Source organism: Penicillium alfredii, assembly GCF_028826965.1.
Source record: "Penicillium alfredii strain IBT 34128 chromosome Unknown utg000012l_segment0_segment0, whole genome shotgun sequence".
In the NCBI taxonomy this organism is placed as follows: Eukaryota; Fungi; Ascomycota; class Eurotiomycetes; order Eurotiales; family Aspergillaceae; genus Penicillium; species Penicillium alfredii.
In genome coordinates, this window is record NW_026622709.1 from 343,398 (window position 1) to 1,412,480 (window position 1,069,083).

The 1,069,083-nt window shown below is 49.3% G+C and overlaps 393 protein-coding genes across 393 annotated transcripts in view; 179 read left to right on the top strand and 214 right to left on the bottom strand.

Moving 5' to 3' along the window:
• Positions 1-60,645: 60,645 nt before the first annotated feature.
• NUU61_009676 (uncharacterized protein) lies at positions 60,646-61,116 on the top strand (the record flags this gene model as incomplete). The annotated part of the gene is made up of 2 exons (XM_056660201.1): positions 60,646-60,809; positions 60,870-61,116. 2 exons carry the CDS (start codon positions 60,646-60,648, stop codon positions 61,114-61,116), a joined length of 411 nt encoding a protein of 136 aa, XP_056506699.1.
• A 307-nt stretch (positions 61,117-61,423) lies between these two features.
• NUU61_009677 (putative nuclear pore complex subunit Nup133) lies at positions 61,424-65,489 on the bottom strand (the record flags this gene model as incomplete). The annotated part of the gene is made up of 3 exons (XM_056660202.1): positions 61,424-64,992; positions 65,046-65,115; positions 65,193-65,489. The coding sequence occupies 3 exons, from the start codon at positions 65,487-65,489 to the stop codon at positions 61,424-61,426; spliced, it is 3,936 nt and encodes a 1,311-aa protein (XP_056506700.1).
• Positions 65,490-66,362: 873 nt separating this feature from the next.
• On the top strand, positions 66,363-67,454 carry NUU61_009678 (ACP S-malonyltransferase; the record flags this gene model as incomplete). The annotated part of the gene is made up of 1 exon (XM_056660203.1): positions 66,363-67,454. One exon carries the CDS (start codon positions 66,363-66,365, stop codon positions 67,452-67,454), a length of 1,092 nt encoding a protein of 363 aa, XP_056506701.1.
• Positions 67,455-67,591: 137 nt separating this feature from the next.
• Positions 67,592-68,215, bottom strand: NUU61_009679 (uncharacterized protein; the record flags this gene model as incomplete). The annotated part of the gene is made up of 3 exons (XM_056660204.1): positions 67,592-67,780; positions 67,835-68,122; positions 68,171-68,215. The coding sequence occupies 3 exons, from the start codon at positions 68,213-68,215 to the stop codon at positions 67,592-67,594; spliced, it is 522 nt and encodes a 173-aa protein (XP_056506702.1).
• A 438-nt stretch (positions 68,216-68,653) lies between these two features.
• On the top strand, positions 68,654-69,520 carry NUU61_009680 (NuoB/complex I 20 kDa subunit family protein; the record flags this gene model as incomplete). The annotated part of the gene is made up of 4 exons (XM_056660205.1): positions 68,654-68,699; positions 68,757-68,955; positions 69,020-69,375; positions 69,426-69,520. The coding sequence occupies 4 exons, from the start codon at positions 68,654-68,656 to the stop codon at positions 69,518-69,520; spliced, it is 696 nt and encodes a 231-aa protein (XP_056506703.1).
• A 999-nt stretch (positions 69,521-70,519) lies between these two features.
• Positions 70,520-71,630, bottom strand: NUU61_009681 (oxidoreductase, short-chain dehydrogenase/reductase family; the record flags this gene model as incomplete). The annotated part of the gene is made up of 3 exons (XM_056660206.1): positions 70,520-70,707; positions 70,778-71,515; positions 71,570-71,630. The coding sequence occupies 3 exons, from the start codon at positions 71,628-71,630 to the stop codon at positions 70,520-70,522; spliced, it is 987 nt and encodes a 328-aa protein (XP_056506704.1).
• Positions 71,631-72,502: 872 nt separating this feature from the next.
• NUU61_009682 (rRNA-processing protein MPP10) lies at positions 72,503-74,605 on the top strand (the record flags this gene model as incomplete). Its single annotated transcript, XM_056660207.1, has 1 exon — positions 72,503-74,605. One exon carries the CDS (start codon positions 72,503-72,505, stop codon positions 74,603-74,605), a length of 2,103 nt encoding a protein of 700 aa, XP_056506705.1.
• A 116-nt stretch (positions 74,606-74,721) lies between these two features.
• On the bottom strand, positions 74,722-75,548 carry NUU61_009683 (uncharacterized protein; the record flags this gene model as incomplete). Its single annotated transcript, XM_056660208.1, has 2 exons — positions 74,722-75,202; positions 75,295-75,548. The coding sequence occupies 2 exons, from the start codon at positions 75,546-75,548 to the stop codon at positions 74,722-74,724; spliced, it is 735 nt and encodes a 244-aa protein (XP_056506706.1).
• Positions 75,549-76,339: 791 nt separating this feature from the next.
• NUU61_009684 (DUF1761 domain-containing protein) lies at positions 76,340-76,937 on the top strand (the record flags this gene model as incomplete). Its single annotated transcript, XM_056660209.1, has 3 exons — positions 76,340-76,355; positions 76,420-76,724; positions 76,803-76,937. The coding sequence occupies 3 exons, from the start codon at positions 76,340-76,342 to the stop codon at positions 76,935-76,937; spliced, it is 456 nt and encodes a 151-aa protein (XP_056506707.1).
• Positions 76,938-77,407: 470 nt separating this feature from the next.
• NUU61_009685 (uncharacterized protein) lies at positions 77,408-78,372 on the bottom strand (the record flags this gene model as incomplete). Its single annotated transcript, XM_056660210.1, has 4 exons — positions 77,408-77,432; positions 77,501-78,009; positions 78,072-78,149; positions 78,250-78,372. The coding sequence occupies 4 exons, from the start codon at positions 78,370-78,372 to the stop codon at positions 77,408-77,410; spliced, it is 735 nt and encodes a 244-aa protein (XP_056506708.1).
• Positions 78,373-78,581: 209 nt separating this feature from the next.
• On the bottom strand, positions 78,582-79,264 carry NUU61_009686 (thioredoxin peroxidase DOT5; the record flags this gene model as incomplete). Its single annotated transcript, XM_056660211.1, has 2 exons — positions 78,582-78,931; positions 78,994-79,264. The coding sequence occupies 2 exons, from the start codon at positions 79,262-79,264 to the stop codon at positions 78,582-78,584; spliced, it is 621 nt and encodes a 206-aa protein (XP_056506709.1).
• Positions 79,265-79,737: 473 nt separating this feature from the next.
• On the top strand, positions 79,738-80,367 carry NUU61_009687 (putative mitochondrial protein sorting (Msf1); the record flags this gene model as incomplete). The annotated part of the gene is made up of 2 exons (XM_056660212.1): positions 79,738-79,890; positions 79,951-80,367. The coding sequence occupies 2 exons, from the start codon at positions 79,738-79,740 to the stop codon at positions 80,365-80,367; spliced, it is 570 nt and encodes a 189-aa protein (XP_056506710.1).
• A 455-nt stretch (positions 80,368-80,822) lies between these two features.
• On the bottom strand, positions 80,823-81,848 carry NUU61_009688 (uncharacterized protein; the record flags this gene model as incomplete). The annotated part of the gene is made up of 2 exons (XM_056660213.1): positions 80,823-81,582; positions 81,646-81,848. The coding sequence occupies 2 exons, from the start codon at positions 81,846-81,848 to the stop codon at positions 80,823-80,825; spliced, it is 963 nt and encodes a 320-aa protein (XP_056506711.1).
• A 516-nt stretch (positions 81,849-82,364) lies between these two features.
• On the top strand, positions 82,365-83,907 carry NUU61_009689 (ethanolamine-phosphate cytidylyltransferase; the record flags this gene model as incomplete). The annotated part of the gene is made up of 4 exons (XM_056660214.1): positions 82,365-82,485; positions 82,554-82,671; positions 82,750-83,524; positions 83,590-83,907. The coding sequence occupies 4 exons, from the start codon at positions 82,365-82,367 to the stop codon at positions 83,905-83,907; spliced, it is 1,332 nt and encodes a 443-aa protein (XP_056506712.1).
• A 280-nt stretch (positions 83,908-84,187) lies between these two features.
• On the bottom strand, positions 84,188-84,779 carry NUU61_009690 (monothiol glutaredoxin GRX5; the record flags this gene model as incomplete). Its single annotated transcript, XM_056660215.1, has 3 exons — positions 84,188-84,342; positions 84,417-84,696; positions 84,756-84,779. 3 exons carry the CDS (start codon positions 84,777-84,779, stop codon positions 84,188-84,190), a joined length of 459 nt encoding a protein of 152 aa, XP_056506713.1.
• A 292-nt stretch (positions 84,780-85,071) lies between these two features.
• Positions 85,072-86,316, bottom strand: NUU61_009691 (putative para-hydroxybenzoate-polyprenyltransferase Coq2; the record flags this gene model as incomplete). The annotated part of the gene is made up of 1 exon (XM_056660216.1): positions 85,072-86,316. The coding sequence occupies one exon, from the start codon at positions 86,314-86,316 to the stop codon at positions 85,072-85,074; it is 1,245 nt and encodes a 414-aa protein (XP_056506714.1).
• Positions 86,317-87,089: 773 nt separating this feature from the next.
• Positions 87,090-89,470, top strand: NUU61_009692 (putative JmjC domain protein; the record flags this gene model as incomplete). Its single annotated transcript, XM_056660217.1, has 2 exons — positions 87,090-87,357; positions 87,417-89,470. 2 exons carry the CDS (start codon positions 87,090-87,092, stop codon positions 89,468-89,470), a joined length of 2,322 nt encoding a protein of 773 aa, XP_056506715.1.
• A 203-nt stretch (positions 89,471-89,673) lies between these two features.
• On the bottom strand, positions 89,674-90,362 carry NUU61_009693 (uncharacterized protein; the record flags this gene model as incomplete). The annotated part of the gene is made up of 3 exons (XM_056660218.1): positions 89,674-89,768; positions 89,845-90,169; positions 90,222-90,362. The coding sequence occupies 3 exons, from the start codon at positions 90,360-90,362 to the stop codon at positions 89,674-89,676; spliced, it is 561 nt and encodes a 186-aa protein (XP_056506716.1).
• Positions 90,363-90,515: 153 nt separating this feature from the next.
• NUU61_009694 (cytochrome c oxidase assembly factor 1 family protein) lies at positions 90,516-91,114 on the top strand (the record flags this gene model as incomplete). The annotated part of the gene is made up of 2 exons (XM_056660219.1): positions 90,516-90,974; positions 91,031-91,114. The coding sequence occupies 2 exons, from the start codon at positions 90,516-90,518 to the stop codon at positions 91,112-91,114; spliced, it is 543 nt and encodes a 180-aa protein (XP_056506717.1).
• A 233-nt stretch (positions 91,115-91,347) lies between these two features.
• Positions 91,348-92,348, bottom strand: NUU61_009695 (mitochondrial 54S ribosomal protein uL3m; the record flags this gene model as incomplete). Its single annotated transcript, XM_056660220.1, has 2 exons — positions 91,348-91,487; positions 91,574-92,348. The coding sequence occupies 2 exons, from the start codon at positions 92,346-92,348 to the stop codon at positions 91,348-91,350; spliced, it is 915 nt and encodes a 304-aa protein (XP_056506718.1).
• A 378-nt stretch (positions 92,349-92,726) lies between these two features.
• NUU61_009696 (FAM210 family protein) lies at positions 92,727-93,528 on the top strand (the record flags this gene model as incomplete). Its single annotated transcript, XM_056660221.1, has 2 exons — positions 92,727-93,306; positions 93,377-93,528. The coding sequence occupies 2 exons, from the start codon at positions 92,727-92,729 to the stop codon at positions 93,526-93,528; spliced, it is 732 nt and encodes a 243-aa protein (XP_056506719.1).
• A 401-nt stretch (positions 93,529-93,929) lies between these two features.
• phoC (uncharacterized protein) lies at positions 93,930-97,456 on the bottom strand (the record flags this gene model as incomplete). Its single annotated transcript, XM_056660222.1, has 7 exons — positions 93,930-94,145; positions 94,214-94,383; positions 94,452-96,906; positions 96,965-97,015; positions 97,081-97,209; positions 97,268-97,352; positions 97,416-97,456. The coding sequence occupies 7 exons, from the start codon at positions 97,454-97,456 to the stop codon at positions 93,930-93,932; spliced, it is 3,147 nt and encodes a 1,048-aa protein (XP_056506720.1).
• A 1,279-nt stretch (positions 97,457-98,735) lies between these two features.
• Positions 98,736-99,974, bottom strand: NUU61_009698 (uncharacterized protein; the record flags this gene model as incomplete). Its single annotated transcript, XM_056660223.1, has 1 exon — positions 98,736-99,974. The coding sequence occupies one exon, from the start codon at positions 99,972-99,974 to the stop codon at positions 98,736-98,738; it is 1,239 nt and encodes a 412-aa protein (XP_056506721.1).
• Positions 99,975-101,534: 1,560 nt separating this feature from the next.
• NUU61_009699 (uncharacterized protein) lies at positions 101,535-103,680 on the bottom strand (the record flags this gene model as incomplete). The annotated part of the gene is made up of 2 exons (XM_056660224.1): positions 101,535-103,377; positions 103,439-103,680. 2 exons carry the CDS (start codon positions 103,678-103,680, stop codon positions 101,535-101,537), a joined length of 2,085 nt encoding a protein of 694 aa, XP_056506722.1.
• A 1,086-nt stretch (positions 103,681-104,766) lies between these two features.
• Positions 104,767-105,819, bottom strand: NUU61_009700 (putative S-adenosylmethionine-dependent methyltransferase; the record flags this gene model as incomplete). Its single annotated transcript, XM_056660225.1, has 3 exons — positions 104,767-104,988; positions 105,258-105,680; positions 105,781-105,819. The coding sequence occupies 3 exons, from the start codon at positions 105,817-105,819 to the stop codon at positions 104,767-104,769; spliced, it is 684 nt and encodes a 227-aa protein (XP_056506723.1).
• A 753-nt stretch (positions 105,820-106,572) lies between these two features.
• On the top strand, positions 106,573-108,575 carry NUU61_009701 (MFS transporter; the record flags this gene model as incomplete). Its single annotated transcript, XM_056660226.1, has 4 exons — positions 106,573-106,994; positions 107,075-108,193; positions 108,265-108,343; positions 108,402-108,575. The coding sequence occupies 4 exons, from the start codon at positions 106,573-106,575 to the stop codon at positions 108,573-108,575; spliced, it is 1,794 nt and encodes a 597-aa protein (XP_056506724.1).
• Positions 108,576-109,293: 718 nt separating this feature from the next.
• On the bottom strand, positions 109,294-112,359 carry NUU61_009702 (uncharacterized protein; the record flags this gene model as incomplete). The annotated part of the gene is made up of 1 exon (XM_056660227.1): positions 109,294-112,359. One exon carries the CDS (start codon positions 112,357-112,359, stop codon positions 109,294-109,296), a length of 3,066 nt encoding a protein of 1,021 aa, XP_056506725.1.
• A 2,423-nt stretch (positions 112,360-114,782) lies between these two features.
• NUU61_009703 (Major facilitator superfamily domain general substrate transporter) lies at positions 114,783-119,419 on the top strand (the record flags this gene model as incomplete). The annotated part of the gene is made up of 12 exons (XM_056660228.1): positions 114,783-114,845; positions 114,899-115,624; positions 115,681-115,761; positions 115,830-116,133; positions 116,193-116,366; positions 116,415-116,501; positions 116,561-117,029; positions 117,091-117,438; positions 117,529-117,566; positions 117,629-117,833; positions 117,913-118,209; positions 118,279-119,419. The coding sequence occupies 12 exons, from the start codon at positions 114,783-114,785 to the stop codon at positions 119,417-119,419; spliced, it is 3,933 nt and encodes a 1,310-aa protein (XP_056506726.1).
• Positions 119,420-120,353: 934 nt separating this feature from the next.
• Positions 120,354-121,919, top strand: NUU61_009704 (uncharacterized protein; the record flags this gene model as incomplete). Its single annotated transcript, XM_056660229.1, has 5 exons — positions 120,354-120,422; positions 120,481-120,900; positions 120,964-121,270; positions 121,357-121,451; positions 121,530-121,919. The coding sequence occupies 5 exons, from the start codon at positions 120,354-120,356 to the stop codon at positions 121,917-121,919; spliced, it is 1,281 nt and encodes a 426-aa protein (XP_056506727.1).
• A 358-nt stretch (positions 121,920-122,277) lies between these two features.
• Positions 122,278-123,548, bottom strand: sec13 (GTPase-activating protein SEC13; the record flags this gene model as incomplete). Its single annotated transcript, XM_056660230.1, has 6 exons — positions 122,278-122,602; positions 122,673-123,082; positions 123,147-123,177; positions 123,248-123,363; positions 123,440-123,484; positions 123,546-123,548. 6 exons carry the CDS (start codon positions 123,546-123,548, stop codon positions 122,278-122,280), a joined length of 930 nt encoding a protein of 309 aa, XP_056506728.1.
• A 358-nt stretch (positions 123,549-123,906) lies between these two features.
• Positions 123,907-125,108, top strand: pex20 (the record flags this gene model as incomplete). Its single annotated transcript, XM_056660231.1, has 3 exons — positions 123,907-124,020; positions 124,078-124,863; positions 124,968-125,108. 3 exons carry the CDS (start codon positions 123,907-123,909, stop codon positions 125,106-125,108), a joined length of 1,041 nt encoding a protein of 346 aa, XP_056506729.1.
• Positions 125,109-125,636: 528 nt separating this feature from the next.
• Positions 125,637-126,381, top strand: NUU61_009707 (uncharacterized protein; the record flags this gene model as incomplete). Its single annotated transcript, XM_056660232.1, has 2 exons — positions 125,637-126,248; positions 126,346-126,381. 2 exons carry the CDS (start codon positions 125,637-125,639, stop codon positions 126,379-126,381), a joined length of 648 nt encoding a protein of 215 aa, XP_056506730.1.
• A 1,033-nt stretch (positions 126,382-127,414) lies between these two features.
• NUU61_009708 (putative RSC complex subunit Sfh1) lies at positions 127,415-129,391 on the bottom strand (the record flags this gene model as incomplete). The annotated part of the gene is made up of 4 exons (XM_056660233.1): positions 127,415-127,519; positions 127,578-127,662; positions 127,733-128,908; positions 129,048-129,391. 4 exons carry the CDS (start codon positions 129,389-129,391, stop codon positions 127,415-127,417), a joined length of 1,710 nt encoding a protein of 569 aa, XP_056506731.1.
• Positions 129,392-130,060: 669 nt separating this feature from the next.
• Positions 130,061-131,998, bottom strand: NUU61_009709 (putative general stress response protein Whi2; the record flags this gene model as incomplete). Its single annotated transcript, XM_056660234.1, has 8 exons — positions 130,061-130,075; positions 130,134-130,398; positions 130,453-130,802; positions 130,879-131,014; positions 131,079-131,115; positions 131,174-131,668; positions 131,715-131,831; positions 131,884-131,998. Coding segments are annotated over 8 exons (1,530 nt in total), but the record flags the coding sequence as incomplete, so codon positions are not given.
• Positions 131,999-132,192: 194 nt separating this feature from the next.
• NUU61_009710 (dipeptidyl-peptidase III) lies at positions 132,193-134,563 on the bottom strand (the record flags this gene model as incomplete). Its single annotated transcript, XM_056660235.1, has 2 exons — positions 132,193-133,308; positions 133,358-134,563. The coding sequence occupies 2 exons, from the start codon at positions 134,561-134,563 to the stop codon at positions 132,193-132,195; spliced, it is 2,322 nt and encodes a 773-aa protein (XP_056506733.1).
• Positions 134,564-134,818: 255 nt separating this feature from the next.
• NUU61_009711 (putative protein kinase Scy1) lies at positions 134,819-137,552 on the bottom strand (the record flags this gene model as incomplete). The annotated part of the gene is made up of 2 exons (XM_056660236.1): positions 134,819-136,062; positions 136,112-137,552. 2 exons carry the CDS (start codon positions 137,550-137,552, stop codon positions 134,819-134,821), a joined length of 2,685 nt encoding a protein of 894 aa, XP_056506734.1.
• Positions 137,553-138,160: 608 nt separating this feature from the next.
• Positions 138,161-139,555, top strand: NUU61_009712 (branched-chain amino acid aminotransferase, cytosolic; the record flags this gene model as incomplete). The annotated part of the gene is made up of 3 exons (XM_056660237.1): positions 138,161-138,744; positions 138,794-139,492; positions 139,543-139,555. The coding sequence occupies 3 exons, from the start codon at positions 138,161-138,163 to the stop codon at positions 139,553-139,555; spliced, it is 1,296 nt and encodes a 431-aa protein (XP_056506735.1).
• A 718-nt stretch (positions 139,556-140,273) lies between these two features.
• NUU61_009713 (uncharacterized protein) lies at positions 140,274-140,824 on the bottom strand (the record flags this gene model as incomplete). Its single annotated transcript, XM_056660238.1, has 2 exons — positions 140,274-140,642; positions 140,723-140,824. 2 exons carry the CDS (start codon positions 140,822-140,824, stop codon positions 140,274-140,276), a joined length of 471 nt encoding a protein of 156 aa, XP_056506736.1.
• A 374-nt stretch (positions 140,825-141,198) lies between these two features.
• NUU61_009714 (uncharacterized protein) lies at positions 141,199-141,524 on the bottom strand (the record flags this gene model as incomplete). The annotated part of the gene is made up of 2 exons (XM_056660239.1): positions 141,199-141,290; positions 141,395-141,524. The coding sequence occupies 2 exons, from the start codon at positions 141,522-141,524 to the stop codon at positions 141,199-141,201; spliced, it is 222 nt and encodes a 73-aa protein (XP_056506737.1).
• A 3,392-nt stretch (positions 141,525-144,916) lies between these two features.
• NUU61_009715 (bZIP transcription factor) lies at positions 144,917-145,905 on the top strand (the record flags this gene model as incomplete). The annotated part of the gene is made up of 3 exons (XM_056660240.1): positions 144,917-145,076; positions 145,145-145,677; positions 145,753-145,905. 3 exons carry the CDS (start codon positions 144,917-144,919, stop codon positions 145,903-145,905), a joined length of 846 nt encoding a protein of 281 aa, XP_056506738.1.
• A 2,851-nt stretch (positions 145,906-148,756) lies between these two features.
• On the bottom strand, positions 148,757-149,866 carry NUU61_009716 (casein kinase II subunit beta; the record flags this gene model as incomplete). The annotated part of the gene is made up of 1 exon (XM_056660241.1): positions 148,757-149,866. The coding sequence occupies one exon, from the start codon at positions 149,864-149,866 to the stop codon at positions 148,757-148,759; it is 1,110 nt and encodes a 369-aa protein (XP_056506739.1).
• A 683-nt stretch (positions 149,867-150,549) lies between these two features.
• Positions 150,550-153,345, bottom strand: NUU61_009717 (transcription factor domain-containing protein; the record flags this gene model as incomplete). The annotated part of the gene is made up of 4 exons (XM_056660242.1): positions 150,550-152,521; positions 152,571-152,693; positions 152,850-153,065; positions 153,341-153,345. The coding sequence occupies 4 exons, from the start codon at positions 153,343-153,345 to the stop codon at positions 150,550-150,552; spliced, it is 2,316 nt and encodes a 771-aa protein (XP_056506740.1).
• Positions 153,346-153,398: 53 nt separating this feature from the next.
• NUU61_009718 (flavin-containing monooxygenase) lies at positions 153,399-155,346 on the bottom strand (the record flags this gene model as incomplete). Its single annotated transcript, XM_056660243.1, has 3 exons — positions 153,399-153,636; positions 153,689-155,077; positions 155,129-155,346. 3 exons carry the CDS (start codon positions 155,344-155,346, stop codon positions 153,399-153,401), a joined length of 1,845 nt encoding a protein of 614 aa, XP_056506741.1.
• A 505-nt stretch (positions 155,347-155,851) lies between these two features.
• Positions 155,852-157,700, top strand: NUU61_009719 (uncharacterized protein; the record flags this gene model as incomplete). Its single annotated transcript, XM_056660244.1, has 4 exons — positions 155,852-156,739; positions 156,790-156,806; positions 156,858-156,867; positions 157,077-157,700. 4 exons carry the CDS (start codon positions 155,852-155,854, stop codon positions 157,698-157,700), a joined length of 1,539 nt encoding a protein of 512 aa, XP_056506742.1.
• Positions 157,701-158,068: 368 nt separating this feature from the next.
• Positions 158,069-160,485, bottom strand: NUU61_009720 (putative general amino acid permease (Agp2); the record flags this gene model as incomplete). Its single annotated transcript, XM_056660245.1, has 5 exons — positions 158,069-158,473; positions 158,540-159,275; positions 159,337-159,559; positions 159,726-159,754; positions 160,154-160,485. Coding segments are annotated over 5 exons (1,725 nt in total), but the record flags the coding sequence as incomplete, so codon positions are not given.
• A 987-nt stretch (positions 160,486-161,472) lies between these two features.
• NUU61_009721 (putative progesterone binding protein) lies at positions 161,473-162,002 on the top strand (the record flags this gene model as incomplete). Its single annotated transcript, XM_056660246.1, has 3 exons — positions 161,473-161,581; positions 161,660-161,755; positions 161,824-162,002. The coding sequence occupies 3 exons, from the start codon at positions 161,473-161,475 to the stop codon at positions 162,000-162,002; spliced, it is 384 nt and encodes a 127-aa protein (XP_056506744.1).
• Positions 162,003-162,252: 250 nt separating this feature from the next.
• On the bottom strand, positions 162,253-164,381 carry NUU61_009722 (mRNA-binding ribosome biosynthesis protein NOP4; the record flags this gene model as incomplete). Its single annotated transcript, XM_056660247.1, has 2 exons — positions 162,253-163,020; positions 163,095-164,381. 2 exons carry the CDS (start codon positions 164,379-164,381, stop codon positions 162,253-162,255), a joined length of 2,055 nt encoding a protein of 684 aa, XP_056506745.1.
• A 151-nt stretch (positions 164,382-164,532) lies between these two features.
• On the top strand, positions 164,533-165,483 carry NUU61_009723 (DNA repair protein RAD10; the record flags this gene model as incomplete). The annotated part of the gene is made up of 1 exon (XM_056660248.1): positions 164,533-165,483. The coding sequence occupies one exon, from the start codon at positions 164,533-164,535 to the stop codon at positions 165,481-165,483; it is 951 nt and encodes a 316-aa protein (XP_056506746.1).
• Positions 165,484-165,633: 150 nt separating this feature from the next.
• NUU61_009724 (uncharacterized protein) lies at positions 165,634-166,543 on the bottom strand (the record flags this gene model as incomplete). The annotated part of the gene is made up of 3 exons (XM_056660249.1): positions 165,634-165,819; positions 165,877-166,105; positions 166,164-166,543. 3 exons carry the CDS (start codon positions 166,541-166,543, stop codon positions 165,634-165,636), a joined length of 795 nt encoding a protein of 264 aa, XP_056506747.1.
• A 694-nt stretch (positions 166,544-167,237) lies between these two features.
• On the top strand, positions 167,238-168,284 carry NUU61_009725 (uncharacterized protein; the record flags this gene model as incomplete). The annotated part of the gene is made up of 1 exon (XM_056660250.1): positions 167,238-168,284. One exon carries the CDS (start codon positions 167,238-167,240, stop codon positions 168,282-168,284), a length of 1,047 nt encoding a protein of 348 aa, XP_056506748.1.
• Positions 168,285-168,907: 623 nt separating this feature from the next.
• Positions 168,908-170,377, top strand: NUU61_009726 (uncharacterized protein; the record flags this gene model as incomplete). The annotated part of the gene is made up of 1 exon (XM_056660251.1): positions 168,908-170,377. One exon carries the CDS (start codon positions 168,908-168,910, stop codon positions 170,375-170,377), a length of 1,470 nt encoding a protein of 489 aa, XP_056506749.1.
• A 1,922-nt stretch (positions 170,378-172,299) lies between these two features.
• NUU61_009727 (uncharacterized protein) lies at positions 172,300-173,882 on the bottom strand (the record flags this gene model as incomplete). Its single annotated transcript, XM_056660252.1, has 4 exons — positions 172,300-172,908; positions 172,962-173,249; positions 173,310-173,620; positions 173,759-173,882. 4 exons carry the CDS (start codon positions 173,880-173,882, stop codon positions 172,300-172,302), a joined length of 1,332 nt encoding a protein of 443 aa, XP_056506750.1.
• A 579-nt stretch (positions 173,883-174,461) lies between these two features.
• Positions 174,462-176,945, bottom strand: NUU61_009728 (uncharacterized protein; the record flags this gene model as incomplete). Its single annotated transcript, XM_056660253.1, has 5 exons — positions 174,462-174,918; positions 174,993-175,568; positions 176,063-176,391; positions 176,464-176,705; positions 176,756-176,945. 5 exons carry the CDS (start codon positions 176,943-176,945, stop codon positions 174,462-174,464), a joined length of 1,794 nt encoding a protein of 597 aa, XP_056506751.1.
• An 849-nt stretch (positions 176,946-177,794) lies between these two features.
• On the top strand, positions 177,795-178,122 carry NUU61_009729 (4F5 domain protein; the record flags this gene model as incomplete). The annotated part of the gene is made up of 2 exons (XM_056660254.1): positions 177,795-178,008; positions 178,079-178,122. 2 exons carry the CDS (start codon positions 177,795-177,797, stop codon positions 178,120-178,122), a joined length of 258 nt encoding a protein of 85 aa, XP_056506752.1.
• Positions 178,123-178,465: 343 nt separating this feature from the next.
• On the bottom strand, positions 178,466-179,473 carry NUU61_009730 (uncharacterized protein; the record flags this gene model as incomplete). The annotated part of the gene is made up of 1 exon (XM_056660255.1): positions 178,466-179,473. One exon carries the CDS (start codon positions 179,471-179,473, stop codon positions 178,466-178,468), a length of 1,008 nt encoding a protein of 335 aa, XP_056506753.1.
• Positions 179,474-179,841: 368 nt separating this feature from the next.
• On the top strand, positions 179,842-180,633 carry NUU61_009731 (guided entry of tail-anchored proteins factor 1; the record flags this gene model as incomplete). Its single annotated transcript, XM_056660256.1, has 3 exons — positions 179,842-179,928; positions 180,020-180,206; positions 180,299-180,633. 3 exons carry the CDS (start codon positions 179,842-179,844, stop codon positions 180,631-180,633), a joined length of 609 nt encoding a protein of 202 aa, XP_056506754.1.
• A 423-nt stretch (positions 180,634-181,056) lies between these two features.
• Positions 181,057-181,411, top strand: NUU61_009732 (uncharacterized protein; the record flags this gene model as incomplete). The annotated part of the gene is given in 2 exon segments (XM_056660257.1): positions 181,057-181,194; positions 181,205-181,411. 2 exon segments carry the CDS (start codon positions 181,057-181,059, stop codon positions 181,409-181,411), a joined length of 345 nt encoding a protein of 114 aa, XP_056506755.1.
• A 330-nt stretch (positions 181,412-181,741) lies between these two features.
• On the bottom strand, positions 181,742-183,244 carry NUU61_009733 (RNA-binding protein; the record flags this gene model as incomplete). The annotated part of the gene is made up of 2 exons (XM_056660258.1): positions 181,742-183,147; positions 183,211-183,244. 2 exons carry the CDS (start codon positions 183,242-183,244, stop codon positions 181,742-181,744), a joined length of 1,440 nt encoding a protein of 479 aa, XP_056506756.1.
• Positions 183,245-183,360: 116 nt separating this feature from the next.
• NUU61_009734 (uncharacterized protein) lies at positions 183,361-184,084 on the top strand (the record flags this gene model as incomplete). Its single annotated transcript, XM_056660259.1, has 4 exons — positions 183,361-183,501; positions 183,554-183,739; positions 183,808-183,922; positions 183,978-184,084. 4 exons carry the CDS (start codon positions 183,361-183,363, stop codon positions 184,082-184,084), a joined length of 549 nt encoding a protein of 182 aa, XP_056506757.1.
• Positions 184,085-184,432: 348 nt separating this feature from the next.
• Positions 184,433-184,889, bottom strand: NUU61_009735 (uncharacterized protein; the record flags this gene model as incomplete). Its single annotated transcript, XM_056660260.1, has 2 exons — positions 184,433-184,711; positions 184,767-184,889. The coding sequence occupies 2 exons, from the start codon at positions 184,887-184,889 to the stop codon at positions 184,433-184,435; spliced, it is 402 nt and encodes a 133-aa protein (XP_056506758.1).
• Positions 184,890-186,680: 1,791 nt separating this feature from the next.
• NUU61_009736 (alpha/beta hydrolase) lies at positions 186,681-187,596 on the bottom strand (the record flags this gene model as incomplete). The annotated part of the gene is made up of 3 exons (XM_056660261.1): positions 186,681-187,010; positions 187,052-187,352; positions 187,460-187,596. The coding sequence occupies 3 exons, from the start codon at positions 187,594-187,596 to the stop codon at positions 186,681-186,683; spliced, it is 768 nt and encodes a 255-aa protein (XP_056506759.1).
• Positions 187,597-188,187: 591 nt separating this feature from the next.
• On the top strand, positions 188,188-189,321 carry NUU61_009737 (DUF3431 domain-containing protein; the record flags this gene model as incomplete). The annotated part of the gene is made up of 1 exon (XM_056660262.1): positions 188,188-189,321. One exon carries the CDS (start codon positions 188,188-188,190, stop codon positions 189,319-189,321), a length of 1,134 nt encoding a protein of 377 aa, XP_056506760.1.
• Positions 189,322-189,509: 188 nt separating this feature from the next.
• On the bottom strand, positions 189,510-190,949 carry NUU61_009738 (putative sterol carrier protein; the record flags this gene model as incomplete). The annotated part of the gene is made up of 2 exons (XM_056660263.1): positions 189,510-190,392; positions 190,456-190,949. The coding sequence occupies 2 exons, from the start codon at positions 190,947-190,949 to the stop codon at positions 189,510-189,512; spliced, it is 1,377 nt and encodes a 458-aa protein (XP_056506761.1).
• A 1,502-nt stretch (positions 190,950-192,451) lies between these two features.
• NUU61_009739 (putative mitochondrial carrier protein) lies at positions 192,452-193,928 on the top strand (the record flags this gene model as incomplete). Its single annotated transcript, XM_056660264.1, has 6 exons — positions 192,452-192,709; positions 192,810-192,844; positions 192,905-192,978; positions 193,042-193,260; positions 193,325-193,662; positions 193,722-193,928. Coding segments are annotated over 6 exons (1,131 nt in total), but the record flags the coding sequence as incomplete, so codon positions are not given.
• A 349-nt stretch (positions 193,929-194,277) lies between these two features.
• NUU61_009740 (putative pH signal transduction protein PalA) lies at positions 194,278-197,231 on the top strand (the record flags this gene model as incomplete). The annotated part of the gene is made up of 7 exons (XM_056660265.1): positions 194,278-194,285; positions 194,359-194,596; positions 194,665-194,719; positions 194,785-195,679; positions 195,742-196,316; positions 196,379-196,781; positions 196,850-197,231. 7 exons carry the CDS (start codon positions 194,278-194,280, stop codon positions 197,229-197,231), a joined length of 2,556 nt encoding a protein of 851 aa, XP_056506763.1.
• Positions 197,232-198,490: 1,259 nt separating this feature from the next.
• Positions 198,491-199,876, bottom strand: NUU61_009741 (uncharacterized protein; the record flags this gene model as incomplete). The annotated part of the gene is made up of 2 exons (XM_056660266.1): positions 198,491-198,955; positions 199,028-199,876. The coding sequence occupies 2 exons, from the start codon at positions 199,874-199,876 to the stop codon at positions 198,491-198,493; spliced, it is 1,314 nt and encodes a 437-aa protein (XP_056506764.1).
• A 716-nt stretch (positions 199,877-200,592) lies between these two features.
• NUU61_009742 (FAD-dependent oxidoreductase) lies at positions 200,593-202,032 on the bottom strand (the record flags this gene model as incomplete). Its single annotated transcript, XM_056660267.1, has 2 exons — positions 200,593-201,348; positions 201,421-202,032. 2 exons carry the CDS (start codon positions 202,030-202,032, stop codon positions 200,593-200,595), a joined length of 1,368 nt encoding a protein of 455 aa, XP_056506765.1.
• A 1,720-nt stretch (positions 202,033-203,752) lies between these two features.
• NUU61_009743 (uncharacterized protein) lies at positions 203,753-204,688 on the top strand (the record flags this gene model as incomplete). Its single annotated transcript, XM_056660268.1, has 1 exon — positions 203,753-204,688. The coding sequence occupies one exon, from the start codon at positions 203,753-203,755 to the stop codon at positions 204,686-204,688; it is 936 nt and encodes a 311-aa protein (XP_056506766.1).
• A 318-nt stretch (positions 204,689-205,006) lies between these two features.
• On the top strand, positions 205,007-205,845 carry NUU61_009744 (EXPERA domain-containing protein; the record flags this gene model as incomplete). Its single annotated transcript, XM_056660269.1, has 3 exons — positions 205,007-205,220; positions 205,280-205,678; positions 205,733-205,845. The coding sequence occupies 3 exons, from the start codon at positions 205,007-205,009 to the stop codon at positions 205,843-205,845; spliced, it is 726 nt and encodes a 241-aa protein (XP_056506767.1).
• Positions 205,846-207,761: 1,916 nt separating this feature from the next.
• NUU61_009745 (uncharacterized protein) lies at positions 207,762-209,369 on the top strand (the record flags this gene model as incomplete). The annotated part of the gene is made up of 1 exon (XM_056660270.1): positions 207,762-209,369. One exon carries the CDS (start codon positions 207,762-207,764, stop codon positions 209,367-209,369), a length of 1,608 nt encoding a protein of 535 aa, XP_056506768.1.
• Positions 209,370-209,652: 283 nt separating this feature from the next.
• NUU61_009746 (uncharacterized protein) lies at positions 209,653-211,306 on the bottom strand (the record flags this gene model as incomplete). The annotated part of the gene is made up of 3 exons (XM_056660271.1): positions 209,653-210,664; positions 210,739-211,107; positions 211,179-211,306. 3 exons carry the CDS (start codon positions 211,304-211,306, stop codon positions 209,653-209,655), a joined length of 1,509 nt encoding a protein of 502 aa, XP_056506769.1.
• A 1,029-nt stretch (positions 211,307-212,335) lies between these two features.
• Positions 212,336-214,503, top strand: NUU61_009747 (peroxisomal copper amine oxidase; the record flags this gene model as incomplete). The annotated part of the gene is made up of 2 exons (XM_056660272.1): positions 212,336-212,450; positions 212,507-214,503. The coding sequence occupies 2 exons, from the start codon at positions 212,336-212,338 to the stop codon at positions 214,501-214,503; spliced, it is 2,112 nt and encodes a 703-aa protein (XP_056506770.1).
• A 318-nt stretch (positions 214,504-214,821) lies between these two features.
• NUU61_009748 (transcription factor domain-containing protein) lies at positions 214,822-217,701 on the bottom strand (the record flags this gene model as incomplete). Its single annotated transcript, XM_056660273.1, has 5 exons — positions 214,822-215,557; positions 215,629-216,676; positions 216,724-216,902; positions 216,960-217,425; positions 217,485-217,701. 5 exons carry the CDS (start codon positions 217,699-217,701, stop codon positions 214,822-214,824), a joined length of 2,646 nt encoding a protein of 881 aa, XP_056506771.1.
• A 904-nt stretch (positions 217,702-218,605) lies between these two features.
• Positions 218,606-219,475, bottom strand: NUU61_009749 (FMN-binding negative transcriptional regulator; the record flags this gene model as incomplete). The annotated part of the gene is made up of 1 exon (XM_056660274.1): positions 218,606-219,475. The coding sequence occupies one exon, from the start codon at positions 219,473-219,475 to the stop codon at positions 218,606-218,608; it is 870 nt and encodes a 289-aa protein (XP_056506772.1).
• Positions 219,476-219,703: 228 nt separating this feature from the next.
• NUU61_009750 (type I 3-dehydroquinate dehydratase) lies at positions 219,704-221,812 on the bottom strand (the record flags this gene model as incomplete). Its single annotated transcript, XM_056660275.1, has 1 exon — positions 219,704-221,812. The coding sequence occupies one exon, from the start codon at positions 221,810-221,812 to the stop codon at positions 219,704-219,706; it is 2,109 nt and encodes a 702-aa protein (XP_056506773.1).
• Positions 221,813-223,292: 1,480 nt separating this feature from the next.
• On the bottom strand, positions 223,293-226,960 carry NUU61_009751 (dDENN domain protein; the record flags this gene model as incomplete). The annotated part of the gene is made up of 5 exons (XM_056660276.1): positions 223,293-223,435; positions 223,493-223,747; positions 223,810-225,151; positions 225,201-225,260; positions 225,326-226,960. 5 exons carry the CDS (start codon positions 226,958-226,960, stop codon positions 223,293-223,295), a joined length of 3,435 nt encoding a protein of 1,144 aa, XP_056506774.1.
• Positions 226,961-227,747: 787 nt separating this feature from the next.
• NUU61_009752 (uncharacterized protein) lies at positions 227,748-228,071 on the bottom strand (the record flags this gene model as incomplete). The annotated part of the gene is made up of 1 exon (XM_056660277.1): positions 227,748-228,071. One exon carries the CDS (start codon positions 228,069-228,071, stop codon positions 227,748-227,750), a length of 324 nt encoding a protein of 107 aa, XP_056506775.1.
• Positions 228,072-229,766: 1,695 nt separating this feature from the next.
• NUU61_009753 (trafficking protein particle complex subunit 13) lies at positions 229,767-231,064 on the bottom strand (the record flags this gene model as incomplete). The annotated part of the gene is made up of 5 exons (XM_056660278.1): positions 229,767-230,060; positions 230,161-230,679; positions 230,745-230,868; positions 230,925-230,931; positions 230,998-231,064. The coding sequence occupies 5 exons, from the start codon at positions 231,062-231,064 to the stop codon at positions 229,767-229,769; spliced, it is 1,011 nt and encodes a 336-aa protein (XP_056506776.1).
• Positions 231,065-231,944: 880 nt separating this feature from the next.
• NUU61_009754 (uncharacterized protein) lies at positions 231,945-233,198 on the top strand (the record flags this gene model as incomplete). The annotated part of the gene is made up of 3 exons (XM_056660279.1): positions 231,945-232,288; positions 232,357-232,974; positions 233,057-233,198. The coding sequence occupies 3 exons, from the start codon at positions 231,945-231,947 to the stop codon at positions 233,196-233,198; spliced, it is 1,104 nt and encodes a 367-aa protein (XP_056506777.1).
• Positions 233,199-233,802: 604 nt separating this feature from the next.
• On the bottom strand, positions 233,803-235,301 carry NUU61_009755 (CENP-N/CHL4 family protein; the record flags this gene model as incomplete). Its single annotated transcript, XM_056660280.1, has 2 exons — positions 233,803-234,836; positions 234,875-235,301. The coding sequence occupies 2 exons, from the start codon at positions 235,299-235,301 to the stop codon at positions 233,803-233,805; spliced, it is 1,461 nt and encodes a 486-aa protein (XP_056506778.1).
• A 1,596-nt stretch (positions 235,302-236,897) lies between these two features.
• Positions 236,898-238,137, top strand: NUU61_009756 (uncharacterized protein; the record flags this gene model as incomplete). Its single annotated transcript, XM_056660281.1, has 3 exons — positions 236,898-237,535; positions 237,580-237,820; positions 237,859-238,137. The coding sequence occupies 3 exons, from the start codon at positions 236,898-236,900 to the stop codon at positions 238,135-238,137; spliced, it is 1,158 nt and encodes a 385-aa protein (XP_056506779.1).
• An 895-nt stretch (positions 238,138-239,032) lies between these two features.
• Positions 239,033-240,506, top strand: NUU61_009757 (putative bZIP transcription factor (MetR); the record flags this gene model as incomplete). The annotated part of the gene is made up of 2 exons (XM_056660282.1): positions 239,033-239,318; positions 239,869-240,506. 2 exons carry the CDS (start codon positions 239,033-239,035, stop codon positions 240,504-240,506), a joined length of 924 nt encoding a protein of 307 aa, XP_056506780.1.
• A 584-nt stretch (positions 240,507-241,090) lies between these two features.
• On the top strand, positions 241,091-242,329 carry NUU61_009758 (uncharacterized protein; the record flags this gene model as incomplete). Its single annotated transcript, XM_056660283.1, has 1 exon — positions 241,091-242,329. The coding sequence occupies one exon, from the start codon at positions 241,091-241,093 to the stop codon at positions 242,327-242,329; it is 1,239 nt and encodes a 412-aa protein (XP_056506781.1).
• Positions 242,330-242,457: 128 nt separating this feature from the next.
• On the bottom strand, positions 242,458-243,738 carry NUU61_009759 (uncharacterized protein; the record flags this gene model as incomplete). Its single annotated transcript, XM_056660284.1, has 2 exons — positions 242,458-243,450; positions 243,490-243,738. 2 exons carry the CDS (start codon positions 243,736-243,738, stop codon positions 242,458-242,460), a joined length of 1,242 nt encoding a protein of 413 aa, XP_056506782.1.
• Positions 243,739-243,874: 136 nt separating this feature from the next.
• Positions 243,875-244,495, top strand: NUU61_009760 (TolB family protein; the record flags this gene model as incomplete). The annotated part of the gene is made up of 3 exons (XM_056660285.1): positions 243,875-243,956; positions 244,025-244,274; positions 244,330-244,495. 3 exons carry the CDS (start codon positions 243,875-243,877, stop codon positions 244,493-244,495), a joined length of 498 nt encoding a protein of 165 aa, XP_056506783.1.
• Positions 244,496-244,628: 133 nt separating this feature from the next.
• On the bottom strand, positions 244,629-245,938 carry NUU61_009761 (uncharacterized protein; the record flags this gene model as incomplete). The annotated part of the gene is made up of 2 exons (XM_056660286.1): positions 244,629-245,407; positions 245,533-245,938. 2 exons carry the CDS (start codon positions 245,936-245,938, stop codon positions 244,629-244,631), a joined length of 1,185 nt encoding a protein of 394 aa, XP_056506784.1.
• A 1,173-nt stretch (positions 245,939-247,111) lies between these two features.
• On the bottom strand, positions 247,112-248,676 carry NUU61_009762 (uncharacterized protein; the record flags this gene model as incomplete). The annotated part of the gene is made up of 2 exons (XM_056660287.1): positions 247,112-248,443; positions 248,551-248,676. 2 exons carry the CDS (start codon positions 248,674-248,676, stop codon positions 247,112-247,114), a joined length of 1,458 nt encoding a protein of 485 aa, XP_056506785.1.
• A 536-nt stretch (positions 248,677-249,212) lies between these two features.
• Positions 249,213-250,665, bottom strand: NUU61_009763 (alpha/beta hydrolase; the record flags this gene model as incomplete). Its single annotated transcript, XM_056660288.1, has 2 exons — positions 249,213-250,338; positions 250,394-250,665. 2 exons carry the CDS (start codon positions 250,663-250,665, stop codon positions 249,213-249,215), a joined length of 1,398 nt encoding a protein of 465 aa, XP_056506786.1.
• Positions 250,666-251,210: 545 nt separating this feature from the next.
• Positions 251,211-252,571, bottom strand: NUU61_009764 (uncharacterized protein; the record flags this gene model as incomplete). The annotated part of the gene is made up of 2 exons (XM_056660289.1): positions 251,211-252,472; positions 252,538-252,571. The coding sequence occupies 2 exons, from the start codon at positions 252,569-252,571 to the stop codon at positions 251,211-251,213; spliced, it is 1,296 nt and encodes a 431-aa protein (XP_056506787.1).
• Positions 252,572-252,795: 224 nt separating this feature from the next.
• NUU61_009765 (putative DNA mismatch repair protein (Mlh3)) lies at positions 252,796-255,789 on the top strand (the record flags this gene model as incomplete). The annotated part of the gene is made up of 2 exons (XM_056660290.1): positions 252,796-253,042; positions 253,097-255,789. 2 exons carry the CDS (start codon positions 252,796-252,798, stop codon positions 255,787-255,789), a joined length of 2,940 nt encoding a protein of 979 aa, XP_056506788.1.
• A 544-nt stretch (positions 255,790-256,333) lies between these two features.
• NUU61_009766 (carboxyphosphonoenolpyruvate mutase) lies at positions 256,334-256,633 on the bottom strand (the record flags this gene model as incomplete). Its single annotated transcript, XM_056660291.1, has 2 exons — positions 256,334-256,433; positions 256,530-256,633. The coding sequence occupies 2 exons, from the start codon at positions 256,631-256,633 to the stop codon at positions 256,334-256,336; spliced, it is 204 nt and encodes a 67-aa protein (XP_056506789.1).
• A 756-nt stretch (positions 256,634-257,389) lies between these two features.
• Positions 257,390-260,292, top strand: NUU61_009767 (aconitase family protein; the record flags this gene model as incomplete). The annotated part of the gene is made up of 6 exons (XM_056660292.1): positions 257,390-257,923; positions 257,994-258,183; positions 258,370-258,610; positions 258,732-259,605; positions 259,657-259,818; positions 260,029-260,292. 6 exons carry the CDS (start codon positions 257,390-257,392, stop codon positions 260,290-260,292), a joined length of 2,265 nt encoding a protein of 754 aa, XP_056506790.1.
• A 79-nt stretch (positions 260,293-260,371) lies between these two features.
• NUU61_009768 (major facilitator superfamily domain-containing protein) lies at positions 260,372-260,905 on the bottom strand (the record flags this gene model as incomplete). Its single annotated transcript, XM_056660293.1, has 1 exon — positions 260,372-260,905. One exon carries the CDS (start codon positions 260,903-260,905, stop codon positions 260,372-260,374), a length of 534 nt encoding a protein of 177 aa, XP_056506791.1.
• Positions 260,906-261,077: 172 nt separating this feature from the next.
• On the bottom strand, positions 261,078-261,806 carry NUU61_009769 (uncharacterized protein; the record flags this gene model as incomplete). The annotated part of the gene is made up of 1 exon (XM_056660294.1): positions 261,078-261,806. One exon carries the CDS (start codon positions 261,804-261,806, stop codon positions 261,078-261,080), a length of 729 nt encoding a protein of 242 aa, XP_056506792.1.
• Positions 261,807-263,450: 1,644 nt separating this feature from the next.
• On the bottom strand, positions 263,451-266,926 carry NUU61_009770 (guanine nucleotide exchange factor; the record flags this gene model as incomplete). The annotated part of the gene is made up of 2 exons (XM_056660295.1): positions 263,451-265,310; positions 265,370-266,926. 2 exons carry the CDS (start codon positions 266,924-266,926, stop codon positions 263,451-263,453), a joined length of 3,417 nt encoding a protein of 1,138 aa, XP_056506793.1.
• A 10,508-nt stretch (positions 266,927-277,434) lies between these two features.
• On the bottom strand, positions 277,435-280,816 carry nut1 (putative RNA polymerase II mediator complex subunit Nut1; the record flags this gene model as incomplete). Its single annotated transcript, XM_056660296.1, has 6 exons — positions 277,435-278,549; positions 278,600-279,131; positions 279,188-279,691; positions 279,761-279,823; positions 279,879-280,129; positions 280,186-280,816. The coding sequence occupies 6 exons, from the start codon at positions 280,814-280,816 to the stop codon at positions 277,435-277,437; spliced, it is 3,096 nt and encodes a 1,031-aa protein (XP_056506794.1).
• A 675-nt stretch (positions 280,817-281,491) lies between these two features.
• On the bottom strand, positions 281,492-283,054 carry NUU61_009772 (glutamate dehydrogenase; the record flags this gene model as incomplete). The annotated part of the gene is made up of 3 exons (XM_056660297.1): positions 281,492-282,697; positions 282,754-282,884; positions 283,006-283,054. 3 exons carry the CDS (start codon positions 283,052-283,054, stop codon positions 281,492-281,494), a joined length of 1,386 nt encoding a protein of 461 aa, XP_056506795.1.
• Positions 283,055-289,121: 6,067 nt separating this feature from the next.
• Positions 289,122-289,793, top strand: NUU61_009773 (uncharacterized protein; the record flags this gene model as incomplete). Its single annotated transcript, XM_056660298.1, has 1 exon — positions 289,122-289,793. The coding sequence occupies one exon, from the start codon at positions 289,122-289,124 to the stop codon at positions 289,791-289,793; it is 672 nt and encodes a 223-aa protein (XP_056506796.1).
• Positions 289,794-293,275: 3,482 nt separating this feature from the next.
• Positions 293,276-296,186, bottom strand: NUU61_009774 (putative MFS monosaccharide transporter; the record flags this gene model as incomplete). The annotated part of the gene is made up of 4 exons (XM_056660299.1): positions 293,276-295,239; positions 295,359-295,770; positions 295,848-295,979; positions 296,043-296,186. 4 exons carry the CDS (start codon positions 296,184-296,186, stop codon positions 293,276-293,278), a joined length of 2,652 nt encoding a protein of 883 aa, XP_056506797.1.
• A 1,209-nt stretch (positions 296,187-297,395) lies between these two features.
• Positions 297,396-299,391, top strand: NUU61_009775 (sphingomyelin phosphodiesterase; the record flags this gene model as incomplete). Its single annotated transcript, XM_056660300.1, has 3 exons — positions 297,396-297,524; positions 297,590-297,676; positions 297,736-299,391. The coding sequence occupies 3 exons, from the start codon at positions 297,396-297,398 to the stop codon at positions 299,389-299,391; spliced, it is 1,872 nt and encodes a 623-aa protein (XP_056506798.1).
• Positions 299,392-301,023: 1,632 nt separating this feature from the next.
• Positions 301,024-301,818, bottom strand: NUU61_009776 (RlpA-like double-psi beta-barrel domain-containing protein; the record flags this gene model as incomplete). The annotated part of the gene is made up of 1 exon (XM_056660301.1): positions 301,024-301,818. The coding sequence occupies one exon, from the start codon at positions 301,816-301,818 to the stop codon at positions 301,024-301,026; it is 795 nt and encodes a 264-aa protein (XP_056506799.1).
• A 1,370-nt stretch (positions 301,819-303,188) lies between these two features.
• Positions 303,189-303,435, top strand: NUU61_009777 (uncharacterized protein; the record flags this gene model as incomplete). Its single annotated transcript, XM_056660302.1, has 2 exons — positions 303,189-303,284; positions 303,328-303,435. 2 exons carry the CDS (start codon positions 303,189-303,191, stop codon positions 303,433-303,435), a joined length of 204 nt encoding a protein of 67 aa, XP_056506800.1.
• A 1,918-nt stretch (positions 303,436-305,353) lies between these two features.
• Positions 305,354-308,140, bottom strand: NUU61_009778 (ribonucleotide-diphosphate reductase subunit RNR1; the record flags this gene model as incomplete). The annotated part of the gene is made up of 3 exons (XM_056660303.1): positions 305,354-306,845; positions 306,897-307,837; positions 307,895-308,140. 3 exons carry the CDS (start codon positions 308,138-308,140, stop codon positions 305,354-305,356), a joined length of 2,679 nt encoding a protein of 892 aa, XP_056506801.1.
• A 799-nt stretch (positions 308,141-308,939) lies between these two features.
• On the bottom strand, positions 308,940-309,598 carry NUU61_009779 (putative GPI anchored cell wall protein; the record flags this gene model as incomplete). The annotated part of the gene is made up of 3 exons (XM_056660304.1): positions 308,940-309,220; positions 309,293-309,441; positions 309,501-309,598. 3 exons carry the CDS (start codon positions 309,596-309,598, stop codon positions 308,940-308,942), a joined length of 528 nt encoding a protein of 175 aa, XP_056506802.1.
• An 872-nt stretch (positions 309,599-310,470) lies between these two features.
• NUU61_009780 (kinase-related protein) lies at positions 310,471-311,355 on the bottom strand (the record flags this gene model as incomplete). Its single annotated transcript, XM_056660305.1, has 2 exons — positions 310,471-311,144; positions 311,316-311,355. 2 exons carry the CDS (start codon positions 311,353-311,355, stop codon positions 310,471-310,473), a joined length of 714 nt encoding a protein of 237 aa, XP_056506803.1.
• Positions 311,356-312,168: 813 nt separating this feature from the next.
• Positions 312,169-313,509, bottom strand: NUU61_009781 (uncharacterized protein; the record flags this gene model as incomplete). Its single annotated transcript, XM_056660306.1, has 2 exons — positions 312,169-313,408; positions 313,499-313,509. 2 exons carry the CDS (start codon positions 313,507-313,509, stop codon positions 312,169-312,171), a joined length of 1,251 nt encoding a protein of 416 aa, XP_056506804.1.
• Positions 313,510-313,831: 322 nt separating this feature from the next.
• On the top strand, positions 313,832-315,076 carry NUU61_009782 (dihydrofolate synthase; the record flags this gene model as incomplete). The annotated part of the gene is made up of 1 exon (XM_056660307.1): positions 313,832-315,076. One exon carries the CDS (start codon positions 313,832-313,834, stop codon positions 315,074-315,076), a length of 1,245 nt encoding a protein of 414 aa, XP_056506805.1.
• A 1,282-nt stretch (positions 315,077-316,358) lies between these two features.
• Positions 316,359-320,866, top strand: NUU61_009783 (serine/threonine-protein kinase; the record flags this gene model as incomplete). The annotated part of the gene is made up of 10 exons (XM_056660308.1): positions 316,359-316,547; positions 316,610-316,744; positions 316,799-316,828; positions 316,882-316,946; positions 316,997-317,429; positions 317,480-318,280; positions 318,337-319,215; positions 319,274-319,478; positions 319,531-319,981; positions 320,041-320,866. 10 exons carry the CDS (start codon positions 316,359-316,361, stop codon positions 320,864-320,866), a joined length of 4,014 nt encoding a protein of 1,337 aa, XP_056506806.1.
• A 496-nt stretch (positions 320,867-321,362) lies between these two features.
• NUU61_009784 (ABC1 kinase family protein) lies at positions 321,363-323,471 on the top strand (the record flags this gene model as incomplete). The annotated part of the gene is made up of 4 exons (XM_056660309.1): positions 321,363-321,802; positions 321,892-322,496; positions 322,561-323,133; positions 323,218-323,471. The coding sequence occupies 4 exons, from the start codon at positions 321,363-321,365 to the stop codon at positions 323,469-323,471; spliced, it is 1,872 nt and encodes a 623-aa protein (XP_056506807.1).
• An 836-nt stretch (positions 323,472-324,307) lies between these two features.
• Positions 324,308-325,006, bottom strand: NUU61_009785 (iron-sulfur cluster assembly scaffold protein; the record flags this gene model as incomplete). Its single annotated transcript, XM_056660310.1, has 2 exons — positions 324,308-324,474; positions 324,544-325,006. The coding sequence occupies 2 exons, from the start codon at positions 325,004-325,006 to the stop codon at positions 324,308-324,310; spliced, it is 630 nt and encodes a 209-aa protein (XP_056506808.1).
• A 562-nt stretch (positions 325,007-325,568) lies between these two features.
• On the bottom strand, positions 325,569-327,777 carry NUU61_009786 (uncharacterized protein; the record flags this gene model as incomplete). Its single annotated transcript, XM_056660311.1, has 4 exons — positions 325,569-325,982; positions 326,066-326,348; positions 326,403-326,814; positions 326,883-327,777. 4 exons carry the CDS (start codon positions 327,775-327,777, stop codon positions 325,569-325,571), a joined length of 2,004 nt encoding a protein of 667 aa, XP_056506809.1.
• A 1,197-nt stretch (positions 327,778-328,974) lies between these two features.
• Positions 328,975-329,961, bottom strand: NUU61_009787 (uncharacterized protein; the record flags this gene model as incomplete). Its single annotated transcript, XM_056660312.1, has 1 exon — positions 328,975-329,961. One exon carries the CDS (start codon positions 329,959-329,961, stop codon positions 328,975-328,977), a length of 987 nt encoding a protein of 328 aa, XP_056506810.1.
• Positions 329,962-331,102: 1,141 nt separating this feature from the next.
• NUU61_009788 (uncharacterized protein) lies at positions 331,103-331,561 on the top strand (the record flags this gene model as incomplete). Its single annotated transcript, XM_056660313.1, has 1 exon — positions 331,103-331,561. One exon carries the CDS (start codon positions 331,103-331,105, stop codon positions 331,559-331,561), a length of 459 nt encoding a protein of 152 aa, XP_056506811.1.
• A 21,263-nt stretch (positions 331,562-352,824) lies between these two features.
• Positions 352,825-353,650, top strand: NUU61_009789 (kinase-like protein; the record flags this gene model as incomplete). Its single annotated transcript, XM_056660314.1, has 2 exons — positions 352,825-352,833; positions 352,922-353,650. 2 exons carry the CDS (start codon positions 352,825-352,827, stop codon positions 353,648-353,650), a joined length of 738 nt encoding a protein of 245 aa, XP_056506812.1.
• A 2,892-nt stretch (positions 353,651-356,542) lies between these two features.
• Positions 356,543-357,418, top strand: NUU61_009790 (uncharacterized protein; the record flags this gene model as incomplete). The annotated part of the gene is made up of 1 exon (XM_056660315.1): positions 356,543-357,418. One exon carries the CDS (start codon positions 356,543-356,545, stop codon positions 357,416-357,418), a length of 876 nt encoding a protein of 291 aa, XP_056506813.1.
• Positions 357,419-358,068: 650 nt separating this feature from the next.
• NUU61_009791 (zinc-dependent alcohol dehydrogenase family protein) lies at positions 358,069-359,355 on the bottom strand (the record flags this gene model as incomplete). The annotated part of the gene is made up of 5 exons (XM_056660316.1): positions 358,069-358,190; positions 358,249-359,002; positions 359,081-359,149; positions 359,204-359,274; positions 359,343-359,355. The coding sequence occupies 5 exons, from the start codon at positions 359,353-359,355 to the stop codon at positions 358,069-358,071; spliced, it is 1,029 nt and encodes a 342-aa protein (XP_056506814.1).
• Positions 359,356-359,859: 504 nt separating this feature from the next.
• Positions 359,860-361,682, bottom strand: NUU61_009792 (sugar porter family MFS transporter; the record flags this gene model as incomplete). The annotated part of the gene is made up of 5 exons (XM_056660317.1): positions 359,860-360,251; positions 360,321-360,901; positions 360,954-361,191; positions 361,250-361,526; positions 361,578-361,682. The coding sequence occupies 5 exons, from the start codon at positions 361,680-361,682 to the stop codon at positions 359,860-359,862; spliced, it is 1,593 nt and encodes a 530-aa protein (XP_056506815.1).
• Positions 361,683-364,439: 2,757 nt separating this feature from the next.
• On the top strand, positions 364,440-364,805 carry NUU61_009793 (kinase-like domain-containing protein; the record flags this gene model as incomplete). The annotated part of the gene is made up of 1 exon (XM_056660318.1): positions 364,440-364,805. The coding sequence occupies one exon, from the start codon at positions 364,440-364,442 to the stop codon at positions 364,803-364,805; it is 366 nt and encodes a 121-aa protein (XP_056506816.1).
• Positions 364,806-366,774: 1,969 nt separating this feature from the next.
• NUU61_009794 (uncharacterized protein) lies at positions 366,775-367,377 on the bottom strand (the record flags this gene model as incomplete). Its single annotated transcript, XM_056660319.1, has 1 exon — positions 366,775-367,377. The coding sequence occupies one exon, from the start codon at positions 367,375-367,377 to the stop codon at positions 366,775-366,777; it is 603 nt and encodes a 200-aa protein (XP_056506817.1).
• A 214-nt stretch (positions 367,378-367,591) lies between these two features.
• NUU61_009795 (uncharacterized protein) lies at positions 367,592-368,332 on the bottom strand (the record flags this gene model as incomplete). Its single annotated transcript, XM_056660320.1, has 1 exon — positions 367,592-368,332. One exon carries the CDS (start codon positions 368,330-368,332, stop codon positions 367,592-367,594), a length of 741 nt encoding a protein of 246 aa, XP_056506818.1.
• A 40-nt stretch (positions 368,333-368,372) lies between these two features.
• Positions 368,373-371,564, top strand: NUU61_009796 (uncharacterized protein; the record flags this gene model as incomplete). The annotated part of the gene is made up of 4 exons (XM_056660321.1): positions 368,373-368,835; positions 368,890-369,429; positions 369,486-370,686; positions 370,781-371,564. The coding sequence occupies 4 exons, from the start codon at positions 368,373-368,375 to the stop codon at positions 371,562-371,564; spliced, it is 2,988 nt and encodes a 995-aa protein (XP_056506819.1).
• A 501-nt stretch (positions 371,565-372,065) lies between these two features.
• Positions 372,066-374,262, top strand: NUU61_009797 (Zn(II)2Cys6 transcription factor; the record flags this gene model as incomplete). The annotated part of the gene is made up of 6 exons (XM_056660322.1): positions 372,066-372,169; positions 372,228-372,954; positions 373,016-373,069; positions 373,126-373,783; positions 373,843-374,031; positions 374,084-374,262. Coding segments are annotated over 6 exons (1,911 nt in total), but the record flags the coding sequence as incomplete, so codon positions are not given.
• Positions 374,263-374,322: 60 nt separating this feature from the next.
• NUU61_009798 (SMP-30/gluconolactonase/LRE family protein) lies at positions 374,323-375,374 on the bottom strand (the record flags this gene model as incomplete). Its single annotated transcript, XM_056660323.1, has 2 exons — positions 374,323-374,629; positions 374,686-375,374. 2 exons carry the CDS (start codon positions 375,372-375,374, stop codon positions 374,323-374,325), a joined length of 996 nt encoding a protein of 331 aa, XP_056506821.1.
• A 295-nt stretch (positions 375,375-375,669) lies between these two features.
• NUU61_009799 (class II fructose-bisphosphate aldolase) lies at positions 375,670-376,596 on the top strand (the record flags this gene model as incomplete). The annotated part of the gene is made up of 2 exons (XM_056660324.1): positions 375,670-376,256; positions 376,326-376,596. The coding sequence occupies 2 exons, from the start codon at positions 375,670-375,672 to the stop codon at positions 376,594-376,596; spliced, it is 858 nt and encodes a 285-aa protein (XP_056506822.1).
• A 239-nt stretch (positions 376,597-376,835) lies between these two features.
• Positions 376,836-377,736, bottom strand: NUU61_009800 (SDR family NAD(P)-dependent oxidoreductase; the record flags this gene model as incomplete). Its single annotated transcript, XM_056660325.1, has 2 exons — positions 376,836-377,298; positions 377,387-377,736. The coding sequence occupies 2 exons, from the start codon at positions 377,734-377,736 to the stop codon at positions 376,836-376,838; spliced, it is 813 nt and encodes a 270-aa protein (XP_056506823.1).
• Positions 377,737-378,202: 466 nt separating this feature from the next.
• NUU61_009801 (uncharacterized protein) lies at positions 378,203-379,199 on the top strand (the record flags this gene model as incomplete). Its single annotated transcript, XM_056660326.1, has 4 exons — positions 378,203-378,296; positions 378,350-378,771; positions 378,837-379,137; positions 379,192-379,199. The coding sequence occupies 4 exons, from the start codon at positions 378,203-378,205 to the stop codon at positions 379,197-379,199; spliced, it is 825 nt and encodes a 274-aa protein (XP_056506824.1).
• A 449-nt stretch (positions 379,200-379,648) lies between these two features.
• Positions 379,649-381,600, bottom strand: NUU61_009802 (uncharacterized protein; the record flags this gene model as incomplete). The annotated part of the gene is made up of 5 exons (XM_056660327.1): positions 379,649-379,869; positions 379,960-380,054; positions 380,154-380,508; positions 380,579-381,409; positions 381,486-381,600. The coding sequence occupies 5 exons, from the start codon at positions 381,598-381,600 to the stop codon at positions 379,649-379,651; spliced, it is 1,617 nt and encodes a 538-aa protein (XP_056506825.1).
• A 768-nt stretch (positions 381,601-382,368) lies between these two features.
• On the top strand, positions 382,369-383,118 carry NUU61_009803 (uncharacterized protein; the record flags this gene model as incomplete). The annotated part of the gene is made up of 4 exons (XM_056660328.1): positions 382,369-382,444; positions 382,493-382,551; positions 382,623-382,997; positions 383,059-383,118. The coding sequence occupies 4 exons, from the start codon at positions 382,369-382,371 to the stop codon at positions 383,116-383,118; spliced, it is 570 nt and encodes a 189-aa protein (XP_056506826.1).
• A 47-nt stretch (positions 383,119-383,165) lies between these two features.
• Positions 383,166-383,411, top strand: NUU61_009804 (uncharacterized protein; the record flags this gene model as incomplete). The annotated part of the gene is made up of 2 exons (XM_056660329.1): positions 383,166-383,255; positions 383,328-383,411. The coding sequence occupies 2 exons, from the start codon at positions 383,166-383,168 to the stop codon at positions 383,409-383,411; spliced, it is 174 nt and encodes a 57-aa protein (XP_056506827.1).
• A 360-nt stretch (positions 383,412-383,771) lies between these two features.
• On the bottom strand, positions 383,772-384,867 carry NUU61_009805 (aldo/keto reductase; the record flags this gene model as incomplete). The annotated part of the gene is made up of 2 exons (XM_056660330.1): positions 383,772-384,215; positions 384,298-384,867. 2 exons carry the CDS (start codon positions 384,865-384,867, stop codon positions 383,772-383,774), a joined length of 1,014 nt encoding a protein of 337 aa, XP_056506828.1.
• Positions 384,868-385,518: 651 nt separating this feature from the next.
• On the bottom strand, positions 385,519-387,029 carry NUU61_009806 (Zn(II)2Cys6 transcription factor domain-containing protein; the record flags this gene model as incomplete). The annotated part of the gene is made up of 2 exons (XM_056660331.1): positions 385,519-386,922; positions 386,973-387,029. The coding sequence occupies 2 exons, from the start codon at positions 387,027-387,029 to the stop codon at positions 385,519-385,521; spliced, it is 1,461 nt and encodes a 486-aa protein (XP_056506829.1).
• A 2,266-nt stretch (positions 387,030-389,295) lies between these two features.
• Positions 389,296-390,512, top strand: NUU61_009807 (uncharacterized protein; the record flags this gene model as incomplete). Its single annotated transcript, XM_056660332.1, has 6 exons — positions 389,296-389,353; positions 389,412-389,606; positions 389,668-390,067; positions 390,115-390,236; positions 390,287-390,374; positions 390,437-390,512. The coding sequence occupies 6 exons, from the start codon at positions 389,296-389,298 to the stop codon at positions 390,510-390,512; spliced, it is 939 nt and encodes a 312-aa protein (XP_056506830.1).
• A 460-nt stretch (positions 390,513-390,972) lies between these two features.
• On the bottom strand, positions 390,973-392,062 carry NUU61_009808 (uncharacterized protein; the record flags this gene model as incomplete). The annotated part of the gene is made up of 6 exons (XM_056660333.1): positions 390,973-391,167; positions 391,215-391,308; positions 391,367-391,541; positions 391,591-391,691; positions 391,747-391,906; positions 391,954-392,062. 6 exons carry the CDS (start codon positions 392,060-392,062, stop codon positions 390,973-390,975), a joined length of 834 nt encoding a protein of 277 aa, XP_056506831.1.
• A 1,531-nt stretch (positions 392,063-393,593) lies between these two features.
• Positions 393,594-394,346, top strand: NUU61_009809 (uncharacterized protein; the record flags this gene model as incomplete). Its single annotated transcript, XM_056660334.1, has 1 exon — positions 393,594-394,346. The coding sequence occupies one exon, from the start codon at positions 393,594-393,596 to the stop codon at positions 394,344-394,346; it is 753 nt and encodes a 250-aa protein (XP_056506832.1).
• Positions 394,347-396,827: 2,481 nt separating this feature from the next.
• NUU61_009810 (uncharacterized protein) lies at positions 396,828-398,116 on the bottom strand (the record flags this gene model as incomplete). The annotated part of the gene is made up of 2 exons (XM_056660335.1): positions 396,828-397,603; positions 397,663-398,116. 2 exons carry the CDS (start codon positions 398,114-398,116, stop codon positions 396,828-396,830), a joined length of 1,230 nt encoding a protein of 409 aa, XP_056506833.1.
• A 614-nt stretch (positions 398,117-398,730) lies between these two features.
• On the top strand, positions 398,731-399,549 carry NUU61_009811 (ubiquinol--cytochrome-c reductase subunit 7; the record flags this gene model as incomplete). The annotated part of the gene is made up of 4 exons (XM_056660336.1): positions 398,731-398,846; positions 399,059-399,167; positions 399,244-399,297; positions 399,460-399,549. The coding sequence occupies 4 exons, from the start codon at positions 398,731-398,733 to the stop codon at positions 399,547-399,549; spliced, it is 369 nt and encodes a 122-aa protein (XP_056506834.1).
• A 526-nt stretch (positions 399,550-400,075) lies between these two features.
• On the bottom strand, positions 400,076-401,410 carry alkA (DNA-3-methyladenine glycosylase II; the record flags this gene model as incomplete). Its single annotated transcript, XM_056660337.1, has 4 exons — positions 400,076-400,139; positions 400,209-400,331; positions 400,447-401,041; positions 401,092-401,410. The coding sequence occupies 4 exons, from the start codon at positions 401,408-401,410 to the stop codon at positions 400,076-400,078; spliced, it is 1,101 nt and encodes a 366-aa protein (XP_056506835.1).
• Positions 401,411-404,791: 3,381 nt separating this feature from the next.
• On the top strand, positions 404,792-406,032 carry ecm33 (GPI-anchored protein Ecm33; the record flags this gene model as incomplete). The annotated part of the gene is made up of 2 exons (XM_056660338.1): positions 404,792-405,684; positions 405,738-406,032. The coding sequence occupies 2 exons, from the start codon at positions 404,792-404,794 to the stop codon at positions 406,030-406,032; spliced, it is 1,188 nt and encodes a 395-aa protein (XP_056506836.1).
• Positions 406,033-413,470: 7,438 nt separating this feature from the next.
• On the top strand, positions 413,471-414,689 carry NUU61_009814 (putative HLH DNA binding domain protein; the record flags this gene model as incomplete). The annotated part of the gene is made up of 2 exons (XM_056660339.1): positions 413,471-413,526; positions 413,576-414,689. The coding sequence occupies 2 exons, from the start codon at positions 413,471-413,473 to the stop codon at positions 414,687-414,689; spliced, it is 1,170 nt and encodes a 389-aa protein (XP_056506837.1).
• Positions 414,690-416,585: 1,896 nt separating this feature from the next.
• On the top strand, positions 416,586-417,988 carry NUU61_009815 (ANP1/MMN9/VAN1 family protein; the record flags this gene model as incomplete). Its single annotated transcript, XM_056660340.1, has 2 exons — positions 416,586-417,465; positions 417,573-417,988. The coding sequence occupies 2 exons, from the start codon at positions 416,586-416,588 to the stop codon at positions 417,986-417,988; spliced, it is 1,296 nt and encodes a 431-aa protein (XP_056506838.1).
• A 924-nt stretch (positions 417,989-418,912) lies between these two features.
• Positions 418,913-421,850, top strand: NUU61_009816 (uncharacterized protein; the record flags this gene model as incomplete). The annotated part of the gene is made up of 8 exons (XM_056660341.1): positions 418,913-419,154; positions 419,258-419,313; positions 419,380-419,543; positions 419,861-420,152; positions 420,219-420,647; positions 420,707-421,530; positions 421,586-421,678; positions 421,752-421,850. 8 exons carry the CDS (start codon positions 418,913-418,915, stop codon positions 421,848-421,850), a joined length of 2,199 nt encoding a protein of 732 aa, XP_056506839.1.
• A 154-nt stretch (positions 421,851-422,004) lies between these two features.
• NUU61_009817 (uncharacterized protein) lies at positions 422,005-422,661 on the bottom strand (the record flags this gene model as incomplete). Its single annotated transcript, XM_056660342.1, has 1 exon — positions 422,005-422,661. One exon carries the CDS (start codon positions 422,659-422,661, stop codon positions 422,005-422,007), a length of 657 nt encoding a protein of 218 aa, XP_056506840.1.
• A 704-nt stretch (positions 422,662-423,365) lies between these two features.
• NUU61_009818 (E2 SUMO-conjugating protein UBC9) lies at positions 423,366-424,083 on the top strand (the record flags this gene model as incomplete). The annotated part of the gene is made up of 4 exons (XM_056660343.1): positions 423,366-423,400; positions 423,490-423,650; positions 423,718-423,741; positions 423,833-424,083. 4 exons carry the CDS (start codon positions 423,366-423,368, stop codon positions 424,081-424,083), a joined length of 471 nt encoding a protein of 156 aa, XP_056506841.1.
• An 855-nt stretch (positions 424,084-424,938) lies between these two features.
• Positions 424,939-426,819, top strand: NUU61_009819 (asparagine synthetase B; the record flags this gene model as incomplete). Its single annotated transcript, XM_056660344.1, has 5 exons — positions 424,939-425,020; positions 425,068-425,237; positions 425,302-426,560; positions 426,616-426,720; positions 426,777-426,819. 5 exons carry the CDS (start codon positions 424,939-424,941, stop codon positions 426,817-426,819), a joined length of 1,659 nt encoding a protein of 552 aa, XP_056506842.1.
• A 348-nt stretch (positions 426,820-427,167) lies between these two features.
• On the top strand, positions 427,168-428,451 carry NUU61_009820 (porin; the record flags this gene model as incomplete). The annotated part of the gene is made up of 5 exons (XM_056660345.1): positions 427,168-427,215; positions 427,269-427,302; positions 427,359-427,447; positions 427,528-428,226; positions 428,302-428,451. The coding sequence occupies 5 exons, from the start codon at positions 427,168-427,170 to the stop codon at positions 428,449-428,451; spliced, it is 1,020 nt and encodes a 339-aa protein (XP_056506843.1).
• A 358-nt stretch (positions 428,452-428,809) lies between these two features.
• Positions 428,810-429,980, bottom strand: NUU61_009821 (uncharacterized protein; the record flags this gene model as incomplete). The annotated part of the gene is made up of 3 exons (XM_056660346.1): positions 428,810-429,233; positions 429,293-429,634; positions 429,751-429,980. 3 exons carry the CDS (start codon positions 429,978-429,980, stop codon positions 428,810-428,812), a joined length of 996 nt encoding a protein of 331 aa, XP_056506844.1.
• Positions 429,981-430,825: 845 nt separating this feature from the next.
• Positions 430,826-431,417, bottom strand: NUU61_009822 (ankyrin repeat domain-containing protein; the record flags this gene model as incomplete). Its single annotated transcript, XM_056660347.1, has 2 exons — positions 430,826-430,873; positions 430,896-431,417. The coding sequence occupies 2 exons, from the start codon at positions 431,415-431,417 to the stop codon at positions 430,826-430,828; spliced, it is 570 nt and encodes a 189-aa protein (XP_056506845.1).
• Positions 431,418-431,641: 224 nt separating this feature from the next.
• NUU61_009823 (uncharacterized protein) lies at positions 431,642-432,023 on the bottom strand (the record flags this gene model as incomplete). The annotated part of the gene is made up of 2 exons (XM_056660348.1): positions 431,642-431,868; positions 431,903-432,023. 2 exons carry the CDS (start codon positions 432,021-432,023, stop codon positions 431,642-431,644), a joined length of 348 nt encoding a protein of 115 aa, XP_056506846.1.
• A 413-nt stretch (positions 432,024-432,436) lies between these two features.
• NUU61_009824 (cation:proton antiporter) lies at positions 432,437-434,309 on the top strand (the record flags this gene model as incomplete). The annotated part of the gene is made up of 7 exons (XM_056660349.1): positions 432,437-432,473; positions 432,533-432,739; positions 432,823-432,948; positions 433,002-433,052; positions 433,102-433,222; positions 433,290-433,824; positions 433,881-434,309. The coding sequence occupies 7 exons, from the start codon at positions 432,437-432,439 to the stop codon at positions 434,307-434,309; spliced, it is 1,506 nt and encodes a 501-aa protein (XP_056506847.1).
• Positions 434,310-434,674: 365 nt separating this feature from the next.
• Positions 434,675-436,426, top strand: NUU61_009825 (methionine aminopeptidase 2; the record flags this gene model as incomplete). Its single annotated transcript, XM_056660350.1, has 7 exons — positions 434,675-434,714; positions 434,779-434,904; positions 435,016-435,611; positions 435,686-435,949; positions 436,007-436,168; positions 436,228-436,314; positions 436,370-436,426. The coding sequence occupies 7 exons, from the start codon at positions 434,675-434,677 to the stop codon at positions 436,424-436,426; spliced, it is 1,332 nt and encodes a 443-aa protein (XP_056506848.1).
• A 259-nt stretch (positions 436,427-436,685) lies between these two features.
• On the top strand, positions 436,686-438,208 carry NUU61_009826 (sphingolipid delta(4)-desaturase family protein; the record flags this gene model as incomplete). Its single annotated transcript, XM_056660351.1, has 4 exons — positions 436,686-436,880; positions 437,011-437,289; positions 437,385-437,726; positions 437,801-438,208. The coding sequence occupies 4 exons, from the start codon at positions 436,686-436,688 to the stop codon at positions 438,206-438,208; spliced, it is 1,224 nt and encodes a 407-aa protein (XP_056506849.1).
• Positions 438,209-438,816: 608 nt separating this feature from the next.
• NUU61_009827 (uncharacterized protein) lies at positions 438,817-440,057 on the bottom strand (the record flags this gene model as incomplete). The annotated part of the gene is made up of 7 exons (XM_056660352.1): positions 438,817-439,254; positions 439,310-439,414; positions 439,470-439,585; positions 439,662-439,720; positions 439,787-439,809; positions 439,876-439,946; positions 440,018-440,057. 7 exons carry the CDS (start codon positions 440,055-440,057, stop codon positions 438,817-438,819), a joined length of 852 nt encoding a protein of 283 aa, XP_056506850.1.
• A 958-nt stretch (positions 440,058-441,015) lies between these two features.
• On the top strand, positions 441,016-442,065 carry NUU61_009828 (uncharacterized protein; the record flags this gene model as incomplete). The annotated part of the gene is made up of 3 exons (XM_056660353.1): positions 441,016-441,097; positions 441,154-441,500; positions 441,586-442,065. The coding sequence occupies 3 exons, from the start codon at positions 441,016-441,018 to the stop codon at positions 442,063-442,065; spliced, it is 909 nt and encodes a 302-aa protein (XP_056506851.1).
• Positions 442,066-442,495: 430 nt separating this feature from the next.
• Positions 442,496-444,364, top strand: NUU61_009829 (RAD52 DNA repair protein RADC; the record flags this gene model as incomplete). Its single annotated transcript, XM_056660354.1, has 3 exons — positions 442,496-442,759; positions 442,980-443,340; positions 443,388-444,364. 3 exons carry the CDS (start codon positions 442,496-442,498, stop codon positions 444,362-444,364), a joined length of 1,602 nt encoding a protein of 533 aa, XP_056506852.1.
• Positions 444,365-444,880: 516 nt separating this feature from the next.
• Positions 444,881-447,898, bottom strand: NUU61_009830 (putative esterase; the record flags this gene model as incomplete). Its single annotated transcript, XM_056660355.1, has 4 exons — positions 444,881-446,176; positions 446,241-446,338; positions 446,420-447,509; positions 447,590-447,898. 4 exons carry the CDS (start codon positions 447,896-447,898, stop codon positions 444,881-444,883), a joined length of 2,793 nt encoding a protein of 930 aa, XP_056506853.1.
• A 1,459-nt stretch (positions 447,899-449,357) lies between these two features.
• Positions 449,358-452,347, bottom strand: NUU61_009831 (uncharacterized protein; the record flags this gene model as incomplete). Its single annotated transcript, XM_056660356.1, has 6 exons — positions 449,358-451,410; positions 451,466-451,502; positions 451,554-451,627; positions 451,765-451,996; positions 452,064-452,232; positions 452,306-452,347. 6 exons carry the CDS (start codon positions 452,345-452,347, stop codon positions 449,358-449,360), a joined length of 2,607 nt encoding a protein of 868 aa, XP_056506854.1.
• An 877-nt stretch (positions 452,348-453,224) lies between these two features.
• Positions 453,225-455,201, bottom strand: NUU61_009832 (putative amino acid transporter; the record flags this gene model as incomplete). Its single annotated transcript, XM_056660357.1, has 6 exons — positions 453,225-453,259; positions 453,315-453,673; positions 453,727-453,931; positions 453,981-453,992; positions 454,045-454,204; positions 454,254-455,201. 6 exons carry the CDS (start codon positions 455,199-455,201, stop codon positions 453,225-453,227), a joined length of 1,719 nt encoding a protein of 572 aa, XP_056506855.1.
• Positions 455,202-455,722: 521 nt separating this feature from the next.
• NUU61_009833 (uncharacterized protein) lies at positions 455,723-457,401 on the top strand (the record flags this gene model as incomplete). The annotated part of the gene is made up of 3 exons (XM_056660358.1): positions 455,723-455,992; positions 456,049-456,684; positions 456,733-457,401. The coding sequence occupies 3 exons, from the start codon at positions 455,723-455,725 to the stop codon at positions 457,399-457,401; spliced, it is 1,575 nt and encodes a 524-aa protein (XP_056506856.1).
• Positions 457,402-457,991: 590 nt separating this feature from the next.
• Positions 457,992-459,499, top strand: NUU61_009834 (flavin monoamine oxidase family protein; the record flags this gene model as incomplete). The annotated part of the gene is made up of 3 exons (XM_056660359.1): positions 457,992-458,309; positions 458,378-458,678; positions 458,742-459,499. 3 exons carry the CDS (start codon positions 457,992-457,994, stop codon positions 459,497-459,499), a joined length of 1,377 nt encoding a protein of 458 aa, XP_056506857.1.
• Positions 459,500-459,905: 406 nt separating this feature from the next.
• NUU61_009835 (uncharacterized protein) lies at positions 459,906-461,066 on the bottom strand (the record flags this gene model as incomplete). Its single annotated transcript, XM_056660360.1, has 3 exons — positions 459,906-460,265; positions 460,326-460,644; positions 460,702-461,066. 3 exons carry the CDS (start codon positions 461,064-461,066, stop codon positions 459,906-459,908), a joined length of 1,044 nt encoding a protein of 347 aa, XP_056506858.1.
• A 577-nt stretch (positions 461,067-461,643) lies between these two features.
• NUU61_009836 (fungal specific transcription factor domain-containing protein) lies at positions 461,644-463,948 on the bottom strand (the record flags this gene model as incomplete). Its single annotated transcript, XM_056660361.1, has 6 exons — positions 461,644-462,200; positions 462,266-462,446; positions 462,513-462,688; positions 462,741-463,011; positions 463,080-463,627; positions 463,690-463,948. 6 exons carry the CDS (start codon positions 463,946-463,948, stop codon positions 461,644-461,646), a joined length of 1,992 nt encoding a protein of 663 aa, XP_056506859.1.
• Positions 463,949-463,962: 14 nt separating this feature from the next.
• NUU61_009837 (uncharacterized protein) lies at positions 463,963-464,232 on the bottom strand (the record flags this gene model as incomplete). Its single annotated transcript, XM_056660362.1, has 2 exons — positions 463,963-464,122; positions 464,192-464,232. 2 exons carry the CDS (start codon positions 464,230-464,232, stop codon positions 463,963-463,965), a joined length of 201 nt encoding a protein of 66 aa, XP_056506860.1.
• A 1,214-nt stretch (positions 464,233-465,446) lies between these two features.
• NUU61_009838 (NAD-dependent succinate-semialdehyde dehydrogenase) lies at positions 465,447-466,988 on the top strand (the record flags this gene model as incomplete). The annotated part of the gene is made up of 2 exons (XM_056660363.1): positions 465,447-466,819; positions 466,871-466,988. 2 exons carry the CDS (start codon positions 465,447-465,449, stop codon positions 466,986-466,988), a joined length of 1,491 nt encoding a protein of 496 aa, XP_056506861.1.
• A 710-nt stretch (positions 466,989-467,698) lies between these two features.
• NUU61_009839 (uncharacterized protein) lies at positions 467,699-468,660 on the top strand (the record flags this gene model as incomplete). The annotated part of the gene is made up of 2 exons (XM_056660364.1): positions 467,699-468,090; positions 468,174-468,660. The coding sequence occupies 2 exons, from the start codon at positions 467,699-467,701 to the stop codon at positions 468,658-468,660; spliced, it is 879 nt and encodes a 292-aa protein (XP_056506862.1).
• A 117-nt stretch (positions 468,661-468,777) lies between these two features.
• NUU61_009840 (3'-5'-exodeoxyribonuclease) lies at positions 468,778-469,977 on the bottom strand (the record flags this gene model as incomplete). Its single annotated transcript, XM_056660365.1, has 5 exons — positions 468,778-468,829; positions 468,887-469,077; positions 469,149-469,639; positions 469,696-469,873; positions 469,942-469,977. The coding sequence occupies 5 exons, from the start codon at positions 469,975-469,977 to the stop codon at positions 468,778-468,780; spliced, it is 948 nt and encodes a 315-aa protein (XP_056506863.1).
• A 1,023-nt stretch (positions 469,978-471,000) lies between these two features.
• NUU61_009841 (FMN-dependent alpha-hydroxy acid dehydrogenase) lies at positions 471,001-472,654 on the top strand (the record flags this gene model as incomplete). Its single annotated transcript, XM_056660366.1, has 4 exons — positions 471,001-471,133; positions 471,198-471,703; positions 471,759-472,428; positions 472,485-472,654. The coding sequence occupies 4 exons, from the start codon at positions 471,001-471,003 to the stop codon at positions 472,652-472,654; spliced, it is 1,479 nt and encodes a 492-aa protein (XP_056506864.1).
• Positions 472,655-473,671: 1,017 nt separating this feature from the next.
• Positions 473,672-474,545, top strand: NUU61_009842 (SAP domain-containing protein; the record flags this gene model as incomplete). The annotated part of the gene is made up of 3 exons (XM_056660367.1): positions 473,672-473,893; positions 473,948-474,036; positions 474,098-474,545. 3 exons carry the CDS (start codon positions 473,672-473,674, stop codon positions 474,543-474,545), a joined length of 759 nt encoding a protein of 252 aa, XP_056506865.1.
• Positions 474,546-476,668: 2,123 nt separating this feature from the next.
• On the top strand, positions 476,669-477,508 carry NUU61_009843 (uncharacterized protein; the record flags this gene model as incomplete). Its single annotated transcript, XM_056660368.1, has 1 exon — positions 476,669-477,508. One exon carries the CDS (start codon positions 476,669-476,671, stop codon positions 477,506-477,508), a length of 840 nt encoding a protein of 279 aa, XP_056506866.1.
• A 5,603-nt stretch (positions 477,509-483,111) lies between these two features.
• Positions 483,112-484,593, top strand: NUU61_009844 (pepsin-like aspartic protease; the record flags this gene model as incomplete). The annotated part of the gene is made up of 1 exon (XM_056660369.1): positions 483,112-484,593. The coding sequence occupies one exon, from the start codon at positions 483,112-483,114 to the stop codon at positions 484,591-484,593; it is 1,482 nt and encodes a 493-aa protein (XP_056506867.1).
• Positions 484,594-484,771: 178 nt separating this feature from the next.
• On the bottom strand, positions 484,772-486,220 carry NUU61_009845 (uncharacterized protein; the record flags this gene model as incomplete). Its single annotated transcript, XM_056660370.1, has 4 exons — positions 484,772-484,818; positions 484,868-485,919; positions 485,986-486,037; positions 486,106-486,220. The coding sequence occupies 4 exons, from the start codon at positions 486,218-486,220 to the stop codon at positions 484,772-484,774; spliced, it is 1,266 nt and encodes a 421-aa protein (XP_056506868.1).
• A 622-nt stretch (positions 486,221-486,842) lies between these two features.
• On the top strand, positions 486,843-488,499 carry NUU61_009846 (putative acyl-CoA thioester hydrolase; the record flags this gene model as incomplete). Its single annotated transcript, XM_056660371.1, has 4 exons — positions 486,843-487,154; positions 487,211-487,275; positions 487,331-487,627; positions 487,686-488,499. The coding sequence occupies 4 exons, from the start codon at positions 486,843-486,845 to the stop codon at positions 488,497-488,499; spliced, it is 1,488 nt and encodes a 495-aa protein (XP_056506869.1).
• A 4,471-nt stretch (positions 488,500-492,970) lies between these two features.
• Positions 492,971-494,540, bottom strand: dspC (dual specificity phosphatase YVH1; the record flags this gene model as incomplete). The annotated part of the gene is made up of 4 exons (XM_056660372.1): positions 492,971-493,418; positions 493,514-493,864; positions 494,160-494,381; positions 494,497-494,540. The coding sequence occupies 4 exons, from the start codon at positions 494,538-494,540 to the stop codon at positions 492,971-492,973; spliced, it is 1,065 nt and encodes a 354-aa protein (XP_056506870.1).
• A 4,019-nt stretch (positions 494,541-498,559) lies between these two features.
• On the top strand, positions 498,560-500,777 carry znfA (putative C2H2 finger domain protein; the record flags this gene model as incomplete). Its single annotated transcript, XM_056660373.1, has 3 exons — positions 498,560-499,011; positions 499,093-500,205; positions 500,279-500,777. The coding sequence occupies 3 exons, from the start codon at positions 498,560-498,562 to the stop codon at positions 500,775-500,777; spliced, it is 2,064 nt and encodes a 687-aa protein (XP_056506871.1).
• Positions 500,778-501,550: 773 nt separating this feature from the next.
• On the bottom strand, positions 501,551-502,822 carry NUU61_009849 (uncharacterized protein; the record flags this gene model as incomplete). Its single annotated transcript, XM_056660374.1, has 1 exon — positions 501,551-502,822. The coding sequence occupies one exon, from the start codon at positions 502,820-502,822 to the stop codon at positions 501,551-501,553; it is 1,272 nt and encodes a 423-aa protein (XP_056506872.1).
• Positions 502,823-503,108: 286 nt separating this feature from the next.
• NUU61_009850 (BTB domain and ankyrin repeat protein) lies at positions 503,109-510,423 on the bottom strand (the record flags this gene model as incomplete). Its single annotated transcript, XM_056660375.1, has 9 exons — positions 503,109-504,826; positions 505,059-508,166; positions 508,204-508,373; positions 508,682-508,802; positions 508,856-508,958; positions 509,023-509,217; positions 509,271-509,698; positions 509,767-509,977; positions 510,088-510,423. 9 exons carry the CDS (start codon positions 510,421-510,423, stop codon positions 503,109-503,111), a joined length of 6,390 nt encoding a protein of 2,129 aa, XP_056506873.1.
• A 1,445-nt stretch (positions 510,424-511,868) lies between these two features.
• Positions 511,869-513,290, top strand: NUU61_009851 (uncharacterized protein; the record flags this gene model as incomplete). The annotated part of the gene is made up of 1 exon (XM_056660376.1): positions 511,869-513,290. One exon carries the CDS (start codon positions 511,869-511,871, stop codon positions 513,288-513,290), a length of 1,422 nt encoding a protein of 473 aa, XP_056506874.1.
• A 1,075-nt stretch (positions 513,291-514,365) lies between these two features.
• NUU61_009852 (uncharacterized protein) lies at positions 514,366-517,513 on the top strand (the record flags this gene model as incomplete). The annotated part of the gene is made up of 3 exons (XM_056660377.1): positions 514,366-514,599; positions 514,675-514,773; positions 514,880-517,513. The coding sequence occupies 3 exons, from the start codon at positions 514,366-514,368 to the stop codon at positions 517,511-517,513; spliced, it is 2,967 nt and encodes a 988-aa protein (XP_056506875.1).
• Positions 517,514-518,845: 1,332 nt separating this feature from the next.
• On the bottom strand, positions 518,846-521,073 carry NUU61_009853 (WD repeat NOL10/ENP2 family protein; the record flags this gene model as incomplete). The annotated part of the gene is made up of 2 exons (XM_056660378.1): positions 518,846-520,794; positions 520,857-521,073. The coding sequence occupies 2 exons, from the start codon at positions 521,071-521,073 to the stop codon at positions 518,846-518,848; spliced, it is 2,166 nt and encodes a 721-aa protein (XP_056506876.1).
• A 437-nt stretch (positions 521,074-521,510) lies between these two features.
• NUU61_009854 (uncharacterized protein) lies at positions 521,511-526,128 on the top strand (the record flags this gene model as incomplete). The annotated part of the gene is made up of 5 exons (XM_056660379.1): positions 521,511-521,552; positions 521,604-521,889; positions 521,961-524,741; positions 524,787-525,437; positions 525,491-526,128. The coding sequence occupies 5 exons, from the start codon at positions 521,511-521,513 to the stop codon at positions 526,126-526,128; spliced, it is 4,398 nt and encodes a 1,465-aa protein (XP_056506877.1).
• Positions 526,129-527,575: 1,447 nt separating this feature from the next.
• On the bottom strand, positions 527,576-528,625 carry NUU61_009855 (RNP domain protein; the record flags this gene model as incomplete). Its single annotated transcript, XM_056660380.1, has 1 exon — positions 527,576-528,625. One exon carries the CDS (start codon positions 528,623-528,625, stop codon positions 527,576-527,578), a length of 1,050 nt encoding a protein of 349 aa, XP_056506878.1.
• Positions 528,626-529,688: 1,063 nt separating this feature from the next.
• On the top strand, positions 529,689-531,725 carry NUU61_009856 (NADP(+)-dependent, decarboxylating phosphogluconate dehydrogenase; the record flags this gene model as incomplete). Its single annotated transcript, XM_056660381.1, has 5 exons — positions 529,689-529,705; positions 530,014-530,201; positions 530,270-530,721; positions 530,786-531,214; positions 531,285-531,725. The coding sequence occupies 5 exons, from the start codon at positions 529,689-529,691 to the stop codon at positions 531,723-531,725; spliced, it is 1,527 nt and encodes a 508-aa protein (XP_056506879.1).
• Positions 531,726-532,336: 611 nt separating this feature from the next.
• On the top strand, positions 532,337-533,279 carry NUU61_009857 (anticodon-binding domain-containing protein; the record flags this gene model as incomplete). The annotated part of the gene is made up of 3 exons (XM_056660382.1): positions 532,337-532,470; positions 532,569-533,073; positions 533,145-533,279. The coding sequence occupies 3 exons, from the start codon at positions 532,337-532,339 to the stop codon at positions 533,277-533,279; spliced, it is 774 nt and encodes a 257-aa protein (XP_056506880.1).
• Positions 533,280-534,128: 849 nt separating this feature from the next.
• Positions 534,129-537,142, bottom strand: NUU61_009858 (uncharacterized protein; the record flags this gene model as incomplete). Its single annotated transcript, XM_056660383.1, is given in 2 exon segments — positions 534,129-535,254; positions 535,269-537,142. 2 exon segments carry the CDS (start codon positions 537,140-537,142, stop codon positions 534,129-534,131), a joined length of 3,000 nt encoding a protein of 999 aa, XP_056506881.1.
• Positions 537,143-537,504: 362 nt separating this feature from the next.
• On the bottom strand, positions 537,505-538,959 carry NUU61_009859 (uncharacterized protein; the record flags this gene model as incomplete). The annotated part of the gene is made up of 6 exons (XM_056660384.1): positions 537,505-537,841; positions 537,907-537,966; positions 538,043-538,120; positions 538,187-538,412; positions 538,481-538,560; positions 538,637-538,959. 6 exons carry the CDS (start codon positions 538,957-538,959, stop codon positions 537,505-537,507), a joined length of 1,104 nt encoding a protein of 367 aa, XP_056506882.1.
• Positions 538,960-541,471: 2,512 nt separating this feature from the next.
• On the top strand, positions 541,472-542,064 carry NUU61_009860 (mRNA splicing protein SMD1; the record flags this gene model as incomplete). Its single annotated transcript, XM_056660385.1, has 3 exons — positions 541,472-541,485; positions 541,585-541,634; positions 541,766-542,064. The coding sequence occupies 3 exons, from the start codon at positions 541,472-541,474 to the stop codon at positions 542,062-542,064; spliced, it is 363 nt and encodes a 120-aa protein (XP_056506883.1).
• Positions 542,065-545,740: 3,676 nt separating this feature from the next.
• NUU61_009861 (S-adenosylmethionine-dependent methyltransferase) lies at positions 545,741-546,550 on the bottom strand (the record flags this gene model as incomplete). The annotated part of the gene is made up of 1 exon (XM_056660386.1): positions 545,741-546,550. One exon carries the CDS (start codon positions 546,548-546,550, stop codon positions 545,741-545,743), a length of 810 nt encoding a protein of 269 aa, XP_056506884.1.
• A 363-nt stretch (positions 546,551-546,913) lies between these two features.
• Positions 546,914-547,491, top strand: NUU61_009862 (succinate dehydrogenase assembly factor 3; the record flags this gene model as incomplete). Its single annotated transcript, XM_056660387.1, has 3 exons — positions 546,914-547,129; positions 547,252-547,351; positions 547,424-547,491. The coding sequence occupies 3 exons, from the start codon at positions 546,914-546,916 to the stop codon at positions 547,489-547,491; spliced, it is 384 nt and encodes a 127-aa protein (XP_056506885.1).
• A 733-nt stretch (positions 547,492-548,224) lies between these two features.
• NUU61_009863 (GNAT family N-acetyltransferase) lies at positions 548,225-549,166 on the top strand (the record flags this gene model as incomplete). Its single annotated transcript, XM_056660388.1, has 3 exons — positions 548,225-548,576; positions 548,734-548,843; positions 548,996-549,166. Coding segments are annotated over 3 exons (633 nt in total), but the record flags the coding sequence as incomplete, so codon positions are not given.
• Positions 549,167-549,732: 566 nt separating this feature from the next.
• On the bottom strand, positions 549,733-552,887 carry NUU61_009864 (KAR9 family protein; the record flags this gene model as incomplete). Its single annotated transcript, XM_056660389.1, has 2 exons — positions 549,733-552,712; positions 552,823-552,887. 2 exons carry the CDS (start codon positions 552,885-552,887, stop codon positions 549,733-549,735), a joined length of 3,045 nt encoding a protein of 1,014 aa, XP_056506887.1.
• An 895-nt stretch (positions 552,888-553,782) lies between these two features.
• Positions 553,783-555,303, bottom strand: NUU61_009865 (uncharacterized protein; the record flags this gene model as incomplete). The annotated part of the gene is made up of 1 exon (XM_056660390.1): positions 553,783-555,303. One exon carries the CDS (start codon positions 555,301-555,303, stop codon positions 553,783-553,785), a length of 1,521 nt encoding a protein of 506 aa, XP_056506888.1.
• Positions 555,304-556,066: 763 nt separating this feature from the next.
• On the bottom strand, positions 556,067-557,239 carry NUU61_009866 (alternative oxidase; the record flags this gene model as incomplete). Its single annotated transcript, XM_056660391.1, has 3 exons — positions 556,067-556,577; positions 556,644-556,934; positions 556,992-557,239. The coding sequence occupies 3 exons, from the start codon at positions 557,237-557,239 to the stop codon at positions 556,067-556,069; spliced, it is 1,050 nt and encodes a 349-aa protein (XP_056506889.1).
• Positions 557,240-558,420: 1,181 nt separating this feature from the next.
• Positions 558,421-559,089, bottom strand: NUU61_009867 (acylphosphatase; the record flags this gene model as incomplete). The annotated part of the gene is made up of 4 exons (XM_056660392.1): positions 558,421-558,600; positions 558,681-558,843; positions 558,935-558,996; positions 559,075-559,089. The coding sequence occupies 4 exons, from the start codon at positions 559,087-559,089 to the stop codon at positions 558,421-558,423; spliced, it is 420 nt and encodes a 139-aa protein (XP_056506890.1).
• Positions 559,090-559,563: 474 nt separating this feature from the next.
• On the top strand, positions 559,564-561,733 carry NUU61_009868 (putative glycerol:H+ symporter (Gup1); the record flags this gene model as incomplete). Its single annotated transcript, XM_056660393.1, has 4 exons — positions 559,564-559,813; positions 559,898-559,965; positions 560,074-560,652; positions 560,708-561,733. 4 exons carry the CDS (start codon positions 559,564-559,566, stop codon positions 561,731-561,733), a joined length of 1,923 nt encoding a protein of 640 aa, XP_056506891.1.
• Positions 561,734-561,945: 212 nt separating this feature from the next.
• NUU61_009869 (putative HIT finger domain protein) lies at positions 561,946-562,932 on the bottom strand (the record flags this gene model as incomplete). The annotated part of the gene is made up of 1 exon (XM_056660394.1): positions 561,946-562,932. The coding sequence occupies one exon, from the start codon at positions 562,930-562,932 to the stop codon at positions 561,946-561,948; it is 987 nt and encodes a 328-aa protein (XP_056506892.1).
• Positions 562,933-563,301: 369 nt separating this feature from the next.
• On the bottom strand, positions 563,302-563,812 carry NUU61_009870 (uncharacterized protein; the record flags this gene model as incomplete). Its single annotated transcript, XM_056660395.1, has 3 exons — positions 563,302-563,385; positions 563,522-563,627; positions 563,682-563,812. The coding sequence occupies 3 exons, from the start codon at positions 563,810-563,812 to the stop codon at positions 563,302-563,304; spliced, it is 321 nt and encodes a 106-aa protein (XP_056506893.1).
• Positions 563,813-564,062: 250 nt separating this feature from the next.
• Positions 564,063-570,002, bottom strand: NUU61_009871 (dopey family protein; the record flags this gene model as incomplete). Its single annotated transcript, XM_056660396.1, has 6 exons — positions 564,063-565,334; positions 565,394-566,862; positions 566,928-567,157; positions 567,328-569,447; positions 569,720-569,844; positions 569,912-570,002. 6 exons carry the CDS (start codon positions 570,000-570,002, stop codon positions 564,063-564,065), a joined length of 5,307 nt encoding a protein of 1,768 aa, XP_056506894.1.
• A 280-nt stretch (positions 570,003-570,282) lies between these two features.
• Positions 570,283-572,425, top strand: NUU61_009872 (guanine nucleotide exchange factor MON1; the record flags this gene model as incomplete). The annotated part of the gene is made up of 4 exons (XM_056660397.1): positions 570,283-570,892; positions 570,950-571,806; positions 571,870-572,051; positions 572,134-572,425. Coding segments are annotated over 4 exons (1,941 nt in total), but the record flags the coding sequence as incomplete, so codon positions are not given.
• A 231-nt stretch (positions 572,426-572,656) lies between these two features.
• On the bottom strand, positions 572,657-574,531 carry NUU61_009873 (proline iminopeptidase; the record flags this gene model as incomplete). The annotated part of the gene is made up of 9 exons (XM_056660398.1): positions 572,657-572,965; positions 573,048-573,144; positions 573,199-573,337; positions 573,404-573,424; positions 573,483-573,647; positions 573,704-573,789; positions 573,854-574,098; positions 574,176-574,411; positions 574,489-574,531. 9 exons carry the CDS (start codon positions 574,529-574,531, stop codon positions 572,657-572,659), a joined length of 1,341 nt encoding a protein of 446 aa, XP_056506896.1.
• Positions 574,532-574,858: 327 nt separating this feature from the next.
• Positions 574,859-577,009, bottom strand: NUU61_009874 (putative Kelch repeats protein; the record flags this gene model as incomplete). Its single annotated transcript, XM_056660399.1, has 3 exons — positions 574,859-576,286; positions 576,349-576,494; positions 576,565-577,009. 3 exons carry the CDS (start codon positions 577,007-577,009, stop codon positions 574,859-574,861), a joined length of 2,019 nt encoding a protein of 672 aa, XP_056506897.1.
• Positions 577,010-577,384: 375 nt separating this feature from the next.
• NUU61_009875 (uncharacterized protein) lies at positions 577,385-581,992 on the top strand (the record flags this gene model as incomplete). The annotated part of the gene is made up of 3 exons (XM_056660400.1): positions 577,385-581,257; positions 581,316-581,394; positions 581,451-581,992. 3 exons carry the CDS (start codon positions 577,385-577,387, stop codon positions 581,990-581,992), a joined length of 4,494 nt encoding a protein of 1,497 aa, XP_056506898.1.
• A 214-nt stretch (positions 581,993-582,206) lies between these two features.
• Positions 582,207-583,306, bottom strand: NUU61_009876 (uncharacterized protein; the record flags this gene model as incomplete). The annotated part of the gene is made up of 2 exons (XM_056660401.1): positions 582,207-583,061; positions 583,121-583,306. 2 exons carry the CDS (start codon positions 583,304-583,306, stop codon positions 582,207-582,209), a joined length of 1,041 nt encoding a protein of 346 aa, XP_056506899.1.
• An 812-nt stretch (positions 583,307-584,118) lies between these two features.
• NUU61_009877 (telomere maintenance protein PBP2) lies at positions 584,119-585,665 on the top strand (the record flags this gene model as incomplete). The annotated part of the gene is made up of 3 exons (XM_056660402.1): positions 584,119-584,155; positions 584,220-584,623; positions 584,688-585,665. The coding sequence occupies 3 exons, from the start codon at positions 584,119-584,121 to the stop codon at positions 585,663-585,665; spliced, it is 1,419 nt and encodes a 472-aa protein (XP_056506900.1).
• Positions 585,666-586,010: 345 nt separating this feature from the next.
• Positions 586,011-586,826, bottom strand: NUU61_009878 (uncharacterized protein; the record flags this gene model as incomplete). Its single annotated transcript, XM_056660403.1, has 2 exons — positions 586,011-586,507; positions 586,640-586,826. The coding sequence occupies 2 exons, from the start codon at positions 586,824-586,826 to the stop codon at positions 586,011-586,013; spliced, it is 684 nt and encodes a 227-aa protein (XP_056506901.1).
• Positions 586,827-587,135: 309 nt separating this feature from the next.
• Positions 587,136-591,721, bottom strand: NUU61_009879 (FG-nucleoporin NUP159; the record flags this gene model as incomplete). Its single annotated transcript, XM_056660404.1, has 3 exons — positions 587,136-590,830; positions 590,887-591,568; positions 591,635-591,721. The coding sequence occupies 3 exons, from the start codon at positions 591,719-591,721 to the stop codon at positions 587,136-587,138; spliced, it is 4,464 nt and encodes a 1,487-aa protein (XP_056506902.1).
• A 528-nt stretch (positions 591,722-592,249) lies between these two features.
• pup1 (proteasome core particle subunit beta 2) lies at positions 592,250-593,283 on the top strand (the record flags this gene model as incomplete). Its single annotated transcript, XM_056660405.1, has 3 exons — positions 592,250-592,375; positions 592,451-592,498; positions 592,624-593,283. The coding sequence occupies 3 exons, from the start codon at positions 592,250-592,252 to the stop codon at positions 593,281-593,283; spliced, it is 834 nt and encodes a 277-aa protein (XP_056506903.1).
• A 344-nt stretch (positions 593,284-593,627) lies between these two features.
• On the bottom strand, positions 593,628-595,967 carry NUU61_009881 (uncharacterized protein; the record flags this gene model as incomplete). The annotated part of the gene is made up of 2 exons (XM_056660406.1): positions 593,628-595,579; positions 595,655-595,967. 2 exons carry the CDS (start codon positions 595,965-595,967, stop codon positions 593,628-593,630), a joined length of 2,265 nt encoding a protein of 754 aa, XP_056506904.1.
• Positions 595,968-596,557: 590 nt separating this feature from the next.
• On the bottom strand, positions 596,558-597,721 carry NUU61_009882 (class I SAM-dependent methyltransferase; the record flags this gene model as incomplete). Its single annotated transcript, XM_056660407.1, has 4 exons — positions 596,558-597,255; positions 597,335-597,496; positions 597,557-597,636; positions 597,699-597,721. 4 exons carry the CDS (start codon positions 597,719-597,721, stop codon positions 596,558-596,560), a joined length of 963 nt encoding a protein of 320 aa, XP_056506905.1.
• Positions 597,722-601,849: 4,128 nt separating this feature from the next.
• On the bottom strand, positions 601,850-602,427 carry NUU61_009883 (thiamine-binding protein; the record flags this gene model as incomplete). The annotated part of the gene is made up of 3 exons (XM_056660408.1): positions 601,850-602,143; positions 602,190-602,291; positions 602,362-602,427. 3 exons carry the CDS (start codon positions 602,425-602,427, stop codon positions 601,850-601,852), a joined length of 462 nt encoding a protein of 153 aa, XP_056506906.1.
• Positions 602,428-602,673: 246 nt separating this feature from the next.
• Positions 602,674-604,057, bottom strand: NUU61_009884 (putative pyruvate dehydrogenase E1 component alpha subunit; the record flags this gene model as incomplete). The annotated part of the gene is made up of 4 exons (XM_056660409.1): positions 602,674-603,173; positions 603,241-603,695; positions 603,754-603,887; positions 603,956-604,057. The coding sequence occupies 4 exons, from the start codon at positions 604,055-604,057 to the stop codon at positions 602,674-602,676; spliced, it is 1,191 nt and encodes a 396-aa protein (XP_056506907.1).
• A 772-nt stretch (positions 604,058-604,829) lies between these two features.
• NUU61_009885 (uncharacterized protein) lies at positions 604,830-607,846 on the top strand (the record flags this gene model as incomplete). The annotated part of the gene is made up of 4 exons (XM_056660410.1): positions 604,830-605,393; positions 605,451-605,654; positions 605,707-606,064; positions 606,123-607,846. The coding sequence occupies 4 exons, from the start codon at positions 604,830-604,832 to the stop codon at positions 607,844-607,846; spliced, it is 2,850 nt and encodes a 949-aa protein (XP_056506908.1).
• Positions 607,847-608,075: 229 nt separating this feature from the next.
• On the top strand, positions 608,076-610,055 carry NUU61_009886 (uncharacterized protein; the record flags this gene model as incomplete). The annotated part of the gene is made up of 1 exon (XM_056660411.1): positions 608,076-610,055. One exon carries the CDS (start codon positions 608,076-608,078, stop codon positions 610,053-610,055), a length of 1,980 nt encoding a protein of 659 aa, XP_056506909.1.
• A 234-nt stretch (positions 610,056-610,289) lies between these two features.
• On the top strand, positions 610,290-611,625 carry NUU61_009887 (BSD domain-containing protein; the record flags this gene model as incomplete). The annotated part of the gene is made up of 2 exons (XM_056660412.1): positions 610,290-611,208; positions 611,279-611,625. 2 exons carry the CDS (start codon positions 610,290-610,292, stop codon positions 611,623-611,625), a joined length of 1,266 nt encoding a protein of 421 aa, XP_056506910.1.
• A 608-nt stretch (positions 611,626-612,233) lies between these two features.
• NUU61_009888 (RanGTP-binding protein) lies at positions 612,234-614,574 on the bottom strand (the record flags this gene model as incomplete). Its single annotated transcript, XM_056660413.1, has 5 exons — positions 612,234-614,046; positions 614,104-614,138; positions 614,206-614,264; positions 614,315-614,426; positions 614,554-614,574. The coding sequence occupies 5 exons, from the start codon at positions 614,572-614,574 to the stop codon at positions 612,234-612,236; spliced, it is 2,040 nt and encodes a 679-aa protein (XP_056506911.1).
• A 427-nt stretch (positions 614,575-615,001) lies between these two features.
• NUU61_009889 (translation termination factor GTPase eRF3) lies at positions 615,002-617,207 on the top strand (the record flags this gene model as incomplete). The annotated part of the gene is made up of 2 exons (XM_056660414.1): positions 615,002-617,086; positions 617,145-617,207. The coding sequence occupies 2 exons, from the start codon at positions 615,002-615,004 to the stop codon at positions 617,205-617,207; spliced, it is 2,148 nt and encodes a 715-aa protein (XP_056506912.1).
• Positions 617,208-617,639: 432 nt separating this feature from the next.
• On the bottom strand, positions 617,640-618,221 carry NUU61_009890 (pre-rRNA-processing TSR2 family protein; the record flags this gene model as incomplete). Its single annotated transcript, XM_056660415.1, has 1 exon — positions 617,640-618,221. One exon carries the CDS (start codon positions 618,219-618,221, stop codon positions 617,640-617,642), a length of 582 nt encoding a protein of 193 aa, XP_056506913.1.
• A 2,955-nt stretch (positions 618,222-621,176) lies between these two features.
• NUU61_009891 (uncharacterized protein) lies at positions 621,177-622,016 on the top strand (the record flags this gene model as incomplete). The annotated part of the gene is made up of 2 exons (XM_056660416.1): positions 621,177-621,576; positions 621,667-622,016. The coding sequence occupies 2 exons, from the start codon at positions 621,177-621,179 to the stop codon at positions 622,014-622,016; spliced, it is 750 nt and encodes a 249-aa protein (XP_056506914.1).
• A 224-nt stretch (positions 622,017-622,240) lies between these two features.
• NUU61_009892 (Zn(II)2Cys6 transcription factor domain-containing protein) lies at positions 622,241-623,972 on the bottom strand (the record flags this gene model as incomplete). The annotated part of the gene is made up of 3 exons (XM_056660417.1): positions 622,241-623,627; positions 623,699-623,862; positions 623,922-623,972. The coding sequence occupies 3 exons, from the start codon at positions 623,970-623,972 to the stop codon at positions 622,241-622,243; spliced, it is 1,602 nt and encodes a 533-aa protein (XP_056506915.1).
• Positions 623,973-625,008: 1,036 nt separating this feature from the next.
• On the bottom strand, positions 625,009-625,758 carry NUU61_009893 (putative flavoprotein; the record flags this gene model as incomplete). Its single annotated transcript, XM_056660418.1, has 1 exon — positions 625,009-625,758. One exon carries the CDS (start codon positions 625,756-625,758, stop codon positions 625,009-625,011), a length of 750 nt encoding a protein of 249 aa, XP_056506916.1.
• A 1,033-nt stretch (positions 625,759-626,791) lies between these two features.
• On the bottom strand, positions 626,792-627,280 carry NUU61_009894 (60S ribosomal protein uL24; the record flags this gene model as incomplete). Its single annotated transcript, XM_056660419.1, has 2 exons — positions 626,792-627,064; positions 627,155-627,280. The coding sequence occupies 2 exons, from the start codon at positions 627,278-627,280 to the stop codon at positions 626,792-626,794; spliced, it is 399 nt and encodes a 132-aa protein (XP_056506917.1).
• Positions 627,281-627,802: 522 nt separating this feature from the next.
• Positions 627,803-628,879, bottom strand: NUU61_009895 (uncharacterized protein; the record flags this gene model as incomplete). Its single annotated transcript, XM_056660420.1, has 3 exons — positions 627,803-627,844; positions 627,903-628,642; positions 628,816-628,879. The coding sequence occupies 3 exons, from the start codon at positions 628,877-628,879 to the stop codon at positions 627,803-627,805; spliced, it is 846 nt and encodes a 281-aa protein (XP_056506918.1).
• A 2,559-nt stretch (positions 628,880-631,438) lies between these two features.
• Positions 631,439-633,175, top strand: NUU61_009896 (uncharacterized protein; the record flags this gene model as incomplete). The annotated part of the gene is made up of 4 exons (XM_056660421.1): positions 631,439-631,652; positions 631,747-632,008; positions 632,066-632,336; positions 632,387-633,175. The coding sequence occupies 4 exons, from the start codon at positions 631,439-631,441 to the stop codon at positions 633,173-633,175; spliced, it is 1,536 nt and encodes a 511-aa protein (XP_056506919.1).
• Positions 633,176-633,286: 111 nt separating this feature from the next.
• NUU61_009897 (Amidase) lies at positions 633,287-634,743 on the bottom strand (the record flags this gene model as incomplete). Its single annotated transcript, XM_056660422.1, has 5 exons — positions 633,287-633,417; positions 633,522-633,551; positions 633,653-633,931; positions 634,057-634,661; positions 634,709-634,743. The coding sequence occupies 5 exons, from the start codon at positions 634,741-634,743 to the stop codon at positions 633,287-633,289; spliced, it is 1,080 nt and encodes a 359-aa protein (XP_056506920.1).
• Positions 634,744-634,813: 70 nt separating this feature from the next.
• On the bottom strand, positions 634,814-635,200 carry NUU61_009898 (uncharacterized protein; the record flags this gene model as incomplete). The annotated part of the gene is made up of 2 exons (XM_056660423.1): positions 634,814-634,942; positions 635,003-635,200. 2 exons carry the CDS (start codon positions 635,198-635,200, stop codon positions 634,814-634,816), a joined length of 327 nt encoding a protein of 108 aa, XP_056506921.1.
• A 470-nt stretch (positions 635,201-635,670) lies between these two features.
• Positions 635,671-636,791, bottom strand: alkB (oxidoreductase, 2OG-Fe(II) oxygenase family; the record flags this gene model as incomplete). Its single annotated transcript, XM_056660424.1, has 2 exons — positions 635,671-636,419; positions 636,497-636,791. The coding sequence occupies 2 exons, from the start codon at positions 636,789-636,791 to the stop codon at positions 635,671-635,673; spliced, it is 1,044 nt and encodes a 347-aa protein (XP_056506922.1).
• A 312-nt stretch (positions 636,792-637,103) lies between these two features.
• Positions 637,104-638,233, top strand: nimX (cyclin-dependent serine/threonine-protein kinase CDC28; the record flags this gene model as incomplete). The annotated part of the gene is made up of 4 exons (XM_056660425.1): positions 637,104-637,140; positions 637,196-637,704; positions 637,756-637,919; positions 637,975-638,233. 4 exons carry the CDS (start codon positions 637,104-637,106, stop codon positions 638,231-638,233), a joined length of 969 nt encoding a protein of 322 aa, XP_056506923.1.
• A 1,081-nt stretch (positions 638,234-639,314) lies between these two features.
• Positions 639,315-642,078, top strand: NUU61_009901 (uncharacterized protein; the record flags this gene model as incomplete). Its single annotated transcript, XM_056660426.1, has 6 exons — positions 639,315-639,749; positions 639,821-640,007; positions 640,068-640,593; positions 640,649-640,754; positions 640,807-640,998; positions 641,050-642,078. The coding sequence occupies 6 exons, from the start codon at positions 639,315-639,317 to the stop codon at positions 642,076-642,078; spliced, it is 2,475 nt and encodes an 824-aa protein (XP_056506924.1).
• A 193-nt stretch (positions 642,079-642,271) lies between these two features.
• NUU61_009902 (uncharacterized protein) lies at positions 642,272-644,313 on the bottom strand (the record flags this gene model as incomplete). Its single annotated transcript, XM_056660427.1, has 6 exons — positions 642,272-642,378; positions 642,452-642,687; positions 642,743-642,833; positions 642,897-642,988; positions 643,126-643,526; positions 644,155-644,313. 6 exons carry the CDS (start codon positions 644,311-644,313, stop codon positions 642,272-642,274), a joined length of 1,086 nt encoding a protein of 361 aa, XP_056506925.1.
• Positions 644,314-644,852: 539 nt separating this feature from the next.
• NUU61_009903 (pfs domain-containing protein) lies at positions 644,853-647,867 on the top strand (the record flags this gene model as incomplete). Its single annotated transcript, XM_056660428.1, has 3 exons — positions 644,853-645,287; positions 645,353-645,517; positions 645,663-647,867. 3 exons carry the CDS (start codon positions 644,853-644,855, stop codon positions 647,865-647,867), a joined length of 2,805 nt encoding a protein of 934 aa, XP_056506926.1.
• A 723-nt stretch (positions 647,868-648,590) lies between these two features.
• NUU61_009904 (uncharacterized protein) lies at positions 648,591-650,283 on the top strand (the record flags this gene model as incomplete). The annotated part of the gene is made up of 2 exons (XM_056660429.1): positions 648,591-648,748; positions 648,813-650,283. The coding sequence occupies 2 exons, from the start codon at positions 648,591-648,593 to the stop codon at positions 650,281-650,283; spliced, it is 1,629 nt and encodes a 542-aa protein (XP_056506927.1).
• A 328-nt stretch (positions 650,284-650,611) lies between these two features.
• Positions 650,612-653,417, bottom strand: NUU61_009905 (transcription factor domain-containing protein; the record flags this gene model as incomplete). The annotated part of the gene is made up of 4 exons (XM_056660430.1): positions 650,612-651,602; positions 651,825-652,158; positions 652,290-652,498; positions 652,549-653,417. 4 exons carry the CDS (start codon positions 653,415-653,417, stop codon positions 650,612-650,614), a joined length of 2,403 nt encoding a protein of 800 aa, XP_056506928.1.
• Positions 653,418-654,192: 775 nt separating this feature from the next.
• NUU61_009906 (lactoylglutathione lyase GLO1) lies at positions 654,193-655,164 on the bottom strand (the record flags this gene model as incomplete). The annotated part of the gene is made up of 2 exons (XM_056660431.1): positions 654,193-654,344; positions 654,423-655,164. The coding sequence occupies 2 exons, from the start codon at positions 655,162-655,164 to the stop codon at positions 654,193-654,195; spliced, it is 894 nt and encodes a 297-aa protein (XP_056506929.1).
• A 1,726-nt stretch (positions 655,165-656,890) lies between these two features.
• Positions 656,891-658,030, top strand: NUU61_009907 (uncharacterized protein; the record flags this gene model as incomplete). Its single annotated transcript, XM_056660432.1, has 2 exons — positions 656,891-657,327; positions 657,394-658,030. The coding sequence occupies 2 exons, from the start codon at positions 656,891-656,893 to the stop codon at positions 658,028-658,030; spliced, it is 1,074 nt and encodes a 357-aa protein (XP_056506930.1).
• Positions 658,031-658,287: 257 nt separating this feature from the next.
• Positions 658,288-659,135, bottom strand: NUU61_009908 (xyloglucan-specific endo-beta-1,4-glucanase A; the record flags this gene model as incomplete). The annotated part of the gene is made up of 2 exons (XM_056660433.1): positions 658,288-658,708; positions 658,792-659,135. The coding sequence occupies 2 exons, from the start codon at positions 659,133-659,135 to the stop codon at positions 658,288-658,290; spliced, it is 765 nt and encodes a 254-aa protein (XP_056506931.1).
• A 1,237-nt stretch (positions 659,136-660,372) lies between these two features.
• On the top strand, positions 660,373-660,750 carry NUU61_009909 (uncharacterized protein; the record flags this gene model as incomplete). The annotated part of the gene is made up of 2 exons (XM_056660434.1): positions 660,373-660,381; positions 660,502-660,750. 2 exons carry the CDS (start codon positions 660,373-660,375, stop codon positions 660,748-660,750), a joined length of 258 nt encoding a protein of 85 aa, XP_056506932.1.
• Positions 660,751-661,005: 255 nt separating this feature from the next.
• Positions 661,006-662,750, bottom strand: NUU61_009910 (PH domain protein; the record flags this gene model as incomplete). Its single annotated transcript, XM_056660435.1, has 4 exons — positions 661,006-662,229; positions 662,287-662,379; positions 662,443-662,568; positions 662,625-662,750. 4 exons carry the CDS (start codon positions 662,748-662,750, stop codon positions 661,006-661,008), a joined length of 1,569 nt encoding a protein of 522 aa, XP_056506933.1.
• A 1,052-nt stretch (positions 662,751-663,802) lies between these two features.
• On the bottom strand, positions 663,803-665,924 carry NUU61_009911 (arrestin family protein; the record flags this gene model as incomplete). The annotated part of the gene is made up of 5 exons (XM_056660436.1): positions 663,803-664,663; positions 664,723-665,148; positions 665,227-665,545; positions 665,652-665,795; positions 665,863-665,924. 5 exons carry the CDS (start codon positions 665,922-665,924, stop codon positions 663,803-663,805), a joined length of 1,812 nt encoding a protein of 603 aa, XP_056506934.1.
• A 3,796-nt stretch (positions 665,925-669,720) lies between these two features.
• NUU61_009912 (SNARE domain- containing protein) lies at positions 669,721-670,237 on the bottom strand (the record flags this gene model as incomplete). The annotated part of the gene is made up of 3 exons (XM_056660437.1): positions 669,721-669,879; positions 669,999-670,107; positions 670,212-670,237. 3 exons carry the CDS (start codon positions 670,235-670,237, stop codon positions 669,721-669,723), a joined length of 294 nt encoding a protein of 97 aa, XP_056506935.1.
• A 190-nt stretch (positions 670,238-670,427) lies between these two features.
• Positions 670,428-671,486, bottom strand: NUU61_009913 (uncharacterized protein; the record flags this gene model as incomplete). The annotated part of the gene is made up of 1 exon (XM_056660438.1): positions 670,428-671,486. One exon carries the CDS (start codon positions 671,484-671,486, stop codon positions 670,428-670,430), a length of 1,059 nt encoding a protein of 352 aa, XP_056506936.1.
• A 1,883-nt stretch (positions 671,487-673,369) lies between these two features.
• NUU61_009914 (uncharacterized protein) lies at positions 673,370-674,545 on the bottom strand (the record flags this gene model as incomplete). Its single annotated transcript, XM_056660439.1, has 4 exons — positions 673,370-673,660; positions 673,713-674,220; positions 674,288-674,401; positions 674,472-674,545. 4 exons carry the CDS (start codon positions 674,543-674,545, stop codon positions 673,370-673,372), a joined length of 987 nt encoding a protein of 328 aa, XP_056506937.1.
• A 706-nt stretch (positions 674,546-675,251) lies between these two features.
• NUU61_009915 (uncharacterized protein) lies at positions 675,252-675,945 on the top strand (the record flags this gene model as incomplete). The annotated part of the gene is made up of 2 exons (XM_056660440.1): positions 675,252-675,590; positions 675,850-675,945. 2 exons carry the CDS (start codon positions 675,252-675,254, stop codon positions 675,943-675,945), a joined length of 435 nt encoding a protein of 144 aa, XP_056506938.1.
• Positions 675,946-676,041: 96 nt separating this feature from the next.
• On the top strand, positions 676,042-677,391 carry NUU61_009916 (uncharacterized protein; the record flags this gene model as incomplete). Its single annotated transcript, XM_056660441.1, has 3 exons — positions 676,042-676,174; positions 676,507-677,282; positions 677,368-677,391. The coding sequence occupies 3 exons, from the start codon at positions 676,042-676,044 to the stop codon at positions 677,389-677,391; spliced, it is 933 nt and encodes a 310-aa protein (XP_056506939.1).
• A 2,316-nt stretch (positions 677,392-679,707) lies between these two features.
• Positions 679,708-680,598, top strand: NUU61_009917 (phospholipase D precursor; the record flags this gene model as incomplete). Its single annotated transcript, XM_056660442.1, has 1 exon — positions 679,708-680,598. The coding sequence occupies one exon, from the start codon at positions 679,708-679,710 to the stop codon at positions 680,596-680,598; it is 891 nt and encodes a 296-aa protein (XP_056506940.1).
• Positions 680,599-680,853: 255 nt separating this feature from the next.
• Positions 680,854-682,216, bottom strand: NUU61_009918 (NAD(P)/FAD-dependent oxidoreductase; the record flags this gene model as incomplete). The annotated part of the gene is made up of 2 exons (XM_056660443.1): positions 680,854-681,049; positions 681,126-682,216. 2 exons carry the CDS (start codon positions 682,214-682,216, stop codon positions 680,854-680,856), a joined length of 1,287 nt encoding a protein of 428 aa, XP_056506941.1.
• A 192-nt stretch (positions 682,217-682,408) lies between these two features.
• On the bottom strand, positions 682,409-683,755 carry NUU61_009919 (uncharacterized protein; the record flags this gene model as incomplete). The annotated part of the gene is made up of 1 exon (XM_056660444.1): positions 682,409-683,755. One exon carries the CDS (start codon positions 683,753-683,755, stop codon positions 682,409-682,411), a length of 1,347 nt encoding a protein of 448 aa, XP_056506942.1.
• Positions 683,756-685,268: 1,513 nt separating this feature from the next.
• NUU61_009920 (uncharacterized protein) lies at positions 685,269-686,434 on the bottom strand (the record flags this gene model as incomplete). The annotated part of the gene is made up of 2 exons (XM_056660445.1): positions 685,269-686,211; positions 686,268-686,434. The coding sequence occupies 2 exons, from the start codon at positions 686,432-686,434 to the stop codon at positions 685,269-685,271; spliced, it is 1,110 nt and encodes a 369-aa protein (XP_056506943.1).
• A 470-nt stretch (positions 686,435-686,904) lies between these two features.
• On the top strand, positions 686,905-688,417 carry NUU61_009921 (Zn(II)2Cys6 transcription factor domain-containing protein; the record flags this gene model as incomplete). The annotated part of the gene is made up of 3 exons (XM_056660446.1): positions 686,905-686,961; positions 687,018-687,671; positions 687,746-688,417. The coding sequence occupies 3 exons, from the start codon at positions 686,905-686,907 to the stop codon at positions 688,415-688,417; spliced, it is 1,383 nt and encodes a 460-aa protein (XP_056506944.1).
• Positions 688,418-688,841: 424 nt separating this feature from the next.
• Positions 688,842-689,586, top strand: NUU61_009922 (DJ-1/PfpI family protein; the record flags this gene model as incomplete). Its single annotated transcript, XM_056660447.1, has 2 exons — positions 688,842-688,857; positions 688,931-689,586. The coding sequence occupies 2 exons, from the start codon at positions 688,842-688,844 to the stop codon at positions 689,584-689,586; spliced, it is 672 nt and encodes a 223-aa protein (XP_056506945.1).
• Positions 689,587-690,467: 881 nt separating this feature from the next.
• Positions 690,468-693,420, bottom strand: NUU61_009923 (putative telomere silencing protein Zds1; the record flags this gene model as incomplete). Its single annotated transcript, XM_056660448.1, has 3 exons — positions 690,468-690,695; positions 690,744-693,209; positions 693,415-693,420. The coding sequence occupies 3 exons, from the start codon at positions 693,418-693,420 to the stop codon at positions 690,468-690,470; spliced, it is 2,700 nt and encodes an 899-aa protein (XP_056506946.1).
• Positions 693,421-694,817: 1,397 nt separating this feature from the next.
• On the bottom strand, positions 694,818-696,250 carry NUU61_009924 (SYLF and SH3 domain-containing protein; the record flags this gene model as incomplete). The annotated part of the gene is made up of 4 exons (XM_056660449.1): positions 694,818-694,839; positions 694,896-695,959; positions 696,028-696,131; positions 696,208-696,250. The coding sequence occupies 4 exons, from the start codon at positions 696,248-696,250 to the stop codon at positions 694,818-694,820; spliced, it is 1,233 nt and encodes a 410-aa protein (XP_056506947.1).
• Positions 696,251-696,882: 632 nt separating this feature from the next.
• gem1 (ERMES complex Ca(2+)-binding regulatory GTPase GEM1) lies at positions 696,883-698,835 on the top strand (the record flags this gene model as incomplete). Its single annotated transcript, XM_056660450.1, has 2 exons — positions 696,883-696,892; positions 696,944-698,835. The coding sequence occupies 2 exons, from the start codon at positions 696,883-696,885 to the stop codon at positions 698,833-698,835; spliced, it is 1,902 nt and encodes a 633-aa protein (XP_056506948.1).
• Positions 698,836-699,593: 758 nt separating this feature from the next.
• On the top strand, positions 699,594-701,634 carry NUU61_009926 (WD40 repeat domain-containing protein; the record flags this gene model as incomplete). Its single annotated transcript, XM_056660451.1, has 6 exons — positions 699,594-699,738; positions 699,841-700,771; positions 700,830-701,115; positions 701,177-701,368; positions 701,436-701,511; positions 701,573-701,634. Coding segments are annotated over 6 exons (1,692 nt in total), but the record flags the coding sequence as incomplete, so codon positions are not given.
• Positions 701,635-702,535: 901 nt separating this feature from the next.
• Positions 702,536-703,611, bottom strand: NUU61_009927 (GPI anchored serine-threonine rich family protein; the record flags this gene model as incomplete). The annotated part of the gene is made up of 6 exons (XM_056660452.1): positions 702,536-702,880; positions 702,971-703,038; positions 703,086-703,183; positions 703,236-703,370; positions 703,426-703,504; positions 703,560-703,611. The coding sequence occupies 6 exons, from the start codon at positions 703,609-703,611 to the stop codon at positions 702,536-702,538; spliced, it is 777 nt and encodes a 258-aa protein (XP_056506950.1).
• A 1,694-nt stretch (positions 703,612-705,305) lies between these two features.
• NUU61_009928 (uncharacterized protein) lies at positions 705,306-707,022 on the bottom strand (the record flags this gene model as incomplete). Its single annotated transcript, XM_056660453.1, has 3 exons — positions 705,306-705,824; positions 705,902-706,270; positions 706,330-707,022. 3 exons carry the CDS (start codon positions 707,020-707,022, stop codon positions 705,306-705,308), a joined length of 1,581 nt encoding a protein of 526 aa, XP_056506951.1.
• A 1,573-nt stretch (positions 707,023-708,595) lies between these two features.
• Positions 708,596-710,245, top strand: NUU61_009929 (uncharacterized protein; the record flags this gene model as incomplete). Its single annotated transcript, XM_056660454.1, has 1 exon — positions 708,596-710,245. The coding sequence occupies one exon, from the start codon at positions 708,596-708,598 to the stop codon at positions 710,243-710,245; it is 1,650 nt and encodes a 549-aa protein (XP_056506952.1).
• Positions 710,246-710,633: 388 nt separating this feature from the next.
• NUU61_009930 (peptide-methionine (R)-S-oxide reductase) lies at positions 710,634-711,379 on the top strand (the record flags this gene model as incomplete). Its single annotated transcript, XM_056660455.1, has 2 exons — positions 710,634-710,904; positions 710,991-711,379. The coding sequence occupies 2 exons, from the start codon at positions 710,634-710,636 to the stop codon at positions 711,377-711,379; spliced, it is 660 nt and encodes a 219-aa protein (XP_056506953.1).
• Positions 711,380-711,710: 331 nt separating this feature from the next.
• NUU61_009931 (uncharacterized protein) lies at positions 711,711-713,684 on the top strand (the record flags this gene model as incomplete). The annotated part of the gene is made up of 5 exons (XM_056660456.1): positions 711,711-711,819; positions 711,915-712,083; positions 712,137-712,181; positions 712,241-712,343; positions 712,401-713,684. The coding sequence occupies 5 exons, from the start codon at positions 711,711-711,713 to the stop codon at positions 713,682-713,684; spliced, it is 1,710 nt and encodes a 569-aa protein (XP_056506954.1).
• Positions 713,685-714,363: 679 nt separating this feature from the next.
• Positions 714,364-714,971, bottom strand: NUU61_009932 (uncharacterized protein; the record flags this gene model as incomplete). The annotated part of the gene is made up of 2 exons (XM_056660457.1): positions 714,364-714,742; positions 714,820-714,971. The coding sequence occupies 2 exons, from the start codon at positions 714,969-714,971 to the stop codon at positions 714,364-714,366; spliced, it is 531 nt and encodes a 176-aa protein (XP_056506955.1).
• A 2-nt stretch (positions 714,972-714,973) lies between these two features.
• Positions 714,974-715,393, bottom strand: NUU61_009933 (uncharacterized protein; the record flags this gene model as incomplete). The annotated part of the gene is made up of 1 exon (XM_056660458.1): positions 714,974-715,393. One exon carries the CDS (start codon positions 715,391-715,393, stop codon positions 714,974-714,976), a length of 420 nt encoding a protein of 139 aa, XP_056506956.1.
• A 937-nt stretch (positions 715,394-716,330) lies between these two features.
• On the top strand, positions 716,331-717,527 carry NUU61_009934 (uncharacterized protein; the record flags this gene model as incomplete). Its single annotated transcript, XM_056660459.1, has 4 exons — positions 716,331-716,493; positions 716,554-716,992; positions 717,043-717,287; positions 717,340-717,527. The coding sequence occupies 4 exons, from the start codon at positions 716,331-716,333 to the stop codon at positions 717,525-717,527; spliced, it is 1,035 nt and encodes a 344-aa protein (XP_056506957.1).
• A 1,296-nt stretch (positions 717,528-718,823) lies between these two features.
• NUU61_009935 (putative C6 transcription factor) lies at positions 718,824-721,217 on the top strand (the record flags this gene model as incomplete). The annotated part of the gene is made up of 3 exons (XM_056660460.1): positions 718,824-719,339; positions 719,414-719,899; positions 719,982-721,217. 3 exons carry the CDS (start codon positions 718,824-718,826, stop codon positions 721,215-721,217), a joined length of 2,238 nt encoding a protein of 745 aa, XP_056506958.1.
• A 232-nt stretch (positions 721,218-721,449) lies between these two features.
• Positions 721,450-723,210, bottom strand: NUU61_009936 (uncharacterized protein; the record flags this gene model as incomplete). Its single annotated transcript, XM_056660461.1, has 1 exon — positions 721,450-723,210. One exon carries the CDS (start codon positions 723,208-723,210, stop codon positions 721,450-721,452), a length of 1,761 nt encoding a protein of 586 aa, XP_056506959.1.
• A 3,800-nt stretch (positions 723,211-727,010) lies between these two features.
• NUU61_009937 (Zn(II)2Cys6 transcription factor domain-containing protein) lies at positions 727,011-727,627 on the top strand (the record flags this gene model as incomplete). The annotated part of the gene is made up of 2 exons (XM_056660462.1): positions 727,011-727,402; positions 727,450-727,627. The coding sequence occupies 2 exons, from the start codon at positions 727,011-727,013 to the stop codon at positions 727,625-727,627; spliced, it is 570 nt and encodes a 189-aa protein (XP_056506960.1).
• Positions 727,628-727,664: 37 nt separating this feature from the next.
• NUU61_009938 (fungal specific transcription factor domain-containing protein) lies at positions 727,665-729,426 on the top strand (the record flags this gene model as incomplete). Its single annotated transcript, XM_056660463.1, has 2 exons — positions 727,665-728,335; positions 728,400-729,426. 2 exons carry the CDS (start codon positions 727,665-727,667, stop codon positions 729,424-729,426), a joined length of 1,698 nt encoding a protein of 565 aa, XP_056506961.1.
• A 1,423-nt stretch (positions 729,427-730,849) lies between these two features.
• On the top strand, positions 730,850-732,094 carry NUU61_009939 (uncharacterized protein; the record flags this gene model as incomplete). Its single annotated transcript, XM_056660464.1, has 1 exon — positions 730,850-732,094. One exon carries the CDS (start codon positions 730,850-730,852, stop codon positions 732,092-732,094), a length of 1,245 nt encoding a protein of 414 aa, XP_056506962.1.
• Positions 732,095-732,287: 193 nt separating this feature from the next.
• Positions 732,288-733,006, bottom strand: NUU61_009940 (uncharacterized protein; the record flags this gene model as incomplete). Its single annotated transcript, XM_056660465.1, has 2 exons — positions 732,288-732,682; positions 732,889-733,006. 2 exons carry the CDS (start codon positions 733,004-733,006, stop codon positions 732,288-732,290), a joined length of 513 nt encoding a protein of 170 aa, XP_056506963.1.
• A 613-nt stretch (positions 733,007-733,619) lies between these two features.
• Positions 733,620-735,412, bottom strand: NUU61_009941 (putative MFS alpha-glucoside transporter; the record flags this gene model as incomplete). The annotated part of the gene is made up of 2 exons (XM_056660466.1): positions 733,620-735,008; positions 735,086-735,412. 2 exons carry the CDS (start codon positions 735,410-735,412, stop codon positions 733,620-733,622), a joined length of 1,716 nt encoding a protein of 571 aa, XP_056506964.1.
• Positions 735,413-736,824: 1,412 nt separating this feature from the next.
• NUU61_009942 (uncharacterized protein) lies at positions 736,825-737,161 on the top strand (the record flags this gene model as incomplete). The annotated part of the gene is made up of 2 exons (XM_056660467.1): positions 736,825-736,852; positions 736,917-737,161. The coding sequence occupies 2 exons, from the start codon at positions 736,825-736,827 to the stop codon at positions 737,159-737,161; spliced, it is 273 nt and encodes a 90-aa protein (XP_056506965.1).
• Positions 737,162-738,141: 980 nt separating this feature from the next.
• Positions 738,142-739,832, top strand: fgaCat (catalase easC; the record flags this gene model as incomplete). The annotated part of the gene is made up of 4 exons (XM_056660468.1): positions 738,142-738,163; positions 738,217-738,269; positions 738,330-738,509; positions 738,585-739,832. 4 exons carry the CDS (start codon positions 738,142-738,144, stop codon positions 739,830-739,832), a joined length of 1,503 nt encoding a protein of 500 aa, XP_056506966.1.
• A 719-nt stretch (positions 739,833-740,551) lies between these two features.
• atg15 (triglyceride lipase ATG15) lies at positions 740,552-742,516 on the bottom strand (the record flags this gene model as incomplete). Its single annotated transcript, XM_056660469.1, has 2 exons — positions 740,552-742,270; positions 742,328-742,516. 2 exons carry the CDS (start codon positions 742,514-742,516, stop codon positions 740,552-740,554), a joined length of 1,908 nt encoding a protein of 635 aa, XP_056506967.1.
• A 348-nt stretch (positions 742,517-742,864) lies between these two features.
• On the top strand, positions 742,865-745,131 carry NUU61_009945 (VPS9 domain-containing protein; the record flags this gene model as incomplete). Its single annotated transcript, XM_056660470.1, has 2 exons — positions 742,865-743,169; positions 743,235-745,131. 2 exons carry the CDS (start codon positions 742,865-742,867, stop codon positions 745,129-745,131), a joined length of 2,202 nt encoding a protein of 733 aa, XP_056506968.1.
• Positions 745,132-745,550: 419 nt separating this feature from the next.
• On the bottom strand, positions 745,551-747,115 carry NUU61_009946 (uncharacterized protein; the record flags this gene model as incomplete). The annotated part of the gene is made up of 2 exons (XM_056660471.1): positions 745,551-746,325; positions 746,361-747,115. 2 exons carry the CDS (start codon positions 747,113-747,115, stop codon positions 745,551-745,553), a joined length of 1,530 nt encoding a protein of 509 aa, XP_056506969.1.
• Positions 747,116-747,803: 688 nt separating this feature from the next.
• On the top strand, positions 747,804-748,548 carry NUU61_009947 (uncharacterized protein; the record flags this gene model as incomplete). Its single annotated transcript, XM_056660472.1, has 3 exons — positions 747,804-747,887; positions 747,931-748,199; positions 748,251-748,548. The coding sequence occupies 3 exons, from the start codon at positions 747,804-747,806 to the stop codon at positions 748,546-748,548; spliced, it is 651 nt and encodes a 216-aa protein (XP_056506970.1).
• A 92-nt stretch (positions 748,549-748,640) lies between these two features.
• NUU61_009948 (uncharacterized protein) lies at positions 748,641-749,933 on the bottom strand (the record flags this gene model as incomplete). The annotated part of the gene is made up of 1 exon (XM_056660473.1): positions 748,641-749,933. One exon carries the CDS (start codon positions 749,931-749,933, stop codon positions 748,641-748,643), a length of 1,293 nt encoding a protein of 430 aa, XP_056506971.1.
• A 745-nt stretch (positions 749,934-750,678) lies between these two features.
• NUU61_009949 (uncharacterized protein) lies at positions 750,679-753,322 on the top strand (the record flags this gene model as incomplete). The annotated part of the gene is made up of 4 exons (XM_056660474.1): positions 750,679-752,269; positions 752,344-752,819; positions 752,879-753,154; positions 753,209-753,322. 4 exons carry the CDS (start codon positions 750,679-750,681, stop codon positions 753,320-753,322), a joined length of 2,457 nt encoding a protein of 818 aa, XP_056506972.1.
• A 1,374-nt stretch (positions 753,323-754,696) lies between these two features.
• On the top strand, positions 754,697-755,452 carry NUU61_009950 (phosphoribosylglycinamide formyltransferase; the record flags this gene model as incomplete). The annotated part of the gene is made up of 2 exons (XM_056660475.1): positions 754,697-755,113; positions 755,195-755,452. 2 exons carry the CDS (start codon positions 754,697-754,699, stop codon positions 755,450-755,452), a joined length of 675 nt encoding a protein of 224 aa, XP_056506973.1.
• A 3,362-nt stretch (positions 755,453-758,814) lies between these two features.
• NUU61_009951 (Zn(II)2Cys6 transcription factor) lies at positions 758,815-761,094 on the top strand (the record flags this gene model as incomplete). Its single annotated transcript, XM_056660476.1, has 3 exons — positions 758,815-759,867; positions 759,944-760,740; positions 760,833-761,094. The coding sequence occupies 3 exons, from the start codon at positions 758,815-758,817 to the stop codon at positions 761,092-761,094; spliced, it is 2,112 nt and encodes a 703-aa protein (XP_056506974.1).
• Positions 761,095-761,924: 830 nt separating this feature from the next.
• NUU61_009952 (ATP-dependent 3'-5' DNA helicase) lies at positions 761,925-765,491 on the bottom strand (the record flags this gene model as incomplete). The annotated part of the gene is made up of 1 exon (XM_056660477.1): positions 761,925-765,491. The coding sequence occupies one exon, from the start codon at positions 765,489-765,491 to the stop codon at positions 761,925-761,927; it is 3,567 nt and encodes a 1,188-aa protein (XP_056506975.1).
• A 298-nt stretch (positions 765,492-765,789) lies between these two features.
• NUU61_009953 (uncharacterized protein) lies at positions 765,790-768,110 on the bottom strand (the record flags this gene model as incomplete). The annotated part of the gene is made up of 5 exons (XM_056660478.1): positions 765,790-765,855; positions 765,920-766,221; positions 766,280-766,778; positions 766,841-768,030; positions 768,095-768,110. The coding sequence occupies 5 exons, from the start codon at positions 768,108-768,110 to the stop codon at positions 765,790-765,792; spliced, it is 2,073 nt and encodes a 690-aa protein (XP_056506976.1).
• A 699-nt stretch (positions 768,111-768,809) lies between these two features.
• NUU61_009954 (Yip1 domain protein) lies at positions 768,810-769,944 on the bottom strand (the record flags this gene model as incomplete). The annotated part of the gene is made up of 4 exons (XM_056660479.1): positions 768,810-769,059; positions 769,128-769,277; positions 769,359-769,767; positions 769,863-769,944. 4 exons carry the CDS (start codon positions 769,942-769,944, stop codon positions 768,810-768,812), a joined length of 891 nt encoding a protein of 296 aa, XP_056506977.1.
• A 985-nt stretch (positions 769,945-770,929) lies between these two features.
• Positions 770,930-771,538, top strand: NUU61_009955 (uncharacterized protein; the record flags this gene model as incomplete). The annotated part of the gene is made up of 1 exon (XM_056660480.1): positions 770,930-771,538. One exon carries the CDS (start codon positions 770,930-770,932, stop codon positions 771,536-771,538), a length of 609 nt encoding a protein of 202 aa, XP_056506978.1.
• A 717-nt stretch (positions 771,539-772,255) lies between these two features.
• On the bottom strand, positions 772,256-773,931 carry NUU61_009956 (xenobiotic compound monooxygenase, DszA family; the record flags this gene model as incomplete). Its single annotated transcript, XM_056660481.1, has 4 exons — positions 772,256-773,171; positions 773,230-773,477; positions 773,536-773,724; positions 773,797-773,931. 4 exons carry the CDS (start codon positions 773,929-773,931, stop codon positions 772,256-772,258), a joined length of 1,488 nt encoding a protein of 495 aa, XP_056506979.1.
• A 988-nt stretch (positions 773,932-774,919) lies between these two features.
• On the bottom strand, positions 774,920-776,487 carry NUU61_009957 (putative MFS transporter Seo1; the record flags this gene model as incomplete). Its single annotated transcript, XM_056660482.1, has 3 exons — positions 774,920-775,833; positions 776,020-776,259; positions 776,328-776,487. 3 exons carry the CDS (start codon positions 776,485-776,487, stop codon positions 774,920-774,922), a joined length of 1,314 nt encoding a protein of 437 aa, XP_056506980.1.
• Positions 776,488-777,133: 646 nt separating this feature from the next.
• NUU61_009958 (pentatricopeptide repeat-containing protein) lies at positions 777,134-779,519 on the bottom strand (the record flags this gene model as incomplete). The annotated part of the gene is made up of 2 exons (XM_056660483.1): positions 777,134-778,813; positions 778,881-779,519. The coding sequence occupies 2 exons, from the start codon at positions 779,517-779,519 to the stop codon at positions 777,134-777,136; spliced, it is 2,319 nt and encodes a 772-aa protein (XP_056506981.1).
• A 2,094-nt stretch (positions 779,520-781,613) lies between these two features.
• On the bottom strand, positions 781,614-783,262 carry NUU61_009959 (putative C2H2 transcription factor (Con7); the record flags this gene model as incomplete). The annotated part of the gene is made up of 3 exons (XM_056660484.1): positions 781,614-781,960; positions 782,217-782,397; positions 782,621-783,262. The coding sequence occupies 3 exons, from the start codon at positions 783,260-783,262 to the stop codon at positions 781,614-781,616; spliced, it is 1,170 nt and encodes a 389-aa protein (XP_056506982.1).
• A 6,936-nt stretch (positions 783,263-790,198) lies between these two features.
• NUU61_009960 (DEAD-box ATP-dependent RNA helicase DBP2) lies at positions 790,199-792,735 on the bottom strand (the record flags this gene model as incomplete). The annotated part of the gene is made up of 7 exons (XM_056660485.1): positions 790,199-790,410; positions 790,483-790,611; positions 790,918-790,977; positions 791,129-791,236; positions 791,298-792,266; positions 792,327-792,511; positions 792,692-792,735. The coding sequence occupies 7 exons, from the start codon at positions 792,733-792,735 to the stop codon at positions 790,199-790,201; spliced, it is 1,707 nt and encodes a 568-aa protein (XP_056506983.1).
• A 460-nt stretch (positions 792,736-793,195) lies between these two features.
• NUU61_009961 (uncharacterized protein) lies at positions 793,196-795,318 on the bottom strand (the record flags this gene model as incomplete). Its single annotated transcript, XM_056660486.1, has 9 exons — positions 793,196-793,323; positions 793,375-793,590; positions 793,664-793,772; positions 793,830-793,895; positions 793,962-794,112; positions 794,175-794,719; positions 794,776-794,858; positions 794,923-795,104; positions 795,266-795,318. 9 exons carry the CDS (start codon positions 795,316-795,318, stop codon positions 793,196-793,198), a joined length of 1,533 nt encoding a protein of 510 aa, XP_056506984.1.
• Positions 795,319-795,546: 228 nt separating this feature from the next.
• NUU61_009962 (DNA-directed DNA polymerase alpha catalytic subunit POL1) lies at positions 795,547-800,155 on the bottom strand (the record flags this gene model as incomplete). The annotated part of the gene is made up of 5 exons (XM_056660487.1): positions 795,547-796,524; positions 796,580-797,320; positions 797,380-797,937; positions 797,987-799,708; positions 799,769-800,155. The coding sequence occupies 5 exons, from the start codon at positions 800,153-800,155 to the stop codon at positions 795,547-795,549; spliced, it is 4,386 nt and encodes a 1,461-aa protein (XP_056506985.1).
• Positions 800,156-801,631: 1,476 nt separating this feature from the next.
• NUU61_009963 (uncharacterized protein) lies at positions 801,632-802,571 on the top strand (the record flags this gene model as incomplete). The annotated part of the gene is made up of 2 exons (XM_056660488.1): positions 801,632-802,090; positions 802,167-802,571. 2 exons carry the CDS (start codon positions 801,632-801,634, stop codon positions 802,569-802,571), a joined length of 864 nt encoding a protein of 287 aa, XP_056506986.1.
• A 1,834-nt stretch (positions 802,572-804,405) lies between these two features.
• On the bottom strand, positions 804,406-805,090 carry NUU61_009964 (40S ribosomal protein uS9; the record flags this gene model as incomplete). Its single annotated transcript, XM_056660489.1, has 3 exons — positions 804,406-804,768; positions 804,947-804,969; positions 805,045-805,090. The coding sequence occupies 3 exons, from the start codon at positions 805,088-805,090 to the stop codon at positions 804,406-804,408; spliced, it is 432 nt and encodes a 143-aa protein (XP_056506987.1).
• A 324-nt stretch (positions 805,091-805,414) lies between these two features.
• On the top strand, positions 805,415-806,125 carry NUU61_009965 (mitochondrial 54S ribosomal protein uL13m; the record flags this gene model as incomplete). Its single annotated transcript, XM_056660490.1, has 3 exons — positions 805,415-805,435; positions 805,534-805,894; positions 806,010-806,125. 3 exons carry the CDS (start codon positions 805,415-805,417, stop codon positions 806,123-806,125), a joined length of 498 nt encoding a protein of 165 aa, XP_056506988.1.
• Positions 806,126-807,637: 1,512 nt separating this feature from the next.
• On the top strand, positions 807,638-808,672 carry NUU61_009966 (copper transporter family protein; the record flags this gene model as incomplete). Its single annotated transcript, XM_056660491.1, has 3 exons — positions 807,638-807,690; positions 807,792-808,478; positions 808,540-808,672. 3 exons carry the CDS (start codon positions 807,638-807,640, stop codon positions 808,670-808,672), a joined length of 873 nt encoding a protein of 290 aa, XP_056506989.1.
• A 232-nt stretch (positions 808,673-808,904) lies between these two features.
• NUU61_009967 (urate oxidase) lies at positions 808,905-809,935 on the bottom strand (the record flags this gene model as incomplete). Its single annotated transcript, XM_056660492.1, has 3 exons — positions 808,905-809,029; positions 809,091-809,737; positions 809,799-809,935. 3 exons carry the CDS (start codon positions 809,933-809,935, stop codon positions 808,905-808,907), a joined length of 909 nt encoding a protein of 302 aa, XP_056506990.1.
• A 1,654-nt stretch (positions 809,936-811,589) lies between these two features.
• NUU61_009968 (MFS transporter) lies at positions 811,590-813,375 on the top strand (the record flags this gene model as incomplete). The annotated part of the gene is made up of 6 exons (XM_056660493.1): positions 811,590-811,700; positions 811,758-811,778; positions 811,842-811,899; positions 811,967-812,661; positions 812,719-812,821; positions 812,915-813,375. 6 exons carry the CDS (start codon positions 811,590-811,592, stop codon positions 813,373-813,375), a joined length of 1,449 nt encoding a protein of 482 aa, XP_056506991.1.
• A 510-nt stretch (positions 813,376-813,885) lies between these two features.
• NUU61_009969 (agmatine deiminase family protein) lies at positions 813,886-815,148 on the top strand (the record flags this gene model as incomplete). The annotated part of the gene is made up of 1 exon (XM_056660494.1): positions 813,886-815,148. One exon carries the CDS (start codon positions 813,886-813,888, stop codon positions 815,146-815,148), a length of 1,263 nt encoding a protein of 420 aa, XP_056506992.1.
• Positions 815,149-815,660: 512 nt separating this feature from the next.
• NUU61_009970 (uncharacterized protein) lies at positions 815,661-816,290 on the bottom strand (the record flags this gene model as incomplete). The annotated part of the gene is made up of 1 exon (XM_056660495.1): positions 815,661-816,290. One exon carries the CDS (start codon positions 816,288-816,290, stop codon positions 815,661-815,663), a length of 630 nt encoding a protein of 209 aa, XP_056506993.1.
• Positions 816,291-817,183: 893 nt separating this feature from the next.
• NUU61_009971 (C2H2-type zinc finger protein) lies at positions 817,184-818,852 on the bottom strand (the record flags this gene model as incomplete). Its single annotated transcript, XM_056660496.1, has 3 exons — positions 817,184-817,209; positions 817,270-818,007; positions 818,084-818,852. The coding sequence occupies 3 exons, from the start codon at positions 818,850-818,852 to the stop codon at positions 817,184-817,186; spliced, it is 1,533 nt and encodes a 510-aa protein (XP_056506994.1).
• Positions 818,853-824,887: 6,035 nt separating this feature from the next.
• Positions 824,888-826,733, bottom strand: NUU61_009972 (amino acid permease; the record flags this gene model as incomplete). Its single annotated transcript, XM_056660497.1, has 6 exons — positions 824,888-825,022; positions 825,236-825,628; positions 825,767-826,108; positions 826,178-826,202; positions 826,269-826,386; positions 826,451-826,733. 6 exons carry the CDS (start codon positions 826,731-826,733, stop codon positions 824,888-824,890), a joined length of 1,296 nt encoding a protein of 431 aa, XP_056506995.1.
• A 905-nt stretch (positions 826,734-827,638) lies between these two features.
• Positions 827,639-828,502, bottom strand: NUU61_009973 (cytochrome b-c1 complex subunit 10; the record flags this gene model as incomplete). Its single annotated transcript, XM_056660498.1, has 5 exons — positions 827,639-827,647; positions 827,715-827,862; positions 827,952-828,005; positions 828,247-828,302; positions 828,500-828,502. 5 exons carry the CDS (start codon positions 828,500-828,502, stop codon positions 827,639-827,641), a joined length of 270 nt encoding a protein of 89 aa, XP_056506996.1.
• A 390-nt stretch (positions 828,503-828,892) lies between these two features.
• Positions 828,893-831,624, bottom strand: NUU61_009974 (putative disulfide isomerase; the record flags this gene model as incomplete). Its single annotated transcript, XM_056660499.1, has 2 exons — positions 828,893-831,256; positions 831,469-831,624. The coding sequence occupies 2 exons, from the start codon at positions 831,622-831,624 to the stop codon at positions 828,893-828,895; spliced, it is 2,520 nt and encodes an 839-aa protein (XP_056506997.1).
• A 391-nt stretch (positions 831,625-832,015) lies between these two features.
• NUU61_009975 (complex I NDUFA5 subunit family protein) lies at positions 832,016-832,866 on the top strand (the record flags this gene model as incomplete). The annotated part of the gene is made up of 3 exons (XM_056660500.1): positions 832,016-832,566; positions 832,642-832,746; positions 832,803-832,866. The coding sequence occupies 3 exons, from the start codon at positions 832,016-832,018 to the stop codon at positions 832,864-832,866; spliced, it is 720 nt and encodes a 239-aa protein (XP_056506998.1).
• Positions 832,867-833,341: 475 nt separating this feature from the next.
• On the top strand, positions 833,342-836,328 carry NUU61_009976 (coatomer subunit beta'; the record flags this gene model as incomplete). The annotated part of the gene is made up of 6 exons (XM_056660501.1): positions 833,342-833,359; positions 833,478-833,540; positions 833,595-833,616; positions 833,676-833,707; positions 833,773-835,041; positions 835,105-836,328. 6 exons carry the CDS (start codon positions 833,342-833,344, stop codon positions 836,326-836,328), a joined length of 2,628 nt encoding a protein of 875 aa, XP_056506999.1.
• A 933-nt stretch (positions 836,329-837,261) lies between these two features.
• Positions 837,262-839,546, bottom strand: NUU61_009977 (serine/threonine-protein kinase; the record flags this gene model as incomplete). Its single annotated transcript, XM_056660502.1, has 6 exons — positions 837,262-837,459; positions 837,518-837,882; positions 837,937-838,352; positions 838,424-839,192; positions 839,260-839,424; positions 839,525-839,546. The coding sequence occupies 6 exons, from the start codon at positions 839,544-839,546 to the stop codon at positions 837,262-837,264; spliced, it is 1,935 nt and encodes a 644-aa protein (XP_056507000.1).
• A 788-nt stretch (positions 839,547-840,334) lies between these two features.
• adaB (chromatin-binding transcription regulator ADA2) lies at positions 840,335-842,005 on the top strand (the record flags this gene model as incomplete). The annotated part of the gene is made up of 3 exons (XM_056660503.1): positions 840,335-840,427; positions 840,491-841,882; positions 841,937-842,005. The coding sequence occupies 3 exons, from the start codon at positions 840,335-840,337 to the stop codon at positions 842,003-842,005; spliced, it is 1,554 nt and encodes a 517-aa protein (XP_056507001.1).
• Positions 842,006-842,631: 626 nt separating this feature from the next.
• Positions 842,632-843,570, top strand: NUU61_009979 (enoyl-CoA hydratase/isomerase family protein; the record flags this gene model as incomplete). The annotated part of the gene is made up of 2 exons (XM_056660504.1): positions 842,632-842,863; positions 842,945-843,570. The coding sequence occupies 2 exons, from the start codon at positions 842,632-842,634 to the stop codon at positions 843,568-843,570; spliced, it is 858 nt and encodes a 285-aa protein (XP_056507002.1).
• A 231-nt stretch (positions 843,571-843,801) lies between these two features.
• On the bottom strand, positions 843,802-844,968 carry NUU61_009980 (mannitol-1-phosphate 5-dehydrogenase; the record flags this gene model as incomplete). Its single annotated transcript, XM_056660505.1, has 1 exon — positions 843,802-844,968. One exon carries the CDS (start codon positions 844,966-844,968, stop codon positions 843,802-843,804), a length of 1,167 nt encoding a protein of 388 aa, XP_056507003.1.
• Positions 844,969-845,909: 941 nt separating this feature from the next.
• NUU61_009981 (SUR7/PalI family protein) lies at positions 845,910-846,799 on the bottom strand (the record flags this gene model as incomplete). Its single annotated transcript, XM_056660506.1, has 3 exons — positions 845,910-846,158; positions 846,223-846,597; positions 846,680-846,799. The coding sequence occupies 3 exons, from the start codon at positions 846,797-846,799 to the stop codon at positions 845,910-845,912; spliced, it is 744 nt and encodes a 247-aa protein (XP_056507004.1).
• Positions 846,800-847,654: 855 nt separating this feature from the next.
• On the bottom strand, positions 847,655-848,839 carry NUU61_009982 (gelsolin family protein; the record flags this gene model as incomplete). The annotated part of the gene is made up of 1 exon (XM_056660507.1): positions 847,655-848,839. One exon carries the CDS (start codon positions 848,837-848,839, stop codon positions 847,655-847,657), a length of 1,185 nt encoding a protein of 394 aa, XP_056507005.1.
• A 1,057-nt stretch (positions 848,840-849,896) lies between these two features.
• On the top strand, positions 849,897-850,611 carry NUU61_009983 (uncharacterized protein; the record flags this gene model as incomplete). The annotated part of the gene is made up of 3 exons (XM_056660508.1): positions 849,897-850,097; positions 850,184-850,337; positions 850,577-850,611. The coding sequence occupies 3 exons, from the start codon at positions 849,897-849,899 to the stop codon at positions 850,609-850,611; spliced, it is 390 nt and encodes a 129-aa protein (XP_056507006.1).
• Positions 850,612-854,179: 3,568 nt separating this feature from the next.
• NUU61_009984 (uncharacterized protein) lies at positions 854,180-854,575 on the bottom strand (the record flags this gene model as incomplete). Its single annotated transcript, XM_056660509.1, has 1 exon — positions 854,180-854,575. One exon carries the CDS (start codon positions 854,573-854,575, stop codon positions 854,180-854,182), a length of 396 nt encoding a protein of 131 aa, XP_056507007.1.
• Positions 854,576-856,882: 2,307 nt separating this feature from the next.
• NUU61_009985 (uncharacterized protein) lies at positions 856,883-858,418 on the bottom strand (the record flags this gene model as incomplete). The annotated part of the gene is made up of 8 exons (XM_056660510.1): positions 856,883-857,315; positions 857,399-857,584; positions 857,730-857,770; positions 857,829-857,904; positions 857,979-858,020; positions 858,172-858,228; positions 858,283-858,335; positions 858,395-858,418. 8 exons carry the CDS (start codon positions 858,416-858,418, stop codon positions 856,883-856,885), a joined length of 912 nt encoding a protein of 303 aa, XP_056507008.1.
• A 2,450-nt stretch (positions 858,419-860,868) lies between these two features.
• Positions 860,869-862,944, top strand: NUU61_009986 (putative MFS phosphate transporter; the record flags this gene model as incomplete). The annotated part of the gene is made up of 2 exons (XM_056660511.1): positions 860,869-861,356; positions 861,426-862,944. 2 exons carry the CDS (start codon positions 860,869-860,871, stop codon positions 862,942-862,944), a joined length of 2,007 nt encoding a protein of 668 aa, XP_056507009.1.
• A 666-nt stretch (positions 862,945-863,610) lies between these two features.
• Positions 863,611-865,104, top strand: NUU61_009987 (uncharacterized protein; the record flags this gene model as incomplete). Its single annotated transcript, XM_056660512.1, has 1 exon — positions 863,611-865,104. The coding sequence occupies one exon, from the start codon at positions 863,611-863,613 to the stop codon at positions 865,102-865,104; it is 1,494 nt and encodes a 497-aa protein (XP_056507010.1).
• A 478-nt stretch (positions 865,105-865,582) lies between these two features.
• On the bottom strand, positions 865,583-867,474 carry NUU61_009988 (uncharacterized protein; the record flags this gene model as incomplete). The annotated part of the gene is made up of 7 exons (XM_056660513.1): positions 865,583-865,756; positions 865,817-866,093; positions 866,132-866,459; positions 866,542-866,757; positions 866,819-866,951; positions 867,076-867,255; positions 867,361-867,474. The coding sequence occupies 7 exons, from the start codon at positions 867,472-867,474 to the stop codon at positions 865,583-865,585; spliced, it is 1,422 nt and encodes a 473-aa protein (XP_056507011.1).
• A 326-nt stretch (positions 867,475-867,800) lies between these two features.
• NUU61_009989 (uncharacterized protein) lies at positions 867,801-870,004 on the bottom strand (the record flags this gene model as incomplete). Its single annotated transcript, XM_056660514.1, has 3 exons — positions 867,801-868,180; positions 868,248-868,249; positions 868,347-870,004. 3 exons carry the CDS (start codon positions 870,002-870,004, stop codon positions 867,801-867,803), a joined length of 2,040 nt encoding a protein of 679 aa, XP_056507012.1.
• Positions 870,005-870,606: 602 nt separating this feature from the next.
• Positions 870,607-874,687, bottom strand: NUU61_009990 (putative cytosolic regulator Pianissimo; the record flags this gene model as incomplete). Its single annotated transcript, XM_056660515.1, has 5 exons — positions 870,607-870,793; positions 870,849-871,009; positions 871,061-872,818; positions 872,952-873,405; positions 873,456-874,687. The coding sequence occupies 5 exons, from the start codon at positions 874,685-874,687 to the stop codon at positions 870,607-870,609; spliced, it is 3,792 nt and encodes a 1,263-aa protein (XP_056507013.1).
• A 635-nt stretch (positions 874,688-875,322) lies between these two features.
• NUU61_009991 (ankyrin repeat domain-containing protein) lies at positions 875,323-877,070 on the bottom strand (the record flags this gene model as incomplete). Its single annotated transcript, XM_056660516.1, has 3 exons — positions 875,323-875,826; positions 875,891-876,512; positions 876,574-877,070. The coding sequence occupies 3 exons, from the start codon at positions 877,068-877,070 to the stop codon at positions 875,323-875,325; spliced, it is 1,623 nt and encodes a 540-aa protein (XP_056507014.1).
• A 1,591-nt stretch (positions 877,071-878,661) lies between these two features.
• NUU61_009992 (prephenate dehydrogenase (NADP(+))) lies at positions 878,662-880,662 on the bottom strand (the record flags this gene model as incomplete). Its single annotated transcript, XM_056660517.1, has 6 exons — positions 878,662-878,820; positions 878,896-879,027; positions 879,077-879,676; positions 879,745-879,893; positions 879,971-880,017; positions 880,568-880,662. 6 exons carry the CDS (start codon positions 880,660-880,662, stop codon positions 878,662-878,664), a joined length of 1,182 nt encoding a protein of 393 aa, XP_056507015.1.
• A 387-nt stretch (positions 880,663-881,049) lies between these two features.
• NUU61_009993 (40S ribosomal protein uS11) lies at positions 881,050-881,778 on the top strand (the record flags this gene model as incomplete). The annotated part of the gene is made up of 4 exons (XM_056660518.1): positions 881,050-881,113; positions 881,178-881,250; positions 881,401-881,561; positions 881,627-881,778. The coding sequence occupies 4 exons, from the start codon at positions 881,050-881,052 to the stop codon at positions 881,776-881,778; spliced, it is 450 nt and encodes a 149-aa protein (XP_056507016.1).
• A 598-nt stretch (positions 881,779-882,376) lies between these two features.
• NUU61_009994 (AAR2 splicing factor family protein) lies at positions 882,377-883,810 on the top strand (the record flags this gene model as incomplete). Its single annotated transcript, XM_056660519.1, has 1 exon — positions 882,377-883,810. One exon carries the CDS (start codon positions 882,377-882,379, stop codon positions 883,808-883,810), a length of 1,434 nt encoding a protein of 477 aa, XP_056507017.1.
• Positions 883,811-884,181: 371 nt separating this feature from the next.
• Positions 884,182-885,624, bottom strand: NUU61_009995 (branched-chain amino acid aminotransferase, cytosolic; the record flags this gene model as incomplete). The annotated part of the gene is made up of 3 exons (XM_056660520.1): positions 884,182-884,352; positions 884,460-885,094; positions 885,210-885,624. 3 exons carry the CDS (start codon positions 885,622-885,624, stop codon positions 884,182-884,184), a joined length of 1,221 nt encoding a protein of 406 aa, XP_056507018.1.
• Positions 885,625-888,822: 3,198 nt separating this feature from the next.
• NUU61_009996 (putative C6 transcription factor) lies at positions 888,823-891,063 on the top strand (the record flags this gene model as incomplete). Its single annotated transcript, XM_056660521.1, has 5 exons — positions 888,823-888,978; positions 889,027-889,713; positions 889,934-890,166; positions 890,224-890,577; positions 890,640-891,063. Coding segments are annotated over 5 exons (1,854 nt in total), but the record flags the coding sequence as incomplete, so codon positions are not given.
• A 99-nt stretch (positions 891,064-891,162) lies between these two features.
• Positions 891,163-891,631, top strand: NUU61_009997 (uncharacterized protein; the record flags this gene model as incomplete). The annotated part of the gene is made up of 2 exons (XM_056660522.1): positions 891,163-891,444; positions 891,617-891,631. 2 exons carry the CDS (start codon positions 891,163-891,165, stop codon positions 891,629-891,631), a joined length of 297 nt encoding a protein of 98 aa, XP_056507020.1.
• A 690-nt stretch (positions 891,632-892,321) lies between these two features.
• On the top strand, positions 892,322-893,849 carry NUU61_009998 (putative eukaryotic translation initiation factor 3 subunit EifCl; the record flags this gene model as incomplete). The annotated part of the gene is made up of 2 exons (XM_056660523.1): positions 892,322-892,630; positions 892,728-893,849. 2 exons carry the CDS (start codon positions 892,322-892,324, stop codon positions 893,847-893,849), a joined length of 1,431 nt encoding a protein of 476 aa, XP_056507021.1.
• A 754-nt stretch (positions 893,850-894,603) lies between these two features.
• Positions 894,604-895,737, bottom strand: NUU61_009999 (HesB/IscA family protein; the record flags this gene model as incomplete). Its single annotated transcript, XM_056660524.1, has 2 exons — positions 894,604-894,978; positions 895,411-895,737. 2 exons carry the CDS (start codon positions 895,735-895,737, stop codon positions 894,604-894,606), a joined length of 702 nt encoding a protein of 233 aa, XP_056507022.1.
• A 267-nt stretch (positions 895,738-896,004) lies between these two features.
• On the top strand, positions 896,005-899,507 carry bna5-1 (kynureninase; the record flags this gene model as incomplete). Its single annotated transcript, XM_056660525.1, has 6 exons — positions 896,005-896,194; positions 896,260-896,606; positions 896,671-897,151; positions 897,212-897,581; positions 897,900-898,170; positions 898,242-899,507. 6 exons carry the CDS (start codon positions 896,005-896,007, stop codon positions 899,505-899,507), a joined length of 2,925 nt encoding a protein of 974 aa, XP_056507023.1.
• A 430-nt stretch (positions 899,508-899,937) lies between these two features.
• NUU61_010001 (ER membrane protein complex subunit 4) lies at positions 899,938-901,024 on the bottom strand (the record flags this gene model as incomplete). The annotated part of the gene is made up of 4 exons (XM_056660526.1): positions 899,938-900,013; positions 900,067-900,413; positions 900,487-900,814; positions 900,870-901,024. The coding sequence occupies 4 exons, from the start codon at positions 901,022-901,024 to the stop codon at positions 899,938-899,940; spliced, it is 906 nt and encodes a 301-aa protein (XP_056507024.1).
• Positions 901,025-901,129: 105 nt separating this feature from the next.
• Positions 901,130-903,877, top strand: NUU61_010002 (putative AP-2 adaptor complex subunit beta; the record flags this gene model as incomplete). The annotated part of the gene is made up of 6 exons (XM_056660527.1): positions 901,130-901,165; positions 901,443-901,627; positions 901,699-901,774; positions 901,836-902,200; positions 902,262-902,690; positions 902,743-903,877. 6 exons carry the CDS (start codon positions 901,130-901,132, stop codon positions 903,875-903,877), a joined length of 2,226 nt encoding a protein of 741 aa, XP_056507025.1.
• A 455-nt stretch (positions 903,878-904,332) lies between these two features.
• On the bottom strand, positions 904,333-905,782 carry cwc25 (U2-type spliceosomal complex subunit CWC25; the record flags this gene model as incomplete). The annotated part of the gene is made up of 2 exons (XM_056660528.1): positions 904,333-905,650; positions 905,757-905,782. 2 exons carry the CDS (start codon positions 905,780-905,782, stop codon positions 904,333-904,335), a joined length of 1,344 nt encoding a protein of 447 aa, XP_056507026.1.
• A 561-nt stretch (positions 905,783-906,343) lies between these two features.
• Positions 906,344-910,094, bottom strand: NUU61_010004 (SH3 domain protein; the record flags this gene model as incomplete). The annotated part of the gene is made up of 7 exons (XM_056660529.1): positions 906,344-907,103; positions 907,156-908,046; positions 908,099-908,169; positions 908,228-908,323; positions 908,385-908,683; positions 908,730-909,662; positions 909,701-910,094. The coding sequence occupies 7 exons, from the start codon at positions 910,092-910,094 to the stop codon at positions 906,344-906,346; spliced, it is 3,444 nt and encodes a 1,147-aa protein (XP_056507027.1).
• A 907-nt stretch (positions 910,095-911,001) lies between these two features.
• NUU61_010005 (Rtr1/RPAP2 family protein phosphatase) lies at positions 911,002-911,988 on the top strand (the record flags this gene model as incomplete). The annotated part of the gene is made up of 1 exon (XM_056660530.1): positions 911,002-911,988. One exon carries the CDS (start codon positions 911,002-911,004, stop codon positions 911,986-911,988), a length of 987 nt encoding a protein of 328 aa, XP_056507028.1.
• Positions 911,989-912,462: 474 nt separating this feature from the next.
• On the bottom strand, positions 912,463-913,090 carry NUU61_010006 (40S ribosomal protein eS17; the record flags this gene model as incomplete). Its single annotated transcript, XM_056660531.1, has 4 exons — positions 912,463-912,543; positions 912,609-912,806; positions 912,870-912,995; positions 913,070-913,090. 4 exons carry the CDS (start codon positions 913,088-913,090, stop codon positions 912,463-912,465), a joined length of 426 nt encoding a protein of 141 aa, XP_056507029.1.
• Positions 913,091-913,470: 380 nt separating this feature from the next.
• NUU61_010007 (mitochondrial 37S ribosomal protein bS1m) lies at positions 913,471-914,889 on the bottom strand (the record flags this gene model as incomplete). The annotated part of the gene is made up of 1 exon (XM_056660532.1): positions 913,471-914,889. One exon carries the CDS (start codon positions 914,887-914,889, stop codon positions 913,471-913,473), a length of 1,419 nt encoding a protein of 472 aa, XP_056507030.1.
• A 475-nt stretch (positions 914,890-915,364) lies between these two features.
• On the bottom strand, positions 915,365-916,637 carry NUU61_010008 (SDR family oxidoreductase; the record flags this gene model as incomplete). The annotated part of the gene is made up of 4 exons (XM_056660533.1): positions 915,365-915,871; positions 915,946-916,236; positions 916,310-916,422; positions 916,616-916,637. The coding sequence occupies 4 exons, from the start codon at positions 916,635-916,637 to the stop codon at positions 915,365-915,367; spliced, it is 933 nt and encodes a 310-aa protein (XP_056507031.1).
• Positions 916,638-916,944: 307 nt separating this feature from the next.
• Positions 916,945-917,471, bottom strand: NUU61_010009 (uncharacterized protein; the record flags this gene model as incomplete). The annotated part of the gene is made up of 3 exons (XM_056660534.1): positions 916,945-916,983; positions 917,051-917,371; positions 917,436-917,471. The coding sequence occupies 3 exons, from the start codon at positions 917,469-917,471 to the stop codon at positions 916,945-916,947; spliced, it is 396 nt and encodes a 131-aa protein (XP_056507032.1).
• A 1,290-nt stretch (positions 917,472-918,761) lies between these two features.
• tor (putative TOR pathway phosphatidylinositol 3-kinase TorA) lies at positions 918,762-926,095 on the top strand (the record flags this gene model as incomplete). Its single annotated transcript, XM_056660535.1, has 4 exons — positions 918,762-918,888; positions 918,958-919,909; positions 919,963-925,645; positions 925,703-926,095. 4 exons carry the CDS (start codon positions 918,762-918,764, stop codon positions 926,093-926,095), a joined length of 7,155 nt encoding a protein of 2,384 aa, XP_056507033.1.
• Positions 926,096-927,235: 1,140 nt separating this feature from the next.
• On the top strand, positions 927,236-928,654 carry NUU61_010011 (uncharacterized protein; the record flags this gene model as incomplete). Its single annotated transcript, XM_056660536.1, has 5 exons — positions 927,236-927,430; positions 927,504-927,540; positions 927,608-927,675; positions 927,741-928,117; positions 928,186-928,654. The coding sequence occupies 5 exons, from the start codon at positions 927,236-927,238 to the stop codon at positions 928,652-928,654; spliced, it is 1,146 nt and encodes a 381-aa protein (XP_056507034.1).
• A 514-nt stretch (positions 928,655-929,168) lies between these two features.
• On the top strand, positions 929,169-930,827 carry NUU61_010012 (uncharacterized protein; the record flags this gene model as incomplete). The annotated part of the gene is made up of 1 exon (XM_056660537.1): positions 929,169-930,827. One exon carries the CDS (start codon positions 929,169-929,171, stop codon positions 930,825-930,827), a length of 1,659 nt encoding a protein of 552 aa, XP_056507035.1.
• A 293-nt stretch (positions 930,828-931,120) lies between these two features.
• Positions 931,121-932,767, top strand: NUU61_010013 (MFS transporter; the record flags this gene model as incomplete). Its single annotated transcript, XM_056660538.1, has 1 exon — positions 931,121-932,767. One exon carries the CDS (start codon positions 931,121-931,123, stop codon positions 932,765-932,767), a length of 1,647 nt encoding a protein of 548 aa, XP_056507036.1.
• A 3,166-nt stretch (positions 932,768-935,933) lies between these two features.
• On the top strand, positions 935,934-939,564 carry NUU61_010014 (uncharacterized protein; the record flags this gene model as incomplete). Its single annotated transcript, XM_056660539.1, has 2 exons — positions 935,934-936,529; positions 936,597-939,564. 2 exons carry the CDS (start codon positions 935,934-935,936, stop codon positions 939,562-939,564), a joined length of 3,564 nt encoding a protein of 1,187 aa, XP_056507037.1.
• A 2,280-nt stretch (positions 939,565-941,844) lies between these two features.
• On the bottom strand, positions 941,845-942,045 carry NUU61_010015 (uncharacterized protein; the record flags this gene model as incomplete). Its single annotated transcript, XM_056660540.1, has 1 exon — positions 941,845-942,045. The coding sequence occupies one exon, from the start codon at positions 942,043-942,045 to the stop codon at positions 941,845-941,847; it is 201 nt and encodes a 66-aa protein (XP_056507038.1).
• Positions 942,046-942,391: 346 nt separating this feature from the next.
• On the bottom strand, positions 942,392-943,453 carry NUU61_010016 (putative glycerol dehydrogenase; the record flags this gene model as incomplete). Its single annotated transcript, XM_056660541.1, has 3 exons — positions 942,392-942,591; positions 942,659-943,039; positions 943,096-943,453. 3 exons carry the CDS (start codon positions 943,451-943,453, stop codon positions 942,392-942,394), a joined length of 939 nt encoding a protein of 312 aa, XP_056507039.1.
• A 647-nt stretch (positions 943,454-944,100) lies between these two features.
• On the top strand, positions 944,101-945,114 carry NUU61_010017 (inositol oxygenase; the record flags this gene model as incomplete). The annotated part of the gene is made up of 2 exons (XM_056660542.1): positions 944,101-944,988; positions 945,058-945,114. 2 exons carry the CDS (start codon positions 944,101-944,103, stop codon positions 945,112-945,114), a joined length of 945 nt encoding a protein of 314 aa, XP_056507040.1.
• A 391-nt stretch (positions 945,115-945,505) lies between these two features.
• Positions 945,506-946,649, bottom strand: NUU61_010018 (putative NAD binding Rossmann fold oxidoreductase; the record flags this gene model as incomplete). The annotated part of the gene is made up of 2 exons (XM_056660543.1): positions 945,506-946,246; positions 946,323-946,649. The coding sequence occupies 2 exons, from the start codon at positions 946,647-946,649 to the stop codon at positions 945,506-945,508; spliced, it is 1,068 nt and encodes a 355-aa protein (XP_056507041.1).
• Positions 946,650-947,119: 470 nt separating this feature from the next.
• On the bottom strand, positions 947,120-948,934 carry NUU61_010019 (uncharacterized protein; the record flags this gene model as incomplete). The annotated part of the gene is made up of 4 exons (XM_056660544.1): positions 947,120-947,846; positions 947,904-948,040; positions 948,103-948,532; positions 948,648-948,934. 4 exons carry the CDS (start codon positions 948,932-948,934, stop codon positions 947,120-947,122), a joined length of 1,581 nt encoding a protein of 526 aa, XP_056507042.1.
• Positions 948,935-949,413: 479 nt separating this feature from the next.
• NUU61_010020 (putative PHD finger and SET domain protein) lies at positions 949,414-952,257 on the bottom strand (the record flags this gene model as incomplete). The annotated part of the gene is made up of 1 exon (XM_056660545.1): positions 949,414-952,257. The coding sequence occupies one exon, from the start codon at positions 952,255-952,257 to the stop codon at positions 949,414-949,416; it is 2,844 nt and encodes a 947-aa protein (XP_056507043.1).
• A 2,275-nt stretch (positions 952,258-954,532) lies between these two features.
• Positions 954,533-956,113, bottom strand: NUU61_010021 (putative proline permease; the record flags this gene model as incomplete). Its single annotated transcript, XM_056660546.1, has 1 exon — positions 954,533-956,113. The coding sequence occupies one exon, from the start codon at positions 956,111-956,113 to the stop codon at positions 954,533-954,535; it is 1,581 nt and encodes a 526-aa protein (XP_056507044.1).
• A 351-nt stretch (positions 956,114-956,464) lies between these two features.
• NUU61_010022 (putative nuclear pore protein (SEH1)) lies at positions 956,465-957,760 on the bottom strand (the record flags this gene model as incomplete). Its single annotated transcript, XM_056660547.1, has 3 exons — positions 956,465-956,571; positions 956,627-957,464; positions 957,548-957,760. Coding segments are annotated over 3 exons (1,158 nt in total), but the record flags the coding sequence as incomplete, so codon positions are not given.
• A 268-nt stretch (positions 957,761-958,028) lies between these two features.
• NUU61_010023 (UDP-N-acetylglucosamine--dolichyl-phosphate N-acetylglucosaminephosphotransferase) lies at positions 958,029-959,535 on the top strand (the record flags this gene model as incomplete). The annotated part of the gene is made up of 3 exons (XM_056660548.1): positions 958,029-958,273; positions 958,321-958,501; positions 958,558-959,535. 3 exons carry the CDS (start codon positions 958,029-958,031, stop codon positions 959,533-959,535), a joined length of 1,404 nt encoding a protein of 467 aa, XP_056507046.1.
• Positions 959,536-960,015: 480 nt separating this feature from the next.
• NUU61_010024 (DUF895 domain membrane protein) lies at positions 960,016-961,598 on the bottom strand (the record flags this gene model as incomplete). The annotated part of the gene is made up of 4 exons (XM_056660549.1): positions 960,016-960,174; positions 960,235-960,331; positions 960,394-961,435; positions 961,511-961,598. Coding segments are annotated over 4 exons (1,386 nt in total), but the record flags the coding sequence as incomplete, so codon positions are not given.
• A 1,344-nt stretch (positions 961,599-962,942) lies between these two features.
• NUU61_010025 (uncharacterized protein) lies at positions 962,943-963,167 on the bottom strand (the record flags this gene model as incomplete). The annotated part of the gene is made up of 1 exon (XM_056660550.1): positions 962,943-963,167. The coding sequence occupies one exon, from the start codon at positions 963,165-963,167 to the stop codon at positions 962,943-962,945; it is 225 nt and encodes a 74-aa protein (XP_056507048.1).
• Positions 963,168-963,309: 142 nt separating this feature from the next.
• Positions 963,310-965,792, top strand: luA (3-isopropylmalate dehydratase LEU1; the record flags this gene model as incomplete). Its single annotated transcript, XM_056660551.1, has 4 exons — positions 963,310-963,409; positions 963,466-963,497; positions 963,554-963,628; positions 963,687-965,792. The coding sequence occupies 4 exons, from the start codon at positions 963,310-963,312 to the stop codon at positions 965,790-965,792; spliced, it is 2,313 nt and encodes a 770-aa protein (XP_056507049.1).
• Positions 965,793-966,322: 530 nt separating this feature from the next.
• ags2 (alpha-1,3-glucan synthase Ags2) lies at positions 966,323-973,936 on the bottom strand (the record flags this gene model as incomplete). The annotated part of the gene is made up of 7 exons (XM_056660552.1): positions 966,323-966,371; positions 966,451-966,961; positions 967,033-967,238; positions 967,298-970,400; positions 970,433-973,287; positions 973,349-973,524; positions 973,586-973,936. The coding sequence occupies 7 exons, from the start codon at positions 973,934-973,936 to the stop codon at positions 966,323-966,325; spliced, it is 7,251 nt and encodes a 2,416-aa protein (XP_056507050.1).
• A 3,715-nt stretch (positions 973,937-977,651) lies between these two features.
• Positions 977,652-978,392, bottom strand: NUU61_010028 (orotate phosphoribosyltransferase; the record flags this gene model as incomplete). The annotated part of the gene is made up of 1 exon (XM_056660553.1): positions 977,652-978,392. The coding sequence occupies one exon, from the start codon at positions 978,390-978,392 to the stop codon at positions 977,652-977,654; it is 741 nt and encodes a 246-aa protein (XP_056507051.1).
• Positions 978,393-979,072: 680 nt separating this feature from the next.
• NUU61_010029 (methylenetetrahydrofolate reductase (NAD(P)H) MET13) lies at positions 979,073-981,021 on the top strand (the record flags this gene model as incomplete). Its single annotated transcript, XM_056660554.1, has 3 exons — positions 979,073-979,896; positions 979,954-980,825; positions 980,885-981,021. The coding sequence occupies 3 exons, from the start codon at positions 979,073-979,075 to the stop codon at positions 981,019-981,021; spliced, it is 1,833 nt and encodes a 610-aa protein (XP_056507052.1).
• Positions 981,022-982,298: 1,277 nt separating this feature from the next.
• NUU61_010030 (putative NTP binding protein) lies at positions 982,299-985,168 on the bottom strand (the record flags this gene model as incomplete). The annotated part of the gene is made up of 2 exons (XM_056660555.1): positions 982,299-984,464; positions 984,536-985,168. The coding sequence occupies 2 exons, from the start codon at positions 985,166-985,168 to the stop codon at positions 982,299-982,301; spliced, it is 2,799 nt and encodes a 932-aa protein (XP_056507053.1).
• A 742-nt stretch (positions 985,169-985,910) lies between these two features.
• On the bottom strand, positions 985,911-987,369 carry NUU61_010031 (Nur1/Mug154 family protein; the record flags this gene model as incomplete). The annotated part of the gene is made up of 2 exons (XM_056660556.1): positions 985,911-987,011; positions 987,112-987,369. 2 exons carry the CDS (start codon positions 987,367-987,369, stop codon positions 985,911-985,913), a joined length of 1,359 nt encoding a protein of 452 aa, XP_056507054.1.
• A 280-nt stretch (positions 987,370-987,649) lies between these two features.
• Positions 987,650-988,325, top strand: NUU61_010032 (H(+)-transporting V1 sector ATPase subunit F; the record flags this gene model as incomplete). Its single annotated transcript, XM_056660557.1, has 5 exons — positions 987,650-987,676; positions 987,747-987,781; positions 987,854-987,887; positions 987,969-988,106; positions 988,185-988,325. 5 exons carry the CDS (start codon positions 987,650-987,652, stop codon positions 988,323-988,325), a joined length of 375 nt encoding a protein of 124 aa, XP_056507055.1.
• A 675-nt stretch (positions 988,326-989,000) lies between these two features.
• On the bottom strand, positions 989,001-989,664 carry NUU61_010033 (ML domain-containing protein; the record flags this gene model as incomplete). Its single annotated transcript, XM_056660558.1, has 3 exons — positions 989,001-989,090; positions 989,147-989,361; positions 989,445-989,664. The coding sequence occupies 3 exons, from the start codon at positions 989,662-989,664 to the stop codon at positions 989,001-989,003; spliced, it is 525 nt and encodes a 174-aa protein (XP_056507056.1).
• Positions 989,665-991,779: 2,115 nt separating this feature from the next.
• On the top strand, positions 991,780-992,682 carry NUU61_010034 (uncharacterized protein; the record flags this gene model as incomplete). Its single annotated transcript, XM_056660559.1, has 1 exon — positions 991,780-992,682. One exon carries the CDS (start codon positions 991,780-991,782, stop codon positions 992,680-992,682), a length of 903 nt encoding a protein of 300 aa, XP_056507057.1.
• Positions 992,683-993,913: 1,231 nt separating this feature from the next.
• On the bottom strand, positions 993,914-995,354 carry bgt2 (GPI-anchored beta-1,3-endoglucanase EglC; the record flags this gene model as incomplete). The annotated part of the gene is made up of 2 exons (XM_056660560.1): positions 993,914-995,104; positions 995,160-995,354. The coding sequence occupies 2 exons, from the start codon at positions 995,352-995,354 to the stop codon at positions 993,914-993,916; spliced, it is 1,386 nt and encodes a 461-aa protein (XP_056507058.1).
• A 1,322-nt stretch (positions 995,355-996,676) lies between these two features.
• Positions 996,677-997,120, top strand: NUU61_010036 (uncharacterized protein; the record flags this gene model as incomplete). The annotated part of the gene is made up of 1 exon (XM_056660561.1): positions 996,677-997,120. One exon carries the CDS (start codon positions 996,677-996,679, stop codon positions 997,118-997,120), a length of 444 nt encoding a protein of 147 aa, XP_056507059.1.
• Positions 997,121-997,375: 255 nt separating this feature from the next.
• NUU61_010037 (putative peroxisomal 3-ketoacyl-coA thiolase (Kat1)) lies at positions 997,376-998,915 on the bottom strand (the record flags this gene model as incomplete). The annotated part of the gene is made up of 6 exons (XM_056660562.1): positions 997,376-997,414; positions 997,474-997,585; positions 997,636-997,700; positions 997,753-998,601; positions 998,664-998,759; positions 998,817-998,915. 6 exons carry the CDS (start codon positions 998,913-998,915, stop codon positions 997,376-997,378), a joined length of 1,260 nt encoding a protein of 419 aa, XP_056507060.1.
• Positions 998,916-999,116: 201 nt separating this feature from the next.
• NUU61_010038 (uncharacterized protein) lies at positions 999,117-999,503 on the top strand (the record flags this gene model as incomplete). The annotated part of the gene is made up of 2 exons (XM_056660563.1): positions 999,117-999,283; positions 999,371-999,503. The coding sequence occupies 2 exons, from the start codon at positions 999,117-999,119 to the stop codon at positions 999,501-999,503; spliced, it is 300 nt and encodes a 99-aa protein (XP_056507061.1).
• Positions 999,504-999,765: 262 nt separating this feature from the next.
• Positions 999,766-1,001,936, top strand: NUU61_010039 (putative bifunctional fatty acid transporter/acyl-CoA synthetase (FAT1); the record flags this gene model as incomplete). Its single annotated transcript, XM_056660564.1, has 5 exons — positions 999,766-1,000,051; positions 1,000,109-1,000,264; positions 1,000,326-1,001,472; positions 1,001,546-1,001,695; positions 1,001,765-1,001,936. The coding sequence occupies 5 exons, from the start codon at positions 999,766-999,768 to the stop codon at positions 1,001,934-1,001,936; spliced, it is 1,911 nt and encodes a 636-aa protein (XP_056507062.1).
• A 601-nt stretch (positions 1,001,937-1,002,537) lies between these two features.
• On the top strand, positions 1,002,538-1,003,014 carry NUU61_010040 (uncharacterized protein; the record flags this gene model as incomplete). The annotated part of the gene is made up of 1 exon (XM_056660565.1): positions 1,002,538-1,003,014. The coding sequence occupies one exon, from the start codon at positions 1,002,538-1,002,540 to the stop codon at positions 1,003,012-1,003,014; it is 477 nt and encodes a 158-aa protein (XP_056507063.1).
• A 448-nt stretch (positions 1,003,015-1,003,462) lies between these two features.
• On the top strand, positions 1,003,463-1,005,401 carry NUU61_010041 (putative autophagy protein (Atg22); the record flags this gene model as incomplete). Its single annotated transcript, XM_056660566.1, has 6 exons — positions 1,003,463-1,003,614; positions 1,003,680-1,003,714; positions 1,003,795-1,004,550; positions 1,004,619-1,004,743; positions 1,004,805-1,004,966; positions 1,005,042-1,005,401. 6 exons carry the CDS (start codon positions 1,003,463-1,003,465, stop codon positions 1,005,399-1,005,401), a joined length of 1,590 nt encoding a protein of 529 aa, XP_056507064.1.
• Positions 1,005,402-1,005,813: 412 nt separating this feature from the next.
• NUU61_010042 (uncharacterized protein) lies at positions 1,005,814-1,007,427 on the top strand (the record flags this gene model as incomplete). Its single annotated transcript, XM_056660567.1, has 1 exon — positions 1,005,814-1,007,427. The coding sequence occupies one exon, from the start codon at positions 1,005,814-1,005,816 to the stop codon at positions 1,007,425-1,007,427; it is 1,614 nt and encodes a 537-aa protein (XP_056507065.1).
• A 757-nt stretch (positions 1,007,428-1,008,184) lies between these two features.
• Positions 1,008,185-1,009,970, top strand: NUU61_010043 (sugar porter family MFS transporter; the record flags this gene model as incomplete). Its single annotated transcript, XM_056660568.1, has 4 exons — positions 1,008,185-1,008,287; positions 1,008,352-1,009,173; positions 1,009,227-1,009,446; positions 1,009,505-1,009,970. 4 exons carry the CDS (start codon positions 1,008,185-1,008,187, stop codon positions 1,009,968-1,009,970), a joined length of 1,611 nt encoding a protein of 536 aa, XP_056507066.1.
• Positions 1,009,971-1,010,354: 384 nt separating this feature from the next.
• NUU61_010044 (KRR1 small subunit processome component) lies at positions 1,010,355-1,011,392 on the bottom strand (the record flags this gene model as incomplete). The annotated part of the gene is made up of 1 exon (XM_056660569.1): positions 1,010,355-1,011,392. One exon carries the CDS (start codon positions 1,011,390-1,011,392, stop codon positions 1,010,355-1,010,357), a length of 1,038 nt encoding a protein of 345 aa, XP_056507067.1.
• A 2,138-nt stretch (positions 1,011,393-1,013,530) lies between these two features.
• NUU61_010045 (class I SAM-dependent methyltransferase) lies at positions 1,013,531-1,014,919 on the bottom strand (the record flags this gene model as incomplete). Its single annotated transcript, XM_056660570.1, has 7 exons — positions 1,013,531-1,013,712; positions 1,013,766-1,014,004; positions 1,014,096-1,014,217; positions 1,014,391-1,014,456; positions 1,014,512-1,014,673; positions 1,014,725-1,014,845; positions 1,014,915-1,014,919. The coding sequence occupies 7 exons, from the start codon at positions 1,014,917-1,014,919 to the stop codon at positions 1,013,531-1,013,533; spliced, it is 897 nt and encodes a 298-aa protein (XP_056507068.1).
• Positions 1,014,920-1,018,067: 3,148 nt separating this feature from the next.
• NUU61_010046 (uncharacterized protein) lies at positions 1,018,068-1,019,115 on the bottom strand (the record flags this gene model as incomplete). The annotated part of the gene is made up of 3 exons (XM_056660571.1): positions 1,018,068-1,018,276; positions 1,018,403-1,018,610; positions 1,018,693-1,019,115. The coding sequence occupies 3 exons, from the start codon at positions 1,019,113-1,019,115 to the stop codon at positions 1,018,068-1,018,070; spliced, it is 840 nt and encodes a 279-aa protein (XP_056507069.1).
• Positions 1,019,116-1,019,711: 596 nt separating this feature from the next.
• On the bottom strand, positions 1,019,712-1,022,527 carry NUU61_010047 (gamma-tubulin-complex subunit SPC97; the record flags this gene model as incomplete). The annotated part of the gene is made up of 4 exons (XM_056660572.1): positions 1,019,712-1,019,793; positions 1,019,849-1,020,066; positions 1,020,120-1,022,107; positions 1,022,185-1,022,527. The coding sequence occupies 4 exons, from the start codon at positions 1,022,525-1,022,527 to the stop codon at positions 1,019,712-1,019,714; spliced, it is 2,631 nt and encodes an 876-aa protein (XP_056507070.1).
• Positions 1,022,528-1,022,824: 297 nt separating this feature from the next.
• pup2 (proteasome core particle subunit alpha 5) lies at positions 1,022,825-1,023,900 on the top strand (the record flags this gene model as incomplete). The annotated part of the gene is made up of 3 exons (XM_056660573.1): positions 1,022,825-1,022,889; positions 1,022,996-1,023,074; positions 1,023,217-1,023,900. The coding sequence occupies 3 exons, from the start codon at positions 1,022,825-1,022,827 to the stop codon at positions 1,023,898-1,023,900; spliced, it is 828 nt and encodes a 275-aa protein (XP_056507071.1).
• Positions 1,023,901-1,024,138: 238 nt separating this feature from the next.
• Positions 1,024,139-1,025,683, bottom strand: NUU61_010049 (25S rRNA (adenine645-N1)-methyltransferase; the record flags this gene model as incomplete). The annotated part of the gene is made up of 1 exon (XM_056660574.1): positions 1,024,139-1,025,683. One exon carries the CDS (start codon positions 1,025,681-1,025,683, stop codon positions 1,024,139-1,024,141), a length of 1,545 nt encoding a protein of 514 aa, XP_056507072.1.
• Positions 1,025,684-1,026,319: 636 nt separating this feature from the next.
• Positions 1,026,320-1,029,566, top strand: NUU61_010050 (uncharacterized protein; the record flags this gene model as incomplete). The annotated part of the gene is made up of 4 exons (XM_056660575.1): positions 1,026,320-1,026,473; positions 1,026,538-1,028,239; positions 1,028,296-1,029,382; positions 1,029,438-1,029,566. The coding sequence occupies 4 exons, from the start codon at positions 1,026,320-1,026,322 to the stop codon at positions 1,029,564-1,029,566; spliced, it is 3,072 nt and encodes a 1,023-aa protein (XP_056507073.1).
• A 365-nt stretch (positions 1,029,567-1,029,931) lies between these two features.
• NUU61_010051 (uncharacterized protein) lies at positions 1,029,932-1,031,423 on the top strand (the record flags this gene model as incomplete). The annotated part of the gene is made up of 4 exons (XM_056660576.1): positions 1,029,932-1,030,585; positions 1,030,640-1,030,736; positions 1,030,799-1,031,320; positions 1,031,377-1,031,423. 4 exons carry the CDS (start codon positions 1,029,932-1,029,934, stop codon positions 1,031,421-1,031,423), a joined length of 1,320 nt encoding a protein of 439 aa, XP_056507074.1.
• Positions 1,031,424-1,031,815: 392 nt separating this feature from the next.
• Positions 1,031,816-1,032,991, top strand: NUU61_010052 (BAR domain-containing protein; the record flags this gene model as incomplete). Its single annotated transcript, XM_056660577.1, has 5 exons — positions 1,031,816-1,031,835; positions 1,031,892-1,032,050; positions 1,032,155-1,032,716; positions 1,032,772-1,032,903; positions 1,032,959-1,032,991. 5 exons carry the CDS (start codon positions 1,031,816-1,031,818, stop codon positions 1,032,989-1,032,991), a joined length of 906 nt encoding a protein of 301 aa, XP_056507075.1.
• An 878-nt stretch (positions 1,032,992-1,033,869) lies between these two features.
• On the top strand, positions 1,033,870-1,034,436 carry NUU61_010053 (uncharacterized protein; the record flags this gene model as incomplete). Its single annotated transcript, XM_056660578.1, has 4 exons — positions 1,033,870-1,033,880; positions 1,034,037-1,034,120; positions 1,034,223-1,034,275; positions 1,034,357-1,034,436. The coding sequence occupies 4 exons, from the start codon at positions 1,033,870-1,033,872 to the stop codon at positions 1,034,434-1,034,436; spliced, it is 228 nt and encodes a 75-aa protein (XP_056507076.1).
• A 436-nt stretch (positions 1,034,437-1,034,872) lies between these two features.
• NUU61_010054 (sterol homeostasis protein ARV1) lies at positions 1,034,873-1,036,248 on the bottom strand (the record flags this gene model as incomplete). The annotated part of the gene is made up of 3 exons (XM_056660579.1): positions 1,034,873-1,035,889; positions 1,035,948-1,036,001; positions 1,036,060-1,036,248. 3 exons carry the CDS (start codon positions 1,036,246-1,036,248, stop codon positions 1,034,873-1,034,875), a joined length of 1,260 nt encoding a protein of 419 aa, XP_056507077.1.
• A 1,023-nt stretch (positions 1,036,249-1,037,271) lies between these two features.
• NUU61_010055 (uncharacterized protein) lies at positions 1,037,272-1,037,713 on the bottom strand (the record flags this gene model as incomplete). Its single annotated transcript, XM_056660580.1, has 2 exons — positions 1,037,272-1,037,517; positions 1,037,582-1,037,713. The coding sequence occupies 2 exons, from the start codon at positions 1,037,711-1,037,713 to the stop codon at positions 1,037,272-1,037,274; spliced, it is 378 nt and encodes a 125-aa protein (XP_056507078.1).
• Positions 1,037,714-1,043,326: 5,613 nt separating this feature from the next.
• Positions 1,043,327-1,044,127, bottom strand: NUU61_010056 (SDR family oxidoreductase; the record flags this gene model as incomplete). The annotated part of the gene is made up of 1 exon (XM_056660581.1): positions 1,043,327-1,044,127. The coding sequence occupies one exon, from the start codon at positions 1,044,125-1,044,127 to the stop codon at positions 1,043,327-1,043,329; it is 801 nt and encodes a 266-aa protein (XP_056507079.1).
• Positions 1,044,128-1,044,313: 186 nt separating this feature from the next.
• On the top strand, positions 1,044,314-1,045,752 carry NUU61_010057 (NAD(P)-dependent alcohol dehydrogenase; the record flags this gene model as incomplete). Its single annotated transcript, XM_056660582.1, has 3 exons — positions 1,044,314-1,044,436; positions 1,044,599-1,044,721; positions 1,044,796-1,045,752. 3 exons carry the CDS (start codon positions 1,044,314-1,044,316, stop codon positions 1,045,750-1,045,752), a joined length of 1,203 nt encoding a protein of 400 aa, XP_056507080.1.
• Positions 1,045,753-1,046,124: 372 nt separating this feature from the next.
• Positions 1,046,125-1,048,252, bottom strand: NUU61_010058 (Zn(II)2Cys6 transcription factor; the record flags this gene model as incomplete). The annotated part of the gene is made up of 4 exons (XM_056660583.1): positions 1,046,125-1,046,843; positions 1,046,905-1,047,828; positions 1,047,895-1,048,133; positions 1,048,179-1,048,252. The coding sequence occupies 4 exons, from the start codon at positions 1,048,250-1,048,252 to the stop codon at positions 1,046,125-1,046,127; spliced, it is 1,956 nt and encodes a 651-aa protein (XP_056507081.1).
• Positions 1,048,253-1,048,867: 615 nt separating this feature from the next.
• On the top strand, positions 1,048,868-1,049,777 carry NUU61_010059 (uncharacterized protein; the record flags this gene model as incomplete). The annotated part of the gene is made up of 3 exons (XM_056660584.1): positions 1,048,868-1,049,492; positions 1,049,548-1,049,636; positions 1,049,694-1,049,777. The coding sequence occupies 3 exons, from the start codon at positions 1,048,868-1,048,870 to the stop codon at positions 1,049,775-1,049,777; spliced, it is 798 nt and encodes a 265-aa protein (XP_056507082.1).
• Positions 1,049,778-1,050,510: 733 nt separating this feature from the next.
• On the top strand, positions 1,050,511-1,052,468 carry NUU61_010060 (sugar porter family MFS transporter; the record flags this gene model as incomplete). The annotated part of the gene is made up of 7 exons (XM_056660585.1): positions 1,050,511-1,050,585; positions 1,050,636-1,050,687; positions 1,050,751-1,051,006; positions 1,051,070-1,051,318; positions 1,051,387-1,052,028; positions 1,052,081-1,052,211; positions 1,052,278-1,052,468. The coding sequence occupies 7 exons, from the start codon at positions 1,050,511-1,050,513 to the stop codon at positions 1,052,466-1,052,468; spliced, it is 1,596 nt and encodes a 531-aa protein (XP_056507083.1).
• A 962-nt stretch (positions 1,052,469-1,053,430) lies between these two features.
• NUU61_010061 (uncharacterized protein) lies at positions 1,053,431-1,054,181 on the top strand (the record flags this gene model as incomplete). Its single annotated transcript, XM_056660586.1, has 2 exons — positions 1,053,431-1,053,719; positions 1,053,778-1,054,181. The coding sequence occupies 2 exons, from the start codon at positions 1,053,431-1,053,433 to the stop codon at positions 1,054,179-1,054,181; spliced, it is 693 nt and encodes a 230-aa protein (XP_056507084.1).
• Positions 1,054,182-1,058,140: 3,959 nt separating this feature from the next.
• On the bottom strand, positions 1,058,141-1,059,982 carry NUU61_010062 (MFS transporter; the record flags this gene model as incomplete). The annotated part of the gene is made up of 1 exon (XM_056660587.1): positions 1,058,141-1,059,982. One exon carries the CDS (start codon positions 1,059,980-1,059,982, stop codon positions 1,058,141-1,058,143), a length of 1,842 nt encoding a protein of 613 aa, XP_056507085.1.
• A 772-nt stretch (positions 1,059,983-1,060,754) lies between these two features.
• NUU61_010063 (F-box protein) lies at positions 1,060,755-1,061,814 on the bottom strand (the record flags this gene model as incomplete). The annotated part of the gene is made up of 3 exons (XM_056660588.1): positions 1,060,755-1,060,870; positions 1,060,923-1,061,718; positions 1,061,770-1,061,814. 3 exons carry the CDS (start codon positions 1,061,812-1,061,814, stop codon positions 1,060,755-1,060,757), a joined length of 957 nt encoding a protein of 318 aa, XP_056507086.1.
• Positions 1,061,815-1,062,308: 494 nt separating this feature from the next.
• On the top strand, positions 1,062,309-1,063,644 carry NUU61_010064 (UDP-glucose:hexose-1-phosphate uridylyltransferase; the record flags this gene model as incomplete). Its single annotated transcript, XM_056660589.1, has 3 exons — positions 1,062,309-1,062,406; positions 1,062,470-1,062,654; positions 1,062,716-1,063,644. The coding sequence occupies 3 exons, from the start codon at positions 1,062,309-1,062,311 to the stop codon at positions 1,063,642-1,063,644; spliced, it is 1,212 nt and encodes a 403-aa protein (XP_056507087.1).
• A 160-nt stretch (positions 1,063,645-1,063,804) lies between these two features.
• Positions 1,063,805-1,064,266, bottom strand: NUU61_010065 (Erg28 family protein; the record flags this gene model as incomplete). Its single annotated transcript, XM_056660590.1, has 2 exons — positions 1,063,805-1,064,152; positions 1,064,204-1,064,266. 2 exons carry the CDS (start codon positions 1,064,264-1,064,266, stop codon positions 1,063,805-1,063,807), a joined length of 411 nt encoding a protein of 136 aa, XP_056507088.1.
• A 68-nt stretch (positions 1,064,267-1,064,334) lies between these two features.
• NUU61_010066 (ketoreductase) lies at positions 1,064,335-1,065,529 on the top strand (the record flags this gene model as incomplete). Its single annotated transcript, XM_056660591.1, has 2 exons — positions 1,064,335-1,064,601; positions 1,064,666-1,065,529. Coding segments are annotated over 2 exons (1,131 nt in total), but the record flags the coding sequence as incomplete, so codon positions are not given.
• A 380-nt stretch (positions 1,065,530-1,065,909) lies between these two features.
• On the bottom strand, positions 1,065,910-1,068,167 carry NUU61_010067 (alpha-glucosidase; the record flags this gene model as incomplete). Its single annotated transcript, XM_056660592.1, has 9 exons — positions 1,065,910-1,066,161; positions 1,066,273-1,066,549; positions 1,066,605-1,066,833; positions 1,066,889-1,067,160; positions 1,067,208-1,067,311; positions 1,067,366-1,067,481; positions 1,067,529-1,067,567; positions 1,067,623-1,067,752; positions 1,067,805-1,068,167. 9 exons carry the CDS (start codon positions 1,068,165-1,068,167, stop codon positions 1,065,910-1,065,912), a joined length of 1,782 nt encoding a protein of 593 aa, XP_056507090.1.
• A 568-nt stretch (positions 1,068,168-1,068,735) lies between these two features.
• The window catches only part of NUU61_010068 (glycoside hydrolase family 13 protein), a gene marked incomplete at both ends in the record, with an annotated part of 2,289 nt that continues 1,941 nt past the window's right edge, over positions 1,068,736-1,069,083 (top strand). Inside the window, 2 exons of the mRNA XM_056660593.1 lie at positions 1,068,736-1,068,983; positions 1,069,033-1,069,083. The exon at positions 1,069,033-1,069,083 is cut by the window's right edge and continues 85 nt beyond it. Coding sequence (XP_056507091.1) covers positions 1,068,736-1,068,983; positions 1,069,033-1,069,083 — 299 coding nt within the window. The remainder of the gene's footprint in view (positions 1,068,984-1,069,032) is intronic.

Consider the following 1,069,083-nt stretch of genomic DNA (forward strand, 5'->3'; position numbering starts at 1 on the left):
ACGAAGGACCTTCGCTATCGCTTTATTTATCTTTTACGAATACTAAAGAAATTACTTTTAGGCCTCCTCGAGATCGGACGCTAACTTTCATTTATTTTATTACAAATCATCCTACTCTTTATCTATATAGAAACTCCTCTTATAAATATACCCGCGACGAGCATAAATCGAACACTTTTTACTTTTCACGAAAGGACTTATAATACAATATTTTCCGCGAATAAAACAATAATCGCACAGGAAATCCACAGGGCAACTAGTTCGTTTAATCCTATTACTTAAATAAACGTTATCAGCGTACTTATTACGTTTCGGTTTAACGGCAGTACGGGGGGATATAACGGAACAATATTATAGGAACGTACCTAAAAAGGTTACACCGAGAATTTAAGGACTTTTCGAGGACGAAAATCTGAAAGAGGGGGAGATAATATTACGAACCAAGCTACCTTACTCGCGTTAGTAGGGGTATAGGAGAAAACCAGAGCTAACTAACCCCGCGATAATAATATAAGATAATAGGGGTATAGATTACGTGGCAATATACCACGATCTATTGCTAAGAAATAGTATATCGGATAGTATATTAGTAGGACTACTATATATCTATATATAGTATACTACAAATAAAGGTATGGAATATTCGGCGAAGGATATATAAAGACACTTATTTATCGTGTATCTAGCTCTTCGCGTTCAACTTATATTATTAACCTCAGTTACTAGTTTAACTCAGATTATCTCGTTTACACTGTGATCCTTTTAAGATAACCCCTCTAGTGGTGAAGCACCTTTAGTACTTCTATCACTAAGCACTCCTTACCTTGATCGTTCCTCGATACCTCAATAGACCCGAGCCTATATAAGGCCTAACGAGTAAGGCAACAGTACGGTTGCGAGGCCGGATATCGTTAGTACTAGAAGACCCTTAGCCTTCTAGTATAACTAGAAAGACCCACGTGTCTTGGTATCTTGAGAGAAGTATACCTTCAGGTTCCAGCTAACATCCATAGGTGACCAGTGCGTAACAATTAAGTAATAAGTTCCGACTTCTTTTAGGATTATATAATATTACCTAATTCACCTCTTTTATTAGTTAGGAATAATTTTATACCTTACTATCTTAGTAGACTTTTTATAATTATCCCTCTTCTTAAGATTAGATAGCTTTAACTAACGTGTTTATTTTATTACTATAATATAAACATATTAACGCGGTATCTTTTTATAGGGTTTTCGTTTACCTTACTATTAAGGCGATAAAGAGATTATATGGTTAACTAATAAATAAAGACGCGTCGAATCATATATTTAAGTCTTTATTTATATTTTTAAGTAGTAACTCTTTTTTTTTCTTCTTTTCTCTCCTATATTATATTTATCGTATTTTATTCTCTATTTCTTATTATTTCTATTATTTCCTATTCCCTTTCCGTGACTATTACTATTATTATATTTTATTATTATTATTTAGATTAGTTATTATATTAGCTAATACGTTCTATTACTATTTTATCTATCTTCCTATAATATACTAAGTATTTTTAGACTAAGGTTAAGGTATATAACTCTAAATCACCTTTTATTATTGAATATAAACTAGATATAGTAGCTTTAGTTATCTATTAGTAATATTCCGCCTATAATATATTATATAATATAGTATATTCTATAGTATCTTTATTTTAGTTTATATTAATATTCTTTAGATTATAGAGGATATAATTAGGGATACCTACGATCTATAAGTAATCCTTAGCTAGCTAAATAAGGAATTTCTAGAGCCTCTAGCTAAGGGTACTCTTAAGAAAGGGGATAAAGAGAAAGAGAATAAATAGAAGAAAGATATATTAGTTATAGCTAAAAAGGCTATAATAGAGCTTATAAAAGCCTTTAATATAATAGAGTTAGTATATTATTGTAAAGAATATACTTATTAGGGTATAAGGCCTATCGATTAGGTAAAGAAACAAGGGGAAGGAGTAAAGGAAAATAGTATATCCTTATTACTATCAAGACTGAATCTTGTCTTGCTAGCTAGATACAGGAGTGTTAATTTATTATATAGTATCTTCGTAACTCCACGTATTATTAATGATATAAACGACTGGGTCTCTATTATATATCGTGATTATTCTACTATAGGGTGGATCAAGTAATAAGTTCGGACTTCCTTTAGGATCATATAATATTATCTAATTCACCCCTTCTATTAGTTAGGAATAACTTTATATCTTGCTATCTTAGTAGACCCTTTATAATTATCCCCCTTTTTAAGGTTAGGTAGCCTTAACTAACGCGTTTGTTTTATTGCTATAATATAGACGCGTTAACGCGGTATCTTTTTATAGGGTTTTCGTTTACCTTACCGTTAAGGCGATAAAGAGATTATATAGTTAACTAGTAAATAAAGACGCGTTAAATTATATATTTAAGTCTTTATTTATATTTTCGAGTAGTAACTCTTTTCTTTTTCTTCTTTTCTCTCCTATACTATATTTATTGCGTTTTATCCTCTATTTCTTACTACTTCTATTACTTCCTATTCCTTTTCCGTGATTATTACTATTATTATATCTTATCATCGTTATTTAGATTAATTATTATATTAGTTAATATATTCTATTACTATTTTATCTATCTTCCTATAGTATACTAAGTATTTTCGGACTAAGGTTAAGATATATAACTCTAAATCGCCCTTTATCGTTAAATATAAACTAGATATAGCGGCTTCGGTTATCTATTAGTAGTATTCCGCCTATAACGCGTTATATAATACGGTACGTTCCGCGGTATCTTTATTTTAGCTTATACTAACGTTCTTTAGGTTATAAAGGGTATAGTTAGGGACGCCTATAATCTATAGGTAATTTTTAGCTGGCTAAATAAGGAATTTCTAGAGCCCCTAGCTAAAGGTACTTTTAAGGAGGGAGATAAAGAGGAGGAGAATAAATAAGAGAAAGATATACTAGTCACGGCTGGAAAGGCTATAATAGAGTTTATAAAGGCTTTTAATATAATAGAGTTAACGTATTGTCGCTAGTTCTCTTTTATTATTACCCGTAAATCGATTATAGTAAATAGGATCGCTAATATTAGTATAATTTCGCTAATATTCCGGTAGGCCTAATATAAGGTTTATATAGTATATATCGCTATTTATCGCTAGGATATAGTTACTTATATCCTTCTATCTAAGGATCTTTTAGGGAAGTATCTCTGAAAGTTCTAGTCCCAGCGTCTTCTTTATTTAGTTCCGGGAGATAATAGTTTTATATATTAGGTAGCGGCGAAGTAAGGGCTTCTAGAGGCCCTATAATTAGTATCCCGAGACGAGTATAGTCCCGATCCGGCGGTCTCTGATCCGACTAATAATCCTAATACTAAGTATCGCCTAAAGTAATTAAAAAAGAATTTCTTTATTTCTATTCCTGAGTTTTAAGTAGAGTTCTATGCTTGTATCACTATTTTACGGTAATAATAATAGTATTATTCCGATAGAGTTTCGGTGGCTTTCTACTTAGTTTATAGGATTTTTTTTAAGTAATATCTTATCTCTTTTATCTTTATTTCTTATATTTTGTAATAGCTCTTTTTATATTTACTATATTTTCTTTTAGGATCTATTAATTATACTTTAATAGCTAGCCTTTTTATTTAACTAGGAAGTAGGATTTTCTATTAAAGTATTAGTAATCTTTTATTTTTTTAATCTCCTATTTATTATTATCTTATAGTTCTAGTATCGGTATACTTCTATTATCGTTTCGCTCTTTATCTCTTTATTTCTAGGGTTTAAGAAGTAATATATAGAATATATTATAAATTTAATTATACTAGTTTAGTAGAATTAGTCGATACGCCTATAATCCGATCTTCTTAAGAATTTAGAGAGGTCCGATAAACTTAGATACTAATTTCTTTATTATCTTTAATCTTAAGTTTCTTATTAATAAGGTAACTAAATCCCTATATTTAAACGATATTTCTTTATAGGTTTTATTATAGTATTTCGCTTACGTTTCTATTACTTTTTGCTATTATTCTATTAAGTCTTATCTTAACTTTTATAGTTTTTTAGTATATATTTCTATTACTAAGACCTCTTTTAAAAATATATTATCCTTAGTATATAGTCAGAAATTAGGCGAATATCTTATTAAGGTCTAGAAAGCGGATTTCTTTATTATTACGCTAAGGATATTATTATTATATATAAATTATATATTTCTTAGTAATTTTAGCTACGCGATCTATTCTCTATTAATAAAATAGCGAAGATAGCGTTTTAGCGTCTAGTTTATCCTTTCTATTTAGTTATTAGTTTATAGATAAAATATTATTAAAAGATAGAGTTTAATATAGTTAATATAGTATAATTTTAACTAAAATTTACTAATAAAGAGTGATCCTCGATCTAAGATAATTCTATCTAGTAGCCTATACTATAGTTCTATTTTATTATAGAATAATTCTATAAGTTCTATAGCGTCGATTATTATTAATATAGTAAAGAATAAGGACTATTTTATTAGTCTATTAATAATAACTAGTATCGTATTAATTTCTTAGGTTCTATTTCTATTTAGTGGTAACCCCGTGATAAAGTCTATTAATAGTTCGTTAAAGGGCTGAGATAGTATTAATAGCGATTCTAGTTTACTATATAGGCAATATCTTAGTATTATTATTCTTTAATATATTATATATATCTAGATATATTTTTTTACGTTATCCTAAAATCTAATCTAGTAGAACTTCTTTTTTAATAACGTTTCGGTCTTATTTCGCCCGAAATAGCTTACTAAAAGGTTATTATAATAAATACTTAGTAACTTCTTTCTAAGGTTCTCTCCTATTAGGATAAAAAAACGATTCTTAAATCGAAGAAGGCTTTTTAGATTAATACCCTAATTCTTAAAGTTTTTAGATATCTAATTTAACGTAGTTTTTAGCCTTTATATCTCTAGGTCCTTATCTTAGATCCGTTTAATTATTATCTATAATTCGGTACTAGCTTCTACTAAATAAGTATACTCCTTTTTATAAGTACCCTATATCTTATATTAGGGTATTCTTTTATTTTTTATAAGTTTTTTCTAGATAGCCTAGTTAGCTATTTCTATACTAGTAGACTCTCTTTTACTCTTTGCTATATAAATACTAAATTAGGGATTATTTTCCCCTAAAAATATCTCGTTAGGTTTAAACTAAGACTTTTTAATAATAAGGTCTATAACTATAATTACTTAAATACTAGCTTTCTATAGGCTAGATAGTAGCTCTTCGGTTATAATCTATTCTTATAATAATATAAGTAATTCTTTTCCTAGAGCGTCCCCCTAAATAAAATTAGGTTTTCTCAAAAGTCTATTTATAGGATTACTTTTTCCTAATTAGTATTTAACTATAAAATTAAATAGTATAAGATATATATATTAATATATCTATCTTCTATTTAGCTTAGTTTATTTTATAAAAGATTAAAGATTTAAATAATCTAATAATACTTTAATAGTAAATCTACTACCTTCTAAGTACTATCTTTAATATTTAAAAAAGTATATAATTATAAAAAGTTCTTAGTCTAGTATACTATAATTTAACTCTGCTCTAGAGAATAATTTTAACTAAAAAATAACTAGATAATACCGATCTTAGTTATTTAGTTAAGAGAGAATACTAGCTATTCCTTAATTTAACGTATCTATTTCAATACGTATTAGATATTAGGGATTAAAGTATCGTAATAAGGATATATTACGAAAGGCTACGATTAGGCGTTAAAACGCCACTTTTTTATAAATTATAAATTAGTAACTTTTAGGTTTTTTACTATTCTTACTCTCTTTAAGTAATATAGTTAAAAATACTATAATATAAGAGAAATTATAGATAAATTATCGATAGAAGTTATAGAATCTAATAAAGACTTAGATATCGTGGTAACTTTTAGGTTCTAGCTATAAAATGATAATATTAACCTATTATTAATCTATTGATATACTATTTTAGTTTATAATAAATCTAAGAAATTCTACTCTTTTTTAGTAAAATATATATTTCAAAGGTTTTACGTAAAGTCCTATTTCCTTTATTTTTTTAAGGATTTACTAGATATAATAAGTATATAACTCGCGGTCCGATAAGAATATTAGAATATTATCTAAATACGTGATATAAGAGATATTAAATAATCCTTATAAGGCGGTATAGATATAATTCTAAAAAGTAGTAGAAGTATTAGTTAAACTAAATAGTATAACTATATATTTAAAGTAACTATAATATATACAGAATATAGTCTTCTATTCTTTATTCTCTTAAATATAAATATAGTAATAAACGTTCTAGATATTGATTTTACTAAAGTATTTTACTCCTAAAAGTTAATCTAAAATCTCCGAAATAAAAGATAAAAAGTATCGATTCTTTACTATAATCTTATTAAGTCCTTAATAGTCTATATATAGATATAATCCTCTATCTTTCTTTAGAATAAAAAAGATTAGTACTCTAATAGGACTTTTTAAGGGTCTAATCCTTCTATTTATAAGATTTTTATTAATATAGGTTTATAATATTTATAATTCGTCTTATAATAAAAGATATATTAGTCTATAAGGTAAGGAATAATTATTTTCTAGCTTAATAATATAATCCTATAAGCTATTAGATAAAAAGATTTATGATCGCTCTACTAAAAAGATATCGATAAATTAACGTAGTTCCGGGGGGATTTCCGAAAGATAGATAGTTAATTCTTCGTCTTCTTTATAGGGTAACTAGACTTTCTTTAAGAGTTTTATAATAATATAAATAATAACGCGTTTTTAATATTCTTTCGCGAGTTCCTAAACTAGTACTAATTTAATTCTAGTAGCTTTAAACTACTAACTTTAGTTCTATAATAAAATATAGATATAATATTTAATAAGTATTATTATTAAGAGTAAGATTAGACTTCTTTATTTATAAAGGTCTCTATTAATTATAAGATAAAGATAAACTATTAATTTAGTAGTCTCTCGAGAGTCGGTAAATATAATAGGTATCTTCTATATACTATATAAAAGGGTTTCTCGATTATCTATTATTCTAAGTAATATTAATAATAGTTTTACTCTCTATAATTTATATTTTTCCGCGAATTCGATACTAATAATATTAATCTTAATATAGATATCTATATCTATATATATTTCGACTTCGTTCTATAGTAATACTAGAATATAAAGATAAATCGTAGTTCTTATTTAGGGTAATAGAGTTAACCGCGTAAGAATTAGATTAACTTATTATCGTTTTCCGACTCGATCCGAGTTATTATTTATATACTAGCTTTCTTACTTAATTTATTAGGGTAATAATTAATAAGATAGATTTTGCTTTAATAAATATAATATTAAAGGGTTTTTTTATCTCTTCTAGTTAGGTTCCTTTCTTTTTCCTAGGTCTTTTTTTTAGGTCCTTAAGTTTTACGGTTTAGTTAATACTAATTAGTCTAAAATTACTTATTTATAGATCCTTTAAGGGTTTCGGGGCCTTTTCGTTTTTATATTAATTATAGTAATCCCTAGTAATATATAGCTAAAGATACTATCCTATCTCGGTTTTTAGGTAGCTTATATATATATTCTTATATATATCGCCTAAGATTATAGGTGAATTTCGAGAATATTATAAATATCCTTTTTTTCTTACTTTAGCGAGGGAAGTATTGTTTTAATAAGTCTAAAAATATATAAAACTCTTATAGATCCTACTCTAGACGCTAATAAGCTTTTTATAATTATCCTATAATATCGATTTTAAGAGTTATAGTATCTTTAATAAAAGAGAGAGTCTAATTCTTGAAATAAGTCTATAAAATATTAATATTTCGCTATTCTTCCTTAGGTTTCTTAATAATATATTAATACTATCTTTATTAGTAGATAGATTCTATATATAATAAGGCTACGATAATTTACTATTCTTTATAATAATACTTCTATAACGCTCTTTTAAAGGTAAAAAAAAGATCTAAAAGCTATTTTTCTCTCTACTAAAAAAAGAAATAGATCGAGAGTATTAGGATATTTCTAATCTAGATCTTATCTTTATCTTCTATAAGGGATAAACCCTAATTTTATTATTAATTCGCTAAAGGTTCGGTAATATTCCTTTATTCGAGCTAACTTCTTATTTATCGGGCTATTTATTATAACTCTTATAGACGTTAAAGTTTTTCGATTATTTCCTAGATAGTCTATAGGTCTTTATCTAATTAAGTCTAATTAGTTTCGGATAGAGGGGTTTACAATATCTCTTTAGGAGTATTACTCTAGCGTATTATAATAGATCGGGTCCGTAAGGTTATCCTATTTCTTTAAGTGATCGAAAAGGAAGATTTAGAATTATAAAAAATATATTTATTAAGGTATAAGGCCTATCGATTAAATAAAGAAATAAAGGGAAGAAATAAGGGTAAATAGTATATCCTTATTATTATTAAGACTAAATCTTATCTTACTAGCTAGATATAGGAGTATTAATTTATTATATAGTATCTTCGTAACTCCACGTATCATCGATAATATAAACGACTAGGTCTCTATTATATATCGTGATCATTCCACTGTAGGGTAGATCAAGTAACAAGTTCCGACTTCCTTCAGGATCATGTGATATCACCTGATTCACCCCTTCTGTTAGTTAGGAATAACTTCATACCTTACCATCTTGGTAGACCCTTTACAAATACGTGGAGTTACGAAGATACTATATAATAAATTAATACTTCTGTATCTAGCTAGTAAGATAAGATTTAGTCTTAATAATAATAAAGATATACTATTTCCTTTACTCTTTTTCCTTATTTCTTTACCTAATCGATAGGCCTTATATCCTAATAAATATATTCTTTATGATTCTAAATCTTCTTCTTTAATTACCTAAAGAAATAAGATAACCCTACGGACCTAATCTATTATAATATATTAGAGTAATACTCCTAAAGAGATATCGTAAACCCCTATATCCGAAACTAACTAGATCTAACTAGATAAAGACCTATAGACTATCTAAGAAATAATCGAAAAACTTTAATATCTATAAGAATTATAATAAATAGCTTAATAAATAAGAAGTTAGATCGAATAAAGGAATATTATTAAACCCTTAATAAATTAATAACGAAACTAGGGTTTATCTCCTATAGAAGATAAAGATAAGATTAGGATTTAAAATATTCTAATATTCTTACTTTATTCCTTTTTTTAGTAAAGAGAAAAGTAGCTTTTAGATCTCTCTTTTATTTTTAAAAAAATACTATAGAAATATTATAATAAGGAATAATAAATTATTATAGCTTTATTATATATAGAATCTATTTATTAATAAAGATAGTATTAGTATATTACTAAGAAACCTAAAGAAGAATAGTGAAACATTAATATTTTATAGGCTTATTTCAAAAATTAGACTCTCTCTTTTATTAAAGATATTATAACTCTTAAGATTAATATTATAGGATAACTATAAAGAGCCTATTAATACCTAAAATAGGATCTATAAGAGTTTTATATCTTTTTAGATTTATTAGAGTAATACTTCTTTTACTAAAATAAGAAAGAGAGAGTATTTACAATATTCTCAAAATTTATCTATAATCTTAGATAATATATATAAGAATATATATATAAGCTACTTAAAAACCGAGATAGGATAGTATCTCTAGTTATTTATTATTAGAGATTATTATAATTAACACGAAAACAAAAAGGCCCTAAAATCTTTAAAAAACCTATAAATAAGTAATTTTAGATAAATCAGTATTAACTAAACTATAAATCTTAGGGATCTAAAAAAAGGATCTAAGAAAGTAAAAGAAACCTAATTAGAAGGAATAAGAAAACCCTTTAATATTATATTTATTAAAACGAAACCTATCTCGCTAATTAGTACCTTAATAAATTAAGTAAAAAGGCTAATATATAAATAGCTATTTAGATTAAATTAGAAAATAATAATAAGTTAATCTAAATCCTATATAGCTAACTTTATTATTTTAAATAAGAACTATAATTTATCTTTATATTCTAGTATTACTATAGAATAAAGTTAAAATATATATAGATATAGATATCTATATTAAGATTAATATTATTAATATTAAATTCGCGGAAAAATATAAATTATAGAGAGCGAAGTTATTATTAATATTACTTAGAATAATAGATAATCGAGGAACCTCTTTATATAATATATAGAAGGTATTTATTATATTTACTAATTCTTAGGGAACTACTAAGTTAATAGTTTATCTTTATCTCGCGATTAATAAAAGTCTTTATAAATAAAGAAGTCTAATCTTACTTTTAATAATAATACTTATAAAATATTTTATCTATATTTTACTATAGAACTAAAGTTAGTAATTTAAAGTTACTAAAATTAAGTTAATACTAATTTAGGAACTCGCGAAAGAATATTAAAAACGCGTTATTATCTATATTATTATAAAACTTCCGGAAGAAATCTAGCTATCTTATAAAGAAAGTAAAGAACTAACTATCTATCTTTTAGAAATACTACTAAAACTATATTAATTTATTAATATTTTCTTAACGGAGCGATTATAAATCCTTCTATTTAATAGCTTATAAGATTATATTATTAAACTAGAAAATAACTATTCCTTATTTTATAAGCTAATATATCTTTTATTATAAAATAAATTATAGATATTACGAATCTATATTAATAAAAATCTTATAAATAGAAGGATTAATCCCTTAAAAGTCCTACTAGAGTACTAATCCTTTTTATTCTAAAGAAAAATAAAGGATTATATCTCTATATAGACTATTAAGGACTTAATAAGGTTATAGTAAAGAATCGATACTCTTTATCTCTTATTTTAGAGATTTTAGATTGATTTTTAGGAGTGAAATACTTTAGTAAGATCGATATCTAGGATATTTACTATTATATTTATATTTAAGAGGGTAAAAAATAAAAGACTATATTTTATATATATTATAGTTACTTTAAGTATATAGTTATACTATTTAGCTTAACTAACGCTCTTATTATCTTTTAGAATTATATTTATATTATTTTACGGGGATTACTTAATATCTCCTATATTACGTATTTAGATAATATTCTAATATTCTCCTCGGACTACGAGTTATATATTTACTATATCTACTAAATCCTTAAGAGAATAAAGAAAGTAGGATTTTACGTAAAACCTTTAAAATATATATTTTATTAAGGAAAAGTAGAATTCCTTAGATTTATTATAGATTAAGATAGTATATCGATAGACTAACGATAGGTTAACGCTATTATTTTATAGCTAGAATCTAAAAGCTACTATAATATCTAAGTCTTTATTAGATTCTATAACTTCTATTAATAATTTATTTATAATTTCTTTTATATTATAGTATTTTTAACTATATTACTTAAAAGAAGCAAGAATAGTAAAAAACCTAGAAATTACTAATTTATATTTTATAAAAAGGTAATATTTTAATACTTAATTATAGCCTTTTATAATATATCTCTATTATAATATTTTAACCTTTAATACTAAATATATATTAAAATAGATATATTAAATTAAAAAATAGCTAGTATCTTTTTTTAGCTAGATAACTAAAATTAATATTATTTAGTCACTTTTTAGTTAAAATTATTTTTTAGAGTAAAGTTAAATTATAGTATACTATATTAAGAACTTTTTATAATTATATATTCCTTTAAATATTAGAGATAGTATTTAGAAGGTAGTTAATTTATTATTAAAGTATTATTAGATTATTTAAATCTTTAATTCTTTATAAATAAATTAAGCTAAATAAAAGATAAATATATTAATATATATATCTTATATTATTTAATTTTATAGTTAAGTACTAATTAGGAAAAACTAATCCTATAGATAGACTCTTAAGAAAACCTAATTCTATTTAGGGGGACGCTCTAGGAAAAGAATTACTTATATTATTATAAGAATAGATTATAACTAAAGAACTACTATCTAGCTTATAGAAAACTAGTATTTAAATAATTATAGTTATAAACTTTATTACTAAAAAATCCTAGTTTAAACCTAGCGAGATATCTTTAAAAAAAAGCGATCCTTAATTTAATATCTATATAGTAAAGAGTAAAAAAGAGTCTATTAGTATAGAAATAATTAATTAGGCTATCTAAGAAAAACTTACAAAAAAAAAAGAATACCCTAATATAAGATATAGAGTATTTATAAAAGGAAATATATCTATTTAGTAGAAGCTAGTACTAAATTATAAATAATAATTAAATAGATCTAAGATAAGGATCTAGAGATATAAAGGCTAGAAACTATATTAAATCAGATATCTAAAAACTTTAAGAATTAGGGTATTAACCCTAAAAGCCTTCTTCGATTTAAGAATCAACTATTTATTCTAATAAAAGAGAATCTTAGGAAGAAGCTACTAAGTATTTATTATAATAATCTTTTAATAGGCTATTTTAGGTAAAATAGGACTAAAATACTACTAAAAAAGAAGTTCTATTAGATTAGACTTTAGGATAATATAAAGGAATATATCTAGATATATATAATATATCAAGAAATAATAATACTAAAATATTACCTATATAGTAAACTAGAATCGCTACTAATATTATTACGGCTTTTTAACGAATTATTAATAGACTTTATTATAGGGTTATTACTAAGTAGAAATAGAACCTAAGAAATTAATATAATACTAATTATTATTGATAGACTAACGAAATAGTACTTATTCTTTATTATACTAATAATAATTAATATTATAGAACTTATAGAATTATTCTATAATAAAATAGAACTATAATATAGACTACTAGATAGAATTATCTTAGATCGAGGATCGTTTTTATTAATAAATTTTAGTTAAAGTTATACTATATTAGCTATATTAAACTCTATCTTTTAATAGTATTTTACCTATAAACCGATAGCTAAATAGAAAGGATAAACTAGATACTAGAATATTATCTTTGTTATTTTATTAATAAAAACTAAATTATATAGCTAAAATTACTTAAAAATATATAATTCGTATATAATAATATTTTTAATATAATAATAGGAAAATCCCTATTCTAGACCTTAATAAGCTATTTACCTAATTTCTAACTATATACTAAGAACGATATATTTTTAAAAGAGATCTTAATAATAGAAATATATACTAAAAAACTATAAAAATTAAGGTAAGACTTAATAGAATAATAATAAAAAGTAATAGAAATATAAGTAAAATACTATAATAAAATCTATAAAGAGATATTATTTAAATATAAAGATTTAGTCGCTCTATTAATAAAAAATTTAAGATTAAAGATAATAAAGAAATTAGTACCTAAGTTTATCGGACCTCTCCGAATTCTTAAAAAGATCCGATTATAGATATATTAACTAGTTCTACTAAATTAATATAATTGGATTTATAATATATTTTATATATTATTTCTCGAACCCTAGAATCAGAGAGATAAAAAGCGAAATAATAATAGGAATATACTTATACTAGAACTATAAAATAATAATAAATAAGAAATTAAAAAAATAAAAGACTATTAATATTTTAATAGAAGATCCTATTTTCTAGTTAAATAGAAAAGCTAGCTATTAGAGTATAACTAGTAAATCCTAAAAAAAGATATAACGAATATAAAAAGAGCTATTATAAAATATAAGAAGTAAAGATAAAAAAGATAAGATATACTTAAAAAAAATCCTATAAATTAAATAAAAAACTACCGAAACTCTATTAAAATGGTACTATTATTATTACCGTAAAATAACGGTATAAATATAGAACTCTATTTAAAACTTAGGAATAAGAATAAAAAAAATTCTTTTTTAACTATTTTAGGTAATATTTAGTATTAGGATTATTAATTAGATCGGAGACTACCGGATCAGGACTATACTTATCTCGGGATATTATCTATAAGACCGCTAGAAGCCCTTACTTCGCTATTATCTAATATATAAAACTATTATCTCCTAGAACTAAATAGAGAAGACGCTAGAACTAGAACTTTCAGAGATAATTCCTTAAGAGATCTTTAAATAGAAAGATATAAATAACTATATCTTAATAATAAATAACGATATATATTATATAAACCTTATATTAGGCCTATTAAAATATTAGCGAAATTATACTAGTACCGGCGATCCTATTTACTATAATTAATTTATAAATAGTAATAAAAAAGAACTAATAATAATATACTAACTTTATTATATTAAAGGTTTTTATAAGTTCTATTATAGTCTTTCTAGCTGTGATTAATATATTATCCTTCTATTTATTCTCTTTTTTCTTTTCCTCCCTTTTTTTAGGAGTACCCTTAGCTAGAGGCTCTAGGAATTCTTTATTTAGCTAATTAAGGATTATCTATAGATTATAGACATCCCTAACTATACCCTCTATAACCTAAATAATATTAGTATAAATTAAAATAAGATACTATAGAATATACTATATTATATAACGCGTTATAGATAGAATACTACCGATAGATAACTAAAGCTACTATATCTAGTTTATATTTAATAATAAAAGGCGACTTAAAGTTATACACCTTAATCTTAGTCCGAAAGTACTTAGTATACTATAAGAAGATAGGCGAAATAGTAATAAAACATATCGGCCGGTATAATAACAGACCTAAATAACAATAATAAGATATAACGATAATAATAGTAATAAAAAGATAACGGAAAATAGTAAGAATAGTAAAGAATAAATAACGAAACGCGATGAATATAATATAGGAAGAGAAAAGAAAAAGAAGAAAAGAATTATTACTTAAAAATATAAATAAAGACTTAAATATATAATTTAACGTATTTTTGTTTACTAGTTAACTATATAATCTCTTTATTATCTTGATAGTAAGATAAACAAAAACCCTATAAAAAGATATCGCGTTAACGTATCTATATTATAGTAATAAAACAAACATATTAATTAAGGCTATCTAACCTTAAAAAGGGGGATAATTATAAAGAGTCTACTAAAGGAGTAAGGTATAAGGTTATTCCTAACAGAAAGGGTGGATTAGGTAATATTATATGATCCTAAAAGAAGTTAAAACTTATTATTTAACCTATCTTATAGTAGAATAATCACGATATACAATAGAGACCTAGTTATTTATATTATCGATAATATATAGAGTTTCGAAGATATCATATAATAAATTAATACTCTTGTATCTAGCTAGCAAGACAAGATTTAGTCTTAATAGCAATAAAGATATACTACTTTCTCTCACTCCTTCCCCTTATCTCTTTACCTGATCGATAGGCTTTATACCCTACCAAGTATATTCTTTACTATTTCTTTAAAAATAAAAATAAAACCTAGAAGCTAATTCTTTATTACTAAAAAATAGAATAGATTAAGAAAGTAGGATTATCTTTAATTTTAATCTTATTTTTATTTTTCGCAGGGGATAAATCCTTACTTTAATATTAATCTAATAGTAAGTTTATAGGTTTTATAGATATTAAAAATTTTCTAATTATTTTCTGAATAATCTAATAATTTCTATCTAGTTATATCTTATCAATGTCTAATAAAGAGATTTATATTATCTTTTTTTCGGCAGCATTACTGTAGTATATTATAGTTAATCGAGTCCATAAAATTATTTTTATCTCTTTAGATAATTAAAAAGAAAAATTTTGAATTATAAAAAATATATTAATTAAAGTATAAGGCCTATAGATTAAATAAAAAAATAAGATAATATAGTAATAAAATAGATAGTATATTGTTACTACTACTAAGACTAGAGCTTATTTTACTAATTTAATATAGGATTATTAATTTCTTATGTAATATTTTATATATACACGTATTAATAATAATATAGATAACTAGATCTTAATTAGATATTATAGTTATTCTAATAGGAGATAGATCAAATAACAAGATTTGACTTCCCGTTTCTCTGGGGTTATATAATATCACTTAATATACCCCTTTATTTGTTAGAAATAGCTTTATAACTTCCCTCTTTTATAAACCCTCTATAATAATTTTTAAAAGTATTAGTACGTTTCATATTTAGTATATCGAGATAGTTTATATTACCTATCTAAAGATTCTACGAATACGTATTATATTCTTTATAAAATTTAATAATTTTTATTATAGATATCTTAATAAGTATTAGATAAATAATAGATAATTAAATTATAATATAATATACTTATCTAGATTCTTTCTTATAAGGTTATATAATATTATAAATAAATAAAGTTAAAAAAGATCTATTTTTTATATAGGACTACCTAATAAAAACTTTAAAAAGGATTGTTTAACTTTAAATTTTCTATTTTAAATTTTAGAAACATACTATAACTTAAAATTAGTAAGTTAGATTTTAAGGATCTTAATTAAAAATAAGATATTTTATATCTAATAAATTTTAATTATCACCAAAAATAAATATTTATAGAGTTATATAGTATTTCTTATTTAAGCCTATTTTTAGACTCTTTTTTAATATATATGTTATATTACTATTACTATTTATAGATATTATAGAGACTATTAATAATAATAGATATATCTAGTAATCTTAGTATATAAAAGAGTTAGCTACTTATTACTTCAAGGCTGATTTTAGTTAGTATTTAAATATCTTCTTAAAACTTTATTATCTAATTATATTATATAAGAGATTATATTATTATAGAAATAAGAGTAACTATTTATAGCTCTATAGGTCTTTTTTAGTATTATTATTTCTACTATTATCTCTATAAAGATAAGAAAACTCTTTAATATTAGTCCTCTACTATTTAACATATATTATTTATTTTTATTTTTATTTATTATATCTAAATTATATAAAGATATCGAACAATAAATTATTAATATATATAAAATTAGTAAATATAAAAAAAGAACTAAATTTAATCTTTTTTATTAACTATATACTCGTTTTTATAGTCTCGAATCTCGAAGTTCTTTACTTTTTAATTAATAAATTATTTAAGTATTTATAAAAAAGGTATTTATTTATTTAATATAATAATTTAATCATTGTTAAGTTCTCTTAATAGTTATTGTAACTAAATAGTATATAGATTAAATATTAAAGTAAGATACTATAGATAATATATTTTTATATATTTCGATAAATTAGTTATATTAGTTTATCGAATAATTTATATTAACTATATAATTAATTAATAATTTATAATTTACAAGTCTTTTAAAGACTATAAACTTATAATTTTAACTCTAAGATTAGTCTATAACTATATTCTATATATCTATTTATATATTAATGAATTTATAGATTCTTAATAAATATAAATAAAACTAAAAGCTAGTTTTAAAAGAACTTAAGTAATATATTTAATTATAACTAGTATCTTAGAATTAATTATATTTTAATATAATAATTAAAATTACTAAATTTATATTATTAATCTAGGCCAATTTAGCCTAATATCTTTACTAAACTTAGTCTAACGACTTATTGAATTATATACATAGCTTCTAAAAATAGAATATATATATATATATATATCTATATTTATATAAAATACTAGTTATAAAATTAGACTATAATAAATAAGAGAAGTAATAGATATATTAATAGAAAAGGAAATAATAAGCTTTATAGCTATTTTATAACTTATATTATACAGAAAAGAGTCTTATATTTCAACAAAACTAAATTAGTTACTAAAGACTCTCTAATACTAAATTAGATAAAAAATATATATTTAATAGTAGAGGACGAATACTACGGATATAGATCTAACTATAGAGGATAGCTATAGAATATAGGACAACTTAGATAATTTAACTAAATATAATTAATTAGTATACTTTCTCTAAATTAGATACTCCTAATTAAAGTTGAAATAGACTTTTTTTGATTAGAATATATTATATATTTTGTTAGTTATCTTATTATTATATTATTAATAGTTATAGCTTCTTTTATATAATATAAGGTTCTATATAATTATTTAGTTATCTTTCTATATATATAACTAACTAAATCTAAGAATTTAGCATATATTATCTTTTATTTTTACTCAAGTTTTCGCACTATTTACTATTTAAAAAATAAGTTATTTTAAGAAGATATTTAATATATTTTTAATAATTTATTATAATAATAAAATTATTACTAGATAGAATTATATTTATAAATAATATTAATATTAATTAAAGTGATCTTTATTTATATAATTTAGTTAGCCCTTTTTAAGATATAGAGAGGTTATAGTACTATTATTAATTGATTAGATAATTAACTAAAGACTTTTAAGGATATAATATAAAGGCTATATAGCTATTATTAATATTAACTAACTTTACTTTAAAGAATAGTATTATTATTTATCGTATTTACTATATCTAGTTAGATAGATATAATAAAAATAATATAAGAAATAATATATAATCTATAGTAATATTATAAAAGCTATAGCAGAGAGGGAGGTCTACTAAATAGCTGTTTTATTTATAACTAATAAATTATAGATTTAATATAAGATAAATATTTAGTAAAGATAGATATACTAAATATAAAATAACTTTTTTAGCGTTATATATAATAATTAATCTAGCTATCTAATTAGTTTTATTTATAAATTAGTATTAAAACTAATATATTATTATAGAATAAAATAATTAATTAAAAAGATTCTCGCGTAATAATATTATATTTATTTATTAATAATTACTATATCTGCTATATTTAGTAAAAAAGGATAGCTAAAATAAAAACTAGTATTTAATCTATTTTTATAACCTTTTAACTATAAAAATTAAACTAATTAAGACATAAAGCCTATTAATTAGATAAAGAAAGTAAGATAGAATAGTAATAAAATAGATATTATTACCCTAAAATATTTATAATAGTTAAATTTGGCTTGTATAATCTTTTTCTTCATTTATTTCTAATTATATAATTTTTTTAATTTATAACTATTTTAATTAATGAAAGCCTTTATTAAGAAAATTTATATTTATTATATATTTTTATTACTTACTATTTATTTTTAAATTATCTTTATCCTTTTTATATTCAGAAACAATATAATGTCTCTAGTATAAGAAAATAATCATATAACCTATATAACTTTAAAAGTATATAAATAATGTATCCTAGGCCCTATCCTTTAGCTCACATAGTAGACCTTATATTTATATTTTATAAGCCCCTATTAATATATATATATATATAGCTGCGTGAATAATAAATACTATACATTTAAGTAAGAATATAAATTAAAAAAATAATAGGAGACAAATTAATTATATTAGGTTCTAGGGTGCTAACAACGAAAAGGTTAGGGTATCTCTATTAATAACTTTCTATTTCTCTAGGGTTATATAATACTATCTAATCTCTATCTCTCTATTAATTAGAAATAGCTTTATAACTCACTTCTTTTATAAATCCTTCATAATTATTTCCCTTTTAAAGATTAGATAGTTTTAGTTAATAAATCTATTCTATTACTATAATATAGATATATTATCCTAATTCTTTTTTTATAGAGTTTTTATTTATTTTACTATCGAGGTAATAAAAAGATTATATAATTAATTATTATATAGATATATTAAATTATATATCTAAGTTCTTTATTTATATTCTTATATAGTAACCTTTTTATCCTTTTAATATTTTTGTTCTTATAGTAGTAGTCTTTATATTTTATAATCTATTTCCTATTTATTTCTTTACTCTTTTTATCATTTCTATAATTATTCCTATCGTTATAGTTTAATATTATTATTCTAACTAGTTATTATATTAGCTAACGCGTTCTATTATCTATTATTCTATATTATTTTAGTATAATAAATACTTTTAGACTAAAGTTAAGGTATATAACTCAATAACTCTTTTAAAATCGAATTCGAACTAAATATAGTAACCTTATTTATTATTAATATTTTATTTATATAATATTATATCTTTCGCGGTATCTTATTTTTATTTTTACTATTCTTTAAATTATAAAAGATATAATTAAAGATATCTGTAATTAATAATCCTTAACGAGATAAATAAGCTTTTTCTAGAGCCTTTTAGCCTGAGATACTTTTCATAAAAAAAGGAGGATAAAGAATTTCTAGAATAGAAAGAAAGTTTACTACTAATTACTAGAAATATTGTACTAAAGCTAATATATTATTACTAGTTTTCTATTATTATTATTATTTATAAATTAACTATAGTAGATTAAATTACTTATTTTAGTATAGCTCTATTAATATTATATTATACTATATAGAAGATTTATATAATATATATAACTATTTACATCTTTCTATTAAAAGATCTATTTAGAAAGTATCTAGGAAACTTTTAGTCTTAGCGACTTTTTATTTAGTTCTAAATAAATAATAGATTAATATACTAAACTATAGTAAAATAAAGAATTTTAGAAGCTCCATAAGTAATATTATAAAATAAATATAGTTTTAATCTAGTAGTCTTTAATTTAATTACTAATTATAATACTAAGGCTTATTTAAAATAGTTAGAAAAAACTTTTTTATTAAAAACCTTAAATTTTAAGTAAAGTTCTATATTTATACTATTTTTATAGTAATAAAGGTTCTAGCTATAATTATTAAAATAATAATTTTCGATAGATTAAATAGTAACTTTTTAATTTTAATTCTATTTTTATAACAGTATAAATAATTCTTTTTTTAGGGTGTTTCTCTAAATAAAATTAGGTTTTGTAATAGTCTATTTATAAGATAACCTTTTCTTAATTAGTGTTTAATAATAATATTAAATAGTATAAAATATATATGCTAATATATTTATCCTTTATTTAGTTTAGTCTATTTTATAAAGAATAAACTAGAGATTTAAATAATATAATAATACTTCGATAATAAATTAAGTATCTTTTAGATATTATCTCTTATATTTAAAAAGTATATAATGACGAAAAGTTCTTGGTCTAAAATATTATAGTTTAAATTTACTCTAAAGAATAATTTTAACTAAAAAGTTATTAGTTATTCCTTAGTTTAATATATTTATTTTAATATATATTATTAGAATATTAAGCATATTTTATAAACTAGTAAAAGACTTTTATTAAAAGTATCGAGATTGGAATTCGTAGTATAACTTTACAAGATATATTTTCATCGTAGTATAGAAGTATTATCTTTCTTTAGCTACTAATCTAGATTCCAGTCTAAAATATCTATAAAATATCTTTACTATAATTTATAAGATTTATAAGATTATTTTGTATATTTTAAAGATAAATCAGAAGATAAATTAGATCTTAGAATTTAATATTCTTTAGACTAAATATTTATTAGAAAGGATAATATTCTCCTAATCAGAAAATCCTGTTTATAATAAATATATCTTTTTATATAATTAGTATTAAGAATAGTATTCGCTTTTTACTTTTCTATTTTTAAGGCTATATATCTTAAGAATATATCGAATGATTAATCGAGAGAGTAAAAGTATTCTCTCCAAAGCTCTATAGCTTATTTAAGGGATCTACCGAACTATTCGATAGATATGTCGAATAGTCTAATTACTTAATTTTAGGGGTCTATTACTTCTAGAAGAGGACTTAAGAGTATATAGACTATTACTAAAAACGATCGCGAGTTCAGTAAATTATTATACTAGAGAAATCGCAAGCGATTTTAGTAGGACTAGGTCTATTTTCGAGGGTAAGAATAATAGTAATGTGAGTGGATTCAAATAATTTATCGTTTTGCTTACGATTTCTACTTAATTTCTATCCTAGATTATTACATATTTATTATAATAGAGAGAAAAAAAGAGTTAGAATATAGATAGGATTTATTAAATTAGTAGTATATAACTAGATTTTTGGACCCCGTTATATATTATATCTTATATATTCAGTATGAATATATAGAGAAAAGGTTAATATTAATTATACTAGCCCTTTAATACGTAATATAGTAGTAAATATATAAGATATTCTAATTAAACTACTTCTATATATTATATATTAATTTTTTCAGAATATCCTACTTTAATTTAGAACTTCTACTTTAAAAGAATCACTCGTAAAAGATTTTTACTATATAAATTGTTATATTATTTATATAAATATTAAGCATAGTTTATATAGTAACCCCCTTTTTAAAATTAGTAAAATAGGAGTTTATAGTATAATAGTTTTTAATAGTATTATCCTAGGATAGAGATAAAACTATTTTTTATAGTTAAATGTTTTGAAATTATATTTAATATATATTTTACGAGCGAATTACATAATAACTAATATTAAAATAAAGAGATTTAATTACTAAATTTTACTTAATTATATAGAAAATATAAAGTATTACTATATTTTAATTCTATAGAATATAAACTATAAGATATTATCTAAGATATTATTTAGATATTTTATATAATAATAAAAGGATTAGCTTATTATTAAATAAATAAAGTTAAGCGAATTAGGCGATTAAATCGATATAATATTAGATCTTTAATAAATTATATCTTTTAGATAATATTGTATATATTCTATCCATGTAAAGTTTTTAATAATAAATATAAGAAATATATATTGGAATTCTCTACTTATTTTACTAAATAATTAAATATATATAATAAATAGTAATAAAATATAATAATATTATTTAAGAGTAGATTGTATAGTTATTATTATTTTATTACTCGAATATCTTAAGCAGCATTCTTATTATAGAGATTTATTTATAAAAAAAGCTAAAGTGATTATGTACTTTAGAAGTCCTTTTTAGTCATAGTCGCTATAATTTTTATTATCCTTTATAAAGCTTATATTATTATACGACTAAAATAGATATTATATTATAATAATAAGATATATTAATACTATCTTATTCTGATTTAGAATAGGTTCGCTAAAATAAATTACTCTTATTTTAATTCTCTCTACTACTTTATTAATAAATAAATAAAATACTATATAGTATATCTCTTATCATTAAAATAGAGACTTATCTAGAATTTTTAACAAAAGATAAAATGCGTAATAATACTAACTACCATAAACTTAGTAAACTACCTACTAAATTCTATTATAGTCTTAAATATAAAGATTAAATTAACTATAATAATTAAATATCTTAGTATTAGATTTATTATTTGCTTTACTAGCGAATATATTCTAAATAAATGCCAAAGAATAGTCTACTTAATTATAATACCTTAATTAATTAAAAAGCGAGTATTAGATATTATATACTCTATATCAAATAAATATAGCTAAATTAATAAACAAAATAAATTCGATATAATATTAGATATTTTACTAGATTATTATTACCTTTTAGATAACTAACTTCTTATATCGCGTTAAAAAGGTATTGCTCTATATTTTATTTATAGTCATTATTTTCTAGTATTTAGCAGAAGATATATATTTATATTCTGAACTAACTAATACATAAGATAGTAAAGAAGTTTAATAAATAATAATAAAATATAGTAATATTATTAAAAAGATAGACCTTATAATTGCTATTAGATTATAATTCTAATATCATGAATAGCATAAAGCTTTATAAAAGATTTATACTATACAAAAATTAAAATAAGTATATTATTTATAGTCCCTTTTTAATTATAGCCACTAATAATCTGTATTATCTCTAGTAAAGTTAATAGCATAATTAAAAATATTATACTATCCTAGAATAAATAAAGCCTAAATACTACTACTACTAATTATACAGATAATAGTAATTTCGAAAAAAATGAATATAATAATTTTTATTTTATTTTAATTAGTCTAAAAGGCTAATAGTATCTCTATGGATTATAAAACTTATATTGCTAAACTATATAATCCTTTATATAATAAATAGAAGAGACTTTGAATATAATATATACTTTTACTAATAATTAATATCTTTATTAATAATTAAGTAATAATTTATAGAATACTCTAAATTTAGTTAGTTTAGAGCCCTACTATCTATATATTAGGTTTTTTAATTAAGAGATCAAAATTTATAAATTTCTATTTATTTCTAGCTTTAAAATATAAAATAATCTTCTCTCTTTATATATATATTAATGTTACTAGTTAGTATAGTAGATAGAAATTAAAGTATTTGAAAATAAAATTAATAATTTAACTTAGTACTATAACTTCTAGTGAATTCTATTGTTATTAATATAATCTATAAAATAAATATAGATATATTTAATTAATTTAGTATAAAGATATAAATGGTAAAAAAGGTAAAAAAAGATAGAACAAATAAACTTTGAGCCGCTAATATATTATCTTATTATAAAGGCTAGATTAATCCTTTATAACCGCTAAGATTACTAAAATATTTATTTTTAAATAGGAATTGCTAATAATAGTAAAGACCTTAATATCAATATATATAGTTATTTAAGATTAAAATAGTTATTATAATAAATAAAGTTTGAAATTTATTATAAATAATAAGTTAAATCTTTTATCTATCTCTTAGTTTTAAGTTTTTTATTATTGATTTTATACCTCTACTATATCTATAATTTATTTCTAACTACCTTTTTATGAAAAAATAGCCCTATTATTATATCTGTAGACTATATTACTAAATTACTATCTATTTTTATAGAAAAAATAAATATTGAAGGATAATCTAATAAATAGGTAATCTTTATCTTTATTAATAACTTTAGTCTATTAAGCGCTTACATAGAACCTTTATAATAGTTTATAGCTACGCGTAATTTATTAGTCTATAAATTAATAAAGATATATAACTAGAGAAAGACTTATAAAGAGAAACCTACGAAGAGGCTAGTAATTAAACAGTGTAGTAGACCTTTAATATATAAATAGCTATTACTAAATAGTATATATAAATTTTTAGTACTAGATTTACCAATATATATTATTATTAAGGCTATTAAGAAGGCCTATAAAACGTAACTAAAGAAAGTGGATAATAATATAATGAAAAGAGTAAAAGAAATTATAGCTAACGGCCGCTACTTATATAATATATATAGATAGAGGATAGAAGGCCTTTATAGTTTATAATTCACTGATTTCTATTATTATCTATTAAATATAGTTTGCGTAATCTTTATGTATCTTATAGATAGCTTTATATTATAGTATTTATTTATATGGTTACTATAGACTCTTTATTATTATATATAACAATTCGCTATAATAAAAGACATTTATAAGGTTTAATAATTATTTTGCGTATAGGATATACTTTAATATTTAATATAACTATATTATATTCTTTATATTCTTTTTTACTTTTATCTATTACTACTATCTCCTATACTATATTAATTTTATATCTCTTTGTAGCCTATTATGTATCTTATTTTATATATTCTGCTATATATCTATTATTCTTATTATTATATCGTTATATATTATATTCTATGTTCTATCTATATTTTTTTTATATATAGAACTATGAAACTATTAATATCTATTACTCGTAAGAGTATATATATAGCTATCTATATACTAATACCTAAATATAGAGATCTATATTTATATATATTATAGTAACTAGCCTTAACTTTTGTTTATTACTATCGTGAAATAAAGGTAGATTGTGAACTATATCTAATAGAGTATAAAGATTACTTTATTATTCTATATCTCTAGTAATATATAAGGAATCTAATACTTTTAGCTTCGGAAGTCTTCTATAAAGATATAGGCATTAATATTATATATTTATAGATCTATTATTACTATATATATTATTATAAGGCCTTTCTATTTGTTATATATTCTATATAAATATAATAGATATATTAATTTTAAACAATAATACTAATAGTAGTAAACCTATAGAATAAATTATATAAAGATACCTTTAGGGAGAGCCCTCGACCTTAAGTTTATAGTAGCTATTAATATATATAGTAGGATAGGTAAAGCAAAGTATATATAGAAAGCAAAGAATTAATAAGATAGTAGTAGAATATAGAGTATATATAAAATATATAGTTATAATAGTAATAAAAATAGGGAAAAAAAAAATTATATAAGCTAAACTCTATATTATATAAGCTAAAATCTATATTATATAAGAAAATTATAGTGCTAATAGCGAAAAACCTATAGTGCCTCTATTAATATCTAATAGACTTATTTAGTATTATATAGTATTTTATACTATATTTTTTAAACTAGTTATCTATTAATATAACTATCTATCTTACGCGAGTTGATATACTAGCCGTCCCCTCGAGTCGAATCTATAGTATTTTTAGCTATTAAACCTCTTTACCGATATATAAATTCCTACTAATACGGAAAATTTTTCTTTTTATTTATTAATTATTTAATAATTTCACTAAATTAAAAAAATAGCGGAGGATCTTTAGTAGTGAATCTATCTTCTTCTAATACTAATATCTCTATTCTAATCTCGTTATAGGATATAGAGTAGATTGCCTACTTTCTCGCTTGTCGAATATTCTAGTATATGTCTTTCGTCGTATAATCCGTAATTTGATAATTTGTATCTTTTATTAAGAGAGGTCTTAATATAGGGATTCGTCTATAATTTTTAGGTGCTTCTTTAGGTTATATTTAACGGAGATATTAGGCGAGAACTATCTACGAATACGAGACAAGTTTAGTAGCTTCGATAGAGGTTTTAAATAAGCTATTAAAACGACATTAGTAGCTATTATTTAGCTACGGACTCTTATTGATTTAACTCTTTATTTTATTAATACTTTGCTATATATAACGGATTAATAAATAAAATAAGTTTATTAAATTAGAAAGAGATAGAGGAGTTATATTCTTCTTATTAAAAGGTTATAAACCTTCGATAACTAACGACTCTAATTTTAGGAGTCTATCGAAGACTTTCTAAAGATTAAGTAGATAAATACCTCGATCCTTAAAAGTATTTCTAATTACCTAAGAGGTAAAGGCTTACTATCGGATTTAAGGTAGTTCTTAAAGAAAATCTACTTTATTATTTATATTATTACCCTATCTTAAAAATTTACTATTTTAATTTCGAAAATAGTGTTTTAATATCTAAAAGAGTATTCTATCGAGCGGCTAAATAAAATAAATAGTATAAAAAAATAAAATAAATCGGAATAATATTAAATTATTAATGAAAATCGATAAATTTATATATTAAATACGATCCGTATTTATTTATTAAAAATAGCTATTTTTAACCTTTCGCGCGAGAAGTAGTATAAATTTAAAACTGTTAAAGCTAGTCGTATATAATTTTATTATTTATATATATCCTTTTAGGCTTATAATAATACGATAATTATCTAGGATAATATTCGCCGCGAAAAACGAGATAAAAAGAGAGAATAAAGCCGTTAGTAACGATATATTCGATAAATATAAAAGATTCGCCTTTCTCTATTAAAAGATTATCTCGTTATATTTATTATATATTAGCTATAACTACCTTTTATGCTTTATTTTACCTAAGTTAGAAACTAGTTTTATCGAAGTTATAGATATTTTTTACCCTAGTTTTAGCTATATATAACTCTAGACGATCGAACTAAGTTACTAAATACCTAATATCCTCTATTTGTAGATAGCTTCTCTTGATTAATTTTTATTTTATTAGCTATAGATCTAGTAGGAGGTATTTAATAAAGCAATATATCTAGTTTTTCAAAACGCGTAATATAGGGAACGCGTTATTCGTAGAATTCCGTTTTAAAAGTTAATTCATATAGTCCTTAATTATACTAATTATAAACGAAACTTATAGAGAGCTAAGATATTAAATCTAATAAATAATTACTTTTTTTACGAATCGTTAAATATTTTATTAGTAAAAATAATAGCTATTCTTAATATATAACTATAAGTTCTAACGCGAAATCGATAATAGGGAATATCGAATTCACGCGTTAGCGACGCGATTTTTAGTTTTTGATCGCATTTTACTACTTTATAGGCCTAATTAAGTGATTTTCGATATTTTCGTCGAATTTTGGTATACTAAGTATATAATAAAGAAGATGAATAAAAAGAAACATTTACGTATTCGTGGGAATTTACGTATCGGTAGGGAGGACTAATAGCTAAAAATACTATAGGTCCGACTGGAGGGGACGGCTAATATATATATTATATATTAACGCGTTTAACTCTTAAATATCTTAATATAGCGTAAAGAATATAGGATTTACTTAAATAGAGGGTTAATATACTAAATATTAGTATAACATTAGTATAGAGATTAAATATAGAATAGAGAGATTTTTTATCTAGTAGGACAGTTTCTTTATATTAGTTACTAGATTATTATAAGGGATTTTTAACCTTTATTTTTTTAATAGTAGATATAGTTAATAATTAATTTAATTTAGATCTCTATTATATTTATAAATTACTATATTTTGTTAATATAGTAATTATAGCTATAGACTTTTAATTATATATCTATTTATTTATAATCTCGCGAAACGAAGAGTAGAGAGATATTAAAATGATATCTAACTAGAATATTTTAATATATTTAAATAAGACTAGTCTCCCGAAATCGCTATTATAGATATAATAGTTAAAATAATTATTAATCTATTTAATTAAGTTATATAGGACGTATTGTATAAAGAAAGTATTAATATTCTTTATATTATATATCTAGATTCTTTAACTACTCTATTACTAAATAAATCGAACAAAGATAAGCTATAAATGAGGTAAAAAATTAATAAAGAATATTATCTTTAGTTTTATTATTAGTTTATTTATAAATAGAAAGATAATATAATAATTAATAATATTAATAATTACTGAAATCTCGCAAAAACAATTTATAAATAAGTAATAAAGCTAATATTTATCCTAATATTTACTATAGCTAATAGTAATAAATATATATAGAAAAGAAAATAATTTTTTTCTCTCTAATAGTAAGAAAGATATATATCTCTTTATAATTACTATATTAGGTAGAAAAAAGCTTTATTCTCTATTTTAGGCTCTATAAAAATAAAAGAGCTTATATAGACTTTTGTATTGATTATTATCTCTTATTTTAGCTATATTATTTATAGAAGTATATATTTTTCTACTATATATATATATATTAGAGGCTATACAAAGTATTTCTATAACTATATCTTATCTTTTAATATATCTATAAAATATAATATAAAAGAATCTAATATATATTATAGCTTATATTTAATTAAAGTAGTATATTCGATAATATTATATATTAGAGACTTCTATATTATATTTAGAGATAAACTTTTTTAATAATTCTTATATAATTAATTATCGCTATTTTCTATTAGACTAAGTTACTACTTCAGTATTTTGAAGAGGGCCGATAAAGTAAAAACTAATAATTATAGATATTCAAGAAGATCTATTCTCTAAATTTATTTGATTATATATAGCCTATATAAACATTAAAGATAATAGATTAAATAGATAAAAAGTTATAGGCATTAAATATATTAATAATATATATATTTATATATAAAATAACTCTACGAAGCCGAATTATTTTTCAGATTCTTTTTATAATTTCGTTAATAATAGTTAAATTATTATACTCTATATTTTTTACTAATAAAAAATATTTTTATATATTTCTAATTAAAAAATAGATATATATTAAATTCGGCTAATTTAGATATTATTAAATACTTTATTACTCTTTGATATTCTAAATAAAATAAATTTTCTTTTTGTAATGTAATATCCTAAAACTATATTTAATATATAAAATCTATATTAATTAATATAGAAAAAAGATAATATAACTACCCATTTTGTTTCGTTTAATCCTTAGGATAATATAGAGGGTTATTATATTTTATTTTCGATAAATAAAAATTACTATACTATATCCTTAAATATTATTTTAATATTTTATATAGTTATCTCCTTAAATAGGATTTATAGGATTTTTAGTTATTAGTTCAGTTCTTTATATTAATACAAAAAGTCCTACTAATATAAAAACTTTTTCTTATAAATTATTTAATAATTTTACTAATTAAATTAAAAAAAATAAAGAAGGGCCTTTAGTAGCTAATTTATTTTCTTCTAATATTAATAACTCTTTATTTTAATTTTATTATATATTTTAGAGTAACTATAAACTATCTTCTTTATTTATCGGATATACTAAAGTATATCTCTTTTTTATTATATAGTCTATTATTTAATAATTTATATTTTTAACTAAGAGAGAACCTAATATAGGGATTTGTCTAAGTTTTTAGGTTTATTATTAGACTAAATTTACCGAAGATATTAAATAAGACCTAATTACGAATACAAAATAAGTTTAGTAGCTTTAATAGAGGTTTAAGAAAAATAATTAAAATAACGCCGATAACTATTATTTAGCTATAGATCCTTATCAATTCAAGTCTTTACTTTAATAATATTTCGCTATATATAATAAATTAATAGAAAAGGCAAATTTTTTAAGCTAGATAAAAATAAAAGAGTTATATTTTTATTATTAGAAAGATATAGATCTTTAATAACTAACAGATTTAATTTTAGGAGTCTATCGAAGATTCTTTTAAGGATTAAATAAATAAATACCTTAACCTTTAAAAGTATCTTAAATTATCTAAGAGATAAAGGTTTACTATTAAACTTAGGATAATTATTAAAGAAAATCTACTTTATTATCTACGTTACTACCTTAATAATATTACGCGTATTTGACTAGTTACTATAAATTAGTTTTTAGAAGTAATACTTCTCTTAATAAATACGAGCTTTAAGTTTATCCTTAATTATACTAATACTATACTAGATTTTATACATATAGACGTTTTAGCTATTTATAAGATATACTATTTAAAGATATACTAAATAAGTTAATACCGAAGTAGCTATTTTATTTATAGATATTATTATAAACGTACACTATAAACAATACTAAAAGTAATATTTAAGTAATAATATATAATTAATCACGAAGAACTAAATATATCTATAATAGAGATAGTTCCTATATATCTAATCCTATTATATTAATAGATATTTTAGTAAATAACTTAGTAAATAATAGATATATAATATACTCCGGATATATTACTAAGACTAACTAATTGTATACCGAGTCTAGTTATATATGAGTAACCGTTCGATTAGTAAAAGTAGTATTTATTATAATAGTTAGTTAATAGCTACTCTCTATATCTTGTGTCTACCTAGTTACTTATTTAAGATAGGTTAAATCCCCTTAACTAGTCGGCGATTATAGGGTTCGTAATAACCGATAAGGTTTATTATTTTAATTTCGGAAATAGAATTTATATACTTGAGATAGTGTGCTATTAAGTAGTTAGCTAAGGTAAATACAATAATATATAAAATAGATTAGAATAATATTAAGTTATTAATAGAAACCAATAAAGTTATATTAAATACGAACTATAATTATTTATTAAAAGTAACTATTTTTAATCCTTCAAAACACGATATATTATATATAGATAGAACTACTAAACCTAATTAAAACCGATTTCATTATTAGTATAGTTTTTAGGACTAGTGGCAATACAATAATTATCTAGAAAGAAAGTTATTATATACTCGTATTTAAGATAAAATTCGCCACAAAAAATAAGATAAAAAGAGAGAATAAAGCTATTAGTAAATATATATTCGATAGATATAAAGGATTCGCCTTTTTTTATTTAAAGGATTACCTTATTATACTTATTATAGATTCGTTATAACGATCTTTTATATTTTATCTTAACTAAGTTAAAAGCTAGTTTTATTAAAGTTATAGATATTTTTTACCTTAATTTTAGCTATATATAGCTCTAGATAATCGAACTAACTTACTGAATATTTAATATCCTCTATTTATAGATAGCCTCTCTCGGTTAGTTTTTATTTTATTAGCTATAGGTCTAATAGGAGGCGTTTAATAAAATAATAAATCTAATTTATTAAAATGCGTAGCGACGCGTTATCTATAGCGTTCCGTTTTAAAATCTAATTTACGTAGTCCTTAAGTATACTAACTATAGACGAAACTTATAGAGAATCGAAATATCAAATCTAGTGAATAATTACCTTTTTTTACGAATCGTTTATACTCTATTAATAGAAATAGTAACGACTATTCTTAGTAAATAACTATAAATTCTAACGCGAAGGCGGCTATAAAGAACGTCGAATTTACGCGTAAATCTAGCGACTTTCAGGGGTTTTCGCGTTTAGCTACTTTATATACTTTATTTACTAAGGCGATTTTCGATATTTTCGTTAAATTTTAGTATACTAAGTATATAATAGAAAAGAAATAAAGAGAAAAACTTTTGTATTAGTATAATAGACTAATAGTTAAAAATACTATAGGTCTAACTCGAGGGGATAGCTAATATATAAAGAGAAGAGTACTAATTACTTAAAAAAAAGGAAGTAAAATAGATAAACTTATTAATATAGTATTAGACCTTTACTAAATTATAGATACTTTATAGATAGTTTTTTCAATAGTATTAAAGATATTATTATATATTATTATATATTCTTATTATATTAATTATTTTTAGCGAATTATATATATATATATATCTTCTCTTCTATCTATTTATTAAATAATTAATGATATTAAATAAATTATAATAGAATATAGATAGTAATATAACTTTATAAAAAGGATTTTATAGCTATAATTATTATACCGCTACTATAATACCTTCAATAATATCTCTATAAGAAAGATATATTGAATAATTTCGAAAAGATTATTTTTTGTAACTCTTATTTATTACTAGCTATTAGTAATTTATATCGCTTATAATAACGCTATTATTTTTAAAGAATATAATTTAATCCTTCATAGCCTAAATAAATATTATTATTATTTATATTAATATAATAAATCTAAGATAATTATAGATACTATAGCGGTTATCTTCCTTTAGACTCTATCGCGAAGTCTTTAATTCTCTAGCTAACTATATAATATATATCGCTAAAGTCTAGACTTATCCTTATACTTTAAATAAACTATACTATATAGCTAAAGGTCTAGTAATACTCTATAGTTTTGATTTATTTTACTATATTAAAATTTAAATAGCTTCTTTAATATTAATTAATATAAACTAGATATAATATATTAGAAAAGAAATTAATATATAGTATACTAATCCCCTAATATATGTATAGTAATAAGCCTATAAAATATAGATTAAATCAAGATATTAATAACGTTTGAATTAAGCTATTATTATATATTATATATAGCTTTTTCAAAGAGTTCTTAATCCAATTTATATCTTTTATTATCTAGATAACAGTATAATTAAAAAATTCTAAGTTTTGGTTATTATTATATTAACTTAATAGGGTTAAAATTAAGCGAATACTAAGACTAGTTAATAATATAAATCCTATAATTTTTAAGCTATTTTATATATTGTGTAAACTTTTATGTTTTTTTACTAGAATATTAAATATAGTTTATATATAAATAAAAGATCTTTTTTTTAGAAATTTTTAAATAGAGATCTATAATATAACTTTACTAAGATATATTTTTATTATAATTAATTACGATTATCTTTATTTAGCTAACTATTAATATAGATTTTAGCTTAAACTATCTACAAAATATCTTTATTATTATTTATAATATTTATAGGATTATTTTAATATATTTTAAAAATAAATTAAAAACGAATTGTACTTTAGAATACGATATTTTTAGACTAAGTATTTAATAAAGAAATAGAATTATTTTTATCTAAAAATTATATTTATTCAATATAAAAAATATATTTCCTTTATATAATTAATATTAAGAGTTATAATTATCTTTGAATTTTTTTTTCAATTGTTAACGCGTCGAATTATTAACTTCAAAAATAAACAAATATATTTTATTTACTTTAAAGACTCTATAGTCTATTTAGGGGTTCTATATAGTATCACTATAATATTATATTTATCTATTTAATATAGAATAAAGGTCTTATAGATATATTAGTATATATATCTATATAATAATCTTCTTAATATTTAATATATTAATTATTTTACGAATATATTATATAATAAAGATACACGATAGTTAATCGATCTATCTATATATATTAGTTAGGCTTCTACTTTAGATAATCTCTATAACTATATTTATTTTATTATAACTCTAGTAGGTTTTTTAAAGAATCTAATACTTAAGTTCCGTATTTTCTATTTAATTATCTTAGTTTATAATCATACTATAATATATTTTAATAACTATATTATCTACTAGCCGTCCACTCGAGTCGGACCTATAGTATTTTTAGCTATTAGTCCTCTATACTAATACGTAAATTCTTATTTATATGTAAATTTTTCTCTTTATTTATCTTCTTTATTATATATTTAGTATACTAAAATTCGACGAAATATCTAAAATTATCTTAATTAGGCCTACGAAGTAGTAAAACACGACTAAAAACCAAAAAGCGCGTTACTAACACGTAAATTCGATATTCCCTATTAATAACTTCGCGTTAGAATTTATAGTCATCTACTAAAAATAGCTACTATGCCTATTAATAAAGTATTTAATAATTTATAAGATTTATAAGAAAAAGTAGTTATTTACTAGATTTAATATTTTAATTCTCTAAGTTTCGCCTATAATTAGTATAATTAAGGACTACGTAAATTAAATTTTAAAATAGAATACTATAGATAACGCGTTGTTATACGTTTTAAATAATTAGATATATTATTTTATTAAACGCCTCTTACTAGACCTATAGCTAATAAAATAAAAACTAATCGAGAGAAGCTATCTATAAATAGAGGATATTAAGTATTTAGTATCCCAGTTCGATTATCTAGAGCTATGCATAGCTAAAATTAGGGCAAAAGAAATCTATAACTTCGATAAAACTAGCTTCTAATTTAGTTAAAGTAAAATATAAAAGGTTATTATAGCTAACCTATACTAAGTATAACAAAGTAAGCCTTTAAATAAAAAAGGTAAATCTTTTATATCTATCGAATCTATCGTTACTAACGACTTTATTCTCTCTTTTTATCTCGTTTTTCGCGGCGAATATTATCCTAGATAATAATATATAATAATTTCGCTTCTAGATAATTATCGTATTATTATAAGCCTAAGAAGATATATAAATAATAAAATTATATATGACTAGCTTTAATAGTTTTAAATTTATACTACCTCGCGCGCGAAAGGTTAAAAATAGCTATTTTTAATAAATAATTACGGATCATATTTAATATATAAATTTATCGATTTCTATTAATAACTCAATTTTATTCCGATTTATTTTATATCTTATATTACTAATTTTAGCTAGTTACTCGATAGCTAACTATTTTAAGTATATAAATACTATTTTTAAAGTCGAAATAGCGAACTCTATTAGTAAAGTAGTAACGTAGATAATAAAATAGATTTTCTTCAAGAATTACCCCGAATTCAATAGCAAATTTTTATCTCTTAGATAATTCGAGATATTTTTAAAGATTAAGATATTTACCTATTTAATTTTTAGAAAATCTTTAGTAGACTCTTAAAATTAGACTCGCTAGTTATTAAAAGTCTATAACTATATATAATTAGGATCTAACTCTTTTATTATTTAATTTAATAAGTTCTTTTTTATTAATTCGTCGTATATAGCAAAGTATTAATAAAGTAAGGACTTAAACCGATAAAGTTCCGTAATTAAATACAAATTTCTAACGTTCCTTTAATTATCTTTTTAAAACCTTTATTGAAGCTACTAAACTCGCCTTATATTTGTAGTTAGTTCCCGTCTAATATCTTTACTAAATTTAACCTAAAAAGGTATATAAAAATTATAGATAAATTCCTATATTAGGATCTCTCTTAGTAAAAGATAGGAATTATTAAATTATAGATTATATAACGAAAGAGATATACTAGAATATTTAACGAGCGAGAAAATAGGTAGCTTTATAGCTACTCTGTATTCTATAATAAAATTAGAATAAGTAGATAGTAATATTAGAAGAAAGCGAATTAATTATTAAAGACCCTCTGCTATTTCTTTTAATTTACTTAACAAAATTATTAAATAATTAATAAATAAAAAGAAAAGTTTACGTATCGGTCTAAAGGACTAATAGCTAAAAATACTATAGATCCGACCTGAGGGGGTAGCTAGATAGTAAATAAATTAAAGATACACTAGTCCGCGGAATATATAGAGTAGATCTATAATAGTTACTAGAAATCTAGAACTAATTTTTATCCCTAGAAATCTTTATATATAATTAATCTTATACTTATTATTATTAATACTATCGTTTAATATAGATAGATATATATTATATTATTATAGAACTTATATTAAATTAAATAAAGAGACGTAAAAGTAATATATAAATCGTAATAATAGATCTATATAAATATAATATTAAAATCTATGTCTATATAGAGGACTTCAATGGCTAAAAATATTATTCCTTTTATACTACTCAAGATATAAGATAACGAAATAATTAGTATACTCTATTAAATATAGATCCTAGTCTATCTTTATTATGCGATAATAATTAATAAAAATAAAGGCTAGATACTATAACGCATAAAAATATAGATCTTTATATTTAATAAGTATTATATATAGATAGTTATAAAAGTAATAGATATTTCGAGTCTAGTGGTTCTTTATATAAAGAGTGTAGAGAAAATATACTATATAATATATACTAAGATATATTAAATAAGATAATTATAAAATATTCAAGGTATCTTTAATTATAAAAAGTCATATAGATAGAGTAATTGTTACGAACCGTTAACTGGTTACGGTGAGTAGAATCCTTAAAGGGTGATACTTCTCTTAGAACACTACGAGCCTTAAGTATAGTCCGTAACTATACTAATGCTACGTAGGGCCTTAGATAGACTCAGGTCTCTAGGGTACTTATAAGATATAATAGTTAGGGCGCTGATTAAGTTAGTTATTTAGGGATCGAGGATCGCTAAGTAAGCTCCTAAGATCGTTAAGGTTTTTTGGCTTTTATAGTTGAACTATAAACTAGTACTCAAGTAACAATAGTACAATTGATTACAAAGAACTAGATATATTATAGTGAATAAGTATCCTTATATATCTATTAGTTATATACTATAGTACTAGTCCTAGTATAGGGTATATAGTATACCTATAGTCCCCCCTATATACCGTCCTATATACCATATTACGTGACCCTTATAGTTTAGTTCCTTCTTCCCGTGGGTCGATTAGCGTTGCTTCTTCTGTCTGTGCCGCACTAACGCCTAGTTGCGACGAGGTTCGTAATAGTAATATAAAGTAATATAGAGTGATATCGTTAGTTATTATATATATAATACAGAATTTATATAACCATGTAAATATATATTTCAATAGAACCTATTTATTAGTAAAAAAGAAGAAAAGGTAGAAGAACTATATTTAATAATATTTAATACAAAGTAGCGAATTATAAATAATAAAGGTTTTCTATTCTCTATCTACCTATTATTATATAGGGTACTAGTTTTTGTTATCACTCTTTTATATTATTTATCTTTTATTAATTCTCTTCTTTTTTTAGCTCTATCTTATAAATCCTTTTTAATAGGTTTTATAGTTATATATTAATTAATAAATCTAGTAATAGAAACCTATATCTATATTACCTATCTAAAAGTATAGTTATATATAGTATGTGCTATATAAAACTCAATAATTTTAATTATAAATATATTTATATATTTATATTGTATACTTTTTTTGAATATCTTTATATATTAAATAAATAGTAGATAATTAAAGTTTATATATAATATTTTTCTATCTATATCCTTTTATAAGAGTTATATATTATTAAATATAGCTAGATCTAAGAAGATTAATCTTTCTATAGAAACGCTAACTAACCTTTGAAAAAGCCTTGTTTAATTTTTAATTTTTTATCTTCATAAACCACTATTTTATAAATATAGATATATTTTAGAGTATATTTGATCTATTCTATAGCTTAATTTATTCTTTTTTTTAAAAAAAAATTATTTTCTTTATATAGATTCCTATATAAATTTAGAGAAAAATTAGAACTTGAAGTTAATTAGGTAGATTCTAAAGATGTTATTTAAATCTAAATTATCTTTTATACGAATAATTCTATTATAAAAAAGAAAAGATATCTATATCTATATATATATATATTTAATTGTTATTATATTTAAAACCTTTAGAAAGATATATTATGTATTATTATTAAAATATAAAGTTTTATAATATACTTAAAATTTAGAGTGTAACTAGGTAGACCTATAGTATCTATATTACTATTTAATACAAACTATCTATATATACTATAGGTTTTAGCTAGTTAGTAAAATATAGTATAACGCGTAGCTTTAATCCTATAATTTAAAGCAAATTCCTAGATTCTCTTCTTTTTAATATATATGCAATATTATAAATATTTTAAAATATATTAATAGCCTTCGTGTTATATTTATATCCGATTAGTCTTCTACCGTAAGGCTATTATAAATACTATATATATTATATTATCCTTTATATTATTCTTATTTAAATATAGCTAGATATAATAATAAATAGCGATAAATAGTAGTATTATTCTATTAAATAGTACTAGTAGTTATAGTAGTAATTAGATAGCCCCTATATTGTATAGAGTTTCTAGATAACTGTCTATCTAGTCGATCTATAATAATATTATTAATCCTCTATAGAGATTTAGCGATAAGTATAAGATTTTTAAAAAAATAAACTAAATAAAATATTATAGTATTTATAGATAAGATTTTACTAAATAGTGATATCGATATATAGATTATATATCTGAAGTATATCGAATAGTAAATAGTACTAGATATTTAGTGATACAAAACTAAAGCTATATTATTCTTCTATATACTATTACTATATTCTTTATTCTATTAAATATAGACCTTATTATTAACTTTACTAATATATATAGTATAAACTAAGTAATTATATAAAATTCAGTACTATATAAAAACTTTAAAATTCGAAATATTATAATAGTAATCTTTCTATCTTTATTAAAACTAGGGTTTTAAAGCTTATTTTAGAACTCTAATTCTAATCTACCTATACGTTTACTTAGAACCCCGGTTTTAATGTATCTACGTAAAAAGATTAGCTAGTTAAGTTAAAATTTTTAAGGATCTTAAAGTAAAGTTAAGGTAGGAATTACGGTTTTACTAGGTTCTTTAGGTTATTCGGGTTATTTAGATTAGATTTATATAAAAATAGATCTAATATTATTATTTAGTAGGTATCTCTTATCTCTTTTTTTTTACTTTCTTATTTCCCTACGAGATTAATTTATTATATTATAAAATCAATACTTTAACTTCCTATCCCCTCTCTCTATAATAATAAAATAGATAATCTTAGTTATCTAATATTATTAACCCTTTGAATTACTCTATCTAGTAATTAATATATATTTAATTAAGATTTTCTCTAACTAAATATCTCTTTAAAAGCCCCCTCTTCCTTTATATATATTAGATCTAACTAAAGGAAGGTTTTTATTCTCTACGATAGAATAGTATATAATGACTAGATAGATTAGTAGCTCTAGACTAATTTTAGGAGAAAGAGTAAGATTAACTAGGATTCAATATAATATATAGAGATCTAGAGTAGCTATTATTAGATTACTTATAATATAGATAATTTACTAAAGATTATATATTAATATTATAGAGCTATTCTTAAGTATCTTTATACTATTAAGTTAAAGATAAATAATAAGATATAGTATTATAGTATATTAATAATATAGAAGTATCTTAAGATAACTAGGTATTTAAAGAGTAAATAAAGAAAGAGAGTAAAGATAACTTATTTTCTAAAAAAAGATATATATTTCTATATTTTAGTTATTACTATTTTACTAATTTATTATAGATACATATATTAGGAAAAATCTCTAGTCGATATATCTTTTTTATAAAAAGCTTAAAAAGAAGATATCCTATAGTTTCTTATATTTAATTAGCTTCTACTCTATCTTATTAAGTATCTAATATTTTAGCGGTTTATTTCTCAGGCTCGTTACTTTTTATTATTACTAATAATCCTTTTTACTAATATAATCTACCGCTGGCTAAAAAGCTTTATTTAAAATTAATAAAAATATAACTTTCGGACGTTATCTATTAGCTTAAAGATATCGATCATATTAGACTACTAGATATCTCTATTCTTATAGGCATTTATAGTTATATAAACTATTTTATTAATACTAACTAGGTCTACTATAAAGTGTTACTTAAGTTTAGGCCTTTTTATGAAATATATATTAGTACAAATCTAAATAGTATTATTTTTTAAGCTCTTATAGAGTATAATCTTAAATCGCGAGTATTTAGATTAATAATAGATAATATATCTAGTAATAAGACTTCAGTAGATTCTTTTTAATAAGCTTTATTAAATAGTATTATTATTATCTAGATCCTATATCTTTTTTATATTATTTAGCTTAGTCTTAATTAGCTTTTTAATTGTATTAAGATAGTTTTATTAAATAATTTAGCTTTATAAATTAAATAGAGAAATAATTAAGATTAGCTTAAATAAATACGTAGTACTAAAGGTATAAGATATTTTATATCTTTAATAAAGTCTACTATCTTACGATCTATATAAATATAAATCTTTAACGCCGAGAGATATTCTATAATCTCTAGATATTAGATATTAAACTAGTACCTATCTAAAATATAAGAATTTAATAGAATTTAATTTTCTTAATATTTTATTAGATAAAATATCTATATACTATCTTTACGTTATTTTATATAGAGTATAATTACAAAAAGATATTATTTTAGAATAAGAAATAATATTAGATTAACTATCTTTATATTACTAAACTATTCTATAATTATATAATTTAGCTATTAAAGACCTAAGATATTATAGCGTATTATATATTTAAGATTTATAATAAACTCTTTAAGTATCTTAAATAGTTAATAAAATAACTACGACGAAAACGCGTTTTTTAGAAGTAATAAATATTTTATATATTAAAAGCTAGTTAGATAAAGCTTAATAAATACTACTCTTAAACTAATAATATTTAAGGGTATATCTATATAGTTAATATAATACTAGTACTAATAAATAAGTTTAAGTTCTTTATAAAGGATTAGGATTAGAAATAGCGTAATATCTATTGTAAGTCCTTTAAATAGGCTCTTATTGTATATTAAGAGTAACTTTTAACTCTTAATTAGTCCTTAAATAGATCTTATTTAGTAACTCGGCTAAACTTAAAATTTAATAAGATATAATTAAGTGCTACTACTAATAAAATAATCTAATATCTTAATAATAGTGTATTTAAATTTAGTCTTTATAAAATTATATTAATTAATTAATAGATATTATTTATATTATATCTCTTACGTTCTAGAGAGAGTACTAAATACGCTTTCTAATAATTATTATCTTTATATAGGATATACTCTCTTTCCCTATAATAAGTATAGGAGTTAAGTAGCTCTTTAATATTACTTAGGATATCTATTATTATTATTATTAAAAGATAATAAAATTATAGATAATTAAAGAGTTAATAATATTTCTTTATATTTTAAGATTTAATATTAAAAAATAAGAGATAAAGCTTTTTAAGAAATTCTTCTTTTATAATAGAATAAAAGCTATAAAAAAAGAGAAAAATAAAAAACTTAATAAAATTAAGACTAATCTAATTAGTAATACTAAAAATAAGATATTATAATTAATAATAAAAGAGGGCTAGATAAAATAAATAAGATAGATAAAGTAAATAAGCCTTAGTTATTTCTATCTAGAAATAATACTTAGATATAGGCCTTAAAATAGAAATATAAGAGTCGAGATAATAATATCTTTAAATATTATTAGTTGGACCTTAGTAATAAATAAAATATATTATTTTTTATTTTCTCCTCCGCGTAGATCTATTAGAGCTAGGGTTCTAAATATCTCTATTAAAACTATGGTTTTAATCTATCTAAATATTATAAGATACCACTTTCCTTTTAAGCGATAAGCTTCTTAATTTCTTTAAACGATTAGTATATTAGAAGATAAATAGGATATACTTATTATTATAGCTAATCCGCGGTTTATCTTAAGATTAATTTAATTTACTTATAAAGGAAATATTTAATATTATAGGCAAAAAATATATAATTTATATAGTCACAGGCCTTAGTATATATATTACGTTTATGACCTAAATTAAGGCCCCGGATCTAGTCCGGGTTACCTAATTGTAACCCAGACCCAACCCGGACCTAACCCGGGCTAGGTTAGGTCTGGGTTATATTGGGTCGTGCGGAAGTCTATGAATAATATAGTTTTTTTTTTTTATATATAAAAGCATTATTATAAATAAGATTGATTTATATTCTATATATTTAATATACTATAATACTCGTCTATATATACTACTTATTTATAGATTACGTTAGTGAAGGTCTATTAATTAATCTTTTTATTAGAAATTTTTATAAAGACCTTTGAATTAATTATTATTCCTTTTTTGATTATTTTATTAAAATATATTCTCCTACTAGAAATATATATCGATAAATATATAAATCGCTCCTATAATTATACTCTTTATTTAATTTAAAAAGGGGGTTATATTAAATACCGTAGATGGCTCGTAATAAATAGTAGATATTATATATTCGATTATTTAAAGATATTTAGAAATAGTAGATAGTGTCCTATTAACTAGACACTAATTACTAGTCTCTCTCGATCCTAGCGAAGTGCCTTTTGAGTAGAATCACTACTAAATAAAATATTGTAACTGCTACGTAAAGCCTAAGGCCTCCGATAGTACAGTGACACAGCAAAACTTTTAACACCCCCCGCCCTACACCCCTATTATTATATAATATTCTGCCAGCAGAAAATATCAAAAATATATCAAAAAAAGGGATGAATTTGATTAATATACTATATACCAACCCTGACTCTCTATAGTTGCTTCAACACGATGAGGCATACTCTCTGTGAGATACACTAAATACCTTAATTCCAACTACTACTATACCTCTCTCGCTATAGCCACCAAAATCGCCTTTGTATTGTTATTATTTAGTATATATACTAAATCAGGACGAATCTTATAGATTTTCGCTTTTAGCAAGGCCTAGAGGTTCTTAATTAGATTTAAATCTAGCGAATAAGGTAGCTATTCTATTATCTCGATCCCTATATTATACAAAGCCTCGCGTACGATAACTATAGTATAGATAGGAGTATTATTATACTAAAAAATCCTATCTTTATTCGATATCAAAATTGGTAGGACTCGACGATATAAATCCTCAATAACGAATCGATTTATACCTCCTCTTTCTAAATTTGGATCTCTAAATAATAGGATTAATTTAGTACGTTCTAAAGCACTAGAAAAAGCACCCTAAAATATCTATTTAACCTATTTTCCGCGATATGGTAATCCTTAATATTAGCCTTTTTTTAGCTAATCTTTTAGGCAAATAAAGGTCTATTCTCTTCGAATACTAATCCCTCGCTTAACTATATATTTATTAGACTAATATACACGAGCCCAATTTATAGGCTAAAAGTGTCGATATCGGAGGGCCTATCTAAGTCATTTTAGAGTATATTTATCGGTTAAATAAGGTCGCTAGCTATATCGCTATTTTCGAAGGTTTTTAGTATTCAAAAGGCGTCGAATCGAGTTATATTCTACCTATAATAAAAATAAAATATTAATATAAATATAAAAAAAATAGATATAAAAAGATAAATTATAAACTTTATATAAAACCTTAGTAAGCAAATCCTCGCGAGTAACCTTAGGGTCACTATAAATTACATTAAGAATTCGCTCTCGATCAGTATTATCAAGCTTCTTTAGATAGCCAGAACGAGGCTTCGATATACTATTAATTCGCTCTCGATCTTTTTTGATAGTATATCGAATACCAGAGAGCGAAACCCAAGGGTATCGCTTATATATACGCTTATATCCCCAGCCAGCAGCTTAGGATAGTTCGTATATACGCTCGCGAAGCGCAGGGGTCAATTCTGATCGAGGGGCCATAATATAGAGAGAATATAATAAATATGATGAATATGATGAATATAATAAAAATTCAGGGGTAAATATCAAATATTTTGATAGATGCATATAGTAGGCGGTGTGGCGGTATGGATGTGGGTCAATTTTGGGGTGTTGAAAGTTTTGCTGTGTCACTGTATATTATCTTTATAGTTAGAGTATATATAGATATAAAGATAAGCCCTTTTATAGTTTATAAAATATAATATAAAAATTTCTAAAATATTTTATAACTAATATTTAGTTAAAATAGTATACTCAATAATACTATTAATTGTTAATTACTATATTATCTCTTAAATTGGAGTTTCTATTAGCTATTAGTAAGCTTTGCTCTATTCCCTATATATAGTAAAAAACGTATAATAGAAGTAAATAGTAGGCTAAGGCTTTCTTGTATCTTTTCGCGTAGTACCGGAAATATAATATTATCTATAAAACTGAAAGAGTTTCTAACCTTAAATCTCGTGTATAATACTTTATAGATAGCTAGCTATCCAATTAGCCTATAAAAATCTGGAGTATATTATCTTTTATAAAAAATCGAAAAGATCCTTCTAGTATCTAGCTAAATAAACTAACTTTGTCTTTATTATACTTCTATAAAAAGTCTAGTATTTATAATATTTAGCTCGACAAGTTCCCGTGGATTATAGCCTCTATAAAATAGTAACTCTGGTTATAAGTCTAATTTGTCTCTACTATTTTTCTATAACTATATATATCTTTGTTTCTTTAACCCTTTTTTTCTTTTATAATAAGACTTATTTACTTTTTTATTTATTTTTTTATATATATAAAGCTTAACTATTATAATAAATATAAATTATACTAAAAGCTAATAATATATTATAGTAAATATCTATTTATCTAAGTTAGTTAAACTTTATAATAATATATTAGATATATTTAATTATTAAAACCTCTACTTTTAATATATATTTCTAAATATTAAAAGAACATCTAGAGTAAAATTAGATAAACCTTATTATATAAACTAGTAATAAACTCTAAGTTTTATAAGAGATTTAAAAAATACTAATCTTTAACTCTATATAAAGGGTCTACCAAGATAGTAAGGCATAAGGTTATTCCTAACTAACGGAAGGGGTGAATTAGGTGATATTATATAATCCCAAAGGAAGTCAGAACTTATTACTTGATCTATCCTATAGTAGAATAATCATAATATATAATAGAGATCTAGTTATTTATATTATCGATAATACGCGGAGTTACGAAGATATTATATAATAAACTAATACTCTTATATCTAGCTAGTAAAATAAGATTTAGTTTTAATAGAAAAAGATATACTATTTTCTTTACTCCTCTCTCTTATTTCCTTATTTAATCGATAGGCCTTATATCTTACTAAATATATTTTTTATAATTCTAAATCTTCCTCTTTAATTACCTAAAGAAATAAAATAATCTTATAAACCTGATCTATTATAATATATTAGAGTAATACCCCTAGAAAGATATTATAAACCCCTCTATCTAAAACTAACTAAACCTAACTAGATAAAGTCCTATAGACTATCTAAGAAATAATCAAAAAACTTTAATATCTATCAAATTTATAATAAATAGTCTAATAAATAAGAAGTTAGATTAAATAAAGGAATACTACTAAACCTATAGTAAATTAATAATAAAATTAGGGTTTATCTCTTATAAAAGATAAAGATAAGATTAAGATTCGAAATATTCTAATATTTTTAATCTATTTCTCTTTTTAGTAAAAAAAAATAGCTTTTAGATCTCTCTTTTATTTTTAAAAAAAACGCTATAGAAATATTATAATAATAAATAATAAATTATTATAGCTCTATTATATATAGAATATATTTATTAGTAAAGATAGTATCGGTATATTACTAAGAAATCTAAGAAAAAATAGCGAAATATTAATATTTTATAGATTTATTTTAAAAATTAGACTCTTTCTTTTATTAAAGATACTATAACTCTTAAAATTAATATTATAAAGTAACTATAAAAAGTTTATTAACACCTAAAATAGAATCCGTGAGAGCTTTATATCTTTTTAGATTTATTAAAGTAATATTCTTTTTTACTAAAATAAGAAAAAAAGGGTATTTACAATATTCTCAAAATTTATCTATAATCTTAAGCGATATATATAAGAATATATATGTAAGTTACTTAAAAACTAAGATAGGATAGTATCTCTAACTATATATTACTAAAGATTATTATAATTAATATAGAAATAAAAAAGCCCTGAAACCTTTAAAAGACTTATAAATAAGTAATTTTAGATAAATTAATATTAGCTAAACTATAAACTTTAAAGATTCAAAAAAAGGATCTAAGAAAAGAAAAAGAATCTAATTAGAAAGAATAAAAAAATTTTCGATATTATATTTATTAAAACAAAACTTATCTCGTTAATTATTGCCCTAATAAATTAAATAAAAAAACTAGTATATAAATAATTACTTAGATCGAGTTAGAAAATAATAATAAATTAGTCTAAATCCTACGTGGCTAATTTTATTACCTTAAATAGGAACTATAACTCGTTTTTATATTCTAATACTGTTATAGAAAGAAATCAAAATATATATAGATATAGATATCTACGTTAAAATTAATATTATTAGTATTAAATTCGCGGAAAAATATAAATTATAAAAAACTGTAAAGGGTCTACTAAGATAGTGAGATATGAGGTTATTCCCAACTAACGGAAGGGGTGAATCAGGTAACATCACATAATCCTGAAGGAAGTCGGAACTCGTTACTTGATCCACTCTACAGTGGAATGATCACGACACACAATAGAGACCCAGTCGTTTATATCATCGATGATACGTGGAGTTACAAAAGATGTTATATAATAAATTGATACTCTCGCGTTAAGCTAGCAAGACAAGATTCAGTCTTGACAGTAATAAAGATATACTGTTTCTCCTACTCCTTCCCCTTATTTCTTTACCTGATCGATAGGCTTTATACCCTATTAAGTATATCCTTTACAAAAACGAAGCTATTATTAGTATTATTTTTGTAGGGTGAAAAGACTTTTTCTCTCCTACGCTATACTTGTCGTGTTTCGTTATCTGTTTTTTACTGTTCCTGTTATTTCCCGTCTTCTTTCTGTGACAGCCGACGCGTTCTATTACTCTTTCGCCCATCTTCCTATAGTATACTAAGTGCTTTCGGACTAAGGTTAAGGTGTATAACTCTAAGTCGCTCTTTATTATCGAATATAAACTAGATATAGTCAGTGGTTTCGGTTACCTATCGGTAATATTCTACCTATAACGCGTTATATAATATCGTACGTTCTGCGGTATCTTATTTTAATTTATACTAATATTCTTTAGGTTATAGAGGGTATAGTTAGGAACGCCTATAATCTATAGATAATCTTTAATTAGCTAATAAGGAATTCCTAGAGTCTCTAGCTAAAGATACTCTTAAAGAGGGGGAGGAAAAGAAGAAAAAGAATAAATAGAAAAAAGATATATTAATCGCGGCCGGAAAGGCTATAATAGAGATTATAAAGACTTTTAATATAATAAAATTAGTATATTATTATTAGTTTCCTTTTACTATTACTTATAAATTGATTATAATAAATAGGGTTTATTTATATTAGTATAATTCTATTAATATTCTAATAAATCTAATATAAAATTTATATAATATATATTACTATCTATTATTAGGATATAGCTATTTATATTTTTCTATTTAAGAATCTCTTAGAGAAGTATCTCTAAAAAATCTAGTTCTAGTAGCTTCTCTATTTAGTTCTAAAAAATAATAGTTTTATATATTACGCTATAACGAAATAAAGGCTCCTAGCGGCCCTATAGATAATATCTTAGAATAAATATAGTCCCGATCCGGCGGTCCTTAACCAGACTAATAATTCTAATATTAAATATCGCCTAAAGTAGTTACAAAAGAATTTCTTTATTCTTATTCCTAAGTTTTAAGTAGAGTTTTATATTTATATCGCTATTTTATAGTAATAATAATAGTATTATTCTTATTCTAGTAACGTTTTAGTAGCTTTCTATTTAGTCTATAGGATTTCTTTTTAAGTAATATCTTATCGTTTTTATTTTTATTTTTTATATTTTATAATAGCTTTTTTTATATTTATTATATCTTTCTCTAGGATCTACTAATTATATTTTAATAGCTAACTTTTCTATTTAACTAGAAAATAGGATTTCTTATTAAAATATTAATAATAATCTTTTACTTTTTTAATCTTCTATTTATTATTATTTTATAGTTCTAGTATTAGTATATTCTTATTATTATTTTATTTTTTATCCCTCTAATTCTAAGATTTAAGAAATAATATATAAAATACGTTATAAACCCGATCGTATTAGTTTAGTAGAACTAGTTAATATATTTACGATCTAATCTTCTCGAGAATTCGGAGAGGTCTAATAAATTTAAATATATTATTTTTTATTATTTTTAATCTTAAATTTTTTGTTAATAAAATAACTAAGTCTCTATATTTAAATAATATCTTTTTATAAGTTTTATTATAGTATTTTATTTATATTTCTATTATTTTTCGCTATTATTCTATTAAGCCTCGCCTTAATTTTTATACTTTCTTAACGTGTATTTTTATTATTAGGACCTTTTTTAAAAATATATTATTTTTAGTATATAGTCGGAAATTAGATAAATACTCTATTAAGGTCTAGAATAGGGATTTCTCTATTATTATATTAAAAATATTATTATATATAAATTATGTATTTCTAAATAATTTTAATTATATAATCTATTTTTTATTAATAAAGTAATAAAGATAGCGTTTTAGCGTCTAGTTTACCCTCTCTATTTAGTTATCGGTTTATAGATAAAATATTATCGAAAAGCGAAGTTTAATATAGCTAATATAATATAGCTTTAACTAAAATTTACTAATAAAGAGTAATCTTTAATCTAAGATAATTCTATCTAGTAGTCTATACTATAGTTCTATTTTATTATAGAATAATTCTATAAATTCTATAATATTAATTATTATTGGTATAATAAAGAATAGGGATTATTTAATTAGTCTATTAATAATAATTAGTATCGCGTTAATTTCTTAGGTTCTATTTCTATTGTGATATCTAGGACCTGGTTACGTCCCTATAATATCTCTTATACGAGTAGTCACGTATAAATGTATATAACTTCACGTGGATATATTTAGATATATATACTTATACGGCCCTATATCTTATATAATTTATACGATCCTTTCCTAAATCTTATCTAGTAGTATATTAGGTTAAGAAGGGTAGTAACTAGTAAACTAGACGTAATAGGACGTGAATAGACTACTAAGGGACTAACCCTATCTAATTTCTAGATCTAAGATCTTTTAATAGTAATCGTGAGGGTACTCTTTTAACTATATAGCTAAAGTAAGGCCTATAGAAGGAAAGGTATATAATTCTATTTATTTAGAGAGAAAAAGAAATTATATCCTTAAAAAAGAGAACGAGACCGCTTATTTAAGTATAAACCCTTAAATAGATAAATTATATAAAATACTAAATCTATTAGAGTAAAAGATATCTTATAATTATAGAATACTCTCGATAGCTAATAACTTATATAAGAATATATTTTTAGAGCTATTAGAACTAAAATAGATATTTCTAGAGGGAATCTAAATAGTATTAAATATATTACTACCTAAAATTATAAAAATATTTATTAAAGGATTCTATAATATTCCGGACTTTAATAGTTTTATAACGATTATTTAGTATATAGCCTAGCTATATTAACGAACTTAGATCGCGGAGTAAAAGATTAAACAAGCCTAGATATATACCGCCGAAGCTAATAATCGAATCTATATATAACTATAAGGAGAAGAGTTAATAATCCTTATTTTTATAATAAATATTACTATAGCTTTAGGCGATATCTTTATATAATATATATAAAGAGATACTTTAATAAAAAAAGTCCTAAATCTAAAATAGTTTAATAAGATCTTCTAAAATAATATAGCGAAGAAATAGCTCCTTAATTATAAACGATACTTTACGGATTACTACGTATTTAGAGATCTAGATCTTCTAGAATAATATAAGATTATAATAGGAAAGGCCTATCTTATAAAAAGAGTAATAGACCGTTACTATATATATAATTAATAGATCTAAAGAGATAATATATTATAACTAACGATATAAGGTAAATTTAAGATATAGATCTAATAAGAATTTATAGAATATCTTAATAAGATATAGAGATAGAAGGCCTTTAATAAGATAAGATAAGGAGCTTAGGGATTCTAAACCTACGCGATAGGTTTATAATAAACTATATACGATATTAGCTAGGAAATCCTAGAATATATCTTTATCTATCGTTTTGTCTTTAGCTCGAACCCGATCTTATAGAAAATACAAGCCTAAGAAACTACGCGTCTAATAAGATTTAATAAGATTATCCGAAAAATTACTTAGTATAAATAAAACGTTATAATTATAGAATATATCAGATATATAAACCTAGATATTATAAATCTTTTAGCGTTAAATAAATTAAGATTCTATAGTAATAAATATTATAATTATAGAAGAGTTAGCTATATTTCGCGGGATTATTTAATCCTAAATAAGAAAAAAAATACGTAGAATTATTAGGAGCTATTTAAGAAAGAGTTAAGAAACTAGAAAAGCCACGAGATTTAGAAGATCTCGTTAGCTATATAAAAAAGCTTCTAAAACTAAAGAGATAGTATTAAAGGATTTATTAGACCCTAAATAGGCTATAGATAAATTAGAATAAAAGGAGATAGCTATAACGCTAAATATAGCTAAATATATTCATATATTATTAAATATTATAGGAGATTCTTTTATATTCTTTAATAGTACTATAAAACTATCTAGGATCGCTAAACTAGTCTAAATATTATTTAATAATAAAATAAGCTATATATCTATAGCTATTTAAGTAGTTATATAATTAAGAGACTATATATAAATCTATTATTATAAAGAATTATTTCTAGTAATCTTTTCTAATAATAAAGAAATTTAAGCTAAAGATTATATCTTAGTACTAATTTAGATAGAGATATAGATAAGGCTAAAAAAAATATAGATTATAAATTTAGAGGAATATAACTTTATTCTAGATCTAGACTTTTTTCGCGAACTTAATCCTAGGATTAATTAGGCTAATTTACGAATATTACTTTTTAATAGTAAAAGAAAACGCTATAATATAGATATAGCCCTAAGTAGCTAAATAATTATAGGGACTAACCTCTAGCTTAATCTAATCTTAATAAACTAAACCGCGTAAATAATACGTAAGTCTTATATAGAAGCCTATCTCTATATAATAAAACCTATATCTTAATTTCTAATTATATAGATAGATAAGATCGCTCCTTTTCTAGATCTAGAATTAATAAAGAAGAGAGAAATCGAAATATTAATATATTATAATCCCTAAATATATATTATTCTTTAATAATATCCAACGCTCTTTTATAAGATCCTACTAAAGTAGTTACCGCCGGAGCGATCTATCTTATACGAGATTAATATCGGCTAAGCTAATCTAATTAATATAAATATATACCCTCTTTTTTAAAAGAAGATAGATAAATAGATTTATTAGATCGCGGATTTAATCGATAAAGATCTAATATAGCTATTAAGTAGTTTATAGGATTTCCTAATTATCTTTATATATAAACTAAATAATAAATAATAGATATATATTAACTACCGCGCGTTAAACTATTTAATAGTAAAGAATAGCTATTTTTTATTACGAATATAGGAGTTTATTAATTTTATAGATAGCGTAAGCTATCTTACAAAGCTCGATCTTATTATAGGGTATTAATAGATATAAATAGGATAGAAGTTAGTCCTAAAGATAGCGTTTAATACTATCTAGGGTAAATATAACTAGTTTATAATACTATTTAGTCTCTTAAATATATCTATAATTTTCTAGATACTAATAAACTCTATCTTACGCCTTTTTTTAGGGAAGTACGTGATTATCTATCTCGATAATATCCTGATCTTCTTAAATTCGGTTAAGGAATATTATAATTATCTTAGATAAATATTAAGGTTACTAGAATAATAATAGCTATATATCTAGCTTTATAAATATATTATTATTATACGTGAATTAGACTTCTATAATTATATTATTAAGAAAGGGGTTATTTGTCCTCTACCGGAGAAATTAGAAGTTATATATATCTAGCCATAATTATAAAATATCTATTATATACGATAATTTATAGGCCTAGTAATATACTACCGATAATATATATAAAACTTTACGGATATAGTAGTTTTTTTATATAATCTATTAAAAGAGAATAACCTAGATATATAAAAAAAGAAATTCTATTTAATAATATAGATATACTCGTGCGAAGTATTATTTAATATATTTAAAGACGCCCTTTATTTTATATTAGTCTTTACCTAAATAGATCGCGTAAAACTATTTACGATCGAAATAGATATATCTAAATAGGTAATTAGGTATATTCTATATTAGCTAGATAAAAGAGGCTATTTATAGCTAATTACGTTTAATAGATATAAGCTATCGGCCGCGGAGTTAAACTACATTATTTATAAGAACGAGCTATTAGCTATTAAAGAGGCCTTTTATATATAGAAGTACTATATTAAAAATAATCGAATAATTACAATTGTTACTAACTATATAATACTATAATACTTATAGATTATAAAGATATATAGTAAATATTTAGTCTATTAAATTAAAGAATTCTAGTTATATATTTTTAAAATAAAATACTATAAAAGAGCGAAAACGATTATCCTAGATATTATTAACCGATAACCTAATTTTATATAGAATACCCTTATTAATAAGGCCTAAGCTTAGCTAGAATAGAATATCCGTCTCGCTACGCTATAAATAGTTAACAGGATCCTAGAAGAATAGTAATTAATAATTATAGAGGAATTTCTCGATACTACAACGCTTCTAGAAGACTATATTTTTAAATATATAATTAAAAAGTTCTTTTAGAACCTATATTTCTAATATACAATACTTCTAATAGAAGCCTTAGAAGCCTTATCTAATATATATTAATAATTTATTTTTATATATAATAATAGTATTAAAGTACTGTATCTAGAACCGCTATTAAAAAATAAATTAATCTAGACAATATATAATAAATTTAGATATCTAGGATTTATAGAAATAAAAAGGGTACTCTAATTCTATATTTAGTAACCTAAAATATAGTAAGATATAGAGGATTTTATATAGCGTTATTTAAATTACCAGATCTCTTAAAGAATAAAAAAGAATCTCGAACGTAAAAAGGCCTAATATATAATTATTTATAGCCTCTAATCTTTTCGGCGGTAGAGGATTAATCTTATTAGTCTATTATTAAAGATATTAAATAGGAACTAATAGATTATTATAGCTATTAACTACGTTATAGGCTAGTTAATTATATAAGTATTATTAGAGGTAATAGAAGAACGAATTAGATAATTCTTATATAATAATATTTTTATTTAGTATAGTATATCTACCGAGATTATATTAGATAATAGAATAAGTTTCTTTATAAATATAATATTATATTATATTATATAGCTATAGATATAATATAGAATAACTACTTTATATTATCTATAGATAAATAGGAAGATTAAGAATCTTAATAGATTAATAAACTAAACGCTTACGAAACTCTTAATAGATAAATCTATATAATTATAAGATAAATATCTAATATAGGCTATTTTCGTTACGCGAGTCCGTAAATATTTAATTATAAAAAAAGAGTTCGTTTTTTTTAGTATATAATAAGTATCTATATATCCTATTCGACAAGATCGTTTCGGATAACTCTAGATAGATCCTAATAAATCTAGAAATACGGATCTCCTAAGTAAACTATATAAGATCGGTAACGAACGAAGCCTTATTAAACTAGGTAATTATTATAAAATATATATAGGATAAAATAATTATAGAAACTAGCTTCTAATAAAATAACTAGATATTACTCTAGAACGAGAGCGGAAAGAAATTTAAGAGCTACTAGTTTAGGCTATATAAGATATTAAAAGCTTATTTGTTAAAGATATATATTTTATAAGAATTAGATAGCTAAGTCTTTAGGAACCTAATTAATAATACGCGATTTATTATAGTAAATATAGATAAACCTAATATACTATAGTTATTATCTATTATATATACAGCCCTCTACTATATAAGATTAAAGCTATTACAGCTATATAAGATCTAATAGATCTTTAATAGAGAGAACGCTAACCCCCTAATATATTCAGAGCTATCCACAATTTCTTAATAAGAATAAAAAGAATATAAACGCTTAAAATATAGTTTATAGTTAGTAAAAAAGAGCGTAATCACAAATTATATAATTACAAAATTAAGAGTTACTATATAATATATAATATAGCCGCGGCTATAGGAGCCGGCTCGATAGAGATAGAAATAGCTAAATATAGAGTTTACTAATATAGATAAATAGAAGTCTAAAAAGGATATTAATTTAGAAAAGAATTCTATTATTTCTAAAAGGTCAAACAAGAATAACAAACAATTATTAAAGATATATTTATTATAGGATATTAGGGAACGCGAGTATATACTATCTAATAGGCTCTTTACTATAGTTATATAATTATATATAAGAAAATAGACGCCGAGATCAGCAAGAGTATTATAGTTAGATTATAGAATAATAAAAGAGATCTTATTTTATAATAGTAAAAAGTATATAACGAGGCTATATATTTTTAATAAAGAAAAATCTAACGCTATTATAAAATTATATAAGTTAGCGCTAATTTTCTAACAAACCCCAAAAGAGAATTCCTACGCGATTATAGCTTACTCTATAGGGTATAAAAAAAAAAAAAAAAGAGAACCTATAAATAAAACGCTATCTTTAGTAGATAATTATATAGGAACTTACTTCTCTATAATATATATATTAAAAGGATTTAAGATAATCTCTTTCTCCTCTTTTTCTAGTTTAGTAGAAGGAGTTATAAATTTATTAATATCCGTCTAAATAAACTAGCCCTTTTTTAGAAGGCGACGTTTAAGGACCTATAAATTAAAGATAAGCCTTATTTTTTTAGATTATTATAGTACGCCTATTTTAGGGCACCCTTAATATCTATCTAAATATTAGTAGTCTTAAGATAAAAGGAGTACTAGTTAAATATAAATATAGAAATACTAATAATAGAGGCTACTATATAACTTTTTATATTACTAGCTATAGAGAGGCTTATAGAGGTTAAGAAACTATTAGCCTTATATTTCTATAGAGGGGCTTAAGGACTAGTACCCTCTAGACTAATTATAATAGGCTATTTAGGTAAATTACCTTTTTTAGCGGTCGGTATAGTCTTAAAGTCCTATATCTTTTTATTTAAGATCTATTTCTTAGGAGTATATAACGCGGATAGTTTTAGAGGGTAAAAAGGCTAATTAAAGAATTCCTTAGTTATTAGCTTATTTAAAGCTACGAGAGAACGAAGATTAGGATATACTATAGTCTATAGGACCTTTTAATCTAAAAAGTAACGCAGTCCCTTAATCTATATAAGGGAAGCTTCCGGATACTTCTTATATAAATTACTAAGAATCTAAATAAGTAAACAAGGGTAATTGTTCTATTTCTTATTATAATCTATAAGAATATTAATAATATTATATATTAATAGAAAAGAAGCGAACTTACGAAAAGAGTAATTAACGGCCTACGAGTTAAAGTAGTAATATATATATATATTATTAGCCACGATTCTATTATTAGTTATAACGATAATATAGGATTTAAAAGATCCGCGGTAGTTAGTATACTAATCGTATAATTATCTAAAAGACGCGATTTTACCTATATATTAGCTATAAACGGCGATATACTAAATAGTGTTTCGAATAACTTTTATATCGCCGCGTTAGTTAATATTGTAGAAGGTAATAAAGGCGTAGATAGTTTTTTTTTATAGGATCCTATAGTTAAGGCTAGTTAGGTTATTATTACTATCTATATTATATATATCTATAAAGGACTATTAATCACGTTATATTTATAAAATAATATATTAATATATCTTAAAGGGAGCGTCTAGTAATAGTAGCTTTCGCCTAGCGAGGAGGATAACTAGATATCTTAGTAAGAATACGCGAGAAGTTATAATAAGAAAGAAATAGATAGATATACGTAAAAGGATAGAAGAGATTATAAAAAGAGAAATAAAATAGTAGATAGGAGTTAGAGGGGAGAGGGCTATATTTATACTCTTTCTTTACGCGTAAAATTATAAATAAATAAGATTAGGTAGCTAAATCTAGATATAATTATAAAATAAATAAGTTTTTTAAGAATTATTATACTAAATCAGGTAAAAAGCCTAATTTATTAGAAGATTATAAGATTATATTTAGAAATAAAGCGATCTCGCGATTAGGCGTAATCTTAATATAAACGAATCTTTAAGGATTACTATATTAAATTAGATAAAAAGCCTAATTTATTAGAAGACTATAAAAATATACTTAGAAATAAAGCGATCTCTAGTTTTATCGCGAAATATTATATTTTATTATTCGAAATAAACTAATTATATATTTATTATTTATATAGAGATATTCTACTATTTAGTTATAGGTATTATTGAGCCTTTTATAATATTACTATTTATCTTGATTATATAAAACGATAAAATTATATAAAAAGACCTTATTTAAGATTTAATAATTCTTATATAACTATAATATATCTAGCTATAACCATATTTTTTATTTCTTTTATTTCTTTTATAATAAATTCTAGTAAAGGCTCGGACGGACCTTAGTCTATTATCTATTATTTCTTTAAAACGGATATATTAGAACCTTCGCGGAAGTCCAAGGACTAACTTTAGTTTAGTAAGGGAGGATATAATATCTAAGACCTAGTTATATCCCTATAATATCTCTTATACGAGTAGTCACGCATGAACGCACGTGACTTCACGTGGATATATTTAGATATATATACTTGTACAGCCCCGTACCTTATATAGTTCATGTGATCCTTTCCTGAATCTCACTATTTAATAGTAACCCTATAATAAAGTCTATTAATAATTCGTTAAAAGACTATAATAGTATTAGTAGCGATTCTAGTTTACTATTGTGATATCGCTGCTATATATATCCACCATAACATTCCGCTGACTAGTCAGCAGAATTGTTGGACTTTTGGTCTATGTGGTTATGCACGGATGGTGGCCCATGATACCACACTATATAGATGATATCTTAATATTATTATTTTTTAATATATTATATATATCTAAATATATTATTTTATATTATTCTAAAGTCTAATCTAGTAAAACTTCTTTTTTAGTAGCGTTTTAGTCCTATTTTGCCTAAAATAGCCTATTAAGAGATTATTATAATAAATATTTAATAATTTCTTTTTAAATTTCTCCTTTATTAGGATAAAGAATTAATTCTTAAATTAAAGATCTTTAAGGTTAATATCTTAATTCTTAAAGTTTTTAAATATCTGATTTAATATGGTTTTTAGCCTTTATATTTTTAGGTCCTTATCTTAGATCTATTTAATTATTATCTATAATTTAGTGCTAGTTTCTATTAAATAAATATACTCTTTTTTATAAATACCCTATATCTTATATTAAGGTATTCTTTTATTCTTTATAAGTTTTTCTTAGATAGCCTAATTAACTATTTCTATATTAATAGACTCTTCTCTACTTTTTACTATATAGATACTAAACTAAGGAGTATTTTCCTCTAGAAATATTTTATTAGATTTAAACTAAGACTTTTTGGCGATAAGGTCTATAACTATAATTATTTAGATACTAGCTTTCCGTAGATTAGATAATAGCTCTTTAGTTATAATCTATTTTTATAATAATATAAATAATTCTTTTCTTATAGCGTCCTTTTAAATAGAATTAAGTTTTTTTAAAAGTCTATCTATAAGATTATTTTTTCCTAATTAATATTTAACTATAAAATTAAATAGCTTAAAATATATATACTAATATATCTATCTTCTATTTAGTTTAGTTTATTTTATAAAAGATTAAAAATTTAACTAGTCCGATAATATTTCAATAGTAAATTAGCTATTTTCTAAATATTATTTCTAATATTTAAAGAAATATATAATTATAAAAAGTTCTTAGTCTAATATACTATAGTTTAATTTTACCCTAAAAATAATTTTAACTAAAAAGCGACTAGATAATACTAATCTTAGTTATCTAGCTAAAAAAGGATATTAGCTATTCCTTAATTTAATATATCTAATTTATTACCTTTTTATCTTACTTTCTTTACATAATCGATAGGCTTTATACCCTACCAAGTATATTCCTTATAATAGGACTTTAATAGTATATGGTTATAATATATATATATACAGGGTTCATAGTAGCTAAGTAGAATTATAGATTAGTCTAGTCCTAATCTGGTCTAAACATAAATGATAAGATTATATCTATATACTATACGTCTACAATTTATTATCTATTGAGTAATATAATAAAATATTTTTAAATAAAATCGATAGCTACTACTATAAAATCCTAGAATATAGGATCGCTACTAAACAAGATCTAGTGACTATCTATACAGTTGCCATAGATATCCTATATATATAGTCTACTAACTTCATAGTTATAGTATATATAGGTATAGTACTATGCCCTCTTGCCAAAAGAAATTACAGAAAGAGGGTAGAAATAAAGATAAAAAAAGCCAAAAGAGATTACTATAGAGAGTCTATTTGAAATAGATACTAAAGTATCCCTAAAAAGAATAAAAGTCTAGGAATAACTAAGATCTGATATTTACTCTTTAGTATGCCTCTCAAAGCCACCCGAGCGAAGCGAGGGTCAGCGGCTGGCAATATTCATATAAAGACTAGTTATCGTGCTGTCCAGACAAAGGGGTTACGTGAAAGCTGCCGCAAATCTGTTAATGACATGCTTGCATGTACGTTCCACCGCTTATCGTCTAGGTTGAGGCTAGGACCCAAGTTGATCCACGTGATGACGAGAGCCAGGGCCTGCTTACTGAGTTCACATAAGTTAATCTCGAAGTCAGTACTGCATCGGCTGCATGTTTTTATGTGAAGTGATGCCATTTAGTGAGCACAATAGGCCTCAATCACAGGCCTAATCAAATCCCAGAGCTGACGGTATGGATATAGGGGCAGGTGAAAACATATGGAGAATATATATAGTGTCCAGGATCTGGGTGTGGAGTAAGGGGATCAACCGTTCGATAGTCAAATAGCATTACACTCCGGATACGCAAGCGGAGACCCAGTGGCTTAGAACAAACCTGTGCCTCGATTGAAAATAGTATGATTATCCTGTCGCGGGACTGCACTTCGGTATGTGATAGACATTCGGTACTCATACCAAGCCCAGGGCCATAGTGACACCGTCTCATGGTGAGGTAAAGGTGGAAGAAGGACAAACCATAGTGAAGTCGTAAATCATAATCTTCGATGACGATATCCATTGGTAATCTCGTATATATGGAATGCGAGGTGTCCATTCGATAGACCGTCCCGATAGACCAAAACTCCCCGACCCATCATATCTGCGAAGAAGGAAGCAAGAATGGCAAACAAAGTAAATAGGCCGATCACGTTTAAGCTGGTAAAGAATCGGCAGCTTATCTCTTTCTATCCTGGATGGGAGATGCTGTGTCTAACAGTCAAGTATCTTAAATAGTGGACAGCTGCACAGTGAAAGACAAAAGAGCTCGCCCAGAGAGAGAAAATCAGACATTAAAGACAGTAGTTCGATAGGAAGGCCATTTGATGTATTTAAGTAGAAGGTCTATAAGGCGCTATATGGTTATCGAAACGGGGAGCAAGTCCCAAAAAAAGACCAAGTAGTTTGCATAACGGCAATAGTAGCAGTAGTAGTAGCAGTAGCAGTGGTAATTGATGACCGAGGGACTATTGGAACATTAATGACAATTAGCATTAAGAGGCTAGTACTAGATAAGTAGGTGAAACATCATCATCGATCCATCCATGGGATGGATATCATAGATTTAGCCATATTATATCATTCCCTATAGATATTAACACTTGCTAGTTTAATTGATGAAGTACATAAAAAACCTGTTAAATTACCAAGGCTTTATTGTGGATCTCTCTTAGAGCGCTATACTAGGCAAAAATTAAGGTGAGTGGAGTTTCCCCGCATTCTCTTAGGAATGAGGTCACGAGTGCACTACATCACCTTCCAAGTTGAATATATAATCCCTTCTCTTCCCATATCTGCCTAGTATTAAAGCCATCTGCACCAGTGAGCACATCCCTAATAAAAATAGGGTCATGTAAGAATATATCACTCATGACCTTCACAGTGACCCGCTCTCACAAACTAAACGACCGTGACCACGCCATCGAAGATCTCTCAGGTGCTCAAGATCACCTGCCACGTTACTTTGCAAAATCTGGCCCTACCGATGCTGATCCTCGCAAGACAAAGAAGGATGGGGGTGGCAAAGGGAACTGGTGGGCACACTCGACCCTCACCGTGCTTTTATGACCTATGACTTAGCTGATATTCTCTAGGGGGCGCTCCGGAGATGAAATGCAAGACTATGGATACAAATTCACCAACACTCGTCGTCGCTCAAACAGCAGCACGCAAGGGCTTGCCGACTTCAGAACTAAATTCGAGATAGACGACCATGAGCCTGTTTCTGAAGAGCAGCTCCACGGCCTTGCCGATGTCACGGTGAATGAAGGCACCATAACCAAAGTCGACAGTACTAGCAGTAGTCATGACAGCGAGATTGAGCAGGGAGCGTCTAAGTAATAAGGCTGGATATCAACCCTGATTGTATGGCAGAGGCCTCTGAAACATCTGTGAAGGAAAGAAAAACATGAACCGAGATGGATCATGGACCACAGTTGCCCCAGTAAAAATGGAGTCGAAATTAAGCCATCTGATATTAGTGTAGACTAGTACCGCCAGACAGTGAAGAAGCTCTCGAGTGGCACGCTGTCATGAATCAAGACAGGCAATTCATTGATTTCCCATTTCCACATAAACTCCAACCAAGCGCGCCCGTTAGTTCATACAGGAAGCCAGCATAACCGGGCTTGACCAAAAGACTTGCTGGCTATTGAGCCCCTGCCACCGCCAGAAGATTTTGAAACCAGAAATCAAGTTTTCCCGCCTCGATGTATCGGCGCAGAATCGCATCTTCTCTCTTGAGATCAAGGACTACCCGAGCTCTTTGCTCAGGCCGAAAGCGCGATGCCAGAATATCAGATTCAGAATCAGCCATCAACGCCTCGGCCGGAGAAAGAGGTGCGTAGAAAGACGGTGAACCGGATCCTATTTGCCATGAGACAACGTTAGACCTTCCCGTAGATGATCGCGGGACCCACTCACCAATGCACGAATTCAAAGCACCGCTTAGAGCTGTGTTGCGAGCAAGGAAGTCCGAATCTCCGTTGTATTCTTCTGCACTTTTCCCATGAGCCTCCCAATCATCCTTGATCATGCACCGTCGCCATATGAGCTTTCGCAACACTGCAAGGTAAGCTGGATCTCGCTGGGCATAGTGGCCATAATCGAGAACCCGAAGCGCTTGGTGAAATTCGTCGTCTGAAGACTCGTAACTCCGATCCTCCGACTGATTAGGAATCATCAGCGTCAACACATCAATCAAGTCATCAGTACTCATGACCTGCTGGTTGACCAAGACGCCAAGTGCTCCATTAAGGATCTCATGAAGCGAGGGCCGATCCTCGGAAAGCTGTGCTCCGAAATACTCAAGCGCAAGCTCAACTTCAGCTTTGCGGTCAATTGCGCCCTCTATAAAGGGTTCAATCTGGCGGTAGAGAGTTTCCTGGATCGCATCGATCTTGGCAAAATCATCGAGACGTTGAACACCCTCCAAGGAAGAAGGATGGCCTTTCAAGTGCCCCTTCTCCCATGATGCCAATTCGCTTAGCTTCGCCAGCGAGATTTGCACCTGATGGCTCCATAGCTTTGTTTCACTGCCCAGTGCCAAGTTTTCCAAAGAGACCGCAGCGGTATCGTAGTCGGCCTCACCCATCACGTCATTGATCCAGCTCAGCCGGGAATATATGGGATTCTTTCGCAGGAACCGAGTCACCGAAGATTGATACTTCCGCAATGAAAGCAGTGCTGCTGAATGCCCCATCGATATCTGTCGTGAGAAATAGGCATCTGCCCACGGTTCACCGAACTTTTCAAAATACTGTGAGATCCGGTGCCCGACGTCTGCATCGCCACCACTGATGCAGGGGGAAGCCTCCAGTGATTCCTGGTTCGGTTGGCCTTTGACTTGATCTTGAAGCTCAATGACGAGCTCGACTAGAGCTCCCATATCTCGGAACTTCTCTGCCAGACTAAGAGCATCGTGGAGATGCCCAATACCCGCAAGCTTAAAAAGTTGCCATTTCCGCTCTTTGACATGCGCCTGCTCAATCGAAGCACTTTCATCTACCAGCTTGGGACTTCCTTGCGCAGAAAGCCAGCGGGTTCGCTCTTGGTGCATCTGACCCAGAATGCGGAGGTGCCGGGCGCTGTTTTCCGCAATCTTGTTCAGAACTTGGCTGTCAGGCGCATCTGCGGTGGACGTTCGTTGCTGAATCCAAGCCCGGCAGCTGTCCAGCTCCCAATCCAGAAGATGCCCTGTTTCGGTGTATCCCATTCCCCTGGACGTCCAGAACTCGGGTAGGTCTTCATAGCCATCGGCGAGAACACCATCTTCCATAAATTCTGCGCTCAATCCATACAAAGCAGCGTGTTCGTCGCGATATCGAAAAGCAGTTTCCATGACTGCCAGGAAGAGCTCACTAGCTTCCAGTATCTGCTCGGACAGCTTCCGCGCTTGTTTGGAAGAATTGCCCCGACGGGGCTTGATTGCGTTCTTGATCCACGGAATGATATGTTCCATATGATAGGAATCTATCAGGAACCATTGACGCACTGGGTCTGTTCCTCTGTGGTCCGCGTCAGTTCGCGTTTTGAACTTGTCGCTCATCGACTCTATGACATGACCAAGAAAAAGAGTCTCAGTCTTGGTTTTGAACGACTCTTCAACTTTCCACATGGCTCTCTGTGCTGCAAGCTTCTCTGCGCCCCATAGCAACTCCCATCTTGCCGGTCGACTTAATGGGTTGCCGTTGCGCGACAGCAAGGACGCGAGATCATCCAGCGCTTTTGCTCGCAATCGCAAATTCTGATCAAGGGAGATCGCAGTGGTGGGGATAAATCGCGTATCCGATCGAAGTAACTCATTACAGATCTCCAAGGCCGCTTGCTCGATCTCCAGCGCGGGAAAATCTAAACCACCCGGGCCTCCGAGATTCAACGGGTTCTTTGCCATAGTACCAAAGAAAATCGCCTGTTCGAGCTTGTGTTTGGAAGTAATCTGGGCTTCCTCCACCTCACTTTCTGCGCCTTGCTGGGGAAACACAGTCACCCGGATAACCCCAAAGTTTCGGACCATCAATACGCATGTTGCGCAAGTGGTATTGTCTGGTCGCTCCTCCGAGTCACAGCCCAGTATTTCATATTCTTTGCCCGATCGCAAATGGATGGTATCCTGAAAAGGCAGCGGCAATTTCTTGGAGTCAAGGAGGAGTTGCGAGCTTGGTGTTTCCTCAACACCCGTCAGCGAAAGGATAATAAGAGACTGCTCAAGGAGAATGAAAGCTGTATCCTCGGGTTTTGGAACGAAAATCCTGGGCTTCGAGTCCGCCTGGATGGCTGGAAAGCTGCGCAGATCCACGGGATATGTCGACAAGACACGAGAGTCGCTCCCGGACAGTTGGAGCTGGATCACGAACAACTTTTTATATTCCAACCACTGGGATGAGCCAACGACCATGAATAACCTCCACGAATCTTCCGAGGCCGAGGACTCGACAGACCCGTGCTGGGTAGGGTATGCAAAATCCATAACTTTGAGATCTGACTCGGTCGTTGTCTTCTCATCGTCTCGGGGAATGGCAGCCGCAATGTCATCTCTAGCATCATAACGCTTCTTGAGCGCATTCCCATGGTTCCAGTGGGCATCCCATATCTCAACGAGACCAGTGGATGTTGCAATGATCACATCTCGTTGACCTCGCTGATGGGATCCGCCCGCCCGTACGGCAGCGACTTCTTTTCTCCAGTAACCCCCCCCAAGGGCATTCTTGATCCCCCCAAAAATACCACCAACACTGGCGCCTGCAGTGCTCTTGAAAAAATTGACGAGCACGGAAGGTCTCCCTTGAGAGTCCCTCAATGTGATGTGTGCTGTGCGCCCAGATGAGAGTGCGACGATGATGCCAGAAGGCTCGCCATTCATTATCTCCGTTACGTATTCACCGGAGAGTAAACCAGGGATAGACCCTTGGATTCCACTCTGCCTCTGCCGAGACAGCCCCAGCGACGCGGCGCTAGACACAGTCTCCCAGTATACGAGTTTACCAGTCGACGGTATGACAACCAGCAGACCAGGATGTTCTCCTGTGGCAGTAGATAGCAAAACACCGAGTGGAGCTGGACCATTCGGATCCCTGCATGACTCGGGAATCGGTATTGTGAACGTTTCCGAAGGGGACGGCGAGGAAGCGGGAACAGAGTAAGGCCATACAATGGCATGTGAGCGCGTCAAGGCCAGCGCATGATCGTGGCCAGCTCCGAAGAAGCATTTCAAGGGCTCTGTGCATGTGTCAGTCGAGAAAGCATAGGCGGCATCCTAGACAAATATTCACCTGTTTGGGAGCCTCGGATTTGGTCTGGTAAGGCCGGTAGTTGATCCACCGTGTAATGATCTGTGCTTGACTGTTGTTTTTGAAAGGCATTAGTGACCTGGATTGGCACTCCAAGGTTGCCGCTGTCAAGCTGAAAGGCCCACTCACAAGGACCACCGTTCCCTCAATATCATGGGCAAGGCCTTCGCTTGGCTTTGTGTTTCGAATCGGCAGATGTGACTCGGCTGCCATCCGATCCCCAGTCACGTCGTCGTGATCGTTCGGCCGCGCGGGCGCTGCCAGTTCGTGTCCATGGTCACGGCTCAAGCTGACATCCGGAGGCGAGCCCTCCGTCTGGCGTAGAACAGAGCGCTGCCGCTTTGCCTTGGGTGGTTTGACAGAGTCGTCGGAGCCCGTTCGTTGGCGTCTCCGAGGGTTGCGCGCTGTAGCTTTGGGGACGAACATTTTTCGGTTTTCGCAGGTAGCCGCGTGTATGTCAGGCACACGGGTTGGCCGATCTAGGCCAGTAAGAAACCAATTTAGACAACTTATGTGACCCAAGATGAACCTTTATGGCAGGACAAGGTCTCGAAAACAGACAGGGTCTTTCGCATTGGAGGTGGGAAGGATGATCGAAGTAAATAACAAAGCAGAAGGGTGTTTGTCCAAAGGCGGTGAAGAGTCGACCTCTCCAGGTATGTGACTACACACCAAATTTTAGGTAGATACACAGTTGTGTAGGCATTTCTTCCATATTTCTTTAACGTTTAATGTTATTTACAATCAATAGCATTGAAAGCCGACCCGAGACCCTTCAGCTCTCATTTCTTACAATCAAGTGCGGTAGGTGTTCCCCTTTTTCGCTCCACGCGAATTTCTTGGCACTTATGCTGTAAATATGTATGTCTGACCTACTAGGTAGCTTGTGGTGGGTATAGAAAGTACACATACCAATATAATACCCAGGTTTTTATCATATATGTAGAGCCGTGGTGATACACTCTGAGACCATATGGAGTGGGAACACGCGGTCACGTGAATACCTTGAAATCAGCCCCACGCGGAATTGCTCCCGTTGCAAAAGCATCGTCGAGTAAACGTCCATATTTCTGTTGGATGGCTTGGTCTTCCAATCATTATGTTTATGTGTTACGTTGGTATGGTCATTCTCAAGGCCCGTAGGGTTGCCGTGTGCCCACAGACTTAAAATATGCTCTCGATGAAACCCGCCGCCTGCGCCGCACCTCGGTTGTCGGCTGCGACCCCGAAACCAGCTTACTTGCCGATTCGATTTCGCAGACGAGGTTTGCATACTGCTTTGTTCTTCCCAGGTTCGTCATGACGATCTGTAACCATCAACCCTCGCTGACATCTGTGGTAGGCCATGGGGTCCAACGCGTGGGCATGGCGAACGCATGGGTTGATAGCTTTCCCCGCACCGCCGGCAGGGTCTTGGATGAAATGGATACGATTCTGGGATTTAAACTGTCGAATATCATCGCCGACGGCCCTAACTCAAAACTGAACAGAACCGAGAATTCACAGCCCGCCGTCATGGCAATCTCGGTCCTAATTCTTCGCATTTTGGAGCATGAGTTTGGATTCGACATCAAATCCCGGGTCGATGTCACTCTGGGACACAGTCTCGGGGAGTTTTCTGCGTTGGTCGCCGGAGGCTATCTCCGTTTTGGCGAAGCACTTGGACTAGTTCGACGCCGGGCCGAGGTGATGGCTCATTGTACGCGCCATATTGCGGAGAAGTTTGGTGAAAGCTACGGGATGGTGGCGTTGATCTGCGAACCCGCTCACCTGGAAGGTTTACTGGGGACGGTACATGAATTTCTCGGACTGCGAGCGCCCGGCCTGGACGATGCAAGCCACACAATGCCTCCTATTCAACAGGTGATGGTGGCAAATATCAACTCTAAGAACCAAATTGTGCTCAGTGGCAGTCTTGAAAGGATCAAAACTCTTCTTGTGCAGCTTCGCCAGTTTGGGGGACACGATCCGCGTGCTGTCCGCTTGAAAAGCGACAGCCCTTTCCATAGCTCGGTCATGGCGCCCGCTACCGGTTACATGAGAAACGCAATCGAGAATGTGAATATCACCTTCCCGGCATCAATGCCGTGCATATCAAACGTTTCGGCGTTACCATTTCAGTCCAAAGAAGACCTCAAGAATCTGCTCTCAAGGCAATGCATTGATACTGTGAGATGGTGGGATAGCATTCGCTATCTTCATCAAGAACGAGGCGTGAGACGTTGGATTGGCATTGGCCCCGGGAAAGTTGGCAGAAACTTGGTTGGGAAGGAGGTTGGGAGGGTCAACACCAAGGGAGGCGGCGTGTGGGCTGTTTGTGACCCTCGTGAGATGCAAGACATCATGGTTGCTCTGGAGAAGACCGAGGAGGAATCTATCGATGGCTCCTAGTCTCGCAGCTGTACTTCCATTCATGTTGGAGTCGAGGGGATCAGGTACCCGAATCTATGTTGATAGAAGACTGTTTCATTACAAGCTTCAGTGCCTGCATTGCATTCCTTTCACTAAATAGGTTGCTAAATGAATCCCTATGAAACCTTGCCAGGAGCCCATGATTCCCCGATACGCTTGACATGTGCAATGAATTTCGGGTTAAAAATGGGCTGGCAGGTGGACGGGGACGCGGCAGTGTTTCCAGAGACAGGGGCATGGTCATCTGGGGAGTAGAAGGGATTCTGCAGCAGCTGGATATATGCACTTTGCAATGCTCGAAATGCCTGTACTCGACAGATCAGTGGGTGCTGAGAGAGGCAAAAGGTATAATTACACACTGGTTTTAACTCGGAGTCCCTTAAGCCACTGATCGCAGGGCCTGTTGGTTTTCCAGCTTCCTCTTGCCCGAACAGATCCACAATGATCACCAGTTTGACGCCCGTTGTAGTTAACCAGCCATAGGCGGCAAGTCTCTCGTCAATTGCGTGAAGCAAGCCCAGATCCTGATCAACAGAGGTTTGCTTGCCCCGAATCTCAAAGATATCAAGACATGAATTTAGAAGAAAGGAGAATTCGATGCTGGAATCTGAGTACGGGGGGAACAGGGAAATGTGAAGGGGGGCATCCTGCAACAGTTAGCCAGCGAAAACCACACCTGTTTTACTTGGACCTACCGCTTTCCCGATGACTCCAATGCAGGCAATCTTAGGGCCTGCCATGATGAGGGAAGATGCCCAGGATGGAATATCAACCTGGGCAGACGTTACTGCTCCATGCTCTTAATGGGATAATCTGGTCCGCCAGTGGGGAGCTTCAAGTCCCTAAATCAGGTATCAAGGCAGCCATCAGGCCTGAGCCAATGACAAACCAGACAATTCCCTTTACGCCTAGCTCACCGCCTTTACCATACCAGTTTGTCGGATACGGAATATTCCCGGTTTCCAACCAATAGGAAACGCTAGAATAGCTGACATTATCATCAGCAAACTTGTCCATACCGTCATTTTGACTGCCCGTTCACCCTCGAAAGTTCCTCCTGGTCTGCGTCTGCTTGCTTCAAGTCCGCCACCTTCTGTACGCTTGCTACAATTGGACTCACCTCTCCTTCCCGTGGGCTGAGACTTGATTTGATTCCCCATCAGGGAGCTGTTCGCATAATGCTGCTACGCATGGCAAAACCCGCCATCTCTGGCGCTCTGTGCGGTAGGCTCTCGGTGACCCTCGACTCCCGTTCATGACCAACCCACTTACCCTTCCCAGCAGCAGTGCGCCCTCGGCTGGCTCTCAGTGCCCCCCGCGCCCAACCCATCGCCGCCCTTTCGACTTCATCGATCAAATCAGCGACAGCCCTTGAACGCCAATCATCAACGGGGCAACAGTTGACTGCATCGGGCAAGGCCCGGAGAGAAGTGCCTTTGCCGAGCCAGGAGAAGAAGGAGGGTGCCATGCAATATGTCCTGTTCGTGTTTCTGGGGTTTCATTTTTGTTTGGCTCTTGGGGCATCTGCTGACTGACTCTTGTAGGACTACTCTTGACCAAGTTACCAACTGGGCCCGCCAAAGCTCATTGTGGCCGATGACTTTCGGTCTTGCATGCTGCGCCCTTGAGATGATGCACCTTTCCACCCCCCGATATGACCAAGATCGACTTGGTATTATTTTCCGAGCTTCCCCGCGTCAGTCCGATGTGATGATTGTGGCTGGTACGCTGACGAACAAGATGGCCCCGGCGTTGCGCCAGGTCTATGACCAAATGCCTGATCCCCGGTGGGTCATCAGTATGGGCAGCTGTGCGAACGGTGGTGGATACTACCACTACAGCTACTCGGTCGTTCGGGGTTGTGATCGGATTGTGCCAGTGGATATCTATGTTCCTGGATGTGAGTATCTCGAGCCGAACTTGGGTATGCGGTAGACTGACCAAATCAAGGCCCACCCACTTCCGAGGCGTTGATGTATGGGATCTTCCAGTTACAAAAGAAGATGAGACATACCAGAATTACCCGCATGTGGTACCGGCGTTAGTTTCATTCCAGGATGGATGATATGCGGTGTCGTTATTTGCCTTTTTTTAAGCACTCTGCACCGTCAAGCCAAAACTGCCTACCTAGTCATTTCATTGCGGAGTCTCTGTGTCTTATTATTTTGTATATCAATATCAGGCTTCAGGTTTTGGTCCTTGGCTCTGAATTTGTCCCGTGGGTTTATGCCTTACTCATTCTATTTGGTTCTTTTTCTTTTCTTTGCCTGTCATGATAGAGATAAAGACTATCCGCCAGCTACTTTCCCTGTATTGAACAGTATTGATGCTGGGGCCTACTGATAGAAGCTTATCTGGTTCTACATCCTCTACTTTCCCTACTATAGCGGTATATTATGGTATGCCTAGTATATAATAACTTAGAGTCTTCCATGGCATTGCTGTAGATAGGTACAAGCCGCTGACCTTCGCTTCGCTTAGGCAGCTTTGAAAGATAGTAGAGAATAAAAATTGGATTTAAAAGGCTTGTTAACTAGATTCTATTGTATTTTAAGAGGTTTTATTCTCGACTAAATATATAGATAGCTATTTTACTAGGACTATTATTATTTTGTTAATATTTGTTTTCTCTTAAATTAATTAATTAGTTTTCTTTATTTCATATTCTACTTCCTAGTCCTTTTTCTAGTCCATCCTTTAATTTATTTCTATAATTCTCTCTTTGTTCTCTTCTCCCCCCTCCTCTTTTTTCTTTTCTTTTCTTTTCTTTTTTAATTAAATATTTACAACTGTGCATGTATAAAGGGTAGGGAGGTCACATAGGGGGTAGCGAAGTCGAATCCCCCTAGACAGTTACGACCTACTTTTACATCTTCTTGTATTATTAAAATCAACTTATATCATTTCTTATACTGTTATACTACTTCTACTCAAAGTCTCTTACTCGGGTAGGTGGAATATCAAGTATCTATACATCCTACCCATTTCAACCCTCTCTATGGATCTTTTGTCAAGCCAATGTTGATTCCAATGAAATGAATCACTTAGCCATTGACCATGACACCACCGTTGGGATGCAGACACTGCCCCGAGATATAGCTGCTGTCTTGACTTGCAAGAAAAACAAAGCACGTTGCCACTTCGCTTGGCTGTCCTGGCCGTCCAATCGGTACTGCGTGAAATTGTTCCATCGCAGCCGTCTGCATTGTTGATGGAATCAGAGGGGTCCAGACTATCACACTGAATTAGCTATCTATTTCACGGAAAGAAAAAAAAAAGAAAGAAAGAGCTTGATAGCGTACTAGGCCCCGGGCAGACGCAATTGACTCGTATGCCGTTTTTGACTTGCTGGTTTGACAGGGCGCGAGTGAAGGCCACAATAGCACCCTTGGTCGAGGTATAGTCCAGAAGATCACCTCGACCAATGTACGGGTTGACGGATGCACAATTGATGATAGTAGAACCGTTTTTCATGTGCGGTAGAGAGTATTTGGAGAGGTAGTAGAAGGGGTGGATATTTGTGTCGAAGGTCCGCTCCCATTGCTCTCTATCCCAACCGATTAGCACCATGACCCCGAACAGAAGGGAGACGCCCGCATACTCCTTGAGCTCACTGATATCGCTCAGCATGTTCTGATAGGCAGCATTGTTCACCAAGATATCGATACCACCTAGAGTTTGAACCGCTGTATCGATCACCTTTTGGCAGTTCTCCTTCTTGCGAAGGTCGATGGCCAAGCAGTGACAATGGCGCCCTGTCTCTTCCACCTTCTTCTTGGTCTCTTGTGCATCTGATTCCTCTTCGGGCAGGTACACAATTAAGCTCGATGCACCCTCCATTGCAAACAGAATTGCAATGGCACGGCCAATTCCGGAATCGCCGCCAGTGATGATGGCTCTTTTCCCCTCCAGCTTACCGGCAGCCTTATAGATTTGGTACCCGCCATCCTCCGTGGGAAGATGAGTAGAGACCGGCTTGGGGTTCTCCATATCCGACTGTAATCCAGGCGGTGTCAAGTGCTGAATAGGGATCTTGTGACCTGCCATGATTATTTGGTTAGATCAGACTCCTTTCCCTTTCGCCGCAGACTTACCCGGTTGGAACTGGGACTGGGCACCGCTGGCCGGTCTCTCGGTATATTGAGCAACTGGCATCCTGACTGATTTGGGGCTTTTGATCCAGTGAATGAAAGTAGCAACCATGAACAAGGGGAGGGGGGGTAGCAATATCTGCGAAATCAACGCCTGTGGGTAGGTGGAAAATAGTTGCATTGGGAACCCGCTATTTAAGCTTGTTCTCTGGAAGGGTAGCTTTTGCCTGTGGGCCCTGCGTCACCATGACTCCTCATCTTGCCTTATTATCGATTCCGGCGCCTATGGCTGATCTGTCGGGTCTTTTGGACGTGGCCAAAGGAAGCCAGAGCCACCAATGACGTCTGCGTCCCGACTTTCCTCCATGAGTGGGATCTCACATGGGACCGGTTCTCAGCCTGTATGTCCCATAGAGCAGGATTGATGCCCAAGTGACGTTGGTGATTTGCCGATGTAGAGTCGTGATGTTTGTATGCTGTCATATTTTCAGGATAAGCAGAAGAACACCTGACTGTGGACCTCGGGAAGTAGATCAATAAGGGCAGTATAATAAATTAGTAAATGGAAGGACAGGGAAGTAAAACAAGTAAGATCTCGTAAATCAAGGAGCTATCCATAGATAGTATTATATAGACAGACGTGAAGGGCGATTTCTATACTTGATAAGTATTCCCAAGTTGCTACTTATTCGAAGAACGCCCAAGAGTACTCTGGAAGGTACTTGGAAGGTACTTGGAAGGTACTTGTAGGTCGTGGCCCTATCTTATCACCCGCCATGGTGATTCGCTCCCGCAGGACCCATTTGCCGATGAGTTTTTTTTCTCTTTTTTTCGCCAAACCCCCCAAAGCTGTCAACATCTTCACAGCTCCAATTCCGTTTTTCTCGGCCTCTAGTCTGCTCCGACAGAATGCCAAAACGGCAGACTGGGCCTACCATGGAAACCTCATCATCTCAACCTGGCCTGACGGCCCTCTCTTCCGCTCTGTCTTCGCCCTGGGATTTCCTTCGACCTACGAGAGATCTACATGCGACCGTCACGAACTCTGCAAAGCACATTTTGGATCCCCTCGCTGCCTCGGTTGTGGATGCGCAATCCACTCGTCGCCAGATAAATAAAAAACGCAAGAGATCAGAGCCCGAATTGGATTCAAATTATCCGCAATTACAGCTGAAGAGCCTCTATGTGAATGGGTTTACCTCTAACCAAATCTGGGAGCAGGCCACAAGGATTCTCGAGTCCGCGGGGGATGAACTCGAACGGGATATCACTTTAATCGCAACCCCCGACGACCTTTCATCGACAGCCGAAGGACAGGAGATCTCGGATCCTGAAGGCACGGGCTCTGATATTGAAAGTCTTGACAACCTGCCAGAAGATATCTCAGAGGGTGCAAGCGAGGACGGTGACACGGGTACCGAGGACATATCGGACACTGGGTCCAATCAATCGGACCAAGAAGAAGCCGGAATTGCGAGTGAGATCGACGATGAAGAATTGAGTGAAGGGGAAAACTCGAATGCCTCTGCTGGGGAGCCTGAAACCTACACTGAGGATCGATTTGGACTGAACGATGGTTTCTTCTCTATCGATGATTTTAACCGCCAATCCGAGTTACTCGAGAGACAAGACGCGAAAGGAGAGCCAGAAGAAGAGGACAGCAGTGATGAGGAAGTCGACTGGCATACAGATCCACTCATTGCTGGAAACGCACGGTCAACCGGTAAAAATAACACATCGAAGCAATCACACAGACCGGAAGAGGACGATGATCCTATGGATGACAGTAGCGAGGAGGAAGGACCGACGTTTGGTAATGCCAATCTCCAAGGCGACTCCGACTCCGACTCCGACGATGCCTCGAATGATGGGGATGCGACTGCTTGGGTAAATACCAGCGATATCAAATATGCGGATTTCTTTGCCCCCCCGCCGCGCAAGGTCTCATCCAAGAAGGCACGAGCACTCCCGAAGACCCAACCAGATGAAAAACCCACGGATGATGATGTTGACCGCGCCATGGCTGATGTTCGGCGCGACCTGTTTGACGATGAGTCTTCTGTGGGAGATGAAGACGAGGGTCTTGACGACTCTGCCGAGCCCCATGCCCAACGATCTACCCATGAAAAGCAACGGGCACGAATTGCGGATGAGATTCGACGCTTAGAAGCAGCCAACGTGGCAAAGAAGGAATGGATGTTCGCTGGTGAAGCTAGGGCTGTGGAGAGACCCGTCAATTCTCTCATCGAGGAGGATCTCGATTTTGAGCGGATTGGCAAACCTGTCCCCATTGTTACGAATGAGACCACCGAGGACATCGAGGAATTGGTCAAGCGTCGCATTCTTGCCAAGGAGTTCGATGAAGTGATCCGTCGTCGACCAGGCGCCTCGGATACACAGGCCACAAGGCGCAGTCGGTTTGAATTGGATGACAGCAAGCCACAGCAAAGCCTTGCCGAACTTTATGAGACCGACCATCTTCGTGCGAATGATCCCAATTATGTTGACACCAAGGATCGTAAATTGATGCGAGAGCACGCCGAAATCGCCAATCTCTGGCAGGACATCAGTTCCCAGTTGGATACTCTATCCAACTGGCACTACAAGCCCAAGGCTCCGCAAGCAAGCATCAACGTTGTTACCGACACACCGACGATCATGATGGAAGAGGCGCGTCCTACAGCAGGCAGTGCCGCCGGTGGAGCAGCAGCGCTCGCCCCACAGGAGGTCTACACCCCTGGTGATGATGGCCGAGTGGCTGGAGAATTGGTGCTGAGGAGTGGTGCGGCTATGTCCAAGGAGGAGATGAGCCGCGAAGAGAAGGCCCGGCTGAGGCGGCAGAATAAGAAGAACCAGAAGAAGGCCAATGCCGAACCTACACGACAACTGCCCGGCAAGACAGCCGACAAACAGCAGATTGTGTCGGACTTGAAGAAGGGTGGAGTGAAGGTGGTTGGCAAGGACGGTCAAATGACGGATGTCAATGGGGGCAAGGTTGGAGCAGGCGCAAGAAGCACCGCCGATACGCTGAAGTTGTGAAAGAGGTCCGTCGGGCGAGGTACTCGAGGACTACTCTTTGGTCTCATATCTCGAATTTTATTATTGTTCTTTATCTTCTAGCATAGCAACTTTATTATGGGGCGTTTTCGCCGATTCTAGGGTGATGACTTTTGGTGGCCTCTGGGGAATTTGGCGCGGAGGGTGTAGAGGAAGATATTCTCTCGGTTGTAGGTTTTCGCATCGGGGTCGTCATCGATCTCTTGGATATCGAATACTTTCTTTGCCATCTTCATGAATCGTAGATCAGCACGTCTGCGTCGCTTGAAACAGAAATAGCACACCGAGCGAGGGCCCAGGAGACCCTTGAGCGTGGAGATCAGAAGAGGAAACGCCGGTTCGAAATAGACACAGTCGGCCGCGAGGATGACATCCGGCTCTGGGAAATTTTCTGGTTCGGGTTCTCCCCAGTTGAAAACAGTCGCGGACACAGTCGAGGAGAGGCAGTTTAGTTGAATATTGGCTTCCATCAAGGGTAGCATGGGTTCTTGATCCGTGACATAGATCGGTGGCTGTCCAATTTCACACCCACGGGCAACGGCGAGTCCAACGAGACCACCCCCGGCTCCAAGTTCGACACTATTCAACAAACCAAAGTCAGTTACGAAAATTCCGGGAGCCGTGGACAGAAGAGGCATCGTGACAAGCTGGGGAACATGCACAGTACTGACATGGTTTTATCGGAAAGATTCGACCTGTGTTGGCATAAGAGATACTTGGCTAGGACCATACCCGCGGGCCATAATTGACCTCCACATCCCTCTTTGAGATCTTCCTTCAGGAGCAGGGGTTCTTTGAGGAGTCCATCAAATGAGATTGATGTGACCACTGCGGTTTTGGTATCTCGGTGAGGAGCCAGTGACTCGCTCACGGTGAGATCACAACAATCCGGGTCTGACGCTGGACTCTCGCGCGAGTCTGCCATTGATGCCAACAAAGCACGTTTCCCTGGTAATAAAGTTGGATTTTCGAGGGATGCTTAGGGGAGAATAGGGTAAGTGCAGGGTTGAAAGAAGAGCGAAGTGCGCAGAGAGAAATCATCTGAGTGGGGTTCACCTTATCGCCATTGCCCACACTGAAGCTTACACTGAAGCTTCTCTGTCTCTCTCTCCTTCTATTCGACATCGACATTGACGAGCCCGAAGATTTTGATATTCTTGATATTTCTATCAAGAATAATCTATATATTTCATTGGGACAGCCTACCCATTGTGCATCTCGAAAACAAAAAATAAAATAAAAAATAAAAAATTTCCCAGGCCCAGGTGCAATAGCAGACCAAAATAGAAAGATGGTGCAGAATAGAGAATCGACAATTAAAGCTGCAGTCCGTGCAGATAGCCAGCGGGATGATCGACATCTCATCTTCGCACCCGAGCTGCTCCAAATGCCCGCGACAGACGTCGACACTGGATCTATATCCGAACACCCCACACTCCATTAACCTACCTGGATTGCAACGAGCCCAGAACCCAAGAACACCCCTCAAAAACGAGAAACGAAAAACGGGAAATTAAGCAAAAAGAACAAGAACAAGAAAAAAAAAAAAAAAAACATGCCAATGCCGCTTGACGTCACCCCCCACTCTATCGCTGAATCATGACGACGTCACTAAACCCGGAATTCATTCATAAAGCATGCGATCCTTCTTACACCTGAAATGTCTCCTCGACAATCCTATACTAGATTTCAACAGCTTTCTCCAACACTTTCATCATGACGACCTTGCACTGTGAGTTGGCTGGAGCCTTTTTGTCCCAGCCGTTACCTATATCAATGCGCTCACAAACTGTTAGATTTGCCCCCGGTGAAGCCCTCCGCAATTGCGATGGGTACTATTTTCACCCACACTGCCTCACTTGGCATTCTTGCCCCGGTATTTGGTGACACCTACCACCGCGCGCAAGCCGCAAACTCCAAGGAAGAGTTTGTCAAGTCGAAGGAGGCTGCCGGCGCGGCTGCCGCCTGGGGAAGCTCCTTCGTGGGAAGCACCGTGCAGACATACGGAGTCGCGGCGCTGATCAACGCCACGGGCACTCTCAGCTACAAGGGCGCAGCGTATCTGGGTACCTTGATATTCATGGCCAGTTCGGCCCCGAGTGTATGTCATCTTGCATCGAACTCATTCATTTATTCCCCCCACACTTTCCAAGGCCCTTGGTCTAATGTCGTGCTATAGTTTGTCAGCCAAGTCTTTGCAGAGAAGAGGCCTTTGGATACCGTCGCCGTTGGTGCTGTCTCGCGGGTGTTCGAAACTGTCGGGCTCAGCTTGTTCCTCACTTGGTGGGGGACGCGAACTCACCCATTCGATTAATTTTCCCATTCGAGGGCAAGCGAAGGAAATGACCTTTGGCTGCTGACGCTGAAAGCGCCATTTCACGCCAACTTGATCAGACGAAAACCCTTTACCTCAGGATAGGGCGCGATGCGTGTATATGTGCATCTTTTTGGTTTCTGGGTTCCTTTATGTAAATGTATACGAACATGAATTCCAATTCTGTTTCCTGTCGAGGTAAGCCAGCTGGACGGCGAGAACCAGTTATTGCCACTTGACTCCAACGGTGCAGCGTCGTGTGAGTTGTAAAGGAGTTGCCCGCAAGCCAATGTAAACGAGGGCATACGAAACAGGTCTATATGAATTGGTCGAAAGACCCCGGTTCATTGGTAGATAGATATATCCAGGAATTGGACCAACTCAAGATACATAATGAATAGAATGATATTGGGATGACAAAACTAGCAGGCCATTCGAGGCAAATCAAGGTCTTTCCGAGTAAAATCTAATCAAACAAAAGTACGGCAGGGGTACCTTTGAGAAATCGAGGCCATGTCAGCATTGACAAAGTCATTAGCACACAATGGGGACGAGTCACATACACCTCTGGGTAGCCATGCTCTGGATCAATCTCGTACTTGGATTGTGACGACTGCGGGATGGTGTTCAAGTTGCAAGGCGAAGGTGGCAGGCCATTGGCACCCAGCACGCCCTGGACGGCGTTTTTGTCCTTCTCAAAGAGGGCGGCTAAGCCCCGTTCTTGACCCTGTTCCTTCACAGCAACCAATTGTTTTTCTCCGGCCTCACCAATCTTCAGAACATCATCCTTCGGGGCGGCCTGGCTGCCAACCGTGAGCAGGCCCACAGCATCGGCTTGGCTGACGGTGCTCAGCTGGGGGTAGTTCCTGCGAGTGTCTCGCTTCCAGTAAGGGTTGTCGGCAATATCGCCGGCCGGAATGGTAACGGGGTCATCGTATGACAGAGGAGGCAATGCTCCAGGAGTCGGCAGACGATACTGAGAATTCAAGGGAATACCGGTAGAGCGTTCTGGTGCAATGGCGAGAAGACGGCGAATGCGTTCCCAGACACCCGTGGACTGGACCGTATATTTCTAGAGAATAGTTGAGACTTCGAACTGGGCAAACAACACGCTAACTTCTTGAATGAGCATACCTTATGGACAGCAATGGCACTCGAAGCCGACTTGGCGGCTTTCAGGATATCGCGAGCCATGACGAAAAAGACTCTCACCTAGCAATTTCACACCCAACGTTAGTTAATTATTGTTGTATCACACAGGATGAGAGTATTGTGGATGCGGGCTTGGAGTTTAATCTTTCAAGAAACTTACCTGAAACCTCGGGGACTCCTTGAGGCGTTCGATGGCTTGGGCGATGCGGGCAATGCCAGGATAACGGAGGTGCGACGACGGATGCGGATTATATGTTTTTCCGAGGCCAAGGACGTACTGCATATTACTAACACATACATTGGCTTCTGCTTATAGATGATGGATGTATGGAAATCCCCAAGGTCTTTATTTAGGTTCAATTTCGTGATGATTTTTATGAATTAATAACACATATGCCATAAGTGGCCTCTAAGTAGATCTTCATGGCCAGGTATCTAGGTATACAGTATATAGGGACCGCCACCGGTTGGATCAAGCCGATTCACCCAGGTTTACTGTGCTTCGCTAGGACTGGCATCCCGGGACTCCTGCACTGAGTCTTTAGGAATCAGTTTCTCTACTGCGTCCACCGTTGCATCAGGGCCACCGGCTTCTCGAAGCAGAACCTTGCCAGCCTTGTCCACGGCAAAGACTCCTCGGATTGTGCCCTTGGGTGTTTTCTTGAGCCCAATTGCCGCAATTAGGGTGGCAGTGGGGTTGCAGAGAAGAGGATAGGGAAGCTTTTGCTTTGTTTTGAAGGTGGTGTTGGCTTTGGGAGAATCTGCCGATAGCCCATAGATGGAAAGTCCAGTCGACGTGAGATGGGTATGATTGTCGCGGAATGAACAAGCTTGCTTGGTACCTGGAGTAACTTGATAAGCGTCGTTTTTGACAAAGATAGTCGGCAGAAGAATCTGCACTCACATCCTGGAGTAGAAGCCTTTGGATATGTGAATAGAACCACTCCAGACTGACTTTCCTCGACAAGCTTCTTCAGAGTAGTTTTCACGCCCTCATTGGTTTCAATCTCGCCACCAAAGGTCTCGAGATCAATGGTATCATCCACATTGGGGATCGAGGCCGTTTCGGTGTTGGTGTCTGCATCTGCATCTGTCGACTTGGGTTGGGCCTGTTTGGTTTTCTTGTCTGCAGATGGAGGTTGTGTTGGTGCTTTGCGCTTTCTGAGCTCTACCATTGTGAGATGAGATAGTGAGATAGGGATGTTGAATGTATTTTGAAGGAAAGATCCCAGTTCTCCAAGAGCTCGAGCTCGAGGAACAACCGGGATTATGTCAGCGAGGGTACCGGGAAAACCCGATCCATGGGGCGCGCCGTGCCCTGATCCGCGCAGGGAAAAAAAAAAGAAAATTCCCCCTCTTGACGTTCCTCACGATCGCCCTTTTAATCCACCTTCCCCATCTTCTCAATATTGGCCTCTGACTCATCTGTCGCTTCTATCTTTGCCATCTTTCATCTCGAGTCTGAATTCATCTGATCCTCGCCTCCTGTTTCTCGCTTTTGCTCTGTGCCTCCCGCCCCCATCCGACCAATCTCTTCAGACTGCCGCACTCACTACATCGAAAAAAATCACATTCGTCTGCGCTTTTCTACTTTCAAAAAGCTTGGGATCCCATCACTCGAGAGCGACCTACAGCGTCGTGACTCGCTATGAAGGTCTTTTCCTCGACATGCACCTTCGACTATTCGTGGGACGAGGTGTCGACGGCGAACTGGCGAAAGTATTGTCCATGGAATGACAAGGCGACGCATGTCGTGGGAGTCGACACCATTTCCCGCACGGTTGACCCCAAAACTGGCATCGTGAGTACCTTTGGGGATGGAATCGGGGATGGATCGATGCTGACTTTGCTTCAACTCTAGTTGCGGACCGAGCGTCTCATCACTTGCGACCAGTCGGTACCACAGTGGGTTCTCTCGCTATTTGGTGGAAGTGCTACGTCTCACGTTTATGAAATTTCCTACGTCGACCCTATGGCGAAGAAAGTCACCATGTGCTCCAGCAATCTCACATGGTCGAACGTGCTCAATGTCCGCGAAACTGTTGTGTACCAGCCCTCTTCGGTGTTGTCTGCCGCGACCGAATTTTCCCAGGAAGCGAAGATTACCGCCTTGTGCGGCGGGTGGCAAAAGATCAAAAATAAGGTTGAGGAGGCAAGCGTGGAGAGATTCCGAGAAAATGCCAAGCGTGGCCGCGAAGGGTTCGAAACCGTCCTCGAGATGAGCCGCCGAGTGTTTGGGGAGCAGCGTGCTCTCGAGAACCAACGGCTGCAGGCATAAGATGCCATCCCGTGGCCGCTGCCGCCGATATTGAAAAACACCCCTACCGACATTCATTTCTTGCATCGAGCGATCGCATGTCCTGGCGTCTATGTTCTTTTGGTTTTGCATTCGGAAGCCTGCGGTGCGAATTGGAGTTTTAGTGCAAGATCTCTTGATTTGATTTTTTTTTGTCTGCTTCTGCGTTCGAGGCGACTCTGCTCTGCTAATACCATACACTCTTGGTTGTTCATGAAGGTTCCCGAAAAAAAGTTCCATGATCAGTTGCTGAGCGAGCGATGTGATGTTTCTCTTCAAAAGCCTATTATTGCAGTAGAGTCTGTTGTTATCCCAAAAAGCTCATTCTCCCATGGTATTTATCTGAACCAGCTATTTTCCTATATGAGCCGCGAACTCCCAAACTCCATGCGCATCTCGTCATTTCTCAGTAATCGCCGTGACGGGACAACCCCATGCTATCCCAGTAAGCCGCCAAGAACCACTCGGCTGACTCCAGCTACTTCGTTTTTGACGCCATTCCGACTCGCGTCCTCAAACTCCCGCACGGCACCGGCTACCATAATCTTCCGCAACTTGGCATCGGCTTTGGAGAACATCTCGCCCAATGCCACTGTACACACGGATGGTGATGATACTAGTGTCGTGAGTCGACTGTAGCAGTCAATCAAGACGTCACAAAGAGTCGCGAATGTCTCAAAGAAGTCTGGGTCGAAGGGTAAAGAAGGAGTGAGAAGGTAGGAATATTCTTCCCCCGGAAGAAGATCAGATGATTCGGTGAGCGGAAAGGAGATCACCGAGGCTGCCGCGGTGGAAGGGGCGGTGATATTCCCCGCCGAGCTTTTGAGGTCGGTCGGGTCACTGGTTTGCATCGGGAGACCGATTTCGGTTGCCGAGCTACCTCGTCGGGTTTTGGTGCCGGCATGGGCTGCTCTTTTGAACATTTGGGGTATGCGTGCTCGGGCGAGGCTCGAGGAAGAGCCACCATCGGGTGGATGTACTTGCTGGTAGGCTTCAAACTCCAGCAACAAGGCATTTAAGGCTCGTAAATACTCGACTGGGGTTGAATTGACGTCGAGGATCGGGGGCAAGGACAGACCCAGAAGGAGATAGTTGATTGCTCGACGCGACAGCTTCCTGTGGTCGAAGTACGGGAGACGGTTGATATCGGCGCGGGAGAAATGCACAGTATTGAACCAGTAAACCCGACCCTCATGGCTATGAGCGCGTGAGACACGTTAGTTAGTTCTTGCTCCATAGTAGCTGAGACAATGTACGCACGCCTTTCTCAAGTAATCCAGTGTTGAGATTCGCTTCGCTGCCATCTCATGGATCTGTTGATAGATTGCACCAGCACTCTGTGGTCCAAATGGGCCGCCGGTGATCACAGGAGGCGGAATGCTGCCATGTGCGCTTTCATATCCACCACTGGATTTGGCCGTATCCCGTCGCGTAAGGCTCGGCGCAAAAGTAGACGAAATCATTGAGGGCACTCTGTTCACATTCACAGCCCCTCAAGGAAACTAAAGGTGATATGACGTCGGGTGAGGGACAGGGGTAATGGATATAGGCTTCGAGACAAGGGGGCAGTGCTCTAGAGAAAGCTGCACAAAGCACCGAGTCCAACAGAAAGCGTGTGGAAAGGTGGAAAATCGGCAGGATTCAGGAGAGTTTGGAGTCAGGGTCTCCACAACCCCTCATGGGTGCAAGGACATCGAGGATTGGAGGCGCCATTTCTGCCGGATGGTACCGCGTGAATGATTCTCCCCGTCATTGGCGGGATGCCACCAGTTAAATTGCGAGTTGAATAGGCGGTGTGCGCATATCAGGAAGGCGGTGGAGAAAAGATACCTTGTAGGTTTCAACCTTATAGGGCCCCCACTAACCCCTACTTGGCAATGTAATTTATTACCCACGCGACACCCCTGAGATCTTCCCCCCACTCTTCCCTTTCACACCGTGGGACAAGGCAATTGTCACATTATTGACTTCTTTTTGCAATGGTTTCGACTGAAGAGCAAATTCCCTCGCCGGGCCAATGGCCCGTTGACCCTCAGGAAGATGAACCGATCTTGGAAGACCGAGTTTGGGTTGATGGATGTTTCGACTTTACCCACCATGGTGAGAACCCTATGTAATGCCCGATTTGAGGTCATTTGCCTAATTGCCTTGCTCTCGGTGGGATATAGGTCATGCCGGTGCCATGCTTCAAGCCCGTCGGCTTGGAAAAGAGCTGTATGTTGGAGTTCACTCCGATCAAGCAATTCTCGAAAACAAAGGCCCCACGGTCATGTCTCTGGACGAACGGTGAGTTTGATCTGATTCACCACCCCCCCTTACTCTTTCCTATCCGATTGACTGACAATTCGTCTTTACTTTGTCTAGTGTCGGGGCCGTCGATGCCTGCCGGTGGGCGACCCGAAGCATTCCCCACGCACCCTATGTGACTTCCCTGCCCTGGGTCTCGCACTATGGCTGTAAGTACGTCGTTCATGGGGACGATATTACGTCCGACAGCGACGGAAATGATTGTTATCGGTTTGTCAAAGCTGCTGGTCGCTTCCGGGTGGTCAAGCGAACTCCTGGAATCTCTACCACCGACCTCGTTGGCCGCATGCTCCTGTGCACCAAGAACCATTACATCAAATCCCCCAAGCAGACGCTCGCCGGGGAAGAGGGATCGGGAAGCCCAGAAGAGCTCAAGAAATCCGCCGCAGACCTCTTGCAGAGAATCCAGGACTATGCGACCGACGAGAGCGGTCTGCGTCCGGGATCCCAGGTATGGAGTTGGTCTGGTTCCGGTACTGCGAAGCTGGACCATACGGCCGAGGAAGCTGGCTTGTTTGAGAAGCTCGTAGACGGCAAGGGTCCCCGACCGGGACAGCGGCTTGTCTATGTGGATGGCGGCTTCGATCTTTTCTCGTCTGGTCACATCCAGTTTCTGCGAAAGGTCATGGACCTTGAAGAATCAGAAGGGCGTCAGCGAGGCTGGTTCGATCCTGAGCAAAAGGAACAAAGACTGAAGGAGCATGGCGAAGACTATGCCTCTGCCTATATCATCGCAGGTATTCATGATGACGATGTGATCAACCACTGGAAAGGATTGAACTATCCGATCATGAACATCTTTGAGCGCAGCCTTTGCGTTCTCCAGTGCCGTGTAAGTTTTAGCATCCCCTCGCACTTGAGGCGCGCGTGTGTGCATCCTCCACTGACTTCCCTTAGTATATCCATGCTATTGTGCTTTCGGCGCCCTTTACGCCCAGCCAGTCTTACCTGGAGAATATTCCCTGGGGCACTCCAAATGTTGTTTACCACGGTCCCACGACCTTCATCCCGCTCACTTATGATCCCTATACCGCCCCGAAGAAGATGGGGATCTTCCGTGAAATCGACCAGCATGACTTCCAGCATGTCAATGCTGGCGAGATTGTGGGCAGAATCCTGAAAAGCCGAGAAGCTTACGAGGCTAGACAGCGTGCCAAACTGGACAAGGGTGTTGCCGAGGACCTGGTGAAGTCGAAGGAAGAATCAACCGCCTGAGGGAGATCGATGCTGTGATGAAGGTCAACTGTACATATGCCTGACTTCCGTGAGGCTGGTTTGGAGTGTTGATCCCATCACTCCATTGGACCCGAGGTCGCACCAGGTGGGGTTTCCGTCGTAAACTGACAATATGTATATAGGTCAGCGTTGTCTAACGCAGCTAGTTTACATACGAGATAGCATTGCAAGCGCTTATATCGGTATAAAATGGTATTTTCCAACCAAACGAACAAGTAATTTTACAAAGCTATATTTGATGCAATCGCATCGACCTTATTCACTGATCCGCCGCCACCAAGACACCCTTGCCTTCCAATAATTTGGCAAGTTCTCCATTCTGGTGCATGGACATCAAAATATCGCATCCACCGACAAACTCCTTCTCGAGGTAGAGCTGCGGGATCGTGGGCCAGTCCGAGTACTCTTTCACGCCTGCCAAGGGTTTTAGCATTGTGGAATCGCACCGAAGAGATGGAGAAAAGAAAGTTGGCGGGCTCGAAACATACCTTGACGCAGCTCTGAATCTTCGAGCACGTTGAAGGCAACAAATTTCCTAGGATCAACCCCCTGCAGACCCAGGATCTGGATACTCGCACGCGAGAAGCCGCATTGTGGGGTCTCGGGGGTGCCCTTCATGAAAAGAACGACCGGGGCCGAGGCAACCGCTTTATCGATAGCCGCCCGGGTTTCCGAGGACAGAAAGCGTGCATGGAAGATCGAGGGCAACGGAACGGCTGCGGAGCGAACTGGGCGCAGAGCCGTTGGCCGTGAAATCGGGCGGAACGCCTGGTACGGTTGGACTGCGTCAGCTGTGTAGTAAGGAAATGAAGAGACGACGAACGTACCGAGAATATCGTCCTGGGAAGCATGTTTTCAATTTGTAGTGAATGGATGAAGGAGCCAGGGAATGAGGAGGGAGGATGATTCCACTCGGCAAGGCGCGTTAGTAATTCTTAAATGCACTGGTTACGTCGATGGGGCTCCACAACCACTTTTTCCTTGAATGGATGCATGTTCTACTACTTCTGCCAAAAACTATGGCCTAATCTGGGAGTCACCGACAATCTCTTGATTTCTTACCCTCGGTGATTATCCATACCATCGAAAGACTACAAAACTAATAGACGGCGAGACAAGTTCCTGATGGCCCGTTGAGCATCATTATGCCGACTCCAACTCTAAGGGCCCAGTGCTATCGTACAGACCAAGGGATTGTGTTGCATACTCGCCGAGCAATCCCAAGGAGATACCTCCACCCGTCAACAGACAACCGTATTTGAACCACCACCAACAGTTCTGAACATTTTTCAGTTGAACCTTCCAAATCATGAGCCCGAGTGAAAGAAGGGCGCTGCCGCAACTGCCGGCGAAAAAGACAGGCCCGCAACCCGCCGCAACTCCGGCCGCAGCAAGGAGCGACACCTGAGTCGCCGCCAGCCCACTCAGCACGGCCTTGGTGTTGTGTTCATGGCGGAGAGCAATTGATTTGATCCCGGCTGCTACATCATCCTTGATGTCCATATACGCATATATCATATCGTACAGAACTGTCCAGGCCACACAACTCGAATAAAGGGCCCCGGCAGCCATGAGTGCATCCCGGTTGGCTAGTAGATCCACGCCCAGCGCGGGAAACCCCATCATCGCACCCCAGGAGAAGGCGAGGCCCAAAACAAACTGGGGGTAGTTGGTGACCCGTTTGGCCAGCGGATACGCGACCACGACAGGCAAGCTGGGAATCCCATACCAGAGGCATTGGGTAGGGAATTGGAGAAGTACTGTAAGCCCAGCCAGCAATTGGGTACCGGTGAAAAGGACAGCCTTGGGTGGTGAGAGCGCGCCTCGAGCAATAGGCCGAAACTTGGTACGCTCAACGTGAGGGTCCAGGTTCCTGTCCCACAGGTCATTGATCGCGCACCCTGCGCCTCGCATGATCACTGCCCCAGTAAAGAAGAGCCCCGTTGTCCCAAGAACTTGAAGCGGAGCCACCTGGACCATTGGCGCGGCGAGGAGGGTAGAGAAGAGGGTCGGAAAGAAAAGGTAGTATGTGCCCGTCGGCTTATCCAACCGCAGCAGCTCTGCATAGGGAATCCATGAATTGGGCAGAGACGCAATCAAGCCTCTTGTGGGTGGCGCATAGTGTGTCGCTGGGTTTGCTTTTCCCTCAAACTCGACGGGCTGCACCGCAGGAGAGGGTGACTGGGAGTTGTGCCGGAGAGAGGTCTTAGGTTTTATCCCTGGCGCGGCAACTGCAGAGTCTGGGGAATCGCGGCCGTTCGTAGGTGCTAGAGAAGGACGAGTGTGTATTGGCGACAAGAAGCGCTTAGTTCGAAGGCCGAGCATGGGCTTTCCCCTACACGGAGGAAATCGCACGCGGCGGAGCAGGGAACCGGTGGAGAGGGTCATGATTGGGGATGTAATCGCGGAGGAGAGAGGGTCAATTTCATGCTGAACATGCACTGGTTTTCTTGCCCATCAACTGTCATGGCATGACGAGTTGGTCCCCAAGAGCAGTAGGGAAAAAAGGCTCGGAGACCCTAAACCCATTCGGGTATCCGGATCTTATCGTCCTCGCAGAAGAGAACAAAAGAAAAAGAAACTGCAGAAAATAAAAATGATTTTGAAAGTGGATGAGAATTAGAGAACTAGAGTCCAAAGAGATATTCTTGAGGATATAAGCATATCTGGTTATATTTGTTAATAGTCGCGTTGGTATACCCTCTTGGTAGCCGTACATCTACGCGTGGGATTTCTGCCTGAGGCCACAGAAACGCCGATGCTCTCCGCGTTCGCGGATCCGGGGATCATCACTTTGCGATATGAGGGAGCAGGCGCAGCCCACCATCTCTGCTTTGAACTGGAAACCTTGGTTGGATTATCGTCCCACACTATTCTGGTGAGTCCATGTGGCAGCTTCTCTTAGTGATTCTGTTGACTCAACCCGGGATCATTCATCTTGGACCAGCTTCTCACTTACGCTCTCTGTAACTAGTGCTTTTGCTCGCAGCTTCCTTCAACAACCTCGAGCATTCACCCGGCGCATACAATCACGTTTTGGTAATATTCTCCCGCGTGTCGCCTCGACCCTCCCACCTTGACCGAATCAGAACCCTCTGCAATTTTGGTTTTTTCTTGGACGCACCCATTCAGTCACCTCCCTGGGGAGCTGGCCATGGGCAATGCCGACCCAGCGCACCCGCGCGGTCTTTGAGCCGTTTCCTCCAAACCTGGACATTGGCGACCTTGTTGATTCGACCCCTAAATTCAACTTCGCGTGGAGAATCACTTGTGATTCGATCGATGAAAACCCTCGGGAAGATTTTGAGCAATTGGTTTTGTTCCATGTGATTTTGTCCGGACGTCCTCTCGTCATCGAAGGATTCCAAAAGCGGTTGGACAAGTTCCTGTTCTCGGAGAAATGGCTGAGACAGAATTGCGCCGGGAAGAGTAAGTTAGCCCTTGGGAGATGTACGTCTCGTTCGAGCCGCCTCTGACTGTCTAAACAGAGGAGAATGCGCGAGACTTGGTCAAGGGCACTAACCTGCTGCTCACCATCGGGCATTACTTGAAAAACCTGCCTCTCTTGACTGAACAATGGACCCCATACAACTACACGGATCGAGATCGCCAAAGATTGTATCTGAAAGATATCGATTGCCCCCCTGAGTGGTGCAATTCTCTTGGGAAATTGATTCCTCCCTGTCTGTTTTACTTGAATGAGTTCCCGAAGCCTTTCGATGGCCCCGGTTCCCAGCTGTCCGACTCATCCCCACCTCCCAACTCCGCACAAGGCGTGCCTATCGCCCGGGCGGGCGATTTGATGAGCTGTCTCCCTGAAAGAATGCGTGCAGAAAATCTGATGTGCTATGTTGGACACGAAGGGACCTACACGCCGGCACACCAAGAGATGTGTGCTAGTCTCGGCCAAAACATCATGGTCGAAGCATCGGATGGATCTGTTGAACATGGGAAGCAGACAAGACCGGGTTCCTCAATTTGGTTCATGACTGAGACCAAAGACCGCCATGCCGTGGCGGAGTATTGGATGTCTTTTCTTGGACATGATATTGACATCGAAGATCACTTCGCCCAATTGAACGCATGGACAAACGCTCCGTTCAAGACATTCGTTGTTGAGCAGAGGCCCGGCGACTTGGTTCTCATTCCTCCCTTGGCTGCCCATCAGGTGTGGAACCGCGGTACCAGGACAATGAAAGTGGCCTGGAACCGCACGACTGTTGACACCCTGGAGATGGCATTGTGTGAAGCGCTACCCCATGCGCGGATGGTCTGTCGCGATGAACAATACAAGAACAAGGCCATCGTTTACTACACACTCGAAAAATATTCCAACCTATTGTGGCGGGCGCACAAGGAGGAGAAGAAGGAGCACCCGGAAGTCAAGCAACTGTTGCAGGATTTCAAACGACTCTTCATGTTGTACACGGAAGTTTTGCTTTCAGAAACTTTCCCGCCGAGGAAGCTCGTGGAAAAGGAGGTCGAGTATGTTGAATTCGAGGGCAATGTCACTTGTTCTTACTGTCGGTGCAACATTTTTAACCGATTTCTTACCTGCCCCTGGTGTGTGGAAACGTTCAATGTTGATGGCGAAGAAATATCCGACACCTACGACATTTGCATGGATTGCTTTGTGATGGGTAGAAGTTGCCGTTGCGTTTCCAGGCTCAAATGGGCCGAGCAATTCCGGTGGAAGGAGATCCTCGGGCGATATGAACATTGGCGACAGCTTATTCTTACTCTTGACGAAGGAAGTCAAGACGAAAAACAGCAACAAAAGCTCAAGACCCAGTTTCCGGCGTTCACCATCGCACGAGGCCAAATGGGCCGGAAGTCTCTGGCTGAAATCTGCCAGGAGGAATTGATCCGACGGCCGTGGATTGATATCAAAAAACCCAATCCGGCTGCTGCCAAGAAGCTGGAGGCATCAAGCGACTCCGAGGACAATGGTCAGTCTCGCAAACGGAGGAAAGTGCGACATCGAGCCAAGGCTCACGCCGAGGAGACTGGCCGTTGTCATGTTTGCAGAGAACCTGAAGCCTCTTGGAAACGGGCTTCGTGCTCACGCTCGACCTGCGAAGAACAGTACTGTTATAGCTGTCTGTTCCGTGCTTTCGATATATCACCCCGGGATGTGATGGAAAAGCATCACTGGTGGTGCCCAAAATGTCAGAAGATTTGCAGCTGCAATAACTGTCGACGAGATCCGACCATGAGCCCACATGAACCTCGCGGCACTCTCTTGGGGCATGACACCAGAAAGATTGCCGATCCCCGTAGCGTCGAGTCTCTGGTGAATTTGCGTCTCACCAATTTCCGCTGGCTCAACCAGTTTGGGAGTGACAACGCAAGCCGGGTTGAAAAACGCCTGAAAGAAGCGGAGGAAAAACGTACGCAAGCATTGCGTGTTTATGAGATCGACCTGGAATCAAGCCCCCTTCCGATGAATACACACACAGGCGACTTCTTGGCAAATTACGAGGCTGAAATTCCGGTTGACCCGGGCCTGGAACTGGACAATACTCTTCGCATGCTTGTATGAGCAGGAAAAAAAGCGCCTTATGCCACGGTCGGCTGTATTGCTTACAAGCGAGTTAGAGGGCTGGGAGCTTACGGAGTGAGATTGTTGCATTACTTGTCAGGCTTTAGCGATACGAGTTCACGAATCTAGCTGCACTACATTAATGACCATATCATGGACTGGAAGAAGTTGAAGGTCGAATCCATCTCCGAAGCTAATTGGCCCTAAGCGCCTTTGTATTCGTACTGGAGATCTTTGAGAGATGTGAGGTCGACCGAGAGCATGACCTGTTGTGCGAGAAGAATGGTCACGAGCATGGCTGGGTACATGGTCAGAGCGGATGTTGTAGACACCAATAAGTGAAGAAAATAAAACACAACGAGAGAGGAACCCACCCCCTGGGATTAAATACAGCACCGGCCGAGACCCATACGAGGATCCAGCCCCGATGAAGCAATACAGGACAGCCAGCAGCAAGCAAACCGCGCCGTTGGCAGGCACCAGGACTGCGCGGATCCGAGCAAGTCGTTCGTCTGCTACCGACATGGGTTTCTTGCCCTTGGGATCGAGACGGAGAGGAGAGGTCCTCATGATATAGGCCGTCACGGACAGCGAGGCAAGACCCACGAGCGAGAGGAACCGCTCAGCTACACTGGCTGCAGACAGCACCGATGGTAGAAAGATAGTTGCGGAGAGCAGTGGGATGATGGTGAAGATCAACTAAAACCCCGTGAGCTTTCATTTGGGAACCCGATGAGGAACTGGTGTTTACACTGTATTGAGCGTTGCGCGCATCATTCTGTCCCTGCAACCGCTGGATGACCCGCTCCTGTTCCACCTCATCAAGTTCCTCGTGCTCCTCGTCCGAGTCCTCTGGATATCGGAACGCTTTGCGCAGTCGGACGGCCGCCATTTTGGGGGACTATTAATTCTACTAAGACAAAAGAGAAGAACACCGAAGCGCTGTGACGTTGTTTGTCTTGTTTGGCTGGCTTGCTTTCTCTCACCCCGACAGAAAAAAGAGACCCAACCAAGTCTCCCCATCCCCACGCGTCTTTGTCCCACCATGCTTTTCGCCTCGTTTTCCCGGCGCGCCGGGCTCATGCGGCCCTCATTGCGTCGAAATTGCCCACCACGTCGCACGATCATCCCCGCCCCGGGCCCCAACACAGGACCGCTGATGGAGCGACGCGCGGACCGAGAACTGCCATCCGTCAATCAAGGACGGCGCTGGACACGCACTCTCCCGATCTTCGTGGTGGCCGTTGGGGCGGCGATGTTGGGAATCTTCAATTACCAGAAGTCGTCGTCAAGCGTGGTCAACAGCACGCTGTACGCACTGCGGACATCTCCGCAGGCTCGGGAGCTCCTTGGTGATGAAATCTACTTTGCGCAGCAAATCCCCTGGATCAGCGGCGAGATTAATCAGCTTCACGGCCGGATCAATATCTCGTTTTGGGTCAAGGGCACCAAGAGCCAGGGCAAAATGCGGTTCCGAAGTATTCGGCCGGACCGAATGAGCTTTGTGAGTGATCCGCACAAGCCATGTCCAATTCCATTGTGTCGCTAATTGTATTCTAGTTCCACACCGAGGAATGGAGCTTGGAGACGGAGGATGGAAAGGTGGTGCAGCTGCTCAGTGATAACGATCCTTTCCGACAGTGAAGCCCGAGATGCGACAGCTTGTACAGATAGAAAGTGGTTCTCATGCATGGATCAGGCGTTTTGTGTTGATGGTGACCTTTGTTTATCAACCGAGGGGCAAGGCTGGAAAACCACCAAGAAAAGGATATCAAATTGTATCATATACAGACGCCGCTCAAATCAACCCAATTATTGGGCGTATGGTGTTAATAGTACATGCTGTCCCACATCCAAAAACCCTTTTTCGGCTTGAGTTAAGCAGCCGCAGTCGCAGCCGGCTCTTCTGTCAGTGCGATCTCGGATTCTGCCGTTGCTGCCGGCCCAATCTCTGGCCACGGCTTCTTGATCGCATCCTGAATCCTGACCACACATCCCTTGGGACCACTGACCGATCCTAAAGAGGAAAAGAAAACCACAAAGTCAGCAACGGAGAAAGCAAAGCGACGGGTTGAAACGAAGCGAAAGGGGAGTAATTCATACCGGTGACAACCACAATCCCATTCTCAGCGTCCACCTTGAGAACCTTCAGGTTCTGTACTGTACTTTGATGATTACCCATGTTTCCAGCCATTTTCTTGCCGGGGTAGACTCGGGAACCACCGCCTTGACCAGGACCGGAAGAACCGAGCGAACGATGCGTCAAACTGACACCGTGACTGCGGTCCTGACCACCGAAGCCGTGTCGCTTCATGACACCAGCAAATCCTTTACCCTTTGAGTTGGAACGGGCGTCAACAAACTGGCCCTCTTGGAACCAGGAAGCATCGATGGTCTGGCCGACGGGAACCAGGCCGGACTCGTTCTTGACGCGGAACTCGCAGACATGGCGTTTGGGCGAAAGGCCATGAGCGGAGAAGTGGCCGAGAAGTGATTTGGTCATGTTCTCAGGGTGCTTCCAGCCGGCTCCGATCTGGACGGCGTAGTAACCGTGCTGTTTGGGGGTCTTGTGAGAGACGACCTCGACGCGGTCCAGTTGAAGGACGGTGCATGGGGTGCGTTTGCCGGTTTCCTGGTCATAGATGGCAGTCATGCCCTTCTTGATTGTGATGGCGCCGGTTCGATGAGGTGTGGTTCTGGCTTTGCGCCGGAGAGCCGCCTCTGGTGCTGACTCGAGGACGGGCAGGCCAGGGCCGGTATCGTACTTGCTGGGTTTGGGAGGGTTAAGCGATCTGATACCAAGTGACCGCACAGGCATCCATTGAACGCCCCAGAGAGGCGTGGAAAGCTGCAACAGCTTCCCAAGGCGCGGGTTCATGGTGCTGGATTTGGGGCTAAGGTCGATCTGGAGAATTCAGGATATGGGAGTTTTTGGGCGGTTGGATGAGTCAGCATATGCCGTGGGCCCAATTTGCGAAGTATGAAATGGCGATCTGCTCAGTAGGATATCATCAACTCGGGTATGCATCGGACAGGTCTCCTGAATATGCAGAAACTTCTACAATCTCTCACACATACAACTATTTCATTTTCTGTATACCCTTGGCGACCTGAATCCTAGAATCTTCTAACTCCGTCTCACCCGATCGGACCGGAGCGGCCGAACAAAAGATCCCGATAGAAAAAAAAATAGACCCATCCCTTCCGACCTTCTCTTCGTCCCAACCTCAATATAATTGTTTCTTCACCTAGGAACATGCCTCTTCGGCACTTGCTTCGATCACGATGGAACTCATCGGCTGAGCTCCTGCAGCCCGCTCTCACATCCGGCTCCCATCTTCCCTCGACCCGGCCAATGGGCGTGCGGAACAGCCCCATTCTCTCCTTCGCATCCAGAGCAACACGACGCACCCTGACGACGGTCAATTCTACGAGCCGAGTCACGACGCGGACCCGGCCGGGGCCTACCTCCCACCAGTTTCTGAAGCAGCGACTCAACCGACGGTTTAATTCCGGATCGTCGGGCAGCGGCCCGCAGCCAGAGCCGGAGCACGCATCGCTGTCGCAGCGGCTGCGCAAGCTATCGCGCGAGTACGGCTGGGCCACACTCGGAGTGTACCTGGCCCTGTCGGCGTTGGATTTCCCGTTCTGCTTCGCGGCGGTACGGCTGCTGGGGGTGGACCGCATCGGACACTATGAACATGTTGTGGTCGAGTCCGTGAAGCAGGCTGTCTCGTCAGTGTGGCCTCGCACGGAGGACTCAACCCCCCAGGATGGCGGTGACGATGCCCAGGGCAGACTAGCCCAAGCGGAGGAGAGGAACAAGGAAGAAGCCAGTATGTCTCCTCTCTTCATCTGCCCTCCCCTTACTCCGCAAGAGAGCACCATCTCACCAGCTTTACGTAGGTATATGGACGCAGTTGGCTCTCGCGTATGCTATCCACAAGAGCTTCATTTTCATTCGGGTCCCCTTGACTGCCGCCGTGACACCCAAGGTCGTGAAGATGTTACGGCGCTGGGGATGGGATATTGGGAAGCGCAAACCCAAGAGTCCATGAGCCATGGACTTGCATAGCATAGCGAGGATTGGTGTGTTTTTTTGTGGGGTGAATTGTACATTAACCATTTAGAGATTTAATCCGGCACATCGCCTTCTCCCTCCATCGTTCCCTCATCTATAGATATCATACAGACCAGAGCAAACTCTCAGACACAAGAAAAGCCCATATCTATCACCAGCGCCATAAGACAGGAAACGACATGTGCGGTTGCAATTAGCTGAGGGGAAATATAAAAAAAGATCCACTCCCTTCAAGTATGGTATAGCTGGCCCAAAGCAAATCGTAAATATGAAATATCGGCATAACATGACCACTCAGTCTCGTAATCTTCGTCTCGGAAACAAATTGAAATGCGAAGGTGGAGGGCGTCAAAAGAAAACTAATCCCCGACAATCAGGTCACATATCGATCATGTCGTTGAATCTCAGGATGCCGTTGGCCCTCATCACGCCATTGACCCCGTCAGGCATTCGGTATGCCCAGTCTGCGACGCCCATGGAATCGGCTGCGGGTAGGGCGTCGCCCGGGTTCGGTTGCCCAGATTCATCAGAAGTGTCGGCCACAAGAACGAGACCAAGTTCCTTGATAGTTTCCACCAGAGCAGGAACAACGTTCTGTGTGAAAAGAAAAATGTCAGCATCCAAGACAGGACCCAAAGAAGACCTGATAGAGGAAAACATACCAATAGACTCGACCGGCAGATGAGGCCCATAAAGTTGTTACTTTGAGCAATCCGCGCAGACTCCTTAATCGACATGGAGGCTCGTCCGCTGCTATTCACATGAGGCAACGAGTCTACGTTGCGGGCTAGGTCACGGATCTGCCCCAAATCATTGCACAGAAGTACCGGGTCTTGAGAGAGAAAAAGAATGTTAGCAAAAGACGCCAGAGATATTTGACCGAAGGGCGAGAAAACTTACAGTTTGGTTGCTTCCAGTTGAGTGCCGTGCAGATATTTGGATTGTAAGAGGTGAAAACCACAGAACGCATGAAGTCGGGGTTCTTGTCTCGCGCCACACGGGCATGATCGAAAACCTCGGTGAGAATAGCATCGGCAAAGGTGTTGACATCGGCCAGGGAAGTCATGTCAAGGGCCCTCTCCTCAACGGCCGATGGGTAAAGAATGGAGAGGTTCACATTCAGGTCAATAGGCAATTGCCGCAGAACCTCCTGTAGAGACAAGAAAGATGCGGCCAAGATTCGATGGGTCTGGGGCATGTCATTGACAGCCTGAGTGGCCAGGAAGTGTGAAATGTCCTGTTGCTTGACGCCCCGTTCCGCACCAATCTTCTGGAATTGGATATACGTCAAGTGAGATACGGGAATCTCAATTCCATGGTGATTGATCATGAACTGGGGGTAAAGCACTGGCACCCGATCCCGGGTGAGCTGAATGAAGAGCTGCACATAATCTCCCGACAAGCTGGAGCCAGTGACCAGTCCATTATGTTCCGAGTCCAGCGCGTTGGTCGCCTTCCAATATGTGGCAAAGTGGGTGATTTCCAAGGGATCGCCGTGGTAAGGCTTGATGACCTGGAAGTTGAAGCGCAGTTGGCCAATGGCACGCAGACGAGGGTCAAAGAGAGGGAGGCAGCATGAGCCAGTGCTCGAGGTCTCAGCCCGGAAGTTCACAGGCAAGGCCACGCTTTTCGCAATGACCTTGGAACCAAAAGTGGGGAAGATCTCAAAGTCCACTGCAAAGGTGTCCAAATTGTCGACATGGAAGGATATTATCCGGGAGTCATCTTGGATGGGTAACACAATGGTGCGAGGGATGAGGTCCGACAGCTTGGACGAGATGGTCAATCGAGCCGCCGGGTGACGTCCCGCCTGGTCAAAAGCAATCGACGCTGTATTCCCTTGATCAAACAACAGCTGCACGAAAACCTTCTTGTCAAGGAAGTTGTGACCGTACCGCCTCAGCGGGATTATGGGCGGAGGTAGTGATAGGTCAGGGATACCGTCGGCCATGTCCATTTCAGCGGAGCTAGTCTGCTCTGTAGACATTTGGTCATCCACAAAACCAGGCTCTTGTAGCTGCAAGCCATTGAGAACATCCAGCGGTCTCTGTGCTGGCTGTTCGTTTGAGGGCTGAGCCCAGAGGAGGAGCATACACTCCAAATGGCCCTCCCATGCGGCATAGTACATTGCCGAGAGGCCCTTCTCATCGGCGACCTTGGAATCCACACCCGACTCGAGGAGGGTTCGCAGGCATGGGACACATCCTTCGCTTGCCGCATGGAATAAGGGCGTCCACTGATACAGCTTGTCTTTCTGGTCCAGATCGGCACCATGTTGTTTCAAGAGCAACAGCAACTGCGGAGATTGAGAGGCGCGGGCCACCATATGCTGAGGGTAAAGGCCCTCAGCATCTGGCAACAACTTGGCATTTCGCTCGAGAAGCATCTTCACAATGGGCAGTGAACCATACTGGCAGGCCAGATTCAGTGGGATATGATCCGACTCTGAATCAGGGTCAATGCGCGCATTGCTGTAGAGCACCTGCTCTGCGCACGCCAGCTGGCCTTTGACGATACTGTGAATCAGGGGAGCAAAGTTGTCGTGATCCATCATATCCACCGTTTCGGGCCCCACGGCCAGTAGCTCCCGCACCATGTCCACGCGGCCGTGCATACAGGCGTAGTGAAGAGGGATTCGGCCATAAACATCGGACCGGAAGAAATCAACCTCTGCCGCAAGGCCGGCCTTAAAAACCAAGTCTCGCCCTGAGATTGCCGCTTCGTGCAGGCAGTTTCGTTCGTTGATATCGTCTTCTGCGTGTAGGTCGACCAGTCCACTTTCCAGGAGGAGGCCAAGGACCTCATCGGCGCACCCATTGATAGCCGCCAGAAAAGCACGAGTCGCCCGATCACGAGCGTCCGGAAACGAATGCAACCGAGCGACCCATTCACGCAGGGTCTGCAGATTACCGGTAGAGGCCGATTGCAAAACTTGGAGGTCTATCTCGTCTTCTTCGGTGCCAAAGGCGGGTCCCATGGCACGGTCCAACGGCCGTGAGGTGTCAAACTGAATGTTCTCTCCCTCGGCCCAGGCCTCCAGCTCCAGTCGGGCAGTCGTAGCCCGGTCTGAAAGATCCCGGAGAACCTCGCGATTGAAACAGGGCTGCACCTCGACGGCCCGATGCAGATACAGCTCCTTCATGCGTGACTTGGAAGTTTTATCCCACTTCTTCAAAATTTTGGACATGGCCGTCTCATTGATCTCGACGAATTGCTGCAGTTTGTTCAGATCGCCATCGAACTGTTGGAATCCTTCAAAGAGTGCCACGAAATTCGACGGTGTCTTTGAGTTGGAGCTGGTTCGAGATTGGACGACTCTCTTCTTGTCAACCAGTGTTTTCAGGCGCAGGGAAAACTACACTCATCATGAGCCATACGGTTCATTATAGTTCAGGGACAACAGGAAGGGTTACCTCTGATTCTTTCTGGAGATAAAAAGTGTTGACTTTTTCAATCTCTCGTTCCTGTGATATCTCGCATCAGTACCCCGAGAGAAAGCAACTGGAGGAAGTCTCCATTTTGCGCTTACCAGACGGAAGAAGAACACATCCTTGTTTGCCCGCAGGGATGACTGCGGGTCCGGAGTGCCATCTTGGGCAATATCCTCCGCTGTTCTCTGCGCCGGAATGGTTGGGGTGGCACTGAGTTGCTTGATAAGCTGTCATTGGCAATGTTAGCTAGACCCGGTAGGTTTTACGAGAGAAGAGTCCCCGCACCTTTTTCAACGCCTTGTAGTTGACAAAACTCGCGGCATATTCAGGGAGATCGAGCTGTCTGCGTTGGATCTGTTTGCCGAACTTCCTACAGAACGAGGCAAGTCAGTATCAGCATCCCTCGAGCTACAAGTGAGCATGGGCCTATGACTCCCAGAATAGGGTAAAGGCCAGGTGATGGAGCACGTACATTTTCTCGGACTCTCAGAGAGAGCTTCAGCTCTCCCGAGCTCTGGTGAGTAATCCGGGGCAACAACTGGTTTCAGCAAGAAGCTGAGAATGGAAAGACGTCAGCTCGGGGCCGAGGTGGACGAGCACGATCGAGGACGAAGAGCGTTGCAGGATAGACGAACAAGGTCCAGAGGAAGGAGAAAACTCCTCGAAGGCCACAAGTCGAGTAAAGAGGGGGGGAGGGGCTGCGCGATGGAGTGGGGACCAATGCCAGTGGGACAGGGCGACTCGAATGTCACCGGGAGGGATGACGGATAGGATGTGTGACAGTGTTCCTTTGAGGGGTCCTGGAATGGCGGGATGGCGGGGCTTTTTCGGAGTAGGATAAGCTGACCAGGGGAAGATGTCGCAAAGTAGACAGAGCAATCACCAGGACGTTTTCGGGGATCGGAGCCGAAGGGACGATAGAATACCCGGCTCGGAAGGTAGCCAGGGAGGTACCGGGTACCTGAGAGAGAGAGAGCGTCTCTCAGAAACGCAGCATCTAGTGACACACAATGCAATTGAAGGGGGAGCCCAGTGCTGGCGAAGGGGAAAAAAAGGTGAGGTGCAGTTAAAGAGAGTGGGGAGCTGCCGATCGCCAATCACCGCGAACAGCGGGCGCACGTTGACCATTCACTGGGCATCACCGAGGTACCTGGTACTTGGCCCCCCCTAATGTCCACGGTACCGCTTCGGTAGATATACTTGGATCCACCTATGACAGCATGACTATTTGGATATACAAAAATATAGGACCCAGGGACATCAGAGAATAATACAACTTCACGGCTACCTAGTTCTTCGCTCCAAGAGCTCATGCCAACGATGTCCATGGCTCTGCAGCCGCAAATGTACAACATCCATGCCAGAATGAAATCAACACAATGAAACAGTGCAGCTGTTGGACCAGATGCGAGGGATATATCACACAAACCACACCAAGTCGCCAAGTCGGGGTACCGACAGGCTGATGGGCAAAACATTCAAAGGAAAAAGAAACTTGCGAAAAGGAGCAAAGAGAAAAAGAAAAGATGAAGATAAGATAAAAGATATAGGTCAATACAAACATGGTGAATCGAAGGTCCATCGCGCCGGGGGAGAAAACAAAAATCGAGACATTGGGCCTGTAAAGGCCGGCATCAAGGAATGGAAGTCGGCGGTGGTCAAGACATAGCGGGAGAGAGTGAACTTTCCGCAAACGGAATGGGAAAACTGGATGTTTTGTTGAAGATAATGATGGGATTCAACGGGGTTCCGTTTAGAAATTCTGGGCAATGCCAGCGTTCCCTTGTCGTGGGAAGACACCGGGATTCTCAATGCGCGTGTTGCGGCGCGCCTGGACATCGCGGATCACAGGTTGATAATCATCACCATATGAACCTTGGCCCTCGCCGTAATATGCGTTGTCACCATAGTAGCCACCCGATGGGTGCCCTGTCGACATATGGCTCTCATCCGATGCCTCGGAACGGTTAGCGGCCGAGTAGGCCGACGACGCATTGGAGGGACCACGGTGAATGTCACCGGTGCGGTTTTGGGACGCTGTCGGGGCGGCCCCCAGGACTCCGACCGGTTCCACTTCACCCGAGTTCGGTCGTCCTGCTCCATCCGAGTACTGAACGGTGCCCTCACTGGGAGTGGCCCCGTGGTGATAGCCTGCGCCGCTCCCTGATTCCGACATGGCCATGCCCATGCCGCTAGACAGGTTCGTCGATGCCTTGCGTCCTGCAGACGTTGTTCCCCAGCCACGGTAGCCTGACGAGGTGTCATCCTTGGGCGCCACAACACCTCCCACACCAGGGAGGGTAGGGTCATTGTTCGGGTTGAAGCCATACTCCTCCACTTCCTTCCGGCGCTCATCCTCAGCCGCCTTGTTTGCCTTTCGCTTACGCCAGAAGAAGATGGCGGCCACAATGATCAATGCCACCGAAACGACGGGCACAACAACGGCCACTGCGATCTTCCCCCCCTGACTAAGGCCACCGCTGTCTGATGCAGCACTCCCTGACAGCGCAGCAGAGTTGGATGCCGACTGAGACGCGCTTGAGCCCGAGGTCGAGCTCGCGCCGGTTGTGGCGGTTGCGGAATCGGTAGACGTCAAAACTACCGTCGTCGAGGTTGAACTGCCATCGGAAGAACTGCTGATCACGGTGGAGCTGGTGGTCGGCGTGGGGCTGTCTGAAGAAGTCGAGTCGGATTTGGAAGTCGTGGTGGAGGGCTCTGAAGTGGTGGATGGAGCTGAGGTACTAGACTCGGATGAAGACGAGCTGGAAGTGGTAGGGTTTTCCGTTGATGTCGTGGGAGCCGGCGTGGACGAAGTCGATGGTGCTTCGGACGATGATCCAGACGTCGGTTGCGATGATGATTCGGTCGTGCTGTCAGTAGTGCTGCCGGTGGTGCTGCCGGTGGTGTTGTTGGTCGGGGTTGGATCCGCCGCAGAGCTGGCGGTGGTCGCCTCGGCCGGCACATTGGAAGACGGCTTAGCCTGGTTCGTCATTATGGCTGTTGTGTCGAGCAGAAACTAGAATGGGTTCGATGCGATCGTGGACCGGGCAGACGATTTTGAAGAGACCACACGTCGGGGCTGAAAGCAATTTCACCGGACTCGTGTTCAAGATGAGAATAAAGGATCAATAATTAAATCACGAGCGTCTGGAAAACAGATTAAACGAAAGACGGGTTCAGACGCGTTTAAAGAGAATCCGGAGAGTTGATTAGGATGCCTCAGGGGGATTGGCGATAATCCAGTGAAAGTGAAGGGAAGAAAAAAAAGAACAAAAAATAAAAAATAGAATAAAAAGCGGATCAGAAGAGAATTGAAAAAAAAAAAGAATCCGGAGGCAACTTCACACTCAACCCGAAACTAGTCGGGAGCCATGAGAGAAGGGAAGAGAGAGAGAGAGAGAGAGAAAGGCGAGGGAGAAAGCGAGAAAGCGAGAGAGTGTGGGAAGTGGAGTCGCTCGTATCTGCATTCCTAGTGGTATTAATAGAATCGCTGCAAGCAGGCTCTTTGATGATGCATATCTCTTTTTTCTCTGATATCCATCTTAATTATGGTTATCTACTAGAAGTGCCTCTACTCTCCTTTTGATTGTTTTTGTTTTACTCCCTGGATTGGCCATGTGTGTCTCCCTTTGTAGTGTGTCTAGGGGGCGACTTCAACCATGTGGAATTATCTTGGGGTGACTAGTACACAGGGTCCATTTGAAAACACCAAATAGCCCACTGCACATATATACAAAATCGCTGATGTTCGAGGTTCGGGAGAGAAAATTCAATGAGAACTGTACCGTTGGTTCTGTGGATGCGACCTTGGTATCTTTCGATTGTCGATAACTCTGACAATACCAAACTACCCTGATCGGCGGTAATCTTGTTTCTGGCTGGACTTTTACCCCCCCCCCCTGAGAGATCTGGCAATTCTCAAGTTTCCCATGTTTCTATGAAAATATGAAAACATCCCTAGAAACAATGAATTGATGGATGCATGCTTGCTAGCCGACATTCCACGGGGAAAAAAAAGAAAAGAAAAGAAAAGCCTTGACTCTGAACCACAGGCTGAACGCGGCTAACTTACCCAAACCGTCAAGGCCCGAGTGGGTTCCTTTGTCAGTCTCGTCCCGTCTAAGGATTCTCTGGTCGACTAGGGACTTTACTTGTCAACGTCATCACACACCCGAGGTAATGACATGTTCGGGGAACAAAGATTTAGGAGAAAGAGAACAAATAGAACCGGCGCAATTGGCCTAGACTGATGTGGTCCGTTTCAGGGTAGATGTATATATACAGCCCCGACAAATTGCCTGGGCAAACAAAATGAAAAATAAAAAAAATCAAGGTCACGAAACAGGATCCGACCATGATATATTTACGCCAGAAGAGACAGTACATGTCCAGAAACAAATTAAACAAAAAAAAAAAAAAAAAAAAAAAGGGGGGGAGATATCCAAACCGTGAGCACCGAGGGCACCAAGAACAAAACACAATCGACAAGTCATCACGGGTGCAAAGCCCCAACAAGAGTCATGACATGGGACGGCGGACCACGCCGAGGCTTTTAGTTGCGCATGTCCCAGTTTGGACGCAGGGTGGACATCAAGTCCTGCTTGGTGCCGACCATGTCCGAAGGCAACCGACTAACGCGATAGTTACCCATGCGGATGTTGTTCATGTGCGTGTTCGAGATCCCCGTGCGGTTGCTGCGAATACTGCCCGCATCGCTGCCCGCATCATTGTTCTTGAACCGGGGCGGAGGCGCGAAGTCCAGGTTGGTATATGTCCCCGATTTCCGCAGGGCGTGCGCACTCGGGATCACCGAGAGTTCATCAAACGGAGAAGCCAGCGGGGTGTGGGCGCGCACAGCCGGGCTGTAGGGCCGTACCTCGCCGATGGGCGTTTCCGGACGACCCGCACGTTGATCCCGGAAGTTCTTCCCAGGAGCAAAATCGAGCGCGGTCATGATGGAATCGTCCTTCAGCATGTGAGGGGTAGGCAGGGTTTGCAATGGTGCCGGGGGAGGCATCGGCTTGCGCGGACCCCGGGCTCCGGGCAGCCGGCCGGAGGCGGACGAGAATGCCCGCGGTCCCGGAGCAAAACCATTAAAGCCAGCGGAACTGGTCGCCATGTGACGGCCACCGCCTTGGAAACGCGGCGGAGCACGAGGCGGCGGAGTCATGGCTCGACGACCCATCGGCTCGGCAAACGGTGCAAGAGCGGCATCGTAATATTCCCCGGTGACCGGATCATAGACAAACCCACCATCTTCGTAGAACTCTGGACCAAAGTCTTCATAGTAGGTAGTTTCCCGTCCTGTCTTGCTTTCGTCAAAGTATTCCTTGTAGAACGACCGAATCCGGTTGGCGCGCTGCTCTGGGTTGTCTGACGGGTCTTCCGGCGGGAGCGGACGCAACCCAAGAGTCAGGCGGCGAGTATCCCGGCGGTTGTCATAGGCCAGGTCCAAATTCTGGGGCTCTTCGGGGAGATCGGGCAACGGGGGGTGGCTTGGGATTGCGTCGTGTTGCGATGCATACGGCCCGTTGACATTCACCGCGGGGATCGAGGGATCCGACTTTCGCTCATCCTCGTAATCACTGGTCGCATCACTCGATGGCAGAGAAATGCGAGGGAGCTGCACCGAAGACTGGGCATGTTCGGACTCTCGCGATGGCGCAGATTCCGGGAGCGGGAAGTTCAGCTGGTCTTGGTGGGGGTTTGAGTTATGCGTGTCGTCAAGTTCGAATTGGAAACCTGTGTGGTTCGACTGGGGCTCCTGGGGCCGGGTGTCCCTGCTCTGGTCGTTGGCCATGGGGCCACCGGCGGTCATAAGCTCACCACGATCGGTAGGAGTTGCAGAAAATCCAGGGAATGGCGCAAGGCGATCTTGGGGGGAGTTGGCATGTCCATTGGCTTCGTCGGGGGTATTGTATAGCGGAGGAGACGAACGAGACATCCGCTGTGCGTTTCGCAGAAGACCCGAGTTAGGCTCCTCAGCATGTCCAAAGCGTGTTGTGGACCCAGCCAGGCTGGATGCATCATCCCGGGGTGCTCTGGGGAACGACCGAACAGAGCCTGTGTCCTGAGAAAAGATAGTGGCAGGCCGGTACTTGTCATCTTCACCAGTCATTGATCGGGACAGTGAATGCAGCGAATCTGTGGAGCCGTGGATTCCTGGGGGCATCAGATAAGGCTGGCCGATGTCGAGAGATAGTCCCTTGGTATGATTATGCTCAGCCGTCTGAGGCATTGGTGGATGTAGTTTCTGCTTCTTCCCCTTGGGCTCCACCTCATCGAGTCCAAAGTCGAGGGACCTGTGCTTATCATCGGCGTCTTCCCGAACTAATCTCTTGACGTGTCTTCGGTGAAGCAAAAAAAGCACAACGATGGCACAGCAGATGGGAACACTAATTTAGGATCAGTCTCAGGGTTCCCTTGTGTGGGATGGGGATTTCAAGTATCACATACCATGCACCTAGTACCACGGGCAGAACCGTCGTGGTCATTTCACTGGTGGACTTTTCACAATTGTCTCCATCGTTGCAGGTTGATGTCGAGTCTGGATTCGGGGCTCTTGCTACCAGGGCTGGAGTGCTGGAAGCGAAGGATGGGATCTCGGGTACGGGAAGTGGCAATTCATCAGCAGGAATCACCTCCCGTCGAACTGGTGCATGATGCCCCATCCCAGCATGGTGATGAGCGTGAGGCATTTTGGATGGCACCGAGTAAAGGAGCTGGCGAGAGCTGTTGGCTGTGGATACTCGGACTCATTTAAGATCACGTCACAAGAATCAGAGCAGACATCCACACGAGACTGATTCTCGCCAGAAAAAAAAAATCAATAGAATGGCAATGCTGGATATAAGTCAAGGAATGAATAGGATAACGAATATCCCAAGGGGAAAAGAAGGAATGGCGGCCAGCAGCCAACAATGAAATGAGGGTCGAAGCCAAAAAGCCAAAGAGTGTGCGAAGGAGAAGAGAAAGAGAGGAAGATGGGAAGAGGAGAAGGGGGTTCTAGATGGGGTCCGTTTGTGCTAGCTGATTACAAGTACATTGTGAGACCCTGCGTTGTATGGGCCACTGTGCGGCTGTGGATGTACCCTAGAGGTCACTGTGCGCCCTGTATGGTACAAAGATACGGGGGTCCCCCCTGGATGCTATTTTGAGTCTCCTGAATCCTGACATTTCTAACCTTATTATTTTCCACCTAGAGGTGATTAAAGTGATTATTTACATCTTTACTAAAAGAGAGACAGAGAAAACAAGATTCCCTACATACTCTGGTCTCTCTATATTTGTTTTGATTTCCAGAGAGAAAGCTGTAGCAAGCAAGGCGGGTGTGAAACGGGCCAAATAGAGGATCCTTCGCAGCCAATCACCACCGGGCTGCCCCTGAATGGAGGTCCACAGCGGAGGCTGCTCGTACAGTACTCCACACGGTATGTAATGTATGTAATGTATATATTGATGGTATTGAGTGTATGTTGGTAATATTAAATTACATCAAAGATGGATGTAAATCAAACGAGTCCCTAGCATTTAAACCCGCCTTGGCCTCTGTACATTGCAGATGCTTGTTTCACTCAAGAGAAATGTTGTTGTTTTGCATCCATGCAGGTACCAAGTTACCAGGATCCTGGTGGCCTCGGGGCCCCGAGACATTTCCATCTCTTGGCAGAACAATCCCAGATAAGCCCTTTGGCTGCAAGTGGTCTAGTCAGGCTTGGGATTGATTGCTTGAAATGAATTGGTGGTCAAGATGGGGACCCTACGAAGATGCCCGATGCCCATCCTCAACCCGCTTCACCATCAACAAGACGCTCTGTGACTCTCACTTTGACTCTTTCCTCGCCTGGTAACACTCCAGCCTCATACAGCAGACGGGCAATTTGCCCTCGGATCATCTTGACCACATCCTTTTCTGTCCCAGCTTGGTCGGGATGAGCCTGTCGCCATCGCGTCACCGGGCTAGCGGCTCTGATGACTGCTTCGAGCGTGTCCAGGTTGATTGCTTGCTGAATAGCAATACCAATTTCTTAATCTATGGCTTCTGCATCATCCTGGCTCGGGGTGCCCCATTCCTTTCGGAAAAATGAGCCAGGGTCACACCCACTCACGGGGTTCGACGTGAGAGACCAGGGCAGCGCAAGGTCGGTATACAAGGAACAGACGAGCAGCTTCCCGGGCTCTTTATATGACTGAAGCTCCTGTTCCTCTTGTTAATTGCTAGAGCATTGGACACTGGAGGATAAACTCCCTGTTGATTCATCGTCAACAATGCTACCGTGCCGCCTGGTCGCAGCAACTCGGCCGCGCGAGGCCAAAATCGGCTCATGTCGAACCAATGCGCCGCAGTGGCCGCGATGATCAGGTCCACGGTACCGTTGGGAATCATGTTTGTGTCCGCTCCCAGGTCCTCGGCGGACGAAGATTCGAACCGAATGGGTTGATTGTTGGCTGAAGTGCCACCCAGTTGTCTAGCAGTAGCGATCATACCCTCGGAGGCGTCCAACCCAATAGCGTAGTCGAAGCGGGGGGCCAGGGTTCGAATTGCGGTCCCTGGTCCGCAGCCAACATCGACAAGGGTACCGAGCTGTCCCCCGGTCGACACATGGTGATCGACGATCCGCTTGAACAAATTGGAGTGATAAGCTGAGCGTGCCTGCACGTAGGTGGCACCTTGATCTTTGGTGTACGCGCTGAAAGTCTTTTCGGGGTGTGTGGTGCCCAAGGGGACCAGCGGGGAGAGTAAGAGAGGGAGAGAGAGATTCTGTTGAGCTTATATTGTTCAATTGAACTCCCAACACTCTTATACGGAATGTGGGAGGTCCACGATACCGAGTCATGTCCACTTCCTATCTAGGTAATGTGGAGCTCAATGCCACTAAGATCTCACATATAGTAGGTAGATATAAACAGCAGTCTCAAGCCTTGTCTGTGATTGAAGTCTCGGATTGTTCGATTGTGCTGTTTATGGGGCTTGGGATCTCAATTTCTTGATATATACTTGGTACCTTCCAAAGTTGTATATACACAACAGACTATGGGACGGATAATTTATCCATATATTTTTATTTGGCTGCATCCTTGGCTTATATATTTCCTGTAAACAATTTTCTGGTTGGAAAATAAGGCAATGCTCCTAGAGTAGTCAGTATAGTGTATATATATTCATGCATCCTCATGGTCAGGCTGACGTCAGGCCTTGAATAACCGAGACCCTGGGACTATAGCCCGAGTATAGCCTTGCCCGTTGATAAGAGACTCAATTTTACCTGGCATAGATATTGTTGGGTATTTTGGTCACCAATTACTTGGGAGTTGCGAGTATGTGGGAAGCATCAAGTAGAAGAGAAGTAGACAGCTCGAGTGGCTCGAGCTAAATATCGGGAAGCTGTCCGATTATCTGAGATCATCGTGGCTCTATTTTGCCTCTGGAGCTGCCAAGGGACTATGACAGCCGAACCTGGCTGGAGGAAATTTTATCTAATTAGAAAGAAAACACTGTTCTCTATTTTTCACTTGGTCTCTCTTTTCCTGTCCTTCTCGCTCCTCTCTCTCCTTTCAATACTATCGTACTACTACGCCTTCCATTCATCATGGAGTCCGCATCCACATCGCGAGACCCGGAGAAAGCAGAATTGGATGCTAATCGTGTAGGAAGCCAAAGCCTAGACAGCAATCCTGACCACCCAAACTTGACTTCCTCCTCAGATACCTCGTCGTTTTCTTCGTCCCAGGATGCGATGGACTATATGTCTCGAGTCCAGACGGCACATTCCCTGCGCGGAACAGGCCTGGAACGACATCCGACAGCACTCAGTCGGATCGCAACCCAGCGGAGCCAGCATAGTGCAACAGTTGGCGCTGGCCTGAAGCCGCAAGTGCCGCGGAAACCTCTCCCCGAGTTCGGTGCGGGCAAACCATACCCGCCTCCGCTACCTGCAAAGGAAGAGTATGTCGTGGAGTTTGTAGGGCCTGACGATCCTTTGCATCCGCAGAATTGGTCCAGCAAGAAGAAGTAAGTACAAAGGAAAGAAACAAGTCTTGGAGAACATGGTACATGGCACAGAGGGCCGGCACTCATACGGCGATATGTAGGATCGCGACAGCCATGATGCTTGCATATACAACGTTCAATGCCACCTTCACCAGCAGTATATACTCTACCGCAACCTCCGTCATATCCCCTCAATTCCATGTCTCAACCGAAGTTGGAACCCTGGGCTTGTCATTATATGTACTGGGATTTGCGACGGGGCCGGTGCTATGGGCACCATTCTCTGAACTGAGCGGTCGACGTCTTCCGATTCTGATTGCCATGTTTGGGTTCACGTTATTTCAGTTTGCCGTCGCAACTGCCAAGGACCTCCAGACCATCATGCTGTGCCGTTTCTTTGGGGGGTTCTTCGGAGCGTGCCCTATCGCAGTTGTTGCCGCCGTCTTCTCCGACATTTTCGATAATCGCATCCGTGGCCTTGCCATCACCCTATTTACCATGACAGTCTTTACGGGTCCGCTGTTTGCCTCGACAATCGGCGGCTTTATTGTACAGAGTCATCTCGGCTGGCGCTGGACAGAGTATCTCACAGGGATCATGGGCGCCTCGGCCTTGATCATGGATCTCTTCTTTATGCACGAGACCTACCCACCGGTGGTATTGATCGAAAAGGCCGCGGAACTACGCCGGCGCACCAAGAACTGGGGGATCCATGCGAAGCAGGAAGAAATCGAAGTAGATCTTCGCGAACTACTGCAGAAGAATTTCAGCCGGCCGATCAAAATCCTCTTCACCGAGCCCATCGTCTTATCTTTGAGTATCTACATGGCCTTTCTGTATGGCCTACTCTACCTCTTCCTGACGGCCTATCCAATTGTCTTCCAGAAAATCCACGGGTTCGGAAAGGGTGTGAGTGGGCTCCCATACCTGGGCATCATTATCGGCGAGTTCATTGGCGGCATCTTCATCATCCTCACACAGCCCTGGTACAATGGAAAACTCGATTCCAACAATGGCATCCCGATCCCCGAGTGGCGGCTGCCCCCGGCCATCGTGGGGAGCGTGGCTTTCGCTGGTGGACTTTTCTGGTTTGGCTGGTCCGGGTTCAAAGCCGATATCCACTGGATTGTGCCTACATTGTCTGGTCTCTTGACGGGATTTGGCTTGCTGTGTATCTTTCTCCAGGCCCTGAATTATATTGTCGACGCATATCTCCTCTTGTGAGTACCTCTCAAGGGCTTTCCCCTCTCCCCTCGAGAGAAATCGCACTGACAACCACCATTCAAACCAGTGCTGCCTCTGCCCTGGCTGCTAACAGTATCCTGCGGTCGTCGGCCGGCGCAGGCTTCCCGCTCTTTGCATCTTACATGGTATGTGATGATTTTCAAGTACACTTGTAGTAGAAGCAGCTGCTGATCGACAGTCTAGTTCAATTCCCTTGGCGTCAACTGGGCCGGGACGCTGCTTGGCTGCGTGGCCGCCGTATTGATCCCTATGCCCGTGCTCTTCTATCTCTATGGGCCTAAGATCCGGGCTAAGAGCAAGTTTGCCACCGACTACATGATGACAATCCAAGCCCACAATGACGAGTGGACCGAGTAACAAGCGTGCGTGGTTTGAGTATTTATTGCCTGTTGATGAGCGTGTTTGCTACTCTTAGATATACCGTTCAGCGCCTCCGCTGCTTCAAGTTATACCTAGGGTTCTGAGGAAATACCGAATTTAAACTGAAATTTTTAATGTCTTTGCATCAGACTGAATTGTGCCATTTTCATTCAAAATTCTTCGGTCCTTGGGTATGACCCGAGGCACAAACAATATGCATGACATTATACCTCATTGCTCTTCATCTTTTGGAGCATTCGTTTTTGAACATCAGTGCAGATCATCCACCTTGATCAGAAACCCTCCGTGAGTATTACAGCGCAATTATGGAATATGAGCTGCGCAAATATGAAACAGAGACGAAAGGAATGAAAGGATGATGAAGGGGTAAAGAAATAGACATGGGCCCGTAGGCGCTCGTGCAAGCTGAAAAGGTGTGGTCTTCACACGCAAGGGGAAAAAAGAGATAAGAAAACAAACGTACGGATGGGCAATGTACATGAGGAAAGAAACTGTACAGGGGAGGAATGGGCGTAACTAATGGAACCTCGGATATGGGGTATCTGCTCACAGGAGAGCATGGAGGAAAGGAAGGGAAAATCGACAAGTCAAGGAAAATGAGAGATGCTCATGCACATGGTTTTCAAGTGTCGTTCGTGTCATCTCGTAGGGAGAGTCATCGTAGGGGTGTCCGGTGTGACAATAGCCGGGAAGGTTACTGCATCTCGGCCAATGCAGCCTCGAAACTGGCCAGGTCATCATGAGAAGATTGGTCGAAAATGCGTCGAAAGGGTGGGTCGGAAGGGAACATGTCTTGCGGACTGGTGGCCACTCCTTCAGCTTTGCGGATCACTTCCTTGAGAGCGCGGGTGACCACCCCAGCACGCACAACGAGATCTCGAAGTGATTGTGTATCAAAGGGAAGCTTCTGGCTGCGCGGGGCTGGGTTGAGCTCGGGAAAGGATGAGTGATCACTGCGCTTGGGCTGAAGGATATCGAGTACAGATTTTGACTTGGGAGAGTCCTTGGAAAGCTGTTGCTCAAATGGTGGATTGGAAGGGGTCCGTTCTCGCGGTGAAATGCCTTGCCATGAGCCTTCGCTGTTTCGCTTGGACGCATTGATGCCCTCTTCATCAGACTCGTCAAAACTGAAAGTGAGAGAGGAGGGTGACCCTGGAGGGGAGCGGCGATCGTCTTCTTCATCAATCGTAGCAAGATTGACAATGCCTTCCGCTTCTTTCCACAGTTCACTGGAGGGGCCACTCAGAAGATCCAACACGCCGGCTTGATGTCGCAAGCGTTTGAGCTCTTCCACCAGCAATGTCAGCTCCTGGACCTGTCCAAATTGACCACGAAGGCTTGCTTGGCGCTCCAGAATGGCCCGTGGAACCGTCATGCTTTGGGTTGCGATGGCCGCGTCCGCCGGCTTTGGATCTTGGCTTGCGGTCACCTCTTCTGTGTCATCAAAGTCAAAATCGCTGTCCCAGTCTTCACTGACGCCTTTGCTACCCAAGCCCCAGGTACCAAATTTCCCGGAACTCTGACGAGAATCACTCGCCGGAAGGTCTCTTGCCACCGGAACGCTTTGGCTGCGAAGGTGGACAGTCGATGGTGCTTTTCGACACGCTGCGCGGCTCCCTCGATTGACACCAATTTGTTTACCATGCACGGTTCTGGGCCGGGTCTCGGAATCTGACATGTCACGATCCGGTCGTGCCTGTTCAGACCAGTCAAAAATGTTCATTTTCTGATTTGGCCCTGACACATCAACCAACGAATCCGGGGGATTCTTGACCACAGAGAGCTGGGATTCCGGTGCATCAGGATTGCTTGATGATGAATATGCTATCGGTGACGGGAACGAAGGGCCATCGGGTTCGCCAGGCAGGGCCCCAATCATACTGCACGCATCTTCGTCTGGCACGTCGGACAGAACTGACGCATTGTCATTCATCGGAGCCGGGGGCAAGGGAGGCGAGGCAAGAAGGGTGTCGGTGAAGAGCTGGGGATCCTTTTCTAATGATCGGGAAGCAAAAGAGCCACGCGGGAGGAGCTCCTCCAGCGTTGCGACTTCCTCCTCGGACAGCTGCGCGCCTGCCTTGTCGAACATCGTCTCAATGCACAGGCCCTTCAGACCGCTGGTGCTGGTCTCGCGAGTGCGAACGGAGTCCCAATAATCACTCATGATATCGGTTTCATATTCATCACTGGACGTGAAGACCCGCGTATCATCGGAGCCGATAATGGTGGAAGAGGGATCCGATGCGGCAATTGAATGTCGTTTAGGTCGACGGCGGAGAGAAGAGTAGGTATAGCTCTCAGGACGAGTGACATGTTGCCACGTAGAGAGTGTGACCGCGTCCGACGTAAGCGGACGCTGTCGACGAAGTCCAATATTGTAATCGTGAGATACTGACCGAGGAGCGGCTCGAAAACCTCTGTTATCTGGTGCAGCCAAAGCCCAGTCGGACAGCGGAACAGCCTGTGGATGATGGGAAACGGTGGGATCGGTGACGTGACGCCGTTGCAGCGGCTGTGGTGAACTTGGTACAGACTTTCCTAGGGAGAGCTCTGAACGGGGGATTGAGAATGTCCTTCCCTTCACGCGTTTCAACGAACCACCACGGGGCCGTCCTGGAATCGGTGTGCCCGAAGCTGTCACCGTGTTGGTCACGATGGTGTTTTTCGGATTGGCATCATTGAGAGAGTACGAGTGTTTGTGAGTCGGCCTTTCGACTGGCCTTTCAGAAGAAGTGTTGGCAGCTTGAAAAGGGTTGTATAAGTCAACTGGGGTTTCCGGTACAGAATGGTTTCCCCGAGGTGCCGTTGTGGTGTTGGTTGTGATAGCTGAAGCTAGAACCAAGGCCGGTAGTGTGTCATGATTCGAGATGATCCGTCCCATCCCTTGCACATTGGGGCCTCCTGCAGTAGGCAGCTTGCGGGCCAGCTTCTCTGAGAATTTCTCGGATTTTGGCAGTAGGTATGAAACCCATTCGTCCCGCTTGTCGACGTCGAAATCGCCCACCGCGGGCGATTCCACATCAAAGCGTTCCGAGAAACGAGAGGCAAACTCCGTGGCCAAGGGGGACTGAAGGCGCATGGACTCCGACCTCTGATAGCTGGTCGCCGGTCTGCGTAATGCGGATGAGGACGGGGAGGAAGTGGTGTTGACAAAGAGAGGATGGGAGTTAGAATGTTGGGAGGGCGAGCGCTTGACTAGTTTGTTTGGCGCTCTCCGTTGGCTGGACGGACGGGGGAGAATTGGGCTTGCGGAACCGTTAAATGAAGGCGTCACGGGGCTGCTGGCCGAGGGAGTCTCTGTCTGGAAAGAAGCTATTGACAGCCGTCGTAACCAACCAGTGGATGGCCGTCGCGTGTGGGAATCGGCCGGTTCATTCTCCGGAATTCGCAACGGCGGACTGGTCAAGGTTTGACCCCGACGTCGAAGCCTCGCAGCGCTAAAAGACAACGATGCTCTTCGGAGGTCTGAATTCTGGTGCGCACGCGCAAGGTCCGCATCCTTGTCCTGGTCGAGGGCCCAACCCCGGCCCGCATTGGGCCCGGCCGGTCGCGAGGTTTGTGGCCGGACATCGGTGGGTTGGGTGTGGGCAAGTGGCTGATCATGAGGGGTTCGAGAGGTGGCAGGTTTCTGTGTTCGTTCGACGCGACCGAGTGCAAGACCGCTGGGTGCTATTCCTACCGTGCTCAATGCACAGAGCTGAGTTCCAACCATGTTAGCGCCTCCGCCCTCGCATGGAGATCTGGGATGATTCTCCCCCATTTCGAATTCAAGGTCTTACCGTCGATACGTGATCCATCCTCAGAGGATGCCAGGAGTGTTACGCACCCTCAAGCACAGCTCCGAGTCGAGGTTCTTTGTGAGTGACATCCCATTTGGATCAGGATTTCCAGATGGTTTCAAGGAGGGATATCGGGACCAGAAAAGAAAGAAAGAGAGAATCCAGAACAAGAAAAAAGAAAAAAACAAAACAAAACAAAAACAAACATCAAAAAGAGAAGAGTTTCAAGGAGTGGTAAACCTGCCCGAGAGGACAGGCCGTGAGGGAAAGGGAAAAACAAGGGAAAAAAACAACCGAGCGTCTCGGCTTTGCACGCGAGGAGCGAATCGATAGGCGGGCCCTTGTTTATGAATATTATATATATATATATATATATATCTATTTCTACTTATTTTCTATTTATTTTCTATTTACTTCCTATTATCTTCTCTTCTATCTTCTCTCTTTACTCTTCCACTCATTTCAGCCATATAGAGACACCATATAGAGACACTCTGATATCCATCTCAATCCTCCCAAGCGCCCTGCTGCCAGGCGGGCTACTGTCATCCCTTGCGGCTCACATTGCAGCTTTCTCGTGTCGTGGCTGTGGAAGCCAGAACAATTCCCCACACCTCCCTCTCTTTCGTTTCGTCTTTCAGCCCCCCTAGCTCGCACTAGTATCTTAGTCGCAAGATCGCATGGGCCGATCGGTGCCCACTTTACAGGTTTCCAACTCTCTGAAAGTCCTGACTTCTGGTTTCATGTGTCGCCTTTTTCATCCTCTCGATTGGCCTTTGGATGTCAGCATGCACGAGGCAATATCAACATACAGGAAGGATCCATGAATATCCTTTGAAGGCTGTTTTCTCCAGTCCCTGGCTTCTCTTTCATCTCCAAGCTCAACACGGCACAGAAACCCACGTCATTCCAGCTCCACTTGGTAAAATGAACCGGAAATCTCAGTCGAGAACCACTCTCGGCTCTTCCGATTTCGATCTTTTTTTTTTCGAATGTTTCCATGGAAGCTTGAAAACCAAATGAAATGAAATAAAATAAAATAAATCCCTCGTGGACCTATCCTTTTCTCCTTGTTGTCTGTGGGTACCTGTATTTCTTCGGTTCCTACACTCAACCCCTGTTCTCGTCTACCTCAGGTCTAAATATCTCATTGGGGACCATCATCTCTCACGGATCCAGTATGAATCTTTCATGGAAGCCAGAATGATAGCTTGCTCAATCCTGAGCCATCTCGATTTCTCTATTTTTGTCAACCGCCCAAATTGAAACCGGCCAACGTCCGTTGCGTCGGTCTGACCTGCGTCATATCTGCAGAGAGCGTGCAATGCCCGGTGCCCTTGAAATTCGCTATTGAAGTGGCTTGCGAAGAAAAGCGTTGCGAGAGACCTGGACGGGAAGTTGACGGCTGGCCCGGCTGGCAGTATCTAGTCCCCCGTCAAGGAATTTATGCCAGAGAAATCAAACGTTTCTGGATTGACAAAACGTTATAGCATGCCATACCTAGTGTGTCTGTACTCTAAATGCTTCTGCTCTGCCAAAATAGAAAGCGTTCGCAAAGCGATTGGATTTCGAAGTCAACAGTCGCTTCGTCATAACCAACGACACATCCTGCAGTGGACAGTTGCCCGTTGGGTTCTTTCAAGTCATGCGACCTCGGAGTATACCAGCCTGGAAAGCCGCATCCTTCAAAGTCGTTCCAGTCTACCATATTCTCTGGCTGTGACTCAAATCAATTCGAATCGTCGAGAGACATTTCTGGACAAAATGCCATTTGCCCATGTAAGGCTCATCCCATAAGGCGAGTGCCCCCAAACAAATGGGATCTCTATATGTCAGTGTAACGAATCGGGTGATCTTATGCTTGTTTCCAGCAGGTTCATACAAAAGCAAACGCCCCGATGCAATTTGAAATCTGACTGCCGACGGTCAATCAATTTCACCGACGCTTCAGGAGCTGAAGCGACCATGTCAAGCTAGCGATCATGACATTAGCTCAGAGGGTTGACTTGGCAAAACCAAGCTGGATCGATTCGGTGTTAACCAAGATATGTGAGAAGCTTCGACTTGGAGATGCCTGTGGTCATTATAGGTGGCTGGACATCAGTCAAAAGGCCAACATACATCTGGAAAGCCAGAAAATATTATTGAGCTCCGCCGCCAACCAGTAGGGAAAATGAGAATGAGAAACGTTGAAAAACAGAGAAAGAGAGACCAGAACATGTTCAATGCTGTAAGTTGTGCCTTGGGCATATACATATCACGTGGTCTTATCGACAACCCACCTCGAAAAAACACGCCACGCTCTGCTTCACCTCCGAGCCTCGGGATCTCAGAGCCAGTCAATTCATTCTCGAGTCAGAGCATCTCGGTTCTTTGGTGCAATTATCACTCCAGAGTCGGCATCATGGAGGCGGAAATCCAGGCACAGATCCCTGGCCTGGATCACGTTATATCCGAATACTCGGTGGTATGTTCCCCACATCGCGGATCGTCTTGGGTAGAAATTGACGATTGTCGTAGGGCTACCTGACACATGCCTCAAATCTTTATGTGGAGGATGCCAATGCTCAGTCCCCGTTAGCGGAAGCCGCCGAAACGGTGACGGAACTGCTGGTCTCTGCTTCTGGGGATTTCTCCCCTCAGAACCAAGAGGCGATTGGCAACCTCGTCGAAAAGTTCATTACCGGACTGAGCTCCTCAGATGGTGTCGATCCGGAGCGAAGGCAGATGCCCTTCACGGCCAAAAAGCTGGACCAGGCGATCAGTGTTGGCTCCCAACGGAATATGTCCTCCACTTTGGGATTGACTGGAGGCAACGTGGACTTGGAGTCTGCCAATGCTAGAAAGGTCGAATCGCGTGTGGATCGAAAGAAACTTGAAAAGGCTGAACGCAAGATTCGCGCCAAGCAGGAGAAGAAGCAGATGAAGACTGTCCACTACGAGTCCTCCCGCTTGCTTAACCAGCCGGATGAAGCAATGTCCTATGAGGAGTTCTTTATGGCTGTCAATCCTCTTCAACTGGGCTCCGAGTCTCAATCCAAGAGCAAGGATATCAAACTCGACAACATCGACATTTCGATCAGCGGCAAACGTATTCTGTCTGATGCTGCTTTTACGCTCTCTTATGGGCGTCGCTTTGGTCTTGTGGGTCAAAATGGTATCGGTAAGAGTACGCTCTTACGGGCATTGAGTCGCAGAGAAATTGCTATTCCCACCCACATCTCGATTCTTCACGTCGAACAAGAGGTATGGATCTAAATTCATTTCTATTTCTACTCGCATTTGCTGACTGTCCATGCTAGATCACGGGTGATGACACCCCGGCACTTCAAGCTGTCTTGGATGCCGATGTATGGCGGAAGCATCTTCTCGCTGAACAAGAGGTTGGTCCGCTTGCCAAAAATTGTATCGGGAACTCTTCGCTGACAAATAATAATTTTTTTCTTTACAGAAAATCACAAAACATTTGCAAGCCATTGAAGATGAGAGGTCTTCGATGGCAGACACCTCAAAAGATGCTGCCAGGTTGGATCACGAAAGGGAAGGCTTGGATATCACTCTGAGTGATATTTACTCCAAGCTCTCTGAGATGGAATCCGACAAGGCAGAGTCTCGTGCGGCTAGCATTTTGGCTGGTCTTGGATTCTCCCAAGAAAGACAGCAATACCCGACCAGGACTTTCTCTGGAGGATGGCGAATGAGATTGGCATTGGCACGGGCTCTGTTCTGCGAGCCAGATCTTCTTTTGCTTGACGGTACGTAAATAACTATCCTTTGGTTTTTTAATGACGAGTGCCTTGCTGATTTGTCTTAGAACCCTCGAACATGTTGGACGTCCCGTCTATTACTTTCCTATCCAACTACCTGCAGTCATACCCGAGCACCGTTCTGGTGGTCTCCCACGACCGTGCGTTCTTGAACGAAGTTGCAACGGATATTATCCATCAACATTCGGAGAGACTGGACTACTACAAGGGAGCCAACTTTGGTCAGTTTCACTGGTATAGAAACCGCGGGCGTTGCTAATAGTGTGTAGATGCATTTTACGCAACCAAGGAGGAGCGAAGGAAGATGGCGAAGCGCGAGTACGAGAAGCAAATGGCCGAAAGAGCACACTTGCAAGGTTTGTCGCTGTCGCTTTTGCTCGTCTTGTGTCCCCTACTAATATTGGCCACCCATCAGCTTTCATTGACAAGTTCCGATACAACGCCGCCAAGTCCTCCGAAGCTCAGTCACGAATCAAGAAACTGGAGCGCATGCCGGTTCTTGAAGCTCCTGAGGGAGAATATGTTGTGCACTTCCAGTTCCCCGAAGTTGAGAAGCTCTCGCCCCCTATTGTCCAGATGTCCGAGGTTTGTTTCGGCTACACCCCGGACAAACCCCTTCTCAAGGATGTCGACCTTGATGTTCAGCTAGACTCGCGTATTGGCATTGTTGGACCCAACGGTGCCGGTAAAACTACCGTGCTAAAACTGTTAACCAACCAACTCCAGCCGACCAAGGGTCTGATCTCGGCTAACTCGAGACTACGTATTGGGTTCTTCGCCCAACACCACGTGGACGCCTTGGATATGACTACTAGTCCAGTCAGTTTTATGGCGAGAACATACCCCGGCAAGACCGATGAGGAGTACCGGCGTCACTTGGGCGCGTAAGTCGAGTTCCGATCTCTTCACATGGAACCAGAACTGATTCAGTTGTTTCCCATTTAGGTTTGGTATCACCGGCATGACGGGTCTCCAGCGGATGGAGCTTCTATCCGGAGGTCAGAAATCGCGTGTGGCCTTTGCCTGTCTCTCCCTGACCAACCCTCATATCCTGGTTCTGGACGAGCCCTCTAACCACTTGGATATCGAGGGTATGGATGCGCTTTCCGAAGCGCTGCAGAGATTCGAGGGAGGCGTGGTGATGGTATCACACGATGTGACCATGCTGCAGAAAGTCTGTACTAGTCTCTGGGTCTGCGACAAGGGCACCGTGCACATGTTCGATGGCAACGTAAAGGCCTATAAGAAGATGATCACTGAGCAAGCTGATGCGGCCGGTGTCGCGGCTCCTCAGTAAAATTCGGAGCTTGAACTGTCAAATAGCCAAATAAAAACGAATATGAACATAAAAGAGCATGCAAATAAACATGAGAACGAAAACAGGTCAATAAACCCATGCGACGGTATGGAGTTTCATTCCGGTGGGTCTCTTATCGACTTATCGACTTATCGACTTATCGCAACCCCCGACTTCACACGACAGCATCTCCCGATGCCACCGAGCTTTATGCCATGGCATTAGGTGACGACCAGGACCTTTCGGGTCCTCACGCTCCATTGCTCGCTTCTCATGCCTCTCCTGATCACAACGTCGACACACCTACGCCTGAACGACAGTACTCCGGTGGCTGGTTTATCTGGGCTCTGACGTTTTCAGCTGGCATCAGTGGTCTTTTGTTTGGATATGAGTATGTCCCCGATCAGACCCCGGCCACGAAACCACCGTTCCTCGCGGTCGCCTCTGACAATCTTTTTTCGGACTTGAAGTACTGGCGTCATTTCTTCCACCCTGGTCACTGTCGGCCCAGACCTTTCGAATCGGCCCCTGACAACCCTCGATGAAAGCCTGATCACGTCTTGCACTAGTCTTTTCGCCTTGGTTGCGAGCCCATTTACCGGGATTTTAGCCGATAAGCTTGGTCGTCGGAGAGTCATCCTCGGTGCAGATGTCCTGTTTGCTCTTGGGGCATTAATCCAGGCGTTTACGAGCCATGTGTGGGGTATGATTGCTGGGCGGAGCATTGTTGGGCTTGCAGTTGGCAGTGCAAGCGCAGTAACTCCATTGTAGGTCATCCTCGTCAAGGCCTGGAGGATACAGATAAGAAAATGGCTGATCCACTCGCTCTTCGATAGGTATATATCTGAGTTGGCCCCATCGCATGCAAGAGGCAGGCTTGTCACCATCATGTGCCTTCTCATTACAGGCGGCCAAGTTGTGGCATACATTGTCGGCTGGCTATTTTCTCATGCATCCGGAGGCTGGCGATGGATCGTGGGTCTCGGGGCACTGCCGGCCTTTCTGCAGTTTGCCACTCTCACGGCTCTGCCAGAAACTCCGCGGTGGCTCATCCAGGCTGGATTCGATGCCCGCGCAAAGACAGTTCTGACTCGGATTTACCAAGAGTGTCCTGGGTGTAATCAAGTCGTGGAGCAAGTTATGTGTGATATTCGAGGGGAGATTTCCCAAGAGGTATTGTTGTCGAGGCAGGCTATATCCTCGGGCACCAAGTTTCAGTGGTTACATGATGCCACCCAGCGCGCCCAAGACCTATTCCATGATCATGGCAATCGGAGAGCACTGACAATAGCAGTGATGCTTCAGGGGCTGCAGCAATTGTGTGGATTCAATAGCCTGATGTATTTCTCTGCTACTATCTTCAAGGTGCTTTCGTTCTCCTCGCCAACATTAACAGCTCTCTCGGTGGCTTTGACAAACTTTGTCTTCACACTTGTTGCGTTTGTGCTGATTGATAAGATTGGCCGGCGACGCATTTTGCTGTACTCGATCCCTGTGATGATACTCGCTTTGGTTGTCTGCGCCTTCTCGTTTTCCTTGTCAGAACTCACCTGGAATTCTCACTCTTCAACCAGTCGCCACGATGCTGACAAAACCCACAATTCGCTTGTACCGCTTTCGATCTTGCTGTGCATGATCGTCTACACAGCAGCCTATGCATTTGGGCTCGGCAATGTTCCATGGCAGCAGTCCGAGCTATTCCCTCTGAACGTGCGTTCACTAGGTTCTGCCTTGGCCACGGCAACGAACTGGGGCTCCAATTTTATTGTTGGTTTGACATTTTTGCCTCTGATGGAATGGATCTCTCCCACGTGGACCTTTACTCTCTATGCCATTGTCTGTGTGGCTGGATGGGTTGCAGTGTGGGCGATCTACCCTGAGATGAGCGGGCTGGAATTGGAAGAAGTCAAAGGTCTACTCGCAGATGGTTGGGGAGTCACGGAAAGCTTACGACAATGTGTCCAGAGGCACCAATAATGGAAATTTAGAATACTATCTACTCGAATCGAGGTTACTATAACACTGCATGTCAATCTACTTTGGTCTTGTATCATAGCCATGGTCAGCTTTTTCCCTCCACCCTACTATATCCTACAGACGACTGGGCAACTGTTCATGCATTGCCATAATTTAAGCTGCTCTCTGGGAGGACCATGCCCCTGAATACCTGTCAATTATTCCGAGCTTAGCATGTTCTCATACTTCGAGAAGGGGTCTGAGGCTCAGGCCCTCGCCAGGGCCTCCCGGGACGCTAAACAGAACAATCATCCTACTTTATAAAAGTTGTTTCAAACTATTTTGTTCGTGCTCTTCTATAGTGCGTTTATTGAAAATCAACCCCAACCTCACATCCATTTCCTAACATTTTTCGTCCGAGAGGGCTTTAGGCACAAACATCTCCGTATCTCAGGCTCAAGCATGTGTATCTTCTGCCCTTCCACGATACTTCTACTGAAAATCAACCTGAATCTCAAGCACTTAAACTTAACAGTCTTTATTTGGAAAGAGTTCTAAGTATAAATATCTCTATACCTTAGACTGAAGCATTTCTTAATCATCTTCTATGGTACTTTGACAATCAACAAAAAAAAAAAAAAAAAACTAACATCGACTTTACACTCATACTCTAACAGACTGTGGGTATAACTCTTTCTACATCTCAGGCTTCTTACTTAACTTCTACAGCACTTTTATGGAAAACTACCCTCGGCAAACAACCTTGAAATTCTACCTCCTCCTCAAGCACTTAAGCTCTAACAACTGTTGTCCGAAAAGGTTCCCGGTATCAATCTCTCTACACCTCAGACACGGGCGTTCTCACTCTTCCCACTTTCATTCCCACCCCAGCCACTCCACTTATATACTCTTTTCACAACTCTTGCACGAGACACCTACCGCATTCCAACCAGTCATGGCCAAAGACATGAGCCTCAAAGGCTCCACGAAGACATCCCATCGACTGTTGAAGCTCCCTAATGAGGTAAGTTGTTTCTTACCTGAAGTTGATAAGACGATGTAGCTAACTGAAGAAACCATAGATTCTCCAAGAGATCGCATGCATTCTTTCAACGGACAGAGATATCTTGAGCTTCTCCTTGACCTGCAGAGAGATCTGGGAGCGTGTCTTCTCTCCCAACTCGGGTATCTGGCACCGTCGTTTCCAGAACCAGTACGATGCACCTCACGGCCACAGCCCCGGAGAGCTGAAGATGGAGTATCAGATCCGAGCTATCGTCCTTCCCCAGAGGATTGACTCCAAAAAAGCACACAATGGGCAGAAGAATTTGTGGATGAGGGTCATCCAGGGAATGTTGGTGGAATTCTTAACCCTTCCTCCGAGCCCTGGTGGTGTCTCTAAGACTTACGAGAAAATCTGCAATGCTCCTGCCATGAAGAGCTTCCTGAAAGCTCCAGCAAAGGAGGGTTCGCACTCGCAGGTTTTCTGTGCTCTTCAAGTGGTAAGTAAACTCCGCGCGAAGAATGAGACCAAAGTCTAACCAACTATTTTATCTCATCCATAGTGCCTGACAGCTTTGGCTCTGGATCCCTCGATATCGGGACAGGGCTGCCTTCGGACCGATTATGACATCGGCATAGTTTATTCGTTTTACAACAGACCTGATGGTCGCCCGCTATTTGGACACAAGAGGCTCAGTCTTACCACCCTACTGCACATGCGCAACTTCTGGCAGCATCATCTGCTGAGCCCTCATGAAATCACATTCCACGAGTCTTTCAGCTTGCTTCCACAGGATCTCATGCCCAAGGCGCCAAACGCCAACGCGACAGATGAGGTGATTCTGGGGACCTCTTGGTTGGGATACTGGTGTAAGTCAGAACCTTTTAGGGTTTCTTCTCTTCTCCTCTCTTTCCTTTCTTTTGCAAAAGAGCTCTGACCTGGATTCGAACTACAGCATGCATCCACCCCATCCCCACCATGGTTGAAGATCTCGAGCGTCGCCAGAGCTGTGCCGATCTTCTCTCACACATGGACCAAGTTGACCCCATGGTAAGTAGCAGCATGAGCGCCTACTTTGACCGAGTCTTCTCTACAAGTCCATCTAATCTAATCTAATGTCTTCTTTAGACCATGGAAATTGACCCATGCCCAGCCCAGCCATTTTGGCCGAGCCCGTTCAACGATATCATCCCCCAGGTTGGAGGTCCTCAGGCCAAGCGGTCCTATTTCAAAGGCAAACAAAAGACCTTCGGAGGGGATGCCGATGAGCATCCAAACTCGGTAGTCGGGTTCATTGAACCCATGGATGTTCCACACGGGGGATTTTCGGGCTGGACACGCATCTGCTTTGTTATCTATGAGCAGGTGACAGACGATGGGTACATCGAAGAGGAGAACCTTCTTTGGATCCATGGCTATGAGGCTGTGGTAATTCCTGGAGGGAATGTTATGCTGGGCCGGTGGGTAGACCTGAGGGAGACCAGTGCCCGAGGGCCTGTGATCTTTTGGGGTGTGTGAGAGCGACCTGCACTCACAATCAGTCATAAACCCGTTACCAATCCGTTGCCAACCCGTTGTGACACAGTCAATCCATGCTCTACTTGGGGTTGGTTTTTCTTTTCTTGTGTTTTTTTTTTTTTTTTTTTTTTTTTTTCGCAATCGGTTGATCATTCATTGCAAACCCGTCGACGCATGCTGCTTTTATTTCAACTTCGTTGCTACAAGCCATATGCTGGACCCCCGAGGAATTTCGAGGGAAAATGAAGTCAAGGTTGGATCGGCGTTGCTAGCAATAAGCAAGATGTTTGCGGAGGTTGAGGTGATCAAGGGGAAGAGATGACAGGGAACAAAAATAATAAAAAAGTTGGCATAGCCTCTACTCCTCGATGTCCTTCACTTTCTCCCACTGTCCCTTAAGGTTCTCCTTCCACAAGCTGACCTTGTTGTCACCACCACTCACAGCCAAGATGTTGCCGCTCAAGCTCCAGCTCACCCGCCACAGGACGGTATCAAACTCAAGTGTTTGGCTGGACCACTGTCCCGGGTTCGAGGCATCCGAGGTCCAGATGCGCACAGTCTTATCCTGTGACGCAGACGCAATGTAGGATTTGGAGAGAATACTCGGCGACCAGGCCACATCCCGCACCCAGTCCGAGTGGCCCTCTAGGGTTTGAGTCGGGTTGTACGACTTGGAATCCGAGCTGCAAGCATAGCAAAGGTCAGTTTCGGCAAGTTGCAACACACGGAGTTAGAAAAGAAGGCAAAACATACTCATAGTCCCAGATCTTGACCAAGTTATCACTGCCACCGGTCACAAACCGCCTCTGCTGGCCTGGCCCAGGGTTGGAGCTGATCAGGCTACCGGCAAAGGCAGCGGGGGCCCAGCTAATCGAGTTGACACCCATTCCGTGGGCATGGAAGGTCTGGTGGGTCCAGTTGTTGTCGCGGAACTCAAGGACACTGACAAGTCCGTCGGACGAGGCGCAGGCCAAGAGGCATCCGCTCTCATGGGGTGCCCACGAGACCATGTTGACCGAGGCCGTGTGGAGGGAGAAATCAAAAACCTTGGTCCATGTGCTGCCGCCGGCGGGGGAGGTCGCATTCTGGGGCTGCTCGCGCCAGATCAAGACCTTGCCGTCGTACGATGAGGAAGCCAGGATTGTGCCGAATTTCGGGTGTGCCTGAAAATGTCAAAATCACTGCAAGACCAGCCAGTTCGCACGCGATGTTCGGGTTATTACTCACCCATGCGACGCACCACACTGCGCCCTCGTGGCTACATGATTTCATCTCCGAGTTAATGACCAGATCATCTTCCAGCAGTGCTCCAGCAGGGGCTCGCTCACCCCTTCAGCGTCTCTACCAGGCGGTGGGATTCCCCTTCAATCTCAAAGATCTTTATCGTTTTATCGGACGAGCATGTGGCCAATCGCCGGCCATAGTAATCCAGGCCGGCATCGTGCTGGATTGAGACAAATACTTGGTTAGTCTTGATGAGGAGAATTTTACTGCGAATTGAAGCAAGGACCAGAACGTACAATCATGTCATCGTGCCCCGAGTTCGAGATCACCTGAGCGGCCGCCTAAGAGTTTTGGAGATGTCAGTGGAGGCAATTGGGGAATCTTCAATTGCATAACCCATACCATTGTGTCGAGACCGCTGCGACAAATATAAGAAGAACAAGGGGGCGCGGGAGAACAAGAAAGACCAGGACTGTGGGGGTGAAGCTCGAGGGTCTCCTGTGCCCAAACAACTGGCCCGTTCAGCTATCTTATCGCCTGCTGACTCAGGGTCACGGGACTCAGGTGACATGCCTCGGTCTGTTGGCAACCCCACGCTCGGACATCGCCATCATCATCTTTAATTGCTCCTAAGTTTCTGGTTCTGAAGTTCTGTTCTTTGCTCCCTGGTTTTCTTGGTTCTATTGAAATGCGCGGTAGTTTGCGTCGATACCTCATTTGTCGAACCTTCTGCCTTGTTGTATCCTGATTCTTCCGAGACACCATGGGGGATGCTCTATGCGGCCCGTCCAACGCGCTGCAAAACTTCCAGAAGCATGCGTCAGTGGATCGGACTCTTCAACAAGACCGGCTAATTACGCGACAATCGCCGGCCCAGGTGAGTGATGGTGTTGACATCAGACGAACTCTCTATGTACTAAATCCATGGCTTTAGGGTTTCCGTTCGCAAAGTCCCCGAGATGGGATCCTGGACCCAGAATTTGCTGCATTCGAGGCCAGTATCGATGGCCCCGCCGCACCCGATTTCCAACACCCTGCTCAGTTTGGAGCACCAGCTCAGTTGCCTGCTCACCATCCGGGTAACGCCGACTGGGCGTCGGACTTTCAAAACTTGCAGATTTCAGGGCCCTCACACCCTGTATCTCAATCGCCAGGACCGTCCATGGCCCCAGTGGCCCATGGAGGATGGCAGAAGGAATTCCTGAGCCATCAACCTGCCCCCGCGCATCACGTTCAAGCGGCCCACCCTACAATGAACCGCGGATTCCAACCAGCTTTTGCGCCCAACTACCCAATGCATTTCTCGATGAACGCGATGCATACCCCACTTGAATCGCGACCCGAGGCACAGGCGCCGATGGAGCGGTTTGATGAGTCGGCATTCGAGGCAGCGTTTGAACAGGCACGAGCGGATATGGAGCTGCAGGGAGCCGAACATGCAACACAAGAGGAGCTACAGCAAAGCTTTGACGAAATAAACGAGTCCCACGCCACGGTCCGTGAGGAAATTCGAATTGGATCGGACAACATTCCCGCGACAGATAAACAGAACGAGCATGAACGGGGCCACGATGCGGACGAACTCGCTCGCACGGCAGGGCAGCTTCTCAATAGTGTCAGTAACAACCAAAGCCAGAAATTCCAGCAAAGCAATTTCCTCGCACTGATGCGGCGAATCCGAGACCGCGAGGTAGAGGTGGAAGGGGAAGAGTTTCGCGAAGTCAGTACCAACCCGTGACGGTTTGGATGTCGAGCGCGACAGAAATGCCGGTATACTATTGTCGATCGATGCTGGATCCTGTGCGTGCTAATCTGTCCGCGCAGACAGCGCAGTCTCTTCATCCCGGCGGGCGATATTACCCAGGCCAGCCGCATTCACCCGACTCTGCCGTCCCAGCTAGCAGTAAGGAGCCTCGGCCCCATGCCACGAGTCCCTCAACCAGTGAAGAACCGCATAGAACCTGACTCGATTGGCGTCCACTGCTCAAGGGGATGTGGCCGAAATTAGCAGGACTACCGAAGAAGACCAGAACGACCGGGGAGGCAGCCCATTAATTCATGGTGACACCAATGCATTGTACGAAGGGTGGACACAGCTGCACGACCGAGGACCAGCGTCAGTGTCCTAGACCGATTGTTCAGGCACCAATGGCATCTAAGGCACCAATCAAGCCCGAATGAGTCAGCGACGAACAATATGCGCACGTGACCATACTGAGCCCCGAACAATAGCAGCAGCCTATTGAGCCTGCCGCATCCCGCTATTCACTCAATGACCGATTGACGTGGGCGTCCGATTGTTTATGATTGTTGGCCTCAATACAAATAGCTTTCCCTTTCCTTCCCTCCCCATATTCATGTTTTCCTCACTTTCAATAGCCATATCAATAGCTTCATCTCTCCCATTCAACTTTGATTGAACTCATTTTCGATTCTGATTGAACTCACCTTCAACTCTGATTGAGCCTATTCTATATTCATTTACTATTCACCATGCGCTCATCCTCGGATGCCTTGCGGCACCTTCTACTTAAGATCTCAAGGGAACGCGCCAACCGCAATGCTCCTCCTCCATACTCGTCCGTTCCACCCCCCGCCGCCATGAGTGAAATGTCTATGGCCACCGAGTACCGTGACATCCGCCGGTCGGACGAGGATGGGGAGCCCGCCCCCATCACCATCACCTTGGACACCGCCATCATCATCAACGGCAACCGCAACACGGTGGTGCTGCCGTCCGGAGCTGGTTCTCCGACGATGCCCACCAGCAGCCATGCCGACGACACCACGACCCCGACCACCACCGCTTCCTCCGCCTCTTCCTCCTCCTCTTCTTCTTCCTCCCCGCGGCCGGCGCAGAGCCTGCGCCAGGCCAAGCTCACCCATATGGCGATCCTCATCATCGCCGCGCTGAACCAGGCCGGTGGTCTCAGCGCTGATGGGGGTCGCGGCCGACCAATTTCCATTGTCGTCAATGCTGGCGTTCGGGTCTCCGGAAACGACAATGTCATTACCATGGGCAGCTCGACGCCCCGCCGCCAGGCCTTCAAGGCCCCCGAACAGCCTCCTGTTCCGAAGGAGGCTCGCAAGCGCCGGGCTAGTTCGGTACATCTCTTTGTTCTAACGGGGTTGTTTGAAAGTATCTTTTCTGACCTTTTCTGGTTTCCATTTAGGAGCCTCCGAGCAGCCCTCCCCCGGCTAGACGCCGGCGATACAGCTGAAGGGAGATGGAAATTGAGGGATAGGGAAGGAGGAGGGGGAATGATGAACCGCCGAGATGACGATCTTGTTTTGTTTTGTTTTGTTTTTTCAAATAGTGCCCAATGGGTCATGACACCCCTGTACATTTCATGCTTCTCTCGAGTTGACCCAAGCTTTGTAAAACCGTACACTCGATTTGGAGCTACATCGAAGATCTAAAACACTTAGATGGCTGCAAGGACGAGGTCTGGGATTTTATGGAATGAGCGTTTTTGCGTTTATCCTGCTGTCATGGTAGTCACCTGAAAACTTCGACTATATCAGCTGGGATAGTTTGCAATACCCAAAAATTCCGCCACAGATAGAGATACTTGTAGAATTCTACGCAGAATAAGAGAATAAAAGAATAAAGTTTCAACATAATTTCTTACGGCATGTACCAAGCATACTAGAATGACTAGACAAGACAAGCCCTTAGTCAAAGACAAAGAGAAATAAGCCCACACATTCATATTCATACATGAACTAAGAAAAAAACAAGTCGAAGCCATCGCCACGCCAGCCCCATTTATCCCTTCAGCAGTGTAAGAAAGACAAAGAATAAAGTAGTCCAGGATCCAACCGCCACCTTCTAGGAGAAGGAAGTAGGATGAAAAACATGAGAATAAGAAAAGGTGGAACCTCAACCCTAGATAGGCGATATTCAATCGACAGATCCGTGCAATTTTCAAGGTTTCCTTGCATACCTACTACGCCTCTTGTGATGAGATAGTGTAGTGTTATGCTCGCGTCAGTTCCCCCGAGAAAAAAAAAATGGTACACTGGGGAACCCATTAAAAGGAACAGAAGAAGATTGCCTGCAAAAGAACATATCCACGGCCTGGAGAAAACAAGGTGGTTTGATTATCGATGATGCAGAGTCCACATCCAGACAGCAATTAAGTCGTCTGGCATAGGGCAGTGGGTTGAGCGATGTGACGGTGCGGATTACAGGCCGGAAAAACACACAGACGAAGATAAGGCGAAGACCATGGCCGATCAGGTAGAAGTAAATTGAAAGGGGGACGAGTTTAGCCAAACCGGCCAACTGGAATATCGTGGCGATGAAGGTCCTTGGACCACGCAGGTGCGACCTTGTCACGTTCATAGAGCAGACCACAGTTGTGGCAGAGTGTCTGGAGAAGATCAACAGTCAGAGGCAACCATTACAACCATGGGGATAGATCATCTTACCCGTGGGCCTTCAGGGCCGTCGCGTACAGCCCAGACTGCAGTACCCCAGACCATGCAATTGCTGCATCTCCAGCTTTGTCGTTCCCTGCAGATTGCGAAGAAATCAAATATTAGCAAAAGACTCCTGCAATTATCCATTCCTCCGGGGAGCATACCACTCAGAAAGCGTGCCTCCTCCACCACCGTATCCAGCGCCCGAGCCCGTTTCCGGAGTACCCCGGCCACCAGGAGTGCCTCCACGGCCCAGAGGGCTCAAGCTACGGAATCGGCGCTTCCGCTTATTCCTCTCTCCTCGGCCAAGCGGGGTCTCGCTGTCGACATCGAAATATCCACTGCTCTGCCTTGATACGTCCGGTGTGATGCCCGCCGTGGAAGAAAACCGCGCTGTTTCTCGGCGCAAGCGTCGGATCTGTCGCTCACGATCGCCTTCTCGTCTCTCAATCTCTTCCTTGGACAACGTTTCGACCTTCGGGTCCCACTCATCACCGAGGGTCTCCGGGTCGTACCGCCAACCGGCCTCCATGCCATGTACGGCTTGGTTATCAATTTCATTGCCGTAGCCGTTGATTCCGCTCATGAGCCCACCGCTTTCGCAAACTTCCTTCTTGAGTTTCAAGACTGCCTCGTAAATGCCATGGGCAATTGCGCTGACCCATTCCCCACCGAGACTGAGGTCAGCGCAGGTGATCTTTGCGAAATCCTCTGCCATACCAGGAGGATGAAGCAGTGACCACTCAAATTTATCAGTATAGAGCTTGTTTTGCAGGTTAATGTTGAGATTGATCAGACACCGGTACGCATCATCTGGATTCAGGATGCTGTCATTGACAAATGCTTCCTTCGTCACTGTCACTGTTGTCCCATTGGCCTGGCTACTGGGAGTTGCGGCATTGGCAGGGGTCATGGATGTGTCTCGGGACGGCTCAGTTTGCGGAGGAACACTTGTGAGGGTCGTCGTCTGTGTGTTCTGGAAGAGGGGATGCAACGCCACGCCAGCGTACTCCTCTAGTTGTTGTCGGATTTGATTGCTGATCGTCATTGTTGTCGCCTGCGGATTGGGGAGGTCGAGGTCACGGACAAATCCGATGGCGAATTCTTCTGGGGTCGCAAGCGCCTCATGCAGATTCCACAGGAAGGTGTCCTTGATGCGAAATGGGGGCAGCGGCTCAGGCCTGCGGTACGCAGGAAGTGCCGAGGTGATGCCGGGATCGACTGCGGTGCGCGGCACAGGAAATGGCTCGAGGGGTTGGTGGGAAGGAACTTCGACGTCGATTCGGATGGGAACGAGGGTCAAAGGAAGCTGCGCTTGAATCTGTAGTTGATCCGCACACCTGATAGCGCCGTAAGTGTGAGCCAGAGAACCGAGGAAACGAAGGAAAGGCTTTGCGCCGTCTAACGTGCGAAACAGAAAAACACAGCAAGAAAAAAGTTGTACGATGGAAGAAATGTCCAAAAAAAAAAAGAACATACGCAGGTCGTAGCATCCTTTTTATCATCCATTCGCGAAACACCCCTTGAACTTCCACCGGCGCATGCGCTTCTTTCCCAAGTTTCTCCGCCAAGGGCAATTTCTCGGTGGTTGAGTCTTCGCGCCGGAGACTCCTCAACCCTGTCGGTCGCCGGGGACCATCGCTCTCCTCGAAATCATCATCATCGAAGCCATCCTCGGCGTAGTTGATGGCTGTGGTTCCACGCTTCGTCGTCCGTGGAGTCGGGCCGGTCTGCGCCGGAGGGGCGACGGGAGTGAGCAACGCGTTCCCATATTGGCGCATGCGCGAAGGGTAAGATGTGATATAGCCTCGCACAGGAGACATGGCTGGCGCTTTAATCCCACGAGAACCTTCCCCTGTGGGGGCTTAGGTTAGAATCGGCAAGAGCCCGCAATTGTTGATCGACTTTCGAAGGGTTGATCACTGGGATTCGCAGGATGGGAAAGGGCCAAGCAGGCCAAGTGGGATTGGCAGTTGAAATTAGGATCTGAGTTCTCCTCAAAATACCAAAAACCAGATGAATTGAGGATTGCAACAGCTGAGTTGAAGGCATCGACTGGATTGTACCGTCGCGTTTTCTCAAGGCCCATTCCACGGGCACGTGACTGACGCCAAGCCATCGGTGGATGTATACAACTCGACAGGCTTTATGACGCATTTATTGACCAGATCTTACGGAGATTGTGATACTGATGACATAAAAGAGCCAACGAGAATTTGATTGAAGGGCTTATATTCAGGATTCAACCAAAGTACAACCATTGTAAATTAGAAAGGCGAACTCCTAGTCGAAATCACACGGAGAAGAGGTAATGGACACCAAACTGCTAAAAACGCCTTCTGTTGGGTAAAAGAAAGATAAAAATGAAATTTACACCACAGGCAGCCTGGAAATGAAAGCTCGCAACATATTGAGAAACTTGGTAGAACAAAGCGGGGGTTGGTATGGATAAAAATGCAGGGAAAAGAAAGTTGGTGATTGTAGGATTACCGCAGGCCGATCACACTCTGCAGAAGTCAGTACATAGTTTCCAATTTAAAGCTTCAGAGAAGTAAGGAGTCTCACCATTTCCAGCGTCCAGACTCGCCGAATCCAGATCTTGATCTTGCCATCGACGCCGTCAACGCCATCCAGATCGATGCCCTCCCACCAGCATCGTCGAGCGGGCTTTCGCCAAAACAGAAGAAGCTTTTGGGCCATGCCGACAGCGTTATTGTTGGACAGGTCACCCCGAATATCGGTGCGCAACTTGGCCAGACCAAGGCTGCAAATCACTGCCTTGTTGGGTTCTGGAGCTCGGTGCCCCCATTTGTCCTCGCGATCAAATCCTCTACTCCAACGATCAGTGGTGTGTTGTAGGAAGGAACCTTATGCATAAACTCACCCAGCAGTCAGCATCTCAATCAGGTGCTGCTCCGTGGACCCGACTTCCTCGCTTTTTCTCAACCCTGAAAAGATCCCGTCCTGCTTCAACAGCGTTCTGCCTGCAGCTCGTTTGACTTCTAGCATCTCTTCATGCCCAATATCAGACCGGGGTGGAATGACATAGAAGTCGAGATCTTCTCGCAGGACAATGATGCCGGCTCGGTCTTGGAGCATATCGCGCGCAGAACCATGCATTGTGTCGGGCAAGTCTGCCTCTGGCGACGTCGAAGCAGAAGGCGTCGAGGATGGGATGGATTGAGCAACCGAGCGGAAGAATTCTAGCATGTATTGCAAGGCTGCGGGGTCATACTGAACAATTACTGTTAGAGGAATTCAACCGACATGGAGCATAGCCAAGCAGAAGGGCCTGGTATTTCACACGTACATCAACAGGATAGATGTCCCCTTCATGGAAGCCACCCATATGTCCATCGGGGAGGAGCCCGTTCGGGAAGAGAGACAGAAGGACGAATTCCGGTAGTGTTAACAACTCATCTCGGGATAGCGTAAACCGAATACCACTAGACTCTAGTTAGCATCCTGCAAGATCACAAGGGAAAACTATGAACAAACAAGCAACCATACCGGAGATCGAGAGTAATTTGTTCATCTCCGCCGATATCTACGCGCGAAATAGGTCAGCGCCAGAATCATCGTTTCAAGGTTTATAGGTCACGTACCTCCCAACGTATTGATCGGTGGCCCTCCCGTCTGCTGCACCTGGGTGATGATACTCGAGGCACCTCCTGCCGCAGCCATCACGTACGTGAACGACTCAAGGGGGCTGTAGCCTTCTGTGTACGGCGGCGGCGGTTCCCCGTCGTCGGCACTCTTCCCGAGGCCGTCACCCTTTGGTTCCGCGAAGGAAGCTTTTGTGTCTGTGACAACCGACGACGAAGGGGCCGGGTCGAGTGGCTCCTCGACAGGTGGCGGAGGCGCGAAGGCTGGGAGTGAAGCAGGCCCAGACTCGGCGAAGGGTTCGGGTGGACTGGACTCGGATGCGGCAAAAAAGAGTGAGGAGAAGGGAGGTGGGCCGACAGAGGAATTGGACGCAGAGGCCTCTGATGGAGAGTGCGGCGGGGGTGCTGTGTAGTAGTCGTCCTCCTCGAGGGAGTCGTTCGACTGGGACGGTCGCGCCGTGGTTAATGAGAGGAATCGGTGCCTGTCGCCCGACACTGTGCTGGAGGATCTTTCAAGTCGAGGAGAGCGATCAAAGTGGACCGACTAAAGTGTCGCGAGGGGCGATGCGATTCGATCTGAAGAGCCGTGTCGCTGCGTCGTCCTGTCGCTGAGTCCTGAGGTTGTCGATCAGAAGTCCAAATCCCTCGTGCACAAGGTCTGCAAATAGACCAATATATCAATAGCTCTAGTTAGTAGACCAAAAGCGAACAGAATCCCAAGATCGGAGCTGGCGGTGGCTCGGTGGTCAAGGAGAAGATGCCAGCGCTTAGAAGGTCAGGAAACCGCGCTAAAGCCATCACGTTTAGTCCGTCACAACTCCGCATTTTACAGATGATGTGCTGCACAATTACAACATTGCTAGATATTTGTTTCATGTTTTTTCTTGTATGAACAGGAATAGGCTCGAATGCTAAGGAAATTACTAGAAAGGCCATGGGAGCCCAGGAGAGTCCAAGGAAGAATACCTGGATTGGTACCATACTGCACTACTTAGAGCACTACTTAGGTACCTTGTCTTTTAGACATGGCGCTCTGCAAAGCTTTGGATCAGACCCTCCAGAGTCGGTTCATATTCCTTCAGAGTGACCCGATCTCCCTCGAGGACGGTGTTGGCCTGCACAAAGATCTTGCGGGGAACCTTGTTCTTCAGGACCACCTCGCGCACCTTGGTGCCCCACCAGTTGTCCACCGAGGTGATCTCATCATACAAACCCTGACCAGCCTTGACATCTGCCGTACTCTTGTAGACGTGCAGTTTTTGCAGGTACTTCTCCACGGCAGGACGTCCATGGGTCAGGATCTTAGACCGGTCCAGGCGAATCTCGAGATCAGAGAGGTCCTCCTTGCTGTAAGACAGCTTGACGAAATCATCGCCAGCATCGAGGAAAGTGCGCAAGATACTGTACCGGGCCTGCATGTGAGCCTGACCCCATTTGTGTGTCTTGGGATCCCAGAACTCCAAGGCCACGAGACCAGCCCGAGCCATTTGCAGGTATGCGGCAAAGAGAACGTCCCCTGCCTCACCGGCCATGTCTTCGGTCCCGTCCCCAAACCCGAAGATTTTCAAGATGCTGAAATCACAGCCCAGCACCATGGCAACACACTCGGCGCGGCACTCTTCGTACGATGAGGCAATGGCCCCAAATACCGAGCTCCACGTCTGCCCGGGCTTATACCAGGTGGACACGGGTTTGTTCGTGACCGGGCTAATTGGAGGGCTGGCAATGTCGAAGTTGTACTCGCCTGGCGCTGTCTCTTGTAGCAGCTTACCAGTTCCATGGCCCAGCAGTTCATGAATGCCAACTTGCACTTCAAATGCCGGGTCGCGACACCGGCGGTAGACCTCTTGGTCCTGAGATGCGATGAAGGGGATTGGCTCATTGGGTGCCTTGGCACTCAAGACATTACCCAGAGACACATTCTTGAAGCCGAGGTTCTGGCGGATGTCATCGTAGTTGGGGAGGTTGATACCGGCCGGAAGACCCGAGCATGCAAAGCTCAAAACCTCCAGTGAGGTGAAATCCGGGCTGAGGAACTTGTCTTTCTCAAAATCCTCACCCCAAGGTAGCTTTGGAATCATGCTTTCAGCACTGTCCACCAGCGTCCCGAAGGCTCGGGTACGTTCCAGGTTGACCTGCAAGAGTCAGCGTGATCCGTCACCGCAAATTAGAGACCAAACATACCAGAGCAACAAAGCCTTCCCATTCTCCTCTCACACCGTGAGGGTCTCGGTAAGTCTCAACAAATCCCAGATTTGTCTCCAGCACAGGCTTCTGGTCCTTGACCCAGATGCGCTGGCTCTCCTTGAACGCTTCGATGGAGCCAGCCCCGAACGAGAGAGCATAGGCATCGAGCATGCGCTTTTGGTTGTCGTTGGCCGCATTCAAACCCGCCTGCTTGAGGCTGTGGGCAATCTTCGCCATCTCTTCCTGATAGTCCCCGAAGACCAGGCGCAGGTTCTTCCCTTTCAATGCCCCGTCCAGCTCAAAGGTGCCCACCTCGCCCAGATCGCGGTCCTTCACAGGAGGCGATGAAACCCCCGATGCGATCAGAAGCTCAAAGTCACCTGAGGAGGTCTTTCGCAGTCTCGTATTCTCCAATGCCAGTCCCTTCTTCTCCATCAGATCTCCAACAGCCGTGATCTCCTCCTTCGAGATCGAGGGCGAGTCGGGATAGTAGGTGGTCATGTGGCCACTCTTCGGGTATCCGAGGTGCATCAAGGATTGCTCGCTGGTCTCGTAGATGCCGCCGCCGGTGCTATTTGCTTTCTGGAATGCGGCCTTGGTCTCTGGCGTGGCCGATGCTAAAGCCTCCAACGCCGAGGCAGGCAATCGAGGGATGAACTTGGAGTCACCAAAGCCCTTGTAGTTACCGCAGTTCCCCAGGAACTGGGCAGCATATTCGAGGAAGAAACGAACATGTTCGTCGCTGACCTGGGTTTTCTGGGCGAGGCTGCCCCAGTCGCCATTGCAGGCACGGTAGAGCGCAAGGATGAGGTCGTAGATGGGTTCGGACTCGGGCGAGATCTGGCGCAATGTCACACGAGTGCCCTCGAAAGCGGCTCTATCATATTCCGAGACCGATGGTGAGCGCATGATCACGACTGGGGAAGATCCGTGGGCATCCTCCCTCGTCCATGAAGCCATGGGAGAAACAACATACCTGCTCATGAAATGCGCATATTTCCTCAGACTGGCATCTTTGAGGTTATCAAAGTGAGACTTGATTTCCAGCCTGACCACCGTCGGCGGCGAGTCGGCCAAATAATGCTGCTTGATGTTGTCATCCATGGATGCTCGAGTTAGGGAGTGGGATGAGAAATGGAGGCGGGGCGAGAGAAGGCGAGGGCGATTGAGGGGTAAGACGCGGGACAAGCGCGAAATGTGCATCGTGCAGCGCAATGTCTGTTAAGAAGCTATGACATCGTGTGCCAATAAGCATGTTCCTGCGGTCCGATCCAGGCTTGGCAGAGCTTTGACTCGGAATTGTCTATGTGATTTGTCCCAAATACAAATATATACAGACATATACAAAAATATTTGCTTCTTCATGTACTATGCACAGCAAATGCCAAGGGCACCAAATAGCAAGGGGTATTGGGGGTAAGCCAAAACAAATAGTGGGCAGATCCCCTGTGTTTTTTTTTACAACAGGCTTTCGTATTTATCCAGCCCCTGTCTTTGTGTCGGGGGTGGTTGAGATGGGGTGCTGGAAAACGCTGTCGATGTCATAGTTGTATTCATCGGGGGTCTCACGTTGTTCGTGCCCACGTTTCCTGACGGAGGGGGTGGTATGGAGAATGCAGAGTAGTTAGAAGCTTGTAGGGACGTTGGCCTGGACATCGGGGTCGAGGAAGTCATGTTGGATAAAGACGACAAAGACGGCCCAGGTCGGCTTCCCTGAGGTTGTTGACCGGTCGAAGCATTCCACAAAGACGACGGCTGCATGGGAGCAAAGGGTTGTGTGGGCGGAGGGGTTGGTCTGGCGGGCTCAAGAGACGGGAATGAGCTCAGTTTCTGGTCGGGGGTGATAGATCGGAAGCCAAGACCAGTGGGCTGGCTTGCGCTGGTCTGCTTGGCCACCCCGGCATTGCTTGAAGACCACGAGAACGAAGGCGACATGCTTGAATGGGAGGGGTTTGCTGTTTCCGGTTCCATACTGCCCCAGAGGTCGGCATCCTGACCATTCGCAGCTGCAGCGTTCTTCCCAAGAACCAAACGTTCAAAGTTGGTTCTTGCGCCGTCTAGTTCGGGCGACGAAGGATCGGTAGAAGACTGGGAGAAGCCGCCTCCGCCGTTTTGAAAGCCCGAGGTATCGGCGCCCGAAGACAATTCTTGCAGCTTTCTCGTCTGCTCCTTTTCCACTCGGGAGGAAAGAGACTTGATCAATGCCATGAAATCGTTGAATTGGCGAAGATTCAGAAGCGGCCCCAGACTGAAACTCCAAAGGACTGGCAAGACCTCCAAAGCCAGGAAATCGGTGTCTGCGACTGCCCCGACTTGTCGAAATACCTTCAGTGCGGCCATCATCACCGAGGGCTCTTTCGTCTTAATGGCCTTCAGTGACGGGACGAGTTTCTCTTGGATGGTGTATTTGTCCAGGATGGAAGATTTGGGCTTCGATTGAGGCTGGAGACCCGAGAGGTCATCGCCAAGTTCGTCGGGGTCGTCTGCAGAGCCTCCGCAAAGCACACTGAAAGCTTCTAAACTGCGAACTTTGATGGCGAGACTGCTGGTGCGACTGAATGTGCTCGCGATGGGAGGAAAAACCTCATTCTTCACAGTATTGAAATCAAGAACAGGAAGCACGGCAGGGAGACACTTAATCGAAGCATCGACCAAGGAATGTGTAGGTGAGTCCAAGCCGAGTCGGATCAGAGGCAAAATGTCTAAAGTTCATCAGCGCATTGAATGGGTGCAGCTGGGTATATAACTTACCGTCTTTAAACTCCAAGCCTGAGCAATTCTGCGAAATAAGCTTCATGTGCTCCAGCACGACCATTAATCCCGCATCTTTCTTGGAGTCCCGCTCTTGAGATGGCTTGCCCGAGCCCGTCCCAAACACCTCCTTCAATTGAGGAATAATCTTCTCGGGGAAAGTGCGGCGGCCATTGGGAATTCGTTGCAGAATGCTAAACACATTCTGTAGAATGAGTGCAAGAAGCTCGCGGTCTTTCATTTCCTCCAACAATACCCCCAGGAGTTTTCTCTCCAACACCGAAACCGGAAATTCCGGCAGGACTCGTTGTAAACCACGCAGAAATTGTGATTTTTCATTTGAATTCTTCGTTGGCAAAGACTCCAAGAAGCGAATGGTCGACACTAAAATATTGTCGAAGTACTGTGATTGCTGGAATTCTCGGGCATTCATGCGCTGAGCAGGCCTTCGAGTAATTAGCCGGGGCAAAACGTGGGACAAGACGTCTCTTGGTATTGGGTTTGCGCAGAGAAAATTGTTGCTCTGAGACGGAGTCGTTGACGGGGAACTCAAGAGCTTCTTGTAGGTCGTTACGTTTGAGTGGGTTTGCAAAGGCGATGTATGCGGCGAGTTATATAAAGCCACTATCAGAAGACCCAGGGAGAACAGGTCAGCCGAGGACGATATGTTTGAGTCCATGGCGAAGTCCGGTGATGTGTAGTCGAGATTCAGCTGGACAGAGCTGGGCAGTCGTGGATCTTGGTAGAGCACCTCAGAAACAGCCAATGGAGGCAACGATGAACGAGTATCGGCGGAGTCTGGAGGGCCAGCGAATCCAAGACCGGAAATCTTCCAATCGGATTTGCCGTTGATATAGATGGCCTCCGGACTGAGATTGCCATGGACTAGACCCGCAGACTCGTGCAGAAACTCAAGGCCCTTTGCAACCTGTAGCAGGCCCTTTTGGATCTCTAGTTCATCAATTTCCAGGTCTCTTCTTCGCCTCGTTCCGTCCTGCTCTTCGGCCATATAACGGCTCGATCGCGACCCAGCACCCGCCGCACGTTCCTGATCGTTCTTTTCCAGTAGCACCCCAGACAGCGAGGCCGTGAGATGCTCCGTTGCGAACATGAGGCCACCGCTGCGCGTCTCTTCTACTGGCTCAAGCATCTGGAGAATAGATGGATGTCTTAGCCGGGCAAGGTTGCTGGCTTCGCGCTTGAGCCGCTCGATCACATCTTCCTGCAACCTTTTCGTTGAGGATCCCGAACGTGAGCCGAAACCGCCGGAACGTGGGTCAAGGGTCTTGCGTTCGAAAATAAACACCGACGCTGGTGTCCCTGTGGACTTCTTTTTGGCATCATGGATTTTCCAGGGGCCGGAGTACACGGTGGGGTTGGGAGCGATCTGGTAGTTTGCCGAGATGTTGGAGCTGAACGACTTGAGTGCCGAAGAAAACATTGTGGCGATCCGCAGAAAGGAATCTGCACCGTGGTAGACCGAATGAGGTCGTCGACTTCGTTTCGCCGTGTCGTCACAGGAGAGCGGGCATGACCTGAGTCGGAGTCAACACAGTGTCATTGAACGTCAATGGTGAGTCACCACGTAGGATGTTATTTTGTTGGGAGCTGCAACAGCCAGAGCCACGGACACCAGGGGCAAGGCAGAAATGGGCACCATCTCATCCACGAGTTCCACGACGCCGCCGCGTTGATACCATCGGGTGATCACGTGATCCGACCAGCTGTTGCGATGGATGAGAAGACTCAATCTTACCTTGGAGTGTTCCTCAGACAGAAATACAGGCCGAAATACCGGGAAGTCGCTTCGCCCAGACACGCATTGTTCAATTGCAATTACTAAAACAACCAGATCGGCCACCAGCAATTGGCCCCCTCCACGCCGAGATCGGGCAGGCGGTGACTCCACGACGCAGCCGGAGTTGTTGCCGGATTCCGGTCGACTCATCGCGATAGTCGGAGTCTTTCTTTTTTTTTTTTTTTTATTGCTTATGCTTACCCTTCCTTGATTTCCTGTGGCATTTTCTTCCTTCCTTACACCCCTCAGTCATGAAACCATTCCAGCAATTGGCTTGCCGAAAGGCGCTGGCTGGACTCACACCGCGCATTGCGCTTCCCCAGAATGTTGCGGCAAACCGGCTATCACAGAGAAGCTTCAGTGCCAGCGCAAGGGCCTTCCAGGCTGCCGGCTTAGATGCTTCCAAACTGACTGTCACCAAAACGAGCACCCCTAAAGAGCTCACAGCACCCCAGGACCTTGTCTTCGGAAAGACCTTCACGGGTGGGGATTTCGCCTCTATTGTACACAGAATCGTTGTGCTGACCCGGCTTACAGATCATATGCTCTCCGTCGAGTGGACCGCTACAGACGGATGGCATGCGCCGCGCATTATCCCCTACCAGAACCTCAGCCTCGACCCTTCGACCTGTGTCTTCCACTATGCCTTCGAGTGCTTCGAGGGAATGAAGGCTTACAAGGATAAGAATGGTGGAATCCGCCTTTTCCGTCCGGACAAGAACATGCAACGCCTGAATAAGTCTTCTTCGCGTATCGCTCTGCCGACGGTGGATGGCGAGGCCCTGACCAAGCTGATCGGGGATTTCGTCAAGACGGATAGCCGATTTATTCCGGAGTAAGTGAGGCTCATGGATTATGGCCGCGTATCTGGCTGATAGTCATAGCGCCCGCGGGTACTCCTTGTACCTCCGACCTACCATGATCGGGACCCAGAAAACCCTGGGTGTTGGGCCGCCCGGGTCGGCACTGCTGTTTGTAATTGCTAGCCCCGTGGGACCCTACTACCCAACTGGTTTCAAGGCCATCTCGCTCGAGGCCACCGACTATGCCGTTCGCGCCTGGCCCGGTGGTGTGGGTGACAAGAAGCTCGGTGCCAACTATGCTCCGTGCATCCTGCCCCAGCTTGAAGCCGCATCTCGTGGCTTCCAGCAAAACCTGTGGCTCTTTGGTGAGGAAGAATATGTGACAGAGGTTGGCACTATGAACCTCTTCATTGCACTGAAGAACAAGGAGACTGGCCAGAAGGAATTGATTACAGCCCCTCTCGACGGCACCATTCTGGAGGGTGTCACAAGAGACTCTGTGCTCAGCCTCGCCCGTGAGCGGCTTGTTCCCAAGGGCTGGGCGGTCTCGGAACGCAAGATCCGCATGTCCGATGTCGCGGAAGCTGCCGAGGAAGGCCGAATGATCGAGGTGTTTGGAGCTGGTACCGCCGCCATTGTCAGTCCCGTGCGGAATATTAGCTACAGTGGCAAGCTGGTGGACTGCGGCTTGAAGGAGAACGAAGAGGCTGGTGAGATCGCTCTTCAAATGAAGAACTGGATCGAGGGAATCCAGTACGGAGATGAGGAACATGCCTGGAGGTAAGTCATTGAAGAGAGTCAACTGGAACAGAGTGCTAACCCTTTGGTAGCTACGTGATTTAATCGACGATTTTGGTTATATTGAGATGGAATTGGCCAAAAGTCTTTGCCTCTACATTGGTTTTTGCATTACTTGTTTGGATATGCATCTTTTCCTCGCTGCGCAGAGCTTGGCTTTTCCTTCCTGTCTGGTCTAGCGCGAGTTGCTTTTCCGGTAACTGTCTACATCCGAGCACTTAGAGAGATCCACGGGGCCTACCATTTCGGTTTCTGTTCTTCATGCTTCAAAGCTGGCTTATGTTACAGCAGTGGCCCATAGAGGTGCGATAAAGGAGTTGGGAGTTATCGAGGTATAACTCCTAGTATTTGGACTGCAGCACATCACCACACGGGACAGTCGCAAGTAGGCAGCTCTCTGCCCCAAGCATCGTCAGCCTTGCGACAAGCGAAAATCCCCACTACAGCTAGATCCTAGGGGATTGAAGTCAACACTCCAGCATAGTGCCTCTTGAGTTACCTGTCCGGCTCCTACCAACCCCTTAGATAAAGGTGTCTAAGAATCTACATTCTCGGAGTTTCGCAAGCTGGAAACTGTTGCCAGCCTTTCCAAACTTGATCTCAACTTTACAAGTAAAAAAAAAAAAAAAAAAAAAGAATGTCCTTGCCCATACCAAGTAGACCTTCGCCACCATTGAGAAAGGGGAAAGCAGAATGTGGAACAGCTCATATCGAGCCATTCGCAAGGGCCACGGGTCGCTCATGCTCATGCTCATGCTCATGCTCATTCCTTGGATTCGAGATGGTCCGCCCCCACACCCCCTTTTAAATGAGAGCGAACATCGTTCTGGCCAAGATCAGCCATGGACAAGTCAAGGTTCGCCTTCTTCCTCGTTTTGGCTTCATTGACCGCCATGCGTGCCTTGGGGATAACATCCCATTTTACGGCTCTATGGAGGAACCACTGCTTCGACTCGATTTCCGGGTCCCAGGTGTCACCCGGTAGGAAGAGCAAGTCAATGGACTCGAGGTTCAGATAGGATGTCTCTGGGTAGAAACAATACACGATCAGGGCAGCGACGAGATTGAAGACGGCGAAGATGATATATGTCTTGTAGCCGATATTTTCGAGGGCTGGAGGGGTGGTTTCGACCTATAATGCCAATTAGTGTGAATTCAGCCCTATTGTGATATTCCTTTGATATGGCTTTCGTTTCATCCAAGAAATCTCACCAGGAAGTTCCCCAGAAAGTCTGCGGCGGCTGTCAATGCGGCGCCATTGGACCGAATCTTCGGTGGGAGGATTTCTGCTGGGTACACCCAGACTGTTGCCATCCAGCCTGTGGAGAGTGAGCGTGTCAAATAAATAACCCATTCTCTAGGAGAATGCAAGAACAAGAGCAACACAACACAAATATACATAGCTCAAGCAAAGCAGGCCTCGAATGCAAAGACAAAGAATACAGCCGCGATTGCAGACGGCTTGTTCCCGATGGCTACGGCGATGGCCTCGCAGACCAACACGAGACACATTCCGATCGCCGTGGACATGAATAGACGGCGACGGCCGACTGAGTCGATCATGTACCCCTGTATTGCATTAGAATGTGTTTTTTCTCATACACCATAAGGGAAAAAAAACATACTGTGAGGAACGAAGCCAGAATATACCAGACTTGGAGAAAGCAGCCCACGAAAAGGGCTCGCTCCTACGACATGCCCAAGCTATCTTTGACGAGGGTTGGGGCATAATAACTGATGACATGTGCCATCCGCGATGACTCGGCAAGTAGATCTCGCTCTGGTAGACCGGCGCAACTGAAGTCAGGAATCCAATACCTAGGATATAGGTAAGCTCTCGTCAGATCCGCAAATTAGTCTACTGCATTGCCTCCGTGGACATACCCAAGCCCGTGAAGATCCTGCCCACCATCATCAAGACTCGTTCCACAGAACCGCCCATCAATGCACAGCCGATGATAAGGAGGGCTGCGCCGACAAATAGCGCCGTCATCACAGTGCTCGGGTCATTCATTTCCTCCAGCCAATATTTAGAAATAACCACCCCGGGCCGGACATAACACCTTGGTCGTACCCAAAGAGCAAAAACGAAGAGGAGCACACGCTGGCGATAGTAGCCAGAAGCGAAGCGCCCTGGAGGCGACCGAATCCCGTCTTATCGATCATGGCGAGAAACCTGCAAGTATCAGATTCGAAGTTGAATGGCGCATATGGAAAATAAAAGAAGATGGAATAGCGGCAAAAGGAAAAGGCGCAGGAGGTCTTCCTTTACCCCTCCCGCGCGCAAGGAGCGCAGGCCCTCGAAAGCAGGAGATAGGCATGGCCCTTTTGTATGGGCATGTAATACCGAGAGATGCGTGGGGGTGGACCTGGGGAATGTGGGGCAAGTTCTCAACTAATCGCGAGGCTTTGGGGCCAAGCTTTGATCAAGTGGACCCCGAAGGCGTCACGATGGTTTCTCCCGAGGATCCGACAAGACAAGCCCTGCCACATCGTCTCCACTGGGGTTTTCGCAAGAAATGCTCCTTGGACGGCATTATCTTCGTAGGCATGGCGCTTCTGTACGGGAGTTGGAAGTATTGGTATGGGATTGCTGGGTTGGCGAGTAGGGAACCCTTTTTGAGTCATGGCCCCGCAAGTGCAAAGCGGCCTTGGTCCGAGACCTACTTCTTTGATAATTATCTCGATTAGATTCTGACGATCGTCAGCGTGGGGTTAAGATATAGACGTTGATATGTGCGTAGGTAGGGTACGTGTGAGGGTAACCCTAATTGGTATACTTCCGCTTCTGGCATGGAAAATGGCTTAAAAAATTCGATGCTCCTGCAATATATATCGCTAGCAGGTCTTCCCATACAAACAGAAGAACCATCGTCGTGCAGAAGGCTATCATTAGGGATGCGAGGATTGGGCTGTTGGAGAGCAAAAGAGTAGCAGATGAACCATCTAGATAAGATATATACAGTATATTGAATATCTCTCTTGGGGCTATGTGTCTAAGTATGAGACTGGCTGCTGAGCAAAACATCACGTTCAGGAATAAGATATACGTCGAACTCGAGAGAGCAAGAAAATGGTTCGCAGCCAGTATCCCGCCTGAAACACCCTGCACGTCACATAGTCAGGTCGTAGATGTTGACTTGCACAAACACAGTGCTGACAGCCATCAACCACCGGTGGTGTACCCACCTAGGGAAAATGATCCGTTGTATCTTGGGCCAAGGGGAAAGAAGAAAAGAAAAAGGCCCTAGAACCTTGGGAATAGAGAATGTGCTACTGGACTGGACTCTGCCAGAATCAATGCAGGTTCCAGGATAATGCAATACCACCTTGACAATAGACATCCGAAGATCATCACCGGGATGAAGCTCTTCCCCAAAGGAGGGAAGATAGGCGACCTGTAGCACGTGGACCACGTGGAATTGACATCGGAGGTAAAACAGAAAAAGAAACAAAGAATTCAAGATTAGAAAACAAAAAAAAAGGAACGAAACGAAATGAGACGCTGATCAGTTTCAGGCTGGGTCTATACGCGTTAGGGTTTGCTGACGGGCGAAATCGAGAAGGGCAATGATGGAGCCCGGTTACGAAGCCTGTTAGGGAGCTGAGGTGTTACCCAAAGGATGCACCGTTTTGGGCCGAGAAAGCCCGAATAGGTAAGCGAGGTTGCTTTTTACGGACATGCCGCCGGGATGAAGGAGTTAAGAGGATGATAGGATCAAATCAAAGTGCAAATCAACCATGTTCGGCGTGCAGATCCGGTCATGCTCCTGTTTTAGGGGCATCGAACGGGTTGGGGCGCCTTTGTCCAACGTATAGGATTGGGTTTATTTGGTTTAATTTTATTTTTTTCTCTAATACATCCTGGAACGGGCAAGTGTAACACCCTAGAGGGTGTCATCATTTTTCTTCACATTGAAAATAACCCTAAAAAGTCACACCACAAGTATACATGAGTATACATGAGTATACAAGTTCTCCCCAGAACCATGTCCACCGCCAGGAACCTGTTTTCAGATGGTTACGAGAAGGCTCCAATGGCAATGCCACCCAAGCATCCGGGGTGCTGAACAGGCAGCGAGTGGCCCGAATCCTTGTCAGCGCTATAGCCATTAGGATTCCGGCTGAAGACATGGGGCACAGCAGGAGCGGTGAAGTGGAGAAAGCGAAGGAATTGGAGGGATTTTAGGCACAGCGAAGTGTATACTCTAAATGGCATCAGTTAATCAGCCCTATGTTGAGGAGAAGAAAAACTGTTGCCAAGGGGGAAATGAGGATGCACGGCTCCACCGAAAGGCCCCCGGCCCCAAAGAGGCTCTTAGTGTGCTTCTGAGTTACCGAAAGCGGCATGGAACTCGGTGGGTAGTCCCGATCGTCTCAATCACTAAAATAGCTAAATTGCTAAATCGCTCAACTGTCCAGAACCTTAAGTCGAAGTGAATTTTGGGAAGGGTATTTGAATGATTTGAATTAGATTCTTGGGGAAAGTGTGGGAACGGAAATGCAAGAGTATAGGATGGCCTGACAATTCTGGCAATGCTCTCATGATTCTCCCGAGGTCAGATCTTTATCCCCCTTAGTTTACTGCCAAGGTGAAGTGAATAATAATAATATGAATATCAATCATAATAAAAGAAAATAAACCCCAAAGGATCACCCCCCCCCCCCCCCCAAAACGTGGTTTTTTTAATTCCTTTTGCTCCACGTGAACTACCGTACGTTGAACTAAGTTTCATCCTGGCTGATCACGTCTCGGACCAGCCGGGATGAAGGGACGGGGAGGACGGGGAGGTCTCAATTTCAATGGCACTTGGTATCACTGGTAGAGAGTGTGTGACCATTAAAAAAAGAGAGAGAGAGAGAGAGAGAGAGAGTCGATCTCCGATCCCGATTCCCGCCCCCAATGGTCGATTTTCCACTGGGACCGGGGAACCCATCTGCTTGCGTATGGCCATTTCTGGGTAGTGATGCGAGGATTATATCGAAGAATAATAATAGTAAAAAAGTCAAATCAAATAAAAAAGAACGTGGACATGGTTGGACAATGGAACTTGGACCCCAAGATCCCTGGCCATGCGTAGACCAGGTTCACACATGGCATATCGAGGTCGCGAGACAAACTAAACCCACTAAACTAGCTAAACTCACACTAAGAAAGAAAGGGCAAGAGACACGGAAGTGGGTTTTATCGGGGGCTTAGCAGGACTTGGGCTGATCGACGGGGTTTAGGAGCCCCATTCTCCGGCTCCGAGTAGATATTCGTCCGTATTTATTTAACACTTCTTTCCCCTCGTCATCTTCACTTGCATTCTATTTCACACTTCCATTACTTCACACTTTCTACTTCTATCACTTCCATCACTTCAATCCCCCTGTCTCTCAGATAATCCAGACCTGACATCCACCATGCATCGGTCCTATGACGGCCGTTCAGCCTCGCGGGGCTCAAATCATGGCAATAGTAGTGCCTTCAGTGCCAACGCCAACGCCAACGAGGACTGGACCAAGATCTCTGACTTGGCGGAGCGCCGTCGCATCCAGAATCGCATCGCCCAGCGAAATTACCGTATCATCACCTTTTTTTTTTTTGTTTTTTGAAAGAGTCTGGCTGTGTGCTGATGAGCTTCTCTTCAGGCAAGAAGTTAAAGCGTCGCCTGGAGGACCTGGAGCGACGGGCTGCGACGTCGCCATCGCCTGAAGAACCCCCCGCAGACCCCGTGCCTCCCAAGGCCCCAGTCAAGACTCGAACAAGACAGCGCGCCCCCAAGACATCTGGGGAGCCTAAACCACCGTCGCAAGCTCCAGAGCGGCCTGCTCCCGATTACTACACCCCCGAGGATCGAGGTGTCTTGTTCGCGCATCAATGTACGCGACAACTGTCGGCGTCTCCACCACCGACCTTCTACCCTCTGCCGTATGATGCCTACCGACAGACAGCCTATGCCCCGCCCATCTACCACACGGTGCCTAGCATGTACCACGGCATGGCGTTCCCAACCGAGTATGGGCACTCACCCCACGGACTCATCCCAGCGGCCCATGTTGGGGCCAGAAAACCCCCGTACGACGAGGACATGATCAGTCCGTTCAGCATGAGCTACGCCACGATGGCGGGCATCGACCTCTGCGCACCGCAGCCACAGTCGCAGCCGGAGCCTGGCATGCCGGTACATTATTCTCGCTGAACCTATTATTATGATTTCTATCGGCGCTAATTCTCTCGTGTTTCTGCCTATTTCCAGATGCCATCACTCGCATACGGCTACACAGAGGATCAGCGCGCCCCGTCAACGTCGCCGGAAACTTCGATCTTCACGTTTCCTCTGACGCCCGAGTCAGCCCCATGCTCTCCTCGTTCTATGCCAGGACTGTACGAGTATGATCTACGCCCGTAAAAACCCATACGAGGGGGGGGCAAGTGATCGGAGACTGGTAACGCCGAGACTCTACGGATATTGCCGTTTCCGTTGCGGAGCCTAGCACGAGGTGTCGATCGGGGCCACTTATTATTATTATTATTTCTTTCTTGTTCTGTTTTTTATACTTGATTTGGACGGTTTCTCCTTCCGACCCGACTTCTCCACTCCACATTGAGTGTTGAGGTCACTGGGTTGGTAGCGGGGAGACCATGTGTGACGAGCTGCATCTTGTTGGCGTTATGTTTTACTTGTTTTATTACTTCTTCGGGGTTATGGACAAGCCTGGTGTTAGGAGGAATTCATCCACGCTCAACTGTGATTTGAGATTTGAGATTTATGAATTGTTTATTATAATTTGAGATTTGGTCTTCGATAGAAACCACTGTATTTGTTTGGGCCTTTTACCTCGTCTTCTGTTGTCTACTTGGCCCCCACGAAATCTGCGGCATTTTACTCGCGTAAAGCCCTAGTCGATGGCCCCCTGAAACGTTCCCTCCCAAATCGCCTATGCCCAACCCCCCCCAAAAGGTCAACTTCTGCTTTTCCATGTTAGGTTAAACGATGATTTACCGGTCCCACTTGATTGCTAAGTGATTTTCCCGTGATATTCCAAGATGCTGGTCCGGGCTGAGTTGGATCGAGAGGGACGCCCTAAAAAAAGGACGAGACGATTAGGGCTCTCTCCAGGTTGGACCCACCGATTCGCTGGAGGCCGTACGCATGGACGAATAAGAGGATCTACTACTGTGCCAATATTGGGTTAGTTGAGGTGAGAAATAAAATTATTGCTAGGATCCTATGGGATCGTTTAGTTTTCATTATTTGATCATGAGGAATTCCTTCTCTTTTTTTTTTTTTAGGCTCTGACAGCGTTCTTATTCCTTGATCCTTCTTGATCCTTTCGGAGTAACCAACGTGAGCAACCCGAAGTTGGTTCCCTCTTCATTGAGGCTCGGGGAGGGAGAGTTGAGCCCCGATTTTCTCTACTTCCTCCCCGAGTAGATTTCTGGCCGTGGGACGCTAACCAACATTCGTTTATGCCATCCCATCGGTAGATTATTTGCTGGAGACTTTGGAGAGCTTATTTTGTCCCAGGAGGATTGTCGCTCTTTCCTACTGTCAGTACCTGTAGAACCTCACCCCCCTTTCATTCTTTTCTTTTTCATTCTATTTTCTTCCAGTTCCTTTCATTTCGCTTAGAGAGCGATTGGCTGCATCGTGCATTCTTTTGCCCTGCCCATCGGTGCATCTCGGTCAAAACAGCCGAGAGACTTCTGGCCAATCGTTGGAAGCAGCACATTCGCTAGGCTCGGCTCGGATGGACGCATAGACCTCTCTTCTTTTCTTACCATTCCAGCGTGTATAGCCGTGTATACAGTAGACTGTTATGCTGGAAGCCTGTCCAGCTGTTTCTCAAGGCCAAGTCACCGTATACTGTATTGTATACTTTACAGTATACCTCCGGTGGTACCTCAGCTATGGAAATCCACACCCCCTGCCACGAGGCACTCTATGCATGAAAGGTAGTGCTGACACTTGCACATCCTACACAGAAGATAGGGTTAATTTGCCTTTGCGTTGGGTATATGTATCAAGCTGAGATGGGTAGATCTAACCCAAGGCATTCTGTTTCTTTTCCTTTTTTTTTTTCCCCCAACTTGTTCCCACACAAATCCCCTTGGCTCTGCCAAAGAAGAAGATGTTAACGAGTACAATAGACCATGTGATGGTTCCAGTTACACCAACCCAGATCCCATTGCCTCGGATTTCCAACCCAACTCACTAGTCTGTCTGTATGTATATGTATGTCGATGTGTCTGGTGACGACATGGAGATCGAAGTGAGTATGCAAGGGAGATCTCGAAATGGAACAAAAGAAAAAGAAAAGAAAAGAGAAACATCGGAAAGCCACCCAGACAGGCACAGCCCAACACGAGACTGTTGTGACAGGTGGGACAACACATTGGTCGCCTTAGGGATCTCTCTCTCTCTCTCTCTCTATCTCTGGTACCTCAAGTTCCCCTCTCTTTATCGCCGAGGTGGGCGCCTGACTAGTGGACCAGGGAAGAGGCTTTGCTTTGTTGTTCTGCCACGAAATGCCTGTTTCGAGTGGGCTTGCATATTGCATCCATGGATAATGAGGCTCTACTCAAGACTATTGGACTCTATCAATCACGAGAAACAAGGTCTTGCCTCGAAAAAGAGTACATCCCACCCAATCAACCACTTTTCTTAGCGAGGTCTCTCCTGATGGTCAACCACCGGAGCAAGGGAAACAATCCAAGAAAAGTTCAAGTCCTCACACAATCGAGGCGCAGCACGATGCGTCAAGGAACCATGTAACCTCGTATCTGGAGACTACACAAGACAACACAGTGTCTGTCCTGGCAGAGCGGGGCGGACAAACATGACTATCACTCTGCTTTCTCTTTTCACTCTCGGAGGAAAAGATCCCAGACTGGGCACACTTGGCATGTCTTTGCCAAGACGGCGAATTTACAGAGAAGACAAGAGACAGACACATTGAGAGAGAGAAGGGTTGCAGAATGGATCCTAATGATGTCGGCTGAGAAGAGGGTGCGGGTGAGAGCTGCCAAAGACAAGACAAGCTCAGATCGAAATAAAGAAAAGAATAAGAATAAGCAAACAGCAATCATCGTCATCGGTTCTCAGTCCACATCATTTCCACCGACCCAACATGGATAGATAGACCCAAGAAAAAAAAAAAAAAAAAGAAAACACCCCGCTGCGAAATGGATGGTTCGTCAACACTGTAAACCTGTAACCCTATAAACCTGCAAGCCCAAAAATTTGCATTGCCCGCCTTTCAGGCCCCCTGAATGCTCATCTGGTCCGAGTGGGGTGGCTCGCCCAGGTTTCGTCGTCGGCGTCGCATCGGCGCTTTCTTGCGGTTGGCAATCGCTACTTCTTGTGATTTTGCGGCGTTCATTTCGGTATCGCCGTCCCGATCCGCTCCGCGCCCTTGGTTTTCCTGCGAGGCAAAATTCTCGTGTCTCCAGAGCTCGTCCAGCTCCATAATGTCCTTGGGCTTCATCCGGAGCCATTTCATGCGCGGGCCGACCCGAGACACTTCCGAGACCTTGAACCCGTAGATCTTCGGCTCGTAGATCTTGCCTCGCCCCAATCCGGGGCAGAGATTCGCCGTCCGGACTCCGTTGATCTCTACCGGCTGGTCTTCTGGTGTAGGCGTCTCCAAGTCATACTGAGATTGCGGGGATCGGGTAAAAGACGCGGGCTGAACTGGGTTTCGAGGCGACATGGTGGACAGCGACGTGTCGAGGCGTGGTCCAATATCCAAGTCAGGGAACGTCATAAAGAACAGACATCCAAAAGTCGTGCCGAAGAATGCACCGTCGACCGAGTGAAAGCGGCTGTTGGGCGGCGTGTAGATATCCATGCATCCGGGACAAAATAGCTTGACCGTCTCCTGACCGGGGGTGTCGGATCGGCCCACGGGGAGAACTTTGCATCCATTGCAGTTGACGCGCGGGCAGACACCAAAATGTTGCATCTCGTATTTCTCCAGCATCTGTTGAATGCCCGGCCGCGAGGTGATGTAGCGTTGGTGGATAAGCCCGTACAGCAGCTCAGCGGAGCTCTCGATGACACTCAAATCACTGGCTACACGGGCGTGTCGCCGGTCGCCTGCCCTCCGATACGCTGGGCGTTCATCCCCCAGCACTTCATCTTCATCTTCATCTTCCTCCTCCTCTTCCTCCTCTTCCTCATCGTCTTCCGGCTCCACATCAAGGATCATCTCCAGCGCCTCTTTGTACATGGGCACCTGCGACTGCAGACCCGTAAGGTTGAAGTCATCCTCAATAAAATCCTCCGAGACCTCGGCAAAGAACTCATGGCCCATCAATGAACAGAACGAGGAGATCCAGGACTCCGGGGCTCCTTCTGACGACGACATATCGAACGAGGCAGAGACGGACGACGAAAGCGTTGATTCAGACAGTTGACTCAGATCCAGCCTTTCCAGGCCGTCGGCCAACGCCGAACCTGTCTCTCTCGACACGTTGCCGAGATTTTGTATCGAAAGGCTTCGAACAGGGCTGGCGACGAATGGATTTCGTCACGAGAGATATGAGGGGGAGTGGGTTTTGCGGGGAGGGGGCGCGCTTGTGAGCAGGAGTCGGGCGAGTAGAAAGGAGAATTTGCACAAGCAAGGCGTCAATGATCGTCAAATTGATCAGGGTCAAGGCGGTTGATGTTGGGAATCGTCAAGCTCTTATGGCAGATTGAGAGGTGAGGTTGTGCGATCAGCGATCAACGATTAGGCGTCGGAACTAAGACCCCACCAAACTCTTATCAGCCCCTTTCTTCCTGATCATAACCAGACCACAGGCTCTTACCAGACTCTCATCGGGATGGCGGGCATGTCATTGCATTCTCCAGCATCAACGTGGGTCGGAATCAGGAAGAGGTTCGGTTGCGGGCGGTGGGATGGTGGGTCACGGCCTCACGATCACGAGTGCCGGAAGATCGAAGGAATCACCTTCACAGGGCACTACAATTAGAGTGAGCTACATCTACCCTCATATATAATACTTTCGACTCCATTGAAAACAAAATGAGAAATGGGTATTCCAATCGCTAAAACAGATCTTGAATGACTCGAGCGAATTCCCCCTCGTCGCCCAGAACTCCCGACAGTCCTTCGCCAGTATTTTGGATTTCTCCTTCGCCCACAAATCCATTGATGCTATCTCCAGGAGGAATAAAGCTGCTGCCAAAGGCCCCAACTGCTTCGAACAGATTCGTCAGCTCGTCGCTCATCTGGATGCCATTCAGAGGGCTGCTGCCTAGTTCATTTACTCCATTCATCGGTCCATACGACAGATCGTCGATGGAGTGCCCGGCCAGGCCCGCCATGGTCACGGCCGCGGCTGAGTGAGGATCATTGTCAGCGCCAAAGGGGCGGGCCATGACTCCCAGCTTCTCTCCAATCTCTCGCAGGCCTTTGATGGTCTTCCACAGTCGCTTGGAGACATAAGATTTGGTGCTAAACCCTTTGATTAGGTCCAGAGCCATGTAGAACTCATCATGTACTTGTTGGTTGAAATCGGCCGGCGCATGCGCCACAGCCAGCAACAAAACCGCAAGGGCAGCGACGAGGAAGTAGTTGAATGTAATCTGTTGGGTCCGGTAGATATCAGACACCTGGTTCAGTCGAGTGAGCACCCGAACCGTGTCCTTGGCCACATCCACTACTGTCTGGGCGTGGCCTCGGTCCTCCACAATGCTGGCTGGGGAATGCAGCACGGGTCGATAGATGAGGATCCGCAGCTGGTTCATGCGCAAGTACAGGAGCACTCTGAGGCGTCTCATGCCCCGGCTCACCGGTTCTCCATTATTGGGTTCCACGGGAGAAAACTTCAGTTCTTCTGGGACTTGCTTCTTCCACCACTCCAAGACCCTGAAATCAAAATATAAGCGCTCCGACCCACCAGAATAGACAACTTTCTGGCTGATGCGATTATAAGCGATCATACATCGCAGATACGGAAGAGATTCATCCTGTGAGTCCGGCAAGTTAGTAAAGTAGGCATTGCAGGTGGAGTAGTACCATGGTCTCACCGGCTCGGGAAGTTTGGAGTCAATATCCTCGTCCTGAATCACAAATGGCAGACCCATTCCCAAACTCCACCGTCTGTCCAAGCTGTAGACTGTCCAAAAGATCCGGTTGACCTCGCGCCATTGATCATTTGGAAAGGCTTTCATCAGCGCATCTCGGCGGTTGAGTCCCATCTCGAGGGACATGCGCCCTGCGATCCCGATGATTCTGTATGCCATGGCGTCGTCATCTGTGTGAAAATGGTACGTCGCCACAATGGCATAGAGCTGAATGTTTTTGATATCGTGTGGCTCCCATAACTTTGATTCAATGACTGGCTTGACACTCAAGTATAACCGCTGGCCGAGTTCACTTTGGCCTCCTCCCTCCACGACCAGCGTGGTGGCAAGGATCAACTTCAACAAGATTGTGCTGTCATCGAGGAGTCCATCGTCACCAGGAAGACCTCGCTGTGCGAAGCCAGTTCGTGTAGCCGCCTCTATGAATGTGTACAGCAGATTGGCCTGATGAACAACACTCGTAATTGTCACCACAGGATACGTCATTCCGATCTCTTCCTCGTAGACTCGTAAAAGGCGAATTGCTTCCTGACGGGGAATAGTCCATATAGGATCTTTGGAAGGATGAATTGTCTGAACTAGAGGTCCCAAGTGGGGAGGCGGAGAACCTGCCGGGGAGACGTGTGCCGTTGACAAGTCATCCGGTCCATCCTCTGTGGGTGTGATTCCCATATTCTGCAAGCTGGACTTGGCAACATCAAAGTTAAAAGCCGAGCTCGTCGGGCCGTGGAATCGTGGATGGCGAATTCGCGGCTTAGCCAGACTGGCTGGAATGGATGTGAAGACTGGTTGGGAATCATCACGAGAGACGTGGTCAAAAGTTGGGGATTCAAATGAAGGCTTGTGGGAGCGTAGTTCATTCATACTACTGAAAAGGCTGTTGACCTGCTCCTGTAGCGTCGAGAGTTGATCGGTCATGGACTTGAACTCTCTAGTCTAATGGTTAGCTTCGGACAACATGACAAGCTTAGTATCCATACTCGGATTCTTTAAAATTATTGCTGCAGCAATTTGGTGCATATCGACACTCCAGATTCAGGTGACCGCATCGCTGGCATGGAACCTGGCCATTGCATTTGATCTTGCGGCGCTTGCATTCATTGCTAAACCAAAAAAATGTCAGCTCGACCCAAGAGCGGAACTGTGTCCACGGAGATTATTTATTTTCATGCAATGCCGCTTTCTACCAACCATAAGGCCAGTATAAGAAGCAGCTGAGGAATTGTGGATGGGCCAACGCGAATCAAGGTATACCATACCATGCGATAGAGATGTAGCGATTCCGCTTTGTGCGCTGGGTTCCGTGGTTCTGGTCAGCCTTCCTTTTGGCTGTATCAGCTGCTGGAGTGGCCGGCTGGTCGCCAGGGCCAGTCTGCGGCGGTGTCCTTTCCACCTGGGGCGATTCTGAAGCCATGGCAGGCACGGCGACTAGAGAGACACTGCGGAGTTGCAGTGCGGAAACCTTCGCGGGGTTTCTTCCCCGGATTTAGCTTACTCATCGATTTCGCCGCGGCGTCATTGGCCAACTCATAGATCCTCCCCGGCTTATATTTCAGTGGCTGATTTTCTAGATCTCTTGAAGAATCCTTGGCAAGGAGATGAAAAGTAGTTGCTGTTGTGCTGGTTGTACAAGTTTGTTCAGCTTATCTTCCGGTGTAATGAAGCCACCAAGTTTGACCAAGAGAAAAGAAACATATCGGCATGAAGTAGATTTAGCCGAGGCAGAGTACCAAAAGATCGGGATAATTACATCATGCCATAGAATTGAATAGAAGAGAAGGAAAATCAAACTAGTTTCCATCAAGCCCTTAAGCCCATATATTTGACAACACCCAATCCTTCCCGGCCAAGAGAGACTGCACTAGCTGTGTCTGAAGTTGCGGGTGTCTCGACAACCACGCGGATCCCGCGACAAGAGCAACCAGCACAAAAGCTTGAGCGGCATTTCGGACACGTTTTTGGAGTAACCCTTTTGGAGTGAGTTTCGCGGACCAGTCCCGCCAAATCGGGAACGCGCAGCGCAGATAGTAGTGGATCTGGGTGTATCTGAGTATCTCGTCAGTGGGATCCAGGGGCTCAAGACACAAGAGAGACTTACGGGTAAGTAGACGAGTTCCAACCGTCTTCAGTGATATACCAGCTGGCGCAGAGACCCCGTCGGAACACGGTCCTCTGCAGCTGGTTTTGAATTTGTTGGGTCCAGGCCAGCTCTGCCTCCTTTTTGATCTCATACGTCGAGACCTGCCCGTTCAGAATGGGCTTGATGAAATTCAGGCTGTAGTTGACTGCATTCTCGGTGGCAAAGATCACACTCGTATGGCCAGTGGCAGTGTTCGGTCCGAAGAGCATGAAAAAGTTGGGGCATGAAGCAACCGCGATACCTTGATAGGCCCCAGGCTTGTCGCCCCAGACATCTTCGAGATCCTTATTCTGGCGGCCAATCACCTTCAGCGGATGAAGCCATCGGTTGGTTTCAAATCCATTGGCCATGATGATCACATCGGCGGGGATTTCTCGCAATTCATCGGCCGCTTCGTTCTTGTTGGGGGGATAATGACGTCCCGGTCCAAGAGTCACACTCTTCGCATGAACCCGCGTCAGTGGCTGTGTGGTCAACTCCACATTCGGTGCGTTGAGACTTTTATACCAAGCACCATCGATGATGCGTCGCTTGCAGCCGAGGCTGTAGTTGGGAGTCAAGATCTCGTGATACTCCTCGGGGGCAAGTCGACGCATAGTTCTCAAGAACTTTTGCTCGATCTGTGGTCGCCGGAGACGACCCCATGCAGTATCGGTGAACATATCCAAAAAGCTCTTTTCACAAAAACAGAACAAGCTGGCTCGAACAACACGCGCTAGCCCCGGAACATGGGTCATCAGGGTCGGTGTCCATCTCTCCCACCAGGCAAGCAGCCTCGGACTAAGGAGGTCCGGCTGTACCCAAGGAGGAGTGCGCATGAGCTGTGTGATGGAGCGGACGTTGGCTTCAGGCTTGGCCAGCTCCGGGACGACTTGAGCCGCACTACACCCGGAACCAACCATGACCACGTCCTTGTTCCGCAGATCGATGTCATCGCGCCATCGCGCCGTGTGCATGATTTCTCCCTGGAAGTCTTCGATGCCCGGGATATCTTTGGGCCATGTTTTGGGCTCGACCAAACCACCCACACCACTGACGACAATCTTGGCCCGCACGAGCTCCGTTTTGATGTAGACACTATGAGAGCCATCTTGTGCTGCGCGCTGATCACGTTCATGCTGGGCTAGATCCCCGGTTCCAGGGACCAGATGTGAGAGTGTCACCTCCCACTCTTCATCCTCTTCAATCCAGCGAATCTGGCGCACATCACTGTTGAATTGGATCTTATCTGTGATTTCATACTTCTCACAGACATCTGTCATATATTGCGCAAGCTCCTGGCCTGATGGGTGCAAAGTGGACCAGTCATGCTTGGGAGAAAAGGAGAAAGAGTAGAACAAGGCTGGTCTGTATTTTGCGTTAGATATATCAAACTCGTGGGGATCAGATCATTCATACATGTCACAGGCAGCACCGGGGTACCGGTTGATCCACCAAGTGCCCCCAATGCCGGACTGCCTGTCAAAGATTCGAAACTGATCGAACCCAAGAACCTCCCTGAGGCGGCATCCCATTGCCACCCCGGACTCACCAGCACCGATGATCAGAACAGGATAGTAGGTATACGCATCTTTGCCATATGCATGACGCTTATGGATACTCGTGATCGAGGGCATTTTGGGTGCAATATGATAGCCCAAGAGCAGTTTCCACCAGGTCCTTGCGTAGTTGCAGGGGGCACAGCGAGAGTTCACGGGGTGTAGAAGCAGTAAATACTGTGCAAGGTGAAATGTAGGACAACCATGTGAATCCCGAGAACACCCTATTGAGTCCGTCACAGCCGGTGAGTATATATGTTTCTCAAGGGAAAATAGCAGAGAAAAGGAAATGTGAAGTCAAAAAGCATTCAAGTTGGATCTGCGGTTTTGTATGGAGGATCGGTAGCCTCGGTAATCGGCATCACCGACTCGGTTGAACATGACTCGCGATTATTCCTGCGTCGCATTATTTTTATGAAATAATAGAGTTTCTCTCAAAGGAATCAAAGGAAGAACCATTGATCTTTGTCTTCTGTGATTGATTGATGGTGATTCTCTCAAGATTCGGGCCAAAAACCAGCCGAGAAAGGGGGAGGAAAAAGGGTGATGAGCTTCTCCGCACGGTGTGAATGAAGATCCGTCAATGCTCCTCAACCGAGTCTGGCCGCGACTTGCGCGCAATCTTTGCACCTCGTCAGCCCGCTACTGGACTCTCGAGACTCTGCAGGATGCTAGCATCGACACCTTCCGACAAAAATGCTTCGTGCCTGAACGACCGGCCCTCCTCCCGCGCTCTCATTTCCGTGACCTACCCGCTGTGAAACATTGGTTCGACTCCACGAATCGCTTGAACGTGGAGTACCTACAAACCCATGCCGCCGATGCGTTTGTGCCGCTCGAGCTCACAGAGCTCGCCGCAGAATCACTACGAGGCGAAACAACCACGGGCACACAGGTCGCGACAGTTCTGAACTTCCGACAATTCCACGCGCCGCTCACACTCTTCCTGGATTGGATGTGCATGGCAGAGACGTCCCCGCAGTCAACCCGGCTCTACCTAGCCCAGTGCCAGCTCCTCGACCTGCCTCTCGCCCTGCGACAGGATTTCCCTACCCCCGAGCTTGTCGCGCAAGCAGGCAAAGGCGATGTGTACGACACCAATGTGTGGATTGGACATCCGCCTACATACACCCCGCTCCACCGCGATCCCAACCCGAACCTCTTCGTGCAGCTGGCCGGTCATAAGGTGGTGCGACTATTGCCCCCGGCGGACGGACAGGCTTTGTTTGCTTCGGTGCGGCGGCAATTAAACCAGAGCGGGGATCGCGAGGCGGCGGCCTTCCGGGGAGAGGAGATGATGCAGGGCCAGGAGCGAGCACTGTTGGACAAGATGGTCTGGGATGTCCCGGTTTCTGCCGGTTCAGAGACGGGAACGGGGTTTGAAGCGCATGTGGGAGCTGGAGATGGCCTGTTCATTCCTAAGGGCTGGTGGCATGGTATTAAAGGCATTGGAGAGGGCGTGACAGCTTCGGTAAGTGTGCTATGTCCTTGGATTGGACCTTGATTGTTGACATTGTGTAGGTGAACTGGTGGTTCCGGTAACCCGTGTAATTATAGACATGATATGCTATTTTAAGACGATTTTCTAGCCTTTTGGGAGTATTACTTCGAAAATCCATGAACCTTTTGTATGACTCGAAGATAAATATTTCACTTTGAAGTTATGTAGAAAAGGTAGGTTCCTTATTTCAGGATGTAATTTCATATTGTCAGATTCTCATATCCTCATACTGCTGCATATTATTATTCTCATTATTTATTCAACGATTTCTGTGTTCAACAGCACTGATGTACTTGGCTAAGCCCAGCTCGGTGGATATCCATTCCGCTCCACCGAGTTCTGCTCCAACACCTCAAAATCCCCAATCAACCACCGTCGTAAGAGCAGCATGCTGGTCTCCCGCGCCTACCGAGCCGCCCTCCTCCATCTCAGCGTGAACCCAATCCTCACACGAGCATCGGCCCCCTCAACAGGCGCACTTGCGCATCTCCCCCAGACCCCAGCGACGCGACTATCGACGATCCTGTTCCCGCAGTGCGCAATCTCCAAATCCGCAGAACCCATCCGCATAGCGCACACAATGGCCGGGTCCAACTCTGCCTTACCCTCCAATTCTAAACCAGACACCCACGAGTCGCAGCCCCAAGAGTCACAGCAACAGCAAGACGACCAGCATCTCTACCTCCCGGCGAAAGAGTCCAATGAGAATGACTCGCAGGGCCAGCACCGGCTCGAGGTCGATGGCTCGGCGGCTAAACTCGACCACCTGGGCCCGATGGTGGTGAATGTGGATGGGACATTGTCGCGGATCTCGAATTGGGAGCAAATGACGGAGATGGAGCGCAAGACTACGCTGCGGGTGCTGGGGAAGCGGAATAAACAGCGGTTAGAGGCGTTGAAAGCTGCTGGGGGAGAGGGCGAGTCGAAGTGATGTATCGAATTGCTCAGATGAACCAATAACTACGGCATCAAACAGTCTGGAAAACAAGTAGCAAAAGGCTACTCAGTCACATCTCATAACACTGGCATAAGTTCATTGAGATATCTCTGGATCATTTCAATCATACTACGAACTCGACCAAGGAAACCAGACTAGTCTTTGTGTATTTCAGCCTAATCACTCCTTGACTGCTTAATGTAGTCTGGCTGGAGACGTAATCCAGCCTCCCTGGGTGTTGATGTCTATGGTCAAATCTTGTCCAAGTTACCCTTCCCAACCATATCTCTATTCAAAGAGCTTGGTAGCATATTTGTGGACAACATTTCTATTCCACAGTTAGCCAAACAAGAATACACACAAATATAAATATCCGAGTTAAATACCAACCTTGGTGGCGCAGGCACGAAATCTCGAGTATACTCCTCGATAGCGGCCAGGCCAGAAGTGAGATCCACCTCCAATGGCTCGAGGAACTTGGTTTTATGGGTGATTTTCCAGCCAATGTACAGCACCGGAAAGACGCCGATCATCGTATACGAGAAGAGGAAAGTAGGAATGGACCAATGCCCCGGCAGAAATACCGTATATCCGCCCACAAAGGCCATGATGGTGGTGGAAATGCATGCGACGTAAGCAATGTAGGGCTGGAACCAGCTTCTGTACGGCAAGTTCTCGCGCGAGATCCCTTGGGCGTCCAGAGCCTTTTTGAATCGGATGTAGGTGAAGGTGACGACGGAGAAGTTGATTAGTTGAGACGCGGTGACCTATACATCGATTAGTAGATTGTTCCGCCCAAAAAAGAAAGATGGAGTCTTTGCCATATTTCATACCAAATTCACAAACCAATTGAGGACCACCGAGGCGCCATTGGATACCTGCAGGAAGCTTAACAGAGCGATCAAGAGCACGATTCCGACGCAGTAGATCGGCACGCCTCGTTTGGTGCATTTGGTGAGAATTCGAGGTGCCTTGCCCTCCAGGGCCAGACCGTACAAACTGCGACTGGCGCAGTAGACATAGCTGTTCCCGGCACTGAAACACGCACTGAGAACCACGGCGTTGACAATATGCGGCAGAATCGGGATGTGCAGACGGTCCATGGAAATGACATAGGGCGAAGCTGCAGCACCAGGCTTGCCACCATCAAAGGCCGCGGCCATGGTATGGTCATTGTACGGGACGAGGATACCAACACAGAGAACGCCCAGCACAAAGAACGCCGTGAGACGGTAGAAGACGCCATTATAGGCCTTGGGCAGCACGAAGCGTGGGTTGATGGTCTCACCGGCAGCCATGGAGACATAGTCGGGGCCGGCGATGGTAAAACTGGCCGCGATGAGGGCGGATAAAAACCCAAGAAAGCGACCGAGGTCACCATCCCTGTAGTATGTATTGAAGGCGCCCGGCTCGTTCCAGTACCGGAACCCAAACCGGTCGCCGAGTGGGTTGCCGCCCAGCATGACGATGAACGTGTAGATGATCAGGCCTGTGCTTAGCAGGACTTTGCCTAGAGATAGCCAGAACTCTGCTTCGCCGTACCATTTTACGGCGAAGACATTGAGTAATCTGTTGGGAAATGAGCAACTGCCTGTGAAAATACCCAGAGAAAGATGAGATATTCACGTACACGTAGAGTACCAGTACAATGATATTCATTGCGGCAATGGGGATTGCACTTGTCCAGTATTGGATGATGAGTGACACGGCTACAACCTCAAACGGCACCAGCGCTGCCTCGAAGATAAAGAAATTGTATCCCGCAGCAACACCCAGGGCCTCGTCGACATAGCGGCCGGCGAATCGGATGAATGGTGACGAGATTGGCAAGTAAGTGACCATCTCTGCCAGACCTAGAGAACATCGTGAGTTTTTGTAATAGATTACAAGTTGAGCGTCAAGAAAGGGAGCAAAAGGCGCAGGGGCAATGAACTGGACGAGTGGCGCTTTCGGAGTTCATAAGTTCAGGGCGCTTGGGATGAAAAGACGAGGGTTGCTGGTGGACAGGATGAATCGTACAAACGGTGATGATCAAGATGATAGCACTCCTAGAAAAGTCACAGTATAAGATCTCCGTTCACCAGAGGTAGTAAAACAAGAAATCAACAGCTCATGGGTGTCCGACGGTTGATCTTTGGTTGCTTCGGGTGATGCATGGGGTTATATCAAGCGGACTACCGGTGAAGTATATGGACATCTGACTGGTATAGATCTGCTTACATCCCTCGGGGTCTGTGAAGGTGTCAAGTGTTTTTCTCCTTTTTGATTCTTCTTCGGCTTTCTTTGTCTGTTTCGCTTGTTCGACTAGAGTTGATATTGATTTGTCGCATAGATAGGGAGACCAGACCATATACCGGAAGAATAGTCGGACAACCCAAAAACAAAACGATAACAGAGCAAAGAAAAAAAAATAGTCAATTGAACAACTGGGAGGAATGGCAACTGACCAAATACTAAATCCCAGAAACAAGCTTGCGGGACCGCTGGTGCGCAGGTTGTTCCCGACTTGGACGTACAACGCCGTACCAATTGTGCCACCGATCCCGATCAATTGCACATGGCGAGGCTTGAGCTTGCGGCGGGTGTGATCATAGGTGTGTTTCATGGACCCGCCATCGATCGAGTCGTTGCGATCCATAGAGTCCTTTTCCGTGACCTCAGTGCCCTTGCCGACGCCTTTGGTGAGCTTTGACTCGGGATCGGCATCGCGGGGAGATTCCGCGCGCTGGATGGCAGCTGTCATCGGCGTATGGGACTGGTTTGAGTTGGAGGGATACATTGTGAAGGTGGTTGATTCACCTGCGAAGAAAATGGAGGGAATTGCGGCATCAAGCAAGAAACACCCAAAACCTGGAAGAAGCCACGAAGGAAAAGAGAAAATCCCTAAAATCAAAGACGGGAAAAGATGAGAAAAATCTGCCTGCTTGGCAGTCTTAGCCTGCGCGCAAGTACATTCGGGGCAATCCGAAGTAAACCGGGATGTGGGGGAGCATGTGCCGAGGTTCAAGTTGGCTTATCGAATGGCACAATCACCCAGCAAAGAATGTGGGAAATGCAACACCAGATATTGAACAATTTGTATCATATCATTCTGATTAATGTCCTTCATGGACCATGTGCCTTTCTGGCGCACGCGAGTTCCTATCTCTGGAACTACTGCGGGAGGAAGTCTCGTCTGAGGGCTTTGGCTGGGATGGAACGGGAGTTTTTTTCCCAAGCCAACTAGGCGGGAAGAAACTGTCATTGTCTTCGAAATAAAGGTGGTGGATCACCTCAGAATCCGTAGAGTCTCGTCTTGGGTGGTTATGAGTGTCGATCTCGTGCGAGGTAGACAGGACACAACGGGGATGCGGGGGATTGGACATTTTTGGTAATGTGCAATGTGCTTGAATATTTGGTCAGGTCAAGTGCATGTCAGAAGAGTCAGAAGAGTTAGAAGGGTGCTGGAGGCTCTGACTGTTAAAAACCATGTCCCCGGCCGAGGTCTCTGACGTCATGGTATACTCCGGGGTACCAAACAGCAGAAAAAGAGAGGGCAGGAAAGATAGCAATAATACCAATAGTAACAGTGGCAATGATGTTCTCCAAGCAGTATTAACTATTTTTCGATACTCGACTTCATATCGCATTGCCATACAAACCCCATCGCTCAATCAGAATGCCGCGTTCGTCAGCATAACCCCGCCTGCCCCACGGCCTTTTACTCTCCCTCCAACTCGCAACTCTCCAACTTTCCCCAACCCTTTCGCATTGAACATCCTCCATAATGGTCGAACACGAGCCCGAGCCCAAGCGCTTTTCTCCCAAGGTGCCGGTCCAGCTTGACCCGCCCAAAGATGACCCCATCTCCAAGGAGGAGCTGGCCAAGAGCGACGGTGGGTTGGACTTCCTTGGATGGGATTGATTTCCCCCCGATCCCCCGGCTAATGCAAGGCATGGATGGATGCACATAGGCACCGATCCCAACCGCCCGACTTTGGTCGCCATCAAGGGAGTCGTCTTTGATGTGAGCCGCAATGCTGCCTACGGCCCGTCGGGGCAATATCGCGGTGAGTTTCTGCCTTCTTCTTTCTCTCCTGCTCAAGGCGTGGGTGGACCAGGCACTGATTAGCTGTAGTCTTTGCTGGAAAGGATCCCTCTCGCGCCCTGGCGAGCTCGTCGCTTAAACCCGAAGACTGTGTGCCCGAGTGGTATGACCTCGAGGAGAAGGAGAAGACCGTGCTCGATGAATGGTTTACCTTTTTCAGCAAGCGGTACAACATTGTTGGTAAGGTTGAAGGTGCGACGAACGCCTGAGTGTTGGGTAAATATAACGGATCTCGAGAGCATCCCGTCCTTGTGTGGACGGCTTGTATGAACTATACCCGCGGTTTCAAACATGAATAAATGCCAGGATAAAACTATAGTGCTTTTGATTGGTGTATTTTTCTTTTTTTTTTAAAGAAAAGATGGTATCTCGGAATGAGCTCTTAGGTACACAGACAACTCGCTGGGTGTAGCCCCGGACATTATCTCAACTCTATACACATGGCAGAACAACACAAGCTCAAGACTTGTTCTTGCGCCGTTGCATCCGTTTCCTGGCGATGATACGATTCCGCTTGGCAATCTTATTCTCCTCCGTGTCGCCCTCACCCTCTGCATCCTTGCCCTTGCCGCGGCTTTCAGAGCGCTTCCGCTTCTTCCCCTTATCCGCCGGAGCATCATCCTGCGATTTCTTTTGCCGGCCGCCCTTGGGTTCCTCGCGGGACTTGGCCTGTAGTTCGCTGCGGCGCTTGACGACCTGCGCGTTCTCAATGGCAAACTCGACAATCAACCGCTTCTTCTTGTCCTTGTCTTTCTCATCGTCTCCGGGGGTCGCCTTGACCTCAATGGCATGACAGTTGAGCCACCGCAGGCCCATGAGCGCATGTCGATGAGTGTAGTATTCGATGAACCCGTAGCCTCGGCTTCGGCCTGCGCCGCTCTTTTCGGTGACCTTGGTACCCTCGCGGGTCTCAAAGACAACCTTGGCCTGGCGCACAATACCCTGACCCTTCTGTTTCCGTTGATGGTCCAGTTCCTTCATGGTTTCGGCGGATCGCTGCTGCTCTTCCTTGGAAAGAGGCTGGCGCAGACCCTTCTTTGCGTCCGTGGCGAATCCAACGACGGCCTGGCGGGCGAGCTGTTTCAAGTCCTTGGACGTGATATGGCGCGGGATATTGCGAATCGCAAGTCGCGTAAGACTCAGATGGAGGGTCGGGTTCTTCTTGATAAACGTCTCGCGCTGCTTGAAACTGTCCTCGCGCATCTTGATCTCGGAGGGGGACAGTTTCTTGTACAGCGGGGAGTTGGAGGAATCGTTCCCTCGGACAGAAGATAAAGGCGGCGCTTGTCCTTGTCGCGCACCATGCGGCGTGAAACTCCTTCCTCTTCCAGTTTTGTGGCTTGGGTTTTGCTCACGGCTCGCGCAACCTGGAGCACCCGCCCGTCCATGGTGTATCGACCACTGGGGTCGGAGTTTTCGTTTTGCAACACAGAATGCTTGACTGCAGGATTAGACTTGGATTTATCCTTGTTCGGGGCCACCGGGTTGGTGTCCTTGGGAGCGTCGCGCACGCATGTGGTTGCGTCCTCGGGCTTCCAGAAACACACAAACCCGGTGCCTCGAGGGCGTTCAGTCTCGTGATCCAGCACCACACGGGCATAGCGCAGTGGCCCGAACTGAGTGAAGTGTTCATAGAGATCTTCGTCCGTGCAGGTAAAAGGTAAGTTGCGCAGGAAAATCGTAGATGATGTTCGATCGTCCTCCTTTTCTTCTTCGTCATCGTCTTCCAAATCCTCGTCCAAATCTTCCATGTCTTCGTCCTCGTCCTCCGAGGCATCGTCATCAGAGGTTTCTTCCACCGAGCCCTCGTGCTCCATGTCCACATCCGCGGGCTCTTCTTCATCCGGTTGCTCTTCTTCGGCATCATCCTTCTTGGCAGTTTCCCATGCTTCCTTATCCACGGCCCAGTCAACAGCCAAGGTGCGCCCGTCCACCTCCTTTCCATTGACTGCTTGCAGGGCCTTTTCGGCATTCTTCTTGCCTCTCAGGATAACGAAGCCAAACCCGGCCAGTTTATTCCCTTTCTTTGGAAGAGCGGTATGCTTAACCTTCCCGAAGCTGCGAAACAAAAGCGCCAGGTCATCCGGCTCTTTGATGCTCCATGGCAAATTGCGCACGATTAACTTGGGCGGTTGGTTCTGGGCTTTCTGGTCTTCCCGCTCCTGCTTTGACTTGAGAGCCTCGGCGGAGGGCACACTCTTCCCGTGCCTTTCATCAATCTCACGGTGGCGGGACTCGGCGTAGTCGACTCGAATTTTCTTTCCGTCGAACTCGGATCCGTTGAGCTCTTCCAGCGCGCTCTGCGCATCCTCGAGGTCGGCAAAGGTCACGAAACCGTATCCCTTGGACTGTTTGGTTTGGGGATCGCTGACAACAACAGCGTGCTTGATCACGTAGGATTGGGAGAAGTGTTCCGCAAGACTCTCGGTCGTAGCAGAGGAGGGCAACGATCGAACAAAAAGCGTTCTTTTGGGCTGGCGCGACGTCGATGCTTCGGCCGTGTCATTTTGAGGGGTATCGATTTCAATGACTTTTTCCTGGTCATATCCATCGCCTGAAAGACGACGTTTCTTGTTGGATTCGCCCATTTTGACGTTGTTGAAAAACGGTTTGAGTGAAAAGCAGCGATGAAAAAAAAATTGGCGGCAGAAAACTACTGCAGCGCATGGGCTGGCGGTGAGGGCGTTCTTATCAGAGCTCCACCCAGCTTTATCGACGCATCAACTCACAGATCTCGCGATGGATGGCAATAGATCAGAAAGTGGCTCCGGAGTGAATTCTCCAGCTCCCAGTGCATCATCGGGGCAACCGAAAGTCCAACAGCCAAAACCACAGACCCTAGTGAACCGACCAGGCCCGTCGGCAATTCTCGTGTCTACACGACAGAAGGGCAACCCAATTCTCAACCATATTAAACTCCTACCGTGGGAATATGCCGACATTCCCGCTGACTATGTGGTTGGCACGACTGCATGCGCTCTGTTCCTGTCATTGAAGTACCATCGACTGCACCCCGAATATATCTACTCCCGAGTGCGGCTACTGGCCGGCAAATACAATTTGCGGATCGTGCTGGTCATGGTCGATATTCCCAACCACGAGGACAGTCTCAAGGAGCTGTCCAAGACATCCATAATCAACAATCTCACATTAATGCTGTGCTGGTCCGCTCCCGAAGCCGCACACTACCTGGAACTGTTCAAGTCCTCGGAACACGCGCAACCCACGGCAATCCGTACCCAACAAGCCCAGTCCTACAAGGAATCACTAGTGGAATTTGTTACGGTTCCACGAAGTATCAACAAGTCCGACGCAGCCAGCTTGATCTCGACGTTCGGGAGTCTCCAGAATGCCGTTAATGCGCAGCCAGAGCAGATCAGTGCGGTGCCAGGCTGGGGAGGGAAAAAGGTCCAGCAGTGGTGCAATGCAGTACGAGAGGATTTCCGGGTGGAAACGGCCAAGAAATCAAGCGCAACTAACACAAGGCTTCCAAGTCAACCACAACAGCCTACAGCCCAACCACAAGAACAGGATATGTACGAAGATGAGGAAGAAATGCTTCGTTCTGCGTTGGCAGAGAGCCGCGCCCGAGAACCAGCAGCTGCGACGGCCAATGACCGCCAGGAAAAGGCTCAAGAAGAAGAAATGAGCGAAGGAATTGCAGTAGCACTTGCCAAACTTCGAGAATGATTGGAAATAAAAGAGCCAAAATGACTACCATAAACACCAGCGTACATTCATACACGTCATAAAAAAAATCAGATATCATCATGCATAACACCAGAAAAATCATTCCCCATCCAATACAACGCCCGCGCTAACCAATGATCCCTAGACAGGTCATGACTCCATCGTAGTTCGTCCACAGCCACCACCCAGCCAGTACTGAGTGAAGAGCTTCACGAGCGGGGTGTTCTTGTGAGTGAAGTCATACAACGGTGTGTGTCGAATGAATAGAGTAGTGCCATCAAAATGAGCTTCCAGTACACGAGCATGTCGAAGGCCCATCAACGAAAACAGCAGTACCTAGAATAATATCAGCACCCTCGTCTAGGAGGACGGGGGAAGGATCATTGATCTTACCGGAGCTACAACATGCGAATGAAGCTTCTTTTTGCTCAGTCGGCCAATCATAATTTGGGTAATAGCCCAAATCTCTCCGCGAAACAATCCGTCGTGATCTCCCATATTGTTATCGATCATCATAGCCTTAAGGTGAGGGCAGTTCCCGACGGGAATATCTCGTGCTTCTTGGACCTCCCACACGAATTCACGGGTGCCATGGATTTCTCCAAGCCTAAAGTCTCCCACACTCCACAACAGTATAAAGGTTAGACTCGCCAGGACTAGATATTAGAGAGGGCACATACTTCTTATACCGATAGCTATCAGGAAGGTTGTCGGGAAAGTGATCCGAGAGAAAATACAAGCACTGGGAGCTGTACTGGGAAAGGAATCTTCTTAAGCTGTAGGCGTTGTGGTATGGTGTGTTCCAACAATCATCTAGGATAACCTCTGTGGCGAAGAATTCGGCCTCCTTGTCGGGGTTCGGCAAGTCGACATGGTAAGGCGTGAAGAATTGGGGCCGATCCGTGGATTCTGGTTCGAGGGACAGAAGGCCGGTGTGAATTTTGGCTGCTTTGAGGGCCTTCGAACTGATATGATTGCCCGTTTCTTGGCAGATCTGTTTTTGAATCGTGCCCAAAGCCTGGCGACGAGTCTTCCGTTCCGCGCGAGTGATTTCTGCCATTATAGAAATGGAAGAGGCGTTTGCTTTGAGAAGAATAAAGTAAAGAAGTTGAAGAAGGTATTGTGAGGTGGGCAATCCGGGGTTATGTATTCGCGCGCCAAAGTCAGCGGTTGCCGGGTCAACCTCTTATGTTAGTTTTCACCGCCCTGCCTTCCGCCTACTCAGTAAGTATCAATGATATAGACTGTATCAGGGTACCATATATATATATATCTCTCTCTCTCTCTCTCGCTCTCTTTTTTTCCAAGTCTACAGTGCTATGGAATACTAATCATGTAGAAAACTGACTAAGTAATATCTAGTAAATAGTATTATCCCATACATAGCAAAACATACCCATGTACTTCAAGACCGTGTTCTGCCCGTCAAAACCAAGGCTACTAATTATGGCGCCAGTCGACTCCACCGCTAAACGCCCTTTCCTTGCTGATCACAGATCACTACCTATTGTTGGCACTCATTACGCGCCCAATATGCATTTCGAAACAACGATTGTTTCTTCCTATTGTTAGACCTCTCTACTTTGGCATAATGCCGAACCATCCTCAATCACGCGCTAATTGAGTGGTCACTAAACGCTGCGCCGTAAATAGCAGCAGGTCTATGAATTTAAAGGCTGAGATAGGTTTGAATATTTATAGTGTTGCTGAGCCATGTCTTACCTTGTTCACTTTGCAATTTGCAACTGCAGAAAATGCCCAGGACCAAGAACCGCGACTATCTGCCCAGTAAAGAAGCAGAATGGCACCACCGGGTCGCCGAATTCCAGTTGACGGGAGAGACAATACACAACGCAAAGCTCAAATCGGCCTCGACAATCGATGAAACCCAGTATCTTCTGCTTCGAGTTTTATGGATTGAATCAGCAGCATTTCAGCTGGACCTGAACCGGTTTGAGCTGGCAGACTGGAAGAAAAAAGCAGATTCCCTTCTCGGGGGATTCGCATCTTGGCACAACTATCGCCAAAGCTTCTCGGGGACGCCCATCGACATTCCCGAAGGGACTTTTGCTGTAGCCAGAAAATATCAGCTACAGGCTGCGCAGGCAACAGACAAGATCCTCAGACCTAGTGTGGAACTTTCGCCTCGTCAAACACGCAGCATGACCGCAAGATTGGCTCGACAACTCGCTCAAGCTCACCTCGAAACGCCAACAAAGTCAACGGGCAATCCGAAGTACCCTAGGGATGACGATTCCGAAATCGATGAGGATTCCGGAGACGAAGAGGAGGAAGAGGAAGAGGAAACGCCGTTTTATTCCCCTGGTGCAGGCGAAATCCGAACCTTGATGTATCCTCAAACTAAGGATGAGCAGATTGTGAATATAGCTCTTGTGGACTTCTTGAACGCGTTGACCATGCATTTTCGATCTGCCAATGACTGGTCTATTCACCGAGTGGCATTCAAAGCAACCTTCACTCATGCATCGTTCGAGGCACGCACCGACGGTTACCTTGAAGACAGCAAGAAAGATGGAAAGGCGCGGGCTTTAATCGAGGTTAAGCCAATGATACGGGCGGATAAAATCAAACCTATTCGCATGCAAGAGGCTGCTCAGATGGCTGCATGGATCAAATATGACCAGGATATCAACGGATCTTTAAATAAAAGAGGCCGGTGCGTTATTTTTCCCCCTTTTGTCCAGATATCTCCGGGCCACACCGCTGATAAGATGCAGTCGTCTTCACATATCCCAAAATCGCCATCAGATATTTATCACCTTTGCCGAATACGATGCTGATTATATCGATTACTTGAATAATGAGTCCCATTCTTGCACGCTTCCATTTTTGAGAATGCATGAGTTTGGTCCCTGGAATACCCGTAACAGGGCAGAGATGGATCAATTTGCCAGTATCCTTTTGGCAATATCACTGCGGGCCCATGTTGATTCCAATTCTCGTTGATATCGAGGACATTGCCATGACTACTTTCGGGGTGTTGAGGGTCTATGTTCGCTAGCAAGCCGCCAAAATGAATTAGCAGGCGTTTCCTTGTGTTTCTATTTTGATCTTTCTTGCCCTCTTTCTTATCCTTCTTGTTATCCTATTTGGTATCCTCTTTTTTGTGTCCTCTATGTGAGTATGGTCGATTTCGGCATGCTCTCCGAACCTTCGATACCACCGACCCAAGACTAGCAAGAAAGAGAACGACTGCCCCACATATACCCATGCGCAATGGCGTCTTCCCCCGGGTTTCTCTGGTCCGACATCTAAGATCCTTGGACCCCGTGGGGGAGACGCAGGAGCATATGCGGGGTTACCCCGGATTATAAAACATGGGGGCAGAAGGCATAGAATTCGAGAATACTTTCATATAATACCTAGCGCTACCTTCTTACCCACCTCCTCCAAATTAAACATCATGGAAGAAACAAGCCCAAACAACCCCCAAACCAAACGAACATGGTACCGCAGCACATTCTTCAACATCTCCGTCGTTTCCCTCTGCGCATTCATAGCCCCGGGGTTATGGGCAGCAATGAACGGCCTGGGAGGCGCCGGAGCCGCCGACCCGACATACATCAACGCCGCGAATGCCGTGATTTTCTGCCTCCAGGTCCTAGTATGCGTCTTCGGTAGCGCGATGATCTCCAAAATCGGGCTGAAATGGACGTTTGTGAGCGGTATGCTCGGCTTCCCAGTCTACGCGTCCAGCGTCTACTGCAACATCAAGTTCGACAACAAGTGGTACCTGATGCTGGCGTGTGTGATTCAGGGCGCGACCTCGGGTCTGTTCTGGCTTACGGAGGGTGCGATTGTCCTGGCGTATCCGGAGAAGCATCGTCGCGGGAAGTATATCGCGTACTGGCTTGCGAGTCGGATCGTGGGACAGATGATCGGTGGTGCGGTGACGCTCGGTGTTAATGCCCAGCGGAAAGAGAGAGGGCATATCAGTGTTGAAACATATCTTATTTTCATTGCCATCCAGGCTGTGGGCCCGTTTATTGCGGCGCTGCTGTCCAGTCCGGGTAAGGTGCAGCGCTCGGACCGGACTCGTGTGGTTGTGAACTTGCCTGCGAGTCTGTGCACCGAGCTCAAGGCAATGGGGAAGCTCCTCACTCGAAAGGAGGTGCTGTTTCTCACGCCAATGATGTTCCAGAGTGTCTTCTCCGAGGCGTTCTTCTCGACCTACAACGCCACCTACTTCACAGTCCGAGCACGAGCACTAGCCTCGCTAGTTGCCAGCACGGGAGTAATCCTGGCCAATTTCTGCCTGGGGTTCTTCCTGGATTGGAAGAGACCCAGTGTAAACCGACGGGCCATCCTGGCATTCATCTTGATCTATGCCTTCGAGCTCTCGCTCTACATCTACGCCATGGTCGCGACAAAAGAATACGAGAATCGTTCAATTAACCCCACCTTTGACTGGACAGATGCTGGGTTCGGGCGAGCGGTATGCGTCTACATCCTCATGCTGGTTGGATTCAACCTGATGTATGACTACTTGTACTGGCTCGTGGGGACGATCAACAAAACCGGCGGAGAGGTCGTGCGATTGTCTGCCATCATCCGCGGAATCGAGAGCTGCGGCCAGGCGATATCGTATGGTATCAACTCGATCGACCAGACCCGGTTTTCACTGTCTGGGGCGGTTGCGGTCAACATGAGCTTTTTTGTTGTCTGTATCATTCCATCGTGGTTCGTGGTCAAGAATGTTGGCATGGTCAATGGAGTCAAGGTGCATGCTATTATTCAAGATGAGATTGGAGGGGACCCGGTCCAGGATGGAGGACATCATCCAGAAGCCGGGCAAGATTCGCCCAAGTCGGACATGGTAGGGAATGCTGAGCATGAGGAAAGTGTTTCTGTAGTAGAAAGACGTAAGGGATAAATTTAGGTGATTGTAATCTAGCGAGAAGGACAAATATTGAATATCTCGTGCGAGTTTCAAATTGATATTTCGCCAGAGTGCTACATCAGATACAGCCTGCTATTCTCAAATCATACAAATGTCATGAGATCTCGCGTCTTTCTTTGGTCGAATATAGTCAGTTCATCTCCTTCTGCAACGCTTGTCCCGAGCAAAGCTGTCATAATCATCACCCATCACGACTCTCTCGAGGCACTTCTCCCGTTCATGCCGGATGCAAGCTTGATCGTCACCCACAGGGTAGGAAATGCGAACGAAGAAATCCTTCAACCCGGATAGCCTGGTAAAATACTCAACGACACGCTGGTAGAGGACTCATTTCATCTTGGAAACTCTCGTGTTTTCTTCCCGCCCCTTCCCTGGTTCGAAGTCCCGCTCACACTCGTCTTTGGCCATATAGTCTTCTCGCTGGCAGCGCCCGAGCACAGGAAGAGGATCAGTCAGTTCATATCAATGTTGCGAGAGAGCTGGAAGCAGATCTGCCGCCAATCCTGAAGCACAGATCCCATGTCTTCAAAGAAAGTCTTATCCTTGGACTAAATAGTACTTGAAGTACCATAGCACCCATCCTCACCGACAAACGAGCAAGTTTGAGTGTCAATGCGGACTTCAATCCAATGAAGCGCGTCCATCGCTAACGGGGTTAGATCCAGCAAAGGAGACAGACCTTCCATGCCATCATCGGAGATCTTGAACTTGTTTTCGAGATAAAAAAAATGAGCGTGCACTTTCGGACACGTCTCGCGAAACATAGAACAGTTGATTTGACAGTGGAAAACAATGAGAGCATGAGCAAGGCTGATTATGTCTTGCGCGTGGCTGCACTTTCTTGCTGCCAATCTGACCATTCGCCAATGGATGGCAGCCCGTAAAACTTCGATTCATATCTAGGGCATATGACCGACGGAGGCCAAGAAGGGCGTAGATTTCATCGAGGATATCCTCTGGCAAGTTGAGGAAGAATGGTTTGTTGGAGGAACCTGTTGGCGCCATGGCTGGAGCTTGATGATGGAACAGAAGAGAAAGTAGTTGAAGTGGACGATGATCAGGAGAAGAGAAAACTAGCAAAGGACACAGATCTGGGGGGAAGTGAAGCAAGACAAAGAATGGAAAGTGGAGTGCAGACAGAAGAGTAGAACAGAGGATCAGAAGGCAGAGCAAGAGCGGCTATCTAGGCAATCACCTCCATAAACTTGATCAAACACGGGTCTGATCGAAGTCAGAAACATTCTGTTTTTGACGGCAACTCCCGCTAATGTATCAACAAGCCCTGACGCTGCTGCCACTATTCCTGCAGACACGCTTGGCTATAATAGATATATCTGAGCTCGATTCTCTATCACCAACAATCTGCAGCCAAGGGCTACTAACCACCCAGGTAACACACGTAATGAGCTCCAGTCTCATTCTATCTAAAAGCGTAGGTCAACATCAAACGTGTGGGTATTATTGCACGTATGGATCGCTAGTCGAATTCGAATGCACCTCCCAGATCCACACAGAAACAAAAGCAGAGTCCAAGACCTCCAACCCAGCCTTGCCGAGACATGGCAAAGAGACGAAAAATGGAAGAAAAGAACAGGGAGATGGATATAAATGAACCCGGCAAAAGCAGAAACAAATGCTGGCAAAAACACAAAACTTTGAGCGCAAAAATAATTGCAGATCATTAGTCGAGCACTTCATTTCATCAATGGTTTGTCGCCGGCTTCGTCCCATCCAGTACATGCGAGGAACTGGGGAGGAAAAGCCAGAGAGATCAGAGCACAGGCAATACAATAGACGTCATGGCATACCTGTGGACGGGAGTTGCAGTGGAAGTCGAGATGTGCGAGGGAGACAGAGGAAAAAGAAAAGAAATTGACAGCGCCTTGTTAGCCGTTCTATGTGGGCTTTTCGCACCCAATGCGGCCCAGAAGAGCTTTCCTATCACTCTGGTCGAACGGAACACGACCACGACCCCGAGCACGCACCGAGGTAGCGCGGCGGTCCAGTCCAGAGGTGCTATCAGCGACGGGGGCGGTGTTCGCGCCGTTGGCAGTCAGGTGAATAGAGCCGTTGGCCGCTGTTTGAGTGTCGACGGTCACTTCATCTTCCTCATCGCTGCGAGTATCCTCGGCATTTCCGGTGCGGACCACGCCATAAGCAACACGGACGATCATGCTGAACCAGACAATGGACAGCCCCTGCAGGCACAGGAGGAATGAAAGGAAGATCCATTTGATGGAGCGGTTCATGCAAATGGGGTTCTCCAGGCTTTGAAAGGGACCGAACATGTACGCGAAGGCATTCGGATAGCCGTCGGTCGAGATCATCGTGGCGCTGGAGCCCGAATAACAGCCATAGGCCATTTGAGCGGGCACATTCTTGTAGATGGACCAGCAGAGAACATTGTAGAGGATGTGGCGAGTGACGAACCAGGTCGCCATGAACACACCAAAGGCGACATTGCAAGCCAGTTCAAACTTGAGGTACTTGAGAATCTTGGCCGACTGTCGAGTCGTAAGTGAATGGCTCCAGAAAAAACAGGACTGCAAGGACATACCGGAAGCAGAAAATCGACAATGTCCATCAGGCACAGCACCACATTGGACACATTATAAAAGCCGTAGATATACGCCGAGGTCAGCAGAGTGCTAGTGATAACGTGGTGAGAGAACATCTGGTAGTGGTCTTTGCGCCGCTCCTCGACGTGGATGACAAAGATCTGCTGCACCAGAAACGCCAGTTCCACCAAGAGATACCATTTCAATGCACCCGACAGCGGGCGAGCGGGCCACTTGACCCAAATGGCGCCGAAGTCGAACCAATAATGGGAGTTCTTCCACAGGTACTGTACACCAGTCATCAGTTATGTCTTGCCTCAATAAATTGGTACGAGCCAAAAACGAACCAATCCCACAGCCCAAATGAACCCATAGTACATAGCCTGCCAGCCCTGCTCGGCGAGGCGAATTGATCCCTTCCGCTTCAACCCAGCACAGCGAGCCAATGGCTGCAACACCCACTCGATAGCAATTGCACGGATTGCGGTGAGCGCAATGGCAGCACTGATGACAAAGTAGATATCGTCCCAGCCTTGCACATACTGGTCGGTAGCGGGGTCGTAATAGGACAATTGGAAAAAGGGCTGGGTGTATGGACGGAGTGACGGATAGAGATTATGAAGAGCCAGCAACATAGCCAAGATGGTCAAGGGGATTCCTGCAACGCAATTTCATTCGATGGTTAGCCATGCAAGGTTGGAAGTGCCGGCCGAGGTTACGGCTGCATGAATTTTCTTTTCTTTTTCTTTTCTTCTTGTCTTGCAAAGCAAGAATGTTGAGTCTTCGAGTCTCATACCGATTTGGTTGGTGACCACCCATTCTCGGAACGTGGTCTGCTTGGCTGGCCGAGGGCCCGTGGTGGAAACATAGGCATTGCGCTCCGAGACCGACGGCGACGGTGCAGATGTTTCTTTGGTCATGACGAGTACGAGGCAAAGAACACAATGTCCGCTTTCGAGGGCTTCTTTTCTCCAGTGATGTTGGGGGCGTGGGGATCTTAAGGTCAAAAAGAAGGGCCAGAAGGTCGGCAATAATTAATCGCAGGATCGGGTTGGGTCTGAGAACCTGGACTCAGCGGGTCCGCCGCGCGTAGTCTCCTGTCAATGGGAGCGAAAGAGAAAGCACTTGAGTTCGTATGGGATTCCTCTGGGAGATGGAGGAAATCAACGAGTGAGGGTGTGAGAGCGAAGGAAGAAAAGCAGGATATCCCCCAACAAGAGAAGAAAAAAAAAGCCCGAATGGAGGGGCGAACGTGGTTGAGCTCGTTTCACCTCCTGCGTGGACGATCATGACGATCCACTCACCGCCTCAGGGTCTGAGATTGTTTGATTTAGATTGGGATTGTCACTGATATATCTTATTTATCTTAGAATCTTTGAGTTGTGGGTATATTTACTGAGATATCGAATATTCACATAGTTCCTATTTAGTGTATTGAGATCTCTATCGGGCGGATCCAACCAGGGAACTGCTCCCAGTATACCAAGTATACCTGGGTATCAGAGCTCCAAACCCTGCGTCGCCCCGCGCACAAAGTCGTTGGCATTCACTCCCAGCTCTGCCAAATCCACCCCGCCTTGACCCGCCATGGCCCGTGAAATGGCTTTCGCCACCTCCTCTTCGTCCCAAAGGCTGTTGCTAACCATCGACCTCGCGTTGCCCGTGTCTCCAGTCGGGTTCTCTGCCGCTACTATCGTCTGCCAGTATAGATCGTCGAGCGACTTGAGCGACTTGTTCCGAACGACAGCATTGCGGGTCACGTTCACAGCGTGAAGCTTACTGCTCGTTGTCATCATCCCCTTCAAGGCCATTTCCAGTGCATCCTCGACCTGCTCGCCCGCGGGAGGCGGCTTGACGAAGAACCGGTTGGTGGCCGAGAGGTAAAGGATGAGGGCGCAGAACACGTCGACAATCATAAACGCCATCGGCCGCATCAGTGAGATCTGGTTGTAGAGACTGGAGGGGGCATTTGCCCCGCCCGCACGGCCGGTGATGCCGTTCGCAAGGCGTCATATGAAGCCATAGTGTACACATCCAGCGCGAACAGCGCCAACCCCGCCAAAGTAAACTTGGTCCGCCAGCGCGCGGACTCCCGGGCTCCGAATGATGCCGAAGTCGCCACGCCCAAGAGCAGGAAATGTACCAGGTGTGGGAGGATCACATGGAAAGGCAGGTAGTAGAGAAGAAAGGTGTGGAGGTTATCGAACGAGCAGAACTGGCATGATGTCAAGGTATCGGGGCCGAAGGTGAGGTACACTTTGCGGGCGCCGAGTGAGGTAAACTTGGTCTTGAGAAGCGAGTCGGCGTCGGTCAATTCGCCGTCGGGTCGGACCCGCGCGAGGCGATGGAAGAGGACATCGGTCGGGGTATTGATGCGTGACCGAGTCAGGGCAAAGACATTGGCTTCAGGCGCATGTGGGTTGAAGGGCAAGCTCAAAAGCAGAAATAAGACAATGCCTCCAAACAGGACATTCAATGACCGAGCGGGTCCGTCAGGGAGGTAGCGCGGAGGGGGGCGAGATGAGGATGACGAGCGGAAATTGCGGTAGGCACGGATAAGACGCGGGAGGATGATCGGTGCGAAGAAGATAAGCACCGATTTGATGCTGTCCAAGTCCAAGATCAGCGATGAGCGGCAAGTACAGAGAACCCAAACACGTACGTTCCCCAGGGGATCCCTGATACAACCATGTCTGCAACCCAAGCAGAAGATGACCTCTACTGGCCCAAGCAAGAATAAAGCGAGCGGAAGGTGGGTGAGATGAAGGGAAGAAAAGAGGCCAACGTCCAACGTAGCCTGAGCGGAATCTCGGGGGGCCAAAAAGCCGAGCCAAACGCCCTCGACCTTCGAGTCCCCAACGGCGCCCCGTCTTGTTACTTTCTTTTTCATCTCTTGCCTGATCTTTTTTTTATTCCTTCTTTTACGATTCTTTGAATATACTGATAAATCATCATAACCATGGACCTTGTTCAAATAAACTAAAATACAGAAGGCTTGTGGTTGAGAATAAACACCATTCGCAAGAACGCCCACTCCCCAACGCCATGCCGCACTATGAAAAGAAAAAAAAGGGGGGACTTTGCGTACCCGAAGATTTACACATGTCCCGAATACATCGCCGGATGGTGCGTCAGGTCTGGCATCGTGACCCCGGCCGAGTCTCGCGAGTACTTGGACGAGGCGGCATCGTTGGTATTGTGATGATTGATGGGCGCCGAGATCTTGAGCGGGAAGCGAGCCGTCAGGCGCTTGGCCGTGCGTTTCATGGGAGATGCGGAGTAGGTTGGGAGCGAGTCTTCACGCTTCAGACTGAGCTGAAATGACCGACGACTGCTGGTCCGACTCACCACCTTCTGAGGAGCCACCGCACCATATACCCGGACATGGCGAGCACTGACGCCTGCTTTACGGTCGGAGAAGACGAAGGTCTATTCAGACGAAGGGTTTGAGTCAGCGGTGATCAACCACAGGAAAACAGAACAATATCCAAATCGACTTACCGCGACGATGTTCACCACGCTCAGTACCATTGCCAGAATCCCGGCCGAAAGGACAATTCTCCAGAATGCCAGCCCGAGCGACTTCTGGCTCATGGCATCTGTGTTGAGGTGTCCCAGCACAGCCACTCCGAGAATCATCATGATCCCGGCAAGAGTGATGAAGCCGGCGTCCTGACCAAAGAGCGGCCAGTTACGGTCGAAGTAGTCCCGACCGATGGGCAGTTCAGAGACAATGAGAAAGACTATATCTCGTTAGCAACGTTCTCGAAACTATCCAGAAATCGACACTCACTGCTGATCAGCGCGACTATGGCGTGGGAGACGGCTTGGAAGAAGAAGAAACTGTTGACCATGTCGATCTTGACCAGCATCACAGCACAGGCGGCGATGATGTCGAGGAAGACGATGATGTTGAGAACGCGAGTAGCATTCAGAATCACATACCCTGGACCAGCCAAAGACTCTCGCAATTTGGCGATCATGATTGGAAATGCAGGTCTGAGTCTGCAGGTGGAAGAGGATATTGTCGATGTATAGATACCGGAAGAGACTTGGAAAGGGAAAAAGAGAGATTTAAAACACAGGAAAGAAGCAACTGACCAGCAGGAAGCTTGGGAGAAAAAGAGAAGGAGCTAAAAAAAAAAACCTAACGAGATCAACTCGAGGACTGGAGAAAGGAAAAGAACAAGAAAAAGAACAAAGACAACAGGGGATTCAATGGGGGAAATAAGGCCTATTCACGCCATTCACCAGCGCCGCCTGTAGGCGCCATGCCATCAACAAAGGCGACAATAGAAGATGCCTATGAATAGAACACCCGTGGATGAAACAATCAAAACGAACACAAAGACCATAGAGTCAGAGGCTCTGCTTTCACAGGGTCCCTGCCCATCGAAATGGCCCGGCAATGGCCGTTTCATCGTGCAGAGTGAGCTATTGGGCCGAAGCGCGCTAAGATCTGAGATGTGGCCCAATTTAGGACATGGCGAAGCAGATGAAACGGCCCTCGATGGGCGGTTGGCCATTGGCTATCAATGATTCCGAAACGAGGTCCAGCTTGCCATTGAAGAATTGAAGTTCCAGTGTTGGATCTCCCCAATCATCATGGCCCTGGAACCGCCCAGATGAAAAGAAATAAACAGGAAGATGTCGCGAATGTATGCTTTTTCAGTCAATGTTCCCTGGCTCCCCGTGATTTGCCGGGGAAAAAAAGTGTCCCGCCCCTCCCAACTTTTTGCCCCTCTGTTTTCCTCTCCCCCCAAACCACTACGCTCTTTTTCGCCTCGTTTCATTCTTTCCAACGCATTCCATTCCTCAGCCCGGTATCTAACATGACCCGAGGAAACCAGCGGGACAACGACCGGGCTAAGGCCCAGAAGAAGGCCCAGGCGCAGGTTTGTCTTCATCCCCCAGATAGATCCACGATCCCAATGACCCAACGACTGACAATCTCGCGACAGAAAGGGAAGAACACCATGAGCGGATCGCAGTTCCAAAAGTCCAAGGAAGACGCGGCGGCCATCATGCGCGAGAAGCAGAAGAAGGGTATGAGTAGAGTGTCTCTACACTCGGACATCAACGCTAATCAGTCGCTTTGTCTTTTCTTATCGAACAGCCGACGAGAAAAAGGCCGCAGAAGCAGGAGGCAAAAAGAAATGACCCGGCACCCGGATATACTCAGTATTTGGACTGGATCTGTGAATACGGCGAGACTTGCGATCGCCACAGGCTGATCGCCGCAGACGAGTTGAATTCCATGTCGGCCTTGGTTGTCATTACCAGATCTATCATACACCGGCCCCCTTTATACTGCTTGCAACTATCACCAACGGGCCGGTGAACTAGCGAGGCGTTTTATACCATGGCGTTCATCATACAGCATTTGCTCATCTCCCTTCATAGATCAACCATAGATTAATCAAACGAGACACGAGACACGAGAGATGCAGTCGGCAGATGGTCTATTTCTTGATACTGGAGTATAAGAAAGAGCCAAGGGCTGTCACGTAGTGAGGTTCTGTCCATTTACAGCCCAATATGCCCTTGCCCGGGTCAGCCAGGTCAGCCATGGCATCTTCTGAGTCGCAGCAGGAATACCGGCCAATGAGGTTTCTGGACACTGCAGAAGATATTCAGCCACATGGTCAAGCTGGAACTGCTGTACGGCCTGGTCAACAAACGTCCATAAGCTCTCGCCTTCCCACCCAACATCCCGGGCAAATCGCAGCACTCTGTCCACCGTATCCACCCGGATCTGCTGCCCAGGCACATGGATAAGGAGGTATAGCCCAAAAGCCCAGCCGGAGATATCTCGCGGATTACTCAGACACCAGTCGAAGACAGGGCCAACCATAACCCGAGCCAATTCAACAGAGCTCGACTGGTCCTTGTCAACCCCGACATCAGCGAGCAGCATATGCAGTTGGCGCATATAGCTGAACGCATAGTAATTCTTCGGGTGTAGCTCCGCGGCGCGAAGAACGACATCCAGCTCCGCGCGCTGGAGTTCCAGTAAACGCTCGGGGGTGCAGCTATGCAGTGGGAGCAGATGCTGCAGCACCCACAGCCGGTGGTGCCACAGAGTCGGAGACTTGGTGTGTCGATGAAGCGGAGAGCACTGGTACGACGACATGAGTCTGAGCTCGGCCTCTAGGATCTGGATTGGCGCCGGGGCCTTGTCTGCACCAGCCCCGCGCTGCGCCATGGATGCCAGCATCCAGCGCTTGCGCCAGTTACATGCGGTCAGGTGCTCGCAGTCAAAAAGAAGGATCACTTCCGAGGCAGCCAAACACGCAGGGGCATCGCGGGGATCGGGGACTCGATTGTTGAAGAGCTGTCGTGCGACCGTGAAGGCTTGGACCAGCGCTTTCTTGGTGATTCCCACTGCTAAGCCATCTTGAAGAAGTGGCAGACCTAGTGTTGGAGAGAGGATCTCAATCTCGAGAACGTTGTTGTCTCTGGAAGCGAGGATGCGGGCGAGTTGTTGGAATGCATCCTCCGAGCTGGTCATTTGTAGAGCTGGTGGGAAGAATGGGAGAGGTTTGGTAAAGGCTTCAAGTCAAGACTGCATGATTTCTTTGTTCCTGCGATCTACCAGAATTGGTTATTTGGTTGTAATCCAGTAAATAACCAGTCAGAGACAGTGGGTGCCTCGGTGGGTGTAGAGGGGCGTGTCAAGGCGGACAGCAACCACTTGGCTGGCATTTCCCACTCCGCACTCGACGGACGTCATCTGGCGCACTTTCAACTTTCCTATGCATAAACGATCTCAACTGCCCTGTCTTCAGACACATCAGCAGGCTCACTGAGCCTCCCCTTCTCACCTCAAGGCTATCTCCGGCTTGCGCTCTCGCACCCAAACCCCTCACCGAGCCCATCATGTTGTCGCTCGTCCTCACGATCCTCTTTGTGCACATTGCAATCTACCTGGTCAATACGATTGGTGCAACCACAATCGACAGTGTGGTGAGTATTCTCGAGAGGCCACACTGATCATTCTTTATTTTTCAATGCCCTACCTATTACAACCAACCCGCTCACCCTCTGTCATATTTAGGTATGGCTCCTCTTCCTGAAACTGCCGACGTCGACCTCCCGACAAGCACGCGAACAGCAGCGCCTGAAGCGCGAGGTGCTCCAGCTCAAGCGCGAGATGAACAACACCAGCTCGCAAGACGAGTTCGCCAAATGGGCAAAGCTCCGCCGACGACATGACAAGACGATGGAGGAATACGAGGCAATGAGTATGCTTCTTTAATGCTATCTATCCATGGATTTTTCTTTGGAGTTTGCCTCGCTAACATATCCCCCTTCCCTTTTTTTTTTTCTTTACTAGACAAAACTCTCACGTCCCAGAAAGCCTCTTTCGACTGGACTGTCAAGACCGCGCGCTGGCTCAGCACCAACGGCCTCAAGATCTTCCTGCAGTTTTGGTACTCGCGAACGCCTGTGTTTGCGCTGCCCGCCGGCTGGCTCCCCTACTACGTTGAATGGATGCTGTCTTTCCCTCGCGCGCCGGTGGGCTCGGTCAGCATCCAGGTCTGGAGCAGTGTGTGTGCGGCGACCATTGCGGTGTTGACTGAGATTGTGGGCTCGGTGCTGGTGCTGGTAGCAGGTCGAAAGAAGGAGCCTGTGCCGGCCAGCAGTGCTGGTGCCAAGAAGGCACAGTGATTTTGATGATATTCTCATATTATAAATTCTGCGGAAGCATGTACCATACGACATACGAGATTCGAGGGGATTCCAACAATGACTAGCATACTCATATTCCTTGCATGCAAAACTACTTCTGGTGCAACCAAAAGAACCCAGGTTGGCATGTTCATCAGATAGAGAACAATCGTTTATCGTCAAGGATCTCCCGCCGTAGCTCGGAGATCTCGGGGCTTGACTCTATGATTGGTATATCATCACGCGAACAGAAGAAATCACAAGAAAAAAAAAAGGCAAAGAGTCCGGCCCCTTCGACAGGGCATCTGCGACGAGACCAGGGATCTCATCACCGCTTTGCCATAAGCTACAGACTCGGAAAGAAAAAAAGACAGGAACTCCTCGCCTCAAGAATGAGCCCCATTGAGTTACCACGTCCGTTCCATGAAGGGAACAGACAATTGGCAATCGCATGACTATCCAAACACGACGAAAGGCAACCCAATCCAAGGAAGACGAACTTCCTTCCCCTCTCCAGCCCCAAGAGCCACACCCCATTGTGTCCAGCCAACGCACGCAAAGGTGAAAAGAGCCGTCAGATGAGCCTTTGGGTCTGGGAAGGAATAGGGCAGTCAGCCACTCTCAAATTGCTTCTATGGCGGCGCGTTTCCGCATTGCCTGGCTTGAGGGAACTCCGGTCGAAACCAAAGCGCAGGGTGTCCGGGGACTTTCTCCCAAAGCAAGAAAAGGAAAAAGAAAGGGGGGGGAGAACCCCCCAATCTTTGTGTGTGAGCTTTGAATGCGATTCTTTGAGCGAGGAGTTGGGAGGGAAAATTCAAAAGAACTAATTTTGCCGTTTTTTTTTCTTGTGTAGGGTCATGTGATCTACTAGCTTGGCTGTCATGTGACTATCTATGGATCCTTCCATGGATTGCCTATTTAGGATGTCTACGATTTCCAATGTCTCAGGTCAGTACACTTCTACTTCTGGGGAGATAAAGTATCTACTAGGAAGCAATACAGTGAATCTCCCATAATTCAACATTTTTATTGCCTGGACATCCAGAGCTAACACAATGCATACATAGAAAATGATGGCTGTAAACATACAAAACAGCGGTCTGTACTCCTAAGCCTTAGCCTTGGACTTCTCCCCCTTCTTGGCCTTGCTCTGGGTCTTGGTGGCCGGCGAGTCAGAAGAAGCCTGTTGCGGGGTCTCCTCTTCCGCCTTCTTGCTCTTCTTCATCTTCTTCCCCTCCTTCTCCTTCTTTTCCTTCTTAGACTTCTTGGGGGTATCATCCTGTGCGGGTGCCTCGATGGCCTTAGGCTCCTCGGCGGCCTTGGGTTCCTCAGGGGTGGCCTCAGCAGCCTCAATGGCCTGAGGAGCATCCTGCATGGGAACATCCTCCACGCTCTTCAGCTGGGGCAGATCGACCTCGTAGCCTAGAGCCTTGAGCTTATTAGCTTTGGCCTGTCTCTTGCGCTGTTCCTGTTCAATCCGCTTCGACCACTGCTCGCGGGTCTTTCCCTTCTCGAGTCGCTTCTTCTCAATGCGGTTCCACGGGGTCCGCTTGAATCGGCGGTTGGCACCCTTCCAGACCTCGGGATGCAGCTGCTCCTGCGGGACATATTTGCACTTGAGGATGTGGCTGTACATCAGGTAGTTGTCCATGGTTTCAGCGACAATCTTGGCGACCGTGGTCGATGCGAACTCCACAAATGCATAGTGCTTCGAGCGGCCAGTGAAACGGTTGCGTGAGAGACGGAGGCGGGTGATTTCGCCAAATTGGGTGAAGTAAGCTCGCATTTGGTGCTCGTAGAAACCGTGAGGAATGCGTCTGGGGATTGGGTTAGAGCTTGCAAATAACAAAACATATGTAATCACGTACCCGATGTAGACAGTGCCGGGCTCTTCGGGGGTATCCTTTTGCTTCTGCTTCTTGAGGATCTTGCGCTGGGTCTTCTTGGAGTCTGGGATCTTGGGGACGGGCTGGCCGGGCTTGTACCCCTCGTCGCCAGACTCGTCTTCGTCCCCACTGCTCTCGAAGCCCTTGATGAGCGCGGCAGTCTGGTCGTCTTCACCTTCATCCTCGCCATCGACTTCGCTCTCATCAGAGACGACGACATCGACATCTTCATCCTCGGACTCTTCCGCTACCTCTTCCACCTTCTTTCCTTTAGAGCTGGCCTTGGCGTTCTTGCGGGCAGCTTTCGGGGTAGCAGGAGCAGGTTCACTCTCCTCCTTCTTAGACTTCTTTGCGCCAGCCTTCTTCTGGGAAGCGGTCTTAGCAGGCGCGGCAGCCTCATCGCTCTCCTCGTCGCTGAGGAAGTCAGCAGCGCGCTTGCGAGGCTTGGCGTGGCGAGTGGACTCGGCATTGGCCTTCACAGCCGAGTCAGTCTTATCCTGGTGTGGCTTCTCGGTGGCATTCTGCTTCTTTTTGGTGACAGGCTTGGGGGCGGTCTCCTTGGTGGCCTCGGAGGTTTTGGCCTCGGCCTTCTTGGTTTTTTTCGCGGGCGGGTCAGTGGCCGTGGCCGCTGGAATAGAGGTCAGTGTCTGTCAAAGAAGACGCTGTGGTTTTCAATTTGGAATCCACATACCCTTTCGCTTCTTTTCCTTCTTGTCAGGGGCCATTGTAGCTGTGGCTGTTGCGAATGCAAGTCGACTCAACGCCGGGAAACTTTTTTTTTCCCGCCGATTGACCCCAAAGGCGGTGAGTCTCCACAAACCACTGCCGCCGCGAGTCCTCGATGTTTTGCTCAAGCAACAATTCAAGGGAATGGGCCGAGGCAATGGGGAAGTCTAAAAATGCCAAGCCCCTGACGCATGAGGAGATTTGGGACGATTCGGCTCTGGTCCAATCTTGGGATGAGGCTGTCGAGGAATACCAGGTGAGCCGCCCAATCATCATCACGTGATCTATATCTAACATGCGACTCGCAGCTCTATCACAGCATCCACGCCAAAGGGGAAAATGTCGAAGACATCTTGAGAGAGGCTCAGGAGACAGGAATTGCAGAAGAAGTTGACGCCATGGAAGAAGGAGGCGAAGGTATTGCAGAAGACGATGCCATGGAGGCTGAGAATTCGATGATTCCTAATGAAGCAGCCACAGACCCCGTTTCCCAGGTATGCCACTTGAATATGTTAACTTGAACTATCTGATTGCAATAGCTAACTCTTATAATGCCTCTTAGTCGGAAGCTGTTCCTCCCCAAAGTTATGCTGCGCAGGAGCCAGCTCCCGCCGCTGCCCCAGGGCCTGGGGTTCCCACAGGAGCCATGCCAACGCTGCACCCAGCTCTTTCACAGGGTACGCACTGCCATTAAGCTCCTTTTGTGGATGTAACTGACAGGTAGCTTTCCAGTTCAAGATGAAGAGTTGAAGAACCTCATGATGGCCTGGTACTTTGCTGGTTACTATACAGGGATCTACGAAGGCAAACAGCAGGCGAACAAGAGCAAGAACACATGAGCGCGCCATGCTTGCCCTAATGATTTGACCCAAGCTACTACTCAATTACGACATGGTGCGATATTGGCAGTACATTTTTGCAGACTAGTGCTTGGTATTCAAGACAGGCTTGATAAATGAACTTAATTGACAATTTGTTGAATTCAATCATGCCGAAATTCCCATATAAAGAACCTGACCCAAAGCTCTGTTCGCCATCAAACAACTCCCGAGACTATTGCATGATACAGGTGGATCTTCATGAAACTCCGACCCATACATATCTGCTCCGTCCACCGATTTCATGACAACGGGACCAGCATATATCCCCTTTGCAATATACCATTCGAGCAACCAGGGCTCAATGATTTACAGGGAACCACCAGTGCCACCCAGAAGCCCACCAACGATGGGAAGCTTACCCAGGGCGTTGGGCTTGGACGAAGCCTTGCTCGTGTGTGTCGGGGTAGGAGTAGCGAACTTGCCAGAAGTGGGCTTCTTCTGGGTACGGGAAGGTCCACCAGTCTGGGTGGGTTTCTTGTCGCCATCATCTTTCTTCTCGTCTCCCATAGCAGAAGCCTCGGTCGAAGCCTGGTTGGTCTTGGTGGTGTCGCGGGTGTCCAGACCTTCCATCATCTTAGGGGCCGACTATTTTCAACTTCATTAGCATAGCACTGGTGAGCCAGGGATTTGAAATACGAACCTCCATCGAGTCAGCCGTAGTATCGAGCGCGGAGCCTTGCTCGTTACGCTTGGTGGGCAGCGACATGGCCAGGGCGGCCAGCACGAGGAAGACAGCGAGGAACGACAAGTTGAAGCGGGCCATTTTGAAGAATGGTGTATTTTATGTTCTGATACAGAGAAAGATTTAGATCGAGAAGGAAAAAATCGTATGTTCAGACGGTCGTGTATCCAAACGAGTGTCGATGGGCGTAAATCTCCAAGAAAATGAACGGAGGTTTCTCTTCAGCCAGGACACGAAGTATTTTAGAAGGATATGCAAGTCCCAGGTTTTACAGCAAGTTATGTGAGATTTATATCTAACCCTTGAAAGCAGGCCCCTAGAGGGAGAGAATGGGGGCACAGGGGGTGTGTTAGGGCAAGACGAGGGATTATGACGTGGGCACTCGCGTCTTCGCGAGGCATCCAGACTACAATTTCCATAAACTACCTTTTTTTTTTTTTTTTAACACTCGGTGGGTGGTGCAAGAAGGTCACTGTCTGTTTAAAGAGTCCTCGATGCTAAACGGAGGCATGCGCCTAACTCAGCGCCACCATGATATCCATTTCGAGCGGCCAATGATCTACAATTGTCTCAAGCAAGGGGAGTAAACATCAGTCTGGTGGGGATTTGGGGTGGATGGGACTACATTCCAAAGTAACAAGTTTGGAGTTGTAATTGTTGCATATCCATACTTGTTGTCCTTGATCGACAGTCCATCTCCCCTTGGAGACTTCGTGGTTATGGTTCGGGACAAGAAATTCTCAAGCCCCAGAGAAGCATTTCTTTGCTTTGGTAGAGACCGTTCATTATTGAAGAGTCGGAACCTCGACCGAATTGCAACGAGTGACAAGCGCTTTGGGCAATGAAGTCGGCCTTGTCCAGCTACGATGACATCAGATGGCGTTCCCTGGCTATCTACATTCCACAAGATTGGAAAAGGTCGTCTGATCTGAGGTTCAATGGTGACCGTGGCAAAAGAAAGATGACTTGATTCAATGGCTCTCTATAACACAAGTATGTATCTCCCTACATTTGACACGCACAGCTCCATCGGGTGAGGAGGGGACGCAACACGTGGGAGTTTTCAGAAAGACTTGGTCCAACTGCAAGATCTTGCTATCGGCACGATTTTGACCTCGAATATCATTGAGCACTGACGGACGAGACTTCGAAAATGCCAGGGATGGTACTACAGTGTACCAATGAGGTACTACGAGTTTGTGAGTTTCGATCCTATGTTAGTGTCCAATTGCCGTGATAGCATAGCACATGAGGGCTGAGAGCAAAAGATGCGAGCTGGAATCCAAGCATTGATGGCTCCATGACCCGACTAGGGAAACAATCCACCCAGGTGAGCACGCGCCAAGTCATGCTGAAATTGACGAGAGAACTCGAGACACAAGCCTTTTCTCTCCACATTCCACCAATTGCACATTCTTGTGTTTTGAGTGTGTGCTCAAAAGCGAACCCGACAACCTCGCGCTGGTCGAGCCAGATGGCAGGGGTCGGGATTAGAACGAGCATGCATCGTTCTAGGTCTCTTGTCTTAAATTTGCGGATGGAATGAGAGCAGGTCTTGGATGGTAGGTCCAAGACCATCCATCGACAAGGGTATGGAGACCGTGAAGTAAGTGAAGAAAAGAAAGAGAAGGAGCCGAAGGGCCGCGGGAGGAAAATTTGTTTCGACAGTAGCGTGTATTATGTCATCTCATCACGTGAATATATCGGGGCCTTGGTCCACCTGAGCAAGGTGTTCCCGGACTCCTACTCAACCGCATCTTCATCTCAAAGTTATTTTCCATGCAATGATCTATATATAAGACTCTTGTTCCAAATCCATAAATTTCGTTTTTATACATTTTTCAGCGCAATTGCTATAACATCTTAATTATTTCAAGCCAGGCTTTTCCCGAAGAACTCGGCCAGCTTGGCTCCGGCTTCATCAACCTGGTCATACAAATCCGCATGTGTGAGCCCATCCACGACAAACAGTTCCTTTGGATCCCTGGCATTCTGTACACCCTCCTCACTGTACCACATGGTGGCCGCTTTGGGCCCAGTAATCATCAACAAGGGCCTCGGACTAATCAAGTAGTTGTGGGCAAACGCATCAAAGTTGGCCATGATATCCCAGCTTCGCGGCAGACAAGCGTTGGTCGCCCGCGGGTGGTGTGCCCGCGGTGTGCGGTAGTACATCATCAGATCACGGAAGGACTCGGGGAACTGCGCGGAGCATCCTCGGGCTTGTTGGGGAGCATATGGACGATGGAGACCTTCTCGCCGCCGACGTCACTGTTGCGGTCCTTCCCGGCCGCTTCAAGCTGGGTCTGGAGGATATCCATGATGGATGAGTCCTGGTCGAATCCTCTGCGGGCCATCGTGCCGACGCAGACTGCGGCCGAGGTGGCGACTGCCTTGATACGGCGGTCAGTTTGCGCAGCGAAGGGAGCGTAACCGCCCGAAGCGCAGATACCCAGCACACCGATCTTGTCGCTGTTGACATCCTTGCGGCTGATCAGGTAGGTCACGGCGCATTTAATGTCCTGACGCGTTGGCCGGGGTCTTCTAGATCCCGGGGCTCGCCTTCGGATTCGCCTTGGTAGGCGGCATCGTAGGCCAGGCAGATGAACCCAGCCTGAGAGAGCACGCGGGCGTAGTTGGCTGGGGACTACTCTTTAATTGAGGTCCATGGGTGGCAGATGATGACGGCAGCACCAGAGCGATTTGGCGAGTTGGGGGTTGGGTGGTAGAGATGAGCCGCAAGCTTGAGGTTGCGGGAAAGAAAAGTAGCATTCTCGGGAAAGGACATGCTGTAGGATGTGTGAATGATGAATATATATTTATGGCGTGGCTTGAAACTTCCTCACTGGCCTTCTAAGGACACTCTTTTATACCCCGCGAAGACCCCCGACAGCTCCGAAATTCTTCGGACTCTGGCGAGCTCATCGGGAGCTGCGGTGGGGTATAACATCAGTGCAGAATAGAGATTACTCCGCACGTAAGTGATCAACTAAATGATTGTAATTCGGTATGAGAAAAGTGCGTTTGAAGTCTAGTGAACGTAAATTCATATACTTCTTGACCTATGCTCGTAGCTTGTTGTACAGCCTGTCAGTTGTCTGTCAGATCGCATGTCTCGAATGAGCTTGACTTTTTGGTTTAAAGAAAGATAAGCTACCTTAAGAAAGCTTGCTACTACACCCTGATTACCGAGATTATCGTATTGCTTTTTAAAAACTAAAAATAAAAATAAGTAGAACAAAGGCGAAAGAGAAAGAGAGATCTATAAATTGTTGATGCCCCAGGCATGAAGCAACTCCACTTGCAGTGTGAATGATTCGCCGCCGTCGGGCGATATCAAACATGCCTTGATCCATGCCCAGGGCATTATACCCACACAATGAGGCGGAAAGCACAAAGATCCCTGAACCAAATAATCTTCTTCTGTGGGGTTTTATTCCTGATCCTCTACTTGAACCGTCCCCAGACGCCAGACCCAATCTTCGCATGGACGAAGATCCGCTACAAGACCGGCTCAGCGACGCTCCCCGAGGCACGGGGGAGCTGTCCAGGCCTAACTGAAACCAGCAAACCAGCCCTGGTGGTGTCGCGCGTGGCCACAGATGGCGATGCCCGCTGGCTAGACGCGCTGAGCCAGCGCTACCATCTCTGCGTGTACCGGGTCGATGAGCCCATCAACCCGAACTCGGACCATCTCCAAGTGCCCGCGAACCGGGGCCACGAGGCCATGGCCTACCTCACATTTTTAATTGACAACCATGCACATATACCCGCAGCGGGAGCGGTGTTTGTGCACGGCTCGCGCTGGGCGTGGCACAACGACGCACCCGACTACGACAACGCGGCCTTGCTAGCCACGCTCGATATCCCGCGCGCCCTCGCGCCCTCGGGATATCACAACCTCCGCTGCGACTGGAGCACCAGCACATGTGTACCCTCTGCGCCGGCGCAGGGGAGTTTAGAGATGCGGCTCCAGTCGGCCGTCGCGCCGTGGAGTGCCCGCGCAGCATCCGACACCGCCCTCCCCTCTGCGCTGGCTGCCATCTTTGGCGGAGACGCAGATGACTACCGTGCTGCCCAGGCCAGTGGCCGACTACTTCTGGGTCGGGGCGAGGCAGTGCGCTCGCAGTGCTGCGCGCAGTTTGTGGTTTCGCGCGACCGCATCTGGCAACATACGCGCGACGAATACGTCGCTCTGCGCCAGTGGCTCCTCGATGGAGGTGACAGTAATTTGGCACCGCGCTCACGAAACCGCAAGGTCGCGCCTCGCGATGACAAGGCTGCCGGTCGCATTTTGTCGTACCTGTGGCATATCCTCTTTGCGCCGCATACTGCTGATGGCGGGATCGATTTGGAGCAGTTGAATCGCGATGCTTGTCCACATGCGGGGGACTGCTATTGCCGCTTATACGGGCGCTGTAATCTGCCCTGCTCAAGGGGTAATTGTGCGGGACAGTATCGTGTTCCGCCTTATTACAGACTGCCGGATGACTGGGCGGCGACGCATTCGTGATTTCTGTTGGGAGGTCAATGTATATATGACAATCAACCAGCTCTATAAAAGTAAAATGTACGTCTAATGCCAGTGCTTTCGACAACCATTAGACAATTCTCACTTCGGATCGAGAATGGAATCAAGTGAAGGATGTTCATTCAGGCTATACACTATATACATATTCCCAGACCCTGTCGCATCACTGCCTAGAACCGGGCGAGAACCCGCTCCGACGTATCGCCCACAGCCCACTCACTGCTGTGCTTCTTACTCAAAACCGACTTGGCCTGCTCAGCCGTGAAGCCCCGGGCCTCGACAGCAGGATTGTAGCCCAAGCCAGTGGCCTTGGCGACCACATCCGACGGCACAGCGGCGGCAACCTTTCCATCAGCGCGCTTGTACACAGTCACGACAACGGCACCACCAAGACCAAGGTTATGCTGCAGGGCAGCAGCAGTACCATCCATCAAACGGTTGTTGGCCCAGCCGCGCAGGTGCCAAACCAGCTCCGCGCACTGGGCAAGACCCGTCGCACCCAGCGGGTGGCCCTTGGAAATAAGACCGCCGGACGGGTTAATGACCATCTTCCCGCCGTAGGTGATGTCGCCGCGGCGGACCATCTCATGGGCCTTGCCGGGGTCACTCAATTCGAGGGCGTCGATGGTGATCATCTCGTTGGCCGAGAAGCAGTCGTGCAGCTCGCACACCTTGATGTCCTCGATCTTCACGCCGGCCTCGGCGACGGCCGTGCGGCACGCGTGCCGCGACATCCCGAATCCCATCAGGTCGATCGAGCTGCGGTTGTAGACCTGGTCGGTGTCGGTGGCGAGGGTTTGGCCCGCGATCAGGATGGCGTGTTCCTTCAGGTGCGGGCGCGCATCCAAGAACTCCTGGGAGACAACTACCGCGGCGGCACCGCCGTCCGAGGTCGGGCAGCATTGCAGCTTGGTGAGCGGCTCGTGAATCATCGGCGCGTTCAGCACCTGCTCCAGTGAGTACTCGGTCTGGAATTGCGAGTAGGGGTTGCGTTTGGAGTGCTCGTGATTAACCCGAGCGATCTCGGCAAAGTCCTCGTTCTTGGCTCCGTACCTGCCATCGTGTTAACATCATCAACCGCCAGGGGAAATCAACAAGAGATACGACTGATCATACTTCTCGATATATTCTCGGCCGGCATTTCCAAACATCTGCGCTGCTCCCGGAGCGTTGGTAATCCCCCGGGTCTCGGCCATCATCATGCCGAACAGGCCTGTCGGGTTGGTGCGGTCGTTGTACATGGACTGCAAGCTGCCAGGATTCATCTTCTCGAATCCAACCACCAGCACACAATCGGCAGCACCATGAGACACCAGGGTTCGGCCCATGGCAAGGCCTGTTGACCCAGTCGAGCAGTTGTTGTTGACATTATAAATGGGGATGTTGGTGAGGCCGAACTGGTAGAAGACCCGCTGGCCGCAGGTGCTGTCGCCATAGACGTAGCAGGCCACCCCCTGGTCGACATCGTCGTAGTTGATCTTGGCATCCAGCATGGCTTTGATTCCGGCCTCATAGCCGAGCTCATTGTAGTCGACCTTGCCTCGGGGCTTGATGAACTTGGTCATGCCGACGCCCAGGACATAGGCCGGACCTGCTTGTTTTTTACCCATGGTGTATGTGTTTTGCGATACAGAGATAATAGAAAAAAAAAAAGACAAATCCAAGAACAGGCGACGTTGAGTCAAGGAGCGAGCGAGCTGATATAAAAGTGGAGAGCTTACGAGCGTGAAATTGCGGGGAGCGACCGAGGTCCCGAGGGAGTCGGCACAATGCATAACTTTTCTTACTCTATCCATATACACTGATTTTAAGAACAAGATGCCGCAATGATAATTTCTGCCTTTGGTCTCTTTCTTTCCATGTGAGCCCTCAATTACCGAGTCTCACGTGGAATGTCTCTATAGTAATGCTGCGCTCGCAACACTTGCCATGTCTGCATCATACAATCCCCCCCCCACATTCTTGACTTGCATAGAGGTATGAGCCTGATGATCATTCTGAAGGATATTTTTTAGGATACAGGGTATGAAGAGATAGAGATGGATCTCAACACTTATATGTTAGGGAACAAGGTAGACATCCAGGAATATATTATTCCCCAGTTGACAGTCCTGTTGGAGACAGTAGAAACAGTGTACCATCAGATTGAACTGATCTACAAGCCATTGACTCGCAGAATGTCTGGAATTTGCCTATGTCTGACCAGGATATTTTATATTCCATTCCACCATTATTGGCCTGTTGGGTCCGCCCGGAGGACTGTCTTCCTTCAGAGCACTAGAAGATCGCCGTGACCCATGGTCGCCTGCTAAATCAGTTAATCAGTGAACCGGGGAAGTTGATTCATGAAAGGCGGGAAAAACGCAGTCTGTCAAAACAGTGCGACCGGGGGGATTTGTTCCACGTATAATCGACGCCGGCGATCTGTAGCGTAATGCAACAAACGGGTTAATTTCAGTGGGCAACTGCAGTTGCAGGTGTCAGGGAAAATCGCCAAACAGTGAGGATTCTCCACTCGGTTCACGAAGACGTACGTCACTTGGTTTCGCCCTAAACCCATTCAAGGGTTCTGCAAAGCTCGGCCCACATGCCGCTTTACTTCTTCTCATCTTCTCATCTCTGGTCGATTGACCTCTGTCTAGCTGTGACCTTCCTGGGGTTGTTGTATTAGTGAGTCTTTGTGGTGTTCGCTTCGCTGCCTTGGCTGGTGCTGGCTTCGACTCTTATTCAAGTGGGTCAGGGGAGTCAACGATGAACCGACGCTAATGACCGATGCCTCTGGACAGCTCCGATCATCTGTAATACTCCATTGTTGCCAAAAGAACACTCTTGGCCACACTCCCTTGATGATCTGAGACTGTGGATGTCAGGAAACCAGCATTGAGACCATCCAATCCCTCCAACGTCGCGGATTCGGTGCCTTGGCCCATCGCGGGGTTCATCCACTTGCCACTATCGCCCTCCCCTTCCTGTTCGCTTCGGATAAAATCTCCTGGAATTACCTCCAGGTCTTCAGAAGAGACTCCTGTGTTGCTCGAGCCAGGTTGATGGATATTTGTGGGACGCCGAACGGTCTACTCGAATGCTGAGAGACCGCTTTGCGTTCCATAGGGTTCCCCAGCCTGCCACTAAAGACGACATCGCCTCCCCTATCACACCCATTGCCTCCAATGGAAACCCTCCAGGGATGACTATTGACAAATCTTCTGAACATGCACCCTTCCCTCCAGCAAATTCCCAAACCACTCCTGCCATTATGCCGAATCGCAATGCCTGGACTATGGATGATGCCACTCGCAACCGACTCTTGAAGAAATATAAAACCCAGGTGGCCTCGGCGACGTCGACTGTGTGTGCGACGCTGGCGGTGGTAGGTGCTCTATCCGCGGGAACAGTTGGGCCTGGAAGTTGGCATGATTGAGCTCTCTTCCCTGGGAGTGACATGCTAATGAAACTGTATTACTTGACAGACCCCTCTGGAGAATGTCAAAACGCGCATGCAAACGTAAGTACCCAGACCTTTACTTCCCATCTTATGGCTCTGTGCTGATGCATCGAAATTTAGACACAACTTTAGGAATATTTTCCAGTGTATCCGCTACTTGTGGCGCACCGAGGGCCCTCGTGGATACGTGGCGGGTATATCCTCATATCTCCCGTGAATCTTTGCAGACTGGAGTATTGACATATACAAACTCACAGGTGCCCTTCCACCTCTGGCGAGTGTCACAGCCGTCCGAGTAGTCAACTTCACGACATACAATGCCGCCAAACATGCCATTTCCGATTCCATCCAGCGCATTACGGGCGAATCCCCGCTGGATGAGTACAATAAACCGGGTAGCACCCCGACGGCGACGATGCTCTTGACTTTTACCGGTGCGGGTCTGTTGGCGGGCCTGGTGACTTCACCGCTTGCGTGTAAGGCCGACTCGACCCTTGTTCAATGCTGCAGAAACCTAATTGCTTATCAACGATGAACCAGGCCCGTTTGAACTGGCCAAGAATGTCGTTCAGACTTCTGTCTTGGTGTCCAATCGCGCTCAAGCTGCCCCGGATGCCGCCCGGGATCTCTCACTGCGCCGCAAGCCCCGTCTCGGCACCATCGAGGCGATCCGACAAATCATTAAGCGTCACGGCTTTCGAGGTCTGTACACCGGCTTCCGTCTGCATGCCATGCGCGACACGGTGGGCTCGGCGCTGTACTTCAGCGTGTATGAAACCGTGAAGCAGATGGCCGCTAGGGAGCTGGGGTCGGATAAGTCCCCGTTTGGGGCGCCTATGATTGCCGGCGCTATCTGTAGCACTGTCCCTTGGTTCTGTGTATGTGATCTGGACGGCGACCTGAATTGACATGAGACAACTAACATCTAAACTTCCAGACCTATCCCTTGGACACACGCAAGACCCGTGCGCAGAGTGTCCTCCTTGGCAAGTCCAAGGAGATTGGCGAGGCCTCGGTAGCCGTGGCCAAGTCTAGCATGTATAAAGGGCTGTCCATTATTCTCATCCGGACCGGAGTCAACAACATGATTTTACTCAGCATCTTTGAATACATTAAGATGCGGATCAATGAACTGCCAGACTAATTCTGGATCGGGAGGGCAAGGGTAGCTCTGGATATTCATTTCTTCATCTCTTGCATTTTGTGTTGACCGCCATGTTTCTTTGATCCACGTACATACCTGGATGGGCTTGAAGCTCGTCATCCGCAAATATCAGACTGGTGATTAGGGTTTAGTTGTAACTGAATGGAAGCTTGACATGGAAAGAGTCCAAGGAAGAGGTTGAACAAGTTAAAGGTAGTAAAGGCTGTAAGTAGAAGTTTTGCGATGCCTCAGGCCAGTCCCACGTCATGGAGTTGCCCGGTGGGGTCGAGCAACTTTCGCGTCAACAAAGCACTCGTCTTTTATTCCGGCCACTCTCTCACAACTGACAATGGCATCGTGAGTACCCTGGTCCGATTCTCGTGGTAGTCATCATCGCCCACTAACCTGGCGCCCCGTATCTTTATTCTAGCAATATCCTCCAGCTCCCGTTCCGCCGTTCTCACACCGTCTCGCTGTCGGATGCCATCACACAGTACATTTCTTCCAAATATGACCAGCGCCCGGATATGTTCGCGGATGACCTGATGATCATCGACCGTTTACGAACTGAGGCCATCAACGTGAAAGAGCCCCACGTCAGTGGGATCAGTCGATTGGTTACGTATGCGGCGCAGCTTAAATGGCTGGGAGGAAAATTCCCGATTGATGTGCGCCGACCTCCCTTGGTCCCGGACGAGTCCGTTTGCGATGAAAATTAACGATCGATGTGTCGCAGGTGGGGGTCGATTTCTCATGGTACCCGGCCTTTGGGTTCAATACTTCGCGGCCAGGTAGGCTTGCATATTCTTCGAGGTTGGCTCCGCATGACGTTGCACATCTGCTAACCATACAATAGTCTCGCAAAATAATCTGCGCTTCGAACTCGCAAACGTCCTCTTTAATCTTGCGGTCCTATACTCTCAACTGGCATTCGCGGTCAACCGGACTACCGCAGATGGACTCAAGCAGGCCTGCAACTACTGCTGCCAAGCGGCGGGCATCCTCAACCATCTGCGATCTGATATCCTCCCGGATCTCCGTACATCACCACCGGAAGATATGGACGAAATGACACTACAGAGCTTAGAACAGCTTTTGCTGGCGCAGGGTCAAGAGTGCTTTTGGCAAAAGGCCGTAAAGGACGGATTGAAGGATGCCTCGATTGCGCGACTGGCAGCCAAGGTCTCTGATTTTTACGGAGATGCAGGAGACTTTGCCGTTAAGTCGAATTCTATCAGTACTGATTGGATCCATCATATGACCGCAAAACACCATCACTTCGCGGCTGCCGCACAGTACCGGCAGTCACTTGATTGTCTAGAGAAGCGCAAATATGGCGAGGAGGTAGCGCGGTTACGCGACAGCCTGAACTGCGTCAATGAAGGTCTCAAGGAGTCAAGATGGATCAACCGGACGGTACTCGGTGATCTGAACGGGCTCAAGAGTCGCGTCACGGATGATCTTAAGCGCTCCGAGAAGGATAACGATGTCATCTACCTGAACCCTGTTCCACCCAAGTCCGAGCTCAAGACTATCGACCGTGCCAGCATGGTTGCAGCCAAAGCGCCCTCGCAAGTTACTGATGCAATTTCCATGCTTGGAGATAATGGTGCGTTGGGCCAGCCGCTATTTGCGAAATTGGTGCCGTACGCGGTCCATATTGCTGCCAGTATTTACTCTGACCGTCGGGATCGACTGGTCAATGAGTCTCTTATCGGGGAGCTGGAGTCGATGACGGATAGGCTACGGGAGTATGTGCCAAACGAACTGCTTCGTTTTAAAAAAATTATGAGTTTGTCGCTGACTTTCTCAGTCTGCTAACATCGATTAACTTGCCCGGATCTCTCCAAGCGCTCGAAAAGCCACTGGGACTTCCTCCCGCACTCGTATCTCATGCCGAGGAGATGCGCCAGCAAGATGGGCTGAACCGGTTGCGGCGGTCTGTCGAAGACACGGCCAAGGTGAAATCCAACGACCGATCGGTTTATAGTGAAGGTGTCGAACTGCTTGCAGCCGAGAAGGCCGAGGACAACGCCGCACGCCGTAAATACGGCACCGATCGTTGGACGCGCGAGACGTCCGAGGCCGCTGCGCCAAAGATCTATACCAGCTCTACTGAGATCAATGGCTACTTCACGTCTGCGCAAAGCAGCGACGATCTCGTGGAGCGAAAGCTGCGGGATTCAGAGGCGGTATTCCGGGTTCTCACAGGGACCAACCGGGATTTGGAGTCATATGTGCCAAGCAGTCGAAGAGCTGCTATTCCACCCGAAGTTGAGCGCGAATCCATACGGCTGCGGAGCTGCTTGAGTGAGGTTAACCGAATGGAAAACCGGCGACGGCGGCGAATTCAGACGTGGAAGGACAAGGCTCGTGCGGATGATATCCGTATGTTTTTCTCCGGGACTTTTCCTGTTAGGATATCAGATGCACTAATGATTTTCATTTAGACTCGGTTCTTCTGAAGGAAACTGCTCGACTCGAGCGAGAATTTCCTATGCAACCCATCCAGGCAAGCCAGTTTGAAGATTTGTTTGAGGAGCAACTCCGGCTGTATGATTCGGATCGGGATACGCTGGAACAGGAGCGCAACGACCAAGAACAGATTTCGATGCAGGTTCGCGAGGCCAACCTTGCTTTCACGCGAGCACACAAGGGCGACGCATCCACCAAAGAGCGAGAAACGGCACTGCAAGACCTGGAGAATGGTTACTTGAAATACAAGGAGATCCTTTCCAACCTCGACGTAGGACGGAAATTCTACAATGATCTTGCCAAGATCGTGGGACGGTTCCGCGACGATGCGAAGGCGTTTGTGCACCAGCGGCGAATGGACGCGAGTCAATTGGAAGCGTATGTCTTCATCATACCCTAGGAGACGCGGCCAACTTTTGTCGTGCAGCTACTGATACTGTTAATAGAGACATCTCCAACGTCACCGCCATGGCCTCCCTGCGCATTTCCCAGCCTCGTCTCCGCCAGCAATCCCACCACCCCCGTCGCCGTATTCAGCCACCCCCTCCCTCGCAGCCGTCATCCCAACCCCCTCCACCTGTTCATGCTCATCGGCCATCAGAGTCGGATGTCCCTCTGACTGCACCCCAGCCCAAACGTGCACCGATAGCGCCACCCGCCGTCTCCACACCCGGTATGTGGACCCCAGAAATGGGGATCCGTTTTGGCTCTGCTGGTGCACCCCCAGGTGCCAATCCGGGGCCAAGTACTGGAGCGGGATCGGGCCAGCCTAATCGAAGCACGCAGCCCGGGACATGGGATCCCAGTCAGGGAGTGCGGTTTTCTTGATTCAGTTTGGTAGACCTGGATGTATCGCATACATGGTACATATTTGGTTGCATATACCCTTGTTGCATATACTCTGGGGTTCCATTGTAAGAGAAGAGCAGATTCCTTGGCTCATGCATGATATACAAGCCTAGCAATGAAATTTCAACGTCGCTTTCCCCCGTCCACTTTATTCTTCTTTGCATCGCAACCACTAGATCTTTTCCCAACTGCCTGGGTCAGTTTGATATCACAAGTTGTGCTGTATTTCCTACAGTGAGTTTGGACACCACGGAGAAGCTACCCTACAAACTCGGGTTTCCCCCTCTATACTAGAAAAAAGCTTTTCTAAAAATATAAGCTTCCTGGTATTTTGCCCTAGATATTATTCTGGAAATTAGACACCCAGTCGAAGGGGGGGGGCGCCGCCTCGCCCCCGCCCCAAAGTTAGCCGTTTTGCTGAGGACTATGACCCTGATTCTTTTGCGCTAGGATTTAGATGACCCCCGAGCTCATACATAATTCACATTTCGGTGTGCCAATAGCCCAAAAAATGCTGTGCTCCGATTAATACCCTATGGCGCAGAAAGTCGTTGACTTCAACGCAGACATGATTAGAGCAACAATCGCTCACGTAAGAGCAATCGTTACCCAATCCTGGAATGAAAAAGTTCCCTGTTAGTTTCTTCGAGATGTCCACATAAGAAGAAAGAGTAGTTAAGGACCTACCGGCGCAGGCACGAGCCGACATGGCCATAGCGAGGATCGTGACAATAGAGAGGAGCTTCATCTTGGATCGAGTCTCGTGGATAGAATCAAGGATAAAGGAGATGGAGAGTAGTTTTTAAGTAATAAAGAAGTGGATGGAAGGTAAGAATGTCGAAGATTCACCCATTATTTATATATTCCCAGTAAGCTTCGAAAAGATGTACATAGGATGATATGATGGTGGTGTATAACTTTCAGAGTTTGAACAAGTCACTCTCGTGGTTTATAGTAGTCCTGCATAGAGCCCAAATTTGGGTTCTTGGGCACACAGTGGGCCAGATCGATGGGCTGATCAGCTCGGGTTCGGCCTTAACCCTAACTTGGTGGATTGACTCAACAGCGGTCTTCTTTTGTCAAGTATGTAGGTTCCTATGACTCAAGGGCTGCTTTCAAGGATGCACTTTCAAAGAAAAAAGGTGACACCCCCTTCTCCCCTATCGGGAGTAATATCTATATCCGTATATCTATCGTCTTCAAAACCCATGCTCCGCAGGGACAAGTAACCATCCACTCTATAGAGGCTTTGACCTCGGTTGATCCGGCGTAACTCCATTGACAGTGGCCTTGGCCATGCCATTCACACTGCCATGGGCAGAACCATTACCGACGAGCAAGTGTTTTTCTTTCTCCATCTTGCGTTCCATTTCGAGCTCCGATTCGTCTTCTTCGGACCGGTCATCCTTTTTCTCGCCGTGGACGAAAAGTCGCCACGCGCTGCGCAGTAGACAGTATAACCAGAAGAGGTTTAGAGACTGGAGGACAGCCAGGAGAGTGAAAGTGATGATGTTCGAGATCCAGCATTTGTATTGCTGAGTCTCCCAATTCAGCTCGTAGGGACCCACGGTTCGGAAATCGGTCAGAAGCGAGTAAAGGATATGCAGATTGAGGTAGTGGCGAAGGTAGATCCAGGCTCCCACCGAGATAGCATAGAATGGAATGACGAGGTCTGTGCCCATATAATGCAGAGATTTCGACACCTACACAAAATAGAGAATGAGCATAAGGTAACTTCCTAGAAGAAAAAGCGAGGAAGGAAGAAAATGACTTACGGCAAGGAAGAAATCACTGAGATCATGGGTTATATACACTCCAATGCCCATATACGTGAAGTGAAACCGGTAGCTCAAGGAAATAAGAACCAAGGTCACGATATGATGTGCCACCAGCTCCTTGAAGTCCTTGCGGGGTTTTTCCATGCCCAGCAACATTACCAGAGCCTGCTGCGCCCAATATGCCGCCTGAAACAAGTAGTAAAACTTGAACGCCGCCTCGTGGGTTTTGTGCGGGAAGAATTCGTACATGCCCCGCGTGTTGAAGTACCAGACCGGGGTTTGGCGCATCACGTAGATCCCCGCGGAGCCCATAATTCCAAAGTAGATGGCCGTGTACATCTGCTCCATATAGCGCAGTTGCTTGCCGCGGGTCTTGATGCAGATCTGCGCGAGGGGCCGCAGGATCTGCTGCATGATAAACTCGCGCGTGAATGTCAAGACGATCGTATAGAAAACCACAAAGGCGATATCCCAGAGGCCTTTGCCATATTGACGAGGGGCGGTGGGGTCGGTATCGAAATCGGGCGGCGATTGCTCGTAGGAGAGGAAAATGAAATGGTGCACGATATTGGATTCGGTTGGATCAAGGGCATAGAAGGCAAAAAATGCAACCAGGATGGCCAGAGGAACGGCCCAGGTGTATTTCGTGGCGATGTATTTCAAGCGACGCGAAAAGGACCGGGACTTTCGGCGATTGAGGAGCTTGTTCGGGCCCGCGTGGCCATTGGAACCGAACGCATTGGTGTCTTTGTTGGCGCCGTTGAACTTTCTCTGGCGCGTAGTGCGATCTGTCGAGGGCAATTGATCCACCAAGGTGCTCAGGGGCGCGGGTCCAGGCGCAACCATTGTTCTCAATTTCCCTGGCTCCTGGGTAGTGACAGAGAGAAAAAGGATAGTCTCACGCGAGATAAACGCGTTCGGCTCCAAGAAGTCAGCCCCCCTGTCCACAGCGTCGTGAATTGCGTCTCACAGCCCTGGCTTTTGTACATTTGTGGTTAGTTTGGTCAAGGCTCGCATGCGACGTGGGGCCCACTGAAGTGCACAATTGGAGAATCGGATCGGAGAAAAGGCCCATATTTTCGGGAAATGCGATATATGAGCATCATTTGGAGCGCAAATATTCAAGAAGAGAAGATTGAAACATAAGTCCCAGCCTGGTCTCGCAATGAACAGTGATGAATCGGAAGCGAAGATTGACCCACAGTTTGAAGCATCGCAAGGCTGATCAACATGGAAAGCAACCGTTGAGGTGCCTGGATTCTGCCCTTACCAGCTCGTCTGCCAAAGTGTGATACCTTCGTACCTCTCCCTCTTCAACACAGACAGCTACCATTATATATCTGCCTTCTCCGCTTATGCTCTTCATCCACAGCTGTTCTTTCCCGTCCTCTGTCACTAACAAACACTTTTGCAGACCCTCGGATAAAACTGACCTCGAGCTCGAATTGAGACAGCATTAGATTATCCTCCTGTGGCATGCACCCGATCCGCCTATTGAAATTCAATACTAAAAAAGAATTGATCAATTTCATATTGCTTGAAGAGAACAATACCGCTCCGAACTAAATATCGAGCCGAGGCAACGTATGTTTGAACACGTTGGCGGGATCAAACTCCCTTTTCAACTCCAGCAGCCTTTCGAAACGGTCCCCATAGATTTTCTTCAAGTCCACATCTTCTTTCGGGGTCAGGGAAATGTAAGTTCCTTCCATGAGACCTTCGGTCTTCTTGATACACTCAGCGAACTGATTCACCCATGTCTTTCCCTCATCAGCAACCTCAGGCGTGGCAGTCAACCCAGAGATTTCTACCAGTTGATGTGGCTTTCGGTTCGCAAAGACGCCCGGCAAAGACTGCCCTTTGACGGAAGGCCCATACAGATAGTGGAGGCAAATCAGCGCTCCTGTCGGGGGCATCGTCTCGGCGTATTTGGCCAAAATCTCGATCGTTGACTTAGATACGCTCAGCCCGGCAAGATTCACCGTCTGGAAATTGCCCGCATACACTTTGGATGGAACCACCGACGAGACCTCGCTGACATATTCCATCAATGAAGTCGTTTTTATGGTAGACATCATCACGGGCGCCAGACTCGAGATCTTCTCTTGCCATTCTTTCGACTGGTCGCTAGAGGAACCAAACCAGGCAAAACACACCCCAAAAACATTTCCAACGTCGGGGATGTTCACCTCGATTGGCTGAAGATCGAGATTGTCGGGGACGGGGGTGGTTTCATGGAGCCGGGTCAAGTTGGTCAACGCCGTGGTGACTGTGGTGGACAGGCTCTTCGGGTCGAACACAATCATACCCGCTTGCATCTGCGAGCTCAGTGGTTAGCCCATGACCGTGTCGACATGGCATAAACGATTCCCTGAGAAGGGTTCACATACCTCCTGCGCCGGATACAGTTTAATTCTAAGTTCGACCACGATGCCCAAACTCCCACCTCCGCCCCGGAGACCCTCCAGCAATCTCTCATTAGCATCAACCACCTCTCCCGAGGCATTGACAACCTTCGCCCCGAAGATCTGATCGACGCCGAGTCCCAGGGTCGTCGCCAGGGGCCCATACCCACCCAATGTAGCCCAGCCCATGTACCCCACGTTACCTACCGATGCTGTCGGGGTCATCAGGCCATGCGGTGTCAAATCTTCTAGAAGCTTGTTGCAGAGGATACCACCGCCAATCCGGGCAGTTTCTTTCGACGAGTCGACATCGACGTAGTTGATGTCCCGCATATCGATCTGCAGGATATCCGGCTGTGTGGACCGGCCGTGGACATCATGGCCACCGGTGCGGACAACAAACTGGGTGTCAGTGGCGACGCAGTGCTTGACGAGAGCGGCCACATCATCTGCGGTTTGAGGGCGTGCAATCGCCGATGGATTGTACGAAAGAGTGCGAAAGGCGGTTTTGACCGACCCGAACTCTGGGGATGTCGGGGTATAGTGCTTGATGGAGGGGTTTTGTTTCAAGAATTCCACAAATGAAGTCGTCGCCATGTTGATGCAACTCGAAAGTTTTTGATGTTGCTTGTCAAGGGGAAAAGAGGTTTGAATCAATTGAAGTCTTCATGTACAATGCCCAGGGCGAGCGCAGCTTTATATCGGATGGCCCCCATACGCGCTGATCGGCATTCAGCCTTGGGGCGATGCAACGCCTTAATTGCCAAATGTGATTATAAGCTGCCCGTGGAATGACTTTTGGTTTTTTTCCCCGTAGGATTTTCTACATGACCAAATTCTTACCACAAAACAGAAGTCAATGTATAGATTCTCTGAGTGCATGGATTGTCAGCAGTGTGGAATTGACTAGTTTGGGTGCAGTCGAAGACAGGATATATTATTCTTAATATAAAACGGCGGCTGATCGGATCACCAGTGATTGGGATGATCGTCGCGATGACTATCAGACTGACGTAGAACTATGGCCCCCACCCTGAGCCAGGGTGTTTCAGCCCCATCGGTTGATCGGAGCACCACATTCTGACTGGATGAAACGCATTTGCTACGTTATTACTCCATTGAGATTAGCTCCATGACGTACTGTGAATTTCTTGTGGAGATTTTCGGATCGAGGTCCAAGCCAAGATATTATTATGCCCGACCCTTTCTCGGTCTCTCTGCCGTCGGCATGATAATGATCGGACTAATGGCATGCAAGTGAATGGTGCTCTAATGCCAATCATAAGTCTGTGACCATAGGTCATTCAGCGTCGCTCAAAGGCAGTCATCAATAAGAGTCACCCAAAACGCTATGGCGTGGTGTATATTAGCATGATCGACCATTGGTTGAAAGAGGCATCTTCAGCATGATGACCGTTGTAAAGATAGGATTCCTCGTCAGATACTCAAAAGGCTTCAGCTAAACTCTGTGAATTATTTAATCTATCAGGCATTGCCAAGGTGGTTATTCGTGAGCCCAAGAGTAAACTTGGATAGGCAATCGAGTCGAGGTGACAACAATACTAATTTAATTCAGAGGCATCTTGTTCCAATGTAAAAATGAGAAATGAACATTTTTCAAAGTGAATTTTTAGGATTACTTTATATCTTCTTATGTGCTTCTCATTTGAAATGACTGGTCTTTCGTGGTCTTGATAATTCGGTGGCCAAGTAAAGAAGGGACTCAGTATACCACGCAAGCGTCAGACCAGAGATTTGATTGCAAAGACAAATTGCTTAACACACTCTAACCGTGCGACAATATTTTTTATATTGGAGCAGGGGAAACTCCACTTTCAACCCAATTTGACTTTTTATTTTGGACGCGCTAGTTGATCGGATCGTCGAGATTTACTTCTCATCCCATCCACCTTGGAGTTGATATCTGTGCTGGATATAAAAGCCACTGTATTTATCTTTTTGCATGGATCGAAGATATCCGTTGTTGAACAGTCCTTCCAATCAATTTCGCATAGAAACAGTCGCAGTCAACGATCGGGCTTGAGTGGATCAAATAAGCTCAGAATTTACCTAATTGTTTCCGAGCCGCTTGGGGTCACTTGGAGTCTCTGTGTCACGTCTTAACTTGGCTATTCTTATTATTCACCATTTCTCTTTGGCGTCGAGATTTCCTTTACCTAACAATGTGGGATGTGGGCGCTTTGGAGTCAATCCTTCGGGTTGGTCTTTAAGGCTTCTACTGCGCCCTCTTTCCTGCCCATATCCCAAGTTTTCTCAACTATTCTCAAGAATCTAATCCACCAACTCGCTCGCCGTAATGGTCCGTAACATCCATATCGCCGTTCTCGATGTCGACATCCCAGCACGCAGGCTCTACGAAGCCCGCGGACTGTGCAGTGCACACTTCCGCGACATCCTGCAAGAGACGGCATCCGCGCTGAACAAAACCGATCTCGCCAATAATAACCCCATTAATATCTCTGTCACTCCCTACGATATTCGCGGAGGACATTACCCAGATTTCCGCCAAATGCGCGGCCACCCGATCCAACAACAATGCCTCGTGGCCTCGCCTATCGACGCCGTCCTGATCACCGGCGGCTCACCGGGCGTCTACGAAATGGCCCACTCGCCGTGGATGCAAGTCCTGCAAAAGTTTGTCAAAACCGTCTACGATGAATACCCGCAAGTGCGCATGCTGGGAACATGCTTCGGCCACCAGCTCATCTCCCACGCCCTGGTCCGCGACCCCGAAGACCCCGTCCGAGATGTGTACGTGGAGAAATGCCCTCTCGGCAGAGAAGTCGGGATCTACACCGTTCAACTCGAACAGAATTTCATCCAGTCATTCCCCACAGCCCTCAACCACCTCGCGGAGGGCCAGTTGCGCATCCAAATGTTCCATGGCGACCGGGTGATGGCCGTGGAGAAAGGCAATGCCGTGACGCTGAGCAGCGCGCCGCCGGTATCGTTGCCCGCGCCGTGGATTAATGTAGGCAGCACACCTATCTGCCCGATTCAAGGACTGTACCATCCCGGGAGGGTGTTGACTGTCCAGGGCCACTATGAGATGGATGCATTTGGAATGAAGAAAATGTGTGTGGAGTCTGCGCCGCAGATGGGATGGAAAGAGTCGAAACTTGCGGTGTTCTTGGAGCAGGTTGGGCCTGACTTGAAGGAAAGGCAGGACGACGCCAAGTGTTTTGCGTCGGCGGTGGTTTGCTTTTTGGCTGGCATTGAGCAAGGCGCATAAAGCGCATAGATATAATACACCCAATAGACAAAAGTGGAGACTTGAATTGACCCAGGTCGTCTGAGCTGGTAAACCGGGAATCCTGTGCGGATTGATGTTGCGGCGACAGTTTGGTGGATTGGCAAGGATGGATTCACCAAAGGCAGCAAGAACTGAGTTGCAGACAAGATGCACTAAAGCCGTCGGATGTGAATCCTCCGTCTCGTACTCTCGGCCGGCTTGTCCCCGACATGGCCTGACAGATGCCCGGTCACGTGGGACTGGCATAAAACAGCATTTCATTCGTGCCAGACAGAGCTGTTTGTTAATCTCTCAAAAATGTCGTCTCCGATTGGACTGCCAGTTCATCCCTACTATCCCCTCAATCTCGAGATTGGGGGGTATTTGGCCAACGAGTGGAAGTCGTGGGATCTGGTGTCGATTTTCGTCACAGGATGTACCATCATCTTTCTGGCCAGCTACCTGCTGGTGATGAGAGTGCAGCCGAAGATTTCGACCAATGATTTGTTGACTCTGAAGTGGTTTGCTCTTTGTATGACTCTGTTTTGACCGCTATTGCAAGTACACACACAATATTGACTGGTCAATTAGGCGGCTGCATCCACTTATTCTTCGAGGGCTACTACGTGTACAATTTCCGCCATATGCCGGGGATGCAGGATCTATTTGGACAGTTGTGGAAGGAATACTCGCTGTCCGATTCCAGGTACCTGTCGCAAGATGCTTTTGTGCTGTGCATGGAAGTCGTCACTGCCGTCTGCTGGGGCCCGCTGTCTTTTGCCCTGGCATTCATGATCACGACCCAGCACCCTCTGCGATACCCACTGCAAGTTGTCGTGTCACTTGGTCAGCTCTATGGAAATGTTCTTTACTATGGGACTTGTCTCTTTGACCACTATATCTTTGACGTGTCATACTCGAGACCCGAGGCATCTGTGTTCTGGGGGTACTTTGTGTTCCTCAATGCATTTTGGATTGTGATTCCATCGCGTGAGTACTATCAACTGTCCAATTTTGATTGACATATTCTAATCCATTTTCAAGTCCTGGTCTATACCAGTTTGTCAATGGGCAAAAGAGCCTTCGAGGCTTTGGCAAAATCCGAAGAGTCACTTCGCCAGACGGATTCGGCTTCAAAGATAGCCAAGAGCGAATAAAAGGCTTTAATAGACTGTCAGCCCGTTCCAGGGTGCCAGAATTGCTTAATGCATCACAGGTGGTCGTCGGCACACTTGTAAGGAAAATATGCTTTCATTGAAGATTGGCCATACATTATATCCCAGCCGCACGAAAGCCACATCCTTGAATTCATGTCAAATAATCACCCCGCCCGAATGATACCATCACTAAAATGCACCATGAAATCGCCGTTTAAATTGATATTTCCGGACATGTTTCCAACGTCCTGAGCTGGCGAAGACTCTGTTCCCCAGTATCGTGTATATTCCGCCTATGATCCATGGATGAAGGAATCTCAAAATGTTGAATCAAAACATGATCAATTTGTGACGGCTGCTCCGATGGATTCAAAATATTCACTGTCGCCCGCGGCTCAACAGGTTTAGGAAGTGGGACTATCCAGCATGTTAGCATTAGGGTATGGATGCATTACGAGCTCACCTCCATACCTAGTGTTGACTCTGGCCGCACAAACACCACTGGCTTGCCTTGTTGATTTCCATGGCATGGTTTCTCTTCTTTCATTCTGAGGTTCCATCGCCGCTTCGAACGAGGCGGAATGGCCTCTTTAACCGGTTTTTCTGCGCCGGTGTATCGTCCTCGCGACGCGATGCCGCTTCCCCAACGCAGCCGGACCTCGTACCCTTCACACACAAGCCCTCGGCTGCTACATCTTTCACAGGCTGGCCGAATTTCGTCGCATTGAACGCGTTTGCGCTTGCAGGTCCAGCATCCGTTATGGGATCGGTGGCGAGGGAGCGACGTGTCTTTCGAAGATGATCGAGGCATAGCTGGGGAGAAAGGGACAGCAGAAGCAAAACTTGTGAGTGGGATATGCTATTTCTCTCTTTCGCTCCAGTCATATATCTTGAAGTGCCTATGCTACGATATAATCCTCCGCCATTTGATTGGACGAAATAAACATCTCAGACGCTACGATAAATCGCGCTCTCCGGGATAGGGAGTGCTTTCCGGGCTGAATATGACCCTTATATTTGTTGCGCAAATTCCCTCGCAGGAAAGGTAGACCACACACAAAGGATCCTTTCATTCTACCATATACCAGACACGGCCCTTGGTATAGATCACCACGGCGGAAACTAGCGCCTGTGGCCATTTCGGGCAGGTACAAGCAAGCGCGATCCGTCCGGCTCCACGTTGACACCGGGGAAGAACGGGGTTGCTGAGTTAAGAATTTGGGAAATACTGGAGTGCGAAATCCATGGATTGCAATGTGAGCTTGACTTCATTCCACAAGTTGGTGTCATGGCTGTTCGGTCAACCCCCACATCAAGTAGTTTCGCCACTTCGGGTCTGCCACCAGAAGTCTATGGTTACCGTGTTGTGTGTGTCAAGGAATCGGGATCCAAAGCCAATAAGTGTCGCGGATGCGACGATACTCACGCCGAAGGATCTGTTAAGTAGGAGATCTTCCGATCAATTGACCTCAGCCTTCCTTGTCGCCCTACGGCCCGCATATACTTTCTAAACAGGGAATCCTGTGCCTGCGCAAGCTGAATGTGGGGATGACGAATCCGGAATGATGAAGAGACAGGATACATCGCTCCACTTCATTTCCTTCAGCTGTCCCCGGTTCCGAAGACACCAAGTGGGCCGGTCTCGGTGGGCATAGGAACGGGGTACCCCTCGATAGCCACTCGACACGGTGCCCGTGGGGTTCCCCAGAAAATGAAAACCCCATGTAGTTGCATAGCGAGATGAATGTGGTATTCTGTGTATATACAACACCAAGGTCCAGACGAAAAAAAATATATACCGAACAGCCTTCAACACGCTGAGAATATCTACAAAAGTCCAACTTCGGAAATGAGCGCCCAGCACCAGGCTTAATATTTCCGTTTCTTTTCATTACTGAACCTCCAAACAAAACAAAATGGACTTGGAAACAGACACGACCCTCAAGCCAACTGATCAAAGCATCCAGGATGCACACGACCTCGCGGCCTTTGGCCATGACCAGATCCTTGACCGCAAGTTCAACATCTGGAGTATGCTCGCCCTTGCCTTTTGCGTGCTGGGAACATGGTCCACTTTTGCACAAGATCTGTCCGACGGCCTCATCAACGGCGGTCCAATTTCTATTCTATGGGGTCTGGCTTTGGTGACATTCTGCAACACCTGCGTTGCCATCTCCCTGGGAGAAATCTGCAGTAGTATGCCAACGGCATTAGGCCAGGCGTATTGGATATACCGTCTGTGGGACTCGCGTTGGGGACGCTTTGTTTCCTACATCTGTGCCTGGATCAATGTCTTTGGCTGGTGGACGCTCGCTGCCTCGCAGGTGGCGTTCATGACGAATTTCATTCTGGGGATGAAAGTCATGTTTGATGTCGAATGGACCGGAGCACAGCAGGGATGGCTGGAGTTTTGCGTTTATCTCGGAGCGGTATTCATCCTGACACTGATCAATGTCGTCGGATGCCGGAGAGAGAAGTTCCTGCCGTGGCTGAACAACTTTGTGGGCGTGTGGTTCTTTGGTTTGTTCTTTGTGTTTTCTCTGGCACTGCTCATTTCTGTCGGTGTCAGAACTGGCCTCTCGTTCCAACCTCCTTCCTTTGTGTTCGGACAGTGGGTGAATCAGACGAGGTGGCCGGATGGGGTCGTGTGGTTTATTGGTCTTGTGCAGGCCGCCTATGGGTTGACTGCCTTCGACGCTGTGATCCACCTGGTGGAGGAAATCCCTGCGCCGCGGAAAAATGCCCCCAAGGTCATCTATTTGGCCGTCCTCTCCGGCGCCACCAGTGGCTTTATTCTGATGATGGTGTGCCTGTTCTGCATTCAGCGAGTCAAGAAAGTGATCGATGCCCCGAGCGGACTGCCATTTATGGAGCTCGTTCAAGACACCGTGGGTCAGAATGGGGGTGTTGTGTTGATTGCGCTGTTCATCCTCAACGGCCTCGGCCAAGGCGTCAGTATCGTGACGACCGCATCCCGCCTCACCTGGGGCTTTGCGCGCGATGGCGGCTTGCCGTTCAGCCTATATTTGTCCCACGTCAGTTCAGAGTGGAAGGCGCCTGTCCGCGCATTGTGGTTCCAGGGCGTTCTGATTGCCTTGGTGGGAGTGTTGTTTCTTTTTGCCGAGACCGTCCTGAACGCTATACTGAGCGTGAGCACTATTGCTCTCACAATTTCTTACGGCATACCCATTTTCACCGTTCTGATGGTGGGACGCGATAAACTACCGCCCGGGGGCCAGTTTCACCTTGGAAAGCTGGGGACCCCCGCGAATTGGGTCAGTGTCGTCTATTGCTGCGTGACGACGGTCTTCTTTTTCTTTCCCAGCTCTCCAAATCCTTCGGGCTCTGGCATGAATTATGCCATTGCTGTTTTTGGTGTCATGCTTTCGATTGCGCTGTCTTTCTGGTTTATTCAGGGCAGTCGCACTTATCTGAATACTGAAGAGTCGATGGCACAGGTCATCCAGGCTCAGGGAGTGAGAAGTGAGCCACCGCCTCCGGAGCCGAAAAAAGATGACAGATGAAGTGCTGTTATGTGTCTTTTGTGGCATGGTTATAGAATTGGTGCGATGATATGAGAGTGAGTTGGCAGTGCAAGCCTGTGGGATATGGTTGTTGTCGATTGGGATATAGAACGGTAGAAAGATGGATTCGACGATTGAGAAAATGATTTCCTTATCTTTCACCTTATTCTTATTTTGTAGTCAGTTTGTAGTCTTCAAAATATATAAGGTGTTTTTGTATTTCCATCTCAAAATGCGCAATCATCTAGCAATGAATCAACTCCAAGTCCAGCGTGCCCCAACTTCAAAGCTTTGACTTCATGTTGACATGCACGGCCTTGATGCTAGAATATGCATCCAACCCAGCCTCGCCCAGCTCGCGACCAATGCCACTCTGCTTCACACCGCCAAACGGAATGCGCCAGTCGCTATCATTGCTCGAATTGACCCACACCATGCCCGCTTCAATTTTCTTCGCAACGCGATGGGCACGCGTGAGATTCGTTGTGAAGAGAGCGCTACCAAGCCCATAAGTGCTATCGTTGGCCATCTCGATAGCATCCTCCTCGGTACTGAACCGAGCAATGACCACGAACGGACCGAAGACTTCTTCCTGATAGATGCGCATCTTCGGCGACACGTTCGTGAAAACCGTCGGCTCAACAAAGAACCCCTTGTCATCGCCCACACCCGTAAAGGGCTTCCCGCCAACCTCAAGCGTGGCCTTTTCAGATTTGCCCACATCGACGAACGACATAATCCGGTCATATTGAGCCTGGGTCACCTGCGGGCCCTGGAACGTGCTCTCGTCGAACGGATCTCCGACCTTGGACACATTCTTGACCTGCGCCTTAAAGGCCTCGAGGAACCGGTCGTAGATCTCGTCCTGCACCAGGATCCGCGACGTGGCCGTGCAGATCTGGCCCTGGTTGTACATGATCCCGATATGGGCCCACTCGACTGCCTGCTCGAGGTCGGCGTCGTTGAAGACAATCAGAGGGCTCTTGCCACCGGTTTCCAGAGTGATGTTCTTCAGGTTCCCGCTGGCCATCTTCATGATGTGTTTCGCGGTGGCTGTGCTGCCTGTGAATGCGATCTTGTCGACATCCATGTGCGATGCCAGAGCTGCTCCGGCTATGGCACCGTGGCCGTTAACGATATTCACCACGCCGGGAGGGAAGCCGGCTTTGGCGATTAGATTGGCTAGGAACAGGATTGAAAGAGGGGTCTGTTCGGCGGGTTTGAGCACCACGGTGTTCCCGCAGGCCAGTGCAGGGCCTAGTTTCCAGGCGGCCATTGCAAGGGGGAAATTCCATCTACAAGGTATCAGTCATGGTGGGCCAGATCACCCCGAACTCTTAAGAATGAAGAGAGAAAACAGTGCACTCACGGAATAATCTGCCCACACACCCCAACCGGCTCGCGCACAGTATACGCAAATTTGTCCGGGGTGGTGTCAATTACCCGCCCAAACACCTTATCAGCAAAGCCACCATAATACCGAATGGTTTCGGCGGCCTCGGTCATATCGTCGTTCAGCGAGACGCTGTATGGCTTGCCATTATCGCAAGTCTCGATTGTCGCCAGGGTCTCTCGGTTTTCCTCAATGAGCTGGCTCAGCCGGCTCATCAACTTGCCGCGATCAGAGGCCGGCAGGTCGCGCCAGCTGGGATCGTTCAAGGCCGCACGAGCTGCTTTGACGGCGTCGTCGACATCCTGGGCTGATGCAGCATGCACGGAAGTGATCTCTTTAGCGGTTCTGCAGGTTCAGAATAGGTGGGTTAGCACAAAACCTCCAGTGACTATCGGGTACTCTCCGTGTTGACTTACGCTGGGTTGATACTAGCAATCTTGTCGCCATCCGAGGACTTCACCCATTGATTGTTGATAAACAAGCCCGTCGGCTGAGTCCAAGTACGACCATTAGGAGCCGTAAGCTGCACTGACACGTCCGACATAATGTTTGAAACGAAAAACAATGTCAATTTTTCTCTCGAACAAAATGTAAGTGCATCGTTGAAGATGATTGCAGACAGTTCTTAAGTCCCTACAAGCTCCCTCAGCCGTATCAGCAACAATACCTCTCTGTCTCGGCTGTACATGCCCATTTTAGGAATAGAGCAGAGAGACCCGGGTTGCCATCTGGTCCTCCTTGAAACAGATCCACATGGCAGGCCCACCGTGTATAGTTCAGATAAACGCGGAGGTGGAGTCGACTCGGTCTTCGGACGCGGGCATCAATCACGGCGGCTCGCCCTAGCGCTATGCCTAAACAGGCAACTCTAGCCTATCTTCAAGATGTGCTCGGTCGTATTCCACGAGAGGGTTTGTGATGGATAGGTGGCGTTCAAAGTAATGGAAGATACTACTTTGCTCTCATGCATTTTTTTCAAACAATAGAAACTGGAATGAATGTACACGCTGAGTATTGAATCTTGAATCTTGACAGTTAGACTGACATGTCACGTGCCATGCAAGAATAAGCTTGAATTAACGCTACATCAACGTAGTAAGTTAGAGATAAGACAAGTCCTTGTTTGTCCATGACGGATTCATGTGGCAATGCAGTAGAATAATGACAACAGTGCATATGCTGTGGTCTGCCATCCCCGCACAGCATAGCTCGATTGACTGGATAGTGTTCCTGCAAGGCATTTACGAAATATTGCAAAGACTCACAATAAATCTAACATACAAAGTACGTAAAGAATATGATTTCTCCAAGGGTTACCTAAATAGAGAAACGAGGTGAGAGCCCACAGGTCGGGAAGAGTCGCGAGACAATCGCGAATGTTGTATAGAGCACCCGAGCTTCCCGACACGGAAAGTCCATGCGAACACAATCGATCTGATACCAACGAGACCACAATATATAAAGGGCATCGAAATAATGAGGATGGGATCGGTTGAATCTCCAAAGTATTCCAAGCTACTGTCTTGATTCCTTTTTTCTAATCTTTCTTTATCGTTCATCATATATCGTCACCATGGCGTCTGCCCCCGATACCACATCGATCCCGGGTTACACAATCTTCCGGGAGGGAGACTATGACAGTGTAGCAGCAGCGGCATTTCTTCCACAAGGCACACCGCACCCACTAGGTATGACCTCAGACAAGACACCAACTCAACGCTTGAAACCCACTAACACATCCCAGACCAGTTGTCCATCACAGAGATCCCAGCGGCAGCCAAGCTGATTCGCGAATACGCCAGCCCCCGAACAATCAAGTTCAACTGCCTCACACTCCGTGAGCCGCGCAAGGCCGAATATGCCGCCTTCCGACAGGGCAAAACGCCCATCCCAGACCGACGAGCCTTCGCCATCATTCTGGAGCGCGAAACGGGCCAGGTCGCCGAGGTAGTTGCCAACCTGAGCAAGGCCACCGTCGAAAGCTGGAAGGAAGTGCACGAGGTAATGCCGACACTTACACTCGAAGACCTCGACGTGATGGAGCGCATTGCGCGCAAGGACACGCGTGTGATCCGGGCATGCAAAGAGCTGGGAATCAGCGACATGTCGAAAGTGTTCCTGGATGCATGGGCCATTGGGGTCGACGAGCGCTGGGGCTTTGAGCGGCGGCTGCAGCAAGGTCTGGCGTACTACCGCAGCTCGGAGTTCGATAACCAGTATGCGCACCCGCTGGATTTCACTGTTGTTGCCGATACCGAGACGGAGGAGGTGCTGAGTGTTGATGTACGCTATGTGAATGGTGAACGCACGGCTGTTCCTCTCAAGGAGCACAACTATTTGCCTGAATTCATCAGCGATAAGTACAACCATGATCGTCTGAAACCTATCGATATCACTCAGCCACAGGGAGTGTCGTTCCGCGTGCGCGGGAACGAGCTGTCGTGGGCCGGGTACAAGATGCATATTGGTTTCAACTACCGCGAAGGTATTGTCATCTCGGACGTCCGGGCTCACGACATGTACGAGGACCGCGAACGGACCCTCTTCAACCGAATCAGCATCGTCGAAATGGTCGTGCCCTACGGCTGTCCCGAGGAGCCGCACCACAAGAAACACGCCTTCGACGTGGGTGAATACGGCACGGGACTGATGACGAACTCGCTCAAGCTGGGCTGCGACTGCAAGGGGGCAATCCACTACATGGACGGGGTGATGGCGACCGGCAAGGGCGAGGCGGCGGTGATCAAGAACGCGATCTGCATCCACGAAGAGGACAACGGGCTGCTGTACAAACACACAGATTACCGCGACGGCACGGTGATTTCGGCGCGCGACCGCAAGCTCATCATCTCGCAGATCATCACGGCCGCGAACTACGAGTATGGCTTCTACCACACGTTCACGCTGGACGGCACCTACAAGCTGGAGATCAAACTCACCGGCATGCTCAACACCTACTGCATGCACCCCACCGAGCAAGCCGCGCCCTACGGCACAGAAGTGGCGCCGCAAATCACCGCGCACAACCACCAGCATCTCTTCTCCCTGCGGATAGACCCCGAGATCGACGGCAGCAACAACTCCGTGATCCAAAGCGACGCCGTCGCCTCCGAGCACGCCGTCGGTTCCCCACAGAATCCATACGGCAACGCCTTCTACAGCAAGAAAACACCGCTGCGCACCGCACTCGAAGGCGCCGCCGACTACTGCTACGAAACCAACCGGTCATGGGACATCGTGAACACAAACCGCGTCAACAGCATCGCCAAGAAACCCATCGGCTTCAAGATCCTCAACACCTCGTGCCCGCCCCTGCTCGCCAAACCCGGCAGCGTGGTCTACAAGCGGGCCGCGTTTGCACGCAAGCCGTTATGGGTCGTGCCCTACAAGGACTACGAGCTATTCCCCGCCGGCGACTACGTCTGCCAGTCGACAGGCGCCGAAAACCACCCGCACAACCAGACCGTGCTGGACTGGGCGCAGCGCGACGAGAATATCGAGAACACCGATATCGTCTGCTACCTGCAGTTTGGACTGACACATTTCCCGCGCACGGAGGATTTCCCGATCATGCCGGCTGAGCCGGTCAGTATTATGCTGCGGGCGTCGAATTTCTTCCAGAAGAATCCGGCGCTATGGGTGCCGCCGTCGGCGGTTTGTGTGGATACGATGTCGACGAGCGCGTTTCCGTCTTCTTGTTGTGCGGGCGGCAATGCCTCCGCGAACAACTCCAGGCTGTAAGTCGTTGTTGGGAAGAACTGGGGTATTGTAAAAAATTAGGTCTGTTATGGGTTGGATGAATGGACATACCCAGGTGTTCTGTAGATAGCCTCATGTTGGTTGTTGTCTTGAAAAATTATAAATATTTTTGCATCACTTCCTCATACTGAATCTAGTTCAAGAAACAAAAATTAGTAGTAAACAGAGCAAATTGAATCACCAAAATATAAATGCGCTGGGTATCAACGGAACAGACTCTCCAAGAACAATAGAGCAGCATACACATCGTTCAACAAATACAAAATACATGCGAGAACCAAAAGACAGAAATTTCATGCCCTACGATCCACCCATCTTCTTCTCATGAGTCAATTCATGCTCTCCCTCCACAGATCCCGTGCCAGTCAAGAAAAATTCCAGCTCACTGGGCCCGCCTTGAGAGCGTTCATTCTCCGTCAGCTGCTCCAGCAGACCCAGAAACGGGTCTTTTTCCAAACCCCCAGTCTCGCTACCCGCGGTATGCGAGGTGCTAGATTGCGAATGGGCACCTGGGGTCAAGGCAGCTGTGCCGCCAGCGCCGGGTTGTGCAGCTCCACCCATGCCGGCGTGGACAGAGTCGAAGGGAAACGTGGCGTATTGCGGGTTGGAGGGTGGAGTTGGGGCTAGGTTCAGTGCTGGGTCGGAGAGGAAGACTGAAGGGGAGAGGCCGAAAGCGGAGGGGGAAAAGGCGCTTGGGAGAGCGAGGTTGCTGTTTTTTGTGGCTGTGGTTCCAGAAGGACCTGGGGACAGTTCTGTTCCGCTGGGCATAGGGAATATTGTGGACATGGAGGGCGAAGACTGCGGTTGGTGGGCTTGTGGATGGAAATGCAGGGTTGGGGAGAAGGGATTAGGCGCTGTATTTGTTCCCATTTGAGATTGAGAACCTCGACGGCCCACTTCGTGACCTTGCATGGATGACAAGGGAGTGGGCGGTGCTGCTCGTGAGGTAGAATAGAAGCCAGATGGGTTCTGGAATGAGGGCGTAGGAATTGATTGCTGATAGTAGTGATCTTGCTGGTCCCCAAAATTCGCCATACTATTGCCTGATCAGTGAAAATCCAGAATATAAAACACCGGTTGTTGCGCATAGGGAAAAAGAAAGATTACCTTGATACTGTTTCTTCCCCCATATCAACCAGTTGAATGTGGGATCCATCGACCGTCAGTCCTGGATACCTGTCAAGGAAATCCTCGAGGTGAAACACAGGAGAGAAGCGAATAGGACTGCTGGCAAGGTTGTGCACCAACTCCGAATGACAAGTATAGATGGCTTGGAGCAATTCTCGCTGATGCTGAAGCCCTGTCCACGCATTGCGCAACCAGGCCAGCTGTTGCATGCCACGAGTGAGAAACTCGTCACTCGACGAAAACACTTCGCCCTCCCGGCCTTTGTAATGTACGCCATGCACATGGACTGTGCCAGCAGTGCACACACAGTAACCCACAAATGCAGGCCACTCAATCAGCGGGGAGCTACGACCGAGCTCGACGAGTTCGGCAATGGCATTCGAGTGCGAAAAGCAAAGATTAGTCGCCTCGATTTGCCATGACTGGTGCTGTCCTGTACCCCGCAGCTCGACGAGGTCAATCGGGAGGAATGGGCGGTAAATTAGGCAGTGCACAAGATGGTATATCAACTTGCTCAGCAGAAGTGTAGTGCTTTCTGGATGCCCAAATAAGGCCTCTATAGAGGTAAAAACATCTTGCGTGCCGGCAGCCCAGATATCCAACTCCTGTCGGATCTTGGAAAGATTCGAGAGCGCATGCCACGGGAAGTGTGAGTCGCCCTTGACGCCCCCGGCGGCCAGATAGCGATTGGTGACACCAAGGATACGTGTAATGTCAATGAGCAGAGATGCAGTGCTCGGGGATTTTCGGCGCGAATCGGCAGAGTATTGAATGTTTGGCCCCATATGGAAAAGCTCTCCTTCAATATTGAGGCCGGCCGTGTGGGGAGCCCAGGATGGAAGGCGCAGGACAATGGAGTGGTCTGAGATAAGACAGGGACGCCATGATCCACAGTTGATAAATCTGTCCATAAGGTATGCCATCCAAAAGAGGCGTCGTTGCATCTCGCGCTCGGAAGGCGAGAGGTTGACCTTGGATGGCACCTCGCGGTAAAGGCCAAGGGCAACCACCATAGCGACACAATTTGCTAGTAATAATTAGCGGTGGGTCAGAGGGCGCAGAGATGCAACATACAAAATGTCATATAGGCTTTCTTCCCCAGGCCGTAAGCGAAGAAAGCCTGGGAAAGCAATAGCAGAGTCTGCAGACCCTCCACGGTAGGGTTGTCCACGTCGACCATGCGACGAGCCTGGAATGCCGCATCCAGTCCCATGCGCAGGGACTGGTCAGATTGACTTGGTACATTCATATACCTACCGCCGTCAGTGATATGATTCATAGAGAGGAAACAATAATATCACTTAAGATACCTTGTTGTCAGTGCAAAAATGGCCATTGACAAACACGCCGGCAATTGGCCCAACTGATAGTTCTGCCGCGTCGTCGCCTCGTCAAGAATAAAAAAAGGTTTGCCATGCAACCGCGCAAAGTAGGCATCAAGCAGGGCATTGGACAAACCCCCATTCTGTGGTGGACTCGGCTGCAAGCCCGGCGACGAGCCGTGGCCGGTCGGCCTGGCGAATTGCGGCGCATGCTGAGGCAAGGAAGCTGATTGAGCAGGCTGGGGGTCGGTGGGGGTATATAAATTGAACGAGGATGCGTCGATGGTATTGCGCCGGGCAATGGTATAGTTCGGGGGCTCGTCGGGTTTAGGGCCAGGTGAGGTAGGGGAGATGGAGTTAGTATCATCCTGGAGCCGTTTTTCCAGTCCATCGACTCGTTTCAAAAGGGCTTCCAGTACATCGGTCTTGGGGCCACGCTTTTTGGGAATGGCATCTGGGGATGAGGACGTCAGACCTCGCAGATCGGCATGTTGCCCACGCGGAGGGACCCACCGTAGACACAGGGACATTGGAACACCTTGCATGCCTCGCAGCTTGGTCGCAAGCGATTGCATTTGATCTGAGAATGAATCTTGAGTCTTATGCTTGCTGTTGGTCGAGGGTGACCGACCTTTCTTTTGCGACAGGATTTGCAGTTCATCGACTCGCGCGGCTCGGTGGCTACACGGCGGGGCGTGAGACGGTCGATGCTGACCTGGGGGCGAGACATGGCGGATACATGGACAGTGACGGGAAGGTGGAAGGCGAGGAACAAGGAGAAGGAGAGGAAAAGAAAGAAGAAGCCAAAAGAACAAGCGTCTAAGCCCAAAGCAGTTAATCAGGAGTTGTGGGGAAAAGGAAGAAAATGCGGAGAAGTGGGATTTCCCCTTTCTTTCTTCCCGCTATTATTCTTTTTTGTTCTTTATTATTTTATTCGTTTATTTCCAATTAGCTCTACTCTTGAATCATGCTGATCCCTCTGAACCCTTGACTTGCATAGTCTGCAGCATCGGGGCATTTGCCTGTTTCCCTCTTGCGCCGGTTAGGGCTTCGACGCCAACATCCGAACAACCCGGGCCGCGCAGCGTGGTCACAGCACATGCGTCTCTAGATTGGGCATAGAATGTTGCCTCTTCCATGTTTTCTCTCTTGCAGACTGCCAAAATTCCCGCTTTCCCGGTTGTTGACTATACCCCGGATCATGGGCAACAAAGAAAACAAAGGATGCCAAACATGCAAAACTACCCCCACGGACCCAAGGATGTGGTCGCACGAAATGAAAGGGGCTTCTGAAGAGCCGAGGCCTGTATTTACTTGCGATCAACGACATTAGCCACTGCTTTGGATACGGCACAGCTTCACCCCCGGCCGTTTGGTCCCTGGTCGATGCTCGGCCGTGTAGCAGCAATACTAGCAGGACTTTATTGTCCAGGTGGGAGAGAACAAGACTGCGCCGAGGTCTGGTGGTGTTCCTGCAGAAATGCTCCATCCCTCGGGCGCCAACAAGCATTTATCCAAGCGAGATGCCGGACATCGAGATATCGATGGATATTCTAGAGAACAAATAGCCGAACTACTAAGTAAGAGGAAGCTAATGACAACCTTGGAAGTATACATTCAGTATCTCTATTTACTTACAACCTCCCCCTCCGCACAAAATCAGCCATCTCCTTCGCCCGCGCCGTCTGCATCCTCTCCAGTCCCTCAACCACACCCCCACGATCATTAACCGGCCGCTCCTGACTCACTTTAAAGCGGCCCTCAATACGCACAATCTCAATCCGCATACCGACAATATTCTTCAACAGAACCGCAATATATCCAGCCGGCGCATCGGCAATCTTCCACGGCGCAGGCGCGGACTCAGACGAACGGCCGCTCTGTTGCTGTCCCTGTTGCTGGCTCTTTTTCTTTGACTGGTTCTCTTCCGTAGTATTCTCATCAAACCCCATAACCCCCACCTCACCCAACCGCGCCAGATCAGAGATCTGTCCCCGCAGAAACGCGGCCGTCGCCTCTTCCTTGCTATCATGGTAAATTGTCGCGCGCCCGTAGACCTGCACGGCGGCATAGTTCCACGTCGGGGCGACTTTGCCCGTGGCGGGCTTGGATTCGGTGTAGAAGTGTGGGGTGATGTAGTGGTCGATGGGGCTGGTAAAGACGATGAGGACGTCGTCGGGGAGTGTATATTCTTTTATAGTGTTGCTTGTAGCTGAAGCTGGAGTCTCACTGCTGGTGGTGGTGGTAACAGCCTCGACTATGGCTTGGCTTTGCGGGTTTTGGCGGGCAATGTGGCCACGCAGAACCCCCAGAGCGGGTCTATTCTCTGTCCCATGTGCCGTCTCCGTGTCCTCGCTGTCCAGCACCCAGGGGATGTGGCTGCATTGCAGTGTCGGGTGGTTCTCCGAGGGAATGGACGTGGTGAGCACGCCGAGGGGGTGGGCGTGGATGAAGGCGTGGAGGGTGGGGAGGTCACGCACGGCGTGGTCGGGGCGGAGATGCATTGTATCTAAATATATCAATCGCTTCAAAAGAAAAGGAACGAAAGAAAGAAAGAAAGAAAACGAGGAAATGTCAAGTGAATTGACAGCTGGTTAAAGCAGTGAGGGGTTGACCCCGGATTCCGCGATAAGACGCTTATCATCTACGAGGGGAAAAATATAGAGCCCGCAGTTCAAGAATATAGAGGATCTATTGCATTCAATGCCATGGTATAACTCCAACAATAACACCTAGAACAGTGGGCGTCCCGACGCCATGCGCACAAAGTCGAACGGCACATTCTGCCCGACGAGCAGCCGCAGCGTCTCAACTGTAGTCCAGGCACTGACATCCTCGAACCCGTACGCCGTCCACCCGGCACTAGTCGCGACACCGAGCGGATCACCCTTGCGAGGCCCGCTGGTCAGATCCAGGTAGACCTTTCCGCGGGTTGAGGGCGGCGACGAGCGGCCGTTGGCGCGGTAGTGGCGCAAAAGCGGCTGGACAAGCAGCGATTTTTCAGGCGGAAGTACCGAGACAATCACAAAGGGCTGCTCGACAAGTTTGACGGATTGGATGGAAGTGAATGGCTCCAGACCGGCGGCTAGCGGGCCCGTGGCTTTGAACCCGACCGTGTAGATCGCGCCAACGCCCAAACTGCGCAGCGCGAAGATCGCTGCCGAGGCGTCGGTTTCGGACCCAGCAAGGATGATTGCTGCTCGGCCGTGATAGGCTGACGGCACGTACTCGCGCGTCAGAGTTGCTCGGATCCCTTTCCACGCAGCGTTCTCTCCAATGAACCGGGTGTTCCCGTTCGTCGGATTGTCACCCGGCGCGGCCATGGCGATGGTATCCACCAGCCCAATGGCGCGGGCGGCATCGCTCACAACAGGGATATAACCAACTGTACTAGCCACGGGCGGGTTAAGAGAAGCACCGCCAAAATGTGGCTGCATAACCACCGACTCCATGGACCCCTTGGGCCCGCGGTCAACGGAGGAAAAGATATGCGGCAAGCCCAGTTCGTTGAGACACTTCTCCATGAACATAGAATGCGGTGTGGACCGGAACGACCCAATTGCATATAAATCGCGTTTGGGCAACTGGCCCATGATGTGCAAAGCCTCATTAATCTCAGCCGCAGTTAGCTGGCCGGGTGCCGCGATCATCGGGAGAAGAGGATGAGTGATGGGAGAAAACACCGCGTTGAGGGCCCGCGACAGCTGTCCCACCTGGCCCATATTGACGGCCGACAGCAACGGACCGGGACCGCGGTTTTTGATAGTGGATCGGAAGTACTCCAGCTCGTAGTTTTCCTCGGGCGTTTGCACCATGGCGATCATCTTCACGATGTCAGCGTACTTGGCACTCTCGGTGAAGATGCGCTGCGCCTCGGGGGATGTCCATTTCCACGTTCCCGAGAAATTGTGGAATGCCGACAATATGATGCTGTGGCCTTTGACCTCGGCCAGCCGCCGCCGGATGTCCTCGGGCAGCCACAGCTCTACATCAATGTACTCGACCCCCCATTGAATAGCGCGGCGCAGGTACTTGTAGAACAGGCTCGGGTCATCCATGGGGAATTTCCCATTTTCCTTGGTACATCGCGTCGTGAAAATAATCGGCAGCTCGGTATGTTGCCGCAACAGCATCAGCTGCTGGCCCACATACTTCAGACTGGGCACGGGGCTGGCGGGGGTTGCATCCAGCCCAGGCTCAACGAGTAGGTCCACGCGGATCTCCACGGCGTCCGACCCGACAGACAGAATATCCAAGTTCGGGAGTGCGGCATGCACATCCGGGAATGTGGTCGAGATGAAGTTGGTGCGGGTTTTCGTGCGAAGATCCTCGTGCGGTCTTGTTTGGCCAAGAATAAGGGACAGAAACCGGGCGAGGTCCCGTCTGAGGAAAGGAGTGCGCGAGTATAGGAACTCGTAGTCGCAGCTTTCAGTAAGCCGGTCGTCTGGCGCAGACCCATCCTCCACACAGTGCGTGTTGATAATAACCAGAGCCGATCTGTCGCATCCGTGAAGGCCTTGTTCTAGCTGATGCGCCAGAACCCCAGCTACGGTCGGATCGTTCGCGCGCGCAAGGGTCGCTGGCGACGTCTCTGTTGTCCATGATTTTCCCAGTACCTCCGCGACCATGTGCACAATATGCTCCTGGTTCGACCCGAACACGATCACGATACTCCCTGTCGGAGCCTCGGAAGCTGTCACCGCTTCTCGAGCCTCCGCAGGAACGGTGGTAGAAGCTATTGTGGCGATACTGGGTGCGGGGGCAGCATCCTTGGGAATGACGGAATCCTGGCCCTTGGGCTCTGTCGCAGAGATCGGGTCGTCAAGCAGCGGCGTCGCCATGGGCTGCGGAAGAGCTGTGGGAATCATCGCATAGCAGACCGAGGCGTTTTCATAGCTGAACCGGAAGGCAACGACGCTCGGGGTTTAAGAAGAGAAGAGAACAAATAAGCGGGAAATAAAAAATGAATTGAAGAAGAACCACCCGGGAGATTCCCCACAGGTCAAAAGAAGCGGGATATCAAGGAAACCAAAATCCGGGGATCAACGAAGCTGGGGATAGTCGGGGGAGCGCACGAATCGAATCAGGGACTTTGGTCACTTGCATGCGAGGCCAATGTAGACTTTTAAGTCTTAAGTCTCAGGCAACAACAGCGATCGTGCGGCATTGGAGACGCTGGAAGAACTTGAGCGGCGGTTTCCCTCCAATGCGCGCGCCGCGGATCCATCGCGGGGGAAAACTGCGCGTTGCATTTCTCCGCCAATCACCGGCCGCGGTTGTATAGATCGGCGAGAGACTGTATGGCATGGCATCCGGATATATTTTGGCATAAGAAATATGGAATCTATATTGGAGTCGAATGCAGAGGGTGAGATGTATACAAGAGAGGAGCATACAATTCACCCATACATCAAATAATGTTTCTGTCGTGAGATGCGTGGCAAAGTCATATTATGTGACAAGGCAAGGTTGCAAAACAAAATGGCCATGGTGGGACATCGAATACAAGTCAGAAACCAGAATTCCACCCAACAAGTGTATGTCACAGGAAGAAACGAGAGAAAAATACCAGCCAAATCACGGAGGGGTATTGGGGAATGACAAGATTCAGAAACACAGCTGGAAGAGATTTGCCCAGATGAAAGATAACAAGGAAAAAAAGAAAAAGCTTCAGAGCAGGTGTAGATCCGGTAAATGAAGCCATATCACAGCCGAAAGTGCACTTTTTTGTTTCGTTCAACTCCGGCATCAAGCCGGCGAAACACTATGTACGGGGACGGGGGGACGCGTTCGAGGAATCGTCACGTCGACGCGAGGATTTTGAACCGGGGTTCGGGTGGAGTACATGATCCCGGAAGTAATGTACTCCACGCAAATACATGACAAGCGGAACGATATGTTCAGGAGAATGAAGCAAATACGCAACAGATATCACTCGACAGATGCAGAGCTCGTGAATGGTAGATGATGAAATGGCCATGAAGAGCAATGTGCAGACAGCCGCCACTGAGAAGGGCTCAGCATAGGAGGGGAGGTTGTAAGAAAAAAAAGATGTGGTTTTGGAAGTTCAGCCGGGCCAGCGGTCTGCCTTTCTGGTTTTGCATTGGCGTGCGTTGTCAATGGCCGCGATTGGTGGCATTCACGTACTGCCCTCCAGCGGGATATGTACAGATAAGACAGGTCGTTGCCACGAAAGGTGAGCACAAGGAGTGCTGGAATCGATAATTCAGGTGGGAGACGGGTTCATTTCGAGAAAGATATGCATGGATTGGCCCAGGTGGATAGATGATATTCGGACAGTTAACCAGGAATTCTCCCAAATTAGCTTGGCGGAGAAATCGCCAATCCGTTCATGAGCTTGGGTAACGGTTTCCTACGCGCATTATTGGCCGCCTTGGAGACTCGCGGAGCACCATGGATCATGCGGGGTTCTTTCATCAGGCTGGTGTCGAGTTTTGCCGGTGCTGAAGATAGATTGTTAGTGGAGAAAGGGACACCAAGAGCCTTCTTCCTGGACTTACCTCGTGTGACTACCCTGCTGTAATCGCCTGACAAATTTTGCTGACTGCGACTACTCGGGGCAAAGAATGAGGCGCTAGCAGTTCGCCAGAGATGGTTGGATGTGTCCGACAGGAAGTCGGTGGTCGACCGACCGGAGAAGATCGACGTCCGGCCGCGGTTACGCTTCGACAAAACAATCTCATCGAACAACGCCATCCTCGAGTCCTTGGCCTTGGGACTGGTTCTCTCGCGTTCACTGATGAACTCGTTGAACCCTGGGGAAATGTTAGCAACCTCCCAACACAGCCGACGACTGGAAAGACAAATCAAAGCTTACCTTGAGTCTGCTGCAAAATAGCAACGTACTCGGCGTGTTCATGCGGGAGACTCTTCAAGAACGCCTCCATGTTGAAGGTGTAGTACAGACCCGCTTTTCTCTTCTCGCTGTTGGTTGGCACGAGGTATTTCTTGTACGTATAAAGCAAGCTGGCAAAGCACCTGACGAACGCAGCGCGGATCTGGTCTGGATGGAAGGCTGCGTCGCACACCAGACAGACCTGGGACGCACAACGGTTGTGTACAATCAACTTGCATGCAGAGCACTTGTACATTCCTTCCTCAGCCCGTTCATCACAGATAGCACAGGTCAATTTCTCATCCCACGGCTGGACTTGGAAATAGTGTCCCTCGACCCAGCAAGTGCCCTCAGCGTTGTTGACTGGCTGGACCGTAGCTTGGGGAACGATCGTCGAGGCGGCGATGGTGGATTGCGCATACACGGAGGGCGCATAAGTGGAACCAGCACCATGGTCTGTGTTGAGGGTTGTCACCGACAAGTTGGGCGCATGGCCAAGGAACGGCGCACTGGGGCGGCGAGTGACCCCAAATGATGAACTCCTTCGCGATGCCGCGTCGAAATGACCGGAGCGCTTTTCACGCAGTGAGGCCTGCAACGCCATTCCGGAGTCATTCCGCGATGGTGGAGTAGGCGGAGGCGGGGGAAAGTGACCCGAGGTGGGCGAGCTCTCTCTCGGGGAGGGAGGAGACGCGCCGGCTCTCGATGTCGAGCTCGTGCCAGGCCGGTCGTGCCCTCTAGATGAATACCCACGGGAAGGAGTTTGCTCATGTCGGGCGTATGAAAAGACGTTGAAAACTGGGGCCTGGTAGGAGCCTGGGACAACAGCCGTCGAACCGAAAGCACTGGAATTGAGACCGACGTACTTGGCCAAATTGGTTGCGGGCGCTTTCGAAGAGAAGGTGGCCGCATTTTCTGTCACGAAGGAGTCCCACGGATATGTTTCGATTGCATGGGCAGGAGGGCCAGTTGGAACTCCGCAGCGGCTATGATGAGGGGCAGCCATCTGCAGAAGAGACAACAGCTTTCTGCGTTGGTGACGCGGGAGCGGAGTAGGACGGACGGTGCTTTCAATCATATCGGAGTCCAGATCCACCAGAACAAAGTCGTCCGTGGGCAGTTCCACCTTCTCATACCGACGCTCGATGCCCACGATGTACGGACAAGGCGCCTCAATCGCTTGAACCAGACGGGCAGGAAGAACCGGGATCAACACACCCGACCACGGGATAGGGAACAAGAGATCCACCAGGGCCCTCGTTGCGAGGTAGAGCATGGATGTGTGGGAAGAAAGAAAGATGATACGTGACTCCGTAATTGCGTACTGTGTCTAGTCAGCATAACTCTTAAAGATTCTGACCTGGAATGCTGACCTCGAAAAGAATGATGATGTTGGGGACCGACAATGTTCGGAACAAGGCATAAAGATCGGTCTAGAGAAATAATTAGTGAGAGTCAAGACGACGAACATAACTTGAAATCGAAGTTTTGAACGTACATTGCGAGAACCCGGCAGTTCATTGGGGGCTTCTTTCCGAGCGAATAGCCGCAACTCTCGGATGGCAAGTTCAACCTGGGTCTTGGAGGAAATCGGGCAGAAGGCTTCCGTGCACAGGTTCATAACATATCGCTCGAGTGGCTGCCACACTCCCATCCGCGGAGAACTGGGCGGTACACGCTGCACACTCCCCTCGGTCATAGGAACCACGATAGCCTTCAGCCATTCCTTCCAGAAGCTTGTCATCGTGCTCTCTCGACCAAGAATACCGTACGCACGTGGAATCCAAAACCCAGTGTCGCCGTCTGTGAGCCCCTCGATCTTCGAAGCTGCGCCGTGGCGGACGGGGCGCAATAGGTCGGTCATCAGCCCAATCTTTTCCTCCACGGTGCTGATCTCATCTTCGAGTTGTTCACGCGAGTCAGACCCCGAGGGAACGGTAGGTAGCTTCGCCAAGAGTTGAGAGAGCTTAGCCCGCTCAGAGGCCAACCTTTCACCCAAGCTCGCCGCTAATTCGCGCTCCTCATCGGTCATGTTGTCTTTCCGCCATTCCTCACAGCGTTGCTCCAGCTCGTCCGCCGCTTGTGGGTTGAGTGGGATCCAGATAATCACGCAGATGGCATGAAGTCTGGAGCCGTTGTCCGTCGTCATGGCGAATCCGTGCCAGGTAGAGCGCGGTCGCTGGTCCGAGGATACGATGTTGATATCATTTGGGAAAGCGAACATCGGAACGTAATCTGGGAAGTTTCCGCGCTGTTTCATCTCGTCCGCCATGCCTCGAGTGGGGTATCGGTCGAGGAGAACGGGCTCAAACCGCCGTTTCAATGGGTGCATCGTGGGAGAAATCTCGAGCGGTTGCGGAACGGGAATCACCGAGTTATAGTTACTGAGTCGTCGCGAAGTCCGCACGGAAGCTGATGAGCGCAGGCGTCGGTTAGCAAGACCTTCCAACAACGCCTCGGGGTGGCAAGGTTGAAACAACATCAATTCGGGGCCAATCTCACCTTGACGAGCAACGGACGGCTGTCTCTTCATACTATTCATATCCCGGAACGCCATGTGTCGGCGCACGCTCCCAATGCCCGATCTGAGAAGGTTGGACCCCGGCGAAGGCGACTCGTCGTTAACAATCTTCTGCGTGCGAACGCGAGAGCGTGGGCGAGAGTTGGATGTGATAGCCCCGGCGCTCAGACTCAAGTCCGTCAAGAAAGTGTCCCGCTCCGAAGCAAACTTAAACAACGCTTGGTCGAAATCGAAGTCGTCGGAGAACATGGCAGATGCCCGCAACGGAGACGACGCCCCCTTGACCGTCAAACTGCTGCGGTTGCTGCTCGCCCCGTTCGTTTTTTCGGAGTCCTTGGATACGGTGGAGAGTCGCTGATACGAGTTGCGTCGGCTGGCGCCAGTGAACAGCATCGAATTGGGCCGGGACACAGCGTCCGGCATGTGTTCCTCCTCTGCGTCGGCATCCTCCTGGATCGTGTCCGTGAAAGCCGGTCCGGGAGACGTGGCACCGTTGGCGCGATAGTCCTCCCCGAGTCGCTTGAAAGTATCCAAGATCTCCGACCCATCCACCCCAGCGATCCAGAAGTAGTCGGCGAGAGGGGCACCCTCCGTGGCGCCCGTCGATGGCATCGTGGCGAATCGCAATATACCGATTGCTCTGACGGGTCAATGTTCCACCTAGGTCTTGTCACCACATGGATTAGACTGCGATCTCCGACCGCAATCAATCAGGGGGGTGTGTGGGCTGTGGATGCTGCAGACGATAGCAACGAGACTTCCAAGCACATGCGGTTTGGCGAGAGAAACGCCGAGGTCGGTGAGGAAAAGGGCGAGCCTTGCACTAATTGCGAGAATGGGGGGGGAGAAAGAGCAGGGACTTGGGAGGGGAGGAGGGGTTTGGGAGTGAAGATCAATTTCGGGGGTGGGTTTTGGCGTGGTGGCGGAGGGAAAAGGAGAGGAAATGACGATTGTAGAAGCACACTTTCAATGCCACCTGAATATTGTGTTATGGGGCATTTTCTTTTTATTCTTTTTATTCCTCTTGTATTTTTGATTTTTACGATTTTCTTTTATTTTCGCCCAATTTTTTTTACTATTTCAATTTTCCTTTCTTTTTCTCAGGGGAGACCGGCTGGTTGCGTAGGCATGTAATGCAGTTACTGAGGTACTTTACGCTGTAGCTGCGCACACAGAGTTCCCCACTCTACATACATTCTCTTTTCTTTTATCTCTTTTATTTCCTTCTTTAATTTTCTCTCCCTGTCGAGTTCCAAGAGAAGGTCAAATAGCAGACTCAGGAACAATCTCTCCGACCCAACGCAATGCCACTGAGAAGACGGCGATCAGAGGACCCGTTGGCGGCACAAGAGTCTGACCCGGTCGGCGCCTGCAGCCATATGCCGCGTAACGGGGCTTTCTAGACCTCCGGGGTACACACACCCATCACTCGAGACTTCTCATCATGCAAAGATGCCAGGGAAATCAAAAGAATCTTTACATACGAGTATGCTCCCATACGGACGTTGACTACGGGATTCAGACTGCCCTCGGCTCCACTCTCCCAGGGCAGTACAAAACAACCGATGCCAATCTCAGGGCGATCTCGGTGGAGCATATCGTGCACTGTTGCTTGGCTCGCTAGGGGTCGCTCGTTGAAAATCAATGAACCGTTCGGACTTGCCGTGAAAAAAAGGGAGAAGCTCAGATGGCCGGTCCCAGGGGTCGGCAGCGATGATTCCATGGTTGAAGGCGTTCGCCTAGTCCACCGAGCACAGGAAAAAGGGAACAATCACCGATAATGAAGATCATATGTCTTTTCCCTCAGGGATCCTTCCAACGGCCCGGAATGTCAGAAAGGGAAGAAAGAGCCCTTTTTCTGCAGGTATTATCTGCTTATTGGGGGCGGAATTGCTGATGATCACTTTTTTCTTTTGACGTCGCAGTGTGAGACATGGCGGTCTTGGGAGTTGCTGACCGACTTCGTTTTTGTATGTGACAATGTCATTCTTGCCCTGCAGAAGCCCCTGATATTCGGGGCTTTTTGTCTCACTCTCTCGCTCAGGGGGCCGCAATAGCGTCGGACGCTACCGATGCCGGACTGATTGCCATACGATAAGACTGATGGTATTGCTCTGGACATATACATATCCTTGACTCTCGATGGGTCATGGCAATGCGTTCGCAAACCGCCATTGAGACTTTCCGTTCGATCGAAATCTACCATATTCTTTCTGGGGAGACAAACCTCGACTAAACTTTGCAGGTATACCAAGTCTTTGCTCGCGTCAGGAGTCGACCAAGTGGAGGCATTTTGCCTCCGGGGAGCCGATCTATACTGAAGTTGGCAGTGGAGCCCCGAGGATGAAAGACATTCACACAGTTGCTAAAAGAGAAAAGAGATGGGTTAGACGTGATCCCAGAGGCACTCAAAGCATGATTGTATAGCTATCTTTCATAGTTCGCCAAGTCAAACCCGGGTGAACAGCATAGAGTTCGTCCCAATGTTCTGGGACCTCCAGCTAACAAGACACCCTTCAAACCCACTCTATCTCGCCCGGGGATCTTCGGGTCCGTGTTCAGCCCGCCACACGCTAGTCCATGAGGATCCTACAAGTCGATCGCTCGGTTGCTGTATGCACCGGTAGCTTTTTTCGATCGCCTGCATTCCAGCTGCACAGTACTTAGGGCAAGGTTATCCTGACCTGCATCTTCCTCGTGTACTTACTGCTTTGAGAATTGCGAATAAGCGGTGGGAAAGTATTTGAACATCCAATTCTCCAATGTATCAATATCAATAGATCGAAGACTCTACGATGGTCTCGACCCTTCTTAGTCCCACTGCAGACTGAGCAAGTGCCCGAATCCTCATTGTGGAGGCTGTGTGAGGGTTGATCAAATATCGATAAAACATATAAAACATTTATGTCTTGTCATTTACTTTTTGTTTCTGTGTTGTTAAGCGAAACCAATATATGCACGGAAGCAACTACATATCTCCACGCCGCACAACCAGGGTGTTTTATCGAGTCCACCGTGTAATAACCCTGGTCAAGCATCAGCTGCATGGCCAAAGCCGCCGGCCGACTCCCATGCTGGTGGCGCCAGGGACTTGGTGCGTGGCTTGGCAGACTACCAGGATACCATGGAACCTTGCTGTAGGGCTGGAAGCTAGCACTACGGGAAAAGAAAATACAAGAAACATGGCTCATTATGGCATGGTATAGTACATCTTGCGACGGAATTGACCCAAGACAAGTAACTATATCCTGAGGGTACAGTATGAGCTACAATTCCTGTACCATACATTTCGCCCTTGCAGCCGGTCAACTATGGGAGTAGTCGTGGCCTTCATGCAACGAGGCGGCTACATGCACCGAAGACTCGGGTGGCATGCTGTTGTACAGCAGCGGGACCCATCGGGTCTCACACCGCGGTTTCAGCTGCGTTTCCGGCTCATCAAATTGCCCGTCGTCAAGAATCCCTTGTCTCCCATAGCGCCGCGCCATTCAATCGACAACTGGCCTAGGGTGGCGCGACCGTCCCGCCGGAGATCCTTTTGAAGCGTTTCAAGACCGTCGTGTCGACCCTCTTCTTGCTCCACCACGAACGCGACCTGTAGGACGTCGCGCGGGTTTAAGGTCGGGAGCGGCGCCGCCGACATATCTGGGCGCATGGTATCCCAATTGAGGGACTGGGATTTGAACGGTGGCTTGGGGTTCAATCGAGTTTGCTGCCGGGTGTACGTTAGTTGAGACCAGGGTTGGAAGGTGAATACGTAATATCCGCATTGTATCCATTGACAAGAATGTCGAGGGAAGGGAAATGTTTACCTTGACCACCACAGCGCCATCCCCGACGTTTTCCAGTTGCGCCTCCAGGGCGAACCGGAGCAGTCGCGTTTTCCCATACGGGCCAAGTGACTTGTTATTTACCTCCAATGGCGGAAGTTCTGACGCCTTTGTTCGCACACTGAGACACGGCTGCGCGACAAACTGATAGAGCTTGCGAAAGGTCCGGACCCGGCCACTGGCCGCTTGGGCATCCGGACTGACTCTCGTCTCGTTATAGCTGACACTGACAGCTAGAATATGATTCCCTTCCTCTTTGAGGTCAAATCGCACAATCTTCTGTAACGACTCGCCGATCTGGAGCCCATCGGACTGGGCCGAGTCGCCGGCCGGCTCAAGCTCGAGAGCTGCGACTGACGACGGGGTTTGCATTTCGGCGACGATTCGTACTGACGTGACGGCCCGCCCCGGCTCATCGGTTGGGATCTCATTGTTCGCGCTTAGTGTGCAGCCAAAGGTCTCTCCGACATAAACCGATCCGAATGCTGGGGGTAGTGTGAGCTATTCCCCGGGTGTCAGCCAAAAACATCTGGGTGAAGAGCGATGAAAATCCACTATTCACCCACCAGAGGAGTAAGAATGAATTGATCATCCGAGCCTGCAGACGGATAGCTTAAGGGGGCCTTGGTTGAGATCTTTGTGATGGCGGCGGGGAGGGGGTATTGATAAGACAGAGAAGGTCGTGAGAGGCTGGTGGGCGTCAGGAGAAGTCAAGCGGCTGGCCATCAAGGAAAGGCCGAGCTTACCGTAAAACTATCATACAAATATAGGGTCAGCATGCAAGATCTATTCTTTAAGTCCTATGTCACAACTGCATACCTTTGAGAGAAACCGCATGGGGTTCTTTCGGGGCATCGGCGCCCGATGGGGCCCGCGGGCGAGCCATGAAGAAAAGAAGGGGTCTCAAATAATCAAACCAAAAGCAAACTTATTGATTGTAGTCTTTTTGGGCATTGCAGCATGCTCGAGGCATGTTGACAGCAATGCGAAAGCACAGCGGCGGTTCGTCTCCAGGCTGATACCGATAGCTCCTCCAGGCAAACCACGCAAACCGAATAAACAATGCAAACAATGCCCTCTTGCAATTACGTCATTTATGGTAGCTTGAACACACCTACCTCACTGTTTCCTCTATGGCTGATGTGAAATAAGCTATCCTTCCAGAATATGTGCCTTGAAGTAAATGTGCTTCTTCTTTGATCCTCTCATTACTATGTCTATCATTACCGTCACACCCATCTCGTGCTAATGGTTAGAGCACTCGACGTCTACTTGCTTCATCAAGGTCAAAGTGTCAAAAAATAGCCTCCCAGGGTCAGATGCCAGTAGAAATTGCATACCGCAGGAAGGTTGAATGGATCCTCTTCTATAGGCTGCTTTGTATTTTGGTTATTCGTTGATTTATTCTCTGCCTTGACAGTCTCGATAAGCTCCCGTAGACAAACAGTGCAAACCTCCACGCTTCTCTTTGAGAGACACAGCTCTTCGATGGTGGCGACCATTGGTTTTTCCAGCATATGCCCTGGACGGCATTGCTGTTCGTTCATCGGCTTCCCCTGACAACATCAAGTCTATCAAGTCTTCATTCTGCTCAAAGTTGAATTCTCCACATTTTTGTGATGTCGAGATCGGCACGCGCAGACGTCACCAATAGCATCATATTGTACCTCGCATCGTCAAGCAGTCTTCATCATCCGTCATTGCTTCATTAGGTCGTTCATTTGAATACGAAATTTCACTCAACGGATCTTGGGTTAGATCACATCATGGGCCAGGCCATTCCTCCCACTGCTTCGGGCTCCGTCGCGCCCTGTGCATCGCGAGCCACGCGACAGGAACTCCGCAGCACTAACACTACTGGCCATGCGACGACGCCGATCAATCAGTCTCGAAAAAGAAAGGCGCAAAGTACGCCAACGTCAAAAAATGCCGAAGTCATTGATTTGACCAGCGATGAGCCTCCAAGCGCGGCCAAAAAGGCAAAACACCGACAGACCAAGCACACCAAGCAGCCAGATGCATACATTATCCCGGAGCAACGGGCTCGCAGGTTTCGCCACCATCCACCGCAAACTTACTTGGCCAGATTGGCCCGGGTGAGAACTCAGAGGTATGTTTCTCCGCAACTGATCATTTGGTTTATTTTCGTCGACTAATAGCTCAATCCAAACTGAGTAGAATGTTTATTGTGGGCCATACAGTGGGGGGAACGGAGGAGGTGCCGGAGATCTCATTTGACATCATTGGATCCACAGGTAACCTCTACAAAACAATCATTGGGAAGGTGCCGACCTGCGACTGTCCGGACTCACGGAAGGGCAACCAGTGTAAACATATCTGCTATGGTATGATCTTCTTCCCGTTCATCCCTATCAAAACCTACTATTTTTATTGTCGTGCTCTTGCTCATGGCATATCAAGTCCTTGTCCATGCTCTCAGGGCTCCAGGTCATCTCCAGTACCAACTGGCTTTCCTGTCCTCGGTAAGCCTTTCGAATACCCTAGTATCGCGAAGGCTTGGCCTCAGCAGCTCGAGTCTAACACGTTTGCGTTCAAACAGGAACTGCGTGAAATGTACGAGAAATCCTCACTCAGTCGCAACCAGGACATATCAACCGAAGACAATGGCGGTAACCGGAAGCCCATCGATGGCGAGTGTCCTATCTGCTTCATGGAATTCGAGGCCGACGAAGCCATCGTCTGGTGCAAAGCTGCCTGTGGAAACAACATTCACAAGACTTGCTTCTCGCAATGGGCAGCCAAGTCACCCACATGCGGCGTCCGCTGCGTTTATTGGTAAGTGTCCTGGTGTCATTTTACCAGTGCCGTCGCCATTACGCATCTCGAGACCGGTTTGAGCTAATCGACTCGTTTATAGCCGCGCAACCTGGAAGTTCGACAGCCCTACCCTCAATCTTGAATCGCTCCGAAATGCCGAATCTCCCAGCGAAGAAGGCTACATCAATGTGGCGGAACAATTCGGGTTGTCTGGTGAACGTGGTACGGAGCCATCCCTGTAGCTGATCCCTTTTGAACTATACCGAACGTTTTCTTTTTTTTAGTATCTTGCTGACCACCCTGACTCCCTGGGCAGACTATTCCACATACTCGCCTTTCTCAACTTTCCCGGGATCGCCCTTTTATGGGCGGCGTAGGGATCACTCATCTCGTTACGCCAGATTTCCCTTTGGGGATGCATTCTGAGGCTGAGGCTGAGGCTCGACGAGACTGGCTCATCTGCCAGCTCGAGGATCGAATTATGGCACCCTTAAGATGCAACAGGCAAGCTAGTCAAATAGTGGCGGGCGTTCTTGCTTTGGTGCTTTACTTTATTGTTAGATACCCCATCAATCATCATGTTCAAAAACTATCAAAGGATTTCTCTTCCACCACTAAATACCAGACCTGTAGCAACTATAGATACCAAAATTCAATTTGAAAATCAACAGCCCGAGAAGCCCAGACAAAAATCAAAAGGTAGGGTTCAATACCCAACCATGTCATCGACCAGCGAACCTATAAAAATTGGGTATCACAACAAACGCCCACAATTGTAAGGAAAATGACCCATGATAGCCGAACACGCCCCATGCAAAACAAAACAAAAACACAACCAGCAGCACCTCATACATCTTTCCGTAGCCTTCGGCCTTGTCGCACAACCGCCACACTCACAGCCTCCTCGCCAGTCATCCAAGACGGCATGCGCTCGGGATCGACAACACCCAGTTCAGCGAGTTTGCGGAATCCAGCGATGATATCTGATCCGGCGAATGTCAGCGATACCGATGGGGCAGTAGCGGCAGCGTGGTCTGCAGTGCCACCCCCCTCATCATCGCTGTCGTCGCGAGATCCTGGGGTATCAAGAAGGCGAATATCCAGACGATCCAAGGGTGCCGGAGCCAGTGCGGAACCCGATGTGCCGAAGCGGGAATGGATGGCGAGGCGCCGCTTCTTCGAGGCTGGTGAAAGCGGGACAGAATCATCATCGCCGATGGGTGGACGTTTTGTTGTGCTGTTTGTCGAAGATTGAGGATCGTCTTGGTGTTTTGCGTTCTCTTTGTCTTCGGCTCCTCCGGAGATCTTGTGGGATCCGTGCAGGTGTTCCTCTGGAGTAACCGTGTTGGAGGGACGCGGATCCAACGGGCTTCCCTCAACAACGGCATCCGCGAATATGCTGAATGCGCCGTTTGCTACTGTCGTCCTGCCAGGGCCACGTAGTTTCAAGAGAGTCGGCAGGTTCTTTGCGGCCAAAGACGTTGGTTTGAGGGTATATCGTTCCTGAGGACGGGAGAGAGCCTTGGGGATAGCCTCGCGCACCAACCGCTGAAGGCTCCTGGGATCGGTTCCTGCGGCATTCGTTGACACCGCAGGCTTGGAGCCCGTGGAGGCCGCAATGGAGGTATAGATGAAAGGGCAGCTGTCGGGGAAGGCGACATAGATGACGCGCGAGGAATCGGTAAAGGTCTCGGGGGTTGTCGGGGAACTTGATATGGCGAGTCCACGACCAAGATTCGAAGAAATGTCAGGGGTAGAGCGGCTGAGCGAGCGAGGTGAAAGTGCGCCTTGACAAGAGGAGAGATTTCCCGCTGGAGAGCTCTCACAAAAGTCGCCGCTTGCATGCGCGGAACGCATCCAGACCAGTCGGCGGGTGCGGGCTTTTCAGCGGACTTTTTCTGTCCTGCGTGGAGTCGACTAAGCTCAAGCGCTGTCCATCGCAGGCTCGCCGGGTGGTCGTCCATGTAGCGCAGATCTGCCATAGCCAGCTGGCGCAGCGTGATCCCATGTCGCCAATCTCCCTCAAGAATATGTTCCAACACCTCGCGCTTCCCGCCCTTCCGCTCCTGGTAATCTTCGTATGCCTGGCGGACTTCCTCCACAGTCTCGGCCGCGGGGTAGGGGAGGGTTTCCTGGTCGTTGGGGCCGTCGGCCTCTTCATGTTGGAGATAGGGCGGGAAAGCCGCGAGGTTGCGATCATCCAGCCATAGCAAAGCAAGATCGAGCAGTGCCTGTCGGGACAGTTTGCCTAGTGTCTTCACGAGAGAGGGGGTCGTCGAGGGAATGCGCAAGTTGTTTGGGAGACTGGCCGTGGTTGGAGCGCGGACAGTTTTTGGACGCGCCATGACTGGGGATGATCGGTCCAGATAGCAAAGCCTACAAGGGTCAGTAAAGAGCTATACTGATATCAAGTCAATGGCAAGATCATCTTCGTCGAGGGTAATATCGCTGGCTTCGTCCCCACTCGCGTCCACAGATTCCAACGCGCATCAACAAAGGTCACGTGGTGATAACCAGGACAGTCACCTGATCTGTCAACCATATAATTGCCCCAGTGTTGTGTGAGGATATTGTCGATTCCTACGTGACTATAGGGACTATATAATAAATGAGTACACTTTAGCAGCCTATTTTGTGATATTTATGATATTTGTGATATTTTGTTTACCCCTTTCTACTATAGTATTAATTGGAGTTCAGTATTCGAACCCTAAAGAAACATTATAAGTTCATTGATATTTGGAAGTTCAGTAGAAAGTTCGAGGTAGAATTTATAATAAGAATGCTAGAGCACATTTTGACGAATCAAAGCCCTTGAAACTTATATACTTGATTATTAACAACCTGTTAGAGTAATATGGATGTTACAGTGATATAGTCGTCCCCTTAAGTCGGACCCATAGCTTACAGGGGACGACTACTGTAGAGGGGCACCCAGCTAAGGGGGGCCCAAAAATGCCAAGCGGGGCCCAAAATTTGACCTAGCTTTTGGATCCCCGTCGACTTGTAGCCCGACTTGCTTAATCGACTGGGGCCCAAAGAATTCCTTCTTATATGAGCTAATTTTATACACAAGTCTTTTTTTTATCTTTTTTATTCAATATCTACTATATTATGGCACCTTCACAGTATTTCCATGATCCCTTATTTAGACCCCGATTCTGACCACTACGAGAAACTACCCCGATTGAGCCAGGGTCTGAGTTATCTTCCAGTCAACGTATTATTTATGCGTTAGATCATCTTCTTTATAGTATATCTAATATAAGTTTGTTAATCTTTGAATATGTTATATAGAGTTGATCTATGGATAAAGAAAGTATCATTAGTAAGAAATTTTATTATATATCAAGTATTTTGGGCCCCCGGTCGACTCAGGAAGTTGGGGGGCCGACTGTTGGACCCCCCTGGCTGTAACCCGGTACAGTAGATGTGCTAGTGGAAGAATTTAGGCGTGCGATGAAAGGGAGCCAATAATTAGAATAGAATATTTGCAGCATGTGGTAGGCTAATTCACTTATCCATACTAGCCCTTCTAATATCCATGGATAGTTCCCCACATTGGTGACAAAGGGTAAGCTTAAGGCATTTATATAGGTAGTCGATAGCTGCTATATCCACCCATAACCCGATTAGAACCCGACGACTTCTCACTTCCAAGGGTTTCTTTTCGCGCAAGTCTGTCACGACTCATGCGCAAGGCCGGCTGGCCCCTAACAGCCCCCGGCAGCGCCCCGGCCCACTACGAACTCTTGTGGTGATTTCCGAGAGTCGATAAACCCACTATGTAATTTTCCATCCAAGGGTTAAGACTACTTAAAGGAAGGATTCTCAAGAAGAAGGAAGGATGAAGTCGACTTTTTCATCGCCCCCTTCCTCTATAGTGGTCTTGCCCACCACGAAAGGGATACCTCTCTCGGACGCCAAATGAGCGACACGCCATGAAATATCAAAAGTGGTTGCTGGCGATTATCGGGTTAACCGCGTCAACTATCCATGCTCTACCCTCAACTAGGCGTGGGTCGTATCCCGACCCAAACGCCCCGCAACATCTTGAAAAATACGACTTCGACGACTTCGAAGATGTTGACTCGGCCGACCTCGTGAAACGCGATCTCACGACGCAGTATAATGCAGAGCTCCCCCAAGGCAGTATCTCACGACCGCGGACAGCACCCCCGTTCCACGCACCTTACACTTATGTATTTGACGAGTCTGCCGGCGATGGCACTTTTGTCTACGTGATTGACACGGGGTTTAGCACTATCACTCCGGCATATCAGAAATTGGTACACGAGCCACAATGGATAATACCTACCTTTACGCCCAACAACTGGGACAATTTGAAGAATGACCCTACTGACCATGGGACCTGTGTTGGTTCTTTGGTTGCCGCCTACTCATATGGGATTGCCAAGAGAACAACGCTGGTTATTGTGAAAGTGAGCGACAAATTAGATCAAAAGGGTGATATTCGCAATTTCCTTGAGGGCTTAGACCTCACCATCGAGGATATCCAAAGAAAACTCCAACGAGATCCCAAGCTCAAGGGGAAGATCTTTATCAACCTGTCCAGGGGGTACATCGAAACATTGCCCAGAATTGGAGTGACCAAGAAATGAGGCGTTTCCGAGCCGCCATGCATCGTCTCAACGCCATGACCATGATCTTCGCCGCGGCAGGGAATGCTGTTTCTCGTGCCCCTGAGCCCCAAAATCGCCAGCTTCAAAGCTATCCGCAGCTTTGGCACAACGAGCTCCCGAATATGATGATCGTGGGCATGGCCACTCCTGCGGGCCATCGAAGCGCCGGGTCCTACTTCCCCCTCCAAGAGGTCTATGGGCCATTTCCGATGGCATCTGGTGTGCGAGTCAACACCCTAACCCAAGGGGTTATTTTGAGAAAACGACCTGGGGAACTTCCTTGGCCGCCCCGCAAGCTGCAGGGCTGGCGGCTTACATCGCGGGATTGCCCGAAAAGCCCAAGGGGTTTCCAGACCCTCTGGAAGACTTTGATGGCTACGTGGATGCGATGAAAACCCAACTGCGATTGGACTCGTGGATACGGCCGGAGTCCAAGAAGGGTAACCCCAAGCCGGAAGCAGTGCCTCTGATTTCCAATCAGCTCCAGAATCATTGTAAAGGTCGCGCCCTAGACCTCTGCAGATGCGCCATTATATGAGCTATAGACCGAGGACGGGTATACACTCGGCGTCTATAGAGTTGTCCATGGGATGTCGGGAGAATCCGGGTGGCTTCACCGGGACTTGCCGATAGCCTGCTGACAAATGCGGCATTCACCATCCACCAATCATGCGCGCAGGAGCCAATTACCGTTAAAAAACGTCCGGCCGCGCTTGACGCTGGATTTTCTTCTTTTCACCAGATGCGGTCGTGCTGTCGTGCTCTCATGCTGTCGATGCTGCAGCCATGTATCTCGACACCACCTGGAGTATTCAGAGTTGCGCATTCTGAGCCTCGTGTTTCTCCCTCTGCTCCGATCTTCGGCCACCCGGAATTCGATCGCCGGTCGGTTCCAGTGGATCGCCCTGATTTTTGCGGGAGAACAAGCCGAGATGGCCATGGTGACAATGATCATTGAGAAAGAATAAAATACAATAAAAGTTGACCTGAATAGCCAAATATCAGATGTAAAATATTCAAGATCATATTCAAAGATCGCAATAGATTCGGCAGGATTGCAATGCAGAATGCAGAAGCCCTGCAGCGCGATCGGCGGATTATTCATCGCCCCCTCCGGAGACCCCACCACCGCTTCCAGAGTCAAAGGGAACCAGAAAAATCCCACTGTGGCCCCAACCTCGACGACTCTCTTTCCTTCCCTCTTCGCCTTCACCACGTCCATCAATTCTATCTGGTCGCCCGTCGAATTTACGTTCATTCTCTTCGACTGATTCCATCCTGGTCGCTTTACCCGTTTCACCGGCTGACTGAGCCGCATCCGGCGCGACCGAGACACGCCCCTCTGCGTGTACGCGAAACCCATCGTCCATCGAAAGGACCAAATAAACTGGCATCGTTGCGATCGCTACGTCCGAATTCCTCCCTTTTTCGCCATGGCCGGTTACAACGGACGCCGGGCACCCAATGTGTCACAGTACCTCGATGACCTGAACACCATTCCCTCGGCCTACGACCAGGCCCTGCAGCAACAGCAGCAGAACTCGTTCAACGTCGATGAGGAACTAGCCCTGTTCACCAACACCGAGTTCTTCGATTTCGACAAGTTTACCGATCTGTCGCTGCCTTCTTTCGACGTGGAAAATGATAAGACACATGCCGAATCCCTCTCCGACCACTCCCCGCAGAGTGCGGATATGAAGTTCTTGGATTTCTTGAATGGTAAGTTTGTGGCTTGAAAATGGTTCCTATTGGTCGTGTCACTGGTTGGACGGTTGCACCTGAAGCTGCATGGCTTTCCCCTGATCACACCATTATGGGCTTGTCCACGATATGGTGTTCATGGGACCAAAGACTTGCATTGCATATCTCGCTTCATTGGCTCCTATCCCATACTGTCCTTCTCTGGCTTATGGTGTGCTTGTCATTTGTCGGCCTGATGTCGTCTTGTGTGTGTTTTTTTTTTTTTTGACGCTTCAAGCGCCTATGATCGACCTGCACATACCAGAAGCTTGGGCCTCTCACAAATTTCGAAGCCCCTGCATGTCATTTGTGTGGCTTTCCCAGGGCTCATTTCCTGCTCGGCTCAGCCGTCGGAAATTGGCGATTGCAGACGTGCGCGCTCTCCGCTATTACGCCATTTCACGTGATCGGAGGGGAGCCGTGCGGTGCTTCTTAGCCTGTCCAACCAGTTCGGCCCACCGAAAAGGCGCGACAATGTGGATGCTTTGATGTTTTGATGTAAAGTTTCGTGCTAATGGCTTTCTACTAGATGGTTTGGGTAACATGCCCGAGTACCAGCCTCACTTCAACAATGCCAATGCTCCGTCGGTGCCTATGCCCAACGCCTCATTTTCGGTGCCGTCCGTTCCCAATGGGTCGGTGGGTACCAGCCAGGCTGCGGTTTCGGCTGCCCCCATGGCCCCGCCTCAGAGTGTGGCACCCGCTCCTGCTGCGAACGATCACGCGCCGGCGTCGGCCGGCCCCAAGCGCAAGCATACGCAGAAGTCCACCCAGGCAAGCGCTGAAGAGGCTTCATTTTTGGCTGCCGATGAGGACAAGCGCCGTCGCAACACGGCCGCTAGTGCTCGGTTCCGAGTGAAGAAGAAGCAGCGCGAGCAGGCCCTGGAGCGCACGGTCAAGGAGACCACAGAGAAGAATGACGCCCTGGAAGCTAGGGTGTCCCAGTTGGAGCTGGAGAACCACTGGCTACGGGGGTTGATCATGGAAAAGAACGGCACATCTGAGGGCGATGAGCAGTCAGAGAAGGACATCTCTGACATGTTCAAGAAGTTCCTCGCCGCCCAGAAGGCCGAGTCAAGTCTTTCCGCGTCGAAGCGCGGAGTGGAACTGCGTAAGGCCCCAAAAGAGAAAAAAGAAGAAGAAAAAAAAAAGGATCAAAACCATTAAAAAAAAGACACCTCAACTCAACAGCCTTGATTGAATGCCCTGCTATTTTGCCAGTCCTGCTGCTTCAGACGTGACGAGTTCACCGTCTTTTGCTTCTTGTTCATATTGTTCTCAGCGATTTTGTTCTTATTTTCCAGCAGACAAAGCTAGTCAGGATGGCCTCTGCAAGTTGAGGGGACGGCAGACCATGAGTGATGATTTACAGTGCGTTAATTGAATAGACGCTTCGATCGATTTGAGACATCCACGATGTGTTCGTAGTTGGGTATGCCATGTAGGGGTTTTGTTCATTTCTATTCCAGAGTAAACGGCGAGTCATTCCTGATTGTTTCAATTTGCCCATCAATTTCTTATTCATTTTTTTTCCCAGTCGCAAATCGTGGGCATGAAGCTGTTAGTGCTTATGGGGATTGCGACGATCGGCGTCAAGCCCTGCCCACGCTCACCAAAGTTGACCTCAATTCCAATCTTACAACACTCCAGGGCCGGCAATTGCAAGGCTTTCGCTGGCTACAGGAGTCATCGTCCACTGTCCAAGCAGGCCCAAAAAGTGTTCATGTTCAATTAACCACAATCCTTTGAAAATGTCGACCTCGCAGGACACCTCTCAGACCAGCAACACTTCGGCGGTGGTGTACCGCTCACTGCCCATTCTCATCGCCTACCTCAGTCTTTCCGCCTCACTCGCCCTGCACGCCTGTCGAAGCATTTATGTTCGATACAAGACGCGACGGATGCAAAATGACTGGGGAAATGCCCAACGTCGCCGCCAGTTCGCGCTCTTCGCAGGTCTGGCGGCGTTGAGCCTCGGCACGACGTGGTACTACATGTTTGCGTTTTTTGCGCACTCGTACCGCAACTGGGAAAGCGGCGCCTCACTGGCAATTACTGAGAACTATGGCCCCTCTCTGGCGTGGATCTCGAAAGTAGAGCTGTGGCTGCAGCACACGAAACTGTTCCGCGAGGCTTGGGAGACTGTCATCGAGACGCCGGCGCGGTTCTGGTGGAGCGGGCAGATCTTCTTGTGGACTACGGGGTGGAGTGTCTTTCTGGGGACTATGGGTATGGTTTTAGTCTCCTTAATTCTCTGGTCGATGGCTTGTATTTCTCACTTCTCTTTCGCAGCCCGGAGATATCGCATTCCCAATCCCTGGATCTATATGCTCTTGGGCCAGATTGTTGCTATATCCTTTGCGCAGAATCTGTTCCTTGCCACCATCCTTGTGTCCAGACAACAGTCATCTACTCCCAAGAGCAATCGGGGCAGCAAGGACGATGGCGATCATCAGGATGAAGGGAACTGGACTCCCCCTCTCTTCCTGGAGACCTTCCCCGTCGCCCTGTCTCTGGTCAGCACAGTGCTGGTGCCATTAGTTGCACACACCCGATACTTTATGCTCATCTTGCTGATCCCGCATCTGCTACTTTTTGTTCCCGCTGTTCTACGTCCATCTGCGGGAAGTAAAACTCCTACAACCCGCACTGGAACAAGCAACGACAGCCGCGTGTCTGGCAAGACAGGTGCAGCGACGCGGCGATATATTGTCTTCTTTCAGTGGTTCGTGGCTATTTGTGTTATTGTCCATGCCCAATACACGTACTCGGTGTTGGGAAGTGTCGCAGAGACCTCATCTGGCGCTGCCCCGTATGGTGCATTGGCTCGAATCCTGCTCGGTGCGGTATATGAGCATCCGGCTGTAAGCAGTGTGAGTTGGGATGTTATCTGCTGCACGCTTACTGGAGTGGCTTGGATCACCGTTCATGAAGGCGATATAGGCCGGATGCTGGGTGAGATGGAACCTGTGAAGACTCGTGATGATTGAGATGGATTGAATGGACATCCAGAATTGAAATCATGTTCAAAATGTATGGCAAAAGTTGTGTCCTAGAGAAAAGCTTCATGCACCCCCAAAACAAATCATTTTGCTCTATATTATCGAAAAGTCTACTTCTATTCAGTCTCGTCTTGCAACAACAACCACCCCCTAACAACTCCACTCCTCGCCCACCAGTCAAAAACCATCCTAGACGCTCCAAACTTGCCCATTTTCATCCCAAACGGCTTCGCCTCCACGACCCTGCGATCCAAGAACGCCGCCATGCCCGCAAAGACATGCCGCGAGATATCGCGGATCTGGATCTGCGCAGGATCATACCCGGCCGCAACCAGCAGACGCCGGTACTCCTGACCAGAAACAAAGTTTGTAAACGGCGCCCCGGTAACCCAGCACACCAGACACAGCAACAGCCTATCGAACCAGGAGGCATTGTCGGCAACGACCAAATCAAAGGCCATCAGCGAAGCATGCAGCGTCGAGTGCGCATAGCTGAGAAGAGGGAGTCGCGATGGCCGGAAGTGGTACATGCAATCCAGGGCGAGGAGCCAGGTTGATGATGATGGGTGGTCTGTTTGTGCGGTGCTGGTCATTGTGGTTATAGAGTGCTGCAGGTCGCCTGTCCAGCTGTCGGGGTTGGAGGCGTCGGCGCAAAAGACTTCTGCCGGCGGCTTCTCGGGGTTGCTGTGCTTGTCCTGCAGCCGGTGCCGCGCTAGGGCTGCCTGTGCGGGCTCTAGAGTGATTCCGATGTAGGAATCGATCAGCGGCCGCGATGGGGGATGGCGGCTGTCTCCGCCGTGACGAGGCCGTAGTTCTGGATCCGACAGCAGAGCAGAATCTGGCTTTTGCGGCGTGGAATCAAACCCAGAGCCTCTTCCCTCTTTGCCAGCCGCAGACGATGAATGACCGCGCTGTCGCAGTCCCATCAAATACAGAGACTGGTCACCACAGCCACAGCCAACATCTACCAGTTGCACAGGCTGCCCAGGTGGGTGGGCCAAAAGACCCATCGTCAACACCTGGTTCAGCAGAGCCTGGCAAGCCTCCGGAAAGTCCGAAGTGTGCTGCGTGGCAACGGTCAGTCCATTGAAGGGTTCATCTGATAAACCCTTCCCCGATCTGATAAGATTGTCAAAAAAAAAACTTACTTCCCAATAGCCCATGTTCATCCACATTGCGCTCGGGGGCAGCGGCACATTGAGCACCGCATGGTCCAGTCCGTATACGCCGGGGCCGAGCTTGTTGAACAGCCGTTTGAGGAACCCCAGCATCTCCTGACTCCTCTTCTTTCTTTTGGTTGGTTGGTTCTTGTATGGAATTTGTCCGAGAACTAGTCGCGAAGGACTGTCAAAGTCTCGGTGAGGTTGGCCCGTAGACCCCAAGCGGAAGGTCTTCATGTCGATCGTCGGACTTAGCTACGCAGGGATCGATGCGAGGCGCCAAGACTGTTGATTACGTGGAAATGAAACAACTTGGACTTGTTTTGATTTGACACCGTTGACTGAATCATTGAGTTTATTAAGAGTGGGAGCGATGCAAGAAGAAAAAAAGGCTACATTAGCTGCTGGGGCGATTGTCCACGGGAATCCCCCGAGTCGTCAACCGGCGAAGCTAAGTATATCTACGATAGGCTTGCCTCTGTCATTTCGCTGACGACGTTTGATAAGTTCTTATCCGGTGTAGGCGCGTGGTTCCAAAAGCACGCGTCGTACACGGGGTGGATATACCGAGTATATGGCTCTGAATTCGGCCTCCGCATCCTCAACCTCGAGACTCGCAAGCAGCGCGTGTTGACCACCGCCAAAGACAACCTGCCCTTCTACTCACCGGATGGGAAACGCATCGTCTTCACCCGGCGGACGAGCTACACCAACTTCGATGTTGTGACCATCCGTCTGGATGGCAGGGACCCCCGCCGTCTTAACAGACAGTGGTGCCAACGACGCTCATGCTACCTGGACCATGGATGGCCGCATCTTGTATTCCAGCGGCATGTACGGCTTCCGCGATGAGTGCGCTCTCTACGATCAGACTTTCCAGCCCTATGGACAGATCATGCAGATGAACAGTGATGGGTCCAACAAGACTCTCTTGACGGATAGCAAGTGGGAGGACTCGATGGGGCTTTATTTGCCGAATCATGGGCTTGAATGAAATAAAAGTGGTATGAGGGATTGATATGTCGATCTGTATGTAAGCCTTGTATTTTGTAGGAGTTTTAGCATTAGCCGATGGCCAGTGTAAAAATGACCATAATTCGTCATTTCCACTCCCTCATATCCTTCTATTATAGTACTATGCAGTTCCTATCTCTACCCACCGGTCTCCATACATCCAAATAGAAGATAATCTCCCATCTCCATATGACTGTTCTCGCCGAGCCCACATTTCTGCCGAAAGCAGTAATACGTGTAATGGTTTTGCCCAATGTCGCTGCATTATCAATTAACAGCCATGCAGCGCCTTTGCCATTGGGAGTGCCAATGATGGCATAGAATTCCTCATCGAATTGGTCAAATGTCATCTCAGGAGTCCACATCGTTTCTTTCCTGGCTGCACGAGCCAGGCCGACCTTTGCCCTGGCTGCAGCCTCTTCTAGCACATCGAGAGTCTCTTCGTTCTTTACTTCGTTCTGTATAATGACACTGAGACTGGAGGGAGATATGCCCTTGTACTTCAGACAGGCCTTCACCCAGAAGTGCCAGGCCATCTGGGACCATCTTTCCCGTAGGCCTACGCCTTCGTTGTCAAAGGCAAAGATCATGCCGCGCGGAGGGTTGAAGTAGTTGTGATAGTAGAGCTCGTCGTTCTCCCTGGATACCGCATCCACATCGAAAAACTCTTCGGTGTCGGGGATTCCGAATTTTTTTTCCAGATATTCGTCGTCGGGATGATCGGAAGTTTTTCTTTCCCATTTAACTTGGTATTTAGCAGCCACTAGCTCGTCTGTGAGGTCGGCCCGATTTTTCCTTCTTCTGCGCGCGAGCACAGACTCGAGATGCTCTATATAACCCAGGCCCTTCCTGGCGTATTCTCGGAATTGACTGGCGGTCAGGGCCCGGGATGCTAGTTTCTTCGGCGGCCGGGAGACGTAGGAGCCTAAAAAAAAATACAAAGAATTGTCAGCTAGCTACATGCTTTTCCGCACTGCCTCACAAGACCGACCTAGGGGAAGGGGTTCTTACTCAAACCCCATACTTTGCACTCATCCACCACCAAATATCCCCGGAACGAGCTGTGCACATATTGCACACCGCACTGGTAGACGATCTGAGACAGGTATTGTTCACACAATTGGTCCACACGGCCAATACTGAAAGTGGCATGTTGGCAGCTGGCTTTAGAGGTGTCGATCTCTGCTGCTATTTCAAGAGTGTTGGATTCTATCGTCCATTTCCTTGTCAGGGACTCGTCTGGCGTAACTGTGACTCGGTGCTCTGGGGTGCAAAAGTCTTGGATATAGGTGAATACATTATTGGCGCTTCCGTTCGACGCGGGGGCGGCCTGCGGGGGGAAGTCCAGCACGAAGCAAGTGGGGTTGTCGAAGCCGAAGCTATAGATGTTAGGGCAAGCAGCGCTGAAATCGCCGTTGTCCATGCCATTGTGCAAGACCCATGGAAAGAGACAAAAAACTGAGACTGCAAAAGAGAACAATGTTAAGGCTCATTTTGCTTAGTTCTTGGGGTAAGACTTCTTGGGGGCTAGTTATTGATTACTGCTTTGTTCTCTGTATTCCTTGCCGATCCTTCGCTCTTCAAGCGCCTCGTGCTCATTATTGCTGATATGCCAAGCCAACCGCCCGCAATACCCAACACCTCAAGGATGGTACGAAAGTTTGATATCTCATCCTGGGCTCTTGGTAAAAGAATAAATGAAAATGACTAGATACTGCCCTCGGTTTATGTGCTTGACTATAACAGAGAGAGTGCTTTTCTTCAATTTCTAGCAGAAGACAGTAATTCCAGCGCTATGGCCTTCGTAAGCGTGAACAGGGCACAAGATAACTGTGTAGATCTGGAGGAGGTTGGTCTCAGGCGCCATGTATTACCACACTACTAGTAGCCAATGGTTTACACCAATGGCATCCCCCGGCAATCCCGAATAAGACTTAGAGATATATCTTGATTTGTTAAAAAGCCCCATTTCTCCCAAAACTGCATCGCAAGTGGAGACCCAGGGCACATCTTCTCAGCTGATTTCACATTTGATACTTCCTTCATTCATTCTCAGGCCATTTAGCGATAGCCGAGGGTAACACAGCGTGATTCCTGCAACTGTGACATGGACAGTGGATAGAGTAGCATGAAAATGAAAATGAACTAAAATAAAGCTTACTTGCGTTTAAAACCCTTTGTTTTTTTTTTTTTTTTTTTTTTTTTTTTTTCTTCGAGCATAATTCATCTGTTGCAACTGGAAGTTCAGGTGAGCATCTTTGCCTGATCAACAACTCCGTGAATGGTTGGGAGACTGAGGGGTGAAATGGGGCTCGAGGACTTGCTTGGAAAAGATGAAAGGGATGTCAGCGGTTTAAGTGAAGGGTCAGTCTTTCATTTGTAGTAAAGATAAGTTTCATTATTTTCGATCAATTTGACACAGAATGCATCACTCTGTAATTAAATGCGCACAAGCAGAAACATTTCATGAAAAGCCCCTCGTAAACCGATATTCTCTATCTGTCTTCATAAATGCAATCAGGTCATGCTCGTATAGACAAAGATTCCTTGCCGCTGAATATCAAGCATCGGTCTTCCCTAATCACCCATTCACCAGTCATCGTGTCTCATTATCCCACGGCGTCCTAACGTCCAGATCCGCGGCAACTCTCATGGCAGAGACGATGCACCCCTCCAACAAGACCATTCCATCCCAGCACCATCCACCAGCAAGGTAGACGCCATCATCGCCGCTGCGCCAAGAAGACGATGCGGCATAGGAAGAATCGCAAGTAGAGGGCACATTGCTTTGTGAACGATCTCGAAAGATAGAGTTGACAATAAGACGACTGCGCGAATCGCGCAGAACACGCGTAAAACGGGCGGAACGAATCACTTTGGCCTTGTTGACAGGGAAGAGCGGGTTGGTGGTGACCAGGATAGAATTAGACTGTTCGTGCACAGACTCTGTGGTGGAATCTGTCGAGAGGAGATGGATCCGCTGTGTGTTGAAATTAGTGGCATTTGACAAGGGGAGCTTGTTTGAAAAGAATGAGCCCGTCGCACGCAGCATGGGCTCAACGCTTGTGGTGTCGGTGTGGGCGACTGTCTCGACGCTGGTGGTGGGAATGGCTGTGAGTTGAGCCTGCAGCGGAGCGAACAATTTAGCAGCAATATCTGGAGACACCGCCAGCACGACCATGTCGAAGTGTTCTGATACAGTTTGCCCTTTGAGTCCCGAGTAATTGACGTGTACCCCATCAGGCTGTGGGAGCACATGTGTCAAGTCAACTCCGAGCCGCACGTCTATCCCCTTGAGCAGCTTTCCTTGGACCGATTGCACCCCTGATGACACGACATAATGCTGTTGATGATGGGTACGGCGCTTATATTCCAGGACGTCAGAGGCAGGGAAGCGCAGCATTTCCTCATGCGAGCAGGTGCAGACGCTTGAGACGAGCGGCAGCAAGTAGTCGGTGACATAGGACTGCGGCAGCCAGACGCGACGGAGATAGTGGTCGAGTGACTCGCTCGGGGTGCCATTTTGCGGGTCTTCAGGAAAAGGCGCTACGAAGAAGCAGCAGATGGTGAACCAGCAGTAGAACAACAATGCGTATGCTGCCTCTAGAAGCCACTGCACCAGATCCATGGTGCGCGGAATCGGGGGTATTTGATGGAAATTGGAGGCATAGACCATCCGTGGGCCGGGAATGGGTGATGGTTTCAATGGTGATGATGATATCTCCTGCACTTTTCGAGGCAATTTGGTGAAGCTAAAGAGAAATGACTGCGCATGGTAGCGGACACCCAAGTAGTCATACATCTGGATCAAGTTGCGATAGAAGCCCCCTGCAAATGCGCGCATGGGCACATCCGCCCAAAGAGGGGAGTTTTTCTCATCCTGAGAGTGAATCGCAATTGATTCGGCACTCAAGGAGATTTGGTCTCTCTGAGAAGCGAGTTAGCGCCACTGCTATATAGAAGATGCATAGAAGCAAAGCAAAAACCAATAAATCAACGATAGAAGAACGAAGGAAGCTAACGAAAGTTCCCTACCTTCTCCAGCAACGTCACACGGTATCGCTTTTGGGGATCCTGGTGAAGCAAGTGTGCAGTGACCAAGCCTGCCATGCCGGTTCCCACGACCGCGACCGACCTCGGCTGCGAAGATTGCGGGTCCATGGTTGTGATTGCCATCTCCCTTAATACACGACAGCACTGCACCAGGAGCAAAAGGTGCAGGCTATGGCGACTGGCGCTTGTGTGTAGCTTTATATAATTTTCTTTTTTTCCCCAGGGGAGACCAAAGGAAGTCAGATCGAGTCAGCGTGAGAAAAACATGGCGGTAGACGATCAGTTCTGCACAAAACCATTGGGTTTCCCGGTCACCCGCATCCACAGTTCTGGGCATTAGCGAACTGCTTTCCCGATCTAGCACGATCGGCAGAGTAAGCATGGTCATCGCTAATATCATAGTGCTTAATTCTGACGGGTGTTCGAGAAAAATCGATAAGAAATATAAATAGAATCAAAAAAGAGCATGCTCTTTGTACTTACAGAACTTCATTTGCTTGGGCCGAGGCTGGTTGTTCTCGTAATTTCCCTATTCCAGGGTTCTATTATCTCTATCACTTTGACTTCTCGCTGGTTTCCTCCGTTTATATGGTAGATTTCTTTCATATTCAGTGCGATCGGCTTGGATAAGCAGCCGCAAATCCTCAGTCGAGCTCTTCCTGGAACAGCAGCCGTCGACTCAGATCGTCCTGGACCCATTGCTCAATCAGGGCGACAGTATCCCCAACGAGGTGATCGTAGTTTGCACCATGCGGGATAAACATGGATTGATGCGCTTCCACTTCATCCATGTCCTCCATCAATATCGGCGTCCAGTGGGAATTGTGCATGTACTTCCAATGATGGGAGGGTAAGAGAATGAATTTGCGCAGTTTCTTTTTCGATAGTTCCGAGCTCAACCCAGACTCGGTCGTTGTAATGGAAACGTTTTCTGAAAGGTCATGACTGTCTTTCCGGTCGGGGGAGCTCAACGAGGTGGTGCTCGTGTTGTCCACGAATGCTTGTTGACTCTTTTCCGAACTGGTCTCTTCAAGTACCACGGCAGAATCAGAATCCGTGGGCTCTGGGGCTTCTTCTTCAAGTGCCAAGGTGCTCATGGCCTTTGTTGCCTCATCTTCCTTTGAGGCATCTAACGTTTCTGACTTCTCCCGCGAAGGGAGTGTCGAGGTATGTTTGATCTGATCCTCTTCTGCTTCTGTTTCCTCTGCGGGCTTTGCCTTCGTTTTCCGCGATATGCGACCCGTACTGGCAGTGTAGTAGTTGACGAACCGTACCCTCTCAGGGCTATTCTCTGCAGCCTCCAACTCCAATATTCGACGATACCGCCGCCGAAGCTCTGAGAAGTTATTGACACAGCCAGCAAATTTGAAAGGCGATATGACACGGTTCAAAATAGATCCGGAGAGATTGTCCACGTTCTTGTTGACAAAATGCATCATGCCCTTAAAAAAGCCCCGATCTACCAGACGTACATCGTTCTGGAATGGAGGGTCAAAGTTGGGATTGGAGGCGGGGTTGTAAACTGGAGTCATGCCCAAGGAATCTTGTTCTCCCGCGAGTTTGTCCTCGGCTGGGATATCTTTCCTGGGAATCGAGGCACCGATCCCCGTGGGGATCACGCGGGGATGCAGCCCGAGAAAGGGGACGTCAAAGTTGATGAGTCCCAGGATTCGATGTCTCTGCAGAAGCGCGACGTCGGCGGCCACGATCCCGCCGAGACTGTGGCCCAGCAGGATGATATCCAGATCATCTGCCTCATGCGGTGATAGCCTGAGAGGTCCGGAATCAGTATCCCTGAGAGTGATTGAATCCAGCGGACACATACCAAGCGCTGAATTGGTGCACCGCTGTTCGCATCTCGCCGTGGGACTTATATCGAGGGTAGATGCGCGTATATACCACATGCGATTCGCTCAACAAACTTGTCAACAGGTTGTGAAGATGTGCCGGGAGATCATGGAAACTAGCCTCCGAGCCCATGAAGCCATGGACATAGACCAACAATAACCTGCGCTTGTTCGTGTCCTGAGGTCCCGGCCGAGGCAGCGACAGGCTGGAGACCGAGTAATTGGCACAGCTGTGCATGTCGCCCTCCATGCTGTGGAGTATCACCAAAGAGGTGGATTAGGGAAACTTGACAAGCAGGTTTGTCTTCTGCGCATAAGCCACAAGATGCATTCCGGGGGGTCGTCTCTGCCCCGCTTGCCACGGCCCCAACGCCGTTCGAAGTATCCACAACGCGGAAGAGCTAAAATGTCAAGTGGAACGAGGTTACTCTAGTCTAATTTATGGGTTTATTTGGGACGGAAGAGCGGGTTACAGCTTGAAGTATGCACTATCATTGCCCAGCACTCGGGCTGAAATGGATATACGAATCAATTTAAGGCTTCAACCGAATGCGCAAAAGAGAGAGCATACCGCTGAGGGTATCAAAGTGCCATCCCCCCCCCAAAAAAAAACGCCACGGATCAAACGCCAGCCCGTAAAGAATACCAAGTCCTGCCAAACCCATGCGTCCAGTCATTAAGATATTAAAGTGAGTCGGCTTTCCCTTTCCAAGGAAAATCCGGTGCGTATAGTCCGAAACTTCAAGTCCCACCGTGGAGCCGCTAAGGCAGAGAGGAAGCCAGTGAAAACGATGATTAGGCTTTCCTTGACTCATCGGGACCGTCGTCGGTCCTTTCGTTCTCTTTGTTTGCGGTCGGCTGGTCGTCGTTCTCTTCATCGCCGGTGATCTCCCCCCAGCCAGAGCTTCTTCGACTGATGCGACCGGATTGCATGGCAAGAGGACTGCCCACACCACCAGTAACACTGGCAGTGGTGCTATCATTGCGACTATGGGAGTGCGCGCCACTACGGACGCTAGCTCCATCCGCTGCCACAGGGCTCTGTTTGGCAGTATAGTAGCTGCCTCGCTCACCAGCGCCACTGGCCAACGGCGTAGCTCCAGACGACGAGTAGACACTAATGCGCTCGGCACTAGCAAGCCCAACCATACTCGGCCGGCTCAGCACCCCCTGCGCATTGAAAGCCGAGGTGTTGGATGGTTCCGCAACGTTACCGCTCAGAACACTGAGTGGTAAACTTTCGCGACTGCCGCCGAATACGGACGATGGTGCCAGTGCCCGAACAGATGCATTTGTATCTAGAGAGTTGCGACGGCGGCGCTTGGAGGAGCTTGCTAGCGTCAGGATGGAGGCGTTGTCGGTCAGGGCATTGTTCGCGGTTGCAGTGCTGTATGTCATGGCATGTCCATGAGGGGCAAGGTGGGAAGGTACGGCAGTCGCGGGCGAGGATGACGACGGGAACTGGTGTGAGAACTGGACTTGTTGGTTCGCCGAGCTCTGCGTCGAGCCACCATGCGCGTGGCCAGGCTGGGTGTTCGGTGCCGGATATAGTTGGGTGGACGGCGCTGCTGACTGCACAGTGGTCAAGGTTGTCGTCAGGGATCGAACAGAAGGAGCCGGCGACGAGAACGTGCTACCCTCTCCTCCTCCTTGGGAACTAATTCCTTCACCACCCGTCGTCAATGTCCCAGCTTTGGAATATGCCATGTCTGAAGCCGCCGTCTCGCCGTTCGTCGACACGGTCGGCGCAGTAGATTTAGCACTTGTCGCAGGGACCGCATTCTCGTAGCCTGAGTAGACAAGGGACGGGTCACTCCGCGAGCAAGACTCTTGAACGTCGTGCTCAACCACCGGGTATGACTCGCTTGGGTTTTGAGCCCCAGCGGGGCGGCTGAGGGTTCCCGATAGCGGGTACGGGTTGTTCGCCTGGTCGCCCTTCTTTCCTTTGGTGGTTGCATGTCGCTTATGAGGCCAGCGATTGGTGCTAGAGTCGGAGTTTTTCAGGTTTGCGAGCCGCTTCATCCAACTGGAAAATGGGTGGCGGCGTCCTGTTCGGTCTATGTTGTGGTGATGTCGATTAGCAACTCCATCACACCATACAAAGAGCTAGAATACCACATACCATGAACCCGCGCAGGGCTCTCGGTGGTAGCCATGTTGAGAGCAGCAGGGGGTTGGAGGGGGAATGCAAACACGCAAGTCGCCACGCTGCGCAAGCGTCGAGGCACGTCATGTGCCCACTAGTCCTATTCAGGGAGTCGCCCTTTGCTCTTGAAGAACTTCGACCTTCACCTATTTTCTTGATTTTCTTTGCTTGGTCTGTGTGACTTGAGTGACGCCATGGAGTGTCTTGCTGAATGACTCTGTCGGAAGTCCTGTCATGTCTTCCTCTGGATCCACCATCCGCCCACTCCCCTCTGATGTGGCCGCCAAGATCAAATCGTCTACGTCGATCACACACTTGACTGGCGTGATTGTCGAACTTGTCAAAAACTCTTTGGATGCCAATTCCCATACTGTTTTTGTCACGGTTGACTTCGCACGTGGGAGCTGTGTAGTCGAAGACGATGGCCATGGGATCGCACCCGCCGAGTTCCAGTCGCATGGAGGACTTGGAAAGGCACATCGTATGTGGAGCTCGCGGCTGGCATCATGAAGCTATATTTACTCACTCGGCATAGATACTTCTAAATTCCAAGTGACAAGTGCATATGGCCACCGGGGTCTATATCTGGCTTCCCTGGCCTCTCTTTCATTGCTCACCGTGACATCCCATCACCGTCACCACCAAAGCACCAATTCCATCATTTTTCATCACTCGACGCCTGTAGCTAGATTGGTACCTGCTCCGGTACACCAGGAGCTTCGATTTCGGGACCATGGCACCTGCGTTACTGTCAATAACCTCTTTGGCAATATGCCAGTGCGTGTCAAAAGTCGAGCACTGGCTCTTCAGAGACCGGATGAACTAGAACGCGAATGGGACACGTTAAAATACTCATTGGTTGCCCTGATGCTGCCCAACCCCCAATTCTCGAAACTAGTTCTTTCCGATGCAGCCAAGACCAAAAAGGTCACTGTTCGCCTTGATGGGTCGGTTTCCCAAAATCAAGCTGGTCTGCAAAGTGAGCTCAATCTCCGCCGGATTGGGTCAATTCTAGTGCAATCTGGGATGGTTGCTGCCAGAGGTTTAGACTCATGGCATGTAATGTCGGCCTCTATTCCCGATCTGATGGTTTGTGCTGCAATATCCGTCGCCCCAAGCCAGACCAAGCAGGCCCAGTTTATCTCGTTGGGCACAGATCCAATTCTCTCCCGGAACCAATCCAATGTATTATACAACGAAGTCAATCGTTTGTTTGCCCTGTCGGACTTTGGTACCATGGGGGCAATGCCTGAGGAAACATCTGCGGCATCCCAGGCGTCCCTAGATCGGTCTGAATCTATGACTGTCACAAGTGCCAGGGGATGGGCACGCCCTCTCAACAAGTGGCCAATGTTCTTCATCCGTATCAACTCGAGTGCAGCCCGAAAGTTGCATAATGATGGTCATGAAGCACTGCCAGAGTCTGACCAGTCGCTTCAGCGCATTCTTGATGTGCTTGAGGCGATGATTCAAGAGTTTTTGAACCAGCATAACTTGCGGCCGCGTGCCACAAAGCGATCAGGAAGGATGCCGGACCGGACTCGGCACGCCAGTGGCAGGGGGCAGGAAGCTGCCGGTCAGCCCGTGGGCACTGTTAAGCAAAACTTTCCAACTGCAAGCACGGAGGAGGCTTTCAGCAGTCGTTTGAAACTCCCATCTTTTCAAAAAGCTCAATCCACTCTTTCTGGCCCCAGTTTCAACAGCTGGTCTAGAGTCAAAGCAGCAAAAGATCCTAACTCCCAATCCCCACGCCAAGTTCAAGCTGAATCTGGTGGCATGCCTGGAAGAAATGCCAGAGATCATACACGGAATCCTCATCCTGATCATCAAGAAAGGCTCAATGGCCAAGGACAGGAGATTGAAGGCCAAACAATACAGTCCAATGTCACTCCTTCTGACGGCGACTACATTGGGACAGTAAATGATCTTTCTTGCAATGCGAAAGACAGTCTGATCCCGTGGGTTGATCCACATACGGGGGAAAAGCATATGATCAATTCCAGAACTGGACAAACAATGGATCCACGGAAGTCCATTATTGCCATGGGAAGCCGGACCACTGATTTCGCGGCCGGTTTCTCGACTGCCGATCAAGTACGACGAACACAATCCGCACCCACCCAGATACAGAACCTTTGGGTGGACAACCTTCTCAAGTCATGGGAAAATCCTACATTCACCCGAACCGAGACGCCTATATCAAATTTGCAGCCGATAGCTCCTGGCATCCAGAAATCAGGTTTTCAGGAGTCCCTTCATGAGATTGGGACTCTGGGAATAGCCCATGTTGCCAAATTTCGAGGAAGACTGCAGCGTCACAGCCTCGAAGCCGCTGAAATCATCGCGCAGGTGGATCGAAAATACATCGTGGCTAAAATCGGCGTGGCATCAGTCAACGAAGCCAGGGAAAACGCAGCAGAAGAGGTTTTGGTCTTGATTGATCAACACGCGGCCGATGAGCGGTCTCGTGTTGAGCAGTTATTTGAGGAGATGTTCCTTCCAACGATTCCATCTCAGACTTTGCCTCGTTCGAGGAGAGTTCAAACTGTTCAGGTCGAGCCTGTTGCTTTTGAAATATCACCTACGGAAAATCTGCTCTTTCGAAAGTATTCGCATTTCTTTTCGAGCTGGGGTATCTGCTACGACACAGACGAGACTTCGGGCTCTGCTGCTCTCGTGTCTGTACACACCCTCCCGACGCTTATAGCTGAGCGCTGTCGGCTGGAACCCAATCTGGTGATCGACCTGATTCGGCGAGAGGTCTGGGAAAGGGAAGACAATGGTGTTGGGCCGTTGGGGTCAAAGACAGCACCTGAGGAGAAGGACATAGCGAGGCTGAACTTCTTTCCATCGGATGAAGAACCACCCCCCATGCAAAACACGGACGCAGCACGACACGCCCCCTTGTGGGTTCAGCAAATAGGTGGCTGTCCCCAAGTAATTATTGATCTCCTCAACTCTCGTGCCTGCCGCAGTGCCATCATGTTCAACGATCCATTGAGTCTTGACGATTGCCAGGCTTTGGTCTCGCGGTTGGCTCGGTGCGCGTTTCCATTCCAATGTGCTCATGGACGGCCTTCGATGGTTCCCATTCTGGATCTTCGGTCGCCGTCTTATGCCTCGGATTCATTGGTTCCACAAGCAGACGTTATGTCTACGAGTCTTGATCAGGAGGATGGTGCAGATTTGAGCTTCCTCGAAGCGTTTCGGGCATGTTATGCAACTTAGGCCACTTCTCCAGATACAATTCCAACTGTACGATAAGATGATGAATCCAGTTTCTGAACACCCACACTGCGTGCTTCCCTCATTGCAGTTGCTCTGCAAGTAACTGAATATGCCATTGTAGTGGCTCCTTGGGACATCAAGTGTGAACACATTCCAACTTGATATAGCTCCCACACATGTCAGGGGACTTTGATCCAGAATAGCTAGTATCAGCATGGATGGCTTGATCGCATGTCTGAGTAAATTTGAAACTGGTGAAAATGGTGAAACTGATGTTTTGAATGATATGAGAATGAGAGAAATGAGTTACAGGGGGGGGGGGGGGGGATGATAGGTAGGAAGGGAAGAGATGGTGGGGATATAAAAAGAAAAAGATTAAAAAAAAGATTCAGGGACATGTCCCTAAATTGAACCAAGGACCTGCGGAGTGGTCCCACCCGAAGGTAGTAAATGTTAAGGATAGAACAGTTATCTCAGTTGGGTCTTAGGAGCAAGCCAGCTGCCCTGTGAGTATCCCCACTCGATGATCGCATCAGCCGGGATTTCACAAGACAGTATCTAGCAGGTCTGCCGAGAGCTGGTAGCCACAACTATCAACGGCATTACCACTAGGCCACCTGCCCTTGGTTCGTTGAAAGGTGACCCTGGACCTAAAATCTAAGGGACGAGAGCAAACAATTTCCTATTCGGGAAATAGGCACCTTCCAGCCACATGTGTGGTATTTCTCCTACCCCCATACCCCGTGTCTGCATCCGCTATCACAGGCACTGAAGAATCCAAACTCGCAATGAGCGAGGCGTTGTCCCTCATATCATTCAACGTGGCGAGGCCCAGGTCCGGCATGCCAAGGCGCGATACAGACGTTCCGGAGCCAGTCTAGATGCGATTTAGCCAACTGCCTCGATATCTCCGTGTATTTGGCAAGGTACCATATACAACGACTTGAACCCTGCATGGAGGGCGATCCGCGCACTCAGTCCGTCGTACACCCCGGGACAGACCCAATGTCATCCGTTTGAGCCAGCTGGCTTCGCAGCAAGGCTGCTGGGGAGATTGGCATGGTCGTGCTTCCCATCGTTTTTCCGTGTTGATTGTGGCTGATGCGACAGCGTGGTGATGCAAGAAGGTGAGTCGCAACTCGCAATGCACTGGATCCGGCGGATTTATACGCCGTTGATGAAATTGGCAACATTCAGCAAGGAAAAATGTGGGATCTCCGGTACTGCAATCCATAACATCCTGGTTGGTTTGAGAGCCAATGTGGATCGTCGCGGGGATCGGTCTTTTGATCGAAATCGGCAAATCCGCTTGAGGCGACGAGTCGTCCTCATTGATGATTCACAGAAAGTCAATTTTATGCAATACTCTCTATATCTCCTTTAGGGGTGCCGAGATCCGACCTTTTTTAGGCTTCAACTTCCAGTTGCGTGCGTGCGTATACTCCTCCAGCTTGAGGCAATTTGCGAGTCGAGTTGAAATACCGAGGTCGTGGTGACACAAGCTGTGCCACTAATGACACGGGGATTATTGATTACAAGACAATAAAGCAGGATAGATTTCAAAGAGACCACCGCTTTTCATCATAGGCAGTCACGGAAAATGCCGAAAACCGACCCTGTTCTCGGGACTTTGTCTCAGAGGATCTCTCATGCACTACAGACTATCCGCGGCATCTACGTCAAGTTGTCTTTGGGGTGTCAAGAAGAGATTCAAGATGCAGAAGAGGCATCGTTTGACAACTTTGTCACCGTTCTCGACAACTTCATCCACACTCTGAAAGTCCAACACAAAGAGCGCGAAGCAGAGGCACTTCTACGCGCCAAAGACATTTCCTTAGAGTCCAGATCCCATGGTGGTCTGGATATCGAGCTATGGAAACCACTTGAGCTATCCAGCTGCGACGCAATTGTGTTTTGGGTCGAGGCATGGCTTCAATCCTTGAGCGCAGCCGAGAAGAGCCGACTGCTTCCATATCCTCGTCCCGAACGACCATCTCAAAGACGGGGGATGACATTGACGGAGAAGATCTTTGCACATCACTCGATCGGTCCCATTTCACCTGCTGGTCTCCGGGCAGGCGACTTTGTGCGCGTGGTTGTTGACTGGGTTGCCGCGTCAGAAATATCCTACTTCGTGAAAACCTTTCTCTTAAACGATATACCCTCGAAGTTATTCAAGCGCTCATGCTTCTCTTCATATCCAGTCAATCTCCAAGACTCTTTGGCAGTTGAAATCGTTCAAAACCTGGCGCAATGATCGGGTTTGGATTGCCGGAGACCATGTCGTCGATCTGCGGACGTACAACACGCCATGGAATCGTCGACTGATCCACGCCACGGAAAAGGCTGCGCGGGACTTTAAATTGACTGATTACAAGGAACCCAACGTGAGTAGTACCCTACGCTAAGAGAGTTTCTTTCGTGTCGGCTTGCTGATTCTTGAGCTGCCAGTATACCATCATGCACACAGAGTTTGTGTGAGAGCGAGCAGAGCCGGGGTTACTAGTTGTCGGCGCCGATTCTCGTATGTCCATCAACCCCATTCACAAGTCCAGAGATAATAATCTGACACTCGTTTAGATACCTGCTCCTCTGGTGCTGTGGGCTGTCTCACAGTTGGTCTAGGAGCTGCGGATGTGGCGATGAGTGCCATCACAGGAGAGACATGGTTCAAGGTTTCTGAGTGCATCCACATTCGATTCTTCGGCGTGCCTCACTTGGGAATTGGAGGGAAGGACATCATCTTACACATCCTGGGTGAGCTCAAGCGTAACACGGTTGCCGCCGAGAGGATTGTTGAATTCTCCGGCCCTGGGTATCGGTATCTCTCCGTCGATGCTCGATTTGCAATTTCAAATATGTGCACTGTAAGGCGCAAACCAATAGACCAAAGCTTTTTTTATCTTACATGGGGAGACTGTGTAGATGCTAATGCTTTCCAGGAATTCGGCGCAGTCACCGGGCTTTTTTGTCCCAGATGATATTGTCAAAACCTACGTCTCTGGCCGAAAACAAAAGCACAGACGCTCTTCTTCCATCTGTTTCCAGCCCGACCCAGACGCAGTCTATGCAGAGACCTGCGAGATCGACCTAGCCACAGTTAAGCCTCTTTTCGCAATCTACCCATCACCCGATAACGTCGTCCCCGTCCCCGAAAAGGCTGGCACGTACCTAGATGGGTGCTTCATTGGAGCGTACACAACGACCGAAGAGGACCTCATCCTCGCAGCTCTAGTGCTCGATGTCGGTTTAAAATGGAACCTTTCACTGGCGCCTGGCAAACGTCATCTGACTCCCGGTTCCATCCCCATCCGCTTGCGACTCGAGGCGCTAGGTTTGCTGGACTTGTACCAGTCAGCCGGGTTCTCACTCAGCGCACCGGGATGCAGTTTCTGCGTGGGAATGGGTGCCGATCAGGCTGGAGAAGGCGAGGTCTGGTTGTCGTCGCAGAACCGCAATTTCAAAAATCGAATGGGCAAAGGATCAATTGGCAATCTCTCTTCTGCAGCGACGGTGGCTGCATCCTCGTTTGGAATGACTGTCACTGACCCTGCGCCGTTTCTTGCCGAGATTGATGTTGGCTTTTTCAACGCGCTGAAGAACCGTCCAGGGAAGAGCAAGTTCCTTCAGAATTCGGTCCAAATGGAAGATATTTTCTACGTCGAGCCTAGTTATGAGTTCTCTTCCAAACCCACAGTGGAATCTGGCTCTTTACCCTCGGAAAAAAACTGGGATTCCCCTATTGAGACTGTTTCGATGAGACCTCCGATCGGCGACAGGGTCATCAGGCTAGGGGACTTTGTTGACACGGACGCAGTAGGTCCTCTACCGTGTGGAAGAAGGGAACTCACAAACTAACTGGTATAGATTGCACCGGCGGATTCCTTGGTAACAGCCACAACAGACGAGGCTCTTGGAGACCACTGCATGAAATATGTGATGCCCGAGTTTCGAGACAAGGTCCGACAAGGACAAAAGGTTCTTGTTGCAGGTAAAGCTCTGGGAGTTGGATCCTCGCGTGAGACAGCGGTTCGAGCTCTGAAAGGTAAACAGAAACCCAAGACATGTCTCTGAACTGATATGTATTCTATCCCCTAGAGACTCGCTTACAATATCTCTGCTGACTCTAGGTCTTGGAATAAAATGTGTCATAGCCCGTTCTTTTGCCTTCATTTTCAGTGGCAACCTGCCCAACATCGGCATCCTACGCTTTACCATTGACGACGACAATTCTATGAGAATGCGGGCGATAGTGCTGAAATTGAAATCAGCTTGGATGAGAGACAGGTCCGGGTTGCTGGCTTGAGCTTTTCTTTCCAGCTTGCCGATATGGAGCTTGCTCTTATCGAGAATCAGGGCATGCCCAATGCCTATGAAAAATTTGGCAGCGATATCTTCCAGAGCCTTTCCAGTGGAGGAACCGTGTCAACCTCGGAATCTGCATCTAAGCCATTGAATGGAGATACAGATATCCCTGCGACTCTCAGGGAATTGCAGTGGTAGCATAGCTCTGAATTTCCTCTCTTGATAGAACGGACGAAATGAAGAATAAATGGTGTTTTTGTAACTATCATTGTTTAAGTTAGTTTCCTTGCTTTAAAGAGTATACCTGAAATCCGGATGCGCATCGCACAACTTCATAATCCTTTACACTCTCCGGGTTAGTCTCCCCTCGCGCTGCAAACTCAGTAGCAACAGCATCACGTCTCCGATTCTCACGCTTAAACAACCACATAGTAATCAAGACAGCCACGGTGCCGAGAGCATTCAAACCAAGCAAAGTCCCATGGCCCTTGAAAAAGCGCGGCGGGTCAGTGTAGACCTGCGTGCTGATGATGCTATAGCACTGGATAAAGATCTGGGATATAGCCCAGGCCGCGGCCTGTTTCGTGAAGCCCGCATGCGAGATCATAACCCAGGCACTGCCCAGGACGGCTGCGGGGAACGCGCCGGCCGAGACGAAGCAGCATCCTGCCATGAGGACGACGGAGTTGGTGCTGGTCAAGAGCATGATATATCCAATCAGCCCTTTGTCAAGCCGGTCGGCGATGATGTTTGCGATTGGGAGGGTGATGATGCCGAATGCGTAGGGGATGATGGTGTAGAGCTGTGTCATGACTAGCATAGAAAGAAATCAGCCAATTCTCCCTTCTGTGCTTCTTCTGTGTCTTTCTGTGCAGTACTCACTTCGCGTAAAGCCAAATAGTTTGACAAATGTTGGTAGAAAGGCCCCGAATGCAGCTACATTCAGACACACTGCGCCGAGGGGCTGCCTAAGAGGCCCATGTCTAGAAATTCTGCTTTTTCCAAACAGAAGTGGCAATTTTCTTCAAAGCCGGATCATCGAGAGTAATGTCCGTTTCTCTCGGGGTATTTGCTGGACGCAAAAATAACTTCTCGAAGTCGATGACCAGCGGCTGGCCTTGTAGGTAGACGTGGTTGTTATTTCCTTTGTAGACGGTCACAACTTGTTGGCGCTGCATCCGCGAATTCTCGAGAACCCATATCTCTAGCACAATTTGTGGTCTGTTGCGGTCAATCTCAATGGTCAAGACCATTTTCACGTCTCCCCCGGACTCGTTGAGCCACCAACGAACATCAGAGAACAACTTCGACGATGACTCTGAAAAGCCCGTCTCTACCACGAGTGTAGGCCAATAATCGGTCCGACCCTGAGGGAGTTGATCCGGTGCAAAGGAAGAATCCGCCTGTTTTCCAGCGCCGCTCTGCGCGCGAAATGGAGTAGAACGGAGAGATTCAAGACGGTCCTCTAGGCTCATTGGCAGAAGAGCTTCGAATAACTTTCGCTCAAAAGTACCATGGGCAATCTCATGCGCCACGGAGTTCGGCATCCTAACGAGAAGGAGATGTTGGGAAATGTCGTAGGAATTCCAGCAACGGTACATATTTTTATCGTTCGAATTAAGGAAGTCACGAGTGAATGCCCGAGGATCAACACCGGTAAAGAGAATCCAATAATTTATATTGGGATCCTTTTGATAACGACGAGATTGCATTTCAGCAATTCGTTGGAACTGTGCTGTGCCATCGTATGGATATCTTTGAATTGATGGTTCTAAATCACCTAGAAAGCTACCACTAGGGCGCATTCTTTCGGGCTCAAGATTTGTATTCAAAGACATACTGGGTGATTGAATATAAACGGAGGGCGGAATTCTTATCATAAAAAAAGAATTAAGAAGATCGAAAACTGATTTTAATTTTCAATCCCGACGTGGATATGACCACTCTATTCGCTTAGGCGTCTAAATCATAAAAGCTCACTTTGACGTAGATATGACATACTCGCTACCTCGCTGGCAACTGCTAATTGTCTCGGTTCAGTTGAGGGAAATGGCAACCAAGCGAGAAGATGGGTATTGGGCGTCGGCGTGGAAGAAGAGAGCTTTGCTGGTGCCGCCTCGGTAGAGGGCGACTGGGAGGCCGAAGGTATTGTGGTTGGGCATGATGGTATGGTAAGTTGGGTGAATCGCGGATAGAATGAAAGGGAATCAAATGAGATACAAGGAAGGTAAATGCTAGTAATCAGAATATGAATATAAATGCCAGCAATATCAATGGCTTGCTACAGTTGTCGACGTCACTATTTACTGCAATCCATGATATACTCCGCCGGTCCGTTCACGGACTGTACAACGAACAACACCGAGAGGGGATGATACAACTTTGGAAACTCGCTCATCTCCATCAAAGGAAATGTGAATATGTCTTATGCTCAACTCGATCCTGTATGCATTGTCTGGGCGCAATAATTGGCAAAATAGCAGGCCGTTACTGGTGCGTGGTTCATGAAGGATCAACTGTGGAGCGAGAAAGGCCGACGTTGACGTGAAAGTCCGGCGCCGTATTATCCGGGGCCGCGAGCGGACCGACGGCTTCCCCAGGATTTTGAAGACACTGAAGACACTTAGATCTACGGGTGTTTGTTCAGGACTTCTGTCTTTTTTTTATTTAAATTTGTTAAATTCAAGCTTCACTATCTACTACACTCAACTTCTGCAACTTATCTACAAGAATCCCATACCATACATCCTCCATCCAGGCCAACAAATCCGACAAGAGCAAATATAAAGAAAGGTATCAACCATATTAAAGCTCTTTGCATTCGAGAAAGCTTTTGGATTGTTCTGCTCTTGTATACAGAGGCCCTGAGACCGATCCCTTCTAGAGGATTGCGCTTGGAAAACAAGAAAAGAAAAAGAAAACACCGGTTTTTTTTTCTTCTCGGTGAATCCCCCGAAAAGCAAAACAAAACCAGCAGAAAAAAAAAAAAAAGGTCCCCGTGGTAAACGCCATAGTTGCAATCCCAGACCCCATTCCATAGCCCGCTTTTTTTCAGACGCCGGTCCTCTTTTTTTTTCGAAGACAGCGAACAACAAAAAAAGACACGAGTACCGCCCAGAAAAGCAAGGAAAAGATATTCACAGAACATGTGGGTGAGAAAATAGGTGAGAAAGGAAATGATGTTGCTTGCATAGTAGAACAGAGGTCGGGGATAATAAAACACCGGTGAACCAGACGCAGTAAAAACACAGGTCGTGAAGTCGTAAAAAGCGGAAGGTAGGAATAGGAGGATGGTGGAAAGAAGATAAGAGGATGGTTGGAAGTAATGCAGAGTAAACTTATGTTGGTGGCAGCGCTCAACCGTTGGTGGCAACCGACTTCGCCTTGGAGTTGTTGGACCATGACAGGAAGTCGAACTTGTCCTTGGCGTTGTCGAGGATCGAAGTGTTTGCCTCGGGCTGCATGTTGGTAGCAGTCCGCGAAGGTTCCCGGGGCTCCAGCACCAAAGATCGACGGTAGAAGACCTGCGCTGTGGTCTCGCCGTTGGAGCGCACACGCACAAGCTCGTTCTGCATCCATGTCTGGAGTTCAGGGACTTCAGTAAGACGGTAGGGGATCTGGAAACGCTGAAGCTCGCTGATAATGCGAGCGGTCTTCATGTGCTTGTCGAAGTTGATCACCGCCATTTCGCCATCATCGGTAGGAAGATTGCGCAGCGACTGGTTTCCGTGATCAACGAACGTCAGGTCGGTCAGGTAAGTACCGACGAAGGGCAGGCACGGCGGAACGTGGTTCTGCAGACGCTGGCGCAGCACGGCGTAGTTGCGCGACACATCAACGATGCCACGCAGGTGCTCCAAGGTCACCTTGGTCTTCTGGGAGACGATATCCCAGGTCCGCTTGAGGCGGGAGATCATCGACGAGTTCAGCGAGCAGATGATGGCCATGAGAGAGTCGTAGTTGTTCAGCTCCAGGCACTTGTTGGCGATCTTGACCCAGTGCTTGATGGTGACTGCGCGCTTCTTAGGTTCCTCCAGACACAGGATGGAGTCAGCAACCAGGTGAGCCAAGTCCGTGGACAAGGTCGACATGGCGCGAACATTTACAGCCAGCGAGCCAGACTTGCGGGTCCACTCCGTGTCGAGAAGCTCCTCCGGGAGAATGGAGCAGAAGATGCGCGACTCCTTGATGGTCAACTGCCGGGCCAACTCCATGGGGTCAAAATCCAGGATGGAGATCGAGGCCTCGCCATTCTTCCACTGCTTGAGAAGGTTGGTCTCCTTCTTGGCGAGGATGGCAGGTGGGAGAGGGGTGTCAGGATGAATGTACTGAGCCGTGGCAGTGTTGGTTTTGCCCATCGACGATACCAGACGGGGCACAACGGGGCCGTGAACGGCAGAGACCTTCTCAGCAAGGTCGAGGATGCGCTTGGAGGCGGTCGGGAGATCAGTGGCCAGGCGCGTCTTGGCAAATTCCACGATGAACTCGAGTGCGCTGTTGTCTCGGTCATGGCGCCAGTGCGACTCGAGCCAGCCCTTGAACACGTTGTAGACGCGCAGGCGCACCGGCCCAGCGGCGTGTGGGGTATCCCCGATGTAGTCGAACCGTTCGGCCAACGCCTCGGCGAACTCGACAGGCGTGGCGAACAGACGGAAGGTGAGGTAGAAAGTCGAGACAAACATGGCGTCAGGGGTCGACTGGTGGGCAGTGAGCTTCTCAATCAGCGCCCGGAGGCTGCCGCCCATCACCTGGCCCTCCTTGTAGATCAACTCATGCGCGTAAGTCTTCTCCAGGATGTTGGCCTCGGTCTCCTCATTTTCTTCGGCCAAGGTCGAGTGGCTCACGCTCTCCTTCAACGAGGGCACCTGGAAGCTGCCACCGATGTCAGGGGAGGTGGCTCGGGTGGAGGTCTGAGAGACACCACTCATCTCCGAATCGCGAGTGTGGCTGTTGTAAGTGAAGCTGCTACCCGTGCTTGTGACACCTCGGCCAAAGGATTCACCCATCTCCGACTTGGTGTGACTGATGCGATTCGCACTGTCAGTCGAAGAGAAAGACGTGCCCTCCAGGTGGGTAGGCATGATGGCAGAGGAAGGGAGAGAAGACAAGGCGGAGAGGTTGGCGGGGCTGTGAGAAGTGAGGTGAGAGTGGAAGGAAGATGGGGTGGTAGAGTCGGTGAGGCCAGGAGTGGAGGGAGAGTAAGTCGAGTTGGGAATCTGGAGAGGTGGCGGGGGAGTTGAAGCGAGAGCTCCTGAGGTCGCTCGTGCTCCTGCACGGTCTCAGGCTGGGGTTGCGGGGTGATGAGGCCAGGCACGTCCTCACTCGGAGCCTCATTTTCTGAGGGCTCCAGCTCAATGTCTCCAATCTGCTCAAGCACCAGGCGAGCTTTGGCGAGGCAGTTGCCTGCTGCTCGCACACAGTCCGTCGCAGCGTCAACCAGCCGCTTGCCCTCGTCCGGCATAAACACCAAGTCGTCGTCAGGCAGGTGCGCTGGACGGAACACGTCGCGCGCAGCGTGGACGAGCTCCGACAACTTCTCACACATTGACTCGCGCGCTTGCTCGAGGAAAGCGCTCCGTTGGGTATCGTGCTCGCAGACGGCCTCAACCACAGTCAGCAGGGACCGACAAGATTGCACAGCCTGCTGGGTGGTGGTGACGAGCTCTGTAGAAGAGCGCGACTGCATGTGGAGACCAATGAAGGAGCCCAGCACGCCGAGGAAAGCATCATAAGTCGTGCCGAGTCGCTCTGACGCAAGGTTCTCGGCGCAAATGGCAGCCGAAGGCCCCGAATAAGAGACGCGATGGGAAACGGAGATTCGCTTGGTCGAGACGGAAACCGGCCTGGGCTGGTGGTCGAGCATTTCGGTGCGCATCGACGCGCGACTGAAATCCATGCGGCTGCGACTCATCTGGCGCGAGTCGTTGCGCTCGGTGGTGTCGGAGTACGGCGCAGTCTCTGCGAGGGTGAAAGTCTCAGAGGCCGGAGTCGGCGGCATATCATACAGGCTCTGGTTGTCGCTCATGGGCTGTTCCAACTCGACAATGGTCCTGCTCAGGCCGACCTCCTCATTCCATACGTCGAGGAATCGAACGCCGCGGGTGACGATCTTGAAGGCCTTGAGCAGCATCTCATCCAGGATCCCCTCGACCTCATCCTCCTCGGGCGTTCCATTGGCAACTTCCTGGAACCGCTTGGCGGTCTTGACCAACGACGACAGGTCCGACAACAGTGCCTTGCGGATCCTTCGCAGTCCGTCATACTTCCTCACCAGGGGAGCCTCTCGCGTCAGGCATTCTGATTTCTCCAGAAGAAACCGGACGCCGGCAATGGGGCCTCTCATCAAATCTTGGTTCCCAAAATCCTTGAGGGATGACCCGCATCCTCCGCGAATGATGTCCCAAAAATCGGTCAGCGCCTTGAGGAGCGGGCGCATGGGGAGCTGGTCATAGGCCTCGCAATAGTTGGTGGGCAACCAGCCTCGATTCCCAGAATCTAATAAGGTACCGTCGGCCCAGCCATTGGTGTGAACAGAGTGGACCAGGATGATATCGCCCTGGTCGAGCGGGAGAGTGACCGTCGACGGCGAAACGTCTCCGGCCGGGTGGAAAGGGTAGAATGCGCGCAGGTAGTTGTGAAAAACGGCTCTCGGGGCTTCTGTTTGCTCCATGATATCGCGAGCTCCTTGCGGAGTCAGCGGCGGAGTAATCTCAGACTGGCCGTGAGCAGAATAGAAACGATCCGGTATATACTTGGTGTCGTCCGGGGACGTCGACACCGATAAGTTCGAAGTCGGTTTGGCGATCTTTAACGGGGGGATGTGTGGCTTCATGGATTCCATCGCTTGCCCATGCCATTCAAAAAAAAAAATAAATAACCAAGTAGTTGCGATACTGAAGCCGCTGAGGTCACTGACCGAGGCGTTTATGCGGTAGATGCAATTAACATCCTTCAGTAACTCAAACGGTAGCGAGTGACAAAGTGGCGTATCGAGAATCAAGGACTTGGAGAAAGTGGATAATCCTACACAAAATCCAGGTCAATTCCCAGATCCAAGAGAGGGCGGGTATAGGGATCTGTGGAGGGGTGGAATGCGCAAATTCCAGGGAGCGTCGAAGGAGAGTGGCTTGGGAATGCTGGGGAGGAGACACAAAACACACCCTTTTTTTTTTTCTCTTTCACCAAGTCAATCAATCAAGTAATCAAAAAGACTATAAAAAAAAAGCCGCAAAAAATAAACTTCCTTTCAGGGAGTTTGCGAGGGGTGACGAGTCGCAATCGAGAAAAAAAAAATAGACAGGGCCGATAGGGATGTGATCAATGCGTAGAGGAATAACAATGCACCACCTCTACCTATTGGAAAAAATAATAAAAAGGATAGAGAGGGCACCCTTGAAGATCGCAAGCAAGGAAGACAAAAGACCGACTGGCTTGCAGCAGGTGACGAAACAGGATTCCCTTATTTAGAAAGCCCTACGCAAGGACGCAACGAAGGGATGAATGTGAGCAATTGCCACCGGCAGCAATGAATGATCGATATACAACTTCAAGTTGGGGGCAGGGGAGTTAGAAAGAGAGACTGCGGAAAGGGAAGGGGGAAAAAAAGACTGGAGAAAGGTGAAATGAGCGGGACCAAGGCAATAAGAAGAAGAGAGAGAGCTCTGGAGTCGAGAGAACCCAAGCTTGAATCTTCTAGGACTCGATCGGGACGATCCATGCTCCACCACCGTATTGCCTCCGTATGCCAGGGTGCTTGATGGTACTTCTGATATTACCTATGATATAATGGTACTGATTCTACTGCTTACCATACACGTACTATGATACTAGGGCATTACGTTCCCAGGTACCGGACTTTATACTTTATGGAAATAGTGCTGTTTCCTTTTTTCCTTTTTTGATATTTTCTTTTCTACTTGATCTCTACTAATGACAGCGTATAAATGGAAAGGATGAAAAGAAAAGAAAAGACAAATATCATTCCCACTCCATGTACTCCATATGTACAGTATACACCGGGTGGGACCCGTGGACTGTACCGAGAGAGAGGGTACCTCGCGTAAGCCCTCGAGGGCTAGAAGGTACTTGGGCCGGAGGTAACTCCGTGGGTCCTCTTTTTTTTGGTTATTTATTATTATTTTTCTTTGTATGTGCCGAACACATCCCGTTCCAGACCTTCCCTCCAAATTGATTTGACTAGAAAATAAAAATTTTTGTTATAAAAGCACAAATCACATAACACCTCCCATAATAACATAATAAATATAGTGGACCCCCCCCCCCACATCCATGTCTTGAAAAATGCACTGACCGTGTGCTAGAGCCTGCAGGACCAAACCAGGGGCCGGGACTCGATCCATCATTCGCAAGTTCCTCTCTCCCTCACGTTGCCTGTCAACTATACTCCGGGATGGGATCGACAGCGCAGCAACCGCCCCTCAAAAGTGACAGCCAAAAAATCTTTTCTTTTTCTCTTCACATTAACAAGAGTGTGCTGAACTTGTGATTGCAATTTGGCCTCGGTAGAACTACAAGAAAGAATAATAAGATGGGAATTGTATCCCTGTTCCCACCTTCTGTATATAGAATGGAATATGATTATTTTCATATTCTCATAATTACAGTAATTCAAATTCGGAATTTCCCCTCTCTCTCTCTCTCTCTTTCTTTCTTTCTCCTCTCCCGCGTGGGGCGACCAAGTTCCCAGCAGAAAGGTTCGCGTTGACAAACAGATCCACAAACGCGAAAAAAAAAAGAAAAGAAAAGAAAAGAAAAAAGAAAAGAAAATCGAGCTATCGCGAGGGAATGGCCAAGCACGTCGAGCACACGGGCCAGTGCAGAGCATGCATAGTGAGGCATAGTCGACTCCAGGGCTGTTTATAGCTGGGCTAAGGGGGAAATCACGGCCCGTGTCTAAGACCATATGGCTTCAATAGCCCAACCGGGGGAATCGGCTTTGAGTCTCCGGTGGATCTCCGCGGTTTTTCTTTTTCTTTTCCTTTCTTTCTTTTCGAGTACTTTTGGTTGCGTGCAAACCTGCCCTAAACATGGGACCCAGCGATCGGGAGAACTGAAGTTCTGGAGAAAGAGATCCCCTTAAAGAAGATATAGCAGAGCGAAGTCTCAAAAATGAAGAGAATCAGAATATCAAGAAGACCCGCCCTTTTTCATGGTCTAGACTTGGTATCAATTGGAGACATAAGCATACGAGCATACTCCAGTACAGACTACAGAGGACTAGAATTATCATTCGCCCTGTTAATGGCCCATCACACCACGACTCGGTGATTCTGCAGTTGCCAGTTCAATTCGCAATATGGGAATATCGAGAGAAAAGATGCATTGGTCGCTCATCACATGTTCTGGAAACCCCCCAGCCCTGTCAGCACCGAAAAATATAATATACAAAATAATCCTTTCTCCCCAGAGCAATACAAGCCCCCTCTTCCTTCCCCCCTCCTCCACATTATCACAATGCCCTCGAGTGGACTTGGGTAAAATGCGATCTGCAAGCCAGCTCTTGAATTGGGAGAATCTCCGTGCGCTCCCAGTCGGGAACGAACCATGGAACGAGGGTGTTGGAGGGGTGCTCGGACCAGGTGTTATCAGATAGCCTCATGTTTGTTTACTGTGAAACACGGAGAGCAATCGGGTCTGTGTCAAGCTGTTTGTATGGAGTCAACATGACTATATAACTGGATGACTAGATGAATATGTTTATCCACTTCTGGTGCGCTACGAGCGGTAAGACGCAATTTCAAGATTGCTTAAGCTGCATCGCACGAGCATATCACACACACACACACATATATATATATATATATAGTACACACTGGGCAACAGAAGACGCGAAGACTCATGCCCAAGTAGTGGAGCCTGCGACGCGCCTTTTTCCCCCGCCTCCAAGTACTTTTGCATCTATATATGCAGGGCTAAAGACATACACCCAATGGCCCTTGTAGGGTAAGCCAGCCACACAGTCTTACAGGATTTGTGGTTGAACAGGGATGAAAAAAAAGGTCGCACTGATGATTGATGCTGTACGCCGAGGTCGGGCATTTGGATCATCCATGTGCAGTATTTAGAAGATGGGCAGCTGTATCGAGGCGATTTCTTTCTTTTTTTTCTTATTTTTATTATAGCCTAGGTTGTCTGTACAGCCTGTGACAATCACAAGCAGAGGTAAGATACCATGGCCAGATGGATATGTAGTTGACTGTGTCGAGTATCATCTGTATACTGTACACCGTGCATGCCGTCCAACATGACACGATTCGCGGGGTACGGCAATGATGTCTCCAATTGCCATAGATGTAGACAAATTTTAGGACATCGCAGAACAGGCTAGACTCGACGGGACCAAAAATCTCCCGAGACAAGACCCAAACGAACACCGTCCAGATCTGAGTCACGGTTTCGCGGGAGCGGCGATCAGAATCATGTCCACACAGGCGAGGATCAGATCTACTAAGAACATGACAAATTACAGGGAGCATTCATGAACACACTCACAGCAACATAGAGGTTTGCAAGTTTGCGATTGGCAGAGTGGATATCAAGAGTTGGCCTGTTCGCCGAGCACATCGTCGGGAGTCTCACGGCACACTTTTGAGTCTAGACAATTGTGGAGAGATTTTTAGTGAGTATCGAAGCATTCCTTGATTAAGAGTCAGGTCGGGCAATAGGGCAATCCTCCTTTTTATTTATACTAATAGACGACGATATAATTCCCCGGGCCCATGGTTCGTTCCTGATTAGGAATGCCCCGAGATCCTCATAGGCGCAAAATTGGGGATTTCCTGCTTATCTCATGGATTAGCCATAATAGATAATTATTGTTACTATATTGCTATTTTATTATTTCCCCTATCCAGGGTTTTGTTGTACAATCTCGTGGGTAACTGTTAGGTGCATATGCTAGTTCCCACGATCGGGCTCGGTACCTGCAGATGCAGAACCCCGGCTAAATTTTGTGGGATCTACAATATCAGAGTAGAAATATGTGTAACTCTACTGTATCTTCTGAAAATGATCCGTCGCATCTTTTTAGTGTGTTCCTAGACTAAAGTGCCTTGCTCATGCAACAAACCCTCGGGAATATATCCATCGATTTGATCATTCATGCATTTTCCCCACGACGACCCATCATGTGTAACCTCGAATTGATTCTTCAGCTCGCCACATGGACTACTTGACAGAAAAAGCAAAGGGGGAAAAAAGCACTTATATTCATGCATGGTACTATCCTCGTCCATGACCTATCGTTAAATTCAGTGGATTGACCAGAATGGGTGATATCATTCCACGATGGATTGGCGCAAGTCTCACCACTGAGGACACAACCAGCGAGAAATTCTCCACCGGGGGATCTGCAACACGAAACAAGAGTCATAGCAGCAATCCATATCATCAACCCCAAACAGGGGCCCATCGACTTTGACGCAGGCTATCCATGGAACGCGTGTGGAGCTCCGGGAAGGATGCAATAAACAAAAAAGACATAAACACATAAACACATCTAAAGCTTTCCATTCAGCCGAACAAAACTACAACCACGAAGATCATAGTCCCTGGATTCCGACAAAAATTAGACCGTTCCGTCGAGGTAACTAGCTGATCCAGCATTTTGGTCAATGGGAAAGATAGTTCATAAACCCCTATGCACCTCCAGGATAGCGGATGGGGGGAGAGCCGAGCTTATAGTACATAATACAGTACATTTGTATATGATGTACACGGTACTTGGCAAGTGTATACTAACGAGCCGCCAGATACCGGTATCAGATACACACAGGAGACCGTTCTCCAACCGATAATACCAATACCAGCACCAAAAAAAAAAAAAAAAGAAAAGAAAACAACAAAAACAGCGCAGTCAATACTTTCCCAGCAATAGGGATACCCTAAAGTTGACTACACAGGTCATTTACTCCACTGCTTTGCGGCCAGATACGTAGCTAGGCAGACAGACGTATTTTCTGGCCCCTAGGCTCCTCGGAACAACATCCGCGAAAATAATTCCCCCAAAAAACAAAGTGCATTGGCTAGCGGGTTCCCGCACAACGGTTCAGCCGGTACCTTTCGGAGCGAAGGAGCGCGGATAAGCCGCTAAAAATTGGCTTGCTCTCCCACCCCCCTGTCCCCAATCCATGTCCACGGAAAGCCACCCCCCATCGAAGCGAGCCTGTCAAATAGGCGCAGTCAACCCATCTTTGCTCCTACTGGTTCCATAACTCCGCGCCTAGGCTGTTTTCCTCCCGTCAGCACGTTTTGCCTTCCGACCGGGGGAGTCCAGCGCCACGCGCGCAGGATTTTTCTTTGTTTTACTTGAGAATCTCAAATATCAAAAAGTCAAAAGGAAAGGAATCCTGTCGCTCAAAAGAGATAAAACGATAAGGAAGAGAGAGAGAGAGAGAGAGAGCGCTCTCCATAAGCAAAATCGATCGGCGCGTCCCTGGGGCCAGGGAGGGGGACCCTCCTAAGCTCCGGATGAGCTTCCGGTTCCAGAAGAGAAAGAATCGGGTCAGCGCGATGGATGAGATGGATGAGGAGCCTGTCAGGGCAGGAAAGGAGGAGGAAATCCTGAGAGAACACAAGGATGAGAGAGATTGATCCCCCATTTTGCATATCGTGGAGCCGACGCGAGGTGGTGTCATCTCTTTACCCACCCTTTCCCAGGGTCTGGATGAGATCATTCTATGTATGTTGTGTAGAGTTTTACTATTGCACATACACTTTTTCCAGAATACAATATACTTTCCAAGGTGATACACCGTGTATATAGGGTATATGATAAGAACCCTGCAAGCACCAGGTCTTAGAATCAATAGTTCAACGTCCCCTCGACTGCCGAGAAGAAGATACCGTTGCCGATCGCATAAGCCGACAAGGCAAGAGGCCAAAGTCCAGAACTCTCTCGAAAATGATTTCAAGATCGGCACTCTACTTCCCCCTGGCCGAAAAGAAGGGGGAAAAAGGAGTCAAGATCCGACAAAGCCGCGGATGCACGTGTTCGCCGGTATATGCGGGCCTAGCAGGAATGCCCTTGTCGCCCCTGAGTTTGGGCTCGGTACCTAAGATGAGGGTGGGTGATAGTGGAGAAAAGAAATTCAGACAGACAACCTATCGGGAGGCCACGAGACCGAGTGATCATCGCATAGTGTCGACTGGGCTCCACTAGGAGAGAAAGAAAGAAAAGAGAAAAAAGAGAAACTGCGCAATTCGAGTCTTGGCAAGGCAATATCTGTTTTCTTGCCAAGCATTCATCCGCTGTGCTGGGAAATAGTCACTTTCTAATACATACCTCTATGGACGTAGAACAGATGGGAAAGAGAGGGTTGTAATTCCTGGTTTTTTTTTTTTTTTTTTTTTGTTATGTTCACCCCCTGCTCCCCCACACCCGTAACACGTTCCCTGGAACGAAATGGGGAAGCACGATCTGACACAATATGATAGGTGTTGGGCTTATCCTCACGCTGCAGGACGGGTCGCGTCCCATGGGTTCAACCGTCGACGTGATGGATGTCATGGATCGCGTTGGTTCTGTTGACAGCTCGACCAGGTAGAGGAGACTATTGCATTAGCCTTTTGATAAGAACTACTTGACAATTGAAAATTGACCCCATTGCGGCCTCGGTCAAGGCGCAATCCAGCCAAGGCCATTGAGAGGCCATGACTAGGGAGTTCTCGCAAGCCCTGTAGCATATAGAGCGACATACACTGTACATACTGTACAGTATCAATTGGATGCTAATGATAATATGATATTATTATGACAGCATGCTCCTTTAGCTCCTCTAGCATCGCCCTGACAAGAGCCTCTCGTCGACTCCACTTGCGAGATGCGAGATGGGCAGGATTCGAGGGTGTCCACCCTGCGCTATACATAGTATACACCGGCGCAGCGCGGTGGCAACGACCATGGCGTAAGTTAGTGGAGATGAGGCTTTGGGAGGCTTGTCGGAAAATGACAGCCCGAATTCATGTATAAATTCGTGGATACCAAGCATACCAAGAACTGTGTGTATTCTACTGTTGTGGGCTGGTCCTGGTCCACCGGTGTATACATAGCATACTGTGTATATGTTTGGCAATCCCACGCCATCAACGTAATCTATCAGGTTATCTTCAAAGGATTGAATGGTTTACTCGACGATCGTTTTAGTCCACACCGGTTCGATTGCCTCATGAACTACAGAACCACAGAACCAACGACCTGCGCGTGGGGTCACTGCGACGATCCAGGGCATTTCAAGATACACGAGTCACCAGAGGGTCCACTTCACTTGCGTTGCTCCAAGTCTTGGCTGGCGCAGTGGCTTCGGAGGCAGATCTTATTATTTACCGTCGCCATGATGAAGGCTGGCCTTCTACTCATAGACAGACAGCAAAAAGAATTGAAGTCAGGAAGATTCAAAGGAATTGCAATTATCCAGCAGAGAAAATAAAAAGGGACTCGGGGGGTCGAGTGCAAAACCCCCCATATTATTCCCCATTTTCTTCCCCACCACGAACAACGAGCTTTCCTCGAAAGGTATTTTCTCCGAACTGATCAGCGAGGAAAAAAAGAAATTACCCGAGGCCACTGCGTTCTGCTGTTGGTGACGAAAAAAAGGCCAGATCACGTCTGGTATTGACCAATTTCCGAGTCAGGGAAGAGAGAGTGCGAGAGGCATGGGATGAAGGGTGCTCCCGCACACTTTTTGCGTGTGCATCACCCGCGTTCCTGCAACGTGCAGCACACCCTCGTACGCAAGACTCTTCACCGAGGAAAAAGAAAAAAAGGGTATTATGGTTCTGTCAGTGTCAAATCATGCAGCGGAAGGAAGTTTCCACCCTCGTGCAGACTCGAGCACGGCTGTGTGTGAGTGGGGAGGGAAAAGCTCTCAGCCCCCTCCTTTCTCCCTTTCTTCTCCCTTTCTCTCTCAACATATCTTTCCCATATGGATTGTTTTCGGCCCCCTCTCCACGAGACGATCGGATAGAACCAGGTCCCGCAAAGGAACACGCGAGGTCCTAATAATAATATACAAATCCTCCGCACGGGCAAGGTTCCATGCCGTCGGGGCTATCTAAATGACGATAGACGGCAAAAGGGGCCAGCTCTGAAAGACCTGGCAACGCAGAAAAACAAAATAAATAAAAAATACCATCTCGTCCCAGCAATTCAGCCATTGGGTCGATCGGATTCCTTGACTGCCGATCTGGCACCTGGGTTGCTGTTCGCTTATAGGAGATATTCTCCTTGCGAATTGCTGTCGGCAAGTGGATGCAATGAACCCATCCCAGCTACACAACTCGGTCCTTGAGTTCTTGATGGGGAAGGAGAGAGAGAGAGAGAGAGAGAGAGAGAGAGAGAGAGAGAAAGTAAGAGAGAGAAACCTGCAATACTGGGAACTGGGAGCATGGACATCGCGGGCTGCTCCCCCTTTGCTATATCTCTCTGCCGTAAATTCACGCTTGGTCCATGTGTAGGTTTGCGGAGATATAACCCTTGCGAGCATTAGAAATTAACATGGGGAGTGTTTCATCCTTTTTTAGAAGGAAGAGCCTTTTACAATGAATTCGATTATAGGTCTTGAGTATGAGCGTTTTACCGCACATATGCGAACTTAATATAAGCCTTCTCTTGGAGATCTGAGTTTGGATTGGCGTTCTTAGTGAGATATTAACTTCGAGTATACAGGGTAGTTGGTAAATTCTTAGACGGCTTGGTTGAGGTCAAAGTATAATGAGTCTTCTAGAATGGACGGATGAAATTGGTTATTTTAGAGAAAACTTTGTTGAATATAGTTTCGAGTCAATTCAAATGGACAAATGGATCTATATACTGGTGTGAGGTTCCAACGCGAGTCCCGATGGACATCGCTTGTATATACAATGGCATAGAACAACTATTAACGATTATACTAATTAATGGTAAGTGCTCGAAAGTATATTGAAAAAATCTCCGTTACTAGCTTTTAAAATATAGAAGGAGTCGACAAATTCAAGTATTGGCTGCGCTGCTAGACATGTGCATAGCAAGACTACTCTGGATTCAACATCAGCCTCGGTGACACCTTGGCATCTCTTTTTTTTTTAAAAAAAAATGCAATAGTCTCACTTTCTTTTTAAACAAATAATAGCTTTTCCGTCATGCCCAATTCTAGTTATTGGCAGAAGCCTGGACTGGCATCCCCTGCATTAACGCGTCCCAGGCTCCTTGGATACTTCCCAACTGTCAACCCAGATGTACAAACCACTTCGATTGATTGTCATTGGAATTGAATAGCATTGAATTGCAAGTAAGTCTGTACTTTGAATATCCTAGATATCGACATGACAGCCCTAAAATATCTGGTCGTGCTTGCTATGCTTCGAATCTATATCATCACTCGCTCGACGCGTCGCATAGTCGCGTAGTTAGGCCAACTTTCTCACGGCCAAGCAAGAACCTTCAATTGACAACTCTCATGCCTGTAGCATGAGTCCTTCCTGCAAAAGGCCGCCCCGGAAAAGTATCTAAAAAAACCTTTGAGCAATGACAGCCTAAAAGTATAAGATATGCCTCAATAGCATCAAGACCGCACTTGACTCGTGGAAGGAAATTCGCGCCAGTTTGCCAGAGAGTTGAGCCACAAACATGAAGAGTATGAAAGACTAACAATTCGGGTTGCCATACTAGATGGCTACCAGGAAAGCATCGCACTGACAAAAGACTCTTTAACAGAAACGTTTATCGCAGTTCATTCAAATAAAACCAAAAAACACCAGATCCAAAACAATGAATCTCATCTTCTGTATCGCTATATTTCTCTCTGTCGTCGCCGCAGCCCCCGTCCCACCTCTTTACCGACGAAGTCTGCTGCCAGACCCCATGCACGCTGTAGATGCACTCCTCACTCGGGGATTCCGCAGGTTGTGTCGAGGATGGCAGGGAAGCTGAATACCTCATGTACGGTTTATATTCTGCCGCGCAAAGAGGAGAGGCAAGCTCACCGATGTGCTTTTTTTTCAGGACGAGGGATTTTGCGTATGTCGCCTTGCAAAGAACCAAGGGATACGGAACCTTAAAATAAGACATGGATGGATGGATGAATGGATGAGCAGAGGAACCCATTGCATTTGCATTTTTTTTTTTTTTTTTTTCAAGCGCAGCGAAACCAGCCAGAGATCGTTTTAAAAACCCAGTCGCATTCCAAAATTAATCAAGGAGACAGTTCCTGTCGAGAAGATCAATTGTCATGAAAGTCGATGGAATAAGTCAGCCAGGAGATATCCCAAATATATAATATAACCCCCAATGCGACGCACGACATATCTCTCTATCCATGGATAGCAAAAGCCAACATCACACAATCAGAACATGCCCTCCATGTCCAGATCCAGGAACTCGGGATTGCCGACCGCCATATCGGCAGCATTCAAGACATCGTCGATAGCATCCATGCCCGCACCAGCATCCAGCCCCATCTCCTGGCCGACGCCAACCCCGCCATCCATACCGGCCGCGGCGGCAGCAGTTGCCTTATCGAGCATCTGGTTGATGTTATCCGTATCATCGTCGCCAACGAGATGATCCCCGACGGCAGCAGCAGCAGAAGGCTCGAGGTCCATGCGATCATGCGAATCGACGCCGAGATGCATGTTCTGGATGATATTCGAGACATCAATATTGGAGACCTGGGACGGCGGCGCAGACAGCACGCTGACGCGGCGCCAGAGGCGCACGACAACTTCAGCGCGCAGCGGGTCCTTCTCGGAGAGTTTGGGAATGGTCTCGTGGTGCAGCGCGAGGGCGTCGCGCAGGGTCAGGATCGGGCAGCGCGGCGGGGCATCCTCCTTGGAGGCATCGACTGGGTGGTGGTGGCTGTTCTGGTCGACGGCGAAGGACTCCGCCATGGGCGCGCAGATCATCGTCGCGGCGATGTCTAGTGTCAGGTGCCCGCTGCCGGCTTCGGTCTGCTGCTTCAGCTCGTCGACCAGGGCTTCCAGGATCCGGGTCGCGCCGAGCATGCGGATGCCTGCCAGGAGCTGTCGGTGGGTGTATGAGTGCGGTGCCATGCTGGTTTCGGGGTTCGCGCTCCAGAGAACCAGTGATTGCAGTGTATTGCGGATGCTGCCCACCAGGCCGCCCCCGGAATGCGAGGTCCAGCTGTCCAGTTCAGAGCGGTGGCAACTGCCCACGCGTCGGAATGAGAGGTACGGCTCGAGCGCATCCAGAATTGGTTTGATGTCGGTCCGTGCTTGGTGTCTGGTCCGCACGTCTTTTAGTTGCTCCTCCAGGGGACGGCCTGTGATATTCAGAACGGTCTGGTGGATGGCTTGCGCCTCGCCGGAGATGGAACTAGGTTTGACCAGAGAGTAGAGGGTTTTGAGAGGAATTGTGGGATCGGTCTCCGATTCCCAGATGTGATTACCCAGCCAGGTCAACGCGACGACCAGGGACGGCAAAAGAAATGGTTCAAGCAGATCTAAACTACTCTTAGCCACGAACATTTATCAGTAATGGGAGCATGCTCACATTCAAATCCCCCTTTGAGAGTCTCGAAGTCCAGTTTGCTGGACTCGCATGCTCCGAGACTCTGGTCAAACAGCGTCGCCACCAGCATATAGAATTCATGAGGACTGCAGGTAGACATAGTTTCTTCGCTGATGCCCTCAGCAATGAACAGAGCCGCAATCCAATCTCCGAGGTCTTTGTTTTGTTTCTCGCTAAGCTCGTTCAGCTTCTGGCTGCAAGAGCCTCGGTCCAGCAGCTTCAGCAAGAACGAGTCATTGCTGGAAATCCCCATGTCGGAGGGACTTAGGTCGTAGCGGTATTTGAAGACAAGCACCAGCAATAAAATGCTGCCGAACTCGTCGTACACAGGCTGGTTCTCACCCTGTTCCTCGTCCCACCGCCATGAATCCAAAAGAGAACAAAGCGGCTGGAGGATCTGTTTTGTGGTTCGGAAAAGCAGCATGACGTCCAGTGCCTGCGGTCGACGCGAGAGTGAATTGCACACATTCTTAAGGGTCACCGTCTCTTTTTGGTGACAAAGATGATGCATAACCTTGAGCCGTTGTTAATTAGTGGTTTGTAGTAAACCCAGGGTATCTAGGCCCATACCTCAGTGGTTGCACCGACGATCGCGCCCGCATTTCCCTCCATCGACTCAATTTCTCCAATCAGCTGATCTCCGCGTTCGCGCGTGCTTATTTGCGACACGAGCTCGTCCTTCACATACGGGCCCCCGCTGGATAACGTCTGCATGGGGTTCTCTCCCAGAAGCTGCTCAATGCTCGACTCTTGGATGAGCTTGTGAGAGGCACAGGCAAACAAAAACTCCTGGCGAGCGTCGGATAGGACACTGCTGCCCTGCATGGAAAACATCTGGGAGAAGGAAGGGAAAGCGTTGGGGTCGAGTCGGCTCAGCGCTTGGCTAATACACATCTCCATGGAAATCGGCACCATGGACGCAGCCGAGATGGCAGCAAAGAATACAGGGAGTTTGTTGACCAGGAAAGACCGGAACAAAAACATTGTTCGGCTGGATTCGTTTCGGTAGACTCCGTTGGACAGGACGTCGAAGGCAGCGGTGATAATCTCCTCGATGAGGACTTCATTGTGGCCCTGGAATAATGTCAGACACAGGGTCAGGCTGACATAAAATGGAATAAATAGACAAAATGTAGCACCCACTTGGTATCGGTTGGTAAGGTAATTGATCAAAATAGAATCATCGACCAGAGGACGACCTGCTAGCTACAGCGGAGTTAGCAAGCTTCTAACAAACACAGGGCATAAACCTAAACCGTACCACGGCGTTGAGATACACATAGAGACCAGCTCTCGTGTTGATAGCAGGGACATCCATGACAGACGCCTCAAATTGAAGGGCATTCACATTCATGCTCTCGATGGCGGGATCGTCCATTAGTTTGGAGGACTGGTCCCCAAACAAATTGAACTCTTTCTGTAGCGCATCAAGCCGATGGCGTAGCGGCAAAGATACGTCGACGCAGAAGGGCAAGTATGTGGACAGCGCATGGCCCAATTTGGTTTTCAGCGCTACAAGCAGTGTCAGTAAGTGCAGTTGCGAGACTAAGACAAGAGACAAGGCTTACCTTGATGGAAGTCACTGGACAGCACCTCCAAGCCCTTGTTCGTCCCAGAGAGCGCGGCGAGGAGAATCCCAAGCGACTCAAACAACGACACTGCATCCGGGGAGCTCATCAAGCCACCAGTCTGCTGGGACCCATCGAGGCTGCTATTGTGCCAAGCAACGACGGCCTCAATCCACTCCACAGCCACAGAGTAGATTTCAGCCGCCTCAGCGATGGTCCTGGGAAGATTGCCCGTGGAAACCCACAGCATGACATTCTGAACGACCTTGGTATCGGTCATCAGCGTGTCAACCTTGCGTTTGCGCTTGGGGCGCTGGGAGTCAGGTGACGACGATGACGACGTCGACGAGTCCTGCCTATCGAGCATAGAGGAGTTCTTCAGGAGACAGGCCAAAGCCGAGGAGGGCTTGACGATCCCCAGCTTGCAGAGGCCATCGACGTAGAGCGGGAACAAGGGGTCCCAGGGGTGGTTGGAAGCAGCACGATGCTCCCACAGCAGGTCGAGCAGCTCGGCCTCTTTCAGTGGATGGCGCATGAACATCAGCTTCGACAAGTCCTTGAACTTGTCTACATCTATGCGCTGCGCCAAACAGCGGCAGAAGAACGTCCTCCATTGTTCGGATGATGCCATGTTCGGCAACGTGGCGGAGGTCCGCGGCACATAACACTCCCCAGGTTGGTTGGTATTTAATTAATTATACGCGCTTCCGAGCTAAGAATGCATTTTTGCCCGGGCGGTGTTCTGGAATCCAATTGATTCCGATCTTTTTGGATGCAGAGGGAGCGCGTCGCTGGGCGGTCGCATGTCACGTGGGTATTATCTAAGAAACTCGTCTGTATATCACGTGACTTATAGATCGAGATCTTTCGGAGCTGCGTTAAGATAGTCATAAAGATAGTCATAAAGTGAACAAGGTTGGCATGCAGAGTTCAAAGGATATACCAGATCCTGTAGGCTTGTATATACAACTTGGTTAAAGCAGATCCAGCAGAGGACGTGGCCCGACTCATCTACAATAGCAAGTCTACGCAGACATTATTATGGATTTTCTTTTTTTTTTTTTCAAATTCATTCAAATTCATTATTATCATGACGATCCCAGCAGCAGACTAGAAACAACAGCGGTGCTCAAGGGGAATATCATCAAATGCAAACATTAGAAAAAAAAAAACCAGCGCCTCTATCCAAAACCCGCTCAACAGGAAAAAGGGTAACAAAAGGAAATGCTCAAGTAAAAACCACAATTCCTCTCCACAGAAGAGGATGAAATGTCAAGTCATCTTTTGCTTTATTGGGGTGACTGATTTACCACCAGTCACCGTGGTCCTTCATGGCCTCGACGACCTTGGTGAAACCGGCAATGTTGCTACCGGCGACCAGGGAGGGCAGGACACCGTTACCGGGAGTGACGTACTCCTTGGCGGTAGCCAGACCGTTGTTGAAGCAGTCCTCCATGATACCCTTGAGGCGGCTGTCGACTTCCTCGGTGGTCCAGTTGACACGGGCAGAGTTCTGGGCCATCTCGAGACCGGAGACGGCGACACCACCGGCATTGGCGGCCTTGCCGGGGGCGTACCAGATAGCGGCGGCGCCCTGGTTAGCCTCACGGTGGGCCTCGAAGACGTCGATGGCCTCCTGGGTGCTGCCCATGTTGGAGCCCTCGGCGATGAACTTGCAGCCGGCAGCGATCAGGGCCTTGGCCTCATCACCGGAGACCTCGTTCTGGGTAGCGGAGGGGAGGGCGACGTCGATGCGGCCGGCGATGTTGGTCCAGGGGCGGGCGCCGGCAATGTACTTGAACTTGGAGCTGAAGGGGGCCTGGGTGGCCAGCTCGGCGATCTGCTTGCGGTCGACCTTGATGGCGGCGATGGTGTTGATCTCCTCGGGCGTGAAGCTGCCGTCCTCGCCGGCCAGCACCAGCGAGCCCTGGCTGTCGGACAGCGAGATGACCGAGCCGCCCAGCTCGATGACCTTGAGCGCCGCGTACTGGGCGACGTTACCGGAGCCTGAGATGGCCACGCGCTTGCCGGCGAACGACTCCTTGCCGCCCGAGGCGTGCTTGATCATGTGCTCGACGTAGTAAACCACACCGTAGCCGGTGGCCTCGGGGCGGATCAAGCTACCACCCCAGCTGCCGCCCTTGCCGGTGAGGATACCGCTCCACTCGTTGCGAATCTTCTTGTACTGGCCGAACATGTAGCCGACCTCACGGCCGGTCACACCGATGTCACCGGCGGGGACGTCAGTGTCGGCGCCGATGTGCTTGCAGAGCTCGCTCATGAACGAGACACAGAAGCGGCGGATCTCGCTGTCGGTCTTGCCCTTGGGGTCGAAGTCGGAACCACCCTTGCCACCGCCCATGCTGAGGCCGGTCAGGGCATTCTTGAAGATCTGCTCGAAGCCGAGGAACTTCAGGATGGACAGGTTGACCGAGGGGTGGAAACGGAGACCACCCTTGTAGGGGCCGAGGGCGGAGTTGAACTGGACACGGTAACCACGGTTGATTTGGACCTAATGAGAGAATTAACATTGGCGATGAAATGAAAATGAAAAGCGTAAAAATGTACCTGACCCTTGTCATCTTCCCAGACGACACGGAACTGAACAACACGCTCAGGAACCGAAACGACCTGCAGGGCCTTGCGGTACTCAGGCTTCTTCTGGAAAAGAGTGGAGTTTTCCAAAGTCGAGGCAAGCTCTGTTCGGCATGATTAGCTGAGCCACTTCCCGAGATTTGTCGCCACAAGCCGAGATGCCGATGCGAGATCGGGACAAAGTGAAAAAAGGAAAGATAAAAAAAAAAAAAAGGTAATACACACCCTTGTAGGCCTGCTCGAACTCGGGCTCGTAGGGAATGTTGTGCATCATTGCTGCTAAGTGATTTTTTTTTTTTTCTCTCTAGGGTCGGAAAGGAAGATCGGCTGGCGATCTTATATAGATTCAAGGAATTAAGAGAAAACGAGACAATTGCTCTGTGGGAGACCCTTGGATAGATGGATTGGGAGAGGAAGAAGAGATGAGATGAAGAAAAAGAAGAGAGCGACCGTAGGAGGGAGAGACTACATGGTTATATACAAGTCCGGGAGCAGAGAGGAGTGGAGAGGGAAGCCGGAGTCGGACGAAAAAGTCGGGGCCACACACCGGGGGAAAAAGAAAATCAGAAAATCAATAATCAATAAATGAAGAGAAAAAAGACAAGAAAAAGAAACGGACAAGTTACCATGCCCTCTCAGATTGTAGCACAGTTGGAAGAAAGTCCGAAGTTCGGGGCGCGGCAAATGTTATCTTATGCTTTAAGGTCACAGTTTGCTTATCACCCCACCACTTCCCGATTTCGTCGGTCCTCTCCGATCGACACTCTTACTACGGTCTACTTATTACTTATTCCTTATTAGTATATTGGTATGGTATATAGTATATTAATTATTAATTAGTATATTAGTATATAGGATATAGGATATATCCAGGCCTGTATTCAGGTAATCATCTATATCCTCAACGACATTGGACAATGCGGGGCACTGCTGATCTATGCAGGTGGGATCTACAAATCCTGCCCGGGGTACGATAAAGGGAATCCGACAGTCATTGTAATTATCCCACGCATCCAACGATCAGCCTCCAGCTGCCTTGTTCGGCATTTCCCTTCGGGTGTCTGGTCACGTGGGCTGCCGCAAGCGGAAAAGTCCCCTCCGCTCCACCGGGCTTATCTGATGTGCAATTTATTTTTTCAAGCCGCTTGACTCACCGGAAATGCACACTGGCTAGGGCCTTTATCAGTCTCCCAGCCCTTCCCGGTCTCGGGTGGTTTGAAGAATAAATTATTCAATTATTCACGGACCACTGCCCCCCCTCCTCCACACAGGATTTGAGGGGTTGAGGGGTGAATCCACCAGGGCGTAAATGTCAGTCACTGGCTTTTCGTTATTCCCTGCTATTCTGTGACCTGAGCATTAGATCGAAGATAATCATCATGATATTATTAAATATTAGTATAATATATTCTGCTGCATTATACAAGGTAAACCCGAGTCCAGGGTAAGCTTCTCCCAACCCCAGGGAGTCTCAGGCACCGCCAGCCACCAAATGCCAAGACGTGAGGTTAACCCCGTTTGACTTTGCCCCGATCGGAGTGCAACTCGGACCTGTCCCTGTCCCCGTCCCCTCCCCAGGGTCTACGTCAGCTGGAATATTGGCGGCAGCTGCGCCCGACCCCGGACAGTCGCCACATAGTTCAAAATGGGTGAGATGTTCGCATCCTTTGGGTCACCCGAGGTTGGTGGTCATCGGGACACTGTGTTGTGACGATCAGTCTAAAAATGAGGAGTTGTTGATTTTCTATTCCTTTTATTTTTTTTTCTTTTACTAAAAGGCGATGGTAATATTGATCAACTTACCCTCAGCAACTTCTTGCTATCTGTGGCAACCTAAGATTGTGAAGTATATATACATACCCCAGGAATGATGGCACAGTGCCCAGGAATGATGGCACAGTGCAGCCATCCATGGATGTTTGGCTCCGCGCCGAACTAAGTGGGACACCCAAACCTCTGAGATTTTCCCTGCAGATCAAGAAGCTTAAGTGCTTCTGGATCCGCTGACTGGCCACTAAATCACTCGTTCGAATTAGTTTCTGCATGGTGCGAGTGGGTGCATATCTATAGTGTTAAGCTCATACTTGGCTCGGTATAAGTTGTGATATTATCACTTTAGTATATGGCTGTTATGCTTGAGATAGATAGATGTTGATCTGGTTATTATGCAATACACCTGGATAGCACTATCCCTATGTCCTATACCTCTAATAATACAAAGAGTCTTAGAAGCTTTGATCTCAAAATTAACTACTACTTAGTAAACTCTAAAACTAGTCGAGGTTTTTAGTTTATACTTTATCAAAGAGGCTACAAAAGAAAGTGCCAAAGAGGGGCCGCAATGTCTTGCAATCCCTCCCAATCAATCCTATCGCCTATTTCTATTGGGCTTACAGTCGATTGAAATAATAGCCTGCTAGATTTAATTATAAACAAGCTCCCTGCACTTTAACATGATTATCCTCACCTTTTGGTATGGTAATTCTCTGTGTGCAGTAAGTTCAATTATTCAAGACCTCTCGATTCTCAATTGCTATCCCAAACAGACCTCTATTAACACCAAGAGCCAATACAACCTTACCGCCGCCACCAGACTTACACAGCCAAACCAGACACTAAAGCCGAGCTTTTCCTGAAGTTCAATCACTGTAGCCTCGAGATCGACCTAGGGGAGATCGAAACGGGCCCCATCCATGACCATCTTGTTTTCCTTTACTTTTGTATTGACAGTAGTGCGAGAGAAACATTGTCGAGCCCTATATGCAACAATACACGGTCCAGCGCTCTGATGGCATCATATTAATCAGAAGTCATGTCTCCGATGTCATAAATAAAGTCTACAAGTAACAAATTTAACAAAGTCTTCAGTAGATCCAAGGATATCTTTCACGGAGTTTGTGTATCTACTATCTTAATATGTCCTAAGTCTAAGAGCATTACCATTAGCATTAGCATTAGCATAAAAAATATATAACTTGTAACGTGGAAATAATGCAATAGCAAGGACAAAGCGAGGGGATATAGCCAAGAACTCAAGGGCATCGGCGATCTCCGCAAGCACTGAATTCCGATATAAACCCAAAAATACCAAAGAGCTAACATCAACACTAGCAATAACAATAATAGGCGGGAATACTTGACTAGTTTCCCTATCAATGACATATTGCTTTTACTCAAAGGGTCTTTCGCCCCGCTCCCCGCGGGCATAATTGCTTTTGCCGGCCGAGTCAGCCAGGTCAACTGACTCTGAATTATTGTTGATCCTATGACGCCAGGGCTAGCAAAGATGGGCCTTGGTTATTGTTTTATTTTTATTTTTCGTTTTTATTTTTTATTTTTCGGATTGGACATCCTGTAGGGCTCTTTAGTCGTGTCGCTTCTTGCGAATAATTGCGTTAGAGCGGGGGACTCTGCACTGGGGCGTATTGAGAGTTGATAGATCACCTCGGGAAATCAACTCGGGTCGGCATATGTGAATGATGTGTAATTAAGCATTGGATTTACCAGAAATGGTATCTTTATTGCATAGTAGTGGTAGAATATACTCGATTCATGAGGTTTGAAGTCATAGTACTGCTATATACTAATGGTTTTGGACATGGATCATTAGTTCTGGAGCGCATTGACATAATAATAAAAATCATATATCTTCATAGTAAGATGACAACTCCAAGATCATCTCAGTATATTCATTCTAAGATCCTCGAGTAAGCAAGTGCCTCTGACCCTGACATCAACAGCGTCCATGGGTACACAGTACAGTAGTACCGGCTCCTTCCAGAGCCAATGACGTCTGCAGCTCATCGGGCACCAGCGCAGGAGCAGGATCGGTGGAGCGTAAGCGTAACGGCACATGGCAACCAATGGGTCCAGGAACAGTGCAGGCACCACCTTGAAACAGGAGCCGCAGGAAAAAACTAGAAATCTACATGCATCGTACAGGTTCTGAAACTCGACGGGCCCCCAAGTGGTCTCTACATATACGAAGTAGTATGCATGTCAGAAAGCAAATAACCACAGAATCGACAGCAAGCAGAAATCAAAGGAAATATAATCATAGGCCTAGTTTAACTTAGCCTTGTTGTAAATAGTAATAATAATAATAGGAGTAGTAGTAGTAGTTTGACGAAAGGGGTTGCAGAAGTAGACAACTAATAGGGAATTCTATGGTAAGCCGGCGCCAAAGGATTCATGGATGGCCCTAAACCGACTGGGGTTCCGGGTGCATATCCAGGAACACATCAGCGGTAGATGATCATGCAGAGCGCGTGGCAAACCGGAATTTGCTTTTTCCCTTGAAGGACAAGATTCAACATCCAATGAATATTGAATATTGAAGTTGCTCTAAATTATTCTGGTGCCTGGCTGTATACGCGCCGTCTCCACACCTGATGGTTTATATCTGCATGAATAATTAACAAGAAGTAAGATCGAATCCAGTGGGGTCTATAGGGATCCCCCAGAGTGCGGTATGTCGCGGTGTGTTGCTCACCGCACTCTTGCGATGGGGCGTGGACTTGGTTGGGTCTAGCACCTGTCGATCTTTTGGAGATGGTTTGATGAACTTGACAGGTGAGATATACTATCTACTTAATTGTATACAATCCTTGACTTATACTACTACCTAGAAAGGGAAACTATGTAGAGAATAGTATACAATAGATGCCTCCACATGTGGCAAATAAAAAGAAGAAATATCAGAAGAATAGATCAGTTTCAAGTTCAAGAATCCGATCAATGCCACTACAATTGGCTTAGCCAAGAGAGGCGGAGCATATCACCCCTGGCCCGCGATCCTATTTCGCGCAGGTGAAGGACCCGCATGTTGAGCAGAAAATAATCATTGAAGTAAAAAGGGAGAAAAAAAAAGGACCGAGAAAATTACAACTCGGCCAAGGTCAACCAATTCCCAAGCATTCATAATAAAAGTGGGAAAATGGCCCAAATCCACTTATTGATCGGCTCTGTCACTTTTTTTTTATGGACGCGATCGGGGGTAGAGATTGGGCTCCGCTTTAGGGGCCAAGGACTTACAGTGCACGATGAGTGGTCCCTGCGGATTATTATGAGATCCTCGTTTCTCTAGGTAGTGACGCCACCCGTCACAGAGAAATTTATAGATTTTTTTTTCTTTTTCTTTTTCTGGTGCAAGTGGAGATCCAGGGGCGGCTTGATTCTCGGCCCCTCAGCTCTGAGAAAACAAGTTCCGAGTGAAAAAAGAAAAGAAAGAAGGGGAAAAAAAAAAACAAAAAAACAAAAAAAGAGAAAGGATTGAGTACACGCGATTATCCACGCTAGATTCCCCTTGGCATCTCGACATCCCGCTGAGAGCGCATCTGACTGTCCTCGTGGTCAAATTCCAATCATGACTAGACGCCTTGCAGCAACCCTTGGAAATTGGCCCCTGATCCAAAAGAGCCAAAAATACAGAAAATAATAAAACAAAAAGGAGAGGTGGAGAATGGCGGTTATTAGAATCGACGCCATCTCGAATGGACAGGCCAATCGGTGCCAACAATGAGATCTCTTTATGCAGACGGGAGAACCAGCCTTATTGGAGTATATCCAGGTACTGGGGCCTGTGCCCTCTTTTTCCTTTTTTCTTTTTTGTTATATGATATTCCTGGACCCTGTGACACCCAAGCCCTAGCTCATCCAGATCGGACCGGATAGACCCGTTTGGATGGATCCGATTCACGTATACATCTCTCTCCACGATCTGTGAACGTTCCAGAATAAACTTTCGATTTGCTTTATTCTAATCTTTCTTTTCTTTTGTTTTCTTTCTCTTCTTCCCCTTTTGTTCTCCCCTGAGGTTCTTACTATCCTTCATTCTCAACCATGTACGTTCCTTCTTTTGCTTAAACCAATCCCCCCCCCTCTATGGGCTGCCGAATCTTCTCCCCCTTACCTGGTGATCGTGTCATGAGTGACCCTAGATGGCTCGCCCCTAACCGATGTCCATGAACAAGCCCCAACCTGGCCGAGGACTCGGGTCTGTCAGGAAGCTGTTCCGTTCGGCACCCCAGCCCTCCACTTCCTCTTCCCGACGCCGAGTGTCTCTCCTAGTCCGCCGAGGGAGGGAACTGCTGTCAAACAAGTAATCCATCCCTCCCCAACGCTTTTTTGCTTTGCCTTTCGGTTGGAGAGCTGTCTGGTTTTTGGTGTTGAAAAACGTGATGGCACATCAACCCCGCTGGCAGATCCTCCCATACCCAAGCACCACACGAGAGACCAAACACACACACACAACCCCCCCAAAAGAAGAAGAAACTAAAGGCATTGGCAAACACAGACCCTCGGGACACACTCTCAGCCCGTCTAGACAGCCATCTCCATCCATGAATTCGAACCCGCACTTCGATCCGGCCACCATGATCGACCTGGCCGGCGCCTCACCCGGCCGAACAGAAGACAACTTCGACATTTTCGAGTGGTACCCATGCTATCAGAGCTGCCAACGCTACTTCCTCGACCATGCGCAGCATAGCGTCCCCGTGCAAGCGCTCTCCGCATTCCTGAACATCCGACTCCCCTTCCAGCGCCAACCACACCCAGTCTTCAACTCTACGCCGGTGTCATCAGCATCGTCGTCTGGTCAAATCCCCGCCACCGGCCTCCCACCCCCCGGCCCACCGTCAGTTTCATTGATCCCGTACCTCCGCCGGCTCGTGGCCACGGGAATGGACTTCCCGGGCGTGTTGCACGGGTTTTTTGGCGATGACTGGGGCAGCGGGGTCGGTCCGTTGCACGAGCAGGAGCGGCGCAATTACTTGTTTGCCGCGAAGAGCGGCGGCTGGGCATCCGTGAAAAAGGACTACGACATCCAGCCATTGGAAACCATTCCCTTTCTGCGCCCGCTACAGGGACCCCTCGACGCCGAGATCGAAGCCGCCGAACGCAGTTGGAGCGAGTGGCTCGCCATGGAGGACTGGATGGTTGGCCCGCGCGCTCCGGATATTCTTCACGACTCGTCCTCGCAGAACTCGCGGCCACGAAGTTCACGCGACTGATTCCTCACCCCCCCCCCCCCCCCCAAACCATTCTTCTTCAACTTTCGCCTTTTGTTTCTTTACGAACTGTGTTATTTTATTTCTTTGTGTGTCCGGGGCATCTCATATATCGGGTCGGCGATATGGCGTCCAACTGAGTGCAAGTCCCTCCCTATTGGTCTTGAGCGATTTTGTCTCTTCCATTCAGCGGCTGCTTTGGTATATTATCCACGAAGACTCTTTTGTTTTATGCCGGATTGGTTGCGATTACGGACTACGATTTTATCAGTGGGTGGATTTAATGACGCCGTCCACTCAGAAAAAAGAAAGATTATTAGATGGATATATAGATATAGATGCATCTCTATATTATATTCAATTCCATACCTAAAAAGAAAGAAAATAAGAAAAGGGGCAGGACAAAACAGTATGCAACGGGGGGACACGAGGACTCCCCATTCTCGTCCCGACAGACTGGCTACGACCAGCAATGCCAGAGCCGTGGTTATTACATTTGAAAGGAATTACTACAAATTACTAGAGATTATTACGGAGACATTCCGTTCCCACTGCGACTTCTCGGACGGGAATAAGCAATATCTGTAGGACAAAACCAAGACAAAAAAAAAAAAAAAAGTGCCCAGCTAAGCACTAAACCAGGGAGATAGAGAGAGAGAGGGACGTCATTCTGGCCCCGGGCAGCTTGGTGTAGTTGACTCTGTGATGGAGGACTATCACTGCCATTGCCAGCAAGTGAACCGTGCGAGGATTTTTCCTCCAGTTTACTAGTCATTTCTTTCATTTCATTCATTCATTTATTTTCTTTCATTTCTTTCTTTCTTTCTTTTCTAATAAAAAGAAAGTATTGACCGGCCCAGGATCGGTGAACCGCCTTTTTTTTTTTTTTCTCAACCCCACTGGTTTGCGCTTGGCCGCTGTGGACACCCCAGAAATCCAATTACCGTCTTGGCCGCAGATGTCTATCCTTTGGGTTGAAGTGGAGAACGGAGGACTTCCCTTGCACGACACTGGTGAGATGATTGGAGATCGGATGTGAATTTCTCAAGAGAATAATAATGATACTAGGTCGATTTCTTGCCTAAATATTAGCTATTATAAATCCGTATAACTGGTATATAGGGTTGGCAACACCCGAGTTCTATACTAATGACCAAGGATATTATGGTAGAGTGCTAGTAAAGCCGAAAAGCTACGCAGGCCCTAATCGGCTTCACATAGACTTGTCTTCTTGCCAGGGGTGTAGTTTCCCAAGGACAGAGCCAATAAGGTTGTTCTGGAGCATTCGACGGGACGAGAATCGTCCGAGAATAATTCTTATCTTATTCTATAGTCATATTATATCATATATTATACTACTAACATGTACAAGATGTACATAGTATGGAAGGAAAATGTGGCGCGGCTGAAACGGGGGCCTGGCGTGCTCTTAGTCTGCCAATCCTTTCTTCCTTTTTGCCTCCTTGCCCTTTCCCTTCTCCGAGTCTCCCCTGAAAATGAATTTCTTCTCCACTTGGAATATCTCTTTGTATTTTGCTATTCCTTATTTTCTTTTTATTTTTTTGCCCCTGTCTCTTTCTATGTGTGACATCTATCAAAAAAAGAAATTCTCCGGGATCAACATATACTTGTACCGCATTGGGACTACGGCGCATAATTTCTTCTTTTCCTTTCTTTGTCTCTTCTCAAACTAGTTATGATCGTCACTGAGAAAGGAAAAAAAAACAAAGTCCGAAAGAATCTCGCCTGGTCCGCTGAAGTATTCGGTCTAGCGGACATACATTTGCGCAAAAGACCCTCCACATCCCACTTAGTGATTCGAGGAGGGGCGGGTACGAGATTGTGAAACGTAACGGCTGCCGTGTGTCCCAGAGATTGACATGGATCTCTCTTCGACGATGATTGCAAATCCCCTAATTATAAAAATAAAATCTAGGCACTCAACAAGGTTGGAACCATGCATGGACCTATTGCGCGGTTACTAAGTATGTATATATGCGAGACGATCCATCCATGGATGGATGTACAGTAAATCAATGCACATCAGTGGATTCTTGACTATTCGAGTAAGACACCCGATGCTAGACGCTGCTAATGGCCAGGGCCGAAAATGTTGACAATGCTCAGGTGGACAGAAATGAGTGATGTGTCGCGGGGCCTTACTTACAAGAGCATCTACACCCATTTTAGGCAATCCCCATCTGCTTCCATCTCTCCAGCCCTTTTCTACGTTAAATCGAGTATGTATGACAACCCCCACCTCAACGCTATGTCTGTCTCCTCCCAGTGGACCTCAAGATCGAGCCCAACCTTGGGTCGTCGTGTTGGAAACCACGGAACTCGCCATCTTGGGTCGCGTTCGGTCGACTCCATTCAAAACGCCTGTTCGTGTCGGATGCTGGTTCGGGAGGGGGATTACAAGCCCTAAGTGGGTTGGTTTAGTATGTGTAGGCCACAGGATCTGTTTTGGGATGTGGTACAAATGTGTAAGAGATGAGGGGGTTGAACGAATGGTGATTTCTATAGCAAGTAAAGTCCAGAAGAATAGATTGCTCTATCCAAAGGAAATAGCCTCATGATGTCTCCCTAGCTTTAGACCCAATGCTAGTGTCTGGCCTTTCTCGGTACACCCTGGGATTGCGAATGGGTATATCTTAAAGGAAACCGGATTTCTAGGCCGACAAATAATAATGATAAGGAATTGATCTCCAACACCTTACTTCATTTCATGCATTCTAGTGAAACTACTGGCGACCAAATGGCCCTTTATATTGGACAAACTCTTCTTGTATCCTGTATCATGGCATTTTCGAGTGTTAAGCCCAAGCTGACATACTGTTCGTGGAGAGTATCTTTCAGGGCCTTTTCATCATTCGTTTTATCAAAGGCAAGTAGTTCGTTCTTGTTTGCAAATGCCCTTGCAAAATAAAGTTGATGGTGAAGTTGACAGCCAGCCTTTCAAAAATCACGAGTCAATTAGATACTTTATTCCGCGGGCGATATTGTTGGAGAGATGACTTTTGCATATCCATGAATGAATCTTTACAAGACGGTCACTGTCGATATCTCTCTCGTATAATCACGTGATCATACCCGGACTCACCCTAATACACATTGTCTCCCAAAGTTGAATTTTTTATAAAATTTGAATACCTATTCTTTTTCCCCCTAAAGCTGCCCAATCGAAGCGATGGGTATTAGACTGCAGCATAATATAAGAGCGTATTTTATGAAATAGACAATTATCACAGAAAGCATGAGGCCACCAACACCATCGCTGAAGTGCTAAATCACAAACTCACTATATGAGGGCAAGGACAGTAAATACACAGTAGAAAGTAAGATCACGCGGGATCAAGTAAATACCCAAGCTGGTCGATCATGTGAGAAGTTGAAACCGGGTATCTAGGAATCATCACATATTCAGGATGCAATGGTATGTGCAAGAAAGGAAAGGAATGGACAGCAGATCAGGAATCGTTTCGTCAATCCAAATTTCGCTGTCTTGAAGCAACCTCCCGGGACGAATTCGACCCTGTCTGCGAACTCGAGCTAGACTTGGACGCCGGAAGACCGCGAGACAGCGGGCTGGCATGGGTCTCTTCCGGAAGATGGAGATCGGGCACGGGGTCTGGGTCTGCGAGGAGGCTGCGGCGCCGCGATAGCACCCCTCCGATGGACGGGTTCTCTTTCTTGCGAGGCATGGAGTCGACCGGGGCACGGGAGCGACGGCGGTGACGGCGGAGGTATTCGTTGGGTACAGGGTCGACCTGCCTCTTCACGGCGGGGACGAAGTTGAGGTATAGCGGGAAAATGGCACCGGCACTGAACATTGCCACAAGAACGCAGTACGAATACGCTTCACCGTGGATCCGGGAAGCTGCGTAGCTGGCGAAGGGAGACCAGACGGCGCCTGTGACGGCAGTGGTCAGGAGAACGGCTGCGGTCTTGGTGTGGCGGGCAGTTCCACGCAAGGAGATGGCGAAGATGATGCTGAACGCGCCGCTTTCGAAAAGGTAGACCATCTGGGCCATGGCTATTGCAGCCGGACCGGTGGTCTTCATACAAAGGACCGAGAAGACAATCATGCCCACGTAGGAGACCAGAAGAATCCAGCGCGGTTTCAAGAACCACTGTGCAAAGGCAGCGAGGAATCGGCCAACGGCAAACAGACTATGGCCGATGGTCAAGAATTCGAACGGCCCAAGAGAAGAGTCATCACGGGCGGCGATGACGAAGCGCTCGAAACTGGTTGAGAGCGCTTCCTGTCCAGCCACATAGAAAAACTGCGACCACACCCCCAGCGCGAGAGTCAACCAGACCACGGGAACTCCGACGACTGTAGTCATGTTGTCCTCTCGGCGTCGGTTCGCCAGCTCGTCCAGATCTTCATCCGATGCCTCTGGTACCGGGAGGTAATAGAAAGCCACCGCCAGCAGGACATCAAAGAGAGCGATGCCAAGATACGTCCATTGCACATCGACCAGCGAAGCGACATCCTGGACACTCTTGAAAAGAACTTTCTTGGCCAGCAACGGTGAAGCGACGCTCCCAACAGCTTGCACGCCTTGGGAAATATTCAGACGGATCTCTGAATTTTCAAGTGGCCCACACAGCGCAATAAACGGATTTGCTGCCGCCTCCAGGATCGCAAGGCCGAACCCAACAATAAAGTTCGAAACAATAAACGCCGCTGGCGATGTGAGGACCGCAGAGGGCCAGAAGATCAGAGAGCCGCAAGCGTAGATGCATAGGCCAGTAATGAAGGTGGACTTGAAGCCCCAGATTTTCAAGACGGGCCGACCGACAAGCAGCGGACCTACGGCATAGCCACCAAAGTAGGCGCCATGTAGCCCGAAGGAGTGCCACGAGTCGAGTTGGACGATCTTCTGAAATTGGACGTTCAGGATATCGAGCAAACCGTAGGCGAATCCCCACAGGAAAAACAGCAGTGTTGTCAATGCTATGGGCGCTATGGATTCTCGGTTGTTCAGCTTGAGCATACTCTCGGGCTTTTTCATATTGACAAAATCGAAGAAGGTGATATCCGGTGGATAGGATGCGCTGGTTTGAACAGTGTTGGCCTCGGCGTCGTGGGGTCCTGTTTCGGGATGGCCCAGAAAATCCAGCATTCCCATTGGTTTTGAGCTCCGGCGGGTTGAAAGGCTATCGTTGCCGTTCTGCGATGGCTTGAATTGATTGCCTGCGGAAGGTGAAGATGAGGGCGCTGGACCACCAGCTTCTGGTACCACGGCCGCCGGAGGCATTGCGACGGGGCTCTCGCCTGCCCCGTAGTGAACATTGGGGCTGCGACTCAACGAATCATCCGCGTCTTTGATCAATTTCGGGATGAGTCGAGCCACTAGGGGCTTGAGACTCGGGACACATCCACAAATCACCGAGACGTTGACTTCGACAACGGACCACATAAACGATAGCGAGGCATACCCTATCCAAACACAAAAATTAGCACAGCCATATTTAGCATACGAGAGAAGAAAAAAACCATACAACTGAAATCTGCTCCCCCAACAGTTTGGATATGGATCTCCTGTATCGCCACCTGACGAGAAGTTGCCGCCCGTTGGATGAAAGCAATGCGAATCACGTCGACGACCGCCACGAAAAAACCGAAGCCGAAGGTGATGACCAAGATCGCCTTTTGTCTGACTGGAAGGCGCATCTTCGTCAAGAGCGGCATGGGGAGGAACAGTATAGCCAGATCGGTAATGATGTTCACCGGCGCAGACGAGAGATACAACGTGAGGATGTCGGTACAACGCGCGTACGACGGAATGGAGGAACGGAATGCAGCACCCACGGGCCGGCATTGAAACACATTTACCAGAGTCAAGGCCAGGCCCGCGGCATTCACCACTACCAGCGTGACATAGTTGGCCCATCGGTAGATTTTCTGGTTGCGCGTCAAAGTCAAGTAGAAGACAAGAATCGAAGTTTTGACAGTCATGAGCGCGGGGTTCTAGGCGAGGTGTCAGTCTGTCACCATCTCCCACCCTTCCATTTCCCAGAACACTGCTGGATACACCGGGAACTCACATAAAGAACCGTGAAGGCATAGTTGGCTTTATTGAGGGCATCCTGATTCTCGGGGAGAATATCGCGCACATGTAGCCCGAGGCCTTTATCTGTCGCATAGAACAACGAGAACGAAAAGCCAAAATCAATCACCTAATAACGTGTTAACCGACCCTATCGCGACATCCTCGGAAGCATGTAGGAACCAACACATACCCATGCGACCAACATCAAATAGTCGTGCAACGCGACCCGCCTCACCACGAATATTCGCGACACGAATCTGAGGGCGACGAAGATGCTAGCGACGACGAAGAAGGTGACCGAGACACCGAGGACTACCGGTCGGTGGCCCTGCATCATGACTACGGAGCCGTCACTGGGGACGTTCACGAGGGTCGAAGGTCCCTGAAATTTCAGTGGAATTTCCCTACCCATCACATCAGGGTGGCGTTGGGTTCAGAAGAAATCGATGCGGAGACCCCATCGTCTCTGGGGGGATTAACGCTTCGCAATGTCGAATCCGGGGGTGGGAGCCCGAGCGTGAGTTCACTTGGGGAAAGTTGGAGAAGGAAGAGAGAAAAAAGATGGAGAGACTTGGGTCCTTGACTGGGCCGATCACAACTGAATGCGGCATCCCCACGGAAGGCCCTTTGTTGCCTCACTTCCATGGCATTCCGGATGAGCGGTACTTTGTGGATGAGCGCGGAGGCGAACGCCACCAGAAACTCTAGCAAATGATTGAACCTGAGTATGAGGAAGCATGGAGTCAGGTGACTAATTCAAGTTGATTCTTTGGCTATTCGGTGCATTTCTAACTGAATCCTTCCAAGGTTGTTTCGACCAGTATACACCTCCCGCCATGTACGTAGTAGACCCTCTGTCTCTCTAGAAACTCCCTCGGGTACATAACAAGCAATCCTACTTTTACATGAACTACTTCTCAAGGATATAGAACATCAAAGAGTGCGATTAAAGTTGCGCCCCCCAGATCCTGCGGCCCCTGACAGCTTGGCGCAATCTGGGGGCTGATTGTCATTGATCTATGGCACTCGCAGCGAACATCCCTGGCATACAAGAGTATAGAGACGATCATGTCAGTTCGGACTAAATTATTGTCCCGAATTTGTCTCGGGACAAGCCAAGACGGCAGATAATCATCTCCCGCGATCTACAAATGACTTCACCTTGCAGTGCCATCCTCGGCTGCTACTTCGAGGGTTTCCTCGCGACAACCCCTCTCTCCTCTCGGTCGACCGAAGGGATTCCGATTCATTGTGAACAAGACAACTGCGTCAGTAGTGGGTTTACAGCGATGCGTCTTGCCGGTCGCCGCGGTCTATTGCTGATCGGGTGCGACCATCACATGGGAAGAGCTCGATTCTCGCTTCGAGCCGTGCTGCAGGAACAGCCGGAAGCGAGCTGCAGATCTAAATTGCTCAATATGCCTTGTGTCTGTTGGTGAAAAGCATATAAGGCCCACATCGTCTCTCGATGCGTTGACTAGCTCTCCGTTACCGATATCTCCAAACCTGACCAGGAAGAACTTCTGGAGTCTGTGCTGCCACCATGAGACTTGCCGTTCTGTTGGCTATTTTCGGCCTTCTGGCATCCGGCGTCCAGTCCAAATCTGCCGATGAATGGATCACCACCATCTGGGATCATTTCAAGGAAGCCGTGGACTGTTCAAGCTGCCAGGTATGGGGACAATATCTGACCGCACTTCAAGGGATGGCAGCTCATTGCAGCTCGACATAAACTAGATTCTCCTGAGCGGTCTCAAGCTGGTCGCTGACTTGGGGGAGCCAGCGCTGGTGGATGTCCTGACTGGCGTATGCAATCTCAGCGGCGTAAGACAACCAACCAACCCCATCACTCGCAGGATTTCTGCACCATATTGATTCAACAGGCCGAGGATCACGACGTGTGCTCTGGAGTCATCGAGAAAGAAGCCCCCGCCGTGCACTACATGCTCAAGAACCTGAAGCTGGGCTCACGCACAGCCGAGACCCTCTGCGCCAGCATCGCCGGGCTCTGCGACTACCCAGCCGTCCAGCCATTCAACCTGACATTTCCATCCCCCAAGCCGGCCACGACCCGGCCGCCGCCAAGCGGGAAATCACCGATCAAAGTCGTCCATTTCAGCGACACACACGTCGACCTCTCCTACGAGACGGGGGCCAATTCCCAGTGCACAAAGCCCATCTGCTGCCGCGCGTACACCGAGAAAGATGCACCGGGCAATACCTCGTCGCCGTGCGGGCCCTGGGGTCACCCCAAGTGCGACCCGCCGCTGCGGCTGCACGAGAGCATGCTGGCGGCTATTGCTGACCTGCACCCGGCCTTCTCGATCTACACGGGGGACGTGGTATCGCACGACGTGTGGCTGGTCACGGAATCCGAGGTGCTACAAGACTTCAACGCTACATACGGAGCCATGGAGAAGAATCTGGGAGTCGTCTACGCGGCAGTGGGCAACCACGACGCCGCACCACTCAACCTCTTCCCCTCGAACAAGCTCCCCAGCACATTCAATCCACAGTGGGCATACGACGCCATCGCCGCGGATTGGAAAACACTAACAGGCCTCCCATCCGTATACACAGCCCGCCAGCACGGCTCCTACTCGGCCATGCACCCCAACAGCAAGCTCCGCATAATCTCCTACAACAGCGTCTTCTACTACAAATACAATTTCCACATGTACACCGAGCCCATGGACCCCGACCCAGACAACCAGCTAGCCTGGCTCATCGACGAACTGCAAGCCGCCGAGTCTGCCGACCAGCGTGTCTGGCTAATCTCACATATCCCGTCAGGCAACTCAGACACGTTCCGCGATCACTCGCACGCGCTCGACCAGGTCGTTCGGCGGTACGAAGCAACGATCGCGGCGCTGTTCTTCGGACATACGCACACGGATCTGTTCCAAGTAGCCTACACCGACTACGCGCACCGGCGCTGGGACACCTCGGCTGCGGTGGGGTATATCGTGCCGTCGATGACGCCGACGTCGGGCCCGGCTTCGTTCCGGGTGTATGAGATCGATCCGGTGACGTTTGGCGTGCTGGACTATACGCAGTACATTGCCAATATCAGTTCTTTTTCTTCCTCTGGTCATGATGATGCTGCTGCTGCTGCTGCTGCTGTGCCGCAGTGGATGCCATACTACGCCGCCAAAGCAGACTACGGGTCCAAACTCTCCCCGCCGATCCATGACCCAGCCGTCGAACTGACCCCTGCATTCTGGCACAATGTCACAGTAGCCATGGAGCGTGACCCGGACGTGTTTCAACAGTTCTGGAGTAGACGCACCCGCGGGTACAATGTAACCACCTGTGCGGGCGACTGTGTTCCCAGGGAGATCTGTGCGCTGCGCGGTGCAGACGCGCAGTATAATTGTGCGGCGCCGACGGGTGGATTCAGCTTCTCGAAGCGGGACCAGCAGAAGAATGGAGAGGCGGGGTTAGTTCCGGGGGTTTCTTCAGAGTGCGATCATGCTGGGATGGCGCCGTTGCTGGGGAAGATGGTGTATCGGGCTCGTCTGGGGGTCATGCATGAATGAGTGGTGAGTAAGTAGAAACAAGGGTATAAGGTTATAGGAGAGTAGAAATGGCAGTTCCTCATGGAGAGGAGAGAGAATGTTGTTGACTTGCACATCAACCCGCTCTGGAGTTATCTGAGTCAATGGATACTTCAGCCAACGCCATAGTAAAACAAACAAAAAGTAACAGGAGACACTCGGCAGATGACTCGGCCCAGACCACAACGGTCAAGTCCAGCAGTGGAGAAATTAATTCAGCGAGAAAGCTACAGGAATAAGCAAGTTACATACACGCTGGTGATAGACGGCTCCTCCATTTACATAGAAACCAGAACAAAGCGAGTACAGGATACCATCCTTCCAGAGTTAACAACCTCTGGTTTAGTATGTCCAAGGTATCTATCTATCCACACAAACATCTAAAATCCACATATCCTTATCCCCATCTATACATCCATACCCATATGTGCCAACCAAGGCAGCAACAATAAAAACCTAGAAAAGAAGACCAGCTTCGTTCGGTGTTTGCTTCTGAAATCATGGACGCAAGCCTCGATCCACCAAGGTCATACACAGTGGCAAAAACGCAGGAACTATAGCAGGAACCGCATGGTTCCTGCGTGAGACAGGCACATCCATCCAGTAGTCTATACCTAGGGTATATACCTATAAGACAAAAAAAAAGGGGGGGGAGAAAATACAGCAAAGAGTCCAGACATAGACAGCCTTGTTTCCACACGTCTCAAGCCCCCCGAGTCTCACGCCCAAAAGACCCAAAAATCGAGTCGCCGGGGCGAATCCGACTGGCCGCTCGAGGATGGCTGTGTTGGGTTGCATGGACCAGGATGTGTGTTTGTTCCTTGCTGGGTAAGGAGACATGCCGGTCTTCCCCTTTTTCTTTTCCAACCGTTCGAACATACCTAAATACCCGAAGGATCCCTAGATGTCTCAGATTATCTACGCCTCTCGACTACAGTCAATGACTCCAAAAAGAATAAAAAGAGCGAATTGGATTTCCGATATTTGCACCAAAAGTGTAAAAATGAGAAAAAGATAAAAATCCTCGATTCCATTCGCTTGGCAATGAGCCACTTCGTCTTCCTCTTTTTTTGGGGTTCTGTTTTCGTTCACTCAAGCATGGTCGTCGTAGAGGTCGTCATGGTTCTCGCCCACGTCTCTGCGCATGAAATGGGGGTTAGGGGCAGGGTTCTCTTCAAGAGAAACTCCCACCCCTGTCCTGCCCCATGGGTTGCCAGCATGCGCCATTTTTATGGGGGAAGGAAGGGAAGACCAAAAGTACTCCCCCTTTTCCCTTTCGTTGCTTGGTTTTCGGATGGGTCCATCTCAGGTAGTATTGGCACAAGGCTCCGCAGAGAACAGAATTCTATCAACATGGGGAAAATGGTAAAAGGTGGCCCACTAGGGGCTCACAATGGTAAAAATGGGGTGAAAGAGTGACAGAAAGGTAAAAAAGGGGCTCAATAGTATCACCATCGAGAAATGGCAAGACAACTGGGAACGAAATGAAGATAAGAATAGTCGAGAAGAAATCAAAGGGGAAAAAAAAAAAGAAAGTCATCAAGACCCCCTTATGCTTGTGCAAGCCTCTCGGTGATAGCCATCGCTCAGCAACGCACACGATCGACGTGGCGTTTACTGAATGGACCACTTGGCACCGTGGATACGGCCGACAGACTCGGAAGCCAAGTCGCCGAAGAGTGCACGCGAGAGATCGATCGAGGAGTCATCACAGCCCATGCACTTGTCCACAACCTTGCCATGGGTGGTCTTGCCGTCGTACTCGATCTTGACCATCTTGCCGCAGTCGCCATCCTTCATGATGCCCACGGGCAGAGCAAGGACCCTCTCATTGCCGCCGTCGTTGGTGAAGCCACACGAGCTGGGGGCGCTAGCCGAGGTAGCAGTGTCGTAGAAAGTAAGCTGGCCGGTGCAGGGAGAGCCCGAGGAGCAGGGACCACTGCTGCTACCACCGCTGCCACCGCTGCCACCGCCAGTGCTGGTCTCAGCCGGGGCGGTCGAGGTCGAAGTGGAAGAAGGCTCGGGAGCGGGGGCAGGAGCGGGCTCAGACGAAGGCTCAGGAGAAGGAGCGGGAGCAGGCTGCTGCGTGGTAGGCTCGGGCGCAGGAGACGAGTCTTCCGAGGACGGAGCCGGAGCGGGAGCCTGGGTCGAAGTGGAAGTGGTGGCGGGCTCGGGCTGCTTCTCCTTCTCAGCGGGCTGGGTGGGAGCAGCAGATGCGGACACCGGGACCAGGGTCGCAGTCGAAGTGACCTGAGTGGGCTGGATGGTGGTGGTGACTTCAACAGTGGTCCAGTCGACCTCGGTGACGGTCTTCCACACGACAGGCCCGCGGCGCTCAAGAGGCTGAGCAAAGCCAGCGATGGCAAAGAAGGCGCCAGCAAGGGCGAAAGTCTTGGAGAGAGGGGCCATTGGGGAAATGGGAAATGAGAAGTCGAGAAACAGAGAAACAGAGGAACGATTGGTTGCGAGGTTGAGATTCAAAGGATTGTTCACTGCACAGCAGGAAGAAATATCAACAAGAACACTCGAAAAGAGCGAGAGTGTTGGATAGAGATGGAAACGATAAAGGAAGGAACCGTGGAGGGAGAAAGAGTGAGAGTTGTGGGAGGAAGAAAGAAGCGAATGGGAGAGAGGCCCCATAAATAAGAACCTCGATGGGCCTCAGGCCCAATGCTCCCCGAGACCCACCGGCAAACCCATGGCTCTCCCTCCAGGCTGTCACTCTCATACACCATTACCATCTGCCATTTCCCATTTCCCATCTACCATCTACCAGTTACCATCAAAACCAGTGGGCTATCCTGCATCTTCTGGCTCTGTGACTGTTGTTCCGAGTAAGTATGTCATAATATCCTGTTTGAGGTCGATAGTATATTGATTCTCTACAGAAAAATGTGCCGCGAAAGCTACAGTGTCACTAAATTCCTGTCGCCATTAGGAGGGTGGCCCTGCGCAGATCACTCCCCTGAACGGATGTGGGGGTTGTGGTGTCGTGAAAAGCACCAGCCCAGTGCGAGCCGGTGACACAACCAAGCGATATCCTTGTGATGACTGTGTTGACAATCGAGCTTGGGTGAAGGTGAGTAACGTCTGGGTTAAAAACACAGCAGCAAATGCTTAAAGGAATATCAGAGTTGCTACATGATCGTCGCGTGTGTAACGGCTTAGACCCGAGCACGCTTCGCGCCTTTGCGGGCTCCTGTGGACTTTGTCACGTGCTACAAGGACCCCCTTATTCTATGTCTGTCAGCTAGTCTACAGAGCGAACTTCTAGTTGAGCTGTATAAATAAACATGCATGAGCCAGTATCTAATCCACGTTAGTCGTCACAGGGTATCGAGTGATGAGACAGCGTAAGTCAAAGATTCACCCCTGCCATGCGTTACGTAACTCAAACCAGGCGAGATCATAAAATGCGTAGACTGCGCCTTCCGAACCCGCCCCCCTCGTCCCACTCTCCTCCTTCTGGCCACCACACTGGTTTTCTCTCTCATCCAACCCTCCACTGATTGTAATATTCTTAAGAAGGGCATGATATAAACCTCATTACTGATATCGTCACATTCTGCGAAGCCCAGAACCCATGGAGATGGAAAGAAAATTCCAGAGTATACATCTGATTGCGTCGGGAGGCATGTCTTCCATCTACCAGGTTGACCCTGGTATTGACTCGACGAGTCCGAATGATTTAGTTTCCATGAGCATAGTCAGATCCCATCCCCTGGGACATGCACCTAATTTCACATGCTGTGCCGCATGGGTATGTATACATCACCGAGATGTCCGTCAACGAGGGTGCCGACTTCAAAATTGAAGATGGGGATCACGGCACAGGACTTCCGGCAGCACCCTCTGGCAGTGGACAGACCTTGCATGTTAGCAAGAGGCAAGGAGCTGAAAGTAAAAGTATTACCATAGTTAGCGGGCTGTATTGTTGCCAACGAAGCGAAGGGCCAAGAAGAATATGCGCAAATGAGAGAGGATTTCACAGCTTTCTTCGAAAACAATCCAATCCACGAGCTGTAGGACACTGTACTGTGTTTGCTGTGTTACTGACAAGGATTTGATAGCCTAAAAGTAGATAATGAGAGTCTGTGGACAGTCTGAAATATGATTGAAGCTGTTGAGGACGGATCTATCCTTATTACACCAGCCAGCTCGCCGCCCTCACATGATGCAAAGAGCAATCCTTAGAGCTCGTCGGCGGTTCTCAACAGTCGCGGTTCGGAATTTCACCAAGCTCTCTATCTGCTAGAAGACGTCGTGGTCCTTGAACCTGCGAATCTTGCAGTGAAAGCACTTCCTAGCTCTTCTACGTTCTCTCCAAAGGCCGATTCTCCCACTCCACTGAAGATCGCTCTACATTGAGATGGAGGAGCCATGGTTGATGCATAATACCAATTTACTCCAAAGAAACGAAGGGCTTTGACCTTTAACCCGCTGCGTGGATTGTTACTTTGGGTTGTTCCGAGGTGCATATTATGTGGTTGTAAACAGAAAAGAGTATAGCACTTGGGTACGGGGCAAAAGTAATATGAAATGAAAATACCTGAATCCACAAGATCTACTCTAAAGTGTATTCAACTTTTTAACATTGACACTTCACAGAGAACCCAAAAATGAGGCTGTTTCATCTCCAGGAAACCGACGGCTTACCGAGGTCTCTTCGGGTGTTTCATCGAACCCCACTTTGTCTCTCTCTCTTGTGCAAAAGAAATAAGCTAGTATAGTTCAGTTTATAGAACATATTGTATCGTCAAAATATAGATAGCCATATAAACTCAATTTTTACTAAACCTAGTATATTGTTGCCTTTCAACATGGATAATTTACTAGAAAAGACTTCCCCAAAACTAAACCCTAACTGGCAGTATAGTCCCCAGCCGCAGTCAGACTTGGAATCCGCGCTTTCCCAGTGACATAGTCCCCGCCATTGGGCTTGGAAACGCACAGGGTATGTTCGGTCTCCGCAGGCGACCCGGGGTCGACGTGGCCGCAGCCAGGCCTGAGCGCGAAACTCACGCTCAACGAAGCCGGGGCCCCAACAACTTCAAAAAGATCCTGGCAACCGAATGATAATTCTTGATTCTGCCATCCCGAATCGCGTCAACCATATCCTGCCTCATGGTGAAGTTGATGACAAAAGGACGTGGGCTCATCCGCTCATGGATCGTACAGTCCTCCCGCCTATCCCCCAAGATCCAAGATCCACGCGCACTCCGGGCCCTGTGACGGTAAACCAGAGCCGTCGGTTTGATTTGGCTGAAAGGCTGAATCAAGGTCACTGGGAATATTTTGGCATCCATTCTATATAGAAATTCAAGGTCAATCCGTTGCTAAACTAGCTGGGGCTTTGTTTCTTGTATTTTGGTCTTATAGATACTATGGTTTATAACAATAGAGCTAAGAGGAAGTGGCAGCCATAGTAGTCCAGATCTGGAGGGGTACAGGTTCGCAGCCAGCCACCGCAAGGCTAACGCGTGTAGATGCAAGATTATCCCCACCTCCATGGAAGATCTTCTAGTCTTGAGGGCAAAATCATGTACCCTCTCTTCATTGGGAATTTGCTAGCACTAGTACGTGGGGATCTTGTTGTGATAGATTGTAAGTTCACCTTTTAGTCTCGAGAGGGAAAAGAAAATGCCTCGTTTACTTTGAGTGGTTTTATTCACAAGCTATGCTCGAAGTATATCGAATCAACCCCGGGAGATACCTACGTATAGAGGAATTAGGACTACAACCGGATGGTATCGAGGTAACATCAGACATGATTGGACTAGCTCGGCAGAGAAAATACAAATGATCTGAAACGCCCAAACACAAACAAATCCAAAGGCAAATCCATCAATCTCATAATATAGATACACATGCAACCCTCGAAACAGCACGAAGAATCAGCAGGGGACATCAAAAGGGAAAAAAAAGACTTCATCCAAAAAGCTTTTTAGCCCTGGCACATGAGGCAGGCTTCCTTGTTCTCGATGCTGCACTGGAGGACCTGCTGCGAGAATATGTCACCCTGGACATCCTCACCGTCGCCAGCAGCGTCTTCTTGCTGGGTACCGTTGGCCTCAGTTGGGACACCATTCTCGCGGGCAGAGGCGCCCACGGGGTCAGAAACCAGGGTGCGCGGGCTCTCCTGGCTGGGAGCATTGACAGCGGCAGAGGCAGCCTCGGCACCGTCGGAGCGGGGCACGGCCGAGTAGGTCGAAGAGGCGGCGCCGACGGCACGCTTCTTGTACGAGTTGTTGGCGCGGGCAACGTTGGTGTCCTCAACCTTGAGCTGCTCCTGGTCGACAGTGAACTGGATGGGCGCCGAGGCGGCCATCGTGCGCAGGTAGTACATGCCGGTCTTCAGACCCATCTTCCAGCCCGCAAAGTGCATGCTGGTGATCTTGCCCATTGTCGGCTCCTTCAGGTGGATGTTAAGCGACTGCGACTGGTCGATGAAGGCACCACGGTCGGCAGCCATCTGCAGAATATTGCGCTGAGAGATCTCCCACACGGTCTTGTACAGCGCCTTGATGTCGGCGGGGATGTTGGGGACGTTCTGTACCGAGCCACCGTCGGCGATGATACGGTTCTTCATGTTGTCCGACCACAGGCCGAGATCAACGAGATCCTTCAGCAGCCAGGGGTTGACCACCTGGAATTCGCCAGCCAGGACACGGCGAGAGTAGATGTTCGAGGTGTACGGCTCGAAGCACTCGTTAAAGCCCAGGATCTGGCTGGTACTTGCGGTCGGCATGGGAGCGACCAACAGACTGTTGCGAACACCGGTCTCGGCAATCTTAGCCTTGAGAGCAGCCCAGTCCCAGAGATCGGTCGGGGTCCGGTCCCACATGTCGAACTGCAGAGTGCCCTGCGAGACAGGCGAGCCCTCGTACGTCTCGTAAGGGCCAAACTGCTTGGCCAGCTCCGACGAAGCGGTCAAGGCACCGTGGTAGATGGTCTCGAAGATCTGGACGTTCAGCTGGCGCGCCTCGGGCGAGTCGAACGGCAGACGTAGGGCCAGGAAGGCATCAGCGAGACCGTTGACACCGAGAGCAATGGGGCGGTGACGGAAGTTGCTCTTCTTCGCCTCCGGTACAGGGTAGTAGTTGATGTCGATGATCTTGTTCAGGTTGCGCACCAGGACTTGCACGACCTCGTGGAGCTTGCCGAAGTCGTACTCGCCGCGAGCAGCATCCACAAACGTAGGCAGAGCGAGAGAAGCCAAGTTGCACACAGCCACCTCGTCAGGTGCACTGTACTCGATGATCTCGGTACACAGGTTGGAGCTGCGGATGGTGCCCAGGTTTTTCTGGTTGCTCTTCTTGTTGCACGCATCCTTGTACAGCATGAAGGGGTTGCCAGTCTCGGTCTGAGCCTCGAGGATAGCATACCAGAGCTTCTGGGCCTTGATGGTGCGACGACCGCGGCCTTCCTTCTCATACCTATCACCACATCAGTATTTCGCCCAACGATTCTTATCAAAAGATACTCACTTCTCGTAGAGGGCGTCAAACTCGTCTCCGTAGACGTCCGCCAGACCAGGGGCTTCGTTCGGGCAGAACAGAGTCCAGTCGCCGTTAGACTCGACCCGCTTCATGAAAAGATCAGGAGTCCACAAGGCGTAGAAGAGATCACGAGCACGGACCTCCTCCTTGCCGTGGTTCTTGCGGAGATCCAGGAACTCGAAAACATCCGAGTGCCAGGGCTCCAGGTAGATGGCAAAGGCACCAGGACGCTTGTTACCACCCTGGTCAACGTAGCGAGCGGTGTTGTTGTACACCCGCAACATAGGGACAATGCCGTTGGAAGAGCCGTTGGTTCCGCCAATGTAAGAGCCGGTAGACCGGATACGGTGGATGTTCAACCCGATACCACCAGCAGTCTTCGAGATCATCGCACAGGTCTTGAGAGTGTCATAGATACCCTCAATGCTGTCCTCCTTCATGTCCACCAGGAAGCAAGAAGCCAGCTGGGGCTGCGGGGTACCGGCATTGAACAGGGTGGGGGAAGCGTGCGTGAAGTATTTCTGAGACATCAAGTGGTAGGTCTCAATGGCCTTCTCAATATCTTCGCCGTGGATTCCCACCGACACTCGCATCAGCAGGTGCTGAGGACGCTCGGCAACCTTGTCGTTGATCCGTAGGAGGTATGAACGCTCCAGGGTCTTGAACCCGAAGAAGTTGTAATTAAAGTCGCGGTCGTAGACGATGGCAGAGTTGAGCTCATCGGCGTGCTTCATGACAATTTCATAGATTTCCTTCGAGATCATGGGTGCTGCCTTATTGTTTTTCGGGTTGACATAGTGGTAGAGGTCCGAGATAACCATGGAGAACTGCTTTTTTGTTTGCTTGTGGAGGTTCGAAACGGCGATACGAGCAGCCAGGATGGCATAGTCGGGATGTGTCACGGTCATGTATGCCGCAGTCTCGGCAGCCTAAAAGTTGGAGATCAGCGTGGTTCAATTGTTTGAAAACCAACAGGACACTCATACCAAGTTGTCCAGCTCGATGGTACCGACACCCTGGTAGACACCAGAGATGACCTTCTGCGTAATGGCCGCAGCATCAACGTGCTCCGGGTCGAGGCCATAACAGAGCCTCGAGACCCGTGCAGTGATCTTGTCGAACTGGACGCGTTCTTTACGTCCGTCTGTGGTTGCAATCTGGATTAGCACTCGATCTGACGTGGGTGGCAAGGTGGACAGTAGTAGAAGAGCACGGCAGTACAGCTCGCCCATAGCATCAGGCAAGATAGATAGCCAAGGATTAGTTGGTACTATAGAGCTTACCTCTCTTGTAAACGAACATGATGGATGGTGTAGAAAGGCAAGAAAATGATATTAAAACGAGATGGGGTATAGAGATCTGATGCAGAAGACAATGGGTTGGATATCTGAAAGAGATGTGAAGAGGGAGTGGAAGGGGAAGGAGTTTGGAGGGGTGGGAAAAAGAAGTGAGCGGGAGGGGTGAGGATATTTGATGTCGCCGGGGCAGACGCGTTTTTGCTCGCGAATTTTCGTGTTTGGCCTGAGTCGGCTCCCTTTGCTTACCAAGCTGGGCCAAAGTGCGTGTCTGGTCACGTGAATACGCGACGGCGAGACAGGCGTGGCCGAGTCCTGCCCACGCGGCTAACCACATTCCGGGCTCAGATGATACTCAATGGAGTGGTCCTTGCTGGACTTTTTCATGGGCCCATTATCTTCCATTGGGTGATCTGCTTAGAGCTGGAGACTTGACTTCGTCCCTTACGGTTGCACACTGCAAATGATACGTCTTCATACATCTCTCGATCAAGGGGGCAAGGGATACAACTCGCACAACTCAAAGCAGTTTGTACGTTGCCCAAATGGACAGGCAGAGTGGGTCTCAATATCTCAATACAATGACACGGCCAACGGTGCATTCAATTTGCTCGAATCAATCCCTTCCAAGAAGGATGCGATTAGATCAGAACAGACTGGGCACCATAAATTCAAGCCAACTAGCTATAGACACATTCGAACTCGCTTCACCAACCTATTGACTGAGTGAAAATTCTCACAGCACAGCGGCAGCACCGATAAACACGACAGCAGCGAAAGTGGTCGCAGAGAACTGTCGGTCAGACACGGCGGCACCGCTGCTTGACGAAGGAGAAGCCGCACCAGAGGGAGCACTACCAGACGCAGAGCCAGAGCCACCACTGGTGTTCGAGCCGCCGCTCGAAGAGCCAGAGGTGGGAGAAGACTCGCCAGCCGAAGCCGAGGTAACGAAGCTGGTGGACGAGCCGCTGGCGCTGGCGGAGGTGCCAGAAGTGGAGCTCGTGGTAGACGAGGACTCTGTAGGTGAAAAGAAAAGTGTGAGCTAGATGAGAAATGACGCAAAAACGAAGACTGTTCGTAAATCCTTACCAACTTTGTGGCCGGCGTCCTTGCAAGTGTTGGCGAAGAACTTCAGGGCCGCATCCGACTTGTCCCCGCACTCCTTCTCGATGGCAGACTGAATCTTATGCGCGTCCGAGCCGCAAATATCCGACAGCTTGGCTGGGTTGGGCGTGTTGCTGGGAGACGGTCAGCTTTCGCGCGGGACATTGGACATTTCCACGGCTGGGGCACTTACCCAATCACCGACAGAAGACAGGCCGGGGTCTGGCCGGCGGAAACAATGTTGGTGAGGGCCACAAAGGCCAGGGCGACAGCAGACTTCTTGAAGAACATGGCGTAGGAAATTGACTCGACGGAGGTGGGTTGAAACGGGACTTTGATCCGGGGCGTTGGTTCAACAAAGACAGAATCGCACTGCGACTCTATGTAAAAACAATTATGATATGCTGAAAGAGTGACTGATGCAAGTAGAGAGCGTAAGGCGAGTTCAAACAAACTCGCAAGCAACGGGAGATGGCAAGGGAAATCGCGAAGCAAAAGGGCGGGAGAGAAGGGAAATTCGGGCGGACCCCTATCAGTGTTTCGCCTCGCCCAATCGGGGGGTTCCGATGGGGCACCCCCAGGCTGTATGCAGCGTGTACAGTAACATACACAACCCTAGAAGAAGGTAGTTTCCCATATATTTACGAGCCCAAAATACTTACGGTTGATGTAATTATTCATACCCAATATTACACACCCGCCTTGGTCGCACCGGCACCCAAACAAGACTAGCGTCAGGGACCCAACCCCAGACGGCTGACTGAAGCCTGGAGATGACAATATCATCCATCGTGATATATTGCTCTCTTGACGGCCAATGATGCCCTGGATGTCTTGGAGTCGGAAAATCCTTGAATTTCTTATGCAAGGTAACTGAAACAAGCATATCATGTGGTTATTGTCTCAGAACCCCGATCACAGATCAAGATCTATGAACTCATAATTAACGGAGTATTTCTGAGCCCAGTGAATTCATAGCGAGACAGGGAAGTATCCATGGATCTTTGTGGAAGAGAGCAGGGACAACACTCAAGCTGTCTTGTATGTCAAGTCAAGCACAGATCTAAATACTGGGAGAAAAGAAAAGAAGCATTCCATCTTTCCTCCACGATCTATAACCAGCGCCAGCACGATGCGATTCAATCCATCTCAGATCCCTGACCCTAGGACCGGTCCCAGGCAGGATCATAGTTGCTATTCACAATCTCCTGCACGTCCAACCTGAAATCCACAATCTCCTTCCCATTCACCAGATCATTCTCCCTCGCCCGCTTATCAGCCTCGGCCTCATCCTTGGCAATGCCCGCCTGGACATGCCGCCGAATCAGACGCTGCCTGGCGACCTCAAAATCAACATCCACAAACCAAAGCTCATTCATCATCAACGCAGCCTGGTTCCACGGCTCCTTATTGAGACTGAGATAGTTGCCCTCGAAGAAAATCACCCGGCACGACGCCGGGATGGCGATGTCGTCGTCGACGGGGTCCTTGATTGCATGGTCGAAGCTCGGCGCATACACATCCGCCGACTGCGGCGTTAGCGGTTTGCGCAGCGCCTGGACCAGCTGCAGGAACTTGTGTCCGTCGAAGGTGAAGGCGGCACCGCGGCGCGCGGCCGCGTACTCTGGGTCTGGCATTGCGGCCAGCTGCGCCCGCGTCAGATGGTACCCGTCCATTGGGATGGCCGTGGCGATGGGCGGTGACCCCGGGGTGGCGGTTGCGTAGATCTGGTTGATGCGTTTGGCCATCGTCGTGGCCAGCTCGCTCTTGCCGGACCCGGGGATGCCGCTGACGGCTATCATTAACCGGGTGCCGGTTGGCGTGGACCCGAATTTTTCTGTAGCAGATTCAACTCTCATATTAGTTTCTTGGTTCTTTTTATGTTATTTTCCCTCCCTTTTTTGTCCAGTGGATCCAAGATCTGCCGATATGCCCGCTTTGGGGGGAATATTGCATGCGCAGGTGCGGAGCAGATCCTTGGTTTTGTCTGCAACATGAGTCAACTTACCCCAGGTTTGGTTGACTAGTCGCTCGACTTGTTGATCCATGGCGAATCAGGGATTCGATCTGCGGGACTTGCTGCGGCAATCGTGCCAATTCGGTCTATGAGGTAAGTAGTAGAAGTCCAATTCTATAATGTGTTTGTTGGGCAGAGAAGTAGTCGGCGAGTGCCGTCGATAACAATGGCGTTGAGCTTGGCAGCGATATACTCCGAGGGTAGTCGAGGCGACTCGGAGTAATTCTGAGAATTGCGGACAGGGGTATAAACCCTCGATTGCGATTTTCTGGACCGTTATGGCGATTGTTTTCTCTTGCAAAAGGCTACCAATTCACAGAGAATGGCGGGGCTTATCTGCGGGACTGCTGTGCTCCGAAGGCTTTCGGGGCATACGTCACAACCCAGATGGGCTCGATATCGGGCGATAATTGATTTCATTATTTCATTCCCTTTTTCAATGTTTCTATTTATATTCATGGCAATTCTCGGTTTAGGATTACGCTATCTAGAAATTGCACTTCTAGATCATGTTCAGGGGTGATAGCATTATTCGGTACTTCGCAGCGTCCACTTGCATCATCAAATGCTTACGAACCCCCGGTATACATCCATGATAGCGGGAAGATATGAATACAAGAATGTCAAGTCCCTGCCATTCAATAAAATCAAGCTCTGTCCTGCAACCAACATAAAAAACCATACTAAAACCAACAGCGCTAATCAGCCTGCCCAAACGCCTCATGTCCCAATCCAACCTGTCCAAAAAATGATACCCCGGTAAGTAAATCACAGGAGAAGAAAACAAAGAAAAACGCCTTTGCCGTGACAAATGTTCATGCCAGTTGATATGAAGAGGTGTGGCTCAAATGCCGAGTCGGCTAGCTCCATCAGTGCCCTCGTTTTCGTTGGCATCAGCGCCGGCGCTGAGGCCTCGGGTTATGGTGCGAGACAGTCCAGCTGCGGCCCACCAGTCATCGGGAATATCCTCGCGCCGCGCCAGTCGATCCAGGATGGCCTGCATCTGCTGGAGGTCCGGGTCGCTGGAAGAATCCGAGAGAGAAAAAGAAATCGTGGGGATGGGAGGGTGGCTGCTCATAGTCGAGTGGGGACCGGGGGAGCGACGATGCGAAGGCGGCATGCCCGTTGGGCCGAGCATGCGGTGGTAATTCACGGGCGCGTCCTCATCGTCCGAAGACGAAAAGTCGCAGGGGTGCAGGTGGTCAGGATATGGATCAAGTGCCATGCTGATAGGGCGAGAAGATCCCAAGGACGACGGCAGGGTCTGCGACGAGTTGGTGGAGTTGCCAGTCCGGGAGGTATCGGTCGCAGACGCCGTGTTGGAGTTGAAGGACGTGTCCGTCGACGGAAGGGTAGCATCGGGCGTGATGGTCGAAAGCAGGGTTTCCCAGGCATCAGTCTCGCGCTCGCCGTCCGGGCTCAGACTCCGCTGGCGATCTCCCAGTCCATCGACGGCAGGTTCGCGGTTCGGTCGGCTCGGCGTGTGACCGGTTCGATAGTCGCGCAGGAGTACCGAAGGAATGTAAGAGGCGGGCTCATGGTTACGGCTATCAGTACGACGCAGAGGCGGAAGGCGAACGCCGTCCGAGGGTGGTTGTGATGAGAGGGCGGAGTGGTAAACGAGTGCTGGGGCAAAGTTCGGCGTGAGAGAAGGGCTCGAATAGCGAACGCTAGGCCGGGACTGGGGGTCAGGGCGACCGAGCAGGTCCGTCAAAGCTTGATCCCGAGAACTCCTGCTGCGGCGACTAGAATGGTCCCTACGACGCTGCGCATTCGGACGCGTAGAGCTCCTGTTGAGCGCTTCGCGCCGACTCGTATCCAGATCCAGCCCATCCTCGCTGATGCCCAAATTCAAAACGGGCGATCGCACTCCCATGTGAGGGTCACTCATCCCCCGCTGGATCTCATCGAGGATGTGAGAATGGAAGGAGGACAGTACACCTGCTCCGCGCGCGCGAGAGCCACTGTGGCGTGACGAGCGCCGAATCGTGGGCTGGCGCCGGATGGACGAGCGCGCTGCGGCAGATGGGTCCTTTTCCAGAACAGACTTGAACATATCCGCCTCTGAAGGCTCACGCCACATTCTGAGTTGAAAGTCAGTCATTACGATGTTCGCGCGACAAGGTGGCGCATGCGACAGTCCCAAGCGCCAACACGGAAACGGAATCACTTACGGGATACCCATTTTTTTAGCACGAAAGAAGGAAATGCACCGGCAAGATGAAAAAGAGAGATGGTTGGCCCGAAAGCAATGAAAACAGAAACCGAACCCAACGTGACCTGGAGACAGTGGAGATGGGGTCTGACCGATCGGGGGAGATTGGGTTTTTCTGAGGCCTCAGGCTGTGGCTGGGAGGCAATGGTCACGTGGCTTCACATGCGGATAACTCCGAGCTCCAACAAGTCTTGCATTGATACTTGGAGACCTAGTCTTTCCTTTTCTTCGGGAGCACTCGCCTCTTCGATCATGAAGTTTGGTCTGTCACGTCTACAGCACACTCGGAGGGATGATTGAGCTTGGATTGACCCGTGTCTCGCGTCTCCTCCAGCAGACCCCGCTGTCGTGGAAGGCCATCCATATTGCCGGCACCAATGGTAAAGGCTCGATCAGCGCCTATCTGTCTCATTTACTGGCTGCTGGTGGAGTTCGCTGTGGCCGTTTTACGTCTCCGCATCTAATTGATCGGTGGGATTGCATTACAATTGGCGGAAGTGTGGTTCAGGAATCGCTCTTCCGACAAATCGAAGACCAAGTGAAGCTACGAGACCGAACGTTGGGCATTGGGGCTTCCGAGTTCGAAGTATTGACTGCAACCGCGTTCGAGATATTCAACCATGAACGAATCGAGGTCGGAGTGGTTGAAGTGGGCATGGGCGGCCGTCTGGACGCTACAAATATTCTGAACAATGTTCTCGTGTCAGTCATCGCCAAGATTGGGATGGATCATCAAGCGTTTCTTGGGTCTACCATCCAGGAGATCGCTGGCGAGAAGGCGGGGATCTTAAAGCCGGGAGTTCCCTGCGTCGTGGATGGCACCAACACTCCGGCGGTAATCGAGACGTTGACGAGTCGTATCCAAGAGCTCGGTATTGCCGCCAGTTTTGTCTCCCCGGAAAATGCTGATGATCAACTTCCACCGCTCTCACGGGCGTTCCACACGCTTGACCTTGAACCCCACCAGCAGGAGAATTTGTGTTGCGCAGTGTCAGCGCTCCGCTTGGCGTTGTCTAAGTTACGTCCCGAGAAGGATGTGTTCTCTCTGCTTCCTCATATTGCCGATGTTACGTGGCCGGGCCGTCTACATAATATCAATATTCAGCCACTGGTTGATCGCGCGGAGCCTGTCCTGCTTGATGGTGCGCACAATGTACAGTCGGCCGAAGTGCTTGGCAGGTATGTTGACCACAGGCTGCGCCCACGGGGTGGTCCTGTGACTTGGGTTCTGGCCGCATCAAGCGGCAAAGATCTTGCTGGGGTCTTCGCATCCATCATTCGGCCTGGTGATAATGTCGCGACGGCAGAGTTTGGGCCTGTGGACGGGATGCCCTGGGTCAAACCAACCAATGCCGCCGAGCTCGCTTCGTCGGTCCGATCGATTCAGGGAATCGGCCAGGTGGAGAGCTTCGAGGGCGATCTAATTCCTGCGATCAACTGGGCCAGCCAAACGGCCCGAGGCAAGTCTCTGGTCATAGCTGGCAGCCTATACCTGGTTTCAGATGTTCTCCGTCTGCTTCGCAATGTACAGCAATAACACCCCTGTATATAATATCTCCATTTTTGGCTATCTTCTTGTCCTGGCGAGGGTGTGTTATGTATAATGGGGCTTTCATGGATGTATACTTAGGGTAAGAAAGAGATCATTCACTCGGGAATAAGTGTATATAAATGCGATTGGAGCAAGATACCTTTTCTGAGTTAATTCATGGATTTTTTTTGGGGCACCTAGCGTAAAATGTTCCTTGCCGTAGAGAGAAGGATTGCAAGTAGGCCGGAATTTGGGATGGATCCATGGATATTTATATATTGAAAATATTTCCCTATTAAAAATGGTGTGCCAACGCAGTAAAACGACAATGAGTGATAAAATAGGTGATTAGAATAGTTCTAAGGTTCAGTAATTTCCAAGGTGACCTACTATATCTACATCATCTATAGTTGCTTTTGAGATACCATTGATCTTGAATCATTCTATGGACTTCCCATTCTCCCGTAAGGTATTATTGTAATCTGCAACATGAAACACTACTTTGAACTTACTCTTATCGTGGCACTAGTGGCCAAGTGGTAAGGCGTCGCACTCGTAATGCGAAGACCGCAGGTTCGAATCCTGCCTGGTGCAAACTACTTAGAGTCAATTCTTGATTATTTTTGTGGTTATCTTCTGGATATCGATACTGCTCAATTCTAGAAAAGAATTTTTTTTTTCTTGAATATTAAGGAAGATTCTCTACCTACCAATACATCTTATACTGATTATGTTAAACACAGCTAAAAACAATAAATATCTATCCTCAAAGCCAGGACTTTACCCCGTAAACTCGATAAATCACATGGTTTAACCGTGTGATCCAAAAAATGCAAAATAACCGTTTTCTTTCTTTCTTTTTTTTTTGCTCTGGTTTCCCCTCGTGCTCTCCCCCCTGTTTATGCGTGTCTTCGTCTGATGGTCTCAGAGATTTTACCTCCATATACCTCGAATGCGCCCTGGCTCCTAGCAGACACCGCTCTCCAGGGTGTGAGCCAATGTCCCTCTAATGTCCGCTTGGTGAGGCTTCCAACACTGATACGAGAACCATCCCCACCTTTCGTTTGTGATCTGATTGATTCAGACGAATTAACAATCCTAATATGCTAGAACCAGCGGACATGAACGCAGAGACTGTTTCCCTCGGCTCCTGCCCTCTTCCTTAGCTTCCACCCCACACCCTCCCCCTCTTGCTCTACCTGAAACCGCATTCCCGAGACCGCCGATTCGATCCAACTCGCCCTGGGGATTGAACTGGCCCCGCCCTCCCCCCCCTCCCTTGTCGGCAATGGTGTCCTGGTTCAATGATGGCTCGGAAGGGCACCCTCGCCCTCTCACTCCCTCCCGGGCCCCCGGCTCGCCGATGAAACCGCGACTGAGCCGAGTCGGAACGAGTCCGTCGAAGCGGGATGAGAAACCCAAGGACGACAAAGTGTTGAAGTCATCAGCCAAGGATGTCGCAGAGCTCAAGGACTACGTATGGCAATTGCGACAGGTTGCGTTCTTTGTGAGGGTGCTGACTTGGGGATTCTTCGACAGCAATTGGGCGATTGTTTGGGGAAAGGCGCATTCGGGTCGGTCTACCGGGCGCTGAATTGGAACACTGGGGAGACTGTTGCTGTCAAGCAAATTAGGCTGGTGGACCTCCCCAAGAGCGAATTGCGCGTGATTATGGTATGGCCCGGAATGCTCGTGGCGATTGGCATCGACTAATACGAGGCGCGACAGCTGGAAATCGACCTCCTGAAAAACCTGGATGTGAGACAATCTGTCGGATCCACGAGAGGGCTTATGCTGATTTACTATCGCAGCATGCCAACATTGTCAAGTACCATGGGTTTGTGAAGTCTGTCGAAACTTTAAACATCATCCTGGAGTATGCACTTGGAGCACTATAAACAACGAACCAGAAACTAATATCATCAGGTATTGTGAGAATGGCTCGTTGCACTCCATCGCAAAGAATTTTGGCCGTTTCCCGGAGAACCTGGTGGGCGTTTATATGTCCCAGGTTCTTCATGGCCTTCTGTATCTTCATGAACAGGGTGTCATCCACCGGGATATCAAAGGAGCCAATATCCTGACCACAAAAGAAGGCCTCGTGAAGCTGGCAGACTTTGGCGTGGCGAGTCGCACGACGGGCTTGAGTGAATCAAGCGTGGTTGGTACGCCGTACTGGATGGCTCCCGAGGTCATTGAGCTATCAGGAGCAACTACAGCCTCGGACATCTGGAGTTTGGGATGCACTGTCATTGAACTTCTCGAAGGGAAACCTCCTTACCACAATTTGCAGCCCATGCCAGCGCTTTTCCGCATTGTCAACGACGATCATCCTCCGCTTCCCCAGGGAGCCTCGCCGGTATGCCCGATCTCGCAACGAAATATACCCCCAAAGCTGACATCGTCCAGGCCGTAAAAGATTTTCTTATGCAATGCTTTCAAAAAGACCCCAACCTACGTGTTTCAGCCAGGAAATTGCTCAAACACCCGTGGATTGTCAATGCACGCCGGTCTGATTCCGTAGTGCCCAAAAAGTCAACGGAATATGAAGAAGCAGTCAAAAGTGTTCAGGAATGGAACGAGGCCTTGCGGTCGCCTGATGCAGGGACTTCTCGCAAGACACACAGACTTGATCATCATAATGCTGGGCCTCCACGGAATACCACTTTGGTCGACACCTTGTCCTCGCCGACACCCCCCAAACCTACAGACCGGTTTCGATCCCCCGTGTCTGCCGAGGACGACAACTGGGACGATGATTTCGCTACTGCTATATCTCCCAGCGCTTTACAATTGCCTCACCTTCGGCCCCATGATAACTTTGGGGGCATGCTTTCCTCCGAAAGGCTCAAGGCTTTTGCCTCGCTTGATGGGACTATATTAAAGTCCGACGACAGTTTCGATGATTTCGACGAGGTCTCTAAAGACTCTATACAACCACCGGAAAACGACCCTCTCCAGACAATTCGGCCACTTCCAATCAAACCATCTACAGCCGAACCTTCAAAATCCCAAAGCCCTTCGCGTCGTCAATCCAGCAAAGCCTCTTCATCTACATTGCAGAATGTCCCGATTCTCACACAGAATCCTGCCCCACGTATGAGACGTGCTCGCCCTGCTGCCCTCTACAAGGAGAACTCTGTGGAAGATTATACGGACCTCATCATGGCAAATGAAGATGTGCTAGATCGGAAGTTGGGGGCTTTCCAGGTAAGGAAAAAGCAAAAACGAGCTCAGAACCTGTCCATATTCCTAACTTCGTCTAGGAATCTGACGAGGATGCTGTCTCTCCTACCCATGACAAGGGGGGATATAATGCATCGGATGATGTCCATTTCGGCCATCATCCACAGCTTCGCAAACAAATCTCTGTCAAGCGGGACCGCTCTACCATAGAGATACAAAAGTTTGCCGAGAACGAGAACGATGAGGATTTCTCCGACATCCTTGGGGCCGACCAGGTTGCTTTAGATGAACCAGAAAGCGACGATGGTTCAGATCGAAGCACTCTCATGCTGAACTCGAAGCTCTCAAATAATTCCTGGCTGGGAGACCAAGACGATGACGACGACCCGTTCGCGCAACTGGAAGAAGGCTTTGATGAGATGGATCTGGAAGCTAACATTGCTCGCGACAAATATGCACGCCTGCGAAATCAAGTAGAGGGTCTCGTCGGCTCCCTGAAAACTTCACAGGACGAAGAAGTCCTTGCAGATATCTCCGAGCAGCTGCTGATCATTTTCTGCGATCTCCCCGAGACAAAGAACATCATCATTAGCGCTCATGGAATGCTGCCTATATTGGAGATTCTTGATACTTCTCGACGGCGCGATATCACTTTTTGTTTGTTGCGAGTCGTCAACGCCATCATCTACGACGACTACGAGATCCAAGAAAACCTCTGCTTCGTTGGTGGAATTCCCATTGTCAACGAGTTCGCGTCAAAGAAATACCCTCGCGAGATTCGATTAGAAGCCGCAGCCTTTGTGCAGCAGATGTATCAGACCTCAACGTTGACTCTACAAATGTTCGTCAGTGCCGGCGGTCTGAATGTCTTGGTGGAGTTTTTAGAAGATGATTACGAGGATGAACGCGACTTGGTCTTGATCGGCGTGAACGGTATCTGGAGCGTTTTTGAATTGCAGGTTAGTATATCTCATGCCCTAGACACCTGGTGATTTCAGACTGATCGTCATACTATAGGGCTCAACTCCCAAGAATGACTTCTGCAGAATTCTGTCTCGCAACTCCGTCCTCGACCCTTTGTCTCTGGTTCTGGGGCGTGTTCTGGAAGAGGAAGGGGAACTGGCTGAGGTTATCGAAGGCCGTATTGCCAACATCTTCTACATTTTCTCGCAAGCCGAGAACCATGTCAAGGAGATGGTGGCCGAGCGAACGGTTTTACACAGTAAGGAAATCTTCGTTGCAAGTCACTGGGCGTTACTGACAATCAATCCTAGGAGTCTTGAAGGAACTCCGGCGTATGAGCCCGGCGCATCAAATTACAATGCTGAAATTCATCAAGAATCTGTCAATGCTCTCAACCACTTTGGACTCGCTTCAGAATTCCAATGCAATCGATGTGCTGACAGACCTGCTCCGCTTGACGATGAAACGAACGCACTTCCGCGAGGTTTCGAACCAAATCTTGAACACCATTTACAACATGTGTCGTCTGAACAAGTCTCGACAGGAAGACGCCGCCTTAAATGGCATCGTCCCATTACTGCAGAAAATCGTCAAAACGGAACGACCATTGAAAGAATTCGCTCTCCCAATTCTTTGCGACATGGCACAGTCCGGAAAGGTTGGCCGGCGGGAGCTGTGGCGCAACAAGGGTCTGGCATTTTACATCTCTCTGCTCGCAGATCCATACTGGCAGGTCACTGCTCTGGATGCTATTTTCACATGGTATGTCCCTTACATTAACAATTGCAAATATCCAGGCCCCGCGGCTGATTGTCCAATAGGCTCCAGGAAGAGACAGCTAAGGTGGAAGAGCATCTCTTGGACAATCGATATGACAAGACAACGTTCACTGATGCCATTGTGCGGTGTCTGACTCTGTCTAAAGCTAATGCATTCGAAAATCTCTTGGAGCCCCTACAAAAACTCCTCCGGCTGAGCCCACCCGTTGCGTCCACTCTGGCTCGCCCGGATCTTTTCACGAGACTTGGACAAAAAATGCACCACAACAAAGCTGCAGTCAGACTAAACCTCCTACGTATCATATCCAGCATATGCGATTCCAGTGAACAGCAAGGAGGGCTACTCGCAACCTACGGCATCCTGGATGCAATTCGAGAGCTGGAGAACGACCCCGCCATTCTCGTCCGAGATATGGCTGGGAAGTTGGTCCAGTCCAGTGAACGAAGTGAAGCCTTTGGTACGGGTAAGCGCAGACCCACGACCCGAAGGCAAAGCACGTCCACCACTCCCCCGAATCATTATTCGGGTTCGTCTACACCATCAACTCCCCAAACAAACCGCACTAGCCAATCAAGAGGATATTTCGAGGGACGAGAAACACCACGACATCCCCGAAACGCTCTCAGCGGATCTTCTCTGGCTTTGCGACCTGGCAGCCGCGATGGCAATGCTTCTGCGCTCGGCTCGGCTGTAAATGGCAACGCCGCTCCACCACGAAATCGGATGTCGCGAGGTCTGTCAAATCGACTTTCTCAGGTAGAGCTGCTACATGAAGAGGAAACCAAGGCTCCCAGCTCGCTGAGTCGCCGACCTTCGGTCATTCCTCGACGCCGACGCCCTACGATAGCAGATTCGGAATGGACATGACACGGCGCATGTGATCTCATGGCGGAGGGTTTTTTTTCACTCTAATGTAATCGTTGGCTTCTTTTATCCACCTCAGCTGGCCCATTTGCAGGACAAGGCTTCAGATGAAGGTCGGATTGAAGAATAGTCTTTTCTCGGATGAGCACTGGCTGCTGCATCTCATCCTTTTGGTAGACTCGCCTACCTCTTTTTTTGTTCTCATATCTGCATTACAATGAGCATGAAGGCTATAAAGATTATTACAGTGCAACTAGCTGTATTTTAATTACTGATCTATGGCTGTTCCTGTCGACAATAAACCCCCGAAGACTCGGTAGTATAGAATCACGTGCCCGCGCGGCCCGATCTCGGGCAAAGCGAAGCCGACGGGAAAAGATCCGCAGAAAATCTTGGTTGTCTCGTGATGGATTGAACTTGGTGCACGCTCACACAACCTACCCCAGGTTTCTATTTGCTTGGTTTCCTCGCTGCCTGTATGGTAGCTCGTCGTTTCGGGATGAGCGCAGCGTTTCGCGTGCCGTTGCGGGCATTCAAATTGGATCCCGCTACGGTGATCGGACCAACCCCAACAGTCTCGGCCGTCGCGTCCTCATATCGTCTGGTCTCCAAATCGCTGTATTCCTCTTTGCCGAGCTCTCGTGCTCTTGTATCTTCGCGTGCAGTGCGACAATGCCACCCGACCTTGTTCGCCGCTCGGAGACATTGCTATTCGACGAGGAGCTCGCCCCTCTTGGCTGCGAAGGCTCAGGGCCAGCAGGATAACGGGCAGGCACAATCCAATTCGAGCCAGCCTCGGCGGAAGGCTGTCAAGTATGTTGTTGTTGGCGGTGCGCTCGCGGTCGCCGCAGTGGCTTTCTCCGACCAGGGCAAGCATGCATACCGTGCGGCGGAGAGAAGCGGACGTGTGGTCGGCACATTGGCTGTCTGTATCAACGAGTAAGTGGAATTGATCCATGGTCCTACATGCAGCGTCATAAGTTGTCTTCTTCGTTAGCATGCTAACACAATATTGTGCCTTTCCACAGCTACCGCATCACCCTCAAGCAAGAAGCCTCGACCCCCGAAGAACACGAAGGACTCATTCGCGCATGCCACAAGCGCTGCGCCGAGCGCACCTTGCGCGTGCTGGAGCAGAACGGGTCGATCTTCATCAAGCTAGGCCAGCATCTCAGTAGCATGGGTTACTTGCTGCCACTCGAATGGACCACGACTTTCATCCCGCTGCAGGACAAATGCCCCGTCTCGTCGATCGAGTCCATCAGCGAGATGTTCCTCGCCGATACCGGGAAAACCATCAACGAGCTCTTTACGTCCTTCGAACCCGAGCCCACCGGCGCGGCCTCGCTCGCGCAGGTGCACATCGCCACGCTCAGGGAAACCGGGCAGAAGGTCGCGGTCAAGGTCCAACACCCGGCGCTGGCGGAGTGGGTGCCGCTAGATCTGGCGCTTACCCGGTTCACTTTTTCTATGCTGAAGCGCTTCTTTCCGGAATATGACTTGGAATGGTTGTCGCGCGAGATGGATCTGTCGCTGCCGCAGGAACTGGATTTCCGTATGGAGGGCGAGAATGCCACTCGCGCCAGCGAGTATTTCAAGGCGCATTCGAATGTGCCGCTGGTAATTCCCAAAGGTAATTGCACCTTTTGATTGCTTAAATGCCAGTATATATATTGTCGATGCTAACGAGAGCCCAGTGATGTGGTCCCAAAAGCGCATCCTCGTCATGGAGTTCATCGCCGGCCGCCGCCCAGACGACCTGGAATACCTGGACGCCAACCACATCGACCGAGATGAAGTGTCAGCGGCGCTGGCTCACATCTTCAACGAGATGATCTTCGGCGATAACGCGCCGCTCCACTGCGACCCGCACGGCGGCAACATCGCCATCCGCCCGAACCCCAGCCGTCGCAACCCGAATTTCGACATCATCCTCTACGACCATGGCCTGTACCGGAACATCCCACGCGACCTCCGCCGTAACTATGCCAAGCTGTGGTTGGCCGTCATCGATGCTGATGTGCCTCGCATGCGCGAGTACGCGCGCAAGGTTGCCGGCATCACGGACGAGCAGTTCCCGCTCTTCGCTAGCGCCATCACCGGCCGCGACTACAGCGTACTCACGAAGAAGAACGTGGTGTCTTCGCGGACCGCAGAGGAGAAAGAGGATATCTCCGGTGCATTGGGTGAGGGCATGCTGCAGCAGCTAGTGGAGATGCTAGGCCAGGTTCCGCGCATTATTCTGCTTATTCTCAAGACCAATGACCTGAGTAAGCGCTCCCTTCCCCCCCCAGATTCTATTTAACCAGTGGGAGTTTATCTTCGTTGGAACCACGTTACTAACATCTTTCTAGCCCGCAGCCTCGACGAAAACCTGCATACCCGTCAAGGACCCATGCGCACATTCCTGATTCTGGCGCGGTACGCCACGCGCACCGTGTTCGAAGAGAACATGGAATTCATCCGCGAGTCCGGCGGCATCCTGCACTTCTGCAACTTCTTCCGATTCCTGCGCGCCTGGGCTGGGTTCCTTCGGATCGAGGTGAAGCTGTCTATCTATGAGACACTGCTATCGCTGAAGAGCCGTCTCGGGTTGCTCAATGCCTAAACGGGCCGAGCTTTGGGGCACTGCCACTCCCAAAGGCCTTTGCCCTTGTCCCTGTCTGTGTCTTCCGTATATATATATCCGTTGATTTCTTTTGTTGATTTGGTGGGTTCAAAAGGCACGGATTGTCTTTGTCTGTGCATCAGCGATGGCGTTTTCTTTTCTGTGCTCGTGCTTCGATTCTTCCTCGTTCCTTGACCTGATTGATGGTATAAGTGCCAATTCCCTCCGCTCTGTTCTGCGTTTGCCTCAAAATAGACCGAATTGGTCTCGTGTATAGATAGATTCGCAGATAGATTTGGAACATAGATTCATACTTTGTTGCTTCAGCACGGCGTTGATATCATCAAGGCATGGATGTAGCAACCGCTCTTTTACGAAGGTATGAATGGAAAAACTCCTGTTTTCATCGTTTCATTAGGAAACTATGCCGGTACCTAAAGCTTTTCAAGAATGAAGAGTGTCGATCGAGGATCCCAGATAACCAAGGCGCCGTCACAGAGGGAAAAAAAGAAAAAAAAAGTGCCGAAAAGGAAACAACAAAAGAAAAGAAAATCTGTACAATCAAACAAATGCGCAATTTGTTCGCTTCGTCCATTATCCCCAGTCGAGCCTCGCAGAGTTTCACTCCGACACTCTCCATGCCAATCTCATGAATCTCCTCCGAAAATGGATCGATCCCCGATCCAAACGATTGTGCTTGGGGAAAGACAATCTTGAAAGAAACAAGAAAGGAAGAATTTCATCGAAATCAAATGAATGAATTCCTCCTCTTCTCACTTGAGAAACCTTGGCCAGGATCTGCAAGCATCTTTGATCTTTTTATGATTTTTGTTTTCTTATACGGCGGCGGCGGGGCTGCCACCGGTCTGCTCGATCTCGACCTTGACGTCGGGGATGACGCCACCAGTCCCAGAAAGATCTGTGGCGCGAGAGTTGGGGTTCTTGGTATAGTAGTTGGAGATGGCAGACTTGATAGCATCCTCAGCGAGCATGGAGCAGTGCACTAGAGAGGGGTCAGTATCATCAAAGTAAGACCATAGAACGACACAAAAGGGAAAAGTAAAAGACATACACTTGACCGGGGGCAGACACAGCTCCTTCGCCACATCGGTGTTCTTGATCTTGCCAGCCTCCTCGAGAGTCATACCGCGGACAAGTTCCGTCAGATAGCTCGACGACGCGATAGCACTGCCGCACCCAAAGGTCTTGAAGACGACATCATCGATACGACCGTTGTCCTTGTTCACGCGGATCTGGAGCTTCATGACATCGCCGCAAGCGGGGGCGCCGACCAGACCCGTGCCGACGTCCTGGTCGCCCTTCTGGAAGGAGCCCACGTTCCGCGGGTTGTTGTAGTGGTCCAGCACCTTCTCATGGTATCCTCTACGCTGCACAGCGGGGGCCGGCGAGGCTCGCTGGATGGGCTGCTGGATGGAGGGTGATGATGATGATGCCGAGAGGCCCGCGAAGGGGGCGAGGGAGCGCGGTGTGACAGAGCCGACGCGGGGAGCGACGGTGACGAGACGCTTGAACATTATGGTGATTGGGTTGAGTTGGTTTTCTGATGGGAAAAAGGTGTGTTTCTTCGATGAAGTGTTGAAGTGGCGTTGAGTGAGAGAAAACGGCAATCTGATTAGGAGGACGAATTCATGAAATAATCTGATGGCTATGTCAGCCGCTAGGCCCAATGGGGTAAGCATTTCCTCGGACCTCCGGCCTTCGGAGATGAGTCATCTTCCTCTTTCTTCACGTCCACGCTCAATGCTCGTCGATTTAATATCTCAAAGAACTCGGATAATTCTGAGATATTGTATTACAGCATTAAGCAATTCCTACAATAGAATTCTCTCATTTTGTGGAGAGAAACAATTTACCAGCATACTCGAGGTGATATCAATCCCGTGGCGAGACCGTTGGGCGCTGGTTTTCTGGTTCCCGTTCGCCAATGGCCGTGCGACGATATCAAATGGTGGAGACGATGTGTTCATGCTGAAATAACATGAACTGATGTGATTCAACGGAACCGGATTGTTGATATGGGGTTTGCACCGATCCCCCGATTGCTATTAATTGAGGGGTCACTGTATTGCGATAGGTCTAGCTAAAATTCATCCAGGTCAGCCACGGCTCGTGGCACTCCGTCCCATCGAGCCAGTCCAAAAATGGGCGCCGGTCGTCTACATCAATGCTATGAAGCAGATCCGGGCTGACCAAGTTTAGTTCCTTGGGATCCAGCTCCAGCGCCGAACTACTACCCGACGGAATATCGCTCACACTGTGCACTGAGAGCACCTGGTCCAAGACATGGCGGATAGCGCGACGCCCCTGCTGCGCGATTTGGTGGTTGCCTTCGTCGGGTTGGATCATGGTGTCCAGATGCGATGCAAAGATGCTGAGCTTTTGGATGATCTCCGATCGCGGGAATATTGTAGATTCAGGCATTCGCAATCGAGACCGGCGGAGCAAATCTGCAGACAAAACACCGGCGGAAGGGAGTCCTGCGTAGCACAACTAAAATGGACCATGACGTGAGAAATTTCATACTTCAATTTAAAGGGCGCAATCGGGAAAACAATCCACTGGCGTGCACTTACACTCCAGGCGATAGCCCACCCCAGGCTTCGGTAGCGGTTCGCCTTGGCAACCATCGAGAGAAGAGCATTGAGAATCTCGAGCGCGGTGCTGATCATCCCATCGGGTTGGGTCTGGGTGCGTTTAGCAAGAAGCCTATACAGTAGAAAATCATTGTATAGGAAATCGAGATGGAACTCGAATAGCAGGTGATCATCCACTCTCGACACCAAGTTGCTCTCGGGATGCCAATGGAGGAACCTCGGCAGCCCATGATACAGCTTGTGCGATTCTTGCGATAATTCCCTGTCTATCGTCAGTCTGATGAACACAAATAGTAAGCCAGAAAACATCGCTTACTCAATCTGCTCAGCCAGATTATCCGTACTGCGACTCAATGACAACCCTAGGATTTTTTCGCGGAGGATACTCGTGAGCAGGGCAACCCGAGCATATGCACCCTTTTTCAAAGACCCTTCTCGGTTCCAGCCATCCGGAGATAGGTTTGCAATCGCCGTATCCCGTACAGCTGGTTCCGAGGCTATCTCTTCAAAGCTGAGATCCAACGGCATGGGGATGTCACAGTAGCGCCAGCTGATGAGTGGCGGGCGGCCCAGAAAAGTCGCAAGGATCTTGTCCGCAGTGTATGCCCCAACCATAGTCCGCTTGCGCATCTCACGGATGAAAAAAGGGCAATTGGTGGATTCCTGATGTAGTCCCAGCGCAAAGACAGCGGTGGTCAATTCGCCGAGCCTCCTCCAAGGACGATAATCTGCCTCAGCCAAAATCATGTTAGATAATGCCATGAATACCGCAAGAAGAAAAGGACATACTACATACCGCTTTCTCCATAGACATTTGTCAAAAGTGAGGTTTGCTGTAAAAGCAGACTACACACAAGGTCGTTAATGATCCCAGCGCTATCGCAGAACTGCAGGCATAGATCGGCCACGGCAGTGGCGGTGACTGCGACGCTCTTCGCTTCGGCCCATCCATTCTGCTTGAACATGGAATCCTCACTCGAGGTAAAACCAAGTGAAAGACCCACGGTGGTGAATAACAACCCGATGGTTTCCCATCGCCCTGTCGTGGCCGACGCAAACTCGGCCCATGACATCGAAGGATGGATCTCAACCGGACGGGTATGCTTCTCGAAGAGTCGTTTGGACAAGAGAAGTGCGCGCTGACTCTCGTCGGTTTCTTCACGAGTAATCGCATCCCACATTTCTTCCGTGGTCGTCAACACCATATTGGTGACCGGCCAGCCCAGGGTCCACCCTTTCCAGACCTTGAACCGAGCAGTGATGATCGCCCGGTACATGGGAAGATACTTCAATAGGAGCATCGCCCGCGCGCCTAATTGGATTCGCTGCGAGTCCACCGGCACCGGGTCGTTGGAGGAAGAGAGACTCCCGATTGACAGGTCGCTGCCCTGGTCCGTGAACACATCCGAGTAGCTAGTGTTGCCCAAAAACCCGGGCGTGGACACGGATGTTTTCTTTTCGCTCCAGTGATCCAAATCATCATGCAGATTGACTTCAGTGGTGGGACGGCGCTTGCGCCTCTCGCGTGGGATAGTCGGTTGTGTTAATGGTGCTGGATGGTAGACGCAGAGATGTTGCCTGCCGCGGCGGACGCAGCGGCCGCACACGGGGGTTGCGTGGTCGCAACGCAACTTGGATTTACGACATGGCTCACACGAAGAGAGCTGGCCATTGCGACGAGTGGTTGACATTGCATGGGGTATCACAAGTAGATCAGATCGCTAGACAATGTAGAATGAGGGAAAAAGCCGTTGAGTCGGAGTTCGGCGCTCGACACTCAGCCGGCTCGGACTAAACCCTAATGAATGGCCGTTCTTGGCAATTCCGACGCTGAGATCGGAGGCCGTGACAAGTGTATAGCTAAAGAAATAAAAATAAAAATACATGAAAGAAAGACGGATGTATTCTGCTATTGCCTTGGTTTTATTGGCGGTAGTTTTGGTGTGATAAACTCTGCCGCCGATGTTCATCTCACGCAAGAATGCTGCCTAGTCGATTCCTGTACTGACTATAAACCCCCCTCGACCTGTCCGTCCCCCCCAAGATTCTTCTCTGCAAGTGATAAATTTTGTCTGCCAAAAATGCCTCTCTCTAGCCCTGTACCAAATATCTGGTGGAAGCTTGTTCAGCCACAAGTAAGCTCAACTGAGAACACACGAAGGCTCGATTACTAATGTCGAGAGAAAAATCAAGAAGTATTCTGTATCAAATGATGACTCAAGTCCTCTTGTTGCTGCTTCCAGCGGCGGACAGTCGCAGTATTCCACGGAAGAGAAAAAGGGATTGGACGCACTCGCGTTGCAGCAGACCCAGTATAGTGAGCAATCCCTAGACCTGTGCTTGGATATGACAAAGATAATCAAAACTAGCTATGACTGCACTTTTGCCCAGAAGATAATGTCTCTCTTTGGAATCTTTCACCATATAGTCTACTTGTCTTGTTGATAATGAACATTGATTCTCTCAATGCCTCATCTACTCCGAATTTGTAATATAAGAATATGCAATAGTCACATAATGCCCGCAATACGTAGCCACCTGATGGCTAAAGGCTAGAAAATGGATTAGAAAGGGCTTGAAGTTGTAGACATCGAATATTCAAAATAGTAGTAATTATAGCTATCAGTCCAGAGATATATTAAATAGATGATATAGTCTCTTAAATGGAGTAAAAGATAGGCAATGAGGGTATTGGAATTTAAGGGTTTAAATCTCTACCATGTCTTCTAAAAAATCCTGACTGAAGCGAGGATTAGTGGATTGTATACGATAGATTCACTTTTCTATGCCTAGCTTTTCTAGCAGTAAGATAAATGAAATATATCGGAATACATGGTTTTGCTATTTCAGCCCAAGATTCTCTCTGAATTTTCACTGTGTTCTAACTTTTACTTCGCCAACCCAAGCAAGTCCCTAAAATCCCTATCCTTCAACCAATCGTCAAATCGCCTTTTCTGCACTCGGGATCTGAGCTGGCCTGGCTCAATCACACCCGACACACCTGCACAATAGCCAAATTCACCAACGAACGCAGGCCCCTCAAGAACTTCAATAGGAATACCCATGGTGTCATGCATCTCTTGGACCGTCATGCAAACCAACTGGACTTGTTCCCCAATAACTCTCGACCAGACAGAGACAATCTCATCAATAGAGAGGTAGTCATCGTATGCTAAGAGCTTCGTCCCCGGCGCCTCATCCTCCACCAGTGCTCTGACGAAAGGCCCCGTTGACTGAGCGGTATCAATGATCGGTAGCCGGGTATCCTTTGTGGTCGGGACAACAGAAATATATTTCCCAGTGTCTGGCTGCAACTTGGGCTGAAGAAATGGGTTGGAGACATAGGCGCCAATATAGATAAACGATGTCTTTTTCGACAGCGCGGGCAGAGCCGTTTCGATATAGTCGACAATGTGCGCCTTGGTATCCCAGTGATACGAATGTGCGTACTTTCCCCCAGAGGCAGCCTTTATAGGGCCCAGCGCCGAGTACACGAATCTTTCCAAGGTAGACACGCTGGCCGCTGCGCGCGCCGCGTTCTCGCCATGCAGGATCTCCGTGTCCCAGCCGTGCTGCGAGCTCGTCAAGGCATCGGCGCCAGAATCGAGAGCCTGGCGGTATGGGATCCAGAAATCGGTATTGACAAAGATGGCATGGGCTCCGCTGAAAGCTCGACGCAGGGACTCTTCGCTTGCGAGGTCGGCCTGCAAGAGCTCGGCGCCCTGCTCGGCTAGCTGGAGTGCTTTCTCGGAAGCCGGCTGTCGGGTCAGGCAGCGGACGTACCAGCCTGGGAGAGTCAGGAATGTCCGAGCTACTGAAGAGCCTTGGGTGCCGGTCGCACCCACTACTGCGATGGTCTTTGTTGGTGGAGTCATTTTGACGGATCGCTGAACCGCAGCGGGCGGAAGGGTGGATGACACTAAGGTCGCCCTCTATTACCAGTCAGAATAATGTTCAAATGACAAAGATGGAAAAGGTGGACTTTTTGGAACGGCAATATTGCACTGCTCAAGAGAGAACAGGCTGAATTTATAGAGGCCTCTCTGGCTATAGTTTGCGCAATCTGATTGGCTGCCAAGCGTAAGCCGAAATGGCTTACGGCTCGGAGTTAAGGGAAAGCGAGAATCTCGTCGTGGCTGACCCTCTGAGATTGGCTTCTTACCTCTGCATAATCCAATCTTGACAGAATCGAAGTCAGAATGTCTTCTCCCACGACCAAGATACCGTCAATCACTAGCTCATCCCATCAACCCAAGCGGCGGGTCATCACACCCGCCCGCAGGGAACAAAACCGGGCAGCGCAGCGGGCTTACCGTATGTTCGTCCTCTTCTGGCCAAATGTAAAATTCAAATTAACATTCTTTGGCTGAAGGGGAGAGGCAGAGGGAACATCAAAAGTCCTTTGTTCCCCGCGGCAAACTCCGAAAGCTTGTACCTCGGAATTCATCAATTTCGACGTCAGAGAAATCGTCCTGTTTCAATTCCAGCTCTAGGCCTTCTTCTTTACACCAAACCTCTTTCTCAACTCAAGTGGCTTCAGACGGCACTCAGCAGTCACCTAGCATTGGCCATGAAGAGTCGAGCAAGGTGTGCCAGCATAATTTGCCCGCAACGCAACATCATCGGCAAAAAAGCAACTTATTGAACATTGAGAAAAATTCTATGAGCTCTGTGCTCTCTATGAAGGAAATAATCTCTCAGCCAGAACAATCTCTAGATCTTCTCGATACCGAAATACTGACGGGGGAAGAGTTCACGCCAGCTCATGTTGACCAAGGTAAAGCAATTATTCCAGGGCAAAGAACTGTCGGCTAAAAAAAAAGAAAAATAGGAAAATTCAATGATGGAATTCAAGATCTAATGTCGTCCATACAATCTCCATCTACCGGTTTCTCAAATATACCCGGAGCAACCAGCATCCATTCCAAGAGAACAGATTCTCTATCCCGACCTCTATATATCGAAGACACCTGTCATCAAGCCGAAACAGAATCAATAAAATTTGCGGATCCGGTCATGAATACCCTCCAACCGTCCTATACCACAACCAAAGCAGCAGTCCTCGCAAATGCCCTCTGCCTAGGTTTCGACCTCGAAAAGCTAACAAACTGCAAAACCACATATATGTCACCATTTTTCCAGCCCATCACAGAAAAGAAAAGTCCACAAGCACTTGTTGCATCGACCTTCAGCACCTCAATCCCTGTCCACTTGCAACCGACCATGGCGCAGATCCTCATCCCGCACCACGCCAGTCTGGACTTGATTCCGCTGCCGCTCTTCCGAGAACGTGCTATTATGATGTCATTTGCCATGCCTGATGTCTTTGATCTCTGGGATTTGAAATTGGATATCTACATTCGAGATGCGCTTGTGTGTCGGCGTCATAGGCCTGGCGATGCCTGTCAGCCCTGGAATAAGAAGAGCTGGGAGGGGATGCCTTGGTTCTGGACAAAATGGGGAATGGCGACATAGATGTTGAAATTGGAATATTTCCTCGATTTTGGGAATCTTTTTTTTAAATCTATTTTTACTGCCCAAAAACAATATCCGAAGCTATAAATGTGTGTATGTGTATTGCCATAAAGCAGTAATTCTACGTTAACGACATGATGAAAATCTTCTATAACTATTTATGCCACCTCTATCTTTTATAATAGCACTGGGTAATAATTAATAAGTAACTATACTACTATTTGCACTGATAGTGTAGGCATTGGACTATCACGGACACTTGTAGTTTAAACTCTTGGCATCGCCCTCCAATTTAGTCACGCATCTTTAATCCCACACCTTCCACATCCTTCGCATTCGTCGCTCTTCATCACCCCATCCACTACATTAAACTACCGAAGGTCAAATGACACAACAAAAGTCACCGAGTCCGAAGACACTGGGTAAATCATCAGGGGTAAGTTGACACCATCGCCCTATCCAGGAGCAATTGCAAGTCCCACCATTTTCTCTTGAATCGCAACCACACGTAGATCAATTGACCCGAAGTCTTGGCCTGGCTTTTATTATACATGCGAATTATTTTAATTCTAGCGCGGAGAAAAACATTCACTAACTTACCCCCATCAAGTCCCTCAATGCCCCCATAGCCGCTTTCACTATGGCCATCGTCCTCTGCTCCTATTGCTTCAGCTCCATCCGCACAGCACGACGGGAGGCACAGATTCCGAACAAACCAGGTTCCAGTTCAGATCAGCGAGCTGCTTTGGCAGAGAAGAATGAGTCATCTTGGGTTCGACAGGCTCTTGAAGAGAGTAGGGCGGAGAGAGATAGGAAGAGGTCGCGGTAGATTTATAGTCAGAAATAAAACACTTTTATAGATTTACTTTCTAAATAGAATAAATCGATAGTGGTAAAAGGAAGAGAAAGAAAGAAAAACACACAAAAACAAAATATACAACAGCCATTCTGCATATGGTGATCACCTAGCGGCGACGATCCAGTCTGCGGGGACCTATTCAGTCGGCCTCCAGGCGATAGTTCACCCACCTGAATATTCTTCACCTAAAGGGGTGAAATCCCAAGCAAAAAGCATCTTTATCACATTTTAGCGGGAGAAAGGATGTAGCGGCAGAGGGGCTGACACCCTTGTTAGAAGAAAGTGCCCGGGAGTCCCAACCCTAAATATCTATGCAGTGGGCTGGCCAACCAGTATCAGTTATATGTTTTGTTTCTTTCTTTCTCTTTAATTTAATTTAATTTAATTTATTGAATCGATTTATATATTTGATAGAAAGAAAAGCTAGTAGTTTCTCGTAAACATCACATGAAATAGATAGCTGATCCGCCAATCTACTTATGAACCCTTCTACCTTTCTACCGTTTAGTAGTTATATAGGGTCCTTACCGTTACTTTTACTGATAATGTAGTTCCGGTAGTGGTCAATTAGTAGCCGTTTTCTACGTCCTATATAGATACCTAGCTTCTCACGTAACTTGTTGCCTAGCGTTGTTTAGTATGTTGTTTGGCTCTCAGTAGCCCATCGGTAAGTTGACTCCCACTTAGTTGACTCCCTTAAGTGGTCGGCTGCTGTAGAGGTTGTAACATCAGGGCAATTCTCGAAGAAAATCTACTTTATTATCTATACTACCACCCTACCGATAAAGCTCGCTATTTTGACTTTGAAAATAGTGCTTATATACTTAAAATAGTTAGCTATCGAGTAGCTGGCTAAAATAAGTATTATAGAGTATAAAATAGATCGGAATAATATTAAGTCATTAACAGAAATCAATAAAATCGTACATTAAATATGAACCATAATTATCTATTAAAATAGCCGTTTTTAACCCTTCGAAACGCGATATATTATATATAGGTAGAATGTTACGCGTATCTAACTGGTCACTATGAGCTGGTCCTTAAAGGTGATACTTCTATTAGCAACTACGAGTCTAAATCCTATCCTTAATTGTACTGATACCTATTACGCGTCGCCTCTCTTAGCCTTTTTTTATTAAGGTTAACGATAGATAAAATATATTATTTTTATTTCTCTAAATATTCTTCTATTAATAATATTATAGGCTTATAAAATTCCCTAATGCCTCTAAATCGATTATTATTTATATATCTTTATATATAATATTAACTATTATTTTTATATAAGCTTTTTATTAAATAGCTATAAATTATTATAGATCTTTTACTCTTTTATTCTTTTATTATATATCTAAAGATTTTAGTTTCTATTATAGTAAGATTTCTTAATATAAAAATTATGGTTTAATCCTATAATTTAATATCTTTTATTAATAGATTATATTGTCGTAGTCGTAGTATTTTAGAACCGCGTAGATATTATACTTTACATATTATATATAATCTCGATAGGAATATCGTAGATATTTATATAGATATATAGGTTTATTCTAGGATTATTTCTTTTTATAAATTAGCTTATTTTAAAAATCTTTTATTTTATCACTTATTATTACTATTTTAGATTATTCGTTATTTTAAAAAATTTTAATAGATTATTCTAGATAGATTACTATTTATAGGATCTCTAGGATTCCTAGGACTTTAATAAATATCTTTAGGATCTCTATACCCTATTTTTAAGAGTCGCTCTATTTATTCTAGGAGTCGATAGTATTTTAGAGACTATATTAGGTTTATTCTTAACTTTTAATATATTTTAATTAATCTCTAGGAATCGTTTTATTTCTAACTATAGTATTAATAATTTATTATTATCTATAATTATTAATCTTATTTAGTCCTTTTCCTATATTATATAGAGCTACTAGATTTTTCTTTTAGTTTTTATAGTACTAATTATATTATATATTTTTATTAAGCTATTTATTTATTATTTATATCTAATATAGCTTATTATTATATTATTTATATTTTTTAATTAGTATCTTAGTTTTCTATATTTAAAATATAGATTATTTTCTTTATATTAATATTATTTTTTATCTAGGAGCTTTATTATATCAAGTTTTATTAATTATAGAATATAAAGATTATTATATTATTCCTTTAGTAGTTATCTAGTTTATCTATTCTCTTATTAGTAGAATCTTATTGTAAAGGGTCTACCAAGATAGCAAGGCATGGGGTTATTCCTAACTGACAGAAGGGGTGAATCAGGTGATATCACATGATCCTGAAGGAAGTTAGAACTTGTTACTTGATCTACCCTATAGTGGAATAATCACGATATATAATAGAGACCTAGTCGTTTATATTATCGATGATATATAAAGTTATAAAGATATTATATAATAAATTAATACTCTCGTATCTAGCTAGTAAGATAAGATTTAGTTTTAATAGTAATAAAGATATACTACTTTCCCTTACTTTTTCCCTTTATTTCTTTATCTAATTAATAGACCTTATATCTTATTAAATATATTCTTTATAATTCTAAATCTTCTTCTTTAATTACCTAAAAAAATAGGATAACCCTACGGACCTAATCTATTATAATATATTAAGATAATACTCCCGAAGAGATATCGTAAACCCCTCTATCCGAAACTAACTAGACCTAACTAGATAAAGATCTATAAACTATCTAAGAAATAATTGAAAAACTTTAATATCTATAAGAGTTATAATAAATAGTCTAATAGATAAGAAGTTAGCTTAAATAAAAGAATAATACTAAATCTTTAGCGAATTAATAATAAAATTAGGGTTTATCCTTTATAGAAGATAAAGATAGGATTAGGATTAAAAATATCTTAATACTCTTAATCTACTCTTTTTTTTAATAGAGAGAAAAATGGCTCTTAGATCTCTCTCTTATCTTTAAAAGAGTATTATAGAAGTATTATAATAAAGAATAGTAAATTATTATAGCTTTATTATATATAGAATCTATTTATTAGTAAAGATAATACTAATATATTACTAAGAAACTTAAAGAAGAATAATAAAATATTAATATTTTATAGATTTATTTTAAAAATTAGACTCTCTTCTTTATTAAAGATACTATAATTCTTAAAATCGATATTATAAGATAACTATAAAAAGCCTATTAATATCTAGAGTAGGATCCGCAAGAGTTTTATACCTTTTTAGATTTATTAGAGCGATATTTCCCTTACTAAAATAAGAAAAAAGGGTATTTATAATATTCTCGAAATTTATCTATAATCTTAAATAATATATATAGGAATATATATATAAGCTACCTAAAAACTAAGATAGGATAGTATCCTTAATTATATATTACTAAGGATTATTATAATTAATACAAAAATAAAAAGGCCCCGAAACCTTTAAAGGACCTATAAATAAATAATTTTAGATAAATTAATATTAACTAAACTATAAATCTTAAGGACCTAAAAAGAAGATCTAGGAAAGAGAAAGGAACCTAACTAAAAAAAATAAGAAAACCCTTTAATATTATATTTATTAAAATAAAACTTATCTCGTTAATTATTACCCTAATAAATTAAGTAAGAAAACTAATATATAAATAGCTATTTAGATCGAGTTAGAAAATAATAACGAATTAGTCTAAATCCTATATAGCTAACTCTATTATCTTAAATAGGAACTATAATTTATTTTTATATTTTAGTATTACTATAGAATAAAGTTAAAATATATATAAATATAGATATCTATATTAAAATTAATATTATTAGTATTGAATTCGCGGAAAAATATAAGGTATAGAGAGTAAAGCTATTATTGATATTATTTAGAATAGTAGATAATCGAGAAAATTTTTTATATAGTATATAGAAGATATCTATTATATTTACTAACTCTTAAGGGATTACTAAATTAATAATTTACCTTTATTTTATAATTAATAGAGATCTTTATAAATAGAGAAATCTAATCTTATTTTTAATAATAATATTTATTAAATATTATATTTATATTTTATTATAGAACCGAAGCTAGTAATTTAAAGCTACTAAAATTAAGTTAGTACTAGTTTAGGAACTCGCGAAAGAATATTAAAAATATATTATTATCTACATTATCGTGAAACTCTTAAAGGAAATCTAGCTATTCTATAAAGAAGATAAAAAATTAATTATCTATCTTTTAGAAATACTACCGGAATTACACCGATTTATCAATATTTTCTTAATAAAATAATTATAAATCTTTTTATCTAATAGTTTATAAGATTATATTATTAAGCTAGAAAATAACTATTCGCTATTTTATAGACTAATATATCTTTTATTATAAAGTAAATTATAGATATTATAAACCTATATTAATAAAAATCTTATAAATAAAAGGATTAGATCCTTAAAAAGTCTTACTAGAGTACTAATCCTTTTTATTCTAAAGAAAGATAGAGGATTATATCTATATATAGACTATTAAAGATTTAATAAGGTTATAGTAAAGAATTAATACTCTTTATCTTTTATTTCGGAGATTTTAGATCAACTTTTAGGAGCAAAATACTTTAGTAAAATCGATATCTAGAATATTTATTACTATATTTATATTTAAGAAAATAAAGAATAAAAAACTATATTTTATATATATTATAATTATTTTAAATATATAGTTATACTATTTAGCTTAACTAATACTTCTACTACCTTCTAGAATTATATTTATACCGTTTTACGGGGATTATTTAATATCTCCTATATTATATATTTAGATAATATTCTAATATTCTTATCAGACCGCGAGTTATATATTTATTATATTTAGTAAATCCTTAAAAGAATAAAGGAAATAGGACTTTACGTAAAATCTTTAAAATATATATTTTATTAAAAAAGAGTAGAATTCCTTAGATTTATTATAAACTAAAATAATATATTAATAGACCAATAATAGGTTAACGCTATCGTTTCGTGGCTAAAACCTAAAAACTACTATAAAAAGATATATATTTTATTATATCTAGTAAAAAAGGGACTATATAACCCTTTTATAGCGAGAGACTCGAGATATAGAAAAATAATCTAAAATAAATTATTATAGATTTAAGGGAATATATAGATCTAATACTTATTTCTTATTAATAGATAGAATTTAGCACTATCCTAGTACTAAATTTTATAACTAATTAGAATAGGCTCTATTAATATATACAAAGTTTATTAGATAATAAGAAATAGATTAATAGATTAATCTATAGGCTAACCCGTTAATCTAAATAATTAAGTAAAAGTAATACCCTAAGATTTTTCTTTTTATCCCTAAAAAATTTTAACCTAACTAGCTAATATTTTTATTTTATATAAATCTAGAAAAAATATTTAAAATAATTCTTTTATATAATTAAGACTATAATATATTTATATATTAATAAAGAAATATTAGATATTAGATTTATATCTATTTTATTATTTTTAATATATATAGTTTATTTATATAAAAAGTGGTAGTATTACTATAGACTTTAAATATATATTTTTAGGTTTAGTATAAAAAGGGTTAATTAATATCTTCTTTCGTCTATATCTATCTATTATAAAATATAATTCTTACCTTAAAGTATTAAATTAATAAATTAATAAATTATATATTCTAAATATATTATTACTATATAATATTCTTTTTATAAAGAGTTATAATTATAAATTATATTAGAATAAAAATAATATTTAATAATAGTATATTATTAAAAAAGATAAATAAATTATCTATCCTAATTAAGAAATTTATACTAAAATAGGTCAAAAATAGATTAACCCGTTAACCCGCGGGTTAACCTATAGACGGGTCAGGATTTTATTAACCCGACCCATACAGTGGGTGATCAAAAGTTTGCATACCCCTACCCCACACCCCTACACCGCATTTTCTTGACCGCTTACCTATTAATATAGCTGTTTACCTTACGCGAGTCGACACGCTAGTATATACACGCTATATCGACGCGTTTTACCCCTAAATATCATACTAATATAGAATAAATGTAATATTAATATAAGATATACTGCTTCGCCAATTCGCTATATATTCGTTTCGCTAATTCGCTATATACTCGCTTCGCTAATTCGCTGTATACTCGCTTTACTAATACTTCGTAAAGAACTCGACCCCTATACTTGTACTCGTATTTGCGAGCTTTATTCGACTGCTTAATAGGGGTATAAGAGAATTTATAAAATATACCCTTCGATACCTCTATCAACGATTTAATCTACTATCAAAAGAGAGAATAAAAGAGTTAATAATTATTTAAAACCTCGCTCCGGAGCACCTTGTAAACTTAATAAAGACGATCGCGATCGAATATATAAGAGAGCTACTACCGACCCTTACGTACGTTACCAAGACCTACTCGCTGATATCGATTATAAAATCAAAACGATATTAATTCGACGGCTTCTAAATAAGTGTAAAGAATATACTTGTCAGGGTATAAGGCCTGTCGATCAGGTAAAGAAATAAGGGGAAGGAGTAAGGGAAAATAGTATATCCTTATTACTATTAAGACTGAATCTTGTCTTGCTAGCTAGATACGGGAGTGTTAATTTATTATATAGCATCTTCGTAACTCCACGTATTATCGATAATATAAATAACTAGGTCTCTGTTATATATCGTGATTATTCTACTGTAGGGTGGATCAAGTAACAAGTTCTGACTTCCTTCAGGATTATATAATATCACCTGATTTACCTCTTTCGTTAGTTAGGAATAACTTTATACTTTGCTATCTTAGTAGACCCTTTATAATTATTCCCTTTCTTAAGATTAGGTAGCCTTAACTAACGCGTTTATTTTATTACTATAATATAGACGCGTCGGCGCGGTATCTTTTTATAGGGTTTTTGTTTACCTTACTATTAAGGCGATAAAGAGATTATATAGTTAACTAATAAACAAAGACGCGTTAAATTATATATTCGAGTCTTTATTTATATTTTTAAGTAGTAACTTTTTTCTTCTTTTTTTTTCTCTCTTATACTATATTCGTTATGTTTTATCCTCTATTTCTTGCTATTTCTACTATTTCCTATTCTTTTTCTATGACTATTACTATTATTATATCTCGTTATTATTATTTAGATTAGTTATTATACTAGCCGATATATTCTATTACTATTTTATTTATCTTCCTATAATATACTAAGTATTTTCGGACTAAGGTTAAGATATATAACTCTAAATCGCCTTTTATTATTGAATATAAACTAGATATAGCGGCTTTAGTTATCTATTAGTAATATTCTACCCGTAACGCGTTATATAATATAGTATATTCCGCGGTACCTTTATTTTAGCTTATACTAATATTCTTTAGATTATAAAGGGTATAGTTAGAGACGCCTACGATCTATAGGTAATCCTTAGCTAGCTAAATAAGGAATTTCTAGAGCCCCTAGCTAAGGGTACTCCTAAGGAGGGGGATAAAAAAAAGAGAATAAATAGGAGGAAGATATATTAATCGCGGCCGGAAAGGCTACGATAGAGCTTATAAAGGCCTTTAATACGATAGAGTTAATATATCGCCGCTAATTCTCTTTTATTACTATCTATAAATTAACTATAGTAAGTAGGATTACTAATACTAGTATAATTTCGCTAATATTTTAGTAGGCTTAATATAAGGTTTATATAGCGTATATCGCTATTCGTTGCTAGGATATAGCTATTTATATCCTTTCGTTTAAGGATCTCTTAAGGAAGTATCTCCGAAAGTTCTAGTCTTAGTATCTTCTCCGCTTAGTTCCGGGAGATAATAGTTTTATATATTAGATAATAGTGAAGTAAGGGCTTCTAGAGGCTCTATAATTAGTATCCTAAGATAAGTATAGTCCTGATCCGGCGGTCTCCGATCCGATTAATAATCCTAATACTAAATATTGCCTAAAGTAGTTAAAAAAGAACTTCCTTATTCCTATTCCTAAGTTTTAAATAGAGTTCTATATTTATACTATTATTTTATAGTAATAATAATAGTATTATTCCGGTAGAGTTTCGGTAGCTTTCTATTTAGTTTATAGGATTTCTTTTTAAGTAATATCTTATCTTTTTTATCTTTACTTTTTATATTTTATAATAGCTTCTTTTATATTCGCTATATTTTCTTCTAGGATCTACTAATTATACTCTAATAGCTAGCTCTTTTATTTAACTAGGAAATAGGATTTTCTATTAAAGTATTAGTAATCTTTTACTTTTTTAATCTCTTATTCGTTATTATCTTATAATTCTGGTATTAGTATATTTCTATTATTATTTTACTCTTTATCCCTCTATTTCTAGGGTTTAAGAAGTAATATATAAAATATATTATAAATTCGATTGTACTAGTTTAGTAGAACTAGTCAATATATCTATAATCTAATCTTCTTAAGAATTTAGAGAGATCCGATAAACTTAGATACTAATTTTTTTATCGTCTTTAATCTTAAGTTTCTTATTAATAGAGCGATTAAGTCCCTATATTTAAATAATATTTCTTTATAGGTTTTATTATAGTATTTCGCTTATATTTTTATTATTTTTCACTATTATTCTATTAAGTCTTATCTTAATTTTTATAGTTTTTTAACGCGCGTTTCTATTACTAGGACCTTTTTTAAAAATATATTATCCTTAGTATATAGTCAGAAATTAGGTAAATATCCTATTAAGGTCTAGAATACAGATTTCCCTATTATTACGCTAAGGGTATTATTATATATAAATTATATATTTCTTAGTAATTTTAGCTACGCGATCTATTCTCTATCGATAAAATAGCGAAGATAGCGTTCTAGCGTCTAATTTATCCTTTCTATTTAGTTATTGGTTTATAGATAAAATACTATCGAAAGGCGGAGTTTAATATAGCTAATATAGTATAACTTTAACTAAAATTTGCTAGTAAAGAGTGATCCTTAATCTAAGATAATTCTATCTAGTGGCCTATACTATAGTTCTACTTTATTATAGAATAATTCTATAAGTTCTATAGCGTCGATCGTTATTAATATAATAAAAAATAAGGACTATTTTATTAGTCTATTAACAATAACTAATATCGCGTTAACTTCTTAGGTTCTATTTCTATTTAATAGTAACCCCGTGATAAAGTCTATTAATAGTTCGCTAAAAGACCGAGATAGTATCGGTAGCGATTCTAGTTTACTATATAGGCGATACTATAATATTATTATTCCTTAATATATTATATATATCTAGATATATTCTTTTATATTATCCTAAAGTCTAATCTAGTAGAACTTCCTTTTTAGTAGCGTTTTAGTCTTATTTCGCCTAAAATAACCTACTAAAGGGTTATTATAATAAATACTTAGTAACTTCTTTCTAAGGTTCTCCCCTATTAAGATAAAAAGATAATTCTTAAATCGAAGAAGGCTTTTTAGGTTAATACCCTAATTCTTAAAGTTTTTAAATATCTAATTTAACGCGGCTTTCAGCCTTTACGTCTCTAGGTCCTTATCTTAGATCTATTTAATTATTATCTATAATTTAGTGCCAGCTTCTGCTAAGTAGGTATACTCCTTTTTATAAATACCCTATATCTTATATTAAGGTATTCTCTTATCTTTTATAAGTTTTTTTTAGATAGTCTAATTAGCTATTTCTATATTAGTAGACTCTTTTCTACTCTTTACTATATAGGTACTAAACTAGGGATCGCTTTCCCCTAAAGGTATCTCGCTAGGTTTAAACTAGGATTTCTCAGCGATAAGGTCCGTAACTATAATTACTTAAATACTAGCTTTCTATAGGTTAGATAGTAGCTCTTTAGTTATAATCTATTCTTATAATAATATAAGTAATTCTTTTCTTAGAGTGTCCCTCTAAATAGAATTAGGTTTTCTTGAAAATCTATCTATAGGATTACTTTTTCCTAACTAATACTTAACTATAAAATTAAATAGTATAAGATATATATACTAATATATCTATCTTTTATTTAGCTTAGTTTATTTTATAAAAGATTAAAGATTTAAGTAATCTAATAATACTTCGATAATAAATCTGCTATCTTTTAAATACTATCTCTAATATTTAAAGAAATATATAATTACAAAAAGTTCTTAATCTAGTATACTATAATTTAACTCTACTCTAGAGAATAATTTTAACTAAAAAGTAACTAGATAATACTAATCTTAGTTATCTAGTTAAGAGAGAATACTAGCTATTCCTTAATTTAATATATCTATTTCGATATATATTAAATATTAGGGATTAAAGTATTGTAATAGGGATATATTACGAAAGACTACTAGACCTGGACAGACCCGCGGACAACCCATATGGGTCGACCCGTGGGTCAGCCTATGGGCGGGTCGTGGGTCAGACCTCTTGACCCGTGGGCGGGTCAAGATTTTTTTGACCCGTCCCGCGGGTCAATAGGTCAACCTATTTAACCTATTTAGGTGGATACTTTGTTAACTATATAACTTTTATAAATTATATTGTTCTTGGCTATATTTTTAGGTATTGTATTTATTTTAGTTAAATAATTTTTTATAGTAATTAGGAGAATAATTCTTAAAAAGTAATTCTAGAGAATATTATTTTAAATATTAATCGATTTCAATTTTAAAGCTTATAATTATTAAGTACTCGTGGGCGTTTACGAACCTTACCAGAAATCTACGGGAGGCTATAATTATCTTTATAATTACTCTTTAACTTTTTTTGCTACGGTTAGCAAGGTATATCGACTACAATTGTTAGATCTATAGTATCCTCCTCCTTATTATTACTAATTAGTATAATCTCTTTATAAGTTTTTTAGGTCTCTTTTTCCTTCTATATAATTTCTAACTTATCCTACTCCCGAAGCTCTTAAATAAATATAAGCTGCTTCTCCTCGACTTCGAATTTAGTAACGTATATAAATATTATTAGATCCTATATAGTAGATATATTTAGCGCCCCTCGTTAATAATAGTAAATATCACGCGCGGAATTAAATAATCGCTTAACGCTAGCGCTAATAGCTAAGATCGAGAGGAGATTATAGGCGAGGCTTATAAATATAGGAAATTTATACTAATAATCCTTCTAGAACTAACGGGGTAGGATTAGGATAGTACCTAGATAGAGGGCGGATCATAATAATTAGTATAATATTCAGATAGATTAGAACCGATACCCCTATTAAAACCGGGGTTCTAAGGTAGGCCTTAAAACCCTAGTTCTAATAGGGGTAGAAAGATAGAAACTTGATAGATTAGAACCGGGGTTTTAAGTGATTACTTAGAACCCCGGTTTTAATAGGGGTATATATAGAAACTTACCTCTTTTAATATATTATATTACCTTAGATTAGGAGCTTAAGGCAGAAGAATCGGCTATTAAAAATATATTAAACTCGTTAGTTTGATAGGATTATTTTGTTTTAGATAGTGATTAAGAGCTTAGAATATTACTAGCTTAGTAGCTTAGAAGCCGACCTTTAAGACTTCGCTAGTATTAGGCGTTATAATCTATCTAAGGGTAGTCCTAGTCTTTAGTTTAAAAAAATTTAATCTTATATTAAGGGACTAAGATAGTGCTAATCGCATAGATATTACCGAGCTCTTTATTATCTATTATAGAGTAATATTTACGGAGTTTATTTTTAGCTGATTTAAGGGCTCGATATATCTATTACTTCTATCTAACCTTCTTTCTACTAAGCTATCTGATTAATCTCTTAAGATAATTAAATAGCTTATTATAAATAGTAAAGACGGTATAAATAGTAATATCCTTTATTTTTGAGAGGACTATAGTAAATTAGAAAAATAGCTAGGTGATATTAAGAAGGTAGTCGATCTAACGCTATTTATCTATATCGATTTTAAGATAAGGATAATTATATTTAGAGTAAAATCGATCAAAGACTAGTTATAATCGCTTCGCACGCCGGAGTATTAAAAAGGTTGAATTCTATCTAGTTTGGATATCTTGAATTAGAACTAATTAAGGGTGGTCAGGCTAGAGACTAAGGAAGGACTCCCGACGTTAAGGGCTTATATTAATAAAGATCGTAAGGTTTCTAATCTAAAATATAAAATAGGTTAGTATTTTAACTAATAAATAAGGAGTATAGATATATATCTTTATAAGAGTTATCGCAATATCTCGTTTTTGTACTTTTCGATAGATATGTTAAATATGTTCCTCGGACTAAACAGTCTTAGTTACCTCGTTCTAAGGGTTCACTTTTATCTAGCTAAATAGTTACTTTAAACTTAACTAAATCATATATATAATATATAGAACCCGAATAATCATCACCTTAGAGTTAATATCTAATAATTAAATAGAATCTTAGACACTTAAAATAAGGGTAGAGTTATTCGATATATTATTAATTATTACTATAAATACTTAGTCTTCGATCTGATATTTCTAGAGGATATCGAGGAGGGTTACACTAAGATTCTACCTAGAGTATATACTAGAAATAGGTTTAAAGCTAAGTAAAACCTCTCGATAATTCTAGTCTATATTAATAAAATAGCCAGAGATAGCTATAAATACTTATTAAAATAGCGATATCTAATAGTTAAGACTAATAGAGAGCTTAGTCTTAGGCGGAAGCTTCTAAAGTAAATCTTTTTATTAATCTTAGGTTATTCCCTAGATTCGACGCTGTATAGTTCGACGGGAAGGGAAACTAGGAATAAATAATAATAATTAGGTTATTCGAAGAAGGGCTTAGAATTCGGGATACTCGATAGTTTGAAAAGGAAGCCGTAGGGTAGTTATTATAGTAATCAACTATTACTCCTATAGCTCTTAGATAACTAACTGGGCTATTCGAGGGGAGTTCTTGGCCTAAGAAAGATTAGCCTATAAATTAAATAATAGCTATATAATATACTATATATTCTATAAGATATTAGATTGTTAAATATTTAGTAGTATTTTGGCCTTTCTAGTATATACTCCGATTCTAGTAGCGTTAGAGACCTATTGTCCTATTCTTGGTATAGACTAGATAGTCTATAACCTTACTATATTACTTATATAGGAGCTTTGGCTCTCCTATTACTAAATATACGATTTAATTAAAATACAACCATATATTAGTCCATCGTGGACCCTCCTAGTTTATCTTCTTTATAGTATTATAAGAACCACTAATTTAGGTATTAAGCCACTAGTTTAAAAACTCTACTTTATTTATACTATCAAAAATCACCTAGGTCTTTTTCTGATTATCAGATCGTTTTAGTATTAGTGGTATAATAGGAGGGAGGCTTTGCTTAGTTTACTGGCTTTCTGGTGGTTCTAAGAGGGTATCGAGAAGTTGATTAGAATAGAAAATAGATAACTTAAACCCCTCACTCTTAATAAAAGAGGGAGGGTACAAGATAGATAACTAAGATATAGAAGAGATATAGCAATAGTATATTAAAATAAAGGACTCGAGATATAGAAAAATAATCTAAGGTAAATCATCATAGATTTAGAGGAATATATAGGTCTAATACTTATTTCTTATTAGTAGGTAGGATTCAGCACTATCCTAGTGCTAAATTTTATAACTAATCAGAAGATACTCTACTATAATATATACAAAGCTTATTAGATAGTAAGAAATAGATTAATAGGTTAACCTATAGGTTAATCTATTAACCTAAATAATTAGGTAAGAGTAATGCCCTAAGACTTTTATTTTTATCCCCTAAAAATTTTAACCTAACTAGCCAACCTTTTTACGTAGGTATATTAGAACCGGGGCTATAAGTAAACGCGTAGATAGATTAAAACCGGGGTTTTAAGTAATCGCGTAGATAGATTAAAACCCCGGTTCTAATAGAGGTAGAAAGACTACTATAAAAAGGTATATATTTTATTATATCTAGTAAAAGGGGGACTATATAACCCTTTTATAGCGAGAGACTCGAGATATAGAAAAATAATCTAAGGTAAATCATCGTAGATTTAGGGGAATATAGGTCTAATACTTATTTTTTATTAATAGGTAGAATTTAGTACTATCCTAGTACTGAATTTTATAACTAATCAGAACAGGCTCTACTAATATATATAAAGTTCATTAGATAGTAAGAAATAGGTTAACGGGTCAACCCATGGGCTAACCCGTTGACCTAAATAATTAGGTGAGAGTAATGCCCCAAGATTTTTCTTTTCATCCCTAAAAAATTTTAACCTAACCAGCCAATATTATTATTTTATATAAATTTAGAAAAAATATTTAAAATAATTCTTTTATATAAATAAGACTATAATATACTTATATATTAATAAAGAAATATTAGATATTAGATTTATATCTATTTTATTATTTCTAATATATATAGTTTATTTATATAAAAAGTAGAAGTACTACTATAGACTTTAAATATATATTTTTAGGTTTAGTATAAGAAATAGTTAACTAATATCTTCTTTCGCCTATATCTACCTATTATAAAATATAATTCTTACCTTAAAGTATTAAATTAATAAATTAATATATTATATATTCTAAATATATTATTACTATATAATATTCTTTTTATAAAGAGTTAGAATTATAAGTTATATTAGAACAAAAATAGTATTTAACAATAGTGTATTATTAAAAAAGGTAAGCAAATTATCCATCCTAATTAAGAAATTTATGCTAAAATAGGTCAAAAATAGGTTGACCCGTTAACCCACGGGTCAACCTATAGGCGGGTCAGGATTTTATTGACCCGACCTATGGGTCGTGGGTTTGGGTCATGGGTCAAGATCTTTGACCCATGGGACAGGTCTGTCCATGTCTAAAGACTACGATTAGGTATTAAAACGCCATCTTTTTATAAATTATAAATTAGTAACTTCTAGGTTTTTTGCTATTCTTACTCCTTTTAAATAATATAGTTAAAGATACTATAATATAAGAAAAGTTATAAATAAATTATCGATAGAAGTTATAGAACCCGATAAAGACTTAGATATTATAGTAATTTTTAGGTTCTAGCCACGAAATAATAGCGTTAATCTATCGTTAGTCTATTAATATACTATCTTAGTTTATAATAAATCTAAGGAATTCTACTCTTCTTTAGTAAAATATATATTTCGAAGGTTTTACGTAAAGTCCTACTTCCCTTATTCTTTTAAGGATTTACTAGATATAGCGAGTATACAACTCGTGGTCTGATAAGAATATTAGAATATTATCTAAATACGCGATATAGAAGATATTAAATAATCCTTATAAGGCGGTATAGATATAATTCTAAAAAGTAATAAGAGTATTAGTTAAGCTAAATAATATAACTATATATTTAAAGTAACTGTAACGTATACGAAACGTAGTCTTCTATTCTTCGTCCTCTTAAATATAAATATAATAGTAGATATCCTAGATATCGATCTTACTAAAGTATTTTACTCCTAAAAGTCGATCTAAAATCTCTAAAATAAGAGATAAAGGGTATCGATTCTTTACCGTAATCTTATTAAATCCTTGATAGTCTATATATAGATATAATCCTCTATTTTTCTTCGGAATAAAAAGGATTAATACTCTAGTAGGACTTTTTAAGGGTCTAATCCTTCCGTTTATAAGATTTTCGTTAATATAGGTTTATAATATTTATAATTCGCTTTATAATAAAAAGTATATTAGTCTATAAGATAGGGAATAGTTATTTTCTAGCTTAATAGTATAATCCTATAAATTATTAGATAGAAGGATTTATGATCGCTCTACTAAGAAGATATTAATAAATTAGTATAGTTTTAGGGGGATTTCTAAAAGATAAGTAGTTAGTTCTTTATCTTCTTTATAGAGTAACTAGACTTCCTTTAGGAGTTTTACAATAGCGTAGATAATAACGCGTTTTCGATATTCTTTCGCGAGTTCCTAAACTAATACTAACTTAATTCTAGTAGCTTTAAACTACTAACTTCAGTTCTATAGTAAAATATAGATATAATATTTAATAAGTATTATTATTAAAAGTAAGATTAGACTTCCTTATTTATAAAGGTCTCTATTAATCGCGAGATAAAAACGAATTATTAATTTAGTAGTCTCTCGAGAGTTAGTAAATATAATAAGTATCTTCTATATACTATATAAAAGGGTTTCTTGATTATCTATTATTCTAAGTAGTATTAATAATAGTTTTGCTCTCTATAATTTATACTTTTCCGCGAATTCGATACTAATAATATTAACCTTAGTATAGGTATCTATATCTATATATATTTCGACTTCGTTCCGTAGTAGTACTAGAATATAAAGATAAATCGTAGTTCCTACTTAGGGTAATAGAGTTAGCTATATAGGAATTAGACTAACTCGTTATTATTTTCTGACTCGATCTAAGTTATTACTTATATACTAGTTTTCTTATTTAATTTATTAAAGTAATAATTAACGAGATAGGTTTTGTTTTAATAAATATAATATCGAAAGGTTTTCTTGTCTCTTCTAGTTAGGTTTTTTTCCTTTTTTTAGATCCTTCTTTTAGATCCCTAAGTTTTGCGGTTTAGTTAATATTAATTAGTCCGAAATTACTTATTTATAGGTCCTTTAAGGGTTTTAGGGCCTTTTCGTTTTTGTGTCGATTATAGTAATCTCTAGTAATATATAGCTAAGGATATTATCCTATCTTGGTTTTTAGGTAGCTCGTGTATATATTCCTATATATATTACTTAAGGTTATAGGTAAATTTCGAGAATATTATAAATACCCTCTTTTTCTTACTTTAGTAAAAGAAGTGTCGTTTTAATAAATCTAAAAATATATAAAACTCTCGCGGATCCTACTCTAGACATTAATAAGCTCTTTATAATTATCCTATAATATCGATTTTAAGAGTTGTAGTATCTTTAATAAGAGAGAGAGTCTAATTCTTAAAATAAGTCTACGAAGTATTAACGTTTCGCTATTTTTTCTTAGGTTTCTTAGTAATATACTAATACTATCTCTACTAGTAGATAGGTTCTATATATAATAGGGTTATAATAATTTGCTATTCCTCGTGACGATACTTCTACAGCGCTCTCTTAAAGATAAAAGAGAGATCTAAGAGCTATTCTTCTCTTTACTAAAAAGAGGAGTAGATCGAGAATATTAGGATATTTCTAATCCGGATCTTATCTTTATCTTTTATAAGGGATAAACCCTGATTTCGTTATTAATTCGTTAAGGGTTTAGTAGTATTCCCTTATTTAAGCTAACTTCTTATTTATTAGGCTATTTATTATAGCTCTTATAGATATTAAAGTTTTTCGATCGTTTCCTAGGTAGTCTATAGGTCTTTATCTAATTAAGTCTAATTAGTTTCGGATAGAGGGGTTTACGATATCTCTTCGGGAGTATTACTCTAGTATATTATAATAGATCGGGTCTATAGGGTTATCCTATTTCTTTAAGTAATTAAAGAGGAAGATTCAGAATTATAAAGAATATACTTATTAAGGTATAAGGCCTATTAATTAGATAAAGAAATAAAGGGAAGAAGTAAAGAAAAATAGTATATCCTTATTACTATTAAGACTAAATCTTATCTTACTAGCTAGATACAGGAGTATTAATTTATTATATAGTATCTTCGTAACTCCATATATCATCGATAATATAAACGACTAGATCTCTATTATATATTGTGATCATTCTACTATAGGGTGGATCAAGCAACAAGTTCCGACTTCCTTTAGGATTATATAATATCACCTGATTCACCCCTTCCGTCAGTTGGGAATAACTTCATGCCTTGCCATCTTGGTAGACCCTTTATAATAAGATAAGGCTTCGAAAATAGCGGTAGCTTGATCGATCTACTTTGGATAATATAACTATAGCAAAACGACTTTATTAGGTAAGAATATATCAATATTTTACCTCTAAAGATTGGGCTCGCGTCTATTAGTCTGATAAATATACTATCGAGTGAGGTGCTAGTTATCGAAAGCCTTATACCTTTAATCGACCCTCGTAGTAACGAATCGAGCGAGATATTTATAGTAGACTATATAGAAAATAAGTAAAATAGATATTTTAGGCTACTTTCTCTAGCGAAATCCGACGTACTAGTCTATAGGTATTACAAGGTAACCCTAATATACCTCGCGGCGGCGTGGATACAGAGGTTATCTCTAATTTATATAGAGTTATTTTACCTACGTTGCTTAGACTAGGTGCTATTTTTATATATAATAATACGCTAGTTTATCGCGCGTATATCGTACGTGAGCTTTTGGAGCGATATAGGGTTAATACTATAGTATAGCCACCTTATTCGCTAGATCTCAATCCAATTGAGAACGTGTGGGCTTTATTAAAGGCAAAGATCTATGAGTTACACCCCGAGCTACTAGATATGCCTAATAATAGTACTACACTAGAACGTTTAATTGATGCAGCGCAAGAAGCATGGGATAAGATTGATTAGGGGGTTCTGCAAAATCTATCGAATTCGATGCCAAATCGGGTGAAAGCAGTTATCGAAGCAGAGGGTTGGTATACTAAATATTAATATGATACTAGTATATAGGGATTAGAATACAGAATAAAGAGTTTTTTTGACTGGCAGAATATTATATAATATTATGTGGGTCAGGGGGTAGGGTATGCAAACTTTTGATCACCCACTGTAGGTCGTGGGTTTGGGTTATAAGTCAAGATCTTTGACCCATGGGACGGGCCTGTCCATGTCTAGACACTTCCGTAGCCCTAACGCCACCCGATGTAATTACAGCCCCTCCATATCTAGTATACTTAATGATAGACCCGAGTCTATAAGCTAATCACAGCTGAATAAGCTTAGACTACTTTAGTTATCTAAGTAGGAAGAGGGGAGGGTTTATAACGAGGAGCCGCTAAGCTATATCTACTATATAATAGAATAACGGGTTACTATTAATAGGAAGGTAGTGTTAAAATACACGGAAAAAGACCTCGTTTTGGCCCTAAATACCTACTAGCAGCGGTTCTTACAGGATAAGCAAGATAAGGTCCTTCGACGGAAGACTTCCTATAACGGACGGGTAAGAGCTAATAACACTAAGATCGTTGTATCGGTAAATAATCGTACCTAGCGTAATCTGACAAAACGATTCGATCACGCTGATATTAATTAGCCGCCTATTAAAAAAAGCTTATAATATAGTTAAACCTCTTTTGTCAAGGAAAGTAACTTAGATTATATATCTGTTTTAACTATATAGAGGATAACCAATCTCCCGTTGGCCGGAAGGGAGAAAAGAGAGGTAAATCTTTAGTTACAACGCGGATACTTAATAAGCGAGACGTATATCTTAATACTAAAGAGAATATCTATAGAGGATAGGTAATTTAACGCCGCGTTTATAATTTAATGAAATATTCTATACTATTATACTAGCTAGGGCCTTACTACTAGCTAGACCCGATAAGAAAAAAGCATTACCAGCTTAGGACTTAATATCTTAGGAAGTTGGTTACCTACGCTAAGAAAGGTGGCGTTCTAGAGACGCACAAAGACGTTCCAGATACAATCCGTGAAGATATTTACCTGGAAGAATAACAGAGACTGGAGAGACACAAGCGTAAGGGTGTAAATACCACTGAGACTGGAGCACCTTGTCCCCCTATCAACATCAATATTCTCCCGTCGTAGGCTTCCGGGCTAGATCTAACAGCCTCTAAAACAGCTGTTGAATCGGTTTGTCCGAAGGACGCGTACCCGCTGAAGATTCCCGGGTTCAAGGATATAGCTGTTAGTGAATACGCTGAATGGCTTGCGTCAAGTGTATCAGATGACACACTCAAAGCTGTATTTCGATAAGCATATGACGTCACGTTGTCAGATGGGTTTGACCTGGAACATATATATAAGGACTAAAGCCCTGAGTTTTTCGTCAGTAAAGGGATCAAGCCTGGGATTGCTCGAAGTTTTGTAGAAAATATTCGGGATTAGGTCGAGAACGTGAAAAGCGCAGCGCCTATTAATTAAGTGATCCAGTGTTGGAAGCAAGGCGTTATTGTTATTGCACTGTCAATTTCATCCTACTGTACCAAATTTTTTTTTTTTTTTTTTTAGCAATTTCTCATACATAGTGCGTTGAATTGATTTTGGAAATGCTCTTCTCCAAGGAGGCCCCTCTTGAATAGCCCGAGCTTCAACAGGTCTCCGGCAAAACTACTAGGCGGTGAGGTTGCTAGGAAGGCGTTCCTCCCCCTTTCTCTTCAACCACCATCATAAAATAAAGGACAGCGACAACTACCTACTTCTTTCTGCTTTTCGCTTGGTGTCAAATTCCTCTCGCTTAGACTGACCCTTCATGACTTTTCAGCTGTGACCAACAGGCGCATAAAAAAACTCTATCTGAGCTTTCCCTCCTTTTGTGCAAACGATGAGGCTGGTATATTAAGAACGCACTAATTCTCGATCTATTACTCATTTGATTGAAGTGTAGCGTCCGTTGCGAAATCGAACAACCATGTCAACAGAACATAATCGGTGCTGGTCAATTCAGTATTATTCACAAACTGAGTGATACGGTCGTTCGGAAAGTTCCAGCCGACAAGTCATACTTCTACAGCGCCCGTGCCGTGGAAATAGAAGGTCGAGTGTATGGTCACCTTGGAAGGAATAAACGAATTGCACGGTGTATCAACTGGGGCGACGATTTTGTCGACTTACGATATGAGCGCAAAGGCGATCTCGAGACTTATTTGAAGAACACTCGTTTGACGGACCATGCGAAATACCGTATTGCTCGACAAGCCATTAAGGCAGTTGCCTTTATTCACAAAAAAGATGTTATTCATTCCGATCTCAGCGCTCGTCAGTTCCTGATGGACAAAAAGTACAATATCAGACTGTCCGACTTCGGCGGGTCGTCATTACAAGGTTCTGAGGCGATCGTTATGGAGAACGCTTCGCATTTCTTACCGCGAGATGAGGATTCGTCGAATAGTGTACAGAGCGATTTATTCGCTCTTGGGTCTACTATTTACGAGATCTTACTCGGCAAGAAACCTTACGAGGGAGCCGAAGAAGATGATATCCAGCGTTATTTTTCCCAGGGGGTCTTTCCAACACTGGAGGAAATCAGGAATTGGCAGTGGGAGAATGTTATTCGCAAATGCTGGAAGTGCGAGTACGATTGTGCGTCTGATATCCTTAAGGACACTCTATCTCCCTCATGCTTTATGCGCGTCTTCGCCAGAATCTAGAACACTTCTCGGTGGTAAAGCCTTATAATCCAACCGTGTATGTTTTGCGTTGACGGTAGATACAGATGGTCGATAAACTCCGGGTGGTAGATGGGTGCATGCGGATACAGTAGGTGATTCTATGCCCTAGCGCATTTGATGAGTTAGTATGTTATTAGGATAGACAGAAGCTGATTATACTATACTCTACCTAGCGGTGTGTAGGGCACTTTCCCCTTACTCTGTTCGACGCTCCGTGGCGCACTTCATAGTTACGACAACTATCTCTCGGTCCGCTTTTCGGTTTGTCGGGGTAGTTAGGTCCAGGAACGATTTGAAATTTGTTGCAGTCTGGGTTTTTACACCCCTGACTAAAAATGGTTGTTGTCTTGTAATCGACACATATGTCTTCGTTAAAAATGGCTTTGAATGGATTAAGCGATTAATCAATGTTGGTGAACGGCGTAATCGATGGCTTTTATAGTCGCTCTGATAGGCGGTAAGCAAGATTGAGTCCAGGGTATGTGATGTTTCAAGTGTCGGGGCGCTTTCTCTGCCGTTTCCTAGGCACCAATGTGATGAGGTCTGTATGCGCCTTCTTTATGCGTGGCATGGAACAACCATATGGGAATCTTGCGGTACAAGCTTAACTCAAGTCAAGAGAAGATCCAATGGTTGCATCGTCTCTTGCTGACGCGGCCTGCATCCTCATCCCTCTGAAAGCGCCTCTGATGTAATATAGAGCGCCTGGTTGGAAAAAGCCCTATAAGATTGTCAAATTTAGCGCCGGCCTACCGAATTCGAGTCTACCCCGCAACCACCGTTGCCGATGCGTACAGTGGAGGTGCGACCCTAATGCCATTGATTCCTGTGCTGTCTTATACTATAAACCATCTTGAATTAAGTAGAAAGCTGCTATCAAAGCTCCACCGTCACGCCGGAGTGCCGGAAATGGCCCTGGGCACTTTGTTCTCTTACGCCAACCACGCTAATACACTATTCAAGAAAAGAATCAATCCTTGGTCGGGGTCTTCCTCATAATATCTCTAATTACGTTTAATAAAGCCCTTAAGCTCGGAAAAAAAACTCCTCGATTAGGTTTAGGTCCGGCGAGTAGGGGGGCAAATAAACTAGTTTCACTCCCGTATTAGTATATATCTACGCTACTAGCTCGAAATAGTGGAACGACATATTATCTATAACTAGGACAGACTTCGGCTCCGGCCATCTTCTATAGTGCTGAAGTAGCTGATCGATAAAGTCCTCGAATATCTTTCGTTACGGTGGATAGTGACTATCCTAACCGCCTAAATCTAACCCGTTTATCATATCTAGATTCGTCAACATATATAAGATAATACGATTGGAATTCCGATAAATTATAGAGATAGAATTCTCGTAAATCAGCGTTCTACTCTTTAGCCTTCTACCGAGCTGTTTTTTTAGACCAACCCTTAAAAGCTATAGCCCTCCTAATACTAGATATCGTTGCTAGTGTCTAAAACTTATCGTATAGAAAAATAACTATCTTATCTAGGTAGAGACTAGGTTTTTCGAGTAGATATTCGCAGAGAGCTTCTAGTATTGGTGGCGTTATACTTTGTCTTCGGCCGATACGGTTTGGGGAAGCATAAACACTTCCGAAAAGCCGTAAGTTCCTCCGAATATTCTTAATTGTAGGCTCGTTGCATTCAGCTGCTTCAGCCATTTGTGAAGTGGTGAGTGACTGGCTCTGTATCATATCACGGATAAGGAATAGTTTCGAGGGAGGAAGTCTTAGTGCCATATTGTGCAGATCTCCTTTTGGTGATTCTCAAGGATGTGAGTAGTGGAAAGACAGACACATGAGGGGCAGGGAGGTTGCATGCGTATAGCAGTGTTATGTAAAGTACAGTATTATAGGTCAACAATGGTAATATAAAATACACATTTCTATTTTTGGGAGTTGGAGGACCTCCAGCTATGCTATATTTAGCATTGGCTGTTTCATATTAGGGTTCGGGAAACAACACGTCTGTGTACAGAAGGTAAACTGTTTTCGACTCTGACTGTAAGCGAGAGAGAGAGAGAGAGAGAGAGAGAGAGAGAGAAGTCAAAAATTTAGGGGGATAAGAGAGAGGGGGGAAGATAAAGGATCTGACTAGTAATATTATTACTATAGCGCTAGTAAGGTAGGTAGGCCTGCTTAAGACTTTTGATATGGACCTCTGTAATATAGAAGATAAATAAAGAAAGAAAGAAATCTTCGTTATCGGTGTAGAGGACCAATAGCTGAAAATACCGTGGGTCCGAGTCGAGGGGACGACTACTAGATCACCAAATTTACTGCACATGGTATCGTCATTATTTCTTCCTCCGATCGACAGGTTTACTACCCCGCCAAGTGCATGGCCCCTTAAGAATATCGATGATGGTCGTATATGTTCCCACCACGAGTATGATTGATACGTGTTGGAAATTGCCCCGATCGCAATAACCTTGAAGATACTACGGAGGTATAGCCCCTAGTTCGACCTTGACAAGTTTCATCAACGCTGGAATACGAGGACTAACCGCGGGTCGCTCTTAATTCAAAAGGGTCGATGGGGGACGCCAACGAGGTCCAACAGGGGCAAACGGGGGCCAATAGGGGCCAAAGGGGGCGGATGATTGTAAGGAATGTAGGGCATGCTATAGGCGAGTTGGCTATGGTAGTAGAAACTTCGGCCCCAAGGTTGTTCTTCAGCTCGGGCTACATGTCTAGTGTATTTTTCGTCTTTTGGGAAGGTCAGTGTCCTATCACCCCTTTTGACCCCTGAGAACTCATTCATTTTAGGTGTTGCATTTCATTAGGACCTCGATGTTATCTACTCAGATATTAATATGACATGCCCATGAGTTACATAAACCTTGGGAGAACCCCTCACGCCCAAAATGCCGTCGGAAAGGGGTCGCAACCACATGAATCTTCCTTGGATTCTAAAACTCGGATATCTATTTTATCTTTTAACTCTTGCCTACGCTGCTCCTACCTCCGACCTTGCACCAGCGCTCTCCCCCCGGCCTGATACCGAAACAGACCTGCTTTATGCACTCGACCAAGATGAAGGGAATCCTCTCGTTAAGCGAAGGTTGAATCGTTATGCGACTGGATGGCCTATAGGCCGGGACTTACATCGCAATAAGATTTATGCATTTGGTCCAAGCATAAATAGTTTACCAAGAGGCATAGTCACAGTTGGCGGGAGAATAAATGGTGGAAGCACAGGGGAAATTCATCTGGCCTCACTATTGACATTCAACCAGCCGCGGGAAGTACGCCAGAATACGGAAAGCCGAAAATGGGGTGGGAAACCCGTTGGAGATGAACAAGCCCAGAACAATCTCGTCGCAAAACTCTCGGAATTGTCTCAGACATACAGAGCGGCACGGATAACGGAAAGTCTCGAAGCGAGGAATATCGTACCCCGTGTGTACACGGCTCTCAAGGTTCCTCCAAACTGCGACAACGGCGTGCCGTACTGGTCACTCGTTGTTATGGAGAGAATGGATGAAGATGCAGCACACGCCTTGAGGGACTACAGCAAGGGACGAGCGTCGCGTGGTTTCAATCGTCTCAGCTTAATGAAACAATTCGTGGGGGGGTTGGACTATGCCCACGACCTAGGGATTGCCCATGACGATCCCCATCTTAATAATCTGATGAGGCATGCTGGAAGTAACCGGTGGAAGATCATTGATTGGGATTTTGCCACTGATTACGGCCGGAAACCAGGTAAGGTCCGAATCACTTCCTATACGCGAACATAAACTTACCCTTGCCAACCTTCACCAGCAAACATAAGAGAGATCAAAGATTTCGCAGATGATGTTATGAAAGTCGGGCTCAGCCTTCTACAGGCTGCTGTCCCTACACTGTTATTGGATGATAGACAAATGTCTCGTCTATATCATTTTGCATGGCAACCTCGAAGCGCATCTAATATCAGAGAAGGGCTAGCAGATCTGTTCGATCTCGAGAAGAATCCTGAATTTTTAAAAATCGTTAGCAAGGCCATCTGTCGACAAATGGAGCGGCTAACAATGAAAGAGCTCTATTCTGCGCTCCGGAAATTCCCAGGGAACGATCTTCCCTGGTACGAATAGAGGGAGCATACGCAAGACTTGCCTATAAGATAATCAAATCGATTTGACAACCTAATCCATCCCGCTCTATCTGCAAACAAGACCACTAGCGCCGCACATGCACGCGTCGACCCCGAATCGAGGAAGGGTAGCCAGCTGGTCAAGAAGTATTTTGCTCATTGATGATCGCTTAAAGGCTACCGTATAGAGATCGCCAAGATAGCATTGAAGAGCTATTAAGACGCCTTGTTAACAGACGGTGAGAGTGGCAAAAGTCGTGCTCCAAAGCAAAGAAACTCTTAGTTTTGCCCTAGATAATCAACGGTTTGACTTCTCTAGTTGAACACGATCGCGGCTTTGACTACCGACTTATTTCTCATTGCATCGAGACACGCCTGCCATTCTTCCAGTTTGAATGTTTTGTTGACAATACCATCAACCCTGATCCGCTTCCCATCTGCTCAAAGCATTCTTCATTAGTAAACTAAAGTCTTGTAAGGTAGTTGGATACTGACCAAGGTAATTGATAGCAGCCGGAAATTTATAGGTCTGACTGAATGATCCCAACACGTTGATCTCCTCCTTGAAAATCATATTTGGTGATAGCGAAACATGATCTTTATCACCATAGACACCATAGACCACCAACTTGCCACCCTTTGTCACGAAGTGGATAGCATTCTCGAGCATCTTCGCACCGCCAGTAGCTTCCACAACAATATCGAACCCATATGGGTTGTCTGCTCGAAGCATTTCCATTCTAACAGCCGCTGCCTGTGCCTCACGCGGGAATTCCACATACTCATCGGCCGCATCAAGAGACTTGGCAAGATCCATCTTCCAACCCCCCGGTGCAGCAATTACCATATGGCATGCACCATTTTGGCGAAGAAGCTGAGCCAGCATCAGACCTGTCGGTCCTGCTCCAAATAAAAGCACGCGCGATCCCATCTGAGGGGCGATCTTGTCCAGTCCATGTGCAGCACAGGCCGCAGGTTCCAGCAGCGTGGCATCCACATCAGACAGATTCTTGAATTTGAATACGCGGTTTCCTGGGTATGTGGCATATTCTGCAAAGCCGCCATCAATCATCACGCCATGGGCAATGAAGTTGTCGCAGAAGAGCTCCTTGCCCTGACGGCAGTAGTAGCAGTGTCCACATAACTCGGAGTTGTCTGCTACCACGCGATCTCCCACCGTGAAGCCCTGGACCTCGTTGCCAAATGCTGCGACCACACCGACAGTCTCATGTCCAGGTACAAGAGGGAACTGCACCAGGAGGTCTGAGAGAGAGAGTGAGGGATAGATGGCTTGATAGGGGTTGCCAGGTGGCCATTTTTAACTTACTTGATCTCCAAATTCTCCATCGTGGATGTGCAAGTCAGTGCCACACACACCAGAAGCCTTGACTTTGATCTGTGCAACTGATTTAATTTGGAAATGGCGAATTACTTTGCTGAAGTGGCCTACCAAGACATCGTGCTCACGGATTTTCGGAAGGGCCTTTTCAACAATATTGAACTTTCGAGCCTCACTGTACTCTGTCGTCCTCGGATCCTAATTTAGCTTAATATACTCTGACGTTAGTCTAATAGAAAGTGCCACTGACCTAGCGCCCGCATTGAAGGGGGAGACCCAAGGAATCCGTGCTACCCATCCTGGATCCGAAAATGGCAAATGATAAGAAAATTTGCTAACTGCGAATGTGAAAAGCGTCACTCAAGTGCAACTTCCGAAAAGAAAGACCGATCTCGTTTTTTTAAAAACGAACCGACTGCATAAGATATATGAGGCATTTTGGCGTCCCTTTTGTCGATTAGACAACTCGCTACGCGAGACGAGTGGGTTGATAAAGGTTATAATCTCCTTGGAAGTAAACCACTTGGCTCATTTCATGACCTCGAGACGGGGGCTGTGGGGACACCCCACATGATCAGCATCGATCAATCATTGCATGAAGTCGAGTGAAATATTTCAATGTACAGTAGCTGAGGCATCCGAAATGAAAATAGAATTCGATTTATTGAGTTGGATCATAAATGAAGCATAGTGATACTGAAGTTATATGCCTTTCCCCAAAGCAAGCTCTTAGCGACGAAGTATTGAAATACACACATATTCTAGAATCAAGCCTCGCCATGTTCCATAGTTTCCAGGTGCTGCACCATCTCATTTCCTTCTTTGGCCCGAATGATGTGTTCATCTCGAGCTAGGTACCTCTCAGGACGTTTCCTGGAGATTGCTTCCTTGTCAAGGCAGGCCAAGAGAGGGGGATTGCCGCGATAATAGGAATCCATGTCCTCCAAAGTGCGTCCTGCTGTCTCCGGATAAAAGACATAGATCACAGGAACCATAACCGCGTTCAAGACGATCCAAATGATATAAAAGCGCCAGCCGAGGTTTTGGATACCGGTAGGGGTAATTTCGACAACCATGAAATTGAAGATCCAGTTTGTCGCCGCCCCCAGCGCAGCACCTTTGGTCCGCATGGTGAGCGAGTTGATTTCAGTGGGGTACACTTTAAATGATTAATGATTGATTAGTGGTGAAATTGACAGGCAGAATGAGGTCCGGTTGTTGAACATACACCACGGCACACCTTGCATGCCAATCCCAAAGAAAACATAATACAAGAAGAAAAAAGCCACGGATGCCGAAGCCACTTCGTGCGGGTGAGCGTAGCCAGGCATTTCATTGCACCGAATGAGAGCCGTGATCAGGATATAACAAAAGCACATGCCTGCTGCGCCGAACATCATCAGCATGCGACGACCCCATCGCTCGACATTCGGGATGGCGATCATGGAGAAGAGTAAGTATTGGACACTGTTGCAGGCAGTGAGTAGTCTTGCCAAAGACTCTTCTAGCCCGACGGATTTGGTCAGGACTGTTGGCAGATAGTAGGATGTCACATTGATGCCCGAGAATTGTTGCATTGCTTGGGCTCCCATTCCAAGGATGAGACGGCGGACTGTATTCGTTCCCGCTTTTTCATGAGCTCGTCCCCGCAGAATATCGCGAAAGCTGACACTATTTGCACGTTCATACTCCACGCTGTGTCGGATCTCGCTCATTTGAAGCTGAATAAAGGCATCGCTGCTGTCTTTATCTTCAAGATCAGCAATGATTTGTTCAGCTTCATTTTCACGGCCATGGGAAATGAGCCATCTGTGACAGAATCAGTGAGATAATTTAATATCAATCAAGGAGTCCCCCATACCTAGGAGATTCGGGAAGCCAAGGAACTGTGAAAAACAAAATTATGTTGAACACGAATTGGAATGACAAGGGAAAGCGCCATGAAACCGGACCGCTGGCAAATGAGAGGCCGTAGTTAAGCCAGTTGGCAAGAGAAAATCCCACGAGCACGAGGACATTCTCCAGAATGACCAACTTCCCTCGCAACTGGACTTTCGATGTTTCAACCTGCCAGATTGGCGCAGTCGATGTATTGAGACCTAGGAGCAAAAAGGTCAAGACTCATAACCTTGAATATCTTTAAGTCTTCGGGCATACCATTGCCAATTCCCGTGATAACTCGACCCGTTATCATTTGGCCCAGGCTATAGGAGGAGACCTGCAGAAGAGCACCAATTGACATGACGATGGTTCCCAGCAGAACAGTGTTTCTGCGGCCCATCTGCTCTCCAAGCCAGTAGGCAAACAGTGATCCAATACAACATCCCACGTCATAGATGGCGGTGACCGTGCCGAGTAGAGTCGTCTTAGATGGGCCTTGAAGATCGTGCAGTTGAAGAAAGTCTTGCGAAATCACGACTCCACTGAAGACTCCCTGGCAAAATATAAGTCCTGTGCACGTCTAGAATAGTCCGTCTTAACAAACTTGGTCATATCCATAGAGAGTCATGTCGGCACCACAGGCGAGAGTGATCCAGAACGTTAACCACCCGCCTCGAAGGCCGAAATATGGTTGTGCCATTCTGAACATTTTGAGCGAAAAAGTAATACAAATGTTCTCTGAATTTCTTCCCGAACTTGATGCCATCGTATCTATTTATTTCATTGTTTCTCAATATCATTTCCCCAGAGACGAGACAAGTCCGGGGTGGGCGTCGCCCTAGCCCCCACTCTTCCCCGCGAGGGTTCCAGCTTGAGTCCCGAGACGGCTACTCATCAAAGAAGTGAAACCTCGGCATATCCGAAGCAAAGAAACTAATGCAAGTTAAAAAAAATGGCTAGTACCGACTATAGGGATAAAATGCGGGGATCTCACGTGGTATACGTCGTGATATCTCCCCGAGACGGGGACGATATTATTAGGAGCAAGAGAAGCAGAGAACGGATTCGGCCTGTGGCCACGATAGTCATCCGCGTACCATGACTTTAAAAAATGGGTATCTACCTCAATTATGATTTGTATATAGCTTAGGGCATATCTACATGACTTGACTCTTTTATAAGTTTTTTGGTTTCTAAAGAGCCAAAAATTGCACCACTAGGGGCTAAAAAGTACCTTTGGTCTAGCCGTAATCTTTCGAGTCAACTGTTTCTACTATGTCTGTCTGTGGTACTCCGCGGCCACTACTAGTCGCACACTTAAATCCTTTAGCTTGCACACTTTATAACAATATTAGGAAGGTAAGAAGAGCAAACACCGCCTCTTTTCTGAGGTGATGTAAAGAATATACTTGACAGGGTATAAAGCCTGTCGATCAGGTAAAGAAACAAGGGGAAGGAGTAAGGGAAAGTAGTATATCTTTATTGCTGTCAAGACTGAATCTTGTCTTGCTAGCTAGATACGAGAGTATCAATTTATTATACAATATCTTCGTAGCTCCACGTATCATCGATAATATAAACGACTAGGTCTCTGCTGAGTATCGTGATCGTTCCACCGTAGGGTGGATTTAGTAACAAGGTCCAACTTCCTTCGAGATCATGTTATATCACCTGATCCATCCCTTCCGTTAGTTGGGAATAACTTCATGTCTCACCATCTTTGTAGACCCTTTACAATTACGTATTTATTTCTTAACTAATATGATGTATACCTTTTTTAAAGGCGCAAAACAGCTAATATTAAAAGGTTATAAAAGATACAAGAAATAGATAGATATATAAATTAGAATAATATCAGTATTATTATATATTTAATCGAATTAAGGAGTAAGATAGCTACTATAGCTATCGAGGATAAGAAATTGATATTTACGCTGTATATAACTAATAATAGCTAGAATAAAGACTTTTTTTCAGCTAGTGAAGACCAATTCATGTTATTTTTGGCGCGTTGATAATTGTATCGACGAGAGAAATAAATCTTAATTTTACTATATCGATCAATAAAGTTATATACCTATTTTTCGCCGGTAGATTAAATAGAGGTAGATCCACGCTTAGCTAATAGAATATTAGCTATTTCTTGTATAGCTATTAGCCGTAGAGCTACTTTATATAAATCTATCAAGAGAATCTATTAAAAAATCGATTGTTCTTTAATTTAAGTTAATTTATAACTATTAACGTGTATATCGCATCGATTTAGTTGACCGGCGAGGCGATAACGAAGGGTTAAACGAGATATAACGAATCGGCGTGCTACTTCGCGAATTGAAGAGATTTCTTCTTTCTAGATAGCTTCGATAGCTAGCAAGACCCTACCCTCCTACTCGATAGAATTTCTGGCTTTTTAAGAGCGAATTAGTGGCGTAGTAGCTGATTGAAAGTAGGAGGTTCGCGAAAATAGCGCGATTTTCGTTATGTGGGCCACTCGCTTACTGGTTACTTTACTATGAAGTTGAGATGAATATTTAATTATTAACATAGAATCATATGACTCGACTTGTGGTGTTTCTTAGGTACTATATAAGAAAACTAGACTAGGAAAAAAAAAAAAAAAACAAGAAAGTCAGCATTTCCTTTATGAAAAAAGGTATACATTGACCCTCTCATCACCTTCCTAATATGTCTATAAGGTGTTTGAGTTGAAGGATTTGAGCATGCGACTAGTGGTGGCCTATTCCGCGCCTGGAAGATCATACTATTCATAGTAAGCGTGAAAAAGAAATATATATCAAGCTATTGGTCAAAGACCTTTTTAGTTGATCCGCTGAGTTTTGCCTTTGGCCCACGTGGGCCCCGAAACAAGGCAGCAAGAAGAAATCTACGTAATGAGGCGCAGCAGAACCCTTTTATTAACAGAATCACGCCCTAATCTCAGCGTCAACAACTCCTTCAAGGGTATGAAATGCCATCAAAAGGGAGCCTCAGCAGCCTTGGCCTCCTTTTCTTCATAAAACTTAGCTATATCTCCTTTCTTTTTATCACTCTTGCCTCCACCACTCCTATCTCCGATCTTGGTCCAACACACGCCCCCCGACACGATGCCGAGAGAGTGCCACTCCATACATTCAACCATCGAGATGAAGGAAAGTCTCTCGCTAAGCGAAAGAGTGACCCAAGCATATATGCAACTGGATGGTTTATAGGCCAGGACACCACTGGGAACCAGATTTACGGATTTGGTGCAAGCGTCAATCAATTGCCAAGTGGAATCGTTACAACTGGCAAAGAAATCGGGCGCGGAGCAAATAACCAGATATTTCAAGCCTCGCTGTTTGATTTTAGCCGACCGCGAGCAGTTAACACAAACACAGCAAGCCATCTCCTTGAAAACGAACGAGTCCAGCACGATCTTGCCGCAAAATATTCGGAGCACGAGTTTCCATATGATGGCGCGCTTATCATGGAAAAACTCAAAGCGAGTGGTGCTGTGCCTGAGGTGTACAAGGCTCTGAAGCTCCCACTTGGTCCTTGCTTCGAGGGATCGCTTGTCGTGACGGAGAAACTGGATAAGAGTGCGATGGGCATGCTACAGGAGTATGCCACCAAACCCTTCAATCGTCTGATCATGATGCAACAATGGGTGAAGGGATTGGCCTATGCCCATGAAAAAGGAATTGCCCATCGTGATGCCAACCCTGGGAATTTGATGAAGGTCTTCCACCGGGATGAGTGGAAGATTATTGACTGGGATCATGCATACGATTTCGGACGGAAGCCAGGTAAGACCTTAATCATTTATAATCACTTGCATTACAAGCTACAATAGACCTACCTCTTCTAATTCTTATTAGAGAATATGAAAGAAACTATGTTCTTAAATGATGTTAGAAAAGTTGGGATCTCGCTTGTATTTGCTGCTTCGCCTCGACTGATACAAACGAAACCAAAAAGAGCAATGGTGACACGACTCATTTCCAGACACGAAACTGAAGACCCAACAAATTTGAAACAAGCCCTAGAAAATGAGCTTAATCTCAAAGGACATGACGAATTTCTAACTATCGTCAGTGAAACTGGCTGTGCACGATCCAAGCGTCTGTCAATGGAGGAACTTAATTCGAAACTCCAGGATTTCCCGGGGCACGATCTTCCTCTTTTCGAGTGAAAGCAGGGTGCACAAAGCTTTTACTCTTTTCATTGTTTGGGCTTTTCTGTGTCTTTTTAACCTTTAACTATAGAGAGATTTAAGACGTCCCCCTTACAAAACCTAGTTAACCTTGACTTTAACTCAATTATTTACTTTTTACTCTTCCTTGATCTTTTACCATATTATAGACTAAATCCTCTGCAGTTCACTAATCACATCAACTTTGCCATGATTTTTTCCGATTCCATTTCAAGTGACAGCTGTGTAGCTAGTACTAGTACATTTAATAGTGCTTCGTATTTGGCGGAAGTCCTTCTTTTTGGTCCCTCTCCTAAAGCAGCAGTCAGTGATGATACTGGAAGGAATGATTGCAAGATTCAACGTACTAAAAGATCTTGCAGGCTGCAAGCAGCATTTCTTCGGTGAAAGACTCTCTGTCTTAGGGGACATGTCCTCCATTTCCGAAAAGGTCTTCGCAGCATCAAAATCGATCCAGACCAGCCGCTCTGGTTCACCAGGAACAATAAGGATATTTTTTTTTGGATAGGCATCAACGTGAAGGACAAGGCCCCGATGAATCTCCTGAATACCTCTTAATACCTTGACGAAGCGGTCTATGGAGTAATTGATATAGTTCAACGGTTCTGTATTTGCCAAGAACTCGAGGACAATGGCCTGCGGGTGGGATTTGTCGCTTGCAAAATGATTGAGATGCGGTGAAAAAAGTGCCGGATTGAGACGGTCAATATAGCCATAGCAATATGGAACGTAGTCACTGTCGCATGCACCAGGTGATAGGAGTTGGCTATACGCGTTGACTTCACAGCGGAATCGGTTCAGATCGCGGCATTTCCGGGTAATGCCTTCATCTCCATTATCGTGAAACTGGGAGGGATACTTAGTTTAATACAAGATATGATGGTATTTCAGTATCTCACAACTTTCATTGCATAGCGCTGGCCATCAAATGCAAAACAATCCAGCCCGACTCCTTTCGATCCCCTCCAGATGGAATAAGAGATGAGCCCACATTGCATTTGCGGTTCGGGGAGATGGTGTTACCCCGAATTCGACGTGCCCTTCGCACTGGCTTCGAGGAGCTCGAACCTGAACTCTTGCAACGTGAACTTTCGCCTGTATAGATAGACAATTTGATTCTCTCTCTCTTCTGCTCCCTTTCCTCAGCAGTTTTGCTCTCCCCAGCTTCCCCTAGTGCTCCCTGAGACAAGTGAACTATACATGAATCAGCATGGTGCTCCACATGGACTCGTACTTACGGATACTGAGCTTGTTGCTGTCAAACGACTCAACGCAAATAGGGATGGGCAATTTATCTGTACTTTTGGGACTATGGTACCTGGGTATGCTTGCAGCGGAAGACCAAGCTTGGGCTTTGAATGGATGAATGAATGGGTATAATGTCTTCATGAAAGTGCCTGTGATATAATACCCCAAGCCTCGTTCTCAAGGCTAGAAAAGCACTTGCTATTATGGTTAGTCTCCTATTTCATTGCTGCTGCATTTTGAGCTAAAGAGAGAAGTGCATATTACATCCGAAAGAAAGGTTATCTACATAGCCTGTTGGCTTTTCATGTGCATAGTGGGAAATAGTAAAATATGAGGCTGTGTTCAAGAGGGTCTAATTAATCTACTTGGAAATGCTGGTATCAATATCCCCGGTCAAAATCAAATCATGAGGGACAGCAAGCCCTCTACTATCATCCTTCCCAACAGCATGAGCTTTGAATGTATGCTTTCCTGGACAAAGGAGATTCGTTGTCAAGAAATAGTCCAGCGAGTTCATGTGCAGATCCACCGTAGGTGCTGGGATATCCTGTTTCACCAGACTAGGAGGCACAGCGTCGACTGCCGAAACTCCCTTCATCCCCTGAAGGAACTTGGACCAACCGTCCCTTTCTTTCGCCCTCCCTTTGATCGTCCAATGAGGATCACCTTCCCAACTCAGTGAGATGGAGTTAGGGTGCTTCCCCTCAGCACTGCTCGTCCAGTGCCCCTTGGCTCCCCAGGAATATGTCAAATAAACAGTGCCTCCACCTGCGCTGCTGCCATTTTCAACAAAGTTGTACGTGACACTCCAGCCCCACGCGACTGTTTGCTCCGGGCTTTGATAAGCAATTGTTGCAGCCGTGTCCGTTGATTTGGCAATGCCGCGGTGGATGCTGATGTTTGACGCGGGCTCCTTGGGCGAGAACGAGATCTCATCGCAATGCTTAGTTCGAGATACTCGCATATCTGACATGTCTACATCATTCACCGCCTCTCTTTTATATTTTGCCGCATTCAATTGGCCGTTTGCCTTGAAGGCATCTAGTATAGTATTAGAAGTCTGTTAGAATGTTGGCAGGGATTTCTCAAGTCTCTCACCAGTTTTCGTATGAGTATCAGCCTTCAGCTCGAGGAAGATTTTATCGAGGTTTGGCTATGTTCCAAGGGAATCAGTTCGATTACACCAGGGCACACTGTGTGCAGAATAGCAGACGCACCTTCAGAAACTGACTCCAGATGATATCGTGACTGAGGATAACACTGGCGGTACTGCCAACGGGCAATGGGTTGCGATCATGCTCTTTTGGATGGAATGTGACCGACGATGCCCCTGATTGTTCTGCGCCGTTTCGGGCACCACCACTGACCTCGATCCACATACACAAAGCTGCTTCGTTCGTCTCAGCACCCACAATCGAAAAGTTAAACGACACAGGCCGCAGGACATGCGCGTCCTTCTCCGACGCATAGGCGTTGGACACGCCCGCCAAGTAGTACTTGGTTTCTTTTGCGTTTTGGAAGTAGAACCGGATCTGGTCGCAGGTCGCATTCAATGCCTTGGCCTCTCTTTCTGCCATTTGGGTGCTCCCTGGCTGTGGCTTCACACTTGCAGTGACATTTGTCATGTCGATGAACACGCATTGAGCTGCCTGTCTCTGTGCTGGGTTGAGAACCACTTTGTATTTTGGAGGCTTGATGCTTGCGGGCCGGCCATTACTATCTTTGTCCTCGGTGAATTGGTTTGCGCTATCGACCGTGCCAGAGACATTGCTGAGCCTTGTTGTGAGCTGTATAGAGAGTCCAGCTGGCAATGGCTTCACCTTGCCGTCATCAATCTGAGTTGTTCCCCCTGCAACATCGTAGTTGAGGGTAACACTATCGGTGCCCTCAAATCGCAATACAGGAGGCTTGACCTTCATCGAGACAGTTTCTCTTGTTACCTCAGTCTCCACAGTCAAAATGCCAACCGAGAAACCATACCCAAACGATGAACACTTCGTGTTCAGAAAGGAGAATACCACTCTCATTCTAGACACGACCGAAAAATTCGAAATTGGGAAAAATTTCAACTTCTCCACGACGACCTGTCTTGTCTATGCGGAGACCGTGGAAATCACCACAGACCTTTCACTCCCCGGCAAGGAGATTGGTCTGTTCTGCAACAAGATCATCGTTCCAGCGCCCGTCAAGCTGGATGTTTCCGGCAAGGATGGAGAAGTAGGAGATCAAAAGATAGATGCAAATGGTGGAGCTGGACATGCGGGTAAGGATGCCGGGAGTGTGTGGAGATTTGTCCAAGACTTTCCCAAAAATGACTTGAACAACCTTGAGATCCATGCTTGGGGTGGTGGTGGAGGACGGGGTGGTGATACAAGTGCTTTGGAAAAGACTGGAGGACAGGGAGGGAACGGTGGTAAAGGAGGTAAGAAAGCTCTTGCAATGTTTTGGAGATGCGAATGTTGACAAACCACACCAGGGTTGATCGAGGTCCTCGTTGGGACTACATCAGTCGAAGCGATTCTCGCCCTTCGACAGGTTGATAAGCAGCCTTGGCCAATGAAAATCGCAAGCCTAGTTGAGCCCGCAGTGCCAGATGCCGTTGCTGGCTTTTTCACGACGCAGCAGAGGGAGACCCTGGTCCTTTATCAATCCCTGGCGCTCACATTACGCAATTTGGACCAAGTCCTCCACGGTAAAGCTAAGGAGGATCACTCAGAAAACGTCGAGGGCTCTGTTTCCCAGTTATTGGGTCAGATCAAGAAAAGTTTGAAGTCCGTGGCAGGCGCTCCGAACCTGACCCAGGCCATTCTTGAAGATTTGAAAAATGCTGTATCAGGCCTCAGCAAAGCTTCAGATCCCGTCAACGGGCTTGAGGTCGAAAAAAAAATGGCAGTCTTGTCGCCCACAGCAGAATCCCAACTTCATGGGGTGCTCGACAATATATGGGATTCAGTGAAAGCAGAAAAGCGATCTATCCAGAACGCCCTGGATCCCAAGTTGAAGAACAATAGAGGTGGTCAGTGCAAGTGCCATTTATTGTTCGGATTTGTCGTGATATTAACACCTGAATAGGAACGAGTGGAATGGGAGGACACAGTGGGCCCGGTCTCCAGTCCGGTCCAAAGGGGGAAAAGGGGATAGAAGGGGAGACGAAGCTGAAACTTTTGGAATTGAACGGATCCAAGGGAGACATTGAAGTTTCCCAGGCATATGTTTTCCCCGAGCAATGCCAGATGCTCCTCAACAAGACCAACAGCCAGCTTTTCAGTCAGAAATGGAAATCTCGGTCCCCAGCAGTCAAGCAATACGAGCGTTTGATCAGACGATTGAATGTGGTCAAGACACTGGGAAAGTCTGGAGAAACCAATGACTCTGGGTTTTGGACAGCCATTTCTGGCTTTGAAAAGACCCTCAAAGTGACTCGGAATTCAGTTGGTCAACTGAAATCCATGCATGGACAGGCCCAAACCCGACTGAGTCGATTGATGTTGGGCCAAGACATAATTGGACATGGTCATAATTGGGTTCCCCGGTTGTCCTTTGACCACTATGCCCGAACTCTCAAGGACGATTTAAAGGTGCTCAAAGCAGTTGAAGAGCTAGAGTCACGATACAAAACAGCACTTAAAGAAGAGGCTGGCGCAGAAGATGTCATCGATGACGGCATCAAAAAGATGAACGATGCAGCCCAAGAGGCGCGGACCAAAGTTGCCCTACTCACAGGGAACAATGGTCCACTCTCTCAAACAGCCGAAAAGATCACTGCGCTTACAGCTGAAGTAAAAGAGAAGCGCCAAAACGTCAAGGATGAGGTGATGCGGCTTCAATTGATATGCAACTTGGATCTTCTCAATGCGTTTTCTACATTGACCTCCGTGAAAAAAGACCTGGACTCTCTGCAAAAGCTTTACGACTTGTACAAAGAAGCAAGTTCCCATTTCAAAGACAAGGATGGCGAGTTGGTCAAGAAGGAATATATCATAGAGCAAATCACTGACTGTACCGGCGACCTGGAATCACTGGAGAGTGCACTGAAAACCGCCAAGAACAATACGGTTGAAATGGACGACCCGAAAGCCCTGAAGGTGATGGCGAAGGCAGCCGACATTGACAAACTCATGGAGAAATTCACAACTGCTTTCCCAGAAAAGGTTCGGTCAAAAGTTAAAGGAGTCTTGGATGCGTACATCGCAACAGTACTGCTCCGAAACGAGGCGGTTGTGGAATACAACTCCTTTATCCATCTGCTCTTCGAAGCACTCCATAACGAGGAGTACGCTCGCACGCAAGCCAGCAGCCTGGGCGATAAAAAAACTAGAACTGGACCCTACCATCCCAGCGGTGTCATTCTGGCTTCGAAAGACCAGAGACGACTTCCAGCTCCAAGCCATGCAACGGCTCAACTTTGCACGCCGGGCAGTGAAGTTCTGGGGTCTCAAAGAGGACATTGAGAAATCGCAGCCAGGTCCTCTTCAAACCGCCCAAAAGCTAGAACTTGATCGGGCGAATCTGGAAAAGGCCTTTGAAGATACCCTCACTCGGTACGCAGGCAATGTCCGCTCAATATGGCCGAGCGTGGACGAGCAACAGGGGTTGTTCTACGATCTGTCCGAATCCGAGCGAGTGACACTGACGACCGGCCACGAAAAGCCCGGTAGCTCAGAGAAGGTTTACAAGGTTTACATTACCCTAGCCCCCGGTGTGATGCCTTTTGGCAAAGGCCGGGCAGACGTTCGCGTGGATGAAGTTCGGCTCTGGCTTGTCGGTGCATCGGTGCATCCGGATGGACTCGGACGCCAGCGGGTTCTGGTCCATATGGATCACATGGGGCAAGATGTGTTTGAGGATGAGGACCGTCATCGTTTCGAATTCTCCCACGACATGGTCAGCATTCCCTTTGAATACGATGCGGCTCTCGTGAAAAGCGAGAAGGATCTCACCTCCCGGGCAAAACTCAGCCGACAGAATGCTTTGCGAGACTCCTGGACTGGAGGACGATCCCGCGAGTCAAGTTCCATTGCAGCTATCGGGCCTTTTACTACCTGGCGTCTTGTGGTTCGAGAGTCTGAAAACCCTGGACTCGATATGAGCAAAGTGACGTCGGCTCATTTGGAATTCCGGGGAGCTAACAGGTCGTTCAAGTATTCTTGACTGTCGAACTGCATTCTGTTAGGTAGCCTGTCCCTTCAATTTGTTACATGACCTCAATTTCCGTGCTAAGTTTTCAAATAAGTCGGTCTTCAATTGACTCGGGAGACACATGCCAACATGAATGAGCATTGGTCCAGGCTGGAGTGTGTCTCTATTCTCCCTTTAGTTGCTTATTTCTATTCTAACTGTCAGGGGGCATTATCACACTGACGCTTAAAAAAAAATAGACGGCGTGATAGATACTGGTAGCTGAGTTAGTTCCACGTGTCACGCTCCTCCTCGCAAAGATGCCATGTCGAGCTACGAGACGGTTGCCATCAATGGCATGAAATGTCGGCATATATCCGAGGCAACTAACGCAAGCTTGAAAGGTCTGTTTCCGAGTGCGGGGATATAGCGCGGAGGTATCACGTGGTCTGCGTGTGTCTCGAGACGGGGACGACGACAGTAGCAGCAAGAAGAGCAAGAACGGAATCGGCTCTTGACCACGAAAATGTAGACTACACATGGTCTCATGGCACCGGAAGGATGAATTCGCGCACACCGTACAGACGGCCACGCATACGAAAATCCCGCGGCCGCGGCCTGCGGACGACAAACGGATGGTGAGTTCCTGACGCGCGGATGGTGTTATGCATTCATTGCCTAATGTCATCAATGCAGCATAACATGTCGGAAGCGGCATTTGAAGTGTGACGAGACCAAGCCTATATGCGGTGCTTGTGCTAAAAAGGACAACTTCTGCGAATATGGCAACCCCAGTCGCAGTGTCAACGTCCCGACCCCGGAAAGGACCACTACCGAACATGTCCCCGTGCCAGCGACGCCGCAAACAACGACTCCAGCCCAGAATAATGATGATTTATCAATTGGCGCGGATCCGAATCCCACGCCCTACGAGTCCCATGAAGCCACTGACCTGACCTGGAATGTTTCGGAGGCAGATGCTAACCCTGCTCCACCTGCACTACTTGAACATCTACCAGAGAGCCACCTGGGGTCGAGTCAGAGCCCGGTAGCATTGCAGTATAGCTCTCTATCGCCATCTAATGCATCTTTTGCGGCAGTGCAATGGTTCGGGCTTCTAGCGAGTGATGCTGCTAGGGACAATTCACATCTGTCGACCATCCCCAATTGCTGGGCGAACCAAAGCCTCTCGCTTGGCCGCCCTGGTGCTGATGGTCTGACCAAGGCTAGCTCATTACAATGCGCGACCCAGGTATTGGATAGCCCTCCTGCCAGTGACGCAAGTCATGACCAGACACATACCGGTGCTTCAGGAGGCAGTGCCCTAGGGGAGGCGCAGATTTGGCAGTCACGGGAGCCAATAGAGATTCTCTCAACAGAGGAGACATTATTTGAGCATTTCATACACCAAGTGAGCCCATGGGTGAGTTACTACTACCACACTCGTGACTTGGTCATACTTGGCTTATAACTTCCCTTTGCAGATCGATCTTTTTGATCCAACGAGCCAGTTTTCTACCTTAGTTGCACACTTGGCTGTAAGCTGATTCCTTATCATAGAAAGGCTCCTGTCGAATACTAACCGGATATGCAGATATACAATGCTGGGCTGATGAATGCTATACTGGCTCTTGCATCTCGACATCTGGCCCTGAATCCCCGTCTGGATAATCAAAATATTCCTAGTAAAGAGGAGGCGGCTCTCCAATATTACTACCAAACTCTCCACTACGTGCAAAGAGCCATGCAGTACTCCGGCTACAAGACCAGTCTGGATCTGCTTGCAACGACACTGATAATTTCCGCTTACGAGATGCTCGACAATTCAACCAATGACTGGGAAAGACATCTTGAGGGGGTATTCTTGATCCAAAGATCTCAGACGATTCATGGAGAGTCCGGTGGACTGCACTCGGCCGTGTGGTGGGCATGGCTTTGCCAGGATATCTGGGCAGCCTTCCGCGAGAAACGCAAGACCCTTACATTTTGGGTTCCACAGAATCCCCTTTCTGTGTTAACGCCGCACGAGCTCGCTAGCCGTTCAATTTATATCACTGCCAAAGTGGTCAGCTACTGCGCCGAAGTCGCAACTGAAGAAAATACCAGGCGCCGAACTGACGGGGCAGCTCGTCTTCGCCAGATGCTGGATGACTGGCAACGACATCTGACTATTGAATTCTCCCCCTTGCCTTTTGGGTCACGCGAGAATCCCGCCTATTTCCGACCAATTCACATTCGCCCACCTTCATTTGGTATGCATAGGATTTCAATTCCACTAATAGCTCGAAAACAAACTGACGGAATCATGTAGCCGTGGCGGTCCAATTTTATAATGCGTCCTACATTCTACTGCTTGCTCACGAGCCAAGCTTGGGAGGCTTGGAGCAATTTATCGAGCGACATAATGCAATGAAGCGCTGCGTGGAGGATATCTGCGGCATTGCTATGACCCTGAAAGATAACCCATCTAGTTTGATGTCATCACAAGCCTTATTTATTGGTGAGGGCACTACTGAGACTCCATCTATGAAACAAAGCTAACCAAGAAGTAGCGGGATTATTTACTCAAGAGCGTTATGCCCGAGAGGCTATATTGGAGCTGCTGGAGTCCTGCCGTGAGCGAACTGGCTGGCCAGTTCGATCTTTAGGCACGGAGCTGCAGCAGTTCTGGGCAAACCACGAGCCCAAAAAGGCCCCAAATGCCGCAAGGATGGCCATGCGGTCGAATTGAAGTCTTTCCAGGATTGAAAGCCGTGTTTTATATATGTATATCTAGCGAGAAGAACAAAGTTTATAACCCAAGCAATGCTCCCTTTACGCCTTCCCCTAATTGCACTCTCCACAACCGGTGCTCATTCAGAGCAAAAACCTCCCCGTTTCTTCCAAAACAAAAGTTTGCAACGCCACCGTCAATTAATATCCGTCCCAAGAGAACACCACCCGGGGACCAGACATTGATTCCATCACCGCATCCGCTGTATACATTTCCTTCGAGGTCACACTTGATCCCATCTGGGATGCCGTTATCTGCCATGGCGAAGAGCCGCTGGTTTGTGAGGAACGGCTCGCCGTGGTATGTGGATACATCAAAGGCGTAACTAGATTCAATCAACCAATGGATTGAATGTGATTATAGGAGAAGGTTGATCCTTACATCGAAGACACTCGCTGGTCATCGACAGTCCCATCACCATGCACGCGATCTGTATCGGTGATGTAGACAGTCTTTTCATCCGGCGAGAAACAGATACCATTCGGTCTCCCAAACCCATCTGCCATAGCGCGAATGTTCCCTGTATCCGGGTGCCATCGGTACACTTGGTTCGGCAGAGATGGCGGTGGCCGATAGCCCTGCTCAGAGCCATAAATAGGGTCGGTAAACCAGATCGATCCGTCCGTGTGTACCACCACGTCATTGACAGAGTTAAACTGTTGACCGAAGAACTCGCCCTTCGATAGTTCAGCCTTGTGCGGTGCGGCTGTAGACATGCGGTATAATCCGCTTGGCTGGGTCATGGACCCCTGTGCGCAGAAGAGAACGTGGTCCCTGCCGTAGTTGATGCCTCCGTTGGCCATGGGGATTTCCGTAGAAATTTCCTCATTGGTGACTGGCTCTTTGCTTAGGTCGACGCATGTAATGTGCACTTTCTGCTGTTTTTCTGGTCCTATACATCTGTTGCTGGTGATGTAGAGCTTGTTGGTGTCGGGAAAGAAGACTCCAGCTTCGTGGGCGAACGGGTATTTTTCATTTTCTGCGAGGAGCTCTATTGTCGGGGATGTGCCGAGGATAGCTGAAAAACGCTGGTCATGAGCCTGGAAGGAGGTGGTAGGGTTTGTGGACATGGTGAATTGCCTTGGCGCTGAATAGAGGAGTTTATAATGTGCTAACGCAGGGGGTTAACTGTCGTGAAAGAGTCGCGTAGAAGCAGTGAATATGAGGAGCAATGAAACAAACGAGTGCAGGCGAAGCAAACCTTCAACAATTCGAGTGCCGAAGGAAAGGCAACAGTGGGGCAGCCTGTATACGCCTCGTCTCGGGGTTCCTGGCGGCCCCATCGCTGCTCACTACTTTTAAACGGGGCGACCAGACAGCCTAACAATAATTATCACGGCAGCATTTTATTTTCTACACGCAAAAATGTCCTGGAAAGACTCCAACAGCCACAGACGCATTCTCCGCGACGCCGAAACCGGCCGCTACGGCGTCATTGCCGCCATCGCTTACAACATCGAACAAGTGCTGGGCCTAGTTCGAGCAGCAGAGACAGCTCGCTCCCCACTCATCATCCAATTCTTTCCCTGGGCCATCGAAGCCACCGATGGCTTGTTGGTGCGGACTGCTGCGGACGCTGCCAAACGCGCAAGCGTGCCCATCAGCATCCACCTCGACCACGCGCAGTCAGAAGCGATCATCAAGCGAGCAGCAGAGCTGCCATTTGACAGTATCATGGTCGACATGTCACACTATGAGAAAGAAGTCAACTTGAAGAAGACCCGGGAGCTTGTCAAATATTGCAACGAGCGCCACAAGGCTACCGAGGCCGAGCCGGGTCGTATTGAAGGAGGCGAAGATGGGGTGATGGATACTGCCGGACTGGAGGCATGCATGACGACGGCCGAGGAAGTGGATGAGTTTGTCGACACCGGTGTTGACGTGCTGGCCCCTGCTTTTGGCAATGTCCACGGAGAATATGGCGCGCGCGGCCCACAGCTGGATTTCGAAAGGTGAGAGTCTGAGTGGTGCGGTGATGATGATGGGACAACTTTTACTAAAACAAAGAACAATGTGATTAGGTTTGAAAAGGTTCGTGTCCAGGCAAATGGCAGAATTCATCTGGTCTTGCACGGCACCAATGGGTTTGCGCCAGAGATGATGAAACGCTGCGTGGCTGCTGGGGTCACCAAGATCAATGTGAACCGGTTGGTGTTAGATGATTATTACGAGCACCTTCGGGCAAACGTCGACAAAATGCCGCATACCCAGCTGATCGAGGAAGGTATTCAGAAGGTGGCAGGTCTAACCATCAGGTGGATGGAGATCTGTGGGTCTGCAGGCAAGGCATGAAGAGGAGATAGTTGTATATTGCGATATGAATATCTCGACTTTCACCAAGAGGTCAATGGCCAGATCTGTATGATTTCTAAACAGCATGCTAGAGTAGCTTTTTAGGTTTTACGTCCAAAAGAATATCTTGCTTTGGCCCGCTAGAACCTTCCATAGAAACAGGAAGTTCTCGTCAAGCAATTCTCTTGTAAATTCAAAGGCTTCTATATCTATGCTAAACGATAGCAATCACCCCACGATTACTGTAATTTACTAAACATTCCACCATCAGCCAATAATCCCGTCGCATTCACATAGCGACTCATCTCCTCGCAAGCCAAAAATACTGCGGGGCCTGCCATATCCTGCGGGTCACCAATGCGACCAAGGGGAATGCGCGCCTCGAGAGCGGCCTTCTTGGTGGGATTCTTCATGTCATGATCAGCCAGCTGGGTGGCAATGGTGCCGGGCATCAATGCGTTGCATCGGATTTGATCTTTGCCCAGGGCAATCGCCATAGATTGCATCATGGAGAGAATAGCAGCCTTGGTAGGGGTGTAATGGGTCTGGAAACCACCACCTAGCAGGGCACTGACGGAAGAAATGCCAATAATCGAACCGCCATGGCCTTGCTTCACCATCTGGCGAGCGGCGGCTTGACAGGAATAGAAGCAGCCTTTGACGTTGACATCGACACTGTGGTCGAGGAGAGACGGCTCGATCCTAGGTAGAAGATCAGCACATTTGCTCGTTGAAATGCAAATATCGAAGAAAGTGCCCGATCTCGATATTCGAATTGAAATGAACTGACTTGAAGAACTCGGCTTGCTTGAACACACCCGCATTGGCAACAAAGATGTCCAGCTTGCCCCATTGAAACACGGCCTCTTTGACCAGGTCGGTGCCTGTTCCAGGGTTTGTCACGTCGCCGGGTAGTTCCAGGATATCACCCGCTTTGATGCCCTGTTTCTTGATTGCCTGCACGCTATCGAGAAGACTATGGCGATGCACTTCATCCTGGGGAAGGCCCAAGTGATTGACGGCAACATTGCATCCTTGTGTAATGTATGCCAAAACAATCGCACGACCGATTCCAGTGGTGCCACCGGTGATGGCCGCGGTCTTGCCTTTGAGCAGGTTCCAGGCGGGCAGAGCAGCCATCGCGATAAATCAATGAGAGGGAGAAAGAGAAGAAACTGAGGAAAATTGAGAGTTAGAGGAATCAAAAATCCTACTGTTTCAAACACAGGTGAGGAACCTCAGTCTGGTGCTCTCCTTGAAGTTCTTTCGGTTATTGGATGGAGCTCACCCCTCGTCTTGATGTTCTTCAACGATCTCCAGTATCTCCCTCTCGGTCCCAATGAAGACACGAGTGGATCGGCTGGTATCGTCTCGAGGACTCAGACCCACCCTTCTCCAACGTCTTCGCCTCGGACAACCACCGACTCGAGATGTGCGGAGTTCTGGGGCATGGTGAGGATTGCTTGCTTGCATAGACTCCTTTTTGCTTGTCTTTTTATTTATGAGAGGGGAGGAGGGGTGGTTCTACGTCGGTAGTTTATAAAATAGATTTCGTCTTCCCAATTTGCTAAATCTCCAAGTCAGTCCGTGTCCACTTCTCATCATCATGGCTCCCTCTGCAGTCTCTCAAGAATCAGTTACACCCCAGGCGAACATCACCCCTCAGACGCAAGTCACTTTGGGTGGAAAGATTATTGCTAGTACGTACATCAGCACTTACAAAGAGTCTCAGCTAGGCTCACATCCCGCATAGTTACCGGGGCCAACCGCGGAATCGGCCTGGGGATCGCCGAGTGCTGCCTTTCCAATGGTGCAGCCAAGGTCTATTCTATTGACATAGGGGAGACCGGAGAGGACTTCGTCGCCGTTTCCAAGCGCTTCCCCAGCCAGCTCTTCGCAACAAACGCCAATGTAACCGAGGAATCGACCATCACCGCAGCAATCGACAAAATCATCGAGGAGGCCGGTGCGCTGCACGGAATGGTGGTAAATGCCGGACGTACCCACCATAAGGCTGCGCTCGACTTTACCAAGGAAGAGATCGAGAACCTGTTCAACGTCAACCTCTTCGGTGCTTTCTACTCTGCTCGCGCTGCTGCCCGGGCATTTATGAAACTCGGCATTAAGGGATCCGTTGTCTTCACGGCCTCCATGGCCTCTTACCGCCCCAATAAGGTGGAATTTCATAAATCCAAATATCGTGATTTTGATCTTCTCCCTTTGCTGACGGTGTTTCCCAGCGCGTCCCATCTACTCCGTACGGTGCATCCAAGGCCGGAATTCGCAATATGACCCATACCTTGGCAATGGAATGGGCTCAGTATGGTATTCGTGTCAACAGCGTCTCCCCAGGTTTGGTGAAGACCGCCATGACATACTGGGTGCCTCAACAGCCGGACTGGGAACAGCAGCTCAAGTACTATGGTGGATTTCCTCGGTTGGCCGAGGTGCAAGCACTTGGTGGTGCCTACGTGTACCTTCTGAGTGAAGCTGCCAGCTACACAACCTCGATTGATATCCCAGTGAACGGTGTGATTGGCAGTGAGTGCTTTCGAACGTTAAATCAAAGGGAAACCTTTATACTAACCGTTGTAGTTTGTTAAACGATTAAATCGACCGGGCCACAAAGCTATAATATGCACTTCGATCCATATATGTGACTACAACTACAGTTTTCCTTCGATCAAAATTTGATCATGTTTTGACCAGAAATAAGTCTTCCGTACATCATCAATTATAATCACTCCGAAGGTCTACTTGCACACTTAAATTTCATTTAATTTTTTTGAACTTCTAAGGCACAACCCTAGCAAATTCTACTATGCTAGCTACCTCGGATTTCTTTTTATTTATTTATTTCTTTTTCATTCTATTTATGCTCACTAGGGGGAATACAAAGGCCACGCAAAGCGTAGTCGTAGGTCTTTTATCTTTCTTTAATATCATCTTTTGTTCTTTACTAAGTAAATTCAAATTGTAGACCTCAAAAAGTCCCTTGATTTGTTATGATTTGTTATATAGACAAGGGCCATTGACCAGTAGAGCTTATCTTCTAATAGCTCGAAACCGTTTCTTCATGCTCAGTCTCAGCATTCCACGCCTTCTCGGTCTCGACAGTGCTGCCACGCTGACGTGTGGCACCGAGATCCAGGTTCTCTACCATGAGTGCCCTAAAGTTTGACTCGGCTGTCCAAGCCCAGGGAGAGTCAGCCGCAAAGAGTAAATCCATTTCCTCGAGGGTACGTCGGCTAGATTCAGGATAGAGGGCCCAGACTGTCCCCTTTTTGTTAGCCAAATAAAAATGAATAAAAATAAAAAAAAAAAAAAAAAAAGGACCATCAAGAATCATCACGGAATACTCACCGATCGGGATACTGATGAGATTGACTGCACCGAATACGTGTAGGGTATTCTCCCCGATAGAGCCGAAAATGTAGGGCAGAGCCAGAGTCAGTGATCTGACATACGTTAGACATTCCTTGGTGAGCTGAAAGAGAGAGGATGGTGAGATCTGAGAGCAAAAGAACGACATACCCATTGCCCAAGCTCCAGCCTACAACTCCCCATGCATTTCTTTGGCTCGCACCTTAAGCGGGAAGATCTCCGCCGGGTACAGCCATGGGACTGTGAGCCAAGTAGCACCAAAGACAAAGGTGTACAGATAAACCATAGAAGTTGCACCAATACCCCATGGCCCTTGGTTGTCGGGATGGTCCAATCCACCACGAGCGAGGCCTCCTGCGGCAAACATGGCAATTGCTTGTCCTGCCGCTCCCCACCAGAGAGTCCAACGGCGGCCAATGCGGTCGAGGGTAAAGACACAAAGGAGGGTTGCGAAAACGTAGAAAATGTTGTTCAGTCCTGAAATCCACATTGTCTTCTGCGTATCAAATCCGGCAATTTTGAATATTGCTAGAAGTATATTAGTACTTTTCGCCGACGGGGAAAGAAAAAAGGAAATATCGAAGCAAAGGCAACCCACTTGGTGCATACATGGTGATGCCGGCGATCCCAGTCCAGCTTTGTAGATTCTGGAGCCAGATCACCAGCTGCACACGCCGAGCAATGTGCAAATCTTCCTTTCCAATACCAAGCAACATATGGAAATAAGTGATGTTTCCCCCTGATTCTGTCTCAAGCTCAACGATTGCCTCAATCTCTCTCATCTCTAGAATGGCAGCAGCTTCGTTCTCAGACCCGCGGAGGCGCTTGAGGACGTAAAGCGCTTCCTCCCGGCGGCCCATCATGCAGAGCCAACGCGGGGACTCGGGAAAGGCCCAGCATGCAATCACGAGAAGAAGCAGCATAACAATCTGGAACGCAATAGGGAATCGCCACTGGAACTCAGAGGTGCCATGGTCGATGCAGCGAAGGCCAAATCCCAGCCAGTAAGCCACCACCACGCCGACGATGTTCAACGTGAACTCCATGGCGATGAACATGGCCCGACTCTCGTAGTCGGCCAGTTCGGAGCCATAGACGGGAACGGTAGCATTCAACACTCCGGTTCCGATACCGTTGATCAGTCGAGACACGATCATCCACGTCGGGTTCATTGCTGTGCACTGGAGTGCCGCCCCGATTATCCCCCAGACGGCACCGAACCCGAGCGACTTGATGCGTCCGGATTGATCACTGACATATCCACCAAGGAAGCATCCTACCAAAGTCCCCAGATAGTAAACCGAGACGATGCCTCCCTGCAACAAAGTGTTGGTTACAGTGATTGATCTGTTCTTCTCGTATCCCAGTCCCATTCGGTGCACATACGCCTGAGAGTCGTTGACTCCGCCCATCATACCTTGGTCATATCCTGCGTGGCTCATCAGCAAAAGCCACTTCGGTTGGGGAGTGGAATCGTTGATGAGGATAGATGGTGGTGAACTCACCAAAGAAGAAAATCGCAAGACCAGCGAGGCAGTTGACTGCTATCAACAGCGGCTCCTTTTCCAGCCTGGAAGTGATCTTCCAACTCGCTCGCTCGTCACTCAACATTGCAAACATCATGCATACAAGATGAGAAAAGTAGTTCAAGTGTTGCAATCAAAAGCAAGGGGATCGGTGTGTTTGCTGTCTCGGGTGCGCTGAATAGCATGGGGCCTCATCATCTAGCTCCATATCCCGCTGATACCCCCTTATACCATGATGCATCATTCGATGTATACCCCATATTTTGTCCGATCTTGTGGCTAACCTGGGGATCGGCTGCCCCGGACCCGTAAGATAACATGCGGCCCCCAGTCAGGAATATGCTCGACTCGGGGATGCAGGACGCGACACGGGGTCTTTTTTGCTACCTGCTGGCATTTCATTGGATGAAATACACAGAGAAAGGTCGAAGCTAAGTTTGAAATACATTTCGAGGCAGAGACCGAGTCATGGGGGTTCTTGCTATGAAGGTATGTGTAATAGGTGTGGTACCATCCATCAATATGAATCTATTCATTTGGACCATGTTGAGCGTAAAACGAGAGTGAAAAACCTAGCATATAATAGAGAGCTGTGTCTGAAAATCAATTTTCATGCCAATTCGTAATTATTTTTATTTTCGGCTCTTGGTTTGTTATTCTTCCTCAGCTGGCTGTGGGGGACTCCTCGAGACGGTGGTCGCAAGCCCACATTGTAGCTCCGGGCCTTTATATTTTGGGGCACATTTTCGGACTGTATATCATGGGAAAAAAGAGGAATTGAGAAGATAAGGGAATATAAATACGTCTAACAGTATTTATCAACCGATATGCTAGTCAGTGAAGTCTTTTGCAATTCTTCAGCATGGTCCTCTCCAAACCAAACGACGCCCCTGTACAAACCTTGTTTGACCTAACCGGCAAGGTTGTTGCCATTACTGGTATATGGAAATTGCTTATTTGAAGTTCTCTTAATGACACGTTAATAGGAGGTGGACGAGGAATTGGTCTAGCGGTGGCTACTGCGTACACCGAGGCTGGCGCCAAAGTGAGTATAACGCGATCCTTTTCCAACTCAAAGCAAACAAAAAAGAAGAGTTTATTCATTGATTGGTCTAGATTGCCATTCTCTACCGCACAACTGCATCAACTCCTAAGACAGCGGAAGAGCTGGCTTCGAAATACCAGACAGAAGCTCGCGCTTACCAGGCTGATGTCACCATTCCAGAGGAAATTTCCGCGGCCATCGATCAGGTTGTGAAGGACTTTGGGAAGCTGGAAGTTGTCGTGGCTAACGCGGGTGTCTGCTCGGAGCATGCGGGCGAGGAGTACACTCCCAAGGAGTTTCAGGAAATGATGGACGTCAATGTCAACGGTGCATTTTATACTGCACAGGCCGCCGCAAGAGTCTTTAAGCGACAAGGATTCGGTAACATGGTATTCACGGCTTCTGTTAGCGCAACACTCGTTAACACACCCCAGCGACAGGCTGCGGTATGTGCCTTTTTTTACCCTTGTTTGGGATGTTTTGGTCTAATGCCAGTAATCCTTGCAGTATAACGCGTCAAAAGCCGGGATCTTGCAGCTAGCCAAGTCACTCGCAGTGAATGGGTAGATTTCTGCCGAGTCAACTGTGTCTCGCCGGGCTATATCCAGACTAAAATGACGGAATATGCGTCTCAGGAGATGCTCGACCAGTGGCTGGGTCAGATTCCTGCCCGTCGGTTTGCTTCTCCTTATGAACTGAAGGGGGTAAGGCACTTTCGACGATTTCTTTTTCTTTTCCCAGATTGGATGAATGTGAGCTAATGGCGATCACTTCAGGTTTACCTTTTCTGTGCTTCGGATGCGTCGAGTTATATGACAGGTTCGAACCTGGTGGTTGATGGTGGATTTACTCAGCCATAAACCGAGTAAGATATAGATCAAATAGAAAATCTAGTCAGCTTCTTAGCTTTCCGTCCACTGTGTTCCTATGCCCAAGTATACGCCTGTAGCAGTAGTGGAATTCTGGCAAGAGTGTAGAGGACAGTGACTAGATACTGAAATCATCCAACATCCTTGACACTAAGACCAACGGAATTTTATTGCAAATGACGCTCGATAGGTGAGACATGAGCTGTTCAAATGAATATTGTGTTTTCTCAATCTATTCTTTTTGGGCTATCATGTCCAAATTAACTATTTACAGATAGAAATAGATCAAAATTTGCCGAGACATTGTCTTCATTTTTGTATCAAGGCTTAACCTATATACATCTCCCGAATCTAGTGGGTTTTTCCTCTCACAGTACCATCAATGCCTTCCAAGTCACTATACAAACGCCACTCATAGTCCAAGCTGGGGTCATTGAAGCGAGCCTTCGCATCCAAAGTAGCGATCTGCGCCATATCCTCAGGCTTGAGCTCAAAATCGGCCTCCAAATTCTCTTCAATCTGCCAGTCGACAACACTCTTGGGAATGACAGACCGGCCGTTATTGATACCCCACGCAAGAACCACCTGCACAGGACTCTTGCCGTACTTCCGGCCAGTCTCTTTCAGGATCGGCTGGTCGATCACCCGCATCATATGCGCAACCTCCTTAGACCACCCAGTCTGTCGGTAGAAATCGTTCATGTTTCCCAGAGGGCTGAATTGCACAACATGAATACCTAGGGTGCGCAACCACTCGTTGAATGCTTTTTGCTGTAGATATGGATGGACTTCCATCTGATGAACAGCCGGGACCAAAAAGGAAAATGAATTAGCTAGCCCATAAGGATTTGACGGTTTGCATAGATAAACGACTTACTGTAGAGGACTGGTTGATCAAGGTCTGAATTTCACCCATACTGAAATTCGAAACCCCAATAGCCTTGACCTTGCCCGTCTTGGCCACTTCCTCCATCGCCTTCCACGTATCCACGTAAGTCGTCTCGCCCCGAATCATCCGACCATCAACATCTCGCGGGAATCGGTCGGGTCCCCGCTTGAAGGTGCACGGATAGTGCATCAACAAAAGATCAACATAGGGTGTATCCAGGTCCCGCAGGGAGTCATCCACGGCACGCTCCACGTCCTCGGGGTGGTAGTCATTGCACCATAGTTTTGTCCCGAGGAAGATGTCTTCGCGGCCAATACCGCTTTTCTTGATTCCTCTTCCGACTTGCTCTTCGACGTTGTAGACTCGAGCGGTGTCAATTAGGCGCATGCCCTTTTGCAGAGCCCGGCTGACAGTGTCTTCCTGAGATTCGGGGTCCTGGAATGTGCCGAAGCCGAGAGCTGGAATCTTTGCGCCGGTGTTGAGTGTGTAGGAGGTTGCGCGGGTAGCCAGAGTGCGAGAAGAGGGTTGTCGAGTTGGGAGGAAATACTTCTTGTTCATCGCGACTCAGGTTGCTCTGGCTGCAATAGATGCCATGGTGTAGGTTTTAGCTGCTGTGCGCTAGAGGAAGATGTGTACGCTGGATGTGTGCTTTCTTCGGTGGCGTTTAACACTGTCTATTGATTTGTTTCGAGGGCTCTTGCAAGGCATATATTATATAGACGGCTATGTCCAATCGGAGGCAAATGCAAAAACAGCAGGTCCATGATAGCTCTCCCCATACTGTCGCTTCCCCTGAACACGGGTTTAAATATCCAACCGCAAGGAAACACGGCCATTGATTTCGATCCACTCGAAGCGGGGACTGGTAGGGGATACAGTATTCCCGGGTCGGCGGTTGGGACGCGAGACGAGGGCAGTTCCAGAACGGTGCTCTGAATGTGCCTTCAACTCTGGATTTCTTGTTTGGATCCCGCTGTACGAAGCTCATGTGAGGGATAATCTCTTGAACCTCTAGATTGGTGAGATTGGTGTCTTGCCAGATGATTTGCTTGGTTTCCCCTAGCTGTATATTCCGAACAAACAAATGCATACCACCACTTGCCTTGTTCCATCCGAGGCATATCTTAAGGATGTATGGATAGAGCTTTTTTTTTGGAGTATATCCAGAAACACAGAAGTTGAAAACTCTCCAACATAACTACAACTCGCCTATCCCACCACGACTGCATCTTCGTAGATAATCTCTGCTCCTAAGAGCCCCATTGACCCGGCCACCCGATCAAGCCAGGTAAAAGAACGCTGTTCTTCCTTTGGAGTGGTCCCTCCAAGCTCGTATGTGAAACGAAAATCAAAAAGCGGCCCACCACTATCAGTCAGGCCGACACTGCGCGAGGTGGACAAGGATGATGGCGTCGAACCACTGGAGGATGGGGTTTCTTCTTTGACGTAAGCAGGCATAGTTAGCCGGGCGTAGAGTTGTTCGAGGATGCTGATAGCATTAACAGCAGCATTGAGAAGAAGCGACGGACTCGTTTCAGGAAAATCGCTAGGCTCTGGCCCGACAAAAGTACTGGAAATGATGCCCTCCTTCCGCTGGTTGGCGGATGCAAGCATTGATCGTAACTCGTCCGTCAACATCTGGAGTTTATCATAGGTCATATAGACCCGCTGTGCTAAAAGTCCGGCCTGCGGAGAGAATACGCAAACAATTTCCCGTGTCTCTTTAATGTATCCGGGGCATTTAACCAGCTCCATGAAAATCGTCTCGTAGACATCGATATAGAACGACCACTGGCTCTGCTTCTGCGAGTCTTCCTCACGGAGAGTAGCTGCCAGGATCTGCCAGTCGTCGTCGCCCAGGAAACACGGCTCGCCTTCACAGAGCGCGGCAGCGATCAGAAATGGTCTGTAGGCAAAGTGGCAAATGCGTCCAGTTCCAGACAAATGGAAATCCATCCCATGCTTCAGCATCAGTTGCTTTACCGCCCTTGAGTGGTAGACCCAAGCGTCAGGGGTAGTCCGTACATTCATCTCATAGTAAGAAAGAAGAATAACCGCAATAAGCAGGTCATCGGACGAGGCCTCATGCGAACATCTCAGCGCTTGTCTGGTTGCTCCCAGCGCCTGGGAATACTTCTGTCGGCTGAATTGGTGGAGTCTCGGGTCCTTGGTGAGATGGGCGAGGTATTCCGCTGAAAGACACGATACCGATGCATCGTAATAATGCTTAGAACCAAAGTGTTTCACCACCCAGTCCGGAAAGGTCGAACCTTTTCCAAAGCGGAATTCATTATGGAAGAACATGGTTGGGAAGGCCGCGCAGACAAATTCTTTGAACATCCGGGGCTGCTGGTTGATGAAGGCTTGATGGACCAGGGCTGGGTACACACGTTCATCGATGGAACTTTTCGTACCGATCTGCTTTCGCATTGAAACATCTCTGTGGACAGCGTCGGCATCGGTCTTAGCGTGACTACCTCGACCAACTGGGCGCTTTTTGTACCACTTCTGGAGACGAGGTCCCTCGTCCTGGAATTTCCACATACGCGTGTACCCTGGGCATACAACGCCGTGTCTGCGACATTGCGCACACTGCGGCCGAGACTCATCACACTGTTCCCAAATCAGTCTCGCGTCGGAATACGGGAATGAGATAAACTGACCCCGATGTGTCGCTCCCGACAGAGCAAACAGCCCTTACTGGTAGGAACGCCGACCATTGCAATGGATTAATGATATTGGCTAACCTCCCATCCTCCAGCGCCTGGCATGGCACGGTCCTGAGCGATACGAACTTGATGCCGGGCGAGTCCCCTCCGTCGCTTAATCAGCATCCCCATCCCCCTAGGTCGGGAGCATCCTGCTGGGCACCCAGCTAAGGGGGGCCCAAAAATGCCAAGCGGGGCCCAAAATTTGACCTAGTTTTTGGGCCCCCGTCGACTCGCTTAATCGACCGGGGCCCAAAGAATTTCTTCTTATGTAAGCTAATTTTATACACAAATCTTTTTTTCTATCTTTTTTATTCTATATCTACCATATCATGGCACCTTCACAGTATTTCCATGATCCCTTATTTGGACCCCGATTCCGACCACTACGAGAAACTACCCCGGTTGAGCCAGGGTCTGAGTTATCTTCCAGTCGACGTATTACTTATGCGTTAGATCATCTTCTTTATGGTGTATCTGATGTGAGTTTGTTAATCTTTGAATATGCTCAACATATGTTAAGTATATCAAATAGAGAGGCTATACCTTCCAGGATGATCAACCGAGAATCTTTTCAACTCCTGAGGAAGATGATTCTCTATCTGAGTTAAATCGGATAGAGGAACAGTCTAACTCTACGAATTCAGATGAACAATCTGATCAAGCTTTATCCCAATTTAATATGGGATTACCTCAATCTGATATTGAAAAATACGGTATTACTGTTAGTGCAAGTGCCCATGAATCAGTCATCATTCATCAAGTTCAGGAGCATCTTCTATTACCAGAGTATCCAACAACAGATCACTCTGGGGTTCTTCATCTTGTACATCTTAAAAGGAATCCCTTTTTAGGGAAGGAGCAAGATCAGCCAAACGCAAATCTTGTTACTACAGAACTTGCATCTGAGGTAAACTAAGAATACCCTTTGCATATGAGTAACATATGTTTACTATATTATAGATACAATTCGGAATCAGCAAATCAGGCCAAGCAAAAAGAGTCTCTCTTAAATGTCTACAAAAGCATTCAAAAGATGAAGAGGCATTTGCTTGGCATCGATCATATACTTGTTCTGGTATTCGGCATTGTGAACAAATTCATCCAGAACTCCTTACGCCATCATCCTCTTATGATCGTGTTGATCCACAGCTTTTTTATCAACTTCGAACCAAAGCAGCGCATTCACCGGCATTCACAGTTCACCAAGAGATCCAGCATTCAACAAAAGAGTAAGTTGAACATATATTGAACATATGTTCAGCATATGTTCGACCTCTTGTTAATATATTTTATCTTTAGATACTACTGGGCTTTTCGACGAACTTGGGATGAGAACAACGGCCCTTGCGAATATTGGGATAGAAGCCAGCGAACCTGCCATGGACAGTTACCGACAATTTGGACAGCAAATGGGGTATGTTTTTCTCTTATATAATTTACATATTTATTAATTTGCTATAGATTACTTGGTTAGGTTGTCCGAATTCAGCCCCAAATCAGAGATGGCATAAAGCTCAATCAGTCCCGCGCGCCACTAGCGGGATTGATATTTCCTTCCTTAAGATACTTTGTGATAAGGATGGATTAAGAGCAACTGGTATTCAAGACCATTGTTGCTACTATGTTATCCATCAAAAGCAACATTCAAGACGTTGGTGTGGTATGTTTATTACATATGTTCAGCATATGTGTTGAATATTGTTCACTTATATTAAATCTAGATTCTGTCCATTTTGGAGGCCCAGGACGTATAATTTCTCGCCAATGCGAGGTCAAGTTCAACCTCTTTATCCCATGTTCTTGGGATCGATTTCCTTTCATTCTTCTTGTCGCTCGGGGTAATCATACCCATTTTCCACCTCCACCTACAAAGATGCCAATAGAGATTGGCCATCAAATTGCGAATCTTATTTCAAAGCATGATCTTTTAGGGCTAACTGCTCGTAAGTTTATGTTTTCACCAAAGTTTAGCCAGCTCATCAAGACGTACAATACATCAACTCTACGTCATATTCACCAGAGTTTGAATATTGAGGATAGAGTTACTGCTTTAATTCATAAGCAGCGTCTTCTAGCCTATCCTCAAGGCACAAGCTTCGCAGGTGTATGGCGAGAATATCTTTTTGATCAGGCAAAACCAAATGATCAACAATGGATTCGTGATATCCACTTCTTCGATGAGAATCAGCAACTTTATCTCATTATATGCTGTACATATGAACAAGCCAAGCTCTTTCAATGTGTACAGCATATTGAAATAGATCTTGCATTCAAGATGGTCCAAGGAAAGACAAGAGTATTCTCAATTGCTGCAACTAACCCTTTGACAAAAAGTAAGTTTTCTTATTATTTTTTATTAAAACTATATTATATTTACTAATAAAATTATAGAGATTAATACATATGCTTATGCTTTCATTAATTATGAAACGCGTGAGTCATATCGTATCCTCTTCGAGAGGATCTTTAAAGTCTTAGGGGATGCTGGGAGGAAAGAAGTCCGATGGGCATATCAGAATCATTATTCTGATACTGCTGAGGGAATCCGCACTGTCACAGTTGATATGTGTAAAAAACAGGCTCCAGGTATGTATTTAACATATGTCGAGCATATGTTAAACTTATTTATTTACTGGTCTAAATATAGGGCTTGGAGACTATCTTGCTGGACTTGATCCTCGCTGGACATGGTCAGAACATCTTCAACATGTGTTGATTTTCTGTCAAACCCATGTTAAACGTGCTTTTCGGAAGAAGTTTGGTGATCATCCTGCTACTGCGATAATCAACTATATCTGGGAAGCAGATTCAAAACAGGCTGTTCTGAGCTTAATGGAGGCGATGATTTCGCAGTTCCCCGAGACAGAAAGTTGGGTTAAAAATAAGCAGGTTGATTGGATTCTATCTAGTATTACACCTGAGGCATCTAAGATTCCTATTCATTGGTGGATTCAAGCCCCCCATCATACAGGGATCTGCGAGAGTAGTCATTTTGTTGATAATGAAGCTGTTGGTCGAAAACAGGCACTTCTTACAGCAATTCTAAGGTATGTTTTTTAATTTATTTTAAGATATATTACTAATAATTTCTTAGGACGAAAGGACATGTTCACGAAATGTTCCAAAAAAATCAATTTGAGACTCAGCATGGGATTGATTTCACTTGGCGTTCAAATGACATTGTGACCCGGATAGCAAAACAAAATCACAGAAAGGGTCAGTAAGTATGTTAAGCATATGTTAAGTATATGTTAACTTTAATCTAGACAAACGTCGCCGGGCTGCTGCACTTCGAAGAGAAAGAAATCCAGCACAAGCTCGAGATGTTACGAACCCATACGAAAATGATGAAGAGTACGCTCTTTCTTCTATCTGGGATTCTACTCCTCAATCTACACCTCGAGCTAATACTCTAGATACTCGAGGATCGCCAACACCAAGCATACAAGCTGCACCAAATACAAGAGCACGATCTTTACGAGCAAGAGCTAGCGTATCAGCTTTATCTCAACGACGTGCTCAGTCACATACTTTACGCCCACAGGTAAGCTCACCGGCTCTAAGATCTACTGTCGAAGGTCAATCACAATCTCAGCTTGAAGCCCTTCAAGCTGAAGTTGACCATCTACGGAGGTTGAATCAAATTAAGGAGCTAGAGAGACAAAAAGAGGAGTTACTTAGGAGTTTAGCTTAGTTGTGAATTATTTTTTACGTATTTTCTATATATAACAACAGTAAGTTCGACATATGTTCAGCATATATTAAATATATAAATAAATAAATGATATAGTACAGAATAAAATTATACTATATAATATCTAATTTTTTTACTAGAAATATTTTAAAAAAAAAATTCAAAATAAAAAAAAATTCCAGCGATTTAGGCATATGTTCTGCATGTAATCTGCGTGCATCGTCAACCATCATAATCTACATACAAACTCCCTTACATCTAGGAGTTCATCGACTCAAGTCCCTCCTCCTCATCTCCAGGAGTGTTCTCGGTAAGAACACCTGCATCAGTTTCCTCCTCCTCCTGCTCCTCCTCATCATCACCATGATCGCTAGCATTGGGGGTGCCAGCAGGCTCCGAAGCAGCAGTCAGGCTAGGGAAAGGCACAGGATTGGGAGGGGGATCACGTCCACGCTGTAAAACGTTAGCATATGCTCAGCATCTCCGAAGGATAAACTTACACGACGGCTGCGGTTGCCAGAGGTTGGGGTAGTAGGCTGCTGGAAACGATGGAAACGGCTACCAAACTGGCGCCGGAAGTCGGCATCCTCTCGACTAAACATGAACTTAGCATATGCTCCGCGTATATAAACTGTAGATACAAAACACTTACGCGATACGCTCCAGGGCATCGCACCAGTGACCGATCGGGCCCGTCTCAGGACCACGGCCTGGCTCATTGAGGTACATGGCATCGCGCCAGCCCCCAGTCAACACCCACTTCTTCAAAGCATTCTGCCCAGCGAGCATCTCCAGAGCAGTCTTTGCGCGGCGGTCAGGGATAAAAGCTATCTAGCGTTAGCATATGCTCAGCGTATAAGAGGTATATGGACTGACTGGCTCCAGAATGCTCATTGCGTAGGTGCCGGCGAAAGGCAGGCTGCTTCTCGAAGGTGAGACCACACATGGTCTGGCTGCCATCAACCAAAATATCGCAACTAGGGATCATACGGTCAGTATTCAGCCAGCATATGTTGGGCATGTGGTACGTACACCAGGCTGTTCTCTTTGTTCAGGAGGACAAGTGGATTGGGGGGTGGGTTGTCCGCGTTCGCAATATCACCAGCCTTGATGTCGTACTTGCGCAGTCCTGCAGCAATCGCGTCGTGCCACGCCTGAGGTTTCCAGCCAATGTTGTTGTTTGGGATAGGCCCTGCATATGCTCAGCACAAGTCGAAAAGACGCGGCGGGGTTGCTTACCATGTGCATAACCGACCAGAGGGTTGGGGTTCACAGCACTGTGGACCTGCGAGATATCAAAATGGCCACGAGTGAGGCCCAGGCCAGGATGATGAGCGAGGTTAGACATTGTAGATGCTGAGCATATGCTCAAAAGACGCGTTGAATGTGTGGAAAGAGATGTAAATAGCAAGGTAAACAGAAGGTGGGAGGGTAAAGAGAAGCAGAAAGTGGTGTGGTGGTGAGGATGGATGAAGATATATCTTCGTTTCTTTGTTTACATTTTCGTATACCCCTCTTATTTTCTTTGTTTGTATCGTTGCTAGGTTTTGCATATGTTTTGGAACATGGATTTTTTGTATGTATTTAATAAAAAATCACTGTAAACACTATAAATATAGAGATATGAGGTTATATAGAGTTGATCTATGGATAAAGAACGTATTATTAGTAAGAAATTTCATTATGCATAAAATATTTTGGGCCCCGGTCGACTTAGTGAGCTGGGGGGGGCCCAAAAATTTCGGCGTAATATTCTCCCGACTGTTGGACCCCTCTTGGCATTTTTTGGGCCCCCCTGGCTGTAACCCGCATCCTGCTGTCAATGTGAGGATGCGGATAGGCGGCAGTATTATCCACGAGAATAATCAATTTCCAGATGACCTATCACGGGGGAAGGGAAATAAATCACATATCCTCGAAAAGCTCCGACACCCGCTCAAGGTACCTTGCTACAATCCTGGATGTCAAGCATTGCAAACATCCCAGACACTCAGTCAACCCAACTGTCCTCGCTTTCTCTAAGGGAAGTACACTTCTCTTTGTACACGTCCATATCAGATCTCTCTAAATCTCTGAACAATTTCCACTGAGCTATGACGTGAATCCCTTTTACGTTAAGCATATCCCTGGGAGGCATATTGCCGAATCTCCTAAAATGGGGATCAGGGGATTATGGAACTTACGTGTGAACGGTTAAGAGAATGCCCGATGATTGATCGTGAAAAGCTTTATAGGTTAAATCAGACCTCTGGTCCGTCATCCACGGATTCGAGTGAGCCCACCAGAAGCAGCCGAAACGGTACGCAGAGTCGAGCAAAAATATAACAAAACTATCAATCTTGGATCCGGTTTCTTTTTGAAGCCCGTTAGATCCGTACTTCTATTTTACCTACACTCTCGATTAGGATACGGGTACTTTTACTCTTTCGAAGCGGTCTACTGTTAATAGCGTTCTAGCACCTCTAGCACTTCAAGCCAGCCTAGATAAGATATATAAGACCTCAAGTATTTCCGTCGAGTCCTTGCGACAAACGCCTTGTCCCCCAATTCCTGATTCTGAAACATATGACGACTCGCAATTTGACTCAGTAAACCTGGAACCCTAGCATTACCAGGCAGATTTGCCTACGCCCATGATCGAGCTTCAACATTTCTTCTTAGATTCCGTCTTTTTATGGCGTTCCTGGATTGACGACCCTAGCACCCGGCTTTATGGAAGCCGTGTATTTAATTCATTGAGCAGAGCTATCCTACGTCTCGTTTCATGGGATTTTGAGGTGTCTTACGACTGTGGCGTGCCACTGCCCATCAACCATAGTTCGACCCCTAGCTGGCAGTTCCCTGGAGAAGAACAGTACTGGTTTCACGGGTTTCTTATTATGCTGCAATCGGATCTTGAGTCACCTCAACTGCTTCGCACGGCCGTCGCTAGAGCCAACGCGTTCATCAACAGTTCTGGTCGCATACCTCACAAAGTTCGGACCATCCTAATCTCATCACGCCATGTGGCTTTCGTCGAACTATCCCAACACACCACTACGTGCAGCGAGGCTCTTCCGCTTCTGACCGATTCCTCGGCAACGCAATGCTCCCCGGGGTTCCGGGTATTAGCCCAGGTTCTATCCTCCGATTGCTGGAAAACGACTTGGGCTCATCGAGAGAAGTGGCCTTTTTCCATGCCACCAGAGGTTTCATCAGAGATTCTCCATAGCTCAGAGCCAAGAGATGCCGTTTCGTTTGCACAAGTTTCCTTCGAAAATGAACGATGGTATTATGCTTCAGCGCCCCAGTTTAGGGATGTTTCGGTGCGAAGCCTGGGCCTGTCTATGCCCTGCTGCGGCGATCGTACCGGGTTAGAGGATTCGGGCGTTCACTGTAGCAAGTGTTTTGTATGGCAACATCAAAAGTGCATTAGGCTAGAAACCTTTCCATCTGACAATTCATCTGTGCCATTTGTCTCGAGGAGGACCCGAAAGCGACACGCCTCACAGCCGGTGGGATTAACAGACTCGATGGCCGGTCTGAAAGAAGAATGTGCGCTATCAAAATCGATGGATCCGTCAAGGGCCTTCGAGTGCGGCTCTCCCAGCCTGCGCACCTTCGACCAGAGCTACGGCTTATTGGGGATCTAATTAATAAGATTCCAAAGGGCTTGGTTGATTTTACTATTCGGTTCAATGGAGTCTTTGCAGGATTAGCAGATGGTCTGGATGATATAGCATTTGAGAAAAACTGCCGATAATGAAGTGATTTTTTGCCGCCAATTCAAAGGACACCAATTTCATGTTGGGCACTTGGCAACAAATGCCATCACTATCGTCTATCTTCCAAGCTTTAACTTCGGATCTGAGTTAAGATCTACTCCAAGCTACAACAGTCGTTCTATTTGGGGAGGAAAGGAGAGTTCATTGGTAGACAAAAAACTTCAATTCAGAAAGACAAGCTCGATGCTTGAAACGGACAAAAAAAAACCGATAATACTTCAACTCAGAAAGATAGAAAACAAGCGAGTACTGGCGATTGGCATATTCGCTGAAGTTGATTTGGTAGACGGGAAAACCATCAGAAAAGCACGCCGCAGTCAGAGCGAAGAAGATACCCTGCTGATTGCCCGCGAAGCTGCTATCTACAACATTGTAGGCGACCATCCTCGCATTGCTCAATATATCCCCCAGGAAAGAACCGACTATATCGACAACAAGTACAACAAGTACTATCCACACGGCGACCTTGCCAGTTTCTGTCGGGAAAGAATCACTCTTGAACTTCAATCAAAGTAGTTCCAACAAATGATCGTGGCTATGGTGGCTATCCATCGCCATGGAGTTATCCACTCTGACCTTGCGATGCGGCAATTTTTTGTCGATGACGAGTTGAATTTACGCCTAGGCCATTTCAGCTCATCTCAATACCCTGACCATCCTGCACTGGGATATGAGAAGGCGACACACTGCTTGCCTAGAGACTATGAGTTGTCAAACACAATACAATCTGATCTCTTTGCCTTAGGGTCCACTCTATATGAGCTGGTTACTGGTAAGGCCCCGTACAGTGAACTGTACGATCCTAAGCCTCAAGAAAATGTCCCGTCTAGCGACGATGATATCAGAGCACGAGTTACGTGCGAACGTATTGCGGATCTTGAAGATGAGCGGCGATGTTATTTTAGGATGCTGGAACGGAAAGTTTTCCTCGGCAGAGGAAATGATCCACCTATATTAATGATAGCTAGGATATCAATCTAATAAATAATAAAAAGTCTTATGGATATACTACTCATGGGCAGCTTTTGGATCATTGCAGAACTACTGGTGATTGTGAACGTATACTGGTTGGGTTACGAGTTTCATAGTTCTGAATGGCTTTATCCACTATTATGGTGGACCACTTTCTAAAATACAATCATGACATAGAGCCCTCGTGTCAAGTTACTATTTATTTTGATACCAGAATAACCTATAGCTGGCTTCATTAAGTATATATAGATGTGTTTGAGGAAGAAACATAAGTGGAAAGACAGCAACATCTCCATCTTCAGCTCAATCAGAATTTTCAGTGTATTAAAGGATCATACCCGGGTGTTCAAGTGTTTAACAACCCGGGAATCAATATTCAAAGAAAGGATCATCATTTGAAGCCAAGGGAGATGATTGTGTCTTTTTCATTGTGGGCAGAGTGCGTGGACCAGATCATGTAAACGGTATTTCAGGATCATGAAATCAACATGCCACTGGATTCTCGCTTGGGCGTAACAAAAACACCCAAAAGTGTACTGTATATTCTTGTTGAATCGGCTGTGGGAGGGCTCGAGATTGTCTCGAGATGATTGTCGAAACTGTTTTGATGATAAATGGGAGACAGGTGTGCTGCGCAGAGTGCTGCAGTCGTCCTAGAATTAGTTTGGACATATGAGAATTGGCATCATAATTCTCGCATGGCCCTGTCGGGGACTGTGGAAGGTTGTTGAGAAGTTGGAAAGACGATGGCAGAGAACATCCCGAAGAAAAAAAGTCGTCCGCAGGAATTTCGACATTGTCACATGACCGCTTGTTGACACCCACTCCACACTACGAAATTACCAGTGTGATTCTTATATTTTTTTTTTTTTACTTGACTTACTGGAGTAGCTGCATTAAGAGAAGAGAGGCATAGAACACCCATGTATTCATGAGAGTCAAAACAATAGGAAGGATAACCAGGTGATGTATGTACAGGATGGACATGCAAATCAACGGGAAATGGGAATGGTCGAATGAGAAGCAGAAAAGGAGACTCGCTCAGAAAAATCAACATCTTTGACAAGAACACACAAACAAGAAACAAAAAAGAGCATATGAAGCCCCAGCCCCAACTGAGTATTGGCAAAGGGGTCACATGTCAGGGCCGCCCTAGAAAATCAGACGCTGCCATCTATGCTGAGAATCCTCGAACCGGGGAATATTTTAAGAAATGCAGGGGAATCATGACCCTCTCAGGAGAGTATCTGCAACTTCATGGTTTCAACCACCGCGGACGTCTGTACAGGTGGGGGGGAAGGTAGAGAATGCCATGTCCAGGAGAATGAGAGGAAATTTGACAGTGCCGAGGTGGTAAGAGATTTGATGGTGAGGTCATTAGATCATGCTCGATGTATCGGCGGCCTCTTCGGCCATTTTTCGCTTCAGCGCGCCATCATGCTGGAAGGTGTGGATGAGCTTCCGCAGGTACTCGTAGGTGAGCATAGTCGTCATGGCGGCCGGGACGGCCCGGAACAGATTCGTGCCGATCCCGGAATAGAATGCGCGCCAGCCTTCTTCCTGCAAGATAGTCTGACATGTGCGCACCATTCCACTGTAACGGGGCCGGTTAGGCATTCCGTCGGACGACGACGCAATCGACGACCGGCCACGATCATAAGGGTGATGCAAACCTCCACGGAAGGCGATTTCCTCCGGTGAGGGGGCGGGAGCGGTGCGCTGCTGCGTCTGCAGTCGGGTCCGCAAGACCTCGTGCGGGTAGGTGACGGTGCTAGCGCAGATCTTGCTGAGGAAGGTAGCGAATGAAATGCCAATCCAATGTGAGCTCCCGGTGTCCGGGTGCTCCCCGATTCCATAGCCCGTGAATGCCATCTTCAGATATTCGTAGAGGGGGAATTGGATGGCCACGTGGGTGAGACCCAGCAGAGCCGGGGTCAGGCCAGAGTAGAATGAGCGAATCCCCTCGATTTGGTACATTTTACGGGCAGCGTCCCATGTGCTCGAGTATTGCCATGGTGCCCGCAGTCCTTCACTGCTTTTCTTGAGGCTCTGTGACATGAGCCGTGTCTTGATGACCCAGATAGGGTTTGTCACGATCGTTGAGCATGCTCCGGCTGTGATTGATGCATAGCCACGGGACAACCACCAACTTCCTATTAAAAGAGTCAGTAAAATGAACCAGCATATGAACGATATGAACCAAGACACCAACCTGTCTGGTCGTAAAAATATTCACGAGTCCGGTCATAGACCGCCAGATACACGGCCCAGGTCGGAAGATACCCTAACAGCATCGGCCCAAGACCCTGGTAGAGACCGCGAATGCCATCTTCCCGCCAAATCATCCTTCCGGTGCCCAGCATCCCGCGATACAGCGTCTTTGCCTCGACCGTTTGCCCGCCTCGTCGGGCAAAGCCGCCTTGGGCTTGCAGCTTGGTTTTGATGACATCGAGTGGGCATGTGACAATCCCAGAAGCCACGCCAGCACTGGCTCCGCAGAAAGGAGCAATGTAGAAGTTGGGAACACGGGTCGACAGAATCTCTATGCGGGTGAGGAAGGCGGATTGCGGCGACACAGTGGGCGCGGCGGCGGCATCTACATGCAAGTTTTGCGGAGACTCGGAGCCGCTCGCAGCTCCAGGAGCTCCTCTGCCTTCTGAATGCATTGTAGTGGCCAGCGCTCACGCAGAGTTGTCTGTCCGTCTTGATCACCGAGGGCTCCGGGACTCAAGCATATCGGGAGCTCGATCCGGAACCCAAGAGCTCTGTTTCAAGTCGCGGGAGGGATTTAAGGGATGGTTGAAACTGTCGGATCGAGGTGTGGGAGAAATATGTGATCAAAATGGAAGATTGGCGGAGGTGGGTTTTCTGGAGCAGCCGATGGTTACCGAACCAGTGCTTGGATGCAATGCCCTATTATGCAGCACGGACGCGGGGCTTGGTTCTTAGCCAGCAAGCTTCCCTGTAGGAGCAGGGATCACACAGGGCCTTAGGTATCAACGAATCCCATATTCCTGGGATCTCACAAAAGAAAAAGGGGCGTCGGATCTGACATAGGAAACCCGTTGAGTGGTGTGAGGTGGAGTCACCGATTGGCATTCAACCGTCTCCCCACGGAATGATCACGTGTAGTTGCAGTTATCGCCTGAGGCGGTGATATTGCTATTTTAGGGCTAGCGCAACAAGCTCCGTTTTGCACAACCCAACATCGGGTCATCTCGTGTCCAAGACTGCCCTCCCAATTCCTCCCCCAACCCTCCTCCATTGGGATACTCTCAAGATGTCTGCCCCTTCACTCACCAGCTACATTGTCAAGCGCCCGTGGCTCAAGCGCTGGATGACCCCGCTGGCCCAGTGGTACACCGACGCCGCCGGCTACAGGAGACTCGGACTCAAGTAATTCTCGCCCCTCCGAATGGTCCCTTTTGCGCCCGCATCTACGATTGAACACAACCGGAGGATGGACAATGTGCTCGACTACAATCAATTGCTATATTCAGTGGCTGAGATTGCGACCGAGTCGCATTGGCCTGGCTGTCCCCGGTCGATCAGAAATATGTCGCGGGTGTCTTGGATTCAACAGCAAATGCTAACCATCCCGCTATTAGGTTCGATGACCTGATCCCCGAAGAGAGCGAGAATGTCCAGAAGGCCATCAAGCGCCTTCCCGCCAAGGAGGCCTATGACCGTGTCTTCCGTATCCGCCGGGCATTCCAGGTTCGTGCATCCGACTCTCTCCGCCCCTTTCCCCTTCGACGTATACTCTTTGTCTAACCAGTCCGGTCAATTGCAGTGCTCTATCTCGCACACTCTCCTCCCTGCCAACGAGCAGACCAAGCCCTCCGAGGTGAGTCTTTTTCCCTCGTCCCTGATCCGCTCTCCCCGCATAGACCCTCATCTCGGCCAATCCTGTTGCAAGGATTTGTCACATCCACCTTAAGGCTGTTTACCTACACTTACCACGCACCCTTAATGGAAGAACATAATGCTGATGGACTGGATCGTATAGGACGTCGAGTACCTCAGCCCGATCATCCGCGAAATCGAGAAAGAGGCCAAGGAGCGCGTGGACCTCGACAACCTTGTTGTCCGCAAGTAAACATACCCCGTTACTTGTTTCAACCAAACAATGAAAACTAGAATGGAAACCAGTGGACAGGGACGGACCACATGATCTAGACGTCGGGGAGTGTGCTTTTTCTTTTGCGATGTGTCTGGCCCGATTGCTGTCGGTGGCCAGGGGCTTGGTCATGCAACATGCAACCTGTGTGTACTGATACTGTACAAATCGATTTTCTTTGCGCTGTCTCTTATCCTCGAGTATACCGCTCTGTACTTGCAACCCGGCTATAGCTATGTCGTGATCGCCAATGCATTGGTTGCGTCTGCCCGCTGAGTTAGGTTGGGTTCATAGTGTTCTCATGCTAGGAACCACCTAGACACCCTAACCCATAAACAGGACTATTTCTTCTCTTGGTCTATGATATTTTCTAACCCCATACGCCATATCAGATAACGAGATTTATGGTCAAGTATTCCGATTCTATACTACAATATCAACAACATCAATCTCAACGCCAACCATGCACATGATACTATACAACCCCAGTCTATAGCCGGGGATACTACCCGCCAAGGACAGCCACATCGACGTTCTCGATGCGCCACATATACCACATAAACAGACTCCTGTAAGATCAAGTCAACAAGGTCATCTTTAAATCAATCGAGAAGCTTCATCACTGGGAAAACACATACCTATATGGAGCAAATTTGGCAGCTAAATCTAGCATGTCCTTTTCGGCCATGTACTTGAATTTCCCGCCGCCCTTGCCTTTGAGTTTGTTGACATCTCGACCGACAAATGCAGCGCAGCCTCGTCTGTTAAGGTCAGTCCAGGGTATTCCAAGGTCTTGACTTGAAGAACTGAAGAGTACATATCGCAATCGATCCTCCAGTGGAGGAAATCATAGAGCAGGGAGGTGGAAAGACTTACTGCACACCCAGATCGCCAGTGGAAAAGACATCGATGCGCTTAAGAGCAAAGCACGCAAACATCTCAACCGACCACCGACCCAACCCCCGCACAGCAGTGAGTTTCTCAACAAGCTCCGCATCACTAGCGCGCGCCAACATCTGCGCGCTCAGCTCGCCGCTAGCAAACTTCTCCGCCAGACCCTGGATATACTCCGCCTTGCGCTGCGACAAGCCCGCCGTGCGCAGCGTCGCAATATCGCACCGCGCCACCTCGGCAGGCGTCGGGAACCGCGTGAACCGGGGTCGTCCACCAGTACTATCAGTGCTATCGACGCCATCCACAGCCGGCGGGAAGAAGAGACCCAGGAATTTATTGCGAATGGACTTGGCCGCGGCGCCCGACACCTGCTGTCCGATGATGCTGCTGGTCAGGCTGTTGAACGGGTCGATTTCTTCGGCCAGGCCCGCCGGCGAGAAGAGCGGACATGGGTGCTGCGCGACCACGGGCTGCAGGCGCGGGTCGGCGGCGATCAGGTGCGCCACGGCCTGCTCGAGAAGCGTTCCAGTTGTGGCGACGGGTCGGGGCAGGCCTGTCTTTGAGGGCGAGGCTTCGGCTGTGGAGAGTGGGTAGGCTACTACCGAGGAGCCATGCGGGGTGAGGAGCGTTGCGTTTGTGCAGTGCGGGTCGACGGGCCGGTCCAGGGGAGGGGGGTGAGGTGTCGGCGGTTCGCGGTGATGTCGGAGGGAGGGTTCAGCTTGTCGTCATCTGTGTTCTGCGGTGTATCTGTCGCTGGAGGTTCTGGAGACCAGTATGAGGTCCTGGACTTTGCTGGTGGTTTTGTCGGTGTCTTTGGAACTGTCTTCTTGGGTTTGGTTGGTTTGGCGACTGCGCTGTGCTGTACGCGGGTCACTTTGGGAGTTGCGCTTTGCAGCGGGGGCGTCTGGATGGCAGCGCCTAGTCGCGCTGACCGTCTGAGAGACATTCTTAGGGGTGTATCGAATCAACAGTGGTTGGGTTGGGTGAATGGCAGTTGGCGGGGATATGTGGGGAGAAGCTCCAAGGTCTGGCGCTGAAGGTTACCCGTGCCAAGTAATCGCACAGGGAGCTATCTCGGATATATTGAAATAATCCAGTGCAATCAAGTCATAGTAAACTCAGTGATGTTGTTTTTTATGGGAATCCTGTGCTGGATATGTCTGGAACGTGAGGTCGCCGAGTGGAGTCGAGTGCATGTTCTTGGTTCTCGACCCTGAAGATCTGACGATCAGCTTTGGGGAAATATCTACTGTCAGTTGATGTTGCAGCCTGGTGTAAATGAATGTTCTAATGCTCTTTTGTCGTTAGTTGTTAAATTGGAGGTGGATGGGGAATGGCATTCGTGCACTCGGTTATCTATATATTCTCACGGAAATATATATATATCCCCAAGTGATTCGGAAACTATCTTTTATCGGGTTAGGTCAGACTAGTCGTTGATATCCATGAATATTCTTTTTCTGAGTTTATTAAAAAAAAAGGAAAAAAAGGAAATGTTGAGATATCTAGCTATACTCGAGTCAACATACTGCCGGACAATGCCATACAATGACAATGTTCGGTTGATGAGTCGCGATAGTACCATCCATGGATGGCTGTAAGTAATGTCATGCGATTGGCTGTCTCCTTCGCTGTATCTTCCACGGTTCATCCAGTAACGAGCCCGATCTCGGTAATCCATGAATGTAATGGCAAATGTAATGGCAGTTGGAAATGCGCCTTCGGTGTCGGACTACAGACAAGGCTACCAAACAGAGAAAATGGCTCATACCGACTAGAAGCGTATGTTTAGAAGCAAGTATATCCGTTGCGAGGAAATACAATTCCAGAAAAATCCACTCCCGAGTCAACATGAGAAAAACCAGAAAAATTTAACCGGTGGGGTCGAAGTAGATATTGGATCCACCAGTCAGACATGACAATTCCGATGTTGCCTAACTATTTTACGCCCAAAAACCATGCAATCCTTGCTGACTATTGGCGCCAATACCAGGAAGAAAAAAGCTTCGCCCGGGTCCAACTCAATGGGATTGGACTGGATGGATTGAAGATACGCCACAAGTGTGGAATCAAATGAAATTGAAAAACAAAAGAGTGTGTGGTCCCATGTTGTTAGGAATGTGTCCAGCCTCGCCCCCTTGACCGTTCTCAATTTGCCCCTTCGGTGTTGGTATTGAAAGGTTGTACACATTCCCAGGGATATATTAAAAAAAAAAAATAGCTTTTTGGCGAGGCAGATAGGCGTGGAATGTGAATCACAATACCTACCTAGGTACCAAACCATCTCACGTTATGATTTCGCTGGACTTGATTGCTAGAGAGCTCCATCCCGCACGGACTGGACTTGGCTTGAAGCCGCGCGGTGGCCCCTCCGACCAAATGTTATATTTATTTATGAATATTATGATTCTGATTATGAGGATTACCTGGTATTTTGAGATTATTCTTGGGTGAAACAAGGCCCCCTGTCCTGCAGAACAGTGCATCAAGCTGGGTTCAAGATGCTCAACCAATTCGAGTATCTAGCGATGAAGCAGCCATTTATAACCAAAATCAAAGAAAGTAAGAAAAAAAAAAATTGAATTCATAGTGATAATGGAGTACTGCGAGAAATTAAAGCAGAGCAACTGGGAGCCGATCTGAAACATTTGGCAAGTTTACAGAAGTTTACAGATATGCTCGGCGTTACCACGGTCTGACTGTAATTTAATACAAATTAAAATGAAATCACATACATCTATTTACTACGTACAGTATATACATATTCTCAGCTGAGGACTTTGCCACTGGCTGTATCTTTGAAAAGTGCAGCACTAACGTTGAAGCTCCGTTTGATAGACATAGCACAAAAACGGCCCTCAAGCACTAGTTGTACGATCGTCGCGCCTCCGACAGGGGGAGACTTGGCAGATCGCCCGGGCAGATCCATGAAAGCGACAGGATTTGATTTCGACTGAATCATCACGACATTGGATGGGAACTTGCTGTGGGTGTATAGAAAGCGGCAGTGCATATGTATATGTACCCTACCTAGGTACTTTCCAACGTGACATATGCTTTGCGTATATTGTGTGCGTATAGAATGGTTCAAACCAAAGATAAATAAAACAGGGCAAATGGTCCCACAGCCCGATTTTTGCCACTGCAATCAGACGGTCTGCGGACTGGAAAGGGGTTGCCGAGGAGACAACCTTGGAGGTAGATTGATCCCCATTGAAAACATTGAAATTTGCAGAATTGCACATCCGGCAGGGGGCGATCAATTTTTCAAGTGAGGATTGTCATCTAGGAGAGTCATTCCACCGTGCCAATCAGCGCCCGAGCATACCGGGCTTTTCTTAACGAGAGCAGCAGGGGGGATACTAGCGGGTCCTTGAAAGGTTTGGATTCCCGTAAATTTGGATCGACCATCACAGCAGACTGGGTCATTCCGAGTATATTATAGATTATGTACTATATTTTGCTGTGGACGGGGGATGGGCTGACAGGAATTATTCAGGTGTATTTAGTTCAATGGGTTAGGACTTATCTTTCTGGGTACTCTTACCATAGAGCAATGGGAGGAAACTCCAGTTAATCAATCTAGGATGATCAGGGGCAGCTCGAGATTGGATGTGCGGATGACGACAGATACATGATACATGATACATTAGACAGGACAACCATACAAGTCCATTGTACTGAAGCTTGTATGGTAGCCGATAGTCCAATCAGAACCTACTGAGAAGTTGAAACCACAACATGGTCGCCTTGGTGTATAGGAGACATTACCTGGTATCTATAGAGATAAATCAAATACAGGATACATATACACCTCGACCTAATTATACATTGCTAATCAAAATATCTCCATAATACCATCAATTCTGTGTATACCTTTCCCGAAGAAAGGGGGAACCGAGAACAGGATTCGGCCCCGATCAAACACGGCCCCGCCTCGTTCTGCCTCCAGATAGGCCCGGATGCGGTAATGTGTGTGTTTATAAAATACAATACACGCTCCACCCGGCCTCCTTTCTTTTTCTTCCCTTCCTGCTCTCCTGACCTTCTTATTCTCTCCCCTTCTTCTTCTCCAGAGTCCATTCGTTCTTTCCCCCCCCCCCTTTCCCTCCTGCCATATTCTCGGCAGCCATCCGCTTCTCTCTCGTTTTGAGGCGCTTCCTTTCTCTTCATTCTTTCTAATTCTACCCCCCTTTTTTTAAATAAAAAATTAAAAAAACTCCCACAGCTCTAATCGGTACGTGAGCGACAGCTCTCTTCCTCATTACCCCTGGGAAACTCCCATCGCGACACATCGTGCTAACAACACCTTCAGAAATCCATCGTCATGGTTTTCATCAAGTATCTCCTGCCTGCGCTGGCTGCCTCCCAGCTGGCTTTCGCCGATGACAGCTGCAAAGACGTCAAGCTCGAGTCCTCGGGCGATGCTGGCAAGCTGTCCAGCTGCTCCACTATCAGCGGTGACCTCACGATCAACGAGGCTTTCTCGGGTGACCTGAACCTGGATGGTGTCAAGAAGATCGAGGGTGGCCTCATTGCCGACAAGGCTGACAACGTCACCTCCATCACTGCTCCCTCCCTCACTTCGATCGGCAAGACCTTCGAGCTGAACGGTCTGACCAAGGTCACTCTGCTCAAGTTCCCTGAGCTGACCTCGGTCGGCTCGATCAAGTGGGAGGCTCTGCCCAAGCTGCAGTCCCTCTCTTTCGACAAGGGTGTCACTAAGGCCGGTGATGTGCTCATTACCAACACCGGTCTGAACAACCTGGACGGTATCACCTTGAAGACCGTCCAGAAGTTCGAGATCACCGACAACACCGACCTGCGCAAGATCAACATCAACAACATGCAGAACGCCTCCAACGTTATCAACTTCGCTGGTAACTACGACGGTCTTGAGATCGACCTGCCCAACCTGGGCACCGGTACCAACATTACCTGCCGTAACATCAGCAGCATCTCTGTGCCCTCGCTGGAGAAGCTCACCGGTCAGCTCGGCTTCTGGGGCACCAAGTTCCGCACTTTCTCGGCCCCCAACCTGACCCACACCGGTGACCTGGTCTTCAACGACAACTCGAAGCTCAGCAACATCAGCATGCCCCAGCTGAAGAAGGTCGACGGTGGTTTCACCATTGCTCGTGACGACAAGCTGACCTCCGTCTCCCTGGGCAAGCTGGAGCGCATCACTGGTGCTCTTGACTTCAGTGGTAGCTTTGACGAGTAAGTTGATCCTTTCGATTGGTTTGTGTGCTTTCCATGCTAATTATCCACAGGGTCTCCCTCTCTGGCCTCAAGTCGGTCGACGGTGGCTTCAACCTGCAGAGCTCCCACGGCAAGTTCTCGTGCCAGAAGTTCGACGCGCTGAAGGATGACCGCCAGATCAAGGGCAAGTACACTTGCGATGCTTCGGCCGACCACCCCACCACCTCCAGCGGCAAGTCGGGCACCAATGGCGGCAGCGGCAGCAGCGGCAGTGACAACTCGTCCAACGCTGCGGTTGCCAACGGTGCCAACGTCCCCGTTGTTGGTATTGCCGCGGTGTTCTACGCCCTGGCCCAGCTTCTGTAAATGGAGGTTGTCCGTGGAGGAGAGTTGGGCATGGGGATTCTGTAGACGAGTCAGCCAAGCCCCGGTTCTTTATTTGTCTTACTCTGCTGTTCTCATGATAATAATTCGGTCCTTGTGAAAATTCGCAATTTGGATTCTGTCCTCGGGAGACACCTCGTCGCCGTCCATCGGAAGGAGTTCATTTTTTCTTATCCCTTGTTTTTATTGTCTTGATACGTGTTACTGGAGCGCATGCCGTGCCCTAATGTATTCGGTGTTTGTACCTTGCATTGACCAGGCCGTAGTCATTGATCTTCCAGCTCCAGGGCTAGTTTGGTGCGATGTAAGCGGTAGTCTTCGCTTCCAACTTTGATCCCGCACGAAGGTCTATTCCTGCGAGGCGTCTGTCTATGCCTGCTAATACTGAAATGGATGTCTATGCATGGCATTGCCATCTACAATTGTATTTCAGTGCGACTACAACCACTCCCTCATCGTAGCAGTGATTGGCCTTCCACGAGTAACCTTCCATCCAAGTACGTCGTCAACTCCCAGAATTTGGGTTCCTTTTAAGGTTGTCAATCGATCACGGTTATTTTTGGTCTTGGAGACAACCAGCACGAGTGAGAGTAGAACTGGTTTAATGGGGGAATGATGTACTCAACCAACTACCCGACTTGGGGCCTTGGATAGAATCGTTCTCTTTGTTTTCTTGTAGATAGATACACACCCTTGCTACCCACAGAATTCCATTTCCCCGATCGCCAACAGCATAATTAGTGTGCTAATTCTTGGGGAGCATGAATGGGTCATGAGAGACCCGGGGGGGAGATTCTCTTGTTCTGATTTTTGGGTTCTGTCTAGGGTTGTCCTGATAGACAATAATAAATCTTGACTCTAACAACCAGTATACTGACCTAGATTGCCTGCCTAGGAGCCTGCCTAGGAGGTATCTCCTAGTAGGCATATGATATGATATGATGACGTGGTTGAATATATCCAAGCCAGCTCAACAAAAAAAGAAAAGAAAAAGAAAAAGACTAAAAAGGCAGTTCCATGTGCGTCTCATGTTTTCTTTTCTTTAAACAGGAAACGAACCCGGGCGGATTATTCAATATGTCGAATTCCCCACGCTGAGAACCGCGTTGCATCTCTCCGCTGTGACTTAGGATTCGAAGAAGGCTCAGCTGCAGGATTCTGAGGGCAGGGATCACTCGAGTTGGGGGGAGGGTTCGCGGAACGGGATCCAGAGTTTTCGTTGCTTTTTTTGGTGTCGATGAGGGGGTTGGGGTTGATGTTGGGGGCTTAGGGACGTGGGGCGATGCTTTAACTCAGAAGAAAGACTTGGATGGCTGGGATTATATTGAGCAGTTGGTATAGTGGTACTTGACAGAAAATACTGTTATGTAGTGCCTTGATGGTATTGAGATAGTTACTAAAGTAGAGGATATCTTGCCAAGCGGTCAAGAAACATCTATCCATGGATCTCGTATGGTATACATAAAGAAGTAGGAACAGGAACAGAAAAAGCAATAGGCAATCACACAATCAGAAACCAAGTCTTTGTGTTGATATATTAATGGGTTAATGTGGGGGCAGTTGATCTATCCATGTAGAATGGCAAACTGTATATCTGCGCAGCTGAAACTCAGCTCTAACTCAACTCAAACATAGATACTTTGGGGAGAAAGACAAGGAGAGAGGGAAAGAAATGTATACCCACTTTTAGAGTTGTAAAATCTCCACAATTATCTAGACTTTGAGAGAATTATCCTTAGGGGCGTCTATTAACTTTGTAACCCACGGCCGAACACCCCCGAATACGGACTGATTGGCTAGGATTGAACCAGCCATTCGATATACTCCCTATTAGTTTAATTAATTCATCTCAGCATTAGGGGATAGATAGGAGATAGTTAGGGGTCCTTGGGTAGGTTGGACCGAGGTAGGATTTAATTACTAACTCATCATGTGTAGGGGATATTCTTCTATCATGGGAGTTATCTCTATACAAGATACTTATTTAAATCAACCATTTAAGAAAGCAACACACTTTATTTATTTTACATGATGTATGCTTAAATAATTAGCTATTGACATGATATATGGCTAGAGATTTGCAGCATTCCCTAGGCGATTGATGATATGATAATGTTCATGATATCCATGAAGCTCATTCCACGCCTCAGCAAGAAAAAGGTTGAGTCTTTCATAAATATGATGCAGATAAACTAGGATTGTATATTTTGTCTAAAATTCCTCTGCCTACATAGTTCTAATCAAAAAGCAATGGTTATGGGTGGCCTCCTACTGATAGGTTTCCCACTCTTAAGGCTATCTGTGCTTTTGTAGATATGTAGATTAGTACTCCAGTGGTTTCTTCTATGGCGGATAATGCAGTAAAGAGATATTACAAACCATAAATGTGTCTTATCACTCATAATTATTCGTGGCTTGGAATTTATCTTGTTGATGGGGATAATTCAAGATTCAGTGAGGATATATACATGAAGGCGAAGGGTGGTTCTCAAGATTTATATTAGCTATATGAAACTCAATCTTGTATGTATGCATTTATTCTATTTATTAGTGTCCCAGTTATATACTTATATCCCTAAGCAAGATAAAGCTGCTCTAAGAATGAACGTTGAGGATATTTTGACGGTGGTTACTGCATTCCTTGCGGTATAGATAAGTCAATGGAAAATTTGTATATTGATTAAGTCAGCCTGACTGATAAATATATGGATTTTATATGAGATAAATATCTCCTTCTATTGACAGTCAGTTATACTAGAAGTATAGAGCCCGGCAGACCCATAGGCCATCTACCACGAACAAGCCTATGGACCCAATGGACACACAGTCAGCAAAGCATGCTACTCATAGATGGACATTCCTTAATACTTGGAAGGTATTAGTGACTTGATTGAATCCTATCATTATTCTTAAATAACAGTAATTCCACTTGCTATTTCGTTAGCATTTGGTACTTTGTTAAGAGTTCATGATATCTAGGTATAGAACACTGCGCGATACATAACTTATGAACATTTGGCCGGAACAAGAAATACACTCACATGATCCTTTTTTTGTATTCATTATAATAAACAGTGAGTACTAGAAGAAACGGATGATGGGTTACCTAAAGCGTAACACCTCTTTGGAATCATGTCACTGGAATTGATATACTAAACCATATTTCCAAATTAAAGCATAAAATAGATATTCATTAAGTCTAACAACATTCATTAGCATAGCCGAAACAGAAGACCCTCTAGCAGACATAATATGCTACATACCGTGGACCTCGCGGAAGGCGGCAGAGTGATAGCCGGGTACATGTCAGCTTCGTAATAGTCGTCTCCATGAGATACAGGGGTATAATCTAGCATGAGATAGACTCTCGTGGAGAAAAAGAGAGAGAGGAAGAAAGATAGGGAAAGAAAAAGTGGAAGCAGGCAGCAGAGTGGCGAGGGGAACATGGCCCGCGGAACTCCGCACAGGTCTAGTACCTACTCTACCTACTGTATGTACCTCTGTGTATTTCATTCAGGGGAAGAATAGCAGAGATACGATGCATGCGAGGTTGAGGGTACCTGAAGGAAATCAGCTGCACAGGCACCTTGCATAGCAGGCAACTTGGGATCCAGGTAATGGGGAATTTCTCTTAGGGGGAGGCGAAAGTGACGGATGGAACAGACAGAGGGGGGGCAAAGAGACAGCACACATCGATCGCTATGCACGCTGTAGGAACCAAACCCTGTTCGCTGAGAGGCGAACTCCACGGGCTGCGAGCGGCTCGGGGAAGTGGCAGAGCGAGACCTGTCAGCTGCGGACGAATTTGACTTCTGATTTTCAGAAATAGCACGCTGCGCGCCCAGAAACTGGATCTGTATATCCGGCGAGACCTTGCAGGTTCCGGTGGTGGCGACTCGGGGATTAAACGTGAGAAGCACCGCGTGTCGTCCGGATATGTGGGTTGAACGCAGGCACAGAGAGGGTATAATCTGAGATGAGATGATACTCTCTCTATCCGGGTGTGTTGGCTTGTAGTGCTGCAGTAGAGGTAAGATACGTGGGTGCTTGGCAAAACCAGTACCTGTCTTTGGCTGTCATGGCCCACTGACACCTAGCAATGACATTGCCCCGATGATCCACAAGGCCGACCTCAATTATCAGTCTGTGCTCCTTGCTGCGAGTTTTGCCATCGATATTTTATGCCCGGGGTGTAACTATTATGGACTAGAGACTCTTTATCATCTCGGGATTTACCTAACTGGGAATATCTTGTAGGAATATCATAGCATCCTATCCTGGGGATCTGGGCGAGAGGATCCATATTCGAGCATAAATTGGCTATGCTATGAATGACGAAACCAATGAATACATCCCCCTTCCGTCGTACCCATGCGTCTCCTCGAGTCTAGCACGAGTCTGCATCCACGCTTGCCACCCGGCTGGGACGAAGAGACAGATGGAGAAAGATAGAAAGACAGAGAAAGAGGGGAAGCCCAGCGGGGCAGCCTGCACGTACAGTAGTGTGCTGGGACTACTGCGAAGAAAGAGGGGGAGAGAGAGGGACCAAAAATCTAGATCGATTCCTGTGAAGAAACCGATCGTTTCTCTCACGCAATACTCTGCCCTATACCAGATATATTTTGGGGGGGCACTACGTACTACAATCCTGAGGGACCCATGGGGGTGGGTATAGTTACATGAGTCGCTTTTTGTGAGGTTGGTGGCGGGTCTCCCCAACGAACAGGGAAGGATGGATCTTGCAGTTCGCCTGCATGAACTGGTAGTTTCGAGTGTGTGGCGGGTTCAATCTGGACCCTTTTTTTTTTTTTTTTTCTTATTGCGTGTGTAGGGAGTGGAGCGAGGTCGAGACACAGCAAGTCGAAACTAAGAATCAAGTCAAATCCCTACATGTGGAGCCCATCTATGGATGTTGTAATACTGTCTCCCCCTCCGCTACCGAGACGAACTACAATCGTCAGCACATCCGATCGATTTTCTCGATCTCCAGCAGATACATGCAGCAAAAAAACCGGGCCTGGGGATCAGGATGCAAACTCTGATCTCTGGATCTTTGGATCTCTCTGGCTTCGGGATTCCCGGACAACCCTAATTCTGCATGTCACTGGAAGGGGAAAGGGAAGATGGGCCCGGGGAACACCCGGAACCGACTTGGACAGAGTTTGTCCGATCTCGAATGGTTCGTGCCTGGTTTCCCCTCCAGTGTACTCCCTGCAGCTGCTGCGTGCCGGCTGCAAACACGTCCTAGGCGCAGCTGCGGAACTTATGAGGAGGCGCCGGCTGCAAGTACCTGGAACGGGTTCGCAGAGTGGCCATTTTTCCTTCTCTGTCTCTCTCTCTCTCATTATTCTTTTTTTTTTTTTTGACTCGGAAGAGAGGGGTTCTCGCAGTAGCGTGGGCTTACTGGGACAGACTGTATTTGTGAGTTGATTCCCCATCTGGGTTTATACTTAGGCCTTGTTGGTCACCTGTTTACTCAACCTCAACAGAATAAGGACACACTTGCAAGAGTGCCCGAGAAAATCCACAGAACGTGGGGACCTGAATGGGATCCAGCAGGGAAGACCCCGGTGGCTGGGGAGAGAGAGAATATGACAGCTCTGATCCCAACGGGACCCACTCAAGATATAGCGGATCCACCAGACGGAAGGGATTGGCTCCAAATAATTGATGATGTACAGTTAAAAAAGAGACGTGGGGCGCGTCCTGATATTTGCGAAGAGGAACGTGCTGGTTTTAGGGCTTGGCCCCGGAGCTATTGTTTTTGTTCGCGCTCTGACTCGTCCAACTACCCAATTTGCCCCGTGTCATAGCTGATTCCAAATCCCAGCAATTCTCTTGTGATTCGATGACTGACAGGCAACGTATTCCGGTCGCTGGGTCCTGTGGCCGTCCCAACTCGCTGGTTTTGCTTGGTCCTCTCCCCGGTGATTCGCTTACAAGGCGACGATGCTGAGTATAGAAAATCGCTGTCTATTACTGTCGAAAATCAATAGCCTTGACGTCTTGTAGATGTCGATCGATCCTAGTATCTGGCGTACCCTAGTGTTATCCCTGTATAATAGGTGCTATTGCGTGGAGTTGTTACTATTACCTATGGATCGAGGCCTCCTCGCATGTCTCAGGATGACACTCGGTCCTTGCTTCATTCTATTGATGCCATTGGGTTTAGGACTTTTTTTTTTCTTCTATGGTTTTCAGGAGTACCTCGAGGAAAGTCTCCCACCCCCTTGATCCTTTGCCACGATTATAGTATTCTCCTGAATATCGTAAGAGATCGAGCCGATGTCATTACAGAGAGCGTTTCAGCGTTTCGCCTCAGGATCAGAGCGGCAATGACACAGTTCAATGTGAAATATGCAAGTATGCAAGCCAATCTCTACCTTTGTCTCTTTCTTTCTTTCTTTTTTTTTGGCCAGTCTAGAAGCAATTCCCCTGTAAACACTCACATCCACATGGCTCAAAACCTCGCCGGAGGATTTAGTCCCAAGGGCTCTAACCGTTCAGTGACGACCATTAATTGGGACTATTGATGTAAGGGCACCCCAGTACTGCCCCTAAACTCTTCCCCGTGCCGATCGCCAACCCAGCAACCCGGTGACGAATGAAGGCCCGGGGATCCTCGCCACGAACCTCTTTTCCGGGCACGATCGAGCAGTGGTGATTCGTGGATCTGGTGGGGAGCGACGAGGATGTTTGTCGGTGCATGATGTGACAGATAACTCTGTGATACCGAACTCCTCCCCCATCCCCCATCGATCGTTCTCTGACACTTCTACCGTAGCGGGTCCTCGCTGGTCCTCGCTGGTCCCAGAATCCACTCGGGATGCCAGTCTCGCTTCCCCGTGGAGAGTCGTGGGTCTCTCGGCCGCATACACTCTGCATTGTATCTGTCTGTATGACATCCCGGCTTTCCGCGATGGCGATGTCTGAAGATCGACCCTGATCGTTCATGGTTCCCCCTCCTGGGTCTGGAGCAGGTACGAGAGGCCCGTTCCCGAGTTTGATAGATGGCTTCAGGTGGGTTCCAAAGGACTCTTTGGCCCCCTCGCTCTCTCTTGCTCTCTGCTGGGACATATAAACATGCATCCCATCCCGCTCATCCCTGGGTTCAAACTGTCTCACTCATTCTCTTCCATTGCCCTCTGGATTTTTCTTCAATCTCTCGTCTTTTTTCTTGTCCATACCTCTCCTCCCCCCTTTTGTTGATCAGCCTGATTGTGCATATACATCATCGTCATTTTGTAAACCCCTCCAACAACCCCCTCGATTCGATCTACAGCGTGTGAATATTCGCCGTGTGAAGGAGATTACCGAATCCTTCCGTACATACATTGATATAACTCTGTGACTTAATTCGCCTGCCACGCCCACACTCGCTACTGCACGTCTCACGTTTTCTCTCTGACGACCAACCACGATGTATGAGGAAACGAACCCTATGATTGATGACCTTTCGCGCCGCTGCTCTCTTCCGTGAGTCCACCCTGAATGATTATCTTGTTCTTCTACTGACAACGGCAAGTTCTTTGAAATCTGCTACTTCTGGCATGACGGGCCCAGATCTGGGCGGGGAGCGCCGGTTGCCTCCTCTGCCGCGCGTGGAACCGCTGCCTAGAGGCCCTTTCAACCCCTTCCACGTCAAGGAGGCGTTTACCCCAAGCACGCCGGGGCCCCAGGACTCGTTCCAGCTCAAGTCTCCCTGGACTAGCGCCGAGTCTGTGGTTGCACCGCCGTCGCCAGCCAACTCGGCAGAGAGCTCGTGGCAGGAGTCGTTCGCGGTGCAGAAGGCGGCATCGGCCGACTGGCCAACAGACCTGTCACAAACGGAAATCATGACGCTGATTGCGCCGCAAAACCTCAACCGCAAGGCGCCCCTGCAGCAGCTTTGCGGCCGCAAGCGCAAGGGCAGCGCCATCTCCCCGGACCCAGACGACCAGCGCGAGAAGCACCGCATTGCTGAGGGCAACCGGCGCAAGAACCTCAGCCAGCTGCACCGCGAGCTGGACAGCCGCGTGCACGACTTCTTCTTGGAGCGCGCTGGCTGGAACCCGTCCAAGAGCCTGCCGCAGTCCAAGGAGCACATTGTGCAGGGCGCCGTCTACCTGATCGACTTCATGCTGGCCATCATCGTCCACCTCATCCGCCAGGAACAGCAGGTCTCGCCTCAGCTCTCTGAGAAACTGCAGCCGCAGTTCCGCTGCATGCAGCTTCAGCAACTGGTCGGCTCGCTCCAGCAACAGAACCAGACCTCGCAGCAGCAGCTCAAGGCTGCCCAGGCTGAGAACGAGCTGCTGGCGGACCGCAACCGCGCCCTCGAGTTCCAGCTCAAGTCCTACGAGCAGATGTTCCGTTCTCCCAAGACTGAGAGCGCCAGTCCCCAGCCTCTGGTCGACGTGCCTGACCACAAGCGCCAGAAAAAGGCTCTCCCGGGTCTCCGAGTGTTCTGTGACGAGATCGCCACCAACATGCCCGCACCCCATGAGTCTCTGCCTAGCGCCACCTCGCAGTCCTTTAGCAGCTCCTATCTCAGTGCTACTCCCACGACGGGGCCGCCCTCGCCTGCTTTCCCTCCGTCGCTTTCTTCCTCGTTCACTTTCTCGGCCCCGCGCCGCCAATCCTTGATGGCGTCGCCATGAACCATGCCTGCAATGATTTTAATGCATCTTGCCTCCTTGATGCTAATGTGATGATGATGACTCCTCTTCTTTCTTCTCCTCGCCACGCACATATGATCTCCCTTTTTCTTCTCCACCCACCCCTTGCAGATAATCGTGTTTTATCATGTTACCCCTGCGTCTGCCCTGGCCAAACTCGCTTCTCACCACAAAAAGAAAGTCGCCTTGGCCATTTCGTCGTCTTCCCGGTGCATGTGCCTTTAGCGTCTGCATTGTAACACTATTATGATCCTTTCCCGGGAGACGCAAGAATGTTGACTTTTTCTTATGTTATTTCCTTTGTCGGGTGGAGTTTCTTCTGATTTTGCTTTTCTTCTCTAACGTTTTCGGTTTTTCTCTTTTTAAAATGGGTGGAACTATTTTCGATGTCTTTTTTGTTGATGCTTTTGGCGTGATCATGATATGGATATACGATTTGGTGGATATAGTTTTCTTGTTTCTTTTGTCGATGACTTTGCTTTTTCATGTCTATATTTGAGTCAATCAAATAAGTATTGATGACAATTACTTTGAGCCGTAGACCACTAAACCTAACTTACACCTGTAGAAATGTGTACTCTCAGTTAGTTGCCTCTACCGGTATCATGTTTCGACCTTGACCGAGTGGATATATACAATACCCAAATCTGGCCCTAATCGGCATTATACTCTTTCAAATTCCTGTAATATGCTCTTATTTCCGCACTTTCTCGTTTTTTTTTAGGCCTATGGATGAGATCCCATGCTCTCCTACATATTAAGATGACTTGGTCTCTGCAAGTATTTAGAGCAGCATCTTTCCAAGGTTCCTACGCTATAGACAGACTATTTACATAATGCTCAACATAATTTATCGAGTATGTAGCCTCTTTTATTCTTCACTGTTTATGTATCTTCTATACCTCAGTTCAAGATAGTCACAATTCACCCGGTCCATTGCGTTCAAGACCACATTCTGGGATGTTGCACTCCAAAAAAGGTTGGTGGATTAGGAGACATGTTCATGGACAGAGCTGTGGTGGGTGTATAACCATAGGAAAGGAAATCTCAAGTGGGACAATTTGAGTCAGTTGATAAGGGGAAGTTTGGAAGACTGTGGGGTTCATGGCCGTCTTCATGATCACTCGAGATCACGTCTTATCGAGAGAAATGGTAAAATGGTGATCATTTATACTTCATTATTTGGCTAATCCCGTACTGTGCCACCTGTCTTGCTTGGTCTTGTCTTGGAATACTTTATCCTTTGTCTTGGAGCAGTTGAGTCTAGTTTCGACTGTGATGAGCCTACTCCCATATAATATGGGAGTAGTTTGCGGTAGGATCTGGAATACATCTCAGATAATGGTGACACGAACAGGCCAGATGAAGTAGCCAGGGGGGAAAGGGTTTATATAGACTAGGCAGAATATACGATAGTTAATGTGGATGATCCCCATACTAAAACAAAGTATCCGCTGTCATCCCGGGGAAATCGATGATCTTCCAACCTGGGGATGTCCATGCAAAAATAATAAACAGATTCTGAGCTCACCCCAATGCTATAATTATTTTATTGTTTTCTTACTCTCTTTCACTCCAATTTCTTGAGGCGTGTTTTGTCTCCCTTCTGATTCGAGGCACTCTTGGCAGAGCGCGCCACCCTTCCGCCTCTTTCTACCCTCCCTATCTTGCCACTCCTTCGTTTTCCTTTGATTGACCCGTCTCACCTGCTCCATCTCGCCCTTTGCGCGTCTCTGGCCTCATTCGTTCGGCAAGGGGCTTTCAACGGGCGTGCCAGGGATCCAGACCCCCCCGGGATCGTCGCCGTGTTGTCCTAGGCTCCAAGTCAACCGCAACCTCTCTCTCTCCCTCCCTCCCACAAACACTCGTTCGCCCACCATGTTAACGTCAAAGGGTGGGGTCAATTGGAAGTCCACCAAGGCCCGTCTCCCACCATGGAGAGCCCTCGCCGTACTCTTAACACGAACTCGCTTTTTGATCTCGGTGGCCGTGACAGGGCTGGTCATCTTGATGTGGCGCGGCCTGAGCAAGTCGGCGTCGGAGATGCAAAGGTACGCGAAATTCTTGGACAAAATATGCGTGAGAAGCTCAAAAGGTACTAACTCGGCTTTTGTTTGGGGTAGTAGTTTCTACTGTTATGGCTCGCCCAAGTCGCCCATGGAGATGTCCATCAACGAGATGGTCGCATGGAACGCGCACGCCCAGACCCCCGTCCTCTTCAACCGCCATGAACCCTACGAGGTCAACAGCCCCTCGATCTCCGAAGTCAACCTCAACCCCATCAAATCCTCCACTCAGGCCTTGTCCAACCGCGAACGAGTCCTCATCCTCACCCCGCTACGCGACGCCTCCCCGTACCTGGAGAAATACTTCGATCTCCTCTACAAGCTGACCTACCCACACGAACTAATCGATCTCGGTTTCTTGGTCGGTGACTGCAAGGATGACACACTGGCAAACCTCGCCTCCGAGCTAGATCGCATCCAGAAACACGCCGACGAGAAAATCGCGTTCCGGAGCGCGACGGTTGTGAAGAAGGATTTCGGCGCCGACGTGGAGATGAGTGTGGCGGAGCGCCACTCGTTTGCTGCTCAAGGTCCGCGGCGTAAGGCTATTGGTCGGGCCCGCAACTACCTGCTCTATTCCGCTCTCAAGCCGGATCATTCCTGGGTCTACTGGCGCGATGTGGATATTGTCGACTGCCCCGAGCGTATCCTGGAAGATTTCATGGCTCATGACAAGGATGTCCTTGTGCCTAGTATGTGATTCTGTGTGGGATTTTGACAATGGAGTGAGGCTTACAAGGCTGGCAGACATTTGGTTCCACCGCTACAGAGATGGCCGGGACATTGAGGGCCGCTGTAGGTTCACTATACCATGAACTTTCTGGGATTGGCACTGACCATCTTCTCCTAGTCGATTACAACTCGTGGATCGAATCCGACAAGGGCCGTCGCCTGCGATCGAAGCTGTCTCCTGACACCGTTCTCGCCGAAGGCTACAAGGAGTATGACACGGGGCGAACCTACATGGCCAAGATGGGCGATTGGCGGAAGGACAAAGACGAGGAAATCGAGCTTGACGGAATTGGTGGCGTCAACATTCTCGTCAAGGCCGACGTGCACCGCACCGGCATCAACTTCCCCGCATATGCTTTCCAGAACCAAGCCGAGACGGAGGGCTTTGCCCAGATGGCCAAGCGCGCTGGCTACCAAGTGGTCGGCCTGCCCAACTATGTGGTATGGCACATCGATACCGAGGAGAAGCCCGGTAACGCATGATATTGCACGACGGTACTCGTGTTGGTGTATTTGTTTTGGTTTCCTGCATTCTTGACCGGTGATACTCGTCGAGGGAGGGTTCAAGTTGACCTTTGACCCTGTTGCCGTCCCCGAACATCCTTCCTTTTCTTTTCTTTTCTTTGTTGCTCCACTATGCGGATCTCGATGGACTGGTAGTCTCCCGTCATGGTGTTCTTTCATTTTCCAAATCCTTCCCACTGTATCACTTCTCCTCCCTTCTTTTTCTCTCTTTCTTTTCACTTCTTTTTTTGTTTCTCTGGAAGGATGGTTCGCGACGGAAGCCTAATGATGTCCCATAATCCCGGTATCTGCGCGCGTTCTCGGGAGTGTGAGTGTGTATTTGTTACCTTGGCGCTATGGGGGAAAATGGTATGCGGCCCGATTTGCAGGGTCTATAGAGTTCATCCGGTTCTTCCAGGCTTCTTCTTTTTACTTTCTGGATATGTACTGAATTTGTTCCCGGGGTTGAGTCCTTGAGTTATCCGAGTGTCCTGACTGTCTTCATCTTGAAGTCTTCTCATTTTATGGTTCCATTGTGTTTTTGGAAGCTTTGCAAGCTCAACGTAGGTGTTGAGGTAGGATCCAGGTTTTGTTTGTTACTTGGGTGCCTGGTATGCAAGTTCGAGTTCCGTGTGGGTAGATGTATATAGGAAATTGCAGTCTACTGACTTATGCAAAGGGTCTTTAACTTCCAAGGATTTTGGTCGACAAGTGGATATACCCCGTTGGAAGGGTTGTGCCGGATAAGAGGCACGTCAAAACACAAGATGTCCCGGCCTTTTACCCCCTGTTTCCTTCAGTATCCTACAGAATCCCTATAATTGCCATAATACTGACGGCCTGCCTATCATATACACTTTATATCACGAAGGAGGAGTGTGCACAACACCCACAAGTCTCACCATGTCCCTCATTTCCTTCCGACCCCGAGTCCCCGCTTACCCCCACGTCCGCCTCTTCCCAACGCGCTCCTCCCGCTCTTCTCTCCGAACCACCATCGCCTCTCGTTTCCCCAATTCTGTGAATTTCGCCTCTCGGTATCCTTTGCATCTCCGCACCATGTCTTCTGCTCCTGCGAAGAAGGAATTCCTTTGCATTCTCCCGGATAAGCCCGGGACCATGGCGAAGCGCATTGAAGTCCGGCCGTGAGTTTCTATCTTGATTTTGAGCCGTGGATGCTTCATCCTCGATGGTATGAAGGTTCGAATGAATTAAAATGTCTCATTATTATTCTTTTTCGTATATCAGGGCTCATCTGGAGGGTGTCAAGCCTCATGTTGCCTCTGGTGCTATTGTGGCCGGGGGTATGTTTTCTTGATCTAATACCATATGCAACTCTTTATATCAGACCATTGCTTATTTTTATCTAGGTGCAATGCTCAACTCTCACCCCGCCGAGGGTGAATCTCCCTCCTTCAAGGGCAGCATGATGATGGCTGTGGCAGAGAACGAGGCCGAGGTGCGCGAGCTGCTCAGCAAGGATATCTACACGGTCTCTGGGGTGTGGGATATGAAGAATGCGCAGATCATCCCGGTAAGCTTAATTATGGAGAAAACGTGCTTTGCCGAGTTCATTGCTGATGGTGGTATAGTTTAAATCTGCTGTGCGCGAGCAACTTTGATGGAGGTGGTTGGCAACTAGGCAGAGGACTTCATTAGGTATTTATGAAAGAGACATCATAAAAACGGACTGGTTATCATCAGGAATGGTTTTTTAAATTTTATAGAAATCGAGGAGAAGAAAGGCTGCATCTGGGGGCTAGTATAGTAGCACCTGAGGCATCAATATTTATGCCTCAGGCCCCAAAAACCACTGCCAATAGTGCAAAGCTGCTAAACAATTTAATGAAGGGCGGTGTATTGTCCTGCCGGCAAGTTGGGATTCACCGCCTAGTAGATCCGCGAATTAATCAATCATTTGCTCGACCGTTTCCCGATGAATCTACACCACCCCAAACAGCCATGGCCCCCGAATCGACTCCGCCCAAGGGCGGGGGTATGATGTCGCTATATGCCAACCTCCTTGATCCCCCCGCCGACTCGCCTGGTACCATCAGCCGCGCACCTGTCGTCTTCAAGCGGAGCTTCGAGGATGACGCGCAACCCGACGAGTCCGCCGCGAAGAAGCAGCAGCTCAATCCTGGTACTTTGGAGTTTCCCTGATGATCCACTCAAAGTGCTAGTAGCTCACCTATTCTCTTACCGACAGCTTCACTCCGATTCCAGCCCACCAAACGACCACAGCTCGCGGCCCAGAAGCCGAAAGCAAAGCCCACGCTGCCCAAAGCCATGCCACAGCCGGCTCCCGATCAGACCTCAGCCCCCACTGCGGCGCCTGTGAAGAGTACCCTGGCAGACTGGGCAGCCACAGAAGATGATGATTTCGAGTATTACATGGGCGAGAAGCGGCAGCGTGGCGGCAGGAAGAAGCGCAAGAAGAACCGCGAACCGCACGCTGTGCCTCAGAACTGGGATGATATTTATGACCCATCTCGACCCAACAACTACGAGGAGTATCGTCATAGCGATGAGAAGATCCTTGAAGTTCGCGAATGGAAGGACCGCCTGTATGCGCATCGCATGAGACGCTCACTGAGCGGGGACTCAGATAGCGAGGACTATGACCGGCCCATGAACCGTATGTTCCAACGCAGTCTTGATATATCCAACATTTTAGTACTAAGAGAGCATTCTCAGGTCAATTCGCTCCCCCGAGTAGTTTCGCCCCGCCGCCCAACCTCAACAGTGTGCCGCCTCCCCCGGCTTCCGTGCCCGATGATGCGTCTGGAGAAGACGCATTCGCTCGACGTATGCGCATGGGTCAAAACACAAATAGCGACATGGCTAGTCCCGATTACACTCAACCACCCCCGCCTCCGCCACCTGAAGAGCCCCCTGCCCCGCTCCCTGACGATAATACTGGAGATGAAGCATATATGCGACGTCTACAGAGAACGAATAATCAGCCAACAGTAGAGACCGCACCACCGCCACCACCATCACGTCCCCTTGATTCCTTCCAACCAAGCTCTGCAACCATCTTCCGCGCCCCTGTCCGCTACACCCTCCCACCACCCCCCGAAGAAATCCCCGCTTCTGAAGCAGAACTCGAAGCAGTCCTCTCCCAGGAGCAGCCAACAGAGAACGAGCCAGACGAGGATGCGCCGCGCTCCCTGCGTCCTGGTCAAAAGGGCTTCGCCGAGCGCCTCCTCTCAAAGTACGGCTGGACCAAGGGTTCCGGACTTGGTGCTTCTGGAGAGGGGATTGTTAAACCACTGCAAGTCAAAGTTGAGAAGCAGAAGAAACGGCCTGATTCTGAGGGTGGGGGGTTTGCAACACCCGCTGGACGGGGCAAGATCATTGGGGGCAAGAAGAAGGGCAGTGATGAAGGCAAGTTTGGTCCCATGAGCGAGGTGATTATCTTGCGGGGCATGTTGGATGGCATGGATTTGGAGACGGAGTTGAATGCAGGCCAGGATGGAGGCTTGATGCAGGAGATTGGGGAGGAGTGCTCTGAAAAGGTATTTCTTGACTATCTTATACGTATTGGGCTCGAGAACTGACCATTGCATTTAGTATGGGAGTGTGGAACGAGTCTTCATAGCTCGCGATATCGCTCCTCCTGTCCCTGTCTTTGTTAAATTCACTAGCCCATTATCTGCCTTGCGGGTGAGTTGAGGATATCTTACCCTGGCTTTTCTTTTCTATTCGTTTCTATTTTGCTGATAGTATGAGTCAACAGGCTGTGAATGCCCTCGAAGGCCGGATTTTCAACGGAAACGCCATCAGTGCTCGATTTTTCGAACGCGAGAAATTTGAGCAGGGCATCTATGTGGATTGATTCGCATACAGCCTTGCTTTTTGATGGGATCGATAATGATATACTTAAAGAAATTTGGTTTTTTTTTTTCCACTCTCCATGGAACCTCCAACGCCAATACAAATGACCAATTCCTTCCAATCTGCATGCAAATATCTGGATGTACCATCCAATTTCAAAATGTAATCCGGTCAAACAGGTCCATCTCATCGACAGATGACTCCACATCGCTTTCGTCTGCCGTGAGCTGCGGTGTGCTCCCGGGTGTTGCAGTTCCTCGTTGCCGTTGGGCCCTGTTCACCGGGACAGGGATCCAAGACCGTCGATGGGCCTTCTTAGATGGTGATATCCATGCTGTCTGGTCACAATTCTTTTCCATATGTGGATCCGGAGACATCATTGTCGGACTGTCTTGATGCTGGGACCGTTGCCCTGAGCACTCCATGACAGGACTAGCAACAGTGGACTCCAGTTCGATATCCACCTCGGGGCATGCAAAGTCAATCCCAAGACCATGATATGCTTCCGGCTCCTCAAATCCTTGGGATTGGACAGAAACATGATCCCGTTCCCACTCGTGTTCCCAGAACTCTCCGTTTAGCTCTGCGTCAAGCCACTCGTTCTCTATCTGCCGTTTCCGTTTGATTGCTTGGCACCGTCTCTTCTGGTCTTTGCAGCTGTGACACCTCCCCACCATAGGGAGGTAAATTACGTCCTGGAATGGGAGGCAGTCTTGCCCATAGATCATGGCACCGGGACAAAAAACCAGGGAGGATGACAGCGGGTGCGGGTGGAGGCAGAGGGCGTGGTACCAGATGATGCTGTGGCACATGGTGGGATCTGGGGTTTGGAGACTGTGTATCCTGGAATGGTTCATGGGTATATGAACAGGCTGTCTTGGTGGGTGTCTAGCACTTCACGGATTTGGAGTATGGTTGGAGTAGGGCTGCTCTCTTGTATATGCCTGGGGATTGGAGTCTATCTATAGATTTTGAATTGTTGGTATTGTGCCCAAGTGTCAATTGTCGACAGCCAGGGTATGTCGGAGCTTTCCTACAAAAAACTTGAAGTATTTTTGGTTTCGTAGGCCCCTTGTCATTGAGACTATCCCGTCTCTACACTTAGGATTCCTTGAGGACCTGTCTGGTCTTTGTGTTAGAACCACAGGAACACTCAGACACAAAGAGCATTTTACAAAATTTGCAGGCCTATCCCACCCCTATTAGTTTCAGAAACACCCAGCACCGCAAAATCCATGATCCACCTGCATTGCTAAATTGCCGCGATAGATGTTGGCAGCTTCATGTGGCTGACATAATCTGATTGATGTTGCCCAGGTAAAGCTGGAGCGCACTCCCACCTACATCTCTTTCGCCTTGTTATCGCTCTCCCACCTTTCTTCTCTTCTTCTTTCTTCCTCCCCTGTAACCAAGGCTCTTCCTTATCCCTCATCGTCTAGAATTAGACCTTCAGATCCTCATCGATCCTTATCGGAATCCTTCTCATCCAGGAACCCATTATCGCGCAACTTTGAAAATGTCTCTCTGCCAGACCCGTCTTCAGGAGGAGCGGTAGGTTCAACCTTTGCAATGAGAGCTACACAGCTTCTGTCTATTCCAAGCCCATAGTTCGAGCACTGACTCTCCATAAAATACCACAGGAAGCAGTGGCGCAGAGACCACCCTTTTGGCTTCGTCGCAAAGCCCCAGCGCACCCCACAGGGTGCTATGGACATGAAGCGCTGGGAGTGTGCTATTCCTGGAAAGGCTAAGACTCTCTGGGAGGGAGGACTGTTCAAGCTTGATGTCACCTTTCCCGATGGTGAGTGTGCGACACATTCCAATCGAAGATCCATAGACTAATGCAGATGCTTTCCCGCGCTTTCCAGAATACCCAACCAAGCCACCGAAGTGTACGTTGTGCCCCCAGATTTGCGACGAGATTTTCTGCGATTTGGACGCTAGATTGGAAGGTCAAATGGCTAACTTGATCGTATCTCACAGGCAAATTTACCCCTCCGCTTTTCCACCCCAATGTCTATCCCTCCGGAACTGTGTGCTTGTCCATCTTGAATGAGGAGGAGGCCTGGAAGCCTGCTATTACCATCAAGCAGATCCTGCTTGGGATCCAGGATCTTCTGAATGACCCGAACCCCGAGTCGCCAGCACAGGCCGACGCTTACAACCTGTTCAAGAAGGACCGCAAGGCATATGAGGCACGGGTTCGCCAGGTTGTCAAGGAGAACCAGCCCTAGGCACTTAGGCACTAGTGTCTCTCTCAGCATGGGCAGCATCGGCGCTGTCTTTTTTTAAAGTGGGTTTTTGTTTTAGAGCATGGGATCTGAGATATGGGAAGCATGATTTTGCGACCGGCGAATGAAAGGAGCATCTTTGCTTTTGACGCGCAAGCGCGTTTGACAATGGCATGAACCAAGTGAATTCCATATTTTTTTTTCTCTGTAGATCTGTACAGTCATGGGCATGTTATCTTATCGGTGACTCAAAGACTCATCCGACATCGCCCCTCCCCCCGCCAAGCGGGAAAAAAAAGGGGAAAAAATCATTGCCGGCTCCCTTTCCCCATAACCTGTCACGCTTAGTCAATATATCTTCCCCCTTCTTCTCTTTTCCTCTTCATCTTTCTCCAATTGCCTGTCTGTCTCACAGTTGGAGAGCCCTCAATTGCCCATCATGTGTGGAATCTTCGCGTGCCACCAGTGCGTTATCGGCTTGCCCTAATCCCCGCGATGCTCTGAGACAAAGTATGGGGGTTGATCCAATGCTCAATGCTAACTCGAGTCGAATAGCCACCCGGATATCCAAAAATTCAAGCCGCAGGCCTTGCGCATGGCCAAGGCGTAAGTGATCTGCTGTTCCTTTTCTCGTGTTTAACTGTCCTCGGCGTGTGGGGTTGTCGCTAACGTTATGCCTCGATCACAGTGTGCGCCATCGTGGTCCCGATTGGAGTGAGTCATACAGTCCGAGTGATCGTGTTGCAGTGCCGCGCAGAGGCGGTTGAAAACAAGAAGAATATCTGGAGGTTAACACAAGCATTACTCGACAGGTGGAAATTTTTGCGCCGACAAGACCAGTGAGTGGATCCTGCAATCATGGATGCTGTCGCGGGCCTCAAGCTAACGGTTGGGTCTTTGACAGTCCTTGCGCACGAGCGTCTGAGTATCGTCGGTGTTGGTATGTTGCTTCTACTATATCTACAACTGACCATTGCTGTTGTACAGTTGCTTACCTATGCCTTCAAGACACCGGAGCCCAACCCCTCGTCAACGAAGATGGTAGCCTTGCTCTCGCCGTCAACGGTGAGATCTACAACCACCGCATCCTGCGGAAAGGTCTGAAGACCAAGTACAACTTCAAGACGCACTCCGACTGCGAAGTCATCATTCCTTTGGTATGCGCTTAGGGTTATGTGTTTCCAGGAAGCCAGGGCGGCGTCGCTGATATCTTTTTTCCAGTATATGGAGCACGGTCTGGATGCCCCCAAGCACCTCGATGGCATGTTCTCGTGGGTTTTGTATGATCAGAAGCAAGACCGGGTGGTCGCCGCTCGTGACCCCATCGGTATTACTAGCTTCTACCTGGGCCGGTCGTCGTCGACCCCCGGCGCCGTGTACTTTGCCTCGGAGCTCAAGTCGCTGCACCCGGTCTGCGACAACATCATTGCGTTCCCACCCGGCCACATCTACGACTCCAAGGCCGACACTCTGACCCGCTACTTCGAGCCCAAGTGGTGGGACCCGACCAACGTCCCCACGGTCCCGGTCGACTACAAGGTGATCCGCCACAGCCTGGAGAAGGCGGTGCGCAAGCGTCTGATGGCTGAGGTTCCGTACGGTGTATTGCTGTCAGGTGGTCTGGACTCAAGCTTGGTGGCGTCCATTGCGCAGCGGGAAACCCTGCGCATGCAGGATGCGGCCCGCGCGGTGTCCCAGTCGCAGGCGGTCTCGTCGGAACTAGTGGGCATTGATGACAGCAACGAGCTGTCGACGGTCACGACATTCCAGCAGCTGCACTCATTTTCCATCGGTTTGCCTGGTGCACCGGACACCGAAGCGGCCCTTGAAGTGGCCAACTTCCTGGGCACTAAGCACCACGCCTTCACTTTCACCATCCAGGACGGACTGGATGCGCTTTCGGATGTCATTTATCACCTGGAGACGTACGACGTCACGACCATCCGCGCCTCGACGCCCATGTACCTGCTGTCGCGCAAGATCAAGGCCATGGGTGTCAAGATGGTGTTGAGCGGCGAGGGCAGCGACGAAATCTTCGGCGGATACCTGTATTTCCACGCTGCTCCCAACCGAGAGGAATTCCACAAGGAGACCGTCCGCCGCGTCAAGAACCTGCACCTGGCTGACTGCCTGCGTGCCAACAAGTCCACATCCGCCTGGGGTCTTGAGGCCCGTGTGCCTTTCCTCGACAAAGAGTTCCTCGAGACTGCCATGGGTGTCGACCCCAAGGACAAGATGATCACCGAGGGCCACATCGAAAAGTACGCTCTGCGTAAGGCGTTCGACACTACCGACGAGCCTGATGTTGCCACCTACCTGCCGGACAAGATCCTGTGGCGCCAGAAGGAGCAGTTCAGTGACGGTGTCGGCTACAGCTGGATCGATGGCCTCAAGGACCAGGCCGAGCAGCAGGTTACCGATGAGATGATGAAGAACCCCAAGCCTGAATGGGGCAACGATGTCCCGGACACCAAAGAGGCGTACGTCTTTTTCTCTCCCTGCCTCGTTTCTTCGTGGTGAGCTGACACAATTTAGGTACTGGTACCGCACCATGTTTGACGAGCACTTTCCTCCCTACTGCGCCGGCACTGTCGAGCGCTGGACCCCAACCTGGTCCAAGCAGACCGACCCTAGTGGCAGGTGCGTTCTCTCCGTTGTCTCTTGTGTTCTCATTTTTTTTCTAACCCGATCGACAGAGCGATTGCCACCCACAACGACAAGTATAAAAACGTCGAGTAAAGAGAAGACCAAAAAGACGGGATGCAGGTTGAGTTTGAATGTTAGCATTTTGATCATAGACTGTAAATACCAGGGCTGTTAGGGTTCCTTCCTATTAAGGCAACCACTTAGGTAATTTGCTGACCTCATCAACTTTTGCCGGCGGGCTTTCCCGGAACCCGAGCACTGGCCAATCACCGCGCGCCCAGCGGCCCGTGGACCGGCGCCCCTTCCAAGTATTCCTTTCACCCCCCCAAACATCATCGCTCTTCTCCCCTTCTTCATCCCCGTAAAAGGCCCCCTACCCGCTCTCTCTTTTTTTATTATCTCCCTCTTATCATTTCCAGTCCCAAGACCTCCATCATCAAGATGTCTGCCCCCGCTGCTTTCTCCGACATCTCCAAGGCGGCCAACGATGTATGCGCTGTGAAGAATTGCGAGTGTGGGCTCTTTGACTGATGCTGCCATAGCTCCTCAACAAGGATTTCTACCACGCCAGCCCGGGTTCGTTTTTGTGATAACCATCGTGATTGAATAAAGAGCTAACAACGCGTGTTTAGCCAACCTCGAGGTCAAGTCCAAGGCCCCCAACGGTGTTACCTTCACCGTTAAGGGCAAATCGGCCCACGAGGGTCCCATTGCCGGCCAGGTGAGTTGTTGACAATTGCCTACTCTCGGTCCATCACACCATCACATGACGAAATTGCTAATTCATGATAAAACGCACAGCTCGAGGCCAAATATGTCGATGCGCCCACTGGTAAAGGCCCCTCTCGGCGAATAACTCCCGACCTCGGCGCGCGCAAGGAACGGCCCATGAACTTTTTTTTCTCATGCGGTCGCCTAGCGTCGCGCCAGGCGAGCTTTTTTGTTTTCTCAGATACTGCTCGACATGGAGTCAAGCTAATGTTTTCCCCCCGTGCAGGCCTCACCCTCACCCAGGCGTGGACCACTGCCAACGCGCTCGACACCAAGCTTGAGCTCGACAACAACATTGCCAAAGGTCTCAAGGCCGAGATCCTGACCCAGTACCTGCCCGCCAAGCAGTCCAAGGGTGCTAAGCTCAACCTGTACTTCAAGCAGCCCAACCTGAACGCCCGTGCCTTCTTCGACCTCCTGAACGGCCCCTCGGCTAACTTCGACGCCGTCCTGGGCCACGAGGGCTTCCTGGTCGGTGCCGAGGGTGGCTACGACGTCCAGAAGGCTGCCATCACCAAGTACTCTGCCGCCGTCGGCTACAGCGTCGCCCAGTACTCCGCTGCCATCACCGCCAGCAACAACCTCTCCCTCTTTTCCGCTAGCTACTACCACCGCGTGAACGCTCAGGTTGAGGCCGGTGCCAAGGCCTCCTGGGACTCTACCTCCGGCAACGCTGTCGGCCTCGAGGTCGCCAGCAAGTACCGCCTGGACCCCTCTTCCTTCGCCAAGGTTGGTTCATAAATTTTGTGACCTCATATGTTTTTCGTGGCAGACAACTTACCTTTTGCTTTTCCTTTAATGCAGGCCAAGATCAACGACCGTGGTATCGCCGCTCTGGCCTACAACGTCCTGCTCCGCCCCGGTGTCACCCTCGGCCTCGGTGCCTCCTTTGATACCCAGAACCTGAACCAGGCTGCCCACAAGGTCGGCGCCAGCTTCAGCTTCGAGGCTTAAGTGCCTTGCATCTCGTCTCTGGAAATCGATGGATTTCTTTGGGTCAGGGTGTAGATCTCCGTTGCTAGGATATCGGCTCCCGCTGATTTGGCAGGACGATGGCCCGGTAGCGGGTATTTCTCCCAGATAATAATCATGTGTGTATCGTAGTTCTGCTCGAACACCCTGTGTATATCAAATCGAATCTTTTCCTTTGTTGGTGCACGGACATTCAACTTGTATCTTGTCGGCCAATTGTACTTGGACGTATTTAATTCAGGTAGTCTAGGATATAAAGATGGATATCGTACAGCACCATGTGCAATCAAAAAAGTAGGCACAACACCAAGTCGATGCTGCCAGTTTTTCTCAATTCAAATCAAGACGACACGGACATGGCCTCCCGCCGACGCCTAGCCACTTTATTGCTCTCGCTACTTGACCCAGAACTAGACGTACTGGCCGTCGACCCAGACGTAGTCGGCCACTTGAACAAACCGGTCATGGCACCAGCCACAACCAAACTGCCACACACCACCAGAAACCGGAGCACGAAATCGCCGGGCCCGCCGCCAATGTACTCGTCCCGAATGGTCGCGCGCATCGCCCGCGTCCTGCGCTCGCGCCGCCGCGCATCCTCAGCAGTCTGTGTACGGAAATGGCCGCGGGCATTAAAGTGGCCGAGCGGGTTGCGGTCAATGAACGCAGTGGGATCCTCGGGATCGAATCCATGGGCAGCTCGTTGTGAAGTGCCAGCACTTGAGGATGCAAACCCGCCTGCACCAGCTGATCCTGCACCGGCACTGGCACCAGCTTTCCCCCCGGATAAAACGATTCCTGTTGTCTCCCCGTGGCCCCATACCCGCCCTGCTCATAGAAACTCGGCGGCGGGCCCCGGAACGGTCCGCGGCGCTTGCTCAGCCCGCTGGCGGGCCGTGAACCTGCGTAGCTCTCGCCTCGCTGGTGGTGCAGGTTCGCGGTGTAGCTGCTGTGGCTGCCCATTGGGTGCTGGCCGGGTGCGCGCCCATGGTGATGGTGATGGTGGTGGAGGTGATGGAAGCCGTGGTCGCGGTCGTAGCTGGCGCGCTTGGAGGCGTTTCCGAGGACGTTGTATGCGGCGGAGATGCGGGCGAAGCGTTGGCTAGCTGTGGGGTCGTCGCGGTTGCGGTCTGGGTGGTGGCGGAGGGAGAGGGCGTAGAATTGTCTGTTCGGGGAGATGTGGTTAGTTTGGGTTTAGTGGATTTGTAGCCAATGATGCTGAATAGAGGGAAAGGAAGTGAGAGAAAGAGGGTAGATGGTATGGTAGAGTGGGTTGTCTACTTTTTGATTTCCGCTGCTGTTGCGGTGATGGGGATGTCCAGGATTTCGTAGTAGTTTGGTTCCCGTGAGACGCGGGTGCTTGTCGAGAAGAATAATATGCGTGGGCTTGGTTTGTGACAGGGCTGTGGTCGTGGTTGTAGTCCAGAGCGAGGTCGTGTGCTGGGTCGGGGGTTGCGACAGCTACAGGTGGAACGGTGGGAAAGGAAGGCTGTCACGCGAGGCGGCGGCATTGCCGTGGTGGTTGTGTGTGGAAAGGTGTTCACATCGAAGAGACAGAGAGGATGAATGGATTTCGGGTATTGTATGAGGGAGAGAAGGCAGGAGAGGGAGCACTCAGAGAGAAGGGGAGGAAATGGAGGTGGAATGGGGACGGAGACGCAGATGAAGAGTGGCGTCATCCTTCGCCCTGACCGGGGGTCCTGGAAGATCTACATCGGCTCACACACCTTTTGAATATACAGTGATACTTGTATTGAATGGTGGAAATGCTCATATTTGAGGCATGTATTCCGTTTTTCTCGAGTATCTAAAATGGCCATTAAACCGTGTTTCGAATGCTTGCTATCTTGTGTGCCTCGAGTGCTGATGATAAGATTAGATCTAGATCTACCGATCCAAGAACTATTTCCAATTCTCATTTTGCTGAATACACGCGTGTGCCAGTAAAAATTAGATAGGGTCTTGGCCAGGTCTGCATCGTCCCGTGGGCCAGCAATAGATCCACGGCTGCCTCCGCTGCCTCCCGGTCATCGGCCGTTGTCACCATGGCGAGGAGGGACGGATGGTCGTTCCAGGGACTGGGATCTCGCGATTCAACGTTAAAGCCGGCATCCAGGAATATCTTGAGAATGGGGACACCTGCGCGGAAAGCTGCGCTGGCGAGTGCTTTTTGGTGCTATGGACGTCCGGGTTCGAGTCGGATCTCATGCTAGAGCAGCAGCCGAAAGACTGCCTCCCCTTGAAACACCGTAAAATGGATCGAGGCGACCCCGCCCCTAATATCGGATTCCTGAAGAGCCATGCCCTTTTCCAGGAGCAAATTTTATCTCTATCTTCCCCAGCTGGATTGCTCGGTCTAGGAGACAGGGGGCTCCGTGCTCCTTTGGAAGGAAAGGACCCGCCCCTCGATCAAGCAGAAGTCTCACAATCTCATCACGCCCCTGGACCATGGCGAGATAGATCGGGGGCTCTGTATCTGCATTAGCATTTGGATCGGCGCCATGATCCAGTAATAGCTTCACCATCTCAAGGTGTCCATAGCCTATAGCCCAGTCAAAAGCCCGGATCGAGGATTCAGCCTCAGGAGCGAAACGGCAATGTTCAAGGAGCTGCTTCATCAGATCCACAAAATCAACAGCCGCCGCTTCTACTTGGAGCAAGCCGTAATCGTCGGGATCTTGAACTGCCTGATCCACATTGATGTAGTCGACGAGCAGCCGGGCTGCTTCTGTTTGGGTTACCGTTGCTGCCTTGTAGAATTCCCAACAGACTCCATTGTCAGTATTGGGATCAGCCCCTGTTTCAAGAAAGAACTTGACCACGGGCAAGTTGCCCGTTTCCAGGGCCAAACTAAGTGGAGAATGACCGACAGGATGACCTGCTTCGTGGGAGGCACCGGCATCCATCAAAATATTTGCAATTTCCGGAGCCGTCCTTGCGGCCTGCATTAGAGCATTGCTCCCGCCGAAGTCACAGGTATTAGGTTGCAGCCTCTCTCCAGTAAGAGGTTGATCAGCGGCACATCTTCATATCTGACGGCCAAGTTCAATGGCTGGTCAATTTCGTCGGATGCTTGGGGCAGCTCGACATGCACTCCATGATTGATCAAAACCCAGACTACAGACTCGTGGCCGAATAGTACGGCTACCGTTAACGGGTTCTCGGAGCTGCGTTAAAATCCTTCTTCCCACCATTCTTTCTCCCAGTCCTTGTAAAAGCCGGATGTCGGGTTCGGGTCGACCCCATGGTCAAGGAATTGCTGAACGATCTCTGCGTGTCCACGTCGCGCTGTCACCACGATGGGCATCCAGAGTTGGTGACGCGTGGTACCGGGTGGAACGCCAGCTTCCAGCAACCGGCGCACGCTGGCTTTGCTCGGCGGCCCATTCCAGGGCCGGACTGGGGAGATTCTGGAGCAGATGTTGATAAAGACGCGGGTTCACTGCCGCGTAGAGACGGCGGCTGGCTTGGAATAGCGCGTTGAGGTCGCATTCATATTCCAGGTACTCGGAGATGGCCAGCAGAATTTCACTCGGAAACTCCACGAGCAGCATGGTTGATTCTGCTGAGTTTCATGGCCCCGAATGGGTCCCGCGGGCCGGGGGTTCTCAGATGTTGCCAGATCATTGTGCTGGTGGGGCGCGTATACACGAGGGAACGTGCGGTCTACCTTGTGCTTCATCCTTCCATCGCATATTCAATGAGATTATTATTATCGATGATGTGATGGGTTGAGAATTCCGTGAATTCCCTTCCTGAAGGAGGTTAACCCAGTATTAGTCAGGAATCCTGTGTATGCCTCGGCTAGAGGAACTGACGTTTTCAGGCTGGTTCCACCATGCCCAGACTGCCCAGACTGCCCAGATGAAGGGATCCCCACGTTGAGACCTGGATTGTGAGTATTTAAAGACTGGCATTACCCTTGTCTTGAACAGTGTGGCTGATAGCTTGAAGAAAACCCTCTAGTATGGCCGGCGGTTTCCTTCCATACCACGAACCCGGAAGTTTGTACTCCAACACATCCCCATGAACCTCTGCTCATGTCCCCGCTGATCAATCGCAGTTGTCCAGATCCTGATTGTCGTGTCTTTCTTCTTTTTCCTTTCCATTGCAAAATGGGTCTCGGCGAAAATCATCCAGGCCGGCATTATCGGCCAAATCTCTGTCGGCATCATCTATGGGGTCCCCTTGGCCAATATCCTTGAACATAACTGGCAAGAGACTTTTCTCACGCTGGGATATGTCGGTCTGATTTTGATCATTTTCGAAGGTTAGTGACAGAAAAACTCTTCGGCTTGGCGTCTTCGCATGGCTTTCTGGGACTTCGGGATAACTGATGTCATGCATTTCTAGGCGGACTTGGCGCTCGCGTCGATCTTCTCAAGCAGAATTTCACGTTGAGCATGGTGGGCGCTGCAACTGGCGTGTGCTTTCCAATTGGTCTTTCCTATCTGCTGCTGTATCTGGGGTTTGGGTTTGGTTGGTTTTATTCCTGACCAATTCCTCTATATCCAGCGCTAACGGTGGGCCAGGTGCCGTGGAGACGTTTATTATCGGGGCAGCTCTGTCCGCCACTTCATTGGGTGAGCAATTTCCACTTTATGTCAAGATTCAACTGCTGATCTTCTATAGGAACCACCTTTGCTGTGATCGGCTCTGCGTCTGGCTCGGTGAATCTCTCTCAGACTCGAGTAGGATCAGTTCTCATCAGCGCGGCTGTGATCGACGATGTAGTAGGGCTTGTGATGTTAAGGTGTGTTGCTTAAGTGGAAGTGTATATGGTGTTTACTGAACCCATCACGCTGACTCGTCTGATATAGTGTCATTGGCGACTTGGGGAAACTATCAGAGGGGGGCAATGTCAACTTGGGCTGGCTGATCGGCCGTCCCATCGTGGCATCGATAGGCATGGCCATTGTCACGCCCATTGTCACCAAATGGGTCTTTGCACCCTTTTTCCGCAGGTTCATCGAATACCACTTTGCGCGCTTCGACCATCTCTCCAACATCGTCCTGATGACCCTGGTTCTTTCGGCTTTTATTGCCATCGCCGGCTTTACAGGAACCTCTGTTCTGTTTGGCGCCTTTCTGGCTGGAGTCTTCCTCACATACCTCCCGAGCAAGCGCCCAGAAGGACCCTTTGTGGTCATGAGCCGCGAGGAGGGCGAACGTGAGGCAGATAAAAGCCCCACGTTCGTGCACACTTTTGAGAAGTATCTCTTGGGGCCGCAAGAGTATTTGATGGAGCCTTTGTTCTTCTCGAGTATCGGATTCGCGATTCCATTCGTGCAGCTATGGACAGGGAAGCGGATTTGGAGGGGGATCGTTTACAGCCTCCTCATGGCGTTTGCAAAGGTATCAACATAATGCTCCGACGTCATTTGTGGACCGCACTAATTATTTCCATCTAGTGTGTCGTTGGCATCTGGATACCCGTTTGGCAGCTCGTTTTGGGGCGAAAAGACGAGGACAAATCAGATCCACCCGAAAAGCAAAAGAAAGGACAACCTAAAGCCAAATCGAGCACGACTAACCACCAAGAAGCAAGCAAAAAGTGGAATCGGGCCTGGCTGGCCGCTGCACTGTTGGGGTCTGCCATGGTAGCACGCGGTGAGATTGGCCTGTTGATCATCGAAATCGGACACAATGAGACCTCGTACGTCAGTGACGAAGGATTCATCACAGGTATATGGGCCATTCTTTTGAATACCATCATCGGCCCGATTACTGTCGGTCTGATGGTTCGATTCTGCGCGGAAGATATTGGGCAGGGGGAGTGGGGATTGCAGGAGATTTCTACGGCTGACTCGAGTGCGAGAGCTGGTACTGAAGCCGTATAGATGCCGGTTCTCATTCAAAAGTCGAAGCCTGCCCGGGAGTTGGTTTGGGCTGTGGCAGTCTAGTACATCTATACTCTTAAGTGAAAATTGATTTCATGTTAAAATGTACATTGGTAAGACCAAATGACATCTTGATTGTAAATATAATACAATTTCAGTGTTTATACCTATAGTTTTCTTGTACTGATTCATGGATAGTTTGTCAACATAACCATGGATGTCATAGAATGCGATCTACCAGTTGACCAGTTGGTTGACGACCCACGGTTTATCTTATCGCAGGCAAAAATCTTTCCCCGACATCCGACTAACATTCCCCTCCTCTCTTAACCAACCATCTCCCCGCAATTAGTTCCGACTCCAGCATGGCAGCTCAGGCGAGTGAAAAGCTACAACAGCTTGACCGTAAGATTCCCCGATGGTCCAGTTTTCATCTACCGCGCCATCCATTTGACTGATAAGATACCAGTGGCCGGCCCAAACGGCGCCAAAGCGGACGCCCCCGCCGGCCAGGCAGCCCCCGGCGAGGCCGAGGACGATTCCGACGACGACCAGGAAGAAGGAGAGGGTGCTCCTGACGCTACTGCTACCGGAGGTGAGTGATTGATATTTCTCCTTTCTTGCCGCCCCTGCCTTGCCTTTTATTTGCCCTGCGCGCAAAAATACCCGGGAACCACAGAATTGCTGAACATTGGCATTCACACAGCGGCCAAAAAGAAGAAGAAGCGCAAGCCCAAGAAGAAGAAGAAGGGCGGCGCCAAGGTCCAGAGTGCGCCGCCGCGGGTCCCCGTCTCCACCCTCTTCCCTAACAACCAGTACCCCGAGGGCGAGATCGTCGAGTACAAGAACGACAATGCTTACCGCACGACGAACGAGGAAAAACGGTACCTCGACCGCATGAACAATGACTTCCTGCAAGAGTACCGTCAGGGTGCCGAGGTCCACCGCCAGGTCCGCCAGTATGCACAGAAGAACATCAAGCCCGGCCAGACTCTCACCGAGATCGCTGAGGGCATTGAAGACTCGGTGCGCGCACTCACAGGCCACCAGGGCCTGGAAGAGGGCGACAACATGAAGGGTGGTATGGGATTCCCCTGCGGTCTCAGCATTAACCACTGTGCGGCGCACTACACTCCGAACGCAGGGAACAAAATGGTGCTGGAGCAGGGGGACGTCATGAAGGTCGATTTCGGAGCACAACTCAACGGCCGGATCGTGGACAGTGCCTTTACTATGTCTTTTGACCCGGTGTATGATCCGCTACTGGCAGCGGTGAAGGATGCTACCAACACCGGTATTCGGGTAAGTGCCCGTCTTTTTCACACGCACAAAAAAAAAAAAAAAAGTAAAAAAAGTAAATCTAACTACCCCCACAGGAAGCAGGTATTGATGTCCGCATGAGCGACATTGGTGCCGCCATCCAGGAAGCCATGGAGAGCTACGAAGTCGAGCTGAACGGGACTATGCACCCGGTCAAGTGTATCCGTAATCTCAACGGACATAACATTGACCAGCACGTCATTCACGGTGGTAAGAGTGTACCCATTGTCAAGGGCAATGATCAGACCAAAATGGAGGAGGGCGAAGTCTTCGCCATCGAGACTTTCGGTAGTACCGGCAAGGGTTACGTGCGAGAAGACGTAAGTTGTGGTTGATTATGAATAGCCAGTATCGAACCAGCGCTCACATTTCGCTAGATGGAAACCTCTCACTACGCCCTGACGCCAGATGCGCCCAATGTCCCTCTGCGCCTATCCTCCGCCAAGAATCTTTTGAACGTGATTAACAAGAACTTTGGCACTTTGCCCTTCTGTCGGCGCTATCTGGACCGGTTGGGCCAGGAGAAATATCTGCTGGGAGTGAGTTTTTGATTGCCAATGGATTTCGGAATATATAACACATACTGACCGGCATCTAGTTGAACAACTTGGTTTCCTCCGGTATCGTCCAGGACTACCCCCCTCTGTGCGATGTCAAGGGCTCGTACACGGCCCAGTTTGAACATGTATGCACATATTCTTTCCCGTTCTGAGTTGATGCATTGCTGACTTGTTTCGCAGACCATTGTCCTTCGGCCGAACGTGAAAGAGGTGATCAGCCGAGGCGACGATTACTGAATGGCTTTTTATATACAGCGTTTAAGCAGATACCAGGACACTGCAAATATAAAAAAATCACCGAGCATCACCTAGTAGATTCATTACTTGAGATGTAAGCAAGATATCCGATGGGGGAAATTAAACTATGCGATGGCTTGGACGTAGGTGGGGCGGTGCTGACTGAGCGCTCCACTCTCTGCCGACTTCACCGTTGTTGAATATGTGGTTTCTCTCCTCTTCTCTCCGTGGCATCAATCGTCCTTTCAACCTCTCTGAAATGCCATCGGTCGTCGAAACTGCGGCGCCCCACCTTCGGGTGTCGGCAGCCAAGGCCTCTTCGGCCAAAACACAGGACTCATCTGCACGAACCTCGCCGCCGGAGGAGTCCTCGGTCGAGGACCGTTTCTTCTGGACATACACCGAGGAGCCGCATCGATCACGGCGGCAGGCAATTATCAAGGCTCACCCGGAGGTACGTGGGGCGTATTGTGTTGGCGTGGGCTGTCCGCTACGGCATAGAAGGGGACAACCATACCCGGAAGATTCAATCCCCTCGACAAACGTCAATTCCCCGGTTGCTGATTCTTGCTCTTTGAAATCAGGTCACCAAGCTATGCGGACCCGAGCCTCTCACGAAATATGTTGTCTTTGGCGTCGTCGCTCTGCAGCTCACCTGCGCCTATCTCCTCCGCAATACTTCGATGCTCGACTGGCGATTCCTGGCTACCGCGTACGTGATAGGTGCCACGGCCAACCAAAACCTTTTCCTGGCAATTCACGAGATCTCACATAACCTGGCTTTCCGCTCTGCGATGGCCAACCGACTGCTGGCGATCTTTGCCAATCTGCCCATTGGGCTGCCGTACAGCGCTGCGTTCCGGGTAAGACTTGAGATTGAAGAATTGCGTGGCCGTGTTTTCATCCGTATTTTCATCCATATATCAATACGTATACTAATGCATATCTGGATCTGCAGCCCTACCATCTCACCCACCACAAATCGCTGGGCGTCACCGGTCTGGACACCGACCTCCCAACAGCACTGGAAGCCTTCGTCCTGAACTCGCTGTTGGGCAAGACATTCTTCTGCACGTTCCAGATCCTGTTCTACGCCGTGCGGCCCATGTTCGTCTACAGCCCGCCCTTCACATCGATCCACCTCCTGAACCTCGCCGTACAACTGAGCTTTGACTACATCTTCGTGAAAACGAGCGGTTCTCTCCAGCCACTGTACTACTTGATCGCCAGCTCCTTCCTCGCGGGCTCGCTGCACCCCTGCGCGGGCCACTTCATCGCCGAGCACTATTTCTTCTCGAAGGTGAAAACCGGCGGCACCGAGTCCCTGGCCGACCAGAACAACAGCAAGAAGGGAGCAAACGCCTCCTCTGAGAGCCCACTCGACTCGCTACCCCCCCTGAAACCTACTCCTACTACGGACCCCTCAATATCGTCACCTACAATGTGGGGCTGCACAACGAGCACCACGACTTCCCGGCGATCCCCTGGACCAAGCTGCACAAGCTGCATGAGATCGCGAGCGAGTTCTATGAGCCGCTGCCCTGTCACCGGAGCTGGGTCTGGGTGATCTGGACTTTCATCCTGGACAAGGATGTTGGACCTTGGTGCCGTGTGAAGCGGGCGCAGGGTGGCCGTGTTGTTGGTGGTGGCACAGGTAGTAAAAGCAACAGCACCGCGAACGCCCAGAAGGCCGGGCGTGGTGGTGAGGGAATCTCGGCTGCATCGGCGGGTCCGGACGCTGAGGATGGCGACGGGTGGAAGGAGAGCGAGATCCAATGCTAGACTTGCACTTTTCTAGAACTATTTCAATTACCATGCTGTGGTCGGAGTCTGTGGGCTGGCCATCTGAAGGGGGAAAAAAACTTGCTTTGCCGATTCTGCTGAAGTTTATAGCCTCAATATCATATGTGTATATATCTTGGAATGTGAACACACCTAGGTGTTGGTCTATGGTCACATTAGTGGACTTGGTTCTACTGAGTAGTTCTATATCGAAGCCTACAATAGGGACGAAGTGCAGAAATGGATTATCTTGCGAAGGCTCCATCGTTTATCAAACAGAATGGAATCGAGACGCTCAGTCCGTTCATCATAACATGATATTAAACAACACAGGAAAGGACAAGGAGAAAAGAAAAAGAGTGAGACTGAGACTGAGACGCAGAGCCACAACAGTGCGCCTCGAGATGACCTGAACCACGACACTGGACGAGGTAAAATAAAACAAATACCGATACCGGAAAGATAACTTTCAAGGAAACACAGGAGGCTGATGCTAGAGAAAACACGGCAGGCTCTTCAAGAGGCAAGAGTAGATGAGAGGCTGGAGGAAAGGCGTCAGAGACGTGATCGGAGGCATAAAGGCAAGGAAATTGCAACAACAGCAAAGACTAGAAGAAGAAGTAGGCGATCAAGAAGCTGAGCAGGCACAACCCTGCCACGATCTGGATGGGCACACCCGCTTCGGTCTGCGCGTGCTGCTGCTGCATCGGGGCCGGGGGTGTCGTCGCCTCGCCGCCCGTCTTCCGCTGTCGCAATCCCTGGTCTGCGAGTCGGTCCTTGAGTCGTTGGATCTGCGCGTTTGCGTCGGCAAGCTGGCCCTTGAGCTCGTCGCTGGAGGGTAGAGCACTGGCCACGGCCGACTTGGCGTTGGAGATGGAGGAAGGAGCAGGTTCATTCTTGGGGGAGGTTTCAGACTTAGGCTTCTCGGAAAAATCGGGGGGAGGAATCGGGGATGCGTCGTTGGCGCTCTTCTTCGACAAGCCGGGGGCAGGGGTTTCGAAGTTTCCACCGGGGGACGTGTATGCCGGAGGCTCGTCGTCCACGGTCTATAAGGAAGATATTAGTTCTACATGAAGTTCGATGAACTACCAGACACCATACCGTCTCATTTGCGCCATTCTGGCTCGATGTCGAAGTCGCATCTGACTGCAACCAGAGCACTCGGATCTTGCGCTCCACCACCGACGACTTGGCGGATTTCTCAAACTGCACGTGCATTAGCCAGAGTGCGCCTCCCATAATGAGTTGCAGACGGACGTACAATTGAGGTGACATTTGCATACTCCATATCTGGGCTAACCGAGACGGACTGGACCAGGAACTTGTCCTTGCACTTTGCATCCGTTGCCGGCTCCTCCTTCATAGCCTGAAGCAGAACTACCAACAAAACCATCAGCTCATTTCTCTTGAGATCCACGCAGGAGTGCCAAGGGCGAGTGAACGATGGACTAACCTTGCACATCGACTTGCTTGCCGGGTTCGATACGGCCGGAGTTGGGGCGTACACAATAACTGGAGCATCGTCAGGATACCAGTCCCAGAGTAGGAGGTCGCGCAGAGAAAAGGAAGGGCACATACTGCTTAGGGGCGGTGGTTTTGACCTAGCACACAGAAACTCGTCAGACTAGCACTTGCATGATAAATGCCGAGGGCAAGTGGGCACGTACCTTGAACACCACCGCTTCTTCGTTCGTGTTGTGAAGATGCAGGACCTGGCATACTTCGTGGTTGAAAGGCCCTGTTCATCGGGATGTCAGCCACCCACGCCCTTGGAACTCGATCCACAGCGCTTGCAGATCGGGGACTCACGCTTGAAGCCTAGCTCGGGGGGATCGATCTCGATAGACATGGTGAACGTGGAGACGCCAGAAATGGGGATACAATGAAAGAAAAAAAAAGCCAAGAGATCCAGAACTGCACGCGACTCGAGTGCGATCACCTATAACCGAGACGGAGGGGAGTGCGCAACGGAAGTCGAAGCCTCAGGAGTTGACGATTGTCCACATCGGGGATGCACTGAGTCAGCAAGCACGTGATATAGACAGCTTCCAAAGTTTGCTTATTTTTTTCTTCTTCTTTTCTGTCAATTTTTCTTGGGATCATCTTGGTTTTCTTATTTGATAGTATGTCATATACACCATTTCTTGATCATTTTTTCGAGGGCATGGATCGGTGGGAATGTTCAGATCTCTCCTGGGGTCGCACCTCCCATCCTCGGGACATGCTCGTTTCCTGAGGCGCTGCATGTGATGCTTCCGTAGTGGGGTCTCATCCCACTTGATACCGACAGATCACTGGGATATTGACTTAGAAAATGGAGCTTCAACTATGAGATTTCAAAGGCCTTCAACGCCGAGATGTCCGGTACTTTTCTATGTCAACGTCTGAATCTCGAGTTGCGTGCTTCGTGCTTAGCCATAGTGTTTGGTCATATCTATGGTCTTTACACCGCTATGAATTGGCAACTCTTGTAAAAGATATAAAAATGAAATTATAAGCTTCTTCAACAGTAGTTACGATTCTCCTCTCTCTCTTTTTATTCCGCAAAACAACGCTTCAACCAGCAGCAAAGCAGCGTGGGGAGATCTAGAGGTCAACAAACCAAGTGGGCCCGCATCGCTCGCCGCCTTCAAAAGATACGTCACATCAGCAGTTCCCCTCGACGTCGCTTCTTTGCTTCTTCCCTTCCTTCAAGCTTCTGCCCACGAAATTCGCGTGGGTGTTTTCTTTCTTCCATAAACCTTACCTCCCCTTCAAAGACTACACACACTGCCCGCCCACTCCTTCTACCATACCCTTCAACCGCCATGGCGTCCGACCTGGACCAGCTCATTGAGATGGGCTTCGACAAAGAGCGAGCACAAATTGCAGTATCCAAGACCGGTGGCCGTAAGTGATCTTTTCCCTTGTGGCCAGCTCTACCACCAGACTCACAGACCACACAGTGCAAGGGGCTCTGGAATGGCTTGAAACAAACCAGGACAAATCGCTAGACGAGATCAAGGTAGAGCAGTCGCAGCAGGCAGAGGGCGAAGAGGGTCCTCCTCTACAGCCAGGCGAGCAAGCGCGCAGCTTGGTGTGCAATGACTGTGGCAAGAAGTTCCGCAGCCAGGCACAGGCGGAGTTCCACGCATCCAAATCGCAGCACGTGGACTTCTCCGAATCCACCGAGGAGATTGCTCCCCTAACTGAGGAGCAGAAACAGCAACGACTGACCGAGCTGAGGGAGAAACTGGCAGCGAAGCGGTCGGTGCAATCCGAGCAGGACAAGGCCGACAAGAAGAGGAATGAGGTGCTTGCTTGCCACGGTCCACGAGCGATAGATGGAATGAGCTGATTGTTTTTGCTAGGAAATCCGGCGGAAGAGCAATAAGGAGAGTCAGGACGTGAAGGAGGATCTCCAGCGGAAACAGCAGCTGAAAGAGGCCGCGAAAAAGAAGAAGGAGAAGCAGGATGATATCGATGCCAAGAAGCGCATCAAGGCCAAGATTGAGGAGGACAAGGAGGCGCGCCGCCTGAAAGCGGAGCGCGAACGTGCTGAGCGCGTAGGTGTGGCCCCTCCACCCCAGCCCGTCGCTGCTCCGGCACCCACCACTTCCGGTCCAGTGGCGTCCAAGCCCGCTTCAGCCTACACTGAAACTCGTTTGCGATTCCAGACGGCCCAGGGTAACATCATGAAGACGCTGCCCGTCACTACGACGTTGTTTGAGGTGGCTGCCGCTCTGAAGCAGGATGATGGGATCGACGTGCAAAGTTTCACGCAGAACTTCCCGAGGAAGGTTTTTAACAACGAGTTCTTTGGGGAGACCTTGAAGGAGCTGGGACTTGTGCCTAGTGCTAGCCTCGTTGTGCAATGATATGCTGGTAGCGCATCTGGGGACGACAGGGCACGTATAGCTTATGGCGAAGAACGAGAGATGAAAGAAATCGCATTACGAGGGCGTAAGAATGTTGTGGCATAAATAAATGACACGAAATCATGCTATTGATCTAAACCTGTAGCGGCTTATTGATTGCGATAATATCACAAGTCGAGTATAGATCCAGTTTGCCTTTTATCGCCTTATCGTGAGTCACGTGGTGTCGCGATGGACCCGCGTACGGGTGCCTGAGACGCGCTCGACACGCCCGCACCTCCCACGCCATAGAACCACCCATTTGCTTTGAATATGCCAGCGTGAGTCCCATCAGCCTTTGAACTGCAACTTCAAGCTGTCCGTGGAATCAAAAACTGATCGTGCCATTCCCAGCGTTGGCGACCAACATCGCGGCGGCCCAGCATCCATCATGATGCCTAATGCCTCGGGTGCCGTCACAGCGAATCCCTTTGAGGAACCTGAAAGCCGTATCAGTGAATATACTGCACAGGAGATTGCCACTCTCCAAGCCCGTCTCGACAGGAAACTGGGCCCCGAATACATTTCCTCGCGACCGGGAGCCGGTGGACAGCGGGTCCACTATCTCGCCGCAGACAAATGCATCAATCTTGCTAATGAGGTGTTTGGGTTTAATGGCTGGTCCAGCTCGATTCAAACTATCCAGATTGATTTTGTGCGTTTCTCTCAGGTGGCGCCATTTTGGAAAACAGCGGCTGACACGCTTGGATAGGTCGAGGAAGCCCAGGGCACCGGCAAGATAAGTTTGGGCCTGTCTGTGATTATGAGGGTCACCCTCAGGGATGGGACATTCCATGAGGTACATTTACAAACCTCATTCAAAATATCATGGACTTCCATGGGCCATCTCGGGACATTGGCTAATCCCCTGCTAGGATATTGGGTACGGACACATTGAGAACTGCAAGGGCAAGGCGGCGGCTTTCGAGAAGGCGAAGAAAGAAGGGACAACAGATGCCCTGAAACGTGCATTGAGGAACTTTGGCAATGTTCTGGGAAACTGTGTCTACGACAAGGACTATGTTTCCAAGGTCACCAAAGTCAAGGCGACGCCGGCAAAATGGGATGTGGATGATCTCCACCGTCACCCCGACTTTGCCCCCGTCAAGAAGGAACCGCCTCCACCAAGGCGATTACTAGAAGACGACGATCTTCCCCCTCCTCGCCCCTCTGGCCCTGCCAATAGCGGTCACTCTGGCAGTAATGCCAACTTTGATGGCGATGGGGAATTTGGGAGTAGGTTGTCGTTAATCCGATCTCACTGCCTGCCTAACATTTCCCAGGTGATCTATTTGATGAAGCAGACTTCGTGGTCGGCAACACAGGCAATCCTGACGAGATCACAATAGAGCCTGACGTCCAAAGACAACCGCCCACGCCGATGAACAACCCTGCCCCAAATGGGCCTGCTCCAGGCCGGTTTAACTCTGCTGCTGTAACGCCGTCGAAGCCAGAAAGATGGACTCCCGGGGGTGCAACAGGACGACCAGTCCCACCGAATGGGCGGCCGAACCTATCAGCCATGCCAGATCAATCCGCTGCGCAAAGACGACCCGGGCCTGGCCCTGGCCAGGCCCAAAATATTCCGAATGCTAGACCAAGCGTACCACCCATCGCTCAAGGCAATGCCGCTCAACCACCGATTAAAAGAGAGTCTGCCGCTGGGGCCAACCAGGACATGCAACCACCACAGAGCACCCCATCTGCTGGATTCTACTCGGCGCGAGCAGTTGACCTCCTTCGTGATAATCCCAACAACGTCCCTTCTGCCGCACCGCAGTTCGATCCCCATGCAGACAGTCCCTCGATCCGCAAAACCGCCGGTGTCGACCACACCAAAAGTGTTCCGATCTCCAAACCAATGCTGGCCAGCGCCTCTCCCGCGACAAACAACTCGCGTGATTTCGTTAACCCAGCCACTGACATGCAGCGCCGACTCGGTGCTCCCGGTGCAGGTGGAGGAGCCGGCAGCCCGATGAGCCGGGGCCCATCCACCTCGTCCTATCGTCCTCTGACCCGACCCAACATCGACCCAAAGAATGTGCCGAATAACGCAGCTGCAATTAACCGAGGAAGCGTCCCTCCCCAGAATTTGAATGGAAAACGACCGCCCCTGAATGATGTCACCAATGCCAATACTTCGCCCGACGCGCAACCCACTGGTCCTGTTGCTGGCCCGAATGACCCTAAACGACCCCGTTTTGCGGATGGTGATTCCTCTGGTCCGCCGCAACTACCTCAGCATCCCCCGCCGCAATAAACTCCAGCCCAATTTGTTTTTGTTGTCTTGAAAAATGCGCATCAACATGCTATTAGCGGGCATTACTACTGGTTTTTGTCTCTCTGTGTGATTTGATTCTGTCATATGGCGTCTTTTGTCCGGCATATCCAGCGCATGGTGGGTGTTTCGGAGTCTGAAAACTAAAGGAGTGATTACAACCACGGCAAGCGGGATAGTCTCAATTTTGTATGTTAGGGTATTTTAGAATAGTTTGACTTGGCGGTCCACCGCTCATTTATCTTCGTATGTCTCCGTTTTACCAAATCGTGCTGGTGTAGAAAACAAGGCCTGTGGCAAGTCTTCAGCTCATTTCTTTGCCGCGTTGTTTACCTAATTTTATACATAATATATTGCGTAACATCTTTAGCTTCTTTGGTAGGACACTCAAATCTCGACATATTGTTCTCGTTCTCGATCTCTATACGGAAATAATATAAATAATTGGTTGTCGAATTACTAGCCAAGTTCTTCCTGTTATATCCCCAAACATACCGTCTATGTTGGCATGACGGGCAATTTCGGGTCCTTGATAGACCCATCGTCGCCCTTGCGATTGGAATGCTTGCACGTGTTGAACCACGTCTCGGCGGTGTTATCCAGCGAGTGTTTGATGGAATGCATGTCGGCACGGCCGTCGCCGTCCAGGTCAGGGAAGTAAGTGCAAGAACCAGCGGAGGCGCCTTGGAACTTGACACCGACCCCGTCCCATTCATAGCTGGAGCCCTTGACCTCCTTGGCGCCCTTATTGTACCATATGCTGCCATCGCCGTTGAACTTGTCCGTGTGGACCAAGTCAGCCTTGCCGTCGCCATTGACGTCAGCCCACTGCAGGTTTGCGCGGTCCTTGTCCTCCGAATACTTGAACTGCGTGACATGCTCCCACGAGTCGTCGTCTTTGTGCACGTATCCCGAGGTGCTTCCGTCCTTCGCCATGCACAGATAGTCGCCCTTTCCGTTGCCGGTGATGTCGGCAAACCGCACGGGCGTGTCGAAAGGATCTACACCTCTCTTCTCGTCGCAGGAGAGATCTGACGCCGGGTTGTCGTCGTACTCCCACTTGAAATCGTCGTCGGCTTTGGCCGTTTTGATTTTGTTCCGCCACAGCTTCACTCGGTTCTTGTCATCTGGATCTGTCCAGATAATGTCGCATGCTCCGTCGCCGTCCCAATCCACCAGGTGCAGGTCCCGTCGGTCCAGCTTTTTGTGAATCGCCTCGTTGAGCGGATCCCAGATGATCTTGTTGGGGCCCCAGAAGCTATCGCCCTTGGACACTTTGGTTTCGCCCTTGTTCGGGTAGAGGCGCATCTCGCCCCTGGAGCGAATCCAGACATAGTCCATCAAGCCATTGGTGTGGCCCATCATGTTGCAGTACCTGTTTCCATCGGCTGAACAGTACACAGAGAGAAAATCAGCAAGGAAGGCACCGGGTTGCTTGGAGAGATACATATCCATGTCCGACGTACCTTTGATCTTCGCAGCCCCATAGCCCTTGCTCTTCCACACATGCACAGACACTCCGTCATCGGTATTCTCAATCCAGACGTAATCCTGGCGTCCCAGAAGCCCAAAGTTTTGTGGTTCTCCATAAACCCGAGCAAAATGGACTTCGCTCCGCTCACCATCTTTTTCCCCGACTCCATTGTGAGTCGGGCCTGAGTCTTGGCCATCTTGGTAGCCCCGGCGCCAGATAATATTGAAGTTGTCGCCTTCATCGGTTTTGTTACAACTGCGGGAATTGGTCCAGGTAGTCGTTTCGCCCTCGTCATCTAGCCAGAGCCAGTCATCTCGCCCCTGTGTACGTTGGTTTGTCAGATTATACACGGATCTTGGCAGCGTGCTGCTGTTTACTACTCACATCGCCGTTAAGATCCTCAAAGCGAACCCCGTTGATGTCACCCATATCTTCGCCATTGAACACCTTTCCCAGACTCTGCCAGTATTCTGGTTTATCCCCTGGGATGCATTGTCACCTATTAGCATTTCCCTCCCGGAAAAGTATCGTCACCAGATAAAAGGCATGGACAAGCCACTCACCGGTCCCGCCATTGCGCCAGCAATAGATGTCGCCGTCGCCCTCGACCCCACAGTAGTCCACACGGCCGTCGCCGTCCATATCTGCCAACCGGACCTTGTTCTGAGAGTACTCAGAATCCTTGATTTTGCCGATCTCTTTGAACGACGGGGGCGAATCGCCCTTCCCATCGCCCTGGTTGATATCAACGTAGGCGTTGCCCTCCTTGCCAAGGCACACATAATCGTCCAGACCATCTCCATTGACATCGACGAAGCGGACGCCGGCAGGGTTGCAGAAGATATTGACCGCGGCGTGGTCGATGCTCTTGTACGGCTTCTCGCCGTCGCCGGTATTCTTCCACACATGGAAAATGATATTGTCCTCTTTCTCCTCCCAGTTCAAGAGATCATCGCGGTCACGGCTGAAGAGCCGAGCGAAGATGAAGTCCTTCGACGCGGGACTGTCCACTTCCAGAATGGTGCGTCTGCTCTCCGAGTCGTGGTAGTATGTGCCGTCGTCGTCGCCGCTGCCATCCTGTGTGAGTCCTCCCGCCGAGGATCCACTGCCATAGTCCTTCTCGCAGGACCCGCCGCCCTTCGTTTCCACCGGGTCCTTGATCATGTCCTTGGAAACCGCTTTCTTGATCGTCTTGTACCACACGGCCGCCATCTTGCTGTACCCGTAGTCATTCGGGTGGGTATCGTCGGTCGTGCCATCGGAGTGTTTGTAGTCGTTGGGGTATTTGATCCAGTTGTGGCCGGGATCGGGCGATTCGGGATCCATGTCAGCTAGGAGGATATTCTCGCCGTCATCGCTCAAATCCTTGACCAGTTTCCGGTACTGTCTGTTGGCCTCGGGCTGGTTCTTGGCCGTGTCCTTGTCGTTGGATGGCAGCAGAGTGGACATCACGATTAGGGCATCTTTCATGTCGTCCCCCTTCCGCAGACTCTTGATCAAATCATGTATACGATCCCCGACGCCTTTAACGTCATTCTTGCGGCAGTCGTTCGTGCCCGCGTTGATCAGAACCACATTCGGTTTGTAGGAAAGCGAGTTCTGGCCGGCTTCTTGGATTTTAGTGATAACATCGCCCGTGTGTGCTTCGACGTCCTATTTTCCCCACAAAAGATTCAAATCTATCAGTTCACGTTTCTTGACCCGACGGAGGATTCACTATCCTATATACTGACATTGTCTTTCATGTTGCCATTGTTCTTGCTTCCAACCATATCGACCTCATACCCATCGTACCGCAGCTGATCCCGGAGGGGCTTGCGGTATCCATTGCCCGTGTCGGAGAGATATCCCCAGGTGAGCGAGGCACCGAGGGGCAAGATGCGAAGCTTGACCTTGTCGTCTCTCTTCTGGAACTGGGATCCGGAAGAGTTTAAGGATTTAACATTCGAAGGAATATGGATCGCGTTGACCGTGCAGGTGAAAAGAAACCAGAGAATAACCAGGGCCAATGGCCGCGACGAAATCCACGAAGCCCGGTCCATGGTGAGAGCTGCTGGACCGGAGTTGTCTCAAACAGTATCTTATGAACCCGGCGGAAGAAGCAGGAATCTACACTTCCACGTGTTTTGACAGACATCACACAATCGGGGACATTGTTGCTTCTAACATAAACAAGCCTACGGGCATTTTCTCCACGGTCTCCATAAGGGGCGATTAGTATGGCCCCTGGAGGGCCAAGCTAATTTAGGAAAGGAACTAGCCGAGTCATTGAATGTTCATGCTCATGCACTATGTAACGTCCCTTGGCTCCAGGGGACGGTTTTATTGCAGTAACCGCAGGCGTGTGCAAAGCAAAAAAGAACAACAGAGGTAGGGCACGATAAGCTTTCATAGATCTCACTGTAAGATCAGGCCGACCACGACGATCCTGGAGAGCCAACAAAGCAAACAAGGAAACAAACAGCTCCAGAAGCTATGATGTAAACTTGCCAGATGTATGTACTCCGCGTCTCCCCTGAAAATGAGTCTTTCCTCTTCCCCCCAAAAGGGTCTTGGCAGTTGCATGGAAATTTCTTGACCAAGGACAGTCAGTATACGAGTCGTATAGAGTAATGATGCCGAGCAAATCCACTTTTTGGGGAGGGGGGTTTCTTTGCACAGCCCACGGATGATATTTGCTTGCGGGGGAAGAGGGCTTGATTAAGGAGACAAGCAAGTGGAGTAGGAAAGAAAGGAACATCAATCAAATCGCTACCCCGTCATAATCCCTGTTTCTAATTGTAGCAGATGTGGGCAATGACTCCTGCTTGTTGTCATTCGTTTAGCCCTGTCGACTTGGCGCCGAGAATGAGATCGGCGGCTCCACTTGTCTCGTAAATGCTGTCTCTACTGCACAGCTAGGGCCTTGGCAGCTTCTTATTGGGATTTCCTTTCTGTTTAAGTGGGTTGGAGGAATGGGGTCCAGGGGAGGCGAAGGAAGCAGAAAACTCGCATGGATGCTTCGCGGCCATATCAATATACGGTATGCTCCGAGGTGGAATATCAACACAAGCTACGCAATTACCAACTCTACATTGTCTACTGGAACAAGCGAAGATTTGTGTAATCAAACAGCAAAGATTGAAATATCCTCACTTCCGTCTTTCCATATTTCCATCAGCGGGAACAAGAAATGAAAAATATGGCGAAGACGAAGACGAAAGAGAAGATGAAGCGCAACCGACGAAGAAAAGAAAGAAAAGAAAACGAGCACAAACGCATTAGTGTTCAGAACCAGCCACAAGCAGCAAATCTTTGTCTTGCAAAGCCACTTGCGCAAATTCCGAGTTCGAACCGGCCACAGCACAATCGAGATGCATTGACGAAAAAGATGAGGACAATCGAAAGAAAGCATGGATCTCCTGTCTGGGTATGAGAATTGGAAAAGGATTGGTCGAAAATTGAAAAACAAGACGCGCTGCATGCTGCTGCATGAAATTCATCGAAAGAAATCGTAATTGTCTACTGGCGACGAGGATTGAACGGAGCAGGGCCAAGGACAGACACATTGGGCTGATTCTCGGCCTTGGGAACCGCTCTCGCGGTTGACTGCTGCGAAGATGGAAGAGGTGCGCGAGAGACTTCCTTGGGATGCTTGTCAGAAGAGATCGTGGAGCGAAGCATGGGTGGAGGAGGACCGATGGTCCGGACCCCAGACAGTTTCTGGGTCGGCCGCTGGGGAATATTGGGGTTGCTTTGCGACAAAGATCGCATTGACATAGCGATGGCAGGCTTGCTTTGCACCTCGCTCACCACCCGCTTTGACATGTTGCCCGTCATCGAAGGAGGTGGTCTAACCCCAATCACTTTGGCCTTTCCGAATTCATGGTAGAGAGTCCAAGGAACCGCATGGATCGATTTGTCCAGAGGGTTATTCTTTTTCTCTTGCTCGCGTGTGTTAGTAGCTTCAGACTCTGGGTTCGCTTTAGACCAAATTCTCTCCGAAATCGTGTCAATTGCCTTGGGAGCTGGGCCTGGCTTATTCTCTTGGAGTACCTGCGGTTTCTCAGCCTCGGAAGGGTCCGAAACCCTGAGTGTTTCGAACCCGATCATGCAATCTGAGCGATCGCTCTTCAGTGGAGTCATGGGCGGCTGGGCTTCAATGGGCGTCGGGTGGACCATAGAGTCGCTGGAAGAGGGGCTGTGAACAGGGGATCGATATCCCGAGAAGCTTGGCCTGATTGTCGAAGGGGCCTGTGGCCCGGTGGGGGTTTCCTGCAGCCAGTCCCGCATAAATGAACTGCTGAATTCTGGAGTATGGGTCGGATTGCTCTGGTCAGATGTTGCTTTCCCCGGCGTTGGAGTAGTAGTCGGGAGGGTGAGCGGAGACTGGATCTTATTATTCTGCTCAGATGCATTTTTGGCAGGTGCGATAGTAGCAGCTGGGAAAGTGAGTGGAGACTGGATCGAGTTGCTCCGCTCAGATCCCGGTTTGGCTGGTGTGTTATTAGGAGCTGGCAGAGTCAGTGGGGATGCAAGAGCTGCCGCCATGGACTGCATTTCTGGAGATACACCAAGAGCTCGGACGACGTTCTCTCCCAGAGTATTCTGGCAATCGCTCAATTTCTCCACCAAGTCCCTGGCAAGTTTCGACAGCTCGCTCATGTATTGCGCCTTCTGCACTTCTTCCTTGGATTCTGGTTGTTTCTCCAAGCTCTGAGTAGACGTATCCACCTCCGAAGGAACAGAGGGCATCGTTATCAATGCCTTTTCAGTATCCACAGAAAATTCCAGGCCCTTCAAGTCCGCAAGTCCTGGACTCAAGATGACTTCATTTGGCTCTTGTTCGATTTCTTCTTTCTCAGGGGAGCCAGCGTGCATATCGATGAGATCTTCACCAGAGTCGTTCTCAATGAGACTCTTGTTCGCGCGGCCATGGTCCGGGAAAGCAAATGAACTGCCAGGAGTCGTTGGAATGTTCACTCTGGATGAAGATGTTGGGCCTTCATGGAAGATACTCTTTCTGGCATCCTTTCGTTGAGAGTCACTAGTCACCTGTGCCATACCAAAGGGTCTCCCTCTCAAACCCGTGATGCGTGAATCATGCGAGATGGAATAGGGTGATTCCCGTGCGATTTGACCCTTCGAAGCGACAGACTCAGAAGGCGGAGCAGCTTTCTTTGGCATATTGGATGCAATAGGCTTGACCGGCGGCAGTGTCCGGGTCCGAGAGGGAGGCGTCGGTGTCTCCGCAAACCTTGAAGTTGAAATCGAGGATGGTGCAGTAGGGGTTTTAGTAACAGCCGGAGTGGATGGCGAAGCTCTTGCAAAGATTGAGGCAGAAATCGAAGCCGACACGACAGCCGCTCTGCCATTGGCAGGCGTCGAGACCGGAGTGGCTTTTTCGGGCTGGGGAGATCTAGCTTGATGCTGGGGTTGTTTGGTGGTGGCCATAGATGCGGCCCGAGGCGATGGGGCCGACGAATTTTGATCAGAATCCGGTGCAGACCAATAGGTCTTTCGAGCAGCAGCCATAAAAACCTCTGGGGCTGTGATCTTTCTCGAGAAATCCTCTCTACTTGCCAAGTTAGAGTGAACAATGTGATAAGCAAGGTCAATCAATTACTTACATCGGCCTCCTGGCTCGAATAGCGGCAGCCCTGGGAACTGAGAAATCTGTTAGTAGTGCTTATTGAGAGAAGAGTTATAGTCACTTACTGGAATCCTTTCTTCTTCCTCTTCCCCTGCCCCGAGGGCTGTCGTCGCTGTTAGAATCCAAGGCAGGGTCCAGCCTAGAGATAGAGCCGGAAGAAGCATGGGACCTGTGACGAGATCTGGAAACGCCTCCGGCCGACGAAGCACGGATTGTCCTTGCCACAGAGTAAGTTGCCATTGGTTAAGTACATCAACAGGTGGGGGAAGTACTTACTTAGAGGATATCTTCGAACCACGCCCTCTGGTCCCAATCACTCCGCCGCCACGACCCAGGGACGTTGGGGGATGAATGTGATGTTTCTTAGAGCCCTTGGTCTCTTTGAGCGAATAATCTTGACCTTCACCTTGATGCAACATGGCTGTCAAATGGGCACGGTGGCTCTGTCCGTGCATCATGTCATCAAGGTGCTCGAGGCCTTCTGTATCAGCGACTGATTTGTACAAGTCTATTCATGATTAATAATTGTTTCTTTTAGCAAGACCCCAAGAATTTCAAGTTCGATCATAGCTGACCTGACCATGCCGCCAACTTTTCTTTGTGCTGTTCAGCATCACGCTGAGCAGCAGTGCCAGGGATATTCGACGCTCTCCTGGCTTCGATTTGTTCAAGGCGCAAATGCGCCTGACGTTTCTTATCATCCGTGGTTGTGATGAATTCTCGTCTCGCCGTACCCAAATCAGCCTATCGGAGTAGTCGATTGTTAATATATATCTTAATATGACATACCACAAATAATTCGTCCAATGTATCTTACCATTTGCAGCTTTTGAAGCCGCTCAAGCGCTGTTGGGTCCATCCTGTCAGCAAGACACGGATGCGGAAGTGATTCAGGTAGCGGAAAAAGATCGAGGTGACTGGAGGAGGGGAAAAATATTGCAGTTACAATCGTGTGTACTGCGCAAGTGCCGCGAGACTCGTGTCGTTTCAGCAATAGCGAAACTCTGCGAAAAGGAGAAAGTGTCAAAAGGCGCGAAAGGAAAGTCTTTGGGGAATAAACACCAGATAGCCCAAGGCAGCGAAGTCTTTTTCAGAAACAACTCGCGAGAGCTGACTCTTTGGCCTCGGCCCTAGGCTTCCCGGTGTCTATCTGGAAAAGAGAAGAACAAGGATGTGCGATTGGGAGCGGAAAAAGCGACGACAGAAAGAAAAATGGCAAAAGATGCAAGTGCAAGAAGATGGAAATAATGCAAGTTAAGGGAAGAGGGTGGAAAGAGGAAAGAGTGGTGTGCCTCCGGGACAAACGCAAGTGAGGCAGCTGTTTGGCCTGCGCGTTGGACGGCTCCCTTCCTGGACTAGACAGCCCCGCCGGTGACATCGTCGGATTAAAATTGTGATTATTAATTTTCGACGCCAATTTGGAATTGCAGAGCACACAGGCTCTTGTCAATGTCGGTTCTCGAGGCCAGTCCGGAAGTGTTGGCGATACCAACATCTGGGGCTCCTCCCAAGCTGCTTGGATTAATATTGATATTCATACTTTTCAGGGTTCGTGAAATCACGTGCCAGACAAGCTTAAATCCGGTATGGAAGTCGATGTAGAAGATGCAGAATGGTCTCATTGTGCAAGCGTGATATCTACCTGGGTAATGTATATACAAGTATTCCGGAGACCAATGGGGGAGCTCTAGTTTATAAACATGAGAAGCCGGGGAATATTTGACAACAGGTCATGTTCAAGGGCTGCCGCAAGTCTGACCGCCACCATCGCCTGGACATAGTTAGCATTTAATCCGAGTGCTAGTAAAGATTGGGGTTGAACGTACTGTTCATAGCGTTGGCAATCGTCTGTACAACGCTGACTACCATGACAAGGAAACCAAAGACGACGCAAATGTAGGCTGGTAGCTTGTCTCGACGACTGGAGCCGCTGAGCTTTATGTAGCAGAGAGGCGGAAATATGAACGCAAGGGCTGCAGCGCTGGTTGCTCCGATGAGCTCGAAAACCAGACCAAGATCGCAGGTTATCAGGGACACGACTACCGAAGCCGCAACTAACGATGTGGTAAGCACCACATGCCGATTGAGGCTGTACGGTTCGTCTGGGTAATAATAGGTTGTCATGACCGCTCGGCAGACGAAAGCTTCCAGTGGCAAAGTGGTAAGCATATTCAGACCAAAGAGTCTGACGGTAGTTAGCATGAGGAATGAGGACTGAACCACTGCTGGGCCTCTTACAGTCGGGCTATGTTGACTAAGACGTTACTAGATGGAAAGTTGTTCAGAATGTTGCCCTGTGTTTTGGACCCGAAGGCAAGAAAGCCGCAAACACCCATCACTACACACAACAGCGAGGATACGCCGGTTGAGTAATGGGTGACCGTCGCAAAGCGGTCCAGTGTCGGCTTCTGCAAGGAGCCATAGATCATAAGACTGCTGTGGTCTTGAACAATGTCAGTAATTAACGTAGAGCCGAGCATAGTGAAACGTACGGCACACAAAAGCTGAGAATTATTAGCACATCTTTCGAGTCGATCATTGATATTCATGACTTACCGAATGATATCACACCCACAGCTTGGAAAAAACCTGAGTTGATGAGGAGAATACTTTTGATCTCTCCCTGGGACTCCGCTGGAACTCGAAAGCCTTGCGTGATGATTGTGACCACGATGATCAGCATACTAGCCAATGCCAGCGTAGACACTGTTGCCAACTACTTATCTATCAGCCTCTGATGCATCAGGGTGGAGAAGTGGTCCTACCTTGGCGATGTCTCTATACAACGACAATGGGTAGGAGAAGCCCATGACAAATATGATGATTACAGCTTGACGGTTAGTCAGAAGCCAGAGGAAAGAAATATTCCGAAGCGATGGAAACAAGGCGTCTAGAATACGCGGAATGGTATCACCGACAATAACACAGTAGGCGACCATGGCGCCAAACGCAAATGCCCACTGGGTGATGGAGATGGCAATAAGACCACCTTTGCCAAAGCAATACTGCATGGTAGCCTGGACTGAATCGGCTCCACTGAGCTTCGAGTTCACCACGATTAACCGGATTGTCCAGTCCACCGTGACGGTCAAGCCCGCCAGCAGCACGAGTCCCGTTGCCAGCCCCGCTTGTCGAATCGCATAGGGTTGTCCAATAATGCCCGCTCCGACGATGATGTTGACCATGTTCATAAACGCCGTCCTCATTCCACCGCGTCGCGCGACATCCGCCAGGTGTTCTTCGGCGAAGAACTCGTCCGAGGTTGCGATTGCCACGCTGGGAGCTTCGACGTTGGTGAGCAGAGGCATCGCCTGTCCCGTATTACGCGCGCCGGGCGCGTCCTGGTTTCCAAGCTCATAATCCTCCTCGTCTAGCCACCGCGCATCATCGTCTGGACTGTGGACACGGCCATTCGAACGATGGTTCCCTTCTGATTGCTCGTCCAAGTCGAATCGAACACGATTGGCCGTGCGGGGGGTGCGGCGCTGTCCATCCGGGGTAGGCATCGATATCGAGGAGTGACGTTTTCCATTAGAGGTACTTTTTGAGGGAATAGCGGGTGTGCTTGTGGTCGCAGGTGCACTCGTGCCTTGGATTCCAAGTCCGGTGGGAGCTACCGGGCCATGCTGCTCGCTCGAAGTCGGAAGCAGCGATTGAGCTTCGAACTCATCCTGTCGATCCCAGGAATGGGCCGATCTCTCATCTCCTGGCATGGCTGACCTTGAAAGAGAAAGTAGGAGCAACTGCTTTCAGGCCACCTCATAGGGCGGACACGTGACGCTTATCTTTGTCTCCACTTTTCCAACCGCCGCGTGGTCTTTGTGGGGGGCTCTTTGGGGGTTTTCGTGGGATGCGAGATCGTCGCGTTCTTTGACAATTTCTCCGTCCTGCAAGGCAGCAGTCCGCAGCAAACGCTTAGTGTCAAGGGGTTTGGTTCCATGTCTAGATAATCAAACTCTAGAAAGTTCTTGGAGCCGATAGGCAAGAAATGAATTGAAACAGTCAAGAATAAATTCATCACAATTAAAGGCAGGAAATAAAAACCTTGAAAATTAGGCTTGATCGAGTTATTGTTGCTGCGTAGATGGTCATGTGCTTCCATCTCGGTGTGCGTGATTCCCCATTCCTCCCTCGAGCTTCACAGCATCTCCCGGGCCTTCGTTTGGAGAGCTATTGAGATGATTGAGGTCTTCAAAGACCATCCCCGTCCCATAAACGATGAATCGTATCCAGAATGACACTCCAGGTCGACTTGGGTCGAAGCATTCTTCGCGCCGATTCCAACCTGCAGTTGCAGCTGGTCGCGTCGATGAACTGCAATCCTTCCCTCCACTGGGACCCAACCATACCGATGGACGTCGAATTCTGGTCAGATTATGCGATATTGATCACAGAAGCTCCGTTAGAGCTCGAATTGCGTTTGCTTGTCACCGGAGAGTCGAGCTTGGATACTACCTTGTCCATGTCTATGCCATCGATGGTGGACAGACTTTGTAACGCTAAGGTCAAAAAAAAAATATCGGGATGGTTTGTCGGCGTTCTGACTACTTTCTCATACAGATTTGGCCGGACCTCGGGTTTTCTCTGATGTTCAAAAACTGCGATATCGTTAAAGAAAAAGGTCAACCTGGGATCCATCGTCTCACATTTGGATTGAAGAAAAAGCACGAGATTGCCGCGTCAACAAAAGGCCGGACTTTGCCCGCTGTCCTACAAGATCCTCCCTATGCTCGCCCTCCATCTACCACCCCGACGATGTCACTAGCATCAATTGATATTTCGCTGGAGTATGGTTGCTCCTTTGAAAACATACAACAGGTTCATCAACTGTTCGATCTCACAATCAGGCCGAATCGAACAAGGCCTGATCCACTGGTCCTTGCAGCAAGCTTTCTCAAGGCAGATATTGTAAATTTTCTTTCTACTGAGCCCTTGACAGGCCAGGAAAACACACCGAAAGAACTGTCACAAGGCCAATCTTGCAGCACAATAGAATGTTTCAAAAGCCTCTCACAGCCAAGAGATTCGAGCACCAATGGCGTATCTCAAGAACTTTTTCGACTGCTTGACTTTGCCCTCCAGCGATTGACAATATCCACACTCATCAAAGACCCCGAAATCCAGGTACTCGGTCAAGAATCTCTACGAAGCATCCCAGAAACTGCACCGGCGGTTTTTAATCCAAGATATCGTGAAGTGAGTTTGACTGCTCGGGGAAGATTATCTCCAACTAACATAGCATAGGCAATCAACCAGCGAGCAGTGTCAATCCCAATGATTGGCAAGGCTGTGTGCTCAATACTTGAAAACAACGGCAGTCCCATATTACAGGGAAAAATCAAACAGCTGTTACGAGGCACCAGTGGCTTAACAAGGGACTTTTCCGGGCGAAGTCCATCATTAACGAACCCAAAGGCCATCATCCAGTCGGCCCTTTGGCGCATCGCCGAAATTCAACTACGCAATGTCAAATACCCTCAGAAAAGAAATACGGTCTCGGCAACAGACCTAGTCCTCGAGGAATGCCACCCCCAAGATGCTTTGCTTGTTCCGTCTTTAGAACAAGACATGCAAAATCATTGCGCGTTTCCCGAGCCAGATCGGTACTATGGCACTGATTATGAGGATGAAGACGCAGACGCAGACATCATTCAAGACGGTCACTCCGATGAATCGGAAGACTTGTTGTTCGAGAACACAAGTGAACACAGCTTCATGGATATTGTTGACCCAACACAAACCACCATGACGAGCCTTTTCACAGAAGATCCCCCTTCGGCACCATACTGTGTTGAGAGCGAGATGCTTCTATCATATATGGAGCAAGGTGCGTTCGAAGAAAGTGACGTGATGGAGGTACGGTATTCACAACATGTAGATGTTGATGATTGGGATTTGATGTTGGACGAATAGTTATAAAGCTGTATAGATATTGCAGATTTTGAGTTGAATACACTCTGAAGGTTCTACTCACGACTGCAATTCATGCTTATCCCTACTGATAACATGTCACACCACAGCAATATTCCACAACACTTTGTTATTCTTATAACGAGCGATAGACACCGTGAATCTCAACCATCCGATGCACCGACAGGGATCGGGAAGGAACCCGAGAGGCACACCCATACTCCACGCAAAGCGGGGCTCTTCCACCTACAAACATCGGCAACTCGGGAGACTTGATCAAGATGGTCACGTCTATGATGATCCGCTGCAGCCCTTCCCCTCCTTTCCAGACGTGGCCTTGCTTGCCCAATCTTGAGCTCCACCAAAGACCAGCAATTGGTCTAGGGGATACATTGGCTAAAGAGAGTAGGTTGAATGAGAGCACTGCAGCTGCGAAGATCGTTCGGCAGGAATTGGTCTACTTAAATTGATTGCAGGCTGTTAAAATTTGCTTATATTTGTTGCAGGTATCCCTGGGATCCTCTGTCTGCTTTTTATACCACTTATTCACAGTCTTCGCAGTTTGGTTTGTATTTCCCCTGCTCGGCTACATCATGTTGGACGTCGTGGTTATTGGAGCCGGATTCAGTGGCCTTGAAGCCGCCTATTCGGCACAGCAAGCTGGACTCTCAGTGGCCGTTGTCGAAGCCCGCGATCGTGTCGGAGGCAAGATCTGGAGCGCACCACTAGCTTCTGGTCGCGGGTATGCCGACCTGGGTGGTGCATGGATTAACGACAGTCTTCAGCCGCGAGTCTGGGCTTATGTGCAGAAGTTTGGCCTGGGAGTCGTGAAGCAGCGACTGGAGGGTAGAGCTGTTATGCAGGAAAGCCAGGAGAAGCGGTTCGAGTTCCCTTTTGGGGTTACGCCAGATGTGAGTAACTGGCGACATTCTAAGTATCATTGCTGTTCCAAGGCATGGAAGCTGATCTATTCATGCAGTTCTCGCCCGAAGAGAAGAAGAACCTTGAGTACATTCGCGATCATATCCAAGCTGAGTCGCTGAAAACTGGGTTGCCATCCGCCCAGGTGGATAATGTCTCTTTGGACCAATATGTCCGTGACCTTGGTGCCCTTCCCAAGACCGCCCAGATGGTCAATCTCTGGGCACGGGTGATGCATGGCCTGGAGTCGACCGAGGAATCTGCCGCTTGGTTCATCGACTATTGTCGCCGCAACAAAGGTCTTTTGGCTATCCGTGCAGATGATTCTACGGGTGGTCAGCACCTACGGTTCCAGGATGGTGAGAATTGCTCCATATCTCTTTACTTTCTAGTGCATCGAAAGATTAATCACATATTCACAGGCGCCCAGTCTATTGCGACTGAAATTGCCAAGTTGATTGGAGCGGGTAACATCCACCTTGCATCTCCAGTGGCTTCAATCAATGACTATGGCTCGCATGTTGGCGTCATCACACGGACCGGAAAGACATTCCTCGCCAGAAAATGCATTCTCTCTGTCCCTAGCACCATGTACAAGGAACTCAACATCACCCCGGCCCTACCACAAGCGGTGCAAGAGGTCACCAACAACACTATTTTGGGTGACTACAACAAAGCGATTGTGTGCTATGACAAGCCCTGGTGGAGAGAACAGGGATTCAACGGCTATTTCGCCAGCTACTTGGGTCCCGTGATTCTCGCCCGAGACACCAGTGTCGACGAAAGAAAGCACTACTCCTTGACATGTTTTGTCAACGGTCTGCCCGGACGCCAGTGGAGCAAGCTGCCCCCACACGAGCGGCGGGCTGTGGTTCTTAAGCAGGTGGCCCAGATCTTCAAAACGGATACCAAATCAGAGGTGTTTCGGCCCATCGAGGTGTTTGACCAGATTTGGCAGCATGAAGAATTTAGCAGAGGTGCCTTGGCTCCTGTTACTGCTTTGGGGCATCTCACAAAGTATGCTTCGGTCTATGGTAGGCCGGTTGGCAATGTGCATTTTGTGGGCACGGAGTATAGTCCTGAGTGGAAGGGTTATATGGAGGGGGCGCTTTGCTCGGGAGAGTTGGGTGCTCGCCAGGTGGTGGAAGCTATCCAGAGGGTACCGGCTGCGAAACTGTAATGGAATCCCGGGTATATTTGGGTGAGAACAGGGCGAAAGAATGCAGAATATATACACTCATGACTATGGCCCAGAATGTCATTCTTTGTCAATATCAATTACACAACACAAGGCTGTCAGCTATAGGGATATCTTTCCTTCAAGTTCTTGAAGCCATTAAGATTATGTTAATTCACACTAAATAGCCTCATAACTGCATAAGTGCATAGAAAGCAAGCCAACTAAAGTTTTCTTCAGAGCCAGGTTTGGCTCTGAAGGCCCAGTTGATTTGAACTAACTCTGGTATACAGCAAAAGTGTTCAGGCGTCAAAAATAAATCATTGATATGTAATCGCAGACATTCTTCACCAAATAGCAATCCAGGAAAAGACAAGATAACACCAATACTCAATCCACAACTCAAAACCTAGTCCATATCCTCCACCTCGATAAGCTCGGAAACCATATCCTCCAAAAACAGCTTCTGCTCATTCAAGAATCTCTGCATATCAGGGATATTGAATGGACGCTTTGCAAGGTCTCTGTGCTTCTCCGCCTTCAGCTTCGTACGAATACGCTCTTCCAACAGTTCCAATCGATACTCAGTATACTGAGTATACAGCTCAGACCAATTGCTGATAGGTCGTGAACCTGTCAAAACAGTCTCGTCTCTAATGAGAGGAGACTTTGCGCGGAAGGCAGTCACCATACTAATACGCTCGCGCCCACCCATGGCTTTCAGCGCTTGGTGCTCGATATATCTCCCTTGCATGACCACGGCAGTTCCCTATTTCAGTCAGTATGACATGAATAATAGAGGGGTTGTCCCGGGCTGTCTATTTCTTACCATGGCCGGGCCCCGAATCTTTAATATTTCCCCCGAAGGCGTTCGAATAGCAGTTTCACCTCCGACCATACCGGTACAATCCGAAAGCATAGTCACGCACACGAAAGGGAAGCTGTCATAGTGCCACGCAAAAGCAGGCGGGTCATTCTCCACTGGGGTACCTTCACTTTGCATAATGGTCGTGGTCTGCTCATTAATCGAGATGTTGATATTGGCGATTTCGAAATCCAACGCCAGAGCGAGGTCAATCCCTGCAACCTTGGACAGTTTGGTAAGAAGATCCGGACAAGTCCAAGCATCGTACGTAAACGGAGCGCGTCTGTTGAGCAGTGAGCAAAATGATCGTTCATCAAAAAGGCAGCAACAATAAACTCACGCTCGTCCCATGCCCCGAACCATATTCTTGGCAAAGGTCGACGCATATTGACAATGCTCGAGTACAGGCTCACTGAAGATCTCAGCGCGTATCTGCTTGATTGCTTCGGTGGTGAAAAGGGGGAATGGCTCTGAGGCTGCCACTGGGGAGATCCCGTGCCCTTCGAGTCCTATTTGTTTCATGGTGTAGACATTCTCGGGAGGTTGGAAGTTCAAGTGCTTTGTTGGATCAAACACTTCTTTCCCCCCAACGAGCGCTTCATCAATCAAGAACTGGGGGAGCTTGTTCGTTGGACGCGTTGCTTTCTTTGTTGTTGGACCAACCACTTTGGGTGGTGCTGGAGGGAGCATGACGGCTGCAGCCATGTTGAATAAAGAAGTAATTCGAACTTGGTATTTGCTGACTTGAAATATATAGAAGCTTTGAGAAGCTGCTGCGAAGTAGATATCAATCGTGCTGGTCTGGAGGAAACGGTGGTCCTTATATCTTCACTCTGGCTACCCTTGCCTGCCCTATTCATGGAATATGTTGCGCAATGAGGCAAGAGAACCCCATGATCAACAGGGCTTCTGTCATACTACATGCATTCTGATATCTGCCCGTGTTTACCGACACCAACTAAGATGTAGGCATTACCCCGATCTCTGAGGTGTCACACTCTAACCTCCTTCGTCCGAGCTTACCGAACCGATAGGTTCCGCGGGCCGTGCTCCGATGCCTGTAGATCTGCCAGCTTGTCAGTCGATGAGCTGAAGGTACACCCTGGCTCCCGATCATCCGAAGGCCTGTGGAGATCCGGTGATTCCAACGGCAGGTCGAGAGCGTCCCTGTGATGCTTGGACGAGACGTGCATAATGCTACAACCAAGAAACAAATAGGTAGAAAACTCCCCTATGAAACATACTATTTGCTATTGGTTTGGCTATAGTCTCAAGATACACTTCAACCAAATGGGCCCGGCATGTTACCCCCTTCCAGCCATTCAGATTCAGAATCTAGTAAACCATGCGAAAGATCCGGATTCCCTATCTGGTCGACAATTGACAGAAACTCACAGGAAGAAATCCCAATATTATCCAGTGAATCCACATTGTTGGGCATTTGTAGTTCGGCGGAGGGTAAAGACCTTACGTTCCCAGCCGCCGACGGCGAGCGAGAAGTCATTTCCGGTTCTTCAACCGATAGCTGTCCTTGACGGTCTTCAAACCGGCCATTTACCAGCCCCATCTCTGCCTCGGCTGGCCCGGCTAATGTCAGGGTTTGTAGTCCCTCCTGCTCTACGCGTGCGGCGAGCTCCCGGAACAAACCCTCAAGCCGGTTCAGCTCGGCTTTTCGGATTTCGGCCACTCTGTTTCCACTGGAAATAAACTCGTCGAGGATTGAGTGTCCTACTTGGCTATATTTCTGGTCTTCGGCGTCGGGTGGGAAGAGCGTGTGTGCCATTGTCAGATGGAGAGAAGCCGCATATGTGAATTCAAGATCGAATGGGAGGAAAACCTCTAAAGCACATTAGCTTTGGTCTTCCTAGGGGAATTGTGGCTCCATTGCTGCATTTGACACGTACCCAGAAAGATGTTCTCATCTGACAATATTTGAAGCGTCTTCACAGCCGACTTGATGCCAATTGATATCAGAGACTTGGGGAGAGCTAAGAATTTCTGCCAATCTTCTTCTGCACGTCCTAGCTTTTCCAGTCGTTCTTTCAAAACAGAGAGAAGCAGGGGTCTTGTGGCAACAATCACACACTGTTGGACATTGTTAGATGTCCAATCTGGATAGGGGTGGGGGAGAATCAATCTTGAATTGCATACCTGATGGTACAATAAAATGAGATAGCGTGTCTCGTGCGGCACTGAATCCATCGAGCCTTGGAAATCCACAGGAAACATCTTCTCGATCTCCTCGGCGAGACCAGCCATGGTCTGCAAGATGTTCCGTGTTATCTCCAAGAATGCCCCAAGCTGGGTCTTTTCCGTTCTATATATTGCTTGATGGTAGAGAGTCAGTATACTGCTGTCGATAATTCTTTTCAAACTTACTCGCGAGAATGAACGACAACATTTGCGAGAGTCTCACTTGAAGACTGAACGTGGTATCGTTCAAAGATGTAGTGGGTGGATTAGACAACGTGGTGATATCCCCATCCTGCGTGGTCATCGGAAGGCCCAAGGAGGAGGAAACATGGCGGTCCATGATATACAGAGTCCACCAGAGATTTCGGCAACGGGCGACTGTTGCAGCACCGAGCTCTTCCTCGGGGAGCTGGGTGTGCATTCCTTCCAGCTGGGCGATGCGGATTGCCTGACCAACCTATTCAAATAATTCCCAGTGTGAGCGAACAAGAAATACCCTAGGTGGTCAAGAATGACTACGCTTACATTCACATGCGCTCCCTCCCGGTGGTCTATTGCATACAGATACAACCCAGCCAGAGCCAACGCCTCGATTACCATCAAACTATCTCTCCCCGTGGATGTATGGTTCGGCATAGCAGCCATAGCTCGCACAAAGAACCTGGAGCCTGGCGGTTCATTATGGTTTTTTGGGCGCGAGAGAAACGCCTTGCCGAATGCGAGCACCAAAAGGAATTGGGCGAACCATATGCGGGATTCAACAGCTTTCTGTGCTTCTCGGCCATTGTAAAAGTCGAATATGTGAGAGGTGAATGAAGCGTCATCGAAGAATCGATAGGTCTGACCAAGGTGGAACTTGACCGTGTTGAAGAGATAGAGAGCGTAGTCAATTGAAGGTAGATCACTGACATCGGGCGGCTCACAGGTTGTGAAGCGGTTCCATTCAAATGGGTAGATGTCTCCATCCAAGTAAAATCCGGGAGTGCTGTAATCGGGGTTGAGGTTGAGCTTCTCGGTCATCATGACTGTGAGTCGAGCTGTGAATGACCATGCTGAAGTTGGGGCAAGCCAAACTATTCAAGATATGTTAGCTGGGAATATTTTAAGGTTGGAAAGGGGAAGAACGCAGACACACTCCAGTTTCGTTTGTTAGTTCGCGTATCTTTAATGACTGTAGACGGCAAGGTAAAGGGGCTTGTCCAGATGCTAAACGTAGAATCGGTCATTTGAGACGCCGGTGGCTCTAATTCTGAAGGTACTTGCGCATCGGCGATGGTAGTACCTTGCTCGATCTCATCCCCCGGTCCGAGGACAGAGTCCCGGGATCGTTTGATTCCACTCGAATGCCGCCACTGCCTGGCTTGCTTTTGTAGGTCGCGAAGATATCTGGTCATGGTCACTCCTGTCATCACCCAAACAACACATCGGAAACGCAGATCACAAACCTCTCAGATACTAGCACTTTTGTACTTGCTTCTGAAAACTGACACCTGATGAATCGTCGCTGGCAATTTACACACGGCTCGTCGCCAGAGCACTTGATCTTGCTCTGGCGGCATGCGATACACCTGGAGGATTCTTGTCAATATCATATCCGTCAACCCGATTTCCATGTGTAGTCAGATAGATCTCCTTACGCGTTGGCAGTTCTTCGAGGCTTGCGATACGCAGCCTGCATCTCGACTGACCCAAAGAGATAGATGGAATTGCACAGCAACTGAGCAGCTCCTTCAATAATACACAAGAGGGGGGCAGTGGGGTTGAGCCAGCGCGAACTGGAAAACTTTACTCTTTTCGGTGTCGCCCCACGTACCTTTCTCGCGAGATTTGGAGTCTTTTAGTGACTTCTAGTACTTGGAACAGGTAGATAACAAGATTTGTTTATTAAGATTGCTGCATGGATCAACCGCCGGCCACTCCCGACGTTTTCTTTTGCATGAATCTCCACCCCTCAGACACGTACAGGACGGCCCGCTCAATTCTAAATCTGGCTGGAAATCCATGTTGATAGAGGCGTATCTATCCATAATTCCGATATATACCCCGCATTCAACTCCATTGTTGGGGGGTTTGAGTGACCATGTTCAAGAATAGGGGCATTTCGAGACCAGTTCTAGAACTACGAAACTGTCGGCAGGCCAGTAGCCAATAGTCCTTATGCTTAGGGGATCAGACATCAAGGTCAGGAATGAGAAAATACCTGGCCTGCGCGGCTCGGTAAGTTTATATAGAGTTTGATTGCAGGTCGACGACCGAACACCTTGTCCGAGTTTAGAGAACATGTCAACCAGACTTCAGAATTGGATTCCTACTTATAGATGGTAACTTTCTCGACAAAGACTTCAAGAAATTGGGCACATCCCACTAGAAAAGTACCTCAAATCACACGTCTCTGGCGTCTGATGACTATCGATCTAGTTCTCGCACCTCAATTTCCTGTCTCTGTTACCAATTTTTCCAACTACACTTGTCGAGATTGTGACTCACGACCAAGCAAGGTTCATCAGTGGGTAATCTCTCACACATGGAACAGCAGTGTCCTAGAAATATGACGAGGAAGCTAGATAAGGGGTTTCGTCTTGAGAGGTCGAGCCTTGCTCCAGGGACAATGCTGGTGGGCTGTAGATCACTGTGGGATGCGATAGCATTGAAGCGATGCAAGAGGTGTGCCGCCAGTTCATGTGAAGTAAAAGGGAGATCGGGAACTGACCCGAGGGATTTGCTCGGCTTGGGAACCCGACACTAAAGGGGGATGATCAAGATTGCCCGATTAGCCAAGAGGAATAAGAGCACAACAGTCAGCCATGTCCCGAGTATTTAAAGCAAACTACGCGTCTGTGATTTACAAATTTCACATATCTCCTTGCATCCTCCTCACCCACCGATCCCATCATGGCAGCATCTTTTACATCTTTACTAAAAGACCCCGGTCTTTTCGTCGACAAATCCTACATTGACGGCGAATGGGTGGTATCTGAGTCGTCAAAAACGTTCCAAGTCCAAAACCCAGCTTCAGAAAAGGTCATCGGGACATGCCCTGAATCAACAACAGCCGACCTCAACAACGCGATCCAAGCCGCATCCAAGGCCTTCCCCGCATGGCGCGCTCTGTCGGGCCGACAACGGGGACGGATCCTTCGACGAATCTTCGCGTTGCTAGTCGAAAACAAAGGAGATATTGGCAAGATCATCACCACAGAGAATGGCAAGGCCAAAGCCGATGCCGAGGGCGAAGTCCTCTTTGCAGCCAGTTTCTTTGAGTGGTTCAGCGAAGAGGCTGCCCGGATCTACGGGGATATTGTCCCACATAGCAATGCAAGCAGCAGAACACAAATCATCAAGGAGCCTGTGGGTGTCTGTGGGTTGATTACACCATGGAATTTCCCGATCGCAATGGGCGCTCGCAAGATTGCGGCGGCTCTTGCGGCGGGATGTACAGTGGTTCTCAAATCGGATGGATTGACACCGTTTTCCTCGAATGCTCTTGCGGTGCTGTGTCAACGCGCTGGTGTACCAAAGGGCGTCTTGAATATCGTGACAGCCTTGGAGAACACCCCGCAGCTCGGCCTGGCCCTCTGCGAGTCGGATATGGTCAAGAAGATATCCTTCACTGGTTCCACTCGCGTGGGGAAGATCTTGATGCGGCAGTCAAGCGGAACGCTGAAGAAGCTCAGTCTTGAGCTGGGCGGCAATGCTCCTTTTATTGTTTTCGATGACGCGGACCTCGAAGTCGCCGTCGCCAGCGCACTCGCCAGCAAATTCAAAGTTACGGGCCAGACCTGCGTGTGCGCCAACCGGATATTTGTCCAGGAAGGCATCTACGACCGATTCAGTCGTAGGCTGGTTGAAGAAGCCCGGAAATTCCGCGTAGGTGACGGGAGCGATGAGTCCGTCACTCACGGGCCTCTGACCAACGGCGTGGCAAAGGTCGAGCAGCATATCAAAGATGCAGTCAGCAAAAGTGCAAATGTACTGCTGGGTGGAAAGCAGCTGGCATCTCTGGGCAAGAATTTCCACGAGCTCACTATCCTTGGCGATGTTGACGACACGATGCTGGTGACACGCGAGGAGACATTCGGTCCTATTGCTGCATTGAGCAAGTTCCGAACTGAGGACGAGGTTATCGGCCGAGCAAACGACTGTGAGGTTGGCCTGGCCTCCTACATTATGACGACGGACCTTGCCCGCTCGCATCGTGTATCGCAGAGATTGGAGACTGGGATGGTGGCGATCAACACGGGGGTAATTTCAGATGCTGCAGCGCCGTAAGTCACTTTCCTTTCCGGAGGTCTTCATCATGCTAATACCTTGGACAGATTTGGAGGCGTCAAACATTCTGGAATGGGCCGCGAAGGTAGTAAATATGGTGTTGATGACTACATGACCCTCAAGACGATCGTTACGGGGGGTATAGATGTGTGGTCACGGTTGTAAGGGTATATCCAGCTGCAATGAACTAGTCTAGAGGCTGCTACGCTGTTAATATCACGATATACACGATACAAATGAAGCCCAATATCAAACCCCGAGTATAGTCCACAGACCCCGCAGTGGAACCTGTCAAGCTGTGGAGAACCCGACAACCCGAGATAACGTCGGTTCCACGGGCCTCTTTGTGCCCCTCAAAGCCTTGACTGGGATTCCTGTTGAATCAACACGGAATGGCCCGGCAAAAGCGTGCCTATGTGCCAAAAGTCAAAGGTATGCATCAAATCTGAGACTTTGTAAATCACCAACTCATGGTTTGGCAGGCTGCTACGAATGTTCGCAACGCCGAGTGAATTGCGATCGGGCACGGCCAAGCTGCGAGAAATGTATCGCCAAGGGCATATCTTGTAGTGGATATGGTGTGCGATACCGGTTTTGCGATAAACCTCAAAGATTGATAGTTGATGGACAGGAGAGGCTCTGTTCGGATGTTTCCATTCAACCTGCTCCAGTATCAACCAAGAACCTCACTACCAAAGACAACAATTTGCATCCAGTTCCTCGCAGCCACCATTCTTTTGATGTATCCCCAACTATTCCTTTAGTATGCTTGGACCGTTGGAAATCATTCCTTCTGAACTACTGTGAGACTTCTCCCCAGAATCCCAAGCCCAATCTATTGACGAATCCCAGTCTCAGACAATATCGCCCCCGAGATGGTGGTGATTGACGACCACCACAATGGATGGCGACACCTAATCCTCCCAGTTGCCCACATGAACGACTTAGTCTTAAATTCCGTGCTCGCCGTCTCAGCCTTCCACCTCTCAGAAAGCGCCGCAGGCTACTTGCCCATCCACCCAAGACTACTTTTCATGCAAGCGATCGGCGGACTCCAGAACAGAAGAAATCTCGACAAGTGCGACTTACAGACAAAACAGTTTGTCATCCTCGCCATTGTGGTTCTCCTCGCAGCCGTGATGGTAAACGGATGCTCCGACTTCCCTATCGTATTCCGCATGCTGCAATCAGCACTCGATGCAGTCGGTGGAGAGAGGAGTCTATCTGATGGCGAGGTAGCAGAGTTTCTGCGACGAGAGATCCACAAGTAAGAAAAGAAAAACCAGCTCAATCAGCATCAGACTCGATTGAGTGTATGTCCGGAGGCTAATGTAACAACTACAAATACAGAATGCGAGCATACGGTGCCCCATTCATCGGCCAAGATGCGGGCAGACGCGCGCTGGAATCACAGGCCCAGCAAAGCTTCGACTGTCTACAATTTTACTTTCGTCTGTATCCAGATCATTCACACACCTTCCATGCGATTGCTAGTTTGAGGCAGCAAGCATACCGGATCTACCTGCACCGCACAGCTACAGAAACACACATTACAATACCGGTCGAATCAATCGAGGATTTTAAATCGAGTCTGGAGACTTTCTCCGAAGGGTCGCTGGGTGAGCACACCCTTGTTTGGGCTGTCTTCATCGCGGCATCGGAAAGTCGGGTATCCACGCATCGGCGCTTTTTTGAACAGTTCTTGGAGAGGCAATATCGCCGGAATAGGTTTCTCAATCTTTCAAAAGCGTTGCAACTTCTCAAGCGCATTTGGAAACGGAGTTCGAGTGAGAACTGGACGGCGCTACTTCCTGAGCCACGGGTTTTGATAATGTAATGTAATGCAAACCATATTCAGCGGACAGGTACATCAAAACGTCAAGATTGGGCAATGGGATAGCCAGAGCTATAGGTATCATATTTCTATCGCGAAGCGTGAAAGGGTGAGCAGGGGCTACTGATATTCCTCGCCTAACCCGAACATCCGAATCGAGTTATTCCAGGCACTGCACATAGCTATTAGCAAATAATCTGGTACTGAAGTCTAGGGAAACGGGACATACGCTTCGCAAACCTCTTCAACAGAGATCCCCTTCACCATGGCAATGACATGAGCAACGCGGGCAATAGCAACAGGCTCATTACGACCCTTCACCATACAGCCCTTCTGCCACTTCTCCTTCTTCACAGACTTTGGTAGTTCCGGTGCTCCATCCAGGTACTTGGACGAGGCATGGGAAGGGCGGATTTCACACTAAAGAAGAGGGTTAATCTGCGAATATGCAAAAACACACACACACACAAAAAAAAAAAAAAAACACATACCCACGGCCCATCAGTCTCAATCTGAACCCGCTCCAAAGGCAGAGCCTTCACCACTTCTAGATTCTCCTCAGTCTTCAAGCTACACCCATTAACACCCACATCAAGACCCATCGCAACCATACGGTTCATCTCCTCGAGCGTCCCCGTAAAGCTATGCACAAGTCCGCGCCTGGGCAGCTTCGCAAGTCTGGGAGCAAGCAGCCTCTCAAAGTCCTCGCTGGCGGCGCGCGAGTGCAGAAATAGGGGCAGCTGGATCTCGACGGCAAGGTCTAGTTGCGCCTCAAAGTACTTGAGTTGCTGCTCCTTCGGGCAGAGGAAGAGGCGGTCGTAGTCGAGCCCGATCTCGCCAAAGGCTACCGTGTGGCCGGCTTGGATGGATTCTTCTGCTAGAGTGCGCAGCTCTTGTAGCATTTTTGGGGCGCCACCGGGGTGTTCGTCGAAGAGTTTTGCTTGGCAGGGGTGTACGCCGACGGTCGCGTAGCAGAATCCCGCTGATTGCCAGGTGTAAGAACAACGAGTGTTCAAAGAACATGGGGCGGATGCTTACGGTATTTGCTGGCGATCGCCACGGCGTGCTTTGACTCTTCCAGGTCTGAACCAGTCACCATAAATTTGGAACAACCCACATCGCGGGCCCGTTGGATTACATCGTCCAGGTCATCTTCGTGGGCTTGTTTGCCGTGGTAGTTGCCACGGAAGACAGGATCACTCAAGTTGATCCCGATCTAATATTGATATTGATCAGTTACGCCGTGAGCTTCGAGGGCCTGTAAGTTGGGGCTGGACAACGCACATCAACATATCTCAGCGGCTGAGCCGAGTCACCCATGCTGGCTGTGGTCGATTGTCTTGCTGCTAAAGCAGAAAATGGTTTGCGAGTACCACCCAGGGGGTACACAGGGTTATGTCCTCGACGTGATCCTGCGAATATGTGAGCTCAGCTACTCAAAGCACACTCTCGATATAACGACAAGCACTCGAAAATCAGATTCGTGCACATATCATGCCACACATACCTAAACTACTTTGATAGACGCCAGACAGGAAAAGTGTCCTTCCACCACTAAGAATCGAGGTATAAGTGTAATTAAAAGATTTCAAGACACTTCCCCCAGCTGAAACAATTTGCATGAGATCAATCTGCCACAAACTGCTTTTCGTGTGTCAATCCGAAGTGCTTTGCAAAAGTTGCGTCGGATTTGTGTTGACTCACTACTCAGCCATATGAGGCTTAGCACTGCAGAGATGTGGCTGGTGTATGTATGACATAAGCAGAGTTATCTTGGTTATCGGCGACGGAGAGAAATCCGCGGTGAGTCGGCGATGCGCCGAGGGTCTGAGGCCCCCGCGAGGGTTGAGAGGTTGGAGCGCCGTGGGGGTTGAATCTTGTTGTTTGCACTGGGAGATATTGTGAATCTATCTTCAACTTTGAGGCTCCGGCCAAATCAATAACTTTGATTACCCGAGCATTCGAGTCCCTACGAGCCGGACAGCCTCGAGTCTATGAAAGAGAACGAGGAATTCCGTCTTCAGAAATTGAGATCACAATTTGATAACCTCGAAAAGAAAGCTTCTGCCTCAACAGCAGCGTGGGATTGGGCCCGTGCAGTCCGGGGTAAGTCCGGAGACTTCGCCGTGCAGAGTGGATAAGTTGTGGACGGAGAAGCACCGCAAACGCTGCTGAGTATTTAGTCTTCGCTGGCTGGCTGGCACCTCCACCTCTTTTCCTTTGTTTCAGAGCAACACGACATTGACCCTTGCTATCCTTGACTCTGCCACTCGAGCTACAGGACAGAGTCAAACTCAGGGCCATTCGCGAGAGGATATCTAACCCTGGAATGGTGCCGGCAGCATGGCAGACCAGAAACTGCTGTCGACGCAGCAAATCTCCGAGCACAAAACGCCCGAAGATTGTTGGATTGTCGTAGACAATCAAGTGTGGGATGTGACGGATTTCTTGGATGAGCACCCGGGGGGGTCAACAAGTATGTCTACATTACAATTGATCTATTTTCACGTCGAGAGAATCTAATAAATTCTTATTGGCAGTCATTCTAAAATATGCCGGCAACGATGCCACGAAAGCCTATTCAGAAGTGCATGCGCCGAGCGTCTTGAGAACCAACCTTGATCCCGACAAGTTCAAGGGCGTCCTCGATGAGTCCACGATCGATGCCGACTGGGCCAAGCCACCGCCTGGCGAGAATCCACGGGTGGTCCTAGAGAATGAAAAGCCACCCTTGCACACGCTGATCAACTCGCACGACTTCGAGGTCGTGGCATCCAAAACCGCCAACAAGAAGACCTGGGCGTTCTACTCGAGCGCGGCTACAGATCTGATCACACGGGACGCCAACAAGTCCTGTTTCGATCGGATATGGTTCCGGCCCCGGGTGCTGAGAAACGTGCGCTCGGTTGATACTCGAACTAAAATCCTTGGCGGGGACTACAAGCTTCCACTGTTCGTGAGTCCCGCGGCCATGGCGAAGTTGATTCATCCTGAGGGCGAATGCGCCATTGCGCGCGCATGCGAAAGTAAAGGCATTATGCAGGGTGTGAGTTATACCGGAACTGAATTGATCAGTCCCGCCATACTGATGAGATTTCTAGATCTCAAATAACTCCTCCTACACTATGGATGAATTGCGAACCGCAGCCCCGTCCGCCAGCTTCTTCTTCCAACTATACGTCAACCGCGACCGAGAGAAGTCCGCAGCATTGCTGCGACAGTGCTCAGCCAACCCGAACATTAAGGCCATTTTCGTCACGGTGGACGCCGCCTGGCCTGGCAAGCGCGAGGCCGACGAACGAGTCAAAGCCGACGAGAGCCTGTCCGTGCCGATGTCGCCATCGAAGGCGCAGAACGACAAGAAGGGCGGCGGGCTCGGCCGGGTCATGGCCGGGTTTATTGATCCTGGACTGACGTGGGAGGATCTGGTTTGGGTCCGGCAGCACACGCACAAGCCCGTGTGTCTGAAGGGCGTGATGTCGGCGGACGATGCCCGGCTCGCGATGCAAGCCGGGCTCGACGGGATCCTGCTCAGCAACCATGGGGGTCGCAACCTTGACACGAGCCCGCCTTCGATCATTACCCTGCTCGAGATTCAGCGGCGGTGTCCCGAGGTGTTTGGTGCTATGGAGGTGTATGTGGATAGTGGCATTCGGCGCGGCAGTGACATTCTCAAGGCCGTGTGTCTAGGTGCCACGGCTGTGGGTATGGGTCGCAGCATGTTATTTGCGACGAACTATGGACAGGAAGGGATTGAGCATCTGGTTGACAGTAAGTGGTGGCTGTATATGTTCTGCTGGAGCCCTGCTAACCACTGGGCGGTTTAGTCATGCAAGATGAGTTAGAGACCGCCATGCGCAACACAGGCGTCACAACCCTAGACGAGGCATCGCCCGACCTCGTGCACACGGCAGATATCGACCACTTGGTGCCGGATTCACGGTCGCATCCCTACGCTCGGGCCATAGCTAAAAGCCGTGGTCTGTCGAAGCTTTAATGACGACAGATGATTCATAGAGTGATCCATAGTATAGTGCATAGACCTGAACAACCACCATCTGGTTGAATTAGCTCGGTGCCTTGTTGAGTCTGTAGTATGCAGGGATGAATCAGGGGAATCCGGCCAAGACGACACAGCCTGTCGAGATTCTTCACCGAACATTCAATATAGAATCATGATCGAATAATTATAGAACAAGAATCTGCAACATAAAGCGGATCGTATTCAAGACGAAGAATTACACCGTAGCCTGGAGACGGCCTACGACTTGTTAATTGAATGCGACTCTTGGACGGGAAGAATTCCTTCTCAACTGTTGAGCGGGAATGATCATCGCTCCCCATGTAGAAGGGTATTCTGGAATTGCTTACGTGCCCGTGCAGAATTAGGGTGATGGAGAGGGGTTGCAAGCCACTCACGGCGAAGATATTGCGGATCAGACTCGGGTTGCCCTATTATGAGCCAAAGGATTTACTTCTTCCGGCCATTTCGAGGGTTTCCATTACTTCATCGTGCAGACACCAATTCGGGTTGGGGGAGCCAGTCATGGTTGTACCGGGTACATCGTGTCCCCTGGTGGGTACGGGCTAGCCTTCGTCCCGAGGGCTGGGTACTGGGTACTTGGCCCCTACCTACATTACGCTGTAGATCTCCGTCCGTTGAATGTCGCATAAAGTAGCCGGGTTCCCCTCTTTCTTCTGGGATTGTTGATGTCTTGTATTCTGAGTATGTCTGCTCTTCAATACTCTCATCTACTTCCTGGCTGTCTATTATCTATGATATCTATTACGTATATTATATAGAGTGACCAGGTAGAGCACGTCAACACCTATCGATCAACGTGGGTCCAGACCGCCCCGTCCGTAGCTCTCCCCAACGCTTCAACTTTATAAGGTCCGTCTCTCCCTCCTTTTCCTTCTCTTCTTCTCTCCTATCCGTTCTCTATATTCGGGTCTCTCGCTCTCTGACAACCACCCCAGCTCTATACTCACGTATACATCCTTGTCCTCAACCATGACTGCTCCTCGTTCGTCCTCCTTGCGCGCTCTGCGTGTCCTGTCCCAGCGACACTCGGCGGTGCCCTCCACTCGCCGCGCCCTGCACATCACCGGTGTGCAGTCTGCTCAACCCGCCAACCCCGGCGACAAGGCATCCTTGTACGCTGCCCGCAGTCTGCCCGATCTCAAGACAGAGTGCCAGCGCCGCTCATTACGTGCTGCCGGCAGCAAGACCGAGGTATGTTTGAGCGCTGTTCTCCGCCACGCCAACTCAGCTAACCCACTCGTTCAGCTGATTGAGCGCCTCGCCAACCACGATGTCCTCCAATCACGAGCATTCAGCATCGCCATGCGTCGAATCAACAGCAAAGCCTTTGCAGGGTATGTTCCACGCCATCCACACCACTAAGCATGTCCAAACACCAAGCTAACTCCTCCCCAGCGAGCAATCTACCCGCCAATTCAACACCTCCCGCGCCTCCAAAGCCGTCGGCGACACCTCCACCGTCGACTTCGTCTACATGCCCTCCATGGCGGAACTAGACGCCGCCCCCGTCCGACCAGGCCCCCGTGTCCCGGTCCTTCCCGACATCTCCTCCCTCCCCGACCCCCAGACCCAGACCGCCCCACCCATGAAGCCGCAGATCTACACCGTGGCCGGGTCCGGCTCGGATGTCGCGGCCAGCGCCATGAGCGAGGTCGTCGACAACCACTCCATAGACATCGATCCCTTCTCGCTGACCGAGACGGTCGGCCGCTCGCGCGTCGGCGAGGAGATCCAGCGCCAATCCAGTGGCACCGGGTCCGGTGAGCCGGGCGTGGTCCAGGAGCTCTGGACGGGGTTCCTGGACGATGTGCTCGGCCCGAAACAGTCCAGTCCGAGGAAGTAAATGGGGCGCTGGTCCTCGCTCTTTTTCTTATCACGTTCTTGTGACTCGGCTATGGCCTGTGATGAACGAGTTTCCTTGATACTTGGCTGAGCTCTTTCTTTTTCTTTCCTCTTCGTGTTGTCTATGAGACTGTTTGAGAACTAGCGTTTTGATGTAATTAATATCTTGTGCGAGCTCCCTGTGCAGGAGTAATCCCAAATGCCTTGACTATTTGACTACCAAGGTTATTTCCTGTCACGAATTCCATCTACAGGCTGTGATCAATTCTACAGTATTATTCGGAACCAGACTACCTTATTTTCATATAATTATGACTCACTCCACTCAAGTGGTGCATGTATCCATGGATGGGGAGTAGTATTCCCGCTCATAACCTCCATTTTCGTTGCGCCGAGGCTGTTGCAATATCCACCGTGATCTACACTACATCACCGCACTGAAAGATCCACGCCCGGGATGTCTTCCGACTTCCGGTTCTTTTGAGCCGGGTATCCAAAATGACCCGAGGTCATCAGACATCGTCATCAGACTCGGTAGCACAACACACTCACTACTCACTACAGTGGGTGATCAAAAGTTTGTGTACCCTACCCCCTGACCCACATAATATTATATAATATTCTGCTAGTCAAAAAAACTCTTTATTCTGTATTCTAACCCCTATATACTAGTATTATACTAATATTTAGTATACCAACCCTCTGCTTCGATAACTACTTTTACCCGATTTGGCATCGAATTCGATAGAGTTTGCAGAACCCCCTAATCAATCTTATCCTATATTTCTTACGCTGTATTAATTAAACGTTCTAGTGTAGTACTATTATTAGGTATATCTAGTAGCTCGGGGTATAACTTATAGATTTTTGCCTTTAATAAAGCCCATATATTTTTAATTAGATTAAGATCTAGCGAATAAAATAGCTATACTATAGTATTAACCCTATATCGCTCTAAAAGCTTATATACGATATACGCGCGATAAACTAACGTATTATTATATATAAAAATAGTATCTAGTCTAAGCTACGTAAACAAAATAACTCTATATAAATTAGAGATAACCTCTATATCTATACCGCCGCGAGATACGTTAAGGTTACCTTATAATACCTATAGACTAGTATATCTGATTTCGCTAGAGAAAGTAGCCTAAAATATCTATTTTATTTACTTTCTATATAGTCTTCTATAAATATCTCGCTCGATTCGTTGCTACAAGGGTCGATTAAAGATATAAGGCTTCCGATAGCCAGCACCTCGCTCGATAGTATATTTATAAGACCAATAGACGCGAGCCTAATCTTTAAAGATAAAATATTAATATATTCTTACCTAATAAAGTTATTTTACTCTAGTTATATTATCCAAAGTAGATCGATTAAGCTACCGCTATTTTCGAAGCCCTATTTTATTCAGAAGCTATTGAATTGATATCGTTTTAACATTATAATCGATATCAGCGAGTAGGTCTTAGTAACGCACGTAAGGGTCAGTAGTAGCTCTCTTATATATTCGATCGCGATCGTCTTTATTAAGTTTACGAGGCGCTCCGGAACAAGGTTTTGAATAATTATTAACTCTTTTATTCTCTCTTTTAATAGTAGATTAAATCGTTAATAGAGATATCGAAGGGTATACTTTATAAATTCTCTTATACCCCTATTAAGTAGTCGAATAAAGCTCGCAAATACGAGTACGAGTATAAGGGTCGAGTTCTTTACGAGGCATTAGTAAACCGAGTATACAGCGAATTGGCAAAGCAGTATATCTTATATTAATATTATATTTATTCTATATTAGTATGATATTTAGGGGGTAAAACGCGTCGATATAGCGTGTATATACTAGCGTGTCGACTCGCGTAAGGTAAACAGCTATATTAATAGGTAAGTGGTCAAGAAAATGCAGTGTAGGGGTGTGGGGTAGGGGTATGCAAACTTTTGATCACCCACTGTACGAGCGCTGCACAGACCCATGGGAGTTCTTTTGGGTACTTTTGATTTCTCTTTTCTAAAATAATTTGTTTCAGCTAATTATGTTAGCGTCGACCCGTCCTACGAAATTGAACATTCTTAGGTCCTCAGCACTTGCAACTAACAACACAACCTCATCCCTTTATCATGATGCCACAAATCAAAGAGTGGACTGACTTTGCCTATTTGTCTGAGGAATTCGATCCAAACACCCATGAATTTCGATACACAATGTTCGCTGCTATCAACTTGGACGATATTATCTTCTACGGCGAACTACCTAACCGCAAGACTGAGATCTCGATTCAACAAGCCACGGCCACGCTCAGACCAATCCCTGACAGCGAGATATTCCCAGAATTGTCCTTATCTGACTCCAAAAAGTTGACTGAGGCACCGTTGGAGCTGCCCGCCAATGTCCAAGTGTTCATTAAGCGACCCAACCTTTCCCAATATGATGTGTACAAGCGATACAATGTAGTACATCTACTCGCCCAAAGCTTATTGGAGGAGGCACGTACCGTGGAATTTCTTTCCGAACACCCTCATCCACGTATTATCCGGTACCACGGCTGCCGCTTCCGGCGGGGTTACCTGACCGGCATCGTGCTTAGCCGCCATTCGCACGATCTGAAGGAATATCTCAGGCATGGAGGGGGAAAGATTGACAAGGGAGTGTTCATGAACGAGCTTGAGTCTGCCATTTATCACCTACATTCCCTCGGGTGGGCACACAATGATCTCAACCCAACGAACGTGCTGGTCGACGACTCTGAGGTTGCTGAGGGTATGCCAGTTCTGATTGACTTTGGCTCGGCCAGGGAAATTGGTACTTCACTGGGAACCTCCCGGGGTACGAGTGGTTGGATTGAGGGTCGGATTGAGGATTATACCACTTCTAAGAAAGAACACGATATCTTTGCCCTCGAGCAACTTCGACATTGGTTGGACAATCCTCCTTTTGACGATGACCAAGGAGGCCAGTGATCCATGGATCTATCCACAGCCTCAAATTCTCGGCCTTCACTATTCGTTGGATTCGCTATCTTTAGTATGTGTGCCCGTTGTTTTGCTTTGCCATCAGGGGGGTTTCAATTCACATAACCCATTACTGTCAGTCCACTTTGGAGTACAAAGCGACCTTCATGCCTTCTTATTCAGGTATCACGTCTCCATAACCTAAGTGTCATTCGAAATTACCATCAATTCCCTCGTCACTCCTAGTGTTCCCAGAAAAAGCGTGAACTAGATTCAAAAAAGATACTGTACAATACGAACTTCATTACGATATCTCAAGTAAATGCAGCCCGCTGAAGTGATTGAACTACGCTATGACTTGGCAGTGGGACTGGAGGAGCATGATTGAATGCGTGCTTGGTCCAGAGATTCGATACCCGTATCTCCAATCTAAGTGTATGAGAGGAAAGTGCAATAGTTCAACAATATTTACATTTTATTCGATTACAGTATGTAGAGGATTGAATACTGAACCCCCGTGGGAGTTAGAACAGTCCCGCTAAGTCCGGGTCTATCCTGCCGGAGCACTTGTAATCTTCAGCACCGTTGCTCATTAAACTTGAGCAGCTTTTATAAGTTCCCTCACATTTATGAGGCCCAAGTAATTCATCCAGGCTCCAAAGTGGGGAACATACCCTATCCATTCCGACCGTTTTTATTTCTTAGGTCCCTCATTTGGTTTTCACGACGGGCAACCCTCAATTTTCGAGGAACTTTTTTGAAATAAAAAGGTGAGGGCGAAAAGGTGTCCCGTTGAAATTACCGGTTTCTGCTGCTCAACATGTTAATGTATTTTCTGCTGCTCGAAATGGACTCTCTGGTGTTTGGGGTGGCCCGAACCTCTGACATAGATTCTAGGATTGGCTGGATAGTCTGGGTGTCGGGAGCCGAAATGGATGTTGCGCCGCCTTTTTTTTTTTTTTCCTTGGCGCGCTTCGAAGTTTCGCGTCCTTCGTTTTCTTTTCAAAGACGCATTCCGCCTCGTTGTCACAGCAACCCAGACGAGGTTCGTGTGAAAATCAAGTAGTATTTCGGCCATACGAGCAGCGTACTTTTCTTCGGCCTTCTTTGAAATACCGACCTCGCGAAGGTGTTTGATAGTCGCCTGATAATCATCTCCAACCAGGTCTTTGTTATCCCATCTGAATTTTGATCAGTGAATTACCTTGATAGTCTTGATTGTAAACTCACATGCTGTCGGGGATAGACGAGAAAAATAATGATCCGTAGATGTGGTTTCCAAGTTGTCATCAACCGAAGCTTCAATAGCCAGCTCTTTGCAGAAATTATGTTGCCTTTGTCCTCGATGGAAGATACCACTGAATCTTTCAACGTCATCGTCTGAATCAGACAACCTGACATGGGCCAGAAACCTCTTCACAGTAGGTTTCATAATGCGCTCATCTGATGGTGGTATTGCCCGCCGGAAGAGCTTCTAAGAACTTATAGCCACCAGTCTTCGCAAGATCATTTGTTCATCAATGTTTGTTTCTAATTGAGCTGCCCTCTCAAGGAATGTCTTAGCTCTGTGTTGCTCGGCCTGGTGGCTGTATCGTGGTAGTGGTTCGATGGGCATTTCCCAGAATTCCAAGGGGTTCTTCTCAAATCGCGAGAATCTATCTTGTACAGTTTGGGGTATTGCAAAGCGATCACATCTTTCGACTCGGTTGCGGTTCGCGTTAGAAATGGTTGTCGATGTGCTGAACAGCCTGCGGAGTGGACGATAAATCTGTCGGAGAAAGTCGAGTTGTTGACTGTCTTCAACATGACCGAAAGGCTGCTCTCCTGGATGATTTTTTAGGATTGCGATGACTCCGTTGTTAGATAGTTTGTTGGAAGAATTGCCACGAGAAGACATCTGGCCAGATTATTTCCACTGGAGTCGCTCTTCGCAAGGTCAATTTAGAAGAGAAAATGTCAGGCCTGTCTCAGCCGAAAGTCATGCGCACAGGTGACTCGCAGTGATCACCCGCATCACACTAGACCCAGTCTGTATTTTATGGGGATGCGCGACCCCATAAAAACCATTTTTGTACTCAGCCGAATTCTGAAGATTAGTCCTACTGCGTCTTGCAAGGCATTTTCCTTCAATGAAAGTGAGAACAATTCCATTCCTCTCCATGCATATGCGGGGGGAAAGTTGATAAATTGATTCATACTAACCGGCTCTTGTCTAGCCATTATATTTTTAACACAATCAATACTAACTTTATTTCGCATATGCTATTAACAGACAAGCTTTCCAGGTATCTCAATTGTTAAAATCTTGCGAGATGCGGAGTTGCTGGCCAGTAGGCTGTCTGAAGCCGTCATGGAATTCGACCAATTTCAACACAAGGTCGGGTAGAGCAGAAAGTCATGCGAGACCTTGAATTCCCGGAAGGGGATATTGCGTTTTGTCATCGTTTCATATGCTCGATGAACTGCTTCCCAGACTGATTTATTGCCTGGCTGCTCGAGGAAACCACGCATACCCTCTGATTGTCCGCCCGATGAATCAAGATGCCAAGTGATGGCTGATAGCTTCTCAATAGTTGGACGGCTGAGAGTCTCGACCAGTGTCTTTGCGGTAGCAGACAGAAGTGCATCATCAACCTCATGAATTTCTTTTAGGCACTGGAAAGCCTGTAGAACATTTTGAGCGTCTGGGCTCAGTGTATCCTGGGGAGGGATTGCCCATTGTCGGGAAGGGTCCATTCGCAAACGCAACAATGCCTCCAAGGCTGATTGCGCCGGGAAAAAGAAATTCGATATGAATAGCCTTCCAAAATTTAGTGTCAATAGCGGCTTGTGCGGAGAGGGTCTTATACCATGTTTGATATATTGTGAGTTCGAAAACGTGCTTGATTACCCTGGCTTGAAGCTGTCCAGAATCTTGTATTTATAAGGAATACCACTGCGAGCATCTACAGCTTACCATATGTTCGTCATGTCTTGTCTAAACTTCTCCCTCTTTCCAAAATGCTTGGAGTCTATTTTTCCCACTGAAGAGGATGATGAATCTGTGTGGGGGAAACAGACGATCCAGGTTCAAGCAGTGATCCACATCAAGCCTGGCCCAATGTTGCCTCTTCATACAAATGGGTTGAAGAAATACAAACCATATTCAGTTCCACCCGATCATTCTCAGCTACGGATTCAAAGCCGACAGGAAAAATCCCTGACCAGCATTCTTGGGAGTTTCCAGTGGTCCATGTCCAGAACGTTGACACCCAATATATGACTTAGCTCAATTAACGAACCATAAGCCGCCTTTAGCCAATCCTCAAGTCTCGTGGATCATGAAATTCTCGAGCTACCCCGACTACCTCCACAGCTTCGCATATTTAATGCCAAGGGTCAGATCGTTGACCTGGAGGAAGGGAGTCCTTCGCACCACGAAACGCTTTTCTTCTAAAAACCCAGGATACTCGTCCAAGATGTCACAAGAATATCAAAAGGTGGATTCCACAGTAAGTCTCTTTCAAATCATGGTCTTTGTTCACATCACTCTTAAACTCATACTCGATTCTTAGCCAAAATACTTAGACATTGAAACGTTGACCTTGCTCAAAAAGTTCAAAGAATTTCTGGGTATGATGTATAATCACGAAACATTCGAGAACCCGGATTTACTTTTCTCTGTGCAATATTTTGATGGAACTAGTGGTAGAGAAAGGCTAACAGAACACCTCCTAATATCCCCCCACCCCCTTTAGTATCGATACTATAGACCTAAATTATTATCGAAATCGTCAAAGCTCGCCAAATCTCTTAAAAACGTAATAAAATAAATCAGCCTCTGATTTTCGTAAGCTAATTAGAGCGTAGGGATGCGTTAGTAATTATTCACGTGTCTTAGGGGGTTTAGTATTGTCGTTTTCTTCATAACAATTTGCATATATGCTTGAGGCGGCCGTTTCTGGCGTCAAATGACGCTGAAAATGGCCTCCTCGGCACAGCCCGTCCGACCACACGCCCACGCACGACTCCCTCTTTACGCCCCCGCCCCTCCTCTGTCCCTTGTAACGGGCGGCGTATCGACGATGGATCTGTTTATCCGGAACTCGACATATTTAACTGCCATTTGCATCGAGGATCTTTAGCGATTTGCGGCACTTGAGTCGCAGAGACTTAGATTTACTAGAATATGCTCCAAAAGCTCGTTCTGTACGCACCGCGATATGGCATCAAGGTCGCCGATAACGCGACGCCGGAGGCGTCAACAGTCTCTTCGTTCTAAGCACGGCTCTCGGTGCAGTTCGGTTATCTCAGAATATCACCACTTTTCCAGTCTCCAAGACTGACAAGGTGCAAATCGTGGGAAACGGTGTCCAATTTCTACGAAGATCGAAGCTGGAGAAGAAGAGAAACAACAACAGGCCGGCGGGGGTTTTATACTCTTCACTCTACAGATACCAAGACCCAGTATCGTCCAGCTCTTGCGAGGACGAGGTTTCGACTCCAGATCAGGTCGACCGTTATATACAGACGACATATTTCCTCGGTATAATATTGATTTCTGGTTTCCCTAAAGCCTCAACTCATTCACCCCTCCGGAATTCCTCATCTAACTTTTCATATCGAGCAGATCGATGGTAAAAAAACCCACCCTTTAAATGCCTTTGCATGACATATCCCACTGCCCCTTCTTCGTCTTGTATCGATTTCCATTTATCCCAGTCATAGGCGTATTATCCTAAAATTCCCCTGAAACAGAGAAATTAGACTACTTGTAGTAGAAAAACTTTGAATTTGCCAGAAGTAAAGCTACTCGAGGGCCCAGTATTATTGGTCGAGTCTAATACCCCATGGATAGCTAGGATTGTTGTCATTACGCTCATATACGATGTGAACACATCTATAGACAGAACCATATCGCTGGATCATCACATCCATGGAAATTGGTTGCAAGCATGAACAGTCTTGTCGGACAACCCCCAGGACCCACCATGGTCACACTAGCGCAGCAAAGTGGCGAACCACTGAGCTCCCCAGGGCCACGGTGGATGTCTTTTCCCCGAGATAGCTCCAGCAATCGAGTTCACCAGGCCAAGGCTTACGCGCTGATTAGTGCACCCTAGCACCCCTGGCAATTCACTGAGCAGTCGATCCCACCTTAAAACAGCCACGGGTCGGTGCTGGACTAACCTGACACAGACTAGAGGGTCTTGTCAGGGGAGTGTCGTCAGGGTCTTGGAGATGTGGAGTAGAAGCCCCCCCTCACGTCTTGCCATGGGCGACCATGTTTTTTTATCTTCCAACCTCCAACCTCCCGTAGATTTTTTTTCCTTTCTGTATTCTTTCTCTGATTCTGCTGTTGTCGCTCCTTGATCTTTTCTTTTCTTTTCTTTTCTCTTCTTGTGCTTATTTCCTTTTATTCATTGCGAATCCTTGTATCTTTGTAGTTCCATTTCAACTGCAGATCTTCAAGCTGCGCAGTCCCCTCTTTAACAAGCTCTACCGATCATTTCTCCGCACTTGGAGCTTTTGACTCCTCAACACCCTCGAGTTGAACACGATCAACTGCATTGTTCTTTCTTCAGCAAATGCAACGTCGGGCATTCTTCACCTTCTAGATCCATCCCAGGATCATGCGTCTCTCGCCATGTCTGGTTGTCATTGCGGCCCTCTCGTCAAGCGTGCAAGCTTTCTACCCATATGAACTCAAGGCAAAATCACCGGTGTCCCGTTCGACATGGGAGACTGTGCAACGCCGCTTCTTGCCATGGACTCTTTCACCCACCAAATCCGACACCCACGCCGATACCAAACCCACGACACTTGATATCAAGAAACTCCCCGTTCGACGCGGCAATAACTACGACAGAATCAAAGCCGATACCCCAAAGTTTCCACAGAGTGCACCACTTGACCAGGATGGTCTGGACTACTCCTACTTCGTTGCAATGGAGGTCGGCTCGCAGAAGCAGGAGATGTGGTTGGCGGTCGACACCGGATCACCCAGCACCTGGGTCTTTGATGCTGCGTGCACGGCAGATGTGTGCACGAGTCACCACACATTCAGTTCGTCCGCTTCAAGCAGCTTCTCTTCCAATGGCTCCTCCTTCAGCCTCGGCTATAGCAGCGGCACTGTGCGCGGGGGTCTGGGAAAAGATACCATGTCAGTTGCGGGCTTGGATGTGGACCTGCCATTTGGACAAGTCACGAAAGCTACCAATGACTTTTCGTCATATCCCATTGACGGCATCCTGGGTCTCGGACGCTCATACACTGGGGGATGGAAGCGGTCCTCATTTATGGATGTTGTCGCCGAGAAGAAACTACTCAAGTCGAACCTGATTGGGTTCAGTCTCTCGCGGGCCTCGAATGATCCCAAGAGTGGGGAGGTTAACTTCGGCAAGGTCGACACATCCAAGTTCGATGGGGATATCTCCTACACCTCCACGAACGCCGATAGTTGGACCATCCCTCTGGACGATGCGTATGTCAATGGCCAGAGCTGCAACTTTTCCAAACGATCCACCACCATCGATACGGGGACCACCTACATTTTTCTTCCTCCGGCGGATGCCAAAACTCTCTTCTCTTTTATCCCCGGCTCCTCGATGTCAGAGGATGAGAACTACGTCGTCCCGTGCAACTCGACCGCTGCACTGGAGTTCTCGTTTTCGGGGATCAAGTACTCGATCTTGCCGGAAGATTACATCGGAGAGAAAACCGACTCTGGCTGTCTTTCTACCATCGTGGGTCATCAATCTGGCGCAACCAACACCTGGCTTGTTGGTGATGTCTTTCTGAAAAACGTGTACTCGGTGTTTGACTTTGACAACGCCAAAATCGGCTTTGGGAAACGCGCCCACTCGTCCTCTGGAAACGGGACATCTGAGGCGCCCAGCCGTTCTTCGACTACTCTCACTACTAGCGCTACCGGTAGTGGCACTAGCACCAGCAGTGATACTGCGGGTCAGACTACGTCTGCTACATCCTCTACGACATCCGCCGCGGCTTCATCTGCGGCTTCAGCTTCAGCCTCAGACAGCTCGGCACTTCGTCTTGCACATGGTGTTGGCTGGCCTCTTCTCGGGGCGGTTCTCAGCGCTCTCTTCGTCTAGATTGTCTTCTATTCGATTCGCCGCTGATCTCGCGGGAATTCATTTGCAGCGTTGAGTTACAGACACCTTTCATCCTCATTTCAGCGCATGATCACACCACTGTATCATTAGAAAGTTCACAAAATACCACCATGACTACATTCTGTCACTCTCCCTTCTTCTCCATTTAGACCATTGCTCACAGCTCCCTCTCGGGAAGCAGTGTGTAGGACTTGGGATCAGATTCTAAGGATGACATTAGCACAGACTCTGCACAACGACAAAAAGAACATACCGAGAATATTCCGATCAAAATCTTTGACCCCATTGAACCCAGCCACTCCCATAAAAATATCCAAATCCGCTAGCAGCGACTTCATGACATGGCGCACGCCATCCTCGCCCATGATACTGAGACCCCAGACCCACAACCGACCAACAAACACAAACTTAGCACCAAGCGCCAAAGCCTTGACAATATCACTGGCGCCGCGCACGCCCGAGTCGAACATGACATAGATCTGGTCCCCAAAGGCATCGACAATCTTCTCCAGCGCATCCAAGCTAGCAATGGCTCCGTCCACCTGGCGGCCGGCGTGATTACTGACAACAATACCGTCAACGCCATACTCAACGCACTTGTGCGCATCAGCCACAGACTGGATCCCCTTAATGACAAACGGGCGTCCCCCAGAAATGCGCCGCCACTGCTCCATCAGCCAGGGGATCTTCTCCCATGACCAGGCGCGTCCATGCCAGATCGAGTCAATCCACTTCGCCGACGCCACCACGGGATCCTTGTCGGGGTCAATACCCACCTCAGTGCACCGTCGTCGAAACACAGGGTCTGATAGTCCCAGATCGGCGCCAAAGCCGCGATAGAACGCATAGTTGGAGTGCGCCACATCATCGTGCCGCCAGCCCAGCTGCCACGTATCCGTGGTGAGGATCAGCGCATCGAACCCAGACTCCCACGCCCGCGTCAGCAGCGAGGTCGTCAACTCGTCGTCGTGCGGCATGTACAGCTGGAAGAAGCGCGGGCTGCCGGGTCCATTCGCCGCGCCTACTTTCTCGATTGCGGTGCTCCCCGCTGTCGAGAGGCAGTATGGCAGCTGCAGCTCACCGGCGACTTTGGCGACGGCTGCTTCGCCGGATGCGTGGTAGATCTTGTTTATGCCGATAGGAGCGAACCCGATGGGCGCTGCGACCCGGTGGCCGAAGATTGTTGTTGAGGTGTCGCGCGAGTTGGTGTCGATCAGCTGGCGTGGGATGATGCGGTGCCGGAAGAATGCTTGTCGGTTGGCGAGGTGGGTTGTTGACATGCCTGCGTTGGAGGATGCATAGTACCTGGCCAGAGATGGTTAGTATCAGCGTGAGGCATTTTTGGTTGTAAGTTGCAAGTGGAAGTCATACCAACCGCCTTCGCTCAGTCGTTCTTTGGCTCTTTCTTCCAGTTTGCGAGGATCTATTCCACAATCATATTGCTCAGTATACACATCTCGCCCTACTGCATGTCAACAACAGCTGACATACCAGTGTTAAAGGGCGGTGTCTGGCCCTCGTTCGGTTTCCAAAAGTTTTCCCGCTGGTATAGACCCCATTGCGGTGTCGTTCGGTTCTGGATGTGCGGGTTGGTCGGGTCACTCATGTCGCAATGGCGGTATATTCAGGTGTGATTGATATAGCGCCAGTTTTAGATTTAACAGTCTTCTTTAAATAGTAAGATGCCCGGCTTGGACACTGTTCGGATGCACGCATATATAGATCAGCCCACCTTATCGAGATCTTATCGATGACTTCATTTTGACGCAGCTTCTCGATCGAGAAGCTGCATGCGGCATTGCTATTGTGTGTCTTGTCAATTGAAGGCCAAGCTTTGATTGCGCAGGGATGTGCCACGGGTCTGCCATCTGTTCTAATGTCGTCCTACGCATGGTTCACATATCCAAATGCAATGAATAGACCTGTTTCCTCTTACGTATATTGCGGCATCAACACTCGAAAACGCAACAAATACCCCGAATAAATAGCTAATAAACACATTAAATCCCTCGTGCCTCCAAAATATGCCTTCATTACCTAAATCTCCAACAAAATCCAAGACTTTCGGCACTTGTTTTCGCGGAATCCCGAGTTCCCCCGGATTGCCGGGCGCTAACCGAATCAGGACAGTCATTCTCGGGACCGGGCAACGTTCTACAAAGACCTTTCTTATCATTCTCTTTACCTACTGCTTTTGCATACATACATCCCCGCGAGAAAACTATAGAATGTTAGGCCTCGCAGGAAGAAGGTCCGCGCTCGCCCGGTCCAAGTGCGGCCTACCGCCTACGCTGTCGGCACGAGCTGTCGTCGGCACACAGTCACCCGCGACCAACGCGCGGGATTTCTACTCCACGCCGACTAATGCGGCGTTTCGGCCGACGTGGATGCCTATGCGTGTCAAGACGCCGTGGATCGATGCGTTGACGCATAGTCGGGATGCCGAGCGCGCTGGTGCCAAGGATGCTGGGCAGGCTGCTGCGCCAAACGTGAAGCCGGATCTGAGCCCGAAGAAAATGTCGGATAGTTACTACAGTGCTGTATGTATATTTTCTTTTTCTTCTTTGTTTCTCAACTCGGCGCTGACTCTTCATAGATCTTGCCGTTGGCTCAAGATAAATGGCTTCTGGATTCCTATCTCAACGCCTCGGGAAATATCAGGTATGTCCCGTGCAGTTTGAGTCATAGTGATATCCTAGCTAATTTCGTCGCACAGATTGGGCTCGCTCCTAATGGACCTGGATGCCCTAGCTGGAGTCATTGCATACCGCCACACCGGCGACTCGGTCACCACCGTCACGGCCGCCGTGGACCGCATCACCATTGAGCATCCGCTCATGGAGATCTGCGATCTTGAGCTCAGTGGGCAGGTTACGTATGCCACAGGGCGATCCAGTATGGAGGTCTCGCTGCAAGTGGCCAAGGTGCGCTCAGAGGGCCAGGCGGCGACGCCGGAGGATGTATTGATTACCTGTGCGTTCACGATGGTGTCGCTGGATCCCGCTACGAAGAAGTTAGTTGCACCGACCTGTGATTATCAGCTTCTATTCTTGCTAATATACACTTCGCAGACCCGCGTCTGTGGCCCCTCTACTCGTGGAGACCGAGGAAGAGAGGCGTCTTTTCACGAAAGGCGAGGAGAACTACAAAGCAAAGAAGGCGCTGCGCACCCGCAGTCTACTTGAGAAAGCTCCAGACGACGAAGAGAGCAACTTGATTCATTCGATGTGGACCAAGGAGATGTCCTATTTGAGTCAGTATCCTAACATCCTACCTACCTACTACATTCTACTACGTTATCAATCCATCACGCCGCCATCTAACAACCCACCAACAGACCCCCAGGCCCCAGCAACCCGCCCAGAAAACCAAGTCTTCATGAGCGACACAGTCCTCAAATCCGCCATGATCATGCAGCCGCAAGACCGCAACCGACACAACTTCATGATTTTCGGCGGTTTTCTCCTAAAACAATCCTTCGAACTAGCCTTCTGCTGCGCAGCATCCTTCGCACACGCCCGGCCGAACTTCCTGGCGCTGGACCCCAGTACCTTCGAGAACCCCGTCCCCGTTGGCAGCGTGCTCTATCTGCGCGCGACGGTCGCGTACACCGAGCCTGAGGAGCGCGACGGCAGCAACCGGTATACTAAGGTGCAGGTCCGCGTCGACTCCAAGGTCCGTGATGTCGAGCACGGCACGAAGAAGTCAACGGGTATGTTCAATTATACGTTCTTGGTTGAGAAAGATGTGCATGTCATGCCGAAGAGCTATGGCGAGTTTATGCTCTGGACTGATGCACGGCGCCGCGCGCGCAATGCTGCGGCTATCGATCCCGCGCATAAGATGAGTGCGTTGCGGAGTATCCAGGATAGTGTTACAGAGTAGATGGTGTGTTTTATAGACTTTTGGGTGTTTGTTCAGAATAGTATTAGTTATGGAGCTACAACCGCATTTATCCTGTATATGTTAGGAAATCCATGTGCATTGGACAGATAGAATAAGGGTAGTTCAAAGGTTGGTTACGTTGCACTCGACCTTTAATCAAGAAGCCGGTTTTCTCATTCGAGATTGTATGAAGCTATCCCGTTCGGGTACTTGCTTGTACTTGGGTTCTTCAATAACTTCAGCTCAAGGGCAAAGCAATCATTCGGACAGGCCCAACTTGCAACTGAGAGAATGACAGAAGCTTCACTGTCTACCACGGAACTGGAAACTCTTGACCTTGATATGTGCTGTAATTGTCCAATATCAAAGTCTACCCGTTTAGTCCAGATTCATATTCAGTTCATTCAACTCTCTATAGTCCTGTAAGCCCCATTGCCTCTTCAAAAGGAAAACACAAGCAGTCTCTCCGGGATACAGCAGCAAGAATATATCTCAATATCTCGAAACCTTCCATGGACATTACCTGTATATTCAAAACATCTGTACCAGCGGCCAATGAGCAATCACACCCACCCCTCTCCTCTCCCCTCAACCCGAACCCAGCCGGGAACGGAACAACACCCTGCATGCTTGGAAGCCTAATCTGCCGCAATTCGCTAGAAGACAGCGGTATCACAGGGGGTAGAACCCCAGTCAAGCGGCCACGACATTGCCGATCAAGCTATAGAACCCTGCAGGCTCGGACATGTCCGCTTTCTGGCGATATTCAAGAACACAAGAGACATATAAATAAGTATAATACGGGTAAGAAATAAATCAATCTGAAACGCACACGTTCCCAATTCTGTAACTCCAAGACATGCCCTGCACGCCACCACCTGAAGGTCAAATGCCAAATACATTTTATCTTCTATATATATATATATACTTTTCTGTTTCGAATTTGACGCCCCAGCATCGATCAGCCGCCCGATAACTTTTGCCCGCCACACGTGGGGGACTTGTCGGTAAATGATAGTGAGGAGAGTAAGCACTAAGCATAAGCCGGGGCCGAGGGTGAACGAAACTCGAGGGGAGGAAGGGGCGGGATGGGACCTATAGTAAGGGCCTGTTATAGGTCGCCCCCCTCTCCGGGATCAGCTCAGCCCTCAGCTCAGCCCTAGTGGGCTGCCTTATGCCGCACATACCCGTCATTCTGTGGCTTGACTTGGTATACAGGACTAATAAGAGTTGGGCTAGAATTGAGTGAGCATAGTTCTGGAAGTATTGGCATTAGAATATGCAGTTCTTATTGTCTGGCTTGGGCATATAAGAATATAGAATATCGCCGGGTTGATTCAATGTATATAGTGTGGAGACTGGCTGCATTGTATATCGAAAACCGACAGTCTTTCTCAATTAGGGATACACTTAACTTGGGGCTAGTTTCGGTTTTCTCAATCACTTACTTTATATGCATAGAACAGGCATCACCCGCCAATAGTGGTAGTTGATTCCCCTATACTAAAATGTTAACAACCCCCACCCCCAAAACGACCAAAATAGACCATAGCAAGCCGGTCCATTTTCGTTGATTCATGCCCAAAGAAAAAGAGCTGCCTAGCACTCCTGTCATAACTGCATGTTGCATTTGGTGCTGGGATCGATATACTGGTGCCTTCGATCAGAAACTCTCAAATTTGAGTCCATACATACCTCGTGTATATAGAGTGCCGCCTATCTCCCACACTAGATGGAAGTGGCAGGCATAAACAAATCCTAAAATTAACGCGGGTGATCCGGCCTTGCATCATTCTGGAAGCTCGACCCTCCTAAGAAGACGGGCCCTACACCTCTAGCGCCCCAGTAGTGTTGTGTGTATCTATAGATCTCCCGTGGTAGCAGGTATGTAGTGCGGCCCCGGGCAACTAGGAACTAAGGGGGGGGGGGGAGGGTAGGGGGACAATAATGTACAGGATATGGATCGAGTATACACAGATATCCATTCTTGAACCATTTGCTTAGCTCTGGAAAGAGAGGAGGGAGGGGCGGTTTATTGCTTATTCTTAGAGCGGAAATGAGTCGTGTTGGATTCCTTTGGGGTCTATTCAACATCAACTATACATTATTGCTATATATGTCATATTCATATACTGCATCATTCCATCCAAATATATCCTATGTCCATCCCCAGATATATCTAGCTACATACCTTCTATGCAATGTTGGCAGCTAGGCTGCATAACCAACCCCCAGCTCCGGCACCATTGCTCGGCCTGTTGGATGAGTTCCCACAATCCAGCTCCGAAGCTTTGCATATTTATTAATTGGTGGGGAAGGGGGCTGTGTAGGCCATGGGGCGAGAATCCATCCCCCCTCCCTCTCTCTCCCCTCTTTCACTAGCTATGGCGGTTAGTGTATCTAGGCGCTGAAGTTTATAACTGAATGTTGGTGGCTAGAGAAGATACATAAATACACATATACATACAATAATATGTCACAGTAATGATTTTGTTTTGTATAAATTACATAGATATGTGATGTTAGATCTACTGTCGAAGGGATATTCGATGTCTGACTATGAGGTCATCAACCAAGCTTTGTTTATTACTGTGGAGTATATCAACCTCCCCTCTACTAAAATATGACTATAGCCAATACTCGTATATTCAAGCTATGGTCCATAGCCGGCTCGTATTATAGTCCCGCGTGATATCCAAAAGAAAACCAGCGAAGATCGCCAGTTCTATAAGGCCCCCGAACCCGCAACCGAAAGTCAAAAAATTAGGCTGTCACTGATTCTCGACTCATGCAAGGCGATCACAATCAACGCCGTCTTCGGTTGTAAGGAGATTCCAGACAGGATGAATATAATAATACCCACTGGGAAAAACGTGAAATAAAGGCTGAGAAAGAAAAAGAGAGAGAGAGAGAGCTTGCTGTCCCCCTGCAAGGCAGTTTGCACTGCCCCACCCCCACCAGAGCCGGGCAATCGCCAATCATGGTGCCCCGTCGGGGAGCGAGTCAGGTATGCAAGTATAGCATGGTTCCAAGGCTGAGAGGGTTGCCATACAGATTAGAATCTGTTTCTCCCTCCCTCTCTCTCTCTCTCTCTCTTTTCTTTTACTGTGTCTCACTAGCCCAAGCATATATATATATATATACACACACACACGTATATGCACAACTAAAACAATACAGCAATATAACAAGGCGAATCCAATTCACGGAAAAATACCAGAACCAGGCAATTACCCGTAATACCTATACCGCCAACTCGTCAAGCACCAAGCCAATCGGGAGAAACAACATCAGACCCGCTTTTGCACAGCCTCCCTGTAGTGTGTTCCCCCCCAACCCTGGAAAATGCGTCCCCCATCAGGTTATCCATTGAGTGAGATCCACTTTTCTCTTTCTTACTCTCTTTCTATCTCTCTCGTTTTTACGCGCTCTTACTCTCATACCTTCTTTTTCTGGTTAAAAGATAAATTCACTTTTTGATAAAGTTAGTAGGGAAAGTTAATAGCGCGCATGTGGGGCATGCCTTAAATCCAGCCTCGTGGGGAAATAAGAATTGGGAAAACGTGAAAAAGGTTGGGGGGAAGTAGCCGGGATTGGTGAGATCGAATTGTGTGGGTGGAGTCATGTCCGCGCTCGACCAACAGAAGGCGGCTGGTGACATTCCTAGGTTCTTGTTAGCATTATTGGAAAGAGTGGCGCGCGACTAAGCACTGTACATACATAGATAGATGTACCTATCTAAGTAAGTTGGGAGTAGTGCGGTGCAGCCCTAAACCAGTGCCGGATTCTTCGGCCTGTTTCAGACCATACTGATACTTGTATTATTTTATTTATTATTTTAGGTTTTGTTTTTGTCTTGTCTAGGCTACCAGCTTGCCAATGGATGGGATTTCAATTGTGTTTCTTGATATCGGCTACTGTTGTCACAGGGAATATGTGTAAATACTGGTTCCGAAGTAGATCTCAATAGGAAAGCAGATCAGCAAGCGGCTGGACTGGTCTCACTGTGCTGCCTAAGATCCTCCATCCCTTTTGTGTTGCCAGTGTGACGGCAAAGAGGAGAGCCTCGTGTGGACAACGCTAACGACAGAAGTAGCGGAGGGGTCATGCTGGTGCCTGGCCTTGAAACGATAAATTATGGGGTTTGCCATAATTTCGCGCCAACCAAGGATGCCACTGTAGGCAACACAGGATCCGGCAGTCGTGTCGACCCAGAGAACAGAGGACTGAGTATGAATGGACCGCTTTCTATCCACGCAATGCACGCGTCACTTGTCAGGAACAACGACATCCATAATGGCATCGAACCCTGTGCCGTGATAGGGTCATCTAGATCCATTCGATCAAGCCCTGATAGCCTAGAGAACAAGAGAAAGCCGTAGCAGACATCCTGTCAGATTCTTTGCAAGTACCATAACTCGTCACTCTATAGATGCAGGGGCGCAATTTCATGATTCATCAAAGCGTCATTTCAGAGGTTGCCGCGGCCAGCGCCAGACTCATTGGCGTCCCGCATCCCAGGGGGAAGACGGATGCCTAGAGCGGGGGGAAGATTGCCAGGCCCTCGTGCGAGATTAACTCGGTTGGTAACGTCGACTCGAGCTTTGGCAAGGCCGATAGCAGGCACCACCCAGCTGCCGCAGCTGCATTGCATGCCCTGCCAGGCGAATTTCCCAATGTTGGCGCCGCACGTCGTGTTAGGGCAGGTCAGACGCCCGGATAGTGGGGCATCATCGGGATGCCCACTATGTGATGAATCCGCTTCCATTTTTGATCCTTCTTCTGACGGGAAGAGACTCGGACGCATCCATGTCAGCGGGTGTAGAAAAATATGGGCGCATTCAAGGTTGGCCTTGACCTTGGCACTAGGTTGCTTTTTCTCATGGTAGATGATGAATTTAGTAGATGCGAGCTTGCGTCTGTTTGTGATTGCTTAGTTTGATTTCACTGCCACAGTGCCAAGGGCAGGATTGATTTGTTGTTTTTTTTTGTGGGGAGGGGATTTGCAACTAACCGGCATTTGCGACATTTCACCTCGACCGTTCGACCACTGTCCTCTTGGGGCCGCAGGGGCTGCTCATCTTCAAACCGCACTGACTTCATTTCAGGAGCACGGCCGCACGCTACACTTTCCTCGACCTCGCGGCGATACAGCCAGCGCTGGTAAAGCGGGTGTTCAGTGACATCATCAGGACAGCCCATCTCGTGGTAAACCGATAACTGTTCTATGAACCCATCATTAGGCTCACACATGGGTCGGCATTCCTTGAGAGAAGCCAGCGCGGATTGCGGTGTGAGTGCCTTGGGCTGCTGGTGGAGCAAGTAGGCGATGCAGATAGTTGCGGAGCGGGACTTGCCCATCGCACTGGGTCGGGTCAGCCTCCGTGCGTCTTACCCCCTTCCAAAAGAAAGACAATCGAGACACGGCTCGTAATAATCAAATCAACAAAGTACAATCAAACTCCAGCCATGTGCAGATCGCAATTGATAGACACGCCGTGACGTAGGAGGCAGGGTGCCACAAAACGCCCTGTCCATTCGAATAGAGACACAGAAGGGGGTGAAGTGGGGAGCCGGGAAGAAGTCCCTCGGAAAAATCCAGAACAACAACAGGTAAAGAAGGGAGGCAAAAAAAGCAAAGAAAGTAAGAGTGGACTAACCAGTGGACTAGGGCGCCTCCACCGGCATCTAAGCCAGACTGAATAAAGTTGATGGCGGCTGGGAAATGCTCCAGAAGGTTCTCGTCGTCGACATCATCGACTTCTATGCAATGGTGCTGATAGGGTCCAAATGTCTCCTCGGTTTGATTGAGTCGTAGCACCGACAGAACATGCGTGATGTTTGCGCGTGCCAAGGCGGCCTTGTTTTTGAGGCAGAATATACTACAGGTCGGGGGGAGGTGGTTAGCAGTGATAGACATCAAGGCGGTAGGCTGAAGCAGCCTCGTAATTCGACATCCAACAGCAAGGGGTGTGTATGTGTCAGTGGGCGACCAACCCTCCGATATAGATGTTATGGCCTTCGATGCGATTCATGGCCATGATTCACAGGTGTTCCTGATCATGAAAGATGGGGGTTGTTGAATAAAGAAGAGAACAAGTCGTTCCAGGATAAAGAAATTGAGCTGAGCCAGAAAATGATCCGTTTACTGGTTCCCCAGGCTTCCCGATGTCTGCTTCGATAGGGCGGAGGTCGAGCCGCCGAAAAGAGTCTGCTAGGGCAAGGGCAAGAGAAAAGCAGGTGACTTCAGTGATGCCTGAGGCATGACTATCCCCAGCTCTCTCTCTGTGGAGGTCACTCGCTCTTTGCCAGTTAAGACTGCACCACGATTGTACATTGTCTCACTAAGCGCTGTATAATGCACTGCTGTGGGCTGATCCAGGACCCCGGAGCTACCCTCCGCATTTTGGGTTGTACAAGACCTCTACTAACTTGCCGAAGTATGCAGTGGAGCCCGAGGAGAAATCCAATCCATTCCAGCTCTGACCTTTGGGGTAATACGACGCGATGTCTTCTCGAGACTGCCGACAGTCCCACCACCGTGTCCTCCGATAGAATAATAACCAGGGATTGTTGACAGAGCTGATGGTCTATAGGGACAATGGCAAGAAGTCTAGCCGAGCGGTCCACGCCGCGAGTGGAGCCATTCGGTTCCCGACAAGCTCCAAGCACCGAGGCATTTGCCATGCGCACTGCAAGGGGCGAGTCTGGGATTGCCGCGGGAAACTTGGCTGTAGGAACAGATTGAATAGTAATAAACCTGTTATATTATATTATATTATCTCACATTATTAATGCTATCAATTGATCTTCATCTTACATGATTGCTTATGCTGAGATCATAGTTATACAAGCTGACTCTCGTCACACCCGACTCTTCCAGGGCTGCAGCCTTCTAAGGCTTAAGGCCGACACTGTCTCGCAGAGGTATGCGCGTAGCCGTGGTCGTGGACTATGGATGTCAAATCTTGCGCTCCCTTCTTTTTTTTTTTTGCCATGCGCGACAATCCCTACCGAAATGGAAGTGCAGAACCACGCACATCGATGGAGTAGTATGTTGCTTAGCCATCACCGAAACGTGTCGAATGCCCAGAGATCGAAGGCAAAAGGAAAAAAGGAAAAAAATTAAAAATTAAACGGGACTTGTGGATAGCGACGATCGCTCAGGAATGGCAAACTTTATTGCGACTAGTCTGTGTATGGACCTGGTGGCATTTGTATGGACTCTGACCGAGCACTGAGGTAAAAACAGAGAAAGTAAAGTAAATAAAGGAATAACCATGCCACATGCCAAGACACCTCCTGAGCTGGAAACCTTGAACGTGGTTACAGTACATGCCCGAAGACTAGCGGGGACTGTCGTGTACTATAACCATACTATGTCGAACTAGATTGCCTCACTTTTGAGAGTTCCATCAGAAAAGAGAAAACAGAAAATAGGCACTAACTTAAGTCATTCTGTGAAAGTCTCAGATCTAACCTGCAATGTAGTATAGTCGATGGCGATGGCGATGTGTTGGCGTGATAGGGCTTACTTCGCCTGGAGGACTAACCTAACCTACTGTAGGTGTGAGGAGAGTCCCGAAAGAGACTAAGCCCTGTCTGTCAGGGTGAGATGGCCCCTAATTTCGTGCCCAGGCACCTTACCCGAATATAGTATAGATACAATGGATGGGATTGGCATGGGAAATCCCTTGATAGTAACCAGCTCGCGTTTCAGCTGCAAAGTGACCAAGAATCCGGTGAAGCGCATCAGAAAAAGAAAAGAAAACCCTTGAAGCTGGTGTGGAGAATTGGGATTATTTTCCCTTTTTTTTCCCTCCTGGCAAAAGTACGCATTGATTCTCTGTTTATACCAACGATATACCAGAAATATAGAGTCCATACCTTACGCCCAGGTGGAACTTGGGCAATCCCATGTCTCATCGCGAACACCCCCCTGTTCGCTCACTGACAGCGGCCATTGTGGCAGTGCATGCAGCCTGGCCCCAAGTGGAGTCCACTAGCAAATCAGTGGGGCCTCTCTGTCAACGACTCAGCATTACATGTACTCATGTGGAGATCAAGAATGTTCTTTCTCAGCCTATACTCAACTTCTCTAAGAATGTCGGAAATCTGAGTCTTCTATGGAGAGAGAAGGGTTATTACAGCGCATAGGAAGAAAAAGGTACAAGAGAAATATCAATTAATCCAATTTCATTTACAACCGTCCGTATCTTTCCTGTGACACTATACCCAATCTTGGATCTGGGAGATATTAAGCCTACTGCCAAGGCTTCCAAGACTCTGGTGCATATTTGTCCATTGCCACGATGCAAATCTATGTATGCTCTGTATGCCTTGTAATGGGATGGTCGTCCCCCTCTTCTGCCTTGCTCACCCGTGGTTCGATAGAACGTGTCTCTACCTAAACCCGGTGCCTGTCGCGTTTTATACCCAAGAATGGTCCTGCATGCGACATCCTGCCTAAAAAGATCCCCATATATACCGGCTTTGATTTCTGGAGATCTGACCTATGGTGAGTCGTCCAGTATACGAGGGACGAGGGTATAGAACAAAGGCCCCCCACTTTACCTGGAGAGCACGGGATATTTGATATTAATATTAATATTAATATTAATATTTCTTTTGGTGGTCTGCTTATGACGGGGTCATTATTGATGCCCCGTGTTTCGCCCTGTCCAATTTTCTCGAAGCTTCCCGGTTCCTCGGTTCTGTACCCGACAAAACCATGGCACTTCAGAGTCTGGACACCTACCAGTATTTCTACCAGAGGCAAATTACCGGATTCACCGGTGTGCCTTCTAGGGCTGAAGGGGGGTACTGTAACTGCCAGAGAGCTTAGATTCCAGCCTTGTGTCCCTAACATGCTGAGATCCCATTTCAAATGGCCCACTGGTTCGCACCGTTGGTATGGGTATTGTCATTTATCCAGGCCATACATACATATACACACAATACAGACATATACACCTGGGTACGTCAAGATCTGGTTTAACTCGGACCCATTGTGGATTTCTTTTCTTTTCTTTTCTTTTTTCTTTTGTCTGTTTTTGGGGAAATTCAGCATGTCATCATTCACATTCCTCCTTTTACCCTTTTTTTTTTCTTTTCTTTTTCACTTTTCCAATTTACTCGGATCGACGGGCGAGGATGAGATCACCCCAATTGCCCCTCTGATACTTCCCAAGGTCGAGAGACTCTTGGATCCAATTAAACTGCTCCGCCCCGGTTTCCGAACCTCTGCGTTTCATTTCTTCATCTTTTTTTAATCTTTTTCTCTGATTTGTTCTGGACTTGGTGCCTTTTCAGCTTTCTTTTTTTCGCCAATTTGCCGCTTTCTCTGGGGGACTGAATAGAATCCACCCTCTTATACTTGGCACACTTGTTGCCATCGAATCGCATAGGCTTTCCTGTCTTTCTCTCTCTCCTCTCCCTCACTCTCTCTTTTTCTTTCTACCATGTGCCGTCCCTGTCTCATTGCCAGCCATTGAATCGCCACAGTGGATTCTATGGGACACAGACGGCTTCTTCCCAAGGCTGTGTGTCACGATTGCGCGAAACGTTTCATCCCATGACCGTTCGCCAAAGGGTCCTGAGCAAGGTTGGTCTCTTTTTCTTATTATTCAATCATATACTCCCTCAGCCCTATTTCACGCAACTCATGTCACCAAGTCGCCTCAAACCCTGCGGTCCCACCGGATGGCCTGACACTTATTTGGAGTAGACTTTCTCCAGCCGCATGAACATCGCCTGCGACACTTGACACACGTCACCTCTTTGATTTTTTTCTTCCATTTCGCCTCTTTCGATTTTGGTTCGGTATTAGAAGCTGGTTCTTCTTTATTTCAAGTCCGAGACGGGGTGAGAGATATCGGCCCGCTTAAGAATCGCCGCGCCGGTTTCACGACCGTTTGCACTCAACTGGATTGGGTTATTGCTGCGACTGTTATCGTGATTCGACCCTTATCGCGACTTTTTTTTTATATCTTTTGGATGGTTGATATTACCTTTCGCCCGGTTTCATGTTGGACGCGCCGGCTATCGATTCGATTATAGCATGGACCCTCGACTTTCCACGCCGAGTTTCCATGATATCAGACAGAACGACCGCCACTTCGTTCCTGCCCACACTATGCCCGAGCTGTCCTTTGCTTCCCACGGCCCGTTACCAATCCCATCCCGCTCCACCATGACCAATGCTCCTCCCCCACTGCCCCCGCCGCCGAGAATCCACGATCTAGAGAATGGCTACGACGCTGGCTGGCACCACGCGAACTCGGGCGACTCGGCCACTATTCTCCCTCCGATAAACCCCAATTCGAGCTTGTTTGGCAGCCGCCGTTCGGAGGCTGTCCCGCAGAGTGATCCCATGGCGTTGGATGATTTGGAAGGACGGCAGAGTGGAGTGCCGGGATCGCGCAGTCCGGAGACTCAGATTAAAATCGAGCCGCCGCCCCTAGCCGACGAGGGATTCCCGAATTCCATGTCTGTCAACCCGGCAGGTCCAATGTGAGTTTCGAAATGAGGATCCAAACTGTTCCTGGCAGCTACCTCTGTTTTGTGCGATTGTACTGACTCTATAACTCCCAGGTTGACGAGTGACCGCAATTTCTCGCTACAAAGCGTCAAAGAGTCTTCGAATGCATACGACCAACATCTGCTGTCGAAGATCGGGAAACCGCTGTCCCCGCGGGGATCTGTTAGTATGGGGACCGACAACCGAGGTTCGATTTCCGCCCTCACGGTGCCATCCCGGGGTAGCAGCAATCTCCCCTCGCCGGGGCCATCTGAAGGCTCAACGCTCGATGTGAAATGGTACAGCAGTCCGCAGTCAGGCGGAGTGTCTCCGAGAAGCAAAATCGGCTGGAGAGACTCTGCAGATGGGCGGAGTCCGAGTGTGGAGAGCATTGCGCCCTCGGCGGCATTGGACTTTGATCACCCAGGTTATGTGCGGGATATGGGCCGGCGTCGATATCGCAGAACGACTCCCCAGCGAGAGGACAGCATCAGCCTGCCGAGCCGATCCAATCGGGGCAGCTACGACCAGGGCGTCTTTTCAGATATTGAGGGCGAGTTCTCTACCGATGAGCCCGCTCCGCCGCGACAGTTCATTCTTCGAGAACCCACTCCACCATACCTGGATTCCTCTAAACAGGGCATGAAGCGACGAGCATCGTCTCCCCCGCGGGAGCCGATGGGCGACGATCGACATACGCTGCATGTGGCCACGAGCAATGGGGACCTGTCGCAGAGACGGACAAGCGGGCAGCCATTCAGCAATTCTCTGTCGGTCGCTAACACCTATGCGCCGAGCCAGCGAACACTGTCTGCTACCTCGTCTTTGAGCATCCGAACATCCGGCTCATACTCATCTACGCTTTCCATTGGAGGCAGTAGCATGACTAGCCTCTCGCCATATGATCGACCTTCTCCTGGGGGCCTTTCGCCCAGCTCCGATCTCGATACCTTCCACGAAAAATCTATCCTCAACCCCAGCTCACCCGCCGCTCTCGTCCAGCCAATCACTGTCAGAAACCCCCAAGGCTCCAACTCTCTAGAACCGCCCACGACGGATGCCACAGGCAAGGTATCCATGCCGGCAGCCCTGGACGTTCCCAAACCCGCACCGAAGATAGGCGGGCTCTTCATCTGCGACTGCTGCCCCAAGAAACCCAAGAAATTCGACAATCCCGATGACCTCCGGTAAGTTATAGCCATGATTACAATTCATGATAAGCTCCCCCCGCAAGTATCCGTTTACTAACATCTCATCCAGTTCACACGAAATGGAGAAGCAATATTCATGTCAATACTGCAACAACCGCTTTAAGAACAAAAACGAAGCCGAGCGCCATCAAAACTCCCTCCACCTCCGCCGCCACTCCTGGTCCTGCGCGGCGCTGCCCGGATTCCAGGCGGCATTCCACGCCTCGGGGGCCGCAAACTGCCAAACGAACGCAGGGCCCTCGCACGACACGTGCGGGTACTGTGGCGAGGAATTCGCCAATTTCCCGCAGCCCGACTGGGATCGTCGCTTCGAGCATCTTACCACCGTGCACAAGTTCGGCGAGTGCAACAACGCCAAGAAGTTCTTCCGCGCCGATCATTTCCGGCAGCATCTTAAGCACAGCCATGCGGGAACTAGTGGCAAGTGGACGAATATCTTGGAGAATGCTTGTATGAAGGAAGAACAGCCTCCCGAGCCTCGCGATAAGTCTGCGTCTGCGTCCATGGTGGCGTCGAATTCTATTGGCCAGGTTCTTGATGAACAATGACAATTACTTGACCGTGCCGTGATGCTTTGCATACCGGCTTTAATTTGTTGGTTGTCTGGCACGCGCTGCACGAGACCCAATATGCCTTCGAATATAAGGAGGTGTAACTGGGTTTACGAACTGACATGATCTTTTCCTGGGTTTTCTCTTTCTTACTCTCTTTCTGGATGACACAGGGAGTTTCCTGGATTTTGACAAGGGTTTTATACCAAGGGGGTCCATCCGTGAAAGCGCGCTCGGGTGTATTCATTCCCCGGTTGCATTACCTGGGTGGAATTGTCATCATTCTACATCGGCGGAGTCGGTTGTTTTCTGGGTTAAGCTCGGTGGTTGAAATTCGACGATTTCTGGTTGTGTCTGTCTTTTGTCTTCTTTTTGTTTATCCCTATACATATATCCCCCCGTCCTGATACATCCCACGCCGGAGAAAACCTGTTTGTATATAGATTCTTTGCGTATAGCAGCCCCGACAAAAAGAACTTGTCTTAGAAAAAAAAAAGTACGGATAAGACCCAAAGCTTTTCTGTTGTATGCCAATCAAATGACCATTGACTTTGTCATAGTCATAGAACTTGCCGGAAAAAAAGAAATAAAAAGCTGGTCATAAACGACACAATGCCCACTGCCATTCTCGCACACCTGGCCCAGGAGGAGCATAGCATGTCCTTGGCGATGTCTTCTTTTAGAGTGACTGGCGAATTCAGTCGACCGGCTTGAGCCTGAAGTATACAATCGGCAATGGCCTCCACTACAAAAAAGAGCCTGTCTAATCATTATTCTGTATCCTCGAGTAATCGCCCAACCTTCGTAGGAGGGAGCAACGGAAGCGCCACTCGATCCGGTATTGTATCTGGACACCAGTAGGCAATCCCATGTCGAAGCCAGGCAGCATATGTGCCGGGCACAACATCAGAACCGGGGTTATCCCGCCACAGCGAGCCGAGAGTGACCCGGTTGACGCGCAGGATAAGACCATGCGCCAGCTTGAACCCAAAGCTGCGTGATAAACAAGCCTCGACAATCTCGCGGGCCTGTCGTTGTTGCTGTGATTCGTCTTCCTTCTCCCCATCTTCCGGTAAAGATAGCGACAGCAGATCAAAAGCCTTCTGTCCATTCCAGGCCGTCAACTCATTGACGAGCTGCGACCCCTCCATAAACTCAATTGCATAGAAATGCTCCATGCAATACGCCGGCCCATCCCAATTACTCTCCGCATCAACCAGCCCCATCACCGCCGTAGCCACCTGTCCTTGGATGATATAGTCCGTCAGCATCCGGCTCACCTCGTCCGGCCCGATAAACGTCCCATCGTCCTCCGTGATCGTGAACTCGCCTCCCATCAGGGGTACCCCACGCAGCAGCGGGTTGGCATGCATCCCCTCGGTGGTGGTCCTGTTGCCGTCAACACTCCACAGAGCAAGCAGCAGACGATGGCAGCGCGCAAAGAGTGCATTGTCGGGCAGCGCTGCCAGGAAATAGTTGCACAGGCTATAATGGGCCGCGCCACTAGGCGCGTAGGAGAGGATCTCGTAAGGCGAGTCCGGGTTGGCGATTGTCGCGTGCCAGAGTCCGTCGAGATCGCCTATCTGCATCATTCCCACGTCTGCGTACACGCCGCCGTACCGGAGGAGCAGCGGCCAGCGCACAAGGTCTGAGGTGTGCTGGCGTGCGTAGGGGCCCGTTAGGGTCCCCTTGGTGAAGGCCTCTGGGAAGAGGGTAGAGTCGGTGACATCGACGAAATTCGCGATATTGCCTTTTGACCCTGGTTGTCGGTCTGTGATCCGTACTATCCAGCCTTGTTTGGTGAAGCGGCGGTGCCATGCTCGCACTGTGCGCTGTGTGTATGGGTGCATGCTCGCGTAGCCGGAGTGCCAGAAAAACCAGATGTTCTTGACCCCTGTTACGGGCGGCGGATGGAGCAGGTCGACGTCGATGTCTGCGTCGGGGCGTAGGTCGAGCTGCTCAGAGGGAACGACGTGCATCCCGGATGGAAGAGGATATTCCATCTTGGTATTAGAGGCTGACATGGATGCAATTAAGGTCATGTTAGATGCTAGCATATTTGTACATGTTGTTGTCTTCGAACCGGCTGCTTTTTATAGATGTGAAAATCTCGGGGATTTCGGAGTCACCAATTGCAGTGTGTGTTGATCAAGCGTTAGCAATGATGACTCACGTCTTTTAGTCCACCTGGGCATAGGCTTGTGGTCGATCGGATCCACTTGCTAATGAAAAGACTAGTATGAACAGGGTCTCTTGTATTATATCTACAGCACATGCATGATTCTTAGTGCCCACTCTGATACTCGCTTGATTATCCTTTTGACTCCTTTATCCCCGGTCTCTCCCCTTACCGCGCTGATTCCCGTGTCCACCACGACGAGCGTTGTGACTAGAGCCGCTGGCATGGTTCCCACTCGAGGTGCGCTGGGTCTGTACCGGAGCATGGCCATTCGTGTCTTTTTTAGGTGTAGAATGACCAGGGGCTGGGCCAGATAGAGACTTGTGGGCCTTGGAAGTAAAGGAGTCATCAGCAGCTGTAGGAGCAGGTTTCTTGTTGCCCCGTCGCTTGCGTGAGCTGCCAGCGGCGCCAGGTGCCTTTCCACCTCGCCCGGATTTCCCTCCACGAGGCTGCTGATCCGAATCAGGCTCGATGAGCCCTTGCACACGCTTGCTTTCTTGATCCCACCACTGCTGGAACTCCTGCTCGGCCTGGATGTCTTGCAGATTGTGTTTAGCCGTGGCAGCTTCGCGGATTTCGTCTTTCTCGCTTTGCTGCTGGTGCAGGATGGTCGCGAGGGACAATGAGCTGTGGGATGGTGAGCGTGATCCTGGTGCGTTGGGGTCTGGGCGTGGGATGTGGCGAATTGACTGGATGGCTGGCTGTGGGGAAGTAGACGGTTGGGTGGGCTGCGGAGGTGTCGAGGGCCCAGAGGTAGGGGTCTTGGAAAGGGACGGAGACTGCTTGATATTGCCCGAGACGCTGCGCTTTTGTGTTTGCTGGGGGGTAGCTACTGGCTTCGACCGCGGCGGCGTCCCCGCCACGGTCTGGCGAAGAGTCATGGCGGGTTTCTGGACGGCCTTGGCTGGTTCCGAGGTAGGAGTGCTCGGCCCACTTTGACCCGGCAGAGGGTCAAGTTTGCCTGGCGTCGCGGATGAGGCTGGCGCGGGTATCTGCCAGGGATTTCGCGGTACTTCTTTCGCTTGTTGCTTTGCATCCAGCATCTCTTGCATCTGCTGCTGCTGCATCTTCTTCCGCTCTTTCTGGGACGGCTTGGATGCAAAGCTGCCGCTGCTTTCGCGACGATCAGCCATTCCCAAGGTGAGATTCGATACGCGGGACTGCGATGTTTCGCCCATGATGTCCTTGAGGTCCTTCTTAGAGTTCGAGATAGCAGGTGAGCTCCAGGGTGCCGGTGAAGGGCCTGGTGGGGATGCGAGCGCCCGCTTTTGGTTCAGGGTCATGGCTCGAGATTCCGACGGCGATTCCGCTAGCAATGTCTCCTGCGGCAAAGACATCTGCTCATCCAAAAAGCCTCCATCCCCAAGGGACTCGGCTTCTGGAATGCTTCCTGTCAGAGCAGGGGAGTCGGGGTAGGATCGATTCTCACGCATGCCTTCTCCTGGTCTCGGTGAGCGCATCGCACTCTTCCCTTTCATCGAATCAACGATTGACAACGCGGGCTCCTCATCCATTTGAAACATCAAGTCACTAGTGGACTTTCTTGGCCTCAAAACCGGGCTCAGAGCAGCGTTGGAGACATCTCGAGAGGCGATGCCCTTCCCCTTGCGGGCCGTCGGGGAAGCAATGGCCTTCTCACTCGGGGCGGCTCGTGGTCGCACATTGTAAGATTCAACCTGGTTGACTCGGGTTTGCAAGGTCATTGCATCAATCCTTCGTTGCCTATCCGTCTCAACAGAACTGACTATCTCTGGGTATTTCTCGAAGATATAATCTTCGGAATTTCGTCCTCTAGAAATAGGAAAGCATGAGAGCTGGTTCTCATGGCAGACCGCGTCGAGCTCACGGAGGATATCCTCGTCCAGATCTTCCAGGTATCTGTTAAATCCAGGTCAGTCTTGGGGTCAATGTAGTAAGATTGGACCTATTTACCTGTTGGCAAGCATAGCCTCGAGATTGAGACAGATATATTCCAGCGCGGCGTCTTTCAACTCGGCGACATAGCAAGGAGCGACCGAATTGAGAAGATGACAGACATTGCGCGAGTTGACTGTTTTGGTTAGACTTTTAGGCACAGAAGAAGGGAAAATGGCACTCACCAAATCGGCCGAGCATCTTTTGGCAAACTTGCGATAGTCGGTCGATCATCAACTCGTTTGCCACGAACATCACGTCCAGAAGCAAGTCCACAAAATCATCAAGATCCTTGGTTCGAACTTCGTCAAACAAATGCTCCTCCATATCTGCGTACAAGTAACGCAAGACAAAATCAAACGTCGATCGGTCAACGTGTTTGAGATCGACATGAACGCTCTCCCCTGGATTGATACGGCGCATGGCTAACCACTTTCCACCCGAGCGGCCATGGAACAGGGCATCGAAAAAAGGACACCTCTGGCAAATCACTTGGCTGTGGACTTTGATACTTTCCCCGTTGAGCTGGACAACCACGTCCGCATTGTCAAAGAAGGAAGGCTGATTGATCGCGCGTGCCAAGTCAGTCTTCAAACTCGGTTGCGGCTCAACCATCAATCTTGCGGCCCGCTCCAGGGTTGGAAGACCAAGCTGCGTGGCAACTCTCATAACTTCGGTGCGAACCTGGCGGAACCGGGTTGTATTTTGGGGCGAGCTCCGCACCTGATGCCACACATCGAGAATGCTATCAGTGTACAGGAAAAAGACCAAATTCAGAACGGTCACAAAATCCACTCCGTGAAGTCGGATTTGGGTGTGCCCGTCTTTTCCGTACTCAATGTCCAGGACATCTGGTATAGATGCGTAGCATGATTGCCGAAACTCTTGAAGCAGATCCTTGAGAACGGGGCTGCGGCCCATCAAGAGAAACTCATGGACAGGTATGCGAGCATCTGACAGGGAGCTCGTGGCCCAAACAGTTCCTCCAGACCGCAAAGAAAGAAATTGATCTTCGATATTTGCGGCAGAGAGTATAGCTCTTTTAATGGACAAGGTGGAAGAGAGCGCAATCGGGTCACTTGCGGTATTTCCATCAAGAATCGACTCGATGTCTTCTGGCCCAGGCGTTGTAAACGGCGAGAGCGGTAAGAGGTCATCCCAAAGGGTACTTTGTTCGACGTGAACCTGTTCTCTGGTCACATCACAGTCTCGCTGAGCGACAGCGTATGCCCCAAAGGCATTGCTTCGTACTGCCACAGCACTCGAAAGACCCGGTATACGAGCAAATTTGTATTCTTTCGAGGCACCTTCCTTATTCTTAACTCGCTTTTCTTTTCTCCAAGCCGATCCCGATGTCGTGCAGATGATAATGGAGCCGTCTTGCCCTACATCAACATCGCTGGCGGCCATGTGGGATTTCTTTACTGACCACGCCCGAACGGGGGCCGCCAAAGAATTGCGAATCTTGGCTGGATTAGTCGTGGATGCCAGGGCCGAAGAATTTTCTGGTTTGTTGGCTTGAACCGTGAAGACGTCACCTGAACTAGCCAATGCACAAATTGTACTGCCACCAGAAGCGAGCTTGACGACATGATTGACGGAAGCATCGTAGCGCGTGGTCATAAAACTGTCGCGGATGAAGCGCGAGCTCACCTCCAGGGGGAATGACACTTTCGAGTATCCATATTGGGAAAACACCCAGACCTCATTGTTTTGCAGCAAAATGGCCGTTGCACGGTCGATTGCAGATACCATCTGAATGGGGCAGTTGAAGAGGGAGGCACCGACGCGTCGAGGAGTGACCTGGACCTCAAGCGAACGAGCATCCGAGTCCATGAGACCAAGCTGGCCTTCATTTTTGCCAAAGGTGTAGAGACCCGAAGTATTAAATACTACCGAGTGAATCGCAGAAGCCGCAGCCCCCAAGAGTGTCTCCTTCTTGAAGGGATTGAATATCTGCCGCGGCGTCGTCTGAATTGGGACATCATTTCGGTTGCTGGTTCTCGGGAGGCTGTACCCAAGCTGCCCGAATTTGTTGCTCCCCCAGCTGAAGATTTCACCATACTCGGTGATAGCCAGACTGTGGTCTTGGCCCAGGGCAACCGACACAACTTTCTTGCCAGCCAGTCCACCCGTTTCAATGCAGACAAAGCTGAAGCGAGTCGATTCGTCACCTGTTCCCAGGCGCCCGCCAGGTCCAAACCCAGACATGAAGAGGTTGGCCTCGGGGTCCGTTGTGAGGATAGCGGTGTGCAATTTCGACATGACAATGTCCTGGAACTTCAGATGCCTGTTTTGGATAAGAGTTGGCAGGTCTTTGGAGTTAACATGACCGAGAGTGTCTTCCAGTCCAAGACGCTCCATGTGTTCCTGGTATTCGCGGTAAAATCGTTGTAGAAGGTGTTCCGGGCGCTTCAAGGCAACGCGTTCGGGATACTGCCGATCGTCCTGGTCTCCCAGGCCCAAGCTCAGATTTTTGTTGCTTCCCAAAGTGAATACTTCATCAGCTGAAAGATCCATGCGTGGTTTCAGGGCACTTCGGGAGACGTAGACTTCATCCTCATAACCGTCTCCGTAATTTGAAGCAGTATTGGAGGCAGTATCACTTCCAATATTGTCCGCAGTCAGAAAACCTGGCAATTTCGCTGTCACCTGCTTGATATCGCGAGATGTAATGGTGGCACCATAGACATCAAAGGGGCTGTAGCCCTCTCGATCCTTGATCTTGATCAAGTTCCCACTCGGATGATTCACGTTTCCCAATTTATTGAAGTCGGTCGCATCGTGCATGTCGCGCGCCAGCAATGCCTGCGCAATGGTGGCATTGCCAGCATAGAGGGCTCGATGCAAAGCCGTCCACCCACTTTCCCAATCCTGGGCGTAGATATCCAGGAATGGAATTTCGAGCAGCGCGAGTGCGAAATGAGTGGCCGTGGGTTTCGGAGACGAGGCAACATGGTGCAGCAGCGTCCTGCCGTAGTGATCCCGTGCGTTGACATCGGCGCGCGACAAGGTCGTGTTGCTTCGTGGAAAGCCTGGCCGCTCCGGCGCAGAGCTTCCTGGCGAGGGCGCACTCTTCTTAGATTTCGGCGGGTTCGGCGATGAGGCGATCATTGCCCCAGGGCTTGCCATCTTAGACAAGTTTGCCGTGGCGCCGGTACCGCTGGATGCAGTCGTTCGCGGTCCCGCAAACGTCGCGTTCGCCAGGAACTGTCGGAAGCCCTCGACATCATCTTGAATGAAAGATTGCCAAAGTCTGCTCATGTGCTCCGAGGGTGAGACGCGCAGAATCTCTTATCTAGCCCGAGCCGAAGCGTCGCCGTCACCAACCGGTTGACCGCGACGGAAGAGCCGGGTGATAAGAGAATTCCGATTTGGAGGAGGGAACAGGGGATGTCGACGGGAGGTCCAGTCGACGTGGTCTCTGCGATTGTTCGGGGATGTCTGGGTGCGAATTTGGTGACACGAAATCGATTGTGGGTTCAGGGCGCGTGGCGATGCTTGCTTATCTCCGGTCGCGGGGATAGTGCGAAACGACGAAGCGAGAGTGAGTAGTGAGGTGATGGCGATGAGGAGAAAGAAAGATGCGAGAAGCTAAGCACCAAAAAAAAAGGTGACGAAGACGAAGAAAAGAGAACATCGGAACCATTAGAGTGCAATGGCAGGACGCACGTTCCTCCATGCGCCCCGGACGAGAGGCGAACCGTTCGATCGACGGTGCAACGCGCGTGGGGGAGCGATAGGACGAGAGACTTGCTGATTTTCATTCTTTAACTATCTCTTCTAAGCGCATGGATACTAATGCTACAGCAGAATCTTTCGCCCCGCCTCCAACTCCTCCATCTCCCGGCGCAATTGCTTGCGTCGGCGGTTGAGCCCCACGTCCTCCCTGGCTATCTCCATCAACTGCGCTTCAACCCGGTGACAAACTGGGGCGAGAACAGCCCCAGGGGATTCAGTGGCCCTTTCAAAAGACAATAACTGGTGGCTTGCATGCACACATTGTCCACAATTCGCTTGGATGCCACCTCGTAGTAGGCCTTGAGGATATCATGGATATACCGGACGGTCTGCTTGATGTTACCCTGGGCGGTTTTCCGGTACTGTCCTCGCCCGTTGGAGCAGAGTCAACAAGGCACTCCCCTCAACATTGAGGATGAAATTAGCGTGGGCCATCGCATCCCGATACCTTTGCGACAGATCGTCGGTCACGGCAGCCCAGAGACCCAACCGGATCTGCTCATCGGGGCACGTAGCCTGAAGAACCTTGACGATGAAATTGTGGATGATGGCGATCACATCACTGACGTATCCCAGCGCAAGGTCGCTCCATCGGGCCGACTGCTTCATGATGGTGAACAAGAGCGACGGCTGGAATGTTCCAATTTCAAAGCCACGCGAGGCGCGTGATACAACTTCTCGATCCAGATGAGAATGTCGTCATCGCTCGGTCTGGGGAGAGTCTCTTGGTCGTGCAAAATGCCCTCGAGCATGGCATCACATCCCAAGGCCGTGTTTGTCTTGCGAACAGGAAGTCTGTCGGGATCACCCTCTTTTTTAGCAAAGGGATTCTTTCCGTCTTCCATGTCAGAGTCTCCCCAGAACATTTGCACCGCCTGCAGTCGACTTCTGAGCGAGGAAATTCCAGTCTTGTGCTTGTCCAGAGAATCCCATGGAGAGTTGTCACGAAAGAATTTGACTTTGGCAAAATCCGGGTCCTCCTTCTGGTCGAGCAACTGTTGCTGCCCTGGGTTGCGCACAACACCCCATCCGAGCTTCAGAACAGAGGCCCTGCCTTCGATCGAATCGATGACTTTCTTCTCGGCTCCCTTGTCGACCAAGTCGGGCTTGGTCAAAACTCCCATCCCAAAGTGCGATTCCCTTCTGGGTCACACTCCCGCGCCATCTCCAGGATCTCCTGCGTGGCGATGTCCACGTTCGCGGGAATGACAGTGAGCATGATAGAACGAGGGTTCTTCATGTAGCCGAACACCATGTCTCTCACCAATTCGATGTCCTCCTTGGTGGTAAGACCCGTGGTAGTGTTCTTGAAGATACCCGGTACATCAATCACACTCAGATGGTCTTTTTCGGGGCCACAGATCTCCAGTCAAAAGACATCACGGGTGAAGGTGGGTTTGGGCTCATAGGTGTCGTTGTTATTTGTGGTTGATAGACCCATGATATCGTGGATCTACTCAGAACGACCATGACTCGGAGTCTCACCTCCTGCATGGTTGCGGGAAACGATTCGGCATCGAGAGCCTCCATCTTCGCCGTCTTCCATGATCTCAGGCGAGCAGTATGCTCCGGATCAGTCATGAGCAGGAACCAATGAGGCGGTGATGGTCCTGTGGGTGCTTGCATTGGATCTGCGAAAGATGATTTGGGTTGCGAATCGCGTACAAAGCCCACTGTCTCTTGGGAAGGGAAGCTTGGTGAGGCCTTCGAGGACAGAGCTCTTTCCACTGGATTGACACCCACAACAACCAGTTGAGGCAGGTCGATCTTTTCCAGCAAGACTGGATCGCCAAGGCGTTGGCGTGTCATGGTAGCAGAGGGTCTCCAAGTATTAGCCTGATGATGATGATGATAAAGTGTTTAAGGGGTAGAAATAATATCAAGAAGTTTGAGAGAAGAGAGGCCAACCGTGGTTATGTAGGAACTAATCGGCAAATGCCATGACAGTCGTTTGCTATGGTCAAAGAGGCCGAGGAGGCAATTCCTATGCAATCTGCTTGGTAGTATCTTTATAAAATAACAGTTCTTACTGATAAATGTCTTTCAAGGGTTAGTTCTTGGACCAGGCACTAGCTATACACAGCCGTTGTAGACCTTAAAGGAATAAACCAAGGAGCAGTTGCTATACAGAAATAAGTAGACCTATAAAATACGTCATATTGCAATAGGTAAATCCAGAGGCGGCACAAAACATATTCATTGCTTTCCTTATACTCCTCTACTGGTCTCCTGTATGATTTTCCTTCTTCCCGCCAAAATTAATCGTAACAAAGCCAGAGCTTCTTCAATGCAAGATCAAAAAGAATCAAGAGAGCTCCTTTTTTTTCGTCTTTGTCTTCGAGTGGTTAACCAATGCAAGTATCTCACAATTGGGCCCAATGTATACAGAACAGATGACATGATAATTGGCCTGGCGCTCTTCTCGGTTCTTCCAGATCATGGTTAACTATATGAAGTTGGATATCATCTTTGAGTGGTGGGTGGATATCACACACTAGATCAGGTAATTTTTTGCTAGATATTAGGATTGATTTTCGAATTTCTTTAACCCTCCGGACATGGCATTGGGACCAAACAATAAGAGACAATAAAAAATACCTAAAGCACTTCTTTTACTCAACTGCACATGCACTTTGCTGGATCCATGGATATACATAGAACTATGTCCAGTGGAGTTTAGTAACAAAGATGGCCAGAAAACATGGTCGCCATGTGACAACATCACTTTGAATTTTGGAGCTACGGATGATCGTATATATATTTATTCTCTGTATTGTATACGCCGTTGACCTTGACTCCAGCCTCGGCAAGCACGGCAGTGCCCTACATCCATGGATTGTCGATCACGTCCGAGATAAGCCCTAAGGAGAAATGTGTGCGGGGTTTAGCACAGATCGCCCCGGTGTTTATCCAACTCGGATTCACTCAAGATCCTTTTTCTGCTCGAGTCTATATGGCAATTTGAACTTGTGGCTTGGTATGGTAGTTGTTGAATTGTGGGTTTATCGATGGGAGACCACCATTGCGCTAGTGGGCCCTAAAAACAAACGAGTAACGACACCGATTTTTCAGACCTCTTGACGGTGTTTTTTCAGGGGTAAAATGATCAACCCCAAAAAGCTGCCTCGGTACCATGGTTGAATCACATTCATACTACAGGGATGGTGAATATTTACATAGCTTCGATCCCTTATTTTCCAATTCCCCAGTGCCACTTTCCATAGCCTGGGTCTTCCTCGCCGTGTGTTTTGACCATGGCCTCTCTTCGTGTTCTACCAATGCGCCTCAGCATCATGACCATGTTGGTCTTGATGTTGACAATGGCTTTGGCTCGTCCTGCTACAGGGGCTGTGACTCGGGGTCTTCCCAAGAATCCTGAGCACGATCCATTCTACCAGCCTCCTGCAGGCTTTGAGTCCCAGGCGCCCGGAAGCATTCTGCGCCAGCGGAAAGTCGGAGCCGCGATCTTCGGCTTGATCCCTGACCCGGTCGAAGCCCATCAGCTTCTGTACCGCACCACGGCGATCAATGGCTCGGCCATTGCCACCGTGACGACGGTTTTCAAGCCCAAGTCCCCCAAGAAGGACCGCTTTATCTCGTTCCATACGGCCTACGACAGTTCTGCGGCCATCTGCAATCCGAGCTACAACTACCAGCTGGGTGCACCGCAAACCGACCTGATCTCCTCGGTAGAGATGTTCATCATCCAGGCCTACCTGCTGTTAGGCTATGTGGTTGCCTCGCCTGACTATGAAGGCCCCGATGTGGCATTTTCTCCCGGTCACCTTGAGGGCATGGGTGTCTTGGACAGCATGCGCGCCGTGTCCAACTTCAAAGACACGCTGGGTCTTACCAGTGGCAAGCCCATGATTGTCGGCACCGGGTACTCTGGCGGTGCCATTGCCACGGGCTGGGCTGCTTCCCTGCAGCCGGCCTATGCGCCCGAGCTCGACATCAGGGGCTGGGTGCAAGGCGGCACACCGGCAAACCTCACGGGCACCCTGCTGTTCATTGACAACACCGCCTTTAGCGGCTTCATCCCTGCAGCCGTGGCCGGACTCAACAAGCCAAGCACCTACGCCGCACAGCTCAGTCCTCTGATCAACCGCATTTTGACCCCCAAGGGCCGAAAGACGCTCGAGTTCGCCAATTCGCACTGTGCCGTCGGCGACCTGCTGGGCTTCGCGGAGCAATCCCTGTTCTCCAAGGACATTCAAACCCTGGGATGGGATCTTCTGAACAACCCGACCATTCGCTCAGTTCTGTCCCAAAACACCATGGGTGTCAACAAGAAGGAAACCCCCACGGCACCCGTGTTCGTGTACCATGCCACCCAGGACGAGATCATCCCCTACAGCAACGCGACGACGCTGGTGACATCGTGGTGCCACAACGGCGCAGATGTCAAATTCACGACGTATGGCAATGGAGGCCATGCCACGACCGAGGTCATTGCTCTTCCCGACGCGATCAAGTTTGTCGAGGCCGCCTTTAATGGCACCGCGGCCCACGGCTGCTCGCAAAACACCGAGCTCAAAAGTACCCTCAACCCCGTCGCGCTGGGTGTCGAGTTGGAGCCGGTTCTCACTAAGCTTCTTGAGGCGCTTGCGTCGGCAGGGAAGCAGGATGCCAATATCAAGAAAAACATCGATGTCCTAAAAACGCATGTTTCTTGAAGCACTGCGATACCACTACAATACATTGTCAGAGTATCATCCGTCTGAAATTTTGTTTCTATTAGACACTGCCATAGTGTTAGTGGTTTAAGTTATTTATTTTCTTATACTCCATGACTCACAATGTTATCTCTCCTTATCGACCAAGCTTATCGCTGGATTAAGCGACGATCGATGACGTGAAAGAGAGAACTTAATCAACCTTGCAAGTAGAGAGGATGACAAAAGGCAAAAATACCAAAGTAGCCATAGGGACAAATAGACAGGGCTTCGCAGTGCCTCTCGAAGCCAGAAAATCCCCGTGGACGCTGGGCCAAGGCATCAGCAGAGCCGCGCAGGCACCGCCATCACTCGTCGATCGTGCGTGATCTCTTATCTGCCTGATACTAGGCGGTACGCGTACCGTAACGGCGAGCTCTTCGTAGAATTAGAGAATCAAGTTGAAAGAGATGTTGACAGCTGAAGAACAATTAGTTTCAAACAAAAGTAATTGATAAATAGCTTGTATCGCAATACTGAGGGTGTGTATGTGTTCGTGTATGGAGAGAGAGAGAGAGAGAAAGTGGAGAATTGCACGATCAGCAGGCGGAGACCCTCGAGACCCGAGTCACCGGATGTGCGTCACAGCGCGACTCTTCCATTCCCCCTTCTTCGCCCCATCTCCCCTCGATCTTTGGCCTCATTCTTGATCGTGGGCCATGAAGGGTTTCTCCCTCTAAGAATCACATCGTGAAAGCGCCGTGGACTGTCTGGGTCGGTCTCCCCGTCGATGCGGAGAAGCTCCAGACCTGCTCCGAAGGTCCCAGTCCTGAGTCCATCCCAAACGATGATCGTGGAATCCTCCACTATCTTGCCATCGGTTGATTAGCGTCTCACATCCAGACTGAATCTGTTTTTCCCCCTCTGTTAGCATGGCCTGCACTGGGTTCATCGCGGTCCCGTTGCGCTCCTGATAACAGAATCCTGCGGTGATAGCCCTCGCCTCCACCAGCTCACGGGGTACGGTCTACTCCTGTGGCATTTGGGTTTGTTACCATCACTAACATAGCCCCTTTTCTTCGGCTAGACGCCCACCATGCATCAGCATCCTCGATCACCGGCGGTGCCATCGGCACCCAACGTCCCCAGACTGACGTCGGCTCGGGAGGACCTCAGAGAGCAGGAACTAGCCCCGAGCTCACCAACGGTGGATATAAGGACCAACACCACCAGGGGCTTGGGCATCGATCCGGGAACTGAACCTTCCGAGCAAACAAGAAACATGGCACCGGGGAAAGAGGCCATGGCCAAACTCAACCAGATAATATCGGTATGGGAATGAAGATCGCCACATCTGCCATCTTGCCCCAGAGTCCTGCTGATGGTGACTTTTTTTCTCCTGCAGAATTATCATACAAAGGCCGCTTTGATCGTTCTTCATTCGCGGATCGACCTGCCACCTTCCTTCAACAAGGGTTCTGACACCCCAAGAGTGAACCGCTGGGTATGTCTCACCCCCTCCTCGTTTCCCTCTACTCAAAGCCCATTGTTCAACCCATGACCCATACAAGCCACAAACTATCAGGCACTAATTCGCTGGACTCGTTTAGTTCAACGTTGAATTAGATGACACCGATGTTCTTCGGGAACCCCTGCGCACTTGGAGGACATGCGATGCGATCGACAACCGGCCACCACCCCTCATCATCGAAACATTCCTTGATCCCAAAGGTCTCACAAATAACCAGAGTTTGGTGGTCCTGGATGATAATGGGAAACGGTGGGATGTGCTGGAGTCGCTCGCCGCGTCTCGGGATGCCTCTGCTGTCAACCCATACCAGTCGGGCTCCGATGATATCGTTTTGGAGCGATGGAGGATCGAGTTGGGAGACTCTTCTGACAGACCTCCTGCCGATTTGGGCTCCATCTTGCCGACTGTGTATAAGAAAAGCATTGTCCTCTTCCGATCCCTGTTTACCTACTCTAAATTTTTGCCCGCGTGGAAATTCTCCAAACGCAACACTAAGTTGCGGCGGAGTCCTGCTCTACAGATCAAGTACCGCGTGGTAACTGGAGGAGCTCCTCCCAGTGACCCTCTGCCCGATCACTTGACTACTCCGTTATATGAGGGCAATACCAAGGTCGTGGATACATACAGCTTCGGAGTTACCGATTCCCCCGCCGGTCCCTTCTCGGTTCAAGTCACCTATCGTACTAACTGCGATTTCCGTGTCGACGATTCAGAAGCTTTGTTGAGCTCGCGGTTTATGGGCGCCGATGATGAGATCTTCCGTCCCTCGCTTCCTTCAGATGGCATTGAGCGACCCAACCCCGATGTTGGCTCTGTGCCGGTGGAGAAAAGAACCGTGGAGAATCCAGATTGCACGAGAGCGTACGGAAGCCTCTCAACCTTCCACCAAGTCGGCCCGACAACAGGCGCGAGCCCTATCTCAGCACTTCGTGCCGCCCGAGATACCGGCGCCGGGTCCCCCTCACCCTCTGATTCATCCTCCAAAAAGCTACTACCCGCTGCGAAGGTTGGCCCGTCTGGGCGTGCTGCTCAAATTGCGGGAGGAAGTGGTGGCTCGAACTTTGCTCGACGCCCATCAGTGTCCTTCCAACCATTTAAGGCCCCCCCTCTCTCTGCATCTCCTGCCGTGGCGGATTCTCCATTGGGAGCGTCACCTCGCACCGTATCTGCTCGGGCTCCTACAGGGACATCGGCAGAATCTCGAACAATGCCGCCTCCCTCGGTGGCAGCTTCTGCACGCCGATCTGCGGCTGTCACGTCTGAGCAAACGATATCATCTTCCAATTCAGCTTCTCCCAAACCTGCTCCAATATCCAGATACAGCAGCTCTTTCAGTCATCGACGTGGTCGACCTTCTTCTGGGGGGACAAACAGACTTGAAGATGACAACTCGAGTGGTAAAGCTAGTGCGACATCTTCAAATGCTCAGCCTGGGTCCGGTCTACTAGCAGAAGCCACGGGAACCAGTGCCGAATCAATACATGCAGACGATGAAAACATTTCCGAATTTCTGAAAATGCTCGATTCGAGGAAGGACCTGATGAACTTGTCTAGCTCCACGTCGCTTGAACCTGGTCCCCGAAAGGCCACGGCGACTTCGGCTGCTCTTGCTCGCTTCCAGCGCATGCGAGATTCCAACGCTGCTCTGTCTGAGTCGATGTCATCGTCCTTGCATCTGCATCGCTCGTCAACCTCTTCCAGCAAACAGCTGTCAGGAGTTCCGCCCATGGTTGCCGGTACTTCAATATCCACGGCGTCTTCACCTGGGAAGCCCATGTCCCCTCACACACCCCACACTCCCGCCATTCGATCTCGCTTGAGCTCCAATAGCGTTGCCGATGATCTTGAAACGGAACACGATCGCCAAAGAACCACGCGAATCGAGCACGACTCACCACTCGAAGAAAATCCAAGCGTCGAAACAATGCAGCGAGCCACTTCCACTGCCGCTGCTATCGATATTCCGACATCCCCGCGAATATTCGCCCCTGCCTATCGTCGTTCAAGCTCAGCCGCCCAGCGCCGACCACCCCCGCCTAGTGACGATGATGAGATCTTCCCATTTGGCATGCGCAGTGTCAGTCTTGGAGCCGAAGAAAGATTGCACATGAGTCTCAGTACGCTCCAGCGACAGAATGACACCGATACTAATTATCGGTCTCACCGAGAACGGCCATCGTCATCAGCAGAAGATCCCAGTGTTCCATCTGGGTCTACAACCGGTCCATATCGCGATGAGGCGTCGCTCCGGGGTCAAATGTCCCCTGGGCCAACGGTAGCGTCGTCTTCCTCCAATCCCCACGCCTACCAGCCCCGTTTCGCGAGCTCGCGTGGTCGAGGACTCTCGGGTGGCCCTCATTCGTTCGGCTCCGCATCCAGCAGTCTCGCCCGAGGTGTCAATATTCCGCCCCACTTGGCTGAGCGTGATCAGGATCGTGACGGCAATGCCAGCGGTAGCAACAGTGGCAATTCCACCATGGAGATTCGCCGTGGTTCCGGCCAGCGACCTGGTGCTGGTCGCGCTCACCCATCGCAAACGTCCTTTGAAGAAGAAGAGCCGTTGCTCTTTGCCATGAGCGATTTCGGTGCCTCTCGCCGCAGCTTAGAAGAAGGCCGCCATGGCAACCACGGTGGTGCCGACTCCAGTGGTGGCTCGCGACGTGGGAGTGGCAGACGAGGAGCCGGGCTTCCAGGCTTCCATGTTTGGTCATGAAGAGTCGAGTCTCTCATCCTGCTGTTGCCTCTTACATCTCTATATTCTTGAATTACTTGTGCCATTTATGGCAGGTGATAGTGGTATCTGATCTGCCACGTTTTTGTTTCGCTTTTTCTATACGCGTCCAGCTTGAATTGAGCTTTATCCGACGTCCGCTCCGGATTCATTGTCTGGTCTTTTTTTTTTTTTTCCCTGTTTTCAAAACTTCCCTTTGCTTTCTCATATGCCCACGGTTGACTGCTTTCATAGATTGAACGACACCAACCCATCAGATTGAGTACGGCGATGTGCATAGAACCTGGTCATTTTTCTTTCTCTCTGTTTTTTTTTTCAGCTTCTTTTTCTCGGCCTTTTGTGTCTCTCTCTTTTCTTCCAGGAGTTTTGGTCCAGCCTTGCTACTACACTGCACTCCCTACACGATCGATACGAATTGATGCCACCCCGAGAGTACTGGGTAACTTTTGCTTTATTGCTCAGCCCTTGGGTCTTCTTCTTCTTTTTCTTTTTTCTTCCCATCTGCGCTCCTTTATGACAGCATGATTCGTTTTCTCTTGCCTTGGGTTCGTTTATGATCTTGGTCTTTTGCGCGCGTGAAAGGGGTTTTTTATTTCTGTCGGCGTGAGTGTCATCATGAAATGGGGCCTTTGAATTCTTTGGTTTCGACCTGGGGGGCGGCTTTGGGTGTTTTATATCCTAGAGCGCGCAAGCTATATTTACCACTTTTGTTGATTTCTTTTTTTTTTTTTCTAATATACAGCTGGAGTCGTCAAGACGGCCTGGTTTTCTTCCGTTCAATGGAATATTTTTGATACTCTGCCTCAGAAGCTTGGACTATGCACTTGGATGTAGCTAGAACATATGGATTATTTGCAAGTTCGTGTCTATTAATTTCTGAGACATGGTATCATAGTATCTAGCAGAGCAGGGCGTGCTGGGTGACGCTGTCATCAGACAGACAGCATCCATGGGATGTGTCGAGGCTCCGATCAAAACCTCAGAGAACCACAATTTTCTTTTAGGTCCAAGTGGAATTGGATTTTTGTTTTTGGAAAGCACACCCGCCTCCAGAAATGAGAGGAAGGGGTTGTAAAATCCAACACAGGGTATCTTGGTGCATCTCACATCCTCTGGGCAGCTGAAACATTCGCGGAACACGAGCTGGCTGCGGAGCCAATGCGAGACAGCACAAAGTGATTGGCATAAGGCCGTATAGTGTTTCATCCAAGGACGCGAGGATGGAAACCACCCAGTTTGAGTAGTATACTCGAACAGAGCTAGGGTATAAGAGAGGAACGTGATTTGAAGTAAAGGTCCACAAGATCAAAAACATTACATCTTTCGGAAGGTATTCCCAGATGCGCTGCGCCGTTCCTTAGCTCGGAAGCTGCCTGAGCCGGTGTTATCGTAGCGCACCGCGGGTTCGGCCCGTTTGGATTTGCCGGCCGGATTGAAACTGATTTCCCTCTCGCCGACGACACCGCCCCGCCGCTGGGGCTTCTGTTTCGTTTTCATGTTCTGGGCGCGGGAACCGAACGAGCGATCCCGGGCAGAACCGGTATGGGTTGACGAGGATACCTGCATGCGAGGCGGCGGGCGCTTCGTTCGTCTGTAGTCTGCGGAGGAGATCTTGCCCGAGGACTGGATCTTCACGGGCCTTTCAGGCTCACTGTCGGAGTTGGAGTCGTCGGAGCTCGAACCGGGAACATCGTCGACCGCCTCTTGCTCGACCGCCGTTAAACCGCGCTCCTTTCTCTCGGAAGTCTCGGGGGCGGTGCTGGGGTTCAGCAGCTGGAATTCGCGGGAGGTCTCGTCGACAGCGAAGTCCTCGTCCTCGAACAGCTTAGCGAAACGGCTGTCGCCCAACACACCCTTGTCTGCGATCTCGGATGGAGCGGCAGCAGGAGCGTCGGCCATTTCTTCGTCGCCGCCTCGCTCCAGCACACGCTGGGCTCTCCGCCGATCCTTCTTCTCCTCTGCGTTCAGCAGCCTCTCGGCCAGTTTCTTGTTGACCTTGACGGCCGCCTTCTTCTTGCCGCGGATGCGGCTCTCGCGCTCCTTGTCAATCTTATCCTTCACTTGCTTCGCGCGCTCTTCTTCCCAAATGTATGGGTTGCTAATCAGTCTTGCCTCCTCATACAATCGCTGGGCCACAAAGTATCCGTGCATGTAAGGTCGCAGGAGGTTCGTCCGACCGATGAGGTGCTCCAGGTTCAGGTTGCGAAGCTGTGGAACCGTCAAGAACTTGAAGTTGTCGTAGACTGCGCCAGTCTGGGCGCTGCTGAATGCGTTCGGATCGTTGGGGTCCTCAGCCATCTCCTCGACTAAGTTGTCTAAGAACGAACACCACTTCGGAGCGGGTCCGAGCTGTGGGATGAAGAATGAATGTTGCTGTCGTCCTTCGTTGGCTGTCAGGATCATCCCACTGTCTTTGCACCAGGCCACCGAGTTGATATCGACGGCCGGCTCGACAGAGGTCCAAGGGCTACCATCGCGTGGATCCCAGATCTTGATGATACGCTTATCAGCCGAAAGAATCTTAGGGTCCATGGTTGCCTCACGCGTCGCGGACGAGGGCTGCAGGAACTTCAGGGTGTGGATAGGGAACCCGTATCCTTGATCCTTCTTCAGGAGAGGGACCGGAGACCGGAGATCGTAGAGATGAATCAGGCCATTCGATGAACCAGTCCCCAGGGTCAAGCCAGAGCGGTGAAACTCCAGCGCAGTAATTTCCGATCGAGCCTCGTCGGGGCCAGCCAGCTTTGGTGGCAGTAGCACTCCAGCTCGACCCTTGGCCCGGGAATCCCAGAGCTCGACTGTCCCTGCTGTTGTTCCAAAAGCCAACAGGTTATGACTTTCTTCCGCAATCGCACCCGTGTTAACCGCGCCTGTATTAATGCCACCCTGTAGAGTCCCGCCTCCGGCCGATGTAAAGTCATCACCGCCAACATCAACCTCAAAGCTCCGCATATATCGTCCAAGTTCCAAATTCAATCGGAAGACCTCGCCCATACCATCCTGGTTGACACCGACTGCAGGGACCAGCGCTTCAGTCGACTGTCGATCATAGACCAAGTCACGTCCATATCGGGGGAGCCGGGTCGTGTAGTGGCATCCTTGCGGGGTGTGGAATTCGAGCGAGCGGTCTGACTGCAGGTGGAGGGACTTGGAGTAATCGGATGACAGCAAAAGAAAAGTCGTGTTCAGTGCCACCGTATGGCGCGCCCAAGAAAGAGACAGTTGCGGTAAATAGTGGGTATGGATCTGTGGTTTGTATGTCCCTAGAAGCGATCTAGTTAAAATTTGCGCCGATGGAAGGAAATAGGGTTGCGTTGGCTCAAACCTGTGCTCATGACCCATTCGCCATCTTCACTTGCTCTGACACACTGACTCGCTTCCTCAAACTCAAAGTCTTGCAACAACTCAACACGATTCGCATATTCGGGATCGTCTTTCAAGCTGCGCTTGCGCCGTCTTGCGAGCCATTCGGGCAGTGGCCGTGCCGTATTTGAGCCCGAGATGGTATAGACCGGGACCTCGGACTGGTTTGACAGCTTCATGATGGCACTGAACAGTTCACCTCGCACTGTGAAGCTGAGCTGCGACCTGCCTTGGAAAGATCAAAAAACCATTAAAAAAAAGGCGATAAAAAGCGATAGGAGTCACGTGATAGCCCATCGCCATTGGTCCGAGCGTCCCCTTCCAACGACCCCGGAAAATGCGCCGGTCGAACTTCCTGTTGACTCGTCCCCTTCGTGCTGGTACATTTTCTTATCATGGCCTTCTCGTCTGCATATTGACATTGCCTATCTCTGTCTATGGCATCCGTGTCGCATCATGGCATCAACCAGCTGATATATCCTTGTTGATCTCCGCGCGCATTTGGGTCCCGCGACAAGTTTATGCAACCTGGTACTGGAAATGAGTTCCCGATTAGACGTTGAACGTTTCCTCTCTGTCTTGAATAGCATCCGGGGCTGTCCACCATCATTGAACCATGGACTTTCCTGGAGGCGCACCCACCAACATACATCTAATTGTAAGTATCTTGGCAAACACTAGGCGTGTACAATATTGACTCGGGCTTCAGGATGGCTTCTCCAATATTTACTGGAGAATATATACTGAAGAACCTGGCATTGTCAATCAGTCACCAGAGAGTCCGGCCAATGGCTACACTATTCTCAAACATCTCGGTCGTCTGAAAGACCTGGAGGCACGCTTGAGGAATTTGAACTGCCTTGCCTCATGTCCGAGGCGACTTGGACTTTGGGTTTTCTCCTCCACGCCTGAATTTGAAAGCCTGAACCCCCTTTACTTAAAGGAGGGTGACGAAGGATCGAGCAAGATTGTTGTTGGTGCAACCACCTTGAAAGGTATATGCCTGTCCCGTAACACCTCTATCAGAGCCTATCTTTTTTACCTTCTTACTGACTATATGACATAGTCTCTGCCTTGGGGAATATTACAGCGTCAGAGTTGGTCAAAAACCTCACATCAGAAAGTCAGACCAATGGTGCTCAATCTTCTGGACCGCAGAGGCCACAGCAGGGACAAGCTTCTTCTAGGCGCTCAGATGGTTACAACAGCTCTGCCGCTATATACGCCTCGTTTATGTCTGCGATAACTGCAACCCTCGGTCTTCAGCTCATTCGGCGCCACGGTGCTTTGCCGCTCGGATCACGTACCTTCTTTACTGCTGTGGAAAAGCCTGGCTATGAAAGTCCTCGCATCGACAATGAAAGTGTCTTTTCCAGGCCGTGTTTGACCACATTCAATATTCAATTGTCTTCGTCGGGGACATTAACTGTTTCCCCGCAAACAGTCTTCCAGGCTGGCATCGCACGCTTATACACTCCCCGAAACGACATTACAGAAGCCCTTGGTGTACCCCCAGATACCGACTTGTGGCTTTGTCCCAATGGAACTATTGCTAGACTTGTCACCCCTAATATTCACTCGTCGACCGTGCCATCTCCGAATTATGAAGCTACTAGCAATGTCCCTGAGAAACAAAAACAGTGGAAGCTTGATGTTTTACAGTGGCTAGCGCATTTTGGCTTACATGTTGATCTTGTTGATGAAGAGCCATGGGTTGAGGTGGAGGTGTGGGAACCATTCTTCGCAAGGCTGGCCGGCGAAGCATGGCGGCAGAGTGATGCTTCTACATCTGCGCTCCCATTGAAGCGGATGCTGTGGCCAGCGAGATTTTGCTTCAGAAGACTGGGCCCTCCAAATTCGGCACCGATAGCCCAACCTTCTTTTCCCAATGATCCTTTGGAATTCGCAGATCAATGGTCTTCAGTGGCAAACACCCTGGACCTAAACCGCGATGCTCGAAATATCCCCGTTGCTGAAGAACCTCGATCTAAGGATCTTGAAATGTCATCTCCAAAATTTGACAACACGGAAAATATAGAAAGTCTCTCCCGAATCGCGCAATATCCTGACTTACAAACCACACACCTCGTCTACCCAACACCTCCGGATGGTGCCACTGCGGTGGGTTTGAATAATCCCAACCTCCCAGATGCCTTCCCCGAGGAGTCCGACTTTGGGCTATTGCAAGCCTCACAAAGCGCCGCAATGAATCGCCCTGGTACGGACCTTTCGCCTGATCTTGGTCGAAATCCTGGTCTGGAGGTTGGCTCCGGCCGATATGATGCAAGTGATGACGAAGACCTCTTTGGGGACATGAATGAAAAAGAGTTTGGATCCAAAGGAATAACCGATGATGACTTCAACTTCTTTGACGATCCTGATCTCGAGGGCATTGATGATGATGCTGGAATTGACGATCCTGAGAAGGCTCCACACGATACTTTGGAAGCAGATCAACCTGAAGCGCAGGTTTTATCTGATGGCGATCCGCCTAAACAAGATCCTTCAACGTTCAATGATCTCGAGGCCGAAGAAACACATCTCCAGCAGTCCGAGGCACGAGATTCACCCTTTGATGAACTGATGGATCAAGCTGAACCCGCCCAGTCGACTCCAGATCGTACGGGCCAAACCATCAGTCCACCCTTAAGCCCCGTGGAAATCAAGAAAATCCTGTTTCCAGAACCGGGTCTAGACAATCGTGAGCATCCTAAGGACAATCGTCTTCATGGCCACTACCACCCTGTTGCCTTTGAAAAGAAATTGGGAGATTGGGAGCAGAAGTATGGAGCGACTGGCAAGTTCTGGTTTTCAACTGGAGGTGCATCGGGCGCTTCGGATCAGGCTTCCAACCCCATCCCCACCATCGGTCTTCCTCATCGCGGCAGACATGGGGCTACGAAGACAGGCCCCTCTCCGCAAGCAGACAAAGCCGGTTCCCCGTCAGCACTGACGGACAAGCGCTTTCGGTCCTTTTCGGCCTCTAGCAGTGACAGCGATGACAGCCGTAATCTGGTTTCAGAGCACGTACCAGTCCCGGTAGTCATACCATCATTAAAGCGAAAGCGTGTTCCTTCAAGCTCCGACATTTTGTCCGCTGTTTCTCCTGATAAGTCTCCGCTCAGCCCTGAAGCGATCTCGGGCTACAAAACAGAAAATCGAGCGTTTCTGGGCAATTTCCTCTCGAATTTCTCCGATTGGACTTTGGCTGGTTACTTCTCTGCTTTCCAACCCCAGCAACTGCCTGTACTTCTTCGACGTGAAGAACAGACTCAGATTGCCCAGTTAATGGTCGATCAAATCACCCAGTCCTCTTTCGAGCATTCTCTAGATGGCCAAATTGGCCTCTTTGATCTCGAAGGTGACTTTCCGGCATTGCGGACGTATCTTGACGATACAAGCTTGCTGGGCGACGTTGTAAAGCTTGACTTGAAGAAATACACGTCCCTAGAGGAACATAAAGCGGCAGCGTCGACACAATCCCAGGTAAAGGACACGAGGAACGGGTCTATTTCGAAAGTTGGAGCACCGCATGTGCGAGTCCGCCGTGGCAAAGACTTCTTAGAAGCGCTTCCGCCTGCCGTTTCTTTCTGGGAAACGTTTGGCCTTGAGCCTGCACATGGACCGAAGCATATCTCGGCCTATTGCATTCATCCTCACGCTGCAACGAAGACAGCAGGTGCATTTCTGGATCGCTTTGGTCTTATCTATCAGAGTTGCAGCTTCGGAAGTCATTCTCGAGGGGAGAAATCTATGTCATTCGAACAGGGTATGAGGCTGTGGGACTCAGAATCCTCTCGTTATGGCTTTATGATGCAATCTCTGAAGGGAATCCTAGAGGAACTTGGTATGTTTTCCCCGTAGCATTGATGAATGTTCTAACCTCTGACAGGAAATGACCTATTTCAATACCCGCCCTCCACGGACAATTGCGTTGTCTATATCATTAATCCATTTCCTCAGGCTGCAGCTCTGGCAGACATATGCGCGGCCTTTTGGCGCCTCTTCCAACAGTTAGTCGCAGATGCGGAACGTCGACAGGCTCGCCGGGTCAATGAGCTGGTTTTGCAGATCATCCCGATGGACTTTGTCACCTCGGAAGACTCGATGGTTGTCCCATCCCAGGCAGAATATCTGAATTTGGCACTGGAGGTCTACAGCCGATGTAGGCCGGATGATGCCAATTTTAACCCTCTGCTTTGCGCTCCGCCAGTCCTTCTTTCTGATCCTCTTCCGAAGGCCATTAACTTCCGTCTTGTCCCGGAAAAGGGCTCGCCCTTGCAGGACGGGCGGAGTCTCCACATTGCTTGTTCAAAAAGTCTGACCCAGCGCTGGATATCGGTGGCATGGTCGGACGGCTCTGGTACTCTTCAAAAGACCATGTCTTATTGTCTGCGCTATCGAAATTCGGGCGTTGCCAGGGCGGTCTTTGAGGTGCGCAATGAGATATGGGCCACAACCAAGCACATTCTAGATCAATTCCAGGCTCGGTGGAAGGTCTTGCTGGTGGCTACCGAGTCTATGGATCTGGATGACGTTGAAGGTAGGGTCCTGTCTGCGAGAAGCACCGAGCATGCGGCTAATCAAATCGTGCAGCATGGGCTAGTTTCGCAGAACAGCATAACAAGATCCGCCCGGGGTCTTTGGAATTGACAATCCTGACGACCAGCACCATTCCCGACTTAATCCTTGGGCCCCCAGTCTCAGCAATGTCGATGGCCGTCTTCAATCCACAATATTCTTTTACCCCTGTCTCAACTCCAAACCCAAGCGCCAGCATTGCCTCCCCAGAACAATCTGGCAATGCCGCCACGCCGACCAGTGGCGGGCCTGCCGCTTACAATGCTCTTACCCCAACCGACACCTCCCTTGAAACCGATTCGGAGTCTGTACTCGCCGATATCTGCGATGAGTCTTGGGTAGCCATCCTGTCTCATCGCCTCAACAGCTCTCCCCACCTTACCGAACTTCGCCCCGCGCTAGCTAGCGGGTATCTCCTCCGCCGAAAGGGCGCCACCGACAGCGAGGGCGTCTTTGCAATGGCGGTTAATCTCATCTACTCGCAGCGGCCACCCGCATCCCATGACAACATCCTGAAAGAAACTCTGGAAATGTACCGGGACCTGGCATCTCTTGCCCGGGCCAAGGGCATGCGCAGCGTGCAAGGCAATACGCTGCCTTGGCATGTTGCCACTGCTCTTCGCGCTCAAGAGCTACTTAGCTATGTCTTTTAGTTAGGGGAGGTTGTAACATTTTCCCGGCGTTCTGGTTTATTTAGGCTTTGTGGGGCAATGTTCGAGGCAGGTAGATATAGCATTGATAGCAATGCATTTCATCTATTTTCATTCAGGCGCATTCAAAGAAACAGAAACCGATGTTGTTTGGAAGTATCAGTCAAGGCCAGAGCCTGTCTGACCATTCATCATTGATCATATAGAACATAAACAGAGTGCATGTATATACTTGTTGACGTCACTCCAGTCATTTCATCAAAAAGTACACAGGAGAAAAAAAAAAAAAAAAGAAAAGCATCCCAGCCCAAAACTCCCACACAAAACTCCTGCAAAACATATATATCAAAACAAAGTATATCTAACATTTCACCCCAAGTCCAACAAAAAAAAAAGAAAGAAAGAGAAATTGTACAAAAGCAAGTCTTTGGTTTTTCTGCGCAGAACAATCATCTCGGCGCTCGTCATCATCGCAAAGTAGAAATTCGACCGTTGGGATAGGGGGTATATATCGTATCAAAATCGTCGTCGTAGGAGGAGGGGTCGGTAATTATCATGGCATATCAATGATCTTTGATATTTGACTTCGGTCACCCTTCGTCGGCGCTCTCTTCATCTCCACCGCGCTTCCGCGAGAAGAACGAGACGTGGTTCTGCATGGCCCAGATAGCGAAGCCGGCGATGGCAAGCACGAGGAAGAGGACGATGATTATTATCGCAATGGCGATGTTGCGCTTGACCATTTTGAGTGGAGAGGACCCGGCCGGTCTTGAGGATTCAAGTCGAGAGGTGGAGGTGAGATAGCTCCAGAGATTTGGGACTCGGTCGAGAAGATATGTGTTTTTGTGGTTTATAATAGACAGAAACTCAAGGTGTCGTAATCGTGTGCAATACTCAAAAAGAGAGAGAGGAAATCGGCCCAGTGTGCTGTTGATATATATGTTGCAGCCGCAGGAAGTATACACCAGCTCAGACGTGACTGGTTCTGCTCAACCCACAACTGCCCTCTTTTGGAGGGAACGTGGGGATTATTTCGAGGACCGGAGAGCGATGAATGGAAGCAGAAGGAAATCTGGAAGCAAAAATGACATCCGTTGGAATGCGAACGCAGGCCTTTTAAACAACATCTCCCAGCCATGTGCTTTTTTGCCTTGGGGGGCTGGGGCTGGGTCGCGACGGTACCGGGTACTTTGGGTGCCACGCTAACCAGATGGGGTATGGAGGTACCGGCTACCTCAACATCTCCCTCAACTATACAAACTACTAAATAAAGAAATGTCTTTCGATTCTGCAAATGATATTCCAGTTACGGTCAATTTGAAAAAAAAAAAAATTCAATAAAAAAAGGTATTATCCAATACATAATCCTCGCCATGACGCCTTCCATTGTCCCACCGGGTCGCGAGCATGCGAGTGACGGCTTCAGGTGAATAAATACAAGCGCCCAAGATCAACCCAAAATCTTCAATCCGCCCTTGGTCTTGCCCGACTTCTTGACACCGTCATGCTTCACCTTGCTGCCCGGTTGGTTTCCTCGAGCGCCACCACCGTGCTTCTTCCCGTTCTTCGGGTTTGTGGGGCGGACCTCCGTCGTAGCTCGGCGAAGCTGAATCGGGTGCGAGCCAATGTACTTGTTTTGCATCTCTCGCGCCGCTTTGAAGTAGTCATCACCATCGCTGAAACTGATAAACCCATACCCCTTACTCTTCTGCGTGCGCTTTTCGCGGATGACCCGTCCTTTTTGTACTGACGGGTATTGGGAAAATGCCTTGACCAAGGACTCGTCCGTTACTTCGCCTGCCAGGTTACCCACGAACAAGCGGAAATGGGCCGGGTCCCATTCCAGCAGCGTAGAATCAGTCCACGTCTGACCACCGCCGGATCGAGCAACCGTCTTCTGCGACTCGGGCTGGGGGAGAGGAGTGCCGACCCCCACAGTGGATGGCGTCACAGTCCCTGTATTGGCGCCAGTTCCGGGCTGGTTGCCTTCCCGGCGTCTGCCGGGGTCCTCGTTGGGATTCGCGTAGGCACTCTGCCACTGCGCGATTTGAGCCTCGGTATCATGGTCCACCCCAGAGTCACGGCCAAAGTTCTGTCGCCCTCCATAATTAGACTGGTTGGGAGTGGAGCCGAAAGGGTTTTGGATGTGCGGTACGGTCGGACCGTAGGTGTTCTCGTTGTACTGGGCTTGTCCGTAGTAGGAGGGCCCGCTCTGGTAGGATTGAGGCTGTTGATAATAGTTGGTATAGTTGGTCGCCGGGGCCGCGTACCCAGCGGAGGAAACGGGTGCTGCCGACACCGCCAGGCTGCTGGTGCGGTATGGCTGGCTGGAGGCTACGGAGCGCGGCTGGAACGCCGTGAAGGCATTGTAGCCCGATGGTCGCGAGTTGCCGCCATGGCTAGCAGCCGCGCCGGCAGAGGGCTGCGCGGTGGATGGCGGTGGTCGGGGTGGGAGTGATGAGGACGTCTGTTTGAGACCTGGAGGAGGTGGAAAGGACATGATGAACGGAGAGTTCGAAAGGAGAGACGGTTGGGTGCTGTGTGCAGAGTAGCAGCCGCAACGTACCTTCAGGGCCTGACTGGCGCCGCAGTCTGCCAGCCGTCACACCTTAGACAGGTCCCGAACCTTGGAGCGAGCGGCCCCCGAAGAGTGAGCACTGCAAACGTGATACGTCGGTGGGTTAATGCCACCGGTCGCAAAAATTCAATTTATCAGTTGGCGACTGACGGGGAGGTTGAGATCAGAGGTGGTGTCGGGCAGGAACCGAGGTCGCCGTCGTTGGCTGGCCACTGCAAGAAAAAAAAAACATCTGTGGTCTGTTGAGGTTACCGTAGACGGAGACTCACCCATGACATAAGCTCGCAGACATCATGCTGACTCATCTCCGGTGTCCGGCGCAACCCCCACTCTAAGCCGAAAGAGGTTTAGCGGCGCCGAAGCCGGCTATGCACGCCCATCGGCAAGTGAGGCAGTTTCTCCGTCTACGCCTGAACTGTTCACCGATACGTGGGCGGAAATTAGGGGTGTCGGGAAATGAGTTGTCGGGTCTGTACAAACTCCTCGACGGACGGCTATGTGGAAAATGACCCAGGGGAGTGCGTTGTTTCAAAAAGAAAAGTTCCGAACAAAAAAAAATTGCCCCTCCATTGCCCCGCCATGCCGGAGTATGCATGGTTAATGCAGTCATAGAATCCTCCTGATATCACTCACTAGTCAGAACTAAACGTTTCAATGGGTCCCGAGGGAGTTCCCGTCGTTGCAGAAGGAGGTTCGGATAATCCTTTTCAAGCCAAACCGAGCAGACCCCGGATACTCACCGGACGACTCTGCTCCTGTACCGAGTACTTGGCGCTACACCGGAGCGAGTAAGGACCTCAGAGTATCTGGTACACACCCCGCCGGCATGTCCCACCATATGACGGAAGAGTTGCTCCGTCAGCCGGTTGGACTCTGCCATCTTCTCTCCCCTCTTTCCCTTCATCTTTTTCATTCTCTTAACCTCCATCTGTAGTTCCTCTCTACAGCCTATTTTCCATTTATCTCTAAACTCCACTCCATCATCATGGCTGACCAGGCTGTGTAAGTCTTCAACTCTTCCCCCTCGGGTTTTTCTTTATACCTTGCCATCGATCGCACCATCCATCATCCCCAATGGGGTCAATGCCAGGTGCTTTACCCGGGGCAGGCGGATATGCTTGAGGTTCTAGAGCTGGTTGAGCATTGCAGCCACATTCGCATCTACATCTGGTTGATGCCGATGCAAAACGCTATCCAGCAGAGAACCTCGGCGGTCCGTCGCTCTCGGGTTCGCACGGAGCTCCCTTCATCTTGCCTGTTTTGTCGCGTTTACTCGGCTATTGACAAGAGAACATGGTCACTGACAATAGCGCCCGTCTCGCCGGCATCAATGTCGGCGCTCCGGTGCGCCCTGCCCCCAGTGCTGATTTCGGCCTCATCGGTCTGGCCGTCATGGGCCAGAACCTGATCCTGAATGCTGCGGACCACGGCTTCACTGTCTGCGCCTACAACCGTACAACCGCTAAGGTCGACCGCTTCCTGGACAACGAAGCCAAGGGTAAGCGCCAGAAGAGATGGATAATTAAACTCAATCAAAAACAATTCAACCCACTAACTGGTCACCAGGAAAGCCCATTGTCGGTGCGCACTCCGTCCAGGAGTTCTGCTCCAAGCTCAAGCGCCCTCGTCGTATCATGCTCCTCGTGATGGCTGGCAAGCCCGTCGATGACTTCATCGAGTCCCTCCTGCCGTTCCTCGAGAAGGGCGACATCATCATTGACGGTGGTAACTCCCACTTCCCCGACAGCAACCGCCGCACTCGCTACCTCTCGGACAAGGGCATCAGCTTCGTCGGCAGCGGTGTGTCCGGTGGTGAGGAGGGTGCTCGGTACGGTCCCTCGCTCATGCCTGGCGGTAACGAGGCCGCCTGGCCCCACATCAAGGACATCTTCCAGAGCATTGCCGCCAAGAGCGATGGTGAGGCCTGCTGCGACTGGGTCGGTGACGAGGGTGCTGGCCACTACGTCAAGATGGTCCACAACGGTATTGAGTACGGTGACATGCAGCTGATTTGCGAGGTATGCTTTCTTTTCCCCGCCTTCACTATGGAAAAAATGGGCGACATATTCACATCCATTTTAGGCCTACGACATCTTGAAGCGTGGTCTCGGTCTATCCCCGAAGGAGATTGGCGATGTCTTCGCCAAGTGGAACACCGGTGTTCTCGACTCGTTCCTGATCGAGATCACCCGTGATGTCCTCTACTACAATGACAACGATGGCACTCCGCTCGTCGAAAAGATCCTCGACAAGGCCGGCCAAAAGGGTACCGGCAAGTGGACCGCCATCAACGCCCTGGACCTCGGCATTCCCGTCACTCTGATCGGTGACGCTGTCTTCTCTCGTTGCCTCAGTTCTCTCAAGGACGAGCGTGGCCGTGCCAGCCAGATCCTCGGCGGCCCGTCCCCTAACTTCACTGGTGACAAGCAGGCCTTCATCGATGACCTGGAGCAGGCTCTTTACGCCTCGAAGATCATCTCGTACGCCCAGGGCTTCATGCTCATCCAGAACGTAAGGGATTTTTGCTTCGATCATAAATCTTGGGACTTGCGATAGCTGACTCATTTTTCTCTCTTTATAGGCTGCTAAGGAGTACGGCTGGAAGCTGAACAAACCCTCGATTGCCCTGATGTGGCGCGGTGGCTGCATCATCCGCTCCGTCTTCCTTAAGGACATCACCAACGCCTACCGCACCAACCCTGACCTCGAGAACCTGCTTTTCGATGGCTTCTTCACCAAGGCCATTCACAAGGCCCAGGACGGCTGGCGTAACGTGGTCAGCAAGTCGGCTCTGTGGGGCGTCCCGCTGCCGGCCTTCAGCACTGCCCTCAGCTTCTACGACGGCTACCGCAGCAAGAACCTGCCGGCCAACCTCCTCCAAGCCCAGCGTGACTACTTCGGTGCGCACACCTTCCGCATCAAGCCCGAGTTCGCCAACGAGAACTTCCCGGAGAGCAAGGACATTCACGTCAACTGGACCGGCCGTGGTGGTGACGTGTCGGCCTCGACTTACGTGGCATAAGCGGGAGTCAAGGAAGAATAGAAGGGTAAAAAAAAATCCGGAATGTCTCAAATGTATTTAGATGCCAATCATGGAATGTCACGAAGTCCATTTCTGCGAGGACGAGTGTATATTCAGGCCATAAGGCCATATAGGTGCCTCAGGCTTTACTATAAAGCCTCAGGCGGTAGTCACTATTTGCGCTAAACCCGATCGGGTGGCCAGCAACGTCGACCCTGCCATCTTATCGTGTGTCGAGTCCTTCCCTCCCCCTCGATAGTCTCGTGGCCCGGTGGTGCTTGTTGCTTGATTGTTTATTTGGTGCTCTCTCAGTTTTGTATCCCCGTTGCTCCATCTGAGCTACCTTCGTTTCGTCATCGAGGAGCTTCATTGGAGCCCGCACCCCCGAACTAGGCGACGTTCCGGTGTATATACCGGGGTGCAAGCGTAGCTCCGCAGGAGAGACTCCGGCCTCAATCGTTTTTCGATCGGCTTCCAATGTCCTGAGCTCATCACCCGACACTGGACCACAGCACCGCAGACCGCCAAGACGGCTTTCTTTCATCGTGGGGGGTGGTAACTGGGCCGGCTGAGGAACTCAACCCACTCCGTTCGTGGAGATTTCCAGGCCGATGGCGGAGAACAAGCGCCAGAGTGCTGGAGTGAAGGCACCCGCGCAGGGATCATCTAATAACGCAACGGGCCCCGGTATGGCGGCGGCTATGGTGCCCTTGGAGGCAGCGTTGAGCGGCGCGATCGGTGCCCGGTGAGTCCCTCTTTTTTCCTCGAAGACAACCATCCGCGCCCCCCCTCTCCCAAGGATCCGTCTCGCTGACTGTCCCTGTTTGTTTGTGAACTTTCCAGTATCCGGGTCTCAACCACACCGCCGACTGTCTCGACCTTCGAGGGAACGCTGTTCACAGCATGCCCCATCACCAATCTTGTCGCCATCAACACATCCCCTTCTCTACCCTCCAGGGATCCCAAGCAGGCGCAGAATGGTGACTATCGTGTCATCCCCGTCTCGCGCATACAGTCTTTCCAGCTCCTCGCTCTCGGCCCTTCCGCCGAGGCACCCTCGTTCACCGATGCGCAGCCCACGATCCAGGCGCTCGATACCCGTACGCTGAAGACACGCGAGGCAAAGGCCATCGGTGAGGCGCATGACCGTGAAGCACGACGTGGTAAGGGCGTCACTCGTGAAGCCCAGGATATTTTCGATGCGTTCAGTCGGACCATGCCCGCGCGATGGGCTGGGTCCAACATTGTGGTCGCCGATGCGGTCACTATTGCTTCTCCCTACCGAATCGATGACTGCCGGCCACTGGTAGAAGGAGATACAGCGGCGCTCAACCGAGTGCGCAAGGTGGTAAGTTATAGTTGAGCTAGTCGTTTTCTCCCCGTATATGATCATTTTATACTAACGCGCATTGGCTGCAGCTCGAGATGGAGCGCAAGAAGATTGAACTCCGCAATGCTAGTGCTACTATTGGATCTACTGGCGCCTTCGCTCGCAACGCTGGTCCCGCGCAGACGGCCGCCAACATCCCCAGCGACCAGCGCAAAGGCGGTTAGATTTTCCCCGCCAAATCTTTCGTCAAACCTCTTCCCGTCGAAGACATGAACCGCTATGAATGGAGTCTGTTGGCCCCGGGATTGAGTAAGTTGATGAAATTTGAATATTGCGTTCACGTTCGATGAGCGCTCGAATGAAAAAAAAAAAATCGCTATGGAATTGAGATCAAGAGGGGTCGATCTAGAGGAGAGAGAGATAGCTGATCTCATGGATTTATGTTGTGCGGTCCCCAAACAACCACAACGGGGGGGCGCTTATGTCTAGTGAGAGGGTGGACTTTGCTCAGTGGCTTCATCGGCGGCAGTGTTCATTCCCTCTCTTTGCAGGCTATGAGTGAAGCGAGTTGGATCAAAGGATTCGACATTTTCGTTCTGCCGGGTGTTGTAGCCTGTACTTTCTGCCATATTCTCTGGATTATGGGCGTGCGGTCCACGTCCAGAGGTCTATGGGATAGCCAACACGTTTTATAGTTTTGCATTCTAGGTATTCCCTTATAGGGTCTATAGTAGGATGTCTCAGAGACTCTGGCGTTTAAATTCATTGTTCCATTGGTGATATACTGGTGCCTTCATTTTTTTGAGATATCGAGGCTATTCTATAGGAGAAACATAAATATGTAAAGCAAGAGAGATCTCCCTGGGAGACAACGCAGGATCATAATCAACGCAACATTGAACAGAGTCATCTAGGCTCAAAATGGCCAAACCAAATACAGCGAAATCGAGATCAGAACAAAAAGGGATATATACGAAATCGAATGAAACATTTGAAACACATAAGACACAAACTAACAAAATCATTGTCATTATCATCATCATCATATGTCCACTCCAAAGAATTCGTCTTCGTTAGACTTCAATTCCCGGAATTTTTCCCGACACGACATCGCACACGGTTCCTACGAAACCCTCGAGGCCAGACATCGGCACCGTCCCAGCCGCAGACCCAGACTCCGCGGCCGAGGCCACCGCAACGCCAGACGAAGACGCCATGGAGACCCCGGGCATAACGAGGACCTGGGAGCCGAGCTCGATCCACTCGACGGAGGTGACAAAGGTGAAACTAATTTTCACATCCTCGCTAAGGGGCTGGTGGGCGGATGGAGCGGTCCCAAGGGCAGCAGGGGTAGAAGAGGCCGTGCCAGCGACGACCTTGCTGATATCTGCGGTGGAGGAACGACGAGTCACATCATGACTGGCGGTGCCATTCCCGTGGCCATGGTCGTGGCCAATGCTACTACCACCACCTACATGCACAGATGTGGAACCCGTCGTCGCACCATTACTACTGCTGCTGCTCGGCTTCTCCCAACTTGGCGAACCCTGGCCGTCACCGTCGAAGCTGAAGAACTCCGGTTCTGAGGGGGAGGACGGGTCGGAGGGGCGATCGTCGCCGGCGCCGGCTAGCGCCATGCACACGACTCGCACGGTGGTGCGGAGGTTGGCAATATACGCGATGGCATTACCACCCAGCAGGAGAGGGGGCGAGCGTGGGGCAGAGAAGGCAGAGGCGGGGAATGTGGCGCAGAAACCAGTGTGAAACGGCAAGGGTAATGTGGAAGAGGGAACGGACGATTGAAGTGGAGCAGGTTGAGTGCCGAGGTGGCTGAGGAACGGTAATTTGTGCAAATCCGAAAGAACCATGCCCTTACGGATGCGGCCGAGACGGGGCAACCGCCCATCATCTGCAGAGGAAATGAGCTCGATGCCAATCGTCCCGACTTGGTCTTCGATAAGGCGTCGGACTGGGAGACGTAGATCACGCACGCTGACAACGCGCACACGTTGCCACCTTGCTTGTGCTGATGTTGGATCCTTGGCAAACAATAAGCTCTGAGCGAAGGATGCCGAAAACTCGGTCGTGGGGCCAGGTCCACCCCGGGATAGTGGCCCCGGGGGCGGAGGCTCGTTGCCCGAGTCGCTTGAGGTGTCAACAAGAATGGGGCCGATGACCATCTCGTCGCCAATTGAAATGCTGCCATGTCGGACGAGACCGCACAGTACCATACCACGTTCGTTTTGGGCGGCCTTAGTCGTGGGTATTGAATAGACTTTGGAGGGGGGATCGCGAAAACTTCATCCACGGCGAAAACGTTGGCAGAGATGCAGGGCGCAGAAGGCTCTGTTTTAGGTAGGCGTAGAATGCGCTGAGGTGGCCGCTTTGGTATGGGTAAATACCGCAAGAAAGCATGAAGCTTTCCAATGCCCGTGCCATCGACGGCACTGGCGAGGACAATGGGCACGGTGTGCGACCAGTTCCCATCGGCCGCCAGAATCGTCTTCTGGGCGTCTTTGGTGTCTGCGGGTTTGATTTGCTGAAGATCAACGGTCTTGTCGCTTGCAGGTGACGCTGGGAGCATTGCAGGTTTGCGGCCAGCGGCCTTGAGAGCGGACAGAACTCTTGCCAGATTTTCTCGGAGCCCTCCCCGGGAAGCAATGTCTAGCTTGGTGATCACAATCAGAACAGGCACCTCTAACTTCAGACATAGATCTAGATAGGATAGACAAAGATCGATCTCGGCGTGCTCCGTTCCCGTCGGTTCATTTTCCGGTGTTTCATCGCCGCAATTGGCCGGGATACAGAGCAACACGTAATGCGGTGCCCAGCTGACAAGTCCTCGCAATGTAGACTTGAGGTATCGAACAGAGCCTGGTAGATCAGACACAAAGGCTAAACGCCCCCCGAGTGAGGCAGCGTGAATATCATCCCACCCGGCGACGTTTCCGGACGCATAGTTGACTACGGTGGACGGCACATCCTCAGTATATCCGAGCAACTCTTGAGCGACAGAGCTGGTGATACCAGACGAAATCTCGTGGCGATGTTTGAGTAGACTCAGCCGACTCTTGCCCCTCCCATTATCAAGCGATGAAGAGGTCAAAGTCCCCAGTAGTGAAGACTTTCCTGCGGTGCTGGGTCCCGCGATAGAGACCCGGATTTGCTCGGTGTGAGAGTAGTCCTCTTCCGAAACAGGCCGAGGTCCCGATTCAATGACTGCAGAACCGTCGGGTTTTTGTCGGGCCTGAACAGGAGATAGGTTGTAGAAATCCAAATCGGGACTGACCAGAGCCTCTGCGACCCAGAGACTCTCCGTACGGTTCTTTGTCAGGTCAGACGGCGCCAATGGCGAGTCTTCGGCCCATTCACACTGGCCGACGATAACTCGACGCAGGATCTCGACCCGGCACCCAAGACTCGCAGCCATGGCCTGCAGATTGGTCACGCTCTCGTCGAGCTCATCCTGCGTAAGGCCGACAAATGTGCCATCATCGGCAACCCCAATCTCATATAGCGCTCCCTGGCTTTCCTCGAGACCCGGAAGGAGACGAGCTGGCTTCGCCGGCACGCCCAATTTCGGTGTGGCCTCCGGGAGAACAGGGACCACAAGGTTGGAGGTCGTAGAAGAATGAAATGGAGAGGACTGCTGCAGACGCCATAACAGCTGCGTTGTCAGACCCTGGAGTCGTTGCTGGCGGCTCTGCGAGGACTTTGCCTGCATGGGCCTTAGGGGCGTCTCCTGGCCCGGAGACGCCGAGTTCGATGTCGGCGGCAGGCTGGCCCGCGAATGATACGACCCAGCAACTACATTCCCAGTAGACATGGCTAGGTACGGACGCCGGGGACGGAGCAAAATATGCAGTTTGTACTCTGTGGGACCCTCTTGGGGCTCCGGCTCCAGTTTGGTGATGCCATAGTCGGACAATACATCTGGGTCCGCACGGTCCAGCGTGGTGCTTGAGCGGGCGCGAATAGCCAAGCCACGGCTGCCTTGGGTGGTAATCTGGGGCGTCGAGGACCCCGAGGTTGACCAAGGGGATGACACCCGAGGAGGGTCCGGGTCATACGTAAAGATGGATGCCATGACGAATCAACCTCTCACACTGGTATTAGAGGTAATAGAGATATTTGGTGACGCAATAAACGAAGATGCCATAAACAGAGAATTGTCATTGAATTCAATGGATCAGACATAGGCATTCTTGCAGTTGAGGAAAGATGGTGTCTTTCAGATGGTGGAGGACGACCTCGTTCTCCCCGACTGAGTCACGGGTTGATGGCCTGAGGCATCACATGTACAAGAGACATCCAACTTTTTTGTGGTATTTACAAAACGACGATTACATTATTCCCTCCCAAGCAAAAGAAAAATCCTCTAGTAATGAAACACCCAGGGAAAAAAACAAGGGGAAAAAAACTCCAAATCATACATCTTGGCAGCCGTCTTTACTCCGTTGAGGACTCTCGCCCGGAGCTTTTGCACTTTCCCTGGGCGACGTGAATGTTGCGTGCCGTCGTGCGAGTGAAGACTGCGCCGCAGATAGGACACTCTGCCTTGGCAACCACACCGGATTTCTCACGCTGATGGCGCAGAAGGTTGCTGAACGTAGAAAACTCGCGACCGTTGCAGCCATGGTCCCAGCATTGCGGTCGCGGTCTTGAACTGATCACTCGGACCTGGTGCTCCGGTTCTGTGGGGGGCACAGAATCGGGCGAGGAGTACATCTGGTCTGCGGCGACCATCGACGGGGCCTGAGAACTCATGGAAGACTGGTTGGAAGTTCTAGCGGGTTGGGTTTCTGGTTAGTACACTGTTCCCTTCTCCATAGGACTGCCGATTCAACTTACGGGATGGACTGTGCTTCGGGCATATAGTAGGCAGGTTGGTTCATCATATACGGTGAAGAGCTAAGCACTCAGGTTAGTGGCTAGATCTAAAAGAGTGACTTCGCGGTCTTTCTTTGGACATGTCTGGTTGACTTACGAGGTCATAAGAGATTGATCGGACAGAGGAGGTGTGCCAGGAGCAGAATGAGGGTGAAAAGGACGGGCCAAGGAGGGACTGTTCACCATTTCATGTCAGTCCTGCGGGTGTGCTAGGCAATTCTTCGTCCTGGAATCGGCATACCTTCGAGAGTGAGTCTGGCGAGGGGCATGTCCCGGTGCAGCGGCCAAATACGATGCCGGAGCTGGATGCGAATCTTGCTGGTAACTAGGCAGCGGGGCACCGTGCTGGCCATTGTAGCCCACTGAGAAACCCGACGACGGGTATGGATGGGAGGGCTGGTATGGCGGGTTCATATGTCCCGTCGGCGGCTGCAACGACGGGAATGGGCGGTTTGCCCAGACATAATCTGGCAGGCGTGAGCACATCTCTCATCATAGAAACCAGGCAACTTTTTTGGGGGAGATTTGGACTTACGATGGGAATTTTGCTGCATGGGGCCAGCAAAGTATGCACTTGATGCTACGGACATGGGGTAAGATGTGATCCCAAGGCCGCTGTGTGATGGGAGTATCTGGTTAGCAGGTCCCACTTAATGGAAGGGGATTAAAAGAGAATAATGTTACAACTCACTGTGAAGATTCGGGGTTTGGCTCCTCTTTAGGAGGCAGATGATCGAGAGAGGACTGAGTGACGGTCCCAGCAAGTGGAGTTTGCGAGTCGAGCAGGGAAGCTGACTGACTCGCGTGGGACGGTGAATGATGCGAATGCAATGAGTATGGCGAGGCACCAGGGATAGGCGGTCTATGAATGGGCCAAGATCTTGAGACGGGCAGAGAGCCTTGTTGAAGACTCGGTTGAGAATCAACGGGAATTGGTGGCAAGGCTGGGGCTTGGGACAGAGCCGTGTGATTTCTGTGAGATGGGTGCTGTGAGCTCGAGTCCCCGGCGAACATGGAGGGTTTTTATCTAGGTCATGGACCTAGTGTCACAGAGACTACAAGAGCAAGAAGGGGGCGAGGGGGCCAATTGAGAACTGGATATCAGGGGTAAGGAATTGGCTTAAAAAAAAAGCCCAGGGCCAACCTACAATGCGTATTATCGGGTTCCCGATGGTGGCTGACACGGCAGATTTTGTTTTCTGGACAAGATCGGGCTGCCAAACGGGCGCAAAGGAGTATTTAAAAGAGTATCAACCAAGCTGGCAGGGCGTTACAGGAGAAAACAGGTCCCCGCAAGTTATGATCTGAGGGCCCGGTTGGTTTGAATGGCCCACTGAACCAACTTGGGCTTCTAGAACTTCTGGTTTGTCTTGGACTGGGCTGAAACTGGAGATATACCTCGAGGTGATAGTGCTGTATAGTTGTATATCCTTCATTCTTGTATGGTTGTCCTCTTCTTTCTACTAGGAATAATAATGATGATAATGACAATCATCATCATTAACATCATCACTATGGAATTACCTATCAAAGATACTGGCAGAACAAAAATAAGAATTAAAAATAAATAAAAATAAAAAATCCCCTAGGGATCCCATGATCTTCAAACAAGGTGGGCCGATTTACACTATCACGAGGCGGTATTTGACCCCCACAAATGACACCGGATCCTCTCTAGCGACTCAAACCAGTGCCGAAAAGGAAAAGAAGCTCGGGAGGATTGGGGACGGGGGCCAGGGCGTGTAATGATCCTTGAGCAGTAAAGGGGAGCTTGGTCAGGGCGTTTTAGCCCCAATTTATCCCGAAATGGGGCGTGTCCTGTTACTTGGGGGCCATGACGCTCGGGAGAGAAAGGTTGGGTTTTGATTTGATTTGATTTTCTTAGTTTGGTTATTTCTGTTAGTTTCTTTTTGGTATGATTACTTTTTTGTATTTCAAGGCTCACGCAAGCGTGCTTACTTGCTTAGGAAATACTGTAGTAGAGACAGCCTTGGCCCCCACGAACACACTGTTGGAACTGGGAAATTCAATTGTGGTTTGGTACACAATTCGATTGGAAGAGGGTGGTTAGTTGTTGGTTCATGGTCAGAGTGGCACAGTAGAATAATCCTTATCCTATACCCAGAGCATGTAGATGTGCATCCAAGTATGGATGAGTATGCAAAGTACCAAGTACCAAGTATAAAGTATACAACGCGGGAACTCCCAACTGGGTGAAATGCATATAGCTATCAAGGTCGAACCAAAGGTTTGATTATTGCCATATAATTGAATTACAATTATAATTAATTATCATGCTAAGAATAATCACGGTAATTTTTGCCGTATTCATAGCTTGGCGGAATCAAGCGCCTTCACGAATCGTCATGTTAAGCTGAGCCACCGTCAGACACACAGATTTTGGGGGCCACAGAGTCAGTCACACAACGGTGGGGCTGCATTACAAGAACCCGGCATTGTGGTAGCAAATCAAGGAGTCTGACAACAATCGATTGTGGGTATATATACAGTATATACATATCATAAATATATATCAAAATATCTAAATATTAAAATAATTCAAATCAATACTGTACTGGTAAATGGGGGGTAATTTGTCATAGGGGTTTCCATAGTTTCGGGTGGTTTTAGCGTCTCCTCGCGGGATTTCTCGCTATGGTTAAGTAGGCGTTAGATCGACCGGCCCTCTCTCCACAAGATCCACAAAAAAAAAGGTGAGAGTGAGAGTGAGAGAGGGGTTGGATTCGGGCCATGTGTCGTTCTGCATTGCAAATCCTAGGTTCTGCATATTATTCCTGGTCCTTTTGTCGGTGTCTTCACTAGTGGCAATATTCATACTTCTCCTCTTCCCTGCACCGATCTTATGCAGGCGATCGGATGTTTCCACCTTATCCTAGTCTTGGGTTTTTTTGCTTCTGTTGCCCAAGTCATATCCAAGGGTGTATCTATCTTCCCTTTCCAGGCTAACCCTCCCCGAGGGAACTGGGAGGATAGTGAAGGGGGAGAAACGGGAAAACCCCCATTGGAACTCAGGGTCTTACGGTGACATTCATTTCCGGGGCCTATCAAAGTCTTAATATGACTGAGATGGGGGCTATTGCCACTGTAGATCGTACCTCTCCATATTCCGCGCGTCCACACTCGACATGGATAATCAGACAGCGATAGACATGTCAGTTTGATTATTCGGGGGCCAATAACTAAGAAAAGGATAGGAAATAGAAGAAAACTGAGTTTCTCAAGGATCGATCTCTCCACCGCGAACCAGCTAAGCTGACATGAAAGTCAAAGGATTTCGTCAGGGCAAGGTGTAGGAAGGATTCGATCCGATCGTAGGTCGTGCGACAAGACTCGCTCGTGGATATGGTCATGTGATGTCACGTGGTGCGATCTTCTCGGCACCGCAACTTTGACGCCTCACCACACGCCATGCCCACCGCGCCCGGACTTCTCCACCATCGGCTAGCTCCCTGCTGGCAACCTTTTCTTCAGAGATCCTCCTGCATCTGCGGCTGATTCATCCACCATGAAGCTCGTCCGGTACGTAATGTCCACAATCCCCGCGACACGCGCAACCATGCCTTTGGCCATGGGAGACCTTTTGATTTCCGAGCGGATGGAGCTGATGTGACCTCTTAGCTTTTTGATGAAATGCGCCAATGAGACGGTGACCCTTGAGCTGAAGAATGGTAAGTTTGCGCGCTCGATGATTGAGGTCTCGATAGCTCCCAATTCTGTTCTCCCCAAACCATGGATATCGAAGATCTCGGTTTGATGTGGTCTGGCATCAGAATTAACTTTTTTATTCAATTCATTATAGGCACAATTCTTCATGGCACCATCACCTCCGTCTCCCCGCAGATGAATACCGCCCTCCGCACCGTCAAGATGACCCCCAAAGGCCGAGACCCAATCTCTCTCGACACCATCAACATCCGTGGCTCCACCATTCGCTACTACATTCTTCCCGATAGCTTGCCGCTGGATACCCTGCTTGTGGATGATGCCCCGAAGCCCAAGAACAAGGCACGCAAGGAGGCAGACCGTGGTCGCGGCCGCGGGGGACCTCGAGGTGGCCGAGGCCGGGGTCGTGGCCGTGGGCGGGGACGAGGATTTTAATCTCATGTTTTGACCTTTCTTTTTGTTGAGAGTACCACACCGGCGTTGACTTTCATCTGCGAACCTTGGTTTCTTATCCAGCTTGCATGATCATGGGATTGCCATCCGTTGTTTTTTTTTTTGTCTGTTTCCTTACCTGGGGCTGCCTCTGATCTTGATGGGACAGGTGAAAACAAAAAGCAGCTGTTCTTTTTCATCATTTCTTTTCAGGCTTATACTCCTGGCTCTCCTCGGTTCAGGGTGCACGAATGCGGGTGAGATAACGGGGAGCTCTCTGGCTGGGATGTTGAAGAGAGATATCTAAGAAGAGGGCTGATATAGTCAGTGGACTAACTTGCATCTACTATGCTTGTTTCCAAGACCACTGTCGATCCATCGTCCCGATACCAACCTGATATATGGGGGCATTTGCACCCTGCTAGACACAATCAAAACCATTCCAAGCCAAGGGCTATTCTCCCCTAGTCACCTATGGTGCCTAATTGTCTAGGCTATTCGAGGCCAAGTGGACAACCTCGAAGACATCGCTGCCCGTAAGAACTTGGGTATCAAAGCTGTTGTCCATGGCATGAAGTGCAGGGATCAGATCAGGTGACTAAGCGGTTCCCGCGGGTGCATCCAATCCATGGATATATTCGAGGGACGTGATCTACATAAACCGATGCCGATCAGTTGGAATGATCCCTACTATGGCACCTTCTGCCGATATTAAGATGTTGTCTCGGGGGGGGGGTTTCAGGGCTTCACCATAACACGTGATTTCTATCCACCTACCCCCTGTGACTACAACAGCCAACCAACAATAGGGTTGACAATCAAACGGCTCTCTGGACCATTTTCTTATCTACAACCTACCTGACTAGAAGTGCGTATTTAATATCCACTAGTGTGCTTGTTTCAACCCCCCAATCCATTACCATCCATTATCAAACAGCTAGAGAATTACTTTACTAGATACCGATCAACCTACTGTACTGTATGTACCCTCCCGTCGATACGTATCTATAGAACCTTGGTAAATCTTACTCGGGCTGTATGGATGTGTATACAAAGATACCGATCACCTTTCGGGTCCGGATGCCGGCCCCGGGGGTGGCAGAGCAAGGATATTGAAGACTGACAAGAATCCACCAGAGTGGGCGTATATTATTTATACGCCAATCGACACAACCCTTCCCGGCCAACACTAACTTTCGGAGATCATTTCCAAAAGACATTTTCTCATTGGTCTCAAGAATCACAAGGTGGGGGAGGGAAATAACTTCCTCACGCTAAAGAACAAGAAGAAAAAGAAAAAGAAAAAATCAAGGCTTGGCTCTTCCTTCTCTTCCTTCGTGTCAGCAGAGATTCCTGTACAATTACATGTCCGTTCTTGAAATTGCCCCTGGCATCCTGGACCAAGGCAGCCCTCGTGGGTGTATATACAGTATGTATGTGTGTTTGTGAGTGTGGTCGCCCCCAAAAATTTCGGGCCCTTGGTGGCTTCATTTTCCCCCCTGCCCCGGTCGGCTCGGTCCAGGTCGGGCGCCCGATTCCCCAACATCATCGCCAGGCACCTCTTTCTGTGTCGTGACGTTTGTATGACTGGGTTGTGTCTGTTGAGGTCCCACAGGTAAAGCCGGGCGTCAAAATCTGCAGATGTTGCCGTCTTATTCCTCTACTGTTCTTTTTTTTTCCTTCCTCTTTTTCTTCTCCCTCTTGATTTGTGGCTCGTTGGGTCCAAAATGCAAGCCTGTTTACTTCAAGGAAGCCGTGAGACGATCGTATGCAGTGGCACCGGCACTGCATCTTACTGAGGAGGTTCATTTGGGTCTCTGAGCATGTTTCAGAATTTTCTTTCAATAATAATAATAATAATAATAATAATAATAAAATAAAATAAAATAAAATAAAATAAAAACAAAGAATATTATTTCTATCCTCTGCTCGGTACTTCCCTATTGAACTAAACTGCCCCCATCAACACCAAGCTAACCCTACTTGCTCGAGCGAGTCGATCAGGGGTCTTCTGAGTCAGATAGTTAGTTAACTAACTACATGAGTTACTTAGTTACTTACAAGCCACAATGTCATTCACTGAGTCATCTTCCTCCCCCTGGTTTCCCTCCCCCGGCCTTGTCCCCCTAGTCCTTGGCATAGCGGGGGCTAACAGGGGCCAATAATGGCGGGATGGTCGAAAGGAGTGAAGTGCCACGCGTTGACTCGTTTAGGTCAATGGTCAAGATTACAAGATGATTCCAGGGAGGGAGAGCACGTGCGTATCCTTGTGGCTCTTCATAGATATATATAGATATAGATATACATCCATGGATAAGTTTGATTTATTATTATCCATCTTTTATGTTATATCCATTTCAGGGTTAGATCTATATCATCCCTAGCGTTTAGCCCCTAATCTATTTGCATACTATGCTTACTTCGGTTCTACATCATATCCATGGGTGTAGCAGTCAATCTACACACCCCAACTGTGATCTAAATATAGAGTAACACCAAATGAATATCCCCATTTAACCAGAGAATGGCGATAGAGGCTGACAGTGTCCAGTCTGCCGTAGAATCCTCGGAGTTGGAGTCTCGCATGCCCCGGGTTCTGTCTCCTCCCTCCAAACCGTCCTTGTGGCCAACACCATTCCGAAGCAACGAGTGCCGATTCATTTGACCCTAGGCCAATGCACATGGTACATGGTTGCGGATCAATAAGGCTCTCTTGGGCCGTTGTCAAGCCTGTGGATCCAGTCAGGGGAGGGGCCCTGGGAATTGGTGAACTATTTGTTGATGTTCTGCTAATGTACTAATAAACACTTTATAGTTTATAGCTTGCTCGTGATTTGTATTTAAGAAAAAGGGATGAAAAACATACTAGTGGATATTGCCCCTTCTTCTTCTCCCTTTGTTCTCCATAATCACTATCTTCTCTACTGTCAGCTCCTAAAGGTAGAACTATAATAGAACCCCCCCCCCCCCCCCCCCCCCCTTTCAAACTGAGCGTCATTGCACAAGCGACCACACGGACCCAGAGACAATTTGACCTATCCATACCTATTGCTAGCTTGTGGGCGGGGGGCTTGTAATGCCTTGCGATTGAATAATGGGGCTAATATTTCTTGTTTACAGTAGAACCTTCTTACTTTTTTTTCTTAGTATCTCCCCCCCAATTTGTCCACCATGTTGCACTTGACGGGTCAGAAAAAGAAGCAGAAGAAAAGAGATTGCGGTGCCAGAACAACTTGACAGATACATACTATCTTTCTCTTTGGCTGGTTGTTAAACGTCCATAAATTTTGGCTCTTCGATATTTCGGGGCGAGTTGCTTCATCGTAAAATCGGTCTTGGAAACGCCCCCAATAGCACGGGTGTCCACCTTCTGATTTGGTCATATTTGACTTGGTGCTTGTTGACTGTCTTTCCAGCAATTGTATAGGGAAAACTTGGGTAGTTGGGTATCCAGGGTGTTCATCATATCCCGAGTATCTATGGCATCTATAGTAAAATGGCCTCAATCTCCATATATCCAGTAGTTAGATAGAACTATGAACCAGCAGTCTAGGCTCATATCAGAATAGGAGACGGCCGATCATCTCCCATATACCAGGGCAGACCTATCAACCAGAAATAGGAATCCCAACATCAGTACACAGTACACGCACATACACGACAAAACTTTGTACCTCTGCTACACCTCTCTCCAAATCCGCACAATAACCAATTTCTCCCACCCAGCCTGCATCCCACTCGACCCAACCGTCTCCGCCCGCCACCCACCCCAGCCCCGGATGCGCTCTTTCACCTCCTCAGGCCGGTTCTGGCGACATAGCAGCACATACGCGACCCCGCGTGCAGCCAGCACGTCGGGGATAGCGTCCAGCAGCTGATTAGTCGTCTCCATGCCGTCGGTGCCGCCGGCATAGGTCAATGACAAGAAATACGAGTCGCTGTCGAATTTGGCAGAACGGGACTGCTCCAGAGATGCAGTCAAAGAAGAGGGGTCGTTCTGCGCTGCCGAGGGAAGTTGCGGTACGTCCTCAGTGGGCACGTATGGCGGGTTGAAGAGGAGTACATCCACGCTGCCGGCGCGTAGTGGCGTGCATAGGTTTGCGGTTAAGGATGAGATGTGAACGCTTTGCAGTGGTGGATGCGCCGCTGATACTGACTGCTGTTGCTGGGACCGGATGGCTGCTGTCACGGTTTCGCGGGTCGCTGTGCATGCGTTCCGGTTCACGTCTGTCCCCAGCGTGAGCACATCACGCCGGCCGAAGATCTCTTGGGACTGGGCGGCTGCAAAGGCCAGTACCACCCCGGAGCCGGTCCCTGCTTCGACGATTAGGGGTACGGTGTTTGGGGTGGTTGGGCTAGGCTGGAATCTCTCAGTGAGCCATTTTGACTCGGATGCTGAGGATAGCGTGTCCAGGAAGAGGTACGAGTCCTCAGCTGGCTCGTAAATGGTGTCGAAAGAGACATGTGAGGTGTCAGGTGTAGGCAGCATTGGGTTAAAGGTGAGAAACCTGAATATCTTCGCCTGGCTGCCTCTTTGTCTTTAGAAATGATTGGAGCTGGTGCTGGCGTAGTAATTCGCATGGATATATATCTCGTCGAAGTGGGGTGTCGGAGTCACTCGAAGACAAAAAGTGCCGGAATTAATCGAGAATCAAAGAGATCTCACGGAAACCAAACCATCAAGTATTTCGCTATGCAATATAGAAACCTCGTAGCATTGTCCATTTGAACAAGGCGTCGTTCATGAAAATAGAAAAAGCTCTCGGGCCGATCGCTCGCCGCTTTCGCGGATCCCCAAGAATTATGTCATTCTGCACCTCTCCCCCAAAACTCCATCCTCCACTACACAACCATGCGTCTCGCCCACCGGTTACTCATGGCCACGCCGACCTCAATCGGCTCCAAATCCAGCCTGAGCGAAGCCCTCGCCCTCCTCCCCCCGCTGCAGCTCTACCGGCGCATCCTGCGCGTCCACCGTAAACTCGACCCGGAGATGCGCGTACTGGGCGATTCGTACGTGAAGAACGAGTTCCGGGCGCACCGAAACGTGGATAATCCATTGCATATTGTACGTTTGCTCTTTTGATGCTTCATTCCCGATTTTTTTTTTTTTTCTGGGTCTGAGGGCTGGGTCTGAGGGCTGGCTGCGGAGAAATGGGAGTTGGAGAGCTGACATGGGATCGGTGGCAGATCGGCTTCTTGACCGAGTGGCAGCTCTACGCGCAGAAATTGGAGGGCGACCAGTGGGCTGGGGATAAGCTGGATAAATCCAAGTTGGATAAGATGAGTGGTATGTCTTCTTGTGGAGGGGGTGCAGCTTGCTTGGTTGATCGGGTTGCATGCTGACTCGGGGTGTTGGTAGATCAACAACTCGGACAATTGTACGAGCTCATGCAGGCTATTCGCAATAAAGATGGAGAGGAGAAATGAGGATCCAACTTATGCCGAGGTCGACGCTGGTACTCTAGGGAAGGGTGCGAGGATTCCCCTCGTCCTGCCCTGTCGCTGACCCCAGATGACCCCCGAGGGTTCGACTCCCAGAAACTAGGTAGCCGCAGACGGCTCTTGGTTTACTTTGCTACATTACCAATGGACCCGAGAAGGTGTGGTTGCCAGGAGATGCGGGCGTCTCCAACATCCAGCCCAAGGGTCTCTGTACATATGCACTGCGAAAGAGATATAGGATTGGAGATGGTACTTGGCAGCTTGTCCCAGTAGCATCTGCATTTTTATAGATCTCTATCTGTGCCTAGCTCTGTGCGGGGATCGTGTTTTGTATATCGCAACTACAACTGGTATGCCTTCTAGACGATGGAATTGAAGATGTCTGTACAGCCATGAACACCAAAAAGATCAGCATCTACCCAAGATCGAGCCAATTCAACCAGATCTGCATACTCTAAAAAAAAAAGACCATCCAATAGACAACCCTTAACCAGTGGAGATCGGAACGCCCTGCGAATGACAGGCTGACTCATCTATTCTCCGCGGACTTGATCCGAGAAATATAAAAACTGGCTATCCAATTGTCCAATTAACCTAGAAATACTATTCTTCCTGCTATATACACTCATATTCATACTAACATCTATCCCTCTTACCCACCTCTGATCCTTTCTTTCCATTCCATCTTAACCTGCAACCAAAATGCCCGCTATGCTAGAAGACCCCTCCACCCGTACCCCCCCCACCCCCAGCACACATCCAAGCCGCACACCACATCTCCACCCAACACATAACCCTCCCCAAAGCCAGCGGCGCCGGCCTCACCCTGCACCCGATCACCACGGGGCCGGGCAGCGTGCCGGCAGATCTGATCCGGTTCCTGCACGCCGAGTTCAGCGCTGAGATCCTACGCGGCGCGACGTATCCTATGGAGCAGCCGATGGCGCTGGATCAGTTCGCGGAGTATTGGTTTGGGACGTTTGCGGTGGTGGCGGTTTTGGATGAGGAGGAGCTCAGCGGGAGTAGTGATGAGCTGCGCGAGGGCAGGCAATGGGAGAATGTGTGTCTGGGTACGTTTTATATCAAGCCGAATTATCCTGGTATGTATCACTTGACACCCTATTAATATCTATACCTATGAATATAGCTCTTTAGACTTTAGAGTGTCTAACATATCCATATATATATATATATATGGATATAAACATGCTAATGCTAATTCTCCAGGCCGCTGCTCCCATATCTGCAACGCAGGCTTCCTCACCACCACCGCAGCGCGCGGCAAGGGCGTCGGGCAAGCCATGGGCGAGGCGTATCTAGAATTCGCGCCGAAGCTGGTATGCTTTCCTTTCCTTTCCTTTCCTTTCCTTTCCTTTCTTCTTTTCTTCTGCTTTATCCATTCATACCACCTTCATATACCCCAATATAATGAATATCCATTCAATGCTAGAAACCAGATCACAATCAACCACTAACTGACTCTATACAGGGCTACAAATACTCCGTTTTCAACCTCGTCTTCGCCAACAACCCGGCCTCAATCCGCATCTGGGAGAAACTCGGCTTCAGCGTGATTGGGCGCGTGCCCAAGGCGGCGCGGTTAGCGAACAGCGAGGAGCTGGTAGATGCGTTGATATTCGGGCGCGAGCTGGGCAGTTGATTTGCGGGTTCATGCTATAAGATTTCTAGATACATAGAGATTTCCTACTTCCATACCTATATTACCTACATTACCTAATTCCTTTTTATAGGTATGTATACTTGAGTATTACGCTCATTCAATAAATCAAGGTTATTGTGATAGCAGATAAAAATACAGAGAATATTCACATCGGCCGAAGAGAAGAAAAGACAACACGAGATTAACCGAGTCAAACATGAATGAAAAAACCCCGACGCAGATGGTGACCAACGCTCAGAACCATGCAAAGCAAAACAATGGGGGATATCACGCAAAATCCGAACCCACAAAGAATCAAAAAGAAAGAAAATATGCCTTTGTCTTTCTTGCTCTCGCCCTCACCTCGAACACCGGAAAACCATATTCAAATCGACGTCGGAGAGAAGAGGTAAAAAGACACAAGCCAAGAAAGTTAACACACACATGGAGAGAAGAGAAGAAAAGAGCAGAGAGGAAATAGTAGGAAGACGAAAGGTAATTAGGTGAGGATAGGGAGGAACAGGTGTAAAATGAGTCTTGGGACGGGTGAGAGAAGAAGACGGAAATTAACGCCACGGCGGCCGTTGATCCAGCTTCTTCTGTGCTGCAGATCGATCCTTTTCGTTTCGCGGCTTCGGCAGAGGCAGGAGACTAGTCCGGCGATTGCTGGAATGTCCTAGCGCAGTGCCGGGACGAGTCGACTTGCTGGGACTCTCACCTGCATCGTGGCTCTGCGAGGCGCTGCGATTGGCAGAGCCGAGGCCCGCAAAGCTCTGTCGGCTGCGAGGAGTGTTGGACATGCCTGATGGCCGGCGAAGTCGACTATACGGCGGAGGATCGAGGAGAGAGGATCGGATCGGGGTGGGAGAGGAAACGTTGCGTCCAGGGCTCCGAGAGGTGAGGCGACTGGATACACGGCTGACCGATCGACCGGCACTGGGGGCCGGCGAGGTAGAGAGGTCGCGGTGGAACGGAGTGGGAAGTGGGATGGTCGATGATGGCCGCGATGAACGGACAGGGGCGGATGATTTGCGGTGTGTAGAGGGAGTTGTGGTGCTGAGAGGCTTGAAGTTGTGCCCAGTATCCAACCCTTGGGTGTTGGTGCTGCCGTTCCAACGTGGGCGATTATTCGCCGGTGATGGTGGTGGCAGGCGAGATGTTCTGCGTGCGGCAGGCGTCGGTGTAAGTGCGGGATTGGTCCTGGATGGATTTGGAGACGCAATCCCATTGGGCTGAGGGAGGGAGGACTTGCGACCCGTCAACGTCGACGCCGGCTGTGGCACGCCCGAGTAACGACGGCTCTTTGGCAGAGCCGAGCGTGTGGTAGCGCTGCCGACTGAACTTTCTCGGCGGCTCGAACTGCCCATGGGCGTCGAAGAACCCTTATATCCACTCCCACCGAGAACCACCGACGACGCGGGCGAGCTGCCAGGGGTTTCGATGGCACTACCCGTCGCAGGACTGTCCATGGTGATGATGCTGGAGATCGAGTCACGCAGCTGCTGGCCCTTGACAATCTGCACGTCTTCAAGAGACGAGTCCATCACGCGAAGACTAGCCTTGAGCGCGTCAGTCCGAGATGTCATATCGGATAGCAGCCGCAGAATCTCGCCGTTAACCGTCAGGCGGTCGTTAATGCCCTTCTGGATGATCATGATCACACGCTCGATAGCCGGAACGTAGTGCATCTTCTTCGCCTCGTAGTTCTCGATGCGCTTGGTCAGAGTTGCCGGACTGTGCAACTGCACGCCGGTCTCCAGCCCCTCTTGCAGCTTGGCGATGCTGCGCTCGACCGAGTCGAACATCTTCTGGGCCTGGCTGCCCGCGTTGCGGAACACCAGAATCCACTTGTCCTCTCCCAATTCCTTGCGCAGAGCTTCGGCATCCGCCTCAAGCACTTTATAACTCTTCTCCAAGCGACTGCGTCGATCGTCAAGCTCCTCACATGCACTCGGAAAGATTGCTTCGGCCCGCGACTGGAACATGGAAAGCCGCATGGGCAAGAAGTCCAGCGACGCCCGCAGAGGTTGCATGCGCGCAAACAAGGCCATGAGGTTGGAGTGACTGGAGTCATCCTGCGGTGTCTTGATGATAGGCGTGCCTGACGCCGCCGCCAAGATGGGCCCAATACTCAGCCGGTTGGTCGAGGGCGATCGGCCCTTGGTGGGAGATTCTTCCACGATGGTCTCCAGCTCATTGATGTCGAGACCGCCATTGGATTCGCCGTTGTCCATCAGGGCTTGATGTCGCTTCTCCTCCATTTCGAAGATCAGCCCACTCAGGTTGTCCACTTCCATGCCCACATCGCCCAAGACGTTCGACCACAGCTCCTCCCATTCCATTGCCAATTCCACCTGCTCTTTCACGCCCCTGAGTTTGGTTTTGATCTGTGCCCAGTTCTGCAGGATGCTCTCCATTTGGCTCACAATGTTTTGCAAGCTCTCGGAGTCGACGTTGGCAATGTCCTCTCGTAGCTGTACGTTTTCAATAGCTGTCACATAGACGTTGACCAGGGATTCGAATCGTGTGATGGCCTTGTCCACACCATCCAACCCTTCTCGGCCGCCGGCCGCGGCCCATTCCACATCATCCTCCGCATCCAGTCCACTCAGCACATCCGACGCCTTCTTGATCCAAATCTGGATTTGCTCGGCAGCCCCGTTCAAAGCTCGGACCGCCGCAAGGGCCGTGGAGATATTCGCAATACTCGCCTCGAGCGACGACGGCTGCGGTAGAGGAATGGCTGTTAGCTGAGACAGCTGGTTGCTGAAAGAGGCACGAGAGAAGGAGTATATTGATTCCGTCCGTTGAAGCCCCTTCGGGTTGAAATAAGAAGACTGCGGGTTGGATGAGGATATCAAATAGGCTGACGGAGAATCCGCTGCCGGGGAGTCTGCCGACGGGTGTGCCGGCGCGGATTGCGCTTCGCTCCTTGCCGTGTCGTCGACATATTTTTCGAAGTCGGTTCGAGTATCCTGGACGGGATCATTGGGCAAAGCCTGTGATTCGGGGTCAGCGCGCAGCTGCGCGGGAACCGGCTCCGCAACAGACATGGAGGACGTAGGCGGGTTGCTGGTGGTAATTTCTGGGCTCTGGGTAGTCGCCAGGTTCTGGGCGGTGGACTCAACGGGGAGTTCCGGACTGTCCACGATCGCGTTGGCGTAGTCTACCCCTTGCCCGCGCGCCTCTGACACCTCTCGCAATAGATCGCAACGGGGCAATTCCAAGTTGTTAGATGCGCTCCGGGTTTGGTGCTCCGATTGGAGTCCCGGAGACGTGAGTGACGGGCCACTCCACGCCTGGCCTTTCCTCTCAACCTTGATCGAGAGGTCCTGGTGGAGACTGTCGAGCTCCTTGAGGTGCTTTTCCGGGATGCGACCGACGTTGGGATTCCGAGACGAGTTCGTCGCCTTGTTGCTGCCGTCCAGCAGCTTCACCCGGGCCGCTAACGCGGGAGACAGACGGCGAAGGATTGACGGTCGGGCCTTGTCGGACGCGGACAGGTTTGTGGGGGAGGGCTCGTCGTCGTGATTACTGCTCCCCAGGCTCCACAGGGAGGATTTGGATTTCAAGCGGCGGAGAGTGGAGGGACCGGGATCATTGGGGGAGACGGAGACCGCGGGGGAAGGGGACGGGGGGATGCGGACAATACGGACGCGTTGGATGGGTGCGTCGCGCGGTCAGTCGCAGAAAAAGTTGGACCGTCAACTGTGGCATGCATGGATACAGGCCCGGGGGGTTGGAAAGAGGGAAAAGGGAAAAGATGCGATTCAGGCAGGGATGGACAAGGAATGTTTCGTCTCGTTCGGTAAACGATAGGGCCCCTTCTGGCGGCTTTCAGGGTGGAAGAAGCGACAATTTGAGCAATCAAATACAATAAAGAGAGAGAAAGAGATTGAAGGCTACATGGCCAGACCCTGTATATATTCCATGAGAAAGAAATTGGGCAGCAACATAAAAAAAGGCGTTTGAGACAGAAACGAAAAGAGGGATGAAGTGGCCAGTTACGTCGGCTGTCAGGGTACATGGCACCCGCGGCGGTTTACTATGGGCCCGGATGTACCCCCCCTCGGTATGTAATTCAAGGGATCGACAGGGCGATCCGATGAAATCATTCCATATTTCTGCAGAATCACTTCTTTTAGAATAAACCCCTGTCTCATTTTAACAATGAAAGACTATGAAAGACGTTGCAAGTTGAGAGGTTGAGCATGGCCCGATCTATAAAACGCCAACCCACTGGACGAGTCGCCTTGGGTCAGGGGCATATTTCCTGTGGATCAGCCATGTGGTTACCGTTACAATATCCAACTCTGATATATGGGTACTTTCCAGTACCTAAGAAAGGGGGTCAAGTAGTCCCAAAAAAAAGAACAAAAAAAAAGAACAAAAAGCCAATGCTGAGACCAAGAGATGCTCGTTTAATGCGGGCAAATGCAACAGATTCCAAACGAGACCAACACCAGATGCGGAGGAACATATCGGGGGGCAATTCAGGGGTATCTAGTTAAAAATGCCCGGGGAGAGAGAAAAGAAAAGAAAAGAAAAAAATCAAAAAATCAAAAAATCAAAAACAAAACCGAAAACCAAGATGCAAATGCACTTCATCATTTCCTTCAAATCAGACCGGCACTCGGGGGCCGCCCCGGGTTGGCCGCCTGCCAATCTCGCACCAGCTCCTCGCGGACCGTCTTGCACCATGCCAGCAATGCCGTATCGAATTGCTTCCAGGCGACTTCGCTGTTGCCCTGGACGATCCCCATCACGTCCACCCCAAGCCGGAGCTCCCATCGCAGCTCCGCGGCCTTGACCCAGAACCGGAGGTTTTCTGCCTGCCGGTAGGGTTTGGCGATGTCCTGGTGGAAAGCTTTAATTTCGCCGAAGGGCCGCTTGGACTTTTTGATCGCAAGGTTGTGCAGCTGCACCAGGACCCGGCCATCTCGGAAGCGGTCCAGGAATGGGGTCGGCAGGGAGTCGGGGGCCGCCTCCTCGACGGGGGTCCACTCCGGCAGGGAGTCCCCATTTTGCGCCAGACTACGGAGGAAGGACTCCTCACGGGCTCGCTCTCGCCCTGTCCAGTCACCATTGGCCCAGTCCCAGCTCTGTCGTTCCTGGGCTTCAAGGTCTTCGAGCGCCTTCTCGCGAACCAGCATGGTTCGGACATTGGAAATCCACCCTTGAACCACGACACGTTCCTCCTCGCGCAGCCCGCTGGCGAAATGGCGCGCTGCCCATCGTTTCAGGACATCAAGCACATGGAAAAGATCCTTGCGGATCTCGCGCTCACTCTTAATGGAGGCCAAACGGTCCGGGCGTTCATGAGTAGTATAGTAAATCTTGGCTGCCCGGATGGCCATAGTCACATCGTCGAGAATGCACATGCCCTGCGCCTCCTCTTTGGTTTGAGGGGCCAGTGCCTCTCGCGATTGCTCATCTTCCGATGGCTCGGGGACATCGCCCGGGGACAGACTGGATCGCAGCGGTTCCCGCGGAGGAGGCTCCGCGCCATTCTCGATAGCCTCGATATTCTTTTCCGCCTTGTCCAGCGCAATCATTAAATCGCGGCGCAGGGACATCAGATCCGGCGGAGGCGGTATGTGGTGTGTTTTGATGCTATATGTGCTCACGGTGGGCGGCAGCATCACCTCGCCGTCCTCATCTTCGTGACCGGGCTCCAATTCCGCCGAGTCCGTCATTTCCGTCGGGCTTGCGGTGAAATCATCCATATTCCGCTCGTTAGGGGTGATCAACACCCGGGGCACATTCTCCTGATTCTTCTTCTTTTGATACTCGCGACCTCGGCCACCTTTCCCGTCCAACAGGCCCGTCCGAGCAAAATAGTATTGTAGGTGGGCAATACTGCCCAGGCTCATGACGCTGTCGCGGTGTCGGGCTGATTCGGAGAACTCGGCTCCAAAGGCGCGGATGTATCCATGGCGGCGGGACGAGGTCGAGATGGTTGACCGTGCATCTGCGGAGGTGGCGGAGGATGTGGAGCGGGAAGAGGTGGAAGAGAAAGTGCGGTCTGGGGAGGAGTACGATGAGATGGCGGGCGTGGGTGGAATTGAGGGTGAAGGCGAGAAGGCCCGGATGGGCGGCGAGATGGTTTCAGCGTCCATGGGCCGCGACTCGTCCATGGGGGATGGGGGATGGTATCAGAGAGATCGGGCTCAAGTCGATCGATGCACGCAAGAGAACTAGATGCCACTGGAATGTGAAGAAGAGACCAGTCTGCCTTCTGGCCACAAGAGAATCAATTCGAGCCCAAAGAAAGAAATGAAACTGCTTTAATGAAACTCGACCGATCGTCGGGAGAATCTTGGACAAAAGGGGGTTTCTAACGGGGGCTAAAAGGGGGGAAAGCGGGTCAGGGCTGATTATTCACGAAACTCCCCGTGCTCTAGCCTTGCACTGACATGGAGATTCCTGCTATTTACTGCTATCTACTGTAGTATTAAATGATATGGCTAGCTTTATCTTGATCTGTCATTAATGATCTCTTGTCTATCCATGGTTACCTCCGAGGTCGGAGTATACCGGTACACTATTAGGCAGTGTTTTAGGGCTAATTTATTCTCTGGGTTGACAATGTTGTGATATTTCCTAAGTGGGAATCAAACCGTCATCCATCGATGTATATGGATGTCTCTCCATTGCATAATCAGAACAACAGTCGTGTCTACCGTGGAAATGACGGGACCATCCCGTTGATGGCTTGTGGGGGTCTTTATTAATATGCGCCCCCACGTTTCTAAAAAAACAGAACATTCCATGGACCTTCCTTGACGTGACCCAAACCCCGCAAATTCAATGAGAGGAGATGTCTATGATTTTTTGACGCTTCCACAACGCCGACCTTAACGCCCGAAACCACCGTGAAACTCCCAATACCACCCATGCTTAGAACACCTCCTTTCGTTCCCATCCCGTCGACCGCAGGTTCTCAATGCCCTTGGTCGGATGCGCCTTGGTCGGGTCGGAATACTGAGTCTGATAGGGGTTGGGATCCGCAGCCTGATTCAGGTTGCTGAGGGTGTGGTTTACCTCGCGGTGCTTGGCTTCGTCGGCACGGATGTACATCAACAGATCGCGCATCTCGCGTTGGCCCTCGGGCATTTGCCAGTACTGCACCGCAATCGCGGGTGCTTTCAGATGACTCCATTCGGGCAGTTTGCCCTCCTCGATCTCCTTGATGGCCCGCGTGTAGGTGATGACCGCTTCCTCTTCGAGGTAGCCGACGAATCGGTGGCAGATCCGCGGGGAGATCAGGTAGGATAGGAAGAAGCCGTTGAAGAAGACTCCTTGGGCACCGAGAACCATCATCCGCATGAACCACCCTGGCTCTGCGAGCTTGAGAAATGTGAGTAGGTGCATGCGCTCGTTGAACGCTTCTTCGAGCAAGGTTTCGATCCTGTTGGAAAGAGGGGAAAATGTTAGGGTGAATCCTAAAGCAAGATACTATGGTCTGGGTACGTACCATCCATTGTCCCTCTTCATGCGTCGCAGACTCCGCAGGTGTCGCAGCATGCCGCCGACCATTCCTGGAACACCGGCCACACTTTCCAGGAAAATAAACCGGGCCATCCATTTCTTCTCAGTCATCTTGAACTTGGCGGGCGGTTCCTGGCCCGGCTCCGGGTGTCGGTATCCAGTCACAAAGTCCATGCCCCATCGAAAGACGCGCACCGTTCCCAGGGCGACCCAGTCCGACCAGTTTGTTGCCTCCCGGTGAGCAATTTTAACATGGCGCATCTGATCTTCGGTGTACCTGGAAATTGCTATCAGCCCGGGTCCTCAACCGCTGTCGAGTCATGAGAGAACGTACACTGGGTGTTTCCATGCCGATGCCACCTCCTTGATGTTTGGGTCTTTGGGAGGCGGGAAGAATTCCTTGATCTGTTTCTGAGGTGTGGAGGAGATGAGGCGTTTGGGCGTGTGGGGGAAGAGTGCGCTGTAGGCTTGACACGAGCTGTTGAAACTCATGACGGCAACCCCAGAGTATGTGCGGACTGCCAACTGAAGGTATTGCGGACGAGCTGCAGCCCGGAAGGGCGCGGTGGAAAGTGAGTTCATTGTGGCAGAAGGTGATAAGCGAATTGTATGAAGGTAGTGGTAGTGTGTGTAGTATGGTACGGTTGATCTCTGAGAATTCAAGTGATGGAGTGTTTTGGATGATCTCAGCCAGCGTCACTGGAGAGTCTTTATAGGAGAGACTGCGCAAATTTCGACAAACCCGATTTTGCACGAAAAGGGTCGGATCCACGTTCAAAGAGGAATCTATCAACTGAGTTCTTTATTTTTTTTTTCTTTCTCTACATCGCCGTTCCTGGAAGGATGACATTCCGTGGGGCTCATTGGCTGTTCCCATACAAACATCGTACGCCTTCTCCACCGGCGATCATCCACGCTTGGCCTCCGTCGACACCACAGGCATCTCTTGCCTCTGCACGACCCTGCTCTACCTTCCATCGTCGAAGAAGAATCAAGCTCATCAGCCTTCCCATTATCTTTGCAAGATTCTCTCGGTCTTGTCGTACTCTTGTGCCTGTCATCCGAATACCGTGTCGCCAGCGCAGGTGACCTCGGGAGGAGTCGGGATGGCCAACTATGACTCAGCTCATCTTGCTGTTTGAACGAGCATCGCCTCAAGAAGGCCGCCCGATCCCCGAGAAAAGATCGGGCTCGGGGATCGACTCGCCGACTCTGCCGTTTGTGTCGGGATTTGTTTGGTTTCAAGAGTTCACCGGTGGCCGAAGGGATAATAACCCTGTTGGAGGCCTGAGAAACCGGTGACAGCCCCCGGTTCCCGCCGATGATATGGCGTATGGTTATATCAAAGTCTGACTTGTAGATCTTGGTTCTGTGGGCCTGATATCATAAAGTCTTGTATATTGGTGTTGCCGGTTATTCTCTGAGGATTGTTGTACATTTACTGCTGTTATTACTAACTAGGGATACCCTCTTTCTCTGCTCTACTACTCAGCCATGACTGAAGAATCCAAGCATAGAATGAAATATGCTCAATTGACCGCCCCAGAATCCACCGCAGTGGGTTTGAAGGATTTCCTTGGCTTAAATAGATGGACCTACAATGAGCAGGTTTGAGAACAATGATCGACAAGTGTTCCAGAGAGAGAAAGGGCCTGATTCATGAAACGATATCTCTTCAAGGGGTGGACACGAGAAACAGTCATAACATTTATGGATGCCATCATTCAAACGAGAGAAATCAAATTGTAAACATGATCCCCAAGTCAGCTCCTCGAGTGAAACATCGACTCCGCAGTCCGCATCACCGCGAAATGATCCTCGCCATCGCGCGGCTCGAGCTCCCGCTTCTCGAGCTTGACCACATGCGCCATGCGTGGGCCCTTGTTGACCTGCTGGAGTAGCTTTTTCAACGTCTCTTCATCTCCCTGGGCCTCGCCTTCAACCTATCAACATCAAATGTCATTAGTTATACACATACTTAGATATCGCCGGATGGTATTGTCCCAATGGAGCATGCACCCACCTTTCCGCACGTGGTGTTTCTGACCCAGCCCCTTAGGCCGTAGCTGGCAGCACATTTCTGTGTAAAGTCCCTGTTGGGAATGGCAGGGTTAATGACCTGCTCCATCTCGTAGATGACGTCATCGGATGAGCGTGAGGGAGGGCTCCTTACCGGAAGCCAACACCTGGGAGTTGATGTTAGAAGGAGAAGAATGCACATGAAAGAAATTCAGATATATAGCCCGTTGGTTTCATCCCGGTATATAGATGACTTACCTTGGACAGTGCCGTGGACTTTGAACGCAACCTGAGAGGAGAATATCGTCAGCAAAGCAATCCTGCGGTTGATTAATCGATCTGGAAACACCAAAAGGGTCCGATAAACCAAGACATCCAAAATAAACAAGAGAACTCACTCGTTTGGTTGTCATGGTGGATGTTGGATGTGAACGAAGTTGAGTGGAGGATGAGTGGGAGGCGTGGAACTGATGTATGCGTGCTTCGGGGCGGCTTCCCCGTGTAAATGGGAATTAGCTAGATATCAACACACGATTACTTTAAAAGAAATCGATCAATTAGACTCCCTCGGTATACTTTAATTTAGTACAGATGTGATATTGGTGTGTGCTGATTGGGTGTAATGGCATGGGATCTACAAGAAGCGCAAGTCCAATTTATACCGAATTTACTCCTAATAACCTAACGCCACATGAACATTGGAGAAAAAATTGCAGGAATAATTGTCACAAAATACTCATTCATCCAAACTAGTCATTTATGGCGTGCAGCAAAGCAGCGTAAGGATCAGCCAGTTGACGGGACCTCGGCCCCCTGAGTAAACAGCGGCCTTTCCACCGACTCCGAATTTCTGCCTCTCCAAGCCCGCGCCATGCCAATCTCATAAAATGCCTTCGCTCCTTTCGTGGCTTCGGCGCCTCTACTCGCTTGATACACTCGACACTCGCTTCACTACCTCCGCCTCCACCTCTACTCAAGCAGACGCGCGACCCCCATCCGCCAAAGATGCCCGCGCCAACGCCGTTGCCCAGGGCGCGCCCGCACCCCTCTGGCGTACCCCGGAATTCTTCGTCTACTACCTCTTCTTTATCACACTTGTACCGTTGATGTTCAAGACTGTGGCTGATGCCTCGAAGGGTGAGTTGGGTCTGTGGAGCGGGCGAGGGAAGTGTGTTGTGTTCTGTGGCCGAGGGTACTGATTCGGTGCCACGAAACCAATAGAGAGCCACCCGATCTATTCATCCTACTCTGACCTCTTGTCACCGGGGTGGATCCCTGGCCGGAAAGTGGTGAGTGCTCATTCGCGATACGCACTTGATGATCCCTGTTCAAGGCAATCGCTGTTCGTGTCCCCAAACCGAGCTCCAGCTGACCTCCGCGGCTTCAAATGATACCAGGACAACTCCGACGCACAATATGCTAGCTTTCGCGATAATATCCCTTACCTTTCCTTGCTGGTGGTTGCTCATCCGCTGCTCCGCCGAGTCTATCAATCGTACACGAGTCGGACCGGTGCCGAAACGAAACCCGCACATCCCTCCGTGACTGCGGCGGGCGACGCGCAGTTCGAGCAGCGCATGCGATTTGATTTTGGATTTGGGCTGGTGTTTATCACGGCTCTAAATGGGATTTCCGCCCTAAAGGTGCTTTTGATTTTGTATATCAACTACCGAATTGGGAAGAGTCTCCCTCGGTCCTACGTTCCCGCCGTCACTTGGATTTTCAATATCTGCATCTTGTTCGCCAATGAGCTATGCACTGGATACCCCCTTGAACGGATAGCCACGGTGTTGGCTCCGGGATCTGGGTCAGGAGAAAAACGAAATTTGTTGGTTCAGTGGGCTCAAACACTGGATAGCTTTGGTGGAATCATGCCGCGGTGGGAAGTCCTCTTCAAGGTCACCGTGTTGCGTCTTATTAGTTTCAACATGGATCACCACTGGAGCGTTGACTACTCCGCCGCTAGTCCAATTGAAGTTTGTCTCCCCTACGGATCTTAGCTGCGAGCTGAAACTGACTGAATTCCACAAGAAGAAGCAACTTGATCCTGCGGCCCTGTCGGATCGAGACCGGGTGAAAATCCCAGCCGAACAGGCCGTTTTCAACATGCGCAATTATATTGCCTATGTGCTTTACTCGCCGCTGTACCTGGCGGGTCCGATCCTGACGTTCAATGACTATGTATCCCAGCAGCGATACACGCCACCATCACTGACCCGCACGCGCACACTGCTCTATGGCGTCCGTTTCTTCCTGACCTTGCTCTGCATGGAGCTGATTCTCCATTACATCTATGCAGTCGCCATCTCCAAAGCATCCCCGGACTGGTCCCTCTTCACACCCGGCCAGCTCAGCATGCTCGCCTTCTTCAACCTCCATATTATCTGGCTGAAACTCCTCATCCCCTGGCGCTTCTTCCGCCTCTGGGCACTCATAGACGGCATCGACCCGCCCGAGAACATGGTCCGCTGCATGTCCAACAACTACTCCGCCTTCGGCTTCTGGCGCGGCTGGCACCGCTCCTTCAACCGCTGGATCGTCCGATACATCTACGTGCCCCTCGGCGGCGGCGGAGGTGGCGGCAGAGGAGCAAGACAGCCGGCCGCCGGGAAAGCAACACCCGCACCACCGCAATCCAGCTTCAGCGACAAGGTCCAGCGCATCCGCAATTTCCTGTTGGTGTTCACCTTCGTCGCGCTCTGGCACGACATCAACCTCCGCCTCCTGATGTGGGGCTGGCTCATCACTCTCTTCGTGCTGCCCGAGGTCCTGGGGAACATGTTGTTCCCGGCTCGTCGCTGGCGCTCTCGCCCGACGGCGTATCGGATCCTCTGTGGTGTCGGCTCCGTCGGTAACGTCCTGATGATGATGGTTGCCAATCTGGTTGGCTTTGCGCTGGGCCTGGATGGGCTTAAGGATCTGCTGAATAGCCTTACGGGATCCTTCTCGGGGGCTGCGTATTTGGTTTCCTGCTGCGTGGTGCTGTTTGTTGGTGTGCAGGTCATGTTTGAGATTCGCGAGGATGAGTTGCGCGCTGGTATCAACTTGAAGTGTTGACCATTTTCTTCCCTGTTTTGCATATCCAGTCTATATAATCAGTTTTGCATTTTGCATTTTTTTTTAAATTTGGGAATGGAATGGCATTAGTGTGGCCTTGTTCTCTATCTTAACTATTGTACAGTGGGTTTGCCATGCGAGTCATCCAATCATTAATAAAACAGAGAATAAAAAGTACAGGTAAGGGGTACAAGGTCAACTCAAACCCCAATTCAGAAAAAAGCACCGCACCGCGAATCCTCATGCACCTTATAGCAATCCAGCCCGCACGTCCGCAAATGACAGGTCTTGCACCTGATCTTCCCCCAGTACCCACACAAACAGCAGAAATGGCGCGGCGGCTGCGACGAGGACGGCGGCGCCGCGCGGGCCGCGTTATAAGGGAGCGGCGGCTCGGCTAGCAGCAACTGCATGATGCGGTCCGAGGGGGCCGACGGCGCATACGAGCGCAGGAGGGGGTGGTTGTCGTGCTCTGTTTTGATGAGTTTTGGTTTGGGCTCGGCGTCGGCGGCTTCGTCATTGTGGTTATTGTTGTCGGGTGATGTTTCGGCTTCGGGATGGGTGTCTGCCGTTTCGGATACTGATGGGGCCGGTGTCGGTGTCGAGGTAGCGGTAGTCGTGGTGGCAGCAGCAGCAGCAGAGGGACGTTTGCGGCGCGCAGCACTAGAAGAAGCCGTCGCAGGCGTTGAACTTCTCCGTGCCGCAGCACTACTCCCACTCCCAGCAGCAGCAGCAACTTTCCCCGTCTTGCCACCCGCGCCGCCGGTCTTCGCTTGGAGTATGGCATTCACATTCGCACCCCCGCCACTACCACTGCCAACACCAGTACCCATCGCTAGCGCCGCCTCCTCATCATCCAAGTGATTCCGGAATGTTTTCTGTGACTGCAAGATGCGGCGCACGTTCGAGGTGGTCTTGGCGCGTGTTCCCCGGGACCCGGCCTCCTTGGCCTGCTTGACCGGCACCGGGATCTGCACATCGCGCTGGTTCTCGCGGTCCAGCTCGGCAAGATGGCGCATGATTGCGTTCGCTTGGCGCGAGGACACGTCGCCGCCCTTGCCGGCGTCGCGGATGCCGCGTTTGCGGCCGAGTGTGGGCGCCATCGCTGCTTGTGCGGGGTTGAAGCCCCGGTCTGCGACGTAGGTGTAGCCCGGGGTGGCTACTGAGGAGGAGTCTGGGAGGAGCTCGACGCGGAACATTGTGGGTGTTGTTGAAGAGTTGAAGATGGAAGAAGGGTCGCGATGTTGGATGTTTGGCTGGAGCTGATAAGCTTTTTATTTGTTCTGTTTGCATTGTGCGATAGCTCTCCAGCTTGGAGCTTCGGAGCTTCGGATAGCTGTGTGTACGTACATAGAGCTAGCTACTTGATGTATGAGGAATTCCCAAGATAATGATTTCAACATAAATACAATATTTGAAGAGACTTAGTCTTGTTGGAGACAGCCAGTTCATACAATGTCCAACAAGCATTCAATCCATGAAGAGACACCGCGAACACCTCGAGATAATTACAATTTTTCTTTCTTTTTTTTTCATTTTTAAACAAACAGCGAGCCCAAAAGAGCACCTCATTTCTTCTTCTGTAGCTGATCCACCTTGCCCTCCAGCTCCGTAATGTACGATTGAAGCTTGAGCGTGGCCGACTGCAGTGCCTGTAGAAGTAACAACCCAAGCATCTCCCCCGGACAGAACCGGAGAAGATATCATGACTGAATCAGCGTACATAAACAATAAAAGAAGCATTAAAAAATCGAAGGGTTTCTTAAGAGCAGTAATATAAGAACTTACCGAGATGTCATCCGACAGCATCTCATTGGCAACGCGGTAGTCTCCTAGCACATAGTAGTAGACCGACGCGCCCGCGGCAACCGCCCCGGTCAGAAAGCCGAAGACCCTAATGGCATTATTAGCAAGGAAAACCTAAGAAATGAAAGATATCTATACATACCCTCCTCGGAAAGCTCCCACGGGCTTCCTTGCCGGCAGAGGCGCGCCCTCCCAACGGGCACGCGATACCGAGAACGGCCGGATGACGACGCGTCCGCGCAGAGGGAGGAGTAGCTGGGGACGAACGATCATAGTGACACGAGGGTCAGCAAAATAAAATAAAATAAAAAGATAGTTCAAAGGGTGAGATCGTGCGAAATGCAGAGGACGAAGTGTGAAGTTGAGGGGGGTGACGTTGACAAAGGGTGGTCCGGGCGGCGTCGGAACTGGGGTTGGAGGGTTTGTATAGAGGGAGGACAAGGACAATAACAATAACAAAGCAGTAACTCATATATATTCTGTACAGCTACAAACCAAAAAAAAAGCAATGAATATGATATGCCTAAGTATGATTCGCCATAGTACTCTCGTTGAATAAATCCGCCAACAGGTCATCGCGACAAACGGCAAGATCTGCGCTCTCCATGCCGTACGTCCTCTCATACACACGGATGCTCAGCCGGTCAAAGAATGGTCGGAGGACCTGCTCAACAATCTCGTCTTTGGCCATCTCCCGGATCTGGTCCGATATGAGCCACGGCCGCTTGAGGCCGTGGGAAACAGACTCACTGGGCTCTTCGGGAATCATCGGAGAGACCACCTCACGAGGCTTGAAGCTATGTGACACCTCATCAGCCAGTGCGACCGGTTCCCAGCGGTTGGGCGGGTAGACCGCATCGATAGTGTCGGTCACAAAGAGCCATTCGAGGAGCTGGAAGTCGTCTGGTGCGAGAACAAGCAGCGTGTCGAGCAACTTGCACCCCTGAAGCAGTGCGTAGGGATTGTACAGCTCGGACGGTGGGTTTTGGGGAACGGCCGAGAGGACTTCTTGTAGCTCGGCGTTGATCATAGGCCAGAACGGTGCCATGGCGGAAGGGGAGGTCTTGAGCGTGAGTGCGCGGACAACCATGAAGATTTCTGCCCGAGTTGCCGAGGAAGGAGACGACGAGCTAGTGGCAGGAAGCAGGTCTTCCAGCTTTCGAAGTAAAGCCGGAAGCTCACCCACAAAGTAATCATCGCTGGCAGACAGGATCAGCAGCGCGATGCGCCGCAGGTTGAGTTGCGCTTTACGATCTGCTTCCAGCCGGGCGGCGGAAGCCCCCACGCCGAACATAATCCCTGCTGTGCTGGGTGGCGGAAGGCGACCCAAGATCTCTGCCAGACGCTCCTTGTCGGCGAGAACCCACTGCCGGAGAAGATCCATCCAGTTGTCCTTGACCCAATCCACCTGCAATCCAAAGAAGCGAGGGTCGTTGAACGCGTCGGAGATGTCCTTCTTCCACATCTTCGCCGCTGCCGGCACTCTGGCCATTTGCTGGAGAAGCACCATAACATTGCGGCTGAGACTGTTCGGGAACAGACGCGAACGGATGAGCGGCCCGACAACGTTCGTCGACATTCCCGTGATGGCAGTGGTGATCCGGTCCGAGTCGCCCAGGGTCGTGATGAAGGACGGCATGGAAACCGCAAGAATGCTCAGGATGTCGTCGGGTCCAGTATGGGACACGGAAGTGCGATCATACTCGAAAGATGATCTCGCCAGGAGACCGGAATCTTGATTGAGTCCCAAGGGCTTGCTGGTGAACACAGCCGTGAGCAGTCGCAGTAGAACCTCCTATATTTCGCGCAGTTAATAAAATAACGAATCAAAAGAGAAAATATGGGACCACATACTCCGAGTTCCTTTCGCATGCGCCGGTCCTCGCCAAAGGTTGTGTGCTCCAGCTTTGCGCCCAAGATCGCAGCGAATTCAATCAGACGTGGCAGAATCTGCCGATGCGGGAAGGGGTTGCTAAGTACATCGCGTAAAAACGTCATGCAGTCGGTCCAAATCTCGTCGAGAACGTCATCATCCAGTGAGCGTGCATAGGTGACCAGGAAACTGGCGAGCTCGGATTCGGAAAGGTTAGAAGCCAGCGATGACTTGCGGCTGTGGTCCAAGGCACTCGGATTGGTGCGAGTATAGATTGCGTTGAAGATGGCGGGAATCGTAATCTTCGGCCGTGACCCATCAAGGGTATGAAGCAGGTTGAAAATAAGCGCTGCCGTCTCTGTGTCAGACTTAGTCCACAAATCCACCAGCGTCTCGAGACATTCAAGAGCCTCCGCAGTGAAAAAGTGCTCCAGGAGTCGGCGGGATCGGTTCCTCATCCGCAGTGACGTATACTGGAAGGACGCCATGGACTCAGAATCGGGAGCAGAGCCGCTTCGATCCCCTGCACCCCATTTCCAGATCGAGAAGCACAGACGCACAGCGTCTTGGAAGCAGAGAAGCACCGTCAATCGATTGTTGGCGGTATTGGGACGTCCCTGGTTGCCTTCTGAATGGAAAACTCCCGACACCATGTTTCCAAAAAAGCCCTGTGCTTGGTCCACGGGGCTTTTGACTGCTGGTGCATTGGCCTCTTCTAGAAGGAGGCGCTCGTGGGCATTCGCAATGCAAGTTTCGAGGCCGGTAAGCAATGTGATAGTCACATGCTCAGAACGGTCTTGCGGCCAGTCTTCTGTCTGCTGGAAAGCGAGCTGGAGCCTCCCGTAGGACAGGCGGATTTCCCTGCAGAAGCATTCCACCAGCATCAAAAGAATCTGGAAAATTGAGCCAGAGTAGAGAGGGAGCACTTCACAAAGTAGCCCGATCCACTTGTCCACAATTTCCCTGGATTTTGGTGAACTGATTCCTTTAAGAAGACAGTCCAAAAGCCGCTCTGGAGGCTGGGGCAGCTGATGCAAGGAAGATGCCCTGTCTGCTCTATCACTGGTGAAAGATAGAATCGATGGGCTTGTCAACCGATCACGAGAAGCTGCTCGCTGATGCTTCGGTCGAGGCGGTTGTGGTGGTAAGTATGCTTGCGCGAACCGCACCTTCAGTGCTGCGAGAAGTGCATCAATGATGGCTCCCTGGATTACAACGCTGCCACCCTCATCAGCTGCCACGAGGAGTCTGTCCACGAGGAAATCATCAATGCCAGTTTCTGCCAAATATTCCGACCCCGGGCCGAGGAGAAGTTGTCGCATCAGATGAAGAGTATCTTTCTGCAATCGCTCTCCCTCCGGACTAATCTTCGTACAGCTTGGTGCTTTGTTGACAATATGAAGCGAGGAATCAAAAATAGCAGAATGAAGGGTTTTCATATCCACATCGTCTGTTATCCACCAGATACCGATTAGCGACTGACAGGCTCAATTGATACATGGCGAGCAGACTAACCTTCGGATTTTGATGTATCTGGTCGCCTTTCTGTTTGTCCTAACGTATGGTTGAGAAGGGTAATCCATCCGCTGTGGGAAAGCGAGGAGATAATATTCGAGGCTGTTCGTAGCAGATAATTGCACTCCTTGTAATCGTCTGGGGAGATGGCCTGGATGCCGTCTACTGTGTCACTAGGAGCATCACGCTCGAATAACTCCTCGAGTTTTGAAACGACGACAAGAAGAACCCTGGTAAAATGTCAGCTTTAATGACGTTCGCTCAAGTGCTTCAACAAAAATATTACCTGTGGATGGATGAAAGGTCTTGAAGCCAGCGCTGAACACTTTCGGAAACATCGCTCGGCTCTTGGGATAGGAGATCAAGCACAATAAAAAGAGGGCGCTCAAGCATTGAGCACTGATAAGAGAATAAAGTCCCTCCAAGTTCGAATACTTGCTTCGGGGGTTGCTCATGCGTGTTGTGATGGCTGTGATTCCAAAGGACATAGAACCGCTCGGCTTGTTCCTCGGAGGAGAGATGACCTGACTTTGCCAGGGACGTGTTGACCATCAAAGACGTTATAGATGCTTCAACAAGGTGATCAACCCAAGAAATTGAATGCAAAAGCCATAAGCAGCGAATGGCTTCAACATGGAACTTGGGACTGAGCGGAGACAAATATTGCCAAAGCCGATCAACAAGCGTGGGGATGAGATCGCATGTATCCTCGTAACTGAGATAGAAACCGGGAGTCTGAACGAAAAACAGGCTCGCCACTGCGGACGTGATAGTGGAGGTCACCGCGAAGACAGCAGTCGTCGGTTTGTCCTGTCCTACATCCAGTCGCCGAGAAATGGCCTCGTACAACCGTCTATCTCGAAGAATCCGCGACTTGGGAAGTTTCCTGAGTAATGTCACAAGGAGATCGAGTTTTTCATGAAGCGATGAGGTGTCATCACGGCTTTCCAGCGCGGCAATGGTCAATTCGTGGGCTTCTCGAATCATCATCTCGCTCAGATGTCTGAAAGCGAATGGCAGAGGTGGTAGGTCAAGGCTGTTCTTGCTATGCTCATAGAAACGATGGATCTTCTTCAATATATCAGTACTCTTAGCCTTTCCATCTCCGGCGACGGCCTTTTCGGAGCTCGTCTTTTTCGAAAATGCTCTTTCAGTGAGCAGGCCAGTTACAGACTTCAGCACGTTGTTCAATTCACTGGACACAGTCCGCTTTTTGGCAATATTCTCGGACGACTGTCCCTGGGATGATGAAATTTCTCTCATCTTGACGAGGGCGGATAATGCCAGCAGAGGAATATGAACTTGAAGCATCTCTTCTTCCCGCACATTGAAGTTCTCAAGTATGAACCACGCAAGGGTCAAGTTGTGCAAGATTCGGTCATCGTTGCGGTTTATATCACTGAAGCGGAAATCAACCAGGCCCAGAAGCTCCGAGAATATTACTCCACTCTCGACCCCGTCAAAGAAGGCGCTCGCGCTGCGAAAGACCTCCTCAAAGTGACTCGTGGGGGCTTCTTTTTCAAATGCTTGAACACTGCGCATGGTGGGTAGGAAGACCGCGGGGACGATATATCCACCAATCTCCCAGCGATCCATCAAGGATAACGATATCCGGAATGGCTTTGTTCTCTCTGTTGGGACACTTGGCGCGTGTTTGATCATTTCCAGTAACCCGGTAACCAACGGCTGCAAACCCACACGGCTGAAATATTGTGTTTGCGAATGGTCCTTCCCATCGACTAGCGAAGATCGAGCGGCGTCTGACGAAAATTTTCGTTGATCTAGTGAAGGACGATCGTTGGCAGGTTCCGGCCCAAGCATCCATGCCCATAGCCGGCGGTTCAAGCTCATATCTCGCCGGGTGACTACGCCCACCGCCGCAATGATCAATGTTTGAAGGTCGCTGTCCACAATTTTGGACCGCAAAACCGGAGAGTTAAGAGGCAGATGGGTGGCAAGCAAATCGAGAAAGTTGCGCTGAACCAGGACTTGGTCGTCAGACAAGCCTGTTGCAAAGCACCGAATTAGCAGGCCAGGCTCCGGTAGGATGACGGAGTCTGCGGCTGCTAGCAATTCAGATGAAGCCTGGCTGTCGCTCGTTTCGGCTGCGCTTGGGCGGTCCGCAATGCCAAGTCTCGGGAGACAGCGATTCAGATACGCCAGGACACCAAGCCGCCGGCTGGGGTTGGTGATGGACGCGAGAAAAAGACATTGCCAGAAGTATTGTCCAGAAGCCTCTGTCCCGGATGTCTTCTGTATCTCAAGGCACCCGGCAGCACTGCGCAGCTTGTTGATTGTACGAAGCGTCGGCTCAAAATCATCGCTCGTTTCTTCTTCGAGACCCGGAAGTAGTGCTAAGAGAGTTGCTTTCAAGGCTGGGCGGATGGCTCGCGGTTCCAGATCAACAATATATCCCTCCACCAGCGACAGAAACAGTGGGCGAACGGTAAGCGAGGCAAAGGTCAAGGTGGGTGCCAGACCAGGCAGATACAATGGCAAGTCGTGCGACAGTCCCTCGTGCTGGTTATGAAGCCCGTCAGCGGTCAACTCTCGCGGCTCTTTTGTTTTGATAAAAGCCACACACCTTTATAAGCCCAAATATGTATGTATATACCTCGAGGGCCTTTTGGTGTACGCCTGATGGCAACGAGGGGTTCATGCATTGCGCGAGCCGCTTTGCAACGACCACCTTATGGGGAACGATTGGTTGATCGGGCGGATGTGTTTGGAGCGCCTGGTAACGCTGGGATCAGTAATGACACCCAAAGCAAGCCCTTGTAGAAAAGACTCACCTTTAGAAGGCGACTGAGGAAGGAGATATAGTCGGCCCATTCCTGTAGAGCATTGTCGAACAGCGACAACGCTCGCTCGACGCTGGAGGCATATCGGCGGTAATTCTTGTCTTTCTTCAGAGAACCTGTATTCGGCAGACAAAATTAGACACAGCGCCACTTCTTTGCGGAGTTTTCAGAGAGGGCGCAGACCATCTTTTCCCTGTAGGCGGGTGCGCGTCAGGGAGCTCTCGGAGCTTGCGGGGGAGTTCGACCTCGGAAAGGCACTGGAATCAAGGCTCATGGTGCCAATGTCTGACGTCGAATTGATGAGAATGTTGCGGACTGCCCTCCTTCATATTTAGCACATTGAGCACGACCCTGTTGGAGGGGGAGTTGGGGGTTGAAACTGATCCAAAGGGCCACGCACGCAGTCGATTGTTTTGTCCGCCTTGGGAGCTTCGGCTGTCCGATCGACGTCAGCGACCGACCACTTTCTTGGATGACACACTGAGCTCAAAGCTCCAGGGATTCCGTGATCTTTGAATTTATTGATTATTACCATGCGCTATCTATAAACCAGTTCCCCGCGACCTGCGACTGCGACAAAGCGCATGCCCGCAGCGGGGATGAATCCACACCAACGCGATAACCGGGACGGGCCTGCCCATGAGCACTCAGAGACCCTGGCTGGCTCAAACTTGCCGAATGCTGATCGCAGTGCCAGTCCAGAGGGAGAACGGCCGCCTCTGCCCCCGCGACCAAATACACTCAGCCTGTTGGACGATGAACCGGCGTCGCGAACAACCCTGCAGGCGGAGGCCACGACGGCCCTTTCGCGAACGGATATCGGTACTCAGTCACCAGGAAGAGGGGGAAGCGCACAGCCCGCATTGGCTGTCCGTGGTCTTCCTCGAGTATTGAGAGCACAGGCAAGCCTCAGCCAGCTGGCAAGCCCGCGGGGAAGCGAAGCAGGCGACACGGCAAGTATCCGCAGTTCAGTCCAAGGTGGCGATGCGGGGGATATGGAAGCCTTCTTCAAAGATTTTGTTGCGACAGCTCCTGGGCAACATGAGCAAGAGGTCACGAGCCTACTCCATTTTCCTGAATTCCCCGCCGATGATGTGGACGACGATGGGTTTTTGAGCGAGTTTGAACCTGTCGGCGAGCTGGATGAAGATGAAGGAGATGAAGGTATGAGTCGTACAAGGAAAAACTCTCTACTCTCGGTGCGAGACTGACCTGCGGCAGAACTGCTCCTCCAACGGTTGAAGGCCAAACAAAAGCACTATCTCATTCTGTCTGCTGCCGGCAAGCCCATCTGGTCACGGCACGGAGACAGTGGGTTGATCTCTAGCTATGTCGGGGTGGTCCAGACTATCATATCTTTCTATGAAGATGCAGATGATCGCCTGCGGAGCTTCTCTGCTGGAGATACCAAGTTTGTGATCGTGACTCGCGGTTCTTTGCACATGGTTGCAATTAGCCGCATGATAGAGAGCGAGAACCAACTGCGACTTCAACTTGAAGCATTGTATATGCAAATCTTATCGACCTTGACCCTTCCATCCCTGACCCATCTTTTCTCCGTCCGGCCTTCCACTGATCTGAAACGACCTCTGCAAGGATCAGAGACTCTTCTTTCTTCCTTAGCGGACAGCTTCACACGAGGATCACCATCTACGCTGCTGTCAGCATTGGAGTGTCTGCGAATCCGCAAACAACACCGGCAAGCTATTAACAATGCGCTCTTGAAGACGAAAGCCAGTTCCCTACTATATGGGTTGGTGGTGGCTGGTGGGCGACTTGTCAGCGTTGTCCGGCCGAGAAAGCACTCACTTCACCCGGGCGACCTACAACTTCTATTCAACATGATCTTCGAAGCTGAAGGAGTCAAGGCCGGGGGCGGAGAGAGTTGGATCCCCGTTTGCCTGCCTGGCTTCAACAGTAGCGGCTATCTATACATGTATGTCAGCTTCCTCGATCTTCGAGGCGATGTCGACGACAACGAAGAGATCACCAAGGACGAATCCGTCGCCATCATCCTCATTAGCCCGGACAAAGAAAGCTTCTTTGATATGCAGGAAATGCGCGATTCGCTAGTCGAGGTGAGTACCATCGAGCAACCAAGTCTCTCCACGATAATTAATCTGACATTACTGGCACGGCAGCAAATGGAGAGAACCGGCAGTCTTAAGGTAATCAAAGAGGCCATTGACGCGGGTCGACCCACAACGACCGACATCGTGCCTGGGACGGTGCTCCATCATTTCCTGTATAAATCGCGTGCCAACGTGCAATTCACCATGTCATCCTATGCTCCCGAGTTCTCTTCAATTTCTCGTCGACGAAGGTTGGTCATCCTAAGAACATAGGGGGGGGAAGTCATTTCTAAGTATGACTACGCTGGCAGAGAGATCTGACATTGTTTCTAGGCTGATGTCTATATACAACAACCTTCATGCAAGCATCCATACCAAGAACACCCATGTCAAAGTTTACCATTGTGTCTCTCGGTCCGCCAGCTCGTTCGCATGGGTGACTCCAGTATTCGAACTGTACTGCGTCGCCGAACCGAACACGAACCGAAACGCGCTGGCGCAGAGTGCTAGCAAAGTTGCTCAGTGGGTGCAGCGGGAGGAAGAGAGACTATTTATCATCGGCGGTGCGGTATGTATCACCAGTTCTTTTTGGTTTGGTATTGAGTGCCAGAAACCTGAAAGCTAATGATGGGGCCACAGATTTTCTGATCACCACACAACCCCCGAGACTTCTTGATTGCTTTTTTTTTTCACTTTTATTATACCCAATACTGCGTCAATGATAGACTCTATACACTGATGGTGTTGTACTATAGCAAGCCGAATCCGCCATGATTCCCAATAGTGTTGGCACGGTTCCTGGATAGATTTTCTTGGGCTTATTCGAAATTGAGTCTCCAGCTGTCTAGTAGTGCAGCTAATCGATTGAATCATCCCGGAGGTTGAAGAGCTGGCGCATGACCTCGCCCGACCTGCTGCGCAGCGCATCATGGTACATGGTGTTGGTGATGAACTGCTTGGTGCCCTTGATCTTGACGGCAGTGCTGGACGCCAGATCGAAATGGACATACATGTCGTCGATGTAGGTTGCCGCATATACGGGCACTTCGTTTTTGGCCAGCTGGGCCTCGTCATAGAGCGCGGGCCAGTCGATGTTGGCGAGAATGGCTGCCGTCTCTTGGACTTGTTTGAGCTCCGAGTAAGAGTCAAACATGTCTTTGTAGACCTATAGAAACATATACGATATAAAATTAGTTGCGGTCCCCTGATACTGTATCTAGGGGGCAGTATGCAAGCCTGCCGCTTACCATTTCTCCGGTAAAGTAGATCTCAGGTTGCGATTCGTCGATTTGGAAGATCGGGTTGGCGGCGCGCAGCCTGTCCGCAGACCACAGTGATGGTTGTCTATATTTTTTGTTAGCTATATCTTAGAACCCAAAAGAGGCGCCGTATGCTCACCTTTGACAATAAATGGCCTCGTGCAAAATAGCATAGATGATATTCTTGTCCATGCCGCCGTTGCTGTCAACTACAGACAAGGTCGGGAGGGTGAGAGAACCAAATATCTCCAAGTCGTTCCATACTCGTAGCACGATATCTGTAGCCCAGCAAGTTAGAAACGCTCTTCGTGTCAGCAACTATATGGAGAGAGATGCATATTCACCATGCAAAGAATCGAGACCACCTATGTTGTGTTAGAGCCACCACATGCATATACCGAACAAGGTCCAAAGGTCTCTTACCATGGAAGCCGAACAAGATTCCAAACTGTTGGAAACGAGATGGGGTCAACCATCCCGAAGACAAGGCAATCTTGTTTTCTGCCAAGTAGCGCATAATCTTCTTGACGCGGTCCACGTCCTCGGGGAATTTGGCATAGTACGCCCGGTTTCTCTGCTCAACCTTCTCTGGTATTGAATTAGAAATCGCCCGAGGAATTTCAAGGAAAATCCAGTCTACGCACCATAGGTTCGCGAGTAGACGGGGTCCGGGCCATTAACAAGGGGAGGCAATCCACCACACAAGAAAGCCTCGTTCAGTCCCTCCGGGCTTCAATGGGAGTACAGAAATTAGCAAAATAAGACATCGATGATATCCGGGTATTAACACATACAACTTCGACAAATAAGTCACCGCGCAGAACCCACCAAAGCTCTGGCCGATGATACTCCATTTGCGCTGGTTTTCGGGATAGTCCTCGGTCAAGAAACGACGAATCGCTTCGCAGTCACGAACAATGCTGTCCGCGCGGAAGTTCTTGAGATACTCGGCCTGTTTGATCGCATTTCCGTGGCGAGCAAGGGTTGCTGCCGTGATGGTAGAACTCAAGCCTGTGCCACGTTGGTCCAGAAAAAGAACCTATAAATCTAAATCAGAAACCGAATTCCGGACAGAATTCTTCTCATACAAGACTTTTGGATGATGCAGTCACCTACCTGGTACCCTTTGTTGAGCGCCAGCTCAACCCAGCCGTAATTCTGCGGGGCACCGCATCCAAAGCCCGGGCCGCCTTGAAGATAGACCAGCCAAGGAAGCTTGGTTTCTTCCTTGGTGGGCTCGACGGGTTTATTCAGACGACTCACGCTGCGAGCAAAAAGTCGCAATGTGCCATCATTGGGCTTACTGTAGTCGACGGGCACGTCGAAGAAGAGCTCCGCGACCCGGAGCTTTCCTGGACTCGAGTCAGCCTCATCTCTAATCTTGGGTTGATTTGTCGCGTCATCGCGTATATAATTCAACCAGACGTACCCGGTACGTTGTGGAATCGGCGATCAATCAGTTTCGCAGCCATTGCTGAGGATGTTGGGGTTCAAGAAGGTTCACGATAAAGGGGATGCGGAGAACCACATTTATACCACTCACCGTCTCTTGCAGTCTGCGTTTTATTATCTTTGCATGTAAGACATCAAGATATCAAGACATTAAGACATTTTACTTTTACACAAAACTAGACACTGGTTAATTGTGTTAATTTTTTAGGCTTAAACTCCAACATATCAGTCTTATAATATGCCTCTCTCACCATATCCATGGACATATCGCTAGCATCGGTATCTCCCAATGCTAAGCTTACATTGAATTTTTGAAGCATAAATCATGACTATCTATGTCGAGGTGATCATCGGCGACGGCCAGCTCCTCCCACATTCTCAGCTCGGTCTGCCATGCTGACGACCTCTCCAATGCCCGCGGCTTCTTGTTCGTCCTCGAGGGCCATGATCTCCTCGCGGCTGTCCCACCACTTTTCTTCCGCCATGTCAAAGGCTGCCTTTCGCAATTCCTTGATCGTCTTTTCGGCGGACTGCTCTCTCTGTCTCATGGTGTCAATCAAGACCTTCTGCCACTCTTCCGAAGTACGAGTGAAGAATTCCCGAAGGCTCTCAAATGGACGTGGGAGAGGTTTGCTGTCATCCACAGGTTCTGTCTCTTGCTCCTCTACCTCAAGTTGCTCCATCTCCTTGGTCACCGACGGCACCGTCATATCTGTTGGAGCAGGTGAAGAGGTGTCAAGAGACATAGCATCTTCTTCTTCTTCATCGTCCTCCATTCCTTCTTCGTCGTCCTCCATCTCTTCATCACTGTCTTCATCCTCCATCATAAGATTCCAGTTCTCGGGCTCCCTATAGAAAATCTCCTTGACGCCGTCGAGTTTGACCAGATCAATGGAGTACATGTCGTCGAAGGTGAATTCTCGGTCTCCCTTCTCGAACGTGCCACCATAGACGAAAAGCGTGTCATCCTGCACCGCGAGTTGGGCATTAAACCGCCTATGGGGCATCTCAAAGCGAACCACAGCCGGTTTAGTGGGCTCCACAGGCTCCTCGACTTGTGGCGTGCTTGATTGCAGGTCCTCGTCTTCATCATCGCCGCAGATTCCACCCTTGGCTTCCAGAGCCTTCAGATTATTCAGCAGCTCCTCCTCATCCGCCTTGGTTCGGTCGCGAGACTTCATGGCCTGGTTTGCCTGCTGTTTCTTGCCCGGCGCACGGGGCCGGCGCAAACTCAAGGGGAAAAAGCGGTTCCTGTCGGTGTTCCAGGCAAAGAGAGTGTCGAAGAACTCGCTATCAATTCCCTCTTCGCTCAGCTCCACATCGTGAACACCACCGAACATAATCCCTCGTCCTTTGTGGTACGCCATGGTAGTGCCAGCACGCGCCGGGTTGGGCGTATTGGCGGGCTTCTTTCTTCGCTCCCAGCGGACGGCAGGGCCCGCTGAAGCCGCTGCATCAGATTCAGGTGGGGTAATTCTGAGAAACCAAGTATCTTGGTGGACCATGGGTCGGAGGGTCATTTTTTGAGGACCACCCTTCACCTGCTTGCCCCCTACGCTGACGGAGGCCTTGACTCGCGAATATCCGCCATACAAAACGGCACCCGTCTCATGGGGCAGCAGACTGAATGACGAGCGCGGATCCGGCTTTTGTGATGCAATAGTCAACGTCGGGTTGAACCAGGTGTATCTCTGGCAATCGTAGATCCACAAGTCCTGTAGGTACTTGGTCTGTTGCGAGGTATCTTGGAAACCACCAAACAAGATAATGTAATTCTATCTCGTAATTCAGCTTGTGTACGCCGGGAAAGAAATAAAACATTGATGGGTGAGGATACCTTGTAATAAGTCATTCGATGGCCACTTCTAGCGGGTGGTCCCTTTCCTTTGGTCTCAAGGCGAGTCCACTCTCTGGTGGCCGGATCCAAGTGCCAGAAGTCATTGTAGTGATAGAAGGTGCCTTGTTTCGGCGATGAAAACTCCCCTGTGGTGCATGGTTAGTTCCCGCCTGGATTATATTCATGGATTTCCAATGATTGTGGTGATCATCTAACCTCCGAACAAGTATATACCACCGGTATTCCCACCCCGGCACCAGGCATGACCACTTCGAGGAAGTGGACTGTTAGGGCTAGTCACCTCCCTCCACTCACCCCGATCAATCAGGTAGACAAAGAGGTTATTGAAAAACGTAGCATGAGTCCCGTCAAAGTACTCGCCTCCAAAGAGCAGCAGCTCATTCCGGTTTGATGGAGACGCCAGCACCGCCGCCGATGACCGCGGCTTTGGTGGCTCCGAGACCACCTCGGTGACCTTCAAGAATTTGGTCTGCTCTTCGGCGTACTGGGCAAGAATGGCGTCCAGGTCCGCATCTTCGACGTCGCTGTCTGCATCTTTGCCCTTGGTCTTGGTGCGTTTTTCCTTCTGCGCGGTCTTCTTGGACTGCTTGGCCGCGACACGCTCTTTGTGCTCGGCGGTCTTCTTGTTTTTCTTGCCCATCTTGCGTGGATGTTGTCCTCTATGGTGGTTTTCTTGTTTCCTGGTCTTCGCAAATCGCGGGGCATAAAAAAAATATCTGGTCTCCACACGGCGATGCCCCTCTTATCTACACAGTCCGATGCTTGGATCGGACCCCCCATACGATGCAGATGAGGATACGACGAAGAGATGAAGAGATGAAATCAATTCATAGCAAAGCATGTATTTTTTATATTTTTATTATTTATTTTTACAAACAGTTGTGTCGAACGCAACCATCAGTCGAACCACTGTAGATCCGACTTGGCCGCTCACGTGACAGACGCGTCTTGCTTTCGCGACGCAACGAGACTCGTCCACCACGTTTGTCGCGAGCTATGAAAGCAACACGCCTCTATGACGAAGAATAACTTGGCCACTCATCTCAAATGGCTGCTCGCCCGAGGCCCCTCCTTGTACCCTTCGCTGACCGCCGACTCGACTGAACGCGACAATCGCGCCCCTCAACAACCCACTCCGCCAGTAGACAACCTCGACTTAATTGTCAAAGTGCTTGATGATGGCGAAGACGTGAAAGATGACACAATGGCAAAACTGCTACTTGCACCTCAGTCGGCGAGCAAGCCTCGCATGCTCAGCCGCCCCGACACGCTCCCCGAGAAGACGCCGTTGACTTCGAAGAAACGGTTTCCGGTAATACAGTCAAGCGTGGTTCGAGAATCTCACCATGAACCCCCATCCTCATCCTATAAGAATTCTCGGACAAAGGCGACGCCGCGTCGGCCCGATGACCGTTTTGATACCTCCCCACTAGGCCCCGTTGAATCCATTGATTTGACGGGCGATCTCGATCGGTCAATTCCGTCCTCGGGGACTCTTGAGTTTGGAGAGCCACGTCGATTATGGACCGAGGATGATGCGTCGCGCGGTAGGGCGCGTGAGAAACGGGGAAAGAAACGGAAGAGTGACGGGTATACATCAGATCTTCTCTCCCCGTCTAAGCATGCCACCAAAGTCCGAACACCCTCGAAAGCCACCAAGCCTTCGACATCTGGAGACACAGTCTGGGCCAATGCTCGCTCTTCAGTGGCACGTGGTGCTAGCCAAGGGAATTCCTCAAGCGCAGTGAAACGGCTCGACCGAGATTCGCCTGTTCCCCCGCGGTCCCAGCGGAAGCAGGTGATTGCTGACTCCGACGATGAAGATCCATTTGAAAACTGGGTTGAGGATGACCCCGTTGATGACATGATGCTGGATGCAGATCCGGGATTGTACCCAAAACTGCCCGAAGTGAGCCCAGCAGGGAACGAAAAGACTCCGTTGCCACTTTCTCGACCACCAATTGATAAAGAGAAGGAAGCAGTAACCAAAGATCCAGCTCCTGCTCAGCTGTCCCCATGGCCAAAATCATCAAGTTCACAAGAGAAGGACCCGGATCTCGTCCGTTTCTTGGCCCTTGCCCATAACTTTCTTCAGCAGTCGATTTCACAGTTGAAGGCTACGCTGCAAAAGAATGCGGAGGTTGTATATCAACAAGCAATGGAGGGTCGACCGGCGCCAGAGCTGATTGCCGAAAACAAACATCTTGTCTCTCAGATCCAAGTCATCGAAGTGCTGCAAACTCATCGAGATGCGCATAAAGATCGTGTGTCTCGCAAGGAAAGTCTGAAGCAGAACTTGATGCGTGTCATATCACAGGGTCTTGATCCAACAACCATGCCAGAAGAGCTTGCGCAAAGTCGAGCTGTTGAGACTGAATTAGAGCAGATTGAAGCAAAGATCTGTCGACTTCTTCCTGAAGCTAAGATCCTTAATTTCGCACAGACTTCAAAGCCTGAGTGCTCTGCTTCCCCGGTGCAGACCCGCTACCCAGAGACTTTTTGTGCCACGCAGCCTGGAAAAGCCTTTGGGGATATTGCCGCTACGAGAGCCTCACCACCCGCCTTCCCATCACAAGCATCTTTCAAAAAAGAAGCCCGCGAAGACCGATCACGTTTCTCGAGCCCCAAGAAAGCAAAAGAGTGTAACAGCTCCAGGATATTCGATCAGGACAACCGGACTCGCCATGACGGGGAAAATTGCATCTCTCGAAACATGGGATCCCCGCCGCTTGCGGCGATGGACCTTGATGAATTTGATTGGGGTGACAGCGACGATGAAATGCTCGAGGTAGCCGGCAGCTTTGATGAGCATCAGACGCCGGTTCGTGAGCAAGCTCCTCAAAGCCGCAAGGTTTTTGCCGAGACCTCTGGCAATACACCCAAAATTCCAGCCCCGAAGAAGTCACCTGGCCGCAGCAACTTTTGGTCGAACCACCCATGGTCTCAGGAGGTGAGGACAGTTTTGAAGGATCGATTCCATCTGCGTGGATTCCGTTCAAATCAGCTCGAAGCCATTGACGCTACCCTTGGCGGGAAAGATACTTTCATCTTGATGCCGACTGGAGGTGGAAAGTCGTTGTGCTATCAATTGCCCTCTGTTGTGACTAGCGGTCGTACGCAGGGAGTGACTATTGTGATCTCCCCGCTGCTCAGCTTAATGCAGGATCAAGTGGCCCACTTGCGCAAGTTGGACATTGAAGCATTCTTGATCAACGGTGAAACCGACAAGAATGAGCGCTCATGGATTCTCAGTCAGCTATCCATTGCCGGCGGGGAGGGCCTGGACCTGCTATACATCACACCGGAGATGATCAATAAGAACCAAACTCTCGTCCGAGCCCTGGAGAAGCTACACCGACGAAACAAGCTGGCACGCCTGGTCATTGACGAGGCGCACTGCGTCAGTCAATGGGGACACGACTTCCGTCCCGATTACAAAGAACTGGGAGAAGTCCGCGCCAAGTTGCCTGGCGTACCGGTCATGGCTTTGACAGCCACTGCCACGGAAAATGTGAAAGTGGATGTGATGCACAACCTCAAGATGCGTGGGTGTGAGGTGTTTTTGCAGAGTTTCAACAGGCCAAATTTGACATACGAGGTGCGGGCCAAGGGCAAGAATGACGAGGTCCTGGCCAGCATTGCCGAAACTATCACGTCTTCCTATCGGAACCAGTGTGGAATTGTGTATTGTTTGTCGCGCAAGACGTGTGAGAAAGTTGCTGAGGATCTTCGCAAAAAGTACAACCTCAAGGCCGAACATTATCATGCAGGCATGAAGTCCGAGGCCAAAACCAAAGTGCAAAGCCAGTGGCAGGCGGGTCGGTGTCACGTTATTGTGGCTACCATTGCTTTTGGAATGGGAATCGACAAGCCCGATGTTCGATTCGTCGTACATCACAGTATTCCGAAGAGTCTCGAAGGCTACTATCAGGAGACAGGACGCGCTGGGCGAGATGGCAAACGCTCTGGTTGCTATCTTTACTATGGCTACAAAGACACAGCAACCCTCAAACGTATGATCGACGAAGGAGATGGCAGTGGCGAGCAAAAAGCGCGTCAGAAACAGATGCTTCGAAATGTCGTCCAATTCTGCGAGAACCGCAGCGACTGCAGGCGCGTGCAAATCCTTGCTTATTTCAACGAATACTTCCGTCGAGAAGACTGCAACAACTGTTGTGACAATTGCAGGTCTGATTTGGTGTTTGAAGTCCATGACTTTTCTCAGCACGCATCCTGGGCCATCAAGATCGTGCGGCACTTCCAGAACGAATTGAATGATAAGGTGACCGTGCTCTACTGTGTCGATCTCCTTCGCGGAGACCTGAAAAGGGCCAAATCAGCCACACACAAGCAAATCCCGTGGTATGGAAAGGGATCCTCTTTGGAGCGTGGGGAAGCCGAACGGCTGTTTTACCGATTACTGGGCGAAGACGCGCTGGCCGAGGACAATGTCATCAACGGGAAAGACTTTGCCGTTCAGTATATCAAACTTGGACGGCGTGCCGTTGAATTTGAGACTGGCCAGCGCTCCATGAAACTGCAAGTGCGCGTGTCTCCAAACGGCAAGATTCAGGCCTCACGACCCGCGCGGAAATCGAAAACCAGCAGCCAGGGCCCCCAGTCCACTATGGTCTCTTCTCCCATTCAATCTGCCAATGACCGCCGCCAAGCGCGCGCACAGCTGCCCAGTGCCAGGGCCAGTCACTCTTCTGCTGATGAGGACAGCGATGGCTTTGAACGGATTCGAGTTGCCGGAAAGCCGCAGCGGCAGAACATGAACCAAATGGGGCCTCCGATCACCACCGACCAAAAGTTGGACCGACTCGATCATCTGCACCGTGCGGTTGTGGAGGACTTTGAAGTGACGGCCAAACGCTATCTCCAAGATGTAAGGCTTCGCTGTAATTTTTGTCCATGCTCATTGCTGTGCTAATATATTCCTTTAGATTGTTGTGGAGAAGGGTCTTCGTTGCCAGCCATTCCCGGATCACATTTTGCGCGACATGGCCATTTCGTTCCCAAGAGGTAATTATGATTGTCTATAGAAGTGGACCAGACTGAAGCTAACTTCGCGATCATAGATCTTTCGGCACTGTCTGCCATCCCAGGGATTGATCAAGACAAAGTCAAACGCTATGGCCGTCAGATATTACGGCTGGTGGATAATGCCAGGCGGCGCTATGAGGAACTGAAGCAAGACGCAGAAACCAACGGCATTGTTCCGGATCCCAACCACCACAACGTCATCAACCTCAGCAGCAGCGATGAGTATAGTGAAGACGACGATCTGTTCGCAGACCAGGCCTCCACACTCGATCTGGACAATCCCGTGAGCACTGTCCCCGGCAATATCACCAGTCGCTACTTTCCTCCACCTCCGTCCCCCGGATACAACTCTGCCGATGACTTCGAGTCTGGCCCAGCTGGTTCCACCGCGAAATCTCGCAAGCGTGCATCCAGCAAGCGGCCACGACGAAAGAATGGCTCGATGGGCAGCTGGAAAGGCAAAGGCGCGCGATCCAAAGCCAAGACGGGCGATCGTCCCCCCAGCCGGTCTTCGGGGACACGAAAGAATTCAAAATCCAAAACCACCAAGTCCTCGATTGGTATGATGCCGGTCTGAATTTTTTTCTCTTTTTGCGTTCGTCATGATTGCGGGTAAGCGTTTTGCGCATGATGCATCTGTAGGCGTTTTCATTTTTTTACGAGTCCACATAGCGCGATACTCGAGGTGTGTAATTTGGGTTTGTTCATATTACCATTGCAAACTTTTAGGGATATAGCGAATAGTCATCAATAATACCACCACTGTTCCTGATTATTCTACCAAGATCTCTCTAGTTGTCGAGTGAACGTCCGAAATCAATCAACCGTAGCCGCCGGGCGTCTCGTGGATGGAACTGAGCCACCTTGGCTCTCACCAGAAACCTCGATGCGGCCGAGTCGCGTTGCAAATCGATATAGGAGGTACCGGCCTCCAGCAGGGCATCGAGAAGACCCTGCATCTCTGTCGCCGCTGCTTCGCGCTTATTTGTGAGGTTGGCTCCGGCGGTGCTGCGATGCAAGAATTGATCAATTCGCTGCTGCGCACCATCCTCGGTGCCAGCTGACTCTTTTTGTTTCTTGGGTTTCCCGTGGGCCGTGTATCCCGCCTTCAGCGTAGCGTCCGAAACCTCCTGGGCATCCCCGACAGTCGGACCGCCCAAGTCTTCGGCCGCGAGCATCGGCGCCAGAGTGTCGTCAAAGAACTTGTCCAGGGAAGCCTTGAGGTCTGTCGAGGCACGATCGAGCCCCTTGTTCCTCTTCTTCTGCTGATTTACAAGTTCCCGCGCCACTTGCGAGGGAGACTGCTCTTCCTTTCTGGAGCTGGCATTTCGTATCCTTTGCAGGCGCTCCCGGAGCCCGCTCGCAATGGATCGCGAGTCCCGCAGGTTGGCCTCTTCTATGCGGAAACGCTCGCGGTCCACAGACAGTTGGTCTGCGGTCACCGTCACCGACGCCTTGTTATCTTTGACAAGCTGCGAGGTCTCATCAATGGCCAGAAGCAAGGGTAAGACAGAATCAGTGGTCGGGAACTCGTCCTTCGACTGAAGAAGGGAGTCGTACGCCTTCTTCGCCCGGCGTGTCTGCGAGACACGCATCCAGGGATCTGTTCCCGTGCTTGCGAGATCAACAGAACTTGACTCCCGGAGCTATTATGTTCGATGTGAGTCATGTAGTTCCTAGGATTCTCAGGATGATCTCAACGTACCTTTTGTAGTTCTTCCTCCTGGTGTCGCACTTGCTCTTGGAGCCCCCGAAGAGTCACGTCCAGCCTTCGTGAATAGGCTTGTAATGCCGTAGTACCAGCGGGCTCCATATCAGACTCATTCTCTGCATTTTGGCGATTTTGTGCAAACTTCTGGATCTTTTGCACTGTCTGTTCGGAGACGTCCATGTTTGGGTGTAGACAATGGAGACTGGTAACAGCAGAATCTTCCTTAGATCGACTAGACAAGAATGTTTAATCCTTCCCAGGTCACCTAGAACCTTCCTTGCCTCGACTGCCGAAAATCACTTAATCTATGAAGATGTGAAACTGCCTCGTCCCGCAACTATGAAAGTCGCGTTCGCGTTCCTCACGTGACTCGAGCACCTCCTCTCACTTCTCCCCGGATTTTGTCTCGCTTTATCCGCCATCTGCATCACCTTTTCCCCATTCGAGTCCATCGAACTCTTGTCGAGGCTCTCATCCCCTGACGGGTCCTTATCTCACTCCTCGCCCATTTTACTCGGTGTGATCGCGGTGTGATCGCCCCGGAGGCAACAGTGGTACAGCAGACGGGTACTAGCAACGCTGGAGATCCTCCCTAATCCCCCATTTTCCCGGCGCCAGTCATCTGTCTTTGTTTGCTCGCTTCCATCAAGACCCTTCTCCAACCCTTTCTTCGCTTTTACCCCCATCTCGAGTATCCCCGACAACCTGTGAAGCTTTCCTGCTTGTTCCTGGAAGGGCCCCCCCTCACCATCTTGAACCTGCACTTCCCGTCCCGTCGGCACTACCTCAACACCACCTTTCTTTCCACACCAGCCTTTCCAACCCTTCAAAAGCACCAGATTCCCTCTCCCATCGATCGCCAGCACCAGCAAGTCTTCTTGGGAACATCTGGTGTACATAAACGATCATAAAAAAGAAAGCAGATTTGATTCTTCACCGTCCGTCCGACTTGTCACGTAAGTGAGACAGACACAAACACAGCACAGTGAACCATGTCGGCCTCTCCATCCAACTTGCAGTCGACCAAGCGTCCTCTCGAGGACCCCTCTTCCCCCTTCCGGCCCCAATGACCAACCGGAGGCCAAGCGTCCAGCGCTGGACAAAGTAGTCAGGAATGATCCCGAGGCTGAAGCGAATGTGTCGAGCAACGAGATTCCGTCTGTGGATGGCTCGAAGGACATCCAGGGAGACACTGTTGTCCCTGATGCCCCCAACGGCAAGGGCCATACCGAGACCCAGCCCATCCAGTCGACCGCTTCCCACGGGGAACGGGCCGGCTCCCAGTCTGATCAACATGCGCCACAGGATGAATCGAGCTGGGTCCACATCCGTGCAGTGATTTCCAGCCCGGAGGCTGCCACCGTCATTGGAAAGGGAGGTGAGAATGTGTCCCAGATTCGCCGGTCGTCGGGTGCCAAGTGCACTGTCAGCGACTACTCGCGGGGTGCTGTCGAGCGTATCTTGACCGTCAGCGGCCCCCAGGACGCTGTTGCCAAGGTAAGTTTAGTCGCATGAGTCTTTCCGTATCTTTGAAATCTTCGGATTGCTAATAATCTGCCAGGCATTCGGTCTGATCATCCGTACCCTGAACAATGAACCCATCGATGCCCCTTCCACTTCCCAGTCCAAGACGTACCCTCTGCGTTTGCTAATCCCGCACATTCTCATCGGCTCCATCATTGGGAAGGGTGGTAGCCGCATTCGTGAGATCCAAGAAGCATCCGGCGCACGGCTCAACGCCTCGGACGCCTGCCTGCCGCTGTCCACGGAGCGCTCGCTTGTCATCCTGGGCGTTGCTGATGCGGTGCACATTGCGGCCTACTATGTCGCCGTCACCCTTGTTGAGCAGCTGACTGAACGCTTTGGCGGCCCCGCGGCGTCGGCGTACGCGACTCGCAGCGGTGGCCCTGCCGGCGCCGTTCCTGGTGGCATGCAGGTTGTTCCCTACGTTCCCCAGCCGGCTGGTGGTCAGTACGGTCACCCCGACACGTTCAAGCGCCACCACCCCCACCCCAACCGCGCCGGCGGCGGTGCGTATGGCGTCCCCTACCTGCACGGTCAGCCCGCGCCCACCCCAGTCGGCCAGCCGGCTTTGTCTTACGGTGCTGCACCTACCCCCTATGCCGGCGCCGGTCCTCACCAGCCAGCTCCCTATGTGGGCGGACCGCAACCGACCCCCGGCCGCGGTGCCCCTGCGGCTCCTGCCCCCGTGGGTGGCGCTATGCCAGGCCAGCCACTGACCCAGCAGATCTACATCCCCAACGACATGGTTGGCGCCATAATTGGCAAGGGCGGAGCCAAGATCAACGAGATTCGACATCTGAGTGGCAGTGTCATCAAGATCAACGAGCCACAAGAGAGCAGCAACGAGCGTCTGGTGACGATTACGGGCACTCAAGAATGTAACCAGATGGCTTTGTACATGCTCTACTCGCGACTTGGTTCGTACTTTTCTTTCTGTCCGATATTTTTCGACGAAGTGACATTGCTAACCCGATTTTCTTTCGTTCACACAGAAAGCGAGAAGCACCGCATCTAAGCCGAGCCAGCGCTCGGTCTACCAGGGCCATTGCGGTGTTTTGCTGTCTCAAAAGTCCACGGTGGTTTATGATGATTTTTTCTGGTTTTGGATCTCCCTCCCGGTGTTCCTTTTCTCCTTTTTCTTTTTCCCTTCTGGTTGTATCTTATTTGAGGCGTGTGTGATTTCGACCCTGCCTGCATTCTAATAACCAATTTCACTATTTTCCCTTCCCCTGCCCTTATCACGGCTGGTAGTTTTGTCCGTGTCCTTGTCCTTGCCTTCACTCCCAGCCCTGACCCAACCCCCTTCCTCCTCCCAATGAAGAACCTACCGCCCACAAACTAACCCAGAAACCTCTCTAATTCAAAGCTTCTGAAAACTAACATGCTTCATCTCCAGCCCAGGAACAGGCGGCAACATCTTCTCCCGAATAGGCGCAATGCTCTGCACAAACTCCTGGGTCTCCTTAGCCTTCTTATGCGCCTCGACGCTCTCCCACCCCACCGCCAACAGATGCATCACAGCCTGCCCGCTGGGACTCTTGGCGTGCTGCAGCAAACTGGGCCGGTCAACGTGGCCCATCGCCCATGACCGCGGGCCCGTCGCCTGCGGCAGCTGCTCGACCAGCGTCGTGCGGAAGTTGATCAAATCCGCGAACAGCTGCTTGGTCTCGGCCGCTGGCATCGAGCTCGGGAACCCCAGCATGCACAGCTCCGTCACTGGGTTCTTCGCTAGCGTGTCTGTGCTGGAGATCGGCGGGTTCAGGGTCGTGTGTAGTGCTGCCGGCGGTTGGGCGTTGTCCGGCGCGAGGAATCGGTCTAGTTGGTGCGCGTTGACTGAGCCGCGAGCGTCTGTCCAGTCTGTATATTATGGACCATAGCTGGTTAGTCTTGTGATGTCTTTATAGAAGAAAAATAATAATACAAAGACCAAAAGACACAATTAAATTCATAGCGAGGCAATGATATCACTGTCGGTTGTAAGAGACTCACCTACTACCCACACGATCGTGTTGGGGTCTTCGGCGCTGCGACCCCAGGCAGAGCTCTGATAGCCGCTGTAGTGTTTGATATTGCGAAACACGCTCATCAGGGCATCGCCCTCCTCGCTGGACGGGTCTTCAGGCTTGACCGACGGTTTCACCCGGAAGAAGACGAATTCGCTAACTGTTTGCGACATCGTGGGAGAGGGAAGAGGAATGATGCTGAAGTGAGGTTTGGTCCCACAACAAATAGTGGGGGGAGGGAGCATATCACATCGGGATGATGTCAGAGCAGTCTTCATTAAGCATGGCAAAGCTTCATCCAAGAAACGGAGGGAAAGGAAAATAGAAAACTATGTACATCGCAAAGATTTCCACGATCTTATGGATTGCACCAGATGAAACACAAAAGCCAAGGCCATTTTCCCCGCGCTCATAGAACCCCGAATGTCCCCAAAAACAGAAAAAAAAAGTTCCAAATGAAACGATCAGCGTCACACTGCGCGCTACAGGTCGTCCACACCCCGCACCTTGGTCTTCTTGCTGTCGATCGCCTTCTTTAGGTTGCCGACCAGCTGCTGTCGACGCTGCGTCTTCGCCTGCCAGCGTGTACTCTCTTCGGGCGAAACAGCCAAGTCCCCTGTACCTTCGACACTATGGAGACGGCTCGCCTTCGCGGACCCATTGATACTGGCCCGGAAGTTGATGCCACGCGAGGCAGACTCCGGCGTGTGGTAGGCACTACCGTCCAAGGAGCCACGCGAGCCGGGGGTATTGGGGAACCGCCCGGTGTTCTTCCGGGGCGTGGTGAAGGGGGTTCCTTCCCGGCTGCTGGGGGTGGGAGAAGAAACATCGACGCCGAGTTTCCGCATCTGTGCCTCCAGAACATCAATGTCGCTGCTCTTGCTCTCGGCCATACTCATCATCGTGGCAATAGTCGAGCTGACGGCTTCGACGGTAGGCCGCTTCGTCGACTGGCGAGAGCTAGTAGTTGATGCGTCCACGCGCGGGATGTCGGCGATCTTGGCGCGAAGGAGAGACACACCCTGCTCGAGATCGGCCATGCGAGCCTGAATGCCTGTGAAGGCAGTGCGCAGGTCATGCTGGATGGCGGCTTGTTCGGCGGAAAGTGGTGCCGCGAGGATAGCACCGGTGTCGGTGTGTGCGTCAAGGGTCTTGCGGATGCTAGCGAACTGGCTGCGCAGCGTAACGATCTCTTTTGTCAGGAGGTCCCGGCATTGGTCCAGTTTCTCTTCCACTCCTTGCACACGCTGCTCGTTCAGAGAGCCGGCAAGCACGGTCACCACCTCCTCGAGCTTGTTGATATCATGAAGGAACAGCTTCTCATCCAGCACATTTTCCGGCTGCTCACTTTGCAGGATGTCCACCCATTTGGCAACATCGGTGCCCTGTGATGGTTGCTGATACAGAAGGAACGATTCCAAGGACCGGGCGTTGATCCCCAGCGTATCGACCATGGAATTAGCATCCCGGTACAGACGCTCAATCATACCCGGAATGCCTGGTTTGGCGGTCTCGCCCATGTAGTTTTGATGGGGCAAGAACGGGTCAAGTGTGGAGACCGGCTCGACAGGGCGAGCAAGGTCAGCACGAAGCCTCTCGTCCTCGTCGTCGTCGGAAAGAGACAGCGCTTCCTCCTCTTCCTTGCGCTGGGCATCCGCCTGGGCGCGTGCCTGCTCCTCACGGACTATATCGCTAGTTTTTCTCAGTTGGCCATCGCGCTGTGCGATTTGAGTGAGGGAGGCCTTCCGCGAATCCAGAGCGCTCCCGGCCTCCTTGCGGCTTGCAGGTCGGTTAGGGAACATGCTCTTCTGCGAACTAACGCGAGTGGGGCTAGGGGACCGTTCAGGTTCACGTCCAGGAGGTGGGAGGGGAGGCTTCTTAATGATTTCACCGAAGAGATGTCCCGGTGCTTTGTCTTGAGTCGGCTTCGAGAAGCCTTTGAAGAACCCACCCGTGGAGCTTTGCTCAGACGGTGCACCAAATGAGCTTTCTGCCGAAGGCTTCAGGCTTGGGATCTTCGATTCGTCATGGGTGATTTCCTCGCCACTATCGCTGAAATCAGACTCATCCGCATCGGAGCCGTCAGGAACAGGGACGGCCTCATCTGTGGGTTCCTCCTTGACCTTGGAGACCATAGGGTCAGGGGGCAAGGGCGCGTCTTCAGGGACAGCTGGAGGACTTGCGGGCTTTTTGGGTTTGCTGAGGAAATCTGGAGGGAGAGGTGCATCATCCTCTTTCGGAGTGGGCTTCTTTTTCGTGGAATCAGGAGGCAACGGAGCATCTTCCTCCTTCAGGGCAGGCTTCTTCTGCGTGAAGTCAGGGGGGAGCGGGGCATCCTCAACTTCCGGAGGAGTCTTCTTTTGTATAAAGTCCGGAGGCAGGGGCGCATCTTCGACTGAGCTCTTAGACACATTGGAGGATGCCGAAGTGTCTCCAGGGGCATAACTTGCTCGGGTGGTAGAGTCAGGTGGTAAGGGCGCCTCCAATGTCGGGAAAGTAGGAGTGGACTCTTTCTTCGGCGTTGCAGTCTTATCAGATGGAGCCGACACAGGACTCGTCACCTGATTTTGAGACTGAGCAGAGATGTTGCCAAACGAGAAACTCGACTTGTTGGTCTCAATGGAGGTCGTAGTGCCGGCAGGCTGCGTTTGCGTGCCGAATATGGAGGTTGTGGTCTGCGAAGGAGGCTTGCTTGGGGCACCAAAGATTGAAGTGGGTTCGGGTTTGGGGGGCTGTGGTGCCGTCGAGTCCTCCGCATCGTCCATAGACTCAGCCGGAGGGCTGGGCTTGCTCGAAGAGGACACCATCTCATCGAAAGAACCACCAAAGGAGAAGGCCCCCGAAGAAGGCTTGTCGGGCTTGGGGCCATCATTGGCAGCAGTGCCATCGGGCTTGAAAGTAGACCCGAGAACAAATCCGCCGGCACCGCCGGCGCCAGCACCACCGAAGGGATTCTTCACTTCAGCAGGCTTCGGGGGCGAGAAGACCGAGTCAGTTTGAGGCTTAGCTCCAAAAGGTGACGCTGACCCCTTGGCAAAAGCGCTTTCCCCGGAAGCTTTTGCAAATGGTGACTCGCCGGGTTTGGCGGCAGCGAAGCCACCAAATCCAGTTCCACCCGAGAAAGAGCTGAATCCGCCTCCCGTGGACGCACCACCAGTACCAAGAAGGCTCTTTCCTGGAGTGCTGGGCTGCCCAAAGGTCGATCCCATGACCCCAAACCCAGATTTGCCGAATTGGGCTTGCCCCGGAGTACTAGACATACCGAAAGTCGCCCCGGGTTGTGAAGGGGCTCCGAAAGAGGGCGCAGGGGTTGACGACTTTCCAAAAGCTGGAGCAGCTGAGCCTCCACCTAATGGGGAAGGGCTGCCGAATGCAGAGGGAGCAGATGGTTTTCCAAATGCCGTTGCACCCATTGTAGATTGGCTACCAAAAGCAGGGGCCCCTGATGGCTTCCCGAAAGCCGAGGCACCCAAGGGTGACGGGCTACCGAAGGAGGACTGACCAAAGGCAGGTTGCGCCGGAGCCGGCGCCGGGGCAGGAGGCTGGGCCGGAGGCTGGGCCGGAGCTTGGCCGGCTGACACCAAGCCGGGATATGGCACTTTCTGGCGGATAGATTCATTGTAGATAAACCACCAAGAGGAAAGGATGCCGTCGTTGTTGAGGAGGAGCAGGTTCGGCAGTGGCGTAGCGCTCTCCGAGATGTCCTCGCCCGGAATGGGTGCAAGCACAGTCTCGGTACTAGACAGATCAGTTGACAGGCCAATCACCGAAGTCTCGTCGGAGGATTCCTTCAACGGAATTGTGGCCCGTTTGGTGTCGTCGTTAACCCCAGCAGTCTTGAACTGGCCGACGGTGGTATCATCGCTGGCTAATGGTTGATCAGACCGCGTGATGAGACCAACATCCGTAGACGCAGTTGACGAAACAAGCAAAACATCCTTCAAATGAGGCTTGTAATCTCGTAGCCGGGTAATGAACTGGTAAGCTGGCGTGCGTTTCAAAGTGAAGCCGATGGTCGAACAAATTTCTGGCAATTTCTGGGTCAAAAATGGCGCCTGCTTTCGTCTGGTGATAATGTAATATGAAGACGCCGGGGTTTGTCCCATATCATCTTCGAGAGCATTCGGGGTGTAGACCATGAAGAAAACATCGTTTTCAAGCCACGCGACGGACGAGACTACGTATCATCAGCCACAGCACTATAGGAAGGCCCAACACAAATCCAAAACTTACCATGGCATTCGCCTTCTAGATCGGGGGGCCGCGGGACCTCATCCTTCTTTGTTCCATCCGGAGTCATTTGATACCCTGTTCCGTCCGCTAACCCAGCGACTAGCTGCTTTCCTTTGTTGCTCCAACACACACTGCTGACTGCATCCTTGAGGACCAGTCCGCCAGGCCCTGGAACCAAGCTTCCGGCTTTCAGATCTGCGACAAGCAACTCCCCATTCGCAGTGACGAGCGCAACCAAAGTAGAGCTGGGATCAGGGTTCGGTGCCAGAGCGCGCAGCGACGCGCCGTTTGTCGGGACCGACAAGGCCGGCTGGGCATTCCCTTGCACCAGACTGGCTGTCTCAAAGACCGAGATTGACGGACCATTTTCCGTAGCCAGGATCAGCGCGTCTTCGCCTGATGTAAACGCCACATGTGTAGGACGCGCAGGGAGAGGGATTGTTGCTAGTGGTTGGAAGGGTTTCGTTTTGACCTTGTCTTCTCCGGTTGGTGACTCGATAGCCTTCTTGACAGAATCGGTGCTTGCGACGACGAGGGCGTCGGGGCCAGCACCTACAACCACGCCTTTAGTCTGCGCGACAGCTAAGAGGGAAGATGACGGGGCTGGAAGGGCGTCGTCGGGCCAGGGGGATGGGAGGAATCGGATGTTCGCGTCACCGGCTACACCTTTGAAGCCAATTTCCTAAACCAAGGTGAGTTAGACGGGAATCATGGAGCGTCAGTGAAAGCTCTGGCGGGGCAAGCGTACATCTGTAAAAACATCTGAGAGCTCTGGACCAAGCTCCGCCGGAGCACTCCCACCGGCAGAAGTGGGCGTCGCGAAGCTGAACGCCATTCTCAGTCGGTCAAAATCACCAGAGATGGAACGAGAGGGGTCGCCTAGAGGTGAGCCGGTTCGGGAAGCATTGAGCGAAGGCGAGCTTGGCGGCGTGGAAGAAAGAGACCGTCGATGGAGTGCCTGCGGACTCCGGTTGAAAAGCTGCAGAGTACGCGCAAAAATCTTGGCACGGTTCCTCCTCAAAAAGAGAAGGGAGGGAAAGGATCAAAGGAGACCCTGGGAGGATCGATGATGCAGAGGAGTAAAAAAGGTATGCAGAGGAGAAGCGTGAGCAAAGAGATTCAAAGATCCGAAAATGTTCCAAGGCAAAAACACCAAGTGGAGTGCCTGATAGGTAAGGCGTCTATTAGGCTGCGGGAGCTTCGTCACTCCAGGCTCGACTTCCTCCCAACCTTCAGCTTGCCGTCTACGCTTTCCCCCACCTCAGGACCCGTCGAAGTATCTCCCTATCTCTTTGCCTTCAGTGATTGCTTTAAATTCGAACAGGGCATCAACTTCGACTGGATCACCCCCTGCGTTCTCACGATGCCGGGCTTCGACTTCTCCAACTACAACCGCAACGCGGCGCTTCACGCCAGGGGTGTTCCGATGCCCAAAGCGACCAGCACTGGTACGACAATTGTTGGTTGCATCTACGATAAGGGTGTAGTGGTAAGGACCCTAAATGATCCGAAGACGAAGCGAATGCTTCCCGACACAGGGAGCTGACATGAATGGCGATGGCAGATTGCAGCAGATACCAGAGCTACCAGCGGACCGATAGTAGCAGACAAGGTAAGTTACACAATTCACTTTGGAGAAAATGATTCGGGAGCTGGTCCTTTGCTGGCTTCTCGCATCACTTTCTGGCATGAAGATGTTCCAAGTAGCTGACAGGTGATTTTCGGGAGGGAAATTAGAACTGCGAGAAGCTACACTACATCGCACCGAAGATTTGGTGTGCCGGAGCCGGTACAGCCGCCGACACAGAATTCACCACGGCACTCATCAGCTCGAACGTCGAACTGCACTCCCTATCGACGGGCCGGGACCCGCGCGTGATCACCTGCATGACGATGTTGAAGCAGCATCTCTTCCGCTACCAAGGCCACATCGGCGCGTACCTGGTGGTTGCCGGCGTCGACCCGACCGGAACCAGTCTGTACACGGTGCACGCGCACGGCTCGACGGATAAACTCCCCTACGTGACGATGGGCTCGGGTTCACTGGCCGCCATGTCGGTGTTCGAGTCGATGTGGCAGCCCGACCTCGATCGCGAGGGCGCCATCGCCCTCTGCTCCGAGGCTATCAAGGCCGGTATCTTCAACGACTTGGGGTCCGGAAGCAACGTCGACGTCTGTGTCATCGAGAAGGATCAGCCTACCCAGCTGCTCCGCAATTACATGAAGCCCAATGAGCGGGGCCACAAAGAGCGCAACTACCGCTTCCCGCGTGGCACGACGGCTTGGCTCAACCAGAAGGTTATCAGCAAAGAGGATATGAAGAAATATGTTACGGTGGAAACCCTGTCTGGGGACCCTAGCCTGGCTGCCGGCGAGAAGATGGAAGTTGACACTTAAGGTTGTCGCGAGTCTGGGGGTCAAGCAGATAGACCAGTCGTGGAAAGCAATGTGGTTTTTGGGGCCGATTTAATGCCCTTCCCAGTCTTATCTGTCACGCTACTATTGTAACATGGATGTCCTGTTCTTGGAGTTTATGCTTAAAGAGGTAACCAGGATACAGGGCTCGGACTATCGAGACCAAGTAGGTGTATTCAATTGATGGGATGTAGAGCTCGCAAAGCGTGGGTATCTCTATTCTACACAAATGCATGACCATTCAAGGCCAGCGTAACACCATCTCTTTCCTCCTGCAAGTACCAGTTCAAAGACACAGTTCTTCATATAACATGTGTCCATCCAAATCAGGATCCATCGTGACGGCAATCAGACATGGATCCACCGATCTCGGGTGGCAAACTAAGTTCCTCAACCACATCATGGCCCTCAAACTTCCGAATAATCCACATAATATACTCATACTGCGTAGGCGACACCCGACGGCCCTCACGACGATAGCGCACCACACCAGCGTGGTACATAGCGCGCACGAGCTCCGGGTACACAGGCCCACCATGCCTGCGCAGATAATCATAGAGCCAATGGATGAGATGAAATGAGCGGGACGGGGTCAGCTGGCGGCAGCAGGAGAAAGCAACAGCCAGCTGATGGATGAGGTCGACGGCAACATGGGGGTCTGGACACTCGCTGTTGCGGGGACCTGGGTGGTAGCGGACGACGACTTTCTCGTCGGGGTGCGGGAGAGGCAGCCAGGCCTTGTGCAGGCACAGTTTGATTGGGGTGTGGTTTCTGAGGAGGCGGAGGAGGGACCAGATGCTCTGGGAGTCGCCGACGCGGGCGAGTCGGAGGCATTCTTCTACTGAGGCGGTGCTGGTGAGGTCCAGGCGCCGGAACATTTCCTCGAAGGTGCCGTAGAAAAGAGCTCGGATCCCCTTATATGTGGAGGGGTTTGCCCAGACTTCGGCCAAAGAGGTCTGCGAAGTTTCCAATTGCTCGAGGGTTTTGCGGGTGGTTTTGGTGGTGAGTTTCTTCAGCTTGAGGTCCACTGCTAGGATCAGAAGGCTGTTGTATGGGATATTCAGATCATGGATTCCTCGCATCAGGTCAGAGAGAATCGGTCCATCTGTGTGCTGTATCGCAGTCTCGTATAGACTGAGCAACTCATAGATTGGCCGGTCAGTTGCTTTGCAGCTCTGATTGTACATGGGCCCCAAAGATCGGCAAAGAGTTCGTAAACCCCACAAGCGCAGAATAATCTGGTGCCGAGTGGATCGTTTTTGAAGAGGATCAGGCTGCTCGTTTAAGCCTTGGGGATAAGCAAGGGAAAGATCTATCCAAACCGGCGATTCTGCAAGCGCGGACACGTTCGGCATCCTCAACAAGCATTTCCGCCAGAGTTCAAGCAATTGATCCCTGCGAGCTTTGTCTCTCGAGGAGAGAGTCAAGAATTCCGTGACGCGAATGATACAATCGGCTGCACAGTCTGTGTCGATTTGATCCAAAACTTGTACTGGGAAAGGGAGAGATGTTTCTGTGCTGAGCTTGCCCCCAGCCTCCAGCCATGTTTTGATCAAAATAGAGGGCCAGTGGCCGTCAGAGCCGGCGCCGTGGGTTGCAACGACAATTTCCCGTGCAAAATGAAAGCTGCGAGCATGCAAGAGTTCCTCAAGCCATGTATACACGATACCCTGGTCCAAGTCACGATAACCAAGAATATTGCAGCGCCCAATAGCCCTCCACATGGCCCGGTAATGCTTCACTAATGCGATTTGATCCCACGTCCCCAGCGTTTTACTCCGCTCGACAAGAATGCCCGGCATAGCTTTGAGGATCATGCAAAGCTCGTCGGTTGAAACCAATCCCAGCTCCAAGGCGCGGTTGATCGCATTCAGCACGCCAGTCCGCTGAGACCGCTTGGCCTTCCTCCGCACAAAAAGCTCCACGGCCGCGAGGTAATTGCCCGAGCCCCTCGTGTTCAAGAACGGATCTTCCAAAAATGCAATTGCCTCCGTCAAGCCCGAAGTGGAACGCACGAGCAATCTGTCGAATATCTGACGGCTGTACGCTGGCTCCCGTTGGAGGTCAATTCGTAATCGGCGAGCGAAATCCCTGGCATCTTCAATGCCCCAGTGATCCTTGCGTAGGAACTCATCCAGAAGTTGGCCGCGCGTCAACTTCTCCGTGTCAAGGAGGTCCGGCGGCCGAACATCAGGGATATGCAATTCGCTGGGCCCGGGGTTCTGGTCGGAAAAGGGTAGCGGAACTTCAGGGAAACTTGCAGTGTAATCGCCCAGGTCTTTGTTTTTTTCAAGAAATCCAATTAGAACCAGAGATACCATAAGATCATATCTTTATTTTCAAAGGCACATACCTTGAGGTTCGAGTTGCGCTCTCTGCCATGGATGGTCGGTCCATTTCATATGCTCCCTCCCATTGCGCCCAAACAAACAGGCGATGTCTTCAGCCGGGCCTCCACCAATGCTCGCCAACACAGCATTCCGCCGTTTGGCAAGACGGCGTCGCGCCTCCAGGGGTCCGGGGACGCAGCTCCCATGGCGTCGTTGGCCGTTGGCGAAGCGACGAAACGTCGCGGCCAGCAGGTCATCGCTGATCCAGAGGTGGTCGAGGATCGGAGCAGCAGGTGGTTTGAGAGCATGCCGGTAGGCATGCCTACCGAAAGACATGGGGAGTCAGCAATGGCATATAAAAGCCAACGTTGGAATTGAGGACACCGAGTTCGACCAGCGAAGCTTCAGTTTCGGACGCAGCGAGCTAGCCCCGGCAGAAGGGGCTTGGCGTGGTGACTAAGCAGCATCGGGGTTGGCCAATGTGGAAGCTGCAATTACATCGATGGAAGTATACAAACATTAAAAGAATCATGGATGTATACGACTTATTTTCAGTATTTTCGTAGGCATCAGTCTAGGTTTATTTTCATCAGCCATGAGCACCGTCCATTTTTTTTCTCTCCTCCTCGTTCCGACACCATGGCTTGGGATATAGTCGACCCAAGCCCACAGTCATGCGTCCATCGTTGAATCATTAAAGAAATAAAAACAATCAAAGGGGAAGTACATAAAAAATGCAACCCATGCGCGCGCGCCGATGCAATGCAAAGCAACTCTCGCCAATGGTATCTCATGCGAATCATCTCAGCGAAGACATAATGGAAACCGTGTCATGAGCCGTGTAGAGGGTCGTGAGTATATAAGAGAAGAAGAAAGAAGACGAAGAGGAGGGGGGGGGGGAGTAAAAGAAAAGATGAAAATTCTCCTCATGAGGACTTTTCATCCGGAAAAGGCTTTCTCCCCGTTACCACATGGTAGTTCATGTAGGCATGCACATTCCGGTCCTGGATACTTTTCCGCACGTCGACCAGAAAAACCTCGATCTCGGGCTTGGACCACCCCAGAGCGAGGAAGGGCTTGTATGACCAGCCGGACAGGGCCTCAAGCCAGTTACTTTCGCTCCAGGCGCCGATGTTGCGCATGCGCTCATCTTGCGGCCAGGTGTTGGTGGGGATCTTGTGGACGTGCTGCTTGACGTCTACAAAGCCGACATCCTTCATCCACTGCTCGATGCGGTGGGCGATGCGGAACTGGCGGGGTGGGTCGACATCCTGGCTCGAGCGCATATTTAAGTCGAACCAGTCGTGGAGTGCAAATGCGCTGTACCCGTCTGGGTTCTCCGGGGGCATGGTGTTGTCGTCGCATTTGGGTTTCGGGTCCATCTCCTGGCACTCGATGTAGGCGCCGGGCTTGAGGTATTTATATGTCTGGCGCAGCAGGCGTTTAAATGAGGGCATGGCCCCAGTCATATGCGAGATATGAATAAAGTTGAAGTAGTTCGGACCCCACAGCCACTCATCTTCGGTAGCGTCGTCGACTAGAAAATGCACGTTCTCGGGAACTTCGGTCGGTTGCACAGGAGACAGATCCGTGCCTGTAATCTCGGTGTGTGGGAATTGAGTTGCTGCCAATCGAATGTAAGTTTTCAAGCACGAGGCTGGCATAACACCCCTATCAAAGGTGAGAGAATGGGGCATTCCTACCCAATTCGATTGGCCATATTCCCGACCCGGTGCCAATATCGAGGATCTGTTGGGGCTCTTTCAGAGGGACGTTGAATAACCGCCCGCCCATCACCATCTTGAACATGTGGTGCTGCATATCCAGACGATCGAGCTCCTGCTCATCGTTGGGATAGAGATAGGCTAGTCGGCCCTAGTCAGACAACCTTCGAAGAGACGGCAAGTCAAAGAGGACAAACTTACCTCCCTCATGGTACTTGTGATACCGTCTCCCATTCTCCACGGGGTAGTCCGTTACACTGTCAGTCAGTGACTGAGTGTCACTATTGACGGGTTAGAGTCTTCACGCCATGCAAATTGGATGAAAACCACCGGGGAGAATTACCATTCATTCTTGGGTTTCTGCATCAGTCTTCCGTTAGCATTCCTCGGGGTCCTCGCAGGCAAGCAAATGATGAAGCAGACAAGTAGAGCGGCGAAAAGTGACACCAGTTGTGCCAAGTCAAGAAGAAAAGAAAGAAAGAAAGAAAAAAAAAAAAAAAGGGGGGGGGGATGGAACTTACAGGAGGTTTGGGGCCCATCCTGATCACCTCGTCCCCAAGTGGGATCGACCGAGGCAGGTGGGAATTGCAATCCACCCCTCCTGGTGGGATGGGAGAGTCCAGGAATTCCCGACAGTGGAAATCAACGGGAAAAGATTCTGGAGAAGAAAACTGTGGAAATCCCAGGGTTAGACTCGGTTCTCTCTTGTGGATGGGGCGTGCTCCATCGTGCACACAGCGGGGGAGAGCTATTACTTCGTAAATGAGAGGCCCAGAAAAGCCGGCAATAGACCATTTCATGTCCCAATCTTGACTAGCATGCCAGAGAAATCCACAGATATCAAGAACGTCGAGGGAAAAAAATAATACAATGTATCTGTCAAGTTGGTCTCTTGTCGAGCCCGACAGCTTGGGTTAAGTTACCATTTGGCAGGACGGGAGGACGATCCGGACAACTATAAATCAATCGCTGAGTGCCGAGGGGGGGTGGATCGACATTTGAAATGTCTTCAAAATAATAATAATAATAAATAGGTTTTTTTTTTCTCTCTCTCTCTCTCTCTCCCTGCTTCTAATAAAAAAGAAAAGAAAAAGAAAAAGAAGAAAAGCAAAGCCCGTAGGGGGTGAGAAGTGGAGTCATGGTGCGTGCATGGATGGGGTACAAGGTTGACCCAGACTATACCGAGTGGGCATCCATGGACATCAAGAAAACAAGAGTAATAGGAGGGTCAAGCACCTCGAAGCAATTCCTTTCGATCTGGGAGCAACCGAGGGTATGTTTGGTTGAATCGATCTAGTTCAGGCCGCCTGTTTTGCTCTTTTTTTTTCTCGTCTTTTTTATTTCTCTTACAAAGGAATAGAAAAAAAAAAAAGAAAAAAAAAGGCAGGAAAAAGATGATTGGACTCGGGGATGATTCACAGGATACTGTACGGAGGTAATCTTCAGAGAGTGAAATACAGATTACCAGAGAACCCGTATATCCTTTCCCTGAGTTCGAGCGCTATCGGGTTACAAACTGTCTTTTTCCGGCTTAAAGTGACATGGGTTTAGGCAGGATCTACTTCTGCTTGATACAGAGAATAGAAAAGTGGTCATAATGATATTAGCATCATTTGTATTATTATACTATAATAATACCTCGATTTGTCCGATCGGCCAATAACACCGAGTCCCATCAGACTGAAATTAGCAACCGAGCCAGCCACGGGCTCTTGCTGGGAAACGATGCAAATATCTAGATCCCAGAGTGCCGGAACCAACTCTATATATCATGTTTTCTCCGGATTTTTTTTGGGGGGGGGGGGGGGGGGGTGCTATGTATCTAGGTAATAGGGAGTGTTGGCTGTCTGATCGAGGATAACAAATCCTCTGATCGCCCTATGCATTCCGCCCCGCTGCAATCAACACGGAGACGCCCTGGTGGAGCTGTCAGGAATTCATTCTCAGAGCGCGAGTCATGCCGGACCTGACCAGCTCGCCACGGGGGGCCAAGATTTTGAATCTGTCCTCCCGGGGATATTAATCTATTCTAATGATTTTAAGAAGAATAACAATATAAAGATAAAGATAATCAATTCAAGAAACAGAAGAAACAGAACCCTCGAGCCCAGTTGATATGTCAGAATTAGGGCTTGGTTGGCATTCGTAATTAGCTCCTTGGGCTGTAATGTAGATCCATCTGCCCAGGCCATCATATTCTAGTAATTATTATTATAAGATAATTATTATAAGATATTATTATAAGATATTATTATAAGATATTATTATATTATGGGAAAACGGGGCCATGCATCGCGGAACACGCCAAATCCTCCGGCGATCCGGGATTACCCCTTGACGGCTCGTCTCGCTATTTTCCCGAACACACTCCGACACGATGATATGATGATACTCTCGCTATCGGTAATATTTCGGATTAATGAATACACCCAAAGAAAGTGAAATAGTAAAGTAAAAGTAGAAATGAAACAAAAGTAAAAAAAAAAATCTTCATCATCACAGGTTATGATCGGCACACCGTGTCTCGTGCGCAGAGTGTCGATCCAAAGTCAAAGACCGCCAGTTGAGAGGGGACGGGTTTGGCAGAGTTCGTGTCCCACATTTGCAATTAGGATCTTGTTTGGCTGTTTATTTTTTATAAATTTTTTATTTCTTTTTTCTATTGCACCCCTCTTCTGTCAAGGAGATCCGTACTCGGCGTACCCCGAATCTTAGGGTAAAATAATCATGCAGATGGGCAAAAGGAAAGAGAAAATCAGAGAAAATCACATACAATTGTCTACAATTGTTATCCCTGCAAATATAGTCCCCAAAAATAAAACCCCTTAACGCCTTCACCACATCCCCGGGCTTCCCATTCCCAGGGTACTCGACTTTATTGGCAATCGGACGAGTCACAACAGGCCGACCCCGACCGCTGGGAATGTGGTCGGGGGTGTTCCCACGGTATCGGGAACACCGGCGCGCGAGCCAAACCTCGAGGCTGGGTATTGGAGATGTTAAAGGGGGAAATCCCGGTCCTTCTATGGGATCCATTTTTTCATCTATGGTTCTGTAGATAACTAAAAGATTGTTCCTTTCTCTTTTGTCAGTACTTCCGTTTATACCTACTGTGAATGGTACCTCATGTATGGATAATACTGTTGTAAACGGGGCAGTTCCGCTCCAGTGGAGACCCCCCCCCCCCCAATCCTCGGTTCTCTTTCCCCTCTTCAGCTATTGAAGAATAAAACCCAGTCGATAGTGGAACCTGCCCTCTGTATATCCGAGAAGCAGGTGATTTTTAAGGATTGCAGATTGGGGAATCCTAGTTCTACTAGACCAACTCCAAATGGACCCAGACCGAGGCAGTTACACCGATTGTCAGGGTCCTGGCGATCAGATAATGTCCCTGCAGGATCTGTTGAGGAGGCTGAAAGAACAAATTTTTTGAGTAAGGTAAACTGATGCTATACATAGTGGGAGAGGGCGGATAATTCATCCACTTCCTGTTAGGGCTAGATATCAACAGCTGGAAGTATATATATACATGGATGCAAAATCTGCTACACTCATTCCGTAATTTTACCCTCCCTGAATTACTTTCCAGCCGCCAACTAGGTTATCGCTTGCCCGCCCGGCGTCATTTGCAACAAATGCCCCGTCCAGCCCGAATACGACCTCGGAGTCCACTCCTTCCCCTTCCCCTCTGTCTGTACTGTACATTGTTTCGACTCCTGAAAACAGCAAATGACAATTTCCCCGAGCAAAAGACCCAGGACAGACTACTTTCTCGGCTACGTGGTCTTTGCATTCACTGTATACCTCTTAAATCAATTTTCATTTTTCATTTTTTTTTCTTCTTTGACAAATACTATATTCTCCACTACCAATACAGCCTTCTATTGGGCCGAGGCCACCTACGAGACGGCATAGCAGAATGAACAGAAAGAGTGGGTAATCAAATAAATAAAAACCCAAAACTCTGCCACGTTGTTTGGAAGGAGATCTTCAGAGTGTACAACTGCGGGGGGGGTTGCAAGTATGCAGATCGGCTGCGTCCCATAAACACACACGCAGAACATTCGACTTACTACATAGAGATAAGGCTAAGGAAGTCCGTCTCGGGTGAGGACCCAGTTGTTTGTCTAGTAACATGATATTATGGTCATGATTTGGAATGGCCTGTGGATAGAACATGCTCCGCGGAGACTATAAGAACCAATCGGTCTAGAAAGTAAGGGGAAAAAAAAAAAAAAAAAAGAAAAAAGACTGTCATGCAAAAAAGAACAGATCCAAGATCCCAAGACTCCAATGACAGCGAGTTCTCCAGAGTTTCCAGATCGGCCCTCCGAGGGGCCCGAGCTGTGTCATTCCCCCTGGGCCATATCTCAAATCGCATGATTTGTCATTGTCATTGCTCTTCTTACTTCGTACTAACCCCCCCAAATCCATCTGCACTCATGACGCAGGTGGGTATTCCTCCGATCAACCTGAGAAATTACAGGAAACTGATCAAGCCACAGAGAGAATCCTCTCCACCGACGCAACATTGCCTTCCATTGGTTGGACCTTGTCCGTTCTAGGAGCCGTGAGAATCATCGCATATACACACAATTGATAAATAGCACAAAAGAAATAAGAGAGAGAATACCTCGTTTGGATGCGGATGTCTGTCTGGACTCTGGCTATCCCTTGCTGATGGACAAAGGTGTGCGCGAATCCAATGAGCTGGACGACCTGGTCCCATGGTCCCTCTGCGATGAATTGGTCCTTAGCTGGCATTCTTCCAGGGCTCTGCTGGTTATGCTGAACATGAATTGGTCAGGATTGCATGTATCTGCAACATACCAACCGTTGTGCCTGTCGCGTGCATCTGGAACTTCAGCCCGGACTGCTGGATCAGACGCTGGATGTCGGCGATCTGCTGGGCGAACGAGATGCTTTGAGATCCGATCTAGCCATTGGGAACGAGTGTCTCGTTAGCTTGTTTCTGAAATAGTGGATCAGGATATTCTCGGACTCACCGGGATCAGGGAGAAGTCCGCCGTGCACCGCGAGGGGGTTGCCAGAGCCGGGTTGATATACGCCATGGTGCTTTGTTGATACCTTCTGCAATTTGGTTCGTTCAATCGATGTCAATTGGAACAATCAGTGACCAAGTCCAGTATTTATGGCTGAGCACGCAATTCAAACCTATCATGAACGGATCATGGTGACGTGAGATCAAAAAGCAGACATTACGGCGAAAACAAAGAACCACGGAGAGACGCCAGATATATTCTATTCTCTACTTATTTAGGAAAGCCAGGATCAACAGAAACTCGGTTCAGCCAAGTCTAGTACCAAGTCTCATCAACCGTCCTCCCACGCCTCTGCGCTGGCTCACTCCCAGGCACATAAATATCCTCGAACAAAATCCGCGGCGTAGCCTCCGGCGCCGGCATCTGCTCCGCCTGCCGCACCTCCTGGCCGACGGTATTCCGTACCTCTCGATCAATGCTCTTCGCCTCGTCCTCCGTCAGGACCCCCCAGTCCACCAACCGCGTCTTCAAATTCCCAATCGGGTCGTTGGCGCGCTGCTGCTGGAGCTCGTCGCGGCTGCGGTACGCGATGCCCGGGTCCGACATCGAGTGCCCGGCGTATCGGTACGTGGCGTACTCGTAGAGCAGCGGGCCATTGCCGGCTTTGACGTATTCGCGGCCGTGTCGGACGGCGGCGATCACGGCGAGGACGTCCATGCCGTCGACGCGGAGCCCGGGGATGTACTGGGCGCGCTTGTAGTATTCGGTCATGGCGGAGGCTCTTTCGGCGGAGGTTCCCATGCCGTATTTGTTGTCTGCGTGGTGTGAGTACCATAAAAAGCTAATTACTATAGCAAAAAAGAAAGAAAGAAAGAAACTCACTCTCGCACCCAAATATCACTGGCAAATTCCACAGCTTCGCCATATTATACGACTCGTGCACCTGGCCCTGGTTCGCCGCCCCGTCGCCATAGAGGTTGATCGTGACGTTGTCTGTGTCATTGTACTGCTGGGCAAAAGCGATGCCAGTACCCAGAGGCACATTGGCGCCGACAATACCATTTCCTCCAAAGAAACTCCTGGCGTACATATGCATCGACCCACCCTTTCCATGCGCGATTCCATCCCGACGCCCCAGCAACTCTCCAAGTATCGACTTGATCGTCCCGCCGCGCATGAGAGTGAACCCATGTGAGCGGTATGCCGTGATCAGCTTGTCCTCCCTGCTGATGGCATGTTCGATGCCCACAGCTACGGCCTCTTGTCCTGTTGATAGGTGGCAGAACCCGCGGATCTTCCTCTCTTTGTACAGGCCGTCGGCGGCTAGTTCGAGGCGCCTGGATTATACATTAGCCTCTGTGATCTACGCAATGTATGGTCCGATAAATTCCAAACCTGATCATCGTCATATCCCGGTATAATTGTCTGAGTTCATTCTTGGTCGTTTCGACTGAGTACGCTGGCGGATCGAAGTTGTAGGTTTCGAAGCTCGTGTCTGGTATGGGTACTGTGAACTTTTTATCATTTTCCTAGGACAATATTCTTGGTTAGAGAGCGATCTTCTAGGTCCAAGAAGAAAACACAATTAGATTCTCACAGGAGGTATATTGCTAATGTCGGCAACTTGAGCAAGTCCGCGACGACTAATAGAGCGATGGGCTCTCAAGGGTAATAATGTGGCCCTGGTGGCTGTCCACATAATGATGATTGCACTTCAGTTAATTGCAGAGGTTTTTTGCTGAAGAGATTGAAGCCCATTCGAGTTCGAATGCATATGTACCTCTGTGCTAACTAATCCTGATACTGCATCCCTAGAGTGATGTAATCATGAAATCATGGCCGATTGGTTGTTATGCGACTTTACTGCAGGGGTGCCAGGGAGGATATCTTGAATGTATTGCTAATGGATTATAGTGATTATGCTAGAAAGTACTCCAGAGCTGGTCCAAACCATGTGTTTTATGCTTTGTGGCATAGAAATATATCTTGGCAACAAGATTACCGATTGTAGTATATGATGAGGCCATATTATTCTGCTAAGAATAAATCTCTACCACAAAGACAGAGAGTCTATATATCAACTACTAAAATCTGGAACTTGAAATAGTCAAGTATTGATCATTCGCACCCCAACACACTCCCGAATCGGGTTATATAGCAAATGCGATCTCGGCACGGATCAACAAATATCCGATATGACGCATCTTCTCTTCTCGAAAACCCCAACATCAACAGATTGCGATAGACACGGCCATCGTGGGCAGTTTCACAAAATGTGGGAGCAATAGCAACTATACTATTCACTGCATCTATCTACTTGAGTCCCAGGCTCTTGCTTTAAACTTCCCCGCAGTGAAAGCAGCAGCTCTCATAACTTTCTCAGACGCGTCTCACCTACACGCGTATACCCCATCTGAACCAGAGAGCCCCCGGGAACAAATCCTTTATGCCCCTCAAAAAGCTGGTCTGGCATGGTGCGCCGTACCCTAGCGCGCTCCTCGAGGGGACGGGGATCGCGGCACAACCAGCTCAAGCGCGAGCGAGTAAGAGATGACTCAGTCCCAGAGGTCTACCAAGAGATGCTAGAAGAGGCAGAAGCTCGTGATCCTGGGCAGTTTGCCCCGGACAGACCCATTAAGAGACGGCGAGTTGGAGACATGAAGGCAATCCCGGTGGAATCCCAGCCGCTGGACCAAGGCAGTGTCTCGGGCCATGCTGGCAATAATGATGCCCAGCAGGTGCAGACTGTCTATGACACCACTACTACAGATGAATCTGATGTTGAGTGGGAAGATGTCGATATTCAGCACTCTGCACCCACCATGCTGGGTACCCCTGCGTCCCAGGCTGGTGGGGAAACGCTACAGATTACCCTTGATCAAGAACCCGAGAAGCGAAAAAGGACGGCCCAGAGAAGGAAGCCGGTGACAGCAGCAGAGAGGAAAGTGAGATTAGAAGTCCATAAAACCCATCTCCTTTGCCTCTTGGGCCATGTCCACCTTCGCAATCTGTGGTGCAACGATGAGGATTTACAGGTACGGCCTGGGCTGCTTGGGGGTTATTTATTGAACAAAGTCCAATAATTTTTCTAGGCTTTTTTGAAGAGAATGCTGCCCAAGAGAATCCTCACGCTGCTAATCCCAGAAGAGGATAAACCGCAGTATATCAGGTCCACAACATTTGTTGATGGCCTCAATCAAGCCGGCGACATCTTCAGTCGCAGGTTTCGGGTGACCAAGCCAGGCATGAAGCGTGCACACTGGGCTGATGATCAAGACCAGCTGAAACAGAGAACGGTATGACACGGCAGGTTATATGTTGCAATACGTGCCTCTAACATGACTATAGGAGGCAATAATGTCCAATGCCGAAGTCTTCCTGTCGAAAGAGGACTTTCGGATGCAGGCCAAGGCAATGAATGGCTCTCGAGATTTCGGGGCCCAGTTATTCTGCGCTTTGTTGCGATCTGCTGCCGTGGAGGCAAGGCTTGTTTGTTCATTGCAACCATTGCCATTTTCTGGGACGGTCAAAGACATGACGCCATCCAAGGCAAAACCTGGGCCCATTGTTATCTCTTCTGATGACCATGATACTTCCACAGATGAACGGCAAAAGCCCGCGGATTCTCCCACGCCGTCAAGGATTCGACGGATCGGGCGGCCTGAATTTGCTCCTGCGCGCCCTCCCCCCACATCTCCGCGCCCAGGTACGTGACTCTGGATAGTTGGCGCTGCTCCCAACCGACAAAAGGCTAATATTATCAGGCCCCCGTCCGACCCCTCAAGAATCATTGTACCCTGTGCTTTGGGTAGAGGCCTTTAACGAGGCTGTACAGAAATGGGTTGCAATCGATCCTGTCGTGACCAAGTCCCTGGCCAAACCCTCTAAATTCGAGCCGCCTGCCAGTGATCCATACAATCAAATGAACTATGTGGTTGCATTTGAAGACGATGCCTCTGCCAGAGATGTTACCCGACGCTATGCAAAGGCATTCAATGCGAAAACGCGCAAGCTACGTGTCGAATCGACACGAAACGGGGAGGCATGGTGGGACAAAGCCCTGAGAGCATATGAAAAGCCGTTCTTGGAGGATCGGGACGCAGCGGAGGTCGGTGAACTGACCTCCAAGTCGGCGGCTGAGCCTATGCCACGCAATATCCAGGACTTCAAAGATCATCCTGTCTACGCACTCGAAAGACACATTCGTCGCAATGAAGTCATCTCCCCGAGACGCGTTATCGGGTACGTCGGTTTAAGCAAAACCACGTCCAAAAGTGACAATCTGGAGCCCGTTTACCGGCGCACGGACGTGCATCTCGTGCGTAGCGCTGATAAATGGTACCGTTTGGGACGGGATGTCAAACTGGGGGAGCAGCCTCTCAAACGAGTCCCTGCGAGCCGGGGAAAGACCGGAATGTGGAGTGACGATGACGACGAGCCCCAAGAGACAACTCTCTACGCCGAGTTTCAAACAGAGGTCTACCAGCCGCCGCCCGTGGTTCAAGGGAGGATCCCCAAGAATGCGTATGGCAATTTGGATATCTACGTCCCCAGCATGGTTCCACCCGGTGCGGTCCATATCCAACGACCGGAGGCAGTTCGAGCAGCCCGCATCCTTGGCATTGACTATGCAGAGGCTGTGACGGGATTCGACTTCAAAGGGCGGCGTGGCACTGCCATTTTTAGAGGAATCATCATTGCTCTTGAATACCAGGAGGCCCTCGAAGAAGTCTTGAGAAGCCTTGAAGACGAACGGCGCCTAGCCGCCCTCGAAGCCCGGTCTGTGGAAGCTCTACGGTTCTGGCGACTGTTCCTCACTAAGCTCCGCATTGCAGAGAGGGTCAAGAGCTACGCGGGCGAGGACGAAGAACTGGCGGAAGAATTGGAGTCGGAGCTGGTGGAGAATGTGGAAGACGCTGGCGGAGGGTTTTTCCCAGAACCCCATCAGCCGACGAAAAGTCCACCACCACAACTGCCCAAGGGAGGAAATCTGGCCACGAGCACTCTTTCCTCTGGTGATACAGAAGCCAGTCTTCCCTTTGCTCCCCAGGACGATGAAGCCCTAGGCGGAGGATTCATCCCTGATGAACCGGTGGATGACGCGCCAGCTGCAGAGCCAGCTGTCCTTGTCGCCAATGCAAACCCAAGTCCGCACAACAACAGGACCCAAACCTCGAGTGAGTCTCGGTACCGCTTGGTTGTGGTGCCACATCACAAGCCGAGCACAGAACAACAACCTCAACCAAGTACGCCAGAACCAACAGCACCCGCAGAACCCCCGGGATCATCTGAGAAGGTCCCTATTGCAGTAGACTCATCCACGAATGGTGATTCCAAATCTGTCAGCGTAGATCCCATCTCGCGACCCGTGTCTCCCCAGGCGCATGCCCCGGTCCCGGATTCCGACAGCGAGATAGAGAAAGGCTCGCTGCTGTCCGAGGACCCCGAGGATGAAGATGCGATTCCCGAGTGGCTGATGTCAGACTAGAAATGTAAATAGATGATACCTGTGAAACATACATGATGCATGATTCTGTCCTGTTGGTGGGCAAGTAAAGTCGACTCGAGTAGCCCACATCCACAGAGCGTGCACGGACCATGTGTTAGTGGGAGCGACGCGTTGACGCGTCGATGGGCCCAACGTCATCGTCTTTCGTTTTTTTTTTTTCCAACAGACAAACGACTCGAGCTGAACTCTGCACTCACTTGAAGCTGCGATGAAACGCCAGCAGCCCCATAATTTATCAGAGATCGCGCGAGACCAGTTCCGAACCCCCAGCCGACCCAGCCCGCTGGGCCCAGCAGCATTCGCAACCTCAAAAAGCACCTCGAAGCGACGCCGGTCCCCCGACTCAGCAGCACCCACGCGCATTCACAAGAGGAGCTCTTTGCCCAGCGGCTCGCGGGCCCAGCCCACCCTCACCCAGATCGACTTTGTAACGCAGCCCACGGACTCGGATGAAGACCAGCTCGATTACATTGACGAATTCAAGCCTCGTGGCGAGACCGAGACCCAAGACCCAGCTAAAGACGATGACTCTGACGACGCGGACTATGAAACACCCCGGGCTCGGTCGGCTCGGATCTCGAAGTTCGGAATGAATCATCCAGCGCGTGCATCCAACGAACACCCGAAGAAACGACGAAGTGTTGGGATTAAAGGTCGAGACTCTGAGCCGAGAAGCCATGGCCTCAGAAAGAGCGAAACACCAAGGGCAAGTATCGGTGCTAAAAGCCGTCGGAAATCACTGGAGAAATCGAATGGGAAGCCAGACAAGACTCTTACACAAATGGACTTTGTGCGGCGCTACATAACCATCGATGATGATGACGACGACGATGTCAACATGGGATACATACAGCAAAAGCCTACCACAGATAATGCCCATGATGAAGAGCGAAAACCAATGGTTGAATCGAAGGAACCACCTCCGGATCTTCCCCCGCTGTCTGCCAAACGCAACCCCAGGGTCTTTGAGGAAGAGCTGGATCTATCTACAGGAGAGCCCATATCACAGTCAGCCGATACCCAAGAAGGAGATTTAGGTCAAGTTCGTCAAGACGCTCCGTTATCTGGGGCACCGGCGACGCCGCAGAAGCCTCGGAGGTTGGAGGTTCCCTCTTCACAGTCACCTGAAAGCCCCGGTCTGGCGATCATCACGTCGTCCCAGTTTCGGGGTGTTACTCGCTCGCCTTTGAAACAAAAGTCTTTGAACCTCCCTGACCATCTTGAAAAGGCCATTAAAGAGGAATCTCCGCAGTCCGAACCGGCAGCTGAGAATTCACACCATCCAGAAGATTCACTCAATGCCACCACTGCTGGCTCTTCCACTGCTTCTGAGTCTCAAAATCTGCCTCAGCCTACTTCTGCTGCGAAAACCGCTGTCTTAGTACCGCCCCTAAGGCCAACACCCCAAGGATCTCCTGAAGCAAACGGCGAACCGACAAGCGATCAACCCAAGAGGGAGAGGACAGTGGTGTACGAAACGGACGCCGAGACAGATTATGGTGACTTTGACGAAAGGTCAAACGATGGGTCTGAGACCCCATCGCCAGGGATGGGACAGCGAGAGCATGATTCTAGTCCTGGCTCGCCAAAAGATGACTCCCAAGAACTGCCATTGCCGCCGGTCCAATCCACAACAGAGCCGGATTCTGCTCCTCCGTCCAACGTTCCTATGTCGGATGCCTCGATCTGCTACCAGCGAATGCACCCAGCTACACAATTCCCACATGAACCTATTCCGGCGTTGAACACGCAGAAGCTGTCTGAGCTTTTCCCGCATGAGAGCAGCACTCAATACCCCCAACCAGAACCGCCACGACCTTTGCCCCAAGAACCTCCTGCAGCATCCTTACAGACCCAAACACAAACCCAGACTCAGAGCCAGACCCAAAACCAGACCCAAGGGGAAAAGGTGCCAACAGAATTTGTACCTGAATCTTCGCCCACTCGGGAACGAGAAAGCAGTGTTGATGTGCCGGACGCGAGCTTTTCCCGACCTCGCGTGCTTGACTCGGTGGTCCAAGTTGAGTCGTCACAGCCCGTCGACTGGGGCTCTAACCGACCCCGCGGGATTCTTTCTCGCAGTCAGCTACTCACTTCGAGCGTGATGGAGAGCGTTCCGTTGCCAAATTTCTGGACGGGGAGCCAGGACAGTGTGGGAGAGCCGTATAGCTTGCCGGATGCTTCATGAATTATGACCTTGTATTTGCAGCGATTCTGCCATCAGCGATTTATTAAAATAGACAGTTAAATAACCCACCATAAACAAGCAGCTACAGTTATATAGTAAGTAGCCGACAGAAGGGATCAACCGTGGTTGTCCGGTGCAGATCGCCAAGCACAAGCGGGGCGGTCGGCCCATCGAACGCGGAGAGGTGCTGCAACCTCCGAATGGGCAACTTCTCTCCTGCACATCTCACCCGCCATGGACATCGCATACGACCACATCCAGGAGGAGATTCTGACCTCCAAGCAGGACGACGCTCCGTCCAACTCCAACGCTCAGCAGTCCAACATCAACCTCAACACCGAGCTCCAGGAGACCTTCCGCGCTTTCTCTGCCAGCCCGTGGGGCACGACCATTGGAGGATTGTGGGATAATGTGCGCAAGCAGGGCGAGAGCTACTACGAGGGCGCTCGTCAGGAGTATGCAGCCGCCAGCGAAGAAGCCGTCAAGGGGTTCTCCGACCTGAAAGAAAGCCTCGTCGATCGGACAAAGGGACTGTCGCTCAGCGCGACCGGGCTTACAGGCGGTGGCGGCGAGGGCCAGACCGACGAGGCCACCACGCCGACAGCGTCGACTGAAAAGGAGTCTCAAGAGAAGGGCGAGGCGACCCCTGCTGCCGGTGGCGAGGGCTTCATTTCCCGCTTAAAGGCGGAGGCGGCTCGACGACTCAAGGAAATCGAAAAGGCGGAAGAGGCTGCGGACGAGGCGATCCTGCGATTTGGGATGAACATCAGCCAGAAGCTGCGCGATGCAGTAAGCATCGTGCCTCCTGAGGCTGATGCTGAGGGCAAGCTCTTGTTCGAGAGCAAGGATGCTGAGGGCAAGCGGGTCATCCACGCCACGCGGTTTGATGCCCAGCTGCACGTAATCCACTCCAATCTCGAGAGCTTCACAAAGGACCCTGCTAGTGACAAGTGGCCGGCCTTCCAGAAGGAATTCAGTGTCGAGGGCAACACGGAGCAGATCGCTTCCCACTTGGAGAAGTACCCCGAGCTGCGGGCCGCCATGGAGAAGCTCGTCCCGGAGCAAGTGGAATATGCGGATTTCTGGACTCGGTACTATTTCCTACGCCTTGTTATCGAGACTGAGGAGCAGAAGCGCAAGGAACTTTTGAAGGGTTTGTTGATCCCCTAACTTCTACACCTACTGGGCTGAGACTGTTGGCTAATTACTATTCATATCTACAGGCGCCAATACCGAGGAGGAAGAAGAGGTCGGCTGGGACGACGACTCGGACTCTGAGTCTGAGTCTCCCTCGACACCCCAGCTCCGTTCCAGCAACCAAAACCCCGCTCCCAGTCAGGATGCTCCCGAGGCCGATGCCCCCAAGCCGGATACCCCGAAGGCAGGCGCCCCGAAAGCAGATGCCCCGAAAGCCGAGCCTCGCCGGTCAAATGACCAGCAGTCGCAGGCCGATAGCGAATCCAGCTACGACGTTGTTAGCGGCACGGCCAGCCGGACGCCTGGAAGCCCCAAAGAAAAGAGTCCGACGTCGGACGCAAAGGCGGATGAGAGTGACGAGGACTGGGAGTAAATCGGGTTATTCAACGAGAATGGAATCGCTCGGGGTTTTCCCTTTTCCTGCGGGATGCAACTTCACTTTTCATATCCACTTGACAGTGGCCTAAAACCTCGACTCGTCTACCTCAGTTCGGAGTTGAGTCAGCATAACCGCCTTGTGGATTTCCCAGTCGCTTTCTTTGCTGGAGTTCGGTTCTGATGTTTTCGGGGGCTCAATGGTGTTGCAGGGATTTGTTCTTGTCTCTTCTTCTTATTCCCAGCCCTGCTTTTTGTCCCGTGGCTTCAGCGACGTTGCCTCTTTGCTGCCTTTTCTATGATATCTGGTCATGCATATTATTCGTTCAATTTACATATCTTTCATCATTCCTTATTGGTATATATCTCGTATTGGAAAAGGCTAGTCTGTTTTGACGTATATTTTTCGACTACCGAGTCTAAATATTTTCGGGTATGGGCTACTAACGAAAACCGGGCAATGGCAAGCTTGCGTGGTAGATGTGAACAAAGTGAAAGTACCAATAGTTCTCGATTCTACCAGGAAACGCCCCAGGCTTCACAGTGCGAAGTAAATGCAAGTTACATGTACAAGGATCATGATAGCTCATGCAAACGGTCCGAGAGTCATTCCGCAGTCCCAGAACCAACATCTCCATCTTTGTGTTTCGGAGCGGGCCCCGACTTCTTCGCAAGCGGCGAGCCCTGCCTCGAGCTTGCATTATCCGCATACGCTGGCGTGACACCACGGAGACCACTCGGTCCGCGTCTCGGATCAGACCGAAGACCGGGCGACCCTCTCCTGGGAACAGACACGGGCGTTTCAGGGGTATTCTCACGAGAGCGGAGATGGAAGGCCGACGATCGCCCACTAGGCGTGTAGATGTCGTCGGCATCACGCGGGGTTCCCGCGGGACTGCCGGGCATCGAGCCGTACTGGTAGTCCTCGCCGCGGCGCTTGACGGGGCTTTCATCGTAGGGGTCCCATCCGACGCGGCGGCGGGCCTCGGAGCGTAGGCGTTGACGGTGCTGCTCGTCGCCGCCGGCGCCGGTGGTGGAAGATTCCTCGAGGAAGAAGTTGAGGAGTTCGTCGCTGATGGAAAGGTGCGACTGTTGCTGGAATTGCTGGAGGGAGGTGAGCCGAAGTAAGGTCTCTAGGAGGGAGAGCGAGGTGCGGATGTTGTCGAAGAGAGGGTTGGAGACCGTCGTTGTGGCTGCGACTTGCGCTGGTGTGGAGGATGGCGGTTGCTGGGAGATTTGCTTGGGGGTTGATGGCGAAGGAGATGGAGAGGCCGAGGGCCCCTTGTCTTTCAGAGAGAGCTTGGCCATTGCGCTGGGGTCAAGGGACGTTTCTGTTGCGTCTGCTTCGGACTCGGTGTCCGAGGCTTCGTCCTCGTTGTAGACTTCGAACGCAATCCATTCCGGGTCCAGCCCAGGTGGTAATCGCCATTCCTCGGGGATGGAATCTTCGTGCAGGGACATGAAAGGATGATCGGCGCCAATGGTCGTTCCGTTAAGCTGTGCGTCGAGCTGTGCTTGCTCGTCGTCTTCCGGTTCCTCCTCGAATGATTCGTGAGCAAAGTCGTTCATCATGTCCTCGCGCTCCATCATGCGCCGTGGAGGCAGAGCGTTGGTGTCTCGCTTCAACAACAACACCGGGTTATTGGTCTCTCCTTCGGTGCTGATGTTGAGAATTCTGCCTGTGTCGGCGTAGAAAATCTTGGAGATCTGGTGGATGGGCATGATCTCCCGTATTCCTGCTGAGGCGACCCCCTCATAGTGCTGGGGTCGAGGTTCGTTCTCTTCAAATGTGTGAACCCGTCCATCATCAAAGTCTTCGATGATCAGAACTTGATATGCATATTCGTCCACTCCGTCTGATCCTGAAAGCTGTGGTTCTTGGTTTTGATCTTCCGAGTTATAGAGGTCTATCGGGACTCTTCTGAGTTTCAAGCGTGCCTTGTGCATGACCTCTTTCCATGTTGCTTCGCGAACAGATTCTTCGTCGTGGGGCCGTAGATGACTTGCAAAAAGCATGTACATCGACAGGGTAAACGTTGGCCCTATCTGAACCGCCTTGGATTGCGACATGGAATACTGTGTGTCACCAGCCGTCAGAAATGTACTGGCCTGTAATAGTCGAGAGGGCGACACAGTTGCCGGCAAATTGGTGGATAGCTTGGCACCAGAGGTGGTGATTGCCAGGTTCATGAGAGGCACAGCATCCTCGATCCGGGCCAGGAGCTTCTTGATATCCTTGACGATAAACTTGAGCTCCGTATTGTTTTGCGTTCGATCTTTTGCACCCTTGGAGCATTTCCGCATTGATTCTTCAGACGCGGCAGCTCTTGCTAGCCGTTGCCCGAGCGCCTGAATATCCCATCTCAGGGATTTAGTGAGAGCAACGGCAGACTCGAGCGATGTGTTACCCCGAGCTGCACTAGAAATACTATCAGAATCTGTATAATCGTTTAATCGCAGAAGACGACAAACTCACATCAGTTCAATCATGTCAATTGAAGGGGAAATGACCTAGATCCCTGATGGTTAGTTCAGAAAGTCTAGAATTGAGATGTTCGATTGCGTGATTTGCACAGACCTGGATTTTGCTCTCAAGGCGTTGCTGCAACGAGAGTAGCTCATCTCGATCCTCACCATCTACAGTCTGGCCAAGTCAAGACAAAATGATCAGTAGCCGCTCCACGTACACGATGTGCGAGATGATCCATACTTGAAGTAAACGCGACGATTGTCGCATTGCATAGCTGGCCGTGATCGCAATTCCCGAGCTGTAATAATGCCAATGAGCTTGATTTCATCCTATAGTTCCACCAGCAATGATCGTACCGGATGGCATAATTCATCGCCTGCTGGGTAAGCTGTTCGTCATACTTGCATTAGATTTCGGCCACCTATTGCTTGAGACAGGACTGGAGAAATCACGTACGCGAGTGAGAAATGCGTCCATCTTGAATGAGATCACCACGACTCTCAAGAGCCGAGCCGATTGAGCTGGGTGTGGTTATAGTTGGCCCCTGAGCAAATGCCTTGGGCTGTGATATGGAGGGGTGCTTATCGATAACGGTGTACCCAAACACTCTAGAGGGCCCAACGCCGTAGTCACCCGAGGCTCAAGGGTCTGATTGTTTTCGCCGTAGACATCTCATATATAGAGAGGAAAAGAGAGAAATTGAAGCATTAACCACACCTGAAGAAAACGCGCTAGACACAAAACAAAGCCGCGAACGCCTGCCACGTGATCGCATCGCGGGGTGCTGAGTCATCGGTGCAAAATCAAAAGGCGCTGCCCCAAGCGTCGGACATCCCACCATTCTTTGTTTGTCCTCTTCGTGTGGCTTCTCTCCGACTGGTTTCTCTCCCGGTCTTCTCTCAAGATGTCCAACCAGACTCCCGACTCCTGGGAGGATGAGCTTTCGCGACAGGCCGAGGGCGTCAACCTGAACGCACAAGGCCGCCCGCAACCTCAGGCGCCCTCATTCCAACCCGGCGCGGCCTCGTTCCAGCCGGGCGCTGCAGCCTTTGTGCCTGGACAGCAGCAATACCAGCAATATGGCGGTTATCCCTACGCGCAGTATGGCCAGCAAGCCTACGGTGGCTACCCCCAGCAAGGTTATGGCCAGTATGGCGCATATGCGCAGCAGCCGGGTGCCTTCAACCAATACTACAATGGGCAGCAGCAATACGGTGGCTACCCCCAGCAGCCTCGTCAGAACGCTCCGGCAGCTGCGCCTCAGCAGCCTCAGCAGCCAGCGGCCCCGGCCCAATCCGCCTCCAAACCTGCCGCGAACGCGAACGCCGCCCCGCCCAAGGCCAAGGTGTTGTCGATCGGCGCTACCACCTCCACCACCGCTCCGAAAACCAAGGTTCTTTCGATTGGTACGCCTACCCCGGCCGCAAACGCACCGGGCAGCGGCTCGGACAAGGACACCAAGGGCCCCGAGGCTGCCACGGCTGGTGCCAAGGTGACGGCGTCCAAGGCGATCGATAAGACGGAGAACAAGACAGACTCAAAGACCGGTGCTAGTGGCAAGTCCTCGCCGACGCCATCCTCTGGCCGCTCCAGCCCTGGACGTTCCAGCCCCGCGCGCGGTGAAACAGCCAAGCAGGCCCGTGAGGCCAACGTGGTTGCTAAGCAGCAGCAAGCCGATGTTGACGAGGCAACATTGAAGGAAATCTACGGTGAGCGGAGGGAGCATATCAACGTGGTGTTCATCGGTCACGTTGACGCTGGCAAGTCGACCCTGGGTGGCTCTCTACTGTACGCCACTGGCATGGTCGATGAGCGAACGATGGACAAATACAAGAGGGAGGCCAAGGAGGCTGGTCGAGAAACCTGGTATCTTTCGTGGGCGTTGGATCTGACCAACGAGGAGCGTTCCAAGGGTAAAACAGTCGAGGTGGGCCGAGCCTTCTTCAAGGTCATGATCCCGTCCCCGGATGGCCCTATTGAAAGACAATTCTCGATCCTGGATGCTCCTGGCCACAAGTCCTACGTGCCTCACATGATTGGTGGTGCGTCTCAGGCGGACCTGGGTGTCCTCGTTATCTCTGCCCGTAAGGGTGAGTACGAGACTGGTTTTGAGAAAGGTGGCCAGACCCGTGAGCACGCGCTTCTTGCACGGAACACGGGTGTCAGGAAGATCGTCATTGTCGTCAACAAGATGGACGACCCCACGGTCGAATGGGACAGGGCACGATACGACGAGTGCACAGTGAAGGTTGTCAAGTTCTTGGAAGCTCTCGGCTACAAGAAGGATGATATCCACACTATGCCCATCTCTGCCCAGCGTTCCATGGGTATTAAAGACCGAGTTCCCCAGGACCTTGCTCCCTGGTACAGCGGTCCATCACTTCTGGAATTCCTGACGGAGTTCAAGATTCCCGAGCGTAAGATCAACGCCCCGTTCATGATGCCGATTACTGCGAAATATCGAGACATGGGTACCATTGCCGAGGGTCGTGTTGAGGCTGGTGTGGTTAAGAAGAACGGCAGTTACCTTATGATGCCCAACCGGTCAGAAGTCCAGGTCGCTGCCCTCTATGGTGAGACTGAGGATGAAATCCCGACTGCCACCTGCGGTGATCAGGTCCGCATGCGTCTGCGTGGTGTTGAGGAAGAAGATTTCTTCCCTGGCTTCGTGCTTTGCTCGCCGAAGCGTCCCGTCCACTGCGTGTCTGCTTTCGAGGCGAAAATCCGTATCCTCGAGCTGAAGAGCATTCTCACCGCCGGTTTCAACTGTGTGCTTCACGTTCACTCTGCCGTCGAGGAAGTCACATTTGCGTCTCTGCTTCACAAGCTCGAGCCGGGCACCGGCCGAAAGAGCAAGCGCCCTCCGCCGTTTGCGAGCAGGGGCCAAACGATCATCGCCCGTATCGAGGTCACCAGCACGGCTGGTGCAGTCTGCGTTGAGAAGTTCGAGGACTACAACCAGATGGGACGCTTCACGTTGCGTGACCAGGTATGCTTGAATCATTATAGATATGCTTTGGCTATATAACGACTGACAAAATGACTAGGGGCAAACCATTGCGATTGGCATGATCACCAAGCTTATTACCCCCGAAACCGAGAATGCGTAAGGTACTCTTGGCAACGGATCGTTAGAGTGCATATTCCCCCAAAAAGCGAAGCGAAGCAAAAGGCCGAAGGCTCCCTGCGGTTAGCTTGCCATGGCCTCTTCTGTGCGGTGTACTTCCGCTAGCGTTGGGAAGGACCTCTGAGCAGGGAGGTACGGGTGGGCAGAGGATACTCTAGACAGTCCACCTTAGCTGATGATGATGAAAACTTCTCTTATCTTTCCTATAGATATTGCGCCTCATACCTGGGCTAAGAAGCATTTTCCAAGGTTGCTTAGTTGACTGTTTACTTGGATGTGGTGAACAGTCCCATGCGATTGAATACCTCCGTATCTACTCGACAGGGAGGCAAAAGTCGTCTATGTAAATAAATAAAAAAAGAACTCCATGCGTGGATATATTCGCAGAAGCAGAAAAAGCCAGACAAAGCCCAATCTAGCGCTTCTTCTTCCCAACAACCTTCGTAAACCCATCATCATCAATCTCAGGCTCGACCTTCTCGCGAGGAGCCCGAACAAGAGCAGGCGCATCCCCCATCTCGACATCCCCAGCATCCGCACCATCACTGTCCTCCTCATCATCAGTCTCCTGGTCCTCGTCATGGGCCTCAACCTTCTTAAACAAGCCCGCAGCCGCCGACTTTTGCTGACTCTTCCGTTGCTGCCACGCATCCCACATTTCGCGCACGGGGCCGAAGTCGCCGCGAGCCGTCTGAGACTTGATATCCATGATCTGCGCCGCGACGGGCGCCGCGCTCTCGTCGTCGACCACGACGTCGAACTCGTCGTTCATCACCTGCACCAGCACGTCCTCCAGGTCCTCAGCGTCGGTTTCCGGGCGTTCGGCCAGCATGTCGGAGATGGCGCCGCAGAGCCAGTCGCGCTTGTCGGCGGAGGTCGGCCCGCCCCAGCTGGATTGTACGGCGAGCGTGAGCGCGGGCCAGTTGTTGAGGGCCAGTGTGATGCCTAGGTCGAGGAAGGACGAGGCGGAGTTGGCTGGGGGTGCTGTTGAATCCATTGTGGGGTTTTATGTGTATGTGTGGAAATATATTTTGGGGGAGAAGGGAAAAGAATCGAAGGAAAAGGATGTCTTCGATTTCTGTTGGAGGTGGGCTGTGATCTTCTCGTCGTTGACAATTGCCCCGCGGAGGTTCGTAGGTGGTTGGGTTGGGGAAGGGAACCCAAACTCTTGCCGACAGGAGAAAAACCCGGTTCAGGTAATTGGATATGAGGAATCAATATGCGTGCACTCTGTGTACACCAAAATAAAAAGTGTTATGAGCAATTGAAGAACCGAGTCTCGTCGCTGTGTTTATCGTCCAAAAATTCTTGAGCGGCGATTAGATACGATAAGCCCCGTCATGTGACTGCACCTTTCCAGTTGGTATTCACTCAAAGGAACAGAACAAGGCCTATGAAAATAAAGATAGAGGATAAATTAGATGAGATAATATAGAAAATGTCATAAAAAAGGATACGAAGAACATATCATAAAGGATCCATTGAAGAACAGATTGAATATAAAACAGACAGAGAATTCGATAATTTGGTAGGGTGAATGAACAAGAAGGGTGTAATAATGTAAGCCAATCAGAAAGTGAAAAAAAAAATGTCAAAATAAGACAGCAAAATAATATCTCCGATAGGGGGAATCGAACCCCCGGCTGCCGTGTGAGAGACGGCGATGTTAGCCACTACACCATATCGGACCACTATGGTGGAGCCTAGTCGGGTTTAGTTTTTATTGACTGGTTTAGCCCATGTGTCCCTAGGCACGTCCCCGCGTGTGTATATCACTACGCGCCCTCTTTCCCCTCTCAAATCCAACAGTCCCCAAAATCCGTTACCTTCTTTGCCTATCAATTTCACAGCCCTTAATTGCCTTTGCCTTCTTTTCCCTGCCCTTTTGCAGCTGAGGCATTTCTGCTACTGATTAGAATCGCCGAAAGCTCTGCCACCCGTACCTTTACCGCTTATCGGCGATTCCAGCTACTGTGAATTCGACAACACGGCCGCATTTTGTGTTTTAAGCAGGGCGTCAATTGCATAACACAGACACACACACATCATATGATAACAGATTAACCGGGTCGTAGCATTTTCATGGTTGTATAACTCTTAACTTCTTGAAAATTTGCTGCAAAATACTATCCTAATAGCCTTCATGTGAGTCATGTCTGAAGAATCCTCGACTAGATACTTTGATCGCTCTTATTCAAACACTAGAGTGCGCTTTAAAAGCTGGCTTGTTCCACGACGGTCCCCTCTTGCCTACAGAGCGCCTTTTGGAATTTGATCGTCATCGCTATCTGAAAAATCGTAATCCTACAGCTCTGGTTTCTGTTACCGATCTGAAAGCTTATCTTCCAATCTAGATGTCTAAGAATAGAATCAAGTGAATGGGCGCTTATTTCATGTAAAATACTCAGAACATACGTTCAGACAGAGCAAACATGAAATTTCCATAGAGATAAAGCTTCTCTGTTTGAATTTATGTGGGATAGGTGACAGAATTATTGACTAGTGCCCTGGCTGCGCCAATAGTAGGATCCGTATACTGCGGAACCTCGGCGCCAACACCATGGCCCGCACTACATAGTACCCGTGTATCAAGCTATACTTCAAATCCGCGAGGTGTACAGGCGACGGTTTTGTTTTCTTGCGCGCACCAAAAATCGTCGCTATTCTACCGTCATCTATGTTTATACTATATCGGAAGGTCACGGTGAATTATGCAAAGAAGTTTAGTCTTATCCCTTCCGTTTAAGCGTTATAAGTCGCCGTGCGTGGTTCTATTAAGTCCATCTATTGCCGCTTCAGCTTTTTGCAGTTCTTCGCCCTGCTCTTCCTTCTTCCCGTCCTAATACATATCCAGTTAATAAGGTATTTTTGCTATTGATATATATATCGCCGAACCCTGCCACTCCCTCTCCCCCCAATACTAGCTAGCTCGAAATGGTTCGTCCGCTACGATCCCCCTAGTCTCCTCCGTTATTCTAGCCTCGAAGAGGAAGAGGGTTGAGTTGATCAGCTCTTTGAACCGACAAGACTATTTCGACCATCTAATACGCGTCTACAACAGCTTATAGGTGATTATAGTACTGCTTCGTTCTTTCGCAACGATTGCGAGATTTTACAAAGACCATTTCGAGACTTTGGGTCGGGTTTTAGGTTTAAACAGCCACACGGCCCGTCGTCCGATCGCCTGCAAACACTACATATCAAACCTTTCGAGAGGCTATGCTTGGCCCCTGCCACCGAGCACGAGCCAAGTAGCTTAACCCGATAATAATAGATCTTTGCTGTATAGCTTGCCGAAATAGCGATTAATAAAATAGCTTATTACTTATTCTAGCTACTAGAATCAGTTTCACCCAGCCGATCTCTAAATTAGGGGTGCCCTGCTGGATTGAGCTGCTATACAGGATTTCTTATATAGGTTTAGCGCTATCGAATTATGCAGTTGAGGAAGGGGGGCAAAAAAGGCGAGTCGAAGAATTCTAACGCTTACCAATAGACCTAAAGCGAAGATTGCTAAGGATATAGTGGATCCACACTCTCTCGACCTCACTATTACTAAGAAGAAAACTCAGTTGACAAAAAAAGGGGGGGCCGATTCTCAAACGGATCTAACGTACATAAATCGGCCCATGCACAGAATAGCGTATGGATGAATATGCCAAAATTAGATTTGTCTATACTACATATAGTAACCGGCAAGCTCAAAGCCACCTCTCGGGTTACGATCTGCGTCGAGCGCGTATATATAACTGAGATAGATGGCTGTGTGCTCTACGTATATTTACATCATTGGTCATGCATAGTGTTCGGGGCCACTTTTAAGACGAGGCTCGCAGAGGAGCCTCCACCAGACCCTGACTCTGACTTCGTTCTGTCTCTCTCAGCTATCACTCTCATTGACACAACGCGCCCTACACAACACACCCTCGATTCTCCATTATATCGCACAGCAATGACGATACATATCGAAGGCGGCTACGCGGCTCGCCGCCCAAATGGTTGTCTTCCAAATGAGAATAAAGCAGAGGCTTGGCAACCAAGATACTGGGCATGCTGTCCAGATGGGCAGTATGCTACGCAGAATTCCGAGGACAACGGGAACTTCTTCTGCAAAGGCACAGAAGCAACTGCAAATGACATTCCCCGGCTTTGCACGAACTCAACCTGGACCCTTTACTACAATACCGGGTTCTTCTGTTGCGACCAGGGCATGGTAGCATATTTGGCGAAGTCAAAGAACGCCGATTCTACCGATGCGACCTTTGGCTGTGATTCCCAGGCCTACGTGAACCAGCAGATAAATAACCATAGCGACTGGACCGTTCAACCTCTCAACCCTTATACTTCTCCCGGTATGCCCGAGTCTCCGTTTGTTTCTTTTCTTCCTTCTTACGGATTCAAGAATATTGAACAAAACAACTAATCTGTTCACCAAAAAATAGACAAAAATTCAGGACCAAATAAAGGAGCTATCGCCGGTGGAGTTGTCGGAGGTGTTTGCGGTGTGATTATTATCCTGGGGCTCGTATGGTTTTTACTACGTCGCCGCTCTCGCTCGAAGGTATCCCACAACACCCCGGGCGGTTCTGTCGTTACGACTTCCGACACACCTTCATTATCCAAGTATGGACATCAGCCATCTGAGATTGAGGGGGAAAACAAACCAATGGGCGAATTATATGATCCTGCTTCAATGCGGACTGAGCTTGAAGCCAACAAACAAGCTCGCCACGAGCTTGCCAGTAACGTACCGAAGAACGTGAGGCAGGGCCCACCTTCCGAGCTTCCTTGATGCATTTGCTTGGACCAAACTGTCTACCACGGGATCAAGCGTTTACTTCTTGAGTTGAGTTGGCCTATTGTTTGGGGCCTGAAGTCAAAGTTAATACTGTAAGGTAGTGATTTAACTAAAATACCCATACCTGTTTTGTTAGGCAAATTCATATCCAAGTTATAGTAGTAGCAATCACATATTCGTATATTATATTCTTTATATTTTTTTTATATATAGCTATTTTAAGAAGCAGGAAGGTGGAATATCATTTTGGTGGCTGGCTCTGGGTTAACCAGCTCATTCGCATCCGCATCTTCGACGCCCAAGTCTCCAATTCGCCGATCCTTGGACGGCTCAGGGGGACTTTCTTTCATGGCCATGATCTCCTCGATTTTCTCCGGGGTGAGCTTGACATCGTGCTCCCATTCAATAATCCCCGTCACAATCCCCTTCATAACATCTCTGTCCCACATGGTCTCCCTGGGGCAGCCAACAGTCGCCAGCATCGACAGCGCTTTGAGACGAAGAGGAAGGTGGCGGCATTTCAGAGCGACGAAATACACCGCGCTCACAAAGCCCATCTCGAACGTGAATTTGGGGAGTCTCGGCGAGGATGAATCCTTGGCCGGGGGGTCCGCGTAGCTCGCTAGCTCAATAATTTGCTCGAACTCATCCATGTATGCGTTGTACACGCCCTCCCCGGGAGTCAAGCAGGCACTCGACCAGATTTTACCTGCAAGCCATCGTACCTGCAGGATTCGGTCGATAGTCGCATGTGCTTGGGGTATGGGATTGCGCGATTTGAATTCGGTCATTGCTGACTGCCACACCTCTAGGCCCCTGACCACTCGCTCTTGTTGTTTAATGAGCGGTGTCGGAGGCCATGCAGAAGAGGATATATCAGAGGCCCTACAATGGTCCTTTGCCCGGAAGAGCCCCACTATATGGTGAGTGAGCCTATCTAGCGCCTCTTGTGCCTGGAGCAGGGACTGAAATGGGCCGGTAGTAATCGGAATTTGACTGGCGCTGAGAGGGTGATCTGAATGTTTGTTGGCAGCGAAGAGCGGGAAGATACCCATGTGGCGTAAGATGGCCAACAGCTCTGGTTGAGGAGTGTGGAAGGTGAGAATCTGAGTGCCGTGCCTGCAGTGCTGGAGGGCGGCTTCGACGTCCCCCCGAAGAAACTCGATGCAGGTGAACAGAACGCATATGAGCAGTACTGTATCGAGATCAGAGGGTCCCGGGGCTTTCAACGCAAGAACGGACTTAATTGCTTGGTTATAATGACGAAGCATAAAGCCGCTGTCATACGGGACTACGGAATCCTGGGGATTTTGGTCGAGCCGTTCGTACAGGACGCTAATGGCCATAGTGGCATGTCGGGCAGCGGAGTCTTGGTGTACCACCTGGATAACCATCTGGGTCCAAAACGAGCGGCCTAATGGGCCTGAGAGAACCGGGGCCACCACCTGTTGGAAGAAGGCCAAGCTGCGTAGTTCAATGGGATTCACATCCGGCATCATCGTCGGCTTCAGCGACAGCAGGCCTAGATAACCATCGCATTTTCGACTAGTGCATGTGGATCCTGTGTAGTGTGGATATGTCTCATCGCACTTGGCTTTGCGTATCCTGCTCTAGCGTGAGTCACGGGAAGGACCTTCCACAAATCCATGCATCACACACACACTCTCTCTACTTACGTGGTGATACATGCCGGATTTAACTTGGTCACGCGTTTCTCCTCGGTTCGTTTGATCGTCCGGTCAGTCTGATCGCGGAAAACGAGTTCCCATTCATCGCGGTACCCCGGACACTTCTGGCGCGCCCGGATGCACTGTCCACAATGGGGGAGCTGCTGGTCGCACTAGACGGTAGTTAGCACGAGAAGACGAGAAGAAGAAAAGAAGGACAGAGTCCACGAACGCGGCGCTTTATTGCGCGACAGTTGGCGCAGTTTCTTGAGATTTTGGGCATTTTTGGTTAACAAGAGGGGTGACAAAAAGATTAAAAGCCTTTAAAGCTTGAAAGTGACGACGAACCTTGGAAAGTTCCGCCCCCAACAACCTTAAATAACCCCCATGCCGAAAATAATTCGGAAGAGTGGATGCACTCGTGAATTTGAATTTGAATTTGAATTTCGCGTACTTCAATTTGCGCGGTGACCCCAGCTCCTGGATTCCGACTCACAAAATTCAGATTCTAGTGATGGAGATCCCGCTTAAGGAGATCATATCCTTCCTGGATATAATTTCCAAGTCTGCGGTTCCTGACTTTATGGCCCCCAAGCCTTGAACGTTCTCGAGAGCTGAAACACCCTCGGTAGACCACAACGGACCCTATAGGGCGAGACGAGTCTGGAGTCCGTGAGTGGTTTATAGCGTAGAAAGTTAGAATATAGAACCTCATTTCGATTTAAAGAGACACAACACGACTTAGTTTTATTCTCGGTGGAGATTATTCAATAGCACATATAAGGAACCCGAGAACTGGAGATATTAGAGTTTCTCTCAATATATGCTTAGGATGATGATAATAACGATGCGTTTATTTGCCCAATAAATCTAGCCTATATACAAACTGCTATACAGGAACTGGGCCTGTTTAGAGAAACCAGACTAGAGTAGATATATGTAGTATCCCAGCTGAAGTTGTTGAATGAAAACTGCGTCCACGGATGAAACACACAAAATTTCAAGTAAAAAGTAAAAAAGAATAAAGATAAAGACAGAAACAGGTCTGTGGCTAGACGCAGAAAGAAGAATAATTTCGAACCTAGTCTTTACAGAGCTGTATCTTCACGATATCGTATGCTAACACATCGGCTAGTCGAGCCTTTTCCCTAGGTGTGTTTAGCCTAAGCCTTTTCCATATAATTATCTCTCTGTTTCTCATATTTTCATTATCATTTAATTGTTGTTATTTTTTTTTATAGCCCTTCAGACTCTATATCAAGCCTTGTACACATGATATAACGGGGCCTTCCGGCCACTATTACTAGCTCTGTTCCGTATCATTCTAAGCCAAGCCTATCTTCAATGATCTTAACTATATCAGTCCATTCCAACATAGCACCACCCCCAACATCTCCACAAGCCAACATCTTCGACGCCTGCGGCGGCAGAACCTCAAACCACCCAGTCTCCTCGCCCGTACCCTCATCTCTTCTCACACCCCATTCCTCCCCAAGCACCCGGATCTGCTTAGCCGTCACCGGATGCCGCCACATAGCGGTATTCATAGCCGGCGCGACAAGAATGCGCTTCCGCTGCCCGTCCACCTGCCCATCGGTATCCCACGCCCGACACACCGACGTCAACAGGTTATCGCTGACGCCGTTGGCGAGCTTCGCGAGCGTGTTGGCCGACAGAGGTGCTATCACCAGCAGATCTGCCCACCGCCGGAGATTTATGTGCAGGATGTCGGCTCCGCGACGCCAGGGCTCTGGGCCCCATTCTGCGGCGTCGTCGTAGACGGCTTCTACGCCGGGTAAGGAGCGGAGGGAGGAGAGGGTTGGCTGTTCGGCTGATTGGCCGCCGAGGAAGTGTTGCGCGTGATGTGTGAAGATTACTCTGATTGAGAGCTTGTGGGTGTAAGGTGCTAGGGCGCTGATTATCTGGGGTATCTTGATTGTTGCGACGGAGCCGGTTGCGGCGAGGAGGAGGTGGATGCGATTGTCGGAGAGTGAGGCTTCCCAATCCTCGGTGGGGTCTTGGTTGGGTGTGTCATTGATAGCAATATTAGGTTGGGTTGCTTGAGGCATTGTGTGGATACACACACTCCTCGAAGGCGTCCAAGTTTAGTCGGAAGGTCGTGGCAAAGTTGCGGAGTGTAGAGCCCCGAGGCGGGGGAGTGCGATAAGGGCTTATCGATAAGATATGTGCATAGATGGCTGTCAAGGCTCAGAATACCCATGGGTTGTTAAGGGTAAGGATGATACTCTCTTAGATCAATATCTGATTTTCTATTTTGCTACTACAAATGCCAATCTCCGGTTGTTGGCTCATCAAAATTCCTCCCCCAATGAACGGAACCACTAGAATGATCGGCTCTGCAGCCTCAAAAGTTCCTGCCTAGCACTGGAAGCACTGGGAATACCCTTGATTCTTCCTCCTTTGCTTTGCTCCCCGGACCTGGGTTCTCACCTAGAGGCTCTCTTGAAAGTCCGTATCAGATGAAGCAGGAAATCGACACTGGTCTAGGGCTTCCCTTCACCTGCGGGTAAGCCCCTCTGAGACGGCGCAGGCAATTCGACAACCATAGCGTTCATGCGGATTTACTATTTATCTTAGGGCTCTGGGTATGCGTGTCCTGTCGGTCCTAGCAAGATTGCTCGACACTACGCAAGTACGGCTGATTTCAGCCACCCTCTAGGACCGGATGGTAAATCGACAGCATTGGAGAGACGCGTGCAGAGGATGGATGTGGTCACTGCGAGGTCTTACATCCTTTCGGCCCAAACCAAGGCCATCAGTAACCATGTGACCACATCTCGAAATCACTCTGCGCACTGGTCATCTATTGAGGCCCAGAATGCTGCATCTCAGAGCCTCTAGTTCTCCTAGAAAGCCACAGGGGAGAAGAAAAATGCAAGCCCCGTAGACCGAAATACTCGAGCACGAACTCGGGATAGAAGATGAAGGATTTTTTTCATTTTCATTCACCACATTGTACCTGGTTCCAGAATGACAGATGGGACCCCCTCTATTTTCTTTTTTCAAAGGAGTCCATTAATACACCGCGCCGTTAAACTGTCATTTGCAAAATGGACCTGAACCCCACACCGAAGAATTCCCTTAAGCCGACTTGCTCTGGACGGCCTCACGGCCCTTGGCGATGCGCGCGAGGATCTCCTCACGGTCCTTGTCCATGTGGAGCTTGGTGATAACGACCTTGGAGGGGGCGATGGGGATGGGAATGCTCTGGCCATTGGTCTTCTCGCGGACAACACGCTCGACGTGGATGGCGAATTTGAGACGGTAGGACGAGGTGACCTTGCCCTCGCGGCCCTTCTGGGAACCGCGGGTGATCGTGACGATATCGCCAACACGGATGGGGATGGCGCGGACCTGTTTAATGCCCTTCGGTTAGAATCACTGGGCCCTCTTCATGCTTTCTTCAGGTCTGGACCGGATTCGGGTGGCATTCAAAACACGTACGTTCTTCTCCTGGCGCAGCTCCTTCGAGAGAGGGGCCGACATCAAGATACGGCGCTGGCTGGAGGGCGCGGAGAAGTGCGCCTTGCGGGACTTGCTCCGCGAGGAGGCGATGGCTGTGGCACACATCAGTCAGTATGGAGAAAGAAAATTGGAAAAAAAAAATAGGTGAAAATGATTCCAATGGCGCGAACAGCATGCAGGACGAGGAAACACGCACCGTGGTTGCGAACAGTCATCTTGATGGGGCCTCCTTCAGGGTGTCGTGGATGGGGGTTGTCGTAGGTCGGGGATGAGGAGTCTTGCGTGGTTTGAATATTCGCGGGTCGCATTGTGCGTCACATGATGTGTCGCTCCGTAAGTCGGCTAGGGCTGCTATCTGAACTTTTATTGGTTGCAGAGACCCACATACCAGATTAGGTACATCGCCATCTATTGCCAATTGGTATCAATCTACAATCACTGAAGGAGCGTTCAGTCAAGATAAACTAGCTGTAATTATTCAATGCTGTTTAGATATGCCCACAGGGATATTTTGGTCAATCTCTTCCAGACCTACCAACTGCTTCTAAGACATCTTGATCGTAGTGGTTCCATACCCTATAAATATGACTACAAATACTCATATTCCTAAGAAGGTTTCGTAGCATACTAAAGAGAGGCCGGTGAAATGATCTTCTTCAAACAAATGAACTGTACAGTATCAAGTAGCAAATTCTGTCCATTGCAAGAGCAAAACACTAAACCTAACCATAACCCGGAACCTCAAGAGAGGAAAATCTGCGGCTATTCCCAAGACTGGTTGCTGGTTAGGAAACGCTCGATAATAAACATGCTGTCCCCTTTGCCGAGTTTTAACACCGAGCGCCATCGCCTCATCACAGATATCCATGTTCAACACGTTCATGCGAATATCATACTGCCTGATTCTCCTCTCCATTGGCGCTGACACCGCAAAGAAGTCTTTTTCCACCTCTGCTTTCTGGCGGTCATTGTTCCCATGTAGACTCGTTTGGGAATTCCGCAAAATGGAAAAGAGCCGGTCTAAGTTTGCAATCTCGCACTTGTATGCCTCCAGGATCTCGACCACAGACTGAAGCGTCAAGAATGACAGGTTCTCGAACAGCTTCAAGCTGGCAATGCCGCTATTGATACTCCATTCACTTAAAGAACGGTTGAGAAGATGAAGCTCGCCTAGTCGAAATTTGTGGGTCAATCCGGTGCCCAGGTAGAGCGCCTCGAGCCGAATGTAAAGAGAGCGGATCTCTCTGTTTTCGGCCTGATACAGACCTAACCAGACATTCTTCCAGAGTTGGACGATCCGGGATTCCAAGTCCTCGCGGGTGGGTGTCTGCCTTTGGGATTCGACTCTGGCACAATATTGAGGAGGGTTGTGGGGGCGTTTGGCCACTTCGGCATGATTGGGGCGGTCACTCTCAGCCGCTGTGCCGCTATAGATAAGGGGGTGCGGCGTCTGCGGTATTTCCTGATCTAGATATAGAGATGAGTTGATGAGTTGGGCTTGCTGACTGTTGTGGAGATGGGGAATGTCTACCTAATGCAAGAAGTAACCCTAGGATTGGGTATCGATGAGGATAGATGGAAAAAGTTTAATAGTTTTCGAATGAGCTTGTGAGCTCGACTGGGTCTCGTTGCGATAGTACGAATAGGCTCGCTTTGTGGAAAGGTTGGCACAATGCCACTCGGATAATTGAATTTGTACTTCATCTCTGGTGTTGTGTTTAATCTATAGATAGATTTACATTTGGGCTATCTTATGTATTCCAAGGGCTCTTGATTATGTCAATGTTGTAATGATGGCGTCCATGTCTACCACCTCATCGAGGAACATCAATCCGGCACTTTCTGCGCTTCGCAAGACTTATGAATCGAAGACATCATTAGCAGGTATTTGCTAAGTATACATGTTTTCTCAGGAAGAGTAATTTTCGGCTTTTTGACAATAGTGGAGAGATTGACGTGATAGGGCTAGCATGAAGATGCTGGGCACTTCATAGTATAATTCCTGGATCACTTAGATGTACTGGCAATGATGGCGAGATTTTGACGGGGAATTTAGGGCTGTCTCACTTGCATTATCTTGGGACGCTACATTCTTCTTGGCCTTCTTGTCTGAAGAAATAGAGATTCCCCATCGATTGGTAATAGCTTCGTTCCCGAAATATCACCGGAGATATATCACATCCACAGTATGCACGGCAATATCAAAAACCATGAATCCCCAAATGACCGCCTTCATTCAAGCTGAGATTGGGGTCAGGTACAATGTACAATACTAGTCAATTCTCAGATAAAGAATCTTCATTGAATACAAGCTACTAACCCCCACTTGGCGAATTATGAGGACTACTTAAACTAAATATAAGAGATTTTAGGCGATTTTATTAAGGAGGTTAATAGATTACCCTATCGAGACTGTACCTTCGAGGCCGGCTACGGCGACTACATTAAATATAACCATGACCTATATCTAACTGAGAAAAGCTTCGATAAAGGGATTGTTTAAGCTTTACGTGATCGACTGCCTTACAAAGTGCTCAAACGTAAACATAATATCGAATCGAATTCTTTGAATAGTAAATATATATTATACTAAATGGTCCGAGTCTAAAAAGAATTATAAGATCATGTTTACGCACGCGGATTTATATCCAAGGAATATCCTCGTTTGGCTTAATAGAACGGTTATTCTATTAAACTAGGGTTTAACTGGATTCTAGCCGGAGTATTGGGAGTTCTACCGTGCTATGTATAATCCACCCGAAGAGCCTCGTAGGATTGTATAGTAGAGAAATTTATTCCGCCTTTTTAGATTGAATATAGTGTGATAAAGAGAATATTTGGGACTACGTGGAACTGAATAGAGGAAATAGTCTCCTGTTTGCAGGAGAGGGCTTCTTGGAATTTAGATCTGATCATAGTTGACATAAAATACTACAATACTATACTATCTCAATTAGAATAGGGTCTTTATATATGTTTCTGGTTTGTCGTATAGATTTAGAAATTGCTATGAAGGCCTCACCACATAAAGCGCTGGATCTGACCCAGCTCCTGCGGCCACTCAAATTCCTTGTAGAGGAAGACATAACCGGCCACTGCGTTGATTATCATGAACCACACGGTCTCCAAAAACGGAATACATTTCACTTGTTTTAGGTAAGCTTTCTCTAGAATTATCCGATATTTAGCACTAGGGAAGTTAACCGAGGGTGAGACCATGCTTACTGCGCAGTTTCTTCTAAAGTCCGCTTGTTTTCATTGTTTTTACGTATATATATCATCAGATTGGCCATATTTGAGGTGCAAAAGGGAGTAAAATAAGGGGGTGAAGCAGTAGAGAGAGTACAAAGTACAAACTTATTATTTAACGCGTTTGCTGAGATTATCACTATAGCTATGGCCCTATCTACGCGCCAGAAGCGCTTCTTTACGGCCCCTAGCCTCCCCCACCCTGCTCAACAGACTTTTTATGCACCCGCTTAGGTATATATCTTCGCCCAAGGAGCTGGCTATTACAAGTGTCCTGATGTCTCTCTTAGACTCTTTCAAATTTTCTTCTCTTTATCTATCTTCTCTCCGATCATGCAGCCGAGACTTTTTGTGCACTCGCTTGGGTGCATATCCATTCTTGGGTATTTTCTCGTCCTGGCCATGGCAAAAATATAACATGGCCTAAAGGAGTACCTAACATCGGCTTTGCTCTGCCTCTCGACAAGCCATCCCATTCCCATTCTTTGCATTCAAGAAGAAAGATGGTACCAGACAACCACAAAACAACAATTTACATTTATTTCGAACAACAAGCTCGGTGCTCCTTCGGCATCTCTCGCTTTCAGAGCCGATGATAGTGGTGGGAAGGGTGTCGGACTTATGTTATCGATTTTGCATTTGTATACTGATTCGCGATCTCACTTTGCCTACACTATATCTCTGTACGCCTGCACGCAAGACAATTGTCGCTGTATCTCTATAATCGGCAGCCTAGGCTAGTAGTAACGTGCGGAGATACCATCTTTATCTTTTTAATAGCCACTGAATAGATTAAACAGAAAATATTGACACTGGTAAAAGAGAGCGAGGTTGTTATTATCAAATGTTCAATTCGCCTAAGTGAAAAGGCATCGGAAAAGCTTGGCGTCTCCTCTCCGACCTCCCCATCGCCATAATTTCCGTCTTGCGCCTGATGTCATGAGTCACCCTGTATAGATTCTCGCTTCAAGTCCCCGCCTTTGTATTTCAACGTTCCTCCTATCCGCCCTCATCATGAAAGAAGAAACTCCTCGCGACACGTCCGAGGATTTGGGCGACGAAAATCAAGGATCCAAAACTGGAGGCAACCCGGCCCTCAAGGACCGCAAATGCCAGTACTGCCAACAGGCGTTTACCTCCTCCTCCCTCGGTCGACACCTCGATCAATTTCTCTTCAAAAAGAAACCCGACGGGGTTCACGATGTCGAGGAGATTCGGCGCATCCGCAGTGGGATCACTCGTCGCCAGGGCCCGCACCTCGTCAAAGCGCGAGGGTAGCCCGGACCACACATCGAAGAAGAGTTCTGCCGACTCATACACAGGCGAGTCTGCGTTCAAGCCGCGAGACCCCTCGGTGCGCATGATGTTTAATACGCCCACCTGGCATGCGACTGGGGTCATCAACGACATCCCCAACCCGAGTCGCGCATTGGACGGACCTCGACAGCCACCATCGCAGTCCCGGACAGCATCGCTGCAACTGCCCGACTATGCAAGCAGGGGCGCCACCGCCAATAACCCGGATACGATGAAGGCGCTGGAGCTTGCATTGCGAGAGGTGCTCGACAACATCAAGGCTGCCACGTGAGTGTGGGCGAGCTAAGCTCCAGGGAATGTATTTGCTAACACAAATATGCCCAGATCGCGCGCATGTCCTCCGCTGTCGCCATTTGACATCGATATCCAAGCTCAGACGTTTCCTTCACTCTGCCTACAGCTCCTGCCGCCCCCTCCAAGCCTATTCGCATCGCACCCATTCCCTTCTCCGTCCTCCTTCCCGCTCCAACCGCCCGGCGCCGAACACCTCGACATTGTGCGCCAAGCATTACATTCCAAAATCGCACAATGGCAAGCCGATCAGATCGCCGCGGACTCCTCAACACCGCTTCATGCGCGACCGTCGAACAGTAGCGTCGACCGCGGCATGATCCATCGAAGCGCCCAACAACACGAAGAAATCAGCCTCCGACACCTGGGGATTTCCTTCGATCATTGGATTTCCTCCCCCTCGAAACCCGCAACGACGCATGGAAACTAGAACTCACGCGTGCATTTGCCCGCGAGGCCGAGAAGCGCAAAAGTCTGGACGAGCAGCTCGTCCGCGTGCAGCAGGAGGCAAACCAACTGCGCGCGCAGGTCGAGCGTCTCGGGTCCTGCCAGTGGCCCCGCGAGTTTGCGCTCTTCCCACCAGATACCCTCCCCCTACCCCGCGACGTGGCCCGGGAACTCGACGGGAAGGACAGCCACATCAGCGCCGACTCCTCGAGGTGGGACTACGACAATGTGGTTGCTAAGTGGCGGCGTGTCGTCATGCACGACAAAGGCATGGGCCGTATCGGTGTCGGCTATGCCAACAACAGTCCCCTGATGGATTCGGATCAAAGCTTGCGCCATAGCCCCGACGTCCGACCCTCGCGTCCCGGCGAAGACACCTCGGCTCATCCGAATCGCCTTCGCCCCTTACAGTCTGCCCCGGCTATGAGTCCCGACCCTGCTACTGCGTCCACCCCTGCCTCCTCCACTCACTACGCCTCCCCTTACTCGCACGCCGATCCTCGAAGTCCGCCGAGTGCGGGTGCCAGTGGTGCGCCCCAGGCTAAACGCCCGCGCTTGATGAACGGCTCCGAGAGCCAGCCTGGTGCTTTGTCGGATGCGGGCTCGGCCAAATCCACCTGGCCTTCGTCCACACCCGCTCTGTCGAATCTCACTGCGCCGTCTGGTCAGACACCGCCGTCTTCTGCTCGAAGGTAGTTCGGCTTAATATAGTTGATTTATATAACATGGGCGGAAAAGGAGGTGAGGGAGTTTAGGAAATACTCATTGTAAAATGCATTTGATTCACATATAGTCAATTTATGTTTGTTAGCAGGCTCGTCTCGCTTCTCGGGCAATCTCCTCGCCCAGATAATCCGCCAGTGTTAGCATCTTCTCTTCCTGTAGTCGTCCCAGCAGTTGAACTCCCACGGGAGCACCATCATAGGTATCCGCATTGTCTGATATAATTAGTCGGGTATTCCCACCTTTTGTTTTGGCTGGGGGACGAAAGAAAAGAGAAGGAAAAAGAATAACATCTTTCCTTAACGAAGATGGAACTCACAATCCCATTCTACATGCTGATCCGCCGCCACTAAAGCCGGATCAGATGGACGCACGTCCACCGTCTTATCCGCCAAGGTCATCGGAACCGTGACACAGGTATAGTCCAGCACATTCACAAAGGACGTATACCCACGAAATCATACTGGCCCGGGATGACGGCGACATGCGGCACCAGTGGACAGAACACGCCATTGACGGGGCAGCCGGTGCCGGTCAGCGTGGCTGTGCTGTTCCAGTAGCCCATGTAGCGTTTCTGATACTCGCGCTTGGCGACGTTCAGTGCGGCGATCTCGGATGCAGGCAGCTGCGGGCCGGCTGTGTTGATGATGACTTGGGGCGCTTGCGGTTCGCCAGATAGGCCGAGGTGGTGTCTGAGGTCTGCACCGCCGTCCATGTTGAAGGTTTTGGCTTGGGCGCGGTCAGTACTCATTTCATTTTTGTGTATGATTCCATATCAGACCCCCCCCCCCCCCCCCCCCCCTTTCTGTCTTTTGTTTTGTTTTGATTTTAGGGTTGGCATAGCAGGTATAAACATACGGCCAGCTTATGGGCGGTGACATGCGACGGCGGGTCCCAGGCAATGACTAGATGTCCCAGTCGCTTCAGGGTTTGTTCAACCAGCTTCAATCCCCTCGCAACAAGCGGGTGAACCCGCGCCACGCCGTTGTAGTGCATGATCGCAAACGCGAGGGACGACAAGCCTGCCCTCGCTTGTTCAATCAAGGCACGCGTCTCGTCCACGATGGCCTCCCGCCACGGCAGCTCGAGAACCAGCGGGTCATGGTACCAGGGCTCCTGGTCGAGGACAGCCCGACACAGCATGGACAAGGATCGGGCTGTGGGCGCGAGCGGGCCGATCACAGACAAGATGGTATTCTGGCCATCGATGGAATTCGCAGCGCCCTGGTAAGGGATTCGGCCTGACGAAGAGCGCAGCCCAAATAAGTTGTTGAATCCAGCCGGTATGCGCACGCTGCCGCCAATGTCAGTACCAAAGCCGGCCGGCGATGCCCTCATCGCAATTAGTACTCCTTTGCCCCCGGAGCTGCCGCCGCTGGACAGGAGCCGGTTCTTGGGATTCCATGTGTAGCCGATGACATTGTTGATCATCTCAGTGGCCACCAGCGTTGCTGGTACGCTAGTCTTGCAGTATAGAACCGCTCCGAGATTGCCCAGTTCTCGTACCAGCTCGCTTTCGTCAGTCCCACGACGGGGGTCATCGCGGTGACCTTGGAAAGTGCTGATTCAGCCCACGTAGACCATGGTCGTCTTTACACCCTTGACATGAAATCAGTCCTTTATGCTGATGGGAAGTCCGTGCAAGGGACCCATGGGGGCTTGGTGCCCCGCGAAGAAGGCATCTAATTGTTTAGCGTTTTGGATCGCAGCATCGAAAAAGATCTCGTGCAGACAATTGACCTCCACGGAAGCAGGTCAGTCTTCTTGGGGGTTGAATTGGGTTCGTCACAATATACCAACTGATGAGCCAATGCGGCGCGGTGACAACAGGCCTAGGTGACCCCAACAGCCGACCAGCGACCTGATGTGGTCTGCGTTGTAATATCCACGGCATCGGACTCCGTGATCTCGATCTCGCGTGTATTCAGGAACTGCTGGATATGCTTGGTTACATCCTGTAGTTCTGTGGCGGGGGGCACGGGGTCTTCCAAGCGTCATTTCTTGGGGATGGCATTAAGGATCAATTGGCGTTTAACTTCACCTTGTGCGCACCAGGAATCCGTGGCCATGATGAAGACTGAGAAAAGAAGCAGAAATAAGGAGTGACGCTGTTTACTTTCTGATCGGGTGCGGGGCCGTTGGAGTCATTCTGCGATACCCGCGCTATCTACGGAGCGCGATTCTGCGGTTGCGTTACCTCGGGACGATCATGACTGGTATTTGGTCTATCTGAGCCCGTGGGTTTCTCCGGACCTTCGGTGTGTAGATCCCATCTGCTCATCAGCTTCCCCTGTGGAAGGCAATGGCGGTTGCCGCGAGTCGGCCCTTCTGGCGTGAACACAGACAGGGCTCCCAAACAGCATGGGCATGCAAAGGTCGCCATGTACTGAGAGACCCTGGTGGATTGTGGGTGAAGCTATAGCATAGCAGCCCAATAAGGGATATTCCTTAGCCAAGGAGCTCCGGGCTTATGAAGCGGAAGAACTGGTCATCTGCCGCACATTGAGATTGATCCGTTTACCGGACATCCAGCCCTTCCACATCTCAAAAGGAGCGGGTGGAGCTCCCGGCACATTCTCCCCGGATGATGGCCAGTCGGTCAACCATTGGGGACAAGTCGATGGCAAAATCTTGGGAACGCCGTGCCAGGCAAACCGCGACTTGCCATTCATGTAGACCGCATCGCCCGATCGCAAGCGAATGATCTCGCAACCATTGCCATCGTCATGGCTCACTAGAAATAATCCGTCGCATCCAAAGCTCACACTGATCAGACCTACGTCACACTTCTCGCTCACGTCTCGGTGCACATTGAGGGTGTCTCCGGCAGAGTAGAGATTCAGAATCGCTGCTTGGGCTTCGGTTTGCGGGAAGGCAGCACGTAGTAGCTTGGCAATGTCCTGTGGAAACACCCGGGGAGCCTCCGAAGGGTATACTTTGGCGGACCAGTCGTACTGGCCACCCAGTGTAACCCAACGTAATTTCTTTTCCAGGACGCTCTGGACGGTAACGGGCTTGTGAACCTGGGGATCCTTCGGATGGAAAACACGAGTTGGGTCGTCCGCGAAGAACGATTGGCCCGAGTCGGGGTACGTCACATCGTAATGAAGATGAATATTGGTTTGATGCTCATGATTGGGCAAGTCTCGATGGAAAAGACGCGATAGCATTTCAGTCTGAATTGTGGGTGGGAATAAAGAGGGGATCAACAGAAGACCTGTCAGGGGTCAGGAGTCCGTTCTTTGATCCTGCTGGAGTCAGTCGCGAGGGGAGTGGAGGCAAGACAATGCTGACCAGAGACGGAATCGTGTGTCAAAACAGGGATATTCTCAGCCAAAGGCGCGTCTTCTTTGGCCGCTGCATGGTTCCCACGGATAAAGTCATCGAACGCCAGCCGGAGATCCTGACTGGACATATACTGTGAGAGCGTCAGTCCCTCCGGCAGGTTGTCCGGGTCCAGTCGCTGCAGGTCGAGAATCCCGTGATCATGGTCAATATCTGCTAGGGGGATGCGGGAATATTTCTTATAGCAGAGCTGGAGCACCTCTGGAGGGCGATCGTGGGCACTGAGGCCTACGATGTGAGCCATGGCGAGGTCAAAAAGCCGCCGAGTTGGCGTAAGAGCGAAAGAAAGGGACGCGCTCACCGCCTTACGCGGGGGTTGTTTGTTTGTATCTCCCCACTATGTGGATTTGCTGGTTTCTCGACTCATTCACTTCTTGACCACCGTTTACCAAGACAATTGGGGTTCCCCTGCTGTGTCGAGATCGACAGGTGCGTGGTTGATCCCTTACTTCCCCAAATGCCTCCTGGCAATCTCCAGGTGTCACCTCCATTTTCCTCACCCCAAGTTCTCTAACTTCCCTTTACTACCAGAAACCAATTGGTAGTAACGGTCACCATGGAGAACTACCAGAAGATTGAGAAGATTGGAGAAGGTAAATGTCCTTGACGCGGTTGGTTGCATTGCAAAACTCACGCGTTGCTCGGTAGGGACCTACGGTGTGGTCTACAAGGCCCGTGAACTCAACCACCCCAACCGTATCGTGGCCCTGAAGAAAATTCGACTCGAAGCCGAAGATGAAGGTGTTCCTAGCACGGCTATCCGCGAGATTTCCCTCCTCAAAGAAATGCAGGACCCGAACATCGTCCAGCTGCTGAACATTGTCCACGCCGATGGCCACAAGCTCTACCTTGTCTTTGAGTTCCTCGACCTCGACCTGAAGAAATACATGGAGGCTCTGCCCGTTAGTGAGGGTGGCCGCGGAAAGGCTCTTCCGGATGGTATGAAGATGAGCACGAACCTGGGACTGGGCGAGGCTATGGTCAAGAAGTTTATGGCCCAGCTCGTCGAGGGCATCCGCTACTGCCACAGCCACCGGATTCTGCACCGTGATCTGAAGCCCCAGAACCTGCTGATTGACCGTGACGGTAACCTCAAGCTGGCCGACTTTGGGCTGGCTCGTGCATTCGGTGTCCCATTGCGAACCTACACCCATGAGGTATGGGCACAGCATCCCCGGTGAATAGCTGCGGCGTACTGACTCCTCTAGGTTGTGACTCTCTGGTACCGCTCCCCCGAGATTCTGCTGGGTGGTCGTCAGTACTCTACGGGCGTGGACATGTGGTCCGTTGGGGCTATTTTCGCCGAGATGTGTACGCGCAAGCCGCTCTTCCCTGGCGACTCGGAGATCGACGAGATCTTCAAAATTTTCCGGTAGGTGTGGCTCGAGCATATTGTATGACATGTGTTTACTGACGCGTACCTGCAGGGTTCTCGGTACCCCTAGTGAAGACACCTGGCCTGGTGTGACCTCATTCCCCGACTACAAGCCGACCTTCCCCAAGTGGAAGCGTCCCGATGCAGACCTCGTCCCTGGTCTGGAAGAAGCGGGCTGCCAACTGCTGGAGGCTCTGCTCGAGTATGATCCCGCACAACGGCTTTCGGCCAAGCAGGCCTGCATGCACCCATACTTCCGAAACGGCAGCTCGTACTACTCGGGACGTACCCAGCGCAACGGTTTCCACTAAGGACGCACTTCACCATGTCGTTCTTTTCTTTCTTCTGTTTCCCGTGTAATCTTATTCACTTCGGGGGTGACGATTACATGATGCTTCTGATTCACCGAGAACATGTACTGTTTTTTATGTACCTGGCGTTCATTAGGGAGTGATTCGGAGGGCCGGCTGACTGGGATGTTACAAGTGCTTTTAGTTAATCCAGGCGTACATACCCACACTTTCTTTCTCTTTTTCCCTTGTGGCTGAATAGTAGGGTGCAACACTGTCGTGTTCTACATCACCCAGGGTGTCGGTTTTCAGCCTCACGGGGTCAGGCACCAATCACGGCCTGAGTCATTCAATTCTTTCCCAATGTGACCTGGGCGCACCCGGCCTGGGAATGAATCATCTTGACGACCAGACCAATAAGACTCGCGAGCGAAAAAAAAAAAACGCCCAACTCGTATCAGAGCTGAACTTGAGAAGCCCCACATGGAGTGATGAGGCATCCATCAATGCGGAAGGCCAACACTGGACAGAGAGTGGTTTATTCTTGGAAATCAAAGGAAGTGGATTGCATCTCGGGCCAACGCTAACTGGGCCCATCTGCAGAAACGCATCCTTATTTTTGGGCTGCTGAGGGGGCCGTCTGAAGGAACCGTTGCTCCCGGCTGAAAGCAAAACAACCTTGAAAGAAGTTGGGGGGCCGTGCTGTGCTTGGCTGTGCTGTTGAGGCGGCTTATTCGTGGGTCGTGGACTCACGGCCACTCTAATGCAGCCCCCCTGCAGCCTTACGATAGAGAAACCACATGGAAAGGGTAAAAAAAAGAGGGCGACTGTGGCCAGAGAAGCCGACTGATGACTCTTTTTCTCCCGGCATCGGATGGGTGGCCGTGCAGGGGGATTCAAAACCCAGATGTGATTTGGGTCGAAGGCACGGTGGTCAGTGCGATATAAAGGGTAGATCACAGCACCCCCACTTCGGTCGTGTTCTTTCTGCAGTGGCGCAAGAGAGAGAACGGAAGAAGACGAAATCAAAGGAAATATTAATCGAGGCGACCCCGAGCCAGGAAAAAAAGCTAGTGGCTTTTCATCCCACTCAGCATAAGCAATGGATTACGACGACGACGTGATCTACGGGTCCTCGATGCCCCCGGCGTCTTCGCGCTCCAACAGCCGGCCGCCCCGTGCACGCTGCCAACCTCCACAGGAGTCGGTCAGGCAGTTCTGGGAGCAATTCAACACCAAGTACCCGGGGAAGGTGTACACGGTGTTGCCAGACAATCCGTACGCACGGACGCGGGCCAAGCGGGTACCCAACGGAGTGATTGAGGGCCACGAGGCCGTCAAATCGTACGAGCAGGCACGGCGTGAATGCGAGAAGTCGGTTGAGCGCATTGTCAAGGAGTGTGAGCGCGTGAACCAGAAATACACGGATCCGCACTTTGACATCGAGGTCGATCTCAAGTCGCAGCGGCGCCATTATCTAGATGGCCTCGATAAAGTCAATGAGGAGATGAGGCCGCGTGGAGTGAAGCGGGTGACGGTTCGTTTCTAACCCCAGAGTGGATATGGATGTTGGGGCATTTCACTGATTGAAACCGGGTTGGTGTCTAGGAAATCTTCGAGAAACCCCAGTTCTTTGTCAATGGGCCGACGGCATCAGATGTGCGCCAGGGCCATGATGGAGACTGCTGGCTCATGGCTGCACTGTGCACGATGGGCAACAAGGAGGGCCTGATCGAGAAGATGTGCGTTGCCCGCGATGAGAAGATCGGCATCTATGGGTTTGTTTTCTATCGGGGTAAGTGTGCTGGTATCGCCTTCTTGGTGGAAGGAATCGAGAGCTAAACCAGACTACCAGACGGCGAATGGCAGCAGTGCATCGTTGACGACAAACTGTATCTGCGTGCCGCCGATTATGATGAATCGGTGGATGAGCGACCTATCTGGGACGACATCAATCGCACCGACACTGAGGAAGAGTACCGCCGAGTCTGGCAGACCGGGTCTCGGGCGCTGTACTTTGCGCAGTGCGTGGATGAAAATGAAACCTGGCTACCTCTCCTGGAAAAAGCATTCGCCAAAGCCCATGGTGACTACTCCGCGATTGAGGGTGGCTTTGTTGGCGAAGCCATCGAGGATCTGACCGGTGGTGTGACGTCCGAGGTTCTGTCCAGCAACATCCTGGATAAGGACCGTTTCTGGAACGAGGAGCTCATGAAGGTCAACGAGGAATTTCTCTTTGGATGCGGGACAGGCCTGTTTTCCAACTGGTTAGACCCCAAGTACCGTGGTCCTCCGCGAGATCGAAAGGGGATCTCAGAGGACCATTCGTACTCGATCATGGAAGCCCGGGAGATTGACGGTCATCGCTTGTTGCGGTTGAGGTAGGTTGACAAATATATGCGCCCGATCTGAGTACACCCAGCTTACATCTATCAGAAATCCTTGGGGCAGGAAAGAGTGGCATGGCGCCTGGGGCGATGGGTCCAAGGAATGGACTCCAGAATGGATGGAACGACTTGGTCACAAATTTGGCAACGATGGCGTATGCATGTCTGATATCCTTCGGGTTTTTCTTGACTAACCTGCCAGTACAGTTCTTCTGGATCTCCTACCGCGATCTCCTTCGGAAATACCAGCACTTCGACCGGACGCGCCTTTTTGGACCTGAATGGACAATCACGCAGCAATGGACAACGTTGAATGTCCCGTGGTCTGCCGACTACCACAGCACGAAGTTTATGATGAATGTCACCAAGAGTGGCCCGGTCGTCATTGTCCTATCACAGGTTGGTCGTAACTCGTACATTACACATAAAACTCTAACTAACGCATGCCAGCTTGACACGCGCTATTTCAAAGGACTAGTCGGCGAGTACAGCTTTGTACTCAAGTTCCGCCTCCAAAAAGAAGGAGAAGAAGACTACCTGGTGCGCAGTCACAACAGCCACTTTATGGGCCGATCAGTCAACGCAGAGATCGCACTGGACCCAGGCCGCTACCACGTTCTGATGAAAATCACCGCCTTCCGACACGAGGACGTGGAGTCGACCGAGGAGATAGTGCGCCGGCTCGCCTCAGTCCGACGAGAGAAGCTCGTGCAGGTCGGGCTCTCGTACGATCTCGCACATGCCAAGGGGCTAGTGGGCGAGACAGAGCAGGAGCGAACAGAGCAGGAGCGACACAAGGCGGCAAACCGCAAGAAGCTGCGCGACGAGGCCAAGAAGCGGCTTCAGAAGGAATGGATTCGGGAACGGAAACTGGCAGCGCGACAGCAGCGCATGGCGGGCCGACGCGCGGGCCGTATGCCCAACGGTACCTCGCACGAGCGCAGTCCCGAGCGCGGACCTATTCCAGGACAAATGTTCACTGATAAACCGGTCCAATCACCCACAGACATGGGAAGCATTTCTAGTGAGAGTAGTGACCGCCGGCCGGTCACTGCCAACGGTTCCGTCCCGACTATCCAGTTCAACGGCCTGCATATGCGCCATGCGAGCGGATCTCGTCATCGCAGAACCGACTCTCCGCGCCCCAGTCTGGATACTCGCTTGGCTACGGACGGCCTGGATCTCAGCGACTTGGAGTTGCTGGACGGGTTCGAATTCGACAGTGACCTGGACATGCCACCCGATGACCCCGACGCAAAGAACCAGTCACAGTTCTCGGAGCTCGACGGACCGGCTGCTGATCCATGGAACGCAGTGTGCGTCGTCGGGCTGCGAGTTTACTCCAAGGATCCCAAGCTCAGCCTGGAGGTCGTGCGGCCTGTGCCTGAGAATGAGGTCGAGGCTCCTCTGGATCGAGACGATCCGGCGGCGTCTGCAACCATTGAGAAGGTCTCTTGGAACAGTCGCATTCCGATCTAAGCTAGGGGCAATGTGTATGTGTGTTTTGTTAAAACGAGGTGTACGAGGATAGACTGTCATTATTTAGAACTGTTCTATAAAATCGTGATTCATGCAATGGATGTGCTATAGGCCGAGTTTGATAAAGAGCTAGCTTCGCAAGTAGTAATGGCTACGTGAATTGAAAACTGAAAGTGATAAACGCACCGGTGGTTCACTCTTGGGGGACCTCACTGAAAATCAACGCGCGCACTTCAATACTCTCCCGGGGAATCACATTTTCAGGCACATTCGAATGCCGGAATGATGCATGCGGGCAGCCTAGAAATGCACTCCAAAGGTTAGAGGTTGGTTCCATCTATCACTCGATACCTTCCATCATAGCAAGACTCACATTTACCCTCAACCTCCGGGTCTGAATCAAACATCTTGAGCAGAGTGACTTCATCCTTTCGCTGCCGATGCAAATAGTACCACCGATACTTCTCCCGGGCCATTGCATACATCGTAGCCCCAAGATAGTGCTTCCGGACATGGTCCGTTTCAAGCATGTCGTCGAGGGTGATGGTCCTAGCATCGCAGAGGGCTAGCGGTACGTCCTCGACGACGTCGGCGATAGGACGCCAGATACTGAGATCAGATGTCAGTTTGACTCAGTCTCTTGATTTATGTGCTAGGGCCGTACTTGACTACTCGGACTCGGCCTTGTAATAGGTGCTCTGCCTTATCTGGGAGATGAAGATGAGCTCGAGAAACCACGGCAGATGGCGCCTGGTCTAATTCAGTGTGAGGAAACGATCCAGTCAAGTGTCAATGAAAGTAGTGTTCTTCATGCATACCGACATGGACCTGACTAGCCGGAAGAAAAGACCGGGTCTTGTCGGCGGCATTGATACACGTCTCGACCTGCTTGCTCATGTCTCTATTCTTCCTGATCTGTGGGTATAGTCAGTGAATGTACCTTGAGAACGGGATATAGAACCAAAGCAAGAAAAGAGAAGGAATAAGCTTGCCCTCCAGTCAAAAAAGCAGATCTCATCTAGATCCCCCAGCTCATCACGCAGCAACTGCTCCAGCTCCGGCAGGTACGTATCCTCGACATCGGCAGCACTATCAAACCGCTGAAACCGCGTCGGATAGTTGCGAAAAGCGAACCCATGTGTGTCCAGCGAGTACGAATCTATATCCGGTCTGGCATCGATGATTTTCTCGGGCTTCCCACACACAAAGTGGATATTCGCGCGTCGCTGATCGGCCGCATCATCCGGGATGGGAGAGAAGATCTGGAAGGGTTTCTCGGTGTTGTAGAGGTCATCCCATTGGATATACATCAGCGATGCTTCTTCGTCGTGAGCCATGATAGCGCGGTAAGTGCCAACAAGGGAAGAATACCAGGGGAACTGGTTTGCGCAATCTCTGTGCTTCTTGATATCATCTTTAGTTCTCTTCGCCGGGATTCCAATCCTCTCCTGGCTGTGTTAGGCTATTGCATCCTGCCGTCGGCCAAGTAGGCTGTGTTGCACCCCCGCATCATCCTGTGCCCGGGTAGGGCGGCTACAGGATTCAGAGGCCCGTGTCCGTTGCCAGGTCTTTCTGTGCCCGGATGGGATGGGGTTGACGCCACTCGGGGGTACTGCGGGGAATGGGTCGATTCAGAGTGCCTGGATCTATCAGGGGCGGTTCTCGGGACTGATAATTCCACAAATATGCATTGGTAGTCACATCCACCGCATGTATTACGCCCATTCTAGCTCATTAAATGATCAAACCCGCCGTCTTATTGTGATATCTAGTTTTTATCATAATTTCTTATCATCCCATTCAATATAAGCTTGCTAAAGTTTGCAAGAGTAAGACAGAGGCCATGCTTCGCTCTTAGACCTTGTATATCCTCAACCGTAACCCTAATTCACACCCGGCCCAGATTAAACCACCTATATCTAATGTTTTAGGAACTTGTTCGAGTTGAAAGCATAGATATGAGTGTAAATTCACTGCGTAGATAAAATAATATGCTACCTCCCTCTCTGGCTCGACAGGCCTGGCAAAGATAAAATGGATCCAAAGCCCTCAGCCAGCAATCCCAGTGCACTGCACATTATACTCCTGCTTGAGATCAATCCAGTCCTCTCCATCCTTGCCCTTGTTGTAGGATTCACCCAAGGTCTTCTTCCACGGCTGGGTTCGAGCATCTTTCTTGGATTGGGCTTGGATCTGATCCACCCAGCTGGACTTGGTAGCTGGCTTCGAAGGCATCTTGGTAGTAATTCACTGGAACATATTTGTTAACCGTTGTCGAGATATTCCCAAGAAAGCCTCATTATACCTCGATGGTTTCCGCTCGGTGGATAAGAACTGCTTGACTGGGAGGAGCAGGTATAGTTTCTAACCAACAATCAACATCTGTTTCATGCGGGGGATCCGGGTGATTTATATAGACTGTCATATCTGATGTCAGAATACCACACCCCCAGAAATCACTTGACTTTACCAATCCCGGGCTGCCACATGGCAGAGCAATCACCCGGGTGCCGGTGAGGTGCAAGGCCTGTGACCAGTCTACGCGCCAGCCCCAAGCAGGCGTTGAGTGAGGCGCCCTCAACATGGGGCGGTGATCCTGCAGCGTACTGCAGGCCCCCCTGCTTGACCCCCTCACTTGTTCAGCTGCGATGGAAATAGCAGCGATGCACTAGTGTTGGGATTCAACGTAAGTTCGAATCCTCATTAAAGAGAGAATATCCTGGTCGATGAAATCCAAGCAATGTATTGAGTCGTGAGATCTTACATCAGGCAAGATGGCATCGCTGGTGCGCCATCTATGCTGTTTCGGCTCACCATCTTCCAAATCGACCAATTCGAGGGAGGAAGCCGTCGCTCTCGAGAAGAAACCAGGGAACAGTCGACAGTCATCCGAGACCGAGTTCGACCTGTATATCGATGAAGGAATCAACCTCCAAGAGAAGCTGTGGCAGGCAGCGGTCAGCGATAAGTCACAATGTATCGCGATCAGCCAGCGACAGAGCCTGGGAACTTTTACCACGGCCAGCTACGAGAGTTCGCTCCAGAGTCTGCGCGGCAAATGTCGCTCGAATTCGCTCTCGCGATACCAGCCCCATGTCGAGAGGGTGCTCGGTGGAATCAAGCCCTTTGTCGGCGCCTTGAATACAATGGTCTCGTCGCATCCGGAGGTCGCAGGTCTGGTTTGGGGCGCGACTCAGATTGTCCTAGAGGTATGAAGTTTTTTGATGAAAGTCTGCCGAAACTCAAGACGCATTTGTCTCATTAATATATACAGGGTGCCCTCCGCTACACTTCGATTTTTGAAGAGATCAGCCGAATTATTGAAGATCTGGCGCAGGTTCTTCCACGATTCGGGGCGTTCCTGGATATCCTGCGGACCCCGAAGTTGCACACGGCGCTCCGAGAGGTGTACTGCATTTACATCGACTTTTGCTCGGTGGTGATAAGTTTCATTTATAGAAACTCCTGGAGTACGTTGTTTGGACTTGTTTTTGTTTCCCTTTTTCACCATCCAAAGCCTGGTCTGATACCCCGTAGAAACGTTCTTGACAATTCACTGGTCCTCGGTCAATGCCAACTTCGAGGAAACCAAGCGCCTCTTGAGTCGGTCCAAAGTAACCTTCGAAGATGAGGTACAGCTCGCAATCGTCCAGGTTGAAGCGGCGCGCCACCAGGAACTCTTGTTGCGATTGCCGCATGGCAAAGAAGACCCCGACGAGCCAGTTACTCAAGGTCTCCTCGCACAGAATCCTCGGTTCACAGGACGGAAAGCCATTCTAGAAAGGATACACAGTCGTTTGGATCACAGTGGCGAAACGTCACCCGAAGACTGTCGAATGCGATCATGTACCGTCCACGGCATTGGAGGAATTGGAAAAACCGAAACAGCCCTAGAGTATACCTACCGGTACCGGTCTTATTACACACATATTTTTTGGTTCCGAGCCGATTCGAGCTCAGATTTGCTCGACTCATTCTTGAAAATGGTAACGACCTTGGGACTAGGCAAGGAGGATATGTCGTCAGAGAAACTGGTTGCCGAGGGACTGAGGTGGTTGAGCAACACAACTGCCAGATATCTTCTCATCTATGACAATGCAGAAGAGCCGCGGACCATCCTTCCTTTCTGGCCCAGTGGAGTGCACGGCACTGTTCTGGTGACCAGCCAAAACCCGGGTTTAAGCGATATCACTTCGTCTGCGGTCGAGCTTACCTCGATGACTCCTGGCGAAGGCAGTTTGCTGATTCAAAGTTATTTGCAGAGAGGAAGGTCCGAACAGGCGGAGGCAAGAGCCCTCTGTGAAGAGCTTGGCGGACTTCCTCTTGCCATTGCACACTTTGCAGGATATGTTGCAAAGTCTCAGTGCTCACTGCAACAAATATCATCTTCGCTCCAAGAACGTCTCAAGTCAAGTCAGATCTGGTCATCGGACAGCGTGGCTTCGAGAGACATGCATGCGCGGACTCTCAGCACCGTGTGGGATCTGGCGATGCACAGACTGACGCCGGATGCATATGAGCTTCTGCGTCTGTTGGCATTTCTGAGTCCAGATTCAGTCCCAGAGGAAATGTTCATTGGCCCCGGGCAGGAAGAAACAACTGAGGAATGGGATTATTGGAGTGTTCACAAGTATTGTTTACCCAGCTGTCCACGGAGTGACTCGGTGGCTAATGGAATCGTCAGGTTCAACGAAGCCGCCAAAGTCCTTAGAGAACGCCACCTTGTCGATCGACTAAGAATGAACGATGGCAGCGCAGCAATCAAGATTCACCGAGCTCTGCAGCGAAGCATTCTCCACAAGCTTGATCAGGATCCAACACTACGGCAGCATGTATTCGATACCGCTGTCTCGATTGTGCGCAGGGCCTTCCCACTTCAGAGTCTGGCCAAGAAGGGAGATACCAGCCAGTGGCCCGCGAACAAGAAATTCCTTCCTCATGTCAACAGCCTCAACACCTGTGTTACGCAGGCTGACCCGCCGATGGGCCATAACCTCACGTTAGCCGAGCTCGAACGGGATGCCAGCTGGTTCTTGCTGAACTGGGAAGTTCGTCCTACTGCCATCCCATTGCTGGAGGGAGCGGAAAGGATCTGTCGTGGAATGATCGCCACAGAAAACCCCAAGATTGCTTCAATCTATGCTGATGTGCTCTGCACGATGGCATCCTATGATCAATACGACGGCATCGAGGGCCGAGAGCGTGGCCTGGAACGCACTGGGATGGCATGGGAAATCCGCGAGAGAGAGTTCCTTGACAAGCCTACCGAAGATGTTCAACCCGAGGACTACATTAACCTCGGACGCACGTTGGGCGATTACGGATGCTGTTATGCCCAAATGGACCGTATACACGAGGCTAATGAATGTTGGGAAAAGATGCTCGGTTTCTACAAAAAGGCAGGCACGGAAAAGACCCTCACTGCGCGATTTGGACAAGTATATGGAGACTTGGCGATGGCGCGTGCCGCACAAGGCAGACATGAGGAAGCAAAAGCATACGCAAGGAATAGTCTGCGGTTACTGGAGCAAGCGCTGGATCCCGAAAACCATTTCCGAGTCTTCACGACATTCATACTCGCTTTCTCGACGTTCGCTGCTGGTGACATTGAGGATGCTCTTCAATTGCATCGAGATGCTCTCAGCCGGAACCTGGAAGACTTGGGTCCATCACATCATCTCACCTTGGCTAGTCGTTACAATGTGGCTGTGGGTTTGCATAGAGTTGGGGATCTCGAAGGAGCGGAGTGCGTTTTGTTCCCCAAGCGCTCCAGACAGGGATCAAGCTGACTGTTATTTTAGGGAACAACTCCGTGAGATTTTGAACACCAACAAAACCCTCGACCAATACCAATGGCGAAGAGACGACGAGGCACGGGTCTATTTCCGTCTCTCGCTCATTTTGCGAGCTCAGCATCGTCCTACTGAGTGTCATTTCTTTGGGACGAAGGCAACCATGATGCATGACCAGGAGACTGGAGAACTGTCCATAGCTCCCGATGGAACCCAGCCCAGCGATGAAGAGCAAATGGCTCGCTATGATTATCGAGTTTCTCTTTGGCATGGCAGGACAAGTGGGCTTTGGGGCAATGGGGGAAGATGGTAGGGTCGAGCCGGATTTTTATTGAAGAGCGTATGATAGAAAGCATTATTATCGGGTCTTTCAAGCACGACTCGATGGGACAGTCTCTGGTTTTCGGGCAATTCATTCTTGTATGTTTATGGTCAGACAGGGATCAACGATGTCTATTTACACAAGCAGTCTACATACTGCCATTGCAGTAATTCAGGCTGTCTTTTATTACTCTACATTCTTTCTAGAAAAAGGCACCATAGGTTCTGTATGAGAAACAGTCCCTTGATGTGCGACAAAAAAAGAGTAGAGACGACCGACGAGGTTGCGGGAGAACTGCAAAAAGCGGCAAGGCTTAATCCCCGAGAAGGGTCAATTCCTCACTTGGCACAACCTCCCTCGAAGATCCTTAGCAGAGCCTAAATACATCAAATGGCGCAATGCGCCCATGGATTTACTCCTCCAGTCTTCGGCTCTTGCGTCCGCGCAGAGGAGTTGCCACCGCGTACCGGGGCGCGCGGTTTCTCTCGACTTCGCTCGACTGCGTCGACGAGACCGTGTCGATTCCTGCCGGAAACAATGGATTAGTGTCGTTGCAGTGAGTTCCCGTGCAACACGTCCTGATCATATTTGGAGTCATTCAATGCTAAGCCCATCCCCAGAGTGACGCGTCCAACCGCGTCAGGCCCATCCCACGGGCAATCTTCGCGCCCGAATGTTATTTTGTATCTCCCACCCGGTCCCTTGTTTCAGGAGACGGGGACAAATCAAGAAAACCCGCAGGATTCGAAATCCTCGGAACCAGGGAGTCATTATGGCGAATGGGAACTCGCATCCCCATACGCAAAGACTCTCCCCCAACATGTCCTCGCGTCCACGACGGCCGCGACAGTGGTCACGGTCAACTATCGCCTGGGAAAGATAGAGGCACCGCGGATCTCATCCCTGGAACCAACCCCGGATTCCCAGGACTCGCTCGCCATCAACGATGAGGCACTCCGTGCATTCAATTCCCGCCCCAGCTTCTTTCAATATCCGACCCCGGTCCATGACACGCTCGCCGGGTTCGACTGGATCCAGACCCATCTCCAGCCTACGCACATCGCAGTTTTCGGCTCCCATATCGGCGGATCCCTGGCTCTTATGCTCGCTTTGACCGAAGCACAGTCGGTGCGGGCCGTCACGGCATTGGAACCAGTCTGCGACTGGCCTGGCTTGGATGAGTACTGTGCAACCGAGGTTGAACCAGCACATATGCCTCTGGATTTGAATGACACTGGTATTCCCCGTGCGGAATCCTCAGTCACCGCATATACGAAGCAAACGCGACCACCTAAGAAAAAGACCGCAAGAGTGGCGTCGCCGGACCTGGTCCCGCTGCTTAAGGCGCGCGAACAGCTTTTCTCGTCCCCAGAACGCTGTTTCGACGCATTCGCCTCCCCGATTCTCTTTCTACGCTCCGCAGGAAGAGACGTTCCCCGAAAATTCCCTCGCTATCTCACAGGTCCAGAGTATCCGGTCCCGGTCTTGCAAAGCTCTCCCATGACAACCACCACAGAGCAAACCGCCGCTTCTGATGACGATTCCTGGGACCGGGAACCGGACCCGTCTCTCGAGTCTGACGAGGAAAAAGCCATCTACGGAAAGTCCACGTCCACTCTCCCCGATAGTTCCTCGGGAGTGGCTCGCCGCCGAAAGGCTCTCTCCCGCTGGCCTCCATACGGACTCGATTACGGGCTCAGTGGCCAGACCTGGTCAGGCCCGGGAGATGGAATCAGCCGGCTTGAGCTGACGCTGCCCTGGGTACGGGTTTTGCTGCGGGAGCCACTGGCGGGATTGTCACCCGCTGCCCTGATAGACTCATCATCTTCGTCACACTCAAAACTGTCCAGGTCTAACCACCCTGGCCCGGGTCCTACGGTTCTTGCTCGGCAAGCGGGTGAAATGGTGTCTGTTATGAGACGAGCTTGTTTTTGGGGTCGTGAGAAGGGGTTCGGGGAGCGGAGAGTGACCTTATCGTCCCTTCAGAACATTCAAACTCAGGATGCCGATAGCAACCGGGATGTTATAACACGAGAGGTGGGAGAGTGGCTGATAAGTGTCTTTGAGGAGTCTATTGAAAACAGGGAGTAAGAATATGAAACCGATATATGAAAGCAAAATTGATAGGTGTGATTTTAAAGCCTTATCAACTAAATAAGAGGGATCAAGACATTGTTTCTTTTGATGTGCGCAGGGAAGAAGAATAAGAAGTACTATCATGATTACTGTACTCTGAGTTCAGGTTCGTCAAGCTGCTTTCATCTGCAGAATTGAAGGATACCTCGTTACTTGATATAGGGAATGTCTATATTAATATCAGACACAACTAGCTATTGGTAACATATCGAAATAAAAAAAACACACGTCGATGAAGTCTATATATACCACAAACAAGTCCCATCCCCAGCGGCAGACCACGCTATACTGACGATTCCCCCGGTTCCGGATTTCCATTCGGCGAACCCCACCACCCGTCAAGATCCCCCAGATCCGGGAGCATACCCGGGTCATCAACAAAAGGGGGCGAAGATATCTGGCCAAGACCCTGGACATGAACCCCATGATCAACCTTCTCTTCGGGCAGAAAACGCAGGTCGGCGTTACGGATCCAGTCCAGATCGCCCGGCTGAGAAGGAGGTGGGGGAACGCGTTGGCGGTGATAAGAAGAAAGCGATTGCGGCTGCTGCTGCGAAGGAAGAGGAGGCGGTTGATACGGGTGGAAAGGCGGAATCGTAGCTGAGGAAGATGGCAACTCGGCAGAGGTAGAAGGTTGCTGCTGTGACGGCAGGTCAGCAGCATTGAGGCGTGATTTCTTCCGGGGCACGGGTTTGGTCTGGCCGTTCCGGTCTGTCTGTGCCAATGAAGAAGATTGCTGTGAGGGTACGGATTGCAGATTTGCGCTGCTGATCCGTCGCTTCGCGGCTGGTCCTGTTCGGCGCATGTGCGCTTGCCAACGGCGCTGGAGGGTGACCAGGTAGTCGCGGGTACGCTTGGCGTTTTCAAACGATTGTCCTAGCTCATCGAGGGCGCGGAAGCATAGGTTGAGGTAGGCCACCATCTCGGCGTTGCGTGGGTGGTGCGGGTTGCTGTCACCGGGTTTGCCGGGGGTGAGAGCGGAGCTGGACACCGTGACGAACAGTAGCATCAGGGCCGCGCTGAAGATGATGGCTACGACTTGGTTGTTCATCCGGCGGAAGGTGTAAAGTTTTTCGTAGAGGTGAAGAAGACGCGCGACGGCGGTGGCGGATTCGACGCACATGCGCCGCGCGTGGTGGTACCCGGGCCCTTGGCGGGGACTCCGCGGCTGGATATAGCTCTTAGAGACCCATGGTCGGTGGATGAAAATGACGATCTGGTGATATTGCATGCTGAGGGAGTTCGTGAGAAGGTGTTCCAAGTAGATCAATAGACTGTCAGAAGCTTACTGGAGTAACAGCAGATGTGGCAATTTGGGGGTTGTATCGTCATTCAGGTCAATTTCGAGACTGGAGGGAAGATTGGATTTCCAGGAGAATAGATCTTCGGTCACTTGGTAGCAAATCCGTTGCAGGTCATGCCGAGATATGTCGGAACATCCATACCTAGAGATATGTTAGCGGTCTGGAGTAGTACACATTACAAAAGCCACGCACAGGATATGCCCGACTGGCGAGATCATCTCCCAGAGCACAACGAACTGCCTGCAGATTAGTTCTAGAGGATTTTTCAACCCCCTTTGAAGCACATCTGAGCCGGTCTGAAGCCCATAAGGATGCCAAATTTCTTCCTTCTCGGGCCCCAGCGCAGAAGCGCGTTTGGGAACTGAAATATCTCCGGCGTTCATGCGGAATGGACGACCCAGATAGAAGCCCCAGAAACTAATGTCGTTAGTGAGAATTCCAATGAATGATACAAGTTGGAGGTACTGACTGGTCTGCGACATAACTCCCCCAGAACGCAGCTCGACGCACGTCGGCTTCAGATGAGCTCATGTGGCCTTGGTTGACATACGGCGTCATATCCAAATGCAAGCCGAGGTCAAATGCAAGTCGCATGGACATCCCTGCAGAAATAATAAGTCGTTGACTCTACCATTCCATCTTCTGTTTTTTACTTACCACTGTAAAGCCAACCTCGAGCATCGCGGTTCGATGCACCTTCGTGGCAGCTCATAATGACAAGCGCTTGGACAGTAGCAACACAGGGCGAATCAAGTTCAATCTCCAACAACGCTTTCGCCCTGTCTGCGAAGAACTCGGAAAGTGACTTAGGGAAAGTGATAAAGGTTGGATGGTACCGTGCCTCGAAAGCACCCCCAATAGCGCACCTGCAAAACGTTAATATCTGGAGCAATCAAACAGCCTCTTGAACACATACATGGCATTGGTCAAAACCTCCGAGTAAAAGGGGGTATCGTCATATTCATTCCGCCATTTTGATCGTGCAGTCATGAACATCTCCTTGTCCACCACGTAGATGCTGGGGTTCTGCCAGGTGAAATAGAGCTCCACCAAGTGGTCCTCCATGGCCTGATCAACGGGTTGACCCACCCGGAGATGGTTGAGAATATCCTGACCATCATGCCGCACCGTGCGTGCATCCGGCCGTTGTCGCTGTTGCGTTGCAGACACATCCACTAGGTTGAGGTTGGATGTAGCGCCGTAGAACCGGAGATGACCATCCCCCGCGATCTTTAAGGTACCAATGCGATTCGAGAGTTGTTCAATCACGTCGCTCTCGGCCTCGTTCTCTTCTCCACTATCGGAGTCGTGATCACCGTCCTGCTGAGATTGACCCAATAAAGCCCCAGGCTGTTGAGCCATGTCCATGCCCAGCTGGAAACTGTCCGGGCTGAGCCCCGTATTGAGCGGCATTTCCGACCCGCCATGGATATTGGCGTAGATGGTATCCAGGCTTTCCGCCGTGGGAAGAGTGAAACCCCAATGAACGAAATTTTGGTTTCCAAAGGGGGTCCAGGTTTCCATAGGCGGGGGTATTTGCTGATTAGGAACAATGCTCTGTGAAGGAGACGGACCAGAAGCCACTCCTTCACTTGTTGACCGGATCTGCTCCTGAGGAGTGGTAGCAGGCGGGCTCTGCACTGGGGACGTACCCGGCACCATCGGGCCGGGCGTTTCAGGCACTGGCTTGACCGAGCCAGGGAGATCTGCATCTTTGGCCACCCCCCGCGGGATTTGCAGGGTATCCAGAACCCGTTTCATGCCGGCCTCATCCTCCGGCTTCATTGGGGGTGGCTCGAGGCCTTGGTCGTTAATAAATTGACATAGCTGATCAATCCTGGCAGAGAATAGCTCTGTCGCCGCTCGAAGAGATACCCTGGGAATCTGAATTAACCACTGGGCCTTTTTTGCATACCCATGTGTCATGCACCATGCCTCCCACATTGGCGCATTGTTCAACGCCAGATCACTTGTACGAGGACAGTTGAACAAAGCAGTACTCACTTGCGCTTGTCGTCTCCATGTTGATATTTGCAATCTTTTCCTTTTCGCTGGCAATTCTGACAATGTGGAGTCGCCCCATCGCACTGCGAAGAATGAGCGCGCTGGTTTACTAGAGCACAGCATGCATACATACTCTGATCTTGCTCTCTCGGCACGGCACACAGGCCGTCGTAACATGCTTGCGGGGTGCCTTTTTCGGGCGGTCGGGATTGGGCGACATGGCTCCAGAATCGGTCGGCCGTGCCTTCAGCACGTTGTCGGCAACTGGCGGTTTTCGGTCTGGAGAGATCCCCGCAGGCAAATGGGTCTACCCGAGTACGTCAATCATCCCTCATCCATCAAACCCGACATTGTCGAGGATGCTCGGGTTTATGTTCTCGAAGAAGTTGGAGATCAAAATGTTCTGGGGGCGGGGAAGAAGGGTCCACCACGTCCGCCTATGAGACGGTCGATGATAAGCCAATGCCAATTCGGCCCGATGGACTACGGGGAATATTGCAGGATGGAATATTTGAAATGTATTTTTAGATGCCGGTAGATTTGAAAACTACTCGTTCTACCAGTTGGAGGTGTGCTTGATCTTCTCGTTCTGAATCACCTCAATCCAGTATCCATCGGGATCCAGGAGGAAAGCGATGTTGTGCATCCGACCGTCCGTGAGACGCTTTTTGAAGTTCACATTGAGCGACTCGAAGCGCTCACAGGCCGCTGGAAGGTCATCCACCGAGACACCTAGAAAAAAAGAAATAAGTTGAGAACCAGACATTCAATCACTGTGGCACTTACAGATGTGACCAAAACCTTGGGGCTCGGAATTGCCGTTGTGGTAGACCAGTCCCTCCTGCTTCTCTGTCCCATAGTTCCAGGTTAACTCAAGCAGGCCTTCCCACTCGGCAACCCCATTGCGCACACCCTCCTGGATCTTGGGGTTGGCACCGGGGTAGCCGAGGAAGTACAGGTTGAAGCCGTTGTCCTTGTTTTCAACGGTACGGACCAGGGTCATACCCATGGACTCCTGGTAGAATTTGAGGCTGGTCTCGGCATCCTTGACACGCAGCATGGTATGGTTGAGACGGTAGGTGCTGGGGTCGGTGGTAGGGCTCAGGTCCTCGTCGGCACGCCGGATGATCTCCACCCAGTATCCGTCCGGGTCCTTGGCGAAAGCAATATGCTTCATGCGACCATCAGTCAGTTTCTTTTGGAATGGGTATCCGGCATCCTCGATGCGCTTGCAGGCGGCTTCGATGTTGTCGACCGAGATGGCGATGTGGCCGAAGCCTCGGTAGGGCTCCGTGTTGCCGTTTACGACGCTGTAGTTGGGGTCATTTTCCGTGCCGTAGTTGTGAGTAAGCTCCAGCACAGCGTTGCGGTCCGTCCAGTGGCGGTCACCCTGCAGGGAGGAGGGGCCGTTGTAGGTCAGGAAGTAGTTGCAGAACTTCCATTCAGGCATGTCAAGCTTGTTGATCAAGCTGAGGCCGAGGAACTTGTAGAAATCCACCGATTTCTGCGGGTCCTTGACCCGAATCATCGTGTCTGGGAAGCATCGCGATCCGTCAGTGTCGAGCTGACTTGCTTGGGAAGAAGAGACGAACGGTGCAACTTGTAGGTGGAAGGATCGGATGCCATGGTTGCTAGAGATCGCGCGCCTGCTGGGCCATTAGTGATTGGTCGAGTGGAGCTCGAGGGCACATACGGGGCACAGAGAATCTAGATGTGAGGACCCGAGGGGAAAGACGCGGGCGAAACATGAATCAAACGAGAGGTGGAAAAGAACAATTCGGAGGGGCAGCTTTTGTCAGCCGAGGAGGTCCACGGGTGGGGCCATGACGCTATCCATACAGATGGGCTTTGTAGAACATAAAATATCTAGTGATTTAGGCAGTTTATAATATAGGAATATGTGACTGCGAAAACACACAATGTGTCGTTTTTCGAGTTTCATCGTGCCTACGTGACCTTCATCTAGCAATTATCTTAGGCAAACAGGCTCTCTAGGTAGGGCCCCCTTACTACGTCTGTAAGATCAATAGTAGTAAAAACACTTAGAAAGACACTTAGAATATTATCTAGAACAAGAATATAGAAAATTTAGAGGAAAAGAGAGAAAAAATAAATAGAGAAAAAAGAGTAGCAATTATCGTAAGCTATATAGTAAGTAAATAAAAAGCCTATAAAAGCTAATTCTCGCTCTTTACTATATCCCCTAAAGCTCCCGAGTGAAGCAAGGGTCAATAGCTTGTGATTTATATAGTTCATACCATGATATAGACATTGTAATCAATTTGGATCAATGATCAAAGCATCATGGACGTAATAACTACCGGAGATAGGGTTTTCGTCCTCGGAGAACCGTTGTAAAAGGCCCAATCTTGGATAGAATATAAGAAAAATGCATTCATATAAATTAGAGAATAGAAATTTGAATAGTAGCCCAAGTACCACCTACCGTGTCAATATAAGTATCGGCGATATCGAGCACATTCCACCGTGAGGGGTGCCAGCGCATGGCCGGTGGAGCGACAAGCAGTTTACCCCAACCGCACTCCACTCGATCTTCCTCTCTTCCCACTCCAGCACTTTGCGACAATTCAACACAGCACAGGCCAGGTTCGTCGAATATGAATTGTTTCCTCTTCACTCGCTCTCCGCATATCCCCCCCCACCTCCCTCGGCTGATCGTCCTCTGGCGATTGGCTTGCAGCCACCCCTCGACTTCGTGTCTTGCGCCCGCTGGAACGATCCTTAACCTTTGCCTTTTTCCCACTGCCTGATACTCCCGCGCTTAGCACGCTGAGACTGCCACATACCCCTTTGCCCCCCATGTTCCCCTCCCAATCAGATGGACACCTGTTGTCACAGTGGCCTCCAGTCTGCAAGATGGGCCCTGGCGCCTTGACTTGCGGAGCCTCTGGGCACACCTCATATGACTTGCAGTCCTACCTGACTCCTTGATAAATGCCGTTCCCTCCCCATCCGTGTTTCCGCTGTGCCACCGGGCGCGGTTGGAATTATCGTGACTTGCCATTTGGGCCAGGAGGCCAGACGTGTGTTGAGTCAAACGCTTCCGAAGCCCCTCATGGTTCATCGCCCCCTCGTCTGCCTGGCAAAGCGCCCGCTATGACCACACTGCCTCTTGCCCTCGTGATATCTGTTGGTTGAATTCAGGCGGGTGGAATTCTTTTAAAGATAAAAAGCACAACCGGCATATTCTTGCTGCCTCTGTTGCGCGCGCTCTTGTCTCAATGGGTAGGAAGATGGCTGAATTCGAACCTCCTCCAGTCACCGAATTTTTCTTTGCGAAGCCGAAGTGCGCGTTGACCACCTTTTCCTCTACGGAGAAACCCGACGACCCTCCGTTCCTCCCTTACTGGGCTCGTTGTAGCGCGCAACACGCCCAAAACCTGCTGGACTACTCGGACGAGCCGATCGAATACGACCACGACGACGAGGATTATCGCGATAATTGCTTCTTTTTCCCGGAGGACTGCTCGTGGACACCTCCTAAAGACTGGGTTGTGGAGGCGCATCGCCAATTAGCGGACCCAGAGATCGCTGTTGAGGGAACCTGCCAGACCGGCCGAGATACCGACACCATGATTCCCGGTCTCCCGGATATTAAGATGCTTGATGCTGAGGCGCTAAGTGATCTTCTCGAAGATAACCTGTCCCCGCCAGAGATCACGACTATTCTGTATGGCACCGTGCTTCTATTCCAATAGCATTTCCTGGGCAGTCTGCTGATACATTTCGTCCATAGTGTCTTCGCAACCAACGGCGCAGTGTTCGCATATGGCTCGTCCCTCCCATCCCGCCAGCTGCGCAACCTGAGCGCAACCTACGGCGCTGCATACACCTGCTACGCCAAGACTGCGTCGAGTGGAAACCTGACAGGCGTCAACCCCGCCAGCCACCCGTCCTCATACGTGACGGCTCAGTCTATGTCGCTGGGAGATGTGGGGTCAATCGTCTTTGAGCTAGACGACTCCGTCGCCGTGGTCACGCGCATTGCCGACAAGGTGCTTCTGGCTGCAGTGGGACCGTCTAAACTCGACCAACCGGATGCAAACGGAGGACCAGATGGCGAGCATCTCACTGTGGATGGAAGCGCAGTGCCAGCTACAGACTCTGCTCCTGGTCACGGGTCTACGCCGGATGGATCGCAAGGCGACGGTCACCGCACACCCACGGCCTCCACATCCCCAAATCCACCTGCGCGCAATGGCCATCTCGATGCGCAGCATGAGATCGACCGCAGCGCTGATCTCGCGCGTCTGGAAAGCTTGAACTTGTCGGCCTGCCCTGCCGTGCTGCTCGCCCTGGAGTCGAAATGTGCTGCGCTTGGAAAGTTCCTGGGACAGAAATTGGATGATCTGGAAAGCCCGGAAGATTTCTGATGAATAGGATATGTGCTTAACGTACACGACCTGTACTGCATGCACCCTGATATGAATTGATGACTTTTGCGATTATGACCCTCAATGGCCAATGGGCAGTAGATTTGAAGCATGTATAGACGTGAACATTAACCGTATTTGACAAATCTTCTTTCCAACATTCCAACATAAAATAGCCCAGTGGGACCCATTATTCATCCATTATCCACCGTTATATATCCCCTCCCAACTCTCGAAGCAATCAAAGAAAGCATCGATCACTTGTTCAAGCTCATCGTATAAGGACTAACCGTAAACACAGCATTCGACCCCGTAAACGGCTCCGTACCCGCGCCCACAGTCTGCAAGAAGTAGTTGGCCGGTACGCCCTGGGTTTTGGTAAGGAACTTGAAGAACTCGTTCAAATCCGCCGAGAACTGCCGCGTCTCGGTGCGCGCCACGAAGCTAAATACCTCCCAAGGGTTGGTGCCGGGCTCGCCTCGGCCGTGCCACAGGTCGAAGACGACGCCGCCGATAGTGAGCGGTTGGGCCAGCTGGACTTGCTGGCCGATCGGCTTGGCGCCGTTGAAGGAGGCGAGCCAGACCATGACCTCGTAGTCGTGGGGTTTCTCTTTGGTGGCTTGCTTGGAGAAGAAGGCGTCGTAGGCGACGTCGCCGTAGAGGCCTTGGCCGGTGTAGCTATTATATTGTGAGTATCCTCGCCAGATAAGGTATTCATGGATGTTGGGTAGTATGGGTTGCGGTTAAAGGCGAAAACGTACTTCCAGTGCCAGGTCGTCGGCAACCCCTTGATAGCACTCAACTGAATGGGTTCGATGTTCAGCACGGCATTGGCATAGCTCTTGACGGCGTCCGGCGCTTGATTCCACGTCCACTGCGTGTGCCACGAGATGACGCCCCGCGAGCTGTAGTCAAGAACCGTGCACTGCTTGCCCGAGGGATCCGAGTCCTGGCCCCAGAGGTTATTGTACAGCAGGAAGTTCGACGCAGTGGCCACAGGGTTCTTGTCACACATGGTGGTGGTGGCGCCGCGCGGAGCCAGGTTGACCTTGGACGGGGGCATGATCTGGGCTCGCGAGGGTGCTGCTTGCGACAGGGGGATCATGGCTGCCACCGCGAGGGCGCAGGCTGTCAAAGAGGATCCCAAATACATTGTTGAGAGAGGTTGCACTTCGCAGGATAGTGCAAGTGTGGTGAAGGAGGTATGAGGTTGAGGAAAGGAAAACCGGATGTGGAAACGGGGATACGGGGGAACTATAGATGAATAGAGTTCTATTGAGATCTGCAGAAATGCCTATTCCCTCAGGAGCAGAATATTCTTCGTCATCGGGCTCGGTGCTTACGAGTAAACACGATAGACTGATCCGTCGCGGTCTCAGGATCAGCCCCGGGGGCGATGAGATTTGGGGTCCAGGGGCACAACGTGCATAGTATGGTAGCTCAGTAGCTCTTCCGACATTCAATCATGTCTTTCATATGGCCCATGAGTCCACAGAATACCAGAATTCCAATTGGGTTGGACACACCGACCTACTATCCCAACATAGTCAAAACGATCTGGCGATGGTTCGTGGTGTTCGTCAATAGGGGGCCAAAAACGCCTAGGCATAAGAGCGGGATCGGAGGATCCTATCGCCCCTCTTCCACCCCCCCCCATCAAACGCTGTTTAAGTGAGACGCTGCCCTGCTAGAGGATTGTTCTTGCTCCGTTGTCATCGTCTGTGTTTCGAGTTCGAGGCTTGGTTTGTTGCGGGGAAACTATACAACTCTTGGCTTTTCTTTTTTCCCGTTTTAGTCCTCACCCCTCGCCGCTTTTAGATCCCTGCCTTAGGTGTCTTGACATGGCTACCGTAAGTTTACTTCTGCTCCAAGGGTAGCGTAAATAAAATGGAACCACTACTCGTCCTTTCTCTACCACGGGCTATATATATTGTGTCCTGGCCCTAGCCCCCAAGTGGCTGCTTACCCAAGTCTACTATGAAAGATTCCCTTCATACGCAGTAGCAGATTACAAATGAACAGAGGTTTCCCTTTGAAGGATGACTACTTCTTTAAGCTATTTCTCTTATATGATTGCTACGACGACCTCCACCTCCTTCGCTAACCATGTACATTTCAAAGTCGTTGGCCCTGTTGAGTGGATTTGCGGTCTATGTACTTGCAAAACCCTCTCCCGACAATTCCTGCAGGGGACGTCCCGAAGCTGAAAGCAACGACCAAGGCCGATGACAAGGAAAAGAAGTGCTACGTCGAATTGGACATGCCGGAAATAGGGTGCACGAGCAGGACGAGCGAGTTGCTGGAGTATACCCGGCCCTCGCACTCCCTGCCTCTTGCTTGTCATGCTAAGCGTAGGTTTGGATTTCACACTTCTTTCCTCTTTCTCCTCTTTATAGTCTTCTTCTCTTTCTTCTGCTTGTGGGATATTTTTTTTTTTTTCATGACTCATGCTAATAATCAAAACGGTACAGTCGTCGGAGACGGCCACAGGATTCAGTGGTCAAAAACCGACGGATCAGTTTCCGGATCCAGCAAAGCGACAAATGCACTGGGGTGATGACAACAACGGGGACCTGGAGTTCACGAATACCAATGGCCAGACCGTGTTGTTCTCGTTCAAGCATGCCACCAAATTCCAAAGTATCTGGATTGATCCCGAGATGAAGGGAGTGCCGCGCCTTACTAAAGAGCGCTCGTTAGAGGATGAGGGACTACAGTGAATTGGCTGTTTTGAAATGGAGCTAGAAGCGGGGGTGGGAAAGGGAGGAAGAAGAGAGGCATTGAGAGAGGTGGGCTGGACTGTTAGGTGCTTCGCAGCCTAGCTTAACGTTGAGTATACGGATACCTGCTTGTCTCTTCTGTAACCAATAAACTGACTTATTCTATAAGTATATAGAATGCATATCTTCAGGTTCATTAATAAATGCAAAACAAGGGGGTGTTCGTCTGAATTCAATCAATGCTCTACCAAGCCATTACGACTTCTCTGATTTCTCTGACTTCTGCTGGTTCTCCTGCACAGCCGAGCCACCGGGGGAGGTATGGAAGTGGCTAGCCGTGCTGGCAGTGCGGCTCAGACCGGGCTGAGAAGTCGGGCTGGGTGCAAAGTCCTTGGAGTCGGTGATAGGCGAAGCAGCTGCCGGCAAACCCGCCTCCTTCTCTTTCTCTGCCTCCTTCTCCTTCTCGGAATATATCGGGGGCTGGCTGTGCTGAGAGACACTGCGGGAGGGGGCAACGGAGGCGATGGGCGAGGTGACGGTGGGCGAGGACACGGTCAGGCCGCGGGTGGCATCCTTGATGACGGACCACCACTGCTCGGCGTCGGCCGGGGTGTGGGCCTTGAAGCTGAGCTCGGTGCTGGTGTGGAAGGCGTTGCCGACCTTGCCGCTGGAGACATCCTTACCCTTGACGTTGAACTTGACCCCGTCGATGGCGCCGACCACACAGTCGGGCAGGTACAGCGACAGTTCGGGGGCCGGATCGCGCCGGAAGTCGTCGTTGTCCTTGAACTCGTGCAGGTAGCGGGCCGGGGTGACGACATAGTAGCCGGTGCTGTAGCCCTTGATCACGGCACGCGAGCGGCGCTCCAGCGAGCCCTCGATCAGGGCCTGGGTGGAACGGTGCTCCTGGTTCGGGAAGGTGATGCTCGAGAACGTGCGCGGCGGCGAATCGGGATTCACCAGGGTGGCATCGTTGCTCACGACAAAATTGACCCATTCAAAGTCCGGCGGAATGCGTTGAGCCGTGCTCAGGATATCGGCGTACATAGCGCGTTGGCGGTCCAGCTGGCCACCCACCTGCTGGAAGAACTGCTCCAGGGCACCCTGGATCGTCTGCAGCACGTGCGCCTCGAACTGCTGGAATGAGTTCTGCACGGCGAGGATATCCTGTCGGTGGCTGTTCTCCTCGTTGACTTGCTTGTTGAGCCGGTGGTTGATGCCTCGGCGTAGGAGGTAGGGGTCGTGCTGCTGCTCGATTTTGTTGGCAGCGGCGGCGTCAAAGGATGCCGAGTTTTGGCCGAGGAGCTCGATGTGCTTCTGAGTCAACTGCCGTGCCTTCTCAACGGCCTTGGCTCCCTTGGATGCACCCGTCTGAAGCTCCTTCGACTTGTTCTTGATTTCCTTGTGGAGACGATCTAGAGTCGGGAGCACACCGCTTCTGAGGTTCTTCTCGGTCTCGAGGTACATGTTGATCATTCCCTGCAAGTATCACTGGTCAGATGCTGCAACCGACGAGTAAGACAGACCATTCCATACCTGGGAGTTGTTGCGGATGTTCTCAAACAGGCCAGTCACGCCTCCTGCACTGGAACTGAAATGATGGCCCTCCCTCAACGGATCGCTCACGCTCTATGGCACAAATCGTAAGTCAGCTCGGTAGTCGAAGCCTCCATCACACCGACCAACACAAACCTTCAAGATCTTCTCATGATCCTTCGACTGCGACTTTTGGATCTTGGCAGTAACGGAGATATAATCCTCGAGATTTCCACACATGTGCTTCCATGCCCGCAGACGTTCCAGCAGGAGATTGGTAGCCTGAAGAACAACGACGTCAGTTCTCCGACCTTGTATAACCAACAAATCATACACACCTCGCTGCTATCGGTATTGGGGATCGCCTCATCCTCACTCATGGAGGTGCGACGAGTGATGCTGCTGCTTACGGTGCCCGACCGCGAGGGGAGTTTGAACTCCGCGGGGCTTGTCGTCGTCGACATGGCTGCACCGGGGGGGGGGGGGAGGTGGAGAAAGAGAGACTGGACAGTCAAGGGAAAAGGGGGAGTAGGAAAAAAGAAAAGGTGGTTTCCCTCCAGACCAGAAACCCCGATGGATTGGAGCACACTAGTCTATGGCTGGACTAGTCAGGCGAGTCGATAGTCGGAGGGGCAGTAGAAAAACAAGGTGGGATGATCGGACTTCTTAAACCCTTGCGATCGGCAGATGAGGTCACCCCTCGAATGGTGCAAATTGCGGTGCGCCACAGACGTACTTTCAACCCATGTATGGATATTCGAGTTTACAATGTATTTAATTATAGGTATTATAGATATTAAAGATATGTAGATATATCTAAGAAATATATTCTTAGTATACTGGTTATCAACACCCCCATATTCGGTTTCTTTGGATAATCTGCAGTGTCGCTTCGGGAAATCGGATGGCACGGTGGATCCCCCCAGACCCCAGGCATCGCATGCGGTGCCTTTGCCACTGCTCACTCCTTGGGTCGCATTATGTGGACCTCGAACAATGCCATTGAGCCCGGAAAGGGGGACTTTGCGGGGATCGACTGCGACTTACTAGACTCGAGACACGATATCACCTACCTCTTCGAGGTTATAGTACCTACACCGGCTTGGGAGTCATGCTGATCATGCAAGAACACGGTGGAGACAAAGAGCTGGATTATATTACATATAATGGATGCGGTATATGCGTGACTCGTGTGCTGAGAGATAATCCTCTTCAGCGGACTCGTATCGAGATTGCGTTCGTGAGAAACTCGGAGTAACCCTCTCTATGAAGAAAAACCAGAAATCAAAACACCAAAGCAACCCCCGATTCCGTCTATGTGGTTTCCAAACGCCGAGCAGAAAAGGACAGGAGAGAAGACGCCTCTGCCGGTGCCATGCTGTGGGACGAGTCAAGGATCTATGACAGGACTCATCAACCCGCTTTCACGAGAGAGAGAAACAGAGTGGCTCCAGTGGCCCGCACTGGAGATCGAAGGATTTTTGTTGTAGTTCGGGATGCAAGAAACGCCACGGTTTTACACTCTAGCTCTAGCTTGCGCGAGACGTAGCCTGCGGTCCTCATCATCAGCACTGGAGCCATGCGAATTGAAATAGCCAGAGCGATTCTGCACCTCTAGAGGAGTCGTCACCCCACTGGTCCGGCCACTGCGGAGGTAGGCCTGTTGCGGGGACTGGGGAATCGACAGCGTGGGCATGCTGCTGGCCATCACGGCATTATAGTCAGGCAGACCTGCGTCATGATACGGGCGCACGGTGGTCCGGACGGCGGTCGAGTAGCTGGGCACCCGGCTCAGAGTCTCCACCTCGGCATACTGCGGATGGAAGGGGGTCGCCATGCCCGAGGAAATGACATCGTGTTCAACTTCGTCGGACGCTCTGCGGGACAGTTCCGGACTGCCGTGGCTGTGTGAGTTGGACCCGGATGTCGGGCCAAAGTAATCAGGCACGCCCAGCTGGCGGTTGTTGGTTTGTCCCTCGGGAGGAGATTCGTGTGCGGGTTCATTGGGCGATGGATGCCCGATCGGGGTCATCGGGGTTGCGCTTAGATTCGTCAGGCGGCTGTGCAGCACGGATGCCGAAATGTCGGTGTTGGTCAGGGCATTCATCGAGGCGAGGTTCTCCGATGAGAGATTGCGGCTGAGTGTGCCGAAGGGCGTTCCAGGTCCACTGCCGGGTCCGGGGGTGCGATAACCGTTGGGGTCAAGCTCGCTGTAGAGCTGGTCGAACTGGTGCTCGCCGTACAGAGGCGGGGCTTGCTGGGCCAGCTCATCGGCGGCTCTCTGGGTCGACTCTGGCATCTGGCCCGTCAAATTATTATTTTCGTCAATGGCGATATGTGGTGAAATGAAGATAGAGACCGGGAGCGTGGCGCGCAGCTGGATTCGAGGTCAGAGGGACTGCCCAAGCAAATAGATACACGATCGGATGAACTTACCTCACTGATGTGGCCATCTGGGTTGTGCAGCTGGATGCGGAACTTCAATTTGTGACGGATTTTAATGCCCTTGGTGTCTGTGTCCTGCAGGCAGCGGGTCAAGGTCCGCGGCATATCAAGATGACGCGTGAACTCGTAGCCTTCGGCCACTTCATCAATGATCTGAACGTTATCCGCGTTGAGGTCATGATCGTCCGTCAGGATAGTTCGCGTAATCTTGTAGGTATTGCGGATGGAATCGTGGTCCTCGGGATTCAGGGTTAGATCGTGGCTTTCGATCAGCTGGGACGTAATTTGGCCGATCCGAAGGCCTTTGAGGAGAGGAATCAATTTGAAGTCGACTCGAAGGGAGGTACCAAAGATGACGGCTTTAGTGGGGGTGCTGATCGAGTATTCAATCTTGTTCGGCCAGATATTGTCGACCGACTGCACGGGGATAGTCAGTGCTGATCACCGAGTACCTCGGGGAAAAAAAGAAAAAGAAGAAATCAAAGACGGCCTTACCATCGCATGTGACAGCTCCAGAGCACTGGGATCGAGCGTGCGAATAATTCGCAGCGGTTTCCGAGCCACGATGTCTTTGGCGTACTTTCGTCCGATCTCGGCTTTGAAGCGGTACATCACCCACGTCTCGTGCAGCCCCTCGACGCTCTCGGGCATCGACCCGTTCAGCACCACCTCAAATGGGTACTCGTAATTTCCCGCAGCCAGGACTTCAGTCTTGCCCTTGCCAGGGTCACGGAACCGCCATGTCTTATCGTAGAAGACTCGCTCCCGCCACGACTTGCGGCCGCCGCCCGCGGCAGTGGAGGGAAGGTGCCAGCTGGATGAGAAATTTGTTAGCATTTGTGTTTCACCTCTTTTTGATCCTCTTTCTTTCATTTTAATTTTTGGGGTTCTGGAGGAAATTTGTGCAGATGATGACGTACCAAACCCGAGACATGCCCGTCAGCTCGAGCCGAAGGTGTTTGATCGCAAGCGGCTCCGATAAGCAGAGCACCAATGTGCCCTTCAACAGCGCACTGGCAGCTTCATGTTCACTGCCCCGAAAAACAATATAGTCATCATTCAGCCTTGAAACAGAAGGTCATTTGTTAGCTTTGAAGATGTGCCATGAAAGTTACGGAACCCCCCACTCACCGAATATCGAAGTACTTGGCGTTGCTGGCGCTCCCGCCACCACTCAAGAAGCTGAGAGCCATCGGGGATTGTTCCAGCAGCTGCAATCAAGCAGCTGGGGGAACCACAATAAGGAAGAAATTCGCAGGTTGGAGAGAGAGAGAAGGGGAAGAATGTGGGATGGAGGGGGAGAAAGGAAAAAGGGTTCCAGAGGTTCCAGAAAAATAACCAGATATGACACAGATTAGTTTTTTTTCTTTTTTTTTTTTTTTATCGCTGATCTACCGGAGAATCACCAGATTCGCAATCCGGTCCGACCAACGCGGGTCCCACTGGGTGCCGTTTTCGGGGTGGCAAGACGGAGATGATGCGAGATAAGGATTATGGAGGGAATGTTCTCTGCCTTCTAGAAAATATTCCTTTGACTTGACAGTATACAAATACTGGAATTAGAAGACTAAGAGGGGGATCATTAGGGGTGAAAAGAGATTTACATTTACGTCATGGCAGATCACCAAATAGTACATAGTATTTAGTATTTAGTATTTAGTATTTAAATATTCTATTTCAATGTTTCAATATCATTATAACATGACAACTTACGTACTTGACTACTTTAATAAATAATAAGGTGTAAACATTTTCCCCCCGGGGCCTTGTTTAGCCATCACGCCATCCTCTCAGGATCGCCCTCTGATCGATGATCGTCCCTGCACTGCACAACATCCATGTTACACGACCTTGACGGCATTGGGATCTTCATGGGAGCTCCGACTAATCTCCGTGCTGTAATCCAGGACCCTGTCTGTGTATTAATTTAAATATTTCAGCAAGTATCCACAGGTATGTACAGTACCTAGTATAGAGATCTTGGTATGGTGCCTGAAAATCATGGTCGGAATGCGATGCCGCCAGAAAAAAAGCGGCAGGATTCGGGGTTTTTCCAGTAGCTCCCCACCGCAGAGTTTTTTTTTTTTTTTCTCTTGTTTATTCCATCGGAGCTATCCGTGTTCTTACCCATTAATCCAGACCGCGGGAAGAGCGGGAAATGCTTCTTTGTACAGTAAGGGACCCGATCCGCCATCGGGATCCACCAAGGTGTCAACTGCTCTCACCGGCCACACCATCCCAGTCAGGTTCTGATAGGCGTGACAGCTGTTCGGAGTTGCTGCGATAAGGTCTCGAATATCGCCTTAGTCCATACAGCTGGACCGCCTATCTTTGTGGCGTTTCCTCTTACAGTAGGTCTGCGTCGCAGGAATATAGCAGTATGCAGCCCGGAACTCGCAAGATGAAAGACCAAACAGAAATATACGGACGCCACTGATGCAGAACGCACGGACTTCCTTTCTGTGTTGGGAGTATGTCCACGGTCCCGAGGCGCGTCCCGATGGGTTCTGCGATTCTGCGATGCCGACCACGGCCTCTTCGGGATGTACCCTCCCTTTTGCCTCGCGACTCGGGCGATCCCGCTTTTCACCGGGACGGAATCCCGACCATGTTCCCCGGTTGCCCACGCGCGATCTTACCCGGGTTGCAAGTGTGCGACATGTGGTACTGTTCAATTGTGAGTTTTTGTTGTCCTCGGTGTGAGTTCAATGAGCTTGATTTGAATTTCTATACAATGGTGGACGCCTGGCTTCTATTTAGGGCAAGCGGTTCCTGTCAACTTCTAGGCACTGCCTAGTGATTATCGCCCAATATTTTTCAATTGGATGGAAACACTGTGGCATGGCTTTGTGTGATAAGTGTCGTTTCGACGTCAGCACCAGAGCCGATGGTTGTCTTTCTACCATACCATAGTTCCAACGCAAGCTTTTCGAGTTATTCCCATGTCTCGATCAAGCCTTTTTTTTTCAACAGGACCCACCCAGCAGATGAGATCAGGGATGATGAGTTTTGCAGAGAACCCACTGATTTGCAAACATCCTTTCGCAGCAGCCACTTCCAGCATCCCGGTGTGTCTGGGCCATGCCCTACAGTAGTGACAATGTCTCGACAGCTACATCACATCATCCGAGTCACCGAAGCTAATAATGTGGATCAAGATGAACCATTTTTTATTATTTCATTATTTTATTATTTTATTATTTTATTTTGGCTGTCTTCTGAGGACCTCTCGCGCGACACAGATGCCTTCCACGTAATCTCGCACTTTGCCCAACAACGAGATCGACCCGCCAACCTACTTCCTATGAACAATCTGCAGTCGTAGAGTTTCTCGTATCCTCGGGGAGGAGTTTACGCCCTTGGCCTACCCACCCATGTATATGTCATGCTAAAATCTCTTTTCTGGAAAACTCGACGAGCACCCCTGCTGTATGATGTACATAAAGTAGACCTACTTTACATACAGTAGTGTACATGTACATGTAGCTGTCCCTGCAAGACGACAACGCCACACCAGCTGGCGTAACCACGCCTTATCAGCTTCGCCTGGTTGTCTCCGAATCCACAGATAACGTGCCAATAGCCAGACAGAGTTGCGGCACGCACACAGGAGATAATCGACCCACCGCGGGTGGAAAAGGGGATGTATTTATGTTTTTTTTTCTCTCTCTCTTTAGAGTGGGTTTATGGGCAAACCGGGCATCAGTAGTATTGACACTCGGGCGTTCACTATTTGCCTCCCCCTTTCCTAGCAAGTCAATGTTCTCGTCAATTATTTCCCTCCATCCTTCCATTACGCTGTCTCCACGGTAAAATAATATTTCATTGGGGGCGTTTCTCGGCAGATCTACTGCCGAAGACAGGAAGCCGAATCCCTTGTTTTCCTCCGATGATCGCCGTAGGGCGGGTTCTTGGCCCGCCCCCGAATAGTGCCCCGTCGATGTGGTATCGGCTCAGGGACTGTGTAGCGGGATCGGAAACCAACTGGTCTATACACTTTAGGGGAATCCTGGCTTGGCAAGATCGCTAGTAGCCAAGAATACATAGCCCCGGGATAAGGATTCTTGCGGAAGCGCCTGTTACGCCGTAGGTCACACAGTCGTGGGGGCTCTCCTATGTCGGATATTCCAAACGCCCTGAATGACTCGGCATGGTAGCTCTCATACAGCCTCAATTCGCCGTCGTGGCGGTTGCATCTTTGTTGAGCCTGGATTGCAGTACTAATGGCAGTATCATTTTTGATGTCGGCGCACGAGGTGGCTAGCAGAAGGTTTCTCATGGATTTGGTTTGACAAGTCCGTGGTTCCAGCTGTCGGCTGGATATAGATGGCATTTTCAAGCTCTGAGTTCTCGTTCCACTGACGAGAAAAGGACATCCGAGTTCATATTATCATCCTATCAAAGAAGTCGCAGTCGCTTAGAGCCGTAGTGACACTATATGGACGCTGGTTGCCAATATCTGGCATGCGGCATAGACAATCGAAATAATGGATTAAAGGTATGGCCAATGAAAGGGGAAATATCTGAGCAAGAATTATTTTCGGCAGCCGCGAAGAATTATGACAACAAAAAACTTCGCACCGCAAAACGCCGGCTCCGCTCGAGTTGGTTGAAAGTCGTCAGAGCGTCAGTTGAGAGGTGGGTGATTAGGCTGGAGGGGTGATGTGTGACGCAGTCGCAGCGCCAGGCTCCCAAGCCCCAAGAAGGGGAAACACAAGGGAATATAGAATGCAATTAGAAAGACCCCGGCGCACGATTATGGACTCGGCATCTGACGCGCCACATATCAATATCGAATCCAGACGAGGTGACGCGACCGAGGGGCAAATCAAGAGAAGGGATACGGGTAGGGCGCGGCAAGTCGGGACCATCAGACGATCGAATCGAGTCTCGAACCGGCAAGACAATCAACCATCACGATGTAGGCCAAGGGGTGCTTCGAGCCAGCACAAGGGATCAGAAAAAAGCGCTGAAAAAAGGAAGCTTTTTCTAGAAAATCCAACTCAGAATAACGTAAATTGCCACCCCAGCCGCGACACAGATGCCCGCGACTTTCAAGACAGCCACTGTGTCGCCTTGTTTTGCCATTCGCGTCAGCCGGGAGGCACTGCCCTTGAGATTCGTGGAAAAGGAGGAGAAAACATCATTCTGCGGACACGAGATCGTCAGCTCGTTGGTTCCATGTTTCACTGATCGGCCAAAATAGATTCCAAGACTATCGCAATCTCATCAAAACTTCTGAAAGGAGGCAACAAGATTTGGCGTACCGTATGGTCAAGGGTATCTTGATTCCGGGCGTTGTCGTGGATATTGATAGTCACATCATGGAGGTTGGTGACCTTGCTCCTAAGAGAGTTGAGAAGCGCATTGTTCTGCCTGGACCCAAGTTGTTAGCAAGGTTGGTTTCCATAGCGTCAGATGCATGTGGGTTGTTCCAGAGCTGTCTGGGGCTAGTCTGATGGGGTGAGGTGAAGACATACTGCTCGCGTTCATAAGCGTCCGTCATTTTGGCAACTTGACGATATTATGGCTGTTGTGCTCGAGTGTGTGAAGTGCACAAGCAGGAGTTGGCTGTGGAGGCGGTGGCTCGGAGTCCGGGGATTTCGACACCGACGTCAACTCGGATATTTCACGTGACATGGGTTGCTACTACGAACAAAGGAGAAAAGGGAAAAAAAAAGCAGTGCACCCTTCATCTATTCTAACTTTATCAAGGCACACAGAAGCTTATCATCCTTCCAATCTTCGAGAGCCTGTTTCTTCCACAGTCCCCATTTCTCTTCAGTGGAAAAGGCCCGCTGGAGCCCAGAAAACAAAAGATGCAGGGTTTCCATATCCAAAAACGAACTTTCAGTACCAAGGGAAAAAAAGAATCTTTGGACCTTTCTGCCATCAACGACATACTTAGCAAGGTCTTCACGGCCTTTTCCCCGAAAAATTGAAGCTAATCGCAATTCATCTGTGCCGAGTTCATTGGATCCCTCATAGAATTTTTCCAATGGCCACATCATGCAGGGAGAGCTGAAAGCTTCGGCCTTGGAAACCGTTTGAGACCATTCCCAGTCAATGATCCCCACGATATCAAAGGATTCATTGACTAGGATATGATCGCCCTTGTCATCAGGGTGCTTAAGGAAAAACTGGCCCGATGGCGTGTCTCCCCAGAGATCTTCTAGAACATCTAGGCGAAATCGATGGACGAGGTAGGTATCGACTGGACAACGGGCATCGATTTCACCATTCGCGATCATTGTAAGATAGGAGTTGAGGATGGCCTTTGATCCCTCTAGCGATGAGGAGAAGGGACCTAGTGGTCCACGTCCTACTTGGAAGGTTGCTTGATGGGCGAGGCCTTGGACCTCTATTGTATCTCTCACAGCAAATCCAAGTGATCCTAGTTTTTCAAAAGGATATTTCTCGATTTCGAGAAAAATGTCGGCTAGTTGTTGCATGACCTTCTCTTTCTGTTCAGAGTTTGCTTCTTGCCAATCAAGGGATTTTCCGTTCAACTTTTCCATCAAAATATAGCTCACTCCAATAGGGTTCGTGGGATCGGATTCGCATGCCCAGTCAAAAATTTTGGGCGTTGGAATAGAGGTGTGCTGGAGATGGATCATGGTGGTAGCTTCGCTTCGGACAATCCAGTCACGGACTTCCTGTGGTGGAGAGGATGTCTTGACGAGGCGAAATCGCCCAAGCCACTTGACACTGTCTTCAAAAGTGATCTCTGCATGGCAGTTCTGGTTTCCCATCATAGTCGCTAGGTTCTTGCGAGATATCTCCACAGCGCAAGGAATACCTCCCCGAAGACTCGATGCGAGAGAACACAATTTGAAAGGGTTTATTTGACGGCATAGCCTGTCTATATGACGAGACTCAGTCGCTGCGTATTGAGCGCAATAGGCCGCCCAATCTTCCTAAATCAAGGTATGAGAAGGGTTTCTATAACTACTTTTTAGGTTTTTATATCACTAACCTCGGGCTCTGGGCATCCATGGTATGGTTTTTGGCGGTGTGTGCGACACAGATGTTTATCACACAGCAAGCAATCTCCTGCAGTCTGCGCAGCTGGTTTCTCACAATTTTCCCAATCGCATGACCACAAAGGCATTGTCAAAATATTTTCGAGAGTAGGTGAACCAAGCCAAAACAAGATATTGGCAATAGTAGTAGTGAATTAATAGGAGTGAAGGGGTAAAGTAGCAAGGGATCTTGCGTCCATTTTATCTAAGCGGCTAAGATCATGTTGGACACAGCTATTCCCCGCAACCCTAGCCTATTATATCCCTCAATCACCACGCAGTAAACAATATAGATATAATTTACACAACTAAGAAACAATTTGACTTTTATGACTCGCTTAAGAAAGTAGATTACTAGTGCTAGTCACACCGGAAACTCTTATCATGCATAATAATATATGTGGTCTACCATGACTGGGCCAAGAAGTCCTAATATATAAACTATTAGTAAGGGGTGCTTCATCTATGTCGATTTCCATAACTGGTCCCTGCTGGGATCCAACAGGCTTGTCTTTGAGAAGTCAGTAGATTGCCAGAAGAAAATCCAAGAATAAGTAATACCCACGGCTGGAGCAGTAACGGGAACCACTACGTGCCCACGCGGTACATCCGCTATATTCACATTTGCCCGCCATTTCCAGATGAAATGATAGAGAGATTTCAGAAAAAGTGGATGCTGCATTTTGGGTTTGATAAACGTATATTGAATTTGATCAGAAAGAATCCTTGGAAATGTTGCAAAAGGGGGGAGAGGGAGTAACAGTTTCAGCCTTTATATAGCCAAAGAGAACCACCAGAGATCATTTTTGTTACAGCGCATTGATGATAGCGTGCTGTTTGGCATGGTAAAGCGTATTAGATAGGACAGGAATTTTAGACACACAGTAGAGTCACGATTCGCGTTAGGGGGTTTAGAGTTAGTTGGTCGCGGCTACAGATCATGCGGGGTTTTGCTAAGCACCAATGACAGAGCGCCAGTGATTACGAGCCGCACTATCGACATACGTTTTACGACATAATTTTCCACTCAGGCGGCTTATAAAGGAAGCAGCCCAATAGGAGCGCTGAAAGAATACATGCCAAGACTCTTAGAATAGTCGATTTTCGTGTAATCCTGATAGTATTGCCAATGAGAGAGATAAATCGTCGGCTGATAGTCAGGCTTGCGTAACCGCTGTGAAGCGACTGCATTAGCTCTTAGCAAAACGCAGAGTATTGGGCAGCGAAACGCGCAGGTTGGGTATCAAGACTCCATGGTTATTGTTGTCTCTCTAGGCAGCGGCGCAGGAGACAAAGATCATGGTACGGGACAACTCAACGATGTCAACAACATTGATCCTACGCTAGGTCACACCAAAACCACTCACTATTCGTTGTGCCGGCACCTGCAGCAAAGGTCTTTATCCTTTCAAGGAGTTCCAGCCAGCGCCGTGATCGCTCACAGTGGAGAAGGTGGAGAGAGATACGAAAAAGAAACCCAGGTATATATATAGAGCTTTGAGTGGGGGTAGATAATAGGGAGAGGGAAAGAAGTTATCGATCTACGCCAATTTTCTTTCTTCATCCAAAAAGCGAAGACATCGAGGAAATGCTGGGGTTCAAACGAAGTTCCCTCCTTATAGCTCATCATGGGGAAGATGGCGGAAATGGTCATGATCATGACTATCATCCAGCAGCTCCGGTTCGTGAACATATTTCCGCGCACGATGAGCAGCACCAAAAGCCCCAAGGAACATCGGATCAATGTGGTCTCGAAGTAGAGACTTGAGTCTTGCAGGAAGAGCATCCTTGACAGCATCACGAATACTATCCAATGAGGAGGTATCACCGCTCACAATCACGGCACGGACTTGAGCCTCTTCGGGAGCTAATTGCTCTGAAACGAACTTTCGAATGGCTTGGATCATCTGATTTGGTCAGAATTATCATGGAAGAAGAAGAAGAAGAAAGAAAACACACCGTCTCATCAGCCAAACCAAAACCGGAATCCCCTACTTTTTTGTGATGAGGAGCTCGATGGTGCACGAATTCGTTCAAAGTCATCTCGGTGACATCGGCCATCCATAGGTCCAGGTAGTGGGCATTATAATCAACATAGAAGATTGTATGACTTTTGTGATTGATGTTACAAGAACTGGCAAGTCCCAAAGACTGGCATGTATCGAGGTGGTATGCTAGCCGGGCCGTGTCGAGAAACTGGAGTCGTTGCCACCCATATTGAAGGGCTGAGGCGTCGGTGTTGATCAGAGCGTGATAAAGATGTCTGGTAGCGATACCATCGAGTCCAGATGGCACACCCGCCGCAGTAATCTCAATCGAATAGCCCAGAGAGCGCGTGGCATGATCCGTCACTTGCCGCAGATAATCTGAAAACATCGCTTGCTCAGGCTCGTCGTAGCCAAGATATTCCTTTGGGGCTGGAGTCAAGTCGGGGCCATCTTCGATGTAAACTTCGCCAAGATGCATCCTACACACTATCAGTTTGCTGGTTTGGCAAAGTTGCCGACAATTGTGCTGGGCAAGGTTTGACGTACACTCGTTTTTGGGAATCGTCAACCAGTCTCTTCATGTGGGTTTGATACTGCTGGGATCCTTCTATCTTGACCACTGGAACCGAATCGTTGGACTTGGTCATGTACGCAGCGGTACTGCAGGAAAGTCGTCAGTTCTCATGCGAACTATGTGGCTTCGGCTCTCTCATGCTAAAAGGATGCATACATGTACGTCAATCCGAAATTAACACCGAGAGCTGTGTGAATGATTTGTGTTAGTGGTGCAGTAGCGTATTGCATTGTTAATCACTGACGATAATGCTCGGCCGCCAGACTAGCTGCCGCCCATAATAAAAACCCCTGGAACGCCCACATGGTCTACAGGAGTTGGCGAGAGAATACCACATAATATAATACAGTAGACTGTCGCCGCAGGGGAAACGGTGATTTAAATGCCCATGAGAACTCTGGGTGGGGGCCGTGCCAGTTATGCCAAAAGCAATAAAAGCTCAGATGTGGATCTGAGTCTTAGAATGGAAATGAAAAGACTTAGAGGCCCAGACAAAACAAACTCTTTCAAACCCCGAAAGTAACCCCGAAAGCGAGGGCGAAGCCGAAGCCAAGGCGCTTTAGCCCCCATGGAGTTTGATAAAGCTAGAGGCACTTGGGCTTAGGGCATAGAAATAGACCCTTTTTTTTGATATCCCCGACCCGACGCGTTTATGTCTTCCCCTTGAGGCTCAATTTAGATAGCAATATTAGAGGCCGAGGTCTTCTATAGAATATCAATACCGAGCCGAAGGATCTAGGAATGACTCTTTCTAGTATACTAGTGCCCCCCGAAAACCCTTTCCGGGAGGGTCCTATACTTCGGTTATCCCCGAATCATTCTGCTTTTATGTAGTAGGAGTGTGTGCCCCTAGTCCAATGTATTTAAAACAGCATCCCCTGACCAGGTTTATCATTCAGCAAAACTTTCCCCATTGCCCAGAAAGCAGATTCCATCATGGAGATCCGGCCCCTTCTTTCACTCTTCTTCGCTTTTTTTATGGTTGTTCAATCTTTGGCCAACCCGATCACTGCAATCAGAAAGAGAGGAATTCCGCGAGTTGTCACCCAAGAGAGACTCGATGAACTGCATGGCACATACAAGGGCATCTGGTTCGGTGACGCAGCCAAAGAATGCAGCAAGCAGCAATTCGACACTTTGACCAGCGTCTTGGACAAATCGGTCGAGGTCCTTGACCTCAACGGAAAACATCCCGTACATAAAACCGCAGGCTGGAACCGATACTTTATTCAAGATCACGAAGTGACAAATCCGGATGACAATGGCTGGCGTTCTGTACGTCTCCCATTCCTTCTGAGGCGAAGTTTGATACTAACGAGCATTCTATTTTTTTCTCTTAGAAAAAATCTAAAGGCAATCCCTTCACAAATGCTCTATGTTAGTATCGCATACCTGGCAATGTCATGTTGAGTTTATGTCACTAACTGGACTAGATAATTTCAACCAGGTCATCAAGTTTCCCAAGCAAGGAAAGGGAGAAGAAACTGAAGAAGTCAAACACAAACGAGCCGGGCGAGTCACTTTTACCTGCAAGTATAATATGGACTTCGGACGCACAAATCGCTGTGACGAACATGGAGTGGGTGGTGTGACCTACAAGGCACACTTTACCAACATAGGTATGGCCTAATACTTTTTATGCTTGGAATGGCTGTCTAACATATCCATGGATATCCTGGGATTAGGAAATGTGATTCAATTTTGTCCTTTATTCTTCAGCCCCAACATGAAAACCATCGCCCAGTTTATCAGTGAGGGTGAGAAGGAGTATACGCAAATAAAGGAAATCCTTACGAAAGAATATATCATGGTCCATGAGTTTTTTCACTGCGAAGATGCTGCAGAGACCATGGGTTATGGTGAGTCGAACTCTGCCCGCCACTTTTCTGTTTATTAACCAGGCGTGCCATAGTCGTGGATGTGCATGCCATCATCCCAACTGAAAAGAAGACCAAAATGGTATGGACCAAGCCACCAGACTGTCTTGAGATATCGAGATTGAGCTAACAGCCGTGGCTTAGGGCGTGTACGGGGGCGATAGAACCGCCAAATGGGCTTGGAAAAACTTCTATCAAGGGTCATGGCCTGGGTTAGAGATCGACGTGGGCAAATCAGTCAATTTTAAAACCATCGAAAATGGTGAGCCTGCCTTCTTTTCTGTGATATACTAGTTTCTGATCACCAAGCTTAGCGGACAACTTTGCCTGGCTTCTCATCTTCAATTATTTCCACCATTGTTGGAGTTGGAAGACCAATGGTGCTTGGAAATGGCCCAAGGACGAGTTGAAGCGAGGCATCGTCCAGGTGCGCACAGATAATTCCACAGTGCCACAAGACTTCGAAAAAAATCCAGATCTGGCGGTCGATGAGGATGATATCAATCTCGATAACCTAGAAACCCCCAAGTGGTGCCACCAGGTGGGATCAGACCCGGAAAACATCCAATGCACATATAATGCCGGCAGCAGCAACAGTGCTTCTATCACTGCCGCCCCATCTGCGACCAAGACTCCAGCTTCGTCCACTTCGTCCACCAAATTGACACCGACTCCTACCGCCACTCAAAAATGCAGGCTTCACATCTGGGAGGAGTCACAAACCCCAACCGATTTAGACCAAACGATGTACGCCAAGTTCACTGTCTACGATGGCGCCGACAAGCAAGTCTACAACAACGACGACTGGCAGAAGCTCCAATGGGGTGGCTCGATTAACATCAACCAAGATGACACTGGTCTGGCGCATGCCCTTACAGTCACATTCAAGAAGAAGGATGCCTATGAGAATACAGACGCCAACTATCAGAAAAGGATTTTCGATGTTAACTATGGGACTACTTCCTGGCGGAGTGATCAAGCAGGGAGCTACGATGACATGAACTCGTTCCCTTTTTGTGGAGTGGGTGAATGGGATCAAGCTGGAGGCGAACTTACTTCCGAGGTACAAGATGGCCCGCAGCTACTTCCGGTGTGTTTTTCTTCCTTTTCTTTGTCTCACCTCCCCCGGTTGATTCTTCTTGCCGGTTCATACTAACTATGTTTAGAACCGACAGAGTGACTGCTACTTCAAGTGCTGAGAGTATCTCTAGTTCTTGCGCTTGGATATTCGAAGCAATGCTATGGAATTTGAAGGACCTCGTTTCGTATTCTTAATGACTCGATATTATGTACTTGATGTAATTAATTCGATTCGGTCCATACAATGGACTCATAGTAGACAGATTTATATCAATCACAACAGAACAGTCCTAGATATATTTATAGACATCCCAAGAAACAAGGTCAAGTCCATTCCCTCCCTGTACCATTGTCTTTACACACCAAATCGGATCCTCTTCAGAAAAAAAGAACATGTGGACAGTCTGAAATACAAAAACTGCGATCGTTTCATAAATTGATCAGGCGCTTTGTGCCAATCTCCGAAAACTATACCAACGGCCGATCTAGTGCAACTACTTACGCGTCAGGTAATATGATCAATTTCACGAAATTTTATAAATCTCAGATAGACAAAAATAAGTTTACAGTCTAGGACTCGAAAGGGCTACCCAGATGCCGCGCCCATGAGCTAGGCTATTCGATACACCCCAGATCGATCCTCAAAGTACCTGGGAATATTTTAGTTTTCGAGTTTGCAGTAGGTAAGGGCTCTTTTTTTTTTGGCCCTATCCTCCTAGTCATGATATTAATAGACAAGCTATCACTTAATTGATGTATCATTATTATAAGATAAAATAAAATAAAACAGAATAAAGGGAAGGAGAAAGAAGGGAAGAGAGAAAGGGGAGAAGAAAAAGAAGAAGAGACTATTTAGATATCAAATCACTAAAAGTACTCGCTCTTTAAAAATAGTTATATTATAGGGGCTTGTCTAATAACTCTAGATTGTTCACCTCTAAGCCAAGATAGCAACACTATACTCAACATTAATTTAAGAGGCAAATTATAGATCACTTTCTGGTAGAGCCTGGGGTACAGGCATGGATCACACCTAGGGATCACTTGTGCATAGCTCTACCTTGCCTTTTACTTAAAATCAATATACATAGGCGTAAAAGGTGCCCAGGTGTGGTGTGACTGGGGGCACAAGTAGGGGTTCTAGCAAGTCGACACCTTAAAATAGTTTTTCTTGCGTCTGTTCCTGGCAGCCCGGTTGCTATCTGCTACTTTGATTAACGATATGTAAGTACAAAATGAAATTCTCAGTTGATATCTTCTATGGTCTCTACGCTATTTTCATCGCGTATAGCCTCGCCGTTTACGGCAATAGCGCTTAGCTCCGCATAACATAAGCCACAACTAGAATAATCCTCTACTGCTTGTCTTTTTCTTTTTTTTTCCCTATAAATACATATTTCTCATAAATTATCAAGATAAAGGGGTCTGTAAATCAGTCTATCTTTTCTTAGCTACAGCGGTCAATGGTTCCCGTTCCAAAGGGATGTACACCGTGATCAGCAGAAATGAGTTGTATAGCGGCTGAGAACACCAGAAAAAGAAGTGCTCCGTTCCCGCCGATAGATACAACTCGCGCAAAGATTTAGATTAATTCAAGTTATTCTTTTTTTGTGAACCCGAGTTTTCGCGCGGACTCTGATGACACCTGCCCAACTACCCCATTAGGAAAGATCCGATCGTGTGTGATCGCAAGATCCCCGGTGGTTTTGCTGTGGATCCGGCTCGGCGATGACCTTTCACGTCCCATTTCCGAAGAAAAACGCGAGTCAGGGGTTTTTTTATTGCAGTATAGGGCAATGATCATCTCTGGGCTGAGCGGTCTATTTTTGTCAGTTGGGAGCCGTGCTTGGCAGACCCTGGAATGCGGCACGTCACTATACCCTACGATCTCTTGTGCCGATGAGAGAGGGAGAGACTATGAGAAAGGAGGCATGGGAACAACTAATGCAGCCCCATGATCGGTGCGACTGGCACAAGCCGGGTGGCTTCGCGAGCCTTGGTGGGTAAGCAACTAATGCGCCAAGTGAGCCCTGCCGCCCTCTCATTTTACGCAATAGCGCAATGGATCCTTGTTGGTTCACCCGTCAGAGGCTGCGGTACATCCAACTAACCACCAGGCTGTGATCCTAGATCTACCTTGTGGGGGAATCCAAACCCTGCGCAAATATCCCCCATTGGATCTCATCATCGGGGGCCATGTATCGCTTGGCATGCGCTGTCCAGGGCCCAACGTGGACCCCTGATGATCGCTGCATAGCCTTGTTGATGCATTGGGTAGTCTTATGGCTGCCACGGATTGCTATAAGAAGAGAGTGCTTTCGCATGGCAAGGTGGAACAACAAGCTTTTCTTTTCTTGATCCATTCATTCATTGTTGTATATTTCCTTTCAAATCGCAAAGATCACTGCATCTGATATATCCATTTCGCCGCAACTATGGTCCAACTCGGCTTGATCCTTTTCCAGGCACTGGGCTTGTCCGCTCTTGCCAATGCCGGCCTGATTCCCCGACAAGACACGCGGCCCATCTATGCCATTGCCCACCGAGTGATCCGAAACTCGGCCGTGACGGCGGCCCTCGACCACGGCGCCAACGCCATTGAGATCGACCTGACCCCCGAGAAGAACGGATGGTACGCAGACCACGACGGCAAGGGTACGACGGCCGGCGGTACAGCCCGCGAGGTGCTGGAGTTCATGGCGAAGCAGCGGGACAACGGCAAGGCCCTGACATTCGTGTGGCTGGATGTCAAGGACCCCGACCACTGCGAGAAGGGCTCGCCGTGCTCGATCGAGGCGCTGCGCGACATCGTCCGCGACACGCTGGGCAAGTCGGGCGTGCGCGCGCTCTGGGGCTTCTACCAAACCCAGACCACCCGCTCGTTCAAGGTGATCCGCGACGGGCTGGACAAGAACGAGGCGATGACCTTCTCGGGCGAGCACCAGGAGATTGTCGACACGTACAGCAAGGACGCACCGGACGTGCCCATCAAGCAGCGGGTCGGCGACTACGGCGCCGCGCACATCGCCGATGGTTTCGGCGACTGCACCGAGAAGAGCTACAACACCTGCACCGAGCTCAAGCAGACCAGCGCCGAGCGCGACGACGGCAAGCTCGGCAAGGTGCTCAGCTGGACCAGTGACAAGACTGACACCAAACGCGTCGAGCAGCTGCTCGGCACCGCCCACATCGACGGCATCATCTACGGCTACCACATGGCCGACTACGACCAGAACGCCAAGCAGGCCTTTGACGACATCAAGAACTACGTCGACAAGAACAAGGACACCCTCCGCATGGCGAGCCGCGATGACGTTCCCTGGTAGGAAGACCCCAAGCCGCGGGCGTCCCATCAAACCACCTCGCCACCGGTGCCTCGTGAGACTCAACCGTCAGGGTCTCAGGCCTCCGTTTCTCTCTTTTCGCCGTGGCTGCGCGGTCGGATGTCCACGGCTTCTTCTGTTTTGCTGTATATATCACTGATTTTTTTGATTCAACTGTGGGCGGAATGACTGGAAAAGCTACCTGTATATTAACCCAGCTTGGACATTGCATTGTAAGATTTCTTTCTTTTTCTTCTTTCATAGCTTTGCTTGGTCCAGCGGAGTGAGCTTCCTCAGTGGAGGCCCTCCCCTACTTCCATCACCGGCCATAGCAGACCCCGAAGAGCCGTCCTTGGGTAGATTCAGCCTCCACTTGGCACGCAGTGCTTCGGGCGCTGTGTTCTCGAAACACTCGACGATGTATCGGCCCAAGACCGGTAGAAATTTGAATGCACTAATATTAGAGCATGTTAACATCAACTCCCTCTCAAAACATTGTCTACAGAAAATCAATGAACTCTTCAACTTACTGTCCCGCCCCGCCCGTCGCCACGAACAATCCCTTCAAAGTTGGGTGGTGGTCAATGATGAAATCGCCATTCGGCGTATCCGTATACCAGCAGAGCCGGCGATTGATCCACGGCCGGTCAGCCAACCGAGGAAAGAATTGCCTTAGACCCTGGCGAAGAGACGCATCCGCGTCATCAGGGAGATACCCCGATGCGGCGTTGTTGCTGTCAAACTTGGGCGACGAGATGGACCGACTGGCCCCGTCGACGTCGACGGTGACTTCATTTGCGAATCCGTATCCATGACGTGCGAGCTTGAGGATATTGGTTCCCGGCGTCGGCGGGAAACAAAACACCCCCGTGCTCATGTTGATCATCACGGGCGTCGAGTCGAGCGAGCGGGCCTCGGCCTGCGTCAGCTGGATGAACCCAACAGGCTGCCCCGAGGATGACGCTGAATTGCCCACATTCAGCAGACGACTCGTCCACGCTCCTGTACTTAAAATGACTTGAGACGCGAGCAATGTTCGTCCACCGAGGAGATTAACTCCTACTACCCGCTCGCCGTCGCGACGCAGGGAAACCACCGTGCCCTGCGGTCCAGTGATGATCGAGATGCCCGCTACACTGCACTTGGATGCCAGTTTCTGGATGCTGCCTCCTGCGTCTGCCCAGCCACCGACTGGGTTATGGTACCCATTCAAGCCCGACAGGTTGGCCTGGACGTTGGGGTAGGTGTTGAGCAGCTGGGTCGCATCCGGGAGATCGTCCACTTTACCACCCGAGGCACGGATAACCGCCTTTGACTTCTCCATGTATGTATTTTGGGGAGTCTCTGAGAGTAGAACAAATCCGGATTGGTGGTACTGGTCCTGGTACTCGGTAGTCCAGCCCTGGTATGCCTCGCGGGCCATCTGCGAGTAGATGGGGTCCGCGTAGTCGCTGCGAATAATGCGCGAGATGTCGACGCTGCTGCCGTCTACCGCCGGGGGCACATATCGGTCCACAACGGTAATGTCACTATATCCACGCTTTTTCAGTTCCAGTGCGGTCGAGAGTCCGAAGACACCGGCGCCCACGATCAGGATGGAATCGCTCTTTGACGGTGACATTGCGCAAAGCAACAACCACATAAATAAAATGCATGTACAGAATGTCAAAAGAAGTGACGGAAGAAGAAAAGAAGCCCACCTTCGTAAAATGTGGAGGGGCATAGAGCATACCCGGTCCAATCCCGGGCCTTGGCACCCGGAGAAGACGGACCCGGGCCGTGTTCCGGGCGGTGATGCCGGAGACAGCCGGCATCAAGTGGAACGCAAGTAATAAGAAGACATGTCTTCAAACTCATGTGGGTTAAGACTCAGCCAGTCCTCAAACGCCCTCCCATAATCTTGGAGCTGGAGAAACAACGCCTCTTCACCATCGAAGTCCAAATGCTGGTCGTCGAGTTCAGGGAGATCTATCGTGGGTGAGGTATGAGCTGGTCCTTGGTCTGAATGTATTGGATCATGAGTCTGCTCAGGTGGATATGTGACACACTCCGAGGCCACGGTTTTGTGTCCTGAAATGCCAGCAGACCCGATCAAAGAGAAGCCGGGTTCTTCAAGGGCGTTGTTTGACGAGAGCCATGGTCCCTCGATGCTGTCCTTGGCCAGCCCAGGGCCAAAGATATCGCTTGTAGCATCATTCGTCTTGCTTGCGTGGCTATAAACCAAGATTTTCCACAACAGCTGCAAGTTGACGTTCCATTTTTGGCGGAAGTTGGGACCTGTTGCAGCGCTATTGTCGGTCATCAATCCACCAGGTGAAATGCTGTCTCGCAATTGTTGCAACTGTCGGGCCTTTCTTGAGGTTAACACGACATGAGAAAGATTTGTTGGATGTGAAGACCAACGTACCTGTCGCTCAATGTGAGGCCATTTGCGACCCATCCCCTGTAAGAATTTGACACACTTTTCAAACCCCGAACGTGCCTTACTGCTGAAAGCCTGGTCTTCCACAAAGCTATGTTGGAGGTATATCGTTGCGACAACAGCAACACAGTGTCCCAATGTCGGATCAGACACTTCAAAGTTCTTGAGCTCGGTGAGGTCAAGGAAATGCAGTATCCAGCCTGAGTGCAAGGCAAGCTGTTCAAAGGAGCTGCGCAAAAAGGACTGGGGCATTGTCCGCCTAAAATTCCGAAGTCGCATCGAAAGAAGAAATGGATGGTTCAATATGCAGGGAACAGCATGCCAGATCAGCTGGAAGAATAGCCAAGGGCCCCAGTAGTCTCGGTGTGCTTGTAGCTCAGCCGGTGAATGATCTTGAAACCGGCTTGCATGGAGTCGAAATTTCAATGGCATGCGGCTTTCATGCTCTGTATGCTGGTATGTAATCGCGGCATACTCAGAGTACGGAGACCAAGGGGGATGCTCATCACCACCAACGTGGCTTGCGGCGTAGTTGCAGGCCAGAGCCCAAAGCTCGCTGGAAAGGATGTTGCTTGCCCTGAGTCCAATATCCAGCTTTGAGTCATCCCCAATTCTTCGGGACGTATCTGAATTTGATAAAGATGACCAGGGAATGGAAATTGGCCGAGGAGAATCGCCAGATGAACGGATCCCTTCCTCGGGTGGCACCGGGGAAGAGCCATGGAGATTTCTGAGCATGATAACACTTGCATGGCAAAGCTTCTGTTCGTCTTGCTCTGATTCTAGATTTCCCAAGAACCCTAGATTGCCCGTCCTGAGATTCCGCATGAAATAGCTCGCAAGTCTGCTATAAAAGCCTGCACGGATGACATGGCCAGCTGATGTTTTAACAGTTTTTGTAATTAGCGAGCGGACACTAGAGCAAAGGAGGTATATCTCTTACCAGTGAATTCGAGCATGCTGAGGAGACAAAGCGTTTGAACCGTCGATAATTCCACCTGCCCTTCTGTTATACGAACCATCACCAACTTGCTTGCTTGCTCTGTCTTGTGCTTGATTCGAGATTCAATTTGCGTATCATTTACCCTCCTGCCGTGAAAGCGGATTCCGATCGCTTCAATTGTGAGCAGAAGCTCATGATCCCGCTTTTCCAAAGAAGCAAGAAAGGATCGGTGAGGAAACAGTGGAAGTGGTTGGGAGTTGCAAAAGATCAAATACAGCTGGGCTGCAGACATATCAGACACGCCATTTCTATCATCAGTTAGAGAGTCACTTTTTCCAGAGTGTTTAAAAGTCACTTACGAGGATATATCACTTGTTGAAGGCAATTCGGGACTTGGTGCATAGTTGTCCTGCAGATGAGCGGGTGGAGAAATTCCGGGACGAATCTGCTGCTGGCTGAGCCTGTACCAAATCAATATGAGCAGGGAGTATATTCACGAGCCGTTCTAGATACCTACCCAATGTATTCGATCAACTGCTCCAATTTGCTTTCGATGCTAGAAATGCGCTCCTCCTAGCGGTTGTTATTAGCTGATGCATGTTGAATGTGCTTTGTATCTCTACTTACCATTCTTCTGCCAAATTCTGATCCTTCCTCGACTGGCTCGGCACCTGAATACACGCATTTCTGTCCCAGACGCTCACAGAAGGAGCAGATCGGTCTCTCACCGGGACAGCGAGACTTTTTGCGACTAGGCAGTGGCAATCGAAATCAGCAATTGATCAATTGGTTCACTGTCAACGGACTTACCGACAAGGCTCACAGGCCTGGCGGGCACGTTTGGATGGCCGCTCGTCTCCGATGGAAGTCATCGTGGATCTTGACACATAAGCGTCGTGAGGCAGTTTCGTGCGGTTTGTAGTTTTATATAGCCCTGTGGAATTGCTCGTTTGACTGAGCTCGCAAAATAGGATAGTTCCAAGCTTGAAGCTCCCCACTGAAGGGTGATTGGTCGAATGTGGCGGGTTTCGTGTAGAAGAAAAGGCGGTCCGAGGCGGATCGCCGAATTGTGGGAAGCTGGCGGGATGCGGGTAGCCGCCGAGTTATAGCCATCGGCCATATAATGTAGACCATGTACTTTCTAACAACTGGGGAAAAAAGAATATGTCTAATAAAACTTGTATCATGAAATTGGAAATAGATATAGCTCAACATAAAATAGTAAAACAGGCGCCAATGAAGCCGTTGAAATCAGGAACATCGCTGCAGAAAATTCCAATATCAAATCACACAATGCACATGAGTGCCCTAGACCTCACCATTCAACGAGATGTTTTCTTTTTCCTGGGGAACAGACCGGGCATTAGAAGCCGATCCCTTGGCGAAGCTGCCATCCTCGCAGATAAGCCACTCCTCCGGCCGCAACCAATACTTATCATGCGAGTCGACACCTGACAGCATGCCCTTGAAGTCAAACGGGTCTACAAAGGTCTCCCACGACGAGCGACGATCGAGCCAGCCAGGCCCGAGGCGCTCGGTACAACCGTCCGGACAGAGATAGCGTTCTTTCTGGCTGGGCAGATACCGGCCGGGATGGAGCATGTTCATCCAGTAGGTAAAGACCAGCATAGGGCCAAGCTCGAAGGCATAGAGGAACCACTCGTTGCCGAGGATAGGCCCGCAATTTTCGCGGCAGCCGAGATTACCGAACATGTCGAAGGCCTCGATGGCACGGCAAATACAGCGCAGCAGAACGAGAGTTGAAGTACCGTACAGCGTGAAGCAGACCATGCGCACATTCGGCGGGACTCGGCCGGCGCGCGCGCACCGTCGGTGTACTGCCGCCACGATAGCTACTACCACCAGCTCGGCGACTGCTTGGAGCACCAGCCCGGCGGCAATCAGTGCTCCGCCTGTTTTGTATTCAGAGAGATCGTTGCCGGCCGCTGCGTTCTTGGCGGCACCTGCGGCTGTAATCCCTTCGACGGCGGCTCCGACGTAGACGAAGAAGGTAAGCACGCGGTTGGGATTAAGAACGGCGTGCATAGGGACGTAGTGCATCAATCTTCCGACGATGTTATAGGCTGCAGCCGAGTACACTGGTGGACCGACATAGATCATGAACGTCTGGGCGATAAAGATATCTTTGTTAGAGGGGTGGTAGCTGGAGATACATCGAAGTATCCAGCCCGCTGTGAAAAGAGTACCACCCCAGCAGATGAAGAAGGTCACCCTCCAGAACCTGTAGCGACTATCATCCACGGAATGTTAGAAATGCACATGCGCCAAAGGGAGTATGACACCCACGTGTTCTGGTAGATATGCAAGAGCAGCGATATTCCGACGAGAGCTGCAAAGACCGCCGGTAATATATGGCTGGGGTTGTAGAGATACAAGCTGTCCTCGGGGGTATTTGGGCCCATGATGTCGCCCTGATTTGAAGATTGAATGGAGAATAAGGGATTGAAAAACATCGAGGTGGCAGCAACATTTTATATCCATCATCCATGGCCATGTTGATTCTAGGGCTGAGCGGCACGTAGATCCGAATAAGGTTAGTGGGGGCTCTGAGGCAGTGACTGCAGATTCACGAGCATTCAATCCAGCCCGATTAAGCTAGACAAGCTCAGCGCGAGGAATAAAAAAGAAACAGCGACGATCGCTTGTCAGTGGCGTCCCCATAGATGTCCCGCCAGCCAATCACATCGCGTAACTGGACGAGCGCCGCATCCGACCAAATCGGGTTAGAGCGAGTCGGTGATGCTGCGCCTGGGAGCCTCATCTTCCGCGGGGTGAAATAGACCGTCTCTGCGATCTCGAGGCGGCGCGTAATTCCGCATTTGTCTTTGCTTTCTCTCCCTCTCTGAAGATCTCCTAGCACAAGTAGGTTGGCCCCACGTTGCTTTTCTGTATTTAGATCCCCCTTGCATTCCCCACAGCAGCCATGCCGGGTGTACCATCGGGACGGGCCTGTGAAGGGTGCCGTCGGCAGAAGAAAAAGGTACGTGCGCCAGAGGTGTGCGGCCTTCGCTTGGGGCTCTTAATGACGCGAATTAGTGCGACGAGAAACAGCCCGCCTGCTCACGATGCATTCGTCTCAACTTGGACTGCGTGGGCTCGGGCCAGCAGCGGTTCAAATTTAAGCAGGAGCGCGGGTTCTCTCATGATGTGAAACGGTCCGGTCGGGCCCTTTCGCATAAGGCTAGCCCAATGCCGACAAGCAACATAGTCGCCGTGGGCCCGTCCACATGTCCCAGCAATAACCTTACTCTCTTGACGAATGCCTTTGTCGGAAGCATCAAGAGATCAACCGACCTACGTTATAACCTCTGGTGGTCCTTTGGCATGTTCCTCGAGGAAGTGCCCCGACGCCTCGGCAGCAATGAGGCCCTAGACCGTGCGGTGGACGCTGTGACCAGTGCACATGCGAATTTCTGTGCCCGTCGAACCATGTCGGTGAATACGCTGTCCAAATATTCGCGTGCTCTGGTTGCACTTCGCAATTGCTTGGATGACTCTGGCACTGCGCAGTCTTCTAACACGCTTTGTGCCGTGATGATACTTCTGGTCTGCCAGATCTTCCTTGGCCCGAACGGGACCGGCTGGACGGGCCACGCCGAAGGTGCGGCGCATATACTTCGGGCCCGGAAGGATTTTGGGCCTCGAGATGAATTCGAGGGTAAATTATTTCTATCTCTCCGTGGCAGCGTGGTATGTTGGCACATCTTTTCTTGATTATGTTCGCTTGCTGCTATCATCGTGTGAGACTGACGATGTTATCACAGCTGTTTGAGGGTATTTTCAACCACAAAATATCCCTTAGCACAGAAGAGTGGGAGAGTCTCGTTCAAAATGACCTCGACAGTGAACGTCCCGAGGGCCAGATGTTGAAATACCTGGCCCGGGCCCCCGGGTTAATGCAACGCGGCAGAGATATTCTACAATACAGGGGCGACCCGACAGACCTGCATGCCGAGACGTGGGCCGTGTATGAAAAATGCAAAGAATTGTTGGCGGTCATGAGTGCCGATGCGACAGCTAGTGAGGCCGCTGCTCCAGGCCCAGGTCCCGAGACGTTGCTCTCCCGGATTCTGCGCGCTCACTACCAACGCATGTATGGAATCGGACTCGCAATTGTTCTTTTCTTCAATTGCATGCTTGGTGCATTGGATTCCGCGAATAGCATTGTTATGGCTGATGCGGCCTACTTTGCCCACGAGGTCCTCGTGCAGGCTCAAAGTGCAGCGAGGTATCGGCCCGTTGGGGCTGGCTATCTCATGGCCTGTCTGCCAGCTGCATGGGCAGCCACAGCAGACCCGGAGCTACGGATTTTGCTCGAAGCAGAGCTTCGCAATTACCAGGAGGACTTTCATCGGCTGCCTTTGGCTGGTCAACGAGCTGAGCTGGAATGGACGGGTCGGCATCTACGACTCGGGAGGTCCTGCTACGAGTCATAAACTGAATGTGCTAATAGTACGGAGACAAGACATAAATATAACGACGAGAATATAGAGCCGGGGAACTTGGTGCATCGGAGATGCCGAATTGGGTTCGCGGGTCGGGACGATCCCCCACTTCACATCATCTCCACCCCGACGGATTGCAATGAAAGTAGATGGATTTGAGGTGATTGAGTGATCCAATTTGAGGGAATTATGACATCTTACCGACTCGCTGCTAGTATGAATCAGGCTATCTAGTATCATGTCGGACCGGTCATGAGTCATGGACAATATAAAATCCCGGCTCCCCCAACCGTGCTGACGGTAGAGGACAAGTACTTGACCGTTCCTGATTATCTCTCTCTCTTCTTCCTTCTCCAGTCATTGGAAGAGGAACAAAAACACTGCGTAAAACCCAGTTACTCCCGTCCCACCCATCATGGCCACCCCATCCGGTACGTACATCCACAACCCAACAAGAGCACAAGAGCAAGATAGCACACGACTAACAAGGAACCCGGCCCCCAGAAACTAACGGCACCAATCCCCTCCGCCTCGGCATCGTCCTCTTCCCAGGCTTCGAAGCCCTAGACGCCTTCGGGCCTCTCGAGGTCTTCAACACGCTCTCCCTAACCCACAACGTAACGCAAGCGATCCTAGCAACCACCCTAGACCCCGTAAGCACAAAGGCGCCAGGATTCCCCAACTCCATCGAGCAGCGCATCGTGCCAACACACACCTTCGCCAACGCCCCACCCCTCGACATCCTCCTCGTGCCCGGCGGCCTGGGGACGAGAGGCGATAGCACGGAAGTGCAAACCGCCATCGCGTTCATCCGCGACGCATTCCCGGGCCTGCAGTACCTCATGACCGTGTGCACGGGGTCCGGGCTGGCGGCGCGCGCGGGCGTGCTGGACGGTCTGCGCGCGACGACGAACAAGCGCGCGTGGGCGGATACCACGGCGCTGAGGCCTGATGTGCAGTGGGTTGCGCGGGCGCGGTGGGTGGTTGATGGGAAGGCGTGGACTTCGAGTGGGGTGAGTGCGGGGATTGATGTGGCACTTGCGTGGGTTGAGGAGGTCTTGGGGAGTGAGGTTGCGCGGAATGTGATGCGGCGCATGGAGTATACGCGGCATACGGATGCTGCGGTTGATCCTTTTGCGGAGTTGTATGGGTTGGCTTGAGCGAGGATCGATGTTTGTGGGTTTATTATGGCGCTTCTCTGCTCCTTGTATATCATTCTGCATCATGGCATACCGAAACTGGCTTTACGGATACCCCGATCAAGACTCCGAGTCAAATGCTGGTAGAAGGTATGATGCTTCAGGCAGTTATAGAAGAGGCGCCTCAAATTCCTATACTCTTTGCTGATACTCGAGACAAACGCAACTCAGAAAGAAGAGCACCTGTGGCTGGAAATGAGCCTCGGTATTCCAGTTGTTGTTACCAGCATCACCAAAGAGGGATAAGAACTTGGATTCTGTCGAACAGAAATGGTCAAGTACGAAAGAGAAAAGGGAGAGAATACAGGACATAGTCCCATGCGTGGATGAATAGAACCAAGAAGACAGAGAAAAGAAGAAACAAAAACAAAACCCCAGACGCTATGCGAAGAAACATCAGACCATGTGTGTGTGTGCAAAACAAACTATATGGCAGTGCGGCCAGGAGCACGAATCCCGCAGGAGTAAAGATGACCCCAGAAAGAGTAGAGACTGCCCGACGGAAAGCACTGAAAGAAAGAGAGGAACATCTTGCTAAGGATTGACATCCCAGGCAGTGGGTTATGGATGCCCCGGCGTATGCATAAAGATACGACTCGGTGGCCGGTTAATCGGAACTATCAAGGGAAAAGGGAAAATGGTAAGAGAATGAAAAAGAAACGGGGAGATGAGGCTCGAGTGTACAAGTTCTAGGAACCAGAACTGATAAAAGGTATGGGTATTTCCGTGCGTCGCAGAAAACAAGGGACCAGAATGTCGAGGAAATAAGAGACAAGAAAGAAAGGAAAAGAAAAAGAGGAAAGGAAAAGAGACAAGAAAACATGCAGGCGCCGGCTCCTGATTCACCACATATCATCGTCATCGTCGTCATCGAGTTGGACATCATCGCCAAAGGATGAGTGTCCATATTGGTAATGTCCGGAGTCGTAAGCGTGGCCATTCTCATAGCCGCGGTTATGGCTCCCTGAGTGGGACCGGTAGTGATCGTGCGGATCGTCATCGTAGTCGTACATAGAAGGATCGTCATATGCGCTATCCGTGTATTGTTGCTCCTGTGCCTGCGAAGCCCGCTGTCAGTCACCTGGCGCATCCTTGCGACGAGCATTGGCTCCACTTACTTCTTGGTATCGCTGATACTGGAGGTACTCTTCCGGCTGGTCCCTGGACTTGGATTGCCTCTGTGACCCGGAGGACGACGCAACCAGCATCTGGGGGTGCATCTGTTGCACCTTGGCCAGGTACGAGTACATGAAGTTGCTCAGCAACACCTGGGAGTGGAGCGCTCGCCGGGGATTTGCAAGCTTGATGTGCGCCATGCGGTAGATAGCCCGCTCCTCCAGAATCGAGAACCGGCTCCACGGATAATCAACGTCAGCCCGCAGCTGTCGCACCGGGGGATCCGGAGACAGATTTCGAGACGAATTCTTTCGGTGATGTCCGTCTCCGCTGTGCTTCTTTCTCCCGCCACCGAAGATGGACGAGAAAATCCCGGAATCCTTCTCTTTCTTCGACTCTCCCGAAGCCCGTCGAGCGCCGTCCTTCCGTCGTTCCTCCTCCAACTTCGGATCCAGACGGTCCAAAATGAGGCTTTCACGTCCCCGCTGGGTGCTGTCAAGTGATGATGATGCTGTATCCACACGTGTGCTGTCTTGGACCTTCTCGGCGGATTTGGATTTCCCTTTTTTCGAGTCGCTGTCCTTGTCCTTTTTCTTATCCTTATCCTTGTCTTCACTGCCTAGTAGCCAGTGCCAGCTCGACTTCCGGCCACCCTCCGAGTCTTTTTTGTCCTTCGACTTCTTGCCTTCAGACTTGCGCTCCTCGGGTTTGCGCTCCTCGGGTTTGCGCTCCTCGGATAGGGTAGGGATGAATGAGAGGCTATCAGTCCGCGTGCTGTTGCCTGGTATCAATTGGGGGTTATTGGCGAAGTCATTGAGAGTGGCGGTAGGCTTGGCGGTGCTCTCTTTGCCGTATTGACGGTTGCTCAAGGATCGTTTGCTCGAGGCCGAGTCATGCAAGGAGGATGATTTGGTAGGGAGGGACGGGAGCGTATTTCTCTCTGAAGTGCGACTGCTTTGTGATGCCGAGCTTTGCGGTGCCCGGTTCGCATCAGCCGGAGGGGTTTCAATGATAGAGGGAACCTTTTGTTCGGGAGGAGGCAGAGTCAACGTGGATCGGCCATTTGAGCTGATGCGAGAATGCCATTGCCGGCCGTATGTGGCAGCAGTCGCTCTTCCCTTGGAATCCGATCGATCAAGGGTGGTATCTGGCTGCGCGTCAGCCGAGGCTTGTTCCTGCTCCGCCTCTGGTCGGTCGAGGATCAAATCAAATGTTGAACTGGTAGTGGCCCCAGGAGCAAAGGCCGTGCTATGAGAAGGGGCGGAGGGCGCACGGGCTGTTCGGGTCTTCGGGGTGGGATCTGTCGATACGCGAGTGAGACCCAGAATTGGGGCTTCCTCCGGCGAGGGAACAATCGCAGGAGGGGTATCAGCGGATTCCGAGGAGCCTCTACCGAGGCGTTTGGAGTATGGTAGTTTTTCGCCCTTTTTCAAGCTACCCTTCTTGTATTGAGTTCGAGTCGAACGCCGCAGACTGTGTCCCAGGGGAGCGGGTGGTAAAATCGGCTTGTCTTCGGCTGTTGTGATGTTCATATTCTGTATGCCCTGTGCCATCGTAGAATCTTTGTCCACCGGCTTCGAGTCATCCACCAAGGTCTCCAGCTCTTGCAAATTGGGACTCAGCATGCCATCTCGTTTCCTTGACTGCGAGCGCTGGTGCTCTAAACGATCTGCACCGTCCGTATAACCGGAAGAGCTGTCGATTTGCCTCGACAGCATGGATCGCTTGCGGCGAAGGCTGCCTCCGGAACCCTGGCGCTCGGGACTCAGCGAAGAAGAGAAATCCCCCGATTTGCGCTTGATATGATCCGCTTTGCTTTCAAGAAACGATTTGAATTCTGTCGGAGCCAACTCCGGGTGTAACCGCGCGGGAACCCAGAATAACCGAGATGCATCATTTTCGTCGGCCGAAGGCGAGGGTGGTAGGGTCGGGATCGCGGGGTTTGAACCGAATCCTGGAAGGTCAGGGTCGCCGGCAGCCCCCACATCCATGGACATGCGCCGAATGGCTGCCAGATTGTTTAACTCCTGGGCCACCGCGGCAGGGTCTGATTCATAGTCGATATCGTTGAGAGGAAAGGAGGATGTAGCAGTTTCCGACGGCAACCGGGTTGCATCTTGAGAAGCAGTGTCGCTTTCTCGCTCAAATGATCGGTGAGTAACCAGTGACGGCCGCAGGTGCCCATTAGTCGGGGCCAGGTGTCCCTCCGACAAAGAGTTGGATGGTAGTGCGGTTGAGGAGGGGGGGGATTCTGAACCGGCGGCGGAGCGCGGAATTGTGGTAATAGCCTCGCTGAGGGGCGAGGATATGTAACTGAGCCGTTTCGGATCGTTGCGATCGTAGTCATCCCCATACATGTGCCCAATTGCTTCCGTCACATGGTGGCTGGGATCGCTAATCGAGAGATGGGGTGAATGACCTCTCCGCGTCGCGTGTCCTCCGCCGGCCTCAGGGGCACCCGTGGAAGCCTAGTGAAAGAAAGAAATAAGAAATCAAGAAAAACATTTTCTCGGACATGCTCCCGGTCGAATAAGGATCATCCTAGAGCCCCAGAGTGTCATCGTGGTCAAGGAGTTCAAGGTTGAGGGGGGATCGACCCAAGAAATCTTGCTCCGACACAGGAATCCCACAAAATGGAAGATGTCAAAGACATGACAGAAAAGCACAACACACCTGCATGGAAACCAGCTGAACAAGAACCAAAGACGTCCCAACAAACCCTGGAGACCGCAGGGCGGAACCTTCACCAGGAGGGGGAGTAGGAGGTCAATGTACCACCTGGAGAGGCGAGCGTAGGCGAACAGTCATCGAAGCGCGGGGTCCAAAGAGAATCGAGGGGGGCTAGGCATTCGAAAGCTACCGGTTGAGAGGGGTCATGAAGAAGTAAAAAAAAAAAAAAAAAAATTTAAAAAAGGGAAGAAAATGAAGAGAGTCTTTTGATGGGGGGAAAGAGAAGAACGAGGGTTGGGGGGGGGACTCGGGCGGAGTGCTGACTTCGCAGCACCTGACGTGCGACTCCCTTCGTCTCCATGCATCATTCAACGTTCAACCTAATTTGTTCTTGACTCAAGAACCCCCCCGGTGCCTGGCTCCACATGAAAATAAGGGCGATCAATGGAGGATCTACACACCCTTATTCTGGCTTTCTGCCCTCCGTCCCGCTCTCCCGTCTTTGGAATCTATATTTCCTATATTTCCTATATCCCTACTGATTCACTTTTTGGTTCGGATTCCAACCTGCTCGGACTTCTCACAGAGGATATGGCCAACCGGTGAGATCATTAGATGTCCTGGACTCGCACAACATCCATGCAGGTCGCGGCCGAGTTCACCGGTCTCTCCAGCCAGTCTCTTCCGTTGGGGTTTTGTTCGATTCTTGTGTGAGGGATGGACTGAATAGCTCCTTTGACGTTGTTGTTCAGGACAGGCAGATGGCAATCAATCATTGATCCAGCCTTGGACGAGCGTGGCTCTGGTCACTGATGCTGATAACATGCTCATGAACGCCGTGTCACTTTGCTGGCTACACCCCAGAGCGGAACAGGGAAGACACCGGCTCCACTCCCTGCAGTTGTGCAAGTGTTGGCGTAAGCCGTCGAGGCCCTGAACACCCTCAAACCCTGGTAGCTACAAGTGACACAGCTAGATATACACAGCCCTTACAATCATCTAGACAGACTCAGCGTGGTATTTCTCTCAAACAGAGAGCAGAAATTTCATTCAAGTGGCCTCTAGACAAAGAGGCTTATCAAAGAGCACGAGTGGCAGGGGGGGAAACAAGCTCTTCAAGGAACAAACTGCAATCAAATGGGAAAAAAACCACTGCACAAAACCGAAGATACCTCAAGAGCCCCGATGCCCCAGAAGCGAGCAGTAAGAACGAGAAACTCCAGCGCTCAAGAATGTGAAGCGGTACAAATGGCAAGAAAGACGGAGAAGACACTGATCCGAAGACTCCCTAGATATATTCAAGCCAGCCGAGGCAGTTATGTCCATGGACGAGGTCACCGATCAAGGCGTGTCTCTCGCTTGATTCATCATTGTGCCGTATGAGCCAGCATAAAACAGGCACAAATCTAGGAGGTGTCGACATAGTTGCTGTGATTTGGTTAGATCCGTCATGTCATATCGAGTAGCAACAGAGCAAGACTTACCTGGGGAAAATGCCAACCCGGTCGCCGATGCGACCTGTCCACCAATCCTCCGCCTTGTCTGTCCGCTTCAAGATGGTAATGATCTCCCCCTTCTTGAATCCCAGATCACCTTCTTGGTCCGCATCAAATGTGTAGAGCGCGACAACTTGGTCTTGCCGCAACCCGACACCCTGGCCTGTCCGTTGCCCGAAGACCGGCTTGGGGGCACTTGGACGAGTGGGTTTACGGTCGGAGTAGACATAGTCCTCCTCGAAGGGTGCGGTGTTACTGCGGTTGCGCCCATGCGTATCCCAGGAATTGGCGGGGGATGCCCGCGTGGTCGCAGAGCGGCCGATTCCCCCGGAGGGTCGATCGTATACATCGTCTGCCCAGGTATTTGCCCGGCGCGGGCCCCGGTCCCGGGAATCGTAGTCGTCGTCGTACGTGTTAGATCGGCCACGAGAGCCTTGGCCATAGGCTTCGCCCCGTCGACCCTCCCAGACCACGTCGTCATGGCTGTCGTCGTAGACAGGCATATCATTGTACATGGCGTCTCCATACGCCCTCGAGTTTCCTTGGAACGCACGCGAGTTGAGAACGCGCATCAGGGCATCGGCGGCGGGCGGCGGTCGAATGCTGCCGGTAAGGAGCTGGTTCGCAGTCACGCGGCTGTGGTACAGTTTCTCGTTGGCATCCTTGCGTTCCACCAGCATACTTCCTTCTAAGCTGACACCAGCGAAGAGACCCTTGGTTTTTGAATAGGCAAACACGGCGGCCACGCCGCGAGTGCTGGCAGCTCCGGCAGCTTCCGCGTTTCGGCCGACCGGTCCAGCGGCGATCGAGACGTTGCCACCCAGCGTGAGCGTGCCAACTTGGGAGAATGTGCGCACAGCCGCCGCATCGTTGAGAATAAAGACGAAGTCGGTCAATTCAAACCCAATCTGTCCTCCGATTCCCGCACCGGCGGTCGCAATAGCTGAAGGCGCGGACCAGGTGCCATCGGCGAGACGGGCCACAACAATGCCCGATCCGAATCGGCCAGATCCCAGGAAACCTGCTTTGAGGACGGTGAGAACCGCAAGACCCTGAGACAAATCAATATTCAACGATTAGCCGGACGTGTATCCCTTCCCCTCCAACGGCGAATGCTCACCTTTGCACCAGCCAAAATCTCCGGAGGAATGACCTTATCCGGACCGAAAGCTTGTCTGGGGTCAATAAAGGATGTCAAGATCTTGCCCGCCTTCTTGCATTCGCCTGTGCACACGGAACTCGCAGTCAGTGGGGTGTGCCATTGCGGGGAAGTGGGCAGAGAATTGCCGGTCACACGTACTGCTCATCGACGCCGGCAGCGGGTTATGAATGCCGAGAGGCATCTTGGTTGAATTTGTCGAGGAAGAATGAACTAGAACTCGACTGAAGGAGACAGGGTAGGATGTCGGGAGGAGGCTCGGATTCAGCGCGACGGGGTTTAGTCAGTGAACGGGGCAGATGTGGGCCTGATGACAGTTGACGCGGGACTCGGGTTCGTGGAGGCACACCCGCACTGTGGCAGTCGGAGGATATTCAGGTCCCTAGCAGCCCTTCTCGGTGTCAATTGCGTATGAAAGAAGAATGTATTCCTTGATGGGGGCTAACCTGCAAGATCTGAGATGGTTCACGGTCTTTCAGTTGGCAATTTTCCAAAGGTATATTCGCTCGATCTTCATGTAGCTCGGCATGGAACTACCGCGTGGCGATTGGTCTTCAGACTATACAGCCATAACGCCCATAGGCTCTCAAAACATGAGGAAAGAAGTGGGATACGAATAATATCTGCTCTTTCAATCGGGGAAAAAAAAAAGACAGAGCAAGTTGAGGACTTTCAACTTTCAGCCAGCGGTTTCACGTGCGGAATGGATGCCCCAGGCCAAGACCCCTGTTATCATATCGCGTCTTCTCCTAGAATCATCACCGACCCGGCGTCAAGGCCATGGACTTATAACCACAGCGCCTGTTATCTGCGCAAATGGCCACAGGTGTGCTAGAATGATGCCCGACCCCTTATGGCTCCGCTAATACCGTCCTAGTCCGGATTTGCGTCTGCGGCGACGAGGGCACTGGCAAATCCAGCCTCATCACCTCGCTTGTCAAAGGGGTGTTCGTCACGAACAAAATCCAGCCGGTCCTTCCTCAGATTACCATCCCTCCGACGATTGGAACTCCCGAGAATGTCACCACCACGACCGTTGTCGATACATCGGCCCTCCCACAGGAGCGCAGCAACTTAGCGCGAGAGATTCGGAAATCCAACGTGATTCTACTGGTATACTCGGATCACTACAGCTATGAGCGGGTGGCATTGTTCTGGCTGCCCCACTTCCGGTCACTAGGTGTCAATGTCCCTGTGGTGCTGTGTGCCAACAAGTCGGACTTGTCGGCGGAGCATAGCGAGGCACAAGTAATTGAGGATGAAATGCTGCCTCTGATGACAGAGTTCAAGGAAATTGATTCCTGTATCCGCACCAGCGCCCGCGAACATCGTAATGTCAATGAAGCTTTCTTTGTTTGCCAAAAGGCCGTGACGCACCCGATCGCGCCGCTATTCGATTCGAAGGAGGCTGCCCTGAAGCCTGCGGCCGTGGCAGCTTTACGGCGCATTTTCTACCTCAGTGACCAAGATCGGGATGGATACCTCTCGGACAAGGAGATCAAAGATTTCCAAACGCGCTGCTTTGGGAAACCACTCAGTGAGGAGGATCTGGTCCATATCAAAGAGACCATCCAAAAGAACTACCCGGAATCTGTCACTGATTCTGGAATCGATTGCCAGGGCTTCATTCATTTGAATAAGCTATATGCAGAGAAAGGGCGCCACGAGACAGTGTGGATTATTCTGCGCGCGTTCCAATACACGGACAATCTGTCTCTACAAGAGAGCTTCCTGCACCCCCGGTTCGAAGTGCCGCCATTTGCCTCCGCTGAATTGTCTCCAGAAGGATACCGGTTCTTCGTGAACCTCTTCCTCCTATCGGATAAGGATAACGACGGGGGTTTGAACAATACCGAGCTGGTATCATTATTCGCTCCCACCCCAGGCTTGCCGGCCTCATGGGCCGATGGGTCATTCCCGTCCTCGACAGTGCGCAACGAAGCTGGACATGTGACACTTCAAGGATGGCTCGCGCAGTGGAGCATGACGACCTTTTTATCACCAAAAACAACGCTAGAATATTTAGCCTACCTGGGCTTTGAGCCGTCCGATCGAAGTAATCCATCCATTACCGCTGCATTAAAGGTCACACGACCACGCAAGCGGCGGCGACGTCCTGGCCGAGTGGGACGAAATGTCGTTCAATGCCACGTTCTGGGAGCCCCCGGGTCGGGGAAATCAGCCCTTCTCGACGGCCTACTGTCGCGTGGATTCAGCACCACGTACCACCCCACGATTCAGCCTCGCACCGCGGTGAACACAGTCGAACTTCCCGGCGGAAAGCAATGCTACCTCATCCTCGATGAGCTAGGTGAACTGGAACCTGCTATTCTTGAAAACCAGGCCAAACTGCTGGACCAGTGCGATGTGGTCGCCTACACGTACGATTCATCCGATCCCGACTCCTTCGCATACATCCCAGAACTGCGTGCCAAGTACCCGCACCTTGAGGAACTCCCAAGCGTATTCATTGCCCTTAAAGCTGACTTGGATCGAACGACCCAGCGGGCCGAGCATCAACCCCACGAGTATACAGCTCTGCTAAACATGCCCAGTCCACCGCTCCATGTGAGTGTGACTTGGAGCTCGATCCCAGAAGTGTTTGTCCACATTGCGGAAGCGGCTATGGAGCCCAGCACGGCATTCCCCCGCAGTGAGGAGGATGAAGAAGGCAAGTGGATGTCGTGGGGCATCGCCCTCGGAGCGGTGGTTTGCGCGGGGGCCGCTGCGGTAATGATCTGGCGGCGGGTGAGTGGCAGCGGGCCTTGAAGAGGATGTAGCCAGATTAGCGTGTTATAATGATATCCCATGCATACTGCAGCTGGACTTGCTAGGTATAGTAATCATCGCAATCCGTGGATAGTCAAGTGTTGCATCATAAGGTTGGCGCTCGGGTGGCCCGGAGTTAACCCGGCGCCCCCGCCAGGCACCGCACGCTCCGCTCGAGTTACCCCAGACATCATCTCCCGCTGATCTCTGCGTCGCACTTCCCCTCCCCCAACTCCCTTCGAGTCCCGTTCTTGCTTTACGCCAGTGCGATGCTCTTCGCTTGCCCATCTCCGACCGCTTGAATACTCGTACCTTGTTCCATCCCACCATTGATCTTGTCCATCTGAAGCTTTCGTCCACCCATCCTCAATCCACTCGGTCTCCTGAACAATAAGAAGAAAGCACCGCGCCCGCGTGTTTTCGTCTTCCTACGGTGGAGATTCGGACATTTTCTACCTCGAGATCCTTATCGCCGATCGGAGACGTGCCTGTCAACCCGCTGTCGTACACCGATCGAGCTGGTCCGAACTGAAATTGAATCCCAGTCGTCTCCACCGTCGCGATGTTGTAAGACTCCCCTCTCTTCAATCCCCTTTCTTTTTCTCGTTCCTCCCCAGTTTGTTCTGTCGGCAACTCCACGATGAAGATTGCTGTCGTGCCATGCCCAATGGTGCATCTGGAAAGCCTCACATCTACTGGTTTCATTTCATTGGATCCCACGAGCGATTCCACCGAACTTTCTCGCTAACTTTGACAGCAGTGTTCTCCCACCTCCACCACCCCGCTACACTATCCCCGTCGCTTATGCGGCGGGGGCTTCCAATGGCATGGCGGTCCCTGTTGTCGAAACGAACAACACCATCTCTCATCCCGAAGGCGGATGTTCATTGCAAGTTGGTGAAGGTATGTGGGCACATATTCGTCGCAATGTGGGAATATTGATCTATTCTGATCCATGGACTTATGCTTGGTCGATGGGATTGCTGATATACGGTATCGTCACAGGAACTTACACTCTGAAAGATGACCTTCTACTCGCAACACCCCCGCCCCATCCATCTGAAGCCCCGATAATAAATCCAAACCCTCTTGCGACGGTCCCAACGCCTCCCACATCCGGTGTCAAGTTGTCTTTGGTTAGTCTTGACCCTCGGAAGAAGCCACCGATATTCCTGAAAGCCGCCGCCGCGGCACCGCAATTTGGAGACGGAAACCCAGCGCTTGCTCCGCCAGCGTCGACATCAAAAGATGGTCTGAAGAGGCGCAAGCCGAAGAACAATATCATCAAGAGTAGCTCCTCGTTTGTTTCCAGAGTCATCACTCACGAGACCTCCGCCAAGCGGCTGAATGACCGTGATCCAAATGGGGTCTTCGCCTTCGCCAATATCAACCGTGCTTTTCAGTGGCTCGACATCAACTCTGCCCAGAAAGAGGAGCATCTCACCAAGGTTCTCTTCACCAAGGCCCACATGCTGTGCCATGATATCAACGACCTGACCAAGACTTCTTCTCATCTGGACATTGTGATGGGCTCTTCAGCTGGCGACATCATTTGGTATGAGCCCATGTCGCAGAAGTATGCTCGGATCAACAAAAACGGCGTGATCAACAACTCCCCTGTCACCCACATCAAATGGCTCCCAGGATCCGAGAACCTTTTTATTGCATCTCACGCCAACGGTGTCTTAGTGGTTTACGATAAGGAAAAGGATGATGCTTTGTTTACACCCGAAGCTATCATTGAAAAAGAGGGCAACCGATTACCCCTGGAAATTTTGAAATCGGTCAACTCGAGGAATCAGAAGACCAACCCAGTTTCACTGTGGAAATTGGCGAGCCAGAAGATTTCGCATTTTGCTTTCTCGCCAGACCAGAAGCATCTCGCTGTGGTTTTGGAAGACGGCTCTCTTCGTCTCTTGGATTATCGGAAAGAGGAGTACGTTGATATCCCATGACGAGAGAACTATTTCTTGCTAACAAATTTCAAATTTCAGGGTCTTGGACATTTTTCGCAGCTACTACGGCGGATTGATCTGTGTCTGCTGGTCACCCGATGGTAAATATATCGTGACTGGTGGTCAGGATGACCTGCTCACGATTTGGTCATTCCCTGAGCGCAAGATCGTTGCCCGGTGCCAAGGCCACAACTCCTGGGTAGCGGCGGTCGCCTTTGATCCGTGGCGCTGCGATCAGAAGACATACCGATTCGGCAGTGTCGGTGATGATTGTCGATTGCTTCTGTGGGACTTTAGCGTCGGCATGCTGCATCGTCCCCGAGCGGTTAGTTGTTCTATTCCCCGATGGTTCTTTTGAGAAAAAAGTGACTAACTCATCCGGATAGCACCACGCCAATACTCGTAACCGCACCAGCATTGTAGCACCCAGTGTTCAACCGTCCAACCGCCATCGTGCTGACAGTGGCGGCAATCGCGTGAGATCGGATTCCGATGGAACCGAGAATTACGAGGCCAACCAGACTACCAGCCACCCTGTTGAGCCTCGGTCCCGAACGGCTTTGTTGCCGCCGATCATGGTGAGTTCCCTCGCTCTAACTTGCTAGCATCTTGCTTTCCTTTGAACCGTAGCTCATTCATATTTAGTCTAAAATCGTCGGAGAAGATCCTATTGCTTGGCTCGGATTCCAGAATGATTGTATCATGACATCCTCTCTCGAAGGTGTGTACCGAATCCTTGGTATTTTAAACGATGAAAGGAATACATTTCTAATGTACAACAGGCCATGTCCGCACTTGGGACCGACCCCGCGACAGCGTTGTCAACCATGACCGTCGTCGCTGATTTCAACCATGACACTCATGACCTGGGTCTATTTGTGGTCTCATTTGGAGGAAATCTATTTTCTTTTCTTGGGGGAACCATCCTACTACGTTGGTGGTATTTGTTTTGGGAATTCTGAGCGTTTTGGGGGGGGGGGGGATATGTACAATTGCTATTTCCTAGATACCCAGTCATCGATTGAATACTAAATTTGTGTTGACCTTTGCCTCGCACTCAGCAAATCCAAGGACTATCCAACGCTTTACTTGCGGGGTGGAGTATATATCATGAGGTCAACGTCGCAAGCACTAATTATTGCATCTTTCATTAAATTAAGGGGGGCATAACATAGGCCCATAGTACCATCATTCATCAAACAACGCATATTGAATCCAGTGTAACTGGAATACCCCCGAAGACGAAGTTATTTATCCTTGCCTTGAGGATCGGGCACCATCATATGGAAAGGAAGAAAATTGCACATAGACACCAAACCAAAACAATCTTTGATACTTCATCTTTCCTTTTCCGTTCATTGCCATTCAAGAACCCCGCCTCCCCAGGCTAACCTTTCGAGGGATTGCTTGCAAGGGAAGAGGAAACTATGAAACTGATTTCACAGAGCCAAAGCAAAAAGACCCATCAGGAGACTACCCGCCTGGACGGGAGCAACGAGAGAAGCAGCCGCGTTGGTGGTAGTGGAGGCAGAGCCAGTGGCGGTGGAAGTGCCGGTGGAGGTCATACTGTCGGTGGTCGTGGTCATTGTGCGCGTGTTGGTAGTCGTGGACTTGGTGGTGGCTGTAGTAGTTTCTGTGTGAGATCGGAGTTAGTTCTCTCGAGATTAAGTGCATTTTGTGGTCGTCAAAGCCAAATTCGAAGTAGTAAAAAAGAGAACCTGGAAGCCAAGGATGGCACCATGTACTCACCAGGAGTAGTGGAGCCAGTGCGGGTTTTGGAAGTGTGGGTGCGAGAGGAATGAGTAGTGGTGGTGTGTGCAGTAGAAGAGGAAGAAAGAAAAGAGGAAAAATGGGTATGAGTGGTATGAGAAGTGGTCGACAAAGTAGTAGGGGTGTGGGCTGAGGACGTGTGAGTGGTCATATATGAAGAGCTGGACGGAGAAGAAGTAGATAGACTGGAAGAAAGTGTAGATGATGACATGATAGAAGAAGTCATCAAGGAAGAAGATAGGGAAGAGGGAGACGCACTTGAAGAAGACGCCGTCATAGAAGAAGATGTTGAAGGGGTAGGAGTAGAAGTGGGTGGAGTACTAGAGGAAGGGGAGGTGGCAGGGGTAGACGCACTGGTGGAAGAGTGAGCAGTAGTCGGAGAAGAAGTGGGAGAGGCAGTCGAGGCAGACATGGAAGCCAAGGAACTCGAGCTCATAGCACTGGTCGAGGACGCTGAAGCAGAAGTGGAATGCATCGACTTCGATGCAGATGCAGAGGTTTCACTAGCAGTGCTGGTTTCCTTACCAGACATAGAAGCCTGGGGCTCCGTCACCTTGAATTGCTGCGATTGTGCCAGAATGCCACTGTCGCTGTCAGAGACGAAGTTGATCTGATATCCGCCGCTACGATGGTGTCAGTGGTTGGAATGGCCAGTAGATTCAGAAAGAAACCTACCCCTTGTCGATGTTCTCCATGGCCTTCATTTTATACGAGCCCTTATCTGAGTCGACATTCGCGGCAATAAGCTCCTGCGTGTTTGGGTACACGTTTTGGTTCACCAAGTAAATGGAGAACGAAGATGGATCGGTGCTGCTGGTGGTTAATGAAACCCTAACCCCAGAACAGCAATTCACAGGCGATTTACTTAACGGCCTGCCATTTGATTGTCACAGGCTCTGACACATCGACCTTGTCACCCTTGGCCGGTGAGGTAACAAGCAGGCCTACAAAGATGTGAATTAGCTCTGATTACCTCCTGCCATGGGCGTCAACGCATACCTGCAGCAGTGGCAGCAAAGGCCATCAGGGAGGGTGCAATAACAACCCGCATTGCCGATAACTGAGTCAACTAGTAGTTGAGGTCAAGGAGGCAAGACAACCAAAAGATATACAACAGGAGAAAGGATGCAAGTAAGAAAGCGTTGTGGTTCGAAGGAAAAGAAATCCAAGCCGACCCACGCTGGATATTTTATAGACGCTATGACGACGGCCCACACCAACCCCTCCCTCTCGCAGGGTTCCGCCTCTTCTGTCATGGCAATCTTCATTTTCGGACCAGGTTCCTCGCCGTGCCTTGGTTTGCCATGTCTCATGCCCCCAGCTCTGGCGGAGCACAGACAGAAATCAGCAAGGGCCACACATGGATGCAGTAGACCCCGGAACCTTTGTCTTTTGATAAGCTCTGCCGAGAAGCAAATCTCTGCTGATGCAAAAAGATCTTTTGCTGCGGAAGCTTTGCAATGCCCATCTCGGCCCAGACTGGAATTTCTCGTCGGCGATTCCACGAAACACAGCCTATGTGATTCCAACCGGCCGCGCGTCAGAGTTCCTGTCTGTATTGCAAACCCGAAGACTTCGCTTGCTGCGTGTTGCCTCTGTTTTTTGCCTTTGGAAGAGATTGGCCCATGAATGGAGACCCCTGGGATCACCGCTGCAGCCCGTTTAGCAATGGTACTTGATCACCCGGGATTCATCCGACCAAGATCGCCGATCCGCCTAAACCCTCCCGAGGCTAGTGCAGCTACGTCTTGATGACCTTGAAATTCTTTAGATTATCATCTTTTCTCATGCCAAGAAAGAGGTCCTCGTAGGAACTGTGAGGGTCATCTTCCCAAAAGTACTGGTAAAATTTAGGCCTTGATCCGAATTAGACACCACGAGGGTTTGGTATTGATCTTCCTCGTGGCCTTCCCTAGATCATCCCAAGTGTATGACAGCAAACTTGTATAGCCTTGGCCCACCAGAACACCTGGATCCCCTGCGCATAGTCGTGGAGGGAAAGGGAGGGGGGCAAGGCGTAGGTGGGACAGAGCCCAGCGCAGAGATCACAATATTGTGTTTGCGGCCCAGAATCCAGGCTAACACAGCTTTAAATGTCATCGTGACTTCATACTTTGAAATGCAGAGACAGCGTCCTTGCAGCGTCTCCTCTAGTTGTATCGGTGGAATCTCGTGGAAATAGCTGTCTTGAAAACAGTTGGAAGAGATGGGCGAATCTCGCACAGCAAGGGGATCCCAACCGGAACAGCCCTAATTGGATGTTGCTGGAAACAGGTTGAGAAGAAACACTCGATAGCTTCGTGTGTCGTTCGTTGGGACACATCCTGGTCGTTCGTTGCAAGGGAAAGGACCCCTCGTTCGACCACGACGCGTGTTTGTGTTCTCCGACGCTTCCATCATGGGTCGGACTGAACTTTTTGTGTGTTCAACCCCATTGCGAAATTTGTATGTTTCCGGCATCGACTTCACTAGACTCTAGGAGAGCCGTCTTCAACATACACGATCTTCAAGCGGACTGACCCGGCGTAACTCAGTCTACAAAATAGGAGAATCTCGCAGTTACAGGGCTTTACTTTCTTTCTGCGATCGGTCCAGATCACGGTATATATGGATTGCCAAAAGTTGCTTCAATTTCCTGTCTGTGAATCGATCATGAAAAGTCTGTATGATACACAAAATGCCTTCTCCCTAGTCACCGGTGGTACTCCTGAACAAATCTCGATGGCTGCCAAAACCATCCTCTTTTCACCGTTCGATGATGCTTCGGCCTCCATCCGCAGTGACCCTCTGGCGAATCCGAATGCGAATATGGCCAGTGCCGAGTTGAACAACTTGGTGCTGCTCGGCATCAAACTGGTCATCATCAAGCGAGGCATCTGAGCTTGGGGTCGAGGCAGTCGAGGAATCTCCATCTTGGTCCACTTCTACCTTTTTCGCGGTGTCTAGAAAAGCACTGGCACAGAAAAGCAGTGCCTCACCGGTCCCCAGGCGCACAATTCTGTTGAAGAGAGCGGACGCGGCGGCTGTCTTCGAGCCCGAAGCGTCAATAGTGGCACCCGCGATGCGTGCTTCAAGGGCCTTGAACCAGGCGGGCGACGTGAAGCGATGAATGACGGTCACATTGCATAGATCAAGCAAACTCGGGGACACAGTCGGCTCCTGGGTGGCGATGACCACACGAGTACCCAAGTGACGCTGCTGCCGCACAACAGAGAGCAAAGTCTCCGTCAGGTCCACGGCCTCGGGAGTGGTCGAAGTGAGGAACTGGTTGACCAACGTTTTAGTAAAATCCAAAGGGTATTATTTCAAGGCGTCGACGTGCTGAAACAAAGTGCACATACCCCGTGGGCCTCGTCAAGAGCAAGAATGCGGCCCGCCTGCTCACGTCCCTTCAAGAACAGCGAAATGCAGATGTTAAACAGTGCGCAAGCATCGTCGGGGCCAACAAATGGGCAACTCAAGTCGATGATAGTCAGAGTCCCCTTTCCAAACTCCCAGCCATTTTGTACATGCTTCGTCTTCTTGGGTGTCGATCCGGGCACGGTTCCAGGCTCGAAAAAGGACTCCAAGACCTCGAGGCGCATTCTAAGTGGAGCCTCCTGACCCCTCACAAAGGTTTCATCCAACAATCGACGTTTGAATGCGGCATAGTTGAACTTGTTCTGGCCCTGGTTGGCGATGGCCATTTCCCGGAGGATTTTCATGACGACCTAGATCAAACTGTCAGCGCAATCATATCGCAGCGAGCTTGCCATCCTATTGAACATACCTCGACGTACAACGGTTGCTCCCTTTTGTTGTTGATCCCCATCAAAGTCTTCATCATGCTGATGTTGAGATCCCTCTGTGGAAGGTACAGGGGCTCCACCTTAAGCAGATGCGAAGTGCCGCGCAGGGCTGGGAGATGGGTGTACGCATTCTCCATTGCACGGTAATTGGTGGGAGAAACCAGGATGCGAACTGGAATCTTCGAGGAACATAGATATGCTGCCTCGCACAGCTGAGTGCTCGAGAACGCAGTAAACTTGTCATAGTGAAGCACAAGGCCCGCAAGAGGCGAGGTCAGCTGGTTTGCGGGAGAGGAAGAAATCAGCGAGTTTTCCAGGAGACAAGAAAGCGTGTGGCTTTTTCCACTGCCCTGGCTGCCACAGATGAAGGCAGACCATGGGGCCGAGACGTTGGAATAGATGAGGTGATCTTGACTGGAGGTCATGGGAGGGTCTTGAAGACGTAGCCCAAGCAGCCCATACTGCGGATAGACTTGTTCTTCCTCATCACTGTCGCCGTCCTTGCTGCACTGGCGATTCAAAACAACACAGGTGAGCAAGGAGAAAAGAGGAGCAGACGATAGCTCTTCATCCAGATGAGTCTTCGAAGCCTTGGAAGCTCTGCCCTTATTGGCCTTGACAAGTCTCAAGTGATTTGCCGCCTCCTTGGTCCCAAAATCCAGACCAGAGGCCATTTTGGTGGCGATAAGAGAGAGGAGGGGGAGAGTGGAAGGTTGTTGTGGAGGATTGCGAGGTTGAAGTTTTGAATGTGAGAAAGTAGATCGGTCTTGAAGGACTGAACAGGCGTCACTTTTTGGAGACTGTTTTAGCCTCATCTAGCCATGCCAGATCTTAGGATTTATTTCTCATTTACTCATCAATCCTTCCTGGAGATCATTATATGGACTCGACTGAGACATAAAAGCCTATTCAGGAAAAATAGGGAATCATGTAGTAATTGCCTGTAGGTTTTTATTGTTATTCATAAATGCTGTGATACGGCACACCTTATGAATGAATATACACATATGCATGATTTCTTGATAATATTGTCTAGAAAAACTAATTTTAAACAATATAAGATGACCCTTGCTCTTGATTCCTACAATAAAGAGAAAAGAAAAAAATCGTTTCATGCTAATTTTCGCTACGACAGCAACAAGAGTATATCTGTTTTTAGGAAATTAATAAAACCTACGTCATAATCTACAATGCCAGAAGATACCCCGCATTCCACGTCCCTTGGATGGCTACCTTTTTTACATTCAAACGAAAGGCCATGAGCAGTTATATTCCAATTTGAATTATTCCTTTTGTGCCTTGTCTTGCCTGCGATTACCTCTTACCAAACCCTAGACAACCCTAATTTCACCCCTGCCAATGAAAAAGACTAGGTCGATAATGAGAGATTACGCGAAATAGCCCTAGTATAGAGCTGCGACAGCTCTTTGAAAACAGATGCTTTACGGTGCCCTATATGGCCATGAGAACCTAGGGCCAATCAAATACAGCAAATCCATAGGTTCTGGTTGTGTATTTTCGATTATAATTTTTCAGCAGCCCCTAGATATGCTATAGCTGATAGAGGATTTTAGTAACCTAATGTAGAATCTGGTTTAAGAAAAGTTGAGAAATTTCCTAGATTAATCTTAGACCATATCGGTGTTCTCCCACTTATCGTTTCAGAAAAAGAACAAAGGAAAAAGAAGGAAAGAAGACATACATTAAAAAAAGTCCTGCCAGAAATTGTCCCATTTTCAGCAAGGCCATTTAATGCATGACTGCATTTTAGAACAAACCCAGATATTTAATGATTGAGCTTAACCCGGGAATAACACCCGTGTCCCTGTCTGTAGACAGTATGACGCAGGAACAGCAAGACGATTGCAGTCGGTGTCGATCAGCCCGACTGCCGAGGGCGGTGGGAGTTACGTGAGGCGGTGGCACCCTAGCACGGCAGTACTTTCGCACTCAATCGCGGCGGCCTGCATGTTTTATCATCCTGACTGTGAGTCAAGTCAAAACACAGTCACAGTTTGATCCTGATCTGGGCTTGGGGGTTGCCTTTTTCTTATATCTAAGTAGCCTGGACTGACATTCTTCTTCCCTTCCTACTTTTTTCTTCTGGTAAGGAATGCACATCGTTACCCCGCAACGTTTCCTGGTGGACAGCCTACGACTTCACGATGGCGGATGCTAGTGACGCGTTTCTTATGGTAAGTGTCTTCTGAACAGGAAATAGAACTTGGTAACAGACGACCTGTGGCGATGGAAACTGATATTTGGATTTCGCCTTCTCAGGAGCTTGAGAGTAGCTACTGTCCTCCCATCGACTCGGCACTGTTTGCTGCGATAGTCTCCGACTATGACCTGACCGTTTCCTCTCAGGTCCAGGATCTGTGTGATACGCTTAATCTTCTCAAGGACTCTGCGCTGCAGCAGGAAAACCTTCCCTTTGACCCCTCAGGCACCGCCAATCTTTACCAGGCCGATGGTGACCCATCCTTGACCCCGCCTGAGCACACGCCCTCGCTCAATGGGCATGATACCTCCCAACTCCTGACTACTGCTACTGAAAGCAGTGACAGGACTCTCCAGAACACGAGCCATGGTACGTCTCGCACTGCATACACGGTCACGGCCGATGGCTCACTGCAGCTGTCTGGCGCCACACATGAGGACAAAGTCAATTCTCTGCGAGAGATGTTCCCAAATACCTCGCATTTTGATACAGAGCAGACACTGCAAAGGTGTGGCAATGACATCAGCAAGTCCATGGATGTCCTATTGAATCATGCATTCTTCGATGAGGCTCAGGATACCGATGGCGACAGCCAGATCTCTATTCCCAAGGGAATTGATGGCTTCCTGGCAGAGGAGGGATATGACTTTGGTGGCAAAAAGGGGCGCAAAAACAAGCGCAGTAAAAAAAAAAAGCTTCAACTTGAGGCATCTGCCAGATATGGGGATGCCCCCACTGACCAGCTCAACACATGGGAGACCGCCAAGAGGGACATCGACTTTATTTCCTCTCGAATAACTGCTCTCACGCGGGAGAAAGTGGCATCTGCCTATCACGCAAACTCAATGTCCTCGTCCGCCACCATCAGAGCACTTGCACTTGCTCATGGTCCAAAGAGCACCAAAGACATTGAGAGTGACTCGGTGATGGAAGCTCAGCTTGCCGAGCTCTCCCATGAATTCCCTGGCCTTTCCGCAACCACTGTCGTTGGGCTGCTCAAAGTAACCCAGAACATGATCTCGGCAGCGAGTGAATTGGCCACTGTTATGGTGCGTGAGCCATCCCCAACTCCGGTCTCTGACTTGATCCAATTCAAGTCAGCTCCACCCGTCCTAGAAGAAGAGGGGTCCGAGATCGTCGCATCCTCCGGTAAGCGTGGAGCGAGTTCTCGGATGGGCGGGAGCTATGAGCAGGAGCAGACGGCGGCCGGGGCTCACTTCTCAGCCGGAAATGAGGCGTACTCCCAAGCCTCCCAGGCTGCTCGGCGTGCTCGATCGAACCATCTCTACGCTGGTGCCGCGGCCTACTACCATCAAGTGAGGCGAGAGCAACAAGCATTGGGGCGGAGCCACAATGCGGCAGCCTCAGACCGACTGGTGGATGGCCAGTCCACGGACTATCAACTCGACCTCCACGGCGTGACTGTCCAGAACGCCGTTCGCATCGCCCGCGAGCGAGTCGAGGCGTGGTGGGACTCTTTGGGCGACCTCAAGCATGTGCGTGGAGGTGGCAAGAACGTGCATGGAGGGTTCAAAATCATCACCGGCCGCGGTCAGCACAGCCGAGATGGCACCTCCCGTCTTGGCCCTTCCGTCAGCAAGATGCTGGTCAGCGAGGGGTGGCGAGTGGAGGTGGAGCGAGGATTCCTTGTGGTGGTTGGGGTGGCTCGACGATGAAGGTGAAGTGAGCAGAGAGGGAATCATTCCGGCAGGTACATCATGCTCACCTGGTTTCCTTTTTTTCTTCTTTTCTTTCTATTTGCGCATGTGGATTCATTTTCAAGAATATTGTATGAGATACCCCTAGCACTGTTCGGAGTTAAGATTTATGCATTCGGGAGGAATTGTTAGATGTAATGTAGAGTGACTTGAAGCATTCGAACACACACTCTCACACCGTAGAAATCCTCTACCCCCCTGATAAATGTATTTTAAATGTATGCTCGACTGTTATCCGTTGCGTATAGAACTCCCCGCATGATGACGTAAAGGCGCTGTGAGCATCTCCCTCAATTCTCGATGCGCTTCGCTTCTCCAACTTGGCCAGCTATTGCACGTCGATTCCATGCGCTATCAAACTCTACGAAGCTTCACCTCCCTCAAACACCAACCCTTCCCTTTCAGGCACATAGCCTCATCCTACCCTGTCCGTGCCCATTCAAGTTTCACGTCTAGGACTCTTCGTTTCCCGGGTTCCAAAGCACTCCGAGCTGCTCCGACGATCCCCTTTTTGGGCGCGTTCTTTACCTCTAATAGCAAAGCCGAGGAGCCCTCTGACAGCATGTCGTACCCCGACCAGCGAAGCGATGACCAGTGGAGAGCGGTGTTAAGTCCCGGTCCGTACCCTTTGCTTTTCGCAGACCCCTACCAGGTGACCCAGGTGTTTTTATTCTGTCCAGACTACTAACCTCCATCATTGTAGATCAATTCCGCATTCTTCGCGAAAAAGGCACCGAGCGCGCCGGCACCGGCGAATACGATTCTCACTATCCGTCCGAGGGGGTGTACAACTGCGCCGGATGTGACACTCCGCTCTACAAGGCGAGCCACAAGTTTAAATCGGGCTGCGGCTGGCCCGCCTACTTTGACTCCATTCCCGGCGCAGTCACCCGCCATGTCGACAACACGTTTGGGATGAAGCGCACGGAGATCGTGTGCAGTAACTGTGGAGGCCATCTCGGTCATGTCTTTGAGGGTGAGGGGTATCCGACCCCGACCGATGAACGGCATTGTGTCAACAGTATCAGTTTGCGGTTTACCGAAGACGAGGGCAAGACGGGCGAGGGACAGAATGCCAAAGCCAAGGCTTAAAAGGCCCGTAGACCATTAGACGATGTTTGGGTGTTTTGGGAGCCACACTGTGTGGGTTTTGGTGATGCATTGGCCGAGGAGTAGAATGGTGGTTGTGGATAGAGCACATTGTATTTCAAGATTGACAACAGCAGCAAGTTGAGCAGAAAATTCCAGGAGCGCAACCGTAGACCGCGTATCAAACGGCGCAGCTGGCGCTCCTCCCCGCCCGTATGCCATGTTGTCGCCTTAGGCCACAATACCGACCGCCACCCAAGATTAAATTCCAGGCCCTCATTGTTTCCCTCCCACTACCTTCGGACACCAATTTTCGAGTCGCCTGCTACAGATTATGTCTCGACGTGCCACTCCGGGCCAAGCAGCCCAGAACCAGCAGACCATAAAAAGTCTTCTGAAACTCGAGCCTAACAAGATATGTGCCGACTGCAAGCGCAACAAGCGTCCGTGTTCCCTCTCCGAGATTCTACAACAAATTTCCGCGCGCTTTGGCTAGGGCTTAGATGAGGTGGCTAACTGTGTCTTGTCGTCAATTCAGATCCGCGATGGGCTTCCTGGAATCTGGGTATATTCATCTGCATTCGCTGTTCGGGCATCCATAGGGGGATGGGCACCCACATCAGTCGGGTTAAGTCCGTGGATCTCGACGCCTGGACCGACGAACAACTTCAGAGTGTGTTGAAATGGGGCAATGCAAGAGCCAATAAGTTCGTCGCGAGCCATTGACGATCTGTGTCGCCCACGCGCTTACGCATCACAGGTACTGGGAAGCCAAGTTGGCCGCGGGCCATATTCCGTCGGAAGCGTGAGTGGAATAATTTGGCAGTTATTGCGATTGCAGGATTCTAATGCCGCTGTCGACAGCAAAATTGAGAACTTTATTCGGACCAAGTACGATACCAAGCGATGGGTCATGGATGGCGGAATGCCCGACCCCTCCACTTTGGATGACGGCGACGACGATGTGGTGAGTGCTTAATCAAGGCGCGCCATTTCTCCTGATCAATAACCACTGACCTACCAGCCTCTTGCGGTTGTACAGGAAAAGGCAAAGATTGAACGCTCTGCTTCGCAAAGAGTTGCCCCCAGCCAGCCGCCGCCCCGCCAACAGCAGCCCTCGATTGATTTGTTTGGTGACGATATCATCTCTCCCCCATCGCGTCCTAGCACGACCGACCTGGCCCCTCACCCGCCACCGAAACAGGCACAGCCCGCGCAACCTGCGCAGCCGAAACCCCAGAAGCCGGGCGACTCATTGTTGGGACTTGACTTCTTCGGCAGTACCCAAACATCCACTGGTAGTCGCCCAAGCAGCACGGTCTCCACGCCCGCTGCGCCTACGGGCATATCTCGGCCGGATCTCAAGCAGTCGATTCTGTCTCTGTATTCCAAGCCGCAGCCCGCTCCCGCTCAGCATGAGCGCACAAGCTCATTTGGTGATATGGCTGCGCCCGCGCCCCCGTCCGCATCCTCAAACATGAGTGGTCTGACGGACGCCTTCAGTGGACTGAGTTTCCCTTCCACGGCCACCTCTCCTCCGCCCCCTAAACCAGCGGAAAAGCCATCCCCCTTTGCAAACCTTACCAGTTTCGCCACTACCAAGTCGACTCCTGCCGCCCCGAAAGTCACCTCTCCAGCTGGATCCGCCAGCGGCGCTAGCGGGGATCTTTTCGATAGTCTGACCTCCCCTACTCTGTCTGCGCCCAAGCCTCAATCTCGAACCACGTCCGTCTCATCGAATGGACAAGACTTTGGATTCGGGGGGTTCACGTCCCCGACTGCTAAACCCAACCCTCCGTCATCATCATTGTCTAACGACCTTTTCGGACTTTCTTCGCCACCTCCGGCGCAGGGTCCAGCCCCGGCTCCGCCCAAGCCTAGCGCATTTTCACCCCAGCACGAGTTGAATTCTGCCTTCAACATCTCCAGCCCTCCCCCTCAGCCTCCAGCGCCCTCCAAGCCTGCAGCCCCAGCCGCAAACGCTGCCACTGCTGGTATGCTCTCAGCCAGCCTCGACCCTTGGGGCGGCAATGCATGGAGCACCCCCGACCCAACACCAGCGCCAGCTCCGGCTGCCCCTTCGCCAGCATCGATGATGAAGGTCCCGGACACGTTAACCCCCAACGACATTGGAAGTGGCTGGGGTGCACCCAGCGCAGCTCCCAAGCCCGAGCCCACCGTTGCGGCCGACGAGGACTTCGGTGGCTGGACCAGCGCCGCTCCAGTCACTTCTACCACCACTACTACCAACTCCAAGCCGGCCGGCGGGTTTGGGGCTGACGACCTTTTCTCTAACGTCTGGGAGTAAGAAAGAGATTCTTTGTTTATTTCAAATAGATTGACGAGTTGAAACCCACATCTGCATCTGGTTTGCATGGACGGTAGCTCTCTTGCGCATTGGACATTGCACATACCGGTGTTTATGACTTTGAGACTATGCTTTGATGCTTTCCCCGTTTTTTTCTTTACTTTGTTCTAGAGGCTTTCGGTCTCGTTGAATTGCGGGCAATTGTGTAAAATGGGCGGGTCTCATTCTTTCCATATCCACTTTGGCATGTATACACCGTCACAATTCATTTTAATATCTTCGATGATCACTAGGACCTTTGGTTAAGGTGATCTACATGACGGGGAATAGGCGATCCCTGACAGCCCCATAGTAGAGAGCCCCCTCATACTGTATCCTTATATTGTAAAATGAGCACCATTGAATTTCCTTTTTGAGGTTGGTTTTGCCTTTTCCGGGTCCTCGAAAAACGTGCTGATTCACTCATAGGTCTTGCAGCCGAATTTGGATTCTGGCCTTTGGAAGCTCTATCTTCCACCACCAGCGTGTTTCATTTAGATCCAGCTACCTCAGGTTCTAATCATTCAATTGTATTCAACTTTCCAAAAAAAAAAGAAAAGAAAAGAAAAGAGAACTCAGATAAAAGCTTCGCGATACAACACTGCCCTCTCGCCTTCCTCTCGCCTTCTTTCACCGTTTTTTAGTCCTCACAATCGTAATCCGGCGGAGCCCCAACGGTACCAAGGGGACTTTTATATATGTCGTTGACCTGGTCGATATCGGCTTGATTTGGCCCGCTCTTCCAAGACGAAAACGGCACAGTGCCTCCGTCCTTCTTATTAAAGACTGTCTTTTTCTTCTTGGCATCAACGGGCCTGTTGTAAAACGTGATCGAATCCCAATTCACGATTCTCGGGAAAAAGTCTGTGAGCAGTCTCAGGGGAGCATTAAATGGGGCATATCGCTCCGGCTCCCGACTGAATTCCGTCTTAAATCCTGTACTCGTTGAGTACGACTTGGCATTCACCATGTCTTGACATGCGTCCGTGAATGCTTTCTTCTTTTTTGATGAAATACTACTAGGACAATCAGATCTATACACGGGATATAGTCAGTTCAGTCATTTCTTTGCTTATAGATGGATGGGATGTCTCACAAAGCCTCAGAATTAAGTTCCATCTGGTCCAAGGCATGCGGGCTTTGGCTTTGATGAGGTAGTGACAAGACATGTGAGATTTCATGGGCAACCACCCCAGCCCAATCGTCCAGGTCTGGGGTGTCTTTTCCAAAGTCATATTTGCCCGCCATGGTCAAATATTGGGGGGATCTCCAAAGTCATGTATCATTTGATCGCCCTTGTAGCCATTTGTGGTCATGCAAAGTTTGGCCTTCGGGTCCAATCGCACACGAAGGAAATGGGCAGATTCCTTGTTGGTTGCAGGACATGCGTCTTTCCTCTGGAATTTTACCAGAAGATCGGTATAGTCGGTCCATAGTTTCAGACCCTTCTCAAACCTCGCTTTAAATTCATCACTGACTGCATATTTGCCAGTAGATTCGAAGCACCACTTGACAATTCCGTTGGGCCAATAAGGGGACTTGCGCGATAATCGTCCGATGTTTGCTAAAGTCCCCCAAGGTGCGTAATCGGTGAGCTCACTCATATCAGGACAGGAAGAAACCAGTGTCGCCCATAGGCCTAACGTGACGATTAGAAGGCCGAAATGCATATTGCAAAATTTGGAAATGGTGAGTGATGATTGTTTAAGGCAAATGCAGGGGGGGCTTTCCTTATAAGTGCTTCAAGCCTTGACCCTGGGGCTAAAACGCTACATATTTTAGTAGGAACCCCTTTCCCTTTTTCCTTTTTTTTCGTTATATTCTCTACCCACAATAACTAATGCTAGGGTTAATACGCATTAATGCTCAAGATCTACACGGGCACACGGCTAAAGGCACACGACTAATAATAGGGGGCCAAAATTTGACCCGCTCTTTGGGCCCCCATCGACTCGCTTAGTCGACCGGGGCTCTGTAGTGATTCAGGACACCCAATCCAAAAAATGCATACACCCTCAGGAATATGCACACACAAGGACTTTAGTATTGAACAAGGCAATTGTGCGGTTGCATGACTTACAGCGAGATTGTACAATATATCCTTCACAGCTGGAGTCTTTTGAAGAACATGAGACGGGTCTCACGTGACGTGGTTAGAATGACCTCCCCATAGTGGTTGCTAAGAATCTTTGATCTGGATTTATCCTTTCACTGGCGACGCAGCTGGTTTAGTTAATCCGAAATCTATTGGATCGACGAATATTCCGGAGAACAAAGACTCCAAACGTACATCAGTCGAGGGGGTGGTCACATGATGTTTATGTAACCCAGACCCACCTCTCAGCTGAGATCCATACTGAGTCCCTACTTTATAGAGTGATTATAGGTCAGGGGGACCCCCTTGACTCAGTAGTATGTTTTGAAGAGTCATGTGTTTTTATTATAAGTATCATTCGGATTATTTGCTATTGGCTACGACGAAAGTCCACTCTCCATGAAACCCAAAAAAAAAAACAAGATTCTAGATGATGTATCATCCAACTATCAATTACAATGGATGATATTACGAGCTGGGTGTATTTCAGTCTTTAACGTCATACTGACATAATGACATCCACACTATATCAGTTCTTTGTTGGTGAGATAAATAATGGACCACATCAAACCACAGTCTTCAACAGTTCATTTCTCGAATTATACACTCCGGATATGGGATTGCACAAAGAAACAATAAGGGCTGCTCAAGGCCCCCAGGCTCAGTTCCAACAGGGTGAGAATCCTTTGGCTTACTTACAACTGAAATTCAAAGCTCATCTGATTCGTTCATCAGGACATCAGATTCCAATCCAACATCAGGAGCAGCCTGGTCTTCAGCATGAAATGGAAGACCCAAAGCCCACATCAACACAGTTCCCGACTGAAGACAATAGCTATCAGACATACAAGCCCGCAGGAAAGTTGGTCGGCAAGAAGGCTTTAATAACCGGAGGAGACTCGGGAATAGGTCGAGCTACCGCTATCCTCTTCGCAATGGAGGGTGCATCCATTCTGATCACATGTTTGCCTGAAGAGATAACAGATGCCCAAGAAACGGTTCGTTGGGTTGAGGAGAAAGGAGGGAAGTGCCATATTTTCAAATCGGACTTGCGAGGCGCAGGAAATTGCAAGAAGGCTGTCGAGCAGGCGCTAGAGAAGTTGGGCGCTATCGACATATTGGTCAATAACGCTGGCACACAGACTATGATCAAAGATATAAAGGATTTAGATGAGTATGTCTGCTCGCTAAGTATATTTCAAAAGTTGTTAATCATCACTGCAGGGAACAGTGGGAAGCCACATTCGACACGAACATCCACTCCGTCTTTTACCTCTCCAAGTACACACTTCCCCATCTTAAGAGCGGGTCGAGTATCATCAATTGCGCCTCTATCAACGCCTACATCGGCCGGCCAGACCTACTAGACTATACGTCTAGTAAAGGCGCGCTTATCGCCTTCACTCGAGGGTTATCCAATCAACAAGTGAAAAACGGCATTCGCGTAAATGCCATATGTCCCGGACCAGGTAAATTACAAGCTCATTTATTCAATTTTAAATTTTGCTCATTCTTTTCTAGTCTGGACCCCACTCATTTCTGCGACTATGACCACTTCGGCCATGGAGCAATTCCATGAGACCCCTATGGGTCGACCGGGTCAGCCTAGTGAGGTTGCTTCATGTTTTGTCTTCCTCGCGAGCCAAGACAGCAGCTTTATTTCCGGACAATGCCTGCATCCTAATGGGGGCGTTGTAGTTAATGGCTGAGAAAATCGGTGATGACAAACATGGAAATTGAATTTTCTATCCTAGTCTCTTGTTTTGATACGGGCATCGCCGCTCTCGTAGAATCAAATGGACCATGTGCTGTTTGTCTCTTAATTGTGGGCTTCGAGACTTTGATATCAATCATGACTTGGAAAATGATCATCCTTAACATCACCAAAGCCCCTGGGGAAACGAAAGTGGGGAGAAAAACGTTGAAGAGTGTAAACGAACTGGTAGGTAGGAACCAAGGTTCGGTACGCCATGTGCCAAGCTTAGTGAGCTAACCAGTGGACTATAGCCACCCAGGGCTGTCCCTACCTGATTTTGCAAGGTTCAATTCTTGATATAATAGGGCCGTCCGTGTAGTACCATGTCTATTCAAAGGCATATGGTGTCATACTTGCGTAACAACTCACATATAAACGCCCCAAACAACGCTCAGCATTTTTCCTATATCCTCTTTATTTCCAATATCATAATAATATGTCATAATAAAAGACTTTAGATATATAAAAAGAATCTCTAAAATAAATAATTATAAACTTAGGAAAATTATACTAAAATACGTTCAAGTAGATTAACCCATAGGTTAATGGGTTAATCTATAGACAAATCTGGATTTTGTTAACCCAACCTATAGGTCATAGGTTTAGGTTATAGGTCAAGACCTTTAACCCATAGGATGGGTCTGTCTATATCTTGATAGTATTTTATATAGCTTAACTAGACTAGATAGAGAGAGAAAGAAAAGAAACTACTTCTAGCATTATTTTAGTTACAAGTAGAAATAAAAAGAATAAAAGCTAAAGGTAAGAGTTAATATTAGGACTGAAAAAAAAAAAAAAAAAAAAAAAAAAAAAACTAATAGTACTGAACCTGAACAGGAATAGAATAGTAGTAGTCTAGGGAATAGGCAGTCAAGCAGTGAGCCGCTGTTCAAAGTTATAGGTAGAGGTAGAAAGATCACTGTTTCTAGCGTCAGAAAGAGCCATTTTCGGCGTCAATTCATGGGTCCCCATATTCTATGTGTAAATACTAAACGCGCAACGAAGCCTTGCGAGCCTCACTTGCTGGACGTTGTACCCCCGCGATGGTCCAATAACGTTACCGCTGGCGGTGGGTCAGAAAGGCAAGCTCGTGGGGGCCATCGCCCGGCACATCCCACCATTTCAGAACATCTCGAACTATGGCAGACTTGAAAGAAGCTCTGTGCTTCAAGTGACACTCTCATCTATCAGTGCCTCTGCTGCCTCTCTCTCTGTCCAGTCCCTTAGTTCTGCGTCCACCCTGCGCGGCATGAACTCCCATGTGGAACCTCGGGGTCCAACCGAACGAGCCCCCGTCCCACACCGATCCTCGGCGCCACGGGTGCGGCTCAGCTGCGAGGCCTGTCGCCAGCGCAAAGTGAAATGTGACAAATTGAGCCCGTGTACCAGCTGTCAGCGGCTGGGGTTTGTCTGCGTGCCGGTCGAGCGGGCGCGACTCCCCCGCGGCCGGGCGAGAAGGAGTGCGGAGAAGGCATTCGGGTCGGACAAGGAGCTTGCAGACCGTGTCGCAAAACTCGAGAAGCTGCTCAAGACGGTCGCCAATGAGCGCGACAGTGACTCTGGCCATGGAGTGCCCCCGTCGGTTGCTCCGTCCGATTCCATTCCAGAACACCCTCCTGCACCGGAGATTCAGACCCAAACGGCCTATGTCGAGTCCCGGAAGGATCAGACTGCCATGTATAGTGTCAGTCTACCGTATCGCCCTCGTCCCCGTCCGCCTACAGCATATATGGGCAGCTCTTTTTGGGAGGATATTATGCAGCAGGTACGTACTTTGGTCTTAATCTCCTCCCGCCAGGCAATATTCACCGGGATCGATTTTGACATATTGATGGATAGACCCAAGAGCTTCGCACCGTGCTAGATGACCGTCTCGAGAACGCACAGCCTGATTTCAGTGACCCTTCTGGCTTTGGTCATTCCTTGGTTAGCTCAGAAAGCCCAGAAAGCACAACTAACTCGCCCCAATCCAATCGAGGAATTACTTTATTGCCATCAATGCGCTCGAAGTTGTGCGATATCTACTTGCATAATGTTGATCCTCTGTTCAAGATTCTGCATGGGCCGTCACTAAGTGCATTTTTGCGAGATGGCAGGCCCTATCTTGACTATGAACCTGAACACCAGGCCCCTGCCACCCTCGCTTCCGCCGTTTATTGTGCTGCAGTGTGTACCCTCAGTGAGGAAGAGTGCTTGTCTCTCTTTGCTATGGAGAAGAGGACGGTCGTTGCGGATTTCCAACGAGAAACGGAGGCTGCGCTGGCGAGGGCGGATTTCGTGACCACCAACGACGTGACCGTTCTGCAGGCGTATGTACTCTCATTGGTAAGTTTTATTCTGAAAATGTGAAGGATTATATCATTTCGCATGGTTGTATACTGTGGAAATAGATACTAACCGTCTCCAGCTCGCTGCCCGTTCGCAAGATCAAAGCCGACGAGTATGGACCATGCTGAGCATGGCGCTCCGAGTCGGACAGGCTTTATCGCTTCACATACCCGATCCACCATTTTTCGTCCCGCCGTTTGACCTGGAGATACGCAAGCGCGTCTGGCTCGGCATTGGCATGTTGGACGTGGCGGCCTCGCTCGACAGGGCCTCCGAGCCGATGATGCAATCGGCGTGGCTGGAATCACATTCCCCAGCCAATATCAACGACGAGGACATCTGGTTTGGGATGGATGGTCCGATCCCAGAACACAAGGAAGGCACATTCACAGATATGTCACATACGCTGGTGATTGCCGCGTCGCAATCGGTTACCCGATCCATCGCCTTTGCAGATTTTATCGAGCCCTCGGTCGGGGGAATGGGCTTGCGGCAGCAGCTGGTGCAAGACTTCCAGCAAACAGCGCTGAGCCTTCTCAGTGGCTGCGAGCCAGAAGTTTCGGCCTTCCAATGGTTCGCGAAAAAGTCCGCTGGCATCATGAGCAGCTGGCTGCAGCTGGTCTGTCTGCGGCCTCTGCAACGAAGCAAAAGCTTCACTCCGCCGGCCATCCAGGGCGATGCGCTCCTCCGCCTGGCAGCTGATAACCTGCAGTGGTCGCAGGAAGTCTACACGCATCCGGCCACGACTCCCTGGCAGTGGTTCGGCTGCATGTGGGTTCCGTGGCACGGGCTGGCCGTCGCCATCGCTGAGCTGTGTGTCTGCAAGGACCCGCTGATCATGTCCAAGTACTGGGCCCTGATCGAGTCGGTGTATCAGCGCTCCCGGTTCCTGATAGCAGACTCGCAGCACGGAATGTTGTGGAAGCCCATGGAGAAACTAATGACCCAAGCTCGTACTCGCAAGAGAGAGTTACTAGGCCCGGACCCGGACCCACTAGTCCCCAAGCCGACCTTCCCCCAGTTCCCCTACAGCGTAGCCACTGAATCTACTCCTGGCGTGCCTCAAGTCCAGTCGACCCCGGCAGAATTCTCCTCATTGGGTTTGGAAACGACTGCCGCTCCGCCTCTCGACCCTGCTACCACCATGCCTCCATTGCCGCCTTTCTCTGTGCCGGATTCCTGGCCGAATGTGTGGGATGCCATGGACCTGAGCACGTCGGGACTCCAGCCGTCTGGCGATACTGCATGGCTGAACTATGAGAACTTCATTGGAGATGTATATAACAGCGTTGATTCTATGTTTTTGCCGCGTTGATAGGCCGGCACTTGATGATACTTTTTGCGAGGCGCAAAGGGGGCCGGGTGTGAGTTGTATATATTGGGAGATATCGGAACACGGAGTAAGGCATCATCAACAACGCCACTTTTTTCTTGAAGAACTGCAAAAGTCAAGAGTTGTCTATTGTTTGATAACACTATCCCACTGTTCTAGCGGGCCTATCTTGTAGTTTTATTTACATCCACAATCCAACCATCCAAGCAGAGTCTCATTGATATCCCCGCCCCGTCAAGGCAACCCCATCAGTAAAATGCTTCAAAAATCTTCCAGTAACAACCTGCCCCTGCCCCCCAGTCCCAGTCTCAGACACAGCAACAGGCCACAAAACACGCGCAGCCCCATCGTCAAATCCAATCGGACACCCCTCATCCCGCTGGCACTCGGGTGCCGCACTCATATACCCCGGATCAACGGAGTTAATCGTGACACGACGCCGCTTCCACGCAGAATGGGCCTCCGTCTCGGTGATCATATTGATAGCAGCCTTGGACATATTGGTGTGGACGTGGTGGCCGGCCTTGCTGCGTGAGCGGGGGACATCCTCGAAGATGCCTTCGCGCGACGAGACGTTGACGATGAAGCCCTGGGGATTTATAGTTGAGGCTGGGTCATCGGTGCCCATGCAGGCGAGCAACTCGCGGCACAGGATTAGTGGGACGAAGGCGTTGACGGAGTGCGCGCTGATCAGGTCTTCGTAGGGAATTTCGTGCAGGGACTGGACCCAGGAGGATTTGTCGGGGTCTGTTTCGTTTGTGCTGCGGAGGCTCTTGTGTGTGATCTCCTTCGCGGATTCATTTTCTGGAGCCGAGGGCTTGTTGTCGATCTGGAGGGGTGTTTGCTCGTTTTCGATGCTTGGGATCCACGATGCTTGGAGGCCTCCTCGCACTCGCGGTAAATAGCCTTGGTCTGCACCGCCGGCGAGCAGGGCCTTGGTCACGGGGAGGTGTCTTAGTTGCTCTTCTCGGGAGATAGCTCTCATCTCCGCTTTGACGGGATCTGTTAATGTCTGCGCGGCGTTGTTGATCAAGATATCGAGGGTTTGTTTCGACGCGGATTCAGAGGTTGTCGCCCAGGTAGAAAGCAGGTCTTTGACGATATAAACCAGTCGAAACGCATCTTGGGCAGTGCGGAAGTCTGCCCCGACAATCTTCAACCGCGACGCCCACTCTCCAAAGTCGGTCTCTTTTGCATATCGCGCTGCTGCATCTGCGGGATACCGAGATGAGACGATGACCCGGGCACCGCACCGGAGCAACCGTAGAGCAGTGTGGTAGCCAAGATTAATCCTGCCTCCGGTCACCAGGGCTGTCTTGTTGGCCAGATCAAGCTTCTCGGGCAGCGAGCGCTCCGAGCATCTGAGGTTGAATAGACCGCAGGGTCGGCACAGCGCCGGATAGAACTCGTGTGCTTCGGATGCCGAGAAACAGTAGCGACAGATATAACACCGAAGTTGCCTGGGGTTTGGTTTCCCGTCGTCCCCGAATCTGCGGGACATGTTGTAAATCTTAGATCGCTCAGTGCTGTCCAGAGAGAGCTGGTTTTGCACGGCAACAATCACGTCCGATAATGGACTGGACGACGATATCTCAGATATCGACCCATGTCTCTGGAGATCCCCCAGCACTTTCAGGGTGGTCTCGAGCTCCTCGTTCGTTGGGGCCACGTCTCTTTGCGCCCATGGCTCATTGCCGCGGTCAGAGTTTAGTATGGTCTGTTGTCCGTACGCCCTGATTCCCTTGATGATGCTCTCGCATCGCATCGAGCGCAGGGATTTGGGAATCTCACTATGAGGCGTGAGATGCCATGCGACTTTATCCAGGAAGGAACTTGGAGCAGAGGGCAGGCGAAAAGCGACATTGCTGGGCCGTCTGTTCTCCCAGCATAGTTGCTGGTCACGCCTCAAGCACTGGGCAACTTCTTCGGGGTTGTCCAAGTCGACAGACTGCAGAGATTGATTTTTGCTAACCATGGTCTTTTTCTTCTGCCCGCAATCACTGTCAATTGAGCACTGGCTTCATATATCACTTGGAGGACTTGAGACTGAGAACCCCACTGCCTGATTTTACAAATAGAATACGAGGACCTGTGAAATTAACGCCGAAAATGACCGCTTTGGGGGCCAGAAATGGCGGGGTTTCCGCCCGTAACTTCCAGGAGCGTCGCAGAATCCAGATCACCTGAGCTTTTGGTTTGATGTAGAGTCTACATCTGGGATGTGGAATTTGATTATATATGCACATTCTAATTAGGGGGTATTGATAGGAACACTACATGTTTTTCGCTATTGGCACTCCAAATCTGACATAATCACCTAGCTTATATAATCTGGTTTTTTATCTACACTTGTATATTAAGAAGATTGATTATTATAAAAATTATAGAGTCAGAATTATTAAGATAATTTATACTTTACTTTCTAATAAGATATAAGACAATTAGAGATAAGGGCTGTAAAATATTGAATTAAGGTATATGATACATGCTGGATTCAGGGGTCGAGATAGACTATAAACGCACTTCCTTAGTCACATAACTATTTTCGCATTCAATTCTTTTTTATCGCTTTTGGAGCTAAAAATAGAGATTATTATAGTTTAAGAATATTAAATATATATACTATTAATCTACTAAATCAAGGCTTTAATTGCTTGAAATAGTTATTACATAAGAAAATATAGTGCCAACAGCGGACATCCTGTAGTGCCCCTATCAATACCCGCGAGCCGTTACGGTACGTACCCCAAAACACATAATTCGTAAATCCGATAAATTACTCACCACCTCTATTTATATCTGTAAGGGATACCTAAAGTATTCCTCCGTCGGTTTACAAGAGGTTATACATACTTAAGGATGCCTAGCAAGGAGCTTTGCGCCAAGAATTCTAATTACAACATAACTGCTTCTCATCTCATACCAAGGGGAAGTGGTAAAAGCAACGGGAGAATACTTGAAGAAACCAAGGGATGTTTCTGGGTCCAAAGGAAACTAAATTGAATGTCTAACACTAAAAAGGGAAGTTTCTCAATGTTTAGACATACTGACCAACGACCCCCTGGAAATAAAAATGATATAAATCAAGCGCAGGCTGTTTATTCGCCTATTTGGTAACTTGCTTCACGTACGCAAGAATATCTCTTATGATGGCGATGTCTTCGTTTTTCGGCAAACCTTCGGCTCTCAAATCCATGTTTGCTTGGTCGCACTGGAAGAAGCATTGTAATTCCTCAAAGGCAAGTATCTATTTTATAAACCCCCCAGAAGGCGGCTTGCTAATAACGGGTTTACTTTCATAGTCCACCAAAAGAAGGATTCAACGGCTTCCTCGGGCCCAAAGTTATTCTTCGACCTCGATTGACACATTCACCTTAGAAGTGATGGACACGGACCTCAATGCAGACGAAGGATTGACGCTATCAAACCCTATCCCAAGTCCTCCTGATTTCGGCGACAGCGATTGGTCGACAATGTCGAGCTCAAGAAAAGAAGTCCATGGTTCAGTGGTATCTGGTACTTCGAGACAAGATTCCTTCTCTCAATTACAAAGCCCGACTCTTCAAAACTTGCCCTCCGTCCTCAATGGGCCTACGGATTTTGATTATTTAACCAAGTATCAACACGTCGAAGATCGAGGAGCCAATGGGTTGCTTCAATGGTGCAAGAAGTTACGCTGCAACTTTTTCAAAAGACAACCAAAATGATGCTTAGCAAGAATAATACGTTTCTAAGGAGATTAAGCTTAAAGTATTTTCCATTGTGAAAGATCTTCGTGCTTCCTGTACTGCAATATTGAGTAATAAACTGTCCAACCCCCAGTTTCATATCTGGCATGACTAGTGAAGCAATGTTCGGTCAATTCGTATTCAAATCTAGTTTTTTCTGAATCCATAGACAAGGTCTATCTAGTTTGAGCCATTCAATCCAATCATGGGCCATCAATATGCTTTAAAAAGCTAATGCTTGCGCTCTTGTAGAAGCTGACTTCTTAGTAGGGGGCATAGACCATATCACCCTAATATAATAGAACAATCATGCTACTCAACCTGTATATAGTTAAAAGCCCAATATACACTTACAAACGAGCCCATATACTGATTTTTTATGATTGATTATACCTTTGTGCGTTACATGAGCCTCTGTTTTTTGGTCTACAAGCTAGCCACCGGAACATGACTCAAATATATTTATCAGAACAAAATCGCACCAGGTAGTATGGATTATATGAATTTAAATCGGATTTTCTAGTGATATCTAAAGAATTATCGAAAACTTAACTTTTTAAAAATGCATTAATTACGAATCTTATGGCTACTATATATCCCGCTTTATATTCAATTATTTTGGTTGTAAACCAAGATTCTCCTAATATCTGACTAGCTTTCTTTTTTCTTTTCAGAAAAATATTCTTTTTTGTTATATTAGTTCTTTATTTTAATATAAAAAATAATCTATATATATAGCTATTACTTAGTATACTAGCCTTCTATCTCGTTTACTGCCCTTACATAGTTTAGTGTCGAATTCGATATATTTCGCAAAGCCGTCTATCTAATAAGGTTCCATTTTTCTAGGAGGCTTATACAGGAAACTTGGGCATAGCCTTATTATTAAGTGTGTTTATCTAATAGCTTTGGTAAATATCATAGATTTTTATGTTTAATAAAGCCTAGACGTTCTTAGTTGAATTAACAAATAGAGACTGAGGTATTCTGAACTATGGCGTATTTCTACTACTATTTTCAAAGGCCTATCTTAGTTGAAAAAATTTCGAATTAAGATCATTTCAACTTTATAATCGATATCGGCAAGTAGATCTTCATAGCGCATACAAGTGGCGGAAGTAGCTTTCTTGTAATTTGATCACCGTGATTTTTGGTAAACTCACGTGGTTAGCCGGGGCGATATTTGAGAAATTATTAAATCTCTCGTTTTCTTTGATCATAGTATATCGAATAATCAATAGAGGAATCGAAAGGCATATTTTTTTTTGAATATACTTATAGTAGTTAAATTGAACTCGTATATTAGAGTATGAGCATATAAGTTAAGTTCCTTACCGCGAGGTATCAAAAACAAGTATATACTAGTAGAGAAAGTAAGAATTCAGGGGTAAATATAGATAGTAAACGCGTCTACTCGTAGATATCGCGCGAGATGGTTAGCTATATTATTAGATAAGTGATAGACAAGTAGCGTTTAGAAAATATAGTAGGCCTAGGGGAGGGGAGCAAACAAAAAATAATCACCCACTATCTAAAGGTGCAAAAAGCTGATTCTATTCGCTGTTACATTACTATACAATTGTTATGTAGGGGTTGTATTATCCTGGCTTTTCATGCTTTATGATTGGTCGGACTCAAAAGCCGGAGCTGGCAGAACCCCATTATCAGCAATCCTGAAGAGGCCCAGACTCACTAGCTTCAAGCCACTTTCCTGGCAAAAATTTATGGCGGAATGTAAAAGATAACAGAGGATATGCATTGTAGGCTCTTCTGGCTTACGAGAAGCGTTAATAATTTGTGGTTTAGTCGTCGAACTGCAAGGGACGGACACCACTTGCGTAAATAGGGGGGTATATGATATACTTTTTTGGGGTGATATACATACTTCAATTTCTTTAACACAGTAACCATGATAGTGTGTAGGAAGAGGTTTTCGGCGAGCTCTGCTGATCCTTGAGGCCTAACATTATAAATATCGAGGGCCATATTAAGATCCGCCAAAGCACTGAATGATCACAACAATCTGGTACCAAAATTGAACTTCAAAATGGACGAGACACCAGATCAATATGATGCTTCGTTCCTTGAGAGCTTGTCAGATCCTGATAGTTTCCGTGTTCTGGACTCCGAATTGGACGAGTCTTCTCAGCCTGTTGACCTCCCCGAAGATTGTCTTTTCAATGGACCTGCCAGAAATCATGTGGATCGATCAATAGAAATCCCTTTCAGACGACTTCAGCCCGAGCCAAATCATAAAGTTGCAATACCTCGCGCAAGCACAACGAGAAGTCGGAGCAACCGAGCACGGGTTTTACAAGCATGCAAATCCTGCCAGGAGCTCAAGACTAAATGTAGCGGCCACCGACCTATCTGCCATCGGTGCGAAGAGCTCGGACTGGATTGCAATTATGGCGAGCGAAAACGGGAAATCACTGCAAAGTATGTTCACTACTAAAAGGACCACTTAAATTCAATGTTAACCCAAGATCGCCGATTATCAGGAAAATTGAAGACCTAAGCTCACAGGTCCATATTTTGGGAAGTCTACTATGTGAAATTTACCCCAGGCTTGACACTGAGTCTGCTAAGCGCGTTAGTCAATCACTGAACAAGGTCGGAATTGTCTCCTGTCTGATATCAACCCTCCCGGAAACATGTATATGAAAGCATTTCTTCTTAAGCTAATCTGTCCTATTATTATATGCCCGATCAGCCCCCGCTAGCCCGTTCAACTATTACCGACCTCTTCAACGCGCCGAATAGTCCTTTTTCTGTGCCTGACTCGACGCAAGAAGACTTCAATCGCGAACCAGGAATTCAGGCGATCGGTTTCATCGGAGAGCATTCAGCAATGGCATGGCTACATCGACTCAAGTCCATACTCGAACAAGACCCTATCACGTCATCTAGCCCTCTGGGGCACTTCAATGCCCCATCCTTTTCTTCAGTTGATTATTACGAGAATGGATATGAGATAGATGTTCGAGAGGATTTAGATGTCTTTGAGCGACCGAAACAGGCCGAGGTTGACGAGCTCATCGACATATATTTCCAAGTTATTCACCCTTCATTTCCAATCATTGGAAAAGCAACCTTCCTCGCGCAATACCGATCGCTTTATTCAAACCCAACTGCAAGGCCTGGAAGACAATGGCTTGCGGTGCTCAATTTCATTTTTGCTATTGCGACAACACACTTCTCGCCGAAACGAGAGACGACTGTATGTGACAGGCAAATCCGCCGAGCTTACTTTTCACGGGGATGGATTCTTTCTATTGACAAGACATCCCTACGGGAACATGCAAACTTGCAACAAGTGCAGGCCGAAGGATTAGCATCGTTCTACCTACTATCAGTTGGCCAGGTCAACAGGTGCTTAGACCCCCGAAACTAAAAACTCTGGCCACCTTTCTTTGCTAAATAAGTTAGCATCTAGATCCTGGAAATCCTGTGGTACTGCAATTCGCTCCGCTTTAGCCATGGGGCTCCATTTGCGCAACGAAAGTCAGATTCCTCTGGCTTCGAAAGAGATCCGATATCGGGTATGGTGGGCTTTGTACATGCTGGATACTTCTCTTTCTGAGCTCACAGGCCGACCACCAAGTGTTGAAAGGGGCTTCTGCACAACACCGCTTCCCATACCCTTTGAAGAGGAGAGTCTATACACTGGGCCCTTTCGAAAATATGTTCAAGACGTGGCGAGTGAATTCACCGAAGACGAATCATCATATCGTCAAAGCTCGAGAAAGAGAGCGTTAGACGAAGGTGAAAAAAACGCTATTTTGATCCCAGAATACCCTCCACCGAGCAACTCGTTATGTTTCTGGTTCGCGATGAGTCTCTCGATGATTAAGCGTGAGGTGATAGAAAGCCTTTATGCGCCTAGTGCACCGCAAAAGCAGTGGGGCATACTCGAACTCGCGATATCTTCCCTGAACACCAAAGTCGATACTTGGATAGCATCACTCCCTGCGTCCTACAATTTCCAGACTGCGGGCAAACCGATATCTTCCAATCGCCATTCAGCCAACCTTGCGTTTCAATACTATTGCACCAAGATCTTGATCACGCAGCCATGCCTTCGTCAACTTATGCATTCCTCAGAAGCTCCGAAGAGTCCTGAGCTTTCATATGACTCAACACCAGGGATATGCATTCATGCTGCAATCCAGATGATTGAACTACTACCAAATCAACCGAACTTGACTTGGCTTTATGGTCTGTTCCCTTGGTGGAGTGCCCTTCAATATATTGTTCAGGCCATCACTATCATGTTGACTGGGTCCTTTTTGCGATCGAAATTTGGCTCGTTGTGCCACGTCGGTATCCCACAACGCGTAAGGAAAGCTCAAGAATGGCTCAAGGAGTTGTGTAAGGTTCATGTTTCTGCTCGTAAGGCCTGGTTGATGTTCTCGGATATCATCTCAAGTCACGGGGCGAGGCTTGGCTTTCCTGATTCATGACCACTGTTATATCTGACTTGACTGCTTTTTTCAAATAAGTTTTGACTTGATCTCTTTGACGAATACAATAATATCAAAGTTAATTTCGATGTCAAGGAAGGTAGCGAATACAAGTACCTAATGCTATGTAAGAGGGGACTATCTCGAGTATAGGAACAAAACATTTCTACCAGTCTGCTTTATGCAGTATGTTCTATGAATCTTATTCGCCCTGTTTTTAAAGCCTTGATAAAGACCTAAAACTGCGAGAAACAAAGAAACATGTATAAAATTGATGGGCTTTTAACCTAGACATAGGAAAAAAAGGAGCAGAAAGATCATGCATAGAAATATACCGGTATTTCCAAGGACAGGCACCAGGGCAGATTAATGATGATAGAAATCCCGTGGTAGAAAACAGAGAAGGCTAATACTGTTGAGGTTTCGACACCTTTAATTGTATTGATGTCATGTGATACCAGACAGCAGCGGAAGCGCGGGAGACCCGAGGCGCATGAGGATCGCCAGTGGTGCATATGTTTGTTTTCTGCAGATATTTGCTATGCGGATGGAGGCAATCGATGTTCTATGGGAAACTGTATATAGACTTTGATATCGAATTTTCTTGAGACAGATTCTCGAGGACATCCTACATTTCGCAATCAACCAAGTTGTGGAAACTCCTTTTTCTCATACTGTCTTTACTTCCCGCCTCAATTCAAGAAAGAGTAGAGCGGACAAATTTAATCGTCGTTCGAGATAAAAAAAAATAAGGCATATACGAGACTAGGGATTCTTATATAGCAAATGAAAACGAAAATCATCGAAAGAGATATAAAAGACCCGAGATATCTAGATACGTTAATCCGAAGCTATAGAGCTAGATAGGTATTTCTAGAAGAGAAAGATTATCTATACCGCGTTACTCAGTACTATACTCCTCGAGAAAGTTTACGGTCCACTATGTTTAAGAGCTATTCGAGTCGTAGATGAATCATAAACCAAGAGTGGAGGTAGAGACAGTAAAGGCCCAGCCGCAATTTACGACCGAAAATAAAGAGTAAATAGGGCAAAAAGGGTACCTACGACGACGTATATCTACTGGGCAAGTGTAGAATAGAGAGGATAGAGAAAGGGAGAATTAACAAGTTAGAAAGGAACAACGAGAGCGGCAGATCTTATATATAGGGGTTTAGTGGGCGATGTTACCGGACGGCGTATAAGGACGTCAAACCAGAAATAGCCAAACTAACCACAAAAGGAAATTCACAGGTCCTCGTTTTACGCCCCAAAATATTAATAGCCGCACATTGACTCACTTGACGATCGCTGTGCGGCGAAGCATGTCGAATGGGGCCTCTGGAGGGGCCGGGCCATTTTTAAGCCGCTTCTCCCCCGACCAGCAAATCCCCGGCTGAACTCACCTGGCAAAGTCGACATAACCATGAGTAACCTGCCGTTTTATTCAATCGTCAACGCCCTGGCCACCACCCCACCAGAGCTCGTCCATCAAATCATCGATGATCTGCGCGTGTGGGATGTATTGAGACTTCTCTGCCACAACAACGAGCGCGTCAATGCCAGTCTTCTATCGCACCCCTTGTGCCGGAAACTGCTGGGCCACGATGCCGAAGCACTCTCCAAAACGCGGGCAGTTGCCCAGTTCTACTGGGATTTCTTCCGTGAAATCAACGTGTGCCTAGCGAAGTCTGACTATTACTACTACTGGCGGACGGCCCCGTGGGTTCTGAACTTGAATATCCACTGCGTGGAGCCAAACGACTACAAGCATGTCTTGTGGAACATGCTCACGCGTCTCTATGAGAATATCCGGCAGCAGGGCCTCGTCGTCGACCTCAACCGGTACTTGCCTCCGGGCACGGCACCACTGCGTTCGTTCTCCTGCTTCCCAGAGGCGGGTGAGTTCCCGTCCTTTGAGGAGCTGAAGGACCACTGGCAAATCATCAAACAGGCCAAGGCCAATCTGGTCGCTCAGACCTCGTCGCAGCTGCTCTGGGCGGCCGATCTCTTGGAGGCCAATCCAGATATCTTGAAGCGCACGCTGGACCCAGAGCAAAAGCAACGGCCCAATACCGCGCACATCGTGTCGGTCATGAGAGGCAAGGCTGCGAAAATTGTGCGGACAGTCAGGCGGGCACCGGGAAAAGTGTTCACACCGTCTGAGCACTTCCGTTACCATTTCTTTCCAATCATTCCTTTTGATGCGGTATTGACGGAACTGTTACGCCTGATGCAAAAGTACGGGATCACAGCCAACAACCAGCGAGTTTCAAAAGGCGAAGAAAGCCAAAGTCATCCAGGCCCGCACTCACATCCGCCGTCAATTTGGCTGGCTGCTCATACCCTGATCAAGGGGATGCCCTATTTCTTCATCTCACTGCCTGTGGACCGCCAAAAGCTGGCGAGCGAGCGGGTTGCAAATGACGACGGCGATGTTTTCAGGACAGGCAATACGCCTTGGTCGGACAAGCCGCAACAGTATGAGTCTGTGGAGGTTGACACGCCTTATTTCACGCCACACCAAGCCGGAGTGGACGTTTGTTTCCTTCGGTGGGGCTTTGAAGGATATGAACCTCATGACAAGAGAGAGATGAACTGGCTCGAATCGTTTGTCACTATGTACCGTTATTTGAAGAGCTTGGAGGATAAGGAATCTGGTGCTAGCTGAGTATGCGATGCCTAAACGTTATGTATTCATTTGGGTCAGTGGGGGTTTGAGACATTGGACCAGGATGCGTACCAATCCAGAAAGAAATAGTCTCACATTTGGAATTATTTCACGATGTCAGGCTGATTGAAAAGATCGTATACTTCGGTATTGTCCAACCCACTGGGGGAAAAAGGTTGCACGGTTGTTTTGTTCAAGTCGCATAGTTATATCGATCCTTAATCCGCATCGATGCCTCTCGGGACGGATAAAAAGTCTGAAGCCCCAGACTCCAGGGCTGCTCACTAGCACTGGATCCAGAGACGACATCCATCTGCGAAGCTCGATCCTGGCGCTCCAAATTCGATAAGATCCGAGACCCAGAGCCCGCAGGATCGTCCTCTTCTCCAAGACGCTGGTAGGTACATCTCCGGTGACGATGGCCGCACTCCGAGCATGGCTGCTCGCCATTGCAGGCCTTGCGCAGGCCTGCACAGCTGTCACAGGCCCGTTTCTGCTTTCCGCTTCGGAAGGGCGCGGGCATTGCGTGGCCGGCTTCGACGCGGGCCTTGCATGATTTCCAGTGTCGGCGTAGCACGTCCCTGTAAGCTCCATTAGCTATTTTACTTTGTATAGGGATAGGAATGACCCCCAGAAGCATAGAAGCATAGAAATAGAAATAAGACCTACCCGCGACTAAATGAAGAGCTGCAAAAGGAACAGACGTGGTTTTTCTCGGTGTTATCTACACTTAATATTAGTTATTGTTTCCTTTTCGCAAGAATGCTACTTTCTCGTGGTAGTCGAGCACTAACGTGTCAATGTATGGCGCTTGAGATGATCCTGTCGCCGGAAGATTGATGCGCACTCGCTGCATTTCCACTGTTTTTCGGCTGTGCTGGTTTCAACTCTCGCGGGCGACGTCTCCTCCATCATGGAGGTCCTCAGCTTGATGTCTTCTCCAAAACAAACAATCTGTGTCAATATTCACGTTGAATTCTGCGGACGAAAGCAAAGTTCGTAATCGAGCTGGCGCTCTTCATGTATGTCCTTGTGGGGAATTCTTGCTAAGAACAACCCCCCGGCAATCTGGACAACTTGTTCTGAACATATGAGAAGCTCGAATTCATGTAGACTCGATCCAATCAGCCGAAGATCTCGGCATAGAGAGTGTGGGTTGATTGGTATGCCGGAGCCACTCGGTGATCGCGGGTCGTTGGGAAAGGAAAAAGAGTGTCGCAGGCCGAGGCGGGGGATCTACACTGTCCCAACGGATCTTTATCATCTTCTGCTTCCGCGATTCCATGACGCTCTCAGATATAAGTGAACATTGCAATAGCAATGTCCTTGATATACGTCCAATATTAAAGGCAAGAACTACTAATACGGTAGGCTACGAATGCACCTCAAGCCAGGGATCAGATCCATTAAGATAAATTAAGGCTATAGGTAAAAATATGTGTATGTACATTTCAGAAACATTTCAAGCCATTGCAGGATGCCGATCATAAAATAGGTCGTAAATATGGGAGGGAGCAGATCGCAATCATATTGAACCATCGTTCTTCTCCGCCTGACTCGGGTCGGTTCTCCGCTTCTTCTGTGCCCGGTAGTCATCGATGACACGGCTCTCCACCGTCTCGTCGAAGACATCGACCTGGGTAGAAGCAAACTTGCGCGCGCTGACCCCACGCTCAAAGAGCAAGTCCAGCTCGGCGAACGTGCGACCTCGAGGCTCGGGGACGCGGAAGTAGGTGTATATAATGCAGAGGAAGCAGATCCCGCCCCAGAAGAAGCCCGCGTAGTTGCCCCAATTCCAGGCGGTGGGGTTCAGCATGTACGGGGTCAGCACACCGCAGATGATGGCGACGATGTTGTAAAGGTTCCGGCCCAGCACTACGGTTTTGATCTGTAGCCGCCGCGTCGAGAGCTCGGCCACCAGCGAATAGCCGACCGTGCCGACTGTCAGCTGGTAGAATAGTGCCCAGATCAGCATCAGGGATCCAGTGGCCAGCGAGCCTTGGTCGCGGTGCTCCCTGGGAACGAGACCCAAGAAGCCCATGGTGAGCAGCATCGCGCTGAGCCCACAGAGACCGTACAGAACCAGGGATCGGCGACCGATGCCGAGAGTCATGAGAAACCATGCGCCAAACACGCCGAGCATGTTGATCCCGTACTGGCCCATGGCAAAGGCATAGGAATTCGATGGGTCGAGCCCGGCCTGTTTGAGGAAATAGGTGGAGTAGTTGGAAAAGGAGTTCCCGCTGAGGTTCTGGATCGCCCACACCATGCAGATGATCTCCGTACGGCGACGGTCGGTGCCCCGGAAGCAGTCCAAGTAACTGGCTCCCTTGGTGATCTTATCCTCCAATGCGGTGGTGTGCACCATCATGGCAATGGTTTCATCGGCGTCGAAATCTGTCTCACGATCTTGGCTAGTCAGGCGTAAAAGGGCACATTTCGCGTCTTCGGTTCGTCCCCTTCTCACTAACCACCAAGGCGACTCGGGAGCAAGTAATATTCCAATGAAGAGCGGCAGGGGCCACATCCACTGCAGCCCGTACGGGATTCGGTACGCCCATTCATCGGTGCGGTTCAACATGGCCTTGATCACGCCAACCCCAATGAGCTGGCCAAGACCCCAGCAAAAGTTGACATAGGTGGTCAGATACCCTCGTAGAGCCACGGGACACACCTCGGAGGCGTAGGTGATGGTCAGAGTTTGGAAGACTCCCCAGGGAATTCCACACAAAATCTCTGCAGCCAGGAGGGCTTGCACGTTCGGGGCCGTGAAGAAGATGGCGGTCCACGCGGTCACCAAGATAAGACAAGCCATGATTGTGTAGCGATACCCGAACCGCTCCGACGCCCAACCATTGATAAACAAGCCGATTATCTCGCCCGCGTAGGCACCGTTGCTGAGCCCTGCTTGCCACTAGATATCCGGGATCGTATCAGTTCCATGCTTCCATGAAGGGGATCCACCCGACTTGGGTATTGTGCTCGACCTACCGGTGCAGAGACTTGGTATTCATTATTTGCTCCTAACTCGCCGTATTTCCGATTGAACTGCGGGAAAGCGTAGAAATTGTTGACCAGACTGATATCGTATCCCTCCATGACAATGCACGTCGAGATGAGAACACTCCACGCAACTGCCTTGGGGTACAGTCGAATGCCTTGAAGCAAGGACATCTTCTGTTCCTTTTGTGTGGCGGCTTTGGCATTTTGAATGACTTTTGTCATGGACGAGTCGGAGGCAGGTCCCTCGGTCGAGGGGTAGTGGTGGAGGGGCCCATCAACCGGCATCACGGTCTCTTGTGCCTTGGGATCGGCCATCATTAAGACGAAGGCAAGCACCAGAGGACACGAGGAGAATTATGAGGACAGTAGGTGAGGCTAAGACCAGATCAAAGTGTGCGGTCAAAGATTAGACCCCCGGAGAACTGCGGAAACCAAGGCGTGAGAAAAAAAAAAAAAGAGAACCCCACCGAGCGCAAAGACATTGCACGCGATCAAACCCATGCAACAATCCTGACGCCTCCCCGGGGTAATGGAAGCGGCTGGAAGATCAGAAAGCAAGCTAAACAGAATTCGGTCAAGACAGTAGTCGACAAAGTTGCGGGGGGGGAGGTTGGCTTCGAAACGCAAAATCTGAAGCTTGGCGACGCCGGATGGGGCACGGGTGGATCAGGGGTTTATGACTGCCATTTATATTCTTTTTTTATGCTGACTCTCTTCTTCACTTTGTTTTATTTTATTTCTACACTGCTAGAATATAAAGTAAGGTCAATTCAATCCAATTGGATTACCTCCGATGCATTCCACGTGTTTATTCTCCGTTGTCCTGCAGTGGACATGCATTATATCCAAGTAGCCAGTGGGATGAAATGCAAATCAAATAATGCTAAATTAGTTCGAATATCAAAATATGAGTTCTGCATAGATTCTATGTCCTATTATAGCAGAAAAGAACGAATTCGAGAGATTTCATAGTGGCAACTCTTGAAGCTAGCCGAATGCGGAAGTCTATGGAATATTCCACGAATGTTCTTAGCTGCTTAATTGTTCAACACTGGCTATGCTCTATATCTACTCAATTTCCTGATTATGGCATTAGGCCATTGAATCCCTCCAATTTCTCGTTTTATCGGAATGCAGAACTCAGAGCCCTCGCGTTGATTCAGATCAAGTAAGACCTTATAAGTTGGTATACTGGAACTCATTAACCGTCGTTTTCCAGGTATCAAATTTACAGCGGTCGAGAGAACGCTGCGAGGGATGGCAAAAGATCCAGAAGGCGTAAAAAAACAAAAAAAAAAAAAAAAAAGCGAGGCGCAATATAGTAATTCCTCGCTGTGCCCGACAAAGTATATACTCTAGACTTCGGGTTTACCCACATTCCAACTCCCTCGATCACAACTGGAAGGACCAGAATACTAGAATATCAAGCGATCCAATTATAGAACGTAGAATGGAATCGATGACTTCAGGGTACCTGGCAAGTCGATCGATCAATCGTGCCATGGAAGAAGCCAGAGCTAAAGGAGTACGCCCGGTGGGCCTCTTCCAAGGGTATGATATCATCGCCAAGGGGGGGGGGGCATTGACGTACCTATAAAGCTGCTCGAGTCTTGAATTGAAGCACTTCAATCCAACAATCCATTTTCTCCCATCGCATCAACTGTGTCCTCTTTTGATCATTTTTCCAATCAATCCTCGCATCTCTACATCAAATCACTCAAATCACTATGTCTTCCAACGATAACAAGGACAACCGTAAGTGCCAACCAAGCATATCCAGGATGGGTACAGTCCAAACTAACACCCTCTTCATCCACAGCTTCCTTCTTCGGCGGCCTCGGTAGCATGGTTGGCAAGACTGCCGATGGCGTCGGCAAGACGGTCGGCGGGACCGTGGGCGGGCTGGGTAACACGGCCGGCACGGCGGCGCAGGGTATGGGCCAGACAGTTAGCGGGGTGACCGAAGGACTCGGCAATGCCACCAAGGGCCTGGGACAATCAGTAAACAATGCCGTCGGGTCTGGGCAGAAGAAAACCGGCGACGGGTCGAGTGAACAGGCTTGAAGGGAATAAAAAGGACAGGAGGACCTTAATGTACAGTATTTATGAGCTGTGATGAGAACACGTGTATTTTTGAGGATTTAGTTCTCATCAATATCATCAAATCAAATATTTGTCAAGGGTACTATCCCAAGTATATCGCTATAGTTCGGTTCCATCGCGGCAATTCCTCGCACGGAGACTTCCGCGGACCCCCGCGTTCAGGATGCAGGAAACTATGGAAAAATATAACAAAATTAAAAATGGTCTTTGAATTACCAATTGCGCGAGTCAATTAAGAATTAAAATCCAGAAATTCAATGTGCTCCCTAAACATGTATTCCTACTATAAGAGCGTTCGGATCGACTTACTCGATTCGACATGACAGCATCGCCTTACCCGAAACGGGCAATATACTACAGATCTATGAATAAGAGCAAAGCAGTGGGGATCTCCCCAGCTTGCCCAAGTCGTCCCTGACTAACACCGAGCATCTCGCCCGAAGCTTGAATTGGGACCATAGAAACAACCTTGGAATAATGGGATGGTCCTTCAACAATTTTGGTCTGGCCGGGGTCGACTGACAAACCGCTCCCCGGACCCCAACCTTCCTGTTGCGCGTGGGAGATGGGTCTTGCCCAGTTCCAACTTATGGTACAACACAGGATGTCCAAGAAGGAGATCCGCCGACATCGGTAAATTGCTGGATGGGCTAGAAGTAGAAATTTGCGGGTGTTGTTGTAGGGAAACTCGAGACGTACAAGCAGAGAGATAGAGATAAAGTGGGCTGAAATAACCACCAATCAAAAGCTCCGAATTTCCATATCAACAAGCTGGTTTACCACGTGTGGGGCCCTGCGGTTTTTCCATGGATCCCCACCAGGCTTTTTTTTCTTCAGGCCGATATAAAGCTCCTCCACACGCCTCCGCATGTTTTGTCTGTTATCTTCTTTCTCTTATATCTTCCTCTGTGCTTTGTGTTACGCATCAATATCTCGCCACAATGGGCCAAGACGACGAGCCGAGTACGTGAATGCCGATCTTATACTTCGATGATAGAAGCTAATCTTCTCTGCAGAGACCTACCGCTACAATGAGACTCCGGTCTACACAACCTCCAATGGCTGCCCGGTACGATGAATTTTCTGTCAAGCAGATCCGATATTCTGGTCTAACTTCCTCTTCTGCTAGGTCATGGACCCCCAGGCCTCGCAGCGCGTGGGTTCCAATGGCCCACTCCTGCTGCAAGATTTCCACTTGATTGACCTGCTGGCACACTTTGACCGCGAGCGTATTCCAGAGCGTGTGGTTCACGCCAAAGGTGCAGGTGCCTATGGCGAGTTCGAGGTCACCGATGACATCAGCGATATTGTACGTTTCAGGTCTTCTCAGTGACCATATATGCCACCTAGATCATGAGCTAACATAAACTGGCGCAATTCATAGACCACGATCGACATGCTCAAGGGCGTCGGCAAGAAAACCAAGCTCCTCACGCGCTTCTCGACCGTCGGCGGTGAAAAGGGATCCGCAGACAGCGCGCGCGACCCGCGAGGCTTCGCCATGAAGTTCTACACGAACGAGGGCAACTGGGACTGGGTGTTCAACAACACACCCGTATTCTTCCTGCGCGACCCAGCCAAGTTCCCGATCTTCATCCACACGCAGAAGCGCAACCCGCAAACCAATCTCAAAGACGCAACAATGTTCTGGGACTACCTGTCAACGCACCACGAAGCCGTGCACCAGGTGATGCACCTATTCAGCGACCGCGGCACGCCATACTCCTACCGCCACATGAACGGCTACTCGGGCCACACATACAAGTGGACCAAGCCCGACGGCACCTTCAACTATGTCCAGATACACTGCAAAACAGACCAGGGCAACAAGACCTTCACCAACGACGAGGCCGGCAGACTCGCCTCCGAGAACCCAGACTGGCACACGCAGGACCTCTTCGACGCCATCCAGCGCGGCGAGAACCCCTCCTGGACCTGCTACGTGCAAACCCTCTCCCCGGAACAAGCCGAGAAGTTCCGCTGGAACGTCTTCGATCTGACCAAGATCTGGCCGCAGAGCGAGGTGCCACTGCGCCGCTTTGGCCGCTTCACGCTGAACCGCAATCCGCAAAACTACTTCGCTGAGATCGAGCAGGCCGCCTTCTCGCCCTCGCACATGGTCCCGGGAGTCGAGCCCTCCGCCGACCCCGTCCTGCAGTCCCGTCTCTTCTCGTACCCGGACACCCACCGCCACCGGCTCGGCGGCAACTACGAGCAGATCCCTGTGAACTGCCCGCTCAACGCCTTCAGTCCCTGGCACCGCGACGGCGCTATGAACGTCCACGGCAACTACGGCGCCAACCCCAACTACCCCTCCACCTTCCGTCCGCTCGCGTACAAGCCCGTCAAGGCGAGCAATGACCATGAAAAATGGGTCGGTTCTGTTGTTGCGGACCAGCTGCCTGTCTCGGCTGAGGATTACGTTCAGGCGAACGGCCTTTGGCAGGTCCTTGGTCGCCAGCCCGGTCAGCAGGATCACTTTGTTGCTAATGTCTCTGGACACCTCTGCAATGCCCATGAGCGGGTCCGCAAGCAGACGTATGGGATGTTCCGTCGTGTGAACCGCGATCTTGGTGCTCGCATCCAGTCTGCTACGGAGGCTAATGTTACCAAGACCTCGGCGCGGCTATAGATGACTGTGCTCTGCTTCTTCCTGGTTGTCGCATTACTAACCGGAGTTTCTTATTCTTCTTTTTCTTGACATTGTACTCTTCTGTGCCATTGTCCAGCCCGCATTCATGGATATCCCATGTTTGACTGTACCCTAGCTGAACTTGACCAATTTGAACATGGATCATGACTTACGATGAACAAACATCTATAAACTGATCATAGTCGGTAGTTGATGTTTAGAAATACTCCGCAGTATGAGTGGTATCAAATACAGCACATGGCAACTTCTATGAGACAATTGTTAATTTCCAGAGCTAACTGCAAGTCTAAATGTGGGAGTCAGGCTTCAGGTACAAGGGGCTTCTCGGCAGAGGCTGCTTGCTCGAGAGAACGAGAGAGGCATCGTCATGTGCGCCTGGCGGAGAAACCTGGATGCTGATGGCAGCGTAGTATGAACCTAAAAGGAAAGAGAGAGAGAGAGAGAGAGAGAGAGAGGGAAACCTTGAATCCAAAATCCCGAAAGAAAGACAAAACTCCCATGGTCAGAACGCCGGGAAAAGACCACCCCCATCCGATGCAGGAAGGGGCAAAGAAAATTCCAAATATGAAGAAATGAAAATGCTCGCTCATGTGCGGCCGTAGATCTGGTATGTGTCATGTAGAGTTTCCAAAGAGAAAGAACGGCCCAGTTTAGGAGCAGGAGAGTGTGTTAGTCCTTTGGTTTTCTCAACCTCGGCATTACGGGACGAGGCAGATCAAGCCAAAGAAGACGTGCCGGGTGCAACTTGACTCGGAAGAGGATGTGGTGGTTGGGAGAGATGTGGGTGGGGACGTGATGGCCGGGGTGCTGGTCGGCTCGTCTTGACAACCCCAGAAAAACCCGGGTGTTTCGCAGGTTGAAGATGTTTCAACCGGCGTCGAACTAGGAACATCTGTGTTTGCGGTGGTACTAGTGGGATCCCGACACCCGAACCAGCCTGGGTCGTGGCAGGTTGTCGTGGAAGTCACCGTGGGCTCAGTATTTGTCGCGGTAGGGGCGGGTGTTGCTGTGGTGGTTGTGGTGGGGTCTTTGCAGCCGAACCAGCCAGGTGTCTTGCATGTTGAGGTTGTAGTTGTGGTGGTTGACGATGTGGTCGTGGTCGTCGTGGTTGCCGTAGTAGATTCATCAAGACACCCCCACCAACCGGGGGTTTGGCATGTCGACGTCCTGGTATAAGATGAAGTTGTCGTGGTAGTGGTGGTGGTGGTGATCCTCTCGGAGCCATTGCTGCGGAAAAACTTCCAGAGCTCGCAGTCAAGGCATTCTTCCTCCGCAGCACATGACGGGACCTCATCGTACACCTCAAGAACGTCGGAAATCACGTTCTCAATCTTATGGGTTCCAAGACCCACGCGCCAGCCTTTATCTCCAACAGTATCATATGCGCACATCTGGCCAGTGTGACAAGCCGACTCCAACGCATATCCACCCCATGTACAAATCGAGTTAATCCCATTGCAGGTCCCCATGTACACCGGATCTGCTGTATGTCCGAAGTGGTAGGATCCGGTATGTTGGCGCGCCTGCGGAAATCGTGCGTCATAGCCTGGTGGGCTGGGAAGGCCCAGTCGAGCGGCTGGCAGGGCCTCCGGAACAGCTTCGAAAGTGACCACCGGTAGCCCGTAGGTCAAGCCAAGCAAGCTCGTCATCGCACCGCCCAATGAATGGCCTGTCAACCAAACATTCGCCTCGGGGTATATGTCGGTCACGTTGGAGTAGAGGTCGAGCGCGGCTCTATAATACTTGTTTTCGTCGTTCATGGCTTCGACAATGCAGGTTAGATTTGCGGTGTACGTCGCATTTTGACAATCGCAAGACTGCCTCCATAGGTATGATCCTCCTTGGCCGCAGCAGCAACTGAAAAACAGATTGTCGTTAACTTTATCGTTCGTGGTAGTGCCGGCACCATCAAAGAGGGCGGGGGAAGTGCCCTTCAACGAAATGACGACAGTCTTGTTCAATTTATCGGAGTAAATATGACCCCTCAGTCCATCACTCTGCCACCCAAAACTCGTAGAGTAATTAAACTTGCCGTGGATGGTGTGCCATTTCCCGGTGCCGGGTTCCTCGATATAATCATTTGCAGTCATCCGTGCAAAAGTCAAAACGGTTGTTCTATCGGTTATATTCGGTCCTGGTAGGGTGTCCATGACCCAGTCCGACGGTGACAAAGCCGTGGCTACGCCAGAAGACCGCGCAGCTGCCAGGTGACCCTCGATAACTGATTGTCGCCGATCTGCCAGGCGTTGGATCGTAATCGGGCTTGATGAAGCTTTCAAGCGTGGGTATGATGTAACAGCTTGGTTCTCGGTGCCATCCTCTGAAACAACCCTAAGTTGAGTCTCCGGTTTGACGTCTAGTCTTGCGTGAAGGTCTGGATGTCCATAGGTGCCCCGGTGGAATATATGGCGGAGGGACTACCAAGTGTTAATGAATTCCAACAAAAGAAGACCGGAACCTTGCAAGCAGCTTACAAAATCAACGGATTCTGTCGCAGGCTCGAGCTCGTTCAAGGGTATTTGAGGCGGAATAATGGGGGCCTGTAGGGGTGGATAGCCTGAAGCCAAGGCCGTGCCTAATAAGAGCACAGTCGACAGAAGCAGGCTACAGACTCTCGATCCAAGCCAGAACCGCTTCTGGGACCGCCGCTGGTAGTGAGACATTATGGGAGATGGTGGACAAGATGATGCTGGGAGACACCAGACACAAGGCCGGCGTTATCGAGGGGAGTCACTTATGACGCAGTGCGGAGGGCTCCGCACGTGATAAGAGCCCCGTGACGCGACGTCGACTTCTTTTGTGAACAGCGAAGCGTGTTGAGAATTCTTTCCAGTCGACCTTGCAATTCTTTGGCTGCGATTATCCGAACTTCATTCCTCGGATCGCTTTCGTTGCACGGCACAGGGAATCAACCGACTCGGGGAGCTCGGGCGATCTGCATGAGCCTATCAGCTGGAGCTGGGCGGAGTCATCTTAGTGTCGTCTGGGACCAGCTTGCCCCTTGAGTGAGAATGTCTGGCCCCGATGGCTCCGGTCCACCTTCTGTGCACTCGGTGCGATCGTTCACCAGAATGGAGAGTTCGGACGTGAACAGGACCAAGGCGTCCACCGAACCGGTCGACGCCAACGCGGGCCCGTTGTCAAGGTCTACCAACAATGAGGGGCAAGATGCCGGTCCCGATGTGTTCGAGCGACGCGGATCTGCGGATTCTGGCGCTGCAACGGATGGACAGGGAGAGGAAGGCTTTGTGCTCTCGCGGAGCTTGCAGGATCCCTCGGAAGAGCTTCCAATCGAGCTGATCAGCTTGACCGATCGGTGAGTTTGCTTGTTGACTGTCAACTATTGGACAATTTGTAACTAATAATCCTTTTCTTTGCTAGGTTTGTCAACTCGCTGAGCGCCAAAGTACACAACTCGCCTCCTACCATCGAAAAAATCTCTGAGCTCTTCCAAGTCTTCTACAGCCGTGCCGAGTCTCACATCGCCACGCACATCTCCGCGCTTGCATCTCGCATCAACCGTGATTCGTCCCCTCAGGTTCCGGCACGGACTTTGCGGGGAAGTGGTCTATCAAAACTGAGCAACAAGCGGTCTCAAGACAATGTCGAACAAGGTGCTTCGGGTCGCCAAATGCTCACTGCGTCAGAGGTGGCAGAGAGACGAAAAGCCCGCAAGGCTCTTGAATACAAAAGAGGCGCTCTAGAAGAGGCTGCCGAGCGAAGAGTATGCGAGCTCGTCTACGACAAGATTTGGAGGCACAGGAGCACGTTGGATGATGTGCGAGATGAGAAGTTACGTTCAAAGACAGCAGCTTTATTGCTGGTGGAGATAAATTTAAAAGACCTCGGCATCGACATCGACATGTCTTCAATCGACGAAGGAAAACAGAACGAGGCGAACGAGTATTTGGCTCAGGCTCGAGAATATCTCACGAAAATGAACGAACAGAAATATCCATTGGGAAAGCTTCAACAACTAGCGGCCGCGCACAAAGCCATCGTGGATGCCCTCACCAAGCTTCTTCCCTCCTCATCTTCTGCAGACGAGATCCTGCCCACCTTGATCTATTCACTTATCACTTGCCCACCCGAGGGAATCAATATCATCAGCAACCTGCTCTTTATTCAGCGGTTTAGGTCTTCCAACAAAATCGATGGCGAGACGGCGTACTGTTTGACCAACCTCGAGGCTGCCATTTGCTTTTTGGAAAATGTCGACCTATCCAGCCTGCGTGCCGACGTAGTACCAGAGGGTGCTCTCAAGACCCCGAGTGAGACTACACCATCCTCCGAACGAGTCGATCCCTTCCGTCCAACGAAGGAGTCTGCAACCTCGTCTGTAACAACATTGTCCGCTTCGCCCGAGCTCTCGAAGCCCAACAACAAGGAAATCCCTTCGACATTACCCAGGCCACAGCCCCCTGCTGCATCACACCAGCGACGCATTAGCAACCTTTTCCAACCACCTGCCAAGGTCCTTGGAGCTGCCAATGACGCCGTGCGCAACACCGCCGATCAGAGTTTGAAGAACATCGGCGCGACGCTGGACAGCAGTTTCAACCTCCTTTTTGGTCGCCTCAAGGAAATGCAGATCAACCAAGGACCTAGTTCACAGGGAGGCGGCCCGGTGCTGCCGAAGACACTGGCTGAAGCCCGTCGTCTGGTCACGCTGCCATCCACTTCTACCAATAAAGACATTGGCCAGGATGACCTCTTAGCAATCAACCCTTTACCTATCGACGATGGCCCCCAGACACACAGTAGCCCCAGCGGCGCGGGGACCCCCATCGGAGGCGGCACGCCGCGTGATCGAAGCGTGAGTAGCACGCGAACTCAAGAGAGCAGCAAGCGCTCGATTGTGGCATCATTACGAGACGAGTCTGCCTCGACTCAATCCCAAACGCCGCCTTCGACAGCCAGCCCGACTCCGCTGGAATCGGTGCGAAATTTCGGCAACACCTTCAATCCCCTCAACCGCCTCCCTGGCATGATGAAGAACTTCGGTCGCAATGCTTCAGAGGCGCCCAGCACCAGATCCGTATCTCCAGCATCGCTGGACCGCATCAGGCCGTGGCCTGCCCCTGCCCTAGCAGCAGCAGATAACCGCAGTGGCACAAGCAGCCCGCTCCCTCCGTCTTCTTCGAAGATCGATCCTCCGATCCAGCGTTTTCTGGACACGCAGGACGCGTGCGACCTTCGCATTGGGGATGTGGCTGCCCTCCTGGAAGATTACAAGAGACTCGCGGCGGCACTCTCCAGGCCTACCTCGGAATCTTGATCTGTGTTTGAAGATACTTTGCATCCTGGGTTATCAATGGCGTTATATGTATTTGGTATCTCATGATAACCCTCTCATCTTGGTGGATACATGTTTGTTTTTTTCAAATGGCTAGGTCTGCCGGATTAAACTATGCAATTTTGCATGTCATACATCATTAAGCCGACGTAGGTGCTTCCACAAGAAAATAAAATAATCATTCCAGTTTCCTTCCGTGCAAATAAGGTTCCAATAAGAGAATAAAGACATGGCTTCGCAAGCGTAAAGGGGGGTATTGAGCATAAAATGCAAGATCGAGTTCCTCCAGACACTTTTTTCCGAGATGCAGCACGCAAACTCCATAGACATGAATCGACAGTACTTTGAAAAAAAAAAAGACAACAGCAATAAAACAAGTAATGGGAGTGGCAAGCCGTTGCTCATTGGTTTCGTCCGCGCAGAACCTCTGCACCGCCGGTTCTCATCTCGTTCAACTTCATCGACAGCTCCGAGTCTTGCGCTTCAATTTGGTCATGTCGGCGTTTAACTTCGGCTTCAAACACAGCTGCTGTGCGGCGGCGGGCACGGCGGAAGTTCTTCATCTCAGAGAGTAAATGGGTGAAACGGTCGATTATCTGGTCTCCACAGTCTTCCCATTCGTCGACGGACAGGCGGGACAGGTACGCGCGACGCTCTTGGTCACCAACACTCAAAAGCCGCGAGACTGTGTTCTCGGGGGACTGCGAGTCGGAGACCAGGGGCAGGTTGGATGGCATTGCAGGGGATTTGGCAGGAGGAGGAACGGGGGTGGGAGCTTTATCGAACGGCTCAGCTTGCAGTTCGGAGAAGGATTTCTGGTACAGCAGTTGCGGGGGATAGTCGGCTTCGTCGAAGTGCCGCTTTTTGGCATGGATGACGGTGTTACGCCGGCCGCGTCTGGTGATGGAACTAGTGGAAAAGGGGTCGAGGATGGTTTCGTCGTCGTCCCCCTCCATATTACTCAGGTTGGTAACATCGAAAGCATTGGCCGAGTGCCCGCTTTCTCGTCTGCTTTTTGTGTGCAGGGTCTGGTTCATTTCATCTTCGCTGTCGTCTTCATCGTCGCTGAGTTCTTGAAACGCTGTCATGCTCAGAGTTCGACCCGCTTGGGTCGCGTGATCGCCGTTACGGGTCGGTGATATTTCCAGTTGGTCAAGGAGTGAGGGCTTCGGTGGACTGAAACGGGTTCTTGGAATTGCCGTCGCCGTCACACTACGGGGAATTGGGATCTTCCTGGGCCCAGTGGGAGGAAGCATCTGGCCCAGCTTCCGTGGCGGGGGTCAGAGACGGGGTTCTGGGCAACTGGTAGCCGCGAATCTCCACGGGCCGAATCCACAGCCTTGGCTGAGGCTCTTTTGCTAGCAGACCAGAAGTTCTCCAAGCGCTTGCTGAGCGGTTCATCGGTCGATCGGTGCCGGTGAGACACATACCAACCGTTTGCTTCGTCGGGCTTCTCATCGTCTGCACTGACAGACGAGGTCACTGGACTCCCGATATCATCGGCATCGTCGGAATCAAAGCCAGCCTTTTTCAAGGCCTTATCACCCAGACCCTCATACCAAGAAGCCCTGTACAGACGTCGGGCCTGTCGTGGGTAGGCGGGCGGCGGGTCAGGGTTGGCATAGGCGGCATTCGTGCTTGATGCTGCCTGAGACTGATTATCATCAAGCCCGAAAACACTAGTCCCCGCGATGGTCGAATCATCGGCTGCCTCCACATCGGTATCGAACATGTCCCGCTGTGTCGCGGGTTGAGGCGTAAGAGACTGGCCCTGGAAATTCGTTGGTCCTTGGAGATCCGATGAAATAGCATGTCCGTTGGGTGGTTGGGCGGGTGGCGCAACCAGTTTCATGGCAGGCACTTCGACCTTGGCTTGTTCCGCACGGAGCTGGCGCGACTGCGATGGGGTCTCAGAGGTTGCACGAGGCCCAGCCTCCTTGGAGTGGACGTAGTCGCCCACTCCCATGGTGAGTTGGGGGGCTGCCTAATAAAATTATAGAAAAAAAATGACCGACCCCCTTTTCTCCATGGGCTTTCAGCGATGGTGTGCAGTGTCTGCCTCGAGTCGAGCCGCCCGACGCGACAAGACCGCGTGGACACGTGACCCAACATGAATCCTTGACCTGCACATTGTACAAACAGAATAGATGTTGGCATGGGTCTCGCTCACCCAGTTTTACCCGGTTTAAACACAGCTTTCCGTCTTCCAGTAGTGTCCCCTCCCTTTATTACATGATCATAATGCAAATGACCGAGTGGATGCCACTATACAAAACCTTCTATGTAGTCTGGCACTGGCCAATCAGACATGGCTTGGGGTTAAAGGGCAGTGGAATCTTGACTGAAGAAGAGCTCGTTGCAAGTATAAAACTAGTGCTTCACCTAGGTACTCGGGCCTATTTCGACGATATGTTTATTGCCACCATTCGGCATGACCCCCCGGGTATTCCTAGTGGTCGATTAATTCACATACACGTAGGACTCTTTGCGAGTTGTGACGTCAACCCAATGCTCCTACACAATATATTGCCTGGTGTATTGCTGGGGATTTCAAAAGACAAAATTGCAAATCGAAAGCTCCTTGAGATCTTCTTTCTAGCATAACCAGAGCATAATCTCTAATTGGAAACATCACACTTTGGAGACCTTGCAATATGCCTGCCGCCTACAAGCGCCTCGATGTCGACAATTGTGTCTTTCTCTTCGTTGACCACCAGGCAAGTAATCTACTCTTATCTGTATCTTGAGTGGTTGCCAACATGATCCATGTATATTGTATAGTCGGGCCTGATCCAGCTGGTTCATGATTTCGAGCCTAATCAATTTCACACCAACGTCCTCGGGCTGGCCAAGATGGCTCAGTACTACAATGCCCCCGCGATTCTCACGTCCTCGTTTGAGACAGGCCCAAATGGTCCAATTGTCAAGGAGATCCCTGAAACTCTTCCGAAAGCCCCGATCATCCGACGCCCCGGTCAGATCAACGCCATGGACAACGAGGACTTTGCAGCCGCAGTCACGGCAACGGGCAAGCAGCAGGTGATCATCAGGTAGGTAAATCCTCTCAAAGGTAGCAACCAGTGGAGATTGACAGGCCGCAGTGGCGTTTTGACCGAGATCTGTGTTGCTTTCCCTGCTCTCACTTTGATCGAGAAAGGGTACGATGTGTTCGTTGTCACCGATGCGTCGGGCACTTTTGCCGAGCATACGCGAGAAGCGGCGCATAAACGAATGGTTCAGGCGGGGTGCCAGTTGCTGAACTGGGCGGCTGTTTCGGCAGAATTGCAGAGGGATTGGCGCCGCGATGTGGCTGGATACAGCAAGATTTGGACGAACCATGTTCCCGGTTATTGGTGTTTGCTGCAGAGCTACCAAGCCAAGGAGGCGGCACAAAAATAGGGTTTGGTGTCCACATGCCTTCGGGGAAAGTTGTATTCAGGCGTATATTGATCATGGACTTGTATCGAGGCCCCCGATACTCCCAAGGCAATTCAATCAAAAGAGGTATCGTCAATATGTAGATGCTCGAGGTTATAGGCAACACTCCTGCCACGTTTCTTTGCCTTCTCAAAGAAATCAATCGACTTCTGTACTTCCGCCATCCTTTTCTCTGTGGCAATCCTGTGCTCGCGTCTTACCTCGAAAGAGCTCGGTAGCTCATCAGTAACCATTGCGCCGGGGTCATAAACATCACTAGTTTCCGGCTGTGTCGCCAATGAAGAAACGAACAAATCGCCAATCCAGAGTGAAACCATCCCTCGGAGCTCCAGCAATTCAGAGGAGTCCGAATACGGGGGTGATGGGAGGATCGCGTCCATACGGGCTGCAATCTGCTGCGCTTGTTCCAGCTCCTGCGCCCTGGCTGCTGCGATGAGAGTCTGCTTCTTGTTCGGCGATCCCCGGCGATGCCCCGAGTCAGACATTGAATCGTCATCATCAGAGAATCCATCTGAATTCTCGTGGTTGAGTGTGATATCATTCCGCGTGGCGCTGCTCTCTTCCTGGGCGACATAGATCCATAGTCCAAATATTGCAGGGTAAAAGTGCAAAGGCGATATTGCGTCGGGTGAGGATCTCGCGCCCGGATGATTCAGAATCAGTCTTTCGTAATATTCTTTAGCCTCTACAAAGCCCTTTTTGCTGAAAGGTAGGGGGGTGTTCTCCGAGTCAGAGGATGTCCGTTGAGAGTGCGTGGGTGTGTCGCGCTGACTTCGTCGGAGTAGAATTTCAGCACCGATGCCCCATCTGCCCTCGCTACGTACATCCATTGGAAGTCCCCTAAACTCTTCACGCAAAAGAAGACCCCACGCTCTTCCGGCTCGTATGTAGTCACCTTGCAGTAGACAACGGTGCAGGATGGCCGTCAACACCGCTAGATGCTGGAAGCGAATGTTGCCCTGTTGTGCCGGCGACTGAGGCGGATAGATTGGGGGCGAGAGGGAGGACAAGCCCTTGCGAAGATGGGCAGGCATGTTCTCCTTACTGGGGCGGTCATCCTTGGCTGGTCCATGGGGAAAATGGCCACCCGGTAACTCTTGGTTCAGAGGGAGGCCGGCGATACGGTATTGGTGAGATTCATTTGGCGTCAAAATCAGAGAGTCCCCGGCCGGAATTGATTCCACTGCCGATGGAGCATCCGTGGTTTCAGCTCCATCTTCATCCTCATCGCTCCATTCATGACTCTTGCGTTTCTGGCGCTCATATTGGGCCACACGAGTACTCGGCGGCTGGGCCCAGGGCGGCAGCGGTAAAGAGAAGAAGGAGGCTGACGGGGCAGACGCCATGTACTCAGGAACAGACAAGTTCCATGCGAGGCTGCCTTGGAAGAGAGAAAACAATACTCGAGTTCACCGAAGAAAAGTGACGATGACGGAAGATAGGCCGAAGTTGACTAAGAAGCCGAGTCCGAGCAAAGCGGGCAAACATCACTTATCGCCCTCATATCACCCTTCCACCTTCACTCCTTCTTCTGCCTTCTACCTCTCTCTTTCTCCTTTTTCCTTTGTTCCTCATCTCTCTCGCTGTCTTTTATATCCTATTTGTTCCCCCGTTTGTTCTTCGCGCCTTCGGTTCTGGCCAACCTCCCCTGAGTGTCGGCATCGGCGGTTAGTTGTGGCCTACGCCTGAGCTCATCAGGTCTGACTTAAGCCTATTGGCCACGGTTTCTCGTGTTGGGCAGTGGTTTTTGTCTCACGCCTGTTTTCTTCGTTACAGCAAGGCCATTTATCGCATCGCCACCTCCTGGCTGCCTTTCCGCTCCTTTGTCCCGGCAAGCCTTCCCACCCGTCTTTCTCGACAACGTGTGTCACCTGGACGCAGCATCCGTCAGATTGTCAACCGGGGCAGCTATCCAATTCTTGATCTGCTATTCTCCAGAGACTACCACACGGTACGCCCATTTTCGTGAAACCAAGCCCACGACGAACCGATTGTCCTCGGTACTAATACGGTCGCCACCAGCAGTCATACATACTTCTATGGCAGTATACGGTGTCTGAAATCTTATTCTTCCCTCTGTGCTTTGCTACTATGGGACAGTCTTCATCTACGCCGCGTGAACCACAGAACATTTCACCTTTTTCGATAGAGCACGACCCAAGCACGAGGGATGAAGAAATGAACAGCAGGCCGACGGATGCGCAGGGTGGAGAGGGCATTTCCTCATCCGGCCTGGAGATGAACCCCCACAATCATCAAGATGCATCAGCAGATCAGCCAAATGATTTACTTGGAACATGGCAGCAGCCCCCGCGACATTCGGGCGGGTTCTCCCACAATATGCGAAGTATTGAGGAGGAGGACGGTCCCGAGTTTGAACCAATGCAACGTGAATACCGCTCTGCAGCGTTCGCTCGAATGGCAGCAAGGAGACAGTCCACTATGTCAAGACTCGGGTCCAGGATTCTTCCCAACTCAGTTATTCGTGGGCTTCTTAGTAGTCAGGAGGAAACTCCGGCAGAGGGCCATGCGCATCGGCATGGGTTAGTTTCAAGGACAACTCCGAGGACCGAGACCGCTCATAGCACCGGTCGGTTCAGTCCGTTCAACGCGCTTGGCTCAAGAGGCATCACTCGACGGCGTCTTTCCGCCCGAGGTTCTTATCTTATTCCGCCGCGCGCGGATTCATCAGCGACTTCGGATGGATTAGTGAACCCAGCATATCTTGACTCGACCGCTGAGCCATTACCCGAGCCCACCCGGGCATCCTGGCGACGTAGTGCTCGCTTGCACCGGATGCGCCATTCGCTATCGACACCCATTTCTCATATGTTTGGTCAGCCGCACTCAGACATGTATTCGCCCCATGAGCGCTCGTCACGTCAGTCTCTAGATGCATCACTTGGCGCGAGCCTACCAAGAGCAATGGACACTCGTTTGGACTTTGGGGAGTCTCCGCACGAACTTGATTCAGTGGAGCCGGCAGTGCACCATGGAGGACCAATTCCACCAGCGTCTTCTGGCCAGCCCAATCCCGGGTTGGCAGGAATGCGCCGCATACCCGGTCTGCTCAGAGCACGATCTTCTCGGGCGGTACGGCGAGAGGAACAAACACCTCTATCACGGGTCCTGCAGCTTGCTGCTGCCGCAATTGCTGCTCAGCTTTCTGGTACTACTGGTCCTGCTTTACCAAACATACAGGCCTTGGGCAACGATGGGCTGGACGGCTCCCTGGAGAACTTTATCCAGAGCTTGCAGCATGCCACGTCTGCCCAAGCACAACCAACCGCACCGGGAGAAGGGCCGAGTAACCTTGCAAATCAACGGCCGTCGCCTCCTGTCAATTTCCTGCGGGTCTTTCGATTTGCCAATTCCGAGTCCCCGACAGGCCCCGGTGGCCCTGCGCAGAATGGGACTGGCTCGGAGGCTCAGGGCACCCAATCCGATGGAATGGATGTTGATGAACCTCCTGAAGGGACCGAAGGACGCACGGTAACTCTCGTTGTGGTTGGGGTCAGATCTGTGCCGGCAGGAAATGCAGGCAACAGTGAGCGTGAACCACAAGGCCCTCCGGTACCTGGTGGCCCTGGCCTGGATGCTTTGCTTGGCCTGCCCTTCCTCCCGCAGAACGCCATTCCGCGGCCGCAGGATTTGCCGGGGGATCTTGCACATCGAACGGATGGTCAGTCAAGATTGCAAGCGCCGCGTCCTCCTGGCTTCCATCCGCCTAGCGCATCCCCAGACCTTTTACGCCAGCCTGGCCCGAGCCACTCCCGAAGGTCGTCAGACGCCGGGCCTCGCGCCGGAGCTCCTTTTTACCCTCCCTCCGCTCTTTCGGAAAGCCCCCGGGGCCTCACCCACCGCCGTCGACGCCTGCTGAGCAGGGTATGTCGGCTGTATCTTCTGGCACCTCAACTCCGAGCCGTAGGCCATCCTCTGCATCAGCCCTTTCCCCCGATGCTTTACCCCAGCTTCGCGAAGGCCAGTCTCTGCAGCCGACCGCAGACCTTGCTGATGAATCTATTCCCCTCAACGCGGCTCGTCAACGACGCCGAAGTGATTCTGAGTTTGCCCGCCACCGAGCTCTTGGGTCCGGTGCCGTTCGACGCAATGGTGTGGTTGAGCCCGATCAACCGCCACCGAGTGGCGGTCGAAGCTGGTTGATCTATGTTGTCGGAACCAATCTCTCGGAGAACCACCCAGCCCTGACGACTCCAAGTTTGTTCACCGATGTACGTTTGACCTCCGAGTCGTATCTGTAGAAAACGTTTCGCTAACTTGCTTCCCCCAGAACCCTACATACGAGGACATGATATTGTTGTCGTCGCTGCTGGGCCCAGCCAAGCCGCCAGTCGCCAGTCAAGCCGACGTCAACTCGGCAGGAGGGTTATTCCGCCTAGTGGAATATGGGGGCACGTTGGTCGCAGAGGCCGTGGATGGCGCAGGCGTCATTCCAATCCAGGATGGGGAGCGGTGTCTGATCTGCCTCAGTGACTATGAAGTGGCTGAGGAGGTCCGAGAGCTGGCTCAATGCAACCATGTCTTCCACAAAGATTGCATCGACCAGGTTCGTTGTCCCATCCGTTGTATCATTGGAATTAGTACTGACTAAACGTACCAGTGGCTGACTACCGGACGCAACTCCTGCCCACTCTGCCGAGGCCAAGGTGTCAATGAGACCTCCAGCAGCAATAACACCGCCCCCGATCCTGCTCTGGACAACGCTCCTGTCTGATTCTATGCCCGCTACGCCGATATTTGGCTAGCACCGCACTGGCCTAGATGGTCCACTGTTTTGAGTCGTGCACTTTCCTTTTCTCTTCCCTCTTTTGAGCCTTAGCATCAAGCGTTTGCTTAGAACTATTACGAATTTTCTTCATGGATATCCCCTTGGCAATTGTTTGATTCTGTTGATTTTGGGCACATTCGTGACCCTGTCCTGTGTCGTTTACTCTCGAGTCGAGCCACTTTCAGTCCAGGTTCGCCTGGTTCCCGTCTTAAGACCTTTCTTTCGTTGGCCATTGTGAATGTTTGGACCTGCTTCAATCTCGGGTGTTGCAGCTTGTGGATCCGCGACAGGAAGTGCGGGCGCTAGGCCTTTCATTCCTACTGTAGTTAATCCATTCAGGATCTCTTCTCTACAAAATAATGTATGCCTTGCACGTTAGTCGCCTCTATGTGTAGTTCGACGAAACGTCTCCAACGGTCGGGTTACAGCTGAGGGGGCCCCAAAAAATACTGAGCGGGCCCCAAAAATCGGTGGAATATTACGCCGACTTTTGGGGCCCCCTTAGCTCGCTAAGTCGACTGGGCCCCAAAATATTTTTATTACCTAATCTTATTTAATACACACAAAAAGAAAATTCTCAACTTTATATTATTATCACCTCACTATGTCATCTGCACAGTACTTCCATAGTCCGTCATTCGGACCTCGTTTTATATTTTCGCTTACCCCCCTTATTTTCTTTGTTTGTACCGTTTCTAGGTTTTGCATATAATTTGGAACACAGATTTTTTATATGTATTCAATAAAAAATCACTGTAAATATCATAAATATAGAGATATAAGGTTATATAGAGTTGATCCGTGGATAATGAAAGCATTATTAGTAAGAATTTTAATTTTTGCATAAAATATTTTGGGGCCCAGTCGACTTAGCGAGCTAAGGGGGCCCCAAAAGTCGGCGTAATATTCCACCGATTTTTGGGGCCCGCTCAGTATTTTTTGGGGCCCCCTCAGCTGGGTGCCCTCCAACGGTGGAATTTGCCCCGCAGACCCCCTCGGCTGACTCAGCCCCTCGTGGAGAAAATCTTCGAGTCCGCGCTGGAGCTCTGCGAGTGTATTCAGAGGTTCAGTGATAGCTGGATTTGTCGAGTACGAGTGTGCAGATCCATTGTGTGTTGCAGAAGTCAATTGACCGGCCCCGCGACCGAGAACCTCCCATCGACGCGAAAGGTGCCTCTCTAATCGTGACCGCCGGCACATCTCCAACCCCACGAGAAACCAGAGCAGAAATCAGTGCAATACACAGAATTCACGGCGACAGACAATTCAGCAATTCAGCACATCCGCTCCCCATATAGTCATACCCAGAGAAAGAGAGATATGGCCTCCCCGATCCGAGTCACAGTGCTCATCTCCGGCAACGGCTCCAACCTCCAAGCCGTAATCGATAAAGCCCGCGCCGGCCACCTAGGCAACAACACAAGCCTCGTCCGAGTCCTCTCCAACCGAAAGGATGCCTTCGGGCTCGAGCGCGCCACGCGCGCCGGCATCCCAACGCAGTATCACAACCTCGTCAAGTACAAGAAGCAACACGCGGCGACGCCGGCCGGCGTCCAGGCCGCGCGCGAGGAATATGATACAGAGCTGGCGCGGCTGATTCTTGCCGATGCGCCGGATCTGGTCGTGTGTCTCGGCTTCATGCATGTGTTGTCGCCACGGTTTCTGGAGCCGTTGCAGGCGGGCAAGGTGCGCATTATCAATTTGCATCCGGCGCTGCCGGGGGCTTTTAATGGGGTTGTAAGTTTCTCGGTTTCTCAGTAGGGGTGGATTTATTCTGTTGTTTTGGTTGACTGACGGCTCATATTCTCTGCTTTTCAGAATGCAATTGAACGTGCTCATGCTGCGTGGATGGAGGGCAAGATCGATAAGACCGGCGTTATGATCCATGACGTGATCTCTGAGGTGGATATGGGTCAGCCTATTCTCGTTCGTGAAATTCCCTTTCAGAAAGGGCGCGATGAGAATCTCGAGGCTTTTGAGACGCGGGTCCATGAGACCGAGTGGGAGACGGTGATTGAGGGAGTGGGCATGGTGATCCGGGAGTTGGAGGCTCAAAAACAAAATACGAGAGCATGATGGGAATATCTCCCTAATTGTCTTTGTTGGTTGACGATTGATGACTGCTACTATATACGCCTGTTGATGTTCATATCTATATGATTCTCGAGTTCTAGAAATGATTCTAAACCTCATACTTCACCTTGTATAGGTTGCGAGTTACTTCCTCAGGGTTACTCCACACATGCCAAGCAGAAGAGCACAAAATTGCGACTGAATATCGACAAAGGCCAAGCCCAGGCAACCCACTGGAGGAAAAAAGAAAAAGCCTTGTCTCAGTGGCGGACACTTGGCTCGCAATGATCCGTCCACCCAGCCCACTTTCTTCTGTATGGAGTCAGGGATGGGCGATGGCAACCACCTCAACGGTCCGATGAATATCACATGTTGGGGCGAACAGGGGTGAATTTCTTTCTTTTCTTTTTCTCCGTCTCCTTGCCTCGAGGCATCAGGCACCAAATATTCCAGCAAATGCAGTGCAACCTACCTACAGCATCTACAGGGATGTTTCTATACATAGTGTGTCTTGGGGAAGTGAGCAATCGCAGATGCAATCCCACCCTAGTCACTAGTCACCGTTGGGCCTATGACGATTGACAGGCACCGACAGGGGGTGCAGAGAAAAAAAAGGTGACAGATCAGAACCAATTTTCGTGCTCTTGTCTGGCCCACAGTACTCCATCGGGGCAAAAGCACAGGATGACTCGCGGACACCTTTGCTCCACCGTCGCAGCCCCCGGTCAAACTCAATTTGAGGGTGAGTTTCCGTGGAATGTCAATGCCGGAGTGTGATCTGCCTCCGTGGTCTGAACCGGCCGTGGTTGAGCCGTTGTCTATCGGATCTGGTGTATGTTTTACACCACACTTTGTGTCGGTGGCTATGGGAAGAGAGATTGCTGGCTACACATGGGAACAAGATTATTTTGGGTATGACATTCTCGATGATTGATTGATGACACTTGATCGTGTGGCTCAACTAGGAATCTCGACGCTGCAGCATCCTCCAACGCCATATTTAATTGCACATGTTTCAGGATGATCAAAAATAATGATCTTCCTTTGGCCCACTTGGCCTTTTGCCTGACAAGCTCATGACTTACGGAGTACATCGGGGTTCTCGAGTATCCTATGGCCTATAGCCTATAGTATAGTCTGGTATAGTCCGCACAGCGATAGAATAATGAATTGAGACCACCTCCCCACCACACTAGGCTTATAGCAGTAAACAAGACGCTCCAGTTCTTTCTGTCTGTTAATAATAAGGCTGGTTCCCCCCTCTCAAGGCTTACTTGACTGGGTATAACAGCACATGCACTCCCCCTCCTCAGTGGTGGGGGATATCCACCTACTCTACCCCGACTCCTGGGAAATAACGATCAGATCTGGGCCGGAGATATTACCCAACACAGCTCATGCTGCCAGAGAAAGGGTGGTACTCAACGGCATCCACATGCCGGGTGGACCGGGGCGCCCCACTGTCTGTCAAGGAGCAAAGGTGTTAGCGCCTGTCTCTGCTGGTTCATCCTTCATCCCATACATTTGCACAAAAAAAAAGGGCCCATGCGCAGGTGTCTGTGCACGTTATGATGAACATCGAAGTGTGTCTCATCGAGTCTCCATAGGGGCAATCCTTATGGTGGGTATACTCCCGGGGCAATAGCCCCTGCCTATACTTGAGATAGTAGACCCTCACCTCTTCCCTCCCCATCAACTACCTCAACCACATCAACAGGTCGTATCTCGTATGTGGGATGGGCCCAGCGGAACTCCGGAACTATGGGCTGGATACATTAGCGCGCCTTTTCGATCTGCCCTCCGGCCCACTGGTCTCCCCTGTGCACCTGTCAAACCATCGTCGATCAGGGACACTGCCGATTCCTCGTGCGCTCTCAATGGATGTGCTGTGCATGTGTATCAACAGATGGAGAGTGGAGTGACAGGGGAAAACATACCTATCATACCTATCATGTCTCTCAGTACTAGTATACTAGTATACTAGTACAGCATAGCTGCACATGCGTCCCTCAACGTCAATGTGACTCGGAAACAGACACACCGATCTTTTCACATCCCATTCACATTCATACAGGCACAAATGGATCATCCGGAGGCCGTCTACGCCGGCTGGGCGGCCCCAGATGATAGACAAGGATTGGACACGCTATCGTTTATCATTGCCCAAAGGAGCTTCTGTCGACTCCACTTGGACCCGATCTCTCCAGCGGAATGCTGTTCGGCATTGTCTTCATGCGCCAGGGTTTGCCGACTGGGTAGTCATGGGCGGCAGACTCCGATGAGATTTCATCTCGTTCGGAGCTGGACAACTTTGCTGTTATGGCCGAGGCATTTCCAGGCCCAAGCGCAACAGGATCCACGGGAGAACCAGAAAAAAAAATCCCTCGATCATCTCTCTGTCATACTCTCTCACACTTATTCTCACTCTGTGTCTTATGACTGACTTTCTCGACAGTTTCACCCGAAAGGGCAAGACGTGCCATGAAGTATAATTCCATGGAACGTCCATTCTCCAAAGGATCGGTCTGATTGCCCTCGGCAAACTGGGCACCAGGGCACAATTGACAGATGCCATGCGGATCACCCCTTTCTTCTAATTTTTCTTCCATGTCCATACTGTATCCATGGATATGTATATACCGAGGCACTTGTACAGCTATTCTCCTGTATAAACCCACCGGCTTACGCCAGCCCTAAGGCAGAGGAACGTGATGAAATGGCCCAGGATCGTCACCTGCGAGTGACTCTCCCCTTTCAAGTTCACCGAGACCCGAGGTTCATCCGATCTTCGTTCTGACTAAGGATTAAAGATAGAAATAAAGGACGGATGCCGGTGGAGAACTAAAAGGGGGCGGAAGACATGAATACGACGTGGGATATTACTGACCTGATTGATTTTATGGTCTTTTTACTGGGATTCCGGGGCCCACGGAAGACCCCCTGATCCTGGTGAGCTAGAGTCATGGATCTCCACCGAGTGGGAGATGCTATGGAGCCTACAGCTACACATCTTGTATGTAGCTCGTGGAAGAGTATGCGTTCAGATCAGCGATCCGTGGATGATCCATAGATCCTCCCTCCTCTTATGGATTTCTCCTGCCCTTGATTAATTTCTCGAATATTAGAGAATATTAGTTAATAAATAGAAATATTAATAGAAAAAAAAAGCAACAAAACAAAGTCGCTTTTAATCTCCGCACGGTCCGACAGTTTGGGTCCAACTTGCGCCCCCCCGCGGTTTCTTTTCGTTTCGTCATTCCATCAATGCGACATCCGTGACTCTTCTTTTTCTTTTTCTTTCTTTTTTCTCTTGTTTCTTTGATGCGGCAATCCGGGGCAAGAGTGAGGGCATCGGGTTCGCGACTATGGCGCACTCGTATCACCCGCCTCAAACCGCCCTGACGGGCTTCATCGATTCAATGCAACAGGAATCCAACGTCTCCGCATATTCACTGTTCGGTCCAACCCAGTACCCCGAGAGTGTTGCGTTCTGGCACGACCCGTCCGCCCCGGTGGCGTCCGCTCCGACATATCCGGCCAAACAGCCGACATTACTCCAGCCCATCGACCAGAAGAAGCACAAGCGCACCCGAAGCGGCTGCTTCACATGTCGCGCCCGCCGGGTCAAATGTGACGAGTCCCGGCCCGTCTGTGACCGCTGTCGAAAGGGCGCCCGGGATTGTGTCTACCCATCGCCGGCCACTTCCTCCAAGGCTGCGGCGGCCCGGGCGCCCAAACCGCGTGGCCCGCGCCCGCCGTCGCAGGGCAGTGACTCGTCTTCGGGCAAGGTCGATCCCGACGACGTCAGTCCCCTCGAGCCCATCCTGGATGAGGAAGAAGAAGGAGGAGGAGAAGAGGGGACCGCGGCGGCGACGCGGCCGTCGCCGACGCCGACGAGCGGTGCACCCAAGTCCCGGCCGGACTTGCACAAGAGCCATAGCACGCAGTCATTACCCAACCGTAGTGTGATGCCGGCGTCCGAGTCTAGTTCGTTCCATCCAGATCAGAGCAGATCGCCCTCAACTGAGTCGTCACGTCCGGAGTCGGTGAGCGTGCGATCGGCCAGCATCGGTCATTCCCTCGATCTGCTTGCCAATGCCCGGCTCCCGGAAGACTTGCAGTTCTATCTCAATTTCCATCAGGAATATTTTACGCATCATCATTACTTCATGAGACCAAACAGTACTCGCTTCATCCATCAGAGTATCATCGAACTCGCCCTACAGTACGAGCCGTTGCTCTACGCCGTGGTGGGCTTCGCGGCCTATCATCATACCCTCCACAGCCCTGGAGGCAAGCTCTATACATTTCTCAAATACTACAACAAGGCTTTGATTCTTTTACGCAAGTCTCTAGGATCCGGGGAAGAACACAATGAGGCGACCCTGGTCACCGTTCTAGTTCTGACAACATTTGAGGTAAGTGTCATACTTATCGAGGTCTTGCTATCACATTTATTTCATGTTTAGTTTCTGACATTGGCTGCCAACCCAGGAATATATCGGCGACTGGGTCAATTTGATCGACCATCACCAAGCCGCACACGCCCTGATGCGAGAATTGCTGACGCCCGAATCGGCAAACTTGTACGAGCTACACAACAACATCTTTCTGTGGTACGCGCGCTTCGACGTGGTTGCAGGAATCCTGGCCGGCACCGAGACGATCCTAAGCCGAGATTGGTACCTGGCGAAAGAACAGTACGATGCCGAGCAAGCCGCCCTTTACCCTGACGACCCATCCAAGCAACTTGCCCTCGTCGCGTCGATAAACCGTCGCTTCGGGCTAGACATGGCCTCGTTGTATGCGAAATTGTCGCGCGGTCTCATCCCCATGGACGAATTTGCCGTGCAGAATGGATTGCTGGGGCAGACTATCGAACGGGCTAAGACGATCCTGAAAGGCTTCAACGAGTCCGAATACACCGTGCGCGACTACCCACACAAGCAGCCACTGGCGCAAGACGACATCGTGGATCCGTATGTGCCGGGTGGTCTGCACCGCGGTCCTTTATGGGAAATTAATTCTGCCTGGATCGATATCCTCTCGACCGAAACCATGTTCAAGTACCAGACCATGCTCGCCCTGAAGCAGCCCCTGCTCCCGGAACTACAGACATTGGCGTTCGAGCAATGCCGACTGATCGAGACGATCGACCGCTGGCCCGACAAGGAGAGTGGGTACTGTATCGCGTTCAAGAACAGCTTGGGTATAGCCAGCATGTTTTTGCCCAAGGATAGCAAGCATCAGATGTGGGCCCGGCGCAAGATGGCGCTGATGGAACAAAACGGGTACGTTTTTCCATCAATACCATGACAATATGCTCCCAAAGGAACAAGAAACAAGAAGCTAATGGATTAATGGTTTTTCTGTCTGATAATAGATATATCATTGCCCCCCGATTCCGCGCCGGCCTGGCCGCGATGTGGCAACTGCCCGAAATCCACTACTGGTGGCTCCCCAATGACGAAGGATACCCGGACATCGTCCGCGAGATCCGCTCCATGACCGAGGAACGCATGAACCAGCCGCGCGACAATTTCCGCGAGAATGTGCGCGATATGAAGTCGCTGTTCTGGAAGCTGAATGTCGATGACGCGGAGGATGACCAGAGTCCTGCTAGCAGCCACAGCGGGCTTCCTTGAGTCTGTTCTGTTGTTCTTGGAACTGTTGCAGATGCCAATGGAAATTGCACATACTGCCCAGTCGTGCAATCGAGCCTCTTTGCGTCCGGTATCATTTGACATTCGACGTGCCCTGTCGATTCACACAGAGACATACATACATCCTGCTATATATCAGCTGGCTACACCATCTGCATTTCAGCAGCCCTCGGGCTATGTACACTCTACACCAACTCTATTCCACCCACCGGCTGGACGAAATGGGGCGAAGCAGTTCAGAGCAGAAATCAGAAACCAGTCTGGTGATGCTGTCTCTGACGTCCCCAGCTCGTGTGCCATCTCCACTTCCTCGCCAGGGATCATATCTTTTCCTTTCTTTTCTAATTACCACGACCACCCCCCTTTCAAAAACCGCGCTTGACACAACAGCATATGTTGCACATTTCGTCCCATTTCTATCCTCCATCCTCTATCTATCCCGCCTCATCATACTCCTTCCACACACACACACCCTGTGATTTCATTTTCTCGCTCATGACTTGATGTGTAGAACAATTATATACCCAACCTTGTGACTCGATAAAAAGAATTATTCATAATGGCATCTTGCTTAGAGGACCGAGTTAATCATGCTACTGGACAAGAGATTGGACCACCCCATATTCATGACCTGGCGCTTGACCAAGTGAAGATATTGTACAATAGACAAGGATGTTCCTCGCAAAAGAATGCAGTTTACTTGCTGACTTGGTAGTTCGGGCATCGGCCCTAAGTACAATGAGGAAGTAAAGAAAGAGGGGATAAACCGTGATAGAGAATGTGACGGTACATCATGATATCAAGTAATCCATCTATCTACAATAATTCCAACATTTATTCTCACTCGGCCCACAGCCCGATTTCCACGGCACCTCCCCAGCCTTGACCACCGTCTCCAGCCCTCCAGCAAGTTCGCCCAGGTCCTCACCATCGACATCCTCGCCCCACGGCAAGGCATCCACATCGACATCCCAGCCAATCAAACACCGCAAGACAACCCCAGCGCCGGCCTTGCTCATCACGACATTCATCTCCTTGCACCGCTCGTCGCAGACACACTCCACGCAGCCCTGCGGCGACATACACGAGCAGGCTTCAATGCGCGCGACGGCACGTCGGAGAAGTAGGCCAATGAACTCGAATGCCTTGCTCGCAATTCCGGAACCGCAGGACCCGCCCTTGGCGTCGTAGAAGGTAAGACGGGCGGGGCGTTGGCGGGAGGGCGGTTGGAGCTTTTCTTGGAGGTGGGGTGGAGGTTTTTTAGAGTTGGATGAAGACGAAGAGGATGCTTCGTGGGCGCGGCGGAGAGAACGGCCGAGCTCCTTCTTTGCGACCTTGCATTCGGTGCGGACATCGCCTGGCGAGGAGATGACAAAGGACGGGAGCAGCGACAGGACGGCGTGTTCGGCGGCGTGGATGGCGGCGGCGATGTTGAGCCGGTGCGACTCGAGGATCTCGATTGCGCGGCTAGGCACGTCGAGCCACATGCCCTTGGTGAGGAGGTCGATGGGCGGGTTGTCGACGGCGACGGCGTCGAGGACCCGGCCGCGCTTGTCGACTTTGAAGAACCCGTACACCACGGCGTGGATCTGGACTGATCCGAAGAAGGCGCGGCAGGCGGCTGGACCAACGCCGACGAGCCGCATGGTTTCCGTCTCGATCGGGTCGATGTCCGTGAAGTCGCGCTGCATGGTATTCCAGTCGACATGGACGCGGACCACGCGGGCCAAACAACGCTCTGGGTTGAGCTCCTGGACCAGATAGGTTTGGCCTTGGTGCAGGAAGATTCCGCCTTCGTAGATGGTGAAAAAGGCCCGCGACGCTTCGACTTCTTCTAGGACTATGTTGCGATTGTTCGTGGTATCGATTACTGCAAAGTGCTGGTCCTCCGTGTCGCGAATGCAGACGCAGCGTGAAGGCTGTGGCCGGAATCGTTCATGGCAATGATAAAACCCGAGGCTATCCTTTATCAGGCGTGTTGCGGTCAGCGCAAGGAGCTGCTCGCCAAAGTAGATCTGGTCCTCATCCGGCCGGATGGGCATCTCAAAGGCAGCACACTGGACATGCCCTTCAAGGATGAGCTCGTTCGCCAGGTCGATCTGCAGCTCACAGTTGGGACGAGTAAAAATTTCCTCGGGATTCTGCATGTAGTGCTGATCGGTTGGGTACCTATCTCCAATAAGCACCGACAAGGAATCTTTGTTACGCCGTCCGGCACGGCCGCTCTGCTGGCGCAAATGAGAGATCGAATAGGGAAATCCCAATGTGAGGACGGCATCCAAGGACCCAATATCAACGCCAAGCTCCAGAGCATTGGTCGCGACGATCCCCATCAGCTTGCCTTCAAACATCTCCTTCTCGATTCGGCGTCGATCTTGAGGACTATAACCGCCGCGGTATCCCATGACCATCTTGCCGACTTCTGTTCTCTCGAGGGCATGGAATTCATTCCGCACCGCCTGCAAGAGGATCTCACACAGCTTTCTGATCCGGCAAAAAGCAATCACTCTAACCCCTCTCAGGATCAGTTGGCAAAACAGACGCGCAGTCTCAGCGACGCTGTCACCACGCCCGGAAGTCGGGTCATTGGGATCTTTAAAGGGAGTATTCCAGCAAAGAAACTCCTTGCGGCCGGAAGGAGATCCATCAAAATCCACCAGCTTCACATCCTGCACATTGAAAACAGACTTCATATGCTCTTCTGGATTAGCAACGGTAGCAGAGCAGGATATGAACCTGACATGACGGTTTCCCACCGCAGCACAAATTCGGCGAAGCCGTCGCATGACGAAGGCTACATGGGACCCGAACAAGCCGTTGTAGACATGAAGTTCATCGACAACCACGAACTTCAGATTCTTCAGGAAAGTGCGCCAGGCGCTCTCCTGCGGTAGTATCGTAACATGTAGCATATCAGGATTGGTAAAAATGATCCGCGCTTCATCGCGAATCAGGTTCCGACTTTCCATGGGCGTGTCCCCGTCGAACGTCTCAACCATCGTCTGTTGCAAGCCATCCATATACTGCAGGAGATCTGACATGCTGCGCTTCTGGTCCTGTGCGAGGGCTTTTGTGGGAAAGATGTACATGCCTCGGCTACTGGGGTCCTTTTCCAGTTCGTGAAGCATGGGGATCTGATAGATGAGCGATTTCCCGGAGCTGGTCGAGGTTGACACAATCACATTGTAGCCGTCATACAAGTGATTTATCGCCTCAGCTTGGTGAGTGTATAGCTGGGTGATGCCTCTGGTGTTGTACAGAGCGTTGACAAGGTCTTGCGACAGTCGAAACGTCAGATCCCCATAAACGGGCGACTGAGCATCAAATACCCGGTGGCCTTCCGGGACAATTTGAGCATGGTACCACTCCATTTCCCGAATCTCCGCAATAATCTCTGCAATTGACTTGCGTTCCTTGGGGATTGTAGCCGGAGCTTTAGCCACTGTGGCAGGGGTATTTGCACCACTGCCCGGTGGCGTGGGCAACAAGGAATTTTTCTCATGCTCGAGAGACTCAACCGGGTCAATACCTTGATCCTCACACCGGACAAGGAATTTATCGGCGGCGTCAGAGAATTTCACATTGCGCTTCTCGATCAGAGCGAGCATCTGCTTTTGGCTATAGACCGGCATCTTCAGATCTTCGTCCTTCATTCGGCGCACGGGTTTAGTGGGTTGCCCGGTCTTGGGATGCTGCACTTCCCGCTTCAAGTCGCCGTCCACGAACTCAAACAACAGGACGTCTTTTGTGGCACCCGAGTCGTCGAGGCCGTTCTCCATATCTGCGCCCGTCAACAGACCGTGCTGCTTGCGCAATGCATATTCGGATGTCTCCTTTTCCCCAGTCGTCATAACCTCCAACTTCGCTTCATCGACATACTCGAGCCGCACGGCGCGAGGAACCAGTACTTTCACCCGCGCGACATCTTCAACCGTAAGCTCCCGCCCCTGGCCAAGCTGGGCCTGAACCGCCTTCTTGATATTGTCAAAGGTCGTAGCAAAGTGCGTGCGTGTGCAGCAAAAAGTATACACGACGTTCAGGGCGCGATGTATCTGCGCAAGACGCTTGAAGGACTCTGGCCACGGCGCCGATTGTGTCCTCTTCTTTGATGCTTGTGAACGTGGATTGGACGAAGCAGACTTCCTGCCTCTACCAGTGTTTTTCTTGTCGGCTTTTGGCTCGGTGGAAACTGAGTCTTGGGCATTAGACTTCTTTGCCAGAGGGTCGGCCGGGGTCGAAGTGGGTTGCGCGGGAGGGTCTAGAGGCGACGCGTTGGGGGTTGGGGCCGCTGCAGGCTCAGTGCCTTGAGTATCGTCTTCATAGCTTCGTTTTCGCTTGAGAGACGGATGGAACTCTGGTGCTGACACGGATCCCGCCATGTCGAAGCGCCATGCTGATATTGTGGTGACGGCGGTTCGATCGACAAGACATGAGCGACGCGAGGTCACGTGTGGCGATATAACCCAACTGGGTAGAGGATCTATGGGATAAGGGTTGGTCTACTGTTGATACTCCCGACAGACACATATCAATTCGTAATCGCTCATAATCAGATATCGCTCGCCACATCCTCAATGATAAACTCCTAAACACGAACCCCCCAGTGCGCTCTTTCGAGAAAAAGAAAATCTTTGAAAATCTTTATCGCTCAACTCTTCTTCACCCCACTGATCTTCTTCAAGCTTCTTCCAACAGGTCCTTGATCACCGAGTACAGATCCTTAGCAAGGGATTCGTTCCCAGTCTAAGCCAGATGGTTAGCACGCTTATTGTAACAAGACGGATTGAAGCACGGAGAAGGAACTTACGCGAAGCAGCAGTGGCACGGTGCGGTTGTCTTCCGTGCTGCCCAGGAGAATCTGCTTAGTTGAGGGAGCCTCGCCCTTGGGATCTCCATAGTTCATCCCCTTGAAGATCGGGCTGTTCAGCATCACACGCCCAGCGCCGTCCGCACGCATGATCATCCGGCCAGATCGCTTGCCGTTGGGACCCCGTCGCACGTTGACCTTGAAAGTGCCGATGCCACGCTCCTTCCATTCCTTGTTCGAGAAATTGAACAGCTTAGCCTTGCACGTAAAAGCGGTCTCCTCTTCTTCCTCGCCAGTTTCAACTGTGATCGTGTCAGTAAACCAACCAACGAATGCAAAAATGTAGATGAAGATGCATACTGGTTTGTTCAAAGAATCGCTCGTCGGTCTTTTCCGCTTCAAACGTATCTGCTTCTTCATCGTCGTTGTTGTCACTTTCCTCACCCTCAGATTCTTCAGCTCCAAATGGTTTGGCTTTGGATTCACCAAAGGTAGCAGGGGAGTTGGGAGACGCAAAGCTGGTTAGACCACCTGGTCTAGCAGTCCCAGAAAAACCGCCACCGACCCCGGCGAAGCCAGTTCCGAGAGCGCTAAATCCCGAACTGCCCGAGGCCGAGGCAAAAGCTGATGGAGTAGAACTGGCGGACTTGAAAACAGAAGGGGTCGATGCACCCAAGGTGCCGAACGGGGACTTTTCAGAGCCGGCAAAGGCAGCCAACCCAGACGATGCAAACGCAGAAGTGGAGGTAGTTTTGTCAGCATCCGATGGTTCATTAGCAGTAGTCTTAGTCTTCGCAGCGCCCAACGAAGCAAATGGGGAAGCGGCAGATGCATTCCCGAATGCACTCGCAGCAAAAGCCTGCCAGGGAAGAAACGTTAAAAATTGCTTTGAAATATCGGAGAAAAATTTAAGACACAAACCTTGTCCGTCTTGGATTCTCGTTCCTGGGAGTTATCACGATGTTTTTTCTTCTCAGGCTCTCCCTCGACTGTGGCTTTCTCGTCAAGAGGGGCAGACTTGGGTTCAGTGGTAGTCACAGCCCCGGATCCCTTCGAATCGTCTTCAAGTTGCTCCCTGCTCCTCTTCTTCTTGGGAACCTTTGCGGCTTCGTCGGCATTGTCGGGAGGATTGGTGGTAGCGCCGGAGGTGCTCTCGGCCGCAGACTTGTCGGTGTCCTGTGAAATTGGGTTGGTATCATCATCATTCTTGAGATTGGCCTTGTGCGATTCCTGGGTATCCTTTGGAAGGATATCTGCAGGAATTTTGGCATCTTGTTCCTCAGGGATTTTGGTGGTTTGGATCTCCTCCAGGGTGGTGTCCGGGGAATTGGTGGCTTCCAAACTATCGGATTCAAATTCAGAGTCACTCACATTTCGCGGCGCAGTGCTGGTTGATGCGTCCTGGTATCGGCCAATTGCGGGGAATTCGTGTTCGGAAGCCTGGGATTCAGAGTTGGCATCATCATTCTCATCGCTGTCTGTGTGGTCTTCTGAAGAGGCATCCTCGTCGGAGTGATCGTCCGTGGAATCACCGGAAGAAGCAGTATCATTCGAGTCATCATCGGTTGAGTCTCCAGAAAACACAGAATCATTCTCGTCACTGTCCACGGAGTATCCAGAGGAGGCAGGATCAGTCTCGACAATGTCGATGGAGTCTCCAGACGAGGAGTTCGTATCCTCTTCGCTGTCCCTGGGGTGTCCAGAAGGGGCATCTTCATCCTGCTCGGATGGTGCGGTGGCTTCATCGCTGTCCTTGATTGTTTCCAGGAGGGGGGCCACTTCAGGGTTGGTGGATTCAGGGTCACTCACATTGTGAGAAGCGGTACCGGCATTTGCCTCCTCATTCTTGACCGACTCGGAAGAAAGTTTGGGGTCTTCGGGGGTGCACTCGCGCGATCGCTTTCGTTGGTTCAAACCGTTCTCGTTGGGATCAACAGCCGCGCCATCCTCACGCGACTCTTCGATGGAGCGCTTCCTGCCGCCGCTGCTGGATCGGGTATTTCCACCAGCTTGCGAGGTCGACTCGATGCTGGTTTCCTTGAGCTGCTTCCGCACAGGCCGCTCACCTCCGTCATTGTCCGAGGGAGGCGACTGCGCGTGTTCGGCGCTCACTGCAACAAACACACACACTCGGTTAGACTAGGCAGTGATAGGGTTGTAGGACTTCGGTCATACCAGTCGGTTTCGCCATTTCTTTTTTGCTCGTTCTTCAGAGCTTCCATGCAGCGTCAGCAACAAGTCTCCAAGCACCGCGGGGAACTGCTCCCCCTTCCTCTCTGGAAGCAGTCACTTACCAGGTGTCCAGGCCTTGGATTCTTTTTAAAATAAAAGCTCTCTGACACAGTTGTCTTGTACAGAGAGCCGACCGAAGGAGAGAAAGTGGTGGGTATCGCAAACGCACAAGAAGGAGAGGAGCTTTGAGGTGAGGGTGAGGGGAGCTTGAAGAGACACAAGTAATCGAGGTAGGGGAGTCAGGACGATTCAGACCAGCCGAATCAGAGTCGAAAGGGAGTTGTAGCGGGTGTTGGGAGGAAGAGAAAGAGACGATGAAAGGAGGAACGGCGAAGATAAAGCGTTGTCCCGGTCACCGCTCCGCCCCGCAGCAAACGAAGTCAATGGGATCAATAGACAATTAGAGCGATTAAATAGACTATTAACATTATTGAGATTATTGAGGTCATTCAGATTATTCAGATGAACAAGATAAATGAGATAAATCAAAGGCTGCATCGAACAATCAATAGGAACAAAGTACATTGCATACATTGAATAGGATATGCCGGTATCCAGGTCTAATACACAGAATGCTCAATGGGAGTCATTCTTCCCCAGCCCTCGATCATGTGATAGGGCTTCCTCGATGCTGCAGAGGGTGCGAGACCACCTCTTTTTAACTAATGAAACAAAGACATCCGATCGCAACATAGAACACAAAAAGCGGGTACACCGCGATGCCGACTCGGTTTCGTACCACCCCCGAACCACCCAGGATGCTGACGCCTGCTGCCAACGACCATGCCACCAGGACAAGGTAGACTGGTATGCGAGCAATTGTAGGAAGGCCCACGGCGCTAAGAAGGGAGGCAATGACTAGCGGGAAGAGCGTGTAACCGATGATGCAGACGGACTGAAAGAAGGAACTAGAGGCCCGTCGTGTCAGTAGACAAAACACCCCCAAGCAGAAGGGAAATAGAGAAACCACACGTACATCTTGCCACCAAGAAGCTTAATCTGAAGCGTCACTGCGGCCTCGCCGATCCAGACGATACAGAAAACACCCGAGAAAACCAGCGACGCCTGATCGCCCTTGGCGACGGACAGGAACAAACTCAGGACCAAACAGAAGATCAGCGGACCCCTGCAAGTAGAAAGAAGAGACGATAGTTAGCTTTTGAGGCCAGGCACAAAGCGACCAAAATGAGTCCTGCTGGAATCATACCAAAGATCCCAATCGCGCAACCCCTCACTCATTCCACCCTGCAGGACCACGTCGGGATCGGGCCAGCGCCCAACCAGTCCGCGCAGGTTGCGACCAAATCCAGTAGCTTCGCCTCTCTCAGCATCGTTGATACCACCGCCACCGCGCTGCATCATGCCACCCAGCAGGTACTTGGGCCAGAGCACCTGGCGCATCTTCTCCCACACGGCAACCAGGTCGCGCGACAACGTCGCCCAAACCGTCTCGTCGATGGTGTTCTGTGTCGCGCGACGGTCCTCGCCGGGGATTGAGGAGGTCAAGTAGTTGCCATAGCCAGAAGCACCGCCTCTGGATCCCGAGTCGGATTCAATGTTGCCTCGCAGGGGAGCCGTGTCGGAGGTATCGCGCAGGGGGTCATCGGCCTCGATGGCTAAATCAAACACGGGTGAGAATCGTAGCAGAGATAGATAGAGAAACAGAGACACAGGGAGATAATCCAAGACCAAGACCATTGTCAGCACTCACCATCGTCGGCCATCAGGTCATCTTCCAGCAGCGAGTCATCGTCGCGCGAGTCGTAGGGCTGGCCGTGCTGTACGCTGGCCATGATTGCGATTCAATGAAAGATTTAATTCGACTTGGAGCGCAGAAGCAGAGAACGCTGGAGAAGCAAAGGGAGAAGGTAACGTGTAGCTGTCTCGGAAAGGCTACTGTAGGTACTAGGTAACTTTGGGAACTGTCTCTAGGTCACATGACCTTTCCCTACCTCAGTTAGGAAAAGCTCCAAACTCCACGTGATGCATCCAGGGAATTCTTTGAGGGGAAGGTTCAATTCTCATCTTTCCTCTTGTCCATCTATCTTCTAAGCCCCAGAGTCCATTTTCTATTCCTGGGTCTTCCATTTTCTAAGGCTCTGTACTCATTTCCTTCTGTTGACATTTCCTCTGTACTTTCAGGTGCGTTCTGTTATCTTGCCCGTACTTCGGACCCACTACGTCTCCTTCGGACCCACTACGTCTCCCCCACTCACGATGGATGCTAACCCATCCCCAGAATGAACCCAGCAACAGAGCTAGACGAACCTTTGAGGGTGTCCCTGATTGAGCGGCTACAAGAAGCCACAAATTTACAATCCATCGATTCCATGGCCTGGTCATGTCTCTGGCTTGCGGAACTGAGTGCCCTTGAATCATTCGTTCACAAAGCTGAAGCTGGCGACCCGAGTGTTTCAGTATCACTCCGGAGTCAGGACATCACACGAACAGCCAAAGCTTGTGAGATATTATCTTTTCTCTCCCTCTTTCTCTCTACTCCAAACTAATATTATGCTATATAGGGGCAGCTCGTACTCGGGAGACACAGGATACTCGATCGAAGAAACGGACAGCTGAAGAAGCTTTCAATCCAACCTCTAGAATCCCTCGACCTATCTCTCGCTCAGAGTCTGCAAAAAAAACTGTACGCCGGTCACTTTTCTCCTCTTTATTTATCTTACTTATATGAAATACTAGGTTCTTGAACGAGACAAAGAGACCTGCATTATAAGCAAGGCAGGCATTCCGATCGAAGTCGCCCATATCTATTGCTATAGTATGGGCAAAAACGAACAGTCCGATCAACAACAAGTTTTCTGGGATATCCTGACTCTTTTCTGGGGTCCAGAGAAAGTCAAGGAATGGAGAGAAGCCGTGCTTGGTCCGCAAGGGACCGAGGTTCCATCCAATTTGCTTTGCTTAATGACCCTTGTGCATACACTATGGGGCAAAAGCTGTTTCGCCCTCAAACCTCTTCAGGTAGCAGATGATAGAAAGTCCATGCAAGTCCAATTCTGTTGGCTAAGGCCAGCTACATACCGATCTCAAGTCCCGATTACCGAAAAGCCTTGTCTCCCCCGCAACCTCGACTGTGGTCCGCGTAATATCAAGCTCTGGAATTGCTTGACCGAAAAAAAGATTTGTTCCGGCGAAATAATTGAGATCCGGACTGACGACCCTGAGCTTCGCCCGCTTCCTTCGGCCGTCTTATTACAGATGCAATGGATTTTACACAGAGTCCTTGCAATGAGTGGAGCCGCAGATGCCCCAGACGAAGAACTTGACACTGACTCGGAGTCAGATGTTGCGTCATGGGAAGCGGATGACCTCCACATATTCCCCGTACCGGGGAAAACATCCCCTCCGCCACCGAGTTCGTCTATGTGAAATCTCCACAGAGTGTAGTGACTCCTCCTGCTCCGAGATCTCCGTCTAAGGTTCAGCGGGGAGACCAACACAAGCCCCTCGTGCTTCGAAACTTGGACACAAATACTGGCGGTTGACGCGATTTGTTTATCCTTTCTACTGGCTGCGAACGCGATTTGTTTGTCTTTCCTCCTGGCTGCTGACGCGATTTGTTTATCTTTCCCCTGGCTAGTCAAACACTGCGTACGGGTTATTATTGTTATTATATCGTTGCATTACGAGGAAAATTCCATCGCTATTCCCTAATGTTATTGGTACTAAGACCGTTCCAAGGTTAATCTACCGTCTATCCATAACGCAATCCAGCCATCCAGCTTCATACCCGGTAGGTGTTCAAACCAGGGGTTTAGTGGGTGTAGTCATTACTATCTGGTGGAGAGAGTGAGAAGAAGTGAGAAAGAAGACCCCCAAGGCGAAGATGTAAGTCACGCACATGTTAGAACCGGGGTTCTAAGGGGGTCGAAGAGGTCCTTTAAAACCGGGATTCCAATAGACATTGCAGTCTGAGGCCTTTCTCGCTCCACTTTCACCTGTTTACTTCGACAACTTCGACAACTTCGACAACTTTGCACATTTATGCTTCAGAAAGCATACGAATTGACATTACGATGTTATCCACTATTTGTGATACTGTTCAAGTAGATTCAACATGGTCATGTCATTGACTCGCGACTCGTATCAACTCGTCTCGGCCCCAATGTAGGGCTCTTCCTCCTGGTACACGTCGTACTTGAACCGACTCCCAGGGTGATCAGCCCGGAGCTCTTTCTGACCCTTTCCATAGATCTTCTCACGAGCCGTAAGGGGTTCCTCTGAAAGATCTGGGTACACACCCCGTCTTCTAAGCTCCGGGATAAGCAAGTCAACCAGGTCCTTGAAGGAACCGGGCGTGGTAACATAGCCGATATTGAACCCGTCAAGGTCAGCTTCTCGAATCCAGCGCTCCAGCTCATCTGCGACAGTCGCAGGACTACCAATTGCCACGGGGCCCAAGCCACCAATGGCCGCCTTCTCGGCGACCACGCGCGGCGTCCAGCGGGGGATGTCCTTGCTAGTCTGGAGGAGAGAATCAAGAAGACTGGTCACTTTACCGGCCTCCAGAGAATCCGCAGCTGTCAGGTCCTGATCCAGCGGGATCTTGGAGATATCGATGCCCGTCCAGCCACTGAACAGGACCAGGCCGCCAATCACTGACGCGTACTGCTTCAGCTCCTCGTACTTGGCCCAGGCGGCCTCGTCACTCTCGCCGATGATGGGCGTGAACGTGCCAAAGAACTTGATTGACTGCGGGTCGCGGCCCAGCTCGGCGGCTTGCTTGCGGATGTTTGCGATCTTGGGCCGCAGCACCTCAGGCGAGTGCGAGGAAACAAAAACGGCTTCTGCGTGGGTCGAAGCAAACGCTGACCCGGCCGAAGAAGTTCCAGCTTGGAAGAGGAACGGCGTTCGCTGAGGCGATGGGTCGACTATGTGCCGCGTGTTGAGAGAGAAGTACTTCCCTTTGTGGTTGATCTGTCGGACCTTGTCTGGGTCTATGTACGAGTCTGTCTCGGGGTTGGGAGAGAGCGCATCAGACGCCCAAGAACCTTCCCAGAGCCTGTTTCAGACAGACGTGAGTTCCTCTTTTGCGATCTACTGGAGGGACTGGTACACACTTGTAAACCACCTTGAGGTACTCATCCGCCTGGCGGTACCGTTCATCATGCTCAATCGGACTATCCAGCCCAATAGCCTTGAAAGCCGCCTTCTTATAGGAAGTGACAATATTCCAGCCCAACCGGCCATTGGTCAAGTGGTCGAGGGTCGAAAAGCGCTTTGCCAACAGGAACGGAGGCTCGAAGGAGGTTGAGGCTGTGATCCCGAACGCCAGATTCTTGGTCACAGCAGCCATCGCAGAGATCGGCTAGCCTCGAGTCAGTTCTTTTCTTCATTCTATTCTTCGCCCTCTTTGGTCAACTCACAATGGTTGGGTCCGTCACCGGCCACTGCGCCGCTCGCCGAATACACTCGTCCACTTTGCCCTCGTACGTATCATAGCCACCGGTGGTATCCGCCAGGAACAAGGCGTTGATTCCGCCACGCTCCAGGAGCTTAGCTAGCTCGACCCAGTAGTCCAGACTGCGCTTCGTGGCTGATTTGTCCTTGGGGTTCTATGCGTGCGAGGGAGAGAGATGGTGAGTGGTTTGTTCTTTGTCTTCACGGGGCAATTGTATTATACCAACCTTCCATTGTCCAGGAGACAAGTGTCCCACGGTCGACATGTCAAATGCATTGAGGAGGATCTGTTTCTTGCCAGTGCCAGTGTCAGTGCCATTAACCGGGTTATTCTGGCCCGTTACTGCGCCCGTGTCTCCCATGTTGCTATAGTTCTGATCCTGCTCTCTATAAGACTCAAAACCTCCCTGGCAACAGAAGAATAGATATAGGAGTCGTCCGAATCAATTCGAATAAATGCCCAAAGAAAAAGTTACTCCATATCCCCGCCTCGGTCATTGCCATCGGCCTCGGTTCTCACGCCATCGACTTGGAGAGGGCGGGAAGTACGGAGGATCCCCGAATACTAAGAAGCTACCCCTGCTATAGACGGATGCCTACCCTGCATGATTCCATGGATATAGATGTGCAGATGGCGTGCCGCAGACGAAACCTTCGCCATCATCTCCACTGCCTCAGATTCTATGGGCAATCGATCTTGTCGCACCGGCATCGCATATTCTCGCGTCAAGTCCATCGTCAAGAAGTATCAATTGAGTAAGAAGTCGGGGAAGAGAGGGGCAGGGGAGATATTTCACCATCTGATGCGCGATTGCGTGACGCTGCCTCGTCAGCAGTTACAGCCCGCAATCAAGGCCCTAAGAAGAAGAAAAAGCATTCAAGACTTAAATCGAGTGGATTGATATATGTGTAGAGGAGAATGGGCCCATGCACTTATATAAGTTGGGTGGCCAGTGAGAGGATTTTGTGTTATCACAATTAAGAGGGAAATGAAATTGTTTGGTTGAGTTATGCAGAGGCTGTACTTGTAAAGTAGGGCCATACTATGAACCATTCATCTATACATACTCGGATATTGACTTTGGTGTGTCCAGGTATTGTGAATATACTTCTCTTGACTAGAAGAAAACAACCGCTCTGTGGTTTCTCCAATGTACTACATTGATATCAATATCTTACCAAGATCGATCTTCTTTCCCCTGCACCGAATCCGCAGGGACTCCAGACTCCAAAGTACCCGAGTCTCCTGTAGTCGAGTCAGACGCACTGTTCCGTCGAGCATTATTCTTCCTAAACAGAACATCAGTTAAAAGGACAAATTCCCAAACTCCAACCCTATACACTCCGTACTTACTCTTCCCGCGAAAGAAAGAACTGGATGACATGCGCGAGCACAATCAAGCAGATAGCATTCCCCAAAACAAAAGAATAGCCCTTCATAAAGCGAGGCCCCTCAACGGTTTTGAAAACCAAAAGCGGCGTCCAAGCCGTCGTCGACTGAGCAACAGCATTAACCAGAACAAGTGTCAGAGCACGCTCAACGGGCGAGTACCGTAACTGACTATTAACCCAGCCATACAGCACACTGGACATAGCAACAGCCGAGTATGTAGTAAAGAAAGCAAACCACAAAGCTGACTCCGGAACGCGCCAGATAACCAAGACGACGATGCCGATGATATTCCAGACATGGGACACGGTAATCGCCCAGGCGGGTCCAAGCAACAGATCCGAGGAAAAGCATACAATCAGCGTATAAAGTATACCTAACGCCGGCGAGATAGCCGCCAGCTCGTTCAGCCGGCTCGTCGAGAACCGGTCCAGACTCTTCAGCCACAGCTGGTAGCCGCCGGTCGTGGTGTTGACGCTGGCGTTCCAGAAGAAGATGTCCAGCCAGAGCAGCGCCCAGAACTTCCAGTTACGGCTGACTTTGGTGATAGTATGCCATGAGAGCGGGTCTTCTTTGATACGATGCGAGGCGCGCTCGAGGCGCGTGCGCGCGAGGGCGATGTCATCCTGTTTGAGGACGAGTTTGTTGGGCTTGTCGGGCGTGCCTGGGAGAATGAAGTAGCCCAGGATGGCGATGGGGATTGTGATTATCGCGCAGATTATGTACATCCATCGCCAGCCGGCTAGGCCGTTGACACCGTCGAGTCTGCTTGAGGCGCCTGCTTGGATGAGGCTTGCTGTCAGCGTGCCCAGGGTCAGGCCGACGTAGAAGCATCCGCCTCGTCGGGAGATCTCGTCGCTGCGGTACCACGAGCCTGTAGTATCAGAAGTAAGAATTTGTCTGGTTAAAGGAATACTGGAGATTTCTTGGATTTCTTACCAAATATATAATGCATTCCAGGATAAAAAGCAGCCTAAGCACAGGAAAAGCAACAAAAGAATGAGTAATGTCCATCTGAGCCCATTCTAACATGTACCATGATCACTTACCTCAAACCAACCAACAAGAAACCGATACGCCGCCAGCTCCGCATACGAAGTAGCCCGATACTGGACCAGCGTAAAGATCCCCCAGGCAACATCCATAAATGGGATGACCCACGACATCGGCAGCTTAGTGAACAAATACGCAAAGGGCAGCTGGCCAACCACGGCGCCAATGGTATACATAGTCTGCAGCTGGACGAGCTCATTACCATGCAAATTCAAGTCTTCTTTGAGGCCAGAGACATAGGCGTTGTCTGTGGAAATCCAGTTAAGTTAAAGATATCTCTGGCAGTAACATGAGAAGGGGCAAAAATCCACGTACTGATATTGGCCTGGTCGATATACTTGGTCCAGTAAGCCAGGAAGGCATAGGGGACAATCAACAGATCAAGTTTGAGGAGAAGCCATCTCTCCTCTTTGGTGTCGTGGTCTGCAAACCATTGTAGTTTATACCATTTGCGGCGTTGTTGGGGGCCGGCCATCGTTTTTTTGGACACTTCTCTTCTTTCTTCTGCGTGCAGAGAAGAATGTACAAGGACAACTTAACAGGTGTTGAAGGAATTAACGTCCGCTGCCACAGTCATGCTAGTAAGCCCCTAGACTAGACGCGGTTTCAACCGTTAGGGCACGATGCAAGATGCCACCGTCGATGTGGATTGCGTGACTGGGTTGGGAAAACTCTAAACAAATCAGTAACCATTTTCATAGATAGAAATGAGAATGTTTATCGTTCTTGTCATTCTTGCAAGACTGTGGAGACCCTTGGGTCTTGGAAGAGAGAGTTCTCTCGGCCAAGGGACGTGTCAGAAAGTGGAGAGAAGACGTGCTAGAGATCGGCGGGCTATAGCAGTTACAGCCCGCAATCAAGGCCCTAAGAAGAAGAAAAAGCATTCAAGACTTAAATCGAGTGGATTGATATATGTGTAGAGGAGAATGGGCCCATGCACTTATATACAAATGCAAATGCAAAACGCCGTCTAAACCCCCAGACACGGTGACATGCAGTGATAATATACAGATCCCAAGCCCATGCACAGATCCCAAAAGAAAATGAGGAAAAGAAAAAGGAAAATACAAAAACCGCGTAGATGCAGAACACTCTGGCTTTTTGCTGCGTGTTTCAGTATTTCAAGAGCGTTGAAGGAACCTGTTCTTCTGCTCGATGGTAGGGAAGATATTCTGCGACCTGAATTTGGCGACAGTTTCCTTGTCAGAGTACTTGCGCAGCATGCGCGACTCTGACTCCAGGGTCTTGCGGTCACTCTTCGGGACGAACAGCATGTACTCGATTTTGAGGGTATCGTCAATCAACATGCGCGCGCGGGCCATGACCTTAGCAGCAACCATGCCAAAGACAATCTCGGGCTGATGGAGCGCGGACCAGCGGCCCTTGGGCGACGGCTTGCCGTACTCCATGGCCTCGTGCAGCTGGTTGATGTGCGGACGCAGCGTGGCCAGAGCAACGAGCCGCAGCTTGACCTGTAGCTTCTTGCCCAGATTCTGTAGACTGCGGGCCTCGAGGCCTTCGTCTGCGCCCAGGCCGTTCATCGCTAGCAGAGACTCCGGGTTATTGGAGAGGATCTGGATCAGCTCCAGATACCCTTCCAGGGCTCGGGGGTCGGGAAGAATCAGGGACTGGTGCATCAACGAGAGTAGTTCATTCGCATACAACAACACCGAAGGGTTGCGGCGGTCACGACGACAGGATGAGAGAGCCACGTGGAAGGCTTTTCCGTTAGCTTGTTTGGAGGCGACCATCTGATCCCGCATAACTTTAACTGCGGCGAAGCTGGACCGCGAGATACGGAGAAGACGCAGATACTGAAGGAAAGAAACAGGGTCGGGAGCGACGTGGTGGTCGGTTTCGCCCAAGGTCAAATGTCTCCAGTAGGCCATGCCGGCCGCCGTCCCTTGGGTCATGGTGAAACAAGCATCCAAAATGACGGTGAGGTCCTTGTTGTCGGGTTGGAGGTATGATAGGTCTGCTTCCTGTGGAACGACAGGGTCAAACAAGTCCTCGAAGGATTCCTCTTCCTCCTCTTCCATCTCCTCTTCTGGTTGCTGTTCATCAACAGCAGGCTCAACTCCATCCTCTTCCGCCTTTGCCAGTTCCAGTAACTGGTTGTCGTCGTCCACGAACGGAACGTCTTCCACCGGCTGCCTCTTAGGAGGAGGGGGAGGAGCAGAAGAGGTATCTTGCATAATCCGTCCAGAATTGACCCTGGCCTTAAAAGAACTGGGAATTGGGGGCGGCTTCTCTTGCAAAATTGGAATACCCATGGTTTGGTTATACAGTGTCAGGACGTCGTAGCAGTCACGGTCACTAGCACCCTCCAGCAGCAGAGTAGCCATGGCGTGAACCACCTTGTTGTCCAGCGTCAAGTGTTCGTGGGTCCATCGGTACACAATATCGGCCCAGACACGCTTGCCTTCTCGGACAGCTTGAGCTTTTCGCTCGAGGATCTTATCGATTTGGTCCGGGCCCAGCGCCTTGACATCCCTGGCGGCGGCAAATTGCAGGGCTGTCAAGATAATAGTGTAGGTCGCCATATCCGGTGCTCCTGGTCCCTCCTCCGGAAGATCTCCGGCAATCCGCCACAGCATATTCATATCTTCGTGGCGATGGCAGACGGTAAGCATGGCATTGGTGTGGATGGTGCTGCGCTTGACAGCCGAGTTGGGAGCAGAGATCGAGCGGTAGACGGAGTAGGCGGTTTTAACAACTTCCTTGGACTTGGAGGCCCGACTAAATCCTCGAAGCATGATGGTATACGTCGTTTCCTTTGGTTTGCGGCCGCGTTTCTTCATCTAAAACGAAAGCAGTCAGTTTCCAGGGCATATGAAACAACAGAAAAAGCATATCCCCAAAACTCACATCATTATAGAACTTGAAAGCCACCCGAGGCTGATTCCGATCCATACAATACGCCAAAAGATGGTTCCAGGCAACATCACACTTCATCTTATTTTTCTGGGCGCCGCGAATGAGCGCCACCGCAAGCGCTGGGTCGCCCAGCTGCAAGACCCGCCCAACACGGTCCGCCAACTCGCGCGGATCCTTCAACCACTTCAGCTCGATATTGATGCCCTTCCGCGAGCGATCCAGCTGGGACGCAAGCACCTTGCGAGACAGGCCCGACGGCAAGATCGAATCGCCAGGCGCGTCGACATCGGGCGACAGTCGCGACGCAATGGCCATCAGCAGATCGCCTTCTGCCTTCTCGCCGAGATTGCGAGTGTCCAGAAAACTAAGCCGGCCTGAGCGGTTCGCAAAGCGGGCGGGCTGCTGTGGCATGGAGGTCGGTGCGGCGGGTTGTTGCTCGGGTTCTTCATGGTCGGCGGCGGCAGCGGGTTGTTCGGCGGGGTCGGGGGCTGTGGAATAGGCTCGCGCAAGGCTCGGTAATGATCTCGCTGTCAGGGACTGGGGTGTGCGCGCAAAACGCTGCTGCTGTGCGACGACGAGTCGGCTGCGCAAAGCTCTGCCCCAGAGCGAGCCCGGGATCCGGGCTATCATCGCTCAAGCGTCAGGGGGTAGGGTTGGCGTCACAGCCGAAAAGCCAGAGCAGACCCAGAGATCCAGATCGGTCTGAATAGCTAGCCCGAGGAAATCAAGGGAAGGGAGGGAAGGGAAGAGCAGCAAGCTAACCAAGAAAAAGAAAAGAAGACTAAACCTGGCAATGCGGACACCTCCGAATCTCCGGCGAAACAATAATTTAAGATAGGCTAGGCGATATCGGGTTTAGCTCTCAACCCTTATCTTTCAGGCAGAGATCTTTCACCAATTGTTGATGCCTCAGGCATCAACATACACATCACTCACGTGGCTCCTCCGATCCATCTAAGCCGCAAGCAGTTTAGTCCACCAAACAACCCACGTTTCCCCCGATGGAGCCGGGCCGGAGACGCTAGAGCATATTTTTGCCCCCCGAATTCCATGACTTGCCTTAGCTCCTAGACTACATTAGTTCCCGGGGGTTCAACTGAGGGACGGATGCAGATCAGTGTACCGAGGGTTAGGTTTATTTCCGCATACTAGATCATACAAAGCCACCAAGAGAGAAAAAAATATACCTGCCAACCTTTCCACTATAAGTGAGTCGAAAAAGACAGGACTTTATATTTGGTACATATTACTATAGGGATAAATGTTCTTTTTTTTGCACCCTTTTATTCCTATTTTTGTTTTTCCTCTTTTATTTTAGTGCCTTGAGAGCTGACGTCGACACTGACTTAGCGCCATCCCACTAGCCTACCGCAGTTACATCTCGCCCTAGGTGTATCTGCCTAGTACGAGCCGTCGGCCACCAGCAGGATCTAAGCCAACTTTAAATCGCCCAAAATTACTAGGGGCTGAGCCACCATCCCTGGTGGCTGATCCTAAACTAACCCTATCTATACTCTATATGTATGTATGCAAGTATCCAGGTACTGTACTTTTGTCTGCTCTAAGCCAACGTACCTATTGATCATGACACGCAGATTCTTCTTGTATAAATCTGCTTTGTTTCTAGAGTTTTTCTGGCAGGACAATAGAGAGCCTATTTTAATAGGGGAAATAATAATTGTTCGGTCAATAGTGTATATAACAGCTAGATCATTTACACGCATGCTCCCTAAACGCAATCTAGTCATTCACAACCATAGAATTACAGAATAGAAATAAGAGTTGTGAGCTTCGTAGAAAAAAGAAATCCCACAAAAATACACATCAAGATCGTCATACACAGAACCACCGCCACGCCACCAATAAGACAGTCGGTCCTTAAGAAAAGTTACCAGCGAATGAATATTGCACAGGGTCAAATTTGCGTCAAGGCCCAGCATAGCACAATGTACGTTAAAAGAGAAAGACAGAAAAGTGGAGAGGCATCGAATGACACCTACACAGCAAAACTCCATACATAAATACACACACACAGCAACTAATCAACAAGTGAAAGACAATCAGAACCTCCCAAAGAAGAAAGAAAAGAAAAGGATCTCATTTTGGGAGAATGCTGATAAAACAGAGAAAGAAACCCGATGCGTTATAAAAAGGAAAAAAGAAAGACAGAAAGAAAAGAATCCGCCACCCAGTCAATTCTTAAGTCACAGCCCCGGCAACCAGCATCCACAGGGATCTCTTGTAAGCCAAGGAGAAAGGCACACACACAGAAGAAGAAAAAGAAGAGAAGAGAAGAGTCTTCTGTGGAGCTTGGTGCACTCTAATGTAAGAGCAAGGAGGAATCACAGGTTGAGAACAAAATTGGAAAGCCACTCTTTGACGGAAAGAATTAAAGCTGCAGAGAGGAGGGTGGTATCATTTGCGCGAGACTTCAGAAGACGGAGATGAAGGGGGTGGGATCATATCCGCGACCAGAACATAAAAAGCAGGGATATCGTGATTAGAAAACAATGCAGTTGCCATCCATAGCGTGGGAGAGAAGTTCGATTATGGGATTATTGCGGGTAGTTGGTCGGTTGAGGCTCTGGAAAGGCGGAACGAAAAGCAATCAGCCGACCGGTCAGGGCGAAGGCGAGAATGACCGACTCGAAGAGAACACAGAACAAGTCCAGAGGGGGGGAGAGAGAGAGAGTCGGGATGCTGGCAACAAGCAGGTGGCGACGTTTACTCACGTTGCTGGTACACGGGGCCACTCTGGTAGGGAGAGTGGGGGTAGTTGGGAGGGTAGCCCATCTGTCCATTGTTTTGGTAGACCATGCCACCACCAGGAGCACCATATTGGCTGGGGACCTGGCCATCGGCAGGTTGGTAACCGATCGGGGGCAGCTGCGGACGAACTCCACTAGCGTAGGCAGGCGGCTGGCCCACCTGAGAGGGATCAGAATGACCAGGCTGGTCAACCTGGCTGGGAGTAGACTGAGCGGCAGCACGCTCGCGGTCCTCGGCGGCCTTGCGCTGGGCCTCTTCCTCCTTCTTACGAGCCTTCCATTCCTTGCGGATCTCCTTGAATTCTGGGAGAAGTCAGAAAAGTCAGAAAGAGACGAGAATAGCCAACGAGGTAAGTAAATAATGAGCCCGAGAATCGCGGGGATCGCGGGGATAACAGGGATAGACCAGCGGGGCTCAAAGGGATAGACAAGCTTAGCTCGGCATTTAGTGTAACTCACTAGCGCCGCGTAGCCGGTACTAACCCAAAGGAGCGATTTGCGACACAGTCTATATGCCCATCCCCAAAGCACAATACCTGAGAACAAGAGATTCACATACCTTCTGGGGTCCGCTTAGCACCGTGCGACTGCATCGTCACATGCGCATTCAGGTGGTTCAACGTTCCGTATGCCTTTTCACAGCCATTCCACCCACACTTGTACATACGCTCAATCTCCTCGTAGCGGCGACGGGGTCGCTTGTGCTGCTGTGCACCAGGGATCGGGACAAAAGAATAGACCTAGAAAACAGATAGGTGGTCAGTCAAGGTCCCAAAGCAAGTATAAAAGCCATCTCAACCACTAGAATAGTCGAGACCAAAATAAAGACCAAACAAGACAGTTTTTGACAAGTTCCTGGGAGGGTAACTGGGCCAGTCAAACCCAGCAGTGCCCCCAAGACAACGATGATAGAACCATGCGAAGCCTTTGAGAAAACACACCCAGAAACCATCAAAAACATACCTTATCAGAACGCGGCACGGCGGTCGCAGCAGGGGAGGCAGAACCAACCGTAGTAGCCGGAGAGGCATAAGGCCCTGGCATGCCATGAGGCTGTTGGCCATAGTGGTGAGGCCATTCTGGACGGGTGTACATCTGGTGAGGCGGGGGGTGACTCTGGTACTGAGCCATTTCGTGACCCTGTGGCTGGTAGGGAGAGTAGGGGGGAGGGTAGGAAGGGCTGTTGGCCGGCAGCGAGGGATCTATAGGAACGGCCGCGTCAGACTTCAGGTTCGAGGGGCTGCGCTGCCCCGCAGGCAAGGTGATGTACGGACTGGTAGCTTGAGCCATACCTGCCGCACCGCCTGGCTGGGTGTTTGGCGCGTACGACGGTGGGCGCGGGAGGTAATCCTGGTAAGCGGGCGAACGGGCGGCCGGGGGGTTCAGACCGTAGTCTGGTTGCGGGGTGTTGGATGCCGAAATGTTGGCGGGTCGCACCTCAGGCTGCGGGGTGTACTGAGTTGGGCGGACCTCTGGTTGAGGGGTATAATGAGCAGTGGCTGCAGCAGAAGTCTGGTCTGCGGGTTGTTCAGAAGGTGTGTCGCTGGGTGGTGCTGGGTGGTGCGAACCTGACTGCGCGTACTCGGTCGCCGGTCGGTTGTCCATATACGTGAATCGCGCACAGGACTTTTGTGTTTGTGTTTTTATCTTGTGGCCCTAGGTTCAAGAAATTCGCGTTGGCCTAGAAAAGACGCGTCGAAGAAAAAAACAATGAGCTTTCTGAAGGTCGGGGAAAAATTGACCAGTCGGTCCGACACGTTTCAAGCCAGTTCGAGGTCAAGCAAGGGAGGGACTTGGGTTGCCACGTTGCAATGGTGGCTTAACGTCCTTTTCTTTTTTTATCGCGAAACGTACTCTGGCTGTAGAATTCCTCCTCTTTCAACAGGTGAAATGATGAAGGGATTGCGCCTGGAAAGGCGAGGGGAAGGGAGAGATAGGGAAAAAGATAGAACGAAAAGGTGAAGAAGAAGAAGAAGAAGAAGAAGGTCGAGTATCAAGCGAGAAAGACACCAGATCGACGCGTTGTGGAAGTGTAGGTCCAAGCGCACGAAGATACCAAGATGCTTAATCTTAGCTCGCTTTTTGAGATGCCGTGCAGGCTAAAAGCACAAGGCACCGGAAAAACAACGGACGAAAAAAAAGAAGAAAAAGAAGAAAAAAAAGAAGAAATACAAAAAAAAAAGGAGACTTAGACTGAAACGGTGCCTCTTTTCTTCCTAGTTGAAAGAAAAGAAGAAAAGTCCAAGGGAAAGGGAACAGAGCAGAAGCGGCCCTAAAAGTGCCAGAGAACGATTCGGCAGGAGAGAAAATGGGCCTCGTGGGATCCGAGGATGCGGTGGATCCATGGTGGAGCGTGTAATTTTGGAGGGTCAAGTTCGTTGGTCGCAAAATTACCATTCCAAGAAAGAAAAGAAATAAAAAGAACTGATTTATTTAAGTTTCTGATTTGTCTCTTTGCACTTGAGACACGGAGTATACTTGGTATACTTAGTAGATAGTATAAGGTACTACCTAGTATAATTACTGGGGCATATTCGCAGATATAGGGGATATAATGGATATGGGGATATGGACATTGGACAGGAGAATCGCTGTAATACCAGTAATTTCTTTGATTCTTCGACTCGGACCATTCCCTATTCCTCGCAATACTCCGGTTTCTCTGGGTTGGCCCCTTTCCCCTCAATGTAACTGCTTTTCGTTACCGGCTAAGCTTTCCACAATTCTCGCAAAAGAACCAGCAAAAATACAAAAAAAAAGAAAAAGCGGATCCAATCAATGTAAGGTGGCAATCAGAAATACACATATAATAAAAGATTGGGGGGAAATAATACTAAAAATAATAAATAATAAATAATAATCCCCCCTTTTTTTTATTCTGCTCCTTTCTCCTTTTTTCGATTCCAAGAAACAAGAAATAGGAGAAAAAGAGGGGAAACGGTGGAGAGAGAGAGAGAGATTGCATTGCTATCATACTATCATAATTGTATACTGTACAATTAACTAAGTAGACGTCCCTAGTGTAGAGCAGGATATACTTCAATTTAGCTTGCCCTTTGGAGCGATAGTCTACCCGCAACTCGGGTGCACGACAGTGAACCTAGCGTACTATCGCCCGTGGGTACCAACCAAGATCGCATGAGAGTACCGGTCAAAGAGGGGGGTTGGGTCCAGGGGGTAAGAAAAGAAAAAAAAGGAACCTAAGACCCAACCGGGCCAAGAGGGGGCACTAGGCAATGGCGTGCCCGAGGAACCTCAACGGGGCCATGGAAACGAGCGCTGAAAGGGGATTAGGGGGGAGAACGGAAGTGTACTGTAGGGGGGGGGGGAATCAGGAGAAAAAAAGATGTAGGAATACAATCAGGGGCCAATTGGACAGGGGAGTGGAGACATGGTAATTTAGCCCCAAGGTCTTTCCTGCGAGTAAAGCCGAGAGGCGGCTGAAGCCGGTGATAGCTTCTTTGATGAATTCGGGGGCCGATATTATCTTTGATTATGTCGATGTTTTCTATGCTAAATACCACTAATACACTATTATAGTATGTACTTAAATTAAGTTAAGAAGATACGACTACCTAAGAGCAGTCAGACACTATACATAGTATACCTAACAACTCCTTATATACTCTATTGCGGCATTTCTATATACGCCCGGTCGCCATACCCAGGAACCGCAGTGGGGACCAGAAACAAAACCCCGTGATCGGAGGCTATCTGCGAGTATATCCATTATTCAATGATTCAATCTTGACCCCCTCTTCCATGATCCATCTGTGATACTCGTAACAATTGCGACCCCCCCCCCCCCCTCTTTTTTTTTTTTTTGTTTTGGACTCGGGTTCCACCTGCAGTGATACCATGTGCCCGCCAGGAAGTGGTTCCTGGATCAGAGTATCCAGAGTCTGGTATAGATACCTGAATAGGTAGAAGAGAGGGGTGGTTCTGATTTACGCAGGTTAATTATAGGACAAAAGAAAAGGGGGCCTCTTCCCTCTGATGGGATATCCGTGGTACATACTGAGAGAATCAGCAATTATTGGCCAGGTCGAGAGAATCAACAGAAAGAGTAAAAAAAAGAAAGAAAGAAAGAAAGAAAGGAAAGAGAAAAGCGGAGTATCGGCGGCTCTCCGGTATCTATGGTGGGTACTATTACCTGAGATTATCTTACTGTACAATATGTTTCTTTCTCTTTCTCAGCCTCGCATGATAACTGAATAATTGAATATTGGGAATAGGAATATAAAATATAAAATAGAATATGCAAAATGAGAGCGCAAAGTGGAGCCCGGGCACTTTGATAGGAAGAAAACAGGGACCAAAAAAATGGAGAAAAATGCAGAACATGCACGACTCCCAGCTAGGAAAAGAGCGTGTCTCGCCGATGCCACGATGATTGGCGCAGGGCGAGTGGGCTGAATCTCACCCCGGTGAATAAAAGAACAGTGAGTATCCAGGCTGATTTTGTTAGAGCTCACTATCTAAGAGGATACTAGGATGCTATCACCTCAATATCTCTGAGAATTCCAAGGGTCTATCCACTACTTCAATCATGATAAAGGGGGGAGACACATTATTGTATACTTACTGTATGTATGTCCTTGCTCGGCGAGTGGGTCCAATGCCATGAAAGGGCCAAGTGACGGCCAAGCGATACGGAATATCGGGGAGGATTGAAAGAATGGAATCTCGAGGGGAATAAATATGAAAAGAGTATAAGCTATTAGGCACAGTTCTACTGTACTATATCCAGGGGCATTAGATCAAATCCGGCACATCCTATGTATACCAGTCAGAAGTACTGTACACTAAACAATAATTTCCTCGGCGATCAACATCTCCAATGATCCCCAGCTTTCATGTCCAGCCCATTGCCCACAGCTCCGCCGGAGTAGCCTGGGATGTTATCAACCTCTGTTTGAGGCCCACAAGCTTGGCATCAACTCGACTTCATTTCGATTGTCCACGACAATTCCGCTCGCGACATTCCCGATATATGTATTTTTTTGGATTGGGGAGAGCTGGCCATGCTGTACTATTTACTGAGGTACAAATAGGAAGCGCTTTTCGCGGTTGGTGCTGATATGTATTTGACAGGATGTCTCAGAGATGCATCCCCTGAACTTGGGCATGGCATCGCATGCACGTGGAGCGCTTTCTTATTCTTTAATTCCGGACAATCCTACTCCGGGGAGTGTTATTTATTTCGTGATTTATAATTGTTATGGTGTACATAAAGGCAGATCTTCTCCTTCGCTAGAGACATCGGAGAACGGGTATACTCCGAAGCTCGAGAGCTTGGACTAGAGTGAATGCCGCTGGCACCAGACGATCAGACAAACAAAACAAGGCTTTACTCTCTCTGTCTTTCTCTTTCTCGTCACGGGAACCCGTAACTGGAATTACCGATGATCCCCCAGGCGAGCCAGAAAAAAGAAACCCCCCTCTCCGTACCCATCATGGTCCGTTCACATATACAGAACACGCTCACTGGCCTGTTCAGCACTGGTGCGCCCCACGGTCATTTGCCGAGCTTACTATTTAATAATTTCATAGGAGGGACAAAAAAGCAAGAAAAAAAAAGAAATATCCCGCTTGCCAATTGAATTCGGTGCCCCATGCTCAGAATTGAATTTCTTGAAAATACAAGACCTGGAATAGCCCTACTGTGTACACATATACACACAGGCGACTCCACTCCATGATTCAAAACATAAACAGCAAGTCTCGTCCGGAACTCCCGTCGGGAGATCTCGTCTAGTCTCTTTTCTTTATGGATGTTTTGGTGGGGGAAGTATTGGACTGGTATTGGTGTCTCCGCGGATATGAAGAAACCTACAAAAACCCCAGATGATAGACAGTTCATTTCCTGTTCATGAAAAGCGGAGCGATGGAGTAGCCTCGGCTCGAGAGTCAATATCATATTTAGCGGTCTGGGGATGCTGGAAAGCAATCATAAAATTATGACAGAAAAATAGGGGAAAGGAGAACCTGGAAAAAGAGTAGATTCCTGGATTGCTTCTTCCAAGGATTCGCATCCCGAGACAGGGGGAAGAAACAGCACGGTAAAACAACTCCTCTCATGGCAGCCTGCCAAGGCACTCTGACTACATGGATGGTTTCCAATATATTCATGGATTTCCAAGTCCTTGTGTACAATACTCTGTAAGGGAAAAAAAAAAAAAAAAAAAAAAAAAACCACAGCCCTAAGAACCTGCCATGTCGAGCCAGCCAGAGTTACATTTTCCATGCAGTTTCTACGGCGCCTCTCGACCTCGACCGTAACCCGAGACGGGAAAGGGTGGAAAAGAAAAGATAATCAGAAATAATAGAAAATTAAAACAAGGAGACAGGTGCATTGCATGACAGGGGATGGTTTCTTGCTAGTGCAATCCTGCGGCTGCGGCCTCCTGTTGACCATCGGGTCGGTGTACATTGTATTGGAGGGCTTGACGCCTGTAATGAGTCAAGTTATTAATATTAGTATTATTATTATTATTATTATTATTATTTTCATGCCCTCGGGATCTGGACCGGGTGTCAGAGGAGGGGTTATGCCATGGCAAGGACTGGTGCATCCACTGGGATTTGGGACAGGCGTAAAATTAGATACGTCGAAGTGTGCAGGAATCATCTGCACGATACTATCTTGGGGAACTTCTCTGCATATCCAGGGCGGGTACATGGGACGGATGGGCGGGCTTGACTCAATATATATATATATTTTAGGGGGTCTGCTTGTCTTTGGTGTGACTGATACCCTGAACCCATTTTTGAGCAGATCAACATAACTCCCCCATGTCTGATTGTCGGTCGCGAGGACTGTGGCTCGCTGAATGGGGCATGATGCAGTTGATGCAGGTTTTGATAACAAGAGTAAGACTCGAAGAATCCTGCTGTTAGTTTGCTGAGTGTTATCTGGTACAACTACCTCGATATAGGGTGCTGTTCCCCATACCTCGCATGCAAGCACTCTAAAGAAACAACAAGCACAGACACTACCCCCACAGCTGTCACTTTTAAGTCAAGTCCACTCTTTTACAGTAGTCGAGTCTTTAAATCGAGCCAAACTTCCACTAGACGCAGCCCACCACGCCTAGCATCCCGCACAGCCTCCCCCCCCCCCCCCTTGTGGACCGTTCATAAGCAACATGCTACGCTTGCCCAGTCGAGTTACGTCCCGAACTAAGTTCTCGGCGATTTATTTAGCACGATCCATCGCACTGTAACGCTAAACTTTTTTTCTTTGTTTTAGAGTTAGAGGTCCCTTATCAAAAATACTTGTGCGCTTAGGCCGAGTGAGGAATGGTCCGTAGGGCTTAGAGGTTCTGTTTGCTATATACGGCACGAACTATTGACCATGGGTCGATAGTTACTTGACAGTACCTTAGCACTGTTCTTTTTTTCTGTGGTATTTTACCGTGGTTCATCGTTCGGAATTTTCATTGAATTTTGGGGATCTTTTATCCAACCGTGGACCGCTATCTCTACAAAGTTGGCGTAGATAGATGAACGTGCATTTATGAAATCACAGGAATAGACCAATAGACGAAAGACTATTTCCTGTTTATCAATGAAGATAGACTTGGTTGTAGTCGAGCATCCTACTAGAATTATAGAAATAGAAATATTCTTATTGCAGAGTCCATCATACATAAAACAATATAGATAAATCCATGAGCAACACAATGGCATAGAATGCCAAGTCATACCATGCCGAATTAAACCCATTCTAATCAAAGCTTGTTCAAGTAGACTGGAACCTCGGATGATCTAAAAAGCACCAAAGAAGCAAGAGACGGTGTCATCAACCGGGCCTAAACTCTCACTTGCACAATTTACTCAAGTCATACCTCATTTCATTCCTGACTTCACTGGATCGCAAGCCAGAGAATTATGAAACAGAACGAGTTCTGACAAAAACAATAAAACCACATATCTAGAGTGACCAACACAACGCTACTCTTACTCGGCACTCACATTTCAAAAGGAAAGACAGAGAGACCGGAGTACCTTGATGGGTAACCAGACAAAATGCCATGTAAGAGAACCTAATGCAGGATAAACTCGTGAATACAACTGGGATTCTACATGGCATCAACCAGCTTAATATCAATGGATTACATCGAGAACCGAGTCCGTCAAGAACATAACTCTCAAGACTCTGACACATCTACCAGACCAGACTCAAACAATAATCTTGATTATGAACGTACTAACATGAACAAGCCAGAAGGACTCCCCGTGAGCCCTGGCACAAATAACTTTTGCAACTGATCAACATGGCTGGTGCCATCAAAGTCCAAGCTCTAGAACCGCAGAGTCGTTGGCTGTGGCGAGAAACGGCCCGGTGGATAGACAACTCCCGGTGGAGTCTCCAGACCGATAAAAAGAAAGAAAAATCATGTAACTGTCTATGACATCGAGAATAACGCCGTCCGTACCGTTACGCAGGGAACCGAGGGGGAAAAAAAGCAGGGTCTACCGGGGGTTGACAAGACAATACAAGCTCAATGACTGCACACGGGCAGCAGCAAGGCGTATCTACCAGCGACGGTTGCTACCGATGGGTGCAGCGTTGGAGGCAGTGAAACCGCCGCCGCGGCCACGGCCACGGCCACCCCAGCCGCCACGACCACCGCCCCAGCGACCACCACCGCCGCCACCGCTGTAGCGAACCATCTCAGCGAGACGGGGGTCGATCTGCTGCTTGGCCTCGGTGAGGATGGTGACCAAGTCACGAGCCTGCTTAGAGTCTGTAATGGTAAAAAGACAGGTTAGCAAAGAAATTTCTCAAGTCAAGCGAAAGACCGAGGGGAAGAACATACTGTCAGTGGTGAAGAAGGTGATGGCAGTACCCTTGGCACCGGCACGACCAGTACGACCAATGCGGTGAACATAGTCCTCCGAGTTGCTGGGGTAGTCATAGTTCAGCACATGAGTGATGTCGCGAACATCTTTGAAACAAGTTCTCGTTAGCAAACCGAGCATTAGTGTAAAAAATCAAAGTGGCCATGAAGGGCCCTCTTCTCAGTCGTGAAGGACTTGATGCATCACTGCTCTCTTCATGGGCTTCTTTGAAGAAGATCCCAGGGGAAGCGAGTCCATGGGGTGTGGCGATATAATCGCGGTCCTGGAGTAACCTTGGAAATGCAGCTTTTAACAGGTCAACAACAAACGTTGAGGTGTGAAACTCCAACTCTCCTTACAAGTCTCGGGGACAGGGGAATTGGAGAATCAAATCAAAGATCGCCTGCTGCTACGCTGCACTGTGAGTCCAAGGTCCTCCTGGCATGAGAACCATTTGAGTTGACCCGATGCGCCTGGACGGGTCATGTACACCAACATGCTTCGAGAGAGTTGAGCACCGTGTCATTGTGTCACACAATATCAACACGGGTGAGTGTTTTCAAGGGCCCCAAAGGGTGGGGAAAGGGAATGGAAGGGGGAGGAGGGATTGCAATCTGATCATACCAATACCACGGGAAGCCACATCAGTGGCCACCATGATGGGGCTCTTGCCCTGCTTGAACTCGTTCAGAACCCAGTCTCTTTCTTGCTGTTGCTTGTCACCGTGGATGGCTAGAGGGTGTATTAGCAAAGGGCTTTTAGTAGGAAAAACGGGGAGAGGGGAAAAACTCACAAAGTGCGGGCCATCCGTCCTGACGGAGGAAACGAGTGATCTCGTCGGCAATGCGCTTGGTGCCGGTGAAGATCAGAACCTTGTTAGAGCGGGTCTCCATAATCTTCTCCATGTGCTTGATCATGCGGTCGCGCTTCTCAAAGTCCGACATAACCTCAACAATTTGAGTGATACGGTGGTTAGCAGACAAGTCCATCGAACCAATGTTGACCTGGATGTAATCGTTCAGGAAGTCCGAGGCAAGCTGGCGAACCTCCTTGGGCCAGGTGGCCGACCACATGCAAGTCTGACGGTCCGGACGAATCTGGCCAATGATCTTGCGGATCTGGGGCTCGAAACCCATGTCCAGCATGCGATCAGCCTCATCCAGGACGAGGTAAGTGACGCGGCGGAGGTTAGTGCGGCCAGCCTCCAGCATATCGATCAGACGACCGGGCGTGGCAATGCAGACCTCCACACCACGGGACAGGTCACGGATTTGGGGACCCTTGGGGACACCACCGTAGACACAAGTGTTGCGAATCCGGGAAGACTTGCCAAACTTGGTGATCTCAGCCTGGATCTGCACAGCCAGCTCACGAGTGGGAGCGAGGACGAGAACAATCGGACCATCACCCGGGGCAAGGAGGGGCTGGGCGTTGATGTGGACGATGGCAGGAAGACAGTAGGTAAGGGTCTTTCCGGAACCGGTCTCGGCGATACCAACGACATCACGACCAGAGAGAGCCATGGGCCAGCCCTGGGACTGAATTGCAGTCGGGCGATCAAAGCCCTGGGACTTCACCTCAGAGAGCACATACTGGGGGAAGCCAGCCTCATCGAAGGTCTCAACGGGGCGAGGGACATTACGACCCTGCACAGCCATCTCCAGTTTCTTGCGGAAGTCTTCGACATCGCGATCAGAGCGGTCAGAGACATCGGGGTGCTCCTTGTAGAAGGACTTCTCGAACTTGGGGAGGGAGTTCAGGTCTGTTCAGAAGAAAAGGATTAGTACTGCGATCGGTGCATCGGATGATGACCAAAACTTACCCCAGTCCTGTTGTTTGAGGCCGGCGCCCAGGTTGGACATGCGGTCACCACCCTGACCACCGAATCCACCGCCGCCACCGTAACCGCCTCCACGGCCACCACCGTAGCCTCCACCTCCATAGCCCCCGCCGTAGCCGTTGGTGCCACCGTTCGAGTAGCCATTTTCATAGCCTCCACCACGAGAGCTAGATAACCAACAGTCAGCCATTCGATTCATACATAATGAGATGTTGCACGCTGCCCAACGCCACCCAGGCATTTTGTGCCCAGAGATGTGTTTTTCTTTACCAGACAAGTTCAGGATTTGACACATAGGCATAGAGTAACACAGGAAACGTGCAGAGACACTTGTTTGAGGAACTTACCGGTAGGAGTCACCGCCGCGCGAGTATCCGCCACCGTAAGACATGATGGGCTGTTGTTTTTGTCTTTTGGGGTTCTTCGGGGGAAAAGGGAGATGACGTGAAGGTGACAGGGAAAAGACGTGAGAAACGTGAAAGTAAGGACAAGAAAAGATCGGAAGGGGTCGAGTTCACGAAGGAACTTGACAGGAAGTGAGGTGAGAGAAGGAAGATAAAAGGAAACGGGAAAAGAAGGCGCCAGGGGAGGAAAAAAAAAAAAGGTAGACACCCAATTAGGACTAGTGCAGGCACTTTTTTTTTGCCATCCAAGTCATGTGACCTAATCTGGACTATTGGCTCAGCGCTGCCTTAGGTGATTCGGTCGGTTTTACTGACCAGTTGCCGTGGTGGAATGTATACATAACGTAGAAGTAACGTGAAAGTAACGTATTTATAATGCTGAACACCTAGAGATCGTAGTGCATCTCAATTCACTTTCTGATTCACTGGGTCTATATTCCCCGTCCCTCATGCTCCATTGCCACCGAGTCCCATGTCCCAGAAGCTGATCTCTAGCTCTGTAGCTCGGATAAAGATTCGGATAAGTTCTTCCATGCGGCTTGGTGATACTTGTTGCATGTGCTCCTCCAACAATGCTGTAAACGAGTCAGCAAAGGGACCCACCCATGGAGTATTAATTGACTCACCAGACCCCAGTCGCACGGCTTCAGTATAGTCCTCGGCGACATAGTTTTCAATCCACTTCCAGTACTGATTTCCTTGTCGAAGGGTCCCTTCTTCGGTGTAGAGACGCCTCGCAATGGCACCGTAGCCGATCAAGCATGGTGCCAGGGCCATTTGCAGTGCGAGCCAATCTTCGGATTGACCCACATCGAGGATGTATCGGCTATACGCAGTGCATGCTGTGTAAAAGCCCCTAAGTTAGAAAATGCACCCAGGACAGCATCAAAAGAAAAGAAAGAAAAGGTCACATACCGATGGTTTCCGGGTGATCTTCCATTTCCTGCTTGGAGAGACCGAAAGAGGCACAGTAGTCGAGATGCAATGCCATTTCTTGTTGAATGTGTAGCACAATTTGGGCCGACTAATATGCTACAGTCAGAATTGATCATCTCCGAGGAAGGGGCGAAGAGCTACCTACCGCTGCTATTGAATCCATACTCTTGGCCTTGTACGACGCTAATGCGTTGCTTCGGGCAAATTGGACCTGCACAAAGAGATACAATTAGCAAGAATCTTTCCCCATCGGCTAAAAAAAAATTGAAGTCCTCACCAAGTAAAGATAGTCTTGAACGAGATACTCTTTGAACCGCTCAAGAGGGAGGGTGCCTTGGCCTATGCCCTCGACAAACTCATGGTAAGTGAACCGTTCCCATACGCGCTGAACATCCGAACGATCCAAGATATATTCAAGGAAACGCCCACTAGAAGTAATTCGATTAGTACCAGCACCAGCAGTTGGATTCCACATGTATATGTCACATACGGTACAAATGGCATCGTGTAAATCGAGTGGAAATGGTTAATTGGTCCACTTCCCTTGCCTAGGTCCACGCTTGTCTTGATGCCCGCCTCAACGAACCGCACGGCACCGCGAACAGCTCGCGTCATGTTCTTGCCCATTGCCAGGTTTGCCGCAATGGCGGAGGCAAGTGAGCAGCCCGTGCCGTGAGTGTTGCGGGAAACCAAGTATTCCGTCTCGAATAATGTGACAGACTTTCCGTCGAAAAGGATATCGACAACCGTAGTTGCTTCTTCCGGGGTCTTGGCCGTCTTGTGATCTTTGGTGAGCGGGAGATGCCCGCCCTTGAGCAGGACGGCTTTCGGGCCCAGTGAACAGATTCGCTTGGCGAGCTGGATCAGTTCGTCGCGGTTTGTTGGTTCGGGGACATCTGCCCCAGAGTCTTTTAGGAGGAGTTGAGCTTCGGGAATGTTGGGGGTAAGGATGGTGGTGAGAGGGAGTAGTTTTGTGCGGAGTTCCTTGACTGCTTTTTCGGGGAGCAGTTGTGATCCACTGGTCGACACCATGACCTGTCAGTGCTTATTAGCATGAAGCACATAGAAAGGGAAAGACAGACTCAATATACCGGGTCGAGCACAATGGGCGGATCTCGATGAGCCTGTAATGTCTCTGCAATGACATCGATGGTGTCGGCAGATGAAAGCATTCCTAGTGAAACCATCAGTGACTGTTCATGTCCATGCCAGACAAAATAAAAATTTCCGTGACTGACCCAGTTTCACGACATCGGCACCGACATCCTCGAGGCCAGCATTGATCTGCTTCCTCACAAACTCCGAGGGAACGACGAAAATGTCTTGCACGCCCAGGGTGTTTTGTGCCGTCAGCCCCGTCGTGGCAGTGAGGGCATAGCAGCCATGGGCTGCAAGCACTCTTTGATCGGCTTCGAGGCCACTGAGATACGTTAGCTGCTGTTAAAGCTAGCAATTATTCAAAACAATAGAATATCATGAAATTGCATCATGGGGATGATCAATTGGCACCATTCCCGAGTTTTTTTTTTTTTTAATGGGCGGCGCAGGATATTGCGGGGTGCAGGGTTGGGATCAACGTACGCGCCACCAGAGCTGTCAGATCCCGCAATAACCAGGACCCGCTTGACTGACATGATCAGAGACCACCTGGAGCTCAACTGTTGGTTGGGGATGAATTGGACCAAGTGGGAGCTGTGAAGAATGACGGAGGTGGGGAGCGGCAGTCGCGACTTCGATAAGATAAAGCATCGCGATGAAGTTCAAAACCCACAATTACGCAATTCGATATCTCATGATCATAAAACTGTTTGTCCGATGTCCCAAGGTAAATATTTACAAAAAATCAGACAAGTCGTGCACCTCTACTGCAACATGAAGCGGAATAGCCCATCCATCTCGACCCATTGCCGACCACACTTCTTCAGATAGCCGTCGACCACCCCCTTGATGGTGCCGAAACGCATGCGGTTGAATTCCACCAGGGCCGAAACGCTGTCCTTCTTCTCTCCGATTTCCTTGGCCGCAGCGTCCTTGGCCTTGTCCGCGTCCCAGAGACCGGCAAAGTACAGGAGCTGGTTGTAGATTTGCTTCTCGGAGTATTCGTACGACATCCGTCCCAGGCAGCCTTCAGCTCGCCCACGGGGTCCCAGACACCGGTGTCCATACACGCTGATTTGTCGCGAGCGGTTGCCACACGCCGAATCATCACAAACCAGCCAGCCCTCGTAGTACCGGGCAGTCTGCTGTCGGATTTGACTTTCCAGTTGTGCGATGATGGTCAGCACCGTAAAGGGTTTCTGGCAGCTCTGATTCGGACACACGATCCCGTGTGGTGTGCACATGTGCGACGAACCCACCAATCCCTCGAACACCGACTGCTCTTTGCAGGAACGGCACCGCAGTGTCAGGCGTGCCGAGTCAGCAAATCGAACCGAGTCCGGAATCTGCGACTCCAGCGGGAAGATCTCCGTGTTTTGCTGGTTGTTACTCGATGTGTTGATCTGGTACTTGCGGACATCCAGACCCAGGCATTCGGCAAGACGGACGGCATCGGTGCCGGGGATTGGCGCGCAGAGACGCTCAATGGGAGGAAATATCTGCTTGAGAAGGTAGAACTCGACGTCTGGCTTCAGGCCCATATTCCCCTTGAGTACATCCTGTGGACTGTAGGACCGCTTGGCTGGCGGTAAAGAAGATGTTTCTGAGTCCCCGTTTGTCACAATGTACGAGATGACATCGTTTGGCCGAACGGTCTTGCCTCGGGCAATATCACGAAGTGCGACTTGTGCCGGTGGCATGCTCTCCTTGTTGGGATACTCATCCGGTCGTTTAGACAGTTTCTATGGGATAAATAGTTAGCACCAGATGTGATATCAATCTTAGAGTCTCGCGTACCGTGTAGATCACGTATTTTTGAGCAGGAATGACATATTCCTTCATCTTCTCCGCAAGATCACGCAGGTATTCATGGACCCGGTTGAGAACGACTTCCTGATCCTCCCCAGACAAGACTTCGTTGAGAAGCCTAGACGATACCTCCTTCGAAAGGGCACAGTATTCACGTCGTTTCATATCCAGACCTTTGACCTCCAGCTGCTCAACGTATTTGCCATCCACCTCAGTGAGGTTGACAGCAGCATACTTCTTCTTGGCATGTAGCAAAAGCCGACGGAAGACATTGTCAATATCAATCTCTAGCAGCCGGTATCGCTCGTTGACTGATTTCTTGAACTCGTCGCCAACCTTGAGGGCATCACTGAGGTTATCCATGTTGGTGTTGATCATGACGGAGTCAGTATCACCATAGATGACTCTCAGCTGACTGCTTTCTGCCAGATCCTTGGTGCTTCTCAAAATCTCACGCCCCTTGAAGGTGGTGAGCATGGCGAGGGGCCGAGCGTAGAATCGACTTTGAGTGTATCCCAGGCACCCATACATGGAGTTGGCGGTCAGCTTGAAGGCCAGCTGCTTGGTGTCCCACAGAGCGAGTTGATCGGGCGTGGCACGCTTGTCTTTCATGAGCTTCTTCACTTCGCGTCGACGACCGACCAAAGTGGCAATCAAACGAGGCAAAATGCCTTGTTGTTGATCCGAGGATGGGATGTCGGGCACTTTCTCTTCGTTCTCATTCTCCGCCTAGATGAATTTGTTAGATCCGCTGCAGTGACAGTGAGAAGATTTACAGTCATGCTCACCGAGGCTGTTCGATCTACTGTTGTGAAGCAGATGTTGTACTCCTGGATGATGCTGGGGTACAGACTGTTGAAGTCCATGACCAGAATGAACCGGTCGTAAAGGCCTTTTTCGGGCTCGAAAACCAGACCACCCTTGTATTTGTCCTTCTTTTTCTTGTCACCCGCCTCATCATCATCAACCTCCTGCATCTTCTCCTCTGCCTTCTGCAAACGCGAGGAGTATTTATCAGGGCAGATGTACTTGTTCCGGTGGAACTCATGAAGCAGAATGTACTCGTTGCGCTCTGCTCGGGTACCGCTGAGTGTGCGAGCCCATGAATTACCAGCGATGTTAGTCAGGACCTTGGTGAGCGGCAGCATCTGTAGGCGCAACACGAGTGCGGCAATGAAAAATGTATCCGTATCGCAGTGGTTGACGAAATTCATGAGACCCTCCTTGGTCGTGGCCCAGGTCTTCAACGCTGCTTCAGCATCGAGGTCTTGTCTCGTGTTGCCTTGGCCAAGATACAGCTGGCACATCTCGGTCAAACTCCACGATTGACATTTCATCATGAGAGACTATGGAATGTCAGCACTGTCCAGTTGATAGATTGACAATGAGACTTACCTTGCCCATATCATTCGCGGTGTCGCACATCAATCTTCCAGCAATCAACTGCCTCTCCGCAAAGAAGCCACTGCCCCTGTTGAAGTTTTTGGGCCAGTCTCCACGCTTGAGCCGGCCGATGCGGTGCCAGCCAGGAGTCTTCTTCTCACGCATCCGGTTGAGCAGGATACTAAGATCAACATCCTGCAATTGATGACCCATGATCACATCGGGGTCCATCTTCTCGAACAGCGCCAAGAATTTGCTGAGCAAGAATTGCTCGCTCTTCTCGAGCATGAACATTCCCCGCTGCTTCCGGGTTTCGGCCTCAAAGTGCATTGGGTATGATGCACCAGCGGGTCGCATGACCGTAAATGTTTTGCAGGGAAGCTTCTCGGGGGGGGTTGTATCCGTGAGAGAGACGTTCTCATACACCCGGGCGCTTGCAATCAGAATCTCTTGCTTGTTCTCCTTCACATTCAGCTGGGTTCGGAAAGAAAGACTCATGAGGGTCAAAGGTGGAGTGTCCAAGTTCTCAGAGTCTGGCACCGGGCTGATAAGCGCAGGCTTGGAGGCCTGACATTCAAATTTGCACCACGATGCATTGTTGACCGCAGAGAAGTCGGCTTCGTCGATCCTGAGCCAGCAAGGGCCCATTATGTTCTTCCAGAGGACGAACTGCTCAAACAGGGACGTGTTGGTGCCGAAGACATGCGAGAAGGTCTCGCCCTTGACATCCATAGGCAGAGCAGGTTTATCGTAAGGGTAAAGCAGCTTCAAGTACTCTGCCTCTTTCGGGACACCGGGCATCTCGAATGCATACTTTCGAGTGGACGGCTTGATTTTGTGCATTCCAACCCGCAGGCGGGTCATCATCTCGTCGACTTCCTGGTAGACATCCTCCATTTCCACATCCTCTTCGGTTTCTCTCCCTTGCTTGCGTCGGTACTCTCGAGGGAGAAAGAAGAGCTTTCGCAACACGTTGTCGACTTTCACAAAAGCACTGGTGAAGGAACCATTCTGTTTGTTCTTGACTTTCCCAAACAAGCACAGACTGCCATTGACTTCGGTGTAGTCCAGCCAGAACATGCGTAGACTGCCATCTTCTTCAACAACATCCTGGGCCCGCAATTTGCCAAAAGTGCGCAATTCCGGCGCCGGGCTGCTCAGGACATTCAGCTTGCTCCTCACATCGTTCCAAGAAGCATCCATGACTTCTGGCAAAGCCTTGACCGGTGACGAGCTTGCCGGTGTCGGGAGAACCTCTTTCTTAATTTTCGGAGGCGGTCGACTTCCGGTCATGTTGACAGTTAGTGTCTTCGTGTCTGAGTCTCCGGTAGCTTCCGCAACGTCCATCAAGTCATTGTCTTCATCGTCCGACACCTCAGTCTTGATCGGCGTCGTGGTTTTTCGCTCGACTGCTTTGCTGATCGGGGATGAGGGCATGGGGTCGCTCATGTGCACATCGTCGTCATCCGCCATGGGAAGCGGGTCGTCATCGAGATCGTCAGAAGGAATTATGGGTTGTTCCTTGATGGGCGAGCCGGGGATATTGTTCTCATCCTTCGTCTGAATCTTTTCCCGGCGTCGTTTTTCGGACAACGGAGGAGACAAGACCCGAACTTTTCGCCGAGTCTCCGACTTGACGATGTTTTGGGTGGGAGCATGGTTCGACACGACATTGGTGTCAACTTCCCCAAGCAGGTCGGCCATGAAGGCATCATCTTCGGCAGTGGCAACGGGCTGGTACTGTTAGCCACCCTCTCGGTTGCAATAGGCGAAAAAGAAACGGAAACTGCTTACTCTTGGCTTGGGAGCAGTGGCTGCAGCGGAACCGCTATTGAAATATTTGGAGATGCCGTTGTTTATCTTTTCCTTTCGCTGTTGCTCTTCCTCACGTTTTCGTTTGGCGGCCTTGCCTCGGGCGGGTAATTCGTCGCTGTCATCGCTCTCGTACTCCACGGTCTGTTCGTTCCATACTTCGCGGCCGTCGTCCGCGTATCCAGCCCCGTTGTCGTCGACGACAAAGTCGTCCTGGTCGAGTCGGTTCCGGATAACCTTCTTGTATCCGTCATCGTCAACCTCGTCGTAAATGTCGCCCTGATCCTCGACCTCGTAGGTCGAGAGACGCTTCTTCCCCGAGGCGCGGAGGGCCCTCAGCTCCGCCAACCTATCGCGAGCAGAAGGCATGGTAGACGAATATTAGGGGAAATAGCCCATTCACCCAATATAGACACAGAGCGTCAGAATGACAATCGGATGACAATTGTCGCGGGGAAAGGGAGGCCGGCGAAAGGGAGGTCGCGCATAAGCTAGGGCGCGCGAGACACGCGACCGGACGCGTTAATTGGTTGTGTTGATCAGGTGGGTTATGTAATATTTGATGCCTGTTATATAAGGCATAAATACTCACACTAGCCCTATTTACCGAAATAGGAAAATCAGCACAGAAAACAATTGAGCCACCACGCTGATAGACCAAGAACTGGTGTTATTTTGTTTTTATTCCTGATCATCGTTTCCGAGAACACCTTCATAGTATCAAGTGTGTACAGCAAGTAATTGGTTTTGCAAGATTCGGGAATCTGGAGATGATCAAACGCCAACCGATATAAATAGCTTTTTAGCTAACCTTTCTAGATGTCCTATTAGCTTAAGAAATCTATATGGTCAGACTCAGAAAGATGTGAGCGTCGTGCCTGTTGATAGTATGGTCGTATGCTGTTCTAGGGAGTATGAATAGCCTGTGTAGTTTTGACATTTCCACTGGGAAGGCATCCACTGATAGGTATTTCATCTTGCTATAAAGTATGCTAGTATCTTCAGATGTCAGATGGTAAAGTGACAGGCGGCCATAAGAATACGCGCTAACGTCGTGACTCTGTCTTATTTTTGAATTCGTTTTCGTCCTTCACCTTTTTCATTCCACTCTTTCTTTTCGCCCCTCCCTCACCCACCCTCATTTTCTCGTTTGTTTATCGAATTTTCTTTTCTTTTCTTTTTTGCAGCCATGGCTGTGTCTAATGTTGTGAAGCTGTCTGGGTAAGTATATTTATCCCGGATTCTCTACCCCGGATAGATTAGGCGGGTAGTAAGGCTAGGTTCGGCTGAGTCGTCGACGACTAAGCATACCTGGATTCACCTGCTGACCCTTCTGTCTATTGCTTTCTTGATCTTATCTTCTTCTTGCTTCATTCATTCCTTGTTCTTACCGATGAATGACTTGTAAATCTGATCCTGTCGCTAAATGTTTACTCGCAACCAGGGAGGATCTGGTAAGATCTTGCTTCTTGACGATATATCCTTCCTTTTTCCCCCAGAACTTTTTCTAATTAGCTTTTACAGGCGGGCTTGCGGGGTGCGGTGTCCGGTAACGAGGACACCATTCAAATCCCCAAGTGGGAGTATGAGGGCCTGGTAAGTAAACCCATCACTTCTTAGCAAGAATCGCCATTATCTAACCATCGATTACCGATATAGCTGGAGGCTTTGGCAGAGTTGAGTGAGTATTTCGTCTTCTTTTGTCGTGCTAATTAATCACATTCAAGTGGGCATTCTGGCTGACGGTATCTCCAACATCATAGATCTGCTGAAGACCTCCCTGGCGGTCAACGAGGAAGTCCTGGATGAGGACAAGGAGGTAGGGACATGCCATGATAAAAGAGTATGCAATTAGTTCTAACTTACTCTGTGCTTCAGGAGGTCATACAGACTCCTGAACTCAGCGTGGCTAGCTCAGCCGTCCCCTCTCCTCGTCGCAAGAGGGCTAGGGCCGCCAGCTCGGCCAAGGACCAGGATGAGAAGCCCATGGACAACGAAAAGCCGGGCAATGTTGCCGGCAATGTTGCTGAGGGTGTAGGAGCTCCTTTCCCTCTGAAAGCCAAGGGCCCCGGTCTGACCATCCTGCCTCACTATGACCCGAACGCTAAGTGCACCGTGGTCATCAAGTCGTCCAACACCATGACCCACGCAGACGTCGCGGCCGTTGTTCGAGGTGGTATCGTGGTACAGATCTTCATTCGCCCAGGGACCAACTCTGCACAAGTCACCTTCCTCGATTCGGAACAAGCCAACGCGTTCCTGAAATACGCTCAATCCATCCCGTTCCATGTTGCTGGTTGTCTGGTAAGTTGCCTAGAGTACCCCAAGAGAGAGAAAAGAAACCACCCCCCCTTCAAGCTTCTCTTACTAACTATCACAGGTTACTGTCAGATGGTCGAATAGCTCCTGGGTTGCGCCGGTGTACGTGCGCCGTCAAGCTTTCGAGGGTGCTACCCGCAACCTCTTCATAAACAACGTTCAGTCCCACATCACTGAGGCTGTCATTCGGGAGAACCTCCTCCACATTGAGGGCTTGGCTGTGCTCCACGTGCTTTTCTCAGGAGGCACTGCCTACGTCAGCACGAACTCCATCAAGTACGCCCTCGTCGCTCGAACCTGTCTGACCTCTCGAGCTATGTACAAGCATATGAAGATCGGGTTCTACGATGATGAGTGTGCTGCTCCTCTGCCTATCAGAGTGCAGGCCCAGCTGCCCCAGCCTCAGGCCCAGCGAATGTCTTATTTCCAGAACCGTTACGAGGTTCTGGCGCAGCAGAAGCTGTGATTCGAGGCCCCTGTGGTTCGAGCACACTTTGAGTCGAGGATACTGAGGAAATGTCGAGGATTGTGCTATGAGCATCTGCCCTATTTTTCAAGTGTTTTCGGTATGGGCATTTAAGGAAGAGTTAATCTTTTTTTTCTAAGGGCATCTCGGATTTTCTTTTCCTATTATTATTTCACGTCACTTAACTCGTACTTTCACGTTACTTAGTATAAGTGCACAACAAAAGATTCAATTGAATGACATTAATTTACAGTGTAACACTGTGCCCATGGAAGAATTTAGTTGCTCTACAATCCATCAAAGGACGAAGGTCTGTAAGTAAAATTATCTGCGTTACCATGCAACGTTCCAAATTCCACTACTCACGTAGACATTTTTCATATTATAAGATCAATTTTATTGAGTACGTAAAGCCACAAACATGATCACCTTTTACATGAAACAGACTCAGCTCTATGGTAAAGACAACTTCGACCAATGGAAGGAAGACCCTGTTGGGGAGTCTTTCGAGTAGGTAGATGAGCACGTGCCTCGTCAATGCCCTATTTTTCTACGATTAAGTGACACAAGAGAAGAAGAAGCTACAATACTGGAGTATGCTAATATTCTACACCAAGCAGAACGTAATTGCCGGTCATGGCTGTGCCTTAGCAGAGAAATAGGCTGAAGCCTTGCGATCACCTAACCCACTCTCAATAAGGAATAGAAGCACTATTAGGTGAAAGCTGTGGTGTAAACCCACGAAGCTTCTGAGTACTGAAAGGCGATGCATACAATGGGATGGGGATGGGGATAATATGCCTGAGCAGTATCTCATCAAGTATAGGACTGATTGAAATAAGTATTCTTAGAATTACCGACGAGCGTGCAAATCGATGGTCATGGACTGCCTTTGACCATGCCGAACTCGGCTCCAAGAATATCAAGGCAGAAGATGTTTTAAAACAAACTAGATCTGTCGGCATCATTGACTGGGAGGCTGCTGGATACTTTCCTAGATGATGGGTCCAAACGAAGGTTCGGATAAGCAGTGGATGGAGTTCAGGAACAGATAGACATTAGTGGCGAGCGGAAGTTAGAAGTCCCTTGAGGCACATTGATTCAAATCTGGTTCAGAGAAATAGGAGCCGTGGTGGTATTGGCGTCCCGAAGTTGTATGTCAATGTCCTACACATGGCGCTTGTATCTCGTCAAATGACATGGTTTGTTGGCCTATTTTCTAGTCCATCCAGAGTGGAACTTGGCACAGGCTTAAGCGTTTCTCATCCTTGATCTAACAGACCCAGGGCAGGTATTGGGGTCTTTAGGGGATTCAGTCAAGGACCAGGCGACGATTGAGCCAGAATCCGCCCGTGCAGTTAATCAGCAAGCCTCGACCACCTGGACACGCAGATAGCAGATGTTTGAACAAAGATAAAACCCGGTGTTATTCGAGCAGATTTTCCTGGCCTATGCTAGGTATTTTTTTTAATCCAGCCATGTAGGACAAGCGCCAGTGAAAAACCATAGGATATCCATCCTCTCTTCACACACACCCACCCAGCACCGGGACACGGAAGACCATTCCAACAGACGGCTCGAAAGGGCTCGAGCCCCGGTGTAGTGTGTTTCCATTCTCATGCAAAGCAGCGGCCACTCCGAACCAGCCGCTCAATGCAAAACCCCAGATCCTCCCAAATGCACCATCCAGACCACCAAGAAGGCCCATAGAAAAAAGAAGAAAGTCGTGACTGAGTCGACAAGAAAATATTGAAGAGATTTCTTTTTTCCATGTCCTCCCCGCATCCATCCCGTTGCAATTCCTTTTCCCACATAAATAAAGGGAGCAAGGAATTTAACGGTAGGACTTCTGGTAGCGCGAGCGGGCACCGCGACCACCGAACTTCTTGGGCTCCGTACGGCGGTTGTCGGCGACCAGCAGCGTGCGGTCGTACTGGGCAAGAGCCTGCTTGAGCTGGTTCTTGGAGTGCTCGTCGACGTACTTCTGGTAGTAGGCGACGATCGACTTGGCGATAGCCTGGCGGATGGCGTAGACCTGCGAGGTGTGACCACCACCAGTGACGCGAACGCGGATGTCGACACCGGCGAACTTGTCGACGCCGACAATCAGGAGGGGCTCGTAGACCTTGAAGCGAAGGATCTCGGGCTGGACCAGGCCGAGGGGCTGGCCGTTAACCTTGACGAGGCCCTTGCCTTGCTGTAATTGCAGAAGAAAAGTCTCAGCATTTGTTCGGATATCGTTCCATCATTGCGCTTTGTGTGGTGCTTCGTCACTTCGTCTTCCGACACCAAAGCTCTTTTCCCCTTATAACTATTTTTTTTCTTTCCAATTTCTCCAGGCGCAGCGGGTGTATATCGGGGAATCGTCTTCATACCTTGCAGTGGGCGACAGCGGTGGCTATAAAAATTAACAGTTTAGCAAATTGATTCCAGGTGTCGCTTGCAACGCAGAGACAGGAAAAGGGAGACTCACCCGTCTTCTTCTTGCCGAAGCATTGCACACTCGGGAGGGAAGCCATGGTGGGTGAAATGGCCCTGGTTGTCGATGGGAGGAGTGTGTTGTCGTGGATGAAGGGAAAACCGCAAGTGCACCGAACTCGCCTGATTTCCCTCCTTCCGTGCGGCCGTCGCTTATTAGGCGCTAGTCCCAAAGGGGTTAGTGAGTTGACTAACTTAGGGCTTGGTCACGTGACCGGAGAACTTCAGAAGCCGCGAGTTGGCGGTTCGGGCAGGAGCCAGCGATCGCGCGGGTTGGTCGCAGTCTGCGTCTTTTAGCAATCGAATCTTTTTCCTTGATTTATTCTTCTCTAAGTCAATTGAAAGATTGTCGTATCGTTGACAAGATGTCGCAAACCATTGGAAAGGTAAATACACCATGCGCAAACATTGTCGCAACAACCCAACATAACATTCAAAGTCCAACCCTATCGATCCAGACCTGCTAACTTTCTACTGTCTCTAGACTCGTCTTGCCTATTCCCGGACATGGCACTATGTCGATGCCGGCTCCGACCCGCGCTCTCTCGGCCGCCTTGCCTCGTCCATTGCCCTGGTCCTCATGGGCAAGAACAAGCCGATCTACGACCCCTCGACGGATTGCGGTGACTACGTCGTCGTGGTGGGTTGCCATGACCTGCACACTACGGGGAATAAGCGCCTCCAGAAGAAGTACTACACGCACACGACGCGGCCTGGTAGCCTGAAGAGCATGACTATGGACCAGATGTTCGCCAAATGGGGCGGTGGTGAGGTGCTACGGCGCGCAGTGAAGGGCATGCTGCCTAAGAACCGGCTCCAGGAGCCGCGGTTGGCTCGACTCAAGAGTAAGTTTTGGTCTGGTGGAGATTTGCCTCGATATGGCGTGTCTGCTTTGCTGGCTCTTTGCGAATCTAATATCGAATGCTGTTTTATGAATATTGACTGACATGCATGGTTTAGCGTTCGAGGGTCTTCGCCATCCCTACAAGCATAACATCATCAAATTCGGCAACCAATCGGTCCTGGGCAACCTACCCGAAGTGCAAGAAGCCTTCCAGCAGACCAAGTCCGCATAACTGTTTCGTTGTGTTTCTTTCCCGTCGACCTCGGGTCTCCGCCTGTTCTGTAATCTATTGTCGATGTTATGATCGAAACCGCAAGCGCATGGGTGTGGAGTCTTTTTCTTTTGTTCCTGGGATGTTTCTGATATTTTCGTTGACTACCGCTTGGACTGCGGGTCTTTGAATGTACTTATAGAACCAATTACATAAATCAGAGCGCATTTAGCCATGATAGAAAGACATGGGTCCTGAGTTCGATGAGCAGAGGATAACTCATTTACATGCATATGGAATCCTGAAGGAGTCGGGCAGCAAAGAACTGTGATGATCGACAGGGACATGAGTGAAATTGAGCACATTGAACCAGAACATCCATCTGCAATTTCGCAAGAATAGGGATGAATCCTTCGTCTCTGGCATCTTCGACCCAACAACCCTGGAAACCATCGCAAACGTGCTCATTCCCACTCGTCCCTTACAGCTACGCATGCTACTCGCATTGAGGACCATCCGGGTGAGTGTAGGCATTGGTACATTGCTTTATGTGATGTAATACTATATCCATGAATTTGTGATAGAAGAAACCCAATACAAAAACAAGGCCATGATAGGACTACTTGTACTTGTTAGAAGAAGACTGAGACTAGAATCTGTTCTTTAACAAAATGCGCAGTAAAGCAACAACCCCAATCTTCCTTCATCTACACTCCCTCAAAAAATCAGCCTCTTTCCACCGCATGGCATCCGACCCGCCAAACCCCAAGCATACCGATTCTATCTCTCGACATAATCCACGAGAACCAGACAAGCGATTCCCGTGGCCATCAACACAAATCCCGACCCCATATGAAATTATCGGGATAAAGAGGGGCCAACAATATTCCAAGGCAAGATACTACGATCTCGTGAAGGCATATCATCCAGACCGTACGATAGTATCTTCTCCTGGCCATCTATCCAAAGAAGAACGAGCAAGGCGGTACCGACTGATTGTTGCCGCCCATGAGATTCTATCAAACCCCCAGAAACGCGCTGTCTACGATCTATACGGGCTTGGGTGGCTATCTCAACGAGGGAATGGTATCCAGACACAAGTGCATAGATCTGGGGACAATCACCGGGATGCTGTTGATGTTGATCATCCCTGGTCCTTTCTCTCGGCACATAAATACATGATCCGGCTAGTGGTGGTGATCTTCACGTTTGGGGAAGTATGTCTCTTCCTGGTGATGTTGTTCAAGGCAGAGACAGAGTTGAAACGGCTGGACACGGAATGTCGAGAACTATTACGTCGCCGTCGACAGAGGACACTTGACGCGGACTCAAAGATGCTGCAGATTGAGCGTTTTTTGCTCAAGAGGGATCCTTCTGGCGTGGGGCTTTCGTTGAGTGAAGAGGGTTGTTACCGGGAGGTGATTCCCTTTTGTATGCATTTGGCATAGCTAGAGTTGGTCGTATATTTTAACTTAATTAGATCTTTAGCATAAGGCATATAATTATATAGATCAATGATAAGCTCTTATCAAAATGAGCGAATTTGCGCTCGATTCTGGGGGGATATTCTGCTCTAAAACACCCCAGTCAGATTCTTATTTATTGGCCCCGTTTGAGGTCATAAGAACCTGAAATTGCGCGTAAGAATTGTTGGTGTTGGTTTTCAATGGCTGCCAATTATATCTAGGACGAAGAACGGTGTAGACACGAGGGCATTCATCCTAAGTCGGGTTTCTTCTCTGGTTCTACTTCTTCCAACAATCAATTCTCTTGTCTCTACAACGAAGCAAATGACACACGTACATAAGTCCACAGAATCGGATATGGCAGACACCAGTGACAATTACAATTCCAGCATGGCCATGCCCATGTCCTCCGTTTTCACAACCAACACCAAAATCACACTCCTCTTCGCCGGCTGGACAACCACCTCGTTGACACAGTACATTCTTACACTCGTCTGCCTATTCCTGCTGGCGATATTCAACCGCTTCCTCGGCGCCCTTAAGTTCCAACTCGAGCGAGCATGGTCCCATCAAGAGGCCGGGCTACCGTCTATCAACCTGAATGGTACCCACAGACAACAGAGATCTATCCCGAAGGCAAAGCTGAGTCCACTGCCACTATACATAAACACAGCCCAGGCAGAAGAAACAGCAGCAGCAGAAGATTCTTGGTCGGTTACCTACAATAGCCTAGATCGAAGACGGTCCTCTACAACCGGTTTGATCGAACACAGCTCCCCACGAAACAGGCTTATTTTTTCGTGGAGGCATCTACTGCCACCATGGAAGGCAACAGGGGCATGGAGTTTCCGCAAAGATGGGACTCGCGCTTTGCTGGAGCTTGTGAGGGCTTTGGTGGGATACTTTCTGTGTGTTGCCTCGAGTGAGAAGTCCCAAACGAATCGAAATCTCGCTAACAATACTGGACAGCATGCTGGCCGTCATGAGCTTCAATGTTGGTGTTTTGATCGCTGTGCTTCTCGGGATCTTGTGTGGGGAACTGGCTCTGGGGAGATTTTCTGGGGGATTGTCTGCGTGGCAAGAAAGTGTTTGCCATGACTAGGTAGAGTTGACTATGTAGCATCTAGGGATTACATTCGATTTCTTTCGGTATTGGCGTGCTTATAGCTCACTCACGTTAAAAGATAATCCAGTTTCTATTCAGGGCATTTTGAATATCAAAGGCAATACCAAATGGTTTCATCGGTATATATCATTCAATTCGGCTCATTTATATGTACAGAGAAAATAGACACCATGTTGAACTCCTGCGTTGCTGTCGCTAAATCTAGCATCTACAGCTTGGCCTTCTGGCCGGAGCGGCCCACGGTACACTTGATGAGACCGTTGGGGTTGGACTGCGGCGCGTACACCTCGGCGTCCTTGCCAGTGTTCTTGGTACCCTTGTGCCAGCTGAGATCTAGTAGGAAAAGTCAGAATATTGGAAAGGTGAGAGTAAGAGGGATAGAGAGAAAACATACCGACTTCAAAGTAATGGTTATTGGGCAACGAGTACTCGACAGTCTCGAGCAGCGGGACCCGAGCGAGAATCTGCTCGCCCATCTTGTACATCGTATTCTGCACACTAGCGCTGTTATCCTCAGCAAAGGTCTTGAGGGTGATGCTGCGGGCCGCCTCCCAGGCGGGATTGAACTGGGCCGCATTCGCCTGGACATCCGCAAGGCGAGCGAAGCGGCGCCACTGCCAACTAGCCGAGACATCGGTGCTGAGAATCCGGTCCCAGGTTTCCTTGAGGGTGGTGTATTCGTCGCGGATAAAGCCCCAGAACTGTGAGTTGGTGCTCTTGAGCACGGTCAGGCCCTGGATGGCGGAATTGATGTCGATGCCCTGGCCCTCGACGACGTCGACCTGCACGTTGCGCGTCTCGGCGCTGTCCTTGACAAACGAATGCGGGTGCGGCTTGCCGTCGACGTCCATGCGCACCCAGCGGTGCGTCACGATATTGACGTGCGCCGCGTGGATGTGTCCATATTTCTCGATGAAGTGCGTGCCCAGGATTGACCCGAAGAGCTCGGGCGGCGTCACCGGCTGCTGCTTTGCTGTGATGTAGATGGTATTCTTGATCGAGTCTGTTGCGACTACCACGCTGTTGTCGGCTTTGGTGTAGCTGTGTTCGCAATGGAGTCAGCCTTGTTGTCGAAGAAGCTATGTGTGGCCTTGGTACTCACGAGGTTTCGATATCCCCCTCCAGCAGCACACACACCGTCATCTCCACCACTGTCTGCACTCCCGTCTTCTCATCGCGATGCACCTTGTACACGCGGACATTGTCCTTGCCGTAGCGGGCGGCTGCCAATGCGCTCATGGTGGAACTGGTGATCAGGTCGGGGAAGACAAGATAAGAGATAACCAGCTGTGGGAGCGATCAGGGAGGGCTCGACTAGGCTTGGGTGAGAAGACCAAAAGAATTAGAAACTGGACGAGAAGCTGAGAAGCTGAAGGTAGAAGCAGTCTGGACGGGACTCTATTTATTTGAGGGAAAAATGGGCTGAGACGCTGAGGAAGAAGGCCGTCGGGCACCTCCGATGCCCGCGAGTGGCTCTCTTATCGCAAGCAGCTTCAGCCGACGCCTCCTCACTTAACCTCACGAGAAATCCCAGAATTTAAGCAATTCAAGAGATCTAAGCAAACATAAGCAAGTTTTCTTTTTCAGTGGCCACAAAGAATCAGATGGGGGAAAAAGAAAGATAGAAAGAAAGAAAATCCCCTATACTACTGCCTGAGTGTTGAGCTTCCCCAGACTGCGATAACACACCTACATGCTCACCAAAGGATTCCCCCCTCCATGATCAACTACTCGAATACCAAATGAACCCATCATATCCAAACCCGAACCCCGAATTTCCGACCCCGAGCCTCTCCCGGGATTTGAAGGTGGCTACCTTGTTAAAAAAAAAAAAAGAGAGAGAGAGAGGAGGGAGATCCACTTCGCAGCCGGGTCGGCGACCTCCACCGCGGCTCAGTGCAGCTGTCACGGCGAGATGCGATGGAGAGCAACTAGATGACGCTGAGATGGTGCTGTCGTACTGTGCGGGGGATATGGAATTGTCTGTGACGTCCATGCTATCTTCTGACTATGAAGTAGCTACGGAGCTATGTAGATAGAGTAGAATATCGACCTTGTATAGTATGGACAAGCCCTACACTGCGCAACAACTCATACCGCCTACTCGTCTACTGCATCGCCAGGTATGTAGAGACAGTGAGACGCGTCGGAGCACATCTTTCTTCTAGTCACACAGCAGCAATGCCATTGCGAAACTGAGCTCGACTTACATACGTACCTAGGGGATAATATCTCGTCTCAATCCATTAAATCTCAGACTGGTTCTGGTCAGCGGATGAATTATCAGAGAGCATCAAACTTGTCATTTTACAGCAATGGAATGAATATCAGGATTCAACTTTGCAATTCACATTACTCTACCGTACCACTTTAATCAATCTACTATCGCACCGTCAAGTATAGCCACCAAAAGCAAGAACCAATGAAGAGGCCAATACCCAAATCCAAGAAAGAAAAGAAAGCGCACAAGCAAGTCGAGCAGCAGAGCCAAGCGCGGTTTCGTTGCCAATTCTCGAATCGGAGCCCGAGGTTGCTGCTCAACGCGGGTGCATCTGATCGTTCTCTGCAACGTTGACTTCAACGGGGGTGCCAAGGACAGACATGGGTGGAGGGGGCTTGTGATACTAAGACAAACAGACTCAAGACTGCTTCATCCCCAACCCAGCTTACCTAGCTGCAGGAGCAGTAATCAGTGTCTCGGGAGATCTCGAATGGATACCTCTCTTCAGAGTCAGCGGGATTTCTCGTTTGGCTCATTTTCGCTTTGATCTCTTCAAAAGTACCATAAGAGTGCTTTGTCTGCCCTTGAAAAGCACATTCTTGGGTTATCATAGACCCGGATCGCTCATTGTTGGCATTGACTTTGCTGCACGCAATTTAGCAATAATCCGCCATGACGCCAACCTCCAAGGTCATCCCCGGCAGTAGCAGACCGCCATGGCTTCTCAAGCTACGTTCCTCGACGACATTCATTGTAGCGACAGTCTGGATGTCCACATTCACGGTGTGTCCGAATCCCGGGTTAGGAGAGGCCATGCGCTAACGGGGCCGACTGAAACAGGACTTTCTTCTCTATGCCATGGTAAGCGAGCACTTTTGAGCATGGCGTGAAGACTCAAAAGTAACAAAGATTAACACCTGCTAGATTGTCCCCGTCATGCCCACAGCCTTGATGGATCGGGCCAATGTCGAGTACAGCGATCGTATGTCGTGGCTCTGCACCTGCGAATCAGCAAGTACCTGAAGAGCAACACGGGTTGACACAAGCAGGCGAATACTGGATCAGTATCCTCCTAATGTGTGAGGCCGGTACGGCTCTCGTCCTCTGCCCGGTCTTCGGATACCTCGTCGACAGCGCGCGCACACGCCGACTACCATTCCTGAGCGCACTGATCTTGCTCGCGGGCTGCATGGTAGTGCTGCACACAGCGCACTCGCTAGCCATGTTCATCACAGGCCGGCTGCTACAGGGCTGCGCGGGCGCCATGGTCGTAGTGGCAGCCTTTGCGCTGCTCCACGACTCGGTGCCGCAGGACCGCCTCGGACAGACGATCGGGTACCTGGGCTCGGCGATTGCGTCCGGGTTCCTGCTAGGCCCGTTTCTGGGCGGCGTGGTGTTCCATGCCGGCGGGTATGACGCGGTGTTCTGGATGGCGTATTCCATCATTGCGCTGGATTTGGTCATGCGCGTGGTCATGATCGAGAAGAGGCAGGCGGAGCGCTGGGTGAGTGCGTCTGATACGAATTCCGACCCGGAGTCGCCTGTGCAGTCACAGGAAGAGCAGCAGCAGCAACAACAACAACAACAACAACAACAACAACAACCGCCAGAGACTACTGCAGCATCGCAACCTCCTCAATTCAATGGCCGCTTTGCCATGCTTCGAATCTTGCGACAGCGTCGCGTGCTGATCTCCTCGTGGGCCCTACTGGTGCATGGGATCTTGCTCTCGGCTTTTGATGTGGTCTGGACAGTCCACCCCTGAAGAAAGAAGCAGGCGCTAATGTGTTGCATCATACAGACCCTGTCCATCTTCGTCGAGACGCGGTACGGGTGGTCCGCGCTGGGAATGGGGCTGATATTCCTGCCGATGGCGATACCAGCCTTCTTCGAGCCATTCTTCGGTATGTCAGCGCCCAATGGACCAACCTTGAAAAGGTCGCCCACAAAAGGCGATTGAATTGTCCCATCTGATAATCCGTCTTATCTTTCTCCAGGGTACATCACCGACCGATTCGGCGCGCGCCTCGTCGCCTTCGCATGCTTCTTCCTCCTCACACCATCACTGATCTGCCTCCGCTTCACCGAACCCCACTCCCCACCGCACATAGGCCTGCTGATCACGCTGCTCTTCTTCATTGGCGTGTTCATCCACGCGTGCGCGCCGGCCATGTACGTCGAGACGCAGCGCGCGCTGACGGCGCTGGAGCTGGCGCAGCCCGGGTCGCTGGGCTCCAAGGGCGCGGTGGCGCAGGGGTTCGGGTTGCAGAGCATGTGTCAGTTTGCCGGGGTGTTCTTTGGGCCACTCTGGGGTGGGTTCGTGGAGTATCGGTTTGGGTGGGGCGCTATGTCGGCGACGTTGGGTGGGTTAGTGGCCTTGACGGCGGTGCCGATGCTGTGGCTTGGTGAGGAGGTTGAGGGGCATGAGGGAGAGAGACAGCCGCTGTTTTGTGGGTGAATTGCTGGAATTGCTGGATTGGTGCTTCACTTCGCCTCCTTTGGGCTTGGGACAGGGAGTGTTCGACAGTTGACGCAATGGCCAGTTGGGTTGTGCTGCCTTCGTCGCTTGGACTATCCCGTTTAGGCGATGACCTCAATCCTGGCCTTGTGTCTCCTTATCTCTCTCCTCTGCTCGCCATCCATGGATAAATAGGGTCGCATCGCGCAGTTCTGTGTGACCTTTTTTTTCCCGCTTGCAATGTCCACACTTCTCTGTGCATTCTCACGCTCGAGTCTCCGCGTTCGGGGGTTTCGGTCATCCATCGACGTTGTAAGCAGAAGAACCACCTTCCCCTCAGACAGGAAATGGCAAGGCGCATGTGACTAACTATGAGATAAGCGTCTATTATATTGCGCATCCACCACGCCACTACAGTCCACATTCGTCCCCAAGCTCCCTCGACAATCCAACATCATCACCGGTCCTCCCAAACACCGCAACATCACATCCTCAACCCGCACCTCCACCATGCCACCCACAAACAGTCTCTGGCACGCGCAGCAGCGAGCAAGCAAAGAAAGCAACGAAAACACCAAAAAGCAATATATCTGCCCCGCAGAAACAACGCCGCACCGCGCCACAATCCTCGGCTTCCCCTCACGCTGCTCCACGCTCCCGGGCCTGTACAAGCGCACCTGCAACGAGATCGTCGACCTAGCCGGGACGATCGCAGTCTTCGAGCCCGTGCGCCTGCATGTGCGGCCCGAAGACCAGGCGCGCGCGCAGACGCTCGTCAACCAGCGGCTGCAGGCGTCGTCAGACGCTGATAAGAACAGACAGCAGGGGCGCATCTCGCTCGTGCCGTGCGCCACGAACCACTGCTGGGTGCGCGACACGGGCCCCGTGTACGTGCGCGGAGCCGATGACCAGCAGCGGTATGCAGTCGACTTTGGATTCTGCGAGTGGGGGAATAAGACGGACGAGTGGATCTATGGTGGCAGCGCGGAGACGAAGACAAAGACAGCATCAAAGACAGAGAGTGAAACGCCTGACGACTGGCCCGAGATGGACGAGTCATCCCGGCGCGAGAACGCAGTCTTTGCATCGCGCGCACTAGAACTCGAGAACGCCGCCGACCCCACGAACCCTGTGACACGGGTACAAGCCGCGATCCGGCTCGAGGGCGGTGGCCTCGAGTTCGACGGCGAAGGCACGTTCATGGCAACCGAGAGCAGCATCGTCGAAGCGGGGCGGAATGGCGGCCTCTCGCGCGCAAACTGCGAAGCCGAGCTGCGCCGGCTGCTGGGCATCGAGAAATTCATCTGGTTCCCCGGCCGTCTGGGGCTGGATATCACAGACTGCCACGTCGACGCCGAGGCACGGTTCGTGCGGCCGGGCGTGGTGGTGCTAAACCGGCCGCGTGGGTCTGCCTCTTCTGAGTCTGCTGATCCCGTTTACTGGGAGATGTATAACGAAATGCGCTCGATCCTAGAGTCCTCGACCGATGCGCGCGGCCGCCGCTTCGAGATCCACGATGTTGAAGAACCCGATCTGGCGCTGGTGAAGGGGACGCTGGCGCACGAGGAGGAGGCGCCTGCGGCGTCGTATGTGAACTTTTATTTTGTGAATGGCGGGCTGGTCATCCCTGCGTTTGGGGATCCCGTTGCGGACCGGAATGCGCTCGAGGTGTTGCAGAAGCTTCTTCCTGATAGGGAGATCCGGCAGGTTGCTGTGAACGCGCTGCCGAGGACTGGGGGCGTGCTGCATTGTGTTACGCAGCAGGTGCTATAATGTATTGGCCTGCGAGGTGTAAATGTACTTTATGGTGGAATATGGAGTATATGGAAGAGCGAATCCCATCTCATGAGACTCATCCTCGGTGTCTTTTAGGGCTAGTTGTGTGTAGGCTAGATATGTGTATTACTCTTTGCAAGGATGAGATGGTCTGGTAACCAATTGTACATTCATGCTCGTCTTCACTGCCAGAGGATGAGACAAGAAAAAGGAGTGGAGAGACAGAACAGCCCAAATCATCAGTCATGTAGCATCCGTGTAGATGTATGTCTTTTACTTTTCAACGCCCAAGTAAACCAGAATAAAAGTAAGGAATAAGAAACGCCTTTCCAGACACCCAATGATGCCATACGCCAGAATGGACACAGAAAATGTAACCAACCAAAAAAAGGAAAGATAAATAGATAGGAGGGAGGCATAAGAGTCATGAGAGGGATATATCGAGTATGGGAGTCATAGAAAGCAGGGGGAGGGGAGAGAGAGAGAGAGAGAGAGAGAGAATCACAGACTCAACTGATCAATACTCCCCACCCTCCCACTCCCCCCAACCTTCCCCCACCCTTGGTCACCATCCCAAGCCGATAGAACCGCTCCTCGCCCGCCGGCGTGCGCCCCCCGACATACCACTTCTCCGGGCCCAGCGCATCGCGGAACCCGCCCGAACCACTGGAACTGTCGCTCCCGCGGCGCTGACGGTCTGCGGGGCCGTGGTTGATAGGGATGGGGGTGGACGAGGACGAGGCGGGTGTTGTTGGGGGCGGGGAAGGAGTGGTGGATGTAGAAGAGGCTGTGGCGAAGGGGGAATCGGAGGCTGTTGTGTGGTAGTGTGTTGTTGTTGTAGAAGATGTACCCGGATGAGGGTTTGATGATGCTGTGGCGGAAGGTGTGGAAGGGTGATGGTGGTGGTTGTGCGTATTAGACGCAGAAGATGACGTACCCGCCCCTGTAGTAGGAGAAGAAGAAGACGCTGCTGATGAAGAGGCAGATCCCACAGCCTTGGTGGCTATAGCGCGGGCACTTTGCGAGATCTGGCCCGAGGAGAGCGACGAGGACCCGGTGGCTTGGGAAGAGGCTTTGTAGGTGGACTGGGCGCGGAAGGCGGCCAGGAAGTTGGCCAGGAAGGGGCGGTTGGTGGACATAATGTGAATCCCAATATGGACGCCAATATCCTGAGATATGTGCAGACTTGTGTGCTGTGTTGTAGGTTGAAGGAAGAGGGAGAGAAAAAGCACATTGGCAACGGGTTTGAACGGCGGGGAAAGCCAGCGATCCCGAACTCGCGGGCGCCGCGCCAATCACAGACGCTGGATTATTATGGACATGACGTCGATCAGGAAGATTCCGGACACGACCCTTGCCTGAAAATTCGGGTATATGGAGAAATGGAGATTATGGAGGATACGGGGTTTTGTAGTTTTAATGCAAAGATAATCTATGCTTTTCGTTGGGTCTCGAGCCCAAAGGCATTTATGTCCGTGCCGTGCCGACTCTCTACTTACAGGAAGCCCATGCAGATGCACACACCGAGAAGTAAAAAAGAAAAGGAAAAGAAAAGAAAACCAGAACAAAAACCAAGACAGAGACAACAAAACACAGGCAACACTGAAAAAAAAGAAAAAAAAAAAAAAAAAAAAAAAAACTGATTCGACAGAAGCCTTCCCGCAAAGCTTTTTCTTTCTGGGGTCGAACATCGCAAAAGGAACACATGCCCATGTCTATAGTGTGGACGCCGAACAAAAACCACCCACCATACCATCTGCCCACTCATCAGAGAGGAAAACAAAAACACAATCAACCGACTCGAGAGGAAGGCGGTCCCACAGATGGGATCAGACCAAAAACACATCGATACTAAAACAAACACCGCAACGTGGACGCCAGAAGCACGAAACGCCGCGAGCTCGAGCGGTGCCGATCGGGTCGGAGGCAAGAGGCGAATCGGAGATTGCGAGAGAAAGGCAGACCCGATAGTCGGCGTCAACACCTGTTTGCCATCTCACTCCACCGCTTGCATTCCGATCGAATCAGCCGTCTACTGTCTCGCGGGCTGGACGGTGCCTGTAACATTCAGTATAAGGATAGGTCTTTGAAGAGATAGACGCAAGAATAATAACTTACCGTCACCGCTCAGCGTAGTCGAAGCCAGATACAATCCGTTCATACCGCTCTCGGGGCCGCCGGCGGTCGTGGCGGGGTAGAACTTCCGGTCGGCATCGACGGGGGCGTGGATGGGCTCCTGGCCGGCAGCCATGGAGTGGGCGAACACACTGTTCATGTAGCCATCCGAGGGACCGTGCTGAAACATCGAGGTCCAGTCAACTCCCGGCTGATTGGAATGGGGGCCGGGCATGACCGGGTGTTTATGGTCGGGAAGGGCCAGGGGCTTTACCTGTTCAAAACGATCAACACTCAGTTGCTGGCCATGGGCATGGGGACCAGACGGCATGAGGTACTGATTGGGCTGGGGTGCAGTCATCCAGGGGGCTCGCGCATGCGACTGGCCAGCAGAGAACGCGTCGTCACGGGGACGGTTCATGCCGTTGGCCGACATGTTGAACCCCAGTTGCTGCTGCTGCTGCTCCGGGAACCCAGGACGGCTGGCCCCATCGCCGAATTGCGTACTCATAGCACCATGGGACGGGACGGGACTACTAACCTCATCCTGAAGAGGCTTGGCGGGGTTTGCCGCCGCAGCCGCTTGGGACCGTTTCAGATGGGCTTGCGGGTGCGACAAATGAGTCGCCCCAGTCGGGTTGCCCCGTCGTATCGAGCACTTTTGGAAGTGACGCTTCAAGATGTCACTGCGGGAGAAGGTGTCTTTGCACAGAACACACATGTACGGACGGTCGCCAGTGTCTGTTTATAGTTGACGCGTCATTAGCCGCGACTGAGAAGCAAAAGGAAAAGAAAAAGAAAAAGAAAAGAAACTCACGTCTCAACAGATGGCGCTTCAGGTGCTTCGCGTGAAGATACGTCTTGTTACAGTGCGGGCAGGGGAATTTGCCATCGGCGTCCTTGGCCGGAATCGTAGTACTCTTCGCGGCGCCATTGACACCGTTGGAGACCGGAGTCGCGCGTCCCGGAACACTCGGCAGGATCCCACGACGGCCCTGAGAACCGACGACCTGCGTGCGTGGCGGTTCCTTGGATCCGTAGGGAGAGCCACCGTTCGCGCCGTTCACCTCCGGGCCCATGCCCCAACCCTTGCCATCGGAGTAGCTAAAGGCACCGGACGGGAGACCGTTGAAATCCGTTCGACGGTCGCGTGGGGGAGCCGGCGCGATGGGCTGCGGGTAACTCTGCGCGGTCGACGCGGGCGGCAACACGCTCGGAGGCGGGGGGTAGGATTGGGTCGGGTGCGCCTGCGTCTGGTTAGGAGGAGGAAGCAAAGACGATGAAAGGCTACCGACAGTCGTGTGCGGCATGATTGGGGCCGTAGAGGCCCCGTACACGTCGTGAGTCGACGCGGGAAACCGCGACAGATCCGGCCGGTACGGCTGGCTCATGTAGGGGTGCGGCGCGGGCGACTGAGGGTGGTGAGGCTGCAGTGGCGGCAGCGTATGAGGCTGCGACACGGGATACTGAGGCTGCATCGGATATTGTGGCATGTGCATACTCGAGATGGGGGTCGAGGAAAGAGGCGTGGAGCCTTGAGGCAGGCTGGTGGACGGAGGCCGGGAAGGGTGCGACCTGGGATCCATGGCGATTGTATTCGATCTGGGGGAGACAGAAAAGAGAGACAGAAAAGAATGAGAAGGGAGAAAAGATCACGGTAAGTCAATCATCGAACACCCAAATCTCTTTCTCTTTTTTTTTTTTTCCTGGTCTGGTTGAACCCAAGTAGCTCCTTGTTTTCTTGACGTTGAAATTTTCCCGAGGTGGAACAGAGTCACGGGGGAATCCAGGTCGAAACTGACTCCACTGAACAAGCGTTAGGATATTCGATGCAAAGGGAAGAGAAAGAAAGCAGAGGGTTGATCTGAGGAGGTTCCCCACGGTCACCCACCAGAAGAATCGTTGTGTGGGAACTTGATGAATTATCCGCACGTTGTCACCTCGATGGGTTCTTGTATCCACCAGGGAAGCGGGCGTGCAAGTGGGTCTCACGCAGCACAACAACCTCCAGATCTGCTTCGCGTCACGGAATGCGAGACAATCGAATTGAAGATCAAGCTGTGAAATGAAAAGAGTTGGGGGGGAGTTGTAGAGATGAAGAGAGCAGATGAGAGAAGAGAAGAAGAAAAAAAAAAAGAGATAAAAAAAATTTGAAGAGGCGAAAAGAGAAAAGGAATTCGAAGTTTGATCGCAGACGGGGGGAATTTGGGGGGGGGGAAGAAATGGGGGGGCGGCCAAAGTTCACAAAAAAAAAAAAAAAAAAAAAAAAAAAGTAACGGAAGACCGGGAAAAGGACGATCGCGCTGAGGCAAAAAGGCCCTACCCAAATAATGGGTTTTCTGGAACGTATTGCAATTACCAACGTTACGTGTAATTTATATCACTTACCCTCGATTCTAATATTCGAATATTTGGATATTCTCATAGTGATTTAATTTATGAGTTATGAGTTAAATGGTGAAGCTCTAAATTCTCACATTCTCATTGTTCACTTGTTCAGTGAACCTTCTACCATTTGCGTTCAGCCAACCCGGATCGGGACGTCGCATTCGGATACCATTCTGTATGCCGACTCTCGCAATGGTTCCTGGATCAAGTGGAATTGGAGTAGCCGATACAGGATTTATTGGAGACTGTTCTCCCCGAGATCTCGTGGATTCTCCCGTCCCTGACAGCCCCGCCGGGATGACATTCACCATAAGACATTGAAGATGAAGAACAGGAATGAAGAACAACACTAATTGAATTGAGATCAAAGGCCTCGACTCGCACCGATCTCGCGCCACCTCCGCTCGCTGAGAAAGAACCCGGAGCTCCGACAGCCATTCATGGGAAAAGCCTCATGCATCCTCGATCCAGCCTGCATGCTGAGTGTTGCTCTTGCATATTCAAAAGAGGGGAAGAGTAGGAGAAAGAAACAGAGAGAGTATGTGGAAGTCGAGTAGCTTAGGTGCTTAAAAAATCCTCTGCGACCGGGGGAGGTTGGTAACGGCGATGCATTGTTGCCCTACATACCGGAATTATAGGGTACCTACATTACCTACCTGGGCCAAGTACTTTCGTCGGATGCGCCGTAGCCGCCTGGTCCAACTTGCCCGCAAATGATGGGTTCTAACAGGGGTATTTAATGAGCCACAGGAATGCACATCAGTTTCTTACAAAAAAAAAAAAAAAAAAAAAAGAAATACCAAAAAAAGGTTCAGACTGATGCGAGCATTCAGGGGGTTGATTGGCCCGTGTGGCTACTTCCAGGACCTGGCATAAGCTGCCTGTTTGGCGGTTCGCATTGGATTGGATATTAGTTAATGAAATCTCTCCCGAGATCATTGTTTCAGCATAAAAAGGGGGGAATGCATGAATTTGGACTGATCATAATACAGTGTATATCGTGGACATGTAAACATGTTTATAGTAGAGACTGAAATAATATAGTAGAGTATACATACTGTAGTATTCACATGGATGATGACCCTGGCCCCTCTTGTCTCCACCAAAACATTCGCAAGAGCTTCTCCCGCTTCGATTGTGGACCTGGAAGGCTTCGACCAGGGTTCTGCAGAAACACGATCAAGCATCATCTATTCGATTCATATGGATATCCATATACAGACAAATATATTATATGATCATGCTCTGAAAATAACACATAACACATAACGCAAATAACACACAATACCCAAGAATCGGAAGGCTTCGGGCCACTCGCTTAACCTTCCGTTTTGTCTCACCTCGGGCCAGGACTCGGGAGCGTGTTTCCGGGAAAAGCGTGTACTGTATTATATGATAATAGAATTATAGAATTATAAGATTATAAGATTATAGAATTATCATTATGTTATATTATATAATCAATTCTCTGACTACCAAATCGAGTCTCCTACACGGCGTGTTCCTGCTTTTCCAGCTTTCTCCAATGCCCGATCCTGAAGATCCATCGGCATCACTGTCGGGACTTGCAGCAGATCCACTCAGGCACCCGAAACGCGGTCGGCCCAACCCAGGCACAAACTACGGTGAGAGAGCGTGGTCGGAGTCAGGGGCCAATACCTATCCGTGGATGGCTGTACAATGTATCCCTACATAATAGTGGCAACTGCAGAAATCAAAGATCCAGTGGATCGACACCGCGTTTTCATGGTTTAAAGCTTGGCGGCTTGGGGGCGACCCGTGGACAGTTCCATATGCTGACACCAGACGGAGGGCCCGCCAGTAGGGCTAAAGGTGCAGGACTATGGATGGAGATTGTCATAGTTTAGATGCTTTCAATGGTATCTCATTAGTGGGTGGAATAGCGCCCCCAAGTAAAAAATTTAACAAATAAAGAAGGCAAGAAAAGTAAGAAAGTAAGAAAAAAGATCACGTCGATCCCGCCCCCAAAATCTGTTCTTCTTTCTTTTCTGGGTGATTTTTCTGCCCAAAAGAGTTGGAAAAAGAAAAGGAAAAAGAAAAAGAGAAAAAAGAGAGAGAGAGAGATAAATTCTGAGGGCTAAATGGACAAAACTCGGCGATACTTAGGTATGAGTTGGGGTCATCATGTTGAACAAGGCGCGCGCTCTCTCCAACGTCGTAGCAGGATGCGGGCCAACTTGCCCGACAGGAATCTATTTTGGAATTCTTCCTTTTCTTCTATTATTATCACACATCACACCTACAAACTAAACATCAGTCATGATTACTGTAGGAGAAAAATTACACCCTCATGATTCTTACCCGAGAGCCTTGCCTGGTATAAGCCGGATACTGCTGAAGCCAAGTCCGGATCGTCCAGTTTCAGGATATGTAGAAGCCAGTCACACCCGGAAATTGCCCCCAGCCGACGAGGGGATCGCGCGCGCCACCCACCTCATAGGTGTGTACTGTCCATATAGCCTCGAAGGTCCTCTGCTGTATGCAAAATACGGTTATCGATACATCTGTAATATATACTATTTATTTATTTTGTAGCTCAACTGGGCAGATTGTACACCTTTAACTTTATTGAAACGAGCAGAAAAGAAAATGACAGAGACGCATTGAATAGTCGGATCCCAATCCGTGGAACACCCGTGTTCGCGATGCCATGTCCCATGTCTCTCTTCCCAGAACCAGGAGTTCTTCACGAAGAGTTACCATGGATTTGGGAACCACGGACGACTGGCCTTAATTTACCCTGCGATCTATCGCCACGCCTTGACCACTCACATACTTACTTATACTATACAAGTCTGTACGTGTTCTCGATGTGATGAGCCGAGGAAACTGGCCGCGTCATGCGTTTCAGACTCGAGAGTTTGGCGCGTATGATGAGTAGGTATTATTATATTATTATTATATTATTGTGTATATCCATGGATGGTATGAATCTATTAATATTCTCGTCTACATGTGACTCGGCTGTTCTCCTCGAGCTGCAGACATGGAAGTATTACAGTTCGGACGCTGAAATACGTCCGTGGTAACAGCGAACCATCTGCCGTTTGCAGGAATGTGTGGCTTGCCTGAAGGTATGCCGTCCTCGGAGAAGTGCAAGCATCATGAAATCTTGTCAAGTGATCATGATAATAATATTATAATTACAATTGTTATTATATGTTATAATGTTCTTACAATATGAGAAGTAAATATGAGAGTAATATGAGAGTAAATATTGCAGTAAAATACCCTGTAAAAAGGCAAAAGCCGCCCCCAATTTTCATTACAGACATCGGCTCCCTTCCGAGGCCACCGAGGCCATCGGAACGCGGCTTTTCTTGGAAATGAATACGGCGACCTACAAGCACTACTAATGTCCCAACCCCGTTCTTCCCTTTAACAGTTCTCAAATGCAAATAGTCTACAATCTATCCTATACACGGTCAAGAGTCAGCAAAGTAAGCAAAGTAAGCACTATCGACAGACCTGGACAGAACCAGAGTACATGACGTAGGGTGCCAAGGCAACATAAGACAGACAAAGAAAAAAAAAAGCAAAAGAGAAAATGGTCCCTAGACTTTTGCCCACTCATCCTCGGCACAACTCGCCAGTCGCAATTTCCCCCCCCTGACAGCGTCGATCGGGCCTGCGCGCAATATGGGCGCCCGTGTCTGGGACGGGAGCGTGCGATCCTGCGAACAGGCATTCCGTCCCCGAATAATCAGATCAGAATCTCCTTTTTTTTTTCGCGCAAGCAGAGTCTTTGACATCATTTCTTATTTCCTATTTCGTTCTTTCTATAAAAATATTATTTTTCTCCTTGTTCCAGCTGGGCGATGTTGTGCCGTGTTTCGCGGTGTTCGCCGTGCTGGGAGGCCTGGCGCTATTGACTTTGGGGGAGGTCTCCGAACCCCTGTTTCTTCGTCTTGTTATTATTATGATTATTATTTACTTGGCTATTCACGGCTCGTATTATCCCCAAATCATAGTTGTATTTGTATTTCTCCCTCTATATTATGAGAGATATTATCATACATCCAAAAAAAATATCTTGAATGAGGTTAACAGAACATGTGGACCCCTGTCAGGGGCAAAGAAAAAGAAAGTGGGTGGATTGCCCACATCCACCCTCATCTGGAGTCAGTTTAAGCATATCTGCGCGTGCCCATCGAATCTGAATTTCTCCGTCGCATCCATGTCCCCAGTGTCCACCAGGCGCCGCCAGTGGGACCCACCCCCTGGACAGGAGGGGGTGAGGGGGGGCACCTGGTGGAGCGATTTGCAGGATTCGGAGATCCCAGCGCCAGTGGTGCTGAGGCGTACTGAGTACTTTGATGATGTGGATGAATTTGGGCAAGGTCCGATAAGTTTGGATGTGTATAGGGGGGGTTCTTGGGTATGTTTTCTATGTTGATATCTGTCTGGATTCGGGCTTTGGGGTGACTTAGGGCTTGAATTGTCGAGGATGTTGCTTTGGCACTGAGGTACCTAGTACATCGAAGGCGTGATTGATTATCTGTGCTGCTGTTTGATATCCCAGGACTTTGAGTAGTGCTTAGATGAATGATTAAATAGTTAACACGGGGTGTATTGTGAGGTTATGCTATGTTGATTTACAATAAATAGATATCCCATGTACATATACCTGTTGAAGGTGCTATATATATATATATATCGTGATAACCCTAAGTACCTCCACCAACTCGACGTCGTACGAATAGCCAAAACCCACCCCCCTCAAGAAATTACAGAAAATGCCACGATCCATGATGCTTTAGTACCACAAGACAACTAAAGACACTCTCATCTTTTTCTGGGTTATGCATGAAGCTATCTCGAGCATATGGAACCGGTGGAGCAAGCCCACTCCATCACGGGGAACCACATGGCATGCATACCTAAAAACGAGACTATCGGGGGCCCGCTCTGCAGATGGGTCCAAGATGCGGCTACCCGTGTAACCATTGATGTTGCTGTTCAACCTAAATACTACCTTGCTATGCCCGACTCTATATCGTGCTATTGGCATTGGTTGACAAGCCCTTCCATACCAGCCTGACAATATGAATGCTTGCTGCCCTTCAAAGCCCATACAATCGAGTCAAATGAATTTGACTAACAAATTGTAGACTTGTTTGATTTGACTCACATACAATCCAGACTACAGATGATAGGGCTAAACTCCACATCTCTAAAACGCCTTGCCAGCCTATATCTTATATCTCCCCATCTATGACAAGGCATTATCTGACTTGCCCAACACTGCAGGCGCATCACCTCGATCATCAACAGGCTCCACACCCTTACTGATGACAGCCTCTTGCTCCACCGCATGAATAGCATGCTCCACATTGACCTTGGGACCCTAAACCAGCGACAAGCATCAAGAACCCACCACACGATCACAGCCAGCATCGGCGTGAGATGGCCGCCCGTCACACTGGGCAAGCACAAGATCGGAACCATAAGCAGGACAAAAGCAACCCCGAACCCGCCAATATACGGCTCAAATGGGCCCAGACGCCACGGCCCGCGGCGGAAGCGGTCACTAACAAAAAAAAAAAAAAAAGACGCGCACAGCGATGGGGATGCTAAACGCGACGAATTGCGTGATGGATCCGATCGAGAACAGCGCGCCGATGGCGACGTCGCCTGCTAGGATCAGGAGACACATCAGAATGCCGAGGACGGCGTTGAGGATCACGGCGTTTACGGGCGTCGCGGTGCGCAGGTGCACTTGTTTCCAGAGTCGCGAGAGTGGGAAGCAGTCGTCGCGTGCGCGGGCGTATGTCACGCGTGATGCGGCTACCATGCAGCCCTGGCCCATAGAGAAGCCACAGAGGATGGTCAGCGCGAGGATGGCCATTGCTGTGCGCGCTGGCAGAACCTGGAGTAGATATGATGCCCATGGCTGGCCCAGATCTGAGTCGATTACAGCCTCGATGGCTACCACTGTGTATGCCACCACTAGCTGCAGGAACTAGCCCATCAGCCCACCGACGCCGGACGTCATCACGATCGCCCGCGGCGACGCCACGTTCGCGTTCGAACAATCCTCGCTCAGATGGAAGGGCGAGTCGTACCCAGACATGGTTCAGATAACGCCCACAAAGGTCATCAGCACGGCCACGCCGTCGGGGAAGTCTGTCAGGTTGGTGTGATGTGGCTCCAGACCTCGTGCGACGACGTGAACTTCGGGGCTGTTCTTGGTTCCCACGGGGATCGCGATGAGCGTCGTCACCAGTGCGAGGAAGTTGAATGTTGATCCGTATGAGTTGAACTGCGTGACCCGTTTCGTTGGCAGACTGCTGATGCCCGTGTGGATGATCATGATCAGCGCCGTCAGGAGGAATGTTTGCCAGCTCGTAGGTACATAATTTGGGTTGTTGATCGACCCAGCGGCTAGGATCATCGCGGCCAGTGAGTAGTCGACCGACGGTGCTGCCGTGATCTGCCCGATTCAGTTGGACCAGCCGGTGATCCAGGCAGCCAAGGGCCCGTAACCGGGAGGAGCGAGCACCGCTGGCGCATAGTAGAGTCCGCCACTACAAGACACATATATTGAGTCAGCGCATGCTCGACGATACAACTGCACACACAACTTGCCATACCTGGTGGGCATGGCCGAACACAGCCCTGCCATTGACATAGCAACGTACTGGATAAAGGCCAAGGTAATGATCCAGCCCCAGACCATTCCCGCGGTTCCTGCATACCCCATTCCTTCAACTGATATCAGTCTCCAATACAATAAACCGCTCTCTCTATGAGTCTTCGTACAGGGGACATTTACCGTAATACAACGTGCTTGCAAATGATGACAAGAGCCCTAAAACGGCAAAACTGACACAGAAAGTCGACCATAACGAGAACTCGCGCCGGAACTCCTGTTTATACCCCAGCACCATGATCACCCGCTCGTCGGCGCTCATCTCATGGTCAGTGTAGGGCACGTCGCCCTCTGGGAGCACCGAGGTGACGGGAGCATGGTCGACATCACTGTAGACAGCAGGTTGCTTGGAGGTACCCGAGTCCGATGTTTTGGTATCCATTCTTGCGAGGGGTTTTGTGTCCATTCAGGCACTTCCAGCCTGGGAATACCTAGTCCACAAGTCAAGTAGGCTGAACTGATGGAAAGCAAGACAACCTCGACTGCATAATAAAATGTTAACCACGCAGGCGGGGATGAGCGGTATTGGATTTGCTTGTTTTTCATTTCTTTTGCTTGAGATCCAACCCAGCACAAATCGAGGGAGCTTGTGGATGTTGTAAACTGGCCCGGGTTCTGGTCCCACAAGGAAAAAGGTCGAGCCAAGGGGAGGAATGTACTTTATCTCTCTCTGTCGGCATGCTGCAGGTAGTACATCCCCGCAATGACGATCGCGACAGGGAAGCAAGACCAGCCGGGACTTGACATCAGCGCCACCGGACATCCCGAATGCTACTAGAGAGGGAGGGCTCAGGTGAGGGGGAGTGCGCAGCTAACAGGTTGAAGCGCATGCTGTACTCTCCAAGGCTCTCGACATAGCAAAGAAAGCCCGTGATAACAGTGATACTCGGAATCGGACTTAAGTTGAGAGAGATGTGGATGGAAAGCCCTCGAGACTGGATTTGCTCCGAAGAGCTGGTCTCCGCACGGCGACCACTGTGATTCGCAGAGAACTCAACAGCCCCTCGAGTATCCGTGCTACGGGGGAAGCTTGGCAGAAGAGCCAAACCCACGAGGGAAGTTTGCGGCGTCGAGGTGAACTTGTGATAAGCCGAGATAAGCCGTGCCTGAGCCCTTCTCTTATCAGGATTGGACCTGCCCGTTGAAGACTGGCGAGTTTTAGATGTATCCATGGGATGCTTTGTTGAGAAAATTCGAGAGTCTTTCATCGCTATTCTACACATACAGCCCCGTTTATCAGCCGGTCAGACTGAAGCACATATATTGCCCTCCTAGCAGCACCTCCAGATAGAGCCAGGCCCCGGGTATAATTTAGAAGGGCTGAGACAGTGTTAGCATCCAGATCTATGGTCAATCCACAAAGAAAAAAAAGCTGGCGGCCACTTACGTTGTCCTCGGGGGCAATGGTGCGGTCAAAGTACGTGTCGAGGAAGGGCACCTTCTGCAGGATATCCTTGCGCACACGGGGGATCTCGCCGAAGAAGAAAAGCGCGAAGGTACCGGCGGCAACACCGAAGCTACCGGCCAGGGTGCCGCTGTGTTGTGTCAAAACATCAGTATATGAGTGTTTTGTGGGCGAGTGCTTCGCATAGCAAGACAGTTTGAAAAAGGGAGGGTGACTTACATCCGGAAGGCATCACCGAAGCCCAGACCGTTAACATTACGGGGGGTGTAGTACCTGCAGCACGGGATGTTAGCTTGGTCGGTTCTTCTTGGCCGTGTCCAATTTGTGTCAAAGTGTATGCCAAGCGAGTTTGTGCTCTCCGCAGACGGGTGCCATTCTCCATCGTTGGAATAAATCGTCACAATGGAAGGTCTCATGCAAGAGTAAATCTCATCACCACCAATTCTTTATTAAGAATGCAAATCCACCGAGGCATTAACCTGATACAAGGACTTCGGATCCGGGGCAGTCTCACTTGGGCGCGAAGGCAGAGGCCTGAGCCGCAGCGCGGCGGAGGGTGGGAGTGAATGGCTGTTGAAAACACAAAGAATCTCCAAGTTAGCAACTGACTCTTTATCCAATGCTGGGTCCATGTTCATGTGGGTTCTGGAGGTCGGGGGTCATCTCCACGGATGCGATTGCTGCCCCGACCACAGCCATGGGTGATTGGAGACAGGAATCCACGGAGAATGCAGTCGAAATCTCCTCGAAAAGAAACATGTACGTACCATTGTGTCTGACACCAAAGGGGAGCTGGTCAATTGCGGCGAAAGCGAAGACAGCCGATGTCGACGAAAACCGGGAGCGCCCGAGCATGGACCACGTGATACCAACACAGCCAATCAGACGCACCACAATTGGTTCAGGTTACAATGGGATGCTGATGGATAATTGCCTTGAATATCTGAGCAATAGAACAGCCAGCTAAAACAACAGCCACAACAATACCCTACAGAATCTGTGTCTCGAAAAAAACCCTAGTTTGGACTATGCAAAAAAAGATGAACGGGATACAGGACAAACGGGAAACATCAAACCAGCCCAGCCTCAGATCAAAATACCAGTCGAAACAGAAGATCATAATAACCATGCAGCCAAACACCTTAACTGTACATGCCTCATTAATCGACTTTGCCGGTGGAGCCCCCGTTCAGGAAGCTTTGCTTGTTATCCAGAGCGAAGAGGCCACCGCTGGGGCTAGTGTTGCCCAGAATCCCTCCACGGCTGGTTCCACCACGTCGCAAGGAGCGACTCCGGTAGATCGTGACCCCAGCCACGGAAAGTACCAGAAAGACAAGAGAGAGAATGGGGTGGCCAGTAAGGAAGGTCCGCGTCAAGAAGATGACCGACTCAAAGGCACCGATGGTGGACTTGGGGGACAGCTTGGTAGGCGAGGAGACGACCAGAGGAATAGTTTCAAGGATCGAGGTCCGTGAGGCTATAATCGGAGCTCCACTGGACGCAGTATCCCAGTAGCGACGGTTCTGCAGACAATGAATTAGTTTGAGACGATCACCACTCGGCATGGGGTCACTTACATCCTCATCGTTGATAATCACACGATCGCCATTCTCTACATCTATCCCATAGGTCGTGCGCAGCCAGCGTTCCCAGAAATCGCCGTCGACCCAGGCAAAGGTAACTGCCTTCTTGTCGTCCTCCCGGATCGTGATGCGCGTGTTTTTGGCGGCCCGCAACGCACGCTGGTCGTTACGATCATCGGCCTCCTCGATGCGCAGTTGCTTGGCGTCGCGAAGTTCCGATCGCTCAAGCCGGAACAACTGCACCTGCTTGTCCATCCACTCAAGGGCAGCCTCTTTCAGTTCCCGCCTTGATTGCTTGAAATCGTCGGAGCGGCGTCGACTCAGAATCCCAAGCACCACGAATTTACCGTCCATGATTTCCCGCGCGTTGGATGCTGTGAGCTCGGGAACAATGGGCAGCCACACAGTTTGCATCCAAGAAAGTAGTTGGCGGACGTCTCGCATGTCCTTAGGAGCGAGAGCGTTGTAGTAGTTGGGTCGTCCGTCGCGGACCACCAGGAGACGAGGCCAGGTAGAGATCTTGAACCGTTCGGCCAGAGCAGCACTCCTGGTTTTGACGATGCGGGCGTGGCCCACAAGGCTAAGAGTCAGACGCTCTATGGCCTTGAAGTCCTCGGAGGTGGTCGCATGGTCGTAGAAGTACAGGAAGAGAACTTCCTCGGTTTCTTCCAATTCCTTGAATGCAGCTGTGTCGACCTCCTGAATTTCAGAGTGTGGGCCAACGGCCTTCTTCGAGTACGCGAGCAAATCTCCCAGGCCACGTAGACCGGTGTATTCAACTCTCTCGCCGCCGCGGAAGAAATGGATGGTCGGGAAGCCTTCCACGTCCGCTTCTCCGCAGAGCCGTTCCTCGACATCGCAATCCACCTCGCCCACGTTGAGGGTGTTCTTCATCTCCTTTGCCATCTCTAGCCAGTTGGGAGCCAGATCTTGACAGTGAGGACACCAGGGAACGAAGAATTTGATGAACCAAGGGTCTTGCGTCGTCGTTACGAGCTTTTGGAAGCTCTCGGCAGTAAGAGGAACAGAAATACCCTGGGGATTAGGGGGCGGTCCTTCATCCTTGGGCTTAGTGTTGGACTTGCGAGAGACGCCTTCGGGTTTAGCAGAGCCGAACTTGTCATCATTTTCGATGTCGTCCTTGGTATCGGAGTTTTCAACATCGGCATTCTCTGAATCATCCTTTGCCCTGCCGGTTTTCTTAGTGTCGCCCGTTTCACTGTCGGCCTTTTTCACTCCATTCTTTTCAGTGCCGGCCTTCTTAGAACCGCCCTTCTTCTCACCATCTTTTTCGGCGTCGGCCTTCCTGGAGCCACCCTTCTTCTCACTGTCTTTTTCACTGTCGGTTTTCTTGGAACCACGCTTCTTGGAGCCACGCTTCGTCTCACTGTCCCTTTCGCTACCAGTCTTCTTCGAGCCACTCTTTTTCTCACTATCTCGTTCACGGTCGCCCCTCTTGAGCTCACTTTTCTCGTTCCTGGACGACGACTTGCGGCTATACCGATCGTCGAGATCGTCGTCGAGATCGTCGTCGTCATCGAGATCGGGCCACAGATTGGAGAAATCATCATCGTCCTCATCCTCATCCTCGTCCTCGTCATCATCCTCCGGTTCTTCTGGTACCGGCTTCATGCTGATCGCGCCAACCTCTGGCAACTTGGGCCCGCCCTCAGGACGAGACCCAGGTTTAATCGCTTCAAGTTTCTCTTCAATGAGTTTGCTCAATTCTTCTGGTGGCTTGTGGCCAACGTGCGACTCTTTCGGTGTACCATTGTCGTAGAACCCCCAGACCGGATAGAAATCAATCCCAAGCTTCTCGCAGAAGTCTCCATGAGCAAGACAATTCATCGACGCAAAATGGAAGTTGTAGTATTTGGTGAAGGTGTTCGGAGACTTCGGATCTGGGGAATCCTCCGAGTTTGGTGACAAGGGGTCCGAAGTCTGCCATGCATTAGTTCATCTGCCCTCTCGTTGGGGCCTTGAGAAATACTCACGTAGTAGTATTCATACAGAGTTTGGTAGACCGGCGCGGCCTTCCTACAATGGGGACAAGAGGGCGAGTAGTGTTTAACGAGCCTGGATTAATTAGTGTCATGAAAAAACATGTGATGTTGCGAAAGGGGAGATGCTGACCAGTAGCCATCCTTCGTGACTTCCTCAAACATTTCAGGGGTCAGCTGCGGCAATGGAGGCACTTCAACACCGTTGAAAGTCGTCGGTGTATCCGGGTCGGTTCCTCGGAAACGCATGGCCAGAGTAGGCACAGCCCACAGTGAGAAGAGGGACCACCCCAGCCACGAAGCCTTCATCCTGGCTGCTGGTTGGCAGGATCCTTGATCAGATTCAATAGAAAGTAAAAAGAACTGGCAGAATAACGTGGAGCCAAAGAGGCGAGGCCTAGGTCGAGAGGAGCCGAAAGGAGAATGCGCGAGATGTTACAGGTGGCCCATTGAACGGGGCAAAACGCTCCCAGTTAATAATCAATAGGGAAGAAGAGAAGCAGGGAGGGACTAGAGTGCCCCAAGCCTGAAAAGACCAACGAGAAATGTGCAAAGGAATCTGATGTCCATCAGTTGAAAGTTGGCCACAGGACCCCTTCCTCCTGGGAAAATCTGGTTTATCCGCGCCGATCCGACTTCGACAGTTCCCGCGCTCCCTGAAACTAACAGCCTCCCATTTCTACCCCAAATATCAACCACCATGAGGTTGACACTTCGGTTGCTGGCCAATGTCAAGCCCCGGTACCTGGAGCCCTTTGCTCCGACCGGATTGACTGGCCTGACCACTCACCCCAGTCCTCGCCCGACTTTGATTTACCTCTATTCAAACACGCTGCAGAAGCTGACGGCCTTCCCCGAAACCTCCGCTTACCGTCAATCTGCTGAGGCATTGACCCGCCACCGCCTGCAAATTGTCGAGTCGAAGAAACCCCCGGGCTTTGATGCTTGGTTAGAGCGTGTAAGGAAGACCGTGGGCGCCGAGCCCGAGCGGTTTGCCCGACTCCAGCGCTCCGATGGCACCTTCACCCATGCCGCTGCTGAGCAAGCGGATGGAAGTGACAATGTCCGTGGGGAGGAATGGGACGGTGAAGGGCTGTCGGCCTCCACCGAGGGTCCCGCCCGCACCCCGCAGGAAGAAGCCCAGTGGCATAAAATCATGGAAGAGTCGAGCGAGACTACCGAAAAGGCCGAGGCCGACTTTTACAATGAAACTATGAAGTGGGAGAACGAGCCGGCTCTGGAAGCCCAACAGTATGTGATATGATGTCCATGACCTCCATCGGGGAGGCCCTGAAGCCGAGTCACCTGCTAATTTTCCCCACACAGGATCTCTGAGATCGAGCACGAGATCGGTGCTGGCCTCATTGAGGAGGTCATCCAGGTTGCAGAGGCAGAGATGAAGCTCGTGGATGATATGTACCAGTCGAAAGTGTAAGTCTTGAGCTCTATGACTTCCCGGTCGGGAGATGCCGCTGACAAGTTTGCAGATGGGAGGAGCTCGAGGAGAAGCCCAGCCCTGGTCAATGGTCCTACTTTGAGCGCGGCAACTAAGCCGGCCATTTGAGGAGAGGGTTCAGATATCTCTGTAATGATTAGAGGTCGGTTTGTTTGAATACAATTTTGGCTGTTTGCAAGATCTCTCGTAGAGCTGCACCCCAAGACTAGGTTTCAGTAATCATAAAAATATGGGTTGAAGAAGCCATTGTAAGCCATTCCTTTCTATCAGCAGCAATATAGTAATAGCAACTCCATGATCGTCGAGGTCGAAAGATCCGTGGACATCCAAGGCCATCGAGGTGAAGGCGGTGAGCCGAGCCGGGAATCCCTTGTGGACACATACATTGTCCCTGAGCCCTCCAGCTTTCCTCCCCGGGAGTCTCAATTGCGGCACTTCTTTCCCTTTCTTTTCTTAGTTGATCCCGAGGATCCTTCTCTCTTTTCTCGGGCTGTCTGAGCGGTTTGTGGAATCTCCTCGCTCTTGCAGGCCCAACGCCGCACACATATTCGTCCCATCCCCCCACACAACATGCGGCTCGACGTCAAGGTACGCAGACACGGATGATGCGACAGCTTTTACACCTCTCCAGTCGCATATGCAATATGATTTTCTCTTCTGGGAGCGTGGAATTGACGGATTAGCTGACGGATTTGGTGTCATGCAGAGGCAGCTCTTTGCCCGCTCGGAGCGGGTTAAGGGCATTGATTTCCACCCTACGGAGCCATGGGTAAGCCAAGAAAATGTCCTGGGAATGCCTTGATCCAAGCTAATGGCTCTTCAGATCTTGACAACCTTGTACAGCGGTATGCCTAAAGAGTACCCTCTAACCAAACATTCAATGCGCTAACGGCTCCGGCCACAGGTCACGTTTACATCTGGTCCTACGAATCGCAGGTAAGCCTAGAGAGTGATGTGTTGCGTTACCGAGAAAGATGTTTCTGACATTTCCTGCTCTTTAGTCCATCATCAAAACCTTCGAACTTACCGATGTCCCTGTGCGCGCCGGTCGATTCATTGCGCGGAAGAACTGGATTGTCTGCGGTTCCGATGACTTCCAACTTCGTGTGTACAACTACAATACATCCGAAAAGATCACCACCTTTGAAGCACACCCGGACTATATCCGCTCAATTTGTGTCCACCCGACCCAACCGTTTGTGCTTACGGCCTCCGATGACATGACAATCAAGTTGTGGGATTGGGAGAAGGGCTGGAAGTGTGTCCAGGTGTTCGAGGGTCATAGCCACTATGTGATGGGTATGGCGATCAACCCCAAGGATACCAACACTTTCGCATCTGCTTGTCTGGACCGGACCGTGAAGATCTGGAACCTGGGCTCTCCTCATGCCAACTTCACTCTGGAGGCCCACGAGGCGAAGGGTGTGAACCACGTCGATTACTACCCGCAGGCGGATAAGCCCTACCTTCTCACTACCTCGGACGACAAGACCGTCAAGGTATGGGACTATACGACCAAGGCACTCATCGCAACCCTGGAGGGCCACACCAGCAACGTTTCCTTCGCTTGCTACCACCCCGAACTGCCCGTTATCATCTCGGGTTCCGAAGATGGAACAATTAAGATCTGGCACGCGAACACCTACCGGCTGGAGCAGTCATTAAGCTATGGCTTGGAGAGGGCCTGGTGTATCGCCTACCAGCGGGGTCGACAGGGAGTCGCAATGGGTTTTGATGATGGGGCTGTGGTTGTGAAGATGGGTCGGGAAGAGCCCGCCGTCTCGATGGATGGCTCGGGCAAGCTCATTTGGGCCCGACACAGCGAGGTGGTATCGTCAGTCATAAAGGGTAGCGAGCCGTCTATCAAAGACGGCGAGCGTTTGTTGTTGCCGACAAAGGACCTGGGACAATGTGAGGTGTACCCGCAAACTTTGTCCCACTCGCCGAATGGTCGTTTTGTTTCTGTCTGCGGTGATGGCGAGTACATTATCTACACCGCATTGGCATGGAGAAACAAGGCCTTCGGTCAAGCCCTTGACTTTGCTTGGGGCTCGAAGGACAACAGCAATGACTACGCAATTCGCGAGTCTACAACAAGTGTCAAGATCTTTAAGAACTTCAAGGAGCAGAGCGGCGGCCTTGATGTCGGGTTCCAAGCAGAGGGTCTGACTGGTGGTGTTCTTCTCGGTGTGAAGGGGCAGGGCGGTATCGGCTTGTTCGACTGGGAGTCGGGCAACCTGGTTCGGAGAATCGAGGTTGACCCCAAGAATGTGAGTATTACTTCCACGGAAAATATATACGAAGCTTGTGGTGAGCTGACCACATTATCATAGGTCTACTGGTCTGAGTCTGGAGAGTTGGTAACCCTGGCCTGTGAAGATACCTTCTATGTCCTTCGTTACTCGCGAGAGAACTATGTCAATGGCATCAACAACGGCGAAGCCGATGAGGATGGCGTCGAGGCTGCCATTGACCACGTCGCTACCATTAGCGAGACCGTCCGGACCGGAGAGTGGGTTGGTGACTGCTTCATCTACACCAACTCTACCAACCGCCTGAACTACCTGGTCGGTGACCAAACTTACACCATCTCCCACTTCGATGATTCCATGTACGTCTTGGGCTACTTGCCTCGAGATGGTCGGGTCTACCTGTCCGACAAGGATGTCAATGTCGTTTCCTTCGGTCTTTCTCTCAGCATGGTCGAGTACCAGACGGTGGTCTTGCGCGGCGACATGGATATGGCAGCAGAGCTGCTCAGAGATGTGCCCCAAGATCAGATGAACAAGATTGCACGATTCCTCGAAGGCCAAGGGTACAAGGAGATGGCGCTGGAGGTGGCAACAGACCCGGAGCACCGTTTCGACCTTGCCTTGTCGCTCAATGACCTCGAGACTGCCCTCAAGATTGTCCGCGAGGCCAATGTGGACTCCTCACACAAGTGGAAGATTGTCGGAGATGCTGCTCTGGCTGGCTGGAACCTCTCCCTCGCCCAGGAGTGCTTCACCAACGCCAAGGATCTCGGTTCCCTGCTGCTGCTGCACACCGCCAGTAACAACCGTGAGGGTCTTCGCGCTCTGGCCACCCAAGCCTCCGAGTCCGGCCTGCACAACGTGGCCTTCTCTACACTGTGGTCTCTGGGTGACATCGACGCCTGCATCGACCTCCTCGTCAAGACCAACCGTCTCGCCGAGTCTGTCCTCTTCGCCCACACTTACAAGCCCTCGCGCGCTCCCAAGCTCGTTGTCCAATTGCGCGAGTCGCTGGAGCAGGCGGGCAAGACCAAGTTCGCTCGTCTGATCGGTGTCCCGCCCGGTGCCCCCGACGTTGCTTCCACCGACGACGATCTTTTCCCGGAGTGGGAGGAGTACATCCGCCTAGAAAAGGAAGGCATCGTACCCGAGCCGCCTTCGTCCGAGTCGCTGATCGACGTCAACGCCGACGGCGATGAGAAGGAGCCCGCAAGCGCCACGAACGGCGGTCCCGAGGTTGAAGCCGAGGCTGAACCCGAGCCCGAGGCCGATGCCGATGCCGCGGCCGCTGCGGAAGCCGAGTAAACAATGAAAGAAAGTGAAGAAAAAAGAAAGAAAGAAAGAAAGGGTGGGTGGACGCGACCCGTTTTCTATTTGGACTGCTCAAGCGATGGCGATGCGAAAGAAGAGTAGAGAGCTTTTGTTTCCGATTGACGAGTCGGCTGATTCTTGATTGCGAGCGGCGTCTTAACGTGTGTCCGATTTCTGTTTTATTTTATTTTTCCCCCTGTAATTTCGCTGCGACGTGTTTTGTTTCTCGGCTTGAGACTGAGACTGGGTAGATAAATGCCAGGAATTGTTTCTTTACATGGGGAGATAGATTTCCTCTATTTGATAGACCATGTTAGATTGCTATTGTCATTCGAATGGATTCCCTCTGATTGTAGCCTCATGCCCACGATCTCGTTGATAGTCATCTATTCCAGGAATAACCACAACGAGGGCTACCGCTGAAAAGGAACTCGTCTTCGCAACACCTGCTTCGAATTGTCTCATTGGGACTTTGGTTTTGGAGAATACACAGAGAACACCTCACTCACATCAACGAAAAAAATGACGCAGATATAGGAACCACGGGGACGATAGATGATAGAGGACACAGGTAAAGACCGCTTGAGAACATCAACACAACAAGAGATGGGAAGGGACCTGCCAAAGAGAAACAAAACCAAAGCGCTCAATCGGGTGTGGGTTCGAGAGTAATCTCATAGGGGAGAGGGGAACACCGAGTTCAAGATGCCACGGACTCCTGCGTGATGAGGGAAAGAAACAAGACAAGAGAAGAGAAGACAACAAGGCCAGAGAAACGAAACGAAACGAAAAGAAGAAAATGATCAAGATTGGTGATATGTGGATGAAGACAACAACACAGTACATAGGAGAATCGTGTCTATGAGGACCCCCCTTCTCTCACTCGCACATGGATCATTTCTCGATCTAGTTGGAACATTCAAGAATTTACTCCGGGATGCTTCCGAATGATGGGTCTTTCACGCTGCCGCCAGCATCCCCAAGGCCGGCCACCGGCCGGTTGTAGGACCATCCGGCAAACTGTTGTTGCATGGTCTGAGACAGGACCGGCCCGTCGACATATGAGTCTTGGGGTGCTTCGGAAGTGAACTCGCGGTCAAAGTTTTCTGTATCACGGGCGTCCAGCTGCGAATAGTTAGCGTCGATAGAACAGGATAGGAACAGCAAAGGAGAAGAAACATACCACATTCGGTCGGAAGCTAGGTTCGTACTTCCGCTGAAGAAGCTTGCGCCAGTCTATGTTGGCAAAGAAGTGATGCGACTTGATCTCGGCGGCTCCGTTGGCACCCAGCCGGCGCTGAGGATCCCGGTCCAGCAGTCGCGAGAGGAGATCCCGCGCGGCGGGTGGGACAACATCGCTGCTCGGGAAGGTGAGAGGTTCCTGCAAGATCTTGCGGTACATCTCATTGGTGTTCTCATCGTAGAATGGCGGCAACCCCGTCAGCATCTCATAAAGCAAAACACCCAGAGTCCACCAATCCACCGTCTTCGTGTAGCCATTGCCAAGCAGGAGTTCCGGTGCGAGGTACTCGGGAGTTCCACAGAACGCTAGGGTGGGTCAGCAATGATTTGCATACAGAAGAGAAAAAGAAAGCATCTTACTGTTTGTTCGATCCTCATCCTTCATGTCCAGTTTGCAAAGACCGAAATCACACAGAGCAATGTGGCCGGTATAATCAAGAAGAATGTTCTCGGGCTTGAGATCTCGGTAGATGACCTTAAACCCATGCAGACATTCAAGAGCGCACAGCAACTCCGCGGTATAAAATCGGGCTCGGTTGATGTCGAATCGCTGTTCTCGTTGGAGGTGGTGGAAGAGCTCTCCACCATTCACGAAGGCAAGGACCAGATACAGCTTTTCGGGTGACTGGAACGAGAACTTCAAGGGAACAATGAACGGATTGTTGATCTGCGCAAGCACCGATCGCTCGGCAAGAGTGTGCGTCACTTCGGATCGGGAGATAATGTGAGCCTTGCGAATGGTCTTGAGGGCGTAAATTCGGCCAGTATCTTTCTTCCTGTTTTCCCCCAATCGTGGTCAGCGTCTAGAAAGAATATCGTTGAAGGGAGATTGAAGGGATCATCGTACATGACCTGCATGACTTTGCCGAAACTTCCCTTGCCCACAACCTTCAACAAATCAAAGTCCTCCAGCTTCAAGCTACGTTGCTTATTCTCGACAAAAGAGACACCGATCTTGATCGAGCCGGTCCCGAACTGGAGATCCAGCCACTCGGCACCCTGCTGACCCTGCTGGCGGCCCTGCTCTTCATGAGCGGCGGCCGCCTTCTGGTTGTCCTTCTTGCTCAATTTCGGGTCCTCCACAAAGGGTTGAGATTCTTCAAAGCGGGGGTGAACCTTGACCGCACCCAAGAAGATGTCCTCACTCCGACCGGCACCAGGCCGAGCCGCAGGGTTGCGCAGATACAACTGTACGTTCAACTCAGTCTTCCGGGACACATCGAACTTGAAGGCTGTACTGTCACCGGCCCACAGGGGATTCTCCGGAGTCCCCGACACGGCATCCACGAAGACCTGGTTCTTTTCGAAATCAAGAAGGGCGTATGGAAGATACTTGGTCGAATAGCGGCCATGAATGGTCGGGGCGGCATTGATCCCCCCACTGGTGGATTGCGGACGATTGGACGGTACGAAGGAACTCGCTTGCGTCGAATGTGACGAAGAAGAAGTACTTGGGCGCAAGGAGGATGGTGCGTAGGAGTTGTTCTGGAAATGCGAGTTGAAGATCTGCTGGAAGTGGGGGGACAGAGAGAAGCTCTGGCCTTCGTGGAGGGTGACGATGAGAATGCCTGGGTTGAGAAAAGCAACTGGAGGCGAAACGAGTGACTCGGAGGCGGCTATTTTCAACCAAGAAAAGGTCAATCAGCGGCTGAATGTAGATTCGATATTTTCAAGTTTACATACCGATCCCGTTGGTGGAGGCGGTTGAGGGGGTCGAGGCGGCAACACTGGGAGAGGGGGCGGCCACCGGAGTCTCCTCAGCACCATTTGAGTCACCCTTGATCGTTGAGGTCGAGGATGACCGAGTAAAGGTTTGAGTCAAGGGCGCCAGGTGCGTTTCCTTCAATTCTATCAAGTGCGCATCATCTTAGCAATTGCCCCAAAGGCCTGACAATTGCCCAGGCATTGTCAGGGAGGAGGGGTGGATAGGGAGACCAACTGAACATACTTTTGGTGAGTTTCCAGGACATGATGGCGGGGTTAGGGTCAGGGAATCAAGGAGTAAGAAAAGAATCAAAATCCAAGATGCCGACCGCAATGCAAGGTGTGCAGACTGCCGGAATCACCAAGAATCAACATCGAAGTTCCCAAAAATGAAACCTGGGGCCACACAAGAATAAGCAACACATACACCCACACAAGGGAAGGGAAATCAGACAGAGGCAACCACTGCCTATTTCACCCAGGGATTGGAGGTACACAAACCTGGGAATCCAACAGATAGAACGAACAAAAAGTCCTCTCGAGGAGAGGAAGAGAGGAGAGACGGGGAGGAGGGGAACCCCGTGCCTGTACGGCCGGTACATAGAAGACATCTTTTGATTGGTTTGTTGGTGATAGGGTTGTAACGAATGTAATTTAGGCGCTTTTCAGGCATCTTCAGGCCACACAAGGCCCCAGTCTCAGCCACCGACCGAGGCAGTGCTACACCGCCACATCCAAGGGGACTCTATTCATCGAGGCACTCCACAGCGCTCTTGCCCCCAGAATCGCGCATTTTAACTTAACCAACCAAACGAAACCGTTTCCATCCACCGATCGATCGTGGTGAAACCTGTCTTTCCATCAAATCTCTCAGTCTCGGACTATCCCCCACCCGTGTGCGGAGAACCCTACCCCAGGATCACCCACCTAACTCTCGTCGCAACATCAAATCTTCGATCCACATCTCAAATTGCCCTCTCAGACCTCTGGGGGGCGTGTTTGGGCTTTCGAAACGGCGTTGGATTCAGTGGAGGATGAAAGGGCCCAAAGACCGATGGGTGTAATACGCAAGAAGACCGCCTCGCGCGGCACCGAGGCTGGTACTAAGTTCCATTGCGATGTGTGCTCGGTCGATGTCACATCGACGGTAAGTTCCCAGTCGGCGAAGCTTGGTAATAGGCTTATTGCTGATTCCTGCTTCAATCTGTAGGTACGCATCTCGTGCGCGCATCCTGCGTGCCATGAATACGACCTCTGCGTCCCCTGTTTCGCCGCCGGAGAGAATTCGAAGAACCATGACCCGGCCACACATCCGTTTCAAGTGATTGAACAGAACTCAGTCCCGATTTTCCAGGATGACTGGGGGGCAGACGAGGAGCTGTTGCTGTTGGAAGGCGCGGAGATCTACGGGCTGGGCTCATGGGCAGACATCTCAGACCACATTGGCGGCTACCGTGGCAAGGATGAGGTACGCGACCACTACGTCAATACATTTGTGGACAGCCGACACTTCCCACTGCCAGACCGGGCAGACCCGGCGGACACGGATCTCCAAGAAACCATCTCCAAGGAGGAATTCCAGTCACGCAAGAAACGACGAATCGAGGAGCGCAAGGAGGCGGCCAAGGCAGCGCCGCCCACAACACCGAAGCAAAAGCCGACTGCCAGTGTGCCAGCATGCCACGAGGTGCAGGGCTATATGCCGGGTCGTTTGGAGTTTGAGACCGAGTTCGTGAACGAGGCAGAGGAAGCCGTCCAGCACATGCAATTCGAACCGGGGGCGGGTATCAACGCCGACGGCGAAATGGATGCTGAGGCGGAGCTCAAGATGACTGTTGTTGACATTTACAACTCGCGACTTACGGCACGCACCGAGCGGAAGAAGATTCTATTCGAGCATAACCTTCTGGAATACCGGAAGAACACTGCACTTGACAAGAAGCGGTCCAAGGAAGAGCGCGACCTACTGAACAAGGCGAAGCCCTTGGCGCGGATGATGAATCGCAAGGACTTTGAGGATGTCAACCGGGGTCTGGAGTACGAGCACAACCTTCGCCTTGCCATTTCACAGCTGCAGGAATGGCGGCAGATGGGGATTGGCGATTTGAAGGCGGGCGAGAAATACGAACAGGATAAGCAGCAACGTGCACAGCGATTACTACCCCAGGGTTCTTTCGATCGCTTTGCCAGCGCGCGGCCCAAGCAATCGCAGCTGCCGGAGCTGCCGGCGGGTGCGACTCAATTGACAACTCCCGACCTTCCGCTGCGGCTGCAAAATGCAGCGAATCCCAACAAGCCGCAGGAGCCTAACAACGTGCCTCTCAACGACTTCGACCGCGCCTTTGCTGTTGATGGCGACGCGCCTCCACCCCAGCCAGCCAAGACTAAGTACGTGGTACCGCAGCTTAGTGGGGTGCCTCCATGGAAGCTGGATAGCGACAGTGCTGCGGATCTGCACCTTCTGACGCAGGAAGAGACCGAAGTGTGCAACGTGCTCCGTCTCATGCCCAAGCCGTATTTGGTTGTGAAGGAGACGCTGCTGAAGGAAGCAATGAAGCAAGGTGGCAATCTGAAGAAGAAAGATGCCCGCACGATCTGCAAGGTATGTCTTATGCTCTTCTGTTCCTCGCTGGAATTCTTGTCTAACTTGTCACAGATCGAGGGCACCAAGGCCAGTCGCATTTACGATTTCATGGTGCACAGCGGGTGGATCAACAAGGCGTAGCTTGATGTGGAGCCAGTTTCGTTTCTTGTTTTCTTGATGGTTGATATCTACATGTACTTTTGCCTTTACTCAGGTAGCGTTTGTTTCTGGCGTTGAGGGCGGGTCCTGGAAGAGGGGTGGTGTTGATCTGAGATGTTCATATGCCGAGTGGATTGAATATCACGAATTCATCTGATCTTCAGGTTGGTAGAGTATTTTTCGAGTGCACTATACCGGAGCGGGAAGACAAAGCTACCTACTGTAGTAAGCCCAGCCAGGACCGACAGTCTTAGCACGGAGTAAACGCGCGTCAGGGTTTGCATGGACCACAATGGATCTGACGTATAACAGAAATGTAAGATTAGCCCGATCCACGAGTCACCCACGAGGCACCCCCGATTCATTTTCTGCATCTCACAGAATAAACCACTCAAGAAATAGAAAGTGGATATCAAAGAAAGAGATGAGTGATCCACTCCGCATCGGCCCTCGGCATCCCCCATCTCCGCATAGATCGGACCCATCTCTATCAACTCCTTTCTCACCCTCCTCATACCTCCCCAAAGATTCCACTCAACGACACAACACACCCCCAACAAATACAAGACCTCTAAAGCCATCCTTTACTTAATTACAGCTTCTGAACCATGCCGCAATTCTCAACACCTCCACCCACCCCACAACACGCCCTCCTCTCGTTCCCAGCCCCACACGTCCTCCTAGTCACGCTGAACCGGCCACGTGAGCTGAACTGCATCAATGCGCAGGGCCACGCGGAACTACACGCGGTGTGGGAGTGGATGGACGAGGAGCCGGGGGTGTGGGTTGGAGTGGTGACGGGGCGAGGGCGGGCATTCTGCGCGGGGGCTGATTTGAAGGGTGAGCAGGCCAATAAAATAAGAAATCAATAGAAAGCCAAAAAAAAGTGAAAGAAAGGAAAGACAACTGATATAGATCTAGAATGGAATAACCGCTCAAACAACACTACCAACACCAATACCACCCCAATGCCACCAAGCGGGTTCGGCGGCCTCGCCCGGCGCAAAGGCAAGAAACCCGTCATCTGCGCCGTGAACGGGATCTGTCTGGGCGGCGGCACAGAAATGATCATCAACAGCGACCTGGTCATCGCGGCATCGCGGACGACGTTCGGGCTGCCGGAGGTCAAGCGCGGGGTGGTGGCGCTGGCGGGGGCGCTGCCGCGGCTGGTGCGGACGGTGGGCAGGCAGCGGGCGATGGAGATGGTGCTGACGGGGCGGATGGTGGCAGCCAGCGAGGCGGAGCGATGGGGGCTTGTGAATGGCGTCGTGGAGGTGGAGGCGGGCGCCACGGATGAGGAGGTTAGTCGGCGGGTTGTGGAGCGGGCGATGCGGGTTGCGGGGGAGATTGCGGGGAATAGTCCCGATGCAGTGCTCGTTAGTCGTGAGGGCGTGAAGCTGGGCTGGGAGGGGATTGGGGCGGATGAGGCGACGGCGATGCTGAGTGATACGTGGGTGAAGCGGTTGTATGACGGGGAGAATATCAAGGAGGGATTGCGGGCATTTGTGGAGAAGAGGAAGCCGGTTTGGGTGGATAGCAAGCTGTAGATAGGATTTTACAGATACTCAGATACCTTACAAGCATTCCAGACAATACTGACACATTCATTGTATTCATACTACAGTCGTTAGTCATATCGAAAGCATCCAGTCTCCATCACGCCGTGTATTCGCCATATCCCATGCGAGTTAATATTTCATGGCAGCTCTCAGATGCGCGGTTGACCTCCTTCCCTGATCCGACAATGAGCGACACGCATTTGATAAGGGTTGGGGGCCCTACTTGGCCTCGGACTGGACCCGGTCCACCACCTTCACAACGGGTTGGAACAGCGGGTGGTTTCGGTCCAGGCCAGTCAGTTGGATTGTTGCATCACTGGGCGAGTTCTCCTTGAGAATCTTGGCCAGCTCCCCACTCTCTTCATCGCCCTCGATGTTTTGGAAGCGCAGTGCCATCTCCACCGAGCCCAGCAAGGCCTCGCACTTGGCGTTGCGCTCCGCCAGTTGCGAAGCCGGTCCGATGAATCGCTCCTTGCGCGACAGCTTGCGCAGCGGAGCACGGCCGACACGCTCGACGCTGTCTTCCAGGTAGGGATTGGAGATGCGGCTGATGATCCTTTCGACGTATTCCTGCTGCTCCGGCGCCGGAATCTCGTGCTTGTCGACAATCAGAGAGGCGGTCTCCTGGAGAACATCACGGACCACTGCCCGAATGCGGGAATCCTTCAGTGCCTCGGCAATGGTCTTCTTGCCAGCATTGTAGCCGTAGTACGCCGCGGTGGCATGTCCGGTGTTGACGGTGAACAGCTTGCGCTCAATGTAGGGCTCCAGGTTGTCGACCCAGTGAATGGCCGGGATCTCGGGGTGGCCGACACTGCCAAAGGGCGTCTGCTCAACCACCCACTCGTAGAACTTCTCGATGCGGACGTTGAGCCCGCTGCCCGGGGCCTGCGCGGGAACAATACGGTCGATGGCCGAGTTAGCAAATTGGGCGCGCTCAGAGAGGGAGTTGAGCCGCGCAGAGTCAGTCTTTTCCTTGATGTAGCCGTGCAGAGTGTCAGTGGCCCCGATGGCATTCTCGCATGCAATGACTGCCAGCGGCTTGGCTGCGGTGCGAGCGTCGATACCCTTGGCGATCACGGGGGCAATGAACTTGAGCACGTTGGGACCAACGGCACAGGTCACCACGTCGGCAGAGGAGATCTCCTGGATGACGTCGTTCTCGTGAGTCTTGGAGTTGATGGCCCGGTAGTTGGTGATCGTCTTGGTGGTCTCGCCTTGCTCGCTGACTTCAGTGACCTGGTACGACTTGTTGTCCTGCAGAGCCGAGATGATATTGTCCATCACATCGATGAAGACCACTTCATAGCCAGCCGTGTGAAGGAACTCGGCCACGAAGCCGCGGCCGATGTTTCCACCACCGAAATGAATTGCTTTCTTTCCCATGGCTACGGCAAAGGAGGTGGCTACGGCAAGAGAGGAGAGGACAAGGGCAGGGGAGAAACAGGATGATGAAGGGAGAGACAAAGAAGAGACAGGGAGATACGCCCGTATTTAAAGGAAAAGAAAGAGGGGGGGAACCTTAAAGGGGCAGGCGCAAACCAAGTTTGGGGATGACTTCATCGAGACGGAACTGGCCTCCGCCTTGTTTGGAATGAAGACATCATGAACAGTGTGACGCCCCCCCCACTCTACCGTACAATATCTCTCCCGAGGGTGTCACGAAAAACAAAAGGAGAGAAAGGACGATCGAGGGTTCTAGCATTTTCCGCTGACCCGACCTCTATCTCATCGGGGGCTATCAGTACCACATCCGGGAATTTCCGTCTCAGACTCATATCCAACCCGATCACCACATGCCCTTGGCAGCTCAACGGCAATGCCAGCCGACGGGGAAAAATAATGCGCCGGATTACAGTGTTCCTAGAAACACATGGATATGGAGTCCAACGTTGATACTGGCTGTCGAGACAACCTCGTTGATCGTCCCAGCCCATCCCCACTTGTGACGTCGGATAAACGGGTGACAGGCCAGTCGGTGCCAGACCCAGTTTTTTTGTCTTGCTAGTCGCAGACGCCCGACTCCTTCGAGGTCTATATGAATGTCCATCAACTTCCATCGCTTTCCAAAGCATCTGCAGAGAGCATCTAGAGGCTTCTCGACATGGCAGTTTGCCGGGAATTACTCAAGTCGCATTGATAATCTCACTCCCGACACAAGCCGCTTCCGCCATTTTTACTTTCGCCATGATTGGCTCGAATGGTTTCATTAGGGTGGTATCGCTGGTCATACAATGCAAGAGATGAATCCTGTCCTGGACGGCTCTGCCCGACTCTCCCCCACTCTTTCTCCCCGTGCCTCATTCTTTCTGACTGGATCCCCTTCTTTACCCTTCTGCGTCTTCTGCTTCTTTCGGTGCGGGTGTGGGTGCCGACCCGCGAACAAAGACGTTCACGAAACTGGCAAGGCTCCCCACAAGCAACAGACCCACTGCTGCCCAAGTCATCCCGAGGAATTTCTCGCCATACTTGGCAGACACCTTCGACCCCTTGCCGTGGGCGTTGATCAAGGCCACAAACTCAAACGCAAGGACAGTCGCAATGATCGACGCGATGCTGATGCTGAGGGTACCGAGCTGGTGAACACCAGGGATGAGTTGATTTTGCCAGAATGCAGGGGAGATCAAAAGCGAAACTTACCACCAGAAATCCAAATTCAAGCAAGCCTTGCTGTGGCTTCGGCTTGAGGGTCATCCATACTCGTACCAGAAGCACGACGCCCATCGTGGCCACTCCAATACAATATAACACAGCCATGGCCTGACTTGTGAGCCGGAAAGCATGGAAATCATCACTGATTACACGCGGCCAGGCCAGCTCCGGTCCCTGAGTGATCTCCTTCGGCCACGCCTGAGTCGGATCAAAAGAGAAGGGAATGCTGCGGCCTGAACATTTGGTCACATTACGTGATGCTCCGGAACCAGGATCGGGCGTGCTCAATGTTCCCTGACAGTAGGACATGACATGGACCGAGTAAAACTTGTGGGCCGCATCGGAGGTTTCTGGGGTATAGAGCTAAACCAGAACCAAATTTACAGCATCAGAAACTGACAGAAGCAGTGGAGGGGCAGGACAGGACTGTTAATTCCACACATACTGTCAAGACATCAACAGTGTCCAGGAAGTTCTTCTGGGTACCGGCGAAGAGACACAAGATCGTGATAATAAACGCGATGAATGTCGTCACCGTCGGGAAGAAGGGCTTGAAGTCCGGCATCTTGGCTGGTCTGGCTGATTATTCTGTCGCGAGGAATAAAAAGAGATTGGTTCTATCTAGATGGATGGCCTGTAAAGCTGGACGATCGGTTCCGTTCAAGAAACGGGAGGACCTGATCCACGTTTGGATACGTGACCTGCAAGCTGCGATGGGATTGTCTGATCTGTCTTTCTGCCAAGCTATCGAAATCTTCGATTTGGGCAACTCGCCTTGCTCTTTATATTATCTGTGAGCGCGGGTGTGACCTGCCAGCTGTCATTCCTGGCGTGGGCTGCGTGCGATCAAAGGCGCGAGTACGCGGGCCCGCATGTCGAGGACCTGTGAAATTCCCCGGGGTCTGTGTCTGCATTGTATGACAGCTCAAGGAAATATGACAAAAACAAGATCTGAGCCAAGTATCCCAAATGCCTCGAGTGGTTGGGGTACGAAGGGAGGGAAGTTGACGCGATGGTCGTCCCTGAGGAATGTGGCCAGCCACCGGGGGGCTTGCAAGCCACCAGCAAGCAGTTGAAAGACTATATCAGTTGGAACTAATCATAAAACAGGTTTAGTTAATTGACGTATAATTTCATTCCTTTCCAGTTCGTTGATATTTAGTTATCTCGGTCATGCGCTGCCCATTGAGCGTCGGTGCCCCCAGTCCTCATGTCGACAGCTCTGACTGGATGTTGTGCCCTTGTTCATTTCCATAAAAAAAAATTAGACCTTTCTTGTATCTCATTCTATATTTACCCAATGATTCCGAATAATTCAACATGAAATCCAGTATTTGCCCAATTCACATACAGAGCATCTCTCGCTGTTCACCCAAATTCCCATCAAGAAAGCCTTATTTACACGATTTCTACAAAGAATCTAAGCTTCGATCGCTTTCAAGAATGCAGGGCTTTCATAGCCCTGAACAACCTTTGCAATCGGGGTCAGACACGCGTCGGAACTCTGCTGTTCCTGAAGCCGACGGATGTAAGCCTGGGCGACCTTGAGCCACAAAGCCTTCTCCTTTTCACTGGCACCCAAGCCCTGCCAGACCCACAGTCTGTTACCGACGTCATAAAGGAAGACGTCGTTTCCATCGAGATCGTTCCGCTGCACGCGCTGCCCATCCTTGACCAGATCAAAGGAGAGCGACCCCGAGGCATCGCTGAGCCGGAACAACTTGTGCGAACGAGCCTGGGCGTCGTCGTGGCCTGCACTCCGAGAAAAGAACCCGGGCCGCGGAGCTTGGAGTTTGGAAGCATCGACGTCCTTGCCTCCGAGTAAGTCCACAATGATCTTGGATCGCGATTCAAGCTGTGATAGAACCTCCACGTCGATATGCTTCGCTAGAGTCAGGTCATGGACCACCTGGGCAGCTTTGGCCTTCTCCATCGGGCTGCAGCTCTTGCCCTGCCAGACCCAGATCTTGTCGCCCTTGTCCAAGATAAAGACATCGTTCTCGTCGAGGCTCTGCCAGGTCGGTTCGACCTCGTGCACGATGATGGAGTCGATGCGGCCCGCGCCGGGGTGCTTGAAGATGCGGAGCAGCATCAGCACCTCCTTGGGCGTCTCGGGTTCGACATGAGTGAATCCAGAGCGCACGCCGCCTGACAAGATCGAGATACGGCGGAACAGCGACAGGAACTCCGCTGAGGGACTCTGCTGTACCTCGCGGTGCTGGGTGGCTGCGCCATGCAAGAACTCGTCCAGCTCGACTGTTTTGTAGGCGGCGGTGCCAGCCTCATCTTGCGTGGTCTTGCTGCCCAGCCAGAAGAAGATGTCGTGGCCGAGTTTGTCGCCGAGCTTGTATGAGTGTAGCACAATGTAGCTGTCCCCGTCGTAGAACTCGCCTGTGCGCTCCTTGGGCCATGGGATAACTTCGAAGTTCTCGATCCGCCAGATCAGCAGGCCCGGCTCCTGGCCCACCTTGCCGTTGTTCCAGGCGGGCTCTGTCATGGCGGACTTGTGTTTCACGCGGTGGTCGAGGTCCGATCCGATCAGCTCCACATTGCTGTCTTTGATGTCATATTCCTTGGGATGGACTAATCCTTCGTGGGGTGCCATTGTCGTTGGGAGTTTGATGGTATGTGCTGAGTGTTGATGGAGATGGAACTGTTCACCCAAGGGAGCTGAGGGGTACTGATTCTGCCGCCAGTATCGGCTCCGCGTTACCGAGGTATTGAGGCGGATGGAAAGGCGGTGGAACTATTAACTAGGAGATCTATGCTCACAGCGGATAGTTTCAAGATAATGAAGGGCTTTGGTTGTAGTGGCGTGAAATTATGAAATCGCTGGAATATTACTCAGATGAGGTCTAGAGCATGAAATCTGGGTATCTCTGTTGAATTATTGTTGGTATTGTTGTTATTTGTCTGCCTGACTATGCCCTGTCTACTTTTGATATTGAGCACAAGTACAGCAGTTAAGACATGTATAATGATGAAAGACAATTACTCGATTTTTATTTTTCTAAATATTTAAAACCAGCCCAGGAAAAAAGAAAAATTGGTTAGATGAAGATAATAGGATTAAAGTACTGCCTTGCCTACTGAGCCACATATAAAAATTTGGATAATTCTCTCCAACACATTATGTAGACGCAAAGATTTAATAACAGTCTCGCCTAAGTTCAGTAGAACCAAATCCATCTTCAGGGCAATGGGAAACTACAGCATTTAGTCCATATGGGGTATATTAGATGCATGCGATCCAATCAAACGGTTCATTTGCTAGCCCAAGTACTAAACAGCTTAGATCGACCCACCATCGCGAGTGTAACTGGTGAGTATATCAACACCAACAGTCCCCTCTCCACCCCAAATCTAAGACACAGGAGTATCCTGGGAACACCTCGGGAACTTCACTGGCTCATTTAATAAAAGGGCAACCTCTCAAGAGTTAATTGAGGGATTTATAGTATTTAAAGGAGTCCTTAACCGAACTTCGTCTCATCCAGCCCCTCGGGCTGAAATAGCCGCCAGTAGTCACTCCAACCCGGGGCCCGTCGTTTCTCCTAAGCCGCTAAGTACTGGTTTTTTTTTAGGGGCCAAATCCAGTGACTCTTTTTTCTTTTCTTCCTCTCAGTATTCTCCTCGACGATTTGATTCCTAGAAACAACACCATGAAGCTGTCTACGCTCTTCCTTGCTGCTCTCCTCGGAGAGGCAGTCTGTGCATGGAAAACCGGCGACAAAGCCACAGGAGAGACCGATCCCAATGTGACCCGCCGCTGCTGGCTCTGGGCCAACGATATTGCTTCCGGCGATAGCTGCAAGGCGCTCGAAAAGCACTTTAATATTGATTTCCTGCAATTGCATGAATGGGTGAGTGTGGCTTATTATCCTCACTTTTTTTTTCTTTTTTTTTTCTTCCAATGTTGGCCAGAAACAACTAATAACATGTACTTTAGAACCCCTCATTGGTTAAGGATCCTTGCAACCCGATCGAGGGTTGGAGTTATTGTGTCAAGAGCCCCCTGGCGACCAACATCCGTGCGAAGCTCACTGGCACCGACGCGCCTGTTCTCCAAGATCCCCAGTCTGCAGATTCTTCTAGTGCTGCGAGTGCGTCTGCTACTTCGACTGCCACTAGGACTGCCGCTGAGACTACTACTGGGACTTCTGCTGGGACTTCTACTGGGACTTCTACTGGGACTTCCGATTCCACTTCCAGTCCTACTGGATCCTCTTCCCCTCAGCAAACCGGCGGTGCTGCTAGCTTTGGCTCTGCCAATATTCCTGGGGTCTTATTCTCACTTGCATTCTCTATTTTGTTTGGACCTGTTGCAAACTACTTGAATTAGGGAAGAAGGGATCATTTGAAGAATTATTGATTTGACCTGCTGCTTCCGGAATGGGCTGGCCTACTTATCGTCATTATCCACTATGCTTCCTCTTTACTTGGTCGATGAATATCTGAAAGGAAATGCGAGGGTAAAGACTAGAAGCACTTTTAACAAACGCTCAAATGAATCATAATCAGAATACTCATAATTATAATTGCAAACCCCAATCTCTGCTCTACAAAACCATGTTTCTTAGCCTACTAACATAGATGCTGCCTCTATATCAAGATGTACCTGAAGCTAAAATATCCTGTGGATATTTCAGACTGCTGTGACCAGCTGATTCCTTTTGTTTAGTATGCCTACTTTGAGGCTAAAGCGGCACTCACAAGCAGCAGAAGAAGTCCAATATATCTACGGAAAGGATGTGATTGATTCTGACCTTCGACCGGATAATTCTTTTTATTGTACAGCACCACCGAAGAGAAGCTGGATCTTTTGCTTACTGACTTTGGAGGATCGACATGTGGGGATATTGATGGTGACCATCTCCCTGGTTTCGGATTCTTCAACCTATACAATCCCTGTGTGTCCACGGAGGCGACGGATATCTTCAGTCTTGGGTCGATCTTTTATACGATCATGGCTGGCAACTGGCCCTATAAATCTCCCGGTCTGTTCAAATCCATGGAGGAGAGGAGTGGTTATAAGGACCGGGTAGAAAGTCTCTTTGCGGCGAGAAGGTATCTCTCGGTCGACGATATTGTTGATGGTACTATGATTCAAGGCTGTTGGACATGTGGGACCCTGTTTTCGAGCTCGCCCATAGATCAATGTCGATGCCAGCTGGTCAAGTCTCGGCCAATATACTGTCCCTATCCTGTTAATAAATAGAAATGGAGAGGAAGTATTATCCATAGATATAAATGTGGGAAAAGAAGACGAAGAAGAGGAGGGGAAGAAAAAGAAGGAAAAGAGAAAACCAATATATTGCTTATTGTATGTTGAGCAATTTTATAGAGAGAAAAAGAGGTGAGAATGTAGCTTGATTCAAGGGGGGATATACAAGAAGAGATCAAAAAACAAAGAAGCTCCGTAATAAGACAGTCACATCAAAGTCGTTTCCTTCCAACAATCAAAGTCAACAATACCAGCCCCGAGGCCCCAATAATAGTTGTGACAGGCCACTCTCTGATTGAGTCCTTGAGGGAGGCCAAGAAGTGAGTGATAGGGGATTAAGAGATTGAAGATGTAAGGTATGGATCGACAGAGTTTAGTGCTTGCAGAAGACTGTGGGCGCTGCGGAATTTTCCGTTCCAGCAGCCTTCAATAATCGAGCCTAACCAGACACCCTGTGTACTTGGTAAAGACTCCCTCTTTGGCCAATAGGCTCGCCCGTCAGTGGGAGAGTTGTCTTTGTAGAGATCGATTTCACACTTGTTGCCAGTCACGACTTCATATATGACTTTTCCAAGAAGCCTAACATCAATTTGAGTCATATAGCCGTTATCATCAACAGCATCTATATCAGAACCCAAGGGCAAGAGAGATGCTTCTGAGAAATCGCATATTTTAAGAGACAGATCGGAATCAAGAAGAAAGTTTCGGCTGGCGATATCTGCGACAAACACACATCTGTCATGGATATATGCGAGAGTGCGGTCCATTTCATAAAACCATGCAAGTTGAAGTTGACGGAAAGGTCGGCACTTTGCAAGATAAGCCTGAAGATCTCCATTGACCATATAAGCAAGCTGGGTGGCCTCAGGTGAGAATCCAATACAATGGACAACCCCACTAGAACGGTCATCTTCTGTGCTTTGTAAGCGACGATAGACATCTTGCTCGCGTCGAACACTTTCAGTGTTGACGTTGACGTCCGAATTTGAGCTCCAAAGATATCTCAACGGGGTTTTGACAGCTACACCATTTCGAAGCAGGACTACTGCAGTGCCTCCGCTCCCGAGAACCTGTTCTAGAGGAATCGAATCGCCTCGAATATCGAGAAAGGGCGAGGACATGGCAAAAGGAAGAAAGGCAGTTGGGTTGAATTGATCGAGAATAACGGGGTGCGAGGTTAGATACATTCATCCGATCACGTGATTGCTCTATTGCCCGTATCATTCCCTCGTTCGTTCAGCGCATCTTTTTCATCAACACCTCCGTCGTCAACCAGTCAGCAAGGCACCATCGAGCTCAGCTCTTGCGATGAGCTAGGCAGTCATGACCACGCTTCGTCGAGCTCGCTTATGGCTTCGGCGTCACAGGGTTGCAAATGCTGCCTCTTTCCTCGGCCGGTATACACCATTGAATATGGTCATGGGTGGGATCAAATGGGATACAGTTTCCTTGGCCCTTTCCCTTGCAACCGGGAAATTTGGCGGGGGTTCTCCATCTCTCCCAGCACATTTTGCTATCTAACTGTTAGCCAACTTATTAACCCGAAGGCTGAGCTGAGGTGACTGTACCAGGTTTGATTTGATGCTTTCAGTATTTGAACAATTTCAGTGATTGCGGTATGCTGTGTTGTTGAAGCATAATTCTCAAGGAATATCAGGGCTTTAAATAATCTGCGATATCGAAGACAACCTGGCTGCCCCAGTACGATTGTTGAAGTGTGAGTAGCCTATGAGCTGTAGAAACCTACAACGCCACCACTGTGGGTGTTCCAGATCTGACACTGGCGGGACTCTCCACAGATGCCATTACATAGGCATTATTACAGTACAAGGAAGAATGCGATGATGTTCCCCAGTCTCTACTGGCGGGCCACTATCATTGGAACATGGTGGCCCACTGAACTATACCAAGTTTGGCAAATCCCTTTGGCAACAATGAGATTCCCCTAGAATGGAGGTACATCCCTGAAACCCTCTATTTCGGAGATCATCAAATGTAGCTATGCGAAAACAATAACGCTTTCCATCAGCTGGCTTTCGAGCTGAGACCCACAACAAGTATCGAGTGCATGTATATGATTGGTAATTTACTAAATCAGCTCCCATACTTCGATAGTCAGTGAACAAGAATCTGCGGCAGAGCTACAACTGCTGGCTTTCGCAAAATTAATTCGACTTTGAACCAAAGGGAGCTACATAGAGACGGGTAGTGGGTGGTATACCCTAATCAATTGAGTGACCTATGTATTCCGTAGCACCGACAGCATTGGTAGTATAAGAATATGTGATAGTGGGAACGTTGCGCTTCAATTAAAACTATATGATGTGTTGTTCTCCGAGTTTCTTGGTGCTTCCGGGATAATCATGTAGCAATTAAGCTTAGGTAAATATTCCCTAGATAGAGCTCCCTCTAGAATAAATATTTGAAAAAGATATTAAGATAAACACGAAGAAAAATACTTCGAAAAACAGGATTGAGGTAGAGTGAGAGAAAACCAAAGTAGGAATTATTGTAAACTATAGATATTAAGTAAATTATATAGCATTTTGAACAAGATAAAGTCAGATTATCATCCTACAAAAAACCAAGTAGAATTCCTACTCTAGAATATGTCTCCTAAAGCTGCCTGAGCGAAGCGAGGGCCAGCGGATCATCCAACATAATACTATGATCCAGCTGCATCATAACAAAAAAAAATCAGATGGAAATGGCCGTCGGCCACTAAGTCTTCAGAACCTCTTCGTATCGTCGATCTTGAAGATAGGCGAAGTTGCGGGAGGGACGAGCTTCTAGGGATTGATCACTGGAGCAAGCAGTTTCAAACAAGACCCGAGGACTGATAGCCATGTCGCTTTTTTCCAACCAAACCGGCCCTTTAGACGTTGGCTCGCGAGCATGCATCAACCATCGCGGATCGAGCGGATCTTGACCAGAGCCGAGGTTGATCCACCTGGTGACAACGAGAGCTCGGGCATCGCCGAATGGAGAAACCTTCAACTCATAATCAGTATTGCAAACCTTGCAAGTATCCGCAGAGCGGAACTCTGCATTCGCGTCTTTGGAGGACAATGCCCCAACAAGAGGTTTCGCCGATTTCAACCACCACGTATCATTCATATGGAAACAGACTTGGAGAGTGGATAGAGGCGGTTCATCCCATTCGATTTCCCTGTTCTGGGGAGCCACAATCATATCTTGCAGTCGGAGGTAAAGAGCCGGTGGCTCAGAATAGATCTGGGCTTCACTCGAAAAAAATGTGGTTTAGTAGCGGTATTCTCTGACTTCTGTGTATGATAGCGATTCCAGAGAGATCCCGGCTCCGGGGCCGTGGGTAAAGCATCTCATTGCAAGTTGAAGATGGAGGAAAGTGAAAAGGTAAGAAACATGCCGTGGGATCCGATGGGTGCTCATGATCTTTGTATATCGTCTTAATAGTGACTCGTCCGTACAGGGAAGCCTACATCTCCAGCGCCAGAACGGGCCGGCGATACCAAAGTCTTCGGATCCGTCGTATTCATGAAGAACGAAAAATTTGTAGCAGATGAAATGATTGAGGTAATCACGTTCACGCCGGCATAGAAGCGGCAGCTAATTCCATCTTAGTATTGGAAGATGTTTTCTTGCTCGATCAAGGACCGTGAAGAGCTGACGGTTGCATAGTGACAGACAGAGGATGTCTTCGGGCAAGAGGAGGTCTGTTATTGAGAGTAATACCTCCACCGGAAGGGCAGTCAACGTAGTCGAGCCCTGAAGTTTGGGCTTGGGATATGAGGCCTTCTGTTTTTCTTGGGAGCAAGGAAATGACATGAGAGAATTACGCTGCAGATTTGCCATGGTTGCAGTATGACAGTCCAGAAGAAGTGAAGAGGAAAAGGGAAGATCAAGAAGAATAAAACATCAAGTGTCGTATTAGAGCCAGCAGGATCTCCTCACTGTCATCATGCCCAAAGCGGAATAGTATAGTACTTGGGAAAGAGCTTCCAAGTCTTGTAGACCAACATGCTTTCCAATAAAAAGTATGCTGAAGATTCATATAAAAATAACCCTGAAAAAGGGACCGTTAGTTGAATAGCAACAAGAAACTGTAGATGCTTCAAATTTACAAATTAAGATCAAACGCTAGCTAGGGTAGAGAGTAGAATAGTATAATAGAGGCGTAAAAGCATTCCACTCTTTAAACAATACCTATTTTGCTAGCAATCAAAGCTGATAATCAGACACATAAAGATGATCAACTAGTTTTATACCCATTAGGCATTAGAAGATCATAGGTGAAACAGAATGACTGAAGGTAGTCTCATTATCTCTGGAACAAGAAGACAACAGGACTGAGATGCTACTAGCTACTGTCTCAGATTGTTTGACAAAATACTGTAGGCAGGTTCCTTCAAGAAAGACACCGGCTGTAGCTTCCCATTGCAAACAAAGAATATGCGACATGGCCTGAAGAGGCGCTGATTCTTCCCCCATCTTCTCTCACATCTTCCTTAAATTATCCCCATCCCCTACCTTACAGGTCCACAACCCTTCATCTCACAATTCATCTCAAGCATCTTCATTGCCCCATCTCCATCGATCTATTTTCCATCACCCTATCTTCTCTTACTCCATTGGCCTGAGCTCCATCCGGAACCCATCGCCATCATGGGACGCTGGGGCTGGCGTACGTCTACAACCCTCTCCCCATCAACTCTGCTATCACTAAACATACTCTCCTGCAGGCCTTTTCGAAGGTGACATGGACCTTGACATAGCTCTTCTGGTGATCACAGATCTTGGAGTCGGAAGTGAGGACGATTGGAAGTGGAAGCCAAACATGATGATCTCCCAAACCGATATGCTTGCGCCGCGTGAAGCCTGAGCCTGCTACCGAACGGCCGATTACGCCGACTTCTTGGCTAACACCGTCGTGCCCTATGTTCGAAATAAGTTCGACAGTGACAGTCTTGGAGATAGACTGTTTGCCGCCTCTGTAGGAATGTCAGATAGCCAACCGCCCAGAGCACCGTCCCAGCTGCATGCCCCCCGAGAAGCGCCCAATGATCAATGTCTGAACAAGCAGGGGGTCCTCTATACAGCTTGGTTTGTTGTCGGGCAAGCTCTGCGACTCTTGTTTATCTAGCAGGTCAAGAAGTTATGACTGGGATTTCTAGTTTCGTTTAGAAGAGATTACTAAATGGTGGTCTTGCAGTGGTGTCATTGTTCTTCGTATCGTAGTGACCCTCCTTGTCATGTTGGCACATCAGTCGAGGTGACAACAGGTGTTCCCTCCTTTTCAATAAGAGATATCCGACTCATCTTCTGTTTTCACCTTTTTGTCAGTAGGTTTCCTCGCCCAGACTCTCCGACTGTAGTAATATTAGCATAGAATGGGAGAAAAGCAACATCTAAACAAGAAGAATGAAAGAAGAAGAAGAAGAAAACTCACGCATAACCATAAATATGCTGACTAGGCCTCTTCAACTCCGCCCTCACCTTCGCTAAATAAACCTGCACCTCCTCCTCCGTCCACGGCGCCGGCGCCCCAAACTTGGTCAGCAGCCACATGGCATACCCCTCGAGCCCAGACGCCCAGTGGTGGTAATTAAGCTGCCCGGCCTCTTTCAGCGCGCGGTCGCGCGGCCACGGGCCCATCGGCACTTTATACAGGTCCTCCTGCACGTCGACGAAGCCCGCGCGCTCGATCTTGCCGCGCATTGTTTCTTGGGTTGTCAGTGAGCGGCCGGCGCGCTCGGCGCACCCGATGAACACGTCGCCCCAGCCGGCGAGCGCGCTGTCTGGCGGGAGGGAGGCGTCGTCGCTGTGGACGCGGACATCGAATTCCATTTGTTCGATCCATCCGCCGGGGTGGAGGTTTCTGTATTGAATTTAGTTTCTGGGTTGGGGTTTTTTTAAGGGGTTGAAGATGAATCATTCGGGTTTTTGAATGGTTATACTCACTCGTAGCACTGCTTGTACAGTGCTTGCCACCCGTCTTCGGAGAACGCTCCTAGTAGTTGTCGCAGGTGGATGAAGTCGAATGGCTCGCGCCAGGTCCATTCGCGCTGCACGTCGTCCACCTCGAAGATGCAGTTGGGGGGCATCCATGTCACGGGGGTGGAAAGAGGTCCACGCCTCGGACAGTTGCTTTGTTGTAAACCAAGTATTAGGCCTATTGAAGCGATCAAGGAACGGCTTGGTGGGAATGCCTACCAGACGGGTACATATCAGCGGCATCTCTTGATGTGCGTTGGTAACATTTTACAACAAAGTCAGGAATTTTTGTACTTACATCGCCCAGCTTCCTTTTCCGGTCCCGACATCGAGAATATGCTAATACATACAATCAGCATGATGCCCAAGAAAAAAAAAATATATGGGTTTTTCTCACTTTGGGGAAATCGCCAATCGGGGCTCGATGCAGAGGATTCGGCTGGTGGTAGTCGAGCACGAGACAGACGATATGGCTATCCACATATATCAAAAGTGAGTAAACATGGTATATCCTTCAATGGTATAGTCTTCCCAGTGGGAGTCTTACGCAGCCTCAAAGGCTTCAAACTGCTTGTCATCCGAGGGACTCCTGCAGAAGGTTAAAAATAGAACCCCCTGATAAAGATGCAGCGTCACTGACCAGTAATCGTCTTCTTTCATTGCCTGGTATCTGGTTTATAGTTGAGGATGATGATATCCAGCGGGACTGGGTCGATCCCAGGTTGCCCCGGGCACCTTACCGTCGGCCATGTTCCATGCGGCCCTTGTGAATCTCCGACGTAATGGAGGTGGTTTCACTAGAGGGTTAGCAAAAAATAGAAGAAAAGAATGGCGTAATAGTTTCAACTTACGACTGGAAATCTTCGAGCGCATATGGCTCGTTCAGACTGTAGAAGTTGGGGTCCTGGCAAACACTCGGGGATCAGTCGACGCGATCACGCAAACGACAACACAGCAACTTACGATATCAATCGGGGTTTCAGACATGGCTGTGCAAAGACACACCAGCAGGCAACAAGCAAAGCAAAGCAAAGCAGCAAAAGCTACAACTTGCAGTTTCGAAGACGGCAATCCGATGGATGCGGGAGGAGACCCATTTCTCGGGCACAAGTCTCGGCACTATTCCCCCGCCTTGGTTGATAGTCTCTCCACTGCGATCTGCGCCCACGTCACAGCGGAAACTTGGGAGTGGCACATGCCTGGTTACTACATGTTTTTATGTTCCCAATGTTTGTGGTAGAATTTACTGGGAATTTAGTTATTTTTGAAGATCGACATGAAATAATTAGTAGAAGGTGAAGTCCATATGTAGTGGGTATACTTCGGCAGAGCCTTGGCATGCGAATCCATGCGCAAGACCACACCGCTAGTCCAGACGAGGGTCATTGCAGCACTTTTCTCTGCCAAGGATGTAAGAATAAATCAATATAGAATTAGACATCAGACTGTCTTCACTATTAGAGTCCATTTACTGGATCGCAATATGCAGTGTCTACGCATGTTTATCAAATCGCCAAGACTGCCGATCCCGGCACCGCCACGGGATCATCCAGTGCGAACAACCGTAACACTGGAGACTCGAACCATTGATGTTTCTGGAGGTTTGCCCGGCGAACTTCATCAGAGGAATGATCTGCTGAGAGAGAGAGAGAGAGAGAGAGAGAGAGAGAGAAGTGAAGCATTCTTGCCTGAGGTTTGTTTCAAGTCAGGTGATATCAAGTTACCTATCTAGGTAGGACCTAGGTATCACCGGAGCACCTCGGAATACATTCGTCTCACTTTCATCTATATCCATCTCGAGAAATCCGCCGTGATAAAAAACAGCGACACACTACACGGCTCACCAGCACGTGGTGACTTTTCCTTCCATCGCTCCAGGGCGATATGGTCCAGACGTTGCCTACCAACTAGTCCAGTGAGAATGGGCTGAAACATCCCGGCAGGGCAACCTTCTGGAAAGGAACGCGGCTCCTGATGCATCGCATGCATGCAGCAAGGGAGTCCACCTGAGCCCACCCGAGCCCACACCTTCGAAGGAGTGATTCGGCAAAAGAAGAAAGTAAAAAAAAAGAAGCACCAAGCGCAACCTTCTGTGCATGTCATCCAGCAATCACCATTGGCTGGCTGGACTGGCGCGCGATCCGCGGAATGGCCGGGCAGACACAGGGATGGCCCCCAATAGAACCTTGCCGTGTGCGAAATGAAAGATCACCGCGTGGTCACACCCGGACACGCGAGTCGCGGGTCGAAGGCTAGCCATGCGGCGTCTTGCAGCCCGGCCCCGCTTCTTGGAGTGGAGCGGCATCTATCTCAACAGTCTGAGACATCCGTGGATGGAATCGACTTGATATAAGATGGTCTCATGCTGCCCACGTGCTCTCTCTCGATCAAGCATTGTATGAAGCTTCGCTTGGCGACGCCTCCGTTCTTGGAACCGCAAACTTGCATCTCGGCGACCGAAGCAAGCATTTGCCAAGGGAAGTCAATTGGATATTGAGCTTGATCGCAACCAGAGAGACAATAGAAAGCCTATATTGAAATGAACCAGTGGTGTCGGGCACTCCAATTTGCACCAGGCCGATCTCGACCAGCAAACTCGGTTTTCACCGGGTCTCCGGCCAGTCCACTGCGTCTTTTTGCGAGGAAAGGGATGACCACGTGTGGTTGATGGTTGACAGAGGACTGGCGCGTGCTGGAATCCAGCGATATGACTGGCCCGAGCGGGAGTTTTATATAAGCCACGTTGGAGATCCACAGAACGTCAGATCGGAAAGCCCGCAATGAGCCTGCCCAGGTGGAGGTCTCGGGAACTGCAATCTCGAGGGAGTTTCATGAGAAACACGAGAAACACACATTCCCACCCTGTGATGAGTTTCCCTATTCAGTGGACTAGACGAAAACAGCCATGTTGCGTATCATCGCACAGAAACACCACAATGCATCAACATATCAACCAGCACCCCTTCAATTCAGCCTGGCCATAACCGGCAAAAGAGAAAGGAAAAAGAAAAAGAAAAAAAAAAAAAAAAAAAAAAAAAAAAAGGGAAAATAAGAAAAGCATGATGACACTCTCAAACGGTGGAGTCCGGCCGATCTCTCTCGCCCCACTCTAGGCGGTGGCGACCCTGAGGATTCTGCCACCACGTGCATCGCCCATTGGCTGCGACACAATCGCTGAATTCGGAGACGGACCACCTTCAGACTTTTTTTATTCTTTTCGTTCTTGGGGGGACTCTTGGGTGTGGACCCCCCATGGGTCATGGCTCCCCCCGGGCACATCTCTCTCCTCTCCTCTCCTCTTTCTCTGCTATAAAGGTCCGATCTCCCTCTTGCTCGTGCTGGGCTGGTATCCTGTCAAACTCTTGTGGCCCTGCCTGTGTGGATTTCCTCCGGGACCCAACACACCTTCCACCTCCCCCAAGGCTCCGGCTGTCATCATGTCCGACTTTGGCCCTCGTGCCCCTCATGGGCCCGACATGTCGGGAACCCATAACCCGCTGGAGGATATGGATGTTCATGAGAAGGGTGCTTTCGACCAGCTGATCCGACCCGACGATTGCTACACCCAGGACGGGATCTATTGGGCTGATCTGCCGCTGATGAAGAAGATCAAGTTCGTCAGCTCCTACGATGCCCTTGAGGCCAAGCGCGAGCTCAAGGGCATTTGGTCAATGACCAAGACCGACCCGCTGTCGCCCATCTCCCATTACTTCCGCAATATGGTCCTGCCCGGTGCCGGTCTGGGTCTGGAGGGCTACGTGCTCTTCTCCATCGGTAACCTCAAGCCGCTGTTCGAGTCGACCTTTGCCAATTGCTGGAAGAGCAAGCACGGGATTTGCAACCCCCAATGGGTGAACGCTGTTGACTATCTGGAGATTGCCGGTATTATCGTCGGTCAGATCCTGGTCGGTTTCTTGGGTGACTGGTATGTTTCACATTGAGATTTCGGGAGAACGAGAAGAAGAAATGAAGCTAATTGAGCTCCTCTCAATAGGATTGGTCGTCGCTGGGGTTTGATTCAGGATGCTACTATCATGTTGCTCGGTCTGGTCATGCTCACCGCCGCCTGGGGTGTCACCCAGAACGGCTGGGTGATTTGCTATGCCTGGTCGCTGTTCATCTACGGTATCGGTGTGGGTGGAGAGTACCCTATGACGGCTACCAGCGGTATGGAGAATGGCGTCGGCTCCGGCAAGGTCTCCACCAAGGAGGACCGTCTGCACCGTGGCCGCAAGGTCACCAGTGCCTTCTTGATGCAGGGCTGGGGTCAGTTCTTCAACCAGGCCCTGCTGATCATCCTTCTGCTCTGCTTCCACCACGGCAGCGGCAACAACCCCTACTCGGCCGTGGCCACCCAGTGGACCTACCGTGTCTCTTTCGCGATCCCCGCGGTCGGTACCCTCTGGCTCGTCTACTACCGTGCCTACCACATGAAGGCGGCCAGCAAGCAGCTGGCGGCGGCCAAGAAGAAGGCCTCGGTCACCGGCTATGATGCCAACTCGCTGCGCCTGACCTTCAAGTACTTCGGCTTCCGCATTCTGGCCACGTCGGGCGCCTGGTTCGCCAACGATGTCTTCTTCTATGGCAACAAGCTGTTCCAGAGCGAGTTCATCAAGGTCATCAGCCCCGAGACCCACTCGGTCATGCCGACCTGGCTCTGGAACCTATGCAACACCGGAGTGTCGCTGTGCGGCTACTACATGGCCTCGTTCCTGGTCGACAGCAAGCTGTATGGCCGCAAGTGGATGCAGATTATTGGATTCTTGCTCTGCTTCGTGCTGTTTATTGTCCCGGCCTTCCACTTTGAGTACTACCGCGCGCCCGAGAACATTAAGAAGTTCCAGGCCATGTACTTCCTCAGCTCCTTCTTCAACCAGTTTGGCCCCAACTCGGTCACCTTCCTGGTGGCCGCCGAGGTGTTCCCCACCCCGATCCGAGCCTCCGCCCACGGCATGTCGGCCGCGGTCGGTAAATCGGGTGCCCTGTTGGCCTCGGTGCTGTACAACTACATCGACACGCAGACCAAGTTCTACGTGGTCCCCTGGTTCGGTCTGGCCGGCATGGTCCTGACGGCCTTCTTCCTGCCGGACACCACCGGCCTGGACCTGAAGGAGCAGGAGCGCCGCTGGGAATTCCTCCGCGCGGGTCGTGAGGACGAGTACCACGGCCCCGCCGTCCACCCCAAGCACCTGTCGTGGTACGAGCGCTGGGTCCTGCGCAAGGGCCGCTTCTACGATGCCGAGCGTGACTACCAGATGAAGGTCGAGGAATACCGTGCCGAGTGGGAGGCCGCCATGGCCCAAAAGGTCACCGAGAATGAGAAGAGCGGCGAGTCTGCCGACACCGACGAGTCTCTGCTCGAGGGCCATGTCCACACCTACTTCCACCGCACCAGCCCCATGTTCAAGGGTATGGAGAAGCCTGTGACGGCCAAGCAAGATTCCTTTGCTCTGCCGCCGGCTGCGGAGGCTGACTCCGAAGACACTTACTCGAACGAGAAGTCTTCGCGGTGATAATGTGTTAAAATAACCTTTTTTTTTTCAACCCCCTTTCTTGTTTGCTTTTTTTTTGGGGGGTCTTTGCTTCCCCTGGTGTCTGGCTATTTGATGAATACGTGTCTTCACAGTCCTTGCATTGTTGCTGTGGACAAATTGCATGAATCGCATGATACATGACGCGGGTGGCTGGGAGCCTAATTGTAATTAGACGTTGATACCTCACATACCCAATCTGCATCCTTGCTATATGACCCTGTGATTGTGTTTGTAGTGTATAAGAATAAATTACCTCGAGTCCTGGTTTGCATCTTTGAACGGATAGTCTTGAACTTCTGTTGGGCTATTAAGCTAACGAAGGTGAACAGGGCTGGCCTTTTGATCGTCTACCTCACAATGTGCCCAGAATCTTATTCATCACGAAAGGAGGGGGGAAGTCACTCTGGACATGGCGTGGTATATTATTCAAATTGGACTAGATCCCGGAACTTGCGTTTTCTATGCCCCCGATATTCCGACGCCCGGATGAAAAATGAAGAAGGGGGATTAAATCATATAGAAAGGTAGTTTGTAGGCCGGGTCATAATGAGAAGTTCTGACTAACCCACGTACATGACTGACGCCTTCCAAGATTCCATGGATTTTTGTCAACAATGTCATAGCCACCATACCAACGCAAAGGAAATGAAGCTATTAGCCTTTGGATCCAATGGGTCTGGCCAACTGGGCATCGGCCACACCGACGACGTTTCCCAGCCCACGCCGTGTCTGTTTCTGGATTCCAGCGAAGACCGGCAGAGCAGACCGGCAGAATCAAGGACAGAAGAGACCGAAATAGTAAAGAAAAATCTCCTTGCTCAAAATGCAAGCCCCGACCTCTTGGATGAAATCGTCCACATCGCCACTGGCGGTAACCACACTCTGGTCCTCACTGCGCGCGGACACGTCTATGCTGCGGGGTGCAATTTGGACGGGCGATGTGGACCAGATTATGATTATTACAACAGCAATGATGAGAACTCGACCTCTGCCTATTCTTCATCTGAAAAGAATCTTCTGAACTTCCGGCGGGTCGTCCTAACGGACCCCGTTACGGGGACTGCCGTGCGCACGTTCAAGCATGTTGCCGCGACGTGGGAGGGGTCGATTCTGGTATCGCGCAGACCTGTCAATGCACCAGAATCAAGTCCACGCTCAGAAAATGCACCCAACTCCCAAGATACAGTCTATGTCCTGGGCTCCACCCCCAAAGGCGAGCTCGGGCTGGGTTCTGGTGATACCCAAGCACCTACATCTACACCGACACCTGCATCTGCATCTATCCCAGCCTTCCCACCGCATGGTACATCTATTGTGGGGTTAGCCAGCGGCATGGGCCATGCAGTTGCCATTCTTTGCACCGGCGAGGTCTATGGCTGGGGCGCGGCGCGGAAGGGCCAGCTCGGCGACGGCAATAAGCCAGCTAAGATTCTGTGGACTCCGACCAGAGTTGATGGGATCCCATTTCGTGCGTCTGGTGCATCATGTGGGCGCGAGTTTACGGTTGTATTCGGGGACTGCAAGAGAGGGGAGTTTGTTGTGTTGGGAGATCGGGGGAACCGGTGGGGGGTTCTGGATGGACCTCTGCATTTTTCTTCGGTGGGAGACACGCCGATGACTGCAAATTTAAGTGCAGAAGAAAACAAAGGCTCTGAAAGCTATTTGCAGCAGAGTGTGGAAGGTCGCGGCAACCCTTACACGTCTCTCAGCACAAGCTGGAACGGGGTGTATGTACATACTGCCCCGAACCAAGCCTTTTCCTCGCTCCCCTCGACCTCGACATCAACACACCTTCCTCCTCATACTTCTCCTCTTCCTTCTGCTTCTTCTGAAAAGTCTGATGCTGGCTTGCTTATTGCCTGGGGCCGCAATGACCGCGGCCAACTGCCCCCTCCAAACCTCCCAACCCCAATCAAGCTCGCCGTCGGCAGCGAGCATGCCCTCGCGCTCCTGGGCGACGGCCAAGTCGCTGCGTTCGGGTGGGGCGAGCATGGGAACTGTGGGCCTGATACTGATGTTCGGGGCAATGTGGCGGGCACTTATAATGTGGTTGCGCTTCCGGGAGGTGTGTGTGTTGGGGGTGCGAGGGTGGTTGGGGTTGGGGCTGGGTGTGCCACTAGTTGGGTGATGGTGACTTGATGTATGTTAGTGGTGTATATAGACCTGGAATTAAGTTGAGCTTTGAGCCGCACTCTGTATATCTTATGCTGTGCTGTGTTGGAGACACACTGTACAAGATTTGGTTGAAACGCAGCCATTATTACAATATGGCTGGACTGGCTTCCCGTATTTTTCTCTTTCTATGGTCTACCGAATACTCCTTGGTTGTTTATCTTTGGAAATATATCCAGATCTCTCTTTCTATTCATTTTGTGTACTGAGTATACAATCCCACATGTTTAGATTGATGTCCCGAGTATAAAAATCCTCCGCATAAAAATTCCCGGTTGTATTCTATTGATTCATAATTGGGTATCTGATAATTCTTCACTAAAGAATATCGTATCTCATTAATTGTGTGGCCATCTGTATCATCCTGACCTCGATCACACAGCGCATGCATATCTCGTGCACCAGCGAAGTCACAACATCAGTCAAAAAGACCAAGCCCACGTATCTATCCAGAATTAGCCGAATACCCCCACAACAAGAAGAAAGCAGAAGTACACACCTGAGACATGCGCTGCGTAGGCGGAATCGCCGCCTCGTCTCTCGCTCCTCTCTCAATGCGTGACCCGACCAGCCGAGAGAAATCGGGCTCCTCGTCACGCAGCGTCGGCTCGAAAGTGTCCTGCATAATTGTCAAACAACTTGTATCCCTTGAAAGTCCAAAGCGAAAGCTCCCACATACCAGGTTACCCGTAGCATCCCACCCAAGAATATCCTGCGGCTCCTCCTCGTTCATTTCATCCCATTGCCGATCATCGTCCGCTGGCACAAACAAACTATCAAACTCCATTGATCCCGCCGCCGACGCCGGAGGCTGCGCCGTACTCGTCCGCTGCGCAAGATGCTCCTGCGTCGACGAGCCCTGGAGCGGACGAATAGCCCTGCTGCGCTGGGATGCCGGCGGCGGCATCTCCGTCTGCATCTGTGGGGTGGGCGTCGGGGCCGCAGCCGCCTGCCTGCTATTAGGCTTAAGCTTGCGTGCAGTTGCTGTTGCGACGGGTGCAGGGGTAATAGGACCGGGGTCTGGCGCGCAGCGAGCTGCGGAATCGTCGCGCGCGAGGAACTCGGTCCATCTTCGCTGCCCACCTCGCCGCGCGTCATGATCGTGAACTCGGCGTTGATGCCCTCGAACTCGTATGCTAGTTGCAGTGGTTTGCATGGGCGCGTGTAGCGCGCTGTCACGGTGGCGTTGGATGTCTCGGCGTGGGCGACTGCTGCTTTGAAATCTTTTAGGTTAATTGCTATGTGCATGTGGTCTTCGACTAGGTAGTCTTCGAAGTCGCGTTTGTCGGTGGCCACGGATGTGTGGACGGGGTATTTGAGGACTTCTATTGTGAAATTAGTTTTCTTCTTTTGAAGATATCATAAATGCGCTTCATGCAGCCAGACAAGAGAGATCCATCTTACCTTTGCCGTCCGTCACTTTCGTCGTAAAACTCGTAAACACAGCCCGTCCAGACTCCGAGTACATGTCCAACTGCTCCGCCGACAAACTGAAATGATCAATGACCTGCCTTAGGAACCGCGGGTCGGCCGTCCACTGGTTCGTGGTCCTGGACCGGTCGAAGACGGCGTGCTGGATAGCCGCTGGCTCGTAGGTGAGCTTGTATGATTTGATAACACCTGCTCTAGAGTCAGCATCCAAAGTAATTGGTCCAAGCTGTCTGGTCACAGCACAACTGACCCAGTCCGCAGATCATCTTCACGGTCAGTCTACACTCCGCCTGCTGCGGATCTTCGTGCAGCTCCATGTCGCAGCGTTCCACGGCTGTGTCTTTGTTGCGGTCGATTCGGCCGCGGAAGACGGACAATAGTGCCTAGTATATACTGGGTTAATCAATTGTTTTTTATAGGTCATTCACCAGCTAAACATAAGTCATACAAAAGAGCTTATATAGAGGCAGCCACCGAGACGAATTGGGACGGGATCTACCAACTTACCTTGAGGTAGATCTGACAATAAAACCGATCCGTAGCCGCGCTGCCACTCGTCCTCTGAAACTGACGCGCCGAGCGAGCATCTCTATGCACGCAGAACGAATACGCTTCGAAAAAGAAATCCTTCTCGAAGGCAAAAGATGCGAACGCGGTCTTGGTTGAGTTGAGGGCGTTCAGACGAAGCTAGATACACGGTCAGCAGAGCTGGTTAAAGCTTTTGTATCTGCCCTACTATAAAGCACCATACAAAGAAAGGGAACAAGAAATCCAGCAAATGAACACACTTACAATGTCCGGCTCGGCCTCGATGGCGACGGTGTCGCTGAATTTGGACAGGCATATTAACACGTCGTGCAGCCGGACTAATGCTGGCGGGCCCAATGACAGAGCAAGGGTTGTCATGGCGATGATTCTCTCCCCTTTTTTTGGGATATACTGGATATCTCCTCGAGTCTGTCGCTGGACAATGGGTGAAGATGTACACGCGAGGGCGGCCATCGACGAAGCGGACAAATAATGATTACTAAGCGTCTCTATATCCGACTTCCGTTTGTCTTCAAGACGGCTTTTGAGGAAATAGGAGTGATATGGAACAGATGTTACAGGTATAGAAAGATGCTGTATTAACACAAAATCCTATGTACCAATAAATGGCTGGATATACGTCTGACTGGTCGTAACGGGGTGTTGATATAATCGCCGGACCGCTACCCAACACCAGATGCATGTCAAGGGACAGAGCGTCCCTCTCCGTCATTTTGTGCATTGGGTACATCCCCGTCGTCGTGATTTATTTGTGTATCTCTGTTTTGAGTTCGGCGTTGACCTCGATCTCGCTGCGGCAAAGGCTGCGGAAACTGCAGCTCCATCGCCTGTCGTCGGCGCCGTCCGCGTCGCACAACCTGTAGAAAATTGACACCCACCTGCGCGAAAAAGATGAGTACAAACGCGCCCACCACCAGGGTCTGCGGAATGTACGTCTCTGACGACTGGTCGGCGCCGGGGATAGGCGGGCTGGTTTCCAGGAACGCCGCGGGTCCTGAGCCGCCAAAGGATACTGACATCGAGAAGGCGAATGGCGTTAAGGACATGAGATTGTCGGGGGTTACTGAAGTGAAGAGTGTTGAGAATGGGTTGAGCACAAGTGGGATTATGCAGAAGATGAGGAGCGGGACGGCTAGTCATAAGACAGATTGGAGTGACGAGCGAGTGGACCTGGACACACTATATTAGATGGATGCAAAATCAACAGCGAAAGAAATATGGATGCATACCTATCTCGGGCCTCCAGCTCCCGAGCCCACCGGGCAGTAATCTTCAGCCGCTCCCTCACGCTGATCGCGGACAATAGAGAATACTTCTCTCCTTCGGATATGGGCAGTATACTCCCAAACCACCACGGGAACCGGGCTGCATCGGTTGGGACAGGTCCGTATGCTAGCATGACACGTGGATGAAGCCATGGTGCACCACTTCTGCGCTGTCTGGTAATAAAGTCCCGCCCCAAGTCAAGGAGCTGCTGAGTAGACAATGACTCCAGGGGGGGTTCGATGGTGGTATCCGCAGAGACCGGAGTAGGCACTGACGCCGTCTGAATCGACTCGAGTCGCTCTTCTTCCGCCAGAGGAATATCATCCACGCGCTCTGTTTTGGCCACATAATATCCATCCAGCATCTCCGATTCGACGACCTTGAACCGCGACACCCCTGTCGCAATCACGAGACTGCGACCATCCGGAAGCAACTCATATCGCTCGACCATCAGTTGCGTCCCATACTGCACAAACGGGACATTTCCCAACCTCTCGCCCCGCGGCCACCCGTGCCGGCTATACATGACCATCCCAAATTTACCACCTCCACCCTCGACCACCCGCCGGATCATAAGCCGATATCGAGGCTCGAAGATATGCAGGAAAGTCGGCATCGTCGGGAAAGACAGCGTGCACACGAAAAGCGGCAGATTATTTCCAAGGTCTGTCCCAGTCTCATCTTGATCGGCGGCCTCCCGTCGAGCGGCAATCTGACTGGGGAAGAAGGAATCGATCACCCGCACCAGGGTGTGGTTCGCAGGCTCTGCTTGCATGGCAGCAGGCATTCCTAGTTTCCGGCGGCATATCGGACACAGATCGGTATGGTCCAGGACCCGTGCAACACATTTGCGACAGAAAGTGTGGCCACAGGGTGTCGTGAGGGGATCCAGAATGAGGGCGTAACAGACCTGGCAGTCAAGCTCGGCCCGTAGGCTGTCTCGTAATGAGGAAAAGATGGCGTTATCCCGCTCTGTTCTTCCCTCTATGACTGCACTGTCCTCATAGACGACGTCAGAGGCATCGCAAGGGAACCGGCCCTCAAGTGCCAGGCTGTATAGACCCTCCAGCGGGCCACGCCGCGCCAATCGCGCGCTTTGCACCGTTCGATTCGATGAGTCTTGTTCCTCCACCTGCCATCGGACCATCAAAGCATTATCCTCCATCTGCTTCCGAAACTCCGCGTCCACTGCTGGCCTGGCCAATACCTCATCAAACACCCCGACCACCTTGCCCAGCAAGACATCAACCCCACAATCACCAACACAGTGTTCCCCAACACACCCCTCAATCCCATCCCAGTGACAGTAAAAGCCCTGCTCCCGTTCCTGGGCCACGGGATACGTAACCCCAGTCCGCGGCCGAACGGGCGGCAAACACGACCGACACACGGTATTCCCGCACGGCAAACGGAGCGGGCCCCGGAGTGGCCGCGAGCAGCGGCGACACTGAATCAACCGGACAACAGTGTGGGGGAGAAGTAGTTCCGCGCTCCCAGCGTGCGCTTCTTCTTCTTCTTCAGAGGAAATGTCCGAGTTGCTCGCCATTGTAGTAGTGGTCGGGTCGCGGTCAGCCTCGGCTGGATGCGGGGATGGCGAAGACGGGGCGGCTGCATTCTCCATGGCAAACGCTTTGCCTATAAGCAAGTCGCTCGTCAAGACTCTCAAGCTCCAAGACTGAGGGTGCGGTGGGACGATTTCTGAGGCATTCGGGGGGAGTTAGGTGGGCGATATTGGGGGTTGGAGCTTGGGGTTGGAGAGATCGGCGATCAGCAGAAGCGGGTCAACTTTAGATAATCTGACACCGCACTCCTTCACGGCGGTTGCCTACTAGGTAACTATGTAGCTCGCTATCTTTAAGAATATCCAGATGTCAATAGGATTATCTTATCCTCAATTAAGCATTACGCAAAGAGTAAAAGGCAAGTCGCATGCAGTGATATAATTTCATGTCTCGTTTCCAAACCTGCCATGCCAGTACAGATGCACACAAAAAGAATAAAAAAACCGAATCGTCAAGTACTCGTCATTCAGGCCAAGGCATCCAGGTCCTCTCAAAATCATGGATGGAACATGCATATATGGTTGCACCAGAAAAGGCCAAACACAGCACAACGTTTTCAGGGGTATATCAGGAGAGGGAACAACGCCCATGGTTAAATAAAGGGGGAGGGGGAGGGAAAAGGAAATCAGCCGAGTCGCTGCTTCTTCGACTGCAGTAAAAATCAACTCGACGAGTCCGAGTCGGTGTCGGAGTCTTCCTCGAGGACGATTCGCCGCATCACGCTCTTGTCGAAAAGATCCAAGGCAAACCGCCTCGCCGGTAACCGGAAGTGATGCCTTTCGAGGATGCACAGAGCTTTGCGGAAGAGGTGGGCCTGGTGGAATCGTTCGGGTTGTTTGGATTTCAAACTACACCCATGCATGTAAGTCGCTAACCGCATCTCAGAGGAAGGGAAGATAGTACCTGTGAAGATCTGCGGCCGCTCGCTTGGACAGAACGGTGTTTCCCATGTCCACAATCAACTTTAGTATCTTCTGGTTGGTGGCGTCCGGGTCCGTGGTGGCTTCCCTGAATTTCTCGCGAGGGGTACGTTTCGCGTCGGCATCATAACCAGGGAATGAGATCTAGACCTGGTGAGCGAGTCGAAACAAAAGAAAAGAAGCCTGGAGACTTACCAGGAACAGCTTGCGGAAATCCGACGGCAAGCAAAAGCCCAGCGAATCTCCCTTCTGGTCAACCGCCGAATCCCATCCCAGATCTCGCAACACTCGAAGCCCATGCCGACTGCGGGATACAAGGCCCAAGACAAAGAAGGCGGTGCCTCGCATTGTCAAAACCCCTGCGCTTTCTGCAATCTGCACGATTCGCTGCACAATCTCGGGCTCCAGGAATGGAGCACCGAGTTCCATGGATCCGACATTACCGACAGCCCACAGGCATCCTTTTACCTTGAGAAGGATCTCTATCTCTTCCTCCTCTAGCCGGAAATCGCGAATTGTCCAAGCAAATTCGTTGAAATGGCCCGACTGCTCCAATAGCCTGCAGCCCTCGGCCGTTCGAGCAAGCTCTCGGTAGAAATGAGGCGGGACCAATCCGATATCCTGCATGTCGACCAGATCCTCGGGCGCAAAGCTACCGCGTCGTGGCTGATCGACATAGGCGCGGGACAGAGCGGCCTCCACGAGGCCAACGTAGGTGTCATTGCGACCAAGGAACCAATCATCCATCTCCTGAGTGATATAGTCGAGGCCATCCAGGTAGTGATAGCCGACCGAGGTTGACAAGAATCGTAGAAGAAGTGGCGCGCCAATCTCGCCCAGGTGATCAAGAGAGGGCCGGCATTTGACGACAAACTCGAGATAGTCCCGCTGATTACATGCCTCTTCCAGAATCCTCACAGCAACCTGACAAACGGTGACATCGGGGTCATATAATTGGGTCACCAGCAGTTTGATGACCCATTCAGCATTACCAATCGACACATTAGGAGACAGCGTGGCATCCCCAACGGCGTATTTCCGGAGAATCTTGGTGGCGAAAATCCGAATATCTTTGGAGCCAATGGTGAGGGCCTTGGACAACATCACCCGAAGATGGCTTTCCCGGTTGTAGTCCATATTCCCCAAGAGAGTTTGAATTAGGTCATTTCGGTCACGCAACTCGATTATATGGTAGCACATATTCAGCATGTGCCACCGCTCCATCATGATGAGGCCATTTGCATCAGCACTCAATGTTCCCAGCATCGCAAAGTAGCCTCCGCTCAATGTATTAGCCATTTGGTCTCGCGAGAAAAGTGGCGACTCAGAGGTCAACCCGCTCATGCGATCGAGTTGCGCCAGGCATTCGGCAACTTGTCGCAAAAACTTGTTCTCGGCAAGATACTTGGTGCCTTCGGGGGTCTGCACAAGAGTCCGCATCAGGGCACAACCAGTTCGCACATAACGCTGGTTTGGTTTGGTGTTGGGGACCATGGAAAATCGGTATTTGAAAGGCCGATAGAATCCAATGAGACGTTTCATGAACTTTGAGCCTTTGATCGCCTCGTCCATTCGCTTGGAGTTCGTCAGAGGACCCTCGACCAAACGGTGAATCAGATCCCATTTCCATTTGATGTAATTGACGGTGTTCAACACGTGCGTTTCTAGAATTGCTGTGCGAAACTGGGTCTCATCCATGGAAGGACTCAGCTTGTCTTTGCTCTGTTCACCAGGTAGCAAGGAGGCCGATAAATCAGCATCCATGTTGTATCGGCCTACTGCACTGGGAAATCCACCGGAACGTGCGAGTGTCCGGTTGATGCTTTCAATTTGGAAAATGGTCGAAGTAGAGACGTCATGGTTTTCAACGTCGTATTTGATTGCGGGTGGGATCAGGTGTGGGAGGACTTGCAGCTTTGCACTGGTGATTTGTGGCAAAGAATGGTGAGCTAGCTTGAGAACTTCAGTTAATAGCAGAGTTGCTTTGCGCCTAAGAGCAGGATCTGTTTCTTCCTCGATAAGATCAGAGAGTGACTGCAATAAGTCAGTCCCACCACTATTTTGACCAGAGAAAGGCAATACCAACCTTTGCCAGGCCTGAATCGACCAAAGCTGCTAGGATTAATGTCGAAAAATGCGCCGTCAGATCAAATCTGCTACTATTGCTGCTATCGGAGAAGCCACGGTTGTTTTTGGGGTCCGTATCAGAACGCAGATGTGAGACTCTGCCATATGTCGTGAGTCTCCGGCCGGCAAGGAAAGATGAGGACCATGACGGGGGCTTGATCCGCAAAGCATCAAATAACAGCTCCATGATGAGATCCCGCGCCTGAGGATCAGGGTAATGAAGTGAGTCGAGGAGAGAATGGAGCGGTTGTGCTTCGTGTCTTGCAAGGATCACAAGACCTGGCCAAGTTTTCAGCATGGCAGAGATCGCTCGGGCGGCAGACTTTAGCCGGCCATGGCGCAGTGAATCGGACAAAGAGTCAGTGAAAGGCGCCAGAACAGCCTCCAGCTCACATCCCTGGAGATACTTCCGACTCCGGGGGTGTCCAATACATGCAGAAAGCTTGATATCAGACTCTCCGACGCACCGAATGTCCCTTCAGCCAGAGAATCATGCAGGGCAGCAAAACCACCTGCAGAGGCCACCAGTTCTGGGTCCTTCACCAACATTTCGGCCAGGGTCATGATGGTGATATTCCGGAGACGGTCCTCGTGGTTTTCGGCAATCGCAACGATGGTGCGGACAATGGCGCGCGAGATCTCCCGCACTCCGTCCTTGACATCGAGAAAGGCTCGCACGAACTTGAGCGCCTGTTCTCTTTCGATGCTCGCTTTGCTTTCCTTAACCAGGGACAAAATAACCAGCTCGTCGGTGTGCAGGGCGCGAATTGTCTGTAGTGATCTCCGATCCGCGATTGCATAACGAGTTAGCCGATATCCAGCCGCGACTACTTCTTTGCTGTCGCTCAAGAGCATGACCTGAACGCGCAAGCCAAAGACAGACCACGCAAGGTCGTATTTGAGGGAGGGATATCGCTTGAACAATTCCACCAAGCTGTTGGCGCGCTCGACATAGAAATCAGGCGACATGCCCTCGATTTCCAGCGCTTGCAGTGTTTCGGTTAGGACATAGCTTGGTGATTCCATGTCACCCTCCCTATCTTCCTGCGCTTCTCCGTCCACCGATCCACCGGTGTTGTTATTACGCGACGGCGAGCGCATGGGGCTACCACGAAAAAGACCGGACATGCGACTGCGCGGGGGAGTGGACGACGGCGCCTGCGCGCGTAGCAGCTCCTCTTCCAGCTCGTGTTGCAGCTGGACCAACTTGCGATTGGATGAACTCAATTCCGACTCTACTCGCAGTCGCTGATCCTTGGTCTGCTTGGGAGGCTTTGCCAGCAGCGCCTCCAACATGTTCTCCGTTCCAGATTTGATCTTCATTTCCTTCGCGATCCTGTCTCGAATAACGGCCTGGCGCTCCTCGGTGGTGTGCAAGTCGTCTTCACCGATTGATCGGCTCGCTCTTCTCATATACGAGCCATCCGGGCGGGGCGTGACGCTGCGAGAATGCATACTCTTCAGCTCGGCGCTGAAGCTGCCCGGCCCACCAAAGGACGGAGCCAGAGACCCTCCTCGGGCACCCATGGTGCTACTGCCTCCGGACTCGGACCGTCCATTCCGTCCAGGCCTCGAAGTGCCATCGTTCCAGCTCCCGTCCGCGGAGCCGCCATCCTGGCTGAACGAGGAGCGCCCTTCCCCCAAGACGCGATGCTGGGTCGACGCGGAGTATGCTGAGTTATGTCCGGACGCCATAGAGCTCCATCTAGCCGCGGAGGCTTTCTATGACCTGTCGCAAGTGTACCGAGTATCGAATTGCCGCATTGAGATCAGTTCCGGATGGGTGGGAGGGAAGGTCGAGAGGGCGTGGAGCGGAGCAAGGGTTCACGGACAGCGTAAGGGAGGGGAAACCGCAGTCACGGCTTGTGCGGATGATCAAAGAGAACCAGATGCCATGACCATTGATCGGGTGGTTCAGGAGTAAACTGGGGGAAATAAGAGAAGGAAAAGGAATTCTACACAACGCGATCGGCCGGGGATCGTCGAAGGACGTTCTGGACGACTGTCCCACTCGGTGCAGCCTGCTGGGCTCTGCGAAACAACGGCTGACTAAGGCCTTATCACCGGGGCCCCAACCCGCATGCCCTGAAACTGGAGAAACTGGAGTTTCGAGTATATATTCCTTGGGGTTGACGGAGGAGAATATCTAGGAAATGTGTTGTAATTCTGTGTGGTAAATTTTTGGAAGTGTCCTGAAGAGGCTGTACAAGTGGCGCTATATATAGGGCAGCGCCTTTTACTTCTGATTTATAGTCATTGAAAGAGTTGGTATAAGTCAACTTGGAAGTATTGCAGGGAGTCGTTAACGAAATTAAGCATAGGATTGTATGCTAGCCCCAGCTACAAAAAGAACCCAATCTAGTACTGATATACCAGTCATCGGGATATCGCTGGGCACAATCCAAGACAAACTCATAATTCCGACCATCAATATTCGGCACATCTGTCTCGGCACCCCTCAACAACAGATTCTCCATGGCTTCAAGCTCGAGATTGCGGGCCGCTTTGTGCAGAGGGGTTTCACGGAGTCGCGCATCTTGAGGATTCGGGGAAGCGCCCCAATTGAGCAGCAAGTTGAGCTCATTGACCAACCCTCCCGCGGCAGCTAAATGGAGGGCAGTCATGTCCTCGAGCATCGGGATGTCAGGATCTGCACCCTTGGACAGAAGGAGCTTCATGATCTCGATATGCCCCCATCGAGTGGCTATATGTATTGGAGCACAACCCTCGGGGTCGTGGATGGCGGGTACATCGAGTAAAGGGTTATACTCTAAGAGAATCTCTAGAACCTCGACGAGATTCCATGTGGCAGCTTCGTGTAGGCCTGACCAGCCCTATCAATTGAATTAGCAATTAAAGGCCAATACTACTAATCAGCATAGAGGTCAGACAACTTACCCCATTGTAACTCCTGGCATTGACATCAGCCCCATACCGCAGCAAGAGCCGAACTGATTTGGTATCGTTATTCATACAGGCATCCTGCAGAACCGATCGACCAGAGGTATTTCTGGCATTCGGATTTGCCCCATATTGCAGTAAGATCTCAGTGACCTCACTGTGGTTATTGGCTACAGCCCAATGAATCGGCAATCGACCACTGACTCTCATCGGCCGGCTATTCCCGCCATTCTTATAGGGCTTGCTCAGGCTGTATTGTCGTGTATTGGTGTCTGCTCCTCGTTTCAGGAGCAACTTCACCATCTCGATATCACCTCTCTGTGCCGCATATGAAAGCGCTGTGCGGCCATCTCGAAGGTCACGGACGTTGACATTCACGCTGTTTAACATGATCTCCACCAGGGAAACAGAGCCACGCCGTACTGCTCCCATCAACTCTTCCACGTATTTGGGGTCGGAAAACCCGTCCCCTTCTTTCGTTGTCGACGTGGGGATCAGGGTTGCATGTGTAGATGCAAAGTCGGCAATTGCAGATCCGGCATCATCATTGAAAGAATGCCTCTGAGTGGCTTTGGAGGTTTGATCCATTGCCATAACAGGCTGTTTCAATGTGAGAATCCTGGGAGTTGTCAGATATTGTCATGTGCGCAAAATGAATCGAGGAAGAAAATAGCGCATACAGTGTAAGGCTTGACATGGAATCCGAGAAGATTGACCTGGATCGGTCAAATTCAGTCATCATGGCGAAGATTTCTCTTCGCCGAAATGGCCACATCCAGTCTCGAACCCAAGTGCGAGATTTCTTCGGTTCATCACTAGATGCATTTTTTTCGCTCATGAGTCCTTCACCCTCTGGATCGGTCTGAAAATCCAGCAGTTTCAATTTCTCGTTCACCTGGTCGCAATTGAGCTGGCACTTCGCCATGGGGACAAATAGGTTTTTCATCGCCCTGTTGAGTTGCGCGTCCTGGTCCACGAAGCCTCGAATGTCCCGAGATTCGAGTGCGTCGGTGAGATTGTTCACCAGAAGATAAAAGTTCATCATATCAGAACCCAGATTCTCGATCTCTCGGGGTGCATTCTTGATTGTCGTGATGAATTCGTAGACTTGGAATGAGATCTTGGTGGCAGCCGATGCCAGCTGCAAAATGGAAGCAGCCGTCCCAATGCCGGACATGATCTATTGTCGTCTTGTTTTCTCAGAGTAAAAGTGCTATATGAATAAATAGTGCCTTGATGAATTTCAGTAGAATTTTCCTTGTCGCAACGGTGTCATAAGCGCGGATATTCGAAGAAAAAAAAGTAGGGATCAATGCGTATAGAGAGGGAGGTTTTGAGGGGAGAGAAATATGTTGAGGCTTCTATTTTCGAGTCAAGCTTTGCCTCACAGCCTCACGAGGAAAATAGAAACCATCGCCCTCTTTCACGTCATATTGCCGATTGGTTTAGGGCAGTGCCTGAGCAGTGTATACTCCGTGGGGCGACCCGAGAGCGCGCCCTATCCCCATATTCTATCACTCGCAGCTCAAAAGCTGATGGCGAAGTACCCTCCATCAGCCAAGAATTGGAATGCACAATGGTTCTGGTTGTCAGCATCTTTGGATGGTAAGGAGTGTCGGACTTGGGCATTTTCGGGGCTCGAGTGACAGAGTCGTGACAACGCTGAGCTCGCAGTATGTGGGGCGCGAGCTAGTGGGATGCGCCGGGAGTACCCACTATCAATACACTTGACCGTCCTGTTTATTGAGCAGAAACGACGAGGGCGAGCACTAAAACAGACAGGAAAAGCCGATCTTATTCTTTCTAAGGATTATCTGGTATATATGCATTTTTACTGTTTATTTTTATTATAGGCAAGCTTTTGCCGAGAGCAATAACTGATCTTGGTCTATATATCCTCCACATTGTGGGATAACCAAGTTATCATATGCTACAACCTATATTCATGCTGTTGGGTTAGCTACTTGGTTTTGTAGTACATCAACAGATCCATGGATCCTAAGGTTCTCAGATTATTGGATTGGATGTCTTGGAAACCTGGCATCCAGGCCATACACCCAAATCTCAGTGACCGACAAACATCAAGGCCTGAGGACACAACCAAATATTTCTACTTGGTAACAGCAGTGGAATAGACCATGCAGATAATTGCTGAACTACATACCAGATCAGTATTAATGATGAGTGACAAGCTGAAAGTCAAGGTCAACTGAGGGTACCAAATCATCTACGAGTATGGGATAGAAGGCGCTGGGGGGTTGAGTCCACAGATTTCAGTAATTTCAGTATCTGCATCTTCCTACGAGAGGGACTATTTATATCACTTCCGAGAAAACGAATCAAACGCTGGGCCTGGAGTGTCCAGGGGAAACTGGTGCCCTGTTGATTGCCTTTCTCTTCGGAGGTGGGAGAGTCAAGACCTCTTCGGGGGCTGGCTCACACGGGTCCAGTGTTCAAACCCGGGTATCTTTTTTCTTTCTTTTTCCTGTTTCTCATTTATCTTTCCCCAAGGGTCATAGAAAGTGACCCCAAGATCTGACATCAGAAAGTCTCGCTCTTGAATCCAGAAGACAGCAGTAATATTGAATCATTGCATTTCCAAGCCAAGTCTGAAATCATACCCAATTCCTAGCCAAGTCCATGAAATGGAACTCCAAGAAGAGTAGACGTGATCTCTCTCAGAAAACACCGGATTCGGGACCCATCTTAGTATACAAGACGCCATGCACCTGGCTGGAAGCAACCTCATTGTCCCATTGCCCATCATTTCATGACTTGTCCGAGCTGGTCTTCTCCAGGATAGTCTTCATCATTTCGTTGCCAAGAGTGGCAGCTTCGGGGAAGCGTGGCGCGAAGTACTGGGCAATTCGCTCGAACCGGTCACGGTAGGATTCGAAGTCTCCAAAGGAGACGCAGTCGGACCAGGCCTGGTAATTGGAAGAATACATTAATTAGTACCAGTGACTTAGAACAAAGGACTAAGACAGCTGTAAACAACTTACCCGTGCAGCAAATGTAAACTCGAGATCATCCGAACGGAACGTGGTGTCGTCAATCGCTGTATCAAGGGCCTCGTCGAGGAGATCGGGGTTGCGGAACAAGTACTCGGTCACACCCAGCCACAGACGAAAGAGCTGCAGGAAGTTAGTATTGGAAGAATCGTACCGCCGTTCAGTGACATACCGGGGTGGAACAGATCATATGGTCGTAGGGAACAATGCCGAGCTTGGACCAGCAGTCGACAATAGCCAGCAGACTGAGATGGCTGTTCGGAGGCGACGTCTCGCGCGATCGGTTGGACAGAGAAAACCGATCCAGCACTTCATCCTTCAGCAGGAGGTCTTGACCCTCAGTGCCAGCCCTAAAGACCGAGGCACCAGCCGCTTTCACTCGTTCCTTGAGTTCCTGTCGATGTCCTCCAATCATGAGTTTGTACATCTCCGTGACCGACTCGGCATACTGGCGGATCTGTCGCTTAGCGGCCGGGTTGAGGATGGCGAGTCCGGCGTAGACGTGCCATTTATTCGAGTAGATGCGCAGGGTGATGTTGATCTTGACGTTCTCGATACCGCCCACCCAGCGCGAGATCTCCCAGGGAAATTGCTTGTTGGCGCACCACGCGGTGCCCATGCTGAGGAAGGCTGCGTGGGTGACGGCCTGCGTATCGGCAGTGATGCGGTCATGCATCTCGCCGGTGAGATAGACATGCTTGGACCCGAAGGACGACAGGATTTCTTCCACGAATCGGAGACTCTCGTCCGAGGCGCGATGTTGAATCAGGACCTAAATCGTCGCGTTACCTCATGCACGCCCAGTCAAAAATGAAATCGCAACTTCGCGCTAGTTCATACCAGGGGCTGCCCTTTCGGGTTGACTTTGGGGCCGTGGAGCGAATGGCAGGATACGATTTCTACATCTGGAGGAAGGTGTCGATCGAACGCTGCAAGTTCCGGGGCCTTGCAGGACGTTTGGCCGCCAACGATTGCACCGACCTTGGTTGCTTTTTTTGGGTGTCCACGAGTCAGAGATATACTGGTCCTGAAAACAAGAGAGGGGGCAATGGCCGTCGACACATACATGGCCCGTACTGTGCCACGACCTTGTCGATGACGCCGGCCTCTACACTGTAAAGAATGAAATCGCTAATTCTTGAAACGAGATGCCCATTCGGGAATATGGTGACTCCTTGCTATATACGATGAGCTTCTGGGCGGTTTAACCCCGGCCGGGGGACGTACTTGAGAAGCGAATTCTTGTTGTAAAGATTCATAGTTCTCAGGTTTGTCACACGCGTTTATCCTTGATTGATGCCACGTTAGTTAGCCATACTTACTGATCAACATGCGAATTCCAGGATCCTGTTCGAAGCATTTGTTAGCAGATGCTTTTGATGAACAGAAAAAGTGTAAATCCAAAACGATGAGTTTGAACAAGATCAGACAAGAAAAAGTAAGGTAGCGTGGTTGTTACATCATCGACGAGCTGGGGGGTAAGCTGCCGACCAGAATGGCGAGACAGCAACCCCCAGATCATACTCGAGCCAAATGCACTCTAGTCATCATGCGAAGGGGGAGAGTGGGAGAATTGAAAAATCAAGAACCAATGGCTTACCTTCTTTCAGGGTCACTGGAACCGTCGAGAAATCGACACAAGGGGAGGTATTGACATAATTACCTCCATCCTGCATCGCTCAGGCGCTGGGTATACATCTTGCCCATATCGCCCATCCCGATGATACCAATCGAGACATCTTGTTTGGTGCGTCGCATTCTGGTAAACAATCACGAGGATTGTGCTTTTAGGCTCCTGACAACCGAATGTATCGCCGGTAGAAGAGCACTGTAGGAGAAATTCTGAGTAGAATCACCAGTCTCGCCGGTGTCATCCGTGTTGGAGATCAATTGCAAGATTGCCGTGAAGGAGGTTGAGGGCGAAAGAAGAAAAATTTAAATACTCGACGGGAGCTTGGGCCTTCACCGCCTGCCGGGCCGACCTCAGCCCCGGTGTAACCCGCCTCAATTTTCAGGCAGCTCGCTTGCTATTTGGGCCAATCATGGCCGACTATTGGGTCTAGGGCACACACCCACTCTTTTTTTGTTCCTCGCCGGCCTCACTTCTTTCTTTCTTTTCCATATTCCACTAACACCACAGTCGCCATGCCTCCCAAGAAGACCCCCGCGGCCAAGGAGAACGTCTCCCTCGGCCCCCTTGCCGGTGACGGTATGTCCAGAATTTTTTCTTCTTCTGTCCAAAATGCAAGCGTGAGATCTGACTAGTGAAACAGGCAAGCTCGTTTTCGGCGTTGCCCGCATCTTCGCCTCCTTCAACGATACCTTCGTCCACGTCACCGATCTCAGGTTCGTGCACAATTTTTCCCGCTGACTTGACTTGTTTGCGAGATGAACTTTCCTCCGGCCCACGCCGATTGGAGGGGTAGTCGAGCACTGGTCAAGGGTTCAGCTCGAATATCTGGATGACATTGGCTGACATTTCCTGTCTTACTACAGTGGTCGCGAAACCATCACCCGTGTGACTGGTGGTATGAAGGTCAAGGCGGACCGTGACGAGTCCTCCCCCTACGCCGCCATGCTTGCTGCCCAGGACGTCGCTACCCGCTGCAAGGAGCTGGGCATCAACGCCCTGCACATCAAGATCCGTGCCACCGGTGGTAAGTTTTGCGCATGCAGTTGAAATCCCTCAAGGAAAGGAATTCGGTCTAATTGTCAATGACAGGTAACGGCACCAAGACCCCCGGCCCCGGTGCTCAGTCCGCTCTCCGTGCCCTGGCTCGTTCCGGCATGAGAATCGGCCGTATCGAGGACGTCACCCCCACCCCCTCCGACTCTACTCGTCGCAAGGGTGGTCGCCGTGGTCGCCGTCTTTAGATCTGTGCGGGCGTGTCATTCTTTCCCGAGTGCAAGTCCTTTGCATGCTTGGGTTGGAGGCTACTCGCAGGGTCTTCCTGCAACTGTGGATGGAATAAACGCGAAGAACGGCCCTTATTGCCTGGTCTTCATTGTTTTTCATACCCTGAAAAATTTGTTCTTAGGTTTAGGCTGTTGACTTAGGGAGTCTTGGACGACTGAATCAATAACTGGATCTGAGTATTGTGTCGCTCTGACAGCTCAATTGTAAATCTGCGTAGTGTAGGTCTTGGTAAATATCAATCCCTGTAGGGCTCCACGGCTGCAGGGCTGTCTTGCGTAGTTGAATGTGGGGAGCTGTGGCGGGGCTTGCTTCAACGCGCGAAAACTTGGAACCTTCGGACTCTCACTCAGCAACACCTTTAATGATTCCCTTCTCTTTCGCAGCCCTGTCATACACAATGCCCAGTCGCTAGTCCGAAACCTACGCACTCCGCGCAGTGCTGACATCCCAACACCGCAACTCAGCCGGCCACACTCTGACCGGATTCACCGGACCCGTCCCATCTCACAGCAGCCGCATAGCTCTGAATCCCTCCCAGAATTCTGACCAGAAACCATGCCTCCCCTCCTCCAGCCGTCTTCGACCATTCTCCTCCCCCAGCTACCCCCGAAAACCCTTGTCGGCATCGACCTCATCACCTTCACCTCGACAACCAACTTCCACGGAATCCGAGATCTGCCCCACGGATGGCATTTCCTCTATACGGGGACAACAGAGAGCCTGTCGCTGCGCTGCGGAGCGTGGTTCTATGTCGGTGATCTCCGCACTGCCGGCAATGGCCGCGATGATAGTACTGCGCTGGTCGCGGCGCACAGCCAGAACACAACCCCGGAGATCTATATCTGGCGATGGAGCTCGGAATCCGAGGCTCTAGATACACTGAAGCATGGTAGCGATGCCGATCGCCAGGAGGCCATGCGCTACAAAGCGAATCTGGGCGCAACCTGGCAGAGCGGGGGCTTGTTCCGGTATCGTAGTCGGGTGTCGCCGTCCCTGTTAACTGCTCAGCCGGGATCAGGACAGACTGTACAGAAGCAGGACGAGGACGAGGACGGCGAGACTGAAGAATCTGGTCGGCGGGACTGGCAGGGTCTCACGGACCGCATATCGCCGAGCCTCCTCTCCCGGATTGTGGGAAGTCCTGAGCTGGATGTGGACGGGCGTCCACGCTGGGCTGTGACCACGGCTAGTACTGCCAGTCGTGACGCAGATAATATCCCCGGGCTGGATCCATCAACAGAGGGACCAGACGGAGTCTCAGAAACTGGCGGCGAACAAGAAAGAGCCTTTGGCTTTCTACCCATCGACTTGAAACGGACATGGCGAGAGGGCGCCGTGGGCCGGGAACGGACAGAGGCTGCCCAAGACCGCTCCTGGGCGCTCGGGGACCTAATCAACCGGTGTTCCGCCGAGGCCATGGAAGATGGCCAGACAGGCGAAACACAATTACTCGGAGAACTGCAGTTCACGTTCCTCATGGTTCTGACCATGATGAACTACTCGTGTCTGCAGCAGTGGAAGCGCCTCCTAGAGCTAATCCTGACATCCAAACAAGCCATCACGGATAGAGAAGGGTTCATGAGCGACGTGCTTCGGCTGTTGTCACTGCAGCTGCAGCGGTGCGACGACGTCGAGGGCGGAATCTTTGAGATCGACGGCGACGAGGGGGGAGACTTCTTTCGCAAGCTGCTCATGAAACTGCGGGCTTCGATCGATGAAATTCTTGGGAACGATGTCCAGTCAGCTGTGAAGTCGGAGCTCGAGAAGCTGGATGCTTGGGTTAAAGAGGAGTATGATTGGGAACTGCATCGCGAGGCTATTGTCCGACGCGGTATGGTCCAGCTTGAAGATGGTGAGGAGGTCGAATTGGAAATGGATGGGCATGATGAGGATGAGGAGACGGGCGAGTATGCTCCGCTTGTTGTGGATTTGGGTGGAAGTGGCATGCCGGATGATGGGAATTTGCAGGATACAGAAATGGGTGGGTAGACGTGAGCGTTTGATCCCATCGATGAAGGGGTACCTACTTTAACGGTCAAGCATATCTCAAACTTGTACATTAATATACGACCTCATTTTGTGAGTATTTTCTTGTTGATGTGGGACATATAGCCCTAATTCCCTCCGTTAATCTAGCTTCACCGAGATATATCCCCGGGGTTGCGAATGGCATCTTACACGGTGACGTAGATACAAGTTGAACGATATAACTACTTTCTTAAAAAGCCAAGATCTTTTTTATCAATCTAACTCGAAATCTATATACAAAGAAAAGACCTATTCCCAACCCGCAATGAAAAGGCGGGAAATTGCTGATGCAACAGCCCAACCCCCAAAACAGATCTATCTAGTTTATATGTCTATTTCTCTTCCTCGATGACATAGCTCCAGTCGTGCTCTTCCTTGCCATACATAATAGCCTCGAGCCAAGACTTGATCTGGGCAGCATAGCCCGCAGGCTTGCCACCCTGGCCGAGGGTGCTGATATCGAGGTCGTTGTTGCGGATCATAGCGACGGGGGTGATGAAGTACTGCGGAAGTCAGCAAGCACGCCAAAAGCATAAGCACAAACATAAGTATAACATAAGATATACCTGCAAAGGTAGAAATGGAAGGAAAGAAACGAGTAAGCACATACAGCAGTCCCCGACACAAAAGCCTCGACAAGCCGCTCCTCCCTCGACGCCGTCTCAATCTCATGAATAGTCAACGGGCGCTCCACAACCTGCAACGGCGCAAGCGACGAGCCCTCAGCCTGCTGTTTCTCCGTAGAAAACCTCTCCCGAACAAGCTCCAACACACTGCGCCGCGTCACGCCCGGCAGAATAAGCTGACTCTCCAACGGCGCCGTGACAAGCTCGAGCTGATTCGACTGCGCATTGCGCCACACCACGAAGAAATTGCTAGCCCCGGCCTCAGTCACCTGCCGATCCTCGCCGAACAGCCACAGGATCTGGTCGAAGCCCATGGCCTGCGCCTTGCCGTGCGCCTGCAGGGATGGGCCATAGTTGGCGCCGAGCTTGGCCCAGCCGAAGCCGCCGGGCCAGGCGCGGATGGCGTCCGGGGTTGAGGCGAAGAGTTTCAGGCCCTTGGGTGCGGGGGCGGACGAGTCGTCGTTTTGGTCTTGCTTGAGTTTGGTGAAATCGGGCCAGGGGACGGCGATGATGAAGAGGAGAGCTTCTTTGGGGATTTGTACGCCGAGGTGTGGGCCGCTGCCGATGATTGTTGGGCGGATGTAGAGGAAGGAGCCGGGACGGGATTTGGGGAGCCAGCCTGGTGTGTATTAGTATAACCATATATATAGATGTGAATCACCGTATACATCGAGGATATAATATAAATTACACCCCCCCCCCCCCCCCCCCGGATATGGAGAGAAGAAACATACGCGGTCCATCAATCTGCAGCAACTTCGCCACAAGCTTCTTCAACTCCTCAAACTTGAACCCAGGCAACGACGACCGCTGCGCACTGGTATTCAGCCGCTCGCCATTGCAGTCGGGCCGAAACAGGCGCAGCTTACCATCGTACCCGCGGTACACCTTCATGCCCTCGAAGCACTCGGTGGCATAGTGCAGACACGACGCCGTCGGCGGGATGCTCAGGTTCTCGTACGGCTTGACCTCGGGCGTCTCCCAACCCTGGGCGGCCGTCCACCGCACCGTGACCATGTGGTCGGTGCAGTGCGAGTGGCTCAGTTCCTCGGCTGAGCCGGGCTCCGGGACCTTGCGGGGGCTGGTGGTTCGGGTGATCTTGAAATTGGAGCCGTTGAGCTCGGCTTTGGTTGGGGCGGTGGATCCCATCGTGATGAGATGTTCGAGGAGGTTCAATTGAATGAATATGGGGGAGGTGGTGTTTTGTCTGTGGGAGTGGGGTGTGGTGAGTCACTACTCAGTAGAAATGGGAGTATATCAATGTCAATTGGGGTATGCTTGGCAAGCAAAGAGGAATAAGCAGACAAATTGCCCTGATAGAGGGGGGTTTCCACAAGAAAAGAGAAGAAGAAAGAAATTGAGAAGAACAGAAACCATCAATCTTATACCCGCGGCTTGCCCCGGACCGTGGGACGTGAGATTCGAGAGTGAAATTTCTTTTCCGAGCGGAAAAGACCCGCGACTTCTTCCCATCGACCAATTTGCCTCTAAAAAAGGACGAGTACACACCGACCGGAATATCGAACCAGTTCTTTTTCATTACGCATATTACTTCGAAGAGAGACATTGCGACTTCGGCGTGGTGTATGCACGCCTGAATCCTGCGCCCTTCCGATGACAGCGCGGAGGGGAGAAACTCTGATAAGTCTCTCTGCGTGGTTATCGGCCCCACGCCGATGATAGCCGGGCAGGAAGTATGGGGGCCATCAGGGGGTCCTGTCTATCTTTGATATTTAGTAGAGAGCGACTCGAAATGACTTGAAATGAATTTGGGCGCCAGTTTATATAAGACTGGAGATGGGCGCATACATAGAGACATTTTTCTCGGATCAGTTCTTTGCGGATTGATAAGCTGCAGTATAGATCACTCTGGAGGCAAGTCAAGAAGACAAGAGAAAAAAGATAGAAAGAAAGATAGCTAGAAATTGACCGTAATAGCTCACTAAAGAAAGGAGAAAGGACAGCGACGTCGAGATTAAGTATTCCCTCGAAGACAATTCCTGCAGTACCGAGCCGTGCTGGAGGCTTGGGAACGAACTCAAGCCAAAGAGGGACTGTGGATTTGATTGAATACGGGCAAGCTGCCGAGTAGCGGTCCCCACATCGATTCGAGATGAACGAAATATCTCAGCCAAGGGAGCTGGAGAAAAAGCCATCCGTTGTCTCCAGACCCAAAGTCGCTCGTGAATGGCTGGCTGTTGTTTCCGGGTGACATAAGCGATCTGCCCATGAACGCCATGCAGATCGGCCAGCTTTGCAACGGGCTTCTTCTTTTCTTTTTCTTTTTGGCGGTCTCTTTTTTGGGAGAAAAGGGAATGCAGGCTTGGCCATCCCTCTCCACTGGTCCCCTGTACCAAACAGTGACATATCCCTGGGGGGAAGGGAAGTGCCTATGTGTGGCAACACACCTCGGATCTAAATTCCGACCTTTCCTACCGTTTCACGAGGTGAACCAGGGATTGCGAAACAATCCTGTTAGGTTAGATGCCACGATCCCAGAAGATGGGCCAACCCCCACTCTCTCGGGCCAACATTACATGGCCACCGAGGTGAGCAGATGCAGCTCAGGAGACGCAGATCGAGTCGGCTGTGGTCCAGAACCAGTCTCATGCCTTGCGGAGTCTGACAGCCTGGCCGGAACGGGCATGCATAAAAATACACGCTAGGTGTGACGGACGTGACAATATAGAACATTTAGCATTAGGTGATCCTCCGATACATGAGTTCATCAAGGCCGTCAGGATGCAGCATTCATGTCCCCGTCGTACGCCAAGAGCCAGTTAGCCAGGGGGGGACAAAAAGCAGCAGTCGATTCGGCGGGTATAACCCTAACAGCCGTGGCGTTGCTGGTGGACGGGGGGATCTATTTCCAAGGGGCTGTTCAGACCCGATGCTCATGCCTGTCTGGGTAAAGTGGGCGGGAGAGCATTTGTCAAAGTATTGAAAAGTACCCGTTGATCCTGCTGCAGTCACACTCCCTCTCCCCGGTCGATCCATTGAGTGTATCCCAACGGAAAATGTCCCCCTCCCCCCCCCCCCAAGACCTGCTCTGCCATACCCAGCACAGGGGTTTGTGTACCACACTGTGTGGCGGATCTCGTGGTCGTCCCATCAACCAGGGCCTTGGAATTTCGCCACTTCGTACAAAACCCCGATGTCCAACGTCTGGGGGTGCCTCCAGAAGACCTGATTTCTATTGCCCAAGTGGTGTTTTTGGGAGTGCGTACGCTACCAAGTAGTTAGTCCGTTCATGACCGTCAATCATTGACTGATTCGACAAGGCATGACATCAAAGGCAATAACCCGTTGTTTATGAACCATACCATTGGCTCGCCGGTGTATCTTACTGGAGAAAGGAAGGTGGACACGGGCTGATAGAGCAAGCTCTGGACATGGGCGAGTGAAATTGTGAGCCGGCATTTGGAAGGGGCGCCGTGCGTCGGAAGCAAACAAGATCACCGGAAGGAGCCGACCTTCGCGACGAAGAGAGGAAGGCATCCCACGGGCCAGCGAGGATGGGCTGGTTTAGTGATTATCATCTCGGTCGCGGCCTGCCGAGCCTCATTGGAATAAAAAAAGACCCTTCGCATCAATTCCCTCCAATACCAGGTCTGCTGTATCTCTCGCCTTTGCTCGGTATTGCCGTGTTTTGATGGTGTTTTTCCCCTCCCGCCTTAGCGTCTTCGGCTCTCAGATTGGGTTGCACTTGGGCTTTTGATGCCAATCTCACGCTGACTAGAGACTAGTCGCGTATTGATGGAGGCCCCCTTTCCCGTCTGCATGCCATCAACGGTGGAAGTTGCGAGCGACTAAGCCCGGTTTTTCCTATCATCGTGGCATTCAATCTCGGACCAACTGGAGCACCCTGGTTGTGTGACGAGCGAACCCCTGTGTTTGCCAGAGAGACGAGCCCTCTCTCATCCTTCTGGCCCTCAATCTTGTTTCTTGTTTCTTTTTTTTTCTTTCGCCCCCTCGGTTCTTTGCCACCTGCAGACGCCGATCACTGCAACTGGTCTTCAAGACAATTGCTCCCCCTCCCCTTAGCCTGCCGAGGATATAACGCAACAACCTCCCGTACCGAGACGGGCGGAGTCCAACATGAAATATTCCCTCTGATACCATATCCCCGAGAGGTTAGGCAATCGGATGCTGGAGAGACAACCATAGGTAGGGGTGTCGTGCAATGCCATGAACGGTCAGCCTGCTTTGGTCATCGTGGTGACGAGAAGTATCAGACGCTGATAACCGGCAGATTGCATAGTCAGGAATTGACCTGTGAACGCCAACCTGAACAGACTCGATGGTTCAAGTCCCATATATCCCAAAGAAGAGGTTGTTGCTATATAGGAAGATGAGCCACCACGACAGACAATTCCAACCGTTGGCTCCGGGGCCGCCACGAATATTCGCCCCGCAGACGTCGACAGCGATTACTCGGCCAAAGAAGAATTCCACAGCTTGCCTGGCCTGCAAAGCGGCGAAACGAAAGGTGAATCAGGCAATGTGACCCTAAGAGAGCAAGTGCTGACCAGAGTGGTTTGCTTGATCTAGTGTTCTGGTCCCCCGGAGCCATGTAAAGCGTGCCGAAGTTCCAACACCGAATGCCATTTCGACCCAAGCCGAGATCTTCGACGCAAAGTCGCCGTGAAACGAACAATCCAGGAGCTCAGCAATTACAAAGAGTTGCTCGATTCCTTGCTTAGTACCCTCCGATCAGCGGATCAACCCGAGATAGACAAGGTGATGAACCTGATTCAAAACGATCGTTCGCTGCAGGAGCTCGCTTGTGCCGTAGGATGTTCAGCCACTACCTTCGAAGACGCTGGGACACTGTCGGCGACAAGTCACTTGGCAATTTCGGAAGATGGGGACCATCCTATGGAGATGAATACTGGCCAGCTGAACACAAAGGTCGTATCGGCTTCGGATACAGAGGTAACCTCACCAGATGAGGCCCATCCCAAAGAGGGCTCGCAGACAGGGTCGAGCCCGTATGCCCGTATATCATTGGAAAGCCTATGCGATAACCCCCCTTTCATGGTGCCAGCGAGGCCATGGACGGAAGTTACCGATGACGAGGCTTTAGTCTCGCATCTTGTTTCGCTGTACTTCACATGGGATCATCCATGTGCGCAATTCGTCGACCAAACCATTTTTCTTGAGCATATGAAGCTCCAAGACCTGAGTTCGGAGTTCTGCACGCCACTCTTGGTTAATAGCCTCTTATCGATGGCAAGCGTACGATGCCCATAGGCCCCCATCACAGGAAAGCAACTGTTCTGACTCCAACAGGCTTATTCTGATAGCCCTGATGTCCTCTTCGTTCCTGATAATGCGTTTTCCCGCGGAAAAGCCTTTTTTTGGAAGCCGAAAGACTATGGCGAGCTGAGGAAGGCCGCCCCAGACTAGCGAATGTCCAGGCGCTTCTGTTCATGTGCCGTGCGTATGTTATCCACAGATCAGCCCGTCGCACATTTTCGTCTTTGGCAAAGAGACTAAAGGCCTTCGCAGGTTGAAATGTCAAGGAAAAATCGAACTGGCCTGGCTGATGCTCCGGCAGGCTGTCCAAATAGCCCAGGGTATGGGGTTTTTTGGAGCTCCGCGGGTGTTACATCAATCCACGAAAAGCATATCACCAGAGATGCAACGTGTCCATGCTATCACTTCCTGGGGCATCTTTAACATGAACTCGTAAGTAGCGCCTGTGACCCAACTTAAGGACCAACGCGCCACTAACAACCCTGGAAGAGAAATGTCCATGGATCTGGAAAAGGGGGCTCATTTGGAACGGCCTGTATCAAGAGTCAATTCAGGAGGCGACGAGGATGTACCGTGGATTCCGTATCCGCGGTCCAACCATATCACATATACCAAACAGCCTGCCTGTCTCCCCGCAACCAGGGAGTTATTAGCCGAATTAACCAATATCACGGTGGATACCCAGGAGCTTTTTTTCGATCAAGGTGAAGGACTACCGATCGGCTCGGATGTCCTAAGTGCCAAAGCAATTGAGCTTTATAATCGTCTGCAGCAATGCCTCGAGAGCTGGGCCAATGTGTCACGGATGGCAAAGGAGTTCACTCCTCAGCAACTCGTCGTACGGTAAGGGTGCTCTGACCCTTTTTTGATCACTGTTATGTTCGAGATGCTGACCCGTGGCGAAGCATCAAATGCCTGCAAGCTATGATAGCTCTCCACCACATGCTGTCTAGCCGTGATCAACGGGGACCGGTATCGGCTCGTTGGAAACAGTTGCAGCGGTACCAGAGCAAACTCGCCGAGGAGATGGCTCAGTGTCTCCGTATCCAGCGTCAGTCGTATGGGCTCAAGTATATCCCCAGCCAGATAGTCGACGCCACGGAGTTTTGTTTCCGAGTGCTAGTGTGGCAGCTGGAAAATAGCGATGGGGCGAGACAGGCATTTATTGAGTTATGTCGGTTTGCCGTGGCTCTCAGTGAAAGGTTTCAGGGAGCAGCCGTGACGATTCAGAGGATCCAATCTCTCGCGCAGAGTCAGACCCTCAGGCTACCTCCAGAAGCCATCAACATCCTGAATGATGCAGAGAACTGGAAGGGTATCGACCCGTAATAGCGGTGATGGTAGCCCTTTTCTTTTGTTTTAGCCTCGTGCTCGCCCTGCCATAGCGTGTGTGGAACGAGTCGAACATGGTGTTTGCCAATAGTCGCGATGATGCATAGCTGTGGCAATCTAGACGGAGCACTTCTCGAGAAGAAATGGAGCCACGAGAACGGTGTGGAGGGGAATCGTCGACGCGTAGGGTTGACCGGCAAGGTTTGCTGGAAGCCCAACGAGGGTCATTCTAACAAAGTCAGCACCATGAGCTGCATCGTTACTCCAGTGGGTCAAGTTGAGTGCGGTAAAAGTGTCAAGACCATCTTCAAGTTGGGATGCTCATCGAAGAAGGGCGATGTGGCATCGAGTTGGACGGGAGGTCCTTCCCGGACCGTTGTATGTGCAGACCCGTGTGGCCGGAGATCTTTTCCGTCTCCCTTCCACTCGAAACATCAAGCAATGGGATTTGAGAGGGGACGTTGCTCACAGTCAAAATATCTGCGTGTGCTGTGAGAGACTGATTGGACTTGACTCGACTGTGATCCTTCCAAGGTTTGCTTGCTGCCAGCCCAACGAGGATTGAGCTAAACTGCCGAGCTATGACGGGAGAATAAGCTTCGAAGGTGGACTATTATTGTCAGCAAGAGGGAAGTTATTGACAGGGGAAATGGTAGAATTATGCTTTGTAGATAAAAGTTTGGAACCCGTATGTATGTTCGAAGTATTTTCAAGCTGGCTTCCTACAGTAAGCCTTCATACATGGTAGGCCCCTATGTGTAGAGCAGTAACGATCTTTGGATTGAAAATTTAGAATTTAAAATTTAAGATATAAGATATAAAATGAATTAACTACTTATTTTTTTCAAGCTCCGTGGCCTCTGGAAATGGATTCCATGTGGGATGCATCAATGTCAAGAAAACTTTAGTTCAATGGACGAGTAGAGGGTACACAGAGTATGTGCAGGACCAAGTAATCAGGCCAGGTACCCAGTACCTACAGGGAAACGGTCCAATAGGTCTTATGCATAAATTCCAAGATAGGCAGACATAGCTGAGTCAGCTCCAAGTTGTGTGCAGATAAGATAAGCACAAAGCCCAAGCGAAAACCCTCAAAATTCGACTTCTTTGGGCAAATCCCACAGGCCGACGCTCCGGACGTGCTCCAATTCCGCCCCCGACTCCCCACGCTTTTCGGCGTTTCATCCCCCCCCATTCCATTGCTCTCTTTTCTTCTTTCTCTTTCTTTTCTTTCCCCCTTCCGTCCTTACCAAACATGTCGTACGACGACCGCGCCAATGCGCGTCCCAACCTGAACGACGAGTCCGATGTTGAGGAGGAGGCTCTGGTCAACGACTACCGTGAGCAGGTCAACTTTGAGGATGGAATGAGCGAGCTGGACCGGACGACATCTCTCGGTGGAGGTTCCCAGACGCAAGACCTCCAGGCCCAGCTGGCCGCCGCCGCTACCCCACTGGAATACCAGGCCACTCTGGAGACCAAATTCGCGAGCTACGACAACTACTGCAGTCTCTTCCATTACATTCTGAACTCGGAGGGCCCCGTGGATCTGGAGGTTCCCTCGGTAGGTGTTCCATTGTTCTGTCCATTGTTGATGAATGGAAGAAAAAAAAGCTTGGCAAAACTGGAGATGAGACTAACGAAACCGTGTTTTGCATTAGTATAACTGGGCTTGGGAAGTCATTGACGAGTTCATCTACCAATTCGAATCGTTCTGCCGCTACCGCACTCGGGTTGCTCGCAGCGGGTCCAACGAGGAGGAGGCCCAGCTGCTCCGCGAGAACCCCAATACATGGGGCTGCTACTCGGTACTGAACGTGCTGTACTCGCTCATCCAGCGATCCCAGATCAATGAGCAGCTGGCGGCGATTAAGCGGGGCGAGGACCCGATGGCGTTCGCGGGCGAGTACGGATCGCGGCCGCTGTACAAGATGCTGGGCTACTTCTCGATCATCGGGTTGCTGCGCGTGCACTGCCTGCTGGGCGACTTCAGCCTGGCTCTGAAGACGCTGGATGACATCGAGATGAACAAGAAGGCCATGTTCGCGCGAGTCATGGCCGCCCACTTCACCACGTACTACTACGTGGGCTTCTCGTACATGATGATGCGGCGCTACGCCGACGCCATCCGCATGTTCAGCCACATCCTAGTGTACGTGTCGCGGACGAAGAACTTCCAGAAGGGTGGCAACAGCTACGACGCCATCGCCAAGAAGAACGACCAGATGTACGCCCTGATCGCCATCTGCGTGGCCCTGCACCCGACCCGCCTGGACGACACTATCCACTCGGCCGTGCGCGAGAAGTACGGCGACCAGTTCTACCGCATGCAGCGCGGCGGCCCCGAGGCCCTGCCTGTCTTTGAGGAGCTGTTCCGCTCCGCCTGCCCTAAGTTCATCAGCCCAACGCCGCCCGACTTCGAAAACCCGGCCTTCAACGTCGACCCCGTCGATCACCACACCGCCATCTTCATGGACGAGGTCAAGAACACCCTGTTCAACCCCACCATCCGCTCGTACCTGAAGCTCTACACTACCATGGACCTCAAGAAGCTTGCCGGCTTCCTCGAGGTCCAGCCCGAGCAACTGCGCTCTTGGCTGCTCGTCAACAAGCAACGCAGCCGCCAGATCCGCTGGGTCGAGGGTGGCCTGCTGGATGGCGAGCCTGTCATTGCTAACGACCTCGACTACGCTTTGGAGAATGACCTGATCCACGTCAGTGAAACCAAGGCCGGCCGCCGTCTCGTAGACTGGTACCTGCGGAACCTTGCCCGTGTCTACTAGAAATGTCAATCCTCCCGTTTCCTGGACACCGCTTGCCTGTCGCATGAAATCATCTTTTGGCAAAGCGTATCCAGGGAAGAGGACAAAAGAATGAAACAAAAAAGAGACGCCTGGAGAGAGATGCATGCCGGAAGGAATCATGACATGAGATGATTTTGTTTTTCTTTCATATTTATTTGCTTATTCTTCCCCCCCCTTTAACTTTTGTCGAGTATTGTTTTTTTCTGTCCCTTATTATAGTTGTTTCTGGTTTTCTTTTCCATGGCCACCATTTTCCTTGTTTGTGTTTTGCCTGTCCATGGGGCTTCGGGTGTCGAGGCTGCATCATGGATTTAAAATCAAGTTTGAACTCTTGCACTATCTATTGGGGCGTCTGATGTTTCTCATGTTCCCTGGTCTGCTGTTTCTGCTTCCTGTCGAGGGAGTAAGTGGGTTCTTCCTGCCTGAAGAGGGTTGATTTCATGGTTGAGAGAAAAGCAGAGACTTGATGAAATAACTAGATCAATGAGATACTCTTTTATATTCATTTCGACTTGTAAACTTAGACTCCTGATGACATAGCTCTATCTTTATGCAAATTTGGTTTCCAGCCTCGTAACAAGAGAAAATGAGAGAAGAGGGGGTATACCATGCGATTGATCTATCCGTCCAATGAGCAATAAGTGATATCATGTACATATAAAAAGGGAAAAGAAAAGAACCGGAAGAAAAGAAAAGCACCATCTGTTTTACTTGCCCAGTCCAAGTGCCCCCCTTAATCCGTGACATCGAAACTCGTCCCACACCCACAATTACTCGAGGCACGCGGATTATCCACGATCTTGAACTGGCTGCCAATCAGCTCAGTAGTATAATCGACAGTGCTCCCCGACAGCAACTCAAGAGACGGTTCGTCCATAACGACCTTGGCTTCGCCGGCGGCATGTGATGTGGACTCGGAAGAGGCGTCGGCCTCGCCCTCGAAGACGGTGTCTTCTTCGGCGTCGATCTTCGAGGCGGACTCCAGAGACATCATGTACTGGAAACCGTGGCAGCCACCGCTGGTGACGGTGATGCGCAGGTGGTGATAGGGGTTCTCTTCCTTTGTGGCGGAGGGAGAGGAGGATGGGTCGGTGATTTCGCGGAGGCGCTGTTATTGTTAGTTCAACCATATATAAGTGACAAAAATATCAAGACTATGAAAAGAAGAGAAACGAAAAATAACACGAAGAAAAAAAAAATGAACAAGAAAAGAAAAAGAAAAACATACAACAGCCAGGATTCGCTGGTGGTCACCCACCCAACTACTAACTGGCCGGCGTGTGGCTTAAGTACGGCTGAGCGGACGGGAAGCCCTGTTCTCCACACCCTGTGGTCGTATGTGCTAGAGAGACTCGGAATAATGGCTCATGCTGGGACTGGCACTGGCTCCCTTGCCTCATGGCCGGAGTTTGAACCAGCGCGCATCCCATATACAACCATTTATTCCTGCCCATACCCATAGGCAGTGTTGTCCGCTGCCGCCATGCGCCTTGTAAAGCAACAACGCGCGCTAAAAGGAAAGAAACATTGTTCAACCTACCTCAACTGCCCGAGGTGAGATCTCGATCACGAGTGCCTGGCCTTCGTCTCCGGTCCTGGGATTTTGTAGGACTTTGGTTGCTGGACGAATGGTCGAGGAAGAGAAAGAGGCGTAGCGCTGACAGAAACGAGAAAGAGGCGTAGAGGATCGCGGCGCTGAAGGTCTAGTGAGAAACGCGGGGGATGCTGCTAGAGAACTTGGCCGGCGAGTAGTGAGTTTCCCGGAGGATGCGGAGAGACGGCAGGCAGGTCGGGAGGTTGAGAGCTGCCGGCAATGCTGGAAGGGTGATAACCGTCGAGCGGTTGATGATATGAATGGACGTGACATGATGAGTGTCCTGAAGGAAGGTCAAAGAGAGTGTCGAGAGTGAACTGATAACTTTGTAATCTTTCACATCGTCGGCCTCGACGAACGGCGAATTAGTCAGTTCGGCAGTGACGCCATTGGTCCGCGACGGGCGGCAGATAGCGGCAGAACCACTGCTAGAAAAGGCAGCGATCGGCAGTGGTGGGGGAATGGCGCTCTTTGCGACGGCCTCATTTTCATTTGTATTTTTATTGCATATTCGTTTATATAGCCCTGGTTTGTTCAGTCATGGGCTCTCGAGTGCATCTGCGCGATATTAAGAGCGGGCCTCCGCTTCCATACACTGACGATGTCAGAGCGTACACGAGGGAGTATGCGGAAGCTCTCGACGCGCAAGATCCTCTTCGGCATTTCCGGGAGGAATTTATCATTCCCTCGAAGAAGGACCTGAAACGGAAAAGCCTGGCAACAGATGGGGGTATGTTTCCAGTCGTCTTTACCAGGTAACCCTTCCTGCGGGACTTAGTACTGACTGTTGACAAGCAAGCGACGATGCCTCGGACCCAAGATGCATCTACTTCTGCGGCAACTCGTTAGGCCTCCAGCCTCGCAGTACTCGTCGATATATTGAGCAATATTTACGTGCTTGGGCGACCAAGGGCGTGACTGGCCATTTTGTGCCCCATGACGACCAATTGCTCCCTCCTTTTGTGGACGTCGACACGGCCGGCTCCAAGCTGATGGCGCCCATTGTTGGTGCCTCCCAAAGAGAGGTAGCCGTGATGGGGACGCTAACTGGCAATCTACACCTGCTAATGGCAAGCTTCTACCGTCCGACCCAAGAGAAGTATAAAATCATCTTGGAGGGCAAGGCGTTTCCCAGTGACCATGTAGGTGTGCATCCTTGGGGTTTGACCGATCATTCAAATACCAGTGCTGATATTTATGATGTAGTATGCGGTTGAATCTCAAATCCGTCATCACAACTTTGATCCCAAGCATGCCATGGTTTTGATTGAGCCCGAGAACCTCGACCGCCCTACCCTGATTACGGAGCAAATCCTCAAAGTGATTGACGATAATGCCTCTAGCACCGCACTAGTACTTCTCTCGGCCATCCAGTTCTACACAGGACAGTACTTTGATATTGAACGGATCACGGCACACGCGCACTCGAAAGGCATCCTGATCGGCTGGGACTGTGCCCATGCGGCTGGAAACGTGGATTTGCGCCTTCATGACTGGAAAGTTGATTTTGCGGCATGGTGTAGCTACAAGTACCTCAATAGCGGGCCGGGTGGGATGGCAGCACTGTTTGTCCATGAGCGACACGGCCGTGTGGATGAGAAGCAGGCCGACAGCGAGGAAACCTTTCGCCCTCGGTTTTCGGGGTGGTGGGGTGGAGATCTCAAGACCCGATTCAACATGGAAAACAGTAAGCAATTGCCGGGGCGATAAGGCCAATGCAAGTGAGATGCAGAGCTGACAGCTTCAGAATTCACCCCACAACCCGGTGCCGCTGGCTTCCAGCTGTCTAATCCCTCTGTCCTGGATATCAATGCCGTCGTTGCCTCACTGGAAATCTTCAATCGGGCGAAAATGCAGGATATTCGACAGAAATCGCTCAACTTGACCGGGTATCTGGAACATCTCCTTCTAAAATACCCACTGGATGCACCCTCGGCAGACAAACCCTTCACCATTATCACGCCATCAAACCCTGCCGAGCGTGGTGCTCAGCTCAGCCTCCGCCTCGCGCCGGGATTGTTAGACCGTGTTTTGCATCATCTGGAAGAGAATGGGGTAGTGGTTGACGAGAGAAAGCCCGATGTTGTTCGGGTTGCCCCGGCGCCTCTCTACAATACGTATGTGGAAGTATGGGAATTCTGTCTGATCTTCTTGCAGGCATGTAGAGCAGCCGTTCAGCCGCAGTGATAATGCCATCACACGAATATGAGTCATGCATTGAACTATACAATCAACAAATGTTTTCCACTGGCAAAGTACTCGGTGGAGTCGGCATTAGCGCGGCCAAGATTGTCAATGACAAGATTCGGCTCTCGGCACAGACTCCGCAACGAAGGACTCAACCCACATGCGGGCGAATGGCTCGAATTCAGTCCAGCAGATTTTTAATATTTTCATCTGCTCTTAAATCTTCACGCGTGATGCTTGTCTCTGAGAACGATGTCTCTCGAGAAAGAAACGGGGTCTCCTACACCAGATCCTGAAGTGGGCCCGCATACGAGTGGGAGGAGTCATGGCGGGGATGTCGCTGATGTTGATTATTCGGTTTTTACAGAAACCCAGCGGTGGTATATTGTCTTCATGGCATCGTGGGCTGGCTTCTTCTCGCCCGTGTCCTCGCAGATTTATTTTCCTGCTCTAAATACGTTGGCACAAGACCTATCAGTGTCGAACTCGCTAATCAACTTGACTCTGACGAGTTACATGGTGAGGCAGCCCGGTCGAGACAATGTCGGTATCGTATATATTTGGGATCGAGACTGATATGAATGTGACAGATCTTTCAAGGGCTCTCGCCCATGTTCATTGGCGACTTCGCCGACAAAGCCGGGCGACGACCGGCATACATAGTGTGCTTCACTTTGTACATTGCAGCCAACATCGGCCTCGCCCTGCAAAGCAATTATGCCGCGCTATTTGTCCTGCGATGCCTTCAAAGTGCTGGGAGCAGCACCACCATTGCCCTCTCCTCGGGTGTAGTCTCGGACGTGGCCACCGCGTCCCAGCGAGGCTCGTACATGGGCTTTGTGACAGCCGGCTCTTTGATGGGCCCTTCAGTCGGACCGGTAATCGGTGGCCTACTGTCACAGTACCTCGGCTGGCGAGCCATATTCTGGTTTCTCGTCATTTTTGCCGGCGCATTCATGATCCCTTTCTTGATCTTCTTTCCTGAAACCGCGCGGGGCGTTGTAGGAGACGGTTCCCTGCCTCCACAGAAATGGAACATGTCCTTGATCAGCTACCTCAAATCCCGGAAAGCCCGTGACGAGAGCATAACCTCCCCAGCGCATTCAGCCAAGCAGAAACAGAAGCTCCAGTTCCCAAATCCCTTCCAGACACTCGCTATCGTGTTCCAGAAAGATACCAGTATCATTCTATTTTGCAATGCGCTGCTCTTCGCTGGATTCTATGATGTCAGCGCGACCATTCCCTCCATCTACAATGACTTGTATGGCTTGAACGACTTACAAATCGGACTCTGCTACATCCCCTTCGGACTCGGCGCCACCATCGCCTCGATTGGCAACGGCAAGTTCCTGGACTATAACTACCGGCGCATCGCCAAGAGCCTAAACTTCCCCATGGTCATGAACCGCCACACAGATCTGCGCAACTTTCCTATCGAGAAAGCCCGTCTTCAGATTGCGTTCCCGCTGCTTGCAATAGGAAGTCTCAGCGTTCTGGTGTTTGGCTGGTTTCTGAACTACGGGATCCATCTCGCAGCACCCACCACTATTCTCTTTGTCATGGGTCTGACGCTGACGGGGTCTTTCAATACCGTTAGTACGTTGCTGGTGGATCTATATCCGACGCAGGCGGCCAAGGCGACTGCCGCTAATAATTTCGTGCGCTGCCTGCTCGGCGCGGGCGCGACGGCGCTTGTGGATCCAATGCTTGCGGCTATGGGCCGCGGCTGGTGTTTTACGTTTATTGCCCTTGTGATGCTGGGTACCTCGCCACTGCTGCTATTTGTGATTCGCAGGGGTCCCCAGTGGCGTGAAGAGCGCCGATTGAAAGAGGAGATCCGGAAGGTGGAAATGTGATACCGACCAGGACTTGGGATGATTCGATTGCATACATTCAGTAGATCTTGTCGCCTGCACATAGATCGAATGTGACGAGTTCATGAGAAGATAAACACCTCGTGCCCAAAAAAATGGCTTAGACCGGAATAAGATCTCTCACAAGGCTTTTATAGTCGCCGGGAAAGGCACATTATCTAAAGCAAAGTGGTTTTCATGAAGGCTCGCATAGATCCTATCCCTTCAAGAACTACTCAAGATCCATGAAATAAACATGCTAAGCATGTCAAACTTATCGATAACCCTGATTATGCTTTCCAATATACACACTTAGACATCAATAATAGTCTTGCAAGAGAAAAAGGCACAATCTGCGGCCTGGAGATTCGCTCTAAATCAATTCTTGTGGCTCGATTTATTTTTCTGCAATTTCTTTGATAGTTGCACCGCATCATCTCAAGGCAAAGTAAGATCGTTCCAGAGGCTCCCGTTCCGACTCCCATGCCAGCCAATCTGATCTCGTAGTCCTGGAGACGATGTTAGCTCAAGTCGATGGCCAACACTAAAGGAGGCAACATACGGCAACAAGCCCATCGCATTGACCTTCCAAATTCCCAGCGCCAGCAAGGCAAGCTGCATCAGCACATAGACTGCCTTGACGCCCAGCATACGCGAATGTGTCGTCTCAGTGTCGTACTTGGCGAAGACAGCATTGGTATTGATCAAGCCTTGGATGGGACCCTTGAACAGCATGAACACCATCATGATACTAAAAATCTGCAGGCTATTCCCGGACATGTACATCATGATGGCGTTCATGGGGAGTTGCTTTGACGGGCCCATGGCGATCTCCCACGCTTTCTTCAGTTTCAGGGAGTCGGTGTCCTCGGGTTTCTTCGCGGCGGGTTGTTGCTGTTGCTGCTGGCGCTGAAAAAAATAACATATCAGGTCAGCATATGACCCCAGGGATGTTTTGGAGAAATCCGGTCGAGGGGCTTACCTGTTTCCCTGCCCGGCTGCTTGAGAACCCCGGTGGGTCGGCAATGCTGGACGCCGCCTTGGAAGGACGCGGCATCGGCGAGTTCATCGCGACAGCCCATTGCGGCGGAGGCGGAGGTGGAAGAGCCGCCTGCGACATGATGGGATTGATGGGGGTGGTTTTGTTGTTGGGGTTGGTGTGGAAGACGACGTGGAAAGAGAGCAGGACGAGAAGTGATGACGGGGGCACGACGGGCAGTTCCCTCCGCGCCCACTCCGCCTTGGCGCAACTCTCCTTTCCCTCGACTTGGATCTTTCTCTTCCCTTCAAGCCAGCTCGAATTCTTCTTTCTGCATGATCTGAGCAATGCTCACTCGATGATTGCTATATCCGATTTTCCCGAACGGGCCCCAGTCGTGGTGCATTGAAGCGATCCTGCCCTTTTTCTCGACTACCCGGTCCCCTCCACGAAGCCCAACCGGCCCTTTTTGCTTTTCGGCGCCTGAATTTACACGGCTCCTCTCGCCTTGTCCTCGTCGATCTCCAATATCCCGCTGCATGTGATTGATCGCACGGGCACCAACGAAGAAACTAATCCCACCGGACCTGCAGCCCAAGGACCTACACCTCAAACCCCCGTTCTGCGCTTCGTCTACGCCGCAGCTATGAGTACCGGGGGAGATGCAAAGCTGTTCGCGAGGGTAAGTCGATCTGCCCTACCTGATCCTTAGACCGTCTGATCCCCTCCGAGTTGGTCGTGTCGTGGCTTTCCCCCTTCCCCTTCCCGCATCTCACCAGATCCAACATGTCGACCCTCGAGGACTGCGCTTGCAGGCTCTCCTCGCTATTAGGGTCGGCTTCCCTTCTTCTGCCCTCTATTTCCTTGCGATCATACTCTCCCAATTTTTACTCCCCATTTGCCTCGGATTTGCCCCCTATGCACCGTTACCCAACTCACGCTTTGCGCCAACTCCACAGGGGAAAGTCGCGGAGCTGCGGCAAGAGCTCAGCAGCGGCGGCAAGAAGGACAAGAACTACTCGGCCAAAAAGATCGCCCTGAAGAAGGTTGTCGCAAACATGACTATGAGCAACAATGATATGGTTGCACTATTCCCGGATGTGATCGGCTGTATGAATCTGCCAAGCTTGGAAATCAAGAAGATGTACGTCCATGTCGAATAATGGCGTTGCTTTTTTATGGCACTTGGATACAATTTACTGATGTTCCTTCTAGGTGCTTCTTGTTTCTGGTCAACTATTCAAGGATGAAGCCGGATGTTGCGCTAAAGGCGCTGCCTATCCTGGTTGATGTGAGACTTCGATGTTGTTCGTGAAGCAGATTCGAAATGGTCTCTAATTTGTTATAAACAGGATATGGGAGATACAAACCCGCTTGTGCGCGCCCTCGCATTACGGACCATTTCCTATGTGCATGTGCGCGAGTTTGTCGAAGCGACCTTCCAGCCTGTCAAACGCCTGATGCAAGACAATGACCCATATGTTCGCAAGACGGCTGCCTTTTGCGTTGCCAAACTCTATGAACACGACAAGAAAATGGTTGAGAACTCGGACTTGATTGACCGACTGAATCGAATGCTGAAAGATGAGAACCCGACTGTTGTTTCAAGTGTCCTGGCATCGCTGGTGGATATCTGGGGTCGAAGTGAATCGATTTCTCTCACCATAGACTACGTCAGCGCTTCGAAGCTGGTTTCAATTCTGGCAGATTGTTCTGAGTACGGGACCTTTTCCGGCATTTAGCTACCTGATGGGCTTGGTTGCTAACAGTCTGGATAGATGGGGTCAAACCTATATCCTCGAAGCCTTGATGTCTTACGTGCCCCAAGACACCGCCGAGGCGCTTCTGCTGGCAGAGCGAATTGCCCCGCGGCTATCTCATTCGAATTCGGCTGTCGTTCTCACTTCATGTCGAGTCATTCTCTATCTCATGAATTATATCGCGGATGAAAAGCACATAACCTCTTTATGCAAGAAGATGTCACCGCCCCTTGTTACATTGCTTTCGAAGCCGCCAGAGGTGCAATATCTGGCATTGCGAAATGCCATTTTGATTCTCCAAAAGAGACCAGAAGTCCTACGGAACGACATTCGTGTGTTCTTCTGCAATTACAACGACCCGATCTACGTCAAGGTGACCAAGCTGGAGCTGATGTTCATGCTCACCACCAAAGAGAACATCTCGGTGGTATTAGCAGAACTTCGAGAGTAAGGAGCCTTCGTCATTGAATTCATCGCCCTCGATGCTGATTTTCTTTAGATACGCCACCGAAATCGATGTGCATTTCGTGCGCAAAGCGGTTCGCGCCATCGGCAAACTCGCAATTAAGATTGAGTCTGCGGCACGGCAATGTATCGACACACTTCTCGAACTGGTCGACGCAAAGATCCCGTATATTGTCCAAGAGGCGACAGTAGTGATCCGCAACATCTTCCGCAAGTATCCCAACCAGTACGAGGGTATCATCGGACACGTGATCAGTAACATCGACGATCTCGACGAGGCTGAAGCCAAGGCGGCTATTATCTGGATTATTGGTCAATATGCGGACCGAATTGAGAACTCAGATGGTCTTTTGCAAGATTATCTGGCGACATTCCACGACGAAACTATCGAGGTGCAACTGGCGCTGCTCACTGCAACCGTCAAGCTGTTCATCCAGCGGCCCACCAAGGGCCAGCAGCTCGTCCCAGAGGTGCTCAAGTGGTGTACTGAAGAGACGGACGACCCGGACCTGCGCGACCGCGGTTACATGTACTGGCGACTGCTATCAACCGACCCAGCCACGGCCAAGCAAGTCGTCATGGGCCAGAAGCCACCTATCACAGCCGAGAGCGAGAAACTGGACCCGCGCACCCTGGAAGAACTGTGTCTAAACGTCGGCACCCTGGCTACCGTCTACCTCAAACCCATCCACCAAGTGTTCCGCGCCGCCCGGCCCCGACGCCTCCAGCCCAGCCCAGCTCTCCAGCGACCCCGCGTCGAAGACGGCACCGCCAGCATGCTGGAATACAACCCGCCCTCAGCCGGGCCAGCCCCTACAGCCGCCTCCACAAGCAACAGCGGCCTCGCCACCATCACCACCACCGGCACCCCCATTAGTCCTGTAAACGCTCCTCCCCCGCCTTCATTCCCCGTCGGGCCCGGCGCCCCCGCCGATCCCGCCGCTGCTGCAGGTGGTCAACCGGCTATGAACAATGCCATCAACGCCGCCGACAACTACTTCAACAATATCGGCTCCCAGCAAATGGCCGCCCTCGATCTCGGCGGCCGCGGTGACGGTGGTGCTGGCGGTGGCGGCGCGTCCCAGACCCAGTATGTTGTGACCCAGAACCATGCGTACCAGCCGCAGTTTGCTGGCGGCGCTGCTACGGGCGAGTTGTTACTGCTATAGTTTATTGTGCGGTCTTGTCTTGAGGGGTGTGGTGTACTTGTAGATAGATAGTGGTTTGTTCTTAGGGTATTTATGGCGATGGTTTTAGGGGGTTTTTTTTTAACATGCATGGATTTGGTTCATTCTGCTTGCTTTTTGGCTTTTGATAGCTATTATTGTAGGCCATTGTCCTCGCTGTGTAGAGCTAGTCTGCCGAAGTAGGTAGCATTGTGCCCTAGAAGACAACGGTTGTATGGAAAATAAAACTGGATGATTGAAGGCCATGTCATCGAGATGCTGAATACGGACGCTCAAAGGTATTCAACTACATACACATACTAGGTACAGGCGATAAAAAGGTAATGATGCCACGCTAGAGGGATGTTCACAGAAACAAATAAACGGCAAGAGGCAAGAAAAGAGAGAGAGAGAGAGAGAGAATAACGCCAGTTTCTCTGAGCACAAGAGAAACCATCTCAATCCTCGTCCATCTTCGACAGACCACCGCGACTGCGCCGGATCCGCTCGTCCAGGCTATCCTCCTGCGCGCGCTTGTGCATCTGGGACATGAACTGACCGCGGTCAGAACGCTGGCGATCATCGGATTCTTTCTGCTCTTCCTCCTTAGCGGAGATGTCGGTAATGCGCTGGCGTCGATCAGTCTCCATCTCGTTGGCATTCGACTGCATCTCGGCGAGCTTGCTACGACGCTCTTCCTCTTGTTCTTTGGGGTCGGGTCTGTTCAGGGGTGGGCGTGTAGAGGGCGGGCCTCGGTCCCGATTGTTGAAGTCCCATCGCGGTTGCTTATCCCGTCGGGGATAGTCCCGACGGTGGTCCGCATCACGGCCGTTGCGGTTTTGAGTCGGGCGAGGGGACGGAGAGCGTCGACGGGGCGAGTCTCGTCGTGGGGAGGGGTCGTAAGCTTGATCCCGATCGCGCCTGTCATCCCGGTCCCGAGGCCGACTAGAGTAGGAGTCTCTCTTTTCTCGATGGTCGCGACGGTCTCGGCCCCGGTCGTCTCGGTGGGATCTAGTATCGTCGTCTCGCCGGTCACGTTCACCCCCACGGTATTTAACATCACGGCGCTCACGGTCGTAGCCACGGTCGCGCTCACTGCGGTGTCTGCGATGCGATCGCTCGGGCGACGCAGGCGACCTGGAGCGATGACGATGCGACGATCTCCGATGGTGACGGTGCCGACGTTCATCCTCCACATCATCGCTATATCGCCTGCGCTTAGAGTCATGCGCATGACGACGACGGTCACGATCACGATCGCGGCCCGGGCCACTACTATCGCGATTGCGTCTCTCCTCCCTCTCCTTCTGGCGAACCCTCTCCTTAACCGCCGCCTCGTACGCAACCTGCTCCCTCTTCTTCACCTCCAGTAACGGATCGGCCATAACCTTAGACATAGTATCACGCGCAGACCCAACTGACGGACCCGGCGCAGCGCCCGCATCCGGGCCCACCATGTCGGAGCCCTTGACAAGCTTCTGGCTATCCGCGTCGTTCTTCAGCAGGATCCCATCGATGCGTCGCTTGCCCAGCAGGTACCCCTCCATCTCCTCGGAATATTGGCCTGTCGCGCTGGACGGCGCTTGGTACATCCAGTCGACACGGTTATGCTGCTTGGCCTTGCCGGAGCTTTCCTGCAGTCGCTGCAGTTCTTGGATCTGGCGTTCCTCTTCGCGCTCGCGCCGGAGCTGGTCGATTTGCTTGCGCTCCTCGAGCGCGCGCTTTTCCTCCGCCCATACGCGCTCCTGGTTGCGGAGCAGCGATGGGTGCCATGACCTAAAACGTTGTTAGTTCTTTCTGTCCACCCTGTCGTAAATGCGGTACGGAATGGGGAGAAGGGATATTGAAATCAGTAACAGGTGCGCGAGGAAGAAATACTCACTTCTTCAGGTTCAGATCGCCACCCATCTTGCAATTTGCGGGACAAGGGAAGAGGTTAAGAGGTTGGAAAGAGATGGGGGTTGGATGGTTACCCGATGGGGAAAGACCGCCACTGGTGCCTTGAGGCGCATGTCATGTGACCATATATAGTTCGGATTTCATACAACACCATTATCTTTGTCTCAATCAAGGAATACAGCGGAACAAGGCATGAAGGGATACATTGCAATAGATACAGATAAAAGAGAGGAAAAGTTCCCCGGGAATGGAACCGGCAGAATAGGTGCATGCAAGATTTACCATGGACACGAAAAGAAGAAAAGCACGCTCGCTCAATTCTCCATCAAAAGGGACATCCTGGCTCTCCCATTGCCACACGGAAATAGTGGCCCATCATCGGGCAGAAAGGACAAGGAAGGGGCAAAAATAATATAGAGGACAGGAGAAGAGTCACCGTTCACTCATACATGATCCCACCCAATCTAGAAAGGGGAAGAAAAGAAAGACAAGAAAAAAAAGAGGTCATCTGCTCATAGGGCGGGGATTTATGCGATGGGCCAACCCGCAAGACGTAGGCCCCAAGGCTACTTATTTGTTGGACTCCCAGCCTACCCAGCTCCGGGGCATGACGCGCCAGACCTTGCATTCGCCGCTGCGGAGGTCGTTCAGCTTGAAGCTTTCCATCTTCACCTTTTTGCTCTCGCGACCTTGCTCCCAGGCTCGAATCTTCTTCTTCGTGCCATCCCAATCGACCACAACTCCCACATGATCAGGCTTGCCTACCTCGGCGCTGTACTTCTGATGCATAGTACCACGGTGGCCTTGGAAGCGAGCATTGCGAAAACTCACAATGTCGCCGGCACGGATCTCATCATTCTGTGAGACGGAGGCATTCGCCAGGTTAGAGTAAACCAAGGCGCCATAGGCCCGTGTCCCAACAGGGAGAAGAGAGTCGGCAAGCGGATGCAACAGATATTGAATCAACCCGAAGGGAGTGCCGTCCCCAACGGTGGAGTTTTGAACAGAGGTGACTGACTCCGAGATGCGGGTTCCAAGCTGGACGTGTGCCTGTTCCAGTTGGTCCTGGCGGGGCTGGAGAGGCGGGCCTTCATGGCGCTGTTCAAGTGAGGCGTCCGATGGGTTCTTCGCATCGAATTGTACAGCCACGATGGTCTGAGAGTAGTCGATGAACAAGACATAAATGTCCTTCGTCACTGTTGTCTTCCCGCCCCGTTTCGAGGAGGAGGTCTCCTCGATCTCGTACAAAAGATCTTTGCGGTTTTGGAAGGCCGGTGGCGGAGTATTGGGCTGGGTCCACCAGATCGTACTCTCAGCAAGGTCAACGTCGCTGGCAATAAAGCCCTGGTCCACTGAAGGACGAGAAACATCCATGGACCGACGGACGCTTGGCTGGCTTCTCAAGACATCCATGGATGTTCGCTGGCTTCGGGATATGGAGGGGGACGGCAAAGCCGAAGACTGGACTGGGGGGCGGGGGTGCCAGCGACGGTCGCTTTTCATGTTGTGTGACAGACTGGTTCTCCATCGAGGGGCTTTGTACCAGCGAATCGTCATACAAATCGTCATAGCCCTCGGTTGGCGGCTGGGGTGGGGGAGGAGGTGGCACTTCTGGTCGCCCACTTGTAATGGGAGAAGGAGGGGGCAGGCCATGTTTTGGAGCCGTGTAGTTGAATGGATCATACTCATCGTCATTACCACGAGACGGCTCTTTGGTTGGCGGAGGTGGAGGTGGTCCCCTAGGGGTCTCCATGGACGAACGAGTGTTTCGAGGCGGCAGGCTCGGCGGCGGCGGCGGAACTGCCCTGGGAGCAGTCGGAGGAGGTGGGGGTGGCTGCCGAGACTCCTGAGGGCTGCGCGGAGACTGAATAGAATGATCGTCGGTAATAGTACCTTCATCGAAGCTGGAATCACGCTCATGAGCCTTCAGAGCGTCCTTGTGTTTCGCTCCCGAGGCAATATCAGTGTCATAATCTCCGTCGTACTCAGTGACCTCCCCCTCAACCTCTTCCCCAGCCTGTCGAGGCGCGGAGATCGCACTTCCACGACTATCCGCAGTGGATCGACGACGAATCTGTTCCGGGGGTGGTGGAGGCGGCGCGCGGCCTTGCGATGGAGGCATGGGTGGGTTTGTCGGGATAGGAGGAGGAGGTCGGCTGACCCTCTTTTCGGCTGCGGAGGTTGCAGTCTGTGGAGGCGAGATCTCGTATGTCGAGGGGCGCCGAGCGTCAATGTGATCTGGGATTGGGGGCGCGGGCACCGCCGGGGGGCAGCTGTCGGTTGTGCTTCAGGAGCGGCATTCAAAGACAGGTTTCTCGCATGTACCGACAATTCATCATCGGATTCGTCGCCTTCGTCGGCCGTTGAGGGTCTGGGTGGGGGAGGTACCGGTCGACCTTCGCCATTGTCAGTATGTGTAAAAAAAGTGTTTGGGTGGAGTTAGCTGCGGCCTACCTCCTGGAACTGGCGGGGGTGAAGTCGGCTGCTCGACCGGAACGGGAGGGGGCACAGGTCGTGACTCAGGCGTTGGCGGAGCGGGCGCTGCACGGTCTGCCATATTAGAATATTGGCCATTGAAGTGAAACGGCAAAAAAGGGTCAAGGTATCTCACCACTAGACGGAGGGGCAGGGAGCGGTCGTTCAGTGGAAGCGCGAGGCGCCGCCCCTCGTGAACAACCTCTTCGACATCTGGAACCTCGCGCGCAGAATGTTGCTCGGTGATCGGGGTTGCCAGAGGTTCTTCTTCTTCCTTCTCAACGTCGGCAGGGGATGGGGCCGGTTTGTTGTTGAGATTCATGCCAGGCATGGGGACCATAGGGACTGGGGGCGCGTTGGTGGGCGACGTGACCTCAGACTTGTTCTCCGGCTCGGTAGGAGGCTTGGACTTGCGCGCACCAGCACCGGACATGCCTGGCATATACCCCCGGAGGCCCAAAGAGACCCATCATGCCCATACCGCCACTCATCTTGGCCATTCGGTTACGTAGCTCCATTCTGCGTTTGGTTTCAGGATCCATGTCATCATCATCATCCTCCTGGTCGCCTTCCTCTTCCACATCTGCTTCATCACCCTTTTGTTCGACCGAGAGAGTTGATGGCTGACGCTGAGCGCTCGGGCGAGGGGGCTCCTCTTCGTCGTCCTTGCTGGTAGAAGTTTCTCCCGCATCCTCGGAATCCGCGGCGGCAGAATAGTCGGCATCATTGGTATCACTCACAATTTCCTCGTGTGGGGAGAAGGGAGTAGGAGGCTGTGAAGCAGGGGGAGCGGCTCTCAAAGTATCAACACTAGGGTCTCGTGCAGTTCCTGACGCCTCGGCAGGTCGAGGTTCCAGCTCGTCTCCGGGCGTTGCCGGGACGGAAGATTCCTCTGCTTGTTTCTTCGGTGGGCGGGCAGGCTTCTCCTTTTTCTGGGCTGCGTCCGCGTGGCGCTGGGCCTGCTCCAACTGTTGCTTCTGAAGTAGAGCAATGCGATCTTTGAGGCTAGTTGGCTTGGGCTGGTCTTCCGCGCCCTCCTCGGCCCCTTCAGTAGGGGCAGGGCGGCCTTCGGAAGCCGGGATTTCGCGCGCAACCTGCTCCTTCACATCCGGATCTTCGTCTCTCTTGTAGATTTTAGGGGCCGGCTCTCTGGGAGGAGGGACGTAGGCATTTTTGCTGGGAGGCGGTGCCACGAACGGTTTCTTGATGAAGGTGGTCGATGGCGTTGCGCCACTGCTCGGTTTGAAAGGCGCGATGGGCGCAGCGGCGGGTTTATTAAACGCAGCGATACGATCCTTGAATGACGATCCTGTGGGCTTCTCTGCCACCGCCGGAGGGAGGGGTTTGGAAGACGGAGCCTTGGCGGGGGGGAGACGGGGGCGGCGGGGGGAGCGGGATGGGGCTCCTGTTCTGGCTGCGGGGAAGAGTACGCAGCTTCGGCAGTAGAGTTACTGGCAGCGAGCGGGAGAGGTTGGGGCGGGAGCGCCTGCTGGGATCCAGTGTCATGGACTTCCTCGACAGGCTGCTCCACCACCTCGGGCTCGGGCTCGGGCGGGGGTTGAGCTTCGGTCACAGGGGGCTCCACGGAGGTCGGCTCAGGCTCCTTCTTGGGTCTGTTGGGGCGCGACGGTCGTGGGGGAGCGGGGGGCTCGTACCGCTCGACAAAATTCTTGGGGAAGATGCCCTCTTGCTTGGCACCAGAGCCGTCTGTGTATTCACCAAAATACCAGTCGGCATCCTCCACAGCGGTGACGGTCACGATCTGACCGATGGGGAATTTGAGGTCGTCATCATGGTCTGAAGCATACTCGAAGACCGCTCGAACCGTGAACGGCGGACTGGACATCTGGCAGGTCAAGGCCCAGGTCCGGACGGGGAAGACAATCGGTGTGGGGAGGATGCTCGAGAAGTGTGACGACAACCGAAAATTACTGTACAAGATAAACAACCAGCTCCAATATCTCTGGCATGCAACAGTACGTAAGTTGGCAAGGTCGATTAATTCTCTTGTACCGTCATATGTTAGCTGGGATGGAACCGGGATGAAATGAGTGATGCCTACCAGGAGGTGAGGGGAGGGGGGGTGTGAAAGAGAGGAGGGCCTCTGGTAGTACTTACTGCAAACTGGAGGACCGACCACCGTAGCCAGGGCCAGGGATTGGGAATCGATGCAAGAAAATATCAGGCCGTTGATTGAAAGAGAAGAAGAGAGGGGGAGAGAAGGATGAAGTAGTGAGGTGGTCGTCACGGCGGGACGGGGGGCTCCACTGAGGGATCGGCGGGTAAGGAACACAGCACATGGAAGTCGCCCAACCCAAGGGCAAATATTAAGTGACAGGGGGAATATATCTATGAGTTGTGCTGGGCTTCTGCTATATCACTTGTGCTTTGCCTTTTTTTTCTTCTCTCTCTCTTAGTTCAGTTTTTCTATCTCTTTTATTCTTTTTCTTCTATATAGTGTAGATCTATCGATAAGTCCCAATTAGTATTTGTATGTCTCTGCAAACTTACTGTATTTTTTTTTCTTTTTAGAAGATTTCCAGCTGACCAGAAAGACACATAAAAAGCGTCTGACGCATACGTCAGAGACATGGGTGAAGTGTTCATCGCGGTGAATCCGGGGATTTATTTTTTTTGCCTCCCGCCGGGACCCAAGCCTTGGCCCAAAATTTTGAATCTTCCTCTGACTCCGCTCTCAACACCCAAACCCGCCAAAGTTGGTATCTTGTTAGCTTACAGTGAGACCATTTATCATGACTACACCATCAGGGCCACCAAAGCCCGCCCTCAAGACCTCCCTCCCCTCCGCCTTCGCTGCCACCAACGCCCAACAACCAAAACCATCTTACCCAGAACTCTCTCAAGAACAGCAAGAAAAGTACCTGAGTGCCAGACCCGGGGCAACCCCACATCATTTGGGCGTCGCTCTACAACATGCGCACCAGATCCAGGCCCAGAAAGATGCCGAGGATCTCATCCTTGACCATATCCTGAATCTGCTAGAGATTCCCTCCTCGCCCACCGCCGATCCTGCAGCGCCCTCCACAGAAGACGCACAGGCATTCAAGTCAGTGATGGCACCATTCCGACCCAGCGATTACGATAATCTCATTCTGGAGCGCAACTACAATCAACAGTGTGGGTATGTGCTCTGCCCTCACCAGCACCGCAAGGAAGACGCCGGGACGGGCTCGAGCTTCCACTTTAAATGGGGTGCCAAAGGCAGTGGACCCGGTGGCCGGGGCCGCAGTATGGATATTGTGTCGCGGGATAAGATCGAGAAATGGTGCTCGGATGAGTGTGCAGAGCGGGCTCTCTATATACGCGTGCAGCTGTCCGAGCAGCCGGTGTGGGAGAGACGGGCGGATGACATGCGGGGCAAGCAGATTGTTTTGCTTGAGGAGGCTCGGGCTAAAAAGCAGGCCAAGTCTGCGGCGCCAACATCCCACAGCCAGGCTAGAAAGGACGTGGCAGACAAAATGCAAGAGTTGAAAATTCAGGACCCGGAGCGCGCTCGGGAACTCGCGCTCGAGCGCGGCGACACCAGTGCGGCACTGCGGGATGGGCGCGTTGATTTCCAAATCAGGGAAAATCAGCAGGGCTCGCGGCGGCCCGTCACCACTCCGCAGCGGCGGCCAGAGGATACCACCGGAGGCTCCATTGAGGGGTATGTTCCCAAGGATCGGCGAGACCAGCGCACAGCCGACCATGAAGACGAAGATGTGCTTGACCAGATCTGAACTGGACGAAGATGGCAGAGGCCATGGCATGATTGGGGTTTGGGGGCGTTCTACTGATTATACCCAATGAGCAATATTGATCTACCAGAAGTCAAATGAGCACTACGCAATGACCAATTGAACTTTTATCCGGCCAGCAAGACTCTAGAAGAACCCAAGCATAGCCTGGATCAAGATCAAAGATCATGGGTCCTACGTAATTCAGCCCGGGGGACTAAACCCACACGGGCCAACACGAGGAAGAGCATTGGCAATCAAGCGTCATCTCCATCAGGAGAATCAGCGACACCTTTCTCAAAGAGAATCATGTTTCTTCATTCCACATCCGTAGACAGCCTCCGTCTAAGCTAAACCATGGTAAGCCGAGGGAAGCCAGCCAGGACAAAAAAATCGTCGGGGGAAACGCCAGGATTCGACCGAAGATAAGACATGAACTTTTGCTGTTTTCCGGTGTGGTTATCCCAGGCGCTGGATTTAGCGGGGGCCGAAGCGGCGGGGGCGGTCAGCCTGCTGCTGCTGGGTGACGTTGACGACATTGACCTTGAGGTTGTCGAACTAGACAGCCAAGAATTGTAAGTAAATGATCGGACAGTTTCTGCATTCGTACGGGATTCACTTACGCCCATGGACTTGAGCAGGTCCTTGGTCTCGGCGTCGACGTCGAGCTGGCCGGACTCGGTCTGGGAGACGTCCAGAGCGGAGACCTCAGGGACGTACTGGTCCTTGCGCTCACGCTCCTCCTCCTGGAGCTTGAAGGAGATACCGCGGACGGGGCCACGCTGGATACGCTTCATCAGGTGGGTGGTGTAACCAGCGATCTGGAAAGAACAGTAATGTTAGATTCTAATGTGCTTCTCCGGCTGTCGGGCAAACAATCCCACCTTGTTGCGAAGACGCTTGGAAGCGATGATAGCGATCTCATCGCAAATGCGCTTGTTGGTCTCGAAATCGAGAGTCAACTTGGGGTAGTAGCGCTCGATAACGACCTTGGCGGAGCGCTTGACGGTCTGTGGGAAAGAAAAAGTGTCAGATGAATGATCACTGCAGGTTCTGTGTAAGTTGTGGTGCTCATTGCACTTACCTTAGTCCTGACGCGACCCATTTTGGCGGTTGGTTAGCTAGCTGGATGGATGTTCAGAAAGAAACCGAATTGTCGTGCCGACTGAGTTGGATCGAGGTGCCGCTCTCGCTTAGTCCAGTGCGCCAACGTGCCCTATGCCCTAACCACTCACGTGATCTGTCTTAGATGACATAAGACACTCATTCGCTCAAAATGGCAACTGGAGTATGTTCCCAGGGCCGGGCCCAGGTGTCCAGGAATTAATTTGACGTGAAATCATTAAGAAACTTTCATAGCTGACGGCTCATCGCTGGAGTAATATTGATTGCATCTGATTTATATCACAGGTTCAAAATGAAATAGGAGTAGCTTTACACAACCACCAAATCTAATCATACATTTCTGTGCCCAAGAGTGATCATCTAAGACGATCTGAGGCTCTCCATAAGGCTGCGGGCAATATCCTCCGTTCCCCTCGCAGGCTGCCGAGACTGGGAACCCGACGCCTGCTTGAATTGAGCCTGGTTCAAAGGCTTCCGATCCAGCATGGGGACCATCGTGGCATGGTCACGAGCGGCGTCCGAAATGCTCGCGGTACCCGGCTTCTTGTAGTCCTCGATTCCATAAGGAGCCTTGGCCGTCGCGCTCGCACGATAAGAAGACAGACCAATTCGGCCGTCGGTATCGACGGAGGCTCGGATCGGGGTAACCCAGTATTTAGCTCCACCGGGGATGGATGCGTCGAAGAATGTCAGGCCGGGGGGTGTGCCTTGATCAACAAACGTCAGGGCATTCAAGTCCTCCACAGCAATACCACCAATACCCGCAATGGCCTTGTTCACTCGTCCCTTGAATCTACCCTTCGGGCGCAAGATACGGGCCTCGACGGGGCGTTGATAAGCCTGCGGACCGTACTTGGGGTGGTTATGTATCGAAGCGTGCGATCGGGTGTATGACAGACCGGCCGATGGATGTGTCTTTGGAGGACCCGAGGTCGCGTATTCGGATGCCGACATTTTGTTGGCAGTGGATTGGTAGTATTTGCGCCCGATCCGCTCGCTGGGCACGGCGGGAGGCGATGGCAGGTCCAGCAGGTCGTACACAATGGGGCCGAGAGCAAATGGATCATGACGCAAGGATTTGATATAGGCTTGGAATTCCTCGTCGGTAACCTTCGTGGGACTGAGGGCCTCCAAGTCCTCTCCATTATCCTGGGCCTGTTTCCGGGTCTCGGCGAAACGTTTCGCATCAAATTGCTCCCGAAGCTTTTGAAGGAGCTCGGGCTTTCTTTGTTTCACTTGATTCAAATACCCCAAGAACTCTGCCTCCGTCAAACCAGCGAGCCATGGCCCAACATGCCGGTATCGTTTGGCGCCGGGTTCCCTAAGACCCTTGCTGGTTTCCGAGTTATCGACGTGGGTTTCGAACGGGCTCTGGTGTCGAGGGACCATGCTTGTCGCATAGTTAACTTTGGCAGGAAGTGACATGGGCATGTGCAATTCTTGGAATTTCTCCAGGGTCACGGTGTGATCGGCAGCGGATTCAAAATCGGTGGTGTTTTCGTAGGTATCCAGAGTGTGCACCCGGACGACGGGTCTCGACGATCTTTCCGAGGTTGATTTGGCTGGCAGAGGCCGCTTCAGACCCCAGTCACCTCTAGCTAGTGAGGATGGGGGTGTAACAATCGAGGCTCGAATAGGGTGAGGCAAGGTAGCGGATTCGGAATCGTACACCAGTCTCGACGCCGGGAGTTCCTGCGGCGGTTGAATCGTTGGAGGGAGTGAGAACAAGCGGGATCTCCGCAGAAGATTCGCCGTTGGCGACAACCTGGCGGACGCCATCCTGCTCAATGGCCGTGATGAGCTTGGGGGAAAGACTCGCGCAAGAAAAGTTGGCCGAGACACGGGCCAAATCTGTACGGCGGGGATTAGCGACCCAACGTGCAGTTATCAGAACTAGCCAGCTTTGGTCCACTTCAATGCTAAATCGAAGATTCTTTAACAATTTATAACCTCAAGAAGGGTTTTCGGAAATTTATTCTCTCACAAACTGCCTGTCCATTCTCTTGCGAAAACCGTTTCGAGGCTCGTATTTTGGTCACGTGACCTTTATTTGCATCGTGGATAAAGGATTTCCTGGATATGGAGACCAGAATTGACGAGGTAGTCGTAATATTTTTAACAGGCTGTGATTTAAACAGGCTTTCAAAGTTGAGTTTGCATATTGGAATGTTTATTCTTGGCGATCATATCCAGAAATTTATATCCCCCCGAGGTTGATATTCCAAGCCAAATGTGAATCTAAGAATTTGGTACCCTAAGCACCAACGGCCAACAATGAATCGACAGTGTCCGAGACCGTCTGTTCGAGCGAGCGGTATTTGATTCCCAGAACCTCCAGCGACTTCTTGTTGTTGATCCCATAGATATCGGCCGGGAAGTCGCTTGGAGAATCCTTGGGCGGTAGTTTGGGCTCGAAGTTCGGGTGTGCCTCCCGGATGATGTCGACGATCTCTTTGTTCGAGAAATAGCCACCGGTCACGAAGAATCGCTGGCCTCCCGCCTCGGGAACCTCAATGGCTCGAACGTGTGCCAGAGCAACGTCGCGAACATCAACCCAAAGGAAGGTCCCCGTCGGAGCAATCTGTTCCTTCATCTGGCCCTGGATAATGTTTCTAAAGCGCTGGTTCGATGTATTAAGGGCCTCCAGGGAATTCAGGTAGTGGACAATGGGGCCGAACACTAGGGGAGGGTTGACAGTCGCAATGTCGAAGTTGGGCTTTTCTTTTTCAACAAAGTCCCAGGCTGCCTTCTCAGCAAAGGTCTTATTTTGTGTAATGTCATATTAGCTTGCATTGTTACCGGAAGACAGTTCTGGTGAATTTATAGCCGGCTTACCTTGCTTGCCCGATAGACATTGGAATGATCCAAGGCTTCTTCCCAGGTCACCGGGTTCCATTCCTCCTCACTGTAAACCTTGGGATGCTGCTTTGAGTTCACTATCGCAGCAAAGGACGAAGTAATGACCACTCGCTTCACAGTTGGTGCGTAGGTCTTGATGGCTTTCAAAATGCCCGTGGTTCCCTTGATCGCAGGATCCAGGAAGTCTTTGACGGGATCCTGGACATTGAAATGGAAGGGCGATGCTGTATGAAGAACGTAGTCGAATGGGGGACTGGATTTGATAGCCTGTTGCGTCCTGATTAGTTTCAAATAGCTCTTGGACCAGATACCGGCCAGATATGGAACTGCTGCTGCTAACCTCGTCAAATGCACCATCTTTGGCCACATCCGGGACAATCACATAAGACAATTTCTCTTTGGAGGCCTGGGGGTGGGCGTCAAGGATACGCTTGCCCTTGTCCTCCGATCTGACTGTCACAACCGTGTCGAAACTAGCATGTAATTGTCAGTACTCGAGAAGCTAGGTAGCTGTTCCATAATGAATAGATCGCACCCATGCTGCAGCAAAATGTCGACAACGTGGGCGGCGATAAAGCCACTACCACCTGCGTATCAACATGTTAGACCCATCAGGCGCCATTGGGGTGTTCGCGAAACGACTAACCTGTCAGTAGGACCTTGACCATTGTGTGTGTGCGCGCGCGCGAGAGAGAGAAGACACTAAATCGAGGAGTTCTAATGATTTGCGGGATTGCAATGAAGTCGAGATCGAGGACGTGCTGGGATTTATGGTCGAACCCCTCGAACCCCTCAATCCCGTCATCGCTCCCCACCATGGCCCACTGTCGCAGATCGGAAGGCGATTACAAATAAACAGACGGACTTTGTCGCTAATCCCCGTTATAACCTTACAGTTGAAATGCATGTCATCTTTTAGAATTGCTGCTAGGCCAAAAGCCAAGTCTGGTTGTACGCTGGTTGTACAATATATACTCAGAAATCGGCGCTTGTGTGGAAATAGACATCACGGAACTAGACAGTTGGCATTTAGCATTGATGAAAATCATGGAATAGAGATCCATATGTGTAGAAAACTTACCTCTGTCTCGGACTCTCCTCGATCAAATAGAACCACTCCTCCAAACACCCAATATTCCGCCCAGTAGCCTACCATATCAGCCACATCCATCGGATACTGATCGTGGTCAATATAGTCCTGGTGAAACAGATAAGTTGGGATAGTGTAACCCTCCCCCACCAGCCCCACGATATGCTCAAGTCGTGGGCAAGGAGGTCGATTATAAGGTGGCTGATTCGTGTGCAAAAAGAGATGGGCTGCAATGGTATGGATTGCAACGGCGGTTATCTCAAAAAGACGAAGATGAAAGTCTCTTGCTTCAATGGCGGTGTTCTGGTATGCCTGAGATATCTTAGAGATATATATTAGCCCACTAGTTATTCTCGTTCGCAAAGGAGAAACTAACATCGGAGTCGATCTCAAGGTTCTCTGGTCGGAACATTGCTCGCCATGCTGTGACCACGTCTAATGCTATGCTCGTGAATTTCCGCGTATGGATGCCTCTTATATCTATCGACATCTTGGCTAGAAATACCTTCCACGATTTTGGTAAAAGTATTTTGGATCACCTGTGTGGACAGGATGTTGTGAAGAGAGTGTAAGATGGCTTCCAAATGACCCGGGTCTAAACTGTGAAGGACCATATTGCTTTCTGTCATAGAGTCGACAAGCAGTTGAAGAGAGAAAGAACAAGGCAGAAAGATATGCTGATGATTGATGGTTGTAAGAATGAAGAGGGGGGAACGAGGTGACAGGGATGATGACTAGACGGCGGGAGAAGCAAAGGATTGGTCTATTAGCCGCTGGGCTATATCTTTAGAATGTATATAATATGTGATCGTGGTATAACACTTCTCTACTCCGAGTTTCTGAATGCTCGCGATAGGATAAGTATAGAGAACAGGGTGTGGATAGAGATTAAAAAGATGATTGGAAAAAAGAAAGAAAAAAAAAAATGATAGGAGTAATTAAAAAGCTATCTAAATATTAAATAGGATAAACAAGGCTTCAAAATCTAATTTTTAGTATCTACTACGTCTCCTAAAGCCACCCAAGCGAAACGAGGGCCAGCGGTTGGTAGTATCTATAGCTTATTTCTATGGCAAGACCTGCTATACTCTTTTAACGGTATCTAAGCTATATTAGAAAAAAAAAATTACCAGTTGCCGCCTGTTTTCTCAACTACATATTTGTAGACAACTAGGCAGCCGAAACCCTGCGGTAGAATCTTAATTGTTAATTTGTATCAGCCAGGATTGTTTTCGTTGTGCAGCAAGAACGGCACTCACGTGGAATTCACCCAGACGCTCTCGTGCCCCAATATGCTTGTGATGTGTCTCACAGCTTTCCTTATCCTAGTCTAGTCTCTGTATGCTTACCTACAGGTATCCATATACATCTATATCACTGGAACCGGGCCAGTGATACACTATTAGTATCAAGAAATGGGTATGCTCTACTAAATTTGGCACACTCTAATAGCCGGTTGGGGGATATAATTATGTGAATATCTCTTCTTCCGGTATAAAGACAAATATTAACTGTCTAATATCTATCGATGTACCCTATATACTTCCCCGTGACTTGACTGCAAAGCAGACAAAGGCGAGTCCTCCGAGTGGCCCGTGCACGACACTCGACCCAGGCTCACACCTGACCCGCATTCTCCCCTTCTCTCTGCTCGACATATCGGAGGCCAGCTTCCAATGTCCATCCTGGGGTGTGGTTCAATATGGCGCAACCAGGTCCGATCACGGACGTGACGCAGAGGCTATTCGTTGAGCTGAAATCGAAGAACGAGGAGAGCAGGGTCCGAGCTGCCTATGAGCTCTACGATAATGTTCTTTCTGTGTCGAGAGGTATCGATCGCGACGTTGAACCTTGGGAATATTCTTTAGCTTGCTAACTGATTGAACTCTGTTTTTCAGATTGGCCTTCGGAGCGATTCGTGGAATTCTACAATACTGTCAGCCAACGCATCGCTCAGCTGGTGGTTACCGGCAACGACGCAAATGAGAGGATCGGCGGCCTGCTAGCGCTCGATCGGCTTATTGATTTTGATGGAGTGGACGCTGCACAGAAAACGACTCGCTTTGCCAGCTACCTGCGCAGCGCCCTTCGCAGTAATGATAATGTGGTCTTGGTCTATGCCGCCCGGTCGCTCGGCCGTCTGGCAAAGCCTGGGGGAGCTCTCACAGCAGAACTGGTGGAAAGTGAGATCCAGTCGGCTCTAGAATGGCTGCAGTCAGAGCGCCAGGAGAGTCGTCGTTTCGCCGCGGTGCTTGTCATCCGGGAACTGGCGAAAGGCTCGCCCACGCTTCTCTATGGCTTCGTGCCGCAGATCTTCGAGCTCGTCTGGGTTGCCCTTCGCGATCCCAAAGTTCTCATTCGGGAGACTGCTGCGGAAGCAGTGGGCGAATGCTTTGAAATCATCGTCGCGCGCGATGTTCAAGTGCGCCAGTCATGGTTTGCCAGGATACACGATGAGGCACTTTTGGGCTTGAAATCCCACAACGTGGACTGGATTCATGGATCATTGTTGGTCCTCAAGGAGTTGATTCTCAAGGGCACGATGTTCATGAAAGAGCATTACCGGGACGCCTGTGAGATTGTTCTCCGTCTTAAAGACCACCGGGATCCCAAGATTCGCACCCAAGTTGTCCTCACCATCCCAATTCTCGCATCCTACGCCCCTGCCGAATTCATCGAGATTTACTTGCACCGATTCATGATTTATCTCCAAGCTCAACTGAAGCGCGACAAAGAAAGGAATTCTGCTTTCATCGCCATCGGGAAGATTGCGAATGCTGTGGGCCCAGCCATTGCCCAATATCTGGATGGCATCATCGTCTACATTCGCGAGGGACTTGCCATGAAATCGTAGGTTTTGATCCAATGCGGTACTCGTTTGGATGCTAACCTATTCATAACAGGAGGAATCGAACAGGCGTCAACGAGGCGCCCATGTTCGAGTGCATCAGCATGCTCTCGTTGGCAGTGGGCCAAGCGCTCAACAAATACATGGAGGCGCTGCTTGACCCGATCTTTGCTTGCGGACTCAGCAAGTCGTTGACGCAAGCTTTAGTGGATATGGCTCACTACATCCCGCCAATCAAGCCTACCATTCAGGAGAAGCTCCTCGACATGCTGAGTATCATCCTATGCGGAACACCATTTCGACCCCTTGGGTGCCCCGAAAACCGTCTACCTCCGATGCCGTCTTTCGCGAAAGACTTTGCACCCCACGAGCTCCATTCTGATTCCGATATTGCACTGGCTCTTCACACATTAGGGAGCTTCGACTTCTCCGGCCATATATTGAATGAATTTGTGCGTGATGTGGCCATCAATTACGTCGAGAACGACAACCCCGAGATTCGCAAAGCTTCAGCCCTCACATGCTGTCAATTGTTCGTTCATGACCCGATTATCAACCAAACCAGCGGACATTCCATTCAGGTCGTCAGTGAAGTCATTGACAAACTCTTGACTGTTGGGGTCGGAGACCCTGACCCTGAAATCCGGCGCACTGTGTTATGGTCATTGGATCGCAAATTCGATCGTCACTTGGCACGACCGGAAAATATCCGGTGCTTGTTCTTGGCGGTCAATGATGAGGTATTTGAGGTCAAAGAAGCTGCCATATGCATCATTGGTCGACTCTCTAGTGTCAATCCTGCTTATGTCTTCCCACCGCTGCGGAAGTTGCTGGTCAATCTTCTGACGGGACTGGGGTTTGCAAACACGGCCCGCCAAAAAGAAGAAACCGCCCAGCTCATCAGCCTGTTTGTCTCAAATGCGACCAAGTTGATCAGATCCTACGTCGATCCTATGGTCACAGCTCTGTTGCCCAAATCGATTGATGGCAACCCTGGTGTCGCTGCCACTACATTGAAAGCCGTTGGCGAACTTGCCAATGTCGGTGGCGGGGAGATGAGACGATACCTGCCACAAATAATGCCCATAATCCTGGACTCGCTGCAGGACCTTTCTTCGCATGCCAAGCGGGAAGCGGCGTTGCGAACGCTGGGACAGTTGGCTAGCAACTCGGGCTACGTGATTGAGCCATATCTCGAGTATCCTCATCTGCTCGCCGTGCTCATCAACATCACCAAGACCGAGCAAACTGGTTCACTACGGAAGGAGACTATTAAGCTTCTTGGTGTCCTTGGTGCCCTTGATCCCTACAAGTACCAGCAGATCAGCGAGATTGAACCTGATGTTCATCATATCAACGAGGTCCAGAATGTCTCGGATGTTGCTCTAATAATGCAGGGACTCACTCCGTCCAATGAGGAATACTATCCCACGGTGGTCATCCACACTTTGATGCAGAACATTCTTCGAGAGAATTCCTTGGCTCAATACCACTCGGCCGTCATCGATGCCATCGTCACTATTTTCAAAACTCTGGGTTTGAAGTGTGTGCCGTTCCTCGGTCAGATCATTCCGGGGTTTATCTCTGTGATCAGGGGCTCTCCTGCAAGCCGTCTCGAGTCTTACTTCAATCAAATGGCGATTCTTGTTAACATTGTGCGACAACACATCCGCGCTTTTCTGCCTGAGATCATCGAAGTGATCCGTGAGTTTTGGGACGCCTCATATCAAGTGCAAGGGACCATCTTGTCCCTGGTCGAGGCCATTTCCAGATCATTGGAAGGAGAATTCAGGAAGTACCTCGCCGGTCTGGTTCCTCTGATGCTGGACACCCTTGATAAGGACTCCACCCCTCGTCGCCAGCCATCGGAGAAGATCCTGCATGCATTCCTGATCTTTGGGTCAAGTGGAGAGGAATATATGCATCTTATCATTCCTTCTATTGTGCGCCTGTTTGATCGGTCTCAGAACCCTCAGAGCATTCGGAAGTCTGCCATTGACAGTTTGACGAAGCTGTCTCGGCAAGTCAATGTTTCTGACTTTGCATCCCTCATGGTTCATTCCCTGTCACGAGTTGTCGCCAGCAGCGACCGCGCACTGCGTCAATCTGCCTTGGACTGCATCTGTGCACTCATCTTCCAGCTTGGCCAGGACTTTACACACTACATCCATCTCTTGAACAAGGTTCTCAAGCAGCACCAGATCAACCATGTCAACTACCAAATCCTCGTGACCAAGCTGCAAAAAGGGGATCCGCTTCCACAGGATTTGAACCCCGAGGAAAACTACGCTTTCCCGGCCGATGACACCAGCTTTGCGGAGATTGGTCAAAAGAAGATTGTTGTGAACCAGCAGCATCTCAAGAATGCGTGGGATGCATCACAGAAATCCACCCGCGAGGACTGGCAGGAATGGATACGCCGCTTTAGCGTTGAGCTTCTGAAAGAGTCCCCGTCTCCAGCACTGCGAGCATGTGCTAGCTTGGCTGGTATTTACCAACCGCTGGCACGAGATCTTTTCAACGCGGCGTTCGTGTCATGCTGGACCGAACTGTATGACCAATATCAAGAAGAGTTGGTCCGGTCGATTGAGAAAGCACTTACCTCGCCGAACATCTCGCCCGAGATTCTGCAGATTCTGCTTAATCTTGCCGAGTTCATGGAACACGATGACAAGGCTCTTCCCATTGACATCCGCACCCTTGGCAAGTATGCCGCCAAATGCCATGCCTTTGCCAAAGCTCTTCACTACAAGGAACTCGAGTTCGAGCAAGACCAGAATTCGGGTGCTGTTGAAGCCTTGATTACTATCAACAACCAGCTTCAACAATCTGACGCCGCCATCGGTATCCTCCGCAAGGCACAGGCATACCGCGACGTGGAGCTTAAGGAAACATGGTTCGAGAAGCTCCAGCGTTGGGACGAAGCACTTGCTGCTTACAAACGACGTGAGAGAACCGATCCAGATTCCTTTGGCATTACAATGGGCAAGATGCGGTGTCTGCATGCCCTTGGCGAGTGGAAGGTTCTTTCGGATCTTGCACAGGAGAAATGGAACCAAGCGTCCCTGGATCATCGCCGAGCCATTGCCCCTCTTGCAGCCGCGGCGGCTTGGGGTCGAGGCCAGTGGGAGTTGATGGATTCTTACCTTGGTGTTATGAAGGAACAGTCCCCAGACCGCTCCTTCTTCGGTGCCATTCTGGCTATTCACCGCAACCAATTCGATGAAGCAAACATGTATATTGAGAAGGCACGCAATGGGCTCGACACTGAGCTGTCGGCTCTTCTTGGGGAGTCGTACAATCGTGCCTATAATGTCGTTGTCCGTGTCCAGATGCTGGCGGAACTCGAGGAGATCATCACCTACAAGCAGAATGTCGGCGACCCCGAAAAGCAGGAGGCCATGCGTCAAACTTGGAATCAACGATTGCTCGGATGCCAGCAGAACGTTGAAGTGTGGCAGCGCATGCTCAAGGTCCGGGCCCTTGTGACTGCTCCGCGGGAGAACCTGGATATGTCAATCAAATTTGCCAATCTCTGTCGCAAGTCCAACCGTATGGGTCTCGCGGAACGATCTCTCGCATCGCTGGAAACGGTGGTTGTTGACAGTAATGGTACACGTACCATTGCACCTCCCGAAGTCACATACGCTCGGTTGAAGTTCAGTTGGTCAAGTGGACACCAGCAGGATGCCCTCGAGATGCTGAAAGATTTCACATCTGGGCTGACCGACGACTTTTCCCGGTTCAATACTCTCATGGTATCACATGCAGATCACCATGGAATCAACGGCGTCAACGGCATTGCAGACCCGACCCACCCAGATGCAATCAGTCTCCGTGAGCGCATCGGCGATGCTGGAAAATTCAGAAAGCTTCTTTCGAAGAGTTACCTCAGACAGGGCCAGTGGCAGACAGCTCTCCAGAGAGGAGACTGGAGGCCTGAACATGTTCGCGATGTCCTGAGTGCATACTCAGCGGCTACCCAGTACAACCGGGACTCATATAAGGCGTGGCATGCGTGGGCGCTCGCAAACTTCGAGGTTGTCACGACCATTGCCAGCCAAGCAAGCCGCGAAACCCCCTCCGTGCCTGTTCCCGCACATATCGTGACAGAGCATGTCATTCCTGCCATCCGTGGATTCCTTCGATCTATTTCCTTGTCCTCAACATCCTCACTGCAAGATATCCTGAGATTGCTTACTCTTTGGTTTACCTACGGCGGCGATCATGAAGTCAACACAGTCGTCACAGAAGGATTCACGGCGGTGAACATCGATACTTGGCTTGCCGTCACTCCACAGTTGATTGCTCGAATCAACCAACCCAATATCAGGGTCCGGGGTGCCGTCCACAGGCTGCTTGCCGAGGTTGGCAGAACACACCCGCAAGCCCTGGTGTATCCGTTGACCGTGGCTATGAAATCGAACGTGGCCCGACGTTCTCAGTCTGCCAGCAACATAATGGAGAGCATGCGGCAGCATAGCGCCAAACTAGTCGAGCAGGCGGATCTTGTGAGTCATGAATTGATCCGGGTCGCGGTACTGTGGCATGAGCTTTGGCATGAAGGTCTTGAGGAGGCGTCTCGCCTCTACTTTGGTGATCACAATGTCGAGGGCATGTTTGCAACCCTTGCACCACTTCATGAGATGCTGGACAAGGGCGCCGAGACACTTCGTGAGGTATCGTTCGCACAGGCTTTCGGGCGCGATCTCGCCGAGGCTAAACACTACTGTGTGTTGTATCGCCGAACCGAAGAAATCGGCGATCTGAACCAAGCGTGGGATCTTTATTATACTGTCTTCCGCAAGATCAGCCGGCAGCTGCCGCAGCTGTCGATTCTCGATCTCAAATATGTCTCGCCCCGATTGAAGGATTGCTCAGACCTCGACCTTGCTGTTCCCGGAACATACCAAAGCGGCAGACCTGTTATCCGGATTATGAGCTTCGACCCGATCCTGCACGTTTTCCAGACCAAGAAACGACCGCGACGAATGACTCTCACGGGCAGCAACGGAAGCTCCTACATGTATGTTCTCAAAGGCCACGAAGATATCCGACAAGACGAGCGTGTCATGCAACTCTTTGGCCTGGTCAACACTCTCCTTGATAATGACAGCGAGAGCTTTAAACGCCATCTCTCGGTCCAGCGCTTCCCTGCCATTCCCTTGTCTCAGAGCTCCGGTCTCTTGGGTTGGGTGTCCAACAGTGATACTTTGCACGCTTTGATCAAGGAGTACCGTGAAAGCCGCCGGATCTTGCTCAATATTGAACACCGGATCATGCTGCAGATGGCACCTGACTACGACAGCCTCACTCTTATGCAGAAGGTTGAAGTCTTTGGCTATGCTATGGACAACACTACCGGCAAAGATCTGTATCGGGTGTTGTGGCTCAAGAGCAAGAGCTCCGAGGCCTGGCTTGAGCGTCGCACGAACTACACGCGGTCTCTTGGAGTCATGTCCATGGTCGGCTATATTCTTGGGTTGGGTGATCGGCACCCTTCGAATCTGCTGCTCGATCGCATGACCGGCCGTGTCGTTCATATTGATTTCGGTGACTGCTTTGAGGTGGCGATGCACCGCGAGAAGTACCCCGAGCGGGTGCCCTTCCGACTGACGCGCATGTTGACCTTTGCTATGGAGGTCAGCAACATCGAGGGGAGTTACCGCATTACTTGCGAGGCAGTGATGCGGGTACTGAGAGAGAACAAAGACTCGTTGATGGCTGTGTTGGAGGCCGTAAGTGATGATCTTCCCGATCTGTATGACTTGAAACAACTGACCCCTCCGTTCTAGTTTATCCATGATCCTTTGATCAACTGGCGTCTTGGCGCACAAGAGTCGCCCGATCGCGAGTCTCTTACCTCCGAGCGGCGCCAGTCGATCATCGAAGGCATCCCCATCGAGAACAATAATCTGCAGCCAAGCAACTTCTCTCGCCACCGCCGACCCTCCATCCTCGAGGGCGGTATTCTCGATGCTCAAGAAGGCGTCCCGAACGAGGCTCGCGAGGCACAAAATGCCCGCGCTTTGCAGGTGCTCGCCCGCGTTAAGGAGAAGTTGACTGGTCGCGACTTCCGACACTACGAAGAACTCAACATCTGTGACCAAGTCGACAAGCTTCTTGCGCAAGCCACGAATGTCGAAAACATCTGTCAACACTGGATCGGATGGTGTAGTTTCTGGTGATCGGTTGCATGGTTTTTTTTTTGTTTGCTGGGCTCGGGCCTGTTTTCATGCTGGAGTTAGCTGGAGTGGGTTACGATGGGACATGAATTTCTTTTCATTTTCATTTTTTTTCCATTTTTTTTATCCATCTTGTATGTAGAATCCACTGGTGATTGCCTACGATCTTGCCATTTTTGGTTGCTTGTTATTACTATGCTTACGCCCTTCTGATAGTGGCTTCTTTGTTGACTTTATATGCTCCGTGGAGTCGAGGAACAATGCTCGTCCACTTGATTTGCGTTTTGGTCCTCTCCCTATGGGATTTTGGCGAGTCAACTCAACATGGCTATTATCCAATCGGTACAACCGGAGTATAGACCCACCCGTCGCCGCCTGTTTAACAACCTTGCCTCCATCGGCCATAGCCATACAATGATCGAATTATGGAACTAACGAGCCATAATATTCGGGATTTCCTATAGATAGAAAAGCTCACCCAGCCCAATAACCAGGCCCCCATGTGGCGCGCCACCATCACCACAAACCCCCACACTGTCTCAGACCTACAAATCATACAATGATCCGAATTACTCTAAAGCAAAACTCCCACGTGTTGGGGAAATCCTTCAGGATCTTCCCATCTTCCCATCTCTCTCACGCCTTACAATTTCCCTGTTTGAGCCGACACGAACACCACTTGTAACCACATGGAGTCTGCCAATCGGATATTTCGCCCCCAAGCGATCTGTTCCATCCCCACTCGGCCGTGAGCTCTTCCCAAGACCTTCTGTTGCCCACCCGTCAGCACCAACGGCTATGCATACCCAGCCAAAAACAAAAAAAAAGAAAGAAAGAAAATGGGGCCAAAGGAGGAGAGAGGGGACTTGCGCGGTCTTAGATCCTTATCACCCATGCGTGGCCCCATTTGCTTCCCTCTTTGGGGGCGACCCCCCGGTTCCCTTGGGATGATGAGAATCCTTCTCAACTGACTTGGGTAGGGCTCCCGAGAGTATATCACCGTGCGCACCCCGGGCCCTCTTTCTTTCTAGTTGCTTTTGCCCTCTTTCTTTCTTTCTTGGCCCTTTTTTTCACCTGTCCAATATCAATCTCATTTCCACGGCGTTCAGGTTCAGGTTCAGGTTCTGCTCTGCTCCATGAGCTATGGATATCTCCCTCGTCCTGGGGCCGCCTCCGCCGGGGACCGACCTCAGTGATAATCGTACCCCGAAGGATAATGCCGTGGTCATTACCGTCTCTGTTCTGGCTATCATTATAGTGGCTCTCCGCTTCTTTGTCCGAGCCAGAATCCAAAGGTCGAGGCTGGAAATCGATGACTGGCTGATTTCAGCTACTTTGGTTGGTCTTTTCCTCTTCTTTCTACTTTTGAGTCTCAACTGGCTGGGGTGAGTGCTAATGATTGCAACTATAGATTCCACTCATCGCACTACTGATAATGGCTCTGATTGGTAAATATTGCTGCTATTTCGACTCGAGACACTACCAAAAGCTTATATTTCTTTTTCTCGTTATTAGGAGGCGAATACGGTCTAGGAAAGCATGTCTGGCGTGCATCTATACAGGGCATGGTCAAGATGAAAAAGGTAGGAGACCCTCGAGAGTGTGAAAGAGAAAGAAAGAGAATCTTTGATTCTAATGATCTGAGCAGATCCTCTTCGCCTATCTGTTAGTATACCTTCTCGAACTGTTCATGATCAAGATCTCGATCCTGATGTTCTACCGCCGCATTTTCGGGATGAACTGGATGACATGGGCTTGTCTCTTTTGTGCCTGCGGCTGGATGATCGGGAGCACAATAGCCGTCCTGACTGCTTGTCAGCCCATCGCATACTTCTGGACATCCACCGTGAATCCCTACAGCGGACATGAACGCTACAACTTCTACTACTATTATATTGGAAACGGAGCCGCCAACGTTGTCACCGATTTCCTGATTCTGCTGGTACCTCTGCCGATTGTGTGGAGGCTTCATATGCGGACTATCCAGAAGGTCATGGTGTGCAGTGTATTCCTGCTTGGTGGATTGTACGTGCTGAGACAAAACCCCTTACCCCTACTACTTATACTAACCCTTTTTTTTTTTTTTGTTAAAGTGTCTGCGTCGCCAGCATCGTCCGTCTCCACTTCCTAACCTTCCTGGACGACGACGTCGACATCACCTGGAACATGGGCAACGTCTACGTATGGTCGACCGTCGAAGCGTGTCTCGGCATCGTTTGCGCCTGTCTCCCAACTATCCAACCATTCCTGCGCTCCGTCCTCAGAATGTTGCCCGGCCTGACAATGGGGCAGCCTCTTGTTTGTTCACGAAAGGTCATCTCGCATTCTCGCCGCCGACCTCGTGCCGGCAAGCGCGCCAGCAATGACCATGGACTGCAGACGATGGGGGGCCGCAGTGACTCGAAGCCGAATATGTGGGATGGCGAAGACGACGAGGCTATTCTCACTACCCGCGTAGAGCCGGATCACTTCCACAGAAATAAAGGTCTGGAAGATGAATTTGGCTTGATGTCTATTAGAGTCAAGCATGATTTCCATTGGACTGTGGATCCATTGAAATGATTCCCGTTTTTTTTTTAATGACTTTGTGCCGAAGAAATATAATATGTGTGCCATGTCTCATGAGTATAGTGACAAGACCTGCAGCTTTGCTCTTTCCTCTACAAATCAAGAGATTATAGACTCTATAGCAGAGTACCAAAAAAAAAAGCATGATAAAGTAATTAATGTACGTGCCGATTGTGGATGAACTACTATATATAATCTGTGAGCCTACTGGCGCCCACGGAAAATAAAGTTGAAATTAAAATCAGAATTCAAGGGAACCAAAAGATAGAATATAAAATTAAACACCTGCAAGTTTTCATCCACCAAGCCAAGTGCAGCGATTGAATGTATAGTCGTTCACCCAAGGGCAAGTTGTGGCCAACAAGGGATTCCTTCGATCGCAGTCACACCACAGCGGAATTCCACTTCCTCCAGTTTTCGCCAACCTCCATTTCTGTCCAGATGACTACTATGATGAGTTGCCATTCTGAAGATCTATCCCTCAATCGCCACAATTAACCCTACTTCCATGGATACGGCCTCACTGGACTCCGGTGGACGCCAACCACACCAAAGCCGGCAAAGAGTCAAAAGAGCATGCGAGACCTGCAAGGTCCGCAAGCGCAAATGCGACGGCCGCGAGCCTTGTGGATTCTGTCTTCGCTATGAATATGGCTGTAGCTATGGGACTCATGCCCGAAGAAAGGCAACTGTCTCCAAGTCCCCGCGACCGGCATCCACGACGGAAGCCATCCATCACGCAGACGCAGACACAGACGCTAACTTGACGGAACGCCCTACCCGGGCGGAGAGCCTTAGTCAACAGCGCATTGAAGCAAGTTCGGGGACGGCCTTCCCTCAAGTACTAGGGCTGGAATTGAGTCAAGACGATGCCCCGAGAGTCTACGGCGTGAGCTGGAATCTCGGGCCTCGCAAGGAGCTGGCTCCATCTGTGACTAGGATTACAGCTCTGCTTTCCATTGATGAGATGGAATCTTTTGCTGAAATCTACTTGGCGCACATCCATCCGATTTATGCCATTTTGGACGCGGATGTTTTAAAACATGAAATTGCGACGCGATGGGAGAATCCTCATGTCACTGACGACTATGACCCGATATTATATGGCGCTGCAGCTCTTGGGTCGCTGTATTGCGGCCATGACGGCCATGTGCGAGAAGGAGAACTGGTTCAATGTGCAAGGAACTTGCTCGAAGCCACCAGTATCATGAGAAAGCCATCGCTACATCATGCAATTGCTTGGGTACTACGGACTCTGTATCTCCGAAGCACCAACAGTGCGCATGCGGCGTGGATGGCCAGCTGCATAACGATCCATGTCATTGAAGCGACTGGCGCTCACCGGGACTCGGGATTGGAAGCTCTACTTGACCCGGAGACCACGTTTTCCAAACGGGATGAGGAGACCCGGCGTCGACTGATCTGGGTTGCCATTACGCTCAACGCCTGGATCTCTTTTGAATATGGGCGGCCGCGCGTGTTGATGAATGGGGTCGCGTGCAATACACCGTCACCCCGGGATGGCGATTTCACTGTGGATCTGATTCGGATGTATCAGATATCAGAGAAACTGGACCCAAACCATGTGAATAACCCAGTTGATCTCCAAGAGAGTCTGAGCCAAATACAACTTCTGGTCGTGGGCCACGATGTCTTGGCCCTTTCCCGCACCAACCTGGCTTTCGCCATCTACCGACGTCTACGAGTCGCGTCATCCGCGATTCCAAACGATGTTCTGACCCGCGTCATCGAGCTGGGAAATCTGGGACTCGACGCTGCCGTGAGATTGGCCGAGGCTCGCCGGCCCTGGTGGCATGTCGCCAACGTGCCCTTCCAGTTCGTGTGTACCCTGCTGGCCATGGATACGCGAGAGTCTCTCTTGAATGTAGGCCATGCACTGCGGGCATTCAAGACTATTGCTCAGTATTTCCGCACCCGGAATATTCAACATGCGCTGGAAACGGCCGAGTTTCTGGTTCGTCTCTCGCAGCACAAAAAGAAAGGCGACCTGGACGCCCTCAATGGAGGGCTGCAAGAAGTGGAGTTTTCCGAGCCAACTCAGAATATCGCGATGATCGACATAATGAATGTCTGGGGTGATCTTGACTGGGATGCTTTCTTGAATGCCGATATGCCGCTGTTTGACGAAACCCAGAGCCAGCGATGAGAGCCACACCGCTGCAACACAACTATGATGCAAGAATCCACCCTCTCAAATCCTCCTTCTTTGTTCATGAAGGAATTAGTCTTATTTCCTTTCCATCTGGACCTCGCGTGGGTGCCATGATTCGATCAGGCGGGTATGGTGGAAAAGGTGGATCGAGCGGAACATTGGGCGGATGCCATCCACCACGATGGCTTGATGGTATATATTCTATAAAGAAATCCGCCGATGTGAGGAGTAAATTGACACACCACGTTTTCCCTCGTTCTATTCGGAAACTTCTTGCTCAGAGCAATATGCAGAGCTTCCTCCAATATCGCCAGCTCCGTCGGGACCTGGAACGAACCATTCACCCCGGTGATCTTCATACTACAGCAGAGAATGTGGGCCCAGAACCGAATGATAGAGTCATAAGTCATCTCGATGATGGGAAACACGAGAAGCCGATTGTGCTGCATACGGGCCAAAGTGTGGTGATACCAGGCGTTAGTGTCCGACAAGTGCCCAGCATCTCCGACAAACCCGTCTTCATCGTCGGCTTCGAAGGGCCTGATGATCAATTCAACCCGCGAAATTGGTCCTTGGGACACAAATGGAAGACTCTGGCAATCGTGGGAACCACGGGTTTTCTGGTGGGATGGGTGTCTGCCATCGACTCGGCCGTAATCAAGCAAGGCCAAGAAGCATTTGGGGTCAGCAAGGTTGCTGAATCTCTCGCCACGAGCCTCTACCTCATCGCATTTGGCTTTGGATCTCTCATTGCTGGCCCATTCTCCGAGACTGTTGGTCGGAATCCCGTCTATCTGGTGACCCTGTCACTGCTCATGGTCTTCATAATGGCATCCGGCCTAGCACCGAACTTCGGCGCCCAGCTAGCCTTTCGATTTGTCGCGGGCTTGTTCGGTTGCACACCATTGACGACCTTTGGCGGTAGTATGGCAGATATCTTTGACCTGCTCGACCGCACCTATGCGTTTCCCGTATGCTGCACACTGTCATTCATTGGCCCGTTTCTTTCACCCATGATCGGTGCCTTTATCGGCCAAAGCACTGCCATCAGCTGGCGCTGGTCGGAATGGGCCTCCCTGATTCTGGCCGGGTTAATCACCATGGCCATTTTTTTCTTCGTGCCCGAAACCTACGCGCCGGTACTTCTGCAATGGAAAGCCCGCCATCTGCGAGCCATCACCGGCGATCAACGCTTCCTGGCCGAAGCAGAGCTGCACCAAACCAAGCTACACACCCAACTCCTGTCAAGCTGCGTGCGACCCTTCCAGCTATTCTTCGGCGAGCTCATGGTGGCTCTGTTCACTCTGTATCTGGTGGTAGTATACATCGTCCTATTCGGGTTCCTCACAGGCTACGACTTCATCTTCGGCGAGACGTACGGCTTCTCTCAGGGATCCGTAGGTCTCACCTTTATCGGCATGAACATCGGGTTCCTAATCGCCTTCGCCCTCATCCCACACATCTACACAGCCTACAGGCGACGTCTGAAGACTGCGCTCACCACCGGCGACGACGACGGTCACCCGCCCGCCGAAGAGCGGCTGTGGTTCGCCATGTACGCGGCGCCGTGGTTCCCAATCTCGCTGCTCTGGATGGGCTGGACCTGCTACCCCGGCGTGTCGTATTGGTCGCCGCTGATCGGGTCCGTGGCGTTTGGGTTCTCGGTCCAGGGCATTTTCATTTCGAGCTATGCGTATCTGATTGACACATATGAGCGCTTTGCTGCTAGTGCCCTGGTCAGCGCGACTTTCATGCGCTATATCGCTGCCGGCGCGATGGTGGTCGTTTCGATTCCCATGTATACGGATCTCGGCGTGCATTGGTCCTTGACGCTGTTGGGGTTTTTGGCACTGCTGATGACGCCGGTACCGTATGTCTTTTATAAGTTTGGACATGTGTTTCGAGCGCGCAGTAAGGCTGTTGCGGCGAGATAGTGGAGGGCCGGTACTTCTATGGCGGGTGGGAAGAGATCTATGTAATTTATTTACCTGGATAGCTTAGCTACATAGGCCGACGTGCAAAACTGGTTATTAGCTGGTAGGCGTTGTGTCTCTCTTTACTTTGAATTGAGAAATGAGATATACGACTACATAGAATGGTTTTTGGGTAGAAACTGGAAATTCCTGGCGAGGGAATGTGTATAAAAGTGCCCCGTTGTGGGCCGATGCTCGAAGGATGTGTGTTCTAGATTTTTCCTGGAGTCCACGGCATGTTTGGCATAGATTAAAAGCCCATTGCAGGATCTACTACCCGTGGACCTGTAAATACATCCTACCAGAAAACACTTCAGATCCTTCACAGATGGGCAAGTAGTTTTCAACAAAAGAGTCCACCAACAGCCCATTTATAATACACACCCCAAGCAATTTCAACCGTTAAACAACGGCCCCAGACAATCGGGCATTCTCCAGGGGGAGAGAGAGAGGGGCGATACCCGAGACGAACGGGAGGTAATCGGGGTCCCCCAGCCTAACTTCTGACAACCCTGGCCAATTTCCCACTGCTGAAACAACGGCTCCGACAGACATGTCCATTCAGCAGAAGGGCTTCGACGAACACCGCCCCAGGGATCGTTCCAGGGCGATTTCACCAAACCGTGGTCTTGACCAGGTCAAAGACTGGGGAACATACGCCCGAAAGCAATTGGCGCTGCTGATCGATCGGGTCCGGAATTCCGAGTCGATCGGAGGCTGAGGCTTGATCATACTGAATACATAAGTATACATACGTATGTATATAATAGACACAGGCACTTTTCGCTCTCTCCCTGAATTGATGCATGAAGGGTTAGTGTAGGAGATTCTTGCCAGACCACCATGTCTAATCCCGAGCACCTGGATTGAAGTCGGAAATTAATCAGGGCCTCAAAGTCGAGCTCTCATTTTCTTTTTTTTCAGTCTCAAGGCTCCTGTGGATCAAAAGTACCGTTACCGATGGATCCATACCGGCATTCTTCACCAACGTCGCCTAACGGACTTGTATATGAGTTGTCTTTTGATAGAATTATAGTAAATGTATGTGCATATTTAGAGTAGACTGGGCTAAGATTATTGAGACAAATAGCTTAGCCTATATATTTTCTATAGAAATAAGTGGAAGATACTCAAAGTATTCTCACGCCTGGAGACACTATGAGTCCCATCGGGACTAGTCAGGGGCACTACTCGGTATACGAACACAAACCCTCCAACCACTTGCCCTCCTCTGGTCCCCACTCGGTTTTAATTATGCCTTTGATTATTATTTTTTTTTCTGACTAGCATTCATTACCGACGGGGAGGGCGCTTCGTAGCTTTCTTTTTCGGTGTAAAAAAAAAAGCTTTTGTCCACTGGAACTTGGTCCTACAACGGCTGTCATCAGCCCCTAAACGCGACTTGGACCATGCTAAATGAAAGGCCCCGTTTTTCGCAAGGTTTGGCTTTTTCGGGGACGTGGATTTCCTGGTGTTTATCTTACTAATTTTTTTTTCCATTTGAATTTTCTTAGCTTTTCCCTCGGGCTCTGTCGGGTCCATTGTTCCCTTTGATTATGATTTCATAGATCCACAGTGAGAAGGATCTGGCGATGATTTTTTCGCTTGTACTACATTTGAGGCGGAACTACCACGAAAACTAATTGCTGCCATTTATGTATTCTGTGTATACAGATTGTCCATGTACTGTAGGTATGGCTTGAACACAGGATTATTATTAATATAGACAGGTGGACAGGTGGACTCTGGGTCGCGCCGTGTGGGATCCACGAAAACAAAAGGAACCATGGAAAGGAAATTAAGAGGCACATACAGTACGTAGAGTCGAGCAAGTTGTGCCCTCTGCACACCATTTGCATGTCACCGGCCTGCACGACGCAGGAGGTGCTGCATCATCGGAGAATAATTGCAGACAGGCCTCGATCTAACGCAGCTGAGCAAATGATCGATGCTGTACCCCGGGTTCAGCAAGGGATACAATATCGTACATAGTAATAATAACAATATTATCATAATATAATATACATACATGGATGCTGTAGTATAGTTAACTAGTATGTAATGATGATTCATGAATTCAGGCCAAGACCCTGTATTTGGGTTTTCCCGTGTCCAGACCCCCGGAGCCGCTAGTGATTTCTTTGATTTTTCTTTTGCTATTCTCGTACGGTTGATACTGTTGATACTTTCGATACACTCAATTGCAATGACTTATGGATATAGGTATATATACTATGTCTATAGAATAGAATAAGATAGATCACAAACATAATTCCAGTCTTAAACACTGCTATGTTTCATCCCTACCAGTGGCGCTCAGCCTTCAGCCCCAGAGATCCACATGCCAAACCACACGCGAGCTGAATTCCATGTTTACCGTACCTGACGCCTGCAAGGGATGGACACCTTGAATACGTTGGAAAATACTCAAATAGAATCAAGAGTAGAAGAGAATAGTAAAGAATAAGTCAAAAGTGGAAAATAACAAAGTAAGAGAATAATAAATAATAGAAATAGTATGATTGACGTAAAGAACCTGAAGATCGAACGGTGGGCATGTTGGATCCTTTTTTTTTTTTTTTTTCTTCCTTCGATACCATTCCCAATCCCTCTTTTCGATTGATCATCGCATTCTTCGAGTGTCATCTTTTCCTTCTTTTCGACTCTCTGATCCCTCTCTTGCATTTTGCATTTTGCATCTGTGTGATCCAAACTACACATCTACCTACGTATCATTGGTGCTCGCCCCGGATCGGCCGACCATCTGTACACGGTACGCGAAGTGGAGGGAACCGCGGGTTTCGGTTGTCCTCGACGCGACATCCAGGAGTCCCCTCTTGCTTCCTCCCCAGCCTGTGTTTTGCGCTGCTAGGTCATGCCGCTCCTTTGTTTGTTCTCTGGATAAGAATATCCCGTAAGTGTGTCGGAGGACAAGTGTCGACGGGGGGTGTGAGGCTAACAGCAGGCTGTCAAGTTTCTCTCGCTTTCGGCGTCACCAATCTGTCTCTCGTTCCATTCGATTGTGGCGTCTCCTCGACGATAACCGCTCCGTTCTTTTTCTTTTTCTTTTTTTTTTTTTTTTTCGTACCGATTGCGACCCGGAGAATTGTCACCCTAGCCCCTCACAATGAATCGCTTCCGCAAGAACAAGAAGGTCAAGGAGACCTTGGACGACCTGGAAAGTGGCCCGCCGACCTTGAGTTTTAGGTCCAAGAAAAAAGAACAGCCGCAGCCGAAACCTGAATTGGACCTATCCGGCGCGCTTCCCTCGACAGACGACTTTCGGACTAGCCTGCTCATGCCCAAGCTGTCTGCTCGGTTCAGTATGCTAAGAGAACAGGACGACCCGGACTCCAAACTCGGCAAGGCGAGCGATGACAGTGTCCTCTTTCCCAAACGCGCCTCACGACTCAACCTGTTCGGTCACAACCCCAGCGTGTTGGCAGATATCGATGAAGTGTCCTCGAACGACGGCAGCCGACCCTCGATCGCATTGGGCCGCGCCGATTCCTATGCGTCCGGCGGGGAGGGATATGGCACCGACGATGACCGATCCCCCAACGATAGCATTATGAGCCGAGCGCGTCGCGCCGAGGGCAACAACTTGTTCGGTGGTCGTCAGAAAGTGTATAAGATCCCCGTTCGATCCCCAGGGACATCGCCTCATCCGACCGAAAATAGCCGTCGGGGAATCAAGGCAGTGTATGAGAACGATGTAAAACTGTCCGCTTTCCAGCGATTGAGACTCAAGGAAAAGGAGGAGAGGGCTGCGGAGGACGCCTTGCGCGAGGGGGCCCGCTCGGGAATCGGAAGATGCCACTTCGTCTGTCTCGTCCACGAACCGCACCACCTATTCCTCGACTGCATCGGGCCCTGCGACCGATGCCCGCACTTCGACTGCTGCTACCTCCATCGATGAAACGCAAGCTAATGCACCCCATGCGGAATCCCCTTCGAACCCAACCCCCGAGCCCCAAGCCGAGGCTTCCAAGCCACTCACTCCCGCGGTTAACTCGAAGCAAGGGTCCGTTCGGTCCCGCCGCCTCTACAATCAAGGATTGAACCAAGCTGTTCAAAACCAGCAGTCCTCGACTTTACACCGGTTGGAGAGTCTGGGTCGTCAGCGCGCTGGGACACCGGATCTCCCTCCTTTGAACCGGAATTATTCCAGGAGCGCAACCAACCTGCGTGACCGGTTACAAAAGCTTGCCATTGCCGAGCCAGCATCTACATCTCGTCCCACTAGCCCTCCCTCGTCTTCGACCTCACCAAAGCAGCGAACATTTGTGGGGTTGACCAAGGAAAAGAACTCTCCCACGGCTGCGACTTTCGGATCTGTGCCTCCAATTAGCCCCCCTTCAAGTGAAACTGGCGATAGTACCTCATTGCTGGCGGCCGCGCTGAACCCGGAAGACTATGGCAAGGCGACAGCCATGGGCCTGTTCAACAGGCCTGCCACGGGATTCGATGAACAGCAATTCTCTCGGCGCCAGCAACAAATGCAGCAGCAAATGCAGCAACAGATGTTACAAGGACGAAAGACGCCCCCATTGCGCCGGTCCTCGCCTCCGCGGCGTGCACTGCCACCGGATCCCCCGAACCGCCCCAGGGGCTTCTCCAAGTCCAGTGTCCGGTCCCGAGCAGAGTCGGCTTCATCGCACTACAGCAGTGATGTGCAGCGCGGAGTTGACCATTCTCGGGCGTCCAGCGTCGAGGCCTCTCCCGGAAGACCTGGAGTAAGTGCCTTGTATGCCAACTCCACCGCAAGCGACTCGGGGGATGAGGGTGACGAGACAAACTCCCGTCATGTCTCGTCTGCGACATCTCTAGCCACGGAGTATGGCCAAACGCTTCACCATTCCGGTGTGGGGTCCAAGTCACCCACTTCCACTGGAGACCATCTTGAAACTCTCCCGGAAGTGCGATACTCAGACCTCGGTGATCTCAAGCCTATTGAGGAGAACGAAGGCGCAGATGGCAATGCTCCTGTGACCGAGAACGGCGGACCCGATCAACAAAGGCCAGACTCGTCCGTTTTGCAGGCGCCTGCTCCGGAGCTTAGTGGGATGGTTCGGTCTCAACTGCGTCGCATCAGTGACCGATCCGTGCCCCCTCTTTCCCCACGCTTCCCAGTGCCTCGGGAGGATTCGCCCTGGGACACCTTGAATCCACAAGCATCACAACAAACTACTGGTAATCAAGTTGCTGAAGAGTCACGCGACGGGGCCGTGTCGCCTCCCGCTGTGGCGCCCAGCTCCAGACCTTCCCCGGAGACTGCTCGTGTCAGTGGAGACTCGTCTGACGCCCCCGTTTCGCCTGTTTCACCCATGTCTAGCTCGACCCTGAACGGCACGTCGTGGAAGGATGAGCTCTCTCTCCACCGACGCGACGCAAGCACCGAGACACAGAAGGAGCGCGAAGACTTTGCCACTGAACTGGCGGAGAGGCGGAGAAAGGTGCAGGAGAAACTGAAAAACGTCGCAGAGACTGAAAGCCGGTCAAGCAGTCCCATTTCTGGCCGACAGACACCGGAGCCATCTCACATTAAGACCGGGAACGCGTTTGCTCTCCTGAAACAGAAGTCCAGCAAACCGAACCCCTTGCGACAAGACCAAAGCCCAAAGATGTTTGGTGCTAGCAATGGCTCCACTCCTCTCCTGTCGGATGAGTCGTGGCGTGAGGAGGAACGGCCCCCTTTCAGCTTTGGCAGATATTCCAACTCCAGCTCTCCACATGTTGGATCGGAGCGATCATTCCGATCTCGTGTGCCTACCACCAGTCGCGGGAGCCACGAGGAATCGAGTGAGTCGAGTCGCAGCCGTGGGCCTTCTCCCCAGCCACCATTCCGTTCCCAGCGAGACCGCTCCGCCTCGGATGCATCTGGTCGGTCCAAGAGCCGGCCCAGATACCCCCAACGAGACGATCTTGGAACCGTGCAAGAAGGAGCCGTCATCGACCACGAAAACTTCGTTGCGCCGGACAACTTCGAACACCCGGCCCCTGCCTCCGTTCCTGTTTCAACTCGTCCATCAATGGAGGAGCCTGCCGGATATGACCGATCCCCGTCCGCGGCTTCTGGCCGGTACCGCAGTGCCAGCAGGTCCGGCACCCCGAGCTTCCAGTACGAGCGGTCTTTCCAGCTTCCCCAACAGTCCAACCAGCCGGCAATTATTGGGGCTGCCCCACGGCCCTCGCCCGCCGCTCCTCCCTACTCTGCCAACGCGACTCCCCCACTGCATGAGATGTCTCCCAACCAATCTGGATCTGCATCCCCTAGTTCAGCCGCTGGCGGCGCCCATACTCTTCCTCAACGTGCCCCCGGGCACGCCATGCTCCAGAAGCGTTCGGTGAGCAAGAAGCAGATCTCCGAGCCCACCTTTGTATCCTGCACTTCCAACGTACCCACTATTGGACTTCCCTCGGGTGCGCCCCCTTCTCAAGCCGGTGCACCCCCTCCCTTGCCTCCCATGAACCCGCGCCGCCGTCGCGGGACCACCACCCAGACCATCCTGGGTGCTTTCAAAGGCGACAGACATGACTCGCACCGCGTCGCCTCCCCGGCACAGAATGCCGCCGAGGAACACAGTGTTTTCCCGGACGATGAGAAGCGACCTCGTTCTCGCAATCGTCTCCGCAAGACCTCGAGCGAGGGCGGCAGCCTGAACGCGCGGGCGCGCCAGGAGGCCATGGCTGACCCTGTCCCAGCTGTCCCTCAATACCCTCCCCCTGCCGTCCCGGTTGATGGCGGCATGTTTTGATCTTGAATTTTGGATACTATCTTTTGTTTTCTCTTTGTCCTGTCATCTTGTTTTGACTTATCCATTCCCTTGTTTCGGCCTTTTCATGACCGGTTCCTTTTCCTTTCTCTTTCCCCCCCCCCCCTCTCCTTTTTGACATCCTTTTTTCTTTGTTGATGACCATATACCACCTGGTGCATTTTGTGAGCGTCTGTCTACTTCCGGTCCCTTTACTTTTTCTTTTTCTTTTCCTCATATTCCCAGTAAAGGTGTGACCAGGTGTATTTTGAGTTCAAACAGATCAATGTAACTTGTGTCTATCAAATATCTTATTGGATTTATTTAAGGGCAGAATACAGCTGCAGAGGGACTATTTATATTTTTTGACATCCTGCTATTATAGAGAATAATTGCTGTGGGCAGTAGCCCTATAGTAATAATTCAAGGCAGCAATCCTTGTCACGCGATCTACCCTCGTTTCAAAATTGATGTTTACTATGTGAGATGGCACGTGACATCCAAGCCCTCATCCCTAACTCCGACGTCAGTACTTTAAAGTCCGTACTCTAGAGCCTAACCACTTCATTTTGATATGGAAATAAAGCATGAAATAAATCAATGCTCAAACTTGATCCTAAAATTCTAAATAACTGAGTTTTATATAGACAGATGAGAACTTGCGGATCCTGGATCACACAAGATCTCGCCTGTGTCAGTGATGGGACAGTAGTCGGCTTTGCTGGACATTTCACCAATCCTTAGGAATTTCATATCGGGATGAATAGCTTCGATAGTTTATTTAATGGATTTCTTTTTGAAATCTCTTTAGCAGCCCCCCTCTACCCATTTGCATACCGTTCTTCCTCTTTCTACTACCCTGTCTTGCCTTATTCCTCTCCTATTCATTATCATCTTCATCGTTGTGATCGCATCTGATATTCCCGTCGACTATTATTTCTTATATTGCTATCTTCATCATTAGCATTACCACCTCTCCTTGCTTTACTGCCTAACCCCAACCACAAAGTGAAGCGGACCGGACCTTTCTCTTCTTAACTCCCTCTGCCTCTTTGTCCTCATCTTCATTCTTCAGAACTTCCAAGTGACCAAAGCACACCTCCGTTGACCCCTTTCTTTACTCTCTTATTGCAATTAACAAATATCCTTCAAGTGAGAACTTTGAGAGTTGACGAGATGCCGCCTACCAAGCAAGGCAAGAAAAAGCCTTGGAAGAAGAGGTGGACAAAGAAGACCAAGGCTGCACAGAAAGACGGACAGGCCACCAAGCAGCCCCCTCGGCTGAATATCAAGCAGGAAGATGGCCCTGATGGTATGCCATCACAGGTAAGCAACACACCCTAATTGGAACACAGATTATAGAAAGCTTGGCGGCGGCGGTGGTATCTAACATTTGCTTCTCAGCAGCAGCAGAGTCCTTCACACAAACAGCAGCTGTTCCGGCCATATTTTGCATCAGAGAATATGGGACTCTCGAACTCCGCTCCCGTGTCCGGTAATGCCTTCAGCTTACCCGACAAAAGCTACACCGCAGCCTGCTCCGAGATGGCTTATGGCATCACCCCGACCAATCTTTCTCGTGGCAATGCCACAGACGCACATGACCTCCCAGCCCAAGCCCTGGATGTGCAGAGCTGCGCAGGAAGTGAATATCTGTTTGATCGAGCCGGCACTGTACTGGCGGGCAGCATGCCGCTTCGCCATCCGCGTGCTGAATATCGCGATGCCGTGGTGCAGCAGCCTTTGGTGCAGTCACACCCGGGCAGTGAGCATCTGTTCGAGCAGTCTAGCAACACTCTTTCAAGCCCTTTTCACCATGCCCGCGTCCGCACTGTATGCCAGGGTATCAATGTGCGTACGCCTCAAGTCCAGAGTGGCTCGGGCAGCCAGCCCCGACACCCACAGCCGATACCAAGTTCGATGAGCATATCAAACAATCAACACCGGTCCGTTGTTACCCATAGATCCGTGCCACATATATTCACTGGTGTCCACCCTTTGCCCCGACGGCCCGACCTCAATTCAGGGTCCGATGTCGAACCCGACCAACTGCGTGCCGCCTGCAACTTTCGAGGCAAACAGCCGAGTACCCACCCGCAGAGCGCTTTCCCTTATAGCACTCCGCCTGCTGCGAACCAAGGCGCCATGATCAACAGAAATGGGCCTCCCCTACCTCTGATGAGTGGGCATTCATACAACCAGTCCAGCATTGACCTGGGCCAGCCTTACCGCCCGGGGTACCAAGGAAGCAGAGCAGGCAATGGCCCCTTGGACCCAAGGGTTTCAGGCCACCAGAGATGGATGATCAGTATGACTGCTGCGGCCAATACTGAGAGAAGAGAGCGGATGAGGGCCCGACTGGCGCGTGCGCTGAATACGATGCTCCATGATTTCGTGGAGCAGCATCCTGATGGGGTCGTTGATGGCGAATTCCAGCTGTGCATGGTGACCCCCAATGAGCGTGTCCAGGTCGTGATTTCCCATTGGTATCCTGGTTACCCTCCTGTCTAAGATACCACTGACTTTTCATTTGGATGGTGTCTTTTTGAGAAGATATTAAATACTTCCTCGGATATGCCCACCATCCAATGTGAATGTGAGCGAGGGGTGATGTGGAACCGAAGTGGGAAACAGAGGGAGGAGGGGGATATGTCAGGAGAAAAGAGAACGCCGAAAAGGCATTATGTAGCATAGTCTAGTCTTAAGTGAATGTGAAGTCAGTTCTGTTCAATTTTCGTTTTGGTATCTATCATAGCACAATTGATGACGCCCAAATCTTTATACACAAGGGTCTTCGAGGTTTACAGTCACAAGAAATATGTAGCGTTATTTACAGCTTGTCCGGGAAGCCAAAGTTCACTCCGAATGGCGGGAATACAAAGCGCTGGAAGCCCTTGGTGGCAGCGAGCTGATCGCAGTACTGGGCGATGGTAGCCATGTCCGAATCGTCGAGATGGATCAAGTCTGTGCGGTTGGCCTCGATGCGGGCCGGGGTCACGGACTTGGCGAGGACCGAGGAGCCTCGGGCGACTGTGTAGCTGTGTCAGACTGATAATTTCAAAAAGAATGGGGCGAGGTTTAATATGAGAGAACTTACTGTGCCAACTGAGAAGGATGGTGGCCGGGCTGACACCGCGCTTCTGTGCCACGGCAACAATGGGCTCGGCTGTGAACAGCGGGCTGCCGGTGCTGCCGAGCGGGCTGTATGCAGTGATATGGATGCCGGCCTTTTTGCAGAAGTCGACAATCTCCTGTTGTGGCAGCGAGGGGTGGTTCTCAATCTGGTTGACCGCGGGCACCACCGAGACCTGGGGCAGGAGCTCCTCCAGATACGGGACACTGTAATTGGAGACACCGATGGCCTTGACCCGTCCGGTGTCCAGCAGCTTCTCCATGCTCTTCCACGTTGTGACGTGGGAGTGGCTGTGGTCAATGTCGCGCGAGCCATCCGGGAGCTTGGGGAAGATGTTGTGGTTTCCTAGGGTTAAGTTAGAACGGTCAAATTTTTGGAAAGAAGCCGAGGAGCTAGCTAACCCTTGGGGTTCATGGCCAGTGGCCAGTGCATGAGGAACAGATCCAGGTAGTCCAGTCCAAGGTTCTTCAGGCTCTCCTCAAGGCCCTCTTCGACGCGCGCGTGGAACGAGCACCACAGCTTGGTGGTGACGAACAACTCTTCGCGCTTGACCTTGCCCGTCGCGAGAGCTTCCCGGATACCCTGTCCGACTTCGTGCTCATTGCCATAGCAGAGGGCCGTGTCGATGTGCCTGTAGCCTACTGAGATGGCATGGCTAACTGCCCTTGCGACCTCGCCGGGCTCGGACTTCCATGTTCCCAGACCCAACGCGGGGATCTCAGCGCCAGTGTTGAGTTTGAAGCGAATGTTGGCGGCCATTGTTACTGAATTTCGATGAATTGAAGAGTAAGAGTCTCAACGGAATGCAGAGGAATTCCGAGAGAAGAAAGAAAGCAAGAACGAAAGAAGATTGAAGAGAAGTGCCAAACGAAACATCGACTTCCCCCCACGCGGGGCTCTCCTTCGGCCCCGGTTTTCCCATCAATCACACCCATCCCAATTCTTCGCATCAGCAACCATCTCCCTCAGTCCCAAATGCCCCGCATATCGGCGACTGTGCAGAAGCCATGGCCTCCAATGTCCAAGGAACCAGGAAACCCGAGGGTGCAAGCATCTCGGAAACCAGAATCCTGAGGCCCTGTGGCATCGTTTGACATCATCGCTTCCAATCATGGATCGGCCTGGTGGAGACTCGTCCACAGGGCCGCCATCGCGGAAGCCAGAATCCGTGCTTCGAATGTTCGATCTGCAAATCATGCGGTGCGAACTGCCTGGTTAGCCGCTTGATAGCAGACTGTCGGAAATCCAGAAGCGATCTCGCCTCTTATATAGAGATCCTTTTCCAAGAGACTTCAATTCAACTACTTCATCTGTGAATACTTGATATCCTGTTGACCAACAAGAACAAAAACAACTTGACACGAATCGAGGAAAATTATACATTCTTTACCTTAATCACATCCACCATGGCACCCGTCGCCATCGAGTCTCCAGCGCCCGCCTTCACGAAGCGTGATGGCCAAGCCCTGGAAGAGCTGTCCGACGCCATCGACGAAGTCAACGTGCTCAAGGCCAACATGAAAAACGAAAAGGGGCTGTACGAAGAGTCCGAGTTCGACAAGAGCAAAGACAAGACACAGTTCCGGCAGTACGAGGATGCGTGCGACCGAGTCAAGAACTTCTACAAGGAGCAGCACACGAAGCAGACAGTGGCCTACAACCTGAAGGCGCGCCACGAGTTCCACAGCAAGACCCGCGCCGAGATGACAGTGTGGCAGGCGATGGAGAAGCTCAACACGCTGATCGACGAGTCCGACCCGGACACCAGCCTGTCGCAGATCGAGCACCTGCTACAGTCGGCCGAGGCCATCCGCCGCGACGGCAAGCCGCGCTGGATGCAGCTGACGGGCCTGATCCACGATCTGGGCAAGCTGCTGTTCTTTTTCGGTGCCCAGGGCCAGTGGGATGTCGTCGGCGATACTTTTCCCGTCGGCTGTGGCTTTGACGAGCGCATTATCTACGGCCGTGAATCGTTCAGTGAGAACGAGGACTTTTGTCATGAGATCTATGACTCCAAGTTCGGTATCTATAGTCCCGGCTGTGGCCTTGACCGAGTCATGCTCTCTTGGGGCCACGATGAATACCTCTACCATATCGCCAAGGAGCAGTCGACTTTGCCGGACGAGGCCCTCGCTATGATCCGCTATCACTCTTTCTACCCCTGGCACAATGCGGGTGCTTATCACGAACTGATGGATGACCATGATCGTGACATGCTGCGCGCTGTCAAGGCCTTCAACCCTTATGACTTGTACAGCAAGAGCGATGGTATTCCCAGTCTGGAAGAACTCAAGGTATGTTTGTGCTGTACTGGAGGGGAAAAAAAGGATTCTATGAACTGTATCGCTGACCTTTCTCTGCAGCCCTATTACCTCGACTTGATTGACGAGTACTTCCCCAACAAGGTGGTCAGGTGGTAGATTTGCTATATAAGGACCCAGTGGGCTTAGATATTGTTTTCATGTTTTGTTTATGAGATTCCCATTTGATGTTTAGTGTCTGCCATGAAGCGACGATACAATGAATGATTATAGCTGTTGCTCACAACTTGGTTGATGATAGCATTATTTAGCAAGGAGTATGAGTTTGTAGAGTTGGATTATAGGCATGGAATGATATTCATATCTCCAAGAACCAGAGACATCCTAGCCGACTTATAGGTAGGCAATGCATCGCAACAGCCACAACCCTAAGACATACATATTGCTGAGAGATTGATCACATCAATGGCAAGATCTCGAATATTTTGAATAGTTTTTGATCAAACGAAATAGGATGCCAACTCTATATGTAAGCCATAATCTAATCTACCTATAGTCTAGCAACCTCAGTCCGGTTCCCATTCTCATCAAAGAGAATCTTCTTCCCCGTAATCAGCGACTCCTGCAACGCCGCCCCAATGCGAACCGCCTGCACCGCAGCCGTAAGATCCAGCGGAAGGGGCTTATAATCAAGCACAGCAGCAGTAAACTCATTCGCCTCGGTAACAAAAGCATACTCAAAGCGATCATAATAATGCTGCGGGATCTCGCGCCGCACGCCAGAGTCATCATAGATATGCAGGTGATTCAGCGCGGGCTGCGTGTTGACTGCCAGCTTTCCGCGCGTGCCAATGATCTCGGTGGTATCCTCCTGCCCCGCGGCCATCATGCGCGACGCATAGAAATACGCGATTCGTCCGTCGTGGAACTCGACCACGCCTACTGCATTGTCGCGGTCATTGTGTTTGCGCAGATCGGGCTCGACGGCTGTGATTCCCACCGCGGACACGGACTTGATCTTGCTGCTTGGGCCGAAGAACCACAGCGTTAGGTCGATGTCGTGGATGGAGCAGTCGACGAAAATCCCGCCGGAGAACTGTGCGTACGCGACGAAGAACCCCGATGGGTCGAGCTTGTCGCAGGTTTGGCTGCGCAGTACGGCTGGCGTTCCAATCGTCCCGGATTGCATTTTGTTGTAGGCGTCGCGGTAGGAGACGTCGAAGCGGCGCGAGAAGCCGCACATGACTTTTAGGTCTGGTTTCTTTGCGGCGGCATCGACGACGGATTGCGACTATTCACAGAGAGTATCGATTAGCCTTTCTCTTCGTCATGCAATTCTTTGTTTCCTTGTTATTGGGAATAAATACCACATCAACACTAGTCGACAACGGCTTCTCACAAAGAACATGCTTCCCCGCCTCAATCGCCTTGATCGCCTGCTCAGCATGCACGGCCGTCGCCGACGCCACAACCACCGCTTCGAGTCCCTCGTGCTGGAGCATCTCCTCGTAGTCCTGGTACAAGCGCACGCCGAACGGCTGCAGGTGGGTCTTGGCCCATTCCAGCTCGGCCGGGTCGGGCGAGCTGGCGGCGACGAGGTCGGCGCGGGGTGTGCGCTCCAGGAAATTGAGGGCGTGGCGCTTGCCCATACGGCCGAGGCCGGCGCAGCCGATTTGGAGTTTGCGGGCGGACATTGTTGGAGGAAGAAGAGGAAGAAAAGAGGGAGGAGAAAGGATAGAAGTGGAGAGAGAGGAAGGAATTGAAGGAGAATGGCGAGGTTAAAAAGAGGAAGAGCAAGGTATTATATTCAAAGAATCTCTATATTGGCTCATCCAAGGCATCGAACATCGAATTCCGAGTGGAGATGCCGATTGCGGGGATTTGGTTCCCCGGAAACGTGGAGACCGCCCGGAAAGTGAATCCCGCGTGGGAATATTCACTTGTCCAGATGTTTAGTTAGTAATTAACTATTGAGAAGCATAGTGTGCACCGAATACTGAATATTGATTAAATGACCTGATCCCATAGAATCGAGCTCGGACATAGCCCCGATCTATAGAAGTGGGGGTAGTCAGAAACAATTAAGAAACATACATCTGTTAGTAGACCAACACCAAACACCCTATGAACATAACCCATCACTGCTACAAAGCAGCCATGCAAATTACCCACGCTTCTCCTGATCCCGTACCCGACGCGCCTTACGCTGAGCCACAAGCTCCGGATCAACAAAACCGTCTCCCCGCAACCAAGCCAAGCCCTTGCGCAACCCAGCACCTTGAACCGCCTCTGGCCGCGCCTCAAGAATCGAGCCCATGAGCGCCCACGAGAGCACAAACAGGCACAGTTCGCCGCCGCGGCGACCCTTCCACAGGCCGCGCTTGACGCCGGTTTTGTACGCCGAGTCGATGGCGGCGCGGAAGAAGTACAGGAAAGGGCCGCGGCTGTTCCCCAGGAACAAGAACGGCAGGCCACCCAGGGCCCCGCTCAGGAAGAAGCGTTTATTGGGTAGTGTCGAGCGGGGCAGAGTGCTGTTTAGGAGACAGACGCTGCCCCAGGCAGACCCGATGGCGGCGGAGAGAACCGCTGTCATCGTAATAATTCGCTTAGACAGTTGGTTTGCCGACGAGATAGGCTGCAAGAGAATTCCCTTAATCTTAGGAATGGAAAGTGCCAATGTCACGGTCGTCAGGAACCGGGCCAGTGGTGGCACCGAGAGGAGGATGTGGTGTAGGAAGGCTGTGCTGCAGTTCGGCAGACCTGGGTGCAGGAGGGCACAGGAAAGACTCGAGATAGCAGGGTGCGCGGGGCCGGTGATTGGAGCGATGGATTTCACCGACGACGGTAACGTGTTGGCGTCAGCCGGGTGGAGGATGGGCGAGACAAATGCCCTAAATCATACTTGTCAACAACAGACAAAAAGAAAACATCCAGAAAGGTAGACTTACGGCCAACGCAAATCTGCAATGGAGGCCAGCGAATCCACAATCTCGTCCTTCTCCGGCCAAGGCACGTTGATCGGCAGCGAGTCCGGTCGGCCTTGGATATAGCTCGGAGAGAGTCTCAGAATGACATTTCCAAACCACTGCCGCCTTGGTCAGCCACTACCAACAAATTAACCGCAACATGATAGAATGGTCTACCAACCTTAGGGGTCGTCTCTCGATCAAACACAAAGGCATGGAAAAGCTGCGCACACGAAACCGGCATCAGCAGCCAGCTCCCAAACCACCACGGACGCTTATCCATCCAGCCCTTCAAGTCCACGACATTAAACAGAAACTCCAAGCTGCGCGTGCTCATATAGATGGCCGCAGTCAGCCGGAACTGGTCTTGCGGGCAAATCCCCAAGGCAAACCCCGCCAAACTGGCCCCGACCGCCGGTGCAAAGCGCGAGGTCAGCGCGCGCGAGATGCGCGGGTTGCGGTCGCGGAAAGGTTGGGCGTCATCGGTACGCAGGTTAGCGCGCAGCCGCACGAGGAAGCGATAGAGCAGACGGTGGAGGAGGAGTAGCAGGGAGAGAGAGATTGAGAGCCGGAATTTGGGGGACTGGAGGAGTGGCGTGCGGGTTTTCTTCCTATATCAGCACGTGAGTGAATTGTAAATTGCATCTAACAACGCGCAGAGCTTTGAGCTTTGGCTGCATCGTGGGTTCATCGTGGGCAATCAAAGAGGCAAGTCGTCATGCTTACTTTGCTGCGGCGCCTTGTATCCGACTAACAATCGAATCCGCCAGCTTCAGCACGATTCCGGACCCAAAAAACACCCGCAGAGACGCGCGCACGGCGGCCTCGCCATGCCGGTTCTTCGAGCGGACAATAGCGTCATATCGGGACGGCGAAGGGACCTTGCTTTGGACGGCCGGGGCGTGCTTGATTGCCGAGTTGTGGAGGAACCTGTATTCTTTGGCGCTCAGACAGACGCGAAGGGCATCGCGAACAACCGGAGGAAGATTCGTGTCATCCCCATCGACTGACATGGTGGGCAGTGCTGTCAAGCCAACGGCATGGCCGAGGTGTGGGAGGTGCAAAGATGGGGAAGGGGGGAGAGTCTCCACTTCAGCCCAGGCCGACCTCGGCAACTGAAGCGCACATGTTGATCAGACCAACAGAGGTCAATAATACATTTACAGGATTCTCATATACACAGAAACGTATTGTTCATACAAGCTATCTGACACCGACTGGTCCATCGGAGAGAAGAGTTCAATAGAGAATCTCACATATCATCAAATCCACGGATCACGGCCCGATCCCATTCCTGGTATTTCCCATAACATACGCCCCATTCCGATGCGCCCGGTACGCCACAGGAAAACAAAGAAACCGTCAAGCCAGACGGTCCGAACGCCAGTAAGACAACAAAGCCATACTCGAAAACATTTTTTTTTGGGTCGTAAGAAACGTAACTCCCTAGGGCCTTGCGGGCCCACCATCACCACCATGCGACACGCTCGCGTCACGAAGATATGGATGGGATGTGTGCGGGTGTCGACTCCGGCGCGTCCTTCATGGGGACGTCGGGAGAACCAGAGGGTTCATTTTTGTGGGCATCGGAGTCCGACTTGGTGGGCGTTTGAGCCCCGTCTGCAGTGGCCCCTGGCGCGGAACCTGGAGTGGATGGTGATTTCTGAGCAGGCGGCGCGGCTGTCGCTTGAGCCTGGGTCTTTTCTGAGGTTGGCGTGGTCGCCATGGTACCGCGGCGAATCAGATAATCACCAAGACTGAGTTTCTTCTTGGCAGGTGTGGGCGCAGGCGCGGCGGGGCCGGGGGGTTGCACACCAGCTAGTGCAGAAGATGTGTCGAGGGTGGTAGGGGACGCAACACTCGCTGTGGATGCGGAACCAGGGCTGATTGCGGGTGGCATGACCGGGACACTGGGCGGTGGCATAGAGACGTGCAGACCGCGGTCGGGAGTGGTTGCCCCAGGGATGCGCGTGTTGTGAGCAGCCGTAGATGGCCATGGGGGAGGGACAGGTGGCTTGCCCAAGTCACGCCCCGAGGGCAGCGAATCGGAGTCCGTTTTCAAGGACGAGTTTTGCATGGCCACATCGCGCTCCATAGGGGGAGCCGACGGGGTTTGAGAGGGCTCTCCATCTGTCATCGTGACATCCGGCTTCTCAGTCGTGATGATCGGGGAACGGATTAAAGCGGGGGATTGGGAGCTAGCGGAAGCCGCGGTATCAGAGCCAGCAGACGATAGCTGCTGTCGAGCAAGCTCTTCAGACCTGACGAGATCCATGCTGTACCGCTTGAGGAGTCGCACCGTCAAGGGGACAAAGTTGGGGCGGCGGCGTGATGATGTCTCGGGCGGCTCCTCATCATCGCTGAGATGTGCCTGCACTGCCGCGTCCACGTACTTGGGACGGCTGAGAGGAGAACGGCCAAACGGAGTACTAGACCCAGATGTTTTGCGAGGTGAGATTTGGCGACCAGTCGGCAACGATCCGGGGGACAGGGCGACGGGAGACCGAATGTGCCCGGCAGTCGTATCCAGGCGGAGCGACTTGGCCGACGCTCGTTGAGACGCAGAGGATCCAGTTTGTGTAGTGCCTGTGACAGCAGTAGACGATGAGCCTACAGAGGGGCCACTAGTCCGCTTTTTCTTTCTAGGACCATAGCCCTTACCGAGCTGCTCGAACTGCTTTTCGGCATTGGCAATCTTGCGTTGTTCGCGACTGGAGTTTTCGAGACCTGCAACATCCTGGAGGTGCGGCACGGTGGGGCTGAGATCACGGCTGTGAGGCTGTCCACGCGCAGATCCAGATGTCGACCGACTGTCCCCAGCGTGGTCGTCGTCTTCCGGGTGTTTCGTGGTCTCACTGCCCGCGCGGCTCGTGGACGCGCGACCGAAGTCCATTGGGGATGCAGTTGCCTTTGTCCTCGCCTTCTTTCGTTTTCCGTTGGATTGTTTTGTGTCGAGCGCTTTGGGATGTCGTCGGCGGTCGAGGTTGGCTAGCAGACAGTTTTGTGGGGGCTCACATGCGCAACCACCGAAGTTAGCGAGCGCGTTGCTGATGCACACCGCCGCCGCCTCCGTCGCGCTGTCACCTGATTCCTGCTTCACCAAACCATTAGAAGCCTCGGACAACTGCGCATCCAAGTACCACATGGTGGTAATTTCTGAGTTCGCGGGAATATCCTCCTTAGCGACGAAGCAGAAATGGTACTCAACATCGTTTGTGATGAAGATCTTCAGAGTCACGTTGGCACGGCACGAGCGCCGGATATACCGAAGCTTACTGCCTTCGTGACGGCTGTCGATATACAGTGGAAGCTGTGAGCTGAAGAAGACGAAGGGTTCGGGATGGCGCAACTCGGGCCATCGGTTATTCGGGTCGAGGCAGTAGTCGCGGAAGTAGCCCACCTTGCCGGTGATCTCTCCCACAATTTCATCCTTGTGTACGGTATCTTTTGATTTCAATATTTTCCACATTGGATGTCGCCCGCCCATATCGACATTCGGATCGGTGATGGTATCTATGGCCAAGGTGGGCCAGCGAGACCGATCCAGCGCGGTATCGGACCAGTTGAAGGTTTCTTCAGCACGACGGCCATTCGCGACTCGCGCCAGGGCTTCTGGGTTCTTCAGCCACGAGGTTGTATCTTCCACCAGACTCACGTTGACAAAGAGGTTACTGTCCATGTCAACGTGATCATCATCGCGGTCGTATAATTGTAGGAATTCGTTCGAGTAGAGAGGTATAGAGGGGCCAGAGGATTTGGTAGGGCTCATAGCAACTGATGTGGACGAACGGCGTTTGCGTGAATCGGGAGCCAGAGATGGCGTACCGGATAGACCGCCCACGGACGCGGACGACCGATGAGACGTCTTCGCTTTCTTCGCGGGAGGCTGATCGCGGGTTCCCGATTCACTGCGCTGATGACCGAGGCCATTCACATCACCGTCCTTGACCTTTTTCCTCTGGGTCTTAGCCCCCGGCCGCCTAATTTTCCGGTCGCTGTCCTCGCTTCGCTCTCGGATACGCCGTTGCCGCTGCCGATCAGCCGCACGCCGGTTGTCCAGCGGCCGTGGCTCACAATCGATACAGTTGTGCACATCCGGCACCCTCTTGTCGGGATAGTAGCAGACAATGTGCTGCCACGTCTCGCACCCCTCGCAGAATACCGTGCTACCATCATCTTCGTCGAACGAACAGATGCATTTGATGGTGTATGGTTCTTCTTCGTCGGGGGCGCCCGAATCAGAGAGGGCGCCGTTGGCGGCTGGCGAACCCAGAGGAGCGGGAACCGGATACGGATCCGTGGCGTGCGTGATGGCGAGGGAGGAGGTATCTGTCATAGTCTGACAGATTACCCCCTCTCAGGTCGAAACAAAATATGTTCTTGAACGAGAGGTGTTGATGACCTGGCCGTCACTATCTAACAAGCATATCACCACTGGGCTGAGGGGAAAAAATGGATCCCTCTCGAGTCTTTGATCGATGGACGCGTTGGAACCGAGGAAATGGATCACAAGAGGACCCAGAACCCGCGCAAACCAGCAATATTCAGATCAGTGACCACGAGAAACGATGATACCACGCCGCGTGGTGATTATGAGTAGTCTTTCGAGGAGGGTAAGATGGTGGTGGAGGTGTTGAAGATCCTGTCTGAATGCGCTCGCCCGGCGTCCGGAAGGGTAAAAGACCGAGAAAAGGGAAATTCTATGAGGCAACAGTAGGGGTAGTCGACTGTGTAGCAGGCGATTGCAGATCGAGAAGTCGGTCACTTGCGATTGGGGGAGATCTGGCCAAATCGGGAGGATGGAGGAGAGACGAGGCAGGGTGAAAAGGGTGAGCGAGATCGCGAGGGCGGGAAGATGAGAAAGGGGAGAAGGAATCAGAGGGTGGAAAAAGAGTATCGGAGGAGATAGAAGCGGGATGAGGAAAGAGAAGTGGAAGGACACGCGAAAAGGTAACTGGGAAAAAAAAAAAGGAGAGAAAAGGGAAGAGGGCGAATTGAGCGAGTGAACTGGAGAGAGACCAGAGGAGGAGGCCACGCCTAAGGCAGCGAATGGGGCCGTTCAAGCGGCGAGCCAACAGGCGAAAAGGGACTAGCGGCAGTAGGGCGAGACTCGAAAACGACCAAAGGCGCGCTGTCTTCAGAAAAACCTGACTGGGAGGAGTTCGGTGTTTCCGCCCGGCAGAACAGTAATGTGGTATTCAATACCGGGCCGACTGGTTCCAGAAACCCGTGATGTCGCTAGGCCTAACCAAGAATAGCGCCAGTCCCAATGCAGCAGAGTCACGGGGATGTCACGTGGGCAGGGTTCACGACGACGAGGTATCATGGATATAGATCCCTGTGCTGTGCAGTAAGCATCTTCAAGGGGCTGGGTTAGTCAGAGAGCAATTTAGGGGGGGATATTCAGGGTGGATCAGAGAGCAACATTCTTCTCTCGGGCCAGATTGGGCTGGAGCCAACCATGCGGCAAACAATTATGCTGATGAGGAATAGACCGGGCATCATAGGTTGCCAGAAGATATTTTTGGTGTGCTTGCACAAAGATGCATAGTCATCAGTCGAGGACCCAGCAGAGGAGCCACTTGGTAAGACAAGGCAATATCCTGAATCATCATGGGGAGCGAAAAAGACAGGGCAGTGTGAAGAGAAAAGCTAGGGTTGTGGGGAGACGATGAAAGGGTGGATAAGGGGCCTTAGTGGGTTAGTGGGTTTGAGGGAAGATTAGCAAACAGCAGCTCCCAACACCAGAAAAGAAAGTATACAGGTGACTTGGAGAATGTGGGTACCGGAGATGTGATCCCATGGAAGAAGGGAGATCATCCGGGGCGACGGGTAACTGGGGGGGAAGAAGTGTGGCGCAGAAAATGACTGGAAAGGGGTGGAAAGAGAAGAAGTTGTCTTTTGGGGGGGGGGCTTTTAGTTTTGAATATACCGCAAGGGCCCTGGAGAGACTGTGAATCCAAAACCAAAAAAAAAAAACCAAAATCTATCGATGCCCAAAGGGAGAGTGTTGTTAGTCAGGAGAAAAGAAAGGGGGGGGGATTGGAAGGGCGTGTCAGAACCTGATAATCTTTTGTAATTTGGCACTGTTTCTGCCACTATCAAGGGCGAGACGAAGGAACAGGGCTAGTCAAACCAAACGGTTCCCGAGCCTTTAAAACCCCGTCGATCATGGGCGTCAGGTAATGCTGTAAGGGTGGAGTGGTAGGCTGAAGGGTTGAAGTTGGTAGAGTTCCAGCAACTGTATCTTTGAAGTAGGAATGAACAGACTCTGGGGGAGAATCCTTTTTTTCTTGTTTATTCCGTTGATGCTGCCAGCATCATCTGCATGGTCTATTGACTTGCGTTCTCTTGGCAGAGTAAAATACGGTCGGGTGGTGGAGCCGGCAACACTCGCGGTATACTCCGAGCAAAAGGACGGTGTGGGAGGATGGGAAGTTGCTCGATGAAAAATCATGCTCTTTTGCATGCTTCATTTACACTGACACTAACAATAAGAGTGGATTTTCTTTCAGGAAAACAGTACACCCTCAACACTGAAGGGTTAGTACAGGCAAGTGCAATCTTCTGCCACAGCCAAGGAAACCAAACTATCCGCTTTGTTGCGACATTCAAGCTTCTGTAGCCATTGCCTGAGTGGGCTGGAGCTCGAATGCCTGGGAAATTTCAGGATCCGGGCTGGATTTTGCTCGAGCATGCACCTGAGTACGGCGTTCTGGAGCGCTTCCATGACCTCTCTCTTCTCCTCCATTGGGTTCGTTCGATCGTCGCCAGCGACGGGGAACAAGGAATTGGAACCGATGAACCCCATACAGACAGCCAAACACTGCGATGCCGAAATACGCGGTGAACATTCTGACAACTCGAGGGCCGATTAGAATGCCTGGAGCTGCCGCGCTTAACCCATTTGCTGCAAGCAGAACGGCGCTGCTGCCCATTCCAAGATACGTGGCAAATGGCTGGACAGAAAAGCGATATCGATCGGTAATTCTGTTCGCCTTCATGCGTTGACGGAAGTGGCGGTAGACAGTGCATGAAACCAACCAGGAGAGATATCCAGATCCTGCGACGAAACGAAGGAAATAGTTGCTCACGACCGAGCTGGAAATCCCCGCAGACAGAAACGCAAGACTGCAGAACGAGGCAGACATAGCGACAGCGGCGTATGGAACATCCCAGCGATTGCGTCTCTTGAGCCATGCGGGGGCATGTCCAAGTTCGGACATGGCAAATAGCATACGCGAGGAGAGGTAAAGAAAGGATCGCCCCGAAGCCACAGATGAAAGGAGAATTGCGATCATAGCCATGACGGGAACAATGCGAATTTGGGCCGCGTTGAGCCCAATCAGGAACGGAGAGAGCCCGGCACCGGTTCCATTGTTGGTGAGCATTGGGTCGTTGCATGGAGCCATCACTCCCATGGCCAACGAACTGAGGATATATGGAAACGCGGTTTGAACAACATCGGTAACCACGCGGCTGGGGATGGTAAAGCGGGTGTTGGGTTCCACGCCTTCGGTGGCTTCCGTGTGCCTGGTCAACTCTGGCGTCTCCGCTCGGTGGACAATCAACTCGGGGGCGAAAGTGAAAGCAATAGAACTGTCAAGAAGACATTGAAACAGTCCCCAGAACCGTCCTATTCCACCAGTCGTCAAGTACTCGCGCATGGCACCCGGGTTTCTCCAGTATTTGAATCCCCAGCGATCGTGTCCAGTGGCGCCACCCAGTCCAATGGACAAAGAGAGTACCAGCAAGCTGATCATTGTCCCAATCTTGATCCGCGTGAAGATATGCTCGGAACCCCGAAAGAGTCTCTCAGGTAGGAAGTTGAACCCAACGATGATGGTCGTGATGATGCACATTCGAATGGCGACAGTGGAACCCGGATTCCACAGGCCGAGATTGACCATGGCGCTCGAGATCTCGTAGGGTACCAACATAGCCATGGAGTACCAGCGGAGGTATGCGGCGGCGAATCCGAGGCTGCTTGACATGTACAAGTAACCATTGGTGACCATTGTTCCATGTCGTGAGGGCATGTAAGAGGCCACCTCTGCCGCGCTCGTGGCCATTGAGTAGGTGAGTAGCGATAATAATACATAGGAAATGAGCAAAGAAGCCGGTCCGCCCACGGCCAAAGCTTGGCCGGCGCCGATGAACAGTCCGGTGCCGAGAGTCGGTCCAACAGCCATGGCGTTAAGAATGGGTATGAATAAATAGGTTTATAGGGGATGTAGAGAAAAGGAGAGAGGAGTAGATTGAAAATGTCGGAGGGGGTGTTCGCTGTCAAGGAGCCAGGCACGTCATCCAGGAAGGTTGCTCTTGCCCCGAACATCATGGCCATCATTCAAACCTACAACCCGGTGTAAGGACTATGAGACGCAACATGCCAGCAAGAATAAAGGGTATCACTGTACGGAAGGAAGGGAAATTGAAGAAATGGGAAGCGAAAAAAATAAACCTCATCTGTCCTTCGAATGAGATTTATGCTGGTCGCCTCATTCGAGACATCATCAAATGAACCACAGGCGGAGGATATTTGGTCACTGAGACGCCATGTCGGTCTCGGCAAACTCGAGCCACTCGCCTGATAACGACTTCTTCCAGAACCGGACTGCCCCATCATCCCCTGCGGAAACAAGAGAGTCACCTAGCAGCAAGTTAGACCAACGCGCATGTTACTGCAGAGGGGGCACGATGCTCACCGGAGAAAGAGAATTCAACTTGCCACACATCGAGATGCTTACTATCGATACATGCCACTTGCTTGAATGTGTGCCGGAACTGAGAGTCGCCGCTGGCCTGGCGATTGGATATAGATTCGGGGGCGCGATTTGCAAGAGCAGAGCCGATCCCAGACTGGGATGTTGCCCGCATCGATGGGGGGTTTATTCGGCCTTCAACCTTCCGGCCGTTGGCATTCTGTGACTCTGGACTAGCCGGGGTGGTGTATACTTCGAAAATTCGAACCATGCCGTCTTTACTTCCACTTGCAACTAGATCATAGCCCCGCACAGAGCCATTGGCCCAGGATATGTCTCTCACGAGACCCCCATGACCATTCAGCTCAACCGCATGGTAGAAGCGCCGGTTCGCATCCGTGCGGTAGACCTTGACGGAGTCCATGGCTGCCACAACAAGCGACAGACTCTTCCGGTCCGAGTCTGGGGAGATGTTGTGGGTTATATCTGTAGGGTCGTGATGGAATTGAACCCGGAAGCTCGTTTCCTCGCCACGCTCAGGTGCTAAACATACTCGAAACTGATCCAGAGGTTGCCAGTCTGAAAGATTGTCTGCACTGACGGGTTCCATGACCATGAGATAGCCATCCCGGGTGATAAGGGCCAGCCACGACTCCAGGTCAATGTTGCGAAAGTCCAGAGACACAAACGGATGCCTCTGCGGCGCCGTCATGCGGAAGATGGATCTGAACCGTCGGCCCGAATTGGGCGGTTGTGTGACGTCTTCTTGCCAGATCTTGAACTTCATGTCCTCGCCCACGCTGCCGATATGCTGGCCTGTAAATGGCCCATTCCATGTTGCCTGGTACAGGAATTTAGTGAATGGTCTCTCTTTTTCTCTCTCAGTTGCCCTTGAAGTGTTCTTTTTGCTTTTTCAAGACTTACATCGCGAATTTCAGCATCATGGGCGCGCCAGGTGTCGGTTAGCTGCCATTGTCCGTCTTTCAGATCCCATACTTTCATGCGGTGGTCCGACGAAGCAGTGACAATACGATTCCCATAGAAGTTGAATCGAGTGACTGTCACCAGATCCCGATGGCCGGCATCGAAGTCCGCAAACCCGCCTGTCATTGTAGGGTGCTCCACAGCCCCTATTAGGCTCGACCACGGTGTTTTATAGGTGAGGCAAAAAGAAGCAGGGCAAACCAATCATGAGTCTTATCGATGCATCTGTATGTTATCGACTGAGACCAAGACGTGTCTCGGTTGACTTCCCTTGCCGGCGTCACGAGGTAACTTCACCGCTCTCAGGGCGGTCAGATATTACGGGCAGAATAGGGCCTGGTCGGTTGTTTTTCGCGAATGAAGCCAGATTGCCTGAGCTCTGTTGTCTGTGGTAGAGGTGTACTGAGGGCAATCACCCACCATGGATACATCAAGTACCCTCTCCCACACCGAGACCTGGTGTTTACTGGCTCTCGTGGGGGCCAGTATCAATATTCTGGTTAACACGGTTCAGGGTGATGGCGCCCCCTTGGTGGCTTCTATTGCACTGGGTGGTATTTCCTTTGCAACTGCATTCAGCTTGATCCGATGGCTTGGACCGGTGTTTCTGAAGGCAGGATTAAAGGGAAAGGATATGGCTAAGCCCAGGAGGCCTGAAATGTATGAGTATGCTTCTCAGGTTTGAAGATCAACGGGCTAATCCTGGGGTTTAGACCTGAAACCATGGGTGCAGTTTGTGCTGTGGTATATCTGTTAGCACTGATTGTTTTCATCCCTTTTGCCTTTTACAAAGACATTGTGGCAGCAACATCCGGTGGAGGCAACCGGGATGTCGTGCTTGAACCACAACAGGCTGAGAACGGGCGATATTTGCACCGGTTCCCTCACGGCAAGGTTTGTTATTAAAATCTTTAGATTCGATCAGACATTGTACTGACCATGATGAATAGCTTGCATCCTACCTCTCGGGACTTCTATCCCTTCAATCCATTATCATTCTCGGAATCGGGGATGATCTGCTCGACATCCGCTGGCGACACAAAGTTCTGATTCCAGCATTTGGATCAATTCCCATGCTCATTGTGTATTTTGTTGACTTTGGCGTCACTCATGTCGTCGTTCCGCTGCCGCTGCAGCCCTACCTGGGCGACTCCGTCGATCTCGGCTGGCTGTACTACACGTACATGGCTGCTGTAGCGATCTTCTGTCCCAACTCCATCAACATGCTCGCTGGAATTAATGGGATTGAGGTGGCTCAGTCGCTCGTGATTGCAGCTCTCTTGCTTTTCAACGATGCGCTGTATCTCGCGCCGATCACGCCATACCCACACCCTGCCACCGATTCGCATCTGTTCTCGATATATTTCTTGCTGCCATTCGTCGGTGTCTCTGCAGCTCTTCTCTACCACAACTGGTATCCGTCCAAGGTCTTCGTGGGGGACACCTACTGCTACCTCGCAGGAATGGTGTTCGCCGTCGTGGGCATCCTCGGTCATTTCAGCAAGACTCTCCTGCTGCTGTTTGCCCCACAGATCTTCAACTTCTTGTATTCGATACCACAGCTTTTTAAGCTTATTCCTTGTCCTCGTCACCGACTGCCAAGGTTCAATGCCGCTACGGGGTTGCTGGAGGCTTCTGTCACCGAGTGGACAGTTCCTCCTTCTCAGTTTATCGCCACCGCCCTTCACCTTCTACATTATCTTCATCTGGTACACATCACCAAGAATAAAGACGGCCAAATCTTTGAGTCAACCAACTTGACTATTCTCAATCTTTGGTTGGTGTGGATGGGGCCCATGAAAGAAAACCGGCTCGCTTGGCATATGGTTGCTGTCCAGACTGTCTGTGGAGCTCTTGGGCTGTTCGTACGGCATCGTCTGGCATTGCTGGTGTTTCATCATGATAATCGGGCGTTCGGTATCTCGTAGCTCTTGATAATCTTGAGGGTCGCTGTGAAGCAGTCTCCGCACCGGGCTATCATACCATTCTTATGTACATATTTTCTACCAGCCGCTGACTCTCCCTTCGATCACGTAGCTTGAGCAAGCATAGTAAAGGGTAGATATCGGATTTCAGCGACTTATTGTTATCTTTTTTCTAACCTTATCTAGAATATTTGATTATCTATTTGACACAAGGTCACCATGGTTACAGCTCTTTTCTATTCTCTTTTGATATCTCGATTTTTCTATTATTTTCTCTATTAAGCGGGCGGGTAGCTTCGGAGTAGAAAAGGGGCCCTATATCAAGAGCAGTTTTGCTTCTCTAAAACAACCCTATCCTTAGAATCTTATATTATAAATCTGCTGGTTGGAAGTGACAATAATGCAAATAGAGACTGGCTGATCCTTCCTTCTACAACTTCCCGTACTAGTTAATGATGGCCAAATGACTCATTCCCAATTACCTCGTGTAGCACGGGTTTCTCTATCAATCTTTTTGTCCCCAAACTTCTTGCCAACCTCTCTAATGATGAGCCATGCAGGAAAGATCGCAACGGCCCACAGGCCAAAATTGAGGTATACATCCCCCACCGAGGCCATGATGGACACGCTGCTCAGGCCATACTATACACTATTAGTCTCCAACCAAACCAAAACACAGGACACCAACAGGAAAATACTCACGCTGACAGTCTGAGCCGCAGACTCGGTCCCACGCAACAGGCCTGCAATCCGCACCACCTCTTCATGGTCGTCAGCCAGATTGCCGACCAAAAAGAACCTGTTTTTTCCCATATCAGCTTTGATTTGTCCCCAAGAGTCAGTTTCAACGATTCAACATACAGGTACATATAGTTGATCTGGAACCCCACAACCCAAAACAAGAAGAGGGCAAAAGCCTTCCCAAAGCCTGGGTCAACCCAGTCGAACACCGGATTCGTTTTCTGGAACTCGGTTGTCACGATCGACGCCCAGGTCCAACACATTCCTTGCCAGGCGATGACAAAGAAAAAGGCAGACCGAGTTCTCGTCTTCAGGGAAATGGACTTGTTATCCAGAAACGCACCAAGAACGTTCCCAATAACCAAGGCAATCACGCCCGCCAGGAACGAGCCAAGCGCTCTCGCGCGCACCGTGAACCACAGACCTTCATAAGTGAACATCACCGCCTCGGTATAGACTGCCTGATAAATGAGGGGAATGATGCAAACGAACTTGCGACTGATGAAGAGTTTTGCCGTACTCATCAACTCGAACCACACGCTGTTAGTGACCTGGAGCTGGACGGGTATTCCATCCTTGCGCTGGACCTGGGATGGGTTATTCAAGAGCAGCCCGGCGAATGGCCCGAGGGCCTGGAGCGCAATGAAGACCAGGTAGACGGTATAGGAGATGCTTCCTGCGGTAGAACGATGGGCGTTGATCGCCAGGCTGATCACGCCGCCCAGGATTTGACCTCCAACGCGAAAGCTGAGCCAAAACCCCAGGAATCGCCCCTGGTTGTATGGCTCGGGGTATGAGAGCGCAATAGCTGCCTCAGCTGCCCAGAAAATTCCCGCAGACAGGCCGCAAAGCGCGGCCCCCAGGATTATTAGCCATTCCTGGCCAAACCGGTTGTTGATATACAGCCCAGCCGCATAGGGTGCGTATCCCATTGTCCCGACGATCAGCGTCCATTTGATTCCGATGATGCGAACAACAACACTTGAGAGAAAACAGGACACCACCATCAACCCAAATGTCAATGCGTTCGCTGCGTTGACGAGGTATGGTTTTTCTTCGCCTCCTCCACCTAGCGAATTCATCGCGCCCCAGATGCCAGGAGCCAAAAAGTTGCAGAGGCCAAGAATGAGCGCATTGTAGAATGTCGACCGGTACCATTTGACTGTCCAGTCAGTTAGTAATTAACCAACCCTCGAATAATACATTGGGGTATAAGAGCATGGGACATGCGACTCACTTTTCCGGGGCTCCGAAATTGGGGAATTTACCGAATCGCTGTTTACTTCTTCATCTTTGGGTGGGATGGTCTTGTCCACGCTCGCCATAGTTCAATATCCTCAATTTTGGGGTTCCAGGGACGGGCAATGCTTGACAGGCGCTAATAATGGAGCTTTTACAACTTTGAATCCTGGTGCCGGTCAAAGTTATATAAAAAACTCTCTCGACCATAGCATCTTGACTAGGTGATTTCGTGCTATGGCGCCATTGGGGTCTTATCGTCTGTTCTTATTATTTTAACTTTGATTGAATGTCAGGGCATCGCAGATGTTGTCGTTTTGGACTAAGATTACGTGCTTGCTCGGAACTCCAACAGGGAACCAGGCATGTATCAACATGCCAATTATTACTGTTAATATCACATATATTCAACTGAAATATCCAATGTTATTTGTCTGAGAAAATTGGGATAGGCCGCGAGGAGAGCAAGTGGCTGTGATAGTATATACCATATTATTAGTAGTGCTCCTGTACAAAGGTGGCCCTGGCCTTTTGTGATCTAGTGGTAGTTTTCACGTTTCCATGGCTATAAACCCTGTTAGCCTTGATGGGAAGCCTTTTGCCGTAGCAAGATCAAATCCCGTCGATATTCAGTCTACTGCTATTCGAGTCTATTAACTCACGCGCTGTCTTTCTGAAGGTACTCCAGGAACATCAGCTCACCAACCGGGTACTAACTCACGACAGATAATGCATCTAATAATAAATTATATTATGTTGGAGATTCTTTCCAGTCACTTAAAATCGCCAATAACACTACAATTGTCGAATTTCTATGTTTGGCCCATGCCATTCAACTTCGTCTTCAGTAGTTCTGGGGCAAATAGAAGCAAATCCTAGAAACGACACACCCGAAATACAGTGACCCAAGACACAAGATGGATTGATTTGTCCAAGCAGCTAAAGACAGGAGATCTTTGATGCTCTAAGAAAATGTCTTTCCAAGTGGTTGGAAAGCTAGGCTGCGGTGACCGTTGTATACTGAGGCTTTGAAATGTCATATAGCAAGTCTTTTTGCTTGATTCAGCGACAAGTGTTGGGAGCTAACTAGCCCAGGACGATATATTAATGTCGTAGTTCAAGAGATTTAAATGCGAATGCACTCCTAAACAAAAGATATATATCATCAAAAACTAACAAACTACTCACTCTGCTCCTTACTTGGAAAGAAACAATATCGATTGACTACCCCAAAAGCCCAATAGCTTTGCCTAGAAATAGCATTAACAATAATGCGTCTGCTCTGTGTAAACAAGAAAGAAGCGAAGAAGAGCATACTCTGTCTTGGCGTGAGCCGTAACCTAATCTGGAGAAGTCGACTACGTCATACAAAAAAAAATACACAACCATTCATAATCGTAAGCTCTGCAATAAGAAAAATTAGAGAGCGTCTATTGCATAGATCGGTCTTCTGAGTCTGCAATTTGCACAGACCTCGACTGGTCCGTTGTCGCAGGGACTGAGTCAAACGGGGCGCCCGAGGCAAACGCAGCGAGCCGCCGAGCCCCCCGACATCGGCCCCCGCCGTCTTCGCCACCGCAGCCAATCGCGGCGTGCGTATTGGTCGCTGACCGACCGAAATCGGCGTTGCCCCTCGGCCAGCGGCCCAGCGACATCGCGGATTCCTCGCTGAAAAATCCTATAACAAGCATTTCAAATCCCTCGAGACATTCTTTAGGTCTCTTAACACTGGTTAATCATAGCAAGGCAATTTGGTTCTTGCTTTTGTTTTTTTGATTGTTCTTCCCCATACTCATTATGCCTTCCGCCGAGACAAAACCGAAGACCTTGTACGACAAGGTCTTCGATGCCCACGTTGTCAATGAGCAGGAGGACGGCACGGTCTTGCTGTATATTGGTATGTTGAATTACTGCTGTACAAAGAGTCTTCCTTCTGACTTGATCGCAAATTAGACCGCCACCTTGTCCACGAGGTGACTTCGCCTGTAAGTACTTGACGCGTCCTGTGCAAAAGAGATACCTGCTCACAATCCGTTTACAGCAAGCCTTCGAAGGTCTCAAGAATGCTAGCCGCAAGGTCCGCCGGCCGGACTGCACCCTGGTCACTGTCGATCACGTATGTCACCTTTCTCGATCACTCAATGCTGGATTACTGACCGTTGTGCTTCTTGCAGAACATCCCCACATCGTCGCGGAAAAACTTCAAGAACGCCGAGGAATTCATTAAGGAGAACGACTCGCGCCTGCAGTGCACAACCCTCGAGGAGAATGTCAAGGACTTTGGCCTCACCTACTTTGGCATGGGCGACAAGCGCCAAGGTATTGTCCACATTATCGGCCCCGAGCAGGGCTTCACTCTGCCCGGAACGACCGTCGTCTGCGGTGACAGCCACACCTCCACTCACGGTGCCTTTGGATCTCTTGCATTCGGTATCGGAACCAGTGAGGTCGAGCACGTCCTCGCAACCCAGACCCTCATCACTCGGCGCAGCAAGAACATGCGTATTCAGGTTGACGGGGAGCTGCCCGCGGGCGTTACCAGCAAGGACGTTGTCCTGCACATTATTGGTGTCATTGGCACCGCGGGTGGCACGGGTGCTGTGATCGAGTTCTGCGGATCCGTCATTCGTGGTCTAAGCATGGAGGCGCGTATGTCCATGTGCAACATGTCCATCGAAGCCGGTGCACGTGCAGGCATGATTGCACCGGACGAGACGACGTTCGAATACCTCAAGGGCCGCCCCCTCGCCCCCAAATATGGCAGCGCTGAATGGAAGAAGGCCACCAACTACTGGTCGGGCCTGAAGTCCGACGCCGACGCCGCGTACGACATCAACGTCTTCCTGGACGGAAAGGACATTACCCCCACCATCTCCTGGGGTACCTCTCCGCAGGATGTGATTCCGATCAGCGGTGTTGTTCCCGGCCCCGATGACTTCGAGGATGAGAACCGCAAGACTTCCTGCAAGCGGGCTCTCGAGTACATGGGTCTCACGGCGGGTACCCCGATGAAGGAGATCCCCGTGGATAAGGTCTTCATTGGATCGTGTACCAACGCTAGAATTGAGGATCTCCGGGCCGCGGCCAAGGTTGTCAACGGCCGCAAGATCGCCGACAACATCAAGCGCGCTATGATCGTGCCTGGATCGGGTTTGGTCAAGCAGCAGGCCGAGTCCGAGGGCCTTGACAAGATATTTACTGATGCTGGGTTTGAATGGCGTGAGGCTGGGTGCTCCATGTGTCTAGGCATGAACCCGGATATCCTGTCGCCCAAGGAGCGCTGTGCCAGTACCTCCAACCGGAACTTCGAGGGACGCCAGGGTGCTCAGGGCCGCACCCACCTCATGTCGCCCGCCATGGCAGCCACCGCTGCGATTGTCGGCAAGCTCGCCGACGTTCGTGAGCACGTCGTTCCCAGCCCTGTCCTCGCCAAGGCGCAGCCCAAGGTGGATGTCGAGCCGGAGGTCGAGTCTCCCGCGACCGAGGATGAGCTTGACCGGGTCCTGGACCTGCCCGCCGATGACGAGCCGCACACCAATTCGTCCGCCGGTGGCAGCAGCGAAGGACTCCCGAAGTTCACCACCCTGAAGGGTATCGCGGCACCCCTGGACCGCGCTAACGTCGACACCGACGCCATCATCCCCAAGCAATTCCTCAAGACCATTAAGCGTACGGGCCTAGGCTCGGCCTGTTTCTTTGAGCTCCGCTACACAGACGGCCAAGAAAATCCTGATTTCGTGCTGAACCAGGGCATCTACCGCGATTCCAAGATCCTGGTCGTTACGGGTCCCAACTTCGGGTGCGGTAGCTCGCGTGAGCACGCGCCATGGGCTCTGCTCGACTTCGGTATCAAGTGTATCATCGCGCCGTCCTTCGCCGACATCTTCTTCAACAACACCTTCAAGAACGGCATGCTTCCCGTCGTGGTCTCGGACGAGGCCGCTCTGCAGAAGATCGCCACCGAGGCCCGCGCCGGCCGCGAGGTCGAGGTCGATCTCGTCAGCCAGGAGGTCAAGGATGCCGAGGGCAACAAGATCGTCGGCTTTGACGTCGACGGTTTCCGCAAGCACTGCCTCGTCAACGGCCTCGATGATATCGGCCTCACCCTCCAGATGGAGTCGAAGATCCGCACCTTTGAGGCTAAGCGGAGCCTGGAAACCCCTTGGCTGGATGGCAGCGGCTACCTGAGCCGGGGCCAGCGCGGCGCCACTAGAGTCGATGCGGCCCCTGTCCCCAAGACCAACCGGGGTGACGTGAAGAATGAACCCCTCGAGTGGTAAAGTTGCCCCTCTGGTTGCGGTGCTGATGCGGAGGAGGTGCTTGGATAGAGTAATAAAGGATCTACCTGCATCTTGCCTGTTTTCCTTTCTATTGTTTCCCTTTGAGTCTCAAAAGCTATATCCCCCTGTTGTTCGTGGCTGCCCGTCCTATCTTGTTTTGGACATGGCTATCTCTGGGCTGTTGGCCTGCTGGAGTAGTATACGAACTGAAATGAGAATGAATGACGATCTTCGATCAAACTTTGCAATTTCCTCACCGTAAGCTATGTATATTCACTTGATTTTCTTTTGCTTTTTGCTTTAGAGCTCCACAAAGTGTGGCCGAGAAATAGCATGAGAGGTCATTACATTAGATAGTAATTAGTGCAGACCCAATTGACAACAAAGCAACTCTCGAGATCAAAATGACATAGGAAAGAGAAGTGCGTAAGAAAAGTCGTTCGTCAAAGATGAGACCACTCATTATAGAAACCACTTTGCCGCATCCGAAGAATCCCAAACAAAGGAAATCCAAACACTCGCTCGCCACTTCAAGGCTTCGAGAGCTGCTCTCTGCGGAAGAAGAGAAGGAAGCCGCCGCTATAATGACCATTGTTAGAATGGATTTCAAGACCAGGGTGATGATCACCAGTAAAATAGAGAAGAAGAGACAACATACCAAATGAGAAGCTGGAAAATCAACGCAATCCAAAACCACGCATTCCCTAGCGCACCCGCACCAGCCGTGATATCCGGCGAGATAGGCCCCGGCCCGATTTTATTAGGTGCAAAAGTTCTGGCGCAGATCGTAGCAATGGAGCCTAGCACCTGCGACACAAGAAGCGTGAAGCAGATGTGCATGCGGGTCAAGGTCTGTAGCAGGATCATGCCGAAGCCCAGGCCCTGTAGCGCGTCTAGCACGCCCAGCCAGAGCCACAGACTCCGAGAGACCAGGGCTCCAGAGGTGTAACTCCCTGCCCAGGGCAGGAATAGGCCTGACCCAGAGGTTCCCCACCAGATCTGGGCCCAGCGTGGTGCTCCGAGACCGCAGGCGACGACGGGTAGGATCCAGCTGTGGGATTTGGAGAGCCAACCCAGGAGGAAGAGCACAGCGATCCAGATGAAGCCGAAGAAGGCGATACAGAGGAGGAGGATTTGCCATGGTTTGGCGTGGGTGGAGATCCAGAGGACTGGAAGAGAAGAGATGTTAGTGATCTGTAGTTGATGAAAGTAGGGAAGACAGAATGAGTTCCAAACTTACAGTTCCAGTTCCGACCATAGGGCGCACTCAGGAAGAAATTCTGTAGAATCACCACCACCCAGTTCCAGAGCACGATCTTGCGCCGGAAGACGGATTTATAGAAGGAGGGGACCTTGCCAGGTGTCTGGCGATAGTAGTTCGGCAAGCCAAAGTAAACCAGTAGACCGACGGTCCATAAAAAGACCGTGATGGGCGTACAGATTGCACTAGTCCAACTATTAGCAAAGCGCTCAATCCAGGACAACATAAGAAGATAAAAACATACGTCATTCTCCAGGTATTGGTGATGTTTCCCTGGGCATTGGCGATGCCGGCATTGGTAGCCTTGGTGAGAGTCGAGCCCCAGTACCAAAGCGCAATGACATAGGCCTGCTGCGTGCCCTGGATCAAACACGCACGGAACACCCACTGCTTAACCGGGGCACCGCTCTCGTCACCAAAGTTCAGCGAGAAGAAGATCGAGCCACTCGACGAGGCAGCCGCGTAGACACCACTGCCGACATTCTGAATCCAACCACGGCTGTGTGAATTAGGCTCGAAGTGAGCAAGTCCGATAATCAAGAATGCCAGCCCGTACAGGAACCACGGCACCGTCAGGACAAGCACTGACTTGAAGAACCGGAAGAAGAGCCACCACAGAATCGAGGTGATCAGGTACACGGTTGCAATCCCATACAGCTTCTGTGGCGTCTGGCCCACCTCACCAGTGAGCAGGGTAATCTGGTAGGAATTGGCGGCGATGATCTGTCCGAGACCCAGGAAGAGAGAGTAGACCGGCCACTCCCCGATGCGCATTTGCATCCATTTCTTTAGACCAGTTGGAGGAACGTAGTTTTCTCCCAGTTGGAACTCATCGCCACCTTCCTTTCTCTCCTGGCCTCCGCCTTCGTACGATGTTGTCTCGTCGTTGGCGATAGACCCCGTTGGAGACGCGCCGGCCTTGTCATGGTGCACTGAAGGAACGGGGGATTGGTTGCGGCCCAGACGTGCATCACGGAATTTGTCATACCATTTCTTCTCGCTTTTCTCGAGGTACTGCTCGATGCAGAGCTGGGAGTCGGAGTTGGTGCCATTCAGCTCTTCGAGTCTCTTCTCGAATGCTCGATAGTACTCGCCGTTGCTGTCTGTGAAGAACGGGTCGACCTTTTGCAGCTTGAAGTCTTTCTTGTCGCCCACGACTAAGTCCACTGATAATACAGATGAGCTGCTAAGGCGGCTTCCAGCCTCCGCCCAAGGGCGCGATGGAGGAAGAAGCGTGTCATCGGTTCCGGCAGTGCTGGGGGCTGTCGAACTCGAGGGTGTGTTGATCGAGCGAGCCAACAGGGATCCTTGACTCGAGTGTCGATTCGCTAGCACGTCCTTGGTGAGAGGAATCCCTGCACCCTGGGGGGTCTGCGAAGAGCCCTCCAGTCGCCGTCCTGACTCCGACTCCGGGCCCATGGTGTCCTCATCGTCTCCATAGCAGGTGGACAGCATTTCGTCGTCGCTGTTGTCTTCTGCATCTGGCGATGGAGCTCCAGCATGTTCCTCATTCTCAACAGTGCTGCCCTTGCCGAGGTCGCGCCGGCCGCGTGGTTCCATTTGACCAGAGACAGGCCGCAAACCAAATGACATCTGACGACTCAGCCCTGACTTTGGTCTGCTGTCACCACCGGGACTGGGGTCGCGACTGTAGATAATCGAGCTTCGTTGCAGTGAAGCTACCGTGCCAGGGCGACTGGATGACTGCAGCGGTGGAGTCAATGTGCCACTCGAGGTGCCGGACCTGGTCGATGCAGCAGCCTGTGGTGCCTGTGGAGTCATCATGCCGTAGATAGCATTGTATGCACCCGTGGAAATCGATGACTGACTCTGGGCTTTGGTACGCTCCTTATGATGGATGCGAAGAGCCGTCGACTGCAGGATTTCCAGATCCTCGATCCACTGGGCAACCGGGAAACGCTGTTTGGCTGACCGAGCGCGCATCATCGCTCGTACCTCCGGTTTGGAGTTTAGCGCACTGTCAATAGCCAGTTTGAACTGCTTGAGGAGGTGCGATGTGGTGGTCGACTCGACAGTATACCACCAACCAGGCATCTGACCCAGTCCTCCCACTCGAGCTCCAATACCAAGAGCGCCTTTGCGGCCAAATTCAACAGCGACAAGACCGAACGGCTCATCACGCGAGGGGATCAAGGCGAATTCTGCACCTGAGAAAATGAACGAAGGCAACACAGTGAACTGGGGCTTGGAGAACACGCGGCCAGGATACAGCTTCATCATCCGATCGAGCTTCAGCGCCGCAAACTTGCCATACAAGTCAATGACAGGCCCCACGCAGATCAATTGGACGTTCGGTCGAGCTTCCAGGACCCCCGGCATGACATCGGCGATGAGATCGACTCCCTTCTGCATAGACCACCGGCCAACAAAGACCAGAAGGTCGGCGTTGGGGTTTTGCTGAAGACCAGCCCATTCTTGCGCCTGGCGCTTGAGCTCTGCGCGGCGAGACTCATAGTCATTGTCGACATTGATGTCTCTCTCCTTGGGCAGCTCCTTGTTCCACTCGCCAATATCGGAGGGATCAGGATTCGGTAGGTTGCCGACCTTCTTCAAGCCCCAGAAAATAGGATACCGCGCGTACGAGCGCTTCCCGTACTTCTTCGACACACCAACAGCTCCAAAGCCTTGCTGGTGTAGACGGAGATAGCTCGCGCCGGCATGTAGCAGATTGAATATCTCACCGAATTGGACATAGCGAGTGACGACGTCCATGTCGAGGTTGAACACGGAGCACACCTCGCTCTTTTCCTTTTGGGTCCGCATTGGCCACAACCCTTGGAACTCGGCATTGTGGAGCGACAAGCAAATGGGAACCGTTTCGGGCAGAAGATACAGAGGAGCAATCGAGCCATGGTAGTCATTGACATGGTAGAGGTCCACAGGAAACCGTTTGATAGCCTGCGCAATGCACTGGTTCCAAGCCGAGTAGTAAATGGCACTATCCAAATCGTCCATGCGGGCTGGGTAGGGCTCGATGACCGACTGCTGGCGGAAGACGGGAGCATCCAAGAGGACAAACGTGATGTTCCTCAGGTAGTGGTACTGGATTTTGATCTCGTAGGAATTCCCAAGGATCATGACGAACATGGACTCAGCGGATTTGTCCACTGGGTATTCCACGCCACCGACGCAGGGAATGACCCAGATGAGATCCTGGTGCCCGAGCTGTTTACCCATGAGCTGGGCCATGACGCCCAAACCCCCGATCTTGATTTTGATGCCCCAGTCGTCAAGGTCGTACTCCATCGTCGCGACAAGGACCTTTCGTCGGCGCGATGTCCGGTTTCCAAAGACGGAGGTGCTCTGGAGGAATCGCGACTTGTTGGCTAGCCGTAGGAATGGGTTCTTCGACCCCCACCCTCAAGGTCGGAGACCTTGAATCGGTTCAGGATATCCAGCGAGATGAGTGTTTTCTTTTCACTCACGCCAACCTGGTTGAACTTGATCCGGTAGAAGGTCTTCATGAAGATGTAGGCGCAAGTAGTTGCGGTGATAACCGGTACAATCCAAAGTAAGAAGTAAAGGGCCATCTGGACATATTTCGACCCCGTAGGAAGCAGCTGGAATCGCAAATTCGAGTCGTCCAGGTGAATCTTCCAAGCCAAGTGCGGATTAGGTGGGTGTTGGGTGATATTGATGGTTGTCACACTGAGTGAGGACGGGGGAAGACGGTCAAGGACCGAGTCTCCATCGGAATCTCCGTAAATATAGCTTTGATCGGGCTGGCCGTCCGGATTGATGCCCCAGACGTTGAGTTGTCCCTGGGCGGGCCACTCGGCCATGAAGCGGAAGTTCCACCTGCCCTGGTCATCTTGTCTGACGATGTTGTCCAAGCCAGCATCGTAGCCATACTGGTTGAACGGGCCGTTGAAGAAAAGATGAGGGAACCGGCGCTGAATTGCTGAATTCCAGCCGGTACCGTCACCCTCTTGGAAGTAATCGCTGCTACCAGTGAAGCGACTCCAGTATTCGACTCGAACATGCTTTCCCTTCCACTGCTGCTTCTTTGTCCCTGACCATGGTAGCTCTTTGATTGTTTGGTTTCCACCCTTGTATGGGAGCCAGTCGGAGTATGTGCTGCCCCAGTTGGTGGAATAGCGATACTTGTCAGCCCCAGCCGCGTGCTGTTGAATGTAGAGAGTGCCATTGGGATATTCATGGAGCAGGCGGCTTGAGTAGTTTGCCGAAGTGAATACTAGAGGGTTATCGTTCTGTCCAACCCGGATAAGGAAATGATCAATGGCGCCAGTTGTTCTTCCATCAACACTGGTTGCGTTGCTAACGGTAAGCTTGTGCACACCGTTGTATACGTCGGCGAGCTTAGCCGTCCAAGCCCAGACTGCGGGGATCTGGCCAACGTAAGTGGTGTTTTCCGTAGTGATATTCCGACAATTGATACTATTCAAGTCCACGGAAGGTGCAGTTCCGGGTTCAGTGGATGACTCGAGCGATACTGAGTTTGTGACTGAGGTGCAATTCATCTCAGTTGAGAAATATAAACCGATGTCAAGACTTTCGCTCTGACCCGACGCAGCAGTCGAAAGCAGTGGAATGTCATGTCCCGGGGTAAATTTAGTGATCATTGGCCGAGGGGGCACGAATTTCTGTTTGGGGATGTAAGCCCTAAATTCGTAGGGCTGAAGAGTCAAGCTGTCAAGACAGCCATTGAACTTTGAGGATCCATTCAAATGAAGCTTTGTCGGACCTTCCTGAAGCCTGAACTCATCATGGGGATAGAAAAGATTTTTGACTGTGGTATTAGTATCAAATGGCGCAACCAAGGCTGTGTCTTGGTCACCGCAATCAAACTCATAAGTGACCGTGCGGTTTTCATTCTGATACAACATCCAGACAGTCTGGTTGCCAGTTTCTCCCAGATCTTGCATTTGGTAGTAAGGACTGCGCAACACAGACCACATGCCGGTTTCAGTGGGTTCGCCATTCGAGCCGGGGAGATAGACGTTGCGGGTGTGGTTTGACAGTAGTTGCATCCACCAGCCATCATTCAGAGCCCCGTAGTCCTCTCGCATCTGGTACATGTGCTTGATGATATTTCGCATGGGGTGGGCGGGATCACGGTGGTCGTATGTGACACTATCATCATGGCAGCCCAACCGTCCTGACTGAATAGGCCACTTGTAGTACTGAGTGGAGTTGAGCTGGAAGCAACCATGAGTCTTCCATGCCGTTGCCGGGGACATGGCCTGGCGACCAAAGATATAATTGGAGGCCGAGGCATCCAGGACATAAAATGCCTGCTCTTCTCCCCAGAGAAGCAGAGGAATACCTGGCATGTGCAGGGTCGTGATGAACAGGGCTAACAGCTGTCTCTCAATACCCAGTTCGATGGTCGGCCAACGGAACACGTCCTGGTTTGTGGCTCCATACATGTGGCGAGGATCAAACTTGCCGGTGTTGGCATTTATCATGTCATTAGTGAGTACCATTTCATACCAGGCTTGGGTCCAGTTGACAGGGACATCGTAGCCAGCAGCAAGGTTGCCGTCCATGCCCAGGAACCGGGTAAGGGAGCGATACACCGAATAGTGAAACGCAGCGCCATCGATGGCCTGCTTGTTGTCATCACGAATGAAGTACGTCGAATCCGAGGAATTTGTCATGTGGAATGCCTTGTCGAGGGTGTCCGGCTGCATGTCTGGCTGGCGACCACGGCCAAGGAAGATAGAGCCAAACGTGTTTCCACCGGTGATTTCCCCGGGGAGGAAGAAGTTCTCTTTTCCAACTCGTCGAGCACACCCGCGGTACGCACCGGAGATATCACCCATGGCATCCACTGTGGCCTGGGTGGCCTTGTCATATCGGAAGCCATCGATGTCTAATGAGGAAATGATCATACAAGAGTGACGGATGAGCCGCTCTCTGACGCTGGGGACCCATTCTCGCAGACGATCCTGCACAGAGGCGAACTTGGCCAGTTCACGCTTCCAGTCCGGGAAGACTCCAAAGGCTTCAATGTCACCGTACTGATCGAAGTCGCTGTCGTAGCAGCCACCTAGCTCGTCCCACACGTATTGGTCCACGGGGTAACCTGTTTCATTCCAAAAACGAGGATAGTCGCATGTTTCGTTGTAGGTGTTGCCAAACTCGAAATCAACATAATGCCGGTCTGATTTCCACATGGCCTTGTGCTCCTTGAGAGTGAATGGCGTCGTGGTATTGAGGTAGCCCTCAAAGCCGATGAGGTCTCCCATTCTAGATGTCAATTAGTACGCTCGGCTGAAAGGCAAATTGCTTGGTTCCTGGGAGTACTTACGTCGACACGGTGTTGTCAAATATGACATACATCCCGCGGTTGTGGATCTCCGTAATTGCATTTCTCCATGCTTGCAGAGTCCCGAAATGCTGATCAAGCAGAGTGGTGTCGAGAGCCGAGTAGCCATCAGATCCCCATGGCTGGTTCATTAAAACCAGACCTGCGAGATAGATACCCTGGCAAGGCTAAGATAAGCAAAAAGACATCAATGAATTAGATCTATGAAATTATACTTACCTTGATCCCCATTCCCTGTAGATAGTCCAAAGTATCAATCAAGCCAGCAACGTCGCCGCCATGGCGCATTTGATTCGAATTTAGATCGTGTTCAAAGAGAGTACCATTAATGTTGTCGTTCGTGGGGTCACCATTAACGAATCTGTCCAGGAAGAGTGTATATACAGGGAAGCGCCAATTTTCGGGCGAGGGGAAGTAGGTGTGGTTGGGCCATTCTCCCCAGTATTCGGCGGGATTTCTGGCGGCTTTGTTTTCATTGAGGTTGTATTCAACCAGGGACTCGTCGTAGGGCCAACATTTTACCGTTGCTGCATAGAGGGCAAGCAGGGCGCTTGTATACCTCCAATGCATGGTAGCCGATCACTCTCAGAAGCCGGTTGCTGCGTTTAAACTGACAGCATGTGTTGAGGGCGTGAAGTGGAGATAGGAAGAAAGTGTATATCAGCTTTTCAAAGAGGGAATTCAAAGCGATACTATGCCTTGTTCTTTGGTCAGTGCAAAGTTGTCGAGCGTAAGGTGGCCCGGGGAGACAGGGAACTACAACCCTAGACTCAAACAAAACCTTTGCTCATAGCAGCAAAAGAATAAAAGCAACTCACCACCAATGAAACCGAGGGTCTGCTTGTCAGAATACAAAGCGGGATATTGCAGGACGGGGAGAGACGACGAAGTAGAAACCGAGTATCAACAATGAGCCACAAGCATTCTCAACCGCAATGGATTTTACCTAAGGTGCTTTCCGGTTGAGCTAGTCCTTGGCTGAAGAGGAAAAGAAAAGAAAGAAAAGAGGAAAATCGACGAGTATAATAGAATTAATAAAAGGAATCGGAGAATAACAAGTGTGCGTTGGACACCAGCAACTAAACCTCCCAGCTGAGGTCGGATCCCACAGCATACTGGAAAGGAAACTTTATGTGCCTTTTTTTTTCTTGTCTCTACATCACACAAAGTACACAATTGAATCGCCTCGACCTGTGTCTGAAGCTTGACAATGTGGAGGCTTTCGCGGAGCCTTGAGACCGGAATGAACGGTGAGAGCCGAAGAGACTTGCTGATAGGGGGCAGTGACCTCGGGGAGGTTGTCTGTCTAGATCTTTCCGTGCTATGATTACAAGCACCCTGGTTGACAGAAAGCTATTTCCAGAGATTGTGGGGCTTGGGAAACGCCCATCCAGTACTTGTCTTACGAGATGTCGCCTACCGTTCGGGGGCTCCCAGCAACATTGGTGTTTCTGCAGTGCCGAAAACCCTTCTGGGATGGTCTTGTCTCGACAATATCTACCGTGCAATCCATGTAATGGATGTACGACAGGGCTCCGTGATACTCGATCATGGATGGTAGTGACCAAAGCAATGGTTGAGTGATGTAGATCGGCGCGGAGTATGCATCGTTGGTCCACGATCGGTCCGATTCAAACCTCAACTGTCAATAGATCTGGATATTTTTTTTGCTTCCGATCAACCTGCTGCACAGGCTTACATCATTCGATTAGTGATGATTGCATTGCCCAGGTGGAATTGGATCTTCCCGAAGCCCTAATTGCAGTTTGGGTCCGGTGTTGTTTTTGTAGTGTTGAAACAGATAACGTTTCATGTGAGCAGCTTTTGAGAATCTTGTACCATCAGGAGAGAAGAAGGACACAATACCTAGTAGGAAAGATAGAGGAAAGTTTGGTCTTCCCCTCAGGGGACTCGTCATGTCCGGGGTTGCTATCTCGCCTGCCATTGCATCGGCGCCCAGAGAGATATGGAGTACCTATACAAGGTCCGTGCCTCTCTTTACTCTGCAAATGATGGATCTAATTGGAGACTTTCTGCGTATCATTTCCACTTTGGGCCATGATATTTGATCCCTGGACGAAGTGGCCAGGTAACGGTGACATTTGTCAAAGCCATTGCTAGAAAACCCTTGGTTTAAACCAATCAAAGAATCTATCAATCGTGCTTGTTTCTTCCTCGCATACAGTACTCACATGGTTTGGTGTCTCTGATGGTCCATCGTGGGCACCGGAATGGCCAGCCGGTGTTGATCGGGCCCATCCCTGCGTTTCCTGGCATCACAGCCTTTGAAGCTTTTGCAGTGATTGTCTCGATTTCATTGGCTTTCTCTATTCCATATCCTCCTATTCCTCCATGGCTCCCATTATTTTACAATTGCGAAGTGCTCCCAATCTGAGAGGAGATGGTGAGGTGAGGTTGGCGCGGGATTGGATTGATTGGTCGATCCTCATACCTTCGACTCTTGTATATGAAAGTACTGCCATGTAGCTATCGGCATTTGATCAGTTTGTCTCAGTAATTAGTAATGCAGGGAATTGGAACAAACCCAGTTTATCTTCCATAAGCTTGTTGTGCTGTGGATATGCTCTGCGCAGCGGAGATGAGCTTTCAACGGAACCGTTGGGGGTATGAGGATAGAAACTTTTGTGCTCAGCTGAATATTGTGGCTACTTTCTGGGAATGAGACTGGTCTACACACAGCGGGATAGTCACATCGTGAATCTTTGACAGGGTCCAGATCCTCAGCCAGCATAGTACATCCTCTATCCAGGGAACCATGGCAATTTTGGAAACTAAAGTATAACAAATGCGAGGCTGTTCACTCCTACACTGTAGCTTTAAGGGACGAGAGGTTTATGGTTGGCTAGCAGAAGACCCATAATGTTTACATCCGTTCATTCTTTATCTTCCAAACTATACTTGGGGTCCGACGAACACCATAGCAAAGGCCTTACTTCTATCCCGACATCAAGTCAGTCATCGGGATTTGCAATCCAGAATCCACTCTCCAGGCTAATGGATCTATTCACAAATATTATCAAGCATCGTTCTCATCGGCTGCGATCATATCCACAACCAGGGCCACTTTGAGCCTCTCGATCCGTTAATACACAAGGAGTGCGTTGTCGCTAGATGGGCCATATCGAAAACTCCAGACCTGTATATAAGGCTTTGTGACACGTCGAGAGCCACTGGGAGGTCACCGGAAGCTGTGCTCTCTCACGCCTCTCGCTAGACAACCCCCAATCACAAGGTGCAGTAGCCCATCCCCGTACAATCTTGGGCCATGCTCAACAAGATCCAGATCTTATTCGCCATCTACTTCTTTTCGCAAGCCCTCATCTGCAGCCAGTGCTTCGGAATATTTCTCCCAAGGGCGTTCGGTGATTCTGTTATCTCGGCATCTCGAAGGGTGCATGTTGACTTCCCCACTCGTACGGTACATGCGCGGCCTTTGTGGATGTGTCCTCCAGAGTGAATGGTCTGAGCGCGATCACCTCATTACATTCACAATGAGGAGTTGGTCCCTGCGATCGAATTCTGTTTATCTCGGGAACTTCTGTCCAACCCGGCTGAGGACATCCAAGGGATCGTGCTGTGAGTGTGACCTTGTTCGCGCAACCTGATCGATCTCGAATGCTTTGACAAATCACGGCACACAACTTCGTCAATCGCCATTGGGTTTTCTCTGATACATGGATGTGCTATGCAGACATTCCGGCTGCCGGGTGCAATGACGCAATCAGGGGGTGTGTTGGACGGAGAATATCTCGAGGAATTGCTGGAGATTTGAAGAGATAACAATGTCAATCATCGAGGTTATAGTTTATAGTTTCATTTTGCTCAAAAAGACTTGCCTTGAGGGTAGCACTTATGATCGACCTTCCTGGGTCCCCGATTGGAGTGAAAAAATAAAAAGAGATCTTGTCTAAGAAGACAGTGCCACCTGTTCGTGGGAGACCCTGGTCCAACATGGCTGATCGACCAGTGAGCGGCGGTCCTCCGGCGATGATCATGTTTTAGATCTGGTCAACATAGAGATCTTGCTATACATGGAGACTCCTCTCTCGTAATTAATCTTTGTCTAGAATATATTGCTATTAATCAATGCTAGAGACCCCTCGAAGGCCCTGCAATGAATGGCCATACACTATCTTCGAATGTATATGGTTCAATCATTCAATGGAGATATTGCGAGGCCAACTCCAAACTACCCTGGTATCATTTGTCTTTCTTTTTTTCATATATCCGTTGATCATGTCTATCAGATTCCATCGGCCGCAGTTTACTCTGCGCCGTAGCGGGCACGGTAATCCTTGAGCCGCTGGACCTCCCCTTCGCCGATCTTGTCACCCAGCTTCTCAATCAGGTCATGCAGACCAATCACCGAGCGGATGGGAATTTTTCCACCAAGGTCCCGCTGCGCCACACCCACGGCGCTCTTGGGCTCAGCATCACTGACCCGCTCCTCGCGATCCAGCAGGACCACCACACCAGCGACGATACCGCCCTCGTTCTCGATGATGCCGACGGCTTCACGCAGCGCCGTCCCGGCCGTGATGACATCGTCGACAATGACCACGCGCTTGCCCTTGAGCGGCGCGCCGACGATGTTCCCGCCCTCTCCGTGGGCCTTGGCCTCCTTGCGGTTGAATGAGTAGCTGACATTGTCCCAGACACCCTTGTCAGAGCCAGACAGCGAGTCGCGCACCGCGAGCTCGTTGGTCACGGCCGCGCTGATCGGAATGCCCTTGTAGGCGGGCCCGAAGATGATGTCGAAGTTGGGGGTGGTGATGCCGTTGGCGGTGGTGACGAACGGTTCCGACGACAGCACACTCGCGTAGGCAGCAGAAGTGGCGCGCAGCAGCGGCGCAGTGTGTAGGAGAGAGGAGGTGAAGAAGTAAGGCGACTCACGGCCGGATTTCAAGACGTAGGTGCCGAACGACAGGACATTGTTGGACATCAGCAACGGCAACAGCGTCGCCTTATAGTCCTGATCGGCGGAGGGAGGAGGAATGGCCGACATTTCGTTTTTGCTTCTGCTGGTTTCGTTCGCAACAAACGTGGTTCGCAGAGGAAGAAGAGAGAAATGATCGCGGGCGGGGACCCGATAAGAAGGAAAATTGCCCCCCTCGGAAATTTTTTTTCATGGAGGGGCACGAGGGGCCATGCCAAATCGCAGTGTCGCTCTCTCCATCAAGTGAGAAGTCCATTCGAGTCCTTTGTAGCTTTCAACTTTGAATTCTTGCAATTTGTATAAAAAATCCCTCGATCGCCAGAGACCACGTGCCTGGCCTCCGAAGGTCGGCCTTCCCCGCCAACTCACCGGACTGTTTTTTCCCTCAACATCCCCGCCAAGCTTCATTCTCTACCCATTCCTAACTTTCCCCTTCTCCTTTCTCTTCATTCCTTTCGTTCTCCCTTCCTGGGTGGTCCTTGTTCCAATCTAGGCTTGGGTGTCACGGTGCACAAGTCGGGAAACCCGGTGATTGCAAACCCCGAGACGCTGCAAGCTAGCTGCAGAAGAACGTGTCTGATCTGCAAAAGTGCCGCAGTCCTGGATGAAATCAATTGGTTGTTGTTGTTATCGGTATGCTTATTTATTTTGAGGAGTAATGAGGAACCCCTCTATCCCTTGTTGACCTCGAATGGGCAAGTTAGGTTAAGATGCTAATAGAAACCGCGGGGGCAGATTGACGCGACACGATGCATATCCGTGAGAAGCTCGCGCAAAAGGAGGCCGCGGGGGAGCCCGGGATCTCTTTTGAGTTCTTCCCTCCCAAAACGGCCCAGGGTGTACAGAATCTCTACGACCGAATGGACCGTATGCATGGATTGGGCCCCTCGTTCATCGATGTCACCTGGGGTGCGGGCGGTCGCTTGTCGGATTTGACTTGCGAGATGGTCGGTGTGGCACAGTCAGTGTATGGGCTGGAGACATGTATGCATTTGACTTGCACGGATATGCCGCGGGAAAAGGTCGATGAAGCGCTCCAGGCCGCCTACAAGGCCGGCTGCACCAATATCCTAGCGCTACGAGGTGACCCTCCCCGTGAGAAGGAGACATGGGAGGCGGCTGATGGGGGGTTCCGCTATGCTAAGGATCTGGTCAAGTATATCCGCGAAAAATATGGTAACCACTTCGACATTGGTGTGGGAGGCTATCCCGAGGGTGCCGATGATAACCCGGACGTGGACCTTTTGATCGACCACTTGAAGGAAAAGGTGGATGCGGGCAGTTCCTTCGTGATTACTCAGATGTTTTATGATGCCGACAACTTCATCGAATGGGTGAAGAAGTGCCGGGCCAAGGGAGTCAATGTGCCCATCATCCCCGGTATCATGCCGATTCAGACCTATGCTGCCTTCATTCGCCGATCGAACTGGACCAAGACTCGCGTGCCACCGGAATGGATGGCCGCTTTGGACCCGGTGAAGAATGATGATGCTGCGGTCCGCGACATTGGGAAGAACTTGATTGCCGAGATGTGCAGGAAGCTCATGGCTTCGGGTATTAACCATCTGCACTTGTGAGTCTCTTTTTTGCTCGCCTTCAAATATTGAAGTCACTAACAATTGTTGATTAGCTACACGATGAACTTGGCTCAGGCTACTCGGTTGGTCTTGGAAGAGCTGGGACTTGCACCGTCCGAGGAATCTCCCATCCAAAGACCTTTGCCGTGGCGGCCGTCCCTTGGTCTCGGCCGCCGAACGGAGGATGTGCGCCCAGTGTTCTGGCGCAACCGCAACTCATCGTACGTCGCTCGCACGCAGACGTGGGATGAATACCCCAACGGCCGCTGGACCGACTCCCGGTCCCCTGCGTTCGGTGAGCTCGACGCCTACGGTGTCGGCCTCAAGGGTACGAATGAGCAGAATATCAAGCTTTGGGGCGAACCCAAATCGGTCAAGGACTTGTCCGATATCTTTATTCGCTTCCTGAAGGGCGGATTGGACCGACTCCCCTGGAGTGACAGCCCGATCTCCACGGAAGCAAATGATATCAAGGACAGCTTGATCAACCTGAACCGGAGGGGGTTCCTCTCCATCAACTCTCAGCCGGCCGTCAACGGGGTGAAATCCTCCCACCCAGTGTACGGCTGGGGCCCGAAGAATGGATTCGTCTACCAGAAAGCCTATCTGGAGCTTCTGGTGCCCTCCTATTTGATCGATGAATTGGTCGCTCGCATCGAGAAGAACGAAGACCTGACGTACCATGCCGTCCGGAAGACCGGCGAGCTGCGCACCAACACAGAGGACAGCCCCAACGCCTTGACATGGGGTATCTTTGCTGGACGGGAGATCATCCAGCCGACTATTGTCGAGACCGTTAGTTTCATGGCATGGAGAGACGAGGCCTATCGACTAGGCGAGGACTGGTCCAAGTGCCATGATGCCGCCAGTCCCAGCCGAAAGCTGATCCAACAGGTCATGGACGACTGGTACCTGGTCAACATCGGTAAGCTACGAGATAGAATGGTTTGATCTAGTGCCTCGTTTTACTAATGTTTGTTCTAGTGGACAACGACTTCCACCGGACGAATGTTGTTTTCGACCTCTTCAATGACCTGGAAGTTAAGGACTTGAACGTCGAGCTGCCCGGCAAGCCCGAGCAGAATGGCGTCGCCGAGCAAAACGGCACAGCAAAGAACTAATGTTCTTTCTTTCCCACTTCAACCGGGACTTGATGCCGGTCATGAGAGCAAGTGCCATTGTCCACCCGGCTCCTACCTTTCCCTCCATTTATTATAAACCCTTTCCCTAATTCAACATCTACTCATCTCAACGATAATGAGTCCCGATCAACCTCAACCCCCATTCCAACAATCTCCACCTCGGGCTCCCCTGCAGTGTTTTTGTCATGGCATTACGACTGAAGACCTCTCAACGATTTCTTCCTAAGCGTTCACTTCTCTTTTCTTTCTTTTCACCTCTTCTCTCTCCTATTTTCAACACACAACATTTTCCAATGTACCGATACCCCGTCTCTTTAACAAAAGGCGCTTCAAATATCCAGTTCCTATTCTGTTTAAGCTTCGTTTCTCCACGTCACGAGAAAGGCCCGGTGTCTTCTTGTGTTTTTCTTTTCTGGGTGGGCTATCTATCCGGAAAGAGTTGAGTGGTGAAGCAGCAACAGAATGAACAAAAGACATAACCCAAAAATTCAACATGATAATTCTTCCTCGGAGGTTTTCCTCCTCTTCTTCTCTTTTCCGTTCACTTGAGATTCTCGCGGCTGCAATGGCGGACATCTGCCTCGTCGCTTCCGTCCGGGTTTTGATCATTTTCCGCGATCTATATGTCCTTTTTCTTTTCCATGTGCCTCTTTGTTTTCTGTAATTTGTCTTATTTGTGCAATCATCTCTCTCGGGGCTTAGGTAGCATAAAGCACTCATTCAACACCGGGACGGAGTCAGGTTTCTACTACAATATAGCATCCACTTCTACGAAACCACAAGGATCCAATGCAAACCAGGGAAAAGAAAAAGAAAAAGAACAGAAAAAAGCTTCATTTTCTCCCTCTTCAACACGGGAATGTAAAGAGGTACTGAAGAACAGCTAGACCGAAGGACCTGAATCTGATCACTAGAATACCAATGCCAAACCCATGTTTGAACTATTGAATAGCCTTATTGAAGCAACCCCAGAGAAACCAAAAGACTAGAAAGAACAAGATGTGAGACTATCAAGGTTAATTGCGTATGTAAATAAAATAAGAATGACTTAGGAATAGACAAAGACAAAACGAATGGATCCAAGTCCCCTCGACGGCCGAATTACCCCAATAGAGCAAGAAACCAGGCAAAGATAGAGAGGCAAGGAACAAGACAAATGCGATGCTTTCCAAAGCCAGACGTACAGTACAGCAATCTTACAGGGCATCTCAACAACAAACCCGATGAACTAGGCAGGGATAGCAAGGGAATCGGGCTCAAGTGAACAGAGCCCGGCCGACGCACTGAAAAGCCCAAGCAAAGGGCCTAGCGAACCAGAAGAGCCAACTGCCAACAAGAACCACATAGCTTGTAGCGCGGCTGACGACAAGGGCTCCAAATCCCAAAATGACGAGATACACAACTGCCTGCAGGAATTCAACTAGAAAGCGGCTGATGGCTTGGTCGTTGCGAGCCTTGGGCCAGGATCCCGTGGCCTGGTACCGCGAGATGGCAGAGTAAATCACGCGAAAGGTACGGTAGCAATGGCGCGTCATGTTCAATACGTTGCTCAGCACAAACTTTGTGTAAGGACTATGCGTCCACTGGCGGCCGCGTTGGTGCATGTGCGACACGGCGACGACGAGCATCTCGAGCATGGCCGAAAGGGCCAGGGGATTCACGCTGTCTTTCTCCGATTCCTCGGCTTCCTGCGAGTGCAACTCGTGCGGGTCTGCGCCGACGTCCGTGATGTTCGACTGGAGGGGCTGTTCTTCCTTAGGACTCGCTACCTGTTGGCCATCTAACTCGGCGATTTCAACCACTTTAGTGGCACGGACCGGTGGTTGCAACTTGAGCTCCTTTTTTCGTGATAACGATTTTTCTGAGGAAGCTGGCTTGGATTGGGCCGGTTTGGAGGGTGGCGATTTGGATGATGGTGGCTTGGACGACGGCTTGGATGAGACCGATGCAGTCTCATTTGCAGACTGAAATGATTTGTCGGACCGGGATGATTCAGAATTGTCCCGAGAGGGCACTGTTGCTGGGGAAATTGGCGACACCTTTCGGTCCTGGCGGTTGAGAGACCCATTGCCAGTGCGCAGGGACTCAGCCCGGTTCCGCAAGGACTCCGTCCCATTACGGAGGATCGTGGCGAGGCTATCGGTGGGGGATCTCACGATCCCGCTGGATCTTGCCAGCCCGGAAGTACGGATGAACCCACGGATAGAATTCGGCACTTGGGCGCTGGATCGCTCTGGCTCGGGTTTGTCTTTCGCCGTGGGGATGCTGCTGAGCTGCGACGTTTTGGAGGATGGCAGCGAGGGCGTGGTCGATTTCTCGTTCGCGGCTCCTGTCGCGGGTCGTAACCCGGACGGTGTAGAGACCATCTGAGCCTTCGTGCGAACGGCCTTGATGGCTTCGGCGGTACCGGAGGGGGAAGTGCCACCAGGACGCCGCAAGCCTTGCGGCTTTGGCGCGGAAGCCTTGGATTCTGGCGTGGGAATCATAGTGCGCGTGATAGTGGGTGTGATAATGAACACATCGTCTTCTCCGCGGCCGTCTTCCAGTTTTTCGGGTGGGTTTGGTGAGCTGGCTGTAGGGCGGGAATTCTCCTTGCACTGGTCCTGGAGTTCGTTCCTCGTTGCGGGTTGCGGGCATTTGAGATCCTGGCACATCATCGTTGACTGCTTCGAGCATTGGACATGCTTCAAATTCTGAGAAGTTTGTAGCCTGTCTTCTTGCAGAGCGGTCTGCTGTTCTGTGGTCGTCGCCGTCTGATATGCGCTGGCCTTCTTCTCCTTCTGCTTGGCTTTGGAGGCTGGAGCTAGTGGACGAGGTTGCAAATTGGAGACATCTTCGGTTGACGAGAACAGAAGAATCTCGTCTGGGTTTTTCTCGTCGGGTTTCTTCTCGCTGGAGCCGTTGATTTCCTTGCACCCTAAAAAAGAACCATCCATGTTCGTATATCGCTTTTCTCTGCCTTTATTGGCAGGAGACTCCTCCCAGATGGTGCTAATCCGGCTTTGCCCAATCTCGTCCGGGCTATAGTAGTGGCGTGCGCCCTGCGGTTGAGTCGCTGCGGGCTGTGGAGGTGCCTGCGGCTGGGACGGTATGGGATGCCCATCGTAGGCTTGGAAATGCTCTGGCTTTTGATATTCCTGCGGCGAAGGACTCGTTTTTCCTTCAGGGGTCACGTTTCGTGGGCTGGGATTTGCCTCGGGGTCCAACATGTCACCACCTCGTTGGTGCACTCGCTCAATACTTTGCTGGTACTCGGCTATTTGCTGTGCAGTCATTGTGGGCGGGTTGGGATCTTTGGCTGTTGGCATATTGACGACGAATCTGTCCTCCCATTCGGTCATGGAACTATCATCGGCAGACACCGGGGAGACGGACGGGTGCGAATATGGACTCGAGTCTGTAGTCGTGTCCGTCTTCTCCGACTTTTGTGGTGTAGTCTCACTGACATCCATGTTGACCCACTGGTCGCCTTGCATCCGCCACTTTTTCTGACTTTCTCCAGGACAAAAGCCATCAGTGCGTGAGCTGTATGCAGGACTGCTGTTGTTGGCACTGGGGCTCGAGATTCCGGTCCGATGACTGGCCCCCGGGTGTGCATCTGATCCTCGCGAGTCGTACGCGCGGTATATCTGGTCTGGTGCCATGCTGATCCATAGCTCGGTAGATCGGTCTTCTCGTGCTCGTTGTCTTTGTCCTTGTTTCTGAACTTGTTGGACAAGGGTGATTCCTTTTCGAACTTGTCTCGCAGCTTTCGCCAGTACTGGTCCCGGTTTTTGGACTGGTCTCCTGAGGACGCCGACGAGCCGCCTAGGGGTGCCGGCTTGGGGATCCCAGTTGGGCTCGGCGTCTCACGCCGCCCATCCTTGTTTTTCTCTGCCCAGGTCCTAGGGACGGGAAGCTTGGTTTGCTTCGCCCGCTGGAACATTTTTCCAGATGGGTCTCTCGATTCAGCGTATTCTGGAGTTCTTACAGAATGAGTGACGTGAGGCGGCGGCGTTGTTGACGGCTCCGTTGTCGTTGGATGGTATTCGCCTCGATAGGCTCGGTATGGGCTTTTGCGTTGGGGTCGTGGTGAAAGATTCACGAGGTGACCATCAGGCAGTTCGACACGACTTGCAGTGTCCATCTTGGATCGAGGACAGCAATAGCTAATGGTCCCGACTCTCAGGCCAGATAGCAACCGTGAACAGGCCCATGCCGTCCCAAAACAGTCGTTTCGGGGCCTTGGAGTGTGAGGGATGTCGCGCGTTCGGCCGTGTTGTCGACGTCGGCTGTCTGGCTAGAAAGGATCGGTGGCCACCGGGGCTAGACAAGTGACAGAAGCAGAGAACGCGCGGGGTCATGGATCCCAGAGCAGCCAATTCAAAGTTCTGGGCCAGCGGTCGCGATTCTCAACGCGTAAGAATAGGGCGTTCTCGTTGGTTGGAATGGTATGCGGCCACCGAGGAATGCCCATCCCCGGGGCGGAATGCTTCAACCCGCCGAGTGGTGGAATGACGACCTTATCGGTCGCAGGTTGCTCTTGCCTGAAAATCACATTGTTTGTAGAGAGAAGTTACATGGTCGGGCAGAAAGTGCGATGCACCTGTCTGATATCAACTCATATGGCCAGTCGTCGGATAAGAGCATTCATTGGGAATGAAGGACCAAGGCTCTAGAGTGTCAACCCACATTCTCCGACGAGGCAAAGCTGTCGATAAGAGAGGGAAAAAAATGGCACACAAAGCCACATGTGGTAAAACGTCAATGAGAAATGTACGATAGTTCTCCCAGCCTGCTTCAAAACCGAGCAAGGAGATATAGGGTGTGTCTGTGACGCATATCAGATCTCATAACAGGGAAAAAAGGCATTTGATCATTCATTTGTTTTAGAACCGGCCCGTGTCGCGACGGATGTTGAGGCTACCTGGTCTATGGACTCCGGCCGGGTTCAACGGTGCCGCTACGCTGCTTCGTTTGAGCGGGCTGGGTGGTCGCTTCAGCGGACTCGTGCCTTGCTCCCTGTAGAAAAAGTCCCCGTTGCTTTGCACTCGGCGGTCAAATGCAGTCGTTGCCGACTTCCTCAATGGAGAGTTGGCATGCGAATAAACTCCAAGACTCCCTCCATCACCTGTACGGGACGAATTGGGTCGGAATTGCGGCTGTCGCATGGTGGTGCTGCCGGTTCTAACAAGAGGGGAAGCATCGCGAGACAAATTGGGGGTGTTCAATGATGGCTGGGCTTGGAAGATCGAAGAGGAGCTTGTAGTAGACGTGCTTGTTGGTCGTCTAGGGGAAATTCCTTCGGGATCGACGTGGCTGGCGTAGTTCGGGTTAGGGCTGGTCTTGAAGCCCCGGTTAATTATAAAGGTCGGGGTGTACACATCGACCTTGTTGTCTTTGGTCTCGGTAGCCGCTGGTGTGATACTTGCATCTGAAAACTGAGTACCGACATCCCGCATCAAGGGCTGTGTCCGAGGGTGAACGTATTTGGTGTCGTATTCCTTCAACACTTCTTTGTGCACCAACATCGAATCTTTCGCTTGCTGTGTATATAAAGAGGACATGAACGAGAGCTGCACCGAGAGTAGGGTTGTCAAGACGATGGTCGTCACGATTGTCACGCTCGGGCGGGGATCAGAGAGCTGAGTCGGCAGGAAGAGCCAATAAACCAAGACGTGACCAGGGCTAAACAAGCAGAATAGCCGCAGACAGAAGGCCGGGGGGTCCCAAATGGCAAGTTCCCACACATCCCGGCGCGCATCCGGGTGGGCTCTCGACTCAGCCGATTCAGTTGACATCGCATTGGCAAGGTATCGCAGGGGGGACGAGGTCATCGGACTGGAATCGACTCGCACGCGGTGGGCAGACGGTGTTGCCGGGGTTTTATCAATCGGCGCCTCGAACATGCGGTAACGTCGTGTGCGATAGAAGGTGTAGATGCCATTCGCCGCCGAGCCCAGAGCCAGTAAATGAACAACGAATGAGGCCTGGACGAAATTAGAGTCAGCTAGAGATTCCAACCACATAGATTGATGTTGTATTTCGACGATAGAGGCCAAAACACAGTTCTGTTGTTGCTTCACGTACCAGCCAGCTGAGCCAAGGCACGCCTTCCTCCTCTCCAAACACATCGTCGATAGCCTTGCTACCACTGGATCGGCTATTTGCCCGCGCAATCAAGAAGACCACATTGATCATGATGCCGGTGGGCAACGCCCATTCTTTCTCCCGTTGATCCCAGTCACTGGCGTCCATCTCCTCCGACAGCCAAAGTAAGAAGTCCCACGGGTTCAAGTAGGATTGAATGCGCTCCGCCAGCGGACGGCGGCGCACGAGACGAGGCATGGCAGATGCAGAGAGATCAGAGACAGAAGCTGTTTCTCAGCTTCGTCTCATGCGACAGGTCGAAGCAGAAACATCCAGCGCTGAAAGTAGAAACAAAAAAAAGGGTCGAGACTGAAGTAAACAAAATTGCATCAGCTTACGTAAACGCCTCTCGGCGATAACCCGCGATCAGCGGACCTCTCCAACAAGCTCTTTGAACGAGTCTCCATTTCGAGGTTCGATTCTGTGAGAAGCGCTCTTTGCCCAGTTTCTTGATCTTGTCACTCCTTACGCTTTGATCATGGCGGCGTCGGCCGCAACTCACAAGGTACTTAGAACCAGCCTGAGGCAACTGAAGCAACCCCTCCGATAGCATGGCTAACCGTCTTGGACTGCAGGAGCGGCAATTCCTTGCCGTCATTGGCGATGAAGAGTAATAATTGCCCTGCTTCCTCCGTCTCATGCGACTGCGATTATGGCAAGCTAACTAGCGGCAACTGTGCAGCTCCGTCACCGGTCTTCTCCTTGCTGGTATCGGGGTATGTGTCCCAACGATATTCTAGAAGCTTCAAGTGCGACTACGAAGAGCACTCATACTAATCATGGATCTTTCATTCCAGCATGTGACCGACGGACCGGACGCCCAAAGAAACTTCCTCGTCGTCGATTCCAAGACCGAAACCTCCGAGATTGAACGGGCATTCCAGAGCTTCACCCAAGACCGGAAAGATATTGCCGTGGTCCTGATCAACCAGCACGTAGGTTGAGGCAGTTTATTTCCACCTTTTTTGCTGATGACATGGATTGGTTTACTGACACTGGCCCCGTCTATATAGGTCGCAGAGCGCATCCGTCACAGCGTCGACGCATTCGCCGAACCCTTCCCCGCCGTTCTGGAGATCCCCAGTAAAGACCACCCCTACGATCCCGAGAAAGACAGTGTCCTCAAGCGAGTACGACGTTTGTTTGGCGAGTAAGCCCGAAAATATTCAAGTGATTACGTCTGTCTTTGTACCATTGTGTTTCTTCGGAATCCTCCGGCGCTCTATTATCTGCGATTTCGGATTTTATGAATCTCTCAGCATTCCTGTTGAGACCGACTGTGAGGCAAGAAGGGCGGCGAGAAGGTTTAAGAGGGAAGATACCCAGCACGTCTGAAATAAGCATGCATATACAATCTCAATACATTCAATCTCGGACATTTCTATGGATCAAGCTTTTTCTACGGTGTCAGCGCAAATATCTAGCCACCTGCTCATAACTTCGATCACGACCTGTAATTTGCACGTCTAGATCCTTGTAGATGGTAGCAGTGAAAGTCATTGTTGTCCAAAGATACACAAAAGCAGGATGAGTTGCAAAGTGGGCTTAGAGGGCCCTTGACGGAACAAGAACAGAGATGCATAGCAAGCGGCGACGAAAGTAAAATCATGGTGATATCCGAAAATACTGCAGGGCGTATCGAAAGGTAAAAAGATGACATATGGGGAAAAGCAGCCAAGGTCATAAGGAAGCAGACATAACAAAAAGAAGATCGTTGCTAGCGTTGAATTCCCGAACCAATACAGAGCGAATGGTCCTGCGGTTTAAGCAAACGGGAAGCGGCCACCTGATGCATGGATGCAAGGATATCTAAAAGATCAACGGCAACATTACAGATGGAACTCGATGTTGTCCGCGCGCAGGCAAGTAACCTGCCTCTGATCCTTGGTGTAAACATCAGCCAGGACGGAGTATTTGCCCTGAAAGAGGAGATATTAGCATGGGTCCTCAGCTGTTCGAAAAATCCTCGACCTACCGGTGGGATGTTCTTAGGCAAGTCCACCTGCTTCGTCAAGGTCATCTGACCCTTCTCTAGAGGACATTTCAGGTCGACGTTGGAGATTTGATCACACAGATCGACCGTCTGCTTCAGCAGAGTGATGATACCCCATTTCACTTCCAGGCTCACGGTAGCGCCCTTCTCGATCCGGTCAAGGAAGGTGCCCTGGGCTTTGATAGTCAAGGTTTGGCCTCTGTCACAAAGAAAATGTCAGCCGAATGTTTTTTTTAGTGGGAGCAAAATCGCATAATATCCGGAGAGCTGTGTGACGTACGGTTTCGGGGGTTGGGCGACAAATTCACCGATTCGATCTGGAGTAGGTGGTTGGCTGGGTTGGCGCAGTACAGCAACGGGTTGTTCCCCTCGACGGGGAAATCCTGGACGGGATCGACTTTGAGCGGAGTTTGTGAGGGATCGAAGAAGGAGAAGGAGGCAGCTGTGGTGAGGGGAGCCGCCAGGATGAGAAGGCTGGAGGTAGCTGATAAGAACTTCATGATTGCAGTAGTCCGGTTCAACCAAGGAAACCAAGAGAAAAGTGGTCAAGGATCGAGTAGGGATCGCTCTGGTCAATATCACCAACCTGGGGTTCAGAGTCAACCAGGCAGCTTGTTCCTGGTCGAACTGTGACGAAGCAAGGAGCGGGCGGTGCGAGATGGTGTCACTTGATGACGCCGGGCACGTGATCTGCGATCGTCGTTTTGGCTGCTGGATTGGAGGCGGTTTGTACCTGCAGCAACCTCAGCTCGTCCGGTTCGCCTGTGCGACCGTCCACGTTGCCTTCATGAATATGATATCGAAGATGATGCGTTCCTGGATATCAGTCGAGATGTCAACTCGATCAAGTGGAGTGCACTTGACCCACCCGACTCCAAGGGATTATCAGTCCCCGAGATGGCGCTCACAGGCATGCCGATCCCGCTTCGACCGTGTGAACAGTCCGGATAATCCAGAAACCACCCAGAAGCCGAGCTATCCAGGGTCACGAATATACATCCTTTATAAGCTACTAACCGTCGCTTTGCTCGGCTGTAGGAGGCATAGTAAAGAGGAAGAAGTAGATTTCATTGGCTTATTATTTACTTAATATATAGCTTAGAATAATAATTACTCTTTTTCTCTCCCTTTATCTAGATATTTTTTGAAATATCTTTTAAAGTGTCTTTCGGAGTATCGTTCTAAATACTTTTGCTACTATTAATCTTAAAGACCTAGAGAGGGGGAGATATCTAGAGAGAATATTTACCCAAGATAATTGTTAAATATATATCACGACTCCCGTCTTATATTCTTATATTATTAAGTAAAGATGAAATTTCGATATTAGTCGCTTTAGCTATCTGCGTCCTCGTCCAATGCCTGCTACCTTGAATCAGTATCGCGGTGAGTATATATGTTGGGATGAGAGTCGAAATCGCTCGACCCTCCGTTTTCGACGCTTTCAAAAAAATGAAACCACTCGGCTAAATGGGAGACCTGCAGAGGGCAGGCTTCCACGACCAGGAAAACTAAGCCCAGCAGCGAGAAGTTGTTATACGCAGCATCACAGACCAAGAAAAAAAGATCCATCAGTCCTCTGCATCCCAAATTGTCCGCGCTATTTCTTGCAGCTGTTCCTGTGAGATCTTGAGATCTCTTTCCCCCGGGTGAGATGGGGGACTACGGAATAGACTTTCAAACGGGATGACGTTGAGGAATTGCTGGTCTCCGTGGTATATGTGTCTTTTGATTGAAGGAGGTAGATTCTTTAAGAAGCTCCCTTCGAAATCAAGGTCGTCGCTGCCTTGGTGGTTCAGCATCTCAGCCATGGTAATCCGAATAGCCCTGGAAGACAAAAATAAGGAGAAGGATTCGAAGCGTAAAACTGGCTAAGAAAGACAAAGAAGAGTTCAAGTTCAAGTATTCGAGTATGTTGATGCTATAGTCATGTGACCCGTCGGGCATTTGATCCGAGTTGGGGTTTCGCACATACAGTATACAAGAAGATTTTAATAATATAAGATGTGAAGTGGGTCGTTGAAAAGTGGTAGGATTCGACTTTGCCCCCCTTAGAAAATAAAGAAACTTGGTTAATTAATCTAGGAGAAAAAGTATCAATAAAATAATAGTAATAGGAGTACGATAGCTATCTATATATTAATAAAGAATAAAATTCCCCAAACAGGATAGAATTCAGTCAATACATCTTGTGAATCTAATTTCTATTTTCTAATATAACTTTCAAAGCCGCCTGAGCGAAGCGAAGGTCAGTGGCTTGTCTACTAGGTATGTTCCCTTCTCCATCTTCTACATACATACACGTCAAAACTGACAAAGTTGTCGAGCTGGGGCCCGCTCGGCCGAATTCGTCCGTGAGTTAGGGCCGGATGTTGCTCCAACCCGCCTCGGACCCCCGAAGTACCCGATTCGGAGACGGCAGCATGCTGGGCCGTTTATCATGGATTTGATATATAGTTATCTGTGGAGCAACTTATTTATTGACATGATTCTTGATTCAATCGACTTCAAACAAGCTCTTTCGTTTTCCAGGTGACATCTGTCTACAATAAAGAGAGACCAAGCCTTGTTTTTACATCCTATCTTTGCCCATTTGCTTTACTATTCCCACCACAATGGCAGAAAAAATCACCTCAACCCCGGCCAAGTCATCGCTCAGCACATTCTGGTGGGCCTCGAGACACCCAACCCCCGACCCGACAACCTCATTCGTCGGCAAAACGGTGCTGATTACTGGTGCCAATGCCGGGCTGGGATTCGAAGCTGCGACGAAATTCGCAGCGCTGGGTACATCCAAGCTCATCTTCGGCGTGCGATCCCTGAAACGCGGCGAGGAAGCCAAAGCACGCATCGAACAGAAGACCGGCTGCGCGGCGGACGTCATCCAGATAGTCCAACTGGACATGAGCAACTATGCCTCGATCGAGGGATTCGCCAAAGAAGTGACCACCGAGTTCTCAGATATCCACGCCGCAGTCCTTAATGCAGGCGTCGCAGCACCAGCACACAATCTTAGCCCCGAGGGCTGGGAAATGTCGCTGCAGGTGAATGTCATTTCGACAGTATATCTCAGCCTGCTGTTACTGCCCATCCTGCGCCGGACTGGCGAAACCACAGGGCAGGCCACACACCTGGAGTTCGTGACGAGTGTCGGACACGGCGATGTCAATATCAAGAGCGTGCAAGACCCCCACAGAATCCTGGACAAAATCAACGACCCCAAGAATTTCAACTTTATGACACAATACACCATCACGAAGCTGCTGGAGGTCTGGGCCGTGCGAGCGATTGCGGCCAAGGTGCCTGCCTCGCGGGTTATTATCACTGCGTCTTGTCCAAGTCTTTGCAAGAGTACGTTGGGCCGCAACTTTAACACTGTGCTTCGTATTCTCGATGCACTGATGAAAGCGGTGTTTGCAAAGACTGCGGAGCAAGGGAGCCGGGTGCTGGTGAGTGCTGTTACGACTGGGCCAGAGGCTCATGGCGGATTCTGGTCGCATGACCGGGTGGCAGAGTGAGTGTCTTCTCTTTATACTTTGAGGCTCTAGGTAATTCTTGCATTAAGGTGAACTCTCACTGACTTTTTAGACCTGGGGCTTTGATCACCTCTGATGAAGGGAAAAAGCTCGGCGAGCAGTTCTGGAAAGAATTGTGTGAAGTGTTGGAGGCACATAATCCCGATGTCCTAAATATTCTGGATCAGTAGTTGGTTTTCTAGAGATATCCAAATTGCTCCTGTTTATGGTCAGATGTCCCAACCCTGTCAAGACCAGGCTCTTCACCGCAAAATCCGGATCAATCAAGTCCAGCCAAGAAACAGAGGAGATATTCAGACCATGTTCAATAGACTCATTGTCGATATAAGACAATTGCCGTACAGAAAGATCCGAAGACCCAGGGCCATCTCTCATCAACCCCAACCCATTATTATCCATAGCCTGGAAGGACTGCATATCTACGCGGCCCCCGTGGGTCATGATCAGCACGCAGCCAGGATCCAATTATCAGTCTCGAAGGATTCGGGGGAGGGGGGGGGAGGTCAAAAACAAAAACAACTGGCACCGACACCGGCAACCCCCGGATACTAAATTCGATCCGTCTGCTTCAGCCTGTTCGATGGAAATGACATGGGTGTGGATGGTGAATGCGCGGGCTGCGCGGTATTAGTAGTAAAGATGTCCATGAATTTGTTGGAAAGATTTTGCGTGGATTGCTCGTGAAATCCGAGGTACTTCGTTACCCAAGCTCCTGCCCAGTATCATTGAAATGTTTATGCTTCCCTGCATAGGGAGGTGTCTGACAGGAGCTGACGGCCAAGCGGCGCGGTGGGTCCCGGGGCTCAAATAGTGCAGCGCCTTACTGTATGCCAAGGCATAAGTCGGGGCGTGCAGCCGGATCGACAACAGCCCGAATGGACAAGTCATCCAAGGGGCAGAAGTGCCCGAGTGGAGAATGATCTCTCATGTTTCTGATCTATCTTAAGAACAGGATCTGGTTGATCTACGTGGAGCAATTTGTGGTACATGTCAGGGGTGCTTTGAAACTACAATCATACAAGGATACCAGTGATGGTCGAAGCTGGAAAATCCATGTACCACTTGCAGATGTATTGAGAAACGAATGTGAGAAGTAATACAAGTAATACGTACAATAAAAAAAGGGTTCCAAGTGCATGTACCGGGGAAGACAAGATCTAGAGGGAAATAATCTCAAGCCAATCACGCCAGATCGCCCACAGATGAGAGATTTTTACAGAGCGACAGCCACGGCGAAGGCAGCGACGACGGCTCCGAAGATGGAGCCAGAGACGCGGCCGGCCGAGTTGGGAGCGGACTGCGAGGGCGAGGCACCGCCGGCAGAGGACGAGTCCGTGGACGAGCCACTGCCCGAAGAGCCTGAGCCCGAGCCCGACGAGCCCGACGAGCTACCGGGGGCGCCGGTCGCAGCGGGGGCGTTTGAGGCGGCGGCAGAGCCAGAGGGAGACACACGGGGCAGGGCCGCTCCCTTGATGGGAGACCACTGGGGCTTGGTGGCGGACATGAAGCCCTGGCTGGTGGCAGCGGCGGACGAGGACGAGACGGTGCCCGAGGCGGTGGTGGAGCCGGACTGAGCGGGGGCCGAAGCGCTGGCGCTCGAGCCAGAGCCAGAGGCGGAGTCAGCGCTGGAGCCGGACTCGGAGCTGCGGCTGGACTTGGAGGACGAGCACGAGAGGTCGAACAGAGGGGTGGTGCTCAGCTTGTTGCCGACGATACCGAAGCTGGGGTTGGGGATCGACTCGCCCTGGCCGTCCTGGAGAGTGTACCACCAGGTGTTGGTGTTGCCGAACAGGGGGCAGCCGACCTCATCCCAGAAGCGCTTGGCGTTCTCCTTGGAGGCGACGGCCTTGTTCACGGTCTTGCCGCCGACGGGCCAACCGGTCTCGGTGATCCAGACTTCCTTCTTGCCAGCAGCAGACTTAGTCTTGGCGACGGCCTCGTCGAACAGTTTCTTGCCGTCGTCGATCGAGTTATCCATGGTACCCTGGAAGTAAGGGTAGCCGTCGAAGCCGAGCCAGTCGACCTTCTCGACGACCTCGGCGTTGCTGTCGTTGGTCCAGGCGGTCCAGGTGTCGACGTGGCCGATGGAGGCGCCACTCAGCGGGGTGCCCTTGATCGTGTCCCGGACCTGGTCGATGAATTCGGCGAGGTCGTGGGGATTAATACCAATGCCGGCGTTGGCCTGGGCGCCCTCCACTGAGTTACGGTACAGGTCCTCGCTGCCGACCGAGATACCAACGACCAGCTTGGCGAAGTCGTCGCCGTACTGGTTGATGGCGCTCTTCAGCGCAGCCACCTCGTTTTGCATGCCGTCACCAGAGGCCCAGAGACCCAGCAGGAGAGTGGTCTTCTCCTCAATGGCGGCGGGAATGGCCGAGATCGGGGTGTTGGTGGTGCCACCTTGCTGGAGGGGAGGTCAGTGCGGTTCGCTTTGTTTTTTAGGAATCAGTTTCACTTACGATCATGGTGTACAGGCGGGCACTGTTAAAGTCCTTGACACCTTTCAGCCCCTTGGCCGTGGCGAACTCGGCCTTGAAATCGGCCTGCGCCTTGGCGCTGCCATCGGGCTTCATGTTGCCATAGTTGAAACCCTGGTGGACGGCCTCGGAGGTCGCGAGCGACAGCGCAAAGGCAACAAGGCGAGTGAGATGCATGACTCTATGAGGGAATGAAACGAATAAAAAAAGAAAACCCAAACGAATGTAGGAGTTGAAGAGGATGAAAAGAAGAGGGAGAGAGAGAGAGAGACAGAGAGAGAGAGAGAGAGAGAGAGAAGGGCAACGGGGCAAGCATAAGAATAGAAATAAAATGGCCTACAGTCCCGTTCGGTCTAGAATCCGCCACCGTGCGGTGGATCGGTGGAGCCGGGCCACGTCTGCCTGACCCGGTCAACCGATTGGCTCCATTGTATCCTAATGAGTGCCCCCCGGATCTAACATGTCTGGTTCGGCTCGAATTTCGTCTTTATTCATTGCGAAGAATTTTCGGGTGTTAAGTCATAGACCCTGAGAAGGGGGGCCATGGGTAGGGGGCATATGCCGAGGACCCCCCGGTGGACCCTCTTCTAAAAATGGCAGTAAAAAGAAACACCAAGTTAGAGGCCCTCCTCGGTGGTTTTCCCTCCCAACGGACCTTCGAGAATGCAGCCAGCCGTGGATTTAATGCAGGGGAGAGGGAGAGCAACCACTCTCATTGGCACACACAATTATCAAGGCTTATTAGTCATTTGGTGCGTTATGATTTGCTGGGAAGAAATATCCTGATTGGCTGTGGGATTTGAGTAGTTGACGCCTTATGGCCTGATTGCTGATTGCTGGTGCCTGATGCCTGAAGGGACCCATGAATCTAAATAGATTGCTCATCTACAGTGATGTTCTATGTATTCTATATATAGTCTGAAACAATTTATCATTTGGAAATCAAGGGATGGCTCATCCTATTCCAACATCAGAGTTGGTTTAACGGTTATTATCGTTAACAAGAGCCCTAACGATATATCTTTATTTCGAAAATTCTCTATCCAGTCACATTGGGGCTTATTTTTAGCCAGTCAGTGTTATATTAAAAATAAACCAACAGCCATAAAATGCTCGAGCCCAAATAGCGGTGACGGCATCAGGCGTCCAGCAACGACCCTCCTGCCATTCAGAAATCTGGGGGCCAGCCACTGGGGAGGTCGACTGGCTGTACCCCGGACGCCACAAGACCCTGATCAAGCACAAGCTTCTATACGGTATACAACACCTTGGCTGCCGTCATCTGTCCAGTGGTTGTCTTGCCTAGTATAAAGAGCATGAACTTCTAATAGACGAGATTACAATCTACGGGGACCAGAAACGGAACTATACTCTTATCCCTGCATATTTATCTACTTGACTGTCAGCAATATACATTCGTGGACCACAGAGCAAACCCGTAACTTGTCCTATCTACCCAAACTATATTCGAAGAAAAGCAACTTCAAACCAAAACCAAAATGGAAGGCGCCGTCGGCTGGGAAAACGGCTTCCTCAACCGCCCAAACAGCACTCACAAACTGAACCCCACTGACGTACCAGCGGTCTGCAATAACCAGGTGGATATCGCCACCCAGCCCGAGAATATGAATTTCACTTCACTGGCGCTGTACCACATCAACATTGGGAACTGCAACATGACCGACGTCCTGCAGTCCTGCTGCAAGCAGCCCGTGAAGCTACTCCATGAACCGACGCCCTGCCAGGCAGAATGTAATTGCACTTCAATCGACGGGGTGATGAGGTCGAGGATGTGTTTGAAGAAGGCGGGGGTGCCGTTTGTTTGGGCGAATAATTATACTTCGGAGCATGATGATGCTGCTGTAGTGCATGTGCCGCAATATAAATCTGTTTTTGGGGTGTTGGTTATTAGTGTTCTTGTGCTTTCGAGTATGTTTTTCTAATTGTCTTGCTCTCTGTGGATTTCCGTTTATTATATGACTCAAGTGTATACGTTTTCTTACAAGCAGATTATTTTGATATACGAATGTGCTTGATTCAATAGGCACACTTCCCTTGAAATAAAGATCATAATACAAACAGATATCAAGGATAGGCTACGGCTCCAGCTCATCACTATCGCTTCAAGCCCGTGCCCATCGTATTTATAAAGCCTATCTACTTCGAGTCATCCCAGGTATCTTCCTGTTCTCCACATATTAATGCTCAGACACAAAGATACCAGCCATACCCATGCCCTGATCGACTAATTAGCATTCAAGTATACTCCAAAGTCAAATTTTGGGTGACTACTCACGGTTCCCACACACATGGACGTCACAGCGACTCGCTTATCCTGTCGTCGCAATTCTGACAGAGCAGTGACAACCTGTCGTGCACCAGTAGCGCCCAATGGATGACCGAATGCACTGTTGCTATTAGCACAGAACCATTGAAAATTGTGTTCAGTGTGACTTACATAGCACCGCCACGTGGATTCACCTTGGACACATCTAAGCCCAGCTTGCCGACACAGTAGACACCCTGCGAAAAAGAATTAACCATGGAACAACTCCAGCACACACATCCAACATACCATCGATGCAAATGCTTCGTTAATCTCAAAAATATCAATCTCCTCCTTGCTCAATCCGAACTTATTCAGAATCTTGGGAATAGCAAGAGAAGGGCCAATGCCCATGATTCTCGGCTCCAGCCCAGACACGGTGGCACCACAGAACTTGCCGATGATCGGCTGGCCCACCTCCTGGGCGCGCGACCGCTTCATCAGGAGCAGTGCAGCTGCCCCGTCGGTAATCTGACTGGCATTCCCACCGGTCGTGGCACTGGGCGCCCATTGCGGGAACGCCGAGCGGATCTTCCCAAGAGACTCGGCGGTGGTACCATAGCGAATACCGTCGTCCCGGTCAACCACAATCTCTTTGACCTCACCGGTCTTGGGATCCTTAATCTGGGTCTTAACAGGGACGATCTCGTCGTTGAACCACCCGGCCTTCTGTGCGTGCTCGGCCTTTTGGTAACTCGCCGCCGCGAACTGGTCGTGTCGCTCGCGAGGAATGTTGAACTGCGTGGCCACGTTCTCCGAGGTCTGGCCCATGGGCTGCGAGTTCTGGGAGGCTATCGGGTGTGAGGTGATACGCACCGACATCTCGGGCGCGCCGCCGTCTGCGTTTGTGCTCATGCTCTCCGCGCCCACTGCTACTCCGACATCTATCGACCCGGCGATGATCTGGTTGGCGATCTGTTGGATAGCCAGTAGACCGGACGAGCAGAAGCGGTTGGCGACTGAGGCCGCCGCGGTGACTGGGAAGCCTGCTGCCAAAACCGCGGACCGGGCGACATACCCCGAACCCGGGCAGAGCACGTTGCCGATGCAGACATCTTCGACGAGATTTGGGTCGATGTTTGATTTCTTGCGAACCGTCTACCGCAGGGAGTCAGCGATTTGGTTGACTGGCAATGAACCGATCAACAAAGACAACTCACCGACAGCAGCGAGACCAGCAGTTCGTCCAGCGGCGTATCCTTCAACCCACCCTTGCGGGCCTTGGTGAGCGGCGTTCGTGCCAGATAAGTAATAACCTATACGTGTGGATTAGCCGATGGTATTGATGTCGTTTTGTCACAACGAAAACCTACGACGTCATCTGGATTCTTCGCCAGGATCTTCTGTCTGGCACCACCAGGAGCCGATAGATGGCTGGCGACCGAGTTGAGCCTTTGCTGCGGCGACGACATTGTTTGTCTTTTTGTATTGTTTCCTGGAGTTGCGACTGGAACAGGTTCAAGAGGTAAAAAGCGCCAGACGAAACCGGAATGACCCCACGACCGATTTAATAAATGACCGTGGAGAAAGAGCCGCGGCTCTCAGACCTCTCCCCCCGTGATCCATTGACTTCATCCGAGCCGAGTCAAACCGATCAAGACAAAAAAAGGAACATGGCAAGCTTCGAACCGAGCAGAAGTGCCGTCGTGTCCGGATGGTTCAGTGTACGATACACGTATTGGGTGGTCCTCGGCACCTCGGGCAACCGTGGTGATTGGCGTCAACCGACGTATTTTACCATCGCCCCCAATGCTGGCAGCGATGATCGTGCCGATCCAAAGTAAATCTCGAATTTGGTGACTTGCGAACTGGAGGTTTGATATGCGTGATCAGAGATACTAATTCTCCTGATTCTACAGCTGTGAAGACCATGCGGTGGGAAGAGCTCGCATCATTCCCTGCAACTCGCAGACCCCATCCAAGTCATCATGATCCAGGGGAAAACACCACAATACACTCCGTACCGAGCAAGGTACAAGCTCCACGAGGGGCTCCACTAGGGGCGATCCTCCTCACGAAAAAAACGAGGCCCGAATCTCGTCTCGAACGGCAGATTGGGACGGGTCACTTTCCGTGGCTTGCGCCTCAGGGGCAGATTATAGTTCTCCACGCCTTGCGTTGGATTTAAGAGATCGCTTCGCCAGAGCACACTCTGATTATTTAACCCCCCGACGAGCGTCTTGTTGATATCGCATCGTGTTGTTGCGGGGACATCCAGTGACGCCATCAAGTTGCGACAGGACGCGCGCTCACATCGTGGCCATGGATTTCTTTTCCGAGATTAATGCACCCACTGTGGCCATGGCATCCGCCTTGACGGCTGCTATGGGCGCTTATCTGAATGCGAAGCTGTCTATCTCCACGGATCTGTCCGCGCTATCTAAGGACCGGGCCTGGGGGAAACGCCTAGGCGAGCGCATTGCTCAACTTGGTGACTCGACGACGATCTACCGGATGTTGGAGCGCGTGGTCGAAGTGGAGGGCCAGGCTGCGGCGGATGCACTTTGGTTTGAGCACAAGACGTGGTCATACAGCCAACTGAAAGACTGTCAGTACTATGCATGATCTCTTTCGTATGCGATGTGGAGTGGCTGATGTCCCACAGTGGTCGACCGCTTTGCTGCGCTTTTGCAGGCGCGAGATATCAAGGCGGGGGATTTCGTCGGTGTCTTCATGTCCAACTCGCCCGAAATGGTGGTTGCTTTGTATGCGCTGTCCAAGCTGGGTGCAGTGGCTGCCATGATCAACACCAACCTACGAGGTGAGGAATTGTCCTTGCTCTTTTCTCTATTCAGTACAATTCAGCTAATCCCATATCCCAGACGATACCTTCGTCCACTGCCTGAATGTGTCCGGCTCCAAGTCGGTCATTTCCACCCCGGATCTGTCTCAGTTTGTATGTGTGGAGCTGCCACACATCTCATTCAATTTTTCTTCCTTTGAAGGCGTCTCTGCCGGCTCCACGGAGCTTGTCACATCAACAGAGCTGCAGCAGTTCTCTCCAGCGGGGCTGGCGCCTGCTAAGCGTACTCCTCGGGACTTAACCGCGTTGATCTATACCTCCGGGACTACTGGCAAGCCCAAGGCATGTGCAGTGCGAAATATGATGACACTCATTACGTCCAATCCTCAAACAAGCGAAATCAACAACCTTGCCAAGTACTATCCAGTCCGCACATACTCATCACTCCCGCTCTTCCACGGCACGGCCTTCTTCACTGGACTCTGCTATTCCGTTGGCAACGCCGGCACATTATGTCTCAGGCGCAAGTTCTCCGCCTCCCAGTTCTGGAAAGACGTGCACGACTCGCGCGCAACGCGGATTCTGTACATCGGCGAGCTCTGCCGGTATTTACTATCTACCCCACCCTCCCCCTACGACCAGGACCACAACTGCATCGTCGCAACCGGCAACGGGCTCCGCGGCGAGATCTGGGACCGCTTCCGGCAGCGGTTCAACGTCCCCGAGATCCGCGAGTTCTACCGCTCGACCGAGGGCGTGGCCAAGTTCGATAACCACGGCGTAAGCGCCTGGGGTGTCGGCCGAGTAGGATTTTCAGGCCCGATTCGCCGATTCTTAGAAGACGACACCTTGATTGTGCGCTACGATCCCGACTCGGAGATGCCGTTCCGCGATCCTGCAACGGGGTTCTGTGTGCGCGCCAAGCTGGGCGAGGAGGGCGAGGCGATTGGCCGGGTCCGGGACCGTGGCTTGCTCACCGAGTACCTGCACAACGAGGAGGCTACCGAGCAGAAGCTGCTGCGCGATGTCTTCCAGAAAGGAGATTTGTTCCAGCGCACAGGTGACCTGGTCGTGCAGGATCTGTCTGGCTGGATCAAATTCCAGGACCGTGTTGGTGACACGTTCCGCTGGAAGGGCGAGAATGTCAGCGCGGGAGAGATCCGTGACCATATCTGTCGCATTGACGGCGTGCACGATGCCGTGGTGTATGGCGTTAAGCTTGGGGGGTATGTCTGAAACAGAAGGGATCTCTTGATTTGTTTGAAATCTTGGAACTGATAATATTGTGATTCTCTGCAGATACGATGGCCAGGCCGGTGCCGCGGGCATCACCCTCGAAGACCACTCGCCCACTGCCGAAGCCCAGCTCACGGCGGCTCTCTACCGGGAACTCAAGAAAAAGGGCGTACCATCGTACGCCCTGCCTCGGCTGGTCCGAATCATTGAGAAGTAAGGGCCCACTAACATCTCTGCTGACCAAAGTGTAACACGGAACTAACCATCTTTCTCTCCGTGCAGGGTTTCCACCGGCTTTACATTCAAACAGACCAAGGGCGATCTTGTGAAGAAGAGCTGGGATCCGCGCACGGACGGGGCTGGTGACTCGCTGTATTGGTTGAATGGTACTAAATATGAGAAGCTGGATACGCAGAGCTGGATGGAGATTGAGAATGGCCAGGCTAAACTCTGAGGATGGTTGGCATGGGGATATAGATTTGTACATAGACAGACTCAAACCAAGGCGTAACACGATAGAGCTTTTCAGAGTTGAAGATGAGCGGGGATGGTGATGTATGCGACATTGTGGCACGTGTAGTGTGCCCAGAAGTATGCAAGTAAGATGTTAAGCAAAGGACTCGATCTACGAGATCAAAGGGTCGAGAAGTTGGCAATCCTCAACGATATTGCATTGGCTATTCGCAGACTGTCAGACGTCCTACTCTTTGCATACACTTCTCATCCAATATGGATTTCACCCAGAAACCCCTCGCAATCCTCGCCTTGAACGCGGCCATTGTCACGGGCCTTCCTCGAGCAGAAGAACCTCAGGATGGTATGACTACTCGCCCATCCAACCTAGCAAAATACATTTAGTAACTAAATTCCACATACAATATTTATCTGTAAGCTCTCCATGTAGTTGGAGAATGCTTCCTTCGTAGTTCCATAGTATGACAGTAGCTTCCTGCGGGGAACTCTCCCTTGTCACACCCTCCACGCTGCTGCCTTCTCCTCACAGTCGAAGAACTCCAACCTCGAGTATCTGAGCAGAATCATCTTTGTTGGAAATAATGGAAGACCAGCGTCAATCTCAACTCCCCGAGGGGATCTGGATGCTCGATGCCAGCGGCAAGAGACTCCGACAGCTGTCCGACGACGAACTGGCCCGCGCCCCCAACGTCCGCGATGATACCACCAGCCCCGACTACCCGTCGTCAGAGACCATCGCCGAGTATCTCTCTAGTCTGTCTCCATCCCAGCAAGGGATCTGCGATGCCATGCGCGGCATGGGCTGGCCCGACCCCGCCATCCACAATCTTCTGACTCTGGTCGAGAATACCCAGAACCATCTCTGCGCTCAGCTACGCATGCAGGGGGTCGACGAGACAGAAATTCAAAGCTTGGATGAAATTTGCAACCAGGATATGCCGGACCTCTCGCATCTTCGAGACCCCTCTGCTGAAGCGCGGCAGAGGGATTTCCAGCTGCAGCTCTATTTGCTTGATGATGTGACGCGACGACGACGGGTGATGCTTGGAAAGGAGTAGTTTTTGCTTTGTTTTTTTAACGAGGGATTGGTTTATATTTTCTGGGGTTGCTGAAGCTATGATGAGAGTGATGCTACTCAGGCTATTTATTTTAACCAGACTCCACTCTGCTCTGCCAGTGTCTGCATCGAACGAGTTAGAAGCGTTTCAAAAAGCAGCTAAATCCCCGTGCTTCGAAAGCTGACCTGCTAATAGGCCAACAATCCTCCTTAAGGCCGCTAAGCAACGGCTATGCCAAATCGAGGGAGCCGGCATCGAGCCATGCGGATTTGCTTGGGTGATCGGCGGCTTCATTCCAACGCCACTGGCTGCCCACTGGTTTTGCAGATTTGCACGCGACTTGACATTGCGGGGGTTCATTTAAAGAGAGAAACCCCACTTCCCTTTTTTTTTCTTCTCTTTTGTTACTCTGGTTTTCAACGGCCGGCTTTTCCCTCGGAGCAAAGCCATGGACAACTCCAAGAACACTCCCTCAGCCGAGGTAGACATGGACCCCGGTCTTCCCCAGACCGACAGTAGCAAGACCGATCGCCCAGTTGCGCCAGATCAATTCGACGAGAGATATCGCACGACCCGCAAGGAAGTCTGGGCCTATTATGCGTGCGTGTGGATTGTAAATGGCTAGCCCTGAGCGAGAACTAAACAAAACCCGTATGACTCTGTAGCTACTACATTGGAAACAATGGGTTGGGGCTGTTCAGTGAGTCTACACTTCTTCTTGTCTCTCGCGATTGTCTCTGGCTTTGCAATGGTTATCTGACTCCAAGAGCCGTCGCCTAGACTTTGCGCCTACTGCCTTCCAGAACCTCTTATCCCAAGCGGCGTCTTCGGAGGGCATGCTCGATTTCGCAGGCAGATTCCGGTCAATCAACAGCATCGTGCTGCTCTGCAACGGCATATCGTTCGCGATTCAGGTCGTGGTATTTCTCGTCATCGGCAGCTTCGCCGACTTCGGACAATGGCGCCCCAACATCCTGATCGCGCTGTCGATCATCGCCTACGCCATCGGCTTCGGCTGGCTAGGCGTCCACGACGCAGACCAGTGGCGCGTCGGCGTCGGCCTATACATTGTCGGGCTGATCGCCTACCAAACCACACTGACCTTCTGGACTGCCGCGTTCCCGGGCCTGGCGCGTAACACCTCCGAAATGAAGGATACGGCCGACGCCTATGCGGTGGGGACCATTTCGCGCGACGAATACAACTATACCGACACCATGATGCGCAGCCGCTTGGCCAATATCGCGTTCTATGTGCAGTCTGTCGCCGAGATCGGGATCCTGGCTGTTATTGTTGGGATCATGTTCGGGCTGGATGTGAACGCCGGCGAGGCGAAGAATAACTGGGGGTTGAGTGTGCTGATTGCCTTTGTTTCGGGGGTTTGGCTGCTCGTTTCGATTCCGTGGTTCTTTCTTGAGAAGCGGCGTCCTGGTCAGGATCCTGGTCAGAGGTCTGTTCTTATTGCGGGTTTGTGGCAGCTGTGGCATGCGATGCAGCAGATCTGGAAGCTGAAGCAGAGTCTGGTTTATTTGATTGGTGGGTGTGCCTTGCGATATGGCAGCTCTATTATGCTATATTCTTGAGTGTTGACCTTCTTTCACCAGGCTACTTCTTGCTCGGGGATTCGCTCAACACGACCGTCACTGTCATTGCGACTCTGCAAAATACCGTCGTGGCGTACAATACACTGCAGCTGACATATCTTCTCATTGTGGGCATTGCGGCACAGGTGAGATCAACATATCCGAATACTATTTCCATTAGTACTTTCAAGTATACTAACATCTCAGGCTGTTGGTATCTACGCATTCTGGTTCACCCAGCAGAAATTCAAACTCGGCACCAAAACAATGTTCAACGCCATTGCCTGCGCCATCATCCTACTCGACGGCTGGGGCATGATCGGAATTTGGACGCAGCGCTTCGGCTTCCACAATGCGTGGGAAGTTTGGGTGCGTTTCCTGGCAAATATGCCAAATCCCCAAATAAAATAAGACGCTGACTCCCTTTATTTATCCATTTTTTAGGTCTACCAAGCATTCTACGGCCTCTTCGTCTGTCCCTGGTACAGCTACTCGCAAATCATGATCTCCGAAGTCACTCCGCGCGGCCACGAGTTCCTATTCTTTAGTCTGTTCAGCATCATCGGCAAGACTTCTTCTTTTATTGGACCTATTGTCTCCAGTGCTATTATCGACGCTTCTCCGTCGGGAAATGTCTCGACCCCGTTTTATTTTCTGTTTGCGTTGAGTGTGGTTAGTTTTGGGATTTTGGTTCTGGGCGTGGATCTGAAGAAGAGTCAGGTTGAGCAGGAGCGATTTCTGGTGGATAAACTGCGCCGGTTGGAAAGTGAATCTTCTTCGGAGAGGGTTTCTAGTTCGGTTTGAAAGTTCTGTGTGCAGCCTTTTGCATGGTGTGGCTTATTTTTCTAGATGTTGTGCATTTTTATATGGTAGATTTCAAGATAAAGCATCACTAGCATTTTGCATCTAGGGTGCAATGACTGCAAATATAGAAGAATTATATCAAATGTATAATTAGTATTATGAAATAATTTAACGAGATCATACTGATGTTTGTTAGCGCAACTTTATGAGAAGTCCGAGGCGGATCAAGTGGCGATCTGCTCGGCGCCGAATACTCGGTGCACGCCAACCTTCGGCGCCGAAGCCCTAGATCCAACACAACTATATAAACCAGTTTCGACGCAGTTCGATTCACTATCCATTACCTCATCTATCAATTCCCAATTCTAAATTCCAATTGATTATTGCTTTACTTTGTTATCCACTTTCACCCATGGCCTCATCTTCCCAACCCGTCATCGTGGTCGGCGCCAGCCTAGTCGGGCTGTCCGCAGCCCTATGCTTGGCCTCGCAACAAGTGCCAACCATCGTCCTGGAAAAGCACGGGGGGGCCTTCATACACCCCCGCGCCATTGGATTCACGGCTCGGACAATTGAAATCTTCCAGTCTCTGGGCCTCGACAAATTGGACCCCATTCCTGAGGATTTCTCCCTCACGCGAGCGAAGGTTGAGAGCTTGACGGGCCAATGGTTCGAACATACTTCCTGGTCTGATACAGACAAACAGCAAAAATACAACAAAAAGGACAGCAGCGGAGACCAAAAGCCATCATCGCCCAGCCCCAAGAAAGAATACTCGGCTAATCGTGGCTCGGCGATTCCGCAGGATCAGCTGGAACCGATGCTCGAAGCGCTGGCTCGCGAGCGCGGAGCAGATATCAGGCGCCAGCAAAGGGTTGTCAGTGTTGGGCAAGACCAAAATGGGGTTGTGGTTACAGTGCTGGATGCCAAGGGCCAGCAGCACCAAGTCCGAGGCTCATATCTCATCGCGGCGGACGGAAACCGAAGTACCGTGCGCGAGCTGCTTCAGATCCCGCGACAGGGCCGCGGCTCCATGCAGAACATTCACAGTGTTCTCTTCCACGCGCCACTGAAAGAATATACTCGAGGAATCGTTCAATTCGATATCAACCAGCCAGGTCTCAGCGCCTTCCTGACTTCATATAATGACGGACGCTGGGCACTGATGTTCCGCGACGACGTGGAGCGCGACGAGGATGCCCTCCAATCAGCAATCCACAGTGCCATTGGGAGAACCGATATCCCCATTGAAATCATCACGACTGGCCGGTGGGAACTCACTGCCCTCGTGGCTGACACCTTCCAGGCGGGCCGCATCTTCCTCGCCGGCGATGCGGCACACACTCTCCCGCCGAACCGCGGCGGATACGGTGCCAATACGGGCATCCACGACGTACACAATTTGGCGTGGAAACTCGCTGCTGTTCTGTCTGGTAGATCGGCGCCGGAGCTGCTGGATACTTATGATGCGGAGCGTCGTCCTGTGGCGCTGCTTCGCCATGATCAAATCTTTGTGCGCGCAGACTATAAAGTCTATAATAATTGCTCACCTGGATCTGGGGCTGAGATGATCGACGATGATGCTATGGAGTTTGGGCAGCTCTATGCGTCGAGTGGATTTGTTGGTGTGGACGACACTTTGCCGCGGGCGAAGAAGCCTGATGAATGGGCTGGCCAGCCAGGTACCCATCTGCCACATATCTGGGTTACCAGGGACGGTGACAAGCTTCCTCTGTTGAAGGTTGTTGGGCAGGGTTCGTGGACTTTGGTTTTGGCGGTAGAGGAATGGATGCATATTGTTTCTGGGGTCAATAAGAGGTCCTCCATTCCGATAAAATCGGTTTGTATTGGCCGTGATGTACAACCTATGCAGCAGGAGGACTTCTGTCAATCATTTGGCGTGTCCGCGACAGGCGCTGCGCTCATTCGACCAGACGGATATATCACATGGAGGACACCAGATCTCCCGTCGAACGGGGGGACGCTTCTCGACGACGTCTTGTCCCAAGTCGCGTTTCGGACTTGAGAGTGAGAAAAAAGGCCATTATTTTGTTCTTTGTTTCTGGTAGCGTGGAGATTGGGTATCATGTATCATAGCCAAGTAACCTGTTGCGGCGTTCTAAACAGCCTCAGTCAATTCATTTCTTGAATTTGCAGCTTGTCTTACCGTAGTTCCTTGTTTTTTGTTCAAATGCCTTTGGTAGGAATAACTTCTTCTGGTGGATATCCCTCCACGGAGCCTTCTCAGCACGAGGCAGTCCATCAGCTGCGTTCTGTGTCGCCTGTCCCCATCGCCTGTACACCGTCGGGTTTCATCTTGAGTCCCGTCTGGTACGACGTGTTTCTACCGAGAAGGATTTCTGCAGTAGGCCGATGTGATACTCGACGAACAGGGTCCAAGATAAGAGCAGTTTCTTGTGTTGTTGTTAGGGGAGGGAATGAAAGAAAGAGAGGGAAGCACATTCAAGTGAAGAAGCAAAAGAGTATAAAGCCGTCACGCTACTTCAAAGACAGCAAGTCATCATTTTAAATTCTTAAACCTCAGGTATCTCAGCAGAAACATTGATAGCACAGTTCTACCCAATCTCTCTCATCTCCATCTCCGTCTCGCGTTGGACGCTGGTGTCACCGTTGCCTCGAGCGATTCGCATTTGCCGGCACCTTCCTGCTTGATCGTGTTTATCTCTTCTTCTCTCTCACTCTCACCTTCATTCTCTCCTTCTCTATTCTTCTCCCTCTCCCGCCTCTCACACTTCCAACTTCACTGACCCTTTTCTCTCACCATGGCGAATTCCCAGCACCTCATGGGCACCACTGACCTCAACCTCATCGAGGCGCCTGTCACCTGGCGCGCATACCTGATCTGCGGCTTTGCCAGTTTTGGAGGTCTGTCAAGAGTCATCCTCGATACTCACAACCAAGGCCGAGCTAACACTCATCTTTTCCACAGGAATCCTGTTCGGCTATGACTCTGGTTACATCTCTGGCGTGCTTGGCATGGAGTATGTCAAGCAGAGCTTTGGTCATGCCGTTGGTAAGAGCGTCGACGCTTCTGGATATATCATCCCCAGCGCGCGCAAGTCGCTCATCACCTCAATCCTGTCTGCTGGTACCTTCATCGGTGCGCTGATGGGTGGTGGCATCTCTGAGAGCATTGGCCGTCGTACCACCATCATGATATCTTGCCTCATCTTCGCAGTCGGTGTGGCCGTCCAGGTTGGAACCATCAACATCAGTGGACTCGTGGCGGGCCGATTCATCGCTGGCTTGGGCGTTGGTGGCGTTTCTGCGACTGTGATTCTGTACGTCTCTGAGATTAGTCCTCGCAAGGTTCGTGGCCTTCTGGTCTCTGTCTACCAGTGGGCAATCACCATTGGCTTGCTGGTAGCATCTGGCGTCGATCAAGCCCTAAAGGACCGAACCGGCCGCTCCTCGTATCGAATCCCCATTGGCTTGCAGTTCATCTGGGCAGCAATCCTCGCTGCTGGCCTCTTCTTTTTGCCCGAATCTCCTCGGTACTACGTCCGACGTGACCGCATGGACGATGCTCTACGCTCCCTCGAGAGAGTTCGTGGCCAGCCTGGTTCGGACCCTGGCATCCAGGCGGAACTAGCAGAGATCAAAGCCAACTTCGAATACGAAAAGCAGTTTGCGAGCACCTCCTGGGCTGATTGCTTCCGGGGTGGCCTTTCTGCCCGTGGAAATCTTCGCCGAGTGATTGCCGGGACTTGCCTGCAGATGTTCCAGCAGTCGACGGGCATCAACTTCATCTGTAAGTGTTTAAACAATTTGATGATATGACACCCGCTAATATAGCAATGTCAGTCTACTATGGAACCACCTTCTTCCAGCAGGTTGGCATGAACAATCCTTTCCTGATGTCAACCATCATGAATGTCGTCAACGTTGCCACTACCCCTGCGTCGTTCTACATGATCGAGAAATTTGGACGTCGTACTTTGCTGCTCTGGGGTGCTTGCTCGATGTGCCTCTGCGAGTTTCTCGTTGCCATTGTGGGCGTTACGGACGCCTCGGGTCGTACATCGTAAGTAGACAAGACTATGGAGTCTACGAGACAATCTACTGACGCTTTCAAACTGCAGGAATCTCTGTCTGATTGTCTTCACTTGTTTCTACATTGCATCTTTTGCGACCACTTGGGGTCCCGCAGCTTGGGTGGTAATTGGCGAGATCTATCCTCTCCCGATCCGAGCCAAGGGAGTCGCGCTCGCCACGGCCTCGAACTGGCTTTGGAATTGTATCATCGCCGTTGTTACCCCGTACATTGTTGACAAGGACAAGGGGAACCTGGCGGCCAAGGTGTTTTTCGTCTGGGGCAGCGCACTCGTGCTGTGTTTCTTGTTCGCCTTCTTTTTCATTCCCGAGACCAAAGGGCTCACGCTGGAGCAAGTCGACAAGATGCTTGAGGAATCTACCCCCATGACCAGCTCCAAGTGGAAACCTCATGACACCTTTGCGCAGGAAATGGGGATGGCAGAGAAGCATGAGGCGCCACCTGTCGTCGAGCAAAAGTCCATTCCTGTGGCAGAGCAGGCCGAGGCGGTTTAGGGGATATTGAGAGTTGATCGCCGGGCGAGTCTGCCAGCATTGATGTCTCAGGCTTGTTACAGCTGCAAGTCAAATTGGGTTTTGGCACGACTTGCATCATTGGACAGGGGAGTTGGGAGAACAGATGATTCATGGGGCTTATCACGGTGTATCTTACAGATTTATCATCTCATAGCTCCATTGAGTGAACCAGTCAATAGGTTTAACATTTCGTACAAATTTTAAGAGATAGCGCAGTGCGCCTGGTATTGAATGAATTTTTGAGATACACAACCCATCTTGAAGGGGCATTGGAAAAGAAAAGACATGATCGAGGAAGAGACAAGTTCAAACGCCAGATCCATGCTCTGCCATAAGCGCCGAATATCAAAAACCACGGGCGATTCACGCCTCTCCATCGGAAGAAGCATCCTTGGCCTTGCTCTTCTTCTTTTTCTTCTTTTCCTTGCGGTGGACGTCGTCTGCCTCGGGATCGGCCTCGGCGTCGCGTTTCCGCTTGCTCTTTTCCTTCTTCTCCTTCTTCTTTTTGAAGTCGGCCTCGGCAGGAAGCTGTTCGTCGGGGGCGACAAAGTCCTTCTGGCGCTCGCGCATCTTCTCGTCGCGTTTCTGGCGCTGGCGCTCGACGACCTCTTCTTTCTGGGCGCGGTCCTTGGCCTCCTTCGAAAGGAAATACTCTCCGGACTCGATCTGCAGATCGACCTTGCTCTTCTCAGGCGCCGGCGGGAACGGCGTGTAGACCTTTTTGGACTTGTCGGCGACCTTGAACGGGGTGCGGCGCTTGGAGAGCGTTTGCTTCTTGAAGTTGGGCAGGAAGCGGTCCCACGACTCGTTGACCAGGCTCGGGTCCTTGGCCAGCTCGCGCTTGATCATCAGCTCCTTGATGTGGTAGATCGGGTGGATGTTGGCCATGCAGTCGTCGACGATGCGCCGCACCTCCTTCAAACCCTTGAACGGGCCCATCGCCGCCACCGTGTTACCCTGCACCAGGATGTACGTGCTGGTCAGGAGCTCCAGTGCCTTGAGCGTCGACCCGCCGGGCCCCAGGATCCGCTGCCGCCGCTTGACGAACCGGTCCTTGTTTCGCACCTGGCTCCGGATCTTGATGATGTCACATGCCACGCCGTCCTCTAGGATCTTGAGCGCCTGCGTTACTGGCACGCTGCGCGACAGAAGTTTAATCAGATCCCGCGCTTTGAGGATCGCCGCCGGGTCGAATGTCTTCCGCGTTGTCTTCACTGTCATGCTGCCCTCCACCAAATCCAGCGTGCATGCGATCCCCTGCTTCTCCAGCGCCCGTGTAATCGTCGGCCATGCCTCCTTCAGGTATACCTCGCGGTATTTGGGAAACAGTGTCATGAACGATGACTCCTCGGCGAAACTGCCTGCCGCATTGTCTTCGGCTTTGAACTCGGCGATCTGCATTGTCTGTATCAGCGTGCTTTGCTCTTCTTGCGAGTAATTACGTCACAGGTGTCTTGATGCCTACCTCCCACTTGTCAATGTCGTCCGTGTCCCACGGCTTTTCTTTTTGTATGTCGAGGGCATCGTGCCGGTGTGGAGTGTGTTGGTGATGGTCGGAGCTTCCTGACAATTCAACTTTTTTTTCTTCCCCGACCCGCTTGTCCCGATCGGGTAACTTTGTATCCTCGTATTTAAGGCCACAATTTGGGGCTGCATGTCATGCATTTTCTGCTTAGAGCTACTATGTCGACCCATAAGGCATTGAGAGTATAAAAAAATCACAACTGGACTCTAGCTCAACATATCCTGGAGCGAATACATTGAGTCTACTGGGGCATTACCAGTGAAAATGCCCTATATTTGCCGTCTGCTTCTATTCTTGGATAGAAGCCGGCCAATGCCCCCTCTCGACACTCTCGACTGCCATCTTGTGGCTTGACAGTCGACCAGAACTTTGTAGCATCTGTTCTGAGAAGTGTGGCCGTACGTTGGAGTTGCGGTGGCAGATCCATCGCTGGCGGGCGCAATAGTCTCGGGTAGATCTGCGCCCAGGTCCGAAGACCGTCGACGCCCTTCTCTGCAGGTAAATCAGTCAAGCGCCGGAGAATGGGTCAGGTACAATGAGCAGAGTGGTTTGCAATCAAATGCCCTGACTTGTCTTCAACTGCCCATCTCCCCATCTCCCCCCGTGGAGCTCCCCAGTTCAGGGGCATTCCGGGGCAAACTCTATTCGGGTGTTTTCCCAGCGCGTAGGAACAACGGCGCCTCCCGAATCACCGTATTTTCTGGCGCAGACGATGGCCCCGTGGGGACTTGTTTTTGAATCGTTGCGTACCGTCAGTTCACCCTAACGGTTAATGTGGTGCATTTGTGAGAGCTTCAGTCTTTCCAGCTGGGACAGTCGCAGAGGATTGCAGATCTAGGGCATTAAGTTGGAGCTTGCTGCCCAAGGCATTGATGCCATAAGGGGGGGCCGGCGTAATCCAGGAGTCGGTAGCTCGAGGGTTGACGCTTCAGGTTTCAATTCCTCCACTGGAAAGACTTAAAGATCCAGGGGCAAAATGCTGGTCCTCGCAGCTAGGGGGAGGAAAGTAGTTTGCACATTGGAGATCTGCAGAGGCTCGATGTCCGGCCGAGTCAGGCGGAAGGCTCCCCCGGCTGCTTTCCCGTCAGGTTGGTTCCCCCTCAGCACCGCTTTCTTCTTATTTCTCCTTTCTCTCCCGACTTCATTTGTCTTTTGCCCTGCTTCTCTTGTCGGTCATCTCACAATCCGCGTCGGGAATTGATAGGAGTCTTGGTCAGTCTTGCCTTACACGGTATGGTCGGCCCGGGTTATCGTCAACATCCAACACGAACCCCCATGGGGATCACCTTGAGCCCCAGGGATACGGTATGATTTGCCGGCAGCCATATCTTCCATCGTCTGGGCACCAGCAACTTAGGACTGCCAATCTGGAGAAAGTAACGACATAGTCCCTATATTGACAGGGAGCACGGTCCCCCGGATTGGCACCTGAGATCCTTCCGATCGATCGATCCACTGCGATGATCTGAAAGCCAAGTCTCTTGACGAACTTCGAAGTCACTTGGCACTTGACTGGCATACTCGCCGGAACCATCGTTGGCGGTTACCGACATGTGTGTTAGTGCGGGTGGACTACAGGTGGCCTCTCACACGTACCACACGTCGTGTTGATCATCCCATGTGCTGCTGTGTGACCATACAACCCTATCACAGAAACTCGCCTGGCGAGATCTTCGAATTATCGCCGTGAATCTCAGCAGACAACATTTTGTGGCAAAGCAGTCGGATACAGGTAGTGAGGTGGGATATTTGTACGGTCAAGAAAACTTGGTTGACTAACCATCATTCGCTAATTCGACATGTAAATGCGAGTGCAATGCGAAGAAATCATCGTCGATCAAAACACAGGGCAACCTGCTCCATGTGAAGAACCCATATCGCTGTCGACATGCAACCTGGTGATGCAAATCCTTTCTGCCCTAGAGATTATGCCGGGATCTCACGGCTTTCGACCAATGCAAACATACCTTGTCGAGTCAGAACTGGTTTTCGGGTTTCTTGCGGGGTTGGAGACCTACAGAGGGAAATACGCTTTCAGGCTGTGGTCCCTCGCCTCCTGTTGTGCCTCCTCCACCAGAGCATCGAAGTTCTCTACCGACATGTGCAAGCGTTGGATGAGCGGGTAAAGCGCCAATGATCGAAGAAGTTGGTGGATATTGTCACTGTTGGACCGACCAATGTCTCGCATCCTCGGGTCTGCACTGAGTCAGAGCTGACAGTCACCGTTTGACATGCGTGGGAGGGGTTACCATTCGACCACGCCGACAACGGCAGAGGGATCATCTTGGTGTCAACCTCTACCAAACCACTCCCTGTCAGGAGGTTTCTCATTCTCGATCCAATCCGAAGATCCTTCCGGTCCTCCAAGGCACGCATGTAGTGGGAGCTCCATCTTCTGAGGGCATGCTGATCGGTGATGGAGCCGTTGTCAGATTGCACGTTGAAGTATATCTCGATCATCTGAACCCAGCCTCCTGGTTTCAGGACCCTTGAAAAATCGGGCATTAGTGCTGGGATGCTCAGGATGTGAGGCGTGCATTTGAGAACGGCAGCACTGCAACTGGTAGGGGTCTTCGCACCTAACTATGTCACGGATATAGGATGACCACCGCGCTCGGTGGATGCCGGTCGCAAGGAGTCTCGAGTGCACAAGGTCAAAATGATTCGAGGGGAATGTGAACGTTCGGTTCAAGTCATCGACCTACTCAGGGTTAGGTCAGCAATCGTTCTTCAGACGCTACAGTCTCTGCTGTCACGCCGTCGACGCCATGTGCAGACCCAGGAAGAAGCTCCGAAGCCAGCAGTACGAGGCGGGTACAGAGTTTGAGTCGTTCATTGCACAAAATCATCTCAAGGTAAACAGGATTGACTCACCTGGAGCCACAGGTTCTCGGGCACATCGTCTGGGCTCATCTGTGGGGCAATGTCCACGCCGGTGACCTGGTAATAGAAAGAGGTTCAGTGAATGCCGACAACAGACATGGAAATGATTCACCTCGCAATCGGGGTACTGTTCAGCAACACCCAAAGCCCAGGCTCCAGACCCGTGGCCACAATCCAGAACTCTTCGAAGTCGAGGGATGGGTGGGAAGATCAGCCGGCTGTCGAAAATTCTCTGGAATACTCGCTCCTGGTCGTCGAGCCGCTGTGCTTCCTCCTGGGCTCGGCGTCAGTTGAAACGACAACCGAGAGATCATGTTTTTCTTACCTCATCGACTGGCCCGAAATATATGCGGTGTTCGATTGAGTATTTTTGATACTCACGGCCGTGTACCGTGATGGTGTCGAGATATTCACCGTCCAGCTCGATTGTCTGTGAATCTGGGCTCCTTGATGGGTCAATATAAATGTCAGTCTTTTCCAGCCTCGAGCATGGGCAGCGGAGAGGGTGTCAGTACGTCATTTTCAACCGATTTCTCGTCCGTTGTGAACGAGAAGATCAATCTCAGTTGGGCTATTGGAAACGTTTAGCCAGTTCGTCAAAGGGCGGGGCCGGAATCTCAGAAAGTCAAGGGGGGCATCTGCGTATAGTATTCGAAGAGAAAAAAATTTGTTCGGCTGTGATTTTCATGGACGCGATCGGGTGCGGCCTAGCAGACGTCGGCGGCAACGGCACCCTCAGACAGGATGGCGGCTCGCGCGAGAATCGTTCACCCTTGGGCGTCTGCGAGAGCTCAATGAGGGGCCCCAATTATACAAGGTACGTACGAGCAATGTACGAATGGACAGACCAGCTTCCTTTTTCTTTCTTTTTTGTCCTTCCAAATTCCTTTCGGAACGTCTGAGGGCAATTGGTCAAATATTGTGCCCCAACGGGGGCTTTTGCGATGGCTGAATACAATTCGCGTGGCCGCTCAGTCCTCTCCAAATCGCTCCTGTGGTACCTCTCTTGCCACCGCGGACTACTGAAATGAGTGCAGTGGAGGAAACACTGTTTTTTTCTACTCCGAACGGAGAATGGCACATGGAAGGGGTTAGAAAAAGGCGGGTCGGTTGAGTACCCGAAGGCTGGTTCACGGACTGACACACCCTACTGATGCATCAGAATAGACTCAACTTGGGTCTGCTGCTTTAAGGCCAGGCTAGCGAACCTTGAAAGTAGGTGGCCGTGCCGTCAGCTAATGCGCCGTTCGCCGCCTCGCATAGTACCTACTTTTGGCCTCGAGGGTCCAAGAGCGCCCGAGGGAGTGGATCGAGTGAAACCCGCCTGCTGCATTGGACTGGGGGTCTCCATATCCAACCACATCGAGCCCGCTCCTTGGTCCCGAGTGCGGGTAAGGCGCGAGTAGATGGAAAATGAAGGGCCGTCCATGGAACGCCCCCTATTATTATTCACCACAGGATCCTCCACATCCTTCAGACCACAATGAGATCATCAAAATGGAGCAACGACTTGGAGACGCCGCACAGTTCCAGAATATCACGCCCACTCTGAGACTATCAACCCAACCGCGATGCGAAAAATGAACCAAAAGCAAAGACAAGCAGAAGAGAGAAGAAAACCGGAGATTCTGATAGAGCCAGCCCAGGGCGTTGGCATTTGGACCAGGCCTTGCTGGAGGGCCAGTCGAACCCTGCATTGCGAAAATCCCAGAAGCACGGGAATGGATCTTCGCCGGCTCCCGCTGTCAATCGAACTACGAACTAGCCTAGGACCGGGCGCTCGGTGACATTTCTCGCAACACATTCAGACAACTTCCGGAGTAAGTCCGTCATGTCCATGTGAGCCACTGCAATGCCAGGTGGCTTGTTCAACTCGCAGGCCCCCGATGGCAAACCCCTCCCCTCCAATTCAAGTGGGGTCAGATCAGCATCATCCTCGTTGGGCTCCATTCTGTCGGGACTCTGCTGGTTTGAATCATTTGCCCCTCTCTTCTCCTTCACCGCTTGTTCTACGGGCTTATGAGAAGAATAGGCTGACGACCAGGTTGGTGTGCTACAGGTGTGTTTCAGGATCTTGAGAGACTATGGCTGTTGTTTTAAGTAGATGGAGGGTCCTACCTCTTTTCTCTCCTTCTCTCTTTCCAGGCTCGTCCACTCCAAATCGACAGGACCAAGGCAGTCTGACTAGCGAGCGTAAAAGACATCCATCGCAACAATCCTATGAGTGTTCTCACATCCTCCTCTACGGGTTAGTGTCCACGCCACTCCGTCGGCAATCCACCGTGGAACCCCCCTAGAAATTCCAAACGAGCCTGGTGCATTGCACTAAATGGATCCCCCAGGGGGCAAAAGTCTCCAGGCCATATGAGACCCATTCCGACGCCTTCTGGATCGGACTCCACCACGACCACGCACGACGCAAACCACCCTGTTTTTGGGGGCGACTACGTGTGGAGGAATTCACGAGGACTTCTAAGCCGGCATGGATGCGTGGACCGTAAGTATAAGTAAGTTATGTTATATTCTCAATAGCAACGGTTATTATTAGAACATCCGTGGTGCACTACACAATCAACCGGAGTCGGCACGATGTTGAAGTTCATGCAAGTCGCGATCCACGTTGTCGGGTCTCGACAGGGGTTGTCCGGGGGGACAAATTTGAGCGTTGGCCCTGAACCCAGCGCCATGGTTCATTGCTCGGGAAGACACGCTGGCGGTACTAGTCTTTAAATATATATTGATTTATCTGATTTATAACCTTCATGAGAGTGCTTCGAGGGATTCTTCTATTTCAATACCCACGGGCATTTCTATTGCCGAGCTACGAAACAAAGTATGAGACTGGCCGAAGAATAGGGGTTTGGTGCGACCCCAGGGAAGTAAAATCTGATCCCATAGAAATAATCGTATTTAATAAAACAAATGTAAAACATAAATTAAATACCATAAATTAAAAATAAATCAATATTAAAAAAAAAAACCAGATGACAAACCAGACTGCTGGGTCCAAACACGCGAAATTTAATATGGTGGAGCTCGTCCAGCACACCGGCGCCCTTGCCCCAGCACTACCGAGGCAGAACATTTCATCGTGCACGCATGATACAGTCGGGATTGTATGCCCCTGGATCAAGAATTGTATATTTCCTCTCTATATCTAGGTAAGAACCAAAGACGAGAAAGAAAAGTAATCATATAATTGTGATTATTATGATGATGATGATTAGTTTAGCAATACTAACCCTCCCGAATAAATATTTCTAGCGTACCACCGCCGTGGGTCCCGCCCCGAGTATACGCAGACATAGCCACAACCCAGTGAATCCTGCGGCTGAAATTCGGGAAATGAGTCTCGGTAGAGGATACCTAGAGAGGAAAGCCATCGAACGGGGGATCTGTTTTATGTATTATTGGTATTATCAGGATATGGTTAATCGATGGTGGACCTTGCTGGGAGGTATATGTCTCCAATTCTCCATTTGAGAGCAATTCATGCTGACCAACTGTCCACGATTATGTATATACCAAACTCAAATCAATCATCACATCATGATTGAATCGTACATAGAGGGGGGGGGGGGTATGTAGCTAAGTAAACCAGAACCGAAAACACCAAGACGAAAAGTAAACAGCAACAACAATACTATATAATATAGTAATCAACTCATTCACCGCACATCCTCGCGTCCTGTCGCGAACTTGACACTCGCCGCCACTATCTGCATGACCGTCTCGATCTCGGCCTCGGTGCGGGGCGCGTAGATGAGCAGATATTCCCACGGGATGCCGGGTAGCAGGCCCAGAGACAGGATCGACATCGCGGCGGTGCCGGAGAAGGCGTGGCGCTGGCCCCAGCCTGCGTCAATGACTTTCTTGCCTAAGTGGTGTTAGATTGTACACATTCAAAGAAATGCCTCGGCCAATCTTTGTCTATCAAGACATAGAGACATCGCCATGGGATAGTAGAGATAGAGCAAGATGGAAAATAGAACATGGAACATACAGTCAGCCGGCGCGAGAATTACATGTAGCGAATGGTCCTTCCCGGTGTGAACATGGGAGATCTCGCCGCGCGTGCGCTGAGTGATCTCAGTGGGACGCAGATGATCCGCGAGGAAAAGGGCGTCGCTATGGCGCTCGGCCAGCGACTGGCTCAATTTGACAAGATGCTCATTGCGCCGCCCAAAGGCAAGGAAGGAACCGCGGAGTTTCTATACAGCCTAGTCAGTAAACACACACAAAGCATACCCTAGATGCCAGGCGCCAGGCGTAAATGTATAATCAAATACATACCTCCATAATCGCCTGCTCCGGAAGCTGCGTCATCTGCCGCTGCGGCACCACATGAGGCCCGACAAACGGCCGTGCCGCCGCACTCCGCGACGCCAGTTGCGTCTCCGAGACCAGCAGATACCCCTCGCTGCCCGGGCCCTGGCCCGCTGTCGCCGCGACGCGCCGCTCGTACTCGTCTGTGCTGAGCATCTCGCGGCCCAGTGGTTGCATCAGCAGGCGCACGATTAGCCATCCGGCTAGGTTATTTGGGATCCCGCCCTGGCCGTAGGACTTGAAGAGCTGGTAGTCGCGGTACGCGGCCGGGAATATGAGCGATGTTCCCAGGACGGCGGCGCTGGCTAGGATCGCGGTGCGATGGTCGTGGAGGGGAGATGGGATTGGGATACGGCGGAGCGCCGTGGTGAGGGAGTCGGTGAGGGACATTTCTGTTGTTTGAAGAATATCTGGTCTTTCGCTTCTGATTTCTTTTCTTTAAAGAAGTTGAGCGCGTGTTGGGTGGGAGCTCGTGAATGATGCGGTCATTAAATATCGCGCAGAATGTCGGAGCTGCGTCGCTATGCCGATGCCGACTGGGGCTGTGCGGCTCAGCTGGCTCGGAGGCCCGCAACTTGCGAGAGCGACTCTACTCATTTTCTACTCGTGTAAATCAGCTACAAAAGTTGGTATATGCTCCATGATTACTGAAGCAGTTGTCTACCTACTTCTTCTACCAAAAGAAAAAGTACTCGGTAACATATTGCATTCAGTTCGTGGATCTACTCGACCTAACCGCTATCACTGACGAAACCGCCCCACCAAACAGGCTCGGTGATGTTCCAGTAGGCTTGAGGCGGATTTGGCGTGAAATCCGCCTCTGTTCCGACTGGTACATTTGAGTGTAAGGCGTGCCGTGCGTGGACAAGATTACCCAGTGACTGTCCATGGGCTGAGACTAAGGCATGCCACCAGTGTCGGTAACGCATGCTCTGATTATGTCGTGCTGGTCCGGACAGAGATGTTCCTGGCTTTGGAACGGTGCCTCAGTCCTCTTTGCTGATCGAGCTCAATGAGTGTGCCAGCTTCAGGAGTACCACACTTTCAGTTGCGGCAAAGTAGTTCAAACTAGACCTTGTCAGGAAATTCATTCAATCACCACCTCTAGACAGGAACAACTCACCTGTCCATCAAGATCCGCAGGTGCCGGTTGAAATGGTCCTCGTAGCGCTTGAGTGTGTCCTCGAGCTTGCCGATCCGCGATGGATCATACCCTCTGGCATCGGCGCCTGGCGCCTTGCCTCCCGAGAGGTCGGGGTCGGCTGAGGACAATGTCCGGGAGAGAGAAGCGGCCGTCCATGATGCAAACATGGTGCAGCAAATCATTAACTTGGAATGGATCTGGAATGATACACTGTTAGCACTGATTCCCCGGTGCAGAGTTACCGCCGTACCTTCAACAGCTTGGCCTGAGTAAGCATGCACTCCTTGAGACACGTATCCAAGAAATCCACATGGTCCTGCATCAGCTCGTCGACCGTCCGATTCACCTGCTTAGTGCCATTTACGGTCACTTCCGACCCATTGGCATCGGCCCCATTGACCCGGTCCATCAGACCAAGCCAGTTGGGCTCGATCACCTCTGCCGTGCAGAAATACAGAAGCTGCTGCACAAACACAAGCATCTTAGCGCGCAGGTTCCATGCGCGCCGTTTCCATATTTCCAGTCGTCGGTCAGAAGACTTGTGCCGCCAACTAGTCACCTTGTTCTGATCCGCCCAAGACGTGACCAGCAGCGTCTCGAGGTGGCGCAGTGACAGAAGATGTCGGAAAATGAGTTGATAACGAAGTACAGTCTTGCGGCTGATCACCAGCGACAGCGGGAACGGTACCGAGTAGTCCAGCTCGAGCGCATCAAATCCCACAATGTCTTTCTCATCGTCGGCGGCCTGTGTGGCAGACGTCTGTTGCTTTTCAAACGCCGCTTCTGGGTGATCTTGATCAATACCAGAGACACTCACGACTTGCATCAGCCATTTCGTGAGTCCGATCTTGTTCATCCGCACTTTGACATCTTCTTTAAATGGATCCTGCGCTGCAATGCTACCTGGCTGCCGCAGCACAAGATCCAATAATGACTGGAGCTTCCCTTCGTTGACCACCCGTGCTGGCTTTCGCAGCTCTGATGCGCTCAGCTCAAGAAAGTAGGAGAAGAAATCCGAGCGGTCGAGAAAGAAATAGTGTTTTAGAGAGCGGAATCGAGTCGTGAGCGAGTTCTTGGTCAGAAGGAGGTTCAACAAAGACGCGTTTGCATATGTGTAGGCCCCATTGACGTTGTCCAAGAACCTGGGGTCGTCGAGCGTTTTTGGGACATCTTTGACGGCTTTGCTGACATCGACACCGCCGCATTCTCGCACCACATTAAGATACTTCCCTGCCAGCAAGACCTTGTCTCGCACACTGTCCAGCTGTGGAGGAACCTCGTTGTCGCGGATTGTGTAACGCTTCTCCCAGTATTCATCCGTGTAATCTTCTTCGAGTTTCTCCCGTTTAATCCATTTCTGCTCTTTCACCAGGAACTCCGCGTGAGGGTCTTTAATACCTCCGTGATGGAGCCACTCGTTCAGCATCGTCATATAGGGGCGGCTGGCGTCACGGAGCAGCGTCTGGAGCAGCGTCTTCGTTGTCGGGTCGCCCGAGAACGTGGCCAGGCGCTCAGTCAATAACCGCAGCACATTACCGCCTTTGCAGATTTTCTTGCTCGCCATGGCTCCTGGGACCAAGTCGCCCCCTTCTTTCAGTTGTTCCAGAATATTGTCGACGTCGTCAAAGTCGTCAATCGATTCATCCAGATCTTGGTCCAGAAGCCCATTGCGTCGGAGGAGTTCTTGACCCAAAGAGTATAGCTGAGCTAGACATTGCCCTGTTGGCATCGTGTGGAGGTGGAGGAGGTGTAAGGTAAAGGTAGGGTTGTTCAGCAGCTGGCCTTCCAGCTGCGCGATGAGGATCAGGTAGTCTTTAAGGAGTTTTCGAATTGATGCGCATAGCGAATGGCTGACAGCTCCATACTCGGCGCGGCTTTGGATTTCCACAAATGCCTCCATGGCACTGTAATGTGTGGCCATCTTCAACATTGACTGCGTGAGGTCGCGTAGGGTGGGATCCAGACCGGGCGCCAATTGGAAGACAGGACCCATCAGGCGGTCCTTCTCAACAGACGGATCATATGAGCCTTGGTAATGGATGTATTGCCCTTCGAAACCCATGAACACAAACAGCAGATCCTCCAATATCGCGGCCTCTTGGGCGTCCGACGAGAGCTCCCGAAGAGGTCGGGGATGAAGTGACTGCGGACAAGCCGATGCCAGTGGAGGAACAGATACACGAGAAGCTAACGGCGCGGTCGAGTGAGGAATTAAAGAGGCTTGCGGGTCCCATGGTGCTGAACAAGAGAGTCATGGTCAGTCTGGTTGTTGCAACCCCACACGATGCGACCCAGGTAGGGATATGATCACTAACCATTGCTCGTATCTTTCTCCGCTCGTCGCGCATTTGGACTTGCGCCATCTGCCATCTTCTTTGGCTTTATCCTATCCCAATCCCCTCGATTGGCCGCACCGGTGGATTCCTTGACAGGGTTCCTCCGCACTGCTTTCTCCCTTGTTGTCACCACCATGCGCTCCGAGCGCTTCTCGGACATGGTCTTCTGATCTCGGGACATCCTGTGTTTCTGGCTGGAGGTGCTCGTGCGCAATGGGTCCACGTTATCGGGTTGATGCGACTCCCCGGCATCAACGCGATTGGAGACAACGCGGGGTCGTGAAGCGCTCATGGAGCTGACGCGACGGTCATTGACGGACATAATCCCGCAAGGGCGTGGCGAGGATGATGTAACATAGGCGAAAACTACCGGTTGAATAAGACCACGAAGATCATAAGCTAAGCCAACGATGTTGCGCACCTTCAAAACAATCCGCGGGTGTTTGGGCAGCGCTGATGCCTTGGTGCCTGAACCAGCCGCCAGGCAACTCACTTGCGTAGAGCTTCCGCCTCGAGCTTCGGTGCTCTCATCCACACCCTCTCCGCCCACGTCTCCCTCTCCTCCCTCTTTTTATCTAGCCATCTCCGAGATATACGCCTCGTGCCATAATCGATCAACATGTTCATTGCACGATCTGAATATGGTAAGCCCCATCCCGTCCCGCCAATGCCCTTAGGACCGACGTCAACTGACAGCTCTGAACAGACCGTGGAATCAAGTACGGGCCCCCGGAATCAATACTGCCCCTCCCTGTTCGAAGCCCCCAGTTTGACAATGAAACCATCGCAGCACCTTCTCCCCCGAAGGCCGTTTGTTCCAGGTCGAATACTCTCTCGAAGCTATCAAGCTAGGCTCTACGGCGATCGGTGTACGTTCATCCTTAGATTCCCTCGTCTTTTTGGTTGCCGCCACAATAATATGACTTTTATCATGAACTCGCTATTGTGACCGGAAATACGGGCCGACTATCGCAATGGCCGTGACGACACCCTATGCTGACATTCGCCTAGGTCGCAACATCGGAAGGTGTCATCCTCGGTGTCGAGAAGCGTGTCACATCCACGCTGCTCGAAGCCTCGTCCGTGGAGAAGATCGTCGAGATTGACCAGCACATCGGCTGCGCCATGTCCGGCCTGCAGGCCGATGCCCGGAACCTCGTCGAGCACGCCCGGGTCGAGTGCCAGAACCATGCCTTCCACTACGCCGAGCCTCTGCGGGTCGAGAGCACCACGCAGGCGATTTGTGACCTGGCCCTCCGGTTCGGTGAGAGTGGCGATGACGAGGAGAGTGTCATGAGCAGACCGTTTGGAGTAGCGCTGTTAATTGCCGGTCACGATGAGGATGGGCCGCAGCTGTATGTGATGGCATTTGAACATTTCCATGCGCGACTCGCTAATCTCTGTTTACCTTTTAGATATCACGCCGAACCGTCGGGTACGTTCTACCGGTATGACGCCAAGGCCATCGGCTCCGGAAGCGAAGGCGCCCAGGCCGAACTGCAGAATGAATACCACCGCTCCTTGACGCTAGCCGAGGCCGAAACGTTGGTTCTGAAGACGCTGAAACAGGTCATGGAGGAGAAGCTTGATTCGAAGAATGTCCAGTTGGCAAGCGTGACTAAGGAGAATGGGTTCCGCATCTACAATGACGAGCAGATGTCCCAGGCTGTCGCACAGCTGGGTGGGAATCAATAAACGCTTACGGGTTGGAAGATAACCGGTGATCGAAAGACTCTGTGTTCCTAGCCTGCTGGTATTTCTGTTGAGATCAATAGAAAAACTAATGACGATGTGGTCCTACGCTTAAGAAACTTGCAATATGCCCAAGTCCAGGTGATTGTTATGCCGTGTATCAACTGTAGATTTACCACGATCGATGTTGTAGGATGACCTGATAGTCAAATCTATATACAATGGCATGCACAGGCAGCGCCTAGCGGATCTTGTAAACACACGGCTTCAACACCTGAGCCTCCTGATCCGGGGTCAAGTCATTCTCCGTGTCCTTCTTCCGCTCGACGAACCGCTTCTTCCCACCGGGAGCAGGGGCACTCAATCCAGTGGCGTGTTTACCCTTGGCGGGAGCACCTCCCTGCTTGACAAACTCCATCTTGACGAACATCTTGTTGGACTTGTCCACCGACTCGGGACGAAGCACGAACCCACGGGTCCGAAAGATCTCCACAAACGCCGAGATATCCGTTTCGTCGTTGTCAGTCGGGCGAGCATCCTCAGCGTAGATGTCCGCATCATCGACATCCGAGTCGGCATCATCGGCAGACTTCTTCTTCGCCTTCTTCTTGTCCGCTTTGCTGGGTGGCTTCTGGGCCCCGATCTGGGCCTTCTTGCGCGTCACTTTTCCGTACCGGCTCTTGACCTCGCTGACCCAGCATTCACCCTTGCCGTCACTGCGCAGCACACGCCAGGCCTCTTCCACGAAAGACACCCAGTTCGTGCCCATCAGACTCAGACAAAAGATGGCTACATCGACGGTCCCGTCCTCCACAGGAAGGTTGGAGATGTCCGCTTTCGTGATCAACGGGTCTGGCGCCTGCAGGTCGTAGCTGGCAAGTTTCAGGTTCAATTTTTTCGCTGACGGGGTCAAGGCGCGCGCAAGCTGTGCGTCACCGCAGCCCAAATCGGCAATCGTGCACACCCCGTTGGGCCGACGGGGCAGCGGCTGTCCTTTGCCGGGCTTTTGCTGGGGTTTGCCACCTTTTTTTGGGACTGGCACTCCTCCACGAGCGCGAACCGCCTTGATATAGCCATCGACGGGGTTGGAGGGCCAGAATTCCTTCACCTGCCGCGAGAAACCCGCGTGATATTCGTCGAATAGTTCAGGACTGTTATTGAACAGCTCGACAGCCTTCGAGGACGGCGTGGTGTACAGGGTTTCATTGAGGTGGCGGAACCGAGATGAGATCAGTTTTTGTCGCATCGCTTGTTGGAGAGGGGTCAGCGTCGCGGACGTTGGGGGCGGTGCCGGCGCAAGCTCTGCGGCAGCAGAGTCAATGGCTCCATTCGGGCCTGAAGTAGCCTTGCCTTCCTGGCTCTTATCTTCTGCATGAGCTTCCTTGTCTTTGTTTTTCTTGTTCTTCTGCTGCTTGGCTGGCTTTCCATCTGCTTGCTCGGAGCCGCCATTGGCAGCCTTAGCGGGGTCATTGGCAGGCTTTGACTGAGGTGCTTTCTCGGGCGTTTTGTTTTCCTTCTTTTGCTTCTTGTCCGGCTTCATAGAGTCGCCTGCGCCCTGTTTTCCGGCCTTGCGAGGTCCTCCAGTGTGACCCTCGATGTGCTTTCGGTACATCTCGCCGACATTGCCGGAAGTGACATGGTCATTTCCACGCTTGCGTTTGTTGTTCTTTGCTTTCGAGCCTGAGCCCTCCTTGGTTGACTGCGACTGGTTCTGGGACTGCGCTTCCGGTTCGGTCTGCTGCTTGAGAGCAGAGCTCGAAACCGACCACCCTGGGACTGCGAACATGTTGCAAAGGTGAAAATGTATTATCCACTGTCTCTTCTTTGCAACGAAAGGTCGAACTGCAGAATCAGCCTCTGGTTGTTGGGATGTGAAGCAGGGATCGAGCTCTCCGATGGAAAGAGAAAAGAAAAAGCAAAATTTCGTTATCGCTGATTGGTATTTATATTACCAATGTTACGATACAGCAACCTCAGGCATCAGGCGTGTGGTTGAATATTGTTCATGTTATGTGAATATTATAGGGAAATATTTAAAATATTTGAGGTATTTCAAGCATTTTAAATATACTTTATGTCTAAGGTTTCTTCTTATTCCATAGCTGAATTCCCTGGTCCCGGCGGATATCCGGTCCAATGCACCCTCATCTCTCAACCCTCTGTGTACAAGAACTTGTCCTGGCTTTCAACTGGGAAAACCAAGAGAAATCGCGTGGACAAAAGACACCCTCAAGCCTATCAAAAGGTCGTACAAAGCGGGTGATCGACTGTCGGTGTTCGGTGGAGACGGGGAGCTCAGTGATTAGTACGCCGTATCTGATCTGCCTCGTCCACTTGCTGCCCCACAATTCGATCGGACTATGCACCCCGCTGTCAACTGCCGGGACTTCTGCAATTCTTCTCTCGGGCTGGCTCAAGCATCATGACAACCCTCGACATGGAATTGGATGCGTCACGTTCGGATGCCCAAGTCACAGAGGCCAATGCCGGCACTGGGGATTCAGCTGAAGCGTCGACAGCGAGGGATTCTGCCCCCCGCAGGCTTCCCAAGAAACGGACCAAAACCGGTTGTTTGAGTAGGTCGCAATTGCACGAAAACCTCCTGCTACAATAAGACCTTCGGTTGACCAAGTGTTGTAGCATGTCGGAAACGCCGCATCAAATGCGGTGAGGAAAAGCCCACTTGCACCAACTGCGTCAAATCCAAGCGCGACTGCGAGGGATATGCCCCGCGAGTGGTTTTTAAGAATCCCATGGGAATCATCGGGGCTTATAGGGCCGATCACAGCCAAAATCCGCCGATGCAGACCGCTCCCGTGAGGATGCAAATGTCGAATGATTCCAGCAGCCTGCTTCCGCCCCAGCAAGCCGCTGCTGCTACTCAGCATCTCATTCTAGCACCACGGCCCGTGGAAACGGGGGTAATAGACCACTATACACCTCTGTCATCTAAGCTGGCTACGCCTGACGGGATTCAATTGGACACACCTCCCCCATTTCGCTATCCTGCCGTTCCCATGCAAGCGCCCCCCGATATGTGGCCAGCCCAGTCAATGGACCAGATTGGACATGTACCAATGCCATCTACCATGACCGACCACTCACAGTTTCAACCTCAGGACATCATCTTTGATCAAATGGGTGTTCGCCATATCCCGGACATGGGCATTGAAACGATAGATCAGGCCCACGACCCAATACGACACCCAGAGCAACCATATGCCACAACCATCTCATCGACGCCAACTTTCAATGAGACACGAGGCCAATACCAGACAAATCAGGCGCAAGTGCTTCAAAACCCTCAAACGCATGAACAATTCACTTCACAGCAGCCGCAGATTGTGTATGTGCACGATGAAGATGAAGACTTGTATGACGTGGAATCCGACGAGGATATAGCACATCAATCTCAAGCCGAAGGCTCCAATCAGTTAACGCTGATCATGGCCTCTGCCAATCATGATGACAGCCAGCTTCGCTCGTTCACCACATACTTGAACGAGCCCAACATTCTCGCCTCCTATCACCCCTCGTTGGCATCCTCTCCCCTGAACAATCCCAAGACAGCCCGTATATTTGCTCACTTCATACACTCAACCGGTCCCTCGTTGTCTATATTTGAACGACACGCGACTGACCCCTCTATCGTTCTGGGAACTCCAGTCTCGGCTGCCCAGCAGGGCTTGTGGACCTACACACTCCCCCTCAAGGCCTTGGAACATCCGGCGCTACTACAGGCCATTCTGGCAATCAGTAGCCTGCATATTGCACAATTGCAACAAGTGCCAACTACTGTATCTCTGAAGCACTATCACTACGCACTCAGGCGTGTCGGCCGTGCAGTCGGCCTTCCATTGCGGCGTAAAAAGATCGGAACCCTTGCCGCCGCTTTAGTTCTAGGGTACTATGAGGTGATATCTGCCGAGCACTCGAAATGGAACAACCATGTGGCCGGGTCAGCCCAGCTCATCCGGGAAATTGACTTTGCCGGCCTCACCCGAAACCTACGGGCTCACCGTCGCAGAGCCAGTGAGCAGCGGCGTCAAATGAGCTGTTCGGCGTGGCAAGGATTGGGTTACTACCCCTTCGATAGCGACACCTCTGAGGATGACCCTTTTGCCGAGAAAGAAAGCAATATCGACGAAGGGCTCATTGGCTCGCTGATAGGCCGAGCTGTCAACTACGATGAATTTGGACGCGTCAATGACGGGCATCTACAAATTCCTACGAGACACTTTTCTCGCAAAGACATCGAGACCTTTCGCATCCAGTGCGATCTTTACTGGTGGTTTATCAAGCAGGACGTGCTCCATAGCTTGGTCAGTGGAAACGGACTCTTGTGCGTCAAACTCTTTCTTATATATGAACGGGGACTCTTGCTCACTTTTCCCCTAGTATACCATATTATCAACTGGGCCAATGTCCGCCTCGAGCAAGAATTGGGAGACTGGATGCCATCTACGGCTCGGCAGATCATATCTGGCTGATGCTTGCGCGGATCACGGATTTCGGTGCTCGTGATCGCAAGCGGAAATTAAAAGCACTCAAAGCAGCCGGCACAGACTGGAGGCCAACCCCAGAATTGTTCAAGTTCATAGGGCGCTTCAGTAAACACGATCCCACTCAAATGCCAGGTCCATCCAAGCCTTTTGGGCCGAAGGGACCTCCTGGTGGCTCTTCTATGCCCAAGGAAGGAGGTCCCGTACAACAGGCAGGAAGACCTACGGCAGATGGATTGCTATCCCGAGGTCCTCCGGCACCCGCCCAAGCTAGTCCTCCGATGTACGGGATGATACCCCCGACAGGCCCAACCCAGCTTCCGTCTGGATTCGCAGACAAGCCCCGCCAGGAACGGGCATCTCCAGATAGTGATGACTCTGACTCGGGCGCGACATACAGCGAAGCAGAACAGGAATGGGAGGAGATCTTTGCCACCATGGACACCTTATTCCAGGCGCTGGGCAATGATTTCCGGCCTTTACCAGCAGACGTCACTCCCCCCATCTCGACCCCGTTCGGGCCCGCTCTTCAATATCGCACGCATACCATCGCGGTAATCTGGGGGTACTACTACGCCGGGCGCATTCTGCTCAATCGTTTGCATCCATCAATGCCCCCAGCCATGATGGTATCCGCTGGAGTAGCGGCTCCAACGACAGCAGAGTACGCGCAGATCATTGGGAAAATCATTGCCGGCATCTATTACCCGCAGCGCTACAATCTCGCAGCCGGCAGTCTGAGCCCGACGCTCGGGTCGTCTCTGACTGACATGACCGTGCCGGTGTTCTTCGCTGGTGTGCAATACACAGATGCCACGCAACGTGGTTGGACAATCGCAAAGTTGCGCGAAATCTCCCGCCTGACGGGATGGAAGTCTTCGGACGCTGTCGCCGGGGGCTGTGAAAGAGCATGGGTCACTGCTGCGGAGCATGGTCGCGGGCCGCCATATCAGCGGTCTTTTGAAATGGATCGGCATAGTGAAGTAAGTCGTGAAGTTTTGGGTGGGTGAGTTATGCTGACTTTTGTCTTCTGTGTAGTACCTCGAGCGCAAGGCGGGGATGTCGAACAACGACCTGCGCTTCGTCACGATCAACGCCTCGGATCATGTCCAGTACGGGTTTGGAATCTTGAGCTTGGAGGACGATCTGAGCGTCTTGGAGTTGTAGCCTGAATCATTCACATGAATATTCTGGATATCTGCAGAATCGTAGGGTGTACCTACATTAGTTCCCACGTCGGCAGTGCAGTGTGGCGGAGACTTCCCCCACATGTCATCATCGCTTTCATCGCTTCTGCCTGACGCATTGTAAGGCTGATATTTGGCCTTGATCTTTCTTGCATAATCTTCAACTCTCCCTTCATCTCATCCGTTGGCTCTCGCTTTCTCTCTTTCCTTTCACCTCTGTCTCACCGTGGTTCCTCCATCTCCACCCGCGGCCCGCGAGTCAGCCGCCCTCGTCATCCACGGTTCCCTCATTCTCTCCGAACCACCTGCGACTGTGATTTGTTGATCAGGCGATAGTTCTCGGTCATGTCTCGTTATGACGATTATCGGTCGTCGACAGGCACCCTCGACTCCCGCGACCGCTATGATCGGTACTCGCGGGGTCCCCCGGTAGCCGAACGACCCCGCCACGCCGAGGGCGAGCGATTCGAGTCTCGTCTGCGCGAAGACGACCTATACGGCCCGCCGGCACGGGCTCCAGGCCGATACTATGAAGACGACCACCTGGTTCAGCCTGCTGGTCCCCTGGTGGCGCATGACCGCCGTCGTCGCCGTGACGAAAGCCCCTCCTTCCAACGACCCCGTCTCCTTAGGCGGCAGTCGTCTCTTGATACCTTCGATCGTCCTCCACGCCGCAGAATGGATGCAGACCGCGCCCCGCGTATGGCCCGGGTGCCTGCACCACCGCCCCCTCGGCGATACTCGCCGGGACGATATCGTGAGCGCGAGGTCTACGAGGATATAAGAATCGCAGAGCCCGACTACTACGGCGATGAGGAATACAGAGAACTTCGTGACAGAGAACTCATGGCTGATCGTCGACGCCGTTCGAGTAGCGGGGCCCATCACCGCGAGAGGCACGAGGACAAGCCGTATCCGCGCAAAGGCAAGACTCGTCTCCCACGCCGGCTTGTGCATATCCATGCCATCCTGGATTTGGGGTATCCGTTCAAGGAGGAAGTATGATCTCCGCTTTTTCCCAGAAAGGTTTCCCACAGTACTGACCTGAGACAGGACGATGTGATTGTGATCCAGGTGGCCTTATCCAAGGACCAGATCGACGAAGTGATCAGTCTGAGTCGGGAATTCCGCCGGCCCTCTCCCACGGAAAGTGAGTGGCACTGTCGATTCTCTAATATTAAGGACAACCCCCCCATTAACCATCCTTCGCAGCCGAATTTCTCCATATCCCCGCTTCCCCGGCTCGAGATTGGCCTCGGGAGCGCTTAATGACAGAACACTTGACTGTCGATGCCCATTCCCCGCGCTCGAGCCACAATGCCTTTATTGTTGAGGCGTCGCCATCGCGATATCGATCCCACTCGCGCCGTCCAGATATCGAGTATGAGGAGCTGATAGAAAGACCCCGGGTACGAGGCATCTCTCGACCGCGGTCCGTGTCCGTCCATGGACGCCGTCGGTTGTCATCGCCCGTGCAATTGATTGAACCACGACGCCACGAGGAGCGCCTTGAGTCTGACAGGCTTCACCCCGGTCCTCTAGCCATCGTCGCACGTCCCCGCCACAGCGATAATGACGTCAGTAACTATATTCGCGATCTGGAAGAGGAGATGCGACTCCTTCGACTGGAGCGACAAGGCGGGATAGAGATTACCCAGCGGCGCGAAATGGACACCATTGACAATCGGGGCAATGAGGAGGAAGTGACCGAAATCCGGCAGCAAGAGCGCAAAGGTATGCTATAGGAAGCTCATTTGGTTTTGATTTTCTAATGCTCTAACCCTTTTTAGAACCGAACTCCCGGATTATGCGTGCGATGATGGCCACGCTGACTTGAACGGCCCCCATGGTTACTTTTTGATTTACGCACGGATGATTTCTATGTGATTTGGATGGCATGACTTGGGACAGGCGAACAGGATGTTCTGTATTTCTTACTTTGATTTCATTTCTTTCATTTATTTCATGGATTTTTGATATCATAAATCGACGTCCCGTAGATGAAACAGTGGCGGTGCGGCTGAGGCGGTGCAGGGCCAGTGCGGGATGGCAGCCTCCAACAGGGCGCGATTCCCTCCCCATCACCCTCTTCTCTGTGTTTCTGTATCCTTTTGCTTACACTCTCAACTCGCGGAAAATAACCAATCATGGATCGGGTACAGGCTTTCGGGAAGAACTTCAGGTGAGCGCAGCCTCAGACCTGACACCCCCTATATCTCACTGCCCCGGATGGCGTACCCCGTCTCCTAGTCGCGTGGGAATCATCGCCTACTGACACGGTGTTGTGTGTTTTCGTTGGGTTGAGTAGTGCGAACTTTACGCCTTTCGCGCAGCGCACCCAGCAGATGATCAAGGAGCAGCTGGGCCAAGCCGAAGACAAGACCCAGCTCCCCGATGAATACATCGAGCTTGAGAAGCGCGTCGATGCGCTGAAGCTTGTCCACCAGAAGCTGTTGCAGGTGACGTGAGTATTTCCCCCACTATTGATAAAAAACCGCGTACCCCTTGCGCTGAAACGAAAGAATTCGCTGACCCGCGGCGGGGGTGTCCGCAATGTCCAACCCACAGCTCGCAGTACTCCAACGAAGCCTACGACTACCCGCCCAACATCCGCGAATCCTTCAATGACCTGGGCCGCACCATCAACGAGAAGGTGCAGCTCCTGTCGCAGGCCGGATCTCCCGCCGAGGCCCAGGCCGCGCTGACGGCGCCGCCGTCCGCCAAGCCGCAACCCAAGACCTTCAACCACGCGATCGCGCGCGCCTCGCTCGCCGGATCGCAGACCCTGGTACAGAGCGTCGAGGGTGAGGACCCTCTCGCCACTGCGCTGGAGAAGTATGCCCTGGCCGAGGAGAAGGTCGGCGAGGCTCGCCTGTCCCAGGACGCGCAGATCCAGTCTCGCTTCCTGGCCGGCTGGAACACTACCCTCAACACCAACCTGATGTTCGCCGCCAAGGCCCGCAAGAACGTTGAGAATGCCCGTCTGATGCTTGACTCGGTCAAGGCGAGCAAGAAAGCTGCCGCCCACGGTGACCTTGACAACCTGGGCGAGGAGGCCCGCGCTGAGATCGAGCAGGCTGAGGATGAGTTTGTCGGCCAGACTGAGGAGGCCGTGAGCGTGATGAAGAATGTGCGTTTCTTTCTCCGTCTAGTTGTTATAAGAACTGTGCTAATGTCGCCTGCAGGTCCTTGATACCCCCGAGCCCCTGCGCAACCTTGCCGACCTGATCGCCGCCCAACTCGAGTTCCACAAGAAGGCCTACGAGATCCTCAGCGAGCTTGCCCCGACTGTGGATGCACTGCAGGTCGAGCAGGAGGTAAGTGTTCTTGTGGCTGAAAAGATGGACACCTGAATCTAACCACCCCCTCCAGGCCAGCTACCGCAAGAGCCGTGAAGGCGCATAAGTGCTTTGGGTATGATTTTTTTGATTTTTGTTCCAGCCTCTGAGCAGCTTCGGCTTTCTCTGTATCTAAACCCTTCTGCTTCTGTTGTCCAAAGGGATTCTGTTCAGTCTTGTTTGCGCCTGAAATTGTATACATGTCGTAGCGCAGTGCAATGACCTTCGTCTACTCTTTCGAGGGGGGAAGTATTACTATAATCATCATATTGTAGTGGTATCCATGAATAGTGTACAAAATAGGTCTCAGTACTTGGAGGCCCAGTTTAGTGACCGCCCTGGTTGCCTGAGGCATCCATATCCGGCTAGCTCCAGGAGCTCCAACATCAACTCGCCCTCTTCCAACCCACACCCCGCCCAGCCCATTCCTCGAGGTTTTCGTGTGGATATCTGTGCAGAAGAATTTCGGTCTTTGCTATCGCTGCGCTGATCGTTCAACCATCTGAGCTGTCGACTGTAATTCCTTCCCCGACCTCCGTCCTCACGCCATCAAGTGAACATCGCTCTTGACTGTCCTTGAAGCGCATTCGACTTGAATAGCGTCTGAATACTTCAGCACACCCAATATCATTGCCGTCCGAATTCCATATCTCAAGCGCAACGCCCTCTCCGACGCTCTGCCACCACCCTCGAAACTCCAGATTCTACAGATTACCCCTCCAGTCACCCGACTTTCCACCCGCAACGATTGTATGTTCTTGGACTAGGATATTATTTCGAGGATATACACACGAAAAAATAAGCTCCAAGCACGATATTTATTGCGGGGTCCTCGAGCTCGGCCACTTCACTTTCTACCCTCGACGCATACACCACACGTTGGAGGGATAATCGATCTTATTCCGATATTGAAATTCACTTGAAAAGAGACGAAACAGCGACAAAATGGCAAGCGGGTACATTCTGTCTCCCTGTCGAGATCGAGGACAGGCGGGGGCCAGATTACCAGGCACTAGCACAGCTGGGGCATGGTGATATGGTTCTCTATGTCCTCCATTCCCTCTATCTCTATCTTTTCCTGTGCGACTCTCCGTGCTAACCTTTTCCCCTAGTTGGAGTCTCATCATCGGCCTGATCATCGTTGTGGCTGCATCGCTGGCAGCCTGGTTCCTCAGCCCCAAGGGCGATAACCAGACGTGAGTTTTGCTCTGATCATTATACATGGGCAATTTATACATGCAATCTCCGTGTGCCAAGTCGCCAGAACTCAAAGGCTAACTTCCTCATCCCATACCTAGACTTTGGCGGAACACCCTCATCCTTTCATTTATTTCTTGTTATTTGATGTGGGGTGCGTATCTCTTTCCTTTCCCTCTCTTTAAGTCTATTAATCTCTCCCCACGAGAGAGAAACTGACAAATCCTCGTTACAGCCATTGTCTTCCTCGCACAGTGGCATCCGCTCATTACGCCCAAGAGATCCGATATGCGGCCTGACCGAGTACCGGAGTAAAACGGTTGTAACTCTTTTGTGTTGTTTTCATGCCTTTTGGTGATTTTGTAGGTCATTTGGGTTATTCGTGTTATTCGTGTTGCGAGGGCTAGGTACTGGCGCCTGCGGTCAGATATATTATGACTGAAAAACCCCCTGTGATGGGACTTGCCTACTCTGCATGGTGATGAAATGCAACTACGGGATGCATATGCACTTTTTTTTTTGCGGGTGTTCTGTATGTATAGCCTTTTAGATATGTTCTCTTCAAGTCTGCATTTTCTCAATGGATTCGTCCAATCTATCCCCTCCTTTTAGCTAGTATGGATGCATAGAAGTGCTTATTTTAGGTATGGTCTATGAAGGAAGGGATATCTATGGATATAGTACGAATTAATTTTTAGGTATTATCTGCTATAACGATCCGTAACATCCGAGGCAATCGCATATTCTAACCCTACCCAATGCCGACAGCCCCTAATATCACCTTCTGCACCGCCCAGCGTGCAACCTGGCCCGCAACAGCCACAGCCACAGCACGCAGATAGCCACATCCGAGAAGGATATACAAAGCCTCGATATTACTCAAGAGCACAAGGTGGGTATCAACAACGCCGAGAGAAAGCAGCGAGGCAAGCAAATCAAAAAGACCCGTGAGGTAGCTCGTCGGCGTCGACGAGCGCAGCGACGCAGCCGTCGCCGCAAGCCAGGACTCCAGGAACGAGGCAGATGGCGGCGATGCGGGTGGTGAGGACGACAACGCGGCTTTTGCGGATAGGACTGCAGTAGTGGACAGATCTGCGTGGGCTGCGCCGATGGGCTGGGTGTGCGACCGCATCTGCGCTGCTGTCTGGCTGTGCGCGGGGATGTCCGAGAGGCTGGGGCTGTTGTCTGTGCCCCAGATCACGAGCAGGATGGGAAAGAGTTTCGCGCAGCTGCTGACTAGCAGTGCTGTGCTGATTGCTGCGGGACTGGCGATTGTGGGTGGTGGGAGGGGCTTGATTCTCTGGAGCGGTGCTGTGGAGGTTTGTCGGAGAGGCGGTGCTGGTCGGGGAGCTGAGGCCATGTGTGGGCCTTGCGGTGGAGGGGATGAGTCTTTCGGGGACGTCACGTCGTTAGACAATCCTGAATTGGATGGCTGCGGAGATGGTGAAGCCCAGGCGGTAGGTGTAGGGGGTCCCAAAGGGAGCTGGGTTGGGTCGACGCTGGTGCTGGTGCCATTGGAATGTCCATTATTGGTATCTGTGCCACCTGGTCGACGAGATGCTGGGACCAGGATCGAGGCCAGCAGGCGCACGCTGAGGTGGTGGGCTAGGGTGGCGGTGGCATTTAGGCTGAGGAAGAAGAGGTATTGTACGACGATGGGGGCGCGTGCGAGAAAGGTCGTAGTCAGTGAGGGATCCTTTTCGAGGCGCGCCCAGGTCAAGTAGACATCGAAGAGAAGCAGGAGAATGCCGAGGCGAACAATCGACCGCTAAAATGCCACCGAGTCAGCTGTATGATTCATATCGTCAATGGGGACGCCCACTCACGTCAAACTGGTTGTCGGCTCGCCCTAGTCGGTTAAACAAGAGGTGTCGGTAAACCTGGTCCCGCTGAATTAGCAATCTGTGCTTTCCAAGTTCATTGTCGCTGTCTCTCTACCTGTGGCTTGATAAGGACGAGGTCGATGAAGAGCACGACGAAATCATATTCGACGTATTTGTCGGCGAAGCGCTGACAGCGCGGACATTGCGTCAGTCGCACCCCTTTGCCCAGGGAGCGGTCATCGGCACGACTATACGCGCTGTAGAGATGAGAGACTGGATAGGAGCATTCGATGCAGATGGGCATGGTGTGACGAGGCCAAGTGCATCGCGTGGAGCTCGCGTCTGTGATCGCAGGCGGTGAGGGTCATGGCAGATGACTTTATGCACCTAGATATAACGATTAGTCGTCCCCTGAAGTCGGACCTATAGTATTTACAGCTGTTGGTCCTCCACACCACAACGCAGAAAATTTAGTCACCACCTCAAGAATATGTATACTATATATGTTCATGCAATTGACCAGCAAAAAGTGCACTCTCCGAACACTCTTGTATCCCAGCGTCGGCACTGAGAACACATCGACCATTATTGATACCAAGCCTCTCCGGACTCCTTTAATTCTATAATTTCCAGAAATGAAAAGATTGGCCAGTCAGTGTAGAAGCACCCTCGCCATTGCTTTACTGTCGCAGGGCTTTTGGGTACCCGCGGGTTGACGTGACCCTCTATCTCTCACGGAAATCCACCTCGACGCGTTGCAAAAAAAGAAATCACTCTGATCCCCACGAAAAGCCAAATTCCCTGTAACTCCAGCCAACTTGTGCCATGAACATCGAATCTCAGACCATGTCCTCGCGGTCCATTGATCGGTCTTTGAGCCCCTTCTATCAACTTCCAGTCCTCGGTACAATACCCTCGAAATTGTGAATAGATCCAAAATCCCAGAGACGCAAGCACATACTAACCAGTTAGCCTTTCACTGCTCCCGACGTAGTGTCGACATTCTCGCACAACAACCCTCAACGATACTTCGGTGTGTCGAACCAGACCGCAGAAGGAACTAGATAGTATATAAGCCCGAATATTCCAGGAGGTTTTCGACTCGGTGGCAAAAGACAGAATATGGTCAAGTGCTAAATGGTGATGGATGGTCTAAAATAAAGTTATCGAAGTAACATTGCGCTCAATTTTGTAAGCATTTCGACCAAGTTACGCGCATTGAGCCTGGCGTTCCCAAAGTGGTGTGCAGGGCTTGCTTTACCCTACTGGATCATCCACAGCACACAAATAATGGTACAAGCGCAATGGGAAAGCACCAATATATAGCTCACTTCCCGAAGATATTCTTCAACTTCTCCCACCCAGGGAGCGTATCATTGCCCCCAGGCTGCTCTCCCATGAAACTATGATCCTCGGTGGCACAAGTCGGCTCGCCATTCACAGTTGTCTGTTTGATATCTTGCGTGGCGTGGTATTCCCGAGTATTGTATTTGTCGTCGGCGTGGGCCTTCTGATCGTGTAAACCTTGGAATTGTCCTGTTGTGGTTTTAAAATTGCTTGGCTGATTGCTTGCCTGAAATGGAGACATGTTATTAGCTGGAGTAAGTAGTGAAATCGTGCTACTATTAGACACCTACATCAACGTCTTCTTTTCCCTGGCTATCGATATTGCGTTCTGGGCCATTGACGTTGTTGGCAGGTGTAGGCACGGCACTACTGCCGCCGGCAACGGCGGAGGTTTGGCCACTGCGACTGGGCGTATCTGGCATGTTTTTCTCTTGTTTGGGGCGTTTCGTCTGAGCGGAGATAGAGGATGTAGGAAGTGGTAATGGCCCGTTGAGAGCCAACTAGATGTCAATCTCTTTTATCACACGATACCAATGATGTCAGACTGGCTATAGTCAGTTCATTAAATGAATCTGGGGTCATGACGACAATGGGAACCATGGGAACCATGGCAACCCAAGATGAAGTCATAATAAGTCTGATCCATTAATTCTGAGTCACCTTCGTCATCTAGGGCTTTGCTTTTAGGAGAAATCTAAGTTACTCCCAGTGGAATCATCCACTTCGGTCCAAGTAGTAGTATTTTTCAGGTTATTTACTTAGATCACTTAGATAATGGTTTTGCAAATTGTGCAAAAATTGGAGAAAAGTTTGGCAGAGCTCGATCCTAATGGCGAGGGATATAGATAACTCCAATACATATAAATTTTAGAATGTATCCAATCTCAAAAAGGACTAGGCTCGATTTTCGTTTCATTCATCACAATTACTACTTAATTGGAATGATTACTCCGATCATACTAAAGCACTAGATAAACTTACAAAAGCATAGCCGGAATCACATTATAGCCCGCGAAAGCCTCTGCCTCAGTTAAAACTAATTCTATTGCTCCTGCACAAACTCGGTCAGATTATTTAATTTTCTACTTGATCTCTTCCACGCCAGGGACAAGTATATTGACTTTGCGAGGCCTAATAGAATCGTTATATAGCACAATATTGTCTTGGCTAATCACTGGATCATAATAATTGAGGTAACTAGGAGTCTGGATAGGGACAGCAGCGCTTGGTCTGTTGAAAAGGCATACATATACAATACAAAGAGAAGAATTGAAACCCATGCTAGAACTCATTACGGGAGACTAGTCAACATTGCGCCTCTTAGTCAATATATATGATTTTGAGAATAGGATTATAAAGAGTTTATGCTTGCATTCATGGCAGAGGTAATAGACAGCAGCAAAAAAATCAAGATCGGCCATACAACTTATAAACCTACATACTAAACGAGTACCAAAGACAGCGTAGCCACAAGAGTGACCCGCCAACAAAGTCGTTCGTTATACAAGAGGCCGAACCAATAGCTAGCACCGACAAATTCTAGTTAGTTCGCCTAATTATAAGCATATTTCAAGAAACATTGGCATTATTATCACTCTTCACTCTGATGCTATCTCTTAACCTGTCCCCTCAAATCTAGGCTATCATCCAATAGTCACATACATACTCTTGCTAGCTGAGGTCTAATTCATCTTCCGTTATATACGATAGGAGGAGAACATTAAGAGAGCCTAATTCGGATAGACTAAGAGCCATCCGCAAGTACTAATCGGGTCTAAAATAGGTCAATGGTGCGTGCGAAGCGAGTGCGTATACTAGGGTAGGTGGTGGTATTATTTAGTGCTTCATCTCAAAACTTTCTTCATTTATAAAGCGCTTCCCAAGTTTCTACATAATGATGGGTTTAGCATATGTTCGGATGTCTCCGACATAAGATAAGCCCTCAAAATAAAGGAGTTTAGCCTTCGAATACATAATCACATGAATTGTACATATGGCCCTAGTTTCGGCTCGCCCAGAAAAATAGGTCTATGCCGAAAGAATATATCTACAATATAATAGCCTATTTAAAGCACAAGCTGTATTCCACCAAAGAGCAGATATTATTGAGATTAATTAGTCTGTAAATAGGAAAAGACGAAAGCCCAATTACTGTATCGTAGTACCAAAACTAGTTAAGGGATCGGAGCCTCGTTTACAAAATACCTTTTAAATAAGCGATAGTACTATAAGCTAGAACCACGTATATTATATAAAGACTAGGTCGCTAGGTATTAACTATACCTATTTTCTTAAATAGTTAACGTAAATAAAAAGTGGCGTTAAGAGAATTGCTCCTAACTCGCTAAGTAAATTCGACGGTAAATAGTGATGGATTGTGAATCGTTTAGGTTATAGCGTATATAGAGAGGAGTAGTACTACTGGCTTAGCAAAATATAGTAGAATAGGAATCTACGTAATACCAAACGACTTGAACATTCCAGATAAAAAAGTTTTTATGGACACTAGAACTTTATCTAATCACTAACTTTAGCCTCCAACAAAATTAGGATAGAGCTGATGTTTTTCCTTGCTAATTTTTGTGCTCGCTGATTTTATAGATCGCCTAAGTCCTGTAAGTGTTCAAAATTTCCGGTATTACGTAAATATTCTCTACCCCCCAAATTTCCCTCTAATACCTTCAATTAACCGTCTTCCTCAGCAAGAAAAATCAAGTTTTCTCGTTAGAAAAAAGTCTATGCTGGTTTCCTATGATCTTTCTACACATCGTGCTAAATAGTATTCTATGATCCTCTTATCCAATAAAACAACGGCATAAACACATAATTCGACTACTTGGGTTTCAATTCCGCTTCTCCGTCAACGCATACAAAGATCAAAAATATCACATCGGAGCCTCAGCGTGACTTCACATACAAAGAATGATTGGTAGGATGGGTGGCTCGTATGGTTATAATCCGAAAGAGTTTTTAATAGGCAGAGTCGGCCCAACGTAGAAACAGAAAAGTTGCTCATTCTTACAATTTGAGCAGCTTGGAAGATTGGTATCGCATAACTTTTTTGTCTCTCGGCACCATTTGCAGGGTATACTGCTCTTTCCTAACTGTTCAGACCCTTCGATTGGTGAGCCCGAGCTAGAATTTCTATTGCATAGATCTTCTAATAAGCCGGTGTTGAAATTTGTCTTCCCAGGCCATCGACAAGGAAAGCATGTTTTAAGAAAAGCGATCCAGCGAAAAGGTGTTAGTTTCTGACTAAACCCTTTGACTCTATACCGACATTGTGCCGGACTGTTCACGTAAAAATCCGAGGGCTGCTATTGTGTAATGCCAACTCCCACGCAATTTCTCGAGAATATAAAAGCTCCTATCCGGCGGTCACCAACGCCGACATTATATTTGACAGGAGAAAGGGTGGAAAAAAGTAATAACTTTTACAACATCGACAATACCAAGTGCCAAAGCTCTCTAGTATTTCTAAAGTACGACTTTGTAGCCCATCGGCATAGTCTTTCTTCGTTGGACCCCTTCTTCGATCAATGATACGAGTCGACATGTTGTACTGAGCTGCCCAACATTACCCCAACGATCAAAAGGTCCACACTGGAGATCAGGCCATTGTCAACCGTGATTCTGAGGGAGAGTGAGAAAGACCGCCTCGTCCAGGACATGAGGGACTTTCTCGAATTGGAGACTAGGAGATGGTATGCTCAGCGTTCGATCCCCTGGTAAATTCCGAATGGTTGACCATGAGGAGAGCATGGGAGTAAAATTGACCGAGTCTATCTGGAAAGAAGACTGAAGCTCTCATTTTTGAGAGGGTAGCCTGATGTACCAGCCGTCCGATGTCTCCCCTCCCTTCCTTCCTTGTAAAAGCAGTTCAATAATTCCAAATTGTTATGAGGATGCACGTAGACTTTCGCTATTATCACTTTTATTATTACCTAGTAAAAGATAGTTGTGGAATTTCCAATATTAGCTCCGATTAATTTATTATTCAAGTTCAATAGATCGACGATCGGTTCCACAATGAATTACGCTAAGGATGTGCCACTACCTACTTCAACTTGTCCCAAGATATTAAACCCAGGCTCTACCCAAGGCCAGTCGATTAAATATGTAGAATTCAAATTTGAAAACCCCTACCGTCCACGGTCAGTTGAACAAGTGAAAAGCCTAGGATGAAATGCTGTTGGACACACGGATCAAACAAATGCTCGATATCATTATATGCCAAAACCGAAAATTGAGTGTCGGTGGAGTTTTGAGTTTAGCTTTAGAGGTCCTAGGAACGTGTGGGGTAGGGGTAATAGCTTAAGAATACCGGTGAAGAGAGCTCCCCGCCTTTCCTTCCCGGCGCCCTAAATCAACCTAAAGCACAATGACGAACGGTGCGCAAGAGCTGACATCTCCAGGAACCTTGGACGTTTCCTATACTTTTGCTTCAGGAGGGTTTTCCGAAAGAAACTATGGCAGCCTAGATTGCTTTACCGTTCATGCAAAAAAACCTACTCTATGAACCTGGCTAGCTTGCCTTTGGACATATACGTACACTTTAGTAGTGCTAAATGTTACCTTGAGATACTAGCCACTCGTTCTAACCAGACATATTTAAAGGAGGCGCTCTTTCACTATATATCGAAGGCACTATCGTGAACAGACCTAGTCTAAAGATATCTTTTGCGTTAGTTACCGTGCATTATTCATGACGGTTGATCGATACCCAATTGCCAGCCAGCCACCGTCGGTGCACGGAACAGACAAGCGTCAAAAGTACGGCTAGATACGCATGCCGTAATGGCTGATGATAAATTCAACATCTAACTAGATTTCTCGCCTCTGAGATGGACGGTTTTAGTTCAGCTGAAGTGGATCTATTAGGATATATCGGATGTGTGCTTTGTACTAGCCGTCCCCTCGAGTCGGACCCACAGCATTTTCAGCTCTCTGAGATGGAAGATGGACGGTTTTAGTTCAGCTGGAGTGGATCCATTGGGATTTATCGGATGTGTACTCTTGTACTAGCCGTCCCCTCAGCTGAAAATGCTGTGGGTCCGACTCGAGGGGACGGCTACTATTGAAGACAAATGGGGCCTCCATGGTCAGATGAGGAGACATACATAACAATCTCCATCATCGTGCAGGATGTCCCACAATGATGCACGGCTCCATCAAGACAAGTAGGTACGGGACAATGTGGAAGGCAATCTCGTCTTTTTCGAACCGCAGATCAAAGAGCAGCACCTAGAATCTATGTAAACGCGCAATGTACACAACAAAATCCCTCGACGAGGTAGTAGATAGAGTGGGTCGAACTAGTGGGAAATGTAAGTTGGCTATTACAGCCAAGCTTAGGGAGGAAGTTTGGAAACCCCTTCCATGCACAATCCCGCAGCTTTTGCGCTAGAGAGGCGGCTTCGCGAATGTTATATGCACATGGTATTTATGCCGATGGCTACAATTGATACTTACTGCATCCTGACTGGGTGCTAGCTTCAGTTCAAAGCTTACTTCGTTGCATAGACATGTGTTCTCTCTGGCGAGAATCATCCCCGTTCTCCAGACTTTCCTGTTTCCGATTCAGCTCTAGGCCTGAACGCCAGAAGTTTCCTGCCTTTGAGTATTCTGTCTTCCAACATGCGTGCTTGCTGTTACATAGTTTCGTCATGCCCTCCACAGGAAGCGCCACCGGTATATATCTATGGCTGATAACCTAATTGAGTTCGATTTCTTCGTCCGAGACTACCATATTCTCCTTGCAGAAAAGCCGTTAGTACCATGCTGTCGGATTTTTAAACAATCGATTTGTACACCACCGGGGTCTTATGGTGAGTGCTGGGTAAGTGATTGCATTTTGCGGTGTAATTGGCAGAGAATTTGATTCTATAAGGCCAAAAGTCAATTATTGTGCAAGGATTGTGCCTTTGCCAATTGGAAAGGTGCTAAGTCAGCCTGCTGTCAAATTTTGACAACATATCGAGTGAGAAATTACATATCGCAAATTTCTTGTGATGTATGTTCTAGGTATTTGCTATTTAACGAGTAGTGTAGCCACCGTCAACCAAGATATCTGAGCCAGTCGTATAGGTACTCGCATCACTGATCAGATACACATAAAGACCCTTCAATTCCTTCGACACACCCCAGCGGCCCATCGGAATCAACGAATTCCACAAGTCCTTCTTCTGCTGGGGGATATAATCACTCAGGCCCGTATCAATGTACCCGGGGGAGACCGAGTTGACTCGAGCAAAATCCCTCCACTCATTGGCAAGCGATTTTGCAAAATGCACACAGCCAGCCTTGGCTACATTGTACGAAGTCTGCTCCTGGGGGAAATTCGCAATGTGGCCCGACATCGACGACGTCAGCACAAACGAGCCAGTCCCCCGCTCCTTAAAATGCGACCCAACGGCTTTTGCGCAGTAAAATGGCGCATTCAAATCCACCTGAATAATCTTCATCCAGCTCTCAACATTGCCGTCCAACACCCCCGCATCGGCCGCTTGGCCGGCGTTGGCAATAAAGCCGTCGATCTGACCGAAGTCACGGATAACAGTTTGGACAAGTTTCTCGACTGAGGCATAGTCGCAAACATCGCAGTAATAGGCGACGGCTTTGACGTTAAACTCTTCCCCCAACTGGACCGCGTTCTTCTTGGCTTCTTCCTCGCGGGTGAAATATGTGATGGCCACGGCGGCGCCCATCTCGGCGCAACCGCGCGCAGCTTCGAAGCCGATGCCCCGGGTTCCGGAGGCACCGGTGACGACCACGACCTTGCCCTTTAGGTTGAACAGATTCGCCAGTCGATCGGCTTTAGGGATAGAGATTGGCATTTTGCATATGGATTCGGTGGGCGGGAAGGGAAGGGATTGGACTTGAAAATGGGGAAGGGGCAGTTTCAGGGAGGGCGGTAGTATCGAGAACCCTCGAATCCCACGCCAGCAAATAAATAAACGAGGGGGATCGCCTCCGTTCCAGAACCAGAACAAGTTGAGCGGATCGTCCCAAATCTAGCAAAAATGCCGAGTGGCATGGAGGGCGAAAACGCCAAAATTTCCCGATTGAGAACCATCTCCACCGTCCAATTTGCGATGGATTTGCAAAGCTACGAAGAAATACTCATGACCCCGCGGACTGACGCAGTAAGTGGGATGGGTAGGGACAAGAAAGATATAAAGCAGAGCTGCAAGCATGGAGGGATCGGAAATCAAACCACCCTCATTCACACATTATGGAGGTATACATGACCCCCCCCCCCCCTAGGCTTCCAGTCTGCCGTACCCTTGATTCTAACATGATCATAGAACCCATCATTCGTCTTGCGCGCCGTCAAGGACGTTGTCATTGAAGACCGTCCCAAGCCCGTCCTCAAAGATCCCCACGATGTTATTGTGCATGTCGCGCAAACCGGAATCTGCGGTAGCGATGTACGTGTTCTTTCTATCTACCACCATGAGCAACCTCCCCCAAGAATTCAATCTCACCCGGCCACTGCAAATAGGTCCACTACTGGCAACGCGGCCGTATCGGCGACTACAAGCTGACTGGCCCCATGGTCTTGGGCCACGAATCTGCCGGCGTTGTCGTCGAAACCGGCGACAAAGTCACCGACCTCAAGCCCGGCGACCGCGTCGCTATGGAGCCCGGCGTACCTTGCCGACGATGCGAGTACTGTCGCAAGGGCTCTTACCATCTCTGCGGCGACATGATCTTCGCGGCCACTCCGCCCTGGGACGGCACTCTGGCTAAGTACTATGTCAATGCGGCGGATTTCTGCTACAAGGTGCCCGACTCGATGACCCTGGAGGACGCGGCGATGGTCGAGCCGGTTTCTGTCGCAGCAGCTATTGCAAAGACGGCTGGGTTGCGAGCACACCAGACTGTACTTGTGCTTGGTTGTGGCCCCATCGGGGTTCTGTGCCAGGCTGTTGCGAAGGCGTATGGCGCGAAGATGGTCGTGGGCGTTGATGTGGTGCAGTCGCGACTGGATGTTGCTAAGTCTTATGGCACCGACCATGTTTACACTCCTACTCGTGCCGAGCCCGGCGCGGATCCCATGGAGCATGCGGAGAAGGTGGCGCTACAGATGAACAAGGAGCTGGGCCTTGGTGATGGGGCTGATGTTGTTCTTGAGTGTTCTGGTGCCGAGCCCTGTGTTCAGCTCGGTATTTATGCGGCTAAGCGCGGCGCTACATTTGTACAGGCGGGAATGGGTAAAGAGAACATTGCCTTTCCCATCACTGCCGTGTGCACTCGTGGCTTGATTATTAAGGGATCTATTCGCTATCTTGCAGGCTGTTACCCTGCCGCCATTGATCTGATTGCCAAGGGTCTGATCGATGTGAAGCGGTTGATCACAAATCGGTACAAGTTCGAGGACTCAGAGAAGGCATTCGAGCTTGTCAAGGCAGGGCGGCAAGATGTGTTTAAGGTGATGATCGCTGGCGTGGGCTACTGAACAAACCTTGCGACATGTTGACGATTGATAAAAACGGAGAATCACGAACAAGTTTAGATCGGAGAGAATGGAGCTATAACCAAAGGGAAGGGGCAGATTGTTAGATTCAATAGATTGCGATCGATTCTTGAAATTGATACAAGATGGCAACTTTCATACCAAACCGGGCCCTTAGAGCCGCTCCACCCGGTAGAAGCTCACAGCCTGCTCGGGGATATTGACCTAACAACCATTCCCTAATGTCAGGAACAATCATACTCAGAGCCTCAGACAAATCCCATTCCCCTTAACGACGCCGCCTACGCTTCAGTAATATTGAGTATCATCAAAAGTCTAGTCTAGTCAACATAAGCCGTGTGGGGCAAAGAAGATTCAAATCTCCTGTATCGACTCGAACGCAACACCCCATTCTTCAGACAAGTCCTTGACGCGGTATTCCGTAAACAAGCCAAGGTCGTTTTCAATGTGCTTCAGCAATCGAATGACGATTTGTCTGTCGCCCGAGCTCGATAGACATCGTCCAGCGATGTACAACGGCTGAATCATGTATTTCTGCACCGCGGTGTTGGGCATTCCATGCGCGATGGGAATAATTTCCATTGCGTGGTGGTGAAGGTCACGCTGCAATGCATTGTAGGTGCTCAGCAGATCCCGGTGTTTGCGGGGTTGCATAGCAAGGAACAATTCTTGGGGCTGGTTCACTAGTAGCAAAATCCTGGCCATGTGGTAGAATGCCATGGCGATTGCACAAGTCTCTGACCCGAACCAGGTCTCAGGGATGGAGAGCTCTTGGGGGTTGCCTGTTGAAGGTGGCGGGAAGGTTTGAGTGATTGGGGCCAGGAACTCCGTCGGTAATGCGTGGTACCATTGTGTAAATTCCTCATCGAGATGAGCCCAGTGAGGGGAGGCACCACAATCGTGGCTAACCAATTTGCACAAGAGTCGAATCAGCGCCTTGAAAAATGTGGTCTCCTGATATAGCTCGTCGATATACTCCAGCGCCAATTGCCCGGTGCCGTCGAGGGGAAGGCCCATCTTATGCCAAAGTGTGAAGTCGTCTGAGTCGAGTCGACATGGTTGATGGAGGACCACTGCATGGATTCATTAGTGACTAATTTCGAGTATTTGTTGTGGTAGAAGTGGAAGACGAACGTCCATTCAACATATCATTCAGGGCGAAGAACCAGAAAGATGCCTCAAATGCTCTCATTGGCTGGGGAACCCGGTAGGAGTTATCGGGTGTGATCGGAAGATTGAGGTGGGGCCGGAGCAGCTTGTTAATGCCATCCAAGTGGCCGCTCCACGCTCGCATTGTGCTGCTCAAATCCTCATATGCACAGAGAATGCAGGCCGAAAGAATTTGCAGGGCAGACGACGTACTTTCGTAGTCATCGAGCTGATGCTGGTCGCTGCCAGATGATTGATATATTTCACGGGGAGAAAGATGAGTCGAGGAACTGGGTAGATGGGATATTTGGCTGCAAAGGAGCAGAATTGCCTTCTCATAATATTTTGCCCCGTACCATAAAAAGTCAAGACCAGATTGGAGGAGAGCAGATGCTGTAAGGCTCGATCGACGCGTGTTATCTGTCGCGTGAGTAGAATCTTTCATCTGACCCAACTGCTTCGCCGCGATGGCACAAGCAGAATATCGCACGAGCGGGCTTTGAGCCGCAAGCTGGACGACATATTGACTGAAATAGGATCGCTGGGGAGTAAAGACATCCATCCATTGTCCTGACCCTTCCGCAAAGTGGCGAAGAAAAAAGCCAGCCTCCGCACGATCCTGATTTGTTTCCTCTGGTAGACAGGCTGGGATAGCAGATGTGTGAGATGACGTATGGCTGTTGCCCGTTGAAGGACCTTGAGTGGCAACCGGGCTGGTATGCAAATTGACCGTGGGCAAAGACTGGGCAGACGGCGTTCCAATGGCTTCTGGGAAGGTGTTGGAAGGTGAAGTCTGAACCAGGAGTCCCCCAATTGGTATAGATCCACGTGACTGGATTGGCGAGACTAGTGATCGATCCGGGGAATGATTTCCACAAACGCTTGCATTGTCATCACCCTCAAGGTGGACTTGACTGGTTTAGTGAGGTTCTGTCATTTGCCACTGAGAAAGCATCTCGGGTCTATGTAACATACGCGACTGCGTCGGTGATCCCCAGATCTCCGATGACTCCTCCTGATCAGGCGGCTGGGGCCGCGCAGAGCGTGTCTTTGGGGACCCTTGGACACGGGAAGACGGGGTCGGTGTGGCGAAGGTGAAGCAATGTGGTCGGAAGAGGCCGTCGATGATTCTGCACGCTCGACCACTTTCTAGACACCGGTTGCATTGGGGTCGGTTTTCATCGCACTTAATTTTGCGCGCCCGGCATTCGGGACTGTAGACGTTAGTAGCGATGCAAGAACGTCGCAGTGTCACATACCAGCCTTTGCGGGACCGATGAGCTTCTCGACCTGCCATCTTTCGGGACGAGACACTGTCCTTTGAACCGGGCATGGCGGACGCAATTCCGGAAGAACACAAATATGAGGTATGCAAGACATCGTATACTCCAAAAACGCGGGGGAGGGATTGCAGATGGCTGCTGACTCATGATTTGCCTTGTATGGTTTAGCGTGAACTCTGTTTCTCCGTGTCGTCTAAGCGTTTATCCGCCAATTCTCATTATGCTCATTATTATGCTCTGCAGTGTATCTATTGGGATGCTCTTCATTTTGCTATAAAGCACAGTCACATTCAAATATCTAGAACACCTGCAGAATGCATAAACCGAGAACGTGGAACCGAGAAGCGAACGGTCCTGATTCCGAGCGCCGAACACTTGCCGTCTCGACACCCGCTGGGGCAATTACCGGAAAGGCAAAACTGCCGACCCCAGCAGTTCCAAGTTCCACTTCGATTCAACATTCGCCTCTATTTCCATACACAGTCGGATGCTCTCTCCTCTGTGTATTATCGATTCTGGGGAGAGGCACGCACATGGAGGGGCAACTTCAAGGTCATCGAGTATAATTATTTAAGATGCTGCCCCTCGCTAGAACCAAATCAATCATCATTGTGACAGCATCATCCCTCGTTCCTTGACAAGTTTCCTATCCTTCCCGCTGAAAAATGCCTCTCTACCAGCCCCCTGATGTGCATGCGCCGGTGCTGTCGCAATTTTCCTTGGCCGGGAAAATCGTCGCAGTGACCGGTGGCGCTCGTGGCATTGGCCTGGAAGTGGTCCGTGGCATGGCCGAGGCCGGGGCGGATGTAGCGCTTCTCTACACTACCACCACGGATGCCCCCGAGATCGCCGCCCAAATCTCCAAGGAGACAGGCCGTCGGATCAAGGCTTATCAGTCTGATGTGACTAGCCGAGGCGAGATCGCCGCAGCCATCAACCAGGTTGCCGAGGAGTTCGGCCGACTGGACGTTGTCATTGCCAATGCTGGAACCTGTACCAACCGCCCCAACTTGGAATATGATGAGCAGAGCTGGGCTCGCGACAACCGGGTCAACTATGATGGTGTGATGTGGACAGCCCAGGCTGCTGGCAAAATTTTCAAGAAGCAGGGCAAGGGCAACTTGATTGTCACTGCGTCTGTGAGCGCCATTTTGGTCAACATTCCCCAGACTCAGGTCGCATATAACGCGTCCAAGGCAGCAGCCGTTCACCTGGCCAAGAGTTTGGCCGTGGAGTGGACAGACTTTGCTCGGGTGAACTGCATCTCGCCCGGTTTCATGCTGACCGAGAGTGAGTTCTTTTTTCTCCTGGTTGTATCACATTCTCAATTAACCTTCACATTTAGTGCTCACTCAGCAGCCTGCGGAGCTCATGGAGAAGTGGATGTCGATGATTCCCGGAGGTCGCATCTGTGATCCGGCCGAACTGAAGTCGGTAAGTTGCCTGACGCAAGTAATCCCATCCTTTGACATATATTAATGTTGGCGACAGGCGTATGTTTTCCTTGCGAGCGACGCTTGCTGTTACATGACTGGTTCTAACCTGGTTATTGATGGTGGCTACACTCTGCCTTGAAACACTTTTTTTTTTATCAATGTATAGATCTTTATGACCTAAAGAGGGTCAACTTCCCCATAGCCTAGGTACGGTGAATTTGAATTGGTTTCTTCCCACTTAGACCGTTTCAAACCATTGTAGTGTCTTGAAACAGAAACTAACATCGCTTGGGCAGTCCAAGCTATCTCATAATTTGAACTCGGTCAACTGTTACTTGACTAGGAACCGTATGATCCCAGTCTAATGGTCTCAACCGCCCCGAATTTTGGCCTTGTGAAACATTCGCATCCGTCCCCTTGAATCTTACTTCGGTACTTTGCCACGCACGCCCCCGTCGTCCCCCCGAAAATGCCGCATATTGGTCCACCAAAGCACTCAGTCAACTTTCGGGAAGGCTTCTCTCACAGCCACCCCGAGAATTCACGCAGGCAGGATTCACCCGTTCCGGATCGACAGTTCTGCTTGTGATGTCACCGCTCTCCTAAATTCCCTCTTTTGGAAAGGTCGTGGGGGTGGGGGCAATAGAAGGAACGAGTTTCCCCATACCCCAGAAACTTGCATACGATCAGGATCATGATTCGACACAGGAAAGTCGGCCAATCTGGATCTAGATATGATACATTGCCTTCTACCAAAGGAGTATATATAGTGACACTGAAGCCCCTGGCGTCTCTACGACACGAGCTACGCTTCAATATTTTTTTGGGGAACGTTTTTATCATTTTAGTCGCTTCGCGTTGCCATCGTCGCGATGGTTCTCACTATCAACAGGAATGGGAAGCCCTACTGCGGGTTTACGGGAGGATGGCTGGTTGTTTGGATCACGGTCGGTCTTCCAATAGAATCATCTGTGGAATGGCTACTAACAATGCGCAGATTGCGTGCGCTACTGACATGACCCTTTTTGGGTATGACCAAGGTCTTTTCAGTATGTTCCCCCCGGATCAATTCATTGGGATATCGAAATAGCTAACGCCTTATGTTTTGCTAGGTGGCGTAGTGATCTCGAATGATTTCCTTTTTATTCATGATCTTGTTGGACCGACAAAAACAAAGACACTTTCGACTGTCACTGCGATTTATGACATTGGGTGCTTTTTCGGTTCAATTGCTGCTTTCACTCTCGGAGAACGATTGGGTCGAATCAAGTCCATCCTATATGGAACGGCCATTATGGCTATTGGAACCATTCTCTGTGCGAGCTCGTTCTCTCTGCCCCAGATCTTTGTTGGCAGAGTAGTTCTTGGGTATGTTACCTGTTATACTCGACATATTAAGTCTCTGCGAAGTTCTTACGATTGAAATAACAGCATCGGCAACGGTATCAACACCGTCAGTGCGCCTCTTCTTCAAGCGGAAACGGCCAACTCCCGGTGGCGAGGCAGACTGGTGATGCTGGAGATGCTGATGAACATTGGTGGATTCATGGTCGTCAACTGGATCAACTATGGCTTATCATTTGCTGGCGGTGCAATCTCGTGGCGACTTCCCATCGCCCTTCAGTTCGTTTTTATCTTTATCCTGTTCGGCACAGTCCCCTGGCTGCCCGAATCACCAAGGTAAAGATGACTCTACCTGATCGATATCGCACGATGTAGATGAAAACTAATAATCAAGCTCAAAATAGATGGCTCATGTCCCACGACCGCGAAGTTGAAGCCGTCCAAGTCCTCGCGGCCCTTGAAAACAAGACAGTGAACGATCCCTACGTCTCCACCCTACGAAACGAAATCGGTTACAGTATTCATTTTGAGCGCGAAAATGCCATGGGCTGGTTACAGCTAATTAGCTTCAAGAAAAAGAACAACTGCACCAAGACCGTCCGGCGACTACTCCTTGGAGCGGGTACTCAATTCATGCAACAATTCCAAGGAATCAACATCATGTCTTACTACCTGCCGACCGTCCTGACCACTGCTGTCGGTACAACCGAAGAAATGGCTCGCCTATTGACTGCTTGCAACTCGGTTGTCTACTTTTTGTTTACTTGCATGTCCGTACCTCTCGTTGAAAAGGCAGGTCGTCGTGGTCTCATGATGGCGTCGACTTTCGGCCAATTCTTTTCCTTCCTGGTCATCACTATCTTGCTCCGGTTTGCTTCAACTTTGCCTAAAGGGTCGTCTGTTGCCTCGGCTTCCATTGCATTTTTCTTCCTCTTCTATATTTCGTTCGGTCTCGGTATGCTTGGTGTGCCATGGCTTTATCCGACCGAGATCAGTTCACTTCCGATGAGAACGAAGACTGCCGCCCTGGCGACTGCAACAAATTGGTACATTCTAATCCTTAAGAGTTTACCAAATCGAAACTGACAGCACCCCCAGGATTTGCAATTTTGTCATTGTTGAGATCACACCCATTGCCATCCAGAACATCGGATGGAGGTTCTGGATCGTGTGGACGGTATTCAACGCCGCCTTTCTTCCGGTTATTTACTTCTTCTACCCGGAGACCGGTATGTCTGCTCTCAATTCATTGTAATCAGTGTCCAAAATACAGCAAAGCTAACAACAGCCCACAGCAAACCGGACCTTGGAAGATATCGATGCTTATTACCGCACTAACCCTGGTTTGATTGTGGTAACGGATCCCGATGCTATTTGCGTTGAGCGACCTGTCAAGTACATTGTGCACGAACAGGAGGAAGTTCAAAAGAATGCTGATAAGGGTGGTGTGAACATGGATAAGGGAGGTGCTGAGCACCATGAATAGTCTGTTGGGGGGGAGGGGGGGATGTTTGGATTAAGTACATAGTCTCATTGAATTGCGCGGCTTTTTCAGTAGCGCTGTATATGTAAGGGAGATCATACACTGTAGAGCGCCCGAGATATATCTCGTTGTTCAATCCCATGCTGTAGCTTCTCCATATTAGGAATGGGAAACACGCAAGACACATCTAACCGTGAATACACCTGGTAGTTAGTGACCTGTACATGGGTAGTACATGTCGGACAAAAAAAGATCAATCTATTATATAATATAATTTTTACTTTAAAGTCTTAAATTAAGAACTTAGTATATTATATATTCTAAATATATTATTACTATATAATATTCTTTTTATAAAATATAAGAGTTATAATTATAATTTATATTAGAACAAAAATACTATTTAATAATAGTATATTATCCTAATAACTAAATAGTTTTATAATTAGAATTATATAAAAGTTAGGTCGAATTAGGTTATATTAGGTTTTATTAGGACCCTAATACTAGGTCCGGTTTAGGTCCGGGTTAGGTTTTGGGTCGAGATCTTCGACCCAAGTTGAGTTATACGGAAGTCTACGATAATTAACGCTCGCTCAAGTTCTTTATTCTATAGGATATTGTCACGCCGAAGGTCTTCGTGGAGGATTCCCAAAGCTCTGATTTCCTTATTTAATTAGTGGATCCCTTACAGAAGCTAGGGCATTAGCTCTATCGATGCCGTGTTTTTACCCTCCTAGCCCGTTCTCGCTTGGAGACAGTTCTATCTGCACTGGTCCGCGGGCTTACTCTAACATACGCCTCTGGACTCGTGGCAGTGAACGCGTATCTTGTATTCCTGAAGTCCAGGCGGGTAGCCATTGGGGTTGGCTACTACAGAAGCAGACAGGCCGTCAACTTATACCAATAACTCACAGGATGTGAGATCTTGGACCATGAGGACCTGACTGCACTCCAGGAGAGAGATGCGATCCACCCCGAAACCCCATTCAACCCCACGGGCGAAGCAAGCGGCATCAAGTACTTTGCCGACGAAGCCCAGAGGGGCTTATTTAGTCGTGGACTTGACGTTTGGTCGGCCCGGAATCCAAGATCCGTTTGCTCTCGACGCGGATACCATCATGCATAGCGGGACGAAGTACTTTGGGGGCCATAATGATCTCCTATGTGGTACTTTGTCCATCCCGCCCGAGAGAGAAGAGGCATGGCTGAAGCGCTTGCACGAACAGCGCACCATACTGGGCAGCGTACTCGGTAGCATGGAGGTCTGGCTTGGCCTTCGCAATCTCAGGACGTTGGAGTTGCGTGTTAGACGACAGCGAAAATGCAACCTGCCTAGTTCGGTGGATTGCTGAATTTCTGAAATCTGTGGAAGACAATGCCATGAAGTCAACCGTCTCCGCGGCAAGACACGCCAGCCTCCAAGATGCGGACATGGATTGGTTGCGAGAGCAGACGCCGAATGGATTTGGGCCTGTTTTGGGGTTGGAGATGAAAACCGAAGGCATGACTCGTCGGCTAACTGGGCTTCTGGACTTGTTTCAACATGCCACTAGCCTGGGCGGCGTTGAGAGTCAGATCGAATGGAGGAGGCTTATCGATCCGTCATCGAGGCCGACTCTTCTTCGTGTTAGTGTTAGCGTCGAGCATATAGATGACTTGAAGGCCGATCTCCTGCAAGGGTTTGAGTCAATGTTGCAGCCTACGCGGGTCTAACAATTGGAAAGAGAAAGAAAACACAAATGCGAGACCGAAGTTTTCTAAATTGGGATTTGAAATTCACGATCATCAAAATAAGAAGCCGAGAGCCTACGATTGAATAGCTCGAATCATCCGATTCAGTCCCTCCTCCAGCATATTCTGCGGATGCGCAAACACCATCCAAAACCACACCGTCTCTTCGGCGGCATATGCCGCCCCAGCCGCGATACAAACCCTTTCTCTTCGAAGCCTTGTAAGAATGTCCTGATCTGTAGCTGCGACAACATCTCCTAGGTTCATCCAAATGAAGAATACCACGTTGCACTCCATATAGGGAATCTGATGACGCCGTAGAAAACCCGTTGCTAAACGGTAGCTTTTAGCTAAACGATGGCGGTTGGTTACGGTGTACGACCTGGTGAAACCGTTATCGCATAAAAGAGAGGCGGCGACGTGATCCGCCAGGTTCGAGGGAAAGTTGTAGAGACTTGTTCATCGAAGCAATCAGCATAGATCAGTATATCGTTCCAATATAAAGAATAAAAAGAACTCACGATATGCCATCTACTGTCCCCAAGAGATGATGCCTATCCGATTGACTGATCAAGCAACCAATTCTCAATCCCGTTGCGCCGAAATCCTAGTACGGCAAGGAGTCAGATCTATTTTCTGGTATAAGAAGGGACTGTGGAGGAGAAAGGGCTTCATACTTTATTTAATCCCCCGACCACATGCACCATGCTTGGATCCATGATATTTATGACATCCATGAAAAATATCGATTTGAAAGCTGGAGCATTTCATTCGGCAGGTGAGGATTTTCCCAGACAGACAGTGCATAGACCTCGTCACAAATCAGATGAAGTCCGTATTTGGCACACAACTTTATATACGCCCGAAGAACACTTTCAGGGTAGCAGCGCCCTAGAAAAAAAATCAACAAATCCACAAGTTGGACAAGACTAGTAAATAGGAACAAGCCGAGAGGATTGTGCGGTGAACACAATAAAAGTGCTCTGACGCAACATCCGTTCACCTTCGCTTCAACGTATGCTTGCTCATACTTTTCGACTGCGGCCATGCTAAATGGATCTGTTGTTGCGAAAGCAATTTCAAGGATTTTAACTCTGCAACCTTTAGTGAGCTTCATCTAGAAGTTTTGGTCAGGGCTTACCCTGGCCGTGTGCCAAAAGTCGTCTTCAAGGTATTGAAGTATGGAGGTCCAACGAGAATGTAATCGCCAAAATCAGCTAATGCCCAGGTACAACATTCGACTGCATTGCTGACGCCAGTTGTAACTGCTAGATGAGTGAAATAGGGCGTGATCCAGGGAGATAAATGGTTGTTCAACAAGTGGCAGATGGGGTCTTTAAGCTTGTGAGATCCGCTGAATCCGTCTCCACGGGTCAATTCATATAATGAGACATGCGACTACAGGAAGCAATTTAGTGCAAAAGTTCTGATTTGGCGATAGTGCAGAGTAGGAAGTGGATTAGAACTTACATTATTGATAAACTGCTCCATTTCTGCGTGCATCAGAGTCTAGGCAGATATTAATATCGACAAAATTGACGACGACAAGTCCTTATATTTTCGGCAACACCAAGATTGACGATTCCATCGGGTTTGGATTTCGGATCCCACGCGTCGCTTAATACGTCGAGAACAGTTGGTTTCTGTATCGCAAAGGCTTGGCCTCGCGCAGAAAGGCTTCCCTCTATGCTATTGATCTGACGTTAACAGCCTGACTGGTCTTCAATGAATGTAAGAGGTTTGTGAGATTACAGGGACTTTCTTTCTAATTTTAGTTTTGCTGAGTGTGGGTACATGTTCTGAGAAGACGCCCAAATATGACGGGACCAGTGGAAAAAGTAAGAATAGAAGATCATGCATTCCTGTGATATGTTCTTCAAATACAAGAACTTGGAGGGCTCAATAGACAATCCGAAGGACCTGGATGATTTCACCTCTCTCAGACATCAGTTCCTCTTATTCAGTCGTAAGTTATAGAACCAAGATAGAGATGGATCTGTATTGTAGACACTTCCTTCCATGTAACTTCCGCCCTTGATATCGCATTGCCTTGAGATCTTTGAACATTACATCAAGAAGAACACGTTCCAACCGGCTCGCTCTTGTTAGTGTGTGGGTATAGTATGCAGGTCCCCGAACAACAATCCGGATCCTGGTGACATTGCTTATGAGCTATATATGAAAAGAAAAGTTAGTGACCATCACTTTGGAAGCAATCTATGCTGATCAAAAGAACACATAATGTGGGAAGAGACATGGGCCTTACCCTGCAAGCAGCGCGTGTCAAGAGGGTTGGATATGGCAGCACCGCTAGTGAGGGCGGCAAGGGCGCTGATCAGGAAAAGACTGAGGAACTTCATGGTAAATCGGTGTAGAAGGTAAGAAGTGATGGTGTGGATTCATTCTACGCGGGATGGACAAGCCATTTTATAAGCCAAGTTTAATGAGCGGCCCCTCAAATTATTCCTGGGGCACTCGTCAGCCTAGGTCTACCCTATCTATATTTGGGTTATCCGAGTTAACAAGACTGAAGTGCTGGTGCTGACTCGCTTCCGGTGAGGTTTCGCCCCATCCCCACAACTAAGTGCCAAACTAGAACTCTTAGCTTTTCAGCCTCGTCCAACCAAATTACTAAGATGGGTCAGGAGCTGCAAATCGTAAGCCGCGAAAGGGGTTAGCTGAGAATATTCTTAAAGAGATGTTGGAGACGAGCACATTGACCTCTACAGGATCAAGCCTACACATATTTTACCTTTCGCCGGTCTTACGTGAGATACATTGTGGAATGGGTAGTCACTTACATAGGCAAGTGGCTTGAAAGGACTGGGTTTCTATGCTGACAAGAGAGAGATATAAGTGCATGATGCCCCATTACAGCCCTTACTGGCCCTACTGGGTCTCTTCCCGGGTTGTCAAACGGTATTGGAGTTGAACGTAATATTAACACTTGGATATGACTACTCTTTTTTTTTTTTTTTTTTTGTCATGATCGTTATTAGTGAGGGGATGCTTGAAACAGCATCAAAGGCCACCGTTTCTAGCTGCCTATTCACTATTTATCTAATCCATTGCAGTTATACCTAGGTCTAGGGTCTGCTTCAATGAATATATAGTTGAACGGTTGGATTACGTCCACGAGCAGAGTATCAAATAGAAATAGAGGAAAGAAGGAGAAATCACTGTAGAAGAAATCAATGCATAAACAAGCCGTCAACAGACTCGAAGACGGTGGCTGTGCGAAGAGAATCTATTGTTGGATGAGGCAAAGCGGTCTCTGCGAACAGGCTGTTATCCAAGATTGCCGGAGAGGCTCAAGCCGGATGAGATAGAACTGCCGAAAGAGCGAGCCCGATGAGTGCTGTGTGGCTCGTGATGGGGCCTGCGATACCAATCTGAGGTGGAGCTCGCCAACTCGATGTATGGATGCTAACCTACCGGAGTTTGTCAACCAAGAGCCAGCTGTCAGGACCGAGATCGAAACTACAGGATCTGTTCGCAGTGGGGCAAGATCGAGCTGAAATCCCCGGCGACGACAAGAGACAAAAGAACATTACCTATTATGTTTCTGACTGCGGTGGATGAGCGTAGTTGCTGGCGTACTGTACCATTAGGCTTGTGTTCGTCAAATGTCTATCCGACTTATATCTCATATTGGAACCTGACATTAAGCCGCGGAGTGCAGGGATTCCTTTCATTCCTGCCAAATGAGATGATTACAATTAGAGTACGCAGAGTCGGAATAAAATTCAAATGCTTAGGAAACATTGATATATGGTGAACTCTCATTATATTAACATTAGATGCAATCTTTGTACAAAATCGTAATGCTCATGCCGCGCAGACTGCCAGAGTATGAGCTTGCATAGCTCACCTTATATGTGGACCCAATTCCAGCAATTTGCTGGTCGATATGCAAGAAAGACTTCGATATATATCATTGACTAATTCTTCCGGCCACTTATCGCCGACTTCCGCGTGTTGACCAAGTCCAGATCATACGGGTTCTCCTCGTACTGCGTCGCAGTCGGGGTGCGATGCATGGACCGCCCCGACTGGCGAGAAGCGTGCGACGCATACCGGGCGATGGTGTTGCGGGGCGGCATGTGAGAAAGACTCCCGCTGTCGGAAGAGACTTGATCATCGTCGTCGTCGTCCGAAGCACTGGGCTCCGAATCGAGCTTCTCGGCTTTGTCGTCTTGTTTCTCCTCGCCGCGAGTCTCGACCTTGTTCTTCTCCGCCAGCCGGCGCATAAACGCATCGGCCTCAGCGGCGAACGTGCAGCGCTGGCGGATGCGAGCGCCGTATTTATAGAAAATAAACGGGAATGGCACGCAGGCTACCGCCAAAAACGCGGGGATCGACGACGCCCAGTGGATGCCGAGATTGCGGTACATATACGTTGTAAATAACGGGAACGCCATACCAAATAAAGAGCGCAGCGCCGAGTTGGCGGCCAGCACCGAGGCAGCGAAGATGGTATACGAGTCGATGAGGTAGTTGAACACACTCAGGAACACGAGCACCATGCCGAATCCGAATGGCGCCCCCGCTGCAACCGACACCATCCAGTGGATGCTAGGGGAGTTGGTCCAAGCAAACCAGAATAGACCAAGAGGCAGCGCAATGCCCCCGACCATACTCGGAGGTAGGCGCACCTCGGGAGGGAGTCGGTCAGTGGTTTGGCTGCACTTTTTGGCGTAGCGCATGTTCTCGGGGAAGGTGTAGAGCACGGCGGCGATCATACCGACCATAATTCCTAAAAAGGCGAGGCCGCCCACGCCTTCGCTCCAGCCGCGCACTTCTTGGAAGACGATTGGGTAGGCGGCGAAGAGCATATAGAGGGTGCCATAGATTATGGCCATATAGATCGAAAACAGCAGCACGATCGGCTCGCGGAACAAGAGAATCCATGGACGCGAGAGCGCTGTTTTCAGGGTCTTTCCCATGGGTGCAGTTCCGCGCTCGATATCCAGCTTGCTTCGGTACACCTTACCGGTCATGGCCGATAGCTTCTCCGCGCGCCGGCGCAGAAGAACAGGGGCGTAAGTTTCTGGCAGCAGAACAATCACACAGATCCAGAGTACGCCAGCGAACGCTGCCAGAAAGCCCTCTACCCACCGCCAGCCCGCCCCCGTCGCGAGAAACCCGCCAATGACCGGGCCGATAGTCGGGCCCAGGAATGGCGCCGCGGCGAAGAAGCTAATCGCAATACCACGCTGGGACGCTGGGAACATATCGGCAATCGTGCCACCACCATTCCCAAACGGCGAGGAGCCGAAGCAGCCAGCCAAGAATCGCAGGATAATCAGTGTCTGAATGTTCTTCGCGCCCGCTGCGCCCGCGTTAAACGCAGTCAGAAACATATAAGTAATCGTGAAGATGTGGCGCCGGCCAAATATCTCGCTCAGCGGTGCCCAGATCAGCGGGCCAATCGCAAAACCAAGCACGAAGAGCGACACGCCCAGAATAACCACTTCCTGATCAGCGCCAAAGTCCTCGATGATCTGGGCCATGCCACCTGAGTATGCGGACGAGACTAGCGCGACGGCCAGCGTGACGAACGAGACCATGATCGTGATATACCATTTCTTGAAAGGGCTGAAGTTCATGGGATTGCGTGGGTCGCGTGGGACCCAGTTCACGGCGTACGGGTCGGCCTCGGTGCCGGAGCCATCGTATGAATATTGGGCGACCTCGTCGGTGATCACTTTTTGATCGAAGACCAGACGCCAGAAGGGGATTTTGGAGGGCAGAGCTACCTCTCCCCCGGCATTGACTGTCATCGCTGATGACTTTGGTCCTTTTCTGGGAGGAGTAGACCAGATCTTGAATAGATTGATCAACTCGCTGGGGTTGGGAGGTTTGTGAAAAACAAAAGACGATCTTCATTGATATGTTCGTGCCCATATAACTGCAAAGAATTGACCGAGGCCCCACAGCCGAGCGGAACCTCGGGCTATCGGCACTAAATCACATTGCAAAAATAGCAATGTGCCTGGGGGTTCCCCTGCTTCCCAAGATAGTTAAAAACTCGGCATCGTCGGGATCCAATGCCGAGTTGATTGTGGACCCAATAATGGGTTCTCAGAGTTTTTTGTGGGTCCTTTGGCCAAGGCGCTGCGCGAGGCTAGAAGTATAACGTGAATAGATGGAGATCAAGATGAAACTTGAATATCTTATTACTATGCCAAAGAGAGCCGAGTGATGATCAATTGTCGCAGATAGATCTATAGCTGCTAGCATTAAAAGGTCCCGCCCCATTCTCAGACTGGAATTAGCCCCAAATGACGATATTATTGTCATAGCTGTGTTGGCAGTCTAAGTACTTGACACAGTAAACGAATCAATAGAACAGGAAGTTAGGGCAACAGAGTGGAATGCTTCATCCTCGAGGAGCGATAGTATCCTGCACCAATCTATACAACTCTTGGCATCTTGTATTTCCTTTTTAGGTAAATTAGTGGAGTTGGGCTGTGCAGCTGGATGACAATCTTTACTTTAAGTAATCGGAAGTATTTTGCTCTTTATTGATAGTATAGAATGATAGTTCTATATTCAGGCTACCGGGGCTGGATAAGCCCCAAAAATCACCGCATTATTCTGGTACTGTTGTTGTTCCTCCTGGGACTGCTCCACCGTCAACAACAGCCGTGTGGAGCGGATATGTAATTCTGGCAGATCAGTTGAGAGCACAGCCCATGGGGTTCTACAACCATAACTCACCTCGCAGATCTACCTCATAACCAACCCAGGCACCCTCATCACGGTCGTCATGGTGCATCAGAATGGGAAAAGCAGGGTTCCATGCCTTCGCGCGCACGCGCATCTTGAGCCCTACCGTCTTATGTTGATCGACCCATAGCATGTCGTCCCAGTCCTGGGGTATTTGAGCCATCGAGCCCTCTTCTTTAGCTTGCTCAGCGGTGGCTTTCCACCAATCGCATTGTTTGCGTAGCCACTCTCGCCAAAGGCGGATGACGCCGTCCTCGATATTCAACGCGCTCAGTAAGAGGCTCGTCCCCGGCATCACCTGCACAAGATTCACCACCACACATAGCTGCGAGAAATCTTCGAATCCCTCTAGATTGACTTCGCGCGTCACGCCTGTGTCTGTGCCATTGGTGTTAGCACAACTTCCCGAGGTAACCCCACCACTCCCCGTATGAGGGGTCCTACCTGACGATGGTACTCTGCTTGCCTTATCCTCGTCTCGTGCCTCGGGTCGGAACCGTGAATATAGTCCGGTCAACCGGCCCAATTGCTGGGCTGGGTCAATCTCGAGCTCGTTATCCTGGTCACTGAGCCCGTCGGTGCCAATGTGTTTGCAGAAAACGTGGGGCTCGGTGAGCTTCGAGCTTGGGTGGAAGCATTCGAGTAGGAGCTGGTATTCCCGCAGCGAGGTGTCGACGAGTAATCGGTAGTGGATGATTCGCAGGACCAAAGCATGGAAACGGCGGCACACGGTCGCTAGGGGAAGTAAGGCCCGGGTCGAGAATTCAGAGAGGATTTGCACGAATATCTGGAGGGGTCAGTTGACAAACCTGTTAAGTCGAGGGGTGAGCGATCGTACCTCGTTGGGCAGGGAATCGACAGTTACCGCGGGGGCTGCGGTCATTGTGTCGCATCAACAGAATATACGCCATTCAGGCGATCTTGAATGTTTGCGAGAGCAGAGTCTCTGGTCGCTGAGGGGCGATAAGCGATAAGGTGACGTCATTGCACTTGTGGACATAGTCCTGGAGACGATGTTTACTTTATTGTTTTTGTTTTTTTCTCTTTTTGCTTATAATTTACGTACATTGTTTATTGGCTAGAGAGTATAGTAATGAATTTCATTAATGTAACACCCCGCAACGGCATCCCGAGCGATTCCCTTCCGGCTCACCGAAGTGCTATTCGGAACGACTAGCCCGCTGCCGGACGGAAATGTCAATTTTGCCCGTCGGCGCAGACAGCATTCCTGGATTCCGGAGACCCCACCCCCGCCGTCGAAACCGGAGAACCCTCAAATCGCGAATCTTTCCCGATCCCCGGCTTTTCTTTTCTTTCTTTCCTTTTTTTTTTCTTGCTCTCTCCCAAGGTACTCTCGGATCGTCAGTACTTAACGCCATGGAGAACGTCCTCGACGACATTTCACATCGCCGATACAACCCCCTCCGTGGGTCCCATATTCTGGTCTCTCCGCATCGCACCAAGCGTCCTTGGCAGTGAGTTGCAGCAAGATTGAGCATTATCAGAGAATATCTCCAGGCTAATGCGATTCATCGCAGAGGACAACAGGAAAGCCCCTCCAAGACCACCCTGCCCGACTATGATCCCGCATGCTATCTGTGTCCCGGGAATAAGCGCGCTCAGGGCGATGTCAACCCCAAGTACGAGAGCACCTTTGTATTTGTCAACGACTACAGCGCCGTGAAAGAGGAGCAGGCCGAATACAATGCACCCAGCGATGATGGTATTTTTTTTTTTTTTCACTTCGTTTCCGGCAATTGTCTTGCAGCGCTCATATCTCCCAGACCTCGAATCGCGCTTCCTCCGCGCCGAGCCCGTGACGGGCAAATGCTACGTGCTGACATTCTCGTCAGCGCACAACCTCACCCTGGCCGACCTGTCCCCGCGCGACATCGTACCGGTAATCGACGCATGGACCGAGATCTACGCGGCACACCTATCGCCGACGTCCCCGCTGGTCGCGAACGCCCCGACAACAACGCTGCAGCCCACATCGCCCAACACCAGCGTGACTAAGCCCAAGGAGCAGTACCGCTACATGCAGATCTTCGAGAACAAAGGTGCCGCCATGGGATGCTCGAACCCGCACCCGCACGGCCAGGTGTGGACCACCAGCACGCTGCCCGAAGAGCCGGCCGCCGAACTGGAGCAGCTGTGCCGCTACCGACAGGCACACGGCGGCCACCATCTGCTGGAGGACTACGCCGAGCTGGAGAGCCGCAAGCAGGACCGCGTGGTGTTTGAGAACGAGGCATTCCTGGTTGTCTGTCCCTGGTGGGCGACGTGGCCGTTTGAGACCATGGTGGTGAGCCGCACGCACAAGCGCGCCCTGGTTGATCTCTCCGACGCCGAAAAAGTCCTGCTGGCCGAGGCCATTGCCGAAATCACCCGCCGCTATGATAATCTGTTCGAGACCCATTTCCCCTATAGCATGGGTATCCACCAGGCGCCTCTAGATGGCTCGCCCGAGGAGGTCGATGCATCATACCTGCACTTGCACTTCTACCCGCCGCTGCTGCGGAGTGCTACCGTGCGCAAGTTTTTGGTTGGGTATGTTCCATCTGATCTTCCATCTTATCATCCATACAATGCCGCTAACTTTATCAGATATGAACTCATGGCCGAGCCTCAACGTGATATCACGCCAGAGCAAGCTGCTGCCAGATTACGCAACTGCGGGGGCGAGTTGTACCGGAAGAAGCTGGACGGGTAAGGGGTAGCATAATCCAGGACTGGCGTCGAATCGTTGAAGCATCGAATCACAAGTGTAGGCATGACCACGAACGTATATATTTTATTCGACTGCAAGTAAGAGCAGTGCAGCTGCTAGCAAGGCAAAACCATAGTCCACCGCCCCTATCACAGAGGGCTTTCTAGGCATTCAAATAAGCCTCCCGCTGCGCCAACATCCAGACCAAGGAAGTCGGTGCAACAATCAAGGGGCTCACGAACCGCCCGTGCAGAGAAGCATCGCCGACCACCAGCTCGCCGATAAAGTGGACTAGCGCAATCCCGTACGTCCAGGCAGCCAGATCGTACGCAACAGGCGTGGTGATGTTGTAGGCGGCCGTCAGGCGCACCACTGCCGAGAGCAAGGTCCAGGTGCTGAAGAGACGGGTAGAGAGTCCACTAGCGGGCTTCTGGCCGTTGGTGTAAAGCTGCGCGGTGTATTTGGTGGAGCGGTAGGCCTGGAAGCTGTTGACGGTGGTGACGACGGAGACCTAGCAAAGCGTCAGTCGGGAGTAGCTACTCGCAAGACAAACCAAACATACTAAAAGCAGCCATTTGGGTAGCAGGCCCTCGAAGGGCGGGAGATATGAGAGCAATTGGTCCATTGTGTTGTTTTGGAGGGTGTCGAGGTCGAGGGAGTTCTCTGAAGAAAACAAGGCCTCGGCGACCAGGTGCTTGGCGCGGGATCGTCCCCCAACAAAGCTTCTCCCCCGTACACCTCCCCCGTTATCATTTTCTGCTTTATTCCCTTCCGCACTTTGCCATCATGGATCTGTCGAAATACACCGAATGCCTTTCGCAGTGGCCTGATTATCTGGCTCCAGGCCTGCCGACCGTCGGAGCATCGCTGTTGCTGGCGACAGGCGGGCTGGTCGTCGCCAGCAAAGTGTGGACGTTTCTGCGGGTGCTTCTGAGTTTGTTTGTGCTTCCGGGCAAGCCGGTATGATTGTCCCCACTACCAATGGAAAAATTGGCAGTACGGCTGACCTGCATACCTGATATAGCTCCGCTCGTTCGGTCCGCCCGGTAGCTGGGCGGTGGTGACAGGGGCCTCGGATGGACTGGGCAAGGAGTTCGCGCTGCAGCTGGCGCGGGCGGGATTCAACATTGTGCTGGTCTCGCGGACGGCGTCGAAGCTGACGGCGCTGGCGGAGGAGATTTCCGCGCAATTTCCGGCGGTGCAGACCAAGACGCTGGCGATGGACTTTTCACGCAACGCCGACGCCGACTACGCTGCGCTGGGGGAGTTGGTTTCGGAGCTGGACGTATCGGTGCTGGTCAACAACGTGGGGCTGAGCCATTCGATGCCAGTGCCCTTCGCCCAGACGCCCGCGTCCGAGCTGGCCGATATCATCACCATCAACTGCACGGGCACGCTGCGCGTCACCCAGCTGGTCGTCCCCGGCATGACGCAGCGCCGCCGCGGTCTTATTTTGACTATGGGTTCGTTCGGCGGCCTGCTCCCTACTCCGCTGTTGGCCACCTACTCCGGCAGCAAGGCCTTCCTGCAGCAGTGGTCCACTGCGCTGGGTGCCGAGCTGGCCCCCTATGGCGTTGACGTCGAGCTCGTCCAGGCGTACCTGATTACCTCGGCTATGTCGAAGATCCGTCGTGCCTCCGCGTCCATTCCCACGCCCCGCGCCTTTGTTCGCGCCGTGCTGTCGAAGATCGGTCGCCACGGTGGCTCGTCCACGTACGCTTACAGCTCGTCTCCCTACTGGAGCCATGGTATCATGGCGTGGTTCTTGACCTCTGTGACGGGGCCTATGAACGGTTTTGTGCTGTCCCGGAATAAGGCCATGCATGAGTCTATCCGCAAGCGTGCTCTGCGCAAGGCGGAGCGTGAGAGTGGCAAGAAGAGCACTTGATTCGGTGTTTATTGCCGCGGCTCAGTCGGGAGTTGTGAGGCCCTGCCCGCCTTTGTGGCGACATTCTTAACGAGTGGCCAACCTGTGAGATGTTAAGCAAACTGGATGTTTCGGCCGTGGGTGTACTGTCCGGCCTCAAGTCAACAATGATTATCAAAAATAGCCAATTGGAATTAACCATATTTACGCATGACCTAGGCATTGGGATCATCCTATCAACGCTTCATCAAAACAAGACTGAGGCTATGGACAAAGACTTTTGACTCAATTTCGTAGTCTAACTTATATAGACGGGATGCTCTATTAGCAGATGCAGCATACACCCGAAACAAGTACAGTCGGGCGGTGCAGCGTCCAAATCCAGCTGGGATCTTTCCAGCCTAATTCCGGAGCGAGTAGATGCGCGCCTCGTACGGACGCAGTCGCAGCTTGCGCTGGAGCGGGTCATCCTCGACATGGTAGTTGGCGATGAGCATGACCGCCAGATCGATATTGATTTCCTCGGGGATCTCGAACTCGGAGTGCTCGGGCGCCCAATTACAGAACACCAGACTGCGCCACGGGCCTTGGGTCCGGAGGAATGAGAATACTTTGGGCGCGGTTGGGTTGACGGGGACGTAGGCACCGTAGAACTGTGGTGGCGTGTTAGTCCTGACCATTCCGCCATACAACTTCATTCCCTCCCCCAATCTTTCCCCTTTTCCTCTTCCTTGGTAAAATTGAAATTTAACAGAGAGGCTTACCATCAGTGGGTGCTGCTTGCGGATATGTGCCAGCTTGATGAAATAGTTAAGCACCGAGTCCGGATCGCGCTCCTGCGCCTGCACATTGATATCGGCATACTCCTCATTCAGCCGGATCCACGGCTTAACATCCGCTGCCGTGAACCCGCCGTTGGCCGAATTGTCCCACAGCATCGGGGTGCGGGCATTGTCCCGGCCCTTGAGCCGGATGACGTCCATAACCTCCGTCATATCGGGTTCCTTGGACGGGTCGCTTTCCTTGCGTATTTTATGCTGGCTGTGAAGATGTTAGTAAGAGCATCATATGTGTTTAATCGGGAAACATCACGCACGCTTTGTACCACTCCTGCGTCTCCACGTCTGGATAGTCTTCGATCTTCCAGTTCTGTGGATGCGGCGTGCCCAGCTCTTGACCCTGGTATAGGAACACAGTCCCGCGCAGCGCCAGTAGGAACGTGGCAAGCATCTTGGACGATACGGCACGGAATCGCGGGTCGGGGTTGCCGAAGCGCGAGACTGCGCGCGCCTGATCGTGGTTCTCCAGATACAAGGAGCTCCAGCCTAGAATTTCGTCAGATACAGGGCAATACTAGCAATGACTTCAAAAAGCACTCACCGTGATTTCCTAGCATATGCTGCTGCCACACACGAAGCACACGCTCATATTCCCACAGCTCGAACTTGCGCGGCTGCCACTTGTCGCCATTGGCGCCGTCCAGGTTCATGTGGTCGAACTGGAACACCATCGAGAGCTCCTGGCGTTCCTTGGCCACATACTCGCTGGCTTCGTATTCGTTCACGCCGCATGGCATCTCGCCGACGGTGCAGTTGGTGTATTTGCTCAGCACCTTGCGGTTCATCTCGTGCATGTACTTGTGGATATTCGGGCTGTTCCATGAGTTACTAGGGCGTTTTTTTTTCTGAAGCAGACTCACCCGTTGGTATACATCTCTGTAGCCGGCTGCTCAACTTTGTCCGGATTTTTGATCGGCGCGTCGGGCAGCCCGGGCATTTTGGAGACCAGATTGATGACATCGAACTGAACAAGATATCAGAAACTACTCTTACTGAAATGCAGTGCAAGCAAACTCACCCGGAATCCATCCGTGCCCTTCTTGCCCCAGAAATCGATCACGTCAAAGACCGCGTCGCGGACTTCGGGATTGTCCCAGTTAAGGTCTGGCTGCGACGGCGAGAACAGGTGCATATCTGCGATGGTTAGGCCGAATCAATCCTTCAAGAAAAGAATGACCTACACCACTCGTCTGTCTTCTCATCATATGTCCATGCGGGCCCTTATTGAATATCAGCATTCACCCACCAAAGTCAAGGAGAGGGAGGGCATCCTACCGCCAAACATGCTCTCCCAGTTATTTGGGGGCATCCGCTCGCCATTTTTGCCGGTCTTGCTCTTGCGCCAGAAATACCAGTCACGTTTCGGGTTATCTCTAGCTTTCTTCGACTCGATGAACCATTCATGCTGGAGCACGTGTCAGCGGATACTCACCCTTTTCCCGTCATGGATGACATACCTGGGAACTGGTATGGTTGAAAACCATGTCCATCATCATCTTCATACCGCGTTTATGCACCTCGGCGCACAGGTCCTCCCAGTCCTTCATCGTCCCGTACATCGGGTTGAGCTCCTTGTAGTTGGCGATATCGTACCCCTGGTCTTCCAGCGGAGACACGTAGATGGGCGTCAGCCAGATCATATCGGCACCGAGTTTCTTGATATAGTCAAGTCTCTGGATGATGCCGCGCAAATCACCAATGCCGTCATTGTTACTGTCCTGGAATGACTGCACGTAGATCTCGTAGATGATGATCTCGCGCCACCACTGCCGGTCCATATCCATGACCAGCGGTTTAAACGTGTCATCGGTTACAGGCATGGCTCTGGTATTTTTGGGGATAGCTAGCGGCTGAGTTTGGGCTCGAAGTCTCGGCGATGGGGTTTTTGAAAGCGATGTGTAGAGGCAGCTTGCACTTGCGTTACTGGGACTGGTGTAAAGGGGGGTGCTCAAATTTCGCAACCCACGGCGACAGGCTCTTGATAGGGAGAAGGTCCTCATGTGAAGCATTCTGCTCACCAGGACTCTTCCGACGCGAGCTGCGAATGACCCCCCTTCTAGATATACCGAACCCCCAAAACTCGCCACGCGCATGCCCCTGCAGTCATTATTCGTAGCCGTTTGATCCAATTATGACTTTCTTGGCTTTGTTGACAGCGGAACCGACATACGATGGAACATATCTCCGAGTCGGTTAAGCGTCCGCCAGTTTTTGCCTTACATTACCTTCCTATGACTTCAACGTACGGCCACTGTAGTCAGCCTAGATATCACATAGATCTGGAGATCCTTTGGGAGCTAGTCAATATTAGTATGTTTTGTTTGGATTTTAAATTGATTGACCGTGAATTACGCGGCTGGCAACGGCCCGCAACGAGAAATTGGCTCAATGGACAGTAGTCAACGATGCGAATTCGATGCCACAGACGACTGCGGCGAGATCGACAATCTGGACAAGCTGCACTGGTGGCAGAAGGCAAGTATCTATCAGGTTCTGGTCCAGAGCTTTCAAGACACCAACGGTGATGGCAAAGGCGATCTGCGCGGTGTGGTAGAGCGGCTTGATTATTTCGTTGCCCTGGGTGTGGATGTGGTATGGATATCGCCCATTTATGAATCGCCTATGTGTGATATGGGGTATGGTCCGCATTTTCACCTTCTAGGATGTTAGCTAAAGCCTGTTCAGGTATGATATCAGTGACTATCGAAAGGTCAATCCGATCTTTGGATCCATGGA